Below are 1,152,542 nucleotides of genomic sequence, written 5' to 3'. Positions count from 1 at the left end.
ATATGTAGCTGTTCTCTAAGCCCTGTGGTGGTGGGGGAACAGTGTTAATAGAACAACATCTTGTCTTAACAGAAGCCTGTACCAGATTCTTCAGAGGCCTGAACAAGAATCACTGTAATGGACAATTTTAGGAAATAATCTTCCCATAGACCGGGGTAGGCACTAATTTTTAAAAGCGGGCCACTTTATAAATTTAAGTAGTCCCAGGTGCCCCAAAGGGGTGGGGCCTCAGGCAGAAGAGGCGGGTCCAGGAGATTTCTCCTGCTCTCTCCCCTACAAACCCTGATTGTCCTGGAGGTGGGAGAGTGCATGAAGTCTCCCCAAGAATCACCAACTGTTTTTAAACAGTTTAAAACTCTAGGCACCGCAATGGGAAGAGATCTTATGCACTTCCCTCCTCCCTGGTCCCCAGGCCCAGATTGCGTCAAACCTCTCACCCCCTACCCCTGCCCTGTCTGGGGTTGGTGGTGGCTAGAGAGAAACAATGGCTATTTTAAAACAACTGGGCTATGTCTACACTCGCGGCTTCTTGCGCAAGTAATATGCAAATGAGGCTAAGCGTGGAATATTGCTGAGACTCATTTGCATACCTAATGAGCCACCATTTTTTTCAGAAGGCTCTTGCGCAAGAAGGATCGTCTGCACTGCCCCTTCTTGCGCAAGAGAAACCCTCTTGCGCAACGCCGTTCTTCCTGAAAAGTAATAGGTGTAACAGCATTGCGCAAGAGGGTTTTTCTTGCACAAGAAGGGGCAGTGTAGATGCTCCTTCTTGTGCTAGAGCCTCTTCTGAAAAAAATGGTGGCTCATTAGGTATGCAAATGAGGCTCAGCGATATTCCACGCTTAGCCTCATTTGCATATTACTTGCGCAAGAAGCCACGAGTGTAGACATAGCCCTGGTGTTTCTCTCTAGCTGCCATGTGCTCTTGACTGGGGGAGGAAACTACACGTGCTCCCCAGGTCTCCATTGGCCTTGGGGTGAAAGAGTAGCGGGGCAACCACAGGCCAGATCCACCGGTTTAGCAAGCTGGATCCAGCCTGCGGAGGCTCCTTTGCCCACCCCAGCCATAGACAGTTTCTTTTCAACTTCAGCCAGTTGTGGTATTTATGCCTTAAGCAGGAAGGTCTATTTTTTTTTTTGGTTGCATTCAGTCTGAAATGTTCTCATCCACATACATGTCTGCGTTTCTTAATCCTAAAATCTTGGATTCAAGGGAGCTTGTGACATTCAGTTCTGCAAGTTAATTAATTGCAATATTTCTCCTGACCAATTTTAAAATATAATGCTTGTTAGCTTCCTGGGCTGTTCTCTTGCACTTGTGTTACGAGAAGATAAAGAAAGAGCCCCTTTTTCTATCCCATTTTCATGTCAAAAAATTTTTGCCCCATGGGTTGTTTCAGACATTTTGAAAGCATTTTTAATTCACCCCCCTCACCATTATCTGACAAACCATTCTAGAGAATGCAAGTTTTCAGTTAAAAACCTGAATTGCCCTAAATGTTGAAAATCTTTTGAATGGGAAGTCCAAGCCCCCAGCGTAATGGGTTTTTTCTTGAATTAGCCTGTTTGCAGAGCCAGAATCCTATTTTAGGGGCACTCCCTGTAAAAAATGAATTGTTTGTATCCATTTGAATTCAAGGTACCAATGATGAGAGAATGGATCATCCTTCTGGTGGATAGTCTTGAGGTCTCAGATTACTAAAATTCATGATACTGGAGACTACCATTAGTACTTTCATAAAATTCAGACTGCCAATATTTCATCTTAAGATTCTGATGCTACATAGGGGAGGGTGTTTTTGTTTTGTGTGGTTGTTTGCTTTGTAGCAGCTGCTTCAACTCTGTGATTCAAGCTACCATGCTAAGATCATGCTTTCCTTATTAGACGTGGCAGAATTTTGGCTAGGTTTTTCCTATAATTTTGTCAGATGCTTTTTTCTAGAGTTGTTTTTCCTTGTGTTCATAGTTGGGGGAAATCATAGCAGGGAAGAGTCAATTACTTAATGACAGTAGATGTCGAGATTCAAAATGTTAGTTTTATAATACTACATAATTCTCTACAGCTCCAGTTTTGCTAACCCTGGAGCCAACTGTTTAGGCAGAGTTGTAAATACATGCTTCATTCAGCATTCATTACAATATGTTTTATATCTAATAAGGAGGGACTCTAAATTCTGAAGCACCACTTTTCATTCTTTTCCTATCTGCAAATTTGATGATAATCAAATAGAATTTTTTTCATTGGCTTATGTGAATCAGAAAAGTCATGTAATGACATTTGCTGATATAAAGGAGGCTTGGAAGGATGATTTTTAATGTAGAGTTGCTCAGCAAGGTGCAAGTAAATTTTAAAGTTTTATAAATGTTTAAGGCATGACTAATAAATAAATGTGACCAGATACCTTTATAGCCATGTATCCAAAAAACACAGGATTAACAAACAGTTCTCTGTTCCCAGCTGGATCCTACAGTCACCTGGTGGAAGAAGCAAAGGTTTGTGCAGGAATCCCATTCAGCCACACTCCAATTAAGGTCATGCTAACATCAGATGCTTCCTCTTGAGGCGGAGAGCACAACTGGGTCCTTACATGGACCAAGGCAAATGGTCACAACAGGAAGAAAACTCCGGCAGATTGCTGTGCAAGCCAAGAGTTGTCCAAAATGTTTGCCAACGCTTTCTTCCCCTAGTCAAAAACAAGTTAATCAAGATCATATCAGACAGAAACGCTTGTGTGTGTTACACTAATTGTTAGGGCAGAACCCGTTCCTGCTTGCTCTGCACTAAAGTAATACATTTGGAATTAATGCATGGAAAACCAGATAGTCATCTCAGCTTCTTACCTCCCACATATTCAAAAAATGGTGACAGACATCCCTCAGCAGACGCATCTCCCTCAATTGCAAATGGGATTTGGACTCTAATCCTCAAAAAAACCACCTTAGCCTGAGGATTTCCAGTGACTGACTGACTGATGTTGCCATGGCAGCCAACATGACCTGCAGAAAATTCAGTTCCAGGACTCAATATAGATACTTTCCTCATTACATAGATTAAAAAGGTCTTTTTTATGCATATCCTTCAACTTGACTGATTTTTAAAGATCTTTGTCAAGATGAAGCAGGACCAAGCCACGGTCATTTTGATTGCACCGCCTTGGCTAACACATCAAACCTCACAGATCTCATCAAACTCACCTCTGTTCCTACCATGGTGGCTTGCAACTAAACCTCAATTGTTTCTCAGGATGAAAGTCAGATACGTCACAGCCCCAATATGAATGCTCTGCAACTACAAGCCTGGGTCCTCCCTCTGGGGTATCTGGCATTGACCACTGTTGGCAGACAGGACACTGGGCTAGATAGACTTCTGGTCTGACCCTGTATGGCAGTTCTTATGTTTATCAGGTGTATCAAATGTACTTTTAAATATCAGACAGGGAATCTGCAAGATGCACTTACCTTCAGAAATGGAAGAGATTTTCTCTGGTATAGCCAGTACCATCTTTCACCTTTCCAGTCATCTTTTTGCGTAATCTTGGATTACCAGCTGGAATTGAAAATGTGAGGTCTTTTAGTGGGTTTATTTAGTGGCAACCACAGCTTTGCACATGCTAGTAGAAGGCTTCTCAATATTCACTCATCTCACTGAAACAAGATTTCTGAAAGTTCGTGTGACTTTTTCCATATAATAGAGTCCCTATGTTGCTTTGGGATCTCAACCTTGTTCTTAACTCGTCATGAAACAGCTCTTGTAGCATGACCATATGGCTAGTGGCTCAGTGCCGTATTGGTGGCCATCACTACTTCTAAAAGGGCTGGGGAGATAATTCTGATGGAAGGCCTTCCAATTTATAATGTCCTCCTGTCACTTGGGCAGAAGTAGACCATTCAGGAAGGTGCTTAGACTGTTTCTCTTGCAGGTTAGGTCTACAGGGAGGCTCTGTATCCAAACTTTCCAAATGGGTCTCTGGATGCATTGTTGCCTGTTAGGGAACCACTGAGATTCAGCTTTCCCTATGAGTGACTGCACACTCTAGTCGATTGTAATTGAATCTGTAGCCAGTTGCTGAAATCTGCAAGGCTGCAGTCCGGTTTTCTGTGCATACGCTTTGGTTCATGCTACAAGATCATGTGCTGCAGTTCTTCTCTGATGGACTCTGTTCTGAAAATTCCACTGCCTTAAGCAGCTAGTTCTAGGGCCTGCGCACACCTGAAGTGAAGGGCCCATAGCGGGACACATCCCAAAGAAATCTAGTTGCTGCTCAAGGTGAGTTGCTTCTCCTTTCCAATTCTTGTGGCTCTTCTCTAAGCCCTTTCCAATTAATTCATCAACATCGTCCTTGAAGTGTGGGCACCAAAGCTGGAAACAGTCTTAAGATTCCTTCCTGCATGATCAAACTTGTAGTGACAATTGTTAATATAGCTGAGCTACTGGGGTGGTGTTTGTTTTTATGTTTGGCCCCTAAATAGAAAAGTCTGGGGAGAGGGAGGAAGGGAGGGAATCAGTGCAGTTTGGGAAAAAATCTATTAGATTCAGTTTTTCTCACTGAAATTAAACATTTTCCAAATAAAAATGTGTAACTAGTATGGGCCATGAATCTGATTACAAAAGGGGTCTGAACCTGTGTAGAGGTAGAAACTATTCCAATAGTATTATATTATTTTAAAAACTCTTATAGCAATGGACAAATATTACAATCTAACCATCTTTGGATTCTATCCTGTTGAGAGAGTTGTATTGGGCCCTGAGAGTACTTTGTTTAAATTTTGTATATTTATACTTCTTTGTTCTTATGCTAATTTTTGACACTTTTTTAAAATAACACATTAAAATACCTTGTTAGTTCAAACCTAATCACATTTATTATAAGTGCAGATCTTGTCCATTGACTATATCTGTACTTTGCATAATTAGTGCAACATCTTTTCCCGAGGGCTTTTTTTTGTGTGAAGACGCTTAACAAATGTTAATGTTAACAAATCTCCGGGACCGGATGGCATTCATCCAAGGGTTCTAAAAGAACTTAAAGGGGAAATTGCTGAGCTATTATCTGTGGTTTGTAACCTATCCTTTAAATCGGCTTCCTTACCTAATGACTGGAAGGTAGCCAACGTGACACCAATATTTAAAAAGGGCTCTAGAGGCGATCCTGGCAATTACAGACCGGTAAGTCTAACTTCAGTACCGGGCAAATTAGTCGAAACAATAGTAAAGTATAAAATTGTGAAGCATGTAGAAGAACATAATTTGTTGGACAAAAGTCAACATGGTTTCTGTAAAGGGAAATCCTGTCTTACTAATCTATTAGAGTTCTTTGAAGGGGTTAACAAACATGCGGACAAGGGGGATCCAGTAGATATAGTATACTTGGATTTTTAGAAAGCCTTTGACAAAGTCCCTCACCAAAGGCTCTTGTGTAAATTACATGGCCATGGGATAAGAGGGAAGGTCCTTTCTTGGATTAAGAACTGGTTAAAAGACAGGAAACAAAGGGTAGGAATAAATGGTAAATTTTCAGATTGGAGAGGGGTAACTAGTGGTGTACCCCAAGGGTCAGTCCTGGGACCAATCCTTTTCAACTTATTCATAAATGATCTGGAGAAAGGGGTAAGCAGTGAGGTAGTAAAGTTTGTAGATGATACAAAACTGTTTAGGATAGTCAAGACAGAAGCAGACTGTGAGGGACTCCAAGAAGATCTCACCAAACTGAGTGATTGGGCAACAAAATGGCAAATGAAATTTAATGTGGATAAGTGTAAAGTAATGCACATCGGGAAAAATAACCCCAACTATACGTACAGTATGATGGGGGCTAATTTGGCTACGACAAATCAGGAAAGAGATCTTGGAGTTATCGTGGACAGTTCTCTGAAAACTTCCACACAGAGTGCAGCGGCGGTCAAAAAGGCAAATAGGATGCTAGGAATTATTAGGAAAGGGATAGAAAATAAGACCCAGAATATCTTACTGCCCCTGTATAAAACTATGGTACACCCACATCTTGAATACTGTGTACAGATGTGGTCTCCTCACCTCAAAAAAGATATTTTGGCCTTGGAAAGGGTTCAGAAAAGGGCAACTAAAATGATTAGGGGTTTGGAACGGGTCCCATATGAGGAGAGGTTAAAGCGACTGGGACTTTTCAGTTTAGAAAAGAGGAGACTGAGGGGGGATATAATAGAGGTCTATAAAATCATGAGTGGTGTGGAGAGAGCTGATAAAGAAAAGTTATTTATTAGTTCCCTAAATAGAAGAACTAGAGGACACCAAATGAAATTAATGGGTAGCAGGTTTAAAACTAATAAAAGGAAGTTCTTCTTCACACAGCGTGTTGTCAACCTGTGGAACTCCTTGCCAGAGGAGGCTGTGAAGGCTAGGACTATAATAGAGTTTAAAGAGAAGCTGGATAAATTCATGGAGGTTAGGTCCATAAAAGGCTATTAGCCAGGGGATAAAATGGTGTCCTTGGCCTCTGTTTGTCAGAGGCTGGAGAGGGATGGCAGGAGACAAATCGCTTGATCATTGTTTTCGGTCCATCCTCTCTGGGGAACCTGGTGCTGGCCACTGTCGGCAGACAGGATACTGGGCTAGATGGACCTTTGGTCTGACCCAGTACAGCCGTTCTTATGTTCTTATGTTCTAACAACTTTCCCTTGTTAGATGATATCCACAGAGAAGTTTTGAGTAATAAATGCTCCCGGAGCAGTGTGTATTAAGAAAAGCAGAAATCTGTCTAAATAGCTGTCTGCAATATTAACTTAGATCCTAACATTTGTATTCAATAATATAGTCTGTCAGATGGAAGTGGGTTGCTTACTTTCCTAGGTGGTGCTTAGTGCTGTATGTTGTAAAAACAAAAACTTGGGTATGGCACTACTTTAAATCAGTTTTAGCATGGTCATACAAAAGTGTATGGAACTGAGAGACTATACTGAGCCTACTCCAGTCATATATGTAAGTTCAAAGCCATATACAAGTCATAAAATAATTTGAAAAGAAGCACAGTGAATAAAAAAGAAACTGCTGCTACTGGGTCCCAAAGTTATGTGGGCCAGTATTCCCCAAGCCTGTTTACTGTTATGATGCCAGCTTAAATTCATCATGACTTCTGGTCTTCATAACCTGGGCGGTGGCATTCAGAACTGTGACCAGAACAGTTAGTCACTATTGCAGCCAGTGAGGCATTATGGGACATATGCTGGAAGACTTTCAGTGCAGACATTGCCCAACCTGTGTTAAGTCTCACGCTGCATTGACCTATGCTCCATGCACTTATCTATTTAATATTGATATAGTCTTGGCGTTCACATCAGGCACCTGCTTAAACCTCTGCCTTTGTTATCCTTAGCTGTGAGAGATCAACTGCAGCCACCGCTGCCTGTGGGAAAATAGCAGCAATCTTCAGTACTGTTGCCTTACGCTTATACCCAGGCAATAGGCACGAAAACATGATTGTTTGGTGAAACTGAAATTCCTTCCCCCAGGTGGACCATACTTACTATTGCTGAGACTGGAGAGCAGTGCTATGAAGAGATACTCCACAGCTATAGTGTCAGTAAGCATGCTTTCTTAAAAGCTTTTATAGAAATAAGGGAGTTTTGAAATTTTTCCCTTTGTTGCAACTGCAAAGCCAATGCTAAGCCTCAGCAGACAGGTGGTAGGCTTGAGGGCTGCCCCTTTCATGCCTCAATGCTTGACTCCGGTGAGAGAGAATAAGAAGGGACTAGGAAAGACACGTTCACTGAGATCTTGAAAGCTACTATTTCATTGTGAACAAAAGCGCTTGGAGGACCGGCGTGACATGGGTGAGATTCCAGAAGACTGGAAAAGGGGGTAAATATAGTGCCCATCTATAAAAAACGAAATAAGGACAACTCAGGAAACTAGTCAACTTCATTTCTGTGTCAGGAAAGATGATGGAGCAAATAATTAAGGAATCCATCTGCCAACATCTGGAAGATAAGGTGATACGTAATAGTCAACATAGGTTTGTCAAAAACAAATCAGGTCAAACCAATCTGATAGCTTTCTCTGATATAACAACAACCTTGTAGATGAGGGGGAAGTGGTAGATGTGGTATACCTAGACTTTAGTAAAGTGTTGAAACAGTCTCACATGACCTTATCAATAAAGTAGAGAAATACAACATAGCTGGAGCTACTATAAGGTGGGCGCATAACTGGTTGGATAACCATTCTCAGAGAGTAGTTATCAATAGTTTACAGTCATACTGGAAGGTCGTAGTAAGTGGGATTCTGCGGGGATCAGTTTTGAGACCAGTTCTGTACAATATTTTCATCAAGAATTTAGATTAGGGCTGGGCAAGAGCTTGTCAGCAGGCCAAATGCAGCCTGCCAAGCTCTTTCATCTGGCCTGTGGCAGCTCCCAGCCCCACCCCCAATGCATTGCCTGGAAGCCAGGGAGGTGCGAGCCCTTTCAACTGTTTCTATTGAAAAGGCTTGCACCTTCCTGGCAGCTGTTAAGGTGCGAGCCCTATAAATAGCAGGAGTGGAAAGGACTCACAACTCTTGCCCCCTGCCCAATGCATTGCCTAGGAGCCACAAGGGAGGTGTGAGCCCTTTCAAGTCCTGCTATTTAAAAGCCTTTCTGCTTGAGGCCCCTCCCCTGCTGGTGCAGCCTGCCACTAGTTAAAAAAATTTTCATGTGGCCCTCCCTTCAAAAATTATTGCCCACCCTGATTTAGATGATGGTGCAGAGATCTGCACATTTTGTAAGTGTACTGATACCAAGCTGGGAGTGGTTACAAGTGCTATGCAGGATAGGGCCATCATTCAAAATTATCTGGAAATGGTCTGAGGTAAATAGAATGAAGTTCAAAAAGAATGATGTATTCTACTTACGCACAATCAGTTTCACACACACATAAAATGGGAGATGACTGTCTAGGAGGGAGTACTGGAGAAAGGGATCAAAGAATCATAGTGGACCACAAGCTAAATCTCAGTTGACACTATTGCCAAAAAAAAACCCTGTAATCATTTTGGGATACAGTAACCAGAGTGTTGTGAGCAAGACATAAGAACTGATTCTTCCCCCCTTCTCTGCACTTAGGCCTCAGTTGGAGTATTGTGTCCAATTCTGGGCACCACATTTCAGGGAAGATGTGGAGAAATTGGAGAGGGTTCAGAGAAGAGTAACAAAAATGATTAAAGGTCTAGAAAGCATGAGTTATGAGGGAAGACTGGATGAACTCGGTTTCTTTAGCTTGGAAAAGAGAAATGGAGAGGGAACATGATAAGCAGCTTCAAGTACTTGAAAGAGTGTTATAAGGATGAGAGAGAGAAATTATTCTCCATAACATCTGATAATAGGACAAAGAAGCAATGGGCTTAAACAGCAAGGGAGATTAAGGTTATATATTAGGAAACACTGCTTAATTGTTAGGGTGATTAAGCACTGGAATAAATTGGCTAGAGAGGTTGTGGAATCTTCATCACTGGAGATATTAAGATCAGGTTAGATAGACAGCTATGAGGGATGGTCTGGAATAGTGCTTGGTCCTACCATGAGGTCATGGGACTAGACTCGATGACCTCTCAAGGTCCTTTCCAGCTTTAGTGTTCTATGATTCTATGACTTAGAAAACAGACAGGAACAGAAGAGAAATGCACCACGGCCTTCTCAGGCAGCAAGGGCCAATGTTGTATATCCAGGTTGACCTATAGGCCCAACAATCTTTTACAATCTTTAGAGCACTTCATGGTAGCAGCTCCCTTATTTCCCAGCACGTCATTTGGCATGACATCTGCATCCTTCTTCACCCTTATCATGCCACATGATAGGACAGCAATGAATATCACAACTTCATGTAAACTAATCTAAGAGAACAACAGTTGTGCGCATATTGCTGAAGTGGATTACATTTGTGCACTGAAAGGGGCAGGAATGTTTGCTTCCTTTCTAAATGCAAAGTTCCATTCTGTTCATTTGCTTGAAATGTGTATTGCCTCTTATTCTTTGCACGTTTTGTTTTTCTGAGCCTCTGCGTTAGGTGGTGCTTTGAGTATTCCTAGGCGTTCTACAGTTGGTGGTATAGAAAAATAGTCACAGCTAAATGTACAGCAAACACTATATAGTTCATAGCAGCATCTAGGGATGCCAGATGGTTTAACCAAAAATACCAAACACTCCCTCCGTCCCCCCACAAAAAAAACCAACCTCTCACTGTTGGAAAAAAAAGGGGGGGGGGAGACCAAAGTTGTTGAGCAAAAAAAAAAAGGACCCCAACAGTTATTGAACCAAAAATAAAAAAACAAAAATACAAAAACCCAGCATGGCCCCTTTAAGGCCTTTGGGGTTTTTTCCCCTGGCGACCATCTTGTTTTCTTACTCTGTGCAGGAAGAGAGCTCCTCTGCAGAACCAGGTAAGTGGGGAAAGAGGGGCTTGAGGGGATGGCTGGGTTCACCGGGGGGCGAGGCTGGGCCTGGCTGCTGAGTGTGGTAGGGTTGTCAGGTGTCTGGTATTTTCACCTCCTGGCAGGGGGAAAAGAAATCAGAAAATACCGAACATTTTAGGTGTCTGGTATTTTCTTTTTGTTTTTTGTTTTTACCTGACAGGAGGCGAAAATACCAGACTTTCTGGGTCAATACCGGACACCTGGCAACGCTAGCAGCGTTTGAAGCTGCATGCTCCGAGAACAATCCAGCACAGCACAGTGTTGGCTGAACATTAAGATGGTCTTTCAAAACCTCTCGCAACTGCACAGCTCATGGTTAAACTCTTGTAATGGGTTCTAGTTGTTCAAAGTCAGCAAACAGTTCTTTCACTTCCACTCTATTGGCCATTTTTCCCCCTTTGCCTCATGCATACTATGTAGGATACAGCAGGCAGCTAGAAACAGTGGGCTATTTTTCTTACTTTCATACAATCTCATGAATAAATGAAGTACATTCAATTTAGGGATGCTAACGTGTATTTATGTACACCATTAATCAATAAGCCTGGGCTCATTGGTTAATGTGCACAGTTACATGCACCTCCCCCATGCTGCTGCCTCTGTAACCGAGGAAGCAACACAGGGAGGCAGGCACATGTCTGCTCCACGGAGCTGCCTGTCTCCCTCCCTACTCTCTAATTCGAGTGTCCCTATGCAGGGTCAGGGTAAGCTTGGCATACAGATCCAGGAATAAAACCCACATCTGAACGGTCAGCTGCCCATTATCTCAAACCTGCATTAAAATGTGATGCTACTAGTCAGTGCTCATTTCTTGAGCCCCGAAGCAGGCTGTAGCTACTCCATGAATGCCACCAGCAGCCTTGAATTGTCCCGCAGAAACTGTTTGGAGAAATCATGTCCATTGCTGTTGCTGTTCTCTCTGCAGGTTTGTGAATACATAAGAATCACACGTCCGGTATTTGCAAAGTTCATGAGACTAGCACAGAGCTCCATGCTGTTGTCGGAGAAGGCAGACTGCAAAAAGTGCCATGCTGGTTTGGAGGACTTCAAAAATAAGGCATGGAAACTATGGTGAAAACGGCATTCTGTAAACTGGACCTTTGTTCTCAGAGTAGTTGGAAGAGTAGTTTTGTTACTACATTTGAAATTTCCAAAAAGGCAGCATGCCAGGAAGCATTGTATGTCATACTAGAATACCTCTTTGTGGTCCACCACTCTTTGCATTGACACAAACACTCCTGGTTTAGTATGTCTAACATCAACACTAGCAAGTATGCATGAGTGATATGTTAACTTTGGTTGCATGTCTGCTGATATAGGTACGTTTACACTGCGGTGTCATTTTGGGATACTTCCAGTATCCCAAAATAGCTATTCTGCGGCTTTTAAACAAGCCCGTTATTTCAAAATAACTTTCAAAATAATGGGCTCAGTGTTCCAATGTCCCTGTAAGCCTCATTCCACGAAGATTAACGGACGTTTATTATAAGGGAAAATATTCTACAGAACTGGTCCCAAAACTGATCCCTGTGTAGACAATGCCAAATTTCAAAATAAGCTATGCAATTTCGAGCTATGCATGCAGTGTAGACGCACCCATAATGTCTGTTGACCAAAGTTTGTAGAAGAGATATGATGCTTTGATCTGTACCTGAAAATAGTATCAGCTTTGATACATCTGTTGAGGGTGAAAAAACCACATCCCTGGTTGATGTAACTAAGAAGCCAGTGTAACTCTGTTTACATGCAGCTATAGCAACAAAAAGGGGCTTTACATTAATATTACTGTGTCTGCACTAGAAATTTGGGTGTTATAGCTTTAGCTGGCAAGAATGTATGTTTTTTTTCATCATCCTGACAAACATGCCTATGCTGATAAAACTTTTACGTGTAAACCCCACTTCTGTAGAATCTATTAATCATGTGGCCATACTATAGCTGAGGTCTAGCATAAGCCTATGGCATTATGCCTTAATATCTAGATATGAGCCTAGCCAACCAACTGGCTGTTTGCAAGAGCTTTCTCAGTCAAAGATGTTTCTATTAGAAATCAGTTATTTTTAGTAACTGTGTAACCACTAACATTCTTAGAGGTTACATGGTTACTCGAGGACCCCAGCGGATGGGGTCAGTAGCCAGTGAACTCCCAGCCCCACTCCCTGCATAACCAGATCGTGCTTGCTGCCCCATGCTGCTGCCTCTGATACAGAGGTGGCAGGGGGCTCCCCTGAATGCTCTTCATTTAAAATTTGGAGCATGCTAGTCTGAGTTTTAAATGCAGAACACGCCGGGGTGTGTGTGTGTTGCAGTTAACTGGGACCGTTAACAGATAAGCAGCCACTTATCGGTTAGCAAGTTACCCAGGTTACCGTTAGCATCCCTAGTTTCTATTTTCTGTACCGTTCAGCAATATTTACTTTCATTTCACAAACCAAAGAGGAAAATGAATGTTCATATCAACAAATACATTTTATGTTGCTCTTCCACCTTTCCTCCTGAAGGGACTCGACGTAGTTCACAAGTTCTGTACCTATTTATGTTATATTGCTAATCATAACAGAGAAAATGTCCATGAACTCACTTCTCAGTACTCAGAGAGGAGCCCTATATACATTTTAGCACACTATACTTGTTGCATGAAAATAGGTATCAGGGCAAATGCTGGTTTATTATATTGCTGCTTATAACAGCAAGAAATATTTATTTTGTTTCAAATCCTGTGATAGTTACTCATAGCTGTATCCTAATACAGTACAAGACTTTAAATATGCTAGTCGTAGCATGAAAACTAGGACTTATGTGTTATAATGTATGTTTCTTTTTTTCTAGCTCTAGGTAACAGTTGAGACACAAGTTAAAAACATAAGCTGTGTGAGTTTCAAAAGTTTTGGCATACAGGAGATTCATTAATGCCAAGCTCTTCTGATTTCAATTCACATGGATTTTTTATTTATTCCTTTGAGTTTTAGGTTTGACCTCAAAGCAAATTAAAAGAAGCTGGTTATGTTTCACCTAGGTTAGCATCAAAATTATAAACTGTCTCCTGGCTAAAAGTTTAGTTTGGGGTTTATAATTAAACAACCCAATGCACTTGGTGGTTTTGGGCTCCATAATGAAAGCTTGGTTCAGATCTTAAAACTTGTGGATCAAATGCTGTAAAATCATTGGTCTTACTTTAGGGATGAGATTGGTCACTGTCAAAAGACGACTCACCAGTTAATGTGTGAACTTTTTAGCTGTAGGATTTACCATGATACAAATTGAACCTCCAAACTGGTCTGACACCCTTGGGATCTGACCAGTCCTGAATGAGAGAGTTTGCTGGACCAGGGGAGATCAATTTTGACCCCTTGCTGCCAGTCTCCAGGCTCCCTTGGGGAGCTGTCAGTCTTTCAGCTGCACTCCCTGCCACTGACTCCAGCAATGCTCCTGGCCTTGCCCGAGCTGCTTTGTTTCTTCCCCAGATCTAGGAAACTTTTCCATGCCAAGAAGAAAATACTTATACAGGAATCAAAGCAGCACACAGGCAAGCAGCATATGGACCAGATATGAAGCTGCATGCACACAGGAGATGCATCTTTACACCCCTGTAGTGTGATCTTTGGCTTCTAATTAAAGTTTGAATTGTAGAAGCCTCTGCTGGTTGGCTGAGGGACTTTCAGGCAGTCCAGGGCTTTATAAAGCAATGAGCAAGCGACCAAGGAGCTTGTGAACACGTGAGTGCTAACAGGAAGTTTAGAGAGGTAGTTTGGAAGGGGAGAGGGAAAGAGGCGAGGTTCTCTTGCCTTTCTTTTAAATCCTTTTTCCAGGACAGCAGGTATGGATGGTGATAGGTCTGCTGTTGTTACCTGCATAGCTTGTGCCATGTTTGTCGTCTTCCTGGAAGAAAGAACTGATTTCATCTGCACTAAGTGCAAGCTGGTTGCCATTTTTAAAGAAAAAAATAGAGGACTGGAGGCCCAAGTGTTGACCCTATGCTTGATCAGAGAGGATGAAGACTTCCTCGATAAAAGGCAGTGTTTAATCCTGCAAGCACAGCAGGTGGAAGAGCCAGAGAGGGCAGTATGGGACCAGGAAGAGAACTGGCAACATGTAACTTCTAGAAGGGGAAAAGGGCCAGCACAGGAATCCCCCAATGCTATAGAGGTAAGTAATCGCTTTCAGGCTCTCTACACAGGCTCTGCTGTGGTGAATGCTTTGGAAGTGACCTCACAAGGAAGAAACCGGAAGGGAACACCATCTTCTGGAAGGCATGGGATGCGTAGTCTTAGGGATGGAGGTTCCACGACCACCACCCCCAAAAGAAGACAACGGGTGGTGGTGGTCGGAGATTCTCTCCGAAGAGGGACTGAGCCATCCATCTGCAGTACGGACCTGGAATCTTGAGAGGTGTGCTGCTTATTGGGAGCTCGAATTCAGGATGTGACTGAGAGGCTTATAAAACTTATCGAACCTTCGGATTGCTACCCCTTCCTGCTTCTCCATGTGGGAACTAATGATACGGCCAAGAATGACCTTGAGCGGGTTACTGCGGATTATGTAGCGCTGGGAAGAAGGATCCAAGAATTTGGAGCGCAAGTGGTGCTCTCGTCCATCCTCCCTGTTGAAGAGAAAGGACTGGGCAGGGATCGTCGAATTGAGGACGTAAATGCGTGGTTGCGCAGGTGGTGTCGCAGAGAGGGCTTTGGTTTCTTCGACCTTGGGACTCTGTTCCGGGCACAAGGATTGTTAGGAAGAGATGGGATCGACCTAACGAAGAGAGGAAGGAGCATCTTCGCGGGCAGGCTTGCAAACCTGGTGAGGAGAGCTTTAAAGTAGGTTTGTTGGGGGATGGTGACCAAAACCCTGAGGGGAGTGGGAAAGTCGAATACCGGGAAGAAATGCAAAGAGGAATGAGCAACAAAGGAGGACCCATGATTCGAATGGAGAAGATAGGGCAATCAACTGGTTATCTGAGGTGTTTGTACACTAATGCGAGAAGCCTGGGCAACAAACAGGAAAAAATGGAGGCCCTGGTCCAGTCCAAGAAATATGATTTAATTGGGATAACAGAGACTTGGTGGGATGACTTCCATGACTGTAGCGCTGTCATGGAAGGATATAGACTGTTCAGGAAGAACAGGCAGGGGAGAAAAGGAGGATGAGTTGCACTATATGTAAGAGAGCACTACGATTGCTCAGAACTCCAGTATATAGAGGGAGAAAAGCCTGCTGAGAGTCTATGGGTTAAGTTTAGAGGTGCCAACAGCAGTGATGTGGTTGGTGTCTACTACAGGCCACCGAATCAGGTGGATGAGGCTTTCTTCGGACAACTGAGAGAAGCTTCCAGATTGCAGGCCCTGGTTTTCATGGGGGACTTCAATCACCCGGACATCTGTAGGGAGACCAATACAGCAGTTCACAAGCAATCCAGGAAGTTTTTGGAGAATTTTGGGGATAACTTCTTGGTACAAGTGCAGAAGGATCTGACCAGAGGTTGTGCGCAGCTTGACCTTCTGCTCACAAACAGGGAGGAACTAGTAGGGGAAGTAGAGTTGGGTGACAACCTGGGAAGCAGTGATCATGAGATGGTAGATTTCAGGATCCTGACCAAAGGAAGAAAAGAGAGTAGTAAAATACACACCTTGGACTTCAGAAAAGCAGATTTTGATTCCCTCAGAGACCTGATGGGCAGAATTCTCTGGTATGCTAACATGAAGGGGAAAGGAGTCCAGGAGAGCTGGCAATATTTTAAAGTAGCCTTATTGAAGGCACAGAAGGAAACCATCCCGTTGTGTAGCAAGAGAGGCAAACATGGTAGGAGACCAGATTGGCTTACAGGGGAAATCCTTGGTGAACTTAAGCACAAAAAGGAAGCTTACAAAAAGTGGAAACTTGGACAAATGACCAGCTAAACGTATAGCTCGAGAATGCCTGGGGGTTATCAGGAAGGCGAAAGCACAATTGGAATTGAGACCTGGCAAAGGATGTGAAGGATAACAAGAAAGGTTTCTACAGACGTTAACAAGAAGAAGGTGATCAGAGAGAGAGAAGGGGCCCCTACTGAATGAAGGAGATAACCTAGTGACAGATGATGTGGGGAAAGCTGAAGTACTCAATGCTTTCTTTGCCTCTGTATTCACGGATAAGGTCGGCTCCCAGACTAATGTGCTAAATGACGCAAGATGGGATGAAGATGGACAGCCCTTGGTGGGTAAAGAACAGGTTAGGAACTATTTCGAAAAGCTAAACGTACACAAATCCATAGGTCTGGACTTAATGCATCCGAGGGTACTGAGAGACTTGGCAAATGTCATTGAGGAGCCTTTGGCCATTATCTTTGAAAAGTTATGGAAATCGGGAGAGATGATGGGGAAAAAGGCAAATGTAGTGCCCATCTTCAAAAAAGGGAAGAAGGATGATCCAGGGAACTATAGGTTGGTCAGTCTTACCTCAGTTCCTGGAAAAATAATGGAAGGGATCCTTAAGGAATCCATTTTGAGGCACTTGGAAGAGAGGAAAGTGATCAGGAATAATCAGCATGGATTCACAAAGGGCAAATTGTGCCTGACCAATCGGATTAGCTTCTATGATGAGGTAACTGGCTTTGTGGACATGGAAAAGTCAGTGGATGTGATATACCTTGACTTTAGCAAGGCTTTTGATACAGTCTCCCACAATATTCTTGCCAATAAGTTAAGGGAATGTGGATTGGATAAATGGACGGTAAGATGGATAGAAAGATGGCTAGAAGGCTGGGCCCAGTGGGTAGTGATCAACGGTTCGATGTCAGGATGGTGGTCAGTTTCTAGCGGAGTACCCCATGGTTCAGTTCTAGGACCGGTTTTGTTCAATATCTTTATTAATGACCTGGATAAGGGGATGGATTGCACCCTCAGCAAGTTTGCAGATGACACTAAGCTAGGGGGAGAGGTAGATACGCTTGAGGGCAGAGAGAGGGTCCAGAGTGACTTAGACAAATTGGAGGATTGGGCCATAAGAAATCCGATGAGGTTCAACAAGGACAAGTGCAGAGTTCTGTACTTGGGATGGAAGAATCCCAAGCATTGTTACAATCTGGGGACCAACCAGCGAAGTAGTAGTTCTGCAGAAAAGGACCTGAGGGGATGAGAAACTGGATATGAGTCAACAGTGTGCCCTTGTAGCCAAGAAGGCTAATGGCATATTAGGTTACATTAAGGGGAGCATTGCCAGCAGATCCAGAGATGTGATTATTCCCCTTTATTCAGCTCTGGTGAGGCCACATCTGGAATATTGTGTCCAGTTCTGGGCCCCCCACCACAGAAAGCATGTAGGCGCATTGGAGAGGGTCCAGCAGAGGGCAACCAAAATGATTAGGGGGCTGGAGCATATGACCTATGAGGAGAGGCTGAGGGAGTTGGGTCTGTTTAGTCTGCAGAAGCAAAGAGTGAGGGGGGATTTGATAGCAGCCTTCAACTTCCTGAAGGGAGGTTCCAAAGAGGATGGAGAGAGGCTGTTCTCAGTAGTGACAGATGGCAGAACAAGGAGCAATGGTCTCAAGTTGTGGTGGGAGGGGTCCAGGTTGGATATTAGGAAAAACTATTTCACTAGAAGGGTGGTGAAGCACTGGAATGGGTTACCTAGCGAAGTAGTGGAGTCTCCATCCCTAGAGGTGTTTAAGTCTCAGCTTGACAAAGCCCTGGCTGGGTTGATTTAGTTGGGATTGGTCCTGCCTGGAGCCAGGGGGCTGGACTTGATGACCTCCTGAGGTCTCTTCCAGCTCTATGGTTCTATGATTCTATGGCCGCCACCTGTGCGGAAAATTATGCCAGTAGTCAGAATAGTGTCTGTAGGCTCGTGTACTGATCCCCTGATCCCCAGACTTTTTTGTCTCATCTTGCATTCCCCACACTCCAGTGCAAATCTAATATATAAAGGAGAATGTTTGTAAGTTTGTGCGCTAATAACTTGGACACTATAAGAGCTACCGCAACCAAACTTTGCATGGGATAACCTTTCATCCAGGATAAGGTTTTAAGGTACTTTTGGACCTGATCAGGCCCAAGTTCAAGCTGTAAAAATCAAAAAGTAACCCGCCACGCTGCGCTGCAGGGACCGTCCTGCCCACCCTAGGTCCTGTGCCCACCGCCTGTGCCCCCCAGTGCCGTCTGGGACTCGCCTCCTCCCACCCATGAGGTTACATAAGTGACCCACATGCACAATGGCTCGGGCACCTGCCCTGCCCCCTGCAGTACCTGCAGCCCCTCCTGCGTGTAACCTTCCCTCCAACAGGGTTCACACCCCTTCCCTCCAGGGATGACACGGACCTATATTTTAATCCCTATAAAAATCAGTGCAACTTTTCTACCATTCAAAAAAAGCCCACTCTCCTAGGCTATGTCTAGACTGCAAGCCTCTTTTGAAAGAGGATTTTTCGAAAGATACTTTTGAAAAAGCTTCTTTTGAAAAAGAGCAGCTAGACTGCAACCTCTTCTTTTGAAAAAGTGAGCTGCTTTTTCGAAAGAGAGCACCCAGGCAATCTGGATGCTCTCTTTCAAAAAAGCTCTGTTTGCATTCAAGAATGCCTTTTTTCGAAAGAGCACTTTCGAAAAAAGGCGTTCTTCCTTGTGAAATGAGTACCGCCATTGAAAGAAAAGCCGCATTCTTTCGATTTAATTTCGAAAGATCACGGCTGTAGTCTAGACACAGGTGAAGTTTTTTCCGAAAAAAGGCTACTTTAAAAAAAAACAAAACCCTGCAGTCTAGACACAGACCTTGTGAAATAGTTTTTCCTAATATCCAACCTGGACCTCTCCCACCGCAACTTGAGACCATTGCTCCTTGATCTGCCACTACTGAGAACAGCCTTTCTCCATCCTTTTTGGAACCTTCTTTCAGGAAGTTGAAGGCTGCTCTCAAATCCCCCCTCACTCTTCGCTTCTGCAGACTACATTTTTCTACATTTTGTTCCTCCAGTTTCCAAGCAGTGCCGGGTAACTTGAGCTAGTTTACTATATTTTGTGAGCACACAGCATGGCCAGTGCACTAAAGGAAAGTGAGAAAAAAAGCGTATGTAACTTTTATTATTCAAGACTGAGTGCACCCATATTCTTCCCTCTAGATTTTAATTGCCTTTTTTTTCTGCTTCTGCAGCTATGTCCTTCAGAGACAGCTCCTACACATTGACATAGTGCCTCTGTCAGGTAAAGAGGTGACTGAGGAGTACAAAACATGTGTTTGAGAAATGCTGCAACCATCTGATCAAGCCAATAGCAAGCACAAACTCTAGAGAGAGACAGGAAACAAAACACACACAAAAACCCTAAAAGACACAACTGGGCAGTCAGGAGAAGAGACATGGGAGGAGCAGCTGCTAAAACTCATGGAGGATTAAACAGAGGTGCACAGGTTCCTGATTCCATTTCAGGTGGAAAACATGCATACTTGACTTCCCCTTGCAGCCCATATAGAACTGCAATCCATGCCCTCCCCAAACTCCCCATTTCCAATCTGTTGTAGTACCTCTTGCACTCCTTCCCAGAGATATTTTCCATAAGAGCAGCTGGACTTACACACAGCTATGAAATCCTCATTTCACGGAGTGCTGCTCACTGTCATACTCCTTGTAAAAAATGTTCATCTGTGTATTGCTGTTTAAGAAAAAATTAATCTTAAAGACATTGATTCTTTATTTGAAACATACAAGGTGGTTGTAGCAGAAATGTATACACAGTGGCAGGTAGCACAATAGCAGATTACAATTAATGCTCAGGCAGGAATCATTACAAGGGTAATTCAAAGTGACAAGTAAATAGTTTCTAGCTTAGTGCATTATAGAAAGACTGTCCATGGATCTCACTTTGAAAATTCTGTTTCAAAGCTTCCCTGAGTCAAATAGGCATCCTGCTTCCCCTCCCCCTTTAATCCCTCTAATAGCTGTGTTGTCTGGATGTTCAAAATCAACTAGATGATCCACTTCAATGGCATGCAATGCAGTTCTGTATGGGCTGCAGGGGGAAGTCAAGTATGCATGTTTTTCACCTGCAATGGAATCAGGGACCTGTGCACCTCTGTTTAATCCTCTATGAGTTTTAGCATCTGCTCCTGCCCATGTCTCCTCTGCTGGCTGCCCAGAAACTTACTCCCTTGGTGTCACAAATGTTATGCAGAGCACAGCAGGCTGTTATGACCATGGGAATATTTTCATTATTGAGGTCTCACCTGCCAAAAAGACAGCACCAGTGACCCTTTTATCTGCCAAGCACACATTTTACAGGCCTCTTGCATGTGCTGAGCCTGTTGTTGAAGCACTCCTTGCTGCTGTCAAGGTTTTCGGTGTAAGGCTTTGTAAGAAGGGTGATCAGATGTCCCATTTTTAAGGCACAGGTCATCCCTACTATAAATCGCCTTGGTATGCATCTGTTCCACACTAAAGTAATTGATGCTTGTAGGAACTGATGAGTTCTAAATCCTCTCATTCTCTGCTCTTAAATTGCGCAACCTCCTCCCCCCCCCCCCCCCATTTTGTGCAACTGGAAGTTAGCTACAGGAAAAAAAATCTCCTGCTTTAAGTTGTTTTGCTATAAGTCCAAGTTTATGGAACGTATCTTGGACTTATAGTGAGGATGGCCTGTACAGTCTTGTATTTAAGCCCTCCTGCAACTGTCCTGACTTTTTCTTAAAGAGGCAAATTGTCCCTTATTTTCTGTCTCCCCCCCGCATCAGTAGTGGTGGATTCTGCAGCTGGCCAGACCCTTCCTTGCCAGATGTTGGCCCGCCAGAGGTGAGTGAGGGGATCCAGTGGCCAATGACGGCAGAAGGTGGAACCCTCCCACGGACAGGGACTGCTACTCTATGGAATGGGGAGCAGCCTCTGTCCACAGGGAGCTCAGGCCCCCTGTGAACAGAGGATGCTTTGTGACAGCCTTCCCTGCCCTCCCACTCCCTCACCCTGTGCTGCTGCCTATGTCCATGGGGATCTCAGACCCCTGTGGGAAGGGGCTGCTGTCATCCTGTGCTGCTGATTCTGTATCAGAGGCAGCAGCACAAGGGGGCAGGCAGCCGGTCTGTGCAGGGAGCTGGTTTTCAAACTAGTTCCCCTTGCAGACTGGTTCCCGCTTAACATCCCTCGCTGCTGCCTCTGACACAGAGGCAGCACTGCAGGTTGGTGGGGGGCTCCTCAGGAGTGGGACCAGGAGTGCATTGGCTGCTGGCCCCTCCCCATAAACTATTGAATAGTTATGTAACTGGTAAAATTTCATGTGGTTATACGACTATTCAGTTACATGATATCTAACATCCCTAATCCCCTTGACATCTCATCACTATCCCCCAGCCATCCTGAGCCAGAGCTTCAGATGCCTCTTCCCCAAACCCCGGCACCTCTCAGCCTTGTGCCCAGCTCCTGCATCCCCCAGCTCCATCCCCCAGCAGGCTCCCCTGTGGGCTCAGTGCTGGAGCTCTAGCAGTCCCCAGCCTCCAGTCCTGGATGTAGCAGCCCCTGGCCTTACCTAGCCACCCCTCTTCCCCTACAAGCTCTGCGCTGGCTCCAAAATTTGCACAGTGGGGTCGCTACCAACATAACATAATTCCATCTATTAATTCTGAAGCACCCACTGTGGATGCACTCCGCTGACACAAGGAGTGTGGTGTGAACATGCACAATTACAGTGATTTATGATGGACATAATTTAAGTCAATTCTGTAGCATAGACCTGGCCTAAGAGATGTGCATGCCTGGGGCCTGATTCTGTTCTCTTTTACACTGGGATAACTCAGTTGACTTGAATGGAGCTACTCCTAACTACCAGTGTTGGAAATACTGTTACTGAGGTGATTTGGATTCTGCAGAGTTCTTACTTCTCAGTCTCCCTGGAAAATGAATGTAATATAGCTGAAGCACTGAGTTCTGAGATATGTGAGAGAGTACAAAGTGGATTAGGCCCAGCTCCATGCTTTGTACCAAACAAAACTGGAGTGTGGGTACCAATGTTCTCTCTAATCTGTTCCATCCAGGTGCAGAACAAATCTGTTTGTGTGCTGAGGTATGTGCAAATGTGCACCACTAGCAGAAACAAAAAACATAGCTGTGGGTGCTCTGCTAATCAGCTGAATGGTGTAGAGGATACACGGATGGTTACAGCACTTGCAAATAAAAAGTATAGTTTGTTGGTGGAAAGAAAATGCAGACTGGGGCAAACCTTGTGGTCTGGCACTATTGCTTGCTTGGTGCTGGCTGTGGTTAGACATTGTGAGGTGTAGGAGGGTTATTAGCTAGGCACACAACAGGGTTGAAGACTGAAGATAGAATAGGAAGGGCCCTGTTACTTGCATGCCACTGGGCTGTGCTGGATGCTGTTGTGGCCAGCCTTGCTGCCTGCTGGGGTACAACAGAGATCTCAGCTGCTACAGAAGGATAACAATGAGGACAGCCCTGCTGTCTGCTGGGTAAAGCTAAGAGTATCCTTACTGAGGATGTGGTGTTCGAGGTGCTATGGCTGGTCTACACAGGGAGGGGGAAGGAGGCAAAGAGGAGACATAGAAGATTGCAGGGATTGAAGCTGCAAAGGGAGGGAGGGATGCCATGTTTTGGACATAGGTACCTGGACATAAGGATGGTACTTGGGATGGTACATTTTGGACATAGGGATTGTACTTGGGATGGTACATTTTGGACAAAGGGATGGTACTTGGTCCTGCTGTGAGGGCAGGGGACTGGACTCAATGACCTCTCAAGGTCCCTTCTAGTTCTATGAGATAGTATATCTCCATATTATTAGGTATAAAGAAGAAATTCTCAACCTTTTTCCTACTGAGCCCCCACCCCCAACGTGCTATAAAACTCCATGGCACAGCTGGGCCACAACACTTTTCTTATGAAAGCCGGAGCCAGTGTAAGGAGCACCAAGTCGGGCAGCTACCTTGACCCCATAGCACAGGGGGCACTATGAAACTAACTAAGTTGCTCAGGAAGGCTCTGTCTTCAGCCCCAGGTTCAGGTCCCCAGGCTGTAGTCCTGCACAGTGTGGTTTTGGCTTTCTGCCCTGGGCTCTAGTAAGTCTCACACTAGCCGTGCTAGGCAGCCCCAGTGAAACCTATTGGGACTCACCCATGTAGAGCAGCAGGAGCCCTGAGGTTGAACAGTGTGAAGAGCTGAAACTGTGAGGCGAATGAGGCTCTGCATAGGCTTGGTGAGGAAAGTCCTGCAGCAAATGCAGGAGCTAGAAAGCTACAGGCAGCAGAGACCTGTGGCAGGGTGGTGTGGGGAGCTCTGTAGCAGGTGTTAGCCACAGAGAGCAGAGAACCCTCTGGCTAGGGGATGTGTGGGATCCCTGGGGCACCTGTTAGCCACAGAGAGCCAAGGCTCCTGTGACCTGGCAGTGTGGGGGAGTCCAGGGGCAGGTGTTACCTACAGGGAGCAGAGAGCCCTGGAGGTGGGTCATGCAGAGGAGCTTTGGCGTAGGTGTTATCTACAGGAAGTAGAGAGGCCTCTGGCCAGGTGGTGTGGGGGAGCCTTGGTGTAGGGATCTATATAGAGCGTTCTTAAAACTGAAATACCCACCTGGAGAAGTGAAGAAACTGATCAACGGAGCCAGAAGAGTACCCAGACATGAACTACTTCAAGACAGGCCAAGCAGAGAAAACAGAAATCCACTTATCACCTACAGCCCACAACTTAAACCCCTCCAATGCATTATGAACCATGTACAACCTATCCTGGAAAATGACCCCTCACTCTCATAGGCCTTGGGGGAAAGGTCCTCACCTACAGCCAATCTGCTAACCTTGAACAAGTTATTTCCAGTAACCATGCCGCACACCTCCATCATAATAATCTAGGAACCCGCCACTGCAATCAGCCCTAGTGCCAACTCTGTCCACACATCTACACAAGCGATTTTCTCACTGGACGCAACCACATCAGCTACTCCATCAAAGGCTCATTTAACTGAACATCCACTAATGTGATCTATGCCAGCAATGCCCCTCTGCCATTTACACTGGTCAAACTGGAGAGTCTATGGCAGTGGTTCCCAACCTTTTCCAGATGGGGACCCATTTTGACCACTAAGGAAGACATGGTGACCCAGGGCAATTCAAAAAATGTATGAATGGTTCCTTAAGAGCGAACTGGGGAGACACCTGGTGACCCTTTTGAAATGTAATGGCGACCATATTTGGGTCCCGACCAATAGGTTGGGGAACCCTGCTCTACAGGAAAGAATCAATGGATACAAATCAGATATCTGAAAAGGCAACATGCAGAAACCTGTTGGAAAACACTTTAACCTGCCTGGATACTCATTAATGTATCACAAAGTCACTCAGTGTTGTTTCAGGCCAATTCCACAAGCCGAATACACAGGGAAGCGTTGGAACTTAACTTGATTTACAAGTTTGGGACCCATCAGAAAGGTATGAACAAAGACATTATCTGGCTAGCACACAACCTTCCACATCCTAATAACCAACCAACCAACCAATGGGTACTTAAGAACAATTTGCACTTTATCAACTTCATGTACCATGAATACTCTAATTCACTATTTAAAAAAAAAAATTCCTTCCTTCTCTCTCCCCATCCCCATTTATTTTGGAACTGGACTTTTAATACTCCATTCATCTGAAGAAGTGGGTTGTACCCAGGAAGCTCATGAGACCATGTTTTGTGAGTCTTTAAGGTGCCGCTAGACTATTTGTTTTTAAGTTCTCGGTGTAGGTGTGACCCACAGGAAGCAGAGAGCCCTCTGGCCAAGCGGTGCGGGGGATCCTTGGGGGCAAGTGTTAGCCACAGGGAGCAGCATCCCCCCTGTGGCTGGGCAGTGTGGAGGACCCTGTGGCAGGTGTTAGCCACGGGGAGGGGGCGGCCCTGCGGCCGCAGAGTGAGGGGAGCCCTGAGGCGGCTGTAGCCCCAGGGAGCCCTGCTGGGGTGGAGAGGAGCCCCGCGGGGGGCCGCGAGCGCTCTGGCGCCGGGCTCGCGAGCGCGGCGCTACCCCCCGGGCGCCGTGGCTCTTAACATGGCTCTCCAGCCGAGCGAGCGGCAGCGCCCCCTGGCGGAGCGCGGCGGCCCGGGCGGGTCACGTGAGGCGCTCAGGGCCTGCTGCCGCCGCCGCTTCCCCCAGTCAGAGCGGAGCGAGCCGAGGCAGAGACGAAGAAACAAGATGGCGGCCGGTAGCGATCCGGAGCGGGACGCCGGCAATTCGGATTGATCCCTCGGCCCTCGCAGTTCGGCGGCCCCCCTCCTCGGCCCGGAACTCTCGCAGGGGGGGGGAGCTTCCCCGCAGCCGCCTGTCCGGACTCCGAGCGCCCTCCCCAGCCTTCCCTGCCCCTCCCTTCCCCCCTCGGCCAGCGCCCAGAGATGCGGGGCCGGCGAGGCAGGCCGCCCAAGCAGCAGCAGCCTGCGGCGGCCCCCGCTCAGGCGAGCTCCCCGGCTCCGCCCGCCCCACCGGGCCCCATTGGGGGGCTGAGGTCCCGGCAGCGGGGCAGCAGTCGGGGCAGGTGGGCGGCCTCGGCCCAGGTGGAGGCGGTGGGGCCCAGGCCGAGGGGGGTCGGGGCTGCCCAGGCCTCTTCCTCTTCCACCGCCTCCCCCAGAGGGGGCAGCAAGAGGAAGGGAGGCAGCGGCAGCAGCAGCAGCACCCCTGGTGGGGGAGGCAGCAGCAGTCGGGGCAGGGGCAGGGCTGGGGCTGGAGCAGCGGGGGGAGGCGGCGCAGGAGGCAGCCAAGGCAGGGCTGCCTCGTCCAGGAGGAGCATCAGCAAAGTGGTGTACGACGATCATGAGAGCGAAGAGGAGGATGAGAGCGCGGTGTCCGAAGAGGAAGAGGAGGGAGACCCCGAGGATAACCAGGACTCTGAGGAGCAGGAGGAAGAGGAGGAGGAGATCATGGAGGAGGAGGACGACGACGACTCCGATTACCCCGAGGAGATGGAGGATGAAGATGATGCCAGCTATTGCACTGAGAGCAGCTTCAGGAGCCACAGCACCTACAGCAGCACCCCAGGTATAGCGTCAATGGGCTGCACTGTGAAAGAAGGGGAGGGCACCCCACATGCTCCCTCTAGCTTTCGCAGGGGAGGGGAAAGGCAAACAATAATAAGGGATGCCTGGAAGCAGACACAGGGGAAGAGAGGCATGCAAATCGAGCAGTGCTGGCAACCACACAGATGCCTTGCGAATCAGAAGGTGCTTATAAACTCGCACATGGAAAGAGAAATAATATGTGTACTCAGAGATGCTATCAGACCCACAGAGAGAGGGCTTGCAACTATCTAGACGCATGCTACACCAGAAAGTGTTCACAAACAGTGGCAAATGAATTGTATGTCGTGCATCCACTGGTACTTTTGTAAAGGAAAAGATGTATACATACTAATGAGGTTCTTGCAAATACATACAGACAAGGATGCCTGTAACATCAAGTTCTTGCAGACACAAGAAAGGGAAGTGCATACACCATGAGGTGTTCTCCAAAATTAAACTGGATTTGCAAGTGTGCCTTGAAGATACAGTGTCTAGTTTTTTTTAGAACAGGGTCTAGTTTTTTTTTAGAACAAAACTATATTTACTAGATGGGAAAGGAGGTGCATTGTTCAAAATGGAGATTGCATTGTTGTAGTTTGGGGGAAAATTCACAGTGTTTCATTGCACTGGTTTACACCTAGTTTTAGCTCCTGGTGTGTGTTAAAAACACACCCACCCACAAACATTGAACTGCAAGAGGTGAAAATAGAAATTAAATGTGTGGTAGGTTTGAGTCTTCAGAACATGTGCATTTAAAAACACCAGTTATCTTAAAATGTTGCAAACTTTAAACTTGGATTATTTATGGGGTTTATTTATTTAAGGCTCAATTTGACATTTGGATTTTCAGTTTGTTCTTTTTACATCAATAACAAAAATCTGGGCTTCTTACGAGTTTTGAAACCCTGCACTTTCCCCATATTTAGTTTATTATAAGCGTTTTTGAAGGTGCATCGTATTTTTGAGTGAATCTCAATTTGCACCACTTTTTTTGTTTAGGACTCACTTTCACTCAGGTACAGTTTAATCTTGCCTTTAAGGGTCCTGATTCAGGGATGTATTTTGGCCCATGTATAAATTTAAATTTTCTTGCTGAATTAACCTTTAGGCAGCAAACATTCTTGCAGTCTAAGTATTTGACATGCATTTGGTATTTTGGAGAAAAATAGATTGCTTGTATGAATTTATTATACTTAGTAAAATAGCTGTGTGGTCTTGTACAAATTGTAGACAACTTTTGAGAAGTAGAAAACAGTTCAGGTTGTTAGAAGTGTTATTTATTTTAATTGCTTACTTTAAAGGACACATGCAATGGATGCCTTGAATATGGTTTTGCAAAACTTCTAAAGGAGTGGATTTTTTTTTTAAAGGCACCACTTTCATATCCTCAGGATCCTAAATGCAGTCGTTTTTTAAAAGAAATTGCAAGGCAGTTTGAATATAATATAACTGCTCAAGAGATCATATTTTGGAAAATGGATTTTATTTAATTCACCTATTGTGATAGTACTTTGATGAGTTTGATGTCTTTCAAATAGTTCTTGCTTAGAGAGGAGTTTTTGTACCAAGTTAAACCCAAAGATTGAAAGTTTCTTTTCAGCATTTTCTTAACTGTTGAAGTTCCATTTAGTTATACAAGAGCTTTTTTTACAATTATTCACCTTCTGCTTGGTAAAGAGAAGAATTTACTGACTTCATAGGCTTATGCTGAGAAATATTTTGATGCCAAAAATCCAGGTGTAAGACCCATTATATAGAATATAGTGTAGACGTTCTTAAGTTCTGAGAGAAAGTACCTAAGTAAAGGAATTAAATATTGTGGTAAGCAACACAATAGCTTTGGGTATGTGTGTGTGGTGTTGCTGTATGCATATACAAGTATGTGTGTTGTTTAAGTGTTTACTACTTAAATAATACACTTTATAAGGTCTGGTCAGAATTATAAATTTGTGATTATTTTAGTTAAAATTTCAAATTTTAAAATATGTATATTTAAGGTGTTATCTTTTAAAGTATCACATGTATACTAACTGTTACCAGTTAGTCGTAAAAGAAACCCTGCGTTGTAGCATAGCTGGTATTTTAGTAGTAAATAGAAAGGTTTACTTTTTAAGTTAGATCATTTTGTATTTTAAGTTGCCTCTCAAATTCTTATCTTCAGAAAAGAAGCAAGTGATGAGTATTATCACCTGCAATAAGCAATGTTACAACTTCTAGTTTGGCCAGCTGTAAATCTGTGTCCAGTTCTTGCTGTTCAAATATGTGTATCACAAATGCTGCCACTTACAGGTAGCAGTAACTGGCATCTTAATCTCTTCAGATTATAGAAGAGATTTGGGCATGGAACTTGCACTACCCTCTTTTTGGAGGTGTGGTCATATTCATGGTTGCAGCACTTTTTCAGAAAGGGGTGTGAGGATATTATGATGATGCCTGTGCTGTACAGACAATTTAAGTATCCATATCAGTCAGACACTTCTCAAAAGTCATATGTGGACACTTCAGACAAAAATCATGTCCAATTTTACATGTGTGAGATGCATGTTATTTTTGTGCTCTACTGGAAAGTTTGTGATGTACTGTATCTTGCATGTGCATACTATTTTTTGATGTTACTTGGATCTTTAAGTTTAAGGAAATTAAAAAAAAATCTTAGGAGTACCTTTATGGTTTTGATATAAGTTTGACAATTAGTGCAGTCAGATTTGGTTGTAAGCACAATGATTACGGCTGCTTGTTGCATCCAAGAAATGTGATTGATACTTTTCTTTTGCTGGGGTGGGGGGGGAGGTATCATCAGTGGTGTTTGATTTGTCAGCTGGTAAAAGGACAGGGACTAGTTCAGGAAATTGACTGTATTTTGGCACATCCCTGATCCAAATATCCCTACTCTATAGTATTATGCCTTTGACTTCTCTTATTTTGGTAAGCAAATTTTTAGATAGTTATCCTTTGTTTTCTGTATTTCAAAACTGTTGCCATCACCTGTCCATTTTAACTTTTTGCTTTAAGCATGTTATCTTGTAATTATGCATATTCAATGTTTCAGGTACGTTGCTTAATTTAAACCACAGGCTAAGCAAGATGCCCAGACAATCAGTCTCTCTCTCAGTTCTCTCTTTCTCAGTTATTTCCTCCTTTCCCCACAAAATCCTAGGAAAACAGTTGGTTCTTGCAGCATGTCTTCAAATCAGGGTTTTGGCTAACTGAATGAAATGTCAATATGGCTGACAAATGATTCTGCAGCACTGGATTTTTGAAGAGCCCAAGGACTGTATGTATAAACACTTCAATACATTTCTTGACTAGGATTCTGTCAATATGATAGTGCATGCAAGCCATCATGATTTGCTTCTGAAACTAGACACTATACCAGAGTCGTCTTACCTCTGTAGCAGAATTGCACGTGTTGTGCACATCTCAAACTTAACTGTAATGTGTTGCCTAATATTCTTTTATGTCCCAGGTTATTGGGGAGTTATTTATATAAAGGCACTAAGGTTTGATATTGATTACTGATAGTGTCCCACAGTATTGACTAAACTCCCAAAGCCTTTACCTAGCATGCCCTGGGCTTTAAGTAAAACCTGGCATGGCTTCTCTTGAGGAAGTCTCTCTCTTAACTGGTTGATTAAGAGTCATGCTTAGTAATGTAGAGATGTCATCAGGACATCACATCAATTATGAAGAAACACAAGAGGTGCTTTGACAGTCTTAGTAAGAAGTTTGTGTAAAAGAGCAAGTGAATAGGTTTGTGGCTAATCTGTTACTTGCATCTTTTACCTAAATCCATTTAAAATGAAAATCTAAACATTTAAAATGAAAATCTAAACATTTTGAAAAACGGAGCATACTTAGTGTGAATCCAGGCTCATCCTTAGCTTACGAGCAATTGAACATTTGAGGTATGACTTCAGTGTCAATGGAACTAATGTGCAGACAAATAATTGTTATAATTGGTAAATTTAATTTTTGGTAAAAAAAATTTGGTTTCATCTATGGAGAAATTTAAATTGCTCCACTAATAATAAATAAAGTTATTGGCTATCCTTAATGGCTGAAAAAAATTGGATTCCAGGTTTGAAATTTTGCTTAGATTATAGGTCGGGCTGGGCAAAAGGACCTCCCAGGGCCGGATCCATCCTGTGGAGGCCCTGCCCCAGGCCAATCAGGGTCTGGGGGTGGGGGAAGTGTGCGAAGTCTCCTGCCACCCTGCAAGGAGTGCAGTGCTTCTAAGCACTACACGCTCCCCCTGCCCCCAGGCCAGTCAGGGCTTGGGGGGAGCGCGTAAAGTCTCCTCCTGCCCTGCAAGGAGCTCAGCTCTTAGTCAACTGCCAGCTGCTGCTCAGCTGGTGGTTGACTGTAAGTGCAGGGCTCCCTTGCAGGGTGGGGGCAGGGAGCAAGAGACTTCACATACGCCCCCTCCCCAGGCCCTGATTGACCTGGAGGAAGCAGGGGGGAAACACATGAAGTCTCCTCCCACTGCCAGGGGCAATTAGAGTCTGTGGTTGGGCAAGCACGGCAGTATCCTGGCCCCACCCCTTCTGCCTGAGGCTCCATCCCTACTGGGGTGGCCCAGGGCTACTTCAAAAATTTCTGAATTGGCCCCCAGTCAAAAATAATTGCCTACCTCTGTTATAGGTGATTATGATTACCTCTCAGAATGGCCACACTGAACTTAGATATTGGTATATCTCCCACTACTCACATCTTTTCAAATGTTATGGTGAAAAGTAGTTTAGGGAATGACATAGTCTTTGTAGATGACTAGTATTTGGAGGAATCCATGTAGTTTTCATGCAGAGGGTCAGGTTTTTAGAAACTAAACGTAAAATCAGCGCACCGCTGCTTGTTTCAGAAGCAACTGCCAGCCACTGTTTTTGGAAGTGTGCTGACATCCTTGAGGCACCAAAAAAAAAAAAAAAGAGGGAGGAGGCCACAATAACTACAAACTATATTTCACAATAATATAAGTGGGACGTGTTTGTGTTTGGGACAGGTCCACTGACCCTCAAGAGAGTGCAATATTCAGTCATTCATAACTTGAGCCCAGAAATTAGTTGAGACTTGATCGAGTTGATGCTCAATTCTAGTCAAACGACCATATTCTGCTCTATCTCATCCATGCATCAGTTCTGCAAACTATTGGCATGTGTTTTTATATGAATCTGGAACAATTTTTGAGTCTAATCTTGAGGTTTTTTCCCCCCCAAGGAATATATGTAAACTGAAAAAAGGTGCACAGCAACATCCAAACTAGTCCCATAGTTGTCAATGGAGTGGGTCAGAAACATTCTGACTAATTTTCTGTTGGAAAATGCTGATTTTTTTTAAAAACTGCAACTTTTTTGAAATATGTTTAGCTGGATGAAATTTCATTTTGAAAGAGAAATTGAAAAAATATTTTGAGGCCGAAGCATTTCTATTCCAAAGGTCAAAATGGATGTTTGATTTTTGGGGGGGGGGGAGGTATTTCAAAAAGAAGTTTTTTTGATATTTATTTCAAATGTTTATATTATATAAATGATCCAAAACAGTTCTTAAATAATATATTTTATTTCCATTTTGGACCCTCAAAATTGTGAGTTTTCCTAGAAATAGAAAATCCAGTGTCTGCCTAGCTCTAGTTATCAGATCTCAAACTATAGAATAGTTCTCTGGCTTGGTGCTTTTACTTGAAATCTGGATAACTCAAAATAATATAAAATACAATAATCTCTAAAATTGCCTATTTTCACATCTGTTAAAAACAAATATTTAAATAATAGAGATTGCCTATCTTGTAGAACTGGAAGGGACCTGAAAGGTCATTGAGTCTAGTCCCCTGCCTTCACAGCAGGACCAAGTACCATTCCTGACAAATTTTTGCCCTCAATCCCTAAATGGCCTCCCCAAGGATTGAACTCACAGCCCTGGGTTTAGCAGGCCAATGCTCAAACCACTGAGCTATCAGTCCCCCCTCTGACTAAGGTTGGCAATGTATTCAGAAGTGAGACTGCCTACTAGATAGAAGTTGAGGAGGGCATCTGTTTCTATGGAATGCCTCTATAAAAGCATATTATTATTGGGAATAAACCTTCATGTTGAAGAAAACCCAGCTTTTATTTTAGTGCATAACTAATCAGACTGGTTTATGTATGAATGAAATTGTTTGAAAGATTCTGTGGAAACTATTACCAAATAAAAACAAGTAATCTTCTTAGAGTTACAAAACTCTTCACCTGCTAAATTCTGAATACAGAATTAAGGGGTTTGGGTTTTTTTGTACAATATCTGATTATGTCCATATTCTGAACAAGACAGGGAACATCCTTTTGTTCCCTGTGCTTTTTTCGTGTGTCTCCTGATGTCTGCAAAAGGTGCAAACATAACACAAAACCTTGAATAGAGGAAGGCTCTGGAGGTGCGAAATTAAAACTTGAGAGCTTTCTGGTCTAGCAGCTGCAGGAAGCAGCTCCTATTGACCTCAGGATCATGGTTGCTCAATTTAAAGCATGGTAGTAGTAATTGTGGAAGAAGTAAAGTTTAAACCTTCCTTTGACTTTGAATTGGAAACTGGCTGGTGATATTTTATACTTTCAATTGGTTTTGGATGGGGTTAGCTGAGAGATTTTCTCTTTGTACACAAATGCTGGAATGCATTCAGTTTAAATAAGAGGGAGCTTCTGAAAAGGCCTTTTCCATAAAGTTTCTCCACCTCACCCAGGTTATACACTAAGTTAGGGAGCAGAAGTCAGCTCCCCAACATGTATTTGTGTGTATGGGCAGAGTCAGGAGCACCATGCATGGCGGGGGCAGGGACCGGGAGCCCCATATGTGATGGGGGGTAAGGGGGAGCTAGGAGCCGGGAGCCCCATATGTGGCCGGGAGAGTAGAACTGGGAGCCCTGTATGTGACTGGGGGTAGCTGGGAGCCTGATATGTGGTGGGTGGGGAGAGCTGGGAGCCCCGAATGTGGCTGGGGACAGGAGGGAGAGCTGGGAGCCCTGTACATGGCCAGGAGGGGTAGAGTGGGGAGCAGGAGCGGGGGAGCCAGTTGCAGAAGCTGGAAGCCCCATGTGCTGGGCTGCTGGCTCCAGCTGCCATCCCTCCCCTAGCCCCCGTGTGAGGAGCGGAATCAGGATCCAGCTTCGTCAGTTAATCAGGATTTTATATCCCTACTTCATAGTTCATCTGTGGATGTGGTGGTGTGTGTCTGTCACTGTGAGTCTTTGTGGTTCTGTCTAGTGATTCCATCAAAGTCATACAGACTTTGCATTAAAGAAATCTTTCAGTGAAAGGTTGCTGCTTTGATTTGTTCTGTCTGCTTAGTCTTATTAATTGTTGATGTTTGGTACAACAGCTTTGCTCGAGGGATTGAGGACCCTTTATAATTGGGGAAAAGTAATTGGGAATTTCTCTTGAGATGTCATTTTTTTTAAGGAGAATATATAATGGTCTTAGGTTGTTCAGCACATAATTGGTATAAAATGTATTATCTGAAGGACCTAAAAATACTTCAAAAGCTATCGTTGCATAAACCTTTTTATGTTTAGATCTTTTATAGCTGGGGAAAATTTCTGTTCTTTACAGCTTCTCAGAATGAATTTGCAAAGGGGCGCTTGTAGTTTTCTAACAAAATGGCTAACTTTATTAGGTATCATCAAAGGTGGCAAAGTGCCTGTGCAAAAATGTTTTGTCAGTCCTATACTATGAAAATTGCCAGCTAATGCTAACTAAATCTTAACCTCAACCAGCTAATAAATTGTGCTACACTGGTAAACTGTAAGTCTGCCTCTGCAGTGACAGCTACTTCCCAGTGTCCCCTCTGGGTTCCTTTCATATATTATTCATACTGAGGTTTGTCAGGATCAAGTCTCCACATTACAAAATGTCATTCCTGGATTGAGGACTTGTTTTCTAATGGCTTTCAAAAGTTCATTAGAACTTGAGGTTGTGTATAGCTTAAATTTAGAAAATCCGTTGGCATAGCAACCATACCACAGCCATCTCTTGTCATTTTATTAAGATTTAAGAAATCTGTAGTACATGGCTGCAGAGTTCTTATACAGCTTCTGTGTAGATCAGGTATGAGCATGAGTTTACACTAGGGATGTTAGGTATTGGTCAGCTGAATAGTCGATTAACCTTATGAATTCTTATCAGTTACTCGTCTATTCTATAATCCCTGGGAGTGGAGCCGGCAGCCAGGGTGCTCCAGCCCTACTTCCGAGGAGCCCCCTGCCATTCTGTGCTGCTACCTCTGTATCAGAGGCAGCAGCATGGGGTACCAGGTGGGAGCTGGTCTGCAAAGGGAGCCAGTTTAAAACCAGCTACCCTTGCGGACCGGCTGCCTGTCATCTCATACTGCTGCCTCTGATATGGATGCAGCAACACAGGGTGGCAGCAGCCCCTGTCAAGGGGGATCTGAGCTCCTGGACCCAGCATGAGCCAGAACCGGGCCCAGCCTGCTAAAAAATTTACGGGCGAGGGCAGGTACATGTAATTTATAGCATTAACCGTTAAGTGTTTGCTAATCAGTTAATCAACTACACTATTACATCCCTAGTAATCTTAATGCTAGTAATTACAACCCCAGTTTTCTTAATGTTTCAAGTCATTGCTTACTGATCTGCATATATTAGGTTTATATGAGTATTCTTTCATTGTTAACACGTGAATAATTGGTGCCACATTGTGGTGTTTAGCGTTTAGATTTGAATACAATCCTCTCAGAGTGTAGAAAATGGGGAGGAGCAGATAAATCAGGCTATCTCCTCTGGAAACTGCTGCTAAGCAATACGGTTTCTCAAGCATTCCCTGGCCTAGATCACTCAAAAGCCATGGAACGTGAGAAGAGGAGTTCAAAACAATTATCTGTAGTTCCAAAACAATCATTTGTTGTTGAATCCTTTTAAATTAACCCCTTTTAAACATTGAACATGATATTTTTATGATTTTTAAAAAACTGCTGTAGCACCATATAAAGAAATAAGCATTCCTTCTCTTTATGATAGCTCTTGCAGGGAAGAAAGGGCTGGGCGGGAGAACTTGACTTGTTCCCCTTCTAGAAAACTGTGCTAATTATGCCTGTTTTTTCTAGTGTTAGCAGAACATTTCTTCTGATTGGTTAGGCGAGGTGGAATTTCTCCTTATCCTTTCTTTTTCTCCCCCTTTCCTTTTCCGCAAATGTTTATCTGAAGAATTATCTTCTTTCTCAATCTAAGGAAAGGGAAAGATTACTTTGGCTTTCTTAGGATCCTCAATGGTGTCTGATTATTAGAAAAGGCAGTTTTATGCATAAGATTAATTTTTCTGAGGTGGTTTCAGGGGTATTTGGATGTATATCTCTCCTTCATGATAGAAGCATTCTAATGAGGTCCTTTTTTTGTTATTGTAAGCATGGATTTAAACAGTTACTATATAAAAGCCAGAAGTGAAGATCAAGTATAGGCCTTTTTATTTTAGGTGTGCGTGCATGCATGTGTTTAAAACAAAGAACCACCATCAATGTCTAGAGGGAATACTCTGGTTAGAAAACCAATTTATCCATCATTTCCATCAATTGTAAAAGGAGAGGTGCTGTAACTCATCTTTGATTGGGGCTCCATTTTCAGTAAACTTGAAAACCCCAATCCTCTCCTGATCAATGTTACCTCTAATTTTTTCCATTCATGTATGGAGTAAATTTTATGATGTGCACTGAGCCATAACAGGATGTGTACCACAAGTAGAAATACATGTTGGTGGTAGGGATGTGAAAGGTTAGCCCTGTGGTTCTCAACTGGTGATTCATGGACCACTGGTGGTCCATGGTGACTCTTTCGGTGGCCCCCAGGAACATTGTCCAAAGTCACATGGCATGAGCATCGCCGCCATTAGGCTGTTTTATGCCGTGTTCACAAGCACGCAGTGCGTCATCCATAGCGTCACCTAGGACGCAACCACATTGTGTTGCCAGTAACTTCTGTCTGAGGCTCTGAGTGTCAGCGTAGCTGCCGCCGTCGTGCTGAGCGGTTGCCGTGTTGTTTGTCCTGTGCTACATGTGCTGAAGGTGGTCCACGAACATTTTTTGATTGGCCTGGTGGTCCGTGGACTGAAATGAGTTGAGAACCACTGGGTTAGCCAGTTAATTGGTAAACATCACCCGTAATGGATTATGCTTAGTGGTTCCAGTTAACTGGTGCTCCAACCCCATGAGGGGCCCACTGCAGTTAGGGGCTGTTCTGGTTGTCTGGAAGAGCTTCTGTCTGCGGCAGGCTGGGGTACCCTGCAAGTAGGGGCTTCTTCAGTCGTCCAGAGGAGCCCCTGTCTGCAGCATGCTTGATCACCCAGTAGACGGGGCTGCTCTGGCGGAGATGGAACAGCCCCTGCCTGTGGTGGTGTGGCTGCTCCAGCCCGATCTCACCTCCCGCCCATACTCCCCTTTAATTGGTTAACTGGTTGACCCATTATGCTGGATTTTACATCCCTAGTTGCTGGCTGTGGACATTCTGATGATCACTGGCTGGCATCTGAATCTCTCCTGGGTGGCTGTCCAAGTGTTCAGTTATTACAAAAAACTAAATACCACCTTCCACTCCAGAGTTTCCTGAAAGAGATGGATCTTTGCTAATCTGCTCCTTGCTTAGCCTCTCTTATATCTTCCCCAGTAAAAAACCTTCAGTGTTTGGCTCTGATACCTCTGTCTTACCCAAGCAACTGCCAGTTAAATTGACATACTGATCATTGTAACAACTGGCACGGATTTTCATTTGCAATAGAGAAGCTGATCAAAGTCCTGTTAATTTTACTCTAAAGTTGAGTATAGATGTGCAAAATAGCAGAGCATTGAGTCTTCCTCAAACTTTAGGAAGGCAGGGTATCAGTACATATTTGGAAAATTTCCTTCTGGGGTTGTTAAATTGCGGTTACCGAGTTAATCGTATAGTCGATACAATATGATTGACTATACAGTTAGTTGATAGCACTGCTATGCAGAACTGCTGCGGAGATAGTTCCAGGAGCCACCTATGCTGTGGCTCTGCATTTTAAATGTAGTAAGAACTGCTGGTCTATTACAACATTTAAAATGCAGAGGCACAGCGTCCGCATGAGCCGGGTCTGCTAGAGCCTGGCTTGCCCTGAGTCCAGCAGTCCCTGTTTGTGGCAGACAGCCCTGGAGCTGGAGCAGCCTCTGTTTGCAGCAGCCAGAGGCTGCTCCAGCACCAGCCTCCATTTGCAGCGGCCAGGGCTGGCTGCAGATGAGCTACTGCTGGAGCAGCCCCTGCCTGCGGCCAGCCCTGGCTGCTGCAAACAGGGCTACTTGGGAGCAGCAGCCTCTGGCTGCAAAGGGGGCCCAGCTCCCCGCTAGGACCCCTGCGGACAGGGGCTGCTTCTCAACAGCCTCCCATCTCTCTCCCCTACCCCCACTGCCTCTGATAGTCAGCTCCCCCCAGTACCAGCTTGTCCTCCCCTCCCCCTTAACTGCCTCTCAGAGAGAGCAAGGGAGGGGTGCCGCAGGGAGCACACGGCGAGCAGGGAATCAAGCAGTCCTACTTACCTTGTGTTCCTACTGCAGCGCTTCATTCTTTGAAATGTAGCAAGACACGGGGCACTTGCTACATTTCAAAGGCTGAAGCTTTGAAGGGTCTGCTTCAGTTCCCACTCACGCTATTTCCCTGCTGTGCCTCTGCCACCCCTGCCTCCCACGGAGATGGTTCTGGGGGGGAACCAGCTTTTAAGCCGGCTCTCCTCAGCACCAACTCCTGCTCCTCCCCTTGCTGCCTCAAGGGTGGGAAAAGTGACTAGTCAAGTAACTACTTGCTTACAAGTCTAGTTGCTTGCATCCCTATTTCCTTCACAACCATATGAGCTGGAAACTATTAAAACCTTAATTTCTGCAGAAATTGATGGCTTAAGACTCCCTCTTGCTACGAAGTGTTTGTACAGCATTGCTGTCTAGGCAAATAGCAACACCATTTGTTGCTAGTCTTCCAGTTTCATTTTAATAGTGTCAATTTGAAGAATTTTTTATGAGTATAAAAAGCAGTTAGGAGTTAAAATCTTTCTGAACTAGGACATTTTGCTTAAAGTTTTGGCAAAACAACTAGTCAGTGTTTTCCGTGCATTTGTCTACTTATTTTCAGTTTATTTAGGATTCTGATTACTCTGCCAATTTGAATATTCAGACTGGATTCTTCATTTCATTTTAACAATTGGATGTCACAGATTTATTATGAAACTTTTTTGTTAAAATTTTGAAGTTTAAATGTGAATCTGAAGTGAATCTTGCGACCTAGACTTACATGAAGTCATTTTATTTAGTACTTTTAAAAATACAGATAGGGTGAAAATACTGGCGTAATCAAAGAAATACTATATTTAGCTCATTGCAGCTGCTGATAAAATATTAAGGTTTAGTTTCCAGTCGCTCTGAAGGAAAATTTTACACACACAGTCCATTCATAGATGTGACAGTCAAGTATATCGACTTGTGATTAGCAAAAATCTTACCCTTTTTTTTATTTACAGGTAGAAAAAGACAAAGAGTGCATCGTCCTCGTTCTCCGATATTGGAAGAAAAAGACGTACCACTCCTTGAATTTCCTAAATCCTCAGAGGACTTAATGGTGCCTAATGAGCATATAATGAATGTTATTGCTATCTATGAGGTACTACGGAACTTTGGCACTGTTTTACGCCTGTCTCCTTTTCGTTTTGAGGACTTCTGTGCTGCTCTGGTAAGTCAAGAGCAGTGCACACTTATGGCAGAGATGCATATAGTGCTTTTAAAAGCAGTTTTACGTGAAGAAGACACTTCAAATACTACCTTTGGACCTGCTGACCTCAAAGATAGCGTTAATTCCACTTTATATTTCATAGATGGAATGACGTGGCCAGAGGTTCTGCGGGTATATTGTGAAAGTGACAAGGAATACCATCATGTTCTTCCTTATCAAGAGGCAGAGGACTATCCCTATGGACCAGTAGAGAGTAAAATCAAAGTTCTACAGTTCTTAGTAGATCAGTTTCTTACAACAAACATTGCACGTGAGGAGCTAATGTCTGAAGGTGTTATCCAGTATGATGATCATTGTAGGGTTTGTCACAAACTTGGGGATTTGCTTTGCTGTGAAACTTGCTCAGCTGTGTACCATTTAGAGTGTGTGAAACCACCTCTTGAAGAGGTACCAGAGGACGAATGGCAGTGTGAGGTCTGTGTAGCACATAAGGTGCCTGGTGTAACTGACTGTGTTGCTGAAATCCAAAAAAATAAACCGTACATTCGACATGAACCCATTGGATATGACAGAAACAGACGGAAATATTGGTTCCTGAACAGAAGACTTATTATGTAAGTAAATCTAGTCCTTCAGTGTATACTGAAGAACCTTAGGGTGCTAAGTATCTTTTTAAAACCTTTTCCCTGTAAGTATCATTATAATCTTAAAGGTATAATTTTTGTAATATTAAGACCAAAGTTGTTGTATATTTCTCTCTGTAGGTTTCCAAAATCAGTGTAATTCATCCTTGTGGCTTATCTAAAACAGTTCTTTTCTGTATGACAGAGAACTTTAATACCTTCAGCACAATGCCCTTGTGCAAAAACAAACCACTGTGTGGTAGGCACAAATGTGGGGAAGGAAATGGAATTTCAATAAAGGAACGTATTTTAGTCTTGAGCATCCATATAATTGCTATGGACAGTAAGAAATAACTTTAAAACATGAAAAATAAGTGTCCTTTCTAAAAATATTAAACTTGTTAACTTCTCTTTAACTGGATCTAGCCAATGCTATTGTGGCAGCATGCTGCATAGAAACCAAAATTTAGGAACACCCTCAGCATACTGTTTTCCCATGCTGATGAAGATTTGCTTGTTGAATATTGATGAATGTTGATGGTCTGCCTTTGCCTGATTACTAGTAATTCTCTTGGGTCACTCAGTATTGCTCCTAGCCTAGACTGCAGTGAGAGAGAACGTGTACAAATTCATGTCTTCAGGATATAGAGACAGTGAATGCAAAGATTTATGAGTTCAAGTGGTCTGTTGTTTTGTTTGTACAGTACCTAGCACTGTGAGTTACATTCTTGGTCAGTCCTTAGGTACTACTGTCAGAAATGTGATTAATAATCATACTTGAATACGTTTTCTAATAGCCCAAGGTACTCTGATATTTCTCTACCCCACAAAAAGCTAAACTTGGAGTTGTATGCAGATCTTATTTTCTAATAGAAAATAGTGGAATCCTGGCTACTACTAAGTCTGATTTAACACAGTAGCTATAAAAAGGGAAGAGAAATGGAAATTGATGAAGGGGGAAAATAAAATGCCTAATACAGTGAGCTTTGTTATCTTTTCATATCATCTGCCATTAAGCAGTCAATCTTGGAGAGAAGAGTCCATAGTCAGTGTCAATTAACACATTTTTACAAAATTAATGACTGAAATGAAATAAAAATGTTAGAATCTCTGGGAGGAGAGACTACCAATATGATTGTCATTGGCAAGGTATCAGGCCAAACAAGCCAAATCTTGCATTTGTAGTCCAGAATGTAATGCCATTTATTCCTGCTTGTATTAATGAATAATTATTCAGTGATACTTAACAAATTGACTATTTCTTAAGATTGAATCTACCAAAGGTGTAACTTCAACTTGTTAACAGAGAATATTAGTATGTCCTGTACTTGAGGTACAGAATTTTTTCTTTCATTTTAATTACTTTTAATTTCCCCAGATCATGACACACAGTTGGAGCATTTAATCTTCTGTAAGATTCTTAGGGCTAACTGTAGCCTTTTGTGTATTGTTTAGGTTGATCATCCTGCTCTTGTTAACTTCTTTGTTCTGTGTTTGTCACCTCAATCAGGTGAGGGCTGCCCTCTGTTGGTTTCTGATGAATTATGTAGCCTGACTTGTCAGGCTATGAGACATGCTGTTCCCTCATTTTTTTGGAAGTGGGCATTTTCCATTAGCAACATTAGTTTATTCCTCTGAATTTCCACTCTTGCATTTAAAGATTTGGGGAGCAGCTGTCACCCATGGAAAAATATTAATCCATTCACTACTTACCAAACCCTGAGTGCCATTTGCTAATAGTTTGGGTTTAGTAGCCCATGTCCTTCCCCTAAACTAACATCACAACTTCTCTGGTGACATGAAATAAAAAATCATGCAATTTTTATTTTACTATAGGCTCAGACAGAATTAGGAGAGTTTCAGCAAAATAGTGACTAACTGGTCTTCTCTCTTGCAGTCTGTAGTTCTGCAAAATACATATCCCATGATCTGAGAGAGGATGTTAAATTTCGATTAATCAGCTAATCTAGTAGTCAACGGAATTTCCATCGACTACTCGATTAGTTGATGGGGAGGGGAGAAACGCTCACTGTCTTGAGTCCCCACTCGCGCCATTTCCCCTGCTGCACCTCTGCCTCCCCTACCTCCCTGCGGAGACCGTACTTGTGGGAACTGGCTTTTAAGACGGCTCCCCCTAGCACTGGCTCTCATCCTTCCCACTCCTTTGCTGCCTCTGATACAGGGGCAGCAGAGGGGGTAGTGATTCATCTACCAGATAGGTCTAGCCTTACCCAGTAGTTGAGTAGTTGCTTACATCCCTAGATCTGAGAGCCTGCTCTGTTGAGATATCCTGGTATGCAATATTCCGGTAATGTGAGCCCCTATGATCAGCTTCATATTATGAAACTGATCTATGACAAACAGACACTTTTTTCAGTAATAGTCAAGTTTTGTATTTCAGTTAAGCAAATTTGAATACTGGAAAAATGGACTTGCCTTTTTGTTGTTGTCTTGACTTGAGAGCTTGCCCATTTGTTTTCTCTATACTTCCAGACATTATCTTTTTCTTGGAGGAAGATGGAGGAATCTGGCAAATATTAAATTTTGTATTTAAAGTAACTTTTCCAGTTAATGTGAGTTTAACCTTTTATCTAAGGTATGATGTATTAGCATAATTAATCTAATTTAATTGCTTCAGTAGACACATGCATCTTAAATATGATACAAAAGCTTTCTCTTTAAACCCATTTTTTTTAGTGTCACCCAGTTTTTACATGTACATATCCATGAAGAGCCACATGTTTACATATTATTTGAGTCATATATTTAATACACTATTGTAGAGACCATCATTGAGAGAGATAAATTTCAAACACTTGTTAGAGATAGGGTTCTCTAGTTTTGGTAAAACTGATGGCTATGTTCCACTCTCTTGTGTACTAGATCTTCTCATTTGTAAATAATGTATACTGTGATTTTTTTCAGAATGTTAATCTATTATGATTATAAAAGATAATTATACCAGAGCTGCCTTAATCTGGCTAGATTAAAGCTAGATGAGTGATAATAACAGTGTAGCCATGGTGGCAGGGCCTATCCTCCTGAGTATAACCCTGCCGGGCCCTTGGGTACATACTGGAGCAGTTAATCTAGTCTGCTGCCACTACACTGTTATTGATATTCAACGTAGGTTTGATCTAGCTGGGTAAAAGCAATTTTGGGTATGTCTACCCATTCTGCAGTCATATCTTCTGATTTCAGTGTAGACATAACCTAAGTCATTAGAGCATGGGTAGGGAACCATTTTTAGGTAGGGGCCACTGACCTCACTGACATGGTCCCCAATTGAGGAGGAAAAAAAACACTCCCCACATTCCCTTCACAAACCAGAGCCTGGCGCGGCGGAGGGTACAATCTAGTAGGTTCTGTATGCTCCAGCCCCACAGTGGAGTTGTAGGGGGGCTGGAGCATCAGCATGGGCTCCCGAGTGCTGGGGTGTGTGTGTCTGAACCTGGGGGTCAGATCCAGGCAAGCCAGGGGCCTCATCCGGCCCCAGGTTCCCTACCCCTGCATTAGAGGCTACAAAGAGATAAATAAGCAACCAAGAAAAAAGTTGGAAAATGGTAATTACTGGAGAACTTTAAGGAGAATTGATGCTCCCTTTTCAACTGAGAGGACAAGCTAGTCAGCCTTTTGCTGGGGAATAAAGAAGAAAATGGGGTTCATGAGGGATAATTTTAAGTTGTATTTACTCAAAAGAAAAACTTTTTCAAAATATTTTTCCTGTTAAAATTATTTTGATTTTTGCAATACATTTGAACTGGCAATCCATGTTTCTGACTTCAGCACACCTCCTTTCTCCCTTAGCAACTGGAGGCTGGAAAATATAGTGCTAAAATATGAACTTTCACTTCAGTCATTAGAGGATAATCAAATATTTAAGAATAAATTAAGTGCTTACCTCACTGCTCAAAATATAGAAATGAACTAGTGTCGTAAGTACTTTCTTCACTTAAATGTTGTTTATAGAGCAAAGACAGAGTTCACCTCTATGTTGTCGTTCTGAGTCTTAGACTTGAATCGTCCTGAGTCTTAGGCACATCTTCTCGCCACCTTATTGCTGCCAAGGCTGGAGTCAAATTGGAGCCACTGTGTGTGTTTTCAGTGAGCAGCATCCCCTTGTCCTTTTCTCCTTAAATCAGGGTGGAGAACCTTTTTTGAGTCCATAGCAGCTGACCCACAGAAAAGTCAATTGGGGGCTACACACAAACAAGTGAGAAACAAAACAACCCCCAAAACCCCTCACTGATGTGGCCCCCAACTGAGGAGAAAGACACTCCCCCACATTCCCCTTGTACACCAGAGCCTAGGGGGAGCCAGCCTAGTAGCTTTTGTGTGCTCCAGCCCCACAGTGGGGCATCAGGGGGCTGGAGCACTAGGGAGGGCTCCTCAGTGCTGGGGGGAGGGGGGGGGAAATAGAGAGGAAGGGCTGAGCCCCCAGGGCCAGATCCAGGCAAGCCAGGGGGCTGCATCCTAGGCCAGAGGTTCCCCACCCCTGCCTTAAACCCATTATTGGGCCTAAATCAGAGCCTGTGAATGTCACTGATAACTACTATTTTAAACAGTGGACTTTAGAGCAGGCCCTATATGCCACCAGACTTTTGGGGAACAGTTGGTTTATAAATCTTATTCCTCGTACATTTCATGTGACTTGTTAAAATTTAAAAAATTACACCTAAATGCATCTGTATAAAAAGTAATGATCTGATTGGGGTGTGAACAGCTCTAAACTTTAAATATTTGGAATTTTAAATACATATGAACACCTTAATGAAATTGAAATGCTTCATTATCTAAACTGCGTAGTTGGAAATATCTTAATTCTTAAAGGTGTATTATCAGGTGTCTTTGGCCCAAAATATAAAGTTTTTTGAAAAGGGGAGAAACCCTAGTTTTCAGAGAATTTTCTTTGGATTTAAGCCTTCCCTTATATTATTGCCAATGCTGACAATACCACTGGTGTATATGTGAGCCAAAGTATGAAACTGATTAGGTTAGAGATTTCTGTAATTCCTAAAAACAGATGATATAAAAAATTCAGATAATACTAATTATCTTCTCTCCCTTGTTTAAGACACCAAAAAGGTGTTGGGAGAAACTCTATTCAGATACTCAGGAAAAAAGTTTATTTACAATCTGAGAATGGTTACAGCGTATCAGCTTTAATTGATTTAGAATCTTGTTGTGCTAACATTACATTATTAAAACAGAAAATTAAAGTTTTTTATTTTTGCCATTTTTAGCATTATCGAAGTTTACAGATATTCATTGATTTATTTTAGCATTAACGTGGAGTCTGTAATCTAGCTGGTACAATTTGAAATTACAGTTTACTATAAAATGGAATATAACTGAATTTACTATAAAATGGAATATAATTGAATGGAAATTTTAAAGGCCCAGTAAACTATCTTAGTAGCAATAGAAAAAGTACTGCTATGATTTTTCATACATTTTAGTTTTTCAGTACTTCTCAGATGTAATTATTGATAGTTGTGAATTGCAAAATCAAATTTTAAGGGTACAGCTCTGTCATTTTAGTGCATTTTTAATACTCTTCAGCATAATGCATATTCAGTAACTACTAATTTGTTAAATGAACAAGGAAGGAAAGGAAAGGGGGTGAAATGCAACTAAAACAATTACGTCAGTGCAAAAGAAAATTTGAATACAATTTTGCTCTAAAATGAGGACAGAGAGGCTGATATGGGAATGGTAGCTTAATTATCCAACACCTCTTAGTAACATCAAATTTAGATACTGGTTTTGTAATAATTTGATTCTTATAAAACAGATCTTAGATTCTCATTTGTTGTAACATTTTTCAAAGTTTACCTTGACAAACTTCCAACTCCGCACAGTAGATCTTAGTATATATTGTAGAAATGTGCATCTATCTCTTTCAGTTTGTGAGTCTGTTCAAGAACTTCTCTTAAGTGGTAAGTTTAGGTATGCCACTCCCTCTTATCATAACTTGAAGCAACGTAAGGTTTTGGTTGTCCCGGGAAGATGGGATATGGGATTGCCTCTCATAAAATCATACAAAAAAGAGACACAATTGCCAGACAGGTGAAAGGAACTGGCTGGGGGAACGCCCCCTCCATCTAGGACTGCCCACGCCTTGAGCCTCCCATCTCGCAAGTGTCCTTTAGGGCGGACAGGTGAAGGAGGGAGGCTGAAGCACTTCCCCCTCCTTAATTCATAGGATGTTGCTACCTGTTCCAGTTCATCACTATCAGAGAGCAAGGGCAAAATGCACAGTTGCCTGCATTTCTCATTCTGACTGGGGAGTGCAGGAGGCAGACAAGGTGTGCACTTTGCCCTTGTTCCCTGACAGGGACAGCCCTTGTTGAAATTGGTCCCCACATACCCACTACACACGCATCCAGAGCTCTGCCCTGAACTCATTCTGATTCTTGCACCTCCACGCACTTCCAGCCCCCATCCCTGAGCCCCTTCTCATTCCCAGCCCCACTGAGCTCCTCACCACCAACCCTGACTTCTGTGCCCCCAACCCCCTGCTTTGAACCCCCACACTTCACGCCACACTTAAATATCTTACAGGCACTGTTGTATATGAGCCCCATCCCCAACCTCCTGTCCTGAGGACCCCTCATCACCCTAGGGAAGTGAATGACTAGTCCAATATCCAATAAGCAAATGCTTATCGGATAGTCAACACACTAGTCGACTAGTCGCTCCTCCTCCTCCGTGCTGCCTCTACAGAAAGAAGCATCAAGTGGGGGAAAGAGAAAAGGGTGCTTCAAAGCGGCAGCGCCATGTGGACCCTGGGGTCAGCTGGGGACTGCCCCACTGATCCCAGGCTCCATGTGGTGCTGCTCCTTTGAAACGTTGGGGGGAGCACAGGGCCAGCAGGGATTGCTTGAGTCCCCCACTGACCATGTGCTCCCCACAGCACTTTTGTGTTTGAAGTACAGCCACAGCCCTGGGACTATTGCTACACTTCAAAGGCAGAGGTGCCCTTATCAACTAATTGAATAGTTCATGCAAGTTGCATCAACTGTTCTATTAGATAATTAATCTAAACTCCTTCCCCCTCCATGTAAGTAATTTAAGTTACTTTCACCTCTGCACTAAGGATGTTAAATATCGGTTAATTTATTAGTCGACTACTCGACTGAATTTCCATTGACAACTCGACTAGTCGATAGACACTTTTGCTTGCAGCCTGAGGCCAGCGGGAAGTCCCGCTGACTCCAGGCTGCACGTGGGCGTGCCAGCTTTGAAATGCCATGGGAGCCTTGGTCTCCCCAGCTGACTGCAGGTTCTGTACAATATTTTTCCAGAACCCAGGGTCAGCTGGGACTCCCCAGCTTACTGTGGGTTCCGCGTGGTGTCCCCAGCTGACCCCGGGCTCCATGCGGCGCTGCTGCTCTGAAACACCGAGATGGCATTTCAAAGGGGCAGAGCCACACAGCTGAGCCTGGGATCAGCTGTGCAGCGCTGCCCCTTTGAAACATCATCATGGAGTTTCAAAAGGCAGCGCCACACGGAACCCAGGTATGGGTTACATGAAGCACTGCCTCTTTGAAGTATTCCCTTACTACTCCCCCCCCCACCCCCCCTTGCTGCCTCTATTTGGTAGAGGCAGCAAAGGGGGGGAATCAACCAGTCGACTAGTCCTTAACATCCTTACTTTGCACTGAAATAACATGAACTAGAAAAATAGGATGAATCTGCAATAGGATTGCTTCTCAAATAAACCTTATAGAAAGGAGATAAAATGGAGAAATTTGGAGCAGTGCTCTGTTTTGGCACAGGTAACTAAATGATTAAGGTTTAAAATCTAGAAGAAAATGTCACTGCAAACCATGTTGACTATAGTCCTTTTTTGTTAAAACACAGCAAATAAGAGTTTCTAGGGATGAAAAATACTCTTGATGGAATTCCCATTAAAAATAATAAAAAAACAAAATTAAATGGAAACATTTTAACAATCCCTTTTTAAAAGAAAGTCCATAATAAAAATTAACTTTATGAAAATAACACTGTGTTGATAAATACAGTCATTTAAATAAAGCATGTACATTTTCCTTTCTTTAAAAAAAAATTTGAGTTAAGGACTCCAGCAATGCTGGGTAAAAGTGCTGGTTTTCTTAAAACTTAGAGCCAAAGGGGCTAGGTATTGGCTTCACCTGTTCTGTCAGCCATAATGGCACCAACTTAAACTTACACCTTCTCTTAAATCAATTTGTTTACACTGAAGGTCTTAGAGTTTTCCATGGGAGATATTGCTAAACCAGAATCACTGGAAATGAGGAGGAAGTGGGAAAAATCAACTATAGTAGTTTGGATTAACAGACAACTGTATAACAAAGTCCAAGACTATCAGTGTCTGATCTTCTGTCAAAACACGACATACTTAACTAATATTAAACATTAAATTCTGCACTTTAAAGATAAGATAAGGAATATGTACACCACACTTAAACACGCACAGCTGGCTGACTTGGATTGTAAAATTGTGGCATGGATGTTCAGGCTCAAGCTGTAGCAAAAGAGTCTCAGAGCCTTGGCTGAAATCACATTTTTACAGCCTCGCAACTTGACCTCTGCAAGCCCAAGTCAGCTGACTCAGCCAGAGGCACCTGTTTAATTGCTCTATAGACTTTCTCATAGATGAAAAATTCATCTTGAGATTTCCCCCTCTTTAACCTGATGTTGACTGGTGGGTAGCATGCTTGTGGTACTGCAGCCATAATTTCAGACAAAATTTCCTCTGAGATGTTTGTATCCTCTTTCTAGTTAGAAGTTTGTTCTCTTCTTTTCCTCCAACACTCCCAACAAATCAGAAAGGGCTCTAGGGCAATAATTTAAGAAAATCGAGGATTCCTTTGACTTCGTACTTTCTGCTTCAGTTGCAAGTAGCATTGTGGTGTCTGCAGGTTGGAGAGCTCTACTCCTTTTCAGCTTTCTGTACATGCACTTCCCCCGTCCTCCCCCCCCAGTATTAGGAGGGGCTAAAAGCCTGTTTACTGAAGGAGGAGCAGGCATTACAGATATTTACATCAAGTTTTTTCTGTGATTTCGCCATCTCAAGTTGAACATGATCTCAGAACCAAAGGAGAAGGTAGGCCAGAGGAAAAAATGCCCAAGATATGTGAGTTTTTACACTGGCTCCTGCTCTAGCCAGGCTCCTTTTGCCCCGAACTTACCAGAAGCGGCAAGGTGAGCTCTGTGCCCCATTCTATGTCTTTGATTCTATCATCCACCGTCTCTCCTGATTCATTCTCTCGGAGCAGTGCTTTCACTCAGCCCAAAAATACCAGGTGTTTCTGTTGAAGCAGCTTCTTTGACTTCCAAAGATTTCCCTCCCACAGTCTCAACACAAACTTCAGACTCTATTTTTATTATTCTGTAAGGCTCCAAGCAGGTCCAGATCATGGGCATCAGCAGTCCTGAGACCTTGTTTTCTTTGGATCTTTTAAAGTCTCATGCCCTTCCCAATCTTCATTTAACATCATCCCACGAAGGAAAAATCACCAGAGAAGAACAATTTTGAATCTAGAAAGGAATAGCCATTAGCAGAGTTCCTCCAAAGTGATATGAGATGCAATTAGATTTTTAGAAAAAAAGGTTAGTAAGTGCCCCATCTTTCCACAGATAAACTGTTGATCGCAGATCTTAACATGGGAAGTTTTTATCTCTGTGGAAAGATGGGGCACTTCCTAAATGGACTTTGAATCCTCTTCCATTTCCTTATAATCATCTGTTCAGTATTCACATTCTTATTCATTACCAATTCAGTGCTTCAGCTATAGTGTTAGAATCTGTCCAGAAGATCTATCAATTTATTTCTCTCCTTTGACCAAATAAATCTCCATCAGTTCCTAGCTACGTTGTTTCTCAGAACAGCATTTGGCTCAGTTTGTGGACATAGACATCAACCGTATTCTTGTTTCTTTGATGGGGTACATTTTTTTTTAATTGGAAAGCAGTGAAACTTAACAAGATTGTTTCTAACCATTCAGTAGCTAGGAGCTCATGAGGAAACACAAACCCTTTCATCACAGCCTTAACTTTCAACTGTATCCGAATTGAGACCTGCCATCCCTTTGCTCCCCTTGTCTTTTGCTTCCCATTCGTGAAGGATGTCAAGAAGCAACAGGCAATGAAAAACGTGGCTTAAATAAAATGCAGTTACATTTTTCCTCTGAATCAGGAGTGGGGAACCTCATGCCTGGAGGCTGGGTGTGACCCTCAGCTTGCCTGGATCCAGCCCCTGAGGCTTAGGGGGGATTCCCCCTCCCCATTGGGAGTCTACACTGGCGCTCCAGCCCCCTGCCACCTATCCACAAGGCTGAAGCACACAAAATGTGAGAAGTGCCTTTTTCCTTCTCTACCAGGGGCCTCTCACTTTACTTCTCACTTGTGTGCGGTCCCCGACCCAAAATAGGTTCCCCACCCTTGTTCTGAATGTTTGTGTCAGCTTGCTAACTTCTGACATCTCTGATTCATATCTATGTGGACCTGTAAGTATGCTTCAGTTTCATAGTACTGTACTGCCTTGTCTTCTGTTTTTTCAATTTTTCTCATTCTTGAAAATCTCACCTTCAGAGTTTGCCAGTGACTCCTTTGAGCCATTCATGACAGCAATTCATGGCAGTACTTCTGAAAGTAGTAGTATATGTTCCTGTTCTAGCTGCATTCTGTCAGAATTGACCTCCCTCATGGCAGTAAGCACACGCAATCTGTTGTCTGACTGGACCAGTCAGTGTATCTTGGTTTTCAGAGTGGCAGAGAAAAGGTAATTTTGGGCAGCAGTGTTTGTGTGACCACCGATCCTCCCATTTCTTCTGTAATAGTAGCCTGATCTTTGATTTTTCTCAGAGGAGGAAAGGTAGAAGTCCCCTTGGAGAGAGAACAGTATGCCTAGACAAGGTGGTGGTTCTTTTTGTGCGCAAAACCCACCCCAACAAGCCACCAAACTTAGCTACCCTAATCATCATTACCTTTGGGAATTCCACTTCACTGTTGAAGAGGTGTCAGTGCATGATGCTATTTATCTTCAGCTGGTCAGTAATGCTTCATTGCTTTCATCTAAGCAGTGTTCAACACCTGGCTTGTGTTTTCTACCTCCCTGGCTATATTGCTATAGCTTCAAGCCAATAAGGCAAGCTCTGATCCTGAGCTTTTAATCACTACTGTAACAGTAGCCTGATTGATTGAAGAATGTACTTCTTCACACAACGGGGTGTTGCCATGAGACGTTGTGAATGCCAGAATTATAGCTGAATTCAAAAAAGAACTGGAAAAGATATTGAAGAATAAGTCTATTTATGGCTATAAGCCCAGATGGTCAGGGATGCAGCCCCCATATACGCAGAGTGTTCCTAAACCTCTGTCTGTCAGAAGCTGGGACTAGAGGATGGGATGAATCTCTCAATAAATTACCCTGTTTTGTTCACTTTTTCTGAAACATCTATCACAGCCATTATCAGAAGACAGCATACTGGGCTAGATGGACTTATGTTCTTAGTAGGGTTCTTCAAAGGAAATACCGTGAAACCCTATGGAAAAAATTAGATGGCGCACTCAAAACATTTTTGGGGGGTTTTCAGTAGTCTTTCCTATACATGAACAGAGCAGTTATGAAATTATTAGAGATTTGAGTAATCCAAACATTTTCCTCTAGGTCTCTCCTGCGGAATATGATCCCTTTGTGATGTAGCATCCTTCTAGATGGTTCAGGATTCTGTTGGTGTCTCAGACAATAATATTGCAATTTGTAGATGGCAGGGTAGGCTCTCAGGGCGCTCTCTCCCTAGGCCTGGAATAGAGAGAGAACTCTATTAGATGCAAGTTCATTGCTGTATGATGGGGTGTCCTAAAGGAGCTCTGTGACACTGGTGTGAGAACAAATGAGAATAGAAGGAGGGGAAGATTGGGGTTTGGTGTCAAGGCTGGGTAACTGTATGGTAAGAGCAAGATATGATTTTAGTTGTGGCATTTTGGATTGGTTGGTAGGAAGCTAGGTAGGAAGAAAAGAGGTCAGATGAGGAAACCTGCTTGATGGCAACAGACAATTTCTGGGTAAGTTGCATAGCTGCTTTGTGCCTCCATTGCCAGTCTGTAAAATGGGGGTAATATAGTACCTCCCCACCTGACAGGATGTTGAGGATAAATACAGTAGCGACTGAGGGGCACTCAGATACTTCAATAATAGGAGTTTTCTAAGTAGCTAGTATAGGCAGAGTGGGATTCTGTATTGATTAGCCAACAATCTAGTCTAATTTATAAGCAAAGCGGGGGTTCAAAATGAAAAACAAATATGCTTGCTGCTGAGTAATCAAGTAATTTCATAAAAGTATATAATGCTTATCAACAATTACATGTACTCAACGTTAGTAAGCAGCAACATGCCTGTCTAGCTCCTAAACCAGCTCTGTCAACCCTATCCACTGCCATGATTGCAGTGGTATGTCTGCCAGGGATATAAAACGAGTAACAAATATATTTTACCCATGTATTTTCTTTTTCTCTGTCTCTTTTGCAACTTTTTTCAATTCTCTTCTTTCACTTACAGTCTGTTCTTCCTTTCTCTGAATAAGCTATATTGTCATTTGCGTACTGTTTTCTCTCCCTTCTCCTCGAGTTTCTGCTTATTCCTGCTTTACTTCTGCACACACCTGTAGTTCTTCTTCGAGTGGTTGCTCATGTTCATTCGAAGTAGGTGTGCGCACCGCGTGCACAGTGTCTTCCGGAGCGTTTTCCCTAGAGGTACCCGTAGAGCCAGCAAGGCGACCCTGGAGTGGTGCCGCCATGGCGAGCATAAGTACCCCTGCTGGCGCTGCCCCACCTCAGTTCCTTCTTACCGCTGTGACGGTCATTGGAGTGTCTCTATCTCTCTTAGTCTCTAGTCAGTTAATGGTTCCCGTTCTATCACTTATCTGTAAATAGTTCTATTAGTTAGATAGTTAGGTTCTTTGTTTTCTCCTTTCCCCCTCTCTGTGGGTGAGGAATGCCAGGGCCGCAAGGCTTCAAGGCGTGCGCTGACTGCGGGAAGTTTATGCCCAGAGGCGACCCACACGACAGTTGCCTTAGTGCCTGGGTGAAGCTCATCTTGCAATTGCTTGCAAGATCTGTAAGTCTTTTAAGCCCCGCATGAGGAAAGAAAGAGTTTCCCACCTAAAACTTCTCCTCATGGAGACAGCGCTACAACCGGTGCCGCCGGAACAGCCTACGGTGCGCAGTGCACCGGCTTCCATGCGTGAGGCCCCTCACCGGCACCATGCGTCGGCGTCGAAGTCTCGGCACTGATCTCATTCTCCCCCATCCAAGAGGGTGAAAGTCCCGCGGACGGTCCCTGGCAAAGAAGTCGGCCTCGGCCAGGCACGGCGGTGCCGGCTCACCGGTGCACACATCGCCTGTGGCGCACCGCAGTCGGCGGGGAGACCCCGATAGCCCCGGTCGCCTCCCTTCGCACCGACCGTCCACGCCGGACACTTTTGAAGTGGCGCAGGACCTCATTAGCCTCACGACCTCCCCTACGTCATCGGTTGAGATGGAAAGGTCGAGATCCCCCTTGCCAGAGGCTCCACTGCTTACGACTTCGCCCAAGCATGGCCCAGGTCGGCATGCTAAGGCAACCCATGCGTTGGGACCACCCCATGTGGGGTCAGTACCGATCGCTACCACGGCACCGTTCTCGACACCGGTTCGTCAGTCCCGGTCAGTTTCGGGCCGCTCTCGATCTTCGGTGCAGCTCAGCTCCTCGCCAGCCCCCCGCTTGGCGGTACCGGTGCCATACCCCCGCAGCCATGTGGCGTTTACTCAGGCGTCTCTCCCCTCCACGGCACCGGGCCTCATGGAGTTGACGTCCGTCTCCGCGCCCTCACAAGCACCGGATTCAGCCCGATGGCAGTCGGCGGCTCCTACGGCACTGCCCCTGGTACCGTACATGACGGCGGCGTCTTTCCCGGCACCGGGCCTGGGCACCCCGGCGCCGCAACTGCCGGCGACTACCCTTCCGGCGCCGCAACTGCCGGCGACTACCCTTCCGGCGCCGGGCCTGGGCACCCCGATGCCGCAGCCAGCGGGGACTCTCCCGGCAACGGCCATGGGTCCCCTGGTGCCACAACTTGTCCAGCCCCGCCGTACTCACGCGGGCAAGCCAGAATCTATGGCAAGGTTTGCCCCGAATTCCTCTTCGGCTCCGCCTTGGCCGGAGTCCGATTATTTGTCAGATTCCAATGCAACCTCTGTTCGGTCAGGGTCCTCAGGAACTTTCTCGTCCCACAGGTCTCGGTCCTGGCACCGGCGGGACCGTCCTCAGCAAACTTGGCCTCCGCATACGCAGTGGCCGTTCTGGACTCTCTGGGCGTACCATCAGTGGCAAGGTCCGGCGCCCCCTCCTTCGGTGTCAGGGCCGTCGGGTCACCGCTCTCAACCTTCGGCGTCTCTATCTCGGGCCCCCTCTCCACTTGGGACGCCACAACCAGATCCGATGGCGCAGGCACCGGCAGTGGAGATGAACCCGCAGGGTACACAGGATGTACAACCACCACCGCACTTGGCGCCATCTGGCTCTATCCCAACCCAGGAGTAGTCCTCGTCCCCAGACGAGGCTCTAGCAGACCCTGCACCTAGTCTGCCTACCATGGATGCCCGTACGCACCAGGAACTTCTCCGGCGCATGGCATTGAATCTAGCTGTCCCAGTGGAACCTGTCGTTGAGGACACAGATCCAATGGTGGACATCATCACTGAGGACGCGCCCACGCGGTTGGCTTTACCGCTCAATAAAACGGTGACCAAGATCTCTAAGGCCCTGTGGCAGACGCCGGCGACCTTGACCCCTACGTTAAAAGGGGTCGAGAGGCGCTATTATGTCCCGCACTCGGGACATGAGCATTTGTATTCGCAACCCATCCCAGGATTCTTAGTCGTGCAGGCCGCGGCCCAAAAAGAACGGCTCCCTCAGCCTGGCCCATCTCCAAAGGCAAGAGAGCCTAAACGGCTGGATCTGATGGGCCGTAAGGTTTACGCCACAGGGGCACTACGGCTCCGCATTGCGAACCAGCAGGTGATGTTAAGCTGATATGCCTTCAATACCTGGCAGGCAGCCGAAAAATTCGGGGATCGGCTCCCAGCGGAGGACCGCCAGGAGTTCACAGCCATTGCTTCCGAGGGCAAAGTCATCGCACGAACTGCCCTCCAGGCATCCTTGGATACCGCTGACTCAGCAGCCCGCACCATGGCGACCGGCGGCGTGATGCGTCGCGGAGCCTGGCTGCACGTGTCAGGGATTCCCTCTGATGTGCAAAATACAATCCAGGACTTGCCGTTCAAGGGAAACACTTTGTTCTCGGAGCACACCGACTCTAGGCTCCATACCCTGAAGGACACAAGGTCCACGTTGAAATCTTTGGGCATCCACATGCCTGCCCCGCAGCGTCGATAGCTGCCCTATCGACAGCAGGGGAGAGCGCAGCCCCAGGTTCTTCATGGGGATTACTGGAGGCGCCGCTCCCGGGCCTCTGGTGGAGGTTCTCGGGTGGTTGCGCACCCCCAGGGCGCTAGGGGTCGGCATCGTCGTCCCAGGGCAGATAACCAGCGGGGAGGTCCCCATGGCCCTTCCCATCAGGGCAAGCCGCAGTTTTGACGCGCTATTCGAGGATCCTGTACCAGTCTCCCACCCTGGACCCCCATTGGGGGCCAGGTTATCCCTTTTTGCCCATGCCTGGGCGCTAATTACATCAGATGCCTGGGTTCTAAACATCATAAATGGGGGCTATACCATCCCATTCCTGGGCCCACCGCCTTCAAACCCCCCTTCTCCATTCCCACTAAGGGACACTCCTCATGAACACATCCTGCGCCAGGAGGTGTCTGTGATCCTTGTAAAAGAGGCAATAGAGGAGGTTCCCTTACACCTGCGGGGAAGGGGATTCTACTCCCGATATTTTGTTGTCCCCAAACCAAAGGGAGGGGTCTGTCCCATCTTGGACCTCAGAAATTTGAACAAGGCAGTCATAAAACACAGGTTCAGAATGGTGACCCTAGCCTCGGTCATCCCAGTGCTACAGTTAGGAGACTGGTACACGACCCTCGACCTCAAGGACGCCTACTTCCACGTGGCAATCAGAACCAGCCACAGGAGGTTCCTCAGGTTTATGGTCGGCCAACACCATTTTCAGTTTACAGTGCTCCCCTTTGGGTTGTCCACGGCACCAAGGGTATTCACCAAATGTATGGCTGTGGTTGCAGCGTTCCTCCGCAAACAAGGGGTACACATGTTCCCGTACCTCGACGATTGGCTAATCCGAGGTCGCTCATACGAGCAGGTAAAAGCTCACGTGACACTCACGAAGGCCCTCTTCCTAAGACTTGGGCTTATGCTAAACAACGAAAAGTTGTCCCTGACCCCCTCCCAGCATCTGGAGTTTGTGGGGGCCCTTCTCGATGCGAGGGTGGCAAGAGCTTTCCTCCCCAAGAGCAGATTCCTCTCCATAGTGGAGCTGATCTTGGGGTTAACCCGGTCCCCTATCACGACCCCTCTGGTCTGCTCCAGGCTCCTGGGTCATATGGGGCCTGCACGTACACGGTTCGCCACGCCAGAATGAGAATGAGACCCCTACAGGCTTGGTTGGCGAAGACCTTCAACCAGTCCCGGGGTCTTTGGGACTCAATTATAACCGTGCCCCCGGAAATCCTGACCTCCCTCTGGTGGTGGATCCAGGAAACCGTGGTGTGTAGCGGGGTCCCTTTCGCTGCCCCTTTCCCCTCCCTCATGCTGGTCACCAATGCATCAGACCTGGGCTGCGGAGCACACCTGGGGCGACACAGGACTCAAGGCCTCTGGTCCCCCTCGGAACATACCCTCCACATAAACATCCGGGAATTGCGGGCGGTGAGGAGGGCCTGCGAAGCCTTCCTACCAAGGCTCTCTCACCGCTCGATCCTGGTTCGTTTAGACAATACGGCAGCGGTCTTTTATATCAACAAGCAAGGGGGGGCCCTGTCACCTCCCCTCTGCAAAGAGGCCCTGCTGCTCTGGCACCTGTGTGTAGAACACGACATCACGTCACGGGCAGAGTACCTTCCGGGGTGCAAGAATCTGTTAGCAGACACCCTGAGCAGATCCTTTGGAGCCCACGAGTGGTTGCTCAAGGATGCCACTCTCCGTCGGGTTTTCCACAGGTGGGGTTATCCCCTCCTAGACCTGTCTGCATCGGAACACAATGCAAAGTGCCGGAACTATTGTTCCCTACTGGGTGTGGGAAAATGTTCCCTGGGGGATACCCTGACAACCGTGTGGCCAGAGGGCATTCTCTATGCCTTTCCTCCGTTTCCCCTAATCTCCAGGGTTTTGACCAGGGCAAGGACCTTTCGGTCCTCGATCATTCTCATAGCCCCCAGGTGGCCCAGACAATTCTGGTTCCCGATCCTGGAGGACATGCTTGTCCAGGACCCAATAACACTTCCTCTAGTCCGGGATCTGCTAACTCAACCCTGGGGAGAGGGGATCATGGTTCACCCGGATCTCCGGTCTCTCCACCTAACGGCATGATTTATCCGTGGCTGAACCAACCTGAAAGGGAATGTTCCCAAGAGGTTCAGATGGTTCTCCTCAGTAGCAGGAAACCCTCTACTAGACGGTCGTACGCTGCCAAGTGGCGGCGCTTCTCGTCTTGGGCGTCCCGGAGAGGAGTACACCCGTCCTCGGCTCCTATTCCAACTATTCTTGACTACCTTTTCCAGCTTCGGTCTAGTGGCCTATCTTTCTCTTCTATCAAAGTCCATGTGGCATCTCTCTCCGCCTTCCATGTTGGTATGGCAGGAGTCTCCCTTTTTTCTAACCCGGTGGTTAAACGTTTTCTTACTGGCCTGGAAAAGCTGTACCCCTCAGTGAGGGCCCCGCTCCCGCCTGGGACCTTAACGTGGTCCTCCACAGGCTTATGCTACCTCCCTTTGAACCGCTGACCACGTGTTCCCTGCTGCACCTTTCATTGAAGGTTGCTTTAATCGTGGCTATTACATCGGCTCGAAGGGTGTCGGAACTAAGGGCGCTAACTGTAGACCTGCCCTACCTTGTTTTTTCCCATAACAATGTAAAGCTATGGCCTCATCCAGCCTTCCTCCCGAAGGTGGTATCACCATTCCATCTGTCCCAGGAGATTTATCTCCCAGTTTTTTTCCCAAAACCTCACGGCTTCTCTAAGGAGCGGATTCTGCACTCCCTGGACACCAAGCGGGCGCTGGCGTTGTACATTGATAGGACCAAGCTGTTCCGTAAATCACAACAATTGTTTATTGCATTTGGGGACAGGGTGAAAGGGTCTCCTATTTCCACGCAAAGGCTATCAAGATGGGTGGTGCAATGCATCACAGACTGCTATCACCTGGCTGGTAAAACCCCACCCAGGGTGAAGGCACACTCCACCAGGGCACAGACCTGTACCTTGGTGGCCTTTGGTGCCCAGGTACTAATCACAGAAATTTGCAGGGCAGCCACCTGGTCTTCCCTTCACACGTTTGCAACACACTATGCGCTACCTCAGCAGGCCAGGGAGGATGCAAGGGTGGGCTCTGAAGTCCTCGAATCTGTGATGTAAATATGTAAAATATGTTCCGGTTATCTTTGTTCTTAAATGGTTCCTTATAGGTGTTGAACTGTTCAAATAAATCCATTTATTGTTCACCTCACTTCATGACTCTGGTGCTATGACTGCTCCGACCCCTCCTCCGTGGGGTTAGATTGGTAGTCACCTACTTCGAATGGACATGAGCAACCACTCGAAGAAGAAAAGAACGGTTACTTACCTGTAACTGTTGTTCTTCGAGATGTGTTGCTCATGTCCATTCGACTCCCACCCTACCTCCCCTCCTTCGGAGTGTCCGGCAAGAAGGAACTGAGGTGGGGCTACGGGTACCGCTAGGGAAAACGCTCCAGAAGACACGGTACACGTGGTGCGCACACCTACTTCAAATGGACATGAGCAGCACATCTTGAAGAACAACAGTTACAGGTAAGTAACCGTTCTTTTCCACAGTCCCTTCACTGATACGTGTTTCAAATCCTATCATACCTGCAGAAATGTTTCTTGGTTTAGATGAAAAAGGGTTTGACCATTAACTCAATTGTTTGAAAAACATATACAGGCAGTCCCCAGGTTACGTACAAGATAGGGACTGTAGGTTTGTTCTTAAGTTGAATTTGTACGTAAGTTGGAACTGGCGTCCAGATTCAGCCGCTGCTGAAACTGACCAGCGGTTGACTACAGGAAGCTGCTGATCAGTTTAAACAGCGGCTGAATCTGGACGCCTGGAACAGAGCAGCTGGGGCGTTGCCGGGTTGGTCCAGTAGCGCCAAGGAGCGGCACTGTGGGACCAACCTGGCAGCGCCCCAGCTGCTCTACCACAGGCGTCCGTGAGAAAAGCCTGGTCTGCTGGGGGGGGGCGCACTAGCTGGAGCCATGGAGCCGCTTTTGTCGCTCTGGAGGACACGGGCGGCGGGACTGCGGCGCGTCTGGGTGGTCCCACTGCCCGCGTCCTCCAGGGTGAGTAAAGCCCCGTTCGTAAGTACGGATCCGACATAAGTCGGATCCGCGTAACTCGGGGACTGCCTGTAAGTAGCTAAGTATGAAGAGTATACCATAGAGACAAAGAAGAGCAAAAGGTTATAAAAATTGTTTTGAACTTTCCCTTTTATCTGAAATCTGTATGAACAACCTGAAAATGTTCTTAAATCATTTTGCTTGGAAACTTTTTAAAACAGCTAAATAATAAACCAAAACTAATATCAGATGGAGATTAGCAAGACTAGATCAGTGGTCCCCAAAATGTGGGGTGCCTGCCCCTAGTGGGGGCAGGAGAAAAAACACCACCCAGTCCCATTATGTCCCCAGCTCTGTTCTGGCCATGCTCCCAACTTCAGCCACTCCTAGCTCCACCACGTCATGCTTCTGTTCATGGCCCCACTCCTGACTCTCAACTAGAGCTAGTGGGGGCTGTTGAAGAGGGATAGTGGGGGGCCCCTCAAATAAAAAATTTGGAGACTGGTGAGCTAGAGCAATAAATTAGATTAACTAGAGTCGGTTGCCTTGTGCAAGCAAAGAAAGATTTCCCTAAATCCTTTTTAACAGAAAGGGTAGTATTTCTTTACAATATGCCAGATTATTTCAGCCAATCAAAACATATTTTTGAAGTAATATCTAGAAAAGTATTGATTTAGCTGCTGATATTTTTGTAATATTGAGATTGTCTTCAGAACACTTTAGTGTATTTGCATTTTTCTGCACTGTCTGTGTGTGACTGGTTTTTTTATAATTCTAATTTAAAGTATTCTAATATATAGATAAACGTCATCAAATCACATAAGGATGCCTATGTTCCTGAATGAGTAAGGCCAGATTGTGGGTAGGCTGGGAACCACAGAAGAGGGCCAGTAGCGAGGGAAATTTAACAAGTTCCCCTAATGAAATTGCCTCAGTCTTGTTTGTTTGGAAGAATTATGTAGAGAGAAGGAGCAGAATATTGTGCTTCTAAAACCTCTGAATTAGAGATCTGAAGAAGACCCTGTGCCACCTTTATTACTCTGGTGCATGTGCGCACAAGTGAATACTATCTGCATAATAAAACATTTCATGGTGATTGTGGGATTCCCCATCATTCAATTTCCGGACTCAATATATTTAAAATTTCAGTTATAATATTGCATTGTTTTAGGAGTGCTTGGGGAGAATGGCTTGCATTTATTAATATTGTAATAATTGAAAAGTAACTGCAGTAAATCCTATTGGAAGGTGGACAAATCAAATTTGAGGAGATGATTTAAAATCTTTTGTTTTAAAATCCCAGGGGATGAGCACAAAAATTGACGTTTTGAGGGAGCAGAGAGGAAGTAGTGTGAAAAGGCTATTAGGAAGGAGATGGAAAGAGAGGGAGCTTCTTTAGAAGCACGGAAGGCCAAAGGTGAATCTCAAGTGTTAATCTTATTTAGCCCTTATTGCTTAATGTTTTCTTGGAGAGAAAAGGGGGCAGGTAGGCTCATTTTTACATAAAATTCCTTATCTGTCTAAAATATAGAAACAATTGTTCTCAAACTCTTATTGCAGAGAGGAAGATTCAGACAATGAGAAGGATAAGAAACTCTGGTACTATAGCACAAAGGTCCAGCTGGCACAGTTAATTGAATGCCTAGACAAAGATTACTGGGAAGCTGATCTTTGCAAGACTCTTGAAGAAATGAGCCAAGAAATTCATCGGCATATGGATATCACTGAAGACCTTACTAACAAAGCACGTGGCAACAACAAATCTTTCCTTGCTGCAGCAAATGGTAGGAATAGTTGTTTACTGTGAGAATGAATGTTAAACACTTTCATATTTGTCTTTTAAAAATTACATTAACATTTTCCCCCAAGTTTTACACACACTTTTAAAAAATTTCTTGTTAATAACTTTATAACCTCAACCTGGCGGGCAGTAGCAATGTTATGAACTTTTGAAGTTGCTTCCATATTTCCTGGCTTTGACATTTAGTGTCTTGCTGAATTATTTGATATATCCTCTAGAAATATTCGTCTAGTACCTCCAAACATACTTATTCCGTGAATTTCTATTGAAAGAATGTTATGTCCCATGTAAGAGAGTGTGTGTGGGAAAATGGAGGGGAGAGTGTTCATTAGTGAAAGGGTTAAGTACCCTGTTAATTGAATTTATGTGGTGATGTAACCGTTCCAGAGACAAGTCCAAAGGAGTAACCTTTTTGGACTTCATAGGGATTATTAGTGGCAGGGGCTCAAAACAGAGTTTTCTTTCCTATTAACTGTATCTGCAGGTAATATTATTTGAAGGGGAAGAATAAAGGTTTGAATTACCTGAAAAATAGGCCTTTTTAATTTTAAATCTAAGTTTTTTGTTTAGCGCAGCGGTTCTCAAACTTTTTGGGCTCCGCAGCCCTTTACATGAGTAAAAATGTATGTGTAGCCCCAGCGGTCCACTGATTGTATGTATTGTACCTATCAGTGTTTCCAGTTTGTCAAGCTTGCAGAACCCCTGGAGATGTCTCGCAGAGACCTGGGGCTCTGCAGAGCACAGTTTGAGAAACACTGATTTAGAGACCTATACTTCTGCATCTTCAGGGCCACACTTAATATTTGGAAAGTAATAATAATCAGGAAGTACAGTATTTCGTGAACAATGATGCTACAGTTATGAGGTCTACTCAACTTTGTTTTAATTTAACATTTTTACTAAAATTTCATTTCTCTGCAGAACTTCTGAGCCACATATTTTGATAGAATATTGTAGACTGCAGTCAAAATACATTCCCTTTCAGAAGAGTGCCAAATATATAAATTCCCTAATATTACATTTTAGAATTTCTAATTAGCCAGCAATCTGGTGTAAAGTAAATGTTAACTGCTACTAACATGGGTAGTACATGATGCTCCTGAAACACAACTATATAATGTTATTACTACTAATAAATGAAGGAATTATGTATTTTGTATGAGTTACTAGTAACGGTATGGAATAGTAGTAGAAATAGTGACTAAATTCTTTTGTGAAAGACTTAAATTAACTCCATGGATGCATATCACTTGACATTTGGTATAATCTGTTTTCACTAGATAATTTTGACAAAGTACAAAATATAGGGATATTCTAGGCAGAGAAAACAAACAAGATAAAGTACAACCCAAAAATGAAAGTGTCAAATACATGGAAGCTGAATCTGAGTGCTAGTTTACATGCATGCTCTACACAAGCTAACGATTTGCATAATCTGTGTAGTCTCCTCAAGGAAAGAATTCTTTCACTTAAGCACCATATTTTTCTTTCAGCTTTTTTTTTCTTGCTGAAATGCAGCATGCATTTATGTAGCTCCAGCCATATTAAAGTAACAGTTTGAGCAATTCAACTTTTTATATGTCAATAAACAGGGCTCGCCGAACCGCGCTGTCCGGCGATCTGCGCATGCGCAGATTGCCCGAACCCAACTCTTCCGGGTTGCAATCTACTCAACAGGGGCGAGTAGATTGTATTATTTGTCGAGCCCTGTCAATAAAAGTATTTTAATAGTTATGAGATATGATGACTGCATGTAAGAAGTCTGAATCTTTAAGCTTTATGTAGAACCCTGCAAACAGTAAGCTGAAACTCAATTTTTCCACTCTGGAACAATGAAGGATTGAGTTAACGGGTTTGGTATTCTGTACGTAACATAATTTTTAGAAATCGAGTATTCAAATTGTCATATCTGAAAATGGAAAACAGAGGAAAAAATGGATATTATTTTTTGTTCTTAGCTCCTGGCATTTGTTTTGTGATTGTGAAAAGTAATTCTTTAAAAGTAAAGGCCCTCTTGATTTAAATTACTTCTGATTTAAGACTTCAACTTAGTGGCTCTCTATAAAAAGGCATTATTGCCTGAATTTTACTTTTTTCCTTCTGTAGATGAAATACTGGAATTGATTAGAATAAAAAAAGGAGAAATAGGGGAGGATAAAAGTGAAGTAACTGACGAAACAGATAATGACAAAATTGATGTTGAAAATAATGACCAAACAGATACTGAAAAAAGAAAGGAAGAACCTGCAGACCAGCTACAGGAAAAAAATGAAGAAACACCACCTGAGCAAGATTCAGAAAAAGGAAAAACAGAAGGTAAAGAAACTGACCTTTCATCAGCAATATTTGTGGTGTTCTTAAATAACCTTTCACTATCACATTAACTTCTGGAAATATTCATGTTGTTTTGTACACCAGCAAGATTTTTTTTTAATTGCTTTTGAAAGGGTAATGGAAATTTATTTCTTTATGGCTGTATACAATTTGTTTCTCTGTGGTAGATTTGGATAGTTCATTTCCCTGATTACTGTGTTACAATATAACTCCATTTTTGCTTTGAGATGTTTGTTTTTTTCTGGAATGGAGCTCAGTGGTGGTAGTCAATATATGTACATACGGGTACCCATGTTAAAGTATTTATTTCTAACAGTGTTTTTTAAATTAGAATCAAGTAGTTTTGGACTGTTTGCGTGCTCTGATACCATGAAGACACTACCTTACTACAAAAATACATTCAATATATTTTGGTGCTACAAAGTGGATGTAATACAAGAAACTGCTTAGCATGGATAAGGCCAAATGACATCCTAAGGAAATGTTAAGAATATCCTTAAAGATTTGTTGTGCATTTTACTGTAGAGCCAACAGACGTTGGGGATAAAAGTAACTCTGTGGCATCAAGCACAGACGGCAGCACCACAAATCCTTCTGCAGGAGAAACTAGTCCCTCTGAAGGGAAGAACGCAGTGGGGTATCAGTCAGAAATCTTTGATAGCAACAATGTGGCAGAGAAGAAGGTGGCATCAGAGCTCCCCCAGGATCTCTCAGGTACAGATGGCGCTGTATCAATGCCTCTGTAATTTGGGGAACCTTTAAGATTTTCTTATTATAAACTCTGGTTTGCCAACTAAAAACATTTTACAGTGTGTGTTCATTCATGTTGTTTGCTTGCAGTGCCATCCTTTACTGCTGCATTGTCATCTAACATTTAAAAATGTTTAATGTGGCCTTCCCTGCTGTTAGCATATGCTTCAATGCTTTCCAAAGATTACTGTGGCTAAGCTTTTCTCATGTTCTGTTTACTATATATTTTATTTTTCTTCATTACAAACCATAGTGATGGTGAACATCCTACAAAGGTTTATTTCAAATTCTTATTTGCTAATGGCTGTTAATTCATTTAAGTATAATATGCTGTAGAAATTACCAAGAAAAAAATTAGTATTTGTAGTTGTTCACATGGGTTTTTGCATTGGGTTGCCTGGAGAAAAGTCTTGCATGATCTCAAAAATCTGTAAGCTGAAGCTTAACAATGTATGCACAAAGCTTATTTTAAGCTGGTTTTTTTTTCATTGCAGCAGTAATTTGCTATTCCATAAAATACAATTATTTTCTTGAAACTCAGGAATGAGTGTGACTTGCTTAGTCTGGAGCATTAATTAGTACATTGAAACCATACAAATACTTTGTAGAAAAGACAGACAGTATTGTATTTTTTTCACCAAATTCCTACATTAGCAACAGATAACTTAATTTGAATAACTCATAGCATTAATTGTAAGATTGTGAAAGTTGTCTTTTCATAGTGAATATTACAAATAAGGTACTGCAGCTAAAAAAAAAAAAAGCTCTCAGCACAATAGTTTTTAAAACGTGTTCCTGATAACTTATTGAAAAATGTGGTGTGCTGTATTCCAAGAAAAAGTAAAATATCTCTAGTCAACCACCCTGACACATTATACAAACTATTTAAATTTTAAAATGTTGTTCTATTCTTTTTTATGAAATTACCCTTGTTATTCTCCACCATCAGTTAGGTTTTTTTCCTCTCCATTAGTAGCCAGCTCTGTAATTGGGCTTGCAGTTTTATGTACATTTTCAACAGAGAAAATCTGCTTGAGACAAAAACAAATGTGCTTTACTTTGGTATTTGTAGTTTAAGCATACTTTTTTTTCAATTACTGTTCATAAATCACCTGTTGAGTATACACTTCGTTTTAGCATTAATGAGAAATTAATCCTTTTCTTACAGGATATCAGCAAAGGTGCATGGGGAAAGTACATATGCTTTATTATTCAAAATTTGAAATTATATTTTTGTTTAAAATTTCATTTTTGAAAATGCTTTTTGGACAGGACTCTGGCTGCTGTTGGTTACGTTTTTGCAAGAGCAAAGGCTCAATGCATTCAGCTAAGCTTTTCTACCAGCAATCTCCACTAAATTCTTTGCTATCTCACAGTGATACATGTGCTGCTACTGTTGAATAATAGTCTGTGGGACCTTCATTAAAGAGACAGGAGGGACCTGTGACATAAAACAGGCAGGCATCCATACCCATACAGTTGCAACAGAAGCTGATGCAGATGTGGAAGAGAGAATCTACCTACTTACTTCTCAGCTACATGCCCTCTGGATCTCAGTTTCTTATGTGAATCTAGGTTGGGTGGGATGGTATATCTTCCCCTTCTCTTCCAAACTCCAGTCCTCAGATGGTTCTGTCTTCCCTGACCAGCAATAGGGCAGGCTCAAAATACACTGGTCATATTTTGGGTGACACACAGATTTGTTCATTTTCTTTGGTGAGTACTTCCCAGAGAGAGAATATTGGCCCAGCACCTGTCTTAAAAGGATTAGCAGGACCTCCATTCTGATCTGTTTTATATATGGTTGTATTACCACATTCACCACCACAGTATCTGAGCACCTGATCTTCTTGAAGCTTTGAGGAGGCGATGTCCAAAGTTAGAGAGAGCTCTCAGGAAGAAGTTGTTGAAGTACAGGAAAAAGCCCTACTTGTGTTTCTTTTGTACAAGATTTTCAAAGAAATAGGGGACTCTGCAATGAGCCAGATGCTTCCCATGCACTAAAGCCAACTGTGGCTTCTCTATTCTGTGTCTGCTTAAAATACAGCATGAGATCCAGGTGTCCTTCCTGCATGTAGGCAGCCTAGCCACTAACTTGGAGAATCAGCGCTCCAAATGGAGGAAGTGTGTTTTCTTTAAGACTGAGCTCATGAGATGGCATAAACAGATCACAGACCATTTTGGTGGGTTCAGCCATAATCTTGTGCGCTAAGACGTTAGTTGTGTGATTCCAACTTCTAAATCTAGACTCTGTGGCAGATCAGAAGTACAAAGAGATCTGGACCAGCCTGCTTGGTTTCAGACTTGTTGCTGGAGTTCTCCCTAGACACACAAACTTTGGTCTCTTTTCTACTTATGAGTAACCTTATGCTGGGAAGAGCCACTGGTTAAGGTCAAGATGTCAAGAGCTAAGACACTGAAACTCATTACTGCTGCTTTTAAAGATGGGAGGACTTGAATCAACCTCCTCAGAGCTTCCAGGTTCAGGACAGCCAGTGGAGTCCAAGTAGTCTTCTGTCATCCTTTTTCTTTCACCAGGATTGCTCCGATCCTCCCTCTTATGTCTTGCTACCAGATGAGGTTCCAGAAATCCTATCACTCAAGAACTTTGAGGAATGGGCCCAAGCTAGCAGTCTTTCAAATCAACTAAAATGTCTTTGCGACAGGGAAGCAAGCCTCTTGGCCATCCCTTGGAGGGGTATTCCATTTTTTCTACCATTAATGAGAGGATGCATCACAATGTATCTGCTAAGGTGGCTAATTACTTCATTAGAATACTTCATGGACTTCCATGCTCTTCTGAGTTCCTAAAGATTTTTGTCCATCTTCTGTAACTAGTAAGTCAAAAAGACAAAGCAGTAGTCAAGAATGTTTGTTTTTAGAATATCAGAACCACTAGGCATGTTCCTCAGGGATCTACTCTGGTTTTGCTAATTGTAGCATGGCACAGATAAAGATTTAACTCACACCATTCAGGATATTCAGAAAGCCAGTGGAGTAACAGGAAAACATAATCAAATCCTGTTGCATTAAGGAGGTTATAAATATTAATTCTGAATTTCCCTTCTATAACTGTCAGGACTATTTAATTTTGTTGTAGAAAATTCAGGCGGTTAAGAAAAAACAAGCACGATTTAAAAAATAATCATTATTTGTTTAATCCTACTTAAATAATAGAATACTAATTGAAATTTATTAAACATTTTGGACTTTTTTTGCATTTTCAGATATTAGTTTCAATTACAACACAGAGTATAAAGAGTACAATGCTCATTTGATATTTTGTATTACAAATATTTACACTGTAAAAGGGATAGAGAAAAATTGTATTTTTCAGTTCACAATCATACGATGACTGTTCTCCAATTTCTTTATTGTGAAAGTGTAATTTCCAGATTGTGTTTTTTTGTTTTTTGTTTTTTACATACCTGCCCTCAAAACCCAAACCATGTAAAACTTGAGCCTGAAAGTCCACTTAATCATATTTCTTGTTCAGCTACTTTCTAAGACAAACACGTTTTTTTTTTTTTTACATTTGCATTTTTAAATCTTATTCACCTGACAGTGAGAAGACTGTTCTCATGGTACTTTTGTAACTGGCTTTGCAAGGTACTTACATGCCTCGTATGCTAAACATTTGTATGCCACTTCATGCTTTGGCTACCATTCCAGAGGACATGCTTCCATCTTGATGACGATCATTAAAAGCATAATGTGTCAATTAAATTTGTGACTGAACGCCTCGTGAAAGATTTATATGTCTTCCTTCTCTGTTTTACCCACATTTTGCCATGTATTTCATGTTAATGTTCTTTCTAGCATGTGGCTCATATTAAGAACACTTTCGCTGCAATTTCTAAAAGCAAGCTATAGCACTCAACCCAAAGTTTAAGTATTTGAAATGCCTTCCAAAATCTGAGTGAGACGAGAAGTGAACCATGCTTTCCGAAGTCTTAAAAGAACAACACTCCAGTACAGAAACTATAGAACCCAAACCACCAAAAAAGAAAATCGACCTTCTGATGGTGGCATCTCATTCAGATGACGCAAATTGAATGTGTATCAGTCTGCACTGCTTTGGATCATTATAAAAAAGAACCCATCATCAGCATGTCATCTGTAATGATGGTTGACCTATGAAGGGACATCTGAATCTTTAACGCACTTGGTTATACTGGTTACAACAGTGCCATGTGAACTCCTGTTCTCACTTTCAGGTGACATTATAAGCAAGAAGCAGTCAGCATTATATCCTGTAAATGTAAACAAACTTGTAAGCTCTAAAGTTTTTTACATTATTTTCTTTTTCAATGTAGTTTTTTGTACATAATTCCACATTTGTGAGTTCAATTTTCATGATAGAGATAGCACTAACTTACTTGTAATGAGGGAATTGAAATATTTTTGTTTTTTTATGATGCAATCACAATGAATACAAAGCAAGCACTGTACATATTATGTTCTGTGTTGTAATCGAAATGAATATATTTGAAATTGTAGAAAATATCCACAAATATTTAAATGAAGTGTTTGACAGCGTGATTAATCATGCAATTAATCATGATTAACTTTTTAATTGCTTGACAGCCCTAGTTCTTATGCATATTCATTGTCTTGGTAAAATTGGTGCTTAGCTCTAAGAAGACGGAGGAACTGCATTTTTAGAAGTGTGATCAATTTACTTCTGATTCAGAGATGACAAATAAAATGCAGATTAAAAAATATTCTTTAAGTAATAACTCATTCAATAATATAAACGGTAAGAATTATAAAAAAATATCACTATTAATGTTCAGTTTTTGCATTCCTCTTAATTTGGATGACACAAGCAATTCTTGGTTTGTATTCTCTAGCACCGTACTGTAATGCTTATGTTGCAGGCACAAAACTTAAGTCTACTTGTTTTATTAAAATATACTCCAGTAAATAGTATATAAAAATACAGATAATTGACTTGTATTTTGTATATTTTACAAGGTTTATTGTTATAAAAATTTAGGTTTTATAATTTTGGGAGCAAAATAAATATGTAGAGTTCTATAAGTATAGCAGATATCTATTTCAAATGTAAGTATTCTCCTTTGTTGAATCCAGTGCTCTGGATAGAAGTAATAACTTCTGGGTATTTCTTTTGGGGGAGGAATAGGACCTGGAAGCATCCCCTTTCTTCAGTAAACATTTCCAAAGAAGCAAAATTTAAACAAACCCCAAAAACTTAAGGCAAAGAAATCCAACTATTAAGTTGTCAACACTACATCATCTTTTAGCATGATTTAATGTTCCTTCTTGTCCTGACTTGAAGAAAGTTATATAATGCTAAACCAAATCTGTATAGAATACTAGACAAATGTAGGGAGTATCTGTCCAGAGCAATGTATCCCCATGAAGAGAAACCAAAATTTCAGGTAAGAAAACTAATTTTGGCTTTCTCCTGGGAATTTGACAGCATGGATAATTTCTAAATTACAGGTTGGACCTCTCTGGTCCAGCACCCTCTGGACCTGACTGATCCCGAATGAGGGGATTGGCCCCAGACCAGGGAAGGTCCTTCCCCTTGTGGCCATGCTGCCACCAGGCTAGGGCTCCAGCCTGCCTTGGTTGTTACCTCAGCCCCGGGGCTCTCACCAGCCCCGCTACTGCGGGGGCCAGAGCACCATGGCCAGAGCTGCACAACTGGGACATAGTTCCCCAGCAGCCTGGCTCCACAGCAGAGGCAGAGCTCCACAGCCGCCTGGCTTCAGGGCCAGGGCTTCAGAGCCAGAGCTCCAGGGCAGGGCCGGAGCTGCAGAACTCCCTGACTGCCACTGGGGCTGGAGTTCCTTGGTTGCTGGAGGCAGAACGTGGCTGAAACTCCCTGGCTACTGCTGGGGTCAGAACTCCCTGGCCAGGGCTGGAGCTCCATGGCCGCTGGGGCTAGGGAGTTCTGCTGGAGTTAGAACTCCCTGCCCTGACTTCCATGCTTCTCCCTCCCCCTCCCCTCAGCCCCCCACTCTGTGCTTTTGGCTAAGTCGCCTGTGCCCCTTCTGGTGCTCCTGTCCCGCCACCAAACCTCCCTCTTCCTGGGCTCTGTGGTCCAGGAACATCCATGGTCCTTGTCGGACCACAGATGTTGCTGGACCAGGGAGTCCCGGTTAAGGGAGGTACAACACATAGGCTGTGTCTACACTGGCATGAATTTCCAGAACTGCTTAAAACGGAATACTATTCCGTTTTCAGTTTTTCCGGAAAAGGAGCATCTACATTGGCAGGCTGCTTTTCCGGAAAAGCCCTTTTTCCAGAAAAGCGTCTGTGGCCAATGTAGACGCGCTTTTCCGGAAAAGAGCCCCGATCGCCATTTTCGTGATCGGGGCTTTTTTCCGGAAAAGACTACTGGGCTGTCTACACTGGCCCTTTTCCGGAACAGTGTTCCGGAATAAGGACTTATGCCCGAGCGGGAGCAGAATAGTTTTTCCGGAATAGCGGCTGATTTTGTACAGTAGAGCATGGTTGCTTTTCCGGAAATTCAAGGGCCAGTGTAGACAGCTCGCAGCTTATTCCGGAAAAGCGGCTGATTTTCCGGAATAAGTGGCCCAGTGTAGACACAGCCATAGTATTTATTTGGTCTTTGCTGATTCACTCTTCATTGGTATTTTACTGAACATATATTTTGGTACTGTTAATCAGTTTCAGAATATCAGGTTATGAAGAACGTTTATCTTGAATGGTAGGCTAGGCAGAAAATCTTGTTTTGAAATCTGGGAGAGGTTAAATGCAAAGAACAAAAGAAATAGTGATTAATTTTTTCATTTGTAGATTTCAACTACTGAAAAGCATGTAATTGTCTATAAATAGACAAATGATCCACTGGCAATATTTTATGAAGACATTTATTTATGTAGAATTTGTCAATTTAAGTCATAGGGCTAAAATGGTCACTTCTTGTTTTTACTTCCTTGCTTATTTGACCATAGAAATTTTGAATAGCTTGAATTGTTTTGAAAACTGATTGGAGAGAGGGAGATCTTTGTTTTCAGTAGGTGCATATGCTTGTATATGCTTAGTACATCAAAGATTCTTAGGTAGACCTTTTGAGATAATGAAAACTACCAATTCTTCCATGTTACAAATGAGTTGATGTTTCAGTAGCTCATCTGACTTTCTTGGGATTTTTAACTTAAAAAAAAAAAAAAAGCTTAATTGATTCAGTACTGAAAATCTAAAAATAAAGTCCTTCTTTTGTAGAAGAAACCTGTCAGATGACCCCCAACATCAGTCCTAGTGCATCCTCTGCACCTTTCCAGTCTAATGCTGAAAGCAGTAACAGCAGTGAGCTGAATTCTATGCAGAATGACTCCAGTAAGACTTCTGATGATGCTGAGAATATAGAAGGAGAATCCCAGACATCAGAGGAAATAGGTAGAAATAAAAGTGTTACGAGTGTTATTCTTTCTAAATATAATAGTTAAATTTCATAATTTCCATGTTAACACATTTGCAATTTATTCTTTTTTTATTATTTAAATTACTTTGGTGGTAGGGGAGAAATCCAATGGTGAAAGAAGTGATTCTCCATGCGCTGGGAAAGGCACATCAAGCTCAACACGAATGCTTACCAGGTTACGAAATCCAGATAGCAAGCTGAGCCAGATGAAAAGCCAGCAGGTTGCTGCTGCAGCACATGAAGCAAATAAAGTATTTAAAGAAGGCAGAGAGGTTTGTACACATTTTGAGAAATTCCTGAATTATAGTGGTAAAAGAAACCTTGGTGCTACAATCTTTACAAAATGGGGGTCAATGACACAGTAGGAGATGCATGAAAAATTAGAACTGTTATTTTTTTGTCCCTTATTTTGCCATCTTTGTAGCTGCTCTCAGATTTGTTCTATGTAGAATGGTGTGTCAATAACAAAGTGGAGTAGAGTCATTTTCCTTGTGGGTGAAGCAAGTTTTGTTGGCTTTCTTTTCTAGGAAAGTGGTGCATTGGGTATGGTAAACACATACAAGCTAGTTTGTTATATTTTTACCCCTTATTTTATTGATCAGATGTGTTGAAATTCTCTTTAGAGTTGTAGCTTCTTGGGACTTGTCATGTTTGACTGTCACGTGCCTTTGTGAATTCCATTGTGCTGTGTGCATGTGCTCTATCTTCCTGAGACTGAGGATTCTTGCTCTCAGTGGCTGTTGATCTATGCCTATGCCCTTCTCCTCATGCTCTGAACTGAGGGTGTAAGAAGCGTCAAAGACTGACAATTTCTCCAGTTCTTTCTTACTGCCTGTGGTCTGAGGTGTGTGTGCAGTTGCTTCTGCCTCAAATGGTAAATATCTGTAAATAATTTTAGGTACCGTTTTTAGATTTAGGAATAGGTTTTAAAAGTCAGGGCCTTGAGAAGTCTTCCCCTACCTTAATACCCACCCATATAGGGTAATCAGTATGTCAAACAACTATGAATTTAAAAACTGCATTTCCTGCTGCTGGCCTTCTCAGGTGGTAACTACCTCAGGTGCTTCTACTGCCTCAGAGAAGCTCACATCCTCTCCAAGTGCCCTTTTTAGCCAGTCTCTTTTAAGCTGAGCCCATCAAGCATGTGAGAATAGGCTCTGGAGCTTCCTAATGTATCATGCTGTGGGGTCCCCATTCAACCTTAGCCTGTCAGAACTTTATGTACATCGGGCAGAGGCATCAAAAAGTGCCTGTCAGAGCGCTGTGATCTTTGTACTTGTGAGGTTTATAGGACTGGAGCTGTGAACTCCTCCAAAGGGGCATGAGAAGGGTAGGAAACATTCAGGTAAGAAACAAGAGAAATCTGCCTCTTGATACGCACCTGAAAAAAGGACCTTCTCTGACATACTAGAAGTTAGGTGTTAGCATTGTCTCATGACTCCAAAGAGTAAGGCATCCTAAAGTTGGCATGATCTACAGGAGCAGGATTGTACTCATTACTGGCCAGAGAGCAGCAGAAGTGGATGCCTTCTATATTGAGGTACCATTGTTCTGTGATAGGCAGGTTTTGGTACCAAAGGCCATGACAAGACTGAGACTGCTGATGCCACCAAAGGAAATGAATCCACGCTACACCCATGTGTTTGGGGATTGACACAACACCACACAGGACTTGGCCATCCTGTTGAACCTAGAGTGTCTCATCCTGGTAGCAATGATAGGCAGGTGTCCTAGTTGGTTCTTCAGATGTCCCGGTTGGTTCTGGTTTTCCAACAGTGTGCAGATGAGTGTCCATACAGCTATAGCCGGCTCTTTCCAGCTTCATGGAAGCCAATGCTCATCCCCTCCCACTCCGTTGCCTCTGAGATAGAAGCAGCAGGGGTGACTGCATTCGCATCCCTACTATGTTGTGGTGCCACGCAGATAAGAAACAAGAGAAATCTACCTCTTGATACTCACCTGAAAAAGGAAATACGATTGGGACAAAGGCAAAATCAGTCATCCCAATCCACCATCCTTCCACCTAACAGCCTGACATTTGGCTGGATGACATTCTAATAAAGCAGTTGCAAACAGTTGATTAGCGCCTTAACAGTAAAATAGGAAACCACAAAACAATGCTATACAACAAAGGGAAAAGACTTTTTTAGTCTGGTGTCAACATCAGATAGATCCAGTGGCTTCCAATATCCCAGCTCTCTTGGAATCACTTTTCTACACTTCATGTCTACTTATTAAATCCCTGTGGATGCACTTAATGGTCAGTGCCTGTCACCCTCCAGTTGTCACAGGATCAAGTGATTTACCAGTTTCCTAAAGGGCATCTTTAGAACCTTTCCCTGATACTAAAAATTTACCAGTGCTTGGCACCACAACATAGTAGGGATGTGTGAATGCAGTTGTCTCGTCCCCCCCCCCCCCCGCCACTTCTATCTCAGAGGCAGCGGAGGGGAAGAGCATTGGCTTCCATGAAGCTGCCTCCCCGCCCCCCGTGTTGCTGCCACCTTTCCAGGGGGAGGCATGCAGGAACTGGTACACTCAGGGATCTGGCTCCTGCCAAATGGACTGTTCTCTCCCACCCCTCCCCCCGGCCGCACACTGCTGCCTCTGATTCAGAGGGAGCAGTGGGGTGGGGACAGGCAGGACCCGGCTTTCAAGCCACTCCACCTCCCCTGTGCTGCTGCCTCTGTGGGAGTTCCCAGTTGCGCACCAGATGTGCACCAGCTCCCACATGCCCCCCTGCTCCACTCCCCTGTGTTAAGGGGTATCCACTGAACATTTCAGTGGGTACACATTTATACAAATAAATGCATTTTAACATCCCTACAATGTAGTCCTGTCAGCATTTGAATATTAACTACATGTTCCTTAGCCCATCTATTAATGAAGGTTGCTTTTTTGGTGGCCTTCACATCAGCCTGGAGGCAAGGAACGCTTGGGACCCTATGGCACATCCACTGTACTCCCAACGACTAAGCTTCAGATTCACACCAAGTGATCACAGAAATCCGTTTAAATCAGGCTATTCACTTACCTGTCTTCATGCCAAACGTATATGCCACTAGTTGGATAGGAAACTTCCCTATATTCTTCTAGAGCAGTGGTATCCAACTAATTCTGAAGCAATAGCCACTACAGTGAATTATACTATGGCTATAGTGAACTAGCCATACTCAACCAGCTGGGCTAGTGTGTTGAACACCACGGTTCTAGAGTATTAAACCTATTAGGAAAATCACCTAAATTATTTTCTCTTGCCGTATGTATGAGAGGTGAAGCAGTCTCGTCCCAAAGACTACTCTTCATTCTGCTTTGTCACGAATTAACTATGACCTCTCCCCGGCATTGTGTGGGGGATGATTTGTCTGATCCAGGCTGCGTCAGTGACCTTGCTTTGAGGAAATCTGCAGGATGGCACCGCAGGACGCTGCACTCTTTTTAGGAGGCATTGCACCTTACTTTAAACTTCTACAGCTGACCATTCGTTTGATAGAGCAATCCTCTAATTGGTGGTAAAGCCAAGGTCCTCTCACCCTCCTCTTCAAGGAATACTGCTTGAAGCATCACCCTAAATAGGGAACATACAGGCAGTCCCCGGGTTACGTACAAGATAGGGACTGTAGGTTTGTTCTTAAGTTGAATCTGTATGTAAGTCGGAACTGGCATCCAGATTCAGCCGCTGCTGAAACTGATCAGTTTCAACAGCGGCTGAATCTGGACACCAGTTCCAACTTACATACAGATTCAACTTAAGAACCCCAGACATCCCCAAGTCAGCTGCTGCTGAAACTGATTAGCAGCTGATTCCAGGAAGCCCAGGGCAGAGCAACTCTGCCTCGGGCTTCCTGTAGTCAGCCGCTGGTCAGTTTCAGCAGCAGCTGACTTGGGGACGCCTGGGGCAGAGCAGCTCAGGTGCTGCTGGGTTGCTCCAGTAGCGCGGCCACTCCTCGGCGCTACTAGACCAACCCAGCAGCACCCCAGCTGCTCTGCCCCAGGCGTCCTGATTCAGCTGCTGCTGAAACTGATCAGTGGTTTCCTGTAGACCAGGGAGACGCTGAGCAAAGCGGCAGAGGACCCGGGTCGGACCGCGGCGCTTCCAGATCAGCGCCGCGGGTCCGGCCCGGGTCCTCCGCCGCTTTGCTCCACGTCTCCCTGGTCTGCTGGCTCCCCAGCAAACCAGGGAGACGGGGAGCAGCTTTTCTCGCCCCGGAGGAGGCGGGCGGTGGGACCAGGCGTCCCACCGCTCCAGTCCTCCGGGGCGAGAAAATCCCCGTTTGTAACTGCAGATCTGACACGCGTAACTCGGTGATTGCCTGAAAATACATAAATATATATATGTGTGTGAGAGGGAGAGGGAGAGACTGACTCTACTTGAAGTTCTTTAATTTGTGATAACTGTATGATACTGGAGTTTTGAGACGTATTGTCTCTCTCTATATTCCTGTAATTGCTCTCTTTCTCCTCTGCTACAGAGCCTTTTACTAGGGTTATTTGTATTAGGAAGGTAACTAGAGAGGCAGTCTGTCCACACTGTCTCTCATGCACTTAGTTTGGAGCACAAAAAGCAGAAGGACCCAGGTGTGGATCTGTAGGCACTACTAACAAGAATTTCCAAGGTTAGGCACTTGAACCACTTCACATCTCTCAGTGGAAGACAGGTAGGTACCACACATCTCAAAGAATTCTGGTCACTGTAAGATAACTAAAATAAATAAAGATTATCTATTTGCATGCACAGATTCCAACTTTGCACACCTGTTACAGGAGCAATTTGGTTGCCTACACTAGAAAACTTGGCCCCTAACTTGAGTACTGTTGTTACTACTTTAATACTATTAAAACGTTTTGAAGGTGAAAAAGATTAAATAAATTAGAAGAAAATAATATACAATATATAATTCAGAATGAATGAATGTGATTTTGAAAATGGAAGGTCTGTTTTGTAAACAGGAATGTAATAGAGATCATTTAAGATTTTAAATCATTTAATTTAAAAAACCCTTTTGTTTTGTTAACAAGGTTCTGGTGGTTAATTCCCAAGGAGAAGTCTCCCGGTTGAACACCAAGAAAGAAATTGTGATGAAAGGCAACATCAGCAATTATTTCAAGTTAGGTCAAGAGGGGAAGTATCGTGTCTATCACAATCAGTATGCCACCAACTCATTTGCATTGAACAAACACCAGCACAGAGAAGACCATGACAAGAGACGGCACCTTGCACATAAATTCTGTCTGACTCCTGCTGGAGAGTTCAAATGGAATGGGTCTGTACATGGGTCCAAAGTTCTTACCATATCTACTCTGAGACTAACTATCATTCAGCTAGAGAACAACATCCCTGCATCATTTCTCCATCCCAACTGGGCCTCCCACAGGTAAAAAAACAAACAAACAAATACTTTTGGTTTACCCATATTTTATTTTATAACATTGGGGCACAGAAGCCAGCTTCCTCCTTTTCTTGGGAGTGCTCAATGCCCCTTCCACCTAAGGCCCCGCTTTGCCTCTTTCTTCGTCTTTCCACCCCAGCACAAATCCCAGCACCCCCCCCCCCCCCCACTTGAGCCCTCCTACAAGCTGCTGAACAGCTGATGGTGGGGGGTGCTGGGAGGGAGAATGGGGGAGGAGACGATCAGTGGGTTTCTGGCTGGCAAGAAGTGCTGGAGGGGAAGGGTAGGAGTTGAACACCCACTAATTTTTTGAGTGCTTCAGGGCTGGCTCTTCTGTTTTGAGTTGTCTTCAGTCATATATCATTCTCATAGGCCAGTGGTTCTAAAAGTGCAGTGTCTGTGGCTGTCTCCCAGATGGTCTGCGGCTTGAGCTCAGCTCCCCTACTTTCCTCCCCCATGCAGTGGGGAGCCCACGCGGCTGCTCGTGGTTATTGCACAGCCATGAGGCTGCAGCATCAGCTCTGGCTTCCCGCTCATGGGGGGGCAGGAAGGGAAGAAAGCTCAGACCTACTCTGCCAGATCCAGTTAGTGGAGAGAGGTAGAGTAGTACATAGAGCCACTTGCTCTGCCTCTCTCCATGAGCTGGGTCTGGCAGGGAAGGTAGGGGCTTGCCCCCCACGCGCCCTCTGTGCCAGAAGGCAGGCTGGTGCTACAGCCGGGGAGGAGGCAAGAGGGGTTGCTGAGCTCCCACTCCGCTGGGGGAACGGCAACACAGTGACATGCTGTCTGGAGGCTTTCCCTACTGCAAGGGTGTGCAAAGCCTGGTAAGCATTCAACCTCATGCTCAGACCCCCTCACTCTCTATCCCTGCCAAGACCCCACACCCTCTCTTGCTCCTGCACCTTCTCTTCTGGCCAGAAACTCTACCCCCAGCCTGCTCCTGCACCATGCCCCCTGGCCAAACCTCGTGCCCCAAGCCCTCTCCTGCACCCTCTCTCCTGGCCAGACTCTGCATCCTCCCTCCTGGCCAGACACCCTAACTCCAGTCCACTCCTGCACCCTTCCCTTCTTGCTACGCTTTGCACGCTCACTCCTGGACAGATACCCTACCCCCACCCTGCTCCTGCACCTTCACTTGCTCCTGCGTCCTCCCTCCTGCCAAATACTTACCCCCACCCTGCTCCTGCATCCATTGTTGCTCCTGCACCCTCTCTCCGGGCCACATACAGCACCTTCCCTTGCTCCTGATCCCTCCTCCTGGCCAGACATGTTACTCCCAGCCTGTTTCTGCACCCTATCTGCCACTCGGACCTCGCAACCTCTCTCGCTTCTGCACCTCACCCCCTCCCAATCCTGAATCCTATCCCACTTACTAGCAGCCCTATCCCACACACTGAACCCCTCATTTTTATCCCCACCCCAGAGCCTAAGGGAGTCCATAAAATCCACTAACTTTAGAACACCAGAGAAGGAAGTCTGGCCTATGGGAAGCCCTGAACCTCAGTCCTTCCTGTCCCTTCCCCTCCCCTGTGGGGTTGGAGTGTCAGAAAAGTGAGGTGTCTCAGCTGGGGGGGTTGGAGGAGTTTTTTTGCTTCTCACTTGTGTTCCCCAACTGATTTTTCTGTGGATCAGTGGCTCCCAAAGCAAAAAAATGTTCCCCAAACATGCCATAAATAAAGAAAACATTGAAACCTTTTGTGTTGGGCATAAATTAATATTTTACTTTATTTAAAATGAAGTTTGATAAATTAACATGAGAGCGTTAAAACATTTAATCTGTTTAATAATTAAACCATTCTCCCTAGCTCCAGCACTAGCAAATGGCTCAAGCTTAATTATGTAATGAATGGTGAGTTTCCATTAGCAACTGGTGGTCTGCGGAAAGGTTTACATTGAGCCAGATTGTCCATGGGCTAAAAAATTTGAGAACCACTGTCATAGACCATAGATAGTTTTGGAATAAAAACTTGAAATAAATGTGATATGTAATGAATAACTGAAATTATGCAGTGTTTTAGCCAAGTTATTTTAGTACAGTTTGTTTAGCCTACTTTTAAAATCCTTTTGACGTAATGCTCATAGAATGAACTTGTTGCATTTTACATTCTTTCCAATGTAGGTCTAACTGGATTAAGGCTGTTCAGATGTGTAGCAAACCTAGAGAATTTGCACTAGCTTTGGCTATATTGGAGTGTGCAATTAAACCAGTTGTCATGCTGCCAATTTGGCGGGAGTCCTTGGGGCACACTAGGTAAGAGAATCTTTGGGAATGTGAAGCATGAGTACTCTACTATGATCAGCAGCATTGGGTGAACTAAAACTAAAGAGTACTGATGAAAATTCAGTCAGACATCAATCAAACATTGCCTAATTCCAAATGATACTGAACTGCTTTTCTGAAAATATATCCTGTTTCCTCACTCTTTTTCCTTCAAACAGTAATTTAGCTAAGCCCCAGCCTCAAATTAAATCACTGGGGGAAGTCAAAGAAGGTAACATAAAAGTAACGTTTATCATAAGTAACACATGATTATTATTATTATTCCTTAACCTAATATTTTTCATTGGTAGTTTTTCCCTTCCAGCTAAATCCTTTTCATTCAAGGGTGTAGTGTATGCCATTTGTTAGGGTGTTTAAATTTGCTCACAAAATTTGTTTGTATTTGCATGTATTAGATTACACAGGATGACAGCTATTGAAAGAGAAGAAAAGGAGAAGGTGAAAAAAAAAGAAAGAAAGCAAGAGGAGGAAGAAACAATGCAACAGGCTACATGGGTGAAATATACCTTTCCTATCAAACATCAGGTGATGATTCTGCCTACCAATTTTTGTTTACTTTTAGGAATAATATAAGGCTTCCTTTTTCTAGCAATTGTCCTTTATACAACTCTGTTTTATACTTAAGATGTTAAGAACCAAATTCTTCACTCCTTTGCATCCATGAGAGCCATGCCCTCATATTCAAACACAGAATTTAACCCAAGTTTATTTTTTGACCTTATTTCTGGACTCGAAATAATTTGAGGTTGCCTGTGTTAGAATTTCTTATTTAAGATGCAAAATGTGCAACTTTTTAATGGAAGTATAGTCGGTGAACTCGTGAGTATCATTGTAAATAAATTTTTAAAAACCTCTTAGTTAAATTGCACAGACATGAGATATGAAACAAACAAACAAAAAAAGACTTGAAACAAAAGGGTTACATGTTAAAAGCTATGATTAGGGCCCTAACAAATTTACTGCCATGGAAAATACATTGTGGACCTTGAAATCTGGTTCCTCCCAATGAAAGCTGGTGTTTTGTATGCTTTCAGCCTATATTACACAGATTTCACATGTGAGACCAGTGTGTGTCATATGGGGGGGGTCCTAACCCAAAAGGGAGTTGCAGGGAGGCTGCACAGTTATTTTGGGACGGGAGGGGGTCACAGTATTGCCACCTTTACTTCTATATTGACTTCAGAGCTGGATGGTGGGAGAGTGGTGGCTGTGGGTTAGGTGCCCAGCTCTGAAGGCAGTGCATGGCCAGCAACAGTGTAGAATAAAGATGGCAATACAGTACCATTCTTACTTCTGCGCTGTTGCCTTCAGAGCTGGGCATCCGGACAGTGGCTGCTCTTCTGACTGAGTGCCTAGCTCTGCAGGCAGAAGCGTAGAAGTAAAGGTGGCAATACCACATCATGCAGTCTGTTCTTCTGCACTGCAGCTGGCGATGACTCTGCCTTGAAAGCTGGGATCTCAGACAGCAGCCATTGATCTCAAGCTGCCTAGCTCTCAAGGCAGTGCCTCTGCCTGCAGCAGAGAACTAAGGATAGCAGTACTGCAGTTTCCTTCCCCCCAACTCCTTTTATGGATCAGGACCTCCAAACCATGAACCATGGTTACAACACCATGAAATTTCAGATTAAATAGCTGAAATCATGAAATGTATGACCATAAAATTAACGAAAATGGAAGGTGAATTTGGTAGGGTCCTAGCTATGATTTTCTTTAGTGAAGATTCATTTATGGAATTGTCTTGGTTGCAATTGCTTCTGAATATTTTAGAGGATTTGGGTTTTATTGCTCATCCTCAACAGTGGAAAAGAACTAGAACGATATCCTGAACTCATGGGCTAGCAAATATCTTAAGCTAACGTTTGTTAGAATATTGCTGTAGGAAAACTGAGTCATATTGTCACTTTATTTTTTGAATTCATTTTGCAGTGTGTGTCCCTCAATATGATGAAGCTATCAACATTGTGTATATGCTTCTTTCAATGTACTAAAAAAATGCCTATCCAGTGGTGTTGGCATATGTGCAGTCTTTATAAACACTAGTGATAGTTAACATTTCAACCCCCTTCACTCCTCAGATAAACCCAAACTTTCTTACATCTTTTCCACTAATTTTTCACTTCTGTTCAAACAGAATCTCAAAGAATATACATGCTTCACAGCATGATCTGAGGATTAGCAAAGTTGGGTTTTGGTGGAAAGCAAATTCTAGTCAGTGACCTTTTCCTAAAAATATCTAACCTCCAACTGCTTCATTGTTAAATCAGGGTGCTATAACCTGTCATCCCTGAAACAAAGCAGGATAACACGAGGGAAGGAGTAGTAAAAGTTAATGGCAACCAATTGATTTAAATAATGAATAGGGGCTGTTTTTATTTCCAAAAAATTTTCTTTGTCTAAAATATTGTACTCCTGAAAAGTTCTATGTAAATGCAAAATAATAGTGTTATGGTGACTTGTTATGCTGCTTTAAATCTATCTTTAAAGGTTTCAGTAAATAATGTTTTAAAAAATTAATATTGTAAAATATTTAACAGGTTTGGAAACAAAAAGGAGAGGAATATAGAGTAACAGGATATGGTGGTTGGAACTGGATTAGTAAAACACATGTTCATAGGTTTGTGCCTAAATTACCTGGAAATACTAATGTTAATTACAGAAAAGTGCTACCAAGTAAGTGTCTGAAATTTTCTTTGTTTTGAATTAATAACATACTACTTATTGAATTTACTGCATAGTTAGTAGACTACTTTAAAAACACCACAGATAAGTAGAAGCTTTTTTGTAAATAATAGTCTCTGTAAATTTTAGGAATTTGCTGGGTTTTTTTCTGTAGATCACATGTATTTCATTTGTCCCAGGAAATTAATAATTTATGCTAAGTTGAGGCAGTTTCTAGTATTCATGTACATATTCACATCTACTTTGTTCATGGACAGTATCCAAACTAGCATTGGATATTGTCAAAATAGCATTCATAATCTAGTTATTGTAGACATGTTTCTGTTTTCTGTATTAAGCAAATACTGTGCCATTAACCAGCTTGATTTAGAAACCGTAGTTGTGCAGTGGGGAAGGAAACCATTCTCTGCAGAAATCATGATGCATGTCTGGAATTTTTGAGAACAAGCAGTCCTATGAATGAACGTGTTATGAGCTCCATTTGGTACCATTGACCCTTAACATTGTCCGCATTTTAATTTAGAAATTAGTTTGCAATTAATTTTGGATTTCCTTTTAAATTTTAGCAAATTGTGGGTGAATTTAATGCTATGAAACTTTTAAAACATTTTCTGGAAGCCACAAAAACATGCCGGCTTTCTCTGCTATGTTACTTATGGACACGGCCTGTGAGTTACCTTGGTAATTGCTAGGTTGAGTTACTGTTGACTCTTGGAGTGCAGAGTGAAAATCAGGCACAAAATGTTTGCAAGTTGGGTAATGAGGCCAGATTTTCAGGGGGTGAGTGCTTAGTTCTTTCTGGAAATGATGTCCTTTTAAAGTATTTCCCACTGGGCTGCAAAAAACACTGATCTGAATTTTAAAGAGTCACTAAAGACACTGAGCCTGCGGTGGATGGAATTTTTATTATTTTCCGTGATTGGGCCCATAACATACACGTACATATTCAATATTTGAACCCCTTATTTGAATGTATCACTGACGTGTTTCTATGTAGTCTACATGGTTTCTACATATTAACCATGACACACGGTTCATTTTACTAACAGGAGGATAGAAAAGGTAAAATATTGTACATGTCTAAAATGCAAGAAATAAAGTCAATAACAGTTATTCTGAGCAAGTTAGAACATTGAAAACTTTCTACATTTCTAATCTATTGATAATAGCAAAGAATGATGTCATCATTGAAAATCAGTGTGAATTGGACAAAAGAAAAAGTCTGGCAAAAGTGAAAATAGAGACTGATTCTTCTAAAGAAAAAACGAAAGAGTCCCATGATCCACAAAAGAAGGACCAAGCAGAAATAGAAACTTCCGAGACGTTGGAGAGAGTCCAAATAAAGGAAGAAAATAAAATAAGCGAAGAAAAAGTGGAAATTAGTATGAATTCTGAAAACTTAGATCATGCAAAAGAGGAAGGTAATATTGACACTTTTTTCAGATCTGAATGTGACATACTAGGGTGCCGTCCAGACCAATAAGAGGCTCTTTCATCCTTGTCTGCACCTTTGGGTGCCTTACATAATCCCTTACGGGTAGCAGCTCCCATCTGGGTTGCTCACAAAGTCTTCCAGCCTGCAAGTCACACCCTGAGTGTCTTTGTATAACTGCAGCCTGCCAGCCACACTTGGGTTACACTCTGGCTCTCACTAGCTTGGGTTATAGTGTAAAGTGACCCCAATACACTCCCGGTCTAGATTTTTCTGCAGAAATGTCTTGGACTACTCATCCCTTTCCTGGAGAGTATGAATATATTAAATCCATTATTCTTTTATGGGAGTCATATACACCAATTTACTGCCATAAGTGGAGTCACCCAGACACTTTGTTAAACATACTGGATTAGATAAAACAAGAAAATAAGTTTATTAACTACAATAGAGATTTTAAGTGAGTACAAAATTGAGTTGTAAGAATAAGAAATGGTTACAAGAAAAATAAAGATAACTGTCTTCATTTTGTTAAACTTAAATTGTGTTAGGTTTCAAGTAAAGTTTCTCACCACGTGCTTTGAACAACATTATTGGCCAGAGTCTTCAAGCCAGGAACCCTCCCCCAGAATCCAATGGCTTTTGCCTTTGCCTTCTCAAGTGTGCAGCTTAAGATAGGTAGAAGGAAGGAAAGAAGAGGCCTTCTTGGGGTGTTAGCCCCTCCATGTTAGAATTTCAGTCCTTTTTTCAAAGGCATTTTCAGTTGAGAACCAAGAGATGGGGAAGTGGTAGAGGAAGGAGACCTCATGCTTTTTCATTAAGATTCAGATCTTTTTCCTGCTCTCCGTTTTTGCCTAAGAATGGCTACTTGATAGATGATGGTCCATTAGCTTCTTTGACATCTGGCTAAGGCATCAGCATTACTTTTCTTTTTGAGAAATTGGTTGAGTTACTTCCCAGATAAATCTGGGAAACACACGTCAGTCATGTCAACGTTGCGAACATAGGCTGTTACATGCATTTTACCATACAATTGATCAACAAGTTCTGAGTTTTCAAAATGCTGCTTCACAAAGCGTGCCTTTTCAATTATTAAATATATGTTCAGTACTCTCTCCCTCCAGTTATGTTAAAGCACAAGTAATCTTAACAAATCTTTTTCAGTTTTGAGAGTCTCAGGTGAAGTTTTCTGTAAATTAGATAGTGAAATGATTACTATATAACAGTACTGTACTGTATGTACATTTCTTAATTTTTTTTTTCTATTCCAGTTAATGGTTGTGTTGCCCTTTGAAAATGTATAATGCTATACAGGCAGTCCCCAAGTTACGCGGATCCGACATATGTCGGATCCGCAGTTACAAAAGGGGATTTTCTAGCCCCGGAGGACTGGAGCGGCGGGACGCCTGGTCCCGCCGCCCGCCTCCTCCGGGGCGAGAAAAGCTGCTCCCCGTCTCCCTGGTCTGCTGGGGGAGCCAGCAGACCAGGGAGACGGGGAGCAAAGCGGCGGAGAACCCGGGGCCGGACCCGCAGCGATTCCAGCTGATCTGGAAGCGCCGCGGGTCCGGTCCCAGGTCCTCCGCTGCTTTGCTCAGCGTCTCCCTGGTCTGCAGACCAGGGAGACGCTGAGCAAAGCCGCGGAGGACTCGGGGCCACGGAGGACCCGGGGCCGGACCCACAGTGCTTCCAGCTGATCTGCAGACCAGGGAGACGCTGAGCAAAGCCGCGGAGGACCCAGGGCCGGACCCGCGGCGCTTCCAGCTGATCTGGAAGTGCCGCGGGTCCGGCCCGGGTCCTCTGCGGCTTTGCTCAGCGTCTCCCTGGTCTGCTGGGGGGGACGCAGCTAGTGCCCCACCCCAGCAGACCAGGGAGACGTGGAGCAAATCCCGGGGCCTGTGGTAGAGCAGGTGGGGCGCTGCCGGTTGGTCCCGCAGCACCGCTCCTTGGCGCTACTGGACCAACCCGGCAGCACCCCAGCTGCTCTGCCCCAGGAGTCCTGATTCAGCTGCTGCTGATCAGTTTCAGCAGCGGCTGAATCAGGACGCCTGGGGCAGAGCAGCTGGGGTGTTGCTGGGTTGGTCCAGTAGCGCCGAGGAGCGGCCGCGCTACTGGAGCAACCCAGCAGCACCCGAGCTGCTCTGCCCCAGGCGTCCCCAAGTCAGCCGCTGCTGGAACTGACCAGCGGCTGACTACAGGAAGCCCGAGGCAGAGTTGCTCTGCCCCGGGCTTCCTGGAATCAGCTGCTGATCAGTTTCAGCAGCAGCTGACTTGGGGACGCTTGGGGTTCTTAAGTTGAATCTGTATGTAAGTCGGAACTGGTGTACAGATTCAGCCGCTGTTGAAACTGATCAGTTTCAGCAGCGGCTGAATCTGGATGCCAGTTCCGACTTACATACAGATTCAACTTAAGAACAAACCTACAGTCCCTATCTTGTACGTAACCTGGGGACTGCCTGTACATGCAGTTATTGCTTACAATGTAATGTAAAAATGAAAGTTATTTATTGCATTGTGTTATTACTAAGAGGTCCTAATGATACAAAAATATTTATTGTTCACAGTGGAAAGAGAAGTTGATTGTGAAAATAGAAGTATCAAGGAAGAACCCATGGAGATAGATGATATTAAAATTGAATCCCCCACAAAAAATGAGGATATTCACTCTAAAGCAGATTTAATCAATGTCAGTGAAGGGTTTCACTTAAGGACTTGTTACAAAAGAAAAGTAAAAACATCAAAATTAGATGGACTACTTGAAAGGAGAGTAAAACAGTTTACACTGGAAGAAAAACAGCGCCTAGAAAGGATGAAACTGGAAGCTAATTCTAAATCTGTAGGCAGTAGATCTGTGAGTCCACAGAAAAACATAGATGAGCCACAAACAACTAAAGTAAAAGAAGGAAGCCATATTGACATGTCTCCCCAAGACAGAACCTATGTAACAGGTAAGATCCAAATTGAGGATTCAGTTCAGGACTGCTTGCCAACCAGCAGTACACCTTGTACCAAAACCAGGGACCTAGATCGGCCTTCTTTGTCTTCCATAGATAGACAGTCAAAAAGAGAAGGGCAAGTACTGGATGATATATCTGAGATTCAAAGCTCAGTTCAGAACATCACTAAAGAAGGTGATTCTGAACCAATTGCTACTAATAATAGTCAAGGACAAGAGGTTCTTAAAAAGAGTGTGTGTGAGAACCTCCTCCTGGATGATTTAAAAGAAACAAACAGAGAAGATACAAGCAAGTGTGATACCTTAGAAAACAGTGAAAAATTTTCAGAACGAAAAATATTGAATACAACACTATCTCAGAGTGAATGTGAGAACCTATTACAGCCAATGGCATCTGAAAACAGCTGTGAAACAGACATTCAGCCCATTGCTGAAAAAGAAACCTCAGAAGAAAAATCTGAGAAACAGGTCCATGACCCAGAAAATAATTGCACACTGAAAAGCCATTCTGAACCATTGTCCCCGCAAGAAGATGAAGAGGGAAAAGATGATAATGCTCAGAAAAACACTGATGGTAAAAGTGAAAAGATTTTATTTGATCAGAAACAATCATTAAAAACCAAGCTAATCTTAGAAAAAACACCTGACAGCCAAACTCCTGAACACATGGATGAAATAAATGTTGGTGATGATTTATTGAATTCTATCACTGAAGCCAATGGTAAAAAGCAAAGTCAAGAACAGAAAATGGAAGCGGGTACCATAAACAAATGTCTTGATCAGCTGCATCTAAAAAGCATCACTGACAAAAAGAACAATAAAAATGGAGAAATTGAGACTACAGTGGAGAGAGAGAAGTCAGTGGCATTTCAAATTAATGGCAAAAACAGTGAGATTAAGGTATTGTCAAAGGATGAATGCTTAATGAAAGACGGTAGTGATACTAAGGCAGGGAGTGATATTGAACCTAAAGTCAATAATATTAGTAAATCCATTCCTGAATATGAAATAAAGCCATTGACTCTTAAAGAATCTTCCGGAAAGCCGTTCATGAATGGGGATGTCACTATGGAAGACACAGATTTAAAAAATAACTTAAATACTAAATTATGTTTGCAAAGTTCTCTAGAGAGTGGTGGTGAATCTGCAGAGTGTCTGCTGCCTTCAGATAAAATGTCCAAATGTTTGCAAAATATTGGAGAAAAGCAGCATTCTCTTGAAAGCTCCAGGTTTGTTGATAATGCTTCTAAACAAGCAATTCTTTCCTCTAATGAAAATAACACGATTAGTGAAGCAGAATCCATGAAAACGGAAGCTATTGAGGATAAGGAAGTTGCACCTTCACCAGTAACTTCCTGTGAGGAATCTAGCTTGAGTAGCGACTTTACTGATCAGAATGGCCAGCAGACACATAATAAAGTTGAAAATATCAATGGAGAAAATAAAACAAAAACTGTTATTACAGAAGTGACCACCACAACATCAACTGTTTCCACAGAATCCAAAACTGTGTTTAAAGTAGCAGACTTGTCAACCTTCAAGGATGATAAACAAACAGTATCTACAGAAAACTGTGCCATTTCCACTGTAACTACCACTACCACTGTTACTAAACTTACCAAACCTGCTGCAGACAGCAATATAGATGTCATCTCTGTACAGGAGCACAGTAAAACTGTGATTACTACAACAGTAACTGATTCATTAACTACTCCAGGCGGCACATTGGTGACTTCCATGACTGTGAGCAAAGAATATTCCACAAAGGACAAAGTGAAGTTAATGAAATTTTCAAGACCCAAAAAGACTCGTTCTGGAACAGCCTTGCCATCTTACAGAAAATTTGTTACCAAAAGCAGTAAAAAGAGTATATTTGTTTTACCCAATGATGATTTAAAAAAGTTGGCCAGAAGAGGAGGGATCAGAGAAGTTCCCTATTTCAACTACAATGCAAAACCTGCCATGGATATTTGGCCATATCCATCCCCAAGACCAACTTTTGGTATCACTTGGAGGTACATACTTAATGTTTCCTTTTTTAAAAAAAGAATTTGGGATGGGGTAAAGTTAATTGTAAAAGTAAAAGCAATACACAATGCATGCAAGAGGTAATTTTTATTGATTTAAGGTGGATCAAAATACATGAATCATTCTTCTTCCGCATAATAAGCATCCATACACCAGCTTGCACTGAATTCACTGAAGGTGTAAATTACAGGTGATATAAAGTTTGACTTTATGGAAAGTTAGTGCACAGCAAATTATGCTCCAAATTTACAGCACACTAGCTACTCCAGCACTACCTCCCTGGTGCTTTTGGTTTCAATAAGAATGTTTGCATACAGAGATAGTGCTGAGGAAGCAAGTGCACTTTAAATTTACACCCTATCTTGCTGTGCATTAACTTCCTGGTGTAGACAAGCCCTTATTTATTTGTGTTCTAGTTCTGACGTTGACAAGCCCTCAGCTGCCACTTTTTGAATGGATCCAAACAACATAGAACCAGAGTTTAAAGCAGTGTTATAGCAAGGTTTACCATTCAAGAAAAGTGATCTTGTCCACACTAGTCAAAAAAGGTAAAAATAGGTTTAAATGGAACTGCTTCTCAGGCTTTGTTTAAAGACTAGCGGAGATGTAGCCTCAGTCTTTCCTATAATCAGTGAATATGTGAAATAACGCCTTGGAACAAAATAGTTTTGAGGTGGTTTATTACACAGAAATAATCATATTTAAACAGGGTTGTGGCTCAGCTACATTATAATGTTTTCTTTTGGTCTACTGTTTTTGTGATGACCATTGGAGAAAATATTACCGTTTCTAAAGCCCCATGTTTTTCTTTCAGTAGAGTTATCTACATTAGAAACAATGCATAAAAATAGAAGCCAGACTATACTAGCATTCGCATAGGTGAAAAATGCAGCAGTGGGAAATGTTAGAAAAAGTTAAGTGTAGACACCATTTCTATTAAGTTTAAAATGTCATTATAAATTTACTTTTGATACCCTATGTGGATGAAAGAGATGCTGTAATACACCTTTAGCCCTAACCATGTTTAAACATTTTTTTTGTGTATGAAGGCTTGGTTTGAATCTTAATTTCTTTCAACGTCCTAATTGTCTTGGTTTTATGTGAGCTTTCTTTTTTAACACAAAACCCTTTGTACAGGTGGGCCTGAATGTTACATGGTGTATTGTAGATTTGCCTGCTAAAGCTCTTCCACAATTTTGTATATCTCCACTGCATGTCCACACAGACTTATGTGCTTTAGGGCTTGGTTCTGCTCCCATTCAAGACAATTGAGAAAATTTCTATTAACTTTACTGGTGCAGGATCAAGGTCTTAATGAGACTCATCTTAACAATTTTAGTCTCTTCTAATGACAAAATGCTTGCCAGGAATCATTCTAATTGCTCTATCTTCACCTTAAAAGGTAACCAAAATCTATTATTTCAAAAAAGCAGTAACTGATGCTGAATTATGTTATGAAAGTTTCTTTTGATTGATTCTTGATCTGTTTGTATAAACCACTGTTGCTTGAAAAATCTTCAGTATTACAATCAGGCACTGCTATTTTATTTTTGATATTGAAATCATCATAATCATTGCTATAAAAAAGCTGAAAAGTAAGTTTTTCTGGTGGGGAGGGATTTGCAGATTACTGCAGAAAATCTTCACTGAAGTTTATAGACCTACAGAAACATGTAACTTTGAAGCTGAGCTTATTAAGACAGGCCCCATATTTTGTCCCTGGTAAACTCCCAGCTTCAGAAATTACTGTTAATCACTTTGTGCTAAATCTGAATTCTTACTACACTGTAAGACATTGCTTAGATATCAAACAAGTGTGCCTTGACTTTACCTATCCTTCATAAGTGTTCTGTTTAAATTCCATATGTTTTTCCTCTTTGAGTGGGATTTGATGAAGGGATTCTTTTGGGTCAGCCTGTTTGGTATGTTCCTCCGAATGCATAGTGGCATTCCTGCAATTGCATGTTAATAATTTGATAACATTCTCTTTACTTCATTAAAATATGTTTAATCTACCTTCCGCTTCCCAGCTCTTGGGTTTAAAATGAGGTGTATTTGTGCACACATGTCCTTTACCCACTTTGTAAGAGCATTCTGTACATACTTTGTGACTGCCTTGCTGCAGCCATTTTCAGAGCAAATATATGCCATGCATTCTTCTATGAATTATCAATCTTAGTTTAGAAAACGCGAGGTTTTTAGCTTTGTCAATTTGTTCTGGACCATTTAAACACACACACGATTGCTACTTAAGAAAAGTGTAAGTTTTTATTTCAAATTTGACCTTGTATGCCATCTAATACAAATAATTCCACTCTGTAACGCTATAGAATATTTAGTTAATGTTTCTTGTACACGGTTTTTGCCAGTGTAATGAGGAATAAAGGAAATTTTTGTAGGATACAACAAATAGTGCAGAATTTAGGAGTGTTTGGTGCAGCATCTTACCTGGCTGTGTAATGTAGTTGTGGGGAGACCTCACACATGTCCAGCCTTGATCTACATATTCAGTACACATTGGCATCAATGGGAAATCTTTGGGAAGCCTAGGGCAGTATGAGTTTGAGGAGCTGAAAAAATTATAAGTCGTCTGAAGAAATGGGTTTTTCCCCACAAAAGATTGATACCATCTACATGTTTTGTTAATCTTTAAGGTGCTACTAGACTATTAGTTGTGTTAAGTTTTTCTAGTTACAGACTAACTCGGCTACTCCTCTGAAGTTTTGAAATTATAAGTGTTCGTGCTACCTAAATAGAGGTACAATGAAAATCCTTGAGGTCTTAGGTTTGGTTCATTATTAACATATTTAGTTTAAAATGTAACTTTTATTTGTGTTTAGTTTATTTATTTATTTTTGTGTGGCTTGTTTCAGATATCGACTTCAAACGGTAAAATCTTTGGCTGGGGTGAGCCTTATGTTGCGGTTACTCTGGGCATGTTTAAGATGGGACGATATGGCTGCAAAACCCCCACCTGGGGGAGGAACTACACGCACAGGTGATATGTTTTATAAGCTTTTGCCTTTTTAAAAATAAATACTTTTTATTGTCAGTTTAGAATATTGTCACCTGAGAGTCTATCTAGAATTTCATTTGGCTAAAATATAAAATTAACATTAAATGGTTTACACCAATTGCTATTTTACATATTTTGATTATCTTAGAGAAACTGATGAATCTATTCAGTCTAAATGCCTTACTTTTATTTGTAAATTTTCGCAAAAATCTAAACCAGTAACTAAGTATAGAGTTGCTTCTAAAACACTACTTGCGGAAGTTAAGAAAAAATTCCCCCATCTTGGGTGAAATTCTGAATCCATTGAAGACAGTAATGCCGGGATTTTATACCACCTTACTGGTGATAGTATTATTTTACAGAATGATGGTGTTTAAATATTTCTTTGACATAATCAAAATTGGCCAATGTGTGAGATAAATAATGTATTCTGATATTACACCTCTTGTGTTTCTAGAAACAGACTATCTCTTAAAATGTTTGGGGTTTTTTCTGGTTATTTCTGCCATTTTTCATTGCAATATTCAATTTCCTCACAGTAGCCCATATTTTAAAATTGGCATGCATTCTTTTGTGCATACCTTACTTCCATGTGCACAAGTCAGGAGTTGTGTGTACACATGCCTTCATGCAGGTATAAGCAAAAATCCAGGTTTGGAAATCTGAGCCTGTTCATGTAGGCATTTGAAATAGCTTTTATAGTTGCTTGTGAAATTCAATTGATTTTTAACTTATTTCTCCACAACTTTTCCTGGCTTTATCTCTGGTTACCATATTGTTTACCTTTTATTTTGTAACATAATTAATAAATCATATTGGGATTAAATCACTGTAGAAACATCTGAAACTGAAATTACGACAACTGAAATAATCAAGCGGAGAGATGTTGGCCCCTACGGAATTCGTTCAGAGTACTGTATAAGAAAAATCATTTGCCCTATTGGTGTACCAGAGGCTCCAAAAGGTATGTTTGCTTATAGATCTTCAAACTTCATCATAAATTTGATAGAAATAAATTTAACTAAACTTTCCTAGTAACCCAGACTACCAATGGGGAGAGGGCAGTATTGCACCAATTGAGATTAGTATCCATTCTCCATTCAGTTATGTTAGATAAATAAATCTAGTCATTCTCTTAGATTTATTATCTTAAAGCCAAAAGTCTTCCCTGTTTCTAAAATATTAGCAAATATTAATGAGACAATATATGGTAAATCTTCTCTATAAGCAGGATATCCTGTCCTTAATATGTTAAAAGAAAATGATCAAATAAGAAAAAAATTAACCCAACTCCATATGTACATCTATTGTATGATATTGTAGATTCAACTATACATACATACATACATACATACATACAAATAAATTAATAAATGTTTACATTCTCTGATTTTTCACTAGCTATGTCTTCTTACAAAACAAGTTAAAATGAACCTATCCATAGAGATCTTTACAACTATAGACATAATTATATTTTTCTCCTGGTTCGATTAAAATCTAATAGCCCTCCTAAAAACAACTTCAGCATCTAGCTTCCCATTAGTCAAATATAGCTTGTGGTTCTGTTTTACTTAATATAGATTCTTGGAACGTAATGATACTCAGATTACATCTTTTACGGGTAGGTTGGAATTTTCAAACATCTTCAGCTTTGGCCTAACAGTGTTCCCATTGAATTTAATGGGAGTTTGTCTGAAAATCTTACTCTGAATAACCTCCATTTGTGAAAACTACAGAATTTGTGTAAAAATTGACACTAAATAAACTTATATTTGGATTTTAATTTTATTTCCTGGTTTATTTTAATGAGTGTTTGACTTTCCCCTAAAGAAACTCCTACACCTCAGAGGAAGGGCCTGCGATCAAGTGCATTGAGGCCAAAGAGGCCGGAAACACCCAAGCAAACAGGTCCCGTTATCATTGAAAGTTGGGTAGCAGAAGAGGAATTGGAATTATGGGAGATCAGGGCATTTGCTGAAAGGTAAGATGACAAATTAAATGAAGAATTTTAGTTTGTGTGTGCACATTAAGGAAAGGCTCTAATCATATTGCCCATACTATGGGTGATACCCAAAACGAATAAAAAAATTAAGCTTTTTATGTTGTCTTTGATGTCTTTTCAAAGAATGGGCAAAATTAAAGTTGAAAGAGCAAGTTACTAGTGATGCCAGAAACTAATTTAATTGTGGCAGATACGTAAACCTTCACACAAATGTTTTTTTTAAATATAGTATGTAGTATCTAAGTAAATCACCATTTGGCAACATTATGAAGTAAACAGTGTTGTGTGCCAATCGATTATTTCTGTGCAGCATGAGTCCTTCTGACATGCACATTGCTTCTAAACTAGAAATGTTTTAAATCATTCTGTAACAAGAATGAAACAAGTCAGCCTTTAAATCTCAAAATACGCACTCATGAAAGGAATATTCATACTGCTTCACTTTTAGAGGAAAAGTTATAACTAGATCTTTATATTGCTTACCCAATAAAGTGCTGTTGTTTTGAGCTGTTGGTGTTATTCAAAAAGTGGTGTTTTCAGTCTTTCAAAAATAGCTATAGACCACAGTCTTGATTAATAGTTTCTTTGAAAGCATTGCATTCATTTGCTTTAGAATATTTGAGGAAGTAGTCTAAGAAGCAAGACTAATTCTTGTAAAATCAGTTAATTGGATAAAATGAAATACTTTTTTTTTGTACAGTGGTAATTTTCTCTTTGGTTGCTTACCTTTGGCAGGGTGGAGAAAGAAAAGGCACAGGCAGTTGAGCAGCAGGCTAAGGTTAGTGAACAGAAGAAGGCTGAGGAATTCACGGCCCAAATGGAGGTTCAACTAAAACAGCAACGATTGGCTGCCCAGCAGGTGGGGGAGCCATGGGTAGTCCCACCTGTCAAAAAGCTTGTATTGTTAGTCTGCGTACATCCAAACACAGGAAATAAGTATGCTCACATAATGCCATTTTTTAAATATAATTGTAACTTTTCCACTATATATACAAATTCAGCATTCTGGGACGATCCTCCTGATATATTAAATATTGTCATTTACTGTACTTAATCATAGAATATTAGGACTGAAAGGGACCTCGAGAGGTCATCGAGTACAGTCCCCTGCCTTCATGGCAGGACCCAGTACTGTCTAGACCATCCCTGATGAGACATTTATCTATAATGTTAAATATCTCCAGAGATGGAGATTGCACAACCTCCTTAGGCAATTTATTCCAGTGTTTAACCACCCTGACAGAACCTGTTTTCTAATGTTCAACCAAAACCTCCCTTGCTGCAGTTTAAGCCCATTGCTTCTTGTTTTATCCTCAGAGGCCAGGAAGAACAAGTTTTCTCCCTCCTCCTTATGACACCCTTTTAGATACCTGAAAGCCGCTATCATGTCCCCCCTCAATCTTCTCTCTTCCAAACTAAACAAGCTCAGTTCTTTCCGTTTTCCTTCATAGGTCATGTTCTCTAGATCTTTAATCATTCTTGTTGCTCTTCTCTGGACCCCCTCCAATTTCTCCATATCTTTCTTGAAATGCGGTGCTCAGAACTGGACACAGTACTCCAACTGAGGCCTAATCAGTGCAAAGTAGAGCGGAAGATTGACTTCTCGTGTCTTGCTCACAACATACCTGTTAATGCAGCCCAGAATCATGTTTGATTTTTTTGCAACAGCATCACACTGTTGACTTATATAAAGCTTGTGGTCCACTATGACCCCTACATCCCTTTCTGCATACTCCTTCCTAGACAGTTGCTTCCCATTTTGTATGTGTGAAACTGATTGTTCCTTCCTAAGTAGAGCACTTTACATTTGTCCTTATTAAACTTCATCCTGTTTACCTCAGACCATTTCTCCAATTTGTCCAGATCATTTTGAATTATGACCCTATCCTCCAAAACAGTTGCAACCTCTCCCAGCTTGGTATCTTCTGCAAACTTAATAAACATGCTCTCTATGCCAATATTTAAATAGTTGATGAAGATATTGAACAGAACCAGTCCCGAAACAGACCCCTGTGGAACCCCACTTGTTGTACCTTTCCAGCAGGGTTAATACATTAATTATTTTGACGTACAGGGCTATAACAGGTATTTCTTTATAATTACATTTCAGTTTTGTAGACTCAGTTTAGATTGTGCCCCAAAAAATTCCCTTCCACCTTTAAAAGAAAAATATGAAGTAACAGCGTCCAGGTGAGATCAGAATCATTCCATGATGTGGTGGAAAGCAGCTTTAGCACATAGTTGGCTGTGAAATTGGCCAGATTAGTTCTCATGCTAGAATTAGGACATTTCTGATTTTGTCTGGGTGTAAACATGGAAGGGGGTGGTTGGCTTTTAACCTGATAATTAATAGTACCCAATATCTGATCACAGGTTGATGTTTGCACTGTGAATGTTACAATGAAGAATTGTACAATCTTTCCAGAATTGTTTCATTTTCCCTTTTTGTTTTGTCTTCTCTACAGACATTACATTTCTCACTGATAGGTTGTTTCTAGGCTACAGGTTTTTTCTAAAAAAGTGGCCTTTTTCGAAAAAACTTCCCCTGCATCTAGACTGCTGCTGCGTTCTTTCGAAAGTAAATTGAAAAACCTGCCGTGTTCTTCCAACCACGGAAAACCTCATTTTATGAGGAAGAATGCCTTTTTTCGAAAAAAGTAGTGCAAACTGTGCTTTTTTGAAAGAGAGCATCCAGACTGTCCGGGTGCTCTTTCAAAAAAGCGGCTTGCTTTTTCGAAAGTACTGGTTGTAGTCTAGATGCTCTTTTTCGAAAGAGGCTTGCAGTCCAGACGTAGCCATAGTGATTAACACCAGAAATAGTGTATTAGAAGTATCTAAGCATAAAATAAAATGCCCAGCATTAGTCAGCAAGCCTCCAATTACTTTATTTTCTAACGCTTATGCCATTTTATATCTTAAATTATTGGTATTGTTTGTTCATGTGTGACTAATAAGAAGAAATAATGTTAGTCCATAAGCAATTCTATCCTCTTTTTCCTGTCTTGCAGTCAAAAGTCAAATTGATACAGAGCACTGCTCATCATGAAAGATTTATGAAATATATTGGAAAACATGCATATTACAGTTGGCATTATTGAATTGCTTGTAGATAGCCATCTCTCAAGTACAAAAGCCCATTGCTTATGACAGTAAAAGCATTTGAAACCTTTAGTATGTAAGGGATTCCTGATTTTGGTTTTGAGTAGTCTAGAGGTTGGCTTAGTCAGAAGATGACGGTAAATGAGATGAAGTAGAAATGGAGATACCTTGATGTTCTGATACTTTGCTACATTAGCAAAATAAAGTTGCAGCCAGCATTAAATTCAAGAAAGCTGACAATAATTAAAAAATGAGCTACGTATAATACAGGTTTGCATCTGTCCTTGAAATTGATGAATCGTGAACACAGTCATGAACACACATTGAAACCCAAAATATGGGCATATATCTTCAGATTATAGTTTATCATGGTAAAAACACCCTACCTTTAGATCTTTCATATTGTTTGCTACTCTAAGAATAGTGAACAAATGAACTGGATTGATTATATACAGCATTCTGAAGAGGCCATATTTGTAATATTTTGTGCTGTGTAGCACACTGGACTTAATACAACTTCAATAAATAAAATATTTTACAGCAAATTAAAATATCACATGTGTGTTTCAATTATGATAACTTGATAGCAATCTGGAATATAGTCTTCTTAAATAATTTAGGATTTAGATTTGGAAAAATTAGGTTTTCATGTTTTGTGGAATCCATGCATTGTAACTTTTCATTTATGGAGTTTTTCTTCTAATCTCTATAGAAACGACTGGAGCAACAGAAGCAGTTACCTACAACAGCTTCTGCAGTCACTACAGCAAGCAGTACTGCAACCACTGCCTCCACTCCACAGAAAGTTGTGGTAGGCCCATTAACAGGCCCAGTTCCTACTGGAACCAAAGTAGTGCTCACTACAAAAGTGGGCTCTCCAGCTACTGTAACATTCCAGCAGAACAAGAACTTCCACCAGACTTTTGCTACCTGGGTTAAACAAGGCCAGTCCTCAGCAGGTAAATGATTTGTGCATTTCAAGCTAATAACTAATTAGTCATTACATAGGGATGTTAAATTTAGATTAATCAGCTAATCGAATAGTCAATGCAATTTGCATTGACTATTTGATTAGTCGATAAGGGAACCTCTCCCTTGGAAGTGTAGCAACAGCCCCAGGGGCGAAAGCTCTGCGGGGAGCACAGGGCTAGGGCGGGGGGGACACACAGTTCCCTGCTGGCACCGTGCTTCCCATGGTGTTTCAAAGCAGCAGCGCCACTTGGAGCCTGGGGTCAGCAGGCGAGTCTCCTGCTGACCCCGGGCTCCACACAGCACTGCCACTTTGAAATGCCGCATGCTGTGGCTGGAGGCTGCACGTGGTATTTTGAATTGGCAGTCCCGCATGGAACCCAGGGTCTAGCCCTGGGCTCCACGCAGCGCTGCAGCTTTGAAGCACCCCCTTCACTCCCCACTCTCTTGCTGCCTCTTTATGATAGAGGCCACAAGCAGGGGGAGTGACTAGTTGACTAACCTGTTGACTATCCGATAAGCATTTGCTTATCAGATAGTCAACTAGTCATTGACATCCCTAATTATATAGCACACAAACTTTCTCTAGACTATAGCAACATGGAGTTTTAATTTGTCATCTTTGTGGTTAATTTTTGTTACCATTTTGAGAGGGAGCTGGAGAACAACTGCTTTTGTCTAAAGAAGAATGCCCCCTCCCTAGGTGAATGTGTCCTGCACTCACAAGCCATGTAGATTTCTGATCTATGCTAGTTTTATCTATAATCATTTCTGGTGAATGTATTCTGTACATAACGTCTCTGTTTCAACAAACCTTTAAAAGATATAATGAGAAGAAAATGACATGACACATGCATAAGTCAGGGGACCCATCTCACCTCCCTAGCTCCAGCACACAGCCAGAGTGGGCGAAGTGGGGGCTGCTCCTGTCCTGGCTACAACTCCAGGCCTGGGGAAAAGTGGCAGTGGCTGCCCCCCTGGTCCTGGGGTGGGCAAAGGTTAATTTCATTCCAGCCCAGGACAGCAACTGCAACTTCTCCAGTTTTCCTTTTTTTATACTTAAGAAATAGTCAGTATATACTCATAGTAATTAAAGTCAAAAAATGACTTTCTTTTTTTCAATAGCTACCAGCACAGCTGCTACATCAGCTACAACCATTGCCAGCACAGGTCAGACCTTCCAGATTGCAGGCAGTCCAGTAACTATGGCAGGCAAAGTGATAACAAAGTTGCCACTTCCAGCAAATAGCAAGATTGTTGCTGTCAATGTGCCATCAACCCAAGGAGGTAGGGGAAACATGTATTTTCTAACTTTCAAATTCAGATTGCATTGGCATTTTCACAGTGAAATAAAATGTGATTCCTTTCTCTTTAAAAAAAAAAGGGGGGGGTATAAGTCTCTGCAGCTTTTTCCTTACTCTCCCTCCCCTCTAAAACAAACAATAACAATTGTTTTCAGGCAAAAAAAAGTAGGTTTGTATATTAAATTTCAGCCTGCTCTTACTGGTGACTTTGGGCCTTGCACTGTGAGTCCTACAGTACACAGTCATAAGCTCTGATTTCTTTTGACAACCTAGAATGCAAAATTTTATTTTCAGAATGACATCAGCAAAAGGATTTTTAAGAGTGTTACAAACCAGCTGCAACTGCTAGTTGTTGTAAATAGTTATTCCTTAGAAGCTGGTGTCATTGATTTTACTGATCCAGGCAGTAGTGTTGGACCCTTTTTTTTTTCCCCTCTTGATTTGAAATAACATGACGTTCTGTGAGCTTGTGGATGGCACATTATTTCTTCCCCAAACAAAAATACTCATTCTTCTGTCTCCACTTTATTTAATCTATGATAAAAGCATAGAAATTGCTAGTGATCCATGGTTCTCTTTTTAGGGAGGTGAAAAAGCTTTATCCATGTTCTCCAGCTCCATGAATTTGAGATGTTGTTTAAATAAGTCACTTAGAAGCAATGTCCATATTTAAATGTGTGTAAATAATAACCACTTGTACATGGTACTACACGTAGGCAAGAGCCTCGTAAAGATTCATAGAGAGGTTTACAACTATGAAACACTGTTCTTTCCCCAAATCCTTTTTAAAATATCTGTCTGTGGACTGTTACTGTGGAGTGAGTTTTACAAGCAGCAGAAGAGGTAATGCTACTTCTTTGAAGTTTCTGCCAAGAGATTTTTACAGAAGTCTCAGATGTGTCATAAAACCGTAGTGTGTGAACACTGGATGCTAGCGTTGCATCCCTATGATTTATTACATTTTGAAGGTTTTTGTAATTAATGGATTAATTCTTTGTTATTAGGTGTTGTTCAAGTTCAACAAAAAGTGCTGGGTATCATTCCATCAACTACAGGTGCAAATCAGCAAACATTTACTTCATTCCAGCCCAGGACAGCAACTGTAACTATTCGGCCAAATACCACAGGGACTCTAGGTACAACAAGTACTTCACAAGTAAGATGTTTTTCTGAACTTTATCAATTACATGGGTTAGTATTGGAAGTCCTGGAAAGGTACACAGACAAACACAGGAGCAGGATCCTACATACGTTTTTAATCCACAGAGATGAATGTATTAGTGTCTCCAGGAAACAAATCTTAAAGGTCTGCAGTTTGAGAGATTTTTTTTCAGGGTTGATACTGTAGCAACTAGACTGACTCTTTAAGAGCTATGGTGCATATGCAGATGCACAGCAAGTCTAATAGACACTTAGGAATTTTATTAGGATTATTGAACTACAGGTGGACCTCCCTGATCCAGCACCCTGGGGATTTGACTGGTCCCGAAGGAGAGAGTTTGCCGGACCGCGGGAGATTGGCCTCTGCCTTTGGGCTATTGGGCTCCAACTCCTTAGCCATCCCCGGGGCTGCCAGGACTCTGCTGCCCTGGGGCTGCCTCTGGGTGCCAGGACTCCACTGCCCTAAGCCGGGACTCTTTGACCCAGCAACATCCATGGTCTTGCTAGACCCCGGATGTTGCCAGACCAGAGAGCTTCAACCTGTATAAAAGTTTTCAAAAGTTGTGCTTTGTTATGTAAGAGATGCAAGTTTTGAGTCAGACTAGAAATAAGGTTGTACAGTACTTAGCCTAGTACAGTGGGGTGTTGATCAATGGCTTGGGTGTGCAGGCAGTATGGCAACACAAATAACAATGTGCAAATTTAACCCAAAGGAAAATTAATTGGAATAACTTTCCTAATGATTAGGAAGGGTAGTCCCATTAGTCTGTATCTGCAAAAATGAGGAGTCTTGTAGCACCTTAGACTAACAGATTTATTAGGGCATAATAAGCTTATGGTGTAATAAATTGGTTAGTCTTTAAGGTGCCACAGGACTCCTCCTTGTTTTTAACCTAAAGATGAGGTGGATTCTCCTTTAATGCAGTCTTTAAATCAAGACTGGATCTCTCTCTCAAAGATGTGTTTCATTTCAAACAACGTTGTGATCATGATGCAAATCCTATTGAGTCAGGTTCTCTGGCCTATGTTATGCTGCGGTCAAATTAGATAATCATAATGATTCCTATTGCCTTGATATCAGTCTGATTCTTGGATTCAGTCTTCCGTTCCCTATGCTGGTGTTCATATTTGGTCAAAGTGGGAGGATAAACCCATGCATAATTTTTTTTTACCAATCAAACATGCACTTCAGTATTGCCCTTCTTCACTTTTTGCTGGTATCTACAATGCTGGACTTCATAGCACATAGTTGTAATGGGAAATTCATACTTTTCAGAGCTAAAAAACTGCCAGGACAGTAAACAGGACAGAGTTTTGCTAACGTTGGCTTTAACAGGATTTTCAAGCGTGCAACATAAGCTACTTGCATCCCTGTATTTCTCAGTTTGTGAAGAATTCAAGGTTCATCAGGATATGCCCTTTTTGAAAAGTTTTATGTGGTGTTTTGCTGTTTCTAGGTAATGCCAGGGACCCCATTGCGTCCAGGTATGACAGTAATACGGGCACCACTTCAGCCATCAACATTAGGAAAGGCCATCATTCGAACACCTGTAGTGATGCAGCAAGGTATTCTTCCATCCAGTAGGTTAATTTTAATTTTAAACTTCCAGTGTGTGAAAATCATGGTTTGTGTCTCCATAAACATTTTATTTATCATTCATCCTAACTTAGAAATTAAAGTATCTTGTAAGTAAATTGCAAAATGTTTTACGTCTTCAAATCAGATTCATATTTTTCTTGGTTAGTCAAAGAAGTGACTATTAGTAAATATTCTGTGGCACAGGAGCAAGCTGGGAACTAGAAATTTTGTGTGTTAGAATGAAAAAGTTGGAAATGTATTTTTAACTTAAATTTTGCTGTCTTTAGCAGGTCAGTCTCAACAAGTGGTGACTCAAATTATTAGAGGTCAGCCTGTCTCAACTGCAGTGTCTAGTGCTAGCACAACTTCAAGTCCTGGACAAAAGGTAACAACAGCTCCAGGAACACCTCCACAGAATATACAACCACAAACCACAACACCGCAGCCCACTCGTCCCCAGCAAGGGCAAGTGAAACTTACTATGGCCCAACTCACACAGCTAACTCAAGGACAGGTAAACATTTTTTGTATAGATTCCAACATCAAAAGATATCTGTATGGGCTTTTGTTTGCTTTTTTTGCAACAGTGTTCTACTGTTGATTTATATTTAGTTTGTGGTTCACTGTGACTCCCTTAGATGCCTTTCCACAGTATTCCTCCTTAGGTAGTTATTTCCTATTTTGTATGTGTGAAAGTGATTGTTCCTAAATGCGGTACTTTGCATTTGTCTTTATTGAATTGCATCAAGTATACTCTCATCAATGATTTAGATAATGACATAGAAGCTGTTGAACAAAACTGGTCTCAGAACTGATCCCTGTGGAACCCCACTTGTTACACCCTTCCAGCATAATTGTGAACCACTGATAACTCCTCTCTGGGAATGGTTATCCAGCTAGTTATGCACCCACCTTTGTAATGGCTCTGTCTAGGTTATTTTTCTATTTTGTTATTGAGAAGGTCATGCGAGACTGTATTATATGCTTTACTAAAGTCTTGATATATACTGCTTCCCCCTTATCCACATGGAGGTATTTGTTGTTCTGTCAAAGAAAGATAACAGGTTGGTTTGACATGTGATTTCTTTTTTTACAAATCCATGCTTACTGTTACTTATCACCTTATTATCTTCTAGAATTTTGCAAATGGATTCCTTAAGTGTTTGCTTCATTATCTTTCTTGGTACAGAAACTATGGTTTCCTGGGTTGTCCTTATTTTTCTTTTTATAGATGGGTACTGTATTTGCCCTTTTCCAATCTTCTGGAATTTCTCTAGTCTTCCATGACTTTTCAAAGATGCTAGCTAATGGCTCAGCTATTTCCTCATTCAGCTCCTTGAGTATTCTAGGATGCATTTTATCAGGCCCTACTGACATTAAGACTTCTAACTTGTCTAAATAATTTTTAACTTGTTCTTTTCCTATTTTAGCTTCTGAATCTTCCCTATTTTCATTATTGTTCACTATGACAGACATCCAATCAACACCAACTTTCTTAGTGAAAACTGCCACTAAGTTTTTAAGCATCACTGCCATTTCCACATGTTCTGTTGTTGTTTTTTTCCATCTTCATTAAGCAGGGGGCCTACCCTATCCTTGATCTTCCTTTTTTCATTGATTTGTAAAATATTTTGTTGTTACCATTTATGTCTCTAGCTAATTTGAGCTTGTTTTGTGCCTTGGCCTTTTTAAATTTGCCCCTATGTACTTGTGTTATTTGTATTCATCCTTTGTAATTTGACCTATTTTCTACTTTTTGTAGGACTCCTTTTTGATTTTTAGATCATTCAAGATCTCACTGATTTAAGCCTGTGTTTTCTCTTGCCATACTGCCTATCTTTCCTATGCAGTGGAATAGATTGTTTTTGTGCCCTAAATGTCTTTTTGAAAAACTGCCAGTTGTCTTCAATTTTTCCTCTTCTGGGTTCCCATGGGATCTTACTTACCAACTCCCTGAATTTGCTAAAGTCTGCCTTCTTGAAATCCACTGTCTTTGTTTTTCTGCTCTCTCTCCTGCCATTCTGTAGAATAATGAACTCGGTCATGTCATTATCACTTTCATCTTTAGGACTGGGAAATAGTATTCTTTATAACTTCTGCCTAGATCATGGAGAGTCCTGGTACATGTAAACTTAGGTTCATGCTGTGTTTTAGCTGTAAACTGTAAATCCTTTAGATTAACTCTGCAAGAGGCCCTTTTTTTCTGTGTTTATACAGCACCCACCCAATTTGGATCCTTGGGCACTGCCATACTATAAATATTATTATTGTCATACTATAATATTAATAATAAAATAATGGATCATGGGTTTAATTATCAAAATACATTTGTGATCAAAGTGACATTTTTGACATGTAGAACATCATAGAAGAATTCTTTTCAAAGGCAGTCTCAGAAGGTTGTTTATTATTGAAGATTTGGTGAAGATCCAGGTATCAGTCGAAGGCAAGAACTGCCACTGGCAGGACTGATTCAAAGAGACATGTATAAAATGAGGGATCACCTTGAGGGTAGAACCATCCTTCAAATCTGTCTGCAAAACTGGGATGTATTTGCTTGTATTAAAGATCTCCAGAAATATATATCCAGAGAGAAAATTTAAGCAGTAACTTTCTAGTACCAGCATGCTGACATCTGGATGAATAGTCAACACTTACAGTTTACGGTTGGGCAATGTCTCATATGCAGTTAGGAAAATGTTTTACATTAGTGATTATGAATAATCTTGTGAGCAGGCTGTCGGAACTCTTGAGATTGGTCTTTCGATCTAGAAGTGATCTAGATGCCCAAAATTAACCAGAATTTATTGTTTATACATTTTAAAGAGCCTTTAAGATCAGTTGTAGTTTCTATTGGCTAAGAATCTAGCCTGGTTTGACAGACAAAATCTTAGCAGCCTTTTGCTATGACAAATCTACTTCAGTATTCTGATGCTAATGAATGTGGCTGAATGCAACCCAATAGATAATCAGCTCTGTCCATAAAGAACTTTTACCATCTTCTGACCTAAAATTTGTTACTGGAATATATGTATGTTTTTGTCATAGAACTTTTTAATTCTGCTATACTAAGCTCAAACATCATAGATATAATATGAACTTAGCCGCTGTGTTGTTGAATCCCAGAATTCATTATCCTAGCTCCTGGATTGTCTCATAGTCCACCTAAGAGTTGTAACATTGGGAGATACTAATATGAATTTTGCTTCTTTTTTTTTTTTTTCAGGGTGGTAGTCAGGGGTTGACGGTGGTAATTCAGGGACAGGGTCAAACTACTGGCCAATTACAGTTGATACCTCAGGGTGTGACTGTAATACCAGGTCCAGGACAACAGCTAATGCAAGCAGCTATGCCAAATGGCACAATTCAAAGATTCCTTTTCACTCCATTATCATCAGCTACTACATCTAGCACAACTACTACGACAGTTTCCACTTCAACTTCAGGTAGGGTTTTCTGTTCAAAAGAAAAATATGTTTGGATTTAGGTTATTTTAATGTTTTTATATATTTGGAGTTAGTGTCTTTCATTAAAGTATCTTCATTAAAAGAACAGCATGTAGACTTAAAAATCTTAGAAGCTCTGTATAAAGCAGGAGCACTTCAGAAATTTTTGAAGTGGCTCCGGGCTGCCCTGGAAGGGACGGGGCCAGGACACTTATGTGCTTCCCCGCCAACAGGCCCTAATTGGTCTGTGGGTAGGAGAACACATGAGGTCTTTGTCCCTGCCCTTCCCAGAGAGAACTGCCAGCTGTTCTGAACAGCTGGTGGTTCCCCCCCCGCCCGCCAGGTCAATCAGGGCCTGGGAGCGTGGTGGGCATGCAAAGTCTGCCTCCGCCCTGCAAGGTCGGCTGCACTTAGTCACCTGCCAGCTGAGCAGCAGCTGGTGGGTGACTCTTAAGTGCGGAGCCCCTTTCAGATCAGGAAGAGACTTCATGCACTCCTCCCTGTCCTCGGGCCCTGATTGGCCTGGGGGCAGGGCAAAGCGTGAAATCTCTCACTCCCTGCCCTCTGGCACGTGGCACTTAGTCAACCACCAGGGTTGACTGTAAGCACTGCACACTCTTCCATCCATAGGCCCTGATTGGTGCAGCAGGACCTGATTGGGGCAGGGGTGCAGCAGGACTTCCGTGGGCTGGATTAACCCGCTTGGTGGGTCGGATCTGGCCCACAGAGGCCCTATTACCCACCTCTGGTATAAAGCATTGTTTTTTAAACCAAAAGGGAAGTAGTGTTTCCTCAACTTTAGAAAACCTAAGGGCCTTGACTATACTACACTGTTTGGTAGGCAAAAGGCAGCTTTTGCTGACTAAAGGGGTGGTGTGCTCACTGCATTGCTACTTTCTCCTGTTTTGCCAACCAAAACAAAACCACCTTAACAAGAGGATTAAAGCTTTTTGTGAAGAAGTTAGTGAAATAGCGTCAATGTAGGTGCTGCCATTAGTTATGTTGCCTCCCCAAGCATCACACAATGCCTCTCTGCTCAGCTGCTCTGCATTCCAAGTACAAAGGCATGCACTCCTCCCCACTCAAAGCTCTGGGAAGTTCTGACAACTGAGTGTGCTGTTCCACTGGGGCAGCAAACAGCGAATCATTAACATCCCCAAGCACTATGGCAAGGGCAGAGTTGTGTGTCTTGCGACCGCTGGGCTATGCAGCACGGAAGAGGGAGGCAGCAGCTGATACCAGGGTTGTCCCTTCTCCTTGCTTCAGGCTGGTTGCTTCTGGCAGCTGTTTGAAATTAAAGACAGCATGCAGCACACACATTGCTCTCCATATCCCCATTTTCTTGCACGCTTTCCCTCTCCTCCGATCCAGCACACTCCTTGTCACATGTACTCTTCTCCTCCTTCTCCCCACTTCATTTGAAAAACAGCTTACAATCAGGATACCCATGGAATGATGGGATTGAAAAGTCTGCACCATGTGATGCTGTATTGCCCCTTGAGGCATTGCAAATCCTTCCCAAAGCACTCTGTGGCCAGTTGCACAATGGGATAACTACCCACAGTGCACTGCTCTTCGTAGATGCAAGAACTGCTAGGGTGGGTGCACTCTGTCGATACAAGGAGCATAGTGTGGACTTGAAATAGTGGTTAAATTAAAACAGTTTGTTTAAAGTGGCATAACTTTGGTTGACAAAACTCTGAAGTGTTGATATGACCTAATTGTTGAAATGAATGAAGTTTGTTGACACATTGCTTGGAATGAGTGGAATATTTTGTTTTTATCCTTCACAGCTACAGGAGAACAGAAGCAAACCTCTCAAGCACATACACCACCAGTGCTGCCACCAATTCAGCCCCACCCGAACAATCAATTGCAAGCTCAGCCACAGGTGCAAAGCCAGAGCATTCAGCCTCAGCCTCCAGGCCAGCCACAGACAACGCAGCCCCCAGGCCAACCAGAAGATCAGACGCAGCCTGAATCTCAGTCTCCAACTTCAGCTCAGTCTCCAGTCGTATCTGAAGCACAGCCTGTTATGGCACAGTCAACTAAAACTCCAGTCACAGTTCAGTCTCCGACACAGGCCCAGGTTCAAGGGCTGTCTCAAATTCAAGTCCAAAATCAACCACAGACTGCCATCCATCCACAGGCACCATCCCATGTCCAAGGCCTCCAGCAAGCTCAGGTGCAGACCACAACCCAGCAACAGGTACAAATGCAACCCCAAGCTTCTATACAGATACAAGCTCAACTGCAACAGCAGTCGCAACCCCAGGTTCAGACTTCAGCTCAGACTCTCCCAGCTGCACAAAACTTAAATCAAGTTACTGTGCAATCTCCGTGTCGCCCTCAGCTCCAGATCCAGCAGCCTACAGCAAAAGTTATCACTGTACCTCAACAAGTCCAAGTTTTCTCCCAACTTCAGTCTCATGTTGTAGCTCAGATACAGGCCCAACAAGGCGGTGTGCCCCAGCAAATTAAGCTTCAGTTACCTATTCAGATTCAGCAAGCCAGTCCAGTGCAGACTCACCAGATTCAGAATGTGGTAACCGTTCAAGCGGCTAGTGTTCAAGAGCAGCTGCAGAGGGTTCAGCAGCTCAGGGAGCAACAGCAAAAGAAAAAGCAGCAACAGATAGAAATTAAACGTGAACACACTCTTCAGGCTTCTAATCAAAGTGACATTATCCAGAAACAGGTAAAATCATCAGAAGTAAATACAAACCATGCTGAACACACATTTCTCATAATCATATTCATACATCAGATAGCCTGTGAATTGAGCCTCTCAGATTTTTATTTCTAAATTACATTGCAGACTTATTTTTGCCAATTTAATAGGGCCTCTAAGTTAATTCAGCACATTAAGAGACTACTGTTCTGTGCTTTCTATCTGGCACTTTGATTTGATTTATGTATCGCTGACTATTGGGAGAAATATATCTTCAGTGTTAGTCCAGAAAAGGTGAGAACTGGTGGTTTGCAGCACTTCTACTGTGTTTTCATTGACTATTATAGAAAGGAGACTATAAGAACTATATTAAGTATAATGCTGTTAACTTCAGGGGGATGGACTGTAGGGAAGGAAAAAATGGGGAGAAACTGTACATGTAGGGAACTCTTTTGTCATGCTCTGTAGTTTCAGTGACCTGTGATAAGATAATCTCTTCAGTTTGAAAGATCTTGCCTTACAGCTTACATTGGATCTAACATTTAGATTTGGTATAATCAAGCTTTTATGAAGCCTTTCCATGATTTTTTTTTTAAATTCCAAGAAAAACATCTGTTTAAATAAGTATTCCCCCTTCAGTGTTGGCAACTAAAACAGCAATAGGAAATAGCAATGGGAAAGTGTAACTGACTACAAAATGAATCTGATTTCGCTTATTTTTTTTCCTCCAGAAATAATGAAAATTTAAGTTGAATCTCTAAATTCCTTAGTCATACTTTTAAGATTTTAAGTATAAAAAGTAGGGCTGTTAGCATGTACTTATGTACACAATTAACCAGTAAGCCTGGGCTCATCGGTTAACCTGCACGGTTGCATGTAGGCAGTGGGAGGGTTGCCAGCGTGCATGGAGAGCCAGCGTGCACACCCCATCCTCTCTGCTGCCTCAGAGGCAGCAGTGTGGGGGAGACAGGCAGGAGCCAGTACACATCTCTCCTGGAGATGCCTGCCCCCTATGCTGCTGCCTTTTTATCAGAGACAGCAGCGAAGGGGGGGTAGCCAGCTCCCCGCAGTTACTGGCTCCTGCCTGCCCCCCACATGTAAACATGTAACCGCTAGAAAATTCAGCAGTTACACGGTCATCTGAAGAAGTGGGCTGTGCCCACGAAAGCTCATGATACCATCTACATGTTTTGTTAGTCTATAAAGTGCTTCCAGACCATTTGCTTGCTGTTTTTTCCAAAAATAAACATATTTTAACATCCCTAATAAAAAAGTTAATACCTTCAAAATAGTGTAAATAACTTACTTGTTAAAATGTGATTTAATTTGGCAAGTGTCCACATTTCCCCAGTATTATCAGACACTACCTTAAGTTTTCAAATATTGTTTGGACTTTGTGTTCAAGGTGGTGATGAAACACAATGCTGTAATAGAACATTTGAAACAGAAAAAGACATTGACCCCTGCTGAACGAGAAGAGAATCAGAGGTAGGAGCATTTGATGATGTATAAGTATGCATGGAGCAAATGTATTCATTGTTGTTTCTTGTACAAAATAAGGGCTTGTCTATATGACGTTGTACAGCACACTGTTTGGCTGTGATTTCTAACTGGTCAATGTAAACAGTGCTTGTGCTCTCTGAAAGTTCTGTAGTATGCTTTAATGTAGCACTATTCTAAAGATATTGTGCTTTATAAATCACACTCTAATAGTGTTCATTTCCCCACTCTATAGTTATGCTTTTTGTCTCAGGCTTGGAGAAGCTTAGATGTAGAAGGTTTTAAAACTGACATTAAGTAATACACTAGTATTGGTGAAAAATCCATGACTTAAAAGTAATGTTCCTAATTATGAGCAGTTTGATTCCCTTGTAGTCAAAATAAATGTTGGCCTCTTTAGTTTTTACCCAGAATATGGAATGTGATGTGATGCACATGGTTAGTGCTAGCCACAGTTTTTTAGTTCAAGCAGATAAATAATTTTGTGGGAGCTCACAAAAGGAAATGGAAGCATTGCACCATTGTAGATAAGCCTGTTCCTCATTTCTGTTTGAACGCTCTGTTACAGTTTCTGAATTTCATTCCTTTTGTTGGTAGCAGTTTGCCTTCTTTTTAACTATTTTACCTCCCAGCCAGCAAACAAAAGTAATGAGACCTGCAGGAATGTCCTTAGGATTTATGGGTCTCTATGTAGTAATATTAAACTTGTGTTTATATGCCCAAAGGTATGGGGAAATGATGATTTTTTTTAGAGATGTGATTTTATAATTTTCAGCAACACACTAATGAAATATTTTAGATCAGATTTTAAACTAAAGTCCTGTAGACTCACACTGTAAATTCAGAAACTGACAGCATATACTTGGAGTTGGCAAATGCCTGTTAAATGACTTCATTACCACTTGAATGGGTCTTTCACAAATTCAGTGTTCTGCTAAATAGGTCTAGCAGGCTTTTTCACTTTTAAGTTAACTAGATCCTCTCTGGAGGAAGTAAAGACATAGAAAAGGGATAGAAAGAGGCAGGTGTGTGGTTAGACATTAAAACCCAGGTGTGCCATATTTTCAGGTGCCATATGCAGCTTCATTTTTTTCATATGGTTAAGGATGTAGACCTGTAGACCGGAAGATACTGTCACTCCATCCCTTGTTCTGGCAATGTATATTTGAACTGTTGGTGTTATTTATCAAAATAATGCTGTGATCAGGAGAAGGAATTCCTGTTTTATAATGTTTGCATCCCCAAATCAGGTACAAGAACAAAATTATGCAACTTAGATTTCCCCTCATAGTGTGCAAAACTAATAGTGAACACATAGTGACAAGTTCACAAATCAAAGCTTAAAAGTTTGTTGACCCAGACCACTCTTTTCACATTTGCAAATGTTCAAATTTAAAAAAACAACAACAAATGTTTGTAATGGTGGTTGACTGTGCCACAAACAGAACTGGTCATCTTTCCTTCCCAATGAGTCTTTTCCTACCAAGCAGTGTAGTCTTTAACAGTGATTAGGCCATGTTAGATGTGGGACAAAACAGCATGATTGTCATATGGCCCTACCAAACAACCAGTGTACTCCTATGAGACTCAATAAAGTAAGTGGCTTTCTGAAACCACTTGATTTTCCATTCCTATTTCTCCGGCAGCCCTGTCATGAGTACATAGGAGCAGCTTCCCCGTACAAGTCTGCATGCTCAACAGAAGCCACTTTTCCTATCTTTTCATCTCTATTTCTGCTGCATTCTGCTTAGCTGCAGGTGTGTTGCCTGTTCATTTGATTGCCCCCAGGCCAAGCAATATTTAGTCTTCTGGTGAAAAGGGAAGGGGAGGAACAAAAACTTCAAAAGGAATGAAAAGTACAAAGCAAAAAATACAACTATGCAAAAAAGTACAGGCAATGGCCAGGAAAAGACAGTCGCAGCTATACTGGAGCATATAGGAGGGCATGTTGGATAGAGGCTTGCATCCAACAATCTATCATAAGAGGGTGGTTCATATTGAAGCAGCTTAGGTCTACTGGTCTAGTGATTTTTACTGATAGACAAAATGATCCTTTTGTGCTTTCTTTTGCTGGAGCACCAAAGTTTAGTAATATTCAGAGTTATCAGAAGGAGAACAATCCTGTTTTCTACCATGGAAGAAACACAAAACCTCAACTGTTGTTGCAGAAATAGAATTGAGTCAAAATGTTCAGTTTGGAGATCCAAAGGAACTTTTTTTAAGTAGGAATTTGTGGGGTTTACTGGCCACTTTTGACACACAACAGCCATTCCTTCTTTTCGTCATCAGGCAGAGTAGGAACTTAAATCTGGGTCTCCTGCATCCCAGACCAATGGTCTAATATATAACGTGACTTGGTTGAAATGGTCTCCAAGAATATCGGTCAAGCAAGTGCTGCTGTTGTAGCTAAATCTATTATTTAACCATCAGAAATAATAATACAGCTTGTGATTTGTATAGGCTTTAAATAAAAATTAACTTCAATGTTGTGATTTATTAGACAACATGGCACAACGTGCTTCTCTGCATTCCTTCCTTAGAATGATAGTATGTAATCAGGTGATGAAGTATATTTTGGATAAGATCGATAAAGAAGAAAAACAGGCAGCTAAGAAACGGAAACGAGAAGAGAGTGTGGAACAGAAGCGTAGTAAACAGAATGCTACCAAGCTCTCAGCTCTGCTTTTCAAACATAAAGAACAGCTTAAAGCTGAAATACTGAAAAAAAGAGCACTTCTGGACAAAGATCTGCAAATCGAAGTGCAGGTAAGAGCAGTTCTTCTCAATGAGGGAATTTTTATATTAATGGGCTTGTTTCTTTGAGTCCTTAAGGAAGCATGTAGGGTGAAATTCTTTTGTTGCAATTTGTATCCCTGCAGAACTCTCGTTTCATTTTACTTTATTGCATCTAGCATTTATTTAATTTATGCTGATATCTCTTATAGTTTCTTAAAACAATTTCTGTCCTATTAAAGTTAAAGGGTTGAATCCTGAAGTTTTGTGTCACTGAAAAAGTTATACAAAGGTGGTTAGAAAGCTCTCTACCTTAGTGTTTTGCTCCTTCCCCTGCCTTAAAGGGAAATATGGTCCATTTGATTCCACTCCTTTTGAGGTTTTTTCCACCAGTGAGGTTACACCAATGAAGTGGAAGTGAAGCTGTTTTTGTGAGGGGCCTCACAAAGCCTAGAGCTGGCCCTATACTTTATTTCTGAGACATTTTCTCCTTGTAAGGACATCATATTTCCAAGAAACAAACATCAAATTACAACACAAATGTATCAGAGCACTTAAGGCAAACATCTCACAATTTATGGAAGCGACTGGACCAATTTCAAGGTAGAAATGCCAAGTAAAGAATATGTAGTGATTATATGGGAAAACTGAAGTGATCTAAAGACGTACCAAGAGGGAGCCCCTTCACCAATCATGGTTGAGAAGGAGCTGCAATGTCCAGAGGACAGCACTTAAACCTGGTGCTATGCCCTTAGATCAGAATTCTTTACTAGCTGTGGGATTTACCCACTCTCCCATTAGGAGTGAAAACCAGGAATGAGAAATCTAATGGTGGTGAAATATTGTTTCTGTATATGTCCCACACCCAACACTTTGTATCCTGGCACTTACACCCCTGGATGGGGGAATTGCCTTTGGTATCAGTGACACTAGTTTATTTTGACAGAGGGTCTCTTGTTAACTATCCCTAAACACATTTTACATGCTTAAGGAGTGACAAATAGAAACTGAACAGGACTAGAAATTGACCAGGTTTCCCACAAAACAATGCGGAGTTACCTGTGTGGGACTCCATGAATATGTTAAAGATTCTGTGGATGTTGTTTCAATTTTGAATGGTATGGATCCTATAAGAATCCTATTAAATTTTGTTCCTTATTGCTAACAGTTTTCCAGATCTTTGTACTTTTGACTGTAAAGACTGGCTCGATCCTTAATTCAGTTTTTATGCCTGATTAGCAGGCACATGTCCTCCATGTTCTTAACAGATCTTTGAAATTCCTTTCTTCCCCCCCCCTCCCCCCCTCCATCCCCGAGGACTAGACATACGGTTACTTATTATCAGACTTAAAGCAGCCCAGGGGCTGACTTAAAATAATCTTGTACCTGAATGGGTAAATTATTTAAATTATTTTAAACAGAACAAGATTTGAGTCTGGATTCTGATTGCATTCCTCTGTCCTCATGAAATGTCCTTTTTTTTTCTTTTTTTTTCTTTTTTGCCTTTTTATTTAATGTGCTTCAGGAAGAGCTAAAGAAGGACTTGACTAAAATTAAGAGAGAAAAAGAAAAAGCACAGGCAGCTGCTGCCGCTGCTGCTGCTGCTGCCGCCGCCGCAGCAGCAACTCCACCTCCCCCTCCTCCACCACCACCACCACCAGCACAACATGCAACCAGTGTCACATCTGCCACCACCGTCCCAGTGCCAATATCTTCCCAGAAGAGAAAACGAGAGGAGGAGAGAGATTCTTCCAAGTCCAAGAAAAAGAAAATGATTTCTACTACCTCAAAGGAGACGAAGAAGGACACAAAGCTTTATTGCATCTGTAAAACACCTTATGATGAGTCAAAGTGAGTGGAGAATGCAGCATGCTAGTCTTGTGCATTGCTTGGTTCAGCTTTAGCTTTTAGCTAGTAGTCTGAGAAAGTTATTAGAGATGGGGGTAGAAAATTAGGCGGTGTTGCAGTGAGCATGTACTGTTTAAAAGAATAAGCAGTGTCTGGATTACACTAGCAATTACAAATCTAGTAATTCTTATGAGTTATGTTTTTACCTGTTTGCATGTTTCCATTGTATGGTCTTTCTGTCTCACATGCACATACTCTTTATTTCGCTCTGTTCTTTGTTTTGCCTTTTTGCCTCTGCTTTGGAAGCAAATAATTATATACTTGCAGTCCTTGTGAACAGATGGTTGATGTACTCTAGTGGTAGGTTTGGTACTATCTTCCCCATAAATAAGATTTTTCTGGAATTCAGTAGTTAACAAGTGATACTAATCTATTGGGCTCAGAGGGGGTAGCCATGTTAGTCTGTAATTTTAAAAACAAAAAATAGTCCTGTTACACCTTAGAGACTAATAAATACATATACCGTGTGCTTTTGTGGGCAAAACCCACTTTGTCCAATGAGATGAGATTGAGTTTTTAACCAATTAGGCTGCAGTTAATTTTGGACACTGTTTCAAATTTCAAAGTGGTTTCCAGTAGGGATGTGAAAGGTTATCTGCTAACTAGTGGGTGCTGGAGCAGCTTCCTGCCTGCGGTGGGCAGGGGCTGCTCCAGCCCCACAGGCGTCCCATCGCATATGGGCTGTATTGACGTCTGGAACAGCCCCTGTCCATGGTAGGCCCAGGCACCCTGCAGGCAGGGGCTGCTCCAGCATTCAGAGCAGCCTCTATCTGTGGGGGGCCCAGCCCCAACACAGTATTGGGAGCAGGAGTTAGCGCGTTAACTGATTAACTGGGATTTTACATCCCTAGTTTCCAGATGTATTTTATTTTTTAATTTCTGAATGGATTACCTATCCACTCCCCACCCGACTCTTAACCTAGCGCAAAAAAAAACAAAAACTAAAAAAACCATACTTTTCTACCAGATTCTAGAATATTTTGGAAGTTTTAAGCATTTCACAAATGAAAATGTCAGTTATCCAAAAATGGCTTAGAAACTAACTGAGGAGAAAAAGAAGAATGATGCATTTCCCATTGAAAAGTAAAATGGGAAATTGAGCCTTATCCTTCTAGTTTACTGCCTCTTAATTCTGCTCAAGTCACTAATGATCGAAAGTTATTGTCTGATAGCTGTGTGGTGGCATCTGAGCAATCAAATGGCATTGTACAGTTTCAGGTTGTCCATTTGCCAAAAACCCACTCACTCCAAAAGCAGTACAGCCTCTCTCCGAGTTACGGACCAAACACTTGGCCGTAACTCCATCCGTTCGTATCTTGGACCCCATTGAGTTACACGCGACCGCGTTGTTTGTAATCGTGGGTTGCTTTCGTAACTCGGACCACCTTTACGACCGCTCCATGGGAGCTTTGGTCGTAAGTGCAAACGGTCCTAACTCAACCATTCGCAACTCGGGGAGCGGCTATAGTTAGCATTTTTGTTGGGGTTTCAGTGGAAATACCAAGAACTGAAATGGGTCATAGAGACTGAACTGTCCTACCACTCCAGTAGTGGTCCCTCCAACTTACAGCAGAGGGGGTTCATTTCTGTCTCTTAGGTGTGTATATATATAACTCCAGTCACTATGCCATCATGCCAGTGTTGGGATGCTGACTGCTTTCTTGTGCAACACTCATTCTTGGTGTAGAGTACTTCAACTTCCAGGCTGCCACTAGTTGTAAGATACTACTTTAAATGGGAGGCAGCGAGGGGGAGGGAGAATGAGTGGTGTATTTGGATTTTTGTCACACAATATACTTAGTAGAATAGTAATAGATATGTAGCCATGTTAGTCTGATCTAGCTGAAACAGAAAAACAGGACTATGTAGCACTTTAAAGACTAACAAGATGGTTTATTAGGTGATGAGCTTTTGTGGGCCAGACCCACTTCCTCAGATGAAATTGTGGAAATTTCTTTGACAATTTGATCTGAGGAAGTGGGTCTGGCCCACGAAAGCTCATCACCTAATAAACCATCTTGTTAGTCTTTAAAGTGCTACATAGTCCTGTTTTTTGTTTCAATATACTTAGTAGGATGCCCTGTCCTCGTTTTGTTACAATGTATTGAGCATAGACCAGTCATACTTGTTCAGGCTCTTATAAGCGGTGGAAGCTTTTATCACAAAAATAACGTAAATTAAATACATTCGTGTATTTGATCTGAGGCCTCTTCAAGTCAATAGTATGTCCATTGACTTCAGTGGGCATTGGATTGGGCCATAAATAATGCACGATGACAGAACATTCTAGCATAGCGGACAGACGTGACATTTATTTAAGCACAGGAAATAAGATTTCACAAAAATGGAATGTTAATAATATAGGCTATGTCTACACAGCAGGGCTAAAGCCCAAATAAACTATGCAACTTGACATATGTCAGTTGCATAGTTTAAGTCGAAATAGCTTATTTCAGCTTTTGGCGCTCTCTACGCAGCAGGAAGTCCAAGGTAAAGCACTCTTCCTCCAGCTTCCCTTACTCCTCGTAAAATGAGGGTTACAGGAGTCGGAGTAAGAAGTCCTCCAGCTCGACATTATTTTGACATTGTCGAAATAACTGCTTGTTGTGTAGACACGACTATGTTGTTTTAGAATAATGTCAGTTATTCCGAAATAACACTACTGTGTAGATACACTGCTAAAATATTTTTATGGGTATAATCCAGTTCAACTTCCCTGTTCATAAATTCTGAATCTCACAGGTTTTAAATATATGTTGGCTGTGCTGTTGAGCTTACTTATTTCACCACATACAGGACTATGTAGCACTTATTTCACCACTTGATTGTGAAGAAGTTAGTTACTTTTGAAAACATTGTTTTCTTAAGTCATTTAGTGTGTTTTTTAATAAATGTATGTTGGTATTAGATTTTTTTTGTGCCGGTGCCTCATTTGCAGTTCAGGCAGGATGGAAGTGCGGCTTTCAGTCTTGTAGCCTGAACTGCTCCTAAGAGGAAACCTGCAATATTAGGTACCCGATAAATTTGTCATTATGCACTAGATTTACTAAGATCATTCTTTGCTTAAGTCATTTGTTATTTTACTGTAGGCCTTTCATGTTTATTTGTTCATTAGTGACATTGACGCATGTTAGGGATTCACTCATACTGTATTCCAGATACAGGTTATGGATTTGTCAGGGTATCAGTCTAAGATTTAACCAGCAAGTGGGCAATTTAGAAATACAACAACTTGAGGCAAAGAATCAAAGTTCTGGACCTGAATTTGCCTCCAGGCCAGCAGGAGCTGGCAGCACTGTGGAGATGGTGCTGTCTGCACTTATCATATAAGCAGGTGAAACATCTTATGTTAGATTCAATTGGTGGTGACTCTCTGTAAAGAGAATTACATCTAGCCCTTCTTTGCAGGAAGATTGTTGAGATTTGACTGATCAGAAATAAGAAGCCATGGAAAAGATACGTTGGATGTGACAGATGTTGGGGTCCTGAGAGAGGCACCCATTAGAAGGGAATCATTCCTTAAATGAATAAAAATGGTGTAGCTGAGGTGTGATGTGATGATAAATTTAGGTGCACATTCCAAGACGGACTGCAAAAGTTTGGTAGAAATTGGAAATGTTCGTTTGGTGTGACATGTATTGGTAGCCATCCTAGTATAGCCAGGTCCTCTTCTTCATGCCTGCCCAGTTATTGGTTCTATAGGTTAGTAGAAATTGGTATCATCATGTAATAAATAACAGGTGATAAATGGCAAGGTGTTCATTAAATTCTAGGAATCCTGAGAGTCTGGAGTCAGCTAACTTTTGCTCAGAGAGAGGTAGACTGGGTGCTTAACTTCTTATCCCCATGATTGATTCTGCTAGTCACGTACATTTGGGGCTTCCATACCCCACATACTGTCAAACATCCTTGCATATTAATTTACAAGTTTTATCACACCATTCTGTGCAAGGTCCATTATTCACATGATTCTGTATGGAATTAAGTTGTTTTTGTACCTTACCCTGTTCTCCTTCACTTCAATCATGCCATATCTGATTCTGTCACATAGTGTTGTTTGAGAATAGACATATTCTCCAAAGAATGGTCTGTGTTCCAATTATAGTAAAACTGTTGTAATTCTGACTAGTTGAATTGCTCTGTTTTCAGGATCCCACATAGAAATTTTAAAATTACAGAATATGTTTTTACAGTTTTCCTTTACATCATGTTATACCAATATATATTCTACACATGGCTGGAATGCATGTTCCTTGTAGTGTACTTGTAACTTCTAGTTGGTGTTTGTGCTTTGCTTTGTTTTTTAAATTAACTGAGAGCTACATTTTCAAATCTCAAGAAATTGCCTTGAAATTTAACTGGCTTCTGAACTATAGTTTTGAAAATGTAAATCTTTTTCTTTGGCCTTGTCTTTTTGTGCCTTTTACAGTTTTTCACATATGCATTCATATAGGAGATACACATTTTCAGTCCAGTTTTTTCAAAAACTTGTTGATATTGGTTGACCCACATTTACTAAACTGTCTATATCCAGATTGATGCTAGTGACCTTATTTACAGTGCAGCTGCGGTGTCAGAGGTAGGCTTTGCAAGGATACAGTGGTAGAGGACAGGGAAACTGAGTCAGAAAATTGCAGAAAGTAGGCAAGCAAGAAAGTGTCAGAAACAGAAATGCAGGGGAAAGTGCCATGCCATTTGAAATGACAATTACATTGTCATTTTCATTGTGAACACTTTTAGGTTCTATATTGGCTGTGATCTTTGTACTAACTGGTATCATGGAGAATGTGTTGGCATCACAGAAAAGGAGGCTAAGAAAATGGATGTGTACATCTGTAATGATTGTAAACGGGCACAAGAGGGCAGCAGTGAGGAATTGTACTGTATCTGCAGAACACCTTATGATGAGTCACAGTGAGTTCTGATAAGAACCTCTTATTTAATATTTAGGTAGCAAACTGCTCTGACTTTGGTTACGTGTTCCTTAAAAAGAAAAAAAATCTGCATATATTGTATGGTATTACAAATTCCTTTTCAATATTTCTCTTTCCCAAATGTTGCTTTCAAGTGAATATTTTGGATATATAGGAAAAGTGGAGTCCTCAAGGTGGCCTCAATGTTATTTAAATAAAACGAATTTTAAATTGGGATTAATTTTAACAAGGAATAGCTGGAAAGGTTAAAACAAAATTGAGTATTAGTTGGGACTTGTGTGCTTGAAATTAGTTTCATGTTTGATTTAGATTAGATAGAAAATTCACTTTGAGTATGGGGTATTTGGGTGGTATCTTTACTTTTATAAGGCTTTTTGTCCCCTGAATACCCCTTTTATATTCAACAACAAGACTTTGGCTTTCGTATGAAAACTGTTTGAATAGGGTGAAATTGAAATCCTTGAAAGTAGTCTTGTTTACATGTATAAAATGTTCCTTGAATCATTGGTCGAATGAAATTTCTGGCATCACACTGGTACTTTCAACTTTTAAACTGATAACGAACTTTCAAAACCTTGTTTCCTTGAAATTAATTCTCTAATTTTAGGCACTATTAATGATTATGAAATAAAACTTTCAGGTAATTTAGTTATTGTTTGTAAATGTTAAATTAGCATGGATGGTTTAAATTAGCATATGTAAAGCTGAAATGTCTCTTTTAAATATAAAATTTTTACATCATGCAGAACAGAGTAAAAATTATTAACAATGAGGTTTTTTTTTATATATCTTCTGTTTTAAATGACAAGGATAATGTTACTGATTTTTCTTTCAAATCTTGCAGATTTTATATTGGCTGTGACAGATGTCAGAACTGGTATCATGGGCGCTGTGTTGGTATTTTGCAAAGTGAGGCAGATCTCATTGATGAGTATGTCTGTCCACAGTGTCAGTCTACAGAAGATGCCATGACAGTTCTCAGTCCACTGACTGATAAAGATTATGAGGGATTACGAAGAGTACTACGTTCCTTGCAGGTGAGGATAAACCATACTGTGGTAGTGGAAAGTACAGGTATGGTAGAAGTTCATCCAAGAGGTGTTTTTTGGGGGGAATAATGTTGGATCTCCACTTCTCCGATTTGTTAGAGATCATGATTTTAAGAGATACAAGAAGATTCCTTTTCTGTGAGAGGTGACAGTGTGTTGGCCACAATCTTCTCTAGTATCATTGTCACATTGAGTAACATTGATAGTGGCCTGAAAGTAAATCACTGCTCCCAAGGTCTGGAGTGTATTCTGTTTTATGTTTTTATAAATGATTATCTTTGTTGAGCATGAAGGAAGAAGATTTCGTCAGAATATGGAGCACAGAGTTGAGTTTTGGGTAGGAAATGGAAGTTTTCAACCTAAATTGTGTTCACTGCTTAGTCTGTATGATTACCAGTTTGAAATTATATACACTTCTGCTAAATTTCAAGGCTGACTTTTTTTAAAGATGAAAAAATATTTAGCACAAGATCACCTCCAGAAGATTTGTTTCAGAAAATGAAAAGTTTTGGTCCAGTTATAACACATTTGCTAGTGTAAATATCATCCCACATGTCTGCAAAGGAATGTTTAAATTGCAATCAGCTAGAAGTAATCCCATGTATTAAAAGAAGACCAGGTTCGTGCCTTATTTAATGTCCATCAAAATATTGGTTCTTTTATTTGAGAGGTTTTAATGGGCATTTATGGCAACAAGTTACTTGTAGATTTAATAAAAGTGAAAAACACTAATGGCCCAGCTTTGTGAGGTATGCAGTCCCTTCGGCTTCCATTGAATTGAAAGTAAGCTTCGTCAGGAATATTGGGTGAAGTTGGCTGTATGCAGTGTCTCAATTCTAGTATGCCTCTCCTTGTGAGGACAAGCTGCTCATCATGCCAGATTGTATTCTAAAAAGTGTAATCATCTGCTTGAACTAGAGAGATCAGCAAATAACACTTTAATTGTTGCTGAAATTAAAATCAAGTGCAAAATTCTAACAATATATAATTAGCTAAATAGTTATCAAACCCTACTTAATTTGAACATGTTTGTAATATTTACTTCTGAAACTGATCATGCCTCATTTTCTTGATAGGCTCACAAAATGGCATGGCCGTTCCTAGAACCAGTAGATCCGAATGATGCACCAGATTATTATGGTGTTATCAAAGAGCCTATGGGTAAGTGGATTTCCAGTTAGTAGTATAATTGGCTGCATGTTGATTATTAATTAATATGGATTAAAAATGTGCATATATTGAATGGCTTCATCCGTGGATCTTTGGTGCTTTATCCATATACTCTCATTATGAATGTGGGTAAAAGAAGACCGAGATGGTGACTTGCCTATTGGCGCACAAGTCTGACACAGAACTAAAATGGAAACCTATACTTTGGCTTTCAGTTATGCTCATAAGTCCATCTTTCCTAATATACAAAATGAAGTTCCAATTGGTTTATCAGACTTACAAAAGTATTTTTTCTGAGCTTTTCTGTTCTTCTGTATTAACTTTCAAACTGAGTGAGTTATACCACTATACCTTATACTTTCCACCCCCCCAAGTGAGAGAAGTATGTGCTCTAGTGATTGTTGAGGAAAAAGTTTTTAGTGAATTGATGATGTAGTTGCATTAATAACTTATGTAAATAGGATGGAAAGATGTAAAGCAATCTTCATTATCTTTGATTAGACCAGTGGTCTCCAACCTTTTTAAACACAATAATCACTTTCTGAATTTAAGTGCAATCCAAGACCTACTTCCGATCCAAATACCTTTTCCCCCCACTTCCTTCTCTGAGGCCCTGCCCCTGCTCACTGTCTTCCCTATTTTCCCCTCCTCACCAGGCAAGGGCAGAGGGTTGGGACACAGGCTCTGGTCTTGGGCTAAGAGATTTGGAGTGGTAGTGGGGCTCTGGGGGCAGACAGTTGGGATGCAGGAGGGGGTGCAGGCTCTGTGAGGGAGTTTGGGTCCAAGGGGCTCAGAACTAGGGCAGGGGTTTGGAGCGTGAGAGGGGGTTCATTACTGGGGCAGGGGTTTGCAGCTGTCGCCAGCTAGATAAGGCTTATCTCAGATGGCTCGTAGGTGGCGATGCAATGGGGCTAAGGCCCTGCACCACTCTCAAAAGCAGCCAGCAAACTCCCTCCATCCCAAGCCCTGTTGTGCCCCACTCCCATCCTTTCTGTGGAGACAGAATACAGGGTGGGCACACTGACATCAGCACCCTTCTCTCCTTTCTCTGTTCTGCACAGCAAGCAGGAGGGTCCTGTGGGCGGAGGGGGCAGCTTCCAAGGCAAAGGGCAGGAGATACCGCAGCAGTGTGGGGAAGGGGGGAGGAGGGAGGAGAGCGGCAACTGAAGAGTTGGCATTTGAAAGCCTCTTGGCAAAACCAGTCAGGATCACCTGTCAGAGGCTCCAGAATCTACCAGTAGATCCTGATCCACTGGTTGGTGGCCACTGGACTATACTGAAAGGGTCCTTGAAAAGGAAGAAAATCCTTTTCAGGAAGATACTGTAGCTATATAATAATCTGCGGTCATACTGCGGCAGCTGTCATTTTACTCAGTCTCAAGGGCAAAGCAGTGGTGGGCTGCATCAGGACTTGGATGTAAGACCTCTAAGGAAAACCCAGCTGCTGCAAGAAATGTTGCACATTTTTGTGCCCCTCTTCCTACAAAGTCCCTATTGAACCAGTGCCCCTTCATAGTTCTAGCAGTCAGAATGCTTGCTGCTGACGTTTGACTTCTGGGTGGTCACACAAAACTTGACCTCTTTGTACTTTCCACAAAAATAAGGATGTTAATTCTGTTATGTGGGAAAAAATTGGAATTTGGTCACACGAATTTCTTCAAAGTTCATAGAAAAGAGCTGGCTATATGTTTTACAAAACACTATTTTTCTGTTGTGGGTTAAAGTGACTTAGACCAAGTGATAATATAATTGAATTTGCAGTATATCAGGTTACACTTAGCACATTCTCCCTGTCACTGGAAAGAAGACCACCTGTTACGGATGGGTAATCTACATCAAAGTATGTCCATGTTCACAAATGTTTTGACACTTGGTGGTGGGATTACAAAATAAGCACTTAGAAGGAATTTTTTTGAGGCAGGTGAATCCTTTGTTCTTTTTCTCAGCCAAGTTAAGAGGGATGCTTATTTAGTTGAAATTTATATACCATTTTGTTTGCTTTTCAATTCTTTTCCCTTCATTTTTAACTAGGGAGTCACACACTTTGTAACTTATGTAAAATGATCGTATTGCACACACCAGGAGTTCCTTGCATTCTTTCATTTCCCCACCCTGAACTTGCTGTGTGTCACTCTCCCAATAATACAAATACTGTAAAACTTAAAACAAAAATTGTTTTCTCCAAATTTCAGTTGTGTTGATGTACCCCCAGACTTCTCTTGAGTACCCCTAGGGGCTGAGAGGCACTGCCCTGGGCCACTCCAGGGTCTACCCCCCTCCCGCCTTTGGGAGATCCCTTATCCTGCCTTCCTAATGCAGGAGCCTGGTCCAAACACTTGAGTTGCTGTAACTAAAATGTGTAAATTACACACAAATTCATGTGGGAGGAAACACATTCTAAATGAGACCCTCTTCGGCTGGCATGATGTCACAAGCAATATAGCAGAAAATGTAGCCAGGCCAGTTGTGCTTTTGTTATAATGAATGACAATACAAATGAACTTCTTTCTGGAAGACTAAAGATGTTTCATTTTAGATAACAGGTATGCATTGGTGTGTGTGTGTTTTTTTTTCTTTTTTTCTTTTTTTCTTTTTAGACCTTGCTACCATGGAAGAGAGAATACTGAAACGTTACTACAAAAAGGTGACCGAGTTTGTGGCAGATATGACCAAAATTTTTGATAACTGTCGTTACTACAATCCAAGTGACTCCCCTTTTTACCAATGTGCAGAGGTTCTTGAATCTTTCTTTGTACAGAAGCTAAAAGGATTCAAGGCAAGCAGGTAAGGCAAAGTGTTCCCCATATTGATAATCTCTGTTTCCCTGTAACCTACCTTTGTTTTAGAAAATCTTTGTACTACCCTAAGCTTTTCTTACTGCGCTCATCTAAAGGTCTGCCTCTTCCCACATGTTGCCACTATAGCTAGATTTTTTTTTTATTTTTTTTTAAGAGAAGACTCTAAAGTCAATACATTCCAGCTTTGGATTTTTGTCAAACTTAGGCCCTGAATCTATCCCACTTCAGTATTTTTATAATTTTTGTTTTAAAATATTAATTATGTATCAATATATATTATTATTAGAAAGAAATTGAACAGTACTGTGAAAACCAAATCAAGAGGACCAGCTTTTGTTGTGAATTTGTTATTAGCTACTTACTATGGTACTAGAGTCAGGTCCTGTCCAAACATTGAAGGAAAGATGCTCCTTACTCCAAAGAGCTTACAATCTAAGGAAAATGCAAATGTATGCAAAAATAAACAGTTCCTTGCCCTGACCTAGTAAACATCCATCTTTTCCTGTTTCTTTGTATTATTTAGATACCCTGTTCGCCCTCATTGTAAGCAATTCAGTGTGCAATTGAAATATAAAACATGAACACTGAGATTAATAGTTTAAAAAATAAAACTCAGAAACTTAGCTTTAAGCAACTTTTCTTCAGGAAAAGATTAGTAGAGTATATTCCCTCTTGGAACCTTGTTCCAAAAAATAACATGCACTTTACTTAACATGAACTATATGGCTTGCCAGCTCCATTTCAGGTTATAATCCACATGCCTTTATGTATAATGCATAGGACCTTGTACTTATATGAAGCCATTGGAGTTGTAAGTGGGGTAGTACTGATATAGTTCAGGTTGACATGAGTTTACCCTTTAATGCTAGTGTATCATTGCATATTTGTAATCCAAAAATAAACCACAAAGACTTAAAGCTGAATTTCATTAAAGTTTAATCAGAATTCTGTTTATGAACATTCTGCTGGTACATTCCTCAACATGACCATTACATCTGAATTCTGATAGTCTTGGATCAGTTCAGGATTAAAATCTATTTGCAATTAACTCTGTTAGAAATTGCATTGTAGACTAACTCTATCAGAAGTTGCATCCATCTTTGTGGAAGTTGCGAATTTTCCAAATGGTAAAAAGGCAGGTCTGAGGGGATGTGCAGATGTGGCCAGCTGAAGCAATCATGTGTTTACACTCTTAATTTAATTCCTTGATACTTGCTTTTATCAGGCCATTACTTGCTCATGCTTCTTTCATCCTGTCATATTTGGTTATCCAATATTCATTGTTTGCACACTAATTTTCATTGCTGCATCTTATTTTTGTGCTTCTTCATTTACATCATCCATGTTCTTTCTTTTCTTGCAGATTGTGATATCTTTAGTCTGACCTTTTTAACTGGAATCAGAACTGGATGTTGGGGTCACTCTTTCTTTTATTGTACAGTACTATGACATTAAACTGCCTTAAAAATCCAGATCAATGTCCAAATATTAAATGTTCTTTTTAAAATGCAAAACCAATATTTGCCAGCGGCCATGTTGGTAAATAAAAATGTATTAAGAAACTGTCAGTTCTGTATTTAAACAAAGTCAAATAATTGAGTTTTGGAAACTATGTATTTTAATTAATTTGAGGTCACCAATAAAACTGAAGTTTAGAAAGGGGATTCGCTGAACTCTGATTAGCAAAAATGTATTAATTTCTTTTACTATCCAGATGTTTTACATTTAAACATTTATCCAAAGATTTCCCAAATCAATGTACCTTAGATAATACTTTTGGTAAAATATGTGAAATATAACTTATGAATTGTCTTTATGCTTTCCCTATTACAGAATACTGTTGTGTGTCTTGATTAGTAAAACTTTATTTTGGGCATTTTTGGGTAGTTTAGTTGAAGCATCATGTTTTGTACACCGTGGAATTTTTAATACTGTAGCTGAAAACTTCTGTAAAGCTCAGAACTGCTTGTTTTAAATGGTGTTTGTTTGCAAAAGATGAACAGACACAACATGGCTGCATTCCCCTCCCATTGATTGACCCTCGGCATCCTCTTAAAGAAACAGCGTTCTCAAAAATGAAGGGTGCTTAATTGTTCACTTTTTTCTGTATTCTGCAGGTCTCATAACAACAAACTGCAGTCTACAGCTTCTTAGAGTTCAGCGTGTTAACCTAACACACACACAGCAAGAATCTGGTTGTCTGAAAATTTTTAATTAAGAAGCCAGATGGTTTTTAGTCAGGTTATCCTGACAAGACTTGATGTAAACTGTGTTTTTATTGGTCACAGCAGTCAAATTATATTCTTGGCTTATTTTGTCCAAAGGACAAAGGAATAAAAATCAGCAGCACCACTTTCTTGTCAAGATCAAATTGTTGTACTATTGTGGCAGAAGTGAGAAAACTTTGTTTTGTTGGAGAGAGAGCGAGCAAGCAAGAAAAAAGATACAGTAAATGGGGTCAAGTTTAACTCCATGGAAATGCCACGTCTGTTCTTCAGTGAAGAAGCTGGTTTAAAGTCCACACAGAAAACTTTGACTGTATTTATTTATTGTTGCAAAAAAGACGCTTTTTTATTGCTGCCCTCATTTGTCAGCTAATTATTTTTTCTTATAAAATCCGGCCCCGGTTACATGTAATCCATTCTGTATCTTAACATGATTCCTGTAGGTAAAAGTACAAGAAGACCTCTAGATGTCTTTTCTTTCTATGAAAGGAGCTGCTATGTACACATGTGCACACACACACAAAAAAACTGGGAATCAACAATGAGTTTATCATTCATGGTAGATAAAAACAATTAAGCTTGCATAAAGGTTGGGCTAAGTGGTCACAGACTACAGACTCTGTTGCCTTGAATATAACTACAGTTTGTCATTTACTCTGCACCAGACTGAAATGAGTAAAATCTATTTGAAGGTATCTTGTTTGTAAACATTTGTCAGATTCTAATTTTTTTCTTTTTGTATTAAAATTCAAAACATGGATGTATAATGAAAAAAATAAATGGAGATAATTTTTCTCCCCACAGATGTAGGTGTCTTTGAATGTGCGCTAATATGTTTGTAAAGTGTTTTTATTTGGGGAGGGAGGGAGGGAGGGAATCTGTTCTGAAGTGGAAGTATCCCGTGTAGTTGGGGGAGGAAAAGGTAAGAAAAGTAGAAAGGGGAATATGACTTTATGCTACAAAGGGTAGCGTTTCTTTCTTTTCATTAAGCAACTACTATCCCTTTAAAAATAATTCCACTGTGGTGCCATAATTGCTGCATCAGATAATAAAGGCAGTATTGGGAAATTTCATTGCCCACTTCTGAATTAGAAAGTAGAAGGCAAAATATCATCCAAGAATGATGAACCACATGTTTGTAATTATTTCTCTGAAGGGCATTCTCAGTGGTTTTGTCTCTTCCTATAAAAGGAAAGCTAGCATGAGGGATAAATGGAAGCCAACAGAGGAAGATGTGACTTGCAGACTTTTTTTCCTTCTCCTCTCTCTGATCTATCACTTGCACATTGCTTATGTAACTGACTTTGTTGTATTAACTGCCTCCAGTAAAATCAGCCAAGCTGGTTTATGCAGCTCTACAACCATTTTGCTAGATTTTGCACTAATTCACAATTTAGCTTTGTCCTACAGTGATCTGGGATTTATCTGGTTTATGGATAAGCTTCCCTTGGGTTTAACCTTACCCTGCTATGCAAGAACCTTTCCTGTTAATTTCTTAGAAGTAAAACATTGCTACTGACCACAGTTTTCTTACAATTACATGCTCAGGTGTACAGGTTCTTCTGGGTTAATTTTATCTAATAAAACCCATACATTTTTGTACAGATATTGTCATTTAACCTATATGTGAAAACTAAAAATTAATTGTTTAATGTGAAAACCAAATCAGTTTATGCTTCTTAAAAGATTGAGAAGAGTGGTTGCATTTAGGTTATGTTGTCCTTTGACTTCTTAAAAGAAATGCTACATATTGTATGCATTGTGTTTGATGCAAGAAGGAAAATTCTCAATTTGATGAGTTCTGAAAATATTTTGCATCTCTTGACAACATCACAGTATTTCTGTACTATTTATTCATATATAAATATATATGTCATTTGAAACTTAATGCGAAAAGAACTTTCTTACCTGTAGCCAATAGATTGCTATGTTTTTAACAGTTGTGGCAAACTGAAAAGTACTTTTTGTACGTAATAGGACATTTCATCCTAGACAAATAAAGTAATGTGTTTGACATCAGATTTGGTGGAGTTTCTAATGAAACACTGGTTGATTCTATAGCTCTTGGCAGTGATAAATTTTATATATCTTCTTAGGAATTTGTCTTACAATCATTCTGCTACTAGGGAAATGTTAATATCTTATGTACATTTTCATATCTGACATCTTTTCAGTTTTTCTGTTGCCAGGAAATCAATGGAGATATTTTCTAGCTTTATTAGCTATAATATTTTTGTGGGTTTTGTCTTTTTTTAAAAAAAGATATATTAAAAAAGAGAGAACAAATCTTGCAATAAAGTATTCCTGTGCATGTATTTCAAAAATCATACTTAAAGCATGAGAATTCATAACTCTTAAAACCTGTTTTGTTCCAGTGAACTTATTTCCTTTTAATATCTCTATTATTGCCACGTACATTTTCAAGTGTCTGATATTGAATTACCGTATATTCCGGCGTATAAGACGACTTTTGATGTTAAAAAACATCCCCTAAAAATCGGGGGTCGTCTTATACGCCGGGTATACAGCTTTGCGGCTTTGCAAAGCCTCGGGGGAAGCTGGCGGTGGGGCAGCCCAGGCGCGCCGGGGCTGTCCCGCTGCCGGGGCATCCTCAGAGGCTTTGCTCCTGGTGTCCCTGGTCTGCTGGGGACCGTCTCCAGCAGACCAGGGACACCGGGAGCAAAGCCCGGGAGGCGGAGGGGCGCTGGGGTATAAGACGAAACCCTATCTTTTAGCTAAAATATTAGGGGGTCGTCTTATACGCCCAGTAGCCTTATACGCCGGAAAATACGGTATATTTTAACTTGGGTTTTGGTGACACAGATTAAACCAAGTTGAGGATTTTTTCCTTTATGTTATCCTCAGACTCCCTCAGACTAACTTGAATAGATGTACTTGTGTAGGATTTAGTTTAGGTTTTTTAAATCCTCAAAATGTGGTAGGGAGCTGTGTAAATCACTGGAGAGACCGCAGTGTTTCACATGCTCAGTATATCAGTTAATTGGCTGAAAAAAGAAACAGAAGAAAATTAACTGCGAAAGTAAGAGACCTATAAAATTTGGCACATACATTCTAAAGGGACACTGTCATCTACCAACATTTAAAATCTTTTTGCTCTTGATTGTTTGTAATATAACATACAAGTTTAAAAATAAACATCCCTGCCAGATTTGTCCTTTTTGTTGTCTAACCTTTAATCTGTTTAGTAGTGGATGCGGTTATAATTTGTTTACTTCTATCTATGTGTTACCATCCTTGCTGAGGTACTGTTGCACACAGATCTGCCTGCTTAACTCAGAGCACTAGCCTTTTCACTGCTTGTTGGAATATACCGTTAAGATTGGGGGAGGCACTTCTTCAGTTAATTTACAACCTAAATTTGACAGTGTCCCTTTAATGAAGATAAATTTGTAGCCTAATGCATGTAGTTCGTTTGCTGTCTCAGCACCACACAAATTGTAAGAGAAATACAATTTTTAATAATTTCATCATTAAAATCTGTGTAAAGCAAAATTGACTCAAAGTATGGAAAAGCTAGCTGTGCTATAGACTGGTTTTCTGTTGCACATGAACATATTACCATATATTTTCTATATGCTTAGTAGTCTGGCCTTGTACTGGCTAAGGATTGCCAAATGTAAGAGTATGAAATGTTTTGATCTTTAGGGAAGACACAAAGAAATTCTCACTTTTTTTTTATTTCCCTTCCTTCCCTACATTAAATAATCTATTGCAATTTGGAAGAGTTACTTTGCCATTTCCCCACTTCAGCTTGTAAGACAAGTATTGTAACTAATGGTCTCTTTTAAAAACAAAATCAGGTATGGCTTTTAAAAGTGCGATCTTCTTCAGAATCTGAGAGAGCAATCCAAATGATCTATAAACCTGTTTCTGCAGTATGTGATGTCTGCATATATTTTTGAAAGCCACCAGTTAAAAAGTTTGAAAATAATAGAGTTAAATGTTTGTCATAGACAGGGGGTGGGGAACCTCAGGCCAGGGGACCAGATGCAGCCCCCGAGGCTCATGGTTGCCCCCTCAGCATTGGGAAGCCCACACTTGGTGCTCCAGCCCCCCTGCTACCTCACTGTGAGGCTGGAGCACAGAAAATCTTTTAGGCTGGGCCCCCCTAGGCTCTGGTGTATGGGGCGAATGTGGGGACTGTCTTTCTCCTCAGTCAGGAGCCACATCAATGAGGATTCGTTTTTGGTTTTTGCTTCTCACTTGTGGGGGGCCCCTGACTGATTTTTCTCTGGGTGGGTGGCCCCTGACACACACATGGTTCCCCGCACCTGTCTTAGACAACGAAACACACTGAACTGTTACTACTTAACATACTATATTGCACACTGAATAACACTTTACCTCTTCCTGAAGAAAGGTAAGATTTTTGTGATGCAAAAGGAAAAATCATGCTGCTTGTCCCACTTTCAGTAACGTGGTAATGGGATAGTTCGTGTAGTCAAATGAAAAAGTAGATGTATACCAAGTAAGAGTTGGGCCCAAATAAAATGCTGCTATTGTGATCTAGTAGTCATAGTGGACCACAAGCTATAGATGAGTCAACAGTGTGACAAAGTTGCAAAAAAAAAATCACTCTGGGATACATTAATAGGAATGGTGTAAGCAGGTCATGAGAAACAATTCTTCCATTGTATTCTGTGCTGATTAGGCCTCGACTGGAGTATTGTATTCTGGATACCATGCTTCAGGAAAGATGTAGACAAATTGGGGAAAGTCCAGAAAAGAGCCACACAAAAAAAAGATTAGAGATCTAGAAAACATGACCTATGAGGTAACATTGAGAGTACTGGGTTTGTTTAGTCTGAAAAAGAGAAGACTAAGAGGGGATATAATAGCTTTCAAGTACCCAAAAGGTTGTTACAAGGAGGAGGGAGAAAAATTATTCTTCGTATAGCTGCTGCTGCTGCTATGACAAGCAATGGGCTTAAATTGCAGCAAGGGAGGTTTAGGTTGGACATTAGGAAAAACTACTAATCAAGGTGGTTAAGCACTGGAATTAATTGCCAAAGGAGGCAGTGGAATCTCCATCATTGGAGATTTTTAAGAGCACATTAGATAAACACTTGTCGGGTGATCTAAATGGTGCTTATTCTTGTCATGAGAGCAGGGGACTGGACTTACTGTCCTCTTGTGGTTGTTTCTAGTTCTTGTATTCGATGATTCTATAATAATTTCCCTAGCTGTTTAACTTTCCAGATGGAATATTATTCAAGAGTAGTGGTTTCATCTAGTGGTGGTCAAATGTAGTTGGCTTCGGCTAAGCTGGTGGTCTTGCTCTAACTCCTGTCCATCACCACCATTGATTTCCTTATTTGTCTCATTGGAGACATCAGGGATTAAATGAGCTAGGGCAACGGAGCTACCCTCCTTTACCCACTACTCTTGGTGTCTGCTTCAGATCACTGTTCAGTGTCATGGCTGAAGGCAGTGGGGGAAATGTGCATTGTTGAATCTGGGTAAATGGAAAGCCAGGCATCATAGATCAGTACTCAAAAACATTGGTTCTAAATGGACAACACGAAGAAAATTGAGGCATTCCTGTAGCCCTTCTCCAGTACTTTGAATTGGGGCCAGGAACAGTCTGATTCTGCCAAAGTTAAAGCCCCTCATTAAAATTTTCTTGGGAAAATTTCAACTGCCATCTCAATTGTAAATGTGCCATTCTCCATGCTCGCTCAACTCTGTTCTTTCCCTTAACAAAAGTAGCATAATAAAAGTAGTAAGAAGGCACTGTGACCTTTTTTGGGTAGATTCAAGCAACTGGTTGTCAGGGAGCACTCATCTCTGGGAGTACCTCAATTCCATGATAAACCTCCTCCGGATCTCAAAGCTAGCAGCCCAATAAGCCGGTCCTTCACTTTTCTCCTTGTTGACAATGCAAACAAAAGCTGACGTACAGCAAGAATATATAGTTTCAGAAGTGGTAGCAGTGTTTGCAGTCAGTACTTTAAGCCTATTGCATGTCAAGAAATAAATCACATGAGAACAATTCTGAGAAGGTACTTTTGCTGCTCTATCAATGTCACCTTGCTTGTCTGCGCCTACTGTTTTGGTTGCTGAATAGTCTTCTGGTAAAAGAAAATAAATGGATCTCTAATGTCTTTTGCATCTTTAGCTAGATCACTTAGGGTGCATCTAGACAGCGGCGCTATTTTGGGATACTTCTAGTATCCCAAAATAGCTATTCCACGTCTTTTTAAACAAACCCATTATTTCAAAATAGCTTTTGAAATAATGGGCTTGCTCTTTGGGCATTCCTGCAAACCTCGTTCCATGAGGAGTAAGGGACGTTTCAGAATAGCACACTTTAGAAATACTCAAAATAAGCTGTAGCTCAAATTATGTAGCTTATTTCAAGCTATGGGTACAGTATACATGCCCCTTAAGTGTACTCTGCCATGATGCATAGTGATGTAGGTGTGCCATTTCACTGATAGTCCTTTGCTTCAGCAGCCTTTTAAAAAATGTACTTCACTCTCACGCTATGTCTACACGGCACACTTATTTCGAAATAACTTGTTACTTTAAAATAACAGTTCAAGTCTACACAACAAGCCCATTATTTCAAAATAATGGGCTTCTTACTCCAACTCTTGTAACCCTCATTTCATGAGGAGTGGGGGAAATTGGAGGAAGATTGTTTTTCCTTCGACTTCCTACTGCGTAGACATCACCAAAAGCTGAGTTAAGCTATTTCGACTTCAGTGACGCAATTAATGTAGCTGAAGTTGTATCTCTTAACTCGACTTTGTCCTGCAGTATAGACGTACCCCGAGGCTAAGTCTACACTACAGAGTTTTTGCCCCAAAACAGCCTTTTTTTCGCAAAAACTCGCAGAGCATTCACATCTCAAACATGTTTTTGTGCAAGTAAAATGAACAGAGGGATTTTTCCAGTTGGGTATTCTTCCTTCTATGAGGAATAACTCCTTTGTTGTGCAAGCGCTCCTGTGCAAAAAGGTGTGTGGGGACAGGGAACAGGTTTTTTGCACAAAGAGGCAATTGAAAAAAGCACAGGTACCTGGTGGCCATTCTGTAAATAGCAATCAGTTTCCTTTCGAGAGTGTATCCATGCAGTCTGGATGCTCTCTTGCACAAAAGTGCATTGCTTTTTTGATGCGCTTTTGCAGTGTGGATGCGCTCTTGCACAATAAGTTTTTGCAGAATAGCTCTTCCACAAAAAGCTTCTTGTGCAAGAAGCCAGCAGTGTAGACGTAGCCTTACAGTGTAGATATACAGCAGATTCAAAAGTCAGTGGTTCCAAACTTGAATTCTACAAAGCTCTCCTGGCTGGACAGATTCATACAAAAATTAAGATTATTTGCCTCTGTGACTTCTTCCTCCATTCCAGCTCTGCAGCATCTTGAAGCTAACACAAGTTTGGCTGCTTGTATATGAGGGGCAAATTTAGTTCATCTTTGTGTAGCTTTGCCTCAGAAATGAAAAGATACTTATAGTGTGGTATCTTCCTCCCCATATACTGGGGGGAGTTTGAATTCATTTTAACTTCTATAGTTCACTCTGAAAACCAAACTACTAGCTGCTTCTATTGGATTTGCCTGTGCCCACAGTCCCAGTCCTCTGTTATCCATGTTGGTGCTAGTCTTTGCTTGGTTTCTTCTTATCCTGACCAGAGTTCCTTCTCTGAAATGTTTTTAAGCAGTCTCCTATATTTAATCTGTTGTAATAGTGACACATCACAGGTGGGACCGAGGATGGGAGATTCCCATTGTAAATGAAATTTCACTGACTTAATATGAATTTTGGACTCATAAATCAGTGCTGAGAAGCTTCTAGCCCACCTTTGGGAACACATTTTGATAACAGCAAAAGATTTTACTGCTATTGAAAAGACACCTATTTTTCCCCTCTGGTAAGGGAATCAGGGTCCCACAAACTGTTTTAAAATAACTTTTTTATTACTAGCTAAGCCAAGTTGTTTTTTTTTTTACTTGTTTTTTAAAAAATGTTAACTGGATCTTTTCCTGAACTTAAGTTTCTGCCAACAGCGTAGAGCTGGTTAAAACTGATGAAAAGGTTCAAAAGCTGGATTTGAAAGAATTGAAAGCCGCAGGGGGCTATTTAGGAATATTTCATACCAGCATTTCCTACAAGGAACTAAATATACAAAAATATTTGTCTCACTAGGACTCAAACAGTAAAACAAACAAAACAAAACACACGTCCAACATAGAACCGATTCCAAAGAGGAAGCTTTACTGTTTTGCAGCTACAATCCTCATACAGTTGTCTTCATAGAAAAATTACACCAAAGACAATAGTTTCAGGGTTAAATATCCACTCTAGGAGTGTAATTAGGCATGCAAAATGTGTATGCCAGTGGATGACTGATTTGCATACCTCGGTACCACAGTTTGTATGTGCAAATAGGTAGCTGTACACACACTAATTGGCTGTTAGTGCATGATTTGTATTCAATTAATGAAATAAAGCGTAAATTTTTAACAGTGTAATTAAACAGTGGACCAATTTACCAAGGGTCATGGCGGATTCTCTATCACTTGACAAGTTTAGAATCAAGATGGAATGTTTTTTAAAAAGCTGTCAGTATATATTTATTTAATTTTTGCAAAGGTCTATATAGAGCATGTGTTATATAGGAAGTCAGATTGAATGATCACAATTGTGCCTTCCAGTTTTGGAATCTGTAAAACCTACAAAACATGCATGTAAGCTCAAATAAGATGTGCTGTGGAATACATATTTTGAACATGTTTCTAAATTACAAGAAAAATCTGGTCCCTTATGTTTGATTATATATGTAGTATAATTATATATCTGAATGTATAATTATATATTGTCTCTATAGTTTCCATGTTAAAGAACAGTATTATGTTCTTTACTCCTTTGATACTGTTTCAGAAAAGTCTACATATTTATGCTGTGCAGCCTTTGAGCTACAAATGATCATGAGACATGTTAAAAATTAAGGGTTTGAATGCTCTTTTTTTAAATCTCCATTGCACTGAGAACTTTAATACCAGTAAATGTATGGTTTTGAATAGTAAAGCAATGAGACACAACAGATCTTCAGTCATTCCTGATGTACGGAAGAGGTACTTACAAAAGAATTTAGCCCTAAAAATAATCAGTAGGTTTATTTTCCCAAACTTGAAGATTTAAATTGTGTATTACAAAAAGAATAGCTGACTATTTTGAAACCACATGTAAAAGGAAATTCATTAACCAGTTAATGTTTGTTAGACATTGAATAGACTGGATATCTAGACTGTGGTTTTTTTTTTCTTTTTGCATGCTATATATAATCAAAACATTTAAAATAAACCTTTTTTTTATTAGCCATATGAGACACCAGCTGCTTATCGTTACTGGAGACAGAATTAAGCAAGAGCTGAGCTGCAGTCACTCTAAAAGAATCCTTATTATGGAAGGAAGATCAGACTCCAAGTAGAGACCAGTTTTGTTCTGGTAGCTGAAGTGCCAGTGCTGCTTAAGCCCCAGTAAAGCTGTTAGCACTGTAGCCTCATCTACACTTGGTGTGGGCTGCCCCTTGTACTTTTCGATCCCTCTTCCTGTTGAATCTTTTTACATAGTTGCTGCTGCTCCTTAGCAGCCCATCTCCTGGCCGTAGACGTCCTCGCAGGAACTGCAGCAGAGGTGCAGGCAGCTGCCGTCTCTTGTGGTAGATCTGACCCATCACAATGTATCTACTTCCTGCAAGATAAAAATCACTTACTGTGCTGGCTTATTTTTGTTTAATTTCCTTGGCTTGTTTCATTTTAGATAAAAGCCTGTTCCAGTTTGATTTTTGGAGATTGTTCATGTTTTCTTTTAAAATAAACTGAGATGAAAACTAAATGTAATTGAAGTAGCAAAATTCAAATTATTAATAAACCAACAAATGGTCAAAAACTGGAACTGGTCATGCAAACTCCTGTCAGCCAGCACCTTGACTTTTAGGTGTTGGCTAAAAGAAGACAGGTCTGCTTGCTGGTGAAAGCTTTCAGCAGGATAAATGTTCTACAGAATGTATCGAACAGGGGGATTGAATGGCTAACCGTTCTGCCTTGCAGACTGTTGGGCTTCTTTTGTAAATATGGGGAAAACAAAGAAAACACTTTGTTTCCCCTGCTCCTAAGTGAGTCAGTTTCTTTTGCCCAAAAGATCCCATGAACCCCAGTTCAACCTGGGCTAAGTGAAATCCCAAAACACCTAAAAGAGAAACAGACTGACTTTAGCTGGGATTCATTACCAAGTTTAAAATCTGGACATGGTTTGCTGCAGTTTAAAGCATCCACGATGAGAATGTGAACTCGGAAGAAGAAGCCATCAGGGGCGATATACAGGCGACTCATCTTGTATAATCCATCGCTATTTACCAAGAGCGTAACCAGCCGGATTCCTTTCCCCAGTGTTTCCACATCGTGAACAATCCCATTCACTGCTGTTTTAAGAAGAGAGAGAGGAACAATCATCACTTGTTACACTTGCTAGTGAAACACTGATACTCAACTCATGATACATGTGGAGGCTCTAAATCAATCAATGTGGCAGTGATTTAAAAGTCTTAAAAGTGTATAAAATACTTCAAAGTTGAGTCTTATGTATTGTTGGATAACAGCGAGGTTGGAAACAGTGGGGATAAGGGTGGGGTTGAATATTCATTTAAAAGGAAGAAAATGAAACATTTATTGAAGTATTATACAGTATTACTAACACTATCCAATTTAAGTGTGCTTGCAATACAGCCTGATACGGTAGCATGAGTCCTGATCAAGCAAACCACATGGAGCTGTGCTACACCACTTCTGCCTAAGAGAGACTCAGGATTGGGCTGAGTTAACCAAGGGACTGGAAAATCCCCTGCACGTATTCTAGACTGACAGTGATAAAGTCACTGGAGAGGTAAGACTAGAAAACTTCTGTGACACAGGTCAAGGCCACACCTGCTTCATGGAGTGAAAACTTCTCTTTGATGCAGTCCCTAGACCTTTAATCTCTTGATGTAAATTCATGAGTAAAGCCCCTTTTGTGATCACTCTAGGGGAACCATGACCATGCAGATTAATGTTTGTTCAGGCTGGGTTAAGAGGCATGCATCTCTTTACAATTTAAGTAATAAATGAAATTGTTAATCATTAAAGGATGAAATATGCAGAGGGTACAACACCTTAATCAGGGAACTAGGTCCTGGATTTAAGATTTTGACTAGAAGGATATTAGGGGATGCTTCCATTTGTAGAAAACACTCGCTAATTTCTAGTGAGGCAAAACAGATGCTCCGAGCATGCTTATTTTCTGGAACTAGACACACCTAATAACTGGCAATAAAGATTTATTTTACCTGTCTGCTTTTAAATATTGAGAGGAAAAACCATCTCTAATCACTGCTGCTTTGATGACGAGAGACAGTTCCATTCAAAAAATGTGTGCTCCAATTTCCAGAGCAATTAACCCAGATCTATGCTATCTTTTTCTACCATCTGTGGGTGTGCAATCTGGCCATTAGAACCTAATGCAGCATGACTGTTGCAGGTGGAAGCCCTGTAAAGCTAAAGCAGCATCCTGGATGCAGAGAACATGCCTGGGTAGCTCAAAACTCCTTAGAGGTAGGTAAATCATGCAATGGCACGGCACTTAAGCAATACTGCTACAGATGGAGAGAGAGAGACAGGTATTCACTTAGTTGTGGGTTAATAAGAAATGAAGAATCATACAGACAGCTCCTGAGATGGCTTTAGCACTGATAGTGACATGCACACGGACTGGAGGCACCAAGAGGGCCAGTGCCAGACCAACAGAAAGGGGATTAGAAAGTGAAACACTATTGATGCTATTTATGCATAGACGCAGCTGTGATGGGTACCTTAAAACCAGGTATTAGCTTAGGATGGAACAAGCCAGGGAAGACTTTTACAAGCAAGATTAAAATTTGTGTGTTATAGGTTGAACCTCTCTAATCCAGCACTGTCTGGACTGGCAACATCCATGGGCTGGCATAAGTTTAGTTAGCCAGTTGTTCACTTATCATAGTTGTGGCCAAGTTCCCTGAGGACCCATAAAATGTGTTTACAAACACCAGTCCTGGCTCTTGGTGTTCTGTGCTGTTATTTAGCCCTAACTTATCCCAAAATTTAAAAACACTAAATAGTCTAGTAGCATCTTAAAGACTAACAAAATATGTAGAGGTACCATGACCTTTCATGGGCAAAACCCACTTCATCTCAAAATGTCTTCTAAGAGCCCACTAAGCAGTGAAGTTCAGCACCAGTTAGGTCCGGAGGGTGCCAGACTAGAGAGGTTCAACCTGTAGTAGAATGGTCCAATACGTGACTCTGCTATGCCTACCTGCAAGAGAGAATATAAGCAATAGGAACAAAAGTCTTACCAAACTCACTCCCACAGAAAGCCTCTGCTTCATCCCTCTCCCTTCTGCATTCTGTCAGGCACACCTTCTCTTTGCTGTCAGCATCTAGAACTGCAATAGACACACATGTTGTGGATGTGCAGCATTAACGCAACATGCCCACTGGAATTCAGGAGTGAACATAAGTAGCGCTGCTCTCCTGAAAGGACACAAAGTCCCTTCTTCTGGAGGCACCCCCTCACCTTTTTTTAGCACGTTGAAGTAGTACAGAAGGCTAGATGACTGGCGGTTGGTGTCCCAGGCAGGCTTGGTGATGTTTCTTAGAGGGTCATGCTGTTTGTAGGGATTCATCTTTCCAGGTCGGTTGAGGTGATCAACCATATTGGGATCTTCTGGTTCAGCTGCCCCTGTGTCTTGGAAAGGATGCATCTCAGCTAACGTCAAGGATCTGTCTTTATAATGGGAAAATGCTCTATAAGGGAAGTGCGCTGAGATGCTGTTTGCTGCCTCGGACTGAAGCCTATCTGCATGCATTCTGTTGGCATGGTTGAAGTCAAAGGAATCAGGTCCCTCCATGTGGCTCTCAGAAGCCAGGACCTTGCCATCCTGGTGCGGCTCTTTCCGCAGCCCTGTGTTGTTTTCCAGCGAAGTCTTGCCTTTCTTCTTTTTGTCTGGTGAGACTGAGAGGATGCCAGCAGTTTTTGGCCACTGCAGGTTAGCTGGAGACAGCAACCAATGCTCTGTGTGATTCTCTTCAGCAACACTGCTGCCTCTAAATGGGATCTTAGATTGGCTTGGTGTAGAGTCTGCTGCGCTGTACCCATCCTTGCTGAGTGCCTGAATGGGTTTTCTGATATAGGGCAGGGAGCCTGTGTGCAAAATAAACAGAAGAGAGACAATTGCTTTAACTTTGGGGGCAGGAGGCAGAAACAACTTGTAAGCTCTCTGGGGTCAGAGACCTTCTCTGTTCTATGTATATACAGTGCCTGGCACAGAGGGGGGGATGGCAACTGAAGCCGCTAACCATTTATCACAATATAAACAATAAATGGTCCACTAATTGGAATAAACCAGAGTTCCCAGATCAGATCAGACAGATTCCACTTTCTTTATGTGGGGACAGATAGCACCTGCTTTTCTGGGCATCCAGGCTTGTGGGACAAAATCTGATTTAGCTTCTCATTTCCAGAATGCTGCAGGGTTGAAAAGATTCATACAACAAAACAATCTTTAAAAAAGAAAAGAAAATCAGGGCCAGAAACACAGGAAAAAGATTGGAAGGGAACTTTCTAGCTCCTATTTCAAACAGAGTCCCAGTAACCACAACACGGAACTTGGCCCAGCTGCATGCGAGCTGAACCCTGGTGATCTGCATTTTTACTATTATTGTTACAAATTAAAAACACAATTTATAAACAAACCCGTCTCTCTAAAGAGCCCTGAAAGTCCAGGGAGCATCCGGGGGAGCAGGATTCACACCGCAGCTTGGGCTGATTGTTTAAAAGACTCAGAGAACGGAACTATTTGGTTTTCCCATCCATGGGACGCCTTATTGACAATGTCTTCTGGACTTTTCAATGTACATGGATTTTGAGGCCTGCTGAAAAGATCTTTATCCAGAGTTTTGGATTTCTGACTTGTGCGCCACAGAGCTGTCAAGGCGGCCAAAAAGCCCATGTTTGGTAGAAAAGTTATTGCTTCTAAGTAATGATCCGTTGCAGTTTGTTCCTGATGGCAGAAAGGTGGGATTGAGTGATCTCTTCTCTTTATTTCAAAATGAAAGTTAAGAAATTGTTAAAATACAATTGTGGTTTTGGTACAGGCAGGTTAATGGCACAGTGCAAACCAACTGGGAAAATTTCCAGGTCTCATTTCACATCATCCCCTTCCTCTTTTGAATCACACAAAGCAAAATGACTTTCTTTTTAAAGAGTTTCCTCTCCCCCTGCAGTTTTTTCCCCTTCAAATTTGTGGTTCCCTCTTCCTTTTCAGCCTATTCATGCCATAAAGTTAGTTTGCCAATGTAGGGCATTTAAATACACTTCACACACAAACAATCTGGGTGCTCACTGTTTGTAGTTAACAGTGTGTAGGAGGCAGATCCTGACATACACAGAGGAATAAAGTCCTGGTTTATCTCCAAATCCTGATTCTCAACTGTTGACCTCACGATTACTTCTTCATTGCTCTCACCAGCTGTTGTCATGGGAAAGATTGCCTGATATTTGGGCTGAATGCATAGGAAGTCAGAAATTTCCATGAAGTTGGGAGGGGGTGGAGGGGGAGTACAAGCTGAAGACTGACATGCCAGAGTGCCCTAGAGCTGGACTGTCTGGAGTCATGGCGCCTGAACAAGTCCTTTCAAACACATCTCCCACCTGTGATTTTTACCCCTGAAACACACTTTAACTAAACACTGAGTTTCTAAGGAGCTTCTAAGGAGAAATTACACATTTTGTCATGATCCAACTTTCTAGTTTACACACACATAATGGAACTGCCACATAGTGCAGTTCTTTTATGTCCACAAGGAAAGATACATCTTTTACCTCCATGCCCCTCACAGGATGCAGTAACAAACCCATTTAGGCTGACATGCAGAAGGCACAGGTGGGAGCTCAGAACAGCTGAACCAGATCAGAGATTTGGAGCCTACTGGAGATCGTGGGGAGGGGATATAAAAGTCACACACAAGAAACCGCACATCCAAACCACTAAGTAACTTACAAATCGCTCAATACTGACTAACGCAGGATTCATGGCACTAGCTTATTCTCTGTTGCTGTCAAGCTGCCCCGGACATAAATCTTCCTCTGACACATCAAGCATCTCCGCTTGCTTTCTTGACCAATGCTCCTTTCCTCAGGTCTCATGCTTGCTGCTGCAACGTGCTGAAACAGATGCAGCTGGAGAAGGCTGTCAGGGCATGAACTGGAAATAGTGTGTCCAGTCTGTGGGAAAGAACTATGCGCAACCTCTTCCCTCCTTGCTGGAAACAGCAAACCTGCCCTTTTCTGCTTTGGAATGTTAAGAAACTTACCTGCCACCAATTTGGACGATGGTCCCAGGACAAAACAGAGGAGCCACAATGCTTTGGTTGTCATTTTGAAGGAAACCTTTTCCAGATTCTAAATGAACTGAAGTCTTTTATGCCCTTCCCCCTGGTTCATGCTAATGAGAGGCAGCCTTAGGGGAAACATGAATCGCTCCCTGGACAAACCATTGGAGCAAGACCAAGCTGCCGCAATCCTCCCACTGCCACTTCCTAAGAGAAATGTGCATGGAGCCCCCCCACTTTGGCTGCAATTGCCTGAAATCTAAATGTCAGTTCTGTCTTTGCCCGATTAAACGTGTATTTCCCTAAATTTCTACTATCTACACAAACTGGTGGGGTTTGGGGTCTTGTTTTCCTTCCCTGCCTCTGAGAGGAAATTGTACAAAACATGTCAATGGATAATTAGATACAAGAAACTGCATTAAAATGCAGCACAGAGAATCAAGGAACACATCACCTCTACATGTCAGCAGCTACTTTGGGGGTGGGATGAACTCACCATTTATGCACAGCAGGCTATAATGGATGTACACTTTTTAAGGTAAATTAAATTGTACATCTGGCTATTTCAGTCCTTACTTGATGTGGGTTTTGCAAATTTTTTATAATCACTGTCCATTCACAATAGAAAGGTCTCTGTAGTATCTAATTTATTTTAAAACCCAGTTTCAGTTACTTGAATGAATATCTCTAGTAGTCTGACACGCCTCTTCTCAGAGCTTATACACACTTTATTAAGGTGGGATTCATTTAGACTAATATGTTAGTTTCTATATAACCAGTTTAAACACTTGAAGACTTTTCTTGTTACCAGGCAAGATGGTCATTGAAGCTGCTTATCCCACTGTCTGACAGAGGATGAATCCGTTAATTTGTGCCTAGATAGTGCTTTGACCACAAAAAAGCACTATCCAAGTATTGTTGAAGATCATTAGAAATATCCTGTAGGCTGTTACTAAAGCATATCTTTACAGCCGAAGGAAAGCTATGCAACTGAAGGCCCCAAATATTGCTGAAAGGTGCAGAAGCGCTAATGAAAGGTGCAGCCAGGAAAGTAACTCAAATACTGCTGAATTTTATTTTACAACAGACAGCCTACCCCTAAAATCTGATTTACTGAGGGACCATCTCCACTCCTTAATATATTTGTTTTCTATTACTAGCTCTCTGTACAACTTTCCATGAATGATGTACCTAGATACTTGATTTTAATATCCAAACAGGAAGGTGCAACTTGCACACCTAAATTTCAGTTTTTGCTGATTATACACAGTATGTATTGTATGATCCTTAAGCAAAAGTTTTATTTGTAACTAATCCAAGCATGACTCTGAGATGTTCAGAAACCCTTTTTCTCAATCTGGTATTAGATATTTTTTAACATTAGCTTCAATAACATTGTTATATCTATCACTTAGTTTATGCTTAAATGGTGTATTAAGAATGATGAATGCATTAGTAATAATATATGTAAACACTCTATGGATTTCTAACATGCTTATCAGCATACTCTGTACCAAGTTACCAGTCAAGACAGCATGGTTGGGAGAATACTACAACTTTAGTATTGCCTTGCTGAAGTGAATGGTCAACTTCCATTCTATTTAGTTATTTTAAATAAAATAGGGTATATGAAAACTAATTTTGTTTGCTACCAGTTAGAATAGAAATTTTAATTTGCTGACAGCTAATATAGATAATTGATATTTCTTTATAGCTGGATTACCTTATCCATGAAAGTATGTATTCCAACACATTTCCAAGAAGCACAAAGTCTTATTTCAAATAGCTAGTTACAGTTCATTCTCTATATATCTCAAATGGTTTGCAAGATGTAAGGAAATATAATACATATATGACCCTATGCTTTAATGTCTCATATCACATGTTAATTCATTTTCTTCTGATACAAATGCCTTTGAAATGTTTTAATTTCAAAAGTATTTTAACATGGGGAAGAAACATTTTAGAAATCTAAACTCAAGACACAGTGCTAAACTAGATTCGCAACTGGTGATTCATGTTAAATACCTTAGCCATTTATATTTTATTACTTTGGCTGTTTGGGAGTTGTTCCATCAAGTGCATTCCTCTCCATTTCACATGGGACTGGGAGGGACAATGTGGAGCTATGTATCAGAGAAAACAATGGGGTGGATTAGATTAAATGAACAGTTCCGGAACATTTACCTAACATGCTTCTATGAAACTGTGCTATAGCAGACAAGGAGCAACACAACCTGCAAATAATTAAGTGAATTTGTTGTGCTTCTTTAATTGTTCAACTCTTTATTTTTAAACTCCTCTAATAGTGAACAAGTCAATGGGTTAGCACCTGAACACCAGGCTCAGTAAGCACTGGTGCCCCCTGGAGGTTAAGTAAAATAGGTGCCTATACTCTCTCCTGATGCAGCATTTTCCTCCTCAGGTAGGGGATGTATGGGACAGGATGTGAGCGGGAGGGTACATCTACACAGCAGCATTATTTCGAAATAACTAGCGTTATTTGGAAATAGTGCCAAAATACTGTCAAGCTGCAGGACTTCTTACTCTGACTCCTGTAACCCTCATTGTACAAGGAGTAAGGGAAGTCAGAGGAAGAGTGCTCTATTTTGAAATAGGTGCTATGTAGATGCTCCCAATTTCGAAACAAGCTATTTGGAAATAAGCTACGTAATTGACATAGCTCAATTTACATAACTTATTTCGAGTTAAGCCCTGCTGTGTAGATGCACCCTGAATAGTTTATGGGCTATTCTTTCTGGGGCTAGTTTATATCTACCTAAGGAGTACATATGTGAGATGCATCAGAATCACGTGGGCCATTACTATAAATAAACCATTAAATAGATACAACCTTCTGATGCAACTATTTGGCAGTATAATTCAATCAATTTTACTATGCAGCCTCTCTCCGAGTTACGAACGAGTTACGGACGAAACACTTGGCCGTAACTCGATCTGTTCGTAACTCGGACCCCATTGAGTTACACGCGACCGCGTTGTTCGTAAGCGCGGATCACATTTGTAACTGGGGGACCGCCTTTACGACCGCTCCATGGGAACTTTGGTCGTAAGTGCAAACGGTCGTAACTCAACCGTTTGCAACTTGGGGAGTGGCTGTATTGTTGTGTCTATATCTGAGTGTTTTTCTTAAAAATTCAGCTATAGTAAAATTTTAGTTTCCATGGTAGCATTGTGGACGATGTGGTGGTTAATATATCTAAAGTGGTCTTTGAACCACTGGTGGTGGGATGACTTGCATGACTGGAGCGCTGTCATGGAAGGGTATAGACTGTTCAGGAACAACAGGCAGGGGAGAAAAGGAGGAGGAGTTGCACTATATGTAAGAGAGCACTACGACTGCTCTGAACTCCAGTATAAAGAGGGAGAAAAACCTGTTGAGAGTCCATGGGTTAAGTTTAAAAGAGCAAACAACAGCATTGATGTTGTGGTTGGTGTTTGCTACAGGCCACCGAATCAGGTGGATGAGGTAGATGAGGCTTTCTTCGGACAACTGAGCGAAGCTTCCAGATCGCAGGCCCTGGTTCTCGTGGGGGACTTTAATCACCCTGACATCTGCTGGGAAACCTATACGGCAGTACACAGGCAATCCAGGAAGTTTTTGGAGAATGTTGGGGATAACTTCTTGACACAGGTGCTGAAGGATCCAACCAGGGGCCGTGTGCAGCTTGACCTTCTGCTCACAAACAGGGAGGAACTAATAGGGGAAGTGGAGGTGGGTGACAACCTGGGAAGCAGTGATCATGAGATGGTAGATTTCAGGATCCTGACCAAAGGAAGAAAAGAGAGTAGTAAAATACACACCTTGGACTTCAAAAAAGCAGATTTTGACTCCCTCCGAGATCTGATTGGCAGAATTCCCTGGGATGTTAACATGAAGGGGAAAGGAGTCCAGGACAGCTGGCAGTATTTTAAAGAAGCCTTATTGAAGGCACAGAAAGAAACCATCCCGACGCATAGCAAGAGAGGCAAACATGGTAGGAGACCGGACTGGCTTACAGGGGAAATCCTTGGTGAACTTAAGCACAAAAAGGAAGCTTATAAAGAGTGGAAACTTGGACAAATGACCAGGGAGGAGTTTAAAGGTATAGCTCGAGAATGCTGGGGGGTTATCAGGAAGGCGAAAGCGCAAATGGAATTGCGACTGGCTAAGGATGTGAAGGATAACAAGAAAGGTTTCTACAGGCATGTTAACAAGAAGAAGGTGATCAGAGAGGGTGTGCGGCCCTTAATGGATGAAGGAGGTAACCTAGTGACAGATGATGTGGGGAAAGCTGAAGTACTCAATGCTTTCTTTGCGTCTGTATTCACGGACAAGGTCGGCTCCTGGACTTCTGTGCCAAGTGACGCAAGATGGGATGAAGATGGACAGCCCGTGGTGGGTAAAGAACAGGTTAGGAACTATTTAGAAAAGCTACACGTACATAAATCCATGGGTCCGGACTTAGTGCATCCGAGGGTACTGAGGGAGTTGGCAAATGTCATTGTGGAGCCTTTGGCTATTATCTTTGAAAAGTTGTGGAGATCGGGAGAAATCCCGGATGACTGGAAAAAGGCAAATGTAGTGCCCATCTTCAAAAAAGGGAAGAAGGATGATCCAGGGAACTATAGGCCAGTCAGTCTTACCTCGGTTCCTGGAAAAATCATGGAAGGGATCCTTAAGGAATCCATATTGAGGCACTTGGATGAGAGGAAAGTGATTAGGAATAGTCAGCATGGATTCACAAAGGGCAAGTCGTGCCTGACCAATCTGATTAGCTTCTATGATGAGGTAACTGCCTCGGTGTACATGGGGAAGTCAGTGGATGTTATATACCTTGACTTTAGCAAGGCTTTTGATACAGTCTCCCACAATATTCTTGCCAGCAAGTTAAGGGATTGTGGATTGGATAAATGGACGGTAAGATGGATAGAAAGATGGCTAGAAGGCCGGGCCCAGCGGGTAGTGAGCAGTGGCTCGATGTCAGGATGGCGGTCGGTTTCTAGCGGAGTGCCCCATGGTTCAGTTCTAGGACCGGTTTTGTTCAATATCTTTATTAATGATCTGGATGAGGGGATGGATTGCACCCTCAGCAGGTTTGCGGATGACACTAAGCTGGGGGGAGAGGTAGATACGCTTAAGGGCAGAGATAGGGTACAGAATGACTTAGACAAATTGGAGGATTGGGCCACAAGAAATCTGATGAGGTTCAACAAGGACAAGTGTAGAGTCCTGCACTTGGGACGGAAGAATCCCAAGCATAGTTACAAGCTGGGAACCAACCGGTTAAGTAGTAGTTCTGCAGAAAAGGACCTGGGGGGTTACAGTGGATGAGAAGCTAGATATGAGTCAACAGTGTGCCCTTGTAGCCAAGAAGGCTAATGGCATATTAGGTTACATTAAGAGGAGCATTGCCAGCAGATCCAGAGATGTCATCATTCCCCTTTATTCAGCTTTGGTGAGGCCGCATCTGGAGTATTGTGTCCAGTTCTGGGCCCCCCACTACAAAAAGGATGTGGACGCATTGGAGAGGGTCCAGTGGAGGGCAACCAAAATGATTAGGAGGCTGGAGCATATGACTTATGAGGAGAGGCTGAGGGACTTGGGTCTGTTTAGTCTGCAGAAGCGAAGAGTGAGGGGGGATTTGATAGCAGCCTTCAACTTCCTGAAGGGAGGTTCCAAAGAGGATGGAGAGAGGCTGTTCTCAGTAATGACAGATGGCAGAACAAGGAGCAATGGTCTCAAGTTGTGGTGGGAGAGGTCCAGGTTGGATATTAGAAAAAACTATTTCACTAGGAGGGTGGTGAAGCATTGGAATGGGTTACCTAGGGAAGTAGTGGAGTTTCCATCCCTTGAGGTGTTTAAGTCTCGGCTTGACAAAGCCCGGGCCGGGTTGATTTAGTTGGAATTGGTCCTGCCTAGAGCAGGGGGCTAGACTTGATGACTTTCTGAGGTCTCTTCCAATTCTATGATTCTATAATCCTAGTGAAGCTTCTTTTTTGCTAGCAAACTTTAGTGAAACACTTATAATATATGATTCCTTCTTCCTACAGAACAAGTATAGATCTACAATTTTAGCACCCATAGATCCAAATGGCAAAATTTGTTGCAGTGAAAAACTGGATGAATTCCCCATTCCTAATCTCCCCAGAGAAAAGAATACTAAAGTTCTGATGCCATCACATCCGATGTGTGATTAATAATTACTCACTACAAAACACTATGGACCCGATTTTAAAAGTAGTAGCTCCACTTACCCTTGCGAGGGCTAAGCAATTCAGATCACTAAAAACCATTTTCAAAAGTGACAGAGGCACTTAGGAATCTAGATGCCATTAACTTTCAATGAGTCTTAGGGTACGTCTAGACTGCACTCTAAAATTGAAATATGGTATGCAATTTGCACGACACAATTTGCATATCTTATTTCGATTTTATTTTGAAATAGGCTATTTCAAAATTTGGCGTGTCTACATGGCGCCAAATTTCGAAATGGAGCACTATTTCAAGACATTCCTTATTCCTTGTGGAATGAGGGTTACAGGGATGCCAAAATAGCTTGTCTGTTATTTCAAAAATTATTTTGAAATAGTAGACATGTTCCTTGGACGCGGGGCAGCTATTTTGGGATACCAGAGGTATCCCGAAATAGCCTTGCAGTCTAGATGTACCCTTAGGCTCCTATGCCTTCTGACAACAGGAGTTAAGCTGTCACTTAGGCCTTACGATGCTAACTAGGGTTGCCAGATGGTTGCAACAAAAATACCCTCTCCCAAAAGATGGGAAAAAAATTCTGTGGAAGGGGAAAAAAAGGGGGGGAGGAGACCAAAGTTGTTGAGCGGGGGAAAAAAAAGGGGGGGACTCCAAAAATTCTACCCTGCCCCCAAATCCAAAAATTAAAATAAAACAGCATTGCCCTAAATTGCATAGCTTATTCTGAGGTAAGGGTGCAGTGGAGAGACTAACAAATAGATACATTTGTTACTACTATATATATTACCACGAGTTTTTGTGGGCAAAACCCACTTCTTCAGGTGAGAGGGAGTGGGGGAAAAAAGGGAACCAAGGGGCAAGGCCTGTCCCAGGCGGGCTGCAGCTTCTGCTCTGACAAGCCCCCCGCGGGGCCGCCTCCTTTGTGCCCAGCTCGCCCTGGGTCAGGGGGGCCGGCCCCTTCCCGCCTCCCAGCAGCGACAGGCGGGACGTCTCTCCGCGCGCCGGTGCCTGCTCACGGGCCAGGCCGCCGCTGCACCTGCGGGGAGTTCACGGGCCGAGCTGCCCTGTGACCGCCTGCCTCGCGCTGTCAGCTCGAGCGAGGCCGGTCCTGCCCCATCCCCTCGCCCGCCTAAAAGGGGATTAGCGCCGCGGCGGGTTGCAGCCCCTGGCGGGCGAGCGACGACGTGCAAACGCCTCAGGAACCCACCAGGCTGCGGCGGCTCGCTACAAAACGTGTGACAGGCACGACCCAGATGGGACTCGAACCCACAATCCCCAGCTCCGGAGGCTGATGCCTTATCCATTAGGCCACTGGGTCACCCAGTGAGCAGGGAGAGCGGCTCGCTCTAAAGGCCCCGCCCGACTCGCCGTGGCTCCGCCCCGGCCCAACCTGTCGTACTTGATTTCAGCCTTACTCTCAGGCCCCGCCCAAGATGGCCCGCCCCCCCCCTTCCAAGCCCAACAAACTGACTCCGCCCCGCCCCAGCCATTTCAATCAACAAGGCGCGCGAAGCCCCGCCTTGAGCACTCACGGCGGCGCCGCCTCCGGGCTCGCGATACGCCCTTAGCCTGTCAGCGTCCTGTCGCGAGCCCCTCCCCGAACACGCGCAACAGCCGTCAGCTCCTCCCTCCCCGCGCGCCGTTAGGTCCCGTGTGTATGTGTATCCCCCTCCCAACCGTCGTCTGGGCTCTGGCCTTTGGCTCCGCCCCCTCTCGCGCGTGCAGGACGCAAATCTTTCCTACGGCCCCCCACAGCTGTGCGCTTTGCCCTTGCCCCTCCCCCCCTGCAAGGCTAACGTGGGCTTGTCTCCCCTCATAGACCATCCATGTTGTCATGTTCTCCCACAGGCAGCGCAGCCATTAGCCCATACTGGGCACCCCAGTGCCAGCATGTCTTCCCCCCTACCCCCTCCCCCGCTCCCCACGCACTGGCCTCCCTCTCGCTGGCACCTCGCCCCAAGCTCATTGCTTTGGTTGGCAGAGCTGCATACCCAGCTAGCCTTTGTGGACAGGAGCAATGAAGCGTGAAGCCCACCAGCACAGAGCCCAGGGCCTGCCTTCCCTTGTATCAGGCCTCCCATCAGCATTGGCCATTGTGGGAAGACCGGATACTGGGCGACACGGGCCTATGGTCTGAACAGTACGGCCGTTCCTATGTTCTGTCAAAGCCCTTGCATGGTGACAAGTTTCAGTGCAGTAGCCGTGTTCGTCTGTTTCAGCAAAAACCATGAGGGGTCCTGTGGCGCCTTAAAGATTAACATTTATTTGGGCATAAGCTTTTGTCTGGTAGAGCCCACCTCGAATGGGCTCCAGACTGTAAAAGCTTATGCCCAAATAAATGGGTTAGTTTGTAAGGTACCACAGGTTGTCTCATTTTTGTCAAAATCGTGGCAAATTCTAGGTTCGGCTCCTTCCTCATCGATACCAATCTCCTCTACAGCTAGACCACCCCCAGCAAGCCTGCTCTGCCTCTCCCTGGCACATACTGCCCTGGGCTCTATGCTGGTGGGTTTCACACTTCGTTGCTCGTGTCCACAAGGGATATCTGGGTGTGCAGCTCTGCCAACCAAAGCAATCTATTTGACCCTTTAATAGGTTGCTGCGTGGTTGCATGCCAGCAAAAGGAGAGAGCACATAGCAGTATCAAATGGGCACTCTGGTCTTTTCCAGTTTTCACCAGAATCAAGTTGGGTTCTGCCCATTGATACATTCCCTAAAATTAAGAATTTTATCAGATGTGGTTTTCAAAAAAGTATGGTGTTTGTTACAACCAGTCAGAGAAATGCCACTAAAGCCTCACTTTCCTGTAGCAATGGAGCTCCAGCTCATGTTCTTCAACCATTAACTGCAAGTCCATTCCTTCTTCTCCTTTGTGCCCTACCTTTAGCCCCTTTCCCACTTGTAATACACTGCCTTTTTTTCTACCTGGGACAGGTTCCATCGTCTGTGATGTTAAGCATCCACTCTCTCTCACCCCTAAAATTAACTCCTCAAAGCTCATTGCTTCTGATTAGCTTGCCATCTCTACCATCTGTTTTGGCAATGGTCATTCCCACACTTGCATCTCACCAAGGTCATGTGCCATTCATATTTCTTTTTGTAAAAGCCAGAGTAAGCAAGATAATTACAAAACAAAACAAAACCCTATATAAAATGTCACCGAGGAACCTTCCTATCTCTCCTACATTGCCTATTGTGTTCATTTTCTGTGTAATATATTCTTCATGATAAGAACCTTGTCTTCTGGTAGGCCTGTGAGCTACCATATGCATCTGTGGCGTTGTAGTAAAAATAATAATCTAATTAAAGTATGTGGTTCAGTGGCTGTGACTCTATCACTGCCTTTAACTGTCTGAAATTTGAACTGTGGTACTGGTCATAGGGTTTAATGTGCTCAAGTTTCAGATGTTATCACAGGGGTTCCAGATGTGTTGGGGAAAATGGAATACTATATAGTCAGTGCTCTAGATCCTTGTAGTTCTTGTGGGGTATTTCAACATATCCAAGGAAGATTAGATGCCAATTATAATTAAAAAAAAAACACAAGAATTTGACTTCTGTTCTAAAAGTTATCCCATATATATATAATCTGTCTTGTATTAAGATTTGGCAATTTCATAAGGCAACTCACAGTGTCTTTATGCTATTGATTTGGTTGATCCTTATTAATTAGCATTCAGAATTAAGTATAGCATACAGACTTGTGTTGATTGATGCTTTTCTTCAAGAGATTAATTTAAAAACAGGTGTCCGTGATAATGTTATCTATATCAGCTGTCTTTGATATTGTGGATCATGAAGTGTTGATGATACACCTATCCTGTGTGAGGTGAGTTTTTTGGCTATTTTGGATGTTTCATACCTATTATGAGAAACAATGTTGAATTATTGACCTTGCTAGGATGGTTAATGACTTTATCACTTCTAGTCTAAATTAGAAGTTCTACATGGGGCTGTACCTTCAATCCTCCCAGAAGGGAAAGCTAGCCTAAAGGGTGGTGGCTGCCCTCTTGTGTATGTATCCTGTCATGAGCAGGATGCTGTAATACTTGTCCTCCATGGACTGCACATTGCTTTTCACATAACTCAGAACAGAACCCTTATGGCTTGAGACCTTTTTTACTAGGGATTTAAGTGACTAGTCGACTATCCAATAAGCATATGCTTATCGGATACAAGTGGGGCTCTTGTTACATTTCAAAAGAAGTGCCATGGGAGCAGGGGGTGAGTGGGGGACCCAAGTAGTCCCCCGTGCGCTCCCTGCTTTTGAAATGTATTGGAGGGGCTCCTGTATGTTTCAAAAGCAGAGCCCGGATGGGGAGCAGGGAGCCAGCAGGGCTCTTGTGCATTTCAAAAGCAGGGAGTGCAGAGCCAGCTGGGGACTAATTTGAATTCCCCATTGGCCTCATGCTTCCGGAGGGGCTTCCGCCTTTGAAATGTAACAAGAGACAAATGCAAAGTGCTCCACTAAGGAAGGACCAGTCAGTTTCACACATACAGAATGGGAAGCAACTGTCTAGGAAGGAGTACGGCAAAAAAGGATCTAGGGGTTATAGTGGACCACAAGCTGAATATGAGTGTGATGCTGTTGCAAAAAATGTGATGCTGTTGCAAAAAAAAGCAAATGTGATTCTGGGATGTATTAACAGGTGTGTTGTGAGCAAGACACAAGAAGTCATTCTCCCTCTCTACTCTGCATTGGTTAGGTCTCAGTTGGAGTACAGTATTGTGTTCAGTTCTGGGCACTGCATTTCAAGAAAGATGTGGAGAAATTGGAGAGGATCCAGAGAAGAGCAACAAGAATGATTAAAGGTCTAGAGAACATGACCTATGAAGGAAGGCTGAAAGAATTGGGTTTGTTTAGTTTAGAAACGAGAAGATTGAGGGGGGACATGATAGCAGTTTTCAGGTATCTAAAAGGGTATCATAAGGAGGAGGGAGAAAACTTGTTCATCTTGGCCTCTGAGGATAGAACAAGAAGCAATGGGCTTAAACTGCAGCAAGGGAGGTTTAGGTTAGACATTAGGAAGAAGTTCTTAACTTTCAGGGTGGTCAAATACTGGAATAAATTACCCAGGGAGGTTGTGGAATCCCCATCTCTGGAGATATTTAAGAGTAGGTTAGATAAATGTCTATCAGAGATGGTCTAGGCAGTATTTGGTCCTGCCATGAGGGCAGGGGACTGGACTTGATGACCTCTCAAGGTCCCTTTCAGTCCTAGTATTCTGTGATTCTAAGAGCAGGCAGGGCTCTTGCTACATTTCAAAAGTGGAGGTGCCCTTATCAACTAATCAAATGGACAATGCAAATTGCATCCACCATTCAATTAGCTGATTAATCTAAATTTAACATTCTTACTTTTTACCTGAAACACTATTTTTCACTCTGCACCAAATTGCTGTTGTTTTGATCAGGAAAGCTACTCAACTTGACCTAGAGCTTCTTTGCTACATGACAGTGAGCTGCTGGCAGTGTGGTCTCCCTTCAAATTTGGAATTTTCTCTTTGCTAGATGCTAAATATGCCAAATCTTTTTACTCTTTTGGACATATACTGCAAAGCCTCTACTTTTGAGCTGGCTTTTGTGAGTTTCTGGGGAAGTCTTAGTAAACTAAGGCCTAGTATGTTTTTTATTTGGATTCTGGGGGTTGGAGTAGGTTGATGCTCTTTTGATTTGGTGTTTAGTATGCAAGTAGTGCATCTTCAATCAATTTACTTTAAATCCCAGTAAAGAGCAGCAGGTATTCTTCTTTAGGTCCAGTGCCTCCTTTGGTTTGGAGTCTGAGGGTCTTGGTTTTGCCAAGAGCAAGGAGGGAGGCACAAAGGGTATGGCTTTGGGAATGTATACACAATGCTGCCGCAGTCCTAGGCCAGGCTGGCTGACACAGGCTTGGGCTGAGGGGCTAAACATTGCTATGCAGACAGTCAGGCTCAAGGAGGAGTCTGGGCTCCATCCTGAATCTGAATATCTACCACCTATTTTACATCCCAAGTCAGCTGACACAGGCCAGCCATAGGTATTTAATTGTTGTTGTGCACATGTGCCCTACAATGTAATATGAGCCCAGGTTTAACAGAACTCAAGTTAGCAGATCCTCAGTTTGTTAAACTTGGGCTTGAGTATTTACACTCATCTGAAACCACAGGTAAGGAATGGTTGAACCCTGGGTCCCAATCTGCAGCTCCAGCATCTACACTGCATTATGTAAATCAGTGTCCAATCATCCGTATCCCAGACCTCCTATCGTCTTCCCAAAATGTGGGTGTTTCTTTGTTGTGAAGTTTCAGAAAATCTGACAGACACTAAACTTGACTGTCCAGAGGACAAAGGAAGTTAGACCATGAGAGTGTGGGATACCTGATTGCCACAGAAAGAGTCCAATGGGCTTGAACCCTAGGTCTTGGCTAGGACGCCCAGTTTTTTATCGGAAAGTATAGTGGAAAAGGGAACCTGACAGTGACCATTCAGATCTGCTGACTGGACACCCAAAGTCCAATTACAGTGGTTGGGGGAGACACCAGATCAACACTCAAAGTCCTTATTCAGCTGGGTGGGTGATGATCTGATGTTTCCCCCAGCATCAGGGGGCTGCAGCTCCCTCGTGACCTGGGTGGGATGGGAGTAGGGGGCAGAAGAGGGAAAGAGCAAAGAGTGGAGGGGACAGCAAGAAAGAGGACCAAATGGGATTGGACCTCAAGAAAGAGGTGAGATAGGGGCAGGTACCTCAAGAGAAGAGAGGATGGAGGAGGTTCTGGCATGCCTGCTGTAGTGTCTGGTTTTTAAATATTACAAAGTTGCTACCTTAGTCCTGGCTTCACTGAGCCTCAGCTGCTCCACCCCAATGTGGTCCTGAGTATGAACCCTCAAATAGCGTGATTTGTGTGTAGACAGAAAATACTTGAGGCTGAGTTTGAACCCTGGGCTTACAGTGCTGTATACCAGTGGTTCCCAATCTTTTTTATACCATAGCTCGGCAAACCGCTAACATTTTATTTGAATATTTGCACACTCATTATGTGAATAATGAATATTCAAATATGCAATAAAATGCTGCTGGTCTGCCAAAAGTTTGTGAATGGGTATGCTAGTCCGCATTATAAAAAGCCCAAGCCCCCAGAACTCCTCAGTGCCAGCCCTAACACCTAGAGGCCCCCACCCCTCCACTACTCCCCCAAACCAGACACTGATCCCAGAATCCCCTGCACCCAACCGCCCCCCCCCCCCCCCGTGCCAGCTTCCTGCTCTCAGAGTCCCCAGTGCCAGTCCCCATCTCAAATGCCGCAGTGCCAGTCCCCCCTTAGAGCCCTCCATCACCAGACTCCCCAGTGCCAGCCTCCTGTTCCGGAGCTCCACTGCACCCAATCCTGCTGGGCCTCCCACACCCCGAGACCCCCAGTATTAGCTTCACCCTCAGAGCCCCCCCATGCCAGCCCCCTGCCTCTTAGAGCCCCCCCCCCAGCACCAACCGTGCCCCTGGACCTTCCAGTGCCTGCTTCGCCCCCCGCCCTGAGCTGCCTCCTCGCTTCCAGCTGAGCACTGCTGCCCAGGTTGTGGCTGCTCTAAGCGTGCCGTGCTAGGCTCCGCGTGGCCCTCCCACTGCACAGTGAACTGATCTTCTGCAGCTGGGGGAGACCTCTCAACAGCTGTGGTGTGAGGGGAGGCCCTGGGTGGTGTACCTAAGTCCCCACCCCCAGAGCTTCCCTGGCTCACCATTGGTCTGTGGACCGACGGTTGGGAACCACTGCTGTATACAGTTCTGCATAGCTAAAGCATGCAGTAGATTTTGGTGACCAGGGGTTTGGTCATGCTATAAGGCAGAGGTTAATGTTACCATATGTGAACGTTCAAAAAAGAGAACACTCCTGAGAGAGAGTGTATCTGTATCAGTAGCTACCAACTCATTACGGCTACGGCTACATTGGCAAGATTTTGCACAAATACTTTGAATGCAAGAGTTTTTGCGTTAAAGTATTTGCGCAAGAGAGCATCTACGCTGGCATGTGCTTTTGTGCAAGAGATGTGCTTTTGCGCAAAAGCATCTGTGCCAGTGTAGATGCTCTCTTGCGCAAGAAAGCTCTGATGGCCATTTAGCCATCGGACTTTCTTGAGCAAGAAATTCATGTTGCCTGTCTACACTGGCCTCTTGCGCAAGAACAGTTGCACAAGAGGGCTTATTCCTGAGTGGGAGCATCATAATTCTTGCGCAAGAAGCCCTGATTTCACACATTAGAATGTCAGTGTTCTTGCGCAAGAACTCCCCGCCAGCGTAGACAGGCAGCAAGTTTTTGCGCAAAAGCACCCACTTTTGCACAAAATCATGCCAATGTAGACACAGTCATGGTGTATTAGTATAGTGTAGATACAGATACACTCCCTCTCAGGAGTGTCCTTTTTGGTGTCCTTTTTTGAAAGTTCAAACATGGTTAACCCTAGTAGAGATGGGGAACCTTTTTTGGGTCAAGGGCTGCTGGCCCACAGAAAAAATCAGTTGGGACTGCACACAAGAGAGAAGCAAAAGAACAAAAACAAAGAAACAAAAAAGCATAAAACCCTCACTAACATGGCCCACAACTGAGGAAGACACTTCCCACATTCCCCTTGCACACCAGAGGCTAGGGGAGCCCAGCCTAGTAGATTTTGTGTGCTTCAGCCCTGCAGTGGGACAGCAGCACGGTGGAAGGGGGTCAGGGGGAAACTGGAGCGCAAGCAAGGGCTCATCAGTACTAAGGGGTGTGGGAGGACTGAGCCTTGGGAGCTGGATCCAGGCAAGCCAGGGCACAGGGCCATATCCAGTTCCTGGGCCTGAGGTTCCCCACCCCTGCTATAGGATGTGACCCTGCAGGTGTAAAGGGGGGGAGGTAAGAGCAGAGCAATGATTTCCTCCTTCAGGCGTCACTCAACCTCCTTGCTACTGAAAGCAGATCGTTTGGACCCTTGAAGTCCACATAAGAACTGACCCTGCGGGGACAACAAATCCCAGCATCCCATGCTCCACAGTCCTTCGAGCAGACAAGGACCCGGCCGAGCATTGCATGCTGGGAACTGTAGTCTCTTTCGGGCTTCTGGCTGCTAGGTGGCGCCTTGCGTGCTGGGGGGATCGGTATTCTTGGAGGCGCGAGCCGCGCGTTTCTACGCTCTGTAGCGCGTTTCTACGCTCTGTGACGTGCAATCAGACCTCTCCATGATCCCGGCGGAGTTCTCGTGAGATTCCCCACCCCTCTCCCCCGCCGCCTCGCGAGAAGAGCTTGCTTTTCAAACGGACCCATGAGAATGTTGCTTTGGCTCGAACTGGCCAATCGGAGAGCGAAGACGCGGGAAATTTAAATCCCGCCACGGGCGGAGTCAAGGCAAAAGGGGCGGAGGCGGCGGCAACGTGTGCGCTGGTGCTTGGCCTGGTCGAGTCAGAGGCTGCGCCGCAGGGACGAGCAGCGATCGCTGGTGCAGGTGCGCGCGCGGCGGGGGGAAGGTGTCTCGTGCGCTGAATTGGGAGGCAGTGGGGGGGGGAGGTTAAAGAAAAGGGGGAGCTGAGGGGCTCTAGGGCGTGTGTTGGAGCGGTGGGAGTGGGGGGGGCAGGGCTGTGTGTGCTTGTGAGGGGGAGATTCTGGGGCTGTGTGGGGGGATGGGCTGGAGTTATCGAGGGTGAAATGCGTTGGGGGTTTCGTATGGGTTGCACAGATAGTCGGGTGGGGGACCGTTTCCCCCCCCCCCCTTTGCTCATTGCAGGTTACTAAAGCGATGGGCGATTCCTAGCCCGCCACTCTCCTAAGGAAGGCACTGGCTGGGTTGCTGGCTTATTTTAATTCGCCTAATATATTCTTCAGGGTGCGACTGTGGTTGCTTCGTGGTGTTGGTTTGGGGCTTGGTTTAGCCTCCACACGGAGCGGAGATCTGTACCCCGTTATAAATGAAGCGGCTGCGCTACGCTTGGGGTGTGTCTGCAAAATGGCTCTCTCCCTTTAAAAGGCCATTGTCAAAGTGAAATCTAGTCAGTTCCGTAAAGGGAATCGAAATTTTAACCCAGGGAGCTGTAGATCCTGTAGCAAATCTCTTCTGTTTTGTTGGGGGGAGGGGCGGAAGCTTCCTTGTCACTGTGCCTGAATGATCAGTGGTGTTTGCAGAAGTAATTAATGTGATTATACGTTGATAGCTGCAGAAAACCTAAAATGTATAATTTTTATTTGTGGTAAACTTACGTATCACTTGTAACAATAAAAAATGGTTGTCTCATTTGAAATGAGGCAATGCTCCTTGTTTGCACATTATTCCACCTCAGGTCTGGACATCCCTATTTCTAACTCCCATCTTGATTTCAAATGCATATCTTTCTCTAAAATCTAAGTAAGTTAGATTTGAGTTTAATATGTATTTCAGGTCTCTCTCTTCTGTTGATATTGCCTGAGTCTGACTACTATAAAAATGTCTACCAATGAGAATGCTTGTGCAGCAGTTGCTCGTCTGAACAGGTTCAAGAATAAAGGAAAAGACACTACAGTGAGTATCTTTTTTTTTAACTGGAGTCTGTGCTCATCAGTGTTTAAGCATAATTTAGCCCTTTAAAAAAGAAAAGAGTTCCTCATGACGGCATATCTGCCTTTCTCAGGAAATGAGGCGGCGGCGCATTGAAGTCAATGTAGAGTTGAGGAAAGCTAAGAAAGATGATCAGATGCTTAAAAGAAGAAATGTCAGCATTCTCCCAGATGATGCTACTTCACCTCTTCAAGAAAATCGAAACAATCAGGTAACTAAATCTCCCAGCTTCATCAGTGGATGTGTTACAATGGATGTCTGTGGTACCATATAATTGTTACCAATTATAACAGAGTACATAGTGCCAAATCCCTGCTTGCATAGCCTCAGACTGCAGGCTTTGTCTACAGTTGGGACATGGCTTTAAACACTGTCTATGATAATACTAACTGGTTGCAATAAAATGAATTAAAATTCATGTTGTCACACCTAATAACTGTCTTTTCTAGGCTAGACAAAATTATGGCTGATAAGGATTCAGAATCCCATTATAATTGGACAATGCTCCATTTTTAATTTAAGTGCCTTCTTTTAATAGTCTGCCTTGTGGACTGCTGAGAGAGCTTTTGCTTTACTATACAGACACCTTTTTCCCAACATAGTCTTAAGTTTCTGTTTCTCATGCAGGCCACTGCACACTGGTCTGTTGAAGAAATTGTCAAAGGAATTAACAGTAACAACTTGGAGCTGCAGTTGCAGGCAACTCAGGCTGCCAGGTAAGAACTTTCGTGATCGGATTTGCTGGGAATTAGCTGATTTCCTCCCCCTCCCCCCCCATCAGAGCACAAGTTTATAGCAAATACTTGTTAAAACCTAGTTCTGTGTATAGAAACCAGCAATATTTTAATCTGCTCTCTGAAGTAAATGTTCTTGGAATTGACTTTAGTCAGCATGGAGACTAGGGCCAAACTGAATTATCACTTAGCATCAGTATACCCTTGAATAATCTAAGGTGTGGCCTGGTGCACACTAATTATGCCACTGATTCTTAGGTGTGACATAGAGGTGCTGCTCTCTGTACATTACAAGATCTCTCTTGAGCAGTTCAGATGCATTTGTATTGTTGCAGCACCATAAAGCATTTCACTTAAGTTACTCAACTGAAAACCTCTTAAGGAAAAATTTCCTTAAGCAATTTTAACTCTTTAAAGCTTCCTAGCTAGCTAATGTTCCAAGTGATCGGTAGCTTATCTGAACTTCTCAGTGCATTGTGCTACTTCCCCTTTTGAATTTTTTTCTTACTTTAAAAAATAGTTCTCAAGCTTTGCTGGAATCTACCCTAAAGATTTTAGTGGACAAAATATAACTCCCTTATTTTTTTTCCTTCCTTAGGAAACTCCTGTCCAGAGAGAAGCAACCTCCAATAGATCATATAATCCGGGCTGGCTTGATACCAAAATTTGTTGCCTTTTTGGGTAGAACAGACTGTAGCCCTATTCAATTTGAATCGGCTTGGGCGCTTACCAACATTGCCTCTGGCACATCAGAGCAAACTAAGGCTGTAGTGGATGGTGGGGCTATACCAGCCTTTATATCTCTGTTGGCTTCACCTCACACTCACATCAGTGAACAGGCCGTGTGGGCTTTAGGAAATATTGCAGGTATATCCATGTAGAGCTTGATCATTGTTTTCAGCCCTACTTCCTCAATGCAAGGGGAAGAGAGCCAATTGGGGACAGACTTTCAACTGAGGAGCTGTTGTGTGCAATATGCCTGACTATAATGCAAAGCTTGTAAATTCATACATAGCAAGAGTAAAATAGTGATTCAGATGAACACTGGGACAATTATTTTAGTACTTTAATCACAGAAATTGTTTAAAATTGCTTGGATTAGACAGCGGGTTTCTGGGGTACCTCCCTATTCCTTTTGTGTAATCTCAACCTTAATTGAGGTTGAAGTAACTTCTTTTGATGCCTAAAATCTAAATCCTTCAACTAGCCAGAGTGGTAGATAGGGCTGTTGGCTCTCTGCTGTATGAGGTTAAAAATTCCAAAGCGCTTCATGACCAGCATAAAACACAATCAAGAATCTTTAACAGTCTTTGTTCATGGATGGTCTATGGTAGCACTTCAACAGCATTAAGTTCACTCTGATTTTCATGCAAAATCATGGTGCCATTTCTAGGATGTTAAACTTAGATTAATCAGCTAATTGAATAGTCAATGCAATTTGCATTGACTATTCAATTAGTTGATAAGAATGCCTCTCACCTTTGAAGTGAACAACTGCCCTGGGGCTGTTGCTACACTTCAAAGGTAAAAGTGCTGTGGGGGATTCTCCAGCTGGCCCTGGGCTGCATATAGCACTTCAGAGTGGCAGCACTGTGTAGAGACAATGTTCTGGCCCTGGGCTCCAAGTGGCACTGCTGCTTTGAAGTACCCCTGCTGCCTCTTTCTGATAAGAGGCAGCAAGGGGGGAGGGAAGTGATCAGTCAACTATCTGATAAGCATTTGATTATCGGATAATTGACTAGTTCACATTAGGAATGTTAAATGTCGGTTAATTGAATAGTGGAGTAACCTCCTGAATTCTTATCAGTTAACTTTTCTATGGTGCCTGTGGGCAAGGCCAACAGCCAGTGTGTCTCACTCCCAAGGAGCCCTCTGCCACTCCGTGCTGCTGCCTCTAATAGAGGCAGCAGTGAGGGGGGCCAGGCAAGAACTGATCTGTGAGGGGGAGCCAGTTTAAAACCAGCCCCCCCTCATGGACTGGCTGCCTGTCACCCTGTCTTGTTGCTTCTGATAGAGGTAGCAGCATGGGGTGGCAGCAGCCCTTGTCGGAGTGCAGATGTTCCAACCTGGCACAAGCCTGAGCTGGGCTGTCTGCCAGCCCGGCTCCTAATACACTTTTAATGCAGAGCCACAATGGGTAGGTCCCAGACCCAGTGTGAGACAGGCTATTGGCCAGCCTGCTGAAAAATTTACACTGGGGTGGAATGCATGTAGTCTAACCAATTAACCTATAAGCAGCTATACTATTACATCCCTAGCTGTTATGTCTGAAAATGTTACTATAAAATTGGTCTAGTGCTACACTGTCATGCTTACTAAATATGATGGAAGGAAGCAGTCTGATAAAATTTCAGTTTTAAAAAAACACAACCATTTCAGCCATACCTTTAATTACTTTGATCAAATTGTGGATTAAAGATTTTAGGTTCTGTACATAGATTGAAGTGACATAAAATCACTTCTTATATTAAAAATACTGACTGACTAAGGAATTGTAGTAAGTAATTTCAGCTAGAAGCATCTTAAAATTCCCACTTGCATAATTTTCTTACTACCTGTTTAGTCTAGAATTTCCTCCAGAATCAATTACTTTTTCATGGACCCAGCACTGAACCAAGAACAAGTACATGTTGTGGAATGGTGTAAGGTTGGGTTAGGTTTCCATTAGAACTTAAAAAAAGAGTTCTCTTTTTTTAGCGGGGGGTGGAGGGCTTTTGTTGGGTTGTGGTGTGTGTGTGTGTGTGTGTGTGTGTGGTGTGGTTTTTTGTTGTGGTTTTTTTTACACTCTTCAGCTGCATGTGAAAATATCACATCAGGGAAGTCCATGGTTTGAGGGAGGGGTGGGGAATAAGTATTCCGTGTTGCTTAACACTGATAGCAATTCTCCCTTTTTCTCCACCAATGTCTCTGCTTAAGTATCAGTATTAGCAAGTCACTAAATCATGGAAGAGACCCTGTTTATACACATCCTGCTATTCATTTAGGAGCTTCCTGTTCCTGACATACCTCTTCTGGCTTTCAGGTGATGGTTCAGCCTACAGAGATCTCGTTATTAAGTATGGTGCTATTGACCCACTGTTGGCTCTACTTGCTGTGCCAGATTTATCTTCGCTAGCTGTAAGTTGTGAGTCACAACAGTAGCACCCAATTATGACACATCACTAAACTCCCGGCTGAGCAGGTACTAACCACAAATGTGTATTCTTTCAGTCTGGATACTTGCGCAATATTACCTGGACCCTCTCGAACCTCTGTCGCAATAAGAATCCTGCACCACCCATAGACGCCATTGAGCAGATCCTTCCTACCCTACTTCGTCTATTGCACCATAATGACCATGAGGTCTTGGCAGATACCTGCTGGGCAATCTCTTACCTTACAGATGGTTCTAATGATAGAATTGAAGTAGTAGTGAAAACTGGGCTGGTGCCACAGCTTGTGAAACTCCTGGGATGTGGTGAACTGCCAATAATGGTAAGATGGTGATGCATAGATATTTTTGGTGTATATTTATCTTTCTCCTGACTGGCTTATGGAGAAAACAAAATAGCCAGAGCAGTGGCTTTCAGATCATGACTAGTCATTTTATATAGTCTAAAGGAGACCTATAACATACTTTGGGTGGTCAATGAATAGAAAAGCTAACTATTAGATCTCTTTTCCTGAAGACTTCATACAAATGACCTATGCAACTAATAAGCTACTAACATTGCTGAGGAAAGCAGCTGAACAGTGTCTAATGACATCTCTCTGCTCTGGGTTGAATTATGACCGGAAGAGGAGTGCTTGAAAATCTCTCTCTCAAATAAGAGATACTACCTCACCCACATTAGGAATTGGGAGACATGGATAATGACAATCAAATATGTTCAGATTTAATCACTTTTTTCAGTTAACTGGTTTAAATTACCTATGACTTGAGTCTACAGAACAGAGAAGCTTGGCATTCTAGTTACAGATCGCATTGCCAGGCACTGCGATCTGTTAAGAATATGGAATCTTAACTCAGAATCTATGCTCTAACAGTGCTGAACTAGGAGTCCAGATTGAGTCTTTCTCCCACCTCCTAGAACTTTGCTACATGTATTTACTTACTATGAACAACTTTAATGTCTAGATCACTTCCTGTTTTTTCAAATGAGACGATTATAGCAGTTTATTACAGATGACCAGTTAGTACCTGCAGGGGCTAAAGAGGAAGAGCTTGTGGAGGTGATGGTCTGTTTGTGAGGCATTGTTCTAGTGCAGTGGTTTCCACAACTTTTTCCATATGGGGACCCATTTTGACAATTCAGGAAGACTTGGTGACCCAGGGCAATTCAAAAAAATGTGTGAGTGGCTCTTAAGGAGCCACTCCTGGGGAGACACCTGGTGACCTGTATTTGGGTCCCGACCCATAGGTTGGGAAACTAATCTATTGGATTTTAGTAATGTCCTGAACTCATCACTTGGCAATGTCTTTCAGACTCCATCATTAAGAGCTATAGGAAATATTGTCACTGGCACCGATGAACAAACACAGATTGTTATTGAATCAGGAGCACTAGGTGTCTTTCCAAGCCTGCTTTCTCACCACAAGAACAACATCCAAAAGGAAGCAGCATGGACCCTATCCAACATCACTGCTGGCCGTCGGGACCAGATCCAGCGTGTTGTGGAACATGGGCTTGTTCCGTATCTCATTGGAATTCTGAAAAAGGTAAAAACTAATTTCCCCCACAATGCAATTCTGCAGTCCAGTGCCAAAATTCAGGCCTTTCATAAAGAAGCACGTTCCCCCACAGACTTCAGTGGAAGCTACTTACTGTGTTAAATGTACTTGTTCCAAATATTCTGGTTAAAGTTGTGACTGTCCCTCAGCTGGAGGGTTTAAAATGACAATTCTTCAAAGTTGAAAGGAGCATTTAGTGTGCTTTCTGGATGTTAATCGTCCTAAACAAGCACTTGGATATCTTCAGCATAGAAGATCTCACTGACCTACTAGTGCACTGCTTTCTCATTATTGCTTGTACTGAAATACTTTTGCTTTTACCTTAAAACAGGGGGACTTCAAATCGCAGAAAGAAGCTGTATGGGCTGTGACCAACTACACCAGTGGTGGAACAATAGATCAAGTTGTATTCCTTGTTCAGGCTGGTGTTGTAGAACCTTTATTGAACCTCTTGTCAGCCAAGGACAGCAAAACTGTGCTAGTTATTCTGGATGCTATTACTAATATTTTCTTGGTAAGTAGACAAAGGATTGTTCACTGTTCATAGAATTATCTGTAACAATTAAATCTCCAATAGTCAATGACTGAAAGGGAGCCTCCTACCTTCTCTCCATGTTCCATTTAGGTGACCTCAGGTGTTTCCAGGCATTGTTTCTATCCATAGTTTAACCACAGCATTGGCTCTTTCAGTAGCCAAAACTATAGGCTTGCTCCTAACCATTCACTTTAACTGATTCTAAATATGGCATTTATATGCTTCAGGCAGAAACAAACCATCTATCCTTCTTGCAGACTGTCGTGGTAAATATGTAGTGCTGCAGTATGCAAGCTAATCTCGTGAAGGTATGAATCTTACATGGCTGGCTCTTTGCAGGCTGCTGAGAAAATTGATGAAACTGAAAGACTTTGTCTCATGATTGAAGAATGCGGCGGTCTAGACAAAATTGAAGCTCTCCAGTCCCATGAAAATGAACAAGTGTATAAGGCCTCCTCAAACCTGATTGAAAAGTATTTTTCAGCAGAGGTGAGTAACTCAGTCAAAACTCATGTTTTAACCTTATCTCAAAACAACCAAGTGTGTTAAAGCTAGGAATATTAACATCCTCTCATTCCTCTTTAGGAAGAGGAAGACCAAAATGTTTTGCCAGACTCTACTGCTGATAGCTATAACTTCCAGATTCAGGGAAGTACTCCTGACACTTTCAACTTCTAGACTCTTCATGCATTCCAGCCGGCCTCAAAAGTCTCTCTGTACTCAATGGAGAACTACCTTCTATTTGTCTTCTAATCTTTTTTTACTGTTTTTATGTGACTTGTAATCTAGCACTTTGTATAACTGAAGCATACTTGAACAGTTCAAAACAGTGTACATACTGTGTGAATTACTTACTGTAAATCTCTCAATCTTTCTACCTAAGTCTGAAGTATACATGTAAATATTCTTCTATTTTCATACTTTCTTGACTCTTTATTGTGATTTCAGTGCAGGGCTGTACAATGATAAACTTCATGCTGTTTGGGATAAGATGGAGTATTGCAGGTTTTAGTTTCTTGATGTCATATCTATGTACATGTGAAGAATTGGAGGCTTAAGTCATGTAGCCTTCTCAGAGCAGTAGGAGTCACTGCCATGCGCACATGCCCTATTGCAGTGAAGTCATCAACAGACTGAATGGGGTTTTAAAGAGAACTGGTGTTCAAAATTTAATAAAATGGTATCAGAGCACAGTGTCAACTGTCAATGTCTCTTCTTTTTAAGCAAAGTTGTGGCAAAGCAACTGTTTACACTTTTTCCTCTTACATTTCTGTTGATCAAGTCCTTGCTGTTAGTGGCTGTGTACAGGAATGTGTTCCCAGTTCATTAGATAAGTGCAAGTCTAAAGTGCAGAAGGTCTGTAGGACTCTTCCCCCCCCCCCCCCCCCCCCCTTGAAGCCAGGGCACTTGCTTGTCAGGTCTCATACTCTAAATTTTGAATTCTATGGACAGACACCTTAATGTATAATTTAGAAATGTGTCTGTCCATCAGTTATAAGTTAGTTTAGGAGCTAGGGCTGTTAAAATGCAGTTAATTGACTACAGGCAGTCCCCGGGTTACGTACAAGATAGGGACTGTAGGTTTGTTCTTAAGTTGAATCTGTATGTAAGTCGGAACTGGCGTCCAGATTCAGCCGCTGCTGAAACTGACCGCCAGTTCTGACTTAAATACACATTCAACTTAAGAACCCCAAGTCAGCTGCTGCTGAAACTGATCAGCCGCTGATTCCAGGAAGCCCGGGGCAGAGCAACTGTGCCTTGGGCTTCCTGTAGTCAGCGCTGATCAGTTTCAGCAACGGCTGACTTGGGGACGCCTGGGGCAGAGCAGCTGGGGTGCTGCCAGGTTGGTCCAGTAGTGCCCAGAGCAGCTGCTCTGCCCCAGGGTCCACAACAAAAGCCTGGTTTGCTTGGGGGGGGGGGGGGGCAAACTAGCTGCAGCTTTTAAAGGGGCAGCATCTTTTTCCTCAACTCTGGCTGGTGGAGAGCTTTTGGGGGGGGGGCAGCAACAATTCTGGTACAGCTCTTCGCGTTTTTTCCATCGGTGTTTTGGCTTCCTTAGTTGAATGGGCTGGCCACTCCTGCCCTAGCCTCTGTTTCAGAGGCTAGAAATGGTTGACAGGAGAAGGGTCACTTCTGTTCACTCCCTGTGGGGCATCTCACATTCGCTGCTGATGGAAGACAGGATACTGGGCTAGATGGACCTTTGTTCTGACCCCCATATGGCCATTCTAATGTATAATTACCACTTTGCATCACTACATTCTACAGACTTTCTCCCTGTAAATTTAATTATACATATTCATAATTACTCCGCTTAAACAAGATGGCTGTTCTGGCTACCCCAGTGGTAACCGCTTTTCAGAAGTAGGTGAGTCAGGCCTAAAAATCATCCAGGGATTCTCAGCATGAAAAATGCTGTATTATTGAACTTGGGTGAAAAATTTGAAATTAAACTTGGTGTGTTCCCCAGTCAAAACAAGTAGTTGAACAAACACTTTTAGTCAAATTAATCAAATTGTTTCAATTGGATGGCAAAATATTTAAAGATTTTTGACATTAGAAACATTGAAACTGATTTGAAATCATTCTTTTATGCCTAAAATTTTATTTCAATTGCAGATATTTTAAAAACATTTAAAACAAACCTTCAAATGTCTGGCTTCCTATCTTAAACATTTTAGGTGGTTTTTTGTGGGTATTTTTTGGGGGGGGGGCACAATTGAAAAATGGGTTATCTACACCGATCTACTCTGCCTACTTACAAGGGATTATATCTTGTCTAGTGTACTTTGGCTACATCTACACGGGCATTTTCCGGAAATGCTTTTAATGGAAAAGTTTTCTGTTAAAAGCGTTTTCGGAAAAGTGTCTAGATTGGCAGGACACTTTTCTGCAAAAGCACTTTTTGTGGAAAAGTGTCCATGGCCTATCTAGACACGCTTTTGCGCAAAAAAGCCCCAATCACCATTTTAGCCATCGGGGCTTTTTTGTGCAAAACAGTACTGTGCTGTCTACACTGGCCCTCTTGGGCAAATGATTTGTGCAAGAGGGCTTTTGCCCGAATGGGAGCAGCACAGTATTTCCGCAAGAACACTGACGATCTTACATGAGATCGTCAGTGTTCTTGCGGCAATTCAAGCAGCCAATGTAGACAGCTGCCAAGTTTTTCCGCAAAAGCAGATGATTTTGCGGAAAAACTTGCCAGTCTAGACACAGCCTGTGGGTGTATATAAACTATACCATTATCTTTAGCAAAATAATGTTTTGTGCGTCCAACAGTCTAGAACGTTTGTGTGGGGGATAACCCTTTAAGGCATATTGTATTTGTCTTTATAGCTAGGACTTCAAGGAGCTACTTGATAAGGCTTGTTAGGGTAAGTAATGATGATCCAATCCACCCAGTTTGCACTTGTATCCACCCTTGTCCATAGTTGAGATGACCTACTCAAATACTAAAAATTTCTGAGTGCCAGAAGCTCCATGTTTCCCTTGCTCAGCACCCTGTTGACAATTTTCATAAAGTTTTTTTTCAGTGCAGAAATCTGCAGATATTGAACATCTGGGGACAGTCAAATCAATTTAATACCTATTTACTTTATGCAATTTTTTGTGAAGAGCTTAGAGGACACTGCTACTTATTTCTGTATTGCTGCAGAGTGATGCTGGTCTAATATCTGATATGGATGCATGTTTATAGCTATGTTGTACATTGATATTTAGTGCTCTACTTCCACGAGGGGGTGCTACAATCAAGCGCACATTTGCTTTCATACTGTTTAACAAGGTTATAGATTCCAAGGTGAGAAGTCAGCTTTGTGATAATCTACTCCAGTGTTTCAGAATCGGGATTCAGAGAAGGTGGCACTCTGTCCCCTCTTTAAGAGAGAGTCTATTTTGCAGTTTGTGTTTTTTTTTCTCCACCAATTGTGGTTTCTCTTTTTTTTTTTTTTTTTTTTTTTTTGAAAATTTTATCTTGGCAACCCTAGGGGTTTCTTAAAATTCTTTTAAACTGAAAGGTTTTGAGGCCAAATAAAAGTGGGAAACACAGATCTACTCTGATTACCTGTAAAATTGTTACCGGTGAGGCCTGACCCTGAGATGAGAAAAAGGTGGTGGTCTTACTTGAAGCCTCATGTAAATAACTAACTCTTTTGCTGGGTTACAAAGTTATATTTAGTGTGCACTAGAAAAGAACAGGAAAAACTTTAAAAAACAACAGATATACTAGTAGCACCTTAAAGACTAACAAAACATGTAGATAGTAGCATGAGCTTTCATGGGTGCATCATAGCTCGAGTTGCGTATCTTACTTCAACCTTTCTGTGTTATGAAGATATGGCCATAGGCGCTAACTCCTTTAGCATCCTTTTGGTAATCAATGCAAAATATATTAAAGTAGTGTACTGCATCATTTCTCAACCTGGCATGTGGGGCCACTTGGGGGAAGCCATGAGCAGGTTTCAGGTGATCTGCCAAGCAGTGCTAGCATTAGGTTCACTGAGACCCAAGGCAGAAAGTTGAAGCCCTGTTGTGTAGGGATGAAGGCCAGGATCCTGAGCCTTCTCATCTGGAGTTGGAGGTGAAGCCTACTGCCTGAGCAACTTACCTTGGTGAGGTCCCCTGTGGTGTGGGGCAATTACCTTGCTAACCACCCTTAATCCTGGTTTTTATATGGAAAAAAATGGTGGTTGTGGCAGAGATGGGCTACAGAATTCTTATAGCATGCTGGGGGCTAGGTGGAGGTGCTCAGAAAAAGGTTGAGAATCCCTGGTGTGTTTTGATGATCTAAAGTTGCCCACGGGGCTTGGGAGCACTTCCTTTTTGAGGAGTACAGGGATTAATTTGCTCTGTGGTTTCCATAGCACGTCATCTGGAAGAAGAAACACTGGAAATCAGTCCTGTTTGCATGCTGAACACTGTCTTGGTCTAGCGCCGGGGAACGGAAGCTTTTCCACACAAGGTCTGAAAGACCTTCCAGGTTGCAGTTCATATTCTGCCCTGAGGAAAAGTTGTTAAAGAGGAGCTTGGGATTTAAAGGGACATGGTGAATAATCAGTGCTGGTCTCCAGCCTTTTTAAGCACGAGATCACTTTTTGAATTTAAATGTAATCCAAGATCTACCTCAAACCCAAACACCCTAGCCCCACCTCCTTCGGGCCCCTTGTCCTGCTCACTCTATCCTCCCTCTCTTGCCCATCCTCCCTCACTTTCAGCAGTCTGGGGCAAATGGTTGTGGTGCAAGCTCTGGTCTTGTATTCACAGAATACTAGGACTGGAAGGGGCCTTGAGAGGTCATCGAGTCCAGTCCCCTGCCCTCATGGCAGGACCCCATACTGTTTAGACCATTTGATAGCTATTTATCTAGCCTACTCTTAAATATCTCCAGAGATGGAAATTCCACAACGTACCTAGGCAATTTATTCCACTGTTTGACCACCCTGTCAGTTAGGAACTTTTCCTAATGTTAAACCTCCCTTGCTGCAGTTTAAACCCATTGCTTCTTGTTCTATCCTCACAGGCCAAGAAGAACAAGTTTTCTCCCTCTTTCTTGTGACACCCTTTAGATATCTGAAAACCACTATCATGTACCCCCTCAGTCGTCTCTTTTCCAAACTAAACAAGCCCAATTCTTTCAGCCTTCCTTCATAGGTCATGTTCTCTAGACCTTTAATCATTCTTGTTCGTCTCTGGACCTTCTCCAATTTCTCCACAGCTTTCTTGAAATGTGGCACCCGGAACTGGACACAATACTCCAACTGAGGCCTAATCAGTGCAGAGTAGAGCGGAAGAATGACTTCTTGTGTCTTGCTCACAATAGACCTGTTAATGCATCCTAGAATCATGTTTGCTTTTTTTGCAACAGTGTTGACTCATATTTAGCTTGTGGTCCACTATGACCCCTAGATCCCTTTCTTCCGTACTCCATCCTAGACAGTCGCTTCCCATTCTGTATGTGTGAAACTGATTGGTCCTTCCTAAGTGGAGCACTTTGCATTTGTCTTTATTAAACTTCATCCTGTCTACCTCAGACCATTTCTCCAATTTGTCCAGATTGTTTTGAATTATGACCCTATCCTCCAAAACAGTTGCAACCCCTCCAAGCTTGGTATCATCTGCAAACTTAAGCCTACTCTATGCCAATATCTAAATGGTTGATGAAGGTATTGAACCGGTCCTAAAACAGACCTCTGACGAACCCCACTTGTTACTCCTTTCCAGCAGGATTGTGAACCATTAATAACTACTCTCTGGGAACTGTTATCCAGCCAGTTATTCACCCACTTTATAGTAGTCCCATCTAAATTGTGTTTGCCTAGTTTATTGATAATCTCGTGCAAGACCGTATCAAATGCCTTTCTAAAGTCTAAGTATACCACATCCGCTGCTTCTCCCTTATCCACAAGACTCCTTATCCTATCAAAGAAAGCTATCAGATTGGTTTGACATGATTTGTTCTTTACAAATCCATGCTGGCTATTCCCTACCACCATATTATCTTCCAGGTGTTTGCAGAAGATTTCCTTAATTACTTGCTCCATTATCTTTCCTGGCACAGAAATTAAACCGACTGGTCTGTAGTTTCCTAGGTTGTTTTTATTTCCCATTTAATAGATGGGCACTATATTTGTCCTTTTACAATCTTCTGGAATCTCTCCTGTCTTCCATTATTTTCCAAAGTTGATAGCTGAAGGCTCAGATACCTCCTCTATCAGCTCCTTGAGTATTCTAGGATGCATTTCATCAGGCCCTGGTAACTTGCAGACATCTAATTTTTCTAAGTGATTTTTAACTTGTTCTTTTTTTATTTTGTCTTCTAAACCTACCCCCTTCCCACTAGCATTCACTATGTCAGGCATTCTTTCATCAGACTTCTCAGTGAAGACCGAAACAAAGAAGTTATTAATCATCTCTGCCATTTCCAAGATTTCTGTTACTGTTTCCCCCTCCGCACTGACCAGTGGACCTACCCTGTCCTTGGTCTTCCTCTTGCTTCTAATATATTTATAGAATGTCTTCTTGTTTCCCTTTATGCCTGTAGCTAGTTTGGGCTCGTTTTGTGCCTTCGCCTTTCTAATCTTACCCCTGCATTCCTGTATTATTTGCCTATATTCATCCTTTGTAATTTGTCCTAGATCAAGGGATCTGGAGTGTCAGGGGCTCTGAGCTGCTCCGGGAGCAGGCAGTTGGGATGCAGGAGGGGGTTCTAGGTGCAGGCTCGGGGAGGGTGTTTGGATGAAGGGGTGCTTGGGACTAGGGCAGGGGTTTGCGGTGCAGGAGGAGGTTCATAACTGGGGTAGGAGTTTGGGAGGTGGGCTCAAGCTGAGCACTGCTTACCTCAGATGGCTCCTGGGTGTTGGTGTAGTGGGACTAAAGCAGGCCCCGCCCCGCCCCGCCCCACTCCACTCCCAAAAGTAGCCAGCAAACTCCCTCCCAAGTCCTATTGTGCCCCCTCTCTGCTCTGTGGAGACAGGATACAGAGTGGGAGGGAGGCACCTTGACATCAGCACCTTCCTTGCCCTGCCCTGCCCTGAACAGCAAGCAGGAGGCTCCCTGGGATAGGAGGGGAGGAGCTCCAAGGCAAAGGGCAGGAAATGCACAGCAGTGGGAGGGGGGACGTCCACTTGATAGCCTCTTGGCCAAACCACTCAGAGGCACCTGTTAGAGGTTCCAAGATCTACCGGTAGTTCCCGATCTACTGGTTGGTGACCACAGTGTTACATGAAAACTTGGGATTAATATCGAAATGTAACTTTAAAAAAAATGAGGGGGCGAACGAAACAAATGGAAGACTGCCTGACTTTTGTCTTCAGAACAGTCTAGCTCAACCTTAACATTCTGTAATATCAGTAGAACCCTGCATGGATACAAAATTTGCTCTTTTGCAAGGGTTCTCAAACCGGGGGTTCTTGAGATGCTGGAAACTGTCAGCCTCTGCCCCAAACCCTGCTTCAACTCCCGCCTTTATAATAAAATCTTTTAATTTTTTTTTCTTATTTATAAGGGGTGATTGCACTCACAGGCTTGCTGGGTAAAAGGGGTCATCAACAGAAAAGTTGGAGAACCACAACTCTGTGAGGATGAGGAAGAATAGATGCCATGGTCATATCAGAAAATATTGACTAATTTTCAAAGTACTTATCCATCTTCCAAATCACATCACTTTTACAGCTGTTTTAGTTAGTGTGTAAAGTAGTTCTTTCATCAGTGGATTGCTACTTGATTTTGGCTGCAGAGGTTCAATTCTGTTCAAAGCCATCCTGTGAAAAAACGCTTGTATTGCTGCTAATCAGAAGCAGCAATATCATGTTACAGTAAGTCTCTCCCATCGCTCCTCCCCTGCCCAGTTAGGAGCAGGAAATAACACATGGACAGAATTCAACATTCTGACGTTCTAGACAGACTCTCTAGGAATGGGGAAGGCCTTGCATTCCCTCTGTATGTCATTTCCTTCCCCTAATTGGCTAGAAAAGTAACACTGGTGCAGTCCATGTAACTTATAATAGAGAGTACATTTTAAAAACTGAAGCACTTGTATTTCATTCCTTAAAAACAGCATAGCAACATTTGACCTGAATTAAGCCGGGTTCTTTTTCTCCCTCATTGGTCTGTATATTTACTGTCCTCCTGAAGCTGAAGCTCTCATCCTATCTGTATTGTACTTTCATAGCTAAACATGAGCACTGAGATCAGAATTAGGGTAAGTACTTTTTTTTGGGGGGGTCTCTAGGACAGGGGAACCATCAATTGTGCAAGATTTCTGTTCAATCAGACTGAGAAATGTGCAGCAGCTGGGGGCAGGAAGACATCAGATATCTGGTAAGTGTCTGGTAAAATCAACTTTCATAGCAAATGAATCATCTTGGAAATTAAAGTTAAAGATATAATGGGTCATCCAGTCTGTCTCCTGGGGTATGTCTAGACTACATCCCTCTGTCGCCATACTGACATACTGAAATTGCTAATGAAGCAGGGATTTAAATATCCTGTGCTTCATTAGAATAAAAATGTCCGCCACTTTTGCCGACATGGCAATTTGCTAGATGGGGATCAGTTGACAAGGAAAGCCTTTTCTGATCAATCCCTTATGCCTCATGCAATGAGGCTTACAGGATCGGTCGGAAAAGACTTTCCATGTCGACTGATCCCCATCAAGACTGCTGCTTTTTGCCGGCAAATTGCCGTGCCGGCAAAAAGCAGCGTCCATTTTTATTCAAATGAAGTGCAGGATATTTAAATCCCCGCTTCATTAGCAATTTCAGTATGCCTAATTTACATCCCTCTGGCGACAGAGGGATGTAGTCTAGACATACCCCTAGAGCCTTACACTGCTTTTGTCTAATTTAGCTTAAAAATATCTTCTCTCCAATATAACCAATAACCTGTACATCAAATAAGTCTAGGAGGCCTAGTTTTTGTCTGCCATAGGTTAAACCTCTCTAATCTGTCACTCTCTGGTCCAGTAACATCCATGGTCTGGCATGATTTTAGTTAGAAGGATTTATCAAGGGTGTGGCCAAGTTTCCCTGCAGTCCCGAAAGTTTGATTACAGCCTTCAGTCCTGGCTCTCAGTGTTCTGTGCTGTTATTTAGCTCCAATTTACCTCTTAATGTCTTCTAAGGGCCCAGTGAGCAGTGGAAGTGTTGGTAATGTTGCTAGACAATATTGACCTCCCGTGGTTTGGCAAATTCTCTGGTTCAGCACCAGTCAGGTCCCAAGCATGCCAGACTAGAGAGGTTCAACCTGTAGCACTATGTGCCATGGTAATCTATAAAATTATACATTTTAACCTTAGGAATAAATATTACACAACCATCCTAACTAGGGATGTAGTAGTATAGCTGATTAACCAATTATCTGATAAGCAAAAGCTTTTCATAGAATCATAGGACTGGAAGGGACCTGGAGAGGTCATCGAGTCCAGCCCCCCGCCCTCAAGGCAGGACCAAGCTCCGTCTACACCATCCCTGACAGATGTCTATCTAACCTGTTCTTAAATATCTCCAGAGAGGGAGATTCCACCACCTCCCTTGGCAATTTATTCCAATATTTGACCACCCTGACAGTTAGGAATTTTTTCCTAATGTCCAATCTAAACCTCCCCTGCTGCACTTTAAGCCCATTACTCCTTGTCCTGTCCTCAGAAACCAAGAGGAACAAATTTTCTTCTTCTTCCTTGTGACACCCTTTTAGATATTTGAAAACCGCTATCATGTTCCCCCTTAATCTTTTTTCCAAACTAAACAAGCCCAGTTCATGAAGCCTGGCTTCATAGTCATGTTCTCTAAACCTTTAATCATTCTTGTCGCTCTTCTCTGTACCCTTTCCAATTTCTCCACATCTTTCTTGAAATGTGGCGCCCAGAACTGGACACAGTACTCCAGCTGAGGCCTAACTAGTGCAGAGTAGAGCGGCAGAATGACTTCACGAGTTTTGCTTACAACACACCTGTTGATACAACCTAGAATCATATTTGCTTTTTTTGCAACAGCATCACACTGTTGACTCATATTCAACTTGTGGTCCACTATGACCCCTAGATCCCTTTCTGCCATGCTCCTTCCTAGACAGTCGCTTCCCATCTTGTATGTATGGAACGGATTGTTCCTTCCTAAGTGGAGCACTTTGCATTTCTCTTTATCTAACCTCATCCTGTTTACCTCTGACCATTTCTCTAACTTGCTAAGGTCATTTTGAATTATGTCCCTATCCTCCAAAGAAGTTGCAACCCCACCCAGTTTGGTGTCATCTGCAAACTTAATAAGCGTACTCTGTATCCCAATATCTACATCATTGATGAAAATATTGAACAGTACTGGTCCCAAAACAGAACCTTGCGGAACTCCCCTTGTTATCCCTTTCCAGGGGGTTTAGCACCGTTAACAACAACTCTCTGACTACGGTTATCCAGCCAATTATGCACCCACCTTATCGTGGCCCTATCTAAGTTATATTTGCCTAGTTTATCAATAAGAATATCATGCGAGACCGTATCAAATGCCTTACTAAAGTCTAGGTATATGACATCCACCGCTTCTCCCTTATCCACAAGGCTCATTATCCTATCAAAGAAAGCTATCAGATTAGTTTGGCATGACTTGTTCTTCACAAACCCATGCTGGCTATTCCCTATCACTTTATTACCTTCCAAGTGTTTGCATATGATTTCCTTAATTATCTGCTCCATTATCTTCCCCGGGACAGACGTTAAACTGACCGGTCTGTAGTTTCCTGGGTTGTTCTTATTCCCCTTTTTATAGATGGGCACAATATTTGCCCTTTTCCAGTCTTCTGGAATCTCCCCTGTCTGCCATGATTTTTCAAAGATCATAGCTAAAGGCTCAGATACCTTTAGATTAATGCTATAGACTACACACATTTCCCCCACCCCTAGACAGGGGCTGCTGCCACTCTGCGCTGCTGCCTCTGATATAGAGGCAGCCGCACAGGACAACAGGTAGCCAGTATGTGAGGGGAGCTGGTTTTTTAAGTGGCACTCCTCACAGACCAGCTCCCACTTGGCATCCCGCGTGAATGGCACTGGCTGCCATCCCCGTCCCCTGGGGACTATAGAATAGTTGACTAACCAATAAGAATTCATGAGGTTACTCGACTATTCAATTAACCGATATTTAACATCCCTAATCCTAACTAAACAAGCCTACTTCTTTCAGGTAGGAAGTGGTTCAATTTCTTACAGAATAGGAGTCAGACTATAAGGACATAAGAATGTAAAACTTGGGCTAGGCACTTTACAGAACAAAGAGCACTTGCTCAAAAAAGCATGTCCCCTGAAGCCTGGATTCTAAGGCATGGAAGGGTATAGCCACTGGGGCTTGTAGCGCCAGACTGTTTCATCCACTTGGATCCTATTGCAGGATGAAAGCCTCATATTGGACTTCATGCTTCCTCTAAATTTTACCCTTTTCTTTTTCTTTCTCTCTCTCTCGCTTTCTCTCTCTCTCCCTCCCTCAGAGGGTTTAGCCGTGAAAGCCAAGGATGTGACAGATTTTGCTTCAGATTACATTTAGCACTTCAGTAGTCCCTTTGCCCTTCTTAAGTATCTAGGCTGTTCTCTCTCCAACTTGCAATTCCTCTTGTCATTTTTAGGATGAACTATGCAAATGGCATTTTATAAATTGGTCTCGGCTTTTCATCACTCTCCTTTAAGTGACCCTGGCTTGTAGTATAGAGTATGGAAAACATACACTTAGCTACACAAAATAACAGATGACTTGATGGTTGGTTCTCTTCCACCACCCCCCTTCTGAAATCACTTCCACATTTGGAAGATTGGATGTCACCATTGAGTCAAGCACATTAGCAGCTCATCCAAATTCTGGGATATGGAAATGTCTCATGACACTCCAACAGTTGTTACAGTTAAAAACTGCTGACTTGGATTTAACAACTGGAAGGAAGTGAAAGGAAAATTCGGATTTTTGTTATATTTGACTCTTTTGTGCTTTGCTCCATCAGTGGCATAATAGAATCTATGTTCTTCAGACACTGAAGTTTTGAAATAATATGTATATTACTGTCTACAAAACTGTTCTATTAAATGAAGTGGCAGCCTGGTGGTTCAGTTTTGGAATGGAAGCCAGTTGGTCTGGATCCATTTCTGACACTGAAAGATTTGTTTCATGACCTTCCCTACAGCTCTTTGTGTTTTCATTTCTCTATCACTGAGGATAACGTTTCCCATCCTCGGGGAATTATGAGTCTTCATTTACTACTGTAAAGTGTTGTAAGCTCCTGCACAGGGAGAGGTCCCCAGAAGAAGGCTATTTATCATTATTTGGATATGTCCTCCTGAATTAATCTCGTACCTGAACTTATCTTTGGAGGTATTTCTAACACAATCCACAAGCAAAACTCTCCTTGACCTCAAGGATTCCAGATAAGAAGCATGAGATGATAGTCTTTGGACAACTATGTTTACTACCACCATAGGCTCCTTCATTCAAACCCCTGCCTCATCCCAGGAATTGCAATGTAGGATCATACCCAAGCTAGGGATGTTATATATCGGTTAATTGAATAGTCGATTAACCTCATGAATTATTGGTTACTCAACTATTCTATATCCCTGAGGGTGGGGCTGGCAACCAGTGCGCTCTGGCCCCACTCCTGAGAGTATCAGGACTGTATCAGAGGCAGCAGTGCAGGGTGCCAGGTGGGAGCTTGTCTGCAAGTTTAAAAACCAGTTCCCCTCGCAGACCAGCTGCCTGTCACCCTGGGCTGCTGCCTCTGATGCAGAGGCAGCAGTGTGGGGTGGCAGCAGCTCCTGTCTGGGGGTGTGTGCTGAGCTTCCAGACCCAACGTGAGCCAGAACTGAGCCAGGCTGCTAGCAGGTCTGCTAAAAAATGTACTGGTGGGAAGGTATGTGTGTAATTTATAGAATTAATCTATAAGCTTTTGCTTATTGATTAATCAGTTAATCAACTACACTATTACATCCCTAACCCAAGCTCCATCTAGACCAGTGGTTCCCAACCTGTGATCTATGGACCCCTGATGGTACTATAGGGGGTCTGCGGAAAGTTGAAAATAGAAATTAAAATAAATATGGAGCCTCTGGCAGCCAGCACGTCCCTCAGGCCATGTTGCTTCCCAGGGCTCCTTTGCCCTGCTTCCTTCCTCGCGGCCCTGCCCCACCACATTTCCTTCTCCGAGGCCCTTCCCTGTTCATTCTGTGGAGATGTGGTACAGAGAGAGGCCGGGGACGAGGGACACCCTGACATCAGTGACCCCTCATGTTCTCCTCCACCCTGCACAACAAGCAGGAGGGTCCTGGTGGGGGCGGGGCAGGGCAACTCCAAGACACTGGATAGGAGCAACACAGCAGTGAGGAGACAGGAAGCTGAAATGCCAGAACTTGATAGCTTCCCAGCCAAATCAGCCAGGATCATCTGTCAGAGACTCCAGAATCTCCCAATAACTCCTGATGTATTGGTTGGTGACCACTGTCCTAGTGTAATATCCTGGCCAGTGTGAGATGCTTCAGAGTAAGGTGCAAGAAATCCTAACAAGAAGATGTGGGATAAGTAGCCCCCCACATCAGAGTCTCCTCTTATCTCTAAATTATATACTGGTTTAAACTCTGATACACAAGGTTTAGTTCTTCTTCGAGTGCTTGTGCATGTCCATTCCAGTTAGGTGTATGTGCGCTGTGTGCACAGACTCTGGAGCTTTTTCCTTTAGAGTATCCATCGGGCCAGTCAGGGCATAACAGCGCATATATACCCCTGCTAGCCCTGCTCCCCTTCGGTTCCTTCTTACTGCCCGTTACGGTAGCTGGAGTGCTTGACTACATAGTTAGTAGTACTGTTACGCAGTTCTCAGTATTAGTAGTTTAGATTAGTTTACTAGTGTAAATAGTTGTTCAGATGATTGTTCTTGTCAGGGGAAGTTTCCCCATTTCTCTCTCCCCTGCGGAGAGGATGCCTGGGCCACATAGATTTAAACTGTGTGTGAGGTGCTCCAAACCTATGCCCTGTGGTGATCCGCATGACTCCTGTCTAAAATGCCTGGGAGAGGGTCACCACACTGAGAGTTGTCAAATTTGCAAGAGCTTCAAACCAAGAACAAAACGGGAATGCAATTCCCGCCTGAAGCTCATTCTAACGGAGTCCGCACTTCAACCAGCGGCACCGGAAGTGGCACCAGGCATACACAGCGTGTCAGCTTCTGTTAGAGAGCCATCCATGGTACTGGCGAAACCCTCATGATTAAGGTACTGGTCACAGTCCCTGGCTCCGTCGAGGAAGAGGCAGCATGGGGGAAGATCCCTGACAAAGCACGGCCCTAAAGTGCTCCACAAGGTTGAACACCTGGCCAAGTTGGCGCGTCAGGAGGCTCCCAGACCACGACTGCACCGGCTGAGCTCGACGTGCAGGGAGAATACCCCACTGGATGTGGACATTGAAGAGATCCGGTAGCCCGTTGACACAGGAGGCCTTTGATGCGGCATGTGAGCTCATAGAGCTCACTTCATCCTTGGGACCGGTCATGATCGCAGATGACGAGCACTGACCTTCTCCGCTGGCACCAGAACCAGCTATGTCACTGGTGCTACCAAAAGCTCCAGCACACTCACCAGCCCCAGTGCCTTCACTGGTGCCGATACCAGCACCACAGCAGCCCCCCATAACGGTAATTGTATCGGTGTTGTCGATACCACCGGCACCAGCACCACCAGATTCCAGGGCTCCATCTGCATCAGCACCACCTCCCATGGCACCGCACTCCCTGGTACCCATTATGAGGGGACTGTACTACTCCTCGGTACCACAAGTGCAGAGCCATTACTCACACTCAATGCCACCTCTGCCACCACCGATCACATTACCGGTACTGACCCATAGGGGGAAACCGATAGTGATGGGCAGGCACATATCATCTCCTCCGAATCAGATGCTGACTCCGTCTGCTCCAGGGTCTAGTCCAGTTGATCCAGGTTGTGGCACTGTTCCCGATCTTGGCACCCGTCTTGACACCCCCAACTTTGGCTGCCACAATGGCAGCCTCAACAGCAGTGGCCCTTCTGGACTCCCTGGGCGTACTATCAGGCCCAGGGCCCTCAGCCATCCACACACTCCTCGGTGACGGCTCAGTCCAAAAGCGCTCCCTCTGCAACCCCTTTGACCAGGACACCAGCTTCAGAGGCAGGGCATTCGTCATATAGGGAGGCCATCAGACCAGGTGCAGAAGGCCAAGGTACAGAGTGCAAAATCACTGTGCCAGCAGCCCTGCAACCCCAGGCGATGGAGCAACAGCCGGCACATCCTCCGCCGAGAGTTTTCCTCTTCTTCGCCAAATGAGGCACTGGCTGAACCTTCACCTTCTATGCCCGTCATGGATGCCAGGGCGCACCAAAACCTGCTCCGCCAACTGGTGGCAAATTTGGGGGTGCAGACAGAAGAGGTGACCGACGACCAGGATCCACCTCCATGATGCTCACCAAGAAGGGAGTAGAGAGGCACCACTTCATCCTGCAAGTGGGACATGAACATCTATACTCCCATCTACCCTAGGTTTGCTGGTAACCAGGTGGTGGGACAGAAAGAGAGACAAGGGCCCCCTGGACCTATGCCCAAGAGCAGGGAACCACAGAAGCTGGACCTGTTGGGCAGAAAAACTTATGCATCGTGGAGGCTCAACTCTGTGTCACGAGTTGAGGAGATACACGTACAACACGCTGTCTGCAATAGATAAATTCAAGGAACGCCTCACACAAGAAGCGAGGCAAGAGTTCGGGGCTTTGCTGGACGAAGGAAGAGTGGTCTCATGCACAGCACTTCAGGCGCTGTTAGACACAGTAGACTCTGCTGCCCGTACTATGGCTACCGGGGTAGGCATGAGAGGCAGTGCTTGGCTTCAGGTGTTGGGAATCCCTCCCAAAGTTCAAAACACTCTACAAGACCTGTTGTTTGAGGGCACCAATCTGTTTTCCAAACAGACCGACTCTAAGCTACATAGCCTTAAGGATTCATGGGCTATGCTAAAATCACTGGGAATCCATACCTGGCCCCACAATGGAGGCCCGTACATCGTAGGGCTACCCCAAGACCCTTCCAACAACAGTTTAGACCCGAGCGGGGCAGAAGGAGGTAACAATGGTAACAACAACAGAAGCAGATTCTAGGTCTGACTCGGAAAGGGGATCATCTTCACCCCCTAACCAGCAGCTGAAGATGTCATTTTGAAAATATGCTCGAGGACAGCATTCCAGCCTCCAACATAACCCCACCCTTTGGGGCCAGGCTCTCCCGTTTCTCCCTTGCCTGGTCCCAGATCACCTCAGATCGTTGGGTACTCAGTATGGTGGAAAGTGGATATGCTATCCCCTTCCTGCAGGCTAGGGATGATGTGGCCTTTGGTAGGGCTGTGTTGCAGTCCATTGCACTTAGGCTTCCGATCTCACCTTCTGTGGTACTGTTAGGGAGCTACAAGCTGGGCAGGTCTCGCACCCCATCCGCTTCCCCAGCTCTCCAGGGCAGTCTATCTGCACTCCCGGCTCCCAGGGCTCACCATGGAGCAAAGCTGCCCCAGGCCTGTGCGGAAAGGCTGGGCTGGGGACGGGCTGTGGCTCCTGCTGTGGTGGCCAGGGCAGTTCTGCCCAGCCCGGTGGTGCTCCTAGGGGGAAGGGCACGCAGCTCAATGAATTCGTGGAAGGGACCAGACTGTGTAGAGGGAGGGAGGAAGGGGGATAGGGTGTATGTAGGGATGGGCGATGCAGTAAGGGGGGATGGGAGGGATAAGTGGGATATAGGAATGGAGGCAGGGGAATGGGCACTGTGGGAGTGGGGAGGGGTTAGGGAAGGATGGGGGTGTAGGAATGGAGGAAGGCGGTGGGGGTGCAGGTAGGCAGTAGGGGTTAGAGAGGATGGTGAGTGCAGGAATGGAGGCAGGGGAATCATTGAAATACAGGTTGCGGGGTGGGGGGCTGATCTGTCCTCAGCCCTGCCCAACGGCTGGTGCGGGGAGTCAGGGCAGGCCGGGCCTTTGCCCAGCAGTTGGGGGACAGGGGAGGAGGCAGGCTGGGGTTTCCGCACCTCAGCCCGGCTATCTCTGGCAGCCGGGGGACAGCCGGGGCCGCCTCCCCCAGAGACGCGGGCAGGGGGTTGGCAAACATAGTGCACGGGGGCATCGCCCCCTCATTTCTCATAACATGGAAAAGGGTCTGGTAGGAGGGCGTTATACTGCAGAATGACCACAGGGGGGCAGCAAAGGGCCAGAGATGAGGACTAGGACAGCTACCACCCTATTGGGCCAGCAGGGGCAAGGAGTGGAGAAAGGGACAGCTATCTACTGTATATTTCAGAGAATGTGTCTGCTTGTCTATGTATCTGTCTGTCCCCTCGCTTGGGAAGATGCACTCCTCTCCCGGCTGTTCCCCTTTGCAGCTGCAGCAGCCATGGACAGGCGCTTCTCACCTGGCACCAAGCTTCTGCGGTGAGAGAGGGCTGGGGTTGTCTTCTCTCCCTGGGGCAGCCTGCCTACTGAACCCCCTCATCCCTGGCCCCACCCCAGAACAGTGATTTAAATGAAGAACAGGTGTTTTTGAGTTAAAGACCTGAGCAACGCTGGGTAAATCTTCTAGTACTGGTGACAAGCCGTTGAATAGAAACATTCTCCCAGTCACCTGCTCTAAACACTAGTCCAATGCCTTCTCACTTCAATTTAATATTACATTTGTTTCTTGTAGGGATTTTTAGCATCTAGCTATCCATATGCACCCAGTAAGCCTTTTCCAATGCCTATCCACTCTTTAAAGAGTTTGCATGTCTTACATTTATAAAGTAACGTGAGGACATCACTATCCAGCAGGACATGATGCAGAAACAAAATAGCTGCAGGAGTAAATTAAATATCTGTGCCTCAATTACTAATCTGCTGTCGCTGGATTTATCAAACTTTGGTAAATGACTAACCACTGGAAAATCCTACCAAATGCAGAGGGTCCTCTTAGGTTTTTTTTTGCAGCCACGGTTGTAGTCATTTCCCTTCAAAGATGCCTCATTTCCCAAAACTCAGTCTGAGAGGACAATGGTATCTGTCCCTGCAAACTACTGTCCTCCTTTCAGCAGCTAGGCAATGGGTGGAGACATCCTCTCTATTTTTTTTCTTTTGAGAACAGAGAGCTCCATCTTGCCTGAAGAAATTGGTTGGAGCTTGACCTTTTACACAAGCATTGTCTCTGCTTGCCAGAGGAAGTCTTAGTGACAAGCAGAGCTTCTGTCTAGACTTTTCTGCTTGTTCAATTGCTGCAGTGAAAAACTGTTCCATCTCTGGAGAGCTCTCTTTGTCTCTCAGCAGTAAGATGTCAGCCCTATGGCTCCCGGGCTTGATACAACCCAGATGATGAACTGATCTGGGCATACACATCTGCAGCTACCATAATGTTGTCATCTGGTCCACTGTAATGCTCAACAGTCAGGACAATGCTTCAGCATAGTGATTGGCACAATCTGCAAAGGAGACTGATGCAGAATGAAACGCTGCATTCCTAGGAAGTTTTTCTCTTCCTGAAAGGTCAAAGCACTTTTATACATGACTTCCAGGGAGTTCAGACTAGCAGTGGGGAAGATCAAACCCAAGATCACATACAAATGATATATGAGTATTGGAAGATGTGTCAGCACTGGGACTAAACGTCTGGTGGGCCTGTATGGGATTTGGGAAGAAAGTTTCCAAAAGTAAGGAGCTCACAGAGCACTCTGGACATATGTTGTCATGGACTCACAGGACTCATGCTCTCTCTTGGTTCCATATCTGGCTCTGTGGGGGAATGCCCTTCAGTGTGACAGCACAACTTCTTGGGGGTCTACTCTCTCTTTAGGGTTAAGCCTCCAGCTGAAACTGCACCCCTGAGTCTGTCCAAAATACCTGTCTCTTGCCTTGGGCCCCTGCAAGGAGTCCACTCACTCTGAGCTCCTGGGGCCTCCACTCCCAGATCTCTAGACAGGAGTGACTCTCAGTGAGCATGAAACAGAAGGTTTATTGAACCCAGTACCCTTTCCAGGCCCTTGGGCCTAGCATTCATCAGCATAGTACATTTAGGTCTCTCCAGCCTCTAGATAGGCTCTGGCTGCTCTCTTCACCCCCACCCCCACCCCCCCCCGCCCCCCCGGTCCAGCCTCCCTCTCCTTCCAGCCAAGGCATGCTATCTCACTGGCCCCAACTGCTCCTCCTTTGTCTACTGTTCCAGGTAAGAAGTTTGCTGAGGCCCTCTCTGTCCCTACCTTAATTCCCTTCTGGTTGGAACCTGGAACCGTCTGTCTGCCTGCCATGCTAGGGTAGGCCTCTTGGTCACCAGCTCACCAGTTGTTAGGGTCCCCTGTCTTCAGGGCCATTGTCCAGGGTCCCGGTTGCTACACAAGGTCACACCTGGTCATCTGCAACAATAAACCCTCTCTCAGCACCTTGTTAAACATACAGCACACAGGGAAACTGAGGTGCATGCACACAATGTTCATGTAAAAGACGACAAAAATCCCCACTTCGTCACATGTATCTACACTGCAAGTAGACACCTTAGGTCGGCCTGTGCCAGTTGACTTGGGCTTGCAGGGCTCAGGTTATGTGGCTGTTTAATTGTATGTGGCTGTTTAATTGAGGGGCTCAGGCCACAGCCGAGCGCTGGAACACTTCAACCACATGGTTTCCCCAAGCCCAGGCTCCAACCTGAGCCTGAATGTCTACACCACAATTAAACAGTCCCTTCGCCCAAGCCCAAGTCAGCTGGCATGGGCTAGCTGTGGGTTCTTAAATGCAGCGTAGAAAGAGAGCCTGACAAATGACTTCACTAGAGAGCATACGTTAGCCGCTCCAAGCAGACAAGAAAGAGCTCTCCCCTCGACTTAATCCGCCCGAATGAGTGGCAGCCGCTCTGTCAGGAGACGCTCTTCTGCCAGGTGTAATGTCACAAACAGCTGTGATCGCCATTGGCTCCCAGTAGCGGTTCTTGACATACCAACCCATCAGATTTTGCTTCTATCAATTTTAGCTATATACATACAAATTAGATGGGAAGCTGAGTCTGATAGATGGGGTTCACTGTGTCACATTTAGCTGCCTGTGTGCCTGCCACTGGTCCAGAGGGGCCTTTCGCTTCCCGGGTCCGGGGGAGCTAAAGCTGATAGATGGGGTTCACTGAGTGTCATAGGTGGTAGTGTAGACACAGACAAAGCAGAGAAAGGGCCTGGTTCTGGCTAGCCCAGGGGTCGGCAACCTTTTCAAACCAAAGAGCCAAACTATATAAAAATTCAGAACAAAGAGCCAGTATAAGACTGCCCATTTGAATGACTGAAAATATACAACTTAATATTATTGATAGTTGACATGTTGATTAATAATAGCATAAATGAAACATTGTACTCAGACTTTATTTAATGGGACCTCTGCCGCTGCTAGGGGTGCAGTTTGTGGATGTGAAGGTGCAGGAGTCAGGGTTGTGGATATGAGGGGCTGAGGGCAGGGCGTTGGGGTGTGTGGAAGGTACAGGGGAAAGGGCAGGGAGTTGGGGGTGGGAAGTAGAATATGTGGAGGGGTCTGGGGCTGGATTACCTTACCTGGCTAGGGCTGAGCTGGGCTACTGCCCCTGGGCAGCAATGGCTGAATAAGGGGCTGGGCCAGGGTCACCTCCCTTTCTACCCCTGCTGCCACCAGTCCTTCCTGCGGCCAGACAGGGGTGAGATCCCGGGGCCTGCCCCAGGATCGGGGCTGGGGACAGGACACTGCAGCCAGATTGGGGCTGGGTCCTGATTGGAGCCTTGTTGGCTAGCTGCGGCCAGAGCCCAAGCTGGGCCACGGCAGCTGGGCTGTTGCAGCAGTTGTGGGGCCACCACGGCTGGACTGCAGAGTCTGCCCCAGGAGCATGGCGGCAGGGGACAGACCATGGCCGTCAGATGGGGGCATCTCCCATCGCCAGCCGCTCTCACTAGCCCAGCTTGGAGCATGCATGCGCCCCCTACAGTGGGCCCTCAGCCAGCCCTTTAAACAAGCAGATTCCCCCAGCTGGCTCTTGTCGGAGTGCAGCCGGTTCTTACTGGGGTGCACTACCTTACTTTCACTTCTGGTTAAAGGTGAAATAGACACACACACACACACGACCACCGTGACATGAGTAATTATGTGTTTTTAAAATTTTGAATTAATTTTTCATTTTAATTTAAAAAGTTGCATGTATTTTGGGAATGACAACAAAGCCATATTTTATTCCATACTAAGCTGTATTTGACTCAAGAACCATAGGTTGCCGACCCCTGGAAAATGGCCATTGCAGGCAAAGATATCTATGGAGAGAGCCTTGGTTGAGGGAGGCCAAAGAGAACAGCATTCTCTGTAGTCTCCAGGAAGTGAGGGCCTAAGGAAATAAACCTGGCACCTCGAGGAATAAGATACTACTCAGTGTGACAGAAAATGGGAGAATCAATCCTTGTTTCATTTTCTCTCCCAGACAGTGAGGCCATACAGGTATTTGTTCCAAACCCATTATCATTTCTGGAGTGTCCCTTCTTGACTCTGTGGTGCTCCTCCCGGGGACCTGTGCCTGAAGACTCCCCACAGACCAATAAAAACCATGAGTAGTCCTGTGGCACCTTAGAGACTAATAAAAATACATACATAGTATCATGAGCTTTCATGGGTAAAGCCCACTTCATCAGATGTGTTGGAGTGGAAAACACAGATCAACTTTGATATTGTTTGCTGAGCTTTCATTGCATGCTTCCACATGGTAAGGATATGCTCTGAAAGAATATTGTTACCTGGAGTTAAAGGAACTGCCCTGTTTTTGCTATCATATGGGAGTTGTCCATCTAGATTTTAATAAGATATTGGTCAAGTTTAATGTTGTAAATTTAGTATTATTATTTATTAATATTAGGTAGCACCTAGAGGTAAAGCCTAATTAGGCTTGCCACTGTACAAACACAAAATAAGAGAGTCTCTGCTCTGAAAAGCTTACAAGACAAAGGGAGGATGGAGAAATATAACATGCAAGCAGAGTGACTAATGTATGATGTCTGCAACCATGTAAGTAGTACCATGGCTTTATTTTCTATTAATGTTTTGCATGGAGTTTTGTTGGGAGGGAATTGACTCAAAAGGAAGGGAGACAGACCACTGAAGATGTAAATGTTCAGATCAAGAGATTGTATCTCCTATCGCAAACAGCTGTTTTAAAAGTTCATTGTTATCAGTGTGGGAAAGTAGTAGTGAAAAAAAGTTGGAATGGGAAAGTTGGCACTAAGACTGATGGCAATAGTTACTGCAGAAAGGTTCCAGATTTATCCTCCTAAAATAGATTGAGTTAGATAGATTAACATCTTAATTTGCTTTGACAGGATCCTTATTGTGACATTACCTTTTTTGCTCAGAACTGGATCATTAGGTGGAAAAAATAGGCACAGTCTGTCCACTGTAATTGCAAAGAGCATGCCATGGAGGAAAAGGGAAACACAGAGAATAGTGCCTAACTCTCTTACCACCTACACTAATTTTAACTTAATTGGCTTCACTGGAGTTACTCCTTATTTGCACCAAGGTGAGAGAAGAATCAGGCTGAGAGAAAGAGTGACTAATAGCAGGAAATTGAAAGTAGCAAATTTTAAGACCACTTGTTACAAACAAATCTTTGTGTTAAAATACCATTATAACCTTCCATTTCCCACCAGAATTAACACTATCACAATGAAACCTTTGCTTCCATCAAATCACTACCTGTGCTGGTGAAGTATGTGCAATAACACCAGCCAGCTGTCATTATTGTGTAAAGGAATGGTGCGATGGAACAAACCCCTTTGTAGGAAGAATTAAATTATGATCTTTGTATTAATTCCAGTGGTATTTCTCTTTGAACACAAATCTTATTCTGAGGAACACATTTCCAGCATTCTCTTCTATATGTAAAGATGGAAAGGACATCACCTCTAAGATTTTAGCTACACATTTCCTTTTCTGAAAACAAACATTATTTGGTTATAGACATGTGTTTACATTTTCCAGTAAAAAACATTATATCCCTTGAGAAACCTCTGTAAATGTAAAGCTTTTCCTTTCTGTATAGTGGGAAATTCAAGAATCAAATTTCTGCTGTGTGCAGCCATGGAACAACAGCAGTTTTATGTCTCTCCATGTTTCTTCAAAAACTTTCACTAACCAATGATAGCAACAATTGTTTTTTTTCACCCCGACAGCTCTTCCCCAGCTCTCTTGGAGCCCTCAAGATGCTTCGGTTCTTCCTTTCTTTACACATTCCTGCCCACCCTTGAGACTCCATGTCTCAATCACTACACTTCTGGCTGAGGATGACTTGGAAGGAACTCCCTTTTGAGCCTGTCGATGCAGCCGTCATCCAAATAGTGAGCTGATGGGCGATAAAAGGCACTCCCTTCCCTCTGGATCTGAGCTAGCTACATCATCTTGAAAGGATTTGTTACTCAGTGATAGGAGCCTAGAGTGAAATACAGATCATTTGTCAGCGTATAATGCTAATACTTATACACTTACATCACAAGATTAGCTCCATAAAATGTGCAGCTTCTTTTCACCCTTGAAATGAGATGTTTTGAGAGCAACATGTACTTTATACACATTAGATCTAACAATGTAGTATCCGTTTATTGACTGATGCATCCTCTGTGGGAGGATTTTTGGGGCAGAAAAAAGCTCTTACAAAGGACAAGAAATTCCTTGGGATGCAGAATGTCTATTGCATTGTTTTGTTAGGGAAATGAAGTACCCTCTCTTGTGATAGGACAGTGTCACAGGCCTGGGCCTTCTTGAGCAAACAAATTCTCTGTGACCATACTTTGCAAAGCTTCCCCTGACCCTACCCTTGTCACCATGGCTTCTTTGTGGGTTCTTTCCTGGATGCAGTGCCTCTTCTCATTCGGAGGCTTTACCCAGCAAAGGAGAGAATGAGTAAAAATGTAGACATTGTCTTATGCAGGCATTGAGGAAGGAATGATGGGATAGAAAACTTCTGTGCCATCAGTACCAACTCTTCCTAAGCTGCAGAGCCCATGGGGTGTGTGGTTGACTGGACAGTTTATAACTCTGGCGTTTGTAGTGCTGAAATTCCACTACAGTTTATACATGGCATCAGGGCCAGCTTTAGGCCGATTCCACCAATTCCCCCGAATGAGGGCCCTGCGCCCTAAAGCCGTGGTCACCAACCGGTCAATCGCGATTGACTGGTTGATCGTGAGGCCTCGACCAGTCAATCGCAAGGTGTTCGGGGCCCCCCTCAATTTTCCCCCCACCCCAGAGAAGCCCCACTACCTACCTCCAGCATAGTACTGGCTTCCGAAGGGGTGGATGGAAGTCCTGCCTGCAGCTTCGCGCCACTTCCGGGGATTCCAGAAGTGCGCTGGCTGCTCCCCTCCCACAGCTCTGTGGTGGGCTGGGCACACTGCAGGAGGGGGCGTCAGCCCCGGAGGAGAAACGCGGCGGCTTCCCTGTGGCGCAGGAAGGGGGGGTTGGCCCCGGGGAGCTGGGTGGAGAGTGGGAAGGCAGGACATGACTCTGCCCTGTAGCTGGGTATTTAAAGGGGCTGTGACTCTTTTTGTGTGTGCGGTGGGGGGTTTTTTATTTCTTTTTTTTGCTCAACAAAAAATCCTGGCTGCCGGGGCTCCTTCGAAACTGTTTTAATTGGACCCCCGCACTTCCTAAAGCCGGCCCTGCATAGCATACAGGGGCTTCTGCAAGGTTAAGAGAAACACAGATGATGCTATGGGCCTGACCCCTCTCCCTGTGAGAATATGGTCTGAAATGAATGTTATCGGTTTGCAAGCATAGAGTTGACAATTTGCCATATAACTCACAACTGCCAGCCTTGGGATGAAATCCCTAATCTAAAAGAGTATTTGCATTTATATCCCAGCACTTACAATACATCCCCAACTTGTCACTAAAAGATAGTCAACCAATTAAATAATCTTAAAATAATTTACAATTCCATAAACCATATTTCAAAAACTTGTCTAGGATTGTATTACAGTAGAATGGCAGAGTTACAAACCCCTCAGGAAAGGAAGTTGTTTATAACCCTGAAATGTTCCTAACTCCGAACAAAAGAAATGGCTATACTTCCAAAAATTTACAACTGAACATTGACTTAATACAACTTTGAGGCTTTACTATGCAAAATAAAAATGTTGCTTTTAACCATCTTAATTTAAATGAATCAACCACAGAAACAGTTTCCTTTCCTTGTCAAATCTCTTTTTTTAAACTAAGATTTTTTAAACATTCCTTTTGTTTTAATAGTTTACATATAACATACAAGTTGAACCTCTCTAGTCTGGCACTCTCTGGTCTAGCAACATCTGTGGCCCAGCATGATTTTAGTTAGCTAGATGTCCATTTATCATGTGTGTGGCCAAGTTTCCCGCGGTCCCATGAAGTTTGTTTTCAGCCACCAGTCCGGGCGCTCAGTTCTGTGCTGTTATTTAGTTCTAATTTACCCCTAAATGTCTTCTAAGAGCCCAATAAGCAGTGGAAGTTTTGGCAATGCTGCTAGACAGTATTGACTTCCTGTGGTCTGGCGCCGGTCAGGTCCTGAGGGTGCCGGACTAGAGAGGTTCAACCTGTAGTATAGTTCTGTACATTTTTTTGTTTTTTGACCTCTGCTGCTTGATTGCATGCCTCCAGTTCCAAATGAAGTGTGTGGTTGACTGGCCAGTTTATAACTCTGGCATTTGTAGCTCTGAAGTTCCACTACAGTTTATATGCCATACACTATACTTCTCAAAAGCACTTTTAATTAAAAACATTAAGCCATGTTTTAACTATTGAGAAACAAAATGCAGTATCTTATTTTCAAAGTTTTTAACTTTGGCATGACAACATTTAACACACAAAGAATTCCTACTAAAAGAGAGAGTGGTAAAAGTACTGTGTTCAGCATGACCTCAAATTAAACACTTTTTTGTTTTAACTATAGCTTAATGAATGGATAATTTGTCCGGGTAAATATGCATATCAGCTATTACAAGAGATTAGAAGCAATTACTAAATTTTAGAAAATCTTTATCTAACCTAATTTTCATGGATTTTGGGTTTTTTTTTTTATTAAACTGTCAGGCAAATTGGCTGTACCATAGAAAATGGCTAGACATGTTATTGTTTTTATTTCAGAACGTGTCTATACAGCAAGCCTTTATTTCTAAGTAATGACAAGCAGGAGGACTTCTTACTCTGACTTCTGTAACCCTCATTTTATGAAGTGTAAGGGAAGTCAAAGGAAGAGTGTTCTTCCTTTGGCTTCCTGCTACGTAGACAGCGCCAAAAGCCGAATTAAGCTATTTTAACATCAGTTACACAATTGACGTAGCTGAAATTGTGTATCTTAATTTGACTTTGTCCTGTAGTGTAGGTGTACCCTTAGTGTTGTGGCAATCAGGCAATGTTACAATATGTGCATACAACAACTCCCACTTTTACTTTAGACAGCCACTTTTTAAAAAGATAATTAGTTGGCCATTTAAATTTGTAACAGACTGAATTTAACTTTGTAACAGATTGGTGATCTTCGGTTACCCAGACCGAATGTATGTTATTTAAAAACAAAGAAACCTCAAACACCTATATAGTCTTTGTGGTACATATAGCTATGTGACTATTATGAGTGTTTAAGTGTACTCTATTGTAAATTCTCTGACTTGTTTGGCTGCAGAGACTAGTGGACATTGGATCTGATTCTGAGACCTTGAAACCATGATCAAGGCCTTTGTTCCTGATTCTTTTCTTTTTCACTGTTTTAACTCTATTCACAGGAGATTGGGGGTATGTCTAGACTACATGCCTCTGGCGAAAGAGGCATGTAGATTAGGCTACCCGGCATAGGCAAAGAAGCGGGGATTTAAATAATTCCCGCTTCATTAAAATAAACATGGCTGCTGTGCTGTGCCGACAATCAGCTGATCCGGCACAGCGCGGTAGTCTAGACGTGGATCAGTTGGCTGGGGAAGCCTTTGCCAACCGATCCTGTAAGCCTTGTCTAGACATACCCATACTGACGTATAACAAGAGTAAATTCCATTCAGGGCAAACTGTATAGAGGATCAAGAAATGTGTAGCCTAGGTCTACATTACAATGAAAGGAATATTTTTAAGATATGATAGTGAATACATGCCAATTACCATGTTAAAATCCTAGTGTAGGCAAGGCAGTTATAGTTTTAACATATGTTAGCTGGTCAAAACAAACTATGATGTGGTACACTGGGATTTTAACGTTAGGTAGGATGTAAGCGAAATACTTTTTTCTTGCTAGTGATTTTCCATTGATTGAAAATAACAAACAAGAAAAAAAATAGTGTCCATGAAAGAGCTACTGATTTGAAGTTCAAGCAATTTAAATTTATTGAATATGCCAACTGTTTTGATAAATGAGAATATGCAAATACATTCTAAATAGTAAAAGAGATCTATATCAATTACAGATGCAGAAACCAGTTCACCCCGAGGGGAATGACTCTGTAGCCCAGTAGTTAGAGACCCATCTGGGAGGTGGGAGCACCAGTTTTCAGTCTCCCTACTCCAATGACTCTTTGATTATTAATACACCTGAGGGATCCCTACCTCACAATATTTCATAGTTCAGTGATCAGAATACTTTCCTGATAGTAGGCCCCTGCTCAAAACCTTCCTTCTCCACCCACTAAAGGGGGGTGGAAATGATCCCAGGACTCCAAATGTCATGAGTGCTCTAACCACTGAGCTAGAAGTTATAAGCACCTGACTTCCTCTGAGCACACCTGTCATGTCCACACATGGCTTATACAGGTGAATGCGTATTTTCCTTGAAGTTTTTTATTTGCTCTGGGGCATAGGGGGGAGATAGGCATCTGGACACTGAGGGCACGATTACATAGCATGGCTAAAGCAGAAATAAGCTACGCAACTTGAGCTACGTCAATTGTAGCTTAAGTTGAAATAGCTTATTTTGCCTTTGGCGCTGTCTACACAGCAGGAAGTCTTGAGTTAGAGCGCTCTTCCTCCAGCTTCCCTTACTCTTTGTAAAATGAGGGTTACAGGAGTTGGAGTAAGAAGTCCTCCAGCTCGACATTATTTTGACATGTCAAAATAACTGCTTTCTGTATAGACGAGGACTATGTTATTTTGGAATAATGCAAGTTATTCCGAAATAATGCTACTGTGTAGACATAGCCTTAGGCTACGTCTAGATTGCATCCCTTTTTCGTAAAAGGGATGCAAATTAGACGTATCGCAATTGCTAATGAAGTGGGGATTTAAATCTCCCCCGCTTCGTTAGCATAAAAATGGCTGCCGCTTTTTTTCAGCACGGAGTTTTGCTGGAAAAAAGCACCAGTCTAGACACGGATCTTTCAGAAAATAAAGCCTTTTCCGAAAGATCCCTTATTCCTCTTAAAATAAGGGATAAAGGATCTTTCAGAAAAGGCTTTATTTTCCGAAAGATCCGCATCTAGACTGGTGCTTTTTTCCGGCAAAACTCTGTGCCGAAAAAAAGCGGCAGCCATTTTTATGCTAATGAAGCGGGGGAGATTTAAAAATCCGCTTCATTAGCAATTGCGATACGTCTAATTTGCATCCCTTTTATGAAAAAGGGATGCAATCTAGACGTAGCCTTAGAGTAAGGTAGAACAGCACATAGCTAGAGGCAGAAAAGTAGGTGCCTAAGGAACTTTTATCCTGGAAAAGTAGGTGCTGAGTAAGTTTAGGTTTCTTAAGAGTTATATGTGGGTTTTGCAGATCACAGTGGAGCCAAATCTGGTATTTAGATGCCCCAAGTACCTTTGTGAAACTAGGCCTTAGACTCCTTTCCTACTGTTGGCTCTTCAGCCTGTGTGAGATCCTAGGGAAGCAGAATTTCAGTGTGTTTTGAAGCTAACTACTAGTGGCTTGATCCAAAACCCATAGAAATAAATGAAAAGAAGCTAATTGACTTCAATGGGCTTTAGATCAGAGATGCCCAGCACCTGTGAAAAACAAGACCACCGATTGTCTGAAAAGAGGGATAAAAATATTTTTGGTGTTTTCAGATTCTTTGACCAGTATTAAAAAGCTTTTATATTTCTTTAAGAATGAGTTTCTCAAACAATAACTCTGCCCATGTTCTTTGGTTTCAGAAAAATATTTAGTTATTTAATGTTGAAAAGCAGCTGTAATATGAATATGTGCACCTTTCATAAAAATTTTAATAACACAAAGAACCACTCATTCCAAACAGTGTAAAGGGAAGACTCATAATGGTTTTATTGAGGTAAGAATGACCCAGTGGAATTATGTCAATAGCAGTATCTTATACAATATCCAGGTACAATGTATAATTCTTCTGATAGCCTCTCTAGGGCTTAAAAAGCTCTTCCAAAAGATCTTGCACAATTCCCAGATATATCAAAAAGCCATGTTCAAGAATAATTTACAGTGAGAATTGCAAATCATGAATTCTGTGTTGAAAGGAGGGGCAAGGGACATTCTCTAGCAAAATCTTGTAGGTTTTGGCAAAAACAGTTACAAACTAGTGCATAAATAAAGCAGATAGAGTTTTTGTTTGTTTTTAATGAACACTTGATTCTGAAATTAAACTTTGCAGATAGCAAGATCCTATGTGAATTTAAATAGATTATGAATATTATAGTGGTACAATGTCTAAGGCATTGTCCAAACATGAAAGAAACAATCTTTGCCCTGAAGAAATATGACAAATGTATTTGCTAATACACATTTATGTAGCTTCTGCATAGTGCTATACAGCATATTATCAATTGAAGGTTTTATTTTAAATATAGGTACGTCAGACATTGATGTTATGCCAGTATGATCTTCCTTCTCTGCCCTACATATTCTTACAATACTACTTTTAAAAATAAACAAAAGGAAATGAAATACTAAAAACATTAGACTAGTTTAACATAATGGATAAACCAGTGGCTCAGTATTCTGCACTACCATGTGGAAGTCTGTCTAGATTCAATTTCTGATCTCATTTTCTTATACCCTGGACTGGGAGTTCTGCCATCTGTCCTCCTCAAATGGAAGAACAATATGGGACTCCAAAGTTGGGTGGTTTCTTTAGGTCCAGTACAACCCAGAACTATGATAAGTGTGTACTGAATGAAACCCTAAGGAAAAATAAAATTCTTAAATTGATTAAATTAAAAAATAAAAAGCCAAAACATTCACCTCATAGGCAAAAATGTAGTCTTCTAATTAAACCAGCTATTATATAGGATGTAGTTGTAGCAGAAATGTTGGAGTGGAATCTCTTGCATTGAGCCAGATAATGGAGAGGTCATTCAGTTTGTATAGGTGTACAAAGCAATACAACTTATCAGGAAAAGTATATATTGAGTATTGAGGATATAGTTTTGTCTGGATTTTTAGTACTGAATATTATGTTTTCATTAGTATTCTAGTTTTACAGGTTGTACAGTGCTAAGTGCCTGAGCTACATAGGACCTATATAATGAAACTAGTTGGGTGAGAATCAGAAACAGTATCAGATATAAGTAGCGGTCTGCTTACAAAGCCAGTAGTTTCCTCACTATCTCAGTCTTCATGAAAATGTTACAATGGCATCTCCAAATCATAATTTTAAGTGGGAGTACCTTGCTCATTCTTAGCTACTTAAATGTTCTCCTTAATTTAGGGTATGCAATGTAGTTATAGTCATGTTGGTCCCAGGATTGTCTCATTAATTTAGGACACTTTTGAAAGTTGCCTCTTCGGCTGTTCATTGAGATACCCTCCCTTAAATCCTCTCCCTGCTTTAGAGTGCCCCTGCTGTTGAGTGTGTTGAAAGGCCTGGAATTCTTTGGGAGCCTAAAGACAGAAGCATTACACCATTAAATAGAATTGGGATGTAGCTATAGCAGTCTTTTGAATTTCAGAGGGGTGTAGGAATATCCCTGACTTTTCTATTGCAACTCAATCACACATAAATAGTGGATTTTCTGAGTTGTAAGATGGGTTAGAAAAGTACCTTCCATCAGTAGTCTCATCCTACTAGCAAAACAGGATATAAATTTAGGTGAAACGGGTATCACGATCTAGCTCCAACCTTGTATCCCATAAAGTTGTTTTACTTTTGAATCTTTGATTTTTCAGTATATAAAGCTGTATCTCACCTCACAGTAAGAATTGCTTACTCTTTTTTCTACCCCTTGACTCACAATAAAATGATTTATGCCTATATTTTCCCAAGCTATTTGGCCCATTATGAGATACGAGTCTCTCAGGTCAGCATTTGGGGACCCTCACCGCTGACACCAGCACTGAGGTGAGCAGGGGAAAGGGTCCACTCCTCATTGTTCCCAGCAGGAGCAGCCCAGGTAAGCTTGAGCCCTAAACCTTGGTCCCCCCTTGACTCCCCTCAATCCTGAGCACTCTCCTGCACCCCAAACCACTCACCCCCAGACCCATCCCACAGCCCACACCCCCAGGCCAGAGCCTGCACCCCCTCCTGCACACCAACTCTCAGCTCTTCCCCAAAACTGTTGTCCCCCTCCTTCACCCTAAACTCCTCATTCCCTGGCCCATCCCAAAGCCTGCACGCCCAAGCCAGAACCTATACTCCCTCCTGCACACCAACTCCTAGTCTTTTCCCCTCCTGCATCCCAAACCCAACACCCCCAGCCTTACCCCAGAGTCTGTATCCCCAGCTAGAACCCTTGCACCCCCAATCATCTGCCCCAGCCCAGTGGTCCCTCCTGCACTCAGAACCCCTTGACTCCACTCCCACCACATTAATTTTGTGATGTGCACCAATATGAAGACGATGTATTGAGTGGCACACATCAGAAAATTCACTCAGCTCAGGGGTGGAAAAAATTAGAGGGAACACTGGTGAGGGCCTGGGGGCATCCCAGTGGGGGGGGAGGCAGTAATGGACAGACACTCCCTTGAAGTGGGGGCACCCCCTTCCCCCAGGGGCAGTGAGGACATGAGGGCATTCCAGGAGGAGGGGGCACACAGTGGGGACAGACATCCCCTATCCCTCAGTGGCAGTGAGGCCCTGGGGGCATTCCAGTGGGGGACACACAATGGGGATAGGCACCCCTTCCCCCCCGGGGCAGTGAGGACATGGAGGCATTCGGGGTGGGGGCACTTAGGGGACAGACATCGCCTTCCTGCTGGGGCAGTGAGGACATGGAGGCATTCTGGGGGGGGGGGACTTAGGGGACAGACCCCGGCTTTCCCCCGCCGGGGTAGTGAGGACATGGAGGCATTCCCGGGGGGGGGGGCTCTTAGGGGACAGACACCACCTTTCCCCCAGGGGCAGTGAGGCCCTGGGGGCATCCCAGTGGGGGGCACACAATGGGGATAGGCACCCCTTCCCCCCAGGGCAGTGAGGACATGGAGGCATTCGGGGGGGCACTTAGGGGACAGACACCGCCTCCCCCCCCCCCGGGGCAGTGAGGCCCTGGGGGCATCCCAGTGGGGGGGGCACACAATGGGGATAGGCACCCCTTCCCCCAGGGGCAGTGAGGACATGGAGGCATTCCCGGGGGGGGGCTCTTAGGGGACAGACACCGCCTCCCCCCCCCGGGGCAGTGAGGCCCTGGGGGCATCCCAGTGGGGGGGGGGGGACACAGTCGGGACACGCAGCCCTTCCCCCGGGGCAGTGAGGTCCTGAGGAGGAGCGCAGGGGCAGGAGAGCAGCGGGGACTGGGACGGGGGCCCCCACCCCCCACTGGGCGCGAAGCGGCGAGCAGGCTCCGTCCCGGAGGAAGGGAGGCGGCTGCCGCCGCGGTAACGCGCTGTCCCGGGCTTTGTTGTGCTCGCCGCCAGGGCCCCGGGCAGGGGGCGGGGGAAGGCGGCGGCGGCGCCTCCTCCTCGGCGCTGGCCCCGCTTATGGCGACGCTGGGCACATCCGGGCTTCTCTTCGTCCGGCGGCCGCCGCCGCCGCTGCCCTGAGCGCCCAGCCCGACTCCATTAGCGCCTCCCCGCTTCCTACCCGGCCCCAGCGGCAGGGGCAGCCCGGGCGAAGGCAGCGCCGAGCCCCAGCCGCGGCCGGAGACATGTCCAACCAGGGGGCCCGGAGGAACGGGCCCGTCAAGCTGCGACTGACAGGTGAGGAGGGGCCGGGGACGGAAGGCGGGAGAGGGTGGCGGAGAGCGGGCGGCTGGGGGGGCCAAGCGCCGGGCTTTGTGAGGAGACGGGCAGGGGGGAGGCGGCTGAGGGGGAGCCTGGTGGGGAGAAGGGGGTCGGTGGTTCAGGAGGGTAGGGGTCGAATTGGGCGGGGGCCGTCGTGGCTAAGGTGGGGGGGGGGTGAAGATTTGGGGTGAGGGAGCTGGGGGGGGGGCAGAGCGGGCGAGTGTGGCTGCGAAGGGAGTGGGGGTGTGAAAGGAGAGACCCCGGGGAAGCCCCTTTCTCTGTTGTCTAAGCCCCGCAAGTCCAGCTGGAGGGGTGGGTGGGACCGAGCTCCCTCCATGTGTCTTTGAGATTGAACCTGGGGCACGGAGAGGCCTCAGGGGAAACAAGAAGTAAACTCCCTGCCTCCCTCCTCTCAGCAGGGGGGTCCGTGGGCCACGGTTTTGCCCGTCGCCCGTGGGACACGTTGCTGTGGCCACGATAGGATTGTTTACTCTAGGGTAGTAAACACGCCTGGGTTAGGAGGAGAGGTGAAGCCCTGGGCAGTGTGTGTGGGGTGAGGTGGAGGTAGTGGAGCCCCTCGCCTCCCTCAATCAGAATCTCGATTAAACCTGAGCTCATTAGATGTATTTCTCTGTAAAATGCCGGACCACTCTCTCTGTTGTTGTTGTTGAATATGTTGTAGTATTTAGGGAGGCCATTGTAACTTTTTGGTAGGTACCTTAGGCTGTCTCAGAGGAGTAGCTGTGTGTGTTGTTACTTGAACAACAATGTTTCAGAGGGGTCGCTGTTAATCTGTAATAGAAAAAAAACTTAACAACAACACATAGTCCTGCAGCACCTTAGAGACTAACTAAAATGTAGATGGGATCATGGGTGGATTGTGTCCATAAAAGACATGATCCCATCTACATTTTTTGTTAGTCTCTAAGGTGCTGCAGGACTATTCGTTGCTTTCTAAGTTTTTTTTTTTTAACAAACAATGAGTAGTCCTGTGGCTAACAAATGTATAGTATTATGAGCTTTTGTAGGTAAGACCCACTTTGTCAGATGATGATATTATATTTTTTTTGCTAGTCACTAAGGTGCCACAGGACCACTCATTGTACCTTAGGTTGTTTCTCACCCTCTCCGTCTTCTCTGTGTAATCGTCGAACTATCAGGCCCTTTGTTTTGATCTTTTGTGTTGCTGTTTTCAAGCCAGTTTCCTCAGTTGAGATTGTAAACAATTCATAGGATATAGGCCATCATACTGTAGGAAAAAAGCCCTTAAAAAACCCATGGCCTTTAAAAATGTTTAGTTTACACCATAAATGTAAAAGTAAACTATTTCAGTCTGTCTTCTGGAAAGGAAGGAAAACATTATCTGTTTCTGAATACTTGGAATGAGCTCCTTTTGTAGTGATGAGGGCAATGTAAGTAGATAAATATGGAGAAACACTTATAAATATGAATAAAGCTTGTCTGCCTTTGAAAAATAATCACTGAAGACTTGCGAGGAAACAGCAAATTGAGAAAACACATTTTGTACTCTAAATTGTGACTTCAGTATATGAAAATACAAGATTTAAGAAAAGTATTAAAAATAGTTTGTCTTCCAACAACTTATTGAACCTAGTTAACTTATTTTGTAAGGCACAGCTATTAGTTCTTTCAAAAAAGTCTAAAAATAGTTGCTGCATTTTTTAAATTATGTAATTTTAATGGTATGTGCAGTATTTTCAGTTAACTTCTAATAAAAAAATTAAAGTTACCGCATTTTAATTTTTTAAAATTCGAAGTAGAGAAAAATGGCTTTTTTCTAGATCATGTAGATTTTTTTCTTATAATTGCTTACATTCTATTTTGGAACTTATTTAGATTAATCTTGTAAAAGGGGTTTTTATGCAGGGCCAGGATACTGCCCAGGTGGTGAACTCCTTAGAAATAAACTTTGGAAATGAGTGGAGCTGGACTGATATGTGGGACAGTGTTAGTTTAAAAATACTGTTCTGCACTTTTGTGTCTGTGGCTCCTTGCTTTTTGACTGAGCTCAGAGAAACTAAGGTGAGTTTAAAAAAATGCTCTATAATCCTGCCTTGGCCTAATGGAAAACTCTAGACCACTGGTCTCCAACCTTTTTAAGCATGAGATCACTTTTTTGAATTTAAGTGCAATCCAGGATCTACCTCAAATCCAGATAGCCCCCCTTCTTTGTGCCCCTTCTCCAATGTCCTGCCCCTGATCACTCCCCCCTCTCTCTCCCATTCTCCTTCCTTTTCATCAGGCAGTGGCAGAGATGGGGCACCTGCTCTGGTCCTGGGCTAAAGGATTTGGCGTGTGAGAAGGGCTCTGAGCTGAGCCTAGGGCAGGGAGTGGGGGTACAGACTCTGTAAGGGAGTTTGGATCCAGGGGCTCAGGGCTAGAGCAAGGGCTTGGGGTGCAGGAAGGGTTCATGACCTGGAGTAGGGGCTCAGAGCTAGCTCTAGCTGGACACTGCTTACCTCAGGTGGCTCCTGGGTGGTAGTGCAGTGAGGCTAAGGCAGGCTCACCTTTGTCCTGGCCCTGCACCACTCTCAAAAGCAGCCAGCAAACTCCCTCCATCCCAAGCCCTGTTGTGCCCCCTCCTCCATTCTGTGGAGCTAGAATATAGGGTGGGTGAGGAAGCACCCAGAGATCAGCGCCCCCTCCTCTCCTTGCCCTGCCCTGCACAGCAAGCAGGAGGCTCCAAGGGGTGCGAGGCTCCAAGGGGTGCGCAGCTCCAAGGCAAAGGGCAGGAGACACACAGCAGTGTGCAGAGGGGTAGCTACAGTGCTGTGCTTGATAGCCTCTTGACCAAACCAGTCAAGATCACCTTTCAGAGGTAGATCCTCATCCACTGGTTGGTGACCACTGCTCTAGACAAAAATCTTTCACTTCTGGATTTCTCTTCCCTTTAATAAAGATCTAGGCCAGGACATAATGGTCTGTCTGACAATATAGATGCATTGGAGTAGGTTATGGTCGTGGTTAAGAAATAAATAGCTTGTGTAGATATTTTTTCATTTATTGAATTTTAGTAAAGTGTGCAGTTATGATCAATTTAGTCTCAAGAAAGGATAGATAGTATCTTAAGAATATATTTTGAGCATATATCTTTGCTAAAAAAAAATGGGAAGAGAGATGCTGAAAAGAAAATACACACAAAATTGCCTTCAGAAAGAATCTTCCATGCTTAATAATGGTTTGGCATTGGAACAGAACAACTCTGATTTTAAGAGATTTGCATGAAGCATCGGTTAGTCCTTCACGTACATCTGATATGTTGAGAGATTTTGTGCTTTTGCTAATTGTAAATGATTTACACGTAAGGTCAGTTGTTATAAGGAAGTTTTACATGCTTAAGGAAAGCTGGTATAAGTGCTGAATTGAATTTTATTAATTGAACTGACGTCAGTTCTTGCTTGGGAATAGTCTGAAGTACTCTGGGTGGTTTTGATTACCCCTTTTGATTGTAAAAGCAGTCTGAGAACTCTTGAATGCTAAAATTGTTTGGAATTAGTGTCCTTCTATTCCAGTGGTGTTTTTTAAAAAATAATTTTCTCTCTAATTCTGACTAGTGTTGTTTAATCTTAATTTTCTTTGGCTTTATGAAACTAGCAGTCTTCTGTTTTGGCTTGAACATTGATAGGATTAATTCTGTAATCGGTGTGTAATACTTATTTCTTTTGTGTTCATTATCTTTAAACTTGATGGTATAGATTCTAAAAAGGGATTTCAGGAACTGGATTCAATTAGCAGTTTTTCAGGACATAAACATTAAAGATTTAGATGGAAAACGTTGTTTTGACTGACTGGATAAATGAAAGGATAGTGTTTGATGTGAGTCCAAGAACTGATCTGAAGCTCATGCCCAACTGCTCAGTCCATCTTGAAGAGCCAAATAAAATATTTAACCTAGGCCTCATTTTGCAGAAAAGGTTGAGTCTTTGTTGGGACCTTAAGAAAGTTCTGAGAAATGTTTGGCATACCTTTGCACTAAGTGTTTAACAGTTTATTTAGGTCTGGGTTCCATAATAGGGGAAAAACCATAGCGGTGACATACTTTTAATAACTTTTTAAATTTATCTTACAGTGCATCTAGGCTATAAATTTCTTCTAAGGCTATTCAACTTTGCCTTTTATGACAGCCACATGAAGACAAATATTTCTTACTGATATGTACACTGGTATATTATGCATGGTCTTGAGGTAGAAAGTAACAGGATATTAGATAATTGTCAAAATATTATATATTCAAATACTTTTATGCTAAGATTTTAATTAAAATGTAAGTGAAGGGTTCTGATCTCATTTACACAAATATAGGCCAGGTTAGTGTGAGTTCCAGCCAAAGCTGGGCTTAAGGCTGTGTCTACACTATACTTTTCCCTCTGTGGGTATCACTGATTTAGCCATGGGAACTGTTGAATAGGCAGGACTTTTGCAGCCACTGGCATTTTATCTAATCTGCCACCATTTTAACTAACCATGTTTACGGCCTGTTTAGGTGACAATCTGATAACTCCAGCATTCACCCCATTTCAGTTCTTACGTGATTTTTAATAGCTGTCATTCTCATGGGTCTCTTTCTATAAAAGTGAATACGGTGCACCATTTGAAAACTGTGATTCCAAGCTTTCAGGTGGACTATGGTATTAATTCTTAACAGTGAAGGTGCGGAGCAAGTAAGGGTATGTCTACACTTGCACCCTAGTTCAAACTAGAGATGCAAATGTAGGCATTCAAATAGTCAGTGAAGTGGGGATTTAAATATCCCGCGCTTCATTAGTATGATCATGCCAGCGCGTTACTCCGATCAACAGCAGTTTCAAAAATGAAAGTGCGCGCCGGGACGCGTTAGTTTGAACCAAACCCCTTGGTTTGAACTAATGTTACTGCTCATTTTTTGAGGAGTAACGTTAATTCGAACCAAGGGGTTTGGTTCAAACTAATGCGTCCCGGCGTGCGCTTTCACTTTCAAAACAGCTGTTGATCGGAGTAACGCTTCAGGCAATACCATGCTAATGAAGCGCGGGATATTTAAATCCCCGCTTCATTGACTATTTTGAATGCCTACATTTGCATCCCTAGTTTGAACTAGGGTGCAAGTGTAGACATACCCTAAGAGAATATCACTCATCTTCACGGACTAGAAGTGTTGAATAGTATTGGAAATCCTGAGTTTTCAGCGATGTCTGCTTTCATGAAATACATCAGTCTAGCTAATTTTTATCAATCAGGAATAAATAAAAAGAAATCAGTTTGGAGTTTAGCTCAATATATATTAGTAATGTTTTTCTAAACGAAAACTATAACTTCTTTTGATACAGTTTTGATCTGAATTTGGAATGGGTAATGGGTGAAATGAATTTCTTGGCCTTGGCATCATGTACCCACAAGGATCAAGGCTAACTTGTGTGGTATTTGTGGTATACTGTAATTGTGTAGAAAATCTTTTTCAGCGTGAAAAAATAGAAGTGGAATACAAGAGACTTCTGTGGGTCAGGAATGAATACAGTTTGGGCTGGGGACTATGGGGAAGTTGGTAGAGGAAATTCTCTTCTTACCCTTATTTACCATCTACTCTCAGGAGACCAGAAGTTACAAATTTGGCAAAAACATGACAAAAAGTTGTATTTGAGTTTTAGAGAGAGAGAAAAATATTTAATCTCAACTATCATTTCAGTGCATCTTTTGTTAATTCCATGAGGGGTTACCTTCTTTTAACAAAAAAAAAAAGGTGGCATGGTATTTCACAGTAGCACCTAGTGCTGAACCAAAAAAATCCTACATATCAAAACATAAAGCATAGCATCACAATGAGAGTTCCTTTGAGCTGATATTGTAATATTTATAGAGGAAATTATCTGTTGGAGGAGAGGGATATTTTGAATTTTGCAAGTTTGAAAAGGAGTATGGAATGCTATATGTTTTTGTAAAAAGTTAACTGAAATGAAGGCTAGTGCTAAAAATGTTACAATATGGAGTTTAATACAAGCAAACCAGAGCACTACATTTTAGTTACATATTCTTCAAAATATTACACATTTTACAAAGGGTTTAACTGAATAACTTTTAATGCCATTTTCTTTTATGTACAGCTTTTTCAAAAATACATTTTCCAAACCAAAACTCCAAATTATGGTAAAATACTAACATGTAGCACTGTATACAGGCAGTCCCTGGGTTACGTACAAGATAGGGACTGTAGGTTTGTTCTTAAGTTGAATCCGTATGTAAGTCAGAACTGGCGTCCAGATTCAGCCGCTGCTGAAACTGACTGCCAGTTCTGACTTACATACAGATTCAACTTAAGAACCCCAAGCGTCCCCAAGTCAGCTACTGCTGAAACTGATCAGCAGCTGATTCCAGGAAGCCCGGGGCAGAGCAACTCTGCCTCGGGCTTCCTGTAGTCAGCTGCTGGTCAGTTTCAGCAGCGGCTGACTTGGGGACGCCTGGGGCAGAGCAGCTCGGGTGCTGCTGGGTTGGTCCAGTAGCGCGGCCGCTCCTCGGCGCTACTGGACCAACCCAGCAGCACCCCAGCTGCTCTGCCCCAGGGTCCACAACAAAAGCCTGGTCTGCTGGGGGGGGGCACACTAGCTGCGCGCCCCCCCCCCCCCCCAGCAGACCAGGGGCACCGGGAGCAGCTTTTCTCGCCCCGGAGGTCGAGGTGGCAGGACCACTACCTGCGAGCTCCGGGGCAAGAAAGCCCCGTTCGTAAGTGCGGATCCGACATAAGTCGGATCCGCGTAAGTCGGGGACTACCTGTAGTGTGTTCCACGAAACACAAACCATACTCTTTAATTAGTTTAATATGAGAGAAGAGCATAATGTGTGTATAGGGGGTAAGACAGTTTCTCATTCAGTGTTTCTGTATCTACAGTGAGGAGAATCATTGGTTCATAAAGGTAACTGCATAGATATAAATTAGTCTGTTTACTCTGCCACTCTTGGACACATACCCCCAGCCCACAGTAAGTGTTCAAGTATGTCTGCACTGCAATGAGTCCTCCATGGCTGGCTTGTACCAGCTTACTTGATGTTGTACATTGCTAAATTCTTTAAAGCACATGTTAAGTAGCTGACATCTCAGTAACTAGTTGTCAGAGAGGAATCCTAATCAACTAGGTGTGTTTCTAATGGGATTCTGTAGGGCAGAGCTACTTAACATGTGGGCATGCGGCGGTGTGGTTTGGGTTTACACAGGGCTCAACATGTGGCCTGTGGGTGGGAGCCAAAACAAAAAGAAAATATAATGGTCTTCTGTTGATAAGCATTTTAGTAGTTAAATTCCTGGTCTGCCATTGCTCATTAAAAGTGCTGTCATATGGCTGGAAATCTGGTAAATATTGCATTTTATTAATATCAGCAGAATTGACTTAAATGGGGCCTTTTTTGTTGTTTAAACTTGCCTTAATCTTTATATTTATGTCCATCAGCTTGCAAGAAGCTTTTTGCATATATTTGCATTTATATTTGCATGTATATGCAACCACACTTAAGTTGTGGCCCTCAGCATGTGCTGTGAGTATCATTGTGGCCCCTGGGGCTTCCAAATTTGAGTAGCCCTCCTGTAAGGCGTGGTACTAGTTCCAACTCCATTCAACATTGTCATTGATTATCTGTAAATAAATATAAAATCACTTCTGATAAAATTTGTGAATAATACAAAGAATGATGAGGATGGGACACTCGTACAGAGTGGTTAGAATTGCTTGGTAAACTGGGCCTGTTCAAGCAAAATGTTATATAGTCAAATGCAATATTGTACATCTAGGAACAAGAAATGTAAGGCCATAGGCAAAGAATGGGGTCTGTGTGTGTGGGGTGATGGTGGAAATAAATCCTGGAAACAGCAATTCTGAAAAGGATTTAGTGGTCCTAGTAGATAAGCAACTTAACATGAACTTCCAGTACAATGCTCTGGCAAACAGGGCTAATGAGATCCTTGGATCTATTAACAGGGGAGTAAGTATGAATAGAAGGGTGATTTTATTTCCCTTCTGTTTGTGGCATTGGTCAGACTGATACAGGAATACTACATGTGGTTCTGGTGATGCCATTTTTAAAAAGATGTTGAAAAATTGGAGAGGATGCAAAAAAAGAGAGCCACAAAAATTATTCCAAGGCCAGGAAAAATGTCTCATAATCAGAGTCTTACACAGCTCAATCTGTTTAGTTTGTCAAAAATAAGACTGAATGATGACTTGATTACAGTGTGTAAGTACTGTAAATACCTGGCACCAAAGGGCTCTTTAATATAATGGCAAAGGGCATAACAAGAACCAATGGCTGGAAGCTGAAGCAAGAAACATTCAAATTAGAAATAAGGCCCATCTTTTAATAATGGAGGTAACAGATGACTGAAAGAAACTACCAAGGAGAAGTGTCATATTCTTCACCTCTTGATGCCGTCATGTCAAGACTGGGTGCTTTTCTGGAAAATCTGTTTTAGCCAAACACTAATAATTGGGCTCAAGAGAAGGGTAGCTGATTGGTTGAAATTTAATGGTTGGTGATAGTCAGACTAGATCAATCTGTGCTCCTTTCTGCCCTTCAACTCTGTGGAAGAATATTAGAGCTGTAGGAAATGGCAGGGGCTGCAGGGAGGTGCTGGCTAACAGTTCCCGCAGCTCCTGCTGATTGGGAGCAGTGAACCACTGTTAGTAGAGCATGCTCCCTTCTTTGCCAAAAGGGGTTCACAATCTTGATGCAGTTCTGAATCTTACCTCCAACTACTCTTAGATTTTCAGGTACATGTATTAGGGATGTAAGTGACTAGTTGAAAAGCATAAGCTTATTGGATAAGTCGAGTAGTGACTCAACTAGTCACTCCCCCCCCCCCATGAGGGGGGCGGGTGTCAAACAGGAGCCAGTGCTTGGGGGAGATCACTTAAAAGCCAGTTTCCTCCCCTTCCCCCAGTACCATCTCCACAGGGGGCAGGAGACGCAGAGGCACAGCAGGGATGCAGCACGAGCAGGGACTGAAGCAGTCCCCGTTCTCACTGGTTCCCACTATCGCTTTAGCCTTTGAAATGCATCAAGAGCCCCATGGAAACATGGGGTGGGAATTGCTTGAGTCCCCACTTGCCCCATGCTCCTTGTGCTGTTCTCCCCCCCCTCCCCTTGCTGACTCTATTAGAGGCAGCAAGGGAGGGGCAGAACACAAGCTGGTGCTGGGGGAAACTGGCTTTAAAGCCAGTTCCTCCCAGCCCAGTCTCCGGGGTGCCACCTCCCCTTCCCCTGCTGCCTCTGATAGAGCAGAGGGAGGGATAGGGGAGAGTGCTGAGAAGCAGCCTCTGTCCACAGGGGTCCCAGCAGGGAACTGGGCCCTCCTGTAGACAAAGTCTGCTGCTACTAAACAGCCTCTGTTCGTGGCAGCCAAGGCTGGCCACGCGCGGCCCTGGCCACCATGACCAGAGGCTGCTCCAGCACCAGCCCCTGTTCATGGCCCTGGCTACTGTGGATAGAGGCTGCTGGACTCAGCACAAGCTGGGACCAAGCAGTCACGGTTCATGTGTACACTGCGCCTCTGCATTTTAAATGTAGAAAGAGCCCATCAGCTCTTACTACATTTAAAATGCAGAACCACAGCATGGGTGGCTCCCGGAGCTACCCCCGCTGTGGCTCTGAAGGGTGGTCATATTGACTAATTGTGTAGTTGTTATACATTTTATCAACTATACAATTAGCTCAGTAACTGCAATTTAACATCCTTAACACATATCACTCATTTGAGATTAGCTAAGAGATTGCACTGTTTTCTTGCTATGGACCGTGCCAGGGTTATCCATTCCTTTCTGACTAATAGGGATGTGAAATCCCATTTAATTGATTAACCAGTTAAACATGCTGTTTAACTGGTTAATCAATTAAATGGGATTTCACATCCCTATTAGTCAGAAAGGAATGGATAACCCTGGCACGGTCCATAGCAAGAAAACATGCTGTTTAACTGGTTAACAGATTAAAGAGGGTTTAGCCCTGCCAGTGATGTATACTCCAACCATCTGGAGCAGCCCCTGTCTGTGGCTTGTCTCATGGGGCTGGAACCACCCTTCTGCTGCAGGGAGCTGCTCCAACCTCCACAAGTTAACCTTTCACATCCCTACTGGCTTCCAGGTTGGACTTCTAGTGTTTTCTTCCTTTGTAGGTCACTTTGAAATACCATCTGGCACAGAATTCTGCGGCCCCCATCTATCTAATACAGTGGTTTTCAATCTGTTTACTGTTGTTGATCACATATGCATCTCTCTGTGTTAGGCAGGCTACATCCACACAGTATGTTTACTGTCTGTATGGCCCCGAGCATGGGCCGCAACTGTGTGATGACTGGGCTACAAGTGGCCCCTATTTAAGAACCACTGATCTAATGGAATGAATACATTACTTCTATACTATTGCAGTGCACTGACTTTGTAGCTTTTTCTGGGTGTAAAACAAGATGTTTGTTTTCTTGATGCATGACAGCATGTCTTCCTGTGTGTTGTCACAACAGCTGAGATCATTTGAGTGGCACATGGCATTCTTCCTTCAGTCAGACTGTGTTGCCTTTAGAATATTCCCAGCCCCTGAGGAACTCAGTACTTGATCTGATGCCTCAGGAGCTGACTGAAAATCATAGGCGTGGGCAGGGGGTGTGCCCAAGCACACCCTAATGTCTCAAAAAAAAAAAAGGTGGCTTTGTGTTCTAATGTAATCGCATGATATGCTCTTTTAAGTAAAGTTTAGTTGTTAATTTAAAAAAAAAAAGTTTAGTTAAGTTTTAGTTTTTTTTAGTTCGTTTGATGAATAAAAATAATGTCCTTTATGATTGAGTATTCAATAAATTTTTGCCTTTAAAAAAAAAATCCCTGGGTGCACACCCTAATGAAATGTGCTGCGCACGCCTATGCTGAAAATGTTAGTCTAGTGGTATACTGGTAGTTGGACTGGGCCATGGTTGAATGGGTTATGGGAAGGAAGGGGTCCAACTGGAAATTCCCCATGTACTTCAATTTTTGGAGGTATTTATAATCTGTCTTCCCCTGGAGTTTTGGGATCTAAAAGTAGGGATCTGAGCGATTTATATCTTCAAAGAAGCAAAAGAACAAGATAAATAGCTTTCCCTTGCTACTCAAATATTAGATGCTTACACCACAAGGTTAGATAAGAACACTTGTGACATATAATGAACTGTTTGTAGATCTCCAAGCTTAACTCAAAGCTGGCTCAACATTATCTCAGTGTCCAGGGGAAGGAAACTGAGCTGCAGAATGGGGGAAAATGACTTGTCTGAGATTGTCACTGATTTTCTTTGCAAAGTTGTGAGTAGAATTCCCTGATTTTTTTTTTTTTGGTCTTACAGTCTAGTGCCAAGGCACTGAGGCAAACTGTCTTTTCTTAATGTACATTATATTGAAAGTAAAATTCAGTGTTGGCCCTTTTGATGCTAGAGATTGAGAGTAGGGATGTTAAAAATCTTCTATTTGTGTAAATGTGTAATCACTGAATTTTTTAATGGTTACACTTTTACACATAGGACAGGCAGGAGCATTGGCTCCTGTGGGCCCCCCACCGCCCGCTCTGCCTCTGATAGGCAGCAGTATGGGGGGGAAGGCAGCTCCGTAGGATTGGCTCCTGCCTACTAGGGATGTAAGTGAGTAGTTGACTACCTGATAAGCTTAGCCTTATTGGGTAGTCGAGTTGACTACTCTCTCCCTCCTCCTTCTCCCTGCTGCCTCGGAATCAGAGATAGCAAGGCGGGAACAGGAGCTGTTGCTGGGGGGAGGAGCTGGCTTAAAAGCCGGTTTTCCCCCAGCATCGTCTCCATTGTATTGACTACATGATTAGTCAATTACCTGCCTCTTAACATCCTTGTTGCCTACCCCACCAACTCTTGCGCCTGTCCCTTTAAAAGCCAGCTCCCTATGTGTACAGACTCACACATGCCCCCACCTCCTCCGCACTGCTGCCTCTCTATCAGAGGCAGCAGTGTGGTGGTGGTGGGGCAGACAGCTCAGTTCTCCCAAGCACTCCTTCTGCCTACCTGTCCCCCTCCCACTCCATGAGTCCCTGAGCATTGCTTCCACTTATCTCTCTCTCCCCTCCCCCTAGAGTTTTACTGTAATGTGAAAAGTACTTTTACCTTAGTCCATTACCAGGTTTGACATATATCTCATAAATAATCGATGCTCTTGACTTCTTCTTGCAAGTGCTACTTATGCTGGAAGGCTTTTGTGCTTTGTTCCATTCCTAAAAGTGAATTGAAAGGTATTCCCAATGGAAAGGTGTAAGATGGTTACTTCACGTTTGCACAATTCTGAAAGTGAAAGGAAAAGAAGAAACATATAAATTTACTAGACGATTTACCCAGTGTTACTCAGGTCCTTACTTCAAATATTTTTTTATTTTCTTCATTTAAATCATTGGGGTGGGGATGAGAGAGCCAGTATGCAGGCTGCCATAGGGAGAAAGGACAACCCTAGCCCTTTCACCACAGCAGATTGGGACCAGGTGAGAAGTGCCTCTTCACGGCTGCTGCAGTGTTCTTCCACATGTTTCCTGGCTGAGGCAGGTCCAGGTTTGTTTTCTCCCTGTACTTACCAGCCAGCGTGAGGAATGCAGCAAACTAAACTTTCTCCTTGCTCCCTGGTGAAGGGGAACAGCCAGGAATGTTCCTGTACCAGTGGGGGGAGCAGGGGAAAGGAGCTTCATCCTAAAGGGCACATTGAAAGGTTGGAGGCTTGGAGTTGGGGCAGTCCTAGATGGGGGAGTAGAAGGGGCATGCCCCTAGCCAATTCTTTTCAGCTACCTGGAGATTCTCTTTTCTGTGTGGTTCTATGAGAAGCAATCCCATTCTGGGAACATCCCATTTTCCTGGTGCTACTAAACCCTTACCTTGCTTTAAGTTATGATAAGAGGAAACTGGATACTGAATTTTGTGGTCTTACTGTTTAGGAGGAGTTCTTGAAGAAACAGGTGAACAGACAGAAAGATAAACTCTCACATATATAGTAGACTAGAACAGTGTTTCTCAGCCAGTGGTACGAGTACCCTCAGGGATATCTCAACACAACTGAAATTTGAAGAAAATTGAATTTTTGTTTTAAGTTTTACAGTGCTTTACTATTTTTGTACTTTTTACATCCAAAAATGTCATCGCCCACCCGGCTACAATTCAGTTGTTTAAACAAATGTGTTGCAATGGTAGAAAAAATGTTCATGTTTCTGAAAACTGTAGATACTGTGGGTACTTCTTTTTTGAAAAAGGGGTGCTTTATTTAAAAAAAAAAGTTAAGAAACACTGGACTAGAAGACCTACCTGGAATTACTCGGGTCTTTCAGGGCAGGGTGCTGGGAGTATAGAGAATGCAGGAATCAGGGCAAGCAGTTGAGTGAGGGGGGCTCAGGGCAGCAGGATTGCAGTGCAGGAGTCAGAACAATGGGTGGAAGCTTAGGCCAGAGGGCTGAGGTGTCAGGGAGCTCACCATGGCTATCTACGACAGTGAGCTGCAGCAGTTGGCCACAGAGATTTTTTTTATCATACATATTTCCTGTAATATGCCAAAAGTTATGTCTCTCTCCTGCAAATAATCATACATATGCAGGCTGTCCCCACTATATGTCCAAGTTACATTCCAAAAACTCTGGACGTATAGTGAAACAACATAAAGCAGGGAATTTCTTTGATTAGTGTTCAAGCGGCTGACTTTCGTTTGAGATAATTTTTCTTTTTTTTTCTTTGAGCGACGTACCATTGGGGAATGGGGGAACTTATAATGAAACAGTTCCTAAATTGATCAGTGACGTTAGTGAGGAACTGACGTATATTGGGGCAACGTTTGGCTGGGATGGCCTATGCTTAACTTTCAGCATGTGTATAAGCATTTGCTGGATTGGGACCGTATTACTTACTGATAGTCAGTAATGATCAATTAAAGCACTGAAAGACAAAGGCTATTATTTCAGTTAGTCTCAACCCAGCTTTTCAATATTATTGATCCAGTTAAATGCAGGCACAACTAATTAGGTCTGTAATCATAACTTTTTAGTTCTGAACTATTTGATTTGCAGTTGGGTAGATAGGAATTTGAGTGCACTTTTGCCTCTATTGAATTGAGGGTGAGAGGTCCATTGAGGTTAATATGTACAGTGAAACAGTCAGTCTTTTATTTCTGGTGTATGGGGTAAGCAGGAGAAAGAGAGTGATTATAATAACCATGACTTGAAAAACTTTTTAATGTTTACAGGAAATTAAGAAAAATTCAACATACATCAGATGGTTAAGTATGAACTTTGTAGTTCATAACTAAAATAGTTCTTACGGCTAATGTTCTCTTGAACTAAGGACAAATGGTGTTTTTTTTTTTTTTAATTCTAACATGAGTTGGAATAGAAATAAATTTCATCTTATTAATATAAGCTTTCAAAATGAACATTTTCAGAGAAGATTTTTATTTTTGAGAAACAAGATACTGGAAAACAGGATTTATGTTCATAGCGTATTTCCAGAAAATGAAATCTATTCCTAATCAACCTATTAAAATTGCTAGATCTTTTAGACTATAGCTGTCATAAATTTCTGCATTGAAGACTACAGGGCTGAATCTGCTATGCAACAATGCTATTTATGCTCTTTGTTTTTGTTTAAAATACATATAAAAAATCCTATTCAGTTCCTGAAAGGATGAATAAATCAGTAGTATCTTAGGAGCTTTCTAAAGGAAATGGTAGTTGGATATAGCAGCAGTGGGTGGTTGAGAAAATTAGAACTGTATAGGGTGGAGTAGCAGAGACAGGCAGGTTGTTGGGAAAGTTGAGCTGTTAAAGGAACTGTATACCTGCAGTGGTGCAAACATGTGTGCAGCTTGACCATGGAAATGGAAAATCAGAAATAGGTTCTCATTGTTGGGCTGGAATATATGGAAGTCTCTTTTGTGCCCTATGCCAGTGGTTCCCAACCTTTTTTTTTATATCACAGACCGGCAAAATTTTGCCAGACTGGCATGGAAATATTTGCATATTAATTATGGTAAGTAATTTATTTGCATATTAATTTTAGCCCATGGTATATCAGGCAAATCAAAGGGGGGGAGGGAGGCAGGCATGATGGTTAACAAGCATTTGAAAAACTGCTGTGTGCACATTAAAAAATCACAATAAAATAATTGCTAATACTTGTTCAAGAGTATTCTCCAGTCCAAACCTTTGCCTCTATTGCACCAGAATTAAAGAGGCAGTACTAACAAGTCTGATAGTGCTCACATGTTCTGCACATTCATATTTTCCCGTGCACTTAATAATGTATAATAATAATGTGCATACCCGCTGGTTTTGAGTAGCTGGAGGCCAGGGGGAGGCTCCTGCCAAATGGAGAGGGAAGAGAATGGAGGTGCAAGGGCAGGTGCCCATCATGGGGCACTTGGTCTCGGTGGCTATGCAGCGATTGGCTCCGCTGGCTGGGGCAGCTGCCCTTCACCCGGCTCTTGGCTCTGCTGACTGGGCCATGTAGCAGCTGCCGGAGCTAGAACTGGGGCAATGGTGAGGCTGCCCTCACGCTGCTGCTGTGTGGGGAAGTGGACAGGAAGGGAATTCCCTGGGAACCCCAGCAGGCGGGGCTAAATAAAAGCTGGGGGCAGGAACTGTTGCCCTGTGGCATTTATTATGATATAACTCACAGGCAACTAGTAACAACAAAAGAGCTGCAGCCCACTAAAGCTTATGTCCTAATAAATTGGTTAGTCTTTAAGGTGCCACAGGACTCTTCATTGGTTTGCTGAAGCAGACTAATATGGCTATCGCTCTGAAATTAAAGTACAGGTTGAACCTCTCTTGTCTTGGATTCTCTGATCCAGCAACATCTGTGGTCCAGTAGGACCATGGATATTGGTGGACCAGAGACCTGGGTGGCTACAGGGTTGGCTGCAGCAGCCCTGGAACAGCAGAGCCATGGCAGCCCTGGCAGCCTCAGGGCAGTGGAGCTGCAGTGGCCACAGGGTAGTGGAGCACTGGCACCCTGGGCAGCAGAGTTGTGGCAACCCTGGGAGCTCTGGAGAGTGGAGTCCCTGTGTCCCTGGGACAACAAAGCCCTGGTGGCCCTGTGGAGCGGTGCCCCAGCTTCCGTAGCAGCCCCAAGTCCTGGTGGCCCTGGAGGCAGAAAGCTGTGGCCCTGGAGCTGTGGCAGCCCAAGGAGAGCGGAGTCCCGGTGGTCCTAGGGCATTTGTGCTGTGGCAGTCCTTGCACCCTGGGGAGTGGAGCCCAGTGACCCTGGGGCAGCAGAGCTATGGTAGCAGGGACTGGCAGATCAGGGAGCTAGGGACAGAGAAGCTGCACCGTGTCTGCTGACAGACCCCAGGAGAGTCCAGAATTCCGTCAGCAGAGGGATGGAATTGACCTCCCCTAGTCCAGCAAACCCCCTCATTTGGGACCAGTCAGGTCCTGAGGGAGACAGACCAGAGAGGTCCAACCTGTAATTGTTTTCATTTGTTTGCTACTTTTTATTTAAACATCTGTTTTCCTGCTTGGCATTGAAATTAATGTGTTCATAGATTTCTTAGAATTTGTGCTTTTAAATATATATAAATGGCCTCATTCTGCATGATGCCAGTCACCATCTCTGTCCATTCCTTTTAAGGTTAGGAAGAGTTGAAGGTGGCTGGATCCTTGTATGCTTGGATTCAGTGTACTGCAAGATCACTGGCCTAAGTTAAAAGGCAGGGTACAGTCTACATTCTAATGCCAATACCATGAGGGTTTTTTTTTTTTTTGAAATGTGAATTCTTCATGAAAAGAGGAAAAAGTGTTCTTGTTCCTATTTATATTGTTGTATTTCCCAAAACATCACAAGTAGAAGACACTGTCCATTTCCTGTTTCTTAGCTGCAATAAAATCGGAAGCAAAGTAAGGCTGCACATCTAAAATATCTGTGAATCTTAGTGCTGTCTGATAAAATTCAAATAGGTCAGACAAATGGCACTTCAAAACAAGCATTTAAAATTACTGATAGGAGTACATAAATCAAGAACCTGGGATAATGTTAGCATATCATATTTATTCTTGTAAGAAAGTACTGGTGTGTTCATAAAACATATTGTTTTTGGCATCTAGCCAAAATGAATGGCACTATTGCCAGTGTGGAATTCCTGTTTGCTGTGGAAGTAAATGCTAAATTTATGTAAGCTCATAGTACTGTGCAGTGGTTTAAAATTGTTGGATGCACATTTTTGTTTTGTTTACCAAAAAGCTGAATTGTTTAGACTCCACAAATGCAGAAACACTTACACTAGGATCATGTGTGATCCTCCAGTGTAGCTATGCTCTATAGGAATGACTTTTATGTGTTGGGCGTTCTGCTCAACAGTTGGATCAAAATGTAGTTGTTAAAAATGTTACCTCTTTGCCCTTTTAAAGAGAGAGCTGAAATGTTCTTCAAGATGTGTGTCCCTGTGGGTGCTTCACTTTGGGTGTCAGTGCATCCCTTTGCTGTTGGTTGCTGTCCCCTTTCTGAGCTTCAAGGAGTCAGATCAGTGTTTTGGTGCTGCATGTTCTGGTCACACCACCACTCCTTGCTTTCAGATTCTCTGGTTCCACAGCAGCAAACAGCAGTGATTTTCTTCATCTCCTGCACATATTCCTTCTGTTTCAATTTTTCTACCCTCTATTTGGGCAGTGGGGAGAAGGGTTCTCCCTCTTCAGTATTCCTTCTGCTCCCAGTGCCTCTGCTGCAGCATCTCCCTGCCAGTTTCTCTGCCCCTCAAAGGCATGGCAAAGCAGACAAGAAAGTACCGGTTCAAATCTATATGTGAGGTAGCCTTCCAAGTCTTGATAGGTGCTGAGTTGTGTTCAACCTGTTCCCAACCTCTTGTTTTTAACTCTGTTAGGTTCCAGGATTAGGAGGTGGACAAAGAGGGGTCTCATGCCCACCAAGGCAGTTATCTTGTCTCTCTATGACTGATGGCCTTTATAGCTCTCCCTTCACATTCCCCGTGCTTTTGATCTTGTCATCTTGACCAATAGGCCACAATGCTCTCTCTTTACATTTGCCGCATTGGTCTGTCCTGAATCTGGTACTATTAAATATTTCAATGATTTGGATAACGGAGTGGATAACATGCTTATTAAATTTGTAGACGTCACCTAGTTATAGGCCAGAATCATTTGCTGTGATGTGCTTTGGAATTCCTTTTTGGTAAGAATATTTTCAAAGGTTCTAGTGGTGGCTTTCCTTCATTGAGAAGTGATTTTAGTATTTCTGTACCTCGATGATTGACTGTTTGAGGGTCAATGTTAGAAAACAGCGCTGCTCATCCACACAGAATTGGGTCTTTAGCTTAAATTAAAAACAAAAAAGAAGATATTGACCTTTGTACAGAAATACGGTTTGGGGGGGGTCCTTAAGTTTGTCTGCCAGGGCCTACCTTCCCATTGACTGACTCATAACAGTATAATTTCTAGTCAGGTCTACTGAAAGGAACTGTCAAACCTCAGTGAAAAACTGCCTCCACCTCTTAGGTCACATGGCAGCTTGCCCTTTTTTTCCCCATCGGATCATGCAAGGTTATGTCTTTGTTGGTCTCAGCCATCCTGGAAGCAGTCTAGTCACTGACTAGACAGACAGGTTTCAGTTCTCCACTAAGTAAAAGATTTCCTAGACTGGTGGGAAGACCATGACAGCATTGATACATGCGTTCGTTTTTCACCAGTCAATCCCAGCAGTCACAGTAATGACAGATACATTCTTGTTGGGATGGGGAGCTCATGTCAATGCTTATACAATATAGGCAGATGGCTGCCTCAAGAAACCACTCTCCATATCATCGTGTTAGAACTCAGGGGAGTCAAGAATGCCTGCCTTCATTTTTCTGCTTCTCTTCAGGGTCATGTCAAATAATGTGGTTATGTGTTTTATATCAGCTGGCAAGGAGGGTTGCTTCTGTGCACTGAAACAATTAAGATGTGGAACTGGTGCATAATCCATCATGTATGCATTTTAGCACTCTACCTCTCTTTGAAATACCACTGCCAGTGCTCTCAGCAGATGCTTCTTCAAGCACTATAAGTGAAAGTTGGCCTCAATGACCCTCCAAGGCATATTTGAAACTTGGGGATTTCCAGTAGTTAGTCTCTTTGCCCCCTCTGTGAACAGAAGTGGCATTAGCTTTGCTTGAGAGAGAGTCTAGACTGTAATTCTCTAAGGATATGTCTACACAGCAGTGTTATTTTGAAATAATTGACGTTAATTTGAAATAACATAGTCTGTGTCTATACTACAAGCAGTTATTTCGACATAAAGTCAAAATAATGTTGAGCTGGAGGACTTCTTACTCTGACTCCTGTAACCCTCATTTTATAAAGAGTAAAGGAAGTTGGAGGAAGAGTACTCTTTCTCAGACTTCCTGCTGTGCAGAGAGCACCAAAAGCCAAAATAAGCTATTTCAACTTAAGCTATGCAATTGACGTAGCTCAGGTTATGTAACTTGTTTCGGCTTTAGACCTGCTTTTTAGACGTGCCCTTAGGGATAGCTTCTTCTTTACTCTGGACAAAAAGCCTGTTCTGTGCATCCTGGATTACCTGTTGCAACTCAAGAAAATTGGATTGTCAACCATCTCAGTCAGGGTTCTCTTAAAGTCAGAGTTGACTTAACTACCATAACAACCTTTTATTCCCTCAGGTAGAAGCAGCCTGGGATATCAGTTTAGTTCCTAGATGTCGTAAAGGACCTCCCTTTGAACCAGTGTTGATCAATCACCTTATACAGGTTGAACCTCTCTAATCCAGCACTCTTGGGACCTGACCAGTGCTGGATCAGAGAATTCTCTCCCCGCCCACGGGAGGCCAATATTGTCTAATGGCATTACTAACTGCTTATTGGGATCTTAGAATACAAGGGTCCACTAGAGCTAAATAACAGTCCAGAACACTGAGAGCCAGGAGTGGGGGCTGAAAACAATCTCTTCAATCTATTAAAATTTCATGGACCCTACTCCCTGGGGGAGGAATAAAAAAAAAAGAAAAGAAAAGCAAGGATCAGACCCACCACAGTGGACCTGATCCTTATTTTTAAACTTTCCATGGACCCCCTGCAGTACCATCATGTATCAGAGATTGGGAACCACTGGCTTAGTGGAAAGGCCTATTTCCATGATATTCTTAAAGGATAAGATTTCCTTATGTCTACTCCCTAAATTCCTACCAAATCTGTCATCCAAGTTTCAACATAATCCATCCATTTATTTACTGTCTCCTCCTACCCAACCCATATAATTCTTTCTAGTTGGTTTCCTTTCATACCTTATGTGTCAGATGAAAATTGGCCTACTTTGTTGATAGGATCAAACTTTTTCAAAGAACACCCAGGCTGTTTGTTTCCCTTAGACAGATCTAAAGAATCTACAGTCTCCACCCTGAAGCTGTTTAGGTGGGTTGGATATGTTATTGCATGCAGTTAGCATTTAGCTGCCTTCTATGGTGTTAGCATGCTCTACAAGGTTACAATTAACATTAATTAAAGAAATTTCAGTATCTGAGGTCTGCAGAACCACAATGTAGTTTTCAGTGTATTCCTTTTCCAAGCATTATGCCTTGGTTCATGCTTCTAGATCTGATATAGCAGTTGGTAATGTGGTTCTTTCTTCAAGTTCTGGATCTGCTTCCTGAAGTTCCTGTCCTGTGGGAATGCTGCTTGGGAGAAATCTGAAGTGAAGTGCCCATCTGGAGGCTTCTTGAAGAAGAAAAGGTGATTCACCCTGTGCAGCTTTTAGAGATGTGTCCCCCTATAGGTACTCAGCTACTGCTCTGGAGTTTCCTTTATGGCAGTTTGTGGTAGAGGGAAAACTGAAGACAGTTGCCCTTGCAGCCCTTTATAGCCTTGGTATGAGGTACAGGCCTGTTTAGGGCCTATACATGGGCTGAATAAATGCTGCTAATGAAAATCTCAGATTGAAGCAAAGTGGAGTGCAAGCAGACCTGCAGTGGAGCACTGTAGGTAGACAATCTCAAAGAACTACAGTTACTGCATGGGGTAACTAACCTTTTTTTCTCCCTGTCCACTGAAGGTAGGGCAAGAAATAATGGGCTTAATCTGCAGCAAGGAGACTTGGTTAGATGTTGAGGGAAATTTTCTGTAAGGATACTTAAGTTCTGGAATAGGCTTCCAAGAGAGGTTGTGGAATCCCAATCATAGGTTTTTCAGAACAGATAAGAAAAACATGTCTCAGGAGTGTTCTGGATATACATAGTTCTGCCTTAGCACAAGGAGCCTTTTCCTTTTATTACTACATTTTATGATTCTACAACTTCTTCACATATTTAACAGAATCTTAATCACATTTTACTGAATTGCCCAGGAATTCCCACAATATCTTCTACTGTGTACTAAAGCTAGAATTTTTAATGCTATCAGAGGGCCCACTTCTGTTCTCAAATATATTGCATGTATACTTTTTATATGAAAACAAAATCCGCAATAAGTCTCATGCACAATGATATTTTTTATGAAATACTTCAGGTCCTCTACAGTTCATGAGAGGAGAATTGCCTTAGCTCTTCTAAGAATATCAATTTAAATAGTAAAGATTGCATCTTGTGTAAAATGGAAGCATAGCTGCCAATTATGTAAGTTACCATCTGAAAACAGCATGCAAAAATTCATCTTTGTTTTTCTTGGAAAGAATTTTTGCAAGACTTCCGACTTGTCAACTATTTTATGTTAGTTTAACTAGGCAAGATGGGATTAACGGGCTACACTTCATGCTAACAACAGTAGCTTTTAAAGTATTAATAGGTTTTATACTATAGCAGCTAGCATTTGTTATATAGGGAACTGCTTCATTGTTTCAGAAATTCCTTAATGTTTATGGGGTGAATCGTATGTCTGGACATTTATTTTTTTCTAACAAATACATTTTCCTTAATGACTGTGCAATATTAATATAAGTTGTACTGTGAGAATGGAGTCCATCTGTGTTTTCTCAAAAGCTATAATGAAGAACCTTGTACAGTTTTACTTCATTACTTTTCTTTTCAGCGGTTTCTTGCAAGAATAATATTTGGCCCTACCTTACGTACCCTTACAGTGGAACAATTTGGCCTACATCAAAACTCCTAAGGTATTTTCAAATTATAGCTATTTTTTTCAAGATTTGTAGGCTAAATTCCTTCATATTTCATTTTATTATACCCAGTGATCAACACTCTAGGATAGCATCCCAGTAAGACTTCATATACCTTTCCTAGCAGCTGGGTTGTAGAGGTTGTCTTATCCTCTGAACATTGTAACAGTTTTGGGGGTTTAATGTGCACAGATTGAACGTGAATTAACTTCCGTACGTGGACAAGACTTTAACTGGGGATTTTTAGTGTAACTATAGTGTTTTACTCACACGAGTGACCTTTAATGATTCACTTGCACTGGTGTATGCTGGAAAAAATTAATGTGTGAAATGTGTCTGGATGTAGAATATGGGGATGGAAGTAGGTGGGAGGGAGTGATTATATAAGTTTTAAAATGCAAGTATGGGAGAAGAAAGGAAAGAGAATATATAGGGGAGGATATGGCAAATACAGTGTTGGGGAAATAAAGGCATAAATGGATGCCAGAGCAGAAAAAGAGCAAGCATACAATGAAGCCAATGTAAGAAAAGATGCACCAGAATGTAGATGGGAGGAAAGAATAAGAGTGAAGCAGAAAGGCAAAGAAGGAATAACAAAAGGAAGATGTAGTAAATTACAGTTGTTAAAAAATGTTATGAAATAGTTTGCCATTTTATTCCTTTAAATTGATGGTAATGTAATGTAGCCTTGGGGCAGTGTTTGGAGCAGTAGGGCCATCACAGTCCAGGTACTGATAGTGCTGATTATATAGGTTTAGTGTTCAGAGCTTTGTGTGTTTGGTAATCTCTTCAAGCTGTTGATATAGTAGCAGAAATAGGGAATTTTGGCACCCTTTGATCATGTCAGGCTTAAGGTGCTCTATTCAAATGTGCCGACAAGCAGTGTGAACAAAAAAGGACACTAGAGCAAAACTTGGGCATAAAATATGAATAAGAATATTGTGCATTGAAATCTTCTATTAGTAGTTATGTCAGTGAATTATAAACATAATTGGTAAAATGTAAGATACTAATGTTATATAGAATAAAATGAGGTTCCACTGATGCAGTTTTGAGTTGTAAGAGTTTGCAAACAGTGGCCCTAATTCTGCAACCCTCACATGAGTAGCCCCTACGGACTCGAATGGAAAACTTCCATAAGAAAGGCTTGCAAGACTATGTCTAATGTCATTACAAGTATGTACTAGTGATGTTAAATATCGGTTAATTGAATAGACGATTAACTTCAAGAATTCTTATAGGTTAGTCAACTATTTTATAGTCCCTAGGGGCGGAGCCAGCAACCAGTGCACTCTGACCCTACTTCTGAGGAGCCTCCTGTCACTCTGCACTGCTGCCTCTGTATCAGCTCCCCTTGTGGACTGGCTGTCTGTCGCCCTGTGCTGTTGCCTCTGATAAGGAGGCAGCAGCTCCTGTCTTGAGGGGTCTGAGATCCTGGACCCGGCATGAGCTGGAACTGAGCTGGGCTGCCTGCATTTAATACACTTTAAATGCAGAGCTGCAGTAGCGGTAGATACTGGACCCATTGCAAGCCAGGACTGAGCTGTACTGCTGGCCAGCCTGCTAAGGAGGGGGGAGGAGAAGGAGAGAAATGAGTGTAGTCTACAGCATTAACCTATGAGCTTTTGCTGATCGGTTAATCAATTACACTATTACATCCCTAATGTATACTCTCAGCCACAAACATTTTCTTTATTTTCAATTACTCTTTTTCAATAGTCTCAATAATCTGAATTCTTTGCTTTTTTTCTTATTTAATGTTTTGATAGGCTGTATCCAATTCTTGAACTGAAATCTTGCCAATTTTTGCTGTTTGCTTTCTCTGAAAACTTCTGTGTCAAGTTACCATTGTTTAGAAAGACAGTCTCTCTGTCTGCTCATCATATTCATAAGAGTGACTGACATTTAATCATTCAGAAATCTAAATCTCTTTTTACTCTCAAACAACAGGGTTATGAATGCCAATTTTGAAAGGTCTAGAATGTCTCCAGATGGCAATAGTTTGAGTACTTCTTATAGCTTACTTTCTCATTTATTATTAGAATGGCTTAAGGTCTTTGAGCATCCAAACATTTCAACACGGTTGATTAATGTTTACATGCAGTATATATGGTTTTGTCTGTACAGCCTTCAGCACCATCATATGCTCAGTATGCTATGGTTGGCTACTATCTTTAAGTAAGGGAAGGGAACAAGATATTGTTTGCTGTTTGGGTCTGAGCTGGCTATAATAGGCAGGAAGATTTTTTTCCTGTTTGTCAGATTCTGATTTAAAAATACTTTAATGTGTAGGTTATTGCTTAAAACAGAAAATATAATCTGTATATTTACATTCTGTGGAAAGCTGACATCCCAACAGTTATAAGAATACGTTTCTACTACCTAGGGCAACATTACAAGTGCTGTCAATCCTTCTGTTATATGACAAACTGATTTTTGTTTGGAATTAGGAAGTGAGTAAATAGTTGGGAACTGAAGTTTAAACATTGGCTGCTCTGCATGGAACTTTTTGTTACTGTCAGTTTTTTTTAGTCATTTTCTCAAATGTTTTCCAATATTTTTAGTTAATATTTACTGATGCAAGTTTTTCTGGTTACTTTTATCATTATGAATATCAGCATGATTCACTCATGAAAATACTAATCATACACATTCATAGTACATGTTAACTTAAAATCAGCTTACATATTTTTTTTTTACTGTCACAAGTTACTTGAACTGAAAGATTAGAGAGAAAAATTATCTTTGTACATTTGACAGCACTTTACGTATAGTCATTTTCATAGTTTCTTCCCTGTAGTCAGTTTTCCTGTCTTGTTTGTGTCAGCCTTTAGCACATAAACAAAGAGAACATTTAAAAAATATGATTGCAAAATCTCAAATTGACAGTTGGACTTGGGCGGGGGTAGTATCTGATATCAGTTTTGAACTTCCTTTTGAAATGGACAAGATTCAAATTGATGCCCCTTTAGCATATATAGATTTAGTACTTGTATGTGAATTTCATTGCTTTGGCAGACTAGGTGTAAAAGCAACTGTTATAGTATTACTTTGTTTTTATCTCTTTCCATAAATTTGGCTCTGAAGACTTTGACAAAAAAAAATGTTCTGACGCACAGAATTTCAGAGTTAGGCAAAAACTATTGGTAGTCTGTAGTTTACATTGAATTAAAAGATTGTAGTGGTTGTACTGAGCTCCCTTATAATCTTATATTTAATTTATTAATAGAAATGTAGCCGTGTTAGTCTGGTGTAGCTGAAGCAAAATACAGGACTATGTAGCACTTTAAAGACTAACAAGATGGTTTATTAGATGATGAGCTTTCGTGGGCCAGACCCACTTCCTCAGATCAAGTAGTGGAAGAAAATGGTTGTGACTATTTTCTTCCACTACTTGATCTGAGGAAGTGCGTCTGGCCCACGAAAGCTTGTCATCTAATAAACCATCTTGTTAGTCTTTAAAGTGCTACATAGTCCTGTATTTTGTTTCATATTTAATTTATGTGAGAGATCCCTTACTATGGGCTACTCTTGAATGATTCACTGAATGAGATCATGTCACAATTCTTGCCTCTAGCCTACAGTGTAGCTGTATCAGAGCCAGCAACGGGGGAGGGGAGGGGAAAGGAGGGGGAGAGCAGAGTGATATTTGGTTCAAAAGGGAACAGTGGTAGGATCCCTGGAAGCAGAGCATCTATATATCTCTTATATCTGCATAACTGATATCTACAATCTGGAAAGAAAAATTCTAAATGCATTTTTTTTTTTTAATGGGGTTGATAGATTTTTTTGCTTCGTTTTTTTTAAATAGCTATTTTAAATTGGCAGAAAATAAAAGGTGCAGGAGTGAATTCTATCAAATGTCTATTCTAGTCTTTGTTACAGGTAGATTTAAAAACATATATTTTTTTTCTCTCCTTAACCTAAGCATACCCTCTTAAGATACTGTTCAGCCAGAAAGAGGAATTAAATGCGTTTCTTTATTTACACACACAACTGGCGATGGGGAGGGGGGAGAACTTTTTAAAAATACTTTGAAAGAGAAAGCAGAATGAAATAAAGAGTTATGGAGAGCTGCCTGAAAAACTGTAACCTGTAACCTCAAAATACTCAGACCTCTGTCTCTCTAAATTAAGAATTCAAGGACAGAATGATTAGAAAAGCAACAATACACTTTAAAAAAGGGGTTATTGGATATATCAGTGAGTCCAGCTGCTGGAGATACATTTATTTTGCTATTGTTGTAGATCTGTGATGCTTTATTTTGCCAACGGAAGAAAATCAAGAATATTAGAAAGTAATTTACTGCACTGGATTTAGAAAGGAGCATTCTGTTTCTATGATTGGGGCAGAACAGGATTGTTGAGTTTGTCCTATTTATCAGACACAAGTCTAGTCTGATAGCTGGCAATAATAGTTTTTACTCAGTCAGGTGTACTAAATTAGCAAATATAATTACAAGAATACAGAAGAAATTTCACAGAAGACAGCCTTGTAGGCAGGAGTATTGCCAAATGGGAAATGATTCACCGTCTCTGAATGGGATGAGCATTGAGCAGAAGTAGTTTAAACCTCAGACTGGTTTGGCTCATAAATAATGAACTGTGTGATTTAAAACTGTATCTTTTCCTATTCTGTGTGTCAGTGTATCCTGAACATTAAAATTATTTTGGATCAAAATATGATGGACTGGATTGTTCGTTCTTTTCTCTTCTTTTGGAAGGTTGTGCATGTTTGGTTGGTTTTTGTGGCCTTTAACTACATTCTAGTATGCTTGTTATGCAACTTACAAACACTCCAATATTGTGATCATTGTCATCCTCGCCTTTTGGTGAAAAGGGGCTATGTGCACCCAAACTGTAAGGTTACGTCCACACTACGAGTTTTCTTGGCAAAAATATGCTAATGAGGGACTCATTTGCATGAGTCACGATCTAATTTGCATATTTTCTGCCAATCTGTTTTTGTGCTGCATTTTTTTGCGCAAAAACAAGCAGCGTGGATGTTTTCTTTTTTCTAGTCTTTCCATTGTGCTCATGCTGCCATTTTTAAGCGCTAATCTGAACAGAGGTAGGCATGTGAGTGTGTTTGCCTAAACGGGGAATTAAATCTGCTGGATGCTTTGTAGGAATTTCTTAATGTGCGGTGGCAGAACTATGTGAATTTTGTGTCTCGTTTAATTACCCATAAACATGATTTAACATATTATTGCTCTGTGACCCTTATCATTTTGCTTATTAAAGATGACTTATTTAATGCTGACAACATGCCTGGTGCTGACTCCTATTATGACATCACCCTTGTTTTTAATCCCTTTTATCCTAACCCAGAGACTCTCAACACTTCCATCTCCTATGTCCATCTCCACCTCACTCCAAGTGTGTTCATTTTTAATATATAAGCAATACCTCCTCCCTTTTACTCCTGTCTATCCTTCCTGAGCAATCTGTACCCTTCCATACAAACATTCCGATCATATGTATTATCCCACCAAGTTTCTGTGATGCCAACAATGTCATAATTGTACTTATTTATTAGCACTTCCAGTTCTTCCTGCTTATTACCCGTTCTTCTCGAATTTGTATATAGGTATCTAAGATACTGATTTGACCTTGCCTCCCAGTTTTGCCCTGATCCTCCTTTCTCTCTGCCATTATAGCCCATGCTCCCTCCCATTTCCAACCCATCTCCCAGGTCTCCATGTTCTCCACTTACCTGTGGGCTTTGCTCACCTGTCCCTGTCAAACCTAGTTTAAAGCCCTCCTCACTAGGTTAGCCAGTCTGTGTCCAAATAGGGTCTTCCCCCTCCTTGAAAGGTGAACGCCATCTCTGCCCAGCAGTCCGTCCTGGAATAGCGTCCTGTGGTCGAGGAAGCCAAAGCCCTCCTGGTGACACCATCTTTGCAGCCAGGCATTCACCACCAGGATGCACCTGTCTCTGCCTGGGCCCCTACCTTCGACAGGAAGGATCGAAGAGAATACCACCTGCGCTCCAAACTCCTTCACCCATACTCCGAGAGCACTGTAGTCACTCTTTAGTGGTCTCTGCTTTAGAATTTTATGGGTAGTAGAAAAACTAGAGACATTGTAACACATCGCAAGAGATGGAAGACTGGATAGTTTAGAAGAAGGTATTTTTAGTCACTATCTAGCGTTTTTTATATAATTAAATGTTAATGCCTAATAAACATTTGGGGGAGAGATTAAATGTTAATGCCTTTTAAAAAGACTGAGAGTGAAAGTTAACATGTTTGATATTTCTAAGGTGTCAAAAAAAGTAGTGTCTTGTATCTGGAATAGGGGTGCAATAGTGTAGCTGATTAACCGATAAGTAAAAACGTATAGGTTAATTCTATAGCCTATATGCTGCGCACGCGCACGCGCTGCCAGTAAATTTTTTAGCAGACTGGCCAGTAGCTTGGCTCAGTCCTGCTTGCGCTGGATCCGGGAGCACAGCACATCATCCTCTCCTCCCCCCGCCTCCCCCGACAGAGGCTGCTGCCACCCCGCACTGCTGCTATAGTAGAGGCAGCAGTGTGGTGTGACGGGCAGTTGATCCATGAGAGGAGCTGTTTTTTTAACTGGCTCCCCTCGTGGATCAGCATCTTCCTGGCACCCCACGCTGCTGCCTCTGATACAGAGACAGCAGCGCGGAATGGCAGGGGCCTCCTTTGGATTGAGGTCAGAGCACATTGGCTGCTGGCCCCACCCCCAGGGACTATAGAATAGTTGACTAACCAATAAGAATTCATGAGGTTAATCAACTATTCAATTAACTGATATTTAACATCCCTAATCTGGAAAACAAAAACAAACAAACCAGCCTCTGCTCTTTCAGTATCAACTATATATTTGAGAGAGTTGTGTTCTGTCTGCTTTTTCAAGAACTCCTCCTAAACAGTAAGAGCTAGGACCACCAAACTTGGAATACAGCTTCCTCTTATCATAGCTTAAAGTAAGGTAAGTGATCGTTTGTGCCGGGAAAATGGGATGTGCCTGGAATGAGATTGCTTCTCATAAAACCATACAGAAAAGAGACAGAATCATCAGGATAGGTAAAAGGGGCTGGCTGGGGGTGCTCCCTCCCCAATCTGGGATTCCCTCAGCCCTGAGCCTCATACCCCACCGGCACCTGTTAGGGAAGATAGGAGGGTGAAGCTCCCCCACTCATTGATACGGGAACATTGCTGGACACATCAGGAAATGAGGGAAAAATGTAGTTTTATTCAAATAAAGCATATACATTTTCATTTCACCTCTCTCTATATGAGACATTTTTTGCTGACAGATGACAGAATGACATCACATCATCAGTGTTGGCAGAGTGAGAAAAGGAAGCGATGTTCATGGCTTGGGGCAGGATGGGACCCCTTTGCCACAGGGGTGATTTTTTTTCCCCCCTTCCCCAGAAGCAAGGCCGGGGCTGGGTGTGGGTGCAGCGGGGGAGGAGGGGAGGCGGCGGAGGGGTGTCCTGGGCTCCCACTGGCCCCTGGTTCCCCTGCAGGAGGGTTGGGGGGGCAGCAGTGACTCCTCGCTGTGCTCTGGGCTCCCCGGTGCTCCAGCAGGAAGCCTCTCCAGCTCCCGGCTCCACTGCCTGCTGCTGGGCTCCGGTTCCTGTGTCCCAGCCACCTCTTGCTCCAGCTCCCGGGTCCCATCAGCGAGCAGTGGTGTCTTGTTGAATGATGGCCACAGGGAACTCAGAAAGCTCTGCTGCTCCCCTGTTCTCACTGCTTCCCACAGCCGCCTCTGGCTCTGCTTCTGGGTCCCGGGCAGTGGGGCCTGGGACCTGGAAACAGAAGCAGGGCTGGAGACAGCTGGATGGGAAGTGGTGGGGATGAGGGAGCAGCTCCCCCTCCCCCCACTGCACTTACCCAACAAGTTGCCTCTGCAAGGCCAGTGTCTCCTACCAGGCCTAGCACCGGACCTTCATGACTCTTCTTGCTGGGCTTGGGGAGAGCTGAGGGCAGCCCTGCACTGCTGCCTCCTCCTGAGGAGGGGCGGGGGGGAGTTACTGTGTGTAGTGGCCAGGGGTGTTGGTGTGCATAGTGTGCAAGGGGCAGAGCCCTCTAGTTTTCCAAAAAATAAAAATAGTTGAATTAAGGACCTGAGCAACAAAAGGTAAATCATCTAGTTTATTTCAGTACAAATAAAATATTAAAAATAATCATATGCAGGTCATTTTTAAAGATTATATAAAATCTGCTGTGTTTAACCTGGCAGGATTGAAATTTAGTTGGCTTTATTTCCTGTGTTGGAACAGATGTTGAGATCACAAACAACTAAGCAGAGCAAGGAACGTAGTTATATATTCTGTATTGGGTGTCTGTGATGTCAAGGAAAGAGAATGAAGATCTTGACATATAAGAAGAAATTATATAACTTATTTATTTAACACATTCCTGGAGACCATAAAATTTAATTTAGAATAAATATTGCAGAACTAGATCAACACTTTCTGAAACTCTGATTGACAAATAATGTAGGCTTAGGTAGTTACTGGAGTAGTATCAATAGTAGAAGGATGTTTCAGTGGGACCATACTTGTAACCACGATCTGGGTTTGCTAAGAGACAGAGTTCAGTTTTTCTGTTTACATTGGGTAGGAGATCTTTGTGCTTTAGACTGAGAAACTTGAATAGATCTGGTCCCAGGCAAGCTTCAGTAATTTATTATTCCTACTGTGCAGGAGGCTTGGTTAGTTACAGGGCTCTCTTGTCAGTAGACCCTTTTTAAAATTCAGGGCATTTTTGTCCATATGGTAATTAGATCATCATTTTATTTTATTGTTTCCTCTACTATAGAGCATTAAGTGATGGAGAGTTTTACTTCAATGAAGCTAATCTTAGGGCTCTGTTTCTTGTTAAATGTCTTTTTCCTATAGTCCATTTTCATAAATATATGAAGTACATTGGACTGTGGTTTTTTTTTTTTTATCCCTGTTGTCTTCAACCCTTTTTCCTTATTAATACTCTGCATGTCTGTATTTGGTAAGTAGTGAATTTACCTTTCAATTATTTTTGGTCCATTCATCTTCAGAGGAAGATTCCTGTGTTCTTTTATGAACTCTTGACGTGTGATTTCTTTTAAAAATAATTTTGAACAAATCACTTCTCTATTGAAGAAGATTGAAATTAATTCTGTTAGAAACAGAATGAATCTTAACTCTCTTTGGGTAATATTTTGAAATCATTGTCTCATGGATTTCAGACCATTTGTTCAGAGGTAAGAATTTAGTGTATTAATTATTCAGAGTTATAGGTATGTTGTGCAACTCTTAGTTACATATTAATTCTTTAAGGGCATTTTAAACCTATGTTTTAGAAGGGAAAAGAATCTATGCTCATGAAAGAGTTTACTTTGTCTTTCACTTGTATTTAATTGCTTCCTCTTCAAGATTTTAAGATTAGAGATAGATACTATCTAACCTTGGCCTGTGTTGCTTTTGATATCCAGTTAATCTCTCTTTTTTGTAATTGTTCTTCCTATTGTAGCAAATTGAGATGAATTTAATTGTAATTAGGGTGATCACACTACAAACACAACTGTTAAAATATGTAGCTTAAGTTACTTCTATTTAATTTCCTCCTTCATCCTTTTATTGTGCTGCTTAGAATGTAAAATTATAAACTGAATTTGTTACAGATATGAGAAATGGGTTACCTGCACATTGGGCTTTAATGCCTGCCAAAAACCTTCAGTTTTTCAGATAAGCATTTTGGCAGTTAAAGCTTGTTAAATTTTGCGTTTTGGCTGGAGAACTGTTCAGTATTGTAATAATTTGCAGTGCTTTTATGATGTGCTATCTGCTTTTCATACATTCAAGAAGGGCAATACTTAGGATATGAGGAAAGTTGAATGACATTTCTACTGTATAAAAATAATTATGGTAGAAGCCTCTTGGCTGGGTGACTGGTCTGGGAGGCTCCATCCGTGCTAGACTAGGAAATACAAAATGTTCATGCTAGCCTTTGTTTTCAGAACTTCTCACCAGTGCTACCACTGGTTCAGTTCCACTGGCTGTGGCAGTGATGAACATGCCAGTTGATACAAGTTGTATGTAGGCAGACACACACATCTTACTACTGTATCATTTAGACTTGATCTGAGCATGTGACAAGTGTTTTGAAAGTGGGAGTTCTTTAGATGTAAAATTGAATGCATCCAGTTAGAAACAAAATTGTGTTTCTGTGCAAGGCACCTACAAGAATACACAAATAAGATTTTAATATACTGTTCGTTTTTCTTCTGTTGGCATTGCAAAGGATTCAGAATAATTTCTTCCTTTACCCTTTGAAAGCCACATCAAATAAATTAGATGGATAGACTTTGATGTGAGTAGCAGAAAGCCCATCACCCAATGAATCAAGGAAATGTGAATGTTAGTCCCTTGTGCTAAGAATTCTGTGGGTGTATTTTTTTTTTTTTTTTTTTTTTTTTGGCTTTGAGTGTAGTAAGAGGGAGGAGTGGAAAAGGAAGCCCTTTGTTTATAGTAAAACAATACTGTGAAGTAGACATCATGATGTTAAAACAGGAGTCTAAACATGGCAAGTCTGGGCAGACTCTATCTGGCTATGTCCACAAGTCATTCAGGCATCCTAAGCACAGACTACTGGAGTCTGATTTTTTTTTTTCTTACGGAAATTCAGAATTGCCTTGGAAACTATGTGCCGGTGTTTTTTTTTGTTTGTTTTGTTTTTGTTTTTGTTTTAACTGGACAAGATGACTGATTACTCTATAAGCCTTTACTGGCTTACCTATTTATATTCAGTAATGCAATGCATTTTTAATGTTTCTTCCATGATAAACAATTGGTATTTGCTTATTTAATTTTAATTGACATGGGTATATATTAAGTACTTGCACATAACTGGTGTTTTGTGTAGTTTTATCAGGAAACTTAAAATACTAACCCTAAAGCTATATAGAGCTATAACATAATTGAGTACAATAAATCTAATGGAAAGTAGAAAAATATACAATCTCTATACAATCAGTTCCTGGTATACTTTGCAGTGCTTGAAATAGTATTTCAGATTACTAGGACATGCTTTCATTTTCTGAATGCCTTAGGTTTCATTCTGATGGCTGGAAGTGGGTTATTGATTGTGCTGTTTGTTTAGTCCATGGAGAACAGATTTGCTTTGTTCTTCCTGGCAAAATGCTTACATGCAGACATATGAATCTTTTAAAAATGTATTTCTTTTTACATGTCATGTATTAAGTTTTATTTAGCAAATTCATATCTGCGAAGTTGAACTTCACAAATATGTGTTTTATGAAGGATAAATAAGAATGTGATCTTTATTAAAGTCATGTCTCTGGATAAAATTTCTGAGTAGAAATTATTCTAATATATAATAAAGAATGCTTTATATTTTGTTCAGAAATTATTCTCCCTTGCACTTAGATTTCAGCCTAATTTTTTTCCTTTCGCATTTTCTTTGTATTGTTGTGCTGATAAAATAATTGTGCTTTAATGTTTTGCTAAACTATTTTGATAACATGTTGTAATTTGATTATTAGCTGAATCAGTCTGAGAGTCTGTCTTCCAGATACATAAATCTGTAATTAAAAACTAGGCGTGATTCTATATTTACTTTTATGTGTTAAATAATTTAGGATTATAATTTTGAAAAATAATTGTAGGCCACTATTGTAGTCTGAATAACCTGATTGTTTTTCCACTATTGATTTCAAAACAGTATTGGAATTTTGTGTGACGTGGGAGAACCTTGATTTCCAAAATAGGTGAAATACGCTGCAGAAGTGATTTGCATTTTTTAGTATTGAAAGGAGACCATCAACATGAAATCTAGTCTGCCTTCTGTCACTCTTTTTTATTGTTTGTAAATATACTTGTGACATGTTTGGGACAAGGACAGTATTATACTTTGCAAAGCAGCACCTATCATGACGCAGCTACTATCTTGATTAGAGCCTCTTGTCACTACTGTAATGGGATTTTTTTTTAATATTAAGTGAATAGTTGAAGATGCCACATGCCTTTGAGTTTGTCTGCTAATGTTTGTTGCTTTGCGATCACTTTTTAAAAATAGCTTCTCTCTTTTGTGGGATTCTCAAAAAGGAACTTGAATGTTTAGGGCTGACAGTGAAAGAGACTATACGTACACAAAATGTTTTCAAAAGCATAGAATAAACTAAAATAAAAAGATGTTTCAATTATTTTAGCTATATTCCTCTTATATGTGACTTGGAGTAGTAGTGTTCTTTTAAAACAAAAACAAACAGGTTTCTATCTGAATTTGTAAATTTAAACTGTCCCTTTAAAAGCTTGGGGTGGGTAAGGATGCTGTTGACTGCTCTGTTTGGCATCCCGTAGTGAAAACTTCATATTTAAAACACATACTGCAACTGTAAACCAGAGAGTGAAAGAAATCTTAACCCTCATTGCATGACAAAACCATACCTTTTAGCTGGACAAAACCACTAGTTAGATGTCTTAACATTTCACTTTGTTATACCCCATTTTCCTTATAAGTGAGGGAAAAATAGAAAAATACAAGTTGCTGGGTAGCATGCCAGCAATTGAAGAAAACAGAAATTTGGTTAGAAATGTATAAAGTACTGTGCTGCCCTGCTGGAATGTGTGTGTATATGCATGCTTCCTTGAACTTCAGTTCTGAGAAAAATCTCATCCATAAAGGTAGTAAAAGTTCAGTGTGTGTGTGTGTGTGTTCTCGTTCGTTCTCTCTAATAGTTTCATTCCAATCAGTAGAGTAATTGGAATGCAACAACAGTCTGGAGGAGGAAGGAGAATTTTTGGCAAGAAGAGACAGAGCAGTTGGGAGCTTTATTCAGATTAAAGCATAGACAACCATTCATTATCAATACACACACATTAGCAACAGCGGAGCATTGTGTTTCTACAGCTGGGACTTATTTTAACAATTGTATTGCACTCTTTATTACATGCAAACTGCTCGGATCCAATCTCAGGAAGCCATATTAATGATTTCCATTAAAAGATGATGTTTCAGTAGAGAAAAATAACAATTTGTCTCTAAAATGTAGTACTGTGGTGAGAACTGAGGAGCAGCACATCTTTCCCTCTCATTCCATGTGTTCTCTTAAAAAAGAAAAAAAAATTCACATCCTATAGAAGACACTGATGTTTAAAATAACTAATGTTGAACCTCTTGGTTGGATTTAAAAGGATGAAGTAGTTTTTCTATGGTGATGACACGTGAAAAGACAGAAGATTGTTCACTGATCTTAGTTTTGGACTCAGTCCTTTTTTCTCTGTAAACTTATTTCTGGCTGCGGTCACAGTATTGGTTGCTTTTGGATGGTTGCTTTTGGATGTTGACAATGAGTGTTCATTTTCTTGTAACATAGCCATATGCTGTGCTTTAAACATATTTTCCAATTTCTCTCTTGTTTCTGCAGTTTAACATATTTGACTGCTATGAGATTTTTTTTTTAATCTATTGACCTAAAATCAAGATCTTTCTGTATCTGTCCATGGTGCTGTGGACCCCTGAATATTGATTTGGAATGAAATACGTAAATATATTTGTCAGAATAAAAACTCCTTAATTATCAGGTACTTCAGGCAAATCTTATTCTTCATTTTAAAAATAGTTGAGCATTCCACCTTTTAACAACACTTTAAACAGCAACTTTGATCTGAAGATCTCAAAGTGCTTTACAAACTATTATTTATTTGTGTTAAGATCTAGGGAAGTGCTCTCTAATTTTTCCCACCAGAATGAGTTTAGAGAGGAATGAGTTGTGTTATGTGTGACATGGAGGTGATGTGTCTATTGGTGCACATAACAAAATTCATGTGACAGAAATGGGTTGGGGTTCTGGGGAGGGGGCTCAGATATGTAGCTGAGGTTTGGGATTCAAGAGTGTGAGGGCTCCAGTTCAGGGTGCAGACTCTGGAGTGGGATTGAGGGGCCTGGAGCTGGATCAGAGGATGGGAATGCAAGATCTCTGACGGAGAGTACAGTTCTGGGGTGGGTATGGAGATGAGGGGCTTGGAGTGCAGGGGGGTGGGGAGTGTTCAGGTTTGGGGAGGGGCTTAGTGCCAGGGTTTGGGTTGTAGGAGTGGGTACAGGTTCTGGCATGGAGGTATGGGTTTCAGGTTGAGGCTGGAGATGAAGAGTTTGGGGTACAGAAGGTGGCAGTGAGTTGAGGGGGGGTTAATGTTGGGGCAGGAGATTGGGGCTCGGGCTTACCAAGGCAGCTCCTGGGCAGTGGTGCTAAGGCAGGCTGCCTGGTGCCTGCTTGTCTTGGTATATTGAGCTGTGGCCTGGAAGGAGCCAGCAGGTACCCTGTGGGTGGGCATGAAGCTCCGTGCCATGCCTCACAAGCTTCTCTCACCTGCAGGGCGAAGGCAGCTCATGGAGCCCAGTGGTCCTGCCCCCCCCCCCCCCCCCCACCTAGGAATTGGACCTGCTGAGTTGGCCACTTCCCCACCTGCCACAGCACAGAGCTGTGGGGCCCCTCTCCTTTGTTTCCAGCAGCTTGGTGCTGGGGCAGGCAGGGAGGGACTTCTCTCCCCTAGCCATGACAGCTCCCTCCTGGAGCTGATGTGGAGGGGTGGCTCTCCTGCTGACTGTGGCAGATTTGGGGCTTGGGGAAAGGCATCTCTCCTTGCTGAAGCCCCAAACCCTTTTGCTTGGGCAGGGTTTAATGGGAAGCTGCAAGGCCGTGCAGCTTAGCAGAAATTTACGTCTAGGGCCCCAGTTATATATTAATGCCCATTTATAGACTAGGCACACTTCAAACCACACAATATATAAGATTTTTCTTATGTAAGACAATAAACAATAGATGAATACAGAAGATGCATAGGGAGCACAATATAGTAGCTAACTTGCAACACTCTTATGAGGTCATCTGTTCACAACATTCTCTCTTTGGGAGAAAGAGGGAGGAGTGGGGATGGAGTGCAGGTCAGCAGATTTGTGGTGCTCTCAAAGAGCTTGGGAGGAGTAGATCAGTGCAGGGCTCTAGTGCCCCAGTGTGCAAGAGGGAAATGGGGGTGGAGGCCAGAGAGGAGATGTGTAGGCTGGAGGACCACCCATGTGGCTCACTTATTAATCGTGATTGCCTATCACTGGTTTATGCTTTGCTCCTTGTGTTAGTGGAACATATCTTCACAAGGAGCACTTGTACTAATGATGCACTCAGTGTGGGTACATTTTAGGACAGCTTCTGAAAGCAAGTCTGTCAATTAAAGCAACTCCGTGTCTACACTGACACTATCCACATAACTACATTAACTCTGCCTCTCATGGAAGTGGAGTGGCGAAGTCTACACTGGCACTTTTTGGCTCAGGAATGTGAAAAAGCTCCTCCCTGAATGCGTCAAGTTACAATGCTATAAAGCGTTATTGTGAACCAGGCTACAGTGCTGGAAGTCATGCTCCCAGTGCTGTTAGCTACTTCTCTTGTGAAGGTGCTTTACATTGAGCACTGGAAGAGCTCTCCCAGCACTCATGCCATGGCCACATTTTCAGTTTAAAGCACTGCCACGGCTGTGCTTTAAACTTTTAAATATAGACAATGCCTCAGTGTAGCCAGTGAGTTACGTTGGGAATGACAGTTTAGTGTAGGCATTTACACAGGTTGTCAGCCTGATTATAGTGAAGACCTGTGATCAGTGTTCCCTCTAAACTGCGCAGCAGCACAGCTTCACAGATGACTAATCAGCCTAGCCCAGTCAGTCAGCTGGGTGGGGCTGACTAATCACCTGTGAAACTGTGCTGCCCCACAGCTTAGAGCAGGGCTGGCTGCTCCGGAAGAGGCGGAGCCTCAACAGAAGGGGCGGGGCCAGGATGCTTCCAGGCTTCCCCATCCACGGACCATGATTGGTCTGGGGGTGGGAGATCCCCTTTACTCCCCCTCCCCCTCCAGCACCAATGCCCCTGGTGGTGAGAGAAGACTTCTTGTGCTCCCCCACCCCCAGGCCAATCACGGGCTGGGGGCAGGGGAACACACGAAGTCTCCTCACGCCCTGCCATGAGCGCTCCTCACAGGGCAGGTGCAGGGCAGAGAAAGCTTTGTATTACCCCCAGGCCCTGGCAGGATGGGAGGAGAATTCACATGCTTCACTGCTCCCAAGCGCTGATTGGCCTGAGGGCGGGAGAGAGCGAAGCCTCCTCCCACCCTGTCAAGAGCGTGCGGCACTTCTAAGTGCTGCGCATTCCTCTCAGGACGGGGATAGGATAGAATAAACTTTACACACTCCTCCCCCTGCCAGGAGCATGGGGCGCTTCAAAGCTGGTTTGCTGGGTAGGAGCCATTGTAATCCATCACATCATTATGTCTGCTTCAGTTCACCTTGTCTTCACCTGCTAATATTTTTATTAAGTTCTTGCTTGAAGGGAATGAAAAACAACATATATTTAATTTTGGTAGAGCTGGGGAGAGGGGAACATCTGACACTGCTAGACAATTCAAATAGACTTCTTACAATACTTTCCCTGAGACCTATACTACATGGCCATTAGCCTCCGGTTGGAGATTAGACTGTGGAGAGTTTATATGAAATAAACTCAAACATTATGCTAACAAGTTGTGCGCCTATCTCCATCTTAATTACTTTGCTTGTATGTGTATTTCTTTCCTCTGCACATGTCTTTTTAGATGGTACATTCTTTGGGGCTGAATTGCTGTTTCCTCTGCATTTGTGGATAGCATAGTGGGGCTTTGATCTTAACTGGGGTCTTCTAGAGCAGTGTTTCTCAACCAGTGGTATGAGTACTCTAGGGGTACTCAAGGAAAGTTTGGGGGAGTACATCAAAACAACTGAAATTTGGAAAAAACTGGATTTTTGTTTTAAGTATTATAGCGCTTTATTATTTTTGTACTTTTTACACCCCAAAATTTCATCGCTGTCCTGCTGTGAATAAGTTGTGTAAACAAATGTGTTGCAATGGTTAAAAAAAAAAAAAAAGTTGCGTCTGAAAACTGTAGGTACTGGGGGTATTTATAATTTTGTGTTTTTAAAAGGGGTACTTTATAAAAAAAAAGGAAAGGTTGAGAAACACTGTTCTAGAGATACAGGAATACACATTAATCATAATCCTTGACAGCGATCTACCCGTCCGTTACTACATATAACAGTAAGTAAACTAATCATATAAATTATACTGAGAACTATTTCACTAATCACTAGATTTCATATTCAATACCTCATGAATGCACATTTCTATCAAAGTGATTGCTGTTTAAGGCTGTCTACAGACTAAGGGGAATATCATTGCATCTGCATATACTGAGTTCACAATTTGAAAGTTTTATTTGTAAATGTAGGAGTAGAAACTTAATTTTAAAAAAATACTTTGGATTTTAGAATACTATTCAATAATATATGCAGTCTTGTGCTTGCCTTATGTGAGCACTTTTTATAAAGAGTTTGTCTCAAACTGGTCAGTAAATCAGGCACAAAAGATTGCTTTGTACTTAATCTACAGTTTAAAAAAAAACTTATAAATGTACCAGATATTTAAGAATTCAGTGTTTTAAATTATTGGTTTTAAAGAGCGTAATTCACAAACTGGGAATAACTTATGTCCACTTATTTTTCATACTCCTCTAAAGCTTTCATTTTTTAAATCATATGTATGTTTTTATACAGGAAGTTTATTTTCCTTGCAAAGCAACTTCTCTTTCTGGCTTATGTTGTAATGAAGTCATAGTGCTAATCTGCTTTCTCCACCCCAACTCCTTACTAGGGATGTGAGCGTATAACCGTGTAAACGGTAACAATAAGCCTGGGCTTTGGGTTACACACAGGTTACCACCCCACTCCCGGGGAGCTGGCTGCTACCCTGTATTTCTGCCTCTGTATCAGAGGCAGCAATATGGGGATGGCAGCCAGCTCCCTGAGAGCTGAATGCCGCCTTGTGCTGCTGCCTCTGATACAGAGGTAGCAGTGTGGGGAGGCAACCAGCGCCTCAGGAGCAGCGTGAGCAGGTTCCCGGGGAGCTGGCTGCACGTATATGTAACTGCTGAATTTTTCAGTGGTTACACATTTTCATACCTGCATTTTAAAATCCCTATTCGTTACGCCCTCTGTCCTATTCCTGTCTCCTGAATTGACTTGGAGAAAGCCCCTCTCAAGCTCAGACCGAGTTTGTCATTTTTCTTCCAGATTGTTTTTGTTATGAGAAGGAGTAAATAGCAAATAGGGAAGTGTTTTCTCCACAGGCAAAGATGATGCCAAAGTGACAAGTCTGGTTGAGAAAGTGAATGGTCTCAGCAATGAAACAAACAACCTAGGGGTCACCAAATGAAATTAATAAGCGTCAGGTTTAAAATAAACAGAAGGAGGTATTTCTTCACACAATGTACAATCAACTTTTAGAACTTTTTGCCAGAGAATGTTGTGAAGGTCAGTATTATAACAGGGTGCAAAAAAAGAACTACATTAATTCAGGGAGGATGGGCTGCGTCTACACTGGCATGATTTTGCGCAAATACATTTAACTGAAAAGTTTTTCTGTTAAAAGTATTTGCGCAAGAGAGCGTCTACACTGGCATGTGCTTTTGTGCAAAAGATGTGCTTTTGCGCAAAAGCATCTGTGCCAGTGTAGACGTTCTCTTGCGCAAGAAAGCTCCGATGGCCATTTTAGCCATTGGGCTTTCTTGCGCAAGAAATTAAAGTTGCCTGTCTACACTGGCCTCTTGTGCAAGAATACTTGCGCAAGATGGCTTATCCCTCAGCGGGAGCATCAGAGTATTTGTGCAAGAAGCACTGATTTTGTACATTTACAATGTCTGTGTTCTTGCTCAAATACTCGCGGCCAGTGTAGACAGGCGGCAAGATTTTGCGCAAAAGTGGCCGCTTTTGCACAAAATCTTGCCAATGTAGACACAGCCATGGTGTTTCTAGCCTCTGTTTGTCAGAAGCTGGGAATAGGCAATGGACGGGATGGATCACGTGATGATTACCTGTTCTGATGGCTCCTTTTACAGTCTCTGGGATTAGCCACTGTCAGAAGACAGGACCTTTGGTCTGACCCAGTATGGCTATTCTTATGTTTACCTTCTATCCCATCACATCCAGGTTATCACCAAATCCTATTGCTGTTCCTCTAGAACATCATTAAATGTTCTTTTCCTCTGTTATCAATGGTAAAACTTGCATTCATGCTCAGATTTCCTTTACTTTCCTCTCAACTTGTCTTATATACTGCCAACTTCTCTCAGAACAGACTCCATATCAATAACTTCCAAGAAGCTTCAGTTTCCTCCTTATCTCATCTAAAATCCCACTAGGTCTCCAAAGCTAGATGCAAATGCATGTTTTGCTACTTGCACTGCTTGTTCTGTTTCCTGTAATGGCCTTCTGTATTTGGCTACGTCTAGACTACAAGTCTCTTTCGAAAGAGAGCGTCTAGACTGCAACCACTTATTTTGAAAAAGTGGTCTGCTTTTTCAAGAGAGAGCACCGAGGCAGTCTGGATGCTCTCTTTCGAAAAAGCCCTGTTTGCATTCAAGAATGCCTTTTTTTTTTTTTTTTTTGAAAGAGCACTTTTGAAAAAAGGCATTCTTCCTTGTAAAATGAGGCTTACCGCAGTTGAAAAAACCGCCAAGTTCTTTTGAGTCTAGTTTTTTCGAAAAAAGGCCACTTAAAAAAAAACAAACAAAAAAAAAACCCCTGTAGTCTAGACACACCTTTTGTGTCTTCAGATAGCAGTTTCTTTTTTGGGACAGGGAGCTGTGGTTTCATAGGTGTTTATATACTGCATGGTTTTTATACTGTGTGACTAAAACTGTAATAATAATACTGTGACATCAGAATAATATCTATAGCAACAGACCCCAATGTTATAAAAACAATAATATAATTTTGCTGTAAAATAAATCCAAAGCTAAAACTAGGCTGTTTAAGAGGGAGCTGTTGAATAATTAGCAGCAGAAGTTAGAAGAGTACAGAAAACTTGTAGGTTGCAGTGTAAATTATTTTTTTCTACAAAGTTCAAGTTTGCATACATGAAAATGCCTCTTGAATTTGTCCTCAGTCTGTTTTCCTTTGGTTAAGTAATTGTCCAGTCTTAATTGTGCTGTCTTACAAACGGAAGTTTGGATTCAAATGAACTTGCTGTTTATATAACATAAATGATAATTCAAAAAACTGAGAAACATGGGAAATATAGACTTGACTAAAAAAATGGGATTGAGCATGGTTTGTTAGGATGCAGTAGCATGCAATGAAAAATGAAAAACAGGATTCACTCCACTCCAATTTTGAAAATGCAAATGTGTTAGAATAGTAAATAAAAATAATTTTATTGTTGTATGGCTGACATGAGCTATTATATTCACTGTAAATGTTTTTCAGCTTGCTGAATATACTCAGTATTCCTGATGCACTAAAGCATTACAAAAATAATTTGTTTTAAAATTAAAGCAGATATGTAATGGGAAGACTCAGTTGCATGAAACATTTTCATGCTTTTTTTTTCTGGTTTAACACATGTCTCTGAACATGTTTCTGCAACACATAAGGCCTCATATATTAGTTGCTAAATTACCTAAATATGTATGAAATCAGTGTGCAAATGTATTTTGGCACACGTATTTATGTCTATAGAACATTCCTGTTGCCCCTTCTGGATTGGTTTACTGCAGTCCTTTTCTCCCTTGGCCATTGAAAACACACAAACTAGTATACAATGTAGCTTTCCACTTACTGAGTTGCATTTCATGCATCTCCATGCTGGTTTCCAGTTCATTTCAAGGTACAATGCAGGATGCTGGTTTTCATCTGTAAAGCCTTTTGTGGTTATGATGCTTCGGGGGTAGCCGAGTTAGTTTGTACAGGATAAACTTAAAAAACAACAAATGGTCTGGTAGCACTATATAGACTAACAAAACATGTAGATGGTATCATGAGCTTTTGTGGGCACAGCCCACTTCTTCAGATGACCAGACTGGTTATGATGTTAGTCATCTGGGGCCTTGTCAGTAATATAAGTTGCACTGGTTTAACTAAAGTATATATGAGTTTTCTTGAAATATTTTTTTCTTCTGTACCAGGACAGATCCTATGTGAACACACTTAAAGTTATTTAAGCCTAGTTTACACAAATTTGATGAGTGTTTTGCACAGGGGTATATATACATTATTTTAAAAAAGCCTACCCACTTCAGTTAAATCAGTGTGACTTGAAACGTACTTAGGAGTTAGATTATGTCTACATCATGATTTTTGGCAAAAATTTACCATTGCAGCTGCTTACTGGTATAAATGCAGTAGTGTAGTAACAATAGTGGGGATCTTAGAGAATAAAAAGCTTCCAGAACCACCAGCATTTTTTACAACCTTGTTTCTTAAAGGAGATGGTAGTGATAGTGTTGAAAATGTTGGCAAACATGAGCACCTTAACAACACAAGTTTTCTCATCCCAGGAAACTTTAAAAAAAAAATCTTTTAATGTTGTTAAGATCTTGGAACAGGAGGAGAGGCTCACTCTCTTGGGAGTTGGAGTGAAATATGATGCTGGACTGAACAGTGCCTAGATTTGTTCAGATGAAGAATGCTTGTGGGGCGTGTTCAGTGGTAGGTTCTCAGTTCTAGATTTCGATCCCCCTGCTCTTTGTACAATTTGTTCAACTTCTTGGCATTATGCAAAGCAGTTTTCTGCCTTTTTCTAAAGGGGCAGTTTGAATGGAGATCTGGGGCTTTTTATGGCTGGGAAGTTATTAGTTGTTGTTTGTTTGTTGCATAATAATTTTTGTACTGCTAAGTTATATATTACATTTCATCTAGATGATATATTGGCATAGAATGTTTGAAAACAACTGAAATCTGAGGTTTGGAAGGATAAAAAAGCAGGAAGCAATAATAATGGGTGATTTTAACTATCCTCATATTGATAGGGTTATCAGGTAGCTTCAGAAAAAATACCAGACACACTTGATAGGAAGGGGAGCGGGGCTGGCGTGGTCGGGGGTAGGGTGGCTGGCTGGCCGAGGAAGATCGGGAGGAGGAGAACCGGCCGGCAGGAAGCAGGGCTGGCCGGGAGAGGGACGAGGAGAGTGGGGCTGATTGTGGGGGAAGAGCGGGGGGGAGAGAATTGGCTGGTGGGGAGTGGGACTGACCCGGGCACATGCAGATCCCAGGGCGCTGCCTGTCCTGCGCACGGTCCTGGCAAAGCACGAGCGTGTCCAGCTACGGCTCCACAATGTGCTTGAACAGCGCTCAGGAGCACAGACAGGGCTTCTCCTCCTCCCCAAGGCGTCACTCCTATATCAGATGCAACCAGAGGCTCCTAGTGCTGATCGTGCCCCACCCTCCTGCCAGGCTTCCGTCGGGTGCTCAGCTGGAAAACCAGAAAATACCGGACATTGCACATGTCCGGTATTTTCTGAATTTTTTTTTTTACCAAAGGGCCCAAAAACTGCATTATCCGGTTGAATACTGGACACCTGGCAACCCTACATATTGACCAAGTATATGTCCATAGTGCATGATGCAAAGATAACATTTTTTAGACATAAAAAATAATTGCGTCTTTGAGCAGCTAGTCCTAGACCCCCACAAAGGGAGAGGAAATACTTAAATTTAGTTCTGAGTGGAGCATAGGATGTTGTCTAAGTGGTAATTGTAGCTGACTTGCTTGGAAGTGTGACCATGATATGATAAAATGTAACTTTCTTGTAGGGGGTAATACCAAAAGTCCCCATCGCATTAACATTTAACTTCAAAAAGGGGAGCAATACAAATATGAGGATGCTTGTTAGGTGGAAATTTTAAAAGGAACTTGAAGCAGCATTGGGATTATTTAAAAGCACCATAAATGAAGCTGAGACTGTATACCTTAAATAAGAAAAGACATTAAGAGGGCCAAAAGAATGCTCCGACTATTAAACGTCAGAGTACTGGAGCCAGCTAGAGGTTAAAAAAGTATCCTTTAATATTTGAAAGCCGCATCCTAGTGAGGCTAATAGGAGGGTTAGATGTAGAAGTATAGAAAGAATTTAAGCAATTTGCTAAAGATGCAAAAAGTAACTTTTTTTTTTTTTTAGTACATGAGAAGCAGCAAGACTTTTGAAGAGGCAGTGAGCCACTAGCATGAATTCTTTGTATCTGTCTTCTCAGCAGAGGATGTGGCGGGGAGATCCACATCAGAGCTATTATTTTTGAGCAACTGACCTGAAATAATTTCCCATATTGATATGTCAATTGAAAAGGTTTTAGAACAAGACCAGATGGTTAGATCTCTTGGGTCTATAAGGAACTCAAATATGAAACTGCAGAACTACCATTTGTGGTACAGAACCTATCACTGAAAGCTCTAATCACTGAAAGGTAGCTAATGTAATGCTGATATTTAAAAATGTCTCTGGAAGAGACAATAGCAGGCTGGTCAGCCTAATGTCAGTACTGGGCAAATTGGTAGAAACTATAGTAAAGAATAGAATTATCAGACTAAAACAAACAAAGCAACAACCACGATTTGTTGATGCAGTTAACACAGATTTTGTAAAATGAAGTCTTGTCTCATCAATGTCTTGTCTCATCAATTTATTAGAATTCTTTGAGGCTGGCATTAAGCATGTGGATAAGGATGATCTGGTGACTATAATGTAGTTGGATTTTTAGAACGCCTTTGACAGAATCCCTCACTCAGGGCTCTAAAGGAAATTAAGTAGTCATGGGATAACAGGGAAGATCCTCTCATGGATTAATAACTAGTTAAAAGGAAATAAAGGGTAGGAATAAATGGTGAGTTTTCTCAATGGAGAGAAGTAAATAATGGTGTCCCGCAAGGATCTGTACTGGGGCCAGTGCTGTTCAACATAGTCAAAATGATCTGGAAAAAGGGATGAACAGGGAAATAACAAGATATGCAGCTGAAACAAAATTACCCAAGATAGATAGAGCCAAAGCTGATTGTGAAGAGTTACAAAGGGACCTCAAACCTTTATTACTAGGAACAAATAGCAGATGAAATTCAATCTTAAGTGCAAAGTAATGCAATTGGGAAAAAAATCCCAACTGCACATTTGTAATAGGGTCTAAATTAGCTGCTATAATTCAAGAAAGAGATTGTATAGTTTTTTGGAAACATCTGCACAATGCACAGCAACAGTGAAAAAGGCTAACAGAACATTAGCAAGTTTAAGGAAAGTGATGTGAAGGTTTAGCCGGTAAGCCTCACCCTTAGTGAGAGACACTTCCTGGTTAAGGTTAACCAGTGGGAGCTGGAGCACCTCCTCCCCATCTGCCATGGGCAGGGGGCTGGCCAGGGGCCCCACTAGGGACAGGGACTGCTCCAGTCTGGCCAGTGCAGTCCCTCCCTGCGGCTAGGGAGGATGTAGGCCTCCAGCCCAGTGGCAGGCAGGGGGACTGCTCTTGCCAGACTGGAGCAGCCCCCTGCTCACCCCTGTTTAAATCAGGATTTTACATTCCTATTTATCACAATACAAATCCATGGTGTGCCTACACCTTGAATATTGCATCCAGTTCTGGTTGCCCCATCTCAAGATATAGTGGAATCAGAAAATATTCAGATAAGAGCAATCAAGCTGATGATTGGTATGGAATGGTTTCCATAAGAAGAGACGGCAAAAAGATTGAAGCTGTTGAGCTTAGAAAAGAGGTGATTAAGGGGCGATATGATAGAAGTCTATAAAATCATTGATGGTATGGAAAAAGTGAATACAGAAGCATTATTTATTCCATTACATAGTGCAAGAATCAGAGGTCATCCGATTAAATTAATGAACAGTAAATTTAATATAAATAAGAGATGCTTTTTTCCAACCCATCTAGTCTGTGGAACAATTGCTGTTGGATTTTGTGATGACCAAAAGTATAACTGGATTGAGAAGTACTAGACTAGATAAATGGTAAGAGGTGCAATACTAAACCTCTGTCTTCCAGCACTAGGATGGGAAGATTACTCCATATGTCCTGTGCTGTACACTGTCCCTGAAGTGCTGGTATGGGCCACTGTTGGAGACAGATACTGGGAAAGATGGACAATTACTGAGTGACATTAAGGCAGTTCTTATGTTCTGAAGAATTAAAACTAATTCCCATCACTTGTTTCACTTGTTTGTCCTGTATGCTTTTATAAATGGTGACAGCATTAAATATAATAGCATATGACAGCCTAGTAATTTTTCTCTCAAAAGTCTTTTTTAGAAATATTTTAGACTTTACATAAGTCAAGTGGCATATTGATTGGCTCCAGGCTCTCCAGAAGCTTTTGATTTATATAGGTTCATTGAAAATATTAATTTAACCAATTTGCTGAACCTATTACTCTTTTACTTTATGGAATTGTGCAGATACTTAACTGTTCACATATTTGTAAAGTGCTCATCGCTGTAGTTGCTGGTTGCCAAAAACTTTTGCTGTTGGATGAACAGGGACCCAGTAAATGGTGAGCTTTTTCAATTTTTAGCTGAGATATACCCAGTGACAATTACCAGGTTGTAAGGAAGCTAGGTTTCAAAGAACAATGCTGGTCAGCGTGGATAAATTGAGGGAGCATCCTTCTAGGCCCTTTGCATCATGTGATTCCTCAAATTGTTTTTAATGTATTTATTTGTGTACTCTTTTTATTCAGACTTCAGGTCCTTAGGCACCTTGAGTTCAGTAGCTGTCCTCTCATTGCATCATCCTAGAAATTTATATGACTATCTTATGTAACAGATTGTCATCATGTTCTGTGGTTGCATACATGCCTAAAATCTAGGTATCAAGGGACAGCTGAAATTCTCTGCTTTTTTTGTGCCAACATTAGCCATCTGCAGTTGAATTATTTAGTTTGGAAGGTTCCCATTGCATGCTTTCCCTCAGCTCATTACCCTACCTCCTCCCTTACCCCATTTTTTTAAAGATAAGATGACCATATTTCCCTATGCTAAATACAGTGCAACCAGTACGGCAATCAGTCATAACTATGCAATACAAATGTTAAAATTAACATCAAGTTGACTAAGCTCCTGTTGAAAAGAAATACTTTATAGTTGGATTATTTTTAGTTACCTTCTTATCTTTAAAGCATTAAGGCTTACACAGAGAGATACCACACAAACACACTCTCCCGCATAGCACTCTCATACAGGATGGACCAGCTGAACTGATTCTCTTTGCCCAGACGTGTCTGGGCTTTCAGGATGGACCTGCTTCTCCTGGTACCTGGTGCCACGTCTTCCTGAGGCAACATGTGTGGCAGCACACAGGGTCACATGCTTCCCTCCATCCCAGATTTCTGCCAGGCCAGTCAATGACAAGGGGAGGGGAGGTGACATGCTCCCCTTCCAAGATACCATCCAGCTGGGTGAAGAAGCAGCTGGTCTGGGATGCCGCTCCTGACCAGGAACTCCTTTCCCTGGCCTTGGAATAGGCCTGCCAGAGCTCCTTAACCTTCATTCTGACCTGGTCCGGAGTGCAGCTGTGCCCCTACTGCACAAGGCTGTCGGCCTTGCTGCTGTACACATTGGCATTTCATCATCAGATGTGGAGATCAAGGACATTGGACTACACCCCTCTCCCTCTGAGAGCTCAATGAGATCCAGGATTTCTGCATCAGTCCATGAAAGCATGCTCCTCTTTTGGCCTCAGACATGGTCTTGGGAGCTGGGCTGCAGCTGTGGGAGCCTCAGATGGTGTGTTGGGGTCTGCCATTGCAGAGGTAGGGCAAAGCAGGGCGCTGCTGTGTGGCACAGGAATAGCAGGGCCTGCTGTGTGCCACAAGCCCTTTTCCCTATGGCTGCAGATTTCAGGGGAAGGGGAACTATAGAGTTCAGATGAGTGGCTTCCAGGACAGCTGTGGGAAGCTCTGGAGGCCACTTATTTTGAAAAAACTACAGCTGCACTCCCTATTTCGAAATAACTATTTCCGTGCAAAGTAACTATTTCGAAATAGGTGTGTTTCCTTGTAAAATGAATTACAGAAGTCGGAATAAGAAGCCCATTATTTCGATATTATTTCGAAATAATGCTTTTGTTGTGTAGACTCTCACTTTATTTCAAAATAATGCTAGTTATTCCGAAATAACGCTGCTGTATAGATGTGTCCTTACAGATCCAGGTCAGGGAAGCGTATTCCTCATATGGAGGAAATATTTATGATGAGTATTGTATTTCTCCAACGGGACTTCAGTTTTGTGGAATGCAGCCACCAGCACCATTGAGCTTTGGGAACTTCAAGAAAATCATTGTCCATTGGGAGGACATATTTCAAGCCAAGGTTGAAAGAGGCAGGTCAGCTCCTGAAAAACTCCATTACTCCTTTTCACAACCAGCTGGGGGAATTTCCACCCTCTGTATGTGCCAAATACAACTTTTGGACTTTTTACCAATAATTTTTAGGCTTTGAGAGGATGCTCATAATATCCTGGTGATTAGACACTGCTTTTTAGAAGGTTCCCAAATCTCTGTGGGCCTGGGAGTGTGCCATTCACAGAGAACTAGAATTATTTGGTGAGTAATTTTGTGTATGTATATATCCCTGTCACTTTGTAACTTACAGGCAGTGATCTTCATTTTTTATTTTTTTCCCTCAGTTTTAAAATCCAGGTTATCCTCAGGGAAAGCATTTCCCCCTATTGTCAACACATTACAATTTTGCCTTGGTTTTGTAATTGCAAATAAATCCCTGAATACTTTGAGAGAGGTTTTGTTTTCAATTTCCAAAAATAAACAAGACCTGTCTGGAGGCACCAAACTGTGATGATAGAGACATTCTATTCCACTTTTTTTTTTTTTTTTTAAAATATCAGAGCTTCCAGTGTCTTTCTCAATTTTCCATTGTTTCTTCAGGGACCACAACATTTCTTTCATTAACTGATAACTCAGCTCTAGTATCCTTTCATAAAACTATTACTTGCATATGATTGCTCTACATCATACCCTTTTTTAAATTCAGTTTACACTCCAATATTACTCCATTTGGTTGAATAAAAGCTTGCTTTCTCTTAAATTATAGTATTAACTGCAATATTTTAATAGCTTATTTGCTTGGGCAGTAATATGATTTGAAAGACAAAAGAAACCATATTTTTTTTAATAAATTAATGAAGACAAATGGATAACTGTTGCAGTGAATGCTAACTTTAGACTGGTTCATTATCAGAGAGTACAGAAATTGTAAAAATGTTATCTCATTCATTAAGCAGAGGATGAACATGGGCTGTCAATACTTGATCATTTGACCATGTCATTACCTGTTTTTTTTTTCCTCCATTCCTCCAAAAGTTTAATATCCTCTCAGGTGAAGGAATTTTCAAACAGAAGAACTTGAAAAATAGGAAGCCATTTATAATTCATGTTTTTCAAAATTCTGCCATATGTAGCGTCCAGCTTAATAGCAAAACCTTTCCCTTGATCACTTTTGCTCTTTTTCTACTTATTTTTCTGAATACAGTATGATATATATTAAATTGTTTATTTAAAAGTCTCCTTCAATTTTACCAAGTGGAAATCTTTCATAAAAACATCACTTATAAATTTGTAAGTACTTTGTTTGCAAAGTGAGAGAGGAAAACTGCCTCAGTTGGTGTGTGTGATTACGTGGTGCTGATTATTTATTTATTTATTTATTTATTTTTAACCAGCACAAAAGATTTAATATAGGAATGTTCTTAAATTGAGCTGCCTTTTTTCTGATTGTAGATGACACCAGTCTCATGTGATTGGATTTTCCTATTCAGTTCATTTTTAGTGTGGGCTTGTCACAAAAAGAATTCTCGCAGTGAATCTGTGATCTTTCTCCAAGTGTAACAGTATAACTGTCCCTGCTAGCAGACCCCTTCCTTTCTTTTTGATGAAAAACTATTGAATTCTAAGAATTTCCTATTATCTTGGCACAATCAACCTCTTACCTTGCTTTAAGTTATGATAAGAGGAAGCTGCATACCAAATTTGGTGGTCTTAGGTCTTAGGCTATGTCTACACTGCAGCACTTCGGTATCCCGAAATAGCTATTCCGCGTCTTTTGAGCACACCTGTTATTTTGAAATATAAAGGACTTGCTATTCCAATATCTCTGTAAATCTCATTCCATGAGGAGTAAGAGGCCATTTGGAGTCGTGATTAATTTTGAAATAAGTGCTATGTAGACAGCACCAAATTTCAAAATTGACTCGAAATAAGCTACACCATTCGCATAGCTCAAATTGCATAACTTATTTTGAGCTACAGGTGCAGTGTAGATGCACCCTAACTGTTTAGGAGGAATTCTTGAACAAATGGACTCAGATTGACGCACGTTTCTGACATATATAATAAAATTGAAAAGAAGACAGATCTCTAAGTCATTTAGAACTAGGTGAAACTAGTCTATTTTAGGTCTCTGTTAGTGCTCCAGCATCTGAATCTTTTGTTGCTGATAGGTAGCTAAAACAAAAAGGTATACACAAAGTGAAAAAATATGACACTATGTCAACCAGGAAATGATTATAGCCGTCATTACTCAATATAAAGTTTAAACAAAGCCTTTTTGTGTGTAAGGAAATTCTCTGTAGAACATTTTGAGACTAGGGCCTTGTCTAGACTTCTGGGAAGATCAACACTCAGGAGATTGATCTTCCGGGATTCGATTTAGTGAGTTTAGTAAGGATCCAGTAAATCGAATGCTGGGGTTGCCCCTGTCAACTCTTGTACTAATAAGGGAAGTCGATGGGAGAAACATCTCCCCAGATGTTTGATTTAATATAAGTTGACTCCAGTTAAGCAATTCTTGTAGCTGGAGTGACGTATCTTAAATTGAATTTCTCTGCCAGGGGAGACCTGGCTTTATCAATTTCGTGTTAAAATATGTTAGAACATCATTTAGTGTAGCTATGTCTCTGTTATTCAGACCCATTTAGTTTTCAAAATAGACAAGCATTTTTATAGAAAAATCACTTAAGTGCCTGCCTTTAACACCTGACCTTATTTAGACAATTACTTTGATTCTATGGAAAAATTGCATAGAATCAAAGTAATGGTTATAATGAAATTAAATGGTTATAATTTACCTTCTGGTGATATTTTGATTATGATGGTATTTAGAATGGTGTATTTAATATTTATATTTAAGCAATGAGAGAGTCATTTACTGTTCAAAATTTTATTTAAACATTTAATAAACTGGAATATTTTATTAAAAGAAACAAAGTATTGTAATTTAATGACTTACAAATCAAGTAACCAATAGAGTATATGTCCGGGATAAAAAGATCTTGAGTCAATCTCCATTACACTGTTTTATTAGCTCTTTAAATTGAAATAATTTCTAATCTATTCTTCATATAAGGCAAAGCTTGTTTAACACTTTCACAAATGTTCCTTACATTTGCACACTATCTCCTTAAATCCTTGTTATGTTTTACTAGCTGTGCCATGAATATTTTCTGGAGATTGGTTATTTTTGTCGTCTAATAAAAAAAGTGTGAATTTAATACATTTTTAAAAGCTGGCTTATGCTATCATAGCAACCAGTTTTCAAAGTGAGACATTGAAACTGCAAAATTAGACTCAAGAATGACAGCTGAAAACACATATGGCAACTCTAAATGATTTATGCCTTTTTAATCTGTAATTTGTGTGATAGTGTATGGGGCAAGCTAACTTCATGTATAGTAACTTATCTTTGTCCATTAGGAATTATGCCAAGAGGGAATCCCCTCTAGAGGCACTTGCACTTTCTTGATTTCCATCCCTCCTCCACAAGTTATGTGATGAGATCAGATAAAAAATATGGCCATATCTGAAGGGCTAGAAAGCATACACAGGTAGAAAGGTGATGTTCTCCTGTATAACTTCCACCATAGTTGCTGCTGGGGTAACTGCCGAAAGAGGGAACTTCTGGCTCAGCCTTCTGTGTTTATTTCACACACAATTAAAAATTGCCCATGATTATAATTTGTTTTCTTGCATACACCTTTGATGTTCATTGATTTTTTTTTTTAACTTTGCACTGGGTTTTCTGGAATGCAGAGAAGATAAAGACATTCTAAAATATTAATGACCAGTAACTTCATTATGTATTTCTTGTTTCCCTTGCAGTACTATGTGCAAAAAACTTGGTGAAAAAGGATTTTTTCCGTAAGTAGCTATTAAAATTTATGAATTCATGTGTGGTACATGTTACATACATTCTGTACATCACTTCTAACATAGTAACATAACACATTGATATCCATGTGTTGAAGGAGACAGCGGGGTTTCCAACTCACTGTTTTTCAGAGCTTATAACTTTTTAACTGGAACTCACTGTGGGAGTATTTTAAAAATATATTTTTAAAACACGCATTAACAAAAATATCAGCCAACAACTTCTTCGGACTGGTGTGGGAGAGAGTATACAATCTTGTGGGTTTAAGACTTTTTTGGTGTCAATAAACCTGAAGGATTTTTATCTAAAAATATTGGTTTGATCACTTTTGGTGTTTCAAATAGTATAATTGGCTGATGTGCACTATATTTTTTTAAACAAAAGATTCTGTGTTTTTAATCCACATAGAATCATGGAATAGAATCATAGAACTGGAAGAGACCTCAGGAGTTCATCAAGCCCACCCCCCTGCCTAAGGCAGGACCAAGCCCAACTAAATCAACCCAGCCAGGGCTTTCTCAAGCCGAGACTTAATAGGTATCAATTATATTGGTACTGGCTCTAGAATGGAGATACAAGTTCTTCATTTTAATTAACTTCTCTTAGACAAATTGCAGGCTTTCAAAAATACAAGGATCATATACATATATTTAACGTTTTACTATAGAACAGCTCCTTTGGTCTAACAATCAGATATAAAAAAAATAGTATATTTAATGAGCAAGTCAGAATACACGTTTTCCTAACCTGTACTGAAATTATGCACCTTCCACTAGTTTTCATGAGATTTTGAAAAGCAAAAAGAAAGGAAAGAGGGTTCTCTTGAACTACACATGCACCAAAACATACACATCAACTTCCTTCCTAATGAGACTGGGAGTTAAAGCAGGAGAATAAAAAGGACTAGACTCTAAACTTTAAAGATAACCCGCAAAGAGGAAAAAGATAGATGTGTGCCCTTTTTGTGGTCTTAAAAATGTAAAGTCTTAATGTTTGTTTTGTTTGTAAGCTTTCTTAGGCAGAAGCTGTCCATTATTATGTGTTTTGTATAGTGCCTGGCAAAATGGGACCTTGATCTCAGATGAGGTCTGTAAATACTACTATAATACAAATAATTAGCAATAACTAAACAAACTTAAGTACCAGGAATGTTATCTTGTCTCCTGTGATTTTAATGGAGTTCTTGTTGGCTGTTCACTGGGAACTTAAGATGCTTTAAGGAGCTGAGAGTGTTTTAGAACCTTATACAAGAGCTTTTCTCCCTAAATATTTGATTTAAAGGATTTAATAAAACAAACATTTTTAAAGAGTTTGAATGAAAATCACTTCCCTTCTCAGTCAGGTTGTACTTCCTTAGTATATTTCATTTTGTTGTCCTAACAGGTCTCCAGTCAGCCATCCCCCGTAGTCAAGATTTCAATTGCAAGTGTAAAAATAGCAGAAGGAAAAACCATTTTGAAAGGGGGGAAGGGGCGATGTTCAGTCCTTTTTACACCTAAGAGGGGCGGAAAAGCAAACAAGATAAAAAAAACAACTTTCTTTTTCTTTGAAGGTCACATTTAGAATGTAGTTGCAAAGCTCAGTTTGTTCATGTACTTAAAGACAGTGTAACATTGTAGTTCTGTTAGTTTAAATACATAAGCCACATTATGTTTGTACAGAATATGAAATATCTGACAATTCTTTCAAAGTAAGTATTTTATCCTGAATTTTGAATATTCACATGCAAAGATCAAGTTAACCTACTTGCAGCTGGAATTGTGATGATAGACTCAGATTAAATAAAATCCTTTTAAAAATACCCAACATACAGGGGGAAAGAATCACACTTGTATATTGATTATCATTTCATTTTTCTCAGTTTTCAAGCATGCCCTTTTATGAGTTTTTCCTCCCCTCCTATAGGACTTCCTGATCCATTTGCTAAGGTGGTGGTCGACGGATCTGGCCAATGCCATTCTACAGATACTGTGAAGAATACGCTTGATCCAAAGTGGAATCAGCATTATGACCTGTAGGTGTTAACAGTGATGTCTAAAATACAGCAAAGGTTTGAAGTTGAATCCTCTAAAGAGTGCAGAAACTCCAAATTGACAAATGGCCACAGTAGCATCAGTTAAGAGCTTGAAAAATATGCCAGAGGAGTAAACCTGATTAGCCAGGCTGAAAAATACATGCACCACCATAACACTTTTCTCATCTCAACTCTATGCTCTGGTACATTTTCTAATACACTCTGTGCAATGGATTTTACAGGTAGCATAGTGTTGTTTGAAGTATTTTATTGTCCAACATTTTGATATTGGACTGCGCATAAAAGAAAACATAATTTTACCAAATTTCCTTTGGCATTCCTTCTTCTTTTCCTCCTCATTCTATTTTTCTCTTCTAAAACCTATCTTGGTGTCTGTCTTTCAGAATCTTTCTTCAGTCTTAATATTGTTTCCTTTTTTCTCTTTCTTACTCCTTTTAATTTGTATCATTTTTATATTGCCGTTCTTACCACGAGCTCCTTTCAGTACTGCACTAAACAACACGACATATCTGCCATGTGTGGTTCATTCTTTCTCTTGTTTCTCCCTGGGGGAGGATTTTCCATGCCAAAATAATGCTATATTTTGTTTTCTTAGGGATTTTCAACGTCTTTTTATATTATTTTGTGTGTTTTGCTCTCTTTTTTTCCTTTTGTCCTTTCACTATGTTCCAGAGGTGAAAGGCAGAAAAAGGAGCCTTTGAACTATTTGCAGTTGAGTTTACCTCATTGAGATCTTTTTAGTCACTGATTACATCCTGGTTTAATCCAATCCTCCATCCACATCGTCTTCCTCAATTCCTGTTTTCTGCCAGTATGTATCTGCATTCACTCCTTAGAGCCTGTCTTGTGGGAGTGTTTGTATTGACCATGCTACAGCAGACCGCCAGTGTATCTGCAACATATTCATGTACAATGAGCTTTTATAAGTTTGAGACTGCTGCAGCATCTTTACCTAGATTGTTTTAAAACTACAATAAATTGCACTAGATGCAAGCCCTGATTTGCACCAATGCAGCACATCTCTGCCAAGGATTTGCCCCAGCATAGCTGCATAACTGAATTTACACATATATAAATATCTCCACTCTAACATCCTCTTGCTCCCCAAGGAAAAGAAGCCATGAGTCCAGCCAGCATCTTAGATCTTTAGCAGCATACTTTAAACAAGGTCTTGCACATAAAAGCATTCTCAGATCTCCCACTTCCTTGAATGGTTGAAGATTAAACATTCATAATAAGTTTTCAAAAGTTTTGGTGCAATATACAAAATATTTGCATTACTATTTCACTAAGTGTCATTGATATTTTAATGAAACAGTATTTGCTTTACTGGGGGAAGGGTATTGTAGACCAAGACAGCATTTTTTTTAAAGCATATTTTCAAAGCTTTGTAACTGTGCCATAAAAACTTAGGTCAGAAACAAGCTCTGCATACACAGTCTTATTTCCATTTACTAACCCATTTGATTTAAAGCAGTTTGTTATGAGAAGATGTTTAAAGAACGTATTAATAAAGCTGCCAAAGTGCTGATTTTGTACAAGTAGCTAATTAAGTGAATTCTCTAAATCTTCAGGAACTGATTTTTTTTCAGAGATTTTTTGGGAACCAAACTGCTTAGGCATTGTAATCTGGAGCACATGTTTTCCAGGCTGGTATGGCAAATACTGCTGTGGAAATTGGTGCCAGCTGGTGAAATATATTTAAATTGGCCACAGTGCCCAAGTCTTGCATTTCCCTTTCCTTCCCACCCCTTTACCTTTCCTTCGTTTCTTTTTGAAAATGCCCTATGTTAATTAGCTTCTCTATGGGAACAAAAAGAAAGAGTAAGGAGGATGGGAAAGAGAGAAGAGTGTTTCCAAGTATGTATTTTTTGCAACCTTCTTGTTTTTCTAAAGTTAATTGTGGGATTTTTAAAAGGAGTAATGAGTGGCTATAATTTGATGTGTCTACCTCTAAGATCTGTGCTGCAACTGCCTATAGCTTAAAGAACAAATATCTCACCAATCACTACTTAATTTGGGCATTGAGAGTAGGACTGCAGTTGTAATGGTCTATGGGAGTGGGCAGATGTTGGGAGCAGATTATTAAGAGCATTTAATACTTCATATTTTGTAGAGGGTTCTCAGTATCTTGCCAGGAAAACAGGAGTGAAAATAGCAACAAAAATCTTCATCAATTTTTTCCCTTCCTTCTTTCCCACCCAGTATTTATAAGCAGAAAGGCACAGACAACTTTGTTTTATCATACAATGTGGACCTGCTGGGATCCATCGATCACTGTACTAAATGGATCAAGTGTAATCTGTCCCGTTTTGTGCAAAGTAATAGACATGTCATGTTCCTACAAATTACTGTGCTCCAAATTTGCCCAATTGAGCATCCTTAGATTATTTATATTTAAATGCAATTGGCAGCTAAATGCAGATTAATCTTAATTTTCCATAAAGGCCTTTTTTCCATCATTCTTATTTTCAGAATTTTCTGTTTTCATTTTCTTCAGACATGAACTTGTTCAGATTAGCAGAAATAACTCCTCATACAGAGGCAGGTCTTTTCTCTGTAATTAGCATATACTTTCATAAGCTCTGGAAGAGTTATCTCCATGCCTGCATTATGAAATGAATTCTCAAGAGGAAGCATGTTTGTATTTCTTGTGTCTGTGTGGGACCTGAAATACAAGAGAAATGAGTTTCTATTCATAGGTAACGTTACTGTTAAAACACATATCTTTTTCGGATATGATGCTGTAGAGAAAACTTTTCTTCCTTAATCCTCCTTTAGAGATTGGCTTTTTAAAGGATTCAAAAGCACTCTTGGCACTTAACTGACCTCACACTGAATTTCACTCATCGGTCATTCAGAAAAAACGTCTTATTTCTCTCTCCTCTCCCTTTATTCCCTTCCTCTATTCCACTTTATCCTCATTTAAACCCAAATATTTTCTTTGTTCCCTTGCTCTGTTGTCCACTAATACTAGATGTAATATAAGGAACCTCTTTTCTATTATTAACATTAGTTACCCAATTTCTTTTTCCTTTATAAAAATAAAAAATTGGAGCTCTGTATACTGTCCCTAGCAAGTTTTTAAATATACATATTCTCAGTTCCAAGTTGTCTAGCTTGGCAGTTAGAAAAGTATCTTAAACCCCAAAATGCTGCCCTCATGATCAGCCTCTTAAGGAGCCCTGACTTGATTAAATGAGTTTGACTCTATAAAATTAATCTGAATGTGATTTAAACATAGTCTAAATTCTTATTCTGATATAACGAATACCAGTTCTCTGCTCTTCATCCCAAGCAGATGTTAAAATAAAGTAATCTTTTCCTTTGCAGAAATTTTTACTATACATTTTTCTAGACTAGTAAGTAGCCCACTGCCAAAAAGGCTGATGATTAATCCTTTCAATCTATGAGATTATTTGCCTTGCTGACCTCTTCTGAAAATAATATGGTAGATTCTACAGGCATCATAATGTTTACCCTAACAACACACCATTGCATGGGAACACTAGTCTCTGACTTACGACACTTGCGCTCTTACAGGAAATATCATGCACGCCAAGGATAGCAGATGGTGTCTCAATGGCAGAATGCCCACTTGGTCTCTTCTGTGGCCAAAGAGCATTGGAAATTGGCCAGAAGAAGGTGTAAATATGTAGAATTTTTAGAAATGATGTAATTTAAATATAGCATTGCTTAATTTTCTACTGTGAAGAAATTATATAGTTACTTATAGGGTTTTTAATAATTATAAGATTCTGATGTCCAGTAACATTACCTTTTGGCTATGATGTGTCTGCTGAATGCCAAATTTAAAACCTTTCACATAACAAATTAACACTTACAGAATTTTTAATGATACTGCACCTGAATTTACATTGAGTCTGTTCTGTATTTTTGGAACTAGGTTGTCCCCAAAGCACATACATATTATGTAAACCTAGCATCACCATTGTGAAGTATTACTGGTGGGTTTTTTTTTTAAACAAATGGGAATATTGAGGGAAAATGAGTAACTTGTCCAAGGTAACAAAAGAAGTCTGTCAGAGCAGGGAATTAGAAATTAGGGGTCCTTGGCGTCTAGTTCTATGTTGCATTTTCTTAGCTTTTGTGGAGACCGCATATCTGGTCTGATTAGAGGTGCTTTTTGAGGAAGAAGAGAGTCCCTCCTCCCTCTGCCCTTTCTCCTCCTCTTACTTTCCTGTCTCCAGCTGAGTTCTGCAAAGAAAGTATGCTTTGCCCTAACAAAAAACAGGACTATGTAGCCCTTTAAAGACTAATAAGACAGTTTATTAGGTGATGAGCTTTCATGGGCCAGACCCACTTCCTCAGATCAAATTGTGGAAGAAAATTGGCATGACCATATATACCAAAGGAATATAATCAAAAAAAGTGAACACACATGAAAAGGACAAATCAAATGTCAGAACTGAGGGGGAGAGGTAAATGCCCTAGTACCACAATGGTAGGTGTCAGTCAACAGCAACCCTTCTGGATGATAATGGTGCAAAAGGATAGGCTCTGAAGGAAATGCTACCTGTGGATGTTGGTGAACTAACTGAGATTAAATAAGAGCTGACTATTTTGTCTAAAGTTGTCTTGAACTTTTTTTTTTGAATTTTAAACAAAATAATTCAATTTTAACTTACTTGATTTTTGTTTAGAGGTGGAAGCGTTGAAAGACAGATTAGCACTAGCCTGTTTCCAGAATGTTTACTAAAACCCAGGTCTTGTACAAAATCTTAGTTTGCGGACTTGAGATACAGAAAGGTTAAGATTTGGTAATTTCTGGGTATCTTGCTCATCTGAGCTGCATCTCTTGAGGTTTCCTCCTTATTAGTGTCTTTCATATGGGCTCAGTTGCAAGCATTGGGAGCCATCATGTAGGTTCTGAGGATGGGCGTGGAGAGTGGAAAATGGCGAAACTCAGAATTTGGATACATTGGAATACTCTGAGGGAAGAGAAAGAAATTGATTTTAATTATGTGACGAAGCAGAGTTTAACATCTTTGTTTTAAAGTTTTGAACTTTTTTTTGTAATAAAACTCCTAGCTTGGCTTTTATGTTGGATTTTTACTGCAAGTTGATGAGAAACATGTAGCTTACTGTCAAAATTATGGTCTGAAAATGTCAGCTCGTGCCTTAAATACCATTATAATTTTTACCTGCTTCAGTTTAGATGATAAAAGAAATTAAGCATTTTTTCCAATAAATCCTTCTAGGAAGTGTTCTTTCCCAAAGGAGGAAAAAAAATCTTTCTTTGACAAGTATAAATTAAAATATTTTCTTCCCTTATATGATGCTGGGACTAGATTTTTCTGATGTAAAATTCAGAGGCAAAATTAGTAAGTAGCAGTATCGAAGAAGTTGCCTGCTTGCCATGAAGAGCTTATGGTGGGTTACTTTTGAGCCACAAACACTCACATTGAAATGTTCTAATAGCAGTGTGTTGAAATGCATACTTCTACTTAATGAGTTTTCTAGATAAAATTTCAAACCTATTTGACAATTTTTGACCTTGTGAAAAGCAACAAGGAAATACTGGAAAATAAAAGGCTGTTCATTTCTTTACTCTTAAGTATTCATAACTAGCTCTCACAAGAATCTGCTTTAAGAATACAAAAATAAGTATATGAAATATAGCATAGACTGGGATAAAGATGTTAAGGACTAGTTAACTATCTGATAAGCAAATGCTTATCAGATAATTGAGTCGACTAGTTGACCTCTTTCTCCCCCCCCCCCCCTTTGCTGCCTCTATCAGATAGGGGCAGCAAGGGGGGGGGAAGAGGGTACTTCAAAGCAGCAGCACCGCGCAGAAATGGTACCGGGGTCTGTGTGTGGCACTACCCCTTTGAAGCGCTGCCTCGGTGTTTCAAAGCAGCAGTGCAGCGCGCAGCTGGTGACATTTCAAAGGAGCAGCGCCACACAGAGCCCGGGATCAGCTGTGCAGCGCTGCCCCTTTGAAACGCTTCCATGGCGTTTCAAAGCGGCAGGCTGTGTGGAACCCAGGGTCAGCTTGGGGATTCCCTAGGTGACTCTGGGATCCCTGCAGCATTTCCGCAGAATCCTGAGTCAGCTGTGGACTCTCCAGCTGATCTCAGGCTCCGGTATGGCATTTCAAAGTGCGCAGAGCCCGGGGTCAGCTGGGGAATCTCCAGCTGACCCTGAGTTCTGTGGAAATGCAGTGCGGAGTCTTGGGTCAGCTGGGGACTCCCTAGCTGACCCCTGCGGCATTTTCATGGAACCCAAAGTCAGAAGGGGAGTCCCCAGCTGACCCTGGCTCCAGTGCAGAATTACAAAGTGTGCAGAGCCTGGAGTCAGGTGGGGAGTCCCCATCAGATCCTGGGTTCTGTGGAAATGCCATGTGGAGCCCGGGATCAATCCCAGCTGACCCCGGGCTCCGCACAGCATTTACCCAGAACCTGGGATCAACTAGGGACTTCCCAGCTGATCCCAGGTTCCAGTGCGGTATTTCAAAGAACGCAGAGCCTAGGGTCAGCTGGGGAGTCCCCAGCTGACCTCAGGCTCCACATGGCATGTCAAAGCGGCAGCACAGCATGGAGCCTGTAGTCAACAGAGGTCTCTTAATTCCTTGCTGACTTCAAGCTCCATGAGGGCACTTAAGCTTTGAAATGCCCTCCTGGAGCCTGGAGTCAGCAGAACTTCCCAGTGGCCCCACGTGGAGTTCCACATTCCTCCTTTGAAATGTACAAGAGCCCCAACGGGAAGTACCTATTGAGTAGTCGATATGCCACTAATAAACTACTCGTTAGTTAATATCCTTAGACTGGGGGTGCGGAACCTTTTTTTGGGCCGGGTCACTGACCCTCAGAAAAATCAGTTGGGAGTCCCCACACAGGTGAGAAACAAAAATAGCAACAAACCCTCACTGACGTGGCCTCCGACTGAGAAGGAGAAAGACACTCCCCATGTTCCTGTCATGCACCAGAGTCTGGGGAGCTCAGACTAGTAGATTTTATGTGCCAGATACATTAAAGTTCCATATGTTTCTTCATACTATTCCGGAAGACATGTATCCATGCTGATAACAGGTTCTGCTCAATAACAATCTAAAGCAGTACTTATCGATTCATATTTATTTTCATCATTTGAGTTAAATGCTGCCAGCCGAAGGTTGATTTTCTTTTTTGGTGATTTGTGCAGTTTCTTTATCAGAGAGGTGCTTCTGAAAGCATGCTCTACACTTCTTCCCTCTCAGATTTTGGAAGCTCTTCAGATTCTTAAACCTTGTGACGAGTTCTGTATCTATCTTTAGACAATTCACGTTGGTACCTTCTTTGCATTTTGTCAAATCTGCAATGAAAGTGTTCTTAAAACAAGCGTGCTGAGTCATCACCCAAAACGGGTATAATATGAAATATGACAATGTGGGTAAAACAGAGACATACGGTTCTCCCCCAAGGAGTTCAATCAAAAATGTATTATCACATTCATTTTTTTAACAAGCTCCATCAGTCTAGAAGCATGTCCTCTGGAATCCATGGCTAAAGTATGACGGGCATATGAATGTTTAGCATATCTGGCCATATAAATATCTTTCAATGCCAGAAACAAAAGTGCCATGAAAATGCCTAATCTCACTTTCAGGTGACATTCTAAATAAGCAGACAGCATTATTTCCAGTAAATGTAAACAAATTTGTTTGTCATAGCAGTTTGCTGAACAAGAAATAGGGCAAAGTGCACTTGTAGGCGCTAAAGTTCTACATTTTCTTGTTTTTGAGTGCAGGTATGTAGCAAAACAAATCAATATTTGTAAATTGTACTTTCACAATAGAGAATTTTTTATCATTTTTACAGTGCAAATATTTGTAATAAAAGGAGTGAGCACTGTACAGTACACTTTGTATTCTGTGTTGTAATTGAAATCTATGTATTTGACAATGTAGAAGAACCTTCCAAAATATAACCAATTTTAATTGATAGTCTATTGTTTAACAGTCTGATTAAAACCTTGATTATTTTTTAATCATGATTAATTTGTTTTAGTCCTATTTAACTGTAATAGTAAAAAAAACTAGGGTGTAGTTTTTCTGGGTTTTTGCTCTCTCTCTATATATATATATATTCACAGGTATATGCACCTGCAGTAACGCTCTTCCCTGCTCTGCTCTGTTCTTGTATGCAGGCAGTGAAGTGAAATCTCCAAGAATCCTGTTCTGAAGGCCTGCATACAAGAAAGAAGCAGGGGGGAAAGCGTTACATGAGTACTTGAGTACAGCTGCAATTTAAATCCCTGACAGGTAGGCCCATTGTTTTGGTCTGCCAGCCTTGATAGTTAGGGTTGCCAGATGGTTGAAACAAAAATACTAGAAGCCAACACCCCTCTTTCCCCCCCCCCCCAGAAGGGGGAAAAAATCTGTTGAAGGGGGGGAAAAAAGGGGAGGGGGACCAAAGTTGTTGAGCACAAAAAAAAAGAACTCCAAGTAAGCCCTCCCCCCCCCCCCCCAAAATTAAATTAAAACAGCACGTCCCCTTTAAGAGTGTAGGGATAGGAACAGGGGAGAAGTTGAGCACTAAGACCCAGGGGAAAGCGTTGCTTCCCCTAGGTCTTTTGGCCGGCAGCCATTTTGTGCTGGCAGCCTTGGGGAACCTGGTAAACCTGGGGTCAGGGGCAGGGGGACTCGGGGAGGGGGGGGGTGGCCGGGCGCTGAGTGTTTGTGGGGTTGCCAGGTGCCTGGCATTTTCGCCTCCTGGCCAGGGAAAAATTCAGAAAATACTGGACATTTTAGGTGTCTGGTATTCTCTGAATTTTTTTACTGGACAGGAGCCGAAAATACAAGATTGTCCAGGTGAATACCGGGCACCTGGCAACGCTATTGATAGTATCATTTAAACTTTATAATCAACTGCATTAAGAACTCACTAAGAAGATAATACAAACTAGAATGAGTAGGGGAAGATGTATTTAGAAAGTTGGTAATCATCTAAAGACCAACATCTGTGAGCTCGGAATGGCACATTTCAGGATCTTGGACCATAATTTTTAAATGTATATTTCCCACGATTGAAATATCTGACCAGTTAAATACCAGTCATTCTCACTTAGACATACTGCCAATGTCTAGTCAGAAAGTGTTGGCAATAAATGATACATCCAAAATGTTTTGAAAGGTGGTTTTTTTTAATTGCTTCCTGTAAACATTGGTTTCCAAATAAAATTCTTCTGAAAAGTGAACCTAATAAAAACCAAACCAGCCAACCAATAACAAATTCAGTACTCAGATTTTCTAAAATTTGAGAACTCCTTATCTGGATTTTTCAAGTTCTCAGCAAAATGTTTTTTAGCTCTGTAGTTATCACACATTTCACAAGGCAAGGGCCCAAGTGTTGTGCAGTCTTGTTAGAAATACTGACTCAGAGGCAAGTCTAAACTGATGTAACTTGTATCCTCTTCTGGACCTCCATGGCACTTAAGAAGTCTAAACAAGTGTGATTTAAGACTCTCACTCTTTTATCAATGTGTAATTTTGTAATGTCATTTATTTTTGCCCTTTCCAGATATATTGGGAAGTCAGATTCAATAACGATCAGTGTATGGAACCACAAGAAAATCCATAAAAAACAGGGAGCTGGTTTTCTGGGTTGTGTGAGACTTCTTTCAAATGCAATCAACCGCCTTAAAGACACTGGTTGTAAGTACACTAAGTGCTAACATTTTTTTCTCTAGTTTAGAGCATTTTTGTAAAGAGTGTAAAAAAATATTGTGGCAACTCTGTATGTACCTGAATGTTTTGGTTTTGTTTTGCCCTTTTCAAAGCCTTGTATCTTTGGCTGGCTAGTCAATTGCAATATCTTCATAGAATTTAAGGCAGTGGTTCTTAGCTTTTTGTTTCCAGCCTACATAATACAGTGGAATGTTTCCAAACTCCCTCTGCTCCGATACAAAGAAGAGGAGGGTTGCCACCCCCAGATTGAAAATCCATGACTTGGGCCATGTCCATAGGTATAGCACTGTAGAAGCATAACAGTACCATTTATAACTACACTGCTGCAGCGTGTCTAGTGAAGACACTCTATGCCAGCGAGAGAGCTCTCTCCTATTGACATAATAAAATTATCTCCATGAGTGGCAGAAGCTATATTGGTGAGAGAAGCTGTGCGCTTGTGCTCTGATGACAGTGTAATTTTTGTTGCTCAGAGGGGTGTGGTTTTTCTACATGCCTAAACAACATAAGTTATGCCAACATAAATTGTTGTGTAGACATAGCCTAAGCCTATTGACTTTATAACCTTCTTGGGCTTCAGCTATTTCATGAATGAAAACTGGTTCAATCCTAAAATTTGTATGCTAAATGACTGAGTAGTTATCAGAAGAATAACTGTTTCTATCTTTTCACAGACCTTTTATTTTTGCACAAACTTGGGATGCTATTAGAGTTGTTGGCTTTATTTAACAGTCAACACTTATTTGGAATATTTTACCTCATAGATTACAAACATATACAGCAAACTTCCAATAATCTGGCACCTTTAGGACCCAGGGGGTGCTGGATTATCAAATATGCCAGACTATCAGAAGTGGGGGCTATGAGGGGATTGGGGAGGAGTGGGGGGGATGCGCCCCTCGGCACTGCGGGACCAACCCGGCAGCACCCAGCTGCTCTGCCCCAGACTTCCCCAAGCCAGCAGCTGACTCCGGGAAGCCTGGGGCAGAGCAGCTGGGGGGCTCTGCCCCGGGCTTCCTAGAGTCAGCCGCTGGTCAGTTTCAGCAGCTGCTGACTTGGGGAACTCTGGGGCAGAGCAGCTGGGGTGCTGCTGGGTTGGTCCCGCAGCACCGAGGGGTGGCGCTACGGGACCAACACGGCAGCACCCCAACAGCTCTGCTCCAGACTGGTCAGTTTCAGCAGCGGCTGAATCGGGGAAGCCAGGGGCAGAGCAGCTCCAATTGTCCGGCTGCCCAGAACACTTCGGGGTTCCAAATGGTGCCGGACCATCAAGAGTGCCAGACCATTGGATGCCGGACCAGGGGAGTTTTACTGTAATTTGATACTTGTAATGAAATACGCAGAGGTAAAATAGTCCTAGCACCAGCAAGACTCACTTTACACTGTTTTCTCTCTCAATTCTTTATGTACATTAGTGATATCTTTTGGACCACTACAAGTTGGCAATATCTTTTGTATAGAAAGTCTTACTTTATGCATGTCCCAGTGCAACAAAAGTATGCTAGAGGTAGATAAAATTGTATACTTAGAATCTTTAAGATAGCTTTTCCAATGAGACCACTCAAAATGTAGTTCATCTTAGGTCTTAGAATCTCACGTTTGTTGCTGCACTAAACTGCTCAAGATAGTTAAATCCAAAGCAGATTCTGAAGAACTTCAAAAGAACCTCACAAAACTAGGTAACTGAGCAACAAAATAGTAGATGAATTTTAATGTTGATAAATGCAAAATAATGCATATTGAAAACATAATTCCAACTATACATATATAATGATAGTGACTAAATTAGTTATCACTCAAGAGAGATCTTGGAATCATTGTGGATAGTTCTCTGAAAAAATCCACTCCATCTACTGCAAAAGTGGAAAAAAAGCAAACAGAATGTCAGTAATCATTAAAAAAGGATAAAGAATAAGACAGAGAATATCTTATTGCCTCTATATAAATCCATGGTATGCCACACCTTGAATACTGCAGGCAGATATGGTTACCTCATCACAAAAACATATCTTGGCATTGGAAAAAGTTCAGAAAAGGGCAACAAAAATTATTAGGGGTATGAAACAGCTGCCATATAAAGAGAGACTAATTAAAACTGGGATTTTTCATCCTAGAAAAGTGAAGATGAGGGGGGATATGATAGAGGTCTATAAAATCATGGCTGGTGTGGAGAAAGTAAATAAGGAAAAATTATTTACTTGTTTCCATAACATAAGAACTAAGGGACACCTAATGAAATTAATAGGTAGCAGGTTTAAAACGAACAAAAGGAAGTATTTCTTCATGCAATGCACATTCAGCTTGTGGAACTCCTTGCCAGAGGATATTATGAAAACCAGGACTTTAACAGAGTTCAGAAGAACTAGATAAATTCGTGGAAGTTAGGTCCATTATTAGCCAGAATCTGTAGAATCATAGAATAATAGGACTGGAAGGGACCTCGAGAGGTCATCGAGTCCAGCCCCCCGCCCTCAAGGCAGGACCAAGCTCCATCTACACCATCCCTGACAGATGTCTGTCTAACCTGTTCTTAAATATCTCCAGAGAGGGAGATTCCACCACCTCCCTTGGCAATTTATTCCAATATTTGACCACCCTGACAGTTAGGAATTTTTTCCTAATGTCTAATCTAAACCTCCCCTGCTGCACTTTAAGCCCATTACTCCTTGTCCTGTCCTCAGTAACCAAGAGGAACAAATTTTCTCCTTCCTCCTTGTGACACCCTTTTAGATATTTGAAAACCGCTATCATGTCCCCCCTTAATCTTCTTTTTTCCAAACTAAATGGTGTCCCTAGCTTCTGTTTGTCAGAAGCTGGAAATGGGCAAGAGGAGGAGGATCAATTGATGATTTCTTGCTCTCTCCATTCCCTATGGGACACTGGCATTGGCCACTGTCAGAAGACAGGATACTGGGCTAGATGGATCCAGTATGGTCATTCGTAGGGTCTTACTAGTTTGGTGCTTCTGGTACTAATTGTGCACATTAAACTTCATATATTAGAGCGGTAAAGGAAGACAGTTTCCAGTCACTGCTTTTATTACTTTCAAAGATACGACTCTTATCACAATTATATTGTTTGGATTCCAAGTGTTAAACTTGTTTTTTCTTTCATAAAGTGCAAAGAGGTGTATGATGGGTAACTTTAATTTGAAATTAGAATTCTGTAGTTTAGAATTAGTAGAACTTCAATTTTTATTTACGTAGCTTGTGCCTAAATGTTAAATAGTTTTTAATGAACTTTTACAATATTGAGGATTTACTTTTTTAAGAGAATGTTAATAAAAATTGTAAAATGCCTTTCTCATTATGTTAATTAACAAGGATGCCATTTAAATTGGTAAGAGAATAGTAATTGATCAGTTATAAGGCATGCTGGCCGCTGGACTAAGTAAGGATGTTAAAATGTGGTTACTTTCCTAATCGAGTAGTCGATAGGGTTTTTTTTTTTTTTTTAAATTGACTACCTGATTAGTCGATAAGGGTCAGCATTCCAGCGCTCAGTCTGGCTTGTGGGTTCCAACATAAGCTGCGCTGCTGCTGCTCTTCATTACAAGGGACTGGGTTATGCGGGCTGACCAATGACTTGCGGGAGCAGGGACTGAGCTGCAGTCTTCACACACCAGTCTACCAGGCCCTTATTATGCAAAGCAGCAGCAGGGGAGGTTATGCGAGCTTACCTATGACCCACGGGAGCAGGGTCTGAGCTAGTATCTTTGTGCGCTAGCTCACCTGTCCCTTGCAATGCAGAGCGGCAGTAGAGGACGTTCTGTAGGCTGACCAATAACCCGCGGGAGCAGGGACTGAGTCAGCATCTTTGTGCTCTGGCTCCCCTGTGTCTTAATATTGCAGAGCTGCAGCTAAAGGGGGGGGGAGAGAAGCGACTAGTCAATAGTGCTAACCGATAAGCTCCTGCTTATTGGTTAGTCGACTAGTCACTTACAACCCTAGAACAAAGCTTGGCAAACAGCTCTTGTTGAAAAATACATGCTTACCTGGATAGGCCAGTCAGGCTCTCCCGCTTCCTCCCGCCCTCCCAGGAAGTATGCTAGTCTCCCAAAAAGTAGATTCTTAAAGATGAAGGAACAACTGACTCTCTAATTTCGAACTTCTTGTTGTTGTCTCAGTGGTTCAATACATTGCATTTTGCTGAACTGCTTGGATTTCTTGCTGTTTAGTGTTGAGTATGTGCTCATTTGATGGATGTTCCAGTTTAGCTATGTCTGTGTTAATGTCTCTCTTGTACTATTATCAGATGCCATGGCGACATTGACTTATGGCATTGGTTGCTCTCCACGAGGGGAAAAAGGCAGTTATGTTTCAATACCATGTGACCAGGCTAGATTCTGATAGCTGAGAAATGAGAGAGGAAGAGGAGAGTAAAAATTGTGAGGAGGAAAACTGTGAAATGGGTCATGGAATAGATTATTTTTTAAAGGAATTAAATGCTTTTCTGACTTTCAATTTTAGAAGTATGAAAATTCAGTGTGCTGTCTTAAGAATTTTGTTTTTTCTCCTTTCTGAATTCTAGCATATATAAAGTAGCCCAGATCTTGCTTTTACGGCAATTCAGCATGTCCTTAAAAGCAGACAAATATTATGTAGTTAAAAATAGATATTTCCTAATTTTATAGATCAGAGGCTGGATCTATGCAAACTTGGGCCAAATGATAATGATACTGTTAGAGGACAGATAGTAGGTAAGTGTGGATTTCTTTTGTTAAAGTTCAATTGAAATGTTCTTTTGAATTATACTATCAGCTTCTAGATTGGTGTTTTCTGGACTAGAGTAACGATGATGTTTTCAAATTTTGTAAAGTGCCAAAAGCACTTTTTAAAAAAAAGTGTATGGGCATGCACTGGAGCTCGTGCAGAGTTCTCAACAAAAATAACAACGCCCAAAAAAGCAAAATATAGTACAAGCTTTGTTATCCAGCATTCATTGGGAATGGGGGTTGCCATTCATTCAAATGTGCCAGTTGCTTGAGTTTTACACTGATGGTTCATAAATTTTTCACTGTACACTAGCCGTATTGTAGGACGGATTAGATAATATCTGATAATGGTATTGTACACAAGTGCAACATGGACAAACTTGACTTCTGCAAGCACTGGAAAAAATTGAAAAATGGTGCTGGAGGAATTGTATTGCTGTCTGTGACGGATGCTGGTTAACAGAATTTTCCAGATATTAAAGTGCAGGATGACAAAGCTTGTACTGTAGTACTGAAATGAGGCAAACTAGACCACAATAATATTAGTATAAATGCATCAAAAGAAAACTGACTTGAGCTTTGCTAATGATGGATGCCTGACAAGGATGCTGTTACTAGGGCGAGTTCTTCTTTAGGATAACTTCACGAATATATTGTGTATTTTTATGGGGTTTTTAAAAATGTTTCTTGCTTCAATCTCAGTGGCTATCACTGTATAATTCATGTACTTTGTTCCTAAATCATTTAATATTTTAAACACTATATGAATAATTCGTGGAAGCTTTCTTCTTTTGCTGCATTCTGATTTGTCATTCTGAGTAATTTTGAAGTACAGCCCTGAGTGGAGCACATTACAGTAGTTTAGCCAGGAAGTCACCGTGGTGAGGTCTGTATTTTTGTGGGATAGCTGTAATCTATGAATATTCCCCAGATGGAATAAAGATCTGGGCCTCCATGTTTAGCTCCTGGTAATAAAATCCCCAAGTGGTGTACCTGATCCATCTTGCTGGGGAAATCTGTACCAATAGACAGGCAGGCAGCAAGTGAGGGCTTCTGGATGTTTATAATCCTCCTCAAAATACTCTGTCCATTGGTCCCTCCAGTTTGTTAGCTTTTTTTTAACTAGCTGTTTTTGCCTCCAGTTTGCAGTCTAAGGGTACATCTAGACTACATGCCTCTGTCGTCAGAGGCATGTAGATTAGGCTACCAGGCATAGGAAAATGAAACGGCGATTTACCGTATATTCCGGCGTACAAGACGACCTCTGATGTTAAAAAACATCCCCCAAAAATCGGGGGTCGTCTTGTACACCGGATGCCCCGCCGCCGGAGCCCCTCCACGGCTTTGAAAGCCTCTTTGCGCGCCTGGGATGCCCCCCCGCCGGCTTCCCCCGAGGCTTTCAAAGCCGCGGAGGGGCTCCGGCGGGGGCGCAGCCCAGGCGCGCCTGGGATGCCCCCCCGCCGGCTTCCCCCGAGGCTTTCAAAGCCGCGGAGGGGCTCCGGCGGGGGGGGGGGGGGGGGGGCAGCCCAGGCGCTCCTGGCGGCTTTGCTCCCGGTGCCTCTGGTCTGCTGGGGACCATCTCCAGCAGACCAGGGACACCGGGAGCAAAGGAGGTGGAGGGGCGCTGGGGTATAAGATGAAACCCTATCTTTTAATTAAAAAGATAGGGGGTCGTCTTATACACCCAGTCGCCCTATACGCCGGAAAATACGGTAAATAATCGCGGCTTCATTTAAATTTACATGGCTGCCGCGCTGAGCCGACAAACAGCTGATCAGCTGTTTGTCGGCTCAGCGCGGAAGTCTGGACGTGCGGGTGTCGACATCAAAGGCATTTGTCAACCACCCAGGTATGCCTCCTGGGATGAGATATACCTGGGTGGTCGACAAATGCCTTTGATGTCGACACCCGCGCGTCCAGACTACAGCGCTGAGCCGACAAACAGCTGATCAGCTGTTTGTCGGCTCAGCGCGGCAGCCATGTAAATTTAAATGAAGCGGCGATTATTTAAATCGCCACTTCATTTTCCTATGCCTGGTAGCCTAATCTACATGCCTCTGGCGACAGAGGCATGTAGTCTAGACGTACCCTTAGTGAATTACTAAGATAGCATGAAGACAGAGATGTGAGTGATGTCAGTATCATTAACATGCTATTAATGCTTCAGCCCATACTGATGTATCAGTTTTCTACTGAACAGGGGGTTCACACTGAACAGTAATGAAAACCCACTTGCAGTAGCTCCCTTGGTGCTGGTGGAGTACCCAGAGCTGCCAACTGACACCTGCTTGAAAGCAGTGTTCCTCTCTTCCCTAAAAAAATCCATAGTTTGTCAAGTTATAAAATGTGCTACATCAGAACCACTGATGCTTCCATCTGTAATAGTAGTGTTTGCAAATTGTGTTCTGAACTATTAATTTTTGAAACGTCTTGTGTCTTCAGTCAGTGTGGTGTCTAACTTAAGGGATGCGCACCAAGGTTCCAGAGGCTCCTATCCTTTTTTGTTGAAAATTCATTGTTAATCTTAAATTTTTCTTCACGAATACAGTTTTTTGTGGGTGAAAGGATTCAGATGAAACTAGGTAATTCTGGAATAATAGTTAGAGTAGAGATATTTTAAATAAAAATAAATTGTAGTCGAAATTAGTTGGAAGTGGGCATTAGCTTTATAACATGGTGAAATGGCCTTAATTTAAGGACAGGTAAAATTGAAAGGCAAATTATTCTTTTTCAGTCTAAGTGGTATCTTCTGCAATTGATTGACTAGGGTACCTTCAACAAGGGGAAAATAAGTGGAATGCTTTTGGTTAATGGATACAAAGGGCACCTGAACTGTATCTTAATTTTGCAGTGCTCTTCTGTGCCACTATTTTATTTCTGGTGTGGTGGTGCAGAAAAATGAGTCCTTACTCATTACAAAATGAAGCTGTCCACAAATTTTGGTTCTCACACAGATAAAGAGGAGGTAATTATTTAGTTTCATTTTTGTCTGTGTGTATTTATTGCCTACATGCAACAACAAGAACTTGTAATGTCTGGGTTTGTTGCAGAATAGAGTAAATCAGACAGTCCCTTTCCCTTTTAAGAAAAGAGCTGTCCACCTTTCTCTCTAATAAAGACCACACTGTAAACTTAGTTCTTGTCAAAGGCTTAAGCGTTAATATTGGCTAGAAATGAAGTTAATGCGCACACATACTTCAAGGCTTCTTGTATAGCTTAGTCTCCCAGTTGTCTGAATTTCAGCATGCCTTTTGGTTCAGAACTGGGTCTGTTTTGCAGAGGTTGGCAATACTGCTAAATTATCTTGGGGTTTGATGTTATGGGGCAAATGCTCATTTGCTCTAGATTAAGGCCATTAAATTAATTTTCACTTCATTTGTGAACAGGATTCGAACACAGGTGTCCAGAGATGTCAAGGTGTATTCATGTCACACAGCCGGCAGAAAACTGTCATTTAGTCTCATACTTGACTACCCTCTTAACAACAAAATGCAACCTCGGTATTCAGATCAGACATTTTGCAAGTTGCTGTGTCAGGAACAAAAATTGTCCATAACACGTCATAATTGGAATGAAAAAGCTTCTAGCATAACAGTGGTGTTTTTAAATGTTAGGACTGTAGCATGTAATACACTTTTGGTTTGTTTATAATTTTTATTATAAGTACTAGTGTTTTGATGGATGCTTTTGAAATAGATTTAAACATATTTGAATTGTGTACCACTGATACTTCAATGTTAGTTTACTTAGGTCCCTAATAGTCAAAATGTATAGTGCACATAGCATTTAAACTTTGCCTGTTTTTGTGATAATTTTTTATGATTTTTCAAGCTCATTCATAGTATTTAGGTTGAAATTAAGTTATTGGAAACTGCAGATTCAACCCCTTTACAGACCCAGTCGTGAATGCTGCTTTCCATTAGAAGTGTTCCTTTTCCATTTGTAATAAAAGTCTGACACTGTGCATGAAATCAGCCACCCTACCCTGCCAGCTGCAGAGTTCAAAACTTTGCTTAGGGAAAATAAAAATTAATTACAGTTTCAGATTTAACTTACACCCTTATCTCTAAAAAGTGGGATTTTCAAAGTATCAAGCAAAGATTTTGCTTTGTGAAACCACAAATTATCTCTGCTTACCCTTTATTAGCTATGTGGGGAGGAAAATAATTTTCAGAAAATGGTTTAACTTAATCCTCCTCTAAGTACCATTCCCTTCCAAATGTATTTGTGATTTGGATTCTGTTGCAATATCTTTAATAGTTATCTTTCAATATTTTAATAGTAAGTCTTCAATCCAGAGACCGAATAGGCACAGGAGGACAAGTTGTGGATTGTAGTCGATTATTTGATAATGATTTGCCAGATGGGTAAGAGAACACTTATGTTCACTTTATTATTAACCTTTGAAATGATGAGAAGTCAAAGTAAAGTTAGACTAATTTTGTTTTTGTTTTTAAATATTTGTAAATGTATAGAAGTTTAAATTTAGGAGCCGGGGACATACCAGTAACTGACGTAAGTACTGTAATAGGTCCTTTGTTAATAGTGTGAACATTGTCTATCTGTGATTTTGGGGTATAGGGAAGCATATTACGTAAGTGAGTGAATGAAAGTATATACCCAAGAACCCACAACTGGTTTGAGAATTATAGAACAGAAAAGTGACCTACATGAATATAATGTAAATCTAAGCAGTAACGAACATTCTTGAACAGCCCTGCTTCAGCCACAAAATAATCTAGTAGGATCCAGTGCCTTAATTTTGTACCCTGTGTAATGTAAGAAGAGCCTGCCCAAAATGTCTTCCTCAGAGTTGTAGAGAGGATATGGTATTTTTTAAAATGTCTGGGTTTTTTAATAAATCAAGAAACAGTATTATTCAGGATAGTGGAGACTAAATTCTTTCTGTATTTTTGCCCACCAAAGACTGGTTTCAGGATATTTTTCCTGTGTAAAACTGATGCGCTCGATACCTAAAACCGTTTTGGGAGTTCAGCAAAATTTTCTGTTTTAAGCACTTTGGAAAGACAGAATCCTGAATGAGAGGCTTGTCAGGAAAAGCCAGAAGAAAGCTGATTTTTTTTTTCAATTTTCATTTAAAAATAATATAAATTATCATGTTCAAGCCCTAAACGACATTGTGGTGTTCCTTGAGAGTCTGAAGAAATTTTAAGAAAATTCTAAACCTTATGTAATTCATTGTTCAGTGTTCCTCTTCTAAATATTTTTTAGCTTTGTATTTATACAATTAACTAGCTTAATCTTTTGAGAGGAGAATTTTTAATGGAAAAATAAATGGAAAGGCCTTCTAATTTAAAGATAAATAGTATTTTTAGCAAAGGAAATTGGTGCAAAAAGGTACTAGAATCATTGTTGGTACACAAAGAGCGAGGTCGACTGCACCAAAGAGCTTCTGGTGCTTCACATTAACTTGTTGCCTAACATTTGTAACCGATAACTTAATCATTAACAGTAGTGGAACAGAATTTTAAAGAATGCATATATTTGAGGCAAAGGTGGAGAAAAAATATCTTACAAGTTTTTAGATATGAATTTAGGAGTAATGTGTTTATTAATTAACATGACTTAAGTCTATGTACAAGAGATTTCATTTTGAATGGGTATAGATAAGTTTTGTTAATTCACCATCATTAAAATAAATTATATTGAAGCAAGCAGTTACCAAATTAATACAAATTTGAGTGCATTATCAAACATTTTTATCAGGACCCTTGTGGGATGTTTGGAGGTAATTTCAGTTTGAATAGTTACTGGAAGTGAAGGCATATCATTGTTAATGACTGTCTGGCTTTAAGAAGAAAACATCTTTCTATATATATAAAAATGTTTTTCCTGTGGGATGTCACTCAGGACGTGTCACTCAGCATCCCACAGCCCCTCTCCTCTCAGCCGCCCCACCTCCTCCCTTTTTCCCTCCTTCCCACTGCTAACCCAGTGGGGACTGGCAACCTATGGCTCCCAAGCAGCAGTAGAACTGAAGATAAGCTGCTGCTGCTGCTGGTGGGCTGTGGGGGGGAGGAGAGAGGAAAATTGTGGTGCTCTGAGGGTGGAGCGGGGGCCAATAGAGAGGCCTGCTGCAGGGGGGCCTGGACTGGGGGACACCTTGGCCTCTAGGCCGGGGATGGCTGTACCATGTGGCGGCGGCTGTAGTTTTAAATTGCACTGCTCTGGTGATGTGGAGGGTAGGGGCCAGCGGTGAGGCCTGTGGTGGTGGTGGTTGGGGAGGCTGTGTGAGAGGCTTGCTGAAGAGGTGGCAGTATTGCGGGACACCCCCCTCCCACAGGTCTTACTGCCTCCCCCCCGCCCCAGCCGCTGGAGCACCTCACTTTAGAACTCTGATGAGCGGCTGCTGGAGTTTTAAATTGCAGTCCTCTGTCCTGGGCCTTGCTGGTGGGCAGAGCGCAGGGCCTGGCAAGGGGCCTGAGCCCCGCTCCCCCACACTGGTGACCAGAGGGCTGTGTGCAGGGCCAGGGCCTGGACTTGGGGAGAGGGCAGGGTTTGGTGTGACCGGGGAGGGAAGGTGAGGGATAGCTGGGGCTGGAATGGTGGGGGAACAGGGGCTACAAGCTGTGAGGTCTTACCCCTCCCAGGGGTGGGAGACTGGAGCTGCAAGGTCTGTCCCTTTGAGTGGGGGTATACTACACACCCTCCCCCCTTGCAGCTGGAGGGAGAGAGCCAGGCTAGCCTTGGCCCAGCTCAACTCCCTGGCAGCTGGAAGGAGAGAGCCGGGTCTGCTTTGGGGGTAGTTGAGGGGGAGAGAGCTGAAGCAGGCCATGGCTGATACACTTTGGCCTGGCCCTCTCCAGCAGCCAGGGCAGAGAGCTGGGGCTGCCTATTCCTAGAGTGTAGCGAGCAGGGGCCCCGCCCCCTAATTTTATTAAATCTGAGAGTTGAACTTTCACTGTTTAGCATGTTCAGCTACTGTGATTCATAATAGATTGTCTTCCTGAGTTGGCTGTTCTGTTAGAAACGTCTTTGTGCCCTGGTTTCCTGGAAATATCACTTGTTGCCTTATCTCTCTCAATGTCTGAATTTTAGTTGGGAGGAGCGGAGAACTGCCTCTGGAAGGATCCAATATTTAAATCACATTACAAGGACAACTCAGTGGGAACGACCAACAAGGTAAGAGATTATAAAATATGCCTGTAGTGTTCACCTGCTGATCAAAAGCAATGAGCATCCACAGCTCCCATTGGGCTCAAGAGGAGGTGCTTGGCAATCTCTGAAAATCTGGCCCCAGATATTTTATTCTCTTCCCCCTCCTGCTTAACTCCCAGAAATCATTCCGGCAGTGCTCTTGCTACATTTAAAAGGCAGAGGTGCCACAGCACTGGCTCCTGCTCCCCTGCCCTTGCTGCCTCTGATACAGAATGCTGCTGCAAAAATCATTTTTCTAACTCATTGCTTTTATCATGTTGCCTTTCTTTCTGAATCCCTTTACTGGCTCCTCCTTCTGCTCTCTTATTTACTTTTAAGGCACTTCGAAGTCATTCTTCATCCTCTGATACAGAGGCAGTAGGGGGGAGGGAGAAGCAACTAGTCTAGTAGTGACTCAACTATCCGATAAGCCTATGCATATTGGGTAGTTGAGTAGTCACTTATATCCCTAAATCTGACTTTAAATGATTGTTAAACATTCAGTTCTACAATATTCCTGCATTTCTCAATTGAAAGAACTGACCATTTATTAAATCAAAATATGAATTTATATATTCCTAATTTATTAAAAATGTCTGTCTTAAGGTCTAGACACAGACATGTATAGTAGAAAAACAAATACAAAAGTATTGCTGGTTTGAGATGTGGGTAGACCCTGGTGCTTATATGGATCCCCAGTTGATAACATTGGAGATTGTATGAAAGATCATTTTATGAAGCTGTAATGTTTATAACTTTTCTTCACTATGCCAGTCTATCGGGACTAACAACTACAACCACACTTATCCCATTTAAACTATCCTTATCTGATACTCTTCTCAGAAGTGTGGGTGGAGAGGGGAAGCAGACAAGCCTTGTAGCATACCCTGATCTCCACATGCTCTAATCTAATCCTGTCATTTACCCCTTTCACAGTCTTCTCTCTTTACACTTTTATCTTTGGCTAAACTCCTTCACAAACTCAGCTTTCATCTCTCTTCTGATAACTCCTCTCTACTCTGGTCTTTCTCCCTGTCTCCCAACTAAAGCCTTGACCTGTCTCTCGGACATCACTTTCAGGATGTCTAGCTTCCAGCTCAAGCTTAAACATGGCTGAAATAGATCTCCAGTTTCCCTGCTACCTGCTTTCTCTATCACTGTGAACAACACCAGCATCCTGCCTGTCACTCCCCATACTTGTAACCTGGGCATCCTCTATGACTCAGATCTCTGTGTAGGTCCTCACATCCATGCTATGTCTAAATCTCACTGTTTTTTTCTGCATAACATCAGTAAGATGTGGCTTTTTGCTCCATAGGGCTGCTAATGTGTGGAGACTGCTGCCTATTGTTCTGAACAGTATTGTCTTATTGTTTACTTGTGTGTCTCCATCTGTTCCTTCTTGTTTTATAATTAATTGTATGTCCCTTGGGACGTGGACTGTCTTTTTGTTCCATTTCTGAACAGTGCCTAGTGCAGTGGGATCATGGTTTATGACCTGGGCATTATGGAAATACAAATGGTTTAATGCCCTTAGGCATTATGGAAATACAAATAATAGCAGCATCATGCTCAAGAGGGACCAGCGGAAAACATTCTAGAGCTGCAGGCCCCTCACTAAAAATATCCTACTGCCAGCACCCTCTTTTTAACAATGTGCGTGCAAGTGCTACATCAAGTGCTTCACGTGACCTAAACCAGTAGTTTTCAGACTTTTTTTTTCTCATGACCCAGTTGAAGAAAATTGTTGATACCCACGACCCACTATAATTTGACTAGAGTGTGGGCTCTGGGGTGGGGCAGAGGATGAGAAGTGTGGGGTGTAGAAAGGGGCTCTAGCTTTGGAGGGTGATCAGGGCTGGGGCAGAAGAGACTTATCGTGAGTAGCTCCTGGTCAGTGGTGCAGCGGGGGTGCTAAGGCAGCTTCCTGCCTTTCCTGACAACGCAGACCATGGTGTGCTCCAGAAGCAGGCAGCAGCAGGTTCCCAGCCAATGGGAGTGCGGAGCTAGTGTTTTTGGGGCAAGGGCAATGTACAAAGCCCTGTGCGCTCTTTCTCCCCTCCTCCACCCCTAGATGTAGGAGCCACGCCTGCTGTGAAGTCTGCAGTGCCAGGACAGGCAGGTCGCCTACCTTAGCACTCCCACTGGTCACCTGATTCCCCTGCAGCAACCAAACCCAGTGCCTAATATTTCAGGACCCAAAGTTTGAAAACTACTGACCTAGACTGATGCAGCAGCAGAGAGTAGCAGTTTTTAACATAGGCAAAAGCCATAAGAATCTGACCTAAAATGAATACCCTGAGTTGTATTTGGAAGCTAATGAATAGCAGTGCTTATCACAGAGCACAGGCATAATGTGCTTCCTGCAAGAAGCACTGCTTAGCTAATGGTCTGCGACATTCTGCCCTAGCTAATGTTTTTGAATGGTCTTCAGATGTAACCTATAGAGTACACTGCAGTAAAATCTTTATATGACCAATACATGAGTAGCTTAGCAAGGGCTACATAACAAAATAATAGTTTGCTGCCTTATCAAAGACGTGCAAAAACAGTCTGACGCAGCTAATACCTGAACATTTCTCATGTTTTATTAAATTAAGACTTAAACTTGAGTGATTGTTTCCTGTACTTTTAGTGACTGATCCTTTTATCTATTATATGTAAATGTGTTGATTCATAAAGGATAGATGATGTGGTTGGAGAGAATAATTTCCTTTGATACAAAAATAACCTTTTCTCATTACCTTCCAATAGACCAGCATCTGAATATTCTAGTCCAGGCAGACCTCTGAGTTGCTTTGTGGATGAGAACACACCAATTACAGGAACAAATGGTGCAACATGTGGACAGTCGTCGGATCCCAGAATGGCAGAGAGGAGAGTCAGGTCTCAAAGGCACAGGAATTACATGAGCAGAACACATTTACATACTCCTCCTGACTTGCCTGAGGGATATGGTATGTGAATTTAGAAGATAGTGTCACATTATTTCAGTCATGTAAGAAATTGGGTAAATGAGGTCCCTTCTACCCTGCTTTTTGTAATTTTTTTTTGGGGGGGCTTTTCTTTCTTGGATAACTGGTTAAAATGCTGACCTGTTTGTTCAGTTTTGGCAAAGTTTTAAATTTAAGATTGGACTTCAGAAAATAGCCTTGTTGTAAAGCAGTCAAGAGACATTTTGTGAGGGCTTTTTGCACGCGACCGTAGGTTCCTAGCGCAATTGTGGCCCTGCTTTCCAGTCACTCCCCCGCCCCCACCAGGCTTCCCTACGGCACCCAGCCGGGAATTCAGAAAATACTGGATATTGCACATGTCCGGAATTTTCTGATTTTTTTTCTACCGGACAGACAGTGCAAATATCGGACTGTTGGTAGAAAACCGGACACCTGACAACCCTACCAGGGACACCCTGCCACCTCCCCTGCCAGACGTGGCAGGGGGAAAATGTTCCGGCCTCCCATCTGAGAAAAACAGAAAATACTGGACATTTTGCATGTCGGGTATTTTCTGCTCTTTGTGTTTTGGTTTTTTTTTTTTTTTTTAAACGGACAGAAGACACAATTACTGGACTGTCTGGGCGAAAACCGGACACCTGGCAACCCTAGCTGGAGCAGCCGTGAAACACCACTCCCTCCTCTCCCGTGCTCACAGTTGGTGAAATACAAATGGCCCAGCAGCCGCTTTTCTGAGCGGGGCAAGCAGTGGAGTCTGCCTGAGGCTCCCTGCTGCGTTGGTGGGCTTGATCCAGCCTGCAGAGGGTATTTTGCCCACGCCTGTTTTATGAGCTCTCTAAATACCAAGAATAGTTTAAATGTAAAAGCATAATTTCATTCTTGTGCCTTCTGTACTCCAATTGAAGTGGTAGGGTTTATTTATGACTTGAGAAGGGAAGGAGAAACTTACATTTTTAAAACTTGTAGCATTAGAGCTCACTCAGTACAACACTCACTATGGTCAATTGATGTCTTTCCACTGACTGCAGTGGGGGTTTGATGAAGCCATGTATCAGCATGATGGAAAGCCTCTCCCTTATATTTTGTTTATAGGTGAAGGGTGATAAATTGCAAGTTAAGAACTAGAATGGAGGAAGCCTGGTGTCAGTAGAAATGTACATTACAATAAGATACATTGTTCTTTGAGTGATTGCTCCTGTGCATTCCAATAGGTGCGTGAGCGGTGTGCACAATCCTTGGAAAGACTTTCCCTAACAGTACCCGTCAGGTTGGCTGTAGCACTCCCTGTGGTGATGCCTCAAAGTGTTGTGTGTAGATCTAGCCCTGCTGCAAGGTTCCCTCTAAGCTGCACAGCACCATAGCCTCGCAGATGCTTAATGAGACCTGCATGGAGCTGCCTGGCTGGGGGAGGGGCACTTCCTCCTCAGCTACAACAGCAGATCCCTGCTGAGGACAGAGCAGCAAGTCTCTCTCAGCTGGTAGGGAGGGGATATGTCCCTCCCCCAGCTGGGCAGCTCCTGTGCAGCAGCCATGAGCCCCTGGCCAGACCTCATTAAGCAGCTGTGGGGCCATGCTGCCGCGCAGCTTAGAGGGAATATTGCCCTGCCAACCTGACTCCCACTTATGTTCCTTCTTTCTATCAGTGATGGTCGTTGGAGTTTCTCACTTCTTGCTTAGCCAGTAGTTCTTCCCTAGTATGTAGTTTGAGTTCTTTGTTGTGTAGATAATTGTAGATAGATAGTTGTTTTATGAGGGTTTTCCCCCTCCACTTGCAAAGTCTATGGGGCATGCAGAGGCTTCAAAGGTTTAAATCAGGGGTGGGTATCCTAAGGTCCAGGGACTAGATCTGGCCCTGGGCTTCCCTGGATCTGGCCCCCAAGGCTCCCCAGTATTGTGGAGCCTGTGCTGGAGCTTCAGTCCCCCGCTGTCCCACTGCAGGACTGGAGTGCACAAAATCTACTAGCCTGGGCCTCCCAGGTTCTGGTGTTTGAGGGGGATGTGTGGAGTGTCTGTCTTCTTCTCAGGTAGGGGACACGTCAGTCAGAGTTTGTTTTGATTTAATTTGATTTTTTTTTTCTTTTTGCTTCACACTTTTCTGTCTGCCCCGGACTGATTTTTCTGTTGGTCAGCAGTCCCCACCCCAAAAAAGGTTCCCCACCCTTGGTTTAAATAATGTGCTAAGTACAGGAAGTGTATGCCTGAAGGAGAGACTCGCATGCTGCGTTTTTACATTGTATTGGAGAAAGACATCAACAAGACAAGTGTAGCCTCTTCAGGGGTTTTAAGCCCCGTACAGAACGTGAGAGGGATCAGAGACTTAAGCTGTTGCTAATGGAGTTGGCACTTCGATCCTATGACACAGCTTCAATTCCCTCGTGCATATTGCACTGGAATCCTAAGACAGGAGGAGCAATGGGCTCACTGGCACTGATCCTTCATGCATCAGGCGGGCTCCTCAGCATAGTCCTGTTCCCACTCGCTGGTGCCTAAGAGGAAAATGGAGACCAACCGAGGATGCTCTCCCTCCTGGAGATCTAGGAAGGCCCCATGGTCTGCCCGTATGGGCAACTTGGCCCCAGAACCTTTGACTGCAATGCCCAGGGTGGGCTCATGGAGTCTGATGTCAGTGGACTCCCTGGATCCCATAGGGCTGGAGGAGGATCTGGATTTGCCTCCCACACCTGACACCTTTGAGGCTGGCAGGACCTCCATTGAGTTTATGGTACTGATGATGCTTGAGCAGCCTTGCCATCTCCAGGAAACACCACTGAAAATGGCAGCACCAACCCTGAACCGGCCTGTGGCTCCACTTCTGGTGAGCCTCTGTGCCGTGGGCAACGCCCACCACATGGATGTTTGGGGCACAGCTGAGTACCATGCAGCCGACACTGGTGACTGTTCATATGGTGCCATATATGGCCCCTTCTATAAGTCCCCTGGCACTGGGTCCCACAGCCGTGAGCCAACACAGAAGCTCATTGAGGCACCATTCACCAGCACCATATGTTTCTGCTTCCCCCAACACTCTGGTGTTGGATTGCACTTTGTGTTCGGGCGCTGAGTCCTTTGTGTCCCACATTTCTTGGTATCGACCTCGGTCCTGGCACACTCCTGGCATGGGTTATGGCATTGAGATTCCTTGACAGCAACAGTGCAGTCTTGACCACCCCTTTGGCAAGCACCAATGCAAATGGCCCTTCTGGACTCTGTGGGCGTACCACCAAAGCCAAGGGCAAGGACCGCCTTCCAGGACTGCCTCGGTGGCACCATTGGTGGAAACATTGATACCTGTCCCTCCTCTAATTCTGGAGGCATAGGCTGAGCCAGGTGACCAAGTGCTGGTGGTACCCATGCTTGCACTGACCCCACAAGACCAACCATAGGAGAGGGAGGCGGTGGAGGACCCGCTGGCTCAAGAAGACCCCCCCACTTCCTGTGGCATCCTTCTCATCATCTCCTTAAATCCCTAGGGATCCAAATGCCCACCTGCACTGCAGACATTTTAGGTCTCAGCAGCCTGCTTGTTTTTTCCCTGGCCCACGCAGGCAAAATGAGGGATGCTTTAGGGGCAGGCGAAATAATCGGAGGGGACCTCCTTGCTCCTCATCCGCCCAATGCCAGGACGCATCCAAACAGTGCCCCTGTTCCAAGCCCCACTTTTCAGGATGTGCTTGAGGAAAGAGCTCCAGACTTAATTCTAGAATCTATCACTCCTTTTGGGAACCGTTTTTCCACTCCTTTCGTGCATGGTTGCAGATTACCTCAGACTAGTGTGTCCTGAGCACAGCAGAAGTGAAATATTCTATCCAGTTCCATTCTCTCCCTGCTCACCAACATCCTTTCTCATTTGTTTTCAAGGACCCCTCTCACGAGCAATTTCTCATACAGAAGGTACAATTGATCCTTGCCCTAGGTGTGATAGAAGAGGTTCATCAGGGGTTGAAAAAGCACAGGGTTCTACTCCTGATACTTCGTTATTCTCAAGGACAAAGAGTGTCTGCACCCTATCCTGGACCTCAGGGAACTTAAACATCTTCATATGGAAACTTCGGTTCCACATGGTCTCTCTGTCCTTCATTATTCCTTCCTTGGATCAGGGGAAGTTGGCCTGCTGGCCTGGATTTCAAGGAAGTGTATTTTCACATTTGCCATTATCCTGACAGACAGGCGATTTCTACATTTTCTCGTGGCAGGCAAACATTACCAGTTCATGCCATTTGACCTGACTGTGGCATGTCTTCAAAAAGTGCATAGTGTTGATGGGGATGTTTTTATGTCATCAGTGGGTTCAGGTCTTCCTGAACCTGGATGATTGATTAATCAAGGGCAGGTTGAGAAACCAACTGCTCAAGCAGGTGGACCTAGTCAAAGCCACGTTCTTTCACCTGGGCCTAGTTCTCGACATGCTGAAATCTACTCTCATTCCCTTGCAGAGAATAGAGTTCATTGGGGCCCTTCTTGATTCTAGCTGGGTGACAGCATCCTTGCCCAAGATTCATTTTCAGGCCATGGCAAGTCTCATCTCAGAACTGCAGAGGTACCCGCTCAGGATGGTGCAAAATTGTATGAGGCTTCTAGGGCACATGGCCTTCTGCAAATACATTCCCCAGCACACCCAACTCAGTTTGTGGCTACTCCATGGGTGGCTGGTGTTAGTGTTCATGCCATCCAGGGACTCAATTGACTGCTGGTGATCCTGCACGCCCTCGAGTGGTGAACCCAGCCCCAGGCGTTAAGTGCAGGGGCTGCTGTCAGAGGTAACCCTGGTTATGGACACCTTGGACTCGGAATGAGGGGCCATCTGAACGATGTGTTCATGCACGGCTTGTGGTCAACTCTGGACGTGGAGTTGCATATCAATGTCAGAGAATCATTCCTGCTCTGTTTAAGGAGTGGGTGACAGACAACACCATGGTGATGTTTTATATCTATAGACAGGACGGTGCTCACTCTTCTCCCCAGTGTCAGGAGGTCATTGCCTTGTGGGACCTGTGCATCTCCCACAATATCCACCTGCTAGTCTCCTACCTTCTGGGGGAGCAGAATGACCTTGTGGATCACCTCAGCCAGTCTCTTCAGTCAAATGAGTGGTCTCTCCGGACGGACATCACTCTCTGTCTTCTGGGAATGGGGTCATCCCTAAGTGGACCTGTTCACAATCCATTTCAACAAGAAGTGCGAATGCTTCTGCCTCTTCCAGAGGCTCTACAGAGGATCGCTGTCTGATGTTTTGCACTTGATGTGGACAGAGCAGTTGCTCTATGCTTTTCTCCTGGTGCCACTTACACCCAGGGTCCTCCTCAAAATTTGACTGGACAAAGCAGCAGTCATTCTGATAGCACCTGTTTGAGCCCCTGATTACCTGTTCTTTAGCCTACCTCTCATTCAGAGTGGCCTTCCTGATATCTATTACTTCAGCCAAGTGGGTGTCAGAGCTGAGAGCCCTTATTTCCAAACCCCCCTATACTGTGTTTTATAAGGATAAGGTGCTGCTATGATCTCACCTTGCCTTCCTGCCCAAAATAGTGTCACTTTTTCATGTCACTTAAGACATTTTTCTCCTGTCGTTCTCCCCAAAGCCACCTACCACGGATAGGGAACAGGTGCTGCACTCTCTGGATGCCAGGCTTTTTATCTGGAGCATACTAAACCACTCCATCTGTGCTATGACCTGGCTAAGGTATTGTTCCTTCCTATGACAGCTTACTCCACTCGAGCACAAGCCTCATCAGCAGCCTTTCTCGCACGTGTCCCGATTCAGGACATCTGCAAGGTGGCTATGTGGCCCTCCATTCGCACCTTCATGTCTCATTATGCCCTCTCCCAGCAGTCCCAGGATGATGTGGCCTTCAGCAGAGCTGTACTGCACTCGGCAACAAGTTGAGGTCCATCCTCTCCTCTGTACAACTACTAGTAAGTCACAGATTGGAAAGCACATGAGCAATCACTCAAAGAAGAAAGAACGGTAACTTACCTTTGTAACTGTTGTTCTTCTTCGAGCAGTGTCCCGTGGGTGCTCCACTGTAGGTGTCAGCTTGTCCCGGCGCCGCAGATCGGAGATCTTTTCTAGCCATAGTATGCTGGACCAAGCATGCACGAAGTACGGCTCGTGGCTTTTCGTGCCGTTTGAGCACTGCTGGTCCGGCTCCCGCCAGTTCCTCCTGACCGTCCTCGGCCGCGGACGGAACAACATCTCTCTCGCGAACACTGTTCATTAGAGCATAGAGAGACGAACCATAGTTATTATACATAGTTTAAAGTTGCAGTTTTATAGTTAGTAATCTAGTCGTTAGTCGTTAAATATATATATATTCTTCCTTCAATAGTTAGTCGTTCTTCCCAAATGCCGGGCTTCAAGATGTGTTGCTCATGTCTATTCCAGACCCACCTGCTTCCCCTCTGTCAGACTCTTCTGGCAAAAAGAAACAGAAGCAGAAGTTGGGTTGGCAGGCATGTATATATACAGCATTGTGAGGCGTCACCACAGCGGGGTACTATGGCCAACCTAAAGGGTACTGCTACGGAAGAGTCTTCTGATGATCATGCATGTGATGCGTGCACACAGACATTGAAATGGAGAGGCTGGAAAATCATGGAGCCCATTTAAAAATCATATGGCTTTCCCCCCACATATTACAGTTATTCACCTAGCTTGTTTCCATAGTACTAAAAATGAGGACATAACTACCACATCACAAAGCAGTGCATCCTAGTGGATAGGGTGTTGTGCTGGGACTCAGAAGACATGGGTTCTATTCCTGGCTCTGTGGTTGGAATGTTGGGTGATCTTGACTAACCCTGTGCCTCATTTTCTGCATGTATAAAATAGAGATAATGATACCACAAAGCACTTTGAGATCAAGTGATAAAAAGCATTCTATGAGAGTGGAGTACTATTATTGATCCCTTGATTGCATCACCAGGCCTGGCTTTTGGGCAAGGTGAGCGAGGTGGTTGCCTTGGGACCTACGCATTCTTGGTCCCGCGTTGCCCAGTTCCTGGCCTTGCCCACCTAGCTGCTCGCTCGCTGCCTTGGGCCCCACGAACTCTTTGACCGGGCCTGCACATCACATATTTTGTTAAATAAGCTAGAGTGGATGACATAAGTGGTTAACATCCTCATGATAACGTAGCTTTGTTTCTCTGCACTCCCTAAAATAAAATGCTTTTAGCTGTTCATTAGGTTTAATTGAATTTCATGAAGTTTTAGTTTTTAAAATTGATAGAATTCTGCCACCAGTGAACTAGCTCTGACCTATGTGGTTATAACAGATACTCTCACAATTGTAAGTGTAGCTAGCCAGTTAAATTCAATGTCTCAAACTAAAACACAAAGATAATGCTGTAATCTCATTAAATGTCTAATCTTTTTAGTGGAAGTTTTTACATTTGATGTGGTGTTCCACATTATCTAGAGACTTTTATAGGACTCTGCCAGCTGGTCATAGAGAAATAGCTATTTCATGGATAATGACTTGTTAATTACCTAGATATCTGGGTCAAGGACATCTGAATTTACTCTTTAGGGAAGTGGAACATTTTAAAGTAAAACATGAACTATATAGTAGCTGCTTTGAATTCATTTTTTTTAAAGGCTGCATTCTTATCCAACTTTGTATCCAGACTTAATCTTTCTAGTATACAGCTAGGGGAATATTGGAATACTTTTGTTTTAGATCCGTAGTGTCCAACTAGTTCTGAAGCAGTAGCCATTATAGTGGCTACTACTATAGCAAACTAGCCACACTTAAAAGTTTCAGAGGGGTAGCTGAGTTGGTCTGTAACTGGAAAAAACTTAAACAACAAATAGTCTAGCAGCACCTTAAATACTAACAAAACATATAGATGGTATCATGAGCTTTCGTGGGTGCAAGTGGGTTCACCATCTACATGTTTTGTTAGCCTTTAAGGTGCTGCTAGACTAGCCACACTTAACTGGCCAAATAGCCACAGTTTTAGACTTCTTGAGAAACATTACCACATTTGGTAGTTCTGTAAGGCTGGTACAAAGACTGTTTTCAAACATGTTTCCACATTTTTCAGTTGGTCACTTGCTTATTTCTTTTAAATCACGTTACGAAAAAGCATGATTTAGATCCCTATAACAATAACTGCCTACGTGAAACTTTTACTTCTGTTATAACAATGTAATATTTACTAGTCTAGAGTTTAGACATGGCCTTAGAAAAAGTACAGCCCAGTGTTGCTGAGGCTTTATGTAATCCCACATATATACAAAATTCCAGAACAAACAGAAACTGTTGTCTCCTAATAACTCCTGTAAACAGCAAAGAAAAGATACTAGTCTCTTACACACACCTACAAATTGTGATATTTTTCCAAAACTGAGACTGAAGAAAAAACATTCCCTAACTCTAGCAAAACAAATATTTTAAAAATTGTCTGATTGCCAATTTTCAAGGCTTGGTGCTATGCTAATTGACACTGATTTGGGTTTCTTAGTTGAACACCAAAAGCAGCCTGTTCAGCCTGCTGTCAGAAAGCCTAGCACATTAATCTGATGACAATACCTAAAAACCTTTACATGGGGAAAAAAATCTGTTTAACCACATTTCTAGAACATCTTTTCAGCAGAGCAGTTTGTTTAGTAACATGAATCGCTTTTTTTTCTTTTCCCTTTCATGCATGTCTCTCTTCCTGGTTTGGTTGTCCTTATATTTATTTTACCTTACTTAACAGAGCAAAGGACCACTCAACAAGGTCAGGTCTATTTCCTACATACTCAGACTGGTGTAAGCACATGGCATGACCCAAGAGTACCAAGGTAAGAAAAAACTTGTATGTCTTTATGGTTATATGTAGTCTTAATTTAAACAGGACTTTCTTAAAATTGCTTATCCTCCAATAGTACATTGTTGAATGTTACTTAAGAAAATATACAAACTGGCTTGATAGATGAAACTCTCCCCCAAACTCTAACCTCCCAGCAATCCAGCTTCTCATCTTAATGTAAGCCACTCAACAAAATAAATTATATCCCTTACATCAAAAATTAAGGTTTCAAAAAATTCTTCAATAATAGAAAGTCTCAGAGAATAAATTGAACTGTTTTTATTAAAGGAGCTACAGTATCCAGTGGCGTTGTATCAGATATCACAAAAACTTAACTCTGGCTTTTTATCCCTAATAAAATAATGGAAGATAGAGTAGAAGATGCGGGGACGGGGTGGAATCACTAAATATGGAGGGCCAGCTGGTCAGAAGTTCTCAACTCTTTCACTGAGAGAAATGAGAACTCTTATAAGTAGAGCCCTGCGAGGATACACATTTCTGTTTGCAGATGAGAATGTCCGCAGATAGAAATTGGTATCTGCTGAACTGCAGAGCTCTTCCGGGAACTGCAGCAGGAAAAGGAGAAGAACATGGGGCTGCCACTCTCAGGAGCCACTGCCCATTGCTGGCAGTTCCTCCTGGACATGTGGCTGTGTGGAATGGCTGGGGGTAGAATACCCACATATACAGAAGGAGCTGCCAGTGTGGGGTGCTAGCTCTTGGAAGCAGCATCCCCATGTTCTTCTTTCTCTGTTACAGTTCCTGGGAGAGTCCTGAGGTTCAGCAGATACCTATTTCAATCTGTGGATACAGTGAACCCTCGCTACTTCGCGGTTCGACCATCGCGGATTCACGACTTCGCGGACTTTTTTCATTACATTATGTATATACGTGAATCCGCGATGGTCGAACCGCGAAGTAGCGAGGGTTCACTGTACTGTGAACATAAAATTGATCCTTACCAAAACTTTAAAAAGCCTCGGGGGAAGCCGGCGGGGGGGCATCCCAGGCGCGCCTGGGCTGCTCCCCCGCCGGAGCCCCTCCGCGGCTTTCAAAGCCTCGGGGGAAGCCGGCGGGGGGGCATCCCAGGCGCGCCTGGGCTGCTCCCCCGCCGGAGCCCCTCCGCGGCTTTCAAAGCCTCCGGGGAAGCCGGCGGGGGGGCATCCCAGGCGCGCCTGGGCTGCTCCCCCGCCGGCTTCCCCGGAGGCTTTGAAAGCCGCGGAGGGGCTCCGGCGGGGGAGCAGCCCAGGCGCGCCTGGGATGCCCCCCCGCCGGCTTCCCCCGAGGCTTTGAGGATCCTACTTCGCGGATTTTCAGCTATCGCGGTCTGGTTTGGAACCTATCTACCGCGATAAACGAGGGTTCACTGTATTGATTTAAGAGTAAATCTTGTCAGATAAACTGGATCACTTTTTTGTTTGCAGACAGGCCTGGGAATTTAAATTCCTAACTCTGCTGAACATTAAAAATGGTGGATTTAACACAGGCACTGGTTTAATGGTTCAGTTATAACAATTTGTAACATGTACTGCTGCCTACTCAACCTCTTTTCTTATGACTGCAGAGATGCTACAGTTAACACACTTTTTGCAAAAAGATAGCTTGCAACACTGATATTCAGTGGGATATAGAAGTTGTGAAAATGGTAGAATACACCTACTGGTGACAAATTAGCTAGAGTAGACCTTTGTAATAGTCAAAAAGATCCAATGTAATATTTTATTGTGTACAGGAGCAAGAGGGGAATACTCATTCTGTCTCTAGTGATCAGAGACTGCTCCTTGAATATTCTTAGTTCAGGGCACCTCATTACCCATATGCAAATGGGAAGGCATTCACAGAAGAGAACCAAACCGATAGAAAGGATTGACTTGATTCTTGGTGCACACAAAGCTAGTATGTACAGCTTGGCTAAATATTTAATGGGGAAGATGAATTGAAAGTGTGCAAATTATCAGGAGGAAGAGAAATATAACTAGAAGTAATGAAATAAGAAGGAAAAGAGATCACAAAAATATTCCATATGTGGATGAGATGTACTAAGTTCTGGAATGTTCAACTGAAATGGGGAAGCCCAATTTTCTTGACATGTTGAAACTAGACTAAGTATTAGAAAAATGTGCTCTGCAGAATAAATTCTGCCTTTTCAGGGAGATGGACAGGATAATCCGATGCAAAGATGTATCTCCACTTGCTATAAGGTTGAGGTTTACTGTCCCACTCTTTTAAACCAGTATTTCTTAAACTTTTTAAGACCGAGGAGCACCAAACAATTTTTTTAATGAGGAACAGTAAGGATTTTTTTTGTTGGGGGGGTGGGGGGCAGGGTCGGGTCGGAAGGAAAGTTATTTGGGGGGGAAGGCTCACCTGCACCTTTAAGGGTGGCCATTTTGAACTCTTTTGTTCTCCACATCACAACTCCGACTGCCTCGCGGCACACCAGTGTGCCACGGAACACAGTTTAAGAAACACTGCTTTAAACACATCCCTGTATGGGCATAGGGGAGGTGTGAGAGAGAATTATTGTGAGTTGAAAAAAATCCTTATCACACTGGAAGCTCTTTGAGATTATTACCTCCTAAAATCTCCAGATGCCAATGTAAAATCCCTTAGGACACGTCTTCACTCACCGCGTCAGAGATTGACATTCTGGTGTTCAATTTAGTGGGTCTAGTATAGACCCGTAAATTAAATGCTGAGGGTAGCTCCAACAGTCGCAAGAATTAAGGGAAGTTGACAGGAGTGTTTGCCCCCGTCAGCCTCCTGCATTGGGGACAGCGCCAAACTTGGCTTAAATAAGCCAACCCCAGCTATGTATTCTACATAGCTGCAGTTGTGTTCCTCACATCGGCATTCCAGGTCAAGTATAGACCTGGCCTCAGATTTCCGAGAAACTTAACAACGCTGTGGTTGTCTGCTGCTCATGTTTATTCCCATGTAAATGGATGTTGGCTTACCAGATGTGAGTAAGGTGCTTCAAAACCACAGTTTGAAGAATAAAAATTAAAAGTTTTTAATGAAAAGGTGACACTTTTGCTGTATGAAATACTACTCTCGAAACAAGAAAAATACCTTTATTGTGACATTGTCCTAAACCTTCATGGACTATGGACATAGTTTTTCTAAAATGTAATAATGATAAACAGCTCAGCTCACACCAAAATGTCAACTGCCATTTGTGCCTTAGGGCATGTTTTCAATATAGCCTGGAGTGACAGGCAGTGATAGATCTAGCAGAGGTCAATTTATTGTGGCTAGTGTAGACACAATAAATCGACTGCTGAGTTTTCTCCTGTCAACTCTGGTACTCCATCAAAATGAGAAGAGTAACAGGCATCAATGGGGGAGCATCAGCTATCAACTTACTGCCATGAAGATACTGCAGTAAGCACACCTAAGTACAGTACATCGACTTTAGCTATGTTGTTCACATAGTTGAAGTTGTGTAACTCAGAACAAGGGCCTGCTGTAGTATAGTTAAGGCCTTAGAAGATCTTCCCCTGCATCATGCTTTCTATCATTTTGTGTGTCATCTGGGCAATATATCTTATTGCGTAGAACTAGTCTCCATTTTATGTGTGGCGAATTTTTGAATTAATTTATGTATACTTTTTGTGCATCAGATAATTGAAGTTGCAAATGAGGGCATATTGACATTTAGTTGTTTGTGGGTATAATTGGGTGGCTTACCATCTAAAATGATGGAAGTATTTACGGCTACAGATTATTGATGCCACAAAGGAAGGTTTAAAAATTATGCATGTAACCTGTATAAGTACACTGCTTCTTTTAAACATTTTGACAGTTCAGGTTGAGGGTGAAGAAGGAAATCCAAATTATAAACTGGTGACAGAATATAGTAACACTTATAGTCAGATACTTTTGTATTTAATAGGTTTAATTAAGAGCAGCATAAATTTCTCAAAGTGTAGTTAACAATGTAAAAGATAAAAGCTGCTGTTTGATAAGAAGAGGTCAATGGATCTACAAATTACCCATTTAGAAAATTTGATTTATTAACATGATTTGTACAAAAATGATTGTTAGATATTTATTACTCCACCTAAACAGGTGAGCTACTAAAAGATTTCCTTGAACTTTTCTTACTCTAGCTTTGTACATTCTCCCATATATACTTTGATAAAATACCACTTTGCAACTATTTACAATGACACCATTCTTTTGTAAACCATAAGCACTGCTATTATATTTCATATTCTGCAACAAGACCGTACAAAAATATAGGGGGATTGACTCTTTTCTCTATTAGTTGAAGATTGCCATTGCTACAAACTAGTATAGGGTTACTGGTCCTTTTACAAAAGATACCAAATGCTTAAAGATGCAGTATACCGTATTTTAGCGAATATAACCTGTGGGTTATATTGGTTTTTACAAACCCTGCACCCCCCCCCCATGGGGTATAATTGGGTGCGGGATATACGAAACGTTTTTTACTCACCTGGGGGTGAGTGCGGCTGTGTGGGAACTGGGCGGTGAGTGTTCCAAGCCTCCCGGTGGGGGGTCTCCAAAAGCTACCAGGGGGGTGAGTGCTCCCCCGCCATGCAGCACATGCCTTGGAGAATGCCCCCTCCCCGCTCTGAGAGCCCCTCCCAGCTGAGCCTTTGCTGGGCTGGGTTGAGAGCTACAAACACCTTTTCCCCCGCAGAGAGCCCGGGCCGGATTGAACAGCCCGTGGCTGAACAACGCAGGGAAACTTATGGGGGGGGAGGCACGGAGCCCAGTAACTTTTTCCCTGTGTGGCTCTCCCAGAAGTGGGGGCGGAGGGCAAAGTCTGCCCTGGAGCCCGGAACGCTCCAGAGCTGGGGCAGAGGCATCCCCAGCAGAGGCGCAAGGCGGGAGGCTCCCAGCCCAGCCTGACAAAGGAAAGGAGCCCGGAACCCTGGCCCGGGTGGCAGGTGGCCCGCACCACAGATCACTGGAAACTGCCCATGCCCCCTGGCAACCTGCTCGTAATCTTCCCTGCACCCCCTTGCAAATCTTCCTTGTAGCCCCCTTGCCACACCTCGGAGCAGTTGCGGGCGCGGGGCTCGGCGGCCAGCAGCAGCAGCGGGAGGCTGCAGGCGGCCACGGTGCACAGGAGCGGGGTCAGGCAGGAATATATCCGCACCCGAATAAACCCTGCCCCCACGGGCTATACTTGTGCGTGGGGTATACAGGGATTTCTAAATTCAAACGGCAAAAACCGCAAGGTATATTTGGGTGCGGGGTTTATTCGCTAAAAGACGGTAATCATTTGTTTTGTGAGAAGTCATAATTTATGTATTTGAGCCAAATTGAAATAGTTACATATGGCTGACTCCCAAGGATGTCAACAGAAGTTGAGCTAGAATACCTAAAGATTGTGGGCAAGAAGGGATATTTTATCATACCTTGGAGAAATGCTACAGAGTTTTTAAAAACCACAATATTCATCTTAAATAAATTGACCTGCAAATGCTACTTGAACTTGTCTGACTTTAATAGAAATTGCCTGAGATCACTTAATCATTTAAGTAAAATATTTGTTAGAGCTTTTCTTGCATCTAATTGTTTTTTGAAAAACTCCAGTCAAAAATGGCTTTTGGCTTAGGCATATCCATGCTTAATTCTTCATGGAAAATTTAATTAGTCAGAAATGTAGTTTTGTTTTATGGGAGTTTAAAAAAAATGTGATTGAGTTCTTTAAATTAGTAACACTGTGTTAAAAACTGTTTATTGTCAAAACTGATGCAACTCCTGTTGGCAAATATAGTGTCAGCTTTTACTTTTTGTTTTTAAGACTGTATTAAGTTAGTGTCTGATTAAGTTAGCGTCTGATTAAGTTATTTTGTAAAAATGAAGATTATGTAATAACTGCTTCCCAAAGCATATGTAGTCAGGTGTGTATATTTTCATTTTCTTTGGTAGACTTGTACCTTGGGAGTAGAGATTCCAGCTGAACAGATTAAGTTTCTGAAACAATACATTTTCTCAGACTTCATGGAATTGTTCTGTTACATTTACACTTGTTTGGCTCAAAGGCCAAATGCTGAGGTATTTTTCATTTTATATTTGTTTTTGCAGGGATCTTAGCAACATCAATTGTGAAGAACTTGGTCCACTGCCTCCTGGATGGGAGATCCGTAATACAGCAACAGGCAGAGTTTATTTTGTTGACCATAACAACAGAACGACACAGTTTACAGATCCACGTCTATCTGCTAATTTGCACTTAGTTTTAAAGTAAGTTTGAGAAGCGTCCAACACACATTAAATTTAATATTAGAATAAAGAGCTGACTCTTGTGAGAGCGCTTGATATAAGCAGAGGTGCATTCTGTCCTTCTGTTATGTAAACTCTGCAGCAGTATTTACCCTTCAATTAACATGCTTCAGATATCTATGTGTATAATAGTGTATATGAGAGAGCTTTGATTACTGTAATATTTTAATCTCTACCACCCTTCAACAGGGGCGTGGCCACTGTGATGTCATGGGGGGGCAGGTGCCGTCCCATGGAAGAGATCTGCCACCCCAGGTGAGATATTGTATAGCAGTGGCATTTATCCAGGGACAGTAGAAGCAGTGTGTTGCTGTACCTTTTTGCATTATCTTCAGATCTTAATGTTTTAATCTATGGGGTAAAAAACTGATTTTAAAAAATTTTGTATTCATAGAAAGTAAAATTGATGCATTAGGCCAGTGATCAAGTAGCTAGATACAGTGTGTCAGTCTATATGTCCAGCACCAGATCTCTAATAAGGACAATTAGAAACATTCCATTCATTGGAAATAAAGCTACTACTAAACTTAGAGGAAAAACAGTAAGGCTATGTCTAGACTACAGGGAAGATTCGGAAGAGGATATGCAAATTCCATGGGAATTTGCAATTCTTCTTCCAATCTCACTTTCAAAAGTGAAAGTTTAGACACGGTTTTTTCAGTGACACCCTTCTCCCCCCTCTTGTTGAAAAGTCGCTTTTCCTCAAAATGAGGTTTATGCAGCTTTTTAAGAAAGGGGGAGTTTGCCGAAAAAGCCACGTCTAAACTACTTTCACTTTCGAAAGCGGAGATCGGAAGAAGATATGCAAATTCCTGCAGAATTTGCATATCCTCTTTTGAATCTTCCCTGTAGTCTAGATGAGCCCTAAGAGTTTCTAGTGTGAATCATAAGTTTCTAGTGTGCATCATAAATACTATGTCCCAGCATTTAGAATCTTAAAATTTAAATCTGGGTATTTTCAGACACTGCCATTTTATTATTATCGAATAAACATTGTGGAATTCTGGTTCTCATTTTCATACCTGATGTACTCATTTCACATTTGAAGTGTTTCAAAATTGCTAAATATGGAAACTAAAAAGAATACAAATGTTTTTTTTTGTCTAGACGCAACTATCAGCTTGTCCAGGCATTGCTGGAGCTTTGATTCTGTTTCTCCCACTAACACCTAAGACTATTGTGTTGGGAAACACCTGTATAGTATTAACTGGGTATTAAATGGAAGAAACAATGAAGAGTTGGATGGGCAGAAAGCCATATGCAGTCAGCATGAGGAGGTGTTGGGGAGGGATGGCCATAGGTTTTCTTAAAGGGAGTCAGGCTATATTTATGCTTAAACTGCTACAGTAGCACAGTTGCAGTATTGCAGTACGTTTTTATAGTGCTTCAGTATAGATGCTACCTATGCTGACAAGAGGCAGTAGTTTGGTAGATGGAAGAATTCTTCCTGTGAACTAGCGCTGTCAATACAAGGGGTTAGATCAGTATAGCCTCTCCAAGACATCACTGTGCCAGTAGAAGTTCCTGGTGTACTAGTCATTGGGAAGGCAAGCCAAGAAGAGTATGTCAGGAGCTAGCAAGCAGAAGAATCAAATTCGGTTCCGAAAACATCCAGAAAAGTTTCTTATGTAACTTGTGCCATCACCTAAAAGTTGGCTAGGTGATTTGGGGAAAATGGCTTTTGTCCAGACAATCCACATCAGGAATTTAATGTTTTGAGAGAGAAACTCCCATTTTTACTTGAGAAAACATATTTTTAAATGTTTTTGCGGACCCTTTTTTTTAACATTACAGACATTTTTATGAAAGTCTTCATAGTCCAGGTTGATAACTTCTTTTTGTGCAAATATACATTTTTTTCCCCCTCAACCCTATTTAGATTCCTTGGCTCCTTAGCTGCCTCTAGCATTGAAACTGAATTTACCAGTGATGCATTGGGAGCCTGCACCCAGCCACATTTGTAGAAGGTTCAATTCATTGGAATATAAATATTTAAAAAAATTCTGGTTAGCACTGCCACTGTTTAGATCCACCAGTTGCCGTTTCATAGATATTTACAAAATAACTGTGGCCAGGTAGTTTTACATTCTGTTGTGACTTACAGTAGAGCCAGCTTTGCATCAGGATAATCCAGCTTGACTTGCAAACTCCAGAACCATTTTACACTTCTTCAAGCTGTAAGACCTACAATAATTTGTTCAAGCTTTCCATTTGTACATCTGTCTTTGATTAGGAAAGGATTTTAGAAATTCAACCAACAGTGTCTGCAGGCTGACAAATCTTCTGTAATGTTTATTCTTTTATTGTACCAGACAGGATATGTGAAAGTGATTCTCTCTGTGTACCCACCTTCCTGTCCCCCCCATCCCCATTTGCACTGAAGAAAAAATATGTAATTTGCCTTAAGCTTGTAAGATTTTTTAAATTATCTGAAAAATAAAATATTGGGATTCTAAATTCAAAAATACAGCATACAGTTCAGGGTACAACATACCCTTTGAGCAAGGGTGCCATTTTGTCTTGATGGCATTTATGGCATTATATATAGCTAGCTACTTGATTTTGTTTAAAATTCAAATAATGGCCTAGAGTTGCTGATAGTTTTCAAAGCTGAATAAATTAAAAAAATGCTTCATTGAGTATATTACTTTGGAATGTAGTTGAGCAATTTTCTGGTGATTCAAATATTAAAAGTAACTATGAAAATGAGTAAGAAACAAATAGCAAAATACCGACATCAGCTGTTAGTAATGGTAAAAGAATGCTTTTATTATTTTAAGTGCTGCAGACTAATTTAGCTAACACTTCATTTGGTCTGATTTGGTTAAACTGTAATTTGATGCGTAGTTCTTAAACTCACACTGATTTAATAGATTACTTACTTTTCCTTTAAGACTGAGATTAATTGGCTTTGTGTCTACAGGGCTACTCTCTTTAGTAAAGTATATAAAATAACCTTGTCTGGTAGGCCTAACACAAGGGATGTTTTTACTGGCTTGCCCTTGTGGAATTAGAGTGTTCAGGAAATGAAAGAATGATTTCCTTTTAGCTTCAGCATCATCAAGCGTTATCCTCAAATGTATGAAGTTTATATTGCTGTTAAAAATGAATCTGTTGTCATGCATCTTATCACAAGCTAGAGGATAATATTAAGTATAAGCCATTGGGTGCATTAGAAATCCGTAGCGTTAATGATGTAGGACTGGGTTCAGGAACTGTGTTGGAACTTTGCTTCAAGGACCATTTGGAGGTGGACAGTTAACGCTGATCTAGACATGGCCCGGTTGCATTGCTCAATGGTGTGATAAGCTCACGCTCCTGAGCAATGTGGCTAAACTGACAAAAGTTTATCCCTATGTAGACAGTGCTAGGCAAGTAAGACTTCTTCCATCGACATAGCTACCACCTCTTGTGGAGGCAGCTTACATGTGCCAGCGGGACAGTTTCGCCTGATGGCAGAATTGGCATCCCTAATGAGGCGCTACAGCAGTGCAGCTGCACCACTAGAGCGTTTTAAGTTAGTTTCATAGGAAAGAATGGAGAAGGAAGTGGAGTATCTTGCATTTTAGCTCACCCAAGTAGCTAGTTCTAGACCATCACTGAGATCATTAAATCATTTTAGTGCATTTTTAAGCATAGTGATTTTAAAATAACTGAAGCTCATTGTAAGTAAAACCAATAGTGGTTTCCTTCTTCATTCCCAAATAACTGCTCCTGGAGAGTTTTTTGATACCAGCTTCTTGCTAAATCTTAGGAGAAGCAGCGTACAATTTGTTCTGAGAGATTTGCAATGACAAAAGGGGGAGAGAAACTCCACTGATATCTGCTTCCTGACAAACAAATAATAAATTGTCGTCTCAACATTGGTGGTAGAATTGAAATTAATTCCATTATCCCTCTTTATAACCTGTAGAATAAAAGCAAATATTAACATTAAAACTCCTTTTAAAATTTTTGTTTGTGACTTTGCCACAGTTTGAGAAACACTCCATGTGGACTAGCCTTGTGATCTTTGTTGGTCTGCAGTGACTTTTCTGGTCCCCGTTTTCCTCCTTGTGCACCCTGCTTAATGGCATCAAAAAAGAGGGTTCTGTAAGAACAGAATGGCTACTGAAATGCTGGAGCAAGCTAGGGTTTTCACTTTTCACTGCCAACCATGAATGTTACTTACAGTGGTGAAAGCTTGCTGGAAATGAATTCTGCTTGGCCATTGTTCATAGAGAGCTTTCTAGCAGATCATTTTCAAAACAGTCAAAAGACTAAACTGTTTTCAGGTCTAAAATTATGCATGGTTCATTTTAGTATTTTTGGTATATGAGGCTTGAGATATCATTAAGAACATTCAGCTGAATAAAAAAACCACATCCTGAATTCTAACCTTCGTTCTACAGTACTGAACATTCAATATACTATCTCCTGTGTTCCGCATGTAATTTCTTGCTGTATAGGTTAAGTGAAACACTTTTTTTTTTTTTTTTTTTTTTTTTTTAAATAACACCATTGTGCTAGGTCAGCGTTTCCAGATGATAGGCCTCATGATCCATCAGCAGGTCATCGAAAGGTTCTAAATGGATTGCAGGCATGGTGCATTTGGCGGGGGGGGGGGGGGGGGGGGGAGGGAAACCAGCTTGCATTCACCCTGCAGCTGCAGCTCCTTTCCTGCAGGGCTGACCCTGACTCCCCTCTCCAGACATTGTGGCCTGGCTGAGCACCACTCAGGTTTGGCTTGGCTGCCCTGCTGTCATGACAGAAGAATGGTTCTCTGGCCCTGTGCACAATTGGTTCCTGTGAGGTAGGAGTAGGGTTGCTAGGTGTCCGGTTTTGAACCGGACAGTCCAGTATTTGAGCTTTCTGTTTGGGAAACAAATTGAGAAAATATCAATGAGAAAATATAAATGTCCGGTATTTTCTAAATAAGATGCAATGTCAAGTGTGTGCGGTATTTTTGTTGAAACCATCTGGCAACCCTGTGTAGGAGCTGCCACTCTTGGGTGAGTGCAGAAGCCCATCTCATTGCACTCTCCCATCCCCACAGGTCTGCCCCTCTGCACTGGGGTGGGATTAGGTGATGGTGGTATAGTGAAGAGCCGCAGATGGTCCGTGTCCCCACAGTAGGGGAGGCAGAAGAGGATGCTGGCCTATGATTTTGCCCCCATCTGCTCCCCACGAATTTGGAACGTGGGTGGGTTGCAAAAAAACAAAAAACAAATGCAGTTGGTGTGTCACCTTATTAAAAAGTTTAGGAACCACTGATCTAGCTCAAACAATATCCACTTACTGTGTGCAAAATGGACGCTTTCACATGCCTGCAGCTGTATAATTGTTGGTAAAAATACATGTTTATCTCTGCCAATTAATTACAATGTGAACTCCTTACATTCCTGTGGCCCAGACTAGTCCAGGTACAAGGGACAAGGTCCTTGCCAAGCTGCCAATACAAACATTTTTTGTAAGGTTACTCTTTTTCAGACAAGCCATTTAAAACAAACTGTGGTATTGACTGTAGATTAGAGGCATAGATTTTGGCATATCCCTGAATTTTAAAATGGAGGAAGGTAAAACATGCAAAGGAAATATGGAAATGGTAAATTCAGTGTCAGCAGCTCAGTGGTAAAACTGTATAGATAATGCTTTATTATATAGTGCTATAATCTTTTACGTACTTCGTAGAATAGCACTAATGGTAGTAACAAACCCTAAAACAAGATACTTGCCAAGAAAGACAGAAGCATATGTCTTTAGTCAGGATAAAGTCTCTGGATATTTTTGACTGAAACTGAACATTTTTTAATGTGTTTACAGTAGGTAACCATGTATAATTGAACCTAGTTTTGTTGTAAATACTAAAATTTAAAAATTATCTGAAAGGGAAATAGGGGCATGTGACTTGGTTTCTGAAAACAGCTGTGTTTGTTTCTAGCCGTCAGAACCAACTTAAAGATCAGCAGCAACAGCAGGTAGTATCGTTGTGCCAGCTTCCAGATGAGGCAGAATGTCTGACTGTGCCAAGGTATAAGCGAGACCTGGTGCAAAAACTCAAGATTCTAAGGCAAGAATTGTCGCAGCACCAACCCCAAGCTGGCCACTGTCGCATTGAAGTCTCCAGGGAAGAGATTTTTGAGGTAAACTGAAGATAAAGCAGCTCTACCCATTTTTAAATGACAGAAAAGAGAGAGGAAGGAACTTTCCTGAGGGGTGGTAATGGTATATGCTGGGGTAAGAGTTTGAGGAGTGTTTGGATCCTAGATGAGATATGATTTCATATCTTTGTTGGAAAAGAAAGGAAGGGACGGTTGTTTAGAAAAGGGGAGGGTGCAAACAATTTTTTTTTAATAAATATAACAGGTAAATAACTTCATATAGCATTAATCTTACATACTGTGTGGAAGATGAATATGGATCTCAAATACACATTTTTGTTCAGATTTTTGAAAATGAGGTAATTTAATTTAATGAATTCTCAAGGCTGCTGAGTGATAGGAGATACCCAAAGTGCAGTATTCTCGCTGGAATTTTGCAACATTGTTTTGCTTAATTAATCATATACAGTTGTAATTCTTTGACTCCTCTTCACCGCTACCTTTTCACTTTTAAGTCTGCAACTTGTAGCTCCTATTTTTCCACCGAAGCAGGATTGGATGAGTCTTTCCTTTGAAGACTTGCTCATCACATTTAATTAGGTGGATGGAGGAGGGCTGCTGTGCAGTAATCAGACATGCCAACTAACAGATTTATCAGAAGAGATGTGATTTCTAAGTAAAATTAAGCCTCACTCAGAGTCTCCTGATACATTTTTCAGATGTCAGGATTTTTTTTGGAAAAAGACATTTGATAGTTCTATTGCGAGATTGTGAGAGGCTTGATTTTTCTTAGAAATCACTGTAAGCCTACAGCTGACCTGCTTCAGGGCTCCTGCGGCCAGGGCTCCTCCTATATACTAAAAAGTAAGTTTCTAACTTGTGTGCTTGCAGAGCAAAGGTTGAAAATCTGACCTGAGTGCACCTTAAAGGCTCAGAGACCAGTAGGAAATAGAGAATGCACTTTTCACTGAATTAAAAATCAGAAGTACTTTTTAAATCTCATGATATATGGGGGTCTGGTGTATAATTTTCCAGTGGTAAGGTTTGGCAACACGTAAGCATGTTTAATACAAGCTGTAGTTTCTTGGGGGCTGGGTACTAGCTCTAGGGGATCACGACATTGCTGACAAACAGAAACTGTACATTGAATTCCCCAGGCCTGCATTCCTCCTACCTCTCTGTTCTTCAGTTTCTCTGTTCACACATTTTCTTCCAGTAGTGCCAGCGAGTTACATGATAGAGCTGTAACTCTGTAGGGTTCTCAGTACTGGGCACATCCAGTACTTGCAATACTTGATATTCTTTAATGGTCCCTAGAAGGTTTGTTTGTGCACCTATCCTTAACACAGTGATTCCAAACCTTTTTGTTTAACCCTTGGATTGGCAAACTCATTAAAACAACTTTTGGCGGGCTGGCACTGAAACATTTGCATATTCATTATGGTAATGTATTTGCATATTCATCAGTGCAGTTAATTTTGAGCAGTCACGTGTTATTTTACATTGCATCCGTACACACACAATACATGTCATTCATTGGTCTTAGCCTGTGTGCTGATTCCTATGCACTTAATGTAGTTTAGTTTTTAATAATTAATATTAGCTTAGATGAATGCAGGGTTTATACGGTAGGAAAGCTGTGCCAAACAAATAGTGAAGTATCCCTTTCCCAAATAATGTGAAGTCTAAAGAAAGACAGAAAATCATGTGTGCCAGACCCACCAGAACAGCCCCAGCCCCTTCATGCCACTCCAGCTGCCTAGGTAGTGGAGGCCCCTGCTCAGCCCCGCCAGAGGGTCCTTGAGCCAGCTGATAAAGGCAAAGGCAGCCAATTCCCATTGGAAATCAATGAGCACTGGGTCCCAAAGGACATGTCTACACCGAAGGTTTGCCAATACAGCTGAACCAGCAACCCACCCACTGAATATTGCAGCTTCTATTGACCAAAAAAAAAAAAAAGCTATTTCTGGTACTACTTATACCAATTCCCCAACCAAAATCTGCTATACTGGCAAAAATACTTTTATGCTGGTATACTTGTGTCTCCATTAGGATTTTTGGAGTATAATAATATTGTGAAGTAAAAAGGCACCCCACTCAGCAGACACTAAGATGCCAGCTAAAATTTCTGGGATATTGTTGGTCTGAATCCATTTTGTGCCTTTAAAAAATTCTCCCTAAAAATCTTGGGGCAGATCCTCAACTGGCATAAATCAATGTTAGAGGGAGGCTCCCACTGAGCAGGGAGGGAGGGTGAATGGGCTTGCTGGGGAAGCTGCCCTCCGTGCAGCATGTGGCGTCTGGGATTTAGAAGTGCTATTCCCAGCTGTATTGCAGACTTCCTGTTTAAGCCATGCCCTTAATTTCAAACAAGGGCTAGACTGAGCCCTAAATCTTGGTGTTTAATCTGTAAAGTGGGAATAATATTTTCCCAACCTCACAAGGTTTTGTAAGGATAAATTCATGAATGTTGGTAAGATATTGGGTCAAGTACCACAGAAAAATAAATATTTAGTAGTAGGAAAATAATGTCCGTCCGGTTAGAGCCCTTTTCTACAAGGAAACAGATGTATAAAGTGATGGTATGTTATGCTGGGGAAAATTCAATCAGTTGTCTCCACCATTCTGTATTAAGAAAAGCTGCACAGTAGCTCTAACTGGTATACTTAGGATCTGCTCTTAGCAGCAGTAGCAGAAACAAAACCATTTTGAGAGAACTTTAATGGCATTATTATGTTGTTAAAGAAACCTGTTTTCTACTGATGCTGAATGGATGACGGTTGATGCTATCCTGAATATTCTCAATGAGTCCAAGAACAGTAAAGTGATTGAACACCATGACACTATTTCTTTCAGCTTACTTGCTTATCGGCCTTCTGCTAAATTAGGAGCTTTAAAGCACAAATCCAGTGTCTTAACCTCTGTTTTACGAATGGACCATAGTATGTAACCGGGAGAATCTCCATAGCATTACCACAACTACTATGGATATATCACAATGTCACCCTAAAATACCACTTTTAAGGGTATATCATGCCAAGGGGACAGCTTTTTGTTCTAGGTACTAATGGTTCAATACAGGCTGTATTTTATTTGGTAATTATAGTCTTACTTGCTCATGATCACTTTAGTCTGCAAGCAGATTACCCTGACTGTTTTCCCAGCCTGTGAGATTCCTTCTTTTATGGAAAGGCTGATGATCTTTCACCAGTGATCTAACAAAGGATGCAGAATCTGAGACAGTGCATGGAATGGAAGATTTGTTGTTCTTTTTATGATGCTTCGATCAGTCTTGGATGGCAGATGGCCGCATGGGCTTAATATTGCACTAGAGCATCTAACTGGAAAATGATCATGGAGTGTCTCTACCACTCCCTTTGAACCTCCAGGGCAGATAATACAGGCTAGCTGTACACAGTCTAGAGAAATATCCTTTCCCTAGGCATGCTAAGCACAAGTTCTGCTGGTCTAACTGTGGTGCTTGGCCCCTGCGGCTGGGGCAGCTGCCCTCTGCGCGGCGATTGGCCCTGGCCAACCACTGAAGCTGCCCATCATGCTGCCCTGCAGGCCAGGCTGTGTAGCGGCTGCCAGAGCTGGAATCAGGCCACAGTGAGGCTGCCCCGCCATCCCGGCTCCAGACACAGCTCACCTGGCTGCCTGCTGCACCACTCACCCTGCTGCTGCAGCTGGGGGTGTGGCCTGGCAGAGTGCTGCGGCCAGGGGATTGCTACCTGCCCCAGGTCCATGGACCAGCAGTTGGGAACCACTGCCTTAACAGAATGTTCATGTTTTGTCTTCTCAGACAGGAGAAATGAGCCTTTATATAGCACTTTCAATCTCCAAAGCAGTTTACATAGAATTATAGTTTTTAATTATTTGTAGAAGTTATAGAAGGACAAAGCAAAGAGAAATGATCCCTGCACATGACAAGCAATTTATTATGCTTTTCTTGCATGACTGTTCTTTTTTGGTCAGTTAACGTTATGTATCTAGAAAACCATAGTAAAAATCTAGTGCCTGAGAAATGGTAGTTAATAACTTAAAGGACACTCTGTGATTTAGGTTCTGAAAGTCAAATGATTTATCATAACAAATAGCAGTAGGATGTCTATCCATGAATATCTGTGAATATGACTCTGTGATTACAGGAGTCTTACAGGCAAGTCATGAAGATGAGGCCTAAAGACCTATGGAAGCGATTAATGATAAAATTTCGTGGAGAAGAAGGTCTTGATTATGGAGGGGTTGCCAGGTATTCAAGAAAACTTTACCTAAATTATCTACTATGCTATCTTGCTTCTACGTAACTTGTCTTTTTAAAAAGTCTTCTTTTTAATGTGTGTTCCACTAATAACTTGCATGGCAAAATTATTTCTCAGTTTTCTGGTATTTCTTTAGAGTAGAAAGTAACACCAACAAAGAAATTAGTATCCTATAAGTAACTCTGCAAAATGACTTGATGGAGATGCATTTTAAATGTGAGCTATGTTTCTAGTTAGTCTGCTAAGATGTAGTTGTTCCCTCTTACCCCATCCCCCAAAAACACACACAACTCTGGTTACTGAAGCTGAGCTCTTAGAGAGTTTACACCATTAAGGCCTGACTTTACCTTGTGATACATTTTTGGGAAGACAAATGAGTCTAATATTGTAGTTTTGAATGAAATAACTTGCCTAGGATTTAAAGTCAAATGTTAGCAATTACTAGAGTAGGGAAATAAAGCCTATTTTAATGTTTCACTTGTTAAAAACATTTTTATCTGCTGGTAGCAAATTTTTCAGTCTAAACATAATTTAAAGTGGTTTGATAGAACACTTGCCAGTATAACATGTGAAGTCCTTGTTCCTACTGCAAAATCACGTAGACGATACTGTAATACAGACATGATATGCCTCCTTTTGACGTATGGATGCATGACCTGTGAATGAAATAAGTTGAGACAAATGTTAATTTACCGTATATACTCGAGTATAAGTCGGCCCGAATATAAGCCGAGGCACCTAATTTTACCACAAAAAACTGGGAAAAAGTATTGACTCGAGTATAAGCCTAGGGTAGGAAATGAGGCAGCTACTGGTAAATGTAAAAAATGAAGATAGATACCAATAAAATTACATGAATATTTATTTCAAAGAAAAACAATAACCTAGCTCTGTAAGGGGAAAAGGGGGTCAACAAAAACAATATGGTTCTGCAGGCACAGCCACAGCTCAGCCCTCGCAGCCCCCACGTTCCGGCCCCCTCGCCTGCCAACGAGCCCCCTCTAAACGAGCCAGCGGGGGGGGGAGGGGGCTGTGAGAGACCAGAGCCGGGCATCGATGGGCCAATGAGCCAGCGGGGGGGGCTGTGCGAGACCCGGGCCAGGCGTTGATGGGCCAATGAGCCAGCGGGGGGGGGGGGGGGGGCGCGGATCCAGGCTCCCTGCCCGCCCGCCCTCGGTTCGGGACCCACCGGAGCCTCCCGGGCAGTGGCGCTGGCCCTGGGCGCAGCAGAGCTCCCGCCGCCTGGCGGCGCCGCGGGCCGGTTACCGCCGCTCCCTGGGCCCGGCAGCTGCATTGATGCGCACCTGGCATGGGGCCTCCCTGTAGCCGGAAGGCCGGGGCCGCCGCTGCCGCCGGGGGGTTTGCGGTTGTTCCCGGCGCCCTGGGCCGTCTTCTGCTGCTGCTGCTGCTTGAGGGACATGGCGAAGGGGCCGGGGCCTGCTGCACTCGCTCGCTGCGCAGGAGCCGCCGCCTCGGCCGGTTGCTCCCAAACAGTGTGAGCCGAGCCGGGCCGGGTAGGGGAGGGAGGGGGAGCGCGCGGGCAGCGGGGCGCGGAGGGATCCGGCAGGGGAAGGGGAGGGGCGCTGCGTACCTGCCCGCCCAGCCCTGCCCGCTGCCTGACAGCGCCCCGCCGGGGGGGCCACGCCCCGCCCCGCGGCCCCGGCAGCCCGCCCGGGAGTGCTCGGGGGCCCGGCTCCGCTCCGTTCCGCGGCCGGGAGCGCCTCCGCGGCTGGACTCTTTACGGGAAGTCGGAAGGGTCTGAGCGGGGAAGTGGTAGGTGAAGGGGCGGCCGGGGAGCGAGGGGACAGGGGGGCTGAGAGGGTCAAGAGGGCAGGGGCTGGAAGGGCCAGGAGGGCAGGGGCAGGGGCTGGGGGGCCGGAGCTCCGGGCTCACGCATCTAGACCCGGCCGGCGGCAGAGACGCGCTGAGCCCGCCCGCGAGCAGGAGGCTGACTCGAGTATAAGCCGAGGGGGGCATTTTTCAGCACAAAAACTGTGATGAAAAACTCGGCTTATACTCGAGTATATACGGTATTTATTGGGGTCAAATAGCTCTTCTGTGTTCAATTCTAAACAATGCATGAGTAGAGAGAGTTGTTACTTTCATTCTTAAGCATCCATCTGCCCCCCAAAACTGGACAATATTTCTTTGGCATGTCTAGATACAGTATGGCAAGTTGTCGTAATGATTGACACAAGGCAGTTATTATATATTGTATAGAAGTAAATATTTTTAGATTCCTGCATGGATACAAAATGTGTATCTGCATCTGATCCACGGTGTGCAGATGTCCACATCCATGGATATAAAGCAGGTATCTCGGAGTTGCAGAGCTGTACATATCTTTACTTGATTTTTCATAACTACACAGTATTTACTTCATGTAACCTCCCATCCCTGGATGATGTCACATTTAATCACTACTTTTACAACAATCTAATATTTTGTTGACTTAATTATGGCTGCTTTTTAGGTTATAACAAAAATGCTTCAAAAGTAGAAATAACAGCGAGAGTAAAGCGTCATTTCAGTGCTTCTGTTAGTGTTTTCTTACTTGTCATTCTTCTGCTTCGCATTCCTTGGACAATCTGCCCTCTGCTTTGCTGGCAGCCAAAGAAGCAAAGCTAAGGAGCCATATGAAAAATTAAGACTGTTCCATTCCACTCTTTAAACCAATATTTACCAATCAGTGCAAATTTATTTAGCACTTTAAATTGAAGCCTTTAATGTAAATGGCCTTCAGGTAATGGATATATTCGGAAACGTATCATACAGCAGTTTTGTATAGTGAGTAAAATATACACAGTACAACTTTGTCTTAAATGTGTAATGCCTAAAAATGTGGAAATATCTAGAAACTATTGAGATTTAAGTTGAAGAGGAGCCTTGGAGAGCTGGAAAAACGGCTGTTTTCAAGTACTATATGCTAATTGGGTGAATAAAAGTAATTTCTGCTTTCTATCCTGTTTTTAGCTTAACTCTATATTAAATCACTTTAAATGTTTATAGTTGAAAACCTTAGTTTTTGCACAACCTCTCAAAATAGAAATTTATTTGTCTGAAACATGCAGTAAAATAATTATTTTATTTCTCCAGGGAATGGCTTTACCTGTTGTCTCATGAAATGTTGAATCCATATTACGGCCTCTTCCAGTATTCACGAGATGATATCTATACGCTGCAAATCAATCCAGACTCTGCAGTTAATCCGGTACAAATGATGACAAATTTATAGAATTCATTATTTCTATGAGCTAGGAAATTCATCTTCAAATCAAATGCACATGGGGAATGCCTTACACTAGAGTCTTATTCTCACATTAGCATTGCTAGAAATTGAATTTGTGCAGTGGCACGACCCTTTTGTATTTAGAATTAATCAGAGAAAAATACCAAATACTTCAACTTAATCTTGGTGCCAGATGTTTGAATTGCTTTATGGAATGTATGAATACAAGTTGTTTCAGTACTTAGTAATAGGATCTCTGGATTGTTTTGAAAGTGAGTGGCAACAGAAAACCTAGAAACTTTTTACAAAAAAAAAAAAATCTTAATTCTGAAATTTTGAAATCCAGTATATACTCTTTCAGGAAGCCAGATTTAGTTAAATTCATGTATTTTATCTTTTTTAATTCCAGGAACACTTATCCTATTTCCATTTTGTTGGACGGATTATGGGGATGGCTGTGTTTCATGGACATTATATTGATGGGGGCTTCACATTGCCTTTCTATAAGCAATTGCTAGGAAAGCCAATTACTCTTGATGACATGGAATTGGTTGACCCAGATCTTCACAACAGCTTAGTTTGGATACTGTATGTATTCCACAATTTAATAATTCTATTTAAAATTGTTAGAAAAAAGCTATTTGTGTTCCTAAATATTAAAACGTAATATAACTTCTTGTGTTGTGCTGCTTATCAGTATTTTGAAACCAAATCGGGTTAGAAAATTAAATTGAGATGTCTGTCATAAGTATTTGAGTGTAATACATTTATAGAGTATGTCTTTTGTAATAAGCCATTTGTTTCCCTCCCCAAGAGAAAATGATATTACAGGTGTCTTGGATCATACGTTCTGTGTGGAACACAATGCTTATGGAGAAATTATTCAACATGAACTGAAACCCAATGGGAAAAGCATCCCTGTCACAGAGGAAAATAAAAAAGAATATGTCAGGTATTAAATAATCATCCATCTATTTCTCAAGGAAAGCTTTTTTTAATGTTTCCTCCAGGAGAGAGTTTGGCTTGTATGAACTTACTGCCAGTGCCACATTTTTCTAAGCACTAATATGGTAGTTTTATTGTATTGTGGTGTTGCTGTTGTTTTAATTTTTGGATGAATAAAGTGCAAGGTTATTGTGTTTTTAAATATATTTTTTCACAAAACAAATTTGTACTTGCTTTTGCAGGCTTTATGTAAACTGGCGTTTTTTACGAGGCATTGAAGCTCAGTTTCTAGCACTGCAGAAGGGATTTAATGAAGTAATCCCACAACATCTGCTGAAGACATTTGATGAGAAGGAGCTAGAGGTCAGTACACTAATGTTACATTTTGTCGTCAAGTGTAACAATAAAAGGCTGATGCATTCTTCTGAGACTAAACAACATGCTAAGTTGTATCCCCAGTGTTTTTTGGGTTTTGCAGGTGCAATATTACAAGAGCCATAGTTAAACACAAAGGTCACCCAGGCCCTGGAATGTGAGACTGATCTTTTACACTCTCCATTCTGTGTCTGTTCTGCCGAACCAGTAGCTCTGTTTGTCAACTTTTGAAGCATTTTCTCTCTCATGTGGTTAGTATTGTTTAACCTTGTTGAGCAGAGTATATATACACAGGTTTGGGCTTTTGTTTTTGGTAATCTTGGGAGTGACTGAATAAGGAGTTTCATAGCGACTGTAAAAGTATCCACTTCCTTTATTTCAATACATTGTGGTAGGGCATGTAGGGTTCCCTCTTGTACCTCTCTTGTATCTTGGTTAAGCTGGTTTTCTGTTCAGAAGTCTCTACAATCAGCTCATACTGGTCCATAGTGTTCGCTATCATGGAGGTATCAATATATTACCCTTAAAGAAATCTATGAGCCTGAGTACTGCTGCTAAGTGCTCTATAAAATGTAAAACTCCAGCACCTGCAATAGAGTATTGCCCTTGGCAAATGCGGCAGGTTCCCAATGTGTGTTTTTAAAAAACAGTATCTAATATAGAATCCATAGCTGGGATTTTTTCTCTCTCTCCAGTTCTGCAGTGATGGCCTAAAACCATGGCGCCATTGTGTGTGTTTTGGTTTATAAAAATGACTCAAGTATGAATTATCCATATTTTTCCTGTTTCCTTTTGTAAAGTTGTTTCTAGACTGGAATATATTATGATAGTTTGTCCATTCTCATGTGCCTTATGAGAACTGGGGACAAAGTATTCTCTGTTGAGAGGAACCAGCTTCCAGAGAAGCTTAGACAAAGCCAGAGTTTGACACTTTCAGAAATACTGCAAAACCTTCTTTTTTGATAAAGGCCTTTCCACTCTCACAAGAATGCTATCCACAACATTGAAATTCCACTGTGCCCAAAGACAACCTTTCTTCCCCAAAATAAAAACATTATAAACCCACGGAAAGTGTTAACTCCAAAAAGAAAGATGTGCCAGAGACTCCATGAATTTCACTAGGGACTTGGCTATTGCTGTTGAATTGTAAATGGAAATTGTTCAAATGTGACGGTGATAAAACCCTTTTAATTTAAACTCTGACACAATCGGGATGAATATTATAACAAAATTAAGCAAAGTTCCAGATGCATTTTACTTGTGCATTTGTCTTGTAAATGTGTTTAATCTGATTTGTATAAGATGCGTGGATATGACTGCAATAAAAAGTTATATTAGGAGGGGGGAAAAAAATAATTGGTTGAATTCTAAAAGCCAAATTATATCCCCAGCTACTCATAAAAAAACTCCTTTTGAACTCAGTGGCAGTGATGCAACATCTGAATGCAGAATTTGACATGTAAAATGTACATCTGGAAACACAAGACACTTTCAAGGTCTCTAAATTATCTTTGCCATACAACTTTTGGAAGTTGGCTGCTCTGTTGGAAATGAAGTTTGAATAGGACACCTTGAAAATGGATACATTGTATGACATTTCTTACTACAGAATAAAATGATATAATTGTATATGTGCCTTTAAACAAGAGAGAGCCTGTAACTTTCAATTCACATTGAAATTTATTGGTATTTTTAAACCTGCATTGTATTTTGATGCATAGCTCACTTGTTTTTATTGATCAGCGATGATGTATTCAATTAACAGCTCATCATTTGTGGACTTGGAAAGATTGATGTTAATGACTGGAAGGCAAATACTAGGTTAAAACACTGTACCCCAGACAGCAATATTGTGAAATGGTTCTGGAAAGCTGTGGAGTTCTTTGATGAAGAGAGGAGAGCACGATTGCTCCAGTTTGTAACCGGCTCATCCAGAGTGCCTCTTCAGGGTTTTAAAGCGTTACAAGGTAAAAGGTCTACGGGAACTGCCTTAAAAGGGATCCATGTGGGCAAAGGATTAGGACATTACAGAAACTTTGCATAAAAATAAGATAATTGATCTGTGTTGTGACTTTGCTTGTTTTAGGGATGTCAACATGTAGTCAATTATACAATTAACCAATAAGCCTAGGTTTACCGGTTCATCTTCTCAACTATACGCATTTTCCCTCCCACCTCCCCCACTGCCTTTCAGCTGAGGGGGGAGAGCAGGAGCAGGTGCTGCGCGGAGTTGACTTTAAAGGCAGTTCCCCCTAGCACTGGCTCCGTGATGCTGCGAAACAGCCTCTGTCTGAGGCGGGCCCAAGCACCCTGCAGACAGAGGCTGCTCCACATCCCATGGAGCAGCCCCTGTCCGTGGAGAGCCTGGGTCTGCCATGGACAGAGGTTGCTTTGCAACAGCAGCCTCTGTCTGCGGGGGGTCCCATCTCCCCTTAACAGAGGCTGGTCAGACAACTTACCCCCCCCCCCCCCCACGGACGGGGGGGGAGGGGTGGCAGGAGATATGGTCTACGTGGGGAGCTGGGTTTTATACTGGTTCCCCTCGCAGACTGGCTTCCCCTGCCATCCCACACAGCTGCCTCTGGACCACAGCACAGAATGGCAGGGGGCTCCGCGGGAGTGGGGCCAGGAGCGTACTGGCTGCTGTCCCCGCCCCTGGGGACTATCGAATAGTCATAACCACAAAGATTTCATGTGGTTACATGACTATTCAATTACTTTACGTCTAACATCCCTAGTTTTTGTTACTACAATGGGGTTTTCAGTGGTCTTAATAGTTGTTTCCATCATCATTTATCTGATACTGTACTCTTCTGTCTCATATCCTTGGCTGTAACCTGCTCTATTCTTTTACTTGCTAAAGCACTTCTTTCTCTAGTCTTTTCTAATTAATTGTAATAAACTCTGGACATTAGAGACCCGTATATGATTCTCTTGGCTGCTTTTTTTTTTTTTTTTTTTTTTTTCTGGCAGCCTGTTCTGTAATCAGTTTATTACAATCCCTCACCGCCTCTGCAGCTGTCCATAATTGACTTCATGGTCAGAAAAGCCAACAAGTAACTTCTTTGTGACTATAACAGGTGTGAGAGAGATTTGTGATGTTGACTTCTTCATGGAAGGAGCCACATGCCTGTGAGCAGCCCACGAATAGATAGAATGTATCTCATTAGCCAGCTGCATTATGCCTTCCTCCTTATACCTTCCTGCAGCAATAGTTCTGACTTTGTCATCCATGCCGTTAGGTGAACAGAATCAGAGGCAAGGACCTCAACCCTCTGTGGTCCTCTTGTTTGCTTTCTCAAGATGAAGCAAAGTGCCTAAGATGGGCAAAATCCAGCCTGCCAAGTATTTCTCTCTGGCCTGCCCACTTGATTAGCAGAGCGTGCAAACGTACAGCCAGCAGAATGTGTTCAGCTGCCCCCTCCCCACCTTGCTCCGTCCTGCTCCCTTTTCTTCCTAGCGGGGTAGAGGGAAGAGCTGCAATCAAGGTGTCCCCTACCCCTGTACCTCATCTCTGCAGAGTAGAGGTCAGGGAGAGGGAAACCTCCAATCTGAAGCATGGCTGATCAGTGATAGGAGGAGTGCCTATCTTAAGAGACAGTGCACTGTTTCTAAGATTTCAGTGCTTGTGCTCTCACTCTCTTCCCCCCTCTCCCCATACGCAATCTCTGCAGAGCTGGGGGGACAACAGAGCAGGACAGCTTTTGCTGTCTTAAAGAGATAGTGTGGCTTCTCTCACAAATGTACCCAGCAGCAGCCAGCACACACACCGTGTCACTGTCACACACACCCGGTCTGTGGTCAATGCCCCACACTCTCAGTCTGTCCCTCTCACACAGTCTCTTTCACACTCAGACACTCTCTCTCTGTGTAGCCTCCACCCATGACCTTGTACCAAAATTCATGAAGTGGCCCCCCCTGTGAAAATGATTGCCCAACCCTCACCTGAGAGAACACATTCACCAACGAGAAGTATTTTCTTGACCAATTAGACTGGATTTGAACTGAGCAAATACCTTGTGTTACTAATTGCAACTTACCAAAACCAGGGGTTCTGGAAACCAACCATCCCTTCCAGCCTTCTTCACATGGGGCCAGCCTTAGCCTTTGGGTTCCTAAGATGGTCTAGGTCCCTGCAATACTATGGTTTCATAAAACCATACAGAAAAGGAAATAGAATCACCAGGAAAGTGAAGGGGGATGGCTGGGGGGGCACACTCCACAGTCCAGGACTGCCCCAGCTCCGAGCCTCCCCCCAGGCGCCCCCATAGGAAGCTGTCCCCCACCTGATTTGTACTGGAATATTCTTGGCTGTTCCCTTGTCAGAGAGCAAGGGGAAAGTGCTTTGGCTGGGGAGTGCAGGGAGCAGACTAACCTGCCCCAGCTGGGGCGCATGCTCCCCTCCCCTGGCTATGCCACTGGCCCAAGCTGCTGCGGTGAGACGTGTCTGGGGTAGTCCTCTCTCCCTAGAACAGCCTGTATACTGAACCCCTCATCCCCAGTCCCACCCCAGAGCAATGATTTAAATTAAGCGTGGATATTTCCATTTTATTTTCCAAAAAACAAAAATTAATTGAGTTAAGGACCTGAGCAATAGTAGGTAAATCTTCTAGTATAGCCATAAATGTGCTTACACCAGTGTCAATTTTTCTGGTCTGAGGAGAAATTGGCTCTAGTGGAATGACTGGCCATGCTATGGCTTGTCCTAGTATACAAAAAAATCAAACGCCTAATAGAAATAATGATACCAATGCAAACACTGTAGATCAAGCTCTGCTTATTATGTTAGTGCTGTGCAGACTGAAACTTGTTCTGCTAGTTCTTGTGCATCTCTCATCAGCTTCAACAGTCTTAGTAGTGTTGCGCATGTCTGAAGACAGCCAAACTTCTGTCCGACGGGGAAATGTTACGCAACAGCTTTTCTATTTGCTGTTATGTGTGTTCTCTCCCTCCCTGCCACAATATTGTACTGTGTTCATTTCCTTAGTAAATGGCTCATCTGTCTCCCTTGCTTGTCTACGTCTCTCTCTGCCTTCCTAACAGTTACAAGATAGCAGTTTGGGGGTGATATCGTGTATTAGTGCTAGAGAATTCATCTTTACTGGATTTGCAGGTGCTGCGGGGCCCAGGCTATTTACAATACACCAGATCGATGCCAGCACTAATAACTTGCCGAAAGCTCATACCTGGTAAGACCACTTTAAGTTTTCAGTCTCCATAAAAATACTAGTGTTTTGCTAAATGGACACTGTAGTCAGGACGATTTACTGCCAAGGTGTCCAGACAGGTCTCTGGCTCTGTCGATGATGATAACCAGAAGGCTGCTTGCGTGTGTGCTCAATGATGTGGGCCCTATGAGCATTGCAGACCTCGAGAAGGCACCCATAGACCACAAATTAGATAAGGATCAAAGATGCCTGGCCAGGTTTATTGAGCCAAGTACAGTAATAGTGGTCAGTAGACTCTGCCAAATCACTACACACACATACTTACAACGGGGAGGCCAGTTGAAGCATTTGGAAAGTGGTCGAGGGCCGCACTCTTCCATGATATTAATCGTGGTTGGATGCAGAAGGGAGCTTGGGTAAGGAAGGGAGTTTGGGTGAAGGAGGCAGTTGTGATCTGGGGTACTGGATGGGGGTGCAGTGGGCTGGACGGTGACCTATGAAAGGGAATTGGGGTGCAGCAGTTGGTGCAGGGATTTGGGTTGTGAGTTGGGGCAGAAGGGAACTGTTATCTGGGGCAGGAGATTGGGGTGCCAGATCTGGGAGGGTATATGAGTGCAGGAGGGGGCAGATGATTTGGGTATGTTGAGTGAGGGGCAGAGGGTTGGAGAATGGAGGGGCTGGGGTGCCAGAGGCAGGCTCTCGCCAGGTGACTTGCCAGCCAGCAGCCAAAACAGCCTGCTTTCAGAACTTAAAATGTTTCTGCCTTCCCGGCCATGTGCTTGAGGAAGTAACTGAACAGGAGGGGAATGGGGTTGTGCTTTGTGGCGTCCTGTTATTCCAACAGGCAGCTCTCACCGGCCAATTTCTGGCCAGAAACCAGCCAATGGGATTGTGCTGGGGCTGGGATCAGCTCCTAAAGCTTTCTTCCCTCCTGACTTAGTTTTAAAAGAAAAACTGTCCAGCAGCCGCGTTTCTGAGCGGCGTGTGGGTGGGGCGAGGCAAGAGGGATCCTGTGTGGGGCTCACTGCAGCATCTACGAGCCAGATCCGGCCCACCAGCCATATTTTGCCAAGACCTGACTTACAACAATGGCCTCTGCACAACCAGTGGGAAACTCCCACTGCCCCTGGGCTGGACAAAGACTGTCCCCCCAAAACACCATTTTATAGACAGGTGTAAACGAATTACACCTCACTCCTGACTTGTCAGGTTGCCACCCTGTACCTCGTGATCTGATTAGAAAGTGTCTATCCATCATGTTGTCATTTTAGAACCTTCCCTGAATGTGGGTCTGTGACTGCGGGGAATTTGTACCAAGGTCCTTTTTAATGAGCTGGTGGTACCATGGGCTTTCAACTTATGACCAGTACCAATTACTGTTTTACACCTGGGCCTATTACCAATTAGTGTTTTCCTTTCTCAGCCCTGTTCATGCCAAGTTCTGTGAGCAGGAGGCTGTCTCTTACTCACAGCTTAGCTTTGCTTTGCTACCCATGTTTTATCCTTTGTTAGCTAGGCCTCAGACCAGGCCTGTGGTACCTGGGCTTTTGTTTTAGGCCCTCATATTACTACAGACACTTGTCCATTGATCTTGTACATTTTGCTGGGAGGAGGGGGGGGGGAATTCCACGAGTTTTGTAAGTTGTCACAGGTTACACATTTCAAGTGTATTAATGAAGCTGGTGTGGGGTCTTAGAGAAGTTTAGGTGCAAGAGGAAGTTCCAGCTTGGGGCAGGGAATTGGAGTGTGGGAGGGGGTGTGAAGTGCAGGCTTTGGCCAGGAGGTATTTAACACAGGTGTTACCCAGCGGGGCTGCTTCTGGCATCTCTCTGAGCACCCCATAGGGGGAGAGGAGCAGTGGGTCTTTGTGTGCTGTCTCTCTACCAAGGATGCACAGAGACATGCAGCTGGCTGCTTCCAGAAGTGATGTGGGGCCTTGGCAGGCAGACAGCCTGCTTGCTTGAACACCCCAGGGAATCATGGTGGACTGGACACAAATATTAGACCAGATCCAGCCCTCAGGCCATATTTTGCCCACCCCTGCAATAGGATATAATCTGGGGGGAGTTTTATATTGATGTAGTTATGTTGGCTATTGTAATTTAGATATATAATACAAGAAGTTGAATGCTTATCACCAAAGTAGTTTAAGGGTGTTAAATGCAGTTGTAAGCGCAACAGAACTGCATCCATCTTGGATTTCTCAGGAGAGTTGAAATTCACTCGAAAAAACTTTTTTTTTCTTAACAGCTTTAATCGAATAGACATTCCTCCCTACGAAACCTATGACAAGCTGTATGAGAAGCTGCTAACCGCCATTGAAGAAACATGTGGGTTTGCTGTGGAATGACCCTTTGCAGACTTACCTATGACTCTATTTATACTCCTGTCAGCCAGAAAGCCCTCCCCTCAGCCAAGACTCAAGAAATGCTTGAAATACAGGAATACTTTCCCGTTTTTCCTAAAGAACACTGTGAGGGAAAGGACAATTTTGGATTTTTTTTCAAGAAAATAGGTTCTGTGGCTCTTGCCATGGAACCATTCAGCTGCTATTAAAAACTAATATCTTGAAGATACAGAATGCTGACTTTTACATTTCAACAGTTAAGCAGTATTCTACACGTAAAGACTACTACTATTTTTGTAAAGCTGTTAACTATTCTATTTGCCTACCTGATTTCTATTCTCTCAGACAACAAGACTGAATTTCAGCAGTCGGTACCAATCACGTTTCACCTTGAATAAACATACTGAACAGTGTCTATACTTGTTATTTTTTTAAAATTTGGATTATTCTAACTTTGCATAAAATTGACTAAAAGAATCATTAATCTTTTTAATTACAGCCACTTACATGTTAACTACGTTTTCTTATAATGAAATATTGTATTCTGCATTATATGGTCAACTTAAATGTTATCCAGAATGGGGCTTTTTATATTTTTCAAGCATGAATTACAGACATGAAATTCTGGGTCCTGTTTCTATCAGTCGTCAAGATTCCTAAGCTGAATGAAATGCTGCATTTGGTACAGTACTTTGTGTTAAACGTGGAATAGACCCCTTTTTTAAAGAGTGTTGGTCATTTAGTTTTTTTAAACAAGCATTTTTGTAACAAGTTGATATTGTCAAAAGTATTTTTGGTTTGCTTTCAATTTAAAACAGAAATGCGACATTTTTTAAAAATCCTTAAAGCATGCTGATGAGGTGATGTTGACAGTCTTCTGCTGGCCATCAGTTCATGTTTCAGAACCCATTGTATCTGTCTGATGAACCAAAGTTTTTTATGTTCAGATGCAGCCAATTCACATTGTGTACTTGTTGATGCTTACAGACTTATCAGGTAAACCATGTTTAATCTTTGTTTGGCTGCTCATGTCCCATGGGTTTGTGTAAGTTACAACAATGGAAGAGTAACTAACTCAAACTGTTAGTAAAGTTCATCTATTAACCAACATGCATGATGTTGATGTGCTTTGAAAATGAAGTGGTTAAAGCACAACCTTGTCACTGGTTGTAGAACTCAGAGTAAATATATGCAAGAGTTTAAAATGTTGGTTGGTTAATTCAAATGGGAACTAACCTGGGCTGCTCAAATGAGTATCCTACTGTGAGGGCAGCATGCTGTCTTCATGGATCATGGGAAATGTTAAGCTACTCACTGCCCAGTTTTTCTATCCACATTCTTCTGCATGATCGGTAGGTAATGTGTAACTGGCATTTTGCCTGCCTTCCTGCACCATCATGAGGGCAGCCATGTTTGGAGGGAATTTCAAATTTTTCTAATCAGTGTTTTAAAATTGGTTTTATAATTAATCACCATAAATGTGCACTAGTTTACATTGGAAAACAAGCCTAATGAGCTTACTAAGACAATGGGATGTAAACAGTTATTTCCTTTCACAGTACAAGTTAAATAATGAAACAGTGATTTTTTTTAAAATCTATTTTATGTAGTTTGTGAATCTGTCAACACATGAATTCATTCTGCCAAATCTGACTGCTACAGCACATAAGTTGTTAATGGTCTATGTTTATTAGAATGACTGGTTAAAAACCTAATAGTATGTCTATTGGAGAGCAGCCTTAACAAGATCATACCATCGTTGGTAGCCCAAAATCTACAGTTTTCACTTATTTTCCTCAGTAGACTGATTGCTAAGAAACATACCAGCCTGGGCTCGTGCACAGTGGGCAGGTTAGGTCAGTGCACCGGAAGCAGCCAAGAGATCTGCTTTGGCAGCTGGGCTGGGAGTCTGCCACACATTTTTCCTCATTTTGAGGACTTGCTGGGCTCATTCAAGTTGAGTGGTAATGGCCTCTACAAAAACCTTCCCAACCTCAGAGGCTATGAGTTGGATTGCTCTCTAGAAACGGGTTAACCTGTATCACTTCGCAGGCTGGAAACATCATTAGTGATGTGCAAGGGTTTGGCATGCGAGGTTGTGGGGGACAGTTTCACTACATCCCCCATCCAAAAGGAAGAAGCAGTGCTGCCTATTGACAGCACCACTCTGGGAGAAGTGGCTGTTTGTTATGTGGCTGGGATTTTTTTCTAGACAAGTCTCATCCTATGTGACTCCCTTCACCCTGCAAGCAGCTCTTCCCTGCAGTGTATTAACACAACCAGGCCTCATCCAGGTGAAAGGGCAATGCAGGTCTGAGATACCTGAGGACCCAGCCCTGGAACACAGAGCACAAACACTGCATTCCCCACATTCAGCTGCTGCAGCTCAATGCCTCTTTGGAGCTGCCCATGTACAAGGTCTCTTGATGGCCTCTGCTGATCCCTCTGCTGCTTCAGGTATGCATCTCCCTCCTGACTATAGTCTACTCCCTGAACTAAGCACCCGGAAAACACACCTATAGCCGGCCCAGATCCCATCAGCGTGTATTATAGGATTGAGATGTTGAATCCAATGTAGGGGTTTATTGGAATTTACAAGCACGTACACGCACACAAAAACCCTGTATGCCGTCTAACCCAATTTTTGAAGTTACATGGTAGTTTTAGCTGTGGGTGCATTGCTTTCCTGCTAAGCATTTTAGTATTGTGTAATCTCTGTACTACCACCAGTTTATTGTTGGAAAATCTATATGGATAGACAAAATTAATATCTCTACATCTTTGACTAGTTACAATGAATATATCAAATATTTGGAGTGCCTTTTTACCTTCATGACAAGTAAGAGCTTTAAATAAAGCACCCCAACTGGCCAGAAATTTAATACATTTTGCAAAGTAGTGACCCATGAAGGTTTAGTTCCAAAATTGTCAGCCATTTTCCCTCAAACTGGTGCTAAGCCCTATGATGCATTGAACCTTGGACTTTCACCCCATGATTAATGTGAATATTTATTTCAGCTTCTCCTCCTTTCTGGGTTTTACTTTATCCATTCTTGAGTTGCATTAAAGTCATTTTAGAGAAATGCTGCATCATGTTTTCATGCTGTTGCTTTTCATTATGAATGTTTAATTATGAACAGTGACTGTTCTGTAGATTTCAAATATACAGCACATAGTTGAGTTTCAGAGGATTTAATTTCTCGGTGTAAAGAGTTTTGTAATGGTGCTTTGTACAGTATGTATTCTAATTTTTTTTGCACATAGGTTCAGCTTCTCTAAACTGATTTATTTTTTTCCATTTTTGTTATACTAGAGTCCAGAGCACACAAGTTTTCCTTTTGTATTTTTGTTCAACAGCGCTACATCTGTATTAAACTTCTGGTGCGTTTAAAAACTGGTTCCATTGATGGAAGTAAAAACTTTGCTTCTATATCAAAAGTATGCATCATACAGCTTAATATAGCATGCTCACGTTGCTTCAGATTTTAAACTGCACCACAGAGTTAACAGGTGCTCTTTGTTGTATTTAACACTATATACTAGGTTTTTGACTATCACATCCCAAGCTTTGTCTGTAGCTGTAATTAGTTTATATACAAGTATAATTCCCCTCCACAAACTGAGTTTTATTTTCTCATTTCCATTATATTTATTACAGAGTGTTTTTAGCATTGATGTTCATTGTATTGCCATCCGTTACATGAGCTTTAACAAAACATCTGTATAAAATGGTTTAAAAAAACTTAATGTACCCATGCAGAAGTTGAGCAATAAATGGTATGCTGTTTGCACTGTCACAGCATCAATGGTTTAAAAACATTTGACGTTTTTAATTGGAATGTTCATTTTGGTAACTTTAAAGATGTTCAGGGAGTCAGCTCCGGTAGTGGAGAGCAGCATTCCCTCTGACTTTTACCCTGTGCGGAATGAATTCTATGTGCACCAATGTGGCAGTGGATGTGCGGCATATTACCTTCGTATTGGTGCACATAAACTCATGTGATGGAGTGGGGTCAAGAGGTTCTGAGCACGGGGAGGGGGCTGAGGGCTGGAGCAGAGGCTGGGGGTGCAGGAGTGAGAGAGCTCCAGCTGGGGTGTGAGCTCTTGGGTGGAACTGGGGTTGAGGGGCTCAGGACTGGGACAGAGGGTTGGAGTGCAAAGGCTCTGGGATGGGGATGAGGGGTTTAGGGTGCAGGATGGGGGCTCCAGGTTGTGGGGGATTCAGGCTGGGGCAGTGGCTTGGGCTTACCTGGGCAGTACTCAGGCACACTTCCTACTGCTAGGGTTGCCGGATGGTTTAACCAAAAATACCAATCCCCCCCCCCAAAAAAGGGGGGGGAAGGGACCCCAAGAGTTAAGAGGGAAAAAAAACCAGCATGGCCCCTTTTAAGAAATGCCTTTCAGGCTTTTTGGCCCTAATAGGCTGCCGATGGTTATCTGCCATTTGTCTGCCTGCTCTGGGCCAGACAGCTCCTCTGTGGAACCAGGTAAGTACCTGGTATTTTCGCCTCCTGGCCAGGAAAAACATCAGAAAATACCGGACATCTTAGGTGTCTGGTATTTTCTGAATTTTTTACTGGACAGGAGGAGAAAATACCAGACTGTCCGAGTCAATACTGGACACCGGGACACCCTACCTGCTGCCTGTCTGGGGGTGGATTTAAAACTTAGACTCAAGTTCTTTTGTTACTGTGACAGGGTGTTCGCCCTGCACTGGCCCTTTAAGGGCAAATCCCAGGGCCTGGGAGTTTAGCCCCAGCTGAGGCTGTATTAGGTGGTTAGGGCCCAGCTGGACGCTATATAAGAGCATGGGCAGCTGCTCCTGGGGAGGGCAGTGAAAGCCTGGCTGCTGGGGGAGTAGGAGGCTCCCTGGAGCTAGGGCAGGGCTGGGGAGGCAAGGCAGGGGTAGGGGAGCTCTGGCCAAGCAAACCCCAAGACTGCAGGGCCTGAATAACGGCCTGCGGGAGAAACAACAACCCCCGGAAGGGGGGCTCAGAGACTGACTTGGGCACTGCCGGAGGGCAGTGTATTGAAGAGGACGCCGCGGCCTGGAAGAAAGAGGGGAACCACCACCTGAGGGAAGGTACCCCGCCAGCCAAAAGAGCTAATTTCGAGGACAGACGGCAGGGGGTGCTGCGGTGGTGAGTGAACCCCCTCACAGTTACCAATTCGCACTGTGATTTAATGTCAGTTATCTTTCAAACACCATTCAGATACATATTAACACTCCTACTTACTTTGCCTGTAAGGCCAGAATACTGTTTGTAGCACTCCAACCAGAACTTGCACACTTGTGGCTTACTCTTATACTTAACTTACTAGTCCATATATTTCAGTAGTGGAGATAAGTGACAGGGACAGGAGTTGCCTTTCAACTGCAGACATTTGGCAGCAAGTCGTAGATGGACACTGAACATTGGATTCAGGGTTAGCTTTAGGATCTTTGCATTAAATGTACTGTCAGCATAGGTTAGAGCTAGGCTGCTGTACTTCAACATGACAACTGAATAGGTTATGTTGAGGATGGTAAAAGCAAGTTGAATACATTATGCTTTATACTCAACTTTGGAAGCCCCGGCAGCCACAATGATACAGCCCATGCAGAGGGCCACAACTTAAGTGTGGTTGCATGTACATGCAAATATAAATGCAAATAGCTTCTTTCACACTGAGAGGCATGAATACAAAGATTAAGGCAAGACTACACAACACACAAGCCCCATTTAAGTCAGTTCTGCTGCTGATAATAAAACGCAATATTTACCTGATTTCCACCCTTATGACAGCACTTTTTTGAGCAATGACAGTCCAGGAATTTAACTACTAAAACACTTAACAGAAGACCATTATATTGACTACTATTTTGTTCTGGCACTCACCATCGGCCACAAACAAACAGGCCATGGGCTGAATGTGGCCCACAGGCTGCCTGTTGAGTAGCCCTGCTTCACACCATCATGGTCAAACCCACTGCTTACTGGCCTGTTCTCAAATAGACTGTTAGAGCAGTGTTTCCCAATTTTATTTGGCCATGGAACCCTTTTCAGCTTGAAAGAACTTCAAGGACTCCCTAGGGTTGGCAGGTAAATTTGTTGAGAGAGAAAAAAAACCCCACCAACCTGCTGCAAAAAGGGTCTGTCTCTTTAACAGGGGATGGGGGAAAGTGCTGGGCTCTCGACGGAAAAACACTGCAGTAGAGTAACAAGATGTCGATTTATTTTTAGATCTAAATGTTTGCACTGTGGTATTAGGACAGTGACTTTCCAAGTAGCTCAGTAAAGCAAACTATTTCATCTTGAAAAACAGTTTTAGTATCTACCTCAACCAGGTACAAATATTAACATGGTTTTTTACTTCTGTAGATATTCCCACCACGAAGGCAGGCTTTAATTAATATCTGTAAGTGGAGTAATTACAGCAATCTGATGATAGTGTATAGAAAACCAGTGTAAAGTTGAAATGTAAAAACATTAATATGCTTTCTCTCTAGGAAGTAATTAAGAGTGTGGAAGTTCTTCCACCAGTTTGATTCTTCAGCAAAAAGTGTTCTAGATTTTTAAATGCATGGAGTAATTAAGAACTACTTTAACAATAAGGTGACAAGCTTGTTTGAGGACAGAATTGGGCACAAGTACTGTAATCTCTTAGCACTAGCTCTTTAAAGGGCCAAAATACTGCAGCTTGAACCTCTTTAGTCTGGTCCCAGGCAGGCTCCCCTGCTTGTCCTGCATGCCACTCAGAAACATGGCTGCGGGTGCTCTCTTATGGCCAATGGGAGCTGCCTGAATATTAGGCACTCACCAAGCACAACCTCTCCCTCCTGCTCAGTTACTCACTCAATCACGTGGCTGGGCAGGCAGAAACACTGTAAGCTCTGCAGGCATGTTAGTTTGGCTGCTGGCTGGTAAGTGTCTTGGCCAGAGCCTGCCTCTGGCACCCCAGTCCCCATTCTCTCTTACTTCAGCCTTCCTTCTGGATCCAACCTCCATCCCAGACCTTGCACTTCCATTAATACCATGGAAGAATGTGGCCCTTAACTACTCTCCAAGCTTAGAGTGTCTCCCCCATCAAAAATTATTACCCACCCCTGGTCTAGCAGCATTACTAACAAACACTCACACTGCTTAGTAAGCCTGAAGACATTTAGCAGTAACTAAGACCTAAATAACAGTATAGAACACGGACTGCCAGGACAAACTTGATGGGACCCTGAGAAACTTGGCCACATCCATGATATGTGGCCAGTCAGCTAACTGAAATCATGCTGGACCACTGATGTTGCTGGACTAGAGAGACTCAACCTGTACAGGAATATACTCCTGGTTAAATCATATGTATGTGTATCCCATGAGCAATATGCTGTAAGGCTGTGTACACTGTGAGGTGTGCCCAGCCTTTACTGGGGTAACTGATTTGTACGTCAAAGAGTGCATGGCATGCCCATTCTGACCTGCTCTTTCACAAGGAACTTGCTCAGGTGATGATTTATTTTAAAGAGCTGCCATCATTGTTGTGTCATTTTATTTTGCAGTCACACATTTCAGAAGCTGACTTAAGACATTGATAGGGGCCTGTGACAGGGCAGCTGCCCTGCACTGGCCCTTTAAGACTAAAACCCAGCCCTGGGAGAAGGATGAACACACAGCCCACAGCTGAGGCTAATACTGCCAACTAGGGCTCAGCTGGGGGCTGTGTAAATAAGGACACCAAGAGGGAGGGAGGAAGACACTTGCTCTAGCTAGGGAGCTGGAGGGACTTGGCTGCCAGAGAAGTTGGAGGCTTCCTGAGAGAGGGCAGTACTGGGAAGAGGCAGACTTCACTCCCAGGTTGCAGGGCCTGAGACAAGACCTGGGTGTATTAAGGCCGCACTCTCTTGTGCCAATAAGTGGCCATTTCAGACTGCCATTTGGCCCTGAGGTAAGGGGTTATATGACAAGTGGCAGTGGGTCACTAGGGAAAGGTGGGTACGGGGGATTGGAGGGTCCCTGGGAGGAGAGGATCTAAGAGTGCAGGGATGCAGGTCTGTCCCCTTTCTAGGGAAGGGTTAATCAACTGTAGTGGATATTACCAGAGGACAGTATCCAGAACTGGAATGTGGAGTGAGAATGTTGGGAGACCAACCAGAGGGAGGTGCCCTGCTGACGAGCTAATTCCCAGTGCTACTGGCAGGAGATGCTGTGGCAGCGCATTAGCCTTTTTGAAAATGGAGTATTGAGTACAGTGCCCAGGTAGATCAGATTATGTCCTTCAGCACAACTTGGGTTAAGAACTTTGACCTGGAGGCTGCATGGCAGCATGAAATAGTTTGCTTCCCTTTTATCAAGTGAAACTAATTACATTGATTAAACTTTATTAAATACTCAGGTTCTAGTTCTTGCCACTTACATCCACACCATGCCTCTGACATTGCAAACCACACAGACATTTTAAAGAACCAGCCACCGTCTTCTGGTTGTGAATTCCCCAGAGTATGCCAGAAATAAAAGCTGCATTGACATTGAACAGTTAGTGTAAGTCTTACAAGAAATAGCTTTTGCTATACTGAAAAGAAGCCATTTGAAGTCTGGATTTCAGTCGTTCTGCTTCTAGCTCCCGGAAAAAAGTGTCGTCGTCATTCTGCGTTATCATAGTCTGCAGCTGTTGAATTTCCTTTTCCATCTTTGACCTTAACTCCCTTTTTGTTTTGTGCAGTGTCTTAAAAAGAATGTGGAGATTAACCAAAACTAGGAATAATAAAACGGTTAATTGGTTACACTGTAGTGCTTAACTGGTTAACTCTAACCTAGGTCATGCGTCCAGCCCTGTCTGTGGGGGCCCAAATTGATCACTGCCCACTGCCCAGTCCTGCCGAGGCTGCTTCAGCATGGCTACCTCTGGCAGAGTTAACTGGCAAAGGCCAGTTTGCTGGTATGCATATGAGTAAGCCTTATGCTTGCCCGTTAAGATCCCTAATTAAAACAACTTGGAACAAGAAATCATTGACATACTGAAAATTAAATACACCTACTTTTGCTTGTGCTTTCTCTCTGGCTTGGATTTCTTGACGTTCTTGTGATACAGCTTCTGCCAGCATTGAAAACTGAATACAATAAATACTGAATTAGAATTAAATAAGATATGAAAGGTATTTACCAATTTAAGATTGAAAACGGGGTAGATTGTCTTGGATGCAATCAAATAAGCCTACCTGGTCCTTGTAGTAGTTCTCCATAGACTCTAATTCATTCTGGTGTACTCTTCTTTGCTCAGCCCGCTTTTCTTTACTATACAGTCTCAGCTCCTGCAGCCTTTGCTTCTGAATTTCTAAACCTTCTTCGAATAAATTCTTAAATATCTGCCAAAAATTAAGATGTTTAAGTGTGTAACTAAAGGAAAAACCTCTGCTCCTAGTGTAGGGTGGTACATCTACCCTATGGATTTATGCCAGCTCAATTTACATTTACTGTATACACGGCCTGCACATGTAAGCCATAGAACTTTATGAAGAGATCTTTGAAGTTAGAAGAATTCCCTAGATTCTACTTTAACTAGTGTCATATCCCCAACAGGTCCTTCTAAAAATCCTCTAAACAGTGGAGAGGCGACACTATTCTAACGAGGACTAAATTACATTGAAATTCCACATTTGTGTGAATTTCATATAAATTTTGCTGTTTACATAGACAAAAATGATCTCACTCCTCCATGCAACTTGAAGCACAGTTCTCGCCTCCAATCACCATTCCTCGGTTACAACTATTGTCTCTGCGCTCATCAAGGTCAAAGCTAACTGAGGGCAGCATTTGTCCTCAACATTACAGAATCATAGGACTGAAAGGGACCTCAAGAGGTCACCTTGTCCAGTCCCATTCAGTAAACGACAGGACTAAGTTTTCTGAATTATTTGACAGGTGCTTGTCTAACCTGCTCTTTAAAATCTCCAGTGATGGAGATTCCACAACCTCCCCAGTGCTTAACTACCTGGACAGAAAGATTTTCCTAATGTCCAACCTAATCTCATTGCTGCAATTTATAATGAGTTTATGCATGAGTATAACTAGAATTCAGCTTGCTTCCCCCATAGTGGATGAATGTACAATGGTAAAAAAAAATTAAAGCAGGTTTTTTAACATTAAAAAGGATCTAACTGATTGAGGGGTGTCATTTTTAATCATTTTTCAAAAAAAGTTAAGGGCGCCTTACTTTTGATACCAATAGAAACATTCTCTAAATTCATCTTTGCAAGTTCATGGTGAAGAGAGCCTTTCCCCACATAATTCCCTCTGCTGTACTAACCCTACAACTCTCTCCTCCCCTCCCTTATCAAGTTGCACCCTTGGCTAAGCCCAGTAGCTTTTGTTGCCCAACAGTGAAAGTTCATTCTAGCTTTTGTTTAGATGGGAGGTGGCTGCTCTAATATGTGGCAGTCTTTCTAGAGGACAATCATTTCAACTACATGACTGGTCAGAAGATATAGTCTTACGTATGCTTTGTTCCAAGAGAAGATCGTGTGGAAGTTTAGAAGCTCTTGGCTCCAGGATGGTTGCTGCCAGAGCCAGAGTTAGAAGGCAGGAGCTCGGAGCTTCATGGCCTGTGCTGTTTAGCTTAGTTGGCCTCTAACATTTTGCACCAAAAAACTTTGATTTCTCACAAATATAAATACACACCACACAGTAAAGGGGGAAAGATGCTCACTCAATACTGGAGTCTTCTCCCTAGTAGAACAAGAAAAAAAAAGTACGCTCACGTACCCTTTCTTCCCGGGTCCTAGCCCGCATCATTTTGGCATGCAGCTGAACGCGGTAATCTTCATAGTACTTCTTGGCTCGAGCAATTTGCTGACGTTTCTCTTTCACTTTATTCTGAGTAAACTTTTGCCGATATATGCGTTGCTTAAACTCTTGCTAAAGAAAGAAATGACAGTAAGTATCAGACTACCGGCGCTTCCTGAAGAGGGAGCGTTGGGGCAGGCTTTTATGGCAAGCTTTATTAAATCAATACAGGTTGAACCTCTCTGGTTCAGAAACTTCTGTCATCGGCATGATTTTAATTAGCTGCATGTCCATTTAGCATGGGTGTGACCAAGTTTCCCACAGTCCCATAAAGTTTGTTTACAGCTACCAATCTTAGCTTTCAGTGTTCTCTGATGTTAAGCTCTAATTTACCCTTAAATGTCCTCTAACATCCCAGTAAGCAGAGGAAGAATTGGTAATGCTGCTAGACACCATTGACCTCCCGTGGTCCAGAAAATTCTCTGGTTTGGAACTGGTCAGGTCCCAAGGGTGCTTGATTAGAGAGCTTCAATTGGTACTAAGGAAATTCTCCCCATCCTGCACTGCATTGGACTACTGTAATATGGTGCCATCCACGGTACTGCCTAAAATAATAAAAACAGCATTTTTATGGAAGCTAGTATTTTAAGTATTTGAACTCCTGCACGGAGAGACTGACATCTGTTCTTCTCAATCATCCATATGCTCAGATCAAATAGTGGTCTATTGATCTGAGGAAGTGGGTCTGGCGCATGAAAGATCATCTAATAAACCATCTTGTTAGTCTTTAAAGTGCTACATAGTCCTGTATTTTGTTTCAGCTACAGGAGACTAACACGGCTACATTTCTATCCATATGCTCAGGATTTGTTCACTGGTAAAGCACCAAGCTGCTTCGTTAAATAATGAAATATAAGCATGCCTATTGTCAATCTGAGACCTCAGTGGCCACATACAAAAGAGACTAGGTAAAGTTTTCCATACCACATCTGCTTAGGACACAATAGGGAACTGCTTTCATGAACCAACAACTGGAGGATCTTTTTGGCTATACCACCATGTAATTGTCATATGCTGTGTGCATCCTCTTTGGAAAAACATACCAGTCTCTTGTTATGGTCTTGATCTTTCTTTATGATTTCAACAAGGAGGTCGTGCTTCTTTAGTGCTTCTTCCACCTTGAGATAAGAAGGGTGACAGGCAATTGCTTTAAATTCTGCAGGATAGGCACTCAGTGATAGGACTTAACAGAGGAGCAAAATTTCAGTGTACTCTGCCCCAAGTGGCTAACAGAAGGAAAAGGAAGAAGTTTCATTTAGCATTCAACAAGCTATCAAATTCTGCATGCTAGAAACCGTTTTTAAACTGGCTTTATATGTAATAGCCCTTAATTTCTCTAAGTGATTTACGAAGGTGGAAAAATATTCCTATCTTGAATGTAGAGAAACAAGTACATAGGATTAAATGCAAATTGAGTGATTAAGATCAGAACCTGAACCCTGGTGTCCTGATTTAGACCACGTACTTTAACTATGGAGTGCCTCCTTACTCTGCAGAGTAGCTTTTCCTTTTACAGACACATCTGTTGGGGACAATTGAATGCTAGTTGGACTCAAATGTATGCCATATATTTGTACAACAAACACCATGGGAAAACATATCCAAATATGCAAGATGAAAGAGCTGGAACAGAAAATTTGTAGAGTTTGCATCTGCAGTAATATAAGCAATAGGCTTCCGCATATCTTTGTAATATGACAGTGAGCCATATCAGCTTTTTAAAGCCAGGGAGCTGAGATACTAACAGTTCTGGTTCTTAGAGAACTAGGCCAAATCTACCATTGCCTCCTTTAAAGCTGAGTCTCCATTTTTAAGAAAAATCAGACTTCAGAATTCATAGCCATTCTAAGGTCATATGTACAAACTAGTGCAGGAGGCACTGCCTCGCTCTGCCTCTGGGTCGTGCCAATACCGTGCACAGTATCTATGTAATTGGTTGGGTTTTGTTGCTTAGTGCAGCCAACTTGTGGCCAGTACTGTTGTGTAGCTGCACTGTCCCGGTCAAGGCTAAGAGGCTGTGTTCATGCTGAACAAGAGAGGTTCTCACTTCACTTTGGAGTTTCAGCCTGGATCGGCCTTTGCCAGAAGCAGACTTCATCTGTTCAATCTGGGCAAGCTGCTGGTGCCACATTTTGTTCAGAGAGTGGTGGGAAATGTGCAGGTATGGAAATTCTTCCAGTAGCAGAGGCAGAAGGTCATTGTCCTTTACTTTCACTGCAAGATAAAAGCAAAATCAATCAATCAAGCCCCTGTAGAGAAAGTTTAGCAGTAGTTCTTCCAGACAGCTTAAGTTCTAGCTATGAAGATACACCTCGGCGTGAACAACTTGTCTATTTAATATGCGGTTACCATGATGCTGCATTGTTCCTCAGTAGCATGTATTGCATTGTTGTCTATACAACATGCAAGGAAACAGCCTATGCCAATCTGTTTTGCTACTTTCCCATGAGATCTATTTTACAGTAGTAGAGGGTTGATACTTTTAAAAAGCCTAGTCAGCCCTACCCCAATAATTTCATTGCTCCTGTCAATCTTGCTAGCTGCATGTAGTTATTTAAAGTAACACAGTCATACTGGTCCTATAATTTAATCCCAGATTTCCTAGGTGAAGCGATTGTACGGATCCTCTTCAAATAAATTAGGAATGCTTCACTGAGATAGGAGGCCCCAGGAGAGCAGCAATAGTTGCTAGTGTCCTAATTAGGGATGGATTTAAGAGTCAGGTCTTTCGCACTTCAACTTTCATAGCTTGATATGAACATGCGATAAAATAATTTGGCACTTACTAATTAATGGAGAGTTCACTTCAACTATTCTGAAACCAAGGCAGTGTAGCAGGAGCCATTCAAGCTGTGGTTTTACATCACGAAGGCCCAGCATGAAGCTGCTAAAAACATGGCTTGCACTCTGAGCATTCATTGTGCTTGGATTGCAACTTGCTCAACATACAGGTGGCAGCATTAGTCCCACAATAGTGGTAACTTTCCACACCAGCCACAGTCTTGCAAAAGAGAAAAACTGATACAGGTGAACATCAGCTATGTATACACCCCTGGCATGCTCACACTTTAGAGCTCCAATTTCAAAGCTGACAAACCCTCATGTGCAAGGAACAGTGACCTAAATGAACAGGGGACCAAACACAGGAGTGACAATAACAGCAATAAATCTGAGATAGTTCAGGGTATTCTAAGGAGGTAATGGATGGGTCAGTTTGAGCTGTGTTGCAACAATGGTTTATTTCAAAACATTATCTTCCCTCACAAAAATCCAGACATCTGGAGGTCATAAGGGGAAAAATGCTACAGCTGACTGGTATATGTTGGCCAGATGCCTTTATTCTTGGAGTTCACCAGATGCTTTCACAGGATGCCAGTTTTCCACCAAGTAGAGTTTTGTGGTTCTTACTTGGAGCTGCTTTCTTTGGCTTCACAAACCCTCCTCTTGGAATCCACTGACTCTGTTTGGGATTCCGAGGTGTGGTTTTTCTAGAATAAACTTTCGCTGGCCGAGGCATTTTTGGAGGTTCTTTAAAGATGTTTTCTTGGTATTCTTGTTCCTTAGGAGCAGATGTAAAACAGATGGAGAACAGGTATGAGAGGGAAAGAATGGTAGTTCAGATGGCTTGGATATCAGAACTTAAGTAGCTTTTGAGTCTCCAGGAAGGAAGTTTGCACACAGTGAGGCCGATTCTCCATAGCAGGGCTCAAAATTCACCAAATGCAGGTCAGAGGATGGGTAATGGAGACTGCAAGCTCTCCTCTGCACAGCCCTAATTCTGGCAGTGCTCCATGTATGGCTGCAGGGGCCCTCAGGGGTGAAAATACAGCTCAGAATGGCATGGCATACAGGCATTCCAATCATGCTCCCTTTTCTTCTTATACACTAGCAGCAGGTAAAACTATTGCCAGTTCCCTGCCACTCACTCAGACTTGCAGTGATCTCGGCCTTCTAGGTTAGTTGACAGCACTGGATGATCTGACTTATCTAGAATTCATAGTAAGAGCTTCACAAAGGCAAACACTAATGCAGGGTACAAGCTGTAAGTGCCAGACTATCTGACAGCTCTTTAATTCTCATGGCAAAAAAAATAAAGCTAATGCTTCAAAAGTTAGGGGGAATCCATTACAGGACATACTTAATAGTGAATCATGGTCCTTGTGCCATCCCTAAGATGTTGCTTTAAGGATTACTAACTACCTACACCTGGGGATGTTAAAAACTAATCCACTAGTTGATATCCCCACCTTGCTGCCTCTAGGAGATGAGCTGCCCCTTTAAAATGCCGCCTTGGCACATTTCAGAGGGGCAGCTGCCTTGGAGCCCAGCGTCAGCCGGGGACTCCCAGCTGACCCCGGGCTCCCTGCAGCATTTCCCCAGAACCCTGGATCAGCTGGGGACTCCCTAGCTGACCCCGAGTTCTGGGAAAGTGCCAAACAGAACCTGGGGTCAGCGGAACACAGACTCCCCAGCTAACCCGGGGCTCCTAGCAGCATTGCATGCAGCCTGGGGTCAACAGGGAACTGTAAGTCCCCCAATGACCCGAGGCTCCATGGCTTTGAAATGCACAAGAGCCCCCGTTAGGGACTCTTGTGCATTTCAGAGCAGGCACGCCGCATGTAGCCCAGAGTTAGCGGGACTTCCCGCTGGCCCCGGGCTGTACGCGGAGTTCCGCATTCCTCCTTTGAAATGCTGAAGTGCCTATTGACTAGTCGGCGGAAATTCCATCCACCAGTTGTTTTAACATCCTTACCTACACCTCTCCCTGACTATTGGGGTCTATGTGCCCTAAGAAAATTACCTACTGCTAAGTAGGGATGTGAAAGTGTAACTGTGTGCACAGTTAATGGTTACATGCAGGCTCCCTGCATGCACTAGAGAGGTAAGCGAGTAGTCAAGTAGTTGACTACTGGCTCCTCTCCCTTGCTGCCTCAGAGAGGCAGCAAGCAGGGGTAGTGGGTGGGCAGCAGGAGCTGGTTCTGGGGGTAGCCAGCTTAAAAGATGGTTCCTCCCAGGACCATCTCTGCAGTGCCACCTTCTCCCACCCCCTCGCTACCTCCCGCGGCAGAGGCAGCTACACACAGAGGGACAGGGAGGGGAGGCAGCTGTGAGCCCAGGCTTGCTGCAGGCAGAGACTGCTCCAGCAGTAGTCCGTGTCCAAGGGGGGTTCCAGCTCCCCACTGGAACCCCCTTGGACAGGGGCTGCTGAACCAGGCTTGAGCCAGGACTGAAAAAGCCTACCCTTATCTACTAATTGTGTAGATTACCCACCTCTTAACATCCTTAGCATGCACCAACTTCCAGGGAGCCACCTACCCTTCTCCCCACCACAGCTGCCTCTGTATCAGAGGCAGCAGCATGGGGGGCAGGCAGGAGCTGACTTTAGTGGTTACATGGTTAAACACATTTTAACATCCGTACTATCAACCATAGCCTAAATGTAGTGTAAGCTGATCAAAGTGGTTCACAACATCTATTACACTAATAATTAAGTCAGGGTCAGCATTGGGTAGTGTCATTTAAAAGCATCATCTATGTACCCCACATAGCAAGCATGGACAGAGTAACTCAGATTTTTTCAAACATGCACTCTCCAGTTTATTCTTGTACGCTTCACCTACCACTTCTCTGGCTTTTGCTTTTAGGTTGGAAAGCCCCAGTTTCTCTCTAGCTTCAAAAATTCTTAATTCATCTTCATAGGCTTTAGTCAGCAACTAGGAAACAAAAGATAAAAGACACTCAGTCTGAATTTCTACTCTCTGCAAAGGGGATTATCAGTCCAAATGAAGTCACATAAATGGAACTAATTAGTGCTGATGTCAAAATGACTTTTCACCTCTGGCTTACTAGGAAACTTAACCCTTTCCTCCGGGACAAGCACCTGGCTGCAATGGTTTACGCAGTATTCTCCAGGGTGAATTATTGTAATTCACTCAAGATGAATGTGAAGATGCACAAGCTGTTTACAATAAATGAATAAGCTGCTCTTGTTATCCATGAACTAGGTTCATTGGGAGAACAGACTGGTGCTCAAGCTCCTCTCCCTGTTCTTGGGCAATTTCAGATGCTCACATAAGGCCTCAGTCCTATTCTTCAAAATAATTAATGGATCAAGCCCCAGCTAAATTAAATACTGGATTTTTGATCTAAAAATCGTCAAGATAGTTGTGTTCCTATGTGACAAAGCAGGTCACAAAGCTAAGGATAAAAGTACATAAGAGCTATGGACAATGCATTCTCCACAAACTTCTAGGAGATCAGGTGACTCTAGAACAGTGTTTCTCAACCAGTAGTACAAGCACCTTTAGGGGTACTCAAGATACATCTGGGGGATACGTCAAAACAACTGAAATTTGGAGAAAACTGCATTTTTGTTGTAAGTTTTACAGTGCTTTATTATTTGTGTACTTTTTACACCCAATAATTTCATCGCCTGCCTGGCTACGATTAAGTTGTTTAAACAAATGTGTTGCAATGGTAGAAAAAAAAATTGTATGTTTGAAAATTGTAGATACTGGTGGTACTTATTTTTTAAAAAGGGGGTACTTTTTTTTTTTTTTTTTAAAGAGGTACTTTATAAAAAAAAGGTTGAGAAACACTACTCCAGAACAGGCCTGGGCAAAATACCCTCCGTGGGTGCCTGCCAAGCTGCCAGATCTGGCCTGTGGACTACCTGCCTGCCTCCCTGGCACACTGCTGAGAAATGTAGCCACTGAAGAGCTGTTTTAAGAAGCTGTGAGCCCCTGGGGAGGGAGGAAACAGTTTGGGGGCTGCTTCCATCCCCAGCACAATCCCACTGGCCAGTTTCCACCAATAGGAGCTGTTTGTTGTCAGACAGCTTGCTAAGCACCCTCTCCTGAGTGTGGGGGCAGGGGAGGCAGGGAGTGTACTTGGGAAGGCTGCTGACTGGAGTCAAGCAGTTAAGTCTCCCAGCCAGGGCCTGACTCTGGCACCCCATATAACCCAAACCCTCTTCCCCTCTCCTGCACCAATATCCCCTCCTAGATCCTGTACCCCAATCCCTTGCCCCAGGTAAAAGGCCCCTCCTGTCCTAGGTCACAACCCAAACCCTCTGCCCCCCTCGTGCACCAATATCACCTCCCAGATCCTATACCTCAATCCCCTCCCTCGGGTCACACCCCAAACCCCTACCCCAGGTCACAACCCAAACCTCTGCACCCCATTCCCCTGCCCCAAGTCACAACCCCCTCCTGCCCTAGGTCATAGCCCAAACCCTTCCACCTCCCTCCTGCATCCTAGTTCCCTTCCTCAAGTCACAACCTCCTCTTGCCCAAGGTGTCACAATCCAAACCCCTGCACCCTAGGTCCCTAACCCAGGTCACAACTGCATCCTTCACCCAGACTCCCTCCCAGACACCACACCCCACCTGCACCCCAATCGCTTGCTGCAAGCTCCCTTCTGCACCCAACCTCCAGTTCAGACCCCACACCACCTCCATTAATATGGAAGAGTGAGGCCCTTGACCACTTTCCAAATTCTTAGAGTGGCCTCCCCCCATCAAAAATTATTGCCCACCCCCACTCTAAAATCAAACAGGCTTTAAGAAATGTTGTGAACCTTTCTCTACAAAAAAGCCCTTCAAACATAACCCTGAAATAAACTAAAAGATTCCCATAACCCCAGCAGAAGTTATGCCCCAAAATGATGAGCTAAAGACTTCGTGAAATTCTCTAGTACATTGAAACTGCTCAATGTCTCAATAGCTGACTAATGAGTAGATGGATCAATTGTGGGCCCAGGAGGCCAGGCTCCCTGTTCCCTGCTGTACATGCTCTGAGTGGAGAACTCAGATAAAGGGAGGCACTGCCCAACCCTGGAGGTGGAAGGGAGTACACTTCGGACTCCTGCAGAGATCCCTGCAGCACCCCTGGTGGCAAAGCCTGAGGACCTTACCTACCTACCTGAGAGCCAAAGAGATTGCTGGGGAAACCAAACAGCCACCTGCTGAGGAAGCTGCCTCAACTATCCCCTCACCCAGAGAGAGGTGAGGCCTGAAGACAGACTGTGGTTTACCTTGTCCACCTAGGGGCTGCAGACTGCTTTCTGCTTTGCCCTGGCCAAGGGACTAATTGAATGTTTCCTTGTTTTGCTGCCCCAGCCAGGAGGCTGCAGAGCTACAGCCTAACTGCTTCCTTTGCCACACCTATGGGTTGCTGCCTGCTCAATGCTATATCCTGACCAGCTGGCTTATTCCCCAGGACGTCTGAATGTTTTGCAGCCCTAGTCAGGAGGCTGCAGGATTATAGTCTAAACACTCTGTCCCACCCAGGGGCTGCAGCTCCATATTAAATCGTATAACATATGTCCTATGCACAGCCATCTGCATTAGAGCTCAAGGTCTGAACTATATTAGCTACAGCTCATGGTCATGAAAAAGCATCAATGGTGAAAAAGGAGGCTTGCCAAATAAAAGTTGCTTCTGTTGTAAATATTCATGTTCTTTAGTGTTAATTATTCCATACAACTTCGATCTCGAAATATAATTTAGAACAAGATGTTTTATCTACATTACAAAAACAGTTAGGCCGTGTCCAGACTCAGGGGTTTTTTCGGGAAAAGTAGCCTTTTCCCGAAAAAACTTCCCCTGCGTCCAGACTCAAGCCGCGTTCTTTCGAAATTATGTCGAAAGAACGCGGCTTTTCTTTCGATGGCGGTAAACCTCGTTTCACGAGGAAGAACGCCTTCTTTCGAAAGTTCCTCTTTTGAAAGAAGGCGTTCTTCAATGTAAAGAGGCCGTCTTCGAAAGAGAGCATCCAGACTCGCTGGGTGCTCTCTTTCGAAAAAGCGGATTTCTCTTTCGAAAGATCCGCCTGCAGTCTAGACGCGATCTTTTGAAAGAGGCTCTTTCGAAAGATGCTTTCGAAAGAGCCTCTTTCGAAAGAAGCCTGCAGTCTAGACATAGCCACATTGAACATGAAAGGATTAAGCTCTTCTCCAGCTGTGCCTCTGTACTATTCTACATTAGAGTAATCAGTATTTTGGGATGCCCATTTGAGGATATTAATTTTGACGCTCATTAAAATGAGGATCCTGAAGTTACTCTATTACAGGACAAGCTCAGGCCTTTGAGAGGTTCAAAGTTCTAAGTCATGTGACTTGGCCTGTGCCAAAGATGAGGAATTTTGGGACTTTTAGTTCAGCAATCATGAGAGCTATAGGTTGCTAACAAAACATGCTAGATATAAAAAAAGGTCTGCTTTCCTGATTGTAAGGAATGTCACAGCGATGGCAGGATGTCCTGGGAGCATCTCTGACAACAAGGACACTAGACAAGGACATGAGAACTGATTAGGGATGTGAATGACCAGTCAACTAGTCATTCCCTCCCCCCCCATTGCTGCCTCTATCAGAAAGAGGCATGGGAGGAGGAGGTGAAGTGGAGGGGCTGCTTCAAAGCGGCAGCACCACATAGAGCCCAGGGCCAGACCTTGGCCTCAAGAGTCCCCAGCTGACCCTGGACGCCATGCGGGGCTGCTGCTTTGCAATGATACAGGAATCGCAGGGACAATGGGGGACTGCTTGAGTCCCCTGCTGGCGCCGGGCTCCCTGCAGCACTTTCACCTTTGAAGTGTAGCAACACTTCAAAGGAGGAGGTGCCCATATTGACTAATCTAACAGTCAATGCAATTAGCTGATTAATCTGAATTTAACATCCCTAGAACTGATTTTTTTAAGTAGACTGGGCTTAAGGGATAATCTGCAAAAGAAGCCTGGGAGAAAGACGTGAGAAATACTGAGCTATGAAGACATGACTACACAACAGGGCAAAAGTCATATTAAGCTATGCAACTTCAGCTATGTCAACTGCATACCTGAAGTCGAAATAGCTTATTTCAGCTTTTGGCGCTGTCTACACAGCAGGAAGTGGAAGGAAGAACACTCTTCCTTAGACTTCTCTTACTCCTTATAAGATGAGGGTTACAGGAGTCGGCATAAGAAGTCCTCCAGCGTACCATTATTTCGACATAATGGCTTGCTGTGTAGATGCGCTCTTTGTTATTTCGGAATAGTGTCAATTATTCCCTAAGTGCCCTGCATAAATTGTGAACCTCTGAGAAAAAGAAGAGATGGTCACTCAGACCCTAATGAGGGACGCTACAACAGAGGTTTTCCCCATCTTTAGGCTGCTTTTGTTTATCTCAGAAGGGAAAATGAGTCATAACTCACTTGTTAATCATGTCCATTGCTGGTTAAAAGTTTCATTAAAAGGAATCTTAAACCATGGAATGTCAATAGCTCAGTCATCCAGGATAGTTTAGAAGTTTGATAACACTTCCCAAGGTATTGGCCTGAACATCAAGCCTCAAGCAATTTCAGCAAGCTTGTTTTGATAAACCAGGATTTACATCTTAAAACTGTGGTCTCAGCAGTGAATGGACAGCAAAGATCCTTTTCCCAGTTTTCTCTAGTCTATATAGAGCTCAAACTGTTGTAGATATTAAATAGAATCACAGAATACTAGGACTGGAAGGGACCTCGAGAGGTCATCAAGTCTAGTCCCCTGCCCTCACGGCAGGACCAAGTACTGTCTAGACCGTCCCTGACGGACATTTATCTAACCTACTCTTAAATATCTCCAGAGATGGAGATTCCACAACCTCCCTGGGTAATTTATTCCAGTGTTTAACCACCCTGACAGGAACTTTTTCCTAACGTCCAACCTAAACCTCCCTTGCTGAAGGGAAGCTTCTTGTTCTATCCTCAGAGGCCAAGATGATCAAGTTTTCTCCCTACTCCTCATGACACCCTTTTACATACCTGAAAACTGCTATCATGTTCCCCCTCAATCTTCTCTTTTCTAAATTAAACAAACCCAATTCTTTCAGCCATCTTTCATAGATCATGTTCTCTAGACCTTTAATCATTCTTGTTGCTCTTCTCTGGACCCTCTCCAATTTCTCCACATCTTACTTGAAATGCGATGGCCAGAACTGGACACAGTACTCCAACTGAGGCCTAACCAGCTCAGAGTAGAGCAGAAGAATGACTTCTCGTGTCTTGCTCACAACACACCTGTTAATGCATCCCAGAATCATGTTTGCTTTTTTTGCAAGTGTCACACTGTTGACTCATATTTAGCTTGTGATCCACTATAACCCCTAGATCCCTTTCTGCCGTACTCCTTCCCAGACCGTCCCTTCCCATTCTGTATGTGTGAAACTGATTGTTCCTTCCTAAGTGGAGCACTTTGCATTTGTCTTTATTAAACTTCATCCTGTTTACCTCAGACCATTTCTCCAATTGGTCCAGATCATTTTGAATAATGACCCTATCCTCCAAAGCAGTCACCACCCCTCCCAGCTTGGTACCATCTACAAACTTAATCATATTTTCAATGCCAATATCTAAATCATTGATGAAGATATTCAAGAGAGTCAGTCCCAAAACAGACCTCTGTGGAACCCCACTTGTTATACCTTTCCAGCAGCATTGAGAACCATTAATAACTACTCTGAGTACGGTTATCCAGCCAGTTATGCACCCACCTTATAGTAGCCCCATCTAAGTTGTATTTGCCTAGTTTATTGATAAGAAGATCATGTGAGACCGTATCAAATGCCTTACTGAAGTCTAGGTATACTACATCCACCGCTTCTCCCTTATCCACAAGACTCGTTATCCTATCAAAGAAAGCTATCAGATTGGTTTGACATGATTTGTTCTTTACAAATCCATGCTGGCTGTTCCCTATCACCTTACCACCTTCCAAGTGTTTGCAGATGATTTCCTTAATTACTTGCTCCATTATCTTCCCTGGCACAGAAGTTAAACTAACTGGTCTGTAGTTTCCTGGGTTGTTCTTATTTCCCTTTTTATAGATGGGCACTATATTTGCCCTTTTCCAGTCTTCTGGAATCTCTCCTGTCTCCCATGATTTTCCAAAGATGATAGCTAGAGGTTCAGATACCTCCTTTATCAGCTCCTTGAGTATTCTAGGATGCATTTCATCAGGCCCTGATGGCTTGCAGGCATCTAACTTTTCTAAGTGATTTTTAACTTGTTTTAAATGCAAGAGGTAGTGCTGTGTAGGTGCTGAGTTAATGTCTGCATCTTTGCTACAGCAGCCTCTTAAGACAACTGTACAGTGAATGTAAAATTAATTCCTAAACTAAGCCAAATGCTCCCTCTAACCAAGATGTAGGGGCATATAGAATGCAATCCAGAAATAGTTACCTTTGCTTTTATTCTTCTCTGGTTCATTTCCTTTTGCAATTGCTTGCGCATTTTCCCCATGTGGCCTCTTGAATCTCTCTGAAGAGCATCTTCAAACTCAGAGTGAAATAGATACCGGGGTGAGGGTGGGGATGGAGAAAGGGATCGTGGCCTGCTAAGAAATCTTTTTGGATGTGGGGTGGCTGCAAAATAAAGGCATAAATGCTATTCCAACTAGTATCAGAAATTAGCAACAAAAACTGTAAGGATGAACGGGCTTAAATCCAGAATTGTGCCAAATGTTCCCAACCATTCAACAGGGGGCATGCTGCAAATAAAGTAATTTAAAAAAAATAAATATCCTTATTTTAAAGTCTGCCCTGTTGGATTTTGAAATAAGGACTAAATAAAATAAAAATAAAAATCTGCCCAAGCCTCCAGTACTACCTCACTTGTATCATAATTACGTATGCCTGGGATTTAACTTGATGACTTTTTGGGTCCCTTCCAGTTCTAGTATTCTGATTCAACAAATCACAAGTGCTGGAAAATATCACAATGGGGCAAGGAAAGAGGAAGTAAACAAGTATTATACTGTTAAAAGTTAGGGTCTGCAGTACAAGTTTACATTGTCAGAGTCATCTTAGAACACAGTTTGGTGTTGCAGCAATAGACTAGATCAAGCCCTGTAACGCCTTTGCCAGTGTAAGTTATGGTTCACAACATGATTCACAAATCCAAAGACAAGGGATGTAAAACTGTTTATATTAGAACAGGACATCTATAGTGTTTTACAACAAGATGACAGGCCAATTTTTCAGTGTTCCTCTCCCTCATAGCATGGTCAATATTATATTAGCATTCTGAACTTTGCTCCAAAGTTGTATATCACCCAGCACTTAGAAAACCAACACATTCTGGCTTGTTACCTGGCTGAGGTTTCCTTCCCCGATAATCCATGACACTGTCACTGTGCTGAGAGAGTTTATCTTCATCTGTCAACATCTCTTCCCTGTGTTGCTCACCCAAAGCTCTCTTTAACATCTATTGATTAGAGATTAATCTGGTCAGTTTCATTAGTTCAGCAGTTCTCAGCCTGTGAGCTAGGACCCCAAAGTGGATCACGATCCCTTTTTAATGGGTCACTGGTGCTGGCTTAAATTTGCTGGGGCCCCTGAGGTTGAAGCCTGAGCACCACCTCCTGGGGCCAAGGTCAAAGCCAGAAGGTTTCATCCCTGGCTGGCAGAGCTCAGGTTGCAGGCCTGTGAGCAGCTGAAGTTCTTGGGCTTTGGCTTTGCTGCTGTCCATTCCCACACCCTTCAGGGCTTGGATGGGCTCAAGCTGCAGTTCCCTGTGCTGGGATCACATAGTAATTTTTATTTTCAGAAGGGGGTCATCATTCAAGCACATTTGAGAACTCCTGTAGTAATTCATCCTCACAAGTCTAGAACTGTGTACAAAACTGGAAGTACTGATTGTAGATTTTTTTAGTTCTATTATATATTAAACTAGTTCTGCACTTCTCTGGGAATTTAATAAAAACATACGTTGAAAAAGTATCAAGCTAGGCAAAAGATAACATTATAGATTAAACAATGGTACAAAAGTTCTAAAAATGTCAATATAAAATAAATTTCAGCGGGAGAGCTGTGTTAGTTTGTATCTGTAAAAAACAAGGAGACGTGGGGCACCTTAAAGACAAACATATTTGAGCATAAGCATGCATCTGACAAAGTGGTTTTTACACACACAAGTTTATACCCAAATAAATCTGTTAGTCTTTAAGGTTCCACATAATTCCTCATTAAATTAAAAAAACAATTGTGTAATAGCCAACTATTAGTATTTACTAAAATACTAGTAAAATCCTAGTATTTCTACTGTCCCAAGGAGCAGTATTTTATAAAATGATTTAATATGTACTTCGTACTACATCATCACAATCTCTTATCTGAGATGAAACAACTCATTTTCTTTTACTATTTCTGCAGCAGCATCCATTCCTTTACATTAAATACAGTTTGTGTGTTTTTAAAATCCCTTTAGAAGTTAATCCTACCAAGATTGACCTAATTCCCTAGATATTAGTTAGGCTTCACACAATTGTTACAAATGCTGGATAAATACCAAGGTATCAACAAGAATAGATTCCTACTTACTAAATCTAGTTCATTTAACCTGCGAGAGAGTTTTTCTGACATTTCATGCAGCTCTTGCTCAGATAATTTATCCTTGGTCCTTCTGCCTGAAAGGGGTTCCTTTCCAAGTGAATCTGTGATAAAATTTTCATATCTGCTAAGAGGGGGAAAAAAAAGAGGTTTTGTTTAAAAAAAAAAAAAAATACACAATTTTCATTTTTGTCCCCAAAAAATTGATGGTCAAAGGTGGTGGTGATGATGGGCGATCACTCATTGCCAAGTATGATCATAAAGGTCAAAGGTAACCATTGCTTAACAGATGCAGAGTTCAGTCTACTTTAAAAAATGGGATTAGGAAATTATATAGAAACCAGAAGTATTGAGACACAATTCACCTACACATCTATAGCAGTATTTCTCCTGGTTTTAGAGTGTTTGTAAGAATCAGATGCCCTGGCCTACTCAAGTCTTCGAAACAGTCTTAAGAAGGTGAAGAAAGCTACTCGGGGGAGGCTATTCTAAATTTGATTTAACAAATAGGGAGGAACTGGTTGAGAATTTGAAAGTGGAAGGCAGCTTGAATGAAAGTGATCACGAAATCGGGAGAACAGCAAAATAAAGACAATGGATTTCAAGTAGGCAGACTTCAGTGAACTCAGGAGCTGCTAGTCTTGGGATCTTTCCTAAGAGGAAAAACAACATGTTTTATTTTTATCTGGTTCTCCGAAATGGGTTTCTCTGTATGAAAAAAGACCCGAGTTAGACCACTGGTAAAGGGTATAAAGATATTCTAGATCTTCACCTTACTGCACATTTCACTTTGCCAATAGCACCTAACAACTTTGGTTGTTATTCTTGACTGGATTCTGAACTGTAGCCAAGAATTGGAAGTCCTGTATAAGAAAGTGAGCACTGAAAGTCTGAGCTGCTCATTCATATAAAAAACTGACTCACCTTTTTCCACTAGATGGAATACTTGTTTCAGGTTTTGTGATTCGTGCTACTGATATCTGCTCAGTGCATTGTGAGAGGTCTTCATTTAAGCAGGGAGTTGATGTATGTGAGCCATCTACATCAACAACCTGTTAGAGAAGGAAGAGGACAAGATAAAATTCACTATGAACTTTCAGTGAAAGGCTCAAAGATTCCACAGACTATGCAGCAAATTTCTGGCACAGAGAGGACCATATAGAAGTCTGTATGGATATACATGTCAAATCATATGATTGGATAGTAGTAAAGTTATACTATCTGCCACCTGCTCAGATAGTGTATTGGGTATCAGTGTTAAATGAAATAAAAAAAAAGACAGCTAAATCAAATAAAACAGACATTATGAGACACTTGAGGCTCCCACATAATCTGGTGAAGTGTCAACAAGGAATAAGAGCTAGAGATGTGATTTTTTGACATCTGAAATATGTATTTACTGAGACAGCTAATTCCAGAGCACATTACAAAAGGTTATTCACTTAATCCTGGATAACCTAGAAGTCTGTCCAAGAATTAACTATAGTTAGACCACTGAAACCATAACAGAACTCAACCAGGGCTCAGAGTGGCTACGTGTACATTGGCCCCTATTCCGTAATAGGGATGCTAATGTAGCACTTGGGAATAGGCAAATCCGGAAAGTGGGAATAAGAGAAAGTGGGAATAAGAGATCCTCCGGAAAAGAGCTTATTTTCCGGAGGATCGCATCCAGACTGGCGCTTTTCTCCGGCTTATCTACAAGCGGGGAAAAAAGCGGCAGCCATGAAAATGCAAATCCCACAGGGGATATTTAAATCCCCCGCTGATTTGCCTATTCCAAAGTGCTACATTAGCATCCCTATTACGGAATAGGGGCCAATGTAGACACAGCCAGTAGGTATACAGATTTGGAGACATTCCATTATGTCATTCTGCTATCTTGTTATCAAGAACGTCATCTCCTATTTAAAAAAAAGTAAGGCTTCACCTACAACATTGCACTGGTTTAACCAATAATGTAATTTATACCAATCTTGGTAAACTTCATCTGTTTAAACCTAGCTTACAATGGGGTTTAGTGTGTGTCATTAAATGTACAGGTGCAATCTGAACCAGTTTTAAACAGAGAAATTTAGGGCTTGTCTATGCATAGTAGTTGCACCAGATTAATGAGTCCAATTTGAATGAGGATTTTTATCTCTTAGGTTTGCAAATAATCTCAAATGTGAACATAAAGCATCTAAGGAAAAGATTTTTACTCAATCTCTAAAATTAGCTGAGAGCTGCAAACTTCCCCATTCATCTGTGCAACTGGTAAATGATCACTGAACAGCTGAATTAAGTTACAACATAATTCAGTAGTTCTTTCCTAACTGAAGAGAGGGAGGATCTCAGAGCTGCAGTGTTCACTGTGAGTGAGATATCTTTTAAACATCCCAGGTGGATAGTATTTGGGAAAATACCATCCACCTTTTATACCTCCTCTCCTGCCACAATTAAGGAGCCCTGCAGAGCCCATAAGCATATTCCAGTTCAAAATACCTAGCAGGCCTCCATGGCTTTGAAATGCACAAGAGCCCCTGCTGGGGACTCTTGTACATTTCAAAGAAGGCACCCGCATGCAGCCAACACGACTTCCTGCTGGCCCCAGGCTGTTTGCAGAGTTCTGCATTCCTCCTTTGAACTGTATAGGATCCTGTACATTTCAAAGGAGGAATGCGGAAGTGTCTATCAACTAGTCAACTAGACAAAAGACTATCCGATAAGCAAATGCTTATCGGATAGTCGACTAGTCTTTAACATCCTTAATGTCAACACAACTGAAATTTGGAGAAAACTGAATTTTTGTTTTAAGTTTTACAGTGTTTTATTATTTGTGTACTTTTTACACCCAAAAATTTAATCGCCCGCCTGGCTACAATTAAGTTTAAACAAATATGTTGCAACGGTAGAAAAAAATTGTGTGTGTCTGAAAACTGCAGGTACTGGGGATATTTATAATTTTTTTAAAGGGGTACTTTATAAAAAAAGGTTGAGAAAAAAAGATTGAGAAACACTGCACTGTAGTCTCAAAGTCCTATTCACCTCCCATCAAAGCTTATCTTCTCATGTTGCCAAGTTGTAGATCAGCTCCACAATGGCTTCTACCATTTTTGGTGATCAATTAGAGACGCAGAAACTGTTTTATGAAGCAAGCAAACTGCTCCAGCTCAGCTAATTTCCTATAAGAACCTGCTTCCCTGCAGGCCCTTTCAGTGAAATGAAATCTACCAACCAGTTTGTGGGTGCTGAATTATCCAGTTTTTCCAAAGGGAAAATGAGAGGAAAAGGAGGAGGAAGTAGTCTGGCCTGGTGGCTGACTGATCTTAAGAATCAGGCAAATCCTCTGTTGAAACTCAGGCAAATCCCATTTTGCTAGAGACACCCTCATTCTGGGGTGTGGACAGAATAGTATCATATTATAAGAGCAAAGGAGGAAGTTAAAATATTATTCTTAAACATCCTTAGATAAATCCAACTGATATGTAGTAACTAGATGCCTTTTCTGAACTGGTCAGCAATGTAAATGCCAGTGTTTATGTAATCAGTTAGTGTTAATATATCATTGATATATGACTGGTATAAATTTATAATCTGCTATAGATACAGCTAGTTAATATTACATTATATCATGTCACATTCACAAGGTTCTGAAAAGAAAAACAGCAAAAAGTTTAAGTACATAACTGTGTGGAAATTCCAAGTATACAGATTTATAGCAACCCCGCACAATACATATATTGGTTTTACAAGTAGTAGAAGTCATAATTACCTCATCCACACTATACATGCCATTTAGCTCAACTTTTGATGCTGCCTTATCTCCAGCTGGAAAAACTGGCAACAGAAATAGCAATGTTTACTGGATTAATTATTCACTACACATCACCTAAGTGTGCTTAGTGATTTACAGAATGAATACAAAAGATATAGCCCCTTGCTTGAAGAGCTTACAGATAGTTTGTCAAAAGAAGTGTAGAAATAATAGGGGAAGGAAGTAATTAGATGTGTGGCGGGCAATGTGCACTGATTTTTTTTTTAATTTAAGGAGAATTTCCTGTAGGCTTTGAATTTTCAGGAGTGTTATCTGCAAGAGTGATGCTATGGAAACTGGAAAAGTAGCCAGTGTCTCCCAGGCAACACAGAAGTTAATTTGTAGTGCTTATTTTCTCTGTCTTGTCTATACTAAGAGGGTTTAATCAGTTCCAGAAAGCATGGTTAACAGTTTGTCTTTGGCTACATTCACATCTAGTTTATTCTGTGCCAATTCAGCTGTATCCTTTGTCAATGAGTTTCTGTAAAACACACAAACCTTAACTGGATTAACTGGAAAAAAGACACAGTTAAGCAATGGACTCACTTCTCAGCACAAATCCCCTTTGACTATGACCTATTTTCACTCTCCTTGTAAACACAGTGATAGAAATAATTTGCTCCCATCTGTTAAGAAATGTGACTTTAGTAAGGTTTGAACATCAAAATACAGATTAAAGGTTTTCAAAACTACGTTTCCAGTAATGCCAATCAGATTAATTGAAAATAACAAGCACCAGTATTTAACTGCTTTCGAACACAGTTTAATGTGAAGCACAACTTGTTCTCACCAGGAGCAAGCCTTGACAGAGGAACACTATCAGAAGCAGCTGACTCCTGTGTAAGTGGCTCTATAACCTACAAAGAGAAACAAAAATGCATATTAAATTACCAATTCAGTAGTCTTCTGATCAGTAATATTTTGAGTCAATATATTAATAATCCATTAATCAGAGATACAGTTCAGACAGATGCTCCATTAATTCCATTCTACAAATGAAATACAGAAAAGCTGAAGATATTTACTAATAAAACCCAAGAGGTTTTCACTTACAACAGAAGTTTCAAGCCCATGACTGTTAGACAAATCTGGGGACTGTTTGGCGGAGTTTTGGTATCCTCTTCCCATGGGATAATAGGACCTGGGTTCAGGAGGCTGATATGGTGGTTGCAAAGGAATGGCTGGGCGTATGGGCTCTCCAAGCTTTTTAGCACTAGAACTCAAACTCTCTCTGACAAATTCAGTGGAATGAACAGAATCCGTTGATCCTTAAAACAAATATCAAAAGTTAGTAGGTACAGTTAATCCATTTAACAAAAATGCCAGCTGGACACTTTCATTCAGCTTTCTTTGAAAAAGCATGTTACTCCTCACTCATTCTAGGGCCATGGTGCCCAACCCAGTTCTGAAGCAGAAGCCACTATAGCCACACTTATCCAGCCAAATATCCACTGTTCAAGCCAACTAGCCACACTCAACCTGCCAAATAGCCACATGTAGCTAGCGTGGTGGACACCACGGTTCTAGGGTTTAATCCACATAAGAGCCATTGAGAGTAGCTTCCATCTTTGCTGAATGCTGAAGAATTTGGATTTTTGGGTGAGAAACTAGTTACAAGAGCTAATTTGATAATTTAGCATTAAGTTGGTTAAACACCTGATAAATCAGAAAATTCAGATATCAGACCATTCGGATTCCTTCCAAAACTGAAAATAAGGAGGAAAGTCAAGAACAACATATATAAGTAACTCTAGATACAGAAGTTTTATTTTGTCAGTTACTATGTTTCCAGTCCCAAATCCATGACCATGAGGACTACCACCAAGGCTGTGTCCAGACTCAGGGGTTTTTTCGAAAAAAGTAGCCTTTTTTCGAAAAAACTTCACCTGCATCTAGACTGCAGCCGCGTTCTTTCGAAATTAAATCGAAAGAATGCGGCTTTTCTTTCGACGGTGGTAAACCTAATTCCACGAGGAAGAACGCCTTCTTTCGAAAGTGCTCTTTCGAAAGAAGGCGTTCTTGAAAGCAAACAGGCTTTTTAGAAAGAGAGCATCCAGACTCACTGGGTGCTTTCTTTCGAAAAAGCGGCTTGCTTTTTCGAAATTCCGCGTGCAGTCTAGACGCTCTCTTTCAAAAGAGGCTCTTTCGAAAGTATCTTTCGAAAGAGCCTCTTTCGAAAGAGGCTTGCAGTCTAGACATAGCCCAACAGAACTAGGAAGGCTACAGAATTTAAGGTATCGCTCAGGAAGTCAAAATTTCACTCACCTTCTCTCTCTTTTACAAGTGCTCTTCTGCTGCTAGAAAGCTGACTAGATGATGCCATGAGTGGACAAGGTGCCACATTAGACTCAGTGTCTTCAGGTTCCTTAATCTCCTTAGACCTCTCTCTCTCTGCTGGCAACAATTCAGGGAGCTGGAACTCTGAAAGTGATGTTTGAAAGTAGGTTACATTTATGTTTAAATAATTAAATGCATTTTTATTATTGGCTCTATGTTTAGACAGTGTTCATATTGGACTGAATTAGTTGAAGTTAATGCTCTGCACTGCTCCAGGGAGAATTCTGCAGATGGAAACTATAGCACATATAGAAATGTTACTTATCACAGTATGCTACAGAAGTTTTACTTACAGATTTGCTCAGCTGCTGCTGCAGGGGCAAGATAATAACCCTCTGTACCCATTCAGTACTTCACTTTGTAAAGGAAGTTGCAGTTTGTACCTCCCTACACTGGACTCTCTCATCTGGCAACATCTGTGGTCTGACCTGTACCAGAGCCCCATGGCAGGGGGCTGTCTGGCAGTGGCACAGCTAGCTGGAGGCAGGGGGACCGGTGACAAGGGACCTTCCCCTCATTCGGGAATGGTCAGATTTTGAAAGTACTGGACTGGGGAGGTCCAACCTGTATCAACAAAAATGCTAGTGGTGTTCAGAATGAATCCAATTCAAGTGGCTCCTATTAGCAGTTACCTAAGCCATCCAGTCCTCATAGAATATTTCTGAATTGCCCTGACTCCTACCACCTGTTTGCTTGAGGGAAGCTTAAAAAAATTAATTGCTAGGCATACATAATGTGTCTTGAAGTAATACTGTTATATCAGTTTGACTTTCATACTGTGATCGTCTGATGCTATCCAGTTATGCTTTCATTATCTCCCATTCTGGACCTAATTCACACTGTTCTGCTATATAGTCCTCTTTTTAGATAAAAAACAAACCTTCAACCAGAAGGGCTAGATAACGGTCAACTCTAAATCAAGTTTGAAACCCTAAACTCTAAGGAAACAGATGTTTCCATCTCAGTCAAATCATCTTTTCTTGACATAAATACTGTGGGTACCATGCAGTTCTGTTTGTGGGTCTATGAAATAAGAACCATGAAAGTGTTCATGTGCTACTGGAAAGCATTCAAAATCCACTGCTGTTACTTGTAAGAGTAAAGACTGGTCCTATTATCTTCACCTAAGTTTACTCTGATCTACAGTGAGAGAGTGTACTTTATGCCAGGTGACTTTCCCTATCTGCCCCAGAGGTGGCTTCATCTCAGTTGTGCTAAACATATATAAGCTGAAGCATTTAAAGGATCTTCCTAACAAAGAAGTGCTATATGCTTTTTGCTTTACAAGCATGCTTCCCAGTCCTTTCATACATTTAAAAATACTAAGCACTTTTGCCAGTACATGTCCCATGCCTAGAAGAGTCCATGTCCATACAGAACAGTCTTAAAGGTACGTTTAAAACTCACCTTCCTTTCTTAGTGAAAATGAATGAGCAGTGTCGCCAAGCCTGATTAACTCACTAGTTGATTCTGATCCTTCTACCTCCCAAGATGGGACAAAAATATCTGACTGGGAAGACCTAAGGGAAACACAATGCAGTAGATCTATTAGCAATAATAGTCTATGCTTTCCTAAGCCACAAGATGGAGCTGTAGAATAATCCTAACTCTGCTGGCCTTTACTTTTAAGAGTATGATCAGTTTTCACAGAGTAAGCTAATTAAAAAAGGCAAATAATGTAATATAATTGATTTAACTAAACTTCAGTGATTTATATAAAAAAAAATGCACCGTGACAACAATGGAAGTTTGGAACATAACTCATTACTGTGCTGATTCAAAAAAATTGCAAGATGTCTTAGGGTTTGCAATGCAAACACGTACTTGATCCTAATTTTAGATCTCTTGCTGCCCAAAGACTACCAAGCATTCTATTTGATGCTTGTACCCAGTAATTTTTTTTCTTGCATAGTATGAACATGCTAGACACTATGTAAAAATATAGTCACTGTGCCAACAATTTTAGAACATTCAGAACCAGTCTTACTCTGCAACTGATGAGAGTTTCAGAAGTGGCACAGGTTCCTCAAAGTCACCTTCCTGCTGCTCTTGAAGTGCACTTTGAATATCATTGTTAGCTCGCTGGTCAGGTTCCTCTGTTTACAATCAAAATTGCTTTGTTAATTGCAAAGAAAAACACACCCACATACCACAGGATGGGTACTACTGCCAATACTACAACAAATAATTTGATAGATGTCAAATTAAATGTAAAAATATAACAAGAAAAGTCAAAAAGGAGTTTGAAGAACAGCTACCCAATGTAATAGCAAAACATGTAAGTACAACAGAAGCAGGAAGCTGGCTAAACAACCAGTGGGGCCCTTGGACTATGGAAATGCTAAAAGAGCACTCAAAGATGATAAAGTTATAGTGGAGAAGCTAAATGAATTCTTTGCTTCAGTCTTCAGAGCTGAGGATATTGGGGAGATTCCCAAACGTGAGCCATTCTTTTTAGGTGACAAATCTGAGAAATTGTCCCAGACTGAGGTGTCATTAGAGGAGATTTTGGAACAAATGGATAAACTTAACAGTAAAAAGTCACTGGGACCAGATGGCATTCACCCAAGAGTTCTGAAAGAACTCAAACGGGAAATTGTGGAACTATTAGCTGTGGTTTATAACCTATCCTTTAAATCAGCTTCTGTACCTAATGACAGGAAGATAGCTAACGTGACGCCAAAATTTTAAAAGGGCTCTAGGGATGATCCTGGCAATTACAGACCAGTAAGTCTAAGGTGAGTACTAAGCAAATTAGTTAAAACTATAGTACAGAATAAAATTGTCAGACACACAAATGAACATACTTTGTTGGGGGAAAGTCAACATGGTTTCTGTAAAGGGAAATCTTGCCTTACTAATCTGCTAGAGTTCTTTGAGGGGGTCAAACACACACGTGGACAAGGGGGATCCAGTGGATATAGTATACTTGGATTTCCAGAAAGCATTTGACAAGGCGCCTCACCAAAGGCTCTTAAGTAAAATAAGACATCACGGGATAAGAGGGAAGGTCCTTTCATGGATTGATAACTGATTAAAAGACAGGAAACAAAGAGTAGGAATAAACAGTTTTCAGAGTGGAGAGAGGTAACTAGCGGGGTCCCCCCTAAGGTTCTGTCCTGGGACCGATCCTATTCAACTTATTTATAAATGATCTAGAGAAAGGGATAAACAGTGAGGTGGCAAAATTTGCAAATGATATTAAACTGCTCAAGACAGTAAAGACCAAAGCAGAAAGCGAAGAGCTTCAAAAAGATTTCATCAAACTATGTGAGCGGGCAACAAAATGGCAAATGAAATGTAATGTTGATAAATGTAAAGTACAGGCAGTCCCCGGGTTACGTACAAGATAGGGACTGTAGGTTTGTTCTTAAGTTGAATCTGTATGTAAGTCGAAACTGGCGTCAGCCGCTGCTGAAACTGATCCGTTTCAACAGCAGCTGAATCTGGACGCCAGTTCTACTTACATAGGGATTCAACTTAAGAAACCCAGGCGTCCCCAAGTCAGCTGCTGCTGAAACTGATCAGCGGCTGATTCCAGGAAGTCCGGAGCAGAGCAACTCTGCCTCGGGCTTCCTGTAGTCAGCCCCTGGTCAGTTTCAGCAGCAGCTAGCTTGGGGACGCCTGGGGCAGAGCAGCTGGGGTGCTGCTGGGTTGCTCCAGTAACGCCTCTCCTCGGTGCTACTGGAGCAACCCAGCAGCACCCCAGCTGCTCTGCCCCAGGCGTCCTGATTCAGCCACTGCTGAAACTGACCAGCAGCGGCTGAATCAGGATGCCTGGGGCAGAGCAGCTGGGGTGCTGCTGGGTTGGTACAGTAGCACCGAGGAGCAGTGCTGCGGGACTAACCCGGCAGCGCCCCAGCTGCTCTACCCCAGGCGTAGGCAAGAAAAGCCTGGTCTGCTGGGGGGGGGGGCACTAGCTGCACCCCCCCCAGCAGACCAGGGAGACGCGGGTGGCAGGACCGCCCGCGTCCTCCACTGCTTTGCTCTGTCTCCCTGGTCTGCTGACCAGGGAGACGGGGAGCAAAGCCTTGGAGCACGCCCGCAGCAGGACAGCCCAGGCGCGCCCAGGCTGTCCTGCTGCGGGCGTGCTCCAAGGCTTTGCTTCCAGTCTCCCTGGTCAGCAGACCAGGGAGACGCAGCAAAGCCGTGGAGGACGCGGGCGGTCCCGCTGCGGGCGTGCTCTGCGGCTTTGCTCCGCGTCTCCCTGGTCTGCGGGGGGGGGGGCTCCCCCCCCCGCAGACCAGGGAGACGTGGAGCAGCTTTTCTCGCCCCAGAGGACGGGGGCGGCGGGACTGCAGCGCATCTGGGCATCCCGCCGCTCCAGTCCTCCGGGGCGAGAAAATCCCCGTTCGTAACTGCGGATCCGACATAAGTCGGATCCGCGTAACTCGGGGACTGCCTGTAATGCACATTGGAAAAAATAATCCCAACTATGCATACCATATGATGACTAATTCAGCTACAACTACTCAAGAGAAAGATCTTGGAATCATTGTGGATAGTTCTCTGAAAACATCCACTCAGTGTGCATCGGCAGTCAAAAAAAGCAAATAGAATGTTAGAATCATTGAAAAAGGGATAGAGAAGAAGACAGAGAATATCTTATTGCCTCTATATAAAACCATGGTATGCCCCACATCTTGAATACTGTGTACAGATGTGGTCACCTCATCTCAAAAAGATATATTGGCATTGGAAAAGATTCAGAAAAGGGCAAAAAAATGATTAGGGGTTTGGAACGGGTCCCATATGAAGAGAGATTAAAAAGGCTTGGACTTTTCATCTTAGAAAAGAGGAGGCTAAGGGGGATATGATAGAGGTCTATAAAATCATGACTGGTGTGGAAAAAGTGAATAAGGAAAAGTTATTTACTTATTCCCCCAATATAAGAATTAGGGATCAACCAAATGAAATTAAAAGGAAGCAGGTTTAAAACAAACAAAAGGAAGGTTTTTTTCACTCAGCGCACATTCAACGTGTGGAACTGCTTGCCAGAGGATATGATGAAGGCTAGGATTTTAACAGGATTAAAAAAAAGAGCTAGATAGATTCATGGAGGTTAGGTCCATCAATGGCTATTAGCCAGGATGAGCAGGAATGGTGTCCCTAGCCTCTGTGTGGAAACGGGTGACTGGGGAGGGATCATGTGAGGATTACCTGTTGTGTTCCCTCCCTCTGGAGCATCTGGTATTGGCCACTGTCGACAGACAGGATACTGGGCTAGATGGACCTTTGGTCTAACCTAGTATGGCCGTTCTTATGTTCTTAAGTAGATACCATTGGCCAGAAACAGACCAATGGGAGGTGCAAGATTATGCTGGGAATAGAAGCACCACACAAAACCTCTCCCCCCCCCGCCACACACACACACCTTCCCCTGGGTTTGCAGTGTTCAGAGAGCTACTCTGAACAACTTGCGGGGACAGAATAAGCAGGGAGATGGCCTGAAGCTCCCACTACACCCAAAGGCTGGCCATATTTTGCCCACCTCTTCACTATTGAGTGTCCACTCTGTAAGCCACCAGTGCATCAGCATGACCACACTTCCAGTGTCTTTTGGAGTGGTGCATTCTGGGCAGCTATCCCATAGAGTACCTTGGGTCCTGTCCCAAGACTCTGTGGTGCATCACTTCACATCCCAGCAATCCCTGTGCTTCCATCCACATTTAGCGCCATCTTTAATGGCTTCTGTGCTGCACGCTCTGCCTCCTCAGTGTGTGGGAATGGCTCCAAAGCTGTTCACAAAAATGCTGATAGGTCTTACTGAACACATCATGAATGGCAGTGGAATTATTCCTGAAGCTGAAAAGTGATGATGAGGAGCCTGAGCAGCATTCATATGACACAAGATTTCTTGTAGCATTCTTGGAAGTGCTGACCCCAGTGGAATACAACTTTTGGGCTCAAGAAACAAGCACTGAATGGGGGGATCACATCCCTAACACAAGCCTGGGATGTTGAGCAGTGACTGCAGATGTTTCGGATGAGGAAAGCCACTTTCATAGGAGTTCACCACCACCATGTGGTGCAAGGACATGGGAATGAGAGCTGCCCTGCTAGTGGAGAAGCACTTGGCAATCACACTGTGGAAGCTGGCTACTCCAGACAGCTTTTGCTTAGTTGCCAATCATTTCAGAGTGGGAAAGTCAACCACTGTACTGACGCTGATGGAAGCGTGCAGGGCCATCAATTTCATCCTGCTCCGAAAGACCACGACTCTGGACAATGTGTGAAAAATTGTGGATGGCTTTGCACGGATGGGCTTACCAAATTGTGGTGGAGTAACAGATGGAACACATGTTCCAATTCTGGCACCAGACCACCAGACCGCCTCTGAGTACATTAACTACAAGGGGTATTTCTCCTTGGTTCTGCAGACACTTGTGGATCACCAAAGGCTTTACACTGACATTAACACAGGCTGGTCTGGAAAGGCGTATGACACATGCATCTTTTGGAACACTGGCCTGTTCAGGAAACTGCAAGCAGGCACTTTCTTCCTGGATCAAAAGATCGCTGGGAGGAAAGTGGAAATGCCCACTTTGAACCTTGGAGACACTGCCTATCTCTTAATGCCATGGCTCATTAAACCATACATGGGAACCTTGACATCGGCAAGGATCGGTTCAATAACAGGCTGAGCAGGTGCAGGTAGTGTACGCTTCTGGCTGTTTAAAGGCCTGCTGATGAATTTTGTATGGGAAGCTGGACTTGGTCAATAACATCCCTGTGATTATCACCACGTGTTGTACCCTCTGTAATATTTGTCAAGGGAAGGGTGAAAGCTTTACTCAGGACTGAACCGCTGAGGCACATATTATTTAAATCACGGTTTCATTTCCCTCTGCCGATCAGCCTAATCTACATGGCTCCATCAACGGAGCCATGTAGTTTAGACACACCCTAGAGTTCAAATAGATGAGACAGGCATTGTGGGAAGGGTGCCAGAGGTCAGTTAGGACACAGTACTACACCACAGTGTCCACATTGGGACCCCATTGCACTATCCTGAGCATAGCAAGCTCTACACTTCTCACAGAGGTGGTTTACCTAGAGTGTATAACTGCAGAGCTCACTAAAGCTTATGCCATAATAAAATTGTTAGACCTTAAGGAGCCAACGGATTCCTTGTTGCTTTTGCTGAAACAGGCTAACATGGCTACCTCTCTGAAAACTGCAAAAGCCTGTTTAATTGCAAACCCTTCAATTCATCTTAGATATTTGTAAAAACAAGGTTTTACAAAGTCTGTTTTCCATATATGATACTAAATGTTTATGGACTTCCTGAAAAAAAAAGCTGCTCATGAGGGGGAGAGCAAAGGAATAAGCAGTGTTAGGAGCCATATTCCACCCACAGACATACAAAGAACTGTGTGTATATATATACATACACACACAGTTCTTTGTAAGGCAGAATTTATCTCCCAATATGGTAGTTTAATAGTTACACTGGAGGTACACAGGTAGGATAAGAAAAAGTCCACTATAATAATAAGCAGTAGCATTTAATATCTTGAACTGAGATACTTTCATTAGCTACCTGTCTCTTTACTCACCCCCCTTCTGAGAAGAAGCTTCACTGATTTCTTCAGTAAGATATTCGAGCAGGCCATCAAATATTTCTAACAGATTTCTGATAGATTCTCTCTCTCCTTTCACAATGTTCTCTCCTTAACAGAGGTTACTATGAATTAGTAATTAAAGCTTAGAGAAAAACATCAACTTTAAAAAATTGTCAAAACCTTGAAAATGCTGTTCAGAGAAACACACAGAGATTAGGGATGTGATGCTTACCAGTTATTGTTAACCATAAGCGGGTGGAGCAGCCCTACACCCACCGCAGGCAGCGGCACTCCAGCCCAATCAGAGCAGCCTGTGGCATAGGGAGTGGGGGGAGGTGCTCCAGCCCCCACACCTGTCCCTGTTTAAGCGATTAACTGGTTAAACATAACGTTTAACCATAAACATAACGTTTAACCATAAACATAACGTTTATCCATAAACATGATCTGTTAGCTGATTAAATGGGATTTTGCATCCCCAATACAGGTATCAACTCAGAAGAAATGTAAGTTCCAGTTAGATGTCTGAGTCACTGTTAGATGTTTAGTTCTGTAACATATTTTAAAGGGAGATTGCAAATATCCTGAAAGCGTATATTTTCTGTTTCAACAATTGAAAGCCTAACTTCACTGACACTTTGCATGAGTTCTCATGGAGCAGTCCAGACATCAAGGTTACATGCTGCATACTTATTCTAAGGAAAGACAGTTTATTCAGTTTCTACAGGATAAAAATACGCTAGAGCAGGCTGTTGAGATATCTGCCTACACTTTGTAACTGGTTCAGCAAGCAGCATTATAGTTTATTTGGGAAACTTGGTAGGATTCTCATACATGCCTGTTACCCCACAAACCAACTATTAGCTGGGAAGGCTGATGTAGGAGACTTTCAAAAAAGCCTGCAATACTCTGTAGACATACCTATCAGTCAGCAGGACATGCTGTTAGGAGGAGAATGGTTCCATTCTCACTTTTGAGGGGGGACCAGTTATTTATAGACTACTACTGGTCTTCGCTAGACAGAATGTAAGCCACTAAAAACCCACATACATGCCTCATCAAGAACAAAGTTGATAATCACTGTGTAGGCAATCATTTCTGATGGGGGTGGGGGGCACTCCAAGATTTTGCAAAGTGGTTCAGGGCCACACTTTTCCATGATATTAATGGAGGAGATGCAGAGTCTGGGATCAGGAGTGGTCTGAGGCGCCCTAAGCAGAGGCATGATCAGCGCCCCCGCCTGCATGGCCGTAATGTCATCATCGGGCACCCAGGCCAGCGGCACCCTAGGCAACTGCCTAGTTTTCTTAGGCTCACGGGCTGCCCCTGTCTGGGATGGAGGTTGAGTGAAGAGGGGAGCTTGGGGTGAGGAATTCAGGTGCAGGAGGGAGTTTCAGTGAAGGAGGCAGTTGTGACCTACGGCAGGGGTTGGGGTGCAGGGGTTTGGGTTATGACGTAGGGCAAGGGATCAGGGTGCAGGGGTTTAGGTTGAGACTAGGGTGCAGGAGGGAGTGCAGGAGTTTGGGTTATCACCTATGGCAGAAGGGAATTGTGATCTGGGGCCAGAGATTGGGGTGCAGGGTCTAGGAGAGGGTATGGGCTCAGGAGGGGGGCCAAGGGTTAGGCTTATGTGGGGTCATGGGGTAAAGAGTCATGGGGAAGAGGGCTAGGGAGAGGGAGGGGATAGGGTGCCAGAGGCAGGCTCTGGCTGGAGACTTATCTGTGAGACTCCCAGCCAGCAGTCCAGCATGTTTCTCAGGCAGGAGCCTGTCCCACCCCGGCACAAGCTGCAGAGCCATATGCTCTGTGAGTAAGAGCCTAAGGGGAGAGGTGCATCCTGCCCTGCCTGTTCTTGAAATAGGGAGCTCCCATTGGCCAGAAACTAGCCAATGGGATTGTGCTGGGGGCGGGAAAAGACGTGAAGCACCACACCTCCCTTCCCCCCCCCCCCCCCCCCCCCCCCCGCTCACACTTTGTGAAATACAAACGGCCCAACAGCATGAAGGGACGGAACAAGAAGGGGAGTCTGCCAGAGGCTCCTTGCTGCATCCATGGGCTGGATCTGGTGGCTTGGCAGGCCAGATGCGGCCCACAGGAGGCGGCATGTCTAGACTACATCCCTTTTTCGAAAGAGGGGTGTAAATTAGACAGATCAAAATTGCAAATGAAGCCGGGATTTAAATTCCCGCGCTTCATTTACATAATGACAGCCGCACGTTCTTTAGACATGCCCAGGGTGTCTTGCCCAGAGCGGATGTAGGCTCAGATTTCAGAGGACTTAGATGCACTCCAGTTATTTACAAATAGTCACAAGCAATATTGCAACCTCTATAAAAATGTTGGTCTTTAACACCCATGAGAATGTTTGGCTTCTTCTAAAGTATGATTGGAACCAGAATTTCAACTATTCTGTCAGTATTTTACTGCAGATGTTTGTTAGCACTGTTACTGTTAAGAGACTGATCTGGTTTATATTTCAAGTTATGTCATTCAATTAAAAAAACCTTAAGAATCAACCACAGACTTAAAAATTGAAGGTCTCCATAAATTTTGGGAGTCCAATTTAGACAATTAAAATATCTTAACTATTTCTATTATAAATATTCACAATTTAACATCATAGTAAATAAACTAAACACTTTGACAATATCCAATTAAAATCAATTTCAAATAAAATTGAGACCATATTGGCAATTTATCACTTGAATTGTTACAAATAGTTTTATTTTTAACAGATTAAAACATACACATCTACCAGTTAGCTAGACAGTTCATCCTCCCTTGTTTGCTTTTAACACTCCATCTGTTAGTGTCTGAATGTTTACCACCACAATGTATTTTTCTTCTGTTGCCAAGTATCGCAATTATACCCCCAAGGACACATTCAAGACTGCTTCTGCTGTTTCCAAGGTGAGAAGGGCAAAGACTCTTTCCATACAGCCTGACATCACCAACCACAACATTGTTCCAGTTGGGTGGAAGGGTGTGACTTGATGCACAAAGCAAGATAAACTGCTATATGTGTCACTAGGAATAATTGGATGTCTGCTGTGTCTCAATCCAAGTAGCTTCAAGGTAAAAACAAATAGCCTCAACACATACAGCACACACAAAATGTAATTACATGCTTTAATCTATTTTTTAATTATTTGCTTGTTCTCTAAATTGATGGCCCAGTTGTCAGCAGGGGTGTAAAATCTTATGGAATTGGTTAACCAATTAAAGGGAAGGGCAGGGGGGGCTCCAGCCAGGCTAAAGCAGCCTCCATGCCCGCTGCTTGGCTGGACTCCCTCCCCTTTCCGCCGCAGGCAGGGGCTGCACAAGTCAGGACGCCTCATAGCCAGGACTGCTCTGGCATCCCTGCTGGAGCAGCTCCTGTCCCTGGCAGGCCCCCTATAAATATTCACAGCCTTAGTTTCTAGACCAAGCCTCTATTTGCTGGGCATTAGTAATTGCAGGTGCACCATTTTGCATGCAGATATGACAGCATCCTCTGAAAGATTGCATCCTTGATTATAAAATTGAAAGTAAAGTCTGGACCATTTTTCAGAAACACGTGTATATTTCTCAGTTCATTGACCATTAGCGTAAATACTCACCAGTGATGTGTGACAAGCTGACCTGCAAGTAGTCTAATGCCAGAGAATCTATTACTGCTTGTACATTATGTGCATCATCCTCTTGGCTTCTGGGAGTGGCTATGAGATCTATACAAAAACAAACATTGCATCATACAACAGCCTACTTGAAGGGGACAATACCCTGTGTAGGCCCCAAAAGCGACATAATTTTTTCTACTTTATTTGTAATGAAATTAAATGCAAAGGTTTGTGTAAAGTAGGGGTGGGAAACCCTACTGTCTTTTGTCATAGGAAAACAATTCAATGGTTACTGCATATATGAACAGAATGCACGTATGTATTTGAGTGCAAATAGAGCCACTGGTTACTATTCACAGAATGTATTCAGCTATGATACTTGACTTAGAAGACAGAACTGACTTAAGTAGTATTCATTCCTTACAGCCTGTAGTAAAATGGAAATATGTGAGAACAATTTAAATTTGGAGAGCTGAACTAGAGTTTGCTGTTTTGTTTAAGGTCTCTTCTTTTCTATGTGGTACCAGCAATGGTGCAACATGAACCAGTTTTGAAACATAACATTAATTTGAATCAACAAGCTTCAGGGATTGTTTTAAGTTTTTTTTACCTTGAATTTGATTGCCAATTAAAGCAATTAACACTTTCGTAAAAACTAGTCTGGATGCCCCTCAAACATTTGTAGTTCTCACCTCAACCCACCCCGAGTAAACAAAGGTATAAGCACAAAGATTCAGATTCCACTGAGATGAACTGGATCCATCCTCGTTATTTAATAAGAGCTATTATTTTAGACCAGCTGTAGACTCTTCAAGGCCTGGTCTACTCACTGCAATGCCAGCAAAAGCCCTGGAGTAGAGATGGCCTAAAACAATACTGCATTGGGTCACATTAATAATGGTTTCTTCACACCCATAGCGGAAATCTTAATTTTTTTCCAGAATTGATGGGGCTACCGAATTAGCACTGATGGTAAATTACCAAGTACAAATGAATTGTGGCTGCATTTGGGAAGTGTTATAAGTGCTATATGCTACAACCAGAGTAGAAAGTAGAACAATGCCAGCAGCTGTATACTAATTTTTTCATTGCTCTAGTTTAAGAAAAGATTGTTATAAACATGAAATTTGGAAGGCGAGAAATAGTTTGTAACATGATCCTAGCCAAATCTTGTAATAAAATTCATGATAGGAGTCTTACATCACAGAAGGTCAGTAGAATAGAATTGAACAAGTTTGCACACATATTTGTTTTTGTAATAGACAGCTGTCCTGCAGGTATTTTCCATCTAGCAACTTCATTTCTAAATCCTGGCACTACAGCAATCTTGTCTAGAACAGGATAACATGTTTAACATGTTTGAAAGTCCAGGGTAGATAAGGCTTTTAATTATCTTTTGATAGCAAAACATTCTTTATCCATGTTAGCTAAGACATAGAAACGTTACTTGCAACTTGGGTTAGTGGTTTGAGTGGAAGGCAAAAGAGGAGCCTGGGGCTGAATTTGAGTTGTCAACCCAAGATACAAGCCAAGTTGCAGTGTTTCCACTGTTATTTTAACTCAACTAACCCAAGTTAACACTTTTTTGCAGTGTAAACTTACCCTAGCACCATATTCAGATGCTCAAGTTTTCTACCAGATTAGCATGGATTAGAGGTTGTATGCCTTATACATACAGGCAGTCCCCTACTTACGCGGATCTGATTTACGTCGGATCCGCACTAACGAACGGGGCTTTTCTCACCCCGGAGCTCGCGGGCGGCGGGACCGCCCAGAGCGCAGCGGTCCCGCCACCGCGTCCTCCGGGGCGAGAAAAGCTGCTCCGGGTCTCCCTGCTGTGCTGGGGGGGGGGGGGGAGTCCCCCCCTGCACAGCAGGGAGGGGAGTCCCCCCCAGCACAGCAGGGAGACCTGAGCAAAGCCGCACAGGCGGCGGGACCCCGCTGCCCGTGCAGCTTTGCTCCTTTGCCAGCTAGTGCGCCCCCCCCCCCCCCAGCAGACCAGGCTTTTGTTGCGGGACGCCTGGGGTAGAGCAGCTGGGGTGCTGCCGGGTTGGTCCTGCGGGGACCTACCCAGCAGTGCCCCAGCTGTTCTGTCCCAGGAGTCCAGATTCAGCCGCTGTTGAAACTGATCAGCGGCTGATTCCAGGAAGCCAGTTCCGACTTACATACAAATTCAACTTAAGGACAAACCTCTAGTCCCTATCTTGTACGTAACCTGGGGACTGCCTGTACTAGACTTTAAAACACAGATAGCATGTGCTAACAGAACACCTTCAAATCCTGCTGTAGATTTCACTTGAGTAGTTTAAGCAACATTTAAAGACTACTCAACCTTCTATGCATTACATTTTTCAAACTTGTTTGTTTGAATGTTAAACTACACAGTATATTACCAGAAATACACATGATTAGGGCCCTATCTAATTCATGGTCCATATTGGTTAATTTCATGGTTATAGCATTTTAAAAATAATAAATCTGATGATTTCAGTTATTTAAATCTGAAATTTCAGTGTTATTGTAGGGGTCCTGATCCAATAAAGGGGCTAGGAAGATCATAGGCAAGGGTTCCAGTACTGCTACCCTTGTAGGCAAGGGTTCCAGTACTGCTACCCTTACTTCTAGGTTGTTGCTGGTGGTCTTTAGAGCTCGGCAGCTAGAGAGCAGCCGTTGCCGGCCAGAAGCTCAGCTCTCATGGCAGAGTCACTGCCAATAGCAGCGCAGAAAGATAGCATTGTATGGTATTGCCACTCTAAGTCCTGCGCTGCTGCCTACAGAGCTGAACTCTGTCAGCAGCTGCCACTCTCCAGCTGCTGCGCTCTGCAGACAGCACTGCAGAAGTAAGGGTGGCATGGTACCATATCGCAACCTTTACTTTTGTGCTGCTGCTGGCAGTCCCTTTGCTGCCCCCCCATGGGCATTCTGCAGTATAACTGTTCCTCCTACCAGACACCACCTTTTTCATTTTATACGAAAATCGAATTCTACACACATTCCATTATCTTGGCAGAATCAAATCCTTACCGGGGATGTTAAATATCGGTTAATTGGATAGCCGATTAACTTCATTAATTCTCATCTGTTAGTCAACCATTCTATAGTCCCCAGGGGTGGGGCCGGCAGCCAGTGTGCTCTGGCCCCACTCCTGGGGAGATCCCTGCAATCCTGTGCTGGTGCCTCTATCAGAGGCAGCAGAGAAGGGTGCCAGGCAGGTTCTGGTCCACAAGGGTAGCCAGTTTAAAAACCAGTTCCTCTCACAGTGCAGCTGCCTGCCACCCCACACTGCTACCTCTAATACAGAGGCAACAGCATGGGATGACAGCAGCTACTGTCTAAGGGGGGCAGGTCTGAGCTTCCAGACCCAGCACGAGCTGGGCTGCCTGCCCACCTGGCTTCTAATGCACTTTAAATGCAGAACTGTAGTGGGGTAGGTCCTGGACCTGGCACAAGCCAAGATTGAGCCAGGCTGCTGACCAGCCTGCTAAAAAATTTACTGGCCAGGGGAATGCGTGTCGTGTATAGTATTAACCTATACGCTTTTACTTATCGATTAATCAACTATACTATTACATCCCTAACCCTTACCTTGCTTTAAGTTACGATAAGAAGAAACTTCATACCAAATTTGGTAGTTTTAGGTCTTACCGTTTAGGAGAAGTTCTTGAACAAACAAACTCAGAGACAGAAATTTCTAAAATATATAGTAAGGAAATAACATAAAAGCACACAAAAGACCTGATTTCACAGGGAGAGACCAGATTTAATAATCTGCCGTGTCATTTTCCTGGATGCAAATTTGGTTGGGCCATATGCATAGTGTATTCTACTGGCCTCAGTTTATTTTGTGATTTCACTTTTGAAAATGTTATTGCACTTGAGAGATTAATAAATTCCTCTCCTACTACACTTGTATTTATGTCTGTATTCACACAGACATGAAAGAAAGCCACTATAGATATAAATTATATAGGAGCTCTGTTCCTACCTGGTACTTTTTCTCCCAAAATTGACTCATAAAGACGCACAAATACACTGGCATCACATTCTGAGAGCTTCGTCACATGTAGATTTATATGACATTTCATAAGAAGATCATTGGCAACATCAACCCATTCTATTAAAAAGAGTTAAAACATGTAAATGACTTAGCTAGAAAAGTACAAAAATTTTCAATGTACAGTGTGATGGAGAGAGACTAAGCAAAAGGCTCATGTAACACTTTTGTTAGTAAAAAAATGTCTCTTTATACCTACCAAATAATTATGTATTTTTTATTTACTGGTGGAAGCAAAAGACAGGAGAGAAAGACAGCCTTTTGTCCACCAAATTGTTTTTTGTTATGGAAACTGGTGTGTTCTTTGCTATTTGGGCAGAAAAATAAAGAGGAAAAATTAAGTATAATATGAAATGCACAAATACGCAGGGGACAAGCAAGGCCAGCTTTAATTTAAAGGCAGTCACCTGGGGCAACAAAATATTCATCATGGGAAGAAGGGCAGAAGTTTGTTGGTAGCCTACCAGAGGTCCAGAGAAACAAATTAACTCCCTCCCTTGCCAGCAGTGCTGACACACACACATTTCTCTTTTCTGCCCTACACAAAAGGTTTTTCTGCATAATTTTAAACAGATAAAGTGTATGAAACAGACTATTCAATAAGTGGCAGATAGCTTAGCAAATTGTTGGCAGAGCAGCAAGAGCCTTTTGGTGTCCAGATCTATTTTTTCCTCCACAGGCTGAAGGATACCTACATTTGCCTCCCAAAACACTCGCCCTCCTATTTCATTTTCACATTATAAAATTAAAGGATACTTTCTGGTTGTTTAATTGTCCTTAGGCTATGGCCAAATAACTTGTTTCATTTTCAGTATTAACATATTAAATGAGGTCATCTGGGGATTGTTCACCCAAGAGAAAGCCTCAGAGTCTGTAATTAAGTTACAAGACAAGAGAAGGAGAAAACACAGGGCCAATAAGATTGCAGGTACTGGCTCACAAAACAGTACTGAGACAGGAGAGAAAGACAACTACTCATATGTTCATTGTACAAAGCTGCGAGCTTATATGACTGCTCAGGAAAGATTCAAATGCTGCCTCCCTGATAAACAGACTGCCCTCAGCTAAGGTTTTTATTTCTCCTGGTGGTGCACTGAGGCACGTGTGAATGCGCACATACAATTATGCCTCACACGGGTGGAAAAGATTAGAGGGAACACTGCTCCCCACCTAGTCCAGCATGGGGACAAGAACAAGAGGCAGCCTGGCAGGTGTGTGCTGTTCTACTTAACTGTTATAGACAAACATAACTCTGAGGACAAGTCCAGAGGGCTCCCTGCTACAGCAGTCATTCCCTCCCCCCCCCCCCCGGCCCCACACAGATTTCCGGGATGCATGGCAGCGATCCACCCGAGCTCAGCAAGCTCACGGGTGGGGACTCAATAAGATGGGTGACCACACAGGGCACGAGCCCGGGGTTCAAGGGTGAAGGGTTCAATCCCGCCTCGCTCTCACTCGGTGACCCTAGTCACGTCACTTAACCTGCCTGTGTGCTGCAGCCAGTAGCGCGCAGGGCGGGTGGGGAGCTGGTGCCCAGGGTGAATAGGGCCAGGTAAGTAGCTCGAGTTGGGAGGGAGGCGCCCCATACCGCCCCCGTCTCCCACCAGAACCCCCCTTCCCCCCGCCCGTGGGGCTCCCTTGCACGCCCCCCCACCTCTCTCCTCAGAGCTGCCCATGATGTGTTCACTGGGACGCGATGCCGAAGCTCCCTCAGCGCGCCCAACAACAGCTCCCTTACCCCCGCCCTTCCAGGATATTTAAATATCGCGTCAGCACTTCCCCCGCAACGATTGGTCAAGCCGGAGCCGGAAGAGGCGGGACTTCCTGGCGAGCTGCTTCTTTTTTTTATACTTTATAACTCCGCCACCCCCGTTTTCTACCCGATATCGCAGATGTTTTCACCGTTTCGGGGTCTGATTAAACACCGGCTACGTTTGTCGCTAGGGGTATTTCGCCGCCGCGTCGGCTCCGGTTGCTATAGCAACCGAGAGGGGCGGGGTCTCTTGTACCGCTAAGCAACGCGCGCGAATTAGCGCTCGCGTTTGGGTCATGTGATCCTGGCCAACCCTCCTCCCAGCCCCCAGTCTCCAGGGTTACAGTTGGACTATGACGTAGTCGGATTCTACTTGAGCAAAACCGTGAGGAATGCAGCGTGTGAGCCGCGACCCCACGAGTGATGGCAGGTCTCACGTGGGACCTTCCGCCTTGTGGAGCGCTACCAGGGGATTGAGGGCACCCACAGGAGAGGCCTGTGAAAGCCAGACTAGTCACCACCCCATCTCTGACAGACAGTTATAGGGCACTGGTGAGACCCCAGAATGGGTCACGACCCTATTTTAATGGGGTTGGCAATGCTGGCTTAGATTTGTGAGTCATGAGGCCAAAACTGAAGCCTGAGCCCCACTCGCGGTAGGACTCAGGTTTTAGATCCTCTGCTTGGGGCTAAAGTCCTCAGGCTTTGGCTCCCTCTTCCCCACCAAGCAGTGGTTCCTTCTTGGGGTTGGTGCAGTAGTTTTTGTTAGAAGGGGTGGGGTTGCAGTGTAATACAGTTTGAAAACTCCTGCTATAGGATCTCACACACACACAATGGACAGCACTAGGGGAAAACCTGGCATGCACAGGTAGAGTTGACACCCTTCCAGGATTGGCCGGGAATTAAAGATTATGTCGTGATTAAATCTCCAGAAATAAGGTTAAACAAAATTGGCTACCTTATAGCAAACCCAATGAGAACAACAACGGTGTCCCAAGGAACTCTTCTCTTTGCCCTGGGAGTGATGTGCATTTCCCTGCACCCAGTGTCCTAGGCAGGGTTGCCAACTCTGAGGTACAAAAAAACTGGAATGTTCAGGATGATCTTGAGTTCATAAAACTAGACAGCTGGCAAAGTGTACTGAGCACCCTTACAACAGATTTCCCATTATAGATATCTCGAATCAGGGATGCTCCTGTAAAAACAAGGACAAGTGGCAACCTGATTCCTACTGCCCACAGAGAACAGTCTAGGAAGGACAGTGTGGGTATGCCCTCACAGGAAGCCTCCCAGAGAAAGTAATAGGGTCATATCAGAGGGTGGAGCACCCACAACTCCTGACAGTAACAGTGATGCATAGGATTTCCAACTCTCCCAGAATTGATGGACTGAACACCATTTGCGGCAATGGCATCTGGTCCGAAATGGCATTCTGTTGGGAAAGTTTGACACCCTAGTGATGCAGGGTATCATTACATACACAGAACAACGTAAGTGTTCCAGGACCTATGGAAAGAGAGGCAGGGGTCCCCTTGATCCTGGTTTGAGTGGAACCATTAGTCTGAGAAATGTTCACTAATGGGTAGCACAAAAATTCTTACTCCTTTCAATGGCTCTAGCTCAAAAAAAACCCCACAAACCCTAAATCCTATAATAAACATCACTTCTGCATCTCACTCTTTTTGTTTCTTCCCCTTATCTATGTTCATTGTCTATCTTCACTTTAAATTCATTGAAGCAGCAGCTATGTGTTATGTTTAAAGCATCAATAATCGTATTACAAGTCAATAATGCATAATGATAGTGAAAAGTCTTGTATGTTGACTCAGAATAACATAATGAATGATAGAAAGGCATAACAAACAGTTCTACAGACTGCTAACTAAAGACATACACTGTACATCTAATCACTCTGAAATAGAGTATTATGCAAGATTACTGGATGTAGACTTTCAAGGCCAAATTCAGGTGTCGAGAAGGCTTGTCCCAGTAGATATAGAATCATAGAATCATAGAATAATAGGACTGGAAGGGACCTCAAGAGGTCATCGAGTCCAGCCCCCCGCCCTCAAGGCAGGATCAAGCTCTGTCTACACCATCCCTGACAGATGTCTATCTAACCTGTTCTTAAATATCTCCAGAGAGGGAGATTCCACCACCTCCCTTGGGTGGTGATTCCACCACCTCCCTTTATATGAAGTACTGGGGGAGGAGACGGCACAAAATGAGAGAGCTCTGGTCAAGTTTGTCCTAGGAAATGCTGGGAGGAATTTGTCAATAAAGGATTTAGTTTAAGCTGCTTTTCTTGAACATAGAGGATTGGGATTAAAGGGAAATGAGGCTTCAGGAGTGCTTGGGAAGATAAGAAAGCACAGGAAAGTTTTTGATCTTGAAAGACTTGTTCTAGAGTGTAGGAATGTTGGGGACTCTTATCACCCCAATGCAGGAGAAAACTTTGAAAGATGTTGCCTGCTTATGTTTACTCCCCTTTACTGCTGTCACTGAAGTTTCCAGCTTTCCTTAGCTGCAATAGATATCCAGTGACCTAAACACATTTGCTTATCCATGAAACAGTGGCTAAAAGTTTTCAAAATTCTATATTGCATCAATCCATGTTACCCCAGAATCTGGAGTGCCCTGTTCATTAATATCCCAAACACATGTAATGTATGGTACCTGAAGAAGGCTGAAGACAAAAGCATTTGGGATCTTAATTACTAGTCTGAGAGCAGTGAATTACAGTGACATACAAACCAGAAAGTCAATTATATTGACTCTAGTACCAAATCTGGGTTTCAATATAAGCAGAGACCTCCATAAAGCCATGACTTAATTGATAAATGAACATATCATGCCACTTGGTATAAAAAAGGAAGGAGCAAAGGAAAAATCAAATAGCTTTGCATATTCAAAATATAGCATCTAAGGTTTCTTTGTAAACTCCTTGGGAAAATAACCATCTTTTTATTCTTTATACAGCAGCTACCACAATGAAGTCCTGATTCATAGCTAGATGCTATGGGCGTCCAGTCAGAAAACAGAATGTGAGGAATGATTAGGAAAGAGAGAGATAATAAATAAGAAAATGTAATACCTCTATATAAATCCAGGGTATGCACACATCTTCAATAGTGTGTGCCAATCTGGTCATTCCATCTCAAAAAATATATTAGACTTGGGAAAGACACAACAGAGAAGGGCAACAAATATGATTAGGGGTATGGAACAGCTTCCGTATGGGGAAAGATTAAAAAGACTAGGACTTTTCAGCTTGAAAGAAATTTAACATCGGGAAGATGATATAGGCCTATAAAATCTTGACAGATGTAGAGAAAGAGAATAAGGAAATGTTGTTTGCTCTTTCACAGAACAGAAGACAGCGCTGTCCTGTGCTATGGACAGTTGAGGAGCAACCATCCCAGGATCTGCGCTTTTGGGGTCAGTGTGGGGCCCAGGGCAGTCCAGGGAATTATCAGGGGGCCTGGTGCTGGCAGCAGAGATTGGGGCCACCCCTGCTGGAAGCAGGAAGCAGTGACACATTTGGGAGCTAGCAGAGCAGAATAGGCAGGAGCCAGGTACTTCTACTTCCTGCTACAGCCAGTGAGTGCTGGGATGGGCCCAACTCCTGCTGCCAGCTCCAGACTTACCACTAATTTAAAAATATCCCATTGTTAGTTTAGTATGGGAGCATCTCCACTGTTCCTAGCAGCAATGGAAGCTCTAGGGAAAACTGGGCATCAGCAGGTGCTAAAGCAATGAAGGAAGAATTTCTGAAAATGGTGCAGATGCAATATGTAGTGAAACATGAGGTAATGTAATGGTAAATGGGTAATATGAAATACTATATGCTGAGTGGGCAACTGATTGCAAGACCAGACTAAGAGTAGTTTCTGTGGGCATATCTAGTGGGGTTCTACAGTGTCAGTCAGGGGTCCAGTGCTTTTAGTGATCTGAATTAATGACTTGGATAATAGAGAATATGCTTATACAATTTGCAAATGACACTAAGCTGGGAGAAGTTGCAAGCACTTTAGAGGATACGATTTCCAAATTCCCTTTACAAATTGGAAAATTGATCTGAAATCAAGATGAAATTCAATAAAAACATTGCAAATATTTCACTTAGGAAGGAAAAATTAAATGCACAACTACAAAATAGGAACTGTCTAGTTAGTAGTACTGCTGAAAAGGATCTGGGGTTCTCATGATCACAAATTGAACATTTTAACAAGGTGATGTAGTTAGAAAAAAGCTAATATAAATCTGCAATTTGTATTAAAATAGTGTTGCAGCTAACACTATAGTTAATTGTCTTGTTTTACTTCACAATGGTGGTGCATCAGCTGGAGTAGTGTGCCTAAATCTGAGTACTAAACTTTTGGAAAGATGTAGGTAAATTGGAGAAAGGCCAGAGAAGATCAATAAAAATTATACAAAGATTTAAAAAAACGGTGAGGAAAAGTTTTAAAACCTGGGCATATTATTCCCGAGAAAAAAACTGACAGAGAAACCTGATACAGGCTTGAAATATGTTAAAGGGCTCTTAGAAAGAGGACCATGAACAATTGTTCTCCATAGACACAGTAATGGACTTGGTCTGCAGCAAGATACAGGAAAATATTCCAAATAGCAGTTAAGCAGTGGAACAGGCTTCCCCGGGGGCTGTCACTGTTAAAGTCTTTCAAGAACAAGCTGGACAAACACCTGTCAGGGATGATCTGGGTTTATCCTGCCTCTCTGAAGGTTTGTGGACCTAATGACCTTTCAAGGTCCCCTTCAGCCCCAGTCCCAGGATTCTACATAAAACAAAGCTCCTGACTCCCAACGATCATGAACCACCTGCGGAGTCACATTTACTAGGTGTGTGTGTGTGAGAGAGAGAGAAGGGAACAGCCATGTCAGAACCTGGGGCTGTTGGGGGCAATGCCCTTTTGATGAGAGTGGGCTGGTTCCCCTATACAGCCTCGGGGCAGAGAGAGGGACTGTGCAGCGCCCCAGCTGGTTAATGCCCCCCTCCCGCTCCTCTTCCATCATAAAGGGGCTACAAAGGACACAGTAGGCCTCTGATGACAACAACGGAGCATGAGGGGGAGGGGATGACACCACCAGGAATGCGCAGGCGCGGGCGGCTCGCGCTCTGAGAAGCGTGGGCGCGAAAGGCTGAAGTTAGGGGGAGGGGAGGACGCCGCTCGAGGGCTTTGGGCACGCGCCTGGAAAACGGAAAGGGGGCGGGGATGCCGGGCAGTGACTGTAGCGCGAGCCACGCCCGAAGTGGAAAGGGGAACTTCCGCCTGCGAGGGTAAAAACCGGCCGGCGAAGCAAAAGAGAAGTCGAGAACCTAGCGCTCGCGGCCACGCCCACAGGAGGGGGAGGGGAATACGGCTGCTTCGGTCTCTGACGCAGGACAGAGGGAAGGGTTCTGAGTTCGCGTCACGACCCGGTTCCCAGCATTCCCTGGGGCGCCGGCTATATAACCGGCGTTCGGGCGCTTCGACGCTCCCCATTCATTAGAGTCGCCTGCAGTCCCTGACCTTCCCGTACCTTCTGCCTCTCGCTTCAGTGCTCGGGCTCGTCTCATCCGCCGCCGCCATTGCTATGCCTGGATACGACATGGACAGAGGGTGAGTCTGGGGCCCCGGCCGGCGCTTGCCGCCGTGTTTCCTCCGAACGGCTCTACCGGCCGTTGAACCATGTAAAATGGCGGCGGGGATGGGCGCCCTCTCCATCGATCCGCGAATGGCGGGAGGGGCCGCTGACTGCGGAGGTGGGGGGCGATGGCATCGGATCCCAGCAGTCGGGGGCACCTGGGGGGGGGGGGGGAGAGTGGTAGGCGAGCCCGGGGGCTGGTGACCGAATGCCGGTGAAGTACAAACTCGGCTGAGCAATCTGCCCTCGACGGTTGGGGATCGTCGGCTCCGGGTTGTGGGGGGGGGGGGGGGAGTTCGGGAACGCGCCCCTCCCCCCGCCGCTGCTCGGGCTCCAGGTCTCCCGGTTTGGTGGCTCGGGCAGTCGGAACCGTGTTTGGCGGTTTAACGGGTCGTGCACGCGCCCCTCCGGTGACCGAAACTGCCCCCTTCCCGCTCCGGAACCGCCCTGGGCAGATGGCGTCTGGGGCTAAAGCCGGCCGGCTCTTGCTTTGTGTTGTGTAAGCGGATGTGAATGGCCGGCCCCGCCATGCGGTGACTGAGGGGAAATCAAAATGCCGGCTGCTGCCTTTGTTCCTCCCCCTCCCCGCCCAGCCTCTAAAATGGCAGCGGCTGGAAAATGTGGCGTAGACAGAAATGAGAAACAAAGGAAACCGCGGCTGCCGCTCCGCCATGTTCTCCGCGGGGGCGGGGGCACTTCGCCGCCTAGCCCGGGTGGATGGGGACGGGGCCTGGAGGGGCGAATAACCCTTCACGGTGCCCGTTGGCCCAGTTGTGAGATGGGGGGTGCGTACTTGGCGGCTGAACGGGATTTGGGGGCGCTGGTGATTTTATCGTTTTCCGTCGAAGGGACTCCGATGCGCTTTTTATTTGGGACCCAGCGTCTTGCGGCCGGTTTTGTTTCCTTACCCGAATTCGTTGCGCTTGTTTAAATTAAAAAGCATCCCATAGGCACCCACTTACGAGAATGTTTCTAGATTTCATAACGCCCCACCCACGGGCATACACTGGCTTTCTTCAATCTCTGACGCACACTGGGAGTGTCACTTCTGTTACCAAGGCGTTAGGGCTAGCCTTGTTTTTGTTTCCAGCGATTCATTTTAAATGCTTTAGAAAATTAGGTGCTCCTTTATCTGGGGTGTTAGGTATTTGGTGACTAATCCTAATCTGCTGCTTGTGGCTTTTATTATACTTTGGAAGTGAAAACGGGCAGCTAAATGCTTTCTCCAAATATTGATGAACACAAATTAGGAATTAGCTATATTGAGAATTTTAGCATTGATCTGACTATGGAAGTGAGTTAACTGTCACATAAGAGACTGTTACATTTTGCAAACATTTTCATGGCTAATAATTTTTTAGGTTTGGTGGCCCTCGATTTGGAGGAAGCAGAGGCGGACCATTATCTGGAAAGAAATTTGGAAACCCTGGAGAAAAACTTACGAAAAAGAAATGGAACCTAGATGAACTGCCCAAATTTGAGAAGAATTTTTATCAAGAGCATCCTGATGTAGTCAGACGCACTGTGGTATGTACCTTGGCTGTTTGCTTAATTAAAATTGTTTATCTGTGCAGGAATTGACACTTAATGTGCTTTTTACTTGACGACTTATTATGTGGGATATGAATCAGTAAGTTTAGAGAAATTATTACACTTCATTTGAATACAACTGATTTCAGTCAATTTGCAATTTTGTTCTAGATAAAGCTTTAAATAATGCTAATGTAATTATGTTTTGCAGCAAGAGGTTGAACAGTACAGAGCAAGCAAAGAAATCACAGTGAAGGGCCATACCTGTCCAAAACCGCTTATAAATTTCTATGAAGCTAACTTTCCTGGTGAGTACAGATACCTGTATATCCAGGGGTTCACTCAGACATCATGAATGCAAGCATCTAATTCATTGGTTCTCTTTTGCAGCAAATGTTATGGAAGTAATTCAGGGACAGAATTTCACTGAACCAACTGCTATTCAGGCACAAGGATGGCCTGTTGCTTTGAGTGGACTGGATATGGTTGGAGTAGCACAGACTGGATCTGGGAAAACCTTGTCCGTAAGTTGTAACTTTACAATGTTCAGGTTATGTAACTGCATTTCCATGTTCAAAGTGTTACTAATACATAAAACTGCAAATCTAGTTACATTTCCTAGTGTTTTAGATATATGTATGTATAACATGAGTTTTTGTTTTCACACAGTACTTGTTGCCTGCTATAGTGCATATAAATCATCAGCCATTCCTGGAGCGAGGAGATGGACCTATTGTGAGTATAAGAATATGAAGCTCTTTTCTTTTAGAGGAATCTGGCTTTCTTAAATGCAAATTGTTGGGGTTGGAGTATGTGGATTGAGTAGAAAAGTTAGGCACTTGAATGCTGCATCATTATAAACCTTGCAAGTAGTCAGTTTCATGTTTTAGCTAGTCCATCAGGCTTAGGTGCATTGTATAGACTGTCCTCTAAGACTGAAGAATTCAAAGTGTGCTTCCCAAAATTGGATTAGCTTGAGGGCATAACCCCCTGTGTCAAAAGATGGCTGGTTTTGAGGGTACTTGTTGAAGGGTATCTTGGCAGTGAAACCTAAAGAAGCCTATTACACTTTTTAAAGTGTTACCGGAAGACAATCTTATCCACTTCTAAAAGATTTTTGGTCATCTTTTGGAATTTGTTTGCCTACATAAAACTTTGACTCTTGTAGCTAGCTTTTCTCTAAATAGATTTGGCAAAAATTGAAAGATTTTGTGCTTGTTTACCCTGCTGGTGTACTAATTTGATATTGACAATGTTTATAGTGTCTGGTGCTGGCACCAACTCGAGAACTGGCTCAACAAGTGCAGCAAGTGGCAGCTGAATATAGCAGAGCTTGTCGTTTGAAGTCTACTTGTATTTATGGAGGTGCTCCAAAGGGACCACAAATTCGTGATTTAGAAAGAGGTAAGAATCTGTTAACGTATGGACATAGGCAATATGGGAACTTTTTTGTCGGTTATGCTAAGCTCTGTGCTTCGTTTAAGGTGTGGAAATCTGTATTGCAACACCTGGAAGACTCATAGACTTCTTAGAAGCTGGAAAGACCAATCTCAGGAGATGTACTTACCTTGTACTTGATGAAGCTGACAGAATGCTTGACATGGGATTTGAACCTCAGATCAGAAAAATTGTAGATCAGATAAGGGTAAGTTAAAAGGAGTCCTGTTCTGATCTTTACTGAATCAAAAGTAATCTACTTAAAATTAAATAGAAAGCAAGGTGCCTACATATATTAATCACAATTTTTGTAATCAAACTTTTGAATTCAATCCCCATCAGTTATATTAACTAAATTGGACTGGATCTAACCTGTCCACTGCATAGCTGGGTGCAACATTTGCTACATTGCTGAACTATGCAGTTCTACTGGGGTGACTCAAATTAATAAACAGTCTTAATGTATCTTCAGCCTGACAGGCAGACTCTAATGTGGAGTGCAACATGGCCCAAAGAAGTTAGACAGCTTGCCGAAGACTTCTTGAAAGAATACGTACACATCAACATTGGGGCATTGGAACTAAGTGCAAATCACAACATTCTTCAAATTGTGGATGTATGTCATGATGTAGAGAAAGATGACAAGTAAGTAGTCACTTGAATTTGTGCTTCCCAAGGCAGTTGGGGAGTGTAAAACTAATTCTCAAAGTCAGATGTCTTCATGGGATCTACTAAATTAATAGAATTAGCAAATTTTCAGTGGGGTTTTCCTTTGATTTTTATTTCACTTATGATGAAGTTTACCATAATTTAAACAACTTAGTGTGGGGCTTAAAAGTTGGTTTTATTTGGAGTCAAATTGTGACTTTTAATAGCACTAATAGAAACAATATGCTAGTTTTAGGAATCTCCTAGTTGTGCTTTTGATTAACTAATTTTTCTTGCAAAGGCTTATTCGGTTGATGGAAGAAATTATGAGCGAGAAAGAAAACAAAACTATTGTGTTTGTGGAAACCAAAAGACGATGTGATGATCTTACCAGAAAAATGAGAAGAGATGGGTATGTTTCCTCTAACTTAGAATGTTTAGCTTATTTAGATTTCACTGTGCAGCTTAGCTATACACCAAGCTAAGCTTCTGTCAGTTCACTGATCCAAATAACTTGCCCTCCAGCAAGATCTATTTTTAATTGATGCAGTATAAATTCATTAAATGTTTTTCAGTTCCATTTTAAGAGCTTGAAACTGCTCCACTTAAAAAGCAGAAGTATATAAACAGATTGGAACCATACATATTTGCAGAGTTCCTGAATTTGTTCTGTGTAGGTATAAAATTGATAATCACTCAATGTAAATACGCTTTCAGGTGGCCAGCAATGGGTATCCACGGTGACAAAAGTCAGCAGGAGCGAGACTGGGTTCTAAATGGTAAGTGTGATTCAAGCTTGTTCTTGGCACTCTTCAGATTTTTTTCTCAAATATAAGCTAATCCAGTTGTTCTGTTACAGAATTCAAACATGGAAAAGCTCCTATCCTGATTGCCACAGATGTTGCATCCAGAGGTCTAGGTTAGTACAACTCCTGTAATGTCAGTTGCCAGAACATTTAAAGAAAGTTCATTGCTTTCTTTAACCTCTGCATTTTTCTAAGTTTTTTTCACATAAAGGTGCAGTCTTTGTGGCAAGGCCTAGGCATGACAATCGGAGGACTCGAGGGGGATGGAGGACTAGTGGAAATGATCGGCTGGCTGCTTCCAGTCGAATAGAGAGGTGAAAGCTGAGAGCATTGTGTGCCAGTAATCTTCAAAAGGCAAAGACCATCTCTTAAACTACTACCCCATAAACTGTTCTCTCATGAAACGGCAGTTTTCATTCACAGTTCACGTTGCCCTGGTATATTTTTCTGTCCCATGCTTTGCATGATTTGCCATGGTGCAGTGCTGTAGCTCTGTGCATACTGTTCACTGTGATCTGTGGGTCTTTGAATTTCAGTGACTTTGCTGAAATGTCGAAGAAAATAATTATATGAACTTCATTGTTCAATGAAATTAAATTCAACCTTGAAATGGAGAGAGCAGCATTAAAATGTACTAAGCCTTGTACAAATTGGTGAGTACTGGCACATGAGATCTGAGAAAAAGTCCACCTCTCACTTTAACAAGTGGGGCGGGAAAGCAATGGCTTCTCCTTTTGAAAGTCAAAGTTCCTCCTTCACCTATACACCAGTCGTCATGTCGAGACCTGCCAGAGAGAGACACATTCTCAAGTGAACCCTGGCTTCTTGGAAGCGCTTGCCTAGACGAGACACAGTGCATAAAAACAACTTGGTGACTTTGGGGGACAGGTATGTTTTTCTTGCAGCTGCGGTTGAAAGGTCTTGGCAAGACAAGCAGTGTGGCCCATTTTTTTTGAGCTTCTGATGAGTGTGTATGTGAAGGACCTTGTGTGTTTTTACTCTAAGGTCCTCAAATGAGCACATGAAGAGGCTGCTGTGAGATTTAGTGGCCCTACTGCAAGAAGCATTCAGAAGTCACTTGATGATTGTAAGGGAACTCTTGAGTTGGGAATGACAAGCAAATGCATTCTCCTTTATGGTAAGGTTTTTAGATCACTGGGTGGGTGTGATAAGATTGGTACAGATGGAGTGTACATACTCTTTTTCTCTTCCACAATATTCAAGCAAAATGGATAATTCTAACAACATTCTTTGCAGCCATTAGCTTCTTACAAATATAGTTGTCTAACGTTTATTTTTGATTTGGCTGTTGTGGTGTGCAAAATCTTGTACATTGCCTTTTGCTGCACTGCAACACTTTACAGATGTGGAAGATGTGAAATTTGTCATCAATTATGACTACCCTAACTCCTCAGAGGACTATATCCACCGAATTGGACGAACTGCCCGTAGTACCAAAACAGGCACAGCCTACACATTCTTTACTCCTAACAATATAAAGCAAGTAAGCGACCTCATCTCTGTGCTTCGGGAGGCTAATCAAGCTATCAACCCCAAATTGCTTCAGTTGATTGAAGACAGAGGTTCAGGTAAATACTCAATTTACACACTTTGTCAATGCATTTTTTTTGTAGCCTGTTAGGACTTCAGACAAGTATTTTCAACTTCAGTGTTTCAAGGCCCTCTACTGGAGAGGGATACTACCATTTTACTTCAGGAGTGATTTAAGATTTGTCATCTTGCCAGTTAAACAGATTTTTACATTTGTTACTAAATGTATTGAATCAATGTCAGTTGTGCAGAAAAAGTAATTTAATTATGGCTTGTGGACATTAGGGATGTGACTTTAGTAGAACAGTTAACCAATGAGTCTGGGCCCATTTAGTTATACAGAGAGCCCCCCTCTCCTCCTCTTTTTGTATCATGCAGTGGGTTGGGGGGTTGCTGGGACTGGTGTGTATGGGGAGCTGTCTCAAAAGTGTGGGGGAAGAGGGTAGGCTGCCTTTGCCTCCCCTTTGACATGCACAGGATGAGGGGAGAATGGGGGCCATCTTAAAATCCAGTTCTCACCTACCCTGTGTGTGAATATCTTTACTGAAATTTTCAGTGGATACACATTTTAACATCCTTAGTGGACAGATATAAAATACTGTAGTTATCTGTAATAAATTGCTGTCACTTTGAAAGCAATAGCAAAGATTGGTAACAGAATATACTCTTACATAAAATCACTTTCTTTGGTACCAATCTGCTATTACACTGGGGTGGAAAAATGTTTGTCCAATATCAGGTTCCCTTTATTCCCATCCTCCATTTCACCTCCAGTCTTTTGTGCAACCTCACTTTTTGCTTTTTAGGATTCTAATGCTTCTCTAATCAGTCCATTTAAGTGCTTATTGGCTATGTAGAGGCGATGGATCAGATGTAGACCGAGACCCTCCTTCAGAGTTAGGCAGTCTGCACTATTTTCCATAACTGTTTCAATATTAAATAGGGATGTAAAATCCTGTTTAATCATTAACAGATTAAACATCAATGTTTAACCAATTAAAGGGTGGGTGGATGGATTTGCAGTAATTGGACTGGAGTGGCCTCCTGGTGCAGATGGGCTACTCTGGCCTGGCTGGAGTCCCCCATGTTTGCAGCAGGCTCTGCATTACTTACACTGCCTACACTGTGTGGTAATGGGGGCGGGGGAGCTGCTCCAGCACCCACTGGTTAACCAGAACCAGTAAGTCTCACCCATTAAGGGTGATACTGGTTGACTCTTCATGTGAAGAGTTTAATATTAGGAATGTGAAAGTTGTGCACAGAATTTGGGTGCCTTGAAATGCAGGCAGATACGTGCCTGAATTACATGGATATTGATGCTTGACTGTCACTCACCTGGATCTTTTTTCTTCACAGGTCGTTCCCGAGGTGATCGACGTGACAGATATTCTGCGGGCAAAAGGGGTGGATTTGGTTTCAGAGAGAGAGAGAACTTTGAGAGAACTTACGGTGCAGTAGGAAAGAGAGAGTTCGGAGCAAAAGCCCAAAATGGTGGCTACAGTGCACAAACCTACAGTAATGGAACTCCATTTGGAACTAGCTTTGTATCTGCTGGCATGCAAACTAGCTTCAGAGCTACTGCTAACCCTGCAGGAGCTTATCAGAATGGTTACGATCAACAGTATGCAAGTAACATTGCAACTATGCACAATGGTATGAACCAACAGCAGTATGCGTATCCTGCCACTGGTGCTGCTCCTATGATAGGTTACCCAATGCCAGCTGGTTATACTCAATAACTTAGAAGTATATTTAAATGTCTGTTTTTCATAATTGCTCTTTATATTGTGTGTTATCAAGACAGGATAGTTATTTAAGAAACTTACGGAAAATGCAGAAGTGACTACAGTGCAGCAGTAAATTATGGTGCACTTTTTCGCTATTTAAGTTGAATATTTCTCTACATTCCTGAAACAATTTTTAGTTTTTTGTACTAGAAAATGCAGGCAGTGTTTTCACCAAGTAAATGTACAGTGATTTGAAATACAGTAAGAGGGCAGTGCATGGCCTTCCAATAAAGATATTTGAAGACTGAATTTTCTGTGAAGTGGAAATTTACTTAAGTACATGAACCTACATTGGTGAACAAGCGATAAATCTTAAATCCTAGAAAGGCTTTTTTTCTACACCTTCATTTATCCTCACATAACAGCCTTTGATATATTGCTAGAGAACCAGCCTAATGCATTCTAATGCTGTGGCTTCGTTTTACTGGTTAGTAACATTGAAACGCCTTTGGGGAACATTAGCTGAACTTTACTGGCAGAACTGGCATCAGATCCAAAATTGAAAGTAGTTTTAGGCATGTTTGACTAGAGTAGATTTAATCTGAAAATACATTAGGTGAAGGCAAAGAATAATATGTAGTTTTCTACAGATGCTTTTGACAGCATCTCAGAGCAAGCGTGCCTAAAACTGATCACATCAGCTGTGAATTAACTTTGGTGCCTCAAGCCAAGTACACATTCATATAATTTTCTAAAGGGCAAGAGTACTGTGTAATTGTACAGCAGGTTCTCTAATGGTGGTGCATTGAAACTTATTGGATGTTTTGTCAGCTAATAGATGTGACACAAATTCCCCTTGAAACTTGGGAATCCAAGATCTAGTGATAAAACCTTGTCATTACAATAATAACTCTTGGTATACAAATAGCACTGAAATCTAGGCAACTGAACCAGGAGGAATGACAAGTCTTTGGTTAACACTCAGCATGTACATAGAAAATTGTTAAGATCTAACTCAAAAGGTTCGCAAGCCCTTGGTTTCCAGATTCGTTTTTGGGTGCAAGGAAAAACCTTCATGTGAGGCATCTTTCACCAGGCATTATAGATGAGCCCTGAATTGCAAATTCTGTTTTGAAATCATCCAGCCTCCCAATGTTCGACAGGTTGTAGTCTTTCATATTATAGACAGAATGCAATAGCATGGTTCATTCTGTATAAACCAGGGTATTTTGCTAAATGCTAATATTTGTATTCCTATGGTGGTAAAGGGCCTGGGGCTTGAAGACTGTCAATTCCTGCCCTCATGACACTGTCATGCTCCACAGAAGTAGGGCAGAATATAAAGAACTGAAACAATACTGGGTCGGGATAGATAGCCTAAGCCCACAAACTGACTTCTCAAGGTATGCAAATGTACCATTTAAGACCTGAGAGGATAGCATTTTGCTGCTGGATTGTTCAAAGGATGCTCAATGCTAGGGGAGCTACTGCAAAAAAAAGTCCATTTTGAGAGTTGTGTACATTTGATTGGTAATAGGGTGTACAATGTTGGTCAAATATATTACCTCAGTGTTTAATGTCCTGGATCTGACAATGACTACACTGCCAAATGGAGTGTAGGCATTTCCTAATCACTGATCAAAACAAAGCTATTTATCTGGGTTACATATTTATGGTTTTAACCCAAATACCTCAAACGAAGCTGCTTGAAGTTGTCAACTTTTTTGGATATTTACAAAGGTGTAAAGTATTCACCTAGCATTTCTCTTCAGCTTTTGGGGCCAGATTCCTTGGGGGCAGGGAACAGCAGCACCTACACTAGTAATAGAAAGCAAGACCCTACCACCTCACAGAACATGAATAACTTAAGAGTGATCCATCCCCTGGCATTCAATCCCAGCCTTTGACAGGTAGAATTTTAAGGATACTTAAACTAGTGCATTGTTAGTTCCAATAGCCATTTGTGGAGGATAATCCATAAATGGCTATTCCTTTACTGAGCCTACTATACTTTCGTACCATACAACATTTTGTGGCAGAGAGCCACAAGATGTCGGTGTGTTTGGAGAAGTACTTTGTTTTTAAACTTGCTGTCTTTTTCACTACTTGTTTTGTGAAGGGGAATACAGCATATGCAGCAGTTTCCATCCCCTTTATTTTTACTGTCCTCTGCACATTTTCCCATTCTAGTGCATCTTTTCTGAGGTGGAGACCAGAACTGTGTGCAGAATTAATGGTGTGGACACCATAGATTGCTATAGTGGTATCTTCTGCTTTATTTGCCCCTTCCTCATTCCTGACACTTAAGCTTTTTTTTATACTGCTGCTGTACAGTAAGCAGATGGCAGAGAACTATTAAGGATTACTCTGCAATCTTGTTCTTGAGTGGTAGCTAATTTGGACATCGCTCATACATGTAGTTTTTGTATTGTGTGCATTACTTTGCATTCATCACTTCAATTTTACCTGTTATTGTCACCCATTTTTATGAGATCCCTTTGTAACTTCCTATTCTAAACACTTTTGGATATGACTTTCAGAAATTTTGTATAACTGGAAAATGTTTGTCATCTCCTGTGATCCAAATCATGTATGTGACAGTGTTCCCTATATTATTTGGCCATGGAACCCTTTTGAACTCAAAATAATCTTGCAGAAGCCCTAATACTTGGAGCTGAAAAAATAGACCACAAATAAGGATAAGCAAGGTTCTCAATATGTAGATTAATCTACCAGAGTCAATTTATATTTGTCATGGTTACATTTTTAAATACAAGAAATCATGCTACTCTACGGAAGTGTTGGTGAGAGCAGTGCCTGCTCACTCCCATATAAGCAGCTAGATTGACAGCTGAAGCTTCACCTTGACTGATGTGATGCTAGTATATTCATATTCAGTCACCCACGTGATCCACACTCCCTCAGTGTGGGGATTTATGGTGGTATATAACAGCACTGAATAGTGACATCATCCCTTCTCTGGCTAAGATGGCATTTCACAGACAATTACCATGGCGAACACATTAAAGTAGTTTTCAATAAAATTCACAAATGCTTAAATAAAAATATTAAATCAATGTTATTGTAATGAAATTTTCTTACAGAACCTTTATTTTCACTTTGTGGAACACCATTTGGGAAACACTTATGTATGATGTTGGACAGCACAACAGAGGTGCTAGTACAGCTTCTATTCCATGAACTGGTCACATTCCCTACTCTGCCCTGTAGGCTCCTGCTACAGTGCACAAGCAGAGCCCTCCCCTAAGTCATGGAATCTCTCTACTAGCCCTAGGTAACTGCATGATGGGCATGGGGATTCCTATATGGATTCCCCTTAGATGAAGCCCTATGCAAGCACATACTTCTCAATTGGGGTTTGACAATCTTATTCCAGAATGCACTGACAAGCATCCTAAAATCTAGGCTAAAATGGATGGTTCCTATTTACTGTCCTGCTGTTAGTGGCTCATTCCCTTTCAGCTCCCTAAATTCTGTGCCTGTGTATTATGCTTATCCTCTCCTGCTCTCTTAACTCCTTTCCTTGCTCTTGTCACTTCAAAATTCCCTTCTCCCCCACTGTGTAAACCTAACTTACCCACCTTGCATAACAAACATGCTACTACTAAACATATCTGCCATTGTTCTGAATGGCTTTTTGCTGGTGTGTTTTTGCCCTTTTATCTTTTCATTAGGCAAGGCTTTTAATTTGGGGGGGTCTTTTTAGATTATAAAATTTTGGGGCCAGGGTAGAGACTTTACCTGAATCCTTACTACACCATCTCAATAAGGCCCTAATTTTGAAATGAATTCTTAATGTTACCACAATGTAAGTTCTAAACTTTCACTCGGGGATGTGGAAGTGATCTTCCTAAGACCCCCTTCAAAATAAAGGGCAAGGATATCAATTATAGTGGAAAGATGAAGGAACTAAACAAATTCCACAATTCTTTGAAACCTGCAATTTTGAGCCTCCAGTTTTGTCTAATTTAAGATAAACAGGAACCCATGAATTTACTTAACTAAAAATCCATAAGATATAAAAATCCATTTAAATGTGTTTTGCTTAATTATATTAAACAGAAAATTGATTCCTTGTTGTTTATATAAAATTGAAAACCAGGCATAGCCTGAGCTAAATGAAGATAAATTAATGAACCTATGACCTACCTCTCCCTTAGCTTGAAAAAAGGCATGTTACATGTTCATGCATAGAGACAAATTAGCAATTACAAGTCATAACTGAGTCCTGGAGTCATGAGAGTTTCATTCATTAGGAAATCCATAAGGAGAAGCACTCCATTGAAGTGGGTTTGTGCTATTTTAGCAGAGATTTTTTTAGGTCAGTCAGGTCCTAGGTTGGAAACTTATACCTGCCAGCAACCATAAATAAGGTAGCAACACACAACAGCTTGTAAGCTTAATCAATCTAAGCTTGTTAAGACTGGCACTCCCTATAGCGTCACAGAGAAGCTAACAGCCATCATAAACTGCAAGAGAATTCCTGTAATCACTTTCCCACCCTAGCTGTGATGTGGGTTACTAAGCCAGTACTTTTCCCTCTGTTACATAATAATGGTAAAAATTCATCCGCTGTGGCACTGCTTTAAAAGATAATAAATATGTTGCATTCTGAGTTATTGTCCTATGCATTTGTAATCTTACCTGAATTAGATTTGTAAACTTCAGGAGAGAGAAAGTATATCCCAGAATAAAGGTTTTTCAGCTAGTCAATTCCCTGTCTTTGTTAACCATAGAGTGTTATATTCATTTATGTTACTGTTGAGGATAGTAAAGATTTTCTTGCACACAGCTGTTAGAGCAGGCAATTCCATTGACAGCATAAGCTTTGCATACAAGTTGGTCAGGTGTAGTTTTACTGTGAATTTATTTTATTTAGCTCCTGCTCACAATGGGCTTGGAACTCTGTTAACTTTAAGTGTTATAATTAATCAGAGCATGTTTGTTGCTAGCAGGGTACTAGAACAGATTCCTCAGGGGGTATAAACAATTTGCTTTTTTCGGTAAGAACTGTAGTATATTCCTGATTCTCAGACAAGGCTATCTTTGCCCAGTGGTTTGTAAATATTACTGTAACTAGCAGCATTCTGATCCTACTGTGGATTGGGTGTTAAATTAGATTTCTTTTGCTTAACAGTATAATTTATCAGGGTGACCTAGTAACAATTGTTGTAGATCTCTTATTTTCACTCTGTTGCTCTTCTAGTCTGTAAAACTGGCAACTGTGGTAAAGAACCAATGATGGGATTATTCCAAGTCATTGAGACTTGAACATGCATGAATTTTTCATAACATACATGGCATATTGAATGTTTGACTCCTCTTTAAGCTCTAATTAGTGGAACTAGTTTAAATCCATGATTTAGCACATGTATGGAAATTTCCCCTGCTGTGCTGTTGAGTCAGACTACCAGTTGTGAGCTCATTAGCAGATGGAGCAGATAAATCTCTCACATCAGCTGCACACACCTACAAAAGAACATTGGGTCCCATCCAATCTATGCTGTTTTAACACTTGATTGCCTAAGGAACCTTTCTGCTAGAGGCCTTTGTATGTAACAGTGCTGTTCTCACAAGAACTGCATTGGGCATCTCTTATCTTTCTGACTACACAGGGCTTTGTACATGCAGGGGCTTCACCTCTTGTGTCTAGACTCAGAGCACCATCCAATTTTCCTTTCATAGTCCTATTTGCATTCAACCTCAGTGGACAACAGCGTCCTCACCCACACCATGTTTGAAAAGTTGTGATTTGACTCGTATCTCCTAGTTCATTTGTCTATGCATGAATTTGTGAACATAATGGAGAAGGCAGAGAAGGGTTGACAGAAAATGCTGTGGTCTCTCACAAAAGCTTATATATGCCTTGGATTCTGTTATTTCCAGCCCAACTCACCTGATGAAGTGGATTTGTTAGTCTCTAAGGGTATGTCTACAGAATACCCTTACCTCGAAATAAGATATGCAAATTGCGTAGCTTTTTTTGAGGGAATTTTGAACTAAAGCGCTATTCCGACAAATCTCTTAACCCACATGGAATGAGAGTTACAGGAACGCTGGAATAGCGTGCCTGTTATTTCAAAAGATATTTTGAAATAACAGGCGCAGGTAAAGACACGGAATTGCTATTTCAGGATATCCTAAAATAGCCCTGCTATAGACATAGCCTAAGGTGCCACAGGGCTACTCATTTTTAATAAGTGCAGAAAGGGCCGGACTGAGGCATGGGTGAGCCGGGCAGCTGCCCAAGTTGCCAACCGATGGGGGGTGCCTGATGGCAGCTGTAAGGGTGCACGGCATCCCTTACAGCTGGCATCAGGCACCGCATGCCTGGCTCCTGCAGCGCCGGCCAGCAGTGCCCTTTCCCCATGGCTGCGGGGCCCTGCATGGCCTGGTGCGCGTGCGCCAGCAGCACTAGCTAGGCAGCGCATGCACCCCGGGGGCAGGCTCTGGGCTGTGTGCCAGCGGCCGTGGCCAGCTCGTGCATGTGCTGTGCACCCTGGGGACGGGCCCGTACCCCACGGGTGGGCTCGCGCATGCGCCGTGCACCCGGGGGTGGTGCCGCATGTCCGGGCCCAGGGTGCCAAAGGGGCTCGGGCCAGCCCTGAGTGCAGGTGTTAGCACAACAGCCTCAAGGAAATAGCTTCAGGTTTCATTCCTACATTCTATGCAGTTTAGTGCTGGATTGATATCTGCATGGCGTCTTATGGCCTCCACATGGGATCAGAAGCATCAATTTCAAGTTCTGAGGGCAGAGGCCATCTCTGGGTAGAAGCTAGCAGATTTTCAAGTGCCCTGTTCATGATGACCCATGCTCTAAGGCACCGCACATGCTGAGGGCTGCAACTTAGGTGTGGTTGCATATACATGCAAATAAATAACTTCTTTTACACAATGCCCAAGTGCTCCCAGCACCTCGTCCCTGGAGGCTAGAGACAATGACACCCTGTACCCGTCTGTTCCAGCCAGCCCGTCTATTTGCATCTTTCAGTGCTCACCCCGCCTGGGAGATGCCTTACCGTTGTGGAGCATGTTCCCAGTGGAGGACATGTTCAAAGGATCCCACTCGCGGGCTGCGTGTTGAGCCCTGCATTTACCCAAACTTGCACTTGGGGCAGCAAACAAATGGGCTGCAGGCCTTGTGTTAAGTAGCCCTGCTCTATGGTGTTTCCTTATTAGAGACAGAAGTTTAGTCCTGATTTAGAATCATGGAATACTAGGACTGGAAGGGACCTTGAGAGGTCATCGAGTCCAGTTCCCTGCCCTCATGGTAGTACCCAGTAATGTCTAGACCTTCCCTGATAGGTTAGATAAATGTCTAAAATATCTCCAGAGATGGAGATTCCACAACCACCCTAGGCAATTTATTCCAGTGTTTAACCACCTTGACAGTTAGGAGCTTTTTCCTTATGTCCAACCTAAACCTCACTTCCTGCAGTTTAAGCCCATTGCTTCTTGTTCTATCTTCAGAGTCCAGGAAGAACAAGTTTTCTCGTTCCTCCTTGTGACACCCTTTTAGATACCTGAAAACTGCTATCATGTCCCCTCTCAATCTTCTCCTTTCCAAACTAAACACGCCTAATTCTTTCAGTCTTCCTTCATAGGTCATGTTCTCTAGACCTTTAATCATTCTTGTTGCTCTTCTCTGGACCTTCTCCAATTTCTCCACATTTTTCTTGAAATGTGGCATCCAGAACTGGACACAATACTCCAACTGAGGCCTAACCAGTTCAGAGTAGAGCGGAAGAATGACTTCTCGTGTCTTGCTCACAACACACCTGTTAATTCATCCTAGAACCATGTTTGCTTTTTTTGCCACAGCATCACACTGTTGACTCATATTTAGCTTGTGACCCCAAGATCCCTTTCCTGCAGTACTTCTTCCTAGACAGTCGCTTCCCATTCTGTATGTGTGAAACTGATTGTTCCTTCTCAGGTGAAGCACTTTGCATTTGTCCTTATTAAACTTCATCCTTCATTTGAAAAACACCAGTGCTGTTGGGCTTTTCTTTCAACTAAAAAAAATTAAAATTCAAGTATAAAAAAGAGGCATTTCAAAAGGAAAACACCAAGGGCCAGGAACCTCCCACCATTAGTCTGGCAGGATGCTAGATTGTGGGGGATATGGCTCCCCAAGTGGAACAATATCTGCCCATGTATTAGCATAAGCATAGTTGGGGGGGGTGGAACCTGCATTATTACCCCCCACACCAGCCTCAGGGGAGGTCATAGAATCATAGAATAATAGGACTGGAAGGGACCTGGAGAGGTCATCAAGTCCAGTGCCCTGCCCTCAAGGCAGGACCAAGCTCCGTCTACACCATCCCTGACAGATGTCTATCTGACCTGTTTTTAAATATCTCCAGAGAGGGAGATTCCACCACCTCCCTTGGCAATTTATTCCAATATTTGACCACCCTGACAGGAATTTTTTTCCTAATGTCCAATCTAAACCTCCCCTGCTGCACTTTAAGCCCATTACTCCTTGTCCTGTCCTCAGTAACCAAGAGGAACACATTTTCTCCTTCCTCCTTGTGACACCCTTTTAGATATTTGAAAACCGCTATCATGTCCCCCCTTAATCTTCTTTTTTCCAAACTAAACAAGCCCAGTTCATGAAGCCTGGCTTCATAGGTCATGTTCTCTAGACCTTTAATCATTCTTGTCGCTCTTCTCTGTACCCTTTCCAATTTCTCCACATCTTTCTTGAAATGTGGCGCCCAGAACTGGACACAATACTCCAGCTGAGGCCTAACTAGTGCAGAGTAGAGCGGCAGAATGACTTCACGCGTTTTGCTTACAACACACCTGTTGATACAACCTAGAATCATATTTGCTTTTTTTGCAACAGCATCACACTGTTGACTCATATTCAACTTGTGGTCCACTATGACCCCTAGATCCCTTTCCGCCATGCTCCTTCCTAGACAGTCGCTTCCCATCTTGTATGTATGGAACTGATTGTTCCTTCCTAAGTGGAGCACTTTGCATTTCTCTTTCCATAAGCTCCTTGCTGGAGGCCTCCTTCTGGCGAGGCCGGAAGTGGGAGACTAAGAGCCTAGGGAAGAGGCGTCTCCCATCCCGTAACCAGGCAACTGAAGCGGCCGGCGCGCGCCGCCTTCCGGCCCGGCTTGGATTCGGCAGCGGGGAGGAAGACCAGGGAGGGGGCGGGGTCTCGAGGGGGAGGGCATCGGTTCCAGCGCTGCCCCAGGAACCAGCTCTGCGCGCCGCGGGGGGGAGGCGCGGCGGAAGCTGGCAAAGCCCTAGAGGGTCTCAGGAGAGCTGGGACTCCGCAGGAGGAGGGAGGTGGGGAGAAGGGCAGGGGAGCTAATGCGCAAGTGCCGGGCGCGTGGCCTTGCCCAGCACAGAGCGCGCGCGTCCCAGCTCGTTCTGCGCCTACGAGAGCGGCAGCACGCGCCTGTGCTTGCCGCAGTGCCTGTTCCCTATACAAGTGCGCATGCGCGTCCACAATCCTCCCGCACTGCCTAGTGTTGCGCGTCGGGAACTTGGGGGGGGGAGGTTCGCCGCCCAGGTCCCCTCGGTACCATGGTGCTGAGCGGTTGCTCCGGGGTCGGGCTTTGGGGCAGGGCTCGGATGGGGGTCCATGGTCTCAAACAGCCCCTGATGGGCGCCTCCAAAATCCAGCAGAGGCGCAAGTTGGGAGCCCCTGGGGGGCAGAGGGGCTCCCCCGGGGCGGCTGGGAGGGCCCCTGCGGTGCAAGTGGCGCCCCCCAGGTTTGCTCTGGGGCCCCTGGCTGCCCATTCGAGGCCTTGCGTGGGGGGCCCCCGCAGCAGCGTAGAGGGGCAGCACTGGGAGGGCAGCGAGGTGCTGTTGGATGTCTGCCAAAGGAGGCACTTTCTAAGAGGGGACCAGCAGCAGGCACTCACCTGGCACTCTTACCTGAGGGGCTGCCATCCCGGCTTTGGGCCTCTGGGGGTGGAGCTGAGGAAGAACTTGGCAGCTCAGTGGTGGGCCTCTGTGGTGGCTTCCAGGGAGCAAGTGTTTGCAGTGGATTCCCTACATCATGCTCCAGGAGCTGGCATGCTTCCAGCAGGGGAAGCTTTCAGGCTGATACAGGTTGGAGCCCTGCGTGACCTCTTCCAGAATACAGAATTAAACAAAGAGCAGATAGTTGCCTCTATGGAAAACGTGCTGGGGATGTCTGGGATGCTTCGAGAAGATCTTCTTCATGGTATGTTCTTAATCTCAACCCCAAATTAACATTATTAGGTTTAGAAATTGCAGGCATGGTCTCTCATCTGCTTTGTTTGGGAGCCAAAGGCAGGAGTGGCTACCTATTTGTATTTATCCCACCAGATAAGATTAATCTGTTAAAATGATTTACCAGTTGCATTTTCATGTTGCAATGTCTCAGTTTGTTACACTTTTGTGTTATCACTGCTAGTGTTGCCCTATGTTCTGTCAACACAGGAGTTGGGCCTGTGGAAACTAATTTTCTGCCAGTTATCTCAAACAGCAGTTCAAATGGCAGAGATGCAGAACACTATAATTTAATGTCTGGAAATTATCAGCTGTGCACATAGCTGGTCTATATAGCTTTGTGAGTTTACTGCTTTTTACCTTTGTCCTTTCTTGCTAAATGTCAGTGCTTTAACTGTTTTATAGATAAGTTCAAATTTATTTTTAATTATAATTAAAACTTTTAAAATGCTTCCTAGAACTGCAGAAATGATTTGTCTTGCAACAGGTGCTCTTGAGCAATATATTAATTGTCTAGAACTGGTAAACAAGAGGTTGCCATATGGACTGGCTCAGATTGGAGTATGTTTTCATCCTGTTCCGAACACTGAGCATCAAAATGACAACATCGCAAGGTACAGTAATGAAAACTGACAAATCTCTGTTTTATTTAAACAAACAGAAATGCAAACTCATTTTGGATAACTTTTTGAATGCTATCTCTTGCTTTTCCCTTATTATTTTTAAGGAGTTAACTTGCTGCCATTACTATTGTTTAAAGAATAGGCGAAAGGACAGTGTCTTCCCTTGTATGGTTTAGCTCCGCCAGAACTGCGGGACAGTGGCTTGATTACTGGTTACGCCAGCGACTCCAGTGGTGGAGAAAGGTATTTGATATTACATCATATTAGTTACTGCTCTACGCTAGAAAATGTTGGGATGCCTCTTACAGCATTTATGTTTTAAAGCAATTTTAGGGTTAATATAGAATGATATTGCCAGTTATCCACCACTGAACTGTAACCATTTATGTGATAGAGAAGTTGTATAGTAGTGCATAACAATACTGTCAAACTGTTTATAATGGGAATTGCAAAACTCCATTTTAATTTAGGTTTGAGTGATTTGGGGCATGTGTGCTGTAACTGATGTAGCATTTTGGAATTCTAAAAACTGTTCTTAAATGGCCAGTGGGGTTTGCACCTGTATTTTCAGAGCATTATTATTTTCAATTCAGTTAATGTGTACAATACACGGATATTTTAAACCTCTAATTTTCAGTTTGCAATAGGCCCATCCAACTTCAGCAGCAGTGACTTTCAAGATAAAGAGGGAAGAAAAGGAAATAATTTGTACTACAGCTTTCCTTGGGGAAAGGAACCAATAGAAACGTTGCAGAGTCTAGGAGATAATGAATTGTTACAAATGTATCCAGGGGATAAATCAAAATTACAAGTAAGTTTCCCCCTCCCCCCCCCCCCCGTTTTATCATTTAAAATGTTGCTCACTCATTATGAGATACAGATCTTGCTTTGGTTTGATTCAGTTGATTAATATGTACAAAAAAAAATTGTGGTTGGTAGCCCACAGTCATACCATCTTGGACTGTGATCTTGTTGGGTCATGAAAGCAGCTAGTTAGGTCATAACTGAACTGTTTTCTCACTTCCAGAGCTGATTCTTGAAGTTAGACTTGAGGTACTTTGACAGAACAGTGTGGGGAACTGTTTCAGGTTGTGGTAATCATTTGTTAAATAAAGTACACTATTGTGATTATTACATGATGCTCTGGGATCTGCACTAGTTGCCTTTCCATGTGTGGTTTAAGGCTTTGACGTTGATGTATCAAATCCTGAGAAACCTCCCCTTGCTGTTCTGCAATAGTTGAGATCAATAAAATGCTCACACTGGAGCCCTTGATGTAAACGAAGAGCCTTCTTGCAAGGTATTCTCTTTGAGTAGCTCCAAATTGCCTGGGTCTGAAATCCTTAACTTGGTGTAAGGCTTATTTTCTTGGATTGTTTTTGTTAAGATGTTGATTCAGAGGTAGTACTTAAGGAAGGTGGAGTGTTTCTCTCCTTTGCTACAGACTTCATTTAGATATTACCACATATTGTGATGTTGCTCCTGCTTGTTCTTTATATATTAATATATTAATGTTTTAAATGTACATTGTAGGAACCCACCTATGATTGGTGGCTTTTTGTGCTTATTCATTTTATATATACTCTCTTTTTTATTTTTTATTTTTTTATTTTTATTTTTGTGATGGTTCTCCTGCAGGGCCGAGATGGAAGAAAGAATATTATTCCTCATGTGCTCTCTGTGAATGGCAATCTGGACCAAGGAGTGCTAGCTTATCTTTGTGACTCTCTGCAGCTCACAGAGAGCTCTCTATCAAGAAAGAAAACTCTTCAGAGAAAGGTGATTTGATACTTCAGCCCCATATTTTTATGAAAATATGTTTTTGAATATGAATATACAAAGCAGGGCAAGTAGCAAAGCAGGGCAAGTAGTCTATCATTCAAGAGATTGTAATCCCCTGAATGTGTCTTCTGTTTGTGTGCTTGCATCATTCTTGTAAGTTAAGTTAGAAATACCAAGTGTATACCTCCTTATTAATCCAGGTCTTCTAGTGAAAGCCATTAATGGTATCTAAGGAACTTAATGCTTAATGGCCTGGTGCTCTAGACAATGATTTATAAATGCTTTTGTTTTTCCTGTAAGCCCAAACTGCTGTTGATCCTACAAAGACATGTGAACACGTCATCTGGTATTGAAATTCTTGAATTTGGTATTTTTCTGCGGTAGTGGGATTGAACAAAGGATTCCTACTCTTGGGCTACGTCTAGACTGGCATGATTTTCTGCAAATGCTTTTAACGGAAAAATTTTTCCGTTAAAAGCATTTGCAGAAAAGAGAATCTAGATTTGGCACAGATGCTTTTGTGCAAAAGCACTTTTTGTGGAAAAGCGTCCGTGCCAATCTAGATGCAGTTTTGTGCAAGAAAGCTCCGATCGCCATTTTCGCCATTGGGGCTTTTTTGCGCAAAACAGTTTTTAGCTGTCTATACTGGCCCTCTTGCGCAAATGTATTTGCGCAAGAGGTCTTTTTCCCCGAACGGGAGCAGCATAGTATTTGTGGAAGAACATTGACAATCTTACATTAGATCGTCAGTGTTCTTGTGCAAATTCAAGTGGCCAGTGTAGACAGCTGGCAAGTTTTTCCGCAAAAGCAGCCGCTTTTTCCAGGAAAAACTTGCCAGTCTAGACGCAGCCTTGATGAATTCTATTTAAGGGGGGGAAAACAAACAATGATTGGTCTTCAGCTGGTTTTTGAGACTTTCTCCCCGCCCTAGGAAGTTACACAAGAATACTGGGAAAGAGAGAGAACTGTAACAAGAAGGGTTGAGTAAAACTGCTTGGGCCCACATCAGAGAAAAAGATCATCTCTAACTTGTGAAGAATTGTTTCTGAAATAAGAATTAGGGCGAGAAATATGATTTGTAACAACATCTCTTAGTATATTAGGCTTAGCTGGAGTGTTTGTTATTTTTGCTTAGTAACTTACTTTGGTCCATCTACTTTCAGTTGCAATCACTTGTATCCAATTTTGTTATTTATGGTGGGTTTTTATTAACTGGGAGATCAACAGCTGTGCATATCTTTTTCATTGTTAAAAGGGGCCAATATCTTTGAGCTTGCCCTGTGTAAAACTGTTATACAGAATAAGATGGATTAACTTGGGGTTTTGGTCCTGTTTGGGGCTGTGCTCATGGGTGCTGACAAGTCTCTGTCTGAGCCCTCCCAGACCTAAGTCGTTGTCAGCATCTGTGTTATGCTGAGGGGCTGTTACCCAACTCTGGGTACATCTAAACTACATCCCTCTTTCAAAAGAGAGATGTAAATTAGACATACCAAAATTGCAAATGAAGCCGGGATTTGAATTTCCAGCGCTTCATTTGCATAATCGCGTCACAGCGTTTTTCAAAAAAAAGCAATTTCAAAAGTGAAACCGCAGTCTAGACACAGTTCTTTTGAAAAGAAAAGCCTTTTTCGAAAGATCTTGTCAAAAATTTTCGAAAGAGGGATGTAATCTAGACATAGAGCCTCTGTTACTTTGGGAGAGTCTGGAGCATCTAGTCCAGAAGGACAGGGTGTTGGGGTGAACCCTAGAGGGCAGGTAGAAGATGGGTTCTGTGGTATGATCAGCACATCAGGTTAGTCTCAAGGGAGCTCTATGATTTGACTTCTCGCAGGAGTGTGTGTCAGGTAGAAGAGACTGTGAAAATAGTTTTTCTAGGAAGCTACAACATCTTGAGTGTTACATCAAATGTGACTCACTTTATTCTAGTCTGGATTTCTGTTTTGAAAGAACATAAGACTGTACATATTGAATATATTTACTAAGCATTTATTTTTCATTCGTTCAAAAACATAAATTCAGTTGGATATTCCTGTATATCTCACTAATACCCTTTTAATTCTGTTCCATGTATTTAATGTAAATGTCCAGTAACATGTTTCTTGCTATACTGGTAGGTACTTAAGCTACACCCTTGTTTAACACCAATAAAAGTTGCTTTGGACATGGGAAGAGGCCCAACAATGGAGCTGAGGCAGGTGTGTTGCAGCTAAGTATTTAATTGTGGTAGTTGGAATTCCATCTAGTCTTGTGCTATAATTCTCATGTTGACGTTTTTTAATCTTCTATTCATGTGAGGAAAGCTCTGCTTAACATAAGAATGGCCATAGTGGGTCAGACCAAAGGTCCATCTAGCCTAGTTTCCTGTCTTCCAATACCAGACGCCCCAGAGGAAGGGAACACAACAGGTGTAATCCTCATGTGATCCCTCTTCTGTCACCCATTTCCAGACAAACTGAGGTTAGGGACACCATTCCTACCCATCTTGTCTAATAGCCATTGATGGACCTAATCTCCATGAATCTATCTACCGTATTTTCCGGCGTATAAGACGACTTTTTATGCTAAAAAACATCCCTCAAAAATCAGGTGTCGTCTTATACGCCGGGGCTTTTCTCGCCCCGGAGGACACAGACTGCGGGACCTCGCGGTCCCGCCGCCCGTGTACTCCGGGGCGAGAAAAGCTGCTCCGCGTCTCCCTGGTCTGCAGACCAGGAAGACGCGGAGCAAAGCCGCGGAGAGGCTCGGGCAGCGGGACAGCCCAGGCACAGCTGGGCTGCCCCGCTGCCCGAGCCCCTCCGCGGCTTTGCGAAGCCTCGGGGGAAGCTGGCAGCGGGGCAGCCCAGGCACGCCTGGGCTGCCCCGCTGCCGGCGTCCTCAGAGGCTTTGCTCCCGGTGTCCCTGGTCTGCTGGAGACAGTCCCCAGAAGACCAGGGGCACCGGGAGCAAAGCCGAAGCGGCGGCGGGGTGCCGCGCTTCTGAGGCTTTGCTCTGGCAAAGCCTCAGAGGCGCGGGACTCCGCCGCTGCTGCAGCTTTGCTCCCGGTGCCTCTGGTCTGCTGGGGACCGTCTCCAGCAGACCAGGGGCACCGGGAGCAAAGCCGCAGCCGTGGCAGGGTCCCACGCCTCTGAGGCTTTGCCAGAGCCGGAAAATACGGTAGCTCTTTTTTTAACCCTGTTAAAGTCCTAGCCTTCACCACATCTTCTGGCAAGGAGTTCCACAGGTTCACGGTGCACTGAGTGATGAAAAACTTCCTTTTGTTTGTTTTTAAACTTGCTGCCTATTAATTTCATTTGGTGATCCGTAGTTCTTATATTGTGAGAATAAGTAAATAACTTTTCCTTATTCACTTTTTCCACACCAGTCATGATTTTATAGACCTCTATCATATCCCCCCTTAGTCTCTTCTTCTTCTACGATGAGAAGACCCAGTCTTTTTAATCTCTCTTCATATGGAACCTGTTCCAAATCCCTAATAATTTTTGTTGCTCTCTTCTGAACCTTTTCCAATGCCAATATATCTTTTTGAAATGAGGCAACCACATCTGTGCATAGTATTCAAGGTGTGGGTATACTATGGTTTTATATAGAGGCAATAAGATTTATTCTCTTGCTTTTTAAATGATTCTTAACAGTCTATATGCTTTTTTGACTGCCGCTGCACACTCAGTGAATGTTTTCATCCTTCGTGTGCATGGAGGGTCTTCACTGCAGTGAAACAGCAATGTTCACACTGTGCAGGATTTAGGAATCCTTGCAAAAGTCCGTATTCCCTGCATGATAGGCGTTGTCATGTGAATTTGGGGGCATTGGCATATCTGTTGGCTCCACTGTGACTAATCCCACATATAATGGGGAACAGAAATGTCCAGCGTTTTAACGACTGCCCTTCCTCCAGCACTATTGATAGAATAGGGACATTAATTACATGCAGAGTAAACAAACTTTAAAAAACCCACCTAAATTTATTTAATCCTTCATAGTAGTCTTAAGACTAACAGTAGTAGGGAGGAAATCTGCAGATGAAAACTTGACTTTTCAAATTAGTGTATGAAATAAAAAGGTCTTTCCCACCTATATATTTAGGCATGCATATGTATAAAAATGAAGATTTCTTAGCAGTAGTGCTCTCTTATCCGAGTGTGTGTTGCTGTTAATATATAAACATTATAAATCAGCTTTAATATAAAATAGATACTACAGTTGACATAGCTCCTTCTCCCAATATTTTAAGCCTCTTTTTTTCCTAGGTATGCCAGGGGCTGTTTAACGAATTAATAGATAATGGAATTTCTGTGTGGCCTGGATATCTTGAAACCATGCAGATGCCTTTGGAGCAACTCTACTCAAAGTAAGAGAGAAATAAAATGTCAGGTAGAAATTTGACTTTCCTTAAAGGTAGCAAAAATCAACGTGATTTCATTATGAAATCATCAAGTACAGTAATCAAATAATTGAAGATATGTATTAAAACACAGATTGAGACTTTATCTCTAATGCGTATTCACTTCAAATAACGAGGGATTTCAGTACTCTTAATTTCCATACTTCAACTTTTTTTTTCTCTTTAGTTGCTAATAATAAACCATTTGGGAAATTCTGACTGAAAATTGTGGTTCCCTAAAGTAAATTACACATCCACTGAATCAGCTTGCATCCAGTTTTGTGTCAGGACTGATTTCTGCAGTTCATTCTTAAGCCATTTGATTTGAAACAATTGTTATATAGAATCCAGCCCTGCTGTCACTACCAGCTTTAGTAGTAATTGTTTGTTCAAGCAGTCCTGCTGTATAAGAATTGCTCATTCCAGCTAAGATGGCTGAAACTGGTCTATATTAGTCTACAAGACATAAATAGATTTAAGGAGTGAAAAGAATTTAGATTGTGCTTTTCTCTTAACATTAATTGAGGTTTTTCAACAAGCAATAACTCATACTGTTTTAACATAGCAAATTTAATAAGTCACATACATGTACATTGCTCTTTGAAGCATGGTTGTGTAAGCTAGTAAAGAGGAGAAAAATGTTATTTCTCCACTATGAAAAATGTCCCTGTTGTATTAAATTAAATTCTCCTTTTGTTGCAAAGGAATCTAATAACTTACCACAGTTAACTAGAGAAGGTTTAAGCAGCTGAAAGTAAGAAAACAGGCTTCTTCATATTGGACACAGAACAAAATAGAAAAACTTGAACATATATACAGTGCTCTGGGATATAACCCCAATTTAAGTCTGTTGCACACCAAGACACCAATACTGTTACAGCAATAATGAGTGTTCCTTCTTTGGCAGGTATGATGAGATGAGTGTCCTCTTCACAGTCTTGATCAGTGATGCTACTCTGGAGAATGGCGTGGTTCAGCTAAGAAGCAGAGACACCACCATGAAAGAAATGATGCACATCTCTCGACTGAAGGACTTTGTTAAAAAGTACATTACAGCAGCTAAAAATGTATAAATGAAAACGTCTCTAATAAAAGGAATTTTGTATCTTTGTGTTTGCATTGATTTCCAAACAAAATCAGTGGCCCAGATGGAGTACATGTCAGGAATTCTGATGAGTCACAATACCGTACTGTTTGCTAGAGATCGGTTGTTCTTATTTAGATGAGTGGGGAAATACTCATGACGTCCTTCAAAACCAGTATTGATAAAGCTTTGTAATGCGCCCATTTGCTATTAAATCCAAATCCTCCTATGAAAATCTTTCAACTTACACTGAAGAAAGAGACAAAACCAGATCTATCCTCCATAAGCAGGGGAGGCAAATCATTAATCATGTTTGGCTGCCAAGTCTGCCAGTTTGAGATAAGGGTAAGCTTTGCTGGCTGTGGAAGTTTTCTAATTGGTAGTCTCTTCAAATGAACGTTATTAGCCCTCATCTGCCTCTGATGGATAGATCTGGTTTTGCTTCTTTTTGCAGTGCAGGCTCAAAGGCATGTTCTAGAGAATTTGGTCTCCTGTAAGAAAGGATATTTTTAGTAAATTGAGTAAGTTTTCGGTGGTTGACAGTCTAGATAATACTGAGATATAGTGACACATGTAGGAAGATAAACAGGGGAGTCAATACATAAGATTTTAAAAAAATTAAATGTGGAAAAGATCACTTGAAAAGTAAGAGTGTTGGAATGCATTGTTTTTAGAGAACGGAAGCATGTGTTAGGTGAATGTTTCTCCATATTGTTTTTGTTCTCCAGTTAAGTCTTCTGACCACTATGATTTCTTGTTTGAATATAATAAAGAATCATAGAACTGGAAGGGACTTGTAGAGGTTGAGTCCAGTCCCCTGTTCTCATGGCAGAACCAGGCACCATCTAGATCATCTCTGACACGTGTTTCTCTCTAACCTGGTGTTTATAAATATCTTAAAAATATCCAGTGATGAAGATTCCACAATCTCCCTAGGCAATTTATTCCAGTGCTTAATCGTGCTGACAGTTAGGAAGTCTTTCCTAATGTCCAGCCTAAACTTCCTTTGTTGCAATACATTATTCGTTGTTTCTTCAGCTTTTCAAGGGTTTGAAAGCTGCAGACCAATTTGAAGGACTAAGTTGTAAACATTATTTCAAGTAATGTATTAACATAGGGGGAAAATTGCTATAATGTGAGTGGGGAGCATTAGAGAGTGGGTAATTTACTAATTTTGTAACGGACCCAGGCAGGGGAAAAGTTAACTTTTGCAGTGTCTTGTCAAGCTCCACTCCCAGAAATGGAAAACACTGGGAGAGTACCAGCAGGAGTCCTACTCAAGTAAAAAAAATTGGTACCTGGGAGTCGTGGGAAGCTGCTCCTTGGCAGGCGGTGGTGGTTTGCCTTGATAACAATGGATCTTTTAGGGAGAGAGCCTGCCAAACAAACTGCTACTGGGACAGACCTTTAATGTAAGTACAGGCTGAAAAAGGCCTTTTTATTCTCTACTTGTTTAAAATCCTGTTGTTTCCTAAAATTCCTGATGGAGCAAAGCTCTCTGTATGAGCACCTTACAATTGGATCATGTTAGCTAATTGCTGGCTTACTCCTTCACCCTTATGTCAAAGGAGTAATGCCAATGGAAATTCAAGTTGTACCACCATGTTGTTGGTACCTTTTAAAAAAACATCTAGCCACATTGGCTATAATGGCATTACTTGTGGAATAAGATACTGGGCATTAGTGAAGAAATCTGGGCATCAATGAACTTTTTCTAATATGTTTTGTGTTTCCATCTTGATCAAATTGTAGTTTCAAAGTCAGAGGGAGTCATTCTTTAAGATTGGCAAGGGAGGAGAGTAACATCATTATCTGATTACAGAATAATTAGGCCAGGAAACCAGCATCTAACTGTTTTCCTGTGAGCTTTCTATACTAGCATGGTGATGCTAGCAAAATTCACTGGGGTAGAGGTTCTCTTTTTAAGAATATTTTATATAAATCTTCCTCATGTAAATTACCATAAAGGAAACTTACCTTGCATTTCATCTCTCCTGATGATTTCAGAGTAGACAATAGTAGTATCTGCCCTTATGTTCACTGTAAGTCAGAAAAGGCATGATCAATAACTATTTAAAAAAGTCCACAGTAATCAATCTACATTGAAACATGCCTCTTGCAACTCAAAAAAGAACAATGCAAATAGGACAGTTGAGAGAGAAGCTGTTATATTTGGGATCCAAGATACTTATTGGTAGTTACTCTCAGATCAAGGATTCTAACTGGAGTTATAAGTTTGCCTATTTAGCAGGCAGTCTTAACTATTTTATCCCACAGACACCTAATAAAGTGGGGAGGTTTTTTGTGGACCACTTCATCCCCTCCCTACCACTGATTTTCATACTCAAATATTTAATCTTAACCATTTCCTGACTTTTTTCCTAGGGTTTTTTTAATTAGCTACACTATTTGTTTAAAAAAAACAACAAAAAACAAACAAAAAAACCCTTTAAGTTATCTGTATATACTATAAGCCTTAATTTTGGCTTAATGAAGATTGTAGTGTGGGAATTGATTGGAATTCACAAATTCTACAAGGTGTGATAGTATTATTCTTATTTTAGAAAGGAGAAACTGACTCAGTACTTTGACTCAATGTCAGCAGCAGTATTAATGCATGGGAATTCCTGTTGGCCAGTCCTGTGCTCAAACTTTTCCATATACAACCAATGTTGTACCTCCAATCCATTAGTCTAGATGTTGGTAGGTTACGCTTGTAGATGAATTGCGGTTGTATTTTGGTGCTTGTTTGCAACCATAATTCATTTCAATCTTTTCATCTTCAAATGCCCTTTGAATGCTAACCACAGGTTCTATTCCAAGTGAACATTGATTACGATGTGAATGCGCAGCAAACTCCAAAATGCATGGGATAGTTTTGTCATTAATCCACAGAAGTGTTTGGGATGCACACATTTGTGCTTAAATCAGTTTTTATTCCATTTCCAGAACACTAGTGGTATAAATTTGCAAATGGTGGATGTTGCAAATAGGAAAAGCTCCATGTTGCTACCTTTCCTGTTGTCTTCCTTTCCAGTAATCAATACATTAGCATACTCCATTTCTTCAGATTTAGCATACTCTGGATGGAAACAAGTGATAAAGAGTTCAGGTTCAGTTGCAGGAGATGACCGCATGGTGAATTTAAGCTTTTGAAAGGGCACTGAGACTCAGCCTGCAATATAAGAGATACCCCCGCCCCCCTTGTGCCTCTCACAGAAGTCTGCTTTTGTGTTCCCTTTACTTACTCTTGGACAGAGCAAGTTGAGCACTCATCTCTCCCTCAAGTGAAAATTTTCAGAGTGCAGAGCTAATGGAGCAAAACAGCCAACATGCCTCCCTATTCCTCCTCTGACAGGTCAGGGTAGAGAGAGGGAAGATACCCATTTTCCTATCTTTATTCCAGTTGCTTGAAACAAGAGTGGTGAAGATAGTGAGAGGGGAGGCATCTTCCCTTACTCCCAGCCTCTAATGTGGTGGGGGAAATTTTAAGGAGAGAACTGACACATTCTAGATAATCCTAGTGTGGTACCCGTCCTGCAACGTTTTCATTATGGTGGAACATTAGTCCACAGGGACAACACAATGTTATCAGATATATAGTAGCTCAATATCTGTGACTCTGTAACACTGAAATGCTGGCTGTTGCCTCTGGGTGGCGCTGTTGCCTCAGTCATATCCTTCGCCTCCCGCCGTGGCACTCAGCTGACTTCTGCGCCGCTCAGCCGGGTCGCCACACGGGAGCAAGAGGCGCAAGCAGCCATTTGGGCTCCATACTCCCTATGCAGCACGGGGAGCGAGGTGCCCAAACAGCTGCTTGTTCCCTCATGGGGAGCACAAAGTCTAAATGGCCGTTTGCGCTGCTTGTTCCCATTTGGGCTCCGTGGTCCCCCGGATGAGAGGCAGGAGGGGGAGGAGAGCTGAGAGAGAGAGGGAGAGGTAGTAGGAGGAGGAGAGAGAGAGATGGATGTGGAGGAGAGACCTCAAAATCCCATCTTATGACAGGCTATTGGCTAGTAATTAAGGTTATAATTTGTGTTACGGGTATTTTTAGTAAGTTGCAGGCAAGCAGCAGGGTTGACTGTCAACAGATGGGGCAGAGCCTTGGGCTGAAGGGGTGGAGCTGAGGGCAGTAGTGCTTCCCAGAGCATGGTGCTGGGCCCTCCCCCTAGCCCTCGAAGCCATATGGAGCGGTGTTGCTGTGGTGTTTCAAAGGGGCCTGGAGCTCCAGGCTTCTTTGAAACACCAGGCTCCCTGTGCAATTGACCCCTTTGCTCTCCTTGCTGGCGGGGTCTGTGAATAGGTCATGGGCTATAAACGTTTATAGAAGTCTGGCTGGCTGCAAATCTCCCCTCCCGCTGGTATTTAATCTGAGTCCCACCACTGGGCACTGACCAACAGCTCCAACCCTGCCACTGCTCCTGTGGAAGGCCCTGCCTGCCACTGGTCCAGACTCAATGTTATGGAAAGGGCTGACAGCTGCTCTAGCCCTGAAGTCACACAGGCCCGTTAAAGTTAGGGAATCCCCACAGTGCTTGTGGCAAAACCTTATCCTTCATTATAACACAAGATGGAGACACTGTCAGCTGCTGCCCAGTTATTTTGTGGCTCCGTTTTGGTGGAAAGTGGCTCTAAATCTCTTCAGGTTGGAGCAATGCTAAGAGTGAAGAACTGAAGTGTACACTGAAGAATTCAAAGTGAAATGCAGAAGCTGTACAATTGTGTTTTCACTTTTGCTCGCAACCCAGAAATCTTTTTATCTTAGCAAGAAGTTAATGTGTAAAACTAAGCTCTTTCATTTACTAGTATTTCATTTTCTCTCTGCTTTGTGGTTTTCACTCTCGTAACAATTCCACAACTCCCACACATTAACTTTCCTTCTAATTCTTCCCTGACTGGACCTGAGAAATGGTTCACACAAGATTCTAAGGATCTCATTCTGTGGGCTACAATTTAGCCATTGGGCCGCGTAAGATTTTCGCATAGGGCCTGATCCCAAGAGTCACCGAGCAATGTCTGCTTAAGGTCAATGGGAGTTCTGTTGGCTCAATAACTTGCCAGTAGTGATTGTCCATTTCCCATCTTTCCCATTTGAGCCCCAAATGCATCTTCCATGAAATTTATCTAGGACTAATTAATTGTAATTCCTGCATGTGAGTTTCATGATTAAAGAAAGAGCCATTTGTAATTTACCAATCTCAGTATATGTCACATAGTTTTCAGACCCTGTTGCCTTTTCTGTTGAAACAAAACTTCTTGAGGAGCCTGCTGACTTCAGTTTTCCTGCAAGATGCAAAGGTAACAAAATTATTCAAGTGATTACATATCAACGGTTTAAAAAATGTATGTCCTATGATTTTTGGGGGGTGGTGTTAGATATTTTAAATACAGTATTGCAATTGTCTGATGAATATACTTCCTTGGCAAGGAGTGCTATTCATGCATGACTGTATCTTTACATGCATGTGTGGGAAAAGAAAATAGTTGCTCCCAAAGACAGCAGGGATTGGAGCTATATCTTAGGGTTCTTGAAAGAACTTTAATTTTAGGCCACATCTATAATTATTGGCTGGAGAGCAATCTTCTGGAGTTCAATTTAGCGGGTCTAGTTAAGACCTGCTAAATAGACAGTTTAGGGTGCCTTTGGTCAGTGCCAGTACTCCTCCTCACAGTCAAAAGGAGCAAGGGAAGCAGGCAGGAGAAAACGTTCCTGTCAATTAACCCCTGTGAAGATAGCACCAAGCTCAGCTTAAGGTATGCTGACTCCAGCTACGTTATTTACGGAGTTGGAATTGCATACCTTAAGCTGACCTTCTGGGTCTAGTGTAGACCTGGTCTAGATACCCAGGCCCTGATTCTGCAAACAGTTGTGCACACACCTAACTTATGGCATGGGAGCAGTCCCCTTGATCTTGGCAAAAAATACTTATATGAAAATAAGCATAATTGTAACTTTTTGCCTTTGGGAATCTAAAATGTATCCAGAAAATGTGTCATTTTGATAGGAAGAGACATATTTGGCTTTAAAGATAGATTTGGAGTCAGTTAAAAGATGGAGAGTAGTGCCTCTTGGGTCTTATTACCTTACATTAATAGCTACCCTTTATTTATATCTGTATTGAAACGTGGCCTCTTCTAGCATGTAGTAGAGGAAGAAGGTGTCTACTAGAGTGAGGAGAGACCTTTTTACCCAAGGGCAAAATTCACTTAAAAGTACCACCAGATCTGTATCTACTCAGAGGAGGTTGGATATTGTTTTTCTAAGGGCTCCAATATAACAACTGTCTCAGAAGATATTAAAGACCTGACAACATGTGTCTTACAACAAAGAGATTTTGAAACCAGATTAGAGGGAGACCTCAAAACTCTTATTTATGCTAAAATTTGACATTTTAAAAGGTTGCGAATGGGCCTTAATCGAGATAATGATCTTACATATTACAAAGTCAGCCTCCCCACCTTTTGATATTTGTAGTGACCCCAGATTAGCCACTTAATTGACTCTTACAGTAAGCAATTTCCTCCTTCCTTGTCACTTCTTCCCACCCCCACACACCTTCTGTTCTATGTAGCTGATTTGCCAGTTTGTAATTCTTTTACCTTCTTTCATTGTATCCCTCTGTTATAAAATGGTCATGCCTATTCACTTTCAGAATATGATCTCAAGAAGTGGGTCTGCCCCACGAAAGCTCATCACCTAATAAACTATCTTGATAGTCTTTAAAGTGCTACATGACTGCTTTTTTCATTTTACCAAGATCAGACTAACATGGCTACTGCTCTATGACTACCTCAGAAAGGTGAAATAAGTTAACCTTAACTGGATTTAATTAATCTGTCCCTCGGACTCTTGATGTTACCAACCTGAAGCTTATATTATTGGGCCATCCCTTCCTATTTAATGGGAACTGGCCAGGAAATACCAACTGGACCAGGCCCCATTGTCAGTACTGACACCAGCTGCTAAGAAACAGGGAATCCTTAGTGTGTGATGTGCACAAAGGAAGCTAACCCTTCCATTCCCACGGACATAGCATGTAATAAGGAGCCAAAGCCAGCACTATTTTACAAGAAAAATGAAAATATGGAGAAGCCAAAAGAACTCACTTGCTTTACACCAAGGCAGGATCCAAAATGGAATCAGTAGGGCAATCGCTATCACCACCAGCAGAAACAGCAGCCCAAGAAAAATGCAGAGGAGATAGGAAGGGTCATTCTCTTCTGTCAACAGGAGAAAGGGTGTTTGTAGGGACCAAGAGCAGGTGCAGCAAAATGTTCCAAGTGTTTCTTTCCATTAAAATTAAAGCCCGGCCTTTTCTATCACAGTTTGGAGAAGTAGCAAAGCAGCAAAGCAGTGCTTAATACTGACTGTGGCAGGGCGCCCTAACCTGAGCCTAGAGAAAGAAGTAAAGAGCTGGCTCCAAACTGAGAACCCTACAGATGTAGACAAAGGAGTACCTGGCCACAATCCTGCCCTATCACAGGAGGTAGGGTCTTGGCTAAGATGTCCTGCATGTGTACAGGATGAACTTAGAGGTAGAGGAGTGCCTGGGAAGACTATAAAAAACAAGTCTTGGAAGGATTAGATTTTTATCTGTCAAGGTTGGTAAACATGAGTTTCATCAAACACAAAATGTTGAAAGTTAATTTGAGGGTATTTGCTTTGCATATTTTTGGTGTGTGATGTTGGTGATTTGTGCTTTAACAGGTACAAAGTTTTGGATTTTTATCTCAAATATCTATTGCAATTAAATAATTATTGTCTAACCATGCTGCTGTCTAACCCCTCCATAATTTCCCACAATTGAAAATTTAGTAAAACTAAAAATCATTAAAATAAAAATGTATATTATTTGTTGAAATTATACATATCTATCTATATTTTAGAGACTTTGTGCGTATCTCTCTGTCCATGAATCTGTCTTTCTATGAGTCCATTTGTTCAAGAACTCTTAATGTATAAGAGTTAGGGCCACCAAATCTGGTATGCAGCTTCCTCTTACCCTAACTTAAAGTAAGGTCATGGTTCAGTGTGCCAGGAAAACAAGAAGTGCATGGAATGGGCTTGTTCTCCAGCACGTGGGAGGGGGTTGATCAGAGGGACAGTTATGCTCCACAATGACCACTGGAGGCAGCGAGTGCGAGGAACAGTTATGCTGCGGAGTGGCCACAAGGAAGTGGCCACGTCAGGAAAAGAGTGGCCAGATGGGGACGGGGCTCTCCACGTTGCCGAACACCAGCCAAGGGTAAGTGGCCCCTTTGCCCTAAACCCCCCCCCCCCCCCCAGCCCTTAGCTGTAGCCCTAGTCCCAGCCCTTCACCCTGGCCCTAGGAGGAGATAGCATAGCCCCAGCTCCCCTAGAAGGAGTTGCTGGCTGGGACTGGACAATATAACCCCTGCCCCTCCCCCGGAAGAGCTACCAGCTGAGCAGTGTGGTCCTGGGAAACCCAGGGAGCTGATGCCTGCAGCAGCAAGGGTCATGTTGCTCTGATGACAACTCAGGTGAGTCCTTCAGCCCCCCCAGATCTCTCAGCCCTGATTCCTGAACCCCTGACCTTCTGCCTTAAGCGTCCACAAGGACCCGGCCAATGCCAGGTAAATTCTCTCGTGTGTGTATATATACAAATTTAATTCTACCAAGCCATTTAAAAGTAATTCCTTGCTCATGCCTCTGTTCTTAGTGTGTTCCTTTATAGGCTAATCCAAGCTCTGTCTGTTTAAATGAAAAGCCCTGGCTTTGTTTCTTTTGTTCACCTCCACACACCTCTCACCTCAAAAGTAAAATCTTGGAACAAAACATTAGGAATAGCAAGTCGGATTGTGAATGTGCAGCGTTCTAACCTGCTGGGCCTCAGGATGCCATGTGGATCCAGCAGCCAGGCACTCAAAGTTCCATCAATGGGCTGGACCTACTACCCCCGTTTACATAGATAGGCACAGCTCTATTAGTAACAGCAGAAGCACATACCTGCCAGCGTAAAGTTGAGACTGCTGCTATATTTTATATGATTAGAGATTTTATTTTTAGCTTTGCATTTATAGTTGCCCAAGTCACTGGGAGAATTGATCGTTATATTTAACACAGCTTTTGCCTTTTCTGACACAGGTATTCTGCGTGATATACTCCTATTTCCTTGAAAAAACATGTAATCAATGGGAAAAGAACCATTTTCTGAGTGACAAAACAGGGTCACGTTCTGGCCCATCTTCACATAGGAAGTAGTCGCGCTCAACACTGGTTTGGATACAGGATCTGAAAAGAAACCAGTGGAATGCAAAAGTAAGTGCAAAGCAAACATGAGATTTAAAACGGAGACGTGTAGACAGGATCAGCTCCTCAGCTGCCCCATATCAATGTAGCTCCGTTGATTCCAATAGAAGAACCCCAGTTCAAACCAGCTGTGGGTCTGGTAGTCCAAGTTCTAGACAGAGGCATTCTATGCTATAGAACGCTGTCCTCTATTGGAAAGCATTATGGGATTGCTGGCCGCTGCTGCTACAAGATGAATGGAATGAAAAGTATAAGGCTCTGTCCCTTTGAAAGAAATGGCATTCTGTTTTTGATCTTTCTGCTCAAATGTTACTGTATGACAGCTTGGTGAATTGATAGTTATGTTTAACACAGCTTTTGCCTTCTCTGGCACAGGAACAACCTTTCCATGGACCACCAGCTGCTAATGGAAACTTGCCATTAAATATATAATTACACCCGAGCCATTTTGATAGTGCTGCTGCTAGGGGAAAAGGTTTAATTTGACCAGTAAGAATGGAAATGTTAATCAAAATTATTACACAGATCAAGTACTTTAACTTTCTGTTTTAAAGTTAAAGGCAGGAGGGGGAAGGTGACCTGGGAGCACAATCCTAAAATTGTCCTGGATTGTATTCTGCAAGCTATTTTGCGCAGATGTGGTAAAACAATAGGGTCAGATCTAGATGGTCTGACCCCCATCTGATGACAGTCCCAGCTGCCAGAGTCCTCTCTGGACTTGGAGCTTACATGTTTAACACATAGCATTTTAAAACTGTTCTGAACGGGTTTGAGGAGGTTTATTCCACAATGCTTGTTCCCTTTCCTCATGGTGCCAAGTGAGAGAGAGATAGGAGGTAGTGCCTCCAGCTCCTGGCAGGATCAGGCCAGCTGGGATGGATTATTAGGAACATTCATTTCCTGATGTTGAAAAATGCCACCGATACACACAAGTACCTACCTAGGAAAGTAAAGGTGAGACCCGTGCTGTATTTTGAGCTGTTGACATTTCTGTTTTCAGCTTTGCATTTATATTCCCCCAAGTCGCTGGCAGAATTGATAGTGAGGTTATGCAGAGCTGGGTTCCTATCCTTCATGGTTATAATAGACAACAGACTCTGATTTCTAAAAAACGTATAGTTGATTGGAAGAGCGCCATTGGTGCACAGACAGGACAGTGTCACGTTCTGGCCAATTTCTATCTCTAAGCTTGGTTGGAGAGACTTGAGCTCAGGGTTAGACAGCGGTGCTGGGGAAAGGAAACATTTCTGAGTAAAACAACAATCCACAAATAGCTTCACAAAACCCCAGAGAACTAAGTGGAGGCATGAGTGAGCCCAGGGCATGAGAGCTGGGGCACCTGACAGTCCATCCCTGGCCATTAGACTCAAGTTTCAGTGTACAAATATCTTCTTGCAACCTGCTCCAAAAACCTTTGCTATTTCAGCTGTGGAGAACGCTCCTTGGCTGAGGGGAGACAGATCTGTAATGTGTTCATAACTAGGCTGGGAGTGAGCAGAGTAGGCTGAGGCTGAGTTGCACCATTTCCTGCCACCACTTGTGAGCATGGGGGCGGGCTGATCCCTGCTGCCAGAGCCATGCCCCCCCCTCCCTTTAAATCCCCTGGCCATGTCACTTGGAGGAAGAGGTGGGCTGGGGGCAGGAAGGAGTAGAGCAGGGGCGTGGCCTTGAGGAAGAAATGAAATGAGAGTAAGCAAGGGGATGGGAGGGGGAGCAGGAAGAAGTGAGGCAGAGCCTGGGACTGATGGGGAGGAAGGCTGTCCCAAGCCCTGCACCCCCTTACGTTGATGAGGACAGTATCTGAGGCAATAACATTCCAGATCTTTCAAACATCAAAAAAAGAAACTATGAGCCATGGGAGAGTTTTCTTTGGCGTTAGACAATAATGAAATAATGACTGGGGCAGCATTTTTATAATTACAGGTGAAAAAAATGTCAACTCTTTAAACCAGGTTTTGAAAAGAGCTCAGTTCCCCCAAATTCCCTTTGACTTGAAGAATTAAAGTTGTTTCTGGATGGTCCAAATAGGGGAGGCAGACCCCACAGAGAATGGGGAGATGATATAATAGATTGGTGCGGAGCTAGTCAACAGAAACTAAGCCACTCCACACTAGACAGGGAAAGATGGAAGGAAATAGTGAGGGAGGCATCAGACACCAACGTGCTTTGAGCCCATGGTTGGTGGTGGTGGTGATGATGATCAGAACTGTTGGTAAGCAGACATAAAGTTGAGACTTCCAAATTGAACTATGTATTCTTACATATCCCCATCTGTAAAATGGACACCCAGTGAAACACTAAGAACTACGCTGTGACCTCTTTACAGAACACTCATGGTTTTCCCGGAGTTTGGTTTGACTTTCAAGGACTACACTAGTGGAGAAAGTTGCTCAACTCTTCGGCAGTTGCTCACCAGATACCTCACTCTAATTAGGGATCACTTAATGGACAGGGCTGTTGTGAAGCTTATGTTCCACACCTGAAAGGGCTCTCTGAACAAGGCCCTCAATGGAATTTCATACACAGATCAAATCCTTAGTGCATGTTTGTCAAGTGGATTGAGATCCTTCGTGAGTGTTACCGTGGTGTAAGAGCCTGCTCCTACTCTTGCTTCCCATGAAGTCTCTTAGGCCATGTCTACACTACGTGGAAGATGCTGCCACCACAGTCGATCTTCTGGGATTCAATTTAGCAGGTCTAGTGGAGACCCATTAATTCCAACTCAGAGGGTGCCCCCGTCAGCACCGGTACTCCTGCTCTTCATGAGGAGTAAGGGAAGCCAACAGAAGCATTTGCTCCCATTGACCTCCCTCTGTGTGGAGGGTGATTTTAAGAGATGTTGACTGCAGCTACATAATTAGCCTAGCTGGAGTTGGTTATCTTAAGCTGACCTTCCGCTTTAGCGTAGACCAGGCCTTAGAGTTTTTAATGCAAGGAAGATTCGCTCCCAGGAGCACAAACTATTTCTCTCTCTCTCTCTCTCTCAGGAAATTCTGTACCTGTCTTCCCAGGTACAGGGTAGAAATTCAGATGAAGTAAAAACTGCAGCATGCATAAAACATGCATTTTATACCCATTACCTAATCCTTACACAACACACCTTTTGAGTAGCTTCTCAGTGTGACAAGAGGCTCAGGGTATCTAGAGATGAAAAAGACCTGCTATATCCATCCCCTTCGCAGTGTGGATTTGCTCCCTAATTTGGAATTACTGGTCTGGACTGTTCTAAACAATGGGGCTTCTTCCTGTCCCCTCCACAGCGTAATAATCTTCAAACACACACACCTGCCACCCCCAGGAAATCTTTTTCCAAAATTCTGATTTTGTGTCAGGAGAAGAAGAGAAAAGTCTCCTGTCCTTCAATGTGGCTTTGTCTACGTGGCAGGGTTTTTGCACAAGAAGCTTTTTGCGGAAGAGATCTTCCCCAAAAAATGATTGCGCAAAAGTACATCCACACTTCAAAAGTGCATCGCAAAAGCGATGTGCTTTTGTGCAAAGGAGCATCCACACTGCATGGATGGTCTTGTGCAAGAAAGCTCTGATTGCCATGAACAGAATGGCCATCAGAGTACCTGTGCTTTTTCTGATAGGCTCTTTTTATGCAAGAAACCCCTATGGTGTGACCACACATGCCTTTTTGCGCAAGAGCTGTAGCGCAAAAAGGAATTATTCCTTGTGGGGAGAGGAATAATTCTACCTACAAAAGTCCTCTGTCCTGTCTATTTACTGGATTTTTTTTGCACAAAAACGTGCTTGAGATGTGGATGCTCTGCCATTTTTTGCGCAAAAATGGCCGTTTTTGCACAAAAACCTTGTAGTGTAAACCTAGCTTGTGTCTTAACCTTTGGGGAGCCATGTAGAAGTGGGGGGCAGAATAACTACTGATGGTTTGCAGAGAGGAGGCAAAGTTTGTCCCTGCATGGAACACTTCCCAGAAGGGAATCCTTCTACAGCAAGGGCAGGGCACCTTTTTTGGGTTGGGAGCCACTGTCCCACAGAAAAATCAGTCAGGGGCTGTACCCAAGTGAGAGGCCAAAAAACCCCTCTCACTGATGTGGCCCCAAACTGAGAAGGAGAAAGACACCCCCACATCCCCCTCGCACACCAGAGCCTGCGGGAGGCCCGGCCTAGTATATTTTGTGTGCCCCAGCCCCACGGTAGGGAGGTGGGGGGACTGGCGCGCCAGCATGGGCTCATGCTGAGCCTGGGGGGCTGGATCCAGGCAAGTTGGGGGTCATATACAGCCCCCAGGCCTTATATTCCCTATTTCTGTTCTAAAGCAATTCACCCAAAGTTCATGCCCGTGATGTGGACATTTCTGTGCAAGAAAGAAGCCTCAGACAATACTTAGCTGCTCATTTCCTAGGAAAGACTGAATCACCTGGTTTCATATCCGTCATCAGTACATGGCTGCAAACTGTCATAGTAAAACCCACAGCTGTATGCAGCAGTTAAGATATAAAAAGTCTAAGCCAACAAATTTCTACTGGTCCACTATAACAAAGAAAGCAGTGTATCGAAAGCTGTTGGGGGGAAAGAGTATAACCCATTATTTGATTAGTTGCAAAATAGTATGGGAAGATGTACTGTACATGGACTGTATTGTAAAGATAGATATGTACAAAGAAGCAGAGTTAAGGTTGTGGGAGCAGCTTTAACTTTAGCCTACCCTGACTTGGGCATTCTAAAGTGTGAGACAACTTTCTGGTAATGTCAGGGTTTTTTTTTTTATGGATTTACCATAAATGTAACTGTCGGGAGGAAAATGTGTGAACTCCTTCTATAGAATAATGCTGATCTCCAGCATATGTGTAGTATGAATTACAGTATTTCTAGTATTTTAAATCCTCTTTCCTTTTTAGAGCCAGCTACAGAGTGTAAAATGAGGTACAGGGATCAGTGTTCAACCGTTCTAGTGGGATTTTAAACAATGTAAGCAGCCCCGGGGAACATCTGCCAGCCTCCCCCACTGACTGCCCTGACTCCTGCACCTCCACCCTCTGCCCTGAGCCCCCAGCCCCTTCCCCCTACGCACTCTGCCCTGAGCCCCTCCTTGATCCCCTACTCAGACTCCAGAACCTACTTACCTCCCCAGCCCCTTGACCTGAAGGACCCGAGCAAAGCTGAATAAATCGAGTAACATCATAAATCTGCAAACAAAAACTTACCACAGTCTTTCCCATTGGATGTTTGATTCTCTTGAGTGGATTGAGCTAAAAGAGAGAAGAAGAACTTGAGCAAAATAGGTTAACGGTCCCTCTTTGGAATAAAATACAGTTAATAATAGCAAATCCATGGCTTACATAAGGATGGGAGAAAGAATAGAATGATCATAAGTTTAAGCATTTTCTTACAACAATAAGGAGGAACTAGTAGTTCTGCTGGTAAAAGGCTCTTTGAAGGGAATGTGACAAGCGATTTGAGGAAGTTCAAATGACGGATGTTAGATGTTGGTTAGATTTGCATAAATGTTTCTGCACTTCTAGAATATGTCCAGACGTGTTTGTTTCTCTGTGCCATTCCCCAGCAAGTGTCTGAGATGCAACTTAAAATGAACCATAAATGCCAAAGGCACGGAAAGACAGAATTAACATCTTTGCAATGTCTTGGTTATGCACACCAGGTTATATGAGGAGTCCATATGTGGTTGGAATATAATGCTAATAAATATTCTAGTCACCAGACGGTGTTCTAGATGCCTACTCTCTAGTTCAGCACTCTGTGGTTTGACAACATCCGTGGTCCAGCATGATTTTAGTTAGCTGGATGTACACTTATCATGGGTATGGCCAAGTTTCCCGTGGTCCCACAAAGTTTGTTTTCAGCCACCATTCCTGACTTTCAGGGTTCCATGCTGTCATTTAGCTCTAATTTACTCCTAAATATGTCTTCTAAGAGACCAGCAAACAAAGGAAATGTTGGTAACGCTGCTAAATGTGGCATATGTCCGTACTAATACAGCAAAAGGTGAATATACCTACTGCAGAGACCCCAGATGGTACTGTAATTTGAATTAGCAGCTATTGTCCTATCACTTTGGAAGCGGAATTCAAGCATTGTTTTAGGTGACTACATTATAGATTTACCTATATTATTTTGTTCTTTTTCATATTATTTCATGGTTTTTATACTTCACTTATTTCCTTGTGCCAATACAGTAGAATTGTAAAATTACACTAACACTTCGTTATGAGAAGAGCTGGTAAGCCTTGGCTAGGCATAGGCTTATATAAGGTGTATTAGTACAGTCGTATATGATTATTAAGCAGTGTTGCAAATACTTTGCAAAATTGATTGCTCATAGTTTGGTAAATTCTTGGCTCAGCACTGGTCCCGTCCTGAGGGTGCCAGACTAGAGAGGTTCAACCTCTCTAGTTGAACAGCAAATATAAAATGGTAATCTTTACTCAATAGTCTTTTGGAAATACTTTGGGGGTTGAGTTTTTTTTTAAAACAATTCATGAAGGGGTGAACTTTGATGTCATTCTAAAACCTACTTCTCATAAACCCAGAGCTGAAAAAGGCAAAATCTGAATATATGAACTGTTTCTGTCCTACTTCTTTGAATCCTAGTTCCTGTACAGTGCTGCCCTCTTTTGTATATTAAAGGGAGATGATGGTAGAGATGACCCCAGAACTGTGCTATTTGACTTGCGATACAACATGTTTGGAGGTGAGAATTTGGGACCATCTCTGGAAAGGAGCCAAAAATTCAGGAAGGGAAGCTGTGTCTCCTCCAAGTAAAAGTCTCACTTCATTGGAAAGCAGAATTTGCAAATGTTGTTCCTTGAGGGTAGGTTGTTGGAAGACCTGGTGAAACTCCAATGACTAGAGTGGAGTTACTTCTGATTTACAGTGGTGTTAGTGTTAAGAACAGTTTTGTAACTCTAGGAGGGAGGAAGGAAGAGCTTCATATTGGGTGTTGAGGGTTAGTGTGTAGCAACTGTGGTGAAAGAACATGAGTGGCCAACAGCTGTGGCCAAATGGACATGAGTCAGTGGAGGAAGGTGATTTGGAGCTTCAGGGAAGTAATTGTGGCAGAGTTTTTAACATTATCTATTGGAACGGGTGACCAACTGCGCTGAAATTTGCAGTAGCAGGAAGGAAAGACATTTACAGTGGTGCATCAAAGTTAGCAGCAGAGCCTAAATGGATGTATTTTCCCATAAACTAGAAATGAGTTTGTACCAAACAGATAGTCCTGGTGTTGGATCTGACTATACAGGGGGATCGTTCATTAAAAGATGAAATGCAAATATTGTTGGAATGACATGGGCATGTCCTTGTGATGGGTTGGCCACTGCCCACTACTGGATGGATTGAGAGCTGCTGAACTGTGTGTTAAGCACTGTGACTCAGATTTTCAAAAGCGCTTAAGTCCTTGTCTAGATAAGAAAACTGCATTGGTTTAACTTGAATCACATTTATAAATTGGTGCACATGCTTGTGTGGTCAGTCTTATGTCAGTCTAAGAGTGGCTTATTCCTTTTGATCTTAAATGGAGACTAGTTTTAAACATTGTCCATATAGGTTGCACTGGTGTAAGAAATCCATTTAAAATCTCATCTTTAGTTATATTTGTGTGCCTTGCTCATGTAGCAAGGCCTAAGGAAGTCAGGGACCCCCCAATCCTGACCCTAACACACTGAGATTCCTTGTGTAAAACAAAATAGCTTCTCTTGCTCACCCATAAATAGTTTCTCCTTTAGCTCAAGCAATAAGGGCTTGTGGTTATGAAACAAGCGATCTTGGGTTCTCTGCACATCCTCTAATGTGATATGTGCCAGCAATGCCCCTCTGCCATGTATACTGGCCAAATTGGACAGCCTCTTCTGACAAAAGATAAATGGACACAAATCAGACATCAGGAATGGTAACACACTTAAACCTGTAGGGAAACATTTTAACCTACCTGCACACTCAATCATGGATTTAAAAGTAGTCATTTTTCTATGAAGGCATTTCACTAACCAATTACAAAGGCAGACTGTTGAACTGGAATTCATTCACAAATTTGGCATTGTCAGCCTGGGCTTAAATAAAGATATTAACTGGTTAACACACTACAAAGCCAGTTCCCCTGCCTTTGACATTCACATTTTCACATCAAAAGCTATTAATAGGATACATCCAGCCTGATTCAACTGTGTTAGCTTCATTAACACAGGTCCTACCATTGACAGGTAACTGCTTTTGCTGTTATATAGATCTTGGATTCTGTTATTTCCACTCCAACTTATCTGATGAAGTGGTTTTTACTCATGAAAGCTCATGATCCCATGTTTGTTAGTCCTTAAGATGCCACGGGACTACTTGTTTTTTTAAAGTTATAGACTACGCTGGTTCCCCCTCTGAGACTTGTTCCCAGAAAGTTCTGGATGGTTATGGTGACCAGGTTGGTGTCAACTGGGAAATGGTATGTAGTCCTACTTTTCTCACTCTATAAAGTGGTTGCACTTAGGGCAGGGAGTTTTCAGTTGTTGTCCTTAGTACTGCTCTCAATGGATATGTTTAAAAATCAAAGCAGAATTAAAAATCAAAGCTGCTCAAGCAACTACTGTGCAGAGAGATGGCATTTGAGGAAGATTCATTCTATAAGAGCATAAGAACATAAATATGGCCATACTGGGTCAGACCAAAGGTCCTTCTAGCAGAGTGTCCTGTCTTCCAACAGTGGCCAATGCCAGATGTCCCAGAGGGAGTGAACAGAACAGTGATCAAGTGATCATCAAGTGATGGATCTCGTCAAAGGCTTTTTGGTAATCTAAGTACACTATATTCACTGGATTCCCCTTGTCCACATGTTTGTTGACGCCCCACCCTCCAAGAACTCTAGAGCTTCATCTACACTGCTGGTTTTCCTGGCAGTGAGTATGCAAATGAGGCACGAATTAGCATATCACCATGCCTCATTTGAATGCACTATGCAAGCCATTTTTGCGGGGAAAAAAGAAATGTGAACTTTTTTGTGCAAAAAAGGTCCACACTACTTTTTCTGCACAAAGCCAGCTTGCATAAATTATGCAAATGAGGCATGGATTAGCATTACTAACTTCCGGCAAAACCGGCAGTATAGATGTAGCCTAGTATATTTGTAAGACATGATTTCCATTTATAGAAACCATGTTGACTTTCCCCCAATAAATTATGTTATTCTATATGTCTGACAATTTTATTCTTTACTATAGTTTCAACTGATTTGCCTGGTACTGATGTTAGATTTACCAGTCTGTAATTGCCAGGATCACCTCTAGGGCCCTTTTAAAAATATTGGCGTCACATTAGCCATCTTCCAGTCTTTAGGTACAGAAGCTGATTTAAAGGGTGGATACAAACCACAGTTAATAGTTCAGCAATTTCACATTTGAGTTCTTTCAGAACTCCTGGGTGAATTCCATCTGGTCCTGGTGACTTGCTACAGTTAAGTTAACAGTTTTGTTCCAAAACCACCTCTAATGGACACCTCAATCTGGGACAATTCCTCCCATTTGTCACCTAAAAAGAATGGGTCAGGTTTGGGAATCTCCCCAGTATCCTCAGCCATGAAGTCCAAAGCAAAGAATTCATTTAGTTTCTTCACAATAACCTTATCGTCTTTAAGTGCTCCTTTGGCATCTCGATTATCCAGTGGCCCCACTGGTTGTTTAGCAGGCTTCCTGCTTCTGATGTACTTAAAAACATTTTGCTATTACGTTTTGGCTAGCTGCTCTTCAAACTCCTTTTTGTCTTTTCTTGTTATATTTTTACACTTAATTTGACAGAATGTATGCTCCTTTCTATTTTCCTCACTAGGATTTAACTTCCACATTTTAAACGATGCCTTTTTACCTCTCACTGCTGAATTGAACCCCGGACGATCATGGCAGCATTGATCTTCTGCATAGTGTAGACGTGGCCTGATGGTGGTGGTGTTTGCCTGAATCTACTGAACCCCTTCTCTTCCTTCCCCCTCCCAAAAGGAACCCAAACCTATTCAAATGGAATTTGTTTAAATAGTCATGGGGGGGAGGTGAAGGCTGAGCTGGGCAAGGCAAGCTGAGGCCCCACCCCCTACTGCAACCTTCCCTCTAGTGGAATCAAAGGCAGCCCCCACCCCAGGCTGCTGCCCCTAGACCCAGCAATGGGGCAGCCACATAGCAGCCGGATCATTCCTGGCTATCCATATTGCTGCGCTGTGATCCCAGCCCTCCCAGGTGGCTAGCAAAGAATGGAGTGTAGGCAGTTTTGGGAAGGCAATGCCTTCTTGTGCCTATGTTACTTGCTGCCTATGTAAACAGTCACATGAATGTTTATTTGGAGCCTTTGTCTTGTGCTTATAAATTGTGTTTGTATAGTTGTAGCACAAAAGCCTAGGTAGGTTGAGGTTGAATGGTAGCCATAAGTAACATAGTGCTAGGTTCCCTCTGGCTTATTTCTTTCTTCTGTTTTCACACAGAGGAAGGCTACGTCTAGACTGGCATGATTTTCCGCAAATGCTTTTAACGGAAAAGTTTTCAGTTAAAAGCATTTGCGGAAAAGAGCGTCTAGATTGGCACGGATGCTTTTCCACAAAAGCACTTTTTGCGGAAAAGCATCTGTGGACAATCTAGATGCGCTTTTGTGCAAAAAAGCCCCGGTCGCCATTTTCGCCATCGGGGCTTTTTTGCGCAAAACAAATCTGAGCTGTCTACACTGGCCCTCTTGCACAAAAGGACTTTTGCCCGAACGGGAGCAGCATAGTATTTCTGCAAGAAGCACTGATTTCTTACATGAGATCGTCAGTGTTCTTGCGGAAATTCAAGCGGCCAGTATAGACAGCTGGCAAGTTTTTCCGCAAAAGCGGCTGCCAATTGGGAAAAACTTGCCAATCTAGACACAGCTGAAAAGTATAGTGGGCTCTGCCAGATGATTTGTTTTCAGGCTGTCTGCACAAACAGGCAGATACTAACATCTTGGGCAGCAGCCTCAATGAATTTGAAAAAATAAATCCACATCCTGCTTCCAGTTCTGCGTTTGGCTCAAAACCACAGCACTGTGTTTGGATCCAGGGATTTAAATCCAAACCCTTATGAGGGAATGAGTAAGGGAGGTGTTGACAGTTCCCACCAGTGCAAGTGACTCCTGGAATCAGAGAGCTTAATGGAAAAGTTCACACCTCTTGGAGCTGTTATTTCAGGCTGTTTTCAGACTCTGGCCAATGTAACTGCATTGGATATACTTGGTTTGTGCTTTCAAGTTTCTCTTCCCAATCACATGGGCTAGAAACATTTATTTTTTAAATGAAAGCTGAGATTCTGACTCTGGAGGAGTTGCCCGAGGCATTAAAATCCTATGATGCTGGAGGTCTCAGTCCAACCTCTCCTATGTCAATCCTCAGCCCCTGCCAGCTTGGGGCTTTTTGAATGTTTCTGCAGTGCAAATAATCAGTGCAGTAGTAGGTGACTACCACAGCTTCTTCATTCAGGCGCTGAGCCCATGTTACATGGCAACAATGACTTTCACCTGCAACGAGCATGAGCAAGATGGGAATGGACAACTTTGATGGGAAAGGCTCAGCGACTCTCTTTATTCTATTGTATGTTGCAGTTTGATGGAGGGGCTATAAGACATCAGTGATACTAGGAGAACCCTTTAAATGAAGCTTTCAAATATTGATTTAGCAGAGAATATGGATTGTAGTGAGCAGAATTTCTTTCCATTTTACTAGCGATCAACTTCCACTAGGTGGTGCCATTGTGAAATGTAATCTTATTTTCAGAGAGCCACATTTTTAGCACTGTGGGGACCACTGACAGAGTGAACCCAGACTTTTTCAGTGGTGCCCCCCACTTCCCTGATCTGTCCTCCCACCAGGAGCCATGGCTGGGAGCTGGGGCCAGAAGCAGGCCTAAACCCACAATCAGGGGCCATGGCCAGAGCAGCTGGGGTCATGGTCAGGAGTAGGGGTCACAGCCAGGGCTGAGGCATGCTCAGATCTGCAGCTGGGATTGAGAAGGATGACCAGATGTCTTGATTTTACAAGGACAGCCCTGCTATTTGGGCCTTTGTCTTATAGGCCCTGCTATTTGGGCCTTTTTCTTATATAGGTGCCTACTGCCCTCCCACCCCATCCCTGCCTCTATCCCACTCTTGATGTCTGGTATCAGAAGGGTTGCCATGTTGGTTTGTATCCACAAGACCAATGAAGAATCCTGTGGCACCTTCAAGACTAAAAGATTTATTTGGGAACAAGCTTTTGAGGGCAAAACGCCACTTTGTCAGATGCATGGAGTGGAAATTGTTGTCAGGCATAAATATACTAGCACATGAAAAGAAGGGAGTTACCTTATCAAGTGGAGGACCAGTGCTAAAAAGGCCAACTCTGTCGGGGTGGATGTGGCCCACTCCCAACAGTTGCTGAGGAGGTGTGAATACCAAGGGAGGGAAAGTTGCTTTAGTAGTGAGCCAGCCATTCCCAATCCCTATTCAAACCCAGATTAACAGTGTCAAGTTTGCAAATGAATTACAGCTTTGCAGTTTCTCCTTGATGTCTGCTTTTGAAGTGTTTTTGGGGAAGGATGGATACTTTTATGTCTCTTAGACTATGTCTATATAGCAGCGTTATTTTGGAATAAATTGACGTTATTCCGAAATAACATAGTGCGTGTCTTTATTTCGAAATAACATCGAGCAGGAAGACTTCTTACTCCAACTTGTGGTAACCCTCGTTTCATGAGGAGTAAGGGAAGTTGAAGGAAAAGTGTTCTTCCTTCGACTTCCTGCTGTGTTGACAGCGCTAAAAAACGACTTAAGCTATTTTGACTTCAGTTATGCAATTGATGTAGCAGAAGTTGCATCGCTTTATTCGACTTTTGCCCCGCTGTCTAGATGTGCCCTTACTGAGTGTATAGTGAGATTGAAATGCTCTCCCACTGGGTTTGTATGTTGCTGTTCCTGAAGTCTGTTTTGTGTTCATTTGTTCTTTTGTGTAGAGACTGTCTGCTCTGGCCAATGTACATGGCAGAGGGGCATTGCTGGCACGTGTCACTTTAGTTGATGTGAAGGTGGATGAGCCCTTGATGCAATGGCTGATGTGGGTAGGCCCTATGATAGTGTTGTCTGAGTAGATACGCAGAATTGGCAACAGGATTTGTTTCAGGGATTGGTTATAGAATCCTAGAATTATAGGGTTGGAAGAGACCTCAGGAGGTCATCAAGTTCAACCCCCTGCTTAAAAGCAGGACCAGTCCCAACTAAATCATCCCAGCCAGGGCTTTGTCAAGCTGGAACTTAAAAACCTTGAGATTTGGAGATTACACCCCCTCCCTAGGTAACCCATTCCAGTGCTTCACCCCCCTGCCCAGTTAAATAGAGTTAGTGTGTCTGTGGTGTGGTTTGTAATTGCTGGTAAGTAGTTGCTTCAGGCTGGGGGGCTGTCTGTAAGCGAGGACTGGCCTCTCTTTCATGGTCAGTGAGCATAAGGGATCATTGATGATGTGCTGGAGAGGTTTTAGCTGGGGCTGTAGGTGATGGCCAGTGGTGTTCTGTTATTTTCCTTGCTGGGCCTGTCCTGTAGTAGGTAACTTCTGGGTACCTGTCTGGCTCTGTCTGTTTCATCACTTCCCCAGGTGGGAATGCTTGATAAAGATCTTGTATGTGTTTGTCTGTCCAAGGGACTGGAACAAATGTACTTGTAAATGCTTGCTGTCTGGTTATCCTAGGCAGGGCCATAGTGGAGTTGGGGGTAGACTGGGGCTCAGTGGGGCTCTCTCCTCACCCCTTCTGGGATCTGGCCAAAGTCTCACTACACCCCACCTGAATGTTCCTCTGTGCCTCTGTAGGGGGGTGCACCCCAGAGTTTGGTGTTCATGGCTATAAGTTATAGAGAGCTTTTTAGACCCCTGGCAGAAGTGCCTGACCCCAACAAAGAGGGTAAGGAAAACCTTGCAAAACAAAAAATAGTCTAGCAGCACTTTAAAGACAAAGAAAACATGTAGATGGTGGTATGAGCTTTCGTGGGCACAACCTACTTCTTCAGATGACAGGAGTGTTAGAAAGAGGATAAGCTGTTGGTAAACATACAAATCCATGAATAACATTGATCTCTGCTCAAGTGTAAGGAACAAAAAACGGGATTATGTAGCACTTTTAAGACTAACGAGATGGTTTAATAGGTGATGAGCTTTCGTGGTCCAGACCCACTTCCTCAGATCAAATAGTGGAAGAAAATTGTCACAAATTGCTATATAGTCCTGTTTTTTGTTTCACCTACACCAGACTAACACGACTACATTTCTATCACAAGTGTAAGGAGACAGTTTTTGCAGTACATAAAATGTTCAAATGTCACACTCTCCAAAAAAGAGGACTATGGATTTTTAAAAATATATATTTCTAGAATTTACCCGGTTAATTTCCTGATTGCCTGTGACTTGTCTAGATCAGTGAAAATATCCTGCACTTTATACAACTCTATAAAATACCATAAAGGTCTATGTATATAGTACGGTAAATATATATATATGGAGGTCACTGCAGGCAAGGGGCAGATTAGATTGATCATAAATTGGTGGATTAGAATTGAGTCATTTTAAATGTAAGCAGGTCTGAATCAATGCATCCAATACAGCCAGCTGGAATGGGAAAGGAATCCTGGGTGTGGTTGTGCTCACTCAGTTGTTTAGCCCTGTAAGGTATTCAACTGTTACGTAAATACCGTTCATGCTGGAATGGGAAAGAAATCCTGTGTGTGGTTATGTAAATACACTTCAAACAGGTTGCTCAGGCCTGCTAGATGTTCAACTGCTAGAAGGTGCTTTGCCCATTGTAACCAATTTGGCTGTTGTGGGGTCACAAACTGTGTTGAAGCTAAATGCAGAAATTGTGAGAGATGACCACCAATGCTTGTAGCTATTGTGGGGGGAGGGATAGCTCAATGGTTAGGCCTGCTAAACCCAGGGTTGTGCGTTCAATCCTTGAGGGAGGCCATTTAGGGATCTGGGACAAAATCTGTTAGGGATGGTACTTGGCCCTGCTGTGAAGGCAGGGGACTGTCTACGAAAGCGGACAGGGGGCTGCAGACAGGGGAGTTTGACAGAGGGAGGCCTACGATGGTCAGGAAGACACACAACACCTGTGCCAGCACTGCTTCTGTCTCCTCCACCTGTAGCCAGACAGAGCGCCTGAGCATGGATGCCTCTACCCAGATCCTGGTGTGGTTCTGCCGGGACTGTGGCTTGCAATTGCCATTTACTGATATCCAGGCTGGGGAGATCATCTTACGTGAATGGTGCCTGCTGGTGGAAGCTCTCAGGCAGCAGGTGGGAGAGCTACAGGAGGAGGTGGCTAGGTTGAGGAGCACTCAAATCCATGAGCAATTCCTGAATCGTGTTCATGAGGAGACAGCTGAGGTAGCTGTCCCAGTACACAGGAATGCGGGCACACCACTGGTGGAGGAGGAGACGGCTCAGGGTGGACACTGGCAGCTGGTTACTTCTGGTAGCAGTCACTGGTCCACCCCTGCTCCGAACCCTCCTGCCGTGGTACTAGGAAACCGTTATGCTCTTCTTTATACAGGAGATAAGGAATCACTCCCTACAGCAGAGGAGGAGAAGCCTCGTACCCCCAAGGCTGGGTCTGCTGCCACCACTGTGAATAGGAAATGTAGGGTAGTGGTGGTTGGAGACTCTCTTCTGAGAAGGATGGAGGCACCCATCTTTCCCCCTGACATTTCATCTCAGGAGGTATGCTGTCTGCCGGGGGCCCATATCTGAGATGTTACGGAGACATTGTCGAGGATTATCCAGCCCTCTGACTACTACTCCATGCTACTCATCCATGTGGGCACAAATGATACTGCGAGGTGTGACACTGAGTGGATCAAGAGTGACTACAGGGCTCTGGGAGTATGGGTGACGGAGTTTGGAGCGCAGGTGGTATTCTCTTCGATCCTTCCTGTCGAAGGTAGGGGCCCAGGCAGAGACAGGTGCATCCTGGAGGTGAATGCCTGGCTGCAAGGATGGTGTCGCCAGGAGGGGTTTGGCTTCCTCGACCATGGGATGCTATTCCAGGAAGGACTGCTGGGCAGAGATGGCGTTCACCTTTCAAGAAGGGGGAAGACCCTATTTGGACACAGACTGGCTAACCTAGTGAGGAGGGCTTTAAACTAGGTTCGACGGGGACAGGTAAGTGGAGAACATGGAGACCTGGGAGATGGGTCGGAAATGGGAGGGAGCGTGGGCTATAATGGCAGAGAGAAAGGAGGATCAGGGCAAAACTGGGAGGCAAAGTCAAATCAGTATCTTAGATACCTATATACAAATGCGAGAAGTATGGGTAATAAGCAGGAAGAACTGGAAGTGCTAATAAATAAGTACAATTATGACATTGGCATCACAGAAACTTGGCAGGATAATACACACAATTGGAATGTTTGTATGGAAGGGTACAGATTGCTCAGGAAGGATAGACAGGGGAAAAAGGGAGGAGGTGTTGCTTATATATTAAAAATGAACACACTTGGTGTGAGGTGGAGATGGACATAGGAGATGGAAGTGTTGAGAGTCTCTGGGTTAGGATAAAAGGGATTAAAAACAAGGGCGATGTCATACTAGGAGTCTACTACAGGCCACCTACACAGGTGAAAGATGGGGATGAGGCTTTTTTTAACAACTGACAATATCATCCAAAGCCCAAGATTTGGTGGTGATGGGGGACTTCAACTATCCAGATATATAAGTTCTTGGACTGCATTGGAAACAACTTTTTATTTCTGAAGGTTCTAGATTTGATCCTAACAAATAGGGAGGAACTGGCTGAGAATTTGAAAGTGGAAGGCAGCTTGGGTGAAAGTGATCATGAAATCATAGAGTTCACAATTCTAAGGAAGAGTAGAAGGGAGAACAGCAAAATAGAGACAATGGATTTCAGGAAGACAGATTTTGGTAAGCTCAGACAGCTGATAGGTAAGGTCCCATGGGAATCAAAACTGAGGGGAAAAACAGCTGAGGAGAGTTGGCAGTTTTTCAAAGGGACATTATTAAGGACCCAAAAACAAGCTATTCCGCAGTGTCGGAAAGATAGAAAATATGTCAAAAGACCGCCTTGGCTTAGCCACGAGATCTTGCATGATCTAAAAATAAAAAAGGAGTCGTATGAAAAATGGAAAGTAGGACAAATTACAAAGGCTGAATATAGGCAAACAACACAGGAATGCAGGGGCAAGATTAGAAAGGCAAAAGCACAATATGAGCTCAAACTAGCTACAGGCATAAAGGGAAACAAGACGACTTTTTATAAATACATTAGAAGCAAGAGGAAGACCAAGGACAGGGTAGGCCCACTGGTCAGTGAGGAGGGAGAAACAGTAACAGGAAACTTGGAAATGGCAGAGATGCTTAATGACTTTTGTTTCCATTCACCGAGAAGTCTGTAGGAATGCCTAACATAGTGAATGCTAGTGGGAAGAACGTAGGTTTAGAAGATAAAATAAAAAAGAACAAGTTAAAAATCACCTAGAAAAGGTAGATGTCTGCAAGTCACCAGGGCCTGATGAAATGCATCCGAGAATACTCAAGGAGCTGATAGAGGAGGTATCTGAGCCTCTGGCTATCATCTTTGGAAAATCATGGGAGACAGGAGAAATTCCAGAAGACTGGAAAAGGGCAAATATAGTGCCCATTTATAAAAAGGGAAATAAGAACAACCCAGGAAATTACAGAGCAGTTAGTTTAACTTCTGTGCCAGGGAAGATAATGGAGCAAGAAATTAAGGAAATCATCTGTAAACACTTGGAAGGTGGTAAGGTGATAGGGAACAGCCAGCATGGATTTGTAAAGAATAAATCATGTCAAACCAATCTGATAGCTTTCTTTGATAGGATAACGAGTCTTGTGGATAAGGGAGAAGCGGTGGATGTAGTATACCTAGACTTTAGTAAGGCATTTGATATGGTCTCACATGATATTCTCATCAATAAACTAGGCAAATACAACTTAGATGGGCTGCTATAAGGTGTGTGCATAACTGGTTGGATAACTGTTCTTAGAGAGTAGTTATTAATGGTTCACAATCCTGATTGCCTGTGACTTGTCTAGACCAGTGAAAATATCCTGCACTTCATACAACTCTATAAAATACCATAAAGGTCTATGTGTATAGTACGGTAAATATATATATATGAAGGTCACTGCAGGCAAGGGGCAGAGTAATCTAAAGGTATGACAAGTGGGGTTCCGTAGGGGTCTGTTTTGGGACCGGCTCTCTTCATCAACAATTTAGATATTGGCATAGAAAGTACGCTTATTAAGTTTGCAGATGATACCAAGCTGGGAGGGGTTGCGACTGCTCTGGAGGATAGGGTCATAATTCAAAATGATCTGGACAAACTGGAGAAATGTTCTGAGGTAAACAGGATGAAGTTTAATAAAGACAAATGTAAAGTGCTCCACTTAGGAAGGAACAATCAGTTTCACACATACAGAATGGGAAGCGACTGTCTAGGAAGGAGTACGGCAGAAAGGGATCTAGGGGTTATAGTGGACCACAAGCTGAATGAGAGTCAGCAGTGTGATGCTGTTGCAAAAAAAAGCAAATGTGATTCTGGGATGCATTAACAGGAGTGTTGTGAGCAAGACATGAGAAGTCATTCTTCCGCTCTACTCTGCGCTGGTTAGGCCTCAGTTGGAATATTGTGTTCAGTTCTGTGCATCGCATTTCAAGAAAGATGTCAAGAAATCGGAGAGGGTCCAGAGAAGAGCAACAAGAATGATTAAAGGTCTAGAGAACATGATCTATGAGGGAAGGCTGAAAGAATTGGGCTTGTTTAGTTTAGAAAAGAGAAGATTTAGGGGGGACATGATAGCCGTTTTCAGGTATCTAAAAGGGTGTCATAAGGAGGAGGAAGAAAACTTGTTCATCTTGGCCTCTGAGGATAGAACAAGAAGCAATGGGCTTAACCTGCAGCAAGGGAGGTTTAGGTTGGACATTAGGAAAAAGTTTCTAACTGTCAGGGTAGTCAAACACTGGAATAAGTTGCCCAGGGAGGTTGTGGAATCCCCATCTCTGGAGATATATAAGAGTAGGTTAGATAAATGTCTATCAGAGATGGTCTCACAGTATTTGCTCCTGCCATGGGGGCAGGGGACTGGACTCAATGACCTCTCGAGATCCCTTCCAGTCCTAGTATTCTATGATTCAATGACCTTTCAAGGTTCCTTCCAGTTCTAGGAGATATGCATCTTCTAGAGAGATTGCTACAGAGAGCTGTCATTAGGGGAGCAGTGACTGCCGAGCAGATGGACCAGACCAAATTGGCTCAAATTGAAAGAAGAACTCAATGTTATAGCTCGATTCTACTTAATCTCCAGCTAAGAATGTGACAGGAACATCCCCCTAGCTATTCCCAGCTGATAAAAGAGGTCATAAAGAAGGAAGGAAGGAAGGCTGTCATGAGTTTCGCGTAGTCTGGACATCTGAGCTTGTCAGCACAGCACCCCAACAAACATCCAGTGCACTGATGGAGAGCACCAAAGAGGAATTTGCCCAACAAGTGCAGGTTCTGACATGGCTGTGTTGCAAAGCGTCATTGAGCAAGCTAGGATTTGCAGGGGTAAGGAGCCTGAGGCTGTGGTGATGGAGAAGTCAGCACTTGGAGCCGCCATCCCACTCGGGCGAAGTGGGAGAGGACAGTTCTTCTGCTACCAGTGTGGTCAAAATAGGCACAGTGTAGCCAATTGCCGAAATGAGGAAAATCCTGGCTTAGTTTATAAAAAGCTGAGGATCAGTTGTGAAAGGTCAGGGAACTGCCAGAGTTTGGGGATGGGGGCCACCCAGGCCTATAGGATTTGAAGGATCTCCCAGAAAAGACTGCCCAGCTGGGATCCCCTCAGGACTGATAGGACCTCGAGCAGAGGTCGCAGTGAGGATTGAAGGAGCGGAGTGCAAAGCAGTTCTTGACACTGGATTGCAGGTGACTATTACATTTCAGTCAATCTACCAACAGATGCTTAGGCACCCGCCTATCCAGCCATTGACTGGCCTTGCCTTGCGTGGCCTCAGCATGAATGAATACCCCTACGAAGGTATTCGTAGTACACCTGGAATTCCCAGAGGAAGTGGCAGGAGTAAGAGAAGAGATGGACGCAGCTGCCTTGATATGCCCCAACCCTAAATGAGTCTCTGATGTGTCTGTGGTGATAGGGACCAACTCCAGTCTCTTCAAGGTGCTCACAGATTACTGCAGACAGCGGGCTGGGACCCAACATCTGGACATCCTGATGATCCATACACTTTGTGCTGACGCCTATAGGAAAATTGAGGATGCTAAAAAGGAGATGTCTGAGCTACCGATGGAGGTGCTGAGGTAAGTGGGTACGACCCCCTTAATAGTGCCTGCAAGGATAGAGCAAGAAGTGCTTGTCATGGGTACCTGTCTGAAAGGGAATAAAGGAGCATTTGCCATGATAGAACAACCAGCTGAAGGAGAGCTTCCTGAAGGGGTCCTGTTCCCCAGTGGAGTTATAACCTTACTGGCAGCAGCTGAGGACAAGGTCACTATACTGATTGCTAATAAAACAAGTTGTGGTGGTGTTGTGAATTGAGAACAAAAGATAGCAGACCTGTTCGAGCCCGAATCAATTGTGAGACCCCAGTGTGGAACTCAAGTTCCAACTATAGATCCAGCAAAGTTTGACTTCGGAGATTCACAATTGTCCAGGGAGTGGAAGGATCATCTGAGGAAGGAACTCTGTGAAAGATCCAAGGTTTTTTCACTGCATGAGTGGGACGTGCTGTTCTGCTTAAAAGAAGCACACGGGACCTTTTTCAGGGGGATAAGGCAACACACCGCATTTATTGATAATATAATGAAGTAGCATATGCATTTACACATACACATATACACACACAAGTCCTGCTGACGGAATAGTTACCAATCTGTTGCTCGACCCAACCTATTGGCCAGATAGGTCGAGTACGAGGGGGAGCCTGGTTCTTGTCAGTCCGAACTGATGCTCCATGGTCTTAGCAGGATGGAACATGAAGAACCATATAAGTCACCTCCTCCTTAATAGGATTTTCTTTCCGTGCAAGTCTATGCGTTTTGCATTGTCAAGCCTTAATCAGTCACTCCGCATCACAATCCATCTTCCTACAACATATGCTTATTGGGAAGAAGTTGTTCTCACAGTCATTTGATATCCATATGCTGACATACCCTCGGGGGTGTTGTCTTTCCAGAAAAAGTTATCGATTCCCTATCGAGGGGTGCTTGCCACTAACTTCAGGCTTCGTCAAACTGCCCCGGTCCAATCTCCATCTTCAAAGTGCTTTGCTTGACTGAAAACTGTTTGGTGTCACTGAGTTTCCGGCTCCTCCTCTGATCATCTAGGCATGCAATAGCCTTCACACTTCCCTCTCATAAAACATTTTCTCTCATTCACATAAACAATGCATTTACATAATTGCAGCATGGAACAAAGAGGGTACTTCTAGTCACTTAAAGTACAAGGTCTTTCAACATTAAACTTATTTCTATCTATTACAAGGCTTATCTAACACTAGCATCACTATGCATTACAATGTTCCATCCCTTCAGTTCAACATCGGAACATGCTAACATCAAACAGAGCTGGAGCTAAATTAACAAAGATGCCTGGCCTGTCTGAGACCTATATCTTGTGTTAAGTTTAATCCAAACCTAATGCTATAACAATACATTCATTATAACTAACTTATTGCCTACAAAATTACAAGGCTACATTGGGGTATGCAAAAGCACAAATCAGGCTACATGACCCCTCGACCTTTCAGGGAGAGATCTAGAAAAATTGCTCTCTCAGAGATGGAAGATGTGAAACATCATCTTCAGGAGCTGACTGCAAATGGCATCACTACCAAGTCCTATAGCCTCTATGCCTCACCCATTGTGGTAGTTTGTAAAAAGAATGGGAAAATTTGGATGTATATCAACTACCACTCCCTAAACAGTCATACTGTGGTTGACCAATACACAATGTCTTGATTAGAAGATGCCTTAGATTGTTTTCTGGGAAGCGAGTGGTTCTCAGTATTGGATCTTCGAAATGGATACGACCAGATCCCTTTGGGAGGAGAGGATAAGGAGAAGACAGCCTTCATCTGCCCATTGGGGTTTTATCAGTTTGAACGCATGCCTCAAGAGATCTCTGGGGCACCTACCACATTCCAGTGTCTTATGGAGAAAGTTGTGGGAGACATGAACTTTCTGCAAGTGTCAGTCTATTTGAATGATCTGATTGTATTTGGAAGTTGAAGGATCACAAAGAAAGACTTCTTAGAGTACTTGATAGGTTGGAGACCTATGGACTGAATCTTTCCATTAATAAGTGCCAATTCTGCCGAACATTAGTGATGTATGTTGGTCACGTTGTGTCCCAAGGAAGTGTGAGTACTGATCCAGATAAAATAGAAGCACTCACTATGTGGCCACACCCCAGCAATTACAGAGAGTTTAAGACCTTTCTTGGATTTAGTAGTTACTACCACAGGTTTGTGAAGAATTAAGCTACTTTTGTAAAGTCTCTGCATGATCTGACCAGGAGATTCCCGTCCAGCAAGAACAAGTCTAAGATCAAGAGTAAGGGGAGGTCCCCAAGGTCTCCTGAGCTGAAACACTATGGTCCCTTAGAGTCCTTTGGAGCATGATGGGACTCTAGAAAGGGCTTTTTGAGAGTTCATTCGTTGCCTAATTCATGCTCCAGTCTTAGTTTTTGCTTACTCGAGCAAGCCATTTCTTCTACAAACAGATGCCAGTTCGGAGGGCTTATGAGCGGTCTTATACCAAGAAGCGGAAGGCAAACATAAACCTGTGGCCTTTGCCAGCCGAGGGGTGTCTGACAGTGAAACTTGTTACCCCAGGTGTGAATTTCCCACATCACTGGGTGGGGGCTTGAACCAGTTCTGTGTTGGATGGATAGAGAAGAACCCCCAGATATTGAACCCATCCCTGGCTGCTGCTGGTGCTACTGGCAGAAGGGTTACATAAAAATAATTGAAAAGCTAAGATAAATATATGCTGGGCCTGATCCTAGTGAAATTAGTGGCAAATTTCCCATTGATATCAAGAGGTTTGGAATCAGATCCACCGTCTGCTATATGCTGGGCAAAGGGGTTGTGTGGCAAAACCGAAATGGGCAGTTGTTTGGCTGCACATCATATTTGAATCAACCCAGTAACCGAAATGCAGGTGAATCGTTCTGGTTATGGCCCATCTGTCAGACCTGTGGCAGGTCCTCCCCCACAGCAGTGTGCCAGTACTAAAGACAACGCGTAGAAATGTCAGGGCCTGAGGCAGAGCCCCACAGAACTGAAGGAGGGGAGTGAGCAAGGTAGAGGGCCCACGGGGATCAGCATGTGCTCAACGCAGAAAGTAGAAGTTGACCCCGATGTCCTGCAAGGCCCTGTGTTGCCGAGCGGCAGCCTCCTGCTACACTCTAAGCGCGGGCCTGCTGAAGGGCTGGCAAAAGTCAATTGGCTGAAACGATGTATGAATTCTGAGTTTCTTTTTTTTGTCACAGGAAACAGGGCAGCTGAAAAGACTGAACATTTATGGGCCAACATTCAGAAGTTCTCGTTTAACGTTTACGTAGTCCATACTCAGTCAAAGTGTCTTCACAGCCAAATTCAGGCAAAGCTCCATTTCAAAGAGATGACATTGCTGGTGGTTTATTTACAGGCCCGCTGACGGCGGGGAAGGGAACGTTGCCCTGGGGGCTGGTGATTGAAAAGGGCCTAGGGCTCCTGTTGGCCGCCAGAGCCCTGGGCCCTTTAAATTGCCACACAGCACGTTCTGGGCAGTGCTAAGAGCCGACCAGGTAGGTGCACTGAGGGCTGGCTGCTGCAGCCCCGCTCCTTCCAGGAGTGTGGAGCCGTTGCCCGCATCAGGGGCCTGGCAAGTCTGTCGGCATCCTTGCTTATTTAACTAGGCAAATACCAGAAGAAAGAGCAAACAGACGTATTAACCATCAGCAGTTCCCAGATGAGATGGACTGATCCATTGGCCATTAAAGTCATTCAGTCAGTCGCCACTGACTTTGATAGGCATTGGGCTTTCATCGCTTTTTCTTCTGGCTCAGAAAGTGAGATGGGTTTGAAAGAATTGAAGTCAGAGTGTCTGTGGATGCTGTATCTTTTTCCACACCCCACTTGGCCACAAGTACAGTGGATCCTGGGGATGGAAGAAACTTCTTTTGATGTTCTCCTTGACCTCCTTTCTCAATTCTGGTCCAAGTAGGAAATGCCTCCCGGTCAGCTTTGTCTGACATCGTATCAGACATTCCAATATATAGAATGGAGACAATAGGGACTGTGGGAAAATACACAGTTGAATTACTCACCAGCGCAGGTCCAAAGGTGCCTATTCAACTGTGGTTCAGGTCAATTTAATTAAAACTGGAGATGGGCCCAAGACGCTCTGGTCTCCTGCTTCCTGGGTTCAACATCACTTGTGTGGTTTTGGTTCTGAGCCAGACCAAGAACCACAAGGGTTCTCTCTTTTTTTTTCAGAACCATTTTGATGCTCTCCAAGGCGGTGACGCTCTCAGGAGGTTGTTCGATCCTCTGAGAGGGCTTCCATTTTGTGCTGACGTGTCTTGAGGCTCAACTCACAACGTTTTGGTGACTCAACCTGACTTCTAACCCTGGTTCATCCTCAAGCCAGATACTTTAGTCTGAACCTATAGCTGTTTTGACACACTCTAGTTGTGTTCTATTAGCCCACACATAATTTTGCCAAACTCTTTCCCCCTCTGCTGTTAAGAGGATGTACTGCCTTTGTCTCCTGGTGGGAAAAGCTGGTTGGTTTGTCCAGACTTTTGTACATCTGGGCTGCATTACTTGAAGGGGCTGGGAAAAATCTCCTTCCTTCCTATGTTTGCTATCAATAGCAATACGTTTATCAGTCTTTGTGCTCCATCTGGCATGTGGCCGCCTCCTCCTTTCCTCTACCTGGCTCTGGAGACCCTTTGCTGGAAACTGGCCAAGTGTTCAATGCTTTGTTATGAATGTATTTCAAGGGAACCAGGTTAAGGAGAATAATTACTATTGCTAACAAGTTAGCTTACACTTCCTGGTTATTAATTGCTATGGCTACTATGCTATTTCCTTTGCAAAATAGCTAGTTGGGAGCTTGCTAATGTTACGGATGCACCGTTACACAGATGAGTATTTCCTTCCTGTTCCCTGTTGCAAAATACCATACTTGTGTATGTTCTGCAAGGACTATAGCACAGCTTACACCTGAAAGCTATTGACTTGGGGAAAACAGTTCCCATTGACCCCAAGAGAAACAAAGGGGTTTTATATAAACAATGAAGCCTCTGAGAACCAGGCCTCTCCATTTTCATACTTCCTTGATTTTATCACATAGCGCTAATACTGTGCTCTTACTAATCAACCCTCCCAGTGCCACTAGAGTTTAACATACATCTGCCATCGCCAGGCCTGCTGACAGGGTGGAGTGGGGGCAAAAAGGCAATTGCTATGGGGCCCAGAGATCCAAAGGGACCCAGGGCTCCTGGCTGCTGCTACTTGGCCCTTTAAATCACCCCTGGAGCATCATGATGTGCACTCCAGGTGGCTCTGAGGGCATGGGGGGGCACATGGGGATTGCCCTCAGCCCCACCATTCTGGGAGCGAGAAGCCACCCCTGCCTTGCCCAGGGGCCTGTGGGAGCTCTTAGCTCCCTTGATCATCCCCATCATCAAGATGGAAAAAAACGGAGCCAGAGAAAGATTAAAACCTCCACTTCTAAAAGAGACTAGTGATTTAAAATCCGTCACCTAATTTGGAAGGGGCCTCACCTTCAAAAAGAGTGAAGCCTTTTTTTGATGAAATTAAGGACTTTGTAATGTCTCAATGTAGTTACCCAAAATCCCTAGTCACTTTTGAAAACTAAAGCCTAATTGATGTGATCAAGGCTGTGCGGTGAGTCAATGTCAGAATGAGGGTTGGAGCTCAGGAGTTCCTGGCTCAGAATAAAAGTGGATTGATTTAAAAATGGACTGATGTGCTGAGGGAATGTTATGAACACTACACAAGGAAAGCCCTTGTTACCCTACTTAGGAAATTCCGATTACACAAACTGGCCAGGGCTAGGAACATGTCATTATTTTCTTTTTAATGTTATCCTAATTTGTTTTAATAATGCTTTTATTCAGCACTTTCTTATAAAATCCACATATGCCACAGTTCAGAATGCCACAGGACAGATCTTTTACAGGCAGGAAGTAAGCCAAGTTGCTTTCAGTTCTGAAGAAACCTTGGGATGAACACGGAGCACAGAAAGGCCTCGACGGCTCTAGAATTCCTCTAATGAAATTTCCTACCCGTTGCTATTCCTGCTGCAGTTCCACCTCTTGTAGGAACTATGGCTACATCTAGACTGCATCCCTCTGTCGACAGAGGGATGCAAATGAAGCTGGGATTAAATATCCTGTGCTTCATTTGCATAAACATGACTGCCGCTTATTTCTAAATGGAGCTTTTTTCAAAAAAACGGCAGTCTAGATGCAGATCTGTCAAAAAAAATAAACCCTTTTCCAAAAGATTCTGTATTCTTCAAAAAACGAGGTTTACAGGATCTTTCGAAAAAGGGTAGTGTGAACATTCTACTGCTACTATTTTGAAATAGCTCCTCCCCCGGACCATTCAGAGTAATGACTCCTCAGTGCTTCCTGGGGCTCTACATCAAGGTAGCACATCCACGTTAGGGGAGCCTACCTCGGACTAATTCTGAGGCTTCCCTGTAATGTGGTCGTGCTATTTTGAAATAGTTATTTTGGGTGTTATTCTGAAATAATTTACTCTGAAATAAGCGCATAGCATAGACATAACCTAAGATGCCACAGGACTACTCATTGTGTTTAGAGTTACAGACTAATACAGCTACTCCTCTGAGATTTTTTAACTAGATTCCAGTATCTCTCCCTCCTGGCTGTGCTATAGTCCAAGATTAGAGTATAGGTCTGATACTAACCAAAAAAACCCAAGTTCCTAAAGAAACCTTGGGTATATATTTGAGATGCTCATATTTTAGTTTATTAAAAACATCCCCTTTTGTGTCCTGCATAATAACAATATAAACAACAATAATGGATCAGATCCTTAAATCCTTACTCAGCTTTTATATAGTTTAGGTCAGCATAACTGGACATTTTTCTTCATGGAAAAATTTTCCTTTCCCTTCACCATTTAAAAAAAGTTATGGGAAAATCTATAACCTTAAAGCTGAGAAGTATGTAGATTATCTATTAGTCACAGGCAGCTGTGTTATGCAATAAAGTGAATCCAACAAAAGAACTAAGTCTGTGCATTTAATATTTGTCTGCTACAGGTTGAACCTCTCTAATCTGAAACTCTCTCATCTGGAATCATCCGTCGTCCGGAATGATTTTAGTTAGCCCGATGTCCACTTTTCATGGATGTGGCCAAGTTTCCCATGATCCCATAATGTTTGGTTATAGCCACCAGTCCTGGCTCTCGGTGGTCTGTGCTGTATTTAGCTCTAATTTATCCCCAAATGTCTTCTAACAGCCCAGTAAGAAGTGGAAGTGTTGGCAATGATGCTAGACAATATTGACCTCCCGTGGTCCAGAACATTCTCTTGTTTGTAACGGTCAAGTCCTGAGGGTACCAGACTAGAGAGGTTCAACCTGTAATATTATTTAGCAATATTCTGAAGTACTTACTTAATTTTTACTCTGTGTGTTTATAGCATAATTTCTTGTATGTATGTAGACAATGCTATGAGCCAGAAGTGTTTGTGTGTATATTATATGTACATACATGTATATAAAGGCCCTAAAATGTGGCTGTGCAAAATCCATAAAGCATACTTCATCCAACTCCAGCCATCAGAGACGTGTGCTGTTTTCCTGAGTTCTGCTTTGCCAGCTCCTTTTATTCCTATTTTGCCAAAACAGAATTAGAACAAAGCCTGAGTTGCTGTAATGGAATATTTTTTATTGGAAGTGGATTAATGGGCATAAAAAAACAGCCCCTCCCATGTTACTTTCCACATGTATGTTTGCAAATCTTAGGCCACATTAAAAGTTAACATGGTTAGGATATAACAGAGAGAGCTGGAGTTAATGAATGCATTTCTATTTTTTTATGAATACTGTTAAATAGTTCCTTTTTTCTTTTTCCCCAACTTCTCGCCCAAGTCAGTGCATGTTTATTTTAGCAGAAGTAACTTTTTCCATGGGCTCTGCTGACTATACAGTATAATATCCTCTCAGAATCTTTGACTCTGTTTGCAAAGACAGGGTCTGAATGTCCAAACCTCTGAATTCAAATCAATACTCAAACCTGCCACTTCTGCAAAGTGTAACATAGTTTAAGAAAAAGAAAACAGAGGCAGAAGAGAGCTAAGGAAAACCACATCCCACTCTCTTTGCTGTGCCCAATACTTCCACTTCACCTGTTTTTGTTCGCTTCTTCCGCTCTTGTTTTGGGACCATTTTCCATGTAATCCCTATACTCCCGTGTTACCAGTTCTGACTGTTCAAAAGTCATGAGATTTTAAGACTAACCACAAGATTTTTTGTTGCATTTGTAGCCTGATCTAAGATTGTTTAAATTCTAATTACCCACTGTAAGAAGTCCTGACTCGTATCTCATGCAATCACCCGTTTTATTGTGCCCTCCATCACCTTTACAACCCCCAACAGTACATGTCCCTTATGGATCCGTTTGACAATAACGCACAATGGACAATTGCACTGGCCTGGGCATCAATATTCGACTTCCGACGGTGGAGTAGGGGGACCCGGGCCCACCCTCTCTCCCGAGTCCCGGCCCAGGGCCCTAAAGAAGGGAGCCTGACTCCCTAACCTAGCAAACAGGTGAGATGCCTCTAAATGCATTTGCTCACGGGCTCCGTGATCCCACCCTGGGCCACTTCCTACCTCTACCGTCTGAGTCTCTCTCTCTCTTGGGGGAGGGAGGGACGATGTCCCCACACAACCCTGGCGCTCTCCTCCTCCCGTTTTCCCACCCTCTTTTACTTTTGGTGTCAGCGCCTTTTATCCCCATCCCCGGCGTTTGATGGGGTGACATCATGCCGGCCCCTGCGCCCACTCTCCCCCCTCGCTCGTTCCCCACTGCTGGTTCGACGTCACATCGTCTTGGCGGGTGACGTCATCCCTCAGCGCTGTGTTTGTGGCCGTTCTCTGGGCTTTCCCTCCAAGCACGGCCCCTCCTCCTTCATTGAGTGGGGCCTCCAGATCCGGCCCCACCGCTTCCTGGTCATGGCAGGTGCTGGCTAGCCTCGGCTCCTGGGTCTCCCCCTGGCCCTGGGTAAGAGCAGGGTTGCTTCATCCCGCCACACCTGGGTTAACAGGTTCTCTGTCCCAGGATTAGGCCCAGTATTCAATTATACTATGATTGGGAACCCTGTTGTGCACAGTTACAGCACTCACAATATAGAAACTCTTGTATATTTACAATATTTACAGTTTGTGACTGTGCTAACCTTATTAATAAACACCTCAATTTCATAAGACAGGGAATGTACATTCATATATACTTACATCATTCCTTCTAGAACAATCTTAGGTGTTAGCCCATCATCTTTCTCATTGCCTTCACCTTCCCCATCATCACTGGGGCCATCCTTCTGGCCCTTCCAAGGACTACATCTCCTCCCTATCCTCCTGGGCCGGGGTCCTACTTTTATACCAAGTGACACTAATGATACCATGTTTAATGCATATTCAATAGGGGGTGTTTCTAATGCTGAAGTGTTCTTTTCCAATTGGACTATATATCATTGCTCTTAACTTATTATCACATATGTCAATTCGTTGCCATGGGCCTTTGTGTTTATCTATCGCAACCTGTATCCTAATTGCTTAACTCAGCCTGAACCAATTATTTGAGACTTATATTTAATAATACATCTGCTGAGTCTGAGGGTCTTGTTCCTGTCATCCTGAACGGTCCAGATCTAAGTTTCCCTTTTTCAGGCCCGGGAAACCATACATAAGTTATGACCAGTATTTGGGTGAGACAGTGTCCCAACCATGGAAGTCTGCAAACCTTAGTTCCTGTTTATCTTGCAAACGGCCTGTTGCAGCATGGACAAAAGATAAAATATAATAACCCCATATTACTTGACCTGGACTGTGAGCTTATGTATGTTCTCTCATTCAAGTATAAGCCTGTCCTTTGATTGTAATGCAGACATGGCACGTATTGGAAAGTGCATTCAGAGGCTGTACCATCTTGTTATACTCTAGTGCAGGAGCCACTGCACTGTAAGGGAACCCGACTCACCACGCAGCCTAGGACTGAGCTGTACTGTACCCAGATGAGTTAATGGCAAAGCCCTCCCCCAAAGAGGTGAGTACTGCTGTGTTAGTATTAGCGGCCTTCACAAACTTGGGCAGACATAAGGCTTAGTGTATTGCACTCAACCCAGACATCAGTCAAGCTAACACAAAGGGCCTACAGGAATGCTGAGAGCAGCTTCTTGAAGATTTCTTGTATTAGAATTTTTAACTATTACCAAATTAATCTAAATTAACACACACACATTATATTAGCATGATAGGAAAGTAACTTGATAGGCTACACATTCTGATTTTGGAGGCTTAAGGATTCACTTTTTCTCCAGAAACATGAAGATTTGCCCATTTGTATATAAAAGGAAAGTGGAGTGCTTGACTACAGTATCTAGCGCTTTAAGAATAACTCATGGTAAAATCCCAGGACTTCTCAGCACTGCCATTTCTACCTGGACTTGTTGCACAGTTATTGTCTTCTGTATTTTTAGGATGAAATCTGGACTCTACTGAAATCAATGGCAAAACTTCCACTGACGTTAATAGAGTCAAGATGTTGCCCCTAGTGCACTCATATGTCTCTTCAAAACACGGTTGTAAAAAAATGGCTTTGCATCTATTTTATAAAGGGAAAAAAATCCTAAAAACCTGTTGCAAAGAACCTAGTCTCTGGTTTATTTGTTCAGGCCAGATCCTGTGATGAGTTGTCCTTGGGCAAACCTCTGTGTCTGTGCAAAGCTGTACTGAAGTCGGTAAGTGTGTGTTGGGCCCCTGGGATCTGCTTGGGCAGAGCTCATTACGCAAGTAGAGCATTAAATTGTAAACTAGTTGGGGCAATTTACTACCATGAGCAATTTATCATATTTCCATTCACTTTCTGATAGATCTCGCACGGAGCAGCGATAACTGTAATAAGAAATCCTGTCCGTGTCCTCAGAGTGGTGCAATATGCTTGATTGCTCTGATTATGTAGCCGGAGTGTGATGAAATATCAAGACACCTATTTTTCATTGTGGCTGCCAGCTTTTTTTTTTGTTTGTTTTGTTTAGCCTTGTTTTATTTGGAATCAGCTATCCGTAAATATTATTGGCCTGATTCAGCACTTTTTAATGTTGTATCATATTTTAATATAATGCAATATTTAAATGGAAACAAAATGTTCTGAACAATCCAAAACAAAATTTTTTTTGGAATTCTCTTGAAATGAAGACTTTCAAAATTTTTGGTTTGCATTCCAGTTTGTAACAAAATCAAATGTCAATCTCAAAGAGCTTCCCCAAACTGAATTTTCATCCTCTCCAACAAGCTTGACACTAAGTTCAACTCGTGGGCTTAATTCACTATTGCCCTGTACATTGTGCAAATGATTACACCAGTGCACTCTGGGGCAAAATGCTACAATCTACATGGTAGCATTTTCCACCCATTTTGCCTTCACTTTACACTCAGTTCCTCTGAAGTTCACACTTCCCCTAATTTTATTTCTGTACTTTAGGCTCAAAATGAAACTTGACAAAAATTATAAACTTCAACTTTCATTTCCATGTCTACAAACTGCAGATTTCAATTAAAAAAAAATCACAAATCAATTCTTCAAAAGCAACAAGGAGTCCTATGGCACCTTAGACTAACAGATGTATTGGAGCATAAGCTTTCGTGGGCAAAGATCCACTTCATCTTTGCCCATGAAAGCTTATGCTCCAATACATCTGTTAGTCTATAAGGTGCCATAGGACTCCTTGTCGCTTTTGCAGATCCAGACTAACACGGCTACCCCTCTATTACTTGAAATCAATTTTTGTTCACTCTAACTTCACCCTTGTTCAAATCCCCAGATTCAAACAGCCTCAAACTTTTGGAAAATTTAGCTATGCTTCTGAAATTTGACCTATGAGCATCGTTGGCTCAGATTTTTAATTGGGAGACAAATCCCCAAATCTGACAACTTCTGGGTGGATTTGGGTTTTGAGTGTGTATATTTTAGTCAGCTTTAAACAAACAAGATAAAAACCAGCAGTATACATTTATTTTAAATGCTTGATGGCAGCATATTGAAACCCCTGCATTGGGATCACATTGATCTAGGGACTATACAATTGTATCTGCTTAAATTAATTTAACTTGCCATGGTATCTACAGTGCAGCCAATGAATCACAATAGAAATTCCAGTCCCATAGAGAATGCAGCAAAACAACTTTTGTGGGGCAAATGCTCAGATCTAAATCCATTCTGAGGGTATTTCTACACAGCCATGTTATTTTGGAATCACTGACATGATTCCAAAAGAACAGAGCACGCCTACACTACAAGCTGTTATTTCGAAATAATATCGAACTGGGGGACTTCTTACTCCGACTCATGGTAAGCCTCATTTCATGGGGAGTAAGGGAAGTCAAAGGAAGAGTGTTCTTCCTTCGACTTTCTGCTGTGTAGCCGAATTGAGCTATTTCAACTTAAGCTACACAGTTGACGTAGCTGAAGTTGTGCAGCTTAATTCGACTTTAGCTCTGCTGAGTTAGACGTATACCCTGAAGGTGTCACATAAAAAGTCATATGTGCAGGGGCAGATGACGATTTTGCGGGGCCCAGGGCAGCACAATTTCGCGGGGCCCCCCCCTTTGACACGGCACATGCGCGGTGGCGCCACAGCGCGTACGTGGGGCTTCTTGAAGTGCTGCTGCCCCACTCGCCCTGCCCTATATCCGTCCCTGCATATGTGGGTCCTGCAGCTCAGCAGGCTTGGGATGAAAGTTTCCATCCCTGCTTTACCCAGCTCAGCATAGCCTGGGACTCTGCAAGTGCAAACAGCAGCTGGGCTTTATCAGCTTTAACCCATGACTTGAGCTGGGAAACTACTAAGCGGTAAACAAATTTGACCTCAGTCTCAGCTCATAAGAGTGATAAGAATGGCGTTGAAAGTAAACAACTGCAGGGCTATGTCTATACTGGCAGCTTCTTGCACAAGAACTGTTTTGCGGAAGAGTTCTTGTGCAAAAAGTCTTCCACAAGAGCACATCTACACTGGCATGGGTTTTTGTGCAAGAGACGTGCTTTTGCACAAGAGCATCTATGGCAGTGTGGACGCTCTCTTGCACAAGGAACCTGTGATTTTAGCCATAGGGGTTTCTTGCACAAGAAAGTCATGTTGCCTGTCTACACTGCCCTCTTGTGGAAGAGCTCTTGCGCAAGAAGGCTTATTCCTCGTGGGGAGAGGAATAACTCTTCTGGAAGAAGCCCTGTTTTACAACGCTATACTGTAAATTTACTTGCGCAAGAACGCTTGGGCAGTGTAGACAGCAGGCAAGTTTTTGCGCAAGAAGCTGCCAGTGTAGACATAGCCCTGTAGTAAAACTAGTGTAGGGAGTCCTGTGTCCGCTGAGTCTCACCAGGGACCTAGACTTTGATGGGAGTCCTGGAGCCCACCAGCTAGAGCCACCTTCACCTGATGCGAGGTGATTGGAATGGGACTCCCCGTAGACTGAAGGGGCATAAGCATTTCCAAATGCCTGTTGCTCACTTTTATGCATTGCTCTGCCTACGCTTATTGGCATATTACTTTGCAGTAGCTGTGTAACCATCTGGCAGTATTAAGCCTGCCATAGTAGTGACGTAGTGAGATTAATAAATGCAACTATCCCTCATCGACTCTGTCATGAAGTGAATCTACAAACCTGTTGGGCTCTGGCCCTGTGTGTTGACAGAAGGGTTTTCAGTACTAAGCAGAATTTATTGAGAATCCAGTGAGATCAAATAGGAAATGAAATTCTGATTTTAAACGGGTAAACATGATTTAAAAACATAGGCATGAGCAGGCATCTCAGGATAAATGTCACTGGGACTACTTGTTTTTTTTCATACACCTTAAGAAACTAAACAAAGCAAATATGTTCAGTGGGTTCCTCAGGAAAAGACCAGTCACTTCCTGTGCAATAATCTGCCTGTTAGCAGCAGATAGATTCTCATTGTTTGCCATTTCCACTTTCCAGTAATGGGAATGATTACTTGACCAACACAAGCCATTTTCTGCTGAAGTTTTGGAAAAACCTACGGCTTTTCATAGCAAAGCTGCGTTAGTGGTTTCTCTCTAAGAATCAAAATTTCTGTGGAGTTTTAGGGCTGCGCGGCATAGCTACCAGAGTGGGTGGTCATTTTCTTCGGTAATTAGGTAACTGTTCTCCAATGACAAGATGTATCTCGCTGTGCTGGTGATTCTCTTATACTGTAAGTTCACTGTTTAAATATTGGCATGTTTAATGTTGTCCTCATATATATGTTTTGATTAGCTGGAAACAAACATTTTTCAGAATTCTCTGCCATGAAGAATTTCCATATTTTGCATTTTGTCCTTAAGCTCAGTCTTTAAGCTTTGAATATAACATTTCCTCTCATCTTTCCAGGTCCAAGTCTAAAAGCTCAAGACATTGGTGAGTTGTGACCCTTCTTCTAAAATTCTGGATATGCCAAAGATTTTGTTCTGTTCTGTTTTCAGTTACTGTAGTAGAGATCTACAGTAGTTACTCTGGATTTGCACGGGTTTAACTCAGAGCAGAATTTGACCCATGTAAAATGATTTAACGTGAAGTCTTTTTGTTTGTTTGTTTGTTTATAAAATGGCTCAAAAAAGGGGGGAAAAAAGAGTTTGGATCGCCAGTTAGAAACAGAATCACACCCAGAAATCTTAGGGTAAAATTTTGACTCCACTGAAGTCAATGGGGGCTTTGTGGGAGTATTTATCAAACAATATTCCATATTTCAATTATAAATGTTCAGTGTTTGTTATCTAACAGTATTAGTTATGTACAATATACAAAGTTTTCAAATATTTTCATAAGTGACAATGAGTCCTGTAGCACCTTATAGACTAACAGATGTATTGGAGCATCTAACAAAGTGGGTCTTTGCCCACGAAAGCTTATGCTCCAATACATCTGTTGGTCTATAAGGTGCTACAGGAATCCTTGTCGCTTTTGCAGATCCAGACTAACATGGCTACTACCCCTCTGATAAATATCTATATGTAGCCTTTAATCCGCACTGCACACTGTTTCAATCAGCAACCTGCTGCCAATATTTTTTCTTTCAGACCCGCCATTCACCCTTTCCCTGCAGTAAATCTCATTTGACAGGGTTCACAAGAGAAGGGAAGGAATGGGGAATCTCGTTCCTAGTGCTGTCATATTTTAACAAAGCTGCTGTCTTGTCCCCATAACACGGGAGGGAGGAGAGACCATTTGGTAGAGGTAAATTAAGGGCACTTGCTGGATGTATTTGCTCTTTGAACTTCAAAATATCCAGAGAGCACTGAAAGTTCAGCATGTGTCCTCTTGAAACTGGGTGAAGTAAGTTATAATTTTCTGTGTTATCCTCCTCTTTTTCCCCAATCTCCTTCCCTTATGCTGGGAAATGCCTGGTCCATGATATTACCCAGTCCAGTTGAATCCAAAACAGAATTGTTCAGATTTTCATGAGTGCCAGGAAAATGTTTTTTTTCTGGCTAGGAGAATTTACAAATAAACAAGAATAGAGCAGCTCCACCAGAGGCAGGGAAACCATCCCACTCCTTTCACTATGGTGGCTGAATGTGAGCAAGGGTTCCCATGAGCTTCATCTAACTAATCGGTAATTTAAATTCCAAGCGAACTGGGCATAGCCACCAGTCACAAGTGTTAGGGTGAGCAAAAGCAAACAAAGCCCATAAACTTATTTTCCTTGACTTGTTTATAGCTACATGAATAAGACTTACAGCGAATTATATATCATGTTTGAGATTATAAAGGAATAAACACTTTTTTATTAAACAAATACTTGGATGACCTTAAAAAGCCTGCTAGGATATTACTTTGCCATCTGTTGGAAAATTGTAACGATAATCCAGTGGGTCTGGAGGGAATTCTTCTTATTCAGTGTTCAGTGGTGAGAGTATATTTATTAATAGCAAAGATATTTACAGGGTCAGATTCTACTGTTCTTGTTCACCTTTCCTTTTAATGGGGACTTCTGCTTAAAAAAATCATACCCAATGGCCCAAAGGATTAGAATGAGATAGGGGCCTTGATTCAGCAAAGTACATAAGCATGTGCTTAACCTGAAATCTCTTGAAATACATGCTCAAGCGCTGTTGAAGTCAGAATTGATGAGAGTCAATCTTGATGTAATCCCAGTGAAGTCAGTAGAGTTACACCAAGGATGAAATTGGCCCACTGCCTGCAGGTATTATGTAGATTTCCCTGATTAATTGTAATTCTGACAATTGTCTCCTTGCTGCAATATTCTGGACCTCAATGGTTCCTACTCAGAGGTGTGCGTACAGTGATGGGGGATTTGGCTAGGCAAGGATTTCAGGATCAGACCTGCAACGTGCACAGTTTTAAAAGAAGTGTTTACTAGAACATTTTTGTCACACTGGAGTGCATTAGAGTTTAACAAAATAGCAGACCTAGTGTAAAACAGCTGACGAGCTGTGCAAAGTTTGCCTGATGGAGGTTGGTGGAACGGGGAAGCTGATTGAACTTGCAATCATGAGCTTGTCTCTCCTACTTGGGCCACCAGAAAACTGGGAGATTATGTAATAAACTGTAATTATTTCCACTGGGAAAAAAATGAAAAAGGAAAAAAATGGGAGAAAACGATCTTTGCAATTATGGGTTTGAACTGATCATTTGCTTTTCACCGAGCGAGACCTATATTTAAATAATGTGAGTGTTGTGACCTCAGCTAACAAAACGCCGGAAATGTGACACTTGACTATGCTGCTGCTTTACCTGGTGTGTGATAAAAGATGCAGTGATTGGAGACACAACTGAAGTGTTGGCCGTATTTTTCTGTCCTGCTGTTTGAGGCTGGCTTTTCAGGAAAGGGAAAATAAATAAAGCCTGATCTCCCAACTTTTGCTCCTGTGAGTAGTCCTTACCCTATAGGAGTGGTCCCACTAATTTCAGTGAGATGATTTTCATAGGTAAGGACAAGCAGTGAGAGTAAAGCTATAGAACCAGGCCCATAATTAGAGCTAGCTAAATGCAGAGTTTTATTTCTGTGTGTGTATTGTGGTTTAGGATTTTTTAACATAAATGCTGGATTCAGTATAAATTTTGAGGAAGCTTTTTCAGGCTCAAAAGCTTTGCATTTTGGGGAGATTGTGTGAAATTTGATACTTTTACTTTGTTCTCTCAGATGATGGTTATTCAGGGCTCCCATTCTGCAAACGTGTCTGCATTGAGTAACCTTACACATCTGAGCTGGCCAATTGAACTCAATGGGACTTCTCAAATGAAGTATTGAAGACAGTTCAATACTAAAAATGTCAGGTCAATCCAGCTACCTTATGAAAAGTCCATACCTCAAGTGACATAGTTAAGCCAACCTAATCCCAGGTGTAGACAACATTAGGTTGATGGAAGAATTCTTCCATTGACGTGGCTACCAACTCTTGGGGATGTGGATTAACTACAGCAACAGGAGACCCTGGTCGCAGGACTAGGCTCCAGAATCCCTCTCATTGCTGTTGTGTTTCCATGCTGAAGTGTAACAGCGGCGTAGCTCTCAAGTGTTGCAGCATTTCTAATGAAGATTCAGCCTTAGGCATATGTAAATGCATCATCCATGTTGTTCAAATTGTCCTGAGCTGTTGAACTTCTGTCTAAACACTGGACTCTACTTACCAAAGTTGGGAGAACTTATGGTTCTTATACAGAGATCTCAGCTTTGTTCCTGCATGTTTTGCTCCTACATATTCATGTAAAATAAGATTTTCTGAGTGACACAACTTTATGCTGTGAGATAGAGGGCCCTTGAATAAATCCTAGGATTTCTGCCACATTACTCGAGCAATCAATTTGCTCCAAGGCCTACAGGGTTAGATAGAGCAGCACATTGGACTGCTCTGCAATTTTCCATTTGCCCAGATAAGTAAAATGGCTGGCTTTTCCTTTGTTGCTGGGATTCTCTTGCTATCGGACTTGGAAACAATGAATCATGACAGATAAGCGGACCAGAACAAGTCAGCTGCAGACACATTTAGCTACCTCTGTCCTCCCTGTTCTAGTACATGCTTTTCTCATCACACCACAGAGAATGGAATTTCATTAAAGATGGGTCAAGCAAACTGGGTTTTCCTTTTGCAAAACCTCATTTGCTGGGGGTTTTGTTCTGCCAATCCCAATCCAGAGATGATGTTTGTAACCAATTTCCAGTCCATCCAAGACCCTCCAGTTCAAGTGTGTGTGTGTGTGTGTGTGTGTGTGTGTGTGTTTTTGAAGGGATGTACAAATGTGATTAAAAATGTCTAGTTTATCCCAATATCTAAAATTCAGTGACCTCAGGGAAGATTTTCCCATGGTCAAGTTCCTAGCTGTCTCTGGAAATTGGAGATGAGCCTAGGAAGGCTACCATGAGCTTCAGGAGGAAACAGCTGCTTTCTGGGGTGAAGAATTCCCTCTTCTCTTATCTTCCCCTCTTTTGCCTCTTCGAGGGAGTGGCATTTTAAGATAACACTATGGAAAGGGGGGGGGGGGGAATACAGGTGTTAAATACAGACGTTGGTTGCAAACAGCCTCTTCCTGCTCTTGTTTGAAATCAATAGTGAAATGTCCATGTAGCTCAACAGGGCGGACTAGTCTCTGAAGTATTTCATACAAACCCCTTACGGACCATGCCCCTAGCTTTTTAAGCAGCCACATTTCTTCTCCTGCTATTTCTTTTTCTCACTTCTTTTCTCTTCTCTCCTGTCTCTGCTTAGCACTTCCTACAGACTTCACGTTTGTTCTCCATCTGAGGTAAATTCATTCTAGAGCTGAGTGCCAGCACAAGTTTATGCATCATTTAAGTAGGACTTAAAGTGCGGGAGGGGAGTATCAAGAACTGCCCCACAAGCTGGATCCACCCTGCCAAGCCTTCGTATCCGGCCCACAGCCTGCCTTGCCAGGCCCCTCATATAGGCCACCTGCCTGAGAGTCCTGCTGGACTGCTGGCCAGGAGCTACCCTGGTAAATGCCTCCTGGCTGGAGCTTACATCTGGCACTTCATTCCCTCCCACATCCCAACTCTCTGCCCCATGTCACCACCCAAACTCTGTACCTCCCCTTCATCAGGTCATAACTGCCTCCCAGACTCTGCACCTACTTCTAAACTCCTCCCCCAGGCCAGAATCCTCTCCTGCGCCCAAACCCCCTCCCTGACCCTGCACCCCACTCCTGTGCTCCAGGTCACAACCCCCTCCTTCACTCCTACTCCCTCTCAGACCCAGTCCCCTACCCCAAGCTTCCTTCTGCACCCAACATTGTTCCAGACCCTGCATCCTCTCCATAGAAATGTGCAGCCTTTGACCACTTACCAATATCTTGAAGTGGGCCCCCAATCAAAAATTATTGCCTGCCCACCCCGTGACTTCAAGTGTGTATAGTGTGTGATGACTCTTTGCACACTAATCTCACCCAGTCTGGTCATCTTTAACTATAACTGAAGCAAAAGAGCATTCTCTTTAGTTATACATTATGAGAATCTTTGGCAAGCTAACTGCTCCTCATTTGAAAGGGAATTTCAAGCAGTCCCACCCAATGGCTATGTTAGAACGCTGAATTAACTCAGAGGATTCAGTTGACGGCCCAGCATGGATTGTATTTAGGCCACATGACTTTTCAGACGGTAGTGACAACAGCTGTGAGATAGAGCTGGTGCCAGAATGGTTCCTAGGTGTTTCTTCTGACCAGTGTGGACAAGGACTTCATTTTTTTCCTGAGTGGCATGTTAAAGTGAGGGCTTTGCAAAATAATCACAGAAACAGGCAAAACTGCTCAAAATTGCTTTTCCCCTTCCCTGTTCTCCATTTCTTCTTGTAATTAAAAAAAAAAAACCTACTTCATTGTACAGATGTGTTGCTTGAAAATGAAAATTTTTTCTAGATAGAAGGGGAACCTTGAACTCAGGGCCGGATTAAGGGGGGCAGGGGCTAGCTGGGAAGCTGCCTTGGGAGCCAACCTATGTGAGGTGCCTGATGGCAGCTGTAAGGGACGTCACGTGCCCGATTGCAGCTGTAAGGTGCATCGCGTGCCAGGGGGCGGGGCGCGCATGTGCAGTGCACCCGGGGCGGAGCCGTGCATGCATTGTGCGCCCGCTGTCCGGGACACAAGAATGGCTCAAGCCGATCCTGCTTGAGCTTTAATCACAAAAATCCTTAAACAATGGATGTGAGAGGTGGGCTAAGACAGTAGTGGTAACACAGTGTAATTACATATATCCTAAAAGCCTGCTAGACATCCAAAAGTTTCAAATGACCAGGTTTCAGATAAACAGAAGTGCTATTAAATAATATAGGGCTAAGGGGGGAAACTGCTGTGAATTCAGATGAGGATTTTTGAAAAAAGGGAATTCAGATAACTGGAATTGTATTTGTTTTGGGGTAGCACTGACACATCTGATTGGGGATCCATTGCGCAAGGCATTATACAAACATAGACACTGATTCTGCAATCACAAGCACTTGAATGGATCTTTTCACCTGCTTGGAGCCCCATACATTTCAGTGGGAGACTGCCTGTGTGGTTCCAGTTGCAGACTCAAGGCCAGAAAGTATTGGGAGACCAGAAGTACCATTTTTAAAGGGACAACCTTTTATTTAAGCCCCTCTGCAGGTGTCCCGACTTTTTCTTAAAAACAGGCAAATTGTCCCATATTTTCTATCTTCCCCCCATTACTACTGGTGGGTCCTGCTGCTAGCCAGATCCCCGCTTGCCAGCTGCTGGCCTATCAGTGATGAGTGAGGGGGTTCAGTGCCCCACGATGGTTTTGGGGTGTGCAAAGCTGGTGGTGGGGCAAAGCAGTGCATGGGGTCAACTGCTCCCCCTACTGGTCCATCAGCACAGTCCCTACTGCATGCCAGCTCTTGGCCAGCAGGGTCCCGCCCCATCCCGTTTCCGGGCGGCACTGACTGTGCACTGCGAGCAGTGGTGGCTGGTGAGTGTGAACAGGTGCCAGATGGCAGCCAGTTACTTATTGCTTCTGCTGACCGCTCATTGATTCTTTACATGCTCCTGCTCTTGCTTCCCCTCTCTGCTTTGCTCCTTTTTGCCTCCCAGGCCCACTGCTCCTCCATACCCCTTTCCAGTGACTCTGTGTCCCTTCCCCCATGTTTTGCCTTGGGAAGAAGAGGCTCCAGGTACCAGGAGAGGTGAGTCTACCCTGGGGACCCAGTCAGGCAAGGAGGGTGGAGAGCGTCAGCCAGGGAGAGTCCGGATGGTCGGTCACCTGCCTATGTGAGAGAGGTGTACGGGAGTGAGTGTGTGTGTGTGTGTGTGTATCTCCTCCTGTGAACTCTAAAGCCTTAAAGACAAGAAAGTAACTACAAAGGATTCCAGTTATTCAGTATTTATGCCTCACAGGGGCTCAGTCAACCTTATAATTTGAATGTTTGTACAGCACAATTTTGATTGATTGCTGTAGAACTCACCTGACTACAAGTAATTTTATCAAGTATCCTGTACTCAACTGAAGGAAATATGGTCCCCCCCAATAAAGTAGGACAGTGCCTATTTCATAGAGTTCTCAGCCTTTAGCAATTGTAATGAGCTTTACATAGCAACATCAGAGAACAAACAGGGCTTTGGTCAGACTGAAACTAAATGCGACTTTTGTCTCTCCGTTCCCCTTTCAAGTGACCATCAACCAAGTGACACTCACTAGCCCATCCCACAAAGTGACAAATGGAAAGTCAATCCAACTGAACTGCTCTGCGGACATTAGCAAAAGCACCAGCTTCCAGATGGAGCTCACTTTTTTATTTTACAAAGACGACAATCTTGTGCACAACACCACGTTGAAGGACGTCCAAGCACGTCACAAAATATTCCCAGCTCGATTAGTGGATTCAGGAAGCTATCGGTGCACCGTGGACGCAAAAGGAAAAACAAAAAGCAGCAATGATTTGGAAGTTCAAGTGGAGGGTAAGTACCCTTCCAACTGTGGCAGTCTTTTATGTTACAAAAAGCAGGGTAGATTATGTCCTATAGGTTGAAACTCTCTTAACAGGACCATGGATGTTTCAGGATCAGAAAGTCCTGGTGGAGAGCTAGTGCCTGGGAGCCTTTGCGGGATGGCAGAACAGTAGGAAACAGACATGTGGCAGTGGGGTTTCTGGGCAGGGCACTGGGAGCCCCACATGTGCTAGTGCTGCAGCGGGAGCCTGGTGCGCATGGAGGTGGCAGGGCTGTTGAGCGCTGCAGTGGGGGCTGACAGGGCAGTGGGGACCAGCAAGAGGGGCTGGAAGAGACTGGTGTCAGGGGGGTCCAGAAATGACCTCCCCTGGTCTGGAAAATCCCTGATCCAGAACCGGTCAGGTCCCGAGGGTGCCAGACCAGGGAGGAGCAACCCGTACTCTCTCAATGTACATTAATAATAATACTGAAGCACTTTTCATCTGGAGTTCTCAAAATGTGTTGCTGAGGCACAGAGAGGTGAAGAGCCTGGCCTAAGGTCACCCAGCAGGCCCATGGAAGATCTCCACTCCAGATCCTTTGCATCTGGCACTCATTGGCATGGGGGGGGGGGGCTATGGGTACACGTATCCTAGCTTGAGAACCACTGTCCTAAATGACCAGTATCCCCTGTTCCAATATCCAAATGGAGAAATCAGATTTTACCTGTTGCTTGTTCTGATGTGGGAGTTAGAAGTGTTGATGGGGAAGTGTTCTTAATGACCGTTCTCAAACTTTTTGTCCTATGGCCCACCTGGCTCAATGCAAACCTTTCCGTGGACCACCAGTTGCTAATGGAAACTTGCCATTAATTACATAATTAAGCCCAAGCCATCTTGCTAGTGCTGTAGCTAGGGAGAATGGTTTAATTAACCAGTCAGGAAATAGTAATTTAAATTATTAAATAGATTAAGCTCTAACTTTCTCATGTTAGTTTATCAAACTTCATTTTAAATCAAGTAAAATATCTATACATCGATACATCAGTGAGTTGTATATGTCCAACACAAAAGGTTCCCATGTTTTCTTTATTTGTGGCAAGAATTGGTAACCTTTTTTGGGTCAGGGGCCACTGAAAAATCAGCTGGGGACCACACAGTGAGGAAAAAAAACACCTCCAAATATCCCAAACCTCACTGATGTATCGATGTGGCTCCCAAATGAAACACTTCACTCCTCTGGTGCTCCAGCCCCACTGAGCGAAGGCTACATTCACACAGGGAGCACTTTGCCAGTACCATATACTGGTAGAACAAACATCATCTAAGGTTGCTAGGAAAGTACCCTGTGGAATGTTCAATGTTGCAGAATGATGGGACGAGAGAAGTCTTGATTCACTGGTCACAGCAGCATGATCGGAATGCCCACCCATACAGCATAATACTTGCCCTAAACTTCCTGAGTGTCTTATTCCAGACTTTGGCCAACTGTAAAAATCTGGCCTAAGTCTGGGATCAGATTGATTCTGCCCATACTCTAGAATAGCCACTAGTACAAATGCCAGAGAGAACTTCTGCTTTAGATTTGTCTAATTATATTTGCTTGTTTTCTTTCCAAAGGGCTGTTCCAGCCAAAATTGACTGCCCTGAAAACAGAGGTAACGGAGGGTGAAGTTGTGACTTTACGATGTGAAGAACCAGAAGAAAAGCCTCCCTTCATTTTCCTGTTCGACAAACTCTTGCCGGATCAAAAGAAACAAACCAAAAAGAAGCAAGAATTAAGGGAAAACTTTGCATCTGTTGACTTTCCAGTCCAAGAGGGGGATTCAATATTGAATTTTCAATGTATTGTCCAGGTTATGTCACCATTTGGTATTTCCACATCAGACCCCAGTAATATGACACTTGTTACAGTTGTGGGTAAGTTGCTTAGAACTGGTCTAGTCTATAAAGTAAGTTGACTCTAGGCAACTTATGTTGACCTAACTATGTAAGTGTCTACTAAAATCTCTCTCCCATTGATGTCACTTTCCTGCTACACCGACCTCACAAATCCATATCCATAAGAGAGACAGAATCAGTATCAGTGTAGTTAGGTTGATACAGTGTCAGTGCAGACACTGCATTGCTTACATCGACTGTTACTGGCTTTCAGAAGCTGTCTCACAATGCCCCATGCTGACAGTTCAATTGGTGCAAGTGTAACCCACGCACCTAGTTTGGTTCTCTGTCCCACGCAGTAGCACTTAGACCACAGCAACAGATAAGAACAAGAGACCTCTACACTGTAGCGTCTACAGCATGGCCTGAGAGCCAGCTGGCTTTTAGCTCAGAGGATAGAGGTTCCCATACTAAGCTCCAGAGGTCCCCGGTTCAAATCTGCCTGGTGGCAGTTACACAAGCACTCCTGGTGAGGACATGAACCACTAAGGTAAAGTGGAAAAACACACCAGCTATCAGGGGAGCCAACAGCCTCCATACACCTCTGGGCAAGGTGGGTAGGGCCTGGTTTCATGCTCCTGGAAGGGGGGGAGTCTCAGGCAGAAGGGGCAGGGCCAGGGGCAGCCAACTCTCTGTGCTGCCTGGAGCATGCTGTGGCCTCTCCCACATACCAGCCCTCAGAATTGCCCAGAGGGCGGTAAACCCCCCCTCCCGCCAGTCCTTAGAGCCACCCAGAGAGCCCAAGGTAGCACTTCAAAGGCAATTTAAAGGGCCCAGGGTTCCAGCCACTACTGCTGCTGCAGTGGTGTTGTCCAGGAGCACCAGGCCCCAGGGCACCTGCTCCCTTTGCCCTCCCCCCCCATCAGTGAGCCTACAAGGAATGTGATTACTGGGATGGCTGTATGTGGACCTAAGTTAGATCAATTTAATTTTGTAGTGTAGACGTGTGCTCAGTTTGTGCCTTTGCATTTCTTTGCTTGTGTCACAGGGTGATGGGCACCTTTAAGAGGGGCCAATTGACTCTCAATGGGGCATAAAGGAGGGTGCCCGAGACTGGAAGAGGCAGGGAAGAACTGCTTGAGACTAGACTGAGGACATGTCCGCTCTTTGGGCTAGAGCTATGGTTTCCAGCTTTAGGAGACATGTATGTGCTAGTGCTGATTTGAGGTGGTGCCCTACCAATGGAGCGCAGCCATGGCGACTCAAGTGGTGGGAGGGACTAGCCACCTCCAGGACATACCCACCCAGAACCATAGGTATGTACTCAGTACTCAGGGAATAGTCCCTCCCATTGCTTGTAGTACTGTGTCTATTTTTAGGACACTCACTCAAATATACAAAAGTCTTGATGGATATGCAACATATGCGTCCATACCAGGCACTGTATGACATTTGTTATTGTCATTAGCAAAGAGGATGAAAATCTGCAGGATCAAAGATTGTTGGAGTCTTTCTGCAATTGTAGCTGGATTTTCTTTGCCAATCCTTATTCTTGTATTCTCTGAGCGTATGCCATCTTGGCTTATTGTGCATATTTGAAACCATCTTCCCTCTCTAGCTGTTCATCATCAGTTTTGATGTTTAAATCCATATCTCTGTTTATCATGGTTTTACATTTCTTTACATTGAATCAGTCCTACTTTCTTCATCATTTCTTTAACTTCATCTATGCATGCTTGACATCCTTCAGCATTTTCACACAGAAGAGCAATGTCATCGGCAAAATCTAGATCAAATAATCTTGAATGATTCTACTTTAAGCCATATGGATTATATTTACATTGCTTGAGGCCATAATCAATGATGACTAAGAACAAAGAATGGAGACAGGAAGCACTGTTGCCTTCCCACTGTCTTAATTTCGAATTACTTACTTAATCCTCTATCCCTTTTAATATAATATTTGGAATTAGTGTAAAATGGCTTCATTATATTGATAAGTTTAATTGAAATTCCATACTGCCTAACAATTTTCCACATTGTATCCCAATTTAAACTGTCAAATGCTTTTTGAAAGTCTGAAATTAATACCAAGGGTTCCTAGAAATTCATTCACATTTTCATAAACCTTCTTACTTAAAGTGAAAATCACATCTGTGCATGAATGACCTTGCCTAAAACCATGTTGTTCCTCAAGAAGAATGGTATCCAATTTCCCTTTTCCTTTCCCACCTTATCCCCCCACACAAATATTTTCTTTTAAAAAAAGAGGAAGTTGTCCGAATAATTTTATATCTATTGCATTTCAGAACCATTTTCAAAACCTAAGATGACTGTCAGGCCCCCACAGAACATCACAGAAGGAGACAGAATTGACATTGAATGTACAACGGTTCAAGTCCGGAATCAGGACATTGAAATTCTCATCCAGAGAGACAGAAAGATATTGAACAGTACACGCGGACAGAATTCTGTCACTTACTCTGCAATAGCCACAGTAGAAAACAATGGCAATTACACATGCAAAGTGGAACTGGGGGGAGTGTCGAAAAGCAGCAGCATAAACATTGTTGTGCCAGGTAGGAGTGCCGGTCATTCTAGATCTTGCATCGCTCACGAAAGTGACACTCAAATGCACATTTCCTGAGTTCTAATCCTGGCTGACGCTCAGGCGCAGGTATTTAGGTGTCTAACTCCCACTGATTTTTCAATGGGAGTTAGGCACCTGGATAACTTTGAGGATCTGCACCCGATCACTGCTTGCCGTTCAGCAAAGATCCTATTTGTACTACAAAGGTGACTAAGTTTACTTAGGGCTGGGGGGAAGGAGAGTGATTATTTTTTTAAATCCCAATTACAAAATTATTTTGTCTCATCCAGTGCTGGAGAAGGGCAAGGCTGCCATTTCAGGAGAGCAGAATGGGGGCAGCAGCCATGTGTACGAGGATGTGGCTTGCTTTTCTTCCCATTCCCCTGACTATTAGGGAGTGAGGGGAAAGTACTTGGATTCTGCCCATGCCTCTCACTCCTGGCTGGTGAAGGGAGGGAGTAGAGGAGTAATCTACGGAATCCAAGTACTTTTCCCTCAATCCCTGATACTCCCTGATATACAGATGCTGCCTCCCTCCTCTCGCACTCTTCTGAAATGGTGCCCTTGAAGAAGAACCATAGTCCAGACATGGTACATCCACCGGGTGTTGAATTTTGGTTTGCTGCTATGATAGAATGAAGATAGTAATACTTTCTGAGACGTTAACAAATAGTTTGAAATTGTAAAATACTGTACCAGGCGCAGGTACTGACAAATCCCTGGCAACCGGGTGTTTCATGGTTGTCATTAAACTGCGTGTCATGGGCATTTGGAACTTCACCATGACAACGGGGTTAAACATATCCATCTGCTCCAGAAGCACAATTACTCTTCTATTATTTCAGCTAAAGGAGAATGTTTTTACAAACTCTATGACTTGCCATTGGGCAAGTCTCATTTCATCCAATAGAGCAGTGGTGTGCAATCCATGTGTTGCAACCCCCAAGGGGGTTGCAGATGTCTTTTTGGGGGGCCGCCAATGGCTGAGCCCAGCCCCCGGCTGGCCGGATCTAAGTTCCGTGCTGCACTGCGGGGCTGCCAATGACCAGGCCCAGCCCCAGCCCCCAGCTGGCCGGATCTTAGAGCTGTGCTGCTCAAATTATCTTAGGGGTCGCAACACGAGTATATTGGGGTCACGTCTGAAAAAAGGTTGCGCACTGCTACAGTAGAAGACAGTGGTGCCACGCCCAAGCTGGGACCTTGCATGAGTTTATTGTTGTTTTTCTTATGTTATAATGAATGAAGATTGGTGTTCCCACTAATTTTTTCCCATGAATGTGCAGAATACATTTTATATGCATCGGTGCATGTGCAGATGTGCACCACCAATAGAAACACATGCTGCCAGCTGTGGTTGACTGCAAATCAGCTGGGCAGCATTTGACTCTACTAGGTGGCTGCCCAAGTGTTCAGCTTACAGGGAATACTGATGTTTCCCAGGGTTTTAATACTGTCATATGCAGAATATCCTTATAACCAGGGCTCGATATTCTATGTAATCTACTCGCCCATGGCAAGTAGATTACAATCCGGAAGAGATCGATCTGCGCATGCGCAGATTGCTGGACAGCGTGGCTGGCGAGCGGGGCTTGCCGCGGCTTGGCGAGCCCTGCTTTTAACAACATGGCCAACAGCATGTGGAAATTGGGTGAATACCTATTTTATCTAATCGGTTTAATCTAAACTAGGATCTTATATTACCAGCCATCAGTATTTCTCTGATCTGTTCTTTTAAAATAACAAGTAGTCCTGTGGCGCCTTAGGGACTTACAAAAATATATATAGTATCATGAGCTTTCATGGGTAAAACTCACTTCATCAAATGATGAGCTGGAGAGAAATAACAGAAACCAAGTATTTTATAACCGGGGTTGGGGGAGGGGAAGGGAAATGTAAATTCCCCTTTATTCGGCTCTGGTGAGGCCACATCTGGAGTATTGTGTCCAGTTCTGGGCCCCCCACTACAAAAGGATGTGGACGCATTAGAGAGGGTCCAGTGGAGGGCAACCAAAATGATTAAGGCTGAATATGCTGGAGCATATGACCTATGAGGAGGGCTGAGGGAGTTACGTCTGTTTAGTCTGCAGAAGCGAAGAGTGAGGGGGGATTTGATAGCAGCCTTCAACTTACTGAAGGGAGGTTCCAAAGAGGATGGAGAGAGGCTGTTCTCAGTAATGACAAATGGCAGAACAAGGAGCAATGGGCTCAAGTTGTGGGGGGAGAGGTCCAGGTTGGATATTAGGAAAAACTATTTCACTAGGAGGGTAGTGAAGCACTGGAATGGGTTCCCTAGGGAAGTAGTAGAGTCTCCATCCATAGAGGTTTTTAAGTCTTGGCTTGACAAAGCCCTGGCTGGGTTGATTTAGTTGGGATTGGTCCTGCCTAGAGCAGGGGGCTGGACTTGACCTCCTGAGGTCTCTTCCAACTCTATGATTCTATGATTCTACGTCTTGGGAGCTGCAAGATTTTGTTGGGGGCAGGAGCACCATGAGAAGCCTCTTCCCCTCCCCTGAGCTTGCAGTGTTCACAGACCCCCGCAGCTGGCTTTTCTGAGTGCGGAGCGGGGACAGACCAGGTGGGGAGCTGGCTGAGGTTCCTATGGTCCGGATCCAGCCACGTGGTGGGCCAGATGTAGCTCGCAGGCTGCATTTTTGCCCAGCCTTGGTTTAGGGTCATCCTAGACCATCATTTCTTTAAAGATCTGGGACCAGGAGCCTTGTAGAATGGGAGGGGCAAAAGCTCCCTTCTTTCCCTGTTACCAGAGACACAATTTGGGGGTTATTAGACCCAGTTGGGAAAGATCAAGAGCCTGAGTCGTGACTGGAAGGTGACTCAAAAGGAAGCTCCAAGGGGAAATCTGTCTGAAGGAGAAATTGATGAGTCGGGGGGAAGAACTCAGCCTGGACAGAGCCCCAGAAAGGGGAAACCACTGAACCTGGGTCAACAATCTATGGGCTAGGGAGGCCAGGCCTGGAACATAGTCCCCAAAAGGACTTGAAACTTGAGGGGTGAGCAGAAAAGGGACTTTTTTGGGGGGAGCTGAATTTTATCGAGAGGGGTATTACTTTAAAGACCGTATTATTCTGGGAAACTGAGGCAGGGTTCCTGCAGGGCCACCCCAGGCCATAAAAGGATGCCCTGGGATGGCAATAGTCTATGTGCCCGTACCTCATTGATGGATAAAAATAGCTAATGCACCGCAGCCCCTTTTCATTTCATTGTGTCCTTTGCCCAGATAGTTTGGGAAGTGTAGCTACTTCGCCCCTATGCACAACCTGAATTAATTCTCTCCGTTCTCTATATTTGTTGTCTAGAGTTGTTCTCCAAGCCAATATTGACTCCTTCTTTGACTGACTTAGATGAGAATCAGAGTTTAAACCTATGGTGCCATATTAATGGCTCCCTTAATGCAAAATACTCTATCATAAAGAGACCTCCAGAGAACGGCATCTTATTGAAAAGTTCCAGCAACCTCACTATCACAGCCCGGGTGAATGATACCGGATCCTATGTTTGCAGAGCTGAGATAAAAGGAGTCATCAAGGAGAGTAACCCTGTACAGATAACTGTTTACGGTGAGTTGATAAAGAGATTTAAAGGCCCAATCCTGCAAAACACTTGTGCAGATCAGTAGCCCAGTGGTTTGCAGGGTCAGACTGCAACCCTTGAATTGCAAACAGCAAGTCACTTTCTATTGACTTTCTTGTAGTCACTAGACATACAGAACTAGCTCTGATCTGATGCACACTCATTAGCTTTTTCCAGGGCCAGCAATAATCAGGGAAGGAAATCAGTAAGTCTTCCCCTTTCCATGCCCCTTCACTCTCTTCAAAAGCTTGCTGCATCCTTCTCCCATTGTCCTTCCCCTCTATCCTACCTCATCTTAACTTTCTCAGTAGTTGGCCATACCCTAAACACCTTTTCAGTCACCAATTTTTGTCGAATAGTGATAGAAATGTAGCCGTGTTAGTCTGGTGTAGCTGAAACAAAATACAGGACTATGTAGCACTTTAAAGACTAACAAGATGGTTTATTAGATGATGAGCTTTTGTGGGCCAGACCCACTTCCTCAGATCCGAGGAAGTGGGTCTGGCCCACGAAAGCTCATCATCTAATAAACCATCTTGTTAGTCTTTAAAGTGCTACATAGTCCTGTATTTTGTTTCAATTTTTGTCTGAAACTCTATCCACTTCTGCCTTGATTTAGCTCCCCTCTGCTTCACCCCCACCCTGCCCTCAGCAATCTTCCCAGATCTCAGTAGGAGGCAGATGTTATCTTGATCATGGAGGACCGCACCGTAAGGAAATCAAGTTGTTTGCTAGCAGTACACTCATGCAGCCAATGTGCGGGGCTTCCTTTATCACTTGGAACAAATAAGTAGCATATGTTTTATAGATCATGTCTACATTAATGTAGCAGTCTTCAATTAATTACTGGTACTAGGACTTACCCTAATACAACTTCAATAACATTTTCCCTCTTTTAGCGCCAGTCTCAAAGCCAGTTCTTTCTGTTTCCAATTCATCCACTGAGATGGTGTTAGGGGATACTCTACTCCTACGTTGTCAATCCGTTTTTGGAACTCCACCTATAAATTATACACTCTTCAGAGGAAACAGAAGTATTCAGACCATCACAGTATTGGATAATACGTATGCTGAATTCAGGGACATACAAACAACATTACATGATTTGAGAGAATACAGATGCGAAGCTAGCAACCGTCACTCCTATGAGAAGATAAGTAGCCAAAGGTTGAACATCACAGTGCTAAGTAAGTCCAATTAACTGTTAAAGAAGATACATGAATGAGAATTTTAATTTTCTATTAGTGTGTGTGTGTGTGTGTGTGTGTGTGTGTGTGTGTGTGTGTGTGTGTGTACTGAGCAGATAAGGCTAAAATCTATATTAAACATTTTTTTCAGACAAATCATAAAATACTTGAGGATCTGAACTTCAGACCATTTTGTGATGGTCTATAAAACACAAATTCTCCTAGAAAGGTAGATCAGATCAACCAGAGCCACTTTTATTTTAATGGGAAAATATCTTTCACATTAGCTGTGACTTTTTAAAAAATCTCCTTACTGAATTCAGACTTACTTGCAAAACCAAAATGATTTGTTCTTAAGTCTTTGAAATTATAAATATGGGTCCAGCCCTGTATTTCTTACTCATTAGAATAGTCCCAATGAAGTTAATGAGTAAGAGCTGGAGGATCGGGCCTAACTTTTGTACCTTTTGTAGGCAGTGTGAAATAGATGTGTTTTTACATACACAAAACTGTTCTCGTGGTGGTCCTTGATATTGACAGTGCATGTGAGCTTTACAAGATCTTTCGAAAAAGGGTTTTATTTTCAAAAGATCCCAGTCTAAACTGACATTTTTCTATCAAAAAGCTCTGTTTAAAAAAAAAAGAAACATGGTGGCCATTATGCAAATGATGCATGCGAAATTTAAATCCTGGCTTCATTTGAAATTTTGAAGTGCTTCATTTATATCTCTTTTTCGAGAAAAGAGATGTAGTCTAGACATATCCTTAGATTTGCAGTTTTAACATCTTAATCATTCCACAACACATAGCTGCTGTTAGTCCTGATTTTCAGACCTGCTGAGTCCCTTCAACTCTAGATGAATTTGAATAGGAATTGCAGGAGCTGAGTAGTTCTGAAAACCAGGTTCATTATCATTTATTATGTCATATTAGCAACTAGGGGTTATGATGTTAGGCACTGAACAAATATAGACCCTCCTCCTGCAGATATTTATGCATGTGTTTAAAGTTAAGCATGTGAGTAATCCCAGTAACTTTGTGCTGAAAGTTAATCACATTAATAATCTTTGCAGTAATGGCCCCTGCCTGGAAGGGCTTGCAATAAGAAGGCAAGCAGGATATGAGATATGCAGGAAAGGAAGACAGTCAACTGTGTATAATCTTATTAACGGGGCAGATGGTTACACTCCTGGATTTAGGTTGCCTAACACTTGCCATTGTAAAGCCTGCTTGCAACTTTTTGTGACTCATTGATGCAGCAATTCTTTGATATTCAGTTGGGAGAATGCCCTGCACAGATACAAAATGCATATCTATGTCCATATATGCAAAAATGAGCCACGGTTATCTGCATCCATCCTCATGGATATAAAGTGGAGGGTTCAAATCTGCAGGGTTTCTAGATCAATGTTTCTCAAAGTGGTCGGCAGACCCACTCTGAGAGAGCTGCTACTGGACTGGTTCGGTTTGTTTACTTATCGGCTCCACATCTACAGAGCCTTGTTGGCTCCCATTGGCTGCAGTTTGCCATTTGCAGCCAAGGGGAACTGCAGGAAGCAGCAGCTGTAGGGGTTAATTGCGGAAGAACTCTGTACATGTGAAGTATAGGGGTGGTGAGGCCTGTACTCTCCCCTCCGCCCCCTTTCCTATTTCTCCTCCACCCCTCCTTCCCTACTACTGATGAGCCAAAAGCAAGCCTCTAGGAACATACACCACTGTAGCAAGAATTGTACATAATTGTACATAAGGGCGGGAACATAACAATCCTGTTTACCCAAATGTACTGATCATGTAAACAAAGTCAAAGGACAGTCTGTACAGCTGAGCCATACTGTCACAAGCAATGAGTAACTCCCTGGAAATTTCCAAACTGCCAAACAAGGTAGAGACACTGTATTTAAAGCTGCCCCAGAGCACAGCTATTTGGACCTCACCGATGGGCTTTGGTGCCGGCACCTCGAAAGTCTAGGCCCTAGATGATCTCCTGCTTCATCCGCAGCTGAAACTGGGTCCCCAGCTTGCAGAAGGGATGTAAGAATGTCGCTTTTTCTATCATGTTGTTCTTTTAGTTAAGGGGCGCAGCTGATAGCTGTCAGAAAATAAACTGCTTGTGTTTGACAGATACTTGTGTAGCGTGTCTTTGTACTTTGAAAACCTAGTGTCGGACCTGAGATTTACTCTTGCCGGCAACAGCAGCCCAGATCACGCATCTGTTTCTTAACAAAAATGAGACATGGATATTCACATTCACATGTGCAAATGCAGACAACTGCAAATATAAAGTGAATATCCATGGATTTGCAGCGCTTTACCCATGGGATGCAGAAGTGTCTTTTCTGTGTCCTGTGAAATTCTATTCAATTTTTAAAAGATACTTAACAAAAACTTTAAAAAAAATCATAATCCACCTATTCCCAGACATGTGTTACTCGGGAAAACATTGGCAGCCTGTCAATGTAATAACGATACATGGGAGTGTTCTAAAGTGTTGGAATTAACTGGCTGCCAAAGCAGCAGAAATTGCATTGAGAATGCTCAGGCACTGCCAAAACAGCTGGAATAGGGGTAAGCAGTTGGCAGCAGGGCACTGGGAAGGTCACATCAGCTTCAGGCGCCCCACTACAGAACGGAGATGGACAAATTGGAGAGTGTCAAGGGGAGGGCAACAAAAATGATTAGGGACTTGGGGTGCATGACTTGTGAAGAGAGACTGAAGGAGCTGGGCTTGTTTAATCCATAGAAGAGTGAGGGGGGATTTGATAGCATCCTTCAGCTACCTGAAGGGTTCTATAGAAAATAGAGCCAGGGTATTCTCAGTGGTGGCAAATGACAGAACAAGGAGCAATGGTCTCAAGTTGGTCTCAAGTTGGAGAGTTCTAGGTTGGATGTTAGGAAAAACTATTTCACTAGGAGGGGTGTGTGAAACTGGAGTGGTTTACCTAAAGACGTTGTAGAATCTCTATCCTAAGAGGTTTTTAAGTCCCAGCTTGACAAAACTCTGTCTAGGAGTTTGAGCAAGTTGTCGGACTAAATGACTTCCCGAAGGCTACATCTAGACTGCATCCCTTTGTCAAAAAATGAGGTTTACAGGATCTGTCAAAAAAGGCTTTATTTTTGACAGATCCGCGTCTAGACTGCCGTTTTTTCCGAAAAAACTCCATTTTGAAAAAAAAAGGCAGTCATGTTTATGCTAATGAGGTGTGGGATATTTAAATCCTGGCTTCATTAGCAATTTCGATGTGCCTAATCTACATCTCTCTGTCGACAGAGAGGTGTAGTCTAGACATACCTGAAGTTTCTTCCAACCCTACTCTTCTATGATTCATTATCATCCACCTGGTACACTGAATGAAACAGGAATCCTGTGGAATTAGTATGGGTTCTTGTCGTTAAAGGCTGTATCTTAATACACGTGCAAAAAGGGGCCGAATGAAGGTTCCACGGGAAACCTGAACTGTGGCATTTCCTAAGTTCTGATTCTGTTAGCCTTTTGACTTTTGCCACGTTAATGTTCTTTTAATATAGGAAGCTTCGGGGATGTATGACATATACGCATTTTTCTTTTACATTGATATTGTTTATATAATTGGATAAACTAATGGTCTCAGAGGTTAATGTTTTAAGCACTGGCATATCTAACAAAACATCAAATCTAAACACTGTATTTTGACAGCACCTACCATAATATATTCATTTAGATACAAAGTAACTGATCTCTTCCTATTTTTTTCCATACGCTATTAAATGAGGAATCTAGACCATTTATCTCATTCTTTCCTCTAGGGAGAACGTGGTCCTTTGCTGCCTGTGTTCACTCTTAATTGATTTGGAAAATATACATTACTGGAGGATTTACCCAGTGTTGCTCAGATCCTTAACTGAAATAATTTTGGTTTTTCTTCATTTAAGTCATTGCCCTGGGCTGGGGCTGGGGATGAGGGGTTCAGTATGCAGGGTGGCCTGGGGAGAGGATAATCCCAGCCCTCTCTCACCGCAGCAGCTTGGGGCCAGGTGAGAAGCACCTGTCCATGGCTGCTAGTGAGCACAGTTGGGGGAGGGGTACATCTCTCCTAGCTGGGGGACAGACAGACACACAAACAGAGAAACTCTGTCAAATATATAGCAGATAGCTGTCCCTTTCTACACCTCTTCCCCCCGCCCCTTCAATGGAGTATAGTTGTTCCAGCCCACATCTCTGGCTTCTTGCTGCTCCCTGTGGTCATTTTGCAGTAAACTGTACATGCCAATAGACCCCCTCCCTTTCTATTTTATAAGAAAGAATCACATTCCAAGCACATCTCATTGTCCTGGCATAACCAAACCCTTTCCTTGCTTTAAGTTATGATGAGAGGAGGCTGGATACCAAATTTGGGGGTCCTAGCTCTTACCATTTAGGAGGAGTTCTTGAACAAACAGACTCACAGCCAGCTGGACACACAAATTCTGAAATATATTGTAGACTAGAATACTTACCTGGCATTGTTTGGGTCCTTCAGGGCAGGGGGCTGGCAGTGGGGCAGGGTAGAGGAGTCAAGGCAGGGAATTTGTTATGGGGGGGCCCAGGGCAGGAGTGGGGTGTAAGAGTGAGAGCAGGGGTTGGGAAGTGTGAGAAGCCTCAGGGCATAGGGGATGCAGGTTTCAGGGTAGGGGATGGGGGGCTCAGGCCAGGGGTCTCAGGGTAGGGGGCTGGGAGGTCTGGGGAGGCTCACTGGGGCCGCCTGCGGTAGCAAGAATGCTTCTGTTGCTGCGGGCTCCTCCTGTGGGGGCCAGGGCTGAGGTGCCTGGCCCTGGAGGTTCTCTTCAGGAGAGGCTGGAGCCACAGTTCTCAGCTCTGGTCCCATTGGTGCTCCTCTGGGGATGGGAGTGGGGCTGCACAGTCCTCCAGCCTTGGCCCTGGTGATGCTTCTGGGGTGGAGGTGGGGCTGTATGGCTCAGCCTTAGCCCCAGCCCTGGTGGTGCTCCTCAGGGGCTGCATTGGCTGGCCCTGGCCTCCAGTTTACTGGGGAGGGAGGGTGTTGGTAGTCTCCATCTTGTCGGGGTGGTGAAGCTCTGCTGCCTGACCCTGCTCTGTAGCTCCTCAAGGGTGGTGGGGCTGAGGCTAGCGGGGCTTCCCCCATCTGGTACTATGGCTGAGGGCCAGGAGTAGGAGGGTTTGAGGCAGGGGGACCACTTACCTGGGCTGGTGGCTAGTAACATGGAAAGTTCTGGCCCCAGCTGGCCACACCCTGTGGTCACCCTGCAGTACAGCTGTCCCCCATGCTCACTGCCCCCAATGGTCACTCTGCAATATAACTGTCCCTTCTATCAGCCCCCTCCCTTTCTGTGTTATGAAAACAATCGAATTCCAGGCACTTCCCATTTTCCTGGCACAACCAAAGCAAACCAAACTTTGCCTAAGTTAGGATAACAAGACGTTGCATACCAAATGTGGTGGCCCTAGCTCTTTTGGTTTAGGATGACTTCTTGAACAAATGGACTCTCAGATGGATGACACACAAACCCTCTAAATTATGTATATTTTATAGATAGATAGACAGATTTAGAAGTATTGTGCCAGATTTTTAGCTCGTGTAAAATAGCATAACTCCCCTGAAGCCAAGGTTGCTATGATGGTTTACACAAGCTGAGGAGGTGGTTGATATTTCTAGTAATATCTAAATTGTTCCCTGATTTAAAACCCATTCAAGTTATAGGAAAACTTTCATTGACTTTAATAGGCTTTGGTTCAGACTTTCTCTCCTTTTGTTTTTGGTTATTTTGAGCAACCATAAGTAGACGAGGGAATAGACATTATTGAGTTACATATAAATAAATGGGCATTGCTCCTGAACAAAGGCTGTCTAGGGAGCATGGGAATAAATGAACACACGTCATGTGTTGTCAGTCTGTTTGACGTGAAGATGAACTGGCACCACATGAAGCATTTCTACAATAGTATTTTATAACCTGATATGTCTTTCCCCCCACGCTTTCATCTGCAGCTCCTATTAGGAATGTAAGCTTTGGAAGTTTACTCTATCAGGAAGCAGAGAGTGGTGGAGATATTACCTTTTTCTGCTCTGTAAAAGAAGGATCTTTGCCAATCAACTTCAGCATTTTTAAACAAAATGACAAGAAACCTTTATTTTATGAAAGCAAAATGAGCACTAAAGTCATCTGGCAGATGACATCGTTGAAGAAGCAAGACACAGGGAAATATTTTTGTGAAGTCTCCAACCGGGCCAGCTTGCCTGTGCGAAGCAACTTGCTATTCATTAACGGTAAGCTATGCTCCTCATGGCACACCCTGAGAGGACAACTTGGGAGATTTACGCTGCTCTGAATACTATAGAATGGGTCTATCTCAAATCTTCTGTGACATATACTGTTAGGCTGTGTCTAGACTGGCAAGTTTTTCTGCAAAAGCAGCTGCTTTTGCGGAAAAACTTGCCAGCTGTCTACACTGGTCGCTTGAATTTCCGCAAGAACACTGATGATTTCATGTAAGAAATCAGTGTTCCTTGCGGAAATACTGTGCTGCTGCTGTTCGGACAAAAGGGCCATTGTAGACAGCTCAGATTTGTTTTGTGCAAAAATGCCCCGCTCGTGAAAATAGCAATCGGGGCTTTTTTGCGCAAAAGTGCCTCTAGATCGGCACGGACGCTTTTCCGCAAAAAGTGCTTTTGCGGAAAAGCATCTGTGCCAATCTAGATGCTCTTTTCCGCAAATGCTTTTAACGGAAGACTTTTCCATTAAAAGCATTTGCGGAAAATCATGCCAGTGTAGACGTAGCCTTAGGGTGTCCTAGATCCTTGGCATCTCTTACTGTATCTGTAACTTTTTTAAATGACAGGCGAGAAGGCATCTTAATGTGTTGCTCCTTTAAAATTCCCCCTCTGCTGCAGGAATTTCCTGCTTCATAGGGGGAATTTCGTTGCAACACATGGTGCCTGGCAAAAACACCAACCACTGTAGGATAAAAAGAATGATGAAGGGCCATGTGACTGTAGGTAGGTACTTTGCTGCTGGATTGTATTGCCACTATGCTGTTGATAGGAGATTGCATGGAAGATTTGGGACACCATCTAACCGAAACAATCCCATTTTGTTTTGGACTTAACTCCTAGATGCAAGGAAAACTAACTTATATAGCATGGACTGTGGCCTAATGCAACAGCACTCCTCCCTAGAAAAATCCACAACAAAAGTGAATAGATCCAAAACTAAAACCTACTTTAACTGACTGGCAAATGAAAAACTCAGGGGAATAAATTCTTCTCCTGAAATCCATCATGCCAGGATCTCACTTTCCTTTAGTCCCCTAGCTATGCCTAAGCAGCGAAAAATGAGCAGTGTCCAGGAAATCTCCCTGTCTAGCTATAAATTGGGTGGCGGGTGGATGCCCTTGCCTATTTGTCACTCAATGCTAGATTTTATATAATACTTACTGGTACAGGTTGAACCTCTCTGGTTTGGCAATATCCACGGTCTGGCTTGATTTTAGTTAGTTGGATGTGCACTTACCATGGGTGTAGCCATGTTTTCTGTGGGCCCCATAAAGTTTGTTTACAGCCACTGGTCCTGGCTCTCAGTGTTCTGTGCTGTTATTTAACTCTAATTTACCCCCAAATGTCTTCTACGAGCCCAGCAATCAGTGGAAGTGTTGATGATGTTGACCTCCCATGGTTTGGCAAATTCTCTGGCTTGGTACCGGTCAGGTCCCCACGGTGCCAGACTAGAGAGGTTCAACCTGCATTGAACTGGACCAAGGGGATTTGTTATTCCCAGTGGCCACATCTATCTAACTTAGGTGTGAGGGGTTAAACTTTTGTGGCTCTTTGTGCATTTTCTTTGGCTTCAGATTTGTAGTAGAGGTGGGTCAGGGAGAACCACTTAAGAAAATGGGCTGTGCCTACATCCTTCACTATACCAGGATGGGGAGGCTGAGAAGCCAAAGATCAGCACTAAAAGCTTTCCCTGACAGGACCTAGGAACAGACACACCAGTTAGGGAAGATCCCAGTAACAAACTCTTGATGGTAATGAAATCTTTAAAGCTTTTCCAGAGCTATCTGGACTCACCCTCCTGAGCACTAAATGCTTCTCGTAATGCCGACACCGCTTGCAGTGAGGAGCTGGGAGTGGTTAAAGCCAGTAGTGACTTTGTACCGCTGCATGTATTATCACACGTGTCTCTTCTCATTTCCAGTCATCCTGGCTGCATGGCAGAAAGGGTTTATCGCAGCAATTGTCTTGGCTGTAATTGCCATAGCAGCTTCTGGTTTCTGGTGGTACTTGCGTAAGAAGGAAAAGGGTAACGATGAATCTCTTCTATTCTATACCTTCCTTCCTTCCTCCCCCCCACCTCGCATCCCCCTCCTGTTCTGAAATGTGATTTGTCCTTTTCATATGTGTTCATTTTTTTAATTGTATCCTTTGGTATATATGGTTGTGACTATTTTCTTCCACTATTTGATCTGAGGAAGTGGGTCTGGCCCACGAAAGCTCATCATCTAATAAACCATCTTGTTAGTCTTTAAAGTGCTACATTGTCCTGCATTTTGCTTCTATTCTTTGGGTACTGAATGAATAGAACCATTGGAGGGTTTGGCTATAAGGGTATGTCTACACGACCACCCTAGTTCAAATTAGGGTGGTAATGTAGGCATACCGCACTTGCAAATGAAGCCCGGGATTTGAATTTCCCGGGCTTCATTTGCATAAGCCGACCAGCGCCATTTTTAAATGCCGGCTTGTTCGAATCCCGTGCCGCGCGGCTACACGCGGCACGGGCTAGATAGTTCGAACTAGCAAGCCATTCCGAACTATCTATCCCGTGCCGCGTGTAGCCGCGCGGCACGGGGTTCGAACACGCCGGCATTTAAAAATGGCGCTGGCCGGCTTATGCAAATGAAGCCCGGGAAATTCAAATCCCGGGCTTCATTTGCAAGTGCGGTATGCCTACATTACCCCGCTAGTTCGAACTAGCGGGGTAGTGTAGACATACCCTAAGAACCCAGGGCTGAAATAGCAGTGTGGGGGCAAAGGTGACGAATGTAGGGCCAAAAATGATGATTACAAAATCATATTTTGGAGGGGAGGTTAAAGTATGTTTTTAAACAAGGACTGAGTTGGCTGTCAAGAGGTAGTGTGTCCTCATCCTAAGTCCCCCTTGAACTAAGGTCTCCAGGGGAGGATAGGGTGACCAGATGGCAAGTAGGTGCCTATGTAAGAAAAAACTCAGAATATCAAGACTGTCCCTGTAAAATCATGATATCTTCTCAACCAAAGTGAGAGGTGCCTAAGGTCTGATGGTGGGATCTCGAAAAAGTGATGTTTTACACACGAGAGCACAAATGCCCATCATGACCAGTCTCCAGGAGCGAACAGCTAGCCCATCCATTTAGAGGCTCTATAAACTAACAGAGCCAACTTAATGATTGAACTGCTTCATGATCAGTCAATGTAAAGAGATCCTGGGTGAGAGAAAAATGATCTTAGTGGCTCAGACGGAGAGGTAAACATGCTGCAGCATTCTGAACACCTGCAAGTGATGGCAAATCCTGGCAACAGTCCTACGGAAGAGAAGGGGCTAGTAGAAAGTGGTGTTATACATGGGTAAAAGTCACATAATTTGGACGCAGATCTGGATTTTTAAATCACCCCAGTGCTTCAGGTCGTTTGCCTTGGTTTGGTTTGATCCATTATACAGCTATGAAATGCAGATCTGGGTTCAAGTTCTGGACTCCCTCTTCCTTCCCCAAATGTAGGGGTGGGTCAGGCCCCTCTCTAAATGCATATTGCCTCAAAAACTTAAAGTTCTTATTAAGCATGTATTCAGTCTCTACTCAAAAGCAATTCCTATTCATTGTTAGTTTTGACTGAATAGTGAGCTCAAGGTTTGGTTAATCACAATTGCATTATTCTTTCATGTTTTTTGTTCTAGAAAAATAGGAAGGACTGGTCCATTGTGAACCAAAACCTTTGGGAACCTTTAGGGTATCTGACACTCCCAGATATTTTGCATATTGGCCTGCCTAAAGAGCAAGGTTTTAGATCAGGGGTCTCCAAACTTTTCAGCCCGAGGGCCGCATTAACTATCAAACAGCAGTTCGGGGGCCAACTACACACTTGAGGTCCAAATAAAAAACAATCAAAACATGGATGTTGTTTTTAATTATGTATTTAATATTATTTTATTCAGTTATTATTTAATAACACATTCATACACTACACATGAACACCTGTATTAGTGTGAATGGTGAAATTGTTTCCTGGATGCCAAAATAGCAGACATTTCTGGCTTTAGATTTGTTGTCCCTAACATCAACAGTGACCTGAGATTATCATCGGACAAGTTTGTTCTCAAATTGTTCTTCACGTATTTCATTCTTGAAAATGTTTGTTCACACAGGTATGTTGTTCCAAAGATTGAAAGGTACCTTGATGCAAAAGTTTTGACATTAGGAAAGTCTTCCTTGGGCAAAAACTGGTAAAAACCCACCAGTCCTATTTTGAACTTGTCCCTAAGGAGGTCATTTGCTTGCAACTCAATGACTTCCAGCTGCAGTTCATCTGGGCAACTGGCCACATCTGCTTCAAATGGGTTTTGAAACAATCTCACTTCTTCTGCCTTTGAATCCAAAAAGGTCTCCACGGGCCGGATGAGAGGGCCTCGCGGGCCGCATCCGGCCCCCGGGCCGTAGTTTGGAGACCCCTGTTTTAGATCATAGCATCTCTGTCAGATTGAGGACTGCATGGCCAAAGGGATTGGAAATAGGATATAGAGTGCTTAAGAAACTTCTTAATTTTGGTCTAGGTCAGTATAGCTCTGCCACCCAAAGTTAAGATATGAAAGTTTTTCAGCGGTCTGTACACAAAACCATCACATTTAGCCTCTTAGTTGACAGTCTTAGATAGGAGGCCAAGAACTGAGTGGGCCATGGATTTGAGCTATCCTTTCATCTTTGGAAGCATCCCCATTCGATCGAGAGGGGAATATGGGCTCCTGTATTGAGACTGTCAGCACTTTATCTGTTCTGTGCTCATCCTGGCCCATGAAGTCCTCTAATCAATCTGGCAACTTCTACATCCGCTAAACAAGTTACCAAAGCTCACCCTGGTCTCTAGAAATGATCGTAATTCAGAGATGAATGGGCCCCTACATGTAGCTTTCATTTTCATCTCTTATTAAGTTTATCTTTCTAGTTGTTCAGGATATAACAGATTATCTCTTCTCTTTCCCTTGCAAGGTAAACATCCTTCTGTGGAGATGTCTGGGTAAGATGGCTTTTTTTTTGGAAATGATAAAATGTTTCTGATTGAAATGCTGGAGGCTTATGTTTCACCGTACATATGTATCTTATTCTCTCAGCTAGAAAACAGTATGGAATAGTAGACGCACCCACAAAAACAGCATTTGTACTTGTAGCTCAGGCTATATCTCCACTGCATACCTTTTTCCGATTCTTTTTTTGGAAGAGTTTTTTCTGACATTTGGCCTGTCTACACGGGGCCAAATGTGGGAAAAACCTCCTCTTTCAGAAGAGACTTTATTCCTCATAAAATGGAAGGAGGAATACAGGGCTTCCTAAAGAATGCACCCACTTTTTCAGAAACTGATCCAAAAAAGCGGACGTGTTCCCTGGATGCAGCAGATTTTTTCTGGGATACTGGTGGTATCTCTGTAGTGTAAACATAGCCCCAGATAATGAAGAAATGCCCAGATGCTTGCAGCTACTTGCAGCAGACCCAAATAACAGGATGAGGAAATATTCAAAATGGAAATGGGCCAGCTGCTAGAAATGGGGAATGTCAGGCTGGGATTTGAATGCCTACAGATGCAGGGTTAAAATCAAATAGACATATAGTAGAAGACAAGGGGGATAACTCTGGACGTTGGGGTTTGTTTTTGCTCTTACTGAGGTCAATAGCAAAACTTCTATTAATTTAAAAGGGTAATAAAGGAGTGGTGCCAAATTAAACAATTCTTACTTTTTTTTATTTTCAAGGATGGTTCCTTAGTCATGTCTATTTTTGTATATTTCCTTTTTAGATCCACAGCAGCCACTAATTCAACTAGTGAGAAACCGGCATCTGGACAGAACAATGATGGGGAATTCTATCCTGGTAAAATAGTGTTTAATATTCTCTGTCAGCCTTATGCTTTAATCAATGAATGTTTGTTTAGTAATTTGGCTTTGCATGATCATGGTTTGTTCTGGAGCCCAATTTTTAAATGATGGACTAGTAGATGTACCCACAAAAAAGGCCTTTGTATGTGTAGATTGGATAATGCGGAAATGCAGTTATCCAGTCTGCATGTACAAATGTAAGGGGTGGGGGTTTTTATTGTTTTTGTGTATGCACAATGAAATCTTCTCTGAAAATGAGGTGGATATAGTGGTTGGAAATAGTTTAATGGAACAAGCCTTAGTCATACATAGGAGTAAACATGAGACATGGCATAGGATAGGGACCAAATCAAGTTTGGGCTCATGTTGATCTTTGAGGCCCAATCAGACTCAATATTTGCTGTTTACATAGATGATCTTACTCCTCCATGCAACCTGAAGCACAGTTCTCGCCTTAGATCACCACTCCTGTTACAACTCTATCATCTTTGCGCTCATCAAGTTAAAATAACTGAGGGCAGCATTGGTCCTCAACATGATAGAATCATAGGACTGAAAAGGACCTCGAGAGGTCACCTAATCCAGTCCCATGCAGTAAATGACAGGACTAAGTTTTCTAAACCATTTCTGACAGGTGCTTGTCTAACCTGCTCTTTAAAATCTGTACTCCGATTCCACAGCCTCCCCAGTGCTTAACCCCTTGGACAGAAAGATTTTCCTAATGTCCAACCTAAATCTCATTGATGCAATTTATAATGAATTGATGCATGAGTAGAATTAGAATTCAGCTTCCTCCCACATAGCTGATGCATGTACAACAGTAAAAAAGATAAAGTAGGTTTTGTAACATTAAAAAGGATCTAACTGATTGAGGGGTTTCATTTTTAATCATTTTGCAAAAGGAAAGTTAAGGGCGCCTTACTTTTGATACCAATAGAAACATTCTCCAAACTCATCTTTGCGAGCTAATGGTGAAGAGAGCTCCTTTCCCCAAATAGTTCCCTCTGCTGTTCTGTACTGTCCTCCCCACGCTCCCCTCCCCTCCCTTCCCCCTTACTAAGTTGGACCCTACTGTCCCACCTTGGCTAAGCCCAGTAGCTTTTGTTGCCCAACAGTGAAAGTTCATTGTAGCTTTTGTTTAGGTGGGAGGTGGCTGCTCTAATGTGTGGCAGTCCTTCTAGAGAACAATCATTTCAATTAGGACATGACTATCCAGCAGATAATAGTCTTACGTATGCTTTCTTCCAAGAGTAGACCATGAGGATGTTTAGAAGCTCTTGGCTCCAGGATGGTTGCTGCCAGAAAAACTAACAGAGCCACAGTTAGAAGGAAGGAGCTTGGAGCTTCATGGCCTGTGCTGTTTAGCTTAGTTGGCCTCTAACATTTTGTACCAAAAAACTTTGATTTCTCACAAATATAAATACACACCACACAGTAAAGGGGGAAAGATGCTCACTCAATACTGGAGTCTTCTCCCTAGTAGAACAAGGAAAAAAGCACACTCACGCACCCTTTCTTCCCTGGTCCTAGCCTGCATCATTTTGGCACATAGCTGAACATGGTAATCTTCATAGTACTTCTTGGCTGGAGCCATTTGTTGACATTTCTCTTTCATTTTATTCTGAGCAAAGTTTTGCCAATATAGCCTCTTCCCGACTTACGAACTGCTTACAGACCAAGCAATTGGTCATAACTAGGTTTGTTCGTAAGTCAGACCCCATAGAGATACACACAACTGCGCTGTTCGTAAGCGCGGATCGTGTTCGTAACTCGGGGTCCACCATTTACGACAGCTTTGGTCGTAACTGCAAATTGTCGTAAGTCGACCATTCACAACTCGGGGACCGGCTGTATATGCGTTGCTTAAACTCTTGCTAAAGAAAGAAAGGTCAGTAAGTATCAGACTACCGGAACTTCCTGAAGAGGGAGCATTGCGGCAGACTTTTATGGCAAGCTTTATTAAATCAATACAGGTGAACCTCTCTGGTTCAGAAACATCAGTCATCCAGCATGATTTTAATTAGCTGCATGTCTACTTATCATGGGTGCAGCCAACTTTTCCGTGGTCCCATAAAGTTTGTGTACAGCCACCAATCTTGGCTCTCAGTGTTCTCTGATGTTATTAAGCTCTAATTTACCCCTAAATGTCCTGTAACATCCCAGTAAGCAGTAGAAGTGTTGACAATATTGACTTCCCGGGATCCAGAAAATTCTTTGGTTCGGAACTGGTCAGAGTCCTGAGGATGCCAGATTAGAGAGGTTCAACCTGTACCAAGGATATTCTCCCCATCCTACCATCCTGCACTGCATTTATGGTTAGACTGCTGTAGTATGATGCCACCCACAGTACTGTCTAAAAAGTCAGCACTTTTATGGAAGCTAGTAATTGAAGTATTTGAACTCCTGCATGGAGAGACCGAGGTCTATTCTTATCAATCATCCATACGCCCAGGACTTGTTCACTGGTAAAGTACCAAGCTGGTTCTTTGAACAATGAAACATAAGCATGCCTATTGTCAATCTAAGACAATAGGAGTTCATTGTTTCCAGCTTTGTGCTCAGACCACCAAATACTAATAATTGTGTATGTTTACAGTATCTTTCATCCCAGGGTCTGAAAACACTTCATACAGGTGGATAAGCCATTTACCCTCTTTCTGTAGAAGGAAAAACCAAGACACAGAGATCAGATGATCTGCCCAAGAGACAGTAGAACATTGGACTACTCACATGGGCAGCTGGTATGCTAGGCAGGGGAAGGCATTGGCTTCCCAAACCACCAGCCTGGCCTTGCCCCCAGCACACCTAGGCTGTGTCCAGACTCAGGGGTTTTTTCGGGAAAAGTAGCCTTTTTCCGAAAAAACTTCACCTGCGTCTAGACTGCAGCCGCGTTCTTTCTAAATTAAATCGAAAACGCGGCTTTTCTTTCGACGGCGGTAAACCTCATTTCACGAGGAAGAACACCTTCTTTCGAAAGTGCTTCTTTCGAAAGAAGGCATTCTTGAATGTAAATAGGGCTTCTTCGAAAGAGAGCATCCAGACTCACTGGGTGCTTTCTTTCGAAAAAGCGGCTTGCTCTTTCGAAAGTTCCGCGTGCAGTCTAGACGCTCTCTTTCGAAAGTATCTTTCGAAAGAGGCTTGCAGTCTAGACATAGCCCTAGGGTATGTCTAGACTGTCGGCAGAGTGATGCAGATTAGGCAGGTCAACATTGCAAATGAGGCAGGGATTTAACTATCCCATGCCTAATTTGCATAAAAATGGCCACCGCGTTTTGCTGACTCAACACTTTGTCGGCAAAAAGTGGCAGTCTATAGGGGGATCTGTCAATAAAGAAAGCCTTTTTTGACAGATCCTTTATGCCTCCTGCAAGGAGGTTTACAGGATCTGTCGAAAAAGGCTTTCTCTCTCAACAGATCCCCCTCTAGACTGCCACTTTTTGCCGACAAAGTGTTGAGTCGGCAGAATGCGGTGGCCATTTTTATGCAAATTAGGCATGGGATATTTAAATCCCTGTCTCATTTGCAATGTCAACCTGCCTAATCTGCATCCCTCTGCTGACAGAGGGATGCAGTCTAGACATATCCCTACTGTAGACATGCTGGGGGGCAGAGTGTTGCTCAAGGAGGGGGGTGCAGCATGCTGCCCCGGCCCCTCATGGTGTGGAGGCAAGGCAGTGAGGTGGTTTGGCTCCTGTGAGGGGCAGAGCCTAAGCAGAAGGGGCAGGGCAGGGGCTGAGGCTGGGGGCTTGCCTCCCCCAGCCCTGCCTTCACTCACCGCCCATGACTACTCACTTACTATCCCTGTTTTTAACTACTATCAAGTCCTGCCTCTCCACTAGAAGACACCCCCGTCTTGTTCATCTTTTCCAAACTCCGGAAGACACCAGTCTTTAAGATAAGGGTTTTTTTTTCCCCCATTCCAAAACAATCTCAGTATGTTCTTTGACCTCAGCAGGGTATTTCTGGCCCTCAGTCTGAGTCTGAATTCCATTGGTGTCAGTGATCCAATGCAGATAAACTCTCACATTATGAAAAGATCACACAACATGAACCAAGATATTCCTTGTTTTCCTTTAGCTTTAAATTGGTCCTCTTAAAAGTCCAAATTCTTCTTTCTTATATTATGAGAGGGGCTTAGACACATACTCAAGGGCAGAATTTCCCCTAAATAATTAAATCATTGCATGGGGTGATACTGTCACAAATACAGTTCTGTTGTATTTTAATGAGAAAGCAAAAGGAATGAATGAAGCACAGCTATCTTCTGCTGCTTGTTGGCTCACTTTCTGCTTGCATATTTAGTTTTAGAGTCAGTTTACAGCGAAGATGGTGAAAATCATGTAAAATCAACAGATGAAAATAAAGGTAATTTTCACACTCATTTTTTAACCACAACTTTTTATCATTTTGGAAATAAAGGTGGTGGGTTCATGTCTGATTGTGAGAGCAGGGGACTGGCAATTAGGCCCTCTAGGGTTCATTAATTTTCTCCTACCTCATCGTCATGTACAGGCAGTCCCCGAGTTACGCGGATCCGACTTATGTCGGATCCGCAGTTACGAACGGGGCCCTTCCTCTCCCTGGTCTCCAGCAGACCAGGGAGAGGAAGCAAAGCGGCGGAACATGCGGGCAGCGGACAGCCCAGACGCGTCTGGGCTGTCCGCTGGCCGCGTGCTCCGCGGCTTTGCTCTGCTCTCCGTCCCCCTGGTCTGCAGTGGCTGAATCTGGACGCCAGTTCCGACTTACATACAGATTCAACTTAAGAACAAACCTACAGTCCCTATCTTGTACGTAACCCGGGGACTGCCTGTAATACTGAGGGAAGTCATTCATCTCTCTGTGTCTACGTTTTTTGTATTTCCCACTTGCAAAATGAGAGTAACATTGTTTATGTCCCAGGTGTGTTCTGAGTCTAATGAGTTGCTTCTGTCAATTAGTGGCATAGGAAAAAGGAAAGTTATTATTATTATTATTATTATTTACTGAGAAATGTATTTCAAACTACCAATATTATGTTTGAATCTTCCACAGAGAATCTTTCATAGGCTTCCTTTGCCTTCTATTTATCTTGGCTTTTATAATTTTTTCAGCTCTTGACATTTTAAACTGTATGAAATATGAAGAAAATGATCTTCCAGCTAATTATGATGCCAGATAGGCTTTTTTAAAAATTCTCCTTTTTAAAGTCATCATGGTATCAGGTGTTGTGTCATCTAGATGTATAGCTGTATACAGATACTTTTTTTTTCAGGGCTAAGTGTTTAAAAAAACTAGTTAAAAAGCAGTGCTTAAATGTAAATATTCTGGTGATATTATGGCTGAAAACTCATAGATGGATACTATTGTGTCCCCTCAATCCTCACTGCTCACGTCAATACTTGCCATGTAGGCATGTGAGCATTCAAAATGTGATTCCTGCTAACCTAATGGATAACATGGTTTTGGCTGGGCAAATTTACAGCAAAAATGTCTTATGACCTGTGTTGTTCAGGAGGTCAGATTAGATTGGTTCCTTCTGGCCATAAATTCTATGGATCCTATGACTGTTTCTTGCTCCAGAGAACTGATAGTCTAAATATGAGGCAAGAGACAGTAGATAGATACAACGCTCAGATCCTCTGGTCAGTATGAAAAGCCACAATCTCAGCACACCAGCTGGCTACCTGTGGTCAAGCTTTTTATAGGCATTGTGGCAAAAAAGCTTTAAAAAGGGATTTGGAGGAGGGTAACCAAGGTGGCTCTGCCGATGTTCGGTTGGAAGCTCCCCCCCCCATATGCAGCGTGGGGGGACAGCACAATGGGACATTGTCGAAAATATAACAAAGGGGCATTGAAAGTTGGTATCACTGGCAGACCAGAGGTGAGGGTCACTGTCCCAGCAGCGTATGTGATAATAGGTACAGCTGGGAGAGCCCATGAAGGTGAAGACAAGTAGTGCAGTAGCGAAGGAGGAGCCAGTGGAGAGCGCAAAGTTCCAGGTGACGAACCAGAAGAACAGTTGCAGCGGCATTTCGAATGGATACAAGTGGGACAGTGGGATTAGTAAAGGCTGGTGAGCAGAAGGCTGCCATAGTCAAGACTTGAGAGGGTCTGGATGAGAGTTTTAGCAGCACAGATGGAGAGGAAAGGCTGGTTGAGGCTCAAGATCTTGTTTAGGAAGAAGCAGTCGGATGTGGACAAAGCCTGGATGTGAAGATCTAGAGAGAGGACCTAGTGGCAGGTAAAGTTTACAGGCATGAGTGACAGTCAGGATGGTGGCGATGTCCATGGTGACTGAGAAAAGAGGAATTTTGGGAAGGCAGGTGAGGAAGGATTGAGAGGGGTTTTTTAGCCGTGTTGATTTTATGCTTATAAAATGGCCATCACCAACGAGATATTATAAAGACCGAGATTATCTTGGACAGAAGGATGGAGGTCTAGAGTGGAGAGGAAGCTCTGAGAGTCATCCGTCTAGAGATGATAGTTTTCTCCTGAGAAAAGATACAGAAGGAAATGAGAAAGGGACTGAGGAACTCCAAAAGAAAATTGAAGGGCAGGCATGATGAGGATCCTTTAAGTGAAATGCTGATGGGCTCATTAGGGAAGAAGGAGAAGAGTCAGGAGCGAACAGATTCATGAAAGCAAAGGGCAGGATTTCAAGAAGAAAATGTTGAATGCAGAACCAGGAGAACGAGCAGAGAGTATTGGTTCTGAGCTTTGGCTGGGAGAAGGCTATTGAAGATTGAGAGCTATTTTAGTGGTGGGCAAGAGATGACTGGGGAGGGTCAAGCCTGGAACAAGTGGAGAAGAGCTCTAGACAGCAATTGGTGGCACATTCAATGACCTTAGAGGGTACATGTGGCAGTAGTTGGAGAGGCCATTGGAGGTAAAATAGTGGGCTATTTGAAAACGCTAGCATCTAAAACATACTTGCACAGTGAAGGGAAGAAGACTAATGAGAGGGACTCAGAAGCAGGGGCCAGAGATCATAAGATGAAAGGAGGACACTGAGGTAAGCAGAGAGGTTAAAGAAATGCAGATGAGATGCTACTTTTTCAACGACTGGGGAAAACGAGAAAATAATGGGGAGAAAAAGGGCAGCAAAAGGGGGGAGAGACTAGCTAGAGTGGAACAGGCACATAGAGAACTCTGGTGTAGGGAACAGGGTGGTCACGTGGCCAGTTTTCAACTGAACAACCAATTGAAAAAGGACCCTTCCCGGCCATCCTCAGTCTGGTGAAAATGAGCGTGTGAGGGTGGGGAGGGCAAGCAACGGAGGGAAGGGGTGGAGTGAGTTGGGCGTGGCCTCAAAAAAGGGGCGGGGCAAGGGTGTTTTTCAAAACCATCAATAAAAGACAAAAGCCCCACTCAGACACCATCTAGACTCCACAGTTTTAGGAAGGAATTCTGCTTCAGCTGCTGTCTCCATGCTGGGCTGATCCCCAACCTCCCACAGCAGACTCACTGATCTTGTGCCCACTAAAGTCCTTGCGCGCTTGACCATGACTTCCCTTGTGTCGGGCTCAGGCTCACAGTGAGTAGGCAATGGGGAGTGCTACAAAGAAACGTCTTCTTGCTATTTTGGGCCAGGACCTGACCAGGAGAGTGCTGAGGTGGAATATACTGAAGTTGAAGTGTCAACGCCTGATCCTTGCAGAGGTAATTAGTTGGCTGACTTATATAGTTATGAAGTGGGAGTCATTTCAGACCTGCTCTTTCTGCCATTGATTTCACTGGGAGCTGGAGTAGGTCCTGTTGTGTGTGGAGGGTAGTTCCCTGGTAATAGCTCTCAGTGATGCAGGGACTATTGTGATATCAGCAGGACTGCAGTTACCAGAGCCAGCCAGGCCTTTCCCTTTCCTCCCTGGTTCTCTTGTGCACATGCCCTACCCTGCCATGTAAGATCTTTGGCTAGACAGCTGGGATCTGAGCAGAAAGCAGCCTGCTGTGGCTCATACCCACTAAGGGGTACTTTAATTTTTTCTTTTAGGAGATAGAGCATAGGAACTGGGATTAGTCCCGTAGGGCCTGAGGGGAGCTGGAGAGTGTCCTATGGCCTACAGGAAAACAGAGACCTGGCCTACGCCTAAAACCTATGTCAACTGAACTCTGTAGACACAGCTTCTGCCTCTTGAGGGGATTTACTGTGATAGAAAACGGTAAATTTGTGGTGGTGGTAGCATTTAGGTGACAGTGCTGCTGTCACACGGGTAGTGCAGAGGTACCCAGGGAGAATGCAGGGAAGTGGAAATGTTGGTTGCCCTGGTAACAGCAGCCTCCTGCTGTCTGTGGTATTCATTCAGAAGGATTAGTTGGGCTAAAGGAGTGAACGTAATCCAGTCCCTGTTAAACAAGGTCTGGTGCTTGGTACCCAGAGACCTCAGCCAGTTAATGCCCTGGCAAACACACCAGTAAAAACTCTTGTGTATCTGAAAGAGACGGAAAAGAAGGAAAGCCAGTTCAAGCGTTTGACATGTCAAGTATTACATAGGGCTTTCACTGGAACAACATCCCTTGTTCCTTTTCCATTTAGCTGTAGATCAGGGGTGGGCAATAATTTTTTGCCAGGGGTCACTTTGGAAATTTTTGAAGTGTCCCTGGGCTGCACATGAAGGGGCGGGACATGAAGCAGGAGAGGCGGAGTGTCAAGCGAACGGGGCGGGGCCAAGATACTTCTGGGTTCCCCGCTCCCAGACAATAATTGGTCTGGGGGTGTGGGAGTGCCGTTGCCCGCCCGCACGTTCCCCCTAGGTGTCCATGCCCCTGGCATGGGAGGAGGCTTCCTGTGCTCCTCTGCCCCTAGATCAAATAGGGCCGGGGGGCAGGGGAGCACGCGAAGCCTTCTCCGCTTTGCCCCCGCCCTGCAAGCAGCACGCTGCGCTTCAAAGTGCCGTATGCTCCTGACTGGACGGGAGGAGGCTTCCTGCACTTCGCGCACCTAATTGGCCTGGAGGCGGGGGAGCAGCAGGGTCTGTGCAGGCTGGATCAACCCGCTTGGCGGGCCGGATCCAGCTCACAGAGGCCCTTTTGCCCACCCCTGCTGTAGATGGTTTTTTAGAAGGAAGCCCATCTCTCCCCTCCCCTGCCATCTGAACGTCTCTTAAATAGTAATAACCATCACCCCAGGAGGTGGTAATTCAGATTCAGCTGGAACTGATGTGGTGGGATCAGACCTGTTGACAGGAGGGGCGAGGGGAAGGGGGCAACTTCCCCAGTGCCCAGTGATTCAAAAGGGTCCAGGGCTCCGGCTGGGTCCTTTAAATCACCACCGGCATGCTAAGGTGGGGGAGGGGCGCGGTGAGGTCTGGCCAGCACCGAGGGCTGGGCTGCTCCAGCCCCGTCCCTTCTGGGAGTATTGAACTGACCCCCTTGCCCAGGGGTAGGGTTGCCAGTTTCAAAGCCGACAGTCCGGTATTTGAGGATTCTGTCCGGGGAACAAATTGAGAAAATACCGGACATGTAAAATGTCCGGTATTTTCTAATTAGGTAAGTTGATTATTATTAGGCGTATCAGTATGTAGTTGTGAACTGCCTGGCTGGTAGACATGCTCACACTGCGTGAGTGTGTCTACCAGCCAGGCAGCACGCAACTACACAAGGGGGGGGGCGGGGGCGGGGCAGGAGGGAATCCCTGGGGCCGGACTCGCTCATACTTTTATGGGTCTGTATGTGGGACGGGGAATACCCCGGAATCTGTGTGCACCTGGGTAAGTCCTGCTCCCCACCTGCTGGTTCCCCCCCCCCAGCCAGCCTCGCTCCCCCCGACCCCCTCCTGGCTAGCCCTGCTTCCCGTCAGCTAGTTCCCCCCCCCCATCTCCCATGGCCAGCCCCGCTATCCCCGCCCCCCAGCCTTGCTTCCCGCTGGCCATTCCCCCCGCCCCCGCATCTCCTCCCGGCTGGTCCCCCCCTCCCCATCTGAGATCAAGTGTGGTTTTTTTGAAGCCACCTGGTAACCCTACCAGGGGCCTGGCAATTCTGTTGACCCCCCTTGGTTGGAATGGTCTGGTGTGGTTAACGCCTCTCAGGATCAAGATGGTGAATGCCTGGGATAGCAGGAAATGTGGGCATAGGAATCTTGATGGTGAAGCTCACTTTAGTAGCCTCTGTCTTTACTTCTTCTGTTCTTCCTTTATTCCTTCATACTCTCCCCTCCAAATATTTCTTGTTAGAGCCCTAGAAAGGCTTCGGTAGGAGGAATAGCCCATTCCTTCCACTATATTGGCTTCATATCCAATATATTAATTTTGGCTCATTAATTTCCAGCTCCTCTTTTCCAGTGTTTTTAACCAGCATAATTTCAATACAGTCCATGAAACATCAGGAGGCCTTTTTAATTAAAGTAACTCAATTCATCTGTCACCCCTTTGCATCTTTTTCCATCGACATTTGTTACTATAGGTTATTGTAATATCTTATGAACTTTTATATACATAAATCTGAGCTCACAAATTGGGAAAATTTGTAGGCCTCATTGTTACATGTCTTAATAGTTCCAAGGTACAGCACTTAGCATAGCAGATCCATAACCAGAACTCCCACACATGAGTGTAATACAAGTAATAACGATGGCAGTAGCCAGACCTCTTAGCCTGGTGTTAGTGCATCTTCCTCGTAGCTTTTCAGGTAATCTGCTTGCTGGACCCTGTTCCCAATGATGGCATGTACAACTCAATCTTTTTACCTCACCCAAAAAATCATGGGATCCTCAGGCTCCTTGTGCAGAAAGTGGGCAAATTGTTCAGAATACACACAAAAGTCCAAGCCGTTAGGAATAAATGCAATCCTTTGGGGATATTAAATCACATCTCAGCACTCAACTTTAGCTTGACAAGCTGAAAAGCCAAAGGAAGAAAATCACAAACTTGCTCTTTCCAGCTACCAAAGTACACCGGTTTATTTCTGTGCTGAAGACATTCTTGTTTCATTAGGGCTGTGTCTACACTGGGCCACTTATTCCGGAAAATCAGCCGCTTTTCCGGAATAACTTGCCAGCTGTCTACACTGGCCGCTTGCTTTTCTGGAAAAGCAATGACGATCTACTGTAAAATTGTCAGTGTTTTTCTGGAAAAACGATGCTGCTCCTGTTCGGGCAAAAGTCCTTTTCTGGAAAAACTGTTACGGAAAAGGGCCAGTGTAGACAGCACAGTAGTCTTTTCCGCAAAAAAGCCCCAATCGCGAAAATGACGATCGGGGCTTTTTCGTGGAAAAGCGTGTCTACATTGGCCACGGACGCTTTTCCGGAAAAAGTGCTTTTCCAGAAAAGCATCCTGCCAATGTAGACGTGCTTTTTCCGGAAATACTTATAACGGAAAACTGTTCCGTTTTAAGCATTCCCGGAAAAGAGTGCAGATGTAGCCTAGCTGTATAAAGGGTTGTTTGTACAAATGTATTGCTTCTGAGCCTGGCAGCAAGACGGCTAGTGTCTCAGAGCAGTGATTCATTGTAATTCTTTTCTTGGGGCTCTCTGGCTGCATTCGAAGCAGGTAACCTATTTACCATTGCTAAATGGTGCCCTTAGATATTGGGACCACTGTATTGTATCTTAAGGGATTAATAACAGTTATGTCTACAGTTACATGTTTCACACACTTCTAGTCATTCCCCGGGCAGTACAAAGGCGTAGAATGTTATAAGAAATATTTTCTATCAGATGAAATGTTAACCTAAGATTTTTGTCAGGTACAAGTTAAAGATTCCAAGCCTCTGTTTCTCAGGAGGTGGGTGACAGGGGAGGGATCACGTGAGGATTACCTGTTGTGTTCCCTCTCTCTGGGGCATCGGGTATCGGCCACTGTTGGCAGACAGGATACTGGGCTGGATGGACCAGTATGGCCGTTCTTATGTTCTTAACCCCTAAAAGAGCAGGGGATAACCTTTGCATCCCTCTCTCAATAATATTTCCCTAATACCTAGGCTCAGTGTAAGGTCCAGTCTATACTATACAAAATGCCTTATTACTTTGATTTAGTTAAATACAGTAGTGCACTGACATTTTAAAAAGATCCTCTTTTAAATAGTACTGGAGCATGTTTTAACTACGCGATACTGTTTAAAAAAAACAACAAATGGTCTGGTAGCACTTTATAGACTATAAAACATGTCGATGGTATAAAGTGCTATAAAGTGCTACCAGACCATTTGTTGTTTTTTTCCGTAACAGAAGAACTCGGCTATCCCCTGAAGATACTGTTTCAAGTTAGCCTTGGGCTATACAGATCTTTATCATTGTTCAGGAATCTGAGTTAAGCAGGGTTTGGTCCTTTCTGTCCTGCTGTACTAAGCCATGCAACTCTGCATGCTTACACTCCTTACACTGTTGCAGCTTCTGCAGTGTAGACAAGACAAAAACTACCACTTAGCATGTAAGTGCATGTGTAACTCAGACACCTTCTGGGTATGGTGTACTGTATCATCTAGCTAGTGACACTGAGACCACTAACAGAGAGAATGAGTCTAATCTGCAGCCTTAGCTAACAGCCTGCTGGTTTTTAGCTCATATGTTAAAGGCTCGTTCACTAAGTTCCAGAGATCCCAGGTTCAATTCTGCCTGCAGACAACTGGGGTCTGCTGGGGTTATATGTGATCATTGCACTACCAGTATCCACTGTGTTATTGGGCCAAATACTGCTAGAATGGAAGCTGTTAAATAAACCCAAACAGCAGCCTATGCAAAAGATTCATTCTTACAGCTCTGCACTGCACTGCATGATACAGGATAAGATTTAGGCCGTGTCTACACAAGCACTTATGCTGGCAAAATGTTTGTTGCACAGGGGTGTGGAAACATAGTTGAGTGATATAAGTTTTGCTGGCATGAACGCATGTGCACAATGCTATGCTGGCAGAAGACACACTCGCAGGCATAACACAGCTACAGGAGAGCACTTACAGGAACAGCTGAGCCACTGTAAACTTGCAAGTACAGAGATGGCCTTAAGGCTTGTCTACACTGTCAAATTACTGGGCTGTAACTTTCTCACTCCGGGATGTGAAAAAAAAAACCCTCTCCAAGCGCAGCAAATTAAAGCACAATAAAGGGTCAGTGTAAATAGGCTCACAGCACTGTTAGCTACTCCCCTTGTGGAAGTGGATTATACAGAGTGCTGGGATATCTCTCTCCCAGCGCTCCTGCTGTGACTATACTGCTACTTTTAAACTTGAACGTGTAGTAGACAAAGCCTACATCTCAGGGGGAGAGGAGTAAGGCCAGGGTTGTTTGTTGTTTTTTTAAATATATTTTCAATAACTACTCTCATCCATAGAAAGGGCTCTGGCCCCTGGCTTTGCAGCAACGCTTTTATCATGCTGGCATTGCACATGTTCTACTTCAAGGCAGTGTTCTTTCATGTCTGTGTTGCCATGACAATTACCAGCACTTCTGGCCTGAGTGAACACCTCAGGACCCTCATACCGAGCTCAAGGATTCAAATATTAAGCAATTAAATCCCCTACAGGGTCTGTCTGTTTTCCTGGATGAAGGCAAAGTACACAACAACAAAGCGAGATCTATGTTCTGCTCTTGGGGGATCCTTTCCTCATCCAGAAGGCAGCATTCAGAGCTCAGTGCGTTTGCAACAGGCAGCCTCTTTCATTTTTATTAAGAGCAGACGGAGTTAAAAAAACAACAAAAATGAAGTCCCCGACCCTGCAAGATGATGAATACATTCAGGCCCTAGACTAGCTGCCAGCAACTGGCGCCCTAGGCGAACCATGCAATCGGCACCCCCACCTCCAAACCCCCTCAATGATATTGCGCCACCATTTGGCACCCCATTTAGCTTGGCGCCCTAGGCGACCGCCTAGTTTGCCTATATGGACGGGCCGCCCCGAATACGTTCAATTCTCATTGCCTTCGATGGGAGCTCAGGTATTCTTCAATCACTCAGGATCAGGCCCTAAGGGCGTCTTCACGACAAGCAGGATAGACAGGCGGCGATCGATCCAGCAGGGGTCACTTTATCACATCTAGTACAGACATGATAAATTGACCGCCAAATGCTCTTCCATTGACACCAGTACGCCACTAAAACAAGAAGAGTTAGCAGCGTCAATGGGAGAGTGTCAGCTGTCGATGTATCGCAGTGAAAATACTGCAGTAACCAGACCTAAGTATGTTGACGTCAGCAACATTATTCATGAAGCTGAATTTGTGTGATTTAAGTTGATGGCCTGCAGTAGTGTAGGCAAGGCCTAAATTACTATATCTAATTATACAAAAGTCTCTTCCTATAGCCAGGGAAGTCAGGATCATAACTCCTGCTGACCTCAAGAAGAACAGAATCAATAATTAATGCATAATAGTAACATTTGGGGCAGTTTTGAGGATAAGGATTAAATAAACATCCCCCCCACCCCATCCTCCTAGAAATCCAATTATAGAATGCTGTCAATGAGCATTAAAGAGCTATTAACATTTTGTCCTTTTCCCTCAAGCCAAATCTTTGACTGATCTCTTTTCTAGGCTTGTGAATATTCTTGACCACCTTAGGGTGGTAAATGTGCGGTGGCTATGGGAACCATTTCTGTACCAGATTTCCCTTTCACCATCGCTCACAGAAAAGCAGCACCAGGAGTATTAAGGGTGGTAAATCTGCCAGAAAAAAAAGCTAATGTAGACAAGGCTTCACTGCCTTATTTTTCTCCAGCTGTACATTTGGGATAATTCGATACCCCCCTTTGTGAGTAGCAGTGCGATCCTCTAATGAAAGTGGCTAGCTAGCTGCTGAGTACAGTTTTATCTGTGGGAGGTTAGAATTGTTTGGTGATTTGATATTTAAAGAGGTGCTGGTGATGAGGAGTGGTGTAATAAATCTTTAAGGAGAGACTGTGCTTAACAAAAAAATGTTCCATATCTTTTCTAAGCTAATTGTGTGTGTGCAGTGAGTCAGGCCCTTTATTGTTAATACAAGGAAATCAAAGACCAAAGCTAAAGCATTGTCAAGAAATATCCCTAAAAGGGGAAGGGAGAAACTGCCAAGGGTGGCTGAGTAAGAAAATGCCCCTCCTTTTACTTCTATAGCTGGCTGATCATTTGCAGGGTGCAGCATTATAAGGTCATTTGGAACTAAATGTCATTATTTTTCAGTCCTTTCTGCTAGGACTTTTACTCAGGGCTAGGAAAAGAACAACTTATAAAAGGTTAACTATATGTAGACACACACTGGCATAAAATCAAAATAATAATCAAATAATCAAAAAGGATCCAGCTCCCTTTGGTAATCATTTGATTGAATCAATGGGAGATGACCCAGGCTTGTAATATACTAAAGGTGTTAATTCCAAATTTGGTCAGAATTGTGGGAAGACTTCTTTTGACTTCCCTGGCCATATAAGTTAAGTTAACAAAAATCCAAAAGCATGTGAAATCCAGAGGCTGTTATAGCATGAAAATTCATAACAAATCAATATTCCTGTTAAGTGCTTGCTGAAACTCGCATCCTGCTGCCACTGAAACCCTGATTCTCAGTTTGAATGCACAACAAATATAGGAGTACCCCAGTTTATAGGTTTTAATGGTTTTGTGTCTAAAATACAGGATTAAGAGTTAAGACACCTTTCAGTTCTGCAACATATTTCTTGAATGACCTTGGTGAAATCACTTAACCATCTCACCTAAGGAAAAGTGGAGATAACCAATCTCAGAATGTTGAGTTCCTTAACTAATGTTTTTAAAATGTGTAGACAGGCCCAGCTTCCATTGGTCTTTAGGCAGAATTAGGAGCTATCGAAGTTCACTCGAGACATAGTTCATCTAAATTGCTTCTACTACTTTGTCTGCAGACACAGGCCAAACCATGTTAACAAACCTCCTTCTAGGTTCTTTTGTCACACCCACAGGAATTGGACAAACTATAATTACAGTGAGGTGACTTTGAACTATTTTGAACATTGTTCAGCTAGTTTGTGACCCAGAGTTGATAAGCACTTTACCTCAGGGCTCTATCATAGCTTTTTGCTTAATACTGAAAAGTAAGAAATTGCTTATCTTTTGGTTTGGCTGGTATCAAAGGGGAAGAAGCAATCTTATGAGTCTTTTTCCCCATTTTGAGCTAACATCTCACAAGACCAGAGAGTAATCACACTTACACCCACCTGAGACAGCTTTTAATAATGATATCTAGCCCTTATATGATGCTTTGCAGCAGTAGATCTCAGAGTGCTTCAGCACACTATAATTTAATTTACATAGGAGGAAACTGAGGCACAGAGATGTGACATGCCTAGCCCAAAGTCACCCAGCAGGCCGATGGCAGAACTGGGAATAGAACCAAGTTTCGTAGCTCAGTCCAGTGCTTTATCCACTGGGCCACACTGCCTCTCAACCAACCCTGTATCCCCAGCTAAGCTTAATTCAGCACCAGCATCCAAATGCTACTTTCTTGCACCCATTCCTTGTTGGATTATCAGCCTGCTGCAATTTGGCCATGCCTTATAAACCTGGTACCTAATAAAATAACTCAGACCTGATCTACACCTAAAACGTAGGTGAACCTCACTACATCGCTCAGGGATGTGAGAAATTTCATGCTCTGTGCAACATGGTTAGAACAACCAACCTTCCCTCCTGCCCCCTCCCCACTGCAGATAGGCCAATGGAAGAATTCTTCCACCAGAATAACTACAGCTTCTCAGAAAGATGGGTTAACTATAGCAGCAGAAAAACCTCTTCAGCTGATGTAGGAAGCATCTACCCTACAGCAGCAGCCAAGGATGCCATTTCGAGAGAGCAGGGGGGAACAATAGGTGCACATAGTGTGATGTAACTTACAGTCAGGGGAACAGGAAGAAAAGTGAGTGAGCAAAGGGAAAATAGTTGGATTCTGTGATTTATTCCTCTGCCCCCTCCCTTCCCGAGCCAGGAATAAGAGGCATCGCAAAATGTAAGTACTTTCCCCTCGCTCTCTGACTCCATACCACATCCTGATATGTACGGCTGCTGCCCTCCTTTCCCCCCGAAATGTCATCCTTGAGCAGCACGCCTGCTGTGATGCTGCAAGGTAGCCATCCTTCCGGTGGGGAAGATTAAGAGAACTCCGGGGAGATGAAGGAATGGAAGGCCTTGGTGCAGCCCTGCCATTCTTGAACCGCCAAAACTCCCACTGATGCCAGAAGAACCTGCCTGTGCACATTCTGGGATTCTCAGAAATCCTCCTAAAGCTAAAGGCTTTGTCCATATGAGGAGCAGAACCGTGCTAGGAATGATTCTAGCCCAGCTCCCCAGGGTTTTGGTTTTGTTTTTCTTGAGAACCATGTTAGAGTCGCAGGTTAGCCACAGCTGCATTGCTGCAGGAGCTCATGACAACGGCCAGAGCCTGAGCTCTGCGGACAGCTGGCCTCATCTGTGCCAAAAATGATTCCACACAAGCATTGGACAGGAAAAGTCATTCTTCCCATTTGGGCATTTTTGGATCCCCTCTCATCTCCCCCCTCCCCCCCCCCCCCCCCCCCCCCCCGCAAATAAAAGCTCTTTGCATAGTAGAGATTCTCAAACTCTGGGTTGAGACCCCAACGTGGGTCATGACCTCCTTTGAGTGGGGGATGCCAGGTCTGGCTTAGATTTGTTGATACCCAGGACCGAAGCCCACATCCCACTGCCCAGGGCTGAAGTCAAAGCCTGAAGGCTTCCGCCCTCGGTGGCAGGACTCAGATTGCAGGCCCCTTAAGGTTAGGGTTAAAAAGTCTTGGGGCTTTTCCACCACCACCACCACCACCTGGAGAAGTGGGGTTTAAGCAGACTCAAGCTTCAGTTTCCCCCCTCCTGGGGCTGTGAAGTAATTTTTGTTGCCTGAAAGGGGTTGTGGTGCAATGAAGCTTGTCGTCATAGATAAAAATGGAACCTCTAAGCCAGGAGGAAAGCTTGACTGGGGATTATTCTGTCCCAGCTGTATGAAGTTTGTGTGGGAAAGAACAGCTGTAGCATTTTGGAGGAGGAAACCCAGCAGCATTAAATGTTGAGGCTTTAATCTCTGTCCTTTTTCCCCCCATCTCTCCTACTCATCCATACCATCTCAGACCTTCCTTTCCATTGTCTTTAGCTCATGCACTACACCCAGGGACTTCTTGCATAGTCACATTCCATCACCATGAACCGGGAGATCTCCTTTTGCAAAAATCTCATTGATCCTGAACCCTATAGTGCTGAGTGTGAGATTGTTCCCTTGAGCCTTTCCACACAACTAGAGCAGCTCCATGAAAGGAAGCTGGAGCTGGAAGGCACACAGAGTGCGTGAGCAATTTCTAGAATACAGAGCTCATTTTGTGAGCCCTTGTGTCACTTAAAACAGCTTTGTCCAGTTTTCTACTAAACTATTGAAGGGAAAGCTCTACCCCAGGGGAAGATATTCTTTGCCAAATCTGAGGATCGGTTTAATGCTGGGGAAACTTAAGCGTGGTAGAGGGCCAATCAAATGTATAATGGGATGCTAATTGCAGCATTAACTAGATAGAGCCCATGTGTCTAACCATAGACACAGGGTGGGAAGTGGGGGGGCATAGCTGCTTTTTTCATCCAGACATGGAATGGCGCACTGCTGTTTATATAACGGGTTCCTCTGAAAGTAAAACAGTGTGTTCTGTTACTGTAAGGAGCTTTACATCAAGCAAACAAAAAAGGGAAATAAATTGATTCTGTGCCAATCCATTTTCCAGCTCCTGTAAAGAAGGGGACTGATACAGTATATAGTGACATCAGAAAAGCCAATAATGGTAAGTAAGCTTAGTGAAAAATTAAACTCAGGAAGGAAGTTTGGAAACATCTGTATCTAGAGAAGTTAGATAGTATAGTGTATAGAAAAAAGTGAGGTCCTATGGATACATCCCACGTAGCAGCTAAGTGAATTTAAGTGCTGCAAAATTTCACAGCGTCTTTGTGAGTCCCGACAGAGTAATCATGATCCACAGTGTGGTGTGATGAACAACTGGGTACATCTGTTCTATTAATCTATTCATGTTGTATCTGCCAAGGGCTGCTGGAGATCTGATTCTGGTTTTGAACTTGCCCCAAATGCGTGGAGGGGGATGGGTTGTGTGTTCTGAATCAAGGCTGTTTCCAGTTGCTAATATTTACCTTGTTCACGGTTTGATGGGCCGGGGTTGATTCTCACTCCTCTCTGTGGGCTTCAAATCCCAAGCCCAAGCCAACCTGCAGTTGAAAGTGGTGTGTATCTTTTTAGAGTGCTAGCACAAGCCCAAATTTGTCCTTCCAGGCTGGAATTTATACAGTGGGGCCTACAGACTCGCCAGGCCCCTGGGCAAGGTGGGGGCCGGCCTGTCAATGGGGGAGGGCAAAGGGGGCAGTTGCCCCAGAGCCTGGCTCCCGGACGCTGCTGCTGCTACTGTCGCAGCTGGAGCCTGAAGCCCTTTACATTTCCACCAGAGCACCACACAGTGAGGTGGGGGGACATACTGCACTCTAGACACCGTAGAGGGCCAGCTGCCCCTGGCCCTGCCCCTCCCGGGAGTGTGAACTCCTCCTTTGCCTAGTGACCCATAGAGGCTGTCGGAAGTGGCAGGACCCCCAGTGGAAGGGGAGGAGTGGGGGCCGGTCAGCCCTCAGTGCCGCCTGGAGCACACTGCCTGTGGCTCAGGCGGTGATTTAAAGGGGCCAGAGCTCTGGCCGCCACCACCGTTGCAGTAGCAGCACCTGGGAACCTGAGGCCCTTTTGAATCACTGGGCCCTGGGGTATTTGGCCCCTTTGCCTCCCCAACCCTCTCATTGGGGGTCCAGAATGTACATGCAGAGGCTCACTTTTTCCGAAACTGAGGCCTATTATATACTTCAGGGTATTGCTTCTTTTTTTTCCTGTCTCAATAATGGCCCAGCCAACCTCCTATGATACAACTTCTACACATCTGTATTGTAGCCTCCACCCCATCCTGCCCCTAAACCAACACACGTTGAAGCATTATTATCACGCTTCGTTTCTGTTCGAATGCCATCGGATTCCCTCCAAATTGTGGACACTCCCCACTTCCTCCTCACAGATTCTGAGGCCAGCAAGGATCCTTCTTACAGCTGGTGACTATCCACCCTTGCTTTGGCAGCACTGAAATTCCAGAGACACTAGGTTAAGGTGCTTCCTGCTGGCTTGTCAAACACTCCATCAGAGAGGATTTCCTTCCATCTCCTTTGTATTAGGGAATATCTATTTGTAAATGTCAAGCTGTACACTGCTTAGTGTCTTTTTTTTCCCTCACCATTTGGCTTTTGTGGTGCAAGTCCCATTTTTTCCCCCTCTTCCCCCCCCCCCCACCTATTTTTTAGTTTTTATCTGTGATTGTCCTCCCCCTCTCCAGAGACAGTTTGCCTGTTTATAGAACCTCACTTCTGAGAATCTCAAAGTACTTCACAAATCTTACTTAATTTTATCACATGAGGTACAGCAGGTCAGTTTTATCTCCGTTTTTCAGCTGAGTAAACAGAGAGATTGAGTAATTGGTGTAAGGTTACATATAGATGGACAATGGCACAGCTGGGAACACAGCCTAGAAGTTCTGATTCTCAGCTCAATGCTATAACCATTAGCTCATGCTCCCTCTTGGTGGTCTTTCTTTCATCAAAAAGCCAAATAGCCTTCATACTAAAGAAGAGATCAGTTACTTGGCATAGAGCCCTTGCAGTTTTATAAAACTGCATGTTTCCGGAATCTGACTTGAAGTCAGTGAAAAAATTCCCACTGACGCACAGACTTTGGATCAGACCCTTAAAGGATTGCAGAAACAGACCGTGTACGTCTTTCTTTGTGCCAGGGTGGTGAAGCCAGAAATATTTTGCCTTTCATTATAGCATTGCTTTTCCCAGAGCAGAGAGCCGTATGTACTGTAGTGACCTTTTGTGAGACCTAATTCGGCAAATCAAGTGTGTTTGAGGGGATTATTATTTAAGGCCCTTCTAAAACTGTATTTGTTGTAGGACAGGAAATTCAGCGCAATGAGATTCGATTGAAAGTCTGGGCTGAATTGGACAGATGATACGCAAGTGCCCCCTTAATCTTACAATCCACCTGCTCTCGTCTACATAAGGCTACAGTTTCAAAGTTATTTTTGGAAACGTAATAACGGGGTATTGTTCTAACTGCATTTGTTTTTCCTGATTGACACACAGGAAAAGTGTTTCAACTAGATAAGCAGGACATCATACAGGCTTGCCGTAGTTTTGGATGGCTACATTACATATTGAAGTATAATATTTGTTTTGTTTGGCTAGGCTGCATAATATCACTGTAGCGAAATGTCCACACAGATATGACAAGGGTCAGAGTCCCTGGACAGTTGGAGCATCATTAGCAATTCAGACTGATATATGTTTTAGAACACGATCTTGCAAGAGAATGAATGCATCCTATGAGGTGCTGAGGACCTCAATCGATTTGATACTACAGGCTGATACCTGCAACCCCCCTCTCTGGCTCTTCCCCCATGCCTCTGTGCACTGGGACACTGGAGCCCCACACTTCCTACTCCTCCCCTCTCTCCCAGCACTTTCAGAGAGCCATGAATCTGCTGATTCATGCTCTGTTCCTGCTCCTCCTCCTCCCTCCCAGAATTTGAACAGCTGCAGGTATTATCCTTACAGAGATGTTGGGTGGATGAGCTTAATTTTTGTAAAGAGCCTTGAGCTCTGAGATGGGAAGATGTCATAAGTGCAAAGTGTTGCTATTATTCCAGTGTAGGGTTACCAGGTAGCTTCAGAAAAAATACTGGACACACTTGATGGGAAGTGTGAGCTAAAAGGAGCAGGGCTGGTGGGGGGTGGTCGGGGGTAGCGGGGTTGGCCAGGGGAGATTGGGGAGGGTTGGGGGAGCAGGGCTGGCCAGGGGAGATCAGGGGGGTGGCCAGCGGGAAGCAGGGCTGGTCAGAGGGGTCAGGAGGGTCAGGGGAGATCGGGGGGCAGCCAGTGGGAAGCAGGGCTGGTCGGGGGGGGTCGGGGGCAGTGGGTATGGCTGGGGCAGATCGGGGGGTCGGGGACAGCGGGGATGGCTGTGGGAGATTGCGGGGGGAGGTTGGGAGGAGCGGGGCTGGCTGTGGGAAATTGCGGGGGGAGGTTGGGAGGAGCGGGGCTGGCCAGGGGAGATCGGAAGGAGGAGAACTGGCCAGCAGGAAGCACGGCTAGTCGGGGGGAGTGGGGCTGGCTGGGGGAGGAAGCGGGGCGAGGGGGGGAGGGAAGAGAATTGGCCAATAGGGAGTGGGACTGACACAGGCACATGCAGATCCCAGGGTGCTGCCCGTCCTGCGCACGGTCCCGGCAAAGCACGAGTGAGTCCGGCTACAGCTCCACAATGCACTTGAACAGCGCTCAGGAGCACAGACAGGGCTTCTCCTCCTCCCCAAGGTGTCACTCCAACATCAGACGCAACCAGAGGCTCCCAGCACCGATCACGCCCGCCTCCCAGCCACTCCCCCGCCTCCACCAGGCTTCCATCGGGCACCCAGCCAGAAAACCAGAAAATACCGGACATTGCACATGTCTGGTATTTTCTGAATTTTTTACCAGACAGAGGGCCCAAAAACCGGACTGTCCGGTTGAATACCGGACACTTAGCAACCCTATTTCCAGTGCAGGGAGTTAATTCACTCAAATTCATGTTATGAGCATAATCAGGGCTTGCCAAGCGGCAGTGAGCCCCGCTCGCCAGCTGCGCGGTTCTGCACTCTGCACATGCGCAGCTCGCTCTGCACCAGCTCTTCCGGGTTGTAATCTACTCGCTACGGGCGAGTAGATGACATTATTTGTCGAGCCCTGAGCATAATGCTGACACTTTTTCTTTCTGTCTCTCTTGCTGTATCTGACACACATTGGTACAGCAAGGCGGCAGACTGGTGGTTTTCCATGGCATCAGTCTGAGGGTTTGCTTCCCTGAAAGTTAGTTCAGATTAAGATTAGGTGTGAATGTAAAGCATAATAGCTATTCCAGACTGACTTGTGTGTGGGGCCTGGTTTACACTGAAGGGAAAAATTGACTTAAGAAACACAACTTCAGCTACGTTAATTACATAGCTGGAGCTGAAGTATCTTAAATCATGTTTTGGCGCAATCCCCACAGCTCAACAGGAGCACATGTCCCATCAAGTTCCCTTACGCTTCATGAGGAGCAGGACTACTGATGCCAACAGGAGTTTCCTCTCAGTTCAAATTAGCGGGTTTTCACTAGACCCATTAATTTGAATCCCAAATTAACTGCGGCAGTGTCCATCTTCTCTGTAGTGTAAATAAACCCTGGATGATCTCATTCCAGAATAAAATGGCCTTGTTCCTGTTTAGCTTAATTCACTTTAAACAATCCAGGAATAAGACGCCTTCATTCCAGAATAAGGGTCTTGCTACAGGGAGTTATTCCAGAATAATGCTATGTGCAGACAAGCCCTGCTTGTAGGCCAGGTCTCCAGTACACCTGGAGGGTTGGGTTAAGGTATGCAATACGAAGCTGAAGTCAGCTTACCTTAAGCCAACCTTGCTGCCATCTTCACAGATGGAGGCCAACAGGAACAAACACTCTGATCAGCTTCCCTTACTGCTCGCGACTGTGAGGAGTGTCGTACCTCAGTACCATCGGTGGTCTGAACTGTCAGTTTCAGCATCGTCTGGTCCGGATCGTCCTGGCGTGCTCCTGACAGGACCTCTACTCCGTTGGTGATGATAAACTTTCGGCTGTGTGCATAACAATCGGTGCTCCCTTTATCTAGCATGTTAGACCCCGTGCACTTGGGTCAACACAGGAGATCTCTGAGAGGCCCCGGAAACAACAGATGTAGGCAAGGTTCGAAATCAGTTGAGCAGGTTTATTGTCAAATGCGAAGCTCTACCAGTTGGTAACAGAGATCAGTACAATGTTACACCACTGGGCACTATGGCCCGCGTTGACAAGGTACCGACACCGGGCAGACCTATTGCCATATATCAGATATTAACAGCAATTAGTCAAAGTTAAGCTACTGTGCGTTCTGTAAGTTCGGGCAATGACACCTGCCATTCAGGCGCCTAGTGCGCCACCCGCCCCCCCCAAGGTCGGCCGGAGAGCACCCTCTGCGGTGTCCTTATAGACAGCTACAAACAACTTACATCATTTCTTTACGTACCAGGTTACCAACCTCTGTTGCCTAGATACCACCCCTCACCTTACGGAAGGGGGGCTTATGTACTATCCTTCATGCTGTCAATTCCGACCTGGTCCTGAACCTAGGTCGGTATGTGCATTAGTTTTTAGGGAGTCTTTGTACCAGGACATTCCTTAAGATGTTCCGTTACTCCCTTTTGGCTTACAGTCTGTACTTGGTGCTTCCCTATGTCCTTCACCTAACTTACACAATTACACAGTTATCAGTAGGGCCTCTTTCTTGGCTCCTCTGTTACTGAACCAAAGTCTTGCTCACTAGATTGCAGGCCTGTTGCTGTTTTTATGTTACAGGCCTCTATTCAGGCCTGCTGAGTCCATGTTACTGACCCTCAACTTACTACAAGGAGTACCTATGCCGACCAGAGCTGTCCTCAGCGTTCAATTTAGTGGGTGTTAACTAGACCTGCTAAATCGAATGCCAGAAGATTGATCTCCGGCATGGCAAGTGGAGATGTGGCCTCATTTACAATAAGGCCCTTCTGGTAGTAGGTGTAAATTACACTGAAACCACTTTAATTCCCCTTTTACTCTTTCAGGGAGAAGTAAAGGGGTCTTATTGTAAAAGAGAACTTGATCCTCAGTATTTAAAGGGAAATTTCTTCTGAGGGTAACCAATGTGATCTGCAGCACAGTAGCCATGGGTCTATCAAATAATCAGAAAGGCGGTGTTGTCTGAGCATAGTACTGAGAGCCAAGAAGGTCTACATTTTAATCCAGGGGTTATCACATTGTGTCCCTGGTTGCCTAGCAAATGGGCCATGGCTTGAGGCTCAGCCCTGCACCCAGTGTTGAGCCTGTGTTGGTGCTCCAGCTATGGTACTGCATCACCATGGCAATAGTGCTGTAGTTCAGTCACTCTCTACAGCAACAGGCATTGATGGGTTTTTTTCCCATTAATTCAACTCTCAGGCTATGGCTACACTGCCAGGTTTTTTTGGAAGAAGATTTGCAAATCGCGCTTGCATTTGCATATCTTCTTCCGATTCTTTTTGCGGAAGAGCTTTTGCCGCTATTTGGCCCCATGTAGATGGGGCCAAATGTTGGGAAAAAAACCCTCTTTTACAAGACCCTGTAAACCTCGATTTATGAGGAATAAGGGGTCTTGCAAAAGAGGTTTTTTTTTCCTGACATTTGGCCCCGTCTACACAGGGAAAAATCTCTTCTGCAAAAAGAATCGGAAGAAGATCTGTAAATGTAAGTGTGATTTGCATATCTTCCTCCAAAAAAACCCTGCAGTGTAGCCGTAGCCTCAGAAAAGCGGTAGGTAGGTGGTTGGAGGAATCCTTCCATTGGCCTAGCCGTGTCTACACAAAAGGTTGACAGTATGATGCAGTTAGGTTGATCAGGGCCAGCCCGAGCCATTTTGGCGCCCCGGGCACACGGCACATGCACGGGCCCGTCCCCGGGGTGCATGGGGCATGCGCTGCCCAGCCCGGCCCGGCCATCGCTGCTGGCGTGCAGCCCGAGGTGGGCCACGCCTGGCCATGCAGGGCCCCGTGGCCGTGTGAGGAAGGGCGCTGTTGGCCGGCGCCGCGGGGATGGGGGGGCTGGCGCTGCGGGAGCCAGGCACACGGTGCCTGATAGCAGCTATAAGTGATGCCGCACGCCCCTTACAGCTGCTATCAGGCGCCCCCCATCGGTTGGCGCCCCGGGCAGCTGCCCGGCTCACCCACCCCTTAATCCAGCCCTGAGATTGATCTGATTTTTAAATATAGACACAGGTGCTGGCTTCCTCTGGGCCTTGAGGGTGCTCAACCTCCTCCCTTCCCCCCCCCGCTCCACTCCTGGCCCTGCCCCCACCTGATCCCTTCCCTCCCAAACTCACCCCTACCCCTCCTCTTCCTGCCCCCACCCTACCCTTTGTCTCAAGCTCCCACCCCTGCCCCATCTCTTCCTTCCCAGTTCCACCCCATCTTCCCAGTGCACCCCAACTTCTCTCTTCCCCCAGCATGCTGCAGAGCAGCTAATCCCTGTAGATAGGAAGCACCCGGAGGAAGGGGGAGGAGTTGATCAGCAGGGGCATGCCAGACAGGAAGTGTTTAGGGGAGTGTGGAGCTGGCTGCAAGAAGGTGCAAAGCATAAGCATAAGAACTGGGTCAGACCAAAGATCCATCCAGCCCAGTATCCTGTCTGCCGACAGTGGCCAATGCCAGGTGCCCCAGAGGGAGTGAACTGAACAGGTACTGATCAAGTGATCTCTCTCCTGCCATCCATCTCCACCCTCTGACAAACCAAGGCTAGGGACACCCGTCCTAGCTAATAGCCATTAATGGACTTAACCTCCATGAATTTATCTAGTTCTTTTTTAAACCCTGTTATAGTCCTAGCCTTCACAACCTCCTCAGGCAAGGCGTTCCACAGGTTGACTGAAGAAAAACTTCCTTTTATTTGTTTTAAACCTGCTGCCCATTAATTTCATTTGATGGCCCCTAGTTCTTATATTATGGGAACAAGGAAATAACTTTTCCTTATTCACTTTCTCCACACCACTCATGATCGTATATACCTCTATCATATTAAAACACCGACTAATTTTTTTTGGAGCCCCCACAGAATTAGCAGCTATGAGCATAGACCAAGCATGATTGTTGTGCCTCTTGGACTCTCTCCTCGTTAATAAATTAGGGATAATATTTGTCAGCCAATTGCTTGGGGCATAGTGCGAATTAATGAACGAATATTGGTCACATTGCTTTGTTGGTGTTAAACGTTGGGTGGGTGCTCAGTATTCTGTTAGTATGCGATTCAAGGCCACATCAGTCTGTAATCCAAGATAGAGCTCTTTACAGGGCTTCATGTGTAATCTTGCCCTTCCAAAGAATGTATGTGGGTGTGGCCAAAGAGCAGTTTGCAGTGGGGGGAGAAGCAGCAGGGATTTCACAGGTCAGTAACACATGCGTTGGTGATACAATTTGATGTGATAACTGAGCCACCGTTTTCTTTGGCTTTCACTTCTGACCGTGCTGTCATTAGTGTGCCGTTCCAACGCCCTACCTGTGGCTAGCACCTCTTTACTTCTCAGCTCAATGAACTAAGGGTACGTCTACACTAGCCCCCAGTTCGAACTAGGGAGGCTAATGATGACCGAAATTGCTAATGAAGCACGGGATTTAAATATCCCGCGCTTGATTAGCATAGTCCCAGCCGGTCGCCATTTTGGAAACGGACTAGCCCGAAGTAACTGCCCGCGTCTACACGCGGCAGAGAAGCGCGATTGCGAGATAAACCTCTTAGTGCGAATGAACAGTTAAACCTCATGGAATGGAATGAGAGTTTAACTGTTCATTCGCACTAAGGGGTTTATCTCACAATCGCGCTTCTCTGCCGCGTGTAGACGCGGGCAGTTACTTCGGGCTAGTCAGTTTCCAAAATAGCGACCAGATGGGAATATGCTAATCAAGCGTGGGATACTTAAATCCCGCGCTTCATTAGCAATTTCGGTCACCCTCATTAGCCTCCCTAGTTCGAACTAGGGGGCTAGTGTAAACGTACCCTAAGGGAAGTCTAAAGTCGCTGGGCTTCCGAATAGGATTGTCCCAGAGCCTCCAGGAATTCAAGATTGCCATGTGCCAAAACCTCCAGGAATACACCTGACCAAAATGGGCAACCCTGCTTCAGAACTTTACTGCCTCTTCTTCCATGGCCAGTCAGTCCTCTGAGCACTGTCCTTTCCTTCCGGCTTGTCAAGGATCTAGGCTTGTATTCAGGCCCACTAAAGGTGGAGGGAAGGCAAAAGGAGCAACTCCCTTGAGCCTGACAATTCCATTTGGTAGTGGCCAAAGCCCCCACCCTTTAAATTGCCACTGGAACCTCGCATGGCGCCTCCTGCTGGTAGCTCCAGGGAATTAATTTGACCGCCACCAGGGCGCCTCTCCCTGGCTGGTGTCTCCCCCCATCCACACTCCATGATTCACATTCTGGACCCACGATGCTCTCAGACTGCGGTGTCCTCTTTGGGACACTGCCCTCTGGCAGTGCTCACTACCATGGTCTCTTGTTTTCTTCTGGGGATTGTATCCGCAGTCCTTGGTCTCTACTGCCTCGTGGCAAGCTGTGCTCTCCAAGCCTAGCCCCTCTGTCTGTATCGGCCATGCCTTGGTGGCAAGGTGTGGTATAAAGGTGAAGGCGGGGACCCAGGCTTACCCACCACTCTGAGTCCTGACCCAGGGATCCTCTGGCAGCAGCCTTGTCCTGCTTTCCTCTACTCCCCTTCACTGCCCCTTGTTCCCTGGGCCACTTCCCAGAGGCGTAGCAAGGGTGTTTTGCACCCGGGGGCAAAAGCAAAATTTTCACACACACACACTCCTGCTGCTGCCGCCATGCAGCGGGGCCCCGGACCTGGAGCATGGCTGAGCCTGACTCTGGGAGGAGTTGGGGGGAGTTTGTATCACGTCTTCCCCCGTCACTTCCAGTTTGGGGCCGGGCCCCCACATGCACTAACCTGCCCGCAGAGATGGAGGAGGCTGGGGCTGGGGCCGGAGAGGCAGGGAGGAGGTTCCAGCTGGCGGCGGCGGGCAAAGGAGGAGCCGGTAAGCCGAGGGATGACAGGGGGAATGGAGAGGAACTAAACTGGCACCTCCCTAGTATGGCACCCAGGGGCAACTGCCCCCCGACCTCTCCTCACTACGCTCCTGCCACTTCCCCTGTGGCCCCTGTACCTACTTGTCCCTTGTCCCAAGGCCTGCAGCCTGGTATCCAGCTGGAGCTTCTGTCTCTAGCTTCCCCTTAGCCTGCCTAGCACTGCTGTATTGAAAGTGCCTTCTTTGAGGTAACCCATCCTGCACACTCTCTGGTCAGGACCATCATGTCTCTCTCTGCTGGGCAGCTCCTTATAAACTGGGCTGCTTTATCATGCCCCCTTCGGGTTGGCTCCTTAAAAGCCCCTTTCTGATTAGCCAGGGCTCTGCACAGGCTCCCCCCAGTTTGCTTTTTCCCTTTCCAGCGAATGTGGGGCTGTTCCCCCACCACGCTGCTCCAAATGCATGTTGGATTCTTAGGGGAGGAAGCTTTGGATTTGCCTCAGTTCCACAATAACTATCCAGTGTTTAGAGCCCTCCCTAAGATTTTTAGGACACAGTTTGTGGGAAATGGGCCCCCTCTACACTACCGCAGACTGTGGACCTATGTTACACAACGCCAGCTCTGTGACTAACATAGCTGAAATTGACATACTTAGCTCCGCTTACTGCAGTGTCTTCACGCAGTAAGTTAATAGCTAATGCGCTCCCATTGACTCCACTTATCCGTATCATTTTGGTGGAGTACTGGAGTCGACAGGCAAGCGCTCGGCAGTCCATTTATCACATCCATATTGGACGCAATAAATTGACTCTCACTGGCTCGATCGCTGCCCATCGATCCAGCCTGTAGTGGAGCTACTCTGTATTAGTGAATTTCTGCTTGTCCAGTGTATTTGCTCTGTGTCCGGTCCAGCAGCTATTGTTGCTGGTGGGAAGGTTTTCAATGACTTTGGGTGGGCGCTGGATACTGTGTGGCATCACAGATCTCATTGTGATTCATTACCAGGGGGTTTATGGACTGTTGTCTATTTTTAATCCCTCTTTGGAAAAAGGGAAATCTGGCAAACAAAATACATGGCTTAACCCAGGTTTGTTTATACTGGAAAAATGAATCCATCACTGAGAGGCCGCTGCAGTGGCGAGACAGGAAGTTTTAAGATGCCTATTACAACTAACAATATACTGTGGAAAAACAAATATTCCCTAGCGGAAAGAGGCATGAGAAATCCCCACTTGCATTGCGCTGTTAGGAACAAGCTATTAGAAATTACACCCAGTCATCAGAAAATCTGTTTTACCACTTTCCTGCTACCAGGCTCCAGATGTGACATCTCTGCACTGAGCTGGGAGAATATTCACTAGCACAGCGAGAAATTTTTATCAGTAAATCAAGATGCCAGGTGGAATTCCCCTGGTTTGGGAACTTCATTGTAAATTCAAAGCTCAAAGCCAGGTTGGCCAAACACGGTGGTGACTTTTTTGTGTCTATGTGACTAAAGCTGGGCTCACAATATCCTCCTTACCTACTTTGACGCATTCAAGATTCGGTTCTCGTCCAAATCTTCTGTCTAGCCTCTCTCCCCCAGGAATGTGTGAACCAAACCTGGACCTGAATAGCTCTCAATTGCAGGGCAATTGCAGAGTTCAGAGCCAGACCCAAATTTTGTAGTGTGGGCCTGGCTTTAGTTTTCAGCCAAAAACCAGGCAAAGCTTAGTGGTATCAGCACCATCTGTGCATGCATGAAGTTACTGGGTTCAGCTGAAGTGCAAATTTAAGGGAAAATATGTGCACACCCGTGTGTAATGGCATCTGTGGGGCTATGCAATGTGTGCAGTGGAGCTACTGCAAGCTTCCTTGCTTTAACTGAATCAATATTTGCCCCCCCCCCAACTTCTCCATATTCAATCAATCCAGCACAGACATATGATTAAGGCCAGGTCTAGGGGAGAAAGTTGGCCTAAGATACGCAACTCCAACAACATAAATAGCATAGATGGAATCAACGTACCTTAGGTCAAATTTCTGTAGCATCCCCACTGCGGTAGGTCAATGGGAGAAACTCTTGCATCAACTTCCCTTACTCCTCATGACCTAGTGGAGTATTGTGGCTGATGAGGGTACAGTCAGCAGTCATTTAACCAGTCCTTACTAGACCAGCTAAATCAAACCCTGGGAGATTGATCTCCACAATGTCAATCTCCAGATAAATGGAGACAAGCTCTAAGTCTAAACAGAGCCGCTGACTGTTTGATATACAGGCAGTCCCCGAGTTACGCGGATCCGACTTATGTCGGATCCGCAGTTACGAACGGGGATTTTCTCGCCCCGGAGGACTGGAGCGGCGGGACGCCTGGTCCCGCCGCCCGCCTCCTCCGGGGCGAGAAAAGCTGCTCCCCGTCTCCCTGGTCTGCTGCGGGAGCCAGCAGACCAGAGAGACGCTGAGCAAAGCCGCGCAGGACCCGGGGCCGGACCCGCGGCACTTCCAGCTGATCTGGAAGCACCGCGGGTCCGGCCCGGGTCCTCCGCCGCTTTGCTCCGCGTCTCCGTGGTCTGCTGGGGGGGACGCAGCTAGTGCCCCCCCCAGCAGACCAGGAAGACGTGGAGCAAAGCCCGGGGCCTGTGGTAGAGCAGGTGGGGCGCTGCCGGTTGGTCCCGCAGAACCGCTCCTTGGCGCTACTGGACCAACCCGGCAGCACCCCAGCTACTCTGCCCCAGGAGTCCTGATTCAGCCGCTGCTGATCAGTTTCAGCAGTGGCTGAATCAGGACGCCTGGGGCAGAGCAGCTGGGGTGCTGCTGGGTTTGTCCAGTAGCACCGAGGAGTGGCCACGCTACTGGACCAACCCAGCAGCACCCGAGCTGCTCTGCCCCAGGCGTCCCCAAGTTAGCCACTGCTGAAACTGACCAGCGGCTGACTACAGGAAGCCCGAGGCAGAGTTGCTCTGCCCCGGGCTTCCTGGAATCAACTGCTGATCAGTTTCAGCAGCAGCTGACTTGGGGATGCCTGGTGTTCTTAAGTTGAATCTGTATGTAAGTCAGAACTGGTGTCCAGATTCAGCGGCTGAATCTGGATGCCAGTTCCGACTTACATACAGATTCAACTTAAGAACAAACCTACAGTCCCTATCTTGTACGTAACCCGGGGACTGCCTGTATACATATGAGATCTCCAAATCTCTCTCTCTCTGCTTGAATGGCCATCCATGCTCCCTCATACCAAGCAGCCATATTTGGAAGCAGGGCCAGCATTCATGCTATGTGGCAAATTCAGTATTTGCTTCTACCATGCAAATGTATTATTTGAACCTAATGCATCAGTGAGAAAAAACAAGCACGTTTAGTCCCTTAGTAATTAATAGAGGCATATTACCTCTTTTATACTTGGCAAATATCTCAGTAATCACAGGATTTGTAACTTCAGGTCACTTATTCCCTGGTGCCCATAACAGAACTTATTGCCACTTCTCTGGAAGAAAGTTGGCAACTCTACCCATACATGAGCAGAACCCAGAATGTCTCTGCACCTTTTCCTGCCTCCTTTAATAGGAGTTAGCTCTGTTTCCTTCAAAAACACCAGCATCTCCCAGTATAACAATGAGTTTGGTTTAGATAAAAAATCACTGTACATGTAATTAAATGTTACAGTAGGAAAAAGTGTGTAAAACATTAATAACTTATTGCAATAAGCATGACTTACGAAAGCAGCCCAATACTTTAATTACAGTATATTTGTGTTTACCTGGTTCACAACATTGCAGAAATCACTTCACCCTCTAACAGCCAACATGGTATCCTCAGACAACTGCAGTGTGTGACATTTACCTGGCAGAAGAGATAGTGTTTACTTAGAAACCGTTGTGGTAGCGCTCAGGAGGCGAACTGCCTCCCAAAGCTCCTACAAAAAAATAATTACTAAATGGGGTGCCCCATCATGCCCCCTTTCTGTTCCTCTGGGTAGCCCTCCGTGTACCTCCCCCCACCCTGCAGGCATCAATCGCCCATGCTAGAAACCCAATTAGTTATTGTCTTTTGATCTTGTGTGACACTGTTACAAAAAGGTGAGTTGTCTGTTGTCACATAGTACAAAGTAGTTTAGGATTAGCAAACATCCTTTCATGTGAAGTTTGGGAAATATATAAAATTTATAATTTCCTTCTTTGTGAGAGCACAATACACAGTGAAGCTTTGCGTGCATGCTCCTTAATAAGCTGTTTCATAAATCAAATAGCTAGTTTTGTCCATTTCAAGTTTGGCTTTGATCTGGCGGGGGTAAATGGCATTATTGTTTTGAGCCGTATCTGCTTCCAGAAGCAATCAAGAAGTGTTTGCATATTTTCCAAAAATCTTTTCTTTTGCTCCTCTCGGACAGGATAAGAATATTGAGCCCAATTTCATATTGAAGTCATTGGAATTGCACTGGCATAAAAAAAAAGTGACTTAAGGCAAACTCAGATCCCTGACTAAGTTCCATTGATAAGACTGAAAAGAGCGAGGCCAGGTCTACACCAGGCGGCAAAGTCCAACTAAGATACACAACTCGAGCTACATGAATAGTGTAGCTCTAGTCAACATACTTTAGTTTGTCTTACCGCCACGTTTCCACTGTGAGAAATTTATGGGAGAAACTACTATTGACCTTCCTTACTACTCATGACTCAGTGGAGTCGACAGGAGTGTGATCAGTGATTGATTTAGCATGTTCTTACTAGACCCACTAAATCAAATCCTGGGAGATTGAGCTCTGTAATGTCGATCGCCCGGTAAGAAGACAAGACCCAAGCAATGATTTCTTTAGACATCACTCCTGGAATATAAATGAAAAGTTAATTAAAACCATTACAATTTTAACATAATAAAAATGCTGATAATAGAGATCATATATATATATCTACTTAGCTCCCATTGGCTTCCCTTACTCCTTGCAACTGCCATGAGTACCAGCATTGACTGGGGTCACCCTCCGTGTTCAATTTAGCAGGTTTTAACTAGACCCACTAAATCGAAGAAGATTGATCTCCAGCATGGGAAGTGAAGACATGGCTGAAGACAAGAGTCACTCTTCTAACCTCAATGCATACCCACTTTTTAGAGAGGGAACATTTCCTTACCAACGCAAAAGGTTGTTTTTTTTTTCAGATGACAGTAATTAAATCTACACTAAAAATAAACACAAGGAGCTTGACCCAAAGCCCACTGAAGTTGCATGGACATATGCCCATTGTCTTCAGGGGCTTTGGATCAGGCTAAAGAATCTTTTTATTAATTAAAGCTTGCGTAACTTTTTGGGATATCCTTCCATTTGTACCCTTCTCCAGGATTCTCCAACCATTCCCCTCCCTACATAGGCACTTGAGTCTATGGGTGCTCCAGGGCTGGAGCTCCCATGGGGAAAACTTATCGGGTGCTCAGCACCCACCATCAGCCAAACTGTCTCCTCCCTCCCGCATCTTTTGCCCACAGTGGCCCCTCTGACCAGCTCCTTTCACTCCTTCCTAGCACCTCCCGCCTTCTGCAAATAGCTGTTTTGTGGTGTTCTGGGAGCTCCAGAAGGGAGGGAGAAAATTAAGATGTGGTGTGCTTGGGAGAGGAGGCTAGGTGGGGCCTTAGGAGATGGGGTGGAATGGAGAAAGGGGTGTGGAGAGGTGGGGTGGGTCTTGGGGAAGGGATGGATGGAAGGAAGTCGGGGTGAGGGCAAAGCAAGGTGGAAAGAGGTAGGGCATGGGTGTGGGCTTGAGGGAAGGGGTGGCGTGTGGCCAGGGCAGAGGGGGGGAATTTGAGCCAGAGCTCCCCCTGGCTAGAGGGGAAGTCAGCGCCTATGCCTCACTGACTCTAGTGCCACTTCATCTTGAATGGTCCCTTGAAATATACGTTAACTACTTACGCCAAACAATCTGTTCCAACTTGTATTTAGTTGAGACAGAGTCAGTTTCCCAGACTTGAAGAAAAGCTTTGTGTTACCTCAAGAGCTTGTGTCTCTCATCAACAGAAGCTGGTCCAATAAAAAATGATTACCTCACCCAGCCTCTGTCAGACACATCCTTTAGGAGAGCAAAGTAGAATATATTGCTCAAGATAACTTGCCACTCAAAGGAAGCTCCTGTCATGTGCAACAGCTGCTTATTCTCAGGAGAGAATGTTTTGTCACTCAGACTTTTGCCTTTCTGATCCCCACGTGGAGCAGGTGAGGGAGAGTAACTGCTGTCAAACCAGTCACAACTGGTAGGCCACAGTCAGCCAGAGCTACATACAGATCTACTGAATTCAGTCTTTGAAATCAATGAGACTTCTCTTGTACTTAAACTAAGCATCTACTTAGGTGCTTTGCTGGATTGGGGTCTGAACTTTCACTTTGTAATTTCTCAGCCAACTAGTTTATATCCCTGCAAAATTACCAAGTGCAATTAACTCAGAATTCTCATTTGTATATAAAGTGGATCAGTTTGAAATGTACCATGCCATTCCTAAACTATATTTTATTTTGCAGATTCTGGGGGAAACAGGCACTCTGTAAGTATATATTTTATCAGTGCATGTTCATACACACTCATACATTGGAAGATTTTTGCTATATGCCAATATGATTTTTCTTTTTAAGGTGTAGAGTGAGGTGATTACTGGGCTGTGACTATTGGCTTGAGCAGAAACTTGCATCAGCTCTGCTTGTGCTCTTGTTCTGTGCTATCTAGCACCTTCAACAAGGATATTTGAAGATGGGTTGACTGACAGGACTGCTGGTGAAGATTGTGACATTCTAAACAAATATTAATAGAAAGCAGATTCTGACCTTAGTATGATCATTCAATCAGGGAACAGGAGCAATGCCATGTGAGGTTAAGGCCCAGCCGAACTAACCTTCATGGCACAGATTTCCTGAACAGTCAAGGAATGATACGGTGAATAGCTTGGAACACCAAACTAATCAGAGGAAAAGCCAATTTGCGGAGCAAACGAGAGGCTAAATGCCTCCCTGGAGTGATCACTTTGCTCTGCTGATATGCAAAAGGCAAAGAACAAGCACTTCAGAAATAATAACTACATTAATGTTATTTATCAAATACTGCCTACACTGTTCAATAATGTAATGATTATTATTTGTCCTAATGCTGTTCTGTTAGCACCCAAAATGGGCTGGGTACTGGGTAAACACACAGGAAGATACAGTCTTTGTTTCAATAGATTTATAATCTTATTTAATAAATAATTGAGACACACACAAGGAAAACAACACTATGATAAGACCTGCCCCCATAAAACTAACAAGAATAAAAGAGAGAAGGATCCTATCAGATGCTAAATTCTGAGATCTTTTGCTCAGTCCCTGCTTAGGCTTTGTCTATACTGGCATGTTTTGTCACCAAAAACTGGCTTTTGGTGACAAAACAGCAAGAGTGTTTATACTACAATGAGATTTTTGTCAGGAAAAACACCTAGTTTTGGCGATAAAAATCTTCCAGCCTAAGACTTTTGTCATTTCTCCTCCGTTTATTGTCAACAAAGAGCCAGTGTGGATTCTGAGGATATGTCTAGACTACAGAGTTATTTCGAAAAAACTTCCCCTGCATCTAGACTCCTGCTGTGTTCTTTCAAAAGTAAATTGAAAGAACACAGTAGTTTTTTCGACAGTGGAAAACCTCATTTTACGAGGAATAATGCCTTTTTTCGAAATTGCTCTTTTGAAAAAAGGCACTATGTAATGCAAATTGTGCTTTTTTGAAAAAGAGCATCCAGACTACCTGGATGCTCTCTTTTGAAAAAATGGCTTGCTTTTTTGAAAGTACTGGTTGTAGTCTAGACGCTCTTTTTTGAAAGAGGCTTGCAGTCTAGACATAGCCTGAGAGAACTGGTTTGCATCGGTATCCCACCATACCTGTCCTGATGACTGTGCTCAGTGTTTTGTGATTGCTGCTGCCCTGCAGGGATGCACTCCTCCCCTTTCAAAGCTCTGGGAAGTATTTGACAGCTGAGTGAGCTGTTCCCTTAGGGGAACAAACAAAAAGAGCAAATCATTGGATTGTTTCTGTTCTGCTCTGCTAGAAACACAGTGGCAGGCAGACTGCTACTGCAGGGCGAGAGCTGGAGAGACTGCTGTGCTGCTTTGACATTCCTCAGTACTGAGAGCTCATGGAACTTGAGGGAATCCCAAGAAGCACAGGGGATCAGCTCTGCCTTCCCACAACACTGCACTGGAGGATGTTTACCCACAATGCTTTGCTCTGTCTGTTGTCAGGGGAGTTAGCAATGTGGCCATGAAATGTTGACAGTGAGAGGCAGAAAAAACGGTTTGACTGGTTTTCACTTTTGCCGACTTTTGTATGTCAACAGCATTTTTGTTGCCAAACCTTCCCAGGGTAGCCATAGCCTGAGGCAAAACTCATTATAGTTCTTTAGGATTTGAACACAGGAAAAGGGTGTCAAAGGTGACTCTTGAAAAAGAAAAGCCCTCAGGGAAGGGAGGAACTGCCACAAATGGAAGAAGTCTGCGAAGGCCCAATTGCCTCCTAGTATTAGACAAGATGGTGGGGACCCTAAATGGTAGCTGGTAAAGCACAGGCGTGTGTTAGGATAAAGCCGGAGGAAGTCTCAGCTGTTGGCAGGGCCAGCGTTGGTTCCCTAGGCAGAAGCCTACAAAAGAGGAGTGTGCATAAGATCCCTCCCACAAACCTGGGTGGGCATGTGTTTTTCTTGCCACTTATTTTATATGACTCTGGAGCATTTGCTTTAAAAAACCCTGAAAAAAATGAGACTTGGAAATAACAATCACAGTAGCAGGCTCTATGGCAGCTCACCATACACATTCAGGCCTCTTCTGCCCTACATACTTAGATCAATGTAAGTTGCATTCGTGAACTAACTCTGTAAGCATCTACACTAAAATGTAGCTTCCACCGACGTCACTCACCCTCTCCACCGACTTAATAACTCCACCTCTGAGAGAGGCATAGTGCTCAGGTTGATGTAGTTAGGTCAGTGCAGTGTCAATGTAGATCCGGGTGGGCAAGAAAATGACAGCAGTTTGCTAAGGTTAGCCCTGGTGGGCCGCTGTCGCTGTGAGCCTCACAGGTACAGGTGATTGCAGCTCCTGCTGGCCACAGATCATGGTTCCCAGCCAATGGGAGCTGGAGGAAGTGGCGTGGACCAGGCCACCACTTCCCACAGCTCCCATTGGCCAGGAACAGCCAACAGGAGCTGCAATCACCTGTTCCTGTGGGAAACGCAGGTAAATATAGTGATGGCTCACCAGGGACTAGTCCTGGGCAACCAGATCTGGCCCACAAGCCTGTCATTGCCCACCCCTGTGTAGACATAGCATTATTTACATTGCCGATTGTTACCTTTCAGAAGCTGTCCCACAACACCCCATGCTGACAGTTAATTTGGTGCAAGCTGTCCTGTTGAGGACATGCCCCACTGATGTAAGGAGTGTAGGGCAGACATGGAAAAGTGACTGAATTACTGAGGTGGCTGGAGGATAACTTTTTATAGCAGACTTGTCCTGAAAGGCAGGGTCCTCCACCCTCCATCAGCACTCAAGTCCACATAGGATACACTAGAAACCTTCTGTATTATTTACAGTCTATTGGCAGAGCATTGAAGGTCATGGAATGTGTAACAATAAACAGGCGGATTTAATAGGCGAATGGGATTTATTTTTCATTGTCATTTAAAAGTTTGGAGTTTTACTTTCCTCTCTCTTTTCTAAAAATAAATCAAGCCTAGTTCTCCTCCCAGTTACAAGAATGCAGCCGCACGGTGTCACAGAGGAGCTCTGGTTTTTAAATCTGGGCCAGGGATAAGGACTTAGTATACACAGGAGAAGGTAGAGAGAAGTGACCACAGCAAACAGCTGGCATGATGCTGAACGCAGGGATGTAAATCCCATTTAATCAGTTAATCAGTTAAATGTTATGTTTGATCGGTTAACTGTTTGAATGAGGGCAGGTGGGGAGGTTGGAGCAGCTCCCTGCCTGCAGTATGGGTGTCAGGCCCAGCTGGCTGGAATGCTTCCTGCCCACAGTATGGTGGGCCCAGCAGGGCTGGAGTGCCCCCTACCCGATGCAGGCAGGGGGCTGTTCTGGCTAGGCTGAGCCCATCTCACCGCACTGCAGGCGGGTGGGGCGCTGCTCCAGCCCAGCCGCCTGTTACCGGTAAACCCTTGACATCCCTACATGAATAAGAAGTGTTGTTCTTTCTCAGTGGATTGCTCAGTTCTTTCTCAGTGGATTGCCTATCGCAATGAAGCCTGCATATTTTCTGTGCCCTTTGACTTCAGTGAAAGATTCTGGGCATGCAGGATTCAGGCCTGTCTTTGCACCTTTATCCATAATGGTTACATAAAGCAAGGTTCCACGTACACTTTCACTGCTCATGTGAACTGAGCCTTACACAGGTATTTCCCAATGCTTTTAAGGTCTAGAGAGTAAGTGTGAGCCCATGGACAGCCAGTCCTCCTGGATTCTGTGGTCAATTTTATAAGCGAACTCTCTCCTGCCATCATTTCCACCCTCTGACAAACAGAAGCTAGGGACACCATTCCTTACCTAGACTGGCTAATAGCCACTAATGGACTTAACCTCCATGAATTTATCTAGTTCTCTTTTAAACCCTGGTATAGTTCTAGCCTTCACAACCTCCTCAGGCAAGGAGTTCCACAGATTGACCATGTGCTGTGTGAAGGACTTTCTTTTATTTGTTTTAAACCTGCTGCCCATTAATTATCATTGTCTTGTCTGGGCTTGACCCAATCATTCATCACTATTTTACAGCTGGGCCAAAGAAAGGTAATATCTCCCTCACAAAAGTGCTGAGGGGCTTCATTACTGCATGCTTGCAAAGCACTCAGATCCTTGAATGCAAGGTGCTATTGATGATGATTTGGATCATTCTGCCGCTCTACTCTGCACTAGTTAGGCCTCAGCTGGAGTACTGTGTCCAGTTCTGGGCGCCACATTTCAAGAAAGATGTGGAGAAATTGGAAAGGGTACAGAGAAGAGCGACAAGAATGATTAAAGGTTTAGAGAACATGACCTATGAAGCCAGGCTTCATGAACTGGGCTTGTTTAGTTTGGAAAAAAGAAGATTAAGGGGGGACATGATAGCGGTTTTCAAATATCTAAAAGGGTGTCACAAGGAGGAAGGCGAAAATTTGTTCCTCTTGGTTTCTGAGGACAGGACAAGGAGTAATGGGCTTAAAGTGCAGCAGGGGAGGTTTAGATTGGACATTAGGAAAAAATTCCTAACTGTCAGGGTGGTCAAATATTGGAATAAATTGCCAAGGGAGGTGGTGGAATCTCCTTCTCTGGAGATATTTAAGAACAGGTTAGATAGACATCTGTCAGGGATGGTGTAGACGGAGCTTGATCCTGCCTTGAGGGCGGGGGGCTGGACTCGATGACCTCTCGAGGTCCCTTCCAGTCCTATGATTCTATGATTCTATGATTTTTTTCTATTACGAAAACTGAGTCTAGACACCATTGACCTGAAGACAGATTGAGGCTGCTTTGGGACTTGAACAAGATGCAGAGAAAACACCTCAGCACCTTGTGTAAATAATTTTGGCTTTAATTAATTAGGCCCTGAAATGTTACCATCTCCTGGCAAGCAATGTGAGAGGAGCTGGATTCTGTGGGTGCGTGCACAAATTCCTGTTCGCCACTGGAGAGTAGTAATTATGCTCTCCTGTAAAATGCAATAGACTGCCGCAAGCTTTTTTAGTTTCTCATCAATACACAAAAGAAAACCCTGCTTTTACCTGAGTTTTCCCCAGCCATATGCCCTTGGGGGCTTCACAGAGGCAGCCCAAAGATGTGCAGGATCATAATGTGCATGTGTCACTAAACTTAACCCCTGAGGTTGAGCAAGATCAGGTCCAGATGCAAGGGAGGTGCAAAGGGTGCAAAAGCACCTCCACATCATCCCCCAAGTAAGCATGTGCCGGCCAGCCAGGGGAAGGCAGGAGCAATATGCTGCCCGAGCCTCCATACCCCATGCTCTGGCCAGCCAGGGGAAGGCTGGGGCTGATTTCCCTGCTTACTCAGGGAACCACGGCGGGTGTACATTCAATTACAAAAGAAAGCTCACCCATACCCCTCCCCCAAAATTCCTGAATATGGGCCTAAAGACACGTCACAGGAAATGACGCTTTTGCTATGCACAAGCATCTCCTAGAAATTCTGACATACTCTTATCGGACAGGAAACACCCCACCAGGCATCCCTGTTGCAGTCAAATACTGTAACGTCTCCCGATTTAAATAGCTATTTGAATCACCATTGCTCATCCTTACAGTGTCCCGTGCGGCCCGCATGACTTTCCCTGGATAAAAAGCAGCGTTGGCCTTTGTTCTTTTGGCTGCTGAGCAGGAACAATCCAGTGTTCCTTTCTCTTCTCCAGATAAGTGAGCCACAGTGAGGCTCGGAAAGTGAATTTCCTTATTTCCCCCCCTCGCTTCTTAACATTGCTCAGGCAACATACAAGTGAGGAGAGAAAAGAGATGGAGAAACTTTGGCTGTGTCTTCTCTCCTGGTTTTATTGAAGTGTTTTTCTTCTGTAGCTTATTTTCCTGCAGCACGTGCTCTGTCATGCCTCACAGGAACAGTTCCACAGAGGGGGAGTTGCTGACTCTACCCATCAAGGCAAAACAGAGTCCTAATAACCTGATTAAGTGGCTTAACCTTCCCCTCCAGGCCGTTTCCTACTGTAGAGGTCTGTGGAAGTGCTTGGGGGAGGCGGACATGATCGCGCTGCAGGAGAGACTGCCCTTGCTGTTGCTGCCCAGGTTCAGAGGATAGAGGCCTTCGGTCTCCAGTCCTGACACTGTGGCATCCTAAAGGAAACATGTTCAGGACAATAAGATAATCAGGTTTCCTGTCAGAGAGTAGGCCTTGAAGACCATTATCTGACATCATCAGGAACAGAATCCAAATCTCAGGGGATTTTTGTGGCAATACACCATTAAAATGTATTGGGGAGATAGATGGGAATAAGGACTGTGGGACTGAACCCCTATTTGGAGTCCGGGTTTCAGAGATGGGGGTACATGCCTTCCTTTTGACCTCAGCCACAGTGTGGGGATTTGAAATCTGATCCTTAGAGTCTTGAGTCCTACTTCAAATTCAGATAATGCTTCTAATATACCTATTCAATGATGAGGTTCTGCATTAATGGTGAGCGACTCATAAGGCAAAGCTGAGAATTGCTGTGCTGAAGAAAACAGCTTTATAACGAGCTCTCTCCCCTCCATTATTCCTACCTCAGGCTCTACGAAGTTGTGTCACTGTCAGAATAAATCAAATCCAATGAAAGCAATAAAGAGTTTTTCTCCCTGCACACCATGCGGGGCCAGGAGACAAGTGAGCCCAGTGCTGTCATAAATGCCACACATTGACAACAAAGGGTTGTCACATTACACACATTCACAGTAAAGGTTTGATCCCATTTAAGTCGGTGACAGTGGTGTGTTCGATAAATACTTTCCCATTGAAGCCTGAATTATTTAGCTGGGTTAAAATCAAATTGCAGTCCATGCCCTGCACTGACCAAAGTAACCTGGGCATGGATCCATTGGACTTTTGGGATATTTAGAACAAAATACAAACTTTGGGTTTCTGTCCTCTTCTGTTTATCTTGTCTGCTATAGGATTTTAGATCTAGTTTCATCCATAGGAAGTGTTTGCAAAAGAAATGGGTGTCTTTCTTTCTTTCTTTCTTTCTTTCTTTCTTTCTTTCTTTCTTTCTTTCTTTCTTTCTTTCTTTCTTTCTTTCTTTCTTTCTTTCTTTCTTTCTTTCTTTCTTTCTTTCTTTCTTTCTTTCTTTCTTTCTTTCTTTCTTTCTTTCTTTCTTTCTTTCTTTCTTTCTTTCTTTCTTTCTTTCTTTCTTTTCTTCGTTTTAACCTAAAATCGGCTTGGAAGTGTCTGGAGTAAATTAATTGAATTACTCAGAGAGGAACTGGGAGGAGGTTTCCTTCCTGGAATCAGAGCTGGCAATCTTTCTAAGTTATTTAATGGTCCTAGTTTCTGAAAACATATTGAAGGAAATATCTTAACAATGAGATAGCCACTTCGCCAAATACTAATTTGGTATTGTGTTGGATTTGCTGCCGGCGTACATTCTGACTTCATATTCTCCCCTGTCATTTTGACTTGTTTGTTTGTTTTATTTTGTTCTGGTGGGGAAAAAGTGGACTAATTAGCCTCACTCAGGACGTGTTGTACTTTCAGGTGTACATTTGTACTAATACAGAATGTACTATCCTGGAGACAAACGTCTGCAGCTCTCTTCCCACTTAGAGAACTGAAAATGTATCCACTTATTTATTAGTCAGACCTCCAATATAGATGTAAGTGCTTAACTATAGGAAAGCAGATTTGAATGTTAGCCTACATCTCTGATATCTTCATTTCCTCTCCATACAATGGAGATGTTTGACTATCCTTGAAGAAGAGGCATGATTATTGTTTAGCTGATTGTGTAGCTCTTGGAACAGTTGTTATATTTAATCTCTTTATGCAATTTCATTGATCCAAGAGTTTCTTTAACTTAGTCTTATAGTTTTTTCTTTCCCTCCCTCATTGCCAATAGAGAATAGAAGGTTCTCCAGATGCCACTTAAAAGCGTCTTTGGAAATATCATCTGCTGGGAGAAAAGAACAAGATGCAAGATGATGTGCCCGTTTCAAAAGCTCTTTGGCACTTATTTATGAACCTGCCAGCCTTCTCTCTTCAATGTTCATTTCCTCAGGGTGGACAATAGGGACATTCCTAAAACATGTAATTTTAAAAAATTACAAATAAAGATTTGAATGGGAAAGTACCTATGGAAACCAATGACACATGGCTGCCACATGATTAATTTCTCTCACTTAAAAGAGTTTTTTTTCTTCATCCTCCAATTCATCCTGCTCTGGAGAGTTAGGAGTGTAAATTGCAGCTGAGTAAGAGTATATTCTGAGCTCTTCTACAACTTAATAACTGTACAGAGTTTCAGAACTTTACCAACTGCATACATCATTAGAGACACAAATATTCCCTGTTCTTTGTTAAATTGCTTCTTTTATCTAAATGTTTCAATGCTTGTTGAGCTGGTTGGCATATTTATTCTCTCTCAAAAGAATGACTGCCCATCGCAGTCCAGATTAGACAAAATATAGATCTCAGATGTTGGGTCCCAGGTCATCAGATTTGGGCTTGACGCTAAACCCATAATCAAATCCCATCCACAAACTTTAATGAAGTTCAGAAGCTTATTTGGTTGTAACCTCAAACCTGTCCCTAACTTATCTCTACAGTATATCAGGTTTATTGTTGCAAAGAAAATACAAACTAACAAAAACTCCAAACTTAGGGGGTTTTTCAGACTGTAAAGTGGGTTCCAATCCTGCAGTCTGTTCCCGTGTATCACTGCAAATTCAATCATGGGATCAGGGGCATAGATAAGAAAGCTCTCATTTCAAATGGCAATTAGTATTTAAAATAATTAAACCAATGAGGATATAAGTCATTCTTACAGAGAATGGGGAGGGGATTCACATATATATGTATATTTACTGCTTGAAACTCTGTATTAAAAGCTCTGAAACAGAAAAGTTATATACCTCCTTTGAGAGCAAAGGGTTTGTTTGTTTGTTTTGCCCCCCACCAAACTTACACTCTTTAGTCTCTTACTGACTAATACCTTATTAATTTATTTTTCCCTAGGAAAAGGTTGTTTGTATCCTAAAACATTTAAACCTTTCACAAGGCTTGTTAGTTCATCTCTGTTGGCAAATATACATTCTAGCATCCCACCAACCTGCCCTCTCCCTTCACCAACCCCAAATGTTATTGCAGTGAATTTGGAAAAAGTATTTTAATAAAGAAATCTTTGAACTTAACTTTGCATCCTTGGATTTTTTTTTTTAATTAGCAAATCACAAATGGCCGTGTGGAAGGGTTGTTATAAATGGCAAACTATGTGTGTGTGGGGGGGAGGGGGGAAGGTCTCTTCACACATCACATCACAGAACGCAGGGGAAAGCGTGAACTTTGCTCAAACTCTGTCATCTGTTGTAATGAAACAAATGAATCTGATTACATTATCCACACCCGCCATGCTGAATCCCTTTAAGAAGTATTGCGAGTTGCCCCTTATTTGCATCAGTGCAGCTCAAAATCACTTCAATCTACAGGCCCTCCAGAAATCTGTCCTACACTTCCTGGCATGGCTCCCAGAACTCATGGATTTTTGGAGATTTCAAAAGGAGAAGACCAGCGGGGCTGTTTCAGCTTGACTGTGTCCACACTGGTGCAAAGTATTTCAAACTGGAACAGTTTAGGCTGAACCAGTTCTTTACATTGCTGATAGATTCATTTACTTTATCTGGTTCTTAGAATGTCACATAAAATAAATAAAACAGGTCCAACCCATTCCCTTCTCCTCCATGTCAGTGTAGATTCTCCCAGTTTGTCTAGCTAAGGCCATGTCTCCACTTGCCACACTGGAGATCAATCTTCTGGTGTTCCATTTAGCTGGTCTAATTAAGACCCACTAAATCAAACACCAAGGGTGGTTTCAGTTGACGCTGGTACTACTTGCAGTTGCAAGAAGTAAGGTAAGCCAATGGGAGTGTTTGCTCCCATCGGCCTCCCACTGTGAAGATGGTGCCAAGATCAGCTTAAGGAATGTTGACTCCAGCTATGTATTTTATGTCACTGGAGTTGCATATCTTGACTTAACCTGACCTTCCAGGTCTAGTATAGACCTTGCCTAAGAATGGAATGCAGCGCAGGGGACTATAAAGTACTAGGGAGAATTAGAGTTGTGGGAAAATCCTGAAGGAGGTGTTAGCCATGATAGGCCAAGCTGGCAAGGCAAGGGAAAGCAAGATGTAGCTTAAACACTTTGGCTACGTCTAGACTGGCATGATTTTCCGCAAATGCTTTTAATGGAAAAGTTTTTCCGTTAAAAGCATTTGCGGAAAAGAGCGTCTAGATTGGCACGGACGCTTTTCCGCAAAAGCACTTTTTGCGGAAAAGCGTCCGTGCCAATCTAGATGCGGTTTTGTGCAAGAGAGCCCCGATCGTCATTTTCACCATCAGGTCTGTTTTGCGCAAAATAGTTTTCAGCTGTCTACACTGGCCCTTTTGCACAAAAGCATTTCCGGAAAAGATCTTTTGACTGAACGGGAGCAGCATAGTATTTGCGGAAGAACACTGACAATCTTACATTAGATCGTCAGTGTTCTTGCGCCAATTCAAGCGGCCAGTGTAGACAGCTGGCAAGCTTTTCCGCAAAAGCACCTGCTTTTGCGGAAAAACTTGCCAGTCTAGATGCAGCCCTTCTGTGTATGGTGCATTATCCCCTCTAATAGCACTGAGACCACTTACAGAGAAAATAATGAGTCTGCTCTACAGCCTTAGCTGGCTTTTAGCTCATGGGCAGAGGCTCATGCACCTGGCTCCAGCAGTCCCAGGTTTGATTCTGCCTGCAGAGCACCAGGGTATGTTGGTGTTACAAAGGCTTGGCAAGGGCATTTGCTAGCTGATCTTGAGCTGAAGGGATGTACAAGGGGGAGACTTTACCTGCTGACCTCTCCGTGCTGCAGGGCTGAGAGCGAAGCCTCCCCATGGACCTGTCTGAAATGAATGGCTAATGGAACAGGGTGTCGGAGGAGGAATTCCCAGGAGTGCGCTGGTGAGGAGCTGGAAGGAGTGGCTGTCTGGCGCAAGACCTCTAGGCATGGTATGAGCTAGGCTGATGGACTCTCTGTTGTGAGATTTGAAGCCTACATGAAGGGGGAGTGAACAATGCACCATGTTTTGGGACTCCTATTACATGTTATTGGCACTATGTCTTGTAATGCTACTTTGCCTTAGGGCTGGTTTATTGATCCAAGAGAGCCTGTCTTGGAGCCCTTGAGAGAGGAATTGGGGGGGCAATGCTGGTGCTAAGGTGCCCACAGGCAAGGAGATGCTCCGGGATGACAGTAAATCCTTCATGTGACCTGTCTCAGCACTTTTTTCTGAGGGGGAGTGAACAAGTGTGTCACTGACATGCCAGGCAGCACATCAGTAAACTTCTCTGCTGCAGCCAAAGCTAACGTACCTGCCCAGTAAGCAAGGAACAGTCGTATGCAATGAGCTCAGTTTCCTGTTCTACAGAATGGGGCTTCAGATGCCAAATGAGCCTCATTTGTTAACCTGCTGCACTGAACGCTTGGGTAAGCTTCTGGTGTCTGTTGTTGAAACAATGCCCATTTTCAATTAAGACTCAAAACAATGGGCCATTCCAAATGAGTTTAGTTCTTCACATTTCTATTCTCTCTCCAAGTCTCTGCTTCAGCATATGTAAAACCAAGTGCACTGTAAGTATAGTCACCTTCAAAAAGCAGGGGAAAGGAGCCTTTAAAAGCCCCAGTTCCTCCCTCCCATCCTTTTACCACAGTAAGAAAGACTGGACAAAGCCATTTTGCATAAGACAGACTGGACATGTGGTTGCATGAGGTTTATCCAATGGTGTGAGAAGCAACAGATTAAATCACTTCATCAAACAGGCCCTATATGTTATTCCCAGGCGTGAGAGCTGGTGTTCCCACGTCTGAGAGGGAGTATAGATGGTGTCTCACCAATTTTATACGAGATGGTTTATTTTCTTGCATTCAGAGCAGGTTTGCTTGACTGCGGACTCAGGTTCACTTGCAGAAAATATACTAGCAACAGCAGCCAGTCCAAACAAAAATATTAGCCAGTTGTAGGAGATGTGTCCCCGAAATGACTGCCTTATTCTAGAAGGTGTTAGCCAGTGTGGTGAGAGAGACCAGGGTGTTTTCTCTATCCCAGGATAACATGGGGGTATTGTTCTCCCTGGGGCTACACAGAGACAGAGCAAGTAGAAAGGAACCCTGGATCCCCTTCATTTAAAGCACACAGGAGGGAGCTTGAATTGGTCATCATGACTGTGCCAACACCGATTCTTCAAAAAAGTGGAAAAAGCACAAAGCCAGTTCCTTGTTCTAAGTTAGAGACATCAGAAGCCAAGAAGCCTTCATAGGAAAAGCAGTGGCTAGGAAGAAGGCTGCCAGGAGGAATTTAATAATAATTTCAAAAGACAATGTAGCAACTTTCAGAAGTTTGGTTTCTGGAATCAATCAGCACAGCACAGACAGAGGAGCAGGAATGATCAGCCATCACTACCTGGCTGTTTCAGCCTCTGAGGCTTGAGCCTGCAACATTTACTCACTCGATTTCCATAGTCGCTATGGCCCAATAGAGCTTTGAAGGAATGAAATTCTAAAGCTTAGGGTGCTGTGACTGTGAGGGCTCTGTTCATCATTGTGATCTGGCCCTTGCTAGTAGAAAGCAGATGCAGGGCAGATATAGTGGCATTATGGGAAATTCAGGATGACTTCACAGGTGAAGATGGCATTCCAGGGCAGGGCATGGGTAGAGGCTGGAAGAGGTCTGAGATGTAGCCAAGAAACTCTTATGCTCTGTCTATTCTGAATTCCTTACAAGCTCTATTGCTCCTCTAGAGCAGGGCCACAAGTTACAGCAGCCTTTGCAGGGTGATGAAGTGAGATGTCTGGAGACTTTGAAACCCTCTTGTTCCCCAGGACAGCTGCAGGACAGCTTCGTCCACTCTGCCTCGCCAATGTACAATTTTCAAGCACACATGGTTTATATATGCTGTGGGCTTAGGTTTTCCTTTCTGATAAAGACCTCATGAGGGGCATTCCTTTGAAAAGCAAATGCTATATGAATCTCAGTGTTACCAGCCCAAGATTATCAGCAAATCTCATGTTATGTGATGCTTTTCATACAGCTCCAGCTTCTGCAGTCAAATGAGAAGAGAATCATTTAAAAAAAAATGACAACAGAAAATGGCTCCCAGTATTACAGAGAACAGCCTGGGAACATGACCCAGGTACATGTGAACAGCCCAGATACCAGATGTCAAATGAAAGTTACTCAGAACTTCTTTAAAAAAAAATGTTTGTGGGGTATTTTTGTTTTGGTTGGTTGGGCTTGGGTTTTTATCTATCTATCTATCTATCTATCTATCTATCTATCTATCTATCTATCTATCTATCTATCTATCTATCTATCTATCTATCTATCTTTTGAAGCCTGAGTCTTGAATGACTGAGATTTCTTAGGCTTCATGTTGCTAAATGAATTGTTACTGAAATGTATTAGACTTACGGTATCTCCTTCAGTTGTTTAGGGATGACACGGAGTGATCACTGTATGCTTGACGTGAGGAACATATTGATATTTTTCTAAAGAATGAATTAACAATAATCCTGTGACTTGGGTAGATCATTTACCTGTGGGAGCAAGAGGGTACTTTTATCTCTGAACTCATCCTGTGTGGGCCTCTCTGATGTTGCCAAATGAGGGAGGGGTGGCTTTGGCTTTATGGACCACTAGGAACTGGACCAAATTCAGTACACAGAGATCAGCCATCTTATTGTTACAGTAAATTTCTTTGTTGAGCTTTAAAGTTCCATTTTATTTGTTTTTTCCTTACTCAGTCACAGTCTGGTGGTTGCAAGTAAAAGAGAAACCTACTAAATCCCTAACTTGCAAAGCACCCAGAAATCCTACTAGTCAGGCTGCTGCTGAATTCCTTTCTTTGTTCCTCATCCTTAAAAATCTATTCTGCTGCCTGGTTGGGATTGGGGGGGTAACTTTCCTTCCCACTCTGATCCCATTGCTACTAGCATGGGTCTGAATGGGATTCCAGAATAGGCACCCCCAAGTGATCACTGGCTTCATGGGTACTAAAGTTCAGCCTTGTATTCAAATGTGCCCTAAGAAATGCTAGTCAATTACTTCTGCTGCTTATTCCTAACTGAAACCTAGTTAAAAGTCCAGTCTTTCCCCTTTTGAAATCAACAGCTGTTTTGTCATTGGCTTAAATGGAATCAAGTTTGGGTGCTACATGATTTCCAGAAAACACTCAGCCACATTAGGATTTTCCTGGAATATCTTGGCCTGGCGACCCACCTGGCTGGCGCTAAACTTTCCAAGAGAAATTGCAAAATTCAGATGACCCAGGAGAAATTTATTTATCTTCCCCTTCCTAAGTGCTTAATGATGTTTCCCTTATTATTTCTGAGATTGCCAGCTGTGCCTCATGGTGTTTAGCAATTTCATCCCTCACTGGTGCTGCCGTAGCTGGGCTGATTTTCTAGAGTTATTTGCAGATTTGAATAATTGATTGCATGTGATATGAAGTCACTGCTCATCAAGGGTCCTATTCGTCCCTGCATGGGGATAGCTGGGTAAAGGAGAACAGACTGAGTTGCAGCAGTGTGAGGGTTTTTTCCTCCCTCTGTAGAAGACACTGTAAATCCCCCAAGATTCTGAGCAGGTTTTCCCAGCTGTGAAATGAAGCCAACAGAGGTCTATCCACCAGGGAGTCTGTAAAGCTTAAGTAATGGCAACATTTTCAAAAGCCACTTTTGAGCCTTGGGTGCTGCATCTGAGACACCATGGATCTAATTTGTGACGGTACAGAGGGGGCACTATTTGAGCTAAAGTCAACGGGAGCCGTGGTTGCTCAGAAGCAGTGAAAATCATGCTCTTCGGTGTCTCCAAATGAGCACCTAAAAACGGTGGCAGTGAAAAGCAGAGCCCAGTAATGAATATTTCCCCTTATACTTTTTGAAGTGTTTTGAGATCATGGAATGGAGGATGCCATGAAATACAAAGTGTTCGTCTTTCTTGCAAAGCAACTGGGTGGCCTGACTCAGTCATCCAATGCCTGCAAGAAGGTTAGATGGCAAAACTTTTGTAAATACAACTTTTCTGGATTTTGTGATACATAGTGGTGAGGAAGCTTAGCCTCAGAAATAGTCATCTGGGATTTATGTCCTAGTTAGAGCTGTCTGCAAATGCCCCGAGGGCTTGGAATACTCCCTGGAAATGTTCTTGTTGGGCAAATCTCACTTTCCCATAGAAATTTTAAAAATGTAAGAAAGCAATTTCTCCCAACTTTCCTATTATTCTCAACTTTTTTTTCACTTGGGAAAGCATTTAAAAAGAGCGACAACTTTTAAATGTAACTTTCACTATGAAGTGTTGCACTTAATTCACATTTAAGAATTATGTGCTTTCTCTCTGAAAGTAACATTTTCAACCCTTTGTTCCTGTTTTCCAGCTGGTAAAAGCTAGAAAACTCAAAATGGGGGACAGGAAGTGACAACTTTTAAAATGTATATGTTAGAAAACTGAAAAATTCCAGGCTTTTTCCTGAACATTTTTTATTTCAAAAAAAGTCACAGGATTTCCTCCAAATAGTTCATATTTTTCAGAAAATGAATAATTCGGTTGAAAAATATTTTTTCCGGGGAAAAAATGTTTTTGACAAACCCCTTTTTTCTGACCAATCATTCTCCCACCCCCGTCCCCCAAACATCTTTTTGTCATAAAATTTGTGACCAAGTTCTTCTCCTGATCTCACTTCCATCCTGATAGCAAATGGCTGGAAACATTTTGATACCACTAATATTTTGGTACTCCTAGACAGTCTAGGGTAGATCTTCAGCGGACCTTCTGGCTGGGAGGTTGGTTGGAGAAGTGGGCTGAGGGTGGAGGAGCATCTGGGTGGGAAGTAGAGTGCAGGAGTGGGGGGTCTGGGCATGAAGGGGCACTTACCTGACTCCATGCACCCCACTGCTCTCAGGCACCACCCCACACTGCTCCCATTGGCCACAATTCTAGCCAATGGGAGCAGCAGAAAAAGCCTCCAGGCAAGTGACTTCCTGCATTGCCATTCTTGCAGCCAGGGAGAGGGGAAGTGGCAGTGCACGAAGCCACTTCCTTCCCCTGCAAAAAGATCCAGCCCATGAGGCTTGGGCCCTGCCCTACAACAGCAAGCCCCGAGCCTATAGCTCACCTGCAAGATGGCCACAGACCACACTTTGAGGTAGGGATGTTAAATATTAGTTAATTGAATAGTCAACTAACCTCATGAATTCTTATCGGTTAGTGGACTATTCTACAGTCCCTGGGGGTGGGCCAGCAGCCAATGCACTCTGGCCTCTCTCCCGAGAAGACCCCTGCCACTCCACGCTGCTGCTACTGTACCAGAGACAGCAGCGCGGGGGGCCGGGTGGGAGCTGGTCCACGAGAGGATTAAGTTTAAAAACCAGCTTCCCGTGCAGACCTACTGCCTGTCGCCCTGTGCTGCTGCCTGTGATAAAGGGGCAACGATATGGGGTGGCAGCAGCCCCTGTCTAGGGTGGTCTGAGCTCCCGAACCCAACGTGAGCCAGAACTGAGCTGGGCTGCCTGCCCGCCCGGCTCCTAATATGCTTTGAATGCAGAGCCGCAGCAGGGGTAGGTCTTGGACCCATTGCAAACCAGGACTGAGCCGGGCTGCTGGCCAGCCTGCTAAAAAATGTACTGGCAAGTGTGTGTGTGTGTGGGGGGAGGGAATGCGTGTAGTCTATAGCATTAATTGATAAGCTTTTGCTTATCGGTTAATCAACTACACTTTTACATCCCTGCTTTGAGAACCACTGCATTATCCTGGGGGGCACAGTTACTGATTTTTTTAAATGCTCCGAGCTACCTTTGTGTTATTTTGTAATATATACAGTAACCCACTGGTTTTAATAGTCACTCACACCCACTATATCTAAGTCTTGGTTCCAAAAGGGGGCCCCAACCCATGCTCAGTGGCTTGCTTAACCTGTTTTCTCATTGTGATGGATAGGAGGCATGCTGGCCAGCACCCGGTGACTAAGGGGTTAAACTCAGGTAGCTAGCAACGGTGTTGGCAGGAGTCCAGAAGAACCAGTGGGGAAACAGTGCTGAAATTTGAATTGTATTTAGAATTGTACCTGGCCTGCTCTCTCTGTGTGATTCTAAGTTAAGGGGTAGAGGGAGCAGATGCAGTAATCAGACTTACCATGCCCATAAGAAATATTGGACATGGGTGTGAACTGGGCCTTGAAGTACAAATCAGCACAAATCATGAGTAGAGGGAAAACGTGTATCTAGTCGCAACCAGGTATTTTTCTGTATTTTGTTATTTGGTTTAAAATTCTCTGTGTGAATCCATGCCTTCCCTCCCCCATTCACTACCTAAGACTTGTTCCCAGAGATTTCCTCTGTTTTAATTTGGTTTGCATAGTTGCTCTATAACACCTAACAACCAAGCACGCTTTATCAAGTATATCTTTTGTTTTATTAATAAAAATCGCCTTTTTTAAGGCCATGATTTGATTCTTGTGTCCTGGAAAGTAACAGGAGGTCTGGGTGTGTGTCTGCCTGCCTAAGACTGAGCGGTCCGCTACTAGAGACTGCAGCTTGTTTTTCTCTCTTCAAGCTCTCTTGGGGCAAAAGAGCTTGGGGATACCCCTGGGGAAGGAATTCAAGTGTTCCCTCCTCTTTGTTTTTTCAGGGTTAAATCACTTCATGGTGGCAGCTTTTGTTTTTTTCTCAGAGCCGATGCATCAGTGACTGTGGGGAGTTTTTAAAAGCAGAGCCTAAAGAGGCAAGATATTTAAGTTCTCTTGTGGGCCCTACCTCCTGCATTCAGAGTGCCAGAGTGGGGAACAGCCCTGATACTTGTATTGCTGGTATTTTTATTATTCTTCACACTGTCTTGGGGCACTGCAGATACTTCAAGGATGAGACAGGAGAGGAGGCAAAGCAGGAGACCTTGAAACAAACACTTTCTTCTCCCTGCTAATTATTAACACTCCACTATCAGCACACTATTTTTAGTTTATTTTTTGTGCAAAGCAGTTACTGCTCCATTGTCTATTTCATGCTGGAGTTAAGCTGATGGTGCCTCCAGAAAGCATCTGTTAGTACCATGCGATTTGTTGGAACGCTGAACGTTAGTTTATTATTTTTTTTATTGTTTTCCTCTTATTGTGCTTTCAGTGCAATGTTTCTTGAAGCAGCTTATGAAATAGAAAAATTCAAGCGGTCCCGGTGTGATGCTTTAAACAGCTTCATGGGTGGGTTGGGGAGATAGGCTACGTGTAAACCTTACCATAAGGGATGTTCTTTGTAGATATGCATAGCTAATACTCTGTACAGGATAAGGAGTGAGCCCTCTGTTATTGAAATGTTATGGTGAACATGACACTTATCTGTATAAACACAAGTTGACATAACTGATGAAGGCTTTTTCCTTTAAAAAAGCTTTTGAGGCGTTTTTGTACTGTAGCAGAGCGTGCTTTTGCTCCTATTTTCTTGCTCTGCAGAAATGCAGACTTCACTGATGGGGGCATTCACAGCAGTGTTCCCTGTAAGTTGTGCTTTCGTGCAGCCGATCAAGAGAGATTCAAAGGCCGCCCAGCCGATTAGCAGAGCACTCACAGGCTTTGTGTTTCTATTAGTGGTGCATATTCACACATGCCTCAGTGCACATAAAATGTATTCTGCACATGCATGGAAAAGAGGAGAGGGAACATTGATTCATAGTGCCGCTTATTTGAGTTCCCTCCACCAATGCCACTACAGTCCCCATATAGACATCTATTTACAATATCTTCTGGGTTTTCAGTCCTTTCGTGAGGACCAGATATTTACAGTATCTTCTGGGTCTTCCTTAGGGCCTTTAGGATTCTTGCTCCAACTAGCCCCATTCCTCCCTCTCCCATTCACTTCCTGCCTGTGTCTCTTTAGCCTTCTGAGCTGATGGGCTAATTATCTCACCTTGCCCCCCCAGCCTGATTTCTAATTGCCCAGTCAGCTTTCTCCAGGGGAGCTAGAGATCAGAGTGCAAGCTCACCTGTTCCTTCCCTCCGTTCTGTCACAGATGCCCATGACAACTACGTTGTGTACAGGACACACTCCTAATAACAAAACAAATAAAAGCAGGTCCATGTGCAAACACAGAGGAGGTGTTTGTCATTTAAATGATTCACCTTGGTGAATGCGACCTCTCTATGGATACAAAGGAATTTTGGATAACCTAGTTTCAGGCAACTGAGTGTCCCTATCTATTTTGTAACTTGTATACAGACTTATAGTGTAAAATGAATAGCACCGTTTTGCAATTTGGCCTAGAATCTACTTAAAATTAGACCATTTTCATATTTACAATAAATGGCCTGACAGTACAGATCTTCAGTGCATGCCTCAAAGATCATGGTACCAACTATTTTGGTAATAACCTCTCTCCCCAAAACAACGTTGAACCTCTCACTACAGTTTCTCTCCCTGTAGACTTCTGGGCATGCACATGAGGCCGATGGACCCATTCAATGCACAGGCATTGAATTTAGCCTGTTTGTTATCGGCCCCCACAATGTTATGTTACTGCCTGGCTGGAGTTTTCCATTTAAAAGTGCTCCCTGTGGCCCCTGAGTTATTCGAGTGCTAATCCAGTGCTGACCTCTGGTGGCCAAAGAATTTACAGGTCATTTCCTAAACAGATAGAATGCTCGGTCGATCCCGTGCTTTCCAGTTTTCTTGAAGCAACAGCTGCCCCATTTCTAAACAGATTCTAATTTTTCAGCATATGCTCATATAGATGGAAATAAGATGGAAATGTTTTTACAAGGAAGAGTAACCATTGGAACAATGTACTAAGGGCTGGGGTGCATTGTCTATTACTGACCATTTTTAAAATCAAGGGAGGATTTTTTCTGGAAGATCTGCTCTAGGAATTATTTTGGCTTGTGCTATACAGGAACTCAGACTAGAGGATCAGTGGTCCCTTCTAGCCTGGGAAAACATGAATCTAAATTCAATATTCTACCCCAGGGGTTCCCAAACTTTTTGACACGGGGACCAGTAAATCCATTTACGAGCTTTTGGAGGACCAGTAACATTCATTTGCATATTTTCATATTCATTAAGCAAATGATGAATATTCAAATAAGTTGTTTCTGGTCCTTCCAAAGCCCCCAGTGCCAGCGTTAGCAAAGCTTTTGATATAGTCACCCACAATATTCTTGCCAGCAAGTTAAGGGAATATGGATTGGATAAATGGACTGTAAGATGGTTTCCCAAACTTTTTACTTTAGTTGGAACCCGGTTTTTTTAGTTCTGTTTTTTGCAGCCCAAAACTATAAACACATATACAAAAAAGAATGAAAAATGAATAAATTTTCAGTTTTCACCCGGCTACATCCTCCACCCAGCCTAGGCCAGGGCTTGGGGGACCCGGCGCCGCATGGGCACTGCAGGAGGCGGGAGCAGGAGCAGACTGGGGGTAGGGTAGCTGTCTAGGAGGGATGGTGCAAGGAGGGGCAGGGTTGCCAGGTGTCCGGTTTTGTACCAGACAATCTGGTATTTGAGGGTTTTGTCTGAGAAACAAATTGAGAAATGACCAGACATATGAAATGCCTGGTATTTTCTAATTAGGTAAGTTTTATTATAATTAGGTCTATCAGTCCTTAGCTGCGAACTGCCTGGATAGTAGATGTGCTCTCACTGCCTGAGTGTGTCTACCTGCCAGGCAGTTCGCAACAACTCAAGGGAGGGTATGTTGGGGGGGGGGCAAAATGGAATCCTTGGCCAGACTCACTCCTCTGCCAGGGTCTGCAGGGTCTGCATGTGCCCAGGTCAGTCCCGCTCTCCCCCTCCCCCTTCTCCTCCCGAACTCCCAGTCAAATCCTGCTGCCGCCTTCCAGTCCTGCTTCCAGCGGCCAGTTCCCCCCCCACCGCCTCCCACCAATCTCCCCCGGTCAGCCCTGCTCCCCCAACAACCCCCCCCCAACCAGCCCAGCTGCCCCCTGTCCAGTCCTGCTTCCCGCAGCTGGTTCTCCCGTCCTCTTCCTCCTGTTCTCCCCTGGCCAGCCCCCCCGCCCCCCGTCCAGCCCTGGTTCCGCCACCTGCCCTCCCCGATTTCTGCTGGACAGCCCCATTGCCTCCAACCCTGCTTCTGCCACCTGCCCCCCCCCATCTCCGTGGGACAGCCCCGCTACCCCCAACCTTGCTTCCATCCCCCGTCAGCCCCATCCCCATCTCTGCAGGACAGTCCCGCTGCCCCCAACCCTACTGCCGCCCGCCCGCCCCCTCCTCCCTCTGTCTCCGTGGTACAGCCCCGTTGCCTCCAACCCTGCTTCTGCCACCTGCCCGGATCTTCACGGGACAGTGCTGCTGCCTCCAACCCTGCTTCTGCCACCCGCCGCCCACCCACCTGGATCTCCACAGGACAGCCCTGCTACCCCTAACCCTGATCTTCACAGGCCACCCACCCACCCACCCTGACAGTTAGGAAGTCTTTCCCTAATGTCCAACCTAAACCTCCCTTGCTTCTTGTCCTATCCTCAGAGGCCAAGGAGAACAATTTTTCTCCCTCCTCCTTGTGACTCCCTTTTAGATTCCTGAAAACTGCTATCATGTCCCCTCTCAGTCTTTTCCTTTCCAAACTAAACAAGCCCAGTTCTTTCAGTCTTCCTTCAGAGATCATGTTCTCTAGGCCTTTAATCATTCTTGTTGCTCTTCTCTGGACCTTCTCCAGATTCTCCACATCTTTCTTGAAATGTGGTGCCCAGAACGGGACACGACTCCAACTGAGGCCTGATCAGCCCAGAGTAGAGCGGAAGAAGGACTTCTCATGTCTTGCTCACAACACTCCTGTTAATGCAGTGTTAATGCACTCCTGTTGTTGTGTATGATCAGCACGTATCTCACTTCACCTGCCCTTGCTTTACGTGTGTGTTACACTTGTAACACTGGTAGGAAAAAACATGGACAGAAAGCAGTGAAATCTGGCAACCCTGTGCTTGGCAACAGTGAACAAAATGTCTGGAGGGCCACACTTGGATCCTTGATGGGCCGCAAGTTGCCCACCAGTGCAATACATAGAGCATATCACTCTTACTTCTCCATTACTGCTGGTGGGGGCATTGCCTTCAGAATGAGGCACCCAGCCAGCACACTCCAGCTGCCTACCGAGGGAGAGCGCGCTCAATACAACTTAAAAACATGTGGGAGGCAGAGGGCCCTAGGTGGATGGGAAGCGTGGGGAGCATGCAGGGGCTAGGGTAATGGGAGGTGGGGAGCCCGCAGGGGCCAGGGACAATGGGGGGTGCACATGTGGGGCAGGGGCAATGGGGGCTGGGCACCAAAATAAAGTTTGCCCAGAGCTCCATTTTCCCCAAGGAGAGCCCCACAGTGCACTTTTTGTCCATGCTCATTCTCAGGTTAACTGCTTGTACCATGAGCTCTGCTCCTTGCAGGTTCTTAATCTGGGATCCATCACCAGGTTTTGCTGTATTATTGCCCCCTGGATTGCTTGGAAACGGGGAGTACTTTAGGAAAAACTGGCTACAGATATTGTAAAGCAAAGTGTATGTACAAAAAAGGAACAAATAGAGGTGTAGAAAAACGTTAAGTGGTAAAATAAATTAAGTTAATCAGGAATCAGACTGATGGCTGTCCAGCCTCGGCAGTGTATGTTTAAAAATGCAAGCTGCTTTTTTGTTTGGAATGTCAATGCCTTCTGGAATTTTCCTGGTGGAAAAAGAAAGGGCTTTGCTTTCACAGTTATCTGGAAAATAATGTGCAGACTGTCATGTATACATTAAAGAACCAAAAAAGAATGACTTGTATTGTCTATTTCTTATTTGAAGTGCACCAGTCTGAAATCAAAGGGAGCTTATAAAGAGTAGCCCAGACAATCTAGCATCATCAGAATGTGGCTTTCATTGAAAGTTGAATTTAAAATCAGAATGGATATTTATACAGGTAATTTGTTTTCTCAACATACTGTGCAGGAAGATTGAGAGAGCTTTCCCAATAGAGGGAATGGAATTATTCAGTGCAGAATTGCAGTTTCATCCAGGAAAGAAGCTGCAATAATAGAGACACGAACAGCACAAACTTCAACTGAAATCAGCAAAAGTCTGAGTCCTTCTCTTGAGAGGTAAAACAGAAACATACAGATGTCAATAAAAGATTCTTCTATACACTGAGCCAGGGAGAATCTTTTCAATCTATGGTGTCCATGAATTGGAATAGAGGACCATAAGATTCCGGGACCTTTAATCTACAGACTATTGATACTATAAAGCATGGTATTTGTCAATGGGAACTAACGTAATCAAAAGTGATATTATCTAATCTGTCTCCTAGATGGCAATATCCAAGAGATTTATGGTTTGCAGAGTAAGCACAAATGTAGCTATCCTCCTTCCACAAAGCAGTTACTGATCCTGCAAGCAAAGTGCTAGCTTTTAAGTCTTTTGCATTGGCTGGCCACATATTCATTTTAAAAAAAATATCCACAGCACCAAGTTGACACGGGAGTGGGGCTTGGGGAATACAAGTTCACATTTGAAATCAATGAGGTTGGGCTACAAGTGGAAGAAAGGTGAAGTGGATAGTAATCAATGTAAATCAGAAGCTAAGAATTTCTGGGGAAAATATGATGAAGCATGTGATATCCTCCAGAAATAGTAGAATGAAAGGAGTATGGTGATACAATAGCTTCTAAAGTTAGAGATTGTTAAATGAGCAGGTCTAGATAACTTGCATCCAAGAGTTGTACAAGAGCTGGCTGAGGAGATCTTTGGGCAGTGTGTGTTGATTTCAATATGTCCTGGAATGCTGTGACTGTTCCAGAAGACTGGAAGAAAGCTATTGTTGTGTCAACATTTAAGAAGGGTAAATACTATGACCTAGGAAACTATAGGCCTGTCTATCAGTGTTAGCAAGAGAATGGAATGGCTATTACAGTGCACAATTAGTAAAGAATTAAAGGAGGGAAATGTAATGAATGCCAAGCAACATGGGATTATGGAAAATAGATCGTCAGACTATATTGATACCTTTTTGGGGAGGTTGCAAGTTTGATTTATAAAGGAAACAGCATCGATGTAATACACTTAGGCTACGTCTACACTGGCCCCTTTTCCGGAAGGGGCATGTTAATTTCACCTATCGTAGTAGGGAAATCCGCGGGGGATTTAAATATCCCCCGCGGCATTTAAATAAAAATGTCGGCATTTAAATAAAAATGTCCTTCAAAGTAGGAATAAGAGCCTCCGGAAAAGGGCACTTTTTCCGGAGGATCGGGGCCAGTGTAGACGCTCTTTTCCGGCTTTTTTAAAAGCCGGAAAAAAGCGGCGGACATTTTTATTTAAATGCCGCGGGGGATATTTAAATCCCCCGCGGATTTCCCTACTACGATAGGTGAAATTAACATGCCCCTTCCGGAAAAGGGGCCAGTGTAGACGAGCCCTTAGACTTTTGTCAGATTAAAAGCTGAAGAACTGATAGTGTTCTGAGCTCAGAGCGTGTGACTGGTGAGCAGGTGTGGTGTAGTGGGGGTGCTGTCTGCTCTGTATCCTGGGGTCCCCCTGCACTGTGATGTGTGATTCCCACTGACTCACCCACATGTGGCGATGTAGTGTCAGTACCTTGCTGGTTGCTGTGCTTGGGTTGTGGGCTGTGAATGACCCGTGCTGGCCTTTGCCTGTGAGCACTGCCACAGGGTTCGGGGGAAGGAGCACGTAAACCCAAACCCCACCGTGGGCCACAAACAAATAGGTGCATGAGCCTATGGGCCATATGTTGAGTGGCCCTGGTCTACAGGGTAAAAGTGTCCTTCTTAAACAATCAATCTGTTCACAGCATGGGTGGCCTCAAAGCTGCATGGGAGGGGTGTAGTGTAAGTGTGGGACATTCCTTAACTAGCTGAAGTCACGGCCCCGTCCCACCGGGGCCAAAACTGCTCATCTGCTACACACTGCACTTCACCTGCTGCTGGGGCTGCTGAAGAGAGGAGCCTGTAGTTTTGTGCTCCTGTGTCTATTCTGGACGTTACGGTCTCTCCTGGAGGATGGAGGAGTTTGGAGTCTGATGAGGCTTCACTATCGTGGAAAGAGGAAAATTGTGCATCTGCTTTGCATTGTGTCTTCACAGCTGTACATAGGCATGCGCAGGGGTACGCGGGCGGCATGTTCACCCCCAAGGAGGGAGTGCTGGCAGTCTGCAGCCTTCCCTCCCTGCTTCACTCACTCACCAGCGGGGAAGATGCAGGATGTGTGGTGCCCACCTTGCTGCTCTGGAGAGTGCTGGGAAAGGATGGGTGGGTAAGGGTGGAGCTAGGGCAGGGCAGGAAGAGGCAGGGCCAGTGCTCTCCCGTCTTCCCCTGCCACGTATCACCGCTGCAGCTGTAAATTACTGTGCAAGGGGCAAGGTCGGGGAAAATCAGGCTCCAGGGCTGGAATACTCCTGATGGCTTAGCACATGCATCCAGGGCCAGTTTTTCAAACGTGTGCAGTAAGTGCTGAGAATTTTGGACAACCAGGTGTTGTCACAATGGGAGCCGATGGGCTCTAAATGCTCTAGAAAATTTGGCTGTGGTTGTTGGCAGTGCTCCTTGTATGCTGTGCTCTTGTGCGGCCGCTCAGGAGAGGTTCAGATACCACCCAGCTGATTAACAAAGCACCTACCGGTGTTCCTACAGGTGTTGCACAGTCGCACATGCCTTGATGCACATAAAGATATTTATTCCACATGTGGATGGAAAAAATCCACAGATGGGGGGAAAAGATTAGAGGGAACACTAGTTGTGTGTGGTGAGTAGTTTAAAATGTGGCCATCAGCTCTTTAGAAAAGTTGGCCCCATGTCTGGATGTCAGACCTTTGGGAAACAGGTGGGACAAGAAACGAGTGAGGAATAAGCCAGCTCATTCACTGAAATCACTGGGGCTTGTTCTTTGCTCTTGGAAGATGGTGTGGTCCACACAAGCTAAGATATTGACTGGCTCAGCCCAAAAATTTTAGAACCTTATGTCCCCCCTAGTTAAATTTCCTGTAGAGACCCTACCTTAGGGAACTGAAGGAGTCCTGCTGTTGTAATAAAAACCCAGGTGCACATCAGGGTTAGTCAAATAACGGGCTATGCTGACAATTTTTTACAGACACGTTTTAATTATATTTTCCTCCGTTGAAGCTGATTTTTCTCCCAGTGCCTTTATTCCCTTTTTTACTGTTATGGGATAATTCATATAATCCTACATGTCTGTCTTATGCTGTAGATGGCTGTGCATAGCAGACTTCATTAATGTCCTCTCCAAGGAAAAGAGTATAATTTATGCTTTTTAATTACAGATTACCAGGATTACGGTATATTTTTTCAACTCACCAACATTAACAGCATAATACTAGGCTTAACTAAATTGCTGCCTTTTTCTCCTTTATAGTAGATCAAGTATTAATGGTTATTATTCATGACACACTAATTGGCATGCTGACTCTGTCTGAGAAAGGTCATGTCTATATTTTCCCCTACCACATAGAAACCATGGGTTTGGCTGTGTTCTCACCTATGCCAGTGTAAAACCACAGGGTCAATGTAACAGGGTTGGGTTGTCCCCTTCAGGGTTATAGGGCCTGTTATAATCCATTTAAACTAATACATAAACTAAAGGTGATAAAATAACCGAGTCACTTGAAATAGTGTTAAACAAGATTTGGGATTAGGTATACAGAGATTTTAGCCTGCTCCGTTCCATGGCAAATATAGCATTAAAATAATTTTAATCTTTTATTAAAGATAAAGAAAAGGAAAATTGGTAAAATCATCTTCAATGTGAAGTAGTAAATAATGCTTTTGTTTTTAACAATGTCCCTTGTTCCTTTTCTCTTTAGCTGAAGTAAGTTTTTAGATTAAAAAAAACAAAACAATCACCCTTGTTTGACAGTTTCTTAGATGGTACCAAGATGGTAATAAACTGTCCTTTTGGGAAAAAGAGCAGTTAGTTGAGATGGGCTAGAGCTATTGTTGTAAATGTCCAATATCATCTCATCCTAGGTGGTGGTTGGGATTCAGCAGGAGCCACAGAGCCAGTAATGGTGGCAAAGTCATATGGGTCGCTCTATCTGGCCTGGTCTCTTCAGGACAACTCTCGGAATTAGAATGATGAAGGTTCATTGTCCCAGGAGATGAAGAGGGTAGCAGCCATGATGGTAAAGCTGGTTCCATTGACCAATTTTTCTCTTCAAAGTCATAAGAACATAAGAACATAATAAGTCATAAGAACATAAAGGAGTAGTAGGTGGAATAGCCCTTTTCCTCATTTTGTACAGGTTGGACCTCCTTGGTCCTGAATGAGAGAATTTGCCAGATCAGGGAAGTTCTCCTGCCACCGGCTCCCTGCCTCGCCACCCCCTCTCCTCCCTGGCTGGGCTGCTTGCCCAATTGCTGCTGACTCCCTGGGAAGCAGAGGGTTTGAATCCTGCCCCAGGGCTGCTGCCCCACACATCCAGGGGCAGCCATGGGGCTCCAGCCCCGGCCCTGCGCTCCAACGGGTTGCTCCAGGGATCCAGCCCTGTGTTGCTGCGGGGCTTAACCCCAGCCCCACACTCCTGGCGGCTGCCGTGGGGCTCCAGTCCAGCACCGATCTGTGCTGCCGAGGGTCTCCTGCATGTCCCTGCGCTGCTGTAGGCTCCCACGGGCTTCTGGAGGCTGCCACAGAGCTCTGGCCCCAGTCTCACGCTGCCCTTATCCTGTGGTGCCAGACGATGGATACTACTAGACCAGAGAGAACGGGGTTTTTGGAGGTACAACCTGTAGGTCTAGTTTTTGGCTCACCAATTTTACTTCACCGCTTCTCTTTTCTTATTTACCAGGAATGATCTTTAACACAATTCTTAAACTGTATCAGAAGGCCTTTTGGTTTGGGCTAGTGTCTCCGTCTTCCTTTTGTATCTTTTCCTATCAATGTTGTTATAGGTTCTCGTGGTAGCTTACAAACGTACAGTCACTTCCTTGTAGCTGAGCTCATAGGGAAAATTTGGTAGGTCCAATTCTCACAACAGGCCTATCAGTCCCCAACACTACCTTTGTCCTGTAGTGTGGCCCCTTTAAGCTTTGGTACCCAAGGGTGTGTCTAGACTACAGAGTTTTGTCGACAAAACTGGACTTTTGTCGACAAAACTATACCTGCGTCTACACTACCACTGAGTTCTGTCGACATAACGTCGACAGAACTCAGCAGTTTTGTCGACGCTGGTAAACCTCATTTTACGAGGCATAACGCCTTCTGTCGACAGAGTTCTGTCGGAACTGCAAATGAAGCGGAGATTTAAATTTTCCCCGCTTCATTTGTATAAATATGGCTGCCGCTTTTTTCCGGCTCGGGGCTTTGCCGGAAAAAAGCGCCAGTCTAGACGGGGATCTTTTGGAAAATAAAGCCTTTTCTGAAAGATCCCTTATTCCTCTTAAAATCAGGAATAATGGATCTTTCAGAAAAGGCTTTATGTTCCAAAAGATCCCCGTCTAGACTGGCGCTTTTTTCCGGCAAAGCCCCGAGCCGGAAAAAAGCGGCAGCCATGTTTATACAAATGAAGCAGGGAAAATTTAAATCCCCACTTCATTTGCAATTCCGACTTGTCTCATCTGCATCCCTTTTCCAGAAAAGGGGTGCAGTGTAGACACAGCCCTAGAGATTTGTGACAGCTTTCACACTTACACACACCCTCCACTTCCACCACACCATTTTGCAGAGAGTTTCAGACAAAGGATTACATAGTTATTAGCAGAAATAAAAAACAGGACTATGTAGCACTTTAAAGACTAACAAGATGGTTTATTAGGTGATGAGCTTTCGTGGGCCAGTCCCACTTCCTCAGATCAAATAGTGGAAGAAAATTGTCACAACCATATATACCAAAGGATACAATTAAAAAAATGAACACATATGAAAAGGAATATGGTTGTGACAATTTTCTTCCACTATTTGATCTGAGGAAGTGGGTCTGGCCCACGAAAGCTCATCACCTAATAAACCATCTTGTTAGTCTTTAAAGTGCTACATCGTCCTGTTTTTTGTTTCAGCTACACCAGACTAACACGGCTACATTTCTATCACTATAGTTACTAGCAGACACAGGTAAGTTTGCAGTGTAGACATTGTCTATCATGAGAAACAGGGTAAAATAGAAGCATACACAACTTATAAGCAAGTCATTCTATATCAAACTTATATTCTTACACCAACACTAAAATACTACATTTTGGCTACATATGGAGCATGGGTCATGTGCCCCCCCAGATTTCTGCCAGGGTTTATATCATATGCCCTGCCCTGAACCCCCCTGCAAACTGTTGCTACTAGACAAGAATAACTTGATAGCTATGCAGCAACAACCCTCTTTACTACCTGCAGGGTGTAGCGGTAATTTAAAAAACAACAAATAGTCTGGTAGCACTTTAAAGACTAACAAAACATGTAGATAGTATCGTGAGCTTTTGTAGTCTTTAAAGGGCTACCATACTATTTATTGTTTTTTTTCAGTTTTTTAAGTTAAGTATAAACTAACTTGGCTGACCCGACCCTCTGAAGCTTTTGAAAAAAAGCAGTAAAATGACCAGCTGGAATGTAATGAACATACCAACCGCCATTTTGGATAGACCTTTGGTCTGACCCTGTCTTCTGACAGTGGCCAATGCCAGGTGCCCTAGAAGGAATGAACAGAACAGGTAAACATCAAATGATCCATCTGGCCTGTGATTATTCGCAAGGTACTGATGAGTGGCCAGCGCTCTTCCACAGGGGGGCCCTGTATCCCAGCAAAAGGCTAGCCTATCCTTTATCCACTTTTCAAGGCTCTGTTCTTGTCAGTGCCTGCGCAGTGAACGCAGCTCCATATTTGCAAAAGGCTCCTTGGAAGTTGCATTCACTGTCAGGCACACACATGTAGCTTCCCAGGCTGCTGCTGGATATGTCTACTCTAAAAGGAGCAGTTCTCAATCTGTAGGCCGTAGCTCTCTGGTGGACCATCACACAAATAAAGAAAGAGAACAGAGCAAGCCATGGGAAATCAAAGTCACGTAGAGTTTTCATGCCAACCTCAATCTCTTCTCCCCAACTTTGCTGGGGAAATAGTCACTTACGGTAACTATTTCATTTCCTAGAAACTTAAATTATATTCTTGTAACCTTGAATTATACATGATCATTTCTTTTTTTCCAATACATTCCTCTATCAGCTGTAATTTCAGTTGTACAAAGCCCAGGGACTAATTTGCTTCATTTAGAAAAGGGTCTGGCTCTCCAAAGTGGGGGCCCAGTTGTTTTTCTGATACTGGGTTGTGCTGCAGTTGTGTTGGATCCAGCTATGAAAGGCAATTATGGACCCTCTGCTGTTCCTAGTAAGGTTGCAACTAATTACGGCAGAGACTGTAGTTCCTGGCACTTCTGTAAAGGTCATTTACATAACGATTCCTGCAACACTGGGACTTTGAAGTCTGACTACCTGGAACTATTCAGAGGCTTTGCTCTCATTAACTGGTGACAATGATCTATCTTGTTTACAGCTTCAGTCCTTTATTCCACATTTGCAACCAAGAATTCCCTTTATGCTGCGTCTCTGATTATCAGGTACCAGTACAAAGTCGGAACAGATGCCCATCTCTGCCCGTCCTCCCAAAAGGGGTTTAACATGTTGACATGCCGAATGGCTTATGTGGACAGAAGGAAAGGAAATAATAATGGCAAAGGAAGGCAACAAAGAGACCCTAGCGTGTGGGAAAGGGAATATCTGGCAAAGAGGAGGCCTTAGGGGTGCATTCAGAGCATCTTGAAATGGGAGAGAGATGGGGAATAAGGACGTGCACACAGCCCTTGGATTGGGGGAAAAGGAGGAAGGGGGCCATACATGGAGACCTTGCCCTGCAGTGAGAGAAGGCGGGACTCTGGTAAGGGAGATCGGGGGAACTGAAAGCACATAGAATTTCTAGCAAGGGTCAGTCTGTGTGTGTGTGGGAGTTGTAGGAAGACCCTGAAATAAAGGGGGAAGGGAGGGTGGCACACGGGGAGCATATGCAGGGTGGGATGGGGGATAAAGGAAGGACCCAAGGAGTCCCTTGTGTGTGCAGGGAGTGTGACCCTTGAGTTGTTTAAGGGAAGAGTAAGCAGCACCAGCTGACTCTCAGACTTACTCTATGCCTGTGTGGAACACTATGCAATGCTCAAGCTAAAGCTTTGTGCCAATAAGCCCTTCTGGTGCTTTGTCTCTCCAGCCCTTAGTGATTATTATGGTTCCAGACACCTGTTGCTTGGGACTGAGATTCCCCGAGCAGGGAGAGTGAGCAAGAGAGAGAGAGTGTGACTGAGGAACAGTGAATTCACTCATAAATTTAAATTAATGACTAATTTAGCAGGGCCAGACACTTGCTGCTTATTTAGAGTCTTTCCTGTGCTTTTCTTTAGTAACAAGCCAATAGCAAATACCTGAACTGTCCAAAGTTGTTATTGGGAATTTCTGGTATAACATCTGTGGTGATGCACTTAAAAACATGAGTGCTATTTTATCCTCTGTCGCCACTGTATTTTATCAAGATTGCACCATAAAGTGCTCAAAAGCTTGGTGAATGTTATTCACAATTGTTTCTGCAAAAGGAAGGGTATTGACTTTTCCATCACGTACAGATCAAATTTCAGCCTCTTAGAGCTTTATGCAACAGCCAGGTCGAGTGCACTGAAATCCAGATACCAGCTCCTGCAACCTTTATCTGACTTTGCCAGTGTATACTTGGCTACGCTGCACAGCATTCAGGATCACCTCTCCGTGAGAGATGGAAGGCACAGCAGACAGGTAAGCACCAGCTGTGTCGCCAGCTGCCTATAGTCTGCATTAGGGATGCAAGGGGCCAATCTGAAAAAGCTGCAGGAGGGTTCAAAGGGTCTGATTCTGCCCTGCACACAACTGTGCAAACCCTGAGCTCAGCTAGTGAGTGCCTACAGGCTGCTTTTCAGAGGCCATGTTGGTACAAAAAGGCTGAGAAGCACCCACTCTAGCAATAGCCCTGCTACAGTATGTGTCGGTGGCAGGGGCCATACTAACTATGCTAGCTCTTGGGTGGGGCTACCCCACCCCAGACTGATTGGTCTGGAGATGGGAGAGCCCTTTTGCCCTCCCTCCCCCCGCCTTCCCACTAAGCATCCATGCCCTGGAAGAGACTTGGCTTGCTTCCCCATCCCCGGACCAATCAGGACCTGGGAGCGGGGGGAGCTGTCTCCCACCCTGCAAGGAGCATGTGGCACTTTGAAGTGCTGCAGGCTCCTCCCAGGGCCAGGGCAGGGTGAAGGAAGCTTCACGCAGCTCCCCTGCCCTCAGGCCCTGATTGGCCTGGGGACAGGGGAGTGCATGAAGCCTCCTCCGATCTCCCCCCACCCTGCGAGGAGTGGGCAGCACTTCAAAGCACCACATGCTCCTGGCAGGGTGGGAGGAGGCTTTGCGTGTTCCCCTGCCCCCAGGCTCTAATTGGCTTGGGGGTGGGGGAGCAGCAGGGCCTCCACGGGACAGATTCACCCGCGTGGGCAGGCTGGATCCAGCCTGTGGAGGCCCTTTTGCCCACCCTTGCTCTGGTGTTACTGTGCTACCACCCTGCAGAATCTCCCTAGTACAAGAGTATGGCTGGGGCATGATGGGAATAGAAGAGGCATGGTGGTGGGGAGAGGGGGGTGTTCCTATCCCCTGGCTATTCTCAGCTGCCACAAGGCTCTTAGGGGCCAAGCAGGGCACCATTTCAGATTTTAGGGGGCACCTGGGCATGCCACGATGCAGGGGGCAGTGAGGTCATGGAGATACAGACTGAGGAAAGCGGCTTTGGCAGTGTTACTGAGCATGCTCAGTACAAGCCAAGCAGCAAATCAGAGGGGCAGGGGTGGAATCGACTGTCTGCCCTTCCCCCGCACACACCTCTCCTCCTTCTAGGAGTTACTAAGGCACTAGAAAACTTTAGGGTTTTTTAGCAGGTACCTTAGCAATTAGCTGAAAGGAACAATGTCTCTAACTCCTATATGAAAGTAATAAAATGGAATAAATATTAGACCCACTCAGCTCTAATACTAATATGTTCTGACATCTTGTGGCAAGTCACTTAAGGGACAGATTATGCTTAAAATGTAATGTGTAGTCTAACTTCATTACTAACTCTGAAGAGGGAGAGGGAGGACTCCTGGGTTCTCTCTCAGCTCTGGGATGGGAGTGGGGTCTAGTGGGTAGATACATTTGGGTTCTATATAAGGACATCAGACTGGCCTTATTGGGTCAGACCAATGGTCCATCTAGCCCAGTATCCTGTCTCCCAACAGTGGCCAATGCCAGGTGCTTCAGAAGGAATGAACAGAAGAGTTGGTCATCAGATGATCCACCCCCTATCACCCATTCCCAGTTTCTGGCAAACAGAGGCTGGGGCACCATCCCTGCCCATCCTGGATAGGAGCCATTGATGGATTTATCCTCCTTGAACTTACTTTGTTCTTATTGAAACCCCATTATAACTTTGGACTTCCCACCATCCCCTGGCAGAGTTCCACAGGCTGACTGTGAAGAAATAATTTCTTTTGTTTGTTTTAAACCTGTTACCTATACATTTAATTGGGTGACTTTATTACGTTACGTTAGCGAAGGAGTAAATAACATTTCTTTATTCAATTTTCCCACACCGTTCATGATTTTCGAAACCTCTAACATATCCCCCCAACCTTTAGTCATTTCTTTTTCAAGCTGAAAAGTCCCAGTCTTGCTAATCTCTCCTCACATGGAAGCTGTTCCTTACTCCTAAACATTTCTGTTGCCTTTCTCTGTCCCTTTTCCAAATCCAATATGTTTTTTAGATGCAATATTCAAGAAGTGTGCAGACCATGACTTTATATAGAAGCAATATGATATTTTGCCTTATGATTTATTCCTTTCCTAATCATTCCCAATATTCTGTTCGCTTTTTAAATTGCCACTGCACATTGAGCAGATGTTTTCAGGGAACTATCCACAATGATTGTAAGATTTCTTTCTTGAGTGGTAACAGCTAATTTAGACCCTATAATTTTATATGTATAGCGAGCATTATATTTTTCTATGTGCATTACTTAGCATCACAGAATTCCATCTGCTATTGTGTTGCTGTAACAGGGTCAGCATTCACCTTTCTTGAGTGTCCCCCTTTGGCCAAGTGCGGGTTCCATGCATGGCCTCCATTTTAAAAAGCCTTGCAGCTACCCAGCCCTCTGGCCCAGTTACACTGTGTGCGATCACAAACTCCTTGTGGGGTACACCCCTTACAGAGGCCCATCTCGGTGTTCTCTGTAGAGTGTGTCTCAGTTCAATGCCGTTCACTTAGTTTGTTGCCTCACTCGGAACAAAGTTCAGAGTCTGTTCCAGGGCTTCCCCTCCAAGACAATCACCCAGTTTTGTGAGATCCCTTTATAACTCAGCTTTGGAATTAACTATTTTGAGTAATTTTGTATCGTCTGCAATTTTGCCACCTCATTGTTCATGCCCATGCGCATCTGGTAGCCCAGGCGGGGGAAAACCCTTCCCATACCACCAAACAGGGCCCTGCCCACGCTCCGCCCCAAGAATGCTTGCTGTGGGAGTTCTGGGGACAGAGTGTTGCTACCCCCAGCGCCCACCCTCCCTGTGCTCTGGGGACGGGGAGGCTGGAGCCACACCCCCTCCTCTGTCCCTAGTGCTCTAGGGCTGGGGCTGTGCGGCACGCCCCCCCCCCCCCCCCGTCCCTCGTCCCCTGGTGCTCCAGGACCGGGGAGGGTGGGGCAAGCATGTGCCCAGGTGCTCCCCTCCTCTCCCTATTGTTGAGGGTCATACGCGATACACTGCCCCGCCTCCCTGTGGCAGGTGGGGGGGTGAGGCCTCAGCAGAAGGGGCAAGGCTAGAGGTGAGTTTTGGGGGTTGCCTCCGCCAGCCCTACCTTCACCAATCTCCTGTGTTCACACCTTTTTCATGATCCTTTATGAATAAGTTAAACAGCACTGGTCCCAGTGCAAACCCCTGGAGCTCACCACTATTTATGCCTACTCTTTTTCCCCTATCTTTTAAGTGCAATACCTGGCAAGGGTGTTCATCATCCTTTAACAATCCTTCAATTACTTGATTGACAAGTCTTTTGTTATCTTAATCACCCTGCCTCCCTCTGTTTATAAACAAAGGTCCTACCCCAAAGGCAAAGCTGAGAGCAGAACAAGGTCTGCTGCAGTTAAGAGCTGCCTCTAGGGCTAGGGCAGAGGTGGGCAATAATTTTTGCCTGGGGGCCACTGGGGTTGGGCTTAAACGGGAAGAGGCGGGGCTACCCCATCCTCAGACCATGATTGGTCTGGGTGTAGGGGGGCCCCTTTGGCCCCCCCTTCCCATTAGGCACCTATGCCCTGGAAGAGGCTTGGCATGTTCCTTCACCTCCAGGCCAATCAGGACCTAGGGGCGGGGGAGCGTGGGAAACCTCCTCCCACTCTGCAAGGAGCATCTGGCACTTTGAAGTGCCACGGGCTGCTTGCAGAGCCGGGGCAGGGCGAAGGAAGCTTCATGCAGCTCCCCTGCCCGGAGGCCCTGATTGGCCTGGGGGTCTCCTCTGTTCTCCCCCCCACCCTGCGAGCAGCGTGTGGCTCTTCAAAAGGCTTTGTGTGCTCCCCCGCCCCCAGGCCCTAATTGGCCCGAGGGTGGGGGAGCAGCAGGGCCTCCGCGGGCCAGATCCGCCCATGGAGGCCCTTTTGCCCACCTCTGGGCTAGGGCATGGGCTTTAAAAGATCTTAAGTATGAAATGCAGCAGTTCAAACTTCCAGGGAGGGCACAGCACCCCCTAACCTTTCCTAAATGGCACCCCAGAGCCCAGGGGAAGGGGGTCCAGGCTGTCTCCACTCTTCTCTGCCCCAGCACCAGTATTATCCCCTCCACACTGGAATTACAGCTGCCTGCCCAGAATTATCCGACAAAAGAAAGTTTGTCAGAAAATGCCAATTCATTAAACCTGAAATGTTTTGTGGAAACATCTTGAGTTTGACAAACTTCTGTTGCACCATGATGGAAACCTCTCTGGTTTCCTAGTGGGCTGCTGGGGAGCCTGCGGAGACTGCCCCAGAGCTGGTGACCCTAGGGTTTCCAGTGTCTATGGCTCTGGGATAGCCCCTCCATATCAGGGCTTCTGGCTCCCTGCTATGAAGGTTGGGGGCCTGAAAGCCTGGGAAGGCCCAGTTTTAAGCATCTCCCAGTCATGCATCAGGGAGCCTGACAGTCCTGCAAGCTGCTAGTCAGGGGCAAGCAGCGGTTCCACCCGCTGGGGAGATGTTCCCAAATGAACATTTTTCAGACTTTCCGGTACATTTGAAAAATCTGGTTTCCTGCTGAATTGGCCCAAACCCCTGTCGGGGACTCGAACCCGGACGGCCTCTGTTCGTTGTCTGACCGCAAAGAGACAGGCAACACCAGCAAGATACAATCACAAGCTCTTTATTGAATGGTGCACACAACAATAGAGAGCGGCCCGTCTCCAAAGTGAACCAGCCACGATTTCATTAACAAGTAGGCTTATATAGACAGTTCCGTCGCGTCATAGACTATTTGCCCAAGCAACCCACCCTCCTTTATCGGTTAGAAACTTTTAGTATCCATGGACACCTGGCCAACTATACATCATGGCCTTAAGCAATTCATAATGCATCAGCAATTTCTTATCAGCCCAAAAGACAGGTACTGGGCAATAAGGAGACAATTCGTTATGGCCAAAGGAGAACATAAACAGGGAGTTTGGAACAAACGGGGAGAGCAGAAACAGGGAGTCTCCTTATCAGTTCTCAAAACAAACTGTTCCTCATCACAGCAGGTACAAAAATGCAGCTTCTTGCTTATCTCATTTTGCAACTTGAGCAAGCGTGTAGGGTGCGTCCTTGCTTGAACCTATCTCCAGTTCTGTCCAGGGACTACCCAGAAACCTTTGTTACATTTGCTTTAGCATAACTGCACTAGGCCTATTTTTTTTAGGGCCTAACAATCCCCCCTTTGTCCCTAGAGTACCATGAAGGGACTCTTGGGACACATTGTAACAACTTACTACTTGGTGGAACACACCTTAGTGCCTATCCAACATCCACAACGAATTAGGACATAGAGAACTACCAAACTACAAATAACAATGACAGCGCTACGAAGTAAGTTATGGAGCCAACCACCGACATTTGGAAACCAGCTAAACAGGTCGCTCCACCAAGAATCCCCTTTCTTTCCTCCATGATCTTTTGCTACCTGCATAAGATGATGCACTCTGTCCTAAGTGGCATTATAAACATCAGGAATATACACACAACACTCTTGTCCAATTAAGGCACATGTTCCTCCTTGAGAGGCTAACAGAATATCTAGTGCTAAGCGATTCTGGAGAACCATCTGCCGGATCTTTCTCTGCTCGATAGCCAGATCAGTTAAAGCATCAGCAGTGGTATTAGCCATTATTTCCAAAATTCCTTGAAGCCTCAGTACTCTTTCTCCTATTCGATAAAAGGCCCCTCCACAAGCATTGGGAAATGCCGCACAAACACCTGTCCAGTCATTCACAGCTCGCCAAGTAAGAGGGCGAGATTCTTTAGCATCTGTCTCAGCGTCCCTCATATTCCTAATCTTTCCAGTGGGGAGATGAGGGCCGTAAAGAACAGGTGGCTTCAATTAGGCCAAGTAGCAGAATCCACTCCATGAAGGAGGAAGGGTCAAATATGCTTTGTTACCGCACACTGAGTACACTCTAAATAAGGGTTGGTTCTACAGACTCCATCCTACCGGTCCGATGGGTAGGGTTGGACCATTCGGATAAGAGCATAAACAGAGAGACTTGTTGCTAGGTCCAGGAGAGCGCTGAGTACAATTTAGAGAGGAGCAGTTATAATGGGTGTGTGTGAAGGAAGGTACGCAGGATGATATATTTACTTTCATCCACCTAGGGATCAGAAAGTCAGCTGTACCATTGATAATTTGGTATTTATCCTCAGAGTATAAGCAGACCCGACATGGGAAATGTCAAGTGCACTGACTGATTCCAACAAGCATACCAGAATCAGTAGATGACCTTTTTAATAGGCACCAATGTCCGGGTTTTTCCATACATTCAGGAATCCTCTATTTTTAATCTCAGTCTTTTCCCAAGTAATGTTTAGATTTCCTGAGGAATCCTTCTAAGATGGGGTCCATGTCATGTTCATTGCACAAAGGGAAATGAGAACTATAAGCAACCCTCTTTGACTATCCACTGGGACTAGGGAACACACCCAACATGATGTATTATGTAATTCTGGCATTCGAGCTTTCAGCTCATATGCAAGATGAACAAAGGTGTTAGAGCTGTTAGTTTCTACAGCCTTTACATCCTATACCACCAAAAGAGAAAGATAACAAATAATAAAAGTAAAAACATAAGAACCCAGGCCAGAAAACGAGGCCTTCCTTCCGGGAAAGGACACCACCAGTCTAAGGTTTCCTCAGTCGAAGTTGAAGCTTCAGGTCGCCCAAAGGAGTAGAAGTCCATTTGCCCTGGGCACAGATGTCGTCTGCTTCTGGTTCACCCGGTTCGCGGTGGGGTGAACGTGCGTGGCTCCCTTGAAGTCCGACGTCGTCTGCTTCTGGGCCTGGATTGCCGGTACCAGGCCTGCGCTGATCCCCGTCTACTTCTGGACCTGGGTTTCTGGTACCAGGTCTGCAGTGCTCTTTGTTGGGGCCAACTTGTGTAGGCACTGGAACCGGTTAGCGGTGGGAGGCGTGAATCCAGGCGGACAATTCCTCACACTTTACAGCAGTATGGGTGGTCAGAAGGACTTGGTAGGGACCCTTTCACCTGGGTTCCAGGGCAGTCTTCCACTGGTGAACCTTCACGCAAACCTAATCTTCTGGTTGTAGTTTATGGCACGGCACAGTCAGGACCTCCTGGAAGGCGTCCTTAACCTGAGAATGATAAGACTGTACACACCTCATAAGTTCCTGACAATACTTGACTATGCTTTCTTTAATAAGTGTTGCATCAGCCAGGTCAATTTTTTGGCTGCTTAACAATTTCATAGGTCGGCCACATGCAATTTCATGTGGACTGAGTCCAGTTTTCCGATTAGGAGTCACTTTCATGCTCATTAGGGCAATCGGGAGTGCTTCTACCCATGTTAAGCCAGAGTTTTTACATATTTTTGCAAGTTTGTTCTTTAAAATCCCGTTTCATTTCTTTCCTGCTCCTGAGCTCTCCAGGTGTCGTGCGCAGTGCGGTGCTTGTCTGATAGAGTAGTACTTTGACAGTTTTTAAACAATTTGTCCAGTAAAGTGGGTACCTTTATCACTGGAAATCACAAAATGTATTCCCCATGATGGGATGTAATGATTTAGAAGTTTCTTTGCCACTGTGATGGCATCAGCTTTCCTGCAGGGAATAAGCTTTTACCCATCTTAAAAACAAGCAAACAATAACCAACACATATTCAAAAGATTGACATTTAGGCAATTGAATAAAGTCCATTTGTAAATTCAGCCATGGTCCCAAAGGCGGAGGTCTGGTTGCCGGAACTGTCTTTACAGGTTTACCCACATTGTGGGCTTGGCAGACAGGGCAAGCTAGACCGTAATCTTTGGCTGCCTGGGAGAATTTGGGAGGAAACCAATTTTGTTTTACCTTTGCCAACATGCAACAATCCATGGAGCACAGAGGCAAGGTCAAGTAGCAAGACCACTGGGGCAACAATGTGGCCATCAGAGCTGCACCAGTAGTGGTCTGGGTGCAAGGTGCACCCTGCCAGTCTCCACTCCTGCTTTCCCGATTCTGGGGCTTGGTCTTGCAGGAGGGCCAGTTCCGAAAGAGATGGCAAAGGAGCTGGTAATCATAGGAGAGAAGGGAAAAAACAGCAGGTAGAGGAGCAGATTCCTCTACATTCCAGACAGTACAAACTGCATAGTCTGATACTAAAACTCCACTAGAATTAGAAAAGCAAAAACCATCTGTGTAAAGCACAAAGTTAAAATTATTTAAGGGATTTAAATTATTCTTTCATTAAAACAACAATATTGTACACACAACAATGTTTGAAATACATATATCACAATTAGGACACACAAGACAAATTTGGATAGAACACAGAACACAAACTTATTATGTCATGACACAGAACCATGGTTTTTTTTTTTTCTTCAGTTACTTTTCAGCTAATATTAGTGCTTTTTGATAATCTGAAAGACAAAGAAAACATTTCTACCCACACTGGGGTTGTGCATTATATTTTAGAATACTTTTTCTTTACCAATGTTTTTTGCTAATTTTTGATTAGACTGCTGTTACCTAATGGTATGCTTTTGTTTTGCACAGTAGCTTCAGAGGGTTTGAGTAAATTACTTCATTGTTCAATTATTAAGTTAAAGATGACATGCCTTAGATTCCTTCTTGTACTGCAGACCAGGCTCTTTTTTTTTCTTTAATGTGTGAAGCTTCAAATAATTTACTGCCACAGAAACTTTTTCTTAGAACAAGACCCTTGCTAGTTAATATTTCAGCAAGCAAAAAGGTTTTCTTTCCTTGAAAAGAATCATATACAATGTTACAGGCTTACTTATGGGGGACAGTGCCCCCCCTTTCCAGAACAGAAAGGCAGTTTGAAGACACACACAACCTTGGATCTGAAAGCAAGCCAAAAGTGCTATCAACTCAGCTTTGAACAGAAAAACAGTGAAGTTTCTGGGCTTGGATTTCTTTAAAACAATAATTAGTTTTCTTGGAAGACACATTTAACCCTTAGGGTGCAGGTTTTACAAATTTACAATGTATAGATTTTATTCTTTTATGCAGTTAACCAATTAAGTTTCAGTAGAATTCCTTATTTCTCTTTAATAAGTTTAACAAAGTGTCTGTAGCCAAATGTTTAAACTTTATTGTTTCTTTGCCTAGATAATTAAAAGAGGCTGCAAGAAACAAGGAGTCATTTTTAAAGCAGGTTTCCCTTCATATATAACAACAACCGCTTAATTCCTTCTTTCTCTCTCTCTCTTCTCTTTCTCATTGTCACAATGCTAACCACTTCAGGTAAACTTTTCCCTTGCATCCCGTCCGAATTCAGATCTCAGTTAGGCTCAGCGGTGGGCATACCTCTCCAAGCTTGATTCTGGTGATGTGCTACAGCCTTTTCTTTAACCTTTTGATGCTCATTTTCCGTGAGGAGGGTATTTAACAATTGAATCACATCAGCCCAGGTTGGCAGATGGATAGAGAAAATGGTACGGAATATTCTTTTTACCACCTCCGGGGCATAGGGTGGGGGAAGTTTAACAGATTTTTCTACACACACAGCCTGCAGAGCCCTTTTAAATTCCTTTGGTTTGTAATTATACTATACAAATAAATATTCCATTTGTCCGGGTCTAAGATTTACCAGTATGTCTCTCAGGGCATTCATTCTTTCTACGGAAAACATCCCACAGTCTGGCCAATCATTATCCGGGGACAAATTATCAGTGAGTGAAGGCCATTGTGTTTGACACAAATCCTTCATTTTAGATTTTGCTAGACCGGCCGTTCCAGAAATGTCCTTCCAATCCCTTAGGATCAGGGTCAACGGGGCGTCCCCCGGGCACTTACTGCCGCCCTGTCCCATCTTTACCAGCCAAAGGATCCTTAACCCAATTTCTCAATACCGAGCGCTCGCTTACCTCTCCAGGGACTTTAACCCCGAATACTTCAGGGACTTTAACCCCGAATACTTCAGGGACTTTAACCCCGAATACTTCAGGGACTTTAACCCTGAGGTCTTGGATCCTACTCAACGGGTAGGTGATGTTGCTGGATTTCTGCGGGCCTCAGCTGGTTCACAGGACACGCCTTATCGCCGGAGCAGGGATCAGGCCACCTGGCAAGGCTCCTCAAAACCGGAGGATGCGCGCTGCGTTGCTTCGGAGTCCGATCCTCTGCACCGGAGAGTCAGACGGGTCCCATCTGGGTCGCCAAATTTGTCGGGGACTCGAACCCGGACGGCCTCTGTTCGTTGTCTGACCGCAAAGAGACAGGCAACACCAGCAAGATACAATCACAAGCTCTTTATTGAATGGTGCACACAACAATAGAGAGCGGCCCGTCTCCAAAGTGAACCAGCCACGATTTCATTAACAAGTAGGCTTATATAGACAGTTCCGTCGCGTCATAGACTATTTGCCCAAGCAACCCACCCTCCTTTATCGGTTAGAAACTTTTAGTATCCATGGACACCTGGCCAACTATACATCATGGCCTTAAGCAATTCATAATGCATCAGCAATTTCTTATCAGCCCAAAAGACAGGTACTGGGCAATAAGGAGACAATTCGTTATGGCCAAAGGAGAACATAAACAGGGAGTTTGGAACAAACGGGGAGAGCAGAAACAGGGAGTCTCCTTATCAGTTCTCAAAACAAACTGTTCCTCATCACAGCAGGTACAAAAATGCAGCTTCTTGCTTATCTCATTTTGCAACTTGAGCAAGCGTGTAGGGTGCGTCCTTGCTTGAACCTATCTCCAGTTCTGTCCAGGGACTACCCAGAAACCTTTGTTACATTTGCTTTAGCATAACTGCACTAGGCCTATTTTTTTTAGGGCCTAACACCCCCATTTCTATATATTGCATTTCCTGGCAAGCAGAAATTCTGAGTGTTGACCAGCTCCCCTTAGAAGGATGACCTCAGTGACACTTGTGCAGCCCTGGTGACTTTGGGAGGGTGCACAAGGGCCACTGACTGTATTTGCTGGAGAGCAGAGGCCAGTGCAGGGCTGGGCAAAATACGGCCCAGGGGCCGAATCTGGCAGACCAAGCCACCAGATCTGGCCCGCAGACCACCCTGCCGGGACCCTCAGACACACAGTTGCATGGTTTAACGAGCAGTCCATGCGGCTCTCTGCTCTGCAGTAGGATGAGGCTTTGTGTGATCACCCCACCCCCAGCCCAATCTCTCAGTTCCTATTGGCTGGAAACAACCAGATAATAGGAGCTGAGAGATTGGCCTGGGGCATGGGGGCAACGTAAGCCTCTTCTCCCTCCCAGAGCTGAGAGCCACGTGGTGGGAGCAGTCTGCAGTTTCAAGCAGTCTGGGGCTGCAGTAGACAGGGAGTCCAGCCTGCCTTGGGGGTGCTGCAGGGCTGTTGGCTGGGAGACACTTAGGTAAGTGCCTCCCAACCAGAGCCTGCCTCTGGCACCCTAGCCCCTCCTGCACCCCAACTCACCCCACCAAGATCACAATCCAAACCCTCTGCACCCCGTTGCCCCAGGTCATAACTCCCTCCCAGACTCTGTACCCCTCATATACCCCTCCCTCAGGCCAGAATCCTCTTCTGCACCCAAACACCCTCCCAGACCTTGCACCCCATTTCCCCTGTCCCAGGTTACCACCCAAAATCCCTTTTCCCCTTCACCCAGGTCACAATTCCCTCCCAGACTTTGCACTCCCTCCGAAAGTCGCTCCCCCAAGCCAGAAACCTTTCCTGCACCCATACTCGCTCCCTGACCCTATTCCCCAATCCCTAGACTCAGGTCACAACCGTCTCCTTTACCCAAACTCCCTCTCAGACCTCTCTCCGTCTCCTGCACCCTAGTCCCTTTCCCAGTGTGTCCTTCTGCACCCAACCTCCTAGACCCCACATCTCCTCTACAGAAAAGTGCGGCCCTTGACCACTTTCCAACATCTTGGAGTGGCCCCCCCCCACCAAAAATTATTGCCCACCCCTGGGCTAGTGGGTAGGGAAGAGAAAGGAGAAAACTGCCTCTCCCCTTGGGCAGTGTAAGAGCATAGGTGAGACAATCAGCAGAGGTATAACTGAGAGAGTGATGTATGTGGGTGATGTGACTGGCAGATTTGCAAGCAGAGGGCGGGTGGGAGGAGGAAGAGGAGAGTTCAGGTTCAAGGACGACAATCAAAGAAGGAAATGGAAAGGGGGGCAGGCTGTCAAGGGTGCTTTCTTTCACAAAGGAAATGTTTCTTTCTTTGAGGCATTTAATTGACAGGTAGAATAGAGGGGATGACACACAGGGTTAAAGGAGAGAGTTATTCAGTAAACTCCCACTCTCCACACATGATCAGCACCAACTGCAGCAATAGGAAGCTTGCTTGTAAGTGTTCACTGGAATGATACATACCCTGAAGCAGGCAGGTCTTGGCTCTTTGTGTTTTGTACAGTACTGTAGCAAATTAAAGCCAAGTGCACACCCCCGGACTCACGCAGCAAACCAGGATATTTAGAATGGGCCAAGTGCTATAATTCTTATATCTTTCCCAAATTCTATTGTCACTGGAGGCATGAGATCACTGAAAACTGAGACTTCTGAATTTAGTTGAATGGAAGCAAATCATTCTCAAAAGCACCTGTAACCCACGCATCCAAGCAAACTTCTCTCCTGAATAAGTGTGAGCTTGAACTGTGAAATTCTGATCTGAGGCTCTTAGTGCTTTACAGACATTAATTAAGCCTCACAATGCCCCTATGAAAAAGATAAATAGAATTCTCATTTTAAAGCTGTTTTAGACACTAAGAGATTAAATCAATAGTTGTTTTTCAAAAGTGGCTTTTGATTTCAGCTGCTCTCCAAATGCCACAATTAAGACCCAGTGTATTGCTGGATCCTATCAGATTTGCTCTCTCTCAGAATTGCTTCACATTTACCTGGAGAATCTTAGAACTGTATCACTGGAAGGGACCTTGAGAGGTCATCTAATCCATCCTCCTGTACTCATGACAGGAGTACCAAGAAAGACAAGGTGTATTCTGTTCCCTTGTATTTTTTGAAGAATGGGTGGAAGATAACATTATCCAGCTGAATGGTCTGATCTGTTTCTCAGAGCATTGCCTCACTCAGGAATTACTTGGGCTGTTAAATACAAAGAGACAGTCTCCCACACATGTCTTTGCTACACTCCCATTCTCATTGTGTAAGACTTGCTGTATTTCCATTACTCATAGGTCATGTTTCCCTTCCCAGAACGCTTGTTTAAATCCAATGATTTCAGTGGAACTATCCCTGATTTATACTGAGAATCAGACTTATGGTTTGTAAAAGATGCCATTGAATCCTGTTGTGAGGATCAGCTTGGGAAGTTCCCCTATTGTTCCTTGAATAATTTATGTTCACTCAGGGGTGCAGGAACATTTTTAAGGTGCTGACATCCCCCCTTACCCTGTCCTGCTCACTGAGCTGAGGCCAGGAGCAAAGCCCTGGTGTGTGGGGCCAGCAGCCAGGGCACATGACTAGCAGCAGAGCCCCCCAGTGCACAGGGCCAGCAGCAGAGCCTGGGGCTCACAGGACTGGCAGGAGAGCAGGGAGGCAGCTGGGATCCTGGACACTAGTCCAAGCGCTTTTCAGAGATGCTTAGCACCCAGGACTCGATCTGAATCATGGAGGCAGGTGCACAACACTTCTGAAAATTAGGCCTTCTGCTCAGGCTCCCAAAATCAGTGCCTTCAGCTCTGGCTACATCTAGACTGCAGGCTTCTTTCGGAAGAAGCTTTTCTGGAAGAGATCTTCCGGAATTTTTTTTTTTTTTTCAAAAGAGAGCGTCTACAGAGCAAAAGCACAACGAAAAAGTGATGTGCTTTTTCGAAAGATAGTGTCCACGCTGATTGGATGCTATCTCGCATTTCAGTTGTGGTTACTGTGAACGGAGTGGCCACCAGGTCACCTGTGCTTTTTCCTGGAGGCCTCCTCTTTTGAAAAAACAATCTCTTCCACATCTACACACACCTTTTTCTCAAAGAGCTTTTTTGGAAAAAGGCTTCTTCCTCATAGAAAGAGGTTTATCTCAGTCAGAAAACCCCCTCCATTCTTTCGACTTTCTGTCAAAAGAATGCAATAGCAGTGTGGACATAAGTGTAGTTTTTCTGGAAAAACGGCTGTTTTTCTGGAAAAACTCTGCAGTGTAGACATACCCTCAGGCTCTCAAAATCATTGCCTGCTCCTGAAAAACTTAGCTGCCATGATGCCACGTTACAAATATCTGACCAATGTGATTAATTAAACCTGACCGAATGTCAAAACTCTTACTTTATCCAATGGTGGATTGTTTACTTTTGCATTTTTTTCCATTGTGGACAAGGATGCAACCTTGACAATTCAGGCCCACACCATGGTCACCCTGTACTAACTACCCTGGTGCATCCCAGGTGTAGAACTGGCTCTGTCAGCTCAGCACGGCAAAGGGAATGAACCCAAGGAAATTTGTGCTCATTGCCAAACTCTGCAGCATCAGTATAGGCAGGATTTCTGTTTGTTTTGTTTTGTTTCTAGTCAGTTTGCAGTGAGTTTCTCTCTTTTTGGTACACCGATACATTGCTGCTGTTTGAAACAGTGCAGCGGGAAGGTCAAATCCATGCAAAAAAGCCATTTGGCATTGGACTGAAATAGTCCTGCTGGCCCTAAATTCTCTGAAATCTTGTTTGTACGAAAATAGAATCTCGGTCATAATTTGACTTTTCAAGGATTGTAAATACCTGACAAAAACTATAATAGAAGCTAAAGAGCTTTTTACAGTTAGAAATGGCGCTTAAAACAAAAACAGGCCCACGGGCGGGGGGAGGGACAAAGGGGGTAATTGCACTGGGGGCTGGCCATTCAAAGCCCTGGAGTCCTTTAAATCACCGTTGGAACACCACGTGGAGTGCTCCGGTTGGCTCTTAGGGCTGCCTGGTGAGGTGGGCCTGCTGTGCTGCTCCAGGCAGCACTGGGGACTGGGTAGGGGAGGACACATCATGGTCTGGGCAGCACTGATGGCTGGCTGTCCTGGCCCTGACCCTGGTCCTGGCCCTGCTTCTTCTGCCCAAGGCCCCACCCCTTACAGGGGAATGCAGCAGGCACCCCCTATACAATGCCTAGGGGCCTGTGGAGGCTGTTAGCTCCTCTGAACAAAAATATTAGACACTGATTTCCTTAGCCCTTGTTCTTCCTCTTAATTCTCACCTGACCTACAGAAAAATATAACATAAGGCCATAAAGAAATAAAAATTACATCTAGAGCTATTTGGATACAGCTTTATGGCAGGCATCACCAGGTGTTCCTGCTATGCCCGGTCTTTCTAATGCTTAGCATATAGGTGTTGCTAATGGCCCTAAGCTGGGTTGTTTACTATGGGGAATGAACTGAGGATCTCTAGAGTTAAAGAAATGAGACTGAACCCTGACTGCCTGAATTAAGACTGTGTTGTTCCATACCAGGATGGGGATTGTTAAAGTGCAACAGGAGCATCCTTGGCTAGTGAGAGTAGCTAAACAATAGGGACTCTAACCCTTTGTCCCCCGTTAGTGTTGGCTGGGCCATAAAGTGACGCTGATAAGTTTACTGCAGCCTTGGCTAACAAAGCTGTGACTTTTTGTTCAGATAGTAGTGACTCCTGCGCAAGGGTTTTGATCCCTGCTATCAATGATCATTCCAGGTGCATGATGTCACATAGGAAATCATCTTGGGAAACCATGCAGTGATGTTAGCTTGGAATGTGCAAGAGTCTGGCTGGAGGCAATAGACCATGGTGAGAGAGCTGTGCAAGCAGCCAGAGAATTTTCACTCTGCCTTGGTCTTTGATTAGCATCAGTTTTAAAAACAGAGCAGCTCTCCGGGGCAACGTCTAGACTGCAAGCCTCTTTCGAAAGAGGCTTTTTCAAAAGATACTTTCAAAAAAGAGCATCTAGACTACAACCAGTCCTTTGGAAAAAGCAAGCCGCTTTTTTGAAAGAGAGTACCCAGCTGGTCTGGATGCTCTCTTTCGAAAAATCACAGTTTGCATTACATAGTGCCTTTTTTCAAAAGGGCACTTTCGAAAAAAGGCGTTCTTCCTTGTAAAACGAGGTTTTCTGTAGTTGAAAAAACTGCTACGTTCTTTCGATTTATTTTCAAAAGAACGCAGCAGCAGTCTGGACGCAGGGGAAGTTTTTTCGAAAAAAGGCCACTTTTTTTTTTTGAAAAAACCCAGTGTCTAGACACTCCCTGGGAACCAAGTACTGGTGCTCAGCAGGGATTCTTGAGAGGGAAGCTTGCCTGCATGCTGTTGGAGTCACTTGTGCCCCTGGACTGGTGTGTTTGGATAAATAAAACAAGTTATACTTAAAATATATTCAGATTCTGCATTGGCGATTTCTCCTGCAATAGGAAATCTACTTACAAGGCCTAAAACATCTGCTACTGCATGTGCAGCTGGGTGACAGTAAGTTCAGAACATGACACTCATATCAAAAGAAGGAACAACACTAGCCACCACGGTAAAGAGTCTTAACCCATTTGCCTACGTGGAATCTGTATCCATTCTCATGCTCTAAAACAAATATACCATCCTGCAGTGACTGACTGGAGGCTTTGATTTTCATTTAAAATATTTAAATATTGTCTACATGGACATTGGTCTGGGACATGTTAAAACATTCAAATTATAAGTCTGAATATCCCCATCACGCTGCCAATTTGTTGTTTTGTCAATACATAGTGAAAAAGTTTCAGATTGGAAGGTCACAGGGGGAGGATTTGCTCATTTAGTTCCCAGTTCAGCTAAGTATTTAAATCTTTTTTACATTTTTATTTATTTAGGAAGTTTTAACATGTTTACAGTCCTTGCCATGTAAACATCAGGTATGTACTTCGTGTGGACGAGTCGTGGGGTGCGATCACCCCCTACCGGGCGGGCAGGGGGGCTCAGCGAACCCCTTCGTCCTCTAACCAGGTCCCCGGCCAGGATTCCCGGTCGTGTGTCCTGTAAGATGGGTGTGATCACCCCCTCCCTGCAGGGCAGGAGAGGGGGGGTTCAGCAGACCTCGTGTCTATACCCCGCCTTAGCAGGAGGGAGGGGCTTGTGCCCCGAGTCTTGCCCCTCAGAAGGGCAATACCCTGGCCGATCCTGCTGGCCGGCCGCCGCAGTTTGCACGTTTGTGTGCATTCCGGTTCTGAAAGGGGTTGGGTGCCCAAGGGGGGTTGGGAGGGGGACCCGGGCCCACCCTTTCTCCGGGTCCCAGCCCGGGGCCCTAAGTCCAGGGGCTCGCTGTCACCCCTGCAAGGCAGACGGGGGGGTGTTTCCTCCCGTAACACGTCTGCCCAAGGGCGCCAGAAGGCCCCCGCCCCAGGCTGCTTCCTCCCTTCCCCTGGCCCCTGGAGCACCCCTGCTGTTTCCCAACGCCTATCAGGATTCTGGGCTCCGGGTCGGGGGTCATTCTGCAGGAGTCCTGAGGGTCCTTTTGTTCCCGCGGATCTTTTCCTGGCCGAGCTGCTCTTTCCGTGGGCGGTGGGGTTTGTCCTGGTCGTCCTCTGACCTGGGACTGGCCGACTGCCGGCGCGGGGGCCGTCCCGGAAGCCCTTGGGACAGGGATGGGCCGCCTGCCGGTCTCGGGCACACACTCGGTCTGTCCTGGGCCCCGGTCCATCTCTACCTCCCTGGGAGGAGGCTGCCTCCTCCCTCTCTGCCAGCGGGCCTTTTTAAAATGGCCGGCCGGGCTGGACGCGGTCTGGAGGCCCCACCCCTCCGGTGACGTGGTGGGTTCCCCAGCCACGTCCCGGCTGTCACTCCCCACAATGGCCCCTGCCTGAGCCCTCCCAGGGGAGGGGCCGGTGGTCTCCCTCTGGTGCAGGCGCGGTGGCAGGTTCCGGCCCCGCCGCCACTGTCCAGCGGCCCCGCGGCGCGGGGGGGGGGGGGGGGGGGTCTGGCCGTTCGGCATGCGGGCCGTTGGCGGCCCGTCACACTTATCTGTAAGCAGATAAATAATCCTATATTTATTCTGCAAAGAACTTAAGTAGATGCTTAAGTCCCAGTGAAGTCAATCAGATGAAAACTTGTTTAAAATTAAGTTGTACTTAAAAGTTTTTCTGAACTAGAATCTTAGTGTAATGTTTTGTTACATATTTTTGAGGAATTAAAAAATATAACTTCAGTGCTTCTGTTATGTCACATATAGCTAAAAAAAAGAGAACAATCCATTGGTCTCTTTCATGCAGTGGGATATATTTCGTCTATAGAACACTTGGTGCTGGAAAAATAAAAACCATTATCTTATCTTTAAACTTTGGAATGCCAACATTTGCTGTGTGTAATACTACATCTGAAAAAGGACTGCCACGTATGGTAGGAGATCTGAAAAAGGATACACTTCCTTACTTGCATGTATACTTAATGGTGTGTGCATTTTAAATATTTTTTTCATTTTAAAATAAAAGTGTACTTGAAAATGAATTGAAACTGATGTAGTGAATCAGCCAACAGTGGTCACTGGAATTTAGGATTTTGTTTTTATAGCAAAGAAGGTAAAAAAAAACCATAATAATAATAATAATAATAGTAATAATGGCCTCGCCCTGCAGTCTTTAGTCAACAAGCTGTCCTTTTGCATTCAGAAGGGGCAATGCACTGAGAGAGAGCTGTAGGATTTGACACTGTAGAGTAGATGTCAACACAAGATGCAAGGTAGTTGAGAATCATGTGCTAACACCAGAAGCGAAAAGATGATTTGTATGAACAGCAAAGCTGCAAATAACTTGCACATATATTTCCAGCCTCCATTTGCCTTAGATATATTCAAAGATGATAAAGGAAGAAGAGGAAGATTTCCATAATTATTTGCATTTTTAAAGATCATATTTACTCTGTTTCCATAACCCAAGTAAAACTCTCTCAGGATCCTATTATATCTTTTGCTGGTGTGATAAATTTAGGCAATAACAGCAAACAGTAAATAATAGTAAATCACAGAACTAGAGGGACCTAAATGTAGCTTATGCTCTTTGGGGAACCATTATTTCAAGTTCATTTGACATTTGAATGCTGGTAGATGATTCAAAGAATTGGTAGTGGGATACAGAGACTATTACCTGCACAGGTCACTGGCTGAAAGTCAAATTCACATTGGATGTGACCAAAAGTTATTCCCATCTGATGGATGTAAATACAACTTAGATGGGGATATTATAAGGTGGGTGCATAACTGGCTGGATAACCGTACTCAGAGTAGTTATTAATGGTTCACAATCCTGCTGGAAAGGCATAACAAATGGGGTTCCGCAGGGGTCTGTTTTGGGACCGGCTCTGATAAATATCTTCATCAATGATTTAGATATTGGTATAGAAAGTATGTTTATTAAGTTTGCAGATGATACTAAGATGGGAGGGATTGCGACTAATCTGGAGGATAGGGTCATAATTCAAAATGACCTGGACAAATTGGAGAAACGGTCTGAGATACATACAATGAAGTTTAATAAAGACAAATGCAAAGTGCTCCACTTAGGAAGGAACAATCACACATACAGATTGGGAAGCGACGGTCTGGGAAGGAGTATGGCAGAAAGGGATCTAGAGGTTATAGTGGACCACAAGTTAAATATGAGTCAGCAGTGTGATGCTGTTGCAAAGAAAGCAAACATGATTCTGGGATGTATTAACAGTTGTGTTGTGAGCAAGACAAGAGAAGTCATTCTTCCGCTCTACTCTGCGCTGGTTAGGCCTCAATTGGAGTATTGTTTCCAGTTCTGGGCACCACATTTCAAGAAAGATGTTGGAAAATTGGAGAGGGTCCAGAGAAGAGCAACGAGAATGATTAAAGGTCTAGAGAACATGACCTCTGAGGGAAGGCTGAAGGAATTGGGTTTGTTTAGTTTAGAAAAGAGAAGATTGAGAGGGGACATGATAGCAGTTTTCAGATATCTAAAAGGGTGTCATAAGGAGGAGGGAGAAAACTTGTTCATCTTGGCCTCTGAGAATAGAACAAGAAGGTTGGACATTAGGAAAAAGTTCCTAACTGTCAGGGTAGTCAAACACTGGAATAAATTGCCCAGGGAGGTTGTGGAATCCCCATCTCTGGAGATATTTAAGAGTAGGTTAGATAAATGTCTATCAGGGATGGTCTAGACAGTACTTGGTCCTGCCATGAGGGCAGGGGACTGGACTCGATGACCTCTCGAGGTCCCTTCCAGTCCTAGTATTCTATGAACGCTGTCTAGGAAATAAGGGCCTGTTCCTTTGTGGTGTTGGGCTTCAGTGAGAGTTGGGAGTGCTCAGTTTGTCACAAGAGGAACTTGGACCATCTGGCTCTTAGTTTGGTACTCAGTCCATTTCCCTAGTATACAGAGGGACAGGCCTTGCTAGATGCCGAACCCCTTCAACTACCATTTCAGTGTGCGTTTTTGGTATTCAGCCTTTAGAGAAGCTGCTAAGCACCCTGAAGGATTGTGTCCATCATGGGTATTAGAAGTGTAGTACCATCAGGCCTGTTCTACATTCAAGGAGAAAGTTGACTTAAGATGCACAACTCTAGCTATGTTAATTACGTAGCTGGAGTCAAAGGGTCTTAAATCACGTTTTGACACCATTTATACAACAGGAGGTCAATAAGAGACACTCTCCCTTAGACTTCCCTTAGTCCTCATAAGAGCAGGACTACCAGTGCTGATGGGAGTGCCCTCTCAGTTTGAATTAGCGTGTCTCCAATAGATCCACTAATTCAAACCTTGAAAGATTGACTGTGGCAGCTTCGATCTTCTGTGTTTAGACAAGTCAGAGAGCTGGTCTCTTTAGAAGCAAGCTAATGACAGGGCAGCATGGGGAAAGCTCGTAGCACCGTTTCCTGGTCTATGGCTAGAGGAGGAGGTATGGCCTTATGATTAAAGTTGGAGTTAGGACCAATGTTCTAAATGTATTTTTTCCATCCATGTGCAGAATAAATTTTGTTATGTGAATTGAGGCATGTTCAGCTGTGCACCATTAATAGAAACACTTGCTGCTGGCTATGGGCATTGTGGGCACTCTGCTAATCAGCTGGGTGGCATTTGACCTTTCCTGAGTGGCTGCCCAAGCGCACAGTAGGTATGTATACGAGTAGTTGACTACACGATTAACCTTTAAGCCTAGACTTAAAAGCTGGTTCCCCCAGCACTAGCTCTGAGGTACCACCTGCCCCCCCCCCCCACCTCACTGTTGCCTCTAGCAGAGGCAGCAATGTGTGTGTGTGGGGGGGGGCAGAGGCTGCATCCATGAAGCAGCCTCTGTTTGTGGTGGCCTGGGCTGGCTGCAGACAGCGGCTGCTCCAGCAGCAGCCTGTGGTCGGGCGGGGCTAGCATCTCCCCACAGACAGGGGCTGCTGCTGTGAAGCAGCCTTTGTCTGCAGCAGCCCAGGTCACTGTGGATAGAGGAGGCTTCAGGGCAGCCTCCCCTGCCTCGTCTCCGCCCCAGCAGTCTCTGTCTGTGGGGCGCTCAGACCCCCAATAGACTAGACTGCTGCCACCCCACTGAGGCAGCAGCGCGGGGTGGCAGGCAGCTAGTCTATGTGGGGAGCTGTTTTTTAAACTGGCTCCCGCCAGGCACCCTGTGCTGCTGCCTCTGATACAGAGGCAGCAGCATGGGTGGCAGGGGGCTCCCTGGGAGTGAGGCCAGATTGCACTAGCTGCTGCACCCTGCCCCTGGGGACTATAGAATAGTTGAGTAACCACTAAGATTCCATGCGGTTACTTGACTATTCAATTACCTGATAGCTAACATCCCTAGTGTACAGCTTACAGGCAACACTGGACTCTGAAAGTGTTCAATTTCCACTCTGTTGTGGATATCCTCTATGATCTTCAGCAAATCACTTAGGCTTAGATCCTCAAAGGTATTTAGATCCCAGATTTCCCACAATTTCAATGTGAGTTAGGTGCCTAAATACCTTTATTTCTGATTCTCAGCTCTCTATCTGAGAAGTGGGGATAATAACATTTTCCTACCTCCACAGGTGTCATGAGGATAAATACACTCAGATAATGTACTGATGTAAGTATCATAAGTAGTCTACAGTCTCCAGGGCTGTTAATTCATCCCTTTTGACAAGCACTACAAGTCATCTGATGTGCAAAGAAATATGGTCTGAATGCTATTTGTATTTGGTTTTGACATATACAGTAAAAATAAGTCTCTTTATGTCTATACTGTGCTTAGCATAATGAGCCCCAATCCTTGACTTGGGTTTTTAGGTGCTTCTGTTATATAATTATTAATAATAAGATTTAGATATGTTGACAGGTGGTCAAAGGATATTTTAAAAGACATTATTTGGTTGTATTAGCCAGTCTGGAACTATTGTAATTTGATTTCATATCCCATTTTTAAATTTGTTAGTGAATTAGATTTACCATTTTGACATCATCTAATAAAGTGACCTATAAGTTTTCTACACCAGGAAATCTATCAGCACAACTATGCTGATATAATGAACCACTATAGTAATAGTGGGATAATTCCCCGTGAGGACACTCTTCTTAGAATGAACACCTTTCTCTGGTTTAGCTCATGTTGCTTTGTTATAAATGCTATAAACTAAACTGGAAAAAGGCACTCATTCTTGTCATGAGAATCACAGGTCCGATGATGCATACCCAAGGGGGGAAGGACAGAACCAGGTGGACCGTTTTAGCAAATAAAAGATATTTATTTATAACAGTGATGAATTTATAGTATTTATTGTAAGATTAATAGACCGCGTTAATAATGAATTTACAGTATTTATTATATTCTACGATTTCTAGTTAAACGTGTCAGAAATATAAGGATGGGAATGGCAAGGGGAATAGTCTCTATTCTAAAGATATCCAGCTACACTAATTAAATAACAGTGATAACTACAAAATCTATGTACTACCAAAAACAACTACAACACTAAGCTTATACAACAAAGAAAATCAAATCATACATACCAACTTACACAGCACACGGAACATTTCAAAGATAACGGTTTGGTTGCGAAGGCCTTGGTTATGCCCGAGAGTCGGGGGAGGTGGCTGGTCGGTTGATCAGGCCGGCGGCGCTTTGAAGTATACGGGAAGGCACACGCACGGTGGTACGCGTGTTGCGAAGACCTCCTCAAGCGAACAGTGCGATGGGTATTTATCCCCAAGTCTGCACATCGCTTTCCTGCGCTTGCATATTACCATATATAGCCCAATGGTCATCAAGTGGGGGTCTGTGTCCCAGGGGTTGGGCCGAAACTGTGCAGATTTCATGTGACCTGGTAAGCCCCGCAGTTCTCATACCAAGGTGACAGATGGGAGAATCTAAGGCTATTTTCCCCTTTTCGTACCTTCCCTTTTTCGAAAGGCAATATGCAAGAAGTGTGTGGCCAGTTTCTCCCAAAGAGTACTGCAACCCACTGTAGCAAGAGCGGCCTGGCCAAACTTTTTTACTTGGGGGGGGGGGGGGCAGTTTTTCTTCTAACAATTCTGAAATAAGAGTGTCCTCACAGGGAGTTATAATGATGTTGCTATAATTATTCCAGTACAGGCAGTCCCCGGGTTACGTACAAGATAGGGACTGTAGGTTTGTTCTTAAGTTGAATTTGTATGTAAGTCGGAACTGGTACATATTGTGGGGAAACTCTAGCCAAACATTTCTCCAGAACTCAGTTTTATTCTCCCACACCTCACTTCCCTCAGTCCTTTATTCTCAAGCTGAGGTGTCTGCTGAGAAAAGCCGCTCCGCGTCTCCCTGGTCTGCTGGGGGGGGGGGGGGGGGGGGGGGAGGCGCTAGCTTCGCGTCTCCCTGGTCTGCTGGGGGGAAGCAGCTAGTGCGGGGTTGCCTCACCCCGTTTGTAAGTAGGGATCTGATGTAAGTCGGATCCATGTAACCTGGGGACTGCCTGTATACCAGTATGTTAATGCCAGTAAATTTCCCCACGCAGAGAAGCCACAAGTAGTAGTTCTGTTTGCTGACTGCATGATTTAAACTTTTTAAACAAGACACTAGTGCATGGAGCACCTTCCCTTTCGAACCAATGATCATTCCTACAACAGTTCAGGATTAGCAAGCACTTTCAGACATCTGACAGTTCCCTGAACACGTGAGAGTAATGAGTAATCAATTTTTCTTTAATTCAGCTTAATACTCTTATGGGCAATATCTGAGTCTAATTTGTATTATTTATTGTGCTTATCATGGTCCTGCCTAGGGACCAACCAACGCTGGTGCTGCATTGTGCTAGGCACCACAGACAGAGTAGTAGGTAAGTCCATGCCCCACACTGAACACTTTAACTAGATCTACCACTGGAGGGGGAAAGCCCTGCAGAGATTAGTACATTAGAATAGCCTTTTCTGTGCCATTCTCCCTCCTTTTTCCTCTCTGTCTTCATCCCTACCTCTGGTTCATTCTGCCTCTCCCTTTCTCTGTAGAATTATTCCCCTCCCAGCCAGTCTTTTCCTGTCTGTCTCCAGCAACCTGTCCATTCTCAATTCTTCTGTGTCTCCTTCTCACAACCCCCACCCCACCCAATTGCACTGGAGCTCAGCTCCCCTCACTTTCCTACTATACTGGATCCAAGCTCCCCACCATGCTCTCCCCCACTACAAAGGAGTCCAGTGCCCTCCAAAGACCCACTACACTAGATCCAAGCTCCTCCTCATATACCCCACTACACTGGAACCTAGTTCCCCCCATACACCTGTGATGGGTTGGATCGCAGGGGTTCCCTTTGGTGTGCTGATCAAGTGACTGATGCCCACTCTTCCTGTCCCCTGGGGCTCCCCAGCACCTTGTCCTGCTGGGCCAGAAGCTCTGGTCTCTCTCAGTTAAGGCACAATTAGGATTACTGCTCCCCAGCAGAGCAATACACCCTCTGAACCAGCTCAGCTCTGGGAGGGTTCAACAATAGGACTATTGACAGTTCTCAGGAATATAGCCCCCAAAAGGGATGAAAACCTCAAATAAATTCATCTTACTCTAGTCTATATAGAAGTTTTACATAGAGAAAGCTTGTAAGTTCGCAGTCTTTATTGATGAAAGAGAGATGTGCACAATGGTTGCTTCCCCCTCCCCCGGTTACAATTATTTACACTGGGCTTGATAATAAACAACAGTGTTTTTATTAAGTATAAAAAGTAGGATTTAAGTGACTGCAAGTGAAAACAGACAGATCAAAGTGAGTTACTAAGCCAAAATAAGCAAAACAACAGCTAATCCTAATACACTAAGAAATTTGATACATGAAAATTCTTACCCTAACAAGTTGTTTTAATCATCTCTTTCACAAGTTAAGCAGCCTCCTAGCTTGGGTCCAATTCTTCCCCCATTCAGTCGTAGATGTTTCCAGCAGGTATCTTAGCTGGTAAATGTATGTGTGTGGGTTTCTTGGTGTCTGGCAACTCCCTCTGTTGTTTGGTTCCCCCCTTTATATCTTTTTTGCCTAAGGTCAGAATTCTTTGCGCTGAGTTCAATTTTTTCTCCCCTGAGTGGAAAAGTACTGATCCAAAACGGTTGTCATCATTAGGTGGCCTAACCACAGTTTGGGCTTACAGAAAAAACAAACATTTTACAGATCATTGATTTACTCACCCAGCCATTAAGTTCCGAAAGTATCACTAATGGCCTTTACTAGAATAGCTGGATTAATAAAACAGATTTCCACTTAATGTTTCTAACTTTACAGACAAGAAAGCTACATGTACACAAACAGGATATTCAGGTTCAGCAGATTATAACTTTTAAAATGGCATGTCACATGATGTACTTCATATAAAGCATCTTTGAGTAATGCATATTCATAAGCCAATTTTCATAAAGCATGGAGGGTCATGACATACCCCACTACACTGGAGTCCAGTCCCCACATACACTTCACTACACTGGAGTCCATTACCCACAAACACCCCACTGTACTGGAGCCCACTTTCCCTCCATGAACCCCACTACACTGAAGTCCAATTTCCCCCCATAAACCCCACTACACTGGAGCCTAGGTCCCCCCATAGTCTCCACAATACTGGAGCCCAGGTGCCCCAAAATACCCCACTATACTGCAGCCCAATTCCCCCAAAACATCCCACTATACTAGAGCCCAGCACCCCCATACACCCCACTATAATGGAGCCCACACCCCATAAACTCCACTACATTACAGCCCAGTTCTCCCCCCCCATACACTCCAGTACACTGGAGCCCAGTTCCCCCTCATAGACCCCACTACACTGGAGCCCAGTTCCCTCTCATAGACCACACTACACTGAAGCCCAGATTCCTCCCCCCCCATAGACCCACCTACATTGGAACCCAGTTTCCCCCATAGTAGACTCCACAATACTGGAGTCCAGGTGCCCCCAAACACCTCACTATACTGCAGCCCAATTCCCCCAAAACATCCCACTATATTAGAGCCCAGCACCCCCATACACCCCACTGTACTGTAGCCCAGCACCCTATAAACTCCACTATACTACAGCCCAGCTCCCCTCCGTACACTCCACTTGAGCCCAGTCCCCACCCCCATAGACTCTACTACACTGGAGCCCAGCACCCCCATATACCCCGCTATACTGGAGCCCAGCACCCCCATACACCCCGCTATACTGGAGCCCAGCACCCCCATACACCCCACTCTACTGGAGCCCAGCACCCCCCCATACACCCCGCTATACTGGAGCCCAGCACCCCCCACATACTCCCCGCTACACTGGAGCCCAGCACCCCCCCATACACCCCGCTATACTGGAGCCCAGCACCCCCCACATACTCCCCGCTACACTGGAGCCCAGCACACCCCCCATACACCCCGCTACACTGGAGCCCAGCACCCCCCCATACACCCCGCTATACTGGAGCCCAGCACTCCCCCATACTCCCCGCTACACTGGAGCCCAGCACCCCCCCATACACCCCGCTCTACTGGAGCCCAGCACCCCCCCATACACCCCTCTACACTGGAGCCCAGCACCCCCCCCATACACCCCGCTACACTGGAGCCCAGCACCCCCCCCATACTCCCCGTTCTACTGGAGCCCAGCACCCCCCCATACACCCCGCTCTACTGGAGCCCAGCACCCCCCCCATACTCCCCGTTCTACTGGAGCCCAGCACCCCCCCCATACACCCCGCTACACTGGAGCCCAGCACCTCCCCCCATACTCCCCGCTACACTGGAGCCCAGCACCCCCCCCATACACCCCGCTCTACTGGAGCCCAGCACCCCCCCCATACACCCCTCTACACTGGAGCCCAGCACCCCCCCCATACACCCCGCTACACTGGAGCCCAGCACCTCCCCCCATACACCCCGCTCTACTGGAGCCCAGCACCCCCCCCATACACCCCGCTACACTGGAGCCCAGCACCTCCCCCCATATTCCCCGTTCTACTGGAGCCCAGCACCCCCCCCATACACCCCGCTACACTGGAGCCCAGCACCCCCCCCATACACCCCGCTACACTGGAGCCCAGCACCTCCCCCCATACTCCCCGCTACACTGGAGCCCAGCACCCCCCCCATACACCCCGCTCTACTGGAGCCCAGCACCCCCCCCATACACCCCTCTACACTGGAGCCCAGCACCCCCCCATACACCCCGCTACACTGGAGCCCAGCACCTCCCCCCATACACCCCGCTCTACTGGAGCCCAGCACCCCCCCCATACACCCCTCTACACTGGAGCCCAGCACCCCCCCCATACACCCCGCTACACTGGAGCCCAGCACCCCCCCCATACTCCCCATTCTACTGGAGCCCAGCACCCCCCCCATACACCCCGCTACACTGGAGCCCAGCACCCCCCCCATACACCCCGCTACACTGGAGCCCAGCACCCCCCCCCATACTCCCCATTCTACTGGAGCCCAGCACCCCCCCCATACACCCCTCTACACTGGAGCCCAGCACCCCCCCCCATACACCCCGCTACACTGGAGCCCAGCACCCCCCCCATACTCCCCGTTCTACTGGAGCCCAGCACCCCCCCCCCATACTCCCCGTTCTACTGGAGCCCAGCACCCCCCCCATACACCCCGCTATACTGGAGCCCAGCACCCCCCCATACTCCCCGCACTGGAGCCCAGCACCCCCCCCATACACCCCGTTCTACTGGAGCCCAGCACTCCCCCCATACACCCCGCTATACTGGAGCCCAGCACCCCCCCCATACTCCCCGCTACACTGGAGCCCAGCACCCCCCCCATACACCCCGCTATACTGGAGCCCAGCACCCCCCCCATACTCCCCGCTACACTGGAGCCCAGCACCCCCCCCATACACCCCGCTCTACTGGAGCCCAGCACTCCCCCCATACACCCCGCTATACTGGAGCCCAGTTCCCCCTCACAGAGCCCGTTACACTGGAGCTAAATGGCCCGTACGCAGCCCAGCCCGCTCAGCGAGCGCGCCCCGCGCTGGCCCCTGCGCCTTTAACAGCCGCGCCAACCGCCGCGCCAAGCTAGGCCCGGCCCCCCGCCAGGCCTGGATTGGCCGCGCCGCGTCAGGCAGAGGCAGCTCCGCCGTTTCCCCTCCTCCCGCCGCTGGGGCTCGGGCTGGCAGCGAGCGAGGAGCCGGGCAGGGCGACGCTAGAGCCACCCCCGCCCCGGGCAGGGCAGTACCATGAGCCGGCGATAAGGTAAGCGGGGCAGGGCTGGACCCGCCTCCGATCCGGGCTCTCCGCCGCCCGCCTTCCTGCTCAGCCGGCGGGAGCGCCGCTGCAGAGCCCCGGCTGAGGCGCTGGAGCCCGGCAGCCTCCTGCAGGCACCGGGATCGGGCGAGGAGAGCTCCGGCCTCGGAGGTAGCAGCAGCCTGGCTGGGCCTAGGGGGGAGGGATACGCAGCTGCCTCTCGGGGGCTGCACATGGCGGGATTAGGGGCAGGGTGTCACTTGGGGGGGCTCTGGGCAGCAGTGGGGTGACAGGCTAATTCCTGGGGGGGGGAGGGCTCTGGGCAGCAGTGGGGTGACAGGCTAATTCCTGGGGGGGGGGAGGGCTCTGGGCAGCAGTGGGGTGACAGGCTAATTCCTGGGGGGGGGAGGGCTCTGGGCAGCAGTGGGGTGACAGGCTAATTCCTGGGGGGGGGGGAGGGCTCTGGGCAGCAGTGGGGTGACAGGCTAATTCCTGGGGGGGAGGGGCTCTGGGCAGCAGTGGGGTGACAGGCTAATTCCTGGGGGGGGGGGCTCTGGGCAGCAGTGGGGTGACAGGCTAATTCCTGGGGGGGGGGCTCTGGGCAGCAGTGGGGTGACAGGGTTATTCTGGGGAGGGGGGGACTCTGAGCAGCAGCAGGGTAACAGGAATTTCTAGAGTGAAGAGGGGCTTTGTGCTGAGGTGTTTATATGGAGGCGAGTCTGGGTGGCATAGATTATATTGGGGCTCAGGGTTTCCCTAGGGTATAGGGGACTCTGGGTGGAAGCATTTTTAGTGTATGGGGGGGTTGCTGGCTGTCAGGATTGTTGTCAGGCTGGGAGGGTAGAGCTCTGACTGTAAAAGGGACTTTAATATGGTTGAGGTAGGTGGCAGTTGGAGGAGTGACCTTCCTGTCAAAATTCCCCTCTTGCCATGAGACAGCGTAATCCATAGGCTTTAGCTCTAGGTTGTCTTGTCCCCTTGTTCCTATCGGAGACATAGTATTGATTGCAGCAGCGGAGTTAGGAGGAAGGCTGTATCATGTCTGTCTCTTTAGCTTGTGGTAGCTGAAACTCACAGGGAACCAGCCTAGGATGCAGGTGAGAGCCCCAGCCACAACAGGAAAGAGTACTAGAACAGCCAGTTTTCATCCCCATATAGATTACATTGGTATGTACTTCATGACAAGTATGCTGCATGCCTGTATGCTACAGCTGAAAGCAGAGTTGGTGAATGGTGCTTTATCACAGTTTTGGTTTGTTTTGCACTTAAGAGGGTTGGATGGTTGGTTGCCTGCCGGTGAGCAGTGAGCCGTTCTGGTCAGATATATCAGGTTTGTCTTTTTGCATTTTTTTGGATTCTGATGAGTTCAGATTCAGAAGTCAGTGGAGTTACTGCTGATTTGCCCCCTCCCCTCCCCAGTGTAACTGTAATTGAAATCTGGCCCTATACTAGTAAACAGTGGATATGGAACCTGACAGGGATAGTTTTTATTATTTTAAAAAGTATCTTATCTTAAAAACAAGTTTCCAGACCTCTGTTGTTGTTGATACTTCAAATGAGCATGGTTTGAATCTTTGCAAATAACTTACTCTTCAGTATTGATGTGGTTTTTACTCATCTTGTTCATTAAAAGTAGGTGTTGTCAGTTGTACCTTCTGGTTCTCCTGCACTTAATTCTCAATACTGCTATGTCAGTGTTCAAATCCAAGAACATTATTCTAGTTGGCATTAAAACTGGGTTTTACAACTTTTAAAAAAAGTTCCTGCTCAACATTTGTTCAAAACTTGTTAACATTATATACCTCATCCACAAATGTGTTCTCAACTATGGCTTAGATTCAAAGGGGCCTACAGGTGCTTCGTGTCCAGCTCCCACTGAAATTCAGTTAGAATAGAGTGCCTAACTCTCTTAATCACCTTTGAAAATTCCAGTCTATGGAAGCTCCATTCCTATTACAGTGTTTTGTCATACTTGTTTGTCTCCATACGTGCCGATTTCATGATCTTGTTTCTGTGGCTTTAAAAAAATCAAAAGCACCATTCAATATTATTAGCTTGTTTTATACAAAAAGTTATAATAATGTTTTCTAAATTACAGTTAATCTAATTTAAAATGTGAAAATATATTTGTGTACCTTAGAGTATTTTAAAAGCAATCAAGTGCATACTCTAAAAATAGAGTATTTAATCAAAAGGTATATGATTTTAATTTTAGCAGAAGAAAGTAAAGTTAAGCTTTTGTGAAATAAACAAGTCAGCCTTTAAAGTTTTGTTTGTTGTGATATGCCATAATATAGGTAGGGATCACCTGTTCTGATTGGCTAAAGACATCACATATAGAGATTGTGGGAGAATACTGTAATAAATGCTATTTTACAATAAAATACAAATCTAAATCTATATCTATAGAAAGCTTTTCCTTCTGAATGACAGAATGATGTCATCACATCATCAGCATCAACAGGCTCTCTCAGCAATCCTGAAACGGAGAAGGGGAGGGTGCAGGCAAGCGAACAAGTAGAGGGCACAGACCCCTAGCAGACCATTATAAATGAAAGAATTTAAAAATATAAATTAATGGTCTTTTTTTGGTTTATTTTTTCCTTTCTTTTAGATAAAGAAGTCACTTGCACTTCTATTTTATGGTTAGTTTCAAATTCACATTTTTACCACATTAGTATCTGAGTTTCAAACATTACTGGATAATATTTAGCTGTCTCTGCACAACTGTTTAGACTGCTGTTGGGTGATGTAAATAAAAAGATGCAGTGAATAGGGAGTAAACAGATGTGCAATTTATATGGTTGTGGACTGAAATATTTGATATTTACATGGGTAAATATAAGATGGGTTATAGACTACTGAAATCTGAAGACCGCAATGTAACTAATGAAGGGAGGTAAATAGCAAAGAGGACATGACATCAGGACAAATGTGTAGCAATGTATTAGTTTACTGAAAAGGGCAATGATTAGGGAAACCTGTAATTGTGTCCCTTTATTACAGGAGAGGGGAACTTAAGGCCTGGTGGTCGGATGTGACCCTCAGCTTCTCTGGATCCGGCCCCCAAGGCTCAGGGTTCACTGCAGCATTGGGGAGTCCATACCAGCATGACAGTCCCCCTGCCACTGTGGGGCTGAAGCACACACAATCTACTAGCCTGGGGTTCCCTATGCTCTGGTGTGTGAGGGGAATGCAGGGGGTGTATTTTTGTTTCTCAGTAGATGGCCACATCAATGAGGGTTTGTGTGGTTTTTTTTCTCACTTGTGTGTGGCCCCCTGACTGACTTTTCTATGGGTCAGCAGTCCCCCCAACCCAAAAAAGGTTTCCCGCCCCTGCTTTATTACACGTGAATACTTACTGCTATGGATTTATCTGCTAAAACCCTCCTGATAGTCAATATCTGTGACTCTGTCAATCCATCTGGACTCCAGCTCTCCTCTCTGCACTCATTCAACTCCATAGGTGAAACCTGGGAAAAGAAGTAAGTCTTACAGCATGGCCAGAAAGCCAACAACCTTAAGCCACATGAGACTTAATGAGAACTGGTTGTAAGTCTCTGACCTGGTGTGTTTGAAGTGGTGAGTATTAGATTTAGAATGAAGACTTAATTTACAGAGGTTGAAGAGCCAAACTTCATCTATTATAGTCTGTAATATGATACAGGTAGGTAAAAATGGAACGGAGACCTGATGGGATTTTAAATGTGATGGAGTAGTTGGAGGTGGGAGCCTGGGGGCAGAGAAGAAGCAAAATTAGTTTATTATTGAGGCATAGCTTAGTAGCTAAAAGACTGGGAATCGGGAGATGCGGGTTTTACTTTTGGCCCTGCTGCCTATGATCACTAGTGAGTTTGCAAGTTACTCAGATATCAGCACCTCCATTTTCCTATTGAAATGATGATGATGGTTGTTGGGAGATTTAATTAATGGATACCTCTCACGCACTCTGATATTCTTGACCTGAAGATGGTATGGTCCAAAATATTTTTCTTCTACTAAAGCTGTAAGATATGTGCTGCTTCAAGCAGGACAGTACGTTGATAGGAGAGGTGAATGCAATAATGTAGGAGTAGAGAGATCTAATAAAAATAACAGTTCGGTGAACTACTACTACTTATTCTCAGTGGGAATGATTTCTGCAGGAAAGATGATGAAAGGAGGAAATGCAGGAGGATTTTATGGAAATTGTTAGGAAAGGGTTGTTCTAGTAAGCTCATGGGCCCCTCCCCTGACTCTTCTGCAGCTCCTCTCCCTGCTCTGAATCCCTCTCCCCTCACTCCAGCCCCCCCCACCCAACCTTGTGCCATCAGCTCCCCACCCTCTGCCCTCACTCTAGTGCCTTCTGCCATGAGCCTCCCAACTCTTCCAGCCCCCTGCTTTCTCCTGCACTCCCATCTCCTTTTTATTAAAGCAAAAGACAGAAAAGCTGCAAATATTGTCTATCAAATAAGATCTATCTAATGTTTGAATTGCTACTTTTATTAATAGCAACTTATTTCTTTTTTCATTTTTGAAAAATACAATAATTTAAATAACACATGTATATTTTCTTTTTATTTTTCAAACACACACAAAAACCCGTCACTTCACTTAAAGACCCAAGGAACTCTGGGTACACCTGCTAGTATGTTATAAAGAAGAGATAGTAGGAGATACAAGGGTTATGGCAACTTGTATGGATAAGATAGCCTCTGGTTTTGGAGGAGAAAAGGACCAGGGATCATTGCAGTGCAGAACAGTATGGAGGACAATACTGCAGGTCAAGATTGTTAGGATTTGTAGTTCAGAGGACGAATGTGGGGGGTAAAAAGACAGGGTTGGTTCTATCCCAGTAGGTAGTGAGAGACCCTTCCATGTAAGGAAAGGGCTCCCTATGAAAGAATATAAACCTTCATCTAGTTAGTATACTACATATTAGATTCTAGTATAACTCTTAACAGTCTTTCACAACCCCAGCCTTGAAAATTTGTATGCTCAACTGACTTTATTCATGTTGTCATCACTTTCATATAAAATGCAAAATGACAGTGCAATGGAGGAGAAATGACAAATAGCTCCTTTGGTATTTATATGGCAGTAATCACTGGCCTTAATCTACATGGCCTTTTGAGATTTAAAATTTTTATCTGCTTATTAAATGTGGTTTCTTTTGCTCTGAAAGCAGTCACTTGATTTGATCACTTCAGTTTAACACTCTGTATTACTTCGTGTGTGCAGACAGGAAATTACATTAATAAGCACGTTTGATCCTATAGTATTTACACCTACCTAAAACTTGGCACCATTGAGATGCCAGGGTGGAGAGTGCAATAATCTCTGATGACAAGGAATACTTTTAACGCTTAGAGCAGGAAGAATTGTTTTTTAAGACCTTAGTAGGAAAACCATACATTTCATAAATTGCTTAGTACTACCTCAGTAGGCATTATGAAATGATAAATTAACTCTCCTGGAATGTGTGTCTGATTTTTTTTTTTTATAGCATCTAGCTGCTCCAAACCTCAATTTTAGACCTGTTAAGTTACCTGTCTGGTTGCTGTATTGTACTGGTTTTTCTCCCTCCTTTCTCACATTTATTTCAGTGATGCTGTGGTTGTTGCTGCAGCAGCTCAGCAGCTTGCTTATTGAGAGCAACAGGATTGACTTTCTGTCACCTGTCTGTAGAACAGAATTAATCATTTCAGTTTTCAGATAGAGAGGTAAACATATGAGAACTGTCAAGAGTTTATAATAAAGCCCCTAATCAGGAAAGTGCTGAAGTTCCACCAAACTTATCCCCTTGTTTTCATAGAAGCTTCTACCATTAACTTAGAATAGTCAATAGGTTTAAAGCCAGAGGGTTTATCTCTATAATGAGATATTCTGACCACCCAAAAGAACACTGGTAACAGCTTCACTTTAAATCAATATGCCTCTCTTTTTTCATAATCCCATGTTCTTAGGCCAGAGTTGAAAGTATTTTGCATAATGTAAGTATGTGATGGGACAAAGCACTTGGACAGTCAGGAATTTGTATTGAAGTTTTTTGTGGTCTTCATTACAATCATCAAATGTTAAATGTTAATTATAAGTTCACTGGAAGATTTACTCAGCATTGCTCAGGTTCTTCAGGTCAGAGGCTTGGGGCTCTGGGATGTGTGTGCAGGAGTCAGGGCAGGGGCTTAGGAGGTATTGAAATAGGGCAGGAGGTGGGAAGGACAGGCAGCTGCTCCCCAGGGCTATTGGGGTGACTGCTGGGTGGCCTGCTGGCAGCGTTGCTCCCGGAGCTGTTGGGGCGGTGAGGGGGTGTTTGCTTGCTGCCCCCCCATGGTCATTCTGCAGTATAACTGTCCCTGCTATCGTGGTCCTTCCTTTGTTTCTCATCAAATGGAATCATATTCCATGCATAGCCCGTTGCTCAACCAAACTCTGACCTTGCTTTAAGATATGATACGGGAAGCTGCATACCATATTTGATAGTTCTAGCTTTCACTGTTTTAAGAGAAGTTCTTGAACAGACTTATGGACAAAGACACTGACAGATGCACTAACACTCTCAAATATATAGTAGATTAGAAGATTTACCTGGCCTTGCTTGGATTCTTAAATAAATTTGGTTTGTTTTTTTTTAAATAAAATGAAGATGAATATGCTTCATTTAAATTATTGTCTGTCTCCGCACAAACCAGCTGCCACTGCCGCATCCCTTTAAAAATGCAGAGGGCAGCGTGAGGGTTGTCCTGAGACCTAGCAGAGGACCAGAGAATGAGCCAGTGTCTTTGCTCCTCTCTGTCCCTTTAAGAGTGCAGAGCTGCAGCTGGGAGTTGTGCTCAGATGCAGCCTGAACTGGAAGTGAGCGCTTAAAGTGCCCTTCCTTAATGACTAGTCGAGTAGTCGATGGAAATTCCATTGACTACTTGACTAGTAAATTAATCGATACTAAACATCCTTATTCAGTATGCAGGCAGTTGAGTGCTGAAAACTTGAGAGATCAAAGTCAGATGCTGCTTTTGAAAAATCGCTCAAATGGATTATACTGGACCCTATTCAGCCCTCTCCCAAAAATAAGATACTAAACAGTCTGAAGTGCAGCAGAAAATTATTTGAGAACAAAGGGAAGCCAGATGGTTTAAAAGTTTCTTGTGAAGTGATGAACAATGCCAGTCTTGCATACGTTTTGCAGAGTTGGTCTCTAACCTGCAGACTTGAGATCTAAACTTGCTGTAAACTAGTGATAGAAAAATCTAGAGTCTGGTTTGAGTTGATCATTAATATCTTGAAAGAGATAGTAGAAAAAGATGGGGAGGAGTGGATATTTTAATCCCCACTTTTTTTCCATCTCCTGAATATCCCAACTCTCATCCCTGAGAATGACAAGACCATTGTTTCTCTGTATTTGCACCTTAATTATTTGAAAACATTGTTTTGCTGTGAAAAGTATAGGCTGATATACTACTCTCTGGATCAGAATTTTTGATGAAAAGAGATGACTTTGAAGGACAGATAAAATATAGCAAATATTGGCGTTTTCCCCTTAACGCCCAGAAGAGTAGTGTAGATCATGGATCAAAAAACTCCTGGCTCACGGGCCATCTGTGGCTTGAGCACTTCCCAGTCTGTCCCACGAAATATTTTGAAAATCAGGCCTGTGTAACTGCCAGCCAGGAAGAGCGAGAGGTGGATGGTGTGCAGGGACTCACCTGAGCATGTAGCTCACAGCAGTACCCAGACCTCCAGCACCCACATAGTCCCGGCCATAGAGGCCATCACTTGATACAAGAAGTCGTGCTGGTTGCCTCTACCGCATTGTGAACTGTACTGGCCAGGGAGCCACCTGAGCTGATGCAGTTCTGCAGCCAGCAGAGGTGGGGCTGTTGGGTTTTGCTTTGTTACCCTGGGTGAGGGTGGGAGATCCAGTGTGAGGGTCTGGATGTCAACAGGGGACAAACAGGATCCAAGTACCAGGGCATGGTTGTTAGCCGGGAGTGGGAGGGCGCATCCCAGTGCTAGGCCACAGTGTGTCATGGAGAGGACTCAGTTTCATGTCTCTTGTAGGATCCTGGGCTCCTGGATGCAGGGGGACATGCTGTCAGCTTTCGTGTACTGTATTGCCAATACCAAGGGTTCAAAACTCATGAAATGCCCACCTTAAAAAAGAAAATTACTTCTTGAAATCACAGCTAAAAATATCTTGTGGGATCTTTTTCTTTGACATCTGGTGTTTGAGTTCTTTGGCTAAACTTGGGGCATGTTTTCTAGCTTTTCTTCACAACTCATGAGATCTAAAGTCGCCCCCCTCCCCCCCAAAACTCCCCCCAAAATCCCCCCAAAAAAACAACAACGTTGGGATTCTCTTCTCATATAATGCACCAACAACAAGCGTAATATACTAAGTCAGAGCAATCACAGTTGATAGCAGTGCACGAGGCATCAGGTAGTGATGTTCTCAGATCTGGCTTAATTCTAATAATGTGACTTTTTTTTTTCTGGAAAGCCCCAGTTATCATAGAATACTAGATCCTCGAGGTCCCTTCCAGTTCAATGTCCCCCTGCAATTTAAACTGGGGCTTGTTGTTCCAACCACATTGCTTTTGTTCCGCTTTGTGGTTAAATGCATTTCAGTGGTGATGGTGGTGGTGGATGTAATGATGTTTGTGTCTCTTGGTGCCTACATAGCTGTGTTGTTAGACAAGATAAGCTAATCTTTTTTAAAACTTTGCAGTTCTTATAATGAATTTCCATAGTTCGCTCTCTCTGGCTATCACTTTCACTTTTTTAGCTTTAACTTCATGACTTCATGGCTAGATTGAAATGTATTCAAAGGGTGATGAAAGGAAAATAGGCCTGTGGTTGGTGGTTATGGATTAAATAAAATGTTTATTAATAAAGGTAACATTGTATCTTTAATTGATATTGATAACTGTCCCTGCATCACTATTCTACTATATTTTGTGAATATATATTAAAACAGTGCAGCTATTATATTTTAATTTTTCCAAAGCATAGCAAGAAAGGTGTTTAGAGGAAAAGGACTAGCTGTGCATGCAAAGTAATTGTGATGTTATAGCTGATTGCTTTCTAATGACAATAGGCCTAGTTTTGCAAGGTGGATATATAAACACCCTAAAGCACCAAGTATGGCAATTCTTTGGATCAGGACCATATAGATTAATTGCCTGAAAATACTCATTTTTAGAATCCTACAGTTACAAGAGCAGAAACAGTATTTAACTGTAAGGACTTCTGTTATTTCTGCCATCCTATGCTTTTTAAAAATTTAACACTTAATAAACAACAGCCCCTAAAATTCTGTGTTCTGAGACGTAGCATGCCAACTTTTAGCCTGGGCCAGACACTTTTTTTTTTAAATGTCCAAGTATACAACTTAGAACTGGATCTGTGCTTGTAATGGAAGTGCCAACAAAAGGAACACTAACAGTGGATAAACCCCTGTATCTTGAATATTCCTTTTCTTCTCTTGTCATTTGACCTTTGTTTATTCTCTCTAGTTTTACTTCTTGTGACTAGATTCCCCAGTGATTATAGCTAGTAGATATACTGCTTGAGATTTGACAGCTCTGTCAACTTCTCTTATACCTATTCTGTGGAATAATATAGGTAGTGGCACTGCAACTTTTCTTTCCAAACCTCATAGGCAAAATGCCTAATGGTGATCTAGTATGACCACTTTTAGCACTTGGTAGTCTGCATAATCCATTCACATTGTTTGCTGCTGAAGTTGCTGTGAAGGACTGATGTCTGTTGTGGTCATTTTTGGGGTGTGGGCACTCTAGCTACCAAGAACTGAATGAAACTTAGAAATCACATTTAGGATGGCTGATCTATGGCCCACACTCACTGCACTGTTATTGATTATTGGCTTGTGATGGATATGAGGTGAAAGTAACTATATTCCATTAAGAGTCTCCCCTCCACTCCCCCTAAAAGGGGGGAAGCTATTTAATTTCCATTTATATCTTTGTGTTTTGTTGGAAATGGGACTTTGTCAAAGAGATATGAGGATGAATGGCTTCCTCAGACGACAGTGTACCTTTGTGCTGCAAGGCAAAGGTTACTGCCATTTGTGTGCAGTGTCCCATCTCCTACAATTTAGCTCAACCATTAATAGTATTATAGAAACAACTACACCCCTGGTGCATAGAGATGTATGAGGAAATGAGTAGATAGCTTTAACAGCACATCTGATTTAGAGCTTATAAAAATTACCATTGCTATGGTAGATTACATGGCAATATACATCAGTCTGAATGAGCTGTATTATAAACATGGAGTGATTCAACAATGCAGCATGAGGAACTAAGGCTCCAAAGGGCAATATAAAATTGTGTATCTGATGGTTTTTGCTGCTGTTTAACTTATTGCTAGGCAAATCAAGAAATAAAATAACCAATTAATTACATATCATTTTTCCTGCGAGTTGGGGAAGAAAATTGGTGACCTATATTAGATCAGATGAAAGCTATCAAGTGGCTTAAGTCTTAAATTTGACCCAGATTCTTGTAATACTCTTTATTTATCCTGAACTCTAGATCTGTGTGGCACTTTTGTAAGATCAGACCACTCATATATCTGCCTAAAGTCCTGAGTCCAGCTATGCCACTACGTTGAACAAGAGTTGAATGGCGCAATACTTTCCAGGGTTGGACCCAATGTGTCTGTCAGTGAGTCAGTATGGCTTATCACATGAGTAAGGCTTTGCAGGTTCAGTCTCAAATTGGACTAATTATAAATTACTAGCGGGAATTACCCGACGCTGCTTGGGAAGGTTGATATAACTGAGGTGAGGAGCCTGAGGGGAGGGAGGGGATAGGGAGCTGCGCGCCTGCCGCTGGCACCCAAGCCCGCCCTCTGCTTCCTTGTCCCTCTGCCAGCCTTAGTGAGTGACTGTTCCTGCTGCTTCCCCCGGGAAGCCGCTTCTCCCCGCACTGCCAAGCTCTGTGCAGCCCCATGGAGAGGCGTTGGTCTCTCATCTCTTCCCTTCCACAGTCCCGTGAAACCTTCTCCTGAATGAAAGGTTATCCCATGCAAAGTTTGGTTGTGATAGCTCTTATAGTGTCCAAGTTATTAAAGCACAAACATTCTCCTTTATATATTATAGATTAGTATGTGATGGGGCATCTGCCCCACACTGACCTGTTAAGGGTTAAATCCTAGCCCTGGGAATGGGCAGGAGCTGTGGAGCTAGCAGCTGTGGCTGGTATGACCCAATTAGGGCCCAGGTGAGGGCAGTATAACTAAAGGCTCCTGTAGGGGTGGAAGCAAACCCACTTTTGCTCTGACTGGGGAGCAGGAAGGGACCCGGTTGCCAGGGAAGCCGACTGCTTCCTGAGATAGGGCAGTGCTGGGAAGCTCTGGCCAGGGAAGCTCCTAGGCTACAGGACCTGAAGCAAGACCTGAATGTATTAAGGCTGCAGAGAAGCAGCAAGGGAAGGCAAAGGCAGGTCCACATCCCCTTGCCAATGATGAGAGGCTATTTCAGACTACAATTTGGCCCCAAGGTAAGGGGCTAGATGAAGACTGGCAGTGGGTCACTGAGGCAAGGAGGGCATAGGAGGTTGCAGGTTCTTAGGGGGAGGACTCCAGGATGCAGAGACACAGGGAGATAGCAGCCAGAAGGGGGTGCTTCAGCACCAAGAAGCTAATTCCCTCAGGGTATGTCTACACTGCAGTGTTATTTCGAAATCTTATTTCAAAATAGTTAATTTGAAATGGCTTATTTTGAAATAATGCGTCTACACACACAATGCATATTGAAATAGCGTTTTGCTATTTTGAAATAGCACGTCCACCCTGAGTGGATGCTGAATCGCATTTAAGGCATGCCGGAACCAGGTACAGCAGGGCATCAGGTCAGGAGTTACTTTGTGTGGCTGCTGCCTGAAGCTATCTGAGGCCTGTGCTTAAAGGGACCATCCCCCGTGGACAGCTGGTTCTCAGCTTTCCCTGCTTGCTTGCCTACCTCGATGAGGGACAGCAAAGCATTTTGTCTCTGAGTGCTCTGGTTGCCCTCACTCTGGACACCACAGCACTCTGCAACATAGAGCCAGAGCTGCCCCTGGGCACTCTGTTGCTTCTCGTGGATGCGTTGCTGCGAGCCAGGCTGCACTTTCTGCAGGTTGCCATCTGGGAGGTCCATTGTGGGGCTGTCAGTATCCAGGAGGCCCTGTGGGAGAGCTTGCACCCTGAGGAGCATTAAGAGCCTCTCTGGTCTGCCCCACTGGGGGCTTGTGCTTCATTCCTCTCTCACGTTCTTCCATGAGAGGGTGGGAGGAGGGAGCTGGAAGGGGGAAGAAGGGGGAGGGAAAGCTCAGGGTTGGGAGTCTTGCTGGAGCAACTTGACTTTCATGCAAACCTTCTCCTGGGTTCACATGTGGCCTTTGGTGGCCAGGCTGGCAGCAAAGACGGCCACGTTCCTCCATCTAGTGCGGAGATCATGGACGTTGGGGGCATCCCCCCCCAAACCTGAATAAGGTCTATGATCTCCATCCTGGACCAGGAAGGCGTCTGCCTTCTCTGGGCCCTGGCAGGCTCCTAGGAGCTGTCACACTGCTGCTTGGGAGTGGTGGAGGGCTAGCTGCCAGTGGCTTGCTGACTCGTGTTTTGGGGCCACTGGCTCTGGGCTGGCAGGTTTGGAGCTGGCACAGGCACTGTGGCCAGAGTCAACCCCTTTAAGGGCTCCGGGGAGGTGGGTGGGAGAGGAGTGTTCTTGGTTGAGGCTGGAGTGGCCACCAGGGCACCTAGGGAAGGTTGGAGGCCTCCTATTTCGATATAAGTGTCTACACAGCACTTATTTCAAAATAGCTATTTCGAATTTGGCGTTATTCCTCGTGGAATGAGGTTTACCAAATTCGAAATATGTCCTCCGCTATTTTGATTTAATTTTGAAATAGCAGTTTGGCTGTGTAGATGCTGGTAAAGTTATTTTGAAATAACGACTGTTATTTTGAAATAACTTTGCTGTGTAGACGTATCCAGAGTGACTAGCAAGAGGCACCTCAGTGGTGAGTCACACTGTGTTACATGGCACTTAGGGGAAAACAGAATTTGCATACATGGTAGCTGAATTTAAATAGTAGAACAGTGATCTTAATTATTGCACTTTGGATTCTGTGGACAAACAGGAAAGTAGGATACATATTCCCACCTACATTCTTTCATTTTCAACTGTATAGTTGTCCACTACAGGCTTATGGGAACCACTCGTTTGATTAACATTTGCAGGATGAAATCTACCTACATCTTTTATACCTCCATAAGTAGCTAGTGAAAATTCAGAATACGAGCATCTTCTAAATGTAGCAGCCTAGAGGAATGATTTGATTTAGGGGGATTAGACAGTAGCTCTTTCTGCTGGCTGAGGTCCATCTGTCTATTTTAGAAATGTGCATCTGTCTGTCCATTTGAGTCAGTTCGTTCAACTCCTCTTCCTAAACAGTAAGAGCAAGGACCACCAAATTTGGTATGCAGCTTCCTCTGATCCTAACTTAAAGCGAAGTCAGGATGTGCCTGGAATCCAGTTGTTTTTTGTCACCTGGAAAGGGAGGGGGCTGATTGAAAAGACAGCTGTATTGTAGAATGACCACTGGGGACAGCAAGTGTGGGGGACAGCTATACTCATGGTGATCCAATTTTCCTCACAAAAAATTGGGACACATGATCTGACAAAGGATTTTTTTTCTGATCTGTGAATTTATATGAAAAATCTTACAAAAGTATAAAAATTAAATCATAGGGTGGTGATTGAGTGGGCTGGGATTACAAGGTGTTGGTAGGGTGATGAGTGAGCAGACTGAGGGTGCAGGGTGTGGGTGGAGGTGGTGTGTTAGTGGGTTGGGAGTGCAGGGTCTGAGCATGAGGGGAAGTGGAGCCACTTACTTCCTTTTGTGTGGCTCCCAACACTGTGCCCCAGGAACTGCCTCCCTCTGCTCCTATTGGCCGGATTCCAGAGTAGTGGGAAGAGCCTCCAGGAAGTGCACTACTGTTCCCCCAGCCAGGGGAGGGAAAGGGGGAGCAGCTGTGCACGCAGCCACTTCTAGCTGCGCTTCATCCCCCACAACCCAGACCTGGTGGGGAGCCTCAGGGCTTTTTCCCCCCTTCCCCCCACTGCTGAAAAATTTGCCAAAATATTGGAAATTCTGGGACATTTCGATGGTGTATGGGGACAATGGGACAGCATATTTGAAATTGGAACTGTCCCAGAAAATGCGGGCCGTATGGTCAGCGTAGCTGTACTGCAGAGTGACATACAGGGGAGTAGCTGCACCAACAAGACAGTGGCCAGCTAGGGCTGGGGCTCACCATTTTGCCAGCAATCAGACCCAGTAAGTGGCCCCTGTGGAAGCTAAGGGATTTGTATGTAGCCATTTTGACCTTTTGGTTAGCCTAACTCGTGGTAACTCTGAGACTTAACGCGAGAGCTGTGAGAGACGCTGTTGTCGCCCCTCATCTCTCTTGTGCTTGAGATAAGGATAGAATGCTGACTCTAGGGAAGCAAAATGCAGGACTATGTAGCACTTTAAAGACTAACAAGATGGTTTTAGATTATGAGCTTTTGCTTCAGCTACACCAGACTAACACGGCTACATTTCTATTACGACTCTAGTGAAGACCTTGAGATAAGGTGGCGTCTGAAGGGAATTGTTATGGAAAGGGGAATAATTGTTTATTGTTATATATACTGTCTGTTTATATATAATATTGGCTTCTAATTGTTTTGTATTTGACGATCTGTCTAGCAGCAGCTTCTTTCCTTGCAATATTGCTCAAATAAACTGTCTCTGACTACTTATTGCTCACAAACGCAGAGTGAAGACCTGTTTTCTTCCACACACCCCTGTTGAAAACCCCTCCCCCTGGCCTGGGGATGGGAAGCCTGCCCCTGCCCCCCCAGTCCTACCCCCCCTCCCGGCACGAGGAGATGCTGGAGCAGAGCTGGGAACTGCGGCCATGCCCCACCCCCGCTTGCAAAGAGCCGGAACCATGGTCCGGCCCTGGTTCCCCTCTCCCCACCCCACCATGAGAAAAAGAATTCAGGTTTTTATTTGTGGGCATTTGCATCATTTAAGCTAAACATAGAGTTGAAAGGACTTAAAGATAGACTAAATTAATATTTTTCAAGACAGGGAAAATGATAGGGAACAGAGGTGACAAGATCAGCATATGCATATGAACAAACAGAGGTGAGCCACGTATCTTTCTGCTGATCCTCTCTGGTTATATTGTAAGAACTTTTGCCCTACCTTGCTTTGGGATTATTGGTTTGGTGGTTTTTGCTTTGGCTTCGTGCAGTGGGAGAACAAAGGTTGGGGTGTATGTGTTCATGTGCTGATTAGGGATGTAAGTGACTAGTCGAATGCAAATGCTTATCGGGTAGTTGAATAGGAACGTAACTGATCGCTTCTCCCCCTTGCTGCCTCTAACAGAGAGAGGCAGCAAGGTGTGGGAGCAGGAGCCGATGCTGGGGGGAGCTGGCCAGTTCCCCCCAGCACCATCTCTGTGGGAGTAGGGGAGGCAGAGGGTAGTGGGACAACGGTGTGAGCAGGAATTGAAACAGTCCCGCTTGTGCTGGTCCTGACTGCTGCTCCTCTTTCTGTGTTGCGGATTTTCTACACCTCTCTTTGACATTATACCAACCTAATCCCTGTGTTTGATAGCTCAGTGTTGACTGGAGGACTTCTCCCATTGACATAGCTGTCACCTCTCCCGGTGATGAAGTACCTATACCAGTAGGAGAAGCCCTGCTATTGGTGTAAGCAGCACTTCACTAAATACTACATTGGTGCTGCTGCAGAACTATAAATGTACGCAACCCCTGAGTCTCTTCTTTTGCTGAAATGGGAGAGGGAGGGAGAATGAGAAGAGAAGGCAAACTCCAGTTCTCCATCAGAATAGTTCTCTGGGTAGAAACATTTTTGTTCCATGAGTCCAGTAGCAGAAAAGGTATGTGGCCCCTTAGCACACATTTTTACCAATCTTGGGAAATGTCTCTGTTTTTCTTTCCTCCTTTCTCTTTCTGAGGTATGGCTACAGTATTGCCGTATGCTGGCATTTTACTAGGGCTGAATGTAAATCTGATTGACCTGAGGGGAATGTTGCATTAAGCACAAAAGGCTTTTTGGTGCTTGTAAAGCTCAACACGTTTTTTTTTTTTTTTTTTTTCATTTCTTAAAAATGTGCCTGCTTTTCTTAGCACAGCGTCCCTTGTTATGTTTTCTTAATCTCCTATTAATCTTTTCATGAACTGGAATTTAAGAGAGTTCGAAGCACACAATGTTTCACTGATGTTCTATATAAGCTGCACAAGTCTACTACAGGAAAATATTGGGCCCATATGATTTTTTTAATAGAATTTTAGGAATTATGCATCAACGTGTATGTTTAAAATATTGCATTAGCATTAATTATGTTAAGCCTAACCTTATCCCTGGGAAGTAGGTAGGTAAGTATCTTTATCTCCCTGTCTCAGATGTAGAAAAGAAGTTCAAAAACATATTGCCCAAGGTCCCACAGTAGCTTTGGACAGAGGCTGGAGTATTTACATCACCAGGAGAGAAATTTTGGTGTAGACCCATGCACAGCTATGTTGATACAAATTTACCTATCTTGGTAGCACAGATGAGGTACCAGCCAGGGTCAGAACTTGGGAAATCCTGGCTCCCTATATCATTGATTGTCAAATTGTGGGTGGGAGAGAGCTAGCTTCTTACTTGGTGCTGGCTTTTCTCATTTCCAGCGGTCAAATCACATTGAAAGGCTAAATGTCCAATACGTTATTTTATACAATTTTTCATGTAAATGATTGCAGTAGCTGTCACAAGTAGGTGAATGAAAGGAGATGTGGGCATCCAAATGAATGGGAGAAAAGGCATTCACTAAAAAATTTCTTGTTAAATTGCCGTTACATTAAAACCTTTTTTGGAAATGTTTGAGAACTGAAAAAAACATGAATGGAATATGTCTTGCCATCAGATGTAAAAGGGCCTTACAACATTAATCCTGCAGTTTGATAATCCTCTGACGTTGAATCAGAATGATTATAAATGTAAAATATGAAAAAATGTAAGTCAATAGTTCTCTTCTTCTGAAGAAGCATAAAAACACACAAAGAGGCAAATCTTATTAGAAGGCTCTTGTGTGGTTAAGAATAACTGTTGAGCAAAGACCACGTTCGCTGTGACCTGAGTTATGGTTTACAAAGCTGTAGCTGTATAGCTGCTTTTTTCCAGTGATCTTTCAAAGTTGAACTTTGGGTCCCCTAGAATAAAAAGTTAGTAACAGTGCTGCTTATTTCTATTTGTAGCTTCTTGTTGTTAACTCACTTTATTTTAAATCATGTCCTTAACACTAGTTTCTTTATTCACATTTATGGAGGCCTCTTTCCTAGCTTTGTTGTAATTACAGATGAACAGGCTACTGATGTGGTGGTGTTTTTTTAAAATAATTTTTAGTTAGATCTCTTGAGTTACATTTGCTCTGGCTTATGCTGGGGCCAAGCCATTATTGTCAATGGGATTGCCTGGTTAGTGTATAGGGCAGAATTTGAGCCCTATATTAACATGGCAAATATGCCAGTGCTACATGCTGAGTAATTTATCATGGAAATTATTCTTCTTTTTAAAAGACAAAGAGAAGTTTTAAAGTGGATTGTAGCACGGAACTTTTTGGAAGAAAAACATTTTTTTTGTACAAAATGATTTATAAGCAAGTGAGGTGGCAGACACTGATTAGTCTGTTTCAGCATAATCTTGAATTGTGCTAGTTTTTTAAAAATGAAATTGAAGTTTAATAATTTTGCTGTATTATGTATACCTCGGGGGGGAGGGAAGGGAGATATTTGTATACTACTTGCTTAGAGGTAGTTTCATCTTGGTGACCAAGCATATAAACTTAATAAAGCTAAAATAAATAATAGTTTGAAGACTTTTAAACCACTTTGCTTTTAAAAATTTTAATCCAAAATGGTCACTTTATCCTTCCTTGATTAAGAAAACACATTTTTCTGTTAGCCACTTAGCCAAAAAGTTAGTCTTTTACCAATAATTTTTTTTCAAAATCCTTTTAATTTATTCAGTGGTGCAGGCAACTCAGTCAACCATAGACTAATCCAGCATTTCCCAAACTATGGCCCATGGCCCGGTACTGGGCCAAGGGGAAAAAAAATACCGGGCCTCAGCATGGCTGCTGGGAGGGGAGCAGAGTGGGGCGAGCTGGAAGGAGGGGGGGAGGAACCAGCCACTGGGAAGCAGTGCTGGGGGCTGTGGGACAGCCCCGCAGAGATGGGGGAGAGGCAGGCAGGCGGCAGAAGCAGGATTGGGGATAGCAGGGCTGTCCGGCAGCGGAGATCGGAGAGGACAGGTGGCGGAGCCAGGGCTGCATGGGGGGGGGGGGGGGGGAAAGAGCTGGTCGGGAGAGATCAGGAGGAGGAGGATGGGAGAATCAGCTGCTGGAAGCAGGGCTAGACGGGGGCAGCGGGGCTGGTGGGGGGGGGTCGTTGGGGGAGCGGTGCTGACTGGGGGAGATTGGTGGGTGGCGGGGGGGAACCGGCTGCTGGAAGCAGAGCTGGACTGAGGAGATGGGGGGGAGCGGGACTGACCTAGGCACATGCAGACCTTGGCGGACGAGTGAGTCTGGCCGGGGATTCCATTTTGCCCCCTCCCCCCCCACATACCTTCCCTGGAGTAGTTGCGAACTGCCCGGCAGGTAGACACACTCAGACAGCATGAGCACATCTACCAGCCAAGAAGCTAAGGACTAATACACCTAATTATAATAAAATGTACCTGATTAGAAAATACCAGGCATTTTATGTGTCTGGTAATTTCTCAATTTCTTTCCCAGACAAAACCTTCAAATACTGGACTGTCCAGTACAAAACCGGACACCTGGCAACCCTACCCTTCCTGCACCCTCCCTCTTAGCCAGATACCCTACCCCCAATCTGCTCCTGCTCCCGCCTCCTGAAGTGCTCATGTGGTGCCGGATCCCGCAAGCCCTGACCCAGGCTGGGTGGAGGATGCAGCTGGGTGAAAACTGAAAATTTATTCATTTTTCATTCTTTTTTTTTTTTAATATGCGTTTATACTTTTGGGCTGCAAAAGACCGTACTGAAAAAAAAACAGGTTCCAACTAAAGTAAAAAGTTTAGGAAACCCTGATCTAGCCAGCTTTCTATCCACCTTACAGTCCATTTATCTAATCCATATTCCCTTAACTTGCTGGCAAGAATATTGTGGGTGACTGTATCAAAAGCTTTGCTAACACTGGCACTGGGGGCTTTGGGAGGACCAGAAACAACTTATTTGAATATTCATCATTTGCTTATTGAATATGCAAATGAATGTTACTGGTCCTCCAAAAGCTCGTGAATGGATTTACTGGTCCCCATGTCAAAAAGTTAGGGAACCCCTGGACTAATCCACTGAGGTTTGAAATAATCTTGTATCAGATTAAAGAGGAGCTCATAGTTTGTTCTTTGTGCAGGAAAACAATTTGTAATCACGTTTTGTGCACCACTGTACCTAGCCCTTCTTTGTATCATTAAGATTTCACTTTGCTTTGTACCTACATTGTGTGTTTAATCTCATTATATTTTGTTTTTGTACTAGAGTAAAATCTAATACCGGTAGGTCTTTCCATCTGCAGAAAACTTTTCAAGTACTAACTAATCCCACATATTTCCCCTGTCAGGTAGGTTCATTAATTTCATCCCATTTTAGGGAAGAGAGACAAGCTAAGTGAGGGTGTGTCTATACAGCAGGGCTTAACTTGAAATAAGCTACGCAAATTGAGCTACGTCAATTGTGTAGCTTATTTCGAAATTGGGAGCATCTACACAGCACTTATTTTGAAATAGAGCACTCTTCCTCTGATTTCCCTTACTCCTCGTACAATAAGAGTTACAGGAGTTGGAGTAAGAATTCCTGCGGCTTGACAGTTTTCCAAATGATTTCAAAATAACTGCCTACTATGTAGACGGACTAAGTTATTTCTAAATAACGCTAGTTATTTTGAAATAGTGTTGCTGTGTAGACATACTCTGAAGGCCTGCCTGAATTAGCTGGTCAAGATCAACACTGGAAATTACAGGACTACAGGTATTTGTTGTTTTCAACCAGTTAATGTGTTTAAAATACAAGTTGCCCTATGTATGCTACAGTTTGTAAAACACACCATCTTATCCTATGTAAGTCTCAGGAAACTGGAATCAGACCAGGACTAGAACATATAAGTTTCTGTCTCCTATTCCTGTGGTCAATCCACTAGATAGACAATACCTCTCCTTTAGAATGTATCCTCAAAATCCTTTACTGCAGAGGGTCTCAAACTTTTTTTCATTGAGGTCCACATTTGGATAGTTTGGCTCCCAGGCTCACAGCTCCTTAGCTACCAATGGCTTTGAAGGACCCCAGCTCTCTGGAGTGGTCCAGGAGGCAAACTGACCTGGAGCCAGAGCTCTGTTCCCTTTCACAGAGAACTTTAGTACTTCTGGTTTCCATTCTAAAGTTGAAGAAAATTGAATTCCTGAAATACCATAATCCTCTGTGAAATGGGATTACCTTTCTCTGCTTAGCTCTAGCTGCTATATTGTCATTCTTTGTAAAGTGCTATATTTGCTTTTTATTTTTAATTTACTTTTTTTTAAATTTAGGGGAATTCACACAACTTGGTTTAGTGAGAGCTAAATTTGCTTTGTTCTACTTTAATCGTGTTGCTCAAACGTTGCTTTTCTTAGCTTTCCTTCACTTTCTAATGTTGGAGGACCATATTATTCAGATAAGAAAAACAGTGTTTGAGCAACACATGATTAAAGTGGAACAAAGCAAATTTAGCAAACACAGAACCAAGTCCTTTGTATGAATGTAGAAGTACTTACAATGGCCTCTAGTACCATGGTAGCTGCACTAAAATAATTCTTTGAAAATGTCCCCATATTTTCAGCTGCAGTTTTGTTTGCCCTTTTGTTTTTAAAATCTGATCTTTATTGGGTAAACCCGTCTTGCTTGTCTGTTGCAGGATTAATTTGAAACCGCTTTTATTAATGTAGAATAATGCTTTGCACTTTTATAGACTATTTCATCCATGAATCTGATAATTTTCTGAACAAAGAGCTTTGCAAACACTCATTAGTTAATGCCCATGATTTTCATTTTCACAAACACATAATCCTGTTTTAATGAAACTCAACAAACTACCTTCTCAAGGAAGTATTTTATATCCATTTTACAGGTGGTATTTTAAGAACAATTTTATACATGCTCTTAGCTGTTTTTTAAATCCCTCTGGGCAAAAAAATCCCTCTGGGCAAAAAAATCCACACACTTTTATGTCTACAGCTTTCTAGTTCAAATTAAAGGCTTCTGCTCCGAGTTCCTGTACATTTCAAAGGCGAAGGCGAGCGGGGGACTCCCCACTGGTCTCCTGTGGGGCTTCCCCTTTTGAACTGTAGCTAGAGCTCTGGAGCTACAGTTCAAAGACAGAGGCACTCTTATCAACTAATTGACTGGTCAGTGGAAATCCCATTGACTATTTTGATTTAGTTAATCTATTTAACATCCCTAGTATGTATTAATTCTTACGGTATAGCTAAAAGAGAAAAACCTGAATTACTGGAAAATAATGTTGTATTACTTTCCTCCAAAAAGATTAAAAAAACCCAAAATCATCTACTTAGGTAATCCTCCTCTTCCTAAATTGTGGGCTCTTTAAATAGAAATATTCTGTGGTAGATCTTCCCTAGAATTATGACAGTTTGTCAGTTGAAGAGCTGTGCCTTTTGGATTGTAGTTGGATTCTTGGGTGGAAGGCTGGAATAATTTTGCCTATGGTAAAATGCATACTGTGATCTCCCAGTGCTGGCTTTTATTGAGTACATTAGACTTCCTATAACAGCTAATTGATATTTCATTTTTATGTTACTTTGAGTTGCCTTCTAGCCCACTGCAGCTATTCCCCGTGTGTCCTTCTCTAATATGTTCTTTGTATTATGTCTTATAAACACCCAACTATTCAAAATAATCTTTTAGCTCATTTTTTTTATCCCTATAGCAGGCAGCACAAACCTAAGACAGAGCCTGATCCTTTTTAAAAATGCTGTGGGAAAGTGATCTGTGAGAGCATTGTCTGTGCCATGGTAACTGGATCTCTTGTCATTAGATGGTAATTATTGATTCTTGCTTTGTAGTTCATTTAAAAATAATGACTAGTCGATGTAAGAGAGCAACCGTAGATGTTAACTATGGAATATGTTGTCAGAAGGTGACGCCAAAGGGTTTCAACTCTTAATCTGCTAATAACCTGTTGAGAATCATGAACAGGGACATAATAGTTGGGGGACCTCTGATATTTAGTTGTTTTTTTTTTTTTTTTTTTAAATCCTGCCGAGTTGTTGTGGTGATCATGATGATGATGGACTAAATTAATTGGAGGCAGTGGATACATCAGGGGTGGGCAGTAATTTTTGAAGGGGGGCCACTTCAGGAATTTCTGAAGTGGTTGTGGGCTGCTCTAGAAGGAGTGGGGCCTTGGGCAGATGGGGCAGGGGAAGGAGACTTCACTGCCCACCAACCCTGATTGGCCTGGCAGTGGGGGAGCACTGAAGTCTTAGGTCTTTTCCCCCTGCCCTCGCCCTGCAAGGGAAGTGTAGCACCTAGGGTACATCTAAACTACATGCCTCTGGCGACAGAGGCATGTAGATTTGACTACCCGGCATAGGAAAATGAAGCGGCGATTTAAATAATTGCCGCTTCATTTAAATTTACATGGCTGCCGCGCTGAGCCGATCAGCTGTTTGTCGGCTCAGCGCGGTAGTCTGGACGCTCCGCGGTCGACATCAAAGGCATTTGTCGACCTCCCAGGTATGCCTCATCCCAGGAGGCATACCTGGGAGGTCAACAAATGCCTTTGACGTCGACCGCGGAGCGTCCAGACTACCACGCTGAGCCGACAAACAGCTGATCGGCTCAGCCATGTAAATTTAAATGAAGCGGCGATTATTTAAATCGCTGCTTCATTTTCCTATGCCGGGTAGTCTAATCTACATGCCTCTGTCGCCAGAGGCATGTACAGGCAGTCCCCGAGTTACGCGGATCCGACTTACTTCGGATCCTCAGTTACGAACAGGGTTTGCTCCGCGTCTCTCTGGTCTGCTGGAGACCAGCAGACCAGGGAGACGCGGAGCAAAGCCGCGGAGGACCGGGCGGCGGGACCGCGGTGCGTCTCGGTCCGCCGCCCGCGTCTCCCTGGTCTGCTGGGGGCGGGGGGCGCAGCTAGTACGCCCTCCCCCCCCCAGCAGACCAGGCTTTTCTCCGGAAGCCTGTGGTAGAGCAGCTGGGGCGCTGCCGGTTGGTCCCGCAGTGCTGCTCTGGGCGCTGCTGGACCAACCCGGCAGCACCCCAGCTGCTCTGCCCCAGGCGTCCCCAAGTCAGCTGCTGCTGAAACTGATCAGAGGCTGATTCCAGGAAGCCCAGGGCAGAGCAACTCTGCCTCGGGCTTCCTGTAGTCAGCCGCTGGTCAGTTTCAGCAGCGGCTGAATCTGGATGCCAGTTCCGACTTACATACATACAGATTCAACTTAAGAACAAACCTACAGTCCCTATCTTGTACGTAACCCGGGGACTGCCTGTAGTCTAGACGTACCCCTAGAGAGAACCGCCAGCTGTTCTCAACAGCTAGCATTTCCCTCTGGTGCTGTGTGCCCGGGGTGGGGTGAGGAGACTTCGCATGCTCTGCTGTCCCCAGGTTTTGATTGGCCTGGGGGCGGGGGAGCCATAGGGCAGCTGTGGGTCAGGAGCCCTTTCGACTGCTGCTATTCAAAGGGCTCCTGGCTCTGGCTCCAGGAGTTGAGCCATTTAAATAGCAGCAATTTAAATGGCTCTTGCTTTCTGGGCAGCTGCTACCAAGTTGCCTGGCAGCCGCTCAGAAAGCACAAATCCTTTAAATAGCAGCAGTTGAAAGGGCTCATGCCTCCCCAGCAGTGTTCTCTCTAAGATTTTCCATCCATGAGCAGAGTGAGTTTTGTCTTGTGTGCCAGTATTGAGTTCATGTGCACTTGTTCAGTTGTGGCACCCAAGTTATTAACAAATATCTTATAAACCTCTCCTTCTTCCCCCTGGTGCCTGCTGCCCTTCCCCCTCCTCTGCTGTTCTGGCTCCTGCCCTTCTCACACTCCTCAGCCCTCCTGGAACCTGCCCTCTCCCCCTGTGCTCCCACACTCCTCTAGCCTCACTGATCATCTGTAGCTGCCCCTCCCTATCCCCTCTCTTAACACCTCCCTCTACTCACCTGCCCTGTCACTCTCCTCTGCCTCTGGTGCCTGTTCTTCTCCTCCAATCCCCTCTCTGTATCTGCCCTTCTGCTTCACTCCCAAACCTTCCCTGGTACCTGTACCTCCTCTTTACCCCCTGCACCTCCCTGGTGCCTCCCCCTTCCCTCACTGTCCCTTCCCTCCCAACACTTACCCCTCTTGCCCTCTTCCTCTCTGGAACCCATCCCCTTACCACTCTGTCCCAGTTGTCTTCATGCCCACCCCTCCTTTCAATCCCTCTTCTCCCAGCACCGTCTCGTCTCGTCTCGTCGCACCTCCTCTTTCCTCGCATCACTTTGTCACTTCCCTTTTCCCTCCCGCACTGACACCTTTCCCCATCCCCCCCCCCCCAATGCTCCTCCTGCCCTTTCCCCTCATTGTCTCCTCTTGGCCCCCCCCCCCCCCGGCATTTGTCTCTCCTTCACCCTGTCCCTTGGTGCCTTTCCCTTTCTTTTCCTACCCTGCCCCCGCCTCTCCCCTCAGCGCAAGTCCCTTCATCTCTTCACCCCCACCTTCCCCTTAGTTCTCCCCCTGCCACTTCCTCCCCACCTTCTGCCTTCCTGCACTCCTCAATCCCCTTTTGCTGGAGCCATTTGTATTACCATATTGTTTTAATCTGCATATTATAAATAAGCATCCACCGGAGAATTTCCTATCCTTCAGCTTCATTACCAAAATATACTGAGGCAGGAGCAAGACCTATCTTCCAACCTGGCTGAACATTACTCCTGCAGATATCCTAGGGCTGGCAGTCAGCATTCAGCGAGCCCCTCAGCAAGACATACACAACAAAGTATACCCTAGCCTGAAGTAACGAAAGGAAATCCTTTTGGCGAATCACTCCTCTCCCTGAGCACAGGCAGGGAATGGCTCTGGCTGCTGGCACAGAGCAGCCAGTCCCTCTTGGGGCACAGAGCCAAGCGTCCCGCACACTGGAGACCCCTGGGGAAGAGGTCTGTACTGAGCAGCTCATACTGGCCACTGAGAGCCATTGTTGCCACATGGGATCCTCAGGTGCCAAGCGCTCTGGGTGAAGGGAAGGCACATCACTCTCCTCTAACGTGAGTAAAACCTCTCTAGATGGGCTGCAGCCACCAGGGTGCGCCGTGCACCTTGGAGAGCGGGAAGTGGCGCACACCACCAGTAGCCTGCTCCCAAGGGGCGGATCTCCATGTGCCCTGTGTGCTGGAACTGGAGTTGGACTACAGTGCTATTTTTAGTGGGGCAGCAACCTGCCACATGGCCCTGCCCCCGGGAGCAGTTGTGGCCGTGGCTGCGCAACTCTGCTGAGGATGTGAGCAGGACTGAAATTCTTGGTGCGCACCTGCGCAGGTGACACCTTCCAGGCAACACTGCTCCCTAGTGGCTCCCAGGAAACGCATTAGCAGTGGAGCTGCCGGAGGCTGGATCAAAATGCTTGTCGGGCCAGATCCATCCTGCTTACAGCCTTTTGCCTAGCTCTGAGATACGTTAGATGACAATCCATTTGTTCCAGTGGTGTTATACGGGGATGAATTATATAACGCTTTTCCTGGCTGTTCAAAAGTTCTACCTTAAACATTCAAATGAGTGGCAGTTATCTTCACTAGGAAAGTTACGTGAAGCACCTACTAAGAGTATGCTCTTGTTAGAAGTTTTCAATGCAACTAAGCCCTTATAAACATCTGTTTTTAAGGGAAGACTTTCAAATGAGCTTCCTCTCTTGTCTCTAGACTTTAAGATTTTAAGAGATCTTCCGCAAAAAGTTCTGGTGCAAAAGCGTGTCCACATTGCCAAGTGCTTTTGCGCAAGAGAGCGTCCACACTGCCATGGATGCTCTTGTGCAAAAAAGCTCTGATGGTCATTCACAGAATGGCCATCAGAGTACCTGTGCTTTTTCCATAGGTTGCACAAGAAACCCCTGTTGTCTGTTCACACATGCCTTTTTGCACAAGAGCTCTTGCGCAAAATGGTTTATTCCTTGTAGAAAGAGGAATAACTCTTGCACAAAAAGCCCTGTCTTTTGACGATCTACTGTACTTTTTCCTGCACAAAAACGCACTTATAGTGTGGACGCGTTGCGAGTTTTTGCCCAAAAACCGCTGTTTTTGCACAAAAATTCGGCAGTGTTGATGTAGCTTAAGTATTGGTGGGAGGATTCTTTGTCATTCTCAATGGTGGAGTTACTTAGTAAACACTTCTGAAAATCCTGGTCATATGGATTTCAAAATCCCATTTTGAAAATTTTTTTATCACCAAGAACACCTTGGAACACAAGTTTTTTTTTTTTTTTTTTTATTTTTTTTAGAAAATCTAAACTCTTTTCACCTTTGCAATCTCTACGTCTACATAGCCACTTCACTCCGCTGCAACTTTCTCGCTCAGGTGTGGAAAAACACCTCCCTCCAAGCGCAAAAAGTAGCATTGTAAAGCATCAATGTAAATAGGACGGAGTCCTATGGCACCTTAGAGACTAGTAGATTTATTAGCGCATAAGCGGTTGTGGTTTAAAACTCACTTCATCAGATAAATTGAAGGGGAAATTACAGAAGCAGGAGTATGTATAAGGGAGAAATTGCTTATTTTAATAAAGCTAATCAAGTCTGGGTGGAAGTGGGTCATTCATAGCATTTGGTCTGGAGATGATGTGACTATTCAGAGAGGGGAAATTGCCTTTGTAATAAGTTAACCAGTTGAGATCCTTTTTCTTTTCTAAGTTGATAGTGTTGAATTTGCAAATGAATTCCTGTTCAGTTGTCTCCCTTGGTAACTGGTTTGTGAAATTCTTTTGTAGAAGGATGGCGACTTTCAAATCTTTTACTGGATGTCCAGGGAGGTTAAAATGTTCCCCTGTGTGTTTGTGTGTTATCATTCCTGATGTCTGATTTGTGTCAATTTATTCTTTGGCACAGAGATTGTCCAGCACTGTTAGATTCTCCCCTCGTTTAAGTGACTGGGAGAGCTCACACCTAGTGCTGGTGCTCTGGCCATACTTTCAGTTAAGGCAGTGCCGCGACAGCATTTTAATGTTAATTTTAATGAAAATAGCCAATTTATGTATACATCCTGGCTATGGTGAAGTATGCCTAACACCCCCACGCCCGAGGGCCAGGATGCCTGGGTTCTCCCTGCAGCATGGGGGAGGGAATGAGGACTCCTGGGTTCTTGCCTGGCTCTGCCACTGAGTGGTGTGTGGCATGGGCAAGCAGAGTCAGGAGGGCCTTTTGCTGCCTCAGTTTCCCCTTGGGTGCCTGTGGGCAGTTCCCAGTTAGCTGAGCACTTGGGCTGGACCTCAGGGAAAATGCACATGCAGCCCAGTGGATTAGCAGCGGAGGAAAGCCTATACATATTCTCTTTGGGAAGATGTTCAGAGAAGCAGCATGATCAAGCAGCCTCAGGTCTGTGTTCGTACTAGGGATTCTAAGTTCCATTCCTGGTTCTTCCTCTCACTTCCTACGTGTTTTTGGGCAAGTCACTTTTGCTGTATGGAAAATATTTTCTTGCCTATTACCATCAAGGGGTGGTAAGGATAGTTTGTTGTAATGTACTTTTGATAAAACGTTACCTAAGGGCAAAGAAGTTGTATTGAAACTAACATGACAGCAGCTGGTTAAATCTACGTAGACAAATGTAAACATTGGTAATATGGGGGAGGGGCATGCCGGGGCATATGCCCACTATTCCGTGGTACGGGCAAGCGGGTGGCTGCTGGTGGTGGGGTGTCTAGTGTTGCCCATGGGAGGGGCAGGATTGCCCCCATGCTTACAGGCAGGAAGCAGAGCGGTGTGGCTGGAGGAGCGAAGTGAACTGAAGTCATGTTGCTCCGCTTCCCCTGTTACTGTCAGTGAATGTGTGTGTGTGTGTGTGTGTGTGTGTGTGTGTGTGTGTGTGTGTGTGTGTCAGGGTATGTGTGTGGAGGGGAGCAGGTGGACTTTTGTTGCCAGTTTAAGATGTTAAATTTAGATTAATCAACTAATTGAACAGTCCATGCCCTGCTGGCGCTTGCTGCATTTCAAAGGCAGAAACACTGCAAGGACCACGGGGCCAGCGGGGGATTCAAGCAGTCCCCTACTGGCCTCGTGCTGCTGCTGCTTTTTTTTTTAAATATACAAGGGGGCTCTTGTACATTTCAAAACCAAAGCACGCGTGGGGAGCACGGGGCCAACAGGGGACTGCTCGAGTCCCCCGCTCGCCCTCTACTCCCACGACGTTTCTGCTTTTGAAAGCATTTCGAAGGTGGAAATGCTGCCAGTTCCTTGCTATGCCCCTGCCCCCCACCTTGGAGACGGTACTGGGGGGAACCGGCTTTTAAGCTGGCTCCTCCCAGCGTTGGCTCTTGCTCCCCTCCTTGCTGCCTCTCTCTGATCAAGGCAGCAAAGGGTGGAGGAAGCAACTAGTCAACTCGACTATCCGATAAGCATATTCTTATGACTAGTTGCTTACATCCCTAATGCCAGTGTTAGCTCCTGGCCCCACTAGTCCCCCAGGTCACATCACTTGGGGAAAGGGCCTGGGGATAAGAGGCAGGGCAGGGATGGAGTAAAGACGGGTTGTCCTAACCCTTCCAAGCTAGGGTAGGTCACCTGGCCATTGGACCCTCCTCCCCCCTTCAATATGCCCTTTTACATCTAGGGCAACTAGTGATTAAAATTGTGTTGATTTCTTGTCTTCCGTTTTTACTCTGTCCCCTCTCTATGCTGCTTTTATAAGCCAATAATTTCCAGCCTGTTGTCCAATCATTTTTCTGTGTATCTTGTTTTTTCTTCTCTTAGCACAAACTGAAACTCCTTCCATCCCCTCTCCACCGCTATTCCTTATGGTACTCTTCCCAATTAAAAGGCCTGTCTGTCACGGAGTGTGGGGGAGTCACTGGGCCCTGCACCCCCATCTGCAATCACATGTGACTCTCAGCCAGGAAGCAGAAAAGAAGGTTTATTTTTTTACAGGGTTATGGCATAGCATCAACTTGTTAATATGGGAGCCAGAACCAGTCAGTACAACCCAACTTGGGAAGAGGGGACCCAGGGCCAGCGCCCCCAGCAGCCTGATCCAACCCTGCAGATAGCCCCTCCTACTCTGTCTAGCTTCAAAAGTGTCACTTATTGAATCTTCCACATAGGCTCAGGTTCCAAGACAACTTGAGCTATTGTTGTATATGTACTAAGATGGGGTAGCCTGGGGCAGCCTCCCCCTCAGTCAGAGCCACACCCAACATTCCCATTCCCAGCCTGATACCAGTGCAGTGTCCAGGGAAACTGAGGCACACACACAGGGTTACAACAGAACAGTACAGGACAGTAGGAATCACTTACAGCATAACAAAGCAAACAGAACAGAGTCCCCACCATGTCAGTCACACTGTCCAACAGAATTCCTAGCATCATAATGACAAATTTCAGAGAGGTAGCCATGTTAGTCTGTTAAAGCTAATACATGTTAATCTTTAAGGTACCACAGGCCTCCTTGTTGTTTCAACGTAATACTGTTTGCCTGTTCATCCCATCAGGATGCTTCCACACTTGACACTCTCTTTTGCAAGGTGTGGTTTTCTTTCCCCTTCCACATAACGCAAATGCACTGAGATTAACTGAATCAAATGCAGTGATCATACAGGAAATATGGAAAGATAACATTTAGTTAGCCTGGGTAGTGGTGAAGGGGAAATTAGAATGATTAAAACTAAAGTCTTGTAGGCTGCATTAGTAAGTCTGAGGTGGTGTTGCTTTAGAAGCTCTTGATAAGCAACTACCATCTGAATCCTAAAGTTTGTATTCCCTAAAGGAGAAACTAGCTTCAAGTAGTACAAATAAAAGCTGGGAAGACATTTTGGCTTTATAATTGAAACTGCTGTGCACTGAAAATTACCGCAATGAAAGGTGGTTTTCTGAGCCCAACAACTATAAAATCTGCTTTTCACATATTCCTGCTGGTTTTCCCCCCTGTCCTTTCAAAGACAGGACAAAATAATGTACCTTATCATACATGAAGGTCAGCAAATGACCTGTGCATTTGTCTCGGTACTTGTTAATCACCTCTCCTCTCAGTCAGTTTGTAATGCCAAAAAAATAGGAAATGTTCACCCAGTGGAACCATGGTTTGTAATGTGATTATCTGTGGCTTTCTTTTTGAGGAGGATATTTAAGTCCCAGCCTGGAAAAAGAATGGAGACTGAGTAGGGAAAACATAACTTTTGTTTTTCAAGGAATTAAATCGCTTTCCTGATATTAATAAACTGAGTTGCAGAAACTAGACAGAGAACTTTAATGGTAGGTTATTTCTCTGCATCCCTTCACTAGTGCAGGATCATTTTCAGTTGGACACACTGGGAGGAGCATTCCAGCCTAGCTCTATGGCACATGTAGTGCTGAAAGTTAATTGGTGACTGTTTCAGTTGCTGGCTTGATGATGCAGCATGTTGCTTAAATCAGTGGTTTTCAATTTTTTTTTCTCATGACTCAGCTGAAGAAAATCGTTGATGCCTGTGACCTAACATTTGTCTAAAGTGTGAGCTCCGGGGTGGGGCTGACGATGAGAACTTTGGGGCAGGGGGAGGGGGATAGAAGAGTCCTCCATCTTGTGGGAGGGGCTTGTCCTGAGCAGGTTCTGGTCAGAGGTGCACTGGGGTGCTAAGGCAGCTTCCTGCCTGTCTTGGAATCACAGACCATGATGTGCCCCAGAAGTGGCCAGCAGCAGTTCCCAGCCAATGGGAGTGCGGAGCTAGAACTCAGGGCCAGGGGCAGTAGGTGGAGCCCTGTGCGCTCCTCTTCTCTTCCCCCCCCCCCCATTCTCCCAACAAACACACATAGGAGCTGGGTCTTTTGATGGCTGCTTCTAGGGTGCAGCACAGTCTGCAGTGTCAGGACAGGCAGGAAGCCTGCCTTTAGCATCCCTGCTGGTCACCTGCTCACCCTGTAGCAATGAGATTGAGTGCCTGACATCCACGACCCAGTACTGGGTCACAACCCATAGTTTGAAAACCACTGGCTTGGATCACGGTTATAGCTACTTTAACCACAAGTGTTTTGTGGAGATTGAGTTTTGTACACATAAAGATTTTTAGTTTTTATTCCTTTGGTTGTGTTAGTAATACTGACGGTTGGCAGAGGCTGAGTTGATGACAAAAGTTCCTGATTATTTTGTTTTTCAAAGTGACTGAAGAACTCTAGACAATTATCATCCTGTGTCTCTTAAAGCTGATAGGAAAGTGCTGGCCAAGGCGCACTGTAGAACAGAATTCTTGAGAGGAAAAGATGAACCCTAGATCAAGTGGGTTTAGTCAGAAGTTTCATTGGTAATGCAAATGTTTGAAGGCTCTGACCTAGAATTCATCCAGGACAATTTATGCATTTGTCAGTGGCTGTCTTATGTTCTGAGTACTCTAAAAGCTTTCATTAGGGTGACATAGGTTTTATAACTAATTCATACGGCATAGAAACTTGCTTTGAATTGAGCATTAATCCACTTAATCACTACTTTAAGTGTTGAATATGGTGTTTTGCTTTGCTGATACATGTGATGGCTCCACTGCCCTCTATTTTCTATTCTACTCTGTTGCTATCCGACCTTTGACATAGTTTGAATGTATATGTAGACATACATTAAGAAAGTTTGCTTTTATAAATTTTAATCAAATAGAGATGCCTACATTTAAAATCACTTAGGCAGTTCCAATTTTATTTTGTTTTAAATATATTCAACTGATTTGGTAAAACTATGAGATATTAGTGTTTAAAATATTTGCTGTTCTAGGGCTGATATCTAAACTTTTAATGTTTAAGCAGGATTCCTCATTGCTGCTGTGGACACTTGTTGTATTCTTATTCTGGGTTGTGCTTGTCATTTTGGCAATGCTGAAAAGTAATTTTCTTCTAGCACTGAACAAGGATCTTTTATTAGAATTTGTCATTGCAGAGCTTCTACCTGGAAGCTTCCCCTAGCTCTTGTGTGTTCTGGCTTCCTGCTATGTGTTTTAGTATGATTGATTTTTCATTAAACAGACCTGAATGAGAGATTCCGCTGAAAACTGGCATCTGGGCAGAAACTGGCTGTCCAATTGGTTAAATATATTAAGCTTCTATACTTCCTTAGGGATGTTAAATATGGGTTAATTGAACAGTCATTTAGGGCTGTTGCTACACTTTAAAGGCAGAGGCACCCTTCTAGATTAATCAAATAGTCTGTGCAAATTGCATTGACTATTCGATTAGCCAATTAATCTAAATTTAACATCCCTAGTTTATAGCATTAACCTATAAGCTTTTGTTTATCGGTTAATCAACTTCACTATTACATCCCTATACTGCTTTCTCCCTTGAATCTCTCAAAGAGATTCAGAAACATGGAAAAGCAGATAGCTCTTAAGCTGTTTCCATTTGGTGGGAGGGGGAGAAAGTGATTAACAGCTAGAAATCAGCATCTTTAGAACAACACACAGAAAAACTCCACAAAAATAACCCAACAACCCTGTAGGGCACTAATGTAGGAAACTGGGTTTTCTATCTTTTATTTAGCAAGTAAATAACCTCCAGATGTTCCAAAGGTATTCCTTAGTGTCCTAAGATTGCTAATGGGCCCCCAAAATGAAATCCTAGATCCAGTATAATGATGCATACTGGCTTATACCTGGTCTACACTATGCACTTAGGTGGATGTATTCAGCGTTAGATTGAATTTGTAAATTGTGTCTCAACTGCCTAGTACCTCCAGTTGACCTAAAGAGCTTTTAAAATTGACCTCTGTACTGCACCTCAGTGGAATAAAGCTTGAGAGACATTCATGCCTCGAATTAATGGCTGCGTGAAGACTGTGCATTATAATTCAGAGTTACTGGCCTCTAGGTGGTGATCCAAAGTGCTCCATTGTGAACAGTCTGGTGAGCACTTGAAGACCAATACTCTTCAGCCAGGTGAACAAGAAAAGCTCAGGGAATTTTGAATACTCATTTACTGTTGGAACAATGTGGAGAGCTCAGCTTCACAGCTGAGCAGGCATGCCCAGGGTCACAAATGCATCCAGCATGGAGCTTTCAGGAAACAGTGGATCTGATTGTTGTGTGTGGAGTAGAGTCTATGCAGGTAGGGCTCCTAACCAGCAAAAGAAACATCAACATCTATGCCAAAATTGCACAGAGCATGGTGGATAAGGGCAACACTGCAGACACATCGCAATGCCACATTAAAATAAAGGAGCTTAGACAAGTATGCCAAAGTATAAGCCTGGTTCTGAGTCACATACCTAGGAAGCTGATGACATACACCCATAACCCACCTGCAATAATGTTTTTATCCCATGAGGCATTGGGAGCTTAGTCCAGAATTCCCATCTGCTTCAGGGACTGTGGGATAGCTACCCACAGTACATCACTCCTTAAGTTGATGCAATCCCTGGCAGTGAGGATGCGCTCTATCTACCACTAAAAATGTTAAAATGCAATTATTTGACTAATCATGTAGTCAATACAATTTGTATCAACTATATGATTAGTCGATAAGCACTTCTTCAGAGCTGCAGCGGGGGTAGCTCCAGAGCCACCTGCACTGCAGCTCTGTATTTTAAATGTAGTAAAAGCTGGGACTTCTCAGTCCAGTGACCTCTGTTCCCGGCAGACAGCCCTAGCAACCGTGAACAGACTGCTCTGGCACCAGCCCCTATTCATGGCAGCCAGGGCTGGCTTTGGACAGGGGCTGCTACCTGAACAGCCTCTGCCCGTGGCCAACCCTGGCTACCATGAACGAGGGGCTGCTTCACAGCAGCATCCTCAATCCCCCCTGCTGCCTCTGATAGAGGCATTTAAGCTAGTCCCCCAGCACTGGCCTGTCCCAGTCCCCCAGCACTGGCCTGTCCCCCACCCCTTGCTGGCTTTCATACAGGTAGCAAGGGGGGGGGCGGGGTGCCACAGAGAGCATGGGGCAAGCGGGGACTACTTCAGTCCCTGCTTGCCCTGTGCTCCCTGCGGCACTTCTGCTTTTGAAATGTACAGGAGCAAACAGCAGAAGTGCCCACAGTGGGAATCGGCACAAGTGGGGACCCGCTCGCACTGTTTCCCGCTGTGCCTCTGCCTCCCTTGCCGCCTGCAGAGATGTTGCTGGGGGGAACCGGCTTTACCGATTCCCCACAGCACCAACTCCAGCTCCCGTCCCCCTGACAGAGGCAGCAAGAGGAGGGAGGGAAGCGACTAGTTGAGTAGACTATCCGAAAAGCATTTGTGCCCATGTCCATAGTGTGTGACCACACTCTCTTTAGTGTCAGGCCCCAGTGACTTGTGGTAAAAGAAGTACAGGGGCTTACGCTTTTAGGGCAGAATGTTGTCTGTATGAATGTGGCCACAATTTACCCTTTCATCTGGTTCAGTAAAAACAGCTCTGGCTGCCTTAATGCACCTCAAACTGGGTTACCATTCAAGACACTTTGACTGTGTCTACACTGGCATCCCTTCCGGAAAAGGGATGCTAATGTAGCAATTTGGAATAGCACTTTGGAACATGGCTGCCGCTTTTTTCCGGCTTGGAGATAAGCCGGAGAAAAGTGCCAGTCTAGACGTGATTCTCCGGAAAAGGCTTCATTTTCCGGAGGATCTCTTATTCCTACTTGAAAGCAGACCAGGGAGACGCGGAGCAAAGCCGCGGCGGATGCGGGCGGGACCGTGGCGCATCTCAGCGGTCCCGCCACCCGCGTCTCCCTGGTCTGCTGGGGAGGGGGCGCAACTAGTGAGCCTCCCCCCCCCCCCCCCCCCCCCCAGCAGACCAGGCTTTTCTCTCGCCGACGATGCCTGGGGTAGAGCAGCTGGAGCGCTGCCGGGTTGGTCCTGCAGCGCCGCTCCTCGGCGCTACTGGACCAAGCCGGGCCCCAGCTGCTCTGCCCCAGGCGTCCCCAAGTCAGCCGCTGCTGAAACTGACCAGCGGCTGACTACAGGAAGCCCGAGGCAGAGTTGCTCTGCCCTGGGCTTCCTGGAATCAGCGGCTGATCAGTTTCAGCAGCGGCTGACTTGGGGACACCTGTGGTAGAGCATCTGGGGTGCTGCCGGCTTGGTCCCCGCAGTGCTGAGGTGCGGCGCTGTGGGGACCTACCCGGCAGCGCTCCAGCTGCTCTGTCCCAGGCGTCCAAATTCAGCCACTGTTGAAACTGATCAGCGGCTGATTCCAGGAAGCCCAGGGCAGAGCAACTCTGCCTCGGGCTTCCTGTAGTTAGCCGCTGGTCAGTTTCAGCAGCGGCTGAATCTGGACGCCAGTTCCGACTTACATACAAATTCAACTTAAGAACAAACCTACAGTCCCTATCTTGTACGTAACCCGGGGACTGCCTGTACTGATGGCACAGAATATTTAGCACAGGGATATTTAAAGGAAATCAATGTAAATGGACAAGGGAATAAACGGCTATGTTTCAACAGTATTTGCTTTATGAAGAACAAAAGTCAAGATTAAATATCATGCAGTGATATTACTGTCAGAATTCTCAAGTGATTTATAATGAAGAATAAAATAGTGGTTAATCAGCCAACACATGCTTAATGAACTATTAGGCTAGGTTTGTCCTCGTTTATAAGTATCAAAAGGTATGTCTACACAGCAAAGTTATTTTGAAATAACAGCCCTTATTTCGAAATAACTTTCCTAGCGTCTACACAGCCAAAATAGCAGAGCACTTATTTCAAATTTGTAAACCTCATTCTATGAGGAATAATGGCAAATTCGAAATAGCTATTTCGAAATAAGTGCTGTGTAGACACCTCTTTCGATATAGGGGGCCTCTAGTCTTCCCAGGGTGCCCTGATGGCCACTCCAGCCTCAACCAAGAACACTCCTCCCCCCCCCCCCCTTGGAGCTCTTAAAGGGGTAGACTCTGGCCACAGTGCCTGTGCCAGCTCCAAACCTGCCAGCCCAGAGCCAGCAGTCACTGTCCCTGACCCAGTGGCCTCAAAACATGACCCAGCAAGCCACTGGCAGCCAGCCCTCCACCACTCTCCAGGAGCAGTCTGCCAGCTTCCAGGACCCTGTCGGGGCCCGTAGAAGGTGAGCGGCTTCCTGATCCAGGGTGGAGATCATGGACCTTACTCAGGCTTTGGGAGGGGATGCCCCCAATATCCATGATCTCTGCACTAGACAGAGGAATGTGGCTGTCTATGGCAGGATAACTGCCAGCCTGCCCACCAAACGCCACATGCGAACCCAGGAGCAGGTTTGCATGACAATCAAGTTAGTCCGGTGAAACCCCCAACCCTGAGCTTCTCCTCCCCCTTCTTCCCCTTGCAGCTCCCTCCTCCCAGGTTTTCACCTCTCTTCTCCCCTCTTCTGCCTCCTTTCCCCAGTCTCACCAGAGTTTGTGTTCATGAAAATACGTGTATTTTATTTGACATCAGGAAGAAAGGTTAGGGAGGGGTAAGTAGAAGGACATGAGGGAGGAATGAGGCACAAGCCCCCAGTGGGGTAGACAGGGAAGCTCTCCTGCAGGGCCTCCTGGATCCTGACAGCCCCCCGATGGACCTCCTGGATGGCAGCCTGCAAAAAGTGCAGCCAGGCTCACAGCAACACGTCCATGAGAAGCATCAGAGTGCCCAAGGGCAGCTCTGGCTCCGTGTTGCAGAGTGCTGTGGTGTCCCAAGTGAGGGCAATCAGAGCACACTGGGACAAAATGCTTTGTTGTCCCTCATCGAGGTAGAAAAGCAAGCAGGAAAACCTGAGAACTGGCTGTCCGGGGGGCGTCCCTTTAAGCACAGACCTCAGATAGCCTCAGGCAGCAGCCCCACACAGTAAGTCCTGACCTGGTGCCCTGCTGGAACTGGTTCCAGCCAGCCTTAAATGCGATTCAGCGTCCACTCAGTATGAACGCGCTATTTCAAAACAGCAAAATGCTATTTCGAAATGCATTTTGTGTGTAGACGTGTTATTTTGAAATAAGCTATTTCGAAATAACACTGTAGTGTAGACATACCTTTACCGACTAACTAGCCTTAGGGTTGCCAGGTGTCCGGTTTTGAACTGGACAGTCCAGTATTTGAGCTTTCTGTTCGGGAAACAAATTGAGAAAATATAAATGTCTGATATTTTCTAAATATGATGTAATGTAGGTTGTGATGTAATGTCAAGTGTGTCCAGTATTTTTGTTGGAACCATTTGGCAAAGCTAAGTAGCCTGTCTGCCTGACCCTTTTCTAGCAAGTTAAATAGACAAATGAACTGGCAAAACAAGGAAACAAAACTCAATGGCTGTAGTATTTTGGAAGAGCTATAGTTCTGGAACGAAGGCTGATGTATTGGGAAAATGTTATTGCATTGACCATGAGGTGCAGTTGTGTTTGAACAGCTAATGCATCTCACCTTCAAATATAAGAATATCTGAAAACAATAGTAAAGGAAGCATGACCAGGTCTTCTTGAATCAAGCTACTGGAAAATCCTGTTTTGAAGTAACTTTGCTGTTCAGTATTTCCCATGCTCCTTGCATGGCTTGGGGCAGCGATTCAAACATGTAATGAGCCAGTCTGTGATACCACAGGGACTTGTGTAGCTGGTTCATTGTCATCCTATTGAAAGTGTAGTGAAGACAAATCCTTAGTGTGATGCGTGATGTTGTGATGCACCCCTCCTCCTTCAAATGTCTGCTTGCCAAGACAAGGGATGCATGTTTAAAGAATGATAGCAGATATAAGGCAAAAGAGACACTTGAGAGAGTGAAGATTTAACACAGCGGTGCGGAACCTAAGGCCCGCCAGCTGGATGTGACCCTGGGCTTGCTTGGATCCAGCCCCCAAAGCTTGGGGTTTCCACTCCCAAGCATTGGGGAAGCCCGTGTTAGTGCTCCACCCCCACCCTCATTCTCCTGCAGTCCCACCGTGGGACTAGAGCAAATAGTCTGCTCTCTTCCCCACTCCCCCCTCCGCTCCCGGCTTGGTTGTGTGAGGGGAATGTGGGGAGTGTCTTTCTCCTTCTTAGTTGGGGGCCACATCAGTGAAGGTTTGGTTTTTTTTCTTTTGCTTCTCATTTGTGTGTGGCCCCTGACTGATTTTTCTGTGGGTTAGTGGCCCCTGACCCAAAAAAGATTCCTCACCCCTGATATAACAGGCTAAAACTTCTTTACTCTTCAGAGCCCTTTGGAAGAGGAATCTGCATGAAATCCAATCATACCATTCTGAATAATCAAATTAGTGCCTTCATGCGCAGCTGGCAGAGACCTACACTTTAAAGTGCAGCTGACAGCTTATAAGGAAAAAAATTGAAAGGTCTTTTATTTAGAACTTTATATTATTTTCCATTGTGTGTTAAGGAAATATGCATATTTAATTGAAAACTACTTTAAAATTAAGAACTCATCTCCTCCTGTTTGTGGTTTACAGCAGTGCTAAATATTTTGTTTTCTTATAGGACATCTTTAGAAGGTTTGAACCTTTTTGCACAGCCTTGTTTTGTAGCACACTGTTAGTAAGAATCCTTCCTGTTTCCTGCAAATAGGATCTTGCATTAAGCAATGATAACACCATCAGGAAGGTTTGGTCTGTTGCAGTGTATCTGAATTGATTTTCACAACTACCTCTTTTTGCTCAGATGAAAAAGTTATGGAAAATACTGAATTGCACAATTAAATTCTCCTTTGTAATCATTACAATAAATTTGGCTGTGTTGAAGTTTCTCAAGCAGGAAAAATAGGTACTACTTACACTGGCTTTTTGTTATTGGAGTTTCTTATGTTGGAGAGAGAGAGAAGCTTTTGAAGCACACAGTGCTCTTCTTTAGGGCTGTGAAAGGTACTTAGCTAGTGGATCATGGTTTCTTGGCATCTGTTAGTGCCTTGGGCCTTCATGGCCTTATCTACAGTCCACCAAGTCTTTCCCAGCCTTGAGGGATCCTGCTATTGCCCTACAGCTCACATCTGTCTTTCCTGCTTATCTTGTGGTACAGTAAATAGATTACTGTAATTGTGCTGATAAGCCAGTGGTGCTCAATGTTTTCAGAGTACTGTAGCCTTTTCAGAAGTATGATTTGTCCTGTGTACCCCCGTTTCACCTCACAAAATCTACTTGCTTACATAATCAGATATAGAAATACAAGTGTCTCAGCACATTAGCACTGAAAAATTGCTTACTTTCTCATTTTTACCATATAATTTTAAAATAAAATTATAAATATTTTACTCTTCAGTGTGTAGTATATAGAGCAATATAAATAAGTCACTCTCTGTATAAAATTTTAGTTTGTGCTGACTTTGCTAGTGCTTTTTACCTATCCTGTTGTAAAAGTAGGCAATATCTAGATGAGACAATGTACACCCCCTGGAAGACTTCTGCATATCTTCAGGGGAGAGCCATTGTGCTAGGCTAATCCCTGTGAACTCGGTCCTCCTGCCCTAATTAATGACCAGAAATTTTTGTGTCTGTTTTAATAATTGAAGGATAACTGGACTACAGGATGAACCTGTGCTGGTCTGGCAATATCTGTGGCCTGGCAGGACCACAGATGTTCAAGGACCAGAGAGTTCCGGTGGAAAGCTGACAGCTGAGTTGCTGGGGGGCTACGTGTGGCCAGGAGCCTGGGGCTGCTCGTTGGGGCTTGGAGCCTGGTGTGCAGGTTGCTGGGTTAACAGGGAAGGGAGGAGGGAATGGCAAGGCAGTGGTGCTGGTAGAGGAGAGGGCAGCCATGGGGTTGAGGACTGGTAGCAGGGGAGGCAGATGTGATCTCCCCTAGTCCCGCAAAATCCTCCCATGGGTACAGGACCAGGGAGGTCCAACCTGTATTAAGCAAAAGATGAACATATAATGTTGGTGTCAAGTATCAGAGGGGTAGCTGTGTTAGTCCGGATCTGCAAAAGTGACAAGCAGTCCTGTAGCACCTTATAGATTAACACCGTGGTCCCCAACACGGTGCCCACGGGCGCCATGGCGCCCGCGGGGGCATTTTAATGCGCCCGCCAGGTGCTCGGGGCTGGCCTGGCCCCGGGCACATGGCGCACGGGCGCTTGCGGGGGGAGCGCGCTTGGCGGGAGGAGCGCCGGGCGCGCGGCACTCGGCGGGGGGGGGCGGGGGGAGCCCCGGGCACGCGGCGGGGGGAGCGCCAGCCCCGGGCGCGCGGTACTCGGCGGGAGGGGGGGGAGCGCCGGCCCTGGGCACGCGGCAGGGGGGAGCACCGGCCCTGGGCTCATGGCACTCGGCTGGGGGGGGGAGCTCCGGCCCCGGGCCTTGGAGGGGGAGGGGGGGAAGCGCCGGCCCTGGGCGCGTGGCCCTTGGAGGGGGCCCCGCGGCTGGGGGGGGGCCCGCCCCCGGTGCGCGGCTGGGGGGGGCCGCCCCCGGGCATGCGGCAAGTGTCCCCGCCCCCTGGCGCCGGGCGGGCAAACGGCCACGCCCCCTGGCGCCCGACAACCTCAAAATGTTGGGGACCACTGGATTAACAGATGTATAGGAGCATAAGCTTCTGTAGGCAAAGACCCACTTCATCTGATGCATATAATGTTGGATTTGTTTAAGTAGGACCTGTACTTGACTAGCAGCTTCCCTTGTTAGCTAGTATGCTGCAAAAGAATGCTAAACTTATGTCATTTGTAACCAGATGAACTGGTTCCATCCTGTGAAACCTGTTTGTTTAAAGCATCCTTATTGCTTGGCTGGAAGTGCATTAGTGTTTTGGTGCATTTTTCTTATGAATTTGGAAATCAACCAAAGTGTATACTAGGCAGGCTAGACACTGTTAAATTTCTTAGCTGGTAGGAAAAAAGGTCTCATTTCTCTTGTATATGAAATCAAGGTAGACTTACTGATTGATCCACCTCCATTCCCTACTATCTTGATGTACTGCGTTATGAGCCATCTATCATTTCTAGAGAAAACTGCATATATTTCACAATGATCACTGAACTGCAGAGCAAAACTAAATAAAATTAATGAGTGTGTGGGGGAGTGTGGGTGGGGTGTGTGTCCCCTATAAACTATTGTTTTTAATCCTGTATCTTGCTTCCACTTTTTTAACAAAAGTAGAACATCAGTTTTATAGTCTATATGTTAGTGTTCTGTCCATTGCACATTGCCCTGTCAAATGTAATTCAAAGAGAAGAATTTTTTAGTACAGTACTGTAGTACAAAGACTTTAGTTTTTCTTTTTTTAAGGCGTGGCTATTTTAATAGGACACCTGAATTGCTGGTATCTGTGAAGTTTTGATTGCTGGCCTTTCACTGTGTAAGGAGTCGTCTTATTACACTGTGTCAGATTCTTTCAAAACACATGTAGGTCTCCCAGTGGTCTGCTGGGACCTCGAATATCTGATTTGGCCATGGTGACTGTAGTGTGAAACTGATACCACACAGATCAGGCAGCATTTTGATGGTGAAAGAGAAACCTTCCATTCCCTCTCCTATCACCAGCAAATGAGTAAGAAATGTCCTTTTCCTTTCTACAGGACACAGTGCTGGGCAGAACCGGCTTTTAAGCTGGCTCTCCCCAGCACTGGCTTCTGTTCTCCCTTTTCCCTTGCTGACTGTGGGGGGAGGAGGGGGAGTTAAGGAGTCGAGTAGTTGAATACTTGCTTCCCTAGCTTTAACCTTTTTGAGTTATTGATGTTTTTATTAGAGTAAAATAAACATGCAGGCAATCAGTTCTGTGTGCAGTATACATGCACAATGAACAATTTACAGCCAAGACTAGAATAGGTAAACAACCCACTTAGGTTTCCATATTCCCCATCTTACTTTTCGATACATCAGTCTGTTTTCTCGGTGCACACATTAAAATTTTCTGATCTCAATCCTTCTCTCACTTGCTGGATTGAGAGTGCTGAACTCTTGAAGATACTGGCTATGTTTAGACTAGCATGATTTTCCAGAAATGCTTTTAACGGAAAAGTTTTCCGTTAAAAGCATTTTCGGAAAAGAGCGTCTAGATTGGCAGGACGCTTTTCCGCAAAAGCATTTTTTGCGGAAAAGTGTCCATGGCCAATCTAGATGCGCTTTTCTGAAAAAAAGCCCCAATCACCATTTTCGCGATCGGGGATTTTTTTGTGGAAAACAAATCTCTGCTGTCAACTTTTGCGCAAAAGGGCCAGTGTATTTAGGAAAAAGACTTTTGCCCGAACGGGATCAGCATAGTATTTCCGCAAAAGCACTGACAATCTTACATGACATCGTCAGTGCTTTTGCGGAAATTCAAGTGGCCAGTGTAGACAGCTGGCAAGTTTTTCCGGAAATGCAGCTGTTTTTCCAGAAAAAGTGGCCAGTCTAGACACAGCCACTGTGTCTGGGTGAGGCAGGACAGACTAACAGTAGTATACACAATCTAGTATCTTTTAGAAGTGTTGTAAATAAGAGGGTCTGCTGTAATGGATAGCATTATGATTCTGGAGATCAACCTAGTGGTTTATATTGATGATAACATTATTGGAAAGAAGGACGTCTACTATATATTTGAGAGCGTTTGTGTGTCTGTATGTTCAAGAACTCTTCCTAAATGGTAAGAGCTAGGGCCACCAAATTTGGTATGCATCTTCCTCTTATCATAACTTAAAGCAAGATACAGGTTTGCTTGTGCCAGGAAAATGGACTGTTCCTGGAATGGGATTGCTTTTTCATAAAACCATACAGAAAAGAGACAGCCAGAATCACCAGACATGTGAAAGGGGCTGGCTGGGGGGGGGGGGTGCTTCCCAGTGGTCCAGGACTGCCCCAGCCCTGCACCTTCCACCACCACCCCTGCTCCCCCTCTCCCCAGTTCATATGAGAATATTGCTGCTTGTTCCCCTTCATCAGGGAGTGAGGGGAAAGTGAACCGTTTGCTGCATTCCTCCACTCTGGATGGGCAGTGCAAGGGGAGAGAAGAATTAGGATTGGCCCAAGATGTCCCTCAGCTGTGCCTATCTGAGCAGCTGCAGCAGCAGTGGAGAGGCGCTTCTCATCTGGCCCCAAGTTGCTGTGGTGAGAGAGGGCTTGGGTAGTCCTTTCTTCTGGGTGCAGCTTGCATGCTGAACCCCCAGCCCCACTCCAGAGCAATAATTCAAATGAAGCATGTACGTTTTCATTTTATTTTCCAAAAAATAAAAATTGAGTTAAGGACCTGAGCAACAACAGGTTCTATTCAACTAGAAGATTAAAGGTTTAATCTCAGGGGTCTCATTTGGATATCCTACTTCTTTTTATCAGAGGGGTAGTTGTGTTAGTCTGAATTTGCAAAAGCAACTAGGAGTCCTGTGGCACCTTATAGACTAACAGATTTATTGGTGCATAAGCTTTTGTGAGCAAAGACCCACTTCGTCAGATGCATCTTTGCTACAGGATTCCTCGTCGCTACTTCCTTTTGTTTTTCTTAATTTCAACTGTTCTGTTTTGTTGTTAAAGCAGTTGCATTAGTCCCTCATAAATATACCTTTCACTGGAGTTGTAGGAAGTTTGTTGAAGGTGCCAAACTCCAATAGTATGAGCTCATTCCAAGTTCAATTATAAAAGTAGAACTTCATTAGCCCTTTGCTTGCAAATGATTCCTCCCACTTGTTCAGTGATGTGCACAGAGCCTTATCCAGATAGTTATCCTCTGACTTTATTAAACCACAGGCTCTCACTTTTGATACTACAGTAGGCAATGATAGCTTTTCATTTACAAAAGACAATGTTTTTCATCTTCTAACAATTAGTTTTAAAGGGGGAAATTTTAGGAGGGCTGCTTTGCACATTAGATACCTGCTTCTCCTAAGAATAACATCTACCATTTCATTTTAGTGTAAGAGGTTGGTTTGATCTTCAAGGGTCTTTGGCCTAGGGCCAGCCAAGCCTGATCATCCAACGAGCCATTGGTGCTGTATTAACCTTAATGGGGTTTGACTCGAGAGCTGATTGCCCTTTAAGGGGCAGCAGGAAACTGAGGTAGAAGTACAGAAAGTTGTGACAATTGCTGCTGGGAGGTTCTTACAGGAAAGACCCTGAGGTTGGGGAGCTGCCCTGGCTAAGAGTACTGGGACTAGCCTGCTGAGACAGGAGGAATAACCTCACACCAATGGAGTTTGAAAGTCGGAGCTTGAAAACTAAATTCCAGCCAAGTAAAGCCTGTGACTAGTGATGGAGCTAGATTCTAGCTCAAAGAATGAGGGCTGGGGATTCCATACCGCAACAATGAACAGAGATTGGGGCACTAAGGCTAGACTGTATGAGGACTAAACAAATTGGTCCCCATGGAGGAAATGTTTTTATTACCTTTAGATTGGTATGTAGAACTTAAAGGGCTCTGAATAGGGGAAACAAAGGCAGGGTGCTGCTGCAAAGTAACCTTTGACCACCAGGGGACATGCTGATGGAGGCAGGCCTGTCAGTTTTTCACGGTGAAAAGTACAAAATGATGTAGTTCTACCCAAGGAGAGCAAGAGAAATGGCACAAGTGGTCTTCACTAAGCTGATCATTACCCATTTTCGATATATGCAAGAAAAGATGGTAAAAACTACCTTGATGCAAAAGAATGATGTTCCTGAATGGCACAGCTACATATGTTATAACCAGAGTATCTAGTACACCTTAGGTTAGTTATTGAATAACAAACAAGTATATTTAATAATATATATATAATCTAGAGAGAGAGTATTACTATGTATTACTTACTATCTATATTATTAAATAGTAATATTAAATAATAAATATTAAATAGTAAGTTATTGCATGTACACCTCTCTCCCTCCCTTCATCCCATGTCTTTCCCAAAACAAGATTATCACATTTAGTGTAATCAACTGCCCAAAGTAAGGCCAATGCAATTAAGCCTCTGGTTTGAAATAGTGAGCCTAGCAACAGGCAGGAAAAAAACACCAAATATGGCATTTCTTTTCCCTGTAGGGCATTGGCTGTATGTCCTCAATAAAGGAATAAGGCTGTTAACAGCTATATTATTCAAAGAAATCCCCAAATGTCTTATCAATAGTTGCTAGGAAATCTGGAGTCTGATACTTTCCCAGCTAGCAGAAGCTTTGTGAATGATTAACATGTACCTCTAACTTATATTGGTTTTAATCCTTCCTAAGTTGTATAGTTTCTGTGATGTTTTAAAATTTTATATAATATAATCTTAAGAGGGGTTAACTATGAGAAGGTAGCCACTTAGCCATTTATGAATATAATTGCTTTTGAAAAAGTTGGGTATAGAGTCCAGAGCTTCCAGCATTTATATACAGTACTGTGGAGAATAGCAATGGATGAGGCTTTTGGGTCATCCAGTTAATCTTTTCGCTGATTGGAAGTGTTCCATATTTTGTACACTTGTTAGTTTGTTTTCTTCAGTCTCTATCTGAAACAAAAACCATTAAGATCTACTGGATAGGAGGAAAGAACTTCATTGACCTTTGGCTTTGTCCTGTTCATCTCCTTGATAGTCGTACAAGGATAGAGGCTGTGATTTCCATTTAATGAATTTAAAATAAATCTTTTCTTTAACCTGCAGAGAATCTGTTTTGTGTCCATTTTTTTTGTTCCTTGGAGAGATGTGTGGAATTTCTGTAGGGAAGTAAAGACACAATAAGGGGGAATATCTTCAGGAAAATGAGTTTTCTTTTAAAGAAAAGTCCAGAAATGTGGGTCAGAGAAAACACAAACTCTAATATAAAGAGAAAAAAAGACCCTACAGATTTTAGAAGCCTCAATATTATTTAGAAAGTTTTGCTCCTGGCATTCTTGTAAGCTGAGTTAATGAAAGCTTGACTGGCTGTAACAAAACCAGTTACAATCTTAAAGTAAAAATAACCTAAAATATCCATTCTTCTCTCTCCCCTCATATCTGACCCTCTTAAAATGCTGTAGTTAACCTTTCCTTGGTTGCTTGGCAACTTTTCAGAAAGTTGAAGAGTATTATAAGTACTGTTACCCCACTATGGGTTGAGTCAAGCACAAGAAACGTATCTGTACCATCTGCTGTTTCCTTTGAGGAGGAAACATTGAAATTTGTGTAAACACACAATTAACTGGCCATGCTTCATCTCTCTCTCCATTTGGATATGAGGTGTGGTAATGCTGTACAGTTAATTTATAGATGATGTTCCACATATACATTGAATACTGGAGAAATATATAGTGCATAGAGGAGTTGACTTTTTTTTTTATTACATTAAAAGTGATACTGGCATGACAAGCTACAAAAGAAGATTGTAGCCCTTGGGCTGTTTAACTCACATTGAAGGGTAAGTTTATTCCCTTTCTTGAGCCGTGATCTTTCATCTCCCTCCCTCCCTCATTTGATTTGGTGTCTGGAGTTTGAGTTCTTTGGCCGAACTTGGGGCATGTTTCCTAGCTTGTCTCCACAAACCATGAAACCTAAATTCCCCTCCCCCCCCCCAAAAAAGGAGGCTGGGATTCCCTTCTCATGCCATGTACCAAAAAACGAGCATAATCTATCAAGCCTGAGCGGTCACAGTTGATGATGGTGCTTGAGGCATCAGGTAGTGAAGTTCCCAGATCTGGCTTAATTCTAATCATAAAGAAGCCTCAATTATCATGAGGCTTGTGATCAAAGCAGGAGAGATTTTAACACTGAGAGGGAGGAAAACGAAATAAGAAAGGATATAGCTGGGGGTAGGAGAATATAAATGAGGAAGGGTAGGGTGGATACTAGTCTAATAGGTCATATTGGAGGTACAACGTCCATGTCAAATTGGGTAAAGAATGAGAGTGAGGCCAAACAGCAAAAATTAAGATGCTTGTATACCAATGCGAGGAGCCTAGGTAACAAAATGGAGGAACTAGAGCTATTGGTCCAGGAAGTGAAACCAGATATTATAGGAATAACAGAAACATGGTGGAATACTAGGCATGACTGGAGTACAGGTATTAAAGGATATGTGCTGTTTAGGAAAGACAGAAATAAGGGTAAAGGTGGTGGAGTCGCATTGTATATCAAAGATGAGGAAGATGGTAAAGAAATAAAAAGTGATGGAATGGAGAAGACAGTGTGTTTGGGCAAAAATCACATTGGGGAAGAAAACTATCAGATCCTCCCCTGGGATAGTGCTTGGGGTGTGTTACAGACCACCAGGATCCAATTTGGATATGGATAGAGACCTCTTTAATGTTTTTAATGAAGTAAATACTCATGGAAACTGTGTAATCATGGGAGATTTCAACTTTCCAGATAGACTGGAGAACAAGTGCTAGTAATAATAATAGGGTTCAGATTTTCCTAGATGCAATAGCTGATTAATTCTTTCATCAAGTAGTTGCTGAACCAACAAGAGGGGATGCTATTTTAGATTTGGTTTTGGTGAGTAGTGAGGACCTCATAGATGAAATAGATATAGGGGACAATCTTGGCTCAAGTGATCATGAGCTAATTCAGTTCAAATTAAATGGAAGGATAAACAAAAATAAATCTGAGACTAGGGTTTTTTATTTCAAAAGGGCTAACTTTATTAAATTAAGGAAATTAGTTAGGGAAGCTGATTGGACTAAAGAAATTATGGATCTTGAGGTGGAGGAGGCCTGGGATTATTTTAAGTTAAAGTTGCAGAAGCTGTCAGAAGCCTGTATCCCAAGAAAAGGTCTAACACACCTACCTATAAATTTTTTCCCAAGCTGGATGAGTTAAATTTTTTCCCAAGCATCTCAGAGGTGATTAAGAAAAAGCAGAAAGCATATAAGGAGTGGAAGATGGGAGGTATCAGTAAAGGAATCTACCTTATTGAGGTTAGAGCATGTCGGGACAAAGTGAGAGAGGCTAAAAGTCAGGTAGAGTTGGACCTTGCAAAGGGAATTAAAACCAATAGTAAAAGGTTTTATAGCCATATAAATAGGAAAAAAACAAAAAAAGAAGTAGGATCGCTAATTACTAAGGATGGAGTGGAGGTTAAGGATAATCTAGGAATGGCCCAATATCTAAACAAATACTTTGCTTCAGTCTTTAATTAGGCTAATGAAGAGTTTAGGGATAATGGTAACATAACAAATGGGACTAAGGATATGGAGGTAGATATTACCATATCCGAGGTAAAAGCCAAACTTGAACAGCTTAATGGGAGTAAATCGGGGGGCCCAGATAATCTTCATCCAAGAATATTAAAGGAACTGGCACATGAAATTGCAAGTCCATTAGCAAAATTTTGTAACAAATCTGTAAACTCAGCGGTTGTACCATTTGACTGGAGAATTGCTAATATAGTTCCTATTTTTAAGAAAGGGGAAAAAAGCGACCTGGGTAACTATAGGCCTGTTAGTTTGACATCTGAACTATGCAAGATCTTGGAAAAAATTTTGAAGGAGAAAGTAGTTAGAGACAGTGAGGCTAATGGCAATTGGGAGAAATTACAACATGGTTTTACAAAAGGTAGATCATGCCAAACCAACCTGATCTCCTTTTTTGAGAAAGTAACAGATTTTTTAGATAAAGGAAATGCAGTGGATCTAATCTACCTCGACTTTAGTAAGGCATTTGATACAGTACCACATGGGGAATTATTGGTTAAATTGGAAAAGATAGGGATTAATTTGAACATTGAGAGGTGGATAAGCAACTGGTTAAAGGGGAGACTACAGTGGGTCATACTGAAAGGTGAACTGTCAGGTTGGAGGAAGGTTACTAGTGGAGTTCCTCAGGGATCAGTTTTGGGGCCAATTTTATTTAGTCTCTTTATTGCTGATCTTGGTACCAAAAGTGGAAGTGTCCTGATAAAATTTGTGGATGACACAAAGTTGGGAGGTATTGCCAATTCAGAAAAGGATCGGGATATCATATAGGAAGATCTGGATGACCTTGTAAATTGGAGTGATAACAATAGGATGAAATTTAATAGAAGTGTAAGGTTATGCATTTAGGGATTAATAACAAGAATTTTAGTTATAAGCGAGGGACACATCAGTTGGAAGTAACGGAGGAGGAGGACCTCCGAGTCCTGGTTGATTATAGGATGACTATGAGCCGCCATTGTGATATGGCCATGAAAAAGGCTAATAGGGTCTTGGGATGTATTAGGCGAGGTATTTCCAGTAGGGATAAGGAGGTGTTAGTGCCATTATACAAGGCATTGGTGAGACCCCTTTTGGAATACTGTGTGCAGTTCTGGTCTCCCATGTTTAAGAAGGATGAATTCAAACTGGAACTGGTACAAAGAAGGGCCACTAGGATGATCCGAGGAATGGAAAACCTGTTTTATGAAAGGAGACTCCAGGAGCTTAGCTTGTTTACCTTAACCAAAAGAAGGCTGAGGGGGGACATGATTGCACTCTTTAAATATATTAGAGGAATAAATACCAGGGAGGGAGAGGAATTATTTAAGTTTAATGCCAATGTGGACACAAGAACAAATGGATATAGGATGGCCAGTAGGAAGTTTAGATTTGAGATTAGACAAAGGTTTCTAACCATTAGAGGAGTGAGGTTCTGGAACAGCCTTCCAAGGGAAGTAGTGGGGGCAAAAGATCTATCTGGCTTCAAGATTAAACTAGATGGGTTTATGAAGGGGATGGTTTGATGAGATAACATGATCTTGGTAACTAATTGACCATTCATTATCAGTAGTAAATAGGTCAATGGAGGGATGATAGGAGATACTATAGAGAACTTTCTGGGTGTCTGGCTGGTGAGTCTTGCTCACATGCTCAGGGTTTAGCTGATCGCCATATTTGGGGTCGGGAAGGAATTTTCCTCCAGGGTAGATTGGCAGAGGCTGTGGAAGTTTTTCGCCTTCCTCTGTTTTGAGTGGAAAATCTATCTTGAAAAGTTTTCCTGCCATTTTCTATCGCAGGTGTAAGGAGGATGGGACAAATTCCTTTAGGTTATGTCTACACTGCAGCTGTGGGAGCATGTTCCCCAGTGTCTGTATATAGGCACACTAGCTCTTCCCTAGCTAATTAGCTAAAAAAATGTGGCATGGGCAGTGGCTTAGACTTCCTGGCCAAATATAAACCTGTCCAGGGCTAACTTGACTTGCCATCTGAGCCACTGTGGTCAGAGGACAATTTTTAGTGTGTTAGCTGCCCACCTAGCCAGTTTTAGGAGGGAAACCAGTGGAGTCTGGCAGCTCTGCATGTGGGCAATGGTAAACAAAATGTCTCGTGGGCCACACAAAGAACCCCAATGGGCTGATGGAGCCCACCGGCCACAGGTTGCACACCACTGTGATAGAGATACATTATCATAAACCTGATGGATATTTTAAAATGTTGATAATAAATTAAGTTGACAGGCACTTGAGAATAACATCTCAAAGAATAAACATCCCTTGACCCTAATACACTGGTGGTCAGTGGTTAGTCATTTAAATGTTAAGATAATCTGATAGACTGAATTAACAGCAGAGTCACAGAGTGAATTTCATTAGGGCAGCTCATCTGGAGGTTGAAATGAATAGCACTGGAAGTAAACAGGATCTACTAAAGGTATGTATGCATGCTGTGTAAAATGCTTTGGCTGTCATCCAGCTAAATTGAATGCAGCTCTCTACAGCAGAAATTGCAGATGTGTATTCTCTTGAACAGCTGGACAAAATAGTCTGAAGCTTGTAAGGTCCCATGCAGGCATGGTTGTTAAACTCTTGAATGCAGTATACCGGCATGGTTTAAACCTGGCAGGCTCTGGGCCACCAAAGTCCTGTGACTCACTGGGACCCTTGGGCAGACTCCTTGCCTGTCACAGCCCCACATGCTGCTCAAAGTGTCTGGCTGCTGGAGCCAGTGCAGGTGTATCTGCACAGCATGTGCCATGGGGGGGAGAGGCTCCTTGAGCTGTCTGTGTCTGCAAGCTTAGCCCGGGCAGTTTCCATGTGGCTGGTTTCTGGACAATGGGAGCTGCAAGGATTGTGCTGGGGGTGGGAGCAGTGCACAGACACAACCCCCCGTGGGGTGCGTGGTGCAGGTACACACATACTGACTGCTTTGAGAAGTGTGTGGAGCTGCAGCAGGCAGGGAGCCTGCCCAAGGGTCCTGTTGGGCTGCTGGCTGGGAGCCACTTAGTGTAAGCACCTCCTGGTGAGAGCCTGTTACCCTGTTCCTTCTTGCACTCCAATTCCCTGCCCCACGTCATAATCCAAACCCCTGCACCTCTGCCCCTGATCAAAACTCCCTCTCAAACCTAGCCTCTTCCTGCACCCGTAAACCTGAGCTTCCTTCTGCCCCGCCCTCTGTCCCAGACACTGCGTCCCCTCCATTTCTATTAAAATAAAGTGTGGCTATTGACCACTTTCCAAATTCTTGGTATGGCCCCCCCCCAAAAAAATTACTGCCCACTCCTCAAATACCAGATTGTCTGGTACAAAACAGGACACCTGGCAACCCTACACCTCCTTGCACCCTCCCTCCTAGACAGCTACCCTACCCCCAGTCTGCTCCTGCTCCTACCTCCTGGAGTGCCCATGCAGCGCTGGGGTCCCCAAACCCTGGCCCAGGCTGGGTGGAGGATGCAGCTGGGTGAAAACTGAAATTTTATTCATTTTTCATTTTTTTTTTGTGTGTGTGTTAATATTTTTGGGCTGCAAAAAACAGTACTAAAAAAACTGGGTTCCAACTAAAATAAAAAGTTTGGGAAACCCTGATCTAGACAGCTTTCTATCCATCTTACAGTCCATTTATACAGTCCATATTCCCTTAACTTGCTGGCAAGAATATTGTGGGTGGCTGTATCAAAAGCTTTGCTAACGCTAGCACTGAGGGCTTTGGAAGGACCAGAAACAACTTATTTGAATATTCATCATTTGCTTAATGAATATGCAAATGAATGGTACTGGTCCTCCAAAAGCTCATGAATGGATTTACTGGTCCCTGTGTCAAAAAGTTTGGGAACCCCTGCCCTGAGTTAATTATGCTGGGTTCCCCTGACTTTAGGAAATGTGACTCGTGCAGAGTCCCCATGCCTGTTTCAGACAGGCATGCCTGTTGCATAAAATGCCTGTGTGGGGGCAATGTGGCATAGAACTGTCAGCACTGCCAAAGAATGACTGCCAGAGCCAGAAGAGACTCTGAGATGAGGCTCAGGAATTTACTTTGGGAGAAATCTCTTCAGCTGCCAGATCCGAAGAAAACAGCCCCTTTGGATCTCTCTATGCCACAAAAAAAATAAAAAAAAAATAGCCAATTCGTCTCCTCCCTGGGACTCTCACAGGTCCTGGGCTTCACCGGCACAGTCTTTACTGTCCACCTCCGGCACCACGGAAAAGTGGAAAGTGGCACCAACAAAAAGGATGGAGTCAAGAGTCAAAGAAGAAATCCAGCTGTTCTGCACCGACCAGCACGGGCTATTGCCCAGTGCCAACAAAGGTGGACATGCTGCCACCTCCAGTACTGATGGACACTGTGGCACTGATACAGCTGTCCTCTTCTCAATTTCTGCCAGCACCCAAGCAAACATCAGTACTGGAAGTTTCAAAATCCAGGACTCAGAAGAGGACAGAGACACTGCACCAAACACCACAGCCGCTGGCAGCCTCACCACTGGTGTGGGCAGACATTTTACTTCTGTACTCTCCCACCATTACAGAGACTAGCCCGCACAATCACTCACCAGATATTTCCTTTTTGCCCACACTGTCCTCCCAGAATTTATCCCCAGCCAGTTTAGTGGCATCTTGGCGCTCAACCAGGTAGTAATCATTCCATCATTGGCCTCCTTACCCCTGGTTCAGCCACCCGTGGCCATACCTACCTCAACAGTACCAACTTAATTGGCCACTCTGGGAACTGGAAAATCAGTACTGCACTCACTCCTCCCATCTGCATTGATCAGCAGTGACTCCAGCACGTACAACTCACACTCCTCCTACTAGAGCACAATCATCTGTGGCTTACCCACCAGAGTCCCCGTTAGCAACAAGCCAAGCTGATCCAGTGGAGGAAGATGATGACCTACCCCAGTGATTCCCAAACTATGGTCTGCAGACCCTTGAGGGTCCATGATTTCTGCCAGGCGCTTCTTGCCTGGAGCTCAGAAATCACAACTGGCTGCATGCACACTGCCTCCCACCCTTGGGATAGGATCTTGATAGCCCAGGAGGCACCATCCATCCTCCTGCCACCAGCTGTGCTTCTGTTTATGCTCCAGCCCTCTTCCCCCTCCCAGTCCCATGAAAAATATCCTTCCTTTTCTTTTTTTCCCCCCACCTCCAGGGCTCTATGCCTGGTCAAGGGCAGAGTGTGAAGTCAGGAGCTGCCTTTGGCCATGAGAGACCCCTCGCTGTATCCTCCGTGGATGAGGAGGGGATGGAGCAGGCAGGAGCTGAGGAAGCAGTGCAGGCCAAGGGACGTGCTGGCCACCACTTCTTGCTGCTCCCCTTACGGGGAGGGAGGGGATTTTGTAAAATTTTAACAGATTGAAAAGGGAGCTGTATGCTTGAAAAGATTGGGAACCACTGACCTACCCCAATCAGACTTGGACAGTCCCCTTCCAGCACCTCAATTCTCTTTGTCTCCCAATGAGGCTATCTTCCCTTCCTCCTCTCCTCCAGCAGATGACCTGAAACAATTTCAGGATCTATTTAAATGGGTGGCACAATTTCAGGACACTGCTCTGCAGGATGTTCAGGAAAAACAACACAGATTACTCAAGATACAGCAACCTACTGTGTCATCCAAAATAGCGTTGCCAATTCATGAGGCCATAATGGAACCCTCAGAAACCATACGGCAAACACCAGCCTCTATTCCTCCTACTAACTGCAGGGTGGATAGGAAATATTTTGTACCAGACAAGGGGCTGGGTTTCCCATTCTCCCACCCCCAGATGAACTAATTGGTTGTCGATGCAGTTCATCATCGGTCTAGATAAACCACAGTTTGGATCTACTCCTCAGGTTAAGGAGCACAAATGGTTGGACCTGTTCGGGAGGAAAATATACTCTTCCACTACATTGCAGTTCTGCATCTCCAACTATACTACCCTCCTCGCTAATTACAACCATGCAAATTATAAAAGGCCGCAGGAGCTCTTAAATGACCTCCCTGAACAAAAGAGACCACAGCTCCAGTCGAACATTGAGGGCCAGTCCATTGCCCGGATGGCATTACAAGTGTCAATGGACATAGCAGACACAGCAGCCAAGGCGACAGTTATGTGTCGCACCTCATGGCTACAGTCGTCTGGCATTCCACGTTAGCTGCAGACGAAAGTGGAGGACAGGAACCAACTCTTTGCAGCCGAGACAGAGGAGGTCCTTCATTGAGTGAAGGATTCTTGCACAACCCTCTGGACATTAGGCATGTACACACACCCTAACAAGAGAAGAAGTTACACATCTTACCAGAGACTGCGAGATGGCTCCTTCCATAGTCAACAATAGAAACCATTTGACCAGAAGTCCAAACAACAACCTAACAGAAGAAGGGCCCAAAACACTCAGTCCACAGCACCTCAACCAGCCAAACAACAGTTTTGAAGGTTTGGTCGAGGGTCTGAGCGACCACCCCATAAGACCAATGCAGGTTTTCTACATATTCCACCACCTCTTGAAGCCTTTTTATCATCTATGGGTCCTTTTTACTACTGACCAGTGAGTACTTGAGATCATCAGAGCAGGCTACACTATCCCCTTCATGTCTGTCCCATACCCAACCCCCCTCCTCCCTGTCCCTCTTCAGGGACCCTTCTCACGAGTCCCTTTTACAAGCAGAGGTACAAAAACTACTCCGCTTGGGGCCATAGAACCAGTTCCCCACAAATTCCACAGGAGAGGATTTTAGTCAAACTACTTCCTTACTTCAAAGATGACAGGAGGCTGGAAGTTCATTTTAGATCTCAGGAAACTCAACAAATTTGTTTGCAACTTCCAGTTCAAGATGGTGACCTTTAGGAATGATTATACCTGCATTGGACAAGGGGGACTGGTTCTCAGCCCTCAACCTTCAAGACCCTTACTTCCACATAACCATTCATCCCTTTCATAGGAGGTTTCTTAAATTTACAGTAGGTAACAAACATGACCGTTGAAAGGGCAGGACATGGTTCTGATGTTGTGTTTTCCAAAACTCTAACCATGCTGAATGTGTTTCTCAGACAGCAGGGGGTAATCATATTCCCCTGCCTAGATTGTCTAATCAAAGGTACGTCATGACAACAAACCTTAATCATGACAGACACTGCTCAGGACATCTTTTCCCACTTGGGCCTGTTTATAAACATAAAAAAATCCACCTTGGAACTTACCCAGAAAATAGAATTTATCGGTGCGTTGCTAGATGCAGTCAGAGCCAGAGCCACCCTGCCTCCCCATCAATTTTCATGCTCTACACAATCTCATAGGCACCGTGCTACATGCTCCCTTTAAAAATGTTCTGACATGTCTTCAAATTTTAGGTCACATGTAGCTACCACCTATGTGGTACGCCTTGTGAGGCTCCACATGCACTGCCTACAAACATTGTTGGTATCAGTCTACACCCCCAACAGGCACAGTCTAGGCAAACGGATAGCCCTTCCTGCACTAATGCTGACCTCTCTGCGATGGTGGACCTATCCATACAACCTCCTTGAGGGAGTGCCTCTTCACTGTCACCCTTCTGCGTAATAACTACAGATGCATCACTCATGGAATGGGGCCCTCATTGGGGGCATCAGATGCCCCAGGGCAGGTGGTCACATTGTGAAGCGACGTTACCCATCAACATACTGGAGCTCAGAGCTGTTGGCAACACTTGCTTGCACTTTCTTCCGCTCATCCGCGGTAAGACCATACGTGTCCTCGCAGATGACATACCACGTATGTTATACATTAACTGTCGTGGTGTGCCTGATGACACTCACTATGTGCCAAGGCGATCCAGTTTTGGAACTTGTGCATCAAAAACAACATCACGCCGATGGCAGTGTATATTCCAGGCCAACAAAACATCATCGTGGATACTGTGAGCAGACATTTTTCTGAGCAGCACGAGTGGGAGCTCAACCCCAAGATAATTCACGGCATATTTCACCAGTGGGGGTTCTTGGTGATAGATCTTTTTGTGACAGCAACCAATTGCAAATTTCACCACTTCTGTTCCAGAGCAGGTCAGGGAAAGCGCTCAGCGTGAGATGCCTTTACCATACAATAGTCAGCTTTACTCCTCTACGTGTTCCCACCTATTCTCCTGGTCCACAGGGTGATCCACAAGATGCGTACAGACCATACGATAGTCAGCTTTACTCCTCTACGTGTTCCCACCTATTCTCCTGGTCCCCAGGGTGATCCACAAGATGCGTACAGACCACGCAACAGTCATTCTGATAGCTCAATTTTGGCCTGGACAACCTTGGTTCCTGTACCTTCACCACCTTTCAATTGCCAAACCCATTCCTCTCCCCATCATCCCCTACCTGCTGACCCAATATCGCAGGCAAACTTGCCACCCTCAAGCATTCAAGCTCACTGCTCAGCTTCTCCATGGTTCCAAAATAAAGAACTTCCTGTTCTGAGAGAGTGAAGAAGGTCTATCTGAACAGCTGTCTGAACAGCTGGTAACAGCAACGATTTCAGGAATGGTGCAGTCAATATCAATTGCAACCCACTACCACTCCCATACCTACCGTGTTGGAATACCTTATGAATATCTTAGCGAAACGAGGCTCTCCATCAACTCCATAAAAGTCCATCTCTGAGCCATCACAGTCTTCCATGACCTGATGAACCAAGTCTCCATGTTTCCTCATCCCACTACAATGCACAGTAGCATTCTATATAGATAGGACAAGCCAATTCAGAAGATCAAATATAGTCTTTATTTGCATGTCTGGTCCCATAAGGGAACAGCCATCTCCACTCAGTGCATCTAAAGTGGATATCGAACTGTATAAACACCCATTACAGACTTCGCAATGAGTGCCCACCTCATAGGGTTACTGCACATTCCACACGAGTTATAGCTGCATCCACTGCCTTTTTGCACAATGTGCTCCTTGTTGACATTTGCAGGGTGATGACATGGTCCTCTGATCACACCTTTGCACGATGTTATGCACTATAGCAAGGGCCAATACCATCCATCTCTGCAGGTGATGCTGTTCTTGCTTCCTCTTGCATATAACCTCTCTTTAGTCACAGAGTGGAGCACCCACAGGGACACCAGTCGAAGGAGAAGAGGACATTACCTTGTGCAGTAACAAAGTTTCTTTGAGATGTGTGTCACTGAGTGCTTCACTATCCTCCCTTCCTCCCCACTACTTTCGAATCCATTAAAAGATTTCTAGTAGAAAAGGAACTGAGGGAACCTGTGCCATGCGCACCTCTAACGGATGAAACAGCACAAGATGGTGACTGTGCATACGCAGCATGGAAAGGCACTGCTAGGCTAAAAATCTGTTATTGTTGGTGGGAGGACACGCTGACACCTAAGTTATAACCATCGTTATTGCACAAGGTGAGTAACTTCCTCTTATTTGTTGTGTATCAAAATGATTTCCAATCCACTTGTTTTGTTTGTAAAATTAATCTGTTTCAGGTAATTAACACCACATACATTAGCAACTGATATTTAAATAACTTAAACACCTGGTAATTAACACTACATTGTGAATTTGGGATTTTAAATACAGATTGTGCTAATGATCTAACTAAAGAGTAGATCTATTGCTAGAAAGAATATTGTATAGGAAATAAAATGTTTTCAAACAAACTTGAAGTGCGTATTTATTTTGTTTTGCCAGACTCATGAGACAAATGCATGCACTTAAAAGCTTTAAGTTATGGAACCTAAAAGAATGGCCAGGTGATACTGTTAATGCAGCACTGTTGGTGCAGCACTCCCCTCTGGTCAATTTGTGAAACTACAGGGGTCCACCTTAAAACATTTTTGTCTTGCATAATAATAGTACCTTATTTGCATTATTTTGTGTACATCATTGTATTTAACGTAGGAAAAATTACACATCATGCTCAAACATTTACTTTGTCTTAAGTAATTGGAATGTTTTTAAAGACAACCACTGTTTATGGGTGCGTAACACATGCACTTAGAATAATTGCAAATATTTGGCATTTAGGGAAAAAACTGTTTCCACATGTTGGAATCAGATGGTAGAGTTTCCTGTATGTTTAGACTAGAAAAATAACTACAGGTTGGACCTCCCTTGTCCAACACCCTTGGGACCCAAGTGGTCCTGAAGGAGGGATTTTGCTAGACCAGGGGAGGTCTTTTCTGCCCCCCAGCCTGGCTCCACTCCTGGTCTGGTCTCTTGGCGGGCTTCCCGCTGGCAAGCAGCCCTCCTGCTCTGCCACAGAGTCCCACCACTGGGGCTTTCAGGTTCACCAGCCCTGATGTGGCAGCTTCATGGCCCGCTGCCAGGGCTTCTGGCCCCACCACAGCAGACCGCTGCCCCGCTGAAACCTGCTGGCTGCCTGGCCATCCTGCCACCGGTTCAGTCGGACTCCTGTAGCAGGGCTTCCAGCCACTGGCCTTGCTACAGCTAGCCTGGCTGAGTTCCCGGCCCCTGTAGTATGCCTGCCTCTGGCTCTCCACCGAGTGTCTCTGGTCCAGGAACAACCTTGGTCCTGCTGGATCATGGATGCTGCTGGACAGGGAGTCCCAGTTGAGAGAGATTTAACCTGTATAAGTGAGCATTACAAACAATGTCTTTACAGGTTACCATGGTACTTACAGGTGTTTTTTTATTCACTTATCTGCCAGACAATTCTTTTAACAAAATATTATGTTTTTACATTTCAGTTGGAAATGTATTTTTGACTCTCCTGTCCAAGTTAGGGGTGAATTTAGTGCATATGAGAGAAGGTAAGGTCTATAGTTAGTGCAAGAAAGTGTTAAATGTGAGAAGTTGGATTGTGTATTTTTTTTCACATTTCAAATGTTAATATCCCATAATTCATCGTTGAATGGTGTGTGTGCACATTCTTTTGGTCTTTTCCTACATTTGGTGTGTTGCTCCTGTACGATTTGTACAAAACATTGGATCTTGGAAAACTAGCATAGCATCTATTAATCCATTGACAGTACAGTGTATGGGGCACTAGCTTAGGGCTCAATTCCTAGCTGTGACAGTCTTCCTGTGTGACCTTGGGCAATCTGCTTAATTTCTTTGTCTTGGTTCCTCATCTGTAAAATGGTTCCATACCTCATATAGGGATGGTATTAGGATAAATACATTTTAAATATTGTAAGGTGCTTAGCTACTTATAATGCCCTTGATTACTGTTTCCAACATAGGCTTGGTCTACACTACATAGTTAGGTTGACAAGCAGCCATGCATCAATCTAGTTGTGGAAGTTTCTTCACTTAAATTTGGCTCCTGCTAATGTAAGTGCCTCTTTATTCCGATTTACTAACACAATCTCCCTGATCAGAGTAGAGTCACAGTCAACGTAACTATGTTGATGAAGTGACAGTGTAGCTGCTGTGTTGCTTACATCAAGAGTTGGTGGCTTTCAGGAGCCATCCCATGATACTCTACACTGACAATAAAGTTGATACAAGTGTTCCGGTGATGCTGGGCACTACTGACATAAGGAGCCAAGCGTTCATGTGCACAAATGATTTAATTACTGTAGGCTTATCATTTACTCAGCCTTAGCTAGCCACGTGGATTTGGACAGAAAGGCGATACATTCATGCCTCTCCCTGATGTAAACCTTACTTAGGAAATGCCTTTGATGTTAGCAACTCTCTAGATTCACCACTTTGAGCTGCACAGTGGAGTGGTGGTCTGAATATCTACCTTCTCCTTCTGACTCCAGCCTCTCTTTAAAACCGTGACCTTTTCCCCTTAGCTTACACATGAGGTTCATCCAGTTGCAAAATATGTGTTCATCCAGTTGTGTTAAAAAAAAAAAAAACCCCAAAACTCTGAGCTTTTAAATAATTGAAGAGCATTTATACTGTTTAGGGAATAAGCTATCTGCCTATTTCAAAAGTGGAATGCAACAAATGCGCTTATGAGTTTTGATTTATAGGCTGGAGCTAAAGCTGTTACTGAAAAGAACAGGAACTAACATTTAAGTATGTTGTTTGGGTTTTTATTCGGTTTGTTTTTTTGAGAGGGCAGAGGAATTTGAGGGAGGACAAGAGGGGGAAAAAAATCCACAGCAGAAGTGTAAGCCAAAGTAATCTTGGAAATATACTTCCCTAAAGGAGAAGAGGCTGGTGTAAAGTATCCTCAGTCATTACCTTCTTGGCATGGATTTTCCTCCTCCATCTTGCTGATATCCCATTACAGCTATTTAAGTTACTCACGTGGCAGTGTGCCTCTGACAAAATCAGTGTATTATAATGGGGATTCTAGCTCCCTGTACTGTAGCTGCATTATCTGACCTTGAGGCAGAACTACATTTTTCCTGTGAAAACACAGATGAATATGCTTTCAAGGGTTTGACTACCCTGTGGAGTGTGCACTGATAATTCCAGTGTTGTTGGTGTGCTGGTACAAACCTCTACTGTAGATGTGCTGCTGTATAAGTGTCTTGCTTACTCTGTGCTAAACTATAGCAGTCAAGTGTGTTGCATTAGGGCAAACATCCTAAGGTAGACATACCCCAAATCTGGTTATAATAAATAAATAAAGGTTAATATGTATTGAATTTTAAAAAGCACAAGTTGTTTTTCAAACAGAGTAAGAAGGGTAAATCTGTCTTTTGGCTACACCGGGGGGGGGGGGCAAAAGCCTCTCAGAAGGCCGGATCTGGCCTGCCTTGGGCTTTAATCCGGCCTGCAAGGCAATTACAGGCCCTGCCCCCTAACAGGCATGCACCAGGGGTGGGGTGGGGTGGGGGAAGGAGCTCAGCTCTGCTCTTCTACCCCCCTGCGCTGCTGCTAGGCAGGAGGCAGCGCAGGGGCTGAGGCTCTGCAACAGGGCTGGCCCCAGAGGTGCTGCTGTGTGGCCGTAGCAGAAGTACATCTGGGGCTGGCCCCGGCCTGCGTGACGGCAGCAGCAGGGCCTCCCTCCGGGGTGGCTGGGACAGCATGGCTGCAGCCATTGCTTCAAGGGGGCATGAAGCCAGGTAAGGTTCCCCGTCATGCCTAGACCCTCCCACCCCAATCTTGTCAGTTCCTTTTCCCCCCAAGACTCAGCACCCCTAGCTTGCTGTATCATCCTCTCTTGTTCTTTCACCCTCTCTCCTGGCTACACAATGCACCCTGCCTTGCTCCCTCCATCTGGCCAGATACCCTACTGCTTCTGCACCCCAGCTCCCTCCCAAATTCTGCACCCCATTCCTATCCTTCTTGCTGGCAGCTCCATCTCGCGCACTGTACCCTTCATTTTTGTCTCTGCCTCAGAGCCTAAGGAGGTCCATAAAATCCACAAACTCCAGAAAAGTAAGTCTGGCCTATGGGAAGCCCTGAACCTCAGTTTCCCCCCTTCCTCTCACCCTATGAGGCTGGGGCATCAGAGTAGTGAGGTGTCTCAGTTGGGGCCACATCAGTGAGCATTAGGGGGGTTTTGGAGGAGTTTTTTTACTTCTCACTTGTGTGGTCCCCAACAGATTATTTTTTTGGGGTCAGTGACCCCACGTCCAAAAAGGGTTCCCTACCCCTCCCATAAGTAAAGAAAACATTGAAACCTTTTGTGTTGGACATAATGTTTTACTTAATTTATCAAGCTTCATTTTAAACAAACACGAGACAGTTAAAATGCTTAATCTGTTTCATAATTTAAATTAAACTGTTCTTATTGGCTTCAGCTGGTTCAGAAAATAAGGTCAACATACCCAGCAGAGTAGTTCTGAACCCTGTCCCTTCCGGGTTGGCCCGCAGCCACTTCTGAAATTTGTGAAGTGTCTCCCCCTTCCAAAATTATGGCCCACCTCTGGGCTACACCATGATATATTTTAGCCTCAGCTAAACTTAGGATGACTGACAAGTGACCACAAAAGCCCTGAAGACTGATTCTTTTGCTTTTCTTTATTATTTCAACAACAACAAAATGTAGAAATATGAGGCCCTGTTTTCATGGCTGTAATTTGTGAGATTACCCAATCTGGAGCCTGCCTGAAGGATTTCTGATAATCAAATCAATCACCGACTAGGGTTGCCAGGTGACTGGTATTGACCCGGACAGTCCAGTATTTTCTCTGCCTGTCCGGTAAAAAAATTCAGAAAATACCAGACACCTAAAATGTCCAGTATTTTCTGATTTTTTTCCCCCACCCTCCGCCGCCGGCCAGGAGATGAAAATACCTTAGCCCTCGGGCCCAGTCCCCGGTCTCTCCTTCCCCCTTCCACCCCTGGGTCCCGACACCCACAGCCCCTGGCCCTCATGCTTACCTGATTCTGCAGAGAAATTAAGTTCTGGCTTGAACAAGAACACAAAATGGCTGCCAGCAAAATGCCTAAAGACCAAAGGGAAGCAATGCCTTCCCTTGGTGTTAGTGCGCAACCCCCTGTTCCTATCTTTATTCTAACTCTGCACTCACTCTGAAAGGGGCCATGCTGTTTTATTATTTTATTATTATTATTTATTATTTTTGCTCAACAACTTTGACCCCCCCCTTTTTTTTGCTCAACAACTTTGACCCCCCCCTTTTTTTTCCTCAACAGAATTTTTTCCCCTGTAGTTTTTTTTTTTTTTGGGGGGGGGAGAGGGTGGTTCGATATTTTTGGTTCAACCATCTGACAACCCTGTCACCAACAGGCAGCCTTCTGGCATTTTGACTGGCGGTAACAAACAGAATCAGAAAACTAGGCAGCCCAAATTCATGACTAAAAAGCAATAAAGTATGAATGTCACTGCGGTTTCAATCATTTGTTTTTACATCTGCCTTTGCTCTTAAAATAAATATAAAAGTAAAGGCTAGCCAGGGAGTGCAGGGAAATTTCTTGCGTGGTTTTTTTTTTTTTAAGGGTAAGGAATTGATATCTTAGACCAGAGTGAAGGATGGGTGCAAGTGTTTTATAGAAGCATAAAGACCAAATAAGGAACACTTTCTGAGCGGAGTCCTTCAGAAGGTGTATTGAGTCACATCCAATGATTGCTGTTTGGACTGTTGAATGCTATTTTTGTTGCAGTTTGAACTAAACATTTTTTATATAACAAATACCTATTTGCATATTGGTAGCTTGCTAATTCTTTCACCAAGGCAAATTATATCTCAATCTATAGCAAATTAAATCCTTTAAATTCCAAAAACGTGGCTAGAACAACGAAATTTTTCTCCACTGCAAGCTGTGGCACTAAATCAGTGGTCACCAACCAGTAGATCGGGATCTACTCATAGATCTTGGATCCTCTGACAGGTGATCCTGACTGATTTGGCCAAGAGGCCATCATGCGCAGCACTTCAGCTGTTCTGCTCTCTTCCCCACACCTCACCCCCCCCAACTGCTGCGCATCTCCTGCCCTTTGCCTTGGAGCTGCGTCCCCCCGGGAGCCTCCTGCTTGTGGTACAGAATAGAGAAGGGAGAGGTGGGGGCACTGATGTCAGAGTGCCCCCTCTCCCACTCTGTATTCTATCTCCATAAAAGAGCATAAAAGAGCTTGGGATGGATAGTTTGCTGGATGCTATGGAGAGTGGTGCGGGGCCAGGGCAGGGGTGAGCCTGCTTTAGCCCCACTGCACCGCCACCCAGGAGCCATTTGAGGTAAGCAGTGCCCAACTGGAGTCAGCTCCAAACCCATGCCCCAGTCATAAACCCCCTCCTGTACCCCAAACTCCTGCCCTAGCCCTGAGCCCCCTGGACCGAAACTCCCTTACAGAGCCTGTAGCCTCAACCCCCTCCTGCACCCAAACTCCCTGCCCTGAGCTCAGCTCAGAGCCCCTCCCCCCACTCCAAATCCCTTAGCCCAAGACCAGCGCCTGTGCCCCAAGCCTCTTCCTGCTGAAAGGGAGGAAGAATGGGGGAGGGAGGAAGGGAGAACCCAGTGAGCAGAGTCAGGGCCTCGAAGAAGGGGCATGAAGGATGCGGGGCAAGCGTATTTGGGTTTGAGGTAGATCTTATATTGTACTTAAATTGAGGAAGTGATCTTGTGGTTAAAACGTTTGGAGATCATTGTACTAAATTATTTATTTTAAAAACTGAAACTCCTTATTGTAATGAGAGCCCATCGATTCAGGTATTCATAAGCCATGTAAAATGCTGCATGGTCAAGGAGATGGAACGTGAAGGAATATAGTAAGTTTTTCAAGGATATCTCTGTTTGTAAATCAATCAGAATTCACCAACAGTGTTGTAAGAAGCTGCCGGAGGTTTTACCAGCATCTCTTGAAGCAGAAATCTGAGAGAAGGCTCCTCTAGAATCCTGGAGAGAAGTGGATGAGTGCATGCATGCGTGCTTTGCTTCCTTTTGCTTGTATGACATGGGATCTTTTTCCTATTGTGAGCCTGATGCTTAAAACTGAAAAAGTAAACTTACACCATATCTATTTGTGGTCCACTAAGCTTTGTTCTAAATCTTCTTGGGTTTGAGTAGCTGATCAAAAAGTAGATTAATGATAAAAGAAACAATATTTAAGAGCTGTTAAGAGACAGAAATACTTTTAACTTTTCCCTTTTATGCAATATGATATTCAATCAAAATATCCTTATTTGCAAGAATGAACTATTAAACTTCATTGGTAGCTGTTGATCTTGATGGCTGATTTATAGTCTTTGCACTTCTTTCACCACAAGTCTTGTTACTCTATCTTTCTTTGTGTGGTTTTTTTCCACCCTCTGGTTCTAGTTTTATGCCAGACTGTTTTTGTGCTTTGAGATGTCTTAAACTGTTACCAGTTGTCCACCTCAGATGTCAATACTTACAAACTCTGTATTCCTATGTGCTACATTTTTACTTTGTTACCCCTAGGCGTGAGATTCTTTTGCAGTTGTATGATCTTTAAATAATTCTAATTCTTTGTTCTTTGATTGCTGTTCCTTATGCTTGTTTATTCCACTGTGGCTACAAATGGGCTCCTTGCAAATTGAGATAATAGAAGTCTTTTAAGCAGTGTGTATTGGTCCCAATCTGGGCCCTTTTCTTTACCTGCTTTGTACTGAAGTTTAAGGATCAGTTCAGACAGCCTCTCCAGGTCTTTCAGTTCACTGCATGGTCTGAATCAGAATATTCCAGTGTCTGGACTGCTCTTCTCTCTTCCTGGAAATGTTTGAATTTTATAATTCACAATTTGTTAGACATGGGTGACAGGTTCAGATGGGGAAGACAGCTGAAGTTAGGGATGTTAAATATTGTGTAACTGAATAGTCGTGTACCTGCATGAAATCTTTGTGGTTACATGACTATTTGATAGTTTCTGAGGGTGGGGCTGGCAGCCATTGCGCTCCCAGCCTCACTCCCAGGGAGCCCCCTTCCATCCTGTACTGATTGGGGGTTTAAAAACAACAACCCCCAAAAAAGCCTTCTGCATGTCACAGCTGTGCTCTGGGAATGTGTGACTGGGGAGTGACAGGACTCGGCAGAGTCTCAGCTCCAGAGCTGAGGGAAAGTTGGTAGTTCCCATTTGCATGGGTTGTTGTCAGAATTCATCACCAGCACCCTGCAAGGTGACAGGCAGGAACTGGTCTGCTATGGGAGCTAGTTCAAAAACTGGCTCCCCATGCAGACCGGCTGCCTGCCACCCTGCACTGCTTCCTCCATGGGGGTGGGGAGGGTCCAAGCTTCCTGTTTCTGCAGTAACAGCCCCTGTCTGCGGGAAGTTCCAAGAGGCTGGTCCACGATAGCAACCTCTGTCTGCAGGGAGCTTGGACCTCTTGCAGGCAGGAGCTGCTGCCGCAGACCACCCTCTGTCCACGGCAAGCCTAGGGTGACTTGGACAGATGCTACTTTGCCACAGACTCCCTTGCCCTCTGTATAAACCAGCAAGGAGGGTAGCAGGTAGGTCCGTAGAGCCGGCATGTGCAGGAAGCCTGCTTGAAAGTCAGATCCATGCCTCCGCACCCTCCGAGCCGAGTGGAGGGGTGGGAGGAAAGTGCATCTGGTGTTTGTGGGGAGCCTGCTTAAAGCTAGCTCCTCATGGGCACCGGTTCCCACTCCCCCCTAAAGCAGCAAGGGGGGAGGGAGTGCATGTAGTCAAGAAGATCAACCAATAAAACTAGGTTTATTGGTTAATCATGTAATTGACTACACATTGACATCCCTAAGCTGAAGCCCCACCCACACTAAAATAAATCCCTGCCCCTTCCACCCAAAGCCATACCCCTTTGCAACCTTTCCCTCCTGTCCTCAGCCAACCCCCGCCCAACCTGAGAACTAGCTGTGGGCTAGGTCTGTCCAAGGACCAATGGATGCTACTTGCGGGAATTTTCCAGTTTCAGGTGTGTGGAGTAAATGCATACTCGCAGTGGAATCCAGATAGGAGCCACAAGTTTCAAAGAATTCTAGTTTTAAAAAGGTAGACAGCTTCACTTTGCCTTTTTAGTAGGCAGACCTATTCTTCATGGGTTCCTGGGCAAACGCTGTGCAAAACCAGATTAATTAGCATTTTAATTATTTTCTCACTTCCAGATAGTTTCTGATTCTTCCTCCCTGGGTAATTGGTGTATAATCTTTTAATCTATAGTGGGGGCCCCACTTTTTTTTTATTCATAAGGGTATAATAGTATAAGAACTTTGTAAAGTTCTCTTATTCACTTATATCAGAAATACAGTATGTAACATAAGAACTCTTTGAAAAAGGAATAAATATTAATAAAACCAAACACCATGATGATGCAAAGATTAAACTGAATTTTATATAGCAAGGCCTCAATTTTAAATGCTTTTATTAAACAAATCATTGAATTACAACTGCAAGGTTCTGTATATTGAAGCTGGAAAACAGAGTCCATTTATACAGTACATGGATCTAGGAGAAATATATTCAGCTTTTTGATTAAATGTGCTTGTAAGAAACCATATTGCGGCTTCACCCTTTTATGTAACAGATGTTAGCCTTCGAGTAAACATTCAAGTGGTTTCGCTAATTTTTGAATGAAAAGATAGACTTTGGTTTGAGAAGAAATTCACCTAAAAATAAGAGTGCAGAACTTCCATTTCTTCAGCCTCTCAAGAAACTTAACAGTTAGTGCAATGATTTAGTACTATTCATTGCTGGAGACATGAGGTCAAATTCCTAGTTAGGGAAAAAGTGAACATAAACTTTGTGACCTTGTCTTGTTCTCAATGAGTGCACATCAGTAGAGCCCTGCAAATTCGTGGTAATCCACAGACCATGATTGTGGATCAGGAGCGGATATAAATTTTATATCCACACAGGGCTTTATATAGATCAGAACACTTAACAATGGGGTCTAGAGAGCTCATGTGACTGTGAAATACTGCATTATAAATAAAAGGAGCTCTTTGTTCTTAGGATACTGATGCACATACCAAATCAGTTCCATATGATTTGAAAATCATTACCATCTGCACCCATTATAGGTACCTTGTGGAAGTACCTAATACCCAGGTATTCATATTGCAGAAATTGCTGTCTCCCTTGCTGTCAAATATGGCCACCCAGTTTATTGCTCTCTAACCTTCAAGAGGATGTGCTACTAATCTTTAAATTGTTTGAGCAGATGCACAGCAATTTCAACTTATAGTTCTGGTAATAATGTTACAGTTTATGAATGCCCCCCAGAAGTCGGATCTGCACAATTGATAGTGCATGAAAAAAGGCTCTGAACTAGAACAGAGGGAGGGAGTTGAAGGGTGTGCTTAAGGGCAGGATTCATGTGCATTGTCAGAGGTAAGGTGGGGGATGTAGAAGTTACAGTTGGGGGAGTAAATATGGGAGGGAAAGTAGGGAGAGATTCAGGGAGCTGGACTAGTAAGAGTGCTGTAGGTTAGGATTGAAATTCGTTGACAGATGTGTGTGTCTAAGGTCAGGATTGCAATATGATGATGGAGCTAGCAGTTAGGTGAAAACATTGTAATTCTTATCTGCAGTGAGCTTGACTCAAGTAAAGTGAAGGATTAATAGTGCTAGTGTCATAAGGAGAGGAAGCAAACCAAACTAAACACTGGTTAATCAATTCCACATTGTTTGGGTGTCTAGTTTCAATCTTCAAAAACAATGTATCTAAACTTGAGAGTTTTACAACTGTGCTCTGCAATACTGATTTCTCCAGTTTGTAGAGCGTTTAATTCCTTGGTTCCAATCAAATTAGGAAAAGGTTTGCAAGCTGTGGTAGATGTCTCTGCATTTGCTATAAAAATACAGAGACCTGAAACCAAGACCTGCGTTTATTATACTCCAGCCACTCACTAGGAGATGTTTGGCAGTGTGAGCTAATTCTGTTTTACAAACTGCAATATTGCAAGGCTTCCTTTACGTGTAAGTAAAAATAGGCAATATGTATAAGTAACTATTAAAGACAGTTGTCAAAATTGTGGTTCCAGTGGAGCTGATTTGGATTTTTGTAGGAACAAAATGTGGGCAAGGTTCTTCAATTACTGCTCCCCCCCTCCGTGGGTTTTTAAAAAAAAACTTTCTCCTCATGCATATATCCAGGCGATCAGTGCATTGTGGTCAAGAGTGACATCCTTCTGATGAGGTTAAAAAGGACTTAATTCCTTCATGAGTTCTTCTGGCTGGGAGAGCATCAGAGTGGGATAAGTGCTGTGATTTCAAAAAGCCTTGTTTCTGAACAGACCAGCAAAATAAGTCATTTGGGACAATGTTTAACTTCAGTGGAAAAAGTAGGCTATTGTCTGGGGAAAAATAAGTCTTCTGGCCATGCTGGCTGGCTGAGCAAGCATACTCCTAGATCTTTAATGGTGACACAATGCCAAACTTCTTATTTAATAACTTTTAATGGTAAACTTACTACCTGAACTATTGCACATCAAATATAAGGAAGGGTGATCTTGTGTGACTCAGAAACTGGGGACTGTCCTCATTATCTGTTATAGACTTCCTGTGTGACCTAGATGAAGTTGCTTATATTTTGCCTTAGTTTTCCCACTTAAAATGGGCAATATACTGATGGTGCTGTAAAGTTTAATTTATTATGCCTATAAACACTGTGTGAGCCTCAGATGGAAGATGCTATGGAAGTGCATAGATGAGACACCAGAGGCTGTGTAATTAAAATAAAAAATTAGGAAGTGAAGGTCCTGAGTTCATTAATTAAGCTCCACTATCCATTTGGTATGTTTTAAGAGATCTAGATTATGCTCTAAACAGTAAAATCTGATTCACTGATGCATGATTTATTATAAGAATAGTTTCTTTGTTAACATCCTAGTGATGAGCATCAAGTCAAAATCCTGTCTCACTCCAGTCTTGCATTCTGAAAGCAATATACAGATTTTCTCAGAAATGAACTGTTAACTTAGTTGCATAACAAAGCAAAAAAAAAAAAAGGGTATATCGTAGAACCCAAGGAATAGGTTTGAACATATTTTGTTGGAGAACAGAAAACATTCCCAAAATATTGGGAATGACACTCCACACCCACTTCTCTTGTAACCCACATTCTAGTGTTTTGGAGTGGGCTAGGGGAAAGGAACCTTAATAATCAATTTTTTTCTTGCAATTAATTTAGTTTTAAGGAGTTTGGTTTATGTGACTGCTTTTTATATCTGGTACAATGATACCAGTTTGTGTAATTATCAGTAAAAACATTCTATTATGAAAAGTAAATCTGTGAAAGACAGTACCTGTATATGGATTCATATTTGTATCTTAATTTCCAGAGCAAATTACTTGAGTTACAAGTAAAATAAATATATAAATATATAAAATGTTACATCTTTTTTCCTTTCCAACTGCAAATTCGCCCTGGATCTGAAAGCTCCATTGGGGTTTTCCATTCTTTTATATAATCACCTGTAATTGCTTCTGTAGGCCAACTTTAGCTCTTTGGCTGCAGTAGGATTGCACTGCTGTACCTGCTTGGCAGAACTTGGTCCTGCAGTTGGAACTTAGTTGGTTAACAGTTCTGGTTTACATATTACCCGCAGAACAGAAAAGCTATGGGAGACTCGGGAGCTGGATTCTGAGTAGAACAGCACTTTAAACATTAGCAAAGACTTCTGATTAATTCTGCTTGACAGTTTGATTACAACATGTTCACAGCTCCTGAAAATAGTTTAGTTACTAAGGTGACTAACTTGTTGTCTTGACAATGAAAATAAAATACTGCTTCATGGGAAATTGCAGAGGTTATATGCTCATGCATTTTGTATGGTGGTCACCAGTACCTGGAATTCATTTCTTTTTAAAAGTCTGTGTCTGTGTTCTAGTTCAGATGCATATCATAAATTGATGTGATGTAGTTAATATGCAAAGAGGTATTGCTAGCAGGTTTGGCTCAGGATTTTTTTTTTACGTGATCTTGGCATATTGAACTAGAGGTGGAGAGGAGATCAACATCTTTGAAACAAATTTGTGTTCATTTGACATTGAGCTCATAGAAATATGTCATAGTGATCACACACTTAGGCTCCAGAAATGGGATTGGTCTGCCTATGCTGCAGTACCATCTTCTTGTATATAGACTAAGGGCTGCTTCATGTTTAGAGGTGTAGAAAGGAGAATTTGTTAACCAGCCTTTAGCATGCTGTGAGGATGCAACTTAACTCAAGCTAGAAGCTTCCTGTGCTTTTAATTCTTGTCTCTACTATTATGCTCTTTTGCTTTTTAATACCTGCTTTGTCAGAGGACTTTATGGGGGCGTAATGTCGCCATTTTCAGTATTACCTGGAGTTCAATTTCCTAAATGATAGACATAATGCTTTGCTTTTACACAACACCTGTCCATCAAAGAATCTCAAAATGCTTTCATTGCTAACCTGAACCTGGTGATGTAGGAGGTATGATCCTTCATTTTATGGAGGGTGAAGGCGGCTTCCTTCTCTCCCCATATCCCTCTGATCCAAGAATAGACCCAGATGTCCTGACTCCCAGCCCCAGTTCTTGCCAGCTTTTTTATATATATATATATATATATATATATATATATATATATATATATATATATACACACACACACACACACACACACACACACACACACACACACACACACACACACACACACACACACACACACACACACACACACACACACACACACACACACACACACACACACACACACACACTTTTCAGCCTTAGCCTGCATGACGAGCAATAGATTTCTAGGCACATACAGCACATCTGAACTGACATCACAACTAACTATGGGCCTGAAACAAGCTCAGGAATGCGAACAATCCCAAGCTAGTTTAAGGGCTTGCAAGTTAGATTGTTATATCTCACTTTTATCTTTGCCGTGGGGTGATTCTGAAACCTCCCAGATCTGAACACCCTGTTCAAAACCTGGGTCAAAATTGAAACTCCCTCTTATTACCACAAACAGTCAAAGACAGCTGAACACTTAATTTTCCTAGCAATAGAATGGCTTTCAACTTCATTGCCTTAGGTGTTTCTCAGAGAAGAAATTTGTATTGGATGACAAGGCAAATAGTCCTAACTAAGGTAGTATTACCCTTTTGATGGGTATACTACCTGCTTATTTTGGGGATACTGCCAACATTTACTGAGAATCCTTTTAAAATCATGACTTTAGAATTTTAGTACTGTCCAAAACAGGAGAGAGAGAGAGAGAGATCGTGGTGCTTCACAGTGCAAATAATTGTAGAAACTTAAAAGTAGCTTACCAGTGTAGAATCTTTAACTATCTTAATGGTGGTAGGTATATTTTTCTGCTATGTGGAAACATGCATTGGCTGTTAGCTGTACTTCTACTATAGGCGTAAGGATTCTCTGGTCCAGCAACATCCATGATCCGGCATGATTTTAGTTATCTGAATATCTACTTATCATGGCTGTGGCCAGGTTTCCCATGGTCCCAAAAAGGTTGTATATGGCCACCAATTCTGGCTCTGTGTTCCATGCTGTTATTTAGCTCTAATTTACCCCTAAATGTCTTCTAAAAGCCCAGTAAGCAGTGGAAGTGTTGGTAATGTTGCTAGATAATATTGACTTCCGTGGCTTGGGAAATTCTCTAGTCAGGCACTGATCAGGTCCTAGAGTGCCAGACTAGACAGGTTCAATCTGTATCATGGAGAGCACTAATAATTCATACCTCTGATTCCTAGCATCTTTGTAAGCTTTTTCTCTTTCCATCCCAACCGCCGAAATCTTGCTAGTTCCTTCTTTGAAGCCCATCTGAAAAGGTCTGGCAGGCATCTTTTTGCCTCTCCATTTGTATCCCCACACCTGCTTTGCTTTTATTTTCCTTTATTCTCCTCCATTTCCTTTGCTCCCTTCTCATTTTCCCTGTGACTGAGTCCCCCTTTAATCTTTGCATTAGATATCAAAAGTATTGTCATGTGCACTTGGAAGAAGTCAGGTTTGTATGTATTTTATCTAAAACATGTCTGAATTTTGAAAATAAATTCTTAGTTATTGCAGAGTAAGTTTGTTTCACATGATACACTGGATTTAACTACTTTTTTAACAAAGTGCTAGTATGGATATTTGCTGCTCTTCAGTTGCAGTCTTGTCATATGTAACTAGTAGGTTTTTTTTTCTGTGTTTGTCTTAATGTTTTGGGGGAGAAATTGCTTTAATTTAATTCAATATTCTTTTCACAGATCCTGACACATCTCTGGGACCTGCAATGACAAGTTTGAACAGTAGCCATGCAGAGAAAACTGATGAAATGTCTTCAAAGCAGTCTGCCCCAAAAGTGCAAGTTCAGCGATCTGTTTCCAGAGATATCCTCACCATTCACTTCTCGGCATTTGGGAAGGAGGAAGAAGAGGAGGAAGAAGAGTTTAAGGATTCTCCCAGTAATGAACTGGATGACCAAAGCATTGTAACAACAGCAGTTGAAGCCAAGGAAGACCTCTGCTTTGAACATGGTGGCCATGATTTTCCTGATCCAGCTACCTCGCCTAGCATGGTCAACTCTGCATCTTTCCTACCTTCGTCACCTGTGATTTTGCCAACCGTTAACACTGTAAAGCCATTGGATCCTCCTTCAGCATCTCAAGTATTCAGTGCAGTGCCATTAGTTCTATCACCCTCATATGATTCATATCCTGTAGCTAGCTCTTCAGGTGTGTTGTCCCCTTTGGAACAGAAAGCCAGCTCGTCATCCTCCCCGTTGTCCTCTCCATCCAAGCCAACTGTCCTGTCTAGTGCTTCATCCACTGTTTCTAGCTCAAAGCCTTTTATGAGTTTAGTTAAGTCCCTTTCAACAGATGTAGAACCAAAAGAGCCAACCCCTCCCACAAGACATAGGCACTTAATGAAAACCTTAGTGAAGTCTTTGTCCACAGATACATCTAAACAAGAATCGGAAACTGTATCCTACAAACCTCCTGACTCTAAACTGAACTTGCACCTGTTCAAACAGTTCACTCAACCTCGAGCTACAAGTGGTGATTCCAAAACTGCCCCCTCTTCCCCATTAACATCTCCTTCAGATACACGTTCTTTTTTTAAAGTACCTGAAATGGAGGCTAAAATTGAAGACACTAAACGACGCCTTTCAGAAGTCATCTATGAGCCTTTTCAACTCCTCAGCAAAATAATGGGTGATGAAAGTAGTTGCCACAGGCCCAAAGCCTTATCTTCAAGTGCTTCAGAACTTTCAAATCTTTCCAATTTAAATGGCCATTTGGAAAGCAATAACAACTATAGCATTAAGGAAGAAGAATGTGATTCTGAAGGGGAATATGATGGAAGTGATTCTACTCTAAATAAAAGTAATCAGCTCAGAACTGTTGAGGAACATGTGAAAGATACGGACACTAAAAGCTCTCTGTCTGCGGGCACAAAGGACATAAATTTGAGAACTTCACTGGTATTGGAGAAATGTTCTTTGTCTGCACTGGCAAGCAAAGAAGATGAAGAATTTTGTGAACTGTATTCTGAAGAGTTTTGTGTGATAGAGGATGAAAGCAAAGTGGAAAACCCCACAGAACCTTTGCTCCAGGCAGAAATAACTGAGGAAAATGGGACTGCTCTCCATAGTGAAGATGAAGCTGATTTATGCATACAGCAGCCTAAAATACCAGTTAAGACTTTGTATTTCTTTACAATGTTAGTCTATGCTTATCTTATACTCCCTCTCCCTAGTTACTTCTGTGGACTCTTCCTGGGAGTTGCCCTTGGATTTATGATTGCTATCTGTTTGATTTGGCTTTTTACATCAAATGTTCATAAATATCACAAGCTACATAGTAATCTGAGCAAGCACTGGAATACAGCATCTCTGGACATCAAAGAACCGGAAATATTGAAGGTGAGATTGCTAAATGGACATATTATCCTTTGGCTAGATCAGCTAATTTAGTTCAGCATATTTGCACCTTAGAATCATAACTATAAGTGAGCATAATTGAAGATGTTAGCAATATTAATCATGATTTTGTAGGCAAGAATATTCTACTTAGCTTCCTTCGTGAATTACTTATGCAAGACGAGAGAGAATCAACGTTACTTCCCTCTTTGGAGCAGGGATGGGGGACCTAAGGCCCAGGGCTGGATGTGACCTCCGAGACTCGGTGCTCATCCCCCAGCATTGAGGAGTCTGCAATGGCACTCCAGCTATCCCACTGTGGGGCTGGAGCACACAAAATCTACTAACCTGGGCCTCACAAGGCTCTGGTGTGCAAGGGAAATGTGGGGAGTGTCTTTCTCCTTCTCAGTCGGGGGCCACATCATTGAGGGTTTATTTTTCTTTTTCTTTTTTGTTTCTCACCTGTGTGTGGCCCATGACTGATTTGTTGCAAAAGTGTGATTATTTTTTTTTGTTTGTTTGTTTGTTTCTGAGGGAATTTGCTATCCAGATTGCAATTCATTGTAACGTAGACAGTCCAGGAAATTCCAAAAGCACTGTTATGTTTTTTTTTTAGTGAAGCTTCTACCTTTGCAGTATAGAAATTGAGAAAACAAACTTACATCAAATGTCAGGTAATTAGGTTGGGAATAGGAAATGTTAAGTAAAAAAATGTCAAGGAGGACAATCTGAGTTGGGGTGTGTCTATATTTGACTTTTTAAACATCTTATAACACACCTATCTTAGTTGGATGATTGCAGCCAATCAAAAGAGCTACGTGTCAGCCGACGGTCAGGGCAGTGTGTGTGTGTATGTTTCCGAGAAAAGGTTTAACGTCCGTGCCTTTACTGCTAGGACCGGGGTCCCATCGCAGAGGGTGGCCAGCAGGCCAACAGACGCCCCGTTATATAGGAAGAGCTTATTACATCTTAGATTTCAGCTGCTAGAATTTCATAATTCCTTCGCAGCGGGCAGCCTTGGAGAAAGACTGAAAGATGCCCCAGTGGATCCTGTCACCTGGGAGTGACACAGATCCAAATGCCCAAGCTCTTCCTATAACTGTCCCTTTATGACCGGCTGAAGTTCTTTTAAATTGTGCTTGGTTCTGTTACAGCAACTGAAGGAGTCAGGTTAAAGCTTAAACAGTTACAGGTTTATTGAGGAAGCTTATAAATCATATGGTTGCAATGGCTATTGTTCTATTTCTTAACTATTAGCAAAATATAGATCTTAAAAATGGTTACAAAGAAGATAAAGATAGAAAAATAGAAATAATGGTACCAAGTAACAGCTTACTCTTTCTATGTGTACACTTAAGACAGAGGACCACATCCAGGTACCATTTTTTTACCCCCTTCTGTGCCTCTCGACTCCAGCATGTCAGGCCAGGGCCGGTCCCTCAATTCCTAGGAAAGACGAAAATACGAGGTGGGCGTCCCCATAGAACCTCGGGAGGTCAAACACCTAACCCGACCAGCAGGTAGAGGGTAGAATGACACTCAAAGTGAGTGTATGCTGGGCCCATCTTATATACTCATGGGGTCACGTATTTTCTCTTTCTTATCTGTCATGCCAAATGGGGCTGGTCTGTCTGCTGTGAGACCAGTTCTTACAAGGGAGTTGTGAACTTAATTTACACTTGTAAGAGAGAATTGAGATGATTAAATTGAAGTACTGGGACATTGTTTTCTCAGTGGGAAATTCCTCATCCAGGGACTGTGTGTGTTCGAATCAACATAGGTGCCAGCCTGACACTCGCATATCCTGATCTCTCCTCATATCTATGTTTCAGCTTCTCAGGATCAGATGAGCCAGCATAGACTATGCTGATATTATTGCTCTTTCTCTGCCCTGTGCTTCAGAGAGGCAAATAAGATGGATAATATAGGGGTTAGTCTGTCTGGCTACACTACGAGCTCCTTATTTGGAGTCTACTCACTTGCCTTGTATAATTTACAGTTGTACTCTTTGTCCAGCTATGACCCATGTGACCACTCCTTCTATTTGATGTTTTCACATGGAGTCATGAAACCATCTTTTTTACATTGGTGACCATAATTAAAAAAAACAACAACCTTGGGGGAAAAAAATAGGCGATGGACTAATTGGATAGTTTGATAAGAAATTGTGTTTGAAATATAACATAATCTTAAATTTTTCAGTGACAATTTCACTTGATATCATTTTAACTGATTAAAGATTCAGCATAATGTGCATGGTTTTTTTTCTTTCCATTATCAAGTCAATCCAAAATACTGGTTAGAAAATGATGAATAGGCTGCTGCCAAATGATGCATATTTTTTGGTGATCTTAATAGAGGCCATTCCCATCGGAGAACATAAAAATAGTGCTCTAATGTGTCTCGCTGCACTGGAAAATCAGATTTCTTAGACAACTAGCTTATTTTTTCTGCTAATTGGAGACTTTTTTCAGGTTGTTAGGTAGATCACTGTTAAAACTCTCCAGAAAGAGAGTTCTTATAATATATAATCGATTAAACAAAATACAGATTGTTAAAGGAATATAAGCCTGGGTGGAGCTCTTTTTTTTTTTTAATCTTTTGTTTTTAGTTTTCAAGTATTCTTGAAAATAAAGTGTGTATGTCAAAAGCGCTTCAGTCAGACATTTGGGGAAGGAAAAAGCAAATTGAAATACTGAATTTTTTTTAGTGACAACAGTTCTCTTGATTTTTAACTTCAGGATATTAGAACAAGTAAAATGTTTTTCTTTTTGGTATAATCTTCATAAACTCTCTTAGGACTCCTGAGTATTTATGTAACATTCTTCAGTCTGTATTTTTCTTCACAATAATGGCTTGGTTTTTTTTGTAATAATTTCTTTTTTCTGTGTGTTTTATTTTCCTACTTCTCTGTTCCAGTTGGGTGCCTTTTTTTTTTTTTTGTCTGAAGCGGAGGCCTTCAGCCTACATGCTATCATGTGCTTCTGATATTTTCGCACTCTAACTTAGACTGTAAATTCTTTGGGGTGGAGAGTGTCATCCTTAATACCATTCCAGAAACACTTTGTGTTCAGTAAATAATCAACTGCTTCCATTGCTGTTCAGTCTAGTTCTCTCTCTTCTACTTACTGTTTTCTTAGTCTTGGGGTTTTCCTCTCAATCATTCTGATATCTTCATTGCGAGTGTTCCTCTCATCCCAGGATACACACTGACTGACAGTACATTACCCCTTTTCCAATAGGTGACATAAATAGGACTGACTGCTCCAGCCCCTGTTCCTGAGCCTGAGTATTTTCTCAGTGGCCAAGCCTTGGAAGTACTAGCTATGAATTTGTATTCTTCTCAGCTGATGCTTCTGAAAATTCACTTACTAAGTTTTGGTGAAAAGTGGGAGGGAGAGAGTGGGGGAGTATGTAGGTAGAAGTTGGACTTTGTGGTATTTGAAAAGACAATCCCTTCCCTGAAAGCTTTGTAATCTAAAGCGTTTACATTATTTTCTTTTTTTGTATAAAGCTGGTAGAGGGGAAATTCTACTTTGTATAGAATTTCTTGACTTTTTTTTACAAGGTTTATAATGACTAAAATACACTTTTATTTGGAAAGCTAAAAGTTTTCAAGAAAAGCAGATCCCCCAAAGCTATGGAGAATGTCACAATGAACTACAAATTCTTGCCACAGTCTGGTGGTTCTTCGAGTGCTTGCTCATGTCCAGTCAGCATAGGTGTGTGTGCTTGCCACATGTACCGGTACCAAATGATATTCTTCCTCAGCAGCATCCGTAGCGGACTAGCTCCAGCACCCCTTGGAGTGCTGCAAACATGCTGCACTGTAAACGGCACCATTGGGCTCCTCCTTCCTCAGTTCCTTCTTGCTGCCAGTGATAGCGTGTAGAACTGGATGCTCCAGTTTTAGCTTTAGTGACAGCTTATTTTTCCCTATTCGGTTGTAAATAGTTTCCATCTAAGTACTTTTAAATAGTTGTAGATTAGTAGTTAGTCCCAGTAGTGATTTAGCCGCAGAGACAGGCTCCACTCTCTTGGCTTTAAAGCCTGTGCTACCTTCTGCAGGCCTATGCCAGTCAGCAATGTCATGTGGTTGCCTCTGCTGCCTGGCTGAAGCTCACATTTCCTACAGGTGTCCGATCTGCAGATCCTTTCATTCAAAGACCATAAAAGCCAACTGATAGCTCCCCTACATTGGTTACTCCAGGAATCTTATCTTTGGCATTATTGCGTTTTTTGTGGTTTTCATCCTTTATAGCAGTGGCCTCCAACCTTTTTAACCACAAGACCACTTTTTCAATTTAAGTGCAATGTAAGATCTAGCTCACATCCAAATACCCTTGCTCCACTTCCTTCCCATCTCTTCTTTGAGGCCCTGCTCTTGCTCCACCCCTTCTTCAAGACTCACCCTGTTCACTCCATCCCCGTCCTCACTCACTTTCACCAGGCTGGGGTAGTGGGTTGGGGTGCAGGCTCTGGTCTTGGACCAAAGGGTTTGGCATGTGGGAGGCGCTCTGGGCTTAGCCCAGGGTGAGGGATTGAGGTCCAGCAGGAGTTTCAGGGTGCAAGTTCTAGGCAGGAGTTTAGGTGTAGAGAGACTCGTATCTGGAGCAGGAGAAGGTTCAGGACTGGGACAGGGGTTCAGGAAGCAGGCTCTGACTGGGTACCGTTTAACTGAGATGGCTTCTAGGTAGTGGAGCAATGGGATTAAGGCAGGCTTACTCTTGCCTGGCCGAGCACCACTCCTGAAGCAGCTGGCATTTACAGCAGTGGGTCCACGATGCCATGTGTTGCCCCTCATATACAGGCACAGAGCCCACAGCCTCTACTTGCCATGGTTCCCTGTTGTTGATCAATGGGAGCTGCAGGAGAGGTGTCTGCAGGCAAGGACAGCAAGTGGAGACCCCTTGCTCTGCCCCTCTCAGTACAGCAGGGACATGCCAGGAGCAGAAATTCCAACAGGGTGATTACTCCAGCCACGACAGGTTAGGCATTTTAGAACTCAGCTTCTCAAAGAATTAAATTTAAGTGCAAGAGAAATGAAAATTATGAAATGCACAGACCAGTCAAAAACCAAAAGTAACACACTTTGCAATCAGTAAAAGTAACAACAATCCACACACATGTTGGGTTGGGAGAGGAGAGTGAAGAACAATGTGTGTTTGTGAGAGTGACGCGTGCGCGCGCACACACACACACACACGGTATGAGAGTGATAGAGATTTGCATTTCCTCTATCCCCTTCGCTCTGTGTGGAGATGGGGTACAGGAATGGGGGAGGAAGGTGCTGATGCTGACATCAGCGTCCCCCCCCCCCCTTCCTCCCACATGCTTCACAATAAGCAGGAGGCTCCCAAGTGGGCAGCTCCTAGGCAGAAGAGAGGAGCAGCATGATAGTTGGTGGAGGGCAGCTGAAGTGCCAGTGCTTGGATAGCTTCCTGGCCAAACCAGTTAGGATCACCTGTCAGAGGCTCCAAGATCTACTGGTAGATCCTGATCTACTGGTTGGTGACCACTGCTTTATAGCTTTTTTCTGATTTAATTCCTGGCATGCAAACAGATTGCCTGAGGGACATACAATATTACACACAATTTCTTAATTCTCCACAGGGAAATTTTAGTTCCTAATCAAAGGATAGTGAAAATGTTGGATGGCATTGAATTTATAGCAGGTACATCTGGATTTTGTCAAACTGAGAATTTGCTGAAAGTTTGGCAATAACTAAAATGGCATGGTAATTACATCAGTACATTGCATATTGAAACCTGTAGCTTCTGAGAATTCCTAAGATAAAGGCTACTGCATCTATATTGCAGAATTCTGTGGCCTACATTTTTTTTATTATTCTATATTAAATGCATCAAATAATGGGGGAAGTGACTTGCAAAGTTCTGATTTGGTTTCATTGGATTGTAAGTGGATGCTAATTTTAGCAAGCTCACATAGAAACTCTCAACCTTTCTGGTTTAGTAACTGATATAACAGCATGACATCCATCTGAGTAGTTGCTTAGATTTTAATTTTGATCATCTCAAGCAAGCGTCACTCACTGAAAATCCATTAGTTACTGAACTGTGGGCTTTAAACCAGGTGAAATTAACAGGAATTACCACTTTTCACTTCACTCCTACAAAAGAATTCTCACTGCCACTCTAACTCCTCTTTTTACTGTTAACCTTCACTCCAAAGTGTCATATGAAAATGGGGAGAATGTCTTCAAATGCTTAGAAGGATGTGGGGCGGCTGGCTAGCTTTCCTGCCTATATGTTCAGCTTCAACACATGTTCATTAAAATTTCACAAGCATCATCTGATGTGAACTCACCTGCTAATCTTATGTGTACATGAGCGTTCATTTAGCACAGCTGTAGTTCTAAGGGGGGTTTGAAGGAAAAGAGGTGGTGATAGTCGGGCACAAAATGGAATGCTATTCTAAGAGTAATGGTGGGCTTGAAGGACAGTGGGAAACTAAGTAGGAAAAGCAAATGAGCAGTAACAGCAGTTGAAAGGAAAAATAAGAAGAAATGAGAGAGTACACATGTTGATGGGGCTGATGTTTGTGCAGAGTTTGACAGGCAAGAAGCCTGAATTTGGTATAATAGAATAGATTAAATATATACAGGTTACTTTGATACATACTGTTAGTCATGAAATTCTTAAACATTGAATACATTAGTTTAATCTGTGTATTGGAACAGCAATGTTCTTAGCTGGGACTGAGTTGGCTTCTGTCAGAATAAATTTCCAGTGCTGCATATGATTTGACTTTAAGAGGGATTTGTTGGTGCGTAGGGGGGTGGGGGAGCACTTTGCATTAGTTTATGTAGCAGTCACACAATGTGCAGTATTGTTCATTAAGTTGCAATGTGCTTATGCAATAGTTTCAGTTTTAGGCTACTATTGTTACTAGGCAGAAAGTTCTGGGTACAGACTGTTCAAAGAATCTGATGGGAAGCAGTGGCAAGAGAATAGGATCAGCACTAGAGGTGGATTAAACTGGGTGCACTTTGTTCCTCTCAAATCAGAGGTACATTGTATCAGTGTCCTATTTACCTCAGAGAATAAAGGTCATGGTGCAGATGAGGGCTCAGTCCAATAAGGCATCTGAACTGGCACTGACAATGTCTTCTGAGTAAGGGTTGCGGGGGAAACTGTCCTGAATTTTGAATAATTTTAGAATCCAACAATAAAGAATGTGGCCAAATGTTGTATAACTTTATGGGAAATATTGGGGGTTTCCTTTGTCACATGGGAAGGTGTCTTTATGCCTAAATAGTTTACTGCAAATGTGAAACTGGGAAAAATGAATTTGAAGGTTTTTCTCATGATTCTTTCAAGACTGGATCCACCTTGAGTACTTTTTGGCTTTGGCAGGCTGGTACATCGTTCTCATTTGATTAGGCTACGTGGTACCATTTCTCTTTCTCTGCTGTTGTCTTTTGCACCAAAAGCCATTCTCCTGGCCAGCTTGTTGACCTAACACACTAACTCTTTATCTTGCCAGCTGCTACTTTCTCACTGACCACTTCATCCTCAAATCTGCAAGAGCTAGTGAATGGAAGGCTGGATTCCAGTTGATGCTAAACAACCTGTAGCATATCTATGCCACCTCTTTCTTATCCTGCATTTTGGATTTAGGTAATACATTTATGTGAGTGGGGGGGATATATGCGAGAGACTTATTAGGCCCCTCCAACTCAAGGCGATTCATGTCTTGAGTATCAATGGTGAATATTGCTGAATTCTCCATCTGCTTCAGCGTATTTGCTCTTGATGTTTAAGGCTTGTGTTAGTTTGGAAAAAAAATTCTTTACTTCTCATAAAAGTTTGGCTTGGGGTCCAGATCATGACTTGGATTAACATGAGCAACACAACGTTAGCATAATACTTCCAATTTGTTTATCATCAAAAGTCAACAATCAGGATCAGGGACTCAATGGGATAGCCATTCTACATGTATACCGTATTTTAGCAAATATAACCTGTGGGTTATATTCATTTTTACAAATCCCGAAAGCTCCCTTCCCCCGCGCGGGGTATACTCGGGTGCGGGGTATATAAAAAAATTTTTTACACACCAGCTCACCGCCCGGTTCCTCCGCAGCTGAAGGAAGGGGCAGGGGGAGCGCTCACCCAGCTGTGCAGGAACTGGGCGGTGAGCGCTCTCCCGCCCGGTTCCTGTGCAGCCTCCAGGCGGGGGCGCACTCACTGCCCAATTCCTCCACAGCTGTAGGATAGGGCAAGGGAGCGCTCATCCATCTGCACAGGAACCAGGCGGTGAACACTCCCCTGCCTGGAGGCTGCGCAGGAACCGGGCGGTGAGTGGCTGGCTAATTCTCGCCACTCCCTTCCCCACTTCCCCTCACCATAAATATACCCCAGCACAGCCTTGTATACCCCGCGGGTTATGCTCGTGCGCGGGGTATGCAAGTTTTTTTTTAACTCAAAAAGCAAAAACCACGGGGTATATTTGCTAAAAAACGGTAAGTAGATGTGGTCCTTGTCCTGAAGAGCTTAATTAAAGAGAAGACTAGAGGGGGGAAGGGCAAATAACAGGAGGGAAGTGTGAGAGGGGAGACAAAGATTACATGTTCAATTAGGCCAAGAATAGACACAACTTGATTAAGTCATTTTAAAAAAGTGTGTGCTTATTGAATTTTTTTATTTCGCTTCTTGAATATTTTATAAAGCTTTAAAGAATACTCAACTAATTCTAATACCGTGACAGCAAGGGGGGAATGCATGTAGTTGACAGGATTAACCAATAAGCTCAGGCTTATTGGTTAATTGTGTAGTTAAACATTGACATCCCTAGATGGGACTCCATGTTTCCAAAAGGAAAAAGAGAGCCTTCCCAGGAAAATGACTTGTTTTTCCTCCCGGCTGTTCCAGTTAGGTTAAAAATATGTAATTTGTGTGTCTGTGTGCAGTGTACATGTGTTGGTTTTATTCTCCGCTGTTTTATAACAAAGATTTCTCAACTGTTTCTTTGTGAAAGGAAGACTTTCACAAACATTTCACAAATATTCACTTTAGTTTTGAAACATTTGTTTTAACTGTTCGTATCTTTTTGTGTTCACTTTTGCAAATACTCTAATAAATAATTTTATTTGAATGAATAATTGCAAACATTTTAAACTCAATTTACTAAAAGTAAATGTTTAATTCTGTAGTTCTCAGCAGCAGCACTGCAAATTTTGAATTCTGAAACTTGAAATGTATACTGAAATTGATGTTGAAATTCATGCTATATGCTGGAAGTCATGCTGTCAGGGAATGGAACAAATATCATGTGAGGTATAAACAGGATGTAAATTTTAAATATTGATCATGTACTATTCCAGTCATCTAAAAACAAAGAGTTTGTTGTTAGTCTGCAAATTGCGAACGAGTTTCTCTTTGCAGACAATTAATGAAAAGAAAATATACACTTTGTTGAAGAAAGGATTGCAAAGTACACACCCTTGTTTATCCTTAATGCTGACCTAGTATGTCTACTTTGCTTTGAATCAGAAAAGTTGTCATTTTTGTTCACTGCTGTAAATGGTTTTGAATACCCCTTTAATTGTCAGTTTCACCTACTCGCTGCTTAAACAAACTTCACCTACTCGCTGCAAAACTCAGGAAACTTGGTCATGTCTGTCATTTCAGTTGGAAACAGATATCCTTTTGAATTTCATTCCGAGGCTATATAGCTCCCCCATTATCTGTTCACCTAGGAGATGAACTTTGAGAGTATCCTGCAGGCCAGAAATTAATATTTTGAGCTGAAGATTCTGTTCAAACGTTAATTGTATTGGATTTTTGTATGTCTTGATAAAATATTAAATTGCATTATTCTGAGTGTTGCATGTTTCTCTCATACAGATAAACTGAGAGCTTCTATGTACCATTCAGGAGTTTAAAACCCAATTCAGTACCTCTGTTGTGGTGTAACAGAACACAATATGATTTTTGCAAATTCCAGATGCTTCACCAAATAAAAAAAAATTACATATGCCTCTGTCAGAACAAGCACTGAACACTTCAGAGCCTCTGCAGGGTGAGAAAAAGCCTAATCTGTAATAAGCCTTAAAATGAATATAGGAAAATCAAATTTATGCTACAGGCTTTCAAAGCTTTTTGGTGTTGTGTTCCGGTTGAAGAACTGTTTTCATGCCAATGCATGATACATTTTAAATGAGATCATTTTATGGAGCTTTAAAAGCTGGCATTATACCTAACATACGCTAGTGACTGTTTTGATACCAGTGACTAGGCTGTTTTGTCCCATTTGTGCATTCTTTCCTTATACATCATTTTGGCTATGTCTACATTGGCACCCCTTTCCGGAAAAGGGATGCTAATGTAGACTTCGGAAATGCAAATTCCGTGGGGGATTTAAATATCCCCCGCAGCATTTGCATTTACATGGCTGCCGCTTTTTTCCGGCTTGGGGATAATCCGGAGAAAAGCGCCAGTCTAGATGTGATTCTCCAGAAAATAAGCCCTTTTCCGGAGGATTTCTTATTCCTACTTGAAAGTAGAAACATGAGAAATATTGCTCAACAACACTTAGCCTGAGGAATAAGCCCAATGGGTAGGATGAAAAATATCTGAGCAGTCGTATTCTTCCTCTAAAAGCTAAGTGCCTGTAAAGCAATAAAAGAACTAAAATAATTTACTGTTAGCGTGTATTTAATATTACCATAACAGAAAGTCAATCCATGTTCTATTTAATTTCTAAAATAGAATCTAGTGCTCCTGTCACTTTCTTTTCCTATCTTGACTTTGTGCCTTCAAAGTTTGTTTCCTCTTTCTTTTCCCACCATCTTTCCCTTTTTGTTCTCTGTCTCCTTAACTCTACTTTCTTTTCCCATGTTTTCTTTTCCCTTGCTCTCAACACCTTACTCTCGTAACTTTCTCCATCAATCTCTTCCATGCAGCCATATGCACGATTGTGCACTAAGGATGTTAAGAGGTGGGTAATCCACTAATTGTGTAGTTGATAAAATTTTTATTGACGACATGAATAGTTGATAAAGGAAGGTGTCCTCAGTCCCGGCTCACACCGGGTCCAGGAAATATAGTAAAAGCTGGGCTGCCTGAGCGCCCAGCTCCTCCTACATTTAAAATGCAGAGCTCCAGTGGGGGTAGGTCTCAGATCCATTGTGAGCCAAGACTGAGCTGGGATTGCTCAGATCCAGCAGCCCCAGTTCGTGATAGTTGGGGCTGACAGTGAACAAGTGCTGCTTTGTGGCAGTAGCCCTTGTCCACGGAGGCATCGCAGCTCCCCACTGGGAGCCCCTGCAGACAGGAGCTGCTGCTAGAACAGCCTCTGCCTGCTGCGAGCCTGGACCCACCACGGGCAAAGGCTGCTGCCTCTGTCAGGGCAAGGTAGCACCACAGAGATGGTGCTGGGGGAACTGGCTTTTAAGCTGGCTCCCCCTAGCAACAGTTCCTGTTCTCCTTCCTCGCCCCTCACCCTGGCCCCCTTCCTGCAGCACTGCTGCCTCTGATAGGGAGCAGATGGCACTGTGGAGCCAGTGCTGGAAGGAACTGGCTTTTAAGCCGGCTTCCCCCCACCCCCAGCACCGGCTACTGCTTCCCCTTCTTGCTGCCTCGGATACAGAGGCAGCTGGGAGGGGGAGGGAGGAATGTAAGTAGTTGAGAAGATTAACTGATAAGCCTAGACTTATTGGTTAATCTTATACTCGACTACTCGTTTACATCCCTAGTAGGCAGTGAACTGGCAAAGTTTTCAGATGATGCAAAGTTACTCAAGATAGTTCAAAGTTCAAGTTCAAAGCAGACTGTCAGGAGTTACAAAGTGATTTTGCTAAACTGGGTGACTGGGCAACAAAAGGGGAGACAAAATTCAGTGTTGATAAATGCAAAGTAATGCCCACAGGAAAATATTATCCCAACTATTCCTACAAAATGATGGAGTCTTTATTATCTTTTCCACTTAAAGTAGAACTCTTGAGTCTTCATGGCTAGTTCTCTGAAAACGTCTGCTCAATGTGTAGCAGCAGTCAAAAAAGCTAACAATGTTAGGAACTGTTAAGAAATGGATCAATTATATAGACAATAGCTATCATAATGTCACTATATAAATCCATGATACACCCACACCTTGAATGCAGTCCTGGTTGTCTTATTTCAAAATAAGATAGATTAGACTTAGAAAAGGTACGGAGAAGGACAAACTCTCATGATTGAGGCCCTGTTCTCCCACATGCCCTTCAGTGTTTTACTGCAGAGATTCTCAACCAGAGGCATGTGTTCCCAGGGGGCAGATTGAGGTTTCTAGGAAGTACATCAACTCATCTAGTTTTAGAACAGGCTGTATAAAAAGCTCAGCGAAGTCAGTACAAACTAACATTTCATACAGACTATGGATGTAAATGGTTAACCAGTTAACTAGAAAACCAAAACTGGTAAATGAGGCTAACCAGTAGGCTTCACCAGCTCCTCGCCTGCACTAGGAAGGAAGCTGCTCCAACCCTGTGGGGCCCGCTGCAGGCAGGGGCTACTCTGGCCAGCTGGAGTAGCTTCCTGTCTGTGGGAGGCCCCACCTGTTTCCCCTCTCCACCGCAAGTTATATTTTGGCTCTCTGGGAGTGGGGTCGGCAGCGGTGAGGAGGCTTCACCGCATACTTCAGAGCCTGAAGTGAAACCTCCCTGCGAGCACGGCTGGCAAATTCTGCTGCCCTGCTCCTAAGGTTGCCATGTGTCCAGTTTTGAACTGGACAGTCCAGTATTTGAGCTTTCTGTTTGGGAAACAAATTGAGAAACTATAAATGAGAAAACAGAAATGTCTGGTATTTTCTAAATAAGATGTAATGGAGATTTTGATGTAATGTCAAGTGTGTCTGGTATTTTTGTTGAAATCATCTGGCAACCCTACCTGCTCCTGGGGAGCCAGTTTCACTGTGGGCCCTGCAGTATAAAGATTCTATATAAAGCTTTATACTACAGAGCCCACATTTAGAAGTTACACAGTTACATTTTTAAACAACTTTTTATATCCCTAATACTCTCTCATTTTGTCTGTAAGTAGTTTTTCAGGAAATGTGCTGTGATGTGCTTATATTTTTATCTGTTTTTTGTGAGCAACTAGTTTTTAAATGACGTCAAACATAGGGGGTATCCTCCAGAAAATATGACTCCTAAAATGGGTACAGTAGTCCAGAAAGGTTGAGAACCACTGCTCTCCTGAATACAGTCCTCTTAAGACAAAAGCTTTTTTTATGTTTGTATTTGGCACGCTTTTTTTTTTAAGAGACGACTAGTTTTAATTTACTTTATGAACTCTGAACACCTATGTCCCCTTTTCCTTCCCCAGCTATATCAGTTTGTTTCATCCTATTTATTTCTGTAGCCTTTCAACCAATATTGTCTTTTGAGATTCAGATTGTCCCCTCTCTTTATTTGCCTACAAGAAAAAAGCCCCAAAGTTTAAATTGCAGATACAGGTGTTAGTTGCTGTTTCAGTTGTAGCAAAAAGTGTCGTTCAGATCCAACAGGACACTTTATAGCAGGGCTGGGCAAAAATGGCCCAGGGGCTGGCTCCAGCCCGCCAAGCCACGGATCCGGCCTAAGGACCACCCTGTGGGATCCAGCCCAGTCCTTGGCTTCTAGATGCCAGAAACAACCAGCCAATAGAAACTGATCCCGGTCAATCTCTCAGCTCCCTGAAACAACCAGAAAATAGGAGCTGAGAGATTGGCCTAGGTCCTAGAGGGGATGGGAGCACCTCACTGAGCTGAGAGCCACCTGAAGGGAGCAGCTTGCAGTTTTAAGTGATCTGGAGCTGCAGCAGGCAGATATCCCAGCCTGCCTTGGGGGTGCTGCATGCTTAGGTAAGTGCTTCCCACCCAGAGCCTGCCTCTGGCACCCCAGCCCCTCCTGCACCCCAACTCCCTCCCCTAGGTCACCACCCAAACTCTCTGAACCCCCCTGGCCATGGTCACAACTCCTTCCCAGATTCTGTATCCCTTCCTGTACCCCTTCCCCAGGCCAGAATCCTCTCCTGCATCCAAACACCCTCCCAGACTCTGCACCTCAATCCCCTGACCCAGGTCACATCCAAATCCTCTGCAGACTGCACCCCCTTTCCTCTTCGCCCAAGTCACAATTCCCTTCCAGAGTTTGCACCCCTTCCTAGTGCCCCCCTCTCCCCCCGGCCAGAGTTCTCTCCTGCTCCCTCCCTGACCCCCTCCTTCACCCAGATCTCACACCATTTCCTGACCTCCTTCCGTTTCCTGCATCCCACTCCCATACCCCGTGTGCCCTTCTGCAACCAACCTCCATCCTAGACCCCGCACTCTTTCTACAGAAAAGTGCAGCCCTTGGCCACTTTCCAAAATCTTGGAGTGGCCTCCCACCAAAAATTATTGCCCACCCCTGCTTTAGAGAGTAGCTTGTTCTGCTAGTTTTGTTTTATTGTCATGAACAAATGGAAGATGCTATCTAAATGCAGAACACATTATTTGGCCTTTAGATGTTATCACATAAGTATCTGGGTAGCAAAGAGAAGTTGTGGTTTAGTTCTAAAAGCAGAAAAAGATGTTTTTTGAACAAGAGGACAGCAAAGAGAAACTGAGACCTAACCTATCTATTATAATGTAGGTAATAGGAATAAAAAACGTCCAGAGCCCCTAATCAGAATAGGGGATCTCTGTTGCACTACACACTGTACAAAAATATGTTGTAAAAAGCAGTGTCTATCCCAAAGAAGTTAGTCTAATTTATTAGGAAACTGATAGCTTTGTTTATTGTAGGGATGTAATAGCATAGCCAGTTAAATGATTAACCAATAAGTGAATGCTTATCAGATTACACTACTGATTATATACAAACACCACCACCCCTGCTCTGTATTTAAAGTATTTTCAAAGCCAGTGGGCAGGCATGCTGGCTTAGTCCCAGCTCGGAGAGGTCTGGCAGCTACCCCCACTGCGGCTTTGCATACAAAGGATTTGCAGGCAGGCACGCTGTCTCAGTCTTGGCTTGCACTGGGTCTGCCAGCTACCCCTGCTGCTGCTCTGCCGATCCTTTCTATGGGACTGAACCACAATGCCTGCCCACCGGCCCTGCAAATCCTTTGAGTGCAGAGCCACAGCAGGAGTAGCTGCTAGACCTGGTATGAGCTGGGACTGAGTGCTTACAGTGCTAACTTTAATCAATTAATTGTGTAACCGACAAAATATTTGTTGACTATACGATTAACAAATTAACATTCCTAGTTTATTGAAGGATGGTGTTTCATTTATGCGCTAGGTTCAGCTTGTCTCCCAGTGCTGTGTGGAATATATCTACTGGCGTATTTCCTTCATACTTGATTTCGCAGAGCATTGTATTAACATTGAATTGGCTGATCTTGCACCCTGAAACACTAGGTTGAGGCTCTCAGAATGGACCAAATAAGGTCCTAGTGTAACTCAGTCCAAATTAGTGGAGTTACACCAGGATTGAATTTGGCTAATGTGTCTGGAATCCACTTGGCCACAGTAATGAAGAAGTTTGATTGCTGAAAGCTAATGGTTACTTTGTTGGAACACCGATAAACTTAGTGTTTGTTTGTTTTTTCTGTTTATGGATGATAAGCTTTATTCTGCCATGTTTATGCTTTACATCCTAAACAGATGTTTTCCTATATTTAATTTCTGCCAGATTACCCATCCTATCTGTAAATTTATCAATGTTTATACCCTTTATCCAATAAAAATAAAATTTAAAGTCTGGAGCCATTAAATACAACTTAAGTCTGGAGCCATTGTATGCCTTTTTATTAAAAAAAAAAAAAAAAAAAAAAGAGGTGAAGAGAAGCATTTTCGGGGACAAGTAGACTTCTGAGCTTTTTTGAAAATTCGGAAAAAAAATATCAGTGGTTAAAGTGGGAGACCTATATTCCATTCCCGATAATGCCATTGAGTTCTTTTGTGATCGTGAGCAAGCTTTTTAACTTTCCTGTGTCTCTGTATCCCCTAATGCTAACTGGCCACCTTTTGTAAAGTAGCTGCATAGCCCTGATTTGAAAGATGCTGGTACAAGGTATCTTTTTTTTAATCTTTCCCATTTTCTCAAACAACATATTCTTGTAATTAATTAATTATGAAAGAGTAGAAGCAAACTATTGCAGAGGAATTCTTCTGATGAAGACTGCATATCAGATTGTGCAGGCATTTCAGGACCTCAGTACTGGGGTTTAAAATGAGATCAATTTAGTGCTAATGTCTGCTAATGGAGCTCTGTGAAAGTGGTGCCAAATGATTCTTAGAGGATATGATACTTTTATTAGAATTCTGGCTCATGGGAAGCTGGCTGGCTGATGTTTTCATTTGTGTTTGATGGTTTCTTTGCACAGAAAACCTGATATTTGATATTCATAGAATCATAGAACTGGAAGGGACCTCCAGAGGTCATCAGATCAAGTCCCCTGCACTCCTGAGAGGGCTGAGTACTTTGGCTTGTCAGTCAGAAGACTGTTCCAAGAGTTGGCCTCAGTTTTACATTGTAAACTAAAACATGCCTGAGATCTCAACTGTATTAAACTGTTACATTAAAATGATCTAATACGTCTGATTGCTTAAGTGTGATGCAGGCAGTCCCCGGGTTACATGGATCCGACTTACATCGGATCCCTACTTACAAACGGGTGAGGCAACCCCAGCAGACCAGGGAGACGCGAAGCTAGCACCCCCTCTCCCCCCGCAGTAGGCCAGGGAGACGCAGAGCGGCTTTTCTCAGCAGACACCTCATCTTGGGAATAAAGGACTGAGGGAAGTGAGGTGTGGGAGAATAAAACTGAGCTCTGGAGAAATGTTTGGCTAGAGTTTCCCCTACAATATGTACCAGTTCCGACTTACATACAAATTCAACTTAAGAACAAACCTACAGTCCCTATCTTGTACAGAACCCGGGGACTGCCTGTACTAAAGAGCCTGATTCTACAGTTCATACAGGAATAATCCCATCTAGTGAATTCCTGGCTCTTGAGTCCCTCCCGTCTAGTGAATAGAGCACTAGATGGGAGGGACTCAAGAGCCAGCAATGCAATCCTCTGCTCTGTCACAGACTTCCTGTATGACTTTGTTAGTCATTTAATATACTCTGTTCCCTGCTTCACAGGTTTTCCTACTTTCAAAAATTTGTGAGGATAGAATTAGGACTGAGGCACTCGTATATGTTGAAAAAGGTGAGGCAGGTAGCTAGCCAGAACAACAAAATGTATGGACCTTGCTTCTATAGTTAGTTCAGTATTTTTAAATTTATATTTAAATTATAAAGTCTATTCTCTGAAGTTAACATCCATGAAAGATTCTCACTCATAGTCTGAGCTCCTTATTCATGAGACTGACAAGAACTCTGTTCAGTTGGAAGAGGTATGATGTCAGCAATAACAGAATGGAGCACAAGCCACACATCTTTGTTGCCATGTGCCTCTTGTTGAACATTCCAATCAGTTCTGTCTTAACTGTGGCCAGTAAAGGAGCTCCGTACAGGCGCCCAGTGCTCTTAATTTTTCTTTTGCAGGGGTGAGACCTAAGGAGCAAGGAAAACTACTCAACAGCTTCAACACTGCCAACGAACAGGACAGTGCCATTCTGATAACCACACTGATAGCATCATTTGCCACAGTTGGCCAAAAGACGCAGAAGGGGTGAGAACTCAGCAAATGCCACCCTAAATTCCCAAGAGGGAGCGCATCCAAATCCTTGACGACTTCCAGGTTGACTTCTATAACTCTAGCACAAGCACAGTCCCAAGTGCTTCAAAGGAAAAAGCCAAATCAGCCACCACAGCAGAGCGCCAGGACTTGACACTGGGCTGTCAAGGCAGATCTGGTCCCTCAGTAAGCCTAGAGGGACAGCTTTGTCACTGAAGTGTCCTGCCGACTGCCATGGAGTGGCCAGCAAAATGAAGGGCTCTATAAGCATTATGTCTTCAATGCCCTGTTGATGTCAGTTGTACTGATCTCTGACTTATTAGATCAGGAAGAGCTTCTGTCAAAGTCCCAAACTCTAGATAGCTTCATAGCAAGGCTCCTTCTTTCATTCACTTGCTTGGGACAGTGATTTTGGGTATCAGTATTTGTAATCAGTCCGGGTCTGCTGCTGCTGCTGCAAAGTTCACAGTGTCAGTTTCAAGGCATTCCCTTCTTTCTGTGCCATGGTCTGTAGACTCTCCTTGTGAAGTTTTAATTCTTGTTCAGGGCTGGCTCTTGTACGTTTAGAATTTATGCTCCCAATACAAAAAGCTCCAGTCTCAACCCCGTGTAGCCAATGTTGGTGCACTATTACTATTTTTTTCATCCTTCCAAGTCTCACGATTCACATGATTGTATAGATGCAGGCTGAGGATTGGGGTGATAAAATGTACAGTTGGGACTCTGAGTCAAAAGACTCTAATGCTAAATACTTTTCCACTATAGATCACCACCAGAATAGTGAACTTCTGGGAAATAGCAGCATCCTTTGTCAGAAACTGTCCAAGGAAACAACCTTTGTAGATTTCTGCACCAGTTTTAACTCAGGGAACCCAGTTAAGAGACCTGGATCAGGAGCCCCCATCTGCCAGGGTTGCTGTGTCCTTTACTGATCTTGGGGAGGACTCACTTGATGGAAAAGTGGCAGATCCCCTCTTAAACATCTCAAAGGTGATCATAGTATGTTGTTCCATAAAAATGCTACTAGTATAACCGTCTTTCTCCCATGAGAGCTTAATGATGGAGTTGGTCATGCTAGAGATAAGACCTGCCATATGTTCAGGATTGCACCCTGAAATCCTTAGATACAATACTAAGATGTTTTAAATGAGGGATTTTCTAGTCTGTTGCTGCTACTTTTTGCATGGTGGATTGTCAAGAGTTTATGGCCAAAGATTCAGTGGAGATGGGAAGAAGTCTAGATTTTGTTTTCTTTCCCAAAAGAAACACAAAAAGTGTGTGAAACTAGTTGGAGGACATTGGTGTGGTGTGAGCTGTTTTCACTATGAGTGTGATGTTGGTGAAAGCCATGCTCATCTGTATGTACGGGTGTAGGAGATCCAGAGAAAGCTGCATTGTTACATTAGAGAATTTTTAGAGGGTGGTGGTGATGGGAAGAACTTTTACATGAGCCACAGAATACTCTGGATTTGAACAGAGTAACATGCTATGACTTCAGGCAAGTCTTGTGATGTCTTTTGTGCTTTGATAATTCCAGCTGGAATTTCTGGATGAAATTCAAAACTCAAATGCAAACTGGTTGCTGTGTCTATTTTGAAACTTTTTGATTTAATAACTTCCAGAAGGGAAGTAGGCTGTGCCCATTACAGACAAAACCTGCTGTGTATACCGTAAATGATCCTGGCTCTACAAACTCTCTCCCTGATACATTTATATTTCTGTATGTGAAGGCTGGCTATGTCTAGTATAAACAAAACCCAAATACAGTTTTGGTGTTGGTGAAATCTAAAAGCAGACTATGTGTTTTCAGGTTGAAATGTCAGATGTGTGACTTAGTGAGGAGGCTACTGAATATATATAAAAAAAGCTGAATTTTCTTAGTATTAATAAAAATGCAAAGAGATGGTGAAATTAATATAATTTAGGCACCATTAATGTAATGGCATCTAGAGTCCTTGGAGAATAATGCATTGTCTGTTCTGAGAAAATGATTGGCATCAGCTCCCAGTGAAGTAAATGGGCATTAGGACATTGCCCTGTTTTTTTGGGTAGGAAAATATTTTACATTGACTGCAGCACTGTATTAACTTTTTGTATAGTGCCTTGTATAATATATTTTAATAGGATATTGAGAGATGTACATTTATAGACTTTTTCTTTTCCCCCTTTCCCTCACCATTCCTCCCTTACTCTCTTAAGTATTATAAAGATTTCTATTGTGCAGACTTAAGGCTTGACAGCAAGGTACTGAGTAGCTTTGCTTTCCATTGACTTCATTGAGTACTGAGGAGGCTCAAATCCTTGCAGGAATTGTCTCCTAATGCACAAATACAGGAGTCACTGTTAAGATATGTCATCCAGGAGGCTAAGACAAGGAAAACATTGTCCTCAGAGCTGTCCTCGTGCACATATACTCTGGGAAATTCATGGCTCCTTTTCTCTGCTCAGTGCCTCTGGCTAATCTGGTACCCCCAGGCTTGGGAACAAAATATGGAGCTTACTTAAAATATGGAGCTTTTCACCTGTTCATCTCACAGCACCCTATAAAGGTGGGTAAAAAACGTTTGTTCCTGTTTATACAGATAAGGAAACAAAAAGGTACAGAAAGGCAAACTGATTTGTCTTGGTTGTCATAGAGCCAGTGTTAGAGGTAGGAATAGAATCTTGCTTTCCTGATTTCAGTTTGATGCCCAATCTACTGCCTCATTGCATTCATCCATGTAACATCAGGTGGGAAAGAGTCTGTCTTACTATAAATCATTGACAACTCTTTTAAAATTTTATTTTCAGACTAGATCAGGTTGCCAATTACTTCAGTATTGATTAACAAATATTTCCTTTTCTAGGGATGGATGAATGAAATTTATAATTATGATCCAGAAACTTACCACGCTACATTGACTCACTCTGTCTATGTGCGACTGGAAGGAAGCTCGTTAAGACTTTCAAAACCCAATAAAAATGTTTCCAGAAGGGCTATTTACAATGAGTCTAAGACTGATGTAATCTACATTGGCCAGAAAATTTATGATCTTACAGACAGCAAGGTGAGTTTTATTTAGTTATGCTGCTAATTTCTGTAATAAAGTATTAGTTGTTTAATTTCCTCTATCATGAAAATGAAAACTGTTTACTTACTGATTAGCTTTCAAACTATTATGCTGATTTAATCTGCTAGCATAAAAGGGAACAGATGTTAGCCAGTGGCTATTTCATGTTGAAGACTGATCTACAATTAATCTTTTCTGTGGCTATGAAAACATTGAGGGGAAATGAGACATTTTTGGGCTGGTATCTTTTTTTTACACAAGAATTCCATTACAATGACGCATGCATGAATCTTGCTATAAAAGGAATAAAACCAATGGGGATGATGTTAAGCATCCTCTTGAAAACTTACAAAAGGGACAGGGAAAATAAATTAGCAAAGCAAAAGGGCATTTTAAAATTAGTGCCTCCCCCTTTTTCTTCACGTAAATATTCAGAGTCCTGGAAGTGTGCAGTGTAGGAAGGAGTATTGAGTATTGTTTCTCATTTACATTAAAATATGCCTAATGTTGTGAAACCTGCAGTGATTTTTGCTTGTTTCAAGACCAGAAAAGTATTTAGTGCCCAATCATTTTTGTCATTGTACAAGTGGAGGGAATACAGATTACATGGGTGAAGCAGGAGTGGGAGGTAGATGGATAGATGGACGAAAGGGATGACTGTATCATGTCTTTTCCCACTACCAGGCTGAGGGAGTCCCGCTTTAGGTAGGTACACTATGGGTTGTGTAAAAATCAAGACAGGAGTGGAAGGAAGTGAGGCTGGGGAGATGTTTACCCTAAGTTACCTCTCTCTCTCAAATCTGTGGGTGATCTGAGCATAAAATTACAGTTGACTTATCAGTTGACTGTGTCGGTTACATTCAGCCTTCTGGGAGGTGGCTTTACTGCGGCAAGGCTGTGAAGCTGCCTCCCTGGGAGTCAGGCGGTCAAACGCTGGCAGCCCTGCTCCTGGGGAGGCTTCGCTGCAGGCTCTGTAGTACAAAGTTGAGTTTTATATTGCAGAGCCTGCAGCATGTATAACCATGTGTCCATTGACATTTTCAGCAGTTATACGGTTACCCTGGTACATGATATTTAACATTCTTAGATTGCATATATTCTGCTTGGAATATAATCATCAAATACTCAGTTTTGCTTTCTGGATTCTATGTAGTCACATAGCACAAGTACCGCAAACCTCAAGCTTTCAAAAATGATGCGTTTGATCCCAAATGGAAAACAGATTTTAATGTATTCATGTGATTCCAGGAGTGTAATCTACCTGAGTGTGACCTGGTTTAAATAAGGCTCATTGCTAAAGCTCTCCATATCATTTTAGATGGGTAGGGCCTGTTGATCCATCAATGAGTTGAACACTCACCACTCCCATTAAACCCAGAGAGAACTGAGGTCATTCAACACCTTGTCAAGTGAAACCTGGCTATTTTCATCAATTAATGCACAATATTATACATTAATTTGTAATTTATTTCTATGGAATTTCTCTTTTTGTTCTGGGTTTTTTTAATCTGACTCTCTCACTTTTTATTTTACAGATTTACCTGGTTCCCAAGAGTCTGGCTCGAAAACGAATTTGGAATAAAAAGTATCCGATTTGCATTGAACTTGGTAGACAAGAAGATTTTATGGCTAAGGCCCAGACTGATAAAGAGAACTTAGAAGAAAAGTCACCTGCAGAAAATGTTGACTTAGGCAGTGAAGAATCTAAGAAACCTCAAGATGGGACAAAACCCATTAGCCAAAAGGATCAAATACTTTATCTGTTTGGAAGAACGGGTAGGGATAAAGAAGAATGGTTTAGGAGGTTCCTTCTGGCTTCCAAGTTAAAGTCTGAAGTGAAGAAGCCACTGAGTTTATGTGGAAACAAGCCAGGTACGAGAGTATGTGGGGAAGAAGGGGTCTTATATACAAATAGCTGGTGACTTTTTTAAAAAATTAACTAAGGAACAGTTTTATAAAAAGAGTTAGGGAAAGTACAGAGAAAGCTTCTATAAAACTGAATGTCTTGCTAGTGTTTGTAAGAAACCAATTTAAGCATTAGTTCTTAAAAAGCAAGTCCAAAAATAATCATGCAGAATTTGATGTTCCCTAAAATTGTGATGGAACAGATTTTAGAGATCATCTATTAAGTTAACGACTGTATATGTGGTTTTTACAAAAAGGGCTCAGTCCTCTAGGGTACGTCTAAACTACATGGCTCAGTCAACGGAGCCATGTAGATTTGTTTGTTCTGCAAAGGGAAATGAAGCTGCGATTTAAATAATCGCGGCTTCATTTAAATTTAAATGGCTGCCCCGCTCTGCCGATCAGCTGTGTGTCGGCACATCAGGGCAGTCTGGATGCTCCCCTGTTGACATGAAAGCCCTTTATCGACCTCCCCGGTAAAGCTCATCCGACGAGGCATAACGGGGAGGTCGATAAAGGGCTTTCAGGTCGGCACGGGAGCGTCCAGACTAGCACGCTGAGCCGACAAACAGCTGATTAGCTGTTTGTCGGCTCAGCGCGGCAGCCATTTAAATTTAAATGAAGCCGCGATTATTTAAATTGCAGCTTCATTTTCCTCTGCTGTTCAGTCTAATCTACATGGCTCCATCGACAGAGCCATGTAGTTTAGACACACCCCTATTGTTGAAGTCTATGCAGTTTTTGCAGCTGACTTTAGTGGGCATAGGCATTAGATCTGTATTCTGCCCTCCCCCTTCTTTTGTTAAAATATTAAAACTTTCTCATGGGTAGATTGATACATATTTTTTGAAACATCCATGTATGCTTGCAGTGCTCTTTAAATTTTAAATTCTTTTGCCTTCATGTCAGATGCACCTAGCAAGAAACATGGTAAATGGAGGGACATCTTCGTAACACAGTAAAACTCCTATTGTTCAGCATCCAGTGGTCTGGCATTCCCGATAGTCAGCACTAAGTGGAACCTGGAAGTGCTCCGGCCAGCCGGACAATTGGAGCTGCTGTGAGCCCCATGGGTGCTCATGTCTGGAAAAGGGAAGGGTAGAAGAGGGGAAGAAGATTTATATCACTGTGACAGGTCTTCCGGGACCTGCTCTGCGTCCGGCCGGGGGGTGAGGGGTGGGTGGGGAACGGCTCAGCGAGGGGCGAACCCTCCATCATTTTGCAGGAAGGCGGGGGAAGCAGAGCAGCTGGGGTGCTGCCTGATTGGTCCTGAAGTGCCGATCCTCAGCCCCCTGCTTGGCGCCCAGCAGCACCCCAGCTGCTCTGCTCCACTGCTTCCCCAAGTCCGCTGCTCGTCAGTTTCGGCAGCAGCAGTGGCGGACTTGGGGAAGCGGCGGAACAGAGCAGCTGGGGTGCTGCCGGGTTGGTCCTGCAGTGCCGCCCCTCATCCCCCTGCTCGGCGATAACTACTGCAGTCTGGAGGGTGGGTAGCCCACTCCCCTCCCGGAAACTCTCGGCGGCCGTACGGGACTTCCTCCACCTTCCTGCAAAACGGTAGGGGGTTTGCCCCTCGCCGCACTGTTCCCTGCCCACCACCCAGAGGCAGTGTGGGTCCCGGCAGACCTGTCACAGCGCCCCGCCGGAGTACCTCCTGATACTCCAGCATATTCGATAATCCGGCACCACCTAGGTCCCAAAGGTGCCGGATTATCGGAAGTCTACTGTAACTTCAATGGTTGGATCAAGTGTTTGAAGTATTGATTTTTGAAAACATGCATTGGTGTAATCTTAAATTTCCTTTCTCTCTCCTTATCATGCCTCCCTATTACAAATTTTTCTCTTGAAATGTGTTCCATAATTTCTGGAACATAGGTCTCTGATATGCAAATTCAAAACAGGTATTTTGTACATTTCTCCTGTGGATTATAAATTTCAAACATTCAATTCCTTGGACAATCTGTATAATCCTTATAGTCTAAAATTATGTATAGTCTGTACTTGCCCATGGCACTCTCCAGCAAAACTACTTGAAAATCAAGCATGTATTATACAGATGATCACAGACCTACTTGCATTTGAACAATGGGGCCAACAGACTCGCTGGGCCCCTGGGCTAAACGTGGTGGGGCATCTCTTTGCCCAAGAAGGGATGGGTCCTTGGGCAACAGGGGCAGAGTTAGGTCTTGCCTCACCCAGGCAGACCTCAGTGCTGCCCACAGCACACCACATGGGGAGCCAGCAGCAATTTAGCAGCAGCAATGGCCGAGAGCCCCAGGCCCTTTTTGAATCACCTGGTCTCAGGGCAACTGCCCCCTATACGTCTGTTGGTGGGCATGCATATGAATTGATAGAGAAGTTTGACATCTCCAGTTGTATGCGTTGCTGCTGAATATTGAATCATTCAAAATACTGGAAAATTAGAGTTTAAGGCCATCTAAACGTATATAACTATGGAATTTCTTGTAGCCTTGAGTGATGGAAAAGCACTGCTTTCAATTGTATCTTTTTATGAAACAAATCAAGCACAAATAACCTTGTTGTCATCTGTGTTTTTAACCTCCCCCCCCAAAAAAAACCCCTAGAATCACCAAAGTGATAAACATGCCTCATGCTTGACTCTGCAGCCATCCATTTTTGTGGTCTGCTACTTGTTTTGCTGTTCTCCTACATTCTTTGCTCTCTTTATTAATGGCTGTTACTTCTTCTGCTTCAGGGTTCTTGACATCACACAGCAGAACTAATAGCCAGTCTGGAATTCTTACACATAGTCGCAGCAGTAGCAAAGGAAGCGTAGAAGAAATCATGTCGCAGCCTAAGCAAAAGGAACTGGCAAGCAATGTACGACAGAAAATGCTTTTGGACTACAGCGTGTACATGGCGAAGTGTGTTCCACAAGAAAATAAAAGCCCTGTGGTTAGTCCAGTCGGGAGTGCAGACAGTAGCCCTACTTCTGTGAAAAAGGTAAAGTCCTTTGCCTAGAGTACTTCTATGAGAGACGTTTTAAGATCCTGTGACTTTTTGATGCTTATTGCTTTAAAGAGTATAAGTTGTATAGAAGGAAAAAGACAATAAGCCTGGAAAGTGCAGCTTTAATCTGAAAACTGATTGTGAAAAATGGCATTGTGAGAATCTGTGTTTGTCCTTCAGCAACTTCCTTGGAAGGCTATTATTGCTAAGAGCCAGTCCTTTAGGCTCAACTTGGGATCTCTGAAGACTGGCTTATCTGACATCAGCACCAAAAATGATTCTGTAGGCCAAGTTTTTCTTTAGCTTTTCACTTCCTTCAGTGGGTGTTAACATAGGGGTAAACCTATTTCATTACTTAAGCTTACTCTCCTACAGCTGTGCTCATGCTGCAGTAGTAAGAATAGTAATTAGTTCTTTGAGTGCTTGCCTATTTCCATTCCACTTAAGTGTGTACACACTGCATCCACAGATTGTCAGAGAGGGTATGTCTAGATTACATGGCTCTGTCGACGGAGCCATGTAGATGAGTTTACTAGACATAGCAAAATGAAGCGGCGATTCATTTACATCAAAATGGCCGCCGCGCTGTGCCAACGATCAGCTGATCGGCACAGCGGGGCAGTCTAGACGCTCCGTGGTCAACAAGGGAAGCCTTTGTTGACTGTTCCGGTAAACCTCGTTTCACGAGGGATACCGGAGCGGTCAACAAAGGCTTCCCTTGTTGACTGTGGAGTGTCTATACTGCCCTGCTGTGCCGATCGGCTGATCATCGGCACAGCGCGGCGGCCATTTTGATGTAAATGAATCGCCGCTTCATTTTGCTATGTCTAGTAAACTCATCTACATGGCTCCGTCGACAGAGCCATATAGTCTAGACATCTAGACATACCCAGAGTTTTCCTTTAGTAGTACCCATTGGGTCAGCAGGAGATCCCCCTGGAGTGGTGCCGCCGTAGTGGTGTGTGTATATATACCCCTGCTGACTGTCCACTCCCTCAGTTCCTTCTTACTGCCTGTGATGGTTGTTGCTGTCATTTTGCTTGCTTGCAAGTGTGATCCCAGTAGTTTCGGACATAGCAGTTAGTTAGCACCTAGCTGAGCACCGTTGTTCTCCAAGTTGCTTTCCCCATTAGTTTAAGTCATTCGTTTACAGTTATAGTTAGTTAGTGTTTGTGTTGGGTCAGGGCTCGCCTTTGCATCCCTTTCCCGTCCCGTGCCTGAGGCATGCCAGGGCCTCACAGCTTTAAGCCCTGTGTGGACTGCGCTAATCCTGTGCCCTGTGGAGACCCACACGATTCGTGCTTAAAGTGCCTGGGTAAGGCCCATGTCCCCGTCAACTGCAGGATCTGTCACAGTTTTAAGCCCCAGACTCAGTGCAAAAGAGACTTGTGCTTGAAAATACTCCTGGTGGAATCAGCACTCTGCCCGGGACTGGCCACGGATACAGCACTGGATTTTCACAGTGCACCACCCTCAGTGAGGGAAGCTCCCGGATGCTCTGGGGCCTCGATGGCATTGAGGTGCCCCTCTGCTCAGCACCGCTCATGGTTGCTGTTGCCTTAAAGAAGAAGAGAATGGAGAGAGGCAGATCGCCACCTCGATATGTGCCTGTGGTGCACTCCCAGTCTGGGCATCCTGATGTGCCTGCACTGGTTGCAAGGCCTGCTGCTCCTGGGCCTGAGCCTGGCAAGTCGAGCGTGGCCAGAGAGCACAGTCCAGAAGAGGAGACTGTGCTTGTTGATCGGCCTTACCCACCAGACTCCTTTGAGGTGGAGTTGATTGAGTTGACTGTGAGTCCGCCTTCGCCATCCTCAGTGCACCGTGACTGGTCCTGAGCCCATACTGGGATTTCGGCACCAGATTCTGGCAGACAACTGTTGACACTGGCACTGGTTCTGGCCCATTTGAAAGCTTTGGGCCCGGCGGAATGTGCGGCGGTGCACACGTTGATGCTGGCACTGGTACCAGTGGTGCCCTTGGTGCTGGCGGTGACACTTTCCCAGGAGTCGAGGGAGAGCTCAGTTTCCAGTGCTTCTATCCTGGTGGCACAGTCTATGGCACCAGAGCATCTGATGCCCCCGGCGCCTATCGGGCACCGGGACAAGCCGGTGGCAATAATCCGACACGCCTCACAGCACAGCTCACCAGGCCCATCTTCAGCTCCACCTTGGTTGTCTGACTACTCCTTGGACTCCAACATGGATTCAGTGCAGTCCCAGGTTACAGACTCATGTTCCTGGTCCTTGCACTGCTCCTAGACCAAGTGTCATTCCAGATCCTGGCACTGATCTAGGTTCTGGTATTGTTCCTGATCTTGTACCTGACCTCCCTAGTGGCAACACCTGGAGCAGTGACCTTTCTGGACCCTGTGGGCATATCAAGCCCGAGGAACATCCCTTCTGTTGTGGGCTCCTCACGCTCCATGCCATGGGTGCCACCCTTCGCTGTGCTGCTACCTAAGTCACTGGCATCTGGTCAGGCCATATCAATCCCTTAGGCCCTTGCTGGAAGAGACTGGGGACCAGGGCCCTCCGAGCCAAGCAACTCCATCTCATAGTTTGGAGCGACCTCAAGAGCACGAGGAATTGACAGTATGCGAGTGCTCGTTGTCCTCCCCGGATGAGGCCTTGAGTCTGGCTTCTCGATCAATGCCAGCCATGGATTCCCAGGCCCATCAGGACCTCCTCAAGAGACTGGCACAGAGCCTGGGGTGCAGCTAGAGCGGGCCTCTGAGGACTCCAACCTGACGGTGAACATCCTCAAGTTGGAGGCCCTATCTCAAGTGGCCCCGCCTTTGAACAAAACTGTGGGCAAGATCATTAAGGCCTTTTGGAAGATGCCTCCATTCTTCCCACAAGAGAGCGGGGCAGAAGTACTTTGTCCCCCAGGCAGGATATGAGCATCTGTTCTTGCACTCCCCACTGGGCTTGATCATGGTGCAGGCCGCTAACCACCACGAGTATCAGGGACAACCCACCCCTATCCCCAAGAATAAGGAGGCCAATCGGGCAGATCTTTTTGGCCGCAACACCTACTCCTTTGGGAGCCTCCTGCTCAGGATCACCAACCAGCAGGTGCTCCTGAGCAGATACATTTCCACCGTGCCTGGTCACATATCACAATGGACTGCTAGGTCCTAGGAATGGTGCAAAGTGGATATTTCATCCCGTTCTGCTCCCACGTTCTTCCCCATCCCTCTTCAGGGACTCCTCTCACAAGTATCTCCCTATGGTTGGAGGTGCAACAGCTCCTCGATCTGGGGTCTGTGGAAAAGGTTCCGTGGGAACTCAGGGGAAGGGGGTTCTACTCCCGTAATTTCCTGTTCTCAAAGGCCAAGGGCGGCTTCCGCTACATCCTGGACTTGAGGAGGCTAAATGATTTTATAGTGAAGTCAAAATTCAAGGTGGTAATGTTGGCCTCGATCATTCCGTCCCTAGCCACAGGAGACTGGTATGCTACCCTCGATCTCAAAGATGCCTATTTCTACTTTTCTATCACACTCCCTCACAGGCATCTCCTTCTGTTCCTGGTGGGCCATGATCATTATGAATTCACAGCCCTCCCCTTTGGCTTCTCTACAGCTCCTAAGGTATTCACAAAGTGTATGGTGTTCTTGAGGAAACGTAGGGTTCAGGTCTACCCCTTACTAGATGACTGGCTCATAAGGGATTCCCCCCCTTCCCAGGTTTTGGAGCATATATCCCTTGTCAGGGACACGCTTCTCAGGCTGGGCCTCATCTTAAAATAGGTCTAGTCCACTTTTAACCCCCCCCCCCATAGGATAGAGTTTGGGGTGGCCTGTCTGGATATGACATGGGCCAGGGCCTCCTTGCCCATGGCCTGCTTCGTGGCAATAAAGGAGGCCATCCTGAGATCCTGAGGCTCCAATCATTCCTCATCACGATGGCCGGATGTTACATTAGGATGTTGGGGTTTATGGCAGTCTGCATTTATGTGGTGAGAGATGCCAAGCTCAGGATGCGACCGCTCCAGCTCTGGCTGGTGAGAGTCCACAACCCGCCTTCCAGCATATAGACAGGGTGGTGACAGTCCACATGGACGTGCTCAAGTCTCTCGACTGGTGACTGTGAGGAGGTGGTCTGTGAAGGGGTGCCATTCTACAGCCCTTCCCCATCCATCCAGCTGGTGATGGATGCTTCAGATATGGGCTGGGGAACCCATTTCAGGAAGCTACAGACTCAAGGTGCGTGATCTCCCATGGACCTCTCCCTCCACATCCACGTGAGGGAGCTGAGGGCTGTTTGCCTCACGTGAGGTATTTTCCTACCACAGCTCTGAAACAGGTGTGTTTTGATATTGACGGACAACACAGCAGCAATGTATTATATAAACAGACAGGGTGGTGCTCGCTCTTATCCCCTGTGCAGGGAAGCCCTCTCCTTCTGTGGGAGCTCTGTGTAACCCTTGACATTCACCTGGGGGCCTCCTACCTCCCTGGGGCCCAGAACACGTTGGCGGATCATTTCAGCAGGCCCTTTGAGGGGCATGAGTGGTCCCTCAGGGCGGATGTGGCTCTGTCCAGCTTCCACAAGTGGGGTTTTCCCCACCTGGACCTGTTCACGACCTGCGGCAACAGGAAGTTCCCCCGCTTTTGCTCCCTCTTCAGCCACTGCCCAGGGACACTGGAGGATGCACTAGGCCCCAGAGCCTATTGTATGCCTTCCCCCCCCTATTTCTCCTGATTCACAAGGTCAGGGAATTCAGGGCTTCCATGATCCCAATAGTCCCAGTGTGGCCTCGCCATCATTGGTTCCCGGCCATCCTCGAGCTCTCAATGGAGTGGTCCCTGGCCCTTCTGTACCCGGAACTGATCTCTCAGGAGTTCGGCAGGCTTTGGCACCCGAACCTCTGATTTCTGCACCTCATGGCATGGAAGCTGTGTGCTGACTGCCATGAAGAGGCAGTGTTTGGACTGAGTTCAGTCAGTTCTCCTGGGAAGTTGTAAACCCTCAACAAGGGTCTCTTACTGGGTGAAGTGGAAGCGCTTCATACTCTGGTCAGAGGGAAAAGGATTCTTCCCCATGAAGGCCCCAGTCCTGGCTTTTTGGATTGCCTCTTGGACCTTAGAACCTAGGGCCTGGTCCCTTCCTCAGTAAGGGTGTACTCGGTGGCTATCTCAGCCTTCCACTCAGCATCGTGGGGCAGGTTTGATTTCATGGACCCTATGGTACATCATTTTCTTAAGGAGTTGATCAGGTTTATCCCCAGGTGTGTAAGCCCCTGCCCCTCTCGCACCTAAACCTGATGCTCTCTAAGCTCATGGCCCTGCCCTTTGAGCCATTGGCAGTGTGCTCTCTCCTGTACCTGTCCTGGAAGGTGTCATTCCTTGTAGTCATTACCTCTGCTAGGCAAGTTTTGGAGCTGTGGGCTATAACGGTGGACCCTCCGTACAAGGCCTTCAAGGATAAGGTCAGGATTCAACCTCACCCTACATTCCTGCCCAATGTGGTGTCCCACTTCCACCTTCATCAGGACATTTTTCTATCAGTCTTTTACCCCAAACCCCACAGTTCTGGGATAGAGTAGGCTTTACACACCTTAGATGTTAGACGAGCTCTAGCCTTTTATTTGGATAGGACTAAACCCTTTCATAAGTCTTCTCTCCCCCCCCCCCCCCAACTATCTGTGTCCATAGCCAACAGAATGAAGGGCCTTCTGGAGTCAGCCCAGCGTATTTAGTCCTGGATCACTTCCTACGTCAGGGTGTGTGACGGCGAGTTGGGGTTTCTCCTATCCTGCACCCCCGTAGCAGCCAGAACAGTCTCCGCCGGCCAGTAGAATAGAGGGGGGTTTATTGATTTTCCAGAATACAGCACAGCACAAACGTGATGTGGCTACCGGGGGCAGGGCCAGGATGGCTCAGGCCCCTAGGGTTAGGGTCCATCACCCCTAGCCCCCAGCTTAGCCTGTACTCTCCATGCTTCCAGACAGCAACCGCCTCCCCCCAAGGCCCTGCCCACCAGCCAGGTGTTGGTCTACACCTTCCTCCCTTTGTCTCTCTCCCTGGGAGGCTGAGCCTAGGTGTCTGGGTTAATACACATTTGGGTGAGTCAGTGGGAATCACATTACAGCGCAGGGGGACACCAGGTTACAGAGCAGACAGCAGCCCTATTGTACCACAGAGTGTCCATGTGCTGGTGCAAGTTCCAGCCCTATCTATCACGGCCTATTCGATCAGGGCCTCAGTGTCTTCTGCTGCCTTCATAGCTCAGGTGCTCATCATAGAGGTCTGCAGGGCAGCTACCTGGTCATCAATGCACACTTTTGCGAACCACTTTGCCATAGCGCAGAATGCCAGGGATGACTCAGCAGTGGACAGGGCTGTATTGTAGCCTGTCTCTCTGTAGGCTCCAACCCCACCTCTTTGGGTTTGGCTTTGGAGTCACCTAAGTGGAATGGATATGACCAAGCACTCAAAGAAGAAAAAATGGTTACGTACCTTCGTAACTGCTGTTCTTCGAGATACGTTGCTCATGTGCATTCCTCATCCCACCTGCGTTGGTTCCTTCTTGCCAGAATCCTCTAAGGAGGTAGAGGGCCAGCTTGTGTATATATGCACCGCTATGGCGGCACCACTCCAGGGGGCTCCTCTGCTAAGGGAAAACTCTGACAATCTGTGCACCTGGTGTGCGCAAACCTAAGCAGAATGGACATGAACAATACATCTTGAAGAACGACAGTTGTGAAGGTAAGTAACCATTTTATCACATCAAGTAACTTTTTTGTTTAGTGTTAAGCAGATCCAACTAAAAATGTAGTTGGTATGCAGATATAATGAAATCAGGAGGAAGTCATTTAGAGATACTCTTTTCATCCATAACTGCAATTTAGTGCTGAGAAAAGACAGTTTATTCTCGTTGGCTAATATCTTTCTTAGGGGAGATATAAAACATTCAGATATGTCCATGTATCTCTACCATCTCATAATTAGGATATATTTTATGATGAGCCCATCCTCAAATGCATGTAAGTAGGGGACCACTTTCTAATGCTATTCAATACATATTCTGTTTTCAGCTCAGAATGGTCAACAATTCTGTGGACTTAAATAATCTGATGGAAAACCTCAGTCCCTTAAAACCATTACACTCAGTTGTTTTGCTTACCTCTGTATTTATGACCATTTTTGTGCATCCAATACAATACACTGTACGTTTCCATAAACAAAATGGGAGTGTCCTTCCCTCAACTGAATTGTGGTACTTAAAAGCTTCCACTATTGCCTTTTCTAAACTGTAGGGAAGTGCACTAGGAAAAACACAAATTGGCTCAGGAACTTGTGATTTAGTTTTTCAATCCATGTTTCAAAAGTGGATTCATCTCTCCAATTTTTTATATTGTGTAAGTGCATTTTTCAGTATATTTTTAAAATTCATACCAAGGAATGTTTTATTCTTCTGGGATGAAATTATTGCCAAATTGACTACTGGTGTACATTTTAACTGATGGTATTCAAGCCCAAGAGATCTAGTTTCTATCACAGGCACCCTTCCAAGAGAGTTACTTGAGGGAAAGCAGTAGAATTATCCACTTCCATTTAGATTGAAACTTGCTTTCAAATGCAATCTTCCTCACAAAAACAAAGGCGTTGTCTACACTATCGAGTTTTGTCACCAAAACTTGCCTGCTATCGACAAAACAGTGAGAACATTTACACTGCAATGCCACTTCTGGTGGTGTGGGGGGGGACGACATTCAGTTTCGGCGACAAAAAACTTCTACCCCATGAAAGCCTTTTTTCTTCCCCTCCCTTTATTGTCCACAAAGGACCAGTATAGACTCTGCTGTTTGTTGTGTGGACAGAACTGGCTTCCACCAGTATCTCACAATGACCGCCCTGACGGCTGTGCTCAATTTTTTGATCTCTGCTGCCTTACAGTCATGTGCCCCTCCTCTTTCAAAGCTCTGGGAAGTATCTGACAGTTGAGTGAGCTGCTGCTTTGGGGAACAAACAAAGAGCAAATAATTTTAATGCTCCTGCTCTACCCTGCACTAGGAACACAACGGCAGGCAGACTGCTGCTGCAGGGGCAGGAGGGTACTGAGCTGTTTTGACATTCCTCAGCATGGAGAGCTCACAGAGCTACTGATGTAACTGCTCCCAGAAGCTGAAGAGGCTGTGGGAAAATTCTGAGGGAGTGCCACGAAGCACCTGGATCAGCTCTGTCTTTCCACAACACAGAACTGTGGGATACATACCCACAGTGCATTGCTCACACTGTTGATGATGGTACCCCCACAATGTGAACATACTCTGACAAAGATTTTTGTGTTTTCAACTTTTGGGTGTTCACATAAGTTTTGTCAACAAAACTTGGTAATGTAGACACATCCTAAGTAAGGTCCCCTCTAAGCTGTGAAGCTGCACGGCGCTGCAGCTGCTTAATCAGCTCCACCTGATCAGGCAGAGCATAAGGGAGCTGTCGACAAAGGCTTCCCTTGTCGACTGATCCGTGTCTTGACGCGCACGCTGTGCTCATGATCAGCTGAGCCAGTGCAGCATGGTGGCCATTTTTATTTTAATGAAACCGAGGATATTTAAATCCCTGCTACATTGACTATGTCAGGTACCCTATTTTACATGCCTCTGTCGGCAGAGGCATGTAATCTAGATATACCCTCACTCAACCTCTGAAGCAATGATAATGGTACTGGCAAGAAGCTGAGTCATAACAGAGTTTAGGAATCCAGCAAATTCTCTTTTTCTATAAGGTCACAGCCCTTGGGAATATTAAGGGTGGCAAAGAAATCATGTTCAGCTAATTTCAAAGCAGCCACTGTGTCTCCCTGGTTATTATGCCAAAACAGAGAATGGAAGCAGGGGAGATAAATGTTAACCTAGAATTATAAAAGAATGATTGTGTTTTTATCTACTGGGTTATACTTGTGAAGTAGCAACACCACAGAAAATTAAAAAATAAACATACTGTGGAACAAAGGAAAATCTTGTTGCAGCTAGTGCAACTAATTGCACCACAAATCAAGCTGTCACCTTGTCAGAGTCCAGACGTGAGTAACTTGATCCTTCTGTTTTGAGCAAAATAACGTGTCACTTCCTATGATCTTAGGCAAGCTGCTATCACCACTATGCCCCTTTTAATACGGCAGATTTTAAATGTGTTTAGAGTCACTTATTAAGTTGTCGAGCTTCTTGGAGAATATATAATCAATGCATATCTTGATTATAATTGGCATTTTACAACAGTCATTTTAATGTACCTGAAACTATTATTAGACTCAGTTGCAGGGCTGACATAATGTTCCTTTAAGCTTCTTGGGAGCAGATTTGGAGGGAGGAGAGAGGTGTATTTATGCACAAACTTCTCCCATGAACAATAAGAGGAGATAGGTACCTAATACAGTGTGCTGGAAGACTATGCTTTATGAATCTTTGAATTAAGGTGGTTTTTGTACCTCTCCTCTATTCCTAGGAAGCACTTTAAGTATTATCTTCATCTTACTTCTGCCTGGCTGACATTCAGTCTTCACGCTGAATAGAATTGGGAATCTATAGTGCTTAGCAACAGACATTCTGAATTCTTGGGAATTAGGTGGAAGACCTGGATTAGCTCTTTGGTAGTAGACATTAACTACTGTAAAAAGAGACTTTGCAGAGAAATCCAATACATTCTTTCTGTCCTCCACATAGAATTCAGACTCCCTGCATGTGAATCTGAGGGTATGTCTAGACCAGTGTTTCCCAATTTTTTTTGACCATGGAACCCTTTCAAACTCAGAAAAATTTCAAGGAACCCCCTAGCCAGGGATTAAGTTTGTCGAGCAAAAAAAAAAAAAAAAAATAGTTCAAGAACCCAGTTTCGCACAAGTATGTACTGGCAAAGGGTAACATCAAGACGCGCAATTCGTCAGCTAAAGATGAATATTCTTGACTTTGACATAAGTCACTCCAAAATGTAATCAGAGAAACTTCTTTAAATTTTTGTATTAATTGGCCATCTGAAGCGATTTCAATTAGGTTTTCATAATCTTGTGTTGAAAAACTGACTGGCTTTTCTGTTAAACTTAATGGATTTCGAATCCAGTTATTGTTGTCATTGATGTTTAGAAAATACTTAATGATGTTCATGTATAAATCGCGGAGATGATCTGCAATGTCACTGCGAATATCTTCATCAAGTTTGTATCCATTTTCTTCAAGGAAATCATTCAGAGTTGGTAAACAATCCAAATAATTTCATCCTACAGATGAGATCCAAAACTGTAGCTTCCGTGACAATGACAAAATTTTGTCTTTCGCATGAAAAATATTTACATTCTTTCCTTGCAGCGACAGATTTACTTCATTTAGTTTTGTAAAGATGTCTGCAAGATACACAACTCTAGATAACCACAAAAAGTCTGTTAAACGATCAGACAGTTGGAATTTGTGATCCATCAGATTTGCGGAGAGCTCATGACGCAATTCAAATAATCTAACCAGCACTTTTCCTCAGGGTAGCCACCTGACTTCTGTATGTAGAAGCAGGGCTGTGTGCTGACTTCCCATATCTTCACACATAATTTTGAACAGTCTTGATTGTAATGGTCGAGTTTTTATATAATTAATAATCTGTACTGCTTCGTCCAACACATTTTTAAGACAGGGAGAAATCTTCTTAACTACCAGAGCGTGTCTGTGGAGAATGCAGTGACTGCTGGTGCAGTTTGGTGCTACATTTTTTATTTGTGTTACAGCGCCAGCCACTGTTCCTACCATTGCATCACTGCACACATCAACACATTTTTCCCAGCTTATTTGATGTGTTTTCATAAAGTTATTGATACAATTGAATATATTCTCACCAGTTGTATTGGTTTGCAAAAATTCACATAAAAGTAAGTCTTCTTCAGTAGAACTATTAAAATCATAACGGACGAATACAAGCAGAACTGCAAGACCTGCAACGTCAGTGGGCTCGTCTAATTGTAATGCATATGCATCACATAAATGCAGCCGAAAAATAAGCTCCTTCTCGATGTCAGCAGCAAGATCGTGAATACGACGTGTGACAGTATTGTTTGATAGTGGCACAGCCTCAACTTTTTTACTAGACTCCTGATCCAACATACACATCACAATATCTTTTGCACATGGTTTTATGAGTGATTCCCCAATAGTGTGTGCTTCTTCGGCAAGCGATATACGATAGCTTACTTTGTAAGACGCCTCTGTTGCATTTTCATTATCAGATTTGGCAATTTTTGACATGAAGAGTTTACTTTTTTCAAGCAATTCAAGCTTTTGCTTAAAAAAACTAATGTCTTTATCTTTGTATTCTGGATGATTTGTTTCAAAATGTCTTCGCAATTTAGCAGGTACTAAACAGCTATTAGATAATATTTTGTTGCACACTACACCACTGGGCACCTGGAGCATCTTCATTTCCATTGCTTGTGAATCCAAATGCCAAATAGTCCTCACAATACCTGCGTTTCTTATTAGTCAGCTGAAGTTTTTCATAATTAACTTGAGTTGGCTCAGTATTTTCCTTGCTGGTTTCAGTAAAAATATTGGAGTTTGAAGTACTCACTTTAAAGAGAAAAGTTCCTTCTTTTAACCAACGATCCATGGGGAATTTTGATATTAGATTGAATTCTTAAACTTAAAGTCACACACAGGAGCCACGTGTCCTCACAGTGTGTATGGAGATTTGTTCCAATCCTCACAGTGAGTAGGAGTTCCGGTGTTCCACTCACTGATCGTACTCTCCTCCCCCCCCCCCACACACACACATGCTGCCTTTACCAAGGGACCTAGCAGCAGCAACAGCTGCTTGTCCCGCTTCTGCCCGATCAACCCAAGATCCCTCTCCCGCGTCCCCCGCTGCCGCTCTGCTTTTACCACCGGACCTAGCAGCAGCTGCTTGTCCCGCTTCTGCCCGATCAACCCAAGATCTCTCTCCCGCATCCCCCGCTGCCGCTCTGCTTTTACCACGGGACCTAGCAGCAGCTGCTTGTCCCGCTTCTGCCTGATCAACCCAAGATCCCTCTCCCGCATCCCCCGCTGCCACTCTGCTTTTCCCGGTGGAAAAAGCAGAGCGGCAGCGGGGGACGCGGGAGATGTCTGAAAGGGGAGCGGGGAAGGAGCCAGCGTCTTTGCGTGCCGGGCTCCTCTGTCTCTTTATGGGCGGGGGAGGGGAGCGTTTGGGTTCTCGCGGAACCCTTATGTTCGCTTCGCGGAACCCCAGGGTTCCGCGGAGCACCATTTGGGAAACACTGGTCTAGACTACAGGCTTTTGTCGACAGAGGCTTTGTTGACAGATACTGTCGACAAAACTTCTGTTGACAAAGAGTGTCTAGACTACATCCAGTTCTGTCGACAAAGCAAGCCGCTTTGTCGACATGACAGTGTAGACGCAAAGGACAGTGTAAATGCAATAACACCTTCTGTCGACAGAACTCTGTCGAGGCTACTTTTGTCGACAAAACCCTGCAGTCTAGACACACCCTGAAAGTGGAGGTGCATACATATTGGCATTGTTGGCTCTGCCTTTATAGCTGAAATTAGAAAATTGCAATATCCAAAAAGATTATATCTTGATTTGTTTGGGATTACTCTCAAATGAGCCAAGACATGATCCATACAAATATTGCTACAAGACGCCCAGCTCAGTGGCAAGAAAATCACATAGTTTCCTCAGAGATGTTAATGTTGTGGGAGATTTTCCTCATGTTGCATTCTTATGCTTGAACTTTGCGGAGAAACATTCCCTAGCCAATTCCCCTCCCCCCCCCTTTTCATTGATTCAGCCTTCATCTTTAACTATATATAGCCCTGGTCATTCCATTATTGGACTCTTGGACATATGTGGAGGAAAATACAAAGGATTTTTGGTGCTTCTCACTTTCCTTATATTCCTTTTTTCTGATTTTTAGTTTTGCTTAGCACAAAAAAAGTTTTAGCTTTGCTTTCAGACTAGATAAGGCAAGTGAATATTTTAAATAGAAAGGTGGGGTAAAAATATTTAAATAAATATAAATAAAATAAGTGTATTTGTGTAGAAAGAAGACTTAAGCACTTGTCAGATTACTATTATCTGATATGCTATGGAATTTTGTAATTTGTTTCGTACTGAACCGTAGTTTTGCTGTTAGCATTAAAAAATAGTCTGTGTAAATATCTTATAACTTGAACACCTTCATTCTTTGCTGCAAATGACTCCATATTTGGCTAACTTAGGTCTCCACTGAGATTTTATTGTATTGATAGGGACAAATTAGGGTAAATCATGATCTCTTTGCATAATTTTGAAAATTACAGAGCTTGTTAAACAGTGTAGACATTATTTTTAATATGGCTTACCAAACAGTGAATTTCCCCAGTGTAGACAAGACCTAGATGGAAATGTTTCTTTAGACAGTGACTCAATGGTCTAAGTTGTGCTCAATAACTGTATTCTATATTTGTGTTGCCAGTTGCCAGATAGCCATACGGAAGCTGAAGTAGAGGAACGGGAGACATGGGTAAATGCTTTGCTTGGAAGAATATTTTGGGATTTCTTAGGAGAAAAGTACTGGTCTGATCTTGTGTCCAAGAAGATCCAAATGAAACTCAGCAAAATAAAGGTATCTCTTTGGGGGGGTGAGGTTACACTTCCTATTCTCCAGCGTAAGAAATTATATATTTTTTCATTTAGTCACATGTTTTATGAAGAGATTTTATTTAAAAATACTTTTAAAAACTATTTTGTACTTTTGATATAGTGTCTTGTGCCCTGATATTAACAAAAAGAGCAGACACATAATTCAGTTCTGCCACAGATTTCACTGTGGCTTCTTGGCCCTGTCACTTGACCTGGTTACAAAATGTAGATAGTCATTGTTTGTTTGATAAGACTGTGGAGGCTGAATTAATGGATATTTGCAAAATACATAGACTACGTACCCTGCTTCCCTCTTGCGGAAGAAGAAATGCAAATAGAGCGCTCATTAGCATATGTCACACTCTCATTTGCATATCCTCTTCTGATCCTTTTTGTGGCAGAGGCTTTTGTGCAAAAAAAACCGCAGTGTAGATGGGGCCATTTTGCGCAAAAAAAACCTTTTGCTCAAGAATCCTTATCCCTCAAAAAATGAGGTTTACGGGGTTCTTGTGCAAAAGGGCTTTTTTGCACAAAAACCTCTTCTGCAAAAAGGATCGGAAGAGGATATGCAAATGAGTGGCTATGCTAATGAGCGCTCCGTTTGCGTTTCCTCTTCTGCAAGAGGGAAGCAGTGTGACATAGTCATAGAGGGCCGATAGAGGTGAAAAATATTTCTCTATTTGCTGTAATGCTACTGCTTAATATTCTTTAAGCTCGCTTGACCAACAAATCTCTAAGGCTGATGTTATCCTTGTGCTACAGTGGGTTAGTTTTCTACTCATTGACACTAATACTATGAGCAGGAACCTCCAATGAGGATTACGTTGAAATGAAAACTGCTTTCGGAAATGATGTATTGACAATAGAAAGGGGTGGGGATCAGGCAGCTATAACTGTGTCCATATAAGCACATTTTATAACGGATATCTGAAGTTAAACAAGGCTTCTGTCTGGGAGTAGTTCTCAAGGCAGCATCTATCTGAATTGGAAAGGGACACTCTTCTCTCCTCCCCCCCCCCCCCCCCCGTCTCTCTCGACTGTCTTTCATGGTCTGCCCCTGGCATTCATGAATTCCTCCAAATAGCAGTAGCTAATGACAGATTTGTTCAACTCCTTAGGGAGGGAATGGAATGGAGGTGTTTATCAGTCTGTTTCTAAACACAAAAGGAAAGAATGAGCCTGCTGTCACCAATACTGGAATTTAGCTGCCAAAAACAGCTAAGAAAACATGTTACTTGTGCTACTGGAAGTAATCAATAAACTAATTCTACCCATGGCTGTTTCTGTGACCACTGAAGCAAGAGTAGTTTGAGGACAAAAGATTAGAATGAGGGAGAGAGATAAATGCTAATAAACACCATACATGTATAGGGTGATACACTATTATAAATATTTGCTGCTATTACAGGCAGAGGCATGCAATATATTTTCTGTCATTTGCTGCCTTTTGGCATTCTGAGCCTTTCACCTCCTAGGTAGTCAATATAAAGTTACTTTGCTGATGGTTTGGTGTCCTGTGAGGAATTAGTTCATGGTGTCAGTTCCTTGGCTAGTGGAGAGTTGTCCACAACACAAAAACCTATCCTCACAACTTGAACCCTAGTCACAGCAGAAAAGCCAAACATTGCCTAGAGCTGTGGAGATGGAACTGACCTCTGACTCGGAGACATGATCCTTCCGGCTCAGTTTGGAGACACATTGGGAGGGCAAACCTGTGTGTGGCAGAGGACTTCACTCTTCATGGTGGTTCCCCACTTACCATTGGGGAATGGGAAAATGTTGGGCTTCTAGTTACCTCCCCTTTGGGTCCTGGTGCCTTAGGTTACTCAGGGTATTGTAGACTTCAAATTTATGCTCAGGTGTTCTTGTTCAAGACTGTCCTCCCCTTATGTCAAACAGCCTGTGTGTTAACCCTCTTGCTCTTGCACGCTGCAATACTTTTATATGACCTTTCGAGCAATCTGATTACTGTGCAACCAACTGAGAACAGTCTCATCCCTGCTGAGCATCTTGATGCTAGGAACTTTCCCTTCATTTGGTTGGTTAAATTGCATCCTTTTTCATTTCTCTCCCAAATTCCTCCTTCCCTTAATTCTTCTAGGAATCTCAGCGGGAATGTTATTACATTATTTTTTGTATCTGCAAGTTTTGAACTCTGTAATGCAGTCAGTGATGGCACCAGTCTATACCAACGCCTCTTGCCTACATTTGGTATTACATTTAATCAGTGCTGTGATACAGAGGGGATTGCTGTGTTTGGGTGAAATTAGAAAAGACAGTATTACCTTGGTTGGGATCAGTCCTGCAAGAGACTCAGTCATGTCAGCTTCGCTACCATGCTGCATCAGTGCAGCTGTGCCAATGTAGTGCATCTGGTGAAGACAAGCTTTCTCCTATTGATGTAATTATTCCACCTCAGTGAGAGGCAGAAGCTATGTTGACAGGAGACACTTTCATACCGACATAACACAGTGTAGAGAGTACTTTAAATCAAAGTAACTTAGATGTCTCAGGGAGTGTATTTTCATACCCTTGAGCAACATAAATTGCATTGATTTTCATAGTAGTGTAGACCAGCTCTAAGCCATTTCTAATTATGGACACTTGAGTGTGTTCATAAGGTACTGTGATGGGGCAGGCCAGAGGAGTACATGAGAGTGTTAGAAGGTAAGTATATTAGCCCTACATTGACTATAAGAATGTCCATACTAGGTCAGATCAAAGGTGTCCATCTAGCCCAGTATTCTGTCTGCCGACAGTGGCCAATACCCAGATGTCCCAGAGGGAGGGAACATAACAGGTAATCCTCACGTGATCTCTTTCCTGTCTCCCATTTCCAGACAAACAGAGGCTAGGGCACCATTCCTACCCATCCTGTCTAATAGCCATTGATGGATCTAACCTCCATGAATCTGTCTAGCTGTCTTTTGAACTCTGTTAAGGTCCTAGCCTTCACATCCTCTGGCAAGGAGTTCCACAGGTTGACTGTGCACTGAGTGAAGAAAAACTTCCTTTTGTTTGTTTTAAACCTGCTGCCTAATAATTTCATTTGGTGACCGCCTAGTTCTCATATTGTGGGAATAAGTAAATAACTTTTCCTTAATCACTTTTTCCATACCAGTCATGATTTTATAGAACTCGATCATATCCCCTCCTCTTCCTTCCCCTCCCCTCCTAGTCTTCTCTTTTCTAAACTGAAAAGTGCAAGTCTTTTTAATCTCTCTTCATATTGGACTCATTCCAAACCCCTAATAATTTTTGTTGCCCTTTTCTGAACCTTTTCCAATGCCAGAATATCTATTTTGAGCTGGTGACCATATTGTACGCAGTATTCAAGATGTGGGCATACTATGGTTTTATATAGAGGCAATAAGATATTCTCTCATTCTCTATCCCTTGTTAAATGATTCCTAACATTGTTTGCTTTTTTGACTGTTGCTGCACACTGAGTGGATGTTTTCAAGGAACTATCCACAGTGACTCCAAGATCTCTCTCTTGAGTAGTTGTAGCCAAATTAGTCCCCATCATATTGTATGTGTAGTTGGGATTATTTCTTCCGATGTGCATTACTTTACATTTATCAACATTACATTTAATTTGCCATTTTGTTTCCCAATTGAATAGGTCTCTGTACACAGGGGATACGTCTAGACTGGCATGATTTTCCGGAAATGCTTTTAACGGAAAAGTTTTCCGTTAAAAGCATTTTCAGAACAAAGCGTCTAGATTGGCATGGACACTTTTCCGCAAAAGTACTTTTTGCGGAAAAGCGTCCGTGCCAATCTAGACGTGCTTTTCCGCAAAAAAAGCCCTGATCACCATTTTCGCCATCGGGGGTTTTTTTGCGGAAAACAAATCTCAGCTGTCTACACTGGCCCTTTTGCGCAAAAGTTTTGCGCAAAAGGGACATTTGCCTGAACAGGAGCAGCATAGTATTTCCGCAAAAAGCACTGATTTCTTACAGTAGGAAGTCAGTGCTTTTGCGAAAATTCAAGCGGCCAGTGTAGACAGCTGGCAAGTTTTTCCAGAAAAGCAGCTGATTTTCCAGAAAAACTGGCCAGTCTAGACACAGCCAGGGTGAATTAACAAGGGCTAACCCAGAACCAGATTTGAACCTTCAGGAATCAGTGAGGCTAGTTGAGGCACCTGGAGACAATTGGGAGGTTTCTGGAGTCAACTAGGTGGGACTAATCAGAGCACCTGTGATCAGTTGGTTAAAAAGAGGTCTTGGCATCTAGTTGGAAGCATGTGAGGGGTTTTGGAGGAGTAAAGGAACCTAAAGTCTGAGTGAGAGCTGGGGTCTGCAAGTAAGGCTGAGGACCGAGGAAGAGCAGGACAGGCTTGCTCAGGTGCCAGAGGAAGGCACTAGGAGGGATCGTTTTGGGAAATGGTCCAGGGAAGTAGTTGCCAGATCTGTCTGCTGCCATTCCTTTGACATCCCTGGCCCAGAACTCAGAATAGTGGGTGGGCCTGGGTTCTCCCCAACCCTCCCCTTGGTATTACAAAGTCTGCCCCTAAGAGGGGAGACCAGGACTGTGCAGGGTTTCACCTCATACTATGGATGAGCCTGTGATGAGAAGGGCAGTAGGCTGTGATCCTTGCCTCTAATAAAGTCCAAGGATCTGTGTGTGGAGAGTTACAGCTAGCCCCTGAGGCAAATGCTGTCTGCTAGAAGTGTGGGACCCATGGGGCATGGTCAGAGCTTTGCCACAGTACTTTCGTACCTAAAGAATTTTCCTTGAAATTACTACTCTCCCTACTTAATTAAAACAGAGGTTTAGCAATTAGTCTCATCTCTTCATTTAGGCAAGGGACATCTAGGAGGGAAACAGAGGCAAAGTTTCTATACTCTGACCGGATGAGCAGCATACAGCAGAGCTATGCAAGTTAGGGAACGTATGAGCCTCCAACAACAAAAATAGAAAACTAAGTGTTCCTTTACCATGTGTAACACAGTTCAGTACATATGTGTTTGAAAATATATATGGGCACACTCAACACTGGGACTGAGGATGAAAGTACCTTTGCATATATTTATATCTTAATAATGTGTACATGATTATCATTTGTTTGCTTTAATTCTAAATACTTATTTGTGTATGTTTGTGTGCACACAGTATATAGTACTAATAGCTGTGGATAAAATAGCGAGGGTCTTAAAATAATATATCAGCCTACCTGCAGAATTTCTCCACTAACTAATGTGTTAACTGTAGCCTGATACATGTTTTAAAAAAAAGAAAAACACAAAAAACTGATCATTTTAAATCTGGCAAACTGCCCAGTATCCACACTTCATTCTCAGCCTATAACTTTTGTTTGTTTTGATTGATAGAGTATACAGTTCATTTATAAGTTAAATGTGAAATGGACATTTTTTTATAATGAATCAATTGTATTAGTTTGAATCCTGTATTCTTGACTGTGAGCAAAACTACAATTGTAAGGCACAAAACTCATTGGAATGGACTTATTAAAAATGCAGTGACTCAGTTCATAAGCCAAGGAACCCACTAAAATATTTCAAATAAAGGAATGCTAAATCCTAGAACTTAAATTTTTGCATATAATGATAATTATTTGTGTGTCCTTTCATTGGTAACTCAGATAAATATTTTCTCAAATATAATGTACGTTAATGGCTTTCCATGTATCACAGAATACCTGGTCTCTTTATACTTCTGTTTAAAATGAACTTGATACATGTATTCTGTACTTTCTTCCAGCTGCCATATTTCATGAACGAGCTAACTCTAACTGAACTTGACATGGGAGTTGCGGTGCCGAAGATTCTTCAAGCCTTCAAACCTTACGTTGATCACAAAGGTAATGAATACTTGGGTTGAACAGGAATTTTTTACACTGAGAGTAAAAAGGATATTCATTATAGTTTGCTTCTATTGCAGAATTAAAAGGACACTGTCAAGTTATAAACATTTATTTTAAAACCATATTACCCAGTGTTACTGAGAACCTTTAAATGTTTGAAACTGACCATGTAAGTTACTTTACCATTTTTGTTTTGTTTATTTTTTCCATTTTGTTCAGTTTGGACAGAGTTAGCTTCATTTGTGCTTATAGTCCATTTTTTTCTCATTTCCTGCTATTGTTCACTACTACAATAGACAGATGTAAATTTTCCCTAGTGTCCTCAACTTAAACCATTTTCACTGAAATATTAAAAAAAACACAAACAAAACCTCCATGGCTGTTTCTCTTATATTTTGCAAAACCTTTTTCTCAAAGCACAAGATCTGGGCTTTAACTATTGAGTTGCCCCTCTTTTATTTTTCATTTGGCTACCATTATTAAAAATGGATTTGTAAAGTTATTGACATTCAGTCTGCAGTGATTATAAAGTTTCTTTAGCACTCCAAATATGCTGTGTGCCTGAAAAGTTTATAGAAGATATATATTGGGATCTGGTAAGCCTGGGAAAAGCAGACCACTTTGTGGATTCTCTTTAGCAGAACTTAGTTTGATAAAGGCCAACTTCTGTCTTCTTCAAGATCTTTCTTTGTGGGTCTGCTGAGAGTAGAGCTTGGCCCTGGAATTTCAGTGTGAGCTTTGCTTGAGGGAATGAGTACTAGATAAAGGCACTAGGATTTGGCTGTGCAAGGTACTGACTGCCTGGTACCAGTGTTATAACGTCTATGGGTGAGCAGCAGAGTGAATTTAAGGGAATTTCCAACAGAACACCATAAATTCACAGAATTATCGAAGAAAAGTAAAATTTGAGGGAGTACAAGGCAGTGAAGAATTGCTTCTGTGATGTAGCAGAATTTGGATCTGACTTCTGTGTAAGAGCTGCTGCCTTAGTGTATGAAAACAATGATTCAGCAGAATAAAATACTAATAAACTAGAAAACAAACATATGGCTCAGCTCTGAAAAGAGACTTCATAAAAATAGCATTGTGAGGTTTTGTGCTTGTCTGTCAATGTCAGAGGTGATAACTTGTGAAATGATTATTTTCTTACTACCAGTGTTGGGAGATGAAACTTAATCAGAGTTCTTTCTAGCTTTACATATCCCCAAATCAAGGCATTTGTCATGGCCATGACTTCCACCACCTTGCTATTTTCAGAGGCAGGATTTTTGTCAGTCCACTCAGATGAAGAAGAGCTGTTCTCCCCTCATCCTAGAAACAGAGAAATCTGTTGTGATATTATATGAAACTGTTTGTTAGCTAGGAACTAGATTTTCAGGATAGCCCTGGGCATGATTTTCAACTGTCTCCTTTTAACAAGCCTTTTCTTTATAAAGCCACATCTTCTCTTCCCTGTTTTAATTTTGATGTTGACTTGTTGGAAATGTTTTTGAAGAATACAGTTGATCTACAAGAGACTTATTTGACCCAGGGTATAGAAGGTACTAATTGGTATACAGGGAAATGTTCCCTTAAGGGACTCTGTTGTTTACTATCCCTTCACATCTGCTTCATAACTTAGTTGCTCTTTAAAACCATTTTCCCATCTTTCAGATAGTTGAACAAAGATGTAAGTCTAAGAACTTGTTCCAACTGGCACTCAGCAACCAATCACTGGATCCTAACCATACCCAGACTAATCATAGTGTGAGTCAGCATAGATTTAAAATTGCATCAGTTGTGGGGACTTTGGAGAACATTATTTATAAGTTTCAGAGACTGAGTTAGCAAAAGGTTAAACTCTTTATTTCTACAAACTTCTCAGCATAATGTATTCAAACTGTAAAGTAGGATTGTATCCAAATTTTTGTTTCTGTGCTCTGGAAAGTTCAGTGAAACTAATTAGTAGCTCCAAAGATAATTTTGCTGAAGACTAGTAAATTCTTCTTGACAAGAATTGTCAGTTAGATCCACTAGTAGGGTATATTAGAACACGTGACACAAGGTTCTGTTGCAGGTTCTTCTGCTGACTTGTTGTGTGACTTAGAGAAGTTGTGTACATGATCTGTGCCTCAGTTTCTCAATGTGTAAAGCAAGTATAATCCCTTATAAAGACATTAAAGTCTTATGTAATGTTTGAAGTACACTGTAGTCATGAAGTGTAAATAAGTACTAAGTAGTTTCCATTAAGTAGAACTTTAGGGAAATACTCCTGACTAACTGACCTTCCACCAGTGTCCCTTACCAGGAACAAACATTAAATAAAGATAACAGCAATGATATTTTCTCAGAACCTAAGTATGGTGAAATATACATACGGTCATACACAAGACACCAGGTCTTTTCTCGAGTGCTTCCCAGGGGGAATTTCATTACTAACCTATTTGATGAATTTCTTACCAGGGTGGGTATTTTCTCTTTCTAATTCTTAGTTTTTCTCATTTGTTTGCAAAGGTGAAGTCACATGACTCACTGGAGCGGGAGAACTGTGATGCTGGTGTTGTGTTTAGCTGCATTTTATTTACTTAATGTCATATAGGCCGTCCTTGTTATAAGTCCAAAACACATTAAAAAAAACCTTGGACTTTAAAGCAAAACAACTTAAAGTGGGAAATTTCTTTCTTGCGGCTGACTTCTATTTGCGCAAATTGGTTTTGGGTTTTTTTGCGTGACTTAAGAGTGGGGAATGGGAGGACTTATAACACATCAACTCCTATAAGCATCAACAACTTAAGAGCAGAATGGATGTATACCAGGGTGACCGATAGCAGGGATGCCCTGTATCCAAATCAATCACATTTTGCATAGCAGAAGTTTAGGCCCTGTATGTACGCAGTTTATCTGCTTTGGTTAGTGGTGTGACTGCTCATCAAAATAATTAAATCAGTACAACTGCCCCTAGTATGGATACAGTTATTCTGGTGGTTAGTTTATTCCCCTAAATTTATATAAGAACATAAGCTGTACAAAAATACTTGCATATATTGCTACTACTAATAGAGTTAAAGTGGTATAAATTTTATGTTCAGACAAGGTTTTAGAATCATTTATGCTACCTACTGATACAATATTTGGGATGCTCTGAAGGTGGGGACTTCTGTGGGAGATTTGCTGAAAGTTAATACATCTGTTCTGTTTTTAAAAACTCAGAAGTCATAATATGAGCGTATACAACTAAGTAAATCTACTTAGTCTCAGAATAATTAGCTGTTTGTTTGACCAAGGCCAGTCATTTCTGAATTTGAAATTGATGAGTTTTGTTCCAGTGGAGTAAGATAACTATTGAAGGCATAGGTAATTTATTTGGAAAAACAGAATGTCCAGCAAGCTCTCCTTTCAGCCAAAGGATTAGGGTCTTTGAAAAAACATTTTCAGTTGACTAAGTTGATCCTGATTCTGTTTGTAAACTTGAGAAATAAATTCTAGGCTTTAGGCTAGGGTTCCTTGGCTCCACATAAAAGTGATGTAAAAAAGTTCTGAATTTACAACTGAAACTATTCAACACTTTCATATTTCTTTTCATAGCTTCTATATGAAGCTGTTTCATCAATTTCATTGCTTATAGTTACTGTCTGAAGTGCTTAGGTGCAATATGCTAGATCCTCTTGTACCATCTTGCTAAAGAGCTGAGAGTCTGATCTATTAATTAAATGAACTTAGTGCAAACTCTGATGTCAGACCAAATTTTGCAATACTGGTTGAACCTCTCTAGTCTGGTATTTTCTTGGTTCTCCACATCTGTGGTCTGGCATGATTTTTGTTAGACGGATGTCCACTTATCATGGACGTGGCCTAGTTTCCCGCAGTCTCATATTTGTTTATAGCTACCAGTCCTGGCTCTCAGTGTTCTGTGCTGTTAGTTAGCTCTAATTTATCCCTAAATGTCTTCTAAGAGCCCAGTAAGGAGTGGCAGTGTTGATAATGCTACTAGACAATATTGGCCTCCTATGGTTCATCAATTTTTTTGGTTCACCACTGGTCAGGTTCTGAGAGTGCCAAACTAGAAAGATTCAACCTGTAACTGATGCTTGTTGAAAATTGTAGCACTTAACAGTTGGTTAATGCCATACATACACTTTGTAGATGATGACACTGAAAATTCTGTGTTCTCAAATCAGTGTAGAACACAAGAAGGCATATAAGCTCTAGTGTTCCTCTCAAAAGTGTAAACAAAATGGTTTTGTTTAAAGTTTTTAGATTTTCTGAAAGCTATCCGAGAGCAACCTAGAAACATACTAATCATCATTGCTGAATCACCACTGTTTGTTGCATACAAAGTAGGGATGGAAAAGGTCAACCAGTAAGCTTCACCCTCCAAGGTGAGGCTTACTGGTTCTAGTTAACTGGTAGGGGCTGGAGCCCGCAGCATATGTAACCACTAAGATTTTTAATGGTTACACGGTTACCTTTTTAAAATGATGTTTTACATTCCTAATGCAAACACAATCTGTGCATCATCTCCAGTATTAACAACTCTTTTGAGGACTGGAAGCTTGCCTGTAAAATGGCTCTCTCACTGGAGCATCATACCCAGTTTTAATAAAAAGTGATTTTTTTTCACTTAAAGGTTTTATTAATAATTTTGCTACTGCTCCCCCAGGGAAATGCACAGTTTGCTGCACTCCACACTCTAGCTGGGGAGCAGTGGGGGAGACCAACATGGACCTGCCCCAGCTAGGGAAAATGTACTTCTCCCCCAGCTGTGTCTGCTGGAGCTGCAACGGCCATGGAGAGGTGCTTGTCACCTGGCCCCAAAGTAGGGAAGTTAAAATTAGGCCATTTTAGTAATTGAGTAGTCGATAAAATTTTTATCCACTACTCAATTACTTGGCAAGGAAAGACAGCCAGCTCAGTCCTGACTTGTGCCGGGACCAAACCCCACTGCACCTGTGCAATTTAAAAGGCAGTAGGAGTCTAGCAGCCTGCCTGCTGACTGGGCTTAGTAGGAGCCAAACTTAGTAGGAGCCAAGCAGGCAGGGCGCCCTGCTCAGTCCTGGCTCACGCTAGGACTAAACTCCACTGTGGCTCTGCAATTGAAAAGGCAGTAGGAGCTGAGCAGCCTGTTCCCCAGCTCCTATTGTGTTTTAAATTGTAGAGCCGCAGCGTTTAGGTGCTGGACAGACAGGCAGCCCAGCTCTGGAGTGCAGGCTGCTCCGCTCCTACTGCATTCTAAATTGCAGCGCTGCAGTGGGGTTTGGTCTTGGCATGAGCCAGGACTGAGCTGGGCTATCTGCCCAGGTGGCAGCAGCTCCTGTCCACACAAAAGGTCCCACCCGGGCTGCTGCTGGAGCAGCCTTCCCTCCCACCCCTGCTGCTGTGGTGGGGGGGAGGGAGGCAGCATTGGGGGGGAAAGGGAGGTAGAAATAGTGCTGGAGAGGGCCTTCTATTAAGCTGGCTGCCCCAAGCACCTGCTCCTGCTTCCCCCGTCCCTTTCTGTCTCTGATATAGAGGCAGCACGTCCCTTTCTGTCTCTGATATAGAGGCAGCACGGGGGTGGAGGAATGTGAGTACAGTAGTTGACTCAACTACCTGATAAGCCTATGCTTATCGGGTAGTCAACTAATGGACTACTCTCTTACATCCCTACCTCAGACTGCTGCAGTGAGAGGGGGCTGAGGTATTCTTCTCTTCCTGGGGCAGCCTGCATATTGAACCCCTCATCCCTAGCCTCACCATTTTATTTTCCAAACCCCAAACACTTACTGAGTTAAGGACCCAAGCAATGATGAGTGAATCTTCTAGTAATCTAATAAATGTTTTAAATGCTGGCATAATTTTGCCCTATTCCTTTCACCTTTTTTTTTTTTTTTCCTGAAATGATGCCCTTATCTGGTAAGTGAAAACAGTTAGTAAATATATCTCATCAGCATTATTGTGACTTTTATAACAGAAGTAACTGAATGGAATAAAAAAATACATGGTACACCAACTTTGATTAAAAGCCAATAAAACTTCATTAACTGCTAGAGTAGTGGTTCCCAAACTTTTTGTCGTCATGCCCCCTTTTTGAGAAACCCTCACACATCCCCAACCCAAGAAATAGCAGCAAAACTTGTTGGGAGCGGGGGGGGGGGGGGGAGTAACAAGGGACTGACTGGGGCTATAAAACAGTGGCAGCCCCTCTAATTCCCAGGACCTGTTTAAAAAAAAAAAAAAAAGTGCTGGTACTTTGGGGGAAAAGTTGTTAAAAGTTGCCCTTTTAAGAGCAGAGCAGGCTTTGCCCTTTTAAGGTGGCCATTTTTAAGTCTGTCTGGGACACCCCAACCCTAACCCCACCCCCACCCTAAACTGCGCGTGCTCCCATGGACACCTGAGCCAGGAAAAACAGAAAATACCGGACATTTCACATGGTATTTCTGAATTTTTTTACTGACGGACCAGGCTCTTTCTTGTGGGGGGGATTGATGGAGGAGGCTGGGTTACCTCAGGCCCCTGTGGAATTTCTTCACTTCCCCCCCCAGTTTGGGAACCGAAGTGCTAGATTATGTTAAACTTTATTTATTCTAAAATGTTGTAGACAGATTATCTGGTCGTGGAATTCAAAAACTTTAAAATTGATTTCTGATAAATTTTATTCTGGAAATGCATGTTGGAATTAAGAATGTATTCGGGCTATCAATTGTGACCTAATACTATAGTTCTATGTGCTTATCTTTGTAATAAATGTATTGCATTTAAAAGATAGGAGACAAGTTTTGTGATATTGCTTTGTGGTTTTGGTTTAATTTAGTATTGTGACAACCCCCACCACTGAGTAAAAATCTTTTCAGTTTCTTGTTTGCAGACTAGTTACAATAGGCAAGTATTTATGGTAGGATTAATAATCCATGTAATTGCAGTCATGTTGTCTAATTAGAAGTGACATTTTAGGTCCTGCATTTCATTAATTCTTGTAATAAACATGAAATCACTGAAATAATCTTAATGTCTTTTGGCCCTGATTTTTAAGGGATGTATGTGGATATGATAACAATGATTAGAAAATATTTTTATTTTTGCATAAGTAATGAGAACTTACTGATAAACATATAGGTAATTTAGACAACTTTCTCAGTCAGAACTGAAGTTTGGAATGAAATGTTGTGGTGGTATGCTGTTTCAGGCCACCAAAATCACTTCATATAGTCTATTTGGGTCTTAAAAATGGAGTGATGTACAATATTTGAAAAATCTTTAAGTGCTTCACAAAAAAAAATTCCACTAATCTGGACTACAAGAAACAGACAGTCTGCTTACGTGACTTTCATGCATTTAAGCAATCCTGAACATTGACAGAGAAAGTAGCTTTTGAATTTAAATAGTGCTTGAGTTAACATTCCCATATATTGATAAGAAGTACTGTGATGTTTCTGTGTCTTCATCAAGGTTAAACAACAGATAACTGGATGACTAAATTATACCACGACACGTGTATAGGTGGGAGGGGTTTCATTTATTTTATACTGACAAACCTGTTACTCAGAGTAGAAGAGAACATCCTCTCTCTCAGTAATCTGAATGGTTTCCTTTGCTTAATTTAATCTATTGTTTGAACATCATAGTAGTTTGCAGCATGCTGACTCTCTGATTTCAAAAAGAGTTGCTCTCTGCTGTTCAGACATGTGATATCTGGTTCCCAATGCCATCTTTAATTTCACCAGAAGAAAGCAGAGAGGGAAATTCTGCATAAATTAGCATTTGCTTCCTCCTTTAGAAACACAATGTGAAACAGCTCACATTCATTTGAATTGTAGAGAAGTTTTATATTGATAAATGAGGGAACTAAAGACAAATAGCCTCCAGCATTGTTTCTAACTATATGAATATATTAGACTTTGTATACTCGATGCTCTGCATCCTGGAGTTGTGGTTGCAGGGTTGGACATTTCAGGCATGTATGTGGCATTTCAGGTTTGCTGATGTGTTTGTAGAAAAGAGAACCATAGACGCTTGGCCTAAGTGAATGTAAAAGTTTTCAAATATGACTAGTGTTCTTGGAGGGTCAATTTTTGGTTGCTCAACTTTAATGGGGCCTGATTTTTCAGAAAATGTTTAGCTCCTGTCTTCTGTGTATTCGAGCTTTTCTAAGGTATTAGATCTGACACCTAAAATGACTAATCACTTCTGAAAACATAGATCTGAGGTTTTTGAATTTGGGCTCTTGAAAGGTTTTTGTTTGAATTTTCAGAGGGTGACTTTTTAATTCTTGAATTATATTCCTATTGGCCTGCAGTGCATTAAAGCACTACAGCAGGAGAGTGTTGTTTGTTGTTATTCACATCAGGTAAGTCATTGGGGGAGAGGGGGGAAGAATTATTTTGTGTAATGAAGCCTTAATGTGAGTATATAGAAGTAGTATATCTCAAGGAATGTTTGGGTAAGACCTTGTAATATGAGACTGTTTGATACGTTCTCTGATGAGCTTTATCTTGCCATTCACGAATGCATGGTATTCACATCTGGCAGGAAAGGAATCAGAGGGTTTTTCCCAGCTGATTTTTTTTTTTTTTACAATGGCATAGAAAGGATTGCAACAAAATAGAGTCCTACCAAATTCACAGTTGTAGGAATTAAACACAAACTTCATGTTTTTAACTATTTAAATCTGAAATTTCAGTGTTGCAATTGTCAGGGGTCCTGACTGAAAAAAGCTGGTGTGGGAGGAGGGTCACAAGATTATAGTAGGGGCAGAGAGGTGTGGGAGGTGCGTGTAGTAGACAAGATTAACCAATAAGCCCAGACTTATTGGTTAATTGTGTAGTTGTCTGCATGTGGACATCCCTAGAATTTGGTAGGGCCCTACCTATACAGCCAGTAGTGGGGGTGACTGTTTAACTTATAATTTTATTGTGCGGTTTCATTATTGAATGTTGATTATAATAATGTATAGATTTTTTTTTTTTTTTTTTTTAGTACCACAGTAGAGTTAGAACTTCACTAATAATTGTTTTGTATATTTTATCAAACCAGTAGATGGGTCCACCAGGAATGTGATCTACTGGAAGTTATACACCTATAACTTGAAGCTACAGGTTGTACCACCCTAAATTGGGATTCTCTGGTCTGGCAACATTGGACCATGGATATTCCCAGGCCAGAGGGAATCAGGCAGCAGAAGGGCTGGCAGCTGGGAGCCCTGCTAGGTTGGCAGCCTGGCTGGGGGGCTGGGCTTGTGCAGTGGCCCAGCAGGGAAAGCGGGGCCAGGGCCAGTGGCAGGCAGCCTGGTAATGGCTATGGGCAGGGTGACTAGCCAGACTGAAAGTGGAGCCGGCAGCAGGCTGGGGAGCCAATGGCAAGCTACCTCCCTTTTTGTCTGGGCAAATTCCCTCATTTGGTACCAATCAGGTCCTGAGGGTGCCAGACCAGAAAGGTTCAACCTGTAGTCTTTCCCTGTATTTTCGTGTATTGCCTCAAGAGTACCAGGAAATTATCCAGCCTCTTCTTTTGGGGAGAAAAAATACTGAGACTTTATTCCAGTGATACCACAGATCATATGCAAGGCTGCATACCTCTGGCCACTCACTTGATCCTCATATTCCTAAGAATAATGGGACCTCTGGTACTGGAAATGAGGCTCCTGTGAAACTGAGTGGATGGATACTGTGTCCCTAGCTTCCACTGCAGTTGGGAGTTCAGAATAAATGTTGAGTTGCAAAAATGTTCTAAATGCTCATTAGTAGGCAGCTTCCTCTGTTCAAGTACAACATTTCCTCCTTTGTGATATGTTGAGTGGCACCTGCGTATCTTTACCTTCCATATCATAAGTGATCTATATTGCTCATCTCCTTTGAACAGTCACTTTGTGCCTCACAGAAGGACAAACAGCACCATGGCTAACAGTTTCATTTAGGAGCAAAGATGTCACTGATAAGGAATAGATGCAAGTATGTAAGTCCCCAGAAATTCTCATGGTCACAGTGATAAGAGGCCACCTATACAAACCGAATAACATTCAGATGATTGAAAGTGCAAGTTAAACATTACACTCATCTCTTTTATTAGAGAGAGTTTGAGTTAGACCTCAGGAAAAAATTAAATTTGAGTTAAAAGTGATAGAACATTCTTTTATTACTTCAACAAACCATGTCTGACAACAGAAGGTTTTTGGCAAATCTTCATTTGGTGGCTCAGAATGTAATGTGTAAAGAGAGATCAACTAGTTCAGAGATTCGAACCATTTACAAAAATCGTAATTTTAATAAACTAATTTATTTTGTTTATACTTGTAAGACAATGCCCCCAAGGTTGGAAATTGAACCATAATGGCATTATAGTTATGCAGGCTCTCTACATAGTGTAATTGCCACATCTATATTACTCACACTGTCCAAGCTGAGTAAAATTTGAAAAGTAAACCGCACAAGTGGTAAAATGAGATATTTTTCCATTTTGAAAAATCTCTGGTCATGTTAGTAACCCTGTGAACACTTTTGTTCTAAAATGATTTTAGCTTGACATGACTTTAATATAAAATGATTGTATATGTTACTCTAATTTTTTTCATTAACAATTCTAGGGCTTTGGATTGATTTGGAAATGTCCTACAACGGGTCTTTTCTAATGACCCTCGAGACCAAAATGAATTTGACAAAACTTGGTAAAGAGCCTCTTGGTGAAGCACTGAAAGTTGGAGAGATTGGCAAAGAAGGGTAAGATACTACTGCCCATGAAAGCAACCAGACCTGAATTAGAAAGGCAGGACTAAATTCTACCCATAAATATTACTGCAGTTCCATTCTAGATTAGTGGAAGTTGATGTCTGTATCTGAGGGCTGAATTTGGATGTAAGCCTGTAATAACATTTGGAACCAAACAATTGTTTCTATTTATTGACATTTGATTATCTTCATAAACTAAATTTGTATAACAAGATATGCTTTATTATATCAGTTCTTAATTTTGTTTAGACAACAGATTTTGATCTAAAGGTATCTCCATTTGCATTAGAGACCTGCTAAATGCTGAAGAGAAGTTTGTACACAAGATATAAAGATGCTCTCTAAATAGACTGTTTTTTTTTTTTTTTAAATAAAGGTTTTGTAAGCAGAACAATATACTGTTCTAAAAGATTTTAAATCTTACGGCTTGTCTTCACTACTGGAGAGGTTACTGCAGTGGGTGTTGATGTAGGGGGTCTAATGAAGTGCAGCTTAATCAATAGCAGAACAGTCTCTGTTCGACTCCAATACTCCAGCTCCCCAAGAAGAGTAAGGCAAACCAATGAGAGAGCATCTCCTGTTGATGCAGCACAGTGAAGACACTGCATTAAGATGACCTAAGCTACGTCAATTCCAGTGGCAATTTTCAGATAGCTGGAGTAGCATAACTTAGGTTGGTAATGTAGACTAGGCCTTAGAACAGGTACACTTGGAAATTACAAATGAGTAGATTTTAAAAGAGTATATTAAAGTCAGTTACTTAATTGATAAGTTCTGAATTCATTATTCTGCACATTTTCTGCAAGAAAAAGACAGTGACATTATATGCTAACTTCTAAAAGGAACAATGTTGATACCTATATTTTAGTTTATTTGAACATGTATAAGATCTCCTAATGTTCTGCTTTGGCACTGACAAGTATGAAATATAAGAATTTAGTTAACTGCAAGTAATGGATAAATATCTCCTTGGTGTAACTCCAATGGTATTGGTAGGCTTCCACTAGAGATGAATTTTGTCCATTCTTGCTATGAAATTTGTAACACATTCACCGCAGATTGTAGATAACCAGGTATACCTAAATTAGAACATAAGAATGGCCATACTGGGCCTGATCAATGGTTCATCTGGCCAAGTATCTATCCAGTGTTCTGCATGTGGCCAGTGCCAGGTGCTTCAGAGGGAATAAACAGAATACGTAGTTTTTGAGTGCTCCATATCCAATCACTCACTCCCAGCATCTGGCAGTCAGAGACTATGGAGACCGAGAGCATGTGGTTACATTCCTGACCATCTTGGCTAATAGAATTATGTAAATTCACGTACCTATCCTCTGTGAACTTGCATTAATTATTTTTTGAAGTCCATTATAGTTTTGACCTTCACAATGACTCTGGCAATAAGTTCTACAAGCTGACTGTGCTTTGTGTGAAGAAATACTTCCTTTTGTTTGTTTTTAAACTTGCTACCTATTAATTTCATTGAGTGGCCCCTGGTTCTTATGTCACATGAAGGAGTAAATAACACTTTCTTATGTCTTGCCTCTTTTGACTGCCACTGCACATAAGAGCAAATGTTTTCAGAGAACTTTCTATAATAACTCCAAAATCTCTTTTCTGAGGAGTAGAAGCTAGGCTTCTACTATATTTAAACTGCAGAGCTGGGTCCCAGACTGCTGCAGCTCTGCTTTTTAAATGTAGCAAGAGCCACTAACTCTTGCTACCTTTAAAAAAGCAGAGCTGCAGCAGTCTGGGACTCGGTGCAAGCTGGAACTGCTGAGTCCTGGCTCACACCAGGTTCCCTACTGCTGCTCTGCTGTTTAAATGTAGTAAGAGCCTATAGGCCCTTGGTACATTTAAAAAGCAGAGCTGCAGTACAGGTGGCTTCCAGAGCTGGCACAAGCCAGTACTGATGTGGGACCACTGCGGCTCTGCCTCCCCTTGGCACACTGCAGAGACTGTGCTAGGGAGAACTAGCTTTTAAGCCAGCTTCCCTCGGTCCTGGCTCCTGCTTCCCCCCACTTGCTGCCTCTGATACAAATGACTTGATTACCTGATGAGACTAAGCTTATCGGATAATCGACTACTTGAGTGGTTGCTTACATCCCTGATTTGTTTCAGAACCACCTCTTTTGACACCTCATTCTGGGTCAGTTCCCCAGATTTGTCATCTAAAAAGAATAGTTGATGCATGGGAAACCTTCCTCTCATCCTCTGCAGTGAAGACAGATGCAAAGAATTCATTTAGTTTCCCTGCAATGGCCTTATCTTCTGAGAGTGCTTCTTTAGCACTTCAATTGTCCAATGGCCCCACTAATTGTTTGGCAGGCTTCCTGCTTCTGACATACTTTTTAAAAATTTCCTGTTAGTTTGAGTATTTAGTTAGTCGTCTTCAAATTGCTTTTTGGCCTACCTGATTATACTTGTACACTTGACTTGCCAGAGTTTATGCTCCTCTCTATTTTCCTTAGTAGGGTTTAACTTCCGGTGTTTAAAGGGTACATTTTTACATTTGACTGCTTCTATCACTTTGTTTATTAGTCTTCAAATTATCCTTGTATAGTAATGAAGCAGGAAAGTATTAATGTTTAACAAATGGGGGAAAAGTGAGTCAGAGAGATGAAGCAACTCTAAGATTATGCAGCTATGGCAAAACTGAAAATAGAGCCTAGGTTTTTCTGATACCTATTTCTATCCCTATTGATTGGCTCTAAATATAATTCGTTTTGCAGCTAGCTAGGTATGTGTTAAGCAGGCATTAGACTTGACTTGAATCTCATGCACAGAATTCTAAATGCTGGATGTATCTTATTTAAGTCCATAGTGTTTTCCCATTTTTCTTTCATAAATACAATGCTCCTCTTTGTGCCTGAGAATCAATACCCTGTCCAGTTTCTCCTTTAGATTAGTAGGTATTATGTGATGCTACTATAACACAAATAATGTTGCAAATGAATGCAAAAGGGTAATTGCATCCTGCATGACGACAATTCAGATGCTACTCATTAGTTTTACTATGCAATGAATAAACATGTTCATCTTTTAAAGTCTAGTTTTGAATACATAGGAGGTAAAAAGAACTGTTCCTCTTAAATGAGATATGCCTCCTTGATAAGCTGGCTAGAAATAACATACTGTATCCTATCTAACTTGTATTTGTGCTATTTTTGCTTCATTGTTTATAATGTGTTTGGATTCATCAATCTGTGGATTTGTATTTATCTGGTGAGTGGTATTTGTCAAATCCATCTAATGTAGCTGTGGAATGTTGATTCTTTTTGTCTTATATAAAGCCATTCAATGGGTTTTCTTTCTCTGTTTAGAAGGAAAAGAAATAATTTTAATGTGTGATGGTAATAGGTTACTCACTGCCTTCCAATTGGCTGTTGCTGCCCCCTAGTGTCTCAGTTCTGTAGAGACTGTGTATAAAGACACCATTTCTGAATCATTGGGAGCTAAGAATGTTCCTAAATATGTCCTATGCCAGTTTTGCTGCATAGTGAAGCCAGAGGTTAAGTAGCCACTGAGGTCCTAGAATTTTCATGGTTCAAAGTAACTATTTTTTTTCCAGCAACAAACTAGAAAATCAGAGTAGTTAGTTACTGAGAAATCAGACGTCTCTGAACAGCAGGCATGATATAGTGCATACCCTCTGCCAGCAAATCCAGAAAATATTCCTGCATATCTAACCTTTTCTGGATTATAAATAAAACTGTCCCTTAATATTTAATGAAAGCACATTTGCATGCTTGAGACATAACCTGGCCCATTATGAAGTATATCAAGTAAGATTTATAGAAGTGCTAAATGACATGACATATACCGTAAAAAGGAAGTACAAGCAGAACATATTAATGATCAAATTCTGCACTGTTGCACAGATAAATCTGGAATCTGAAGTCATGTTCTGGATTCTGCACAGTTTACTGAAGCTAAATGTGTAGTGACTCCATCAAAGTCTGGCAAGTTACTTTTGATTTACATCAGTATCACTGACAAATGATGTGATCCTAAATATTAAAAGGAGGTATTCCACAAAATGCTTCCCCCATGGAAAAAAGCAGACACTGGTAGAAAATAAGAATGTAAAGGATTAACCAATTACTTGGTAAGCATTTGCCTCACCAGGGTAACCCAGCTGGCACCCAGTTTGGCCCCCTGTGATGGGATGGTTAACTGATTAAATGTATAGTTTAACCAGTTAACATTTTAAATCGTATTTTACAACCCTAATAGGAATGGGTTTCTGCTTGCCCTCCCTCAAGTCTGCAGAATTGTCTTTGTATGAAAAGAACAGTCTCTGAAATACAGCAGGCAAACACATTGATTTCACATCTCTTTTTAATTTAGCATAGTTTAAATGTTTACATGGCAATCATTTGTAGGTAAAGTAAATGTTAATACCAGTAATTAGGCAATGTATACTCTGAATTGAGAACTAAAAGTGGATTAGCCCCTTCAGATGGCCTCACCTAAATGTGACTTCTACTAAGGTTTCAGTACTCTTCAAATATCTCGATTTTTTTTCAGAAGCTTTTTTCTACATAAAATGGATACTGTGTAAAAGCTTCTGAAAATCGAGATATCTGAAGACTATTGAAACCTTAGTAGAAGTCACATTTCAGTTCTGTTCTGCACAGCTCATCTTAATTCATACTACTAAAATTAGCCCAACGAAGTATTAGTTCAGATTGTCGGGATAATTGCTATGGCAAATCACACTGAACTCCATGCTTTTGAATCCAAGTTTGATATAATTGTAGTCAATGCCCTTCACTGTAGAAGGGTGATGGTAATATGAAAAATTACTTTATAACTGTGAGGGAAAATTATTCCAGTTACTTGAGAACGGATAACCATACCACAATATAATTATCTCCATACTCATTCAGGTATTTCTGACAAGCACTTTAAAAATAAAACATAGCCGCGTAATGGTGCAACATGCTTGCTAAGATTTTTCCATCCCAGATATAATCTGTTTACCTGTCTAAACTGTGACAGTAATGAAGAACTGAGATATATTACTTGCCCAGCTGAAGGGTGACCATATTTCCTTATGCTGAATATGGAACACTTGGCAAAATTGTACACTTGTACTGAAGTGAATTCAATGGAAATCAGTCAGAACTATGCTGTACAAACATTCAAATTAACATCAAGTTGACTAAGTCCCTGTAGAAAAGAAATATTGCGCAGTTGGATTCTTTCGATTCACCATTAAAAAAAAATTGGGGCTCACGTGGGAGGAGGTGACACACACACTCCTGTGCACCTCACATGGGGCAGGGGGCTGACTAACAGACCCTCTTCTCCCTTCCCAGTGCTCTCTGCCCTTCATACCTGGCTGAGTCCCTGAGATGGACCCGCCTGGACACACTCTGTCCTGCACTTTTTGTGATCTCCTGCCGCCTCTCCTGGTACCTGATCTTCCTGAGGCAACACATGGGGAGGGGCATGCAGGGTTACGTGCCTCCCAAGTTCTGCCAGGATTCACACCAGAACGTATCCAGAAGCAGCCTTTAGCACTATGCAGGAGGGAAGGAGCAGGAGCTGCTTTCGGCTGTTGGGGGAGGGGACAGAAGGAAGGATGACCTTGCCATCCTAGGAGGGTGCCTAGTGGATGGAGCAGTTGTGTGCTCCCCAGGAAAGGATCTGGGGGGAGAGGTGGGTGAAGAGGGTGCTAAGTCCCTGCCCAGGAGCTTCTGCAGAGTCTGCAGGGTCAGAGTGCAAACAGGCAGGAAATTGCTTTCCCCTACCACTTCAGAGCTTAGCTGAGGGGTGTGCCAGCTTGGCTCCTACTAGCCAGCACACTGGGCCAAAGGGTCTTGGGCTTTCCCTATGGGACCAGCCTAGCCAGAGACAGTGGGGGAAGGAAGGAGCCTGCTCGCTAGGCTGTTGGTTAGCTGCTCACCCTAGCTAGAGGCTGGTTCTCTGCCCAGTGCTGGGAACAGGATGCACCCTCCTTGTGAGGAATAGGGAGGAACAGTGGGTCTGGGGTAGAGGGCCCGGAGCAAACAAGGGAGAGGACAGCAAGAGAGAGAGCATGTAAAGGACAATGGATGGGCAGCAGAGGCAACATGTAACCAGCTACTGTCTGGCACCTGTCTGCATTCACCAATCACCACAGTTCACAGCCAGTGCTGGTCAGAAATAGGATGGGAGTGGGGCCCTACTGGCCTAGAACTAGCATACACGGGTGCTGAGCTGATGGGCCAGCAGGGGGAGTAGCCAGCACTGTGCACTGCCACTTTGCCCTGGAACCAGCCTTGCACACTTGTCCCCATTGTCCACCACTATCCCTACATACACACTCACTCACCACTGGTGGGCAGGTATTTGACAAGCAGGGATCTGGTCAGTAGCAGGACTCACCAGGACTGATGGGGGAAGAAGGGAAAAGAGAAAATAGGGGACAATTTCCCATGACTAAGAAAAAGTTGGGATATGTGCAGGAGGGCTTAAATACGGGATTGTCCCTTTAAATATGGGACATCTGGTCATCCTACCTAACTGAAGAAGTTAATTCTCCCCAGAACAGTTGTTGAGGTAGAGTTTTGCAAGGCTGCTGTTGCATGAGAAGCTGGGTGAAGGTCCATCGCATCAGGAAAATTTTGAAGACAATGCTTCTTTTACTCCCCTATTTATAAAGCCTTTTTACTCTTCTTTGGCCAAACAAAAACGAAATAACACATTTTTTAAAATAGTCACTTCTGGGCAAAACAGACTGGCGAAAGCCATATTTATTCTCAGTCAGGATGACAACTTTCCAATGAATCCTTAGGAAATTCCGGTTTTCAAAGTGGTGAAATGTTACAGCCTGTGTTAACAGACATCATTGGGGTATCTGACCTTTGGCACCAAACAATTAAGTATTATGAGGAAATTAGAAATAGATATAAATAAAGAAGCAATTATAAATATTTCTCACATTCTTTCAACATATTTTCTTTGAGTAATTTTACTACTATTTTACATGTCCACAATGCTTTGCAAATGTTAATCCCTCACACTGGTAAAATTGAGGCAGGAAGGTTAAATTACCCCAGAGTCACTGGCAAGCCAGGCATGGAATTTGGAATCTTCTGGCTCCCAGCAATATGCTAGTTCTGCCAGACCCCTCTGCCTAACACACAAACGCCTTTGTTCTGTCTCTTCATACCACACCTCGCCATCTGCCAAAGTAGTACTTGATTTCAGTATGGGTAAGATTGGTATAAACAAGTAGACGAAATCTCAGTTAACAGTGCAGATTGTTTATAAATGGCAGTTGATTGTGACCTTGACTGAAGTGCCTAGTGCCAAATTGAACTCTGGAGCTAGAGCAGGCAAAAAATCCAGCAGCCCAAGTAGTTGGAATAAGATATCCACCTCATTTGAAACAGGCTTTGAGTTACTTTTAGTTCCTCATATTAATGAGCTTTGTCAATATACAAAGAACATGTCTGACTTTTTCTAGCATTGTTCTATCAAAACTGGTATCTTGCATTAATGTTTTGGAGTGTGGTGAGATATTCTCCTTCTAGAGAGCACTCAAACACAATATGCAACTCTGGGTCACTGCCAGTGAGCCAATGTGAAATGGCTGTTCTAAAAACAAATGACAATTCTGGTAGGTTTCAGCATACTGGATATTTCTATATGGAAATACAGGCAGGCTAATCCACATTTTAAAATGAAGTACAGTCTCTTACACAATATAATTTATCTTAGTTACATTATGCTACATAAAAAAAAATTAAAAAAACTTAAACAACAAATGGTCCTGTAGCACCTTAGAGACTAACAAAAAGTATAGATAGTAATACAGGGTACAAGTGGCAGTTCAGTAAAATCCCATGTAGCCAGCACAAAAAGGTACTTTGAGAATGGAATATCCTTCTGTTGTGATCACATAGTGTGAACCATTCGCCATATACTAAGATTGGAGGAGGCCGTCTTTCACGTCACTTAATTTAAAGCAGACAGGACTTTCTGATATCTTGGTTGGTAGCTTCATAGTTGTGGGATTATTTGAGGAATGCTCACCATGAGTAGGTCTACACTGCACCTGTAGTTTGAAATAAGCTATGCAAATTGAGCACCTTATTTTGAGTGTATTTCAAAATAGTTTATTTCAAAACATCACTTAATCCCCGTGGAATGAGGTTTACCAGGACATCAAAATAGTGCACCCATTATGTTGAAAGATATTTCGAAATAAAGGGGCGTGCTGTCAAGATGCAGAAAATATTTCAGGATACTGGAAGTGTGGGCTAATAAAACTGGGACTATTGTGAGTGATCTTTTTCAGACTTGTTGTAGAAGCATTTGGTATGCATCATTCTGGGTGCTTTGATACAAGCAGGGAGCAACAGTGAGGTTGTACCTCTGTAGAAATCCAAATGTTACAACTTGGATCCTTACTAATTAAAAATGAATTTGAAATTATTGCTCTCATTTTCTTAGGGAATAATACTGTGTTTTGGGGCATTGTACTTGAGTCTCCTTTAAATTGGTGGGACTCCATACAACAACCGTGGCATCTTTCTCTGCCCACTTACAATACAATGACAATGACTTTAATCAGTGTTCTGCCTGGTTCCTTTGAAAAGGGAAACATGAGAGCAAAACCACAACAACAAAAATGAAAGGAAAGAAAACCCAGCTATAAATTGCATGTTGTAACAAGCTGTGGAATATCACACAACTAAAATTACAATCCTGGGTAATTCCCTCTTGGCCGAAACTTTTATTGTATAACTGCTTAAAACTCTCTTGCCCTTGCATTACAAAAGGTATATTAATGTCAAAGTGTATTCACCCAAATCCTTCCCTTACTTAAATCTGTTGTGAAAAGATTTGGTTCTCATTTGAGCACGAAATTACTCCAAAAATTGAGTCCAGGAATTAATTTCTGTTGTGTGATATTTTATATCCTGATGTAAAGGCAATATTTATTCTTCAGATAGTGTTCCTCTCGTTGCTCCACTTCAGGTGCACATGCCTCTCAAGCTCTGGATCAGAATTTTTAGCTAGCAATGTCCATGTGGCCTGCTCATACACCCTCTGCCTCCTTGTGCCAGATAGCAAGGCAGTATGAGGATACACAAGCAAATGGCCCTTTGTTTCTTCTCATTTGCCTTGGCCTGATGTGGAACCCTCACATGGCTGCCTTGAATGTTCCTTGGCTTTTCTATTTCTATTGTGGTTAGTATAGTTAGTTTAGATAAATAGTGAGAGCAGTGGTACCATTACCTGGTTCACCTATGTGTCCAACTATTGTTCAGGCTCCTGACAGTTTTCATCTATCAAGAAAGAAGGTTGTGTGCTTCATCCCAACCTTGCAGATCTCTGCCTGAGGGCATGGATCCTTGTCGGTTCATAGGATTAGAATCCCTGTGCTCTATAGAGTATAGATGTACTGAATAAGAGAAAAAGATAAACCTGCACTACTTATCTGTAGAAATGAAAGAGGCCTTCTGCCTGATTCATTGCCGCTTTCAGCCATTCTGAATTATCTGTTGATCTAAAGAAATCAGTGTTATATGTTCAATTAAGGTCCCTTTGGCCACAATATCAGCCTTTCAATCTCCAGTGGAAAGAGTCTCTATTTGCAAATCTGGTATCTAGGGTTATTAAAGGTTTGGAGAATCTCTGTCTGCAGATTAGATACACTACCCAGACCTGGGACCTTAACTTCTCTTATGAGACCTCTATTCAGATCAATGGCAGCCTATTTTCTTTTCCATTTGTCTATGAAGACAGCCTTTTTTGTAACCCTCACCCAGACCTGTAGGATCAGAGAGATTGGGGCCTTGATGGTAGATCATCCCTTTATGGACCAGATCTCTTCATATCCACACCCTAAATTATTACCTAAGTTTCTATCAGAGTTCTACCCTAATCCATTCATCTGCCAGAGTTTTTCCAGAAGCTACATACCTGTTTATATTCATTGGATGATAGAAGGGGGAACCAAGCTATTTAGGAAGTCACCTAGGCTCTTCATTTCCTTTGCAGATAGATCTATGGGTTCTCAGTGTCTCATTAGAAGCTATTGAGATGGATATTGGGATGTGCTATCAGTTATGTCGCTGCAGGCATTCTCCTGATAGCACAGTCGACCAGATCCCAGGCAACATCTGGCATTACTGAAGAATGTACCAGAACCTGAAATATGTCTACATGGGCTACAGTGCATACATTTTTCAAATATTCTGCCCTGATCCATGCTGTCAGATCGAATGCGGCACTTGGTTCTGCAGTACTGTCTTCAATTCTGGACTCAGTTCAAAGTTCCCTCCGCCATCTGGGGATACTGGTTGGTCCCCAGGGGGACACTATTTGAACAAGGTTACTCACTTGGTGCAGTAACTGTGAATCTGAGATGTCTCCCTCTGGGTGCTCCAGTACCCATCTTTCTTCCCCTTTGCTTCAGGCTGTTCCTTAGGGGATGTTTTGAGTAAATAAAGGACTGTATGCAGCATGCCTGCACATCTCTGTATAGCTTTGTTACATGGCACAAGGAGGCACAGGGCAAATGGATAGATCAAGTGAACACTGATAACTGAAAATCTCTGATCAAGAACTCGAGGTACATGCAAAGTGGAGCACCTATTGGGACATGCATCTTGAAGAAACGCAATCACTGTACAAAGTGAGTAACCTCTTTGCTCCACTATCCTCACTCCTTTTAATCCATGATGGACTCTCTTCAGCAGAAATTACACTGTAGCCATATAGCCCCAGGTCACTCACCAGATTTCTGTGCACTGGTACAATGAGCTACAATTTTGACCTGCCTGCATAATCATTTTCCCATAGATCCATGGGGAAAGGGGAAATGTGTGCCGCAAAGAGACCAACTGGAAATTGTGTCCTAAGTTTGGGTGGGGTGGAAGGAATTCTGCAAAATACTTTTTAAAGAATTTTAGTACCTAGAATAATTTCTTTTTATCCAGCAGCAAATTGTCTGTCTTACCCTTCCCTTTTAAACGCACATTAGGAAAATTTATACTCCTGTAACTATATCAACTGTAGTGCATGGATACAAATTAGTAATGTAACCACACCAGTTAATTACAACACTGCAGGTTTCCTTGACATATACCAAGCATTGAGACCTGATTTTTCCAGTGCCCTGCACCTTGTGTAATCACTTACTTTCATGCACAGATGGTGTAGCAAACTATCCATTTCAGATGTGCATGAATGCATTATTTACAGGCCTATAGTCATGTCCAGTGTCCTTTGAAATCCCCATTTAGTCTTTCTCACTTCTCTAACACCCATGAAGACCTGTGAATATTTAGAGTTGTTGTCTTAACTTTCTCACCCAAAATCAGAGGTTGAATGTCTTAAGTAGCAACAGTGTGCATAACACACTGCTCTGTGCAGATTTCTATTAAAAATATGTAAGATGCTACAAGTTACACACCAGTAAGTGAATGTATGCATTGTAAGAGCGCTTGAGTTTGTACAGCTTTCCCAGGTAGGGGCCAGAAGAGATAAGGTATTGGGAGGAAAAGTAGCCAACAGAATGTTGTGGGCAGAATACTTTCCCTTAAATCACCATCTGGCCCTTCAGCATATAGGTTTCACTCAGGTTCACTTAAAATCAGCTAGCCCTCTGTAGCTCACCTACCAGTTTGTAATTTACATCACTTCACACATTGCTTCTAAATCTGGCACCCTGCATCTATTATAGTAGGTAGATGCAAAGGACAATTGTGACTCTGGTAGTGACTGGGGATAATAGCTTTGGGCTATTTAGGTTATAATAGGTTGGACTCAATTTGCTCCTGAGGTCTCTTCTAACCCTGTGATTCTGATTCTGTTCTGTGATTCCACATATGTGAAGTGTAAACACCATACCTGGCATGGCACATTTATCTCCAAAATAAAACTGAAACTTCCTATTCTGGGACCCTTACACAAAATTTGTGTTGAATAGAGTCTTATATTGGCATTCAATATAAATCCACTTGTTCAGGACAAGATATAGCTACATATTCTCATCTCAGCACTTTAAAATTCTTGTTTGTTTTATATAAAGCTTTTGACATTTTTCATTTTATTCCAAGCTTTTGAAAAGCAACACCAACAAGAATGTGTCTGCAAACATATTTAAAGCCATCTCCCATTCTCTTAAAATGGCATGCAACATAGCCATTCTGTTTTCTGTCTTGCCACACAGCACCCTCTCATTTCATGCAAGATTCAGCTTCCCTGAAGATAAGCAGTCTTCTCTGTAAATAGTCATATGTATTTAATCCAAAGATTCTGCAACCAATCTCAGTGTGCATTTGGGTTTTGGGATTTTTACTTTCTCTAGATAGTTAAAGAAAGTGATGGGGGAGGGAGAGAGGGATTACAGACAATTTCCATACAAACATCATATTAACACCCATTCACTATGAGTAGCTCTTTAGGCACCTTATATATTTATAATGAATTGTCATCCCTCTCTCTTTCAGTTGCAGGCCAAGGGCATATTGCCTTGCAGACAGTGATGAGGAGTCTTCTAGTGCTGGGTCTTCAGAGGAGGATGATGCTCCTGAGGTGATGGGAGGAGAGAAGCAGATGAATCCCGGTGCAGAAGGGTGAGATGTTTACCTGATTTTAAAAAACAAACAAGTTTGGCACCTTAGAGACTAACAAAAATATATAGTATCATAAGCTTTCATGGGTAAAACCCACTTCATCAGAAGCGCTGGAGTGGAAATAACAGAAACCAAGACACATAAAACAGCAAAAGAAATCTGTCAGTTGTGAGACTGGTACTAATGAGGCTAATTAAGTGGACTGGAAGTGTCATAGCTTTTGATGTAAAAATGCAGTTATTAAAGACAGGGGGAGACTGGATTTATAATACAACATGTAGGTAATGACTTTGTTAAAGCCCAGGGTAACAGTGTCAAACAATCTTTGCCAGGTGAAGGATTGACAGTCTTTCACGTTCTGTTCCACCACAGTGTTTGTCATGAAAAAGGGCATCACTAATATGTGTCTGTGTATGTATGACCTTCCAACAACATAACTGAAAGGCAGCTGCTTCTGGGATGGAATCGGGGCAAGCAACTAGCAAACTACAACAAAGGAAGAAAGGGAAATATTGACCAAAATAAATAGCTAATCTCATAGCAGAATACACAGGAGTTTAATTTCTAAGCTATCCTGCAAAAGATCTCTGTAGAGTGTACTGCATAGTGCTCAGATTACATTTGATACTTCCATAACTTATCTGTAGATTTTAAAAAACGCTAAATGTATTTATCCAGTGTTACAAATTCGGTGACTTTGGAAAGTTACTTGGAAGTTTTTATACCTAAGATGTCTCATCTGGTGGCAGAGCCAGGAATTGAATTCCCAGCATTGTGCTTAAACCATAGCGGTTGTAAATGCCTTCAGAAGTGGAAAGATTAGGTCATCTTAGTTAGGGGTTAACCTATTTCTTTATGGTTTAGGAGTTTCTAAACTTAAGTATCAAGTGTGTAGCGTTTGAGCCATAGCTTCTCTTGGTCACTGTCACTTGATTTTTCTCTCCTTTTGTTGACTTTTAGAGTAGCTTGACTGTGTGACTCCACTCCCTACTGTGCTGTGGGGATAAGAAAAGCTTATAAAATAATTTTGTGGGTTTCTCAATTAGACTCTTCGGGTAGATACCCAGGATGTGTATCTTTAATGGACAAATCCATTTAATGTGTATATGGTGCTCTTTGTAATTATTTATATGCAATATATATCTTCTACTTTTACAAATACATTGTTTTCCCTTTTTGTTCTGTTGGCAATGATAAATGCATGTAATTTTTACTTGTATATAAATGTAGAAAGAAATTCTGACTGGCCACCTAACTTTTTCGTGCTTTTGAAAATTCACAATATTACCAATGAATGGATAACTCTATTTCTGGTTGGGCTAGATCTATGGCTGGTATAAATCAGTTAATTTAAATTAATGAAAATATGTTGGTTTATACCAATTGAGAATTGGCCCACTGTGTTCATGCAGATTAATGCCTGGGAGACAATAACTGAATAGATAGGGTGACTATGTTTCCTTTATGCTGAATATGGGACACTAGGTAAAATTGTACACTTGTACTGAAGTGAATTCAATGGCAATCAATCAGAACTATGCTGTACAAACATTCAAATTAACATCAAGTTGACTTAAGTCCCTGTAGGTTATGTTGTAGGCCACCAGCAGCCACCTCCTGTCCCCCAGCTAGAGTGTGGGCAGGAAGGGTTAATCCCTAAGCGTGTATTATGCACTAGGGCCCAGGGAACCTGATTGCAGGGGCTTCAGTGAACCTGGCCAGTGGCGGCTCAGCAAGGGAAGGAGGGTGCCTAGTGGTTGGAGCAGTCGTATGCTCCCCAGGAAAGGACCTGGTGGGGAGAGGTGGGTGAAGAGGGTGCTAAGTCCCTGCCCGGGAGCTTCTGCAGAATCTGCAGGGTCAGAGTACAAACAGGCAGGAAAGTGCTTTCCCCTGCCACTTCTGTGCCAGCTTGGCTCCTGCTAGCCAGCACACTGGGCCAGAGGGTCTTGGGCTTTCCCTATGGGACCAGCCCAGCCGGAGATGATAGGGGAAGGAAGGTGGGATTTTCTAAAGCATTTGGGCTCAATTGAAATTAAGATAGGCACTTTAGGCCCTGTTTGAAAACTCCAGGAGGCACCTGAATATCTTTGAAAATCTGTCTTACTCTGTTCCCCAGCAGGAGTAAACTATCAGTGAAATTTTGAGGGTCTTACAGGAGGTAGTAAGCATCTATTGTAACTATTAGATCTCTCTGAAAATCTCAGCATAAGAGTGTGTGTTTGTGTGTGTATATAAATAAATAACTAAATAAATAAATGTTTGGAGAAGTGCTTTTAGCATACCTCATTTTAAATTTCTCAACTATTGAGGCTTCCACCACACACATTTCCCTGACAGGAAGTTTCCCTTAGCATTCAGCGTGCACTTTTCTTCATTTCATTCCCATGTTTTTTATGTGAGATCATCATTTGTACAGCCTGTAGCTCCCACTGTGCTGTTTCTTCATGGAGCATGCAGAGAAAAAGAAATTTTTAGAAAAAAAAACTAGCTAATTTCTGGGTGCATCATTTTGATTATGTATTTTTTCTTCTTCCACTTCTGAAGGTATGTTGGAGGACATCGGACAAGTAAAATCATGAGGCTTGTGGATAAAATTACCAAGTCAAAATATTTCCAGAAAGCCACAGAGACTGAGTTCATTAAAAAAAAGATTGAAGAAGTCTCCAATACTCCACTGCTGCTAACTGTTGAAGTACAAGAATGTAAAGGAACACTAGCTGTTAACATTCCACCACCACCTACTGACAGAATATGGTAAGTGCAGTAGAGCAAGATAGAAACTGAATTCTCTGAACAGTCATTCCCCACTCAACAATACTAATTTATCTTCTAAAAGACATGGGGTACTTTCATATCTTTAGAGCCCTGCATGGATAGAAGTGATAGCCACAGATAGATATCAGGATCCACAGAGTTCTAATTCGAAGAGTCGCGGTAACCAGTGGAGAGAAGCATGGTCCTGTTGCACCCAGGAACCAGAACCCCATACCAGCAGCTCCTCCTGCCTGCACCACTCCCAACCCTGTGCCCAGCCCAATGTATCCAGTCTGGAATCAGACAACCTTGTTGTACTACCTTGAGAGAAGAGTCCTATGGATCTGTGTATCCCAATGGCTATCCACATTCATGGATAAACATTCCAATTTATACAAGGCTCTACATATCTTTGCAGCAGTTTGATTTTTATTTTATAGACATGTCAGTGTAATTCTTTTATTTTGCCCAGTGTCTTTGAAATGTTTTGCTACAAAATGTCTTGGGGCCAGCCTCTCAGAAGTGCTAGTATCATAAAACCTTCCTCTGCAGAGCATGCCATATGCAAAATAGTTCTGAGGGACCAAAACAAGAAAAGCTTAGATACTCAGCTTACAAGCATTTTGGAAGAAATGCAATAAGAATGAATATTGATTAAACTAGAGTTGTGACAGGAGTTCATCAGAATCCGAATTCCATTTACAACTAATGTGTTCAAGCATTTCCTTCAGGAGACAGTCACAATAAAATATCCCCTTTTTGGTGTGTTCTCTTGAGGTATGGTTTCCGAAGACCTCCCTATCTAGAGCTAAAAGCTCGGCCAAAGCTTGGTGAGAGAGAAGTGACTTTGGTTCATGTGACTGACTGGATAGAAAAGAAACTGGAACAGGAGTTTCAGGTATGTTTCTGTAATAACTTCAAAGATATTTGTTATGTAACCAGTGGAAGTTGTGGTTCAAAATTGTTCCCTTAATTCCTAGTGCTGACCTAAGCTACTTGCAGATTTTCCATTTGTAAAAGTGGTCACCTGCTCTCAGTGAGAGGGGGCTAGATGCTGAGCACTACTGAAAAACTGGCCAACTGATCAACCACAACTGATATAAATACCCAGGATGGCACAAAGAGAGGAAGGGTCTGACTAGTCAGACCTATCCAGGAGACTTTCTAGATCAAGACTGCCATCTTCAATTCAGCTTCAAAGAGACTACAGCAGCAGTGGGCAAACTAAGCTAGTGTATGGGCTGCGTGAGTGGCCCTCCTTAATCTCGAGTGGCCACGAGAGTGTCCTAAACAAGATTGTCTCCTGAGTTAGGGCAGTTTTGCTGTGGTTGTGCACCTAGACTTCATGGAATGCACCAGTTGAACTGCAGCAGCACTTTTATGCAGAGGGAGCACATGGCTCAATGGACAGAAACCAGTGGAATCTAGCAACCCCTATGCCACACAGAAAACCAGAGTGGGCCACAGATTGCCCACCACTGAACTACAGTGAGACACATGCTGGGAGAGAAAACAGGCATTTCTGTGAGTTGAGTAAAATGTGCAGGGATCTCAGCACTTCCTAATGTCTTGTCTGCAATTGTAGTTTATGCTACGGATGTTAGATAGCATGTAATTGAATAGTCATGTAACTGCATCAAATTTTAGCTGTTACACAACTATTCAATAGTCCCCAGTTGTGGGATCAGCACCCAGTGCGCTCCCAGCCCCACTTCCCTGGACCCCCTGCCACCGTACATTGCTGCCTTTCTATCCGAGGCAGCAGCACGGGGTGACAGACAGGAGCTGGTTTAAAAATTGGCTTCACACAGACCAGTTCCTGCCTATTTGCCCCTGTCCACAGGGGGTCTAAGCGCTGCACGAATAGAAGCAGCTCTGCAGCAGCAGCCTCTGTCTGCGGGGAGCTTGGTTCCTCCATGGACGGGGCAGTAGGCAGGAACTGGTCTTCACAGGAAGGCAGTTTTTAAACCGGCTCCGCCTGCCACCCCGCGCTGCTGCCTCTGATCAGCTTATCGGTTAATCGTGTATTCGTCTACACATTGACATCCCAGGTTACACATCAAAACTGTTGAGGCTAGTTGGGCACTGCAGAGCTTGCATATACAAATTGCATCAAACTCTGTCTAAGCCAAAGAACCAGAAATTGAATTTTAAGTATGCTACTTACTTTTGAATTAGGCTAACCAGAAATCCTAAAATATTGAACAACGTATTAAACCAAGTTACATTTGATTTTTGCCTTCATTTTGCAGAAAATTTTTGTCATGCCAAACATGGATGATGTTTATATTCCTCTAATGCACTCAGCCATGGATCCCCGCTCATCTACGTGCCCTTCAAAGGATGCAGTCACAGAGGCTGTTGATGAACCATGAAATGTGAAGACTTGCAGTTTACAGTATTAAGAAATTTATTTTCATGGTTTTTTAAACTGTGCAGTAGTTTTGTCCTTAACTCGTGCCACAACTTTTTAAAGAGAACTGCCTATAACCATTTCTTTGCGCTCAACTTGCCTGGTTATTGTTCCTGTTTACTGCACTTATATGAAGTTTCATTCCATTTATAAGTTGATTTATTTTGTAATGGCTGCTGTCAGGAGTTTAACTGAGGCTAAGATGACCTGTTCTGAAGAAAAAAAAATCTAATTGTAATAGATCAAGGAGCTTGATGACACAAATTGTGGTCAGTTTGTGTTCATACATCGTGCTAATGCATTGGATTGTGGTTCTTTTGCAGCAAAGGAACTTGCCTGCTATATCCTCTTGCAGGAACAAACGTATACAACTGGAAGACTATTTTTTCTCTCTCAGGCAGTTGGAGGTGTAGAATGAACTGTTTTATGTTCTTTCACTTCTGCAGTCAATAGCTTGTGTCAAGCAATTGAAATAGGAAATGTTTTCAGGAGAAATGAATGTAAATCAGATGTATAGGTAATATTGTGAATGCATTTGTGTGGGGTATACATATTAACTTATTTTTTTCATACAAAATTAGTGCTTTTTTGGGAAGCAAGTAGCCATAAAACACACTCACATATATCAGTGAAAGTGGGAATTGGTGGGGTTATTTTGATTAAGAATGCATTAGGCAAAGCCATGAGACCAAACCATAGCAGCAAGCCTGCCTCATAGTGAGGTACAATCACCATGGTTTGTGGTTAATTCTGAATGTTTAAAGATATGAGCACACATGAAAATGTCTAAAACTGCACATCAAAAAGTTATCCTGCTTGTGTAAGAAGTCTCTAATACAGTGAAATAAATGGTGAGATTCTCATAGGAGTTTCTGTTGCTGTGTTTTCCTGTGACACCAGTGTTTACATGCAAAGCATGGGACTAAATATTGATGTTACAGCCATGCATCCTCAGTGACTTCAAATCACCTGATGTTGGTGAGAATTTGTAGCTGTAACTGAAGACAGATTTTGACACTTATGTGTTTATTTCTGTTTTGTTTGTGAAATAGGAATTCAAACATTTGAAGTTGCTCGGGCTGATCACAAACTGGGCTATGATAGATTTAAGGAGAGTTTCTTCTAATAAATGGCCAAAACTATGAGGAAAAAAACCCCCTGCCTTTGTATTTCTATCCTGTGTGGAGAGTCAGATAAAATGTATGCATTTGGACTATTTGAACACTACATATCTGATATTTAACATCTTTGACTTTTTTCTGAGTGTTGCCAACTGCTCATGTATTTGTCAGAATGTTTTAGTTTACACAGGTGAGTTTTGTAGCTCTCCTTTTGAATAGTGTAATTTGCTTTTTTAAGTAAATTTTAAGAACTTTTTGTATATTGTGTTCAGTCCCATTTGTTGTTAATCAAAATGTCCTTTGTGTAACTTTTGATGATTTGCCATCTCTAAATGAAGCTATCATAGTGAAGATTTTATAAACAGCACCTTGCCTGAAACATAATAAAGAAAATTAGCATTTAATATATTTAAAAATTAAGTCTATATTTGAACACCTATTTTTGGTTACTTTTAATTGCAATATTAGTAGGTTAGACTTGTTACCTAAACTCCTGTGACCATTCCAGTTTGTGTATATTGTTCTCGTATTGCGCTCATTACTACATTGGCATTGTCTGCCTTTCATAAAGTCTGCATGTCTTGTACGCAGGTCTTTTATATGATTTATTTCTATGTGCAATAACTAAAAATCAAGGGACTAGATGCACTAATGAGTAAAGATATCCAGATTTATTACGCAATTGTCATATTGCACTTCCTAATCAAACTGTGGGGTACTACAATTGGCTTGCTTTTTTTTCCTGAAATAAATTTATCCCATGTCAGACACATTCCATAGCCTGTTAAGTTATTTCTGCATAATTACATTTGGCCAGTAGTTTAAACTTGTGCAAAACACCCATGTTTTCAAAAGATGGAGTTGGGAAGCCATTCATATTGTTACCCCTCTTACAGTATCTCCAGAAGTTCATTTTTTATTGTATGTTCAAGCTGCATTAATGAGGCTATGGAGAACTGTAGAGGATAAATGGCTTCACTTAGTTGCAGTGGAATCTTTATGTAAAAGTGTGCAAAATGAAGAGCGAGTAGTTAGTGATAACACACTGAACTATAAGCAAAGGTAATCCCACAGTTGATCCCTTCATCTAATATATAGTCCTTAACTCAATTTTTGGTTTTCATTTAAATAGTGGGGCTGGAGGATTCAGTATACAGGCTGCCCCGGGCCCCCTCTTACCACAGCAGCTTGGTGTCAGGTGAGCAGCATCTCTCCATAGTCACAACTCCAGTGGGCCCAGCTGGGAGAGGGGTGCATGTCCCCTAGCTGGGGCTGGTTCAGTTTTCTCTGCCTCGTGCACTTCCCAGCCAAAGTGAGGAATGCAGCAAAATGTGTGTTTTACTCCTTGCTTTCTGATGAATAGCCAATAATGTTCCTGTACAAATCAGAGGGAGAGCTTCACAGCCTTCCCCCACCCTCCCTAAAGGATGTGGGGAGGGACTCAGGCAGTCCTTGAAAGGGCTGACTGGGGGTATGCCCCCTCCCTCACCTGCTTTTCTGTATGATTTTATGACAGGGATGGGCAAAAGGGTCTTCGCAAGCCAGATCCGGCCCGCAGAGGCCCTGCTGCTCCCCTGCCCCCAAGCTGATTGGGACCTGGGGGCAGAGGGGCATGCGAAACTTCCTCCCTTCCTGCAAGGACCACACTGCACTCCAAAGTGCTATGTGCTTCTTGCAGGGCGGGAAGAGACATCAGTACTCTCCCACCACCAAGCCTTGATTGGCCTGGGGACGGGGGAAGCACTTGAAGCCTGAGGCTTATCCCTGAGCAGGAGCATGAGAGTATTTGCGCAAGAACCACTGATTTTGTACGTTACAAAGTCACTGTTCTAGCGCAAATACTCACGGCCAGTGTAGACAGGCAGCAAGATTTTGCACAAGTGGCTGCTTTTGCACTAAATCATGGCAATCTAGATGCAGCCATTGGCTTTAGTATTGTCTGATCCATGCATGTCAGTTCACCCCAGCATCACTTAGTATCTTGAGAAAGTATACCACTTGCTACCTATAGCATGAGAATACTGTCCTGCAAGTATTCCTCTTACTAGTCAGTATGCCTTACCACTCATGGAAGGACAACTCAGTGATCACGTGGCACACTGAAAAGTGACAAGGGTGTCAGCTATCTAATGACCCTGAAAGATGTCTTAGAACTCCAGTGAGATTCAATTACTGTTCATGCAGCTTCATCTTTCCTCTGCATTGGCCATTGCAGGAAAGCAGTAGTGAACCCAAACTTGAGCAAACCCTATATAATCAATCTTAAAGCTACAATAGAATTAGGAGACAACCTAACTGAAATTAAACTTTTCCCCCTATCCAGTTCACTTCTCTGGCACTTTTTTAAGGATAGGATCTTGAGTGTCCAAAAGGTTTTTTCCAGTTGTCCTATTAGCCTTATTTCTCTCATTTTATTTTAGCTCCTTCCATGCTAGTTGAGTATTTCACTTTTCATCATATGCTTTAAATCTTTGTATTTATCCTGTTTTTATAATGTAAATTGTAGCTGGGTCAAACTGTAGATCAGGATTAGGAAAAATACAGCCTGCCTTTTAACCCACCAATCCACTGGATCAGGACCATGGACACAGCAGGGAGCCTGAGAAGACTCCCTACCTGCCAGGCCCATGCTCAGAATAGCAGATGCAGGGTCCTGTTTGTCTTTGAACAGCTGCTCCCCAAGGTTAGGAGACGCTTTGTGCACTACCCTGCCCAGCGCAATTCTATTAGCCCAGGAACACACAAACCACTTCTCCCTCCCTCCACTCTCAGCTATTCAGACCTGCATGGCCCTGATTCTGGATCTGGCTGTTCCCTACCATGTCCTCTGTCCCAGGTGACATACCAAGTTACTGCTAGAGTGTGCACCCTCACAGGCCCACATACAGAATTTGAGTCCCACCCACCTTAGCAGAGCCACGCACTCACCTTCCTTTCACATGGTAAGCTGGTGGAGATGGGCTTGGTGGGAAAATGGGGGGCAGCTGCTCCTGGAATCAGGGCCCTAGCATCCCTTTTCCCACCCATCCCACATCTCTTCCTCCCCCACCCCGACTGGCTCCATCCCCTGCCAACTCTCACCCCAGGCAGGGATTCACAGCTCTGGGAGGCGCAGTGCTCCCTAGGGAGGCAGGTCTCCCCTCCCTAGATGCCTTGTTTCCTTGGGAGCAAAACTCAGGGTCCTAGCAAGGGGGGCTGGGCTCCCTGTGCTGGGATAGTCCCTCTGAGAGCATCATTAGTGGATGCTACCCATCTGAGCAAGTGCATATCACCTCAGTATTGATACACAGGACAAAACTCACTCTTCTCGAAGATGGATGGAAAATCTTTGAGGGAACACTGGTCACAACCCCTTTTTGTCCTAGATTGTTACTCAAGCCCCCAAGCACAAGCAAAGAGACATATCTCAAAGTTAAGATGGTCTCTACTCAGCTAAAGGGCCATGAGTGGTTAACTGGTGGGCTGGAGCAGCCCCCCACCTGTGCCATTTAATCAGTTAACTGACTTTGCACCCCTACTCTGCAGGACTGGGCTTTGTAGAGCTTGCCCCTGCAATGTAGACAAACCATCAAATTAACTCTTTGGAGTTTTAAAATGACATATCAAACTTCTACCATGTGATGCCTGGGGTATATAATATACAATTTTGTATTAGGGGATAATCTTGCTGCAAGGTAATTGTCTTCTACACCAGTGGTGCTCAAACTTCTCCTGTGCTACCGGCTCCTTTACTGCATAGTTGGTTCAGGAGGTGCTTGGGAGGGAAAGAGTTGGCTTAGGGGCGGGACTATCTGCCATAAAACCCATTGAATATTCCTCTTAGTAGGACATACCTGTATGCTACAGCAGAGGTTCTCAAACCTTTCCACCAATCAACCACCCATGATGAAAAAATGGGTGAAGGGGGGGAGTGGGATCAGGGTGGGAAGTAGGTGTAGGAAGGCCTGCTGACAGGGGCAGAGGGCACCATTGTCCTGGACATGGTCATTCAAAGGGACCCAGAGTTCCTTTGAACTGATGCAGGAACACCAGTGCTACTCTGCCTGGCTTTGGAGGAGCGGGAGCAGTGCGGTAGTCCTAAAGACTGGCTTCTGTTAGCCCCCACCTCTGCTGAGGAAGAGAGAACAGGGTGGAGGGGGATGCAGAAACTCACCTGGTTCCTCCCCACCCCCTCCCACTGCAATTTGGCCAACAGCAAGGAAAGCCTCAGAATCATGGAACACAACCAGAAGGGACCTGGAGAGGTCAAGTCCCATCCCCTGCCCTCACAGCAGGACCCAGTACCATCTAGACCATCCCTGATAGATGTCGCTCTAACCTGCTCTTGAAGATCTCCAGAGATGGAGAATCCTACAGGCAGCAGCTACGTCAAAGTAGGAATAAGAGATCCTCTGGAATAGGGCTTTATTCCAGAGGATCGGGCCAGTCTAGACTCTTTTTTCCGGCTTTTCCCCAAGCCAGAAAAAAGCGGCAGACATCTTTATTTAAATCCCCAGGGGATATTTAAATCCCCCACGGATTTTCCTATTCTGAAGTTGAAAATTAGCATGCCCCTTTCGGAAAAGGGGCCAGTGTAGACATAGCCAGCATGTCTGGGGAAGCACTTCCCCCCACAACAGGAAGTATGCTGGTACTCCAATAGGAGCCAGGGACTGGAGTTTCCAAGTGTCACGTATCCAGATACAACTCAAACCCACAATCCCAGGTTTTGCAGGCTGATCCCTTATCCAGGGGACCAGGGAAGTGCAGGAGCAGATTAGATCTTGGTGTGAGGATGGGGCAGGGAGGTGTACAGTATCTGGCCATGAGAGCTGGGGGTGCTCAGCTGGCTTTGCACCCCCTTGCTGCTCCCAGGCACACTTCCATGTAGTGCCTGTATGCTGTGTAGGTCCCCTGGTGGCTCGCTCCCAGTCCCAGCATGAAGGTGGTTCTGGTGCTCCAGACCATGGGCTCAGGAAGCTGAGCCTCAGCCCCAGACCACTTGGCTGTGTCTACACTGGCAAATTTTTCCACAAAATCATCTGCATTTGCAGAAAAACTTGCCAGCTGTCTACACTCGCCGCTTGAATTTCCACAAAAGCACTGACAATCTCATGTAAGATTGTCAGTGCTTTTGCAGAAATACTATGCTGCTCCCGTTCGGGCAAAAGGGCCAGTGTAGACAGCTTGGATTTGCTTTCCGCATAAAAGCTCCCATTGCGAAAATGGCGATCGGGGCTTTTTTGCGGAAAAGCGCATCTAGATTGGCCACGGACACTTTTCCGCAAAAAGTGCTTTTGCGGAAAAGCGTCCTGCCAATCTGGACGCGCTTTTCCAAAAATGCTTTTAGCAGAAAACTTTTCCGTTAAAAGCATTTCTGGAAAATCATGCCAGTGTAGACGTAGCCCTCGTGGCCTGCAATGGTCCTGGGTGAGGGGAACTCAAACACACAGTCCCATGCCTTAGCCATTAAGCCAGTGGGCCCACCCCCCCCCCCCTTCAGCTCACACTTTATTCATGAGAGCGCCCTCCCCGCCCCCAGCTGGGCCCCCTGGGCCAGTTCAATTGACACCGCCCAGCCTGTGGCTTGCTCTTAAAAGCGCCGCTCGGGCTGCAGCCAAGCGGCCCCAGTTATGAACAAGCGATTCCTCTGGCACCGCTGCTTGGCCAGCGCCGCCCGGGGAGGGAGGCTGCGCGGCTCAAAGGCGGTGCCCCCCCCCGCGGCGCGCAGCACGGAGACCACTCGGGCATGTCGCTGCTCGTTTATTGACAGGTCCTCTCAGCTCGGCGCGCGCGCTCTCCGGGGACTGCAGCAGGGCGGCTCCGGGGGGGCCTGCGGGGAACAGGAGCCTGGTGAGGTTCACGGGCCCCCCCCCCACATGCCGGGGAGGGGGAGGGGCCGGGCTCTGCCCGCCCCAGCGTCGGGGGCTCAGACTCGGTTTCACTTCATGCGCGTCAGAAGTCTAACACGTGTAAGGAGAATCATCACGGCAGCTGGCTGGACCCCCCCCCCCCCAAATATCCCCCCCCCCCCCGGCAGCAGCCTCCTCCTCACGCCCCCCCCGCCGCCAACCGCCTGCCCCAAGCCCCTCCCCCTATCGCCACTTCCCCTCGCAGACGCCAAGGAGATACCTCCCCACACCCGGTCGCGCGCGCCCGCCCGCTGCTGACTAGGGCCCGATCTTCACCGCGCTCACCTCCCACACGAACTCACAGAGAGAAGGGCGGGGAGTGGCGCGCCGCTGCTATTTATACTGCGGGTGCCTCAACAGGCGCCGCCCCCTTCTGGCCAGCGACCAATAAAAGGGAAGTCTGGGGCCGCGCGACCTTTTCACGTCGGCGGCTGCGCATGTGTTACTGAAAAGGCGTATGGCGCATGCGTACTGGTTCCGAGCAAGCTCAGTGGGAGCTGCTGCTGCTGCCGTTCTCTGTCTGGCCTTCCGTGGGTGCGGGCGCCGCTGCCGGGTCTTGACTCGCGTTCCAAAGGCGCGGGGGGGGGACGAGGAGGGGTGGAAATTAAATGGCCTGGGGGGGAGGGTGATTGGAGTTGGGGCGTGGGGGGGGGGCGACCGCCACCAGCCCCACGTGGGGAGGGGCTTGTCCCCACGTGGGGAGGGGCAGAAGAGTGAACAGTTCCCCGGGGGGATGAGCTACCTGCTGAGTGTGCAAAGGCCAGCGTGGGAGGCACAAGGGGGGGGCAGAGAGGGGTTTTTATTTCCCCACTCGGGGCGAAAGGTATGAGCGCAGGAGCACTGTGCTCTTAAAAAAAGCATGTAGCACTTTAAAGACTAACAAGCTGGTGTCTTAGGTGATGCGCTTTCGGGGGTGGGGGGGCAGACCCACTTCTTCATGGGACTGCTTTTTTTGTTTTGCCAGATCAGAGTAACACAGCTACCCCTGAAGCAAAATGCAGGACAATGTAGCACTTTAAAGACTAACAAGATGGTTTATTAGATGATGAGCTTTCGTGGGCCAGACCCACTTCCTCAGATCAAATAGTGGAAGAAAATAGTCACAACCATATATACCAAAGGATACAATTTAAAAAAATGCAAGGCACTACACACAGCTACCCCTGTTACTTTTCATTTGTGCTCTTAAAAGTACAGCTTCCCTAATGCCTTGGCTCTCCCAGCAAGCCCCACTCTCTCTGCACTGCTACAATACAGGAGACTGAATGCTGTTCCCAGTGTTTGAGGGAGTCTGTAACACATCTTGAGGATTTACAAGTCTCTGATTAGTTTATATGTTAAAGTGAAATCTCACAACTGGTCACAAATTTGTCTTAGCTGCTGTGATTCTCTGAATTGCACTCCAGGACTTGTAACCCATTTTAATTGTAGTTTTGCTCCTTTATAAATGTTGTTTCTATTTCTCTTATTTTTCTGAAAACTTCTTGTCTCTGAATTATCATTATGCAGTGCATCACTTCATCATTTAACTGCATTATCATTGTGCAGTGCATGTCATACTATTTTTATTTTAATAGCTAGTGCTTAAAATCATTTAAATAATACTTATTGGTTTTAGCAATTCAATCTTTCTATTGTAGCACTTGCTATGGTTTTTATACTTTGATTTGTAACTTGGAGTTTTACCACCTTTTTTCTTATAGCACAAGTTTTATTCTGTTGGGTCTGTTACTACCAGTTCTGTGTTCTTGGGAAATGATGTCATAGTTAATCTAGCCCAGGGGTTCCCAAACTTTTTGACACCGGTACCAGTAAATCCATTCACAAGGTTTTGGTGGACCTGTACTGTTCATTTGCATATTTATTAAGCAAATGATGAATATGCAAATAAGTTGTTTCTGGTCCTCCAAACGCACCCCTCTCCTCCCCCCCCCCCCTGCCAGATTTAGCAAAGCTTTTGATATAGTCTCCCACAATATTCTTGCCAGCAAGTTAAATATCTATTGGATAAATGGACTGTAAGATGGATAAAAAGCTGTCTAGACCAGGGTTTCCCAAACCTGAATGGTCCCAGATGAGGGATTTTTTTGGACCGGAAGAGGTCATTTCAGGGCTCTAGGTTCCCTCCCTTCCCACTAAGCTTCTTTGCACCTCCCTCCCCTGAAACCCAACTGAGCTCCCCACTGGTTCCCTGCACCTCCACCAAAACCATCCCCCACAATCCAAGGGAGTGCAGCACCAGTTCCCTGCAGCGCCTCACAGCCCAGCCGAGCTGCCCTTCTGTTCCCTATGCCTTCCCCCATCTACCTCAGTCCAGTTGAGCCTGGTATTGGTTCCCTGCATATCTCTCCCACAGCACAGCTGAGCCCCATTTCCCTGCACCTCCCCCCAAGCCCTGCAAAACTGCTGAGCCCAGCTCTGATTTCCTGCCCCTCCCTCCCCTTGAGACTAGCCTCGGGTTTCTGGCACCTCCCTTCTCCTGCAGCCCATGTGAGCTGCCCTGCACCTCCTCTACCACCTGCCTGCAGCCCATCCCGGTACCCCTATTGGCTGTGTCTAGACTGGCCAGTTTTTCCAGAAAATCAGCTGCTTTTCTGGAAAAACTTGCCAGCTGACTACACTGGCCAATTGAATTCCGCAAAAGCACTGACTTCCTACTGTAAGAAGTCAGTGCTTCTTGCGGAAATACTATTCTGCTCCCATTCAGGCAAAAGTCCCTTTTGTGCAAAAGGGCCAGTGTAGACAGCTCAGTTTTGATTTCTGCAAAAAATCCCTGATTGCGAAAATGGTGATAGGGGCTTTTTTGCGGAAAAGCACGTCTAGATTGGCACGGATGCTTTTCCGCGTCTAGATTGGCACGGATGCTTTTCTGCAAAAAGTGCTTTTGCAGAAAAGTGTCCATGCCAATCTAGATGCTCTGTTCCAAAAATGCTTTTAACGGAAAACTTTTCCATTAAAAGCATTTCCAGAAAATCATTCCAATCTAGATGCAGCCTTAGTGGCAGAGGAGTAGTGAGGGTGTTATGCATCCGGGGCAAAAGCAAAATTTGCTCTCCCCCCCCCTCCCGTCCTGCTGCCATGGGGCAGGGCCCTGGACCTGGTGCATTTCTGAGCTGGACCCTGAGAGGAGGGGGGGAACTTGTACTGCATCTTCCCCCACCCCCTCCAGTTTGGGGCAGGCCCCCACATGCACTATCCACAACAACACATGGAGGGAATCAATTACATCTGTAATGCCAACTCCTTTAGAGTTGAGGCCCGGATTATCCAGCACAAGTTGGGGTAGAGAGGGCACTGTGTGCACATGTCTGATATATTTTTACCAAAACTGCTACCCACCCAACTTGCCAAAGGAAAAGGGAAACAGGGAGGCCAACAGGAATGGTTTGGAGCAGTGTTTCTCAACTTTTTTTAATAAAGTACCCCCCTTTAAAAAAATTATCAGTACCCCCAGCACAGTTTTCAGACACACACAATTTTTTTCTACCATTGTAACACATTTGTTTAAACAACTTAATCATAGCTGGATGGATGATATCTTTTTGGGTGTCAAAAGTATAAAAATAATAAAGCACTAAATTACTTAAACCAAAAATTTAGTTTTCTCCAAATTTCAGTTGTGTTGATGTACCCTCCAGACTTCTCTCAGGTACCCTTGAGGGTATTCATACTACTGGTTTAGAGCAGTGTTTTTCAACTTTTTTTATAAAGTATCCCATTTAAAAAATTATAAGTATGCCTAATGCACCCACCCCTCCCCCAGATCCAGGCATCCCTAGCCCCCCTACCCCAACGTAATGCCACTTCTCCCTCAGAACTCTTCCCCCTCCCCCCCCCCCCCCGCTCTAATCCAATGCCCATCCCCTGGAGCCAGGCACCCCCAGCTTCTCTTCCCTAGCCCAATCCCCTTCTGCAGAGCCAGGTAGGGTAACCATATATTTAAAGTGGCTCCTCATGCCACTTGGCCCTGCCTTGGAGGCTTGATTGCACAGGGAGCACGTGGCCTGACAGCGCTTGTGTAATGTAGAAAGCTGCTACCTTATAGGAATGTGCTACCTGTAGCATTTTCTTATCTGTACGATTGTAAGGAAATGCTCCTATAGGAAACTGCTACTAGAAGCAGCACAATCCTACAGGGAGCGTTTCCACACAGACCAGGTTTGCCACTCGCCGCAACTCATGGTGCTGTGTGCTCTGCTCTCACCCCAGTCTAGTGCCCCCCTAGCATGGCACCTGGGGCCAACTGCCCCCCGTCCCACCTCCCTCACTATGCCTCTGCCTAGCATGGTGTCCGGGGACAACTGTCCGTCCCGTCCCCCTGCTCTCCCCTTGCTACGCCTCTGTGCCGGAAGCCTGGAACATCCGGCTGCATCCTCCACTCAGCCCAGTCCAGGGCTTGGGGAACCCAGCACCGCCCGGGCACTCCAGAAGCCCGGAGCACCCCGGCAGCCACACTGAGGTCTGGTATTTTTTTCCTGCGGCCCATAATTTGGGAAACGCTGGTCTAGCCTATCTTGTAAAAGACCTTCTCCCCCCCACTCCTATCTGCTTGAGCTACAGCTGATCAGAAGAGAGACTTGAAAAAAGCAATGAAAAGGCATGGAAAGACATACCTAAACCCCTAGCCTCATGTGTATCACTTCATTAGTATACAGAATGGAGAACGGAAAGTCCAAGGCAAGAACCACATTGAACTCTGGGACCCATAAAGTGGGGAAGAATTGCCTGATGTGAAATCCCTACTCTAGCTGCTAATGAACCCTGGTAAGAAATTATCAGACCAATTGTAGTAAAAAGTCACTTATTGGTATCCAAAATATTGAAGCTGTCTAATTTTGGGGTACTTCTAAGGCAGGGCTGGGGAACTTATGGCCTGTGAGCTGGGATGCTGTTTTATTGATCATTCTTCCTCCATCTACAAGTGCAGGTCAGCAGGTGCTGGGGCCACTCCAGATGGGAGCTCTCCAGTGACTGCAACAGAGTGCCCGCCATCTCCTAACATGCCTGCAGGAACAGGGGCTGGGTGAGGTTCACAGCCCCAGCGCGTGGGGCTGGGCTGGGCTCAGCCTGTAGGGTTGGAAGGGGCTGTCAGCAAAGCAGGCCTGCGGGACCTGATGCCGGGGCTCAGACTCTGCTTCAGTTCATCCGCATCAGAAGTTCTAATGTCTGTGAGGAGCTGCAGGATACTCTGGACCCACCCTGACACTCTCCACTGCCAGAGGAATGGCCAGTCCAAAGCCCCTTCCCCACCTGTACACCCAAACCCCCACTTCTCACAGAAGCCAACAGCTTGCCACAGCCTCAACCTGCCTTTAGCGCCACAAGGGAATTGGTGCCCAACCTCTGCCACGCTCACGTCCTGCACTGAGCCACGGAGAAATGAGTGTTTAGCTCACTGGGATTTAGAGCTTGGACCCCACAATGAGCACTGCTCCTTGTCACCAGCAACCAATAAAATGCAAGTCCTGGGACATGCGGCAGTTTGATGTCAGCTGGTGGTCCTCGGCTCATGAGGCAGGGTGGAGAACGAGCAGGCGGTGGGCTTACATCAGGCCTGGGAGGCCCAAACTAGTATGCCTTTGCTGATATGCATCTAGCCCCCCTGAGATACCAGGTCTGGCTCTCAGATTTACCAGCTCCAAATGCAATGATCCTTACTCTCTTGTTTCTAAGTAGAGGCATTTTCTCTGCTTGCCTTGTGTTAAGTGGTAAAATGCCAGCTCTGAAAGGCTGGGCAATATGCATTTTAATACTCATGAAAATTTAGGATCATGACAACTTAATGAGATGCATAAATCCCAAATATTAAACTGCACATTGACAATTCAGAATTCTGCTTCCTTGATAAATGATATTCTCCCAATTGGAGTTTTCTGTTTTTCTTTATTTCCTGGGAAATCACCTCATTCTACTAAAAGATCATTTTTGTGGGCATTAAATGTTGATTTTGCTGTGGTGGAATACACCAGCCCTAGCCTATCCATCCATTTTTCCTGACTTTTAATGATTTTCCTATTTTATTCAAGTTCCCTTTATAATTGAAGCAAAAATCAATGTCTTTTTTTAAAATAGTACTTTAAAGGTTTGATACATTAGTTGTGTTCACTAAATCAAAAACATTTGTAATGTTTAGGATGTGTTTTTGCCCACTGGAGGGGGCCAGTCACTATCTACTTACAGTGGAATCTGGAAAGCTAGATCTAGAAAAGCTGGGAATATACCTCCCCATGCCTGAATTTGATGTCATCCTAATTTCTCCTTTGGAGAAGTTGATCATCTCTAAATGTATTTTAACTGTGCCCAGAGGGTTTTTTTCCTCACTAAACAGAAAGCAGTTTCTAAACATGCTGCTTTTCATAGATATTGCACAATGCTGATTCCAGTTTATTTGCTTTTTGTGGGGCAGGCGAGAATTTCCATAATTTTATTTGTTCATATTTTTGGAAGGCAGTTTTCTCAACTGAGAAATTCAAACTTGTGCTGAGCCATTCTAAAAGGTCAGTTCTTTTAATGCATAATATGGGCATGTGAACTACATAGCTGACATCTCTGCATCTATCATTTCAATCAAAAGTGAAATGAAATTTCAGAATATAAGATTATAAGCCATGAACTCATGATGCAAATATATAAACCAATATATAACAAGTTTAAACACGGAAAGCAATAATATCATCTGACATTTCTATATTCCTTTCATCTCAAATACTCTCACAACTCTTTAGAACCATATACACATAAAGCCACTGACGAGCTGCCACTTCTGAGTGGAGGAAGTTGCCAAGAAGAATACATCCGATAGAACAATGGTGGGGTGAGGCAGAAAACTTTTGACGAAAGGCAGCAGAGCAAATCCTTTCGCTTGAAGAATTATTTCACCCTCCTCTCACAGGATCATTGAGGCAGTTTGCAAAGAAGTTCCAGGTCTCCATAAGAATAAACAGTTGCCATTGTGTGTTCAGTTACTGTAAATACATACAAATGGAAATACAGATATCTAAAAATTCATGCATACATGCAGTTGTAATGGCACATGTTAATAAAAATTTGCAGTTGGGCTGCTGATACTGAAAATATGGCCATGCAAAGTGTATACACTTTACTTTTTAAATGCTTATGCAGAAGAGCCCACATCCAAAACAACAAATGGCCTTGCACAAGTTTTAGTTCTGCTGTGATTTGGGGTTTGAGCAGGTATAAGGTATTTCAACTTGCAGTTTGGAGCTGTACATCTCACCACCCGAATAGTCAAAGACAATTTTAAAAAGGGCACAGTCAAGGATAAATAGAGTAGATGATAATGTACTGTCCTATGGCATCATAGGGTTGATCTAGACAGGAACATTATTTTGAAATTTGCAGTGTTATTTTGAAATAATTTAGTCTGCGTCCACACAGCAGGCAGGTATTTCAAAATAATGTTGAAACACTGTCAAGCTGGAGGACTTCCTACTCTGACTTCTGTAACCCTCATTTTATGAGGAGTAAGGGAGGTTGGAAGAAGAGTGCTCTATTTCGAAATAAATGCTGTGTAGACGCTCCCAATTTCGTAATAAGCTATTTCAAAATAAGCAACATGATTGACTTAGCTCAATTTGTGTAACTTATCTCAAGTTAAGCCCTGCTGCATAGATGCCCTTAGAGACTAACACATGTATTGGGTTGTGAGCATTTGTGCGGAAATCCCACTTCATCAGACACCCCATGAAAGCGCGTGACCTAATGAAATGTCAAAGGCTATGTCTACACTTGTGGCTTCTTGCGCAAGAACATCTTGCGCAAGGGTTCTTGTGCAAGAAGCCTTGTGCAAGAAAAGGTCCACATTGCCATGTGCGCGCTGTGCTTTTGCACAAGAGCTCCTATGGCAGTGTGGACGCTCTCTTGCGCGAGAAAGCTCCGATGGCCATTTTAGCTATAGGGCTTTTTTGCGCAAGAAATCCCTGCCGAGCATCCACACTACCCTCCTGCGCAAGAGAGCTTACACCTGTCAAAAAAGAGCGTAGCTCTTGCGCAAGAAGCCCTTTCTTACCACGCCGTACTGTCAATTTCCTTGCGCAAGAACAGCCACACCGGCCGGCGCAAGAAGCCATGAGTGTAGACGTAGCCTTAGGCTGTGTCTATACTGGGCCACTTATTCCGGAAAATCAGCCGCTTTTCCAGAATAATCTGCGAGCTGTCTACACTGGCCCTTGAATTTCTGGAAAAGCAACGACGCTCTACTGTACAAAATCAGCCGCTATTCCGGAAAAACTATTCTGCTCCCGCTCGGGCATAAGTCCTTATTCCAGAACACTATTCCGGAAAAGGGCCAGTGTAGACAGCCCAGTAGTCTTTTCCGGAAAAAAGCCCCGATCGCGAAAATGGCGATCGGGACTCTTTTCCGGAAAAGCGCGTCTACATTGGCCACAGACACTTTTCCGGAAAAAGGGCTTTTCCGGAAAAGCAGCCTGCCAATGTAGACGCTCCTTTAGCGGAAAAACTGAAAACGGAATAGTATTCCGTTTTAAGCAGTTCCGGAAATTCATGCCAGTGTCGACACAGCCTTAGTGTCCGAGGGTGTGTCTAGACTACCTAGTTTTGTCGACAAAAGTGGACTTTTGTCGACAAAACAATACCAGCGTCTACACTACCGTGGAGTTCTGTCGACATAACGTCGACAGAACTCCGCGGTTTTGTCGACGCTGGTATACCTCGTTTTACGAGGCATAACACTTTCTGTCGACAGAACTCTGTCGACAGAAGGTGTTATTGCCTGTAACCCTGCGTCCAGACTACGGAGTTCTGTCGACAAAGCGGCTTGCTTTGTCGACAGAACTCCATGTGTCTGGACGCAAATTGTCGACGGAAGTTTTGTCGACAGTATCTGTCGACAAAACTTCCGTCGACAAAACGCGGTAGTCTAGACCAGGGGTCTCCAAACTTTTCAGCCCGAGGGCCGCATTAACTATCAAACAGCAGTTCGGGGGCCGACTACACACTTGAGGTCCAAATAAAAAACAATCAAAACATGGATGTTGTTTTTAATTATTTATTTAATATTATTTTATTCAGTTATTATTTAATAACACATTCATACACTACACATGAATACCTGTATTAGTGTGAATGGTGAAATTGTTTCCTGGATGCCAAAATAGCAGACATTTCTGGCTTTAGATTTGTTGTCCCTAACATCAACAGTGACCTGAGATTATCATCGGACAAGTTTGTTCTCAAATTGTTCTTCACGTATTTCATTCTTGAAAATGTTTGTTCACACAGGTATGTTGTTCCAAAGATTGAAAGGTACCTTGATGCAAAAGTTTTGACATTAGGAAAGTCTTCCTTGGGCAAAAACTAGTAAAAACCCACCAGTCCTATTTTGAACTTGTCCCTAAGGAGGTCATTTGCTTGCAACTCAATGACTTCCAGCTGCAGTTCATCTGGGCAACTGGCCACATCTGCTTCAAATGGGTTTTGAAACAATCTCACTTCTTCTGCCTTTGAATCCAAAAAGGTCTCCACGGGCCGGATGAGAGGGCCTCGCGGGCCGCATCCGGCCCCCGGGCCGTAGTTTGGAGACCCCTGGTCTAGACGTACCTCAAGGTGCCACAAGCCTGCTCTTGTGTTTTAAAGTAACCGCCTAAGTCGGCTGCCCCTCTGGGAGAGATGACACAGGGGATGCGCTCGATGCGCTCTCCCCTGAACGAGAGCCCAAGGTTCCGGAGAGGGGCCATGAGCCAGGCACGCCCGGGCGTTCAGAAGCGGGGTGCAGAGGGACCCGCGCCGCGCCCGGGAATAGCCAGACTCCGCCTGCAGGCAGGGATCCGGGGAGGCGCTGCGGGAATGAGCCGCGCAGCCCGGGCCAACAGGCCGAGCGCTGCTCCGCCTCCTCCGCCGGGACTGACGTGGGCGGCCTTCCCCGGCCCGGCTCCGCCCCGCCGAGCTGCGGGGCCGGACACGCTGCACCGCGGCGCAGCCAGCGAGCCGCCGCCGGAGCCATGGAGCGGGGCGGCCGCCCCCCGCACCGGGCCCTGCTCCGCCGCTGCCTCCTCGGCCTGGTCGCCTGGCTGGTGCTGCCGCCGGGGCCCAGGGTAAGTGCGCGCCGGCTCCGGGCTCAGCCTCCCGCACGGAGAGGGGGGGGAGCCCCCTGCGCCCCCTTCGGGCAGTGAGCGGGGTGGGGGGCGCTCCCGCAGCACCCCTCGCAGCAGGCTGGCAGGGGGGAGTTGGCCCCTCGGGGGCAGGAAGGGGGCGCAGTGAGTGGGGGCCCCCCTCGCCCCAGGGAAGAGATGGGCGAGCTGCCCTGTGTATCCCTCTGCGCTGGGTGAGGGGGCGGCTCCCTCCCCTGCTTGGGGACGTGTAACCCCCTGGGCAACGCTGAGAGCCCTGGCCAACCTGGCACACGGTGCCCTGCCACTCTGGTGCCTGCCATGGTGGCTGAGGCGCTGTCGCCTCCCCACCTCTGGGACAGTTGCTCAGCCTGCCGTCTCTGGCACTGTAGGAGATGGGTTTAAAAGCGTGTGGGGGCGGTGGAGGAGCTGGGCGCCCCTTGGGTCCTACATCTGTGTATGTGAGGGAGAATTGCTTCAGGCCTTTGGAGGCACTGTAGGAGGGGTCCTCTCCTGGGTTCTGTGTGGGCAGAGATAAGGGGCAGGACTCCCAGGTTGAGTGCTGTGTTGTTCAGTGTGAACAGGAGGGGAATTGCTTCCCCAAATCCCAGAAGGATGCTGCATGAAGGGAGTTGCACAGAAAGGCGCTGCTCTCTTAGCTGGAGACATATGTGGGATATGAAGCGGGGAGCTGCCATCAGGTGTGTTTGGCTAGGGCTACTTGGGTAGGTTACATCTGCAGAGTCAGACAGCCCCTTTGTCTACATAGCAATAATAATGGCAATAACTTATCTCGGTAAAGTTATTTACTTGACTATTTAAACATCGTTGTATGATCACCATTTTCTGCCCATGAATGCCCAGTGACTATGTACACTCATGCATGTGGATGACACTCTTCTCTGTTTCACTTCTGTCCTAAACACGCAGCTGTGTACCCATTTACTTTCGGGTATGGTTACTTATAATATCCTATCTAAATATTTGCTGCGTAGATATATATACTGATTTTCAACACCAAAAATAGAATGAACTTGGCATCGAGCAGATGGGTGCTGATCAGAGAAGCATGAGCATAACTGAAGATGGGCAAAGTATGTAAACAAATCAGCTAGAGAGACCCAGTAAAACAACACCGCTCAAGTCCCTTCACTTTTTGTTCTATGCTGTCTCCTCTCCTTCATCTGTAGATTTGTTTAGATTGTAAGCTCTTCAGTTCCGAGACCTTGCCTTCTTACTCCAACTCTGAGAGCAGCTGTGTTAGTCTGTGACTTTAAAAACAATGAATGGTACTGTGACACCTTAGAGACTAACAAAAATATATAGAATCATGAGCTTTTGTGGGTAAAACCCACTCATCAGATGAATTGGAGTGGAAATAACAATTCGTCTGATGAAGTGCGTTTTACCTGCAAGAGCTCATGATTTTTTTTTTTTAAAGTCTCTAAGGTGCCACGGGACTACTCATTTGTAAAAAACCAAAACACTCTTGATGCTGAAGATAAAAATGATTCGTTGTCAGTTTGCTGCATTCACAATTTGCAGCACTTCTTTTGCTTTACTTCTATGCTCTCTTGACCAAAAATTTGCCAGTTGTGCTAAATGCGCAGGTGGTGACTTTGTGATTGGACCCAATATCTAGTTGGGACTCTTACTCAGAATTTGAAACTTGGTCTCCCCAGGATGAAAAGCAAGTGCACAACACATTGTCACAAAATAATTAAGTTGTGCTCAAGCGGTATCATTGGGCATCTAGAGGCTATGGGAAATAACGTAGCCTTAGACTTGTCAAGGTAGATAGTCTGTTTAACAAGTGAATTCTTTTTACAGATAAATTTAATATGGCAATTAGCTTTTGATTCAGAACAGATTGTTACCTCTGTGGATCCCGTGATAGTGAAAAGGGCCAAATGACATGCACTTCTTGGTATTTGAGCTCCACCTGAATCTAGGAGAGGTACATTTTAAGGTTATGCTTTTTAAGCAAGTATAATGGATTGGTTGAGAATATTGATTTGATAGATGGGGTTATAGTTCAGGTTAAGCAAAGTTGGAAGCTTTCCTTTTCCCTGCACAGCTCAACTCCCCCTTTTAAAAGTAAACATGCTTAACAGTGAAACTTTAAAGTGTTCAGTACTGTTGCTCAATTAGAAAAACTGAAAAGGTTGAAAGCATACTGTCAAGATAAGCTACTTTTAAAAATCTTTGTGTAGTTCTAATTTGCATTTCACCATTTAGGATGATTTTTGTATTCATAATTTGTATTGAATTTTAGGTATAATTATATAGAGGCTTCAAAGACAAAGAGGACACCACTTTCCATGTATGCTGGTTACTACTTTTATTCTTTTCAGTCTGGTCAGTTTATCTAAGTTGGTGAGTTTCACTGCTTACCACATTACTGTTGGGTTTGGAGCACTGCAGAGGAAAACTTTAAATAAGTGTCTCAACCCCCACTGTGTTATAATGTTGAAAAAATAAGATCAGTAGTAAGTTTTGTAAAATTCTTACCATGCCACCCACATCAGAAAAACCTAAATCTTGGGCCTGGCAGCAGGAGTGCGGGAAGTGGGGTTGCTGACAGCCTTTGAACCAAACTGTAAATCCTGTCTGTGATAAGAAATATTTTAGCTATGCCTGGAAGTCTTATAAAGGAAACCTGGTCCAAATACACTACATGAGCAAACCGCATTTAAATTTATCTTGAGTGATGATTTGCCTGGATGAATTACTGATCCCATTTAGAGTCCGTTTAAATCAACAGGAACTGTAAACACAGTATAGGTAGGACCTCTCTGGTCCAGCAACATCCGTGGTCCAGCAAGGAGTGGGGGCCAGTTGGGAGTCCATCAACAGAGTGGCCAGCAACTGGCACTGGGATGGGCCTGGAGTGTGATCAGGCCAGAACTGGGGCTGGGAGCATGGCTGGGGGTCGGTGCTGGGAGCGTGGCTGGGATGGGAACCCAGCAGCTGGAAGGCTGGCAGCAGGGGGCCAGAACTGACCGCCTCTAGTCAGCAAACTCTCTCATTTGGGACTGGTCAGGTCCTGAGGGTGCCAGACCAGGGAGATCCAACCCATAGTTTCTTTACTTATAAGGGTCATGCTGCAGGATTGGGACCATGATATTAGTGCTTTTTTCTAGAAGTTTATAACTTGGCTTTAATAATTCTTTCAAACCTAACACTTGACATGTATGATATTGTCCAGGGACATACTTCTGTTTGTTTTTAGGAAAAATATGTAGTCATAGTTAGGATTATTATCATTTACAGAAGGAGACACAATCAAGGAGCAATTGTCCAAGGTCACTGGCACAGCTGAGACTAGAATCCAAGTTTACTGATCATCCCTTTGTACAGCCCTAGTCACTAGGTCATTTTGATATTCCTTAGTCACAGTTAGGGTTACTGTTGTTGAGTCTGAAATAAAGCTCTTTTCCCTCTCTACTTACTTTTTTAGGATGCACAGGAAGTTAGACTGTATAGGTTTTATCTAAAATCATCCGTTACTTTACTATTAACATATAATCACTAACAAATCATCAGAGATCAATACAAAACTCTGTCTATATGTCATCTGTGCTGTAGTGGCTCTGAGAAAGAACTTCCATTCTATTAAGTAAAGATGATTTTAAAATGTATATTTCATAGATACAGTTCCCATCCTTTGGGAATGTATCATTTAAATTTATATTACTCACACATAACTACATTAAGAGTACATTATTAAACTTGCAAAGTCAGGTGCTCAAAAGTTAGAGGAATGACATAATTATGGTTGCCTGGCAACCTTCATTTGGCCCCCTTGCGCACATGCATAATCATACAGTATTGAATTACGTAATCATATACTATTTTTCCACCAAACCCCTGCCTCAGTGCACACACAGACCTGCTCTGAGAATGAATCCGAGTTATGCAATAGAAGAGACTGCTGTCGGTAGTTATAGAAGTTTGAAAAAAATAGAAATTTCATTCTATGAACATCTGTATGCGTCATCAAGAGAGTTGCAATCTTTAGGTCTGCCACTCCAGCTAACAGACTGACAGTAGTAGTAGGTAGTTATCAGTGATACACTGTCAAACTGGAAGGACATATTGAGTGGTGTCCCCCAGGAATCCTGTCTGGGTCTTTTCAATATTTCATCAACAATTTGGATAATTGCATAGAGATGACACTTCTGAAGGTTGTGGATGGAGGGGTTGCAAGTGCTTTGGAAGATAGGTTTAAAATTCAAAATGATCTGAGCAACCTGGAGAAATGGTCTGAAGAAAATAGGATGTCAGTCAATAAGGACAAATGCAGAGTGTTCCAGTTAGAAAGGAACAATCAGTTGCACATAAGAAAATGGAAAATGACAGCCTAGGAAGAAGTGCAACAGAAAAGGATCGGGGGGGGGGGGGGGGCGGAGCTCAGAGTGGATCATAGCTACATAAGAATCAAGAGTGTAACACTGTTGCCAAAGGAAAAAAAAAAGGAAAGAATACAGAATGAGGTTTGTTTTTATCAGGTGTGTTTGTAAGCAAAACACTGGAAGTAATTCTTCCACTTTACTCCAAGTTGATTAGGTCTCAGCTGGAGTACTGTGTCCAGTTACGCGTACCACATTTCAGAAAAAATGTGGGCAAATTGGAGACAGTCTAGAGAAGAACAACAAAAATGATTAAAGGTCTCAAAAACATAACCTATGAGAGAAGGTTGAGGAAAAATTGGGTTTATTTAGTGTGGAGAAGAGAAGACTGAGTGGGGATAGAACAGTGTTCAAGTACATAAAAGGTTGTTACAAGGAGGAAGGGGGAAAAGTATGCTGTTTAACCTCTCAGTGCAGGACAAGAAGCAATGGTCTTAAATTGCAGCAAGGGAGGTTTAGGTTGGACATTGGGAAATTAACCACCCTGACAGTTAGGAAGTAACACTGGAATAAATTGCCTGCGTTGTGAAATCTCTATCATTAGAGGTTTTTAGGAGCAGATTAGACAAAAATGTGTCAGGGGTAGGGATGTCCATCGAGTAGCCATTAAGTGGTTAACCGATAAGCGATTGCTTATCGGTTAATGTGCAGGTTAACCATGTCAAGCTTCCCTCCCCTGCATGCTCTGCATTTAAAACCTGGATCAGCAGGCTGGCTTAGTCCCAGCCCACTGGTCTGAGATTTAAATGAAGAACACGCATAGGAGCCGCCTGCCACCATAATAATATAGGCGGGAGCTGGTATGTCCGTGGAGCCGGTTTATAAACCAGCTTCTGCCTGCTACCCCGCGCTGCTGCTGCTGTGTCAGAGGCAGCAGTGTGGGGCGGCAGCAGCCCCTGTTTGCGGGGGGCATGAGCTCCCCGTGGACAGACAGCTCTGGCATCCCATGGAGCAGCTTCTGTCTGTGGGGAGCTCGGGCCCCCCGTGGGCAGGGGCTGCTGCTGTGGAGCCAAATTACCAGAGAGACATAAAAGAACATATTAATAACAAAGAAAAAGGAATGGGGACATTATGCTGTTGTAAGTTTGTCAGCCCTAATTTCCCAGCCTTTGTCATTTTGTATGATAACATTGCTGCTGCTTGTAGTTAATATTATAGATCAGAGATTGGCAACCCAGGCTAGTGAGTAGGTCACATGAGCGGCCTCCTTCATCTCAGTGGGCGGCAAGCTTGTCATAACCAAGATAGTGTCCTGGGATAACGTAGTTTTTCTAATTGCACTTGCATCCCTAGAATTTGTGGGCTGGGCCAACTGAACTGTAGCAGCACTTTGATTGGATGCAGAGGGAGCGCACGGCTCTCTCAGTCATTGCAATCAGCATGCACCTCATTTCATGTGCCTTGCTTTATATGTGTGTCACTTTAGTAATACCTGTAGAAAAAAACACATGGTTGGAAACCAGCAGAATCTGGCAACCTTGCACATAGGCAGTGGTAAACAAAATGTCTCATGAGCCTCACGCAAAATCCTGATAAGCCATGTGCAGCCTATGGGCTGCAGGTTTCCCATAACTGTTACAGATTTATATTTATTTTTCCTGGTATTTTTCTCAAAGAGCATTTCTGGGAATTGCCCAGGCAATAAATGGAAGCACATTATCAGGGAGCAACATCATAGATACGAAGTGAAGAATACAATAGAATTACCTATAAATAGATATCAGTGGTACCACTATTAATATTATAGCGCATTGCAATATAACACTGGAATTCACAAGAGAGAATGTTATGATGAACTGGAAAGAAAAATGTAAAAGAAACTTACTTATTTTAACCCTTTCCATGGGATTAGTTCTGTAGCAGAACATCCTGAATTCTCTTTCCCTTTGAAGATTATACATCTAAAAAATAGCAACCTATTAGTAAGGACAAAATGACTGTTTAGAACATTAGTATGTATGTCCTATACAGTGGCTGAGTTTTAGTGCTTTCTAACAACCCACATGAATTGCAACACATGCATCATGTTCTAGAAAGGGGGAAACCCCAGGCTTTCTCAGATGTTTTCTGTTGAAGCATTCTTTCTGTCATCAGCCAGTATTAGTTAAGTTGCCAAACACATATGAAAATTAATGTCAGACAGGATTAAGACTTAATGGAAAAAGACATGTATTTTTAAGGTTTATGTTGCATAACCTCAGTATGTAAGATTTGAATTTCTGGTACATTTGATAGCTCATTGTAATGTAATTCCTGTGTTTATATTCCTCTAGGAGAAAGCTAACACATTCCATGTACCTATGATTAGAGCTGCTAACTGTGTCCTAGTGTACAGCTGCACATATGCATCACACTGTCCTACCACCCTTCCCAGCTCTCGTGTTCTTGTGAATATTTAAACAAATTCTATTTCCCCAGAGGAGCCTCAGTCCTTTGGCTTTCCTAGGTGTTGACGATGATCAGCACCTCTCAGAATTTGACCTAGAAAGATGACCGAGTCCCGTAAGAGTGGAATTTATGTATAGCTGAGTATGTTGCCTGCTCCTGGGAACAGAGGTACAGCGTGATGTTTATGGGCATAGTCTTGTCGTGTGCATGTATACAGTTATGAAGACTTACCAGTGCTTACACACTTCAGTGATAGGCACTTTAAAAATAATTGACAGATCATTGCTAGAATATTTTAAGGTTATAAAGACCTCTCTATTTTATTTAATTTTCTAAAGAAAGGGCAAAGTAAAGATTTTGTTTTGGGGTTGTTGGGGTTTTTTGGGAGGATGGGGGCAGCTTTCTTTTAAGTATTAAGTTAATTACTAATACTATAAAAATCAGTTCACTCCATTTCGCAAAATATAGTTTAGTGGGTTGGTTTCATTATGCATAGTGATTCTCAGCCTGTAGCCAGCAATGTACTTAGAGCTCTATCTGACAGAATCAACATCAGATTCGGGGGGAGGGAACAGGAGTTGATGTTAGGGGAAGCCAGCTTAAAAGCCAGTTTCCCCCCAGTACTGTTTCTGAGGGGGGCAGGAGAGGCAGAGGTGTAGCGGGGTGACTGGGCACGAGCCAGGAATCGTCTCATGCCCTGTTCCAGCTGCTCCGCCTCTGCTTTTTAAATGTATTAAGAGCTGCCAGCCTCTTAATAAATTTAAAAGGCAGAGGTGCAGCCAGGGGGACCGGGTGTGAGCCAGGAATCAGCTGTCCTAGCTCACACCGGGTCCCAGAATTTCCGGCTTGTGCCCAGTTACCCCCTCCCCCTGCTATGCCTCTGCCTGGCGGCTCTTAGAATCATAGAATACTAGGACTGGAAGGGACTTCGAGAGGTCATGGAGTCCAGTCCCCTGCCCTCATGGCAGGACCAAATACTGTCTAGACCATCCCCGATAGACATTTATCTAACCTACTCTTAAATATCTCCAGACATGGAGATTCCACAACCTCCCTGGTAACTTATTCCAGTGTTTGACCGCCCTGACAGTTAGGAACTTTTTCCTAATGTCCAACCTAAACCTCCCTTGCTGCAGTTTAACCCCATTGCTTCTTGTTCTATCCTCAGAGGCCAAGATGAACAAGTTTTCTCCCTCCTCCTTATGACACCCTTTTAGATATCTGAAAACTGCTATCATGTCCCCCCTCAGTCTTCTCTTTTCTAAAACTAAACAAACCCAGTTCTTTCATGTTCTCTAGACCTTTAATCATTCTTGTTGCTCTTCTCTGGACCCTCTCCAGTTTCTCCATCCATGCTGCTGCTGCTGGAGAAGTGTTGGGGGGAAGCAGGCAGCTCTGCAGGAACTGCTTCTAAAGCAGGAACTGCAGTACAGCTTCCTGCCTGCCCCTCCCCCACCCCACAGCCTCTGTGCTGCTGCCTCTCTATCAGAGGCAGCAGCTCTGGTTGGAGGGAGGGGAGGGGACAGGGGGCAGGCAGGTGGCTCCAAAGGATCTGGTGCTCACAGGCACTGGCTCCTGCCTTTCACCCTCCCTTCCCCCCACACACACTTGCTGCCTCTGATACAAAGCTGCTGCTTCCATTGACTTCAGTAGGATATGGGTTCTCCTTAGCACCTCTGAAATATAGGCCACTGATTTTAAACAAAGCTGAATTAATGGAGGAAACTATTCTCATTGGAATTTGATTGAAACCAGTATTTTCTAGACAAACTTCTCTAGTCTTAAAAGCAAAGCACTAGAAATAGAGCACTTATCTGCTAATCCATACAAAGGTTTTCTATATGAAGGATAATACTCTTTGATACTAATCTGTGAGAACTTTGTTAACACAACTGTGCTTTAGCTTTGTTTTAATTCAGATCAGTTTTTATTCATTTCTTCATTGGTTTCTAAAACTTTATTTATCTCCCTTAAAGAGGTAATACGGTTAAGAGGAAATGTGTTATAGTAGTGGCAGCAAGCACTTAAAAAAACCCCTAACCCTCTTCTGTTGTGTCCTGATTAACATTCAGTACTCAAGATTATTTGTTGAATCTTAACTTTGTGAAGGCTTGGAGAATATGCAGAAGTTTGAGTCTCTAGTTAAAATGTTAGAAAACTATCTTTTTAGTTTGTATTTAAAGAAACAATGTTTTTTTGTTTATAAGGCCAAAAGGAGCAATATAGTTTCTTTAATATTCTGAATATTTCATGTAACTTTACTACTGGAATGGAAATTCACAGCTGGTAAAACGCTATCCTGCTGATAAAAATTCATAATTGAGTCTACAGAAGGCAGTTTTTTGAGGGAGGACACAAATCAAGCTTTTCACATGTTCTATATGATCATCTTTTGTGCTATTCACTAAAGTGTTATAGCTTGATCTGTTTTCTTGCACTGTTAGTTCCCCATGCTGCCTTCTCTCTCTAGCAATGTGTTATATTACAGCTCTTTGGATTCTGACTATAATACAAATTCTTGAAACAGATTCTTGTTTTATATAGAATTATAGCTAGTTAGTGAAAGGAGTTCTGTGGAAGTAGACCCCGGCATCTAGAGCTCATCTCAGAATTGGAGCTTTCGTGTTTTTTGTGATGGAGCAGTCTGTTTCTCAAAGAAAGGTCAGGTTAAACTTGTCTAAAGTTTAGGCTTTGTAAATACAAGCTTTTATAAGTCCTTGTGCTAATGAAAATATTTTCATTGGGTATTTAAAAAAATTCCAGTTGAGCAGGTTTTTTCTGAAAAACAATCCTTCCTATTCAGTGTTTGCAGTGCAGGCACTGCAGCCTTTGGGTAGTGCTGAAGTACACTAATAAAACACCAGTAAAACTGACTTGTCTGTTTTCATTGTCCAGGGTGAAGTGCAAAATTCAAGTAAACAACATGGATAATGAAAAATTGGATTTAGACATTTATGCATGTTAATTTTTTTTCTGTAAATTTATATTTACAAATATGCCATGAAGGAATTTAAATTACTAAATCAACCTATTTCTGTTTCACACTTACAACAGGTGTTCCAGTTGACTATACAGTTGTTTGTCAACCTGAATAAAATCCATCTTGTGATGCAGCACTCCTGGTTTCTTTTTTACTTGCTATCTCACAAACTTCTGTAATTTGCAATGGGTCTGTCAGTTTGAAAGTCTTAGCTGGAAAATATTGCACCTTGAAATTAAAATTAATTGGCGATTTTGAATTAGTAAGAGTTGCATATGCTTCTGGATTTTTAACCCATTAGGAGGTAAAACAAATGGGGCATTGGAAATAAAGGAACACTGACAAGCCTAAAATAGGATTGATTCACCTCCAAGGTTCAGCTCACCCTTGATATCCAAGATTGCTGCTGCAGCGTCTAATATGCAGCACCACATAAGCCCACTTTTGGTGCTTCAGAGAGAGAGAGAGAGAGAGTCCTTGAGCAGCTAGAGATCATGCATTGAGACTGAAGGAAGGCTGAAGAAAAAAGTGGGGAGCAAGCAGTGGTGGAACAAAGCAATTGGAGCAGGCTGGAACAAAGCCTAACAGGCATTATTGTTAGTGTCAGTTGGTTGAAGGGAAGAGATGCCTACATGAGACCAAACTCTGCTGTCACTTACACCTGTGTAACCTCCTGGATTAGTTTCATCCTCCTGGATGTAAGCAAACAGAAATTGGCCTTTGGAGTTGTGAAAATAAGCTCTTTGGTACAGGAGCTTTCTGTGTCAGCTTTGTAACCTGCATATTCTCTTTTTCAAAATATTAGTGGCCGTTTGAGTGCTGAGTGCCAGAAGTGACTGCCACCTAGTTGTGCAATGGCTGTGCTATGTGCAAAGAAGAGTAAGACCAATTAAAGCATCTGGCACGTTTGCGTCTTGGACTCTTACTCATAGTGAGCCATGTGCAGAGCAACCTGTTTGGCGTGTCAGGGGAGGAGATGGACTAATACTCAACCACGCCGGAAGTAATTTATTTTGTGTGGCATGACGGCCAGAGTGAAAACATACCACATTAGTATCAGAAAAGTCTGTGGAGCCATGGCTTTCTTCTCAACACACTCTTATACACATTTCTTTATGTAATTTGAAAATATTTAGTAATTACTAAGTAGATCATTCATGCATAGTATGTTCTGAGTGAAATAGTGCTGAACGCTATTATTATTTTAGTTATTTAATTTAGTGCTTGTGAAAAGAGTTATATTGACAGCCATGCAGACCAGCGTGCCCACCTTATTCACTGAAACTTGGATGAGATGGGGAGTAGTGGGCACATATTCCCTGATTATCCCTGTCCCTGAACCAGAAAGCTGTGTCAGGTTTTTACCTGGACTTACTGGAATTGGCTGTGTGGGTGTGAAATTATTCCCTCCTGCTTCCAAATATATGACACCCAACAGATTAAGATGAGAGTGCAGATTACTGCTAAAATGATCTGATTAATACTTCAGAACTTTCTAGGCTATACGCTGCACAGCCAACAATCAGACATCAGAAAGTTGTGTGAATACCTCCTTCAGTTATGGTCTCCCCTTCATCTTTAAACTCAGTGATGCTCTGACGGCAAAAAGTGAGCAAATACTTTCATGCTTTCCATTTGCAGTGTGTGCAGAAAGAATTCTTTGCACGTGAACTACTTTCCATTCCTTTTCAGGTATTAACCAAGCTTGTAAATTAGCAGAGAGTTAAAAGAAAATATTGCTTGTTGATATGTAAACAAGCAGTTTAGGGGTCGTGTTTAGTTCCCAACTCCTATGGCCACGATAAAGTAATATTTCAGTTCCCTGCTTCTTACGAACTATTTTTTAAAACAGGACATACATTCCAAACATTGTTATGGTTGCAATTATCGTTTGTCATGGTGATTTTTGGGGAAAATTTAGTCTTCATCGTGGGAAAGTTAGAGACACAAGGTGAATGAGTGAATATATCTTTTTGATAGAAATGTAGCCGTGTTAGTCTGGTGTAGCTAAAACAAAATAAAGTGCTACATAGTCCTGTATATCTTTTTGGACCGACTTCTGTTGATGAGAGATGCAAGCTTTTGAGTCACACAAAGTTGTCAGGGGTTATGAAAAAATTAGTGTACTGGAATTGGGTAGTATCCATTTAAATATTTTGAAAGCTCTCTTGTGGGTTTCCCTATTTTTTATTGTGGAAGCTATCAGAATCTAACTCGGGGCAGAGGAGGTGTGTGTGTGGAGGGAGGCGTCCCTCATATTCTTAATATTTTGTAAAGAGCAGCCACAGCAGAAACTGACGGATAAGCTGTGTTTTTGAAGCAGTCCTTATAGGCAAAGGCTTTGCAAATGTTCTGGCTTTGACATGTCTCATCTAGACTAGCCACTGCAGATGATGTACAGTGGCTGCTGTAGCCCTTCCCATTGTATGATTGTATTTGCAAGACTGCACCTCGTTTAAACAGTTTAGAACTAAGGGGTACTATAGGCATAACTCTTGGACTCTGAAGGCTCCAACAAGGGCAGTTTTTCTCATGTGAGAAATCCTTAGGTGGAACATGGCAGCCTGAATTCTCCTTTATTCGGAATCTCAAATATGTATTTATTGTTTATCCACCATTATGACACGTCGGCCTCCAGGACAGTCCTGGGATTATCATGAGCTTCAGGGATGCCTTCCTATCTCCCACCCATGCTGCCGTGTGGTGAAGAGAATCAACGTCTCTAATGATTTGCTCTTGTATAGTACTTTTCACGGTACGATTTTAAACTTCTAGGTGTGAGGAGTTGTCTGGGTTGGTCGTCCTGCAGCTTTAGTAGTAGAGGAACATTTCAATATGGTTGAGGGCCTCTCTTGCACTCGGAGATGGTTCGGGGTGGCTGCCCAGGGCAGCCTGGGGGATTATCTGGGGGAGGGGCTGTTCCTCTCACTGCAGCAGTGGGAGCTGGAGTGACCCAGCAGCCTGCTGTCCATCTCCCAGTCCACTGCACTCAGCTGCATGGGGGACAGCAGGAAGCAGAGCAGCCCCGGCTGTAGAGCAGGCTTGTAGGTCACTCTGGCTCACACCATCCCAGTGGGTGCAAAAAGGGGGTAACCCCTGCTGACACTCCGTGCCAGGCCCCCAGGTAATCCCCTGGGTTGTGTTGCTCAGGGGAGGGGACTTTGGGTAAGGGGGTGGAGCAGGGGTAGGGCTGGAGTGGAGCGGGGGTGGGGAAGTTGCCCGTTGCCCCATGCCTGGCCCTGGGGGGGGGATTGTTATAGGTCCTGAGCTCCCCTAGGGATGGTCCTGCTTGTCTATACAGTTGTGCTGCTGCTGCATCTCCAGGTATTGTTTCTTGAATCGAATCATTTAGATTCTTGGAACTGGTGGTAAAATGGCTTTACTAGGTTTTAATCTCCTCTCATTTGTGTTTCTCTTCCTGTTGGCTGTTGCCTTTACCTGCAAGAAGCCACAATAAAGCTGTGAGGAGCCAGCTCAGACCTGGAAACCCCAAGCTGATGGCACCAGCTGTTCAGTAATTAGAAGCTTTCTGTGGGGAATGGTGGCGCAAGCCCACGCAAGGGACTGAAGCAGCTGAATATCCCCAGTGTGTCTTTGGTAACTAATGCAAAGGTGCAGTTAGTCAAACACTGCTTTTGGGAATTTGTGTGGTGAGTAGCTCTCCCTGCATGCTCAAAATCCAGTGGGCGATGTCAGGACTTGTCTGCGCTACGGCTGCAGAGCCATATAGACGCTGCAACAATGGAAGGTGTTGTTCCATCACCGTAGTTAATCCACCCGCTGGAATGGAGGTGGCTAGGTCACTGGAAGAACTCAGTCTGTGTAAGAAATAGGGATGTGAATGCATAAGCCTGGGCTTATCGGTTACGTGCAGACTCCTGCCCCACTCCTAGGGATTCGGCCGCCACCCTGCATTGCTGCCTCTGTATCGGAGGCAGCAGCGTGGGGGTAGCAGTCAGCTCCCTATGAGCAGAGCTGCAGACGGGAGCCAGTGTGTGCCAGGAGCCGTCTTAAAAGCCGTCTCGCGGTGCCCACTGCCTCCTGGGGAGCTGCCTGCTGTCCCCATACTGCTGCCTCTGTATCAGAGGTAGCAGTGCAGGGAGGCAGGTGGGAGCCGGTCCGCATAGTGAGCCGGCTCCTGGTGTGTGTAGCCATGTCATCACCGAGTTTTTCACCAATTACACATTTACCTTGATTTTAACATCCCTAGTAACATTCAGGCCTGCATCCCAGGAGCTGGCTGCCATTCTACCTTCACTATTGTGAGGAGGCTTGTGCTAAAACACACTTTTTGTGTTGTGGCCTAACAACGGTCAGACTCTTCTCTCCAGAGATTGTGGAAGGACTTTGATAGTTGAGGGCCTTCACACGCTTTTCTTTCCTTAGTCTCTCCTTTATAGAAGGTATTAATGATTCATGGTCAGTTCTGCAGTTTGAACATGTTTCTCCCACTAATTAGTAAGGGCCCCTACAAGAGTTTCCTGAGTATTTTTATCATCAGTAATGATGCATGTTAGATTCACTTCTCAAAAGAAGACAGGAAGTGAAATTGCTGGTTGGGAAACCAATCTGTGAGATGACAAATGCTTGTTCAGAGGGTGAGTAGCTTAGAAAAGCACTGTTAATCTGTGAAGAAGTCTGAAGAGAGGTTTGCCATTTTATTCACAAACTAACCAATTAGCCGTCATAAGACGGGATTTTCAGGTCTCTCCTTCACGTCGGTCTTCTCTCCTGAGCCTCTGGTCTCTCGCTCCGTCTCTCTCTCCTCCTTCTCCTACTGCCTCCCCCTCTCTCTCTCTCAGTTCTTCTCTGCCTCCTGCCTCTCTCTGTCTCTTTCTTTTACTTCTCCTCCCCCTCCTGCCTCTCACTCAGGACCGTGGAGCCCAAATGGCCGTTTGTGCTAGGCACTCCCCATGCTGCATGGGGGGTGCGGAACCCAAATGGTCGCTTGCGCCACTTGCTCCCACACGGCAGCCTGGCTGAGCAGTGCAGAAGTCAGCCGAGCGCCACAGCGGGAGGCAAAAGGGGGCGGGGTGGTAACGTTCATGGTCGGGGGCGGGGCCTGGAGCTGCTGTCACACCGCACGTCACCGTCCTGCCCCGCTTCACCTTCCACCATGGCACTCGGCTGACTTCTGCGCCGCTCAGCCGGGCCACTGCTTGGGCCCCGCACTCCCCGTGCAGCACAGGCCGTCCAGAGGGAACAGCCAGCATTTCGGCATTAGACACTCAGACACTGGGCTACTATATATATGATTCCAGCTCTCCGCCTGCCTCAGTCCTACCTACATTTTTAGTGGGGTACAATAATCTTGACTTCCTGTCTTTAAATGGCTGTATGCTGTTAAACAGTGTTAAACAGCTCTTAAACAGCAGCTGTGTTTCACCCCAGGGAGTCCTGCATTTTAATAGTGGGATAAAGTGATACCTGGTAGAAAACCATGTTGTTTGTGAAGTGCTTTGGGATCTTTTGGGGATATAAGGTGCTATGTAAGGAGAGAATGTTCTTTCTTCCTCTTGGCAGAAAGCCATTTATAGGAAGGAAGAAATCAAATGCACAGCTACATAAATGAGGAATAACTGGCTAGGCAGCAGTACTGCTGCAAAGGAGTTGGGGGGGGGGGTTCTCATGGATTACAAATTGAGTCAACAACATGATGCAGTTGTAAAAAAAAAAAAAAAAGTCTGTTCTCATTCTGGAGTGTATTAATGGCAGTGATGTATGTAAAATATGAGAGATGAGTGCCCTGTTCCTGTAATTGGGGCAGGCAAGAATCTAAGGCTATGTCTAGACTGCAAGCCTCTTTCGAAAGAGGCTTTTCTGAAAGATACTTTCGAAAAAGCCTCTTTTGAGTAAGAGCGTATAGACTACAACCAGTCCTTTTTTGAAAGAGAGCACCTAGGCAGTCTGGATGCTCTCTTTCGAAAAAGCACAGTTTGCATTACATAGCACCTTTTTTCGAAAGAGCACTTTTGAATAAAAGGCATTCTTCCTCAGAAAATGAGGTTTTCTGTAGTCGAAAAAACTGCTGCGTTCTTTCGATTTATTTTCGAAAGAACGCGGCAGCAGTCAAGACGCAGGGGAAGTTTTTTTGAAAAAAGGCCACTTAGACACACCCTAAGTTAGCAAGTAGATAAAAGGCATACAACAGCTTGTTTAAAATGTATAGTGCAGTGGTTGTCTCCTTAAATGAACCACCACCGGTTTCCAGTATGAGCTTATCTTTTATTAGTTAACCTGCTACCTGGAGGTGGGCAACATCTGGCATATGAGGATGATACGTAATCAAATACAATTAACTTGATAGGCACAATTTGTTTATGCAGTTCATAGATGATTCAGAACTGGAACATTTATTTAATATCATAGGTTCAGCTGTGGTATTTTTGTTTTCAGGTTTTTTTTAAACAGCATTGTGCTCTAAGGACTCTGAAAAAATGATGATGGATCACTGCAACAACAAAAATTGAATTTTTATTTAATTTGCAACAGAGTTTTAAAGAATGCTTGAACAAATTAAGTGGCTCATCTAGTTTTTTAAAAAGGCCTCTTTAATGTTTGGATTTAATTTAAGTGCTTTTCGTATACATTAGCTTATATGTAAATTAGCTCTTAACATTTTTAAGTGTAGGAAGAATGAATACCTGACCTACAGGAGTAAGAAACTTCTATGTTTTTCTTTCAGCTTCAGAGACGGCTGAGAATTAGGTGCTGCTGGTCATTAATAATTGGAGGGAAAATACCTAGAGAAATATATTATCTATCTTATGTAAAGTACATCAGAATTGTTTACAAAGCTGTTAGATATTACTAGCTCTTAGTACTATGACACACTTCAGATATTATGCACTCTGCACTTACTTGAACAGAGTCCTGTACTTTAGAACCTCTATTATAAGATAGGGAAAGCTGCTCTGGATATTTGAGTAATACATGCCAGTGTGTCTCTTGTTTCTAATGTTTCCTTAAAGTAACATGAGATCTTAAACTTTGACATGGGCAGCGGATAAAGGCCTTTGATTTAATATACCACTCCAAGGATGCGCCCCTTTAAAAAAGAATGCATCACTTTCATTTAGAACTGCATTACAGGTATTGTATTTGAGTTAAACTCTTTGGCATGCAGTTAGTGTGCAGCGGCAGTCAAAAAAGCAAATAGAATGTTAGGAATCATTTAAAAAGGGATAGAGAATAAGACAGAAAATATCTTATTGTCTCTATATAAATCCATGGTATGCCCACATCTTGAGTACTGCATAAAGATGTGGTTGCCTCATCTCAAAAAAGAGATCTTGGCATTGGGAAAAGCTCAGAAAAGGGCAACAAAAATTATTAGGGGTCCCATATGAAGAGAGATTAAAAAGACTTGGACTTTTCATCTTAGAAAAAAGGAGACTAAGGGGGGATATGATAGAGATCTATAAAATCATGATTGGTGTGGAAAATGGGAATAAGGAAAAGTTATTTACTTATTCCCTAGCCTCCGTGTGTCTGGAAATGCGGGACAGGGGAGGGATCACGTGAGGATTACTTGTTGTGTTCCTTCCCTCTGGGGCATCTGGCATTGGTCGCTGTTGGCAAACAGGATATTGGGCTTAGATGGACCTTTGTTCTGACCCAGTATGGCCGTTCTTATATAGATACATACATTTCTGACCCAGAGAAGAAAATGCTACTGTATCAGCTGTATCTACATTAGAAAAGCAAATGATCTGGTGATTAGATCAAGGGATTGAGAGTCCAATCTCCTCTAACTTCTGCTTTTGGGATTGCCACTGATTTATGTGACCAAGAGGAAATCACTTCACCTCTCTGTGCTTTTTAGTCATTTGTAAAATGCATATTTTAACAGTTACCTGCCACGCTACAGTAATAGGCTTAATTAGATCTTGTGACATCTGTGAGGATTTCCAGACAAAAGGTACTGTTACAAAGTAGTATTGTGCAAATAATGATCTTCAGAAAATTAACTTCCCTTAGATTTAGAGGTTTGCTGATAAATTCACTGGTTCTTGTTTTCAAGGTAATTTATTCATGAGAACAAGAACCAGCTCTTTTAAGTTAGTCCTTTCAATGTTAACCTTTTGTTAATTACACAATATCAAGATTATCAAATGATAATGTAGCTTGCTTGATTGCATGAACTTCTCTTGGAAGACGCACAGCTAGCTGTATGTTTTAATTTTACTGATGAATCTTGTCAGTTAAATCTCAATCAAATTCTCTCCAAAACAAATATCACACACTAACTCATATTCTGTTGATTTTGGGGGAGGATTCTGATTCTGTTGGGGGAGGAAGAATTTGACTTTGTGAGAATGAGAAACAAACATAAGCGTTTTTGTTCTGTTAGTGCTGTTTTCTGATTCGTTAGGTAAACCAGAAAGTTAGGTCAGGTTATGCCAGACCAGAATGTTCTGAATTTATGTGAATGATGGTGGTAATCCACAGGAAGAAAAGAGTTTGGAAGGATTTTAACCCATTGCAAACCCTCAAAGATCTGGCACTTATCCTGACCACACATCATAAAAAACAGTAAAAAAAAAAAAGCCTTATTGAACATTAATAAAAACCAAACATGATTATCTCTATTGCCTCTTAAACAACAATGAACAATAGAAAGGCATTTTATCTTTAAAAACAGAATCCTGTTATGGAACAGGTGAGGTCTTTTAATGGTCGAGGCCTTTCTGTAGAAACACCTTAGATGGCTTTCTTGCTGCTGCATAATCCTGACCATAACATTTATAAAAAAAATTGTTTTGTGAAACTAGCATCCAACAAACCTAGTGCCCATACAAATGTGTACATGAAATTTAAATGTTAAAAAGCAAATAAATTCCAATGTAAGCAATTTGGCTTTTTAGAAAGGTAGCCCTGGGTTATAGTACTAAAACCTGAAAGTGAAACTTATAATAAACCAAAATGAAATTGATTGGTCTTTTTACTTTTGTATTGCTCAGCTTAAAAAATGTTAAGTGGCAAAAAGTTGTGTGTCAGGAAGGATACTATCAATTGACTTTGATTTTTATCTGCTTCGTTTTAACTACTTACTGATTCCCTCTAGCTCCCTGTCTCCCACCCTCTTCCTCCCCCCCCCCCCATTTATTTTGGGTCTGCACATCCTAAACTCAAAACTCCAGTCATCTGAAGAAGTGGGCTGTGCCCACGAAAGCTCACGATACCATCTACATGTTTTGTTAGTCTATAAAGTGCTACCAGACCATTTGTTGTTTTTTATAATATTGACAAGCAGTGATGAAGGTAAGAATAGTGTGAGGAGGTTATTTTTTTCTTAAATGTTCTCTTTCAATCTGTGTCCAATTTTTAAAATATTTCATCTAATGCATACATTTTTTTTAAACGCTCCTTTGACTTCACTGAAGTTGGGTAAGGCCTACATTTTTAAAAGCGACTAGTGATTTTGCGTGTCCAACTGTGACATATTAGAAGCCAGATTTTTCAGAGGGAAGCTGCTCACCATTGTCTGAAAATGAGGTCCTTTTAAGACATCTCAAGTTGAACACCCAAATACTGAGTCACCAAAATTGCTAGCGACTTTGGGCCTGAACATTCAAAACTACTGTTTAAAGTGTAAAATGAGAGCTTTGAAAGACTTGCACTCCTTTTATGTGAAAAGCTTTCTTGTATAGTTCTGAGAAGCAGCATGGTGGAGTAGTTAGGCCTATGAACTAGGAGTCAGAAGTATTGTGCTTTATTGCCCCTTCAGCCACTGTGTGTCCGTGTGTGTGGTCTGGGGGCAGACTACTTCCATTCTGTGCCTACAGTTCCTTTTCTACAAAACAAGGCTATGATGTACATCCATTTTTGTAAATGCTTTGAGATCTGGTGATGATCAAGTGAGCAGCACTGCACTTGAAACTATTTTCTATTACCTTTAATATTTGGTGTCACTAGTTACAGCTCTGGGCCTTCATCTTGCTTTTAGGGTTGTCAGATGGTTTCTGAAAAAATACCGAACCAAAAAAAAAAAAGGACCCCTAGAGTTATTAAGCAAAAAAAAAAGAAAAAAAGCATGGCCCCTTAAGAAATGCTTTTGAGGCTTTTTGGCCATAACAGGCTGCTGGCGACCGTCTGCCATCTTGCCTCCCTGCACCAGGCCAGACAGCTTCCCTGCAGAACCCAGTAAACACCTGGAATTTTTGCCTCCTGGCCAGTAAAAAATAAGAAAATACCAGACATTTTAGGTGTCTGGTATTTTCTGATTTTTTTTTTTTTTTACCAGATAGGAGGTGAAAATAGCAGACTGTCCGGTTCAGTACCGGACACCTGGCAACTCTACTTGAGTCTTAGCTGCCGTCAATCCATATAACAATGATACCTTCAGCAGACTCTGGGTGGAATCTTTAGCTCAAAATGGACCCTATTGTTGCAAAGCCTGTTAAGATGATGCGAATGCCAAGAACTGAGTATGTGGTTTCTCCTTTTGCACCATTTCCTCCTTTCCCCGTCCTTGTGCATTTTCGTGGTGGATTTAGGATAACCTCATAAGATGTCAGAAAAAGGGTGCGTCAAAATCATGCAACATTACAAGCACTAAAATATATATAAATGTTTCATTTTGAACTCCTCCTCAGAGCAAACTGGTCTGCACAGAATCAATAGCAGGCATGGGCAGTGTATTTCCCAGTCTCTAGGCAGGATATGCACATGTGCTGTTCTCGTTAATGTTTTACAGTTTAATCAGAAAAGGGCGTTCCACTTTTATTCTGATGTGTTCTGCTCACATTTGTGCCAGCATTTCCATTATAAATCTTTCCAGACTAACATCCATTGCACCAGGTCTGAAGCTTGTGAGCAATTTAACTTGTTCTAAGTCTCTTTAATGATTTGACTTTAAAGTTAAAATATATTCGATTAACATTAGATTTTATACTTGTCTGTTATAAGTGAAGAGATCTGTTTAGTCTCGAGGCACCTCAGTGTGACTGTGGAAGCTGATAATTTTCAGATGCAGCTAAATAGAGCTGGTTTTAGCCAGCCCCCAACCTACGAATCACATCACAGATCGACTTAGGCACTCACACCACAGGCAATTAAGAACATAAAAACGGCCATGCTGGGTCAGGCCAAAGGCCCATCTAGCCCAGTATCCTGTATTCTGACAGTGGCCCATGACAGGTGCCCCAGAGGGAATGAACAGAACAAGTAATCACCAAGTGATCCAACCCATGTTGCTCATTTCTAGTTTCTGAAAAATAGAGTCTAGGGATACTTTTCCTACCCATCCTGGCTAATAGCCATAGATGGACCCATCCTCCATGTATTTATCTAGTTCTTTTTTTGAACTCCATTAAATCCTTGTCTTCACAACATCCTCTGGCAAGGAGTTCCACATGTTGTATGAGGAAATACTTCCTTTTGTTTGTTTTAAACCTGCCACCTATTAATTTCATTTGGTGACCCCTAGTTATTGTGCTATGGGAACAAGTAAATAACTTTTCCTTATTTACTTTCTCAACACCAGTTATTTTATAGACTTCTATCATATCCCCTCTTAATCTTTTTTTCTAGGACTTTTCACCTTAGTCTTATTAATCTCACCTAAAATAGCCGTTCCAAACCCCTAATATTTTTTGTTGCCCCTTTCTGACCTTTTTCCAATGCCAAGATATCTTCTTTGAGATGAGGCAACCACATTTGCACGTAGTATTCAAGATGTTGTCGCAGCATGGATTTATATAGAGACAGTAAGATATTCTCTGTCTTATTCTCTGTCCCTTTTTTAAATGATTCCTAACATTCTGCTTGCTTTTTTGATTGCTGCTGCACAATGAGAGGGTGTTTTCAGAGAACTATCCACAATGACTCCAGAATCTCTCTCGAGTGGTTATAGCTAATTTAGTCCCACACAGAGCCAGGTAGGGAGCCTCTAGTCCTATGCCAGCCTGACCCTACTGAAGATCAGAAATGCTAATTTACAGAGCTTTCTGGTGGGTAAAGTGCCAGATAAACAAATATTATAATAAATGTTGGGGATTTTGTTGCAAAAGGAGGAAATTATAATAAATTATGGGGATTATGTCTTCCAATGTGCATGGCTTTGAATTTATCAGCATTAAAATTCATCTGCCATTTTGTTGCCTAGTCACCTAGTTTTGAGAAATCCTTTTGAAGCTCTTCACAGCCTGAGCAGTTTAGTATCATTTGCAAATTTTGCCACCTCGCAGTTTACCCCTTTTTCCAGATTACGTATGAATATATTGAATAGGACTCTTGCAGGACACCACTAGTTACCTCTCTCCATTCTGAAAAACTACTATTCATTCTTATCCTTTGTTTCCTATTTTTTAACCCATTGTCAGTCCATGAGAGAATCTTCCCTCTTCTCCCATGACAGCTTACTTTGCTTAATAGCCTTGAGTAAGAGACTGTCAAAGGCTTCCTGAAAATCTACGTACCCTGGATCCCCTGGATCCCACTTGTCCATATGCTTGTTGGACCTCCTCAAGGAATTGTAGTAGATTAGTGAGGCACGATTTCCCTTTTCAGAAACCATGTTGACTTTTCACCCCAAAATTAGGTGCTTTTCTTGATTTCAACAAAATTTGTCCTAATTTTTGCAAAATAATTCAGATTCCCTGTCTTTAAAATGTAGCTGCTGCTCTTTATAGTTCATTATATTTTTGTGGAAAGATGCTATTAAATTGCATATTGGTTACCAACATCATTTGTGATATGCACCGTGGACCAGCATATGAGAAGCTGTTACGTGCTCCTTGTTAACACAGCTTTTATTATAATATTTGTTTATCTGGCACTTTACCAACCAGAAAGCTCTGTAAATTAGCATTTCTGATCTTCAGTAGGGTCAGGTTGGCATTGGACTAGAGGCTCCCTACCTGGCTCTGTCGAAGCAGTGACATGTACCTGCCGTTCCAAGGCGGAGGAACAGACACTGGAGCTTGGTGTACTGCCCTGCCCTGAGCACGCTGGCTCCGCTGCTCCCATTGGTTAGGAACCGCAGCCAGTGGGAGCTGCAGAGGCAGTGTGCAGCCTTGCTTCATTGTGCCTCTGCCTGAGCGAGCCACTGGTGAGCCAAAGATTTTGAGTTTGGCAACTTCATGTTTTGTCCTGCACAAATTCTGATATGGTGAAAACTCTTAGAATTGATCTAAACTATTGATGGGCAACCTACACTAGTGAGGGTGTGTCCACACTATACCATACCTCAAAATAAGATACACAGTTTGAGCTACGCAAATTTCTAAATAAAGCGCTGTTCCGAAACATCCCTTAATCGTTGTAGAATGAGGTTTACAAGGACATCGGAATAGCAAGCCTGAAATAAGAGGCTTGCTGTGAAGAGGTGGGAAAGTTACCTCAGTGAGCCACATGAGTGGCGCTTCTTCATCCCAGTGGGCTGCAAGATTGTCGTAACCAAGATGGTCTCCCAGGATAAGGTAGTTTTGCTAACTGCGCTCATGTACTTAGAATTGGCAGGGTGTGCCAATTGAACCAGAGCAGCACTTTGGATGCTGTGGGAACACATGGGCTCTCACAATCAATGTTGCATGCATTCAGCATTCACCTTGCTTCACATATCTTTGCCTTACGTGCATGTCACTTTAGTAATACCAGTAGGAAAAAAAAACCTAGGGAGGCGGAAAACAGTGGAGTCTGGCAACCCTGTGCATGGGCAGTGGTAAACAAAATGTCTTATGGACCACACACAGAACCCTGAAGGGCCGCAGGTTTTCCACCACTAATCTAAACGTTATTTTTAAAATTTCAGTGAGCAATGCACATAGTTTAATCTTACCAACAATAGTCACTTAAGATTTAAATATTGTTCTTCTGAAACTTCCTAGACGAGGCAGATGACAGGTTGCTGAGCAATACTAATACAGTTTAGGAAGTGATCTGAGTGATAACTGAAGGCTTGTAACAAAATATGCATTTTGAGGCTGATGGTATATATTGTTTTTTTTGTACCAGGCGGGGGCGGGGGGGGGGGGGCATGACTCAGTTAAGTTTCTGGTTCATCTGCTAGCAACTTTGACCCTAACTCATTGTTCTAGTTTTCTCATTACATAGTTTTGAGTTGCTGTGTGATAAAATTACATGTTGCAATAACTAGGTTCAAAGACTGTGCTATGAAAATGCCAAGTAGTAAACAGTTTTCCCACCTATGCAAACTTTATACTACACAGATTTCATAGGATGAAATCTGTTAAGAATGATTTTTCCACCGTTATCAAAAGGATTAGCAGAGCGTAGTACCCCATGTAGGAAAGAATACTTGACACTAGGGGTAAAGTTAATAGTAAAACTCCCATTGAATTTAACAAGGTTTGGATTTCACCCCAGATGTCTAACTCAGTTTGTTTTTATAGTGTTGATACAACAAAAGGGCTAAGGTCCGGGGGCAGGAATAGCCAACAGGTATGCTGGGGGTCTAAACAAAAGCTCATATTCTAGATACTTTATATTATCTACTGATTGGTGTTAGCCATTCCTCAGATTCCTGTCTGGCATTGCCCTTTCCTCCCTCCTTCAGGTTTTCTGGCTGCCCCAAGTGACATTCATTTGTCTCTGCAATACACAGCTGTCTAGCAGGGATTTGGTAAAACAGTGTGCTTTGCAGAAAGCAAACTGATCTTTACATGAAAAAGAAAAGGATCTTGACTTTTTGCAGAATGCCATAATTAAAAGTAACAGATTTTAAACAAATTATAATGTACATTTATGGGCTTTTCTTTTTCAGAGCTATGGAAGCACTAGCTCGGTGACTGTGCCAGAGACACTGTTGTTTGTTTCAACCCTTGATGGAAGTTTACATGCTGTCAGCAAGAGGACAGGATCAATCAAATGGACTTTAAAAGAAGGTGAGTAGGAGGTCTCCTCATTCTTTCTTTGCAGTAATGTGAGTAACTGTATAACTTTATATACAGTGAGGATACACACATTTTACTGGGACAGTAATGTTTGCTGATTACAAGTCTTTAAAAGTCCATAAAACATATTTTGTACATATCATCATGGTTTTGTGACAGGGTACAATCTGTTACACTGTGAAACCAACAAAATCTTTGAAACAGATGTATATAGTTAGGGCCTTACCAAATTCACAGTCCATTTTGATTGATTTCATGGTCATAGGATTTTAAAAATCATCATAAATGTTATGATTTCAGTTATTTAAATCTGAAATTTCAGTGTGTTATAATTGGGGGGGGTCTTAACTCCAAAAAGGCATTATGGGGAGTTGCAAGGTTATTGTGAGGCTGAGGAGGTTTGCAATCCTGCAGGTAGTGGCACTGTCTTCAGAGCTGGGCAGCTGGTGGAGAGGTGGCTGCTGGCCAGGAGCTCAGCTCTGAAGGCAGCACCATTACCAACAGCAGTAATGATGGCATGGTATAGTATTGCCATCCTTATTTCTTCACTGCTGCTGGTGCGGCATGGCCGTCAGAACTGGACACCCAGCCAACAGCTATCATTCACCTGCTGCTGAGCTCTGAAGGCAGCGCAGAAGTAGGGGTGGCAATACCATGGCCCCCCATAAAATCCTTGTGACATTTCCTGCAACTTCATTTTGAGTCAGAATCCCCAGTTTGAGCAACGCTGGTCTCACCATGAAATCTGTGTAGAATAGGGTAAAAGCACACACGAGACCAAATTTCATGGTTCATGATAAGAATGTAAAATCCCGTTTAATTAGTTAACCAGTTAAATGTAATGTTTAACCAGTTAACTGATTAAACTGGGAGGGCGGGGTGCTCTACACACCTCTCTTTAGTCTAGCTGGGCTAGAGTGCCTCATCCTCGCTCCGGGTGGGACTGGACTGCCCCCCACCCACAGCAGGCCCATAGGGGCTGGAGTAGTTCCCTGCCTGCTCAGTTAACCATAACCAGTAAGCATCACCTGATTAACCATTCACATCCCTAGTTCGTGATGTGTTTTTCATTACCATGAATATGGTAGGGCCTTGTATACATTGGAAGACCTGCTCCTTAACTCTGCTGTTCCCCTTCTGGATATAACTGAATATCTAACTGCAGCATTATAGTAATCATGTTGATCTGTATATAGTCACATTTGGATTTTTTCTATTTTTTTTTTAATGTTTTGGAACATTTAGGCATAGGTTATAGGTATGATTACTGTGCCAAACATTTGAGTTCAGACCTGCACAGTAGCAATATTTGTACAACTTTATTTGCCTCTGTTTGCACATAATACCCCTTTTAAAGATTTTTCCTCTGCACTGCAGAATAAACTAAGGATGTTACATTTTTATTAGTTTAGGGATTTCCATCGACTATTCAATTAGCACTTCTGCGTTCCACCCTTTGAAATGTACAAGAGCCCAGCGAAGGCTCCTATGCATTTCAGAGTTGGAATGCCATGTGGAGCCTGGGGCCAGTGGGGAGTCCCGCTGACCAGTAGGGGCTCTTGTACATTTCAAAGCAGGAGCGCCTGCATGGAGCCTGGGGCCAGTGTGGGACTCCCCGTTGGACCCGGGCTCCACGCAGAGTTCCAACTTTGAAATGTACAAGAGTCCCAGTAGAGACTCTTGTACATTTCCAAGTTGGCCACCGCTCCCATGGAGCTTCTGCCACTTGTACAATAAAGCCTAAATCTATTGCCCTAAAAGGCATGGTGCAAAACTCATCTCCTGTCACTACTCTGTGCTGGAAGCAGATGGCAGTAAGGATAACACAAGCTTAATGCAGAAACGAGGAGTCCTGTGGCACCTGAAAGCTTATCCCAAATATATCTGTTAGTTTTCAAGGTACCACAAGACTCCTCATTGTTTTTTCAGATACAGACTAACACAGCACCCCTCTGAGACAAGTTTAATGGTTCATGTCTGTCATTGTTCATCTGCCCAGTGGGGAGGGTGAAACAGTAACAGGAAACTTGGAAATGGCAGAGATGCTTAATGACTTCTTTGTTTCCGTCTTCACCGAGAAGTCGGAAGGAATGCCTAACATAGTGAATGTTAGTGGGACGGAGGTAGGTTTAGAAGATAAAATTTTAAAAAAGAAGTTAAAAATCACTTAGAAATGTTAGATGCCTGCAAGTCACCAAGACCTGATGAAATGCATCCTAGAATACTCAAGGAGCTGATAGAAGAGGTATCTGAGCCTCTAGCTATCATCTTTGGAAAATCATGGGAGACCGGAGAGATTCCAAATATAGTGCCCATCTGTAAAAAGGGAAACAAGAACAACCCAGGAAACTACAGACCAGTTAGTTTAACTTTTGTGCCAGGGAAGATAATGGAGCAAGTAATTAAGGAAATCATCTGCAAACACTTGGAAGGTGAGATGGTAAGATGATAGGGAACAGCCAGCATGGATTTGTAAAGAATAAATCATGTCAAACCAATCTGATAGCTTTCTTTGATAGGATAACGAGTCTTGTGGATAAAGGGAGAAGCGGTGGATGTGGTATACCTAGACTTTAGTAAGGCATTTGATACGGTCTTGCATGATATTCTTATCAATAAACTAGGCAAATACAACTTAGATGGGTCTACTATAAGGTGGGTGCATAACTGGCTGGATAACCGTACTCAGAGAGTAGTTATTAATGGTTCTCAATCCTGCTGGAAAGGTATAACAAGTGAGGTTCCGCAGAAGTCTGTTTTGGGTCCAGCTCTGTTCAATATCTTCATCAACAATTTAGATATTGGCATAGAAAGTACGCTATTAAGTTTGCAGATGATACCAAGCTGGGAGAGGCTGCGACTGCTTTGTAGGATAGGGTCATAATTCAAAATAATCTGCTCAAATTGGAGAAATGGTCTGAGGTAAACAGGATGAAGTTTAATAAAGACAAATGCAAAGTGCTCCACTTAGGAAGGAACAATCAGTTTCACACATACAGAATGGGAAGCGACTGTCTAGGAAGGAGTATGGCAGAAACGGACCTAGGGGTTATAGTGGACCACAAGCTAAATATGAGTCAACAGTGTGATGCTGTTGCAAAAAAAAAGCAAACATGATTCTGGGATGCATTAACAGGTGTGTTGTGAACAAGACACGAGAAGTCATTCTTCCGCTCTACTCTGAGCTGGTTAGGCCTCAGCTGGAGTTTTGTGTCCAGTTCTGGGCACCGCATTTCAAGAAAGATGTGGAGAAATTGAAGAGGGTCCAAAGAAGAGCAACAAGAATGATTAAAGGTCTAGAGAACATGACCTGTGAAGGAAGGCTGAAAGAATTGGGGTTTGTTTAGTTTAGAAAAGATAAGATTGAGGGGAGACATGATAGCAGTTTTCATGTATCTAAAAGAGTGTCACGAGGAGGAGGGAGAAAACTTGTTCATCTTGGCCTCTGAGGCTAGAACAAGAAGCAATGGGCTTAAACTGTAGCAAGGGAGGTTTAGGTTGGACATGAGAAAAAAGTTCCTAACTGTCAGGGTGGTCAAACACTGGAATAAATTGCCCAGGGAGGTTGTGGAATCCCCATCTCTGGAGATATTTAAGAGTAGGTTAGATAAATGTCTATCAGGGATGGTCTAGTCAGTACTTGGTCCTGCCATGAGGGCAGGGGACTGGACTCGATGACCTCTCGAGGTCCCTTCCAGTCCTACTATTCTGTGATTCTATGATTGTTGATGTGGAACAAGTTGAGTTCTAGATATTCTTATAACTTAATAAAACAATAAGAAAGGAGATCTTATAAGAATAGTTTATCAGTTTTTCCTTGATGAAAAGATAGCATTTAATACAAAATAAAGCAGCTGTGTTTGGATATTGGTGTTTGACAATGACACATGAAGGAGATGTTTGAGAGGCAGCCCTTTCTCTGCACCTTTTGAAAATCTCTTAGAAAGCAGCTCATGAAATGTTGTCACGGTGATTGCATCATTCTGCTCCGTGTTTGTAAACCAGTTGCCCGATCAGTCGGCAGGCTGAATTGGAGGCGAAGGACTGTGCTAGTTTGGTCTTTGTGGTACAAACCGGTTCTGTCCTGATGAGACGCTTGATTGTTTGAATGAAGTTCTATCAAACAAGCAGTTATTTTTATAAGCGCACAACTTATCCACAGCGGAGTAGGAAATGGTAAGCTAGTGAGAAATTGCAGGAATCTCTGTCTATGGATATTCTCATCATTTTCTCCCCTCTATACCAATATTGTCACCCATGTTAATGAGGCATGGAGAGCCCCTTTGTCCCTGAGCAGTCTTGATTAGAAGAATGAAAATTATTACTCTCTAAATTCACTATTGCCCTGTTGTTTCTATTAATATTAAGAGAAATTTTCACTCACACTGTGTTACGTCAGTACAAGTGCATATAAGTGCATAGCCCTGTCTTACGCAGCGTTAAATTCATTTGTATAGACTCAGTGCAGTAGTTGGCTTTTACTTGTAAGCAGTAAGGGAAAGAGGTTAGGTGCCTCAGAAGAGACTAATGAAAATAAGAGAGGACACTAATTTAAATAAAGATTGTTTAACTCCTTTTTATGAATGTTGCAAAACACCATTTGATTTTTTTTTAAGCATCGCTAGCCTGGATAGTGATAGAAATGTAGCCGTGTTAGTCTGGTGTAGCTGAAACAAAAAACAGGACTCCACTATTTGATCTGAGGAAGTGGGTCTGGCCCACGAAAGCTCATCACTAATAAACCATCTTGTTAGTCTTTAAAGTGCTACTTAGTCCTGTTTTTTGTTTTAGCCTGGATAGTCTAGTTCTAAAGGATATTCATTTTGTTGTATTGCCTGTTTAATATTCTAGGTATTTCTCTGCAGGCAGTGCACCTGACTAGTGTTTTGAGAAGTTCTTATCACCCACTAGTTTGGTTCTATATAGCAATGAAAACCACAAACCTCAATGCACAAATATATAGTATTAGACACTAGCACTGGAATCCATTTAAAAACAAGCTGCATCCTTCTGGGTTAATTTAGTGTTGTGAAATCTCAACCGGCAAGGAACTACACAGGTGACCTGGGAATTGAATTTGGAAATGAGATTTCTAACTGAAATTAGCGTGTCTGAATCTTCCGCTGGTTACTACCAGGTTGGTGAAAAGCCCACATGAAAGATATATGACAACTACAGTTCTGGGCTCCACTGTCAGAGTGGGCTAACCGTGTACCATCCTACTCCAATGCTATGTTCAATACCAGAAGAAATATAATGTTAGTGCTGAATTTGGCATGCTTGCCATATGTAGTGCTGCTCTATCTCTGTTAAGTGTAAGTTTGTAAAGCATACAAACGTTTCTGTGACACTGGTAAGTTGTGCACACTTGCCTGGGTTCTCTGACAGCTGCTTTGTACCCTAGATATCAGAAAATTAAGCATATGTTGTTATTCACATGACTTGAGATAATCTGGAGGTCACCTACAGCACAATGAAATACTTTGTCTGTGACATTGGGTTTTATTATTACACTTAAGAAGTTAGATGTTTTTCAAGGCCAACTGGTATAGTACCTTTTTGTTAAAAACAAAACCGCCTTGTGTCTTCATGTGCTGAAACTCAGTATCGGGAAGAAGGGTTGTTCACATTGTAATAGCGCTTAAACATCAACACTTTTCCATTGTCAGTTTGTCCTGATTAGCACTAAAGCCTATTTCAAGAATGCAAAGCAAATGAACTAGTGCCTCTTATCACCACAATAACCTGTTTGAGTTTCCTGCCCACATTTAGTGCTGCCAAGAAAGGTGATTTGAATGCTCCTGCTCTTTTCCACACGTGCAAACTATGCCACATTCTTCCTATAGAGCAGGATTTCCCAACCTATGGGTTGCCATTACATTTCAAAAGGGTCGCCAAGTGTCTCACCAGGTGGCTCTGACTCCCCTCCTCCCCCCTTTTTTTGAATTGTTTTGGGTCACCAAGTCTTCCTGAAGTGTCAGAATGGGTCCCCATCTGTAAAAGGTTGGGAACTGCTGCTATAGAGGAAGATGGAATCAAGTACCAGCAAACAGCCAGCAATGAGCCTAACAATGACACATTGGGCAACCTCCTGATTTGGTCACAAAACTATATTCTCTGCCACAATGAAGGAAAGGAAATCTCTCAGAGCAGGGAACACTAAACTGGAGAAAAAGTGTAGGTGAGAAATCTGAATGGATTTCAGTAGGGCAGCCCAGGCCAATGGGCAAGATTAGTTCTGGAGAATGGCCCTCCCTTGAATGCCATCAAATTAATGTTCTGTATTTTAAAAAGTCTTATTTCAGGGGTCCTTTGTTCTGAGGGTGTTTTGTAAGAAATACTGTTCCTGTGTCTCTCACAAAAAGCACTCGGGACTAGTCTGTTAACATGTGACTGTGTTAATGAGCAGCATCTTGAACAGCGAAAAATGTGAGTAGGTTGTGTTTCAGGGTGCTAGTTTGGGCATATTTTGTCTGTCTTTTTTCTGGTTTATTTCAGTGCATTCTTTGTCACTGTTTTTGATGGAACAGTCTCCCTGCCCTTTGGTCCCAAATGATCTTTCTCTTTCTACAGACCATTACCTACAACCAACTCCTTCCATGAAGTGTTTTCCAAATGTATATGCACAGCTTTGAGGCTGTATCTATAACCACCATAGGTTGGTTGCTTGCTTTGCCTTATCCCATTAGTCAAAGTCAGCATGCAGATGGATAGAGTATGTGATTGGCACAGCTGTTGCAAATCAGCCAGCCAGTCCAGATGTTCTTGGTTTGAAATTGTTGTTTTCTGTCTCCTGGGTGTACAGCCTGCTAGAGCTGACCCAGCCCCACCTACCTGATAGAAGCCCAGAGTGGTGAAGTAACTTGCCCAAGATCAGCCAAGAGATTGGTAGCAGAGCCAGGAAAGGTGCTAGGTCTCCAGAGTCACAGTCCGGCACCCTTTCCACCAGACTGTACTGCCTTTCCCAGCCAATATAGAGTGTATTGTCTAATTTGGAGTGTAAGTTTTTTGGGAAAGGGACTGTATGTTCTTTTCTGTGCAACACTGGGCATTGTAACAGTCATCAATATAAATTATAAGAAGACTCTTGATTCTCCAAAGACTTACCAACATGACTAGTCCATTGAAGCTGAGGACTGATGCGTAGAAGTTGCAGGATTGGGCCCTTTTTTACAATTTACATTTTAAGCACTGCTAGTGGGCTCCGGTTGGGATCTATAGGCCAGACAATAAAATAAATAATAATAGTTAAGCCCAGCCTAGGAGGATTGCTTGGTACAGAGTTGCAGATCCAAAGATTAAAACCTATAGAGACTTGAGAGAGAGAAGGTGTTAAAATCCATGCAAGCAATGAACTCCTCTCTCCTCAGGAAACTCCAGAGGACTGTGAGTCAGTGTCTCTGATCTTTGAGAGAAGTTGCAACACTTAGCTGGGATGACACACACTTTAGTTCACATCCTCTTACGAGAGACCCTACCTCAGAAACCATTTTTTCCAGTTCATTCCACTGTGGCAGCAGCTGGTTCAATTGCTGTCAGAATCTGCCACTTCTCCTTTTCACTCATTATTTTCATATGTTTCTATTAGACCAAGGCACATTAAAGTGATGGAAATCTGCAGCATGCTTTTAAAAAGAACTGTTGAAGGGAAAATCTCTCCTTATCTCACTTCTGTGCGAGAGAGACAGAATTTAAAGTGGTAGAAGTTTGTATAGCACTTTTAGCATTGTGCCATTCGCTAGGAATTATTCTCAAATAATGCAAATATGGCAGGGTTGGGTTTTTTGTCATTGTTGTTTTATTTACTTTAAAATCCCAGGCTTTGCCTGCAAAATACTGTCTTGAATTATTCCAGACCCATTTAGTCTATCATTAGTAGGGTCCATATAATACAAGCAGAATTGAGTCAGGGCATCTGACTGTGGCTTGGTTAAAATGTTGATGCCAGTGAGACATGTCTGGGCCCCATTAATGAGATAAAACCTGTGACAAGCATTATGCAAATAGGCCCCCTGATTCTTGTTGTTCTTGTAAGCGGGCCCTCAGATAGAATCTAGAATCAACCTCTTACGTTTCACCCTTTATTTTTCCAGCCGATGGTTTTGTAATAGTACAGATCTTTTTTAAGAGTTGCAAAAATGGAATAAATTATTTTCTACTTCCACATCATCGAGGTATACACTGAACGACTTTTCTGATCATTTCCCCTATCTCCTACATCTGTGAATTAGTTGCACTTTGACAGGGCTGTGCCAGATGTGCAGCTGCTATATTTAATAGTTTAGGAATTGTGACGTAATAATTTTATGCAGTGGTCAGTGAAGAGCAGTTGTTACTTGTTGAGTTATGAGAGTTTCCTTTATGATTGTGTTATTCTAGGATAATAGGGTCAATGGCACTGCAAAAAATGAGCAGGAAAGGAGCACAATAGATGAAGATAAGCAAAAGCCTTCCAACAAGCATTGAGGAGCAGTTACAGGACAATGGCTTATTTCTAGGTTCCAGCGAATGAGACATCTTTGCCAGGTTGGGAGCCAAGAGAGCAAAAGGATGCTAAAAAGACTTGGGGGGAAGGGCTGATAGAGGTTGGAGTCTGAAGGAGCTGGGTCTTTTTGTTGTACCAATAAAAGCAAGCACGATCTTATGAGGGGGATAAGGCAAAAAGCCACATTTATTGTAAAAATAATAATAAAAAAATAAAGAAAAGATAGAAGCAAACAACGTTGTTTAATTACTTAACCCTTATACATATAAACATTCATTCATCCATTCATTCAGGTTCTGTGTATTTGTTGTAGTTACCAGCCTGGAAGTTGCTTGTGACAGAATACTGGCCAGGTATTCTGTACACAAGTGATGGTAGTGGGGAGCGAAGTCCTGATCAGATGCGCATCTGAAGCTCCTGGTAGGCTGGCAGCAGAACCTTTGACTCTGATTCCATAGTTTTTTAGTCCAGTTCTTATAGGAATTTCTTCCTGTGCCAGTCTATGGAAATTGCTGCATCATGCTGATGTCTTCAGGGTGGCTGCCAGGTGCTCGTCAGTGATCTCATTGGGTGGACCTCCAGTACTTGGTTTTCTCCACTTGACACCTTTTGGTTGCACTGGCACCTGACGCCTTCTTCAGCCCTTTGTTGCTGTATTCTCAGGCTGGCACCTCTCAGAACCATTCATACATCATCCAAGCACTCTCTCTCTTAGGGTATGTCTACACTACCCCCCTAGTTCGAACTAGGGGGGGTAATGTAGTCATACGGAGTTGCAAATGAAGCCCGGGATTTGAATTTCCCAGGCTTCATTTGCATGAAGCCGGCCGGTGCCATTTTTAAATGCCGGCTAGTTCGGACTGCGTGCCGCGTGGCTACACGCGGCACAAATTAGCTAGTTCGGATTAGGCTTCCTAATCCGAACTAGCTGTACACCTCGTTCCACGAGGCGTACAGCTAGTTCGGATAGGAAGCCTAATCCGAACTAGCTAGTTCGTGCCGCGTGTAGCCGCGTGTAGCCGCGCGGCACGCAGTCCGAACTAGCCGGCATTTAAAAATGGCGCCGGCCAGCTTCATGCAAATGAAGCCCGGGAAATTCAAATCCCGGGCTTCATTTGCAACTCCGTATGACTACATTACCCCCCCTCGTTCGAACTAGGGGGGTAGTGTAGATATACCTTTACATACATTCCCTAATTAATGTTTCCCATACAGTATTTTGTATAATAACAACTTTACATATTCAAGAGTTATAGTTACAAAAGAAGTCACAAGTTTCTGGGTGGCATTTCTTGAAACATTCTCTGTCTGAGTGCTGATTTAGTTACAGTTGCTTTGAAGAGAACAGGCGTCAATTATGTAACAATGCCCTTAGTCAATTACAGGGCTTTGCTCCCAGAGCAGAGTTAGTGGCTTGACAATGAATTGTTACAATGTATCTCTGCAATGTCAATTTCAAGCAGCCACTTGCACAAGCTTGAGCATGCCCTGGGACACGGGGGATGGGGGAAAGCTATTTCTGGCTACATAGTCCTAATATTATATTCCTAACAAATTATGTTCTAGAGGGGCAAAAATTATAGAAATCTAAACATTTAACAATCTTAACAAATAATAATAAATAATAATAATAAATCTAAACACTTTTAGTTGTGAGGAACAAATTATGGGGAGTCACTTCCACTTGGGGGAATCATTTTTAATACATTGATATGTTATCCCTACATACTCCTAAATTTGGAGAATGATGAGCCTCAGGGAGAAGCAGGCAGGCACATATAGGCATTTATTGTTTCCTCTTTAAACGCTTTGATTCTAAACAAATCATATGTTTCTTTAAGGAGTCTGTCTGGTCACTGGTTACTACTGGGTAGCTCCCAGAGGAAACAGAACGGTAGGCATGAAGGTATGTCAGGCTGCAGAGGTAGTCAGGGTTGGTCACAGGAACTGCAACCCGGGTCTTGTCTGAGTGTGGAAGAATTAAGTGAGTCCACCCCAAGAGAGAAGTGATGGATTGAGGCCCAAGACCTGAAGGGAGCACACAGGTGAGCCGAGTAACTCTGACACAGGCTTTCTTCATTTTAGCCAATTAGGCAGAGAAAGTTTGATACAGGTTCTGGTAGGATAGTCTTCTTTATTCTGCTAGTCTGCTTGTGCTAATGTCTGAGGCCACCAGAAGAGAAGATATCAATGAACTTGGATTCTCGAGATTCTTTTTACTCCCAAGGTAACTTTTTATTTCAAATTAAACATTGAAATAAAGTTGATATATATGCCAAACCACAGGACAGAGTAAGAAAAGTTCACTGTTTCCCTTGAAATAAGTTTCATAGCGGTATCTAAACTTTAGTTAAAGACAATGTAAGTCTTAAATCAGAAAATTTGTTTCAGCGGCTGAATTGAGTTGAGTGGATGTGCACAACCAGTCTTTCTGGGAAAATTGTATTACGGGTAGAGGAATAGAAAAGATTTTCTTCAGTCCCATTATGCTCTACTGCAAACAGCCTCTTGAGTGAAAATTAATTGGATCCATTTATTTGTTGTGTAGGCAGTTGTTTCATATAGTTCATATGGGACATTTAGACAGTGTTCTAGGAGGCCATTAATGGGATTGATGTTTGGTTATTTTTTCTTGTGCAGTAAGTACTACAGGCAGTCCCCGGGTTACGTACAAGATAGGGACTGTAGGTTTGTTCTTAAGTTGAATCTGTATGTAAGTCGGAACTGGTGTCAGCCGCTGCTGAAACTGATCAGTTTCAACAGCGGCTGAATCTGGACACCAGTTCCGACTTACATACAGATTCAACTTAAGAACCCCAGGCGTCCCCAAGTCAGCTGCTGCTGAAACTGATCAGCAGCTGATTCCAGGAAGCCCGGGGCAGAGTTGCTCTGCCTCGCGCTTCCTGTAGTCAGCCGCTGGTCAGTTTCAGCAGCAGCTGACTTGGGGACACCTGGGGCAGAGCAGCTCGGGTGCTGCTGGGTTGGTCCAGTAGCGTGGCTGCTCCTCGGCGCTACTGGACCAACCCAGCAGCACCCCAGCTGCTCTGCCCCAGGCGTCCTGATTCAGCCGCTGCTGAAACTGATCAGCAGCGGCTGAATCAGGACTCCTGGGGCAGAGCAGCTGGGGTGCTGCCGGGTTGGTCCAGTAGCGCCAAGGAGCGGTGCTGCGGGACCAACCGGCAGCGCCCCACCAGCTCTACCACAGGCCCTGGGCTTTGCTCCATGTCTCCCTAGTCTGCTTGGGGGGGAGACAGCAGACCAGGGAGACCCGGAGCAAAGCGGCGGAGGACCCGGGCCAGACCGCGGCGCTTCCAGATCAGCACCGCGGTCTAGCCCGGGTCCTCTGCGGTTTTGCTCAGCGTCTCCCTGGTCTGCAGACCAGGGAGACGCTGAGCAAAGCGGCGGAGGACCCGGGGCCGGACCCAGGGCGCTTCCAGATCAGCTGGAAGCGCCGCGAGTCCGGCCCCGGGTCCTCCGCGGCTTTGCTCCCCGTCTCCCTGGTCGGCTTCCAGATCAGCGCAGCGGGTCCGGCCCGGGTCCTCCGCCGCTTTGCTCCCCGTCTCCCTGGTCTGCTGGCTCCCCCAGCAGACTAGGGAGACGGGGAGCAGCTTTTCTCGCCCCGGAGGAGGCGGGCGGCGGGACCAGGTGTCCCGCCACTCCAGTCCTCCGGGGCAAGAAAATCCCCATTTGTAACTGCGGATCCGACATAAGTCGGATCCGTGTAACTCGGGGACTGCCTGTACAAAATTTCCTGACCCTTAATAACAGCATCTGAATCTAAGCCACCCACCTTGCTAATTTTGAATATTTACTAAACCAAATTTCCATCTCCAAGGGGGTAAGTAAAAGATGGGATTCTCTCCTCTAAGGAATCACTAGAAATGGAATCATTTCTTTGAGATCGATCTTGGAATCATGGTGCCTAGGAAGAAAGTTGAGAACATTCTCATTCTCGGGCTGGTATCTGTATAAGAATCTACCTGAAATACTGGAGGACGAGTTTTTTACACCAGAGTAGAGCTCATTATTTTCATAGCATTACAATACTTTCTTTCCATATTTGGGGACATGCAACAATGCTACAGGAAAGATACATCGAGGAAGGTGGGATGAAATCAATTGGATTTCTGGTGTCATAAGACTTTTCAGTGTCTTGAAGGGGGTGCTATTTGTTGATGAAATTGTGACGAGTAACTCTTTTCTCTAACAGCTTTGCAAAGTTCTGAGTTAAGGAAAAAGTTGTTTAACACAAAGGGGGAGAGAGAGAGAGAGAGAGATCGATCCTAACTCTTATGATGCGTGGTTAATTGATAAAATCACAGCATATTCTTGGATGAAGAGTCCAGAGGTAGTAGAAAAGAGGAGCTTTGTTTTAAGCTCAGCCTGTGAAGCTCATTCCTCCTGAGTAGGTTCTCCAGCATTAAAAGATGAGTTGAACTCAAGCTCTTTTACTCCACAAATGGTTTATGGAACTTACTCTGCTTGTCATTGAATTCTTCTAGTTTTTGGACGGGGAGAGGGGAGATACAACACTTTGCCTAAGGTTGTGGCCAGGCTGGATAAGAAACTCAGAATTAGAATCTAAAACCTTCTGACTGATCTTGCAGTTGTTCAGATCAGTTAAGGCCTTTTCTCGTACATTCGTTGAAAAACCTTAGATACTAATACACATGAAGAAAGAACACCACATCCTTTCCTGTTCTACTTAGAAGCAAGTTGTAAAGTAACACACAATGATGGATTTGGGCAGTAAGAAGATGAGAGCAACCTTTAAATTGAAGATGTCATGTGGAATTAGCTTTGGGTGCATGCTATAGTGGATCAGTAAATAGTGTACTAGAAAAGTTGATGCTTGAGTCAGGTCTCACCAGTTATACACCAGGTTTCTCAATGGACTTCTCACATTCATATAAATAAGAGAATGATCAGACTCTTAGAGTAAAAACATCTAAACGTTTAAAAGCTTCAGAGGGGTAGCCGAGTTAGTCTGTAACAGGAAAAACTTAAAAAACAGTAGACCAATAACACCTCAAAGACTAATAAAACACGTAGATGGTATCGTGAGCTTTCATGGGCACAGCCCACTTCTTCAGATGACAGGAGTGTTAGAAGTCCAGATGCAAGAAAAAAACAAAAACTTCTAACACTCCTGTCATCTGAAGGAGTCTGTGCCCACAAAAGCTCATGATACCATCTCCATGCTTTGTTAGTCTTTAAGGTGCTACTATTCTGTTGTTGTTTAAGTTTTTAAAAGTTTAAAGAAAGAGTTGAGGCAAGAAAGGGTCACCAAAGACCTTGTCTAAATTAGGGAGTAAGCAATCTTAAAAATGTGTATGGTTGTACTGAGTTTAATGACCTCCGCCCCCCTGCCAAAAAACCCCAACAAATATACCATTTCAAAACCAAAGTATACAGGTTTATCATCCTAAGCGATCACTTGAGGAAGTGATGATCAAAGATAGGGCTTTTGGCAGGATTGCTCAAGTACTGTTGCTGAAGAAAGACTGACAATATCAATCTTTGCAGTTACTAAAGGCAGCTTATGTCTTCCCACACCAGAAATTTAAGTACATAATCAGTTCATCAGGAACTTGCAAAGTCACTTGGAGCATGCCTCTAGCAGTGCATGTAACACATGAATTAAAGTTCCCTTTAATAGAAGCATTTGCCACTTGCTGCAGATTTATGATGCTCATGTTTCACCAAATAACATTTTTTCTCTTTCTGAGAGGTTATTGTGACTATAAATATCTTACATATGGTGGGATATTTATCACTTTCTGCCTTGAGTCTATCTCACCTGGATTCCGATGGACACTTACTGTTTCTGATCACGCTTTAGTTCCTAGGTGTTTTTATTGTTGAGTTGAACCAAACCTTACATCAGGGTTCTAATAATTTTTTCTTTACACATCTTCAGTGAGCTGCTGAATTGGAAAGTCAGCACCTGGTGGTATGTTAGATGCATATATTACAGATCAGGGAACACCAAAAAGAAGGAGGCAGCTGAGAACTGACAGTGTAGATCTAGCTGGTAAAATGGACCATGCTTTTTTCCTTCCCCATAAAGCTTCAGACCTGTTTTCTCCCCTGACCCAATGGAAGTGAGTTGTTGCAGTTTGTTCTTTTATGTAATTGGGTGGGAAAATTACTCTTATTAACCAAACAGGACTATGGAGATCGAGTATCTAAGGCTATGTCTAGACTGCAAGCCTCTTTCGAAAGAGGCTTTTTTTGAAAGATACTTTTGAAAAAAACCTCTTTCGAAAAAGAGTGTCTAGACTACAACCAGTACTTTCGAAAAAGAAAGCCTCTTTTTCAAAAGAGAGCACCCAGACAGTCTGGATGCTCTCTTTCAAAAAAGTACAGCTTGCATTACATAGCGCCTTTTTTCGTAAGAGCACATTCGAAAAAAGGCATTCTTCCTCGTAAAATGAGGTATTCCGCAGTCGAAAAAACTGCCGTATTCTTTGATTTACTTTCAAAAAAACGCAGCAGCAGTCTAGACGAGGGGAATTTTTTTCGAAAAAAGGTCACTTTTTTTTTGAAAAAAACCCTGTAGTCTAGACACCTTAAGTGATTCCTTGTGGTACTATTTTAAAATCTTTGAAACGCAGTTGCTTTGGGGGCTCATTGCTGTGACACTTGCTACAGGTTGTTTGTTGTGGGCCAGTTATACTGCCTGTTCTCACTCTGAACCCTATCTCTGTCCAGTCCCAACTGACCATAATAACTACGGTATAGGTTGAGTGTCTCTACTCCAGCAGTCTCTGGTCTGGCAACATCCGTGGTCCAATATAATTTTAGTTTGCCAGATTAGGGATATTAGATAGATAGCGTGTAATTGAACAGTTGTGTAACCGCAACAAATTTTAATAGTTACATGACAATTCAATAGTCCCCGGGGCTGGCCCCACTCCCAGGGAGCCCCCTGCCACCCTGGCAGCAGTGCAGGGTGGCAGGCAGGAGCTGGTCCGCGAGGGCAGCCAGTTTAAAAACCAGCTCTGCATGCAGACCGGCTGCCTGTCACCCTGTGCTGCTGCCTCTGTCCGTGGGGAGGTCCAAGCTCCTATCTGTGGGGAGCTCAGACCTGCCCCCCCCTTTACCCCACAGTCAGGGGCTGCTGCCACAGACCAATATCTGTCTGTGGCAGGCCCCGGCTCATTGTGGACAGAGGTTTCTCTGTGGGATGCTGGAGCAGCTTTTGTCTACAGGGAGTTCGGACTCCCCTTGGACCATGGCTACTGCTGAAGAGCAGCCTCTGTCCGCAGCAGCTCAGGCCACTGCGGACAGAGGCTGCTTCACGGCAGCTTCCCTTCCCCTTCTTCCACGCTCGTGGGTGGGAGAGGGCAGGCAACACTGGCTCCTGCCTGCTGACTTGCCTCTGTGGGATGCAGGCGGGTCTGCAGAGCTGGCACACGTGGAGAGCTGGCTTAAAAGCTGGCTCCCTGCACATGTCAGCTCCTACCTTCCCTGCCCCCCACGCTGCTGCCTCTCTATCAGAAGCAGCAGCGCAGGGTTGGGGGAACAGGCAGATCTGGTGTTCTTGGGGAGCTGATACAGAGGCAGCGGGGTTGGGGGGAATGGGTGTAATCGATGGGATTAATCAATAACCCCGGGCTTATCGGTTAATCATGTGGTCATCTGCCTGTTGATATCTTAAGCCAGATGTCCACTTTTCATGCATGTGGCCAAGTTTCCTGTAGTCCCATAAAATTTGGTTACAGTTGCCAGTCCTGGCTCTCATTGTTCTGTGCTGTTACTTAGCTCTGATTTACCCCCAAATGTCTTCTAAGAGCCCAATAATCAGTGGACGTGCTGGGAATGCTGAGAGACAATAATGACCATCCGTGGTTTGACAAATTCTCTGGTTCAGCACCAGTCAGGACCTGACCCCCCCCCACCAGGGGCGGGATTGGAGAGGTTCAACCTGTAGTTCAAGTTTAAGTAGCTGATTGATTTAAGCAGGTAGTGTCCTGCTTTCTGTTTTGCATGATCTATACAGGCCAGAGCAGGCGTGGGCAATAATTTTTGTAGGGGGGCCACTTCACGAACTTTAGAAGTGGGGGCAGGGGAACTGCTGGGTGGTCGTGGGCTGGAACAAAGGGCTTGGTGGGCCAGATCTGGCCTGTGGACTCTCTCTTGCCCACCCTGGGCTAGAGTGTAGGGAGCATTAACCCTTTATTGCCATGGTCTCCCTGATCTAATCTACAAGTGTAACATGGCTGAACAGCCTAACAGTGTGCGGTCTTCATACTCCTGCATTGAGTTTCTTGCAGAAGCTTTATGTGCTTATGAATTAGGGATGTAATAGTGTAGTCGATTAACCGATAAGCAAAAGCTTATTGGTTAATGCTATAGACTACACGCCTTTCCCTCTGCCCACTTGCCAGTATGTTTTTAGGAAGGTGGCCAGCTTGTGACGGGTCCGGGACCTCCCAGCTGCAGCTCTGCATTTAAAATGTGTTAGGAGCCGGGTGGGAAGGCAGCCTGGCTCAGTTCCAACTTGCACTGGATCTGGGAGCTCAGACCCCCCTTCCCCCCCCCCAGACAGGGGCTGCTACCATCCCACACTGCTGCCTCTTTTTCAGAGGCAGCAGCACTGGGTGACCGGCAACTGGTCTGCAAGGAGAGCTGGTTTTTAAACTGGCTCCCCTCACAGACCAGCTCCCACCTGGCCCCCCGTGCTGCTGCCTCTGATACAGAGCAGCAGTGTGGAGTGGCCGGGGGCTCCTTGGGAGTGAAGCCAGAGCGCATTGGTTGCCGGCTCCATCCCCGGGGACTATAGAATAGTCGAGTAACCGATAAGAATTCATGAGGTTAATCAACTATTCAATTAACCGATATTTAACATCCCTAATATGAATTAAATTGCTCTGTCTGCTTTCAGAAAGAACCTACTCATCTTTTGGGGGTTCAAAAGCAAACAAAACTCTGGCTCTGGTTGCATTTGGAACTCAGCAGCTCCATAGTGCTGTTTAGTGGAAGGGAATAGAGGACTGAAGGGGAGAGGGACATGTGCCAGCTTCCCAATCAAAGTCTCTCAGAAGAGAATGTTTGAGCCCTTATTTCCTTCCTCTTGCATCATTTTGTTTGTGTATGTGGTGAGAGAGCTGGTGTAAAAGATAAATAGGAGTTGCTTTTTGCATTCGCTTGTTGGGTCAACTTTAAACTGTTTTCTTTATTCATTGAGTATTTTAATTTTGTATCTTTTGGGAGCAAGCACCTGTTCTGCTCTCTCTCTTCTGGTTTACTTTTAAAACTTTCTCACAGATGAGAGTGAAGGATGAATGCTTTGTGCACCAAGTCCCCTTGCAAATGCTGTGCACAAGAGTATATGCTGCACACTTGAGTATCTCTATATGTTGTTACTAGTCAACCCCAGGTACTCAAGCAATATTAAGTTTGCTGAAAAATCAGGAGATAAAAAAACAACCAAACTCAGTTTTTTTAACATGCCTGTTTTTTGTAAGAGCCCTTGTGACTCCTGTTTTCAAACTTTCCTCTGCATCTAAAAAGTCTAGAAATTCTCTTTTTTACATGAAAGCTCTAAATAGGGATGAGAATGGTTCACCTTAATGGGTGAGGTTTACCGGTTCCGGTTAACTGGTGTGGGCTAAGGTAGCCCCCTACCTGCCGAGGGCTGTTCCAGTCTCGCAAGGCCTGCCACAGGCAAGGGCGCTCCTGTCTATGGTGGGAGGAGCTGCTGCGACCCCGACATGGCAGCCCCTCCCCCTCCCCCCTCCACCCCCCGCCCGTCTCCCTTAACCAGTTCAACAGGATTTTACATCCCTAGCTGTAACTATCACGGAATCACAGGAAATCAGGGCTGGGGCTTTAAGAAAGATACTAAGTACTATGAGATGTGTGACAATATCACGAGCACTGGCAGTGCAGAGAAGGAGGTGAATAATGGATGTTTGGGGAGGCTTCACTGGAGAAATCATTTGAGCGTTCAGATGATTCTTTCTGTCCCAGACAGAGGTGAAGGAAAGTTTTATGGTTCTTGGGACACTGTGACATCTGAAGAAGTGGGCTGGGCCCACAAAAGCTCATGATCTACACTTTTTGTTAGTCTTCAAAGTGCTACCAGACCATTTGTTGATTAAGTTTATTTTAGTTCACTTAGGCCGTGTCCAGACTCAGGGGTTTTTTTGGGAAAAGTAGCCTTTTTCCGAAAAAACTTCACCTGCGTCTTGACTGCAGCCGCGTTCTTTCGAAATTAAATCGAAAGAATGCGGCTTTTCTTTCGACGGTGGTAAACCTAATTCCACGAGGAAGAACGCCTTCTTTCGAAAGTGCTCTTTCGAAAGAAGGCGTTCTTGAAAGCAAACAGGCTTTTTAGAAAGAGATCATCCAGACTCACTGGGTGCTTTCTTTCGAAAAAGCGGCTTGCTTTTTCGAAATTCCGCGTGCAGTCTAGATGCTCTCTTTCGAAAGAGGCTCTTTCGAAAGAGGCTTGCAGTCTAGACATAGCCTTATTCCATACATTTTCCTGTTGATTTCAACAGGAACAGAACCGGGTCCTCAGTGTACAAGTTGCATCCTAAATTTGAGTGTGACGTTGGCCAAGAAAGGGCACGTGTATATGCTTTCCCGCCTGCTTTGACACTGAATATTGAGTGATCTTAAAATACAGATTAAAGAGGCATTAAGCAGGCCTTTTTGCATTCGGGTATTAATATTTATATTTCCCTCTTTCTCTTCTCCACGACCCTTGTTAACATGAATGAATATTGTCATGAGTTTAAATCAAATTGATCACTGAAGACTGTTGTTGTGGTGGCCCTGGAATTATAATCAGCTTCCTTCTGGGCAGACGATGACTAGGCACCAAGGAGCTCGTTAGAAAAAGAGGTCATTTTTGCACTCTAGAAACGTACCTTCATGTGCAAAGTAGGATGCTCGTGGTCTAGGAAGAGTATAGGGATGACACAGGATACAATGCAATACTGTTGCTTCATGCAAGTTCCCTTCGGGAGTGGAGGAGTACAGATAGGGCTGAGTCCAAAGGTAGCTCCATAGGGTGCAGAATTGCCCTGCTGATGGATACAGAGCTATATAATAAATTAGAAGCTCTGTTTGCTTCTTTTGGCTCACAAAGTGGTTAATCCTGGGTTTGGTGTGAGCTCATGACTTTGAATTGCATGTACATTGACTCCTGCCTGTTCTGTTGTGCAGATCCTGTACTCCAAGTGCCAACACATGTGGAAGAGTAAGTCTCTCGTTCTCTGTTTACTTCAGCCTTCTATTGCTTGTTTGATTTTCATTGACATCAAAAAGTTTGGTTTTTGTTTAACTGGGGAACTGTTGAAATGCCCCAGATAACTGAACATGGGATTAAAGAGCGTGCAATGAAAGGACACACTCAGCTATATAAACTTTCCCTGTGTGTAAGACTGAAATGAAATGTTCTCCCTTCTGTCTGGGTTTCTCCCAAACACGTGCTTGGAGCCACATGTCTGGGACATAAACAGGTTGATCACACTGTTTCAGGATCACTCGAACTACTAGAAAATAGCATAACCTTCTGGGGAACAGTCTTCAGATTGTAAACATTTACGTTAATATAAAAATATACCACTCAACACAAACAGTCCCATGCAACAAAAATCTAAACATGAAGCTCTCAAACTATCACTTGAGGGTAGCTCAGTTCCACGTCATATATTCCAGTGGAGCGGTAAATCCACTCCACTATAGTAAAGCTTCAGACTTTTAACTAGAAAACAGTCGGCCTGATCTTTCTCCCATTGAAGTCAATGGCAAAACTCCATATACAGGCAGTCCCCGGGTTACGTACAAGATAGGGACTGTAGGTTTGTTCTTAAGTTGAATCTGTATGTAAGTCGGAACTGGCTCCAGATTCAGCCGCTGCTGAAACTGACCACCAGTTCTGACTTACATACAGAATCAACTTACGAACCCCAAGCGTCCCCAAGTCAGCTGCTGCTGAAACTGATCAGCAGCTGATTCCAGGAAGCCCGGGGCAGAGCAACTCTGCCTCTGGCTTCCTGTAGTCAGCGCTGGTCAGTTTCAGCAGCGGCTAAATCAGGAGGCCTGGGGCAGAGCAGCTGGGGTGCTGCTGGGTTGCTCCCGTAACGCCGCTCCTCGGCACTACTGGACCAACCCAGCAGCACCCCATCTGCTCTGCCCCAGGCGTCCTGATTCAGCCGCTGCTGAAACTGACCAGCAGCGGCTGAATCAGGACCAGAGCAACTGGGGTGCTCCTGGGTTGGACCAGTAGCGCCCAGAGCGGCGCTGCGGGACCAACCGGCAGCACCCCAGCTGCTCTGCCACAGGCGTCCGGAGAAAAGCCTAGTCTGCTGGGGGGGGGGCGTACTAGCTGCGCACCCCCCCACCCCAGCAGACCAGGAAAACACGGGCGGCGGACCGAGACGCACCGCGGTCCCGCCGCCTGGGTCCTCCGCGGCTTTGCTCCCAGTCTCCCTGGTCTGCTGGAGACCAGCAGACCAGGGAGACGGGGAGCAAAGCTTCTGAGGACGCCGGCAGCGGGACAGCCGCGGGGCGTCAGAGCTGTCCCGCTGCCGGCTTCCCCCGCGGCTTTGCAAAGCCTCGTGGAAGCCGGCAGCGGAGCATCCCAGGCGCGCCTAGGGTGCCCCGCTGCCCGAGCCCCCCCCTCGGCTTTGCAAAGCCGCGGGAGGGGGGGGCTCGGGCAGCGAGGCAGCCCAGGCGCGCCTTGACTGCTCCGCTGCCGGCTTCCCCGCGGCTTTGCAAAGCTGCGGGGGGGCTCGGGCAGCGAGGCAGCCCAGGCGCGCCTGGACTGCTCCGCTGCCGGCTTCCCCGCGGCTTTGCAAAGCCGCGGGGGGGGGGGGCTCGGGCAGCCCAGGCGCCCCTGGGCTGCCCGAGCCCCTCCGCGGCTTTGCTCTGCGTCTTCCTGGTCTGCAGACCAGGGAGACGCAGAGAAAGCCCCAGAGTACACGGGCGGCAGGACCGCGAGGTCCCGCAGTACGTATACTCTGGGGCAGCCCCGTATCTGCGGATCCGACGTAAGTCGGGGACTGCCTGTAGTTTTCCCCTCTACTTCCCAGATGTATTGAGTTGCGCAGCCCTCTTGTCTTTCCTAGCTGTCCTTCCCCACTTGGGTAGCCTTATTTTCTGTGGTACTGTCTTGTTTTGAAGTGTTGACGCTCCCCGTAAGAATCACACTTGGCATATTCATAGCTTTGAAGTCTGACAGCGTTACTAATCCCAGTAAAATAATGTCCTTTGTTTCTCCTTACCCCAAAAGTGATACTGTATGCTACAAAATGAGCTACTTTATCTGCACATCAAGTCTAACCTGATTAGAGCTGTCATTCTAATGTAAAAAAAAAATTGACCAATTTAGGGTCTGAGGCTTCCACATGGAAAAAAAACAATCATGAACTGTAGAATGATTTTGAGGATTACATACTGGTCAACCCAGCCTCAGTTAGATTAGGAACAATACTGGGATTAATTTAAGTTTAACATTCTGGCCTAGTTCTGAAATTCATTCCATTTGTTAAATTTGTTTAATTTAAAAGCCTAGTTAATAAGTGTTTCCAACAACCAAATATTATAAAGTCAATAAGCAAATCTCAAGTGGGCTCCTTCACCTAGTCTCAGAAGGGCCATCGCTGCTTCTCTGTTTGGTGACAAGTGCAATGTCTTTAACTTATTTATAATCACTGTTTAACTCCTAGGCCAGCATTTCTTCCAGACCCAAACGATGGCAGTTTATATACACTTGGTGGCAAAAATAATGAAGGCTTAACTGTGAGTATATTTTGCTTTGTCCAGTATCTGATCTGCCTACACGTGCACCCTAATTAGATTGCACAAAGCGTAGGTGCCTCGATTTCTTTTCCCACTGTCTGCTTTCCTGGCAGTGTTGTGAAGTTCTACAGGCTGCCCACATGTTGAATCAGTTACGGGAAGCAAGTATTTCTTGGGAAAGCCTGACAACATTGGTTAGCAAACACTCTGGTGCCAGTGCCAATTTTAGGACACACATTCCTGCAATGACAGCATTTGAGCTGTGCTGCTTGCTGGTTGAGGGTCATCAATTCGTTTAGGACAAGCAAAATTTATAGCCTTCCTTGTGAGTTTAAGAAACACCTTTGGCAGACCCTTTTGATCTTTTTGATCTGTGATATTTCTGAAGCATTTACCAGTGTAATGAGGATAACACCTTAGAGACAAATCAAAATATCTAGAATTATGAGCTCACAATTCTGTGTGTTTTGGTTAATCTCTAAGGTGTCACAGGAACACTTGTTGTTTTTAAAGGTACAGACTAACACAGCTACCCCCTCCAAATATTAAGTAATTCTCTCAGTACCCTAGAAGAAAGACCTATCGAATATAGCACACTCAGTGAGTGATGTCCTGAAAAAAAAAATTTTTTAGCAATCCTATTGAAAATTCCAACCCATACTAGGATAAATGTGGTTTCTGTGCTGTCTCAAATAGCAGGTGCAGTTGTAGTGCTTAGTAAGCAGGCTAAACTGTGAACCCTTCCAAAATATTTGCATTGAAATAGTCAGCTCTACAGATGTCAGCTGAACACTTGACAAAAGCAACAGCTTTCTGATGAAACTCAGATAAAATGTTTGGCTTCCCACAAGTTTCTTTTCCTGGCAGCCACTATAACTTCCTTTTAGAACTTAAACATTTTTTTATTTTTGAACAGAGAAGTATTTACAGATGGTTTTTTTTCCTAATGCACCTAGATGCATGGCCTTAATTTGTGTACATATTTTTGGTGCTGTTTGTGTGGGTAGATATAGGTAGCATTCAGTCCAGCACATGATGTTTCCTTTCACCTCTTCATCTCCTTAGGTAAAATACTCTTGTTGGATGCATCATTGTAGATATACCAGGCTGAATGGAAGTAATTTCACTGTCTAAAGTCCTGGCCTCAGTTGTGTGTGTGCAGTCCTTCTGTTTCTCACTTTTCTCTTCCTGATGAAGGCCTATTAAAATCTTGGAAGGCTATTCATCAAGTATGTAGGTGTGATGCGTGCCCAGGAGCATTATCGAATTGGGTGATCATCATAATTCATTGCCTTTTTAATAACACTGTTGGTATGAAGACTGCTGAGCTTTGCAAATGCTAATGTTACACCTCTGCAAGGCTGGTAAATATACGTAAACTCATTAACAGATGGGGCAATGAAAGCGCTCTCTTGGGACATGGACTTGATTTCATGAGTCAGTGGTAGAGTTAGGAGTAAAACCCCAAGAGTCCTGACCTCCAGTTTTCTGTGCTAGAAATATTTCCTCCATTCCTGTGACATTTCTAGAAAAACAGTGAGAAATCCCCAAAATGAGCCGTGTGGGTTCCCTTTTCCCCTGAAGATGCCTGGGAAAATCACACACGTTTCAAAGTGCACAAATTTTATATTTAAATGAGCTTTTGCATTTTTTTCTAGAAACTTCCGTTTACGATCCCTGAGCTGGTTCAGGCATCGCCCTGTCGCAGTTCAGATGGGATTCTCTACATGGGTAAGTTCTGATTAATCTCTCCATGGGTTAACTGATTTAAAAGATTGCACCATACCCCACAGCAACTGACAAACTGCCCAAACCAGACCAAGCACTCTTGCATGAAAATGTCATCTCAGCCTTGGCTGTTAATTATAGCCTTTCGTAATATTTTCTGATACCAGAGAATCAGTTAAATACAGTACTTACTGACATGCCAAGATAAAAAACCAACTGCCTTCTCTTCTCAAACCATTGCATTGCCTCCTTTTTAAAAAAAAGTTACTTTACAACTAACGGAAATTTAATTCACTTTATTCTGTGATATAAATATATTGTTAGCTCAGTTATATGGTAGACTGAAACACCTTCTCGTGCTTATAAATGTACTTGCCTCAGCCAGCCAAGTGCCCCCTGCCTACATCACAACTAGGACTGAGTCAGAAAATCGAGTTATAAAATGGTTAAAAGTTGTAGTGTAGGTGTGGACGAGTTGCGAGATGGGTTCAGCAAACCCCTTCGTCCTTCGGTCTGACCCCTGGGCGGGATTCCCCCAGGGGTTTGTTGCGTCTAAACTAGGGGAAAGCAAGATGGCCCCAGATCAGGCCAACAGGCCGTCCCGCTAGAACCCTCTGGCACGAGCAGCCAGCAACTTCAGAGCTGTCCCGAGCCACTTTAAATGGCTGGCTTCTCTGTGGCTTGGGACTGTGGCAGGCAGGGAGCCTGCCTTGAGGTCTTGCAGGGCTACTGGCCCGGAGCCATCTAAGTGCCTCCTAGCCAGAGCCTCTGGCACTCCAGGTCCTCCTTCCCCCGCAACTCCTTGCCCCCAGGCCACCACCCTCTCCTGCCCCAAATCCTGCACCCCCTCCTGTGCCCCTCTCCCAAACCAGAATCTTCTTCTGCATCTATCCCCCCTCCCGGAACCTGCACCCCAAGCCTCTGCCCCAGATCACAACCCCCTCCTTCACCCAAACTCCCTCGTAGACCCCACACCCTCTCCTGCACCTCAGTACCTGCTGGGAGCTCCCTTCTGCACCCAAATTTCATCCCAGACCCCGAATCCCCTTCATAGAAAAGCGTGGCACTTGACTAGGTAGCAAAATCTTGAGGTTACTTCCCATCAAAAATTATTGCCCACCCCTGGTCTAAATGATCCAGCACAAACAGCTCTCCGGTCTCCTTTTGAGAACTTCCAGAACCTCCCTGTGCAGTCTGTTCCATTGTCTTGCTGTTCCTATAGGTGTGGAAGCTGATCGCTCCTTCCCGCCATACTGAGCTACAGCAAGCAGCACCTTCATCTTCTTCCTCTCTTAACAGAAGGATTTTCAGTCCTCAAAACTCTCTTCAGTAACCATTTGCCAGCTGGATACCGTGAATGTAATAACTCATTTTATGTGATGGTGCTTCTGAGGGTGTCCGAGAAATAATATCACTGTGCTTGCCAGTATCGGCTAGGAGTTAGTAACATTAAATGAAGGGGGCAACGGTGTTGTTTGGTTTCTAGTTTTCGTTTATTTTCCAAAATTATTTTAACAAAAAAGCTTTTAAACATTTTCTATTAAAACAGTTACGAAAAATTCCCATACATGGGCCCACGAGAGAAATTCTTCTCAAATCAAAAAAGCTTCTCCTAAGAGCCTGGATTTTGTATCTGAGTAATTTTAACACTGAACAGTAATGCAATTTAATTGGTGATTTCAGGAAAGAAGCAAGATATTTGGTACGTGATAGACCTTGTCACTGGGGAGAAACAGCAAACCTTAACCTCATCATTTGCAGAAAGCCTTTGTCCATCAACGTCCCTCCTGTATCTTGGGCGAACCGGTAAGACGCTTTTCCTTAAGCACTTAATAGAATCTTTGGCTTTTTGCTTTTGTTTTAAAGCCAATGCAGGCCCATATAGGATAACCTTTTGAAGATAAACTCAGTTTTGTTTAATCTCAAAGAATATCTGCCAGTGATGGTGACTTGTACACAGAAAATAATGATTAGCCCGCAGATAACAGTGGAGAAGTGCCATTTTATAGATTCACAGACTAATGGGTGGTTCCTGCATCTAGTGATGCTTGTGTAAGTGATAGCTAGGGCAGGCTCCCAAGCAAAGTGGCTTGTAAATTCTATTAATTCATTGATGTACCATGCTAACAGCTTGTAACACTGGTGGTTTCTGAAGCTTTTGGTCTTAATGAATTAACAGATTGGGGACATGGAAAGACAGCAGCTGTTGTAATGAAAATACAAATGCTCCGTTCAAAGCAAAGAAGATTAAAATAGACCCACAAACTATATTTGAGATGTCTCTCTCTAGGCTATGTCTGCAGTCTTGCCATGATATCTGTAGATGAATCTGTTTTTAAGAATATTTTAAAAGTTATCTTTATTGCAAAAATTCTGTTACAGAAGATATTTCACTTAATTTTGAAATGCAGAGATTGTAGATCAAATTAGATAGGAATGCTATAAAAAACCTCTTGGAGGAAGAAGCAAAAAGAACTGATAATGGATTGGAGTGCTACCTGCTGCTTTTTTGTCTTCTGAGATTCATTTTGAGCAGTAGATTTCAGTGGAACAGAAATTAGTTTTGCCTTTTATGCCAGGTCCATACCACGGCCGAAGATTGGTTTAAGCCAGTGTTTCTCAAAGTGGTCCACAAAACCACACTGAGAAACCTGTTAGCTGGCTGCTCCGGTGTGTTTATTTACTGGGTTTGCAGCCACAGAGACTTGCAGTTCCCATTGGCTTTGGTTCGCCATTTGCAGCCAAGGGGAACACAGGAAGCGGCAGCCCAGTCCATGCTGCTTCCCGCAGTTCCCCTTGGCTGCAAACGGTGAACCAGAGCCAACGGGAACCACGAGGCTCTGTGGCTGTGGAGCCGGTAAATAAACACACCGGAAAGGCCAGCTAGCAGGTTTCTCAGAGTGGTTTCGTGGACCGCTTTGAGAAACCCTGGCTGAAGGTATGCAATTTCACTTATGTTTAAAAAAAAAAAGGGGGGGGGGTGGGATTTGACATACCTTCAGCTGAGCTTCGGCACTGTCTTCGCAGCAGGAGGTCGACAGGAGAAACACTGTCTTAGATTTCCCTTGATCCTTGTGAGGAGTAGGAGTTCTGGCGTTGACGGGGATGTCCTTACCGTTTCACTTAGCAGGTCTTTACTAGGCCTGCTAAATTGAACTCCAAAAGATCAACCACGGCAGCATCAGTCTTCCTGGAAGTGAAGATGTGGCCTCAGTTTCATGAGCTGTGCCTATATTTGTTAGTGCCAGAAAAACCTAAAAAGCCAAAAAACATGCAAAGCAAGGTGTGAGAAGCGTTTGGCGTCACAGATGATAAGTTCTGTTGTCTTTTTCACAGTGTGTGTATTTATTTTGTAACAGAATACACTATCACAATGTATGATACCAAAAATAAGGAGCTCCGATGGAATGCCACCTACTTTGATTATGCTGCCACTGTACCTGATGAAGATGTGAAATACAGTAAGAACTTTGATTTTGTCCTTTGCATATTTTTCACTTTTGCTTATAGCTCCAGAGTATCCTGACATTTTTCTCTGCAATGGGTGGAACCGACCCTAGTTGCCCTGCTATGCTCCCTTCCCCTTTTAGCCTTTTCTTCCCCCCAATTTAGCCATTTAGTCCTGGTATCTGAGTGAACACTGTATATGGCTAGCCTATAAATTGGAGGAGCAGGAGGAACCACCAGCTCTGCTAAAGGCTACAGGGGGAGGTGAGGAATAGAGCAGGGAGTGTTGGAGGGCTCCCTTACCCCCATCCCCTGGGGCAAGAAGAGTGCACCCTCCTTTATGCTAAGGGCTAGGAAGGCCCAGGGACAAAAACGCTGCAGGCAAGGGCCATGCTGTAGCCCTCAAAGGGTGGGACAGTGGACAGAACAGTGGTCAGGGTCTCAGGAGGGAGACTGACCCTGCCACAGTATGCTTAGGAGAACAGCTAAACAATATATTCTGACGGGGGGAGGGGGGGGAGAAAAGTAGGATAATTTTGTGAACACTTAAGCCACTCACTAGCACTACTGTTTTTCATTATAATAAGAACAAGTCTAAGGGCTTGTCCCCACAGAGAGTTGGTGCAAGGCAAGCCAAGGTGTGACTCTACAGCACAGTAGCTTACTGTGCACTAGCTGACCATGCAGACCCTTCTACCATGCATGAAAAGTTCCATAGTGTGCTTTGTTGTACACAACATGTCAAAGTACACTACGGAACTTCTAGTGTGTAGTAGGAGAAGCTGCACAACCAGTTAGTGTAGTGAGTACACTGTAGATTCACACTGAGGCTTGCCATGGACTTTGTCGTCTTATAGACAAGCCCTGATAGATTGTATTAATTCATTTAAGGTTCAAGCACTGCTGATGCGTGTGTTACTATATCTAGGAATAAGTAGGAGACTTGGATAACCTTTTGTGTATTTGTACATTTTAGAAATGTCCCATTTTGTATCTAATGGAGACGGACTGGTGGTGACTGTGGATAGTGAATCAGGGGATGTGCTGTGGATTCAGAATTATGGATCCCCTGTGGTAGCTTTTTACATCTGGCAGCGTGAAGGTCTGCGGAAAGTAATGCACACAAATGTGGGAATCGAAACACTGCGCTACCTGACCTTTATGTCCGGGGAGGTTGGGCGCATCACTAAGTGGAAGTATCCTTTCCCAAAGGAAACAGAGACCAAGAGCAAGTTGACGTGAGTATTGTTTTCAGAGTCTGACTGATGGTGCTTTTCAGTACTCCAATTAAAAATTGTGTTTCTTTTCACTTACATAGTAGAGCTGCTATTCGATAGATTGCAAGAGACTAGAAGGAGATAATTGTCTCCTTGTTCTTTAACATTTACTGTACAAGAATAAATAAATACTGAGCATGCCAGTGATTCAAATTTAATAGGCTCTTAAATAGTGTATGGCTAAGTTTGTAACCCAGGTGGTAAAAACAGCTGTTTGGAACTTTCTCCCTAACTTTTGTTGTTCTAGGCCTACGCTGTATGTAGGGAAATACTCAACAAGCTTGTATGCATCTCCATCCATGGTGCATGAAGGAGTGGCTATTGTGGTAAGTTAGATACTTCAGGATTTTGAAACCATGTTTTGAAAAGCCCTCTTTCTAGCATTAGGTATGGTTCTATGCTGAAAAGTTGCGCACTCACCTTTTATCTGAACTTCTCCCACGTTTGGGTTGTTTAGTCTCATCTCTAATTTCAGGCTTCTTATCCTAGCAAAATAGTAGGAAAACCACAGCCTTGTCATAACAAAAAATGCAAGTGTCCTTTTCAGCTAAAAAAAAATCTCCCCCCCCCCCCCCCCCACACACACCTGAGTGGTTTTTTTTAAAATTTGCTAAATACATAAATTCATTCGAAAGAGAAATAGCCATAATACACGTAGTACAGTGATTCTGTGTGTTCTGAATCAATTAGTGATTCTAGATCTTATTGTGATAAAGCATGATATGCTTTTCTAAATTACGTGGTTTGATTGATCGATCTTCTGTCACTGGTCTACATTACCCTGCTATAAAGCATAGGAATGCTGGGTAGGACCCTGTGGGTCAGAAGCCCTGTGCTTTTTATGCTCAGTTCATGTTCAGAAAGGGAGCTTCACAACCACACGGATGAACATCTTAGTGAAAAAAATAAAAGCGTCCCAGAGAGGACTCCTCAGCAGCTGGGTTTCTAAAGTAACAAATGATAAATCAAGGGAGCTGCAGCAAAACATGTAAACGTGACGACCCAACCTTAATTCTGGAATGGTTTCCAATACTACAAGAAACATTTCATTGTAGTTGGCATGGGAGTGCGTGTCTGTCTGAGCTGAGACGGAAACCCTCTCCTACCTAAATCAGAAGAGTGAGTTCAAGTTCCACATCAAGGAACTCTCTACCACGGTTGACAGTGTGTTGTGGTTATTGATGTTAAAGTTTCCACCAGTTTGTGCCGTTGAAAGCACTGACATTTTCTGAGACGTTAAAGCAAGGCTTTGTTTGCTGGCATTGTGGCTATCCTTGTAGGACGCAAAGATCCTTTTGGAGGAGAGGGGGGAAGTTTCACCTCCTAAGCAAGATTCCTTCTCTCAGTAATGCAGGATTACTATGGCTGAGGGCATAATGTCTGTCTGTTTACTTGCAGTCACTGCATTGTTGGCATGTAACTCAGGCCCCTATGCAGGAATTTCGGGGGGGGGGGGGGGCGTGAGCTGTGGGAGGGGCTAGTGGTTGCTCCCCTCTATCCCCCCCATGGCCCAACCCTGCCCAGGCCTCACTCCTAAGTGAAGGAGAAGAAATCAGCCCCAGCCATCTCTGCCTGGCCAGAGCATGGGGGAGAGAGGTTGGGGAAATGTTGCCGCCCCCACCTTCCCTAGGTCGGCTGGAATTGGCCCCAAGGCAGACCATGAAAGATTGTGTGTGTGGGGTGGGTGCATTCACGCTCTTTCCACGGCTCCTGCGTAGGGGCTGTAACTGGTTGCTTGCTAACATTCTCAAACCCTACAACATGAGAGGCACGGTATGTGAAGGAAATCACAAATTAATGTAAAGCTTCCCACCTGTAATTTTAACAATAACATATTTTGAGTTAAACATTTGCTTAATTCCAAGGGAAAGCTTTTGGCCCGTCTAATATGGTTTGTGAGTTATGTCCTGTGTCTTTTGTCTGACTTAGATTTGATAAATTCCTTGAGGCTTCGCAAAGTGTTGTGTAGCAGTATAGCGCTTTGTTCACTGTAATAATCAACCTCTTATCTTTCTAGCCTCGTGGCAGAGCCATACCTCTGTTAGAGGGCCCCAAAACAGAGGGAGTCACTATTGAAGACAATGGCGAGTGTGTTATCACTCCAAGTACGGATCTCAAATTTTCAGCAGGATTGAAAGAAAAGAAACTCAACTATTGGAGGAACCACTGGCTGCTAATAGGTATCAGTACAATTCCACCCTCTCTCTGTGCTACACTGCTCTCTGCTGGACAAAATCAACAATGCAGACAGATTATTGTTGCCATATACAGTATTTTAAATTATATCTAAAACAGCTACATTAAAAGACTATAAAAGATGCAAAGTCAAGCTCTCAAGAGTTGGAGGATGCCAGAAAGAAGTTTGCCACTACAACCCTTCACTTGCCACCTTCTGCGTATGGTAGTTTTCAATTGCATGGTCATATCTTATATTTTCAGAAGGCTCCCATCTTATTTAGTGCACAGGATGGGCAGTGCTCACTGAATGGGTGATTAGTCCATATTTATTTTCAGCAAGAGACAAAGTCAAGGTCCAAATCTGCACCCAGACCCTGAATACAAGTCCTGTTGAAGTCAGAGGCCATAATCAATACTTACAGGTTCCGAGCCTTTAAGAGCAAGAGCATTGCTTCACTTCAGAGGACATGTAACAGTGTTCAGATCTATGCCCAAATCTCCCACGCTTTCGGTCATTCTACAGAGGCAGCGCTCTGGTGCTAAGGTACACATAAGAGAGTCTCATTTTATTCTAAATTGACATACCATGATGGCCTCAAGCCGTTTTATTAATGCAGCTAAGCCCTGAGTATTGCTTTTCAGCTGAGAGATGCCAAAATCAAGCCTGTTCCCTCTAAAAAGGAACAATTCTTGTAACAAATATTGTTTTATTTAAAGGGCACCATGAAACACCATTATCAGCCCCTACAAAGATCCTGGAGAAGTTTCCAAGCAATTTGCCTAAACGGCAAGAAAATGTGATTCCAGCTGACTCTGATAAAGCAAGTTTTGAGGAGGTTTGTGAATAACTTGATCATATCACTGAAAAACTGAAGAAGGCATGGGAAGGATATGAAAATGTTGTGAGAACTTGGACTCTGTAGGAAAAAGTGTAGGGAATTTTCCCAAGTTCTTGGTGGAAGTGCACCACAGGGTATCATTGGTAGTACTTTGTGTTATAGAACTCTTGATATCAGACTTAATGAATCCTGCTTCCCTTCCACATGCAAAACTCCCTTTGACTTCAGTGGAAATAGTCTGTCGAATGAACTGCAGGGTCCTCAGAGAATAACTAATTTTTCTGTGAGCCACCGTTACATTCAAGAGAGTCTTGCATATCATGGTGCTTTTAAGAAATGCTTCCTCCCCCGCCCATTGAAATGCATTGTGCAGCTGTGCTGACATTCAGTATATCTATTGAAATTTTGAATTGATGGAGCCTTCTCTGTTTCCTAGGTTATTGGTATGGTTGAAGGGTCCTCAAAAGAATTGCCACCTTCCATTCCGAAGGACATTGAAGAGAAGCCCAGCCAGCCTGTACCTCGGCCAGAAGCTCCTGTTGATTCCATGCTGAAAGACATGGCCACAGTCATCCTGAGCACTTTTTTGTTTGTCGGCTGGGTGGCGTTCGTCATCACCTGTCCAATGGTAATGCTGATGGAGCTCAGTGGTATTGTGAATTCTGAGAGAGGGCTGCAATGTTTGGCAGCCTCACCGGGTAAAGATCATTCAGGAGCTGGGGAGGAAGAGAGCCAGGACGTCATAAAAGAAGGGCAGTTCCGCTTTCTCTGTTAGCTATGTGTAATACAGTTATCACTGAGCTAATCACAGCTGTGCAATCTGATAACTAAGGCAATGGCGTGTTTGATGTGGCAGTGATTTCTAGCACGCATGGTTACACTCGAGACTTTTCCTATTCCAGGGCTTTTTGCCCATTCAGCTGTGTGTGTGTGTGTGTGTGTGTGTGTGTGTGTGTGTGTGTGTGTGTGTGTGTGTGTGTGTGTGTGTGTGTGTGTGTGTGTGTGTTTTGCTCTCTTTTTTGGGTCATGATCCAAAGACCACTGAATTTATCAGAAGATCCCTCCTCCTGCTTCCCACCAACTTCATTGGGCTTTGAATCAGAACTGTATCCTTTTACAGCTTAATGATAGCTATTCAGTTTAAAACTAATAAGCGAAAGTTCTTCTTCACACAGCACATTGTTAACCTGTGGAACTCCTTGCCAGAGGAGGCTGTGAAGGCTAGAACTATAACCGAGTTTAAAGAGAAGCTAGATAAATTCATGGAGGTTAGGTCCATAAAAGGCTATTAGCCAGGGGGTAGGAATGGTGTCCCTGGCCTCTGTTTGTCAGAGGCTGGAGATGGATGGCATGAGACAAATCACTTGATCGTTGTCTTCAGTCCTCCCCCTCCGGGGCACCTGGTGCTGGCCACTGTCGGCAGACAGGCTACTGGGCTAGATGGACCTTTGGTCTGACCCAGTACGGCCATTCTTATGTTCTAGTCTAAAGATACTTTTCTAAGAGAAAATAAACTTCAAGCTAATGACATTTTTTTGCTGTCACAGTCACTAGCCTGAATTATCAGCCATGCTTTAAAAATGTGTAAGTGAAAGAGTGAGTTTGGGTGACAGAAACGCTCTAACTGCCCTGCCTGAGATAAGTTGAGAGTCTGGAAATGAGAAATCTTTCACTCTGAGGACAGTTGAATCTTTCCTTTCTGGATGCTGAGCCCTGGATCTGCCCCCTTGTCTGTTGAGATTTTTATTCCCTCATTGATGTGGTGGTAAAACCATCTCTCTTTCCTCCTGAAGAGTGCGCAGCAACAGCAACTGCCCTTCAGAGCCCCCAGCGATCTCTCCCCAGAGACAGACTTTTTGGACGACACCTGTGTGCGGACAGAGAGCTCAGCCACCAGCACACCCAACGTATCTCCCAAAGCATCAAACCACTCGGCATATTCCAACCTCTCTGGCTCTGAACCTGGGAGGTGTCTATTCACTGAGCAAGAAAAGGGAGGTAAAGTTAATCTAACGTCTTTCACGGGATGGCCCACTAAGAATTACAAATCAGAAGGTTCATTAATTACATTTCTTCCAATGCCAAAGGTAACAAAGCACAACAGGGAGAGGGAGAGGAACAAAAATAGAATATTGACAACACTTGATAGATTTTTAAGACCTGAAGAAACCATTGTGACCGGTATGATAAAGGCCATAGAACTCCCGCCCCCCCTCCCCCCCACTTCTCTTCCCCCCGATTCCTGCAGCAAACCCATGAGTTCTGGTTGAGCTAGAACATCTCCTAGAAACACGTCTGGTATTGAATCCTGAACTTTGCGATTCATGTCCATCATTAGGTGTATTCTTTCCATCCCTATTCTTGAGCTCTTCTAGCAAGAGGTGACTTTTCAATTTCTTTTTCAGTGGAGACTACATGGTTTTGTCATTTTAGGCTTAATCCGACCACAGTTTAAGGCTTGCCTGTGTCAGGAGTACAGGATCAGGCTGTGCATGGCTGCTTTTGGGCACATTTGAAATGGGTTGGTGGCCTCAGACCCCAAGGCAGAAAAGTCCAGCTTATTAAAACAAATAATGCTGTTGGCATTAATTGAAGCCAAGAGTTGAGTGGGACCATGGAAGCAGGACTCCCCTCCCCTCTGCATGTGGTCTCTGGTCCCAACTGCAAAGAGCTTTTTGTCTCCTAAAAGCTGCTTCCCTTGTGTACCTCCCCAGCCATGACCTTTTGTGTTGTAAAAACTGGGCCAAATTTTCCAAGGGCTCCCACCCCGCTGAATGTTTGAAATCATGAATAGGATTGTCTAGAGTCCAGCTCCCAAACTTCATGCACAGGTGCAGTTTGCATGCCCAGATCTGAATGGCACTGTGTACCAAAACTGGAATGCTCTGTAGAGGTAATGATGAAAGCCTGGCCCTAGATCTCTCACCCTCTTTTAATTTTCAGTGTTGTGCATTTAAGCTTGAGAGAGAAGCTGTTACCTACTGGTGCTAAATGGATAAACAGCTGCAAAGTGCTGACTTTTAAAATCTGCCTTAAATGAATCTTTTTGATGCTTGTTTTTGTTCAGAGGCGGAGACAAGCATAATAATGGTCGGCAAGATTTCATTCAGCCCGAAAGACGTTCTGGGACATGGAGCTGAAGGAACGATTGTTTACAGGTACAAGAAAATATATGCTTTTGATTTTATAGACCAGTTAATCTCCCACTATTTTTTGAGCATTTTAAAAAAAATGCTTATGATCTAATATGAATGAAAATGTGGGGGGAGGGCACTTCTCTGCAGTGTCCCTTTACTAACAAGAATCCAGAGTTTTGTCGTCATTTGTTTGAAATGTTTGTTCACATGAAATCACTTAACAGAGGCGCCTGGTCCATCTGTCCCCGTGGAGAAGTGCTTTTTTAATGTCTGTCTGAAGTGTGTTCCATGAAGGTCTCCCAACTTGGAGGGGACAGGACACAAAGGGGCAACTGTCTTAGGACCCGGCTATTCAAAAGGATCTGGGGCTCGCAGCCACGTAGGGGAGGGGTTGCACTGAGGGCTGTCTGCCTTGGCCCCACCCTTTCCAGGAGCAGGGAGCCACACCCCTGACTTTGCCCAGGATCCTGTCCAGTCTATCAGCTCACCTGGTGCCGTGTAACTCGCCTATCTCAGTAGCCCAGATTGACTCTAAAAGGTTTCTCTGCCGCATGGTTGACTGTCTACAGAGGGACATTTGATAACCGAGACGTGGCGGTAAAAAGAATTCTCCCCGAATGCTTCAGCTTCGCTGACCGTGAAGTGCAGCTCCTGCGCGAGTCGGACGAGCATCCCAACGTGATCCGCTATTTCTGCACTGAGAAGGACAGGCAGTTTCAGTACATTGCCATTGAGCTCTGTGCTGCCACCTTACAGGAGGTAACCGGTCGATGACAAATCTCAAATATTGCTAAAGCAAAGAGCTCTTGGGAGCCGTGTAAATGCAGAAAGAAAACTGTGAAAGGCTTCTCAATGGCAGACTCTTAACTCGGCTTTGAGTCTGTGGTTCCGGGACCTGCCATATGCAGACAACATTTCTGATGTGTCCTACATCACTGTCTGTAATTGGCTGTTTAGTTTTACAGCATAGTCGTTTGCTGTATGTGTAATTAAAAGACTTTTCTTAACCTCTTCATCCCTTCAGTGTTCTCACAGTCCAGGGTGACTCGGAGACAACCCAATTGATTGCAATACGTTGGTATCACAGAAGCAAAACATAAACACATTCCTGTTTTCCTACTGTCTTGTAATTAACAACTGTAATAAAGAAGCCGCAGTGTGGCATCAATGTCATCATGCCTGCCAATGCCTGCTGTTTGGCTTCCCAGGTGTCTGATCTAAGGCCATATCTTCACTACATGGTGCTGGCATGATCAATCTTCTGGAATTCGATTTAGCGAGTCTAGTTAAGACTCACTAAATCAAACTCAGAGGGTGCCCCCGCCGACTGCTGGTACTCTTGCTTGTGCAAGGAGTAAAGGAAGCAAATGAGAGCATTTGCTTCCATCTGCCTCCCGCTGTGGGGACAGTGGGAAACACAAAACGAGGTACGTTGACTCCAGCTACGTAATAAGCGTAGCTGAAGTTGCATATCTTGATTTGACCTGCCCCTTCTATGTACACCTGGCCTAAGAGAAGAGACTATTGAACCTTCTGTAGACTCTTGAAAAAGGCTTCTCCTCAGTCACGCTGCATGATACACCCAAAGGCAGGCACTTGCTGCCCTCGCTAGTACCCTCTCTAAAGTGTCTCTCCTTAAGGCTTCAGCCTGCCCTGAGATCTTCCTTTTAAAGAAGCGCAGCAGCGTGAGGGCACATCTAGAGTGCCTGCGGCTTTTGAAAGAAGCAAATTCGGTGCGAATTTACATATCTTCTTCCAATCCTGTTTTCAGAAGAGGGGTGTGGGTGGTTTTTTTTTTTCTCTCCCCTCTCCCCAAAAAAAGGCAATCTAGACGGTCTTTCGAGGGGGGGGGGGGAACTCCTCTTTTTGAAAGAACCCTATACACCTCGTTTTTTTAGGAAGAAGGTTTCTTTTGAAAAGGGATTTTTTTTCCGAAAAAACTCTTCCAAAAATGGGATCGGAAGACGATATGCAAATTTGCGCCAAATTTACATATCTTCTTTGGAAAGCTGCAGGCAGTCTAGACATGCCCTGAGTGTCGGGGGATCATGTGCCAAAGATAGCTTTGTGGGGAAGCAAGGCAGGGGCTATGTTTATCCTGGTGTGAGTAAGTTGCTGGACACCTTTGACTACTTACTTTCAGCCCCCTACCTACTTTCAGCCCTCTCTGATCAGTGCTGATAAGCAGGATGTACTCGGGGTTAATTCCTGTGTGTGAGGTTTCTCTCAGCCAGGATAAAACAGAAATAATTATGTTCCTTTAAAAACCAGGCCATCTAGGGAAACAGCTGGGGCTTTTCCTCTTGGCAATCTCCGCTCTCCCTGTGGAAATAAGGGAGATTTAGTACTGAGCAGTAGAATAGAAAGCTAATGCTGTGGCTGTTTTTTAAAGTAGGAAATGAGATGTCACTGATTTTTAGGCCTGTCACCCTGATATTGATCCTGGGCAAGATTATGGCGCCCCTGATGCTGGACTCAATAAAGAATTAAAGGAGTGGAATGTAATTAATGCAAATCAGCATGGGCTTATGGAAAATAGGTCCTGTCCTACTAACTTGATATCTGTTTTGGGGGTTAATAAAGGTAACAATGTTGGTGTAGGCCTAGATTTCTGTAGAGCATTTGACTTGGTTGCTGAGGATCACAGGTACCAGGTGACATTGTGATTAAAAATTTAGAACAGTATCAAATTACTTGGCATGCAGTGAATGGATAAAAAATTCTTTAACAGATCTCCAAACGCACTTGGAAATTGTCCTCAAGTGGCTGTTTTTCCGGTCAGATCTTGCAGAGATTGGTTTTTGGCTCTTCGCTATTTAACATTTTTATCAGTGACCTAAAAGAAAACCCAAAAGTCAGAACTCATAAAAGTTTGCAGGTGACTCAAACATTGGGGGATTGGTAAATAATGAAGAGGACAGGTCAGTGATTCAGAGCAGTCTTGGGTCACTTGGTAAATTAGATACAAGCAACCAATATGCATGTTAACGTGTCAAAACGTAAATGTGTGCACCTAGGAGTAAGGCATGTAGCCATACTGAGAGAAAGGAGGATTCTATCTGGCTAAGCAGTGATTCAGGAAAAGATTTAGGGGTTCTGGTGTGGACAAACAGCTGAACATGAGCTCCTAGTGTGACACTGTGGCCAAAAGAGCTAAAACGATTCTGGGACACGCAAAAAGGGGAATCTCAAGTAGGAGGAGACAAGTTCTTTTACCAGCATATTTAGCAATGGTGTAACTGCTGCTGGTGTACTGCATCCAGTTCTGGTGTCCACAATTCAAGAATGACATTGATCAATTAGGGTTCGGGGAAGAGCCACAAGAATGATTAAAGGATTAAAAAAAATGCCATGTAGTGATAGACTCAAAGAGCTCAATCCATTTAGTTTAACAAAGAGAAGACTAAAAGGTGAGCTGATCACAGTGTATAAGTATCCCTATCGAGACCAAATATTTAAGAATGGTCTTTTACTCTTGCAGAGAAGATATAAAATGATCCAGTGGCTTGAGATTGAAGCCAGATAAATTCAGACTGGAATACAGGTGTACATTTTTAATGGTGAGAGTAATTAACTAGTGGAACAATTTACCAAGGGTCATGTGGCATCGCTGACATCACAATTGGATGTTTGTCTAAAAAATCTGCTCCGGGAATTGTTTTGGGGCAGTCCTATGGCCTGTGCTACACAGATCAGACTAGATCACAGTAGTCCCTTTGGGCTGTGGAATTTAGGAATGGGTACAAATAGCTGGTGCCCACCGTGGAAAAAAATTGAGTTGAGTGATGCCCAAACCAGAAAGCTTCCTTTCATTTTAGCCAGGTGCATGGGGGGAGAGAGAGAACTGTTTTTTAAATAAAATTCTAAATGAAAGGGCATTTTGAATTGAAAAATCAAAATATTTTGACAATGTCAATACTCAAATACTGGTTTTATTGTGAATTTTTTTTCGGGCGGGGTTGGAGGTTGACCAAACCCAGCAAATTTGACTCAAATACACAAAGAGGTTCAGTCAACTTGAATCTGCATTTTTGGCCCAAAAAAAGGCTGGAAAAAATGACTCTGCTGATCTACTGAGCTGTCTGTTACTCTTCACTTTTATTTGAGATCCCTTTGTAAATAAAAGTCCTGTATTTGAAAAGCATGCTGGAACAGACCAGCCCCTGCGACAAATTTGTGGAATCTTAGTACAGTCAGATGTCTGAAAGTTCCCCTTTGTCTGTGAGAGTTTCTTGTAAGTACATACCCAGTCTAATGAGAGCTGGTTAGAATTTACCTTTGTTGAGGGAGCTTTTCAATGGCCTGGGATCTATGTGTATAAGGAATATGCTTGGATTTTAGACTTACTTTCTGTTTTCCCTTCTGTGATGGTCAGTATGTGGAGCAGAAGGACTTCAGTCGCCATGGCTTACAGCCCATTACCCTACTGCAACAGACAACATCTGGTCTTGCTTATCTACACTCTCTCAATATTGGTAAGAAGGCCCTTTGATTCAGTTTCAGGTGACTGCATGTTTTATTGGGTTAGAAGCGAAATAAGCTGGCCTGAGCCAGGGAACTGTGGCGGCTTTGTAGTTTGTTGAGGGATGGCAATACCATTCCATGATGCTCAGGCACAGCACTGGGGAAAAGGAGCTCTGGTTTCTATTCCCGGCTAGAAGTCTTGAATGCTGCACAACCCCTCCATGCCGCAGTTTTCCCTGTCTTTGAAATGTGGCTAATACTTCCCTGCTGTAGCAGTATTGGCTTTGAGCTTCTGAGCTGCTGTTGAAGTACAAAATATAACCCAGGATGGCTCTGGAAAACCAGTGGGTGTGGGATGGCTCTCACAAGAACTCTTGGTGAGTCTACACTGCTCCATTATGTCAAAATAACGGGCGGCTTATTCCGAAATCTGTAAAGCTCGTTCTACAAGGAAAACATCTGTTCTGAAATAGCTATTTCGAAATAAGGTATGTGTAGACACTCTACTGCTGCTATTTTGAAATGGCCCTGGTGAGGGGCTATTCTAAGTTATTCCTCCCCAGTGCCTCCTGGGGCTCTAAATCAAGATAGCATGTCTACATTGGGGAAGCCTGCCTCGGACTAACTTTGAGGCTTCCCTGTAGTGTAGACGTGCTATTTCGAAATAAGCATGCAGGATTTGAAGGAAAGGAAATACAATAGGCAAGAGATGCCTTGCACTTCAGCCTATAGATCCCTGACCAGTAATTAGAACTGCTCCAGCAAGGTGACTGGGTTTCATTCCAGCTAAATAAAATAAAGATGCTCTTGGTGAGTCCCAGTATGAGTTAACTGGTGTTTGTATTAGTCCACAGGGACCTGAAACCTCATAATATCCTAATTTCAATGCCCAATGCCCATGGCAAGGTCAAAGCCATGATTTCAGACTTTGGGCTGTGTAAGAAGTTGGCAGTGGGCAGACACAGCTTTAGTCGCCAGTCTGGAGTGCCAGGCACGGAAGGGTGGATCGCTCCTGAGATCCTGAGTGAAGATTGCAAAGAGAACCCTGTAAGTCAATTGTATTTGTTCTTGTTCCCAGGGTTAGGAAAGTTCCATGGAGTGGGGCTGGCCAGTGTCACTCTATCAGACCTTTGTGTCCACTGTGTATTGCCTCTTCATTCAAGCTGATTTGGAGCTCAAATGTCCGTGGTCTAATTTTCAGAGGTTCCAAACACAACTCGCTCTTGAGGGCTGAACTTCCAGCCAGTGGGCTATTAGTGTATTGCAGGGCTACTCAACACGCAGCCCATTTGTTTGCAGCCCGCAGGGCAGCTTAGGTTTACCAAGGGCTGAGCATGTGGCCCGCAGGTGGGAGCCAAAACAAAAAAGTGGTCAATATAATGGTCTTCTGTTGCTATGCGTTTTAGTAGTTAAATTCCTGGACTGTCATTGCTCATTCAAAGCGCTGTCATATGGGTGGAAATTGGGTAAATATTACAATTTATTAATATCAGAAGAACTGACTTAAATGGGGCCTGTGTGTTATGCAGTTTTGCCTTAAACTTTGTATTCATGCCTGTCAGTGTGAGAGAAGCTATTTGCATATATTGGCATATCTGTTTGCCTGTATATGCAACCACACTTAAGTTGCGGCCCTCGGCATGTGCTGAGAGTATCATTGTGGCCCCTGGGGCTTCCAAAGTTGAGTAGCCCTGATGTATTTTATCCTGTACCACATTTTATCGTCATGGTGAAATCAAAGTGATCATCCAACAGCCCACCAACAATCAGTCATTTCATGGAGGTGACCTTTAAAGACAGATCGGATTGTCCTAGAAAAGTGGGGATATTGCAAGTGGTCAGTTAAGAATGTTCTAGCAGGTGGACTTCAGTGCAGGATTTGCCATGTCCTAATTACTTTTGAATACTGTGAAGAGAAAGAAGAGTGACTATAAAAGCTTCTGTTGTTCCCTCAGATTCACAACGGAGTTGTGTTGTTGACCCAAAGTACAGAACAAACCCCATTGTAATGTTGCTAATGAACTCTATGTGCATTTGCAGACATACACAGTGGACATCTTTTCGGCTGGCTGCGTCTTCTATTACGTGGTATCCGAAGGCAGCCACCCCTTTGGCAAATCCCTGCAGCGGCAAGCCAACATTCTCCTGGGTGTTTACAGCCTGGACAGCTTAAATCCGGAGACGCATGGTAAGCAGATGGAAGTTTTCTGCTCTGTTAAATATAAAGCACTGTAGTTCATTCTGTGGGGATCGGTAGCTCTCAAGACACCAGAGGAAACGTTCTGAGACCTGAGAATCACCATGAGCCCAAAGTTGCCAATGTGAAGTGCAGGCATCTGAAGTAATTCTATGGGAAGCACCTATTGAAAGTGAGAAGACCTTAAAACTATTGACTTAACTATCCAAAAGCATGTGAAATTTCAGGTTGATTGCAAAGTTTTGAGCCCTCTTAGCTTTACTGTGATAGTTCTAAGGAGAATTTCATGTATATCCAGGATGGTTAAAAGACCGAACTGAACTTTGGCTGTACTAGTTCAACCCCATTGACTTTGTGACGGGTTGCACAGAGTATAAATCAGGGAAGGACTTGGCCTGTTCTTTGTAGGTCGAGCATCCAACTGGATGTTCTAGATCTCTGGCAAACTCGAAAGTGTCGTGATGGCTTCTTAAAGACTGAAATCAACTTCACTTGTTTCGGACACTAGGAATAAACTCCCTTTTTCTTGTAGAAGACATAATTGCTCGTGACTTAATAGAGCAGATGATAAACATGGATCCTCAGAAACGCCCATCTGCCAACTGTGTGCTGAAGCACCCATTCTTCTGGGATCTAGAAAGACAGCTCCATTTTTTTCAGGTCTGTCTTGTCAATTTTTTATTCTGTCCAGGATTAAACAGTGGGGTTTTTTTTTAATTGTACGTTTGAACTTCAAGTTTAAAGTCTTTGAAAGATTTGCATGTCGAATCGGCGGTTGGCAAACAGCAAAGTGTGGCTTTATCAGTGCATGCCAGGAAATGCTCAGCTCTTTGGAGAGTTCCAGCCCAGTGAGCGTGGTGGGTTTTCTGTATTGAGAGGACTGTGGCAGATAGCACCTGACTGCCAATCATACGTGCAATCCAATTTCCCTGCCGCTTTTCAGGACACCCTTTAACTTGACAGAGTTGTTTGTAATTGGGGGGTAGGAGTTGGAAGTAAAGATATGGCATTTGAAATAACCATGAGCAGTGGGTGAACATATTACTGGGGGAGGCAAGCTCCCAGCCCCACCCCTTCTACCTATGGGAGCCGAGCCAAGCCATCCCCTCCAGTGCAGGAACAAGCCTCCAGCCAAGCCCCAGAGCACAGGGAGGGCGGGTGGCGCATGGTGTCCCCAGCCTCAGCGTGGCTGGGGAGCCATGCTGAAGCAGTATGCTTTCTGGGGGCGGAGAGTGGGCGGGGCCATGCCTGGCAGTTTGGGCATTGCTTTCCCCCATCTCTTCTATCTGCCACCCATAGAAATAACTTGATTGTTTCTTACAGGATGTGAGTGACCGAATAGAGAAAGAATCTCTAGATGGTCCAATAGTCAAGCAGTTAGAGAGAGGAGGGAGAGAGGTGGTAAAAATGGACTGGAGAGAGCACATCACTGTTCCCCTTCAGACAGGTAACTCCAACTATATTCCATAATAACCCCAGGGAATTACAGGCTATAGTTCCTAACCTATGTGTACAGGAAGGCAACAATATCATTATCTCTCACAATTGTTACATGAGATCTTGGCCTGCAACTGAAGTACTGAATTGTTTAAAGTTAAAAAGAATGTGCATGCACGCACACGCACGCATACACATGTATATCTCCTGTTTTAGAGCTGGGTGACTTAAGCATGAAAATACAAAAAACAAAAGTTAAGCAATTTCAGGCCTCTTTTCCCACTGTTTACTTCCCAGGCTTTAAGGGTATTTCCATTTAAGAACAGAAATGATGCAGGCCCCACATGCATCAAACTGTTTAATATTCTGCATTGTTAATATGCCTCCTGCACTGATTTTATTCCTGTAGAGTTTGAAAAAGGTTGTAATACTTCAAATCGTGATTTATCTGGCCAGAACAGAACAGAACAAACAGCTCTTCCGTGTTAATATGATAATATGGGAGATAGCAACAGAGCAGCTCCCTGGAGGAATTTGTACACATCAGTTCATTTAAAAACAAAAACAAAACCCACACAGCCTGTTTGCTTTTGCAGATCTTCGAAAATTCAGATCCTATAAAGGGGGTTCAGTACGGGATCTTCTACGGGCAATGAGAAATAAGGTAAAGGGGTAGAACAACCAACCTTAGAATTTGTACCATATAAACATCTAGCTCCTCATACCTGTCATATTCTCCATGCCTATTCAGAAGTATAAACAGCATTTGAAATAACTGGAATGTGACACAATCTGTTTCCAGCAATATGTTGTGGTTTCCATCTAAACCATCTTTTTATTGGCTTACTTGAAGACTTACCCATCAGTCCTTCAGGGCAGGGAGCTGGTGGTGTGGGGGGAATACAAGATTCAGGGGAGGGGCTCTGGGATGTGGGGGAGCTCAGGGCAGGAGGCTAGGAGTGTGGGGGTTGTAGGAGTCAGGGAGGAGGGAAGGGAGTGGAGTGGAGGGTTCAGGGATGGGGGTGCCTACCAGGTTCTCCCCAGAGCCACTCAGAGTGCCTGCTGGCTTCTCCCTGGGGCCAGCCAGGGGCATGCTGCTAGCCAGCAGCTGTTCAGAGGTGTTTGCCACCCCCCTGTGGTCATTGTGCAGTATAACTCTGCCTGCTAGCAGACCCCTCCCTTAATGTTATATGAGAAACAATCCCATTCCAAGTAAATCCCATTGTCCTGGCACAAGCAAACTCTCACCTTGCTTTAAGTTATGATGAGAGGAAGCTGCCTTACCAAATTTGGTGGTCCTAGCTCTTACTGCTTAGGAGGTGTTCTTGAACCAATGGACTCACGGATAGATGAGTAGACAGATGCACATTTCTAAAATATATAGTAATATTAGGTGGTCTTCCACTTTCCTATCAACAGTCCACCACCATAAAATGACACTTGTCATTTAGTAAGGCTTCTTTGGCCACTAAACTTTCTTGTCCATGGGGATCTCTTTAGTATGTTGCATAGAGAGTGAAAGTGAACCCTCTATAAAAATGTTCTTCTGTGACTTTTTTTCCTCCCCCACTAGAAACATCATTACAGAGAACTGCCCCTGGAAGTACAGGAGACGCTGGGCTCTGTCCCAGACCATTTTGTATGTTATTTCACGTCTCGTTTCCCTCGCCTTCTCCTTCACACCTACCACGCTATGCACATCTGCAGCCGGGAAAGACTCTTTCAGCATTACTATAGTCAGGACTCTGCAGAGCAAAGACTGCCAGGAGATGCCATTTGAGCAGGAAGGGATGGAGCTCCCTTCTCTGAGCATTCCAAGCATCGAGCTGTGAAGTGGGCCTACCTTTAGCAGGGACTAATGGGATCCTCAAAGAGTCAAATGTCTCTTTTGAAGAAACCAAGCTTCCAAAAAAGTGCCTTGCGCTGTGCGCACACCGGAGCCAGAAAAGGACAGTTGGAGCACAAGGAATGAGTGCTGCCTTCAGAAAAGCATTGAACCAATGGGATGGAGTTATCCTAAGTCTGCTTTTAAGGGAAAAAAAGTGAAAAGTGAGGGCAAATAGCTGGGAGGAAACATCATTCTGCTGTCGAAACATACCTACGCGGTACTTGATTTTATAATTCATATGTTTTACTGCACAGAATGAAACGGTGTCTGAAACCATCTCGTTACTACGCGCTACGGTTTGGAAAAGGAGCCTTTTAGTTGTAGCAAACCATCCAAGCCTGCTATTGCACTACTGCCATATTCTGCATTTGAAACAGTGTCTTAGATACAATACAGCGGTTGTAAAGGGAATAATCTGAAAATATCCAGCACCTGTAAAGAGAATGTAACTTCTGATTAATTAGTGCAACCCTTGAATATGAGTCCCAGTTGTTGTGTCGATACAATGCCATCCTATGAATTACTGATTGGAAAAATCGGTTTTATTTTCTTCACAAATGCAAGATTGCGTGCCATGGTGTGTTGAAAAATCAGCCAAATATACATAGGAGGGCGATGGCAGTATTTGGCTTAGATCACAGTATTAAAAACTGAGCTATGCCATAAGTTGGAGGAGCATATTCCAATGTCCATTTCTAGCTTCTTTGTAGGAAAGAAGCCAGGTAGTGTATTGGACATAGCTGGAATTGTTCTTTCCTTTCTTAAGAAGGTTTTGAGTTAATGAGCCAGAGGCAGTGTGACCAGGAATGGGGGAAAGGGATCTAATTATGAATTGTTGTAAAGAACAGTGAAATTATCTACCACATTTTTAATTGGTGAACTAAAGTAGTAACAAGCAATGAAATCTGAGTTCCTGTGTGTCTGGATTGATGTTGATGTCCAAGGTGAAGCTTAAATACATTTTCTTTACATTGAAAGGATGCAGTATTCCTTTTCAGTGTCCATAAAGCTGTGACAAGCATTAAGTGTGTGAACAGCAGTAAGAAATGCTGGGATCTGATGTAATGTATGTGTATTATTCTTTTACAGTCTATTTATTTAACATATTTATATTTATTTAATTTTTACTACAAAGTGGTATCAAATTTAAATGGTACAAGTATAAAGCATGCCAAATCTTTTTTTAAAACCCTTCCTGTGTTTTCTATTAACCACTTTTTAATAACTGGAAGAGGAAAAGCTATACTGCATCTTTCAATGGAACTAATTAGTCTATTCTTGGTAATGGGTAAGTCATGTGGTCAAAGGAAGCTTTTAATTTGTCTGACTGTGCCATTGTGTCATAAACTAGTAAATTATTGACGGTTACTTGTGTGATTGGGCATTGCTAGGGGGTGTATGGGATTTTTTTCCTTTTTCTGATGCAATCAGCTTTCTGAAGCTTACATTTATGGGAGTTTCCAAGTTTTACATTATATGAAACCAGATATCAAGATGCCAAATTGTGCAAATTACGTGTTTTTTAAAGCTTGAAAAAATGGTAGTTTTATCTAAGATTATTCAAAGCCTATTTCATATTTTTATACCTCTAATGTACAGTTCTTTTATAATTCTACTAAATAATGACTTGTACTCAATAATAAATAAAATAGGTTTAGAAACTGAGGCGCATTTGCATTTTTTAGTGAAAATGGCTGTTTATCAGTAGGAGAATTAGGACTAGGAAGTAGGCTGTGCTCTCTCATGGGAACAGCATGGCTTTCAAAAGAAAAGGTGTAAAACCCCATGTTAAAGGTAACCAAGCAACGTAAACTCCTCCTGAACAAGGTGTCAAATGTCTGATGCAGGAGCTGGGTAGGTATATTCATGTTTACTCCTAAATAAAGAGCTACGGTAACCCCATGTGTGTAGTACTATTAAGACGTTTTATGCGACAACCACTAGGCCAACAAACACTTGTCTCCCAGACGAGTAGCTGTGTTAGGCTGTAACTTTAAAACAAGTATTCCTGTGGCACTGTAGAGACTAACACAGATATATAATATCATAAGCTTTGGTGGGTAAAACCAACTTCATCAGATGAGGTTCAGTGGAAATAACAGAATCCAAGATACATATAACAGCAGAAGTACCACCTGTCAATTGTAGGACCCATGTTAATAAGCAGGGCTTGACAAACTGCGGCGAGAGCTACTCGCCAGCCCCACACCGTGCATGTGCCAGACTGTCACTGCGCATGCGCGCAGCGCCGGTGAATGGAGCGCATGGAGCGACCGGCTGAAATCTCACCACGGGCGAGTAGAATCAGTGGTTTGTCAAGCCCTGTTGATAAGGCCAATTAAGTGGGCTGAAGTGTCCCATTCCTAGCTTTTGATGTGAAAAGGTGCATGTTAAAGGCAGGAGAAATTGGCTTTGTAATGTGCCAACCAAGTAATGTCTTTATTCAAGCCTATAGTAACAGCTTTAAATGAAGATGAATTTCAGTTCTGCAGTCTCTCTCTGTAATTAACTAAATTTCTTTGTAGAAGAATGGCTACTTTTAAATCCCTGATTGAGTGATTAGGCAGGTTAAAATGTTCCCCTACACTGTGTGGGTGATTCTGACAGTCGAGCCACCAGAGGGCAGTGGTGACATGCACAGGAGAGCATAGGAAATTACAGCTGAATTGCAGTGTTTTTAGAGGCCTTGTAAAGCATTGTTTTCCTGTGATTCAAAATGCACTTGGCTACCATACTAAAATCAGAGGTGGGTCTAGAAGGTGTTTATTTTATTCACTTCCCCCTTCTTCATTAGTGTGTTGGGTGAAGAGACTTAGGGTGTGTCTATTGCTAACATTGTTCCACAGGTTTTTTTGATGTTAGGAGCTCTGCTGTTAATCACTGGCTATTGCAGCTGTTTTAAGCAGTGTCAGCTTAGACCTGTTCTGGTATTTACGTAACACTGTGTTAAAAGGTGTTGGCAGCTGGTGGCCCATCTATCCCAGGGTTCCTAATATTGCTAACACCAGTGGAGCAGAATTGATGCCTGTTGCAAGTACTTTCCCAGCTAGTGAAAACATCTCTTGGTTTGCAAGCACCTCTGAAAGACATTCTTGCTCTAACCTTAAGAGATCTGGCTTCAAGTCCCTGCCCCCCTGCACAGATTTCTTCTGTAACCTTAAGGAAGTCAGTCAGGCTATGTCTACACTGGAAAGGTTTGGTGACCAAAGTGCTATCGACAAGCAAAAATCGGCAAAAGTGAAAACCAGTCAGACCAGTTTTTCTTCTTCCTGCAGTCGACATTTCATGGCCACATTGCTAGCTCCCTGTTGACAGAAGGAGCAAACTGATGGGGGTGAGCATTCCACAATGCAGTGTTGCAGGAAGACAGAGCTGATCAATGTTCTTGAGGTTTCCTTGTAGTTCTGTGAGCTCTCTATGCTGAGGAATGTCAAAGCAACACAGCTGTCTCTCCAGCCCTCCCCCTGCAGCAGCAGTCTGTCTGCTGCTGTGTTCTTAGTGCAAGGCAGAATAGAAACATTCCAATGATTTGTTCTTTGCTCCCCAAACAGAGCAGCTCCCTCAGCTATCAGATACTTCCTGGAGCTTTAAAGGGGAGGGGCACATTCCTGCAGGGCAGCAAAGATCACAAAACACTGAGCACAGCCATCAGGCAGGAATTGGGGGGTACTGGTGGTAGCCAGTTCTCTCGACCAAACAAACAGCGGAGTCCACACTTGCTCTTTGTCAACAACAAAGGGAGGGGAAAAGAAAAATGTCTCTCTCGGCTGGAAACTGGGTGCTTTTCCCAACAAAAGTCACATTGCAGTGTAAATGCTTTCACTCTTGTCACCAAAAGGCAATTTTTGGTGACAAAACATTCCAATTCCCCCTAGGATTGCCATCCCTCACAGAAGTGTTGAGGATAAATAAATTAAGATTATGAAAGGCTCAGGTACTCCTTTAACAAGAGCTATACAGACACCTAAAATAACCTGAACACATCTATTTATTGTTTTAACTAAAATGATCTAACTTTGGCTCAAGTATCCTCATCATTTTGTAAGGCCATAAGAAAACACGGTGAGCGAGCGCACACCAACATGGTGTATCGTCTTAGATACAAAACAGTCAGGGACAGATGTAGATTAGTCTGTTCGCATGACATCTTCCACCTCCAGGAGGGTAAACAAGAGAATAGCAGTGAGAGGCCAGGATAGAGCAGCTAATTCACAGCAGAATATACTACAAACAAGACTTGATTCCTGAACACACGTATTCAGAGAATGGGGAGAGCATAACTTGTTGCAAATAAAAGTGGAAACCATGATTGAAAGCTTAATAAGAGAATTGGAATCTTTTAAGCACCAGTGTCAACTGAAGCCAGGCCTCCATCCTGAGAGTATTTTTACCCTCAGGGGTAAACCCACAGCTACCCCATGCCCACTGGCTTGTGCTACAGAGCTTGGTCCGAGGGATTGTTCAATAGTGGTGTGGACATTCAGGGTCCTGAAAGGAAGGAGGGTCCCAGAACTCAGGCTAATTCTTGCATCTGAATATTTTATATCTCCATTAAATAGCACCTGAGCCCTGTGAACATAAGTTCTTCATCTCTCTCACTCCTCCTGCCCTTCTCCCCTGTCGCCTCCCCCCCTCCCCACACCAGGTATTTAGGACAAAACAGCCTGACTAGCTCTCAGTTCTCTTGCTAGTTCAGAAGAGAAGAGCTCGGATGGCACACAGATGGAAGACAAGCTGTGGGACCCACATGGGCAAAACAGCTTGAGGAACTACTGTTGTTACAAAATCAGTAACTGTTTCTTCTTGGCGTCTCATTGTCTTGAGGATTCTACTTAGGATGACTAGGTAGCAGTTCCCAGAGTAATAGGAGAGGTCTCCGAAGAGTCATAGGCTGGGGCTATGTTACAAAGTCAGCTTGATTAAGCTGCCTTGCCTCTACCTGGCTGTGCACGTTTACACTCAACAATTGTCTCCGGCTAATGTAATCGCTCCACTATGGCAATGCAATAACCACGGGTCTTACTGGCATCAAGCTGTGGTCGACTTACTGAAACAGACTCAATGCAAATGCAGCTGCTCTGTGACCTGTGTCAATTCTTAAGTGTCCCAACAGTTGTCCCACAACACCCGATACTGACTACTCTGGTCACAGCATCAACTCTAATGCATGGGGATCATGAAGACTGTAAGCCACGTGCCCTCCAGAAGTCCAACACTGGTTCTGAAATGCCTTTTCCCGCCTACCCACTGGGGCAGGCACACCTAGCAGCGTTCTCTTGTGCACACCTGTCCTGACAGCCATGCGGTCTTCATGCTCCAGATGCAGGCTAGCTTGGAGAAGACGAGGTGTTGGATCTTCTTGGCCTGATGCAGACACATGGGCATCTGCAAACAGACTGGGTGAGGGATATGGGTAAAAGGGCACCACCAGGCTCTGCAGCAGTGCTGTGAGAGGCACTGCAGTTTAGCTAGTCCCAGTAGCCGAGCATGGGCAAGCCTGATGTAGGGCCAGGCACCTCTGGCAAACGTGACTCCTTTTCCCATTACAATGTTCAGATGTACAGAGCGTGCCTGACTTGCATCGTAGGAGGAGGCCAGCATTGACATGCATTACTATACTAGAAGAAGCAGTACAGTTAACACCGGTACAGTTGTCTGCTTTTCGTTCTCCTCTAGAGCAGGGGTATGTAATTTTTTAGGGGGGGGGGCACTCCAAGAATTTGGTTAGTCAAGGGCCATGCTCTTCCATGATATTAATGGAGAAGGAGCAGAGTTTGGGATGGAGGTTGGGTGCAAGAAGGGAGCATAGGTAGAGGATTGGGTTACAGGAGGCACTGTAACGTTTGACAGAGTTTGGGTAAAGGAGGGGGTTGTGACCTGGGGAAGAGGGTGCAGAGTCTGGGAGGGGGCTGTGACCTGAGGCAGAGGAGAGTGCAGAGGTTTGGATTGTGACCTAGGGCAGGAGGGGGGTTGTGTCCTGGGACAGTGGTTTGGGGTGCAAGGTTTGGAAAGAGGTGGGGGTGCAAGAGCAGGAGTGCAGAGCAATGTTCTTTCTAAGCTGCATGGCTGCACAGCTTTGCAGGTTCTCCAGCTGCCTGTGCCGCCTCGGATACCAGCAAAACCGGGTGCTGACGCACACGCTGCTCCGGAGCCCAGCTGGCAATGCTCCAGCCTAGCCCCTCGGGCCCCACTTCCCCCCTGGGACCCACATCCCCCCAACCCCTTAGGCCCCACTTCCCCCCTGGGAACCACATCCCTCCAGCCCCTCAGGCCTCATGTCCCCCACTTCCTAGCTGGCCCAGCCCCGGCCAGCCTGCGTGTCCCACCTTTCCCCAGGTCCCAAGCTGTGAGTGCAAGCAGCCACAGAGCCTATGAGCTGGAGCCCAACTTCCTGGCAACCCCTGTGTCCATCTGGCCCCACCTGCAGGAGAGCCAGGCCTCGGCCAGAGCCCCCACACACCCAGCGGGGCGTGGGGCAGCAGAGCCAGCAGACTCCAAAGGAGGCTCCAGTCCTCCCTGCCCCAAGGGGTCCCCAGGCAGAGAGTGGGGGGCTGCCCCTGTCCCAAGCCACTCCCAGACAGGTGGAGTCTGCAAGCCCAGACTGAGCACCCAGCCCCACACTGGGCCAGGGCTCGGGCACGTCATGGGCTAGGCAGAGTCCGGGGGGAAAAGGGAGGTTTTCCACTAGTAAAGCTGCTGCCAGTTGGGGTCCTGCCCACACTGAGGCTGGCCGGGGAGGGGGCAGGGGTGGCATCCTAGGGCCAAAGCAGAGAGACAGGCCGGCTGGAGGGAGCCGTTCCAGGGGAGCCAGCCCCCACAGGAACCTCCGAAGGGAACTCCCCACTTGGCCTCCCCTGGCTCCTGGGCGGATCCCCCCTCTCCAGCGGCAGTGAGACAACCCTTTCTCAGGGGCCCACTCCAGTGCAGTGACCCTCTCGGGGGGGCCACTCTCACCAGTGGGTCTGCCTCTCCGCCTATGGGACAGCACCTCTCAGGGCCTCCAGCTGCCTGCCTCTGCCGTGAGCCCCTCCCAGAGAGACTAGCCCAGCCCTGCTCCCCAGCCCAGAGCGACTCCCAGCTAGTCCCTAGCAGGAAGTCTATGGAGCTCTGAATACAGCAAAGGATCCCTCAGGCCAGTCGGCCTGGGCCCCCGCCCCCACGTCTCCCCTGCAGCCAGCTGAGCCCTGCCTGCTCTGCTTTCAGCCCCCCCAAAACAGCCCCCCGTCTCCCAGCAGAGCCTCCAATACCCCAGCAACAGCCCCTCCCCTACCATTGTCAGGTGATTAATGAGCCCCACCCAGTCAATCAGCTCTGTGCAAGGAGCCCTGAGCCTCTGACTGGGCAGGGCTGATTAATCACCCGTGAAGCTGTGCTGCCCTGAAGCTTACAGGGAACACTGGTGCAGAGAGCTTGGGTTGTGACCTGGGACAGAGGAAGGTGCTAGATGCAGGCTCTGGCCAGGAGGAGATTACCTTAGGTGGCTCCCAGCCAGCAGCCCAGCCAGAACCCTCAGCAGGTTCCCTGATTGCCACGCCCCTGCATGCCATCCAAAGGGGCCCTGTGCTTCTCTCTATGCCATGCACCCCTTGGGAAGGGGGGGCCTCCATGAGCTGCCTGCACTGCAGGCATGGGCACTTTCCAGCCAATGGGAGCTGTGAGATTGGGCTTGGGGCACGCAGGGTGCTGAAAAGCACATGGCCCCTGCAGCCAGCTGCTTTGAGTGGTATGTGGGAGCACAGCAGACAAGGAGCCTGCTTGAGGCTCCTGCTGGGTCGTGGGATGGTGGAAGGATGGATCTGGTGGTTTGGCAGGCAGGACCTGGCCCATCGTCCGTATTTTGCCCACCCCAGTCTTGCAGGCTTTGAGGAAGGGGTGGGAAAAGGTGGGGTGGGGGTGGAGCAGGAAAAGACAAAGCGGGGCCTGAGGCAGACACCCTTCTAGGGACGACCCTGTCCATAACCAGCAGGTAGAGACTCTAGTGCAGTGGTCCCCAACGCGGTGCCCGTGGGCACCATGGCGCCCGCCGGGGCATTTATGTGCACCCGCTGAAATGTCTGGGCTGGCCCTGCCCCCGGCACGCAGCACATGCGTGGTGTCGGTCCCGGGTGCGTGGCGTGTGGGCAGCCTCCCCCCCCCCGGGTGCACGGCACATGCGTGGGCACATGCGTGGTCCCATACCCGGAAGTGTGGTGCATGAGCGGCCCTGACCCCGAACGCCAAGGCATCCGGCAGCCACGAAAGGCTGGGGACCACTGCTCTAGTGGGTCTGAAAGAGAAGGTGAGTTTCAGATAACAAAGGCTGAACCAAGCACCCTGACAAGCAGCAACAGGAAAAGCAGAGCCAGCGCAATTGGTAACAGCTTCCTCCTAGCAGCTATTTTACCAATAGCAATGGACCAGCGGTGACCACGCCTACATCTGTGGCTCAGCTGAGAAGTAAAACTAGTGAAACTAGTTTATGAAAACTATATTCTCTAAATTTCACAGCTGAGAAGGACCAATGGCAGAATGAAATAAAAGTGTAAGTCTAATCTTTTCCATGTAATATTTAAGAGTGCATGGGTTTGTCTGTAAACAAAGCTGGATGCTTGAGTAACTGCTAAGCCAGCACTTACAGGATGCTAAATATTTTGGTTTTTAATTTATGAATATGGTGACAATCTCTCATGTGTATAATGGGCTGTGTAGACACTGATTTAAATATGGGATTAGATTGTAACAGTGAGACTAAAAACCTGTGTGTGAACAGGACCTTTATATGCTTGTTACATTGAAACCCTTGTATGCCCTGTGTATGTTACTAGACTTACCCAGCGTTGCTCCGGTCCTCAACTCAATTATTTTTTAACTTTTGGAAAATAAAATGAAAATGTCCATGCTTAATTTAATTCATTACGCTGGGGTGAGGCTGGGGTGAAGGGTTCAGTAGGCAGGCTGCCCCAGGGAGAGAGGACTATCCCAGCCCTCTATCATCACAACAGCTTGGGGCCAGGTGAGAAGCACCTCTCTATGGCTGCTACAGCTCCAGCAGGCACAGCTGGGAGAGGGGAGCACGTCCCTTGGCTGGGGCATGTCCAGGTTTGACAATAGCAGTCCTGGATAGAGGGAGGGACATACCTCCAGGCAGCCCCCCCTCACCTGCCTGGTGATTCTCTCTTCCGTATGGTTTAATGAGAAGCAATCCCATTCCGGGCACATCCCATTACCCTAGCACAACCAAATCCTGACCTGGCTTTTAAGTTATAAGAGGAAGCTGTTTATCGCATTTGGTGGTCCTAGCTCTTCCCATTTAGGAGGAGTTCTTGAACAGACAGACAGACACACACAAGTGCTCTCAAATGTGTAGTAGATTAGCAGCTATACCCAGTGGTGCTTGTCTTTAACTGCAGTTGGGGTTGTTTTGTCTTTTGTTTTTTTTGGGGGGGGTAAACAAAAAAGGTACATGCTTTATTTAAATGAGTAAGGAGGTGATTTGAGGAATGACAGTGGGAGTAGAGGGAAACTAAATTGGTGCCCCCTTAGCATGGAGCCCAGAGCAACTGCCCCCTCGCTATGTCACTGCACCCCTGGCAATCTGCCCTGTGGGGGAGAGGGGAGGGAGGGAAGGGGTGTGCACAAACCAGCCAACCAACCCAGGTAGTTGCAGAGTTAGGACGTTCGTGGGGGGGGGGGAGCAGCACTAAGCTCAAATCACAGAGGGGGGGGGGGTGTTTCAATCCAGACTGCTCGTGCAGAGGCCCCAAGCCGGCAAATCCCAGCCATCACAGAGGCCGCGTTTACCCGGGCCAGCAACAGAGGCAGCGCAGGGAGGGGGAAGGAGCAAACTAGGGCAGGTGAGGGGCTGGTGCTGCGGGCAGGAGGCAGGGCCGCTGTTTGCCACGCGCAGCAGGGAAATCCCCCTGGGCAGCAGGCGGGGCGCAGAGCCGAGGCGGGGAAGTGAAAGTGAAAGCGCCCAGCTGGGCTCCTCGCTGCGGGGGGTTTGGCACCGGAGAGACTCGGGGCGCGGCGGTGCCCAACTCCGCTAGGAAGCCAGACCCCTGGCACCGGCCCTGTGCGGGGCGGGCAGGGCGGTGCCCAACGCCCCTAGGCAGCCTGGGCTGCGGGTGAGCCGGGCGCCGGGCTGTGCCGGCAGCGGGGGCTCCTCTCCGCCCGGCGGGGGCAGTTACTGGGCGGGCGGCTGGAGGTTTCACCCTCCTCCCCGCTGCGTCGCGGGAGAACTCGGCTCGGAGTTTCCCTCCCCCCCCCCCCCCTCCAGCGCCGGGCCCAGCTGGGGGCTCTCTGGGCAGGAAAGCGGCTGAACCGGGGGGGTCCGCACGCTCCGCACCAGCCCTTGGCGTAGCCCGCTACCCCCCCCCCCACGGGAATAGACTTTCTCCAGGTTTAGCCTCATCTCCCCAGCAAAGCGCTGGGGGAAAGGGGGGGGCTCATCTCATCCCCCCCCCCCCCCGACTGTGCCAGGCTGGCTCCGAGGAGAGGCCCCGCTCCACTCCCTGTTCTGCTGCACCAGCCCTTGGCGGGGGGGGGGGCTCGCGCCCCGGGCCTTGCTCGTGGCTGGCACTGCGGGACTGGCCCGGGGGCAGCTGTTCGGATCAAGGGGCTTTTCTCTGCCCCCTCCCGCTGGGGCTGGAGCCTCCGGGGCCCCTCACCCGGCAAACGCGTCCCGCTGTTGCGCTCCGCTGCCCCCTTGTGGCGCTTGGTGGCCCGCGCGGTCAGAACTCACGTTCGTTCCCTAAGTGCTAGCTCAGCGGTTCTCAAAACTTTTAGGCCGCTCAGTGCAAACCGCCAGCCAGCCATGGTGACAAAATAGGGGCGGGGTCTGGCCAGAAGGTTGGGGGCAGGGGGTCGTGTGTGGGAGGGAAGGAGGGTGCAGGTAGGGGATGGAGGGATGCAGTCTGGGGGCGGGGGTGCTTACCAGGCTCTGTGCTGCCCATCGCTCCCAGGTGCCATCCCCTGCTGCTCCCTTTGGCCATGATTCCGGACAATGGGCGCAGCAGGGTAAACCTCCAGGCCAGTGGTTTCCTGCCCTGCCTTTCCTGGGGGGAGGGAGGGGCGAAGTGGCGGTGCATAGAGCTGCTTTCTTCCCCTGCAAGGTGGATCTGACCCCGGGGGGTGGCTTGCTCTCCTCTCCCCCACAGCAGAAAGCCAGCACTGGCATATCAACCTCGTGGGGGTGGGGCAGCATGGCTGTGGGGTTGGAAACCAGCATAGGCTCCCTGCTGGGAGGGGGGGGGGGTCATGCCCTGAGCTCATGGCCCCACTGTGAAATGGTCAGACCACACTTGGAGAACCACTGCTGTAGAGGGCTAGTCAGGTCCCATCATACCGCAAGGCTTGGGATCAGATCCGCAGTGGAATTAGCATTCCCAGTTCATACGTAAAAGGCTGCAGTGTCTTGATGGCTCCTTCTGTGCAGCTGCGGAGGGAACTCCTCCAGTCAGTAGAGCTGCCTCCTTCCCTGAGAAGCGGAAACCACGTCCAAGCAAGAGGCCCTCTTGTCGACACTGGGCTGTGCACTGGGGCTATGTCTACGCTGCAAGGTTTTTGTGCAAAACTTGCAGTGTCCACACCTCAAATGCGCTTTTGCACAAGTAAATCAGCAGTTAAACGGCAGAACGGGGCTTTTGCTGGTGTAGGTAATAGCTCCCTTTTGCGCTACAGCTATTGCACAAAAAGGCAAGTGTGGACGGTCCAGAGGAGAAACAAAAGTGTGGACGCTCCTATGGGAAAAAGCACAGGTGCTCTGATGGCCGTTCTGTGAATGGCCATCAGAGCTTTCTTGCGCAAGAGCGTCCATGCAGTGTGGATGCTGTCTTGTGCAAAAGCACATCGCTTTTGCAATGTGCTTTGAAATCTTGGATGTGCTCTTGCACAACACGTTTTTATGCAAAAACTCTTGTGCAAAAGGCTTCTTGCGCAAGAAGCCTGCAGAGTAGATGTAGCCTGGGAGATAGAGTGATCTAACTGCATCACTTGAGGGTATAGATTTTTACCAACGTAAGTCTAGGTATACCCTGTCCACCACTACTCCCTTTTCCAGAAAGCTTAATATCCTATCAAAGAAAGCTATCAGCTTGGTTTGACATGATTTGATGTGTACACTGCGACATAGTGAAAATACCAAACACACCCATTATGTCTGATCCAATCATTCTTCTTGCCTAGTGGATCCATTCACGTATGTGTAGTTTTTGGCTACCTTGCGCAGGGCCCACACAACATCCTGGGCAGGGTCATAGCTACACCCCTCTCAGTTCAATGAATACCAAATAGAGCCCAAAAGACCATGCAGGAACACCTAGTCCATAAAAAAATCCAGACCCTAGTTGTCCCTCTTTCCTCTCCCCTCCTCCACTTGCTTACTCTACTTCCAGCACACCCTATGGGCTCTAGCACACCCGCTTTGCTCCTCTACCAAAGCGCACACCCTAGCCCCCTCCCCTTGGGCCCCCCAGATATTGCACTACAGCAGTGATCCCCAAATTTTTACCTTGTGGCCCTCTTACCTAATCCATCCCCCTGCCCTGAGCTGGGGCTGGAACTGAGGCTTTGGGAAGGGGAACATGGACAGGGCTAAGGTGGCTGAGCCTGTGGCCACAGCAGGGGGCATGACCCCAGGCATGGGGCTGGCAGCCAGGGCCAGGAGCAGAACAGGTTGGCACTCCCTCTCCTTGTGACTGGACTGCACCCCCAGCCATGCTACACCTCCCAACATTCCCCAGAACCCCTCAGAATTGGGGACCTCTGCACTAGTAGGTATTTGCCATCAAGAACAAGCTGGGAATGGGAACTCATTTTGTAAAAAGAGAGCACGGCCCTTGTTTGAAATATACCCCAGGGAAAGAGTCAGGTGGCTGTTACAACATTTTAGAGTCAGAGCTGCAGCAGGGTTAGCTCCGGGGGGTGGCACAAGCCAGGACTGCTTAGCCCCAGCTCACACCGCCCTCAGGAGCGAGCCCCACTACAGCTCTTCAGTTTAAATGTAGTAGGAGCTGGGCTGTCTCAGTAGGAGCCAGACTGCAGGGCTGTAGCAGGGTAGCGAGTGCCCTCTCCCCCTTATCGACTAATCGCGTAGTCAAAGGAAATTGCATCAACTACTTGTTTAGCTGATTATCCACAATTTAACATCCCTGATTTCAAGGCACCATTCAAGCTGAGGTGGAGCATTGATACCCCTCCAGTGATAGGGAGAAAAGAGGGGGAGAAGGGAACAGCTCCATGGGTGCTTGGTAGGTTATAGATTGTTGAAATAAGCTGTAAGTCCAGTGTCTCCATTCAGCCCAGGAGTTTTAGCACCTAGAGAGTTATGAATTTAAGCTCCCACATTCATGACTAATGAGCTATGTTAATTTCTATGCATTACTGGCTTTGTTTTCCACCACTTTTATCTCACACCATGAAAAGCAGTGTGCCTAGATGGCAACCCAGGATTCAGAAAATGATTTAATAATTTACATATAAAAAGATACATTGTTAAAAAAAAACACAGTCTTGACAATGGGGAAATTATTTTCTGTAACACATTATGTATGTTTTCTTCTACCTTAGATCTTCACTTATCAGTGGGGGGAAAACCCACTTCAAGAGAAAATGGGTATGTACTTTGCTTTTAAAATATTTTCCCATAATTATTTTTAAACATATAAGTACAAGTAAATGTCTGAAAGGCCATGTTTAGCCTTAATATAGCTTTATACATATCCACTGTATGGTACTCAATTGTGAATCCTCTCAATGGCCCTGCAACCTGAGTAAGTAGGTATTATTCCCATTTTACAGATTGGGAAGCTCAGACTCACAATGGCTAAGTGATTTGCGCCATGCTAGAAGCCAATGAGTGACAATTGGGATTAGAATGTAGAAGTTCCCGATCCCCAATTTTATACTCAGTCCAGAACCCATGCATATGTGGGCATGCATGCTCTCTCTCAGAAGAACACAGCTATGAGAACACAGCACAGTGAATTGCTCTGAACTGAACCTCACTTTTTGTTTGCTTTATGATGACCATTATTTTATTTTTAATAGTATTATTTACTTTTATTAACACTTACTTTATTCTCAGACTACAAAACGTTACCTGTGGCGATGTGGAATGAGTATCACGTCAGTGCTTGGCTAGAGTCCATTGGAATAAAAGAGGAATATGTGAAAAAGCTAAGGGAAGTAGAAGTAACTGGTCCAGTGCTTAGAAAAATAAATGAATCTTTCCTCAAAAACATTGGTATGAAAGAAGGCCAAATCTATGTACTTATATGTGAGAGAGATGAACTTTTGGAATGTTTGAGCAAAAAAACAAGTGCAGAGCAAGCAGAAAATCCCACCTTTAAGGCTACAGAAATTTTGAGTCACCCTGGTAGCACAACTCATGCTCAGAAAAAGAAAGTGAAAGCCAAGAATTCTAATATACCTGCAATGACTAATGTGCCCGCTGAAAAGAGAGAGAGTAGCACAAAAACCAACCAAATCACACGGCCTAAAAATGTAGCAAGTTGTCAAGCAACATCTCACCAGAACACAGCTTCAGAAATAGACATCTCTGGTACAGTAGAAGAGTCTAGGAGGGAAGAGACAGAAAAATCACTGTCTGCTCTTATCAAATCAGAAAATGGAACAAGTCATTCAGTGCATAAAAAAAGAGCCCAAGCTTTAACTCTCAGCAGATTTCGACCATTTGGTACTCAAGATATTAATTTTAAGTATGTGAAAAACACAGTCTTATCTCCTGAAACAGGAGTCATTGATTTGATCACTCCTTGCCACGAATACAAATCTTTTGTTATTGCTGCAGAGCTCGACCAGCCACGGCTGCAAGCAAAGTTTGCCTTTGAAGTGATTCGATTTGCCTCAGCCTGCATGAATATCCGAAGTAATGGAACGATACACTTTGGTGTCATGGACAGGTTTGAAGGTGACAAGGATTATGAACATGGGCAGATAATAGGGGTTCCAGTTAGCAACAGAGACATCTATGTTGATGCCCTGGATAAAAACATTGCAAAATGTTTCAGTGCATCTGACCAAGAAGCTGCAAGGAATTGCATTCGCCCTCCTGTTTTTACTGAAGTGATTGAGAAGGACACTGAAGACCAGAGCTTTGTTGTGGAGGTTGACATTGAACCATCATACAGTACAGTGAAGGGGAAGATTTTTGAAGTATTCTTACCTAGATTTAATGAAGAAAGCAATAAGACCATCTATGAAAAAAAACCAGTTCTCTATCAAAGACTTAATGCCAAATCTGAACCTGTAAAGAATGAAGAACAAACGGATTTTACTCTGGGTTCACAAGAGAGGGATGTCAGAAGAGAAATGGCCGAGTCCTCTAGTAATGAGGATGCTATGGAAATATCCCAAAATTTAGGGCGTAAGTTATTAGTCCTGTTAAATGATGGCAAGAACTATATAGATGACTACCTGAGTTACATCCTTGTCACAAACAGATGGGGAAAGGAAGATCTTAAGTCTATCAACTTTTTAATGCGCATGAATATTTTCTGTGTATTTGATTTTGATGAGGATTCCAGTGTATCGGGTTTACATGCCAAATACAAAGAGCACCATACAACAAATTTGCATTTCTTGCAAAATTATGCCAATGAAAACAAGATGAACACCACCGAATTTAAAAAACATTTGGGCCTAGATGATTATACCACCTGGATATTTTGTAATGGACGTAGTGACTTCCATGGGGATGAAAAACCTTGTGATGACAATACTTGGATTAGAACGAAAAAGAAGTATCTTAAGAAAGCTGTTTCATTTATCTGTGATGAAATCCTTCCAAAGGGATCTTTTATGGTACTTTTCCTCCTGTTCTCACCTGTGGAGAAGCCCATGGTAGATACCTTCCAGGAATTCTATACAGAAATGAATGGTATGGATTATATCATATGCATTGCAGAGTCTAAAGAAAATTATGAGAAGTGGGCTAACCTAGCTCAGGCATCTTGCAGCATTGAGACACTAGAACAGAGGAGTATTGTGGGCATGAAAGTAAGTCACATAGATACCACTATTCAAGACATGATGCCTTCTACAATATGTCCCAGACATTTACCAGTTTCTACAAAAGGTCTGTGTGCACTTCCAACACTGGAAGAAGAGAAAATGTTTTCCCTTGAAATTTTGTGTACAAATCAATGTGATGATATCAAACAGGATTGTCTGAGTGCAAAAGAAATACAAGAGATAGAACAGACATTTTACCAAGGGAGAAAAGTCAGCTGGAAAAATTTCTGGCTTGCTGATAAAGGGAGCGGTGGAGAAGTCATTGAACGTGATGCATGCAAAGAGGTTCATAACATCTTAGATGACATTTTGTATGGAACCAGAATTAGGTATTCTGTGGCTAAAATAAAAATCTTTCATCAACCTGGAAGTGGAGGAAGCACCATTGCAAGGCAAGTCCTATGGAAAAGACGAAAGGATTTAAGATGTGCTGTGGTCAAATCCACATACCCAGTTGCAACTGTCTGCCAGCATGCAGTTAATTTTAGAGAATATGATGAAAACGACATGAAGAATTCTCTCCCGGTCCTCCTCCTGGTTGAAGACTATGACGAAGATTATTTAGAAGAATTAAAATATGATTTAACGGATGCAATGGCAGCTCGAAGAAGTCATTTTTCCAAGCCTTGTTTCATCCTTATGGGTTGTAAGCGATCTAATGTCCCTGAAAAGCTTTGCAAAGCTTCTCCCCTTGATACAGTTGCTGTCACTCACAAACTGACAGACCAAGAGAAACACCTGTTTAAAACCAAAATTGAAAAACTTAAAAAGCAGAAAGACTTCAAACCTGAATTTATTCTGACATTTGTCCTAATGAGTGAGGAGTTTAATGAAACGTATGTGAGGGAGTTTGTAGAGCATTTGTTGCAAGGCATAGACCTTTCTTCCCCTGTTACTAATTTAATGAAGTATGTTGCTTTCCTCAATTCGTATGTACACAATTCATACATTTCATTGTCACACTGTGAGGCTTTTCTAGGGCTGGGGGCATATACCGAAAAGAGACTGAGAGAGTATGATTTTAAAAATAACTTAAGTGAACAGGCAAGACTTATTTTCATTGAATTAAGAGCACACACCACTTATATTTCATGTATCCATATCATACATCACCTGGTTGCTAAGGAAATTCTGCATCAGCTCTTAGGAGATCAGCCTCAGAGTCAAATTGCTATGAATCTTCTCCAGGAAAAATCACTGTTACACCATAGATTTGGACAAGAAGAGTTTATAAAGTTCATCAGAGATCTGTTCATACGTCGCGACAAGAAGAGCAGGGGAGACAATACTGACAGCCTCTTCTCACCATTCATAGAGCATGTTTGTAAGGTTGAAAATTATGAAAAAGCGATAGAGGTTTTAAAAGCTGCCTATGAATGCCTGGAAAAAGATGCCTTCTTTGCCCAGCAGCTTGCTCGACTGCATTATAATTATGAAAGATTTGAGGATGCAGAATTTTGGGCTAGGGTAGCCAAATCTCATTTGCCAAATGATTCCTTTATTTTGGATACGGAAGGACAAGTGTACAGAAAATGGTTTAGTTTTACCGTGGACAAAAAGACAGATGAGCCCACTCCTGATGAAGTCATTCAGATGATAGAAATTGCTCTTAAAGCTATGGAATGCTTCAGGGCTGCACAACAGGCTGCAAAGGCAGAGATTGACAGCATGAATAACGCTGGTTACTTTGGCGAGGTTGAAGTGGGATGTCGTCTACTAAAATTTCTGTCTACTCTTAAGATATTTCCCAGAAACCCTCAAAGGGAGCATTCTGAGCTTGTGCATTATTTGCTAACAGATTACATTCCTGAGGAAATTAGAAAACCGTGGGGAAAGCTTCACAGTCGTTTAAAAGGCTTACGCCAGAACATTTATGATGCTCTAGAATGGATTTCGGAAGATCTCTGTTACTTCCAAACAGATAAAAACCAGAACAAAGAAAATGAGGCCGAGGAAAAGGAAGAACAAGTTTACAATCCCAGAAGGTGGTTGAAAAGACAGTCCGAGGTGTATGCCAAATTCTTTACCTCAGACTCTCTTATTGTGGTAAAAAATTCTCGATCTGAAACCCAGCTAGTCAAACATATGAACATTTATAAGTATGGTGGTGGCAGCATCTCTACCATTCTTTCATTATTGTCAGATTCAAAGGATGAGAGGTCAGGTAATAAGCTAGAAAAAATAATTAGCTTATACCCAGATAATCCAGAGAAAGAAATCTTGGAGGACATTGATCTCATCAATTACATTTTGTCTCACATCACATTAGCATGTGTATCTCCTGGATCTTCCAAACTTCTTCCACTTCAAACACTTAGAGAACTCAGCAGTAGATTCTTTAAACTGAGAAGAACAGCTTTTCCAGCAAGTGCCCATTTTTTGCTCACTTTATTGTACTGGCCAGATGATGCATTAGACAGAGAATCTAATCCAGAGAAAGACGATATTCTCATATCTGCGCTTCTATCCATGAAGCACTTGTATGATGTCAAGATGAAAAACGTTGCTCCAAGGAAAAAGAGAATCTACACACATTTTTTCCTGGGAAAAGGCAGTGGTGTAGGCAAGATTGTGCATCGAACTAAAATTGATAAATTAATAAAGGGCTCCTTAGATGAACGACGAATGAAGTGGCTATATGGAGATGTATGGAAAATAGGTGAAGTTCATAGTGTCTTAGAAAGAGTGATTGGCTGGACAGAGAATGGAAAAGTATTTGCACGGGGTCACGCTGGGCGGATTCATATTTTGCCTTTGCATTTTGATTCAGTGCCTCCAGGAAATGAAAATGTGACATTTTACTTAGGATTTTCATTTAGTGGGCTTGTTGCCTATGACATTCAGGTAAAAATATAAAACAATCTGCTCCAGAAAATAAGGTGCTTAGTACATTAAGTTGAAAGTCCCATTGGACTCTAAGAAAATGTTGCATGATTTTAAAAGTTTTTTTCTGTTACATTCTTAAAATTAACAGACAGCAAAAATAAGTCCAGTTGTCCAAAATGAATAATAAATCTTCCTCTTAGAGCAAGTACAACCAAGACTCTGATATAATCTTGGTGTCAACTGCCATATGCAGTCTTCAAGTCCTTGATTTGTATCTGAATACTTTGTTTCAATGCAGCTGTCATTATTCAATTCCCTCTCAGACAATTTTTAAGCTATTTCCCATTAGAAAGGGCAAGGAAATTGGATATTCAACACAGAGAGTCTTCTTTCCTTATTTGTGTATTTGTATAAAACTGAAACGGTATGTTAAGTTTTCATATCAATAACAACAAATCTAGAAACAAATTATGAGCCAGCCCTTATGGGAGGAAGATGGTGATGGAACTATTCCAATATCTAGAATGCTATGAAACCCTGTAAAATCTCTAATCATGGTAATTGTTTTTGATCTATTAACCTTTGCTTTTAAAAGTAACTTGCTTCATCAGTTATAAGCCATCAGCAGACAATGGAACCTCTTAGTATACTTTTTAGATTGCTTTACATTTATATTAGTTCGTTTCACTCACAAGTACAATAATAATTATATCTATGAGTTTAACCGCATTAATGGTCAACAATAGATTAAGTAAGGAAGTGAAGAAAAATCCTGTATCTGATTTTAACTACTGGTGGAATTTCAGGAGAGACTGAATGGAAGTTGAATTTGGGTTGATCTAACAATTCTGTTGTAACCGTCTCTGATTTCTATGCACAATACCAGGGGAACTGTAATGTCAAGTTTCATTGTTGTGTTGTGTTTTGTTTTCAGGAGGATGGGGCAAAAGCGAATAATCTTATCAATATGTAGCCAAATTCAACACTAGACCGTATAAACCAACTTTAGTGACATAAATACTAATATTTACAGCAGTATGTGGGAAGTAGATTCCAGAGTAGTTAATACAATACATTTATTTTCCTTTTTGACTTAGTAAATGAATTACTGAAAGATACAAAATTGTCTATACGTAATTGCAACCTATAATTTGATTTTGATCTTTTCAGGGAAAGTAAGAAGGAAGATTATGTTTTAAGGTGACCAATATCAAATACTTATTTATATTACTATGTATAGATAGGTATGTTATCACAATATTTATTGTATAAGGAAGAAGCTAGTACTATGATAATCACATAGGGTGCATCTACACTGCATTGTAAGTCAAAATAAGATACACAATTTGAGCTTTGCAAATTGCATATATTATTTCGATGCTATTTCAAAATAGCTTATTTTGTCATTTATTTAGAAATAAAACACTATTCTGAAATGTCCCATACACCTCGTAGAATGAGGTTTACAGGGATGTTGAAATAGCGAGACCGAAATAACGGGCTTGCTGTGAAGATATGGGGATAGCTTTTTTGAGATACTCCGGTATCCCAAAATAGCATTGCAGTGTAGAAGTACCCATACAGACTAATGTTGTGTGTCTTTTTTATCTGTATTTAGTTTTTCTAAATTTTAGAATTTTCTGTTTATTTTTAAGTTTTATTGTGATGCTTTTTGGCTTTTGCACATTGGCCCATGACTAACTCATGGAAGCATAAAAATATAGAGCTGAAAGGAACTTTGAGAGGTCATCTTGTCCAGCCCTCCAGGCAAAGGCAGGAACATGTGAAACCAGACAATCCCTGACAGGTGTTTGTCCAACCTGTTTTTAAAAACTTCCAAAGATGGGGATTTCACAGACTCCAGTGGAAGCTTGTTCCAGAGCTTATCTAATCTTATAGTTAGTATGTATTTCTTAATATCTAACTTAAATCTCCAGTGCTGCAGATTAAGCCCATTACTTCTTGTTCTACTTCCAGTGGACACGGAGAACTTTTGATAAACTTTCTCTGCCATATTGTAGATAAATAGTAGTATAATGTTTTATAGAAACTTTGTATTAAGCACTTTTTCATATAACTTTATATCATTTTTATATAACTTTGTCTTAAGGATTTTCATACAATTTTGTAAGTCTTTTTATAATTTTATAGTCATTAGGAATAGTTAAGGTACAGAAAATATCTTTGTATTAGAAGTAGAATAGATCTCTCCACTTTAGCTTGATTGATCTGTTGAATGAGGTGTGAATGAATAAAGTGTGGAAGGAAGCACCTCCGAACAACTGCAACAGTTGGAGAAGGGAATAGGACCAGATCCAAGAATAAGACCTGTTAGAGGTGAGAGGATTATTCTAAGAGGGGTGGGCGAGATTCTGTGGCCTGCACTGTGCAGGGGGTCAGACTAGATGATCATAATGGTCCCTTCTGACCTTAAAGTCTATGAGTCTATGAGTCTATGAGATGGACTCATTGAGAAAGATCAGACATATTGACAGCCTTGGGAGTCATAAGCAAGCACCTTCTTTGGAGGCAAATTCAAAAACTCTCTTTGAAGATGAACGTGGCAGTATGAAGGACGACATAGAAGTCACCAGAAGAAGTCACCAGAAATGACTAAGTGACGCAGCTAAAGATGACTAATAGAGGGAATACATGAGAGGGAAGCTACTATAAATGTGGGGTGTCTTGCAGAGGACCCTGAGTCTCATCAACATTGGAGCATTGATCCAGATCGTCAGAAGCCTGGCTCCTCCCCTCCCCATCTAACTCACCTAGCCAGTGAAGTTAAGGGGAGCGATTAGTTGGTAACAACAAGTGTGTGTGTGTGTGTGTGTGTGTGAGAGAGAGAGAGAGAGAATGTAATTTATCATATGCATATGATAGTATTGATTGATATACGTATTACCAATAAATGTGGCATTTTGCCTTACCCTCTGCAAAAGATCCCGTGCAGTTCTTTAAGCACAATATCAGTGTTGTATATTAGCACAGTACCATAACTTTTCAGTACACATCATTTGTTGTATAGTACCAGGCAAACTAACAGTGAAAGTTATCTCTATTAAATAACCAAAACCAAGAAAGCAACAAAACATGCAATGGTTTTTGTAGAGAAAAATATAGTACAGGTTCAACCTCTCTAGACTGGCACTCTCTGGTCTGGCAACATCCATGGTCCGGCATGATTTTAATTAGCAGGATATCCAATTATCATGGGTGTGACCAGGTTTCCCATGGTCCCATAAAGTTTGTTTACAGCCTTCAGTCCTGGTTCTCAGTGCTCTGTGCTATTGTTTAGCTGTAATTTACTCCTAAATGTCTTCTAAGACTCAATAATCAGGGGAAATGTTTACATTGCTGGTAGATAATATTGACCTCCTATAGTTCAGAAAATTCTCTGGTTTGGCACTAGTCAGGTCCCAAGGGGCCGGACTAGAGAGGTTCAATGTGTAGTTTGAAGAGTTAAAAAAAAGCCAGAATAATCATTAACATTTTGGCATTTGCCTGTGGCAAGGAAAGTTAGAAAGGAAGTTCTAATACTGTGGAAGCCCAAATTCTTTAAGAAGCTGTACAACTTACTATCACATACTCCTGTTGCTTAATTTTAGGATTTACATATGTACTGACTTCATAATATCATTTGTTTGAACATATATAGTTCTTATATTTTAACTTGTTAATTTTGAAAAGGCAGACAATTCAGCACAAGAATCTTAATGGTATGGATTCATTGTTTTTATTGCACTTACTACGATACAGTGACTGCTATAAAGAATTCTTGAAGTTTGCATTTTGGTTCTTCTAAAATTATTGCATGGTTACGACCACACCGAAACATCCATGGAAGACTGAAATATCACTTGCTCTTAGCTTGGCAAACAAAATTTACTAGAAACTTCAGTTGAGTTCTCTCTTAACAGATACAAAGCAGGATAGTTAGATGAAAGGTTTCCTAAAAAAGAAAGGCTACATATAGACTGCAGTCTTCTTTTGGAAGAAGCTTTTCGGGAAGAGATCTTCCGAAAAAACTACTTCTGAAAGAGAGCGTCTACACTGGCCAAGGACATCAAAAAACCAATCTGCTTTTTCGAAAGATAGCGTCTAGACTGCTTGGATGCTATCTCGCATATAAGGCCACCCGGAACCAGTTCAGCCAGGGCATCGGGGGTGGCTGGATGTGCCACCTCAAGTGCAGGGACCTCGTCAGACTTGGGGTTGGGTGGGTCCTAGGACCACGAGGAGGGGGGACTGGAGCAAGGTCAGGGATGGCTGGAAGGGTCAGGGGAAGGAGGCATGGGCATCACTTGGGGAGGGGGCATGCAGACACTGTCGCTGAGGCGGTGCACTCCTCTGTGAGCAGTGACCAACAGTCCTCGGGCCGGAGGAGGGGGATGTCCCGGGAGCAAGGCCATGTGTGGCCTGCACAGCGGGCCCTGCCTCAAAGAGGCCCTGAGGTGCCCAGGGGACCATGCTTCCCACTTTTACCTCCCCCGCCACAGCCCACGGGCAAGCAGGCAAGGGAAGTGTCCGGCCATAGTGGGATTCCCCCATGAGCAGCGCAGGAGCCGGGAGCAGCCTGACCCTCCCTGGGACCAGCACACACACAGCTGCGCCTGGCAGTGCTGCCTGTGGGAGTGGGTGCTGCTGCTCACATGCAGGCATGCCCATGTGCTGTGTGCGGCACTCCTCGGTGTGGCTGGGGTCATGCCTGCTCCCTTGTGTCCAGCCTGCTTCCAACCGTGGCAGGTGGTGGGAGGGCGTCCAGACGTGTGTGTGTGGAAGCAGGATCCTGGGCATGCTCAGGGGGCTAAGTCCGTGCTGAATCCGTGTGGTGCACACTAATGCTAAGTCCGTGCTGAGTCCGCGTGGTGCACACTAATGCTGCACGTGATTCCACGTGCATGGACTGCAGCATGATGTCCTGCCCTAGCAGGCTCAGCAACGCTTGCACGCACCCCCTCTCCCCACCTGGTGCTCGCCTCCCCCGCCCTGTGTGTGTGACAAACTGAGACCACTCACCTGAAGAGCCCTCCCCGGTGTCAGACGATGCTTGGGAGACATCCTGGCTCGTGGCAACCAACGCCAAGCACAGCGTGACAGTAGCCATCTCCTCCTCCTGCTGCTGCTGTTCCTTGTCTTCCTCCTCCGCCGTGACCTCTAGCTGGGCAACGACAGACATGTTGAGCCTAGAGTCCACAACAGGTGGGGAAATGGCGTCCCCACCCCCTAGGATTTGGTGGAGCGCTGCATAGTAGGAGCAGATGTGGGGTCCTGCCCTGGAGCACAAGCTGCGCTCTCTGGCCCTCACATAGCCCTGGTGGAGCTCTTTCACCTTACTCCGGACCTGTTCTAAGGTCCGGGGTGGGTGTCCGCACTCTGCCAGGGACTCGGCCATCCAGCCATAAATGTCTGCATTGTGGCATTTGGGATGGAGATCCTGTAGTGTCTCCTCCTCACCCACAGTTCGAGGAGGGACAGGGTCTCTGCTCCAGATCAGGAGGGTGTCCGCCTCTTGGGCCCCCTGGGTGGGTTCTGGGAGCCCTGCTCATACTCCCTGCGAGCGCAAGGGAGGTCTTGAGGGCATTTGGCTCCACCATGGGTGAACAGGCCTGTGGCAGGGCAAGCTGCATAATCAGGGTGCTGCTCCAAGGCTGGCTTCCTGCCACAAGACTTGTCCAGAGCGCCTGCAGCTTTAAGAGGAGCCAGTAGACAGGAAACTACAGAGTTGTGATTACTTTGGATGGAGTGGCCACCAGGGCACCTGAGTTATTTCCTGGAGGCCTCTGCTTTTGAAGGAAAATTCTTTTCCCCGTCCACACACACACCTTTTTCCAAACTAGCTCTTTCAGCACAGGTGTTCTTCCTTGTAGAAAGAGGATTACCACTGTTGGGAAAAAACCCTCTGTTCTTTCAATTTTCTTTTGAACAAACGTGATTGCAGTGTGGATGTAATGCAAGTTTTTCCGGGAAAAACAGATGGTTTTTCCAAAAAAAACCTTCTGTAGTGTAGCCGTAGGCTAAACGACATCAGTTGCTGACTAGTTAGTATAAAAGCAACTGCCAGTTAAGCGCCTAGTTTCCTGTAAGCACTGATGAAGCCCCAATACTCTGTTCAAAGTTTGTGAGACGAAAGCTACAAAATGGGATTTGGTGCAAAGGGCATTTTAAAACCATCTTATTTAATTTTACCTTACTATCAAAAACCCACAGTGCATGCGCCACCCAGCCTCCCACTGCAAAAGTGCTACAAGCGTCTCAGGGGATTTAAACTGTAGTAAAATTTAAATTCTCTTGGTAGAGACGTGAAAGGGTTACACAACTGGGGACGTGGAAGTGCTGAAGAATCTGTCCACAAATCCGGGAGAGCAAGGAGAGCGCAGTCATTGTGCACAGACACAATGAGTCTGCGAACAAATGGGCTCTGGCCCATTAAGGGGCTGTTAGTGACACCTCCCCCCCGCCTCCCCTGAGGAGCTGTCCCTCCAGAATACATCTCTCACTCCTTGGTCTCATTGGTTACTTTATACCTTTCTCCTGCTACCCAGCATTATAAAGCAGACCAGGCAGGAAGGACATGGCCACGTTGACACTATGTCCAGATGTGGCACGATACCTTTCCAACTCTGCTGAGCCTGCCCCAGGAAAGGCACTGATGGCATTCTGTGTTGGTTCGTGTTGCACCCGCAAAGCTCATTGACAGATGCTTGTTTCTTCTACTGAAAGAAATCCTCCCTGGACACTTTTCCTCTGAGTCCTTTACCTCCCAGCGTCATCGTAAAGTGAAACAAGACCATGCTCACCGCGCCCTAATGTGGCCTTGCCGACACTGGTACGCGATCCTGCTGTTCTTGTCCACCTAGCTTTCACTGTCCCTTGTTAGATCCAGATGTAATTTCCAAGGCCCACAGATGCCTTCTCCAGCTCAACCGCTGAGTTCTACATCTGATGGAGTGGGTGTGTTATGTCAGAGACTAATGGTCCCTCATGTTTTTTTCCCTCCATGTGTGGAATAAATTTAGTTATGCATACCAAGGGTTGTATGGCTATGCACCACCCATAGAAACACATGGTGCTGGCTGTGGCTGCGCTGCTAATCACCTGGGCCGCATTTGACTCGCCCTTAGGTGGCCACCCAAGCACACCAATTATAGTGAACACTGAAACGTCCTGCTTGAAGGCTATTCAGGACATACTTCTGAATAGCAGAAACCACCTCACTAGGTCTGCCCAAGGGTGTGGGGAGAAGTAGGAAGCTCGGCTCCATTTGGGCTCATAGAAAGGTGTATCTCCAGAGTGGGCACCCCTGGGCATTGTGCTGGATTATCTTCTAAAACAGATTTTGGCTATTGCCTCTACAAGAGGTGCAGCTTAGTGGGTTTGAGCCAAAGAGTCTATTCGCCAGTCACCACACAGGTCCCAAAGGGCTTGGTGAGATTGTGTCACCACATATGAAATCCTATTCCAGGGTGGGATCTGAAGTTAGTCCCAATAAAATTGATGGGCTCTTTGTTTGAATGCTCATGCGCCTTCCGTCATCTGACTGTTAAGGTAGCATTTCTGGTGGCAATTACCTGGTGGGGTACATGAGATGAGACTCTGGTGTCAGAATCCCTATACACAGTTCTCCATAAGGATAATGTTTCTCCCCTCTTCCCTACAATTTCTCTCAAGTGTAGTCCCTAATTTTCATGTTAACCAAGCAGTCTGTTTGCCTGCATTGTTGCCAAAACCCCCCGCCATGCACATAAGGAAAAGTGTCATTCAGTCGGGAGAAGGGCTTTTTGCTTTCTATCTAGGGCAGACTAAAAATGTTAGCTCCTCTATTTGCTTTGTTGGTTGCAGCCAGACCTAAGGGCCAACCCTTTTCCATTCAGAGAATCTCATCTTGGATCTCTTCGTGCATTAATTTATGCTACCAACTGGCTGTGCCAATTCTAGCTCACGGGATTGTCTTAGTCTGCTAGCGCAGAGACAGTGTCTGTAGCTTTCTTGGCATTAATGCTGCTTGTAGACAAAGCAGAAAGTTGCTCATCAGTCCAAATTTTTGCTCTTTGTTATGCTATTTCCTATCAGGCCAGACATGACGCCAGTTTTGGATGGCTTGGCTTACACTCGCTATTCAGGTAGAGTCCAAACCCACACCAAGGCGTGTTGGCTTGTGTCTTACCTTACAGTGGAATCGGTATGTGCAATCAAAGAGAAATGGGGGGAGGGGGAGCTATCGTTCCATAACCGTGACAGTGCCAAGGAGCCGTGGGGGATTGGGAGCAGCTCCACTCTCTTACACCACAAGGGTGTGGTGCCAAGAACAGTGCTTGAGCCACCTACAGAGAACAAATGTCTGTCATCTGTGCAGGGGCACGCACACCTCTATGGTGGGAGATGTGCAAGGCCTGGCTAATGCGCTCGGCACTATTGTACTATGTCTTAACTGATATACACGGTTTCTTTGGCACTACAGCAATAGATGGAATCAGACTAAGATCTGTTTCTAGCTAGTGCCCTGTGACCTACCTAGGTGTGACACTGCAGGGGCAGGCAGCTGAGGAAATAGCTATGGAGTAACTGGCAGTAAGGTGCTTCTAGCTCATTTCCCCAAGGAAAGGTGCTATAAAGCCCCAGTATTACTAGGAGCAGCACACTAAGGTTGTTCAGATTTAGCTAGTCCAGTGAGAAAAAGCCCTACATGGTTAAATCAGTTAAATTAAACTGCCTAGACTAGGCCGACGGCAAGCAAAAGAGCTGAGCTCACAGCCCAACAGGGAAGTGCCTTTGTGCTTGATCATTTCTAGACAGGCTGAGGCTGGTGGGTGGAGACTTGGACACATTCCAAGCTCAGGGCTGCGACAGGCTTTTAGAAAGGCAGGCTGCGAAGTAGGAACGCCAAATGCAAAGTAACCAGCCCGGCAGATGCTTCTGGAGTACAAGAGGGGCCAAAGGCAGGGAAAGGCAGCAGCTTTTGCAAGATCTGACCCATGAGAGACGTGCTACCATGGGCTACTGTCCAGCCCTGTGATCATGTAGCTGCAAACAAGCTGCATCTCCAACTGCACCAGGAAATGTTTCCTCTAGAGCTGCAGCTTCCGTGAATGAACCGTGAACTTCTCCCCCACAGCAGCCGCCTCAGGTAAGCCTGCCCTACAGCACTGCTTGGACGTGAGCTCCAAACTTGGCACCTTGATTCTGTTAATTAAATGTACAGCGTGGCCCCTAAGGCGCAGCCTGGATGAGAGGGATAAGGAGGACTATGTGGTTCTTTGTGGCGTGGGTATTTTTTCTGGGTCACTCCATGCAAATGATGCTCCCTAAGGCATAGCAGGGATGAGAGGAATGAAACCTCACACTGCCACAGCCATGTTCCCTTGGGGCTATGATCTTCCTGCCCCTCCCTGCTCCTGAACCTTGGGGAGGCTTGTTGCTAAGGCAGGAATCTGTGTCTAGGGGGCCATTGGGCCCTACTGTGCGATGCCTATGGAGGGGGCTAAGAGGAAGATCAGCCTGCTAGTTTGTTTTCACTGTCTGTCTCCTCAGTCCCTGCAGATTAAGCCCCACGGGTGCATCTCGGAGGTCAGCTGGAGGCCAGGCACAATCCCACCCCAAGCAGCAAATCGGTTCCCCCAACCATGGCTGCCTTCTGATTCTTCCCTTCCCATCAAGCCCGATGTGCTGGGGCCCCAGCTGAAAGATAATGCAGCCTATTGGCACAGGCTACTCATGGTAGCTCTTAGGAGGTGCACCACCTCCCTCTCCCCCCATGGGCCTGCCAAAATCCTAACGGCTAAATGGGGTGTCTCCTCGTGCCCCCTTCCTGTTCCTCTAGGTGGCCTCCTTGCACCACCTCCCTCCACAGGCCTATGCCCACTGCTCTTACCTTGACTAGGTAATCACTGTGCAGGACCCAGGATGAGCTTAGATAATGTCCTCAGTCTTGGCAGTGCCCCCCACAAATACAGCCCCCCCCCCATTCCTATCCTCTTCCCATGAGGATCCCACTCCCACGGAGCACAGAGTGGGCAGCTCACTATTAGACTGTAGGAAAGTTTTATTCCCCCACCCCTTAAAGTCCAACTCTTGTAGAAGAGCTGGATTTCTGTAACTCAGAATGGGAAAATTCCAGGTCTCCGTGCCTGATTTGCAAACTTGTTGACCACCAAGTGTCCAGTTCATGGTTTCTTTATAGTCCCTTTCCACAGGCTTAAGACAAGTTATATAAGCAAGCAGGCTAGCCCTATGGGCTGCAAAACTCCCGCAGTGAATCATGGACAATACTTCCCCCTCCCTGCCCCCATTGCTGATGTGGACTGAGGGAGCGTCCCCGGCTTCCAAAACAGCCCCTAAGGCCCCGAGGCAGCTGATTATAACACAGGGCAGCCCATAGGGTTTCTTGAATTTCACAGGGATCTGAATTAAGGCCATTTTTATCCTCATGAGCTTGGTTCTGATCAGGAATGTAGCAGCTGAGAAATGTATCCAGCTCTTGCATTTTGCTGCCTCCCTGTGGAGCTTTTTAGGCAGGACTGACAAAAATAACTTTCGTTTCCTCAAAAGCTCTAGCTGATTTGGTAGGCCACATTATGCTGCAGGGCGTAGGCTGGGAGTTAACTTTCCTAATCTAGTGCAGGCCAGAAGGGTTTAATGGAATCAGGCCCCATGTCAAGTGTCTTTTAAGAGATCAGCTAAAAAAACGCAGAAGTTTTTGGGAGTTGCTTCTGCAAGAGAATGTAAGGAGCTGTTGCTTGGATATATAGCAAATACCTATCGCTCATTCATATTTGTTCCACTTTCTTGTTGTTTACTTAAACGTGTGAAGTTGTTTCCCATTCCCTTTTAATCCCCTATCACCAGTCTCTTCGCACTCCTGCCAGTAGCTACTGCCTCTTCTTCACCCTACCCTTCACAAGAATTAGACCATCTTTCACCAATCCTATGCTTCCTTCTCCATCCACTCTCCATCAAAGATATAAGGGTTCCTCATCTCCCCGAAAAGTAAGAGTTCCTCATCTCCCCCAAACATGCAGAGAAGGGTCCTGCTTCATTTTCCTTTGTGCTGCAGGCTGGTCTCTTTATCCATTCTACTGACTCTTCTGTCTTTAAACCTGAATTCACAGCACAACCTTGAGGCAAGATGGAGCCTGGAATTACCTCGATGAACCTCCATCACAGCTGTATTGAAACCTGCCGCCACTGACCTGGCATGAGCCAGCATAGGTGACCTTTCCTAGAGTGGTATGGAAACATCTGAGGCTATTTGTATTTACATTTTCTGTGACAGTCTGATGCCCCTGTTGTCATTCTTTAACTGTTCTATTGTCTCTTGAGTTTGCTTGAGGGGACTTTTATAAATATTTGCAGGCAGTAATGTTCAATTTCTGTTTTCTCACTTTTGCATAACTCTAGTACAGGACCCTATTTTGCACACGGCATCTTTGTATGAGTTGTTTGTAGTACAGCACTGAACAACACCAGTTTAAGGCACCTTTATGCCAAAAGTAAGTATCTACAGCAAGGAGGGGACTGGATTGTAAATTTAAGTATTAGTAGCCAGGATGGGTAGGAATGGTGTCCCTGGGAATGGATAACAGGAGAGGGATCACTTGATGATTCCCTGTTCTGTTCACGCCCTCTGGGGCACCTGGCATTGGCCACTGTCAGAAGAAAGGGTGCCAGGTTAGATGGACCTTTCATCTGACCCAGTATGGCTCTTATGTTCTCTTAGTGTAGCATTAAATAAAGCAATGTCCAGAGAGGTGCATTACTGAGCAGAAGAGGAGAGAAACAGGCCTTTGTAAAGGTGAAGAGGTGGCACAGACACCAACCTCCAAGACAAGTATCAGAGGGGTAGCCTCTCCATCCACTGAATCTGCAAACACAACGAGAAGTCCTATGGCACATTATGTGCATCTGATGAAGTGGGTCTTTGGCCACAAAATCTTAAGCCCCAATAAATCTGTGTGTCTATAAGGTGCCACAGGACTTCTCGTCAACCTCCGTGAGTGCTCTGGGGCTGGAACAGGTGTTCCAGCAAAAAAATAGTGGGAGCTCAGCACCCATTGGCAGCTCCGCCAATCAGCTCCTCCTCTTCTACCTCCTGCACCTCCTGCCCATTGGTGATCAGGACCATGCAGGAAGCGCTGCAGGCCGATGCGGAGGAGTGTGGGTGGAAAGATGCAGGGAAGGCAGCAGAGTGGGGAAGGGAAGACACAGGGTGGATTGGGGCGATAGGTTTGGCAGGCCTGGGCAGAGTGGAGGGGGTTGAGCACTTCCTGGGAACTCAGAAAGGTTCAATGCAGCAATTAACATTTTAATTATAATTCTGCCAGCCTAGTGTTGGCTGCAGTGTGGCTCTCTGTAATCTAGTTATCAGTGTAGTTTCAATCCAGTGCTCAAGAAGAGAAATACCATCACAAATGACCACTTCAGGGCACTCTCAGCAGACGCCTAGAACTCAATGGCCAAAAGCCTAAGCTATCTGTTCACGCCTGCAGCTGATCCTTCCGGCACAAACCTTGTATAGACATTTCCCCTGCTGTACCTGGGGCAGAGCCATCAGTTTGGCACCTTTTACCAGCTTCACAAGAAAAAAAGTAGACTCAAGAGACAGGGTGTAGCATACCAGGTGGTCTGGAGCACAGCTGTGAGGGTCAAATCAGGGCAAACGGCTTAGAACCAGGGCTACTTACAGTCCAAGACGAGGGTCCTCCTCTATAAGGCAGCAAACCAGTCACACAGAGCACTTGGGCTGCCACTCAGGCCAGCAAGAAGTCTCATAAGCAATCCCCTTAGACATTCCAGCTTTACCTATGCCACAACCAGCACCACACCTTACACAGGTGAGAGATTATAAAAATCAAACAGGTTCTCCTAGTCCCAAAGAACCAGCCACAGGTCACTCTATACCCTAGATATTACCCAAAAGAGCCCGCTGTGCCAATGCTTTAGAATCTAAAATCTAAGGCTACATCTACACTGGCACCCTTTTCCCGAAATGCTTAAAACGGAACAGTTTTCTGTTATAAGTATTTCCGGAAAAAGCACGTCTACATTGGCAGGATGCTTTTCCGGAAAAGCGTCCATGGCCAACGTAGACGCACTTTTCCGGAAAAAAGCCCCCATCGTCATTTTCGCGATCAGGGGCTTTTTTGCGATAAAGACTACTGTGCTGTGTACACTGGCCCTTTTACGGAACAGTTTTTCCGGAAAAGGACTTTTGCCCGAATGGGAGCAGCATAGTTTTTCTGGAAAAACACTGACAATTTTACAGTAGATCGTCATTGCTTTTCCAGAAAAGCAAGCGACCAGTGTAGACAGCTGGCAAGTTATTCCGGAAAAGCGGCTGCTTTTCCGGAATAAGTGGCCCAGTGTAGACACAGCCTAAAGGTTTATTAATAAATGAAAGAAAAGGTTGAGAGTAGAATTGTTAAAGAAAGCACATTACATACATCAGTCACCAGGTTCTTGATGCAGGCTCTTAGCAGAGATGTAATACACTGCTAGCTTAAAGTCTCTGGAATACATGCTATGATAGCACGGGTTAACAGGTCCTTCCCAGCTCTCTATTCATGGCAGAGATACTCCTGAACTCAGGAGCAGGATTGAAGACAAAGATGGAGGAACCCCGAGGATCCTTTTATAATCTTGCCCATGGGTCGGGCAATCCATTGTTCTCCTGAGTGATGGTACCTCCCAAAATGGAGCTGATCACATGATCAATTGACCTGACCATGTTCCTTTAGGCAAGGAGCCATGGTGTACCTGCTGATCTACAGATTCACAGCCAAATTCCTCAGGTGTCTATTGGCAACATTTAAGAGCCACTCACTTTCCATGTAGCACAGCTATTTACTGATTAATCACCCCCTCACAAGAGGTGGTTGATGCCTGCTGCTGTCTCCCAGACAGAAAACATTTAAAACACAAGCACAGAGCCCATAGTCATAACTTTACCTACAAAAATCGTACATGCATATGAGTGGTGCAAACAGAATCAGCAGAGCATAAGCTTTCATTAGACACCTCGCATGGCCCACTTTGCACAGAATTTGGGGCAAACACACATCATCAGCGAGTGCAAACATTAGCTGTGTTTTCTTATTAAACCCCAATAACGTCACAGGGGAGAAAGGAGGAATAGTTACTGGCTCTGGTTTATGAATAAGAGAGTCTCACATTGTGGTTTGTACATTATTAAGTTTATTCTTCCACCTCTTTTATACCAAGGACTGAAAGGCAGAGGTGGAAGGCAAACCCAGGTATGGGTGGTACATTCAGTAAATAACTTCAGTGGTTCCCTCACACACTCCCAAAAGTAACTGAACACTATAGAAGTGAGTTTTACCCACAAAAGCTCATGATACTATATATTTGTGCTAGTCTCTAAGGCAGGGTTGGGGAACCCAAGGCCAGTCCCCGGCTTGCCTGGATCTAGCCCCTGAGACTCATAGCATCTCTCCCTCCCTCAACACTGCGGGGCTGGAGCACACAAAATCTACTAGGCTGGGCCACTCTGAGTTCTGGTGTATGAGATGAATGTGGGGAGTGTCTTTTTTCCTTCTCATTCAGGGTCACATCAGTGAGGGTTCCTGGGTTTTGTTTTTGTTTTTTGTTTCACTTATGTACAGCTCCTGACTGATTTTTCTATGGGTCATCAGCCGCCAACCCCAAAACGGTTCCCAGCCCCTGCTCTAAGGTGCCACAGGACTACTTTGCTATGTCTACGCTACAGGGTTTTTGCGCAAAACCAGTTGTTTTTGCGCAAAAACTAGCGGAGTGTCCACACCTCAACCATGTTTTTGCACACACAAAAAAATACAGTAAATTGACAGGACAGAGCACTTCTTCTAGGAGAGTTATTCCTCTCTCCACAAGGAATAACAACTCCTTGTGCAAGAGTACTTGAGCAAAAAGATGTGTGTGGATGCTCAACAGAGGTTTCAAGTGCAAAAAGAGCCAATCACAAAAAGCACCGGTGCTCTGATGGCCATTCTTTGAATGACAATTGGAACTTTCTTGCGCAAGAGTGTCCATGCAGTGTGAATGCTCTCTTGCACAAAAGCACATTGCTTTTGCGATGTGCTTTTGAGGTGTGGAAGCACTTTTGCACAAGAAGTTTTTGCGGAAGATCTCTTGTGCAAGAAGCTTCTTGCACAAAAACCCTCAAGTGTAGAAAAAGCCCTTGTTATTTTTGAACAATATAGAAACAGCTAATTTAAAAACATGTTGTCTTCATCTAATATGGCCTTTTTTCTCCCTTAGCGCTCACTTTCTGAGCAAGAGGATAAACCTACTTCTACAAGAAAATGGGTATGTATCTCTTTGTAAGATGCTTACACTTCTTGGGTAATGGAACTTGCCCTTGGAATACATAGCATTTTATTTATCCAGTGTGTGGGGCAAACTAGTGAATCTTCTCCGCAGTCCTGTGAGAGTGGTAAGGAGGTAGTATCCTCTTTTGGGAGAAAGGGAACAGACCCAGTAGTTCAGTGGTTTCCCCAGAAACGTAGAGGAGAACTGTAACTAGTGCTGATAAGCACTTAAGGCTTAGTTTTTGCCTTCTTCTGAAGCATGCAGTGTGGTTTGCCTGCTGGGATCATCTGGGCACATGTCATGTGATCAAGCCCCGGACCTTGTAGAGATTTGGGCATTGATGGCACCTCCCAAAATGGAGCTACAGGCTTCTCTGGTCTCCTGAGGACTGCAGTGTTTTAGTGTCGCTAACATAGAGAAGTGGTATCTAGGTGACATTTAACATCTTGTGATATGCAGACAGTCAGACAAGATGTAATGGTCCCTTCTCGCCTTAAACTCTAGGAAATTATGAAGCTTCACCATGTCTGCTAGTCCCTACAGCTGCTCCATAAAGTCTCTTTTTTGACCTTGTCTAGAATAGGATAAAAAGTGCATTGTTGGAAAGCTTTAGCTAATATGCTTGAGAAGTCTAGTGGACACAAGCCAAGCTGCCTTTAACACATTCTAAGATGGAGGAGTTAAAACCTGGGCATGTGGGGTGAAGCCTGGCCTTCAACTCAGTGTGATTAGTACTCGTTAAAGTCGAAACTACCTTGTCCTTGCTAGACTTTTCAAACGTGTTGTTAGCTAACAACACACTTAAAACTGTGTGTCTAGACAAGGTTTTAGGGCATGGTGTGGTCAATTTTTTTTTTAAGAGTAATCTTCTGTGAGTATGTGACACTGACATGCCATTTTGTTTTCAGACTACAAAACATTACCTCTGGCTGAATGGAATGAGTCCCAGGTTAGATGCTGGCTAGAATCCATTGGAATTAAGAAAGAGTATGTAGAAAAGCTATGTGATGAGGAAGTGACTGGCCCAGTGCTCAAAGAATTAGATGAACCTTTCCTCAGAAGCATGGGTATGAAAGGAGGCCAAATCCACATAATAACACGGAAAAGAAATGAACTTTTGGAACATTTGCACAAGAATGCAGCAGCAGACTCAGCCCAAGCAGATAATCCCAGCAATAAGACTGTAGAAGTGTTGGCTTCTGATATCACAACCAATGATAATAAAAGGAGAATAAAAAACAGTAATGCATCTGTGGCTATCAAGGCTAATACACCAAAAGAAGAGACAGATAGAGATTTAAAAGCCCTCAGCATCACACAGCCCAAAAGTTTTCAAGTAACATTGCACCAAAATGAATCTTCAGAAACAGACAACTCTGGTGCAGTAGAAGAAATTGATAAGGTGCACACAGAAAAAACATCCTCTCTTTGCAAGAGAGGAGGTAAAAAAAATCATTCCTCACATGAAAACACTGTTGAATCATTAACTCTGAGCAAATTTAGACAATTTAAAAATGAAGACATTAATTTTAAATATGTGAAAAACAGAATTCTTGCTCCGGAAACTGGAGTCATAGATTTGATCACCCCTTGCCATGAATACAAATCTTTTACAATTGCTGCAAAGCTAGACAGGCAACGACTGCAAGCCAAGTTTGCATATGAAGTGATTAAATATGCTTCAGCCTGCATGAATGTTCGAACAAATGGCACAATACACTTTGGTGTAATGGACAGTGTCGAAGACAAAGGCTGGAAACATGGACAGATAGCTGGCATACCAGTAAGAGACACAGATATCTATGTTGATGCATTAGATTACATTGAAAAATGTTTTGAGCCGTCTGAACGACAAACCGCAAGAAATTGTATTCACCCTCCTATTTTTACTGAAGTGATTCAGAAAGACTCTCAAGAACAACTCTTTATAGTGGAGGTTGACATTGAACCATCATCCAGTATAGTGAAGGGGAAGATCTTTCAAGTACGCTTACCTAAATTTAATGAAGACAGCAATAAAGTGACCTTCGACAGAATGCCAGTTCTCTATCAAAGAGTTGGAGCAAAGTCTGAGCCGATAAAGACTGAAGAACTAGTAACTTTTATTCAGGGTTTACAAGAGAAGGACGTCAGAAGAGAAAAGGCTGAGTCCTCTAGTAATGAGGATCCTATGGAAATTTCCCAAAATTTAGGGCGTAAGTTATCAGTCCTATTCACTGATGGCAAGAACTATATGAATGATTCTCTGTGGTATATTCTTGTCACAAACAGATGTGGAAAAGAGGATCTGAAATTTGTTAGCTTTTTAATGCGCATGAATATTTTCTGTGTGTTTGACTTTGACGAGAATTCCAATGTGTCAGGTTTATATGCCAAGTATAAAGAGCATCATGCAACAAGATCACATTTCTTACAAAATTATTCCAATGAAACCAAAATGAGCACCACTGAATTTCAAAAACATTTGGGCCTGTTTGATCATACTAGCTGGATATTTTGTAATGGACGGAGTGACTTCCGTGGGAATGAAAAATCTTGTGATGAAGACACTTGGATTAGAACTAAAAAGAAGTATCTTAAGAAAGCTGTTTCATTTATCTGTGATGAAATCCTTCCTAAAGGATCTTTTGTGGTACTTTTCCTCCTGTTCTCACCTGTGGAGAAGCCCATAGTAGATACCTTCCAGGAATTCTATACAGAAATGAATGGTATGGATTATATCATATGCATTGCAGAGTCCAAAGAAAATTATGAGAAGTGGGCTAACCTAGCTCAGGCATCATGTAATATTGAGACACTACAAGAGAGAAGTATTGTGGGCATGAAGCTGAGTCATGTAGATGCCACTATTCAAAACATGATGCCTTCTACAGTATGTCCCAGACATTTACCAGTTTCTACAAAAGGTTTGTGTGTGCTTCCAACACTGGAAGAAGAGAAAATGTTCTCCCTTGAAATATTGTGTGCAGATCAGTGTGACGATATCAAACTGGATCTTCTGAGCACAAAAGAAATACAAGAGATAGAACAGACATTTTATCAAGGGAGAAAAGTCAGCTGGAAAAATTTCTGGCTTGCTGATAAAGGGAGCTGTGGAGAAGTCATTGAACGGGAGACCTGCGAGGAGGTTCATAAAATCTTAGATGACATTTTGTATGGAAACAGAATTAGGTATTCTGTGGCTAAAATAAAAATCTTTCATCAACCTGGAAGTGGAGGAAGCACCATTGCAAGGCAAGTCCTATGGAAAAGACGAAAGGATTTAAGATGTGCTGTGGTCAAATCCACATACCCAGTTGCAACGGTCTGCCAGCATGCAGTTAATTTTAGAGAATATGATGAAAACGACATGAAGAATTCTCTCCCGGTCCTCCTCCTGGTTGAAGACTATGATGAAGATTATCTGGATGAATTAAAAAATGATTTAATGGATGCCATGGCAGCTCGAAGAAGTCATTTTTCCAAGCCTTGTTTCATCCTTATGGGTTGTAAACGATCTAACGTCCCTGAAAAGCTTTGCAAAGCTTCTCCCCTTGATACAGTTGCTGTCACTCACAAACTGACAGACCAAGAGAAACACCTGTTTAAAACCAAAATTGAAAAACTTAAAAAGCAGAAAGACTTCAAACCTGAATTTATTCTGACATTTGTCCTAATGAGTGAGGAGTTTAATGAAACATATGTGAGGGAGTTTGTAGAGCATTTGTTGCAAGGCATAGACCTTTCTTCCCCTGTTACTAATTTAATGAGATATGTGGCTTTGCTCAATTTCTATGTACACAATTCATACATTTCATTGTCACACTGTGAGGCTTTTCTAGGGCTGGGGGCATATACCGAAAAGAGACTGAGAGAGTATGATTTTAAAAATAACTTAAGTGAACAGGCAAGAGTTATTTTTATTGAATTAAGAGAAAATACTACCTGCATTTCATCTGTCCACATCATACATTACCTGGTAGCTAAGGAAATTCTGTATCAGCTCTCAGGAAGTCAGCCTCAGAGTCAAATTGCTATGAAACTTCTCCAGGAAAAAGTGCTGTTACACCATAGATTTGGACGAGAAGAGTTTGTGAAGTTCATCAGAGATCTGTTTATACGTCGCGACAAGAAGAGCAGGGGAGACAATACTGACAGCCTCTTCTCACCATTCATTGAGCATGTTTGTAAGGTTGAAAATTCTGAAAAAGCGATAGAGGTTTTAAAAGCTGCCTATGAATGCCTGGGAAAAGATGCCTTCTTTGCCCAGCAGCTTGCTCGACTGCATTACAATCATGAAAAATTTGAGGATGCAGATTTTTGGGCTGGGGTAGCCAAATCTCATTTGCCAAATGATTCCTTTATTTTGGACACGGAAGGGCAAGTGTTCAGAAAATGGTTTAGTTTTACTATGGACAAAAAGACAGATGAGGCCACTCCTGGTGAAGTCATTCAGATTATAGAAATTGCTCTTAAAGCTATGAAATGCTTCAGGGCTGCACAACAGGCAGCAAAGGCAGAGATCGACAACATGAATAATGCTGGTTATTTTGGAGAGGTTGAAGTGGGATGTCGTCTGCTAAAATTCCTTTCTACACTTGAGGTATTTCCCAGAAACCCACAAGGGGAGCATTCTGAGCTTGTGCGTTATTTGCTAACAGACTACATTCCCGAGGAAATTAAAAAACCGTGGGGAAAGCTTCACAGTCGTTTAAAAGGCTTACGTGACAACATTTATAATGCTCTGGACTGGATTTCAGAAGATATAAGTTACTTCCAAACAGATAAAAACCAGGAGAAAGAAGATGAGGAGGCAAAGGAGGCAAAGGAAGAACAAGTTTACAATCCCCGAAAGTGGCTGAAAAGACAGTCCGAGGTTTATGCTAAGTTCTTTACCTCAAAGTGTCTTCTAGGAGAAAACAATGCAGAGCCTGTAACTCAACTTGTCAGACGCATGAACATCTATAAATACGGTGGTGGCACTGTCACTACTATACTCTCATTTTTGTCTGATTCAAAAGAGAAGAGGTCAGTTGAAAAGCTAGAACAAATAATTAATTTTTTTCCAGCTGACCCACTGAAAGAAAGGCTGGAGGACATTGATCTCATCAATTATATTTTGTGTCACATCACACTAGCTTGTTTAGCTCCTGGATCTTCCAAACTTCTTCCTTTTCAAACACTTAGAGCACTCAGCAACAGATTTTTTAAACAGAGGAGAACAGCATTTCCAGCAAGTGCACATTTTTTGCTCACCTTATTGTACTGGCCTGATGATGCTTTAGACAAAGAACCTAATCCAGATAAAGATGATATTCTCCTATCAGCTCTTCAGACTATGAAACGCATGCATGACATCAAGGTCAAAAATGTTGCTCCAAGAAAGAAAAAAATTTACACGCATTTTTTCTTGGGCAAGGGCACTGGTCTGAGAAAGATTGTGCATAAGACGAGGATTGATAAATTAATTGATGGCTCCCTAAATGATCGGCGGATGAAGTGGCAACATGGTGATGTGTGGAATATAGGTAAAATACGTGATGTTTTAAGAAGGGTTTCAGGTTGGACAGAGAATGGAAAATTGTTTGTACGGGGTCATGTTGGACAGATTCATATTTTAGCTTTACATTACGAGTCCGTGCCTCAAGGGAATGAAAATGTGACATTTTATTTAGGATTTTCTTTTAATGGGCTTGTTGCCCATGACATTCAGGTCAATAAGTAAAGAAAAAAAAATCTCTTCCATAAAGTTAGTTACCTGCGTGCATTAAATTGATAGTAAACACTGTGCTGTTAGAAAACTGTGTTAGTCTTTTGTTATATTAAAAAACTGTATATAAAGAAATCAAACTGTATGATACCGAGGAAAAAAAACAAGTCCAAAGAATTGTGGGGAGAATCATAATGAGCCTGCGTCATGATTTAAAAGAGTGCTACTTACTACTAGATTAGTTATGGGGAAAACTGAAATATGCAAAAGAGACAGACAGTGAGAAATGATTATTTGGAACTATGAGGCCAAATCCACCACAGGACTAAGTAGGTATTAATGTAAATTGTATCCTTTCCTCCAAAATGCATATAAGATGCATTAAAAGAATTATAAAATAGAATATAATTTGCAATTGTGTTCTGTAATTTAGTTGTAGTAGTTTCCAAGATTAAAGGAAAATACTTTTAAAATGACTCGTTGTATATCAACAAACTATTTAGCATACTTGTTTCATTGGATAACCAAATTCAATAGCACATTCACTCATCTGTCAACTTTTTTGGGGGGTGAGGTGCAAGAAAAAGTGTTAGGGAGGAAAAGTAAGCATTTGTTTAAAAAAATTGCTGTACATTAAATTTTTTTTTAAATAGGTAAAGTAGATGAAACAGTAGTTAATCTATTTTAACAGCTTTGTTTTTAAAATAGTTAATAGTTTGAAGTAAAAAACTCGTCACAATTTGTCATAGTTTGTACAATGCAAGAAACTAAACAAGAGCAGTTCTAACACTGCTACGTTACATTTTGTAGAAAAGGCACTGACTGATTTATAACCTTCATGTCATGTGGCTTAGGACATGACTGAGATGTTTACTGATTTCATAGGCTTATCTGAACATTAATACTTTTTTCTATTATAATTTACTAATGTCAAAAATGCAAACCCTCCATATTGTAAATGTCTTTACCATACCAATTTTTTTAATTATGTATAAAAAAGCATATTCTAATAAAGCAACTCAATACATTAATTTTGGAGTCTGTGTTTTGCTTTTTTCAATGTCATTATATTATAACTACCTAATTTAAATTCATTGGAAACAAAAATACCCTTTAATTAGTTCACTGGTTAAGTGATTAAACGGAGATGGGCTGGAGCGGCCCCCACTCCGCAGGCAGGGGCTGCTCCAGCTGGGATGGGGCAGCCCCCTGTTCACAGTGGGCCCTGTGGGATTGAAGCAGCCTCTTGCCTGTGGCTGGTGGGGGAAGGGCTGCTTCAGTCCCTGCCAGTTAACAGTAAGCAGTAGGCATAACCCAGTAAGGTGATGCTTACTAGCTATCCATTCACATCCTACTTTGCATGGGGTCTGACTAAACAACTCTTTACATGAATCCCAGCTTGTTTATTAAGCTGCTCAATGTAGACACCATTAGAAGTTCTGTGGCACCTTAAAGACTCACAGATTTATTTAGTCTCTGACAAAGGAGAGATTTGCCCAGAAAAGCTTGTCCAAATAAACCTGTGAGAATTTAAGGTGCCACAGAACTCTATGTACCTTCTGAAACTTGTCAACAGAGAAGATAAAAGGCAGATGTAAATTTTTCTGAAATGCTCAACAGATGTCTTTAGGTGCAGCCACTTATTTTTGCAGTTTATTGTAAACTGTAGTCAGCCGCTATTTACAATCAGCCACTGTACGTTCCACTCTCTGTTCAAAATCAGGGGAGAGAGGAAAGTTGTTTTTAAAGTAAAATGGAGATTGTTATAATGAGGGTTGTTAAAATCGGCTGAATTGTTTTTTAACAACATTCATGTTGCATATGAACAGAGCCCTTGTGTGGATACAAAGTTCTATCCACAGATGCGCCTATCCATGAATAGAAAAGAAATGGGTATTCACTGAACTGCAGAGCATTGAACCTGGGAACCACAGTGGCCAAAAAGACCAATGTGGTGCTGCTGTTCTCGGTGGACAGCAACTCATACAGCTGTACCATCCCCACCCCAGCCCTTCCATGCAACTGCATCTCCTGTCTAGGGTCATACAGCCCCAGTGGGGATGGGGCTGGTACTGGTACAGATGCACAATCAGGAGGAGTTGTTGGTGTGAGGCACTGGTGCCTGGGAGTGGCAGCATGACATTTTCCCCTTTGACTGCTACAGTTCCTGAAGTTCAGTGGATACCAATTTCTATTCGCAGAAAGAAATTGGTATTTGTGCTGGGCTCTACATGTGAGATATGACACAAACCCTGAATTCATTAGTACAATTCAGGTTTTGAATACATCTATGTCACAGTCAAGTATAAGACTGAGGGGGGACATGGCAGTTTTCAAGTATATAAAAGGTTGCTTCATGGAGGAGGGAGAAAAATTGTTCTTCTTTACCTCTGAAGACAGGACAAGAAGCAATGGGCTCAAATTACAGCAAGGGAGGTTTAGGAAAAAACCTCCTATCAGGGTGGTTAAGCACTTGAATAAATTGCCAAGGGAGGGTGAGGAATCTCCATCATTGAAGATTTTTAACGGCAGGTTAGACAAACATCTGTCAGGGATTGTCTAGATGGCATCATGAGCTTTCGTGGATACAGCCCACTTCTTCAGATGACCGGAGTTTTGAGGTTAGGATGTGCAGACCTCAAAACTCTGGTCATTTGAAGAAGTGGGCTGTGCCCACGAAAGCTCACGATGCCATCTACATGTTTTGTTAGTCAATAAAGTGCTACCAGACCATTTATTGTTTAAGTTTACCCCTGAAGCTTTTAAATTAACAGTAATTTCTAACAGATTACCAATTTAATTGTTGATATGTAGTAGATTGAGGTATATTTGATCAATCTCTTATTTATCAAGCATTTCATTTTTCTTGTCCTGATGCTCGGGCATTTCTTCATTGTGTACTGTCATCTTCTGTCACCTTTGTGGTGTGGTATGTTCTGTCTTTGGGCTGTGGGATGCATCCTTAAGCAGTTTAAGTTAGTAAATATAATAATGGGCTTTTTGTTTGTTTTACATGTATCTTATTTTTAGAAACAAATTTAATACACAGATTAATTTCATTTGTTTATAATTTAGTAGGCATCAAGTATTTTATAACGCAAGCTCTACTTTTGCAATTATTTGTATAGTCAGCATTTTCACTTGAGGGTCGTTACTAATATTTTATACTAAACATAATACTTAACTGAAAAATTGTGATTAATAAAAGACTAATTTTTGCTTGCAATTGCATTATTGAAGCAAAATATATGTACATATATTTATAACTGAGACCTTTTGAACTTTGCAAAAAAGTGGTATTAATATGATTATACCCCAAACACGATAATAAAATAGTGTACTGCCACTTTTTTAAAAAAAATAAAGGCTATACATCTGACTTTTGTTGCAACAAAATAAAAAAAAAGTAGTCACATGTCACACAACTTACAATTAAAAATAAATGGTACCAGAATTCCATTCATAACTATATAAAATAAGGCAAATAAAAATAAATAGAAAAACAAAAGGATTAAACATTTAAATGAGCAAGTTACTTTCTTTAAAACTTAATAAACTTATAGCATTTATATTTATATTTGCCAAATTTGTTGCATTAATATAGTAATTTAAGGCACTGTTCACTGCTTTACAATAACTGTTTCAAAACTTTGCTGTCTGGGCTAAGAAAAGCCCAAGTTACAAATATTAGTTAGTGGTTAGGCTAAGAAGCAAAGTCTGCATTTTTGTTGCTTAGCAAACAGTTTCAAGAAAATTAGGAATGATTCTAGTTGTTGCATTCCTGAAGGATTAAAATAATCAATGTACTGTATTAATTTAATGTTTTTACCTTGTTTTCTCTTGCTTTGTGTTCAATTGCTTTAGCTTTTGGGGTGCCTCTGCACAGCAGGGCTTAACTCAAAATAAACTATGGAAATTGAGCTGTCAATTGTGTAGCTTATTTCAAAATACAATGAAACCTGTGTTATCTGGCATGCTCAGGGATTAGGGCATTCTGGTTATCTAAAAATTCCGGTTATCTGAGGGTCCCATTAAGCTAGGAAAAACCAATGGACAATAATAGTAAAACTCAAGTTTTAATATTGGTAGTTTTGTAGTGTGAGGCAGTTGGTGTCACATTTCTATTTTGAGTTAAGGAGGATTAGTACTTCTTAAATAAAACATTGTTAAGCCAATCACGGTAAACCAAGCCAGGCCTGCGCGCCTGAAGATGTGACAGCATTGTGGCTGGGGGTAATGCCGGTTAGCAAAGTTTTCTGGTTAACAGAGTGCTGAATAACAAAGGTTTCACTGTAGCTTATTTCAAAATTGAGAGTATCTACACCAGTGGTTTCCAACCTTTTCAACAACAAGATCACTTTTTCAATTTAATTGCAATGTATAACTACCACCCCTTCTTGGAGCCCCATACTCCCCTGCTCCACTCCTTCTCTGAGGCCTCACCCCTGCTCACTCCATCTTCCTTCCTCCCTGAACCTCAAGCACTTTCACCAGGCAGGATGCTTGGGGTGAAGGGTCTGGTCTTAGGCCAAAGGGTTCAGAGTGTGGAAGGAGTTTGGGTGCAGGGGAACTCATGTCTGGTACAGGAGCGGGTCCAGGATGCAGGGTCTGGCTGGGCACCACTTACCTAAGATGGCTTCCAGGTGGTGTAGCAGTGGAGTTAAGGGAGGCTTACTCCTGCCCAGGCCCACTCCTAAAAGCAGCCTGCATGTACAGGCTGCCCCTCATCTCATCTACAGGCACTGAACCCACAGCTTCTACTGGCCACAGTTCCCTGTTATTGATCAATGAGAGCTCAGGAGTGGTATCTGCAGGCAAGGACAGCATGTGGAGATGCCCTGCTCTGCCTCTCTCAGGGGCTGCAGGGACATGCCAGCCACTGCCAGGAGCAGCAATTACCACAGGGATAATGACTCCAGCCATAGCAGGTTAGGTATTTTAGAACTTGCTACTCAAAGAATTACATTTAAGTATAAGAGAGAAATGAAAATTATGAAACGCACAGACCAGTCAAAAACCAAAACCAACATACTTTGCAAGCAGTAAAAGCTATAACGACAACCCCCCACATGTGTTTGGTCAGGATATGAGAGTGAAGGGCAGTGTGTTTGTAAGAATGACAGACACACACAAGGTGTAGGAGTGACTGAGATTTTCATTGCCAAGCTCCCTCCCTCCCCTTCTCTGTGTGGAGATAGGATACAGAAGTGGGGGGAAGGAGGGACTCTGACAACAGCATCCCCCCCCACTTCTCCCTCCCATACCTTGTACAGCAAGCAGGAGGCTCCCAGGGGGGCAGCTCCAAGGCAGAGGGCAGGAGCAGAATGACAGTGAGCGGAGGAGCAACTGAAGTGCCAGCACTTGATAGCTTCCTGGCCAAACCAGTCAGGATTACCTGTCAGAGGCTCCAAGATCTACGAGTAGATCCCAATCTACTAGTTGGTGACCACTAGTCTACACAGCACTTATTTCGAAATAGAGCACTCTTCCTCCGACTTCCCTTACTCCTGGTACAATGATGGTGACAGGAGACGGAGTAAGAAGTCCTACAGACTGACAGTATTTCAACATTATTTTGAAATAGCTGCCTGCTGTGTAGATGCGGACTAAATTATTCCAAAATAGTGCTAGTTATGTTAATGTGTAGATGTACCTTTGGAGGTTTCTGTAAAAGCTGTAACTTTTAAAACAGAGTCAAAGTGAGACGAGGCAGGAAAAAGGATGAAAAGCAACCGAGGAACGTAGCAAGACCGCAGCCAAGAGAAATTAACTTTCACAGTTGTTTAAGGTACAGGCAGCAACAGCAAATTTAGCAAACTGAGAAAGACTATAAAGGAAAACATTTAAAAATATTTGAGGGGGGGGGGGGGGAATATTTTTAGCTAAGCATGGAGTGGGATTTGGTGGGTCAAAACAGTTGGGAACCCACACGCTACCGGTTCTGAGGAGAGATGGGGTAGTTACCTGTTCTTGTAAAAACTGAATTTGTTCTCCCAGTGTCTGTTATTTTTGTCTGCATGCCAAATGGATTGCAGGAACGGCCTTATGTGCTGCACTCAACTGTTTTGGGGGCCACTCCATGTGTTCATACATCAATTCTAAGCGTTAACCCTCTCGATCTCAGCTTTTCACATTCAAATTCTTTTTCATTCGGTCCCCTGCAATTGAGTCACAGCTCCTGTCTCCTAATATTCTGTGAACCTTTCCATTATTTTCAGCATCTGATTTACCAATCCTGGGACAGTACTGTTTGTTACTTCTTCCTCTTGGGCACTTACCTGTCCTATTCTGAGAAGCACCAGTCTAGGTCTTAGTTTAACTGGAACCTGACTTTTAGTATAGGATTGTAGCTACAATGCAGTGTATCTTTTCACATCTTTTAATATTGCCAGGACTACCTTTTTTTTATTTCTATCCTCATTCTTCAGACACAGGTTAGCTATCTAAAGCTTGCTGTTAACCATCAATATTTATAACAGGGGATGGCACATGTCTATTTGATAGGTTTCTTACAGGTATTTCCGGTGTTTCATTCTGTCCTGTGCTTGCTGTCGCTGGACTGCTCTGCAGTGGGAGCCAAAAGCCTCATCTCAAAGATCTATTTGCATTGGAAAAGGTTCAGAAAAGCGCAACAGAAATAAGGGGTTTGTCATTCTATATGAAGAGAGATTAAAAGGACTTGGACTTTTCATCTTAGAAAAGAGGCAACTAAGGGGGGGATATGATAGTGGTCCATAAAATGACTTGTGTGGAAAAAGTGAATAAAGAAAAGTTTTTTACTTATTCCCACAAGAACTAGGGGTCACCAAATGAAATTAATAGGCAGCACGTTTAAAACAAACACAAGGAAGTTTTTCTTCACTTAATGCACAATCAACCTGTGGAACTCCTTGCCAGAGGATGCAGTGAAGGCTAGAACTTTAACAGGGTTTAAAAAAAGAGCTAGATAGATTAATGGAGGTTAGGTCCATCAACGGCTATTAGCCAGGATGGGTAGGAATGATATCCCTAGCCTCTGTTTCTCTGGAGGTGGCTGACGGGGAAGGGATCACGTGACGATTACCTGTTGTGATCCCTCCCTCTGGGGCATCTGGTATTGGCCACTGTCAGCAGACAGGATACTGGGCTAGATGGACCTTGGTCTGACCCACTACAGCTGTTCTTAAACATTTCAGGGCTCTTATTTCTCTTGCTTCTTTCAGAGTGTTGCAATTATAGGAATCCTGACCCAAAAAGGAGTTGTGGGGGAGGGCAGCTCACAAGGTTAACTTCACTTCTGTGCTGCTGCTGGTGGTGGTGCTGCCTTCAGAGCTAGGTAGCCGAAGAGCAGCATCTACTGGGCAGGAGGTCAGCGCTGAAGACAGACCTGTTGCTAGCAGTAGCACTGAAGGATGGTACAGTACAGTATTGACATTCTTTCTCCTGCGCTGCTACCTGCAGAGCTTGGGCCTCAGTCAGCATTACTTTCTCTCTGACAACACAGGCGTGAAGGCAGCAGTGCAGAAGTCAGGGAGACTTCTGCACTGCGGCTGGCAGGACACTGCCTTCAGAGATGGATGCCCAATTAACATCAGCTGCTTTCCATCCACCCAGCTCTGAAGGCAGAACACAAGGGTGGCAATACTGCAAGCCTCCTCCACAACTTCCTTTTGGGTCAGGGCCTACAATTTGAAAAACAACCCCCCCTATGAAATCTGTATAGCTTCAGGAAAAGCACATAAATGACCAGATTTCAGTGTCTGGGATGCATTTTTTCATGGCAGGGCACTGCTATCTGTAATTTCCAGGGCTTGACGACCACAGCAAAAACCCACTCACCAGCCCTCACTGTGCATGCACCAGACCTGCACTGCGCATGCGCACACCGCCAGTGAACGGGGCAACCAGCTGAAATCTACTTGCCATAAGCGAGTAGATAAGCGGATTTGTCGAGCCCTGGTAATTGCCAATGGGACAGGAGATAGGAGTTATTTGAAAACTGATTGCAAAATCACCCTTTCTAAACAGGTGTGTTTACTAATGAATAAACATGTGAGTTGAAGTTCAGAAAGTTGCTGTGGAAATCTCCAGTATTAGGACTTGACTTAGTTATGCAACCAATGATGCTTGTGCTCCAGTAGCGTGAGTCCAAATGTGAAGATAAAACTCTTCCCTAACTCTTGTCAGTAGTAAAAAGTCTTGCTATGTTATGGAAAATGTAGTATAACAATAATCCTCTCAACCAAGACTGTAATTTAGCTTCAGGTGGAGAGAAATGAATTTGTAGAAAGAAAACTTGTAAATGAATAAACTGATTAATTTGAAAGTCTGACAATACTCAGAAATAAAGGATGTTCATAGTTACTCTGTCAATATGAAGAACAGTGTAAATCCCTTATTCTATATGCTGAGGTAGCTGCCACCAACAATGCCATTTTCATTGATAAAAGGATATTGAACAGCTTGGTAAGATTCAAAATAAAAGTTCCATCATAGAAGAAAGTCTTTAGATTTAAATCCCCTGGTGCAGCAATCTTTCCCTGCCCTCATTTTCAGGAGGAAAATAAGAAAGGCCCCTTAAATCTGCTCACTGATTAATGAGAAATCACAGGCCCTTCTGTAGGCAGATGGAATGCAGATTTTGCTACAAAATGTACCTTAATTGAAGCAACAAAACCAATTACTAGAGCACTGAGAAGGAATGTAACCCTTCAATTCTGCCCAGAATAATAAACTTCATTTTGCAGAATACCTAATTCTTGTAGATAATTTCCTGCTCTGAAAATATTCTGTACTCCTAAAGAATGTTCTCTAGATAACGAAGACATCCAGAAGCCATTCAACCTGAGATACAACCATGCTGAGTGATTTGGGCAAAGAGCTAGGCTGTAAGTTCTATATCACTTCATTCTGAATTAGCACCATGAGATTTGAAAACCAGAATTGTTGAGGGCAAGGAGGAACTACCAGTATATTTCCTTAATAACCCTGGAATTAAAGGAAATAGGGGGTAAACACACACCAAATGGTGTAACCAGCAATCATGAAAACATCTGCTATGGATCCTGGATTTTTTTCCTGATCTTTGGAAGATTTGATCCTTAATCTTCTAATAATCCTTTTTTGCTCAGTGAATCAGCTGAACTATTATTCTCCTCCAGAAGGTGGAGTAGGGTTGCCAGGCATCTAGTTTTTTGATTGGAGTACCCAGCCTGAATTCCTCTACTGCACCCCAAATCTCTCATCCCTGGCCCACCCCCAGCCAGAACCCTCACAACCCACTTGCCCAAGTCCCTCTCTTCTGGCCCCATGTGGAGCCCACTCCCCTTGCCCCAGGCTTCTCCCACACCCCGAACACCTCATCCCTGGCCCCACTCCAACTCCCCTGCTGGCTAAGCCCAGTGAAAGCAAGAGGGCAGGAGACAGTAACAGGGAAAAGAGCAATCAAGAGCAGGGCATCACAGAAGGAGCCAGGCATAGGAGTTGTTTTGCACAAAGTTAGAAAGTTGGCAATTTAGTGGAGAGCCATCATATGGACACAAATCTGAATAAATCCCACCAAGAGCGCTATGACTTCTTGTACATTCCTCTATGTAGTAGGTCACTGTGGATCGTCCACGAGAATCTGTAGAATCTGATCAATGGTAGAAACTCTTTGTAAGCCAGAGGTATCCATCTCAGTTCTAGAATATTTACCTGTAATTGGCACTCCTTATGAGACTACCATGAGTCTGAATCGGACAAATATTTACTTCCCTACTCTTCCTGAACATATTTGATATGTTACATTGGAACAGAAAATGGTATTCCTGCACAAACTTTTTTTTTTTTTTTTTTTTACACACTGTCTAGTTCAAAGACTTTAAAAACTTGACTCGGAATTGTCACTTTGTGTGACGTGAATTATTTGCATATTAGAGGATTTACTCAGAATTGCTTGTGTTCTTAATTCAAATATTTCTTGAAAGATGAGACTCAAAATAATTATCAATGGTTCAACATCAAACTAGGAGAAATCAAGTGGATTTGGCCACTGTCGGAGGACAGGATATTAGGCTAAACTGACCTTTGGTTTGATCCAGTATGGCTGTTCTTATTCAAGTAGGATCCATATTGGTTCCGGTAGTACTATTCAGTGTTAACAACTTGGATGACGTAGTGGAGTGCATGCTTACAAAATTAGCAGATATCAAGTTGGATAGGGCTGCAAACACTCCGAAGGCCAGGACTAAAATTCGGAATGATCTTGACAAATTGATGACTTGGACTGAAATCAACAAGGACAGGTGCAAAGTACTAAGGGATAAAAACCCAAAAAAGGATCTGGAGGATATAGTAGATCACAGACAGAATGAGTCAAAAGTGTGATGCTGTAGCAAAAAAGGCAAATGTTATTCTGGAGAGCAGAAGCGTCATGTGTAAAACACAGGAGGTAATTGTCTCCCTTTACCTGGCAATATGAGGTGTCAGCTGAAGTATTACATCCAAGTTTGGGTACCATGCTTTAAGATGTGGACAAACTTGAGTCCAGAGGAGGGCAACAAAATGACAAAAGATTTAAAAGACCTGACTTATGAGGAAAAGTTAAACTGGATTTTAGTTTTGAGAAAGGTGAGTGAGGGTGGACCTGATAAAGTCTTCAAATATGTAAAAGATTTGTTATTTTTAGGTACTGCAAATCAACTGTTCAAGTTTAATTATACTGGGCCAATTTAGTATCAAGACCATTTCAGCTAAAAAAATCCTTCCCATTTTCATTTGGTCAAATATGCCTTAATCTAAAAGTACAACTGGATTACTTACTTCAAATATCATGTCTTACTAGCACATAATAGTTACTTGGCAGTTTTGGGAACTTTTATTAATTTTAATTTTCATTGTTAGATTACTGAGATCTACACAAAACAAAGGAAGCCAGATTTTTTAAAAAAAAGGTACAAAAAACACCCAGACAAAAATTAGGAAGGCAAAGCACAAGGATCAGATTTGGGTTGTTTTTAGCCTCAAAGACATATGGAATTGCAGCATCTCTGACCCTATGTCTCTGCAGAGAAACTACTTTTCTTCACTTGCTTGATTTCATTAAGCTATTTAAGATGAAGGTTGGTTGAAAATGCACTTTTTTATACTTTTGTGGAGCACTTCCAGACAATGTGTTGCAGAGTTTAAATTGTTCTTTCAAAGAAAACACACAGGCAGCAAATCATTTATTAAATTACTAAGTTTAATCACTAGAGAAAGTCAGAATTAGATACATATTATGGAAGTACTTGTATCCAATTGCCAATTCCTGAAGAAAAATGAGTCCCATAAAAACACACAAGGTACACAAGTTTGATTCATTGTTCTTGGTCCCAAATGATCTTCAACACTTCTTTGTCAACTGAATGCTATGAAAATTAAACTGCAGACAGTTACCATTTCTACAGTCAACATGCATTTTACAGTTACCCACATACTTACCAAACCTTTAAATTTATCCCTCCCTCTTAGCAATACTTTTTACCGTGTACACAATTTGCAACATGTGCTTACAGACTGATGGGCATCTTTAATGTTCCAACAGTTACTTCACTCTCATTCACATCACTTCTTCAAAGTGCATGAATTTGAGACATGACCTCCACGTAATTGCTATAGTAAAATGGACTTATGTGGTAATGACAAGTCTACAGACTCCCAGTATCCTTTCAGAAAAATAAAAATTTGCTGTTTGAAAGGAAAATTTATTTCACTCTATTATTGAAACAATATTCTATCATGCTATGAAATAATTATACATGAATCTCAGATGGCATTTTCACCGTAGTTCATTATATTAATGCAAGAGAATACAATGCTTCAAGATTGCAATATGAAGCACCAGAGAATGAGTGTGGCCCAGGAGAGTGTTCAATACTAATGAGAGTATCATGAAGTAAAACGTTAATCCATACGTCTCAGAACAATACTGCAGTCCAAAAGAATTGGTTGACAGATTTGGTGCCACAAATGGCAAACAGATTCATAATTATTTAAAAACATAAATTTAAAGGAAAGATTCATGAACTTTACTACATAAGGCAGGAGTGAGGAACCTAAGGCCCGGGGGTGGGATGCAGCTCCGGGCTTGCCTGGATCCAGCCTGAGGCTCGGCGTTCCCACGCTGGTGAAGGGTGGGGTTTTTCTTCTCTTTTTTTTTTTGGTTTCTCACTTGTGTGCAGCCCAGACTGATTTTTCTGTGGGTCAGTGGCCCTGGCTCTAAAAAGGTTCCCCATCCCTGATATGAGGTATACTCACCGATTTGACAGTAAGCAATCTGCAACTTTTATACATGTACATAACTCCCAATTGTGTTTTGGATTTACAGGCCAGATTAATTTTAATTCCTATACAAGTGACCTACCAGGTTCCCAAATGACAAGTTTGCACAGGCATATCACAAATGAGAAAGCTGAATTGTGTGCTTCCACTTTCAAGCAAGTGAACATTTACAATTTGAATTCCTGTGCATAGATTAGGAGCCCTTGGTTAAGGTGTACTTCTAAAATTACAAATGTTATCACAGCTCTGAAAGCCAGTGTTTTCTTCTATAACAAAAAACCAACAAGCTATTATAATCGAGAATGAATTATTAAAACTTATACAAGATGAACCTTTAACCGGGTTCTAAAAAAGAGCTAGATAGATTCATGGAGGTTAGGTCCATCAATGCTATTAGCCAGGATGGGTAGGAATGATATCCCTAGCCTCTGTTTCTCTGGAGGTGGCTGACGAGAGGATCACGTGATGATTACCTGTTGTGATCCCTTCCTCTGGGGCATCTGGTATTGGCCAGTGTCGGCAGACAGGATACTGGGCTAGATGGACCTTTGGTTTGATCCAGTACGGCCGTTCTTATGAGACTGTCGCTCTAATTAGCTAAACTGAGACGACGGTTTTACTTTCTATTTGACTATTCCTGGCTGTACTATAACCACGAGACACGACTTTACTTAAAAGCTGATTCAGAAAAGGTTGAGAAAAGGGCACATGATTAGGGGTTTAGAACGAGTCCCATATGAAGAGAGATTAAAGAGATGTGGACATTTCACCTTAGAAAAGAGGAGACTAAGAGGGAATATGATAAGAGGTCTATAAAATCATGACACGTGTGGAAAAAGTGAGTAAGGAACAGTTATTTACTTATTCCCACAATATAAGAACTAGGGAAACAAACAAAAGGAAATTTTTCTTCACTCAGCGCACAGTAAACTTCTGGAACACCTTGCCAGAACGTGTGTTGATGGCTAGGATTCTAACAGGGTCCAAAAAAGAGCTAGACAGATTCATGGAGATTAGGTCCATCAATGGCTATTAGCTAGGATGGGTAGGAATGGTGTCCCAGCTTCTGTTTCTCTGGGGGTGGGTGTCAAGGGAGGGATCACGTAAGGATTACCTGTTGTGTTCCCTCCTTCTGGGGCAACTGCTATTGGCCACTATTAGACAGGATACTGGGTTGGATGGACCGTTGGTCTGACCCAGTATGGCTGTTATGATGTAGTTTGCATTAACATTTGCTCTTTAATGCGCTGTAGTCTTGGAGTAAGTTGAGTTTATTTTTAAAGAGCACCTAAAAATGATCACAGAATATTTGCGTACATATACAAAACTTTATCTTCTGAACTGAATTTCAAATGAAGCACTCAAGATGCTCAGGACACTGCACAACCAAAACCCCCAAACCATCAAGTCACCTGCCAAGCAGATTAAGCATAATCAATCAATAACAGAGGGGTACAAGGAGACAGTAAGGAGGAATATGAGGGAAAGGCAATAAATATGGGGTAAACTAAACAGAGGAAAACATCTGTAGGAGTTTTGAAGTGCAGAAAGGGGTTAAGATGGATTTCAGAGTCTAATCCCATGGCACAGGGCCTACTACATCAAATAAATGAGAGTGGGGATCTTAAGTCAGTGATATTACATTTGATCTGTAAACAGAAAATTTAAGTCTAGGTTAAATTATTGTGAGAGCATAAGGGTCATGAATATCCAATCCCAAAATAAGCAAATATCAAAATCCTATATAATCATTTCACTCTGGTAAAATGACCTCTCTTGGTGGCAAGTGAATTACTGAAGTGACTGCTGAATCCATGTTCATGTGTCTATTAAATATCTCAATACTGTCAAAATGGCTATCAAAACTTTTAATCCCCATTTCCATTAATCAGGTGTCTGTAAAAGTATAGAACCACTAGGTGTAGTTAGAATCATTGTACTTTAACTGTTAAGTTCTACAAATGTATCCACTACTGAAGACAGCAACATATATCCTACATAACAAAGACTTATTCACATTTAGGTGATCAAAGATTCTCTCCTCATGTATTTAAATGGAATCTGAACACAATATTTCAAATAGGAATATCAGGTACTTACAGATTAAACTAACCTGTACTGGCAGTGCTGTGGGATTTTTCTTCTCTACCAGTAAGTAGCAAATGCTGAAATTCTGCTGCTAGTTAACAAAAACACAAGTTGTATTAAACCAAGGAGTTTATCCATAATTTAGTTCTCATTTAAAAAAAAAAAAAGAGTCAAACCTCAATTGCTAGGGTCCCTTTTAAAAAAAATGGATTAAAGATAGCTATAAAATTATGCTTAATTTGCCCTTAAATTTGATTTAAGTTTTTTAACTCATGTATCTGACAAGTGAAATGTGATAAATACCTCTTGGATGAACCTGAATGTCAAGGAATTACAAGTTGTAGTTGCAAGAGTGACCCTATTAAGAGCACTCAATGAACACAGATTGAGTACACTAAATTTCTTAAATTTCACCTGCTTCACTGAGGCAATAAAGTTGAAGTGGTTTGTGAATTCAGTTTTACTTCATCTTGGTATGTGATTCGTAAATCAGGGAACAGAGAAATGCATTCCTTTGAGTATATGTGGGCTTTTCTAATGTATGATGAAAATTCCTACATTCTAAACCAAGAGGTTAAAGTTGGGACTAGTAAGTGGCGTTAGTATGAGCAACAAAAGTGTAATTCAATTTAAAAAAGAATTACTCTCGAAGTGCAACTAAATGTATACTGAATTTAGCAAAAATAAAAAGGAAACCCTGAGGAAACATATGCCTGAACTTGATCTCACCTGACCTATCAACTCCCCTGCCATAATGAGTCTTCTCTCTGTACCACCCATGAAGGAGAAGAGGGGAGGAAAAAAAATCCCATGGCCTCAAAATCAGATTTATTCTTAGTGTATTATTCTAGGAAGCCCAAAAGTGAGCCAGCTATTATATCAAACATGATCTCATACAAGAGACTGTTACACTGTCAAACTGTTGGTCGTACCTTTTAATTCCTAGTCAAGATAAACCTGTATCAATGTTTTAAGAGGAGTTTAGCACCACTAAAAATGGTATTATTAAAACTGATGTTTTCTGCTATGAGATGGTGGGGGAAACCAATGCATAGACTTCCAGTGAAACGTGTAGTATCCTAACATTGAAGATACACCATCCTATTAGATACAATGTGAGTTAAGTACTTGGCTGAATAAAAAGGCTGGATCTTACAACCCTATACACTATGTCTGATGATCTGAATGAAATGCAGATGTTGCAGTAGAAATCCTGCAGATAGTTCATCTTCCTCCTTTACTCTGAAGCTTTATGTGGGCACCATTTGGCCAATCAAGGACTGGTCAGGACTCCCAACTGTGAATCTTCCACACCACATAAGAAAAAGACTGGGGTTGAGAAGGGAGAGACACAGTTTGCAGCCACCTGGGGGAGTTTGATGTATTTCAAGTCTATGTTGGCCAAAGGATCAAGAAATTGTGGATTAAAAGTCTGATTCTCTTGCACCAAAGTCCTCAGTATATTTAGGTCACTTGACCAACAATGAAGTTGCATTTAAACTTCAGATACACACTAGCAGAAACATGATACCAGAATCATAATCACAGCTTGATGAATAATCTACTTCCTACTCAGATAGAGATTTGTAGAGGACTGCCATACAAGAAATGTATTTAAACTGAATGACAACAATCAGATGATTAAATGTGTCTTCAAACTCAACAAGATTATTTCCAAAGCATCTATCCTCAATTCTTTTCCCACTCCCAAATTTAATATCTGGACACATTTTTATGGCAAATACAAAAATGGACCATCAGTACATGTGTGCCAGAAAGAGGTCACTAAATCTACTAACCATGGCTATTGCAGTGGTTCTCAACCTGCAGCCCAATTAGCTTGCAGTCCATGTGACATTATCAGTACATACAAGTAGTACTTGATGCAGCCCACAATGATTAACATGTTAAAAACCACTGTGCCATATGATATTCTAGTTACTTTAGTGAAACCATTTTGAAAACAGGTAAATAGGCATTAAGTAATGTCCACAGCACTTAAGGGACAGCATTTACTAATATACAAAGTGTTCTATATAAGGCAAATATCATAATGTTCTAAAACCACCAATAACTTAATGAATGGCACATATTTTAATTGTCACTCTTATTGTTTACCTTGCATGTGATGAGATATATGTGTAAGTTCAAATTATTGCAATTCTAGTCCATACAAAAATATAGGTCCTTGTAGCTTTAAATTGAATTTTTCTACTCTGTACTTCCATTAGGATGTAAGAAAATAAAAGTAATATTTTAAGTGATTCTGACAAGGCTCTCAGGAAAAAAAATAGAAGCAAAAACAGAGCAACATAGTGCCACACAGGGTATTAGTAAGGACATGCCACTTTGAAATAGGGAAAATTCTTGTATAAAACCGAAGATTTTCTGGCAATGTCCTTAGATCCACACTCAAGGATGTCAGACAAGCTTCCATTAGGAGACAAGATTTTAAAAAACAAAACGAAACAAAAAACAAACAAACAAACTGGATCTATGTTTAGAGATTTTTGAAACACTTAAGATTTGTTCAAAAAGTCTCGGAGAGATAGCCAGCCTACTTAATTAGCTTCATTAATATGAGTCCTACACTTGACAGGTAAATGCTTTTGCTGTTGTATATACTTTGGATTTTGTTATTTCCACTACAACTTATATGATGACATGGGTCTCTAAGGTGCCACAGGACAACTTGCTTTCAAGATTGTTAGGTTGATCCAAGAGTGGAGGAAAAGCTCCCATTAAATAACGTAAAGCGGTGTGTATCTGTTGTAGTTAGAAGGAAAGCAGAGCCTCTATACCTTTTAGGTCAGAGAACACCACTGAATATTTAATGAAAAATGCAAACTACTCTTTTATTGCTTTTAAATACACGGCTTCAACTGTGGCACCACATTAGGATAATACTGCCATGCCTGCTAAGTCACTGAGACCCTAAATATTTCAAATTCTTACAGAAATCTCAAAATGAAAAACTCTTGAAAACCATAAAACTCTTTTAGAGGAAGTCAGGAACATGGAGGAAAGAGCAAAAATTATGTTTGAAGACCAAAGATTTCTGATACCACACTGAATCAAAAATTATAGGAAAGAAAAGTTCAAATCCACACAATATCCTGCAGAATCATTCCAGAGTGCCACTGAGTGCGTTTTTCAGAAGAGGATAGCAAACAGGGATGTAAAGAGGTAACCAGTTACCCGGTAAGCACTAGCCTTACTGGCATGCTTACCGGGATAAATGGTTAACTGGAGCTCAAAGCAACCCCTCTGCCTGGTCAGGCTGGAGCAGCCTCTCATCTGCTTTGTGCTGTAGGTGTAGGGATGTTCTAACCTGGCTGGGCCCCATCACACTACAAGCCACTTAACTGGTTAAATTAATAGTTTAACCAATCAACATTTTAAATAGGATTTTACATCCTCAAAGTGATTAGTCTTCCCCCAGAAACCAGTTTTTATTAGGGATGTTAAAATGCGTTTATTTTTGCGGTGTGTGTGGAGTGCTCATGCCTGCACCTCTCCCCCCTGCACTGCTGCTTGATACAGTAGCAGCACCAGGGGGAGCAATTGGCTCCCTGCATGTACTGGCTCCCACCTCCCCCGCACCTCTGTATTAGAGGCAGCAGTGCGAAGGGCAGGTGGCTCTGTGAGCACCAGCTCCCCTCGCATACCAGCTTCTGCCCCCCCAACCCAGCGTGGGGATTGGCGAGTGGTGCATGTAACCACGAGGGATAACTGATGAGCCCAGGCTCATTGGTTAACTGTGTACATGTTCACATCCCTAATTTCTACTAGGATTCCAAGAAGTATGGAAAAGAAAATATCCTTATAGTGAAAGGGAAAAGAAAGAGCTACACTATTTGGCCTCATTCATAAGACAGATACAAGAAATACAGAGACTCATGTGTGGAAGGGGGTTGGTATGGTGAAGCAACACTTAATTTACATTAAGAGCATTAGTATAATAGAAAAATAATAGAAATAGAAGTGCAAGTGAGTGATTTTTCATAGCCATCTTAAACTAGTATCTTCAAACAAATAGAATGTTTATTAGATATAATCCAAGTGTGGATCAAAGGATACTTATCTTTGTAGAACTGTATACCTTAGATAAGGCAGAGTGTATACATTAATCTACATGTGAACATTTCTACTACAAAATACACCTGAACACTTACCAAACACTAAATTGTTTCCATCCAAGTACTTGTATCAGTCTATTAAGTGGTGACATGGCAGAGTGAATCAATATTAACACACACTCTGACTATTTTTCATTCATTGAGTGTTAAAAGTTTTCAGATACCTGAGCAACACCTACAATACACAACTTATTCAATTTTCTTCAGCAAGAAAACTCTTGCCTGTGACCAGTTTATTCAAACAAGCAGAGAAGACAGTGATGTGACCTAACAAGCTCTACATGAATAAATTTAGCAGAAAAATGCTGTCGACTGTATTATCATGTAGTGCTATGCGTCAATCTTCACACTGAAAGAATTAGGAACACAACACATTTTTTAACAATGACTTGAATACAATCAACATTCAGTGCACCTGTCTCACAAATTTGAGCATTAGTGAGACTAATAATTAAGTTTCTGGTGCTAACCAAGAAGGATCAGAAATCCAGAAAGGGTTCAGAATGCAAGTGTCGGGAAGTTGGGCAGGATTTCGAAAGGAAAAAGGCAACCAGGCAGAAGGAACAAGTTCTACTCTTGTAGATGACAGGCAATAGTATTCGAGAAATTGTGAACCACAAACAGACTTGTGAAAGCTATACTAGTTAACTATTACTTAAAAAAAAAAGAAAGAAATTAAACAGTTCCTATGGTGCATCACAAGCTGTCTTTAAAAACTTATCTGCTGCACCAATTTCAAACAGCCTAACAAACATTAATTTTTTGTTTAATTTGGACATTGTAAGAGTCAGTGCTGACACGAGACAATCTGATTACACTGGGACTAAACCTGTGCTTGGGGCTGAAATAGTCCAGATATAAAATACTTTTGCAAGAAAACGGCCAAGGGGCAAGTGTGCTCAAATAGCAATTTTAAAATTATTTGAAGATACTAAAGTATCTCATTTTCTAAATAAGAGTTCAGGTTTAACTTCAATATTGTTGATATGGTAATGGCAGTTATTAAACACGTATGTTACACTGCACAACCCTCAAAATTGGCAAAGAATGATGTGATTTTAGAGTACATGGTGCAATACACCAAACTTTACAATATCATGCCTTTTTAACAGGCCAATTTCAAGAAGAAAACTTTCAAACTGACATTGCTACAAAATCCACAACTTCAATTTCTCATTCCTCTTTTCTTTTTTACCAACTTAAATGTGTATTTCCTCCTTGCAGGGCTCTATATTAATATTTACTTTTATGGTGTAACTTTCATGGTATAACATGAATACAACAAATTAGATCACACTTTTTTATGGAAAATTATTATTTAGGATTCTATAAATATAGCTAATTTTATGCCTTCAGTTCTGAGTATTATAATTATTAATATTTTAGGCCTGATAACTAAATGGATTTAAAAGTGTTATGATGAAGTTTTTGGATTAAGGAAGCAATATTTCAACACATTTTTATCAGAAAAAGTAACAGCATCACCCAACAGATTTGTTCATGTAGGCTACATGTAGCTACATTAAAAGATTACACCTTCAAAAAAACAGTGCATGGGATTTAAAAAAAAAAAAGGACCAGGCTGAAGGATAAAGGGGCAAAAGTTGCAACAACATTCATCTTAAATACTCCTTCCCCCCAATCTCTTCAAAAACACCACAGCAAAGAAGTATGAATATTAATATAGAGCCCATCTACCAAAAGATTATAAAAATCCTAAATTAAATTAAATTTAGGGGCCTTCACCAAACTTGCTGCAAGTTTGGGGACATAAATATCCAACAGCCATAAAGCTGTGAAAGCCCCCAGAATGAATAAAATAAATCCCACTTGCCTCAGACTGAACAGGGCAACACTGAGACTCTGCCTCAGCCTGTCCTATGGCAGGGCTATAGGAAGAAGAAAAATTTAGATTTTAGAAAAACATAACCGAATTAAGTGAAAGACATGCATTCAAAATTAACAAAATTCCAGTGATCAAGCAAACAAAAAAAGTTGCTGCCTTAACATTTGTTTGTTAATTCCAAACTAAGCCTTTTCTACTTTGACTACTTCGGAGTTGTACAAAATTAAGATGTTAGGTTACTTCCTTTGTAGCTTGATGACTGGAACATAACTATTTTCTGTTTTCCCATAACTGATGGCATTTACTGTTCTAGTTCCCAAAAAGTAATGTTAGGTGAAAATTCCATCAGCCACTGAAAAGTTTACCTTCACCTTAGTGTCTTCTGAAGTAGCTAGACCAGTACAATTATTAAGACATTTAGTACCAGACCAAAAAAAATTTAAATCATTTTAGGAATTGCAACACCAGCTGGTGGGCTCCTATATTAGTTTCAGCTTCTGTAACCAGAAGTCATTTTATTGCCCGTTTCACTGTTGATAACTAAAGTCTTGAGTTTTTTGGTCTTGTGTTCCGAATTATCTGCTTCCTGCAAAGTAACTTCAGATTATATGTTGTATTTTGTACTTCATTTATTAGTCATAGAAAAAATTAATTACCACTGATTTGAGTGCACTACACAGGTTATTTGCTCTGCAGTGCCATACACTCAAAATGAGTGCATGCACCATGCAAACCACAGAAGCAGTTGAATACTTTCTAGAAGCTTGACTGTGTCCTCCTATGCATGCACAGAGCAAGGGTTAATTATCCATTTTAATGATCAGATATACATCCCATCCTCATACCTATTACCAGCATCTTGAATCTATAATCTGAAATAGAGGAGCAATGATTTGTAAAAAAGAGTAAAAATCTAGCCATCAGGAAATCTTATTAAATTATTCAAAGGAAAGAGTTCACTCACAAATCAAAGACCAGAACTAGTCAACTTTGTAAAATCTAACTTGAATACTGTGCTGAAAGGTGGTTTAGCAACTCAAGTAAGTTTACCAATCTGGCTCTTTCAAATGTCTTTCTGTATGATCTTGGGCAAGTCACTTGTTTTCTGTCCCTAAAATGGACAGAATGCCTCTCTTACAGGAATACCATGAGTATTTTTAAAATGATTTAGATCTAATGAAAAAAGTTAAATCTTCTGCACAAACTTGGACGTTCCTCACCTGTTTCCAAACATTTATCTGCAAACTGTTCACTAAGCTATTTCTATCTACGCAAACATTTGGTTACATGGTTTGCTGGTCTACACAAACATTTGGTTACATGGTTTGCTGATCAGTCACCAAACTTATTGATTCACAAATTCTCATTTTCAGTATGAGATTTGGCATGCTAAACTTAAAGGGAGGCGGGTTAAATGGTTAAGATTATTTTTTCTCAGGAAATGCTACTGCAATTCCAACTCTCTAGACATATATGGAACTGGGGGCCATTAAGCAAATTCTGTAAGAATATTCCCACTGAAATAGAAGTGACAGCAATTCAAGGTAGCTGCATTACAGATCTAACAGTGTACAGAAGACTAGGGATGTTAAATTTAGGTTAATCAGCTAATTCAATAGTCGATAAGGGCGCCTCCATTTCAAAGGTGAAAGCGCTGTGGGGAGGCATGGGGCCAGCAGGGGACCCAAGCAGTCCCCCACTGGCTCCGTGTTTCAAAGCGACAGTACCATATGGAGCCTGGAGTCAGCAGGGGACTCCCCAGCTGGGCCTGGGCTGCACGCAGTGTTTCAAAGTGTCAGACCTCGGGCTCCATGTGGTGCTGCCACTTTGAAGCACTCCCACCTGACCCACTTTCCCGCCATTGCTGCTTCTTTCCGATAGAAGCAGCAAGGAGGGGAGTGACTAGTGTGTCGACTATCCGATAAGCAGTTATTCACATCCCTACAGAAGACTAGCATGAGTGTCTACCCTAATAAACATTGCTAAGCATATTTCTGTGTAAGAGTTTTTATCAATAAATTGTTAAAAATATAAAATGTATCTAAATGTTTCTAACCTCTAAAGAGTTAAATAATATTTGTGAGCTATAAAATAATACTAGCCAGCCAAACAGCGATTAAATAAATTGAAATTACTTTGGTCTAAAGGACAAATGATGACAAATTTGTAGAGCATGATTAAGTGAGTAGTGCATGTACTATTTTTTTGACTACTCATCCTTCGGGGGAGGGGAGTGGAACAGAAAATAAGTTAAAAAAATGGATTATAGAAATGTAGCAGGTGAGAAAAAGGGATTTGTTTGTGGAGGAAGTGCTTTCAGCATTGTAAGAGTTTAAGAAAAATATAGAAGTTTCACAGTTTTACAGGCAGAACACAAAATCAAGATATCAATATGAATATTTTTAGGAGTGGTATAAAAAAAGTGACTTTTTAAAATGATCCCTAGGACCATACAGAAGACAACCAGTTTCCATCTGGAGTACAACAATGAACATATTAAATTATGACTATAAAGAAATCAAAGTGTAAAGGGCTATAGGGGAAAAAAAAAAGACCTGAAAATTCAAGGCCAATTCATAATATATTTTCAAGCAAACTCCTGAATGAATCTGCTTATTTATCCTACATGTAAGCTGACAGATGTCCAGTGGGTAAAATGGTGTCTAGAAATATGCTGGAGAGTGTCACTGCTTTCTTAAGATTAGTACAGGGTTCTGGACACTTGCCCAGTAAATTTTTGAATTGTTAAACAAAGGCCATATAATTAGAAATTAAGATGCTAAAGAACCAGAAACATTGTATAATGAGTTCCATGGGGCAACACACTCGATTGGAAGAGAGCACAATATTCTGGATATCTTTAAATTAAAGATTTCCAGACTGAAAAGACAGAGCATGAAAGTAAAGCACTGTCAAATTTCTGCTACAAACTACAGCTCTAAAAAAACCTCTTCCAAAAATAAGACTAAGCCACCATGCTTAGTGTTACAGTTAAAAATACAGGAAATCCTACTATACTGATGACCGAAGTGGAAGTAAAGCATGTCAGCCTATGCTATGGAAAAACAAGGAAAGAATATCACCACAACAGAAGTGGCATAGATGACAAGATATAACCTGAAGCTAAAACTTCTATTTAAAGTTGATCTGCAAAGGAAAAGTAAGATTTGCCATTTTTTGCTCCTTGATGATTAAAAGGACCCTTTCCTCACAAAAAGTTATTATCCCCGTGTTTGTATTTTGTCATTAGAAATTTAGCACCTCAACACTGGAAGACTAGTCAACTAAAGAAGCAAGATTTAAGTTGCAACAAGGAAATTAATCTGAGTAACATAGTAGGGGACTAATTCAGACTCAAAATTCTGATTTGTTAGCGAAGTAATTAAGACAATTGGGAGAAGAGTCTCAAAGGTTCGACACACCTGGCACTTCAAGGGCCGAGAAAACTCCCAACCCAACCAACAGGAGTCATCTTGTTTCCAATGACTACCACCATTCAAGTAAGACCAGATTTGAAATTCTCAATATTTATGGTAAAAGCAGAAAACAAAAACCCTTACTTGGGGGCTCTATTACACATCATAGAGGCAAAACAAGGCAAAGGCCTATTTTTCCTTTTTGCAGGTCATTTTCAACACAGTCACTCACTGTGTGCCATGCACCTAAGCTTCTAGAAGTTTTCTTCTGAATGGCTCCTGAGGTTCATGCATCGATGCAGTCGCACACCTAAGAAAATGATCTGAAGAAAGAACTAACACGATACATCTGGCACTAGGATTTATATCAGCCAGAGATCACATTTACATCTTGCTAACATGTGAAAGTGCCAATGTTACAAGTTACCTAAGATTTATTTCAGAAAAGAAGAAAGGCCTATTCAAGAAACCTGCACCACTTAATTTACCAATGATAGGTAAGATGTAGCCTGTAACCTCATTCTTAAATATTTTTTAAGTTAGTTAATAAGTGTACAGGTCTAAGTCTACTTGCTTAGGAGATTACAACATGCAGCTAAGAAGTGACAAGTTCAAACAAGAATTCAGAGTATATCAAAACAGCAGCAGTAAATATGCGTTTATTACACCAATAACTACCATGGCATGCATTTGTACAAACCTTGCAGGCAGTTGTCCACAGCTGGTCATGAATAAAAAGGCATATAAATTTTTGTCTTGTTTTATTACAATGAAGTTTATAACAGTACAGAAAAGTCACATGACCTTAGTGGGTCAGTTTACTTAAACCCTGCAACAGGTGGAACTCTAAATACATTAAATATTGTTACATGTCCAGATTTTTAAATGTACACGTAGTTGGGAATAGTTACAGCCCTCACCAAGCTAAGTTGGGGACGTGAAGTCCAACAGCACTTGAAGTGCTGTGAAGGCATCACTTTACAAATAGCAACATAATGTTACAGAACTTGCCTTTAAGATGGTATGTTCATGTAATTCCAGCGCCTTCACAATTTAACGAACCATATTTACTATACTTCACTTCTAAAAACCTAGATGAAACATGAAAAAGAAGCCATACAGTATAAATTGCAACATCAGGAAAAGTTCCTGTTTTATTATTCCAAATAAATTTTTCCCATGTAAAATAAGAATGTCCAATAGTTCCTTGCATGTGGGAAGATATTTTTTTAAAGTCACAATGAAGCCTTAACTGACGGAAGCTTGGCTATATTAACAGCACAAGATGAGAAAAGGTTTAATCTCCAAACCTATTAGACTGTGTGTAGTAGCATCAGTAGCGGCCACCTTGCGACATTACAGGAGGTCTCATTCCCATTGGAGGTCGAGGAGGTCCACCTTGGTAAGGGGGCACCATTGGAGGTCCCTGACCATATGGAGGCATTGCCCCAGGAAGGTATCCTGGCATGCCCTGGTGATGAGCACCATACTGACCTATAAATGAAACATTTTAAAGACGAAAGTAAATATATCTGTACAAGTTTTCTATTAAAAATGTTATTTTAAAATAAAGCTATCTTAGTAGATCGAACTTTTGTCTTCAACCCTTTCAATGTTAAAAAAAGATAAGTTTATTTTTGTAAAAACATGCTTATTTCAAATTAACTGCTGCTCCTTAATAAAAAAAAATTCAGTGAAATCAAGTGCAATAGGAAAAAGTATGATTACCATGAGGAGGCATAGGAGGTCTCATTCCCTGCTGCTGTGGAGGAATTCCAGGTTGTGGTGGCATCATACCTCCAAGTGATCCAACTGATGGATTGCCCATGGATACCTGTCCTGGTCGAGGGAGATTACGTTGATATTTGGGCAACTGTGCCCTTCTCTCTTCCTAAAAATAACACCATACATAGACTGCTTTAAACACAGCAGAGAAAAAGCAAGGGAGCTGAAATATTAATTTACATATTGGTGCACAATGTCCAGATAAATGAGACAGAATTCATAAAATTGAATTCATTAAAGGTACCTTCAATAATAGAACTTTTAATTTCTTATTCTAAAATTGTCAAGTATATTACCAATAGTATGTCTTAGACAAATTACCACATAATGCAAGTTCAACTATCCCGTCAATGCTAATATTTTGCGTATAAGGAGCCAACCCCTCTCAGGGCTGAAAAAGAAGAGTCAATTTCCCCTCAATGGTGGTAGTCTCTCTCTCTCTCTCTCTCTCTCAGTTTCTACTGCCAGATAACAGAATTACATCACGTCATCAGGCTCCTCTGTGAAGCCAAAGCAGCCAGAGAGAGGGGGGTAGGCGAGCATAGCAAGCAGAGGGTGCAACCTCTAGCATGTAAAAAAATCTGAAAGGAATTGTGAATCTAAAGAACAAAACTAAGCGTAACCTTAACTCTAAGGATGCACTTTGTCTTGATATTTTTCAGTTTTGAAACTGAAGAACAGCATCCACGTAACTGTTTTTCATATTTGTCAGCACTTAATTGCTCAGTCTCACCTGTGCCAAGCTGGCTAGCTATGTGTTTGCATCTGGTACAGTTCTAATAGATATACACCAGACTTGAGATGTTGGAGCCAATTAAGGCAAAGCCACACTGAGGCAGGTAGATTCTTAGGCCTTGTCTACCCTAAAAGGAAGAGGACGCCTCACTGGTGTCAGGTTCTCTTCCTTTTGCAAAGAGTAAGGGAAGCCGACTCTCACTGGCCTCCTACTGTGGGAATGCCGCCAAGCTTGGCTTCAAGTAAGCCAACTCCAGCTATGTAAAATACATAACTAGAGTTGCATACCTTAAGCTGAGCAGACAGGTCTAGTGTACTAGCAGGCTCTAGTCTTAGAGTCAATGCAACAGGTAATGTAGCAGTAACTCTGTAGTACACTATTTGCTGCCTTGAACCTGAAGATATGCCCCCTAACATGAAATACTGATGAATTAAATGTATTTTAACACTCCTGCCGCCATTGAAGTCATCCTGGGATAGAGAAAAGTTAGCCACATGACAATTTCAGAGGAAGCATGAGTTGCATTTATCAACTTAAGAAAAACTGTTTTAACTTACCAGTGATATATCCTCATCTGGATGGATCAACTTACTGGTTGCACTGGTTGTTGTAAGGGTAGCAGGCTTACTTGTTATAGATGTAGCCGGTTTAGCTGCAGTACTGTTTGTTGTGCTAGTGGTTGAAGCTGTAGACTGTGTATAAGCAGGGAATGTAGGTTTGGGGGGCTCTGTGGTTGTTGCAGGTGTATTATTCAAAGGTTTGAAATCAGTACCCACTGGTCCTGGAACAGCTGCCTGAGCCTGTGAAATACAAAATTAATCAGTAGACATACTTAGTTTTCAAAATAAGATTCATTTACCTGTTTGACATCTGAAATGTTCCAATAATATACACAGTTAAAATAAGCTGGTCCAAAGTAACATTCAGCCTCATCACATAATACCAAAGCAACTGAAAACAAAGACAAAATAAAACCTAGTACACACACTAAGTCTAAATGTTGCAGATCAAAAGCCACAGCTAACACAAAAGATACAAAATAAAAACTGCATATACATTCTGCTAAATTTCTTGTATCGTTTCACCTAAAATATTCAATTTGATATATAAATCTTTCATGGATCTCTCTGCTTTAGTAAAGACAAGCTATGCTGAAGTAATCTTCTATTCTGTTATTACAAATTAGTGTATTTTAGTAATCATTAGTGAATACAACGCCAAGTGTTAGCATTCAGTAATGAAATTAAATGTTTTGAAAATCTTGGCTTTAACTAAACCTTTCAATATAAGAGCTCTGACACATCAGCCTTTAAAAATTAAAATGAATTTTGAAGCAGTCTCTCCATAACAAAAAAACACTGCAATAGCCTGCAAAAGGTCTCAAATACCTGTCTACAGCTCTTCCTGAAATTTTAGCCTCATTTATGACTGAAGAACTAAGTGAAAGCAAATGTGAGGTCCACTGTGAAAGACAAGAGGCTGGAGTCAATACTATCTATGTTTACATTAGAGACAAGAAAATTTTGCTTTAAAAGTAAAAATTACAAAAATGAGTTTCACTTGAGAGAATGCTTTGGCAGTAGCCAGCATACATTTTCAATCTTCCATTTAACCTTCTATCAAAGCCAAATGTTTCAATTTTAAAACATAATGCAATTAGTTTCCCTATATTGTGATGCATCAGATTAAACAGCATGAACTAAAAAAGTTTCACCATGCATCAAGCTAACCACTGCCCACTAAAATGCATTTAGCTACTTTCATGCTTTTTTAACCCTTCAGAACCAGGATGTAGTATTTCTCATTTTCTCCCATTCTTCAAAGAGGAATTGAACACTTTAAAGTGTGTATTCCTACAAGATGTAATGCATAATTATAAGGATTTTGTGGTTTTACCAGCTAAACATAATCAGGAATATAACAGCAATTATCTGAAGATGTTTAGGCAGACAATTTCAGATTTACATAACGGTCCAAAGGGTTAAGTTGCAAAGCAATTTTTTAAAACTGCAACTTCCTGCGTACTTGTGCTGTGCTAGGAAACAGAGCTTTAGAAGATGCTGACAGATTTTCTGAATTGGATGAAGCTGTACTTGAACTTGTGACAGGTGTCCCCATCTGTAGCATAAAAGAAAGGAAACAGTGAACAGTCTCCAAACAAATGGGTGGAAAATATCCAAATGGAAGGATCTCTCAACCAAGGGACTGAATTTTTGTAAATGATTATCTTCTCTGGAGAAGTCCAAACTGTAAAAAGGACACTTGAAAGTTTCTGCACATTCTTGATATCAAGTAAAGAATTAAGGAAGTATTTATTTACAACAAAGGGAATCAAACAATAATGGTCACAAGCCTCCAAAAACAAAAAAAAACCCTCATTTAAGCAGCTTTCAACTAACACTTTTTACATAAATAATTTCAAATCAGCATATGATTCAAAGTTAAGCACAACTGCCTTCTTTTGCTTCTATATTATGTTAGCAATAAGGCTTCCTTGTTCAAATACAGTAAAAAAAGTACAGAAAAACAAGAGTGAGGCAGCTTTGCAATCTTAATTTTTTATCTGCTAATAGACAGTGGTAGCCTGCTATCAAAAGACCACAAGTCAGAATCCTGATTAAAACAAACCATGGCAAGACTTTTGCATTGTGAACTTGAGTGGAAGATTTAAAAAGTCAAATCTCCATCTGCTGACAGACAAATATGTTGAGGCAATCACTCCCCTCCCAAACTGAAGTAATGCCAGAAAGCTTCACACACCACCTGCTGATAAAAGTTATACCTGGTTCCCTAGTTGCTATAGGACACTGGAGACAAGGGAAATAAAAAGTGAATAAAAATCCTTAAAAAAAAAAAAATAAATAAAAAATCAGCAGCCTAGTATTAAACTTCATTATAATAAAGAACCTAAGTGAGAAGCTTTACCAATTACTTTTGTAATATCTTCAACGAAAAGTACTAACAGTCACAAGTCATGATGATTAATTTTATAGTCCATTATAAAGTACAAGATTTGGTAGTTAGGTCTCCAGAGGTCACATTACCTGTCCTGCACTGGGGAAAAGTGGTTTTGTAACTGGAGGCTGTGGGGTGGGTGCTGCTACAGCAGGAGCTGGTGGTCTATTAAGAATGCCTGGTGCTGTCACAGGCTGGGCTTGTGTCATGGGAGGCATACCAGGACGAGGACCAACAGGCGGTGGCATACCTATGAAAACAGGACATTTTAATAAAAATTCAAGCACAGATTAATAGAAACATTCCTCCTGAGTATACTATTCCAGAATGTTTTAAAAACATTAATAGTATAGTCTTGACACACATATGCCTGTAATGTCAATTTACATTTTATCAGCTTGTAGAGTGTTTAGTCATGAATTAATTTTTACTATACATGCATACATTTTTATCACATTTATGAGCATGACTGAAGTTGTGTGTCATCCTCTTACAATTAGATTGAATTTTGAGAAACAGAGAAAGTATGGATGGGTGCTTAGATACCCACCCCATACACACAGTTGTAAAAGTTCTTTCCATTTAATTCCATGTGGAACTCTGAGAACCTGTTTAAGATACACTAAGTGAACCTTATTCCCTAAGCTGCCAACTCCGTGATAAGGCAGCTATGAAGCCTGGACAAATTGTCATTACTGGACTTTGAGGCTGTAGCAACACGCTAACTCAGATTAAGTTATGACTGACTGCTCTACAGGCTCCTTTGGAGAAACAATATTGCAGACAAAGTTGATATCAAGTAGGGATATCAAGCGAATAATTGCACTGTTAAATAATAAAATACAATTTGAAATATTTGTGGATGTTTGACATTTTCAAATATACGAATACAATTCAGAATACAAAGTGTACTGTGCTCAGTTTACATTTATTTTTATTACAATTAGTTGCACTGTAATTAGGGATGTCAGCGACTAGTTGACTACCCAAGGGAACTTGATTTAGTTGCTTCCCCCCTTGAAACCTCTAACAGAGAGAGGCAGCAAGGGGGAGGGTGAGCTGGTTCCCCCCAACACCACATCTGTGGGGGGCAGAGGGGACAGTGGGAAAATGGTACAAACTGTGATTAAAACAGTCTTGCTGGTGCCAGTTCAACTGCTGCTCCTTGCCCTCTGAAATGTACAAGAGCTGCCTGTGACTCTTGTACATTTCAAACAAAGAGGCACAGAGAGGAACAGCTGTGTGTCTCTGAAATGTACAAAAGCCAGGAGAAGCTCTTCTGCATTTCAAAGGGGGAGAGGCAGCAGGAACCTGCTGGGTCTTTCCCTTTGAAATGTATAGAAGCCATGGGCAGCTCTTGTACATATTAAAGGGAGAAGCGCAGCGGGATGGTGAGCACCCGCTTTATTGACTAATTGAGTAGTCGATGGAAATTCCATCAACTATTCGATTAGCTGATTAATCAAAATTTAATATCCCTAACTGTAATGCAACCTCTTTACCATGCAAGTTGAATTTACAAATATAGAATTATGTACAAAAATTAACTGCATTCAAAGATAAAACAGTGTACAACTTTATAGCCTGTAAGTCCATGCAACAGTATTTCTTATACAGCCAATTTGTTTACATTTGCAGGAGATAAATGCTGCCCCCTTCTTGTTCACAATGTCACCTCAAAGTGGGAACAGGCATTCACATGGCACTGCTGTAGCTAGCTCTGCAAGATATTTACATTCATAAGACCCTTCCTGCTTCAACCAGCAGTCCAGAGGACATGCTTCCATACTGATGATGGGTTTTGCTTGGTAATGATCCAAAGCAAAGCGGAATGACATCTTCATTTTCATCACCTGTGTCACATATGACCAATAAAAGTTCTTATTTTTTGGAGGCTCTGAGTTCTGTTGTTTCCACATTTGAGTGTTGTTCTTTTTAAGACTTATGAAAGCATACCCCGCATCGCGTACTTCTCAGGTTTTGGACAGCGCTTAAGATTCTTAAATCTTGGGTCAAGTACTATTGCTATTTTTAGAAATCTCACACTTTAGAAATCTCACACTTCTTTGCATTTTGTCAAATCTGCTGTGAAAATGTTGTTAAAATGAACATGTGCTGGGTCATTATCCGAGACTGTTATAACACGAAACAAGGCAGAATGCAGGTATAAGAGCAGGAGACATACAATTCTCCTTCCAAAGGAGCTCAGTCATGAATTCAATTAAAACAAGCATCAGCAGCATGGAAGCATATCCACTGGAATAGCGCCTGAAGCATGAAGGGGCACCAGGGATGTGAAGGTTTAACCAGCTAACCAGTGGGGGCTGGAGCACTTACAGTAGGCAGTGGGCTTCTCCAGCCCCGCAGGGGCACCTACTGAAGACAGGGGCTGCTTCAGCATCCTGGCCGGTACAGCCTTAGTCTGCAGCAGGTTTGGCCTACCTGCAGGCAGGAGCTGCTGGGACTGGGGATGGCAGAGCAGCCCCTGCCTGCAACTGGGGGAAAAGAAGGGTTATTCTGCTCCTGCACTCACCCCCACTTTAAGAATCATAGAATACTAGAACTGGGAGGGACCTCAAGATATCAAGTCCAGTCCCCTGCCATCACTGCAGAATCAAGCACCATCTAAATCATCCCTGAGAGACGTATGTCTAACCTGCTTTTAAGTATCTCCAATGATGGAGATTCCACAACCTCCGTAGGCAATTTATTCCAGTATTTAACTATCCTGACAGTTAGGAAGTTTTTCTAAAGGTCCAACCTAAACCTCCCTTTGCTGTAATTTAAACCCATTGTTTTTTATCCTATCAAAGGTCCAGGAATACAATATTTCTCCCTCCTCCTTGTAACACCCTTTTAGATACTTGGAGAATGCTATCATGTCTCCTCGGAGTCTTCTCTTTCCCAAACTAAACAAACCCAATTATTTCAGTCTTCCCTCACATGTCATGTATTCTAGCCTTTTAATCATTTTTGTTGCTCTTCTCTAGACTCTCTCCAATTTGCCCAAATCTTTCTTGAAATGTGGTGCCCAGAACTAGACACAATACTCTGAGGCCTGAGGAGAAGAAGGGGATCATCAAATGAAATGAATAGGAAGCAGGTTTAAAACAAACAAAAGGAAGTATTTCTTCATGTAGCACACAGTCAACCTGTGGAACTCTTTGCCAGAGGATGTTCTGAAAAACAGGACTTTAACAGGATTCAAAAAAAGAACTAGATAAATTCATGGAGGATAGGTCCATTAATAATTATTAGTCAGGATGGACAGGAATGGTGTCCCTAGCCTCTGTCTGTCAGAGGCTGGAAATGGGTAACAGGAGAGGGATCAGCTGATGATTACCCTTTCTGTTCATTTCCTCTGGGGCATCTAGTGTCGACTATTGTCGAAAGACAGGATATTGGGCTAGATGGACATTACCTCTGACACAATAGGACTGTTTTACGGTCTTAAGTTCTAATCAGAGTAGAGGTGAAGAATTACTTCTCATGTCTTGCTCACAACACTCCTGTTAATATATCCCAGAATCATGTTTGCTTTTTTTTTTTTTTGCAACAGCATCACAGTTGATTCATTTAGTCTGTAGTCCATTATGACCCCTAGATCTTTCTACAGCACTCCTTCTTAAACAGTCACTTCCCATTCTGTGTGTGTGAAACTGATTTTCCCTTTGTAAGTGGAGTACTTTGCATTTGTCCTTATTAAACTTAATCCTATTTACCTCAGACCATTTCTCCAGTTTGTCCAGATCATTTTGAATTATGACCCTATTCTCCAAAGCAGTTGCAACCCTTCTTAGCTTAGTATCATCTGCAAACTTAATGTACTCTCTATGCCAATATCTAAAACGTTGATGAAGTTATTGCACAGAACCGGTCCCAAAACTAACCCCTGCAGAACCACACTTGTTCTGCCCTTCCTGCATGACTAAACAATTAATAACTATTCTCAGAGATCAGCTATCCAGCCAGTTATGCAGCCATCTTATAGTAGCCCCATCTAGGTTGTATTTCCCTAGTTTACTGATAAAAAAGTTATGCAATACTGTATCAAATGCTTAGCTAAAGTTCAAGTATACCACATCCACCACTTCGCCCTTATCCACAAGACTTGGTATCCTATAAAAGAAAGCTATCAGATTGGTTTGACATGATTTGTTTAATCAGTTAGCCAATTAAATGGGATTTTACATCCTGAAGGGGCACACAAATGTTTAGCATATCTAACACGTAAATACCATGCAACACTGAATGAATGAATTGCCTGTTCTCACTTTCTGGTGACATTGTAAATGAGAAGCCAGCAGCAATATCACCTGTCAATATAAACAAACTTGTCTGCCTAAGCATTTGTCAAAAGAAGGACCACGACTGAGTGGACTTGTAGAATAATATTTTGCATGGTTTTGAGTGCAGTTAAGTAACCAAAGGGGAAAAACCCCACCAAACTACATGTGTAAGTTACACTTTCATAATAAGAAGATAGTATTTTTCTGTTCACCTTACACAAGTACTGTAGTGCTATTTCTTTTGTTGTATATGTACAAGACCTTTGAATTAAGCAACTTAAGTCACATGCAACAGTACAATACTATGCAGCAGTTTATACAACGCTATAATTATTATTTACAGTAAAGCAACATTTCATTACAAAGAAACATTAAAATACCCACCTAAACCAAGAAGTCTGGAGAAAAATTGTGCAAAAAAATATAAAACTTCTCAAAATAAGCCAAAAAGTTTCCCCCAAGCATATGGTAATATAGTCATTCCTGGACAGGTATAAAGATATTATTTTGTACAATCTACCTAACGGGTGTTAATCTTCCAGCCTAATCAGCTAGACTGCAGGTTAGTTTAAGACTGTACCAATTTCAGCCAGCTGTCATTAACAGTGATGCAGGATTTTCTTTGTTCTAGACTCCCACAGTTCCAGGACAGCTGTGGAAAGCAGTTAACTAAGTGTTTAACAGCCTGATGCAAAAACTTCCTCATGAAATGCTTTCCACATAGCTAGGCTACAGAGGATAGACTAAAATGCTAAATTACAACTTTTCCATAGATGCCATAGAGAAAAAAAACAGAAGTGGGAAGAGATGGAACTAGAAGAGAGAAAAATTCATTGAAAAGAAAGGGTCAGAAGCAGAGTATTGTAGGGGAAAGAAAGGATAACAAAAAGGAAAAATAACTCTCCACATTTTCCCTCCCCAATAAATAAAAGTGTACTAATTCAAAATGTTAGTTTGCCACAACATTCTACCCTTATAAACTTTGTGGAAAGCCACAACTGAATTTTACAAAGATGCACACTATGAAGTATGGTTAGTATCTAACCCAATTTTAACCATATTAGCCCAGGATCCCCAAGTTAAATAAAAGATATTTAGCTCACCACAGTATGAGTTCGACATCACTGACCTACCTGGCGGCATACCAGGCATAAGAGGTGGTATTCCTGGCCCAGGAGGCATCATTCCACCCATTGGCATCATCCTATTAAAACATAAAAAAATAGACTAATATAAGCACTACAGATGTCCTATTGAGGCCATCTGCACACACAAATATTAAGCTAAAGGTGCTATAAGTAAGCTAGTTATTTCCACTGATTCAGGAATTCAAGTTGCCTTGATTCTCAGTAGACAAGCCAGTCCTCAATATAAGAGGTTCCACTGTTAACAGGAAGAGAATTATTTTTCACATGGGACTCAATTCTTTAAGATGACAATCAATCAGATATCTGATCAGACTCCCAGGCCTAGTCTCTCTATTAAAAAGATATTCAAGCATGCCCTTTTAGTTAATTGGCTCTGTTTCAATGTGAAGTGGCCTGCTAATATATAGTATATCAAGTATCTTCCTAAGCTATATTAGTACCTCTCTAACAAAATACCTGAGAAAATTTGTTTAAATTATGCTGTTTCATTTTTGAAGACTTCAGGAGAAAATAAAGGAGTCTAAACTTGAACGTGTAAAAGACAGTCAACCTGAAATCAAGTTATAAGAAATATTAGACAAAATTTTCAGCTAGTACATTTGTCTGAGATCTCAAGCCAATTTTGGTGAATACACAGCCACATCTTCCTATTTTAAAAAAAATGTTGGCTGACAAACAGGTAAAGCCAACCACATAAAATTCCATCAATTGCACTGAAAACTTTCTGATGTTTCAATTTCCAATAATTTTACCTATTCTTTGAATAACAATATGATTTTCAAGTTGACAGCACCTAAGGCCATGCTTGGTCTCAGAGGCTATGTCTACACTGCAGGCTTTTGCAGGCAGAGAGTATGCTAATGAAGTGCTCATTAGCATTTGTAATGATGTCATTTGCATAGTCTCTGCCAATGCTTTTTGAGCAAAAAGCATCAGCGGAGAATATGTAAATGACAGCATGGCAAATGCTAATGAGCACTTCATTAGCATACTCTCTGCCAGCAAAAGCCTGCAGTGTAGACATAGACTAAGAATAAATTCCTCCCACCTACTAGTGGTATTTTAGGAAGATATGACTCAAGTTTCCTCTAAGACTGAACAGTGGTGTCCTGTTAGCCCCTCCTACTATCGATCAGTGGCTGCTAAACTGCATTAAAATAAACTAAAAAGACATTAAATACCATCCTACTATTATTTTTAAACTTAAGCAATTTAGTTCCCACACAAATTTTATTAAATAGGAGGCAAGGTGTCCACAAGATACCATATGAAGAATGAAGATTCTTGAACTAGTAGTACCTGCAACCAGGTTAGGGAAAATAATCAGGGCCCCCCGCCCCTGGCTCCTCAACTCTTGGATAAGGGAGGTCCTCTCACTGCCACCATGAAGATAAACTTACAAGAAATAGCCAGGGTATGATGTTATGAAACAGACATTTTTTCCCTAGAGTCTGAAATGAACAGGACTAAACTATAGTAAGTCAGAAGAAATTATTTCATAGGCCAAGGCTAGACTCATTTCTCCTGATATTCCCTTATTAAAAAAAAAAGTGGAAATCCATTTTAGTTTAAATTAGGCTTTAAACCAGTAACAATAAAGTCAATTTCAATCTGTAAAACCAGTAAAGTTTGACAAATTATGTTCCTTACTATCTGCAACTTAGACAAGGAACTTTAAGGGCAACTCAGACTAAAAACCAGCAGCCTCCTGACTGCAGAAAGAAGTCTTTCAAGCTATAAGTTTTAAAGCCAAACAGAAAAAATATCCTCATAGACTGCATCTGCAATAACACCATACCACCACTTTTTGGAATTCAAAAATTGTGTATTACATTAAGCATTTTGCTTCAAAAATATCTTGATTAAAAACCAAACTCCCGTCTAGTCACAGGGAGTGACCAAATGAAGCTGACCAAATGAAGCTGCATACCTGCTGCAAAATGAAAAGTGAAGACAGAAACAAGACAGCTATTGCAATGTTATCTCCCTTTGTTTTGTCTTTGGAGATCCCTAATTATTCTTAGCAAGGAAAACATGAAACTGTGCAAAATACAAAACCAAAAGTCATATAACTCTAAGAGAACTGAATGAGGGGAGCTCAATGGCAGGTTTCATTTGACATAAAACGGCATAATGAATGTACCTAAATCACATTAATTAGATGCTTACATGTTTTCACCGCAAAATGACTGCATGTACTTTCTCTGTTGATGTAATCTGTGAAAATGTATGACAAAAATCAAAAAATCTAACTGATTTTCCAAACACATTGTGATAGGGTGCTATGTGTCAACTATATAAACAACTTAAACTTCATCTGAACACTCTAGAACCAGTCTGTGTACATCTCATTTAACAAAAATCTTAAACTGACTAACTTGCTTGTTTCTCATTGGATCCACAACCAATGAGAACAAAAGAAACTGATGTAATAATATATCTGAACAGCAAACTTTGACAATGGGTTCACGGAAGGGTTTAAACCAGCAAAGCAAGATTTTACATCCAATTACATTAATCTGGTGGCTGGAACAGAAGAGGAGTGACATCATCACATTTACATCCAATCTGTTAAATTTAGTGACATTTTGAGGTTGGTGTATAGCCTTCCAGGCCCTATGCAATTTAAATTAACAATCATGTTTATAATCCCCCCCAAGGTTTTGATTTTTTTCTAAAACAGTTCAAAGCCACTAAATCAGATTTAGATAGCAAGTTGCTAGTGTGCAAAAAACACTGCATGAACACAGGCCAACTGATTTAAGATTATGTTTTTACTCACCCAGGGGGCATTCCTGGCATAACTGGAGGCATTCCTGGCATCATTGGTGGAACACCTGCCATTAAGGGTGGTATACCTTTAAATGGAAAGTGCAATTTTTAGATGGGTAACAGATTTATCAGCATGAGACTTCAGACACATAAGACTGCATCAACAACTGGTATGTATGGTTCAGAGAAAAATCCCTTTCAACACTGCTGGAAGATAAATTCAGTAAGAGTTGTCAAGAATGGGGCAGATATCAATACATGTGATCAGAAAACTGAAGTTCTATCACTAAGGGATAGAGACTCTCTTTCCCTTGATATAAGTGTACACACAATCTAGCATTTTGTATGAAATTTAGCAAACCTAAGGGAAGTAATACCTTACTCTCCTATACCCAAATTTTATCAGGACAACCCAAAACACTCACAAGTCTTAAATGTAGTACTCCCCATAACAACTGTGAGGGAGGGAAATAGTTCCATTTTACAGATAGAAAACAGACAACAAGACTACATGACTTAGGGTTAACAGATAACAGAGAAAGTCTGTGGCCGAACAGGAAACAAACCCACGTTTCCCCAAGTCCTAGGCTAGTGGTCTATTCACTGACATACTAGGCTACCTTCCTAGGGCATTCTCTCTCCCTGGCAGAGTAACTCCCTAAGGGTGCATCTCCACAGTAGGGCTTAACTCAAAATAAGCTATGCAAATTGAGCTACATCAATTGTGTAGCTTATTTCAAAATTGGGAGCGTCTATACAGCACTTATTTTGAAGTAAAGTACTCTTCCTTTGACTTTCCTTACTCCTCGTATAATGAGGGTTACAGGAGGCAGAGTGAGAAGTCCTCCAGCTTGACAGTATTTCAACATTATTTCAAAATAATGTTGCTGTTTAGACATACTTTAAGTGTCAGTTTTCATCCACAATGGAATTCTTAAATGGCATCAGGGCAAGTTAATGAAAGCTTCTTCAATACAGCAGATGTAACCATGTTCATCGCTTTTGGGCTACTTCTACCATGCAACACTATTTTGGGATACCAGAATATCCCATAATAGCTACCCCACACCTTCACAGCAAGCCCCTTATTTTGGGCTCGCTATTCCGACATCCCTGTAAACCTCATTCTACAAGGAGTAAGGGGTATTTCAAAATTTGGCGCTGTGCAGACAGCACCAAATGACAAAATAAGCTATTTCAAAATAGCACTGAAATAAGATACGCAATTTGCATAGCTCAAATTGCGTATCTTATTTCAAGTTACAGTGCAATGCAGATGCACCTTTTGTGTCAGAACAAAATCCATTTATATAGGAGCTGGCTTGGAGATATGCTGCATCATAAAAGCAGAAAAGTATAAGTGTCAACGGTAGGCAGTTTGGACAAGAAAGTACTTTTTATGGAATGGAGTTGCAAAATGACCACCAAATTATGGGCTCATTAAAATCTGTAATAGGAATATATTTAAAATATGAAGACTACATCCGGTCACGTCAAAATGGAATTTCAGCTAGGCTTTTATGTGAATATAGAGGCAAAATTAATCAGATTATTGTTACTATTTGGAGGGATTTTTGAATAAGTTATTCACAACAGAAAATGTATCTTTATATAATGAGAGGATCTTCTACCAGTGACATTTTGCTTTTCACATTTATGGATTGTAACAGGGTAGCATGCTCCTTTAAGGGCAAGGAGCCAAGCAGTCCTGTTCAGCTGATCACTCAACTAAGAAGGGGATAGGTGTTTTCTACAAAAGGCTGAAAAGGGCTCAGTTGAATATGGACCACAAGAAGTCTGATTCCTATGATTATCCTGGAGACAGAGAAGCAAAATGAAAGGCTTCTGACCAGCATCCTGCACTGATTGTTACTTTCTAAGTTATATCTGAACTAATGAAACAGTGTCCTGGAAGATAGGCTTGTAAGTCATGGGAGTGGCAGCAAGGCCTTCTTGAGCAGACTGGGAGAACAGCAGGGAGATACTGGCACAGCAACTGAAGGGAAACTGAGGCAGCAACCAGCATGAAGCTAGACTAGAAAGGTGGCACTATAATTATTTTTCCTTGATTGGCACCAATCTTCTGCAATCTTTCTACCACTATTGTGACCTTTCTTATTGTTATATTTCCTTCAAGAAGGAAGATGTTACAAGCTTAAGCATCAATCATGAGTTGTACTGCCATATCTAACAATGCTGGGAAGATGACAGTCCATTGCCCTAGCATTAAAGTAGCATCTCAATAGATGTATTTGGATTTTTCATGTCTAGTTTTAAAGGCCTTAGTTACCTGGGGGTATTCCCGGTGCACCTGGCACAGGAGGCATTCCTGGTTGTGCCATTGGGGGCATATATCCCTGCTGTGGCTGTACTGGTTGTGGCTGAAATGAGGTTGAAGCTGTAGATTCATCATCATCATATTCATCAGAATCATCTTGCTGTTTTTTCTTCTGGCTCTCTGCTATAGAAATGTAAGTAACACTATCAGATTATGAGTAATACTAACATACACAATTTAGGAGAATAAAATTTAATCTACTGCCTAGCTGTTCTAGTTTGAAACTAACTTTCAAATGACTCTACTAGTAACTTGCAACTATGTATTTTAGGAAGGAAGAAAATTTTTTTATACAAACTACACAAGGGAAAAAGGCTTGTGTGTATGAGTTGGTAAAAGGGGGCAAAAAAACACATTAGAATCTTTTTTAAGAATTGCCACCAAGGTCTGCATGCCATAGCTTAATCTACGTAGTAGGACTGCAAGGAATAGGATAAAACACCACAGATGTTCACAAAGCCATTCTCAGCACCCACTAAGTTCAAACTTCTATACTAGTCTCACTCCTTTTCTTCTATCCACCCTTAAGTCACAGTTTTTGCAAGGTAATAGAATAATCCTTTTCCAGACAGGTATTTGCCAAAGCAGTTACCGTTGGCTAGGAGAAAATATCACTATAGGTTGAGCCTCCCTGCTGTTACCCTCAGGACCTGGCTGGTCCCAAATCAGGGAATTTGCTGGACCAAGGGAGGTCAAAGCTGGTCAGCTGGGACTCCACTTCCTTCTAAGGATGTTAAGCAGCAGGTAATTAATACAATTTGTATTGAGTACTCGATAAGAGGTCCTGCTGCGGCTCTGCAGTTTAAATATACAGTAAAACTCCATTGGTCCGGCATCCAATGCTCCGGCAAACCTGATGGTCCGGCACCATCAGGAACCCAGAAGTACTCTGGCTGCTGGACAATTGGAGCTGCTCTGTGCCCGGCTTCCCCGATTCAGCTGCTGCTGAAACTGACCAGCAGCTGAATTGGGGAAGCTGGGGTCAGAGTAGCTGGAGTGCTGCCGGGTTGGTCCCGAAGCGCTGTCTCTCGGGGCTGCGGCAGCATCCCAGCTGCTCTTGGGGACGCCTGGGAAAGAACAGCTGGAGTGCTGCCAGGTTGGTCCCGCAGTGCCGAGGAGCGGCGCTGTGGGACCAACCTGGCAGCATCCCAGCTGCTCTGTCCTGGGCGTCCCCAAGAGCAGCTGGGGTGCTGCCAGGTTGGTCTCGCAGAGCCGAAGGGCGGCACTACTGGACCAACCCGGCAGCACCCCAACTGCTCTGCCCCAGGCGTCCTGGATTCAGCCGCTGCTGAAACTGACCAGCAGCGGCTGAATCGGGGACACCTAGGGCAGAGCTGGACTCTGGAAGAGGGGGCTATGACGGGTCTGGGGTGGCATCCAGCCCCACCCCAGACCCTTCATAGCCCCCCCTTCCGATAGTACAGCATATCTGATAATCCGGCACCCCGAGTCCTAAAGGTACCGGATTATCGGAAGTTTACTGTAGTAGGAGCCTGGTTGTGCAGACAGCCTGTCTCCTACTACATTTAAACTGCAGAGCCGCAGCAAGTGTGGGTCTGGGACACAGTGCGAACTGGGACTCAGCAGGCTTATTGGATAGTCAACTACTTGCTTACATCCCTACTTCCCTCTACCTGCCCAGGACTCAATTTCTGTTCCTGGGGTACTAGGGCTCTGCTCCCCCAGCATACTATTGGCTCCACTCTCCCTGGTCTGCCAATACTCCTGTCCACAGCCCTTTGCTTTCTCCTTTGAGTGCTCCAGCCCCAGAGCACCCATGGGGTCAGCAATGACGTCCGACCAGTGGTGTTGCCAGACTAGGGAAGTTCAACCTAGACTCACCTAAATGGCCAGCAAAACCTACCAAAGCAGGTTACATAACGTACCAACTGCTCTCTCTGCACCAAAAAAATCTGATGATATTCCTTACTTGCATTACCAGAAGATCAAGGGACTCTACCACTCAGAATTTGATTAGTAATGTAAAACCCAGGTCACTGAGGATTCACCTTCAAACAAGTCCTGCTGCTGAACTATTTTCGAAGTAGTAGCTTTAATCCTATATTTAAGCTAACTACTTGTACAGAGCACAAAGCCCAACTATTGCAGTTTTATGGTTTAAATGAGAGCTTCATAATACACTGCACTTCAGGATTAAAATAGGCCCAACATAATATTTAGTCTCATTACTACAGAAATGCAATTTATACATTAAATGTTACTATTCACACCTACATCATTCACAGTAAACAGAGACAAAGCCACACACCTCTTTATATGCAATAATCCAGTTAACGTATTATGATACAATACAAGTAAACAGATATCAAGTTTACCCTGAGTTTTTTGTTCAAGTAACCTTCTCCTTTCATCCATGTCTTTTTCTGGAATGCCCTCCATGCCATATATTTCCAGTTCAATGTCTGTTCTTCCAGGAATAGCATTTGGAACAGCATCTATTGTTTCTTTATGCACCTAAACCAAAACAAATTGATTTGTTTACTGAACACACCTAAGAGTTTTGTGACTGATACCACAACTTCTACAGGCAGTGTCAATTTTTCACCTCAGCATGAGGAAGCAAGCTGTAGCTCATAAAAGCTTATGCCCTAATACCCTAATACATTTGTTAAGACTTTCAAGTACCATCAGACTCCTTGTTTTTGCTGAAAAACCCAACACAGCTAGCTACCCTTCTGAAACACACTATTCTAAGATTACTCACTTTGTCAGCTTCACTCATAGCCATAAGAAATACACAGATGTTTAGTTCAACAACTATTTTCTTTTTGTGTTGGTCTGTTCAGGGAAATGTTTTAAGCAATTTGTTCCACTACATATATAATTCACTGAACACTTTTTTACTCTGTGTCATATTGCACAATAAACTCTTTTGTGACACATGGGTCTGATCACACTTTTGCCAGGAAATGTCTTTTAAACTAAGGGATGCTGCTAAAGACACACACGTGCTATTGTCCTTTATTCACAGTTGAGATAAGAACTACACACTTTATCCCTTTTTAAAATACTACTTTTAACTGTTTATGTAATTATGTCCTCATCAGTAAAAATTGTAGGCCTATATTAAAAGATAGGTTGACATACCTACATCTGTTAGGCATGTGGAAAATCACATCCCTAACTTATGCCAACTCAAAGTAGACACAGCTACTTTGATGGAAGAATGTCTATTGACAACTACCATCATGTGCAGAACTGGCATTCCTATACTGAAGGAAACACCCTTTAGCCAGCACAGGCTATGTCTATACTATGGAGTCATGCCAGCCTTACTATGGCAATGTAGCTATACTGGTATAGTCTGTGCAGTAAAACATACCCAAGAATAGCTTCTAAGAAGCATACTTTACCCTGGTTATTATAAACCACATAGATATAAAAACCATCATAGGAACTTGCTTTCTGAATGTAAAGCTAACTAGTGCCTCTTCCCCAACCCTAAATGTGAATGAAAGGCCAAGATAAACCATCTAATAATGTATATGTTAATGTGTACATTTGTGACAGCATTACTGACATCGGTGAACTTATGAAAAAGGGTCTATGTTCTTGTATTAGAAATAGAGAAGACACACATCAGTGTTTCCTAAACAAGGCAACTGTAGCAGTTTTGAGATTCTAGAAGCAATAGTTTTTTTTTTTAAAATTCAGTAGCCCTCTGAATAATATGAACACGAAGCATAAGTATAAGTAACAAAAGACATACCTGCATACAATGTATAGCTAAACCAGGTCCTGTATACAGTTTCTTATGACATATATGACATTTAAAGTGCTTTGCTTTTTGATGCTGTATAAGGATTTTCTCATCATCAAAATCCCTGTTGCAATACCTATTCAAGATTATTAAGGACATTCTGAAGCTTTCAGATCTTTGTATGAAGCATCTTAAAGAAATGACAAAAGGGAAAAAAAACTAGGGGAATAGATCAACTGTAATTCAATTCAGTCAACAGATCACTTTAAAATAGTGGCCAGGAACCGATTTATAATGTAGCAAATTCAAACGATCTTTAATACTGCCTTTGGTGCAGCAGTCAAACCTTAGGCGATTGAGGGAAAATTCTCAGCACCACTCTATTCAGCTAGACTTGCACCAAGTCTCACAACCCTGTTGGTCCCAGGATAGTAAAACAGGGGTGGCCAAATTTACTGATCCTATGACTCTGATTCTGCTCTCCAACTTCTGAAGATTGTTGTAACACCTGCGGAGGGCTTCAGCCTTGCAGGAGGTGCCTACTGAAGTTTGGGCCTTTAGAGCTCTGGGAAATTAAGAGCCTCCTCCTTTACTGGGAGGAAAACCTCACTGTATCACTCTGCTGTAAGGAGGCCCCAAGTTTTCACCCCTACCTCCAAAGCTGATAGGCAGAAACTGGGGGAGGGGGAAGGAAGGGATTTCACAATCACTTTTTACATGTAAAAAAGCCACATCTGGCTCACCAGCTGCAGTTTGGCCACTCTTGTATTAGGCACACAAGATGGGTGAGGTCTTCCTAAGTTTCTCTAAGGGAATGTGACCGCCTCTACCCCCAGGGCTATTTCCTTTTCTCCTCTACACAAATACGCACTGCCCCAGCCAACCTCCCCTTGCTGCTGACTCCCCACGGTCTCCTCCACGGAGCCCACTACTCCAGGGCAGCGAGAAGTTATGGGGACCTAGGGGCTGGAACCGCAGGAAACAAGCACCCCACGGCCGAAATTCCAACCATGGCGGCCGGCAGCCAGGCGGAGAAGGCCGCGTCCCGGAGAGGGGGGGGGAGAAAGAAAGGGCGAAAAGCCCGAGCACGCTTGCCGGTGAACGATTGGGGGGAAGAGGGGGGGGGGAAGGGGAAAGAGAGCGCGGGCTGCCGCCGGGGAAGGACTGGGGGTCGGGGGAGGGGAGCCCGGGTCGCCTGCCGGTGAGGGATTGGGAGAGGGGAAGGAGAGCGCGGGCCGCCCGCCTGTGAAGGATTTGGGGGGGGGAGGGGCGCGGGAGGGGACGGAGAGCGCGGGCCGCCTGCCGGTAAAGGATGGGGGAGGGGCCGCCTGCCGGTGAAGGATTGTGGGGGGGCGGGAGGGGACGGAGAGCGCGGGCCGCCTGCCGGTAAAGGATGGGGGGGGCGCGGGAGGGGACGGAGAGTGCAGGCCGCCCGCCGGTGAGGGATTGGGGGGGGCGCGGGAGGGGACGGAGAGTGCAGGCCGCCCGCCGGTGAGGGATTGGGGGGGGGCGCGGGAGGGGACGGAGAGCGCAGGCCGCCCGCCGGTGAGGGATTGGGGGACGGGCATGAAAAAGTGAAGGGAGGGGGGAGAAAGAGAACGAACCCGACGCATCCCGTCCACGAACGGAGGAGAGGGGGGTTGAGAGTGGAGACTAGGCCACGTTACGGGGCAGTGAGGAGACGACGGCGGTGGGGGGGGGGGGGTAACAGACCAGGCCGCGCGCTCCCTTTCACCACCCCCGGTCCCGGCCGAGAAGCCATCCCGATCTGCGGCAAAGGATATCAGCACCAGGGCTTCAGCTGCTTCTTCTTCTTCCGCCCCATCGCGGCGGCGCTACCGAGCTAGAGAAAGGCGAGAAGCAGGCAGCAGCCGCAGGCCTTCCAGCGGCCTCTCGCAGGAACACAAAATGGCCGCCGCACTCCCTCCTGCCGCCGCCTCCAAGCCCTTGGCTTCCCAGCATGCTCCGCGACGGGGCTGCCACGTGACGTCGGCCTGGTTCCAGTCCCTCCGCCGCGGAGTGTGCTAACGTACGAGCGTGACTGCCAGCGGCAGCCATTTTGTTTCAGTCCTGCGGGGGGGAGGGTTAGAACCTTGCGCACTAACCCCCCCTAGTGGCCAGAGCCACAGGGATTCGGGGCCTACCAGCCAAGAGATTTAAGGTGCCCACAGGCTTGTTGGACAGGATGGCTGTGCCATTGTGATGTGGTGCTTGTGCCACTAGGCTTGTGTCTCCCCATCCCAACCTGCTGAGGCAGAACTGCCCTCCAAAGCCTCACCACAGCCCCATTGGCACAGCAATCACCATGTCAGCCTGCCACATCCAGAACAGTCCTTTCCCCTGAAAGCATCAGCATGGCCTTAGGGGTGTTCCAACATGTCACATCAAGTCATTAACAAAAGGAAAACGTGATCCCATCCTATCCAACATCAGCACAGTTGCCAGCTTTGGTTGGAGATATATTCCTGGCAGTTTCATCACAAGGCATAATCTTTAATTAAAGATTAATTAATTCCAGGAGACCTGAGGAAATCCGGGAGGGTTGGCAATCCGTGCATAGCATCCTCACAACTGATGCACTGTGTGATAGCACCGAGAGGAACAATATTTTGCATTCCCTCAAAATTTCAACACAATGCTATGGTATCACTGCGCAGATGCACTGTGTGATGAAGCTAAGGCAAAACAGCAGGCATTTCATCCCCTGAAAACAAGTCCTAAGTGGCAACAGTCCCAGTATGGATACCAAGGAATGAACTATAGGGATTGAACCATCATTGTCATCAAGAGGTGGCCACACCATGCTGGCCTTTGAGGCATATCAGCAGGGCTGTTTGGAGAAGTTTGCATCACTATTGGTCAATACCATAATTGTGTGGCTAAGTACAGGTCTTTACTCTTCAAGATGTCATGTCTGTAGACATAATTTGACACTGAAATTCTTGTGTGAAATGGTACTTGGCAAGACATGTTTCTTTATTTGCAAAATGTGAATTTACTTATAAAAGTATAGAAGAGATTTGAAATTTGTAAATTTGAGATTTGAAAAGTATAGAAGAGATATAAAAGAGGACTTGTAGCTTCTGTAAAAATTAGGGTTTTCCCCACAAATGGTAAACTGATGGGAGGGGGGGGGATTCAAACAGCTTCAGAATTAATTTCAGTATCTATAATGTAAGCACATTCAGTAAAATTCTTCTTCCTAAGAGAGCGAGGAAGATTTCAAAACATCCTAAATGAACGATTCTCCCTCCAAACTGAAGGAGGACATACCTGGAAGGGGGAGAAATGCTCAGAGCTGCCACCTTGGGACTCTTTGGGAGAGATTTTAAGCGTAGCGCTGAAACGAAATATCTCGTGGGAATACTGTACACAAAGCACCACCTTCCATCCCAGTAGAGGGGGAGGCTGGGAAGCCGGCTCAAGCCTGCCCTGTCCTTCCAGGAACTGGGAGCGGTTCCAGGCTTAGGCGCGGCGCTGAGTGAAAGCCAGGCCAGGCAATGAGTGCAGCCGGAACCGGAGTGTGTGTGGAGTGCGCGGAGCAGGAAGAGGAGCGCCGTGTAACGGCAGGGGAGGGCGGATTTCGTTGCGGCGCACGAAAGATGCTGCCGTCTCTGCAGGACTCTGTGGATGGGGATGAAAGGGAGCTGGAGAGCAGCGAGGAAGGGGCCGGCCCGGCGGAGGAGCGGCACAGTGATAGCTACTACTGCCTGTACAGCTACCAGTGCTGCAGGTGAGGGGCTGGATGGAGTCCCGCTCCATAGTACCCAGCCGTCTGCTCTTCCCCCGCTTCCTCCTTAGCCTGCTGGCCCTCGGCTCCCCGCGTCCCTGGGCCGCCCCGCAGACTGCGATCTGCAGGTGCCATCTCCGACCCCGCACGCTGCTGGCAGCCGATGCAGCTGGAAGGAGGGAGCGAGGCTGTGGCTTGCTGGCTTTAATTCCCGGGTTGAGGTCGGGTGAAGGGCTACAATCCGGACCGGGGGTGGGGATAATAGGTGTCTATCTAAGAAAAGCCACAAATGGCAGGACAGACCCTCAGCGGAGGGAGAAGGGAGGGTTGCTCAGACATGTTAAGGTTTGGAGCAGCGATGAGCAAGCTAGGCTAGTGAGTGGACCGCATGAGCAGGGCCGGCTCGAGCCATTCCTGCGCCCCGGGCAGCCGGTGCGCACCGCATGCGTGGCTCTGCCCCCGGGCGCACGACACATGCGTGGCCCCGCCCCCACGGCGCGCTGCGCACCTTACACCTGCAATCAGGCACGTGGCGCCCGATTGCAGCTCTAAGGGGCGCTGGGAGGCCCCTGATTGCAGCTGTAAGGGGTACCAGGCATGCGGGGCCCCTGACAGCTGCTATCAGGTGCCCCCCATAGGTTGGCGCCCTGGGCAGCTGCCCAACTAGGCCCCCCCCTTAATCCGGCCCTGTGCATGAGTGGCTCTCCTTCACCTCAGTGGACCGCAAGATTGTCGTAACCAAGATGGTCTCCTGGAATAGGGCAGTTTTGCTAATGGCGCTTGTGTGCCTACAATCTGTGGAGTGTGCTGATGGAACCATAGCAGTGCTTTGTTTGGGAGCGTGTAACACCAACAGAAACTTTCCAGGGAGGGTTGGGGCCGTGGCATGACAGCCTCGGTGGTCAGGGAGGAGTGGGGCTGCAGCACAGAGACCTCTGCACTCCGCCAACTGTGGTGGACCTGGGCCACAGCACGGTAGCCCTGGTATTCTGGCTGCACGGGAGGGCTGGAACCGCTGTGCGATAGCCCTGGCCCTCTGGGTGGCTAGGAAGATCTGCCTTGGGTGTTATTCCTCCTGCAATGAGGTTTAACAGGTAGTTCGAAATAGGGCTTTATTTCGAACGCCCGTTTCACTGCCGCGTGTAGACGCGGGCAGTTATTCTGGGCTTGTCCATTTCAAAAAATGGCGCCCAGCCGGGAACATGCAAATAAAGCGCGAGATATTTAGATTCCAGGCTTGATTTGCAATTTTGAATGCCTACATTTGCAGCCCTATTTCGAATTAGGCTGCAAGTGTAGACATACCCTAAGAGAGGGAATGACAATTAATTCCTTTCTCTCCTAACCACCCTGTTTGTCCTTCACTCCATAGTTAACTACAAAGGCTACTTCTACTCTGCACCATCCCCACAATGCTTCTTACCCCTTTGCCCTGTTCAATGGTAATATAATTATATTTAATATATGTAATGTCAGTCATAAAAACACCTTGCTTTTCAGTTCATCAGAACAGGCTGCTGGCAGTGATGATGGAAGTCCCAGCAGTGCAACATCAGAAACTCCCTCTGCTGAAGATTTTAGGTAAAATGCCGAAGAACCACTTAAGTACTGTGGTTCCCCATTCAGTTTCTACTTCGTACCCTTTGAAAGCTTGGTATTTGGGTAGATACAAAAAGGAATACAGCATTAGAGAACAGATTCCACATCAAAATACAAATCCCCCTAAAACCAATACTGGCATATTTTTCTGGTGGCTTTTTTTTCTTTTAAACGCCAAGATGATAATGGACCCACACAACAAATTGACTTTCTGATCTGAGTGAGTGGAAGCTTAGAATAATAGACCGGTACAAATTGTACTCCTTGGAAATTCATACTTTTTTCTTTTATACTACTATTAATCTTCTAACGTATCTACATAATTGTAGTCTGAGTATAGATAATTAATGACTCATTGGTGCAAGACTAGGTTATCCCCTCAAATCTCTACACCAAGGACTTATTTGTAGAGAGTGGAATAGCTTCTGTAGGAGAGATTGAGAGACCTTCACCTCAGACTATGTCATAGCCCAATGATTAGATCACTTCCTTGAGAGACATAGGAGACCCCTCTTCAAATCCTTTCCCTCCCCTCCATCAGAGGGGGGATTGAACCTGTGTTTCTCATGTCCCAGCTGAGTGCTTAAATCACAGATAAAAGTTATCAGGTGAGCAGTAACAATCGCCTTTTCCTCCAGCCATTTTATGAGGAGTTAGATACCAATCAACCTATGCCAGTCTCAGAAGAACGCATTAGGAGAGAAGTTGTAGGTTATGAGTCACTAGAAAAGAGAGGTGTCTATCCCCTTCCTCTCTGCAGCCTGCTTTTAATCACTTATTTGCCTGAGAGGGTCAGAGCTTAGGATATACCTGTTTGGCTTCCCCAATGGTTAGCTTAGGTAGCTCTTCACACAGTTTGCTGGCTTTTGTGAATTACATTCTAAGCCCTGGTCTACCCTAGGGAGTTATTTTGAAATAACAAGCAGAGCATTTACACTACCATGCTCATTATTTCAAAATAAGGGTCTGGTTATTTTGAAATAATAACTCTTGCTTTTCTTGGGGAGTAAGCTTAGTTCAAAATAGTTATTTTGGGAATTATTTTTTCAAAATAAGTTAGTTAGAAATAATTTCCTAGTGTATACTAAGGATGTTAAGAGGCGGGTAATTGACTAATCATGTAGTCGATACAAATAAATCATGTACAATTTGTATGAACAACATGATTAGTCAATAAAGGAATGTGCTCTGGTCCAGCTTGGCTCTGCTCCTACTACATTTAAACTGCAGAGGTGCAGTGGAGGTAGACCCCCAGACCGGCATGAGCTGGGACAGAGCCGAGACCACTGCAGCTCTTAGTACATTTAAAATGCAGAGCCACAGTGGTCCCAGACCAGGACAAACTGGGACTGAGCTGGGTCCAGCAGCCCCTGTCTGTGGCCAGCCCCGGCCGTCCACAAACAAGGGCTGCTGTCAGGGCAGCCTCTACCGATGGCCAGCCCAGGCCACCACAGGCAGAGGCTGCTTCGTGGCAACCTCCCCTACCTCCCTACCCACGTCCCACTGCCTCTGATAGAGGCAGCACTGCGGAGGTGGGGGCAGGAGACACCATAGGGATGGTGTTGGGGGGGAATCGGCGTTTAAGCCAGTTCCCCGCAGCACCGGCTCCTCTTTCCCGCCTCTTGCTGCCTCTGATACAAAAGGTGGGGGGAGGAAGCGAGTAATCAGGTTAGGCTGATCAGGTTGTTGACTGCTCACTTACATCCCTAGTGTAGACCTGCCCTAAGATGCCTCTCTCTCCCTATTCTTTGACTAGGGAGCCTCGGCTAACTTTCTAAATTGCAGTATAGTCAGGTGATTGTGCAGGCACCCAAAGTTTAGACACTGTGCTGCTTGTTGGCACAATGCTCAAGTCCCTTTGTGAATCTGAGCCTAAGTGACCTGCTTAAGGCTACTGAGAGAATCTGTGTCAATTGATATTAGAACTGAAGAATCCCAACCTACTGAACAAAGCACTGAATACATTTTTGACTTACCACAGGTCATATAATGCATTAGGGACAATGCCAAGGACAGATTCCAGGAGTCTTGACTGACCCTCTGCTAGAACCATAAGGAAGCACTCCTCCCTACATGACATTTGATAGATGGAATTAAAACAGTTTGCTCCTCTTCTCACTACAAATTTTCTCTTGTTTTCATAGCCTCTCCCTGGTGGCTACTAACTTACCAGCTGAAGCAGAGACAGAATTGCGCAGTTTTATTGCTAAGCGTCTTGTTAAAGGAGCACTTTTTGAGGGGATGGGCAATGTTGCATCTGTGGAGTTGAGGTGAGAGTAAAATGTACTGTTTTTAATTTGTGATAAACATGGGAAGTAATAAGAAATGCTGTCAGTCTCACTAAATTTACCATCTGCTGCTTCATACGAGTTTAATCCTGAGTGCAGCTAATCAGCCTGTCAGTGCATATGTAATGCTCCAAGTTTAGTTATGCGTTAGCAGCATTTCCCTTACATTTCCTTTAGGTGGCAGTGAAGAACTGCAAACATGTTAATTTGTTATAAATAGGTTTTGATCAGGTTACTTTGATCACACTTTCTGTGCAATTAACAAGAAGGAAATGATCCAGAAAGGTTGTACACGTGGTGCTTTGCGCAGGTTGTATTGGGAGTTAGCATATGGTACATATTGTAGTTGGCTCTCACTACAGTACACATAGCCTTTATTTCTAAAGTCAGTTTTTCTTTTGAATCCTTGTTGGAAAATACAAACAGTATTTTTTTTAAAAAGAGTTTATAAATCGGATAGTTAAAACTTGTATTTATTTCTGGGATGTCCCTCAGTCAAGGGATGACATATTACTTTTCTGAAAGCAAGAATATTCTTTTGGGATCAGGATGGATTTATATTGATCAACGTGAAAGAAAACCAAGATTCAAAATTCTAATTGTAATCATTATCTGATTACACACTAATGTATATAGAATGTAGGACAGGGAATCTTGACCCAACTGAAGTCAATGGCAAAACTTCCTTTGACTTCAATAGAGTCAAGATTTTGCCCACAGAGTGTGGCAGGTTAAATTCTAATGTGAGATACAAAATGAGATTAATTTAGAACAATCATTACATTATTTGACACATCTATTTTTCTGTCTCTAGCATACCAGAATGTCGAGTTGCTTGTTATTACTGTCTTCTTCAACAAGAAAACACAACAGTGGAATCAAACATCAGCCCTCCAGAGTACATAACTTGTTTCTTAGGCGGCTCAGAGAAAGGACTTGAGCTATATCCTTTCCTTAATCTTTCTGCATTTGGGTGTAGGGAAAAAGCATACGAAAATAACAAGTAGCGTGTTTACCCCAATTAACTCTGAAACCTGTTCCATCTCTGCTGCAAGTTACTTGACTTCATTAATTATTAGTTTACTTGTACACATCTACCAGATGTGAAACTGAGAATGCGATTACCTACTACATACTAAATTGGCAATATGCAAGTCTTAATTTATGTATCTTATTTCCTTAAGAGGATACTTTCAGACTTGAGTTGGATGTATATGTTCAAGGCCTGAAGGCTAGCCTTGATTCAGAGGTAAGATCTAATTCTATGGCTGAATTTTTTTAAACTGTTAAGATGAAATTTTACAAATTGTTAATCTGATTTTATGGGGCTGATTTGTTATAAGTTTGACAATGATCTGCACAGTAGATACTTGGGTTCTTGTCAAATCAGGTTACAGAATTAGAGCGTGTATAGAGTTCAGTATCTTGTCTGGACATTTGGATTGTGCAGCAAGGTCATTCACACTGAGGACAGAACCCTTGTTCTTCCGGGGTACTTTGTGGTTACTGGTGTGTCCCAGAATTTTGGAAAACACATTCAGTTCCCCAAAGTCAGAAAGGTAACCGGTAGGTCGTGAATCCACGCCAAAGGTTGTAAACACTTGTGCTAATTTTCTCTAGCTAATCGTACAGGATATAGGCTTATAAATTCCTTGCATTACAGCCAAATATAATGAAATAACCCACTGAAATATCAAACAAAATGGTATAAACCAATAAAGAAAAAACAGATTAGACAGTATAGCAATCTGGCAAGCTAGTCCCATGGGCTACAGAATTAGGATTGATTACTCTGACAAAAGGCTACACAGAGCATAGACATAGTACACAGAAAGTTAGGACATGAAATCCAACATAAATGGGGAAATGAGCAACTGTCTATACAGTGAAACAATTTATACAAGGTGCTGCCCACTGGATAAATTTTAAACAAAGGGAAAATCAGACTTTCTTTTCCAAGCACGGTAATCGTAAAAGTTCCTTGTGAAACAAATAGGTAAATTCAGGCAGAAGTGTGAATAAATTGACTAAATCCCTTCAGGATGCTGTAATAGCATATAGAGAGGTTTGCACGATGCAGCCAGTCTCTTAAATTTTCTAAGCAGTGGCAGGTTGTTTTGTTTTTTGTTATGTAAATAAGCTTGGAGGAGAAAGATAACAAAAGTTCAGGGAATGAAACGCAGGTTCTGATTCCCTTTCCTGTGTCCTATCTATTGGACTACACTGCTTGCTTGGTACATGTCAGAATACATTACAAATATAACATGTCATCTTCTTGCAGAATAGAAAGCTTTTCAGAGCTAGTGTTTCATGTCAGTAAGACTTAAGATGCCAAGCTAATGATTTTAGGCAATTGTAGTTCAAAATTAGAAAGGACTTGACATCCAAATTGCATAGTTTGAATGCTTATTTTCATGCCAGATTCAAAGCTTGAATGCTTCAATTTGCTACAGAAAAGTAACCTGGAGACTTGTATTAAACCATACCTAAAAAATTGGTTTGAGGATTCTGTGTGCCCTATCCAGAGAGTTGTACAGCTCTTCCAGCAGAAACTCACCTTTTTGTTACATGCTGTAAGTATACATCAAACTAAAACATCTTCTAGTCAGCTCAGAGATCCTATTATGTTATTCATGTAACTTGTATTTGCTTTTCCATTCACCTTGAACTGAATGAGAAAAACCTCCCCTTTTAGTCAATACAAAGTAACTTTTCTCAGCTATATTGCTAAGCCAGTACTAGTTATTTCATTCACCGGTCAGGAATGAACTAACATTTTAAAATTAATAATTTTATAGCGGACTTATTTTATAATTGCATACTTAGTATTGTTCATCTTGTAATTAAAATGAGATAGGCAATAAAATTCCATTGGGCTCAGACCAGGACAGCTCAGTATCTATGAAATTCATCGTAGAAAGCTCTGAGAATAAAAATACTGGTAGACAACGAACATGAGAAAGATGTGGGCAGAGTGGTTAACAGAAGAACAAACGAGTATGCTTTTCAGAATGTATAAATAGTTATAATGAATATAGTCTGGAACAGTTATCTAGTTTCTGATACTTACTAAACTACTAGGAAAAGAACTTTACTAGTAAAGAGTAACAAGTGATCCTGATTATAAAAATAATGTATATAGTATCAGAAGTGAAATATATACAGCCAGCAGCATTCAAACTGTTTTTGTTTTTTTTAAGGCTTTGAGTTACACTCCTGTTGAAGTTAAAAATTCAGATGAAAGAACAAAGAAAGATATTAACAGGTAAAGAATATTACATCTACACAGAGATAGTTGAGCCTATAAATAGCTTGACTTATTTTGTATGATCCCTTTTCCTGGTTTTGCTATTTGGGTGGAAAGTGGCAGTTCACAGTAGTTTTGTGTGTCAGGTTTCTGAGCGCTGCCAGTCTCCAAGGTCTCATTCAAGAAGGTACAGTGACCTCTTTGTGTATAGCCATGACTGAAGAGCAGCAAAAATCGGTGGTAATAGACTGCAGTGGACCAAACCCTCAGTTCCATAATGCAGGTGAGATTATGGATGGGTATACTGCCATCAACTTATCCAACTCATCTTTACAGAAGGCTCAACACCTTATAGGATCATACACAGAACATTTTGGTGCCTAGCTATCTTGAGGACACCTTTCTTCCCATTTGATATCACATATACAATCTACAGAGACACTTAATATCTGGTTTCAAAGTGAGGGGTCCTAGAATCTGGAATTTGCTCAGCTTTGTGATCTACCAAAACTCAGATCAGATCAAGCCGTAAAGCTCACTTTTTCCATCAGGCTTTTGATGAGTGGGGTGTTGGAGGATGTGGATAGTCAGATAATTATAACTATTTTGGGCAAATTCTATTGAATTGAACTGTTAGCTGTAGATTTTAATCTTGTTTGTAGATTTAAAAGCACCTGGAGCTTTGGGAGAGATGTTCCAAAGAAACTGAAAACAAAATCTATTTTCTTGGAATACTAGACGAAATAGCAAGAAAGAGGAATTAGTCACATTTTCTTTTGTTTTCTCATACACATCCTGTCCTGTCCATCTTTTGAATTTTTATGCTTTTGCATATTTATGCCATAGGACAGATGTTACTGGTGTCATTATTATGTGAGTGAGATTATAGTCACATAGACCTGGGTTATGCATTGCTTACACACGCACACACACACTTTTTCCTTACCTACTTTCTTCATTCTTGTACATATGACAGGAAGCAACAAATTCTGTGAGGATTGGATGCAAGCTTTTCTTAACAGTGCTGAAGGTGGAAATCCATTTCTCTTCCAGCAAATACTGGAGAACTTTAAATTGAAGGTAACTTTGTACACTCATCTGCTTTCAGGAGATCGAAGGGTTACTGAGTATGTAAATAGTCACTTATGCATTGATATAATGATAAATGTGAAAGTTTGCTTAGGTCCTGCTGTATCTGGAGCAGGCAACAACAGAATACCCTCTCACGGAAACAAAGACAGATTTAGAAACCAGTCTATTTTTAATTGAAACAACCAAACTTTAAAATGACAGTAGCAACTCTCATCCATAGTTGTAGCTAACTGATTAGTCTACTAGTATATGTAATACAATTCTTAATGCAGACTCCTCCACTTCTCCAAATTCATGTATTGGCATACCTTTTCTACAAATAAAAGGATGAGGAATATTTTCTGTTACTGTGTTTATAGGCCATACAAGACACTAACAACCTGAAGAGATTTATTCGTCAGGCAGAAATGAACCATTATGCCTTGTTTAAGTGTTACATGTTTCTAAAGAACTGTGGCAGTGGAGAAGTCCTTCTGAAGATCGTTAAAGTGGAGCATGCTGAAATGCCAGAAGCCAAAAATGTAATAATTGTCCTTGAGGAATTCATGAGAGAAACAGCAATAGCGTAAGATCTTAATTTTTGTACTCATTTTCTGCTATTATATAAATAATTAATTCCTTCTTTGTAGATCAGAATTCATTATTGCAGAAACTTAAATTATATTCGAGTGCATTCAGTCATTTCAAACTTATTTCACATCTGGGTCTTTTTATAGTTCCTCTTTTTAGAAAAAGCAGCATGAGATTTGCTTCAGTTTTTGAATATAGCATTTTATGCCAATTCAGCCATTCATTTTTCAACACTTACTAGATTTTGCATCTGATTCCTCTTCCTTTTTTGGGGTACCACACCATTTTCTTTTTTACTGTCATAGGAAAAACTTCCACATGAATGGCAGTGACAGTTTAAGCATTTAAAAATGTTTAATGCATAAGATCAAGTAGAGAGGATCATGACTAAATGTTGAGATCAGATTTATTTAAACAAACAAAAAAGTCATATAAAGAACTACAAACATTTGGATAAATTGCATATAGTAAATGAATTAAACATATTCAGTTCAGAGAATTTTCTCAGGCAACAAGGTCTATGTTCTTGTCACTTGTTTTCACATCCTTAATTCTGGAAGTCTGTACTTCTCTGATCAGATTATCTCTTAGATTATGCTTGCTGAACTGATTTGTTTTAAACTGAACATAATCTTTAAAATAAGCTTTCCTGACTTGTATGGAAGGTTGATGTGGTGTGTGCCTCAGAGTATGTATACACGTCGAACCAGTCAAGTTATGTGTAAAATGATAGGCCTGATTCTCCACTTCCTTACTCAGTCTGTTATCACTGATTTTACACAGGTGTATAAACACTATGTCAGCATGGTAGTGTTTTACATTCACATTCAGTGTATCTGACTTCCTAAGTTGCTAGAGAGACAAGATGGGTGAGGCAATATCTTTTATTGGATCATTTGTCCAAGTTAGGTCCAATAAAAGATATTACCGCCCCCAGCTTGTCTGTATAGTATTCTAGAACTACAGCACCATTGCACATATATATGCTGCAAAGCAGTGGAGAATCAGGCTAAAACTTTTATAAAGATGAATTTAACCTGGCCTTAAGTCTGTGTTGAATTAAGCTCAGGTCTATTTCATTTTGAAAGTCCATCGTTGTACTCCCGAAATGAAATTTCCCACACATCATGGGAAATACATTTTCTAGCCCGTAAGTAATTTATACAGCAGAATGTAAGATATACACCATTTCAGGTACAATAGGAACCACAACTAAGTTTATCTTTTATCAAGATTACACAGCGGAGGACTGCAGGAAGGAGGCCTCATGTAGGCAAAACTCTCATTTATTTCAATTAACTAGCTAGGGAATGCAGTCTGCATGTAGTGTGTTTTATCATAACTCGACACTTAATGAACTAGCCTATTATGAAGAGGTCTTTGTCACTAGCTGTATTTGTAATAATTTAATCAACCAGTTGTATAACTGCTGTTTGTTTTGTGAGCACTGTACATCAGAGTTAAAAGGTACATGCTTTCTTGCAATGTAATAATATCTAATAAAATAAATTAAAAATCTTGATGGTATAGTTTACCTTTAATTCCAAGTATTTTCAATGAATAAATGAATGTTTAGGCTCTAGAGCTTATATTATTCTCCTACCAATATCTGGAAGAGTAAGAGGTATAGCGGCATCATACCAGTGAGAGAAAGGATGTCCATTGGTAGAGAGGAAAATAAAAACAGCCAAAAAAACCCCAGCTTGTTACCGTGTCACATCTTAGGCTGCATGCATGATCACCGAAGATTAATAATAGTTTCCTTCAGCATGTTTTATTCATGAGTCAGTAAACCAATACTAGCAGCACTCAGTAACTTGTGTTGCTTTCTATAACTTCCATAAATTTTTAACTACTTTGGAAAACTGATCCTTTAGTGTTCAGACTGGTTCAGGGGCAAGGGACCTCTCCCTGGTAAGAGATATACGAGCATCACGAAGAATGGGTTGCTGCACAATGTCTTCATATCAAGCATTACTAAGGATAAAATAATGTCATGTTATTTTCAGCTTCAGCCCCAAGGTGATGGGGCCAGAGTTGACAGCAAGCTGGGGAGGGGGAAGCATTAGATCTCTGAGCCACTGTGGTGGGGAGGGCAAACAGAGCTCAAAGTTGCTGGCCCCACAGCTGTCAGGATCTGTAGGCAGTGGAGTCCCCAGAGCTCTGAGTCACTGCAGGCGGCAGCAGCCCCACATTTCTCAGCTGCGGAGGGCAGCGAATGCTGGAAAACAAACCCTCCCCCCAGGCTTGGGTTCTCATCCTCTTCCCCGCTCCAGCTTCAGTTACCCTCCCATCAATCTCACCATTATTTTTAATAAAAGTCACAGACAGGTTGCAGACTTCCATAAATTTTTGCATATTGCCAGTGACCTGTCCGTGACTTTTACTAAAAATAACAGTAACAAAATCTTAACCTTAAGAGCATTACAGTCTGCTAGGCAAGAACCTCTAATTGCCAGGGGATGCGCTGGTGGTGTGAGAAATGAGACTGCTCCTTACCCACTTTGGATAGAGTGGTTGGCTGATGGCCCCAAGCAGTAATGTGTTTTGCTTATGCTCAAGGGTGGCCTCAAAATACCCAGTATAGTAACGGGCAGGTCATTCTGAAGATTTATAATGTAGGTGTTACTGGAATACCAGAAATATCACAAGTATGTAACCCACAATACGTGATCAAAACCAATCTGCATTCTGGCTTCTGAGTTACCTTCAGGGCACCTTTAATTAATAGAATTGGCTGCATTAGGGATGTTAAATTTTAGAGTAATTAATTAATCGAATAATTTATGGGATTCCCGCCAGGGCTCTTGTACATTTCAAAAGCAGAATCACAGCAGAACTGGTACGAATGGAGACTGCTTCAGTCCCCGCTTGCGCTGTTTCCTGCTGTGCCTCTATCTGTCCTGCCCCCTGTGAAGATGGTGTTGGGGGAACTGGCTTTTAAGCTGGTTCCCCCCAGCACCAGCTCCTGCTCCCCCCTTTTCTGCATCTCTGATAGTGGCAGCAAGGCAGGGAGAAGCGACAAGTCACATCAGTAGTCGACTATTCAGTAAGCTTATGCTTATCAGATAGTTGACTAGTCGCTTACATCCCTAAGATGAATATTTGCTACCATCCTCATAGATTTGTACTGGCCTTGCAAAGTTATTAAGACAGTTTTCTAGCTTTAGTTACTCACCCAACCTTTATAGGGATGACTATATTGGAAAAAAAACTAAAACCTGCCTTTTCATAAAGACCTTAGATGAGTAGAATTGTACAAGACAGTTCTATATTCTTGGAATTCCTCATTCATTTCAAACAATGGATACTTACAAAGTGAAATAAGAGAGATTCTGTTGCTCGAGATGTTACATGCCAAGGTAATGTTCTCTTTAAATGCCTTTTGCTTCCTCTTGTGAAGTTCCAGAACACCTGGGCATCACTGGTTGAGCACTGTTTCATCCTCATTCCCTTCCTGATGCTTCTCACAGCTTTGTTTTAAATATCTACAGTATTTCTAGCAAAACATAAACTATGAAGATGTCAGACTCGTTACAGTGGAGACAGGTTACTTTAAGATACCTGAGCCAGGCAAACCTTTCTAGACCAGTCTGTGTGGTGATCACCGTTAGGCAATCCAATACTGGTGAGAATTACCTGGCATACCCTTCATTATGGAAAAAAAAATTACATGTCTCTAGATGTTGTCCTAGCATGCTCATAGTTACCTATATTCAATAGTACCAGCCACATATCATAGTTATAAAGCCCAACTTTTTAGACATTGCTTTTGATCTCTTCAATATGCATAGGCTTTTCTTCCCTGAGCAAATGCATACCTAAGTTTCCGTCTTTTTGGCTACGTGTACACTACAATAGCCATCCTGCATCTTCACTGCAAGCCCGTTCTTTCTAAATATAGCATGCTCACTATTTCTCCCCGCGGCTTTGCTCCGCGTCTCCCTGGTCTGCTGGGGGGGCCCCCCCAAGCAGACAAGGGAGACGCGGAGCGGCTTTTCTCGCCGCGGAGGACGCAGGCGGCAAGACCGCCCTCGTCCTTCACAGCGAGAAAAGCCTGGTCTGCTGGGGAGGAGGGGGCGCACTAGCTGCGCCCTCCCCCTCCCCCCCAGCAGACCAGGGAGACGCGGAGCAGCTTTTCTCGCCGCGGCTTTGCTCTGTGTCTCCCTGGTCTGCTTGGGGGGCCCCTAAGGTATTCCAATTTTTTTGGGGGGGGGGAAGAGGCTTTTCTGACAATTGGCCTGTCTATAAGAGGCCAAATATGGGATAAACTTCCTCTTTCGGAAGAGCCCTTATTCTTTATAAAATGAGAAATACAGGGCTTCCGAAAGAACGCGCCCACTTCTTCCGAAACTGATCCGAAAATGCGGACGCGTTCCCTGGACTCTGGAGTGTAGACGTAGCCACAAACAGCCAACCTGCATTATCTAAAACAAATACTACTCACCTACTTCTCAGCAGCATTGCTAGGCCTTATATGCTGTTTAAAGAGCCACGAGAATCTCTGATGAAAAATGCTCTAAGTGCAAATCACTAAAAATAACAGATGAATTTAACACTCATGCAGTAACTGTGAACTGTCACTCATTATTTTTTAGTTACAAGGGATCTCAAAATGCCTCAGAGAAGTGGCCAAGGTTCTATTTAATTTTTTAGTGATATAGTAGCCCAACTATTCATAATGTCAATATGCAAAGGATTTTCTTAAAATTGGAATTACACCCCCCCCCCCCTTTTTTTTTTTTTTGCTCCCTTACAACGTATAAAGACAGGCTTTTTGTTTTGTTTTTGTTTACTTTGTATCTAAGCAGTTTCAGGATATGTCTACACTACAGAGCTTTTTTTGAAAAATGGCCGTTTTTCCGAAAAAACTTCAATTACATCCACACTGCAGTCGCGTTCTTTCAAAAGAAAATGGAAAGAACAGAGGGGTTTTTCCGACATTGGTAAACCTCTTTCTACAAGGAAGAAGCCTTTTTCCTAAAGTGCTCTTTTGGAAAAAGGCATCTGTGGATGGGGAAGAGGGAGTTCTTTCGCAAGAAGAGGAAAGAGGAAAAAGCACAAATGCCATGGTGGCCATTCCGCCCATAGTAATCACAGTTTACATGCAAGATAGCATCCATTCAGTCTGGACGCTATCTTTCGAAAAAGCAGAGCATTTTTTCAATGTGCTTTGGCAGTGTGGACACTTGCTTTCAGAAGAAGTTTTTGCAGAAGATCTCTTCCAGAAAAGCTTTTTCCAAAAGAAATCTGCAATCTAGACATAGCCCCAGGAATATGAAATCTAATTTTTCCTTGTTTTGCTGGAGGACTGTTAGCTTCATTTCTTAATTCAATGGGGGTGTCAACAACCGTCAAATCTATAACAAGACATATTTTCTCCTAAGTGTCCATTAGACTTTGGTGGTAAATACTTTAACAAAAAAATAGCTAAGAAAAGTCTGGTTAAAACAGACAAATTTAAAATCCCACTCATTCTCAACCTTCAGGCTGCTGTCACTTGTCCTTATAATTTCACTAGTGTTCCAGTTATCAGGAAGTGGAAAAGCCCTGAATTTTTAAAATTAAAAAACAAAACAATCAGATGATACCACTTTCTTCATACCTTAGAACAGAAACAACATGGGGCAGAAATCTATTTTTCCCTTTACCAAACACTTTATACAAAATACAAAAGTAAGTAATTGATTTCAATAGTCAATGATGAAACAGAAAAGCTGACACCAAATCACTCATGTCAAGCATTCTTGTTAATTTTTTAATTGTAGATGTACTTATAAAACACGATCCCTCTTTGCATGTTGGTATTTTTTCGTTTTTGGCATGTTACATTAACAAGCTCACATTTTTTAAAGCCTCCAAAATCTTTCATGGAAGCTGTGCTCAAATAATATTTGTTACAACAAAAATATACAGAATGTACACAATACAAAAATATTTGGAAACAGATATGACAACTTGTTACTTTGCAAATATTATTTTGTTCTCCTAGCCCTTGATGGTGAAGCATCATTTGTTCAGCATTTTTAAGGCAGAATTATATTGTTTGGTGCTCTGTGATTAACACTTGGAGGAGGCATTAGCATTAATGGTGAAAGCAAAAGAAAATCAAGTTGCATAAATCTAGCTTTATTTTCAAACGAAACAGACTCTGGGGGGTGTGTGTCAGGATACATTTGATGAATAATGTGTCTATTAAATTCATTGGAAATTAATGTATTTTTGCTGCATAAATCAGGCCTGTGGAATTTTTCATGTCCTGTGTTGTGAAGTGCTCAGCAATGTAAATTTGCTGTACTGTTTTCTGGCATTTTAAAGAACCTCATTAGGGAGCTTCTTCCCATTAAAAGACAAAGATTAATGATGACATTAATAATACATTTACCTTTAAAACAGTTTGTTTTTGTTTCACATGTGATTTATTCTTTTAGTGAACCGCTGAATATTGCCTTCATCTTCAAACAGTTCTCAGTGTCCGTGCTGTACAGTGCTAAGCTGTCGGAGTTGTTGAGCAACATCACACAGTACCCTAAGGCTGTGACATTGTATAAGAAAAAGAATTACCATAATAAGACAGAGACCAAATCCAGAACCCAAAATGTGTTGGCTTTTGGCTTGCTAGATCTAAACTTGCCCAGCTGGGGTCAGGTGTGGTTACAGTTGCGGTAAAACCAAACAGTGGAATATTAAAAAACTCATAATTAAGTTAGGTGCTCAAGACAAGCCCCATGAAAATCAGTAGGATTTGTGTTCCTAACTTTTGAAAACTTAACTAATCCAGGCTGAAATCTTGTGAGAATAAAATGTTTGCACAAAATCATGGATATCTGAGGAGGTCTATTGACTTTGTGAGATGGCCACTTGGGCTCAAAAATAAGATTCCTATCTGTTGTGCACCAATGAAAACCCAAATTCTCCTATCTAAAAACCAGAGGCAGCATGATCCATTGGACAGAGCATGGTCCCTGGCAATAGGATCCCTGAGTTCTTGGCCCAGTTCTAACAAGGGCTCACTTTGTCAACTCCCCTGGCCTCAGTTTCTTCATTAATATCATTAAATAAAATGCTCATTTCTATCTAAGCAAGCAGTGAAGATTCATAAATATTTGTAAGTGCTAAGTATTATTACTGGTTTACTGGAAAAAGGGACATGAAATGCTTAGTTAAAGATGTAGCAAAAGTTAATTTGGCAAGGTTTTTTTTCCTTCACCCACAATTAGAGGTTATTTCTCATGACCATATCCCATCCCTCGTTATCTGGCCTCTTTATTTAATACTAACACATTTACTCAGCGTTGCTTGGGTCCTTAAGGAAGGGGTTAGGGTGGGGGGTGCAGCATCAGTGTTGGGTGTGGACGGACTCAGGGCAATGGAGAGTGAGTGAGTGTGGGCAGGGGGGAGAGGGGGATGGACTGAAGTGCCTCTCCCAAGATTTGTACCAGGGGGCTGCTTGCTATTCCCCTTTGAGAGCAAAGTGTGCAGCTCATCTGCTCCCTGTGCTTCCCAGCCACAGTGAGAACTAGAGTAAACTGAGAACTTTCCCCACACTCTCTGGCGAAGGGAATAGCCAGCCCTGTTCCTGTATGAATCTGAGGGGGAAGCTTCATTCTTCCTACCCGCCTTAAAGGGCACCTGGAGGGTGGGATGTGCGGGCATGGGGCAGTCCAGGAAGGGGTGAGGCTGTGCATCCCCAGGCAGTCCCTTTCATCTGCCTGGTTATTCTCACTTTTCTGTATGGTTTTCTGAAAAGCAATCTCATTCCAGACACATCCCATTTTCCTGGCACAACCAAACACTTACAGGTCTCTCTCTCTCTCTCTCTCTCTCTCTCTCTGTGTATGTTGCGAAAGCACCTCCCCCCACAATGGTACCCCAAGTAAGCATGCTCCAGTCAGCTGGGGGAAGGCAGGAGCAACGTGCTGCCTGAGCCTCCTTCCCTAATGCCGGGGGAATGCTGGGGTTGATTTCCCCACTTACTAGGGGAACCTTGGGGGTGCACATTTACAAAAAAGCACCCTCCCCCCACAGAACTTCCTGCTTATGGGCCTGCCTACCTTGCTTTAAGTTATGATCAGAGGAAGCTATATACCGAATGTGGTGGTCTTAGCTCTTGCTGTTGAGGAGGACTTCTTGCACGAATAAACAGACACACAGACAGACAGACAGACTCACTCTTTCAGATATATAGTAGATGGATGATGTACGCAAAAAACTGTCTGTGGAACCAAGGCTCTAGGAATAATTAGTGCAACTTGCAGCTCCCATTGACTGTGCATTTGTCTGTTCATTCTGAGTAGTGCTTTCCCCCCGGACACTATTCATTGCTTTCCTTTTTTAGTTCTCATAAGAAGGAGCCATCAATGTGGAGCTCTAAATAAAAACAGCTGCTGCAATCAATCTCTGAATTGTCCAGCAGGTGTCACTCTAGGAGTTGTACTACCAGTGTTCCCGGATTCTTAGTCAGTCTTCCTTTCCCTTCCTGTTTGGTTGTTCTGCAAACCCATTACATGTTGAACCTCCCTGGTCCAGTTCCCTGACCAGTCCTGGACAAGGGAGTTTCCTAGATCCGGGGAGGCCTATGATGCTGGGCTCCTCTACCCAGCCCCACAAGCTGCAGCAACCCCACTGGAGTTCCTGGTGGCCCTGTCGGAGCTCCTGGCAGCCCTGCCACCCTCACGGCAACTCCACGCCCCACTGGAGCTCCCAGCAGCCCCACCAGCCTCACAACCCTGCCAGCTGTGGGCTCCGCTTCCCTGCGAGCTTTGCCCCCCCCCGGCTTCCCTGCCCCGCCCCTCTGCTAGCTCTGGTGCCCCAGGGGCTCCACTGCCCCGCCAGCTGGCTCCGCTCCGAGCCGCCAGCAACCTCTGCTGCTGGGGCTGTCTAATCCCGCAACATCCACGGTCCTTCCAGACCACAGATATTGCCAGACCAGGGAGTCCTGGACCACAGAATAATATACTGAATAGTCCTACACAATAGCTGTGCATCCCTGCAATACAACATGGATAATGGGAATAGCGGTTACAGGTACGCCACATCTTTTCTTTTCTCCATAAAAAACTTGTCCAAGGACACTAGCATAAGAAGAAACTTGCTATAAAATATGCACCACTTACTCATGCCTTCATGAGGATCATAACAATTCCACTCTCTCCTCCCCCTACTCTCTGATGTTAAGTATCTGTAAGGTCCAATAGATTAACATTTTATTGAGCTACATAATGTGAAATTCTGGCAGCAGTTGAAATGGAAAAAAAAATCAATTTGCTATGTAAATTGCTCTTTCATGACCAGATAAGAAGAGCCACTGAAAGTCCCAATTCATCCACAAACGATGGGGAAGAGTTATGCTAAGGCTCTGACAAACCAGCAGCCGCAAGGACATCTGGAGGAGAAAGAGAAAAATCTATCCTCTGGCCACTCATTGGTGCTGCAATATGTGGGCACAATGGGGTGAACTGAAAAGGCAGCATAATGGAGATGGATAGATTCTGACGTTATTTTAAAGAACGTGTGCAGTTTATTTGATCGTTTTAAAATGGTGACTATTAAACAGTTTTTAGAAGAGGGAATAAAGATCCAAGCTCAAGTGCCTTGTATTGCCCTTCATCTCTCAGCTGGTGACATCGAGCATAGATTTGGCATTATGCTGCCTTTGTGCGAGATGGATGGATGAATTCACTCATTGACACATAAAATGTTTGATTCATTCATCTATACGCGTGAATTTTGTGCTAGTTTAAGGTGCCACCTAACTGAGAACAGGGGTTGGTTGGCGGAGTCCACCTAAGCAATGAAAGGCCGACTCCTTCAGATGAGGGAGGGAGCAACAGAACTTAAAAACCAACAGATCAATGAGAAAAAACAAAAACAAAACGGACAAGGAGACAAGGCCACAAGGTCAAAATGAGGGATCCAAGAAGCAGGTGAGGATCCTTCAAGGAACCCTGCCCAGAATAATGAATGGACAAGGGACTTGAATAAGGTCCCACTGTCAAAGAGAAGTCTCTCCCTCCAGCTTCCAGCTTCATCCTCCTGGACCAGAGGCAGGCAAAATCCGGCCCTCCAAAGCGCTAAATCCCGGTCCAGCATGAGCCTCCAGCAGGCTCCCTGCCTGCCACACCCCCAGATGCTACTCAAAGGAGTTGGCTGTGGGGGCCATGTGCTTCTCTGAGTGCCCCATACCCCTAGCAGGGGGAGGGGGTTCATTTAGTACAATCTCCCAGCATTGGCCTTGCTTGTAGCTCAGGTAAGGCATGCACCATCTGTCCCTCCCCACAAGGGGCATGCCACACGCAGAGAAGCACGTGGCCCCTGCAACTGGCTGCTTTGAGAGGCATGCGAGAGCGCAGCAGGCAGAGAGCCTGCCCCAGGGTCCCACTCGTTTGCTGGCCAGGAGCCACTTAAGGTAAGCATCTCCAGGCCAGAGCCTGCACCTGGCACCTCCTTTCCCCGCACCCGTCTGCTCCTCCTCCTGCACTCCTGCCCCAGGTCACAACCCAGACCCTCTGCACCTCTGCTCCTGCACCCATGCACCCTCCCAAACCCTGCACCCCAAACCCTTGCTCCAGATCACAAACCCCTCTCAGACCTGCACCCCCTCCTACACTTCTGCTCAGAATCCTCTCCTACAGCTGTACCCATAGCTCCTCCCAGACCTTGCACCCCTCCTGCACCCCAGCCCTTTATCCTGAGCACCCTCCTGCACCCAACCTCCATCCTAGACCCTGCATCTCTTCCACTAATATGGAAGAGTGATCACTTAACACATTCTTGGAGTAGCCTCCCATCAAAATGTATTAACCATCATTTTCCTGGACTGATGAATGGCCCTCTTAGCTAGTGCTGGGGAAAAGGATGACAGGTGACAAGAAGACAAATGGCCTTGATCGAGTCAGTGGCCTTGAGACAGCCTTATCTACACTGGCACTTTTTATCACCAAAAAGTGCCTTTTGGTGACAAAAGAGTGAGAGCGTTTACACTACAGTGTGACTTTTATTGGGAAAAACACCTAGTTTTGGTGATAAAACTTCTACCCCTGTGAGAGACTTTGTCTTTTCCCCTCCCTTTATTGCCAACAAAGAGCCAGTGTGGACTCTGTTATTTGTGTTTGCTGAGAGAACTGGCTTCTGCCAGTATCCCACAATTCTTGCTCTGATGACTGTGCTCAGTGTTTTGTGATCTCTGTTGCCCTGCAGGCACACACACCCTTCTCTTTCAAAGCTCCAGGAAGTATCTGACAGCTGAGTGAGCTATTCCATTTGGGGAACAAACAAAGAGCAAATCATTGGAATGCTCCTGTTCTGCCCTGCTCTAGGAACACAGCGGCTGGCAAACTGCTGCTGCAGGGAGAGGGGGAGAGGCTGCTGTGCTGATTTTACATTGCTCAGCACCAAGAGCTTACAGAGGGGCACCCCAAGAAGCACAGGGATCAGCTCTGCCTTCCCACAACACTGCACTGTGTCACCCACATCGCATTGCTCTATCTGTTGACAGGGGAGCTAGCAATGTGGCCATGAGACAGTGGGAGGCAGAAAAACCAGTTTGACCGGTTTTCACTTTTGCACTTCAACAGCACTTTTGTGGCCAAACCTTCCCAGTGTAGACATAGCCTAAAATCCATTATTAAACCACAAAACAGGTACAGCTGCATCAGAGGCATTTCTAGATACAGATCCTGAAGGCCTAATTCTAAGCCTTTTTGTGAGGTCAACAGGAGTTTTGCCAATATACAAGCCACAGGGTATAGTCTTCAATTATTTTATGGATAATATGTTGATTTCTTTCCCACTCTCTCATTCAAATACTGATACATGGGCTATGTCTACACTGGCCCCAAATTCCGGAAAAGTGATGCAAAGCAGGTAAGTCAGAATAGGGAAATCCGCGGGGGATTTAAATATCCCCCGCGGATTTAAATAAACATGTCCGCCGCTTTTTTTCCGGCTTGGGGAAAAGCCGGAAAAAAGCGTCTAGACTGGCGCGATCCTCCGGAATAAAGCCCTTTTCCGGAGGATCTCTTATTCTTACTTTCAGGTAGGAATAAGAGATCCTCCGGAAAAGGGCTTTATTCTGGAGGATTGCGCCAGTCTAGACGCTTTTTTCCGGCTTTTCCCCAAGCCGGAAAAAAAGCAGCGGACATGTTTATTTAAATCCGCGGGGGATATTTAAATCCCCCGCGGATTTCCCTATTCTGACTTTGCATCACTTTTCCGGAATTTGGGGCCAGTGTAGACATAGCCATGGTGAGGCTGTAATGGGAATAAAATGGTTTCTACATCAACAAAGACCCATCTAGCAGCACTTTACTACAGTGAACCTGCATTCTTCATATAAGTGAAAAATATATATGACACCTATTTATACAGAGGGCGGATAGAGATTTTTCATGGGGAGGTTCTTTGAGAACTTGCATGTAAATTCTTTCCAATTTGGTGCACTTCAAAAACAAAAGTGTTCAGAAAAATCTTCATCAGGTTTAAAGTAGAACAGATTGAAAACATTCTATAGCATTTGATGGACAATTGAGGGCTTTTGACAAAACTTTTTTTAGTGAGGAAATGTCTATTTTTCTCAAAATTAAAAAAAAAGTTAAAAATGTTTGGGGTTTTTTTGTTGGAAGATCTGAAACTCTTTCCAGTTTTTGGACAAAAAATTTTCTGTTTCTTGTTTTATTGATGAAGAGTCACTTTTTCTGCTGAACACTGCACTTAAAATTTTTGTTTTTAATTTTTGTCAGGAGTTTCCATGTGCAAAACGTCACCATTTTCTGACTAGCTCTAGTTTAAAAGTATCACCACAAGGTATGGTTTATCAATATGCAGAGAATAGCATCCTTCAGTCTGAACAATGTAGTAACTTATTATCTAATATCTCTAGTTATTCCTCTCCCCACCCCACCCCCATCCACTCTATCATTGAGACTCAAGGTGAGAGAGGTAATACCTTATTTACCTCACCCACCTTGTCTTTTTAATATTCTGCAACTGACAGTTAGTTACAACTACACTGCACTTCTCACTATGAAAGAGAATGATCCTTGACTTGCAACAATGGATACAAACTCTTGTACATGTGATTGCTTAGGCCACATCTCCACTTGTTGATCTTCTGGCGTTCGATTTAGCAGGTCTATTAAAGACCTGTTTAATGGAACTCAGAGTGTGCCCCCATCGGCACCTATACTCCTGCTCCTTGCGAGGAGTAAGGGAAGCTGACGGGAGCGTTTGCTCCTGTTGGCCCCTCACTGTGCAGAAACTCGAATTAAGGTATGTCAACTCCACCTATGTAATTAACATAGCTGGAGTTGTGTATCTTAATTCAACCTTCCCCTTTTGTGTAGACTTGGCCTCAGTGATGTTCTTCACCTGTCATTTTAATCTCTGCTGCTTTGCATAAAACACTCTCCATGGGTGAAAGCCACTAAACTCAATGGAAAAGCTCCCATTAATTTCACTGCAGTCAGGATTTCACCCCATCTGGGTTTTTTTGGCAGTTTTCACATATCATGATAGCAGATTTCAAGTATCTAAAAGGAAGTTACAAGGAGGAGGGAGAAAAATTGTTCTCCTTGGCCTCTGAGTATAGGACAAGAAGCAATGGGCTTAAATTGCAGCAAGGGAGGTTTAGGTTGGACATTAGAAAAAGCTTTCTAATTGTCAGGGTGGTTAAACACTAGAATAAATTGCCTATGGAGGTTGTGGAATCTCTATCACTCGAAATATTTAAGAGCAAGTTGGATAGACATCTATCAGGGATGATCTAGATGGTGCTTGGTCCTGCCATAAGGGCAGGGGACTGACTCAACGACCTCTCAATGGCCCTTCCTGTTCTAGTATTCTATTATTCTAGACCTGCTAAATTGGACCCTGGAAGATCGATCGTGGCAACATTGATCTTCCCTGTAGTGAACACACGGCCTGTGATCAGTGTTCTCTCGAAGCTGTGCGGCAGCACAGCTTTACAGGTGATTGATTAATCACCCTGCCCAGTCAGTCAGCTCCATGAATGGAGACCTGAGCCTCTGACTGGGCAGAGCTGATTAATCACCTGTGAAGCTGTGCTGTTACTGGACAAGGAACAAAACTCGCTGTTGTAATGACAATGAGACTGATTCCAAACTGAGCCTAAGTCATCTAATTATGTGAGCTGTGGCAGAGATTAGGAAGGAACCGTTCAGGCTCCCGACCTGGTGCCTTTGAAACAGAAGATCCAGATCTCAGGAAACAAGGTCAGGATTCTGTTTTCCCCAGTTAAGGGGAATTACACGTCTTGTAAAAAGAGCCGGTCAACAACTACCCATCAAAACTACTTTTAAACTGAATAAAAATTAAAAATTTCCCACAAAAAATTTAGCATTTTTGACCCACTCAGTTTGTGATTTAGAAGCAAAGTCCCCTATGCCCATCTTTGGGATGGGTGAAATTCACTCCTATGCACAGAACCAACGAGATCTATGTCCTGTTCAGGTCTCACCTAACTGCCCAGTATGGGTATGTCTACACTACCCCGCTAGTTCGAACTAGCGGGGTAATGTAGGCATACCGCACTTGCAAATGAAGCCTGGGATTTGAATTTCCCAGGCTTCATTTGCATAAGCGGGGAGCCGCCATTTTTAAATCCCCGCTGCTTCGAACCCCGTGTAGCGCGGCTACACGGGGCTCGAACTAGGTAGTTCGGACTAGGATTCATTGCAAGTGCGGTATGCCTACATTACCCCGCTAGTTCGAACTAGGAGGGTAGTGTAGACATACCCCATGTGTTTTAGGCCATGTTTTGACTATGGGCTAGATCGATGGGCAGCCATTGATCCAGCAGGGGTCCATTTATCGCATTTATACTAGACATGATAAATCAACCACTGAGCACTCTCCCATTGACCCGGGTACTCCACCAAAATAAGAAGAGTAACTAGAGCTTAGGGGAGAGTGTCAGCTGTTGAAGATACTGCAGTAAGAAGACCTAGGTACGTCAACTTCAGTAACATTATTCGTGTACCTGAAGTTGCATAAGTTAGATCAATAGCCTCCAGTACTACAGACAAGGCCTAGGTGAGATTTAACTGATGGATAGGCCCCTTGCTGGCCCTTTACATGGGGGTAAATGTCCACACTTTGCACACACACCTTTTTTAGTATCAAGGGCATCCATGTAACACAGAAGATATGCTTTAGTCATGATGAAATTCTACGCCCTGTGCTGTGACAGAGGTTGAATTGGTTGATCTGATGGTCTGTTCTGGCCTTAAAATCTAAGAGACTATAGAAGGAGCCGAGTAATTCAGGGAAACCTACAAGAGGATAAATCCTCCACCTTCCTGCACAATTTTTTTCTCTGCTGTGCAGTTAACTATCAACAGTGAAATATGAAATAATGTAAGCACCTTACTAGAGATTTGTGCTTAAAGCATGGCCCATACTGCCAAGGGTTTTAAATGGTTTCCCTGACCTACAGATGCATGACGCACCATGACACTATGCCTTTTTGCTTTACAAAGAGTACTACAACCAATTAGGGATCTATAAAACCTATGGCCCAGCCACACTAGAACAAAAGGCATCACAACTAATTGTTCTTGGAACCCTGGAATATCCATTGTCTAGGCAAGACCTTGGGTCCACACCAACAGTTGTTCCCAGTGTTTTACAAGCCTAGGACATACCAAGCCAGGGATGCCACACTTGAGTAGTGCACTAGTGGCAAATAAATCTCTGGCGTAATTGATAACTTTGGTTTGTAAACTTGGCTCCTCGCATATTGAATGGTATGTAGCATTGCTTTATAGCCTGCATATTCCCAGTCTACACTGGTGAGGGAAATCATGTCCACACTCTTTGCAGACAAGGCATTAGACCATACATAACCTTAAAGAAAGGGCAAAAGAAAACAACCTGATTTTCAACCCATATAAAACACAACTGAACAGCAGCAAAATCCTAACCTGCCCCCACTCAGAAAAGAAAACCCTGCCAAATTATTTACCACAACGGGTTGTAAAAATCAAGTGAAACATGTACTACTGGTAAGAAATACCTCCGACAGAATGTCCTGTCTGAAACAACCACTTTATAGTGTCCCCAAGGCTTTTAGTGCAATTTTGTGTGACATTTAGTTGAAGGTCCGCTTCTGCCATGAAAGGTGACCACATCTGGTTGTCCCCTTGGAAGCTGACTGGAAGGCTAAACTATAGACTAAAGTTCTGCAGTGGATCAGGACCCTAAAGTGGGTCACAAGTGACCCTATTTTAATGATGTCGCCAGGGCTGGCTTAGACTTGCTGAAGCCCGGGGCCAATGTCAAAGCCCAACCCGCCTCCCGAGGCCAAAGCCCGAGTCCAAGGGCTTCAGCCCTGAGTGGCTGAAGGTTACAGGCCTTCTTGCCTAGGGTTGAAGTCTTAGGGCTTTGGCCTTGGCCCTCTGCCTGAGGCAGTGAGGCTTTGCCCCCCTCCACTTAAAGCAACGGGGCTCCAGTGGGCTCAGGCTTTGGTTCCCCCTCTTGGGGTTATGTAGTAATTTGTGTGTCAGACCGAGGTCACGGTGCCATGTAGTTTGAAAACCCCTGGACTCAGGGCCAGCCCTAGGAGGGTTCAGGGCTTAGGGCAACCCCAGGGCAGCCCTCCTCCCCACAGGGTCCGGCACAGCCCCTGCTCCACCTCTTCTCCATGCCCCCTGCCCTGCTCCACACCTCTAACCCTCTCCCTTGATTGCTGAGAGCTGGGAGATTACCAGAGGCCAAGTGGCAGCAGGGGCCCAGCAGCCTGCTCTGGCCCATCACCCTCGCCTAGCCCTCTGCACTCCGCTTCTCCTTGGTGGCAGGAAGCAGACCTGTGGAGAAGCCAAGCACAGTGTGCCGGGAGAGGGTGGCAGGGTGGGGCAGGGCACAGCAGGCTGCTGGGCCACTACAGCTCCCGCCACCTGAATGAGTGCAGAGAGTGGGGTGACCAGGGCTCTGTCCGTACCTGACCCATCCATAAGATGGTCAAGGCGGCTGCCACGGAGGCCCTGAAAATACAGGGCCCGGGGCAGCTGCCCTGAATCATCCTATGGACAGGACAGCTCTGCCTAGAGTTAACCATTCAAGTAATAAGGCAATGGCAGTGGCTCGGCTGAACAGTCAGACTCAACCATTAAAGCCAAATTCAAGTTGCCTCGTGAGTATCCCTTGAGTCTCTAGCTTGGTGGTGTTGAAACAATCAAGGTTGTTCTTACTCCTTCAAGCCAGCTATGAGGCAGCGTCCCTAGTTCTAGCTCCTATGCTCTAGGTGGGAAAAGTGAAACTTGTTTTTCTTTTATTACTCAGTTAAACACAAGACTTTCATAAACCGACTGGTCATGGATCCAGCACAGCCTGGAAAAATCTAAGTGATCCAAATTAAACATCCATGGGTGTGCTAATAAACCGAGTGATAGACGCCCAGTTACAAACATTGGGTTGATCCTGCAGCCCTTCTTCAAGGGGAGTAGCCATAATGGAGAGGCTGCAGGATTGGGTCCCAGTGGAGTATAAATAGTACCTGTCTGATTCATGCCCCAACTTCTCTTGTTACGTTTTAGCTTAAATCTTCAGATTCTTCAGTCAGACGAAAAAGATGTCAGAAGTTTCCTTAACATGTGCATTCCCAGAAGACCATTTATGTATCCCCAATCGTCATATAAAAATAAATCCTTGGTTTCGATTCATTTAACATCGCTGGCAGATGGAAAAGTCTTTTGCCCTCCTGAGCAGTCTGTTGCAGGGACTCAAGGAGGTGGAGGTAGCTTCAGATCCAACAAGTTGTAGGCAAAAACATTCCAGAAGATGGCAAACAGTACAAAGATGACATAAATAAAAACAAAGATCCACCATAAGGACTGGTCTTGGAGTCTCTGCTCATAGTTCCGTAGGATGACCACTCCCAATGTGATTCCCACCATCACCCCGCCCAGGTGGGCGACGAAACTTGGGTGTGGACATGGGGGGTAAGCAGATGGATGGAACCGCAGCCACACAGCCCTTCCAAATTCAAAGCTCACTGGAATAGAGAGAAAGAGAGAGAGAAATAAGCCCCTTGTCCATCTCAATCCTTCTCTGCCTCCACTTGGAGCTCCTTCAAGTCAGTGACTAGAAACCAGCATGTGCTGCTTCATCAAGGTCTCGTTATCTCATGCATAGCACAGAGATGACTGTTGTACCGAACAGAGAGAAAGTGCACTCTGATACAAGGAAAGGGGAAGTCGTAGGCCAGTTTTGCCAGTCAGCTCCCTGTACATCAGACATGTAACATGAATGTAGGCCAGTGTTTCTTAAACTGTGTTCCACAGCCAGGGGCAGCCTAGGACTAGGCAGATGCCTAGGACAAAGCTGGCCTGGGTGCCCGATGATGACATCACGGCCATTGACGGCTGTGCAGGCGGGGGCGCCGATCATGCCTTCCACCTGGGGTGCCAGCTGCTGCAGCCGGCCTCGGGTCACTCCTGCCCGTGGCACACTGGTGTGCCGAGAGGCAGTCGGAGGTGTGCCGCGGAGAACAACAGAATTCAAAATGGCCACCCTTAAAGGCTCAATAACTTTCCCCCAACCCTTTTTTTTCTCAATAACTTCCCCCCAAACCATCCCTCCCCTAATCTTGGTGTTTCACATTAAAAAAAAATATATTGTTTGGTGCGCCTCGGTCTTGAAAAGTTTAAGAAACGCTGATGTAGGCAGAGAGTGTACAGTGCTCACCTCATTTTTACATCAAAAGCTAACAGCTCATTTAATTAGCCTCATTAGCACTGGTCCTACAATTGACAGGTACCTTTCCCCCCCTTCTTTTTCATTCATAAAAATCTGGGTTTCTTTTATTCTTCTCCAGCTCATCCGATGAAGTGGGTTTTACCCACAAAAGCTCATGATACTATCTGTATTTTCATTAGTCTCTAAGGGTACATCTGGACTATGCTGAAGTTTCGAAAGAGCGGGAATTTGCATATCTTCTTCTGATCTCACTTTCAAAAATAGTCGGGACACAGTTCTTTTGGAACCCTCCCCCCTTTTTCAAAAAGCCACGTAAACCTCATTTTTTGAGGAAGAGCGGCTTTTTGGAAAAAAGGGGAGTTCTGAAAGAACCACGCCCCGACTACTTTCACTTTAGAAACTTCAGTGTAGTCTAGACATAGCCTCAGGTGCCACAGGACTACTCCTTGCTCTTATTTTTGGTATTTGTCCAGGTGTTTCCTAGGGCTGCTGTTGACTTCCTGCTGGCTGGGACTCTCTACTATTCATTGAGTGCCAACCATGCGTTCAGTACTTATACAACACAGACATGCCATAGAACACAAAGATAATCTTAGCAAGCAACAGCAGTGGGAACATTTTTAAGAGTGGGGGGGGGGTGCTGAAATCCGGCCCCCTTGCCCGTTTCCAGCCCCCCTCCCCCAAGCTGAGGCCACAAGCAAAGCCCCAGCACATGGGGCTAGCAGCTGGGACCCTGGGCTGGCAGAAGAATCTCTTGGCACACAGGGCCAGCAACAGAACCATATGGCGCAGGGGTGGCAGCTGGAATCCTGGGCGTGGGGGAAGCAGCTGAGACCCTGGCACATGGGGATGGCAGCAGACCCCTCCCCCCGGGCACAGAGCTGGAGCAGAGGCAGCTGGCGCACAGTGCATCAGCCAGGATGCCAGCAATGAGGGGATGGCAGCAGAGCCGTCAGCATGCAGGGTGGTGGCCAGGAGCCTGGGGGTGCTATAGCACCTCCCCACACCCCTAGTTCCCATGCCTATGAGCAACAGAAGCTCCAACCCAATGACCTTGTATGTATGGCAGACAGAAAGAATCAATCTTCATGCAGTTATTGTAATGACAGTCTTAGTACTAACTTCCGCGTGAGCCGGGCCAGGTGGCCGTGGGGCTGACATGCTGGCTGCAGAAACATGTTTGGAAGAGGAACCTGAATGTGGGTTGCGGTTTTCATTAAAGATCGGGCTGAACCAAATCCCCAGCTCTGTGCAGCCCCAAACTTTGTGGGAGTTCAGAAACAGATCTAGACCAGAGATGATCAGCTCTAGATTCTTCTGGTGGTTTTTATTAACGTAGAAAGGAACAGTCAGGAATTATTTTTTCTTCTTTTACAGCTACCTCTTGGTGGCTGTCCCTTGCCTTCTCCTCTTCACTTGGCCCAGTCAGTACATGACATATCTCCTCAGCTCTTTCCCTACTCAGGCCTGTTGGGTCTCCTCTGTATTCCTGTTTCACTTGATGTAGTTTTAGACACAGCGGTGAATGAGAACATGCACAGGGATGGATTTAAGTGGTTGGCGGCAACTTTATTAAACTTAACACGGGGCAGGGACAAAACCCTCCCATACGCTCATCTATCAAGTATTTTAAATTAGTTCCAGTGCAGGGATTCTCCTGCAATATAACCCATAACTTGGGGCAGACTCTGCTTAGCTTAACCCTAGGACTCTACTCACCTGCTGAGTCCTACCACAAACATACCACTGCTTAGACGGAGGGTACTAAAAAGGGAAAATTCAAACTGTAAAGGCTGCAAGGTCTTCCCCTATGCTGACCAAATGTCCTGGATTTTCCAGGACAGTTCTGAATTTAAATACTCTGTTCCCTGGGCTGGCCCACAACATTTTGGCACCTGAGGCGGGAGCTCATATGACGGCCCCATACCCCCTCGCTTGGGCCAAAACTTTGAAAGGTCTCAATTCTGCCTTCTTCCTGTTCTACTCCTCTCATGACACTCCACCATCTCTGGGCGTCTAGAGCAGAGAGAATAGATATGCACCAGCAGCAGACACAATTTTCTATACTCTGGGTCCTAGTGGTGCCCCCTCCCCCCACAGTCTGGCACCTGAGGTGGCTGCCTCAGTTTACCTCATGGTAAGGCCAGCCCTGTCTGTTCCTGTGTCTCCATCAAGCCAGAAAGCCCCGCCAGACCTGACTTGGGAGAAGCAAGCTAGAAACGGCTCGGTGCACCCCCATTTCCCTGCTCTTCACTGGCAGAGCCTTGCAGAGGCTCACCCCCTAGCATGGCACAGCAGCAGTGGTCTCCACCACCACAGAGCATGTAGGTGGCTCCCTTGGTGCTTTGCCAGCAGGCAACTGAGGTGGCTTCCAGTGGCATACGGTTTCTGGAGCACTTCCCGAATTCCAGCGTGCCGCCGCCCAGTGAACCCCCGTCACCCTGCCACCTCCTGCTCCATCACTGTGCCTCTGGTCCGGCCACGTTGCCTCCTCCTCCATCTCCTGGCAACCACGTGTTCTTTGTTACAGTGGCCACAGCTGCCGCTGCCAGCGGGGACCGCGTCTGAGGCAAAACCCGGCGGAGCCACTCCTGGACCTCAGCACCTTGGATTTGCTGCCACCACATGGAGCCCATCTGGGGCACTTCAGGTTCAATCTATGCGCTGCCACTCTCTTCCCCCCATCCCTCTGGGGGAATGGAAGCGCATGGAGCTGCTTGCTCTGCGATCCAGGTCTGGTGGGGAAGCTCGGGGCTTTCTTCACCTCCCCCACTCCGTGCATCCTCCAAGCAGGAGGTCGGAGCTGGAGCTGCAACTTGGTGGCTGCACAGGCTCTCCACTGCGTGCAGGGGGTGGTGGTGTGATTTTCCTCCCCCTCCCCACCCCGCTGGGGGAATGGCAGTGTGCTGTCCAAAAGCTTTCCCCGCTGCCAGGGGCCGCAAAACCAGATAAGCATCCCCCCTCATGCCCAGACCCTCACATCCCAATCCCCCTCCCTCACTCCCCTCCCTCCACCAAGACCCTGCACCCCCAGCTTGCTCTGACAACCTCCCTTGCTCCTGCTCCTGTCCTCCTGACCAGACTCTGCATCCTCCCTCCTGGCCAGACTCTCTACACCCACCCTGCTCCTGCATTCACATCGTTGCTCCTGCACCCTACCCCCTGGCCAGACACTCCACTCCCAGCCTGCTTCTGTACCCTACCTCCCACCCAGACCTTGCAACCTCTCCCCCTTCTGCACCTCACCTCCCTCCCAGATCCTGCACCCCATCCCTGTCCCACTCACTGGCAGCCCTGTCTCGCACACTGAACCCCTCACTTTTGTCCCTACCTCAAAGCCTAAGTGGGCCCAGAAAATCCACTAACTCCAGAACTGCAGAAAAGTAAATCTGGCCTATGGGAAACACTGAATCTTAGTCTTCCCTGTCCTTTCCCCTCACTTCATGGGGCTGAAGCGCCAGAGGAGTGAGGTGTCTCAGTTGGGGGCCACATCAGTGAGGATCGGGGGTTTTGGAGGATTTTTTTGCATCTCAGTTTTGTGGTCCCCAACTGATTTTTTTGTGGGTCAGTGGCCCCCAACCCAAAAAAGGTTCCCCACCCCTGCCATAAATAAAGAAAACATGGAAACCTTCTGGGTTGGACATAAATTAATATTTTTCTTTATTTAAAATGAAGTTTGATAAACTAACACGAGAATGTTAACATGCTTAATCTGCTTAATCATTTAAATTAAACCATTCTCCCTAGCTGCAGCCCCAGCAAAATGGCTCAGGTGTAATTATGTAATCAACTGTGAGTTTCCATTAGCAACTGGTGGTTCATAGAAAGATTGACACTGAACCAGCTGGTCCCTGGGCCAAAAAAATTGAGAACCACTGAAATAGAGTCACCTTCAGCCTCTCCACCCCGAGAGACTGCCCCAGGCTCCCTGCTGCTCCATAAGAGCCCACAGAGAGATTGGGTCTGTTACCATGGTGGTGAAATCTGGCGTGGATGATGGACAGACAACTCATCCAAGCAGTTGAAGGATTTAAACAGTGTGGTAAGATGCCAAGTGAAAACACTTGGTGCGTCCACAGGGAGGCAGGATGTATCGTCTCTCTGTAGAGAGGGTTGTCATGACTTGTATTTCTGGGTAAACAAGCCCTTCGTGAGCTCTGTGGAGAGGTGAGATGTTTTGACCTCCAGTTTCAAGGGATTTGTTGTTCTGTCTTTGGGCTGCGTGTTGCCTAGACTGGAATGGAGTTAGCTGTGACAATGCATTTCTGAGTTATTCTGACACACAAAGTGTGCTAAAGACCCCACGTCCAAGTGAGAGAAAGTGCTGCTGTCAGAAGTCAACTCAGAGTCTCTCCAATTTTCTCCTAAAATCACCTATACCCGGCAGTGAGGCTTTTACTGATTGGTCCCTTATATTTTTTAAGGGTGACTAAAGGTTAACTAGATCTTCTTGGATAACGTCAACAGATTGCTTTGAGCCCGCTCCTAGCTTAAAGTTTAAATTGGATCAGGCCCTTTGTAAGCAGGTTGGGAAGTGGTCACATTTGGCAATTATTATTCCGCATTATTTACATAATAGAGGCATTGCCATTGTGGTATTGACACATACATTTCTCAATAGCTTTACATATAAAATAGCTCAGATCCATTGACCGCCATGGGAAATGTACCTTTCAAGCAGTGGTGGTGAGGGTTAGTGACATGGTCTTCTCCACCCTGTAACTGTCATGGTTAATTCAGTATTGTCATTATGGCTCGTGGAAACGAAGGACACTTGATAGTTTTGCACTCACTTCAAAAAATGCAGTTGCAGTCCATCTCATTAGGGATGTAAATTCCCATTCGTCAGGTAACCAGTTAATATTAGGTCACACTGGGGTTGCCGCCAGCTCCCAGCCCCCTCCAGAGCAGCCCCTGTCCATAGCAGGCTGGACTTCCCATGGAGAGAGGATGCTCCAGATACTGGCGCCAGTCCCAAGGGTCCCCCACAGACAGGGGCTGCTTCAGTGGGCAACCCCTGTCTGCAGTGAGCCCTCTGCAGAGCTGCTCCAGCCCCCTCTGATTACCAGTTAATTGGAACTGGTAAGCATCATCTGTTAAGAGAACTAAAGAAGATGTCCCATGAAATTGTGGGATAGTTCTGGAGGATTCCCTTGGGGGGTGGGGGATACCTTGCAGGAGTGGGAAGGAAGAGAATCACCCCCAGCCCCTTTCCTGCATAGGGTGCATTTAGGGAGGAAGGGGTGGCCACATCTGGGCAAGCCCCAGACCTCCTTCCCTGCAACAGGCTGGCTGCAGCAAGGAGAAGTGTCTTGTAGCCCTAGCTAGTCCTACACTGGCCGCAGTGCCTCAACTGTTAAGGAGGCATGTGGCACCTGAGGGAAAGGCTGGGGGGGTGGGGAGGAGACGGATCCCTTACAAGAGGGGGAGGGAAGGGAAGCCCCCCCCTTCCCTGCATGAGGTTAGGATTGCCAGGTGTGCGGTTTTCACCTGGACAGTCTTGAATTGACAAAAAATCCCAGAATAACCCCTGCTGTGTCCTTTTTTTTTTTTTTTTGCTCAACCAATGTTTTTCCTGCCATGTTCGGTATTTTCTGTGAAACCCTATCAGTCGAATCCACAGCATTCACAACACACAGCTCCAAAGCTACTAGTACAGGGTAGGGAAGGTATAGCTGCTGGAGAGGAGCAAAAAGAGACACCACATGGCCCAGCTGGTAAGTGTCTAAATTAGTGAAAGGGGAGGGTAAGAGACCCAGGAGTGGTGAGAAAGCTTTAAAGCCTCACTTGTACTCCTTCCCTGTTTAACCTAGCTTCCCCAATTGCTGCCTGCCCCGTTGATTCTTCCCACTCATTGAGGCATCTGGGTGGCATTTCCCACATTCCACAAGCAATACTCGCCCTAATTGCTTGCTGCTTTCTTGGAAATTAAAGAAAAAATGTCTACATTAAAGTTAGAAACCTTAGAGAGAATCAGCTGAGTGGTAACAAAGCAGGAAGCCTTTCTTTCTCTAGGCCAGTGGCTCTCAACCAGGGGTACACATACCCCCTGGGGTTTGCAGAGGTCTTCCAGGGAGTACAGCAACTCATCTAGATATTTCTATAGTTTTACCACAGGCTATATAAAAAGAACTGGCAAAGTCAGCACAAACTAAAATTTTATGTAGACAATGGCTGGTTTATTCTGCTCTATGTGCTATACCCTGAAATGTAAGTAGAATGTTTATGTTCCAATCAATTCATTCTATATTTATATGGTAAAGATGAGATAGCAAGCAAGCAAGAATTTTTTCAGTGCTAGTGTGCTGTGACACTTTTGTGGTTTTTATGTAGGGTGATTTTGTAAGCAAGTTGTTTTTGAACCAGGTGAGCTTTGAGGCAAGGCAAATCAGACTAATAGAAGGGGTAAAGCAGTCTGGAAAGTCTGAGAACCACTGCGCTAGGTCACTTGCCTGAATCAGCCACAGGTCTGTGCTGACCAAACCCAGCCATCAATAATCTGTTCAAGGTGAGCTGATGGTCCTTGTCCAGTTGCCAGAGGACAACTCTACCAGAGTCAGTTTCCCTACTGATAATTTAATGAGAGAAACCAGGAACTGAATCAGTCCCCATTTTTGGTTCAGAAAATAGGGTCACCATACCTATCCTGTAAGGACAAGGCCCATGAGTAAAATCTCAAGTCTTTTACTTCTAGGAATCATGCCTTTAAACCATATTGAAAACCGTCACAAGCTGTGACAAATATTCTTACCAAGTACTATCACTAATTATTAAATTCTGTTCCTATTTCACTTCACCGCACTTCCAGAGTGCTGCAAGGAAGGTGAAAAACTCCCCAGGCCTCTGCCAATTTGGACCCTCTAGGAAAACAAAATTCCTTCCTGGCCTCCAAATGGTGAGGTGATACTTCCTTCAAGCACATGGGCACAGCTGCTGCTCTGCTTATTCTATGCATTCAGTTCTCAGAGCCCGTTATCTCTGTTCACTTTTATACATTACAAAAATGGAAATGTAAAAATAGCAACCAGAGTCCTAGAAATAAGTTTGAAAGCCTAGGAATGCCTCTCAGGCAACCTCCCGGTGAGATTTGTCTTTGCCAATTAGCTCTAATTCAGGAAGAAATTCTGACTTAACATTTAGAATGTATTTGTGATTCCAGCCACCTGCAAAGGCTTAGGCCAGGGCTACTCAACATGCGGCCTGTTTGTTTGCGGCCTGCAGTGCGGTTTGGGTTTACGCAGGGCTCAACATGCAGACTGTGGGTGGGATCCTTTGAACATGGCCTCCACTGGGAACACAGTCCACAACGGTGAGTCACTATAATGGTCTTCTTTTGATATGCGTGTTAGTAGTTCAATTCCTGGACTGTCATTGCTCATTAAAAGTGCTGTCATATGGGTGGAAATCAGGTCAATATTGCATTTTATTAATATCAGCAGAACTGACTTAAATGGGGCCTGTGTGTTGTATAGTCTTGTCTTAATCTTTGTATTCATGCCCGTCAGTGTGAATGAAGCTATTTGCATATATTTGCATATATATTTGCACTTATATGCAACCACACTTAAGTTGCGACTCTGGGCATGTGCTGTGAGTATCATTGTGGCCCCCAGGGCTTCCAAAGTTGAGTAGCCCTGGCTTAGGCACTGAGTGTGAGTTGAAGGTGCTTGGGCCTTCACAGGACCAAGCCTTTATGTTGTAGGTTAACTGACCTGCAGTTCCAGTGGTGGTAGTGATGATGAATAGCTCTAGTGTTGCAGGCTTGTTGTGCTGCTGTTGTACAGACATGGCCTCAGTGGGTTTAGAAGCTTCTGAACCAGGGTTTCCCAATGTATGGGTCGCGAGCTAAATATGGGTCACCATTACATTTCAAAAGGGTCACCAAGTGTCTCCCCAGGTGGCTCTGACCCCCTCCTCCCCCCGTTTTTGAATTGCCTTGGGTCACCAAGTCTTCCTGAATTGTCAGAATGGATCCCCATCTGGAAAAAGTTGGGGATCGCTGTTCTGAACCCATTGAGGCCATGTCTACCTGACTGCATCACAACTATGCAGCTGCAGCTGTGTCACTGTAGTGCTGTATGATAGACACTTCCTACTTGGATGGAAAGGTTTTTTATCCCATCCATATAGTTAATCCTCTTCTCAGAGAGGTGCCAGCTAGGTCTGCAAAAGAGTCCTTCCATCATCTAGCCCAGGTCTACACTAGACACACCAGCTTGGCTTAAGGTATGCAACTCCAGCTACATAGAATACATAGCTGGAGTCAGTTTACTTTAAACTGAGCTTGGCGGCATCCCCACAGCGGGAGGCCAACAGGAGCAAACACTCTCGTCGGCTTCCCTTACTTCTGGCAAGAGCAGGAGTACCGGACGACAGTGGGAGCACTCTCTGAGTTCGATTGAGCGAATCTTAACTAGACTTGCTCAATCAAACTCTGGAAGATCGATTGCAACAGTGGCAATCTTCCATTTAGTGTAGACAAGGCCCTAGTTGTAAACACAGGGGCTATGTCTACACTGGCACCCTTTTCCGGAAATGCTTAAAACAGAAAAGTTTTCCATTATAAGCATTTTCGGAAAAAGCGCGTCTACATTGGCAGGATGCTTTTCCGGAAAAGCACTTTTTGCGGAAAAGCGTCTGTGCCAATGTAGACGTGCTTTTCTGCAAAAAAGCCCCGATCGCCATTTTCGCGATCGGGGCTTTTTTGCAGAAAAGACTACAGGGCTGTCTACACTGGCCCTTTTCCGGAACAGTTTTCCGGAAAAGGACTTTTGCCCGAACGGGAGCAGCATAGTTTTTCCGGAAAAATACTGACAATTTTACATTAGATTGTCAGTGCTTTTCCGGAAATTCAAGGGGCCAGTGTAGACAGTTGGCAAGTTATTCCGGAAAAGCGGCTGATTTTCCAGAATAAGTGGCCAGTGTAGACACAGTCAGGGTGTGATGTTGCACAGGAGGGGACATTTTTCATAGCCCTGAGTGACGTAGCTAAGTCAATGCAATTTTTAGGTGTAGACCAAGCCACAGACTGTTTGTAGACTGCATTGCTGATGCTTAAGCGATGAGAGGACAGGAAGACTCAGCAGTCATGAATATGATTGCAATTCCCTAGACAGCCAGACTTGGATGATCTAATATAGTTGCTCTAGGACATCAGGATCTAACACTGACATTACAAAAGCCCCCCCACCAGTGGAAAGATGTTTGGTCATGGACAACACGTTAGAAATCCATTTGATCCTCTTTTTTTCCTGCAGATGAGCCCACCCCTTGTGCATCAGCACTAGGGCTTCCCGTTTACATAGCAAGACAAAAGGGGAGAAATGCAGCCTTTCATTCTCACTTGACATTGCCCCCTGCCATACCCTTTGGCTGGGGCACTCTTGAGTTGGTCCCATGCCTGACTCTGAGGGGGTAGGCGGCAGGTGTTCTTGGTGGAGCTGAAGAACTTGTTTCCTTTATTGGTCTAGTGGAGTTTGGCATCAGAGCTCAGTTTCTGATGCTGCTGCAGTTTTAGCTTTTCTCTCCCTCACCCCCATGCCTCTTTCATTTTTTTTATGAAGCTGGATGGCTTTTGTCTCTTGACGGGCTGGGGTTACTGAGGGTAGGCTTAGTCTATAGCCTTTTATATGGGCACTCAGGTGATGGGCTCTGAACAAACCTTTATAATAACACATACATTATAATAACCACTAGTCTGACAGACTGTAGGCTATTCAAAATCACTAGTCACACTGCCCCACTAATTAGCTATCCAACCAGCTGGATAACCTACTCACATACCCATTCAAGCACTCAAATTAGCATGAGAAAGATGATCTAGTGCGTAAGGCTGCAGCCTGAGAGTGAATAGGTCAGGATTTTATTTATTCCTCTGGCACAGAGGTGCAGTGTGACCTAAATACCTAAATACCTTTGAAAATCTGGCCCTTCATAGCTTCAGTGAGTCTCATCCATAGTCAATGGGACTTTGGCTCCAAAGTACCTATATTACTTCTGAAAAGGCAATGTCAGGGTTTTGGACAATTTGGTCCTTGGTATCTTTATGTGCATCATTTTCCCCTTCTGGAAAGCAGGGATAGCACTTCCCTGCCACGGGGTTTTAGGGCAGCTTACTTTATTGATGCCTGCCAAATACTTTGGTGATCCTCAGACTGAGAGGGTGGTAGAAGTGCAACACACTGCTATTATTAAAGCACTGTGTATTGGAATGTTCACAGAGAAGCAATGAGCCCCAGGCCCTCATGAACATCCACAATCCAGATACCAATAAACAATGCACCTTCAATTTTCAAAGGGTCCTGTTTAACATTTGAATCCAGACTCAGCATTCCAGAGTGATCAAGGTTCTGCCGCGGTGAATTTGGGCTGCTGGTTCACAGCGACAGAGCCAAGCCAGGGAATGCTTAATCACTAATGGCAAAGGTAAACAAAACCGGATTATGTGCGCACCAAGCATATTACAATACTTACTACAGATCAAGGCCACAGCCACGCGCAGCAGCTTGAATTGGCACTTCATTCCAGACCAGTTCTGGAAAAGGAGACAACAAACACAAAATCATGCCGGGTACAATTTACACATATTTTTATGCCGTGGGATTCTGAAGATGGATCTAGACACTTGCTGAAGGTCAAGAGGCCACACACACAGAATGGGAACAAACTAGCTCTGCTCCAGTTGGCGCTGCCTTTGCCACACTTCCTAGGGTTCTTGACTCATCACCGTGCCAAAAGGAGAGACACGTCAAATTCAGGGTTAGGCAGCTCTCACAAGTCGTATGAATTGCGGCTAGAAGATGAAGATGTGAGAGCCCAGTAAATCCACAGAACTGGGGATCCCTGTTTAATCCCTCTGCATCCCACAAGCTTTACATTTCTGTTTCTTTCATCACACTTTTCGTCACGTCCTAAAATAACGTTTCCTCAGCACCCATCCCCTGGCATTCCTCCTCTGCTTATGCTACCTTAATGACATCTTCGTCAAATGGATCCACAGGAAGGAAACCCTTGAAGAATTCCACAAGGATTTCAACAATTTTCACACCACTGTCAACCTCAGCCTGGACCAGTCCACACAAGAGATCCACTTCTTTGACACTACAGTACAAATAAATGATGGTCACATAAACAACTCTGTATACTGGAAACCTACTGACCACTCTTACCTACATGCCTCTAGCCTCCAACCATGACACATCACCCGATCCACTATCTACAGCAATCTCTAATATACAACTGGATCTATTCCAATCCCACAGATCCCTACAAGATCTTTATCAAGCATTCTTAAAACTTAAATGCCCACCTGGGGAAGTGAGGAAACAGATTGACAGAGCTAGACCGGTGCCCAGAAGTCACCTACTGCAGGACAGGCCCAACAAGGAAAACAATAAAACACCACTGATCATCACCTACTGCACCAGCGCATCATCGACAATCTATAATCTATCCTGGAAAATGATTCTCACTTTCACAGACCTTGGGAGACAGACCAATCCTCACCTACAGACAGCCCCCCAACCTTAGGCAAACACATAGCAGCAGCCACACACCTCAGATAGGTTATGTCTAGACTGTCCGCAGAGGGATGCAGATTAGGCAGGTCGACATTGCAAATGAGGAAGAGATTTAAATATCCCTCGCCTAATTTGCATAAAAACGGCCACCACGTTTTGCCGACTCAGCACTTTGTCAGCAAAAAGAGGCAGTCTAGAGGGGGATCTGTCGAGAAAGAAAGCCTTTTTTGACAGATCCTGTAAACCTCCTTACAGGAGACATAAGGAATCTGTCAAAAAAGGCTTTCTTTCTCAACAGATCCTCTAGATTGCCGCTTTTTGCTGACAAAGTACTGAGTCCACAAAACATGACGGTAATTTTTATGCAAATTAGACGTGGGATATTTAAATCCCTGCCTCATTTGCAATGTCGACCTACCTAATCTGAATCCCTCTGCCAATAGAGGGATGCAGTCTAGACATACCCATACACTCACCCAGGAGCCTTTCCCTGCGACAAACCCCATTGCCAACTCTGTCCACATATCTATACAAGAAACACCACCACAGGACCTAACCACATAAGCCACATTAAGGGCTCATACAACTGCACATCCTCTAATGTGATAAATGCCAGTAGTTCCCAATCTTTTTCATGCCGGGGACCAGCAAACCCATTCACAAACTTTTGGTGGACTGGTAACATTTTATTTGCATATTTTATGAGTGTAATCTCAAAACTTCGCAACCTAGCAAACTGAGAAGAATTTGGAGTGAGGAATTGATGGGGCAGAGAGAATGTAATTAATAAACACTTTTATCCTCTCACCAGCATTAAGAGGTTAGGCTCTGAATGAAAGAATAGGACACACACTTTTTTTCCTTCAGCTGATCTAGGGGAAAAGGATGTTCCTAGGTAATAAAAGTGGCATTAACGAGTACTGAAAGCAATGAGATACCAAGATATTTCTCCCTCTTTGCAGACATGTGATATATTTTAAAGGATTTAAAGGATGAACTCACGTCTTGAGGGAAAAGGACAGACAAAATATTCATGGCTTACATACTAGGACTGGTTGAAAATGTTCCATCTAAACTGTTGGGTTTTTTCAACAGAAAATTGGAGGTTTGTTTGATTTATTTATTCAGAAAGTGTCTGCTTTCTCTAGAAAATGTTGACCTTTCACCAAAAAACCCACAATCCTGAATACAGAAAACTTTATGACCAAAAGCTTTTTAGTGTTTGTTTGTTTTTTTAATAAAAACTCAAAACTTTCTAATCTACAGGGAAAAATCCATTTCCTGACCAACTGTTTTAAATACACAGATCATTTAGATTATGGCCCACAAACAAATGCACGAGAATTGAATCCTTTCTCTTGTCCTCCCTCAGTGCAAACACTAAGGCTATGTCTACACTGCACCCCTTTTCCGGAAAAGGGATGCAGATGAGACAAGTCGGAATTGCAAATGAAGCGGGGATTTACATCTCCCCCGCTCCATTTGCATGAACATGGCTGCCGCTTTTTTCCGGCTCGGGGCTTTGCCAGAAAAAAGCGCCAGTCTAGACGGGGATCTTTTGGAAAATAAAGCCTCTCTCTCAGAAGCAGCAGCACAAGGTGACAGGCAGCCAGTCCGCGAGGGGAGCTGGTTTTTAAGCTGGCTCCCTTTGTGGACCAGCTCCTGTCTTCCACCCCATGCTGCTGCCTCTGATACAATGGCCCCGCCCCCAGGGACTATAGAATAGTCGACTAACCAATAAAATTTCCATGAGGTTACTCGACTTTTCAATTAACCAATATTTAATATCCCTAGTTCCCAGCTTGTGGAGAAGTGGGGCATAATTAGAACTATGTTCCTGCAAAAGGACTTTTCTAGCCCCGGCTGGAATTACTTTTGTCCGTATGCACAACCGCCAGCCACCCCCACTGACAATATAATTAGGCATGAATTCACAAAAAGATTGTCTAGTTAACAATCTATATGGAATAGGCCAGTAAGACATCGACACATTGAGAACATTTTCCTTGGTGTGTGATCTGCACTGATCTGCAGTCATATGGATAGAAGGCAAAATGTAAAAAGACAAGTGGGGAAGAGGAGGCATGAAACTGACACTGGACCCAAGCTGCATAGTCTGTAAGTGGACTTTCCCAACATTCACGACTGGAGTTTGGATCAGCCCACTACTGAGATGAGGCTAATCCCAAAGGACCTGATCCAAAGCCTATTAAAATCAATGGAAAGACTCTAAGGGCTCGTCTACACTGGCCCCTTTTCCGGAAGGGGCATGTAAATTTCATGAGTCGTAGTAGGGAAATGCGCGGGGGATTTAAATATCCCCCGCGGCATTTAAATAAAAATGTCCGCCGCTTTTTTCCGGCTTTTAAAAAAGCCGGAAAAGAGCGTCTACACTGGCCCCGATCCTCCGGAAAAAGCGCCCTTTTCCGGAGGCTCTTATTCCTCTTATTCCTACTTATTCCTACGTAGCCTAAAGGTATATCTACCCTACAGTGTTATTTCGAAATATCTAATTTTGAAATAGTTATTTCGAAATAGCTTATTTCAAAATAACGCGTCTAGACACAAAATGCATTTCAAAATAGCGTTTTGCTATTTTGAAATAGTGTGTCCACACTGATAGGATGCTGAATCGCATTTAAGGCTGACCAGAAGTGGTTCTGGCAGGGCATCAGGTCAGGAGTTACCTTGTGTGGCTGCTGCCTGAAGCTATCTAAGGCCTGTGCTTAAGGGGACCCTCTTGGACAGCTGGTTCTAAGGTTTCCCTGCTTGCTTGCCTATCTCGTTGAGGGACAGCAAAGCATTTTTTTCTCTGCGTGCTCTGATTGCCCTCACTCGGGACATCACAGCACTCTGCAACATGGAGCCAGAGCTGCCTCTGGGCACTTTGGTGCTTCTCTCGGACACGTTGCTGCGAGCCTGGTACCACATTCTGCAGGCAGTAACAGTCTCCCTGGTGTGCCCCACTGGGGGCTTGTGCCTCATTCCTCCCTCACATCCTTCCACTTACCCCTCCCTAACCCACCGTCCTGCTGTACAATAAAAGACATGTGTTCATTACAACAAAGTCTCTTTATTGAACAAAACTGGGGTGGGTAGGGGAATGAAACTGAGGTAAGACTGGGGAAAGAAGGTGGGAGAGGGGAGGAAAGAGGGTGGGAGAGGGGAGGGGGAACCTGGGAGGAGGGATCTGGGAGGGGAAGTCAAGGAGAGGAAGGGGGAGGAGAAGTTCAGGGCTGAGGGTCTCGCCGGCCCAACTGTCTCCCAGCACCATGGGTGCAGGGGCCTCAGCGTCCCTGGGAGTATGGGGAGAGTGGAGAGGAAGAAGCAGGAGAGGGAGAAGGAGTGGGAGGAGGAGTGGTAGCTGGGGAGGCAGCAAGCTCTGCCCCAGGGTTGATGACCAACTGCAGGGCACGGACCGTCCTGACCCCCCAGGACGCGATCCACAGCATCAAAATAGGGGCAGAGGTCTGGGTCTGTCCCTGATTGGGAGCTGCCCCCTGTGGCCCTGGCATACGCCTGCTGCAGCTCCTTTATTTTCATGCACACCTGCTCCTGGGTTCACATGTGGCTTTTGGTGGCCACGCTGGCAGCCATCCGCCTGTAGACGGTCGTGTTCCTCCGTTTAGTGCGGAGATCATGGACGTTGGAGGCATCCCCCCAAACCTGAATTAGGTCCCTGATCTCTGCACTGGACCAGTCAGGCTCCCGCCTTTTCCGACCCCTGGCAGGCTCCTGGGAGCTGGCAGACTGGCCCTGGGGAGCGGTGGAGGGCTGGCTGGCACTGGCTGCCTGGCTCATGCTGGGGCCACTGGGTCAGGTGCAGCGACTGCTGGCTCTGGTCTGGCAGGCTTGGAGCTGGCACAGGCACTGTGGCCAGAGTCTACCCGTTTAAGTACTCCATGGAGTGAGGGAGGGAGAGGAGTTTTCTTGGTTGTGCCCAGAGTGGCCACCAGGGCACCCTGGGAAGGGTTGGAGGCCCCCTATTTCGAAATAAGCATCTGCACAACGCTTATTTCGAAATAGCAATTTCGAAATTGGTGCTATTCTTTGTGGAATGAGGTTTACCAATTTTGAAATAAGCCCTCCACTATTTCGATTTAATTTCGAAATAGCGGTTTGGCTGTGTAGACGCTGGTAAAGTTATTTCGAAATAACTTTGCTGTGTAGACATACCCTAATGGACTTCAGTGGTTCAGATCCAAAGTTCAGATCTGTACATTTCTGCAGCGTCTGAGGCTGTTTGGAGCGGAGAGTTTGGTTTTGGCTTGTCACTACGTGAAATACATCCATCCAAAACAGGGGTTCTCTTTCTTTGGGTGCCGACATGTTAAACTACAAGCAGCAGATGTCACAGCCATTGGATTGAGTAGCAAGCCTCTCAATTGACTTCATTTGGAACCAGATTGTGCGGCAAATTTCTAGGAGCCCACAAGTAGGTCAGCATTCATAAAGGGGTCATATCTTACCCCAGTTAACATTTTATAGGTCAACAGTTTGCTCTGATACTTATACGTAATCTTGGAAGGATTAGGTTTTAAATCAGCCAGTGTCCATAACTCACATTTTATGCCTCCATCCAAACAGACTGAAATAACTTCTCATATTAATAATAAAAAGTGACAGAATGGAGAAGCTGAATACATATATGTTGCATTCACAGGCCGCTAATGCTCTCTTTTGTTGCTGTCAGTTTTATCTAGCAAATAAACTATGGGAACTATTCTAAAATAGAAATATTACTGTTCTATTTCTGAATCTTATTAATCTTAATTTCTAAAATAATTAGGTTTTAAATAAATTAGTGTAAAGCTTTGTTTTAATTTCCAGCTAGTGCAAAAATTTAGTGCAAAAATTTAAGGTGGGCAACAAAATTTAAAATAAAAATACCCCTGGAAATAAACATTAATAATTATAATTGAAATGCATAACATTAAAAAAACAGAGCCTAATTATAAAAATGGCATTATACTTAGTAGGAAATACTCAAGATTTCAGGGATGAAAGATACACAAACTAGGGCCTTGTCTGCACTGGGAAACTAGTTACATTAAAACATGTTAACTAAAATGATTTATTCCGTGTGGCTAAGGATTGCCACATTTAACATCATGTCAGCTAATTGTTTGTAACATGTAGGGTTAATACAGTGTAATTTCCCAGTACAGTTAAGCCCTATGAGCACATGTAGGGTGTGTCTAAACTACATGGCTCCATTGATGGAGCCATGTAGATTAGGCTGATCGGCAAAGGGAAATGAAGCCGTGATTTAAATAATCGCGGCTTCATTTAAATTTACATGGCTGCCGCGCTGAGCCGACAAACAGCTGATCAGCTGTTTGTCGGCTCAGCGTGCTAGTCTGGACGCTCCCGTGCCAACCTGAAAGCCCTTTATCGACCTCCCCGTTATGCCTCGTAGGATGAGGTTTACCGGGGAGGTCGATAAAAGGCTTTCATGTCGACAGGGAAGCGTCCAGACTAGTGCGCTGAGCCGACAAACAGCTGATCAGCTGTTTGTCGGTTCAGCGTGGCAACCATGTAAATTTAAATGAAGCCGCGATTATTTAAATTGCGGCTTCATTTCCCTTTGCCAAACAAACAAATCTACATGGCTCCGTTGACGGAGCCGTGTAGTTTAGACGTACCTGTAGGGTACATCTACACTGCAACATTATAACATTATAACATTATCTACACTGCAACATTATAACGAAATAACTTAGTCCACATCTACACAGCAGGCAGTTATTTTGAAACTGTGTAAAAATACTGTCAAGCTGGAGCACTTCTTACTCTGGCTTCTGTAATCCTTATTGTACGAGGAGTAAGGGAAGTCGGAGGAAGAGTTGTCTATTTCGAAATAAGTGCTGTGTAGATGGCTCCTTATTATTGACGTAGCTCAATTTGTATAGCTTATTTCAAGTTAAGCCGTGCAGTGTCCATACTTTCCAAAAGAAAGAAAATGTACAGAAATATGTGTAGACTTTGCTCTTCTAAGAAAATTCCAGCAGTGTAAATATGATTGCCAAAGCCTACCTGCTCTTTGATATACGTTCACATTGTGCAGAATATTATGCATCTTGGACCACACAAAAACAGACACTTGTAGATTGTTAAGACACATGGATCATCACAGGTTCCTTGGGCAAGTCTCTATCATCAGCTTCCAAATCAAGTGCGGCTGAGAATACTAAGCCAATTCACAGGTGTGCTGGGAGGCAGGCTTAATTTAGTTGCATTTCTAAAGCACTAGGAAATCCTTACAAGGAAGATGCTGTAGAACCCTGTTCTACTTAGGTTCTTATTTACCTCTCGACACCTGCTATCTCTAGAAATGGCAAAGCAGTAATAGTATTAAGCACCTGATCTCAGTCAGATTCTTTCCAAAGGAATTTGGCCTGTGTAAGGAAGCATGAGCTATCAAAGTCAAATTGTAATCTGCAGACCACACACACAAATATGGAAAGAGTCCAGGGTCCAGCTCCTGACGTAGCTTTGCAATTATTTTACAACATAGCTCTCTCTCTATATATAATTTTTTTTCCTACAGGATGACAGAATTATGTAATCGTGTCAGCGTCACCATGCTGGGGGCGGGGGTAGGTGAAGCCGAAGAAGAAGGAGCCCCACAGGTCACATGCTCCCACATGGCAAGCTCCCCTTTCGCCCTGCTGGCAGTTTCCTCGCTCCTGCCCCTCCACCCAGCCCCCTCACTCACCAGCTCCAGCTCAGTCCCCGCCCCGCTCTCCCCTGCAGCAAGGAGCTGGCTCTGGTGCTCCAACCTTGCCCCCCCCCCAGGTTGAAGCACCTGTGCTGGCTTCCTGTGGGGAAAAGGGGGAAAAAGGACCAAACCTCCCTGCTGGATCTGACTTGCAGGGAAACAGCTGCTCATGCTGCCCCCAGCCTGCTCTGGCACCCCCCTTGTTCCTGCACCCTCCCCCATGGCCAGACACCCTGCTCCCAGCCCACTCCCGCACCTTCTCTTGCTTCTGTACCCTTCTCCATGGCCAGACACCCTGTCTCCAGGTTGTTCCTCCAGCCCCCTTGCTCCTGCATCCTCCCTCCTGGACAGATACCCTGCTCTCAGGCTGCTCCTGTCTCCTCCCCTGTGACCAGACATCCTGCTCCCAGCCCACTCTTGCACCCTCTCTTGCTCCTGCATTCTCCCCCTGGACAGACACCCTGCCCTGAGCCTGCTCCTGCCCACTTCCCCTGGCCAGACACCCTATCCCCAGCCTGCTCCTGCATCCTCCCCCGGCCAGACACCTATCCTACCCTGCTCCTGTACCTATCCCTGCTCCTGCACTGTCCCCCCGGCCAGACTCTGTATCCTCACCCCCTCCTGCACCTTACATCCTACCTAGATCTCGCACTCTTACCTCCTCCTCCACCCCATCTCCCATACAGATCCTGTACCCCCATCCCTATCCCACTCACTGGCACAGACAAGATTGGGGGCATCTGCAGCTCCCGCCTCCCTGGAGCACCGGGGAAGGCGGAAGGAGAGGCCGCACAGCTCCCATCTCCCCACAGCACCGGGGAGGGGTCTGGAAGGAGGCCCTGTGGCTCTTGCCTCCCTGGAGCACCAGGGAGCGGGGAAGGGTGAAAAGGCCACGTGGCTCCCATCTCCCTGGCTTCCGGTGTACACAGGGGGCAGGCGCTGGGGGCAGCAACACTCCGCACCCAGAACACCTGCAGCAGGCGTTTGAGGGTGGAGCGATTCCGCTTCCCCTTCTCACTCTGCCAACAGTGATGACGTAGTGACGTCATTCTGTCATCTGGCAGGAAAAGCTTTTTTATACCAAGACATTAATCATTAGGTTCATTATCAATAACATTAAGTTGCATATTTTCAGTCTTGCAAATGGGCATTCTTACACGGCTCTTTGTTCTGAATTTTGATGTAGTTTGGCTCTTTGGTTTGAAAAGGCTGCCGACTCCTGCCCCAGAGAGATGGGGGTTGGTGAACGTAGCGAGAGGGGGGCGTAGTCCCTTAGTAAAATGCTATGTAGGTTCTTTGTATAAATCATTTCGGCAGCTGCAAGAATGCAATTTGTGCAAAACAAAGTAACTAGTTTTCTCTCTCCAGAGAGACAGCAAACATAGTCAGATGGGCTCTGAGCTCATGCTGATTAATACATTTTCCTCCTTTAGTCTTCATTTCCATGCAGCTTTGTTGACTTCTCCTCCCCCCCTTTATTATTTTCCTGAGGGTGAAACGGTTTTATTGCTTGCTCCTGTTGGTTATTTTATTTTCAGGATTTTTTTTTTTTTACAAGCAGAGATATTTTAATTTCCTTCAGTTACCAAGAGTCCCCATAGAAATGGAAGATTCAAATGAGCTCCTTCTCCCTTCCCCCACCAAGCCATACGTGCAAAAAGATGAGTATTGTCAACAGACGCGATGGAGTGGCAAATGCAAAGCGTTTTTTCATTATGTAAGGGAGACTCATAGGAATATTAAGTGAGCAAGGGAGAAAAAAGAAAAGAAAAATACCCCAGGACTGGGTAGCCAAGAAAGGTTCATAAAAGTCAGTTCAGTTATTTTTTGGTACATTACTGATCATTTTGCAAAGGGACTGGTGCTACTGTGACAATCATTAAATAGGAGAGAATTAAAAAGATGGAGTGATCCAACACTTTAAGAAACCTGAACAATGCATTAAAAATGAATGAACTCACTGAAGTGTGTGTGCGCATGCTGCCCTCTATTGGACAGATGCAGACGTGCTCAACTGTGTGTCATAAAATCTTCTACAGCTAACAGAGGTTCTCCTGTAACTGAAAGGGAATGGGACGCTGGGTTTGTGGCACATAAGGATCCAAGATCTCTGCTCACTGTATTTATGACACTGCCAAGCTAAAGCGCTCTATAGAATTATGATAATACTGGGGCCAATTTTTTAAAAGTACAAATCTCACTACTTACATATGGATACTGCCACTAGTACACCTGCAGGGGCAAGTGCCAGTGGGTTTGAGCATATGGCCTCATATACCAAGGCATGTCCTCAGATTCACAGGGCCCTAAAGGAAGCATCTCTTTTGGCATGCTGAGCAGCCTTAGCGCTCCTACAGAAATCAATGGGAGCTCAAGGTGCTCAGCACCATACAGGATCAGGCCCTTAATTATTATATTGATGCCCAGTGACGGGGTGAGGCCAGAGGGAGAGAAAGCGTCAACCTCATGGAAGTGCCATTTCTGCAGAAATGTTTGTAAGAACCAAGACATCTATAAAGCTGTGCCTGCAAGAAAACACAACACCCCTGCCTGCATCCCACTTGCAAATGGTCCATTTCAGGTGTTTAATTAGCTTGAATGTCCCATCTGGGAAACTTAAGGAACTCAAGCACACAGAGACTGAGGTCACACAGGAAACCCATGAGCTATGGCAGACCAGAGAGTTAAACTCAGGACTCCCAAGCTAGTGTCTTCATGACTGGGCCTTCCTTCCACCCCATATGCACTGCAGAAGTCCAGGAAAGGGACATGTTGAAATGAGCCTTCTGTCCATAAAGAAAACCACATAAGCCACCCACATTAGCAAATGAATACATCCTAATACAAGCTCGACTGGACAAACCGATGCCCAATATATAGGCAGAGAGTATCTATTTTCCCATTAGAATCTTCCTTTCTCTGCTCCTTTCTTTTGAGCGGTGCATGAATCTGGTAACAGTCACCTGGCTGTTGATCTTTTGAACCAACAATATTTGAGTGGATTAGAAGTCAGTCAAAAAAGAATCAATCTCACTAGTTTCTAATGATCACCAGCCTATTTCTATCAGCTGATGCCAGGTTTGCAAAGAGCACAAGGACCAGGAGCTTTTAGGGAAGAATTCTTTGGTGCATGGGTCTAGGATTACATTCAGTTCTGAACCTAGCTATCTAAACCTCTTTCATGGGTCCCCTTCTAAACTCACTAACCCACCATTGTAGCCCCTCTCCTGGGTCTCATAATATTGCATTCTGCAGACCTCCATGACAAGCTGCCCCTCTCGAAGGTGGCCCATGGCCTGCAGTTTGAGAGGCATTGCTTTATTTAGAGCCAATTTTCCTTTTTGGCTCTGATATAATTCCACAGGGCCCTCCTGCCTTCTTCAGTGCCCACAGAGCAACAGACTTGCCGTCTACATTGCAACTGGTTCTCACTGGCTGCCCCATTCACATCCTGGCGTAGGCTGGGTTACCAACATTTGTATGTGCCTTAACTACTTCCTGGTGCCTGTCTGAAGAGCAGTGCTGCACCACTCCAAGTCCCAGAGTCCAGTAACTAGAAAAACACAGTGGTGAGGTCAGAAGACGGTGAGCCAAGAGTGTTGGTTTTATTCCCAGCTCTACCATCGCTTTGCTCTATGAACTGAGCCAAGTAATTTAATTCCTCTGGGTTTTAAAAACCCAATGTTTAAATCTAGGAGAATGATACATATTGACCATTGCAAAGTGCTTTGGGATGGTAGATGAATGGTGACTCCTCCAGTGCAAACTATCTGGTAACTGGTATTATCCAGAGTAAGGTTTTAAGCTGAATTTGAAAAAGGGTCTAGGGACGTCAGATACCAAAATCCCACTGAAATTCAAACTCCCTTTGGCTCCTCACCCTTATTCTTACACCCTTGTAGTGTGTGTGAGGGTGGGACAATGGGACCCTACGATGGTTGCGAAGTCACCCAAAGGCTCACGTGATGAGGCGTCCTGTGGCACCTTATAGACTTACAGATTTATTGGAGCATAAGCTTTCGTGGGCAAAGACCCACTTCGCCAGATACATCAAAGGCTCACGTTGGTCATAGGGTGCAGACCATTTAGACTAGAAGCAGGGACACTTTGTTTAAAATGGCAACCCACTGCATATGCTTCAGTCTTGCCTCCTCCGTGGATCGGTGTGTGTGTGTGTGTGTGTGTACAATGTAAAGATGTACAATCCCATAGTGCAGAACAACAGGGAAGAAGGCAATAGATCTACCTCCAGAGGGACCTACTGTGTTAGCCAGAAAGGAGAGCAGCACCTACGGTGGAATATTTAGGCCTGGTCTAGAGAAGATCCAGGCACACACAATGTCCCTTGGGGTAAGGAGTTGAGCCCACTGGAAACAGCAAGACTCTGTGGTCCTTTACATTCTGGCAACCTATGAATGGGACTGCTGCCTGCCCTACAGCCTGGAGCCATATAGTTTGGAGACACCCATGGGTGTGTTTGGAACAAAATCTCCTTGCAGGGGGACCACTGTTAACATCCTCCTCCTCTAAGAAGCTTCTGTCTCAGAGCTTTTTACACCGGTCCCCTCCTGGTGCTTATACAAAAGAAGCTGTAATGAAAACTGTCCTAAGTACACGGACAGGCTTAAATGATTTTCTAAGGCCCATTCAAATCCTTGGCTTTTCAGCAGAGGCTGCCAAGCAACCATCAGCTTGTGACCATATTTGTCACTTCTGTCCCAGGTTGGATCCAGACTGCTGCTTTAGCTAGGATAGGCCCCACTGCCAAGCTCCCCATAGCCATCTAGTCTCCCAGAATTAATTCACTTTCAAACAGGCTTGACAATGGCTCCAGTACTTACCATCACTATGTTGGCCAGATGGGCAGAAATGAGTGCGTAAACCCCTCCAGAGGAACCCACCACAGGCGCAGTCATGTCAGCTACCGACACTGCCAGGGAACCTTGGGAGAAGAAAACGGCTAATTACAACTTGCTACTGATGGGAAAACTCTCCACCTGCACCCTCCCATATGCACTACAGAGTGCAGTCAACAACACTGGGGTAGGGGTATACATTGAAGCCAACTAAGCCCAGCAGCTCAGCCAGGAAAGAAACACACATTCTTTCATATCTACTTTAAAACTACAGTCAAATATATTTGCACACCCTTCCCACCCCTCACAGCCTAATACAGCATGAGGCAGCAATGTCTTGTTGCCTCTTTCGATTCAAGCAACTGGTCAAAGTTTGGAAACGTGGGAGCATTCGGGGTTGGAGTAGAAATTGGTGGTAGTCAGGTATTTCTCAGATATGGTTTGGTGTATTTATATCATATGTACAAAGCCCTATGCTTCTAAACATGGAAGGAATCAGGTAGCAGAAACGGCTTCTCTCGTTCACTGAAAGCACTCTGTTCAGCCAGTACCTGGACCCAAAACTTCCTTAGCCCCCATTTCTCCTAGTCCCACATTTCATCCAGTCACTGTGCTTGAAGCTGTTCTGTCTGTCTGTCTCTGTCAGTTGCTTTGTGTTCTGCCTTCTCTCCCAACACACATACACACTCCTCAAACATTCCTGGGTAGATTCCCAAGCTCCTTTTGTCCAAGGTGGGCATCGGCCGACCATTAAGTCAATTGAAGGATCACACATCTGTCAACCTCCTACCTGTAAACAAAGGTTCACCCACCCCTTAACAGCATCTTAAAGTCTGTGCAAGCAGCAAAAGGAATCACAACTTGAGCTAAAATAGTGAAGAGCCATCTAAGAGATAAATGAGTCCCTGAATGGATAAAATGAAAGTGATTTTATTCCTGGCAAGACAAACATTTGTGCAAAGAGGAAGAACTGGGGACTCACAACTTATCACTGGGTTCTGATTTAAAGGTGTACAAGTGCAGTCCATTACTTAGGAAGTTGCAAGAGCAGTGAAGGCTAAATCGAAGCTCAGATGGTGACAAATGGAGGCACAGAATGGAGCACAAAAGAGTTTAAATCCCAGAGATGACAAAAGGTGAATCAGTTGTAGAGGAGACAGTTTCAAGAAGGCAACAGGAAATCTAGATTGGATTTTAGGGAAGACTATTTCACTAGGGACAGGACTATGTAGCACTTTAAAGTAACAAGATGGTTTATTAGGTGATGAGCTTTCGTGGGCCAGACCCACTTCCTCAGATCAAATTGTGGAAGAAAATTGGCATGACCATATATACCAAAGGGATACAATAAAAAAAAGTGAACACATATAAAAAGGACAAATCAAATTTCAGAACAGAGGGAGGATGGGGGTTAAGGTTAATGTCTATGAGCTAATGATATTAGAGGTGATAATTGGGGAAGCTATCTTTGTAATGGGTAAGATAATTAGCATCTTTGTTAAGGCCCAGTCGTAAAGTGTCAAATTTAAGCATGAACGACAGTTCAGAGGTTTCTCTTTGAAGTCTTGTGTTAAAATGTCTTTGAAGCAGGATGCAGGTAGTCAAGTCATTGAGACAATGCCCTTTCTGGTTGAAATGCCTCATGAAACGAGGTTTACAGGAGCGGTCGACAAAAGCTTCCCTTGTCGACCGATCAGCGTCTAGACTGCTGTGCTGTGCCAGATCAGCTGATTGTCAGCACAGCACGGCGACCATTTTCATTTGAATGAAGCGGGGATTATTTAAATCCCCGCTTCATTGACTATGTCAAGTAAACTAGTTTACATGGCTCCGTTGACGGAGCCATGTAGTCTAGACATACCCTAGGAGGGTGGTGAAGCACTGGGATGGGTTCCCTAAGGAGGTGGTGGAATCTCCATCCCTAGAGGTTTTTAAGTCCCAGCTTGACAATGGAATGATTTGGTTGGGATTGGTCCTGCTTTTAGCAAGGGGATTGGACTCGATGACCTCCTGAGGTCCCATCCAACCTTACGATTCTATAAGTAACTTTCACATTTTTATTTACTCTTAATTTTCCAGTATGGAAAGAGTTTTCTTTAGATGGTTTGGGATGTTCCCACTTCACCATTGGGCATTGTGGGGGGCCTAAAATATCTGTGTATCTGCTCCAGTTCTCTTTCATTGCCAGTATCACACAGAGACACTAAGGGTATGTCTAGACTGCATCACTCTGTCGGCAGAAGGATGCAGATTAGGCAGGTCGACATTGCAAATGAAGTGGGGATTTAAATATCCTGTGCCTAATTTGCATAAAAATGGCCACCGTTTTTGCGGACTCAGCACTTTGTCGGCAAAAAGCAGCAGTCTAGAGGGGGATCTGTCGAGAAAGAAAGCCTTTTTTGACAGATCCTGTAAACCTCCTTGCAGGAGGCATAAGGGATTCACTTATCATGTGAGCTTGGGCATGTCACTCTGGGGCAGGCTGTGGTTCTTCCAGCTACAGTGGCCCTGGCATGTCTAGTGTTGCTAGGGGCACTGACACTCCACATCTTGCACTCAGGATATGAAGCACTGGGTGATGAAAGAAGGTGAAGGGTTCTCTGTCTTCTCATCCACCTTCATGCAACAGAACCCCCAATCTAACCATTGATATGCTTGTACCTCAGTTTGTCCAGTCTGTGAAATGGGTTTATACTCTGCCCTATATCACAGGGATGTTGAAAGCTTACATCACCAATGCACTGGGTGTGGGGCTAGGCCTTTGCAAAGCCTCCCATGAAAGATGTTCACGTTATCCTATCGATTGAATTCTTCACAGCAAGGGTTCTCTTTCCTATGCTTGACCCATGCCTGGCACAGCAGGGCCCCATCCCAATTGGGGCCTCTGAGCCTTACCAAAATAGACATAAATACAAACCATGCAACACTTGGCGCGTTTTGGTGGCTTCCCCCGAAGCCAGCCCCAGGCTCTCACCTCTCTCGAGCGGATCTGGGCTCAGTGCTAGGAGATGACAGGAAACCAGCTGGCTCATACCAAGCTTCGCTCTGAGTTCTTGAGTCATCTGAAATCTTCAGAGGTACAGTAATGCTGAGCTTTTCAATCATATCTTGGGTATTAGGTTCCAGTTGCCTAGGCTGGGAGACGTCCGGGAGAACAGCAACTGCTGCCTGCCTGGTAGTTAAACTCTCTTCCATTAACGACTCTTTGTTCTCTCTTTAATGGAAGCGGGGACCCTGGCTTCCCCGGGGGACTCCGGCTGCGTGGGTTGTTCAGCCATGCTGCGGTTCTGCCAGCGCGCAGCATGTACTGCACATTAACCTTGCTTACTCAATGTCATTTTGAAAGGAAAATTAGAGCCAGCTCGGTTGGATTTTCCCATTAAGGTTGGTGTTGAAATAACTGGAAATCTGCACAGTTCCTTGCTTTGTAAGTACAATGAGATACTAGGTGGCAGCTAAGTCCCGCGTGAGAGCAGTGTGACACGAGGGGTGGTCGTGCAAGGGCTGAGACACTGTGCTACACCAGACCGCCCCCAGATAATCCGCCACACTGCAGCGAGGGAGGTAAGCGTCACTCCTAGGGCACTGCGATGGAAACAAAGGCAAAGAGAACTCAGGTCCAACCCTGGCAGGTGCTGAGAGCCCTCCACACCCATTAGCTGCAATCCAGGAAGTGCTCCCCACCGTACGGAACCATGACCCATGTGATATGGGTTTGGCACTCCACACTCCTATGCTCAGACCACTATGGGGTCTCTTCAGTGCTGCAGCTCTCTCATGCTTTCCTACGTGGAGTTCACCTTCTGTCCAGAGACTTGGACCCAGGCACTTCCATCCTCCCCTGGAACTCAGTCGAGCCCTGATGGGTCAGGGGAAAAGACAAGCTGGAGATCAACATTTGGAGTCCAATTCCCCCGGCCAAGGGCCAGCATAAAGCCTGCAAAGTGTGCCCTTATGCCTCCGGCGCTGCACCCGGAGTGAACTGAAATGACTAAAGTTGCTTTCGATCATTATTAGATGCCAGCAGGGCTGGCCTTCTAGGTTACAGGACGCCAAACTGTTCTGAAGGGGGGGAATTGAGCCATGCATTACTGGAAGGGACCTATGAGCACGTCAGCTCATTCCCTTTCTGGTGCCATTGTAGGAGAAGGTGACAGAGCCAGCCTGTCAACTGCAGTTTCGAAATTCAGATGCAGTGTCTCCTGCAAGGCGCTCTTGCTCAAACAAACATTATGGGCTTGATGCAGGGACACTGAGGGAAATCCTCTAGCCTAAGACAGACGCCAAATGAGATGACAATGTCCCATCTGGCCTTAACATCCGTGAATCTATGACTCTGTATGAGCTTATGTGGGATGCAGAACACAAAACACTAGTCGTGGGTTCATGGCTGACCCTGGATGAAAACAACACATGTGATTTTACAACTCTGAAAGAAAAAGAACGCATCTAGAGCAGGGGTGGGCAATAAGACATCGGCGATTCACCAGGGTTAGCCCCTGGCGGGCTGTCACTGTGGTACTTACCTGCACCTCCGCAAGTACGGGCACTTGCAGTTCCCATTGGCTGTGGAGCGCTGTTCCTGGCTAGTGGGAGCTGCAGGAATGGTGATCCGTGGTCAATGGGAGCTGCAAGCGCTCGTATCTGCAGAGGCACAAGTAAATACGGTGACAGCAGCCCGCCAGGGGCTAACTGTGGTGAACCATGTCTGGTCCATGGGCTGGTTATTGCCTATTGCTGATCTAGAGCCAGATGGGTTGGGATACTGGTAGGCAACAGAATAGCCATCTGTTTCCCATTTCAGTAGACTCCCAAAGGAGATTCCCACTGCACAGAGACTCGGTAAGAAAACAAGGACTCTGGGTACTCTCCCTGATTATCAGGGCCAGTAAAAGTTGTGCATAATAAGCTAGACATTTCAGAGAGCAAAATATTGCTAGTACAATAATGGTCATGTTCCCAAAGGAAGACATGGTTTCTTCTATTCATCTCAATTAGAGGCAAGCTGGGTCAGGTTACAAAGCTCCTTTCACTGTGAATTTTATAAAGTAATTGAAGACATGAAGAAAGACAAGGTAGAAATGACAAAGCCAGCATCACAAGGCAGGGATAATAGAGATTATTCACGATTAGGAAGGAAGAGGGAAAAATCACAGAACAGCAGAAAATACAAAAGGCCTAAGTAGAACAAATCTTCTAATGGACTTTTATGACTTTGCTAATTACTCTGCCAATGTAAGAGCTTGATTGTGGCTTAATCCAGTATCAAGGCTCCATTGCACTCTTCAAACAGCATAGACAGGGCAATCAGGTAGCATCCCCAATTATCACCCCTAATGTCATTACCTTACAGAAACTTCCCCTATTATCACCCCTATGTCATTACCTCACAGAAACTTACCTTCTCCCCTCACCCCCACTCTGTTCTAAAATTTGATTTGTCAATTTCACATGCGTTCATTTTTTTGATTGTATCACTTTGGTATATATGGTTGTGCCGATTTTCTTCCACATATTGATCTGAGGAAGTGGGTCTGGCCCATGAAAGCTCATCACCTAATAAAGCATCTTGTTAGTCTTTAAAGTGCTACATAGTCCTGTCTTTTGTTTTAGACAGGGCAATATTTTCAAAAGTACATAAGCGATTTAGGAGCCTAACTCCCATTTTCAAAGAGCTGGACCCCTACATGTCTTTGGTGCCTTAGAAATTGTTACTCGCAGTCCCTCTCCGACAGGACATAAGCAGTGGATGAAGCAGACCAGTGGAGTGGGTTGGAAGGATGAGCAAAAAAACTAAAAGGTTCAGCAGAAAGCATCGTCACAGTGCCCCTGGGCCAGGGGATGAAACGTGACTCAGAATATGTCTTCGCTGCAGACAAATAAAAAGCGTGCCGGCTCCGGGTAACCGTGCCAGGACAGAGCAACTCAGCTTTTAACCTGGGATAGCACCTCAAGTTCAACCCCACACTTCCCTATCGGCTTTCGCTCGAGCTAAGAATGTTCCTAAGCTTGCTAATCGCCCATCAGTCAGAGCCTGATGCGCAGACCAGCAGCAGATGTCTTCTCCCCCATGCCAGTGTGGCTGCACAGACTGGTACACTCTGGGTTGGGTCCGCTTTTGCTGAGTTCCTTCTCTGCCTGCCCCATCTGCGTGGAAGGCGGGGAGAAGTCTTGAGGTAATAGATGTGGGTCACTGCCCTATGCTGGCTATGTAAAAGGGGATCCTTATTGTCGCCCACCATGCTCTATGAAAATTGGCTTATGAATATGCATAACTCGAAGACACTTCATGCAAAACAGGTCATGTAACACGTTGTTTTTAAAGTTACAACCTGCTGACTATGGGTATCCTATTTTTGTGCATTCATTGGTCTTGTGCTCAAAAGCCGGCTCTCCATGAGCACCAGCTCCCACCTGTGCCCCCGCGCTGTTGCCTCCGATACCTGCGTGTAATCCAGGCTCATCGGTTAACTGCTTACATGTTTACACTATCACATCCCTTGTGTTACATCTAGAGACTCACCTCAGTCAAAGAGAGACAGAAAGGGGGCTTAGTCCTGCTTTGAGTGCAAATCTCAGCACGTCCTTAACACTGGAACGGATGCCTCTATAATTCTGATAGCTGATAGGCATCCCCCCCAGGGAAACGTAGCCAGCTTCCCGGGTTCTTATGGCGCCTGGCTGTGCGTGTTGTTCTCTGGCTGAGAAGCTAATGAGGAGCCATTAATGAGAATAGTATTTACACAATAAAATCCCCGGGGTGCTGCGCTGGAAACGGCCCTTTCAGTCGCTCCGTCTCTGCACAGCAAAAGGTTCTACTAGCACAGCCAAGCCAAGTGCAGAGAATTAGATTAGAAATAATGAGTTGTCCCTCCTGATGAAAGTCAGCTAAGGGCAGGGGATAAGCATGGGTGCATTGCCCCCTTTGTTTACAAGCTATATTGTATCTCGACTAGAAGACTTGCCCGGCCTTACGTGGGTCCTTCATTTGATTAATTTTTGTGTTTTAGAAAATAAAATGAAAATGTCCACGCTTCGTTTAAATCTCTGTTCTGGGACGGAGCTGGGGAGGAGGGGTTCGGGTTGCAGACTGCCCCTGGGAGAGAGGACAACCTCAGCCCTCTCTCACTGCAGCATCTTGGGCCCAGCTGAGAAGTGCCTCTCCATGGCTACTGCAGCTCCAGGGGGCCAGCTTAGCTGGGACAGGTCGAGGTTTGTCTGTCCCCTGCACTCCCCAGCCAGAGTGAGGAATGAAGCAAACTGTGCACTTTCCACTCATTTGCTGATGAAGGGGATCAGCCAGCGATGTTCCTGTATGTATTGGAAGGAGGAGCTTTAGCCCCTCCCACTAAAGGGCACCTGGGGGCGGGGCCGGCCCCGAGCCATTTGTGCGCCCTGGGAACGTGGCGCCACCCCCCAGGAGTGTGGCGCATGCGTGGCCCCGCCTACAATGGGGCACCCTAGGTGGTAGCCCGGTCAGTCCGTAGCTTAGGCCGGCTCTGCCTGCGGGGGTGGGAGGTTCAGGGCTGGGGCAATCTCAGATGGGGAGGAGAGGGCACCCCCAGCCAGCCCTTTTCACCTGCCTGGTGATTCTCTCTCTTTTCTGCATGATTCTCTGAGAAACAATCCCATTCCGGGCACATCCCATTTTCCTGGCACAACCAAACCCTGATCTTGCTTTAAGTTATAAAAGGAAGCTGCCTACTGAGTTTGGTGGTCCTAGTTCTTACAGCTTAGGAGGAGTTCTTGAACAGACAGACAGACAGACTCTCTCAAATATACAGTAGATTTCCTCATTCACTCACTCTCCTAGCACAGTCCAAAGAACTGGGAACATGGTTTCAATCGAAGGCCGTCCAATAATTGGCTAAACAAATCTAACAACACAGGGATAGCGTGTGCTGGATTTCTGCCTGCGATTCTTCATGTTCACAATTTCCAAGTTGTGTTCGTCTGGTGATAAGAAGGGTTTTTTCCCCCTCCACTTTCCGCATCCTGCCACGGCTCACATAGCGCTGCCAATGGCAGGAGAAGCGTGTGCGTGAAGGGAAATCGGACAATTCATTCAGCATAAATAAGGAGCATGGTAATGAGACAAATCCAAAAGAAGTCTCCTGTTCATCAAAAGCATGTGTGGGCCAGCTAATCCTAGCTACAGCAGGTTTTCAAGCGAGAGCAGGAGCCCAGTGCTACCAAGGATAAAGATTGAGGCCACAGAATTGCTCCTTTCTGGTCTCTGGGACTGGATTAATACAGGGGGTTTAGGGGCTGCCTCCCAGGGTTTCAGGCTAAGGGGGGCTCCGCAAAAGCTCTCTGGGCTGCCAAAAGCCCAGATCTGTGGAGGCGATGCCTGCAAGTGAGGGCCACCGCTTCAGGGAACAGTGCAGGGCCTGGGTAGGCAGGGAGCCTACCCCCAGTCCTGAGCCTACCCCAGCAACCTAACTCCCACCCAGACCCAGCAACTCTACCCCAACCTCTGAACTTGAGCCTCCTCCCCGATCCTTCACGCCTTATTTTTTGCCCCACCCCAGAGCCTAGGGGAAGCCCAAGCTCTTGCCTGTGTTTCCCCAACTACCAGCCCCACTCCGCGGATGAGATCATTGTGTTTAAATTAGGGAAAAGTCTTTTCCGACCGATCCTGTAAACCTCATTGCACGGGGCATAAGGGATCGGTTGGAAAAGGCTTTTCCTTGTCGACTGATCCCCATCTAGACTGCCGCTTTCTGCTGGCAAAGAGCCGCGGCGTCAAAAAGCGGTGGCCATTTCTATTCAAATGAAGCGTGGGATATTTAAATCCCCGCTTCATTTGCAATAGCGATGTGCCTAATCTACATCCCTCTGTCGGCAGAAGGGTGTAGTTTAGAGACACCCAGAATGGTCCAAGGTTTGCCCTTTGCATTTATAAACAAATAGGTTTTTTTAAATCGGTTGGTTTTCTGGGTAGCAAGTGGTTAAACTTGGACCTCTCTGCCAGACCCAGGGTCAAGTAGAAAGATGACTTGAGCCTTGCAAGATACCTGCCTCCTAGGGTCAGCTCCAATGCCTGTTGACTTCAATGGCAAGATTCCTACAGACGCCAGTGGCAATTGGCTCAGACTCCACAGAGTGTATCTGGGACTTGTCCCTCTGCTCTGAAAAGCACGTGATTCGCGTGGTACCTGTTCCTAGCTTAGCAAACTATTTACATTTCCTGCTTCTCTTATCCCAGAGCCTTCCCTTGCTAGACAGTAACGTCCGATTTATCATTACTCAGCACAACATATTTTACAGCAGCTTTCTCTGTTCACTGTGGAAAAAATGTAATTCCATATGGGGAAAAAAAATCACCATACATCCTGAGCTAAACCAGTCAGCCTGGGTACATCTACACAGCAGTGTTATTTTGGAATAACTGATGTTATTTTGAAATAACATAGTCCGTGTCTACACTACAAGCAGTTACTTTGACATAATGTTGAAATAATGTCGAGCAGGAGGACTTCTTAATCTGACTTCTGTAACCCTCATTGCACGAGGATCAGTGGCGGATATAGGGCAGGGCGAGCGGGGCAGCTGCCCCGGGCCCCGCGCTTCAATAGGCCCCGCGCCAGCGCCAGGGGTGGACTGGCCTGGCGGGATACCGGGAATTTCCCGGTGGGCCATCTGCCGAAGGGCCAGCCGGCGGCTGCTGGAGGAGGAAGGGGGGGATTGTGGCGGGGCACTGCAGCCCCGTATTTTTGAAATTCCCCGGTGCCAGCCAGTACAGGCCACGTGGGGCCGAGGGAGTGCATGCGCAGCGTGCTGAAACGCCACGCAACAGCTGAGAGGGGAGACGCTTGGGCGTGGCGTGGCATGGCGCGACACCACGGCCCGGGACTTTAAAACCACAAGGCCCAGAGTTGCACCACACAGTTTGGCACGTGGCCTGGAGCCTGGGCCGGGGCCGTGGCCGCTGCCACACTGCACACTGGGAGGCAGAAGGTGGATGGCAGAGGAAGGGGCTTGTGCTGAGGGGAGGGGGGCAGGTCAGGAGAAGAAAGAGGAGGAGAGACAAATGCCAGGGGGCCAAGTGGAGACAATGAGGAAAAGGGCAGGAGGGGAGGTGTTAGTGGGAGGGGGGACAGGGTGATGCTGGGAGAGGAGAGGGTAAGGGCATTGGGGCCTAAAGGGGGGAGGGAGAGGTGCTGGGAGAAGGCTTTAAAGGAGGGGTGGGCGTGAGGATGGCAGGGATGTGTGAGGGCACAGGCGCATGAGGAGAATGGGAGCAGACGGTGGTGAGGGGGTGGGCATCAGGGAAAAAGAGGGCAAAGGGCGCAGGAGCAGTGAGGGAAGGGGGAGGCACCAGGAGGGTGCAGGGCTAAGGGAAGGTGCAGGTGCCAGGGGATTCTGGGGGTGAAGCAGAAGGGCAGACACCTGCAGGGGAGGGACCAGCACCAGGAAGAGAGATGCAGGGCAGGTGTGTAGAGGGAGGTGTTAGGAGAGGGGATGAGGAGGGGGTAGCTCACATGATTAGTGTGGGGCTACTGGAGAAGTGGGCACGGGGAGACACACCCCTTTTTTCTGTTTTTTCTCCAAAGGGGGGGCCCCGTGATATTGGCTGCCCTGGGCCTCGCAAAACTCTCATCCGCCCCTGACGAGGATTAAGGGAAGTCGGGGGAAGAGTGCTCTATTTCAGAATAAGTGCTGTGTAGACATGTCCAAATTCGAAATAAGCTAAGTTGACTTCAGCTACACAATTAGCGTAGCTCAAGTTACGTAGCTTATTTCGAGTTTAGCACTGCTGTGTAGACGCGCCCTCTCGGTAACAGCCCAAATGTTCAGGCTCAGACGCTGAAACCCGGGGGGGTGGAGGCCAGACCCCAGGCCAAACCTAAAAGCCTATACTGCGACTTTTATCCGTGCAGTGTGAGCCCCAGGAGCCAAGACTGTCAAACTTGGGCTCTGAGTCTCACTGCTGTGGATAGACGTACCAATTTAGTAGCAATTTTCATTTTCAAAGGAGATCATGTCTACACAGGGAAGTTTACGGGTAGTAGTATACTGGTGTAATTAAACTATTGTAACTCCTGGGTGGACACGCAAAAACAGAGGCCTTTTTCAGTTTAGTTTATATCACTTTGGAAGCGTTTTAAAAATACAGTTACAGGTTACAACTCTCATAAGCTGAACCCCATATATTCCAGGATTCTGCTGGTCAAGAATTTGCTGAGCCTGCCTGGGGCTCCCCGCAGAGTCTGCAGGCCAGATCTGGTGGCTTGGTGGGCCGGATTTGGCTCCCAGGCCGGATTTTGCCCAGGACTCTTCTAAAACAACCCAAGGTGTTAGCCATCATCTTCCTCGTCACCGTCGCCTTCCCCATCATCACCAGTGACTATTATTCTGGTGCCTCCCAAGGACTGCATCTCCTTCTCCTACCACCCCTAGGCTGGGATGCCACTTGTATCATATGTTACGTGGATGTTGTTGTGTTTGATTAATATTCAGTAGAGGATGTTTCCTTTTCTCCTTATTTGTATTTCCTCACCTTACTAAAGGTGAAGTGTCTTTTTGCAACAGCTCAGTATAGCATCGATCTCAACTTATTATCATCTGCATCAATTCGTTACCATGGGCCTTCTGTGGTTGTCTATCACATGTATTATTTCTGTCCTACCTGGTTATTTGGTATGGTCCCAACTGGTTATTTTGGGGTTTTCTAAGAAATGATGTACTGGCTAAGTTTGAGGGTATTCTTGGACATGCCCATACCATGGAAAGTTCCTTAATCTTACCACCATCTATCTAGGTGAAAGGTCCTGAACACATGTGAGCTAACTGTGGTATCTCGGTGAAAGGTCCCAGATAAAAATACTAAGTTTGCCTCAGCTCAACATACAGGACGTGGCCTGTAAGTCTTTTGTGTTACTGCCAATATAAACCTACTGGAACTTAATATAATAAACATATACTCAAAACCATATGGAAAAAATAAATATTATATATACACGCTAGTGGGCAGGTTAGCCCCATAGGCTACATCTCCTAATAAAAGCGCATTATGTCACCTGCTTAAACCACAAAGGATTAACATTACAGTGATGCAAATGCAAAGTCATGCTGCCACGATTATGCCAGTGATCACGGATGCCATGAAGGCTCTGAGTTGGCCTTGCCCTGGACTTAGACCTTGCCAGTACTTCAGAAGCAGGACACCCCTGGAGCAGAGAGAATTCTACAGGAAGTCCTGGCTCAGGACACCCCAAGTGCAGCCACTGAAGGACAGCTCTGCAGGAAGTCCTGGTGTCTGGTGCCTTCTGGGCACAGCTGCTGTCTGTGCTCCAGGTAGAGCCTTCTGAGGTTTTACTTAACAGACATTTGTGCAAACCACTTCTTTGGTTTCCATGCGAGTTTCACACCTGCTGAGTCGCAGATAGAGCCCTGAGGTTCACGGAAGGTACCTGGGGCTGCATAGTTTGTAGAATGTTTAACAAAATAAACAAACTGAGAATTTCGCTATTTGGGAAGGGGCCTTTCTTTGAAGTACTCCCTTGCCTTTCCCAGCCAAATAGAAATGCAGGCACTTCAAAGAAAGAAAAGCTAAAATCCAGGCTTCCTTGCTGCTGAAAGAACGGATATGGTGGAGACAGGGGGATACTTTAATAACTGCTGCCCACCTCAGTACCATCATGCGAGGTCATCTCCAAAATATGGCTTCCTCCAGATGCTATTTGCAAAATGGACTGTATAGCCCTAATGGATCCATGTTGCGAGTGTTATCACCTTAGTGTTATCGCAATGGCAAGGCTAAATGGCCGGCATCATCCCAAGTGTGGTCTTTGTTTTCCATGTCAAAGAACCCAAGAAAAGTCAACAATGGGCACCTCTTCACCAGTACCATAAACACACCATTTCCATACTTGCATTCATCTAGGGCAAGGGTGGGGAACCTCAGGCTCGGGGGCTGGATGTGGTCCCCAGCTTACCTGGATCCAGCCCCCGAGGCTCAGGGTTCCCCCCCAGCTTTGGGGAGCCTGCACTGGCACTCCAACTCCCCCACTGCCCACACAAAATCTGCTAGGCTGGACCTTCCTAGGCTCTGGTGTGCAAGGGAAATGTGGAAAGTGTCTTTCTCCTTCTCAGCCAGGCGCCATGTCAGTGACGGGGTTTTTGTTTTGGATGTTTTTGTTTTGTTTCTCACTTGTGAGTGTCCCCCTCCCCCAACCGATTTTTCAGTGGGTTAGTGGCCTCCGACCCAAAAAAGGTTTCCCACCCGTGATCTAGGGTCAGACCCAGCCCTTACCTGCTATGACTCCAGCAATGTAGACAAAGCCAATCCTTGCTGCTCCGTGCACCATTTCAAGGGGAACCCCAACCAGAAGCTGAAGAGCAACATTGAGTCCAAGGTGTTCTATCCTGGGGCAAAGGAAAAGATCATTTGTTGTGTTTTTCCCACCAGTGTTTCCCCCGTGTTTCCAACAGGGTAATGACGTCTTGGAAGGGGAGGCCACGAGAGCCACAATCTAGATTCTAATCACAGCATTTCTGTGGCTCAATCTACGTAACTTTAACACATTTTTTTTAGCCATTGACGTACGGCTGTTTTACCATCAATATTCATATCACACACTCTGATACTTGTATTTGGAGAGACAGGCAGCTATCCCTAGGCATGAGTTTGATGGCTTCAACTCCACCACAGTAAAATCTAAGATAAGTGTATGTAGGAAGGGGATAAAAACCCAGGACCTTTGTTTAAAAGTTAAACAAAGCCAACGCCTAAGGAAGTCACCGCTAGCTGTAGCAGCATTAGGGATTTTCCAATCTTTGCAGGCTGCATCCACTAGAAATCCATGCTAGTGCATGAAATTAAACAGATCTGACTTCATTCAGTACAGAGCAGCTGTGACAGATACTGTTCACACTCCTCAGTCATTTATTATAGGGTACCATGGTAGATTGCTTCAGTAAATTTTTTGGGTGGGAGATTACATTAGGTTTGTATTATTCCAACAGAACATTACAAATAATCCCAGGTTATGTGAGTTAAATCTATACAGGCGGAGTGCACCTCCTGAGTGTTCTGTCAAACAACCTTTTCATAAGAATTATGTCTCTTCCCAGGATTGTAATAAGGAAGATGAAGAGAATTTGGTGCAAAGGCCACTATCTTTACCCGAAGATACGTCACTCCTTTCAGTAGCATTGTAATGGATTGTTACGACAAGAAGTCTGATAATTCAGATCAGCGGATTTAGGAATGCGCCACACTTTCCTGTGTGAACTTGAACAGCAAGGCGTGTCCCTAAAGAAATATACAGCATGGAGTAAAGCGCGAACCAATGCATATAGCAGAAATCTAGAGCCATGGAGCCATTCAATATGCTTTGATCCACCAAATATATCAAGTGACGAAGTTGCTTACGTGAAGACTATATTTTATTCAAGGGCTAGAAATACAACTGAGAAGAAGATTCCTGGTTCCCCGGAATTGTCCTGTAATCATTTGGGAGAGGGCTTGAGACAGTATTTAAGTCTATATGATGCAACTTACCCCCTTCTGATGCCAAGTTGTACTCTGAAAAGATCAAACTTTGGTGGCACGGGTGTTACTGATAGAAAAACACTGAGAAACACCCAACCTGAAAACATTTTTATCCTACCAGGCAGGTGCTATGAAATGTTTTCACCTTTAAGTGAAATCCCATTCAGCATAGTCCTCATAATGGCCAAAGCATAATTGAAGCCACTGATGCATGTATAACATTAGAAATAGCCTCTGCATGGAAATAAGCAGTAATACAAGAGAAAAGCAGGGTTACTGGAGTCAAGGGACTCACAGCCAAGCTGTTCAGAACACATTACATCACCCATTGTCTTTTCTGCTGTTCCTCCTTGGCAGCCTTTGGTCCTTTCAGCCACAGACCGCCAAGTTCTGAACCAATAGCAACAGCCTCACAATGCTCATCTTAGACCCATTTCCACAGATGGGTACAATGAAGTATAGAGGAGGTAAGTGACCTGCAGCCATACAGCAAGACAGCAGCAGACACAGGCAAAAGCCCAGCAATCTTGACTCTCAGTGATCTGCTCTAACCACTCGACAGGATGCTCTCCTGCTTTGCACATCGATTTGACTTGTGGCTTTCCAGGCAATTCCAGGGTAGACGCAGTTGTTCCACCACAGTTCCTTCCCCACCCTTGCGGATACACAATTCTCCTTCAGGACTCTTGCTAGCAGGTCCATCCCCAGGTCCTAAAATTTGCTGGGCTGATCCCTAGCTGCCCATAGCAGAAGCAGAAGGAAAGTAAAGGTAGGACCTCCCTGGTCCAGCATCCTTGGGACCTGAATCATGGAGTTTGCCGGACCAGGAGAGGTTAAAGCTCCCCTCCTGGCCCTGCTCCCTGCCGCTGGCTCCACTGCCCCCTCCCCCCCCACTGCTGGTGCTGTGCTCCTGCCTGGGGCTGGGGCTGTGCTCCTCACCACTGAGGGTGCCAGTCTGGGCTGCTCTCCCAGCCACCGGCCCTGCTGTGCCCATCCAGTCTGGGCTGTGCTCTCGGCCCCTGCTGGCCGGTGCTGCACTCCCGACCAGGGCTGTATTCCCTGCCTCCCCATTACCAGCTCAGTCCCTGCACCTGGCCTGCCAGAGCTTTCCGGACCAGCAATATCCACGATCCTGCCAGACCATGGATGTTGCCGGACCAGAGAGTCCCAGCGTTTAGAGGTTTAACCCGTAGAGCTTTCACATGTGGCTGACACAGGTTACCTTCACGTGGGGGATGTGCCAAGTGCAAGGAAACCTCTGAATTCTGGCCTTGCTTTGCTCTCTCTAGAGTCAATGGTAAAACGCTGATTGGCTGCAGCAGAATCCGAGACAGGCCCATGCTGAGTGCTTGTGAAATTCCCACCTGCCGAGCAGAGCATGGTTTTAAGGCTGCCTGCTGCTCACAATCCCTACTGTGCACACTAACAAGTGCCATGCTGCGTGGGAGCCAGCCGGAAAGCGTGAATCCCAAGCAAATGTGTCTGTGAAAAAAAAGACACCGGTGCTGTAGATTTCCGCTGTGTTTGATCACGAGTTTAGAACAGCAAAGATCTTGCGTCTCATCAACAACACTTGGCACATAAATGTCGTTTTCTGTTTTTTGAAGCACCATGCAAATATTTACACCTCCCCTTTGCTACTGAGGGATTCCCAAGCGCTTTAACAATGGTACAGGTTGGACCTATCTGGTCTGGCACCCTTGAGACCTGAGCAGTCCCGAACCAGGGAGTTTGCCAGACCTGGGGAGGTCAAGGCTCCTCTCTGGGTTGTTGGGGTCCCTGGAGCCTGGGCTACCCACCCTGCTGCCGGCCCCAAGCCAAGGTTCCTGGGGTCAGCCTCCTTGGGCTGGGACTCTTCAGCCACCACTAGCCCCGCTGCTTCCAGGGTTCCTGGCCAGGGCCGGGGATTCCCCCAGGGTTCACCAGCCCTGGTCTCGCAGGGACTCTGGCTGGGGCCAGGGATTCCTCCCAGCTGGCACCAGCCCTGCTGTTGGAGCTGGGGATTCCTCTAGCCAAGGCTCTGCTCTCGGCCCCTGCTGGCCAGTGCTTCACTCCCAGGTGCTGGCCCTGCTGCCTTAAGCCCAGGCGCGGCTGCATTGCCGGCCAGGTCTGTGCTCCCTGCCTCCCCACCGCCAGCTCAGCCCCTGAACCTGGCCAGCCAGGGCTTTCTGAGCCAGCAAGATCCATGATCCTGCCAGACCACGATGTTGCCAGACCAGAGAGTCCTGGATTTGGAGATTCAACTTGTACTGCGCATCCCTTTTTCCAACCTACATAGCTCCTTGTCACCGGCTGTGTTCTCACCACCCAGAAATCCAATTGGCTATCTTGCCCTCCAATGCCTTAGTCACCATTTATCTTGGGCTAGGTATCTCTAGTTCTTGTGGGTTTTCCTCATGCCAGCATTGTGGTTTGCCTAATGTAAACATCGGAGAAAACATTCTGCGCTGGAGGCTGTAGAGAACTCTCCCAGGGTAGGTGGTAAAACAGTGAGGGGCAACCTAGGCTAGTGAGGGAGCTGCACCAGTGGTCCCTCCTTCAGCTCAGTGGGCTGCAAGATTGCTGGAACCAGAACAGTCTCCTGGGGTAGGGCCATTCTGCTCACTGCCCTCTCCTGCACTTGGACCGGGCATGGCTCTCCCAATGCTGCGTGTGCATCCAGCATGCACCTCACTGCACAGGCCCTGGCTTTAAATGCTAGTCACTTTTATAATATTGGTAGGAAAAAAAAATTATGTGCCCCAAACCCAGCAGAATCTGGCACCCTTGTGTGTGGGCAATGGTAAACAAAATCCCTCATGGGCCACACACAGAACCCCCATGGGGCACGTATGGCCCTCCAGCTGCAGGTTGCCCACCACTGTGGCAGAAGCTTCCTCCCTTCGGATATTTTAGAAGTCAGATAGACAAAATACTAGACCAGAGAATAAGCCAGATGTGGCTCACCAGGGTTAGCCTCTGGCGGGCTGCTGGCACTTTATTTATCTGTGCCTCCGCAGGTACGGCCACTTGCAACTCCTGTTAGCTGTAGATCACCCTTCCCAGCCAATGACAGCTGCGGGAAGTAGTGTCTTGGTCCACACTGCTTCCTGCTGCTTCCATTGGCCAGGAACAGCAATCTGCAGCCAATGAGAGCTTCAAACAGCCGTACCTGCAGAGGCGCAGGTAAATAAAGTGCCAGCAGCCTGCCAGAACTAACCGTGGTGAACCACGTTCAGCTCATGGGCCGGATACTGCCCACCATAGTACTAGACATTGTTCTGGAAAGCACAATCCTGTCCTTAAAAAAGAAAGATGGGCTGATGTCTTACTAGGTTTGTTTCTATCCCTAATTTCTCATGTTCTCTCCTAATCCCCTTTCTCTCCCCATTTGTTCTGCTGCTTATTATGGGACATTGCTATAACTGAGGGTGCTTCTCTTGCTTGCTCTGAGCATTGGAGCTACTGGCAAGGTCACTTTTTTGTGTTCATTCGGCTCAGGCAGGCCCAGGGGACGTAAGCACTGAATTGGGAATGCTCTTGTGAAAGTCAAATAGAGACCACAGGAATGATTCAGAGCATCTCACTGCCCTTGGATAGAAAGGAAACCAAGAGGCTGACACTAGTAACTGTCATGGGGAGGTGTCCAACATTTTCAAGCCAAGCAACTGTCTGTATTTGAGCAAGCCAGCTTTGCAGGAGCTGAGTTAGGGAGGATAAAAGCTGTTTCTGGGGATCTGACATGGGACTGTTCTAAAAAGTGTCACCCTGAGTGAGAGCCTATTCAGGCCTCCTTCCCATTGAGCTGAGAGCATCCGCAGTTCCATAGTGAATAAGCGCCCATAAAACATAATTAGCTTTCTCCAGCTCTGAATGTGTCATTCTTGAAGTGACACTATAACTGATTTATTAGGACGTTTGCCTTCTCAGGGACCAAACAAATGGGACGGAGAATCAATACAAGTCATTAGTTACGGCAGCATTATAAATGGCTGGGCCCCAGATAATCAACAGCTGCTTTGCATGAAAGCAGAAGGGCAAAATTTACAGCTTCGCTTGGCTTTCAGGCCTCTTCATAAAGCTCTTTCCACACACAAACAGGGAATTTTTGGAATCTTTCAAGAAGCATAGCCAGCTGGCCTTAGCAACTGCCTTCTTCTCCAAACACCTTCTGTCACTTTCACTTTAAAAAAAAAAAAAGCAGATAAGTGCAGTAAATTAAGGAATGCAAATTATGCTGTTAAAGTCTCAGCAGGAAGTATAACAACAATAGACTCCATACCACTGGATTAGTCTGCCCTTTGAAAATGAGATGAGAATAATGGGCTCCCAGTAAAAAGATTATTACCTTTTCAGGATTTATCTGTTCTCCTGATATGAAAGGAACTTAATACAAATAAGTCAGAAATAAATGATCATTTAACCATCTAACTATTGATGCCGCATCCTCATAAAAATGGCTACAGGGTTTATTATTCAAAGTTGGACTGTGTGTGGCTTTGATGGTTATGTATCTACATGAGTTTGAATTCACTGCAAAAGCAATGAGGCTCTCTGGGGATAAATCTCAAATATTTACAAAGGTTAGATGTTAGATACTGTCTTTGCTATTGCCTCCCTAGGAAACCAGCCACAGATGCAAAGTAAACTTGGTAAATAAAAGGGCTGGGAAAACTTCAAGCAACAAGTGTGATTAACACCAGAGTGTTGCTTGCAAAGGCGAAGTAGTGACATTTCATGGATTAGAAAACCATGTTACAAACAATAAAGAAACAAGTTTAAATGCTAATGATCTTACTTGTTGTTCAAATGGATCCCAAAGCACTTTGCTATTTGATCTGATTGTACAAGATATATAGTACACATATGCACATGCATATGTGTACATAAAGTACACACATACATATTACAAAACAACATATGATCTGGTAGCACTTTAAAGACTAACAAAACATGTAGATGTTATCATGAGCTTTTGTGGGCACAGCCCACTTCTTCAGATGACCGGAGTTTTGAGTTTAGGATGTGCAGACTCAAAATAAATAGGAGAGAAGGGGGGGAGGGAGGAGGAAAAAAGGACGGGGTGGGAGACAGGGAACAGAGTGTATGGAATAACATATTACAATTAGGCCTTGTCTTTGCTCCTGAAAAGCTACGTTTTTTACCCCCAATTCACACACATGCATTACCCTGAGGTTAAAAACAGTGAAAACAAAGCTCTTGAGGTTTACTGTGAGGAAAACTTGACCAAGTCAGCACTATAATCCCGCTAGCTCGAGAAGGACCAAAGTGAGTTTACCTCACACTTAAGCTATGTCTACCCTGGAAAGTTTTGGCGATGAAAGTGCTGTCGACATGCAAAAGTCGCCAAAAAGAAAGTTGCCAAATCATGTTTGCATTGCCACTCTCTGTTGACATATCATGGCCAAATTGTTAGCGCCCCCGAGGACAGAAAGAGCAAAGCAATGTGGGTAAGCATCTCCCTGTGCCTGGCATCACCTTCAGTCACTAGGCACTGTGGGAACATGCAATGCTGCTCAAGGCATTTTGGGAACATGAAAAACGTCCTGTCAGCCACCTCTTTGCTCTCAGCCCTCAAGGAGCTTACAGTTGACTTTCATGCCATTCAAACCCAACAATCCTTACTGTAAAAACTTAAAAAACAACAAATAGTCTAGTAGCACTTTATAGACTAACAAAACACGTAGATGGTATTATGAGCTTTCATGGGCAAAACCCACTTCTTCAGATGACGGGAGTGTTGGAAGTCCAGATCCAAGAATAAATAAGGGAAGGAGGGAAGGGGGGAGAAGGAAAAAAAATTGAAGGGGAGGAAGAAAAAAGAGAGTAGAGAAGCTTCAGAGGGATAGCCAAGTGAGTCTATAACAGCAAGAACTTAAAAAACAACAAGTAGTCTAGCAGCATCTCAAAGACTAAAGTTGCTGTTTTGTTTAAGACCAATTCCACATGCCAAATACACAGAGAAGGATTGGAGCTTAACTTCATTCACAAGTTTAATTCTTATACTAATGATTTGAATCGGGATATTGGATGGCTCGCATATTATTAACCTATCAAACAATGAAGGTGCTAATGGTTCTTGATGTCTGTGTAGAATCTGGTGGTGGTCATCTTCCTTTCCAAGTGCAAACTAATGGTTCTTATCAGCCTCTTTTAACTATTTAGTCTTTGAGATGCTACTAGACTAATTGTCGTTTTTTAATTTTTTAATTTCCTGTTACAGACTCACTCAGCTATCCCTCTGAAGCTTATCTGCTCACTTTTTGTCTTCCTCCCCTTCAATTTTTTTCCTCCCACCCCCCTTTTCCCTCCTTCCCTTATTTATTCTTGTATCTGGACTTGCAACACTCCAGTCATCTGAAAAAGTGGGTTGTGTCCACAAAAGCTCATGATACCATCTACATGTCTTGTTAGTCTTTAAAGTGGTACCAGACTATTTGTTGTGTTTTAAGTTTTTCCTGCTACAGATTAACTCAGCTACTCCTCTGAAGCTTTTGTGGTCCTTACTGTGCACTCCTGCATCTCCTGTGAGAAATCATGGACCTCAGACTTCTTTTCCATGTTGTGTGCATTGTGCTTAGGACAGCATGCATTGCAGCAGAGCTACTTATGGTAGAAGATGACGACTTGGATGCGGACGACAGTGAGTGACATGGACAGCAGTAATTTAGCATTGCATTTGGCTGCTGCAGAGGAGCTGTGCAGAGTAGGGTTGTTTTTGGGCAAGGGAAACTAGTGCTGAGTGGTGGGATGAAGACCAGCAGCTACAGAATTTTAGGATGAGTAAAACAACTTTCCTGGAGACGTGTGCCGAGCTGGCCCTGAACTGAGGCTCGAGGACACCTGAAGGAAAGCTGACCTCTCGGTAGAGAAGCGGGTTGCGATTGCTTTGTGGAAGCTGGCGACTCTTGATTACTACCGTGCAGTTGCAAATCAGTTTGGAGTGGGGAAACCTACTGTCGGGGCAGTCCTTCTGCAAGTGTGCAGGGCAACAAATCACATTTTGCTGCGTAAGACTGCGACTCTGGGACATGTGGATGACATAGTGGCTGGCTTTGTTGATGTGGGCTTTCCAAACTGCGGCAGGGCAATCGATGGCACACACATTTCCATCATAGCACCAGACCACCTTGTACATCAGTACAGCAATCGGAAGGGGGACTTCTCCATGGTGCTTCTGGATTGCTATGGGCATTTCACAGACACAAATGTAGGGTGGTCTGGAGTGCTGCATGATGCATGCATCTTCAGGAACAGTGGCCTGTACAGAAATTGCAGCAAGGGATGTTTAGGTTGGACTTAGAAAAAACTTCCTGACTGTCAGGATGGTTAAACATTGGAATAAATTGCCCAGGGAGGTTGTGGAATCTCCATCACCGGAGATATTTAAGAGCAGAATAGACAGACAACTATCAGGGATGATCTAGATCATGGTGGCCAACCAGTTAGAGATGAAGAGCCAAAATAGCTGTAGATAGAGTGAAAAGAGCCATGTATTATATATTTCTCTCGATAGATAGATAGATAGATAGATAGATAGATAGATAGATAGATAGATAGATAGATAGATAGATAGATAGATAGATAGATAGATAGATTACACAAAATGTAGTGATAAAAATAACATTACAGGACATTTTGGACAAAAACCAATAAAAAAGTCTCCAGTCACTTAAAAAATTCATGGCCAGAGAACTTGACAAGGAACAAACATCAAATTAAAAAAAAAACCCTTTTAAAAATACAGTAATATTCTCACACTAAGAAAAACATCCCCACCATGTATTTTAAATTTAACACTACTGCCCTATTATGTCCTGTGAAGTAAATTAGCACAATTTAAAGTGCCTGTTTCACTACAGCTTGTTGATCTCTGGTATGGTTTCTTCATTTTTTTTTATTTATGAAGATTATGGCTTTTTTATAGTTCTAAAAATTCAAGACTGTCCCAGACTGCAAATATGAGAGGTTCAAAAACAATAAGGGAGAGACTCATATCTCAGAATAATTGCTTCAGCCTGGCAAAGAATAGCCTTTGAATTTTCTTTAAAGAAACAGTGTAAACCAGATACAGGCTGATTCTTCTTTTGACCTGGAATTTAAATATGACATCTGTGTTGGCTGCCTTATTCTGCATCCATGAAGACTTTGAGTTTAAGGTGCTTCAGGCCCCCCCTCTAACCCAATGCCCACCCCCTCCCCCAGAGCCAGGCACCCCCAGACCGCTGCCCCCCTCCGCCCTTGCTCTAACTCAGTGGTCCCCAACCGTTTGGGGCTGCCAGGTGCCCGGGGGCAGGGCCACTCATGCTGCGCCCAAGGGTGGGGCCACCCATGCGCCACGTGCCCGCGGGTGAGGCCACCCACGCGCCGCACACCCGGGGCCGGCACAGCCCATGTGCCACGCACCCGGGGGAGGGGCCGCCCACACACCGTGCGTGCGGGGCCGGCACCGCCCATGCTCTGTGGGGCCACCCCTGATCACTCGATGGATGCACAGAAATGGCCCGGCGGGCGTCATGGCACCTGCAGGCACCGTGTTGGGTACCACTGCGAAAACCCAATGCCTGGGTCCCAGAGCTGTCACTACGCACTTCTCCCTTCAGGCACTGGGAGGCGTGCGCAGAGCGACTGGCCGTGAGCAGTCTGGGCGCGCAGCTCGGAACTAGCAAGAGCAGCATTTCTTTAAGCAAAGAGCTGCATGCGGCTCGAGAGCTGCAGGTTGGCCTCCCTGATCTAGATGGTTCTGGGTCATGCTGTGAGGGCAGGGGACGGGACTTGATGACCTCTCAAGGTCCCTCCCAGTGTTCTCTCTAAGCTGCACAGCAGAACAGCTTCACAGATGATTAATCAGCCCTGCCCAGCCAGTCAGTTCCCTGCAAGGAGCCCTGAGCCTCTGAGTGGGCGGAGCTGATTAATCACCTGTAAAGCTGTGAGGAAACACTGGTTTTTAGTTATTTCCTTCTAAGGCTCAAATAATAAATTATGGCAGAGAAGTTGTCTCAGTTGATTTTGCCAATGAAAAATTAGGGAAAAACCACAATTTATCTATACAGGCATTTGCAAAGATAAAGATCACTGGCGTGTGCGCGCACACACACACACACGCACACACACGCACACACAGACAGCATGGACATTTCAGCCAGTTAGAGTGCTTTTCTATGGTGCTCAATGATCACTATGGCCTCTGAGCACTTCACAACCATCAATTTAATAAGCTTCATAAACCCCCTGTGGGCAGCAAAATCCAGTCCGGGCCACTGGGCAGATTTGGATTCTGTTTCCAACTGGGCTCGCAGACTTGCTGTGTAACCTTAGGCAAGTCCCTTCATTCTGCGCCTCCATTTCCCCTCTGATTGTGATGTTGCTTCTTTAGGGCAGGTATTGTCACAGCCTGTTGTTTGTACAGTGCCTGGCAAATTGAGACGCTGATTTCATATTGGGCCTGTATGCACCACCAAATGTAATAAGATAGCAAAATATTATGAAGTAATTATATATTATAGGCATATAGGGATTAACCAACTCCTCCAAGCTCACACAGAATGTCTACGGCAGAGTCAATATTAGAACGCGAAGCTCTTGAATCCCATCATTTTAGCCACAAGACCAGATTGCCTCTCGTAGCCAAATGTGGCAAATTTGGTATAAAATTCAGCTAATTTTTTTTGCACATTTCTTCTTCAATGTCTACCCAGTTGTACTTGGGGGAAATGGCCAGTGGGAGAAGCACAGAGTTGCGTAGCCCCAGATATCTCTGTGGGGGTCACTGGTACAGTAGTGAGACACAAGCACCACCTATTGAATCAGGAGTGTTATTTCCTCCAGTGGAAGGACTTTGAAGGCATCCCATCTGAACGACAAACCCCGATATTTCACCATGTCCCTCAACAGCTCGGGATTTGTTCTACTTCACAGACTGTCCATTTGCAAAGGAAAAATCTTTTATAAAAATCCAATTCTGAACGGTTTCAAGTCAACCTCTCTCTCTGGAAACTCAGCTGTGGGGAACCTCCAAAACGTGCGAAGTACTCACCCTGCATGCATGAATATGTAGGTTAGGTACCTCCAAGCCTGCGCACGGAGCTGAGGATGATACACTAGTGAGTTCTTCAGGTATAAAGGGTGGGTGACTTGCAGCACAAATCTGTCTAATACCACGCCGTTGTAAAGAAAAAAGGCAACCTAGAAAAGCAGAGAGATTCCTTCGTTAATGAACACCATCCCTCCACGGAAATAAACCACAATCCAATAGCCAACTTGCATAATGGTCCGCCCTTCCTCCCCCCCGCAGCTATTACAACACGCTCAGACTGCACTGTGACCACACTGGCAATTTACAAACATGCATGACTGCAAGACTCTGGCTCTGAGGAACAAAACTCCAATTGAGATGCAATTAAAAAAAAAAACACAAACGCAAACAAAATTATTTAAAATCTACATACAACCTTTTACTGCAAAGGCCCTCTAAGCCCTTTGACGAACTACATCCAGACAGTTCCACCGTGAGCAGGGAACTGAGAAAAACTGAGGGGTAGGAACATGTTTTACTGAAGAATGACAAGGCAAGCGTCTACTCTTTATGCAAGGTACCAGAGTCTTTAGTATCCATGCAGAACCTTGCTATGGTCTCCTCCTCCTAAAGATCCGCAGGTGACTAAGCTCCATAGAAACCAAATTTATCTAGCTCAAAGGCTAAATGGGATTTGGGCCAAAGAGCAAGAGGTTTTAGGTTTTCCAGCTGGATGACTGGATCACATCACTGCTCCACCCTTGGTCTAATGGCCTATTGACAACTAACTTAAGCAGAACTTAATAGCTGTACTGAGGTACATGTTGGACCTTCCTGGTCCAGCACCCTTGGGACCTGACTGGTCCCGGATGAGGGATTTTGCCAGACCGGGGAGGTCATTACTGGGCCTCCCCGCCCTCCCCTGCCACTGCTCCCCCACCCCTGGCCATGCCACCCCATTGGGCTTCCTGGCTCCTCTGGGCAGTCCAGCTGAGCTATGCACAGTGGTTCCCAACCCCCGCAATGTGCCAGGCTCCTGCTCCACTCCTGCCCCATCCCCACTGTAGCACATCGGGACTCTCTCATCCTGGAACATCGATGGTCCTGCCGGACCACAGATGTTGCCAGACCAGAGTGTCCCGGTTTGTAGAGGTGCAACCTGTACCTCACCAGAAACTCATGCCATGGGAAGCAGCAGATGAATGCCTAGACTTCTGCTTTTGGAGACCTCCGTTCCAAAGCTCCAATTTCAACGTGAAAGGGAACGTGATGGTTTCACCGTAGTCTTTATCCCACACCATGCAGATCCCCAAATGAGCAGAGTGTGGGCCCCACAGCAATGCGGGCCCGAGAGAGGCAAGTGCATTGGCAGAGGCATGGTCTGTATGCGTGGGGCCAAAGCTCACACTTGCTCACATTCGGGGCAGGGCTTTCAGGAGCTCCCCAGTGGGATACCTGCCTCTACAATGGTGATGGCAATCATGAACCAGGGTGGAGGACAGCAGGTGTAACTGTCGTAGTACCACTTCCGGTCTATCTCGCGTGGCAAGGTCTCATATGCAACATGTCGAATTAGCCTCTGGGACAGGCTTAGCCCAGTCTCCTCCAGCAGCACCTTGCTGCACAGTCTCCTGTTCCCTTGCAGAATGGCTTGGCGGAAGCTATTTGACCTTTTGTTGCTCATCTGAAAAGAGAAAAGGGAAAAAATATGAGCCCAAACCATTGGCCTGTCGGGTGGGAGTATTACCAAGCGGGTCCATGTGATTGGCTGTGGGGTGTGTTACCAAGCTGGAAGAGGAGGATCTTGAAGAGCAAAGTCTATGAGTATCATGAGGCAGTGAGTTCCACCTGATCATGGCAATAAGAATTTCCTTTGATTGTCAATAAGTCCCTTACCCCGTCCCACTTCCAATGCATACATTTGATCTGCTCCCATATCTTTCTTGTGATTTGCTTCCCTTTGGAACTAGCCATCAATTAATATATATTGAGCATCCTCCTTTTCTACCTTCAGAAATCTCCTGAAAATCCACCTGATCACGAAGCATTCCCACTGTGGCTTAACCTGTGATCGATGTACTCTCTCCTTTCCAGCTCTTCAGGGATGGGTAAGAGCGTCCTGGTTATGTTACCAGAGATGGGGAGGGGGAAAGGCTCTTTCAAGGGAAACAGATGGATCTTATTCTGCATCGTAATGTTAATTCTTATGTGATAAGCTGCTGACAATAAGCTGGGTGTGCACCCTGGTTCCAGAGCAATTACAGCCTCCCATTATTGTTCATGCTTGAGTAATGCATTCCCGCACAGTTTAAGCACAGCAGAACTCACCCCCCCCCTCCTTACCTCACAAGTGGAAAGAGAGCGCGGTGCGCTCGCCGCTAGCCAGGCTGTGGCCCTTCCCCTGATTTACTGCCTGCATTCTTGCAGGCTCACAGTCCAAAGACATCTGCTCCCGCCCAGTGCCAAGGCTGAATAAAAGATACAACACAGCAGGACTGGCCTCTCAGGGTTCTTGGCTCGCTTTGTTATTGGCTAATAGCCTCAAGATGGCAAAACCGGAACCTTGTGCTCTCAGGCACGCGTAGGCTGTTGGGTAATTGTTCCAAATGGCTTCAAACACCCAGATTTAATTGCTGTGATGCAGAGCACCGGGCTATTTTGGGTGACCATAGTGCCGTGGCCTTTTTGGGGTCTTGGGCACATTCACTGGGATCCAGTATCACAATGGCTGCTCTTTCATTACCGTGCTTGTAACAAGGAGGAGAGGCTCCTTTCTCTCCTCAACCTCTCTCTGCTTTTCCTACTATTCCTCCATCTCCCTCGCCCCCTGGGAATAAAGAGGGGGGAGTGTCAATGTAGGAAATGGACACACACACATACCCCGGATTTTTTTTCAAAAATATAAATACTTTTTTTCCCCCCAATTCAAAATGAAAGTTTTCAGTACAATTCTCCCCAGTGGGACGTTTTAAAGTGGTTTTTGGTGCTGTTTTGGTTGGGCTCAGGCAGCTTTTCTTCACTGGAGGAAAGATTTCCAGGAAAAAAATGTCAAGCAGTTCTAGTGCATTGTCTGGCAGTACAGCAATGGCTGCCAGCACCAGCGTGGGTTGACTAAAGTCTTCTCCATCCTTCTGATTAGTGTTTCCAATGAAGGAAGGTCTCAGCAGGCCAATGGGTTCATCACCTTGACCACCACCCTGAGCAAATATCCACTAATTTAATACAATTTTGCTCTATAGCCTTAGTTAATAGCCAGCTGGCTTTTAGTTCATGCGGTAGAGGTTCATGCACTGAGCGCCTGAGGTCCCAGGTTCAATTCCGCCTGCAAACTATTGGGGTCTGTCAGTGCTTATACATGTGGCCCACCTGCAGCCCATGGACTACCTGTCTGCCCTTCTCCCCCACACACCTCTTGTGCACTAAGACACTTGAGCCCCACACCTCCTATTCTTCCCCCTCTCTCTCAGGACTTTCAGAGCATACAAATCAGCCGATTGGCTGTCTGTCCCCGCTCCTCCCCGTCCCTCCCAGAGCTGGAACACTGCGAATCAGCTGTTCCGGGCTGTTCAAACTGGGAGGGAGGGAGCGGAGCAGGGCAAAGTGCAAATCAGCAGATCCGTGGTGCTCTGAAAATGCCGGGGAGGAGGAGAAAGTGCGGGGCTCCAGTGTGCAAAAGGTATGTGGGGAAGGGGTCAGACAGGGAGTCCTCAGGCTGCCGGTGGAACCCCAGTGGGCCATGGGCTGCTGCAGCCCGCTGAGATGAAGGAGGGCCACTCATGCGGCTCACTCCCTATTGTGGTTGCCCATTGCTGCTCTACCTGATGGTAGCATTCATAGGCAGTGCCGTCTAGTAACCATAGGCCAATACTGGCATTTGGGACTCCTAATTCTGGTTCTCCCACTGATTTTGCTGTATGGCCTCCAATCTCTTATGTGAAAACTGGGGATAAAAATATCCAGTTCCCAGGGCGATTGTGGGACTCAGTTCATCCAGCGGAGGATTTGCAAAAGCTCTCTGCATTGTCCAGCTTGGTGCACACGGGAGTCATGGAGTGTTACCATAGGCGTCAGCAGAAGCAGAGCTAAGCCAGTGATCGCTGCTTTCGAAAATACCACCCTTCCTGTTGTGCTTTGGAAGCTCTGGCTGGGCAGGGCTGGATGATTATTGGATTAGTAGTCGTGCACAGCAGGACTTCTGCATTCACATTTCTGTGCTGAATGCACATGTGTCCCCGTCACACTTGGCAAGGATGTGTTCGTATAATTGGGCTGAGAGGAGTCCACATTGCAGAGCTGAGTAACTACTGCAAGCCATCTACGGCAAAACCAATGCAGACCTTTATCCTGGGGCCTCTTTGTGTTTCCAAACTGAATTTTCCCTCCCTAGTTAATCTTTATAATGGTGATCAAGAGAGAATACGATGATTCACCAAGGACCGGTGACACCGCTCACTTCTGATTGACACTGGCAAAACTATTAAATGAGTTAACGGTCATTTCCCCATGATGTAGGTTTCTTTAGCACCTCTGTAAAGGAACTTGTCCCTCTAGTATATTAATTCTGCTGCAGAAAGCTATGCAGGGGCCTTCCAAACAGAGGCAGTTAGTGAGCTAATTCTCCATTACTTTTATAACCCCTCCCCCCCCAAGTGCTTTTTTTTTGTTAAAAAAAAAAAAAGGTGCTAGTATTCCAGGGGGAAAATTGTTGAGGAAAAAAAAAGCAGTGGGGCCAGAACTGCCCCTTTAAGACACATGACCCAGCTGGCTGTTGGCCATTTTTATTACAGCGATGCCGGTATACTCTGTTCTTTCCAGGTAAGCTGTGACTAGAGGTGCCGGTACTGTATACCGGGCAATACTGTCATAAAAAAAGCACTGCCCCCCCTTGTATATCTTTACCTTGCTGAGGGATTTCTGAGTCTATTTTGCTGCCAACTACCTCAAGGTGAAAATACTGCAAGGTGTAGGGCTAACTCCTGTTCTCTACAGTCACACAAGTTCCCCGCTCCTCTCCTCCTTGTGCGAGCAGCGTCCGTCCTTGAATTATGTTCTCTAAGAAAAGTCTGTGCTGACTTATTGTCATACCAAGGGCTATGTCTAGACTGCAGGCTTCTTTCGAAAGAGGCTCTTTCGAAAGCATCTTTCGAAAGAGCCTCTTTCGAAAGATCGCGTCTAGACTGCAGGCGGATCTTTCGAAAGAGCAATCCGCTTTTTCGAAAGAGAGCACCCAGCGGGTCTGGATGCTCTCTTTTGAAGAAGCCCTATTTACATTGAAGAACGCCTTCTTTCGAAAGAGGAACTTTCGAAAGAAGGCGTTCTTCCTCGTGAAACGAGGTTTACCGCCATCGAAAGAAAAGCCGCGTTCTTTCGAAATAATTTCGAAAGAACGCGGCTTGAGTCTGGACGCAGGGGAAGTTTTTTCGGGAAAAGGCTACTTTTCCCGAAAAAACCCCTGAGTCTGGACACGGCCAAGATGTTAACCAGCGCTGTATTTAGAAGAGCGTTCTTAGGCCTGGGACTCCAGCTGCCAATATGTTATGCTGAGAAGCTTCTGAATTATATGTATTTGGATAAGGTGGCATCTGTCCAAGTGCTCTGGGCCTCCTGCCATTACCTAAAATACATCTCCAGCTGACAGTCCTCGGACAGCTTCACTTTCCCCAGTAAAATTCAGCTATAAACCACTCTAGGCTCTCCCTTTTATAGACTCCTCCTCAAATGGCCAAAAACCAGAGGACCCTTTCAGCCTGCCCAGGTCAGCAGACTCAGGGTGCTTTGACCCAACGTAGAAGTCCCAAAGCTGAGAGGCTCATACAGAGCGCACCTTGCCAGCAATTTTTGTCCTAACACGGGACCCCATTCCAGTGGTCACAGCTGAAGCAGTATGGTATGGGGAAAGGGGCAGTCTCTCTGGCAGATGGGTCCCGGAATAGGTAGGGTTTTATGGATTCAAGCCGACATTCTCCCTTCAAGCTAACCAGTGAGTACCACAGAAAACACAGCGCTACTCTAATGGTGCTCTTGATTGGTTGCTCTCCTCACCAAGTAGGAGAGGTTGCCTTCAGCACTACTTCCAGCTTACAACAGACCTCAGACACACAGTGAATTTCAAGAGTCTAAGCTCGAAGTAACAAGAGGCATAGGAAGAAGACTTTCAAAAGGAAAGGACAAACCCTTCAGGCCACGTATTGTTTGGAAGACAAAAAAGGAACATGCTATCCTCTGGCCCAATGTGTTATAACTTTTGCTTTGATTGCTAAAGATTCACAGAGGCATGCATTTTCATGCCAGACAGGACCAATATGACCTGCATACAGTGGGCTAAGGAATCTCAAGCAATAATTTCTTCACCAAGCCCATAATATGGGTGTCAACATCTAGCACCTCTTTTTAAAGGAGATCTACCTTTCTTTAAAACCAGTAAATCAGATGTTTGCTATTTTACAGCAATTCCTGTTAACAGCAGTAACCGGTAGAACTATAGAAAAGGGGAGCAAATTGTTTGGCCCTCAGCTCTGCTTTAATTATTGGACCCATGCTTAGATGCTGTGCAACATATTCATAAAGTAAGATCTGCAGGGTTCTGACAATACAAAAATATAGCACTGAAGGTCACTGAGGGTACGTCTACACTGCACGATTATTTTGAAATAGCACGTCTACACTGCAGGGAAGTTTCAAAATCAGTCCGAGGCAGGCTTCCCTTATGTAGACTAGCTATCTCAATTTAGAGCCCCAGCAGGCACTGGGGAGGGATAACTTAGAATGGCCCTGGTAAGGGGCTATTTTAAAATAGCAGCAGTGGAGCGTCTACACAAGCCTTATTTCAAAATATCTATTTCAAAATAGATGTTATTCCTCGTAGAATGAGGTTTACATTTTTTGTAATAAGCCATCTGTTAATTCAAAATTATTTCAAAATAATAGAATGGCTGTGTAGACACTTGCATTTTTATTACAAATGGAGTAAAAGTCTAGCATTGTTCCAGTGCATTTTATTGGGTTTTCACTTAGGAGGGCAGATAATGAAGAGGAACAGGTAAGGCAAGAAGATGCTCGTGGTGTTCCACCTCTCCAGTGGCTAATGAGGATGAAGCCACTGGGATGATACAGGCGGAAGATAAAATGCTGCCTAAGCTGCAAACCACCAACCACCCAATCTCGTGTTGTGGGAAGGCAGAGCTGATCCCTGCCTTCTTGGCATTCCCTGGTAGCTCTGTGAGCTCTCCATGCTGAGGAATGTCAAAACAGCACAGCAATCTCTCCTGCCCTCCCCCTGCAGCAAATCTCTGCTGCCCTCTTTCTGCATCAGCAGTCTCTCCTGGCCTCCCCCCTAAAGCAGCAGTCTGCCTGCTGCTGTGTTCCTAATGCAGGGTAGAACAGGAGCATTCCAATGATTTGTTCATTGTTCCCCAAACAGAGCAGCTCACTCGGCTGTCAGATACTTCCTGGAGGCTTGAAAGCGAAGGAGGCACATGCCTGCAGGGCAGCAGAGATCACAAAACACTGAGCACAGCCAACAGAGCTGGCATGGTGGGATACTGGCAGAAGTCAGTTCTCTCCACAAAACAAACAGCAGAGTCCACACTGGCTCTTTGTCAACAATAAAGGGAGGAGAAAAGAAAAAAGTCACTTGCAGGCTTGCAGGGGTGGAAGTTTTTTGTTGCCAAAACTGGGTGTTTTTCCAGACGAAAGTCACACTGCAGTGTAAATGCTCTCACTGTTTTGTAGACAAGGCCTCAGTTGTAAAACCTTCTAGTCTCTGTTACCTATCACTGCTGTCCTCCCTTGCTGCTGGCTGCTTTAGAAGGGCATTATTATCAGCATTTCAATGCCAGGATGCAATTTTTAATGGAAGAGGGAGACAGAGAAGAAAAAGCTTGGGGTGCGGGGTTTGGGGAGGATACAAAATGGCAGGTTTCCTACTACTGGGAACTGAACTTTGGATGGAGCTGGTTGTGTGCACTGAGCCCCTGTTCATATCAGGCCCCAAGACAAAGAGCCTTCATGCTGGATCCTGATTATAGTCACTGGCTATCTTATATTCAAGTACAAAGGCTCCAGGTCACAATAGAGCCCACAAGATCCGGGGCTGTTGCGTGGGGCTACAGCATAAGTCTCAGGACATGATCCAGAGTCCATTGAAGTAAATGGGAAGACTTTGGATCAGACATTAACTTCATTAAATTGTTTCCGGAGAAGACTGGGATCCAGGGCAGTGGAGACAGACAGACAGACAGCAGATTAAGTGACTATTTCTGTTTGGACCTATGCTAACTGAGAAACCTGTTTTTTCTTTGGAAGAATTAAATCTTCGCAAACTGAGAGCCTCCCATATGGTCATAATTTACTTCCTTGATTTTGAAGGTTATATAATATTGGTATTTGTAAGCCAAGCATTTAATCACCAACCAAAAGAACACTGAGTCCATTGTTGGCTCACACAGTATTGTGGCTCCAAAAATTCGGGGCAGGTCAACCCATTCCCTCCTCGTGCAACTGATCTGCAACTTCTTTAATGAGCATGATATTAAAGCTGCAGGCAGATGGGTGTATAAAGTATTACATGAAAAAGGAACAAAAGCCACATGCTTATTTAGGGCCGAGTCGCCTCTAAATGGCTCTTTATTATTCAGGATCCAAGGGAGAAAGAAACCTCCTTTGGCAAATGAGTGGGCATGGGCTGATGATGAGGACAGAGCTCTGATGCTCTAGGCACACAGCTCACCTTGGATGACATGTGGGTTCCTTGGCCTATAAACATCCCAGACAAAATGGAGCCCAAAGTTTAGCTCTGAATGTCACCCCACTTCCAGAGCGCTCCACATCTGGAGTGCTGGGTTGAGTCCATTCTAGAGTAGGGATTAATTATGCCCATTTGGAACTGGAGCTGAACTGTTTGTAACATCAAGGGTGTCCAAACCCTCAAGCCATTGTAAGAAGGGGCCAATGTACCATTCCAATCTAGAACCAACTTTCCCCATGATTTCAAATTGAGGGCTTTGGGTCAACCTGGTCTTGACTATTTGGAAACATTAAAATACCAGATTGCAGCCAGCTTTTCCCACGACCCATTCTTCTGGGTACTAAGCATTTGGAAAAAATCAGACCCACTTGGCTAGTTTTCTAAATGGCAACTGCTGAAGTTTTTTGGCCCATAATGTTCTTGTCCTGCAGACATCTGCCCCTGGACTCCAGTCTCTACTGAAATCTACTAAAAAAATCCCTTTACCTAGATAGGGATCAATGAAGTACTTCAGCTAAAATATGATTTTCCCTCCCGACCAGAGCCTTTATCCAAATCTCCGACTGAAGCTTTGAAGTTGAGGAGACCCATGGCTCACCAGCAGCAGCTCCGCTATTAGGGGACCATCCCAGAGTAAAGGGAGAAAGAACTTTCTGACATATACATTCACTATGTATGGTACATAGTACATACGATTGAATATCCCCTTCATATCTAGTAATTTACAATGTAGCTCTTCCAAAGAAAAGAGGTCTGCAGGGGCTACTGCTGCAATTCCATGACTTATGAAGGAGTATTCCATGGGAGTACTCCCAAAATACCATAAAGAGCTGATTTTAGCCCCATTTTCAAGCCCTAAGAGGCTTGGAAAAGCATCAACTTTTGCCCACTAAGCCTAACCACTGAAGTTTGCCCTTGGCTACTTTTAAAATATCCAACACACCGTGACAAGCAATTTGCTCAGCCTCCCCACTCCATAGGATTCTCCTGGAGACAAAGCACTAAATATGAAAGGTTAACATGGTCCTTTTAAAAGCCTCCTAAAAGGTTCCATTTCATAACTTTTTTACTTATAAATGCTGCTTTTCTAACCAATTTTGTATTCAAGATTCATATTTACTTCCTTCGCTCATCCCACACTTCCACAAAGCTCTATAGTGGATATGCGTAGGCTCTCTCCAAAGCACATAGCTCGACAACAATTTCATTACACACATATGCTTCACATCCTCATCCGTTTCATGTTAACATATAAGCACCTTCCTGGGGACCCTCCACTGTCACAAGGAAACAAATTAGTCATTTTTAAGAGCTTTTCTTTAACCAGGCAGTGGAGCTTTTCTTTAACCGGTTCGGTGAGCCCTGCTAATTATTACTATTTTGGGGGCGTTTAGGACTCACTTTCTATGGGACACCAGCCAAGATGATCACAGTGGCCCCTTCTGGCCTTGAGTCAAGGAGTATTTCAGACCATCATGTCCCCCCAACTGAGAATTATCTGTTTCAGGTGGTAAGTCATGTTACTCGTGGGACGGCAACAAGAAGTGAAGCATCTCAACACTGCAGAATGGAAGGATACAAGTAACTGCATTCACAGTGAATTCTAGCAGTCACAGCCTTAGAAGCCAGTTACATTACAGGTTCCAGAGGGGTAGCTGTGTTAGTCTGTTTCAGCAAAGACAACGAGGAGTCTGGTGGCACATTCAAGACGAACAAATACATTAGGGCATAAGCTTTCATTAGATACAGCTCACTTCTTCAGATGCAAAAGAAAAGGCAAAAGGAAGGGATACAGAGAGGGGAGTGTGACATCAGTGCTAATTAAACCGGAGTAGATATGGCTCACCCCCAACAGTGATGAGAAAGTGAAAGTACTTGATGGGGAAATTATCTATTGTAATGAGATACATTTCATGTTTCTATTTAAACCTCTTTTGAAGGTGTCAAATTTGCATATGAATTCCAGCTCAGCACTTCCTTGTTTCAGTCTGTTTTTCAAGTTTTTTTTGCCTGAGAATGGCAACTTTCAAGTCAGTAACTGTGTGTCCAGAGAGGTTAAAATATTCTCCTGCTGTTTTTTGTATGTAGCCATTTGTGATGTGTGTCCATTTATTTGTGTCAATGTACATGGCAGAGGGGCATTGCTGGCACATGATGGCATATATCACAACTGACACACCAGAAACCTGCAACTGTCCATTTCTGGTTTAGCTGTTGGGAGCGCAGACACTTCTTTGGAACTGAAAAGAATCAGATTTAATTTTCTGAAGTGACTAAATTGTTTAAAAATGTATTTATACAATTTCATTGTGTGTATATGGCCATTTAACTTGACATCTCACATATCAAGTTTCATCCATAAGCGATCCAAAACAGCTGAGAAATCATGACTTTGGATGGAAATTCCTATGCCAACTTCTATTCTAACAAGTGCAGTGATTAGTTGCTAGACTATTTCACTGCAGAGAATGTTCTCTCAACTGCTGCTGCATATACCACATACCAGAGGGGCTCAAAAATGACACACAAGCTGAATGTGCTCAAACAGCACCTCTTATATCTGTTATTAGGTTTCCCATGACAGTTCACTTCCCATAATGGGATGTACACAGTGCCTTGCCTGTCAGCGATGACATGCAATAAGATTCTATGAGATAGGACCAATGGGAAGGCAATCGGCACCAATGTTGCATTTTACCTGTGTAAGGATGGCCAGTGGATGGGGCTCCATGATGGGTTATCATGTAGCGTCTTCTCATGGGACTCAATGCAAATAATCTTTTGAGGGGAACAATTGGACATAAAAGTGAGGGGTTCACATGATTGAACCTGGGGTTTTCAAGGGCCACACAGAGTAGTTATGTTTTCTCAGCTTCACCCCCTCAAGATATTGTATTATTCCTGACCAAGGCGTCTTGTTCTATTTGTGCATACGAGGGCTTGTCACGGATTACTACTATTGACTACAAACCTGTTCCTCTCTTTAGACTGGAGACCTCAAATACAAGCGCCTCTTCCCCTGCCCCAATGATCAATCTTAAGTTCCACCTATGCTAGGGAAACGCATACCAGAGCAACTATGCCAGTGTTGTTACGCAGACACAAACCCTCTAACAAAAACACACCACATTAAGGCAATGTGAGGTTTGCATCCGCGAGGCTGGCTCTGGTAAGTGCAACCTACTTTTACAGTGGTTTGTTTACATCAGGTGGGAGGTTGCTTTGCTGTCCATATATTGAAATAACCGTGTTGGTACAAATTTCCTTAATATAAACAGGTTCTAACATACAAATCATGCACTAAACATTATGTTATATGTGTAAGATACACAGTCTACACACTGTTGGAGAAAGAAAGAATTAGACGCATGGGCCTGGTGTGAGGCCTGAGGCCTGAACTAAAGTGAGCAAGAGTTATACTACGAGTTACAGGCAGGCCCTGTCAAAAGCAGATGTTTGCCTGCAAGTCAGTGTTCAGGACATAAACTTGGCACTAGTACTGCTAGCACTGCTAAAACATACGGAACATGTAAATACATTCCACCAGGACAGCACAAGGACACCCCAACCTAGCACACAATAAAATAGTTTGACAAATGTGATGAATAGTGATATTTTGTCTGAAAACCTCAGGAGTAAAAGCATAACAACAGGTGGTGAATAGGAATGCGTTGTCTGAAATATCAGGAGGAAAGTACAAGGGGAGGTAACAAACATGTCATGAAACACGTAAGATGATACATCACAGACTGTGTGTCTTAGTCTAGAAATGTTGGGATACGTTGCCTTAACTCTTTGTCCAGCCAAGTGAGCAGCGGAAAGTTCTGCCACTGACTAAATTGTCAGAATTGGAGGCAGTACTCCAGATATGGCCTTACCAGTGATGACTAAAGGGGAATCATCACTTCTCTAGATCTGCTGGCAATGCTCCGACTAATGCACCCCAATATGCCATTAGCCTTCTTGGCTACAAGTACACACTGTAGACTCATATCCAGCTTCTCTCATCCACTCTAATCCTCAGGTCCTTTTCTCCCGAACTGCTGTTTAGCCAGTAAGCCCCCCAGCCTGTAACAGTGCTTGGAATTCTTCCATCCTAAATGCAGGACTCTACACTTGTCCTTGCCGAACCTCCCCAGGTTTCTTTTAGCCCAATCCTTCCATTTGTCCAGGTCACTATTCCTACTCAACTTATCTACCTCTCCCCCTAGCTTAGTGTCATCAGCAAACTTTCTGAGGGTGCAATCCATCCCCTCATCCAGGTCATTAATAAAGATGCTGAACAAAACCAGTGGCAGAATGAACCCGAGGGGCACTCTGCTTCATACCTACCACCAACCAGGCACTGAGCCGTTGATCACTACCCATTGAGCACGACAGTCTACCCAGCTTTCTATCCATCTTACAAGTCATTTATCCAATCCATACTTCAACTTGCTGGCAAGAATACTGTGGAAAACCTTATCAAAAGGTTTCCTAAAGTTAAGGTATATCACGTCCACTGTCTTCCCTATATCCACAGAGCCAGTTACTTCATCAAAGAAGGCAATAAGGTTGGTCAGGTGTGACTTGCCCTTGGTAAATCCATGTTGACTATTCCAGATCACTTTCCTCTCTTCCAAGTGCCTCAAAATGGATTCCTTGAGGATCCCCTCCAGGATTTTCTGGAGACTGACCGGTCTGTAGTTCCCTCCCCAGATAATTGCTGCAGTGCCCAAGAAAATCCCTCATATGACACTACTGTGCACATATGCTGGAGGTTCTGGGTGACGTTCTGGCTCCACTGAAGTCAATGGCGAACTGCCAATGAAAAGCAACGGAACCAGAATTTCACGCCATGAGAAAAGATGCACTGAAGTGGGATGAGGAGCCAGGAGCACAATGGCACTCTTGGGAACCAAAGCACATTAAGATACACGTCAGAACTGGTCCATGATTTGGAAGAGAGGGGCTGTGGGAGTTCAGATCTTAGGTTTGGATCATTCCCAGTGTGAACACACGTTAATGGGCTCCATACTGGAGTGACTGGACTAAATTCTGTGGCCTGTCTTAGACAAGAGCTCAGACTAGATGATCTAGCAGTCCCTTCTGGATTTAACACTGATGAAAGCACCCACACTGCTCACCAGAGCTAGGCAGGGCAGAACTTGGTTCTTAGCAATGTGCTGCCACCAGGGAAATGGTGGGCTGGGGACGAGTGGATGGGTTTTAGCCATGTGCTTTGGAAAGCATTTTAAGGAAAATGTAAGTACGCACACCCAAAGCTTCTAAATCAAGTCAGACAGAAGTCACTGGGCAAACTGTGCAGCTAGTAATTAAAGAGTAGCTAATACCCACGGGAGGGTGGAGAGGGGGCTGGGGAGTTGAAGGCATGCCACATCTCATAGGAGGTTCTCAGCATGGCTTAGCTCCCATTTGTGCCCACTGGCTGTGCAATGCTTCCCTGCTTGAGCTATGTCCCACTCCTTTAAAACTAAACAACATGTGGAGAGTTCAACATGGAAAAACCCTTTCAGAAACCAAAACAATGTGAACTTTTCATCTGCAACACTGCTGCGAGCGGGGGTGTGCACTATTGCCAAGACCGCTGGAAGGGGAAAACCGAAGGGCTGCTTTTATGGTTCTTTTCAGTGCCGTAAGTTGCCGACAAAAGGTTTTGTCCACAGAACAATTGTCAACAATGCATGACCCTGAAAAAATGCAGAGGGAAAAGGTTACAAAGTTCCAAGACGACAGGGTATTTTAAGGGCTGTAAAATGATGTGCTGCACAGAGCCTTTTACAACTCAAAAGGAGCGGGGGGAAACACTACAGAATTTCATAGAGCCAGCCATTTATCTATAGAACTCTGGAACCAATCGATAAAATTCTGTAACCAGGATATAGCTCTCCATTAAATTGTAGTGACTGCTTTAAAAAAAATCCAATAAAGGACACAATTTTCTATTCAAGCCGATCTGTTTTTAGAGTAATTTCAAAAGAACTCTATTTTTTATTTTCAATTTAACTCTGTTGGTTTCAGCCTAAGTTTTACAGGAGTTTTCCAAGAGGGAAAGGTCTCAGCACAACCTCATTCAATTCTCCAGTCCTCTGAAAAGTCCTACAAAATTGAATAGTGATTATGGCACCAGTTTGGGAAAGACCTAAGCATCAGGGATCCCGTTGAAAATGTTAACTGGTTAAACTATCTGTTTAACTGGTTAACCGGCACACTGTGTTGCGCTGTGGGCGGCAGTCCTGGTTGGGCTAGAGCTGTCCTCTGCCCATGGTATAGCACTGGCATGGGCCAGTTCTGGTCAGGCCAGGCATTGGTTAACTGATAAGCATTACTCCTCTAAAACTTAGCACGGTTACCCATTTATATTACTATTAAGCATATGCTTAATTTTAAATACTTGCTTATAAACCATTGAGTTCCACTCAAGCCACTGCTTAAGTGCTTTGTTAAATCAACCAACAGGGCCTACAAAAATTTAAAAAAAAAGAAAAGTATTAAGAATTTCATGCGATCTTTTCTATGAGTTTTATGAGCAAACCTATAACATTCTATAGCCAGTCTGTTGATGTCTATTACGTTTGATACAATGATTCATGAAATCTCTAGAACAGTTATTAAATTCCATAGGATGTTTTCCATATGATCATAAGAGCAGCCCATTTAAAAAATTGTAAGAGTTATATTTCAGGAACTAAATTGTAGCTTTACATTTTTGCCTGCAGAACAGGTACAGTGCCAGTCTATCAAAGCAGAATTATTCTGTTCTGCTATTCATCCAGCTATGGGTCTTGGTTCGGATGCCTATATATTTCACTTAGGCGAGGTCTACACTAAAGGGGAAAAGTGGATTAAGATACACAACTCTAGCTACGTTAATTACATAGTTGGAGTCTACATACCTTAATTAGAGTTTCTGCGCTCTCTCCACAGTGGGAGGCTGACGGGAGCAAAGCAGGAGTGGCCCGAGGCCAGCTGCAGCAGCTGGCGCCCCATGTGGAACACGCGATCAGCACCCCTGCCTGCAGGGCCATCAATGGCCTGATGTCATCGGTGGGCACCCCAGGTGCCCTCATGACGTCATCATTGGGCAACCCGGGCGGCGGCGCCTTAGGCCGCGGCCGAGTCTGCCTATAGCCAAAGGCTCCTGTCAGCTTCCCTTAGTATTCACAGAAGCAGAAGTATTGGTGCTGATGGGAGTGCTCTCTGAGTTCAATTTAGCAGGTCTCTACTAGACCCACTAAATCAAACTCCAGATGATTTATTGTGGCAGCATGGATCTTTCACCTACTGAAGACATGGCCTTAGGCAAAGACTCTTAAGTCTTATGGGTCAGGGAGCCAGCAGAATTTCATCTCCTTTGATTTTGGAGGAACAAGGAGTGGGACCCAAAAGCTGCTCCATGAAGGTATCCTTCTGTTTGGGGCTTTTCACAGGTGCGCACACAGCTAGATGACAGAACTGGGCCCTACCTCCTATAGCTGGTGTTTTTTTCATAATCTCCAAAGCCTGCTAGAGCAACTAACCTGTGTGACTTCAGGGGATTCATGTCGCCTGTCTTTCCCTTCCCACATTTTGTTTGTCTTGTCTGAACTGGAAATGTGTCAGGAAAAGTACTGGGTTTCTTATTATTATGTATGGAGGGCACCTAGTCCCAGAGGGCCCTGATGTCTGTATATTATTACTCAGAGCAAATTATAATCCAGAGCTCTTCCCCCCACCCACTTCACTGGAGGGAGAATGATCCCAAACTAGCGTTTCCTTCTCCCCCTTGGATGATCACCAGGCATGTGTCACTGTCTTACAACAGGCAGGAGGAGCGAAGGCTACAGCTGTTATCCTGCTTTTTCAACTTGGTATATTTGCTTTCCCAGAGCAGAAGTTGGAGTGGGAGGCTACCAGTGCACGGCCGGGGCAGCTCAGAGGAGATGGGCTGGTGAGCAAAAAGGCTGCTGGGCTGTTTCCTCGGAGGAGGAACCAGGCTGGCGTCTGTGGATCCTGGATTAGGGTGATTTGATTACCGTTGTACAGCTGACGCTCTTTAAAAATGCACTTTACTTGCACAAAACCAGGTAGGATTTGCCTCCTCTGGGAAAACACCAAAACCTAGTGGCTGCCTGGGGCACTGATCCCAGACCTGGGTAACAAAGGATCTGGTTTAAATTAGTGGGTGCATTTTGCTCAAAGCAAATATGCTGCATCAGCTTATAGTTACTACAAAGCAACAGCTATTTATTTTGGAATGAACTGTATTGCATTTTGTAATCTCACACTGCGGGCTGTTTCTAGGAGCTTGCCTGACATTCCCAGGGTGTTGGGAGCAGCCCCTTTCAGAGACAGCTATTGCCCCCGACCCTCCTTGTGCCACACAGCTCCTCTCCACAATCATCATCACAGAGCTGAGACAACACAATGTATCTTCCTCCATAGTTTACTTCCTCCATAGTTTCCATTGGAGGATCTCAGCCAGTTTTGCTAATGTTAAACAAGGTAGGGAAGAGCCATCATATCCCTTTTATAGGAGAACAGGCTCAGAGAGGTGAAGCAACTTGCCCATTTCTCACAGTAATGTGTGTGGCAGAGCAGGGACTAGAAACTAAGTCCACCAGAACTTTAAACCTACACTTTACTAGGGATGTCAATGTGTAGACGACAGGATTAACTGATAAACCTGGGTTTACTGGTTAATCTTGTCAACTATATGCACTCCCCCCCACCTTGCTGCCTCACCTCCACATTGCTGCCCCTCTATCCCAGGCAGAGGGATACAGAGGCAGCAGCACAAGGTGGCAGAGGGCTCCCCAGAAGTGGGGCTGGAGGCACACTGGCTGTCCGCTCTGCCCCCAGGGACTATCAAATAGCCATGTAACCACTAAAATTTGATGGTGGTTACACCAGTGCTTTTTCTGGTGACAGTACGCCCCGGGACGGCGTACCGACACCTATTTTCCCAACAAACCTTAATTGAATGGGATTCCCCTCTGGCGTACCGGCACCTTCCTGGGGGCGGCTTGGCTCCCAGCAGAAGCCCGCATGTTGGGTAGGGGTGTGATTTTGACAGTAGAAAGCGTATTTTGTTCAGGGAACAGGTGCAGGGCTGTCTTTTATGGGACTTTATAGGATTTATGGGACCCTATAAAATTGGTGTCCTATGCCTGATGGTACAGCCAACGGGATGATTTTTAGAGATGTGATTTTATGATCTTTAGCAACACATTAATGAAATATTTTAAAGCTAATATTATACTAAGCTCCTGTCGACTAACACAGTAACTTCAGAAACTGATAGTATATACCTGGGGTTGGCAAATGCCTGTTAAATGGCTTCATTACCACCTGAATGGCACTTTTACAGGTTCAGTGCTCTACTAATAGTGGCAGGCTTCTTTACTTTTAAGTTAACTAGCTCCTCTCCAGAGGAAGCAGAACCACAAAACAGGGATTGGAAGAGGTAGCTGGGTGGACACTAAGACCCACTGGTGCCCCAAATTTTCTGGTGCCCTACACAGGTGCATATTCTGCATAGAGTTAAGGATGGCCCTGAATTGGTGTAAGCTATCCCCGCAAAGCACTCTTCTTCAGGTATAAGCTGCACTTCCAGTGGGAGGTTTGCCAACGTAGCTATACTTGCAAAGCACACTAGGCCTTAGTCTGAAATTTCCTTCCTTACATATTGTAGGGCCATGACCTATCCAAGTGACTTGCATAAGAGAAAACTGTAAGCACAAGGCATAATGCCAGGTAATAACTCTACTGTATTACAAGTTATCACAGCAGCTTGGAAATTGCTTTGTATGCCTGACTCCTCTATTTTGTATCATAACAGAAGCCAGGCTGCTGGCTGCACTGTACCATACGTTGGCTCTGCTGCCACATCTGAGGAAGAGCCTGGTGTGGCAGGCGGGTCGCCTGGTTTGTCTGAGGTAACAAATCTGTCCCATGTTTCCAGAGAGAAAAGAAAGAATGCTTGGTCGGGAAGCAGAGACTCCATCACTACAGGGATCCGTAGCCCTGCTGCTTGGCATTGTTGGACTCACAGGACACTGTGAAAAAGCTGACCTGTGAGATCCCCGGCTGCCAAAGGCAAAGCGTGTTCAGGCCAATAAATAATGTCTCATCTGTAATTACTTTCTGGATCATCTCATCTCAGAAGGTAGCAATGTTAGTTAAACAACTTTGGGCTTTATCTCCTCCTGCAGCCGATGCTGTTTGTTTACAGCCAGCACGTTCATTGTGTGCTTTTAGGGTCTCCTCTACGCCAACAAAAACCAACTGGATGATAGACATAAACAAAATGCATATTCATTTTTCCAGCAAGCAGCTTTTCTTCCCTGTGTCTCTCACAGAGAAAAAGCCACGTGTGATTGCTTTTTGCTGTTCTTTGTGGAGTCTTGAAAACATGGTCTTTTATACATAAAATATGTATATGAGGCAGCATTATGGTTTATACTTACTCAATGTGGTTCTCATACATATAGATGAGAAAAATCATTCAAAATTATTCATTTACCTGATGCTTTTCACTCTGTGAACTGCATCGGCAGACTTCAGTGTTGTAGAATGTATTCATTATACTTAATTGTTTGCCAAATGATTTTTAGAGATACTTTTGGGTCTGTAAATGATTCTGAAGCAGACTGTTACAAGTTTTCACTATTAGAAACTCAAGCAAAGGCATGTTGGTAATGCATATGATCCCTTATAGGATGAACAACTCTTAAGTTTCCAGTGTGGTTTAGAATTCTATATGAGGCTTTTTGTAAATATCCTCCAAGATTTGCTTAGAAATCAGTATTTCCACAAAAAATCCAGGACCAATAAGCTTGTTCATTAGAATATTTCCAGAAAACAAACGCAGACGGGACAAAGAAAGTGTAAACTATATGCTTAAAGAATATGAATAACTAGAAGTAGAATTTGCTCACCCTTCATATTACACATATTACACACATGCTCTTTTCTGTTTTAAAGTTCAGAGGGGTAGCTGTGTTGGTCTGTAACTTTTACAAATGAATAGTTCTGTAGCACCTTAGAGACTAACAATCGTATAGGTGCGTAACGACACCCATTTTCCCTGCATAACTTAATACATCTTTTTTTTTTTTGCTCAACAACTTTCCTCCCCCCCGGAGTACCGGCATCTTCTTTCTTACAAAAAAAGCACTGTAGATATATATGTACAGAAAGAGAGAGAGAGAGAGCGCGCGCTACAGGACTACTTGTTATTTTCGATTATGTATGTGATCCGTCTTAAGATGTATACGTAATGCCGTCACCCTAGTTTTTCTGAGCCCATATATCATATGAAATGGCGCCCTGCCAGGACACGTAGCTCCAAAACACAAGCCTATTCCACTTAAACTAACATGGAAGCATTTGTTGGTTGATCACCTCTTATGTGGTTGAGCCACTGCGGGGGTGGGGGTGAAGACAGTTGACCATCATCAACCACATCGACATACTGACAAAAAAATCAGCTGACCTCCAGTGAATCCTGCTCCCAGGTTACCCCATCCCACACAGCTGCCACTCTCAAGGAAAACCCTAGTTTAAAAGATGAGCTTCAAAGCAGGCTCAGAAGGTCCTGCCAATTTTGGCTGCACTGGACTAACTGACGGCGCAAATTCCAGAGCAGAAGGTCATCCACCAAAAACATGCTTCCATTAGTCCCTGCAGACCAACTCCTGGGGACACCAGTAGAAAATGCCTGGCTGATCCGAGAGGCAGGGTGTAAGAGGAGAGGTAGGCTGTAATGCATCCAGGATGGGAACTGGTCAGGAATTTTCATAGGACATTATAGATTTAGACCCCAAGTTTTTTGTGAAAATATATCAAGATTGAGGGAGCACAGACAGGTTTCCTGCCCTGGTGGGCTTCCATCCAGCCTGGGCTTCTGGTATATATGGCCCTCGGGTAGCCCCACCATGCAGACTGCCCAGGGTCAGAGATCCAGGGCTTCCAGGCTTCCTCCCACACAGCCAGGAAGTCCTGTTTCTAACCAGAGCTCAGTTCCTGGCTCGGCTGCAGAGTATTTGGCAGCTGCGGGAGCCCCATGTTCTGAGCCATTGCCATAGTCTGTACTCTGGCTACGTACGGTTCCTGCCTGCAAGAGCTGATGGCCTATGGAGAGCAGACACACAGAGGATGGCAGGAGAAACAGGGCAGGGTGGAACAGAGTGGCCAAGATTGCAGTGGAAGAGATGGGAAGAGAACCCAGGTCTCCTGATCCCTGGTATAATACTTGACTTCCTGTATGAGGGGCTTTTTGTTTGACTCTCAGGCTCCAGGTAACAGCAAACAGCACACCCAGCCTACCCACCCTGTAGGGATGGTTAATGGGTGGGGGCTGAAGCAGCTTCCTGCCGACCATGGGTAGGGGGCTACTCTCACCACAGACATGAGCTGCTCTAGTCATCCAGAGCAGCCCCTGTCTGCAGCAGGCCCAGGCGTTTATATGTTTAACCAGTTAACTAATTAAATGGGATTTTACATCCCTTCCTCCCCGTGGGCAAAATTTGTGAAGAAACTCATGAACTGCTTCTGTGACACACAGGAACCCAGGGATCTCCCTCCTTCCCTACATTACCAACCACATCAGACATGGCCACTGAAACCTGCCCCACCTGGCTGGACCTCTGCAGCAACCTCCCTTCTATTAGTGCCCTTTTTGGCTCTGGTGATTGCTGCTAAAAAAGTCACGGTAACGTGGACTTGTTTGATAGGCCCACAAGAAGCTAATCAATAATGTTTTAACAATTCGGAGTGTTCACTCATAAATATTTATAGAAAAACACCCAGCCACCTTCGTAAAGTGCCGGTGGTGAAATGTGGAACAGACGATCTATGTTCTCCTCCCTGAGATTCATCACCACAATCTTTGAAAGCAGATCAATTCATCACACTAACTATGCCATAGGAATAGGAAAATCAATCCTTGGAATAAGAGCAAAAGGCAGAGGTATTTAATTATTACCCAACACAAGTTATTTATTTATTAGTGCACCAGGGTCTCCGTTGCTGTAAGCGATTCCTCACACAAGACCGCAATGGCTGTATCTGAAGTCTAGACGTCCAAGTTCTTTAATGGAAGGCAAGGACATGTACATGTAAGGTATTACCTGTCTGTCATACATGCTCCTTTTTAGCTATTTGTAAGCGCTCATCAGCGTAATTCATGGTGTCATGCCAGGCTTTCCTTGATAATAATAAAAATGAGCTCTCCTGGTACTGAGCTTTTATAGATACATGAAACATCCCAGGTTTCCCCATCTATTGCAATGTCACCTCATTCCCCCGAAGGAGATGTATCACTGCTTGTGCCACATGGAAGTTCATCACACTCATAGGGCCTCGTACCGCAGGCATTAGATTGCAGGTATTTCCAATGCATTTTTGCATTGAAATAGTGGCTCTGAAAAGGAGGGGAGGAGCGGGAACAGAGCATGAATCAGCCAATTCATGGGCCCTCCAAAAGTGCAGGGGGGGCAGCAGAGACAGGGTGAATGGGCTGCAGATGGCACCCAAATGGGTCACAGATTGCCCACTACTGGGCTAAGTAAAGGATGACCAGCAATGTTCCCTCTAATTCTTTCCATCCATGTGCAGAATAAATTTTGTCATGTGCACCAAGACGTGCAGATATGCACCACCAGTAGAAACATGTTGCTCGCTGTGGGCGCTCTGCTAATCACCTGAGCGGCATTTGACTCTCTCCTGGGTGGCTGCCGAAGTGCTTAGCTTACAGGGAACACTGATGGTCAGTCACTTTCAGGAGTAGAAAGAGTTCTGCTTTGAACATCTTTCACACAACTCAGCAACCCTAAAGAGGAGGCTATCTGCAGGACCAGGCTAGACTTAGACCGTTCAGTTCTGCCCTTTGTGAGCTCTTTCCTGTCTTTTGATAGGTAGGGTTGCCAGATGGTTTGACCAAAAATACCAAACATGTCCCCCCCCCCAAAAGAAAACCCACTGGGAAAAAAAAGGGGGGAGACCAAAGTTGTTGAGGGGGAAAAAACAGCATGGCCCCTTTAAGAAATGCCTTTGAGGCTTTTTGGCCCTAACAGGTTGCCAGCAGCTGTCTGCCCTCTTGTCTTCCTGCTCCGGGACAGACATCTACCCAAGAAAGCACCTGGGATTTTTGCCTCCTGACTGGGAAAAAAATCTGAAATTTTTTACCAAACAGGAGGCACAAATACCGGACTGTCCAGGTCAATACCGGGCACCTGGCAACTCTATTGATATGTGATTTGAGGTTATGCCTAAAATGTTTTCGTGTTCTCTTGACGGACCCCAATCAAGCTCAGGATCCAACACTGAGCAGGAGACCCTTCCTGTCCCCATGGGCTCACAAACTCAGAGCAGATGGAGCAGAAGCACAGAGCAGGGAAATAATTTGCCCAAAGACACCCAAAGGCCAGGGCAGGAACAGAACCCAGCTCCCCGGCAGGGCTTTATCATTAGACTAGGGATGTAATAGTGTAGTTGAGTAACCAATTAGCCAATCAGCAAAAGCTTATTGGTTAATGCTATAGGCTACACGCATTCCCTTCCCCCCCCCCCAAATAAACCTTTTAGCAGGCTGGCCAGCAGCTCCACTCAGTCTGGAGCCTGCCCCTGCTGCAGCTCTGCATTTAAAGTGTACTAGGAGCCAAGCGGGCTGCCCCGCTCGGTTCTGGCTCATGCTGTGTCCAGGAGCTCAGTCCAGGGGCTGCTGCCACCTCTGTATCAGAGGCAGCAGTGTGGGGCGACAGGCAGCCAGTCCGTGAGGGGAGCTGGTTTTTAAACTGGTTCCCCTTGCGGACCAGCTCCTGCCTGGCACCCCCTGCTGCTGCCTCTGATAGAGAAGCAGCAGTGCAGAGTGGCAGGGGGCTCCTTGGGAGTGGAGCCAGAGCGCACTGGGGACCACCCCTGGGGACTATAGGATAGTCGAGTCACCGATAAGAATTCATGAGGTTACTCAGCTGTTCAATTAAGCGATATCTAACATCCCTACATTAGACCAGACTTGCTTGTACACGTACAGGGCAGAGCCCAGCTATGGAAGGAATCAGATGGGCTAGTTTTACAGAAATCTCATCCATGCTTGCTCCAATCATGTTCCTCATTCTTCTGGGCTGTGTTTACATTGGCACCCTTTTCCGGAAAAGGGATGCTAATGAGACACTTCGGAATTCCTACTTAAAATCAGGAATAAGGGATCTTCCGGAAAAGGCTTTATTTTCCGAAAGATCCCGTCTAGACTGGCGCTTTTCTCCAGCAAAGCCCCGAGCTGGAAAAAAGCGGCAGCCATGTTCATGCAAATGCCGCAGGAAAAATTTAAATCCCTGCGGAATTTGCAATTCCGAAGTGTCTCATTAGTATCCCTTTTCCGGAAAAGGGTGCCAATGTAGACACAGCCCTGGTGTTCTTTCCCTATTTCTGCAGCAGGAGCATCGCATAAAGCTGGGGAGGAGAGGAGTGGGGGAAGGAGTGGAAGGCTACAGATCAGAAAAGCTGACTTGGAAAGTTTGATTTATTGCCCCCACTGAACAGTCTGGAGGAGGTGAAGAAGCAGCACCACTTAGAAGTAATTTAGCTTTTCAGCATCTGCGGGTCTATTGATTAGCTAGAGCAAGTAAGTAAATGAGGGAGATGAAGGGACAGGTGATAAGAAGCGATTGATGTCCTACCAGGCTAACGCCATAAAGTCTAATGACATTTTCATTCCTTTACAAGCATTTCAGCCAGAAATGATTCAGGATGGTCTCTCTTGGGAGGTAACTCCCTGTCCTGCAACTGGGAACGATGTGTTAGGGTCAAAAAGGTTTCTCGGGAGGATGGGTTCCAGTCAGCTCTCCGCAATCCTAGGCTATGTCTAGACTGCAGGCTTCTTTCGAAAGAGGCTCTTTCGAAAGCATCTTTCGAAAGATCGCGTCTAGACTGCAGGCGGATCTTTCGAAAGAGCAATCCGCTTTTTCGAAAGAGAGCACCCAGCGAGTCTGGATGCTCTCTTTCGAGGAAGCCCTATTTACATTGAAGAACGCCTTCTTTCGAAAGAGGAACTTTCGAAAGAAGGCGTTCTTCCTCGTGAAACGAGGTTTACCGCCATCGAAAGAAAAGCCGCGTTCTTTCGAAATAATTTCGAAAGAACGCGGCTTGAGTCTGGACGCAGGGGAAGTTTTTTCGGGAAAAGGCTACTTTTCCCGAAAAAACCCCTGAGTCTGGACACAGCCCTAGTGTTAGATCCATCACTCACATTTTCATTGGGACTAAGCCTGTTGGTTAATAGCCAGAAAGGCCCCTGGTTCTGCTAACAACATTTCACCGTGCGGCCTTGGGCAAGTTACTGCAACTCTGCCTCAGTTTCCCTCTACCTGTAAAAGAGTTTAATGATACTTGCCCCCAAAAAGGCTTAAAATGCTCACAGGAGGCTTTGAATGCATGAAATTTGTATACCATTGAGCATCGGGAATTATTGACCACGTCAGCTAGTGGGGAGAGGAGATTCCTCCCCAAACCCACCGCATTCAGTTTCATTGCTGCAGCACTTCGGATGTGTATATAAAACCACACAAAGCACCGCTGAGACCGAATAACTGAACTTGACGAATCTATTTCAGTGCCTCAACCTAGGGAAATTTCACTGCCCTGTTCACCCATCGCCGAGGTTGTGAACCGGATGCATGAGAGTGCAGTCCTGGTAGGCTTTTCTTGTATTCATTGAGAACTGCAGAATACACCGAGGGAGCTTACAGTGTAACGGGAGGCCAAGAGAAATGGCCCTTAACTACAGTAACACTCTGCAGTGAGACCATGCAGCATCTTTCAGCTGGGCCTCCACGGTGAGGCAGGCGCGCGCTGTCCTTCCAAAGTTATTGATGGGGAAACCAAAGAGGTAATGGGAGCAGGATTTCACCCTTAGGGCCAGTGACTTCAGTATGTGCCAGATCATGCCCTAACCTGTCTCTTCCCTATCACCCTGCCACGCTCTGTGGTCAGTGCAACCCATCTTTCCACCCTTCATGTTTTCAAAACGGTGCCGCTGCTCTCCAGAGAGGAGGCGGCAGGGAAGAGAGAGTCAGGAAGGCAGCGGCGGGAAGCAATCTGGAATGAGTAATGTAGCCAGAAGCTAGCAAGTGTTTGTAGTGGGATCTGGAGGAATTGGGGGTGGAGGCAGGGCAGTCCTCTCGCATACGCAGAATACGCTGCTGCATAGGACACCCGAAAATATGGGGCACCACTGGGTCTTACTGTCCACCCACCCGCCTCTTCCTAGCTCTGTTCCGTGACTTCACTGCCTCCGGAGAGGGTCTAGAAACATGTCATTAGCGTGTTGCTTACGATTATAAAATCACATCTCTAAAATCATGCCCCGTGCCTGGCTGCCTTTGGGCATAGGGCACCAGTTTAATAGTACTGCATAGGGCTCCATAAATTCTAAGGATGCCCCTGGCTTCAGTTTTCAGCTTCAGAGTCTGGGCTGGCCTCTCTCTCCTTGGGCGGGTTGCTTGCTGGTTTTATTTCAATATCGGGCAGCCACACTGGTCATTTTCACAGTTTATGCTGGCTCCTGAACTGGCAAATTATTACAGCTCAGTGCCTCATTCATTAAACTAATCAGATGTGGATTAGGCTTAGCTGGAATTTTTTATACAGCATGAGATTCCTAGCCCTACAGCTACCCAGAGAAAAATCTACCTTTGAACAAACAGCATGCAATATATCAACTGACATATCGAGAAAAACGGAGAGTGCACGATGGGAAAAAAAAGGGGGGGGGATCTTTGCTATCATCCGAGAACCTCTGGGAAGGGTGGGTTGCCTAAGAAAGCAGGTCTCTGTGCTTGTCGGCAGATGAGAGCAGAGCACGAGGAGCCAACTTGTCAAAAGTCACAGTTTCTCCCCCTTGTTTTCACAGCAGTAGCTGTTTATGGAGCACAAGACTATTTCTAGTGCTCCGTGTGTGATCCTAGTCACAAAGAGATCCCATAGCCAGAGGCCAGCGAGACAGAAATGAAGAGGAACATTTTCAAAAGTGCACAGATGACATTGGAACCTTAGGAGTCTAGGGCGTTGTCTGCACTAGCGTGGGCCGTCAACTTAAGTTATGCAACTTCAGCGAGGTGAACAACATAGCTAAAGTTGACGTACTTAGGTCTGCTTACCACAGTATCATCAGCAGAAAGTCGACAGCTGACGCTTGCCCATTGACTCCACTTACTCTTCTTGTTTTGGTAGAGTACCAGAACTGACAGGACAGTTCTTGGTGGTTGATTTATAGTCTCTATACCAGACATGATAAATCAACTCCTGCTGGATCGATTGCTGCCCTTTGATCCAACCTGTAGTGAAGACATGCCCATGGTCTCATGGCAAGTCAATGAAATTCAGATTCCCAAGTGCCTATGGGCAGGGCTGGATTATCCAATAGGCAAACTAAGCACGTGCTTAGGGCACTAGCAAAGCAGGGGCACACACACACACACACACACACACACACACACACACACACACACAACGATTTTACGGTATAGTATTGTTTTTATTTTGAATTACATATGGGGGGGGACCATAATCTTTTCAGTGTTTAGGGCCTCTAAAGGTCCTAATCCAGCCGTGCCTATGGGTATGTGTACACAGCAAGTGAAGATGTATTATAGTGTGGGGAGCCATACCCGGGCCAGCTTTAATTAGGTAACAGTGGCAGTGATTATACTGCAGCTCAGGTTTCAGCATGAGATAGCAACCAGAATAGAATCCCAGACTCCCCATAGTTATGTTGGCAGCCTGTGCTGAAGTCTATGCTGCCGTGTGCATGATGCTAGTGTTACCCATGCAGGTAAGCCTACCCATGCCCCAATCACACCAGTGCAGACACACCCCAGGTCACTTTTGAAAATGGCACTTTGGTGCATTTGAAAACCTTACCCATCTCCTAGGCCTCTCTGCAGTGGGACAGGAACCATACGGTCAGTTTTCAGGGTCCAGGGGCTATGGCTGCCAACAGCTCTCGGCACCCAATTTGGATAATGATCATTTCTGCTCCTAGGTGCCTAGGCTGAGGAAGGAAATCCTAGGGCTGGGGGCAATGGGAAGTCAAACAGAACCCTTTTTTCTTTCATTACTCGCCATCCTGCACAGCAGGTCAACAGGAACGGTCCCGCCTGGCAGTTTCCAGGCTGGAAATCAGCCCTGCACGGGGCTTAATGCAAACGTGCAGCCTGTGTCATCAGAACCCAAGCAGCCAGGTGAGCCGGCTCATCTAAGCAAAGGCTGAGAATAGCTGGAGGCTCCGTGCTGCCTCTGAAAGTGTGAATCTCCCAGCCGGCCGCCATACTCCAGAACACTTGACAGCTGGAAGGGCAGAGGGAGGAGAAGGAACGTCCCAGGGATGGCATCTTCTAAATGCCTTTAAAAGAGACAGCGTGGGGGAGGGGGAGGACTTTCAGAAGTGCCCAGCACTGGCCTAACTTTGTTTCCACTGAAGTTGAAGGGAGCTTTACCCTCAACATCAGTGCGCGGCGCGCTTTGGAAAACCGCACCCAGCGTTCGCAGGCGGGACCCAGCCAAAATCGTTGCTGGAAACAGAATGTCAGACACAAACCCAGCACCTGGGGCTGAAAGCTGCTCCTCCGTCTGGCTCACTTGACTTACCAGGTTGACGAAGTCCTGGTAACAGATCTTCCCGTCTGAATTGTTGTCTGCCAAGGCCAAGAGGACCTCCAGCTTGTGTGGGTCCAGCTCAGAGCCGTGTCTCTGGAGGAGGTTTTGGAATTTCTCAGTGCTGATGTAGCCAGTGCTCTCGGGGTCGAACTGAGAGGGAGAAAACAAAGCAAGAGTTATATGCTCAGCATGACACAGCGCCTACAATGCCGACCTCCGGAGGGGTCAGCCACAGGCCCCGCTGGGATGGCAGCAGTGTTGCTGCAGAGTGACACGTTGCCACGCACGCCATCACAACGGTATCCCTTTGGCAGGTAGCACTGTGGGCTGCAGTGCAGCTCTCGGTACAAGGGATGGGGAGCATGGACGGCGGGTATAAGAGGTAGGGGAAAGCAACGCCTTCACAAACTGCCAGCCCAGCACTGCCCACCCTCTGCCCCCAGGTCCCGCCCCACTTCAGGGCATCTCCCCTGGGCTGTCTGGGATTCAGCCCTGCTAAGGCTGGGGACGAGCCATCAGCCCTCCAGGGGTTGGGGCTATGTGCTACTCACCCTCCCTCTCCCCTGTGCTCCAGCTGGGGCCAAGGAAGGCTGGTGCCACTTGCCCTGCCCTTCCCCTGTGCTTGGGAGGGGAGGACTAAGGCCATGTATTGCCCATTGGGGTAGGGTGGCCTAACCCTATAGTGAGGGGGGTAGGGGCACTAGGCTCCTACTGGGTCTTCGGTGGCAGGGGTGGGGCCTCAGACAGAAGGGGCAGAGCTTGGGGCTCCGCCCCCCATTGCCCTAGGTTCACCTGCTGCTCTTGATGGGGAGAACTCCTCTACCATCACCCAATCAGTAGTAGGCAGCCAGTTATACTAGGTGGAGGGACACTGTCCTGGATGCTGTGTCAGGGCTGCAGAATGTAAAGGTTATGTCTGCCTGAGGCAGGGAGGGATGCTCCAGGTGAACACAGAAGGGAGAGCAAGAGAAGACATCGGTGAGCAGAAAAGCAAACCCCTGCATTTCCCTAGAGAGCAGCCTGAGGGCTTTGGTTGCTGGCCGCTTGGGGTGGTGATCACATCCAGTCAGGCACACGAGAGCCCACCTAGCTAGAAAGGAGGAGGGGCCTGGCTCTTGAGAGAGTGACCACGCCAAACTGCCAGCAAGCAGAGACACAACCCCAAAGCTCTAGTACCTGCAGGATTGCAAGCACCTGCTTTCTAAAGTTAATTCCTAATCCAGAGCATGAGACACATAGGGTTATGAGGACAAAAGAACCTCCCTCCCTCAGCTTGGCATTCAGATACCACCTCTTCTCCTCTGGATTCTATTCAGAGAGCAGACATGCCCCATTAATGTTCCCATCGGCCTCCTCATTCCCACTTCTTTTACCTACAGCCTTCGTCTTGTCTCACAAGCTCATAGATCTCTCTTGGAGTCTGCATCTCCAAGTAAATACACCCTACCACGTCTCGGCAGGTACTGCACTGTTTGGCCAATGGATCCATTTAATGGAGTGTTCATTTCTGTTTGTGCTTTTATTTGCGAAGTTAAAACTGTCAACATTTGCTCCTGGCAGGCAGGCAGCCAGAAGGCTTACAGAGATTTTCAGATTCCTTATCCTGTCAAATACCGGGCACAGACAACATAACTTGCCTTGCTTGTCGAGCACTTTCTCCCTAAAAAGGATCTCACCCTGTTTGAAAAAATATTACCTGCACCAGCCACTCCTGAAACACAGGCGCTTCCCCGGGGGGCGGGGGGCGGGGGGCGGGGGGGGAAGGGAGTAGAGACTAGTAGCCATTGACAGCCAGGTACAACAATACAAAACAGATCTGGATGAGCAGAGAAGAAAAATGATTCAAGAGCTGGAAAATCTGCCTTAGACTATGGGTATGTCTACACTACCCCGCTATTTCGAACTAGTGGGGTAATGTAGGCATACCGCAATTGCAAATGAAGCCCGGGATTTGAATTTCCCGGGCTTCATTTGCATAAACCGGGCGCCGCCATTTTTAAATCCCGGCTGGTTCGAACCCCGTGCCGCGCGGCTACTCGCGGCACGAACTAGGTAGTTCGAACTAGGCTTCCTAGTTCGAACTACCGTTACTCCTCATTCCACGAGGAGTAATGGTAGTTCGAACTAGGAAGCCTAGTTCGAACTACCTAGTTCGTGCCGCGTGCACGGGGTTCAAACCAGCTGGGATTTAAAAATGGCGGCGCCCGGCTTATGCAAATGAAGCCCGGGAAATTCAAATCCTGGGCTTCATTTGCAATTGCGGTATGCCTACATTACCCTCCTATTTCAAAATAGGAGGGTAGTGTAGACATACCCTGAGAGAATTAAGAAGCTCAATCTAATCAATGCAAGTAAAGGCGAAGAGGTGACTTGATCTCAGTCCATCGGTAGCTATGCCGGAAGATTTCTGATCGCAGAGGTCTCTTTAATCTAGCAGATGAAGGCATTACAGATCCAGTGGCTGGACACTGAAGCAAGACAAACTGAGACTAGGAAAAAGAGGCATTTTTTTAATAAGGGGGCAATCAATCATTGCAACAATGTACCTAAGATGTGGAAGGTTCTCCCCCACATGAAGTCTTTAAATCAAGACTGGATGTCTCTCTTCAAGTTATGATCTCTCAAGGGATGTCAAACTGAGTCAGCGTCCCAAAATGGGTCATGACCCCGTTTAGTGGGGTTGCCAGGGCTGGCTTTAGAAGCCAATGCCCAAATGTTTCAGTCCTGGGTGGCAGGCCTTGGGCAGGCTCAACCACCCAATGCTGAACTATTCGAGCACGGGCTTCCCCCTCCCCCACTCCGAGCCCCAGCTAGTCTAATGTCAGCCCTGGCAACCCCACTAAATGGGGTCATGACCCACTTTGGGACGCTGACTCACAGTCTGACAACCGCTGATAGATCATAACTTGTAGAAAGACATCCAGTCTTGACCCCTGCTAAATTAAAGAGACCTCTGTTATCAGAGTCCTGGGGTCACATCAAAATTATTGTTGTCAGAAGGGGGTCGCGCTGCAATGAAGTTTGAGAACCACTGAAGTAGCTCAACCAAAAGTTGGTGGCTTAATGCAAGAAATAATGGGAGAGGTTCTCTAGCCTGTGTGAGAAGGTCAGACGAGGCCACTGCAAGGCTCCTTCTGGCCTAGAAAAGAATACTGCTCCCAAGTGACTCTAGAGAGAATAAGGGAAATTATCAGTCTCAATTCATACATTAGGAGAGCTCTAAGCTCACATGGTCTGCCTCAAGCCTATCATGTATCCTGAGGCGATGGAATATGAAGCATTGCAAATCTTAAAAATTACAATGTTATTAAGAAAAACTAAGGGGCTGTGTCTAGACTGGCCAGTTTTTCTGGAAAATCAGCTGCTTTTCCGGAAAAACTTTCCAACTGTCTACACTGGCCGCTTGAATTTCCGCAAAAGCACTGACTTCCTACTGTAAGAAATCAGTGCTTTTTGCGGAAATACTATGCTGCTCCCGTTCGGGCAAAAGTCCCTTTTGCGCAAAACTTTTGCGCAAAAGGGCCAGTGCAGACAGCTGAGATTTGTTTTGCACAAAAAAGCCCCGATTGCGAAAATGGCGATCGGGGCTTTTTTGCGCAAAAGCGCGTCTAGATTAGCCACGTACGCTTTTCCGCAAAAAGTGCTTTTGCGGAAAAGCGTCCGTGCCAATCTAGATGCTCTGTTCCAAAAATGCTTTTAACTGAAAAGTTTTCCGTTAAAAGCATTTCCGGAAAATCATGCCAGTGTAGATGTAGCCAGGGTGAATCTCTAGATAATAGTGTAACAAACCTGTGGCTACCAAAGGCTTCTCATTTATTACCAGAAGGCACACCTTGGACATCTGTAGCTTTCCAGCCACAACAGAGATAAAACCCAGACTCAAAAACGACAGGTCTCTTCCACAACAGCCAAAGGAAAATCTTCTTTGCGTGTTAGCAGGACACTGATCCTGGTGAGTGGTTCTGACTCTGTCCAGTAGATGGCAGTCATGCGCACACATACAGATGCATGGACCCACTGGCTAGCTTACTGTAGTAGTGAGAATGCTGGATGGAAAATATCCTGACAGGACAGAAAAGTCATCAAGAGAGCTTCTGAGAGTGTGACAGATGGTGACCTGCAGCTAGGGTTGCCAGGCTTCTGGTTTTTGACCAGGCATTCCGGTTGAAAAGGGACCCTGGTGGCTCTGGTTGGCACTGCTGACCAGGATGTTAAAAGTCTGGTTAGAGACACAGTGGAGGCTCAGGTACAAGACAGGGTCCCTACCTGCCTTGACTCCACGCAGCTCCCAGAACATGGATCCCAGCCAAGGAGAGCTACAAAGCCATCACTTGGGGGCGGGGCAGCATACGGAGTGCTGGCTCTGCAGCTCCCATTGGCTGGTAACTGTAACCAATGGGAGCTGTGGGGGTGGCACTGGCAGGCATGAGGGCAGCGTGCAGGCAGAGCCTCCCTGCACACAGGGGCCGCTGGAACCTCAGGGCCGATTCCTGGGAGCCACGATTAGCATCACAGGAGCCTGCAAGACAGACCCAAGAAAACCAACAATAGAACACCACTTGTCATCACCTACAGCCCCCAACTTAAACCTGTCCAACACATTATCAATAAACTACAGCCTATACTGGAACAGGATACTAAACTCCAAGAAGCTCTGGGAGACAGACCCATTGTCTCCTATAGACAACCACCTAACCTCAAGATGATTCTTACCAACAACCACAGGACATACCACACTAATACCAACCCTGGTACCTTCCCTTGCAACAAACCCCGTTGCCAGCTTTGTCCACATATTCACTCTGCTGATACCATTATTGGGCCTAACCAAGTGAGTTATAAGCTCAAGAACACATATTCCTGTGCATCCAGAAATATAATTTATGCTGTCATGTGCCTAAAGTGTCCGTCTGCTTTGTACATTGGACAAACGTCTCAGACACTTCGCCAAAGGATCAATGCCACAAAACAGATATTAGACAGGATCACAAAGAAAAAACAGTTTCTTGCCATTTCAACCAGAAAGGACACTGTCTCAACGACTTAATTCCCTGCATCCTGCTCCAGAAACCTTTTAAATCTGCACTTGAAAGGGAATCCTCTGAACTGTCATTCATGCTAAGATTCGACACTCTACGTGTCGGTCTCAACAAAGACTCTAACTATCTTACCCATTACAAAGATAGCTTGTATTTTTTACAAACACACTGTACAGAACAGGCCTGTACTGGTGATGGAAAGGACTTCTGGCAGATGACCCCAGAACTCTGTTCTAGCTCTAATTGCCATAGCTCTCTTAATCCGATCTTGAAATGTTATCTAGGCCTCATTGCTCTGAATCCATAAGCATAAAGCATGTTGTATTTCCCTCTTTAAAGCCCCTTATTGATACACAGAACAGATGGAGGACGCTAACCTACAAAGCTTTTCTGCATGCATGGGTGGCAGGTGAACTTAGGGCTGGGGGAGGGAAGCGCCAGCCCTACCCCTTCTGACTGAGGCCCCACCCCTGCCACTCAGAGCCCAGTGGGAGCCAAGTGTCCTCAGGCTTCCCCTCCTCCAGTGCGTGGCATATGGTCCCAGCATTCGCCTCTCCCCTCCCCCCCCAGCCCGGGAGAATGGAGTGGGGAAAGGGCAGCTGGCCCCAGTGTTCCCTGGCCCCGGCCGGAGCACAGGGTCCCAGCAGCAGACAGCCCCAGCCCCTAGAGAGCTGACAGGTTGGCCCCAGCCTCAACAGGGCTGAATCCCAGACAGTTTAGGGGAGATGCACGGACGTGGGGCGGGGGCTAGGAACGGAGTGTGGGTAGGGCCAGGCTGGCAGTTTGGGGTGGCAATGCCTTCCCCTGTCTCTTATACCCACCACCCATGTCTGCATGTTTTCCCCCTTCCAAAACGCCTTATCTGTGACGGAGCCGCACAGTTGCTGACAATGCCGTCCGTTCTCCTAGGCCTTCCAGCCTTGCCTGCTCTGGCAGCCACCCACGCTGCCCCTCAGCACCAGTTAGGGACTGGAGTTTTGTGAGGCTCTCTGGACTGGGACCCAACAATATCACCTTTGCAAGGAAGCTCCATCACCATCATGAGACTGGTCACCACAGGCGGGTTCCACCCTCGGCAACTCCTGGCAAAGGGCTGCCAACGTGGATCCTTATCTGGACAGTGGGTCGCCCAAAATGCAACACGTTGCAAAGGAGAAAGCCAGAAAGCACCAGTTTGAACCTGTTTCTTTCTAAGCTTGAAAACTAGAGACACACAAGTGCCCTGGACTAATGTGCTGCAGCTCCAATTCGGCCTCATCTCAGCCAGCTCTCAGTTGCTGGGAGATTTGCCTTTGAGTTTCCAAACTTGATTCAGACGAATTGGCATCCCAGTGGCCTCTCTTTGCAGATAATGATATCAAGCTTGTTGGCTGGCTTCCATGGTAGAAGGAAAGGGGGGCGGGACAGGAGCATGTCCGTGCAGGAGGTAGATTTCCATGGAAACATTTTGGACATAAAAGGGAGCTCAGGGAAAGCAACATGGATTTCAACAACCTTCCCTCTTCCCTCGCTGTGAACAAAAGCCTGGGATGCCTGCACCTTTAGGCTGGCTTGGTTTGGACACTGCAGAAGAAAGGCTGAGTTGGCAAGTGGCCCAGACAGCAGGGGCACAGCATGCCAACCGCGAAATCTGGCTCAGCGCTCTCCGTCAAGCGGAGCAGCTGAAGAACCCGCTGCACAAAACTGACCTCTGCACGAGGCCAATGGTTTCTAAAAGGCAGCATGTGTGTAACAGCTCCAGCCCACTCACTGAGCCAGCCTGGGCCCCTAATCAGAAAGCTTCTGCCGCCTGTCTTCAGCATGCAGCCGACAACCGGCTCACTCGAGCGCTTTAGAATAGAGTCACTGCATCCCTTATGATAATCTCTGCGGAATGAGGCTCACAGCCTCCACGGTTGTGACCAGTCTAAGGCATCTGTTGAAAAGCTTCCTTTGTTGTGGCTTTGTTTCGATGGACTGGTCCAAAAAGGGGAAGGGGCTAACAGCAGAGGGGAGGGGTCTGCGGCATGCATTGGAACCAAGCCGGCGTGCTAGTGTGTTGATGGAGGAGTTGCCTCAATACAGGAGCTGTCAGTGGGGGTGGATGACTGGAAACAAAACAAAAACAAATGATCTGCAGAAAGTCCATGCAATATGTCTTCCTCCACGCGCCAAGTTAGGTCTCTGCAATGCACACGGTGATATGCCGTGTCTTCCCCCCGAGCAGCAGCCAATCCCAAAGGTTGAGTTCTCCAGCAGGTCCCACTAAAGGAGGACCAAAAAGGAGGACCCCTTTATAATGAGGCCTGAAAAAGTGGAGCCAATCCCATAGCTGGACTCAGAGCTTGTCTGGCCACCTTGTTCATGGCAGGCTGGAGAGTGAATCTACCCTGCACTCGCCTTTTGAATACGGACTGTCCATGTGACACTTCAGTAATGTGCTTTGATTGAGTCCTTTTTGAAAGAGAAGAGCGCATCCTTAGCCTAACAGCAGATAGAACCTTAATCAAGCAGAACCTACATTGCCTTATTTGAGGCGGACAGACTCAGCCAACACTCCAGTACATGGCTGTTAACTGACAACATTTGACCCAACATTGTCATTTTACTTAACTATCATTTACCTGTAACTATCATTTACCTGTATTCACAAATTGAAAGGAAAAGACTTATCTTGCTTAGGGATGATACATTTGTACCCTGTAGGTTTAAATTTCTCATTATTTGAGGTCCATTTGTCTCGTGGTGAAAGCAGAAGAAAGGTCAGAACTACCTAGACTCCACTCCAGCTATGTTATTAGTTCATTTTTTTGCCCTTGAGAAAGTAACAATCAATCTGAAGTGTGTATATTTCTTTAAAGGGTATGAATTACACCCTTCCATAAGCAAAGAAGAGCTACAAAGATCATGAATAGCTTTCACTGACACTTGTTATATGATGAACATTTGTAAGAACAACCAGTACATAAAGCCCTTCCTAGCCTGAAAAACACTGCTTAAATTAATTCTAGTTACTGCTGTGATATCAACATTAGGCTCAAAACAAATCTGATCTTGTCACTTAAGCAGATAGCAATGTGACAAACCGACTTCCCAGACATCTGAAGTCCACACTGGTCATTTTAGAGGATGCTTCAGTCAGAAAAGGCCTCGCTCTCACACACAAACAACCAGCTTTCACTCTTCATGCCGCTTTGCTGCTGTGTTTTTTCCCTGTGATGTTCCACTCAGATGAAAGGATCAGCAGGAGGTAGCAGGAAACATGGAGACATTGGATAATGTCCAGAGAAGAGCAACAAAAATGATTCAAGGTGTAGAAAACATGACCTATAAGGTAAGACTGAACGAACTGGGCTTGTTTAGTCTGGAAAAGAGGAGACTGACAGCTTTCAAGTTCCTAAAAGGGTGTTACATATTCTTAATCTCTGATGATAGGACAAGAAGCAATGGTCTTAAATTGCAGCAAGGGAGATTTAGATTGGATATTAGGAAAAAACTACCTAACCGTCAGGGTGGTTAAACATTGGAATAGAATCCCTAGGAAGGTTGTAGGATCTCTATCATTGCAGACTTTAAGAGCAGATTAGACACAACACTTGTCCGGGAGAGTCCTGGCTGGTCCTGCCGTGAGGGCAGGGGACTGAACTTCATGACCGCTCAAGGTCCCTTCCATATTCTATACTTCCTATAGCATGCCAAGCATATTATGACTGGAACAAACACTATTCTTATAATACAGTAGGCCTGCTGTTGCAATCATGGATAGATAGCACTCTACCAAATTCATGGTCCTCTTTGATCAATTTCATTGCCGTGGGATTTAAAAAATCGTAAGTTTCACTACTTCAGCTACTTAAATCTGAAATTTCACGGTATTGTAATTGTAAGGGTTCTAACCCAAAAAGAAGTTGTGGGAGAGGATCATAAGGTTATTGTAGGGGAAGTTGCAGTACTGCTATCCTTACTTCTTCATTGTTTCTGGTGGCAGCACTGCCTCCAGAGCTGGTAGCTGGGGAGCAGTAGCTGCAGGCTGGGCACTCAGCTCTGAAGGCAGAGACAGCAGTAGCTGCAACGCAGACGAAGATGGCTTGGTGTGGTATTGCCACCCTTACTACTGCACTGCTGCCTGCAGAGCGGGGCCCTCAGTCAGCAGCCGCCACCGTTCTCCAGCCACCCAGCTCTGAAGGCAGTACAGAAGAGTGTCAATCCTGCAGCACCCCTAAAATTACCTTATGAACCCCTGCAACTCCCTTTTAGATCAAGACCCCATTTTGAGAAATGCTGGTCTCCCCCATGAAATCTGTACAGTGTAGGGTACAAGCACACAAAAGACCAAACTTCACAGGGGGAGACCAAATTTCACAGTCCGTGATGCATATTTTACAGCCGTGCATTTGGTAGGGCCCTGCTAATTTGAAATGGACTTGAATCAAAACCTTGGATCCAAACACTTTGGCAACTGAGATTTGAATTGTTGACTTTTCTAGTCTGAATATTAAGAAATGGCCTCTCTCTTTACAATGAGACTGACCCCAAATTTGGATCATCCAAATCTGACATTTTTTGCTTTAAGCCCCATCTCTAACACAGATGCTGGAAGCTTTTATGTTTATTTTTCTGGATTTGCTTGTCTGTTACAAGATCTGGAGCATTTCATCTCAATGGCAATTTCTTGCAAGGTTTCTTCTGCATCTCAAAGAAAATGACCCTTAATTCCCTTCATCTCCCACCTGGCTCTAAAGCAAAAATACAAATACGTTAATGACCATAACAACCACCCAATTAGAGGCACATGTTTTCCACAGACATTCACACGCAAAGAAATCAAACACAACCTTTACTCCAAAGCGATAGCTATCTACAAAATCAGAGAATGTAATGATTTCTTTCCATTTCTCCCTCATATGATAAAAACAACATATAACTACACAGTGTAAAAATCCCTTTCCCCCTCCACTCTCCCCCAAATCAAGTGGTTGCAAAAAGAAGCTGACCTTAACTAGAAGATGCTTCAAATATTTATCCATGGTTAATTCATTCCTGAAAACTCATCCCTCAAGACAGGACTAACATAGCCAATTCCATTAAGATGGTAAGTCAGCACAGACATCAAACCCATGTAGCTCTGAGCTCCTAACCTCAACAGGGAGCGGTTCACCAGACAAATATCCTCTCCTCCAACTCAAGCCACTGTCTTCCTGGGTTAAGCTCAGCCGTATCACTTCTGTCTTGGCCTTTATGTAAGTGAACAAATGTAACTCAACTGCAGGAGCTGAGCAGCGTGGAAGGCTGGCAGCCCAGTTGACACAATAGAGCAGTAACGGCAATTTCATGCAAGGTTTCCTCTGCGTCTCAAAGACAATGACCCTTAATTCCCTTGGTCCCCCACCAGGCTCTTACGCAAAAATGTAAATACATTAATGACCATAACCACCACCCAGCTAGAGGTGCATGTTTTCCCCACCCACTGCAAGCTCTCTTATTCATTACTATTATTATTATGAACTCATCCTAAAAGGAAGGTACCCCAGCAAAAACTGCTTGGGAAAGGAAGCAGCTAGAAAATGTATTTTAAAGGTGGTGGCAGTGGTGTTAAATTAAACCTCACACTGTTCTGCCTCTTTAATTAAAGGCACATCAGCTACGACTGAGTGCACAAATAGGGTGGGAGTCAAAGACACGCTGCTGTTAGACAATGAATACTTTAACGCAGCACAGGCTGCTGCTCCTTCCCCACCTCCAAGAATCTCATTTGAATGAGGTCCCCGGAGAGCCAATGGCAGACACTTATCGGGCACTAGAGCAGCCATGGGAGCCACAGCCTGAAAGGAAGCAGGAGGGAAAATCGCAGTCTGGCTTGGGATTAGGGATGTAAACGACTAGTCAACTATCTGAAAAGCAAATGCTTATCAGATAGCTGACACCCTAGTCAACTAGTCATTCCCCCCACCCTGATGCCGCTATGAGAAAGAGGCAGCAAGTGGGGGGAAGAGGAGAGAGTGCTTCAAAGTGGCAGTGTTGCGTGGAGCCCGGAGTCAGCTGGGGACTCCCCCACTGACCCTGGGCTCCATGTGGCGCTGCCGCTTTGAAATGCCGCAAGGAGCACAGGGCCAGCGCTTTCACCTTTGAAGTGCAGCAACAGCCCTGGGGCTGTTGCTATACTTCAAAGGCGGAGGTGCCTTTATCGACTAATCGAATAGTCAGGGCTCGCCAAGCGGTGGCAAGCCCGCTCGCCAGCTGCACGGTTTCATGCTGTTATGCGTTGTGCGCATGCGCAGCTCGCTCTGCGCCAGCTCTTCCGGGTTGTAATCTACTCGCCACGGGCGAGTAGATTACATTATTTGTCAATCCCTGTGAATAGTCGATGCAAATTACATCAACTATTTGGGATGACAGATCTATCCCAGGTGCGGAGAATTTACCACAGCTTGTGGTTTTTCCAGTGATAGTGATGTTATCTCAGCATGAAGGCTGGTGTCAGGCTTGAGAGACACCCTCATTTCTGGTGAGGACATGGGCTTCACAGTCAGAACTCCTGGCTCAGGGCCCAGATCTGCAGCTGACGTGGAAGAAGTCATTAAAAGAAAAACCCACTGTGCCTCAGTTTCCCCAGAAGTAAAATGGAAATGACCTTTCATTCTTATCTTTCAGAAGTGTGGGGCTAATCTATAGTGGGTTTTCCATATCCTTCATAAGGAAACCTTGGGTGAGTAGGTACATCCTTAGGCTTTACATTCTCCATATGTAAAATGGTGATACTGTATTTACACTTGCTGACACAGGGTAGGTTTCTGTGGGAGGTGTCATTTCCAGCACACATACCTGCACTAGCTCTGCTTAAGCTAGCCTGCTTTTACCATGGTGCCAGAAGTAGGATAGGCAAGGCTCTAAGGCAGGATTGTCCTGGGGGACAGTGAGCCCACTGAATCACCATAGCTACACATTGAAATGGCACAGGGAGCACAATAGCTCAATCAGAGCTAGTGCGGGGAGGTCCTCCCATGCTAGAAATAACACCTCCCGCCCCAATGCAGACTTTCTCAAGCACTTTAGTGAAGCACTCGGATTCTGCGGCAATGAGAAGCAGCTAGACAGACAGGTACATTTGTGCCATTACAGCACTGACTTCACACGAGCAATGCCTCTTCAGGAAATTTATGAGACAGGCAAAGAAACGCTTCCCAAAATAGCTGTAGGTCTCACTCTGTTGACATCTCTAGCTTTCACCAGTCTCTGAAATTCATGCTGCTACTCAGCTTGAGCTCACACAATGTTTTATTATCTCGGCACACAGTCGTAGAATATGCAGCATTAGCTGCTTTGATAAAGATTAAAGGCCTGACCAGGCAGCAGATCAAATCCCATCTCATAAACCAAAAGGAGAGAGCAAAATGGCAGAAGCTACCGTAACAAAACTTTGCCCGCAACTCTCTTCCCAGGTGGCTGCTCTTGCTTCTGGTAGCGGGACGACAACCATGTACGGAGAGGAGGTTAAACTAGGGCAGGAAGGAGGAAGGTGGCTTATTTCAAAATATGCTGTGAGATAACCCCCATACATGCACTCCCATTCCACTCCCACACACAGTTAATTAACTGAGTTGTTGAGAACCATACACACAGTGAAACATTGGCGTGGTACCTGCTAAGATGTTCTCTCGCTGTCTCTCACTGTAAATAATGAATTTCACCACCACACAGCCAGCATCTAGTGATTAAGTGCTGTCTTGTATTGTCAGTGGGCTTTAGATTGCTTTGCCCTGAGATGAACCTTAGGGCTGGAAACTGCTCTCAAAAGCCGGATAACATCCAAGTGCCAGAGTAAGCCCCTCACTAAATCATTGTGCGGAGCCGCTGGACAGCGCCAACTCCTGACAGAAGGCAGCAGAGAAGTGCTATGCTGAACATTTGGTACCTCCCAGTAAAGAGGGCCTTTTGGGCTGAGAGCTGTTTGAATAGCAGCACTAAAACCAGGGTGGCTTGGAGCGGAGGTTCCGCTGATTTGAATTATAGATGAGCCCAAACTAGATCCCTGTCCCCCACCACAGTTTGTGGAAGCTCAAATCCGGGTCCACATTGTAGCCGGCCCAAATCTATAATAGGCTGCAGTGAAACCTGGGATTCAACCTCCTCCCCCTTGATTTTAGGGATGCAGCCGATCCAGATCTGACCTTGGCAGCACGGAGTGTCTCTATAACATGCCAAATTGGACTCCTGAAACTGAACACCTCAAAACTTTGGCACCAGAAGGGGTTACAAATCCAAACTTTATGCCTCAGGCTCATTTCCAGTCTGAAAGATCCAGGATAGGTAAAGGCTGCCCCCTTACTAGCAAAGTGAGATGCAACTTTTAAAACAAGGTGGACAGCTACATTAGCAATGAGGCTGCCAGGATGGCAGGAGATGCAACTAGTCCTCCTGTTAAGGGATGTGTTTATAGAGCAAGCCCTGCCCAGTTCTGCTCTCTCCTCTTCCATTATTAATGTGAGTGCATTAAGACTAATGGAAAAAGGGCAGGGAGCCAAAAAAGCAAAATGATTTTTTATTTGAGATAGAAACAATTTTGAATTGTGCAGTATCACTGGGCCCCAATGGTTAGGTACCAGACACAGTCAGTGCCCCTGTATGCTAATTCAAGCTCTGCCACTGATTTGCTGTGTGACCTCAGTCATTTCTCCTCCCACACTTTGACTGTCTTGTCTATCAAGAATGCAAATACTGTGGGCCAGGAACCATCTCTTACTCTGTGTTGCTAGAACAATGGGGCCATGATCTGGTTGAGGATTTCAAGGTGCTACCGTAACATAAAAAACAGACACGCTACACAACAGACACACTAACCCCATGTTTCTCAAACTGCAGGGGGTCGCAAGCAACTTAGAGTGGGTGCAAGCAACTTAGAGGGGGGTCATGGTATCACAAAGTTTGAGAACCCCTGCACTAACCCAAGAACCATTCCCTGCCAGCCCCATTACCAACTCTGTCCACATACCTACCCAGGTGACACCATCATAGGGGCTAATCACATCAGCCACAGCATCAGGGGTTCATTCACCTGCATATCTACTAATGTGATACATACCATCATGTGCTAGCACTGCCCCTCTGCCATGTACATTGTCTAAATCGGACTGTCACTACACAACAGAATAAATGGACACAAATCAAACATCAAGAACAGTAACGTCCAAAAACTAGTAGAAGAGCACTTCAACCTCCCTGGACACTCAGGAACAGAACTGAAAGTTGCCCTACTTGAGCAAAAAACCTCGAAAACCAGAGAAAACTGCAGAGCTAGAATTCAGATGCAAACTTGACACTATCCGACTGGGTCTGAATAGAGACCAGGCACAGCTTGCTCATCACAAAAAGCAATTTTTCTACTTTTGGTATTTTCACCTTCTGATCAACTGTTGAGAATGGGTCACATCCACCTTGATTGAATTGGGCTCGTTAGCACTGGACCGCCTCATAATAATTTAACACTCCCATATTTGCATATGTATCTATCCCTGCCAAAATTTCAGCTTCATGCATCTGACAAAGTGGGCTCCAGCCCATGAAAGCTTAGGCTCAAATACATTTGTTAGTCTTTAAGGTGCCATTGGACTCCTCATTTTTTAATAAAAAATAGGGGGATTGTTTTCAATCAGAAATTGGCTCCAATAGAGGAATGTTGAGAATCAGGGGAAAGAGAGCAACATTATTCTACTTTAATAGCCTTCTAACATATTTCATAAATCATAAAAAGAAAGGAATTAGCAGACTGGAGCAGACCCAACGTCCAATCTAACTATAACTAGTTCTGGGCAAGAAAGGGTTTTCTGCAAAATATTTTCAAGATGTCTAAATTGTTCCAATTTAATGTGGGACAAATCAGAAAACTTTTGAAGATTTTCATGGAGGAGAGGGAAGGAGAAGGAGAGTGTGAGAGAGAGAGACAGAGAGAGATAAAAAATCACCTCCCACACCCCACCTACTCCCAAAATAGCCAATATCCCAGTGGCAAGAGAGCATTCAGTTGGGATGTGAGACAGCCCACTTCAAGTCCATGCCCTGCTATTCTCTCACACTCTAGGGATATGTCTACACAGCAAAGTTATTTCGAAATACTTTTACTAGTGTCTACACAGCCAAACCGCTATTTCGAAATAGCGGAGCACTTACTTCTAATTTGGTAAACCTCATTCCACGAGGAATAACATCAAATTTGAAATTGCTATTTCGAAATAAGTGCTGTGTAGCCACTTATATCGAAATAGGGACCCTCCAGCCTTCCCAGGGTGCCCTGGTGGCCACTCCAGCCTCAACCAAGAACACTCCCCTCCCTCCCCCCTTCCTAGAGCCCTTAAAGGGGTTGACCCTAGCCACAGTGCCTGTGCCAGCTCCAAGCCTGCCAGCCCAGAGCCAGCAGTCACTGCCCTTGACCCAGTGGCCCCGAAACATGAGCCAGCAAGCCACTGGCAGCCAGTCCTCCACCACTCCCCAGGAGCAGTCTGCCAGCTCCCAAAGTGGGCGCCTTCCTGGTCCAGAATGGAGATCATGGACCTTATTCAGGTTTGGGGGGTGATGCCCCCAATGTCCATGATCTCTGCACTAGATGGAGGAACGTGGCCGTCTATGGCAGGATAGCTGCCAGCCTGGACACCAAAGGCCACATGCAAATCCAGGAAAAGGTTTGCATGACAATCAAGTTGGTCCAGCGAGACACCCAACCCTGAGCTTCCCCTCCCCCTTCTTCCCCTTGTTTCCCCCTTCCAGCTCCCTCTTCCAAGGTTTCCCCCAACCCTCTCCGACCCTCTCTTCTCCCTTCTCCTGCCTCCTTTCCCCAGTCTCTCCAGAGTTTCATCCCTTCCCCCCCCCCCAGTTTTGTTAAATAAAGAGAGTTTGTGTTCATGAAAATACGTTTATTTTATATGACATCAGGAAGGGAGGCTAGGGAGGGGTAAGTGGAAGGCCATGAGGGAGGAATGAGGCACAAGCCCCTAGTGGGACATACCAGGGAGGCTCTTAGTGCTCCTTAAGGTGGAAGCTCTCCCACAGGGCCTCCTGGATACTGACAGCCCCCCAATGGACCTCCCGGATGGCAGCCTGCAGAAAGTGCAGCCAGGCTCACAGCAACATGTCCAAGAGGAGCACCAGAGTGCCCAGGTGCGGCTCTGCCATGTTGCAGAGTGCTGTGGTGTCCTGAGTGAGGGTAACCAGAGCATGCAGAGACAAAATGCTTTGCTGTCCCTCATCCAGGTAGGCAAGCATGCAGGGAAACCTGAGAACTGGCTGTCCGTTGCGGGGTGGGAGAGGGATCCCTTTAAGCACAGGCCTCAGATAGCCTCAGGCAGCAGCCACACAAAGTAACTCCTGACCTGATGCCCTGCTGAACCTGGTTACGGCTGGCCTTAAATGCAATTCAGCGTCTACTCGGTGTGGACGCGCTATTTCAAAATAGCAAAACACTATTTTGAAATGTATTTTATGTCTAGACATGTTATTTCAAAATAACTTATTTTGAATTAACTATTTTGAAATAACGCTGTAGTGTAGACATATCCAAGGTGAATGCCCTGGCTGGGGCACACAAGACAATAACTTGAGATATAAATGTTCGAGATTTCTGAAAATCTTTTTACATTTTTGATTTTCACAACATGGTGTGGCAATAAGTTTCACAGTCTAATTAAAATCAAACCTATTTCTCCCACATATAGGCTATGGGATCAACTATCAAAAAACTGAGCATGAGAGAGGCATTTAAAACCACCAGATATTTGATAGTCACCCTAAATACTGTGACCTATTAAAGTTAATCTGACTTCACACCTCTGTAGCAGCTTTTCATCAGAGGATCTCAACATGCTTCACATTAATGTTAGCTAGGTCTCTCAATAAGGCTGGTGAGGGATATACAAGGAAACTGCTTGCCCTACAACTGAAGGGCTGTCACCTGTAGGGTGGAATGCTTTTACAACCAGTACACAACTCTAGCATGCACAGAGACAGCACTGGGGTATAGATATAGTCTCAGCTGTAAGTGCTAGCATAGCGTACCAGGGAATTTTACAAAAGTATTCACAGCTTAAGTGATTCAGTTGGAGAACTGCTGTGGGCAAATTTTCTATAAGCCAGATCCCTTCCTATTACCAGGTTAGTTAAACCTGCACTTATGGGGAAGGGGGTTTATTTTATTTACAATTCCCTCTTATAGACAAGGATTCCTGATGCTATCACTGGTTGGCTGAATCATTATTGAAATAGAGACACTATGTTTTCTTGCATAGACAAAGGTATCAACTTAATTCTTTGCACCTAAATAATGGTTTGCACCATAGATAGAAATGGCAGAACTGTCACTAATGATGCTGAAAAGGCCGAAGAGCACAGCAAATATTTTTCCTCTGCCTTTGGGAAAATGCCAAATGATGTATTCATATCCTAGAATGCTGTAACACTTTCCATTTCAACAGTAACACCAGAAGATGTTAAACAGCAACTACCAAAATCAGACATTTCAGTCCTCTGGGACTTTACCAGTGTCCCAAGACTTAGGCTACGTCTACATTACAAAGATAAATTGGAAAAAGAAATGCAATTTGTAGTACCCAAATTGCATATCTTTTTCCAATTTACTTCCGAAAGAGGCTTTTCCGAAATTTGGCCCATCTACACATACATGCCAAATTTCGGGAAAAAGCCCTCTTTCGGAACATCCCTTCTTCCTCGTAAAATGAGGTTTATAGGGATGCCAACAAAACCGTCCACTTTTCCAACATTTTTTTCGGAAAAGCAGATGTGTTCCTTGGACGCGGCAGAGCTTTTCCGTGATACCGCTGGTCAAAAGAGCTTATCAGCCAACTCTTCTAAAACTCTTGGATGCAGAGTTCTCCAGACAGTACTCCCTTCTGGCCTTGGAATCTACACATCCATGAAACAGAGGAAAACGAAAAGCAAAGAACAGGCCCACCTTGTAAACACAACAGCCTTGGCACTGTCTTTTCACAGGTTTGTGACAAGGTCCCATCCACTCTAGCAGACAGGCTGAGGACCAAAGCCTACTGACTGATATTAGGCAGCACTATTTGCCTGGGAAGCATGCTTCATGTACAGTGACTTCCCATCAGGCACTGCTCAGACACAGGGCCCATAAACTGCCCATGAAGCTCCTGATAGAAACTTCTCTGCTGTCCAAGATATGTGGAAATAAACAGTGTAATGCAAACCTCAGTGAGAGAGGACGTGGGCGCAGCGTAACTCCACAGATGTATTTGGAACTAAGCTACTGTGGTGAGATCTTTTTCCAGCACTTAGCAGCCAGAGGATGGCAACACTGATTGCTTTAATTTGTATCATTTAACACTAATGAGTGAGCATTCATGGTTGGTGGTGTCCCAGGGTAACCACTGGGACAGGTGGCTGGAAGCAACCTTGGGATTGGCTGCTGCTCTTGGAGATGCTTTGAGACTAACTCCTGGCAAGCCACTTAGTTCAGGCCTCCCTGACTAAAAGGCTTTGAGGAGAAGCATTATGGTGCTTGTTCCCTCTCAGTGGCTTCCATGTCAACCATGTTTTTTAGTTTACATTTCTAAGAGACTTGTCTAAGTGCCAGTACCACACACCCAAAGGAGGCTCACAAACTGAAGCTGTGTTTTTGGCTTCTAATAACAGGCGCTGTCGTCTAAAGGGCAGAGAGGAAGGGACTAAACATCATCTATTCCTTGATCCTAGTTTCACTGCAGGACTTGAAGAAGGGCCTCTCTCAGCGTTCGTTTGTAAAACAGATGCAACCCTGGTCTTCCACACAGCTGCTGTGAGGATCTAAGTGCATTTGCAAAGTGCCTCAGAGATCTTTCAAGGAGCTCTCCTCTCCAGAAACATCAAAGGTACATCTCTATTATTTAAGAAAGACTCTGCAAGGGGAATGCGGCTGGAATGTGCTGAAGCAAACTGAATCCAGCTCACTCTCCTGCTGATGTACTGGCTTTCCGTTGCCACCCACAGGAAAAAAACAACCACCACCTCAGTTGACAAAAGAAAGCTTCCTCACCTCCCCCCTTTTTCATCTGACTATTTTACTGCGTGATTTATTTAGTTAACCACTACTCTGAATTTCATGTTATTTGTACCACAGTATCATGCAGAGTCCCAACCCATATCAGGGCTACCCACTGTGCTAGGCCCTGTACAAATGCACACAGTGGGAGAACGAGCTGAATTCTGCACATCATAAGCACAACTGCCACTTAATTTCTCCTGGGGTGCAACTACACAGCAGGGCTTAACTCGAAATAAACTATGCAAATTGAGCTGTCAATTAAGATTAAGATAATGGAGATTGCCTATCTCTTAGAACTGGAAGGGACCTTGAAAAGTCATCGAATCCAGTCCCCTGCCTTCACAGCAGGAACAAGTCCATCCCTGACAAATTTTTGCCCCAAATGGCCACCACAAGGATTGAACTCAAAACCCTGGGTTTAGCAGGCCAATGCTCAAACCACTGAGCTATCCCTCCCCCAATTGCTTAGCCTATTTCAAAATTGGGAGCATCTACACTGCACTTATTTCGAAATAGCGCACTCTTCCTCCAACCCCCCTTACTCCTCGTACAGTGAGGGTTACAGGAGTCGGAGTATGAAGTCCTCCAGCTTGACAGTATTTTGACATTATTTCAAAATAACTACCTGCTGTGTAGAGACAGACTAAGTTATTTCAAAATAATGTTGCTGTCTAGACATCGCCTGTTACTGGCAATGAAAATCAATATTAGTAATAATCATATTTTACCAAGTGATTTTTACCTGAGGATCTCAAAACACTTCGATGTTTCTGAGGCAAAGCAAGAGCCCTCTTTTACTGCAGAAACGGAATCACAGAAGGTAATATTTCCAAAATGCCTAAACAGCTCAGAAGTCTAAGTCCCCCTTTAAAAGCTCCATTGAAAGCCAATGGTGGGCTTGTCTCTTCAGCCAGCCTGGATTTGAGCATGCACACACTCACTTGCCACATGGTAACGTCCCTGCGGACACTGCTATAGAACAGTACAAGTCCCGGAGTGCGGCATGGCTCCCAGAAAGTATTCCCTGCGGATCAATCACACACAGACAAGCCCTGCAGGAGAACAGAACCCAGATGTGCACACAACCCAGCGCCATGTTCCATTCTTTCAGCACAAGCCCATCAGAAAATGCATGCAAGTAGGGTTGCCAGATGGTTGAAACAAAAACACTGAACACCCTCCACTCCCCCCTGAAAAAAAAATCAGGAAAAAATTCTGTTGAAGGGAGGGAGGGAGGGAGACCAAAGTTGTTGAGAAAAAAAAAAGGACTCCAAGGACTTACTAAGCCAAAACAAAATTTAAATAAAACAGCATTAAGACAACATGTCCTCTTTAAAAGTGTAAGAGCGGTTGAACACTAAGACCCAGGGAAAGCATTGCTTCCCCTATGTCTTTTGGCCGGCACCCATTTTGTGCCAGCAGCCTTGGGGAACCAGGTAAGCACGGGGGCTGGGGTTGATGGGGGCCAGGGAGAACTCAGGGGAGAAAGGCCGGGCGCTGAGTGTCTGTAGGGTTGCCAGGTTTCTGGCATTTTCACTGGGCAAAAATTCAGAAAATACCGGACATCTCAGGTGTCCGGTATTCGCTGAATTTTTTTTACCAGACAGGAGCCGAAAATACCAGACTGTCCAGGTGAATACTGGACACCTGGCAACTCTACGATGCAGGAGTCGTAGGCTGAACATGTAATGTAGCTACAGGCCTGGTCTTTTAATTGGCTACTTCACATTCAGCATGGGGCTATCAGCATGGGGCTGTCTCGCACCACAGAGTCACGTTACCACATCCACTGGAGGCAGCACTAGAAATATTTCTGCCTGCTTTTAAATAATTGCAAATAGGTCCTCAAGGGGAACAGGCCTCCTGTGGGTGTTGAATATTCTTTACGAGAGCCTTGTCCTGGATGGTAAGAATTCCTTATCTCCCGCCAACGGAGACAGCAATTAAAATATCCACAGCTGTTTCATCCCAACAATGAGCTTTTGTTTTGCCAACTGAATCCTTTCTCTCACAAAAATGCCCCCCCCCCCCAAAATTACCCCTGCCTTCACTAGTAATTTCATCCTCTTTTGTTGCTTGTAATGAATTCTCCACATTGACATGGAAAACAACAGCACTTGCTGAGGTTTAGAAGCAGCCTGCTGGCCGGTGTCTTTTGCCTGTCTAAATGCTCCCCATTTCCCTCAATGGACTGAGCGAAACAGTCTCCCCATCCAAAGCAGAAGGCCTTTGATTAACACAGGGCAGGCAAACCTCCGTGACAATCCAGCACACATCCCAGTCAGTTGTCATGACATGTTACAACAAAGACGCTTCACAGAGAGAGCTCCCCCTGTGCAACTCGACAAGAGTCACACTACACGATGCTGGCACCAATCAGAGTTGGGAGGTCACATTCACAACCAGTGAGCGAGATCTTCTTGAAATGCTCCCAAGTGGTCAGTCACTGCTGTTCTGAGTCTCATCTGAAAGCAACACAGCACCTCCCATTGCCAGGTTGGGGTACTGGGTCAGTGCTGAACTGGATTAAGAGCTACTGTCTGATTCACCAATAGTATTTCCTAAATATCACCTACATTCTCATACAAGGCCTGATCTGGCCTGATCCAACTTCGCATTCAAAATCTGATGTGGTCCTAGCACCAGGTGGTCTGGGTGCAGGTTATTGATGGAAGGATAAGGAAGAAATGGAGAAGATACCAGGAATGGTCACAGTTAAAGGAGAGAGACAGTGACGTGAAGGCCTTGGGAGATGTAGAATTACATTCTTTAGTGATAAGAAATTAGAGCAGACACTGACTCATACCTCGGAACTGCCCAAGAAGTTGAAACAGACTAAAATAAGAAGTCATACACTGAAGCAGAAAAAGACAGGACAGAAGGGAACAAAGAACTGGAAATGAAAAGGCAGGCAGGACCCATGAGCTTTGTATTAGTGAATTGTGGTGTGCTTCCTATTCATTGCATTCCCCTGGCAGACAGCCCACAGGTCTCCCCATTTGTGGAGGAGGTAGGGTTGCCAGGTGTCTGGTTTTGAACTGGACAGTCCAGTATTTGAGCTTTCTGTTCAGGAAACAAATTGAGAAACTATAAATGTCTGGTGTTTTCTAAATAAGATATAATGTCAAGTGTGTCTGGTATTTTTGTTGAAACCATCTGGCAACCCTAGAAGGAGGGGGAGGGGATTTGGAAAATCTTTTAGCTTACTGAGTAAAAATCAGTAGAGCCAAATCATCTCCGTGCAGCGCCTGTTAGCCATTCTTGGAGCTGAGTTAGGCCCTCAAGTGGAGCGGTTTTCAGCACTGTATCCTCACTGACTGCCTCCAGCAACTGTTGCTCACGGAAGGAAGACTGTAAGGCACAAAGGGTAGGAGCAGACAAGGAGACGAGCCCCTTGATTGACCACAAAGAATGCAGGGATGAATGGAGCAAAGGCAAGCAGACGTGAATGAGCAGGGGGGACATGAATGGTGCCAAAGGCAAGGAAGTCTTACATGGGGCAGAGAGCAAAAGGAGACGTGAATGGGAAAGAGCTAACGATGTTGCACGAATGAAAAAATAAGGAGGCAAATGAGGCGGACAGAAAGTAGAATGTACAAAGCACAACTGCGGAGACAGCAAGGCCTCCCACATCACTTGACAAGCCCTTATCAAAAGCGGCGAGTGACACGGCATGAACTTTCATCCAGGAGGAAGGAAAGCATCCCAGAGCAGACAGCATTACCATCTGACATCCCCTTCCAATCCCTTCACATGCGGTACATTCTCTGCTCCCAGCCCGAGTTCTCACGAACTCCGAGCAACTCAGTCAGCAGCCGCCGGATGCCAGACACCTGGAAGCTCATCCCCTCACAAAGGGAGGGGCCCCAAAACCTAGTGGAGGGAACAACAAAAGGGAAAAAAAAAGGCCAAAAGAATTAAAAGAATTAAAAGCAGGGGCTCAAGAGCTGCCACCAGCCTGGCAGGTGGCAACCAGCATATGAAGGTGAAGCAACATTTTTAACTTGGGACATGGTAACTGCTTTTAAATACCTAAAAGGGTGTTACAAGGAGGAGGGAGAAAAATTATTCTTCTTAATGTCCTATGACAGGACAAGAAGCAATGGGCTTAAGTTGCAAGCAAGGGAGGTTTAGGTCAGACATCAATAAAAACTTCCTGTCAGGGTGGTTAAGCATTGGAATAAATTGTCTAAGGAGGCTGTGGAATCTCCATCATTAGAGATTATTAAGAGCGGGTTAGAATAATACTTGCCAGGGATGGTCTAGAACAGGGCTACTCAACATGCAGCCTCCAGGCCGTTTGCAGTGTGGTATGGGTTTCAATATGGTTTGCGTTGATATGTGTTTTAGTAGTTAAATTCCTGTACTGTTGTGAAGCCAAAGCAAAAAAGGACTCAATATAATGGTCTTCTGTTGATATGCATTTTAGTAGTTAAATTCCTGGACTGTCATTGCTCATTAAAAGTCCTGTCATATGGGTGGAAATTGGGTAAATAGTACATTTTATTAATGTCAGCAAAACTGACTTAAATGGGGCCTGCATGTTGTGTCGTCTTGCCTTAATCTTTGTATTCACGCCCGTCAGTGTGAAAGAAGCTATTTGCATTCATATGCAACCACATTTAAGTTGAGGCCCTCGGCACGTGCTGTGAGTATCATTGTGGCCCCCGGGGCTTCCGAAGTTGAGTAGCTCTGGTCTAGATGGAGCTTGATCCTGCCATGAGGGCAGGGGACTGGACTTGATGACCTGTCGAGGTCCTGTCCAGTTCTATGATTCTATTGTTTGGATTTTGTGTGTTATTACTTAGCACCATCTTCATCTGTCAAGCTCAGAGCTGGGTCATCACCACCATTTCACAAGGGATGGGTGCGGCGGGGAGGGGGAGACAAGGCTGCAGGATACATCTGAACAGGGAAACAACAATATGAATGACTCAGACTCACATGGCAGGGCTAAAAACAGCCTTTCAGGCTTGGGTTGAAACCCAGGCTCAAGACCTTCCCACCTCACCCGGTTTCAATGTCCGAGGTCCAGCCTGAGCCCATGCAACTACACTGCCATTTTTAGCCCCACAGCATAAGCCCCCAAGACTCGCTTGAGTCAGTTGACCTGGGCTCTGAGACTGGCGGTGAAGGGTCTTTTTTTGCTATGTAGACACACTATTGGGAAACAAGTGACCCATGGCCAGAGAGCGACCCAAAGGCAAAGCTGTATTGCCCAGGCTCCTCACGCCCAGTCTAGTACCCTATATGAATGGCCAGGATTGCATACATAAAGGGGTAACTGAAGGATCCTGTGGGTGAGGCATGGGAACCAGAGACAGGATATCTGGAAACTGTTCCCAACTCCATCAGTGACTCACTGCATGATCCTGGGACAAGCCATTTATCTCTTCTGGGCCTTACTTTCCCATGGGTAAGAAGACAACAAAACCTCCCAGAGGGCAGCTGCAAGGTTTAACTCATTAATGATTGCCAAGTGCTTTAAGATGCTCATAGTTATTATTATTGAGTTACTTTAACATTTGAAGCTCATGGCTCACATTCTTACAAATATATTTATGTGCCACTCTGGCAATCCCAGGGGTGCAGAAGTCAACAACATAACACCGCATTCAAAAGCAATCAAGAGAGAACTGGACTGACACTCATCACAGTCCCTCTGTTCTGCTTTCTCAGCATCTCCATCACCATGCAGATGTCAAATATACACCAGGGTTCTTAAGATTAAAGTGCAAGGTTTCCATCTGTGCCATTGCTCAAGAAGCAGATTTTTCTTCCCCACATACCTGATGTTTCTTGTACTGAACAAATATGATAAAAACAGTACAACATATTTAAAAGCACATTGCAACAACAGCACAAAACCGAAAGCATAAATACTAACGTGATTTATCAGAGAGAAAAAAAACAGACTTTTTTTTTAAAGGAACTAGACAAGAGAGAATTTAAAGACCTCAGATGGGAACACGAGTTAGATTAGGGACTTCGGTGTAATCAACTTAATGGCTAGACTGGCATGATTTTGCGCAAAAGCAGCCACTTTTGTGCAAAATCTTGCCACCTGTCTACACTGGCCGCTAGTATTTGCGCAAGAACACTGACTTTGTAATGTACAAAATCAGTGGTTCTTGTGCGAATACTTTGATGCTTCTGCTCAGGGATAAGCCCTCTTGCACAAGTATTCTTGCGCAAGAGGGCCAGTGCAGACAGCCACCTTAATTTCTTGCACAAGAAAGCCCAATGGCTAAAATGGCCATCGGAGCTTTCTTGCACAAGAGAGCATCTATACTGGGCATGCATGCTTTTGCGCAAAAGCATATCTTTTGCACAAAGGCACATGCCAGTATAGACGCTCTCTTGCGCAAATACTTTTAAAGAAAAAACTTTTCCATTAAAAGTATTTGCACAAAATCTTGCCAATCTAGATGCAGCCAATGTGTTTATGCCAGAGGTCCTAGGCATGTACTGTACTTTGAACTAACAAATTAAATAGTGTTTATAAAGAGCATAATCAGTGCTCCCAACACCTCTGTGAGCTAGGGAAAGATTCTGCTCGTAAACATGGCAAAATGCAGGCAAAGAGGTTAAGGAATTTGCCCAAAGACACAGAGGATGGATTAGAACAGAGTTCTAGCAGAATTCAGCTACCTGTTCTGTGATTACCTGGTTATAATCTCCCTCTCCCTGCTGAGCAGCTTAATAGAAAAGAATATAAAACAGAAGGCCAAAGTATGGGCCAAGTGGAGGGCAAATCCCATGAAGGAGCTAAGAGAGATTAAAGCAAAAATGCTGCTGGGAAAGTAAACTGTGTGTGGAGACATTTTAAAGGTATCCATAGGAAGCAGGAAATGTCATTGGTGTCATGGTGATTCTAATTGAGAAATAACAGGAAGAGGAACTAATCCAGGAAGCCTGTAGAATTCCGGAAGGGCTGCATTGCAGAAACTGACAAGCTTGAACATTGCAACTTCACAAGCAGACAAACCCACAAAGAATCATAATTGCAACTATAACTGCTCCTTGCTCTTCCATCTGCCAGTCTGGGCATAAGCATAGCATCTTACATATGGAGTGTGGAGGGGGGGAGAGACTATGAATTATTTTTGGCTCAGTACAGGAAGCGGTATTTGTGCATCTGCTACCAGTGTTTGTAGACTTCTGGGGCTAACGCTGAAACCTATCACGTCAAGAGAACGTACTCCACTTTTTAACCCCTTTTCCAACTTCGAGTGAAATTTGCACTCAATTTTCACCCAACCTTTTCTCCTTCTTTAGTGGCTGTTCACAAGCATGCTGGAGGGATTGATTAATAGTGAGGAAAGGTTAAAAATCACTAAATATGCATGGCTGTGTTATGGGGTGACTCAAGGCAGGGAACAAAGCAGTCTATGAAAGTCCGAACAGAGTGAACACCCAGGAAGGAGATGAATGATTTAGATGGGCCACCTAGGGATGAAATTAAGGAAGAGACTTAAATTGAGTTTCTGGAAAAACTTCCTAACAATGAAACACTTCCTAAAGGAAACAGCATAAAGCTCATCACTAGAGCCCTGCAAATCCACGACTATCCACTTTATATCTGTGGGTATTTGCATCTGTGGATATGGATGCACATATCCATGGCTCATTTTTTATTATACGAATGCAGATACCAATTTTATACCTGCCTCTGGAAGTTCCACTACATGCATCTGACGAAGTGGGTCTTTGCCCCCAAAAGCTTATACGCCAATAAATCTGTTAATCTATAAGGTGCCACAGGACTTCTCCTTTACGCAGATTCAGACTAACATGCTACCCCTCGGATACTTGATACCAATTTTGTATCTGCATAGGGCCCTACCCATCACTTGGTAATGAACAGATACTATAGAGACACCCCGCACATTCCAGTTCTGGGAGGGGAGCAGGGATGGAGCGCGAATCAGGTGATTTGTGTTCCGAAAGTGATGGAAGGAGCAGGGAGGAGCAGGTAAGTGCAGGGCTCTGGTGCCTCAGTGTGTGAGGCATGTGCGGGAGAGGGGCAGATGGGGGGGGGCTGTCGGGCTGTAGAGTGGAACCCCAGTGGGCCCCGGGCTGCTGCAGCCCACCAGGGTGAAGGAGGGCCACTCATGATTGGCAGTTGTCCAGCAAGGGCTGCTGTTAGACGGGATCAGATGCGCCTGTCAGATGCGTGTGTGCTGGGTCTGTAATCCAGTCCCATTATGCATCATCCCTGGGAAGCCCAGCGCCCTCCCATTCCCAAATCCAGATGTCCCGCCTAGGAAAGCAGAGGCATGGTCACCACAGGCCGGTTAATCTTCTTATGCAAATAAGCAGAGGATAATCGGGACAGTTTCAATGAGTGTTTGACAATGACTTGAGTATAGCGGCAAACACTGGCAGAGCTGCTTTCTGAGTGTGGAGAATGGGTGGAGGGCGGGAGATGACCACTCAGCTTCCAAGAGGAATAACAGGACAACGAATTCTGCTTTAATCCAAGAATGCTCATACAAAAACAACTGCCACAGTCCCATTGAGCAAGCAGATGTTGTGACAGGGGCAATGGACTGGGAATACTAAATGGAGACCTTGATCACACTTGTGAAATTGTAGCATCTTAGCAGCATCCCCATCACTGGAAGAAAAAAGATGGCCATCAAATTCCCTGTCCAAACCCTAGCTGTGTCTAGCCATAGGGCCTCCTGAGAGTACTTGTTTCTTGAGAAAGTCTCTCTTTTACAGATGGGTCTGACCCACTAATTTTGGATCCAAACTGTCCCAAAGTTCAGGTCTGTTGGGACCTGTGGTTTGGGAATGGCCCATAACATTTTAGATTTGGATCTGAACTTCCCCCAAATATAGGCATGTTTAGATATGGGGTTCTGGTCTGAGCGCAGCTCTTGCTGATGTTTTTTTGCTACAAGATACACAGATGGGCTTAAATTGCAGTAAGGAAGGTTTAGGTTGGACATTTTTAGGAAAAACGTCCTACCAGGAATTAAACACTGGAATAAATTGTCTAGGGGGGTTGTGGAATCTCCATCATTGGAGATATTTAAGAGTAGGTTAGACAAACACCTGTCAGGGTTGGTCTAGAAGATGGTGCTTGGTCCTAATGTGAGGACGGGGACTAGACTTGATGACCTCCCAAGGTCCCTTCTGGTTCTAGTACTCCAAGTTTCTGTGTCCTTTGGAACTAATCATTTGAATTGTCTCCTTCCACTTCACCCGTCACCCCCAAACATTCCAGTACAGAGAAGATTTTACTCAGAATTCAGTAACATTTGCCTCAGAAATGTAGGTGACAGGACTCAGAGACGCAGCTAGAGCTCTCACTGCCACTAGCGATAGGTATATGCACAAATCTGTGGGCAGAAATCAGTTCTGAAATCATGTTGTAAACATGCATGATATTCTTGTTGGAGACATGTGACCACAGGGGGCTAAGCTGAGGGAAGGGAAGAAATAAGGCCAGGAACTAAAGTGAGAAAGAGAAGATAGGAGGATGGAAAGGAAGAATGAGAAATGAAAGTTGCAGAGAACATGAGAAGGCAGAGGTGAGAAGCAAATGAACTAGGAAGGGAGAGTAAGGCAGAGAGAGTAAGGCACTTACTCAGGCCATGTCTTCACTAAGCGGAAGATCAATGCTGCTGCGATCTTCTGGAGTTCGATTTACTGAGTCTAGTCAAGACTCGGTAAATCGAACTCGGAGGGTGCTCCCGTCAGCGGCCAGTATTCCTGCTTCTGCAAGGAGTAAGGAAAGCCAATGGGAGCATTTGTTCCCATCAGTCTCCCACTGTAGGGATGGCGGGAAAACTCACAACAAGGTACGTTGACTCCAGCTACGTAATTAACGTAGCTGGAATTGCGTATCTTGATTTGACGTTCCACTGTGGTACACTGAAATGCTTACAGGCCACATAGCAAAGCTGAGCCTGATGCAATTGTGGCTAATGGAGCCAGATCATTGAGTGGAGTGATACTTTAAAATCCAGAAGTCCTGAGTTCAGCCAACTACCCCTTGGGTCACAAAATTACAGAAGGGATCTAGCCAGTCACACATAAAACATGGCTCTCTGGAGCTATGTCTACACTACAGGCTTCTTGTGCAAGAAGCTTTTTGCAGAAGAGATCTTCCGCAATATCTTCTTGCGCAAGAGAGCATCCGCGCTGCAAAAGCGCATCGAAAAAGCAATGCACTTTTGCAAAAGAGAGCATCCAGACGGCCTGGATGCTCTTTCGCAAATAAGCAGTGATTGCTACGGACAGAATGGCCACCAGGGTGCCTGTGCATTTTCCTCTTCCCTCTTCTTGTGCAAAAAAACCCCGCTTGCCCATCCATACACACCTGTTTGCGAAAGAACTCTTTTGCAAAAAGGAGTTATTCCTTGTAGAATGAGGAATACCTACACTGGAAAACACCCTCTGTTCTTCTGTTTTACTCACGCAAAAACGTGCTTGAGGTGTGGACACTCCGTGAGCTTTTGCGGAAAAACAGCCGTTTTTGTGCAAAAGCTCTGTAGTGTAGACTTAGCCTGGGAAAGCCAGTTGCAGCCTCAGGAAGGGGCAGAAATACCACTGGACAACTGATCACGGGCTTCTACCCAAAAAATACTTTTTCCTCAGCAAAAGTCTGAGGGAAGACAGATACAGGGATAACCTTCTACCCTTCTAAACTGGGATGGGGCAGCAGCAGCAGCAGGCGCTGTTTCTACAAGATCTAGAAAGCAGAACCATGCACAAAATCTTATATGAAATGTATTTGCATATAAGAAACTTCAAACAAAAGAAATGAATTTAAAATGTCTTGTGGAAAATTTTAATGTTTCAGTTAAAAAACTGAAAATGAAAGGGATGGTTATTTCAAATTTAATTTTTTGTTTGATGTTAGGTTTTTCAAAAACCAAAAAAAAATTAAAAATTCAATTCACAACAAACATTTTACTTTCATTTTAAACTATTGGGGGGGCGGAGAGTGTCAAAAAAACAAAACACTCTTTGAAATTGCTATACATTTAAATTATTCAGTGGAAAAACTTAGAAAATTTTAAAACAACTCTACTATCATAGACAGCATGGGGAAGTGGATAGTGCACTCCACCTGAATTCTAGTCTCTGTTCTGCCATTGGCCTGCGGGGTGACCCTGGACAAATCTTTTTGCCGTCTTGTGCCTTGGTTTCCCCCCATGTAAAATGGGGATGACGACTCTACCCCCTCCTTTGTCAAGCCCGTGGAGATGCATGGATGAAAGAGCTAGAGGTGATTATTCCTAGAAAGGGAGATTTGCAAAATTCATAGCAAGATTTCATAACCGGCATGCACAGAGTCTAGGGCAGTGGTTTTCAGACTACAGGTAGTGACCCAAATCTGGGTCATGGAATGTCGGGCACTCGGTCTTGTTGCTGCAGGGGGATCAGGTGACCAGTGGGGTTGCTAAGGAAACTACCTGCCTGTTGTGGCACCGCAGACTACGCTGTGCCCAACAAGCAGCTGGCAGCAGGCCCAGCTTCTAGATGGGGGCGGGGAAGGGGCACAGAGCTTCATACACTGTCCCTGCCCCAAACACCCCCATTGGCTGGGAACCTGCTGCTGGCTGCTACTGGGGCGCAGCATGGTCTGTGGTGCTGGGAGAGGTAGGAAGCTGCCTTGGCCCCCCTGCTGCACCGCTGACTGAGAGCTGCTCGAGGTTAAGCTCCTCCTGTCCCAGCCCTGACCCCCCCACAAGCCAGAGCTTCCTCCTACCCCCAAAGCTTTCATCCGGAGCCCACATTCTAGTCAAATTACGTTGAGTCACTAACATCTTCAACTGGGTCATGAGAAAAAGAGTTTGAAAACCACTGGACTAGGTCACATGAATCCTTGTTTTACCCTGGCAGACCTGCTCTGACCCAGCCGTAAGAGAGGAAAGCGCCTACGAAAAGCTACGGTGACGTCAGCAGGGCTTTTGCAGCTTCCTACCTCACGGGATACTTCTAGCAGCATTTCAGGATCACTGGCCAAAGGAAACAGCCCCACAGTGCGGGGAGAGAACTCATGAACACCAGGCCGCTGTTGAGGGGGAGGGAAGGGTCACCTTGAAATCTAGAACTCTGCGCACGGACACACACAGCAAACCTCCCCCTGTCCAAGGAGGTTTTGATCCATGTTTTGCCCCAGAAACCAACAGCACTGTCTGAGGTGCCAAATGAAGGAGGAGGTGGCGGGGTGTGTGTGTGTGAAGTGGGAGCCACAATGGAGTTGGATTTACATATTTTGTTGGTGTTGCTGAGTGATGGGTGGCTGAAAGGCTGTGGTCTGGAGGAGTGGGGAGAGGGAGCAAGGTAAAAGCCCCTCATCTGGTGAAATGATAGATCAGGGGAGGGGAACCTTTTCTGGGTTGGGGGCTGCTGACCCCCACAAAAAAAATCAGTTGGGGGCTGCACAAAAATGAGAAACAAAAAAACCCCCAAAACTTCAATATGCGGCCCCTGACTGAGAAGGAGGAAAACACTCTTCACATGCCTTGGGGGGCTAGGCTAGTAGATTTTATAGGTTCCCCCCTAGGCTCTGGGATGGGGCCAAAAATGAGGGGTTCAGTGTATGGGAGGGGGCTGCCAGGAAGGAGGTTTGGGGTCCGAGCATGAGGCAGAGCGCAGGAGCGGGCTGGGAGGGGAGCCCCGAGTCTCAGAGGCCGGATCCAGGCAAGCCGGAGGCTGCCTCCAAGCCTGAGGCTCACTGCCCCTGTGATAGATAGCCTCTGGGCTGCATCTGGCTGAGTAACTCCCCATTCTGTCACTCCCTCTTTGCCAGACTCCAAGTGTGCTGGCCCTATGAATCTCATATTCATGCTCTGCTTTGTTGTGCTTGCAGAGGCCAACACAGCTGCTCTAAAAGGAGCCTAAAAACACAAAACAAAAAACTCCCCCCTAAATCCTGTCATGCAAACAAGGCCCTTCCCACCCACCGCCGCAAGAGATGAATGGAGACGGATTGAAAAACCCCACCTTCTCTTGCCCGGTGGTCTTCTTGTCTTGAGACTTTCCCCACATCAACACGAGCCCACAACAATTCAGACAGGGAACATAATGCTCCAGTGTCAACTTTCCCAGACCTTTAGGACAAGCTGGGGGAGGGAAGGGGTTAAAAGAATTTCATGATGAAATACAGACCATAAATGAGGAGGGCTGCTCTTTGGCAGAGCAAAGGGGGAATGGAGCATCCAACCACAAAAATCACATTTTAATTTCCAGGTGTTCAGGCCTAGATGTCATTGAGAATGGCTTAATTTAAAAAAAAAAAAATTCAGTAAACTATGGGAGAAAGATTTTTAAGAGTGCCCGAGGACTAGATCTTCAAAAGGATTTAAGTACCTAAATCCTACCGAAGTCAATGAGAATTAGTTAGCATCCAATTATCTTTAAAGATCGGGGCCCAAGTGACTTTGGAGCATAAGCCCTTTTGAAATGAAATTACTCATGTGCCTAAATTCCTTAGACACTTTTGAAAAATGTGTCTCTCCCATCAAAGAAAATTGACTAGTTGAGTAACAGGGGCTGGTACAAGTCCATTTGATGGTGATACTTCATTAGGACGGGGCTTCCTTTGGGCTTTAAAATCAGAGGGAGGTTAAAGCTGAATTTGTGCTTTGATCCCATTAGAGAGATGTGTCAGCTGTGAGGCCTTCATTGTGGAATCAAACATTTCCAGAGTTCTTGGGTGCTCAGCTGGTTAGAACAAGCTCAAATCCAACTCCAAAGAGCCTTGACATTAGGAAAAGTTGATTGTTTTAACTTGAGGTTCCATCCAAAGCCATAAATCTACCCCTCAAACTTGGGCCAAAAAATGTACGAGCTGCAGAGAACATGGTCCTTTGTTGTTGGTGACAAAAAATTGAAGCAGAGCAGATGTTGACTGATCAGGAGGGTTGTATTACTGACTAGCAGATTTACCTGGCATTGCTCAGGTCTGTGATTTGGGCATTCCATCAAGTGTATTTTGTTTCGTCAGCCCTCATATCATTCACTATGTTTTAACAAAAAAGGGTTGTAGTCAATTTGGTTTCTAATAACATTTTCTTCTAGTTTTCAAATTTTAAGTATTGATATAACTGTGCCAAAACAGAGCTTTACTTCAAATTTTTCTGTTTTACCTTTTTTCCAGAAGGTTTATTGAGAAGCAATCCTATTCCAGGTTCATCCTATTTTTCTGGATCATCTTGGTTCAGTCTCTTTCAGCATTTGTTCGGTTATGTCAATTTTGAGGACTGTGGCAGTTGAACCTTTCTAGTGTTGCACACTCAGAACCTGACCAGTGCCAAACCAGAGAATTTGTGAAACCATGAGAGGTCAATATTGTCCAACACCATTACTAACACTTCCACTGCTTACTGGGCTCTTAGAAAACATTTAGGGGTAAATTAGAGCTAAATAGCAGCACAGAACACTGAGAGCCAGGACTGGTGGCTGTAAACAAACTTTATAGGACCATAGGAAACTTGGTCACACTAGAGATATTAAATTGCGGGTAACTGAAGAATCAAATAGTCAATGAATTTTACATCAACTATTCGACTAGTCGATGGGGACTCCCCGCTGACCCCAGGCTCCATGCGGCACTGCCACTTTGAAACACTGCAGAGAGCTCAGCATCAGCAAAGTGGCAGCACCACGTGAATCCCAGGATCAGCTGAGGACTCCCCCACTAACCCCGGGCTCTGTGCAGTGCTGCCACTTTGAAATGCTGTGTGCAGCCAACTGGAGTATCCCCAGGCTGCACACGGCATTTGTAAGCAGCAGGGTCACATGGAGTCATGGGGAGTCCCCAGCTGATCCTGGGCTCCACGTGGTACTGCTGCTTTGAAATGCCATGAGGAGCCTGATGCGGGCTCTCTACGGTGTTTCAAAGTGGCAGCGCCACACAGAGCTCGGGGCCTGGCCCCAAGCTCCATGTGGCACTGCTGCTTAGAAGTACCTTCTCCTCCCCCCCGCCCGCTGCCTCTTTCTGATAGAAGCAGCAAAGGGGGCGGGGTGGTAATGAGTTGACAAACTTGTCAACAATCCAATAACTCCTACATCTGGCTAATTAAAATCATGCTGGACCATGGATATTGCTGGACCAGAGAGGTTCAACTTGTACTTGTTTTGATGACTGTCTCTTTTCTGTTTGGTTTTATGAGAAGCAATCCCATTTCAGGCACATCTCATTTTCTGGGCACAGTCAAACCTTTACCTTGCTTTAAATGACGATAACAACAAGCTGCATACCAAATTTGGTGGACCTAGCTCTTACCGTTCAGGAGAAGTTCTTGATCAAACATACAAACTCTCTACAATATATAGTATAGTGATAGAGATGTAGCCGTGTTAGTCTGGTGTAGCTGAAACAAAATACAGGACTATGTAGCACTTTAAAGACTAACAAGATGGTTTATTAGATGATGAGCTTTCGTGGGCCAGACCCACTTCCTCAGATCAAATTGTGTTCATTTTTTTAAATTGTATCCTTTGGTATATATGGTTGTGACTATTTTCTTCCACAATTTGATCTGAGGAAGTGGGTCTGGCCCACGAAAGCTCATCATCTAATAAACCATCTTGTTAGTCTTTAAAGTGCTACATAGTCCTGTATTTTGTTTCAATATATAGTAGATATACAACAGCCTCCAAGCCTCTTACCAAATTCATGGTCCATTTTGCTCAATTTTACAATCATAGGATTTAAAAAAATGTAAATTTCACAATTTCAACTGTTCAAATCCGAAACTTCTCCATGTTGTAATTTTGGGGGTCCTAGGAGTTGTGGAAGGAAGGTCAAAAGGTTATTGTGATGGGGCGGGGGTTGCAATACTGCTACTCTAACTTCTGTCCTCCCCCCCCCGCTTTAGGCAGAATCATCCTCACAGCTAATACCCTTTCAATTTAGCCGTTCAACCCCAGGGCTGTGTCTAGATTGCACCCCTTTTCCGTAAAAGGGATGCAAATTAGACACAGCGCAATTGCAAATGAAGCAGGGATTTAAATCTTCCCCACTTCATTTGCATAAACATGGCTGCCACTTTTTTCCGGCTCGGAGCTTTGCCAGCAAAAAGCTCCAGTCTAGACGGGGAACTTTCAGAAAATAAAGCCCCATGAATGGTAGAAGCTGCTCTATCCCTCAGGATCTGTAGGGTGTACCTCATGAAAGCCTGTACAGCCAGAAAAAGCAGGAAAAGCTACAGTAAAGGGCACTCATGGTGTACAGGCACATTCATCACCTAAGAAGCTCATCATAGTCTGCTAAGGAAATGGTTTCTCAGCTCATACTGTTGACGCATTCTGATAGGCTCCAAGTGATGTCATGCCCATGCCCTCATCCGCTGCACTTAACAAAAACACAGGCCCTCACCCGCATTTGCAGATTGTTAACGCCCTGGGAAGCCGAGTTATTATCCCTTCTTCACTCATGAGCAAACCAGGCAGCAGAGGTAAGTGATTTGCTCAAGGCCACATGTGGTCACTTGCAGGGATGGGATTAGGATGAAGGAGGCCAGTCTCCAAGCTTTATGCACAATCCCATAATCTAAACTCATCTGTTTGGCCAGCCTATGATCACAGAGGGTATGTCTATCCTGTAGTTAAACATCCGTACCTGGCCCAAGTCAGCTGAGAGGCAGCAGCTGGTATTTCACTGCAGCAGACACATCCTCTGTCTGCAGCCCAGACGGGCAAGAACCCAACACTGACTCCTCCCAGAAGCCTAGCTCAATGTCCTCTAGAAAATGACACATCTACCCCCTAGTGTCAATTCCAGAACGGCAATAGTTGTAATTAGATCTATGACAGCTAAAGTCCAGGGAGTGGTGCAGATTGGGGGGGGGGGGAGGGGAGGGAGATGTTAAGGCATGTAGCTGAGGCTTAGCAGACGTAAGTAATTAACATCTAGAGCAAAGAATAATTTTGGGGGGCAGGAGATAGAATTAGGGAAGTAAATTAATGACCAGGTTGAAAATAGAATGTTTGTAAGATAAGTAAATAGGTCAGTAGGCTAAGACGACAGAATGTCTGAGCCAAGTAAGATAAGTGGGAGAAGGCCCAGAGAACTGTTTACTATGAACTAGATATCAAAGGCCAAGGACTGTAGAGATGAGATAAAGAAGAAGTCAAATCCTGGACAGTGCATGAACAGCGCATGCTGCACAAGGATCGCTTCCTGCCAAGTAACCAATCAATCAACATATGAGCTCCCCATTTGTAGGGTTGCCAAGTCTCCCAGGACTGTCCTGGAGTCTCCAGAATGTAAAGATTACATCATGTGATGAAATCCCCAGGAATGCGTCTAATCATAACTGGCAACTTTAACCATTCATTGTGTGCGAGCACGCACCCTATCACCAGTTATGAGCCAATGAACCAGAATAACAACAGCCAAAGATTATTGTGCATGGTTGGCAAACTCCTTCCACCATTACGGCATCAGTCCCCTGTCGATCCACTGAGTCGTGCTCCTCCAAAGAACGATTTCAATAGCACTGCACTCAAGAGCAATTCCTCAAGCCAGGAGCTGACGACCAAGGACATCAAAGTGGAAGTCGGTAACATTTTCCCATGGCCAGGTTCTGTTCCTCACTAAGCTTGCAGATTGCCTGGGTGGGACAAACTTGTTCGGGTCTCCCAGTCAACAAGGCCTTTACCTTGCCTGCCCGACTACTGAAGACAGACCCTTTACAGTAAATGGATGCGGCAAAATAAGGTCAATTGCACTCACAGAGAGGAAGATGTAGGATAATGTCTGTGTCTGTCTCACTGCATAGGAACTAGCCCCTACCACATGAACTACTCTGAGGCGGCAACTAAAGTAAAAATGGACTAGAAGCCATTAAGCACCAGCATAACAGGGAGGGATAGCTCAGTGGTTTGAGCACTAGCCTCCTAAACCCAGGGTTGTGAGTTCAATCCTTAAGGGGGCCATTTAGGAATCTGGGGCAAATCTGTCAGGGATGGTACTTGGTCCTGCTGTGAGGGCAGGGGAGTGGACTTGATGACCCCTTCCACCTCTGTGAGATGGTATATCTCCATATTATTATTTAAAGATGGCCAGGAAGGAAGAGGGCAAATGAAGCTTTCAGGGAAAGGGGTGCAATCTTTCAGGGAATTGCCTTTTAGAGTCTGAGATGCTTCACTCTGAGACCACCTGCATCTCACCAATTGTCTGATGGTTTTCCTATACTCCTGCCCTTCCACTGCTGCATCTATCCACTGTCTCTTATCTTGTATCTGGACTGCAGCTCCTTGGGGCAAGGACCATCTTTCCATCCTGTGTTTGAACCACATAGCGTGGGACCTTGTCCATGATCAGGCTTCCTAGGCACAGTGATAACACACATACATCTACTCTATGTTTGAGAGAGTCTGTCTCTGAGCCTGTGCATGGGTCGGTCTGCCTGTTCAAGGACTCCCCCTAAGCGGTCAGAGCTAGGACCACCAAATTCAGTAGGCAGCTTCCTCTTGTCATAACTTAAAGCAAGGTCAGGGTTTGGTTGTGCCAGGAAAACAGGATGTGTCCGGAATGGGATTGCTTCTCAGAAAACCATGCAGAAAAGAGACCAAATCACCAGGCAGGTAAAAGGAGCTGGCTGGAGGTGTGCCCTCCTATCTGGTATTGCCCCAACCCTGAGCCTCCCTCCTCCTAGGAGCCTTTCAGGGAGTGTGTGTGTATGGGGGGGGGACTAAAGCTACTCTCCACCCAGATTCCTATGGGAACATTGCTGTCTGTTTCCCTTCATCAGGGAGTGTGGGGACAGTGCAGTTTTCTGTATTCTTCACTCTGGCTGGGGAGCACAGAGGACAGATGAACCTGGACTTGCCCCAGCCAGGTGACATGCACCCCTCCCCCAGCTGTGCCTGCTGGAGCTGCAGCAGACATGGAGAGGTGCTTCTCACCTGGCTCCAAGCTGCTGTGGTGATAGAGGGTTGAGGTAGTCCTCTCTCCCCAGGGCAGCCTGCCTACTGAACCCCTCAGCCCCAGCAATGATGTCAATGAAACGTGTGCATTTTCATTTTATTTCCAAAAAAACAAGAATGAAGGAAGGGCCTGAGCAACGCTGGGTAAATCCTCTAGTAATACATAAAATAATAAATTGCTTCCTAGCTCTACATCTGCCTCCATCTCCAAGCCCCCAAAGCCAAAAGCATAGATTTGCAGAAGGAAACACTCCTCTTCCATTCAGATGTGGCATGTGCTGCCTGCTACCTGCAGAGTCACTGGGCTGTCCCCAGAGCACCCAAGTCTGTTTATTTTCCAAGTGCTGCATGCCCAAAGTGGCGCTAATTGATGCCTGGAGGATTTAATCGGGTGGGCCAGTGGAAATAGTGCTCACAGCCTTCTGGGTGGCAGCAACACCATCAAAGGCAGTGGGAAATAAACTGCCTCAAGAGCTGCTTCAGGGCTGTAGCTTGGAGGCCTTGATCCAGGAGGTGCTGTGGTAATGGTGGACAATTCTGTTTAGGCCCTGAAGGAGTGTGGCAGGGAAAAAAATGGAGAGGTGGGGTGATGGCTGTAGGAGCAGAATGCAGAAGTCCAGGTGATGAGACACTCCCAGAAGTACCCAGTACAATCAATAAGGCTGTTCTAGGTCCTATCACTCACCACTTAGGATGTTTTCCTCCTTTTTCGTTATTTGGTGACTGCCCACTCATGCCCTTGAAGCCCTGCCTTTGTGAATTCTCTGTAACCAGCCACACCGCTTTAATGGCTATTGGAAGGGAAGGGGTTAATGGCCTCCCACTGGTGTGGTACTAGACTTCCACAAATTAACCATTTGGAAACATGTCCCCACTACCTGAAGCAAAAATGCGACTGGAAGAGAAAAGTCATCCAAAAGTTATGAACCTGGGCAACCAAAGTTATGTCTAGTCAGACACTTGAAGAAACAGCTGATTGCCTGACGGGCTGAATACCTACAGCTCCCACTGATTTCAGGTGCAGTTTTACCTGCCTAGAGATCAAGATCAGACCTTTAAATGTGTTAATTCAGGCTTCCCAGTAACCCAGGATGCGTCCATATTCAAAACCAAACAGCAGCAGGAGCAGACTACTGCCAAGCAGCTGGTTTTGCCAACACATTCAGCTGATACCACAGAGAACAAACAGAGCTGCGTTTGAAGAGGTACTTACTTCAGTACAGGAAGTCCCCGGGTTACGTACAAGATAGGGACTGTAGGTTTGTTCTTAAGTTGAATTTGTATGTAAGTCGGAACTGGTACATATTGTAGGGGAAACTCTAGCCAAACATTTCTCCAGAGCTCAGTTTTATTCTCCCACACCTCACTTCCCTCAGTCCTTTATTCTCAAGCTGAGGTGTCTGCTGAGAAAAGCCGCTCCGCGTCTCCCTGGTCTGCTGGGGGGGGGGGGGGGGTAGCAGACCAGGGAGATGCGGAGCGGCTTTTCTCACCGTGGAGGACGTGGGCGGCGGGACTGCGGTGCATCTCGGCGGTCTGCTGGAGGGGGGCGCAGCTAGTGCGGGGTTGCCTCACCCCATTTGTAAGTAGGGAGCCGATGTAAGTCGGGTCCATGTAACCCGGGGACTGCCTGTAGTCAGTGGCTGTCTGTGAGGACTTACTACTTTACAGGCAAGACATCCCCAAACACGCACACTGGACTCTCTCTTTTTTTAAATAACTAAGTCTGCTTCTCTTTAACACAGGGAATGTACACAATGGAACGGTGCCATCAGCAGACAGCAGCCGTTGCAACTGAAACGTTGGTGTTGGTACTGTCCTCCGCTCCCCAAGGAGGAGAGTTTTCTTCATTGAAATGCATTAAACTGTGCTCATTTCTTGACAGTGCCAAATGGAGACATTGTTCCTCCTAACCCCCAAAGCATCAGCATGTGAGAACAGGTCAGTCAGCCAGATCCAAGCAGTGTGTGCCCAAGCCATCATTACAATAACAATGGGGTTTCCTCAGACCAGCTCTGTTTGATCAAACCCACCCGCCTTTGGAAAGATCATGTTCAGGGAGGCTGTTTGACAACAAAGTGCCTGTTCAGAGGTGGTGTTTTTCAACAAGATAGAAATTGGGCGCTCGTTAGCTAAGCTTGGACGTGGCAATTCATTTTTTAAAACATTCAACTCTCGAGCTGAATCTTTACAATATTTTGGAGACCCTTTTATAGACACTAGCGAAAGAATCACTCCAGTCTAATCTCTCTCCTTTTCTCTAGTTCACAAACTTCAATCATGCTATACTTCATCAAAGCCATTCCTTCTGTGCCTATTTGCTAACTGCACACAAACAACACACTCAGACTCAGCCCAGATGCTAGTAGGCAGATGCCTCTTTCCCCATGTTTTCCAAAAACAACCAATGCATTCATCTTGAGGTACAGAAAGGAAAAGGGATGCAGACGCGACTGGAGAATACAGGTCCAAACTGTCTGATTAACTCTTTCATGCTCTTAAAAAATTAAATTGAACGCAAACATTTTCCTAATGTATCTCTGCAATTTTCCTTTAATAAAACCCAGATTAAAGGACTCAAAGATGTTTAGATCTACACTTTTAAAGGGACACACTCAACTTACAAATAATGGGTGAAATCCTGATCCCAGGGAAGTCACTGGCAAAACTTTCACTGACTTTAGGATTTCAGCCCATATTTAAGAAACCATAACTGCATTTCCTTACCTCTCTCACTGTATACCCTCCTAGCTTCTTAGACTGAGACTTATAAAATAACTCCAAGGTGATTTTATTTACGATCAGGGCTGTTTGTATAATTTGTACCTAGCTGAAAGAAAATTTAAACTGGTCAGTTTTGATTTTGGTGCTAGTCAGTTTTGCTCGGTCCCACTGCAGTAGCACAGTAGTGCAATCTCTGGGTTGCAAATGCTGCAAGAGAACAGTTGAATCCTAGTAATCTCTCGAAGCTAGTGTTGGAGAAAGGTGGACTTAGACTGAAGTTTCTTAACTACTTTTAAAAATATTTTTCATCCTGTTTAAATTCTCTCACACCTTGTTTCAAATAAGGCCAGGTGGAGACAATGCCGACCATAGTATATCTAAACACCACAAGATCGCCTCACTGCTATTGGCACAGTAATAAAATGGCCTTAGAGACCAAATGTGAAAAAAGATATCCACAGGTTCCTTCTAAATTCAAACCAACCATTCCCACGCAACATTAAATGTGGGCATCAGATTTCATCTCTTAATGGATCAGTCATCCTCTGTAGCGTGCAATTTACATATCCAGCCTACAAGCTGCTGTAGGGTCAGTGGACATGAACTACATGAATACATTAATTCCTAAAAAGGAAATTAGCATTCATCGTAACTCAATTTAATGGTCACACTTTCTTTACAAGAGGTAAAGTAGTGAGGGGTTCCCACGTCTGACTAAGACAGATGGACAGTATATAATATATGAGCTGCAAAACCTATACTTCCAAGTTATAACAGTATGTAGAAAACGTGACGCGCAGGTTTTACAACTTGAAGTGCAAGTGTTATATCAGGAATAAATCTTCTCAATGTGTATTTCAATAAGTCACATGACCAACTTGATTACGTCTGCCTTGAGTGCAAGACCTTGTCTTTAATATGAAAAATGTGTATTTCTTAGCAAGTGATAACTAAAGCAGGTAAAAACACTAGAATGAAATTCTAACTCTCCAAATGTCATTAACTAAAATGAGGCCAAGATTTCACCCTCAGTGTAAATAAAGAAGTTGTAATTTTAACATGTGCTTCCATCTCCAAGATAAATTCTAGAGTTAGGTCTAGAGTCTGTTTTAATCCAGGATGAATAAAATTTGATGTTTTTTTTTAAAAATAGCTCTAATCTGTCAAGCCTAACAGCTCTTGCTTCTTGGAAGTTCTGGGCTTTCAATTTCTCTCTCTCAGTAGACTAAAAAGTAACAGTGTGCAAAGAAAGACACAAGCTAAACAGGATTGTTTTTGTTCTGTGCTTATGTTATGGTGGTCCTTTCCAAAGCATGGCAGAGAAGTTAGTTAAGACATTGTCTTAAAAGACAAAGAGGCAATATATAGAAAATGTTGGAGGCAGCAGGGAAAGCAAGAATGGAGTGGACCCGAAAGGAAAAGGGAAGACATTATTCAGCACACACACAGTTGTCTATATTTCCCACACTTTTGCCACAGAAAAATTGCCATAGCTTCCGGGCAGAAGAGAGATCTTATCTGGGAATGTTGTCAAGAAATTCACTCCCTGGGTAAAAAAGGGAAACATGTCAAGTGTAAGCAGAGCAAGATGATGATGCAGGGCCTAGTTGCAAGAATGACACATGTTAAGGAAAACTGCTTATTGGGAGAAAATTATGTAGATGAAGATGTGAATATGGTTGAGCAGATCAACTGGTTAGTAACTTAAATAATTCACTTTGCAATGCATCAGTCTTCAAGACCCTCTCTCTGTCTTTTAGTAGAAGTGTAATTTGACAAGTAAATTCCCAAGCTATTTGCTAAAGCGACGAGGAGACCTGTGGCACCTTATAGACTAACTGAAGTGTAGGAGCATAAGCTTTCGTGGGCAAAGACCCACTTCGTCAGATGCATGACATGCATCTGACGAAGTGGGTCTTTGCCCACGAAAGCTTATGCTCCTACACTTCAGTTAGTCTATAAGGTGCCACAGGACTCCTCGTCGCTTTTGCAGATTCAGACTAACATGGCTACCCCTCTGATACTTGACACCAAGCTATTTGCTGTGTTGGATGTTGCTAAGAAAAAAAAGTTTATCTTAGCTAATTCTTATGGCTAGTTTAATAAGTTAACTGGGGTTAGAATCCACCACCCAAGTATACGATACAGCAGCAGTAAATAAATCTAGAGATGCTAGTTGCCACTGAGTGTCATTTTCTTATTTTATATTCCATAATACCTACCCCCTTATTTTGGAACATCATGGCCACAAGTTTATTCCCTATTTTACTTCAGCATAACTCAGCTTTTTCAAGGGAACCTCAATTTATACTTGTTTTCTCAAAAAACAGAAGTGCCAGTGAGTTCAATGAGACTAATTTTGAAATTAAATGCACTCTAAGCACAGGCAGACTTACTTTTTTTTGGTAACTTGATTTAAATAAAAGATTTTTTATGGTGATTTCAATCACTTTGATTTGAGTCGATCCACTCCACTTTAATCTGTTAACACATCATAAAACTATCACCTACCCTGCCTCTCTCAGGATTTTAACACGTTAGTTACCTCGTGTTTGTAACACACCTTTTTCCCTAGTATAGACACAGACGAAAGGTATGTTTTCATTGCACAGTTATCCAGGTTTAGCCCAAGTCTCCTACCATCCACACAGAAAAACCTCTGATCCAGGTTTGGAAGTGCTTTTAGCTAAAACTACCTGACCCAGCTGTGGAGTAGATTAAAGACCAATCGCCACTTTGACTCACTCACTTTGCAGTAAGGGTACAGACAAAAACCACACGAGCACGGATAGTCCTCCAATCCCTTCCCATAATTCCTCTTGAAGGACAGAAAAATTCTCCTGCAATAGACACAACTGACGGGGAAAGAATCCTAGAGCATCTCAGCACAAAGAACCACAGGATGTGCTCCCAAAGTCACACAGGAGTGCAGAAACGGAGATAGGCAGGGCATTGCTATGGGAACGCTCATAATCGGGCACCAGTGGTGCCATACCATACGACTGCATCGAAAATGTTATGAAATGGGCCAGTTCTCCTTTGTGAGAACAAAAGAATGCAATGTGAATCACAAAAAGGTAGAGGAGTCGCATACATTCTACAGCCTGACTTAGGACAGTATCCGAGAGGAAAACTTCTGCTGCAACCATCAAGGACATCTACTCTACATTCACGCTACTGTAGGGTACCATCCACACTAATGCACAATGCATTAGGGAGAGATCACATTAAATGCTTAAAATACATGGAAACAAGTTTGTTGTTGTGGACGCCGTATCTCCAAGTCTCTATGGGACTCCTATAGTCACCACAGTGATCGGATACGTTTGGTACAAATGCATGGTCTTGTGGAGTGTCATTTTAAAAGTCTTTGATTTGTTGAACACCGATTTCCTGTTGGGTTGCATGTAGTATCATTATATGTGAAGTCGGGAAATATTGCTATATGTGCTACTGAAAGACAGTGTGAGGTTAGGAGACACCCACAGCCAGATTTTCAGGAAGGACTAAGGGCAGCCTGACACTGGTGGCCCACCCAAAACAAATCTATTATCCCACAGACTCCTCAGACAAGGCATGGGAAGACTGCTTGACCATCACCTCTCAGCAAGAATACTTCTAGCAGCTGGAAAAGGGTATAAAACAAGGCCACGTCTAGACTGGAATGATTTTCCGGAAATGCTTTTAACGGAAAAGTTTTCCGTTAAAAGCATTTTCAGAACAGAGCGTCTAGATTGGCACGGACACTTTTCTGCAAAAGCACTTTTTGCGAAAAAGCGTCCGTGGCCAATCTAGACGTGCTTTTCCGCAAAAAAGCCCCGATCGCCATTTTCGTGATCGGGGCTTTTTTGCAGAAAACAAATCTCAGCTGTCTGCACTGGCCCTTTTGTGCAAAAGTTTTGCGCAAAAGGGACTTTTGCCCGAATGGGAGCAACATAGTATTTCCGCAAGAAGCACTGATTTCTTACAGTAGGAAGTCAGTGCTTTTGTGGAAATTCAAGTGGCCAGGGTAGACAGCTGGCAAGTTTTTCCGAAAAAGCGGCTGATTTTCCGGAAAAACTGGCCAGTCTAGACACAACCCAAGAGTCTCAAGTTTACCTCAGATCCTCCTAGCACACATCTCCCTCTGGCATGGGCTTGGGGGAGGGGCAGGGGTCTCTGCATTTCCTGGTCCTGCCCGCTACCCCCAAGCAATTTAATGCCCCCCCGCCAGGGTCCTGGCTGGCAGCACAGAGGGGCTAGAGCAGCTTCCAGCTGATCGCTCCACACTGCTGCTGGCACACTCCTGTGGCCCAGGGGAGGTGGGTGCAAGGCCGGTTCATAGTGGCTGCCCAGGCCCTGCCCCACAGCAGCTGTCCCTACTGTCCTATGGAAGGGATGGTCCCCCATACTCAGGTGAACCTGCAGGGCCCTGGGTAGGCTGGAGCTAGCAGCAGAGGTCGGACTCCCCCACAGAGCAAGGATCCCCTGCTCTGCTGCCATCTTCCAGGCCATGTGCCTCAGGAGAGAGGACTTGAAGGAAGGGGTGTAATAGGGGGAGAGGGCGGAGCAGGGGCAGGAAGGGGTGGGGTGGGGACGGAGCAGGGCTGGGCTTGGGGGAAGGGTACGGGGACACACACACACACACAGGCTGCAAGGACTTGTGCTGGCAGCTACACATGGGACAGATTGTGGAACTGCTTGGGCTGTGAGTTTGAGACCCCTGGTATAAAAAGAAAGACGGTGACATCACATGGCCTCTCTCCACCCCCATCTCAATATCTGGAAGAAAAAGACTTTGAACTGGGGAAGATGGACCCAGGCTGGAGGGAGTCCAGGCTGTTACTGAGGAACGTCTATAAGCTGCTTGTACAATCTGTTAGGGTGAGAGACTTAGTCAAATCTTGCTCAGCAGGCTCATCTCGGGGACCCCAACACAGTTGCTTATTTTGTGACTCTTAAAAATCATTGTGTCACATCGTCAGTGGAGCAATCGTTAGCTAATTTCAGCAGCAGGTAGAAGAAAATAAATGCCAGTTCATGGAACTGAGCTTCTGTTAATACCCCTGTATTATGATAAAAGTCACATAGCATGGCCATGGCTGGCTAGAGTCAGCTGAGACGATTAAACCAGTGTTTCTCAATCAGTGGTACGAGTACCCTCAGGGTACTCAAGAGAAGTCTGGGAAGTACATCAACACAACTGACATTTGGAGAAAACTGAATTTTTGTTTTAAATTACACAACACTTCATTATTTTTGTACTTTTTACACCCAAAAATGTAATCGCCCACCTGGCTACAATTAAATTGTTTAAACAAATGTGTTCCAATGGTAGAAAAAAAATCGTGTTGTCTGAAAACTTTTGGTACTGGGGGTACTTATAATTTTTTTTTAAAGCGGGTACCTTATAAAAAAAAAGGTTGATAAACACTGTATTAAGCTACCACGTAGATGTTTGGGCTTGGGCTGAAGGCCCAGGCTCTGAATCTCCAAAACAGGGGAAATTTTCAGAACCTGGGCTCCTGCCCAGGTCCAACTGTCCACACTGAAATTTTTGGACCCAAGCACCACAAGCAGTGTTCCCTCTAAGCTGCTCAGCAGCACAGCTTCACAGTTGATGAATCACCTCTGTCCAGTCAGTCAGCTCCCTGCCCAGAGCCCTGAGCCTCTGACCGGGTGGGCCTGACCAATTACCTGTGAAGCTGTGCTGCTGCACAGGTTTGAGAGAACACCGACCATAAGCCCAAATAAGTTGGGTTACACCCAAGAAGGATGAATGGAGAATTTCTGAAGAAGAACCTGGTGGTCAGAGCAACTGCTGCTGAGTGCCCAAACCTCCAGAGAATTGGAAAAGCTAGCAAACTACTAAGGAAAAAACCAAAAGGTCATCTGCTTTTCCCTGGGGTTTTTGAATAACAAGTCACAAAGTGTGTTTTCTTCACCAAGGCTAACGACCAAAAGGTAAACTAAAGAACCTTTCTGGGTAATGTTGAAGATCCCCAAATCCCTGCTATCATGTGTATATGGGCTTAAAAGCTGATGTGTTCCAAAGCTGCTTAATACATTTAGTGTTTCTAGTCAAATGAATAGGAGTTGAGTGTCCAAACCCCCTAGGCAGTTTGGAGGGAAAATTACAAATTTTCAGTCTCGTTTCCCAAGGCCAGATGCCACTTATTATGCAACTAGGACTGGCAGTCCTGACCAATGTTCTCTCTAATTTGTGCCATCCTTGTGCAGAATTTTGTTATGCCCTCTGAGGCATGTGCAGATGTGCACCACCAATAGAAACACATGCTGCCAGCTGTGGGCATTCTGCTAATTAGCTGGGCAGCATTTTAATCTCCCCTGGGTGGCCAAGCACTCAGCTTACAGGGAACACTGATCATCTCTCACCAGTAAAAAATACACATACCCCCAACACTTTAGAACAGTGGTTCGGTTCCCAACCTGTGGTCAGCAGACCCCTTGGGGTCCCCGAGGGCACTGCAGGGGGTCCAGAGAAATATAAAAGTAAGGATCTTTACTTTTCTTCTCCCCCACCCCGCAGCCACGTGTACCAGGACGCAGCTTACTTTTGAACTTGTTCCCCGGACACTAAGGGAGCGAGGGGCAAGTGTTTGCATGCTGTACATGCCTCTCACACATCAGCCAAGCGTGAGAGGCATGCATGGCATGCAAGCACTTTCCCCATGCTCCCTTAGAGGCCAGAGAACGGGATCAAAAGTAAGCCACATCCTGGCGTGCACAGCTGCTCTCCCCACCCCATACTCCCGAAGTTCCACCCTCACCCTCTACCCTCCTGAAGTTCCACCCTTGAACTTCATGAACTGTTATACACTTCAAATGCTATAGAAGCATCTACTGTCAGCCTCTTGACTTCAAAGTATCTATAGGGGAGGCTAGGTGCATCTTTTATTCCTCCTATTGCAGAGACGCTCTCTGACGTTAAATTACAGCTCAGATTTTTTTAGGTGTCCATATATAGCAGAGAGCTACCCTCCCATAGGTAAGTAACCCTCCTATTATACCAAAGATAGGCAGCTGACCTAAATGAACAATAGGGATAGTGGGTGTGCCAGGGTCAGTTACTGGTGTGGAAGGGAAGGAGACATTTATTTTAAGTTTGTTTAGGAGATAATTAATTGGCTCTTGCTGGAGGAAGGCAGGCTCTGGGAAAAAGCCCTCCATAAATCAGTTCTGCTTCTTTCTGGGTTGGAGTCTAGGGCTACGTCTAGACTGCAAGCCTTTTTCGAAAGAGACTTTTGATAAAACCTCCTTTGAAAAAGAGCGTCTAGACTACAATCGGTACTTTCGAAAACGGAAGCCACTTTTCCGAAAGAGCGCACCCAGGCAGTCTGGATGCTCTCTTTCGAAAAAGCACAGTTTGCGTGACATAATGCCTTTTTTCGAAAGAGCTCTTCCGAAAAAAGATGTTATTCCTTGTAAAACGAGGTTTTCCACGGTCGAAAAAACTGCCGCGTTCTTTTGATTTACTTTTGGAAGTTGCGGCAGCTGTTGAGACGCAGGGGAAGTTTTTTTTTTTAAAAAGGCCCCTTTTTTAGAAAAAAACCCTGTAATCTAGACATACCCTAGGACTAGGTGGTTACAAGCTTTTTGCAGCAAGGACTGTTTCTTCAATTGGCCTTGTACCGTATGTAGCCCATTGTGCTGCTGTATGCTGCAAAGACAGAAGCAGATGCCAGTGCAAATATTAAGTCTCCCATTTGGAAGCAAAGAAAACAAATAAGTAGTGGAACTGATTTTCAAAGGGATTAAGCTCCCAAAGCAACTTCATTTAGAATGCAGGGGGCTAAGGCCCGATAACCCTGCTTAGGAAAATAAGGGTCTGTCCACGTAAAGTGCATGATTGTTTATAAGGAATAAATACACAGAACAGAACCAGAAATGAGCCTCAGTCTAATATAGAGCCTATATATAGTACAGGGTACAATTTTGAGAGAAGGAAGAGTCTTGGAATTAAAGAAATGGACCAGGAGCAGAGATCTGGGTTCAACAGTCAGCTCTGCCATAGCCTCTCTGTGGTATGGTGGGCAAGTCACTGACCTCTGTGCCTCAGTTTCCCCAATTATGTGACGCTTCTGAAATGCTTTGAGACACGTGGTTGAAAGATGCTCTAGAAATGCCAACCATTTGCTGATTTGCCTCCGTGTCAGCTCACTTCTGCAGCCCCGAGATAGGCAAAGATCTTAAAGATACTAACAGATAAGACCCAAAGGAAGTTTATATTATTAGGAAAGGGAGAAAAGGAAGCTTTGCCTAGAGACATAATGATCCTTTGAACCTGTATAGAGCTTTTCATTGTAATTTTTCCATCCCCCACAGCACTCCTACAAAAGCTAAAACTATTTTGCTGATGGAGAAACTCAGGCAAAGAGCCTAAGCAACAGCTCCAAAGCCACAGACGGAATCAGATATTTCTGGCACCCAGCTCTGAGCTCCGGCCATTAAGTCCAGCCCCTCTCTATAGAAAGATCTGTCTTCAGTGCTTATTTGTTCCCCTCCACTAGGCATCAGCCATAACAATGTAATAGGTTGAAGCCTTAACTAGCTATGCAGCAGGCATGCAGCAAACTGCTAGTAATAAATGTTTTGGTGGAACACTGCTGCCCGAGGAAGTTCTCTGCATCAGATGTCACAGAGATAAGCCCTGCTTAAAGAAATGCAGCTAATCCAACTAAGATGCAGGTGAAGTTACAAAGGTTAATCAGATCTCAGCCACTGGGTCTCCTCATTGCTGCTGCTTATTTAGCAAACTACTTGGCAAGTGGCATTACTGGCATCCAGCCCAGACAGGAACAACAACGCAAAACAGCCCAGCCCCAGAGTGAATTACTCCAGAAGAGTTTCTTGCTGCATCCAACTGGTTTTCCAACACACAGGCTTCACTTTCTTGCTTGCCCTGGTAAAGCTTCAGGCAGCTGGGCATTGCTGGATGCGGTCTCTTCTGCTGTGATCTTGATAAGGTGCCCAGACGCCACAGTGACAGGCATCATTCGATAGATGCTTGCAATGAATAACAGCGCAGCATCTTCAGGGTGAAGCCAGTAGTGCGCTCTAGAGGTGCATCCATTTGGTGGCCAAAGACCAAAATTCCACCAGGAGGAATGCAGGCCTTGTCCTTAAAAACCACGGGCCACTCCCCTAAGTGTTCCCCACCCCTGGCATGTGCACCATACCACCCCAGGGAGCAGACAGGCCTGGCTGCAGGGACAGCAGAGCCGCTGCTCCAGGTGGCATGTTCAGACATCCCGGTGGACTCCCTTGCAGAATCAGTGCTGCTCCCTGCACCATTACACTCCCAATAGACTTTTACAGTCCCTGTCCAAAGAGAGAGGGAAGGCGAGAGAGGCAGGCTGCTATCCAGCTGCACACTAAGCCCTGACAGCCAAAGAGCTGGACAAGCTGCCAGGGATGGGAGGCAAAGAGCCCATAGCAGAACCTGGTTAGTGATGGGGGGAGGGCGACAAGCAGCATGAAGGCTGAGGAAGAGATTCCCTGTGGTGCGCATGCCGCTGAGGCAGGCCCTGATCCCTTCTCCCACACCGGTTGGATTGGGCTGAGTGATCCTTCCATCTGGGCCCCCTCCGAGGGTTGCATGTAGACAGCTCCACAAGCCCATGCAGGGCACGAGGGGCAGAGACAATGGGAGCTCTGCAGCCCCCAGCGCTCAGGGGCTCTTGCAGACCTTTAACCCTGCAGGAAACACGAGCCTCCTCAGGTGCTCCCTTGGCTGTAAATCCTTGTCATTAGTGGCCGTTTCAGCACCAGGAGTCAGGACAGAGCCGGGGCAGGGCTTTGACGGACACAGCAAGGGAGGGAGAGCTCTGAGGGCCAGAGCTGGTACAGTCAGTGTGGGTGGAACCAGGCATGGCCATTTCACCATTCGCTGGAGGCCTCCCTGGTAGCTGGGAGCGCTCAGCCCAAGGAGTCAGGGAGGGAACCTCATGCTCCTAGCCATGAAGGTCTGAAAGCTCAAGCGAAGGGCAATGGGGCTGGAGAAGCCAGGGCCTAAAACAGGCTTGTCGGCTGAGACCATGACAACAGGGCAGGCGGTGGCACAGCAGGGGCTCACACGGCGACCACATGTTCAGCACCCTCCCATGTGCCAGGAGAGTGTAACTTTCCCTTCCTGCAGAAGCAGGCAAGAGGGAGGGGTCCGGGCATGGCAGGGACTTGAGCCATGTTTCACTGGGGATGCACAAATGGAGGTTTACTGCAGAGGCATCAATTAATAGCTTCCCCTGCTTTAAACACGTTCCCATACACAACGTCAGTCTTCTCTGAATAAGGATACTGACAGAATGCAGCCAGAAACCTGGGCCTTATGCTGCAATGCTTTGTGCCGCAATGACACCAGACCATTTACTGCTGGCTTGGCATGGAAAGGTATGTCTTACAGTGGAGGACGGAACAAGGCAGGGCTCCCCAGAAACCCTGTGAGAAGGATGAAAGTTCCTCTGAGAGAGCTTCATGGAGATGCACAGAGAGGATTCCTGCTCCATCTCCAGACATGTTAACATGGTGTTTCTCAACCTTTTTTAATAAAGTACCCTTTTTTTAAAAAATAAATAAATTATAAGTATCCCCAGTACCTAGTTTTCAGACACAACATTTTTTTTCTACTGTCGCAACACATTTGTTTAAACAACTGAATCGTGGCTGGGCGGGCGATGAAATTTTTGGGTGTAAAAAGTACAAAAATAATAAAAAACACTGTAAACTTAAAACAAACATTCAGTTTTCTCCAAATTTCAGTTGTGTTGGCGTACCCTCCAGACTCCTCGAGTACCCCTAAGGGTACTCATACCACTGGTTGAGAAACACTGGGTTAACAAACTGTTCTGGAACACAGTGGCCCCCACAGATCCCCCCCAATTGCCTTATCCCACTTGTAGCATGATTAAAAATGTGAACTCACCAGAAGTGCCCTCCTGTAGCCAGACAGGAATCCCCTTGTAACATCCATTTTTGCTTGCCTGGAGCATACAGGGCACACAGAGCAGAAGGCCCAAGCTGTGTGACCGTGAATGGCTATAAACAGAGATATGCCAATTGCTGACCAAGAGGCTGCCAAGGAGTGCCCTTGACTTAACCCATATTGATACGAACACACATCCATCCGCGGGGGGGAGGAATCTCTCGCCCAGTAAAAAAATGTCTAGTGCTCACAATTTAGTTATCTCTCTTGCAAGTGTAAATTAACTTGAAACTTGCTTGTAAGAACTGGCGCCACAAAACGGACCAGTAGAATTCGGCATCTTAGATAAGAAAGAGAATACAGGCCCCCAGGGGTATAAAGATAGGTCCAGCAGCGCATTCTCTTTGAGTGTCAATCTACCATCTATCTGCTGGTCGGGTTAGGTGTTTGATCTCCCGAGGTTCCAAGGGGACGCCCACCTCGTATTCGTCTTTCCTAGGAATTGAGAGACCGGCCCTGGCCTGACACGCTGGAGTCGAGAGGCACAGAAAGGGGTAAAAATTGTACCTGGATGTGGTCCTTTGTTTAAGTATATATATACATAGACTTAGAGCTCTTTAAAGATTAAGCTGTCACTTGGTACCATTATTTCTATTTTCTACCATTATTTCTATTTTCTATCTTTATTTTCTTTGTAACCATTTTTAAAATCTGTATTTGTTAGCATTTAAGAAATAGAGCAATAGCCATTGTAACCATATGCTTTTATAAGTCTTTTAATAAACCTGTAACTGTTTAAGCTTTAACCTGACTCCTTCAGTTGCTGTAACAGAACCAAGCACAATTTAAAAGAACTTCAGCCGGTCATAAAGGGACAGACATAAGGAGAGCTTAGGCGTTTGGATCTGTGTCACTCCCAGGTGACAAGATCCGTTGGGGCACCTTTCCAGCCTTTCCCAGGCTGCCCGCTGCGAAGGAACCCCTGTGTTCTAGCAGTTAAAATCTAAAGTGTAATAAGCTCTTTCTATATAACGGGGCGTCTGTTGGCCTGCTGGCCACCCTCTGCGACGGGACCCCGGTCCTAGCAGTAAAGACACGGACGTTAAACCTTTTCTCAGAAGCATACACACACACACTGCCCTGACCGTCGGCTGACACCTCCCCCACATCAGGGCCCAGCAGCAAGACATCCTGGGAGGAGGTGGCTGGCTCCAAAGTTATAAGAAGGTCCTGTCAGTGAGATCAGTTGCCCCACTCGCTTGCTGATCATTCTCCTCTTCTTCCTCATCCACACTGTCAGCAAAAAGCGGCAGTCTAGAGGGGGATCTGTCGAGAAAGAAAACCTTTTTCGACAGATCCCTTATGCCTCCTGCAAGGAGGTTTACAGGATCAGTCGAAAAAGGCTTTCTTTCTCGACAGATTCCCCTCTAGACTGCCTCTTTTTGCCAACACAGTGCTGAGTCAGCAAAAACGGTGGCCATTTTTATGCAAATTAAGCACGGGATATTTAAATCCCCACTTCATTTGCAATGTCAACCTGCCTAATCTGCATCCCTCTGCTGACAGAGGGTTGCAGTCTAGACGTACCCTTGTTGTGCTGCGGCTACACGTTCTGTCATTAATGCAGGCTCATTAGCCCATAAGCTCACTCTTGCTTGAAAGAGCAGAGTACTTTGTTTTTCAGCAGGCCAAGAAGTTAATTAGCGTCCCCAGTTTTATTACTCCACACGGTCAAATCACGGGACAGAGTTGCTAGTCACCTGGAACCCAACAGGGCACACAGGATTCTCAAATGCCCCTTTCATGATTGTTTACCAGGCCCATAAATCAGCAGCCAGCAAATGACTTTCTGCTCCAGTTCTGCTTGGCCACCGACAGCAATTCTCCATTGCCCCATCAATCAAAGCAGGGTGCCAGAGCTCAACCCCGGGAATCCCAAAAGGAGACGGTTCAATACACATGATAACTTTTGGGCGGCGACTGTACACACACTCCCCCATGGGGAATTCTGCTCGGTGGCGGTCATGCCTGGAGAGGTTATGTAGTGTGAACACCCGGGCTGATCAAGAATCCATCCCTCTGACCTGACGGCTCTGCCCGACCACGTGTCCCATATTAGATGTGCGTGTGTGTACAAACAGCCCACTGCACCTCTGGGGGAAGCGATGTGGTTTGTGCTCTGGTGTCCTGGGCCTTGTCCCCACCTACCTTGAAGGGAGAGGTGGAGTGCCTGTTTGCCTCACACACTCCCCCTTCAGATGCTGTGAACGACAGCGTATGAAAGCAAACGAATGCCTCCCACCCGGCATGTTATTAGCACTTCAACCACCGCGGCAACGCAGTCCCAGATCTCTGGAGTGCGTCCAGTGTGGAATTCACTTAGCTGGATGGCAGCGGCCTGGGGGAAGAGGACATCTCGTACACACACCATGTTAGTGATAGAGATTCAGCCGTGTTAGTCTGGTCTAGCTGAAACAAAAGACAGGACTATGCAGCACTTCAAAGACTCACAAGAGGGTTTATTAAGTGATGAGCTTTCGTGGGCCAGACCCTCTTCCTCAGATCAATTTGTGGAAGAAAATTGGTACAACCATATATACCAAAGTGATACAATAAAAAAAAAGTGAACACATATAAAATTGACAAATCAGATTTTAGAACAGAGGGGGTTGCAGGGGGAAGGTTAGTGTCTGTGAGGGGTGATAACTGGGGAAGCCATCCCCGGCCACAGCAGTGGGAAGGCTGCTCCATCCCACCCAGGCTGAAGTGCCCCCGACCCCACCCACTGCCCTTTTAAGGAGCTGACCAATTAAACGCGATTTTACACCCCTATTCTGAAGGTCCCCAGTGGCGACATGGCTAGGTATGGATTTTGTTAAGGGACTGCTCAGTGCAACAACTTGCTGCTTTGTTCAACTGAATCATGGGGAGCGAGGGGGGAAGACTCACATTGACAAACTGGGGGAAGGGGTGGAGTGTGGCTCCATCCCATAATACTCTGGGTAACCCAGTCAATCCTATCCTGGCCACAGGGCTGGCCCACAACATTTTGGGACCTGAGGCGGGGAGCTCAAATGATGCCCCCATGCCTCCTCGCCTGGACCAAAACTTAGAAAGGTCTCAATTCTGCCTTCTTCCTGCTCTACTGCTCTCGTGGTACTGCTCTGCTGCCGACATATACACCAGCAGCAGACACAATTTTCTACACTCTGGGTCCTAGTGGGCCCCCCCACACAGTTTGGCACCTGAGGCGGCTGCCTCAGTTCGCCTCCTGGTAAGGCCAGCTCTGCCTGGCCATTTTACCACAGAGGAGTACCAGGGAAGATGCTAAGGATAAGATGCCGGACAATGGAACATGCTAACAGACATGACAGCCATGATGCACCCGCACCCTCTGTCTGGTCAGGGTAACCCAAAATAATTCTCCAAAATAACAAGCGGCAAAGCAAAAAACATTTGTGAAGCAGTGATCTTACAGCGATCGCTAGAACTGGCTGATTATCCTGGACACCAGCATCCTCTGTAAATCAGCAAAGGAAACGTCAGTACGGCCTCCCAGCCTCTGCTCCGCTAACAGGCTACTGCTCTGCTCTGGAGGAGCACTTCCCGAGCCAGGCTGTCTGCGTAGGCTGTTCGGTAATGGGGAAAAAAGTCCAAATTTAAATCGCCATTTTTGCAGGACCCACAAAACCCAATGTGTGAGCTCCCTCTGCTGAGGCTGAAGTCCCACAGACAGCTCCCAGTGCTGAAATAACTGGTACAAAGAAGTCAGACATTACCTTTTGTCTCCACTATCTAACACAGGTGGAGTCAGTGGGGGGAACAGGCTCCAGGATTACAAGAAAAGGAGGAAGATACGTGATGGAAAAACATGTCAACATCCTTAGAGTCTCTCTGAAATGCCAGACAGCCACATGTATGTCTGGATTCCTCGACCCTTCCTAAAGGACTCTCCCAGCAAGGTTTGCTGTTGCCTCTAGCATTTGCTAACTGAGTGCAGTCCAGGAAATCAGGAGAAACCCAAATGAGATCCAAGCTAGCCCTCCAATGCCACCTGGAGAGCAGAACTATGTTATCACAGCCAGGACACACACGCAGACATAACCAAACACCACTGAGATTTCTAACCCTTTTCTAAAAGCTGTGGTATGAGCTCAGTCTATAGGTTATTTAGGCTCTAGCAAAGCATTGAGGGGAAAAATGATTCCTGTCACTTGCTTCTGCTCTCCGTGTAACCTACATGAAAACTCCTGTGAAAAGCTGGCAGGAAATCAGCAGAAATAAAAAACTGAATTCCCAATATTTTGGTTGGTAGAGTGTATTGCGTGTTTCTCTATGGGCCTGTCTACACTAGGAAATTATTTCAAAGTAAGTAAACTCGAAATAATAACTCCCGAAAGAACAGAATCGAATAACGTGTCCACACTAAGGGGAAGCCTCAAAATTAGTCAGAGGCAGGATCCTTTAATGTGGATGCGTTACCTGGACTTAGAACCTCAGGAAGCACTGAGGAGTAATTACTTTAAACTACTCTGGGGAGTAGTTATTTCGAAATAGCAGCAGCAGACGTCCATACTAATGCTGTTTCAAAATAACTATTTTCCCCAAGGAAAGCAGGAGTACAGATTTTGAAATAATGGGCTTGGTAATGTGGACTTTTTATTTCAAAATAAGGTGGGGGAGGAGGGGACGCGCAACAGTGCAACTCACCACCACAGCACCTCCTGCTGGTCACTCTGGGAATTAGCTTCTTGGTGCTGGAGAGCCCCTTTGTGGCTGGTGTCTCTCCGTGTCTCTGCACTCTGGGGTCCTCCCCCTCTGGGAACCCCCCAACCCTTATGCCCCCCTTGCCTCAGTGACCCACCTCCAGTTTTCATCTAGCCACTTACCATAGGGGCCAACTGCAAGGCTGAAAAGCCCGCTCATCATTGGCAAGGGGGTGTGGACCTGCTCGCTTTGCCTGCCCTTGCTGCTTCTCTGCAGCCTTAATACACACAGGGTTTGCTTCAGGCCCTGCAAGCTAGGAGCTTCCCTGGCCAGAGCTTCCTCCAGCTCTGCCTGCCTTTCCCCAGTCCCACTCTAACTACAGCCCTAGTATTCTCAGGCCTCCTCTCAGGCCCTGTCTCAGGGCCTGCAGCCTGGGAGTGAAGTCTGGCCAGAGCTCCCAGCTTTGCCTGCCTCTTCCCAGTACTGCCCTGTCTCAGGAAGCGTCCGGTTTCCCTGGGAGCCATGTCCCTCCTGTCCCCATGCCAGAGCAAGAGTGTATCTTCCTCCACCTCTCCAGGTGCCTTTATTTACACAGCTCTCAGCTGGGCCCTAACTGGCTCATACCAGGACAGCTGTTGGCTCCACTGCTCCAGCCCTCTCCCAGGTAGGGTTGCCAGATGGTTTAACCAAAAATACCAACCCCCCCCTCCCCCCCCCCCCCAAAAAAAACCCACCAGGGAAAAAATTCTATTGAGAAAAAAAAAAGTGAGAGACCAAAGCTGTTGGAAAAAAAAAAGTGCTGCGCCTTTAAATGGCCCCACACTCCTCACTCCCCTGCCAGACATAGCAGGGGAAAATTCTCTTCCGTCCGAGAGAAACAGGAAATACCAGACATTTTACATGTCCAGTATTTTCTGGTTTTTTTACCGGATGGGGCACGCGAATAACGGACTGCCTGGGTGAATACCGGACACCTGGCAACCCTACTCCCAGGGATGGGTTTTAACTCTTAGAGGCCAGTGAGGAGCAGACACCCCACCAACAAGGGGTTATTTTGAAATAACTCCCTAGTGCAGAGCAGGGTTGAGGGAGCAATCCTGCAAGGTCCTACAAGGGTGCCAATCCAGCAAAGTGTATTTTAGGCACATCCCCTTTTATGTAGGTGAATAGTCCATTGACCATTTAAGCATGCATGTAAGTGCTTTACTCAGTAAAGATCAGTGTCCTCCGGACCTCGCAGAATTAAGCCCTTGAGATAGTCAGTATGAGGTTTTTCGTTCTTTGCTTTGGTAAAGTTGGTCGTCTCTGTCCCGTTGCAACTCTAGCACAGGGTGTCTTGGGAAGGGGTTGCAAAGCTGCACAGCAGGAAAGGGCGGGGGGGGGGGGAGAAGAGGGAGGGAATCATTCTGCAACCATAACAAGAGGTACATTTGCATAGGATAGCATGCAGCTCTGTGTAAAAGCGGCATGTCTCCAGCTGCTCTGGCTAGTGGAACTAAAAACAGGAACCAGAGTGGCCACAATAAGCATTGTGGGACAGCTCCTGGAGGCCAGTTAAGCGATGCAGTGTCTACATTGCTCCGGCCTCTTGTGGAAATGTCGTTATGAAGTCGACACAGCAGGTGAGTTTCGTCGGGGGAAGGAATATTGTTGTGGGGATGGACATTATGAAGTTGACTTAAGACAGCTTACGTCAACCTATCTCTGCAGTGCGTACCAGGGGTGAGTCTCACCCCGACTCCAGAACTAAAGGATTCCAGCAGGGAGGGGACAGCCCCTAGGGAAAAAGCCATCCAAGAAGGGCCTGGGCTGAGAGATTTAGCACTAGCCATCTGGTATCTGATCCTTAGCTTTTCCTCTCATGGCCTAGATTATTTCTTCCCATCAGATTGTCTCTGCCCAAAAGCTCCAAAGCAGATGCTCCCTACAGTGTGTCAAGTATCAGAGACCGTGAAGAATGTTTTCTGCAGGGAAGATTGATCGGGCTTGTTTAACATCAGTTTCACCCCTCATTACGCTGGTCACTGGCAGCGTCAGGCCACCCTGCACAGCTGTTCCCAAGCAACGACTGGAAAAAAATATCTCCCCAGGGCAGGGGGTTACTTGGGAGAGAAGGGAGAATTAAAAGCTGCCGTGACTCCTTCACCCAGTGGTGCCCTGACCCCGAGGGAGACCCCCACAGGTACCAACGATAATCAGATGCCATAGCAACCACACCAGGGATCCTGGTGTTTTAAGTGAAAAATGAACTCCCCTTTGGGACCAGCTCAGAAACGAGCTGTGCCAAGCATGGTGTCAGGTAGTCACCCTGACAAGCGTGGCCTATTATTCGAGAGCAGGTCCCCTGTGGCTTAGCGCTAGTGCTGCTGACTGGGGAGGAGGGGGAGGGAGAGGGAGGCCAGTGATATGATGTGGCAATAGGTCAGATGGCAACCGCCGTGCTTCCCACTGGGCTGAAGCAGCTGCAAAGGATGAAAGCTCAAACATACCGTACACAGCACCCACGTGCTCTACAGACAGCACTTCTGGGGATGGCTCAGCCGCCGCTACCCCACAGCTACCTCTGGGCTGGGACACAGTATGCACTAGGCTAGCGTTATCAGCTGGCCTTCTCAAAGAGGCCTAAAGGAGTTGGGAACTCACCTCCCAGTGAGCTGGGCGCCTTACTCTCTAGGGGGCTTGAAAAACCAACCACACACAACAGGGGAAGTGAGGTCCCACTTCTCCAGCAGCACCCCATTAGCCAGCTAGGAACCTGGCCAGGGTCTTCGGCTTAGTGACTCCACTCTTGCACCAGTCATTGGAATCTCTGTGTGCACAAATGCCCCGCCCCATGCTCTCATCCCAACATGGTGTCTCTAGCCACAGATGCCCCCAGCATCATGCTGAATGACTGACTCAGAGAACAGAATGCCATCTAGCAAGCCCCCTGCCTGCACCCTTCTGAGCACAGGAGATCTGGCGTGATCAGAACCGGACTCGTTTTCAGCCCAGTGCTTGCAGCCACGAAGCTTAACGGAGTGAGGAGCTGGAGGCAGAACATAGCCTCAACTAGGCATTTCCTGGATTTTCTTGGCCTATGTCACATCCACAGATGCATTTATTTTCTAAACATACTCTTGTGGGTTTACAACAAGTGCCCTCTAGAAACACAGCGTGACCTATGGGGAAAGCCTTGGTCTACCAGATCTCTTGAAAGGTATCTTTGGAAGCCTTTCAAATGTAACAAGCCCAAGTGATGATGGTTTAAAGAAAGAAGGAGGGAGGGAGAGAGAGAGAAAGCGAAATCTGCAAGTTGTTTTGACTAGCTAGCCAGCTGGCACCGTTCCTATAGAGACAGGGACCCACAATAATATCAATGCTAGAGAGTGAGACTAAGCACGCAGACAATTTGCATAGCAGTGTTTGGCCATGCTGCATCGAAGATTTTTAAAATTAAAAAAAAAGAAAAAACCCCCACACAAGCTTAAACATTAATATTGCGTTAGTGGTTTCTTGCATGCAGGACAAGATGTTCCAAGCAACACATTAGCAAGAAAACACGTGCACCTAAAAAGCCCACTCAGCCAACTAAACTGCAATGGAAGAAAAAGTATCCCACTGAAAATCACACTGACAACACTGAGGTAGAACCATCTGAGTGCAACTTGACTTCTGTCACCTCTGGTTTCCCAAGCGTTTCAGAGAGAGAAAGGGGAACAGAAACCTATTTTTGTAAAGAAATCTCAAGATTTTACAAATCCAGAGATGCACCCAACTGACAATAAACTTGCCTGAGCTGTTTAAGACTGGTCTCATCCTTCTAGCATTTTTCCTGGGGCTGAATTATGTTTATTACAATTTCCTAATACAAAGAGGAAGTGCCTGGAATGTTTGAACATGCAGTTTCTGCACAGGCTAAACTCCCACTGGAGTGCAAAGATGGCAAGCCACACCCCAGAAGCCTTTTGAAAGTCTCCAGATATTTCTATGGAAGTCCCATCAGGCGAACCTGCCAGCATGTCAGCCAAGCCAAAGTGGAAACGAAGCTACTGGTTCTGGCATTGTTGGTAGGGAGGAGGTGCAGGCAAGTGAAAGGGAGGAGGCAGAGAGAGAGAGAGAGAAAGAGAGAGAGAGAGAGCAGGAGTCTTAACTTAGGTCAAGGTGGAAGAATCAGAAAGACTCACTCTGGTACAGACAGGAAATGATCAGCTCATTTTTGCCTGCCACATCCTGCACTGCTCAACTCCCATTAGCCAGACTGGTTGGAAACTTGTCTCCCATGTTCTTCTCCCTTATAAATCAGAAGTGATTCACAGCCATTTGCAAAGAGGGAGCGAGCCCGTAAGAGTGCGTGAAAGTATAAAAATCACTGTCATGGGGAGAAGCAGCCATTCCTCTAGTCCAGTGTTTCCCAATGTTATTTGGCCAAGGAACCCTTTTCAGCTTGAAAAGAATTGCAAGGAACCCCTACGGTTGCCAGGGTAAAATTTGTTGAGAAAAAAAAAAAAAAAAAAAGACTCGGCGAGTCCCACCGCAAAAAGGCTCTGTCTCTTTAAGAGGAGGCAGGGAAGTGCCGAGTTCTTGTGGAACCCTTACTTTCACTTTGCGGAACCCCGGGGTTCCACGGAGCACCAATTGGGAAACACTGCTCTAGTCCCACCTGCCAGAGCTCCATCGGGGCACCCACGGCCAGCTCATGATGGTGGCTTCTATTCCCAGCAGGCTTTGCACTTGTGGCTAGCAGTCCCCAACAGAGCAACCCAATGCAATAGCAATGGGAAGTTAGTGGAAGGGAAGCCAGCCATGGGAAATGGAACAGCTGGTGAAAAGGGAATCTGGCAGCTGAGCTGCATGGGATAGGGAAAGGAGTGTCCAGGTGGATAGGCTTATTAACAACAATTTGTGTTGTTTGTGTGATACTGGCAGTGAAGGAGCAGTCACAGAAGCAACATTTGAGGATCAACCCCACTATCAACAAAACTGTCGCAGACCCCCTATTGATGCCTGCAGCCTTGGGCTCGCAAGAGACAAAAGGGGGGCTTATTGTTAAAGCAGAGGACTTACGCTCAGTTAGTGATCGGCTGCCCCACCTTGAGCAAGTCTTGACAGCTCTGTGCCTCAATTTCCCTTCTTTCATACTGGGATGATGACAAATCTCTCTCAAAGGTGCTATCGGGCTTAATGTTTGCAAAGCGCTCGGAGACCCTCAGATGGAGGGTACCAGGGAATCATTATAGGACTGGCCCATACAGTATCAGCGCATGAGAAACATCCCATCATTGAAGAAAACAACGACACACCACCGCCTGCCCTCCCCTCCCCCCGACACATCCTCTCTTAGAAAACACACACTGTGCAATTAATTTCCATTGACTTTTTCCAACCCGAAGTCCAAAACGACGGAGTCAAAAGGTTAATGCCGCATGACAAGGGTCAGCAGGGAAGAGAGGAAAAAGGGAGGCTTTGTGGTCTCAGACTGTGGCTGGCTGCACCCCCTGCTCCACTTGAGAAATGTAAAGTGATGGCAGTAGCGAGAAGAAAGAGGACTGAGAGCCCTACTTAAGCCCCCAGTCTTTGTGGTTTACAATAGACCCTCCCTTGACTCATTAATCGTATGTTCCATGGACAGTGCGCTTCAAAGAACAGCAGATGATACATGCCCAGCTGTCGTCCTTGCCCCCTTCTCAAGGTAATGGGGCAGAGGCAGGTGCTCTCTTAGGGCCCTCTGCACGAGGTTAATATATTCTGCCTCCTTGTCTTCTCCTTTTCATCTCCTCTAACAGGCCCACTGACAACTATAAATGAGATTAGACTCTGGAGTATGGGACATATGCAGAGCCCCCTCTGCACGATACCAAATGTGCTCTCCTAGCTTTTAAGTTTCTTTCCCCCTTTTACAAGCCCTCTCTTGGTCGGGAGGAAGAAACATCCCCGAGCTCCTACAAATGTGCTTAATTCAATGAGCTGGATCAACAGAAAGCTTGACCCTATTTTTGGGGCTTGATTCATAACCCCTGGGCATCCGCGAGAGTCAGGCCATTTACACCACAGTCCGCACTATAAAATAGTTAGCTCCCCATGAGTGTTCCCTCATTAATATTATACCCCACAAGGTTCTTTCTGTTGACACAATGCACTTAATAGAGACAGCTGTTATGAGGAGGATCAGCCAAAAGATGTTTTGTGTTAAAGGAACAGCAACATTTTGACATATAGCCAACATTTAAAAGGAGTTAAAAGCAGTGTTAGAAAATGCTCTGCATTTCCTTGAGCTCCTTGTCAGTTTCGGCAGTTTAAGATCCGTATAAAGAAGAGGGGAAAGAAGTGATTTTACAGAGAAAACAGAAAAACTGACCATACACGAAGCACTGTCAATGCCTCAAATTAAACAATCTTGCTGTTTTTGCTAGACACAGGCAGTAAATGTATCCAGGAACAAACGAAGGGGGAAAACAACACAAACTAAAATGTGCTTTTTAAAACTCCAGAGTGTCCAAATGAGCAAACTGGAATCTCTTTTATAGCATGGGAAACATATTGTCTTAACTGCATTAAAGGCTACAGTGAGAAAGGGGTCACTGTTAAAACAAAGATAATTTACTTAAAAATAGCTCCTTGCCTCAGTTACCAACAACTTCATCCAGCGAGTCCAATTCTGCCAAGTGCTTTGCACCTTCAATCATTCAGGATCTAGGCCGATAGCTAATTGGTTTTCCCCTGTCTATGTTTGGTTTTCTGCATTGCACTCAAAGCTAGCCTCGTCACTTTCACTTTCTGGTGACCGTCCTTGTTTTCATGCCCTAGCACAAGGCAGTTGTGTTTGCATCTCCACAACCGCAAGGAAACAGCCCTTTCCAATAAAGCCACCTCTTCCTCATCAGAAGGCAAACAGCAAGGATTTCACTCCGTGCAGCTTTGAACCATGGTTCTGCAATGACCACAAAGTGGACTCAGCTGCATGTGATCCTAACACTATTGTCGTCAATTTAACTTTCCGTGGCACGGACAAGAATGACTCCTCTGGTCTTGGGTGCAGGACGTCCCCGCTATAAGTCACCATTGTATACATCCACTCCGCACTAGTCGTGGACATTTGTAAGAACTGATGCACTGTAAAACTTCGCTCTTAAGTCATGCAAAAAAGAAAAAAAAACAATTTGCACAAACGGAAAAATTTGTGCAAATTTGTGCATGGGGGAAAAATTCCCCGCTTTAAGTTGTTTCGCTGTAAGTCCAAATTTTTGGGAACTTCTCTTGGACTTCTAGTGAGGAAAGCCTGTATGTCTGCAGAGTTTTATGGATCTCCAGCTTCTCATTGGCTGCCCAACCATCTCTGGAGGTTCCCAGTAAACACTTTATCTGATACCGTCACACCCACGTAGAAATATGATGGAAGAATCCATGCCTTCGCACACAGCTGCAACAAAAATGCAGCCCAGACTCATAGGCAAATGAACCCAGGTGATGGGTTGGCAAAGGCTTTGTCTGTTTAAAGCAAACACTCTACTGTCCCTCACAGACACTGACCAAGGTATGGGTAAGGGGGAGATGGTGGTGACTTAGACATGGACACCAATCCCACAAAACAGTCCTCGGCACCTCAGATACTGGAGGCCTGAAAAAAGGCATCTGGTCTGAATTACTCCGGCTTTTGGAACTTGGTCAATGTGCTGCCAAAAAACCCACACCCTCTCCATCTCTAGGAAAAGGCCACAATTGTTGGTCTGTTGTGACAAGAAACACTGCACATTTCTATAGCCTACTTTCATCAGAGGGTTTCAAAGCACTTTAGCACAGTGATTAAACTGGATTCCTCCCCATTCTCTGGAGTTTTCACTGGCTCTCCTCCCCAGCTGTTCTCTTCCTCTCTAGGAATGACTTAAGAGACCTGCATGTTTCAGCTGACAGGGATAATCGGGGGGGCACAGGAAAGTTAAATAATTTGACCAAGGCCACAGAACAAACCAGTGTCAACGCTGGGGATAGAATCCAAGGATCCTGACTTGCAGTCTTCTAATTTAACTACCAGGAAATTTTGCATCCACATGGGAACTGAATACACCCCTTTATTTCTGGGAGAGAGAGAGAATTAACAAGGGGTGTTTTTACACAAGCCAAAAGACAATGGCCACATTTGCCTTCACACTGCCTGGTGAAGCAGTCGCTCTGCCCCACCTGCTATACAATCCATCTCCATAGCTAACAAGGAATGAATCCTCTCCACCAGATGAAAAGCTAATGAGGAAAAAAGCCAAGAGACCTGAGGGAGGAAAAGACAAGCTCTCCCTTTGCTTGGAGTGAGGATCTGAAATGGAAACAAATGTGTGAAGCGCACAGTTCTGGCCTGAGCCCCATGAGAGATGGCAGATGCAGAGCTCAAGTGTGTGTGGTCGGGAGTGTTTATGAGCACAATAAATAAAAGTATCAATCCATATAAAAGTTAATCAGTGAGTTTATCACTGGATAAGGGCCCTGGCCCCACAATGAAAATGCATCACAGATGCGCTGTGGAATTGGAGCTGCGACACTGCAAATCTGTCTGTTTGCATGGCCCAGCTAAAGTCCAGGGGAGTTTTGCCGCTGGCTTCAATACGCCCAGGATTTCACCCTGCGAGTGGTATCCTAAAACCTCACTGAACAGTCCATCCGTTCTGAGCTGTTCTCCAGCCTTTCTTTACTTGACTTTTTAAAACAAACAAAAAAATCACACACCTCTCTCTCATTTCAACCTCCAGGATTTTCAGACTAGCTGCCTAGGGTAAAAGTCACCTCTTTGTAGAGGGCTATGCAGTGATCCATGAGACAAAACTAGAGCCATTTTCCATCCCAATATACGTCTCTTATATTTAACATCATTGTGTTGGGATTAAACAGAAATGTTTGTCCAAACGTTTCTATGTTCATGTTTGGAATTTTTACAAAGGAAACCTCTCCCCCCCCCCTCCACCAATCCCCAAATGTTGTACTTTTAAACTGAAAAATGCCTTGTTTTCCCAGGGAAACCCCGAACATTTAAAAAGATCATTTTTTTCAATATAAATAAAAAATGTGATAAAAAATTCTTAGGGGAAGGAGAGTAACCATCTTCCAACCAGATCTAATCATTACAGGTTGAACTTCTCAAATCTGGGACTCTCTGGTCCAGCAGCATCCGTGGTCCGGAAGGAAGGACCACGGATGTTGCTGGACAAGAGAGCCCCAGGGGCGCATGAATCAGCTATGAGTCCCCTGGGTGCTGGGGAGCCCCAGCTGGGCTGGCAGGGGCTGGCCCTGTGGGGCTGGGGAGTCCAGCCCTGGACAGCCTGAGGCCAGGGAGCCCCTGCTGCGGCTGAAAGGAATCCCCAGTCCTGGCCGGGAACCCCGCAGGGCCAGGAGGAATCCCTGGTCCCAGATGGGAACCCAGGCAGCAGCTGAGCCAGCGGTGGGTGAGGGAAACCCCTGGCGGAAGCGAGGTCCCTGGCAGAGAGGTCCCTGGTGGGAGTGGGGCCGGTGATGGCCAGAGCGAAGTCCCAGGCCCGGTCTGGAACCCCAGAAACAGCGGGGACAGCAGGAAGCCCCAGCTTGACTGGGGACCCTGGCAGAGAGGGGCCAGTGGCAGCTGGGGGGAATCCCAGCTCAAGGAGGCTGACCCTGGGAGCCCAGCATGGGGCCAGCAGTGAGGAGGGAGGCCCACACCCTAGGGACGCCCATAGCCCAGAGAGGAGCCTTGACCTCCCCTGGTCTGGCAAACTCCCTGGTTCGGGACCACTCAGATCCCCAGGGTGCCAGACCAGGGAGGTCCAACCTGTACTTTCTTTTATCCTCACAGTAGTTCCGTCATCCGGAGCCTAGATCACAGCCTGTGAATTCTCAAGGGCTCCCACATTTGCTCCTCTCCTCCCCAGCTGTTCTCTTCCTCTCTAGGAGTGACTTGAGAGACCCGCGTGCTTCGGCTGACAGGGAGTAAGAACTTAAAAAACAATGAATGGTCCTGCAGCACCTTAGAGACTAACAAAAAAATGTAGCTAGTATCATGAGCTTTCGTGGGCACAACCTATGTCTCCAGATGAAACAGGAGTAAGGGCGTTAATGAGCCAAGTATCAGAGTGCTAAGACCACAACACTTCTGGGAAGGGAAGAGAGGTCCACCCTTTCTTTTAATGCACACAAAATCCTTGGGCACCTGTTTCACCCTCCAGGCAGACACACAGAGGGAATCAGGTTTAGCACTGCACAACAGGGCTGTATGTGTCAGTGTATGTGTGTTCCCTAGCCAGTGCAGCAGAAATCCCCGATATTGACCTCATGTTTCACACAGATTCCAGTTGGCATTCAACAAAATGCACGCCTCTCTCTTGGTGCAGTGAATTTCTGGATACAGGGAATGTGTTTCATGACAAACAGCGTCTTACTGTTCATTGCTAAGCTAATGGGCTTTCTGTCTTCCTGATATAATGCTGAAAGAAGACGTCTGCTTTTTTGCTTTTGCCCGCAGGCAACAAAGGCTGTATTGATTTACTCAGGACTTGGGACTGGTTTTTCATGGGTTGCCTTCTCTTTGATAATAAAGCCTTATGGACAGGGTTTAAATTTCAGCTGCAGCCCTAATTCAAATGTGGCTAATTATGAGAGATGTTGATTTACAGTCTGTTTCCCTTGTCATTGGGGAAATGTACCATAAAAGCAACTGCCATCATGCCATTTTTTAAAAATGACACCCCAGCTGTACAGTCAAGTTCTCTGCATCCACTTGGAATTTGCCACTTCCTCTCTGAGCCCGCATAGTTACAAGCCAAAAGCCCCATCCTTCAAGGATTCAATTACTTCAGTGCAGGTTCAGGGAGCTTCCAGGATCTACTCCTGAGTAAAGCAAAAAATTGTTGAAACAGGGAAAAATCCAGAATGGTCAAAACAAATGTTCAAGCTCAACTGATTCCTACTGGAATCCCTCTGAATGGGAGCAATCCACGTTAATACACAGAAGGCTAACAAATTAAAACATACTACGGAGCTTTAAATATGATTGACCATTTCAATGATCTAGTTACTACGCCTCCAATCACCAGCTGGCTACAGTGCAGCACTCTGGCAAATGCTACTCAACCTAGATTTATGGATTAATAATAGATCGTGGCTTAGCGGGTTATAAATGGACACTCGTCATGGCTAGCAGTCAGATTATTTACTGAATGATAACAGGATACCTCTGGCCGCAAGGACATCCCTCTGAGGAGACTGCACCAGAGCCTTTCGTTTTGTAGTTTATTCACATTCAGGAACAGGGTTATTGCCTCATAAAGCAGCAGCAAAATCTCATCAGAACTTTAGTGCTGCTAGAACGATGGCAGTGTAAGGGACACCCGCTCCCTGACACAAGGTGAGAGCCACACACACAAGCCGGGGGCATTAAGAGCCATAATTGACAGTTTCATGTACACAATGCTTCACTCAAGAGGCAAGTCAAGGAGGCAACTCTACAAAAATCCCAATTGTATTTACTTAGCATTTCATGGTGCTTGATGGCAGGAACGCCACAAAGCAAGCATGCTCGTTACAGCATTGGAAATTACAACCCATGCTCCAGTCTGAAAATCTGAAGCACAGATTATAATTTTAGAAGTTCTAATTAGCATCCACGTCAGTGGAGCCACATAAACTTCCACCAGCTGAGGATCTGGCTCCCATAAATTAAATAGATAAAAATTATGGATTTCACAGTGGAAAGAGAGGCATGTGATTTAAAAAAAAAACTTTTAAAATGAAAGGAGCAGCTTCTCTGCTGGAATAAACTGAAGTAGCTCCACTGAAGTCAATTTACCAGCTAAGGATCTAGCCCAAAGAACCTAGCAGTGATCATCATGAAGGTGCTGGGTTGACAGCCTTGGAAAGTAAGGTCCTCTAGCCAGAGAGCAGGAACTGCACAATTGGTAACAATTTGAGTATAAATGTACACACACAGACACACACACACACACACACACACACACACACACACACACACACACACGGAGGACATCACCTCTATACACATACACACAGCTCTGACCTAGAGGACAGCACCTCTATGGATGGGAATCGAGTCTCCAGGACTCATTCAAAACCTCAGCTGCATGGGGACAGGCAGCTGCAGCGGTGATGTCTATCACAGATGCCAATGCATGAGGATCTGGATCAAGGCCCAACTCAGTTACATGGGCCACAGGTTAAAGCCCGATTTTGAAAACACACACAACGCAGCACAGCACAGACGGGAAACTCTAATGCACAAAGGAAAGCGAGCAGATGTGAGAGTCTCTCTCACCAGAAGGAAGATGTGAGAGTCTCTCTCACCAGAAGGAGGGTGATAAAATATGGGAATAGTTCACATACCTGATCAAACAGAGCTTTCCAGTGCTGATAGAGAAGAGGCAATGCATAAAGAAGGGGAAAAAGGAAAAAAAAAAGATAAGAGCAATTATATTAGAATGCAAATCATTCTGGAAATATACTTTAAACAGGCAAATAACTGAACGATCTGGTGGACTGCACTTGGGATGGTGAGCCGGGAATTCCTGCTTCTCTCAGTAACTTGCGATGAGGCATTGGGCAAGTCATATCCTCTCTGTGCCTCATGTCCTCATCTGAGAAATGGGGATGAATAATATCACCAGGCAGAAGGGAGGCATTCGAAGGGTTAATGCTCCTGCCGTGTTTCAGGGGTACCAAGAGTTTGCCCACCAATCCTTGTGACCTCAACTCTGCAATTAAAAGACCCATGCAGGAGATACCGCATGCAGTCAGGTGTGTGTGTTTCGCCTTCACACGGCTCATTGTTTCTTTCGAGTGCTTTGGGACCACTAAGCAAGCCAGTCGCTGGCCACATTCTACATTTTGCACCGCCTCAGATCCAAAGCGCTCACTTCCGCATCCCCTCTCAGGCTCACATGCCATCAGAAGCGCAGAAGTCCGAGCAGCAGACAGCTCCCTAGCAGGGCTCTCAAACCGGACATAACTATGTCTCCTTCCCAAGAGGCATGGTGAGAAGGAAGAAGTAGCCATGTGGCAATGTGAGGGTGACACAGCAACGCAGCTGGTTCCAAGATCCCTATAAAACAGGAGTGGGGAACCTTTTCTGGGCCGGGGGCCACTCCCTCAGAAAACATCAGTCAGGGGCCATGCACAAGTGAGAAGCAAAAAAAAAAAAAAAAAAAAAAAAAAAGTCCTCACTGACGTGGCACCCCAATTAAGAAGGAAAAAGACACTCCCCACATTTTCCTTGCACCCCAGAGCTTAGAGAGCCTCCCGCTAATAAACTTTGTGCTCCAGTTCCATGATGGGGCAGCAGGGGGGCTGGAGCGCCAGCACAGTCTCCCCATTGCAGGGCACACACACCCCAGCCTCACGGGCCGGATCCAGGCAAGCCAGGGGCCTGAGGTTCCCCAACCCTGCTATAAAAGTTAGTTCCAGTCTAGTATTTGAAAGCCCACTCATACCCATCCCCCCAACCACAGTCCATGCTCCTGAGTTGCGTCTCCCTCGCTTGCTTTTGAAAGCAAGGTGAGAAAAATATTGGCACCAGATTTCATGCAGGCAAAATGCCTCTGCTGCTTTGTGTAGAGTAGTGCTCCGGTTAAAGTCTTAACTATGTTCTCTTCCAATCATTTATTGAGCTTTGCCTACCTAGCGGAGAGGTCGTGGTTTACATATTAATTTGCTGAATTCCCATCAAGTGGGTTAAGCTGTAGCTGGAGTGGATATTCATTTATAAACTCTCATTTGTGCCTGTAAACCTGCCCAATGCTTTCATGTGTTAGGGTATTTTAAACCCGGGCTTTGTTTAATGTCACTTTAAGTGTTGTAATGACAACACAGTGGTGCCATTCCCTTCCAGCCAACGCGGCGGGAGCAGAACCTCCCACAGATAGCCCTCTCCCTTTTTTAAGTGATTAGCAATGTGTAAGAATCGACTGTGTGTCAGGTCTTGGTAGACAAGCCAGCGAGCTTATCTCAAGTTTCCAAGTAAAAGAAGAGCAAAGAGAGAAAAAGAAAAATCAAAGCTCAGTTCGGCCTTCGGTGTGCTCCTAACTCAACAGTTTTAATTTTCAGACAGGATTCTGAAGCCTGTGAATCCCAACCTGAAATTCATCAACTGCATGGGGGAGGGGAACTTTCACAACTTTCTGTAACATTTTATGTACTGATTGCCCACAAATTAATCTTGGCACTTCTAGATTACCAACAAAATCAGCCTCACCACAAGGCTCTCAGGTTGGTGTGCATTATCTCCGTCTTCCTGATGGGGAAACTGAGGCATAAGACATTTTAAAAGTCTGCTCCACCCCCTGCCGAAGTCAATGGAAAGATAGAATATTTTCTATGGGAGCTGGAGTGGGCCTCATGTGACTTGCCCAAGATCACATAGCAAGTCAGTGTCAGGGTTACACCCCAGATCTCATCCAGATATGTGCTTTTCATCTCAAGACCATGTTTTCTCTTCCATTCCTAGAGTCCATGATAGCCCAGTGCTCAGCATTTTCAACATCTGCTGACTACAAACGCCACGGATCGCACATAACGCTAAATTCCAAAAAGAAATACAGATCCTCCAAGTAACAAACCCCGGTTTATTACCCCCTGGGAAAAAATCCAGTACAAAACCAGTATCTGCATGCTTCCCGAAGGCTGGGCAGAAAACATTCTGGATTTGGTCATTTTTCTCTGTGACCCTGGACAAGTCACAATTTGGACATTATAATGATACAGGGTGGTCTTTTTTATACTTGTGTGTTAATAAATGTTATTATATTTTCATTCTTACTGATGCCCCGACTGTCTTGGGAGAGGGCACTTTAAAATAAATTAATAATCATAATTAATACTACTCTGCTTCAGCTTCCTCTATATGTCTTTAGGGAGAATCTTTGCTTATCTAAGAGACATTGCAATACTTAGACTGGCTACAATCCTGATTTTCTCATGCACCCAAAGCTCCCAGGTAAGTAATTCAGCGCATAAGGAATGAATGCTCATCTAACATGAGAATTGCAAAACTGGCCCATTAATGTTTGTAAAGCACTTTTATACAGGGAAATCCATACAACAGTTCAGCATTTACATTCAGAGATTCATATGAAGTAGATTAATGCTATAGACTACACACATTTCCCTCCCCGCTCTTTGGCAGTACATTTTTTAGCAGGCTGGCCAGCAGCCTGGCTCAATTCTGGCTTGTGACGGGTCCGGGACCTACCCTGCTGTGACTCTGCATTTAAAATGTATTAGGAGCCAGACGGGCAGGCAGCCCAGCTCAGTTCCAGCTCGCACCAGGTCTGGGAGCTCAGCCCTGTCCCAGACAGAAGCTGCTGCCACCCACTCTTTATTAGAGGCAGCAGAGTGGGGCAACAGGCAGCCAGTCCGCAATGGGAGCTGATTTTTAAACTGGCACCCCTTGCGGACCAGCTCCTGCATGGCATCATGCTCTGCTGCCTCTGATACAGAGGCAGCAGCACAGAGTGGCTGGGGGTTCCTCGGGAGTGGAGCCAAAGCACACTAGCTGCTGGCTGCACCCCCGGGAACTACAGAATAGTCGACTAATCAGTAAGAATTCATGAGGTTACTCGACTATTCAATTACCTGATATTTAACATCCCTAATATGAAAAGCATCAAATTCTGCCTTTGAAGAGCACTCGTGTCCCCCAGGTTACTGGGAGAAGGAGATGAGCAACAGGGGACAACCACCTGCCAAGAAACTGCAGACTCTAAAAAGAGCATCACAGACATGAGATTGGTAATGCAGGTGGAGGCCTAAATAACAAATGACTTTTTGCTCTACTAGGGCCTAATCCAGCACCCACTGAAGTCAATGTGAGTCCTTCCACGGATCACTATCAGCAGCGAATCAGGCTCTTACACAGCAGCTTTCATCTTAGACTCCCCATGCACCTTTGCTGACCCCCTCTCTACTTCCAAAAGAGTCAAAGCCTCAAGACCACTTGGTAAGCCAGTGCCAGGTTCCCCACTGCACAGGGCAACAGGGATCAAAGCGAATGGGCAGAGTGTGGTGGTGTCTTGTCCGTCACAAATTAGGGAAGGAGGCCTGTTCAGGATGGGGGAGGCCCAACAGGATGAGGTGGAAAAGAGAGTTCACAAGGGCCTAGGAGGGGTCCAATGGAGATGCAAAGGGCTTCTGGGTATTTTTTTAACTCCATTGCTTCCCTGTACTTCTGCTTTATACTTCAGAGGATCTTCCATTGATGCAAATGAGAATTACTCAAGCACCCACAGCAAACCAGCCTCCTACATTTGACCAGTTGGTTTTTGCATCAGGAATGCAGCACAGTGTCAGAAACAGGATAATTGGAAACCTAACTATAGCACCACCAGTGGAATAATGCTGTCAGACGCTGATAGCACTGTAAATGCTTAGCTGGCTGCATACTTGCCCCAGTATGAATGCACTCATTACCATGTAGTCATGAATCTTTAGTGGTCACCTGAAGAGAGATTCAGGATCCCTAAATCTTCTGAGCAGTGGAAAGGAAACTGGGGGAAGGGGTGTCTCAGACTTAAAAACATAGAGGTGCTGGTCTTGGTCAATACCAGGTTTGCAGTTTAAGAATCTTTAGAGATTAAGGCTTACAACTCAGTTGAAATTTAAGAGGATGTGTGCACACAATGAAAGCGAAAGAATTAGAACACACACTTTGAACATGGACCATGTGGTGCTTGTTATAAAGTTCTCCTACATGTAAAGACAGGTTCCTTGATAATATTCTGAAAGCACAAACCACCTTGAAGTGGCAAAACATATATGGATGACAACTGTAGGTTGAAGTAAACCAACCATCACTTAACTCCCTTTGGATTCAGAGTGGCCACAATGCACAGTCTGAAGTAAGCATGGGACTGAAGAGAGCAATATTCCTACAGGATTTATTTTCTCTCTCTCTCTCTCTCACTCACACACACACATACACACACACAAAAATGGGGATTTTCAAAGGATCCTCTTAAGAGTTAACTATATTGCTCCTGCTGAAACTTGAGAGCTGAAGGGCCCACCCCTCTGAGCTCCCTTTGGGTTCCCAGGGACAAGGTATGTCGATTGTGAGTATTTAGGGGCAGGGCCCGTGTTCTGGCACCATAGACATATCAGGAAGTCTCCTTTAGTGGAGAAAAGATTTGACTCTAGGCAGAAAAGTCATTGGAAATGCGCTTCTCTCCTTGATTTCATGTGGTTAAGGGGATATGGAGGGCGGGGGGGGGGGGGCTCTATTCTTGCGACTTTCCCTCCCCAGTGTCACCAAACCTCCTCCCCCCTTGAAGTTCAGTTATAAATAGCTTGATCCGATTAAGGCATTGGGGGGAAGAGAGGGTGTAGAGCAAATGAAACTTACATCCTCTGTGGCCATAGGCAAGACATCCTCCGACTCCAGCACCTCTATTTCTTCTGCCTCGGAGCTGGCAGCCACGGCCGGGGAAGAGCCGGCGTGTGTCTCCGGCCGCCTGTCTCCCATGCTGGGAACCAGCCCGGATTTTGACAGCAATTGCAACTAGCTGGTGTCTGGCAAACTTTCAAACCCGGCCCAGCGTCGGCTTCTCCATCAGGGCTCCTGCAGCCGGGGGGGATCCTGGGCGGGGGGCTCCCGGGCGCGCAGGCAGGAGCCCTCCCGCGGGCATGCCGGCTGCTGCCCGTGTGCTGCGGCTCGGGGCGGGACAGGTGAGCCCCGCCAGCGCTCTGGGGACAGACCTGCAAGCCCGCGGCCGTGCCCCGCTCTCCGCATAGGGCCCGCCGGTCATGGCAAGCCGGCGGCCGCAGCCCGGAGCCAGCACCTGCGCGCCACGCGGGGAGCCAGCAGCCGTGTGGCCCCCGAGCCTGGCTCAGCCGGGCTGCGAGCTCCTCCGCCTCCGCTTTCGGGGGGGAAGGGGGGGGGGAAGCGGCGCCTCCCCCGGAGCCTCGGGAGGCACAGCCCAGAATGGCAAATCAAGGCGCCGGGGGGAGGGGGCGCTGCGACAGGGACGTGGCGCGGTCTCCCAGCCAGGGGGCTCCGTCCGCGGGCAGCGCCGGGCTGCGGGGCGGGCCCGGAGCGGGAGCCGCCGGCAAGTTCGCGGGCGGGCGGCGAAGTGCACGTGGGAGCCCAGATCCGCGCTGACAGCGCAGCGCTAGGTAGGGCCGGTGTATAGGCAGCCCCCCCCCCCGCCCCCGGCTCAGGCCCCGTCCCACAGCAACCCCCCCAGCAGCCTCCCTAGCCCCCCCACCCCCCCAAGCACGGGGATCCCCCTAGGCCCCCACCCGGGGATCCCCCCGACCCCATCGCGATCCTCCAGCCCCAAGCTCCCTCCGACCCCCTCAACAACCCGCCCCCCAGCACAGGGCTTCCCGGCTCCCACATCAACCCCCCCCCCCACCCAAGGTTACCCAGACCCCATCGCAACCCCCCCTCCCAAGCACCGGGCTTCCCCGGCTCCCCCCTCCCGAGCACCGGGGACCCCCGACTCTAACGCAACCCGCCCCCCCAGCCCCACCGCAACCCCTCGGGTTCACCCCAATGCAGCCCCCCCCCCCCGGCCCTCGGAGCCCAAGGCTCATCCCAGCCCCTCCGCAAGCCTCCAGCCCTCGGCTGCCTGCTGCCCTCCCCCGCCCAGGCCAGCCCGCTGCGCCCGGAGGAGGCTCTCCCAGGTGCGCCCCTGCCCGGCCGGCTTCCCGCGGGCGCCAGGCTCAGCAGCTTCCTCGCTAAGGACCGAACCCCGCCCGGGCCTGAGCGCGCTGCCTGCCCGGCCGGGAGAGCAACCCAGAGGCAGCTGGGCAGGGCCGCGTCCCGCCTGTGACCGCAGCCCCGCGCTTCCAGGGGCGGTCACTGGGCTCCCCTGCTGCCGAGGGAGGAGAAGCAGAAGGGCCCAGCCTGCCCTGGGCGCAGAGCCGCGCTTGAACCCCGGCGAGGGGATCCCTGCCCCCTCCCAGATATTAAGTCTGGCACGCTGCGTCCTTCGCACCACCTAAAAGCCCCCGCTTCTGTCTGACCCTGACGGCTGTACCTGCCCCTAGCAACCAGCCCCTAGGATCCCCTCTCGAGGCCCTGCTGCCCCCCACCCCTGCTCCAAGGGGAGTAAGGTTGAGTCTATGGCCCACCCCTGCTCCCTTTTCTCTGCCCTGCTGAAGGCGCTTTAACATTAACCCCCTTTTCATTACTCCGGCTTCTGAGCAATGGAAGCGGGTCAAGCTGCAGCTAATGAGTTTTATTAGTTTTAACCAAGGCTCCCACCCTAGGCAGACCAGTGAATTTTGTAATTCTCCAGATCATTTTTAATCCTGCCCTGTAGGAATGCCCCCCGATCCTGCAGCTACCAGATGAAAACCTCAGCCGTCGGGAGCTTGGATTAGAAACTTCAGGAAACCCTGGACTGGAAGAGAAAGCCAGCAAGTTTGGTGTATTCCAATCAAAATACAGAATTAGCCCCTTCTCAAAGAGGGTGGTGGAATGTAGCACTACTGAGCCAGAAGAGGAGCTGCATGGTGACATGTGAAACCAAGAGTGGTCAACAGCTGATGGGAGGCCACATCACAGAAGGCACAGAGAGAAAGTCAAGGCCGAGATCTATAATCCAGTGGCTTACTCTCAGGCTACGTCTAGACTGGCATGATTTTCCGCAAATGCTTTTAACGGAAAAGTTTTCCATTAAAGCATTTGCGGAAAAGAGCATCTAGATTGGCACGGACGCTTTTCCACAAAAGTACTTTTTGCAGAAAAGCGTCCATGCTAATCTAGATGTGCTTTTCGCAATTGGGGCTTTTTTGCGCAAAACAAATCTGAGCTGCCTACACTGGCCCTTTTGTGCAAAAGCTTTGCGGGAAAGGGACTTTTGCCCGAACGGGAGCAGCATAGTATTTCCGCAAGAAGCACTGATTTCAGACAGTAGGAAGTCAGTGTTCTTGAGGAAATTCAAGCGGCCAGTGTAGACAGCTGGCAAGTTTTTCCGCAAAAGCAGCTGTCACTTTAATACTGATAGGAAAAACTATACTGACCAAAAACAAGCAGAATCTGGCAACCCAACAGGCCACAGGTTGCCCACCACTGAATCAGATCTCTGTCCTTGGACTTCCTCCAGAGGGTTCCTCCAGAAGAAATTTGAGAATCCCTGACTGGGCTGTAGGGAGAAGCTTGCCCTGTACTGTTTTAATCTGCTGTGTGGCAGAAAGACTAGATCACAGCACTGTCCTTCCAGCACTATCCATTTAGCCCTCAATTAAAAAGAAAAACATGGAAAGCAAGCCCTTGTTTCGAAGAGTAGTGGGGTATTCCTATACAGAAAGCTTTGTCTTGATAAATTGAGCTCTAGCTACACCAGGGATGGGGAACCTTTTTTGGTTTTGGGTCTGCTGACCCACAGAAAAATCATTCGGGGGCTGTATGCAAGTGAGAAGCCAAAACAAAACAAAAAAAATACCCTTCACTGAGGAGAAGGACACTCCCCACATTCCCCTCCAGCACCAGAACCTCGGGGGCCCAGCCTAGTAGATTTTGTGTGCTCCAACTCTGCTGGGAGACAGTGAGGGGACTGGAGAACCAACACGGACTCCCCACTGTTGGGGGGCGGGAGCCCCAAGCCTCAGGGGCTAGATCCAGGCAAGCTGGGGGCCGGCCCTGAGCCACACAAATCAACTTGTTACTCAAAAGTGGTTAGGAATTTTCTCTCTCAGGCTTTGGAGCTAAAATTGTACAACAGATGTTAAGAGGGAAATGATAGTCCTGAAGGTGGGTGAGCTGTGAAGCTTTTAAACCTCTTGGCAACAGGTTCAAATCCAGTCAGAGAAAGTGAATGATAATTCAGTCCTCATGTAAGGGCTGTTCAGTGGAATAAATAAGTGAGCTTATAGTCACATCATTAACAACAACAAAAAAATCATCCCTGCCAGTCCCACCGAAGGTCTGAACTGGAGAAATCATTCAGGTTTAAATCTGATCTTTTTAAATGAGGATCGAGACCAGGCAATATAGAAATTTTGCATGGCAAAAGCTTTTCTGGCACTTAAGGAAGGATGTCTCGGGATCAGGAAATTAGCCTGGGACTTTAGAAACTCATGTTCAATTCTCTTACCTGTCTCAGACTTCCTGTGTGTCCTTGGGAAAGTCACTTACTGTGCCTCAGTTGTCCATCTGTGCAATGGGGATAACAGCACTACCCTGCCTTACCAAGGTGTTGTGAGGATAAACAATGTGAATTGGTCCAAGATGTCCTGCTGGAAAGATCTACATAAAAGCTAGATATGATTTATTATTCTCTCAAATTAGGATGGGCTGTCCATCTGACACCTTACACAAGCACTAAACTGCCCTTCAATTAGAAAAGAAAGTATCATTGGAAAGCTGGGATCCTGTGCCATCTCTGAGGATTATTTTCACCAACTAAAAGGTGCAATAAAAATTAGATTTTTTTTAAAGAGAGAACAACCTTGCATGTGAGTTATTGCACTCCTCTATTGGGTAGGGAACTAACAAGGTTATAATTAGGAGTTTTGTTACAGGCAATTTACTCTCTTACACAAGTTAGAGAGCTTCTTAAGTGAGACTGTTTCCCACACTCCACCCCCTGGCAGCTCTGCCTGGTAATATAATCATTGCTATGTAGAACGTGGAATTTTGGATCACTGTTGAGGATACGGCACACGTAGCTACTTCAGAGGAACATTTTCAAGCCCTATAAAAGAAACCTTGAGATTATCAAGCATGATCTGCCTTCGTTTTTTACCCTTTTTTTATTGCAACCTTTGATATCTGGTATTCTAAGCTAAATGGTATTCGGTCCTACCCATTACCTGGGAAGTGGCTGAAAAGGTCAGTTACCATGCAATATAAAGCTCTAGGAGTGGACATCTACCCACATATGACACACAGTTTTCTAACCCTGTTGTAGGAAATCAAAACAGCTTGTTAACAGCACTTATTTCAGATCACTAAATCCCAAAGTGCTTTACGCACTCCATTGTAGCTGAATGCACAGATCTGTGTAGATCTGGCTGCAGGATCAGGTCTCAGACCCCACAGTCAACACTCAAATGAGGTCACTTCTAGAATTTAAGAGATGTTTAGGACAGGAAGTGAAAAACCCTGCTTCACTTGAAATGTCAAAGGTATTTCGATACAATGACAGTGAGCTTAACCCTTTTCAGTGTCATGAAAAGTGCCAATAGAACCAGGGTGACTCGATGACCTTATTTTACACATACAATCCTGATATTTAGGGCTTTTTCTTTTTGGGTCCTATTATTCCCCTCCTCCATCTCATTTTTTTTACCCTTGCTATCTGGTCACCCTAAGCAGAACCTGTATGACCACATATGGGTAGGACTTGAGTTTTACAGTGCATTCCAAAGATGAGACAACATCCTCCTAACTCAGTGCTGGGATGTTGCTTCTGTACTAAATCAGTATGGGTATCCCAAACCACTTCTCACAGTGCCTAGATGTTTACAAAAGGATTATAGTCCAAGACCTGAGCATATGTAGCTTTAGCGAGACAAGGGAGGTAAGGTAACATCTTTTACAGGACCAGCTCTTGACCCAAAGAAGAGCTCTGTGTAGCTTGAAAAGCTTGTCTCTCTCACCTACAGAAGTTGGTCCAGTAAAAGATACCACTCACCTTCTTTGTGTCTCTAATATCCCGGAACCAACACAACGACACCACTACAAACACTTTATTTAGCTTTGCCATCTGACAGAATTACACCACATGTTGATATGGCTCATCCAAAAGTAACAGATCAGCCTGAAAGAGAGACCAGTTCGTATCTGCAGGTTATTTGTCAACACAAACCAAAGTCATGCTTATAATTAATTCTGAACCGATAGGCTTTCAGATGGGAGGACTAAAGCTAAGAGGTGGAGGATGAAGGAATAGGAATCAAAATCCTTTCACTGAATTCTTTGCACTACATTATATCAGAGGAAACTCAGAGATAATGCATATGGGAGGGGGAGGGGGAGTCATGTTTTTGGTAAATCAAATGAAACTATGAGAAAAACAAATATGCTGCTGGCCTGTCAGGAGTCTGATCTGACATGGAGCATGACTGGGCCATAGCCTCTCCCAGCCCCCACACAGTAACCCTAATAATCATTTGTACCTTGCAGTATTTCAGCTTTAAGTTCTTTCTTTCCTCACTCATTCAGTGAGTGCCATATGCTGACCACTTACATCCAAGCATCCTAAAGTGCTTTACAAATGATTAGCAGCTCTTCGGGAGGTCGGCATCAGGAAACAGACAAAGGGTCTCGGCCAAGTGGATAAGTCAGCTGGAAATAGATGACTGCCAGTTGTAAGCACAATACTACTCTCCCTTCTCTGAACAGAAGAAGAGGGCTGGGTTTGGATAAGAATAGGATAACAGTTCTTATCTTCATCTGCAACATCTACCTTCTCCAAAATGACACTGTTGCCAACAACAACAACATACAGATTCTGGGATACATTAACAAGAGTGTTCTGAGCAAGACACAAGAAGTCATTCTTCCGCTCTATTCTGTGCTGATTAGGCCTCAATTGGTGTATCGTGTCCAATTCTGGGCATCGCATTTCAAGAAAGATGTGGAGAATTTGGGGAGGGTCCAGAGAAGAGCAACAAAAATTATTAAAGATCTAGAAAATATGACCTGTGAGGGAAGACTGAAAGAATCAGGTTTGTTTAGTTTGGAAAAGGGAAGACTGAGGGGGGACATGATAGCAGCTTTTAAGTACCTGTTACAAGGAGGAGGGAGAAAAAATTGTTCTCCTTGGCCTCTGATGATAGGACAAGAGGCAATGGGCTTGAGAGGTTTAGGTTGGATAATAGGAAAAAACTTCCTAATTGTCAGAGTGGTTAAACACTGGAATAAATTGCCTAGGGAGGTTATGGAATCTCCATCATTAGAGATACTTAGGAGCAGGTTAGACATCTGCCAGAGATGATCTAATTGGTACTTGGTCTTGCCGGGAGGGCAAGGGACTGGACTTGATGACCTCTCAAGGTCCCTTCCAGTTCTAGTATTCTATGATGGGATTCTTTGTCTTTTTGGAAAACAATAAATATTGCTTTTCACCTTAATGCCTTGTATCAACATTACTTAAAAGCTTCAAGGTAGCATATCCCTAGCCAAACTGAAATGAACAAAATGAAACAGAAGAAACATGGCTCGGGCTTCTTCGGTTTCCTTTTCTCTGGAATCCCCCAGTTCCAACAGGATCTTTGACAGCTTAGAGAGGTTTTTGAGTTCAGTTAAATTCTTCTCATTATTCACTGGTTCTGAAATAAATTTCTTTCCCTCCCTGGTTTGACTGCAGCTCAAATCTCATTTTAAATGGTACCGTAACAATACTGACAGCCTCCCTTCAATGTGTTTTTGTTTTCAAAATCTGAGCTACTGCAGCGTACAACATAAGTACAGGCTCCAAAGCTGTTTTTTTTTCTTCTTCCTGAAGCAATTCAGTCATGTTTTAAGTGGAAATATTAAACCAACTGCAGCAGTAGTAGAAAAATGGTTGAATTAACCCTGGCTTAACTCCACTATTTGTATTAGTTAGCTGTTAAGTGCACTTGTAAAGTTATCTGGAAATTTAAAAGCTATTGCTACATTTAAAATGCCTTCTGTCTATCTTACCTCTAGGGAAAAATGAACAGAAGGTCTTTAACAATTATAGAGCTAAAAAGAAAGTAGCTGACTGAGCTGAGACTCTTGGTTTTAAAATAATAAAGTACTAGTGGGAAACGTTCATGCTTGTGGAGTTGTATTTAGGCTTTTAGGGTAAAAATTTCAAAAGCACCCATGACATAAGAACATTAATTTTCAATGATACATGGGTCCCTATGTGTCAAATTCATTTGGGTGCTTTTGAAAATTGTATAAGTTGCCTCTGAAGGGTGCAATTGCAGAGGGTAACGGTGGATATCACCTCCTGTTTAGCAGAGATCACTGGCACACATGAAGATATTGCAGAAGCACAATGACAAATGTAGCATATTATATATTTTTGGATAGTTACATAACAGAAGTCTTGTTAGGCAGTGTTTTGTTTGCAGCTTAGCCTTATAGTTTAATATTTTCATGTGATCTCTTCCACACACAAGCTATGATTGGAACACATCAAGCCTGTAGTAAGTTGAGGGTCAGTAACATGGAGTCAACAGGCCTAAATAGATGCCTGTAACATGAAAACAAAAACAGGCCTGCAATCTAGTGAGCAAGACTTTGGTTCAGTAACAGGAGCCAAGAAAGAGGCCCTACTGATAACTGTGTAATTGTGTAAGTGAGGTAGAGCATGGAAGGACACAGGGAGGCACTGGGTACAAATTGTAAGCCAAAGGGGAATTACGCAACATCTTAATAAGAAATGTCTTGGTACAAAGACTCCCTAAAAACTAATGCACATACCGACCTAGGTTCAGGACCGGGTCGAGATTGACAGCATGAAGGATAGTAAATACGCCCCCCTTCCATAAGGTGAGGGGTGGTAACTAGGCAACAGAGGGTGGCAACCAGGTACATAAAGAAATGATGTAAGTTGTTTGTACCTGTCTATAAAAGGACACCGCAAAAGGTGCTTTCCGGCTGACCTTGGGGTGGGGGCACACTAGGTGCCTGATCGGCAGGTGTCGTTGCCTAAACTTACAGAATGCACAGTAGCTTAACTTTGGCTAACTGCTGTTCATATCTGTTATACGGCAATAGGCCTGCCCGGTGTTGGTACCTTGTCAACGCGGGCCATAGTGCCCAGTGGTGTAACATTGCACTGATCTCTGTTACCAACTGGTAGAGCTTCGCATTTGACAATAAACCTGCTCGATTGATTTCAAACCTTGCCTGCATCTGTCATTTCCGGGGCCTCTCAGAGATCTCCTGTGTTGACCCAAGTGCACGGGGTCTAACACTCTAGATAAAGGGAGCACCGATTGTTACGCACGCAGCCGAAAGTTCATCACCACCGACGGAATAGAGGTCCTGTCAGGAGCGCGCCAGGACAACCCTGACTAGACAACAGTGGCAGTTCAGACCACTGAAGGTACCGAGGTACAGAACACCGAGGTACAACAAAGCCTACTTAATTAGCTTCATTAATAGGAGTCCTACAATTGACAGGTACTTCTTTTGCTGTTATATATCTCTTGAATTCTGTTATTTCCACTCCAACTCATCTGATGAAGTGGGTCTTACCCATGAAAGCTCATGATCCTATATACTTCTGTTACAGGACAACTTCTTGTTTTTAAAGTTACAAACTACCATGGCTACCCCTCTGAAAGTTCCAAGGCTCCTTCCTTATTCCACCTGCTTGATTTTTTTTTCTCCTCCCTTAAAGATCCCACACAGGGGGTGCCAACCCAGAAATCAGGAGAGCTGGATCCTACTTCATTCTGCCACAGAGCTGCTCTGTGGCCATAGGCAAGTCACTGATCCTTTCTATGCCTCAATTTCCCAAGCTGAAAGGTAGAGATGTCACTGTTTTCTAAAGCGCTTTGCGATCACCAGATGAAAAGTGCCATAGGTTACCTATTTTGGTAATTTGACACAACCACCCCTAATGCACATGTTAATGGCCAGACATGTTTGATCATTAGATGCACACAGCCATAGTATTGTTTGTTTGTGTCTTGGTAAATGAACAGAAAAGGAAGGCTCTTTGCCATACTAACTTAACACAGATAAGCTGTCTTTACGCTGAGCCATCCAGGAAAGACAAGGGCTACGGTAAGGACTTTTTGGGCTACAGTGGGGCAGCGCCTTTCCTAGCAGGGACTCCATAAAGGCAGATCCAGGGCCCTAACGGAAAGAGTTGGAGGCAATGGCAAAGACATTGCCATGAATTTTCAATAATAATCTGGATGAGGAGGTGGGCTGAACCCTCAGCAAGTTCACGGATGACACTAAACTGTGGGGAGAGGTAGATATGCTGGAGGGTAGGGAGAGGGTCCAGTGTGACTTACACACATTGGAGGATTGGACCAAAAGAAATCTGATGAGGCTTAACACGAACAAGTGCAAAGTTCTGCACTTAGGACAGAAGAATTCCCAAGCACTTCTACAGGCTAGGACTAACTGGCTAAGTGGTGGTTCTTCAGGAAAGGACCTGGAGAATACATTAGATGAGAAGCTGGGGATGAATCAACTGTGTGCCCTTGCTGCCAAGAAGGCTAATGGCATATTGGGCTGCATTAGTAGGAGCATTGCCAGCAGACTGAGGGAAGTGATTATTCCCCTCTATTCGGCACTGGTGAGACCACATCCATAGTATATGTCCAGTTTTGGGTCCCCTGCTACAGAAAGGACGAGGAAAAAATTGGAAAGAGTCCAGCAGAGGGCAACAAAAATTATTGGAGGGGCACATGACTTATAAGGAGAGGCTATAAAAATGGCTTCTAAAATCAAAGTTCCATAGGATAGTGTCTCTTCTCCAAAAGGGACACAAGATTCCCCTTGTTTTGCTTTCTGACCAAACTTTTGCCATTTGGCAGAAGAGATATTAAAGAAACGTGAAGTTTCAAATAAAGCAGGATTCAGTGTCAGTGAACAACAGCAGGAGAAGTTTAACCAGGATGGACAGAAATGGTGTCCTTCGCCTGTGTTTGTCAGAACCTGGGAATGCAGGGAATGGATTGCCTGTTGATTAAGTGTTCCCTTTGGGGCACCTGGCATTGGTCACGGTCAGAAGTCCGGATACTGGGCTAGATTGACCTTTGGTCTGACCCAGTATGAACATTCTTATGCAAGTGATGAGAAGATGTGGCAAGACAGCAAACATTCCCCTTTAAATATTATATTCCAGGAGCAACATTTAGTCTATGCATTTACTTTATCTGTCTGCTGTTCCAAATCAGGTCTAAAATCATGCCGCCGGAGTATCTCATGCTAGGTCAGGACCTAAATCTGTGCTCTGTGCACAGAACTTCCATTACCTTCAACAGGATCTTGCTGCAATATGCTTCTTGGTCAACATCCTTTCTGGCCTTACCGAAGACCTACACACTTCTGGAGGTTTAAAAGATGGGAGGGGAGGATTCACTTCTTTAGCATGAATATTGTTTGTGCTCTGGATTTCATGCTTCTGCATTTCTGTTCTCCCTTGTGTGGTGGTAAATTGACAATGCCTCACTGGAGAGGGATGCAAAGATAAAGGTGGGCTTGGAAAGCAGGAGTGTGTGGAGTTCTGACAGCTGAACACTAAACCCTCTCAATTTCTTTTCCAGATTTTTTTTCCACAGCTCCAGAAGCTCTGCCTAACATTACTCCGAAGGGAGCAGTCAAGGTCCAGTGAAAAGGTAAGTTGCCAATCTCCCTTTGCCCTGTGAAGGGCATCCTGTTATTGAAAATCTTCCCTCCCTCAGCCCCGCCTCGTGTGGCTTAATTCAGATTCAAGTTATTTTTGTTTTCCTTTGTGTGCTGCCATTAATCGAAATACTGGTTACAAAGCACTGGAACAAAATTCTGGTGCTTGTGGCCGGATTGCCGCACTAATCAAATGCATAATATTGCTTTGTACTACTCAGCCATTGATCAGCATGATTTGCATAGGTGCTGAGAAACAGGGTAATGCTGCAGCAGGATTTTACAACACTTCTTCCCGCCTGCAGCAATCTGCAATAGAGGAGAATGGGCTGTAAATCAGAGAAGTGGAAAGAGGAATTCAGATGAGTATTGCAAAGTTTCCAGATGCTCCATGAAAATATTTTGTTCCCTCAGGAGAGGAAGGTGGGAGAAAGGAGGAAGTTTAGCCTCAGAAGAGATTAGCTCTGTGGTAGAACTGCTACCCCTGAAATTTCAAGATACCTGTTCTGAGCGCTTGGATAAGTGGCCATTAAATCTCGGTGCATTATTTGAGCACAGAGCGTATGTAGGAAAAGCCCTTGTGTGTTCTGTGGGGCTGTGAGCATTGCCTACCCCAGCGGTTGAGAAATCTGGAGTCAAGCTCCCTCAAATCATTTGTTTGTTAAGCCTTTTGGTATCTGCACCGTTAGGTTGTCCTTGGATCAGGTTTCTAGATTTGTCTGCACTCAAAAGGGCTAGAAATGTACTTTTTTCTTTAATGAAAGCTGAAATCCTTACCAAATTCCACAATTCCAGGACAAAGCAACAGCTATCGTGAGAGCGGGCAGCACTGAATGCATGTTTATACACACAAGCAGAGATCTGCACCTGCACACACACATATGCCTTTTGTTGCAGCCAGACGGCAAAACTAGCTCAAACCCTCTCAAAGCTTAAGAGTAATTATGGAGCATGGACAAGCATCATCAATTTGCTCCATTATGTTCTGAGTTGAAATATTTTTCTTAACGTGAGGAAGTTTGCATCTCTGGTCAGCGGATGTGTCGTCTCCAGTGGAAACAATGCACCTGCCTTGACCTGATTTTGCATTTTTGTTCTACAAGGTTCATCTGGTCTCCTTGAAATAGGACCAGCTGTTCTAGCAGAGAATAAAAAAAAAACCAGGCACCATTACTTTGAGTAAGAGCGTGCCATTAAAATCAGTCTCTGGAAACACTGCAGCATGCCAGGTAACTACTATTACTGCATCAAGGTTGCAGTGGAAAGTGGTTTCATGGAAAGTGAGGTCTCGAAACCACACTACCCTCTAGTGGCAGCTGATTCTCATATAAACGAATAAGCAAAGCTTTACGATGCAGTTTCCTAGTGCTGTTGGGAAGATGAAAATGCTAATCTTGGCTACTGAAGCACCCCAGATTTACCCCAGCATAAGAAAGGTCAGAATCTGGCCCTTTGAATCAAGGCCATGATTCAGGGAGCCTTCCTCTTTACACAAGGTTCACACACTTTCTGGAATGCAGATGGGTTTCTGGCCTGCTAAAATAACATGTGTTAGGAGATCCCATAAAAGCAGCGTTTAGCTTCTCTGCTAAGGCCTCACCCTTCAGTGACTCCCGGGCGTTAAAATAAATTACCCCTAACAGAGTCAGGAAGGGTCGTTTTACACCAGGCTGTTTCATTTCATATTCCTTCAGGATTTCCTCCAGTTAGATATTCCCAGCACCCCTAGAGCCCTGTGACAGTATCTGATGCTGTTTGCAAAATGAATTCATGGTCTCCTCATCACCGATCAAAGCCTGTCCTCTATTAACACTGGCTGCAAGTGTCTGGAGTCAGGCCAAAGACTGAATAGAATCTCCTTATTTCTGGGGCGGGAAGGGGATCACTTTTGCGGGGGCCGGGAGGCACTTCACAAATTTTGATGTGGTTGTGGGCTGGGCCCCAAGGAAGGGGCAGAGCCTCAGGTAGAAGGGGCTGGGGCTAGAGAGAGAGCGTGTGAGTGAGAGAGAGAGAGAGACGCTTTGTGTGAGAGGCAGTCTTTGTGACAGATTGAGTGTGTGTGGCACAAAGTTTGGGAGCGTACATGTGGCAGTGTGTGTGTGAGACATGTTTCTGAGACACACCACGCTCTGTCTCTGAGGGAAATCTGTTCTGCTCGGTCTCCCCTCACTTCCTCCCCTTCTGCACTCCTATGGGTCACATGCTTCTGACAGGAGCAGCTATGCTGACTATCTCCCCTTCTGTGATCCCCGCTCTGCAGAGATGGGGTACAAGGGCAGGGGGACACCCTGACTTCAGCTATCCCCTCTCCCATCCATCCTCCCCCTCTGCTCTGCACAGCTAGGAGACTCCTGGAAGGAGTGAGGGGAGGGGCAGCTGAACACACACTGCAGGCTGTAAGTTTGCACGCTCCGCTAATCAGCTGGGTGGGCTGGAGAGAAATGCTTGGTGTGCCGAATCCGGCCCCCAGGCCTGAGTTTACCCAGCCTGACTCATTCTTTGAGGTTGTTTGCCCTATACCAGGGCTACAACGCAGTGGCGGAATGGAGCTATGGGGGTCGCTTGCAGGGACTGTGCTGTGTCTGGTGTAGACAGGAGCTCACTGTTTCAAGCCCTGCTCTGTCCCCAAGAGCAGCCCTGGAATGCAGGCTGCTCCCTGGCTGATCTACAGCACGGAGGGCTCTCTCCAGCAACTCGGTGACCCACCAAGGTAAGGCCTAGTTTGCAGTTATCACTAGCCCTTGGGAAGGGGTAGGGCACAGCTGGCATGGAATGAACGGTGACTCCATTCCCCTTTTGCTGCAGGGAGGAATTGAGCTGCACCAGCCTCGTTCCCGGCACAGTTCATGCTGAGTCTTGGCTGCACTGGCTGTTTTTTTGGGAGGAAGGGTGGGGTCAAAGCCAAGGCCCTGCCCCTTTCCTGCCTGTCTGCCCAGCAGAGCAAATAGCAACCCGGCGGTAACTGTTTTCCCCACTATGCATGGAGCAGCAGTGTGGGTAGGAGGAATGTGAGGGGTGTCTCACCTCCATCGCTCCCAGCTTGGGCAAGGAAGGCAGCTCAGGACTGAGCCCAGATCAAGTTTTATACCACTCAGGTCTTTCCCACCAGCATCTCTTCCGCCTGCCCACGCGCCATCCTCCTCAGTGGCCAAGTATTTTCCCACCACTAACCTAAACCCATGGTTAACTGGGAATAATCTGCAAAATTGCTTCATAAGACCCTGAATGTGAGGTGCTTTCTACACATCACACAAAAAAGGGGAATGTGCATCATGATGTAGCCTGAAAGCGGAACGAGGGAGAGAAACACAGGCGGAACACACCAGACAAACTAAAGCAATGACATTTCAGCCCCAAGGTCTTCGCCAGGAAGGATTTGTAAGGGAAATGAATGGACTGGAGAATTCACACTGCTCCTTTCTTCTGGGGTATTTACCTTTTTTAAATAGGACCTTCCCCCAAATACTCAAAAAGAACAGGTTTGTAAGCAACAATCAATGTGAGCAGCATGAAAATAAACTTCCTTTGCATCTGGATCTGACAGACCCATTTGTTGCTGGTCTTAAACTACCTGATAAGACCAGTGTTCAGGATCTTGCCACATGTAAAGCATTGGCAGCAATTTTTCCTCTAATTTTTTCCATCTGGTTGCAGAATAAATTTTGTTGCATGCACTATGGCATGTATGGATGTGCACCACCGGGAAAAATACATGCTGCCAGCTGTAGGCACTCTGCTAATCATCTGGGTGGCATTTGAATCTCTCTTAGCTGGGCTGTCCAAGTGCTCAGCTTACGGGGAACACTGATTGGCAGTAACCGATTAAAAACAACTGTTGCCGGACGTTTACAGGACTTAGGCCATAGCAGGTAAAAAGCTTCCCCTTCACTATTTTTTGTGTTTAACTATTTTTATATGATGCTTTGCAAATCCTCCACTGGTGTAAATTGGCATAGGTCCATTAACTAAAGTCAAAGGATGTTTTTTGGGTTTATACCAATGGAGGAAGTCAGTGAACCGATGTCTGTTTACATGAGCTAAGGATATGGCCCATATCATGCTATAGTAATACTCAGTGCTACCTAGTTTGAAAGAGCATCCAACTTAACTTGGAAGCTTCTACATACAATGAAGGGAGTTCTGTTTGTCCATGTTAGCAAGGTCTTTATTTGCAACTATCTAGCTACTTTCAGCTCCTTCCATCCATCACCAACTATAATATTCCTCACAAGTAGCAATGAGTCATTGTTGGCAACTTGCTTCCATCTGCAGCAGCCGGGAGCAGGTCAGATATTTCAAGAAGTTATTTTCACATGTTACCATGGAAATAAATGCACATTATCTTGTAATGCTTGAAAAACAAAAAATTAGTACAAATCTTATTTAATTAATAAAAAATATTAACCCAAACAGGGAAAAGTTTTGAAAAGCAACAATGACTCCAAACTGGAAACCTGCTGGGAAGCAAAGGAAAACCCATCTATCCAGCTTTGCCTAAAGAGGACTTTTGTCCTAAACATATTCAGGAATGGAAGGGAGCTGCTCATGTAAAATTAATAGATTGTTCTTTCTTAGCAGCCAGCAGATCCTTCTGAAAGGCTCGGGGCATAAATTCATCGTCTGCTGAGGCAGCGCTGTTGACAACAAGACATGCATCACTTCTTGTGTTCTGCACAACGTAAGTAGCACAACCATGATACTTTTTAGCATCTCCACTAATTTCCCCTAGTGAAAAACATAATAAAATCTAATCAGAGAAGGTTTCCATGCCTGCAAACTCTCCACACTGCATTGTGCAACCTCACCCAGTCTTTCAAACAATAGCTGTCTCCTCATTAGTGTCTAATGCCCATCTTCAAATTGTCTCTCACCATGCCCCAGCCTCTCTAGGTAGCCAAAAGATACAGGAACAGAGAAATTATCGAGCTGCAAAAACTTTTGGGTCCCAATAATCAGCTCCATCCTTCAGGGACCAGCTAGATGGAGCGAGGGGCTGTCCATCAGGGATGGACTTGACCTCCAGAGGATCCTTGCAGTCCTAGGATTCTATGATTCTATTTCTTTTTGGTGCAATTTGAAACAAACAGAGAGCACCCCTTCTTCAGTTGTTGTGTTCAAAGGTATTTAACCGCCCCTTTTCCAACTGGCCGGGGGGGGGGGGGGTAGGAGAAACTGCTGCCTCCACAGTCGGCATCAGTGACGATGCTTCGGCAGGCATCGAGGAAATGCTATCGATTGGGAGGGTCTGGTGCACTCCATTCTGCTGTGGGCTACCACAAAGAGGTCCCATGTTCTCTATGGCAATCGGGACCGACATTCTACAGCAAGACCCCACCACCTGTGTGTGGTTTCCTACTGCAGCAAACTGGAAATCCGGCAGCAGCTGCAAGCAAGCGTAAAGGTTGAGTTTTTTGCTGAGTTTAATTGGTCACTAAATAATTGCCGTCCTTCAGGTACCCATTTTATGTTTATATTCCTTTTAACCCAAGCCTCTGTCTACATTCTCAGTGATTGGTATGCTACAGAATTGTACATCAGCAGTACATAACTCCTCTGCACAAGCGGCAGAGGGAAAGCTGGAAGCTTTGGGAGTCAAATAAGGCACAGATGTGACTCTAGCAACCCAGAAGTGGAGAGAGGCAATTTGGGATAAGCTCAGTAGCTACTTATTTGTGGTTAAGGTGATCAGCAGTGAAACAAAAAAATTATTGATTAAACTTTCATTATTAGGTTTCAGAGTTGACGTCCTGCTGAGGTGAGTAAGACAGTTCATACTCAGTTATTGTTTCAGGATGCTTGGTGACTCAGGAAGACCTCACTGTATCAGTTTATATTAAGATTGTCTTCAAACTATAAGGGCTAGAGACTTAATTTTCCCTTAAAAGGAAATATTACATTTAGGAGCACAATTCCACAGCAAGGTAGATTCTGACACACCAATATCCTTACTAACCACAATTTCTTTTCTCCTGAAACTTGGAATTTCAGAAGAACAGCCATACTGGGTTAGACTAGTGATCCACCTCACTCAGTATCTTGTCTTCCAACAGTGGCCAGCACCTGATGCTTCAGAAAGAGTGAAGAGAACAAAGCAATTTATCAAGTGATCTGTCTCCTCAGGTCTAGTCCTAGTTGCTGGCAATCAGAGATTTAGCATCACTGAAAGCATCCCCAAACATCTTGGTGAATAGCTGATGGTCCACCAATGGACCTATCATCCATGAATTTATCTAAGGCCACGTCTTCACTTGCCACACCACAGATCGATCTTCTGGTATTCGATTTAGTGGGTCTTAAGCACTAAATCAAATGCTGAAGGTGGCTCCGGTTGGTGCTGATACTCCTTGTAGCCGCGAGAAGTAAAAGGAGCCGATGGGAGTGTTTGCTCCTATCAGAGCAAAGATGGCACCAAGCTTGAGTTAAGGTAAGCTAACTACAGCTATGTATTTTATGTAGCTGGGGTTGTGTACCTTAACCTGACCTTCCAGGTCTACTGTAGACTTGGCCTAATTCTTTTTTTTAAACTTAGTTATACTCGGGTCCTCACAACATCCTAATAACAGCATCCTCATCTTAATTAGAATCATTATCTGTAAAATAAGTGAAAAAAATAGCAGCACCATTAGCATCAGCTTTCTCTCTAGTCTCCTGTCAATGCACAATGTAATGATTCAATAAGACTTAATCAGCACCTGTGGCAACAAGACATCGCTTAAATGTTTCTGGTGTTTGTGCTCATATTTCATATGCTTCAGGGAGATTTACGGAGCCAAACACCTTGTCTTCTTACTAAAGTTTCACTTCCTTAAATGGTTTTTCAATTTTGTGACTGTCTACAAAATGTAAAAAAAGCTTATGAAAATTAATCACAAATATTAGCACAGTCTAAGGTACTTACCTGACTCCCTCACTGTAATATTTGAGCACCTCACAAGCCTTAATGAATTTATTCTCACAACAGCCCTGCTATTTTGCAGATGGGGAACTGAGGCACAGAAACACTAAGTGACTAACCCAAAGCCAAACAAGCAGTCTGTGGCAGAGCAGGGAAATAAATCTGGTCTTGAGGCCCAGGTTAGCACTTTTGGCATTACACTTTTTCCCCTCTTTAATATTAGGAGATATTTGGTTCCTTATTTGGGAGATTTTTGCTCCATACCTCCTTCCTTTACCCCTTTCCATACTTGAGCTGAAGGAGAATCAACATTAAGTACAAAGCTTATTATTAATAGGGCTTATGCCCTGTGTAGATCTTTAGCCACCAGACATGTCACAGTTTTTATGGTGGGGATGCTGAGAGCCTTTGAACCAAACTCTAAACACTGTATTTAATGAAATCCATATCAAGCCGGGGGAAGGAGGGTACACAACCTTTGGACCACTGTTTCTAGCACCTATACTAGCCACTTCAGCAGCGTATGCAAACCATCAGCCTGGCCAGAAGATCTGCCCACCTGCTGTACAGTGATGACAGGGGTATGGGTTTTGTGTTGGTCATGGAAGTCATCAGATTTTAATCATAAAAATACCCACCCATGGTGAGTACGCACATCAGATTTTTGCAGACCTGCACATGAGGGTGACCACGATCATCAGCACTTGAGTACGTTTGATGCCAAGTTTACGGCAGAGGTGCTCACACACACACAGTAACAGGTTGACTAGGGAGCAACTCCCATTGACAATGAGAAGTTATACAAGTACCTCAAGAGGAGACACACCCTTCATCCCTGGGAGAAAAAAACCAAATCCCCAGCAATGGCAGGCCATGTAGAAAGACAACAATAAGCGGAAAGATCTAGAGGCATTCCCACCACCTTCCTCTTAATGCTTTAGCATCCATTTAAATTGTTGACTATGCCAATATCAGGGAAAACAGATCACTCCGCACCATGGTTACCTACTGTTTTAACTACTGGATGGCAAATGGTTAAGGAGTCCAGAAGGAACAACTTGACCGTCACTAGCCGATTTCTTCCAGTAAGACTAGAAAGGTTTCATCGAACACAGGTGTTTGAAGGTTTGGTTGGCTTTGTCTGAATGTCTGAGGGAACAGATAAAGTATCTGTCTTTGTTCTTCATTACACTTATCACTGGTAGGCCACATCTATACTAAATGGAGGATTGGCGCTGCAGAGATTGATCTTCCAGCATTCGATGTAGCGGGTCTGGCAAGGACCTGATAAATGGAATGCTGACAGTGCCCCCTTCGATTCCGGAACTCCTCGCAGTTGTGAAGAGTAAGGGGAGTCAATGGGAGAATTTCTCCTGTTGACCTCCCACTGTGGGGACGCCAGAGAAATTTGGCTTAAGTCAGTCAACTCCAGCTGTATTATTTATGTAGCTTAAGCATATCTTAAACTGACCTTTGGGGTTAGTATAGACCTGCCCATTACTCAACCAAGGTTATTCTCCATACAGATTCTTCAGGAGCCAACTCAGCAGCCCAGTGAGATACAACAGCTGTTTGCCCAGGGGACACAAATTTAGATCCCAAGCCACCGAGCTGAGAAGCACAGTGGAGGAAGTGTTCCGACCCGGGAGCAGGAAGTCAGTACCTGGCTTTGATCCGATGGGGGTTGTGATGCTGGAGGAATCCAGAAGCAGTGGGGTCTGGCTCGTCTACTCAATGGGCCGATCTCAATAATGCAGAGACTGTCCTGAATACAAATACAAATCGTGCCCCTTAACACACTCTCCCTTTTCTGGGAAAGTTTGAAAGCACATTAGAATGAGTTTGGTTCCTACCTCTATCAGGGAGCCCACCCGAAACCATCTAATTTGGAATGTTTGGATCCAGATCTTTACTTTATGGCACTACAGTAATTGATTCTTATTAAGTGGAGAAAACGTATATCGCTCACCTCATTCCCCATGGTAACAGCTTTAATATCTCCCTTTACTCGCTCCTCTCATCACTAGGATTGTCCTCCATGGGCTCCATTTTTAGAGTTTCATAAATAGCTGGTTCTTTGCCATAATTCAAATCTTGATTTAAAAGAAGAAAAGAAATAAAAAAAAAGCAAGTATCAAGTGGCAAGTAGCAAGTATTACGTTAATGGACTAAATCTTGATTTGTTGGCATTCCATTGGTTCTGATATGGTTTAAAACTAAGACTGAACAACTGGGAGTCAGGACACACCGGTTTCATTGCTCAGCTTGCTGGTGAATCCTCTGTAATCCTGGGCAAATCACAACTGCTCTGCACCTCTCTTCTGCAAAATGGGAAAAATAATCTTTTATCTACTTGACAGAAATGATGAGCCAGAACATTCATAAAATGCTCTGAGATCTCAGGATGAAGGGTGCTGGAGAAATGCAAGTACAGGTAGCTCCTCCCTTAGCTGGGACTCCCTGGACTGGCAACATCCGTGATCCAGCAGGACCATGGATATTCCTGGATCACAGAGCCTAGGAAGAGGGAGGTCTGGCAGTGGGGCAGGAACACCTTGAGTGGCACCCAGCTGGGAGCCCAGAGTGGGGCGGGCGAGGGAGGATGGATGGCATGGTTGGGGAGTTCTGGCCCAAGCAGAGCTCCGTGGCCCCAGTGAATAGGAAGCTCTAGCCTGGCTGTGGTCATGGATCTCTGGCCCCAGCCAGGGAGCTCCGGCCCCAGCTGTAGCCATGGAGCTCTGGCCCCATCTCTGGATGCCGAGCTCCGGCTGCGTCCTGGCTCCAGTGGCCGGGGAACTCCAGCCTCAGCGGTGGCCAGGGAGCTCTGGCCCCAGCTATGGAGCTTCAGCCCTGTCCCTCCACCCCAGCTACAGAACTCCGGCCCCAGCCATGGAGCCAGGTGGCTGTAGAGTTCTGTCCCAGCTGTTGAGTTCTGTCCCAGCTGTTAGCCAGGTGGCTGTGGAGTTCTGGCCCAGCTGTGGAGCCAGGTGGCTGTGCAGCTCTGGCCATGGCGCTCTGGCCCCTGCAGTAGCAGGGCCAGCGAGAGCCCCAGGGGGCTGAGGCAGCAGCAGGGGCAGGCTGGAGTCCTAGCCTAGTGGCAGCATGGCCATAGGGGCAGGGACCTTTCCTGGTCTGGCAAATCCCCTCATTCAGGACCAGTCAGGTCCCAAGGGTGCTGGACCAGCAAGGTCCAACCTGTATACCCTTGTGAATGGGAGTCACAATTGCAATGGTTTGACATGCTGCCATGACAAAGATGTTTTGGGGCCAGAATGCTAATGACTGCTGTGGAACAACAGGACTTCCAGTCTCCTGGTAAGAACAGGACGTCAGTGCTATCTGGAAATGGGTAACAGGGGAGGGATCATATGACGATTACCTGTTGTGTTCCCTCCCTATGGGGCATCTGGCCTTGGCCACTGTCGGAAAATAGGATATGGGCAAGATGGACCGTTGGTCTGACAGTTTCTTCTTTCCATCTTTCATTGTGATCTCAAAAGGGTAACAAACTTTCGCAGCTTGTGCCTTGCGTACCAACTGCACCTAAAGAGCATTTCTATAAATAAGCCTCCACAAGTTCAGGCAACCTCTAAGATTTGCTATTGGCACTTTTAAAAATTAAAAAACCCCAAACAAACCTCTATCATCCTGATAAAGGAAAAGACTTAAAACACGTAGGACCAAATTTTCCAGCCAGTGTAAATCGGGATTGTTTCCCTTACAGCTGAGGACCAGGGCCATATGACTTGTCCTCTTTCGTTATGCCAAGTTGAACAAAACACTGGCCATACTAGGTTAGACCAAAGGTCCACCTAGCCCAGCATCCTGTCTTCTGGCAACTGCTACTGTCAGAACAGGGAAATTATCAACTGACACATCAACCTATCATCTAGTCCCTGATTCTGGCAGTCAGAGGCTAACAGACACCCTCAGCACAATGTTGCATCCCTAACTACTTTGGCAAATAGCCATCGATGGTCCTGTCTTCCACAAACTTCTCTAGTTCTTTTTTTGAACCCAGTTATACTTTCGGCTTTCACAATTTCCCCTGGCAATGAGTTCTACAGGTTGAATTTAAATCGCATGAAGTAGTATACTTCCCTATGTTGTTTTAATTCTGCTGTCTATTAATTCCATTGAATGTCACCTGGTTTTTGTGAAACGTGAAGGCACAAATAACACATTTACCCCTTCACTCCATGACATAAAAAATGGAAAAAGTAAATAATTTGTACACCTACTGCATCTGCAAGTAGGTGGTGGTATTTTGGAGTCAGAACCAATACTTTGTCCATATACATGTCTATTTAAAAAACAAGTGTTAGCAAAAAAAACAAGACATAAGTCAGCGGTGCTGGTTCGCGCATGTATTCCAGACTGTGCCATTAAGTCACTGTGTGCTTATGGGCATTCTGTGCCTTAGTTTTCCCAGCTGTAAAATGGGTGATGTGAAGCTTAATAGAGAAAGTACGTTTAGACTTACAGAAAGTCACTGCATGCACATGCATGCCAGTCTCTTAGAAGCCAGACATTTAAGGGAGTTCAAGCTCTCAGGTCCAATTGACATTTAATAGAAGTCGGCTGCAGAACGCTCAGTCCCTTTGAAAGTTTTAGCCTACACTCCATTTTACATCATTTTAATGTCTTGCTTCGTCACAACTGAATAGAGCATGTTGGTAGCAAATGGAGAATGGCTTTGGGTAAAGAAAGTGAATGAAAATGGAACCATAACAAACTTCCCAAAAATGTATGTAACTTATTTAGCAAAGATATAAACCAATTAAATACATGATTTTGGTTAAACCTACAGGCTATGTCTACACTACCAGGTTTTTGCGCAAAAACCAGCTGTTTTTGCGCAAAAACTGGCAGAGCTTCCACACTTCAAGCGCATTTTTGCACCAAAAAAACCCAGTAAATTGACAGGACAGAGGGCTTTTGCTGGTAGAGTTATTCCTCTCACCACAAGGAATAACTCCTTTTTGTGCTGCTGCTCTTGAGCAAAAAGGCATGTGTGGATGCTCCACAGGGGTTTCTTTTGCAAAAAGTGCCTATTAGAAAAAGTTCAGGTGCTCGGATGACCATTCTGTTAATGGAAATCAGATCATTCTTGCGCAAGAGCATGCAGTGTGGACGCTCTCTTGTGCAAAAGCATATCGCTTTTGCAACGTGCTTTTGAAGTGTGGACACACTTTTGCGCAAGAAGTTTTCTTGCGCAAAACCCCTGCAGTGTAGATAAAGCCACAGTATAAGGCACCAGGAGATGAACAGAGGCCCTGTCCCCAATAAACATACATTTGATTTATATGGAGACAGGCTTCTCCCAGCCAGTGTGATCAACCAAAGGAGACTGTCCCACCTAGAGGTTACTGCTCTGAATCCAATCCAGTGTCATCTTTTATCTTTCCTTTTCTATCTAGGAGTTCTCTCAAAAAAGTCCTTGTGTACATTTGTAGAAGTTGCATCTGACATTATTACTGATCACTCATTTAACACATGTCAAAATTTAACAGCTGTCATATAAATGGGAACAAGGTCTAGTTGCATACGGAACCTCTACCTTCAATTAGCTTGGTGTGGAATTATGCGGCCATCTATGGATGACTCGACAGATTTTTGGCAGTGTTTAGACCCACTGAAAAACATGGGATCTTATGGGTGCTGAGCACTTTCTAAGCCTTCATTTAGGTGCCTGAATGGGAACTGTTGGGCACTGAGGTGTTTTGGAATTAGACATGTAGAACCTTTTTGGCTACCACCACTCCCCTTTCATCCTTGTGGAATTCCAGTTAAAGATCTCAAAGCACCTTACAAAGATGAAGTCTCAGCATCACAGAGATTGTTTGTCCACAGTCATTCAGCAAGTCAGTGGCCAGCCAGGAATAGAACCCAGGATTCTAGCCATGGAATTCTATTTCCACTCCTTACTGACCATGAAGAATGGCTACATCTAACAGCACATTAATGCTGCTCCATAACTTAAAATGGATCAAGGATGAGTAAACAAAGCACCATCTCCCACTATCTCCGAGCAGAATTGATGGATTCTCACACAGAATCAATGTGAGAATTAAATATAGGTGTCTGGAAATACATTTACACACTACAAATTAAAATCTATTCTATTTAGCACCTATTAGAAAACGTTTGCCAGATCTGTTCTGACTTATTTGGAAGCAGTGGAAGAGTCAAAACAAGAGACAGCTATGCTGCACCAAAAACCAGAATAAAAACAGCAGGCACTGAATACAAATTAGATGTTGATACAGAATACAGACCCTGATTTAGAACATGCTTAAATCCATTCCTATTCAGCAAAGCACTTAATCATGTGTTTAACTTTCATATACTTAGTACATATTACCACAGTGAACGTCATGGGATTTAACTATGTGCTTAATTGCATTGAATTGAGGCCATATTCATATGGCTATCACATATATTCCAAAGTGTAATCAGACAAATACATGTTTGTTACACTGAATGAGAATGTAGATAAAAATCCATTCTGTTTTACTTTTTCTGGTTTTCATCATCTCACAAATCTGCCTCTTTTAAATTGTATAAAAGAAAGCTGTCAGAGCGAAATCAAATCTTCCCACTCCTGCTGTGATTAAATCAACTGGAATAAAAGGTAAATTAGGAAAGTACACAGACTTTGTTCTAGGCATTCTTGTCAACAGTACGAATATCTACCCCCTTTACAACTATTTTGATAAACTGTCAATCCATTGCACTATGAAGAAATTAATGGCCATTATTGCTAAGAAAGCAATATTTTTATGTAGACCTAAGTACATTGCTTAAATATTTATACTAGAATAGATTAAAGCAATGACAGCACTTTTAAAAAGGTGCTGACAGCTTCCTATCCTACACATATTTAAACTGATGTGTAACTTGAACCAGTAAATGTTTGAAAGCATGGGACAGCTGTAATATTTTCAGCTACAAAAATTGATGTACTTTGAATTAGCAGTAAAAACTAAAATATTCCCCAAATATGTATTGTAATGTTATATAATTTTGTATTAATATGCAGGCTCCACAGTAGTAAAAAAAGCATAGTAAAAAAGGCAATAAAACATGTAAAAAGGCAAAAGGATTTTTTTACTTTTCTAACAAATATCTATGACTAAATGACATTTTTGACATTACAAAAGAAATGTATAACTGCGAATTGTATAACCACAGAAATTATGATAAAAATATTCCCTTTAATTCCTGTCTTTGTTTTGGGCTACAAACCAAACAGGATCTCCAGTGATTACCTTTCCCATGAAAGATTTTACACCCCAAACCATGCATCTATCCAGGAAGAATACTAGCTATTTTTATCTTTTCTTTTCTTCAGGAAGCTTTCAGAAATCAAATCAGCTCCAACAGCCATTGTAACAAAATTCATTGGGTCAGGAGATTTTCAGTCTCCTGATGTTGAGTAGAGCAGAAGAACTTCCTCATTTTATCATCTCCTCTCCCCCTCCTCTACTCTGGAAAGGTCACAGTTTAGCAGACAGGTATTATTCTTTTAGCCAGTTTTATAAGCTTCCCACTTCCTCCCTCACTATGTTTTGTACCATGCCCATGAACACATTTCTCTGCTGCAGCTCATCTTTGTTAGCAAATTCCAAACTAGCTAAATACTGCCTTCCACTATTTCATGAAATAGACTTCTGTTCTATAGCAGTCAGATGGCTTTCACTCCTTTGATCTGCCCTATTATTCCAGCCCCCAAAACTTTGCAATTGGGCTTCCTAACCTGTCTAGAAACTTTGTGGTTGTTGCTTCAACAGAGATTTGACCTGTCTGCAAGTCAACCCCTCACCTCTTTCTGGGAATCCTTCTCATGCTGCTTGAGTTGTTTTTGTGAGCCTTCCAAGTCTTGTTTTAAATTAATTTTGTCCATCTTTGATTTCTGTAAGCATCATCATCCCTTACTGCATTTTGGGTCAATGGGAAGAACCAGCCCACAATATTTCTCTTTTGAAACTAGATCCCAGTGTTATCATCATCAATGTTGCATCTTTTCAACCCAAATGGCTATTCCAATTCCAGGGCCATAAGGGATGTTCCAGCTGGAAGCAGAAATTGACGGAGACAAGAATTTTCTTTGATGCAGTATTGTTTATTTACAAAGAATATACAAAGTCCTGCTCCTTCAAACACAGAAGGAACAAAAACCAAAAGGAGCTGTTTCCAAGTTTCTTTGGCCAACAGATCCAAATGCGTTTTCTCTAGATTTTTACAGGGTACACTGTGCTCACATGCAACTGCTTGGCTTTCTTCTTCCATCTGCATGAGCCTCTTTCTCTGTTGTCATCTGGACTCTTGTCTCATCTTTTACACATCTAACCACAGTATCTAATGGAACCTTCTGCTAGTTTCTGAGCAAATTCTATTAGGCCTTGCTTTATGTATGGGCCTTAAGTATTTTTAACAACTATCTTAAGTGAAGGGTATGTTTGCACATGATTTTGAACCCAACCCATCACAAGGTTTCACCCAGCTTACAACACAAGGGAATACAATACCAAATTAAAGCCTGAGTATTTCTCTGTTTCTCTGCCAAGAACTCTCTCTTCACTGGGCTCGGCATATTAACACATCCTTTTAGAACCAGTCAATAGTAGGTCCTGCAAAACCCAGCCAGCTATAAACGGGAACTTTTTAATGTAACTTTTGGTCAACAATAGACATTCATTGCAATTACTTGCCTCAGAGTACATGATCTTGAGAAAAACCTCTTCATTTCCCCATTGGATCAAAATGCATCAGAATATGGTTGCTTAGTGATGGAGAAAGTTTAAATCAGCAATGCATTCTTTGGTTTCAGTGGAGTTTAGTACCCAATCCTATTTTCCTGTTGTAAAAATCAAGAGTAACTCCACTGACTTGAATGGAGTGACAATGTAGGACAGAAGAGTCAATGTATCCAAGATATTTACATACTGACATCTTAAAGTGTTGCTACAGTATTCTCTGTGATGAAGGGCAGGCTTTTACTATCAACAGTACCTTTAATGAAATAATAAAGATATCTAGGCAAGGCACAGTACATAGTTATTTATTGAAATACTTGAAAAGGCCTGCAATGGAAAAAATAGGTTTGTCATGAGGATATTCTATTCATTAGATTACTCGATCCATTAAAAAAGGTGCTGTCTAACAGTAATTCTAACCAGGTATTTAACCCCCTGTGAACCATGCAACTAATACACACTAAAGTGGAATAAGCACTGCGTACTATTTTAGTTCTACCCCATACACAGCTTTTACAAGAATGATTTACCGTGAAGAATTAAACAGCAACACTTTTTGAATTATAAACATTTATAATTTACAAATTGTTTTCCATCTGATTTGAAAGGGCTATAAAACATAGTGGAAAGTGAACCAACACAGAATTCCAATGCATATGAAGTCTGCCTGGCAGTTTTTAAAGTTTACCTTTTTCTTTTAAAAGAGGAGTCTCTTAGATAGTTAAACATGTCAAAGGTCATGTAACATACAAAAATCATTAGGCCACATCTGCCACAGTGACTTTTTCCTTAAAATATAGTTCAGTGGGTAAATTGGCTGGCTCTTCAGTTTAAAAAGGAAAAAAAAGCCACATATTCCATCTTGTATAATGTGTAGTCCCAAAAAAGAACTTTAGATGCATGTGAAATAAATAAGTAATCCTTGAGCAAGTATGATCCTTGAGTTGAACCTACTCTATTGAAAATGAATTCCAATTATACACTCTCACTATGATGAAACACCTAAGAACAGTATTTCTAATAACTTTTTGGGAAGCAATGTCTTAATATATACAGATTATTTACAACATTCCCTTTTGGCCTCACAAATTAGGCCATTTTTAGTTGGCTGTTACAATGCAATTTTTTCCACACATTATGCAATACTGTAGTTATAGCTTTCATTTAAAACAATCTTATGCATGAATTACAAATATTAATAAAGTAACTCTGCATATATAAATATCTCTAGCAGAATTTAAAGCATTCAGAATGTACATAATTTTTTTTTTAATTTGGTAGGGGCCAGATACTGCTTTTCAGATCATCGCTGCTTTAATAATGCTCTGTACATGGCAAAACCCAAAACTGCAAAGACTGTAGCACCAAAACTTGCTCGAAGCCAAAACGTGGAGCTTTTGAGGTCTGCTTGTATCACATGCCTGCAGGTTAAAAAGACAAAGAATGAAATTAATTTCATGACAAGAACGTCCAGCAATTTATGTCATGTCAAATAAAAATCTGCTTTGGAAATATATTAACACTTGTCACACTTAAGCAGCACACTTTTAGGGTTTTGAAGGTTTAATAAGTGCAAGCCTTTGGTACTTCTCTTAAAGGCTTAGGACCGGATGTTGCAGCCCTTGATCATATTAGAAAGTCCCACTGAAATCAGAGACTATGCAAGTGAAGTGGGCTAGAAGATCAAGCCATTAATCAGCTGGGAATGGCAGGATGGGGTGGAACTGACTTTCTCTGAGAGCAGCAAAAACTACTCTACAAGGGAAAGCTGCTGCAATAATTACACACCCAGACTGAGCAAATATTCCAACACTGTGAAGTACTGTAAGGTAGTATTTTAAAAGGCTGTTCACATATTTCTGCTTTTCAGAATTAAACCTTCCAAGCAACATTATTTAAAGTGCTGATTCGCAAGCAGTTGACTGACAAGTGTACTTCTCCAAAAGCCAGAATCACAACAATGACAACTTGCAAATCCTTCCCCAATACAGAATCACAAAAATCAAGAGATAAGCAATTCATCACAATACTACATTGAAAACTGTTAAGAGAATTACATGCTGGTGGAACAGGCAGTGACATTGACATGAACAGAAAAAGAATCAAGGCAACATAATAGGATGAACGTGATTGGATGACACAAAAAGCCACATTATGCATGACAAGATAGAGAAAGCCAATGACCCAGTATCCCTGATACCACAAATAAAGTTTGTGAGCATGCTCAGTTAAACACTGCTAGCCATCTTCACATAGTCTCAAGTATGACAGCTTACCATAAAGCAGTAGATAAAGTATTAAAAATTATTACAATGACCTTATCTGAAAGTACTCCAAGTTTCAAACTGATTGTTATGGAGATGATTTAGAGAACCTACATATCGTAGCTGAGTTTATATAGTTCATACTGGTTTAGAACTATATGGAAAAGAATAGGTTATTGGTTGAAAGCTTGAAAAGCAGTTACAGCACAAGGACTATACAGATATTCTGTGCATATACCATGTGCAAAATAGAGTTAGCTGACCATACAATGTGAATTACAGAATTATCATGCTGCTTTATAAAACGTGAATTGTGTATTTAATGTTACTGCAACATACAAGCCAGTGTAAAATACCATTTAGCAGACATTTACTGTACATAGACATTTGCATACTAGAGTATCGCATGCTACAGAACAGGCACAGATTCTTCTGTTTATCTCTACTGAAGTGAAATACAGCTTATGAATAACCACTCACATCTGCTCTCCAAATTCCTATTCTCATTCAAAAGTTCCCTGCAAGGTTATGAACTTGAAACAGACCAAACTCATGGATTCTTGCAAGCATTAGTTCCCACCACTAATTTCTACAAAATAACTCAGAATTAGATGTCAAGTAGTTTGGGGGGGGGGGGGGGGGGTTTAAAGGGGAAAATGGCAAGCTCACGCCAATTAGGATACTGTTACCTGTCTTCAAGTAACTGTGGATCAAGAGATGACTCCATGAAGATGGAATCTTCCACAGAGCTGACGGCGTGCACCTGGTGAATAATACTGCTCTCCTCGTCTGCTAACAGCATGGCACCCAACTCATCTACATGGAGTCTTAACCTTTTTACACACATGCACAGTTTGCAATTCATACCAGGGCTCAAAACAAGAAGCGACTCAAAGTATGCTGTACATACACCTCACACAAGGTATTCAGCTACTAATTTGTTTTTATCTACTCTCTTGGTCTTGTGCAGTTGTTAAAAACTTAATATATAAAACCAGGAATTTGTTCAATGACTAACTAGGTAACTAAATTAAATGCAAAAAAGGGACATGGTTAAACACCTAGGAGGTTATAGCATTAACTAACAAGAAAAAGGAAGCTGCTATAGAAGCTGAAAACCCAAGAAGCATTTTATCCCAGGATACTGCAGTACACTTTACACTAATCACTGTAAGTTTGTCTTCACTACCCAGACACACACAAATAGTTATGTTCTTAACTCAAGTTAGCTAACTCAAGCTAAAATAGCAGCAGACACACAACCTCATCTTTTAACTCAGATTAGAAGCTTGCGTTAAATCTACAAGAGGTCCTGGGGTTGAATTCAAGTTGCTAATCTGTCTTTCTAGCCAAACTGCTGTGTCTTTACTGCTATTTTAACCCAAATTAAGAAAACTTTTCTTTGATGAAGACATACCCTAACTGCAGACTTCATCAAAACAGACTACGTAAATACTAGAGTATTAGCTCTAATTCTGATTAATTTCCTTTATTGTTGTTGGGTCAAGTCGTACTCTAAGAAACCGTAATCTTAAAATGTTTTTGTGTAGTGAATATGTACCTTAAAACCTCAGTTTCAAAATGCCTTAAAATACAGAATAATGGTTGTATACACCAGCTTTGAAGGGTGCATATTTCTGATATAATTAATAGCGCAACGCTTTTTTAAATTGCCTGACAAAACATATATATTTTAAATGCACCAGTTTAAAACTGTGAATCTATACTTGTTTTATGTAGATGCATCTCATCTTATCTACTGAAGCTCCATCTATCGTTCAATTCTATATTTGGCCTTTTATGTTTCTGCATATGTGAACATTTAATAAGCATTACGTAAGAAAGTTATTGAATATGGGTAAAAGACATTAAGGTAGCCTCATGATCATGCCAAAATCCTATTCCCATGTCAAAGCATCAGTGAATTTAATGACTCACTCATAACATAGCATTTTTTTCCTCTACATTTAATCTCAGGCAAAGAGTAAAGCAGCTGTTCCTTTAACTAAATTAGCCTGACCGAACACCAAGATCCAATCTCATGCCCACTGAAACCAATGGGAGTCCTTCTAGTGACATCAATGGACACTGGATCTACTGTACTTTCTGGCAGAAATTCTAAGGGAATTAGGAGTCCAAAATTGAAATTGAGTGGGACTGGGATATCTAATTCCTTTGGGCTCCTTTAAAGTCCCCACCTTTACTTATTCATGTTTCATAACAATCTGTGTAAGAAGAAATGTAATCTTCCCACAGCTCAGTGCCCTACTCACATCTCTTATAAAAAAAAGTGATAGAAATGTAGCCTGTTAGTCTGGTGTAGCTGGAACAAAAAACAGGACTATGTAGCACTTTAAAGACTAACAAGGTGGTTTATTAGGTGATGAGCTTTCGTGGGCCAGACCCACTTCCTCAGATCAAATAGTGGAAGAATTTTCTTCCACTATTTGATCTGAGGAAGTGGGTCTGGCCCACGAAAGCTCATCACCTAATAAACCACCTTGTTAGTCTTTAAAGTGCTACATAGTCCTGTTTTTTGTTCCTCATATAAAAAATAACTCCATACAACAAAAAGGGGATGTTTCATTTCTGATATACCTTTTCAACTTTAATGTGGCTACACTACATGAAATTTGTCCCCTAATGTACAGCTTCCATATTAGTATCAATGAAAGCTCTACATTTTAGGAGTTCCTTCTAATCTTAAATACACAGGTAAGACAATATATATTAAAATAAAATTTCAAAATTGTAAAATGCTGTGTGTATATTTAGGAATATATATTATACGACTGATGTGTCAATTAGCCAATAATCAAAACTTCCAATAACTCCAAGGGTATGTCTAGACTGCATCCCTCTGTTAGCAGAGGGACTAATTTGCATTAAAATGGCCGCTGCGTTTTGCCGACTCAGCACTTTGTTGTCAAAAAGCTGTAGTCTAGAGGGGGATCTGTCCAGAAAGAAAGCCTTTTTCGACAGATCCCTTATGCGTCCTGCAAGGAGGTTTACAGGATCTGTCGAAAAAGGCTCTCTCTCTCTCTCTCTCTCGATAGATCCCCCTCTAGACTGGGCATTTTTTATAACAAAGTGCTGAGTCAGCAAAACACGGTGGCCATTTTTATGCAAATTAGGCATGGAATTTTTAAATCCCTGCCTCATTTGCAATGTCAACTTGCCTAATCTGCATCCCTCTGCCGACAGAGGGATGCAGTCTAGACATACCCCAAATGAGGGAAGAACTGGTTCCTATCTTTAACAAGACAACAAAGTGTATCCTAAATTAGAACTAAAAACGAGTGGAGTTTTGTCAGACTTTGCTGGCTAGTAATAAGATTTAGCTATTCAACTTTTCAAAATAAGATTTCTGTGTTAAACACACTTTTTCCACATTATATTTAGAAACAGAACTGAGGTTTAAAAAATTTGGAAAGAAAAAGCACAGAACTTTGATTCAAATTGCCCTTAAACACTGAGGCAAGTAGCAGTTTTATCACCTGATATTTTGGTGACACATCTGTTGCAATCTAGAAAAGTGTTTCTTTTAACAGACTTTAACAACTCACAAGAAGTTAGTATTGCACACTAAGCAAGATATTAACTGAGCATGCCTATTATACATGAGAACTTGTTGAGCTGTGAGCCAATATAGACAAGCTTTTTAATCAACATTAGTAGCAGAAGAATCTCAAGTTTGGGAAGATATTATAAAAAAAAAATCTTCAAAAATTATCCACATGCTAATTGGCAAAGAATATAAAAAACGTAGCAAATGAGGTCAACACCACCTTGTCATGATGAAAATGGACCAGCCATATGGATACTCACACCAAATGATAAATAAGTTAACAAACAGCAGGCAACAGCAGTTTACTTTGACAAACTATGTTTTAGCCACAAATTGTTAAACAACTGAATTTAAAACAAAAAAGACCATGCAAGTAGCTGCAGCTTTCATTAAAATATTACACTTAGGCACATAATTTTCTAGTTGTAAACACATTCTGGATATTACAATTTTTTTCCTCATTAGGCATCTACAATATGAAAAATAAAAAGTGCCGCTTAGCCCCTGAGGCAATGTGAACAGGCAGTTCAAGATATTCCATTAGTAAAACAGTGCATTATCATAGCTTTGCAAAATTATGCTTGGCTAGAGCCAGTAATGAGTAGTAGGATTTTCATCAATTTCAATAAAAGAGCATTAATTTAGATCAACATCATTGTAAAAGCGAATACATTGTAAAAGCGAATACATATTTTTTAATGCCTATATAATTTAAGCAATTTTTATGGTGATTTTGGAAAGGTGTATAAATACGTTGCCCAAAAATGTAAGTGCACTACACTATACTGGATTCAGAGAACTATTTTCTCTTAACAATTTTTTTAAAAGAATTTTTTTAACTAAAGCCTCACTCCTATTTCCACTATTTCAATATCAGAATCGAAGTACAAAACTTACTGAAAAAAATCTCCCTGATGGAACCATCGTTATTCTCACACACATGAATCAATACAAACATCTTGTTTTTAATCATAAATCCCAAATGCCAGAGTAAAATGCAGCCATTGTATAAGAGAAACAAGATGAATGGACGATTTAAAACCAACAAAGCAGAAAGAAGAAAACAAAATCTCATTGAGCATTCAAAATAGTTTGCTGAATAGCAAAAAAAATGCAAATTGATGGTTAAAAGAGTTAGAATTACACACAAAAATGTTTTTAAAAACCGGTAAAATAATGTAATAAAAAGAGAGTGAATGCCAGCCAGACAAATGAAAATGAACACCTAAAGGAAAGAACAAATTAAAAATATAAAAATACTACAACATCCGAACAAGTGCTTTCTCTCACACATGCAATTTACAGTGCTTAAAATGCAGTGCTGTCTTCCTAGTGAAATCTACAAACAAGGATCCTGGGTAGTTCAAACCAACAATTCTGCTTCTCCATAACAGATACATCAAATGGATAAATATCCACATTTCTATCGATTTGTTTTTTGGCTAAACTAGGATTCTTTGGGGATTTCCATGGTGATGGTCAGACTAGGGTTGCTAGGTGTCCGGTTTTGAACCGGACAGTCCAGTATCTGAGCTTTCTATTCGGGATACAAATTGAGAAAATATAAATGTCCAGGATTTTCTAAATAAGATGTAATGTCAATTGAGAGGTAATGTCAAATGTGTCTGGTATTTTTGTTAAAACCATCTGGCAACCCTATGTCAGACAGACATGAAGTTGAATATAAGTGGAGCCAGGATTCTTCATTTGCCCAAAATCATTGATACTACCTTAATCGCTGGGTTTGGAATATTAAAAATGATTATGAAATTCTATTTTTGTTATGATTATATAGAACATTAACTAGCAACACCAGCTAACAATAGCAATTAGGGGTTAAATCTGAATGGATTTCAGTTTATATTAGTCATGCAGGCCTCTTCGGAGGGCTGTTCGGAGGGATGCTATACTCACAGTAGCCACTGGAAGCAGCGAGTACATGAGAGAGCTATACTGCAGAATGACCACTGCGGGCAGCCATACCACCAAAGGAGTGGCCAGCTGGGAATAGGGCTCATCATCTTGCCTGCCACCCTACTGGGTAAGTGGTGCCCGTGCCCGGTAAACAGCCTCTGCTAGCTTCCCCTGCACTGGGAGGGGGAATGGAGAAAGCCTTTGGCACCCCCCTCCAGAAAGGGAGGAGCTAAGAGGAGAGGGAAGAGACCCTCATGGCAGCTACCCCAGCCACGGGAGGACCCAGAGGTAGGGTTGCCAGGCGTCTGGTTTTGAACCAACAGTCCGGTATTTGAGGGTTCTGTCCAGGAAACAAATTAAGAAAATACTGGACATATAAAAAGTCCGTTATTTTCTAATTAGGTAATTTTATTATTATTAGGAGTATCAGTACCTAGATGCGAACTGCCTGGTTGGTAGACACGCTCACGCTGTGAGAGTGTTTCTACCAGCCAGGCAGTGTGCAACTACGTGAGGGGCAGGGCGGGGTGAGAGGGAATCCCCGGGGCCGGACTCACTCATGTTTCACCGGGACGGCATGCGCCCGGGTCAGTCCCTCTCCCTGCCGGCCAATTCTCGCCGGCCAATTCTCTCCTCCCGACCCTCTCCTGGCTGGCCCCGCTTCCCACTGGCTGGTCCCTCCCCCCCCCCCCCCCCCATCTCCCCCAGCCAGCCTTGCTTCCCTCTGGTCAGTTCTCTCCTGCTCCTCCTCTCAATCTTCCCCGGCCAGCTCCGCTCCCTCCAACCCCCTCCCAGCCAGACCTGCTTCCCGTAGGCCTGTGCCCCCCCCCCCCCCGATCTCACCCGCCCAGCCCCACTGCCCCTGACACACACACCCCCATCAGCCCTGCTTCCTGCAGCCAGTTCCTCCCCCCCCCCCCCCCCCCCTTTCTGAGATGAAGTGTGTCCGGTGTTTTTTTTTAAGCCACGTGGTAACCCTACCCAGGGGCAGAGGAGAGGGTCCCTGGAAGACCCACCACACACATCCCAGGAGGAGCCAGGGGGTAGGGAGAGAGAGCCCCCACCCACCCTCCTGCCCAGAGTCCCTTACATCCCCAAGACCCTGCCCTGATTCCTGGTCCGCCCACCTTACCCCACACTGCCAGAAGGACCCGGGCAATGCTGGGTAAGTCTTTTAGTTTGTCAATAATTAAAGATTAATCTCGGCTGTCATTTTATAAAACAATATATGAGAATGAATAAACATCTTAAATGTATTTTCAAGAAAAATAGAGCTTTTCATATATACATTACTCAGTTCACTCTACTGTAGTGTGGAGAGACTGAGTAAAACTACATATCCTGTGATCCTCAGAGGCTTGGTAAGAAAATGCTAGGGGAGGAAAAGGAAGTGCTAGATAGGAGGGGAGCTGGTTAAAAGAAAATACAGGTGAATTGGACACCACAATGAAGACAATTCGCATTAAGTAAATGATCCATCCAACAGATCATACAAGGGAAGCATTTGTGCACCACCCTGGAAGAAGCTCTCCTAAGTATTCTCCTCCTAAACGATGAACCTCACACAGAGAAGGTGGCATGTTCTGCAGCTTGTGGTTCCTACTGTACAGGACAGTCCTGGGCAAAATAGGACCAGGGGCAGGATCGAGCCCGCCAAGCCTCAGGCAGATTCCCTGCTTGCCCCGCCCCCTTCTGCATGCTGCTCAGAAAAGTGGCTGCCAAGCCATTTGTGTTTCACAGCTGTGGGGTGGGCGTCAAGCGCTGGCACTGCTCCAAGTGCCTGCTCTGAAATGCACAAGATTCCCCAGCAGGGGCTCTTGTGCATTTCAAAGCCATGGAGCTCAGTCTCTCGCTGACCCCGGGCTCCATGCTACACTGCATGGGGCTAGGAGTCCGGGGTCAGCTGGGGAGTCCCCAGCTGACCCTGGCACTTCCCCGGAACCCGGGATCAGCTGGGTCTGTACAGGACAGGCCGCGGGGAACCCAGAATGAGCTGGGGAGTCCCCAGCTGACCCAGGCTCCATGGCTGGCCTTTTGAAAGGCACAGAGGTGGCATTTTAAAGGGGCAGCCCACCGCACAGATGACCCGCAGATCAGCTGTGCAGTGGCTGCCCCTTTAAAATGCCACATTCGGGTTTCAAAGTGTGGTGCTGCCACTTTAAAGTACCCCTTCCCTCCCCCCTTTGCTGCCTCTATCTAGAGGCAGCGAGGGGGAGCAGGGGGCAAGAGATATGACTAGTCAAAATACTATCCAGTAAGCAAATCGGATAGTCGACTAGTCTTTTAAATCGTTACTTTGAAGTGTAGCAATAGCCCCAGGGCTGTTGCTACACTTGAAAGATGCAAGTTCTGCAGGGAGCACAGGACCAGCGGGGGATTCGAGCAGTCCCCCACTGGTCCCATGCTCCCTGTGGTGTTTCAAAGTGGCAGCACAGCATGGAGCCCAGGGGTCAGGCTCCATGTGGCATTTCAAAGTGGCAGCACTGCATGGAGCCCAGGATCAGTGGGGGAGTCCCCAGTTGGCCCCAGGCTTCAAGCGGCGCTGTCGCTTTAAAATGCCGCACTCAGACTGGGACAGCTGGGGACTCCCAGCTGGCCATGGGCTGCACACAGCATTTCAAAGTGGCAGACCTCAAGCTCTACACAGCGCTGCTGCTTTGAAGCACTGCTCCTCTTCCCTTCCCCCCTTGCTGCCTCTATCAGAAAGAGGCAGCAAGGGCAGGAGGAAGCGACTAGCTGATTAGTGCGTCGACTATCCGATAAGCATCTGCTTATCGGATAGTCAACTAGTTGTTCACATCCCTAATTGTGACCTGGGCCTGGGGTTTGTGGTGCAGGATCTGGAGGGAATACGGGTGCAGGAGAGGGACAGAGGGTTTACATAAGAACATGAGAATGGCCGTACTGGGTCAGACCAAAGGTCCATCTAGCCCAGTAGCCTGTCTGCTGACAGTGGCCAACGCCAAGCGCCCCGGAGGGGGTGGACCGAAGACAATGATCAAGCGATTTTTCTCTTCAGCATCTGACAAACAGAGGCCAGGGACACCATTCCTACTCCCTGGCTAATAGCTTTTTACGGACCTAACCTCCATGAATTTATCTAGCTTCTCTTTAAACTGTGTTATAGTTCTAACTTTCACAGCCTCCTCTGGCAAGGAGTTCCACAGGTTGACTATGAGCTGTGTGAAGAAGAACTTTCGCTTATTAGTTATAAATCTGCTACCCATTAATTTCATTTGGTGTCCTCTAGTCCTTATATTATGGGAAACTAATTAATAACTTTTCTTTATTCACCCCCTCCACACCACTCATGATTTTATATACCCCTATCATATCCCCCCTCAGTCTCCTCTTTTCCAAACTGAAAAGTCCCAGTCCCTTTAGCCTCTCTTCATATGGGACCTATTCCAAACCCCAAATCATTTTAGTTGCCCTTTTCTGAACCCTTTCCAAGGCCAACATATCTTTTTTGAGGTGAGGAGACCACATCTATACACAGTACTCAAGATGTGGGTGTACCACAGTTTTATACAGGGGCAGTAAGATATTTTGGGTCTTATTTTCTATCACTTTCTTAATAATTCCTAACATTCTATTTGCCTTTTTAACCGCCACAGCACACTGTGTGGACATTTTCAGAGAACTGTCCACGAAAACTCCAAGATCTCTTTCCTGATTTGTCATAGCCAAATTACCCCCATCATACTATATGTCTAGTTGGGGTTATTTCTTCCAATGTGCATTACTTTACACTTATCCACATTAAACTTCATTTGCCATTTTGTTGCCCAATCACTTAGTTTTTGAGATGTTTTTGAAGTTCTTCACAGTCTGCTTCTGTCTTGACTATCTTGAACAGTTTAGTATCATCCGCAAGCTTTACTACCTCACTGCTTGCCCCTTTCTCTAGATCATTTATGAATAAGTTGAATAGGTTTGGTCCCAGGACTGACCCTTAGGGGACACCACTAGTTACCCCTCTCCAATCTGAAAATTTAACCATTTATTCCTACCCTTTGTTTCCTGTCTTTTAACCAATTCTCAATCCATGAAAGGACCTTCCGTCTCATCCCATGACAATGTCATTTACACAAGAGCCTTTGGTGAGGGACTGTGTCGAGGGACTTTGTCAAAGGCTTTCTGAAAATCTAAGTATACTATATCTACTGGATCCCCCTTGTCCGCATGTTTGTTAACCCCTTCAAAGAACTCTAATAGATTAGCAAGACAGGATTTCCCTTTACAGAAACCATGTTGACTTTTGCCCAACAAATTATATTCTTCTACGTGCCTAACAATTTTATTCTTAACTATTGTTTCGACTAATTGTTTGGGTTATGTAGGGTAGGTGGCCAGGAGTGGGGGGGCAGAGGGTTGAGGGGCAGGTGTGGCTGAGGTGCCTGAGGCAGGCTCTGACTGGGAAACTGACTCCCTGCCTGCCCCACCCCCACACAGGCTGCAAGGCCCAGTGCATCTGTGATTAAGAGCTCAACGCAGCTTTTGTACATTTCAAAGGAGGAATGCGGAGGTGCCCATCAGCTAGACAATTAACCGCATTTTAACATCCTTACTTCAAAGGCAGAGGCACCCTTATCTGACTATTTGATTAGCCAATTAATCAAAATATTTCATCCCTAGTCACAATCCCCTCCTGCCTTAGGGCACAACCCAAATCCCTGCACCCCAATCCATTGCCCCAGGTCACAACCTATTCCTGGCCTAGGTCAAAACCCAAGCTCCTGTACTCACCCCTGCCCCCACAGTCCCTTGCCCTAGGTCATAACAGCCTCCTTCACCCAAACTTTCTCCCAGACCCCACACGTCCTCCTGTGCCCTAATCTCTTACCCCAAGTTCTTACCCTTACCCTTGAGCACCCGATCTCCATCCCAGACCCCGTGCCTCCTCCATGAATATCATGGAAGAGCGCAGTCCTTCCTTGACCACATTCCAAAATCTTGGAATGAACCCACATCAAAAAAATATTGCCCACCCCTGGTATATGGTCAAGTGGATAGCAAGTCAGCTATAATCCTCACTATTATCCTGGATAAATCTCATGAGGAATCTAATGGAGACTTCTCAAACAGAAAAACAGCAAGGGGAAGAAGAACCTTGCAGCTTAAGAAACAGGGACAATTTATCCATGATCATTTTGAAAGGTGTCAGACTTCCTACTGAAAAGTTAGAAGAGTTGCTATTTTCTGGGATTTTCATATGTGTTAAATTGGCTGTGTGGAAAACCTAAGCGAGGACAAGTTTTAAGGGGATTTGTTTGAGGGACAATTTATGCAAAAAAAGTGTAACATGAAGGGACAGTGTCAAATGCTTCACTACATTTCTAAATCAATAATCTTAATTTTCTAACAAAATGTTTTTCTTCTGTAAATTTAGATTATACTATTATAGTTATGCTTTGAACTCTAAAACATACATTTCACTAAAACTCACTCCATACCGTCTACGCACAAATCAGAAATATCATCAGATCCCTTGCACATGTACAGCCCGCATATAAAGAGGATACCTATTCTGTTTCGTGGCAGCACTACAATGATCTGAAATTAACAAAAGGTAGCACACAAAACATGCAACACAAGACTTTAAAGATATACAAGAATGCATTCTAATCCTGATCTTTCAAAATGCACATATCAACCATCTGTACCTTCCAGAAAGATATGGAATATGGAGCCTTTACACTACAGAATTATTGTTCGGTTTGAACTCCCATTCATTTGCTAGGCCAAGACGCCAGAATTTCAGCTGTTAGTAATTTGTGTGTGTGTCAATGACAAGGGGTTCAACAAACACAGCCTGCAGTACAAGTAAGAGAAGAGGCAGCACTGTTTTCACTTATGAAAAATGTTGTGGAAAACATTCTCATGTTCGTATATCAATTTTTTCCCAAAATATTTGAATCTTTGGGTGGTTAAAAGTTTTCTAAAATGGCTAATATTCTTAAAGTGTATAAGCAGGTTGTGTTTTGTTCAAGAGGAGCTGGCTGTTAAAGCAGCAGATTTATTCACATCATATCCACTAATCGGTACAAACTGAAGATCAGTAAAATGTGTTTTATATTAACTCCCACAAAGTTAGGTACTATGAATTATATTATAAACATAATTACACTGACTAATGTTACTCTATATAAGCCTTACCTTTTGCCGGCAATAATAACTTAAATAAAATTAACTTCCAAAATTTGTGTCTTAAAAGATCTAATTCACACTACATGTTTTAGATGTTATTCAAGTACTAAGCAGATTTTAAAAAGTTAACAGTTTTTCATTCTCAACTATCTACCTAAAAAAAATAGGTCTAATTCTGCAATATTTTGCTACCAACTAATTGGCTGTTGACAATGCTTCAATACACCACCATAATATTAAGCCCTCAGTGATCAACTATACTTTTAAGCTGAAGAGTTCATAAAATTGGGCTAATCTTACTGCAAATATTAATAGAAGCATATGTCTGGTGGATATGGAGTGAAAATCTGCATCATATAAGGTTACCAACTGCTTTTTTTAAAGCTGTATTTTAAAAGCACACCTGGTACCTAGTAAATAAAGTTAAGGACCTGTTAAGAACTGCAGTGAAGAGTTTGTTCTTTACAGATTGCAGCAAGTCTGAGTTGAGGAAGTTCTGACAGATGCAAAATGTACACCTGTTGCAGGCGCACATACAGCGTAATCGGGCATGGCTGCGAAAACACACAGAAGGACACGAGTTCAGATCTTGCTCATTAAATCAGGCACACAGTACAGCTGTGCCAAACAAGAGATTTAGGAATAAATTAGGTACATCTGAAAGAGGAAAAGAAGGTCGGCAGGAGAGGCAAGGGTAGACTAAAGCTGTGCAGAATTCCAAGGCTAGATGTTTTAAGTGTAGATGACACACTGGCAAATGCCTCCTCCTACACAGATAAAAACTGCAAAACACAAACATTATGAAAAATGTCTGTTATATGTGTCTTCAGGAACAAAGTGTCAAATGTTTAATGAAATGTGTCTGCACAGCAATAGATAACACCCTCCTTTCAATCAAAGGAAAGGAAAGGAAAATTGAGGGAGCCACATTTTCTATCACTCAATAACAGAACACATTTTGTTTTATAAAGTGATACAAATACCCAATTTTTATATACTCCTTCCCCCGTAACCAATATACACACAACTGAAAATTAGGGAGGAATAAGGGATATTTATAAGAAACAAATACACAATGCCACACAGAGTTTTAAATGTCCTAAAATTCCAGCACTACCAAATAAACCAAAGTAAAAACAAATCAGGAGCCTTACTGATCTAATTCAAGATATTTCTATTATTAAAATTTAGACTGGTGGGTGAAGATAACATTATTTTAATATTAAAGCCAATGCTAGCTGTCATACTAGAATTCATCTGTTCTTTTATAACATATTTAGTTCACCACTGTGTATAAACTTCCACCTGCCAAATGAAGAATGTAAAGTATGCTTAGCAACAGAGCGAGATGCTTAGTGAGAAACAATGCAATCTTAAATGTATTAATTATGAAGTCTGACACACAAATTTGAACACCATGTAAAATATGTAATAGCTAATAAATTTGTGAAACAAAAAGATGCAAATTTTATTGATTACATGTCACACAAAGGCATTATTAACCAAAGAAACCTCAGTGCATTTCTAGGGAACTACTGTACAGATGACCAAAGCCCTCAGGTAAGTGAAGAACATGGAGATCTGGGAGATGGGTCAGAAACGGGAGGGAGTGTGGGCTATAATAGCAGAAAAAAAGGAGGGACAAGGCAGAACTGGGAGGCAAGGTCAAATCAGTATCTTAGATGCCTATATACAAATGCAAGAAGCAAGGGTAGTAAGCAGGAAGAACCTGAAGTGCTAATAAACAAACACAACTGTGACATTGTTGGTATCACAGAGACTTGGTGGTATAATACACATGATTGGAATATTGGTATAGAAGGATACAGCTTACTCAGGAAGGATTGGCTGAGCTAAAAGGGAGGGGGTGTTGCCTTATATATAAAAATGTACACACACTTGAACTGAGGTGGAGATGGACATAGGAACCAGATGTGTTGAGAGTCTCTGGGTTAAGTTAAAAGGGGCAAAAAACAAGAGTGATGTCATGCTAGGGGTCTACACTACAGACCACCTACTCAGGCAGAAAAGGTGGATGAGGATTTTTTTAAACAACTAACAAAATCATCCTAAAGTGCAGGATTTGGTGGTGATGGGAGACTTCAACTCTCCTGACATCTGTTGGGAAACTAACACAACAGGGCACAGACTATCCAATAAGTTCTTGGACTGCACTGGAGACAACTTTTTATTTCAGAAGGTTGAAAAAGCTACTGGGGGGAAGCTGTTCTAGATCTGATCTTAACAAATAGGACGGAGCTAGTTGAGAATCTAAAAGTGGAAGGCAGCTTGGGTGAAACGTAATCATGAAATCATAGAGTTCATGATTCTAAGGAAGGGTAGAAGGGAGAACAGCAAAATAGAGACAATGGATTTCAGGAAGGCAGATTTTGGTAAGCTCAGAGAGCTAGTAGGTAAAATCCCATGGGAAGCAAGACTAAGGGAAAAAACTGAAGAGAGTTGGCAATTTTTCAAAGGGACATTATTAAGGGCCCAAAAGCAAGCTATTCTGCTGCGTAGGAAAGATAAGTAGTATAGCAAAAGACCGCCTTGGCTTAACCAGGAGATCTTGCATTATCTAAAAATAAAAAAGGAGTCATATAAAAAGTGGAAACAAGGACAAATTAAAAAGGATGAATATAAGCAAACAATACAGGTATGCAGGGGCAAGATTAGAAAGGCAAAGGCACAAAATGAGCTCAACCTAGCTACAGACATAAGGGAAAACAAGACGACTTTCTATAAATATATTAGAAGCAAGAGGAAGACCTAGGACAGGGTAGACCCATTGCTTAGTGAGGAGGAGGAAACAGTAACCAGAAATTTGGAAATGGTGGAGGTACATAATGACTTTTGTTTCAGTCTTCACCAAGAAGTCTGATGAAGGAATGACTAACATAGTGAATATTAGTGGGAATGGGGTAGGTTTAGAAGATAAAATAAAAAAAAAGAACAAGTTAAAAATTACTTGGAAAAGTCAGATGTCTGTAAGTCATCAGGGCCTGATGAAATGCATCCTATAATACTCAAGGAGCTGACAGAGGAGGTATCTGAGCCTTTAGCTATCATCTTTGAAAAATCATTGGGGACGGGAGAGATTCCAGAACACTGGAAAAAGGCAAATATCATGCCCATCTATAAAAAGGGAAATAAAAACAACCCAGGAAACTACAGACCAGTTAGTTTAACTTCTGTGCGAGGAAAGATAATGGAGCAAGTAATTAAGGAATTCATCTGCAAACACCTGGAAGATAATAGGGTGATAGGTAACAGCCATCATGGATTTGTAAAGAACTGATCATGTCAAATCAATCTGATAGCTTTCTTTGACAGGATATCGAGTCTTCTGGATAAGGGAGAAGTGGTGTATACCTAGATTTTAGTAAGGCATTTGATATGGTCTCGCATGATCTTCTTATCAATAAATTAGGCAAATACAACTTAGATGGGGCTACTATAAGGTGGGTGCATAACTGACTGGATGATCATTCTCAGAGAGTAGTTATTAATGGTTCACAATCCTGTTGGAAGGACATAATAAGTGGGGTTCTGCAGGGGTTTGTTTTGGGACCGGTTCTGTTCAATATCTTCATCAATGATTTAGATGTTGGCATAGAAAGTACGCTTATTAAGTTTGCAGAGGATACCAAGCTGGGAGGGGTTGCGACTGCTTTGGAGGATAGAGTCATAATTCAAACTGATCTGGACAAACTGGAGAAATGGTCTGAGGTAAATAGGATGAAGTTTAATAAGGACTAATGCAAAGTACTCCACTTAGGGAGGAACAACCCGTTTCACACATACAGAATGGGAAGCGACTGTCTAGGAAGGAGTACTGCAGAAAGGAATCTAGGGGTCATAGTGGACTACAAGCTAAATATGAGTCAACAGTGTGACAGTGCTGCTGCAAAAAAAAACAAAACAAAAAACAAAAAAAACCCAACAACCATGATTCTGGAATTCATTAACAGGAGTGTTGTGAGCAAGACACGAGAAGTCTTTCTTCCGCTCTACTCTGCATTGATTAGGCCTCAATTTGAGTTTTGTGTCCAGTACTGGGCACCACATTTCAAGAAAGATGTGGAGAAATTGGAGAAGGTCCAGAGAAGAGCAACAAGAATGATTAAATGTCTAAAGAACATGATCTGTGAGGGAAGACTGAAATAATTGAGGTTGTTTAGTTTAGAAAGGAGAAGACTGAGAGGGGACAAGATAGTTGTTTTGAGGTATCTAAAAGGATGTCACAAGGAGGAGGGAGAAAAATTATTCTCCTTAGCCTCTGAGGATAGGACAAGAAGCAACAGGCTTAAACTGCAGCAAGGGAAACTTAGGCTGGACATTAGGAAAAACTTCCTGTCAGGGTGGTTAAACACTGGAATAAATTGCCTAAGGAGGTTGTGGAATCTCTGGAGATATTTAAGAGCAGGTTAGATAGACATCTATCAGGTATAGTCTAGACAACATTGGGTCCTGCTGCAAGGGCAGGATACTGGACTTGATGACCTCTCAAGATCCCTTCCAGTTCTAGTGTTCTATGATTCTATGGAACTATTAATCCTAATTATCTATGGATCTGAACTGCAATAATTGTCAGGTAAGTCATTTATTTTTGTATAACTCTGACTGAAAATATTAGCAAGAAGGACTGAGTCATTCATCTCAACAATTACTTTCATCATTTTAAACAAGTAGGGAACACCGTGAATGTTTAATTAGGTGAATATTTAAGATATATTTCTATATTGAATTGCTAGAAATACATGATGATTTTAGTGTTTTAACAGAACATGGATATGTATCTCATTGCTAAGGGTTATAAAAACTGCACCATGTTGTGTCAGTTCATCAAATATTGATTACCATTTGGTATGTAAGAAAACAGAAAAATACTCAATGTGATATTCCTATTTACATGATATATGGCTGTAGTTTCAGTGACTTTCAGTCTTAAATAATCTCCCAGGAAGGCACTGCTTACATTATTGCTTTTAGACTCATACATATAGTAAGACAGCGACATAACCAAAAGCCACCATTAATGTCCAGAGTTCTGTATCTAAACACGGACGTAAAAGTTCTGAGCACCCCCAATTCAGTAAGAACTGTGGGTGCTCAGTACCTTTGAAACTCAGATGCATATATTAACTTAATGGCAATCACTAGTTACTGTTAAGCCATTTTTTAATAATTGTACATTATATTAAACTCACTACAGTAGTAGTTATGGCATATGGAAGTCTAGTCTCTTCTGCATACTCTCACAGCTCCCCGCTGACAATGATTAACAGCAATGAGTTATGCAAGCATACATGAAGGGAGAACAGAACTTTGTCTGTATTGGATTAACGGAACCTTCTAAATCACGGATATCACTAATATCTCTCTCTGTTGCTAAACAACTTAAATGAGGCAGAGTTCCATCCTCTTAGCTAAGAATGACATGCAGTGTTGTCATGATCCATGCAGTATGAAAACTATGATGCTTGACTACTTACGGATACATGGCCATTGTTGTCAGTTTAACAAAGATATCCTTACTCGGCATATCGACAGTGTTACAAGTAAAGGCTTGTGGTGGAGGCATTTTGTGTTTCTTGCAGAAGTCAGCAGGGGAAATGGTATATTCTTGTTTCACTTCATGTAGGTCTGACTTTGCAGCTACCACTAAGCAAGGTATTCTGCTGTCCACAAAATGTTGCTGCAAATTTAAAGAAAAATATTGAGACAAACAGGAGTTCACGTGTTCAAACAATTTGGTACTGCCTATTATTAGTGTTTCTTGTGGCAACATCAAGCATTCAAAGGCTTAGCTCTAGAAGCAGAATGCTCTGCACAGGCAGCTAAACCATAGCCAGGCCTTAGTAACACAGAAGCCCATCAAAGCGCCTACTGCAATTTTAAATGCATCAGCTGCATATAACCATCAATCAGGCAGGAAGTATATGCACTTTGGCACCCAGCTAAGACCGTTAGCAATGCTGATAACTGAACATGAACATTTATTTTCATTCTGGTTAAGCAGTGTAATGAGATACATACAAAAGATCCAAACCTTAAAAATCCTAGCACAGTATTCAAAGGATTTAGGATTACTGACATCATACACCAAGCAAACAGCATCACATAATGTCTCGGCATCAGTTAAAAATTCAGATTCACTAACATCATGTAGCTGAAAAAGGAGGAAAAAAGCTTTAGCATTATGAAATTAATTGCACGGCTTTCTGGTTTCTTTCTTTTTTATTTTCATTTTCTATCAAGTTTCTTCAAGCTCAAAATACTGAGACTGTACCAAAGCTAGCACATAACCAGGTATCATCACATCTGCAAGCAACCAAAATAGTCTCAGCATAAAGAAATATTTGCTTATACCACATTAGAAGACTTACCCAGAGTTGCCTAGGTCCTCCAGGGCACAGGGCTAGTGGTGTGAGGGATACAGGAGTCATGGCAGGGCCTTGGGGATGTGGAGAACTCAGGACAGGAAGCGGGGGGCATGAGGGGCTAGGTGAGGGTTGGAGAGTAAGGAGGGGCTCAAGGCAAGGGTTGCTGCTGGCTTCTCTTGGGGGGGAGGAGATGCAGGGTAGCAGGGACCGCACAACCCGTCCACTGGCTTATCACTAGAGGCCAGCCAGGGCTCTCCTTCCCCCTGGGCTTGGCCCCTCCCAGGGTGGGACGGGGAGTGGCAGAAGCTGTCTCCCAGACAGGGGAACCCTGATCTGGTGGCCCGCAAAATAGCAGAGGCCCAGCCCTGCTGGCGATTTCCTTAGTAATACGTCTGCTCCTAATAGACACACTCAAATCGCATCCCTTTGAACAGCAGCTCCTCCCTTTGCATGTTATGGAAAACTGTCCTTTTCTCCAGGCCTCCGGTTCGCCTAGCACAGCCAAACTTTGACCTTGCTTTCAGTTACGAGGAGAAGCTACGTACCAAATTTGATGGCCCTAGCTCTTATAATATAGGAGGAGTTCTGGAACAAATGCACTTGCAGGCAGACACTCAAAAAGACACACACACACTCTAAAATATATAAATAGATAATGCCTTGTATGCCCATTCAATCTTGTTCTCATCTTAAGAGTCAAAACCACTGATACAAGGACTAACAAGAACTTGCAAAACAAAGGGAGCATTCCAATTACGACTAATGAACTACCTTAAAACAAATGTTAAAGTATATTTCCAGTCTTCACAGACCTTCACCTATTGAAGATTATTAATTTATCCTAAGCATTAATATGTTTTAGGACAAAAAAGGGCTAACTTAACTCTCACCCATCAGAAAGGTTCATTTTGTAACGAGGTAAATTCCTTGCTATATTTCTCCCTTCTATTATATCTCATGTTGGAATCTCTCCAAATATGTGAACAGACCCAAAGAGAAAACATACTTTAGAAATGGTCAGGTGTATTTTCTAGAGCCTAAGTTCTGCAAAGTCTCTTAACACAGCATAGACCACAAAGCGTGTTTAGGGGCAGAGAAAATGATGATTGCTAGGCTGAGGATCAAATCTTAATTTTCCTAAAAACCAGAGCACACTTCTTATAGAGCTAATAAGTATAGTCACTTCTTCTCTAGCATTGACCCTTCAGTTATAAGAATCAGACTGAACATCGTCTCTCCTACATTACCGATGCTTACAAAGATAGGCGAGACCGTACTGAACGCAACTGACACTAAAACAGTTAAATACTGTTGCAATTTAGGGGAACCTAATAGAATGTGACTGGCCCCTCTTAACATTAAAACATTAAGAGAATTAGAAGATTTTTATTTATGCGTGCATTAGATTTGCAAAGTTGAATGTTTTCAAAATTATGTGTTGTGATAATTAGGATGTAACAATAGAATAGAAACCTTATTAAAAGTTGTCCAGCTAAATAAGTGCAATTAAGATATTCCCTCTGCATTTTTGGTACATTTTAAGTGAAGCTGCCAAAAATAAAATATTGCACAGTCAATAATTTACAGATTATATAAACTTAATTTTGCAAGCAGCTAGAAATATGTATTTAACACTCTTTGAAGTATTTAAATCTGAAAAAAGCACTCACAACCAGGGCAAAAGACAGCTAAATCCAAATGAGAAACAAATGCCTCAAGTAAACAGTCTTATGTATGCCAGTAATACAATTTGTTTTTAATTCACAGTGAGAGAGAGAGAGAGAGAGAGAGAGAGAGCGCCATGATGTAGTCTTACCAGCAAGTATTTTTCTTGTCCATATACATAGACTGTATTCATCGCATAGTAAGATTTGTGCTCTGCGCGAATTTGCCTTTGTCTCTGAAAACAGAGAATTTAAAAGTCAGACCAAGAGTGGGCAAAATCCAACCCACCATGATCCTCTGGGCTGCCAATGTTCTGCAGCCCAGCAACGCCCTCGAGCAGATTCTCTGCCTGCCACACGCTGCTCAAAGAAGCCATCTGCTTGTACCAGCGTGTGTGTGTCTGAGCAGCACGTGCCCCTGGGAACCCACACAAACTGCCCCCGCCCCAGCACAATCCTCGTAGTTCTCATTGGCTGGATACTGACCAATGGGAGCTGCCTGGGCCGTACTTGCAGGCTCATGGCAATTCACAGCACCCCAGGCCCCTGGTGCACCATGAAGAGATGCACACACTGGCCCCAGCAGCTGGCCACGCAGGCAGGGAGCCAGCCCAAGGATACTACTGGACTGATGGCTAGGAGCCGCCAGGGGTAAGCCCCTCCTCACTAGAGTCTGCACCTGGGCACTCCACTGCCCCCCAAGTCACAACCCAAACCCTCTGCACCCCCATCCCTGGTCACAGCTCATTCCCAGACCCTGAGCCCCCTCTTGCACCTCTTCACTAGGTCAGAATCCACTCCTTCACCCAAACTCTCTCCCAGAACCCGTACACCCTCCTGCACCCCAATCACCTCTCTGAGCTCCTTTCTGCACTCAACCTCCATCCTAGACCTTACACTCCCTCCATTAATATCACAGGAAGTGCAGCCCTTGACCACTTCCCAAATTCTTGGAGTCCCCCCCCCCCCCAAAAAAAAAAATTATTGCCCATTGCTTGGTTAGACAAAAATCAACAGCAACTTCTTCCCTATACAAAATATATTTAAATAAATATGCCCACTTAATTTCAGAGAACTATGGTGAAGTCTTATGTTATGACGGCTTCATAGTGCTAGTAAACTCAAAGCTATAGTACATTTTGTCAGTAATGAAGTATCAAAGATTACAATAAAACTACTAGGCTACGTCTACACTGGCATGATTTTCTGGAAATGTTTTTAACGGAAAAGTTTTCCGTTAAAAGCATTTTCGGAAAAGCGCGTCTAGATTGGCAGGACACTTTTCCGGAAAAGCACTTTTTCCGGAAAAGCATCCGCGGCCAATCTAGACGCACTTTTCCGCAAAAGCCCCGATCGTCATTTTTACGATTGGGGCTTTTTTGTGGAAAACACTACTGTGCTGTCTACACTAGCCCTTTTCCGGAACAGTTTTCCGGAAAAAGACTTTTTCCCGAACGGGAGCAGCATAGTTTTTCCAGAAAAGCACTGATGATTTTACATTAGATCGTCACTGCTTTTCTGGAAATTCAAGCGGCCAGTGTAGACAGCTGACAAGTTTTTCCGGAAAAGCGGCTGATTTTCCGGAATAACTTGCCAGTGTAGACACAGCCCTAATATAAAGGAAAATGAACAAAGCACATTTTGCAGTTATCTGCAATTGTCCTATCTGTTTACTTGATAATTTGTAAAATACTGCAATCCATAATGGGTCTCCCAAACTTTAGAGCTTACAGCTAAAGTTCTACGGCAGCTGCATACTGTTAACAGAATTTTGTTGCATAAACTTGACGCTTAATATTATTCAATTATAACTCTCATAAAAAGGAAAATGTTTCTTACCATTAGGCTTCTTCCAAGAAGTGCCTGGAGAACACCACTTTTCCCACAGCCTTTCATCCCAATAACATTACATCTGAACACATTCCTTTGAGTCTGCTTTTTCTGGAGGTCTATCTTTTTATCTCTAGTTACTTTAAAAAAAATAATTTTACAATTCCTACAGTAGGAACAATTAAATGACTTAATTTTTGAAATGTCTGTAATTAAAATCTTTAATACTCCAATGGTACACATTCTTTAAAAAGTGAACAACATGCAAACTAATTCAATAGGAATTGAAATAGTTTTTTCATATAATGGTGTCTTTTAAGCCATGATCTTTTACATATATACTTTTTACTTTTATAAACAAACTAGAACGTTCTCCAGGATATTCCTTTTCAAAATATGTCTGCATTTTAAGCAGAAACAAGAAAAAAAAAAACACAGAGGACGTTTCAGTTAAACTCAATTTACTGCTTGGCAATTGGATGAGTGAAACTGATCTTTTAAAGTAAACTCCCAAACTGAGTTAAAAACATTCCGGATAATTACCTATAATTGCTGATGCTTGAGACTCTTGCTCTGTCAGTATTGAATAGCCTAAGTAGCCCAAGTACTCCAGGCAGCGCTGTACATCTAAGTATGTAGTTAATCTAAAGGAAAAAAAATGCCAAAACAACCATTCCTAACTGCCAACACCCAATTCCAAATTTCTATTCAAAGTGCTTGAGTCCCATGTAACATATCTGGCAAAAACTAAATGTTCTTTTGATGCCACACATTAATGAGAACACAAGTGTTTGAAAGTCAAACGGCCTCATTATATTAACAGAACGAACCCCTGACATTATGAAGGAAGTCCCTGCTATGATCTAACAAGTCTTTGTCAGGAGGAATTCAAGCAGAAGGCAGTAACATACTCTCAAATGAACTAATGTCAGCAAGACTGACAGACAAAAATCAAAAAACAATATGCATCCCTTAATTATTACTGTCACAGCAGCTGGTTAGTACAAAAAGTTAGTATTTCTGAAGACCTATTTTGAATACTATGTAGGCCACGTAGGAATAAATGTAATGATTTCAGATTAGCCCCTTCAAGCAAGGATGCTCATATAAAAGTCACACCATAGAATGTAATATGACTGGTAATGTTTGGAGAGGAGAGTCTCAGGATAGGATAAGCAAGTGGCAGGATTCAGCTGGACGGAGATATACTGATAGAGGTAGGATAAGAGGATGGAAGAACCAAGACTGATATAGGCAGGGTGAGGAAAATCAGATTTGATTTACATTGGCTGGGCTGTATGTAGAAGCTTGCACATGTTTTCCCTGCTACACCTAGCTCCAGTCAGATATATTAGTCTGTTGCTGACCTAGTAGAGCACCAAACAAACCCAACAAAATCAGCAATAGATATTTAAGTGAATTTCTCTACTGGTCAGATATGTAAAGATGGCAGATGTAAAAGTTCTGGAAAAAGAACTGCAAGTTTCTGAATCAACCAACAAAAAGGATTCAGACAAAATGAGTTAATGTGAACTTCTTCAACAGTCCTAGTGCACAGAGCTTCAGTTTATTGCGGAATTACCATTCTTTCCAGAGGTCAAGGTAATTCAACCTTCTTTCACATTAAGTCAGCCCGCCTCCCTTGGGAACACTGGTAGCTATGCCAAACGCGTGCAACAACTTTATAATGCAGACTAAACCCCATTAAGAGAGTAAACTGAAACTTCATTAGGGTATTTCAGGGAGAAACTCTGGCTCCAAATAAAGCATGTTTTCATAAATGGAAAGGACAATGTTTTACTGAGCAAGTAATTTAATACTGCAGTCACCATAGCAATAATCTTTCCTGTTCCCTTTAAAACAAGGGGGTAAGTAATACTCTAACTCTGAGAATTACTACCAGTTCTCTGAACAGCAGTTACAACAGTCTCAGGAACTCATCTGTTAAGTAGATCTCCACATTTTGGCATAATATTTGCTATACATCTTTAAGCAGCAGCACTCCACTGTTATATGTACAGATAATTAGATCTGAATGACATAAAAATAATTCACACCGTAAAACTATGGTATCTTAATTAGCATAGTTATTTTAAAGTATTCAATGAAGGAGATCACTGCCAACATTCATCAAAAAATTTTAAACTCTAGACTGATTTTTTTCAGTTACCTTACTAGATTGACCATTAATTTTAGCAAAAGATTTGCATAGAGAATTTAGAACTACACAGATAAATGTTAAATAAAATAAAATAGGACTTCAAGAGATGTAATAACCCAGTGTTTCTCAAACAGTGGTATGAGTACCCTTAGAGGTACTTGAGAGAAGTCGGGAGGTACTGAGAGAAGTCTGGGGAGTAGAGTCAACACAACTGAAATTTGGAGAAAACTGAATTTTTGTTTTAAGTTTTACAGCGCTTTATTATTTTTGCACTTTTAATATCCAAAAATGTCATGCCCACCCAGCTACGATTAAGTTGTTTAAATGTGTTGCAATGGCAGAAAAAATTTGCATGTGTCTGAAAACTGTAGGTACTGGGGGTACTTTTTTTTTTAAAAGGGGTACTTTATACAAAAAGGTTGGGAAACACTGTAATAACCTAACATAAGCCACTATAATGTCCTAACTTAACACTTGAAGCAACAGCAACACATAATCTACCATACTTACGTCCACTGAGAAAGAAACCCCTGGTATGTTATCCATCCCCTTTCATTTGTACACACGGTGTTGTTGACATCAGGTCCCCATGGCATATAAGGGAAGACTTTGAACAAATCTTTGAGTTCATCAGGGGACAAAGCACAATCTCTATCCTGGAAATATGCACATAGTTATATATCAGATATAAATAATCTCATCAAAATGTACTCACAACAGTAAAGTATTTCTTGCATGGGATCTGAATGGCCAGTGCAGCATTGGTTCCATAAAAACTATAGTAAGGACTTACTTTCAATAGGTGGGTTATTAGTTTTTAAAAGGATTCTCAGGATGTGTCTATACTAGAAAGGGTAAATATTCCACCAGTTTATGCCAATGCCTCTGCTAATATAATTGATACAGGTTTCCTGAACAAAATAAGCTATATAAATAAAGGCATCTTTTGCTGGTGTAATTGCTGTCGTGCACCCACCCATGCGTTCTGAAAATTGGCTTATGAATATAAATAACTCGATGCTTTATGCAAAACAGGTCTTGTAACATTTTTAAAGTTACACTCTGCTGAATCTGTATGGCCTATTTTTTCTGCATGTATCATTCCTGTGTGTGAAATTAGGAACATGAGGTTTGACTCTGGTTTTCATTCTAAATGTGCTAATGAGGATCAATTTAATGGCTCAAACCAATGACCCGTGAATGGTTTTATTTTTCCTGTAAGCTCAAAATGTAGTTGGCCCTAGAAAGACATAGAATACTAGAACTGGAAGGGCTCTCAAAAGGTCATCAAGTCCAGTCTTGCCATAAATGCAGGAGACCAAACACCATCTACTATCACTAACAGATGTTTGTCTAACCTGCTCTTAAAAATCTCCAATGACAGAGACACCACAACTTCCCTAGGGAATTTATTCCAGTGCTTAACCACTGCGACAGCTAGGAAGTTTTTCCTCATGTCCAACCTAAACCTCCCTCGCTACAATTTAAGCCCCTCACTCCATCGCTTTTTGTCCTGTCATCAGAGATTAAGGAGAATAACTTTTCTTCCTCCTTCTTGTAACACCTCTTTAGGTACTTGAAAGCTGTTATGTCCCCTCTCAGAATTCTTTTCCAGACTAAAACCCAATTTTTTCAATCTTCCCTCATAGATCACGTTTTCTAGACTTTTAATCATTTTTGTAGCTCTCCTTTGGACCTTCTCCAATTTCTCCACATCTTTCCTAAAATGTGGTGCCCAGAACTGGTCACAATATTCCAGTTGAGGCACAGTCAGCCCAGAGTGGAAGAATTCTCATGTCTTGCTCACAACACTCCTGTTAATGCATCCCAGAACCATGTTTGCTTTTTTTGTAACAGTAGCAGTCACACTGTTGACTCATACTTCACTTGTGTTCCACTCTGACCCCTAGATTCCTTTCTGCAGTACTCGTTCCTAGACAGTTACTTCCTGTTGTATGTATGTGAAATTGATTGTTCCTTCCTAAGTGGCGTACTTTGCATTTATCCTTATTGAATTTGACTTTCTTTACCTCAGACCATTTCTCCAGTTTGTCCAGATCATTTTGCATTATACTCTTATCCTCTAACACAGTTGCAACACTTCCCAGCTTGGTATCATCTGTTAACTTTATAAGCGTACTCTCTATGCCATTATCTAAATCAGCGATGGGCAACCAAGACTAGCGAGTGGGTCATTCATTTGACCCTCTTTCATCTAAGTGGGCTGCATAACCAGAGGTGGGGAACCTGTGGCATGCAGCCCACTGAGGTTCTACCTGCAGCCCATGCACCCCATCTGCCCCCTTCCGTCTCAGATAACCCACCTCTTGGGGAAGGAGAGATCAGTTTTTAAAAACATTCTCTGGGTTTGTATATACTAGAAAGGGTAAATACAGTAACTCCTCATTTAACACGTGCCCGCTTAACACGTTTTCACAACAGCATGATTTTTTTTTTTTTTTAAGGGAACATTTTTTGAATTACATGACCATCCCCGAGATAAAATAATTTCCCCAGCCGGCCCGTAGCCAGCGGCTCCTGCAACGTGGCGGAGGGTTCACCGCTCACCGCACCATTCCCCGCTGAGTCCCCCTCGCTGCAGGCCGGCAGCTGGGTTCCCCCAGCAAGCCCATCGCGGGCAGCTGTGTGGGGCTTCCCCCGCCTCCCTGCAAAGCAGCACAGGGTTTGCCGCTCGCTGCGCCGTTCCCCGGCGACCCCCCCTTGCCAGACACAGTGCAGGTCCCAGCAGACCCGTCACAGGGGCATACTCCCAACCCAATCCCCCTCCCCTCCCCTCTCCTTCTCCTGAGCCAAACACCTCCCCTCCCTGCTGTAACCCAGTCGCCTTTCTCCCCCAACCTTATGTCCCGGTCCCAACAGACACCAACGCTTGAAACGCAACCCCCACCTTTTCCATTATTTTCAATGGGAAAATTGACCCCGCATAACACGTTTTCACTTAACACGATCATTTTCTGAAACATCTCTACAGTGTTAAATGAGGAATTACTGTCTTCCACCAGTTTATACTAGCGTATCAGTACCTCTGCCGATATCATTTATACTGGTTTCCTGAACAAAATAAGCTACATAGACAAAAGCACTCTCAGGCACTGGAGCCCAGCAATGCCTACTCCTGCCCTTCCCTCCCAGGACTTTTGGAGCACCATAAATCCAATGATTCATACACCATCCATGCTTCTCACCCTCCCTCCCAGAGCTTGAACAAGAATCAGAGGAAAGCTTCAACTGAGTTTTGTTCTGTTATTACTTGAGCTAACAAAGCACAGCCCCAGGAAGGAGACAAATTGGCAGCATGTTACCTGCTCACAGAACAATTTAACACAAGGAAGATGGCTTTCCCAATATAAAGTATTGATTTAGTTTCCTGTGCCACATTAAGGATTAACATTGGCTCCTAATTCTTTCTTTGGGTTTAAAAATTAATTTGGTACAGCTTCATAAACTTCAATCCAAACTTAATGGAAGGTACAAAAGATTCCTGGACATCAGGGGTGAATTTTGTTGATAAACATCCCATTGTACAGATCAAGACAAAAAGTTAAAATTTAGAGAACAATTAAAGCATCATATGAACACTACTTACGTCAGACTAATAGCTTACCAAATCATGCTTATCAAAAATGCTTTGGAGAAACAAATATGCATGGTGATTCAATTCTGTTGTGCAATCAGAAGGAATTTTCAACCTATTTAAAAAAAAAAAAAAAAAGAACAAAAATTAGTCACATCTATTATATATTTGAGAGAGTGTCTGTCTGTTACTTCAGGAACGCCTCATAAATGGTAAGAGCTAAGACCATCAAATTTGGTATGCAGCTTCCTCTTATCATAACTTAAAGGTAACAGTTTGGTTGTGCAGGTGGTTGGGCAGAAGCTTCCCCACCCCTCCCCGATGCACATCGGTACACACATAAAACCCTATAGAAAAGAGACAATCACCAGGAAGGTGAAAGGGGCTGGCTGGAGAGCCACACACCCGTGTCTAGGACTGCTCCAGCTCTGAGCCTTCCACACCTCAAGTGCCCTTTAGGGAGGATGGGGGGCTGCAGCCCCCCAGTTTATATGAGAATATTGCTGGCTGTTCCCCTTCATCAGGGAGTGTGGGGAAAATGCACAATTTGTTCCATTCCTCACTCTGGCTGGGGAGTGCAAGGGGCAGACGAACACGGACCTGTTCCAGCTGGGGTACATGTGCCCCTTCCCCAATTGCGCTCACTGGAGCTGCAGTGGCCATGAAGAGGCGCTTCTCACCTGGTTCCAAACTGCTGCGGTAAAAGAGGGCTGGGGTAGTCTTCTCTCCCCGGAACAGACTGCATACTGAACGCCTCAGCCCAGAACAATGATTCATATGAACAAAAACTAACTGAGATAAAGACCTAAGCAACACTGGGGTAAATCTTCTAGGAATAAATAATACAAGTCTTTCATGAAATAAATATGGGGAAAAAAGCATTTCAAGTTTTTGGCTTTACAATCAATTCCTTTTTTGTTTCTCAGAGAACACAGCAAGTACTGTTTACTAGGAGTTCTAAAATCATCTGTAATACAAAGCACTTTCAGATATCACAGGAAAAGCAGCAGCATTTTATGAAAGAAGGATGGGATAAGAAGAAAATAAGGGAATTAGGCAGCTAATTCCCTTAAGAGTCTCTGAAAAATCTCACCCTAAAGTTAAATGCCATAAAAAAGGCTGACTAGTTTTATAACCATACCACTTGTAACTATGCATGGTAAGAGAAGGACCGCACTGCACATTAAGCCGTCAGGACTGTCGGCTGGCCTGTAGGAAAAGATGTGAGGCCCCTTTAAGGCCTAAACAGCAGGAGCATAACTTGCTGCAGCAGCTTCAAACCAGGTCTCCAGGGACACTGATCCTCCCCTGCAGATGACCAGAAGGGAGCAGAGACTATTTAGGTCTATGCTGGTGGAGGAAAAGGCCTCTTTTACCTGGACCAGGTGGAGTAGTTCCCACCCATCAACCAATGGCTGTGGTTAAAAACCAGGTTTTGTCATGATCCACTGTGGGCATTGCATTAGTTGCTCTTTTCTCAAAGGACTGGGATGGGATTTGTTCCCTTCACCACCACATTGGCTGAGGCAAAGTGGATCCCGTCCCCCTCCCCCCCCATGGGTAGGAGGCTTAGTTTGGGCAAACATAAAATGGGGGTTAGGACATAATGTCACAACTGATCATGGAAGTGTGGGGCAGATATCCAGTGCAGTTACTCTGTAAGGAAGGGATATAGTGATCCGATAAAATGGATTGGCAAAGGATTTAAAGGAGGTATTCTTTAAAGGAGTGGAAATGAGGGACTTGGGGATCCTATGACTGGGACAGTAAAGAGCCTGTCTTCTCCTTAACAGTCTCCTTTAACCCTCCTTCAGAAGGGAAGGTGGGAAATGAAGTCCAAGCAGCAGGTTGGCTGCGGACCAGGATGGGTGAAAGGAGAAGGCAGCCAGCAGCCTCCTCCTCCCACAGATACATGTAAAGGGCTGTGGAATTATCTGCCCTGCACACTTGTCTGGCAGGTGGTCCCTCCCATTTAGGAATAAAGCAGTGGCCTAATTAAGCCACAAGTGTCTCCCGTCCATTCTTCCAGCACAGTTGGACAAAGGATAGTTAGTCCTGTGTTCTGGTCATAAACCAATTGTAGTGATCATGGAAAGAATTTCCTCCTCCTGCCATTTGACTCTTATTGCACAACTGGCATTATCAGAAACAAAAGTTTGTTTTCCTCTGAAGAGTGAGGTATGGACTTCTGTGAGGGACAGCATTCTGAAGTGAAATGAACAGTGTCTAATCTGGTACTGCAAATCCTATGTCCCTCTGCTCTCCATATGCAACCCACAGTGAAAACTAGCAGACACTATGAAACCTAAGTTTAGATATTTCCACTAGAATACTGAAAGTGGAATTCCTTTATCCTTCTACTCTGTCAGTATAAAAAGGTATTAGTCTGCTCCAACACCCAAGGAAGGAATCGGAAAGAACTTCCATTGACTTCTGTGGGCACTGGCTTAGGCCCTTAATTCACAAGCATAATTGAAGTGACACAAATATCAAGAGATTACAGGAGGCCCCTGCTTTACAAGGGCCTGATTTATGACTCCTCCTACCCCCCCGTTCATACGACCTTTCCCATAAGTGCAGAAGAGGCCAAAATCCCCCAAGTTACGTCCTCGGCCCCGCATTTACGACAGCATACGACGCCTGTTGTAAATGCAGGTTCGAGTTACGACGCCCCAAACTTGCAACGCTATCTCCGGAGCCAATCACGTCGCAAGTCGGGGGCAGCCTGTATTTCATATTATATACCCATAATGTGTTCATGTAAATGTAATCATTACTGACAAGACTGGGAGTTGTGTTTGTATAATACTAAACAGTGGGCTGATTTAGCAATCTCAAGGCATTAAATACACATTCCATGTAAAGTTAACATGTGAAAATTAACAACTGAAACATACGGAGGAAACAAATACTCTGGTGTGAGCTCTAAGTCGTCATCATATCCAAAGCGGCGTAATACTGTCCAAGTCGTTTCATGTCTTCCTCGCTGAATAAAAAGCGTGTGTAGAAAAAGAAAACCTGAAATTAAATGATAACTCTTAAGGCTTTGAAGCTTTTCATACATTTAGCATTTACATTTTTTTTTACTGAATAAATATAACACACAAATACAAAATCCCAGTGCAGAATACATAAAATCTGAATGCATATACGACATTTTCTGTACCTTAAATTTGTACAAGTATAATACTTTTATAATTGGATTGCTAAAATTATTTCCTTAAAATTTGTTTCCTAAATTTTAGCATCAGCATTTTCATTATAGGGTTGGTTTCAATTTGTTTCATACTAAAAGTTTTTACACAATCTCCATTAAACATACAAAGAATGACAACCTTGGACAGTAGTTTCAGAGAAGCATGTATTAGTTTTCCTACACCAAAAGTCAAGGATAATTGCTTAAGTGCTTTCCATATCTTACCAAAAACTGAGATTATTCCTCCAGTTCAATCCATGCATGATTTATTAAGGCTGTCTAGATTAGGCTTTTCCCTCTATAATTTCTCACTTTTGGTGTCACAGTTGTAGCTACCACAGACAGTAGAAAAGATATTGCCTTTAATTTTTACCACTTGTTCTAAAAAGTCTATACAGCTGTCATTAAAATGATGGTGAGAAACCAATGCTAGTTTATATACATTAGCGCTCCCTCTACTGCAGGGATGGGCAATAATTTTTTGCCGGACTGCACCGGAAGGGCCGGGGCTGGGATACTTCCAGGTTCCCCGCCCCCAGACTATGACTGGTCTCAGGGTGGGGCAGCACCTTTGTCTGCCCGCCTCCCCCTTTCCCCTAGGTGCCTATGCCCCTGGCTGGGAGGAGACTTCCCATGCTCCCCCTCCCCCAGGCCAATCAGCGGCAGGGCCTCTGCGGGCCAGATCCACCCACTTGGTGAGCCGCATTCGGTCCACAGAGGCCCTTTTGCCCACCCCTGCTCTACTGAAACCAGTGAAATAGCCTACTCTAAATGGAAACAATAGAATTTGCCTGAGAGAATTTCTTTGAATCAGCACACTCAATTCAGACATTTTAGCCCCTTAAGCATTCTCCACATGAACTCCATTTCTTCTCCCCCATTATTCCTCAGTTTATCACTCTCAGAAATCATGCCACAGACAAGTTATGACTAGCTCTTGTGGCCCAGGGAGCAAGAAACTGAACTCGAATATCAATCACTTTCCTTTAAGAGATGATGCATAGACTTTTATTTTATATCAGCTTTAAATGTCGGTCTTTGAACAATACCTACCTTTTAATGTCAGTCCATTATCAGCAACTCCATCACTTAGATTTTTTCTGACTACATTCTTTACATCTTCTAATGCTTGAGGTGCTAGTGGTGTATTAAAACAAATTCTCTAACAAACAAGGAAAATGCATTAGGAACACGGATACTAAGTCAATCATACAGCATGTTCTGCTCAAAATGCAGCTCTAAAAGTTATGTTAATTTAACGGTATAGGCAATCCAAGCAAACTCTAAATGTAAGCAGAGCAGGCAGGACAGCTCCTTGCTCACTGGCACAGCTCTTGCCTAAGAGCAGAACAGGTCAGAGTATCTGTTACTTGCCTCAGTTTTCAAGTGTTTAAAGAAACTGAAATGCAAAACTGGGGATCCTAGGACTGTATTTAAACCTGCATTAGTTAGTGAAGATGGAATATGTAGAAAATAGAGATGTTCACAGGTAACCGGTTAACCAGTACCTGGGGAGCAGCGCCCGCTGCAGGTAGAGAGCTGCTCCAGCCCCACCAGACCCCTGCATAGGACTGCCAGCTCTGGGCCGGAAGTGGCAGCCAGTGAGGAAGTGGCTCCAGAAGCGGCAGCAGCCTTGCCTGCCCTGCACAAGTTGGGAGCCGACAGCCCCACAAAAGGCTGGAAACAGCTGGGCTGTTTCAAGAAAAGCGTTGCTAATTTCAGCTGAAAAACATAAGCTATTCAATTGAATTACCATCTTAGCAATAGCTAGCTACAGCAATGTGAATTCAGATTTGAGATGTTTTAACTCTGCATTTTAGTTCTTAGTTCTAAAACGTAAGGTTAAACGTAATTCCTTATCAGAAATGTTACACCCGAGTTTCGTCTTGGTCATTTTACTCCAGGGTCGTTGCATTGACAGCAGTGGAGTAACTCCTGATTTTACCAGTGTGAAAGAAGAATGAGACCCAGTATCTCATGCATATCAACAATACAAAGATGATTTATATATGGCAAGCTTTTGCACTAATCAAGGGAGGGAGTGCAAAGAGACGCCTGCCATTCCCTCTACAAGGCTAAAAGCACAATCCCAGTGGAGACACGGAAGATAACAGAATCCCAAGGGGAACATGGGCCTTCCCTAAATCCATGCCAACAGGAAGAATAGCTATGTGGTACTGGGCCACTGTTCAGCCTGGAATTCGAGGAAAAATTATGGCCAGGTCAGCATCTCCTCCAGTCCCAAAGTACATGGCAGCACCTTAAAAGGCACAAAGTAGCCAGTGATCAGTATAATAATTAAAAATGGGTATCGGAAAGTCACCAGTCAGCTCCACTTGCTCTGACAGTATTTTAGAGCTGAGCTACTAAGACAGACAAGTTAGGAAGTGATTAAAAAACAGTAGGGACCTACCTGGAAGAAGTTGAGCTCTGCATCACTGAGAGTGCCATCATTATCCTGATCAGAGACTCTGAAGATGCGTGTGAGAGCTTTTATACAGGCAGGTTTCATCTACAGATCAAGAGAAAAACTAGGACCCACTTTCAAAGGAATTTTTTTTGGCTTAAACTTGAAAATAATCATACTACCGCCACAACAGAGCACAGTTGTTTTAGATTTTCAGAATGGGCATGTAGAAAATTAACAACAAACAACAATACCCAGCACCAGTAAAAACTTTTATTCAGACTACATTAAGGAAGCTTAATAGAATTTACAAGTCAATTTTTGTATTATATAAAATCCTGAATCTATCCTTGCAGGCAGAAAAATCCAAAATATAAATACTCCAAAATAGTTCTCTGTATTTGTTGCCTTATTGTAATTTTAAAAACTAATCTGTGGACAGAAATTTGAAGAAAATAATTGTCCCAGCTTTTCCTAATATACATTGAGGTGCATTATACCAATGATTTTCACTTATAGTTTGGAGATCCAGGAGAGCAGGCTATATCTAAGAGGTCATGAAAGGTTCTTGTTACCATAGAACAGCATTTTTCAACCTGCAGTACACATACCCGGTCTAAGATTTCCATAGGGGTCTGTATCTCCATTTGAAATTTTTCAAGGGTCCGCAAATGAAAAAAAAGTTTATAACTGTTGTATTAGACTATTGTGCCCTTCCTCAGGTCCTACACAATCATCTTTTAAATTATCAGCTTTTTAAGATAATACATTAATCCAGAAGAGGTTTAGAAAATATGACCTACAAGGAAAGGTTGAAAGAACTGGGCATGTTTAGTCTAGTGCAGTGTTTCTTAAACTTTTTAAGCCCCAGGAACACCAAACAATAACTTTTTTTATGAGAAACACCAAGGATTTTTTTGTTGAGGAAAAAAAAAGTGTCTAGTGCAAAGACAACTAGGGAAAACTCATGTTAAAGACTGCTATGAAAAGGATGGTGATCAATGTTTCTCCATGTCCACTGAAGATATGACAAGAAGTAATCAGTCTAATCTACAGCAATGGAGGTTTAGGTTGGCTATTAGGAAAAAAACCTTTCTAATTATAAGGATAGCTAAACACTGGAACAGACTTCCAAGGGAGATTAGGAATCCCTGTCAGAGGAGGTTTTTAGGAACATGATAAAAACAGACATCATGGATCACCTAGGTAAATTTAATCCTACCTCAGTACTGCAGGATGAACTAAATGACCACTTAAGATTCCCTCTAACCCTATGTTTCTAATCCTAATTCTGACATTAAAGAATATTTATGTGATTAGAATAGAGAACAACCTTCTGTGTATCAATGAGGATACATTATTAAGATATCTTAAACAGATATTCTACCCCAAAAATGAAATTCAATTCAATGGCTCTAGAGCTACAGTGAAACAATACTGAACAGGCACCTGACCTATATTTAACTGGTTTAAGCAAGGTTTCAGAAAGAGCCAATAACAGCAATTTTAACAGTCCGCTCTCATCTATACACAGAGCACTGTGCATATGGACCAACAGCATGGGAGAGGAAACGCTGACGAGTCCCTAGCCAGGTGCAAAAACAGAAAGAGGGGGAATTTCCTCGCAATACGATGGTAAGGGAAAAAGGAGAGAGAAAAGTTCTCCAACTACCAACCACAAAACAGTGAGGAAGAAAGAAAAGGAATGACAATACTAATTGCACAATGGTGATACAATGACACTACACAACAGCAGTAAACAAAATCAGGATGTGCAAAGTCAGGCTGCGATTGTTTTGTGGCTTTCTATTACTCAATGGTCAAGATGAAGTGACAATGTACAATAAGTGATAAATTCAGTGCCCCTGTTAATGGCTACCTATATTATAACTATCAAAATCCACATGCACCCAGGTAACCTATAGAACTAGTATACTAAGAAACTGTCACTAGAACAGTAAAAAATGCACTCATGTTTCTGAATCTCTCTTGTCAAAGAGTGCTCTGAAAGAATTCTACTTTCCATTCCATGGCAGTAATTCTGGAGTTACTATCCAGAAGTAAATAGCATTACTTTTAATTTGTGTTAATGGAGAAAGAATTTGGAGCAGATTATATCAGATTACATTTGACATCATTACATAACTATGACCAAATTAAATCTGAAAATCGATTTGTAATTGTTTGTACAAGGCATCCCTGCTGTAAGTCGCCCCGGTATACATCCATTCTGCACTAAAGTTGTTGACACTTGTAGGAACTGATTATAAGTCCTCCCATTCTGTCCTCTTATGTCGCGCAAAACCCCCACCAATTTGCACAAATGGAATTCACTACAGGGAAAAAATTCCCCACTTTAAATTATTTTGCTCTAAGTCCAAGTTTTGTGGAACCTATCTTGGACTTACAGCTAGGACGGCCTGTACAGGTAATTAATTGGGAGGTAAAAATTAACATTCTGCAACATTCTTCCCCCAGGACTTGGTAAAAGCCACAACTCTGCTTAATGTCACCAATTATAGGCATAATGAAGTAGGCACATGATGACCAGTTAGACAGAAATAATCAAGCAAGGAAAAAAAAATCATTGAGGTGCAAGTAGCATAAAAAGCAGTAAGTGAAACAAATATTTTACTCTTAATTTCTGAAAGGGGCTTGGCAAAACTAAATCTATTACTAGTACACACACATATTGATTTAAAAACAAATAAAGTACCTCTTTTTCCTCTGGACAATAGAGAGGCCCTGTAGGATGTAAAACAGCTTTCTGTGCATAATAGAATAGCTCAGATATATTCTTCAAGTTTTTAGCTGAACACTGAAAAAGAAGTCTTTAAATTAGTTAACACTTTTGACTATTTTACCACTTCTCTGGGTGTCTAAATAAAAGCTGAACTCTTGGGCTATATCTACACTACATGCTTCTTGCGCAAGAAGCCTTTTGCTCAAGCACTTTTGTGCAAAAACATCTTGCGTAAGAGCATGTCCACACCTCAAAGCACATCGCTTTTGCACAAAAGAGTGTCCATGCAGTGTGGACGCTCTTGCACAAGAAAGCTCTGATGGCCACTCACAGAATGGCCATCAGAGCACCTGTGCTTTCTCCCCATAGAAGCATCCACACTTGCCTTTTTGTGCAATAGCTGTAGCGCAAAAGGGAGTTATGCCTCGTAAAAGGAGGTTTACGTACACTGGCAAAAGCCCTCTGTTCTGCCGTTTAACTGCTGATTTACTTGCACAAATGCTCAATTGAGATGTGGATGCTCCACAGGTTTTTGCGCAAAAACCTTGCAGTGTAGACGTAGCCTAGGAAAAAATCTGGTCCGTTATAGAGGGCACTGTGCTCCTTTAGGGGGAAAAAAAAAAAAAGAGGTATTTGTGTTTGCAATGCCTAGTTCAATGGGGTCTGCAGGTCAGCTGCAGCCTCTTGGCACTACTAAGATACAAACAACAATACAATAATTTTGAATTGCTCTATCACTACTATTCTCTAAAAAGTTAAGTATAAGCTAGGCAGCAATGGGTACTTGCTATTCATTCACAATGGATTCCAAAATTTAGGAGCATACCTCTACGCAGGTTTCTATATCTGTGTATTGGTTCATAATGGGAAGAATAGTCTCCATACTGCTATATTCCACTAGATCAGATTTGTTTCCAACCAATATAAGAGGAAGCCTGAAAACATAAGATTTATCAGATGATATGTACGAGAAGGAGCTGAAGACATCTATTTCATTTGGTTACTTCCATTATTCCAGAGGAAATAAACAATTTGCTTTTATGTTGTTACTATAAATAACTAAACACCAATGGTAAAGAGCAAACAACAGTAAAATAGTTTGAGATATATAGGTTGAACCTCTCTAGTCCGGCACCCTCGGGACATTGACCAGTTCTGAATCAGAGAATTTTCCAGACCATGAGAGGTCAATATTGTCTAGCACAGGGGTGTACAACCTTTCAAAAGTGGCGTGCCAAGATTTAATTTATTCATGGATCTGTGTGGTGGGGGAGGAGAGGACAGAGGTAGGCTGGGTATGGTGACCATATTATCTGAATCAGCTGCAGGTAGGGAGAATGGTTTAATTTAAATTATTAAACAGATTAAACATTTTAACATTCTCATGTTAGTTTATCAAATTTCATTTAAATAAAGTAAAATATTATTTCCAACACAAAAAGGTTTCAATGTTTTCTTTATTTATGGTAGGGATGAGGGTCACTGACCCACAGAAAAATCAGTTGGAGACCACACAAGTGAGAAGCCTCTGGCCAGCCCCACTTCCTCCAACCCCCTCCCGGGCAGCCAGCCCCGCCCCCCCCCCCCCCCCCCGCTTCTCCTCCCAATCTCCCTTGGCCAGCCCCTCTGCCTGCATCCAGCCCTCCTTCCGGCGGCCACTTCTTCCCCCGCCCCCCATCTTCCCCGGCCAGCTCCCTGCCCCCAACCTCGCACCCCCCAGCAGCCCTGCTTCCACCAGCCCCCCAAGCTCCTCAGCCTGCCCCAATTCCCCCGTCCAGTGCTGCTTCCGGTGGCCAGCTCTCCCATCCTCCTCACCCCAGAATCTCCTGGCACCTGCACCTTCCCTTAGCCTTGCACCCTCCTGGTGCCTCCCCCTTCCCTTACTGCCCCTGCCCCCTTTACCCTCTCTTTCCCTGATACCCACTCCCTCAGCACTCTCTACCCCATCCCCTCCTACCCCTCTGTGCCCCCACACATGACTTGCTCCATCCCCACTTCTCTCATGCCCACCCCTTCTTTCAAGCCTTCTCCCAGCACCTACTCCTCCAGCAACGCCGCACATGGGCAGCAGCAGGCGTTGAGGAGGAGCCGCGCATGGCGGGGACGCTCTGGGGGCGGGGTGGGGGAGGCCTGGCAACGGATCTGCGCCCGGTAGAGCTGGGGGAGAGACCCAGCTCCACATGTCAGTGGAGCAGGGCCCCCGGCTTTGTAACTCGCTGGCACTTCCAGGTTCAGGGGCGCGGGGCCCGAATCGGCCTAAGGCTAGTCCTGCCGGCAGCCACCAGCCACGCTGAGGCCTGGTTTTTTTTTTTCCCGCGGCCCAGGACCGGGCCGTGGCCCATAGTTTGGGAAACTCTGAGTTAGAGCTAAATAACAGCACAGAACCCTGAGAGCTAGAACTAGTGGCTGTAAACAAACCTTATGGGACCATGGGACACTTGTCCACACCCATGGAAAGTGGACATTCATTTGACTAAAATCATTCCAGACGATGGATGTTTCTGGACTAGAGAGGTTCAACCTGTATTTCATAATGGTGTCAAACAAATTAATATGACAAGCACTTCACTTACAAAGTGCTCTACTTGCTCCTACTACATTTGAAATGCAGTGCAGCAGTGGGATTTGGTCCCGGACCTGGCATGAGCCAGGACTGAGTCAGGCTGCCTGCCTGCCCGCCCAGCTCTTACTACATTTAAATGGCAGAGCCGCAGTGGAGGTAGCTACCGGATCTGGTGTGAGCCGGGACCGAGCTGGGCTGCTTGTCCACCCAGCTCCTTCTATATTTTAAATGCAGAGCCGAAGCGGGGATAGTAAAATATCTGGAGCCTGAAGAAATCAGAAGCCTGTCCATGGAGGCAGCATTGTGATGAGGCTATGGACTGTCTTAGCTTAACTGACATAAGCAGAAAACTCGTGCAGGACATTACAGCAGAAAAAGCAGCAAGGCATTCACATATATGGCGCATGCCATCAATGACATTTTTAAAATAGCGTATTTGATAGGCAAAGAGTCACTTGCTAGTTGAAAATATTTGTAAAAAATGTAGGCAGTGGGGCAACTTCAGGCTAACTGTCTTTTTTGGAAGTATAAGACCCCAATGTTATTTAACCACTCCCATCACCCTAAGGTTTAGGTCTATGTCATGTTTCTTCCTTTCTCTCCATGCGTACCTGCTGTCTTTGTCTGTTCTTTCGTTGATGAGAGGAATCCATCTGCTTGTTACCTAAAGCAGCAAATTAACCCTTATCAAGAAACATACACTTAGGCTAATATGACTGAATTGCATACAATAAACTTGGGAATGGCTGGTCTTGGTCTCTTGTTTTCTGGGCTTATTGTGATTTGGAAGGAGCATCAAATTTGGCCATGAATAAAGGAAAAGCACAGGCCGGGGTGGCCAGCCTGTGGCTCACCTGAAGTTAATATGCGGCTCCTTGCTCAGGCACTGACTCCAGGGCTATAGCTACAGGTGTCAACTTTCCAGTGCTTAACACTTGGCTCTACCTCCTCCTCCAAGTGTATAGCGCCCTCGCTCCTTCCCGCCCCTACAGAGCTTCCTGAGTGCCATGAAACAGCTGACTGCAGTGGGCAGGAGACATGGGGAAGGAAGAGGAGGCACTGATCGGTGGGGCTGCTGGTGGGCAAAAGATGCTGGAGACGGGAGGAGGCGGCACCCGATGGGGACTGCTGACAAATTACTGTAGCTCTTTGGCAATGTACATAGGGAAACTGTGGCTCCTTCTCAGGCTCAGGATGGCCACACCTGGCATAGGCTGACTCAAAGTCAGCAAAGGCTGACTTCCCAGCTGACTGTTGCATGGTATTAACAGGCAGAAGAGAATTTTATCCAGTACCCCTTGTTTGTGAGAAAGGCCCAACAGAATATCCTGAGGTATCAATGTTAAACAAGATGATTGACAGGCACCACCAGAAAAAAGTACTACTGGTAGGTTACGCACCATGAAATATTTTCCAGTTAGATTTTATGGACTTTAAATACAGGCAGTCCCCGACTTACGCGGATCCAACTTACGTCGGATCCGCACTTATGAACAGGGCTTTCTCGTCCCGGAGGTCGAGGTGGCGGATTGCTGCCTGCGAGCTCCGGGGCGAGAAAGCCCCGTTCGTAAGCTGCTCCCGGTGCCCCTGGTCTGCTGGAGACCGTCCCCAGCAGACCACAGGCACCGGGAGTGAAGCTGCAGCAGCGGCGGGTTCCCGCGCTTCTGAGGCTTTGCTCTGGCAAAGCCTCAGAGGCGCGGCACCCCGCTGCCTCTGCGGCTCTGCTCCCCGTGTCCCTGGTCTGCTGGGAGGGGTGGGGGTGCAGCTAGTGTGCCCCCCCCCCAGCAGACCAGGCTTTTGTTGTGGACCCTGGGGCAGAGCAGCTGGGGCGCTGCCGATTGGTCCTGCAGTGCCGCTCTGGGCACTACTGGACCAACCCGGCAGCACCCCAGCTGCTCTGCCCCAGGTCCTGATTCAGCCGCTGCTGGTCAGTTTCAGCAGTGGCTGAATCAGGACGCCTGGGGCAGAGCAGCTGGGGTGCTGCTGGGTTGGTCCAGTAGCACCAAGGAGCGAGGAGTAGTGCTACTGGAGCAACCCAGCAGCACCCCAGCTGCTCTGCCCCAGGCATCCCCAAGTCAGCCGCTGCTGAAACTGACCAGCGCTGACTACAGGAAGCCCGAGGCAGAGTTGCTCTGCCCCAGGCTTCCTGGAATCAGCCGCTGATCAGTTTCAGCAGCAGCTGACTTGGGGAGCTTGGAGTTCTTAAGTTGAATCTGTATGTAAGGCAGAACTGGCGGTCAGTTTCAGCAGCGGCTGAATCTGGACGCCAGTTGCGACTTACATACAGATTCAACTTAAGAACAAACCTACAGTCCCTATCTTGTACGTAACCCGGGGACTGCCTGTACTCCAGAACAAAGTTTTCGCTGTGCCTTCAGTACCTTTTCACAAGAGACATCTTAAACCAGGGATCTCAAACGCCCAGCCCGCAGACCAGCCCAGGCCAGAATGATTGCACAATCAGCCCAGGACTCCTAGCAAGCTGGGGATAGGGACCTGTCCATTAATGGCCCTCAAGTCCCGCCACTGCCCGCCATTGCCCAACCCTCTCATTCCCATGACACCCTGTCCCCTGAAAGTGTGGCTTTGGGAATTACTGGGAGGACCTGGTACCAGGAAGCAGCAGTGGTTGCCTCCCCCTGCCCCACCTGGAGCAGCACGAGCCATAGGGAAGTGGAGCAAGTGCACTCAGTGCACTCTGCTTCTCCTGAGGCTCATGTAGGAGCAGGAGGTAGAGGGGGATGTGACCACTGCCGCTGCGCCGACCCCCTAATCCTCGAAGCCACATCCTGAAGGAACAGAGCGCCATGTGGGGGGTAGGGCAGGGGTATGGCGGGAAAGGGTGAGACTTGGGATCCAGCAACAGATAGCACCTTCTTTCCCCACCCACCAGGTCTGGATTGCACAACTGGAAGTTTGAGACCCCAGTCTTAAACAGTGGCTAGATACTATAAAAAGTGTTTTCATCATACCTTGTCAATGGAATTCTTGTTGTTAACAGCATATACTATGCAAATTACATTAGCCTAAAATGAAAAAGAGGAACCATTGTATCCTGAGTGCGTGCATTCCCTAGAACAGCAAACAGTTAACAAGCATACCTAGCAACATCACAACAAAATAAAACATGCTTCCTTGTTGGCCAGTGTCTGGCCCCTAGCTTGCTCATACAATTTAGAGCCTACTGGTGACCTGTAGAGAGCAGAGAAATGAACATAAGAACGGCCCTACTGGGTCAGACCAAAGGACCATCTAGCACAATATCCTGTCTGCTGACAGTGGCCAATGCGAGATGCCCCAAAGGGAGTGAACAAAACGGGTAATCATCACGTGATCCTTCTCCTGTCACCCATTTCCAGCCTCTGACAAAGAGGCTAAGGACACCATTCCTGTCCATCCTGGCTAATAATACTGATGGACCTATCCTCCATGAGTTTATCTAGCTCTTTTATGAACTCAGTTAAAGTCCTGGTCTTCACAACATGTTCTGGCAAGGAGTTCCTCAGGTTGACTGGGTGCTGCATTAAGAAATACCAAGAAATGCCCAAATCAATTTTCTGCCACGGTACATCCCAGGGCAATGGTGGTATACACTTCTAAGCTATCTGCATCTGAGTTCCCAGAGCTGCAGTTCTCCAGTTTGGCTACCCACCAAGGAGAGCACATGAAAACATTTTCTATATGCAGAAGATACAGTGGTGCACTGAAGATGCTCAGCAAGTATTGAGGGCAGGAAATGAAGGGTTCTAGTAATTCCACATACACCCCCCCTGCAGCAGTTTGCTCTTAAGGGTTAACTGAATTTTTCAGGCATTGGGATATTTTTGCTGTAAACATCATCAGGCTCTTGGATGACTGCCTAAAAAAAGCTGGTTTGTCCCTTTCCACACAAATTGCCAAAAGGGGAGGAATATAGTGCTGATGGCTGCTGTATTCTCTGGTCACGGTAGGTGGGAAAGGCAAAGCTGACCATTTGCAATGATTATGCAGAAAGCACAAAATCCCAAGTAAGTGTGTGTAAGGCTGGCCCTGACCACATTATCCCATGGGAACCAGGAAAGGCAGTGCTCTGTTGGCACATCTGTTTGTTTTTCACAGGATTTAAGTTTGATTCGGGTTTTGCCATCTCATTATACTTCAACCTGGACTTGCAAATACCACATTCTACCATTGCTGGCTTTCAAGTCTGCCTCTACGGTGCTCCTGTCTGGTGAAGTGAGGGACAAAGTGCTTAACCCTCAAAGGAGTAAGTGATTTGAATTACTACAAAGCAATCCCATCTCACTAATAGTGATAACTGCTCCCATGTTGTTCTTAGAAAGCAAGTGGCACCCAATCTTCCTCAATCAGACACATTTTTGCTGTGCCAAAGGGCTCCAACATGAAAGTGGGGGGAAATGTTGAAGAATGGGAGGGCTTTTTTCCAATAATTCAAGCCAGAAGCCCTCTTGAATGAATAAACTTTAAAAAGTTGGTTATAAACAGCAAAGGGAAATCAAGCAGCAGAAGCTGTCTAATTAGATTCTAGCTAATCCTAAATTGTTGCTTACCTGTGATATTTCATGATGAAGCTGTTCATCACTTTGCTCTGCTTCTGCAAGCAACAGGAAAAAAATGCCATTGAAACTGAATATCTTCATGAACTAAACCAGAGAATATTTTACAGTGCTCGTTCAGGGCAGAGCCATCCTGGGAATTGCCCATTTGATTTTTAATCACTTTTAGCAAAGTATATGGGGGAAAAAAAATGCTTCTAATGCAAAGGCAGTGAAACTGAGGCCCTTGTCACCAGGCTGCAACTGGCTTTTGCACACAGGTTTCCAGTTTGAACTTTAAAACTGAATAAGTGCAGTGGCAAGACAGGCTTCCTCTGGACTGCAGCAGGGACTGGGTCCGCAGCATTTTCTGCCATCCCCTTCTTTGGGTGCTAAACTGATGCTGTTACTCTCTACAAGGACATGTTTTATGCTGGAATGTACTCAGTGAAGCCTTCCCAGAAACAGGGCAGAGTTTAACTGACAACATTAACTGATAAGCATTAGCTTATCGCCATGGTATCCAACACGCAAGTCACGAACCACATGTGGCTATTTGGCCAGTTGTGTGTGACTAGTTGGCTTGAAGAATGTGGCTATTTGGCTGGCTGAGTGCGGCTAGTTCGCTTCAGAATGGTTGGACACACTGGGCTTATCGGTTAACCCAGAGGTTCTCAAACTTTGTGATACCGTGACCCCCTAAATTGCTAAATGAATTTGTGTGCCCCCCCCCCCCCCCGCTCCAAAGGTGCTAAGAAAAAAAAAAGGGGAGGGGGAGCCAAAGTTGTTAAGCAAAAGTTGCACCACTTTGTCCAGTTTGGGACTGCACAGTAACCACCAATGCACTCATCCCTCCCCCTGAGCCATGCCCCCCAGTCTCCTCATCCCAATGCTCTCACCTCTGCCTCAGAGCAAGGCCCCCCAGCACCTCCCAGCCCAGTGCACTCCCCCCTGTCTCAGACCCCCCAGCACTCTCCCATCCCAGTGCACTCCCCCCTCCCCCTGAGGCAGGCATCCTCAGTGTCCGGAGCCCCGCTCCAATCAAATCTCCCCCCTCCCCACAGAGCCAGGCACGAAGGAACAATCTTACTTTTAAAGTAGTTGCTCCTGCCACCCAGCCCAGCTGCCTCAGCTCGCAGCTTGTAGGGGAAGCATCACGTGGCCAGCTGCCGGTCTCTGCGGGTCACGTGGGCCAGAACAGCACATGCTCCGCTCCCACCCAGCCCGGCATCCCCCTAGCGTGGCACCCGGCAACTGTCCCCCCTTCACTAGACTCTGCGGCGCTCCTCACTCCACAGCCCCCGCCAGACGCGGCAGGGGTCCAGGTGAAAACCGAACACCTGGCAACTGAGATGTCGGGGAGAGATACATTTTTGCATAAAAAAACAGATCCAGCTGCGACCCTCCTGTAAGTTGCTCCTGACCCCCCTGGGGGTCGCGACCCACATTTTGAGAAACACTGGGTTAACCAGTTAAACTCTAACATCCTTAAATGTACCAATATTAGCTGATACAAAACATGAAAATTAACACACACACAAAAATAGACAAAAAAAGTCAAATCCACTCCTATCCAGCCACAATTGTTGAAAAGCTGTTGATGCAGCTTCACTCTTGGTTCCCCACCTTTGAATGTCTGACAGGAGTTTTTCTTAGGGGCTCCTGACTTTGGAATTGCTTTCTATATTGTTCTGACAGAGCCTGAGTTTGTTGACTTTTGAGGCATGGCATAAAACATAACTGTTGGCTTGAGTTTCTGCCTGCTGGTCAATGGTAGGGTATATTTATGCCTTCTATTCGATTTCAGTATTCAGACTATTAATATTTATTTAGCAAGCATCAGATGAGAATGGAACATTTTAAATACATGAAAATAAGAGTAAATAAATTTACAGAAGTTTAAACAATATTGTCATCTCATCCTGTTGTGCCAAGATAGCACAGTACATAGAATATGTAAAAGCTGCCTACATTTGTATTGACTTCTTCACTAAATGGAGTGAGAGCAGTTTGGGATTTCCCTGAATTTAGCTGCCTTGTGCCTGATCCTGCAAACACTTACTACCATGATTAGACCACCCATTGACCTTATTAGAACATTGCTACTGTTGTTGATTTCAGTGGGACTACCCACAACAGCAAGGGTTAGGTTCAGTGGAGTTTGCAATCTACCCCTGTCAATCTACAACACTGACGCTCGCGAAACCTACATTAAAGTAATGTTAATTTCATCTCCAGTCCTGGCAGAAGCTGGAAGTTTTGATGAGGCTACTGAAGCAGGAAAGCAATCCTGGATCACAGTAAGTCTTATAGCCGTGTGTACTATAGAACCGCTACCTGAATAATCCACTATGTGCGTTGGTACTCTTTCAGGGGTGACATCAGCAGGGATGGTAATTTCTTCTGCACGTGGAGGAACCTTGTTTTGAAAAGAAACAAGAAGGAGGAAAAATCTCTATAAAAGCGGCCAATACAGCAGGTAAATGAACAAAACATGGTTTATAAAAAGCGCTTAGATACATTTCTCCAGTGATTAGGAAGCTTTAAATAGAAGTGATTATTAATTTTGTTATACTGTGTTTGATGTGTAAGGAATTTCAAGTCTAAGCACTGCTATGCCAGAGAATCATTGTTATTGAAGGACTTGGAATGAAGGCTGAAGTAAATTTCAGTCCCAAAAATGTTAGAGGCAACATTATTGCAAGGCATCCTACAAATTAACTGCTGAATTGTAAATTATTTAAAGCTTGTTCACTTATACCATATTTAACAATTAAGCCTTAAGCTTAAATATATCATTTATGTAATATTATTCTGTAGAATTGTTAGGATTGAAAGCTTTTTTTTATATATTTGTATTTTAGGTTTAGCAATATAATAATGTAGCAATAATATAGCAATATACATTTAATATTGTATTGAATTAAGTCCTTTTAGTTAAATATCTATTCCTTTGCCCTAAAAGTGAGTTTAGTAAATGGGCCTAAGTGGAAAGAGAGTTCTGGATATTGTATCTGTGTTAATAAGATTTGAAAAACGTTGAAGATCAAAGCCTTAATTGTTTGATTTGCAACGCCTCTTTGCTTTACCCGATGCAGATCTATGTAATCTCGAAAGCCCTTGTAACATTGCTCATGTGTGTAAGAGGAGTGTGAATGTGTCGAGATAAGATGCAAAGTTGTATTGATTAGAACAGAGAAGGGGGGTGAGCGAGCGTGGGCAAAGGCCAGAACATGAGACAACCTGGCTGCAAAGAAACCATCTATAACCATCAATGTGTACCCCCTACTCACAAGAGGATTGGCAGATTGACGAACCTTGAAGCAGAGCGGGCACCCCCAAAAGATGATTGATTACAGGATGAGCCTTGGAAGATGTTTGGGAACAATTGACATCAACAAGATAACATTCCGGTCACAAGCTGACAGAGAGGAATCCATGGATTTCAACAGAGAAAAGGATTATAAAAGCAAGGTGCTTTGCTATGGAACTTTGGGTTCATCTGCCACCAACCCCAGAGGAGCATCAGATCGTGACCAACAAAGGCCCTGCTCCCCCGTGTTCGATCTAGCTGGCCACTAGATTGACAGAGACTCTGCACTGGTAACTATGACATCATCTGGCAAGACTGTGTATGCATGATGTTTTGTGTGTGTGTGATTGAAAAGCATATGCAACTGTTGTATTCTCAATAAATGCGGTGTACTGCCTTTTCCACTATAAAAGATCTCGTGAGCTTCGTTTAAGCATAACAGAATGGGTACATTTTTCATTTCCTTGCTTATTTGCCCAGACTCTAGGACAGTGTTTCCCAACCAGGGTTCTGTGGAACCCTGGGGTTCCGCAGACCATCATCAGGGGTTTCGTGAGAAATCGTGGAATGAATAAATAAAAATTTTGAAATACCGCGAACAATTCCAAATATCCTTCGAAATACCGCGGGAATTTTTGTCCAGCAATTGGCAATACTGGAATAATCTTTGTACGCTACCAACTGCCTCTCTGTTTTGTTTTGGTCAGTTCGTATCTAAGGTTATATTTAGTTGTATTGTGCCTGCCCTTCTGCTTCCCAGAATTCTCTGCTGACATATATATAACAGCTCTTTACAAATAAATTTTCTTGACAATAATTTAGCAGTAATTGAATTGCACTCCCCGCTGTCAACTTTTTCTGGCCAAGCAAATGTTTTCATAGGTAGGGGTTCCTCGGGATATGAAAAATTATTTTAGGGGTTCCTCCATGGGAAAAAGGTTGGGAATCACTGCTCTAGGACCCTGCAAGGGGGAGGGGCCCAGAGCTTGAGTCTGAATGTCTAGACTGCAATTGTATAGCCCTGGAATCCAACCTGGGTGGCATGGGTCAGCTGTGAGTATTTTATTACAGTGTAGACATATCCTAAGAGTACAGCTACACATCAAAAAAATGACCTGAGCCAGCAAGTCTCAGAGCTCAGGTCAACTGACTCGGGCTTGCAGGACTCTCACTCTCTTGCTGGGATTCAGGGCCCAAGCTACAGCCTGTGCCCAGACTTTTATGCTGTTATTTTTAGGTCCACTGTGCAAGCTCTGCAAGCCTGAGTCAGTTGAACAGGGCTTTGAAACTCCCTGCAGCAAGTTTGTTTGTAGGTTTTGGCAACATGCCAAATTAAAAGTGCTGCCAAAAATCTTATTTTAATTTTTCAGTTCTTTTTGCACAAATGGCTTACGAGGCCTGACCCTGCTCTGTTGAAGGAAATGGCAAAACTCCCACTGACCTGAATGAAGCAGACTAGGCCCCTGAAAACCACTCATCTTCACAGTATGGGAAACTTGTGTAATACAGATGACATGTAATATATAAAGCTCTCTCTCCAAAAAGTCCCAATACATGTTAAGCTCTTTTCTTTGACGGATTCTGCTACTACATTATATCTACAGAAGTCTACAGTGAACTCAGAAATGATACTCCTGAAAATTAGTGCTTTGAAAAATTGTGCGCATCAACCATGGCAGGTAATTTATTCCCCGTATTACCAAATAGTACCAATCCAGAGTCAGGAACATAGTGGTAATAATCATGGTAAATAACAGGTCAGTCATACATGGCACTTTTCATCCACAGATTGCATAGCAGATCGGTCTCATCACCCCCATTTTACAGATGGGGAAATCTGAGGCACAGAGAGGTGAAGTGACACGCCCAATGTCACTTAGCAGGCCAATGGCAGAACTGGGAATAGAATCCAGGTCTCCTGAGTCCTAGTCCAATGCTCCATCCACTAATCCATATTGCTTTCCTAACATCACAACATCAATCTATAGTCTAAAGGAAATTCATCCACCTGCCCTGACTTTTTGCCTGGCCATATCTTTATGTACTTGTAATAAGCCTGACTGCTCAAAGAATGGCCTTGTATAAAGCTGCAGACCACAGTCACATGTCTCCCAAGAATGGCAGCACCTGGTGTATAAAATAAGACAACCCCCATGACATAGCTACACAGTTCTGACCTGTATAACAAACACAGGAATGATTCCAGCAAGTCCTTCTGAAGATTTATATTTGATAGAGTTACGTCTGAAATTATCTTTGCTGTTTTTAGCAGATTGCTGAGGTAAGTGTAGATTAAATTTTCCTTTTAAAAAGGTACTCGTTGAAGTGGACTCTACCATGTGAAGGCTGTGAAATGCTACAAGACATTCAGAAGGGTAACTATGGCAAGGAGCCCAAACAATAATGTAACAGTACAGTAAAACATCTATAGCCTTGCTCTTGGGCTTCAGACACATACTGCCTTATGTTAGGAAATGCAACACTGCAGTTTAAGAGTGATCCTTCATGGTATATGAGGCCAGCTTCAAGTCCCACATTCCAAACTTTAAACATTCACTTTAAAAGATGATAAACTATTGTTCCCCTAATACTGTGTCAAGAAAAGGAAACCAGCTAATGTTAGCAATAAGATGCTGTAAGTTTGATTTTCTCAAAGGAATAGCCAGATAAATGTTTGAATACAATCTACTCCATAAAAACCCAACCCTTTCCTCATTTCTCTGAAAAAGGTTTAGACACAATTATTTACATCTACTGGGATATGTATAGAGATGTTAAAATGCGATTATTTCCCTAATCGAATAGTTGATAGATTTTCTGTCGACTATTCGATTAGTCGACAAGGGAAGGCAGTTGCGGTACTCAATTTGGCTCGTGCCCATTCACAGCGCAACTGCTCTAGCTGCCGCTCTGCACTGTAAAGCACAGAGAAGCCAGCGTGCGAATGCACTCAGTCCCTGCTCTGTGGGTCACATTTTTACAAGTAATGCCTTCTTGCAGAGAGTTCACCCTCCCTTCTTTAATATCTTGTCCTCTATTATTCCCCTCTGTTGATCTAAGTTATTTTCTGACTATTCTTAAAGGAGTAACAGGAGTACATGGATTAAGAAGAACAAGTGTGAGTTCAATTAAGCATATGAAAAGAACAAGGAAAAAATAACTTAAATATGACTACTGTTCATATGTTTATGAAGCAATTTAAGACACTCTTCGAGAAGCCAATACATTTTATTACATTTTTTAATACTTTAATAAGAAAAACTCCACTGATTATAAATTTAAAACTAACTCACTAACTTGAACTTACATTCACTTTTTTGTAAATGGTTAAGTAGCTTGTCTAGGAGAGAAGCACAATTTAGAGGACAAATAGGGATGTCCTACCTCATCTGGAAATTCTTCACTGACAAGAGACATAATGAGCGATGTCTTTCCAACTCTGGCTGTGAAGGGAAAAAAATGGAATATTAAAAATTTAACAAAAATGTCTCTCTATAAAATATAAACATAGGTCCTCAGCATCTTCACAGGGTTATTGAGAGTCAGACTTCTGTGCGTTTTCAAATACATACCTAAACTTTTCAGCTAAGAGAATAAAAATAAATCTTGTTTGCCTTGTTCAGATTTACCTGATTAAGATGAGCCAGCTTTAGTCACACATTACTACAATGTGTAGCAATTCTGAAAGTATTTAGGAGTGCATGAAGAATATTTACTGTAACACAAGAATTCAGGAAGGAAAGGGATTAAAAGAATCAACGTAGCAAGTGACACACGCATTAAGAAAACGATTAAAAGACAAGGATGTCTTCAATAAAATCCGATGAACAGTGAAGAATATACTACAGGGAGCACTTTCTGAAGCCAGTTTGGATTGTAGACTCCATGAAGATCAGACTATTTTTTTCTATGTTTGTCAAATTCTAAGCACACTTTTGATGTATATTCCTCCTCCCCCTCAAAAAAAAAAAAAAAAAAAACCAATAAAACTGGTAAGAAAAAAGGACTCTAGCTGACTCTGTGCTTCTCTGATTTCTCATTATTTTAAATATGCTTGTACGAGAAGATACTGGTAATTTCACATGGCTAGTTTCATCAAAAGAAAAATGCTAAGTTTAGGCAAGTATATGATCATTAGTCTCAATTCATCCAGGTAAAAGAAGTGAGGTTCTTATAGTTCAGAAAGAAATTCTGGTCATTAATACACTATTACTGGGAACATCAGAGCTTACCCTCAGATTACGGATTGGATTCTGTGTTGACTTTTCAATCAACTAGGCTACTGTTTTACCATATTCTAAAGTGATTAGTGTCATGCCCTTTAGTAATTACTGTATAAAGACAGAGCAAAGGAGACCCAGCTAGCAAGTAACAGAGCTTTACAAAGGCTGCTATTGAGAGCAATTTGCATAATCCTCCAAAGAATATTATGAATGATGTTGCATAATTACATATCAAGGCTCCCCAAACTTTCACAGAGTAGATTACAGTAATTACTTACATTGATAATAAATACTGTAAAAGCATTAATGTATTTTTAGCTTCTTTTAAAGTAATTTAGCAATTGGAAAGGAGAAAAGCAAGTACTATCTGACAAGCCAGGCCTCCACATATCAGAGTCTAGGAATCTTACATATGTAATCCTACTTTTATACTATAGTTATTCTTGACACTATGATTCCACCTCAGTCCCAGACTCTTAGGACACGTCTACACAGCAGGGCTAAAGCCAAAATAAGCTTCGCAACTTGAGCTACATCAATTGCATAGCATAAGTTGAAATAGCATAATTCAGCTTTTGGCGCTGACTACACAGCAGGAAGTCTGAGAAAGAGCACTCTTCCTCTGATTTCCCTCACTCCTCGTAAAATGAAGGTTACAGGAGTAGGAATAAGAAGTCCTCCAGCTCGACATTGTGTCAAAATAACTGCTTGTAGTGTAGACAAGACTATGTTATTTCGGAATAATGTCAGTTATTCCAAAATAACACTGCTGTGTAGATGTACCCTTATTGTCCTTGGGATAAAGGGCAGGGCTCTTGTTAGATTAAGAACAATGGACCAGATCTATGCCTAAAACTTGGGTCAACCTAGCTACATCACTCAGGATTTTCATGCTCTTTGTAATGCAGTTAAGTCAACCTAACTCCCACTGTAGGCACACCTAGGTCACAGAAGAATTCTTCTGTCAACCTAGCTACTGCCTCTTGAGAGGGCCTTCCCCCCACCTATCACATATTAGGAATGTAAAATCCCAGTTAATCAATGAACTGCCTAAAAGTTAGATTAGCCTAACGTTTAACGACTAGTCAGATCCCACTATTCCAGCCCCCTAGCCAGTGAAACTCCCACTCCAGCCCCTGCTGGGGCCACCTCAGGCGCTGGGCTCCTGCGCCGGGGCCGAGGCTACCTCAGCCGCTGGTCTCCCAACCACTAGCCACATGGGGCTGGAGCAGTCCTCCACCCATGGCAGACTGCGGGCAGAGGGCTGCTCCCTGGGTAACTGGTTAGCCATTCACATTCCTATTACAGCTACATAGCTGCAGCTATGGTGCTGTACTGCTTATAATGCTAAAATATCCTGAGTCTTCAACAATCTGTATTCTGTCTGCTTTCACATTACAAAATATGGCAAAATGCCTGATATGAAGTTTTTGTTTTGTTATTAAAAAATCTAATTGTTCTAAAAACAACAAGGACTGCTGAATTTTGCGACCAGTGTAAAAAATGATTATTTGGATTTCACTTCAGGAAATTATTAAAAGTGCAGCTACCACACAAGTCTCTTAAGCCAGAGATGCAACTTTGTTCTGGTGAGAGGCACTGTTCTAAGCCAGTTATTACATGCTGTTCCTTTGAGCTATTTACTGTTCAATACACACCTGGGCCAAATATTTTTTTCTGACAAGCAAATAAAAGATTAGCAGCGTAATCGTAGGATAAGAAAATGAGTACATTCTATTTTCCTTGATTTATTTTCAAGGTTACTTTAGGCCAGTAACAACTGTTGTATTTTCAATCACTTAAAAAGCTTGTTTGTATGAGTGATTAGCAAAGATACTATTACTATTAAAGAGCCCTTTATACATTTTTCAGAAATAAAATAAGTGTTTAAAGAAACAAGCATATTCAAATCAGGTTAAGCTATTTGTTCTTCCCTTCCTCAATTAAAAACAGGATAAAAGTTATCAATTAAAGGGCTCAATACTGTGCCGTTGTATGAATACCCCTTTATCATGAGTGTAACCCCAATGAGACCAGTAAGGCCACATGTGTGAAGAAGGGTAGGCCAAAGGGTAGGCCATATTTAGGATCCTGTTAAAGAATATTTTTTAAAATCCTTCCATTGCTATTGGACCACCTGCCCTTTGATGTACTATTTCCAGAAGAAACCTGCTGTTTTTAGTAATGCTGTTTCAGCACAACGGAGCCAAGCAGCAAAATGACTAAGGTAAAAGGTTATTACAATCTGCATCATTTGATCATGAACTTTTTTCTGGAGTTCTGTCAAATATTTGCTATCTCTTATGCACCTCTATAACTGATTCCGTCTGAAATGTGACAAAAAAAAATTACAGCTTTCTTGCAAAAACTGAAAATTAAAGATAAAAGGATTAAATGTTCCACCTACAATCATGAATTACTATTACTAATTCTGCTCAGTGCACCTTACTGCAATACCTCATTCTAGACTATATACTATTTATATTACCATTGGAAATATGAGCTAACTATTTTCTCTCTGAGGAAGAGAAAACAGGAAACCACTCCTGACATGAGTTAGTCATTATATTAGTTTTATCCTTGGAGGCTGCTCAGATACTATGATGATGAGCATGATATAAAAAGCCAAACGGAAAAGAACTAGTCTATTCCTTAGCTACACTCTTGCTGCTGTCATCGGGACTCGATGCTGTCATCAATTAGCCTTGACCAGCAAGATATTTACTCTGGCAAGTTGGTGAAACTGAATCAATATCTGCCGGCTTTGCACTTTCATGCTTTTAAAAAAGTGTTTGGTTCTTTTTATTGCAAAGATTGTCTTCCAAACATAAAACTGCCAAATCTGAACCAAGCATCACCTGCAAGAATGTCATCTTCCTGAATTTGCAGATTGCATCACTGCCTCTGCTTCTTTGCACTTCTTTGCTAAGCAGTCAGTTTCAAAATATTATTCCAGTCCTGCTTTGGAAAGTTCTTTGCAGGAACAAATGCAGGCAATGGAATTACTCATTAGGCAAGAAGACACAAAACCTGGAGGCTGAATGAGATGCATACTATTGGAAAGCTCTTCAGAAGCCTGGAAAAGGAATACAAGTGAGGACCCGTCTTCCTACTCTTGTAGCTGCCCTGCAAGAGAGAGATTGTTACTTCTTCTGCAGCAAGAAGTTTGAAATTTAACCTAGAGTGGATTTTGTACCAATTTTGATTAGTAGCAACTCCCAAAAGAGAACTACAGGCAGGAGCTAGAAGAAAGCTCATCTTTTCTCAACAGCTTGGGATGGCAGGTCTACTTGACATTTTTGGGTACATCTACACTGCACAGTTATTCCAGAATAAACTACACTGCAGGGAAGCCTCAAAATTAGTCTGAGGCAGGCTTCCCTAATGTAGACGTGCTATCTCGATTTAGAGCCCCAGGAAGAATAACTCAGAATGGCTCTAGTGAGGGGCTACTTCGAAATAGAAGAAGTGGAGCATCTACACGCACCTTATTTCAAAATAGCTATTTTGGAATAGGCGTTATTCTTTGTAGAATGAGGTTTACAAAAGTCAGAATAAGCTGCCCATTATTTTGAAATTATTTCAAAATAACGGAATGTCTGTGTAGACGCTCGCATAGTTATTTCGGAATAACAGCGTTATTCTGAAATAACTTTGCTGTGTAGACACACCCTTCTATTTCCAACTACAGCTTGCACCTATAAAATCCAGGATTCTCTGATTTGGCAATATCCGTGGTCCAGCATGACCATGGATGTTCCAGGACCAGAGAGTCCTGGCGCGCTGCAGCGGGGTGGGGGCCCGAGAGCCAGCCCATGGCTCCGCTGGGCTGCTGAGGGAAGGGAGCAGGAAGCCGGCACACAGCTCAACTGAGCTGCAAAGGGTGGGGCAAGGAGCCAGCGTGCGGCTCAGCTAGGCTGCCAGGAGAGCCAGAAAGCGGAGAAGGGACCATTGGGGGGGGAACTCTGAAATGATCTCCCCTGACCTGGAAAAATCCCTCATCCAGGACCAGGGTGTCGGAACAGGGAGGTCCAACCTGTAGTAGATGTTTAGCAAACATTTCAAGCTCTGGCAGTCAATTATCTCTCTTTGCAATGTCCAGTCTTAAATGTCAGAGATCTCTAACAAAACATATGTGGGTTTTTTTGTTGCACCTAATTACTATCTTAGCTCCAAGTTACTATGAGCTACTTCCAGGGCTTTGGAGCGGAGCCCGGAGCAGTGGAGCTGCAGGTTTTTGCCCGGAGCTGGAGCAGAGCTGGAGCACAGAAAATCTTGACTGCTCTACTGCTCCAGCTTTTTTTTTTCATTTTCAATCCAAAATGAATTGTGCTACCTGAAAATGTATGCAGGAACCCATGGAAACAGAAATTTCTTTGCAATCAATGCTCAGTACTACAAAGAAGGAAAAGATAAAGCTGTAGTAAAAACCTTAATCGACACTGAAGGGCGTCACAATTCTTCCTACGTGAAAAGTCAAGTAAAAGCTATTTTAGAAAAATTTGGGATCAGTGAAATGCAAGTGCTGAGCATCTGCATTGATAATGCAGGAAACATGACGTGTGCCGTCAAAAATTTCAGCGAGGACAATGAAACCATTTCTACCTCCGAGAACAGAGATGTGGACAGAACTGAAGCTATTTTTCCTGATGAAGGAACTAAAGGAATGGATGAAATCAAACAACATGGATGCTGCTGCACAATGGGTAAATGACCCTAGCCTCATACTTCCAACATGGCTTCATGAGGACGACTCAAAAGTCCAACTGATGAAGTGTGGTATTTACACACTTCAGTTGACAATCTGGGATGGACTGAACAAAGAACATGGGAAGGAATTTCTGGCAAAAATTTGACAAGTCGTAGTCAAACTACAAACCCCAAGTATTCCAAGTGTTCTGCTTGATCTACATGGGATAACTCAATCATTGGATACTGTGACTCACTGGGGTTCAACATTTGCGATGCTTCTCATTTTTCAATCTTACTGTGAACAAGTGGCTGCTGCTGGAACAAGAGAACTCAAGTTAACAAAAGCTGAATGGGACGATGTGAAGAACCTGTGAGACCTCCTGGCAAAGCCAAACCAAACAACTGTAAATCTTCAAGCTGTTGATGTAACCCTGGGAGTTTTAATGAAGGAATAGCGAAAACTGTCAAAATTCTTGCAAGAAAATGGTGGACAAATTGCAGAAAGAATTCTATCCTCCATGCAGAAATGCGAAGAGAAGCTTTTTGACAATATTCATTTCCTTGCAGGAGTTTATGTTGACCCACGGTATAGGATTCTTCTTACCTCGAGGGAAATACCAAAGGCAAAGAAAGGGCTCCTTGATGTTGCTCGATGACTCGAAAAACAAAATCTATGGCTACATTTGAACTCGGCGAAAGAGGTTGAAGAAAACGAAACAACAAAAGGAGTCATCAACAGTTGAATCTGCAGTTTCAGAAAGTTCACATCATTCATAAATAGCAGGCTGTTCTCAAACTTGCGTCTCCACTCTGAATTTGTTTGAGCGTCCGTCCCTGAGACATCTTCAACCATCACAGGGAAATGGAAATAATTCAAGCACCAATTCTTCAGAAGATGACGACTTTGAAAAGGAATTGGATAAACAAGAAAGACTCCGGCGAGTTTCTGTGATTCATAATTGTAATGAAGCATTATTGGAGAGAAACTTTCGGGAAGATTGAGAGTCTATGGAGTCTACCAGGAGGCTAAAAGTTAAGACTGTTTTTGAGGCCATTCACAGCTACCCACACCGCATTCAGGCTGCTTGTAGAATTGTTTCGAGCATGCCAACAACAAGCTAGTGTAGAGCGACTGTTTTCAGCTTTAAAGTTAATTTTAAATGATCTGCGGCAGGCTATGAAAGACTACTTGATTGCTGCAATAACTTTTTACAGATTGAATTATGAATTATTCTAGTTTGTATCAATGTTGATGACATTTAAATTGTTTTAAAACCCTGAATAAAAATCATGTTTTTTCAAAATTACAGTATACACTTTATTTAGTTAAAAATTAATTTGAGTCAGAGCTCGGAGCAGAGTCCGAGTGGAGCTGAAGCAGTCACTATTGGTGCTGGAGCGGAGCAATTGAAAAATTGGATTGCTCCAAATCTCTGGCTATTTCCCTTAATGACTACCAAACTGTCTCAGATTCATCACAGAAGAAAACGACATTTATATTAAAAGATAGATATGCGATTACAAATTACTTTGCTATTAATAGAATACTGATAATTTCTATTAATTTCTGTCTCAATCTTCCTTCATTTAATTACAAGGATCTATTGTAAGCAGGCCTGTTGCTTTGTGTAATAATTATGTACTTTACTCATGAAAGTCCTAAGTATAATAATGACCTGAAGTTTTCAGCCTGTCAGCTATTAAAGCAGTGGAGAGAAGGAAAGGAGAGAGATCAACCTCTTGCTACACAGGGCCTCCTGATAGTTGAATCACAGAGCAAATTTTGCATTGGCCTAGGAGGTTGCACATACATCCTTCTAGAAAAGGAGGGGAGTATAACTGTAATAAAAGCAAGGGGTCTCCATAGACTGAAGGAGTGGGTATCTCTGGTTTCCCATTAATAATAATAATTTGCATTGCCACAGTGCCAAGGAGCTCTAGTCCATGGACCAGAACTTCATGGTATTACCCATAGCTGGGTTATTTGCAGGCAAGGAAAGAACTATTCTTTCAATAACTGAGAAGACATGTCATTGCTTTAAAAAAAACTAGATTGCTGCAATTCTTTAAGAGCTATTTTGGTTTATAAGATTTTACATAATTTTAAAGAAAATGGCTCCAGAACAAGCACAGCAACAATATTAAAAATCTCCTCCCTCATCTGGCACTATAGGGTCAGAGTTTTTCACTGACTGTATTTGTAACATTCCTAGTTGGGTTGCATTTTTGGCCCTTTCCCTCTCCCCCTCCCTCAGGAAAATCTTTGTCAGGACAAAATTTGCCTGAATGTTTGATTTGGTGGAACCTCTATTGTCTTGTTTCTCTGAAGATCTACTGCTTGAGAAGTAGGAAACTAAGTTTATTCTGCTAAAATCTGGGTTGAACATATATCGCTCCAATTTATTTTTTATTGTTTACTTAGTCTTAGCAATACTACCTTATCTGTCAGTTAGGTTTACTATATAAAGTTTTGTGGTATTGTGAAGTGTTTAACCTGGATTCTCTCGGCTGAGCATGACAGTGAAACCTCTCACATTATGAAGTTTAAAAATAGCATTCCAGAGCTTCTCTGCAAATTAACAGTTATTAAAGATTAATGACAGCTTGGTTGTTTTGGATGATAGTATTCTGTTGACCAAAAAAAGCCTCAAAATGCAAACCATGGCAATGGGAACTGTATGAATGTGGGGATACACTAAAATAGAAGGGTTTTCACACTTTATTTCACAATTTGAATCTGACAGACTGGCATTACCATCTGATGACTCTTTCTTGACCTAGGTGAAATGAATTGTGGTTCCAGTCCAATGGATGTGTTCACATCAGAAACAAAAAAAACTCTACTGCTGACAGTTTCTGCTGACAAGCCAATATTCAAATGACCATGTAAATTGAACTAACTTTCCACCTCTATGAGAAACAATCCTTAAAAATAAACATTTGAAGAATACTGGTAAAGAATTTTGAACAATTCATGCTGTGTATGTGTAATTACAAATTAGGGATGCTAGGTATTGGTTAATTGAATAGTTGTGTAACCGCATGAAATCTTAGCAGTTATTCAACTATTCTATAGCCCTTTGGTCAGGGATGGCAGCCAGCGCAATCTGGCACAGGAAGGGAGCATTTTAAAAAACAGCTACCTGTGTAGACTAGCTACCTACTGCCATGCACCACTGTCTCTCATACAGAGGCAACAGCCCCTGTCTGCAGGTGGCCCAAGCGCCCTATGGACAGAGGCTGCTCTACCTCCCATGGAATAGAGGTGCATGTCCACAGCAAGTCTGGTCCCGCCACAAACAGGGAGCTGGGATCTATCATAGGCAGAGGCTACTTCATGACAGCCTCCCTTGCTCCCCCCCCCCACAGGCAGCAAGGGAAGTAGTAATTGTATATTCTACTACTCATTTACATCCCTATTACAAATACAGTACAGCTCCCAATACTGTCAATTTGGCATCTCTTAAACTCAATACACTTACAGCCATAGGCATAGTTTTGGGGGAGAGACTGCAGAAGCACTGCCCTCCCTCCCAAACTGCAAGCCTCAGGGGAGGGATGAAATTTGCTCCCCACATGCAGCTTAATTGGCCAGACTGGATCTGTCACCCCAAATATTGAAGTCAAACTATGCCTGTGCTTTCAGCTCAGTACTGTTCTTTGAAATTCTGAAACATATATCACCTACATGATCTGTGCCCATTTATCATATAGGAACTGAGCCTTGAGTTGCATCTGTACTTAAAGTCTGTAGCAGAAAGAGTCCAAATACTAAACTTTTAATTATTGTAGATCTGTGATATTGAAAGAGTTTGATTGTTTTTCTCCTAAAAATATACTAACCACATTTTCAATTTAGTGACCTTGGAACTATGTTTTCCTCCCAACCATGTATTTATCTCTGAAGAATTGTCATTTCTAACATTAAAAATATGTCTTTAGCAAGTTATATAACATTTAATCTAATATCGTACAACAATGAACATCTTGTAACACGATTGACTTTATCCTATGTATTTTCTACCTAATTCACTAGTTATACAGATTTTTGATAATTCCATGCAATGATAATACAAAGGTTATGCAATTTAAAACATGATGCCTGTTTTCATATACACGAGATTCACCCAGACAACCCAATTTTAGACACTGTACTGTCTGTGAATTGGCAAGTCAGCTTGGCAGTCTACCGTACTTCTCAAAATTGTGTCACAGAAATTAGTAACAAAGAAACTAGGTTAGGGACAGGTTCTGAAAAGAAGCCACATAGGAAAAATTCAGTTGCATATTCAAATGTATAAAAGATATATTCAAAGCCAAATAAACTTGTTGTTTTAAAATCTGGCCATGTATTGCCTTTATTTATCTACACTGAGATTTGAAAGCATATTAACATTGGTCTAGAAAGAGAATCATGCTGTAACACTGTTCTCTAGAAAAGTCCTTAAAAGTTTCCCCCTACAATGTAAATAGGACCTTCCACACTATAGAATCATTTTACAAACCATTCTACAAACTAAGTAAAGCCTACACTTGCCAGGAAAATTATGTTAGCAGTACCTTTCAAGCAATTGCTATGTTCTTAATATAATTATGTATATTAAATACTTGCCATCTAGATAGTACTTCCACATTCAGGGACCCTAACCTGCTTTACAAACTAATTTCAGTAGGATACACTGACTGCTAAGCACATCAGGGACCAATTATGGACCTAGGAACTTAAAATTGGGCACCAATTTTCTAATTTTTTTGTCTCAGAATCCAAGGGATTTCTCCAAGGTCAATGAATCAGTAGCACAAACTAGGAATCAGAACTCGCAATCCCCTGTTCTAACCACACAGCGACAGTGCTCGTCTGATAATGGTATTTAAAGCATCGTTTGCAAACTCCAAATGCAGTCTAAAAAACGCCTCAATCCCAGACCAGGCCACTGCCAAATGTAGGCCAGGGATATGCTAAGAATTGGGAATCTACCCACCAAAGGCTGTAAGAATCCAAGCTGGTAATTGCAAACTAATTGGACGCACACAGCTTGCTACCCTCCTTCTTTTATTCTTGGTGTAGTTTTAATTAATCCATTTAACTAGCACAACCGAGCCAACCCGTGGCACTGAGCTTGCTGCCTGCTCTCCAGTCACTCAAGGCGAGGGGGAAGCCAGCGATCTGCCGGCTGCGGGCGGGGCAGTCTGCAGGAGGAGATGGCATGATGGGGGGGGAGGAGATGTATGATTTTACACCTGACTAATGGTCTCCTCCACGCACACACACACAGCAGAGCTCCTGGTCACCAGCCTCCCAAGGCTCCCTTGAGACGTAGCCCTATCTCCAAAGCAGGGGTGGAGGGGCCCTGGGAAGGGGGCGACTGCCCCTCGCTTCCCCTCCCATCAAATACCATCGAACCAGCCACCAGCTCAGAGGCACCAGCCTCTCCAACCCCCTCGCCTCCCTGCCCCCCTCACATCCCCTCCCCTATCGCCCCCACTTCTCCCCCTAGCGCCCCATGGCTCCTGCTATTTCCCCGCTCCCCCCAGCGCCCCCACTGTTCCTGTGCACCCCTCCCCATTGCCCCACTGCCCTTTCCCACCCCTCCCCCATGCTCCTGCCATGGCCCCCTCCCCCCATTGCGCACACCCCTCCCCTATTGCCCCACTGCCCTTTCCCACCCCTCCCCCATGCTCCTGCCATGGCCCCCTCCCTCCAGCGCACACCCCTCCCCCCATTGCGCACACCCCTCCCCTATTGCCCCATTGCTCGTTCCCACCCCTCCCCCATGCTCCTGCCATGCCCCCCCCATTGCCCCTCCCCCATTGCTCCTGCCCCCCCCACTCACGTTCTCCCACCAGCAGGATCCTCACGTCCTTCTTCATCGCCCCGCTCCCTGGGCCCAGCGCCGGGTCCCGCTCGCATCAGGGGTCGCGGCCTGGCCCGGCCTTCCCTCCAGCACGCTCCGGTCCCCTCAGCCGGCGCCGGCCCAGCCTCCCACGGCCCCGCTACGGCAGCCCGAAGGGGACACGATAGCGCGAAGGAAGAGCGCGAGCGCGCGAGAACGAGCGCCCCCCCTGGCGGCGAGGAGCCTGTACTGGGCGCGGCGCACGACGAGGGAAGGGGCGGGGGGCGAGTCGGCGGTGACGCGCGTGCGGAGCGTGTCTGTGCATTGCTGTGTTAGGCAGCCTGTCCATGCCGGGTCTGCGGGGCTGGGGGGTGTCAGTCTATGGGGGAGCTGTCTGCCTTGGGTGTCTGTCTGTCCATGCTGCATCTGTCTTTGTTGCAGGTCTGTCTGTCCATGCTGGATCTGACTGTGTTGTGGGGGGGGGGGGGGTCTGTCTGTCCATGCTGGATCTGTCTGTGTTGGGGGGGGGGGGGGTCTGTCTGTCCATGCTGGATCTGTCTGTGTTGTGGGGGGGGGGGGTCTGTCTGTCCATGCTGGATCTGTCTGTGTTGTGGGGGGGGGTCTGTCTGTCCATGCTGGATCTGACTGTGTTGTGTGTGTGGGGGTGGGGTCTGTCTGTCCATGCTGGATCTGACTGTGTTGTGTGTGTGGGGGGTGGGGTCTGTCTGTCCATGCTGGATCTGTCTGTGTTGTGTGTGTGGGGGGGTGGGGGCTGTCTGTCCATGTTGGCAGCTAATTTCAGGGTCCGTGGTGCCCATGCTCCACTTATATTTAGGAACATGGCCTGGCTCCAGCAATGTTTGGGTTTATATTTTCAGAACCCTCCTGCCCACAGAATAGACCAGGGTGACTGCCCCAGGCCCCACACTTTGGTGGGCCCCAAACTTCAGGAGACACAGGGTCCAGAACGGCCTGGTAAGTTAGCCGGAGCCCTTGCACCAGCAGCAGAAAGCAACCCAGCCTCAGCCTATTGCTGCTCCATCCCATTCCCAGGCCACCCCTTCCCTCAAGCCCCGCCTCTGCCCACTTCTGCTCTGCCCCCACTTTTCCTCCACTCCATCCAAACTTCAGCTCCACCCCTTCCCAGCTGAGCTCCACCCTATTCCACCCCTTATCCCAAGCTCCCATCACACTTATTTCTAGCCTCTATCCCAGTATTTCTTAAACTACGTTCTGCGGAATACTGGTGTTCCGTGAACAACTCACAGGTGTGCCACGACCTCTTTGTTACTATTTTGTTTTTGTCTTTTTTTTTTGGTCTGACGACAATTTTTTTTAAGAAAATTTTCATAGGTGTTCCATATAAAACAATGTTATTGTTTGGTGTTCTGTGGTCTCAAAAAGTTTAAGAAACATGGCTCTATCCCCTACTACAAGCAACACTGGAAACTGGCAAGGTGTGGCCAGATTGCTCATTACTGCTGGCACAAGGCCCCACCCCAACCCTCCAGGCT

At 43.9% G+C, this 1,152,542-nt stretch overlaps 17 protein-coding genes, 4 long non-coding RNA genes and 3 other non-coding genes across 100 annotated transcripts; 13 read left to right on the top strand and 11 right to left on the bottom strand.

Annotated features, from left to right (window-relative positions):
* Positions 1-25,495: 25,495 nt before the first annotated feature.
* Positions 25,496-126,674, top strand: BPTF (bromodomain PHD finger transcription factor). Of its 18 annotated transcripts, none has more exons than XM_075903929.1 (32): positions 25,496-26,379; positions 38,891-39,713; positions 60,803-61,026; positions 63,150-63,359; positions 63,903-64,091; positions 71,349-71,522; positions 71,644-71,819; positions 76,567-76,922; positions 79,057-79,188; positions 79,614-79,743; positions 81,753-81,888; positions 83,067-83,318; positions 85,891-88,297; positions 91,184-91,308; positions 92,162-92,290; positions 93,157-93,307; positions 94,064-94,106; positions 97,140-97,386; positions 98,522-98,683; positions 99,705-99,856; positions 101,319-101,427; positions 101,731-101,954; positions 104,667-104,886; positions 106,680-107,581; positions 108,960-109,042; positions 111,595-111,820; positions 113,313-113,638; positions 118,436-118,609; positions 119,474-119,666; positions 120,755-120,839; positions 123,446-123,632; positions 125,764-126,674. In XM_075903929.1, exons 1-32 carry the CDS (start codon positions 25,740-25,742, stop codon positions 125,798-125,800), a joined length of 9,624 nt encoding a protein of 3,207 aa, XP_075760044.1. In that variant the 5' UTR covers positions 25,496-25,739; the 3' UTR covers positions 125,801-126,674. The 18 variants fall into 18 exon arrangements, with proteins under 18 accessions (XP_075760044.1, XP_075760043.1, XP_075760041.1 ...); XM_075903928.1 differs by having other exon boundaries at positions 101,319-101,442; positions 101,728-101,954; XM_075903926.1 differs by having other exon boundaries at positions 94,064-94,187.
* Positions 126,675-134,089: 7,415 nt separating this feature from the next.
* C20H17orf58 (chromosome 20 C17orf58 homolog) lies at positions 134,090-143,427 on the bottom strand. Of its 2 annotated transcripts, none has more exons than XM_025180512.2 (5): positions 143,353-143,427; positions 138,486-139,112; positions 138,265-138,354; positions 136,129-136,320; positions 134,090-135,590 (listed from the first exon to the last, which is right to left on the bottom strand). In XM_025180512.2, the coding sequence occupies exons 1-5, from the start codon at positions 143,384-143,386 to the stop codon at positions 135,400-135,402; spliced, it is 1,134 nt and encodes a 377-aa protein (XP_025036297.1). In that variant the 5' UTR covers positions 143,387-143,427; the 3' UTR covers positions 134,090-135,399. The 2 variants fall into 2 exon arrangements, with proteins under 2 accessions (XP_025036297.1, XP_006110654.1); XM_006110592.4 differs by lacking the exon at positions 143,353-143,427 and adding an exon at positions 141,284-141,434.
* A 5,333-nt stretch (positions 143,428-148,760) lies between these two features.
* TRNAR-CCG (transfer RNA arginine (anticodon CCG)) lies at positions 148,761-148,833 on the bottom strand. Its single transcript has one exon. It is a non-coding gene; the product is annotated as a tRNA-Arg (tRNA).
* Positions 148,834-156,804: 7,971 nt separating this feature from the next.
* On the top strand, positions 156,805-165,218 carry KPNA2 (karyopherin subunit alpha 2). The gene is made up of 11 exons (XM_006110593.3): positions 156,805-156,959; positions 157,887-158,006; positions 158,116-158,253; positions 158,670-158,758; positions 159,375-159,643; positions 161,799-161,893; positions 161,987-162,250; positions 163,242-163,475; positions 163,819-164,001; positions 164,362-164,511; positions 164,608-165,218. Exons 2-11 carry the CDS (start codon positions 157,932-157,934, stop codon positions 164,698-164,700), a joined length of 1,590 nt encoding a protein of 529 aa, XP_006110655.1. The 5' UTR covers positions 156,805-156,959; positions 157,887-157,931; the 3' UTR covers positions 164,701-165,218.
* A 31,990-nt stretch (positions 165,219-197,208) lies between these two features.
* SMURF2 (SMAD specific E3 ubiquitin protein ligase 2) lies at positions 197,209-315,172 on the top strand. Of its 3 annotated transcripts, XM_075903922.1 has the most exons (20): positions 197,218-197,589; positions 250,696-250,734; positions 252,650-252,758; positions 262,304-262,437; positions 267,104-267,169; positions 271,467-271,551; positions 274,244-274,327; positions 277,097-277,299; positions 285,997-286,081; positions 292,156-292,314; positions 292,543-292,608; positions 298,274-298,475; positions 302,582-302,685; positions 305,792-305,906; positions 306,334-306,512; positions 306,739-306,876; positions 307,112-307,232; positions 309,010-309,211; positions 312,358-312,433; positions 314,663-315,172. In XM_075903922.1, exons 1-20 carry the CDS (start codon positions 197,538-197,540, stop codon positions 314,760-314,762), a joined length of 2,319 nt encoding a protein of 772 aa, XP_075760037.1. In that variant the 5' UTR covers positions 197,218-197,537; the 3' UTR covers positions 314,763-315,172. The 3 variants fall into 3 exon arrangements, with proteins under 3 accessions (XP_075760034.1, XP_075760035.1, XP_075760037.1); XM_075903919.1 differs by lacking the exon at positions 292,543-292,608 and having other exon boundaries at positions 197,209-197,589; XM_075903920.1 differs by lacking the exon at positions 252,650-252,758 and having other exon boundaries at positions 197,210-197,589.
* An 8,058-nt stretch (positions 315,173-323,230) lies between these two features.
* Positions 323,231-363,289, bottom strand: CEP95 (centrosomal protein 95). Of its 6 annotated transcripts, none has more exons than XM_075903917.1 (22): positions 363,167-363,289; positions 361,196-361,324; positions 357,211-357,318; positions 353,606-353,719; positions 348,034-348,142; positions 347,454-347,566; positions 345,975-346,130; positions 344,763-344,977; positions 344,500-344,566; positions 343,668-343,732; positions 340,838-340,965; positions 339,905-340,040; positions 338,675-338,789; positions 337,767-337,948; positions 331,192-331,284; positions 328,979-329,129; positions 327,618-327,784; positions 326,614-326,688; positions 325,490-325,642; positions 323,947-324,093; positions 323,767-323,838; positions 323,231-323,453 (listed from the first exon to the last, which is right to left on the bottom strand). In XM_075903917.1, exons 2-22 carry the CDS (start codon positions 361,293-361,295, stop codon positions 323,277-323,279), a joined length of 2,643 nt encoding a protein of 880 aa, XP_075760032.1. In that variant the 5' UTR covers positions 361,296-361,324; positions 363,167-363,289; the 3' UTR covers positions 323,231-323,276. The 6 variants fall into 6 exon arrangements, with proteins under 6 accessions (XP_075760032.1, XP_075760031.1, XP_075760033.1 ...); XM_075903916.1 differs by lacking the exon at positions 363,167-363,289 and adding an exon at positions 363,003-363,140; XM_075903918.1 differs by lacking the exon at positions 363,167-363,289 and adding an exon at positions 362,919-363,015 and having other exon boundaries at positions 323,231-323,482.
* A 5,151-nt stretch (positions 363,290-368,440) lies between these two features.
* Positions 368,441-376,671, top strand: DDX5 (DEAD-box helicase 5). The gene is made up of 13 exons (XM_006110598.3): positions 368,441-368,638; positions 370,025-370,190; positions 370,405-370,501; positions 370,584-370,717; positions 370,863-370,928; positions 371,456-371,597; positions 371,678-371,838; positions 372,103-372,275; positions 372,580-372,690; positions 372,996-373,057; positions 373,138-373,197; positions 374,449-374,673; positions 375,992-376,671. The coding sequence occupies exons 1-13, from the start codon at positions 368,613-368,615 to the stop codon at positions 376,372-376,374; spliced, it is 1,806 nt and encodes a 601-aa protein (XP_006110660.1). The 5' UTR covers positions 368,441-368,612; the 3' UTR covers positions 376,375-376,671.
* Positions 376,672-385,557: 8,886 nt separating this feature from the next.
* Positions 385,558-394,495, top strand: POLG2 (DNA polymerase gamma 2, accessory subunit). Its single transcript, XM_025180549.2, has 8 exons — positions 385,558-386,575; positions 387,092-387,218; positions 387,365-387,470; positions 387,865-388,038; positions 388,866-389,006; positions 391,124-391,204; positions 393,257-393,357; positions 394,298-394,495. The coding sequence occupies exons 1-8, from the start codon at positions 385,930-385,932 to the stop codon at positions 394,461-394,463; spliced, it is 1,542 nt and encodes a 513-aa protein (XP_025036334.2). The 5' UTR covers positions 385,558-385,929; the 3' UTR covers positions 394,464-394,495.
* MILR1 (mast cell immunoglobulin like receptor 1) lies at positions 393,942-409,166 on the bottom strand. Its single transcript, XM_075903912.1, has 9 exons — positions 409,049-409,166; positions 408,914-408,958; positions 404,686-404,973; positions 403,443-403,727; positions 401,582-401,695; positions 399,668-399,757; positions 397,488-397,556; positions 396,452-396,514; positions 393,942-394,367 (listed from the first exon to the last, which is right to left on the bottom strand). The coding sequence occupies exons 1-9, from the start codon at positions 409,089-409,091 to the stop codon at positions 394,342-394,344; spliced, it is 1,023 nt and encodes a 340-aa protein (XP_075760027.1). The 5' UTR covers positions 409,092-409,166; the 3' UTR covers positions 393,942-394,341.
* A 28,751-nt stretch (positions 409,167-437,917) lies between these two features.
* PECAM1 (platelet and endothelial cell adhesion molecule 1) lies at positions 437,918-511,766 on the top strand. 15 transcript variants are annotated; one of them, XM_075903895.1, is made up of 16 exons: positions 437,918-438,248; positions 438,425-438,451; positions 445,673-445,960; positions 447,550-447,849; positions 450,120-450,389; positions 453,715-453,975; positions 454,888-455,175; positions 461,157-461,435; positions 463,363-463,467; positions 466,406-466,433; positions 467,209-467,282; positions 471,590-471,652; positions 474,857-474,925; positions 485,915-485,971; positions 502,383-502,405; positions 510,476-511,766. In XM_075903895.1, exons 1-16 carry the CDS (start codon positions 438,215-438,217, stop codon positions 510,503-510,505), a joined length of 2,196 nt encoding a protein of 731 aa, XP_075760010.1. In that variant the 5' UTR covers positions 437,918-438,214; the 3' UTR covers positions 510,506-511,766. The 15 variants fall into 15 exon arrangements, with proteins under 15 accessions (XP_075760010.1, XP_075760011.1, XP_075760013.1 ...); XM_075903896.1 differs by lacking the exon at positions 510,476-511,766 and adding an exon at positions 502,494-506,502; XM_075903898.1 differs by lacking the exon at positions 471,590-471,652 and having other exon boundaries at positions 437,919-438,248.
* Positions 481,152-559,675, bottom strand: LOC142819126 (uncharacterized). 2 transcript variants are annotated; one of them, XR_012896903.1, is made up of 3 exons: positions 559,543-559,675; positions 499,638-499,720; positions 481,152-481,289 (listed from the first exon to the last, which is right to left on the bottom strand). It is a non-coding gene; the product is annotated as an uncharacterized LOC142819126 (long non-coding RNA). The 2 variants fall into 2 exon arrangements; XR_012896904.1 differs by lacking the exon at positions 481,152-481,289 and adding an exon at positions 490,857-490,988.
* Positions 559,676-562,737: 3,062 nt separating this feature from the next.
* TEX2 (testis expressed 2) lies at positions 562,738-712,529 on the top strand. Of its 5 annotated transcripts, none has more exons than XM_075903889.1 (12): positions 562,739-562,919; positions 635,545-637,202; positions 657,701-657,901; positions 659,440-659,776; positions 662,523-662,770; positions 676,213-676,362; positions 682,107-682,206; positions 692,744-692,876; positions 705,344-705,469; positions 708,014-708,223; positions 709,001-709,121; positions 710,476-712,529. In XM_075903889.1, the coding sequence occupies exons 2-12, from the start codon at positions 635,571-635,573 to the stop codon at positions 710,596-710,598; spliced, it is 3,381 nt and encodes a 1,126-aa protein (XP_075760004.1). In that variant the 5' UTR covers positions 562,739-562,919; positions 635,545-635,570; the 3' UTR covers positions 710,599-712,529. The 5 variants fall into 5 exon arrangements, with proteins under 5 accessions (XP_075760008.1, XP_075760004.1, XP_075760005.1 ...); XM_075903890.1 differs by lacking the exon at positions 562,739-562,919 and adding an exon at positions 562,949-563,081; XM_075903894.1 differs by lacking the exon at positions 562,739-562,919 and adding an exon at positions 562,960-563,084.
* A 4,785-nt stretch (positions 712,530-717,314) lies between these two features.
* On the bottom strand, positions 717,315-717,448 carry LOC142819194 (small nucleolar RNA SNORA76). Its single transcript, XR_012896988.1, has one exon. It is a non-coding gene; the product is annotated as a small nucleolar RNA SNORA76 (small nucleolar RNA).
* Positions 717,449-717,663: 215 nt separating this feature from the next.
* LOC142819193 (small nucleolar RNA SNORD104) lies at positions 717,664-717,728 on the bottom strand. Its single transcript, XR_012896987.1, has one exon. It is a non-coding gene; the product is annotated as a small nucleolar RNA SNORD104 (small nucleolar RNA).
* Positions 717,729-717,827: 99 nt separating this feature from the next.
* On the top strand, positions 717,828-725,079 carry LOC142819125 (uncharacterized). Its single transcript, XR_012896902.1, has 4 exons — positions 717,828-718,182; positions 722,297-722,412; positions 722,571-722,671; positions 724,374-725,079. It is a non-coding gene; the product is annotated as an uncharacterized LOC142819125 (long non-coding RNA).
* Positions 725,080-727,490: 2,411 nt separating this feature from the next.
* On the top strand, positions 727,491-798,877 carry ERN1 (endoplasmic reticulum to nucleus signaling 1). Its single transcript, XM_075903888.1, is given in 23 exon segments — positions 727,491-727,721; positions 752,245-752,365; positions 772,041-772,074; positions 774,548-774,620; positions 776,279-776,351; positions 778,032-778,154; positions 779,708-779,809; positions 780,772-781,033; positions 781,320-781,398; positions 783,090-783,252; positions 783,968-784,086; positions 784,526-784,717; positions 785,883-786,087; positions 787,157-787,247; positions 787,796-787,985; positions 791,602-791,701; positions 792,538-792,737; positions 793,731-793,878; positions 794,420-794,547; positions 795,211-795,334; positions 795,921-795,988; positions 796,898-797,095; positions 797,097-798,877. Coding segments are annotated over 23 exon segments (2,946 nt in total). The 5' UTR covers positions 727,491-727,628; the 3' UTR covers positions 797,157-798,877.
* A 6,779-nt stretch (positions 798,878-805,656) lies between these two features.
* LOC102457124 (sterile alpha motif domain-containing protein 9-like) lies at positions 805,657-1,027,093 on the top strand. 3 transcript variants are annotated; one of them, XR_012896892.1, is made up of 4 exons: positions 805,657-805,733; positions 810,758-810,803; positions 811,275-816,843; positions 1,026,977-1,027,093. XR_012896892.1 is itself a non-coding variant. In XM_075903868.1 (3 exons), exons 2-3 carry the CDS (start codon positions 810,800-810,802, stop codon positions 816,077-816,079), a joined length of 4,809 nt encoding a protein of 1,602 aa, XP_075759983.1. In that variant the 5' UTR covers positions 805,657-805,733; positions 810,758-810,799; the 3' UTR covers positions 816,080-821,888. The 3 variants fall into 3 exon arrangements, 2 of the variants coding, with proteins under 2 accessions (XP_075759983.1, XP_075759984.1); XM_075903868.1 differs by lacking the exon at positions 1,026,977-1,027,093 and having other exon boundaries at positions 811,275-821,888; XM_075903869.1 differs by lacking the exons at positions 805,657-805,733; positions 1,026,977-1,027,093 and adding an exon at positions 806,985-807,315 and having other exon boundaries at positions 811,275-821,888.
* On the top strand, positions 824,413-841,044 carry LOC102463999 (sterile alpha motif domain-containing protein 9-like). 6 transcript variants are annotated; one of them, XM_075903871.1, is made up of 5 exons: positions 824,413-825,176; positions 827,158-827,275; positions 827,447-827,538; positions 831,302-831,349; positions 832,261-841,044. In XM_075903871.1, the coding sequence occupies exons 4-5, from the start codon at positions 831,346-831,348 to the stop codon at positions 837,054-837,056; spliced, it is 4,800 nt and encodes a 1,599-aa protein (XP_075759986.1). In that variant the 5' UTR covers positions 824,413-825,176; positions 827,158-827,275; positions 827,447-827,538; positions 831,302-831,345; the 3' UTR covers positions 837,057-841,044. The 6 variants fall into 6 exon arrangements, with proteins under 6 accessions (XP_075759986.1, XP_006125231.2, XP_006125230.2 ...); XM_006125169.4 differs by lacking the exon at positions 827,447-827,538 and having other exon boundaries at positions 827,158-827,257; XM_006125168.4 differs by lacking the exon at positions 827,447-827,538.
* On the bottom strand, positions 848,224-882,518 carry ZNF207 (zinc finger protein 207). 18 transcript variants are annotated; one of them, XR_012896895.1, is made up of 15 exons: positions 882,342-882,513; positions 880,566-880,693; positions 879,172-879,310; positions 876,788-876,958; positions 874,508-874,583; positions 873,895-873,942; positions 871,681-871,781; positions 866,378-866,538; positions 865,359-865,451; positions 863,891-864,133; positions 862,541-862,703; positions 861,824-862,306; positions 857,385-857,439; positions 851,424-851,502; positions 848,224-848,410 (listed from the first exon to the last, which is right to left on the bottom strand). XR_012896895.1 is itself a non-coding variant. In XM_075903876.1 (13 exons), exons 1-12 carry the CDS (start codon positions 882,379-882,381, stop codon positions 862,146-862,148), a joined length of 1,524 nt encoding a protein of 507 aa, XP_075759991.1. In that variant the 5' UTR covers positions 882,382-882,513; the 3' UTR covers positions 861,456-861,903; positions 862,123-862,145. The 18 variants fall into 18 exon arrangements, 11 of the variants coding, with proteins under 11 accessions (XP_075759991.1, XP_075759994.1, XP_075759992.1 ...); XR_012896897.1 differs by having other exon boundaries at positions 851,437-851,502; XR_012896896.1 differs by having other exon boundaries at positions 851,424-851,499.
* C20H17orf75 (chromosome 20 C17orf75 homolog) lies at positions 883,943-894,604 on the top strand. Its single transcript, XM_075903887.1, has 10 exons — positions 883,943-884,289; positions 885,787-885,867; positions 888,030-888,155; positions 888,988-889,116; positions 889,365-889,422; positions 890,627-890,746; positions 891,374-891,438; positions 891,567-891,703; positions 892,397-892,500; positions 892,872-894,604. The coding sequence occupies exons 1-10, from the start codon at positions 884,057-884,059 to the stop codon at positions 893,079-893,081; spliced, it is 1,263 nt and encodes a 420-aa protein (XP_075760002.1). The 5' UTR covers positions 883,943-884,056; the 3' UTR covers positions 893,082-894,604.
* Positions 893,220-897,086, bottom strand: LOC142819124 (uncharacterized). The gene is made up of 2 exons (XR_012896901.1): positions 896,398-897,086; positions 893,220-895,059 (listed from the first exon to the last, which is right to left on the bottom strand). It is a non-coding gene; the product is annotated as an uncharacterized LOC142819124 (long non-coding RNA).
* On the bottom strand, positions 905,268-1,062,245 carry RHBDL3 (rhomboid like 3). Of its 5 annotated transcripts, none has more exons than XR_012896900.1 (9): positions 997,945-998,219; positions 987,780-987,938; positions 960,867-961,091; positions 959,429-959,577; positions 948,151-948,263; positions 934,878-934,978; positions 922,270-922,330; positions 907,133-911,092; positions 905,268-907,066 (listed from the first exon to the last, which is right to left on the bottom strand). XR_012896900.1 is itself a non-coding variant. In XM_006125162.3 (9 exons), the coding sequence occupies exons 1-9, from the start codon at positions 1,061,558-1,061,560 to the stop codon at positions 910,821-910,823; spliced, it is 1,224 nt and encodes a 407-aa protein (XP_006125224.1). In that variant the 5' UTR covers positions 1,061,561-1,062,245; the 3' UTR covers positions 905,268-910,820. The 5 variants fall into 5 exon arrangements, 4 of the variants coding, with proteins under 4 accessions (XP_006125224.1, XP_006125225.1, XP_014430133.1 ...); XM_006125162.3 differs by lacking the exon at positions 997,945-998,219 and adding exons at positions 1,056,433-1,056,456; positions 1,061,441-1,062,245 and having other exon boundaries at positions 905,268-911,092; XM_006125163.3 differs by lacking the exon at positions 997,945-998,219 and adding an exon at positions 1,061,441-1,062,245 and having other exon boundaries at positions 905,268-911,092.
* A 10,010-nt stretch (positions 1,062,246-1,072,255) lies between these two features.
* Positions 1,072,256-1,088,143, top strand: LOC112546127 (uncharacterized). The gene is made up of 3 exons (XR_003089751.2): positions 1,072,256-1,072,329; positions 1,076,912-1,077,014; positions 1,080,758-1,088,143. It is a non-coding gene; the product is annotated as an uncharacterized LOC112546127 (long non-coding RNA).
* A 136-nt stretch (positions 1,088,144-1,088,279) lies between these two features.
* Positions 1,088,280-1,151,212, bottom strand: RHOT1 (ras homolog family member T1). 5 transcript variants are annotated; one of them, XR_012896891.1, is made up of 22 exons: positions 1,151,029-1,151,211; positions 1,139,664-1,139,722; positions 1,135,304-1,135,385; positions 1,132,982-1,133,025; positions 1,131,404-1,131,457; positions 1,129,043-1,129,095; positions 1,126,695-1,126,803; positions 1,125,842-1,125,943; positions 1,123,132-1,123,230; positions 1,121,772-1,121,880; positions 1,120,420-1,120,540; positions 1,117,553-1,117,637; positions 1,114,438-1,114,583; positions 1,112,310-1,112,410; positions 1,111,776-1,111,906; positions 1,110,089-1,110,172; positions 1,107,939-1,108,058; positions 1,107,382-1,107,584; positions 1,102,318-1,102,440; positions 1,090,944-1,091,087; positions 1,090,735-1,090,843; positions 1,088,280-1,089,411 (listed from the first exon to the last, which is right to left on the bottom strand). XR_012896891.1 is itself a non-coding variant. In XM_075903863.1 (21 exons), exons 1-21 carry the CDS (start codon positions 1,151,063-1,151,065, stop codon positions 1,089,294-1,089,296), a joined length of 2,124 nt encoding a protein of 707 aa, XP_075759978.1. In that variant the 5' UTR covers positions 1,151,066-1,151,212; the 3' UTR covers positions 1,088,280-1,089,293. The 5 variants fall into 5 exon arrangements, 4 of the variants coding, with proteins under 4 accessions (XP_075759978.1, XP_075759979.1, XP_075759981.1 ...); XM_075903863.1 differs by lacking the exon at positions 1,090,735-1,090,843 and having other exon boundaries at positions 1,151,029-1,151,212; XM_075903864.1 differs by lacking the exons at positions 1,090,735-1,090,843; positions 1,090,944-1,091,087 and having other exon boundaries at positions 1,151,029-1,151,209.
* Between the last annotated feature and the right edge of the window lie 1,330 nt (positions 1,151,213-1,152,542).

The sequence above is a fragment of the Pelodiscus sinensis genome, chromosome 20 (assembly GCF_049634645.1).
Source record: "Pelodiscus sinensis isolate JC-2024 chromosome 20, ASM4963464v1, whole genome shotgun sequence".
Lineage (NCBI taxonomy): Eukaryota > Metazoa > Chordata > Testudines > Trionychidae > Pelodiscus > Pelodiscus sinensis.
The sequence above is the reverse complement of the archived record's forward strand: the minus strand, read 5'-3'. Positions and strand labels throughout refer to the sequence as shown.

Coding starts and splice junctions, on each gene's coding strand:
- BPTF (XM_075903923.1), top strand. CDS start 25,740: ATGCGGGGCCGGCGAGGCAGGCCGCCCAAGCAGCAGCAGCCTGCGGCG. Junction 71,523..71,643: donor CCAGACATCAGAGGAAATAG/GTAGAAATAAAA, acceptor CTTTGGTGGTAG/GGGAGAAATCCAATGGTGAA. Junction 76,923..79,056: donor CCCAACTGGGCCTCCCACAG/GTAAAAAAACAA, acceptor TTTCCAATGTAG/GTCTAACTGGATTAAGGCTG.
- C20H17orf58 (XM_006110592.4), bottom strand. CDS start 141,347: ATGACAACCAAAGCATTGTGGCTCCTCTGTTTTGTCCTGGGACCATCG. Junction 138,355..138,485: donor CTTCAACGTGCTAAAAAAAG/GTGAGGGGGTGC, acceptor TGTCTATTGCAG/TTCTAGATGCTGACAGCAAA. Junction 136,321..138,264: donor TTTCTGTGGGAGTGAGTTTG/GTAAGACTTTTG, acceptor TTCTTAAAACAG/CAGTGAATGGGATTGTTCAC.
- KPNA2 (XM_006110593.3), top strand. CDS start 157,932: ATGTCTACCAATGAGAATGCTTGTGCAGCAGTTGCTCGTCTGAACAGG. Junction 158,007..158,115: donor ATAAAGGAAAAGACACTACA/GTGAGTATCTTT, acceptor TGCCTTTCTCAG/GAAATGAGGCGGCGGCGCAT. Junction 162,251..163,241: donor GTGGTGAACTGCCAATAATG/GTAAGATGGTGA, acceptor AATGTCTTTCAG/ACTCCATCATTAAGAGCTAT.
- SMURF2 (XM_075903922.1), top strand. CDS start 197,538: ATGTCCAACCAGGGGGCCCGGAGGAACGGGCCCGTCAAGCTGCGACTG. Junction 292,609..298,273: donor GAAGAGATCTGCCACCCCAG/GTGAGATATTGT, acceptor GTTTGTTTCTAG/CCGTCAGAACCAACTTAAAG. Junction 307,233..309,009: donor TTGATGAGAAGGAGCTAGAG/GTCAGTACACTA, acceptor TTCAATTAACAG/CTCATCATTTGTGGACTTGG.
- CEP95 (XM_075903913.1), bottom strand. CDS start 362,940: ATGGGCAGCTCTGAGGAGAGAG. Junction 347,567..348,033: donor AAACTCTCATCAGTTGCAGA/GTAAGACTGGTT, acceptor TGTTTCCCTTAG/GTCTTCCCAGTCAGATATTT. Junction 340,966..343,667: donor GCATGTATAGTGTGGATGAG/GTAATTATGACT, acceptor CTTCTCTAACAG/GTTGTTGATGTAGATGGCTC.
- DDX5 (XM_006110598.3), top strand. CDS start 368,613: ATGCCTGGATACGACATGGACAGAGG. Junction 370,191..370,404: donor ATGTAGTCAGACGCACTGTG/GTATGTACCTTG, acceptor TATGTTTTGCAG/CAAGAGGTTGAACAGTACAG. Junction 371,598..371,677: donor AATTCGTGATTTAGAAAGAG/GTAAGAATCTGT, acceptor GCTTCGTTTAAG/GTGTGGAAATCTGTATTGCA.
- POLG2 (XM_025180549.2), top strand. CDS start 385,930: ATGGTGCTGAGCGGTTGCTCCGGGGTCGGGCTTTGGGGCAGGGCTCGG. Junction 386,576..387,091: donor TCGAGAAGATCTTCTTCATG/GTATGTTCTTAA, acceptor GTCTTGCAACAG/GTGCTCTTGAGCAATATATT. Junction 387,219..387,364: donor CAAAATGACAACATCGCAAG/GTACAGTAATGA, acceptor TATTGTTTAAAG/AATAGGCGAAAGGACAGTGT.
- MILR1 (XM_075903912.1), bottom strand. CDS start 409,091: ATGCTTAAACTTATGATCATTCTATTCTTTCTCCCATCCTTAT. Junction 408,959..409,048: donor ATTCTTTCTCCCATCCTTAT/GTAAGCCATGGA, acceptor TCTCTCTTTTAG/CTCAATCCACTCAAGAGAAT. Junction 401,696..403,442: donor TCTCAACTTTACGCTGGCAG/GTATGTGCTTCT, acceptor TCCTGTTGACAG/AAGAGAATGACCCTTCCTAT.
- PECAM1 (XM_075903895.1), top strand. CDS start 438,215: ATGTATCTCGCTGTGCTGGTGATTCTCTTATACT. Junction 453,976..454,887: donor TGTACAGATAACTGTTTACG/GTGAGTTGATAA, acceptor TCCCTCTTTTAG/CGCCAGTCTCAAAGCCAGTT. Junction 463,468..466,405: donor CTTGCGTAAGAAGGAAAAGG/GTAACGATGAAT, acceptor TTCCCTTGCAAG/GTAAACATCCTTCTGTGGAG.
- TEX2 (XM_075903889.1), top strand. CDS start 635,571: ATGACAAGTTTGAACAGTAGCCATGCAGAGAAAACTGATGAAATGTCT. Junction 637,203..657,700: donor AAGAACCGGAAATATTGAAG/GTGAGATTGCTA, acceptor TTCCTTTTCTAG/GGATGGATGAATGAAATTTA. Junction 708,224..709,000: donor CCACCTACTGACAGAATATG/GTAAGTGCAGTA, acceptor TGTTCTCTTGAG/GTATGGTTTCCGAAGACCTC.
- ZNF207 (XM_075903874.1), bottom strand. CDS start 882,381: ATGGGGCGGAAGAAGAAGAAGCAGCTGAAGCCCTGGTGCT. Junction 880,694..882,341: donor GCAGCTGAAGCCCTGGTGCT/GATATCCTTTGC, acceptor TAATCTTGAATA/GGTATTGCAACAGGGATTTT. Junction 879,311..880,565: donor TAGCTATACATTGTATGCAG/GTATGTCTTTTG, acceptor GTTTTGGTTTAG/GTGCATAAAGAAACAATAGA.
- C20H17orf75 (XM_075903887.1), top strand. CDS start 884,057: ATGAGTGCAGCCGGAACCGGAGTGTGTGTGGAGTGCGCGGAGCAGGAA. Junction 889,423..890,626: donor AGGCTAGCCTTGATTCAGAG/GTAAGATCTAAT, acceptor AATTTGCTACAG/AAAAGTAACCTGGAGACTTG. Junction 890,747..891,373: donor TCACCTTTTTGTTACATGCT/GTAAGTATACAT, acceptor GTTTTTTTTAAG/GCTTTGAGTTACACTCCTGT.
- RHBDL3 (XM_006125164.4), bottom strand. CDS start 998,139: ATGAAATTGCCGTTACTGCTCTATTGTGTCAACTGGGCTGCCAGCCTT. Junction 987,939..997,944: donor GTGAACCGCTCCCTGTTGAG/GTTAGGAGCTCA, acceptor TCTCCCTCTCAG/TTCGACCCCGAGAGCACTGG. Junction 961,092..987,779: donor ACCAGGACTTCGTCAACCTG/GTAAGTCAAGTG, acceptor TTCTCTTTTCAG/ATGAGCAACAAAAGGTCAAA.
- RHOT1 (XM_075903863.1), bottom strand. CDS start 1,151,065: ATGAAGAAGGACGTGAGGATCCTGCTGGTGGGAGAAC. Junction 1,129,096..1,131,403: donor ACAAGAATTCCATTGACAAG/GTATGATGAAAA, acceptor TTGCTGCTTTAG/GTAACAAGCAGATGGATTCC. Junction 1,117,638..1,120,419: donor CCAGAGTATTTGTTTCCTCC/GTATGTTTCAGT, acceptor TTTTTTAAATAG/GTTGAAAATTCCTTCTGATT.